General features: G+C 40.0%; 7 protein-coding genes and 2 long non-coding RNA genes across 59 annotated transcripts; 4 read left to right on the top strand and 5 right to left on the bottom strand.

The window, feature by feature from the left end:
• Nucleotides 1-47007: 47007 nt before the first annotated feature.
• LOC110359669 (uncharacterized) lies at nt 47008-73470 on the bottom strand. Of its 5 annotated transcripts, none has more exons than XR_010474207.1 (3): nt 64381-73444; nt 60865-63800; nt 47008-51807 (listed from the first exon to the last, which is right to left on the bottom strand). It is a non-coding gene; the product is annotated as an uncharacterized LOC110359669 (long non-coding RNA). The 5 variants fall into 5 exon arrangements; XR_010474208.1 differs by lacking the exon at nt 47008-51807 and having other exon boundaries at nt 60613-63800; nt 64381-72191; nt 73333-73470; XR_002415013.2 differs by lacking the exon at nt 47008-51807 and having other exon boundaries at nt 60613-63800; nt 64381-64626; nt 64926-73391.
• Nucleotides 73471-73783: 313 nt separating this feature from the next.
• Nucleotides 73784-291995, top strand: CNKSR2 (connector enhancer of kinase suppressor of Ras 2). Of its 6 annotated transcripts, XM_065071331.1 has the most exons (22): nt 73784-74130; nt 110108-110271; nt 121659-121861; nt 134107-134194; nt 149956-149997; nt 160703-160822; nt 167117-167176; nt 171822-171890; nt 188662-188808; nt 198812-198945; nt 202742-202953; nt 206807-206896; nt 208451-208665; nt 227154-227202; nt 228056-228228; nt 234551-234624; nt 237071-237142; nt 243291-243358; nt 248619-248719; nt 249910-250447; nt 286217-286413; nt 289504-291995. In XM_065071331.1, exons 1-22 carry the CDS (start codon nt 74067-74069, stop codon nt 289717-289719), a joined length of 3096 nt encoding a protein of 1031 aa, XP_064927403.1. In that variant the 5' UTR covers nt 73784-74066; the 3' UTR covers nt 289720-291995. The 6 variants fall into 6 exon arrangements, with proteins under 6 accessions (XP_064927403.1, XP_064927407.1, XP_064927414.1 ...); XM_065071335.1 differs by lacking the exon at nt 171822-171890; XM_065071342.1 differs by lacking the exon at nt 188662-188808.
• KLHL34 (kelch like family member 34) lies at nt 291904-295848 on the bottom strand. The gene has a single exon (XM_005503736.3). The coding sequence runs from the start codon at nt 294925-294927 to the stop codon at nt 293140-293142; it is 1788 nt and encodes a 595-aa protein (XP_005503793.2). The 5' UTR covers nt 294928-295848; the 3' UTR covers nt 291904-293139.
• Nucleotides 295849-295992: 144 nt separating this feature from the next.
• On the top strand, nt 295993-402856 carry MBTPS2 (membrane bound transcription factor peptidase, site 2). Of its 3 annotated transcripts, XR_010474160.1 has the most exons (12): nt 365026-365272; nt 371297-371445; nt 373156-373294; nt 378261-378364; nt 380818-380945; nt 384079-384197; nt 385155-385335; nt 387804-387898; nt 389849-390044; nt 390177-390241; nt 395489-395564; nt 396875-402856. XR_010474160.1 is itself a non-coding variant. In XM_065071400.1 (11 exons), the coding sequence occupies exons 2-11, from the start codon at nt 371369-371371 to the stop codon at nt 397095-397097; spliced, it is 1338 nt and encodes a 445-aa protein (XP_064927472.1). In that variant the 5' UTR covers nt 295993-296382; nt 371297-371368; the 3' UTR covers nt 397098-402856. The 3 variants fall into 3 exon arrangements, 2 of the variants coding, with proteins under 2 accessions (XP_064927472.1, XP_064927463.1); XM_065071400.1 differs by lacking the exons at nt 365026-365272; nt 390177-390241 and adding an exon at nt 295993-296382; XM_065071391.1 differs by lacking the exon at nt 390177-390241 and having other exon boundaries at nt 365013-365272.
• On the bottom strand, nt 313989-353866 carry SMPX (small muscle protein X-linked). Of its 8 annotated transcripts, none has more exons than XR_002415021.2 (6): nt 353693-353851; nt 350134-350193; nt 345270-345359; nt 341179-341332; nt 338986-339025; nt 313989-314499 (listed from the first exon to the last, which is right to left on the bottom strand). XR_002415021.2 is itself a non-coding variant. In XM_005503731.4 (5 exons), exons 2-4 carry the CDS (start codon nt 350170-350172, stop codon nt 341192-341194), a joined length of 270 nt encoding a protein of 89 aa, XP_005503788.1. In that variant the 5' UTR covers nt 350173-350193; nt 353713-353866; the 3' UTR covers nt 313989-314499; nt 341179-341191. The 8 variants fall into 8 exon arrangements, 6 of the variants coding, with proteins under 6 accessions (XP_005503788.1, XP_005503786.1, XP_005503789.1 ...); XR_010474202.1 differs by lacking the exon at nt 313989-314499 and adding an exon at nt 329252-330414; XM_005503731.4 differs by lacking the exon at nt 338986-339025 and having other exon boundaries at nt 353713-353866.
• Nucleotides 402663-425787, bottom strand: LOC110359663 (uncharacterized). Its single transcript, XR_010474210.1, has 3 exons — nt 425591-425787; nt 423302-424093; nt 402663-416218 (listed from the first exon to the last, which is right to left on the bottom strand). It is a non-coding gene; the product is annotated as an uncharacterized LOC110359663 (long non-coding RNA).
• Nucleotides 424813-476660, top strand: SMS (spermine synthase). 2 transcript variants are annotated; one of them, XM_065071408.1, is made up of 11 exons: nt 424813-425005; nt 443511-443631; nt 453791-453884; nt 454618-454682; nt 456649-456824; nt 459115-459271; nt 460148-460235; nt 461255-461369; nt 461894-461973; nt 473128-473243; nt 476254-476660. In XM_065071408.1, exons 1-11 carry the CDS (start codon nt 424957-424959, stop codon nt 476294-476296), a joined length of 1104 nt encoding a protein of 367 aa, XP_064927480.1. In that variant the 5' UTR covers nt 424813-424956; the 3' UTR covers nt 476297-476660. The 2 variants fall into 2 exon arrangements, with proteins under 2 accessions (XP_064927480.1, XP_064927483.1); XM_065071411.1 differs by lacking the exons at nt 424813-425005; nt 443511-443631 and adding an exon at nt 443852-443928.
• Nucleotides 476661-476883: 223 nt separating this feature from the next.
• Nucleotides 476884-602862, top strand: PHEX (phosphate regulating endopeptidase X-linked). Of its 4 annotated transcripts, XM_065071368.1 has the most exons (23): nt 476884-493274; nt 498505-498573; nt 500729-500890; nt 518339-518425; nt 519500-519726; nt 522967-523035; nt 524912-525028; nt 527810-527893; nt 528199-528344; nt 535699-535792; nt 539921-540049; nt 543600-543701; nt 562461-562538; nt 564184-564287; nt 570574-570632; nt 575981-576061; nt 583469-583523; nt 586856-586923; nt 588932-589062; nt 592068-592133; nt 592288-592392; nt 593915-593991; nt 597719-602862. In XM_065071368.1, exons 1-23 carry the CDS (start codon nt 493163-493165, stop codon nt 597819-597821), a joined length of 2325 nt encoding a protein of 774 aa, XP_064927440.1. In that variant the 5' UTR covers nt 476884-493162; the 3' UTR covers nt 597822-602862. The 4 variants fall into 4 exon arrangements, with proteins under 4 accessions (XP_064927440.1, XP_005503784.1, XP_064927455.1 ...); XM_005503727.3 differs by lacking the exon at nt 575981-576061; XM_065071383.1 differs by lacking the exons at nt 588932-589062; nt 593915-593991; nt 597719-602862 and having other exon boundaries at nt 592288-592397.
• An 82653-nt stretch (nt 602863-685515) lies between these two features.
• On the bottom strand, nt 685516-925414 carry LOC110359662 (uncharacterized). Of its 29 annotated transcripts, none has more exons than XR_010474120.1 (17): nt 924301-924514; nt 885614-885781; nt 847427-847529; nt 758788-758893; nt 757182-757282; nt 747949-747998; nt 747110-747173; nt 739358-739546; nt 738301-738395; nt 734578-738187; nt 733698-734284; nt 724655-724790; nt 721836-721963; nt 703510-709392; nt 699095-699196; nt 697325-697378; nt 685516-697211 (listed from the first exon to the last, which is right to left on the bottom strand). XR_010474120.1 is itself a non-coding variant. In XM_065071183.1 (13 exons), the coding sequence occupies exons 5-13, from the start codon at nt 770330-770332 to the stop codon at nt 697195-697197; spliced, it is 810 nt and encodes a 269-aa protein (XP_064927255.1). In that variant the 5' UTR covers nt 770333-770408; nt 772104-772227; nt 847427-847529; nt 885614-885781; nt 924301-924514; the 3' UTR covers nt 685516-697194. The 29 variants fall into 29 exon arrangements, 6 of the variants coding, with proteins under 6 accessions (XP_064927255.1, XP_064927305.1, XP_064927261.1 ...); XR_010474111.1 differs by having other exon boundaries at nt 721836-722064; nt 738038-738187; XR_010474109.1 differs by having other exon boundaries at nt 721836-722064; nt 734578-735672.
• Between the last annotated feature and the right edge of the window lie 87425 nt (nt 925415-1012839).

The raw sequence follows: 1012839 nt of genomic DNA, 5'->3' as shown, positions 1-1012839 counted from the left end.
TTGCTGAACCCCCTGAGTCAATCCTGAGCAGGCAGGATAGAGCTGAGATGGAAGCACAGAGGACCAAGGGACCCATCCAAGAAGGGAAGACTCTTGAGTGCAAACCTGTGAGATCAGGTTCTCACCCACCAGGGCTCAGCCTACCCTGGAAAACTGCTTATAACAGAGTCTTGACAGAGGAGTCCTAAACCTCGTGGATCACACGTGTAATTTCAGTAATTTAGCATTAATCTATTTACTTCACTAGTTCTATAGGTCCTCACCTCCGCAGCAACTTTTACCCATTGCTGGTCAAAGGCACTGTCATATGTATGTTTCTGCTTCAGAAACTAAAGTGTGTTGATTTTTGGGATGAACTTGAGAGGTTTGGGTTTTTAACACAGGAGCTATTTCACATCACAAAACAAGAAAAAAAGAAAAAGAACTGGATGACCTGGGAGTACACAAATCCCAGGTTTCATAAGGGGATTTTACTAAGGAAAAGATTCAGATGCCATGGAAGGAAATGGAAAGACTCCTACAGACTTCTGTGGGGTTTTGGTTAGGTTTTAAACCCTTAGACTCTTGGTATCCTGTCATCTTCCCTGTCACATAAAAATGTACAGAAAAATCTATCAGAGTGGAAATACTTCAAAAGAAGTATGTACAGAACCCCACAGAAAAAAAAGGTGTTATAAATGTGAATGCTCAATGTGATTTACTCCTCTCTTTGATATTAGAAATACACTGTAGGTGAAAGCAGCTGTTAGCATACTCAAATATGGAAAAAACACCATTAGTGGTCTCCTTGTCCTTGGGCTGATAGTATACATCGCATCATGGATTTCTGGTAGTAATATAGGTAGAGATTTACTATTCTCTTTGTGCATAAGAGAGAGAATAAAAATCCATTACTTTGGTTTGCTTTTCTTTCTTCTAAAGAAAGGGGGCTCAACTTGACAGTCAAGCATGTACTAGATTGGAAGGAAAAGCTGTAACATAGAGATAAATTTCAGAGGTCAGCTTGCTCTGCCTTAGGCACCTTATCAAAACACTTAAATATGGAAAATCTCCTAATTCATTCTCATTGTTTGAACACCTTCTAATGGTTTTTAATATGGGCCATGGTGTTTCTCACTGGCTGTGCACAGGAAGGTGTAAAGCACGCAGCAGGTTAAAAATGAAACAGACTGTGTGGACACAGAAAATATGATGGTAGAGATTCCTACCATCATAAAAACAAACAGAAAAACTTAGCAGAAAGTCAGCAAAACAATGTGCTATACTGCATAGGCATCCAAGTTTCATGTTTTTACAAGTAAATATTAAAGAAATGGGAGAATCTTTTATGCAAATAATATGTTCTCTACCACACCTCTTCTGAACTCCCAAATCCATGTTGTGGTGCAAGTTGAAGACTGCTGCATGTAAATTATTTTTTTACAGACTTCAATATTTTTCATTTTATTTGCTCAGAGATAAACAGTATTGCAAAATTGAATAGGCATTGGAAGTCTGCGTTTGGAGATAATACATCTAGTACGAAAGCTCATGTTTATCTATAGAGAGCTTTTATATGTGGTGCTAAATAACCCTTTTTTAATAAATAAATCTACAAGTATTCCCTAGAGATAACTATACCCTCCAGTAATTCAAAATTGTCAAATAACTTTTAGGTGCTGCTACAATATAAAGTAGCATTAATGATTCATTGCTATAACTCCTGATTTCCTTAAAAAACATAATATATGAGTCTTATTAAACTTCTTGACTGTTTCGGAGGGAAAAGTATGAATTCCATCAGTAAGAAAGATATGCCATTTCGAAGTTTCATGGCTTGCCAAAAATCTTTCTTCACTTCTCTAAATAAAAAGAATTATTTAAATTTCCTGGCAGAGTTATGTAACACAAAACATGTTAGGAATAGCTGACATCGTTGGGAGGGGCGATCTTTGGTGAACACTACTATCAGTTGATCAAAGCCTCTGCAACATTTCTAAGATGCCAGAGGTCCTCTTGAAGAGCAGCTGGTTTATGTGCAAAATGCGAGTAAATCATTGAGGCTTTGAATGAAAACCTTTGAGAAACGCCATACAAAAGAGGGGGAAAGTAGTGATAAAGCAAATGTAAACAAAATAAGGTCTTTCAGCTGAGGAGATCCTTGGTATTGTGCATAGTCAAACGCTGTTGTGATACGAAGAACTAAGAACAATGACAATAAACATGAAATAAAACCACCTGAGCAACTTCAGACATGTGAAAATGGGAAAGGAGATAAAGGCTGGCTGAACAGCAGCCTGCCTTCAACTCCGCATGTCTCAAAAGGCTCAGCAAGACCAAAATTTTCAGACAAATGAGTGAAGACAAGATTCTGGGAACTTTGTAACTAGATCTGTGACTCTATGCCTTGCCGTACCACAGGCTTCCTGTACATGGAAAGCCCAGAGGAATGCTTGCTTTCTGAAACTGATCTGGGCGGGGGGCAGCACACAGATACACAGATACATGCATATATATGTGCATATATACATATATATTCAAATGCATGTATAACATATATGCATATACATAGCCTGCCATAGCCTGGGCAACCTGGCTCTACAGTGAGAGGAATCAAAGGCTTGTTTTAAGAATTGCTTGCTCCTTGGAAATAGGAATGTGCGAAATTGATCAGTTATTTTTAGTAAGGTTTCTGAACCATCCTGGAAAACCTGAACTAAATAGTTTTGAGTAATGGCTTACGAATAGCCACTGCCAAAATAAGCATGTCTTGTGAACCTGTGCCGATGTCTGGTTGCACCCCAAATTGCTCATCTCCACAGAGTGCTCCCGTCCTTGTAAATATCATGTGGAGAAGGTGAATGCTTCATTCTGTTACAAAATCTTCTTTTCCTCCTTTCCATGGAGGATATATGAGGCCTTTTGAGTTTCTGTCAACAGCTCATTGGTGCCACAAGAGACTAATAATCTCTGTCAAGCGGTTTGAAAGGGAGAAGAATTTTCCTCCCTTTGCACCTTTGTACCTTGTACCCTTAATTTTCAAGGCTGCTGGTTTGACTTTTTTTTTTCCCAAAACAGGCAAACTAGTTAGAAATATATATATATATATTATTTTTTAAAAAATATTTTTATATATTTTTTGAATTTTTTTTTTCTTCCTGGTCAAACTGGAAGCAAGCAAGAACTTCAAAAAGTGTTTTAAGAAAGTTTTTTTTCTAGTATACCCTGCTCAGTTGTTAAGATTTACAAAACTTGGCTGGACCCAGCAAGAGTCTTCACTCGTCCTCAGATCTATCAATCAGATGGAGTGTTTGCGTATGAGACATGCTCCAACCACCCCCTATAATGGGCACAGAGGTATAAAATGACTTCTACACTCTTTGTCTTCAATATATTGGTACTTCAGAGAAGTCAAGAAAGGGCTCCATGTAAATAATTTGGGGGATGGTAATTAAAACTGCAGTTCTTCCCTTCTATTAAAATACTGATAGATACCAATTTTTAAATAAATTTATGTGTACATAGGTGTAGCACTGAATTAAGTGGTGGGTACACATTGTAAACCAAGTGGAATGGGGATGGTTCTGCAAACCTAGCCCTGAAATCCCTTTCAGGCTTCCTGAATAAGAAGTAGAGCATTCAATGGGGAGTACAGTCATTTTAAAAGTAGGATTTAATGCAAAACTTTCAAGCAATGGCTTTTTTGAAACTGTATCTTGAATATTCAAAGGCATTTTTCTCTGCAGAGAAGCTTTTAAAAGGATTGGTATGCCAGACACATTTCATGCTGTCCTTATCTTTATTTAAACAAATTCCCAGACTTGGTGCTCTGAAGTATCAAATCTTCTGAGCTGAGCCATGCCACAAAAAGAACTGTTTGTATGTACAAATAGTATCAATTGTAGCAGACACAGCAGAAAACATAGCCTGTTAGTAAATGTATTCAACTATGACGAACAATTTTTTGGCTAAGGGGCTCTACATCTTGGAATGTCTTGTCCAGAAGAGTTGAGTTTAACGAACACTAACGAAAGAAATAAATCCTGTAAAGAAAATAAATTTGATAGTGTAGTCATACTTGGTAATAATAATAATAATAATAATAATAATAATAATAATAATAATAATAATATTGAATATAATTAGATTCTTCTCAGCAATATAGTCACTAATTAAGAAGCTGTACATTAGCACAATGAAAAGCCATAAAACCACTCCTGGAGCACTTGGCAACATGTTTAAACTCCAAGGAGCCAAACGGGGAATTATTTAGGTGCTCAGCTCTAGTCTTCTTTGGTTAAAAGCTTAAGGAAAAAAATATTGAACATATGCTGATCAACATCTTAAGTAGGAGATTGGAGAGCTTAAACTCTTAGCCAAAAAAATCCTCTACCGTTTCAATGTAAACTTACAATAATTAATTTTCAAATTACATTTTATGTTTTAAAGAGAATGAAAATCAGATTCCTTTCCAAGACTTCTTTTAACCACTGTACGGTTGATAGGAGATGATAGCACAACTAGCAGCAACTGGCACAGTATAGCTTGAATTCTAGATTTTGTGTTCCACAGTGACAAAAAGATACAGACTTTGATCCACAGCCTGATATTCATGGAGAAACTCCCGTTGGTTTCAGTGGATTTTGGAACTACCTCATAGCAACTTTTGTACTTATTTCTGTAAAAACTGAATCAGAGTGATGCTTGTGATTGCCTGTCAGTGACACTGGTTGGATCACATATTCTTGTATGTGGAGAAACACGGGGTCACACTGTTGTGGAGTTCAGACTCACATCTACCTTCTAGAGGGAAGGGAAAAGAGAAAAATAAAAGGCAAAGCAAGGAAAGGAAAGGCAAGTCGACTGAACATATAATTAAACACTTGCTTTAAGCCAGTGTTTTGCAGATCAGTGATATACTGTCACCGTAATAACCATAGTGGACTATAAACGTATTTAGTTCTCTGTATCTTGTAGCCTGCAAGACAGCTTGAGTATTAAAAGTCATTTTTTGGTCCTGAATCTTCAGAGGCAGTGGACAGAAAACATTCAGTATTTGAAGCTTACCAACTTGAACTTAACAACAGGTACTTCACTTACATGTATATACTTCTTTTCCAGATATAACTGCAAGATAGATCTGGAAAGTTAACTTTAGATCACCCAGCATGTGAACTCATCAGGGACCAAGCTTGTCAGGGAGTTTTGGGCATTTGAAGAAAGAAAAATGTATAGTGAGGTTTAAGCTACCCAGGGCTACCCAAGTGTTATTGCAAATGATACTATGAATTATGAAACCATAATGCGTATGAAAATCTTTGATGGTGGCAACAAATCCACCAGAAAAAGCCATTACATTGTTTCAGACTTGCCGTGTCCTTTAGCGTTCTGCCCCAGAGTCCTATTGCGTCTTATTTCTCCAATTGTCAGGATGAGATAAAAAATTATTCTTCCCTTTGTAGAATTATAGAATTGTTTGGGTTGGAAAAGACCTTTAAGATTACCAGGTCCAATGTTTAACCTAGCACAATCAAGTCCACCGCTAAACCATGTCCCTAGACACCACATCTACATGTATTTAAACACCTCCATTGATGGTGACTCCACCACTTCCCTGCGCAGCCTGTTTCAATGCCTGACAACCTGTTCCATGAATAAATTTTTCCTAATATCTGATATAAACCTTCTCTCGTGCAACTTGAGGTCATTTCCTCTTGTCCTATCGCTTGTTACTTGGGAGAAGAGACCAACCCTCTCCATGCTACAACCGCCTTTCAGGTAGTTGTAGAGAGTGATCAGGTCTCCCCTCAGCCTCCTTTTCTCCAGGCTGAACAGCCCCAGTTCCCTCAGCTGTTCCTCATCAGACTTGTGCTCCAAACCTTTCCCCATCTTTGTTGCCCTTCTCTGAACTCTCTCCAGCACCTCAATGTCATTTCTGTAGTGAGGGGCCCAAAACTGAACACAGGATTCAAGATGCAGCCTCATCAGTCCCAAATACAGTGGCACAATCACTTCTCTAGTCCTGCTGGCCACACTATTTCTGACACAAGCCAAGATGCTGTTGGCTTTCTTGGCTACCTGAGCACACTGCTGGCTCATGTTCAGCTGACTGTTGGTCAGCAACCCCAGGCCTTTTCCCACCAGGCAGCTTTCCAGCCACTCTTCCCCAAGCCTGTAGCACTGCCTGGGGTTGTTGTGACCCAAGTGCAGGACCCGGCTCGTCGCCGTGTTGAACGTCATACAGTTGACCTTGGCCCATTGATCCAGCTTGTCCAGATCCCTCTGTATGTCCTTCCTCCCCTTGGACAGATTAACACTCCCACCCAACCTGGTGTCATCTGCAGACTTACTGAGGGTAATTTATGTGCCCTGGAAAAAAATGTTCTTCCTTATCTGACACACACAATACTCATACTTGGCTCATACTTGTTGTATAAGGATCAAATTATTACCATATTCAAGCGGATGTCAGCAGCTACTATGCTGTGAAGATCCTCCTGGAAATGCTGAATGAGCTGTTTATAGCTTTCTAGGAAGAAGACAATTATTCAAGACACACGACAATGAAATAATGAAAACCATCTTTGTTTCAGATTCAAATGTTAATCCTCAATTGTTTACTAAATTCCAACGAAAATAGGCACCTCCCTGTGCTATGTATTGAACAAATAACTGGCAAGTAACAGCCTTTGACTGAAAGAGTTCAATAGGATGAAAAATGAATTTTAACTGGCTGCCCATGGCTTGGACAGGTGTACTCTTCACTGGGTAAAGAACTGACTGGATGTCTGTACCCAAAGACTTGTGGTGAATGGAGTGAAATCCAGTGGGGGGCCAGTCACAAGTGGTGTTCCCCAGGGCTCAGTGCTGTGGCCAGTTCTGTTTAATATCTTTACAAACAATGTGGACAATGGGATCAAGTGTCTGGACACGGATATCTTCTTTTTCATAATAATAAATTTGGCAAAACCTAATATTTTTACATAATAAATTAAAAGAAAAAATATTTACAAAATTCAACAGCAAATTCAAAATCAAGAAGCATATTCAAAATCCATTATTTGGACTGTTTCAGGCATACTCATTTATCTACATTTTGGGTATTTAAGTGACTATGTTAAAATAGAAGGCTGGGGGAAAAAAGGCAGTTTATTTTTCATACAAACCAATAAAATCTTCAGGATGGCTTGATTCGTGCATAGTCTTGGGAACACCTTAATGTGGTTAGCATGCTAGAAATAGAAGATGCAGTTTTGTTTCGGCAGAGGCCAGTGGGTGGTTTTCCCACTGGCTTCAAAGGCAGCAGCACTGAACAGCAGATTATTGCAGAAAATAAAATAAAGCAAGATGCTGCTTTACTAAAAAAAAATGTTTCTTTTGTGTCAATGCCAAAGCCAACGCCAATGCTGCCGCTGTATTGATCTAAACTTCATTATATCCCTTACAACCTGATTCAAATTTAGTTTAAAAATTAAGTAGCATATAAGCAAATTCTTCCAACACAGCAGTCAATAGATTAATCACAGGTGATCTTGCTTCTCTGAATATCCCCTACTTGAAACTGCATTTGTAGTCTCCGCTAAGGTGATGCTCCCCCCAGCAAAAAATACTGAAACAAACAATAAGAAAGCCCAAGAGTCCACCTTGCTTTATATCATATTCTTCCTGACGACTGATTTTCCCTGGGACTCTGTTGTTCTGTACTGCTCAGCATGCAACATGAGTCAAAAACCTTCAACATTGGAGATGACTGTAGATCAGTGGATTTATGGAAAGAAAACCTGCAGCAACCTATCAAAAAATTTCTTTTTCTGAGGTCCTAGCCATTAAAGCCATGACATATTAGTGCAGTGCTCTGAGTCAGAGTTAGCTGTCATGCCACAAACAAGAAAAACTGATGACTCATCAGAGAAAGTCTATGATATATATGTATGTTCCTGTTTGTAGACCAGATAAGAGCTGCAAAATGGGGCAGACATTGTCCCATGCAGTTTATATTCTCAACTAAACTTCACACGAAGTACTGTTTTACTGCTGGGTAGACAAAGCACACATGCAGTAGGACTTCTCTACTACTACATTGCTGTTGCAGTCAATGATGCTTGATATAAGTTGCCATGTCCAACCCCAAGTTTGTTGTTGTCCCCATGCACTGCTGTTATAAGTTGGCAAGCCCAGTCTTTCCATTACTGAATAAATAGCACACCTCCAAATAACACAAACCTTCATCTGTACACAAGGATGCTGTATCTTAGAACTTTTCTTATCAATTCAGAAAAATGCCACCTAACCTGTTTCCCATTCCTGTGTCCTTTTTAAGATTCTTCCCCCTATTACTAACTGAAGCTGGATCTCTGCAGGCAGGACAGCAGCGTTTTTGAAACTCCCTTAGCCCAAGGAGGATCTCTCCGCTGTACAGGCAGAGCATGTGGAAGAGAGAAGTTCCAGAAAAAGCTTTATGAGCATCTTTTTCTCTCTAACAAATTACACTTAGTTTGTGACTTGACTTGGGAAACCCTGGTTGCTTCCAGATCTCCAGGTCACAGCACATATTGCAGCTCTGCACAGGCAATGGAGAGGACAGAGGCTCAGGAACATGTTGGTCCTCTTTCTGGACCTCTACACCCCAACTCTGCCTCTTTGCACCTTGATTTCTACAGAAATCAAACCTGGAGAGGCCCAGGAGCTGTGGAGCACTCCAGTTTTATATATGTTGTTGGTGATCAGGGGAGGTGAACCCCACAGTGTGACTCAGCATATTACCATAGAAATTACATCAGTATATTCTGGTACAAAATATGTTTTGTTGGTTTTTAGGGCTTCTGTCTCCTTTAATTGTTGCCTTGCACATGCACCTGGGTATGTCTTCCATATGCAATTAGGCATCTAGGTCTTAAAAAACAGTCTTTCCAGGAAGTTTGTTAAAGTCAGTTTCACTTGGTTTTTACATTACCATAAAGTTTACCCAAAGAGGTTTCCATAGTATTCTCTTAAATAGTTTCAAATTTCATCAAAACTAAGGCTGCATTTGCTGCCAAGAAAAGCAGACTCATCTTTGCCAAATGCTAATGCTCTGGATTAAGAGAATATCCCACTGTTTTCTCTACCTCTTTTGAAATACCTGCACTCTCTGAATCCATTTGACCAAATCTCCTCCATATAATGTATTTTATTTCTTTATTGGAAAGTGGTAAAACATAATATTAGAGAACGGTTAGAGAAGTAAAATCTGTGTTTGAAATCTCTTTCGAAGGTATCATATGCAGCAGGAGAGCACTTCTGTATGTTACAATGGGGCATGGCTCAACACCAGGACATTCTGTATTCTGCACAGCTGAAAGTGTTTTCTAACACACTTTCTGACATACCCAATGCATATCATCAGAGAGAATTGAGGGAGTTGTTATGTAACAGCTTTAACTCAAGGTCACTAACTCAGTAACCTACCTCAGTAACTCAGTCATCTGTTTCATTTACGGTAACTCATTTTCAGTTATTTGTTAAGTGAAGTTAGCTTTCACTTCCTCGCTACACTCATTTTCAGCATGATTTCACTGACTTCATTTCTAATGCATGTGTCCTGATTGTGTAGGCAGCTTGAGATGGTGGTTCAGAAAGTGCCTGTGTTTGTCTTAAGAACATTCTTTGTCCATAAATTAAATATTGTAATTCATTTAGTCAATACCTGGATACTTTTAAATCCCATCCCCTCCCCCTTGATCAATGTGCTGGCCTTTTTATAGATTACTTAGTTCACTTCCCCTGCCCCCCCACCCCCCCAAACAGGGATGTAAAGCAATATCTGACTCTTCTCTCTATTTTGTTTAGTCTTAGTGACAGTGCAGGTAGGGTCTATGTCAGGCAAATACTTTCCAGGTACGCTAAACAGTCCTCAAAGAAATGTTCTGTTAAAAATGCAATTTGCAAACTTCATTCCATCTCTTGTTAGATTTATGCCTACATTAAATGAAAATACAAGGTATTTTAAAATCTAGAAACAATCATTTTTCCAAAATCTGCATATAAACAGTAAATATGTAGGAGAACTAAATGTTTTAGGTTTGGGATATATTTAGGGAATCTCAATCTACAGCCAGACACTATAATCCCACCAGATTTTAAGCAAACATGAGGGAAGTTGTACTATGTACAAAAACCCCAAAGATATTGCTAGAGGAGAGTGAATTACTCTCAGTGAATCTATAACATACTCCATGACAAAGTCCAAGATGCCTGATGAGACTTTTGACTCATATGTTCAACTGTCAGCCAGATCTTTGCATTGAGCAGCTTTTTTTTGAGGAGATTGGCATGAGTTAATGAGATGTGCACAATACTTTACATTGTCTTCCACCAGTACTTTCATGCAGTGTGCTCATCAAGTATTAGCTGCCTCCAGTCATTGCCAGCCTCCCCACGAGCCTGGTGTTATTGGCAGAAAACTCTTAAAAAAGACAGGAAATTTTATGTGAGTTAAAGGAAGGCTCACAGCATGGTTTCCTCTTGTTTCTGTAACCACGCTGCATCACACTACCATATTTCAGCACTAATTCTTTTTGGTTGATTGCTATGGAGGGAAGATACATTTGCAGATGACATTAGCTTGAGGATAGCTATTTTTCTTGGGAATTCAGAACACATTGATGACACAGTCCTCTTTGTAAATTTTCTTAAAAAATAAGTAAGGCATTTTGCTCTGGTTTCTGAATAAGAAAATATTAGGCAGCTAAACTGCCTAATACACAGATGATAACTTCAGATTATAATTTCCCTTGTGTTAATTTACACAAATATGATATAGTTGACAAGCGTGAAATATCAAATCCCGAAGAAGGTTTGTGATGGTGCTGTTTAAATGATGTGTATACTTCTACAGGATCAGTTATTACTAAACATTAAGACTTGGTTAGCTCTTTTTTGGCAAGTTACAGGAACACAAGGTCTATTTTCTCCTTACTTTGTTTACAAATTAGACCTTGCTTACCACAGAGTGCTTTTTGCCCATTGACCACATACTTCTTATGTTTATGTTCCTCACAATGCTTGGACTGCATCAGTTGTTCTTTATTCTTTGATAAATTTACTCTCTCCATCTTTAACTTTGCACAATGAACAAAAAAATTTAAGTAACTTTAGCTGACTTATGTTACTTTGTAAGGCTTCAAACACAAGACTTCAGATCACAGAATAACAGAATCACAGAATGTTAGGGATTGGAAGTGACCTCGAAAGATCATCTAGTCCAATCCCCCACAACGGAGCAGGAACGCCTAGATGAGGTTACACAGGAATGTGTCCAGGCAGGTTTTGAATGTCTCCAGAGAAAGAGACTCCACAACCTCCCTGGGCAGCCTGTTCTTTTGATACTCATCCTTTACATATTTATAAACATTAATGAGGTCGCTCCTCTCCAAGCTAAAGAGACCCAGCTCCCTCAGCCTTTCCTCGTAAGGGATATGCTCCACTCCCTTCATCATCTTTGTTGCCCTGCGCTGGACTCTCTCCAGCAGTTCCCTGTCCTTCTTGAACTGAGGCCCAGAACTGGACACAATATTCCAGATGTGGTCTCACCAGGGCAGAATAGAGGGGAAGGAGAACCTTTCTTGACCTACTAACCACCCCCCTTCTAATACACCCCGGGATGCCATTGGCCTTCTTGGCCACAAGAGCACAGTGCTGGCTCATGGTCATCCTGCTGTCCACCAGGACTCCCAGGTCCCTTTCCCCTACACTGCTCTCTGATAGGTCATTCCCCAATTTATACTGGAACCTGGGGTTGTTCTTGTCCAGATGCAAGGCTCTACGCTTGCCCTTGTTTTATTTCATTAAATTTTTCCCTGCCCAGCCTGTCCAGGTCTCGCTGGATGGCAGCACAGCCTTCTGGAGTCAGCCACTCCTCCCAGCTTGGTGTCATCTGCAAACTTGCTGACAGGGCACTCTATTCCCTCATCCACGTCATTGATGAATATACTGAATAGTACTGGTCCCAGTACCAACCCTTGAGGCATTCCACTAGATACAGGCCTCCAACTAGACTCTGCCCCATTGACCACGGCTCTCTGGCTTCTTTCCTTCAGCCAGTTCACAGTTCACCTCACTACTCGATCGTCCAGACCACACTCCCTCAGTTTAGCTGCAAGGATGCTGTGGGAGACTGTGTCAAATGCTTTACTGAAATCAAGATAGACCACATCCACTGCTCTGCCATCATCTGTCCACCTGGTTATGTCCTCATAAAAGGCTATGAGGTTGGTTAAGCACGATTTCTCCTTGGTGAAGCCATGTTGACTACCCCTAATGACCCTCTTATCCTTAATATGCCTTGAGATGGCACCAAGGAGAAGTTGTTCCATCACCTTTCCAGGGATGGAGGTGAGGCTGATTGGCAGTTTTTTAATACTGCTGAATAAGAAATGAGATTTTATTGTTCCAACTGGGATGGATAAAATCACTCAGCCCTTACTTGTTGCCACAGTAATCTAAGGCCCCTCTTAAAGAAGACAGAAAAGAAGCTTGGCCCAGACTATTGTGAAGTGGTTGAGATAATCACCCTATTTTACTAATGCACAGAAGAAATAACCTCCCTGTTACCTCTTTTCCTAGTTAAGGTTAGATCTCAAGTGATATCCATTCTTCTAAAATGTTCCAGGTCTATCCATTTATTCCCAAAGATATCCAAGGATACATTTGATGCCTGCTTTTTTTCTTCTGTTAGGAAGTAAGGATCAGGATTTTTGCAAGCTGGCTGTTTATTTATATAAATGATTCCCATAAAATTTCAGTTTTCCTAGATTTACAGTTTCTGGTAAGCCTATTTTTGTCACTTTTACTTATTGTAGCATTTAGGCCTTGGTAGAATGTCAGGTATACGACAGGATTGAATATGCTGAAATATATTTCAGTCATAACAGAAATAACATGTCAAGAGGGAATAGGAAAATTATAAGCCTTGGCCAAAAAATGGCCCCGTCTGGAGTTAGCTTTGGGTCCCTAGTCTTTCTACTTGGCACTAGTCCCATTTGGCACTGGTTGGTGTTTGTTTTGTTTTGGTTGGTTGGTTGGTTGGTTTTGGTTTGTTTGTTTGGTTTGGTTTGTTATTTTGGTTTTTTTAAAAGCTAGACCCATTTCTCATCTTCACCAGTAGTTCTTCATCACAGTCATTTATGGCATCCTAATTCTCCACTTCTCACAAGAGTCAGCTCTGACATGCAAATGCACCCTTTACAGAAAGTTCAGCTGCCTGCTTGCCTTTTTTTTCTTTTTCTTTTTTTTTTTAATCAGTAAAGATAATGAGGAGAATACAGAGATTGCTTTTCAGAGACTTTTGGTGCCCACCTGGTTCTGAGTGAAACCCGAGGTGTTGATTTAGCAAGTGTAGTCCTGCATGGTTGGGGTTCAGGCTTCTTTCTCTGTAAACCACACCGAAAGAAATGAAATTGGCTGAGGTATTTTCGCTAATAATCCCTTGCATTGTATGGCCAGAGAGACTGGAGGCCAGAAGGCTCAGGGGAGGCCACCCTCCGCTGGAATTTGATCCCTTCATTGTTCTGTCCAAGCTAGAGTCTTTTGACCTTCAGGGCACATTATAAATCTCTGCTATTCATTCAGGCTCTTACTCAGGAGCATTCACTGTGGAGAAAGCAGTGGACTTTATGTGGTTTCGATGAAGTTATTCAACCTTCTTTAATTTTTCATGCACATGCATAAAGCGCATCACATGAAAGCATTATAAACCCTGGTAATACTATACAAATAAATTCTGAGGATGTAAAAGGTAAAAATGGTTTTGATTTTATTTCCATTAGCACAATTCAGAGCAACACAGTTAGGTACACAATTTACAAGCACTTAATTAGCATACAGGGTAGCATTGCTAATTTTTTCTGCAAGGGATGCTTCCTTACTTTTCTGTCTGTGTTAAGAGAGGTGCTCTCATGGTGCTATCCAGGGAAAGCATAGTTCCACACGTGCTGTGCAAAAGACCTCTCTGAAAACTTTCTGCTCCTTTTGTTTGTGATGTCTTAAACAACAACAACAACAATCACCACAAAAGAAAAACAGCAAACAAATAAAAACCACTCCCAACCCCACCCCCCAAAAAACCCCAAAACCAAAACAACGCAGGCTATTTGTGCAGCTTTTCGTACTTGGGTGACAGATCAAGGAGCATCGTGCAGCTCCTCATACAGTGAGTACAGAGGGCAGATGTCAGCCCACGAAAGATGGAGCTACCAGAGCAGTATGTCTGTAAACACTATCAGTTGTTTTATGTCACTGAGGTCAGGGTGAGAATGGAAGTTATGATATGGTGCCAGGTCAACAGTTTGAAGTGAGACGCTGTCAGAATATCTTGTAACCATAACAGAAGTAGTTAAATACAAGAGGACATTGGGATTTTTTCAGGTAATCATATCTGCAATATCCAATTCCCTAGGTATTTGACCAAGTCAGAATGTAGATTTGTATTTCTAACAAGCTTAAGTCTGGATGAAACTTAAGTTTTCAGTCTGCATTTTTGAGTCTTGCATTTCTTTCTTCCTCTTCTTTCTTGTCTCTCACAAGCACACACCCTCATGCATGCTAGAAACCATGTGAACATAAGTTCTTTTGGTTTTGATTTTGTATTTCAGATTCTTCTATATGTCGTTATTACAGTAGAAAAGCATCTCTGTTAAGATTTGTGCTGCTTTGCTCCATTCTTGTGTTTGTATAAAGGGGTTAATGGAAATTAAACTGAACACTGAAAAGAATAATGCATTCTGTTGTATTATAGCAAATAGTTAAAGGCCACCTGCAGGCTTATAACAGCTGGAGTGAGCATAAAACACTATTAAAATTAGTACTTTATATAATTAGTGAAAGCTACCTCTGTGACATTTGATAGATTTACCTCGCTATGGGCCAGCTAGCCACGTTTCTTGTTGCTGACCTTAGTCCATAGTGTCCCACTGAATACCATAGACACAATTCTTAGGTGAAGATACTGCTTAAGCAGGCAAAAGCAAGTCTGTCCCTGTACTAACAAATTAAAATTTTTAGGTACGCGTTATGCTGAGGCTGTTCATGCTTTTTTTGTAGTTTCATAGAATAATCTAAATTTAACAAATGGAACAGTTAATCAATAGCTACTGCAGTGACTTTGCAAGCAGTGCATCACTTCAGCAAACACATTTTGTAAGAGTAGGAGTTCATAGAAGACATTATCAGGGAAACCAACCAGCAAGGAGTTTGAATAGTCTAATCTTGAAGTAACAAAAGCATGAATAAACATTTCAAGCTCTGAATCAGATAGAACTGGCTGCAGAATGGTGATACTCTTTAAGTACACCCAACAGGATTTGGACTGAACCCAAGAAACAAACCAAAACCCTAGGCAAATTACTATTAAAATACAGACAACATCAAAGGCAATATCAAGGAAATAAAAAGACTGAAATAAATGTTTTGGTGTAGGGATCATTTATTTTCATTTTATTATCCTTTGGGCAGAAGAAGATTTTTTTGGTTTCCAGGAGTGCACATTTGACAGCCATGATTATGTTAATATCAAAATGGTAATCCACATTTTTCTTTTCCATTGATCCTAATTTCCTTCTGTTAGTTGAACAATTAGATGTTTCTTCATTACTGAGCCCAGGTTTTCTTCTTTTTTTTTTTTTTTTCCTTCCCCTTCTTTTTCTTCCTTCTCAAAATTCCATTTTGACATTAGGAGAAGGGAAAGGAGAGCTATTCTTCCTCCCGTCCCACATAATTTAGAAATCAACCAGAAAAGTGGAAAGGCAAAATTTATTTTGGCTGTTAACAAGACAGAGAAGATATGTGGCTTCATTAAAAATTTTTGTCTGGAGAGATATACAGATCATTAAAAGTAGACTTGCCTGTTTGTGTAACAGTTCTCTCAAAGGACACTTGCTGCAGGGGCCCTTTATATGAATCACACCATATGTTCTTAACTACAAGCAAATACAATCAAAAGAGATCAGCCCAAAATTTGAAGGCCCAGGTCTTCCACATATGTCTGGAAAAATTCCTCTGACACAGAGCCACATGATGGTAGCTAGAGTTGAGATTTTTGAGATTCACTCAAAGATGATTAGAAATCACGCTATGCTGAGACTAGGGTTGGCAAACAGGAGAATAAATTTTCACCAAACAAATGGCCAAAGTAGCTACAAAAATAAAGTCGGAAACAGGAAAATAGGCTCATAAATAGATGAAAAATATCAAATGAAGAAGGATGAGTCACACTCAGATACCAGAGTGGCTAATCACTGTTAGACCTACTGTTGTGATCTAATGAAATCTCAGGCTGTGACCAGATGGATTTTTCATATTCACTACTTATTCACTGCAACTTTTAAAGAAAACTGACCAAAAGATGTTAGTGTAGGTGACTAGTGACTGCATGTCTGTTGAAAGGTATTACAGGTTTTAATAATTGCTTCAAAGCAGTTTTGATTATAACAAACACATGATCACTCAGCTCTTTTTACTGGCCATGTAATTGTACTTTTCATGTACAAACAATTTTCTTGTGTAGCTAAAGCAGCAGAACATCCTTCTCTCACTTTGCAAAACCTGAAAAGATGAAATCATAGGTCCATGGTAATCAGTGGTAAGATTCCTACTGTTTTAAAAAAGAACCAAACCTCACTTCATTTTGTTGAATTTGAATTGATTACTGCGGCAATTATGAATGAACTTAAAGCTATAAAAGCGATGTAAAGTTTTGCCATCTCCCTGATTTATAATGAAGTGTGCATGCGTGTTTGTAAGAACAGATTGAGACTCAATGACCATGCAGCTGTGGCTGCCTTTGGGTACCATCCCAGGGGTTTCTGCAGTCTTCTCATCAGCTGGCAGGTAGCACCATTAGGGCATTTGGGGGGAAAGGTTTAATCCTGGGACACAAAGGTCCAGACCAAGAGTCAGGAACAGCGCAGTGTACCTCTGGCTCTACTGCTGAGCAGATCTTAATGGAGATGGAAACATGTCATGTTGCTAGGATCCTGCTCCTCCTTCTTTCCACACTGTCTGTGCCCTGTCCTCTGAAGTGTAGTGTGACAGCTCTTCAAGATGTGAACCACCTTCCTTTAAGCCTAGTCCAGTTCCTGGCATGAGTGAAACTCACATATTCCTTTAACTGCCACTGTGAAACAACTTTCAGTTTAAGCAGTCCAATAAACTGTAACACTCTCTTTCCTGAAGGAGGGAAGTTTGGTAACCCACTAAAACGTTCTCATGTGTCAGGCTCCAGCTTTATTACACATCCACACAGAAGAACCTAATTAAGGGCTTTATACAAAAGAGATGAATAATTTCTCATTAAGTTAGGTCAAGTGTATTATCAGTTATAAGTGGAGAAACCCGCATGAAAATATCTCCAGTTGTTACCTCTCGTCAAAGATGCCAACATCAAAGTTTTTATTACAGGAACACATACTATATATTTTCACTTAAATATACACTGGGGGTTTTGCTAAATGCTGACTGTCAGAACAAAGGGTCAAAGCTTAGTGTACAAGCATAAATATGCTACCCTAATACCTTTTATTTATTTTGGTATGCAGCTACCTTCTTCTGTCTGTCTCACATATGCTGCTCAGCAAAACAAAAAAAGTGACAAATCTTAACAGGGAATCCCCTTTTTCCACACTGTTGCCAGTATGCCCTGATCTAACTTCTAGTGAGGAAATAGGAAGACTCTTTCATTGATTTTCTAGATGGAATTTTTAGAACACAGCAAACAGGCTGAATTCATTAGCATGTATTTACTGACACCAGAGTTAAGCTCTAGGAACTGTCATCCACATCATCCCTTAAGTCCATTCCCTAAGCAAATTTTAGCTTTGAATGTCTCTGAAAATGGAGAGATAGAGCCCCCTCCATTTTTTTTCTTTGGTAGGCAATAGGCAGGATGCAAGGGGAGACAAACTCCTTATCCTGTTAAGAGTCTAAGCCTCCCAAAAGTAGAACTAGGTCCTGGAACCCACTGTCTAACAAGAAGCCCCATTGCTTGCAAATCCAGCAAGCACTTCATGGTAAAACAGGTCAGATAAATCTCCATGGTGAACTACTCTATGTAACTTTCTGTGACACACCAACAAAAGACATTTCTGTGAGTAAAAACTGATTTGACAGAAAGTTAGACAAATCCACTCCAAAATCTATCTTTGGTCTTCCAAACAAAAAGGAGAATTTAAAGAAAAATTGAAAAACTCCTACAATTGTACAGAGCTCCGACCAGATGCAAGTCATTACCATGACTGATCTGGGGCAATAGAGTTTTTGTAATTCACAGAAGTGAAGCCCAGCAAAAAGGATGGAGTTCAGAGGGACAGTGCCTTGAACACCAACTTCAGTGAGTTTCCATTGTGCAAACCTATCTTTGCTTTGGACAGCTATCCCTTACATTTGGCTGGGCAGTATTTCCAAAACACTCTGTTCCTTCGAAGTTAAAGTACAAATAGTTTTTTCCAAAGTAATTGTTCCTTGGCTTCGCTTTGACAATTCAAAGGAAACAGGCATATCATGGCAGATTTTCTTCTTAGCAGTTACCTGGATATCTCCTAATCAGGCTTATATCTACCTATGCTCCCAGGCTGTGCCCACAGGATATGCTTTCCTGCCTGGTGTAAAGGTGTTAGCCAAATTCTAGATGTTCCCATGGTGTTAGTTCAGGTGGGTCCACATGACATGGCATTCTGCAATTTAATATTGCACTAATGTCCTATCCTTAGCTACTACAGAGCACTGCCAGGCAGCAAAGGCTGGGCCAAGGGCAAGCTGAAACAGTTCACAAGAAAAATATACTCTTGGGACCCATCCTTCCCCAACCCCATCTGTGCCACTGACCTGAAATTCCAAATTATGAATGTGAAGTATACGAAAAAGAAAATATACCTTGCTGTTTATAAAACTACTTATTAAATTATTTTCTTCTCTTAATTAGAAAATAAATGAAGATTTGAACAAATTGGTGCAAACATGTATGCTCAAACTTGTTCACTTTGGCTAATCAGTTCCACACAGAAAACAAATTCATGCAAATCCAAGTCTTCACATGAACATATCTTTTCAGAGACATGCTCATGAGGTCATTTGTTTCAGATTAATAAATCAGGCAGTTACAGCAGCAGCATACTTGCCAACATTAACCTCTTTAATCAACAGTTCATTTGCTTCGTGGAGGAAAGCTATCCTCCACATGATTGCTATTTTCTGATTAAGAATGTGCTGAAGATGTTGAATACATGGTACAGAAGGGTTTCAAGAAGGGCTGCTGTTTATTCTGCCCAGTGGAGCGTGATGAAAGGCTTCCCTTATACCCTGAAATATTGTAGTTTTGTCTAGTAAGTCTGTGCCAATAAAGCACAGGCAATGTAATTCCTAGAACATGAATGCTCAGAAAATAGGTGATCAAAGACCTGCAAGGAAACCTCAGAATGTGGGCATGTGCTTCTTTGCATCGGGAAGTCATGAAGACAAAATTAATACATCTTCATTGACATATGAGATAAATTGAACTTTCTTAACTTATTTGTTGATGACATCCACTGATCTAGTAGACTGAACCATGCAGACATTTTATGTTCACCACATCCTTGAAATTCTGGAGACTTCATGGGTGGAGACATTCAAAATAACAGCACCAAGAGAGGATGGAAGGCAGAAGCCCGACTTTTCCCAGTGGAGTCAGTGGTGAAGCTGCTCAGTTTCAGTACAGCAATTTGAGACTTGGGCTGATGTTCAGAAAGCATAAATAACCTGTAAGATGCTGCTTTTCAGCTAAATCAATCATATGACAGAGAGTTTCACTGTTATGGGTAGGATCTCATCATATGGTAAAAATGCTCACAGCCTCTTTTTAAAATTTTGGGCTTCAGTGTGTGTGCTGATGGGATCCTGAACACATCCCAGGCTGAAAGGTATTTGCTCCACGCAGACTGGGCCTCATACACCTGTGTCCCCATGGAGTGAGGTGGCACAGGAGGGACGATCTGTTGAGCAGGGCACCAGGCACTGAAGCCTAGCAATTTAAACACGACCTGCCCCTGCTTCCTTCAGCTGGGAGAGGAAACTTGTTTACAAGCCTGAGGGCTGCTTTCTTTAAACAGTTCCCATGGGGGAGAGTCTATCCCTAATGCAAGGTATCTATTTTGGTGTTGTTTAATTGTGTTGGGTCTTTAAATTTAAGCACTGAGGGGTTTATCATGAGTTGAACGCATAGTTTTTGGAGTTACTGCAGAAAGAGTAGCCCTTGGAGAGAGTTTATAATCGTACTGCATAGTTTTGAGGTCAACTTTTGATTCAATATGCAAACAAACCTGATTAAAGAGGATGTCCAAAGAGGAAAGAGCAAAACTTTCTTTTAAGTTTCATTGTCTTGACATTCACAGCTCAAACACTTTCTACAGTGTGTCATGAAAAATTATACCTGTCTATAGCCTTCAAAGCAAAATATTTGCTTTAGTTTTGCCCTGATCCCAGTCACCTGTTGTGTATCACCAGGTAAATGCTTGAGTTTTTGGTGCACGTTCAGTCACTCATTCCTTTGTGACTCGAGAAGGTTAGAAAGCACCACTTTAAAAACCCCTTTCAAAATCTAACAGCTTGTACTTGTCTTGTTTCACTATGCAGTTACCATGAAATTCAAAAGGCAAATTCTGAAAGTTCCTGTGATGCAGGGGACTTATAGCTTGAGAAATCCAATGGATTTATAATGGATTTATGTGTATGAAAATGGTAAAAATCAGAAGACTGCAATATAAACCTTGTAACCCTATGGTTTATTAAAATTGCTTAAAAAAACCCAAACAAATAACCCAAAACAACCCAAAAACAGACAAACAAACAAGCCCCATAACTAGACAAAAAAAAAAATTAACTATAATGTTCTCTCTAATTGTCAAAATCTGATTTACAGATGAAACAGGGTGATAGCAATTGTTAAAAGAGATTCAAGTATTCTTAATAATTATATTACTGTAATATCTGGAGGCTGCAGTAAGAGTTTAGTCTTCCATTGCTCTAAACACTCCACTAAAAAACAAGCAAGCAAAACACAGTCTGTGCTCCAGAGAGTGTGTGTGCACACTTTAACGCTGGAAACATAGATGGAAAAGATGATAGGATAGAATGGAAAAAAGGGATAACGAAAAGAGAAAAGCGGGGGTTAAATACATATAAATGAACATATGGCTAAAATCAATTACATCAATAGTTTCAGCTCACCTCATGCTGAATTCTTTAGTCTTTCATTTCCTGGTTTATGAAGAAAAAGGAAATAATGAGAATGCAATGAATAATGCATATTCATATGTCAGCCTGAGAGTACAGACTAGCACTTTTGCTAATTTGTAATTTAACAATATTCTGTGGAATGAACAATGAAATTCTCTTAGTCAGGCGTCTGGCTATGAGTCATTATGAGAGATGCAAGCTCACAAGTCAACTTTCTCTTGAATTTTTAGGAAAGTCCTTCTGTTCCCAGACCTTAGATGCTTTAGTATTCAGCAATTAAGAACACTGCTGAGCTTTCACAGAAGCCACTTCCTGATAATTTCTTGGCTTTTGTTGGCAGATTTGTTTGTGCAGAAGAGTTCTTAATGGGAGTCAACCACAAACTGTCCATTTAAGAGAGATGATAATGAACAAATTGAAAATGTGCAGGTAAACAGCATAATTAATAAGAGACAAGCCTGTTATGCAAATAAATTTTAACTTAAAAGTTTCCATTTCTTTCTAAATTGATTAAAACTTCAGAACCATTTTTAATACTTAATTTTCTACTTTTTGTCTCAGTGAAATAACTGGACTGTGAGTGGATATTTTTCCTTTTAATTTACTGTCATTCACTCTTTCTCCAGTGTGAGACAAAGGAAGAAAAATGTAGTGTGGGAGAATTTTGTCACTATTTAGAATTAAAAGATGAAATATTTTTTCAAATTTGAATGCTGGAGATCTTCAACATTAAAAAAAAAAAAAAAAAAAAAAAAAAAAAAGAAAACACACACACAAACAAAACCCACCACACAAGAAAAGAACAAGACCAAAACCAATCCACATCCTTCCCGTTAAATATGTTGTCAAAACCTAGTTTTTCACCAAATTCTTCATTTTGGCAAAATCAATGAGCTGTAATCAATGTCTACAATCTGGAATATGAAGTAGCAGGCTCTCCTGATAAAACAGTTGGGTTGAGAAGACTTGCACAAGTTGCAACAGTCTATGTAAATACATATATTCATAGAAGAATCAGGCAAGGAGCTGGGGCAGGGATGGAACCTTGGGATGCTTGTAATCCACAACAGAGCTGGTTTCTAATATGAATTCCTGTACTCACTTCTTGAGGCCTCTAACACAGAAAAATACGTGGGTATCATAAAATACATCAGCTAGAGAGCTGTAAGAGAGGGTGGCTCTCAGCATACGGTGTGAGTGTGTCTGAGAGATGGTGGTCCTTAACCCATGGTGTAAGTGTGGAAGGCTGAGATGTTGCGTACTGTCTCAAAGTTTGCTTGCTAAAATAAAATGCTTAAGGCCTGCTTGTTACAGAAAAGTGCTTGCTCACGCTGCTCGCTTAATTGGGCCTGCTGTAAATGCCTAAATACAGTGAGTTAAAGTGCAAAATTCATGATTACTCTGAATTGCTAAAACTCAAAGAATGCTTGAAGCTTGTGTAAGTTCAAGTGAAGCTCCAGCGATATCCATAAAATTCCCAGGTTACAACTTGTGAATGTGGCCTTCCACCACCAGGACCAAAACCTGTCACCCGAGACCAGCGGACCTGAGACCCGAGTGCTGGATTCTGATACTGGCACCTGGACTCTGACACGGGCAGAACCCGAAACCTGCAAATTGCCAGTGTTACTGGGCCCTGAAACCTGAGAGCTGCCTGAATCAAGGTGGTGTTTGGATCCCTGGTGGTGACTATCTCTTGCTTATCCTCTCACATGCTTTCTTAACTTTCCTCCTAATTTCTCCATTCCTGCCGCCCGCACCCACCCCCCCCTCCCCGGCCTCACTCTAGCTTTAGGTGTAAAAATAAAATAGATTGTTTAGTGGCATGTGACCTCATTTGTGTCTTAATCTCACTCTTGGGATCATTTTTAATGTTCCCCAGTCTGAAACTGGACTGGGACCCCACAAAAGCACATCCTAAAGTGCTTTGTGACCCCTTTAATCCCATACCCAACACAGACCAGGTAGACTCAAGTTCTGGCACCTCGATTTTCAGAGAAGAACATCCAGGATAATATCTTCAGCTAGCGGAAGTCATCCCGGCTCCACTGATTTGTTTTGATTCATGCCTGCAAAGGATCTGCTTTTAAGTCTTAGGAAAGGTAGTCTAAGAATGTAATACCAATAATTTGTATTGACGAGGTTTTAAATTACAATACTCAAAGTAAGAGCACATGTGGTTACCACAAAATAGTAATTTTCAATGTCTTGATGCTAACAGAGGGAATAATGTTACTGCAAATGCATAGGCCTTTCATAACACATCACACAGTTCACGGGGGGAACACCGTTTCTGAGCTCAACGTGATACAATTTGCTCAGTCCACAGAAGATTGTCCTCTGGATCCCATTTCTAGATGGATGCTTTCTCTTTCATCTGTGAAAATACTGGCTTTGAATTGTAAGCTGCTGTTCAGTTTCCAGAAAATCCATACTGTAATACATGTGCAGAGTTTCACGGTGGCAGTGATGTTATTCTGATGACTTTGGCCTACAAGAGGGATCTCATATCTCTTGTGAGACACACTGATACATCGCAAGAGCCGTTACAAGCTTTTCTGCCTCTTGGACTCATGAAGGGATCCTTGACCCCAAAGCTTCCTTCTATTTTTCCACCAGTATTAGCTATATATTACATAGCTTCCTACAATCCCCACCCCATTGCATATATTTTCAGGCCCAAGGCATGCCCTGGATGGAAAAATTGTGCTTTCTCTTCCTTCAAAGCTCCCTTTCTCTTCCCTTATTGAAGGCTTCTGACTGAGCTGGATGAAATTGTACCAAAGCAGCCACTCAAACACAGAGACTGGGACAGCTGGTCACCATCCTACTTTACTGAGTGACGTCCCTGGGCTCTCAGATTTCAGCCCTTTGTTCCCTCCATGCTGAAAATGCTTCCCTGGAAAGAAGAGGGCATTGAGGGTTAATGTTTAAAGAATGCAGGACCAGCATTAATGCTTGTGGCAATTAATTACTCAGGGGAGCTGCCTGTGCACATCAATTTTCCTGAGGCTTGACACAACTCGTATTTAGGCATCCGGGAAATTTTACTTACCTGAAAATTCTACTTTTACGTGAATAGGTCTCCAAACTTCAATAAAGTTTGTCACATGTAGAAGGACTTGAAGCTTTTAACCCTAAAGCAGTAAAATCAACTGCATTTACAAAACCTTACTTTGAAAGATAACCCTGAAATGTAAAAGAAAGAAACCAAGTAGAGAACAACCTCACTTCAAGTTTGAGAGGAGTCGAAACCCCAAATCCCTCACTACCAATCTAATTGCCATGCAATGGTGGGTCCCTCATGATGCACGTAATCTGCTACAAATGATGATCTTGCAACATGTACAAAGAGCATTTCTGACATGCTAACACATACAGAACTTATCTCTTTTATGCCTCCTTCATGCAAAAGTAAACTGTATTTAAAGGCATTATACATTCTTGCTATGTAATTACATTAATCAGAGAGAGCTGCTTCTCTGCGTTCCCCTGCTGTTGCCATGGCAGCATCCCCATGTTTGCAAAGTGCAGGGCACCCGTTCTTAATTATACTTACAAAGCAGCTACATTTCAAAGGAATACAATAAATACAAAGTTAAAGTGGGGATGCTGCACAGAAGTGATACAAACAAAGACATTTTTATCACATTTCCATCTCATGCACACTTCACACCCGTTATTAGAGTGTTCTGCCTGATTCCCAGATTCCTTTTGTGCATTTATGGAAAACTCCAGACTTTTGTCTGCCAAAAAATACAGTCTCTGTTGCAGACCCCAGAGTTACTTCTTTTTCTAACCTGGGAGCTGATCTTTATGAAACCGAAGCAGCTTAGAGAGATCTTCTAGTCTGCACTGATCAAATTATGGCAACTGGGAATGTCTATTCTCCATTAACCAATGGAAATGTCATCACTACTCTCCATTCCCACTGGTGACCAAGTCACCCGCCCGGCAGACGCCCAGTGAGGTGCCTCCCTGCTGTAGTGACCCATCTCAGTGCCCCATGTCAGTTTTGGTAACAGTGAAGGCCTCACCACGATCGGTCTGAGATGCCAACATTATGTTGATCAAGCAGAAACTATTTCCTATAGCACACATGAACCATTGACTCGGTGCAGCACACACCACAAACACAGTCCTTGCTTCCTTATGGATGAATAACATGGAAATCGCAGTCAATTTGGAAATTTACATTTTTACCCCTACAAAGAAACAAGGGATTCCCTCAATCTGAAATTAATGTTCTCTCTGAAGTTGAACAGAGATGATACATATGCTGGATTGCAGATATGAATTATGTATTTTCTGAGGGTGGAATGTCATGCAATTTTTGTGTTATTCAAGCCACAAAGATCCATCAGGGGAGAAGTAATTAGAATATTTCAGAGCCCCAGATTTACATTACTTAAGCTCATGAGTGAAATGAAATTGGCTGCCTCCAATTTACATGTCTGCAATCACACCATGAAAAACCTGTCAGATCTCAGCTTTTGCATCTGAAACCTCTGGGGGAAAACCAGGTGTTCTGGCAAATGATGGTGCTGTTTTGGTGTCACTTGTGCACAGCTAATCCTGAAATAAATACGTGCTGAGGTGTAGGGGGCACTGTGTTACTGCATGCATATAAAGAGGGGTTGTAAAAGCCATTGGATCTGAATTACAAGGCAGAAGCCCTATTTTCCAGCTTATTTATTTCTATTCTTAGTTTCTTTTCTCATGTGTATTTATTTTTCAGCTTGTTCATGGGAAAATGTGGTTTATTCACCTGAGTATATGCATTCAGCCGTAGAAAAAGGAAGCAATTCTGCCTTCTTAATGAACCATGCTCTGACTTAATTATCTGGTTAAGCAACATGGCCTGGACATGGCTGGCTTATAAGGACATGTGGGCAGCGGCGTTTCTTTTAGTTTAAAAGGTAAAAGTCATTCTACAATTTAGCCTGTGAGCCATAGCCAGATACTGTATGCCTTATGGCTCTCTCTATTTGTCTTGTCCAAATTGCTGCTTCCTTAAAATTGCAGTGACTTCTAGATACACTTCCAGTTTCATCAGACTCTAGCCTGCCAAGGTGGGTTGCAGAAGTCTTTGGGTTGCTCTGGCTGGAGGTGTGGAGTGGGCAGGAGGCCACAGGATCATTGCAAGGCAGGAGTTAGTTGTTTCTTGCACCACATGCTGATTCTCAGCACTGGGCTCTGCAGGTGCATTTGCTTTGCTTACTCTGTGAGCAGAATGGTTTGGACTACTAACATGAGGGATTTTCTTTTGCTCTACCTTGTGAAGGCTCACATTGCCAGAGATTTTGGTCTGCAATAGTCTCCCCACAGATCTGAGAAATGTACTGCTGGAAGCAGAAACTACATAATTAAAACTGATTTATCTCTATGAACATTAAGAACACACACACATACATATGTGTCTATGTATAGAGGTATATGGATAGATGTGTAAGCACACATGTATGTGAAGCCTGTTCCACTACCACCGCTATGTAGAGCACAGGTGTTACATAATGCTTCCAGCTGGGAACGGAGAAGCAGAGATATGACTAAGCAACAGAGCGTGACTTATGAATAACAAATTGTGTATATTCCCAAAGATATTTCTCTAGCAGATCTCCAAGGAAAGAAATCTCCAAAATGAATACATTTGAGAAATCTCCCATCTCCTAGAGGACTACAGGGAGATACTTAGAGGACAATGAGCAAACAGAAAAGTAGACAGAATTTATTCCAGATATATTTGCATTGCTCCCTGCAGATTACTCACTGGCCTCTGACAATGACTTCATGTGTTGATTCAGATGATTAATATAACAGAATCACAGAATGTTAGGGATCGGAAGGGACCTCAAAAGATCATCTAGTCCAATCCCCCTGCTGGAGCAGGAACACCTAGATGAGGTTACAAAGGAATGTGTCCAGGTGGGTTTTGAATGCCTCCGGAGTAGGAGACTCCACAACATCCCTGTGCTCTGTCACCCTCACTGTGAAGAAGTTTCTTCTCATATTTAAGTGGAACCTCCTGTGTTCTAGTTTGCACCCATTGCCCCTTGTCTTACCATTGGTTGTCACCGAGAAGAGTCTGGCTCCATCCTCGTGACACTCACCCTTTATATGTTTTTAAACGTTAATGAGGTCATCTCTCAGTCTCCTCTTCTCCAAACTAAAGAGACCCAGATCCTTCAGCCTTTCCTCATAAGGGAGGTGCTCCCCTCCCTTAATCATCTTTGTTGGCTGCGCTGGACTCTCTCCAGCAGTTCCCTGTCCTTCTGGAACTGAGGGGCCCAGAACTGGACACAATATTCCAGGTGCAGTTTCACCAGGGCAGAGTAGAGGGGAAGGAGGGCCTCTCTTGATCTACTAACCACTCCCCTTGTAATACACCCCAGGATGCCACTGGCCTTCCTGGCCACAAGGGCACAGTGCTGGCTCATGGTCATCCTGCTGTCCACCAGGACCCCCAGGTCCCTTTCCCCTGTGCTGCTCTCTAGTAGGTCATTCCCCAATTTATACTGGAACCTGGGGTTGTTCCTATCCGGATGCAAGACTCAATATGTGGGTCAAGAGTTTTCACCCACTGCATAGCAATGAGTGGTGCTGCTGTTGAACTCCAGCCTGAAGGCAGAAAGCAAACCCCTCACAGGCACCAGAGAGCAGCTTGAGGCAGATTATAACTCAGCAGGGTGAGGTCTAGGGAATTTGCTCTCCTCCTTCTACTTGACCAGAAACCTGCATACAGACACCTACAGCTTTGTCACCTTGTGGTGTTAAATCTCTCTCGCCTTGCCTCTTTTGGGTTGTCAGTACCTCCTGTATGAACTAGCATCTGAAGAGGCCTCTGAAGATACCGATTCGCACAACAAGGCCCTGTAAAGTGGCAGCATCAGCAAGGCAGGCACTTCTAAAATCTCTGAGCCAGATGCTTGTCTGGAAGAAATCAGCAGAGCTCCAGTGCCACCAATAAAGCTGTGCAGACTGACTCCTGCTGGGGCTCTCGGCCTCAGATTTCTCAGAGAAAATAAAACCTAACTGATGATAAAATAAGAGAGGAGGAGAGAAAGCTTTTAAATGCCTGAAAGATGATTTTGAGACAGAAAAGGAAGGGCCAGGGGCAAAGAAACAAGGGCACATTTGAAATGATTCAATAATCAAATGGAGAAAAAGATGAAAGAAATATCACAGATAATGAGAGATAGGTGATTATTTTCGATCTTCTCTCTGAATCCACATTTTGTCAAAGCAATCATGGCTTTCCCATGGAGACAATATGACTGCCTGATCCAAGGAGCTGTGATTTAGACAAGACATCTGCTTGCAATAGTATCCTCTCAGCCCTGGGACCTTTGCTTGGCTCAGAACTGATTGGGTGATTACACAACTCCGTTATCTGCTGAATTTCTAAAATGCTCCCCCTGGAGCGGGTGTGCCTACAGGGTGTGCCTGTACAAGCACCACAGGACAAAAGGGAGTGCTGAGCTCCAGCTCTCCCTGGCTGGTCAAACAAAGCTCAGCCTATTGTACAAAGTGCTCTGCAGTTTATTGCCAGCCTCACTCAGCAAGGGAAGCACCCAGAGAAGGATGCCATGAAAGGCTGGCTCCAGAGCACAGCGTCTCTTTGGACCTAGCTCTTAAAGTCGTGTTCTTCTCAAAGGCTCAATGAGGCCAAGCCTTTCTGATGACCTTTTCAGACACTCACCAATAGTGCTGCTCTTTATTTCCACTCAGATCAGACCTCACATTTGTACTTGCTCGCTCTGCCATTCCCCTTGCTTGTTCCCCAGGATGACACCGCGTGATCTCATTTGAGCTTGCCAACAGGGTCTCATTCTTCATCCTTCCCATTCCCTTTTGCTCTCTTCTACCCTTTTGTTTTAATCTCAAGGTTTGTTTCAGTCTGCTCATTTCATAGTTTGTCATTATCTTATTTCCTCACACGCAGGGGAGTAACCCTTCATGTGGATGGGGTCTTTCTTCCTGGGCGTAGCTATTTGGATCCCCTAGTGACAGAAAGCTCTGCACAGTTCAAGCCTCCATCCAGCCCAATATGATGCTGATCTGGACAATGAGGGAAGGGGAACCACTGCTACTGATTCTGTGGCTTCGATGATCTTAAGGGTCTCTTCCAACCAAAATGATTCTACAATTCTATGATTATATGATTTTGCAACAGGTTTAGACCAAACCGATTGGCTGTCTGTAACAGATGGTAATATTTTTTTATGATGTAGATACAACTTTGATCTTCATATTAAGCCTGAAAGTAAAAGAAGCTAATAAACTTTCCCAAGGAAATTAAATGAACACCTGTAGTTTGCCCAGGAACAATTCAAACGTCTACCAAGGCTAAAGTATTTGAGGTCCACCAACCAGGGTGAGGGGATGCATGTTTGGGCAGGCTACTGATATCTTTAGTTCCAAAAGAGCTACTACCTAATTTGAAAGGACTTGAAATATCTGGAAGATGAGCTCTGTATGTATTTAGCCTCCAATTATCCAAAGAACTAAAATGAATGCACACTATAAATCCTTCCTTGAATGATATTTGTGTCAGAACTGATGATAAGGTAGAAGCATAGAGATGACAATTTGGACAACTCTCCTTTTTAATGCCTCATTTCATACCTTAGACCAATTCTCCAAGCTTCCCTACAGCTGTCAACTGTTGAGATTTATTCGCTGGCAATAAAGATTCCAGGCATTCCCAGGAACTTGCCTAAACATTTACACCAACATGTTCCCCTCTTCCTATTAACCCTCATCTATGCCCATGTCCTCTCTTCCCAGCTCCATTGCTCTGCGGTTTCTCCCTTTCTTAGGTGGGACAGTGACGCCTATTTCCTCCCATCAAACATTCGTGAAGGTGGCCACTCTGAGAGTCAGCAGTAGTGAGAATGTGCCATAGCAAAGAAAGTAGTTTTTTTCCTTTGGGATTGATCTATTTCTCTCAAGACGTAGTTGTACTGTGTAGCAGATAATGCAGATAACACAACTAAGACCACGCATAGCTAATACCAGATCAACAAGCTCCAGAAGTAGCACAGCAGTGTTAGCCTATTTCTGCTCACAAGAAATAAACCTTAAACACTAAGCTGGTTCCTCTGTGCTGCTCTGTATCATATTGGTAACTTCAGGGGCTCTGAACACACTTCTCCTGCATGGCATAGGGAAGTGCTGCCCACCTGGGGAGGGATTTCAATGACTTTATCATATTCTGAACTGAGAAATGGGATGGAATTTCTATGCAGCCATATATGGGAGCTCTACTAAAGAAACACAGGATGAAATACTCCAGTTTCTTTCCTATACGGAATTTGTTTCTGCTTGCTTCCCTCTAACATCTAAGTGTGCGTGAAGACAGCCTCTCACACTCTGGTGGCTATTTGGTCACTGTTAATTAAAAAAAATCAAGAGGTCATAATCAAACACTCAAATTATCTGTTCATATGGCAAATAATCCAATTTATTGACTTTTGTGTCCATGAGTTTTAGCAAGGACAGTTGGCCTTTTGGCAACTAACAAGAGTTGTAGCTTTTCTTGTATTGAATTTTTCCTTTTTTTGGTGAAAAAAAGAATATTTTCTAGATATTGTACATTCTGTTGAATGCACTAATACTTTATGACCTCTGCATGCACAATCATTCTTGTTTAGTCTATGTCTTATACATTGAAGAATCATTTTAATGAAGAACTGCACATGTGAATATTTTTCTTTAGTTTCATGAGACCAAACACACTATAATACATTGCTAATTTTAAGAAAGGTTGTACAACTTAAGATGTTTGCTTTCTTAGAGTAAATAGGCACTTCTGGTTCTGCTGTTTAGTTTGGTCCCGACGTATCACTAGCCATCCCCAGTGTGATATTTACACAGAAGGAAGGCGAACCCTCATCCAGCTCAAGTTATTTTTACGGTCTGGTGAGTAACAAGATGTTAGTCACCAGAAGGTCTTTTGACCTCACTTGTTTTTACTTTCTTTTCTGCTAATAAATATATTCTTCTGGTTATGAACTGCCTACTTTCTATGCAGGAAAAGTCACCTTCCTGGAAAAATCTGTCAAATACAAATCTCTTCCAGATTGTTACCTTGGACTTCAAGACAATTAATGGTGTATTCACCCAGACACAAGGAATTCGAAACAACAAGCAACAACCACCCAAAAGCCATTCTTCTGACCTTTCAGCAGGTACAGGAATATGGAAGCAAGGGCATTGTGTAATACACATGGCCACAGGAAACACTTGAACTCCTGTTTCCTTAATTAATGGATTTGAGATCACCAGGCTGTTTACAGGAATCACCTCAGATATTTTCCAGCTGAGCAACAAAGAGGGCCATCTGGCCCAGACAACCCTGGCTGCTGGAGGAACAGCACAATGGTTTTGTAATATGAACACAGCATAAAGAGAGACAGGTTGCAAGGTCCTCTGAGCTGGCAGAGGGGAAGACCTTTTCACTTGTGAGACAGTGTTAAACAGGCTACTTGCACAACGCAAACTTCTACCAACACCTCTGCTGGAGCAAGGAGAGCAGCACCCTGTCATGTTAGCAGATAGGCACAAGGAAAGCAGCCAAAAGACCCGAGAAAAATGGATGTGCATGTGGCAGTCACAGAAAAGGAGTTCATCACACCTGAAGGATGCAGACAGCTGTTGACAAGCTCGTGAACTGCAGTGGAGAGACATGATTATAACATGGCTGCACACAAACAGGGAACTAGGATTAAGAGCTTGGCAATGGAAAAGCAAGTATTTTTAGTGCAAATTACCAACAGACATCTACTGTTGTTTGTGAAAGCAGGTTCATTACCCTCTGTGGACAGCACTGTATATTGTCACAAGAAGAGGCAGGGGTGAGATACCTTACCACCTGAGTTCACACATTATCCTTGCTGAGACCATATGCAGCCCTGTGCTGTTACTCAGCATGTGCGTAGCCATCAAAATCTTCCTCAAAACCAGCAGAAAAATGCCTGAAACTTCTCAGTTCCAGAAGTTCAGCTCTGTGTCCTCTGTAGTACAACAGAATATTGTTGAGGGTTTCTAACTATGTGCTATAAGAAAAATGGTAGAATTAGCCTGTTTACCAATGGGTAGTTGCTGATCTGCCACTGTCAGTTGCTATCTATGGATAATATATGCTGCTCTCCTGCTGCAATAATAGTACATTCTAATAAAATTGCAAGCTTCACCACTGAAACACACCTTTGTGTATTTTTAAGTGTTTACTAGGAACTGTGAGATTTAATTAGACGTAGTGCAAGCATTTTATCTTGTCAGTTTTGCTGACAGAGATCTGAGATACGTAACTTCACTGGGCACAGATGCTCTTCCTAGAGAATCTCTGTTCTGTCCTAGCTGTTAATACTGCCACTTCTGTTTTCTGACATGCGTGTGTTTAGTTGCATATGGAGGTTTTGCAACAGCGACTATTAGGATAGTTTTTAGCATAGGTCATATTCGCATCCAATACATTCCAAAGCCTTCTTGTATATGTACAGCAAGACAGCCCCTGCCAAAAGCAGCTAATGAAGGAGACAAAAACTTTTATTTGAGTGGAGGTTTAATAGTGTTTCAGGAACCAATGCAGACAGGTTACATGGAATTGCTATCTACAGCACTCTCCAAGGAGGGGATACAAAAGTTTTCAGAATTGTCTGGAGATCAAAGATGTCCCATTTCTATGTCTGGAAAGAGCCCCCTTTCTTAAGGGTTGTTGATTTTCTACTTCTGAATATCCAGCCTTACCAAGATGTTCAAATTGGGTCCCAATGAGCAGAAGAATCCAAGCACTAATGTCCCTTTTGTCAGTTTGAGCTATATATGTTTTCTTGCTATCACATCTTACCAATTCTTTGAGCCTTTTCTGGCTCCCACTGTTAAACAGACTGCAGCAAGTATTTTCTACTCTGCTTTTATTTAATAGAAATCACCATTTTCAAAACAAAAGAGATTTAATCTAACACAGTGCTTAAGCTTACGTGTACCTGTGAACATATAAGTAATTCTGTTGAAGTCAAGGGGGAATTGCACATACTTAAAGTCAGTACAGAGTGAAACCTTTTGCTAGATCAGGCTCAAAAGGACTGCTGATGAGATAGGCAAGGAGATGACTAGTATTGCTCAGACACATCCTACTTCCTGTGCAGTAGGAAGGTGCAGCTGGACCAGCTGTTGCTGGGGCAGTTCTCTCTAAACCAAGATTAAGCATATAAAGTTAAGGCAACAAAGGGTTTGTGTCAATGTGCAGTTTGACTTGCAGGATGAAAAAATTTTAAAGATACTTAGCTTTAATATATGGAGATTCACGCTTATTTACACCTTAGGCTAGCTCCACAGGAGGGATTAGACACATCAGGACTCATGCTGCAATATTGCCCTTAGCCTGAAAGCAGGAATCCCTCCGTGGCACCATTGTTTCCTCCATGATGCAGGGCAGAGTGTGACCAGAGGGCTCGCTGCTAAGGCACTGTGAGGTCTGGGCACCTAAAATAGGGTTCAGAAGACACTGGAGACACCAGAGTTTCCAAAATTACATGTTTCAGTACCTACATCCTTTATGGATGGATCCCTAATGTAACTAGCTGTTGGCTTTTTGCTACAAATCCACATGTGTGTTTCAGTCCTCACCTGGGATGACCGCTGTCAAAACAAGGCAATAATTCAACCTCTGTGTCGAGTCTGTCACTGCTGAGCTCACCAAGAGAAGGTGGCAGCTGTGATTTTTGTAGTTTGCGCAGTGCTAGAAATTGAGCTGCACTTGCCAGCTGACAGGTTAAAACCACTTTTGCTTGTGATGAACCTGAGTTAGTTTAAACAGATGACTAACCCATGAAAGTTTCTATTTTCCACTACCCCATCCTCTTAGAAACTCAATCACCTCATAACTATGTAGTTAGTTACTTCTAGTTTCCCAAAACTGCTCAGATACACCTTTAAGCAGTGGTATCACTTGTTAAATGATACAACCCCCCCACCTTTAAAGGGTGGCAGCCTAGAAAACAAACAACTTTACTGTTAACAGCTCACTGAGACCTTTCTGTAGTTTTTGTTGTTTAAGCTGCTGCTTGGGGAGTGGTGTACCTCACTGAAGACCCAAAGGAGCTTAAGCTTCCTTGCCAGGGCTGGGACTGCAGAGGAGTCCTGGGAACATGCTCCTGATGTATGGTTATAGCCGTTCCCAGACCGGTGATGAAGTGTTATGATTTTATTTACTGGCAAAGGGGAGGGAAAACAAGAAGAAATTCAAAGAGAAACATCAAACCTCTATAAGTAACCTGAATTATGCAGGAGTCGTAGAGGGAAGACCAAGAGACATGGATAGGAAAATTAAAGAAAAATGTATAGCGAAATCTGTCTTTAGTTTGTATCAAACTTGAGGCAGAGCTGAAAAACCTGTTTTGATGACGTGTCAGGTGAAAAAAACCCATTTGCTATCCCTAAAAGAAAATAAATACAGAAAAATGCCACTCACCCTTTCTCCTGTTCTGCTGCAGTAACCCTTTCAGACTTGCCTATACATTTTTGCAGGTCTTACAAACTCAGAGGAGACAGCACCAACCCCACCAGCAGTGCTGACTCAGCTGGACCAGGAGCTGAGACTTGCAGCAGGTAGTTGCAAAGGAGCAGGCAGCCTGGTGCCAAAAAGGGGGAAGACACTGTCCTGTCACTGTGAAATATTTCCAGCCCAGGTTAAGCATCAAAGCCCTGTGCTGAAACAGTGACCAATGAGCATGGGAATGGATAAAATATATTGTGCCAGAGTGCGAGAAACTTCATGGCCAAAGGGATGCTGTCATCCCAGCTCCAAGGTCAGCAGAGCTCAGTTAAAAATTGTCCCTGTTTGGTCCAGTCACTGCAGCTCCAAGCACAGAAATTGCTCTGGGCAAGGGGAGAGGTGGTGCCTGTTCTGCCTCTACCATGTTTTCCTGTAAAATGCATGGATGAAAGGCTGTAACAGTGCCTCCTCCTCAGCCTGGAGGAGACTAAGGGGAGACCTCATGGTGGCTACAGCTTCCTCACAAGAGGAGGAGGAGGGGCAAGTGCTGATCTCTTCTCTCTGGCAACCAATGACAGGACCCAAGGGAATGGCAGGAAGATGTGCCAGGGGAGGTTTAGGTTGGACATGAGGAGAAGGTTCTTCCCCCAGAGGGTGGTGGAGCACTGGAACAGGCTCCCCAGGGAGGTGTCACGGCCCCAAGCCTGACAGTGTTCAAGAAGAGATCGGACAACGCCCTCAGACACATGGTGTGAACTGTGGGGTTGTCATATGCAGGGACAGGAGTTGGACTTGATGATCCTTGTGGGTCCCTCCCAACTCAAGACGTTCTATGATTCTATGAACTGGTTCTGCTTTTCTACTTAGCAACAAACCACCCATAAGCTGAAGTGTGAGGTTTAGCCCCCTGAAGGGAGCTATGTCAGGCGCACAAAAGACATATGTGGGGCACACAGATATCTCTGCACTGTGCTCAGTGCCATCTGTAAAGATGGCAGGAAGGGAAACGCTGTCCAGATTACATTATTGGAGACAGAGATACAGAGCAAAACATATAAGCTAACAGTCTAGTTGTCCAGCACAGTATAATTACCATCAACTAATTATGACTTTTAAAAGATACTTTATCAAGGGCTGAACTGAACATCTTTTGAGCATTTTGACAAAAATGTGAGAAGATTTGGTGTACTTTCTTATTTTTTAACCTTTTGACTTTTTTAAAAAAATAAATTTTATAAATCTCATTCCTTTTCTTCTGCCTGAAGTACATTAGTTTCTATGGAAACATTGTAGTCATTTATGTGCATGGTGTCATCTGACATACGTATGTGGAGTAGAAAATCAAGTTATGTCACTGTTGTGAAATGTAGGCATTTATGGGATGCTTATCATGGCTCTATGTGCAAGAGAGAGGATACCTTTAGACTGCTAAATAATAGATGCAAAATTCTTGATACAGAGAGGCAGCGATTAGCTGAGCTGTGGAATTTACCACACTCAATACATTGATAGCTACACTGAAGAAAAATGTGAGATTCACTTAATATTTTGATTTTGCATATTTGGTGCAACTACGCCTGTCTTCACCATGTATGGCAACAATGAAAGCTCAGTGAATTAATTATCACAGAGATCCTAATGATGCAGCTCATCCTTCTTGTGACAACATCCAGTGCTGCTGAAGGAAGGATAAAGAAAACAATCATGCTGTTTCTTCCTTCATGAAAAAGAGAAAATTATATTGTGACACAATGTGTAAATGACAGAACCAAAACCATTGGCTCTCTAAGTATCTCATTCAGTAACATAAAACAAGCTTCCAGCAAGTGATGCTTGTGTCTTATGTTTTAATCAGGCTTTTATGAATCTACTTTTTTTATCTTCTGAAGGGTTAGTGAAATCCTCCCTATTTGAAGCACATTTTTAAAAGCAGTGCTGTAGCAGTCTGAGGTGATACTTAGAGAATAAAATTATTGCTGCACCTTTGGCATGCTATAGAGCTGGAGTGCACCCACACAAACCCTTTGGCTGCTATGTATGAAAACTGCAGTTTAAGAGGTAGCACTCTGCTCATTGAAATTAACACAGTGTTGCTTCTTATACGTCCTTTACTTTTGATTCTTCACAGTCAGAACTGTAATTTGACAATTTTTTACCATTTCTACCGTTAATTTTCTCTATCAAGACATGGAAATCAGTTTCCTCGAATTTACCTCTGCAATGCAAATTAAACTGCAATGACAATTTTAACCTCTGATGTACAAATCAGGTGGTGTTACATGTATTAGCATGTTACATGTATTAACACAATACTAACAAACAACAAAAAGCTGTAGTGACATGACAGGTAGGTTGAATTAAACCTAGCAAGCAACCAAAACCAGGCAGAGTTATTTGCTAAGATACAACATTACCAGTAATATTATCACTTATTATGGACGACACAAAATATACTTTCTCAGTCTTCTCCAGCTGATGCATGGGATCCTGCACACTCTTTCTTTTTGAAAAACAGGTAGATTTCATATGTATTTCACTAATTCTGCCGACCAGAAGAAGTTGAATTTTCTCTAAGAACACCACTAGTAACATAAGTTTCTCTGTTGTCCACATTTCCCTCTCAGGCCACCTTCAAGTGTCCTTCTAGTGGATTTAGTCAGGGCTGACAACTCTGGCAGGAGCTTGAGACGAGGAGAAACACTTGTCCTGATGGTGCATGGCAGGACAGTTCAGCTGCTCCTGGAGCATTCGCCCCCTCCTCGGCAGAGTAGATCTGAGCAGCGCCAAGGTCTTCTTTAGCCACATTAGAGGATATGGGCAGGATTGGGCTCCCAGATGGTTGGACATGATCAGAACAGCTTGAACTGAAAGGACATTTTGCCATATAGTAACACCAGCAGCTCCAGCTTACTTTTTGCCATGTCTGAATTAGGTGTGCTTTAATTCCCAAATTCTCAGCATAAGACCAAGGAAGCTCACTGTACAGGGAGGGTCTTGTCATTTCAGGTCAAAGTTAATGGAAAATAAAAATATATTGGCTTGGTGGCAAATTAATCGAAATGGTTAAAAAGGTGAGACCGTGGCACTAACAGGAACAAGAATGTTGTCAGATTTTTCCCAGCTATTGATCAGGAAACCAATGACCCCCAAGATAAGTTAGACCATGCTGGTTCTGGTAGGTGGGCATTGAGCTGAAGGAGAATTTTTACCTGGTGTGATCTGGTATTACCAGATAGCTTTGGTTCTTATGCACATGAGAGCACCAACACCTGAGCTGTGGCCACCTTGCTGGCATCCTAGAGGGCCCTCTTCCTTACTTGTTCAGAGTCTGAGAATAGCCTAATGTGGCTCATGATGGAGACAAACACATGAGCCACTGGGAAGAACAGTCCTGCAAATCCCTGCAAAAGTGTTGGTGAGTTTATGTTGCCCTCATTTTGCCCTGAATCTGTCCATTAGGCCAGTTCTTAGTGGCATGTCAGACTTGATATTGCTCTTCTATAAGCTGTTTCTGGTTCCCCGGGGTTTACAGTCAAGTGAAAGTTTTGGAGATCTGACTTGCCATGGCTGCAGGGAACAATACAGCGTAGAAGCCCCTGTATCTATATTGCCTGCCAATGCATCTACAGTGAGGTGATCCCACTCTAGATTAATCTTATGTGGATAAGCTATTTTTTAAGGGAAATGCTAAAATTTGTCCTGATGCAGGGAAATACGGCCTTTTTTTTTACTTTCTCTAGTCCTTCCAGTGCAAGCTGTCATTGGCAGGAATAGAGAGCTACATGATGCTGTGTCAGTAATGGAGACAGCAGACCCATCGACCATCACTCTGAGCTGCTCCTCACAGGACTGCCTTCCATTTCCAGCCCAACAAACTGATAGCTTAGAAATTTCCTAGGAAACGCTGTGGGTTTCTAAATATATTTTCTGAATGAATTTTGCAAAATGCCACAGGTAACATTATCAGGTGTTCCCTAATATCCCCATGGGAGGAGGGTGGAGTGGATCTGTGTGTAACATACTGGGTTATCCCTCAAGATGCTGCTGTTAATGCTTATGGCTATTGAAAATGAACTATGTGTCTCTCAGACCTAAGGAAAGTTGATCTGATTTAGCTTACATTTATTCGACTATCTGTAAATCAGTCTTTTTCACTTTATTATCCTTTAAAGATAACTATGAATTTCTCCCTTCTAAAGCTTTCTTCTGTCACTTACTGCCATATCATATGAAAGTGTTTCATGCAAAATCAATAGCAACAGCAAATTCCCTGGTGAACTTCAGGAAGTCTCCTGTGCGTTATAAAGCCAGACCTTTGCCTGAGACAGCCACTTTGACTGGTGATTTTGCTCTCTTTCATCCTGTGAGAAGTGAAAGGAGATGAGGACTAAATGGAGCATTTTATTTGTTAGCAGCACAACTGGAGCAGAGGCTTTCCCTTGGAGGACAGCTTCCTAACATCAGGCTCAGGTTCCAGCACAGAGATAGTGCTACAGGGACAAGTGCTCTACCACAAGACTGAGACTTTTCTCACATTACCCTTCTGGCCCTCTTGTCCCCACCATCCCCCAGGGTCAGAGCTGTCGTCATTAATTTTGGCAAACCTAGGGATTGATACATTCATTAACTGATTTGAAAACTGAAGCAAAGGCATCTTCCTGGTGCTGGATGCTGACTGAGATGGAGCCAGGTTGGGGAGCTCACAGCAGCCATGACACAAGGATGGTGGCCAGCCAGGCTCTCAGCTGAAGGCGGACTGGGGTTGGCTTTGGCTTCAGCAACTTACCATGTGCCAGCATAGAAGAGGCAAATGCCATGGCCAAGCCCTTGTTGAGATTACTAGCAGAGAGGAGACTCAAGAAGGCATTTTTGCAACCTTGTTCAACCTCATCACTCACTCTCTGAAGGGAACCAGATGGAAACCCAGGGCCTTGCACCAGCTGGCCAAGTGAGGGTGCAATGCTCTTGGCAGAAACTAGGAACAAAGCTTTAGTCTTTAAAGACATCTCTATCTGACCAGCATCACATGAATCTTGTCTGGGCTCAGTTTCAGCCAATTGCTCTTTTGCTCTTTTAATAGGTTTAGTGGTATCAGGCAATAACTCTATATCTCTGTATTTCTATATCTCTATATCTCTATGTCTATACATCTGTATATCTATATAATCACCAGATTAAAAAAAATTATATATATATATACATATATATATATATATATATACACAGATATATATCACCATTATCCCTAAGCACTGCAGCATGTTGTCATTTCCTAGGGGGTTCCTGTGGTCTTTCATGAGAAGGCACAAAACTATGAATATTTTTAGGACTTTAACTCTGAGTATAGCTGTTTTTCATGGGCTTTCTTGCCCCAAAGGATCTTTTCCAGAGGGTATGTTTTTCTCAGAGTTTTGCAGGTGTGCTAGAAGCAATCTCAGACAAAGCCAGCATGGCACAGGATAAAATTGAGGCATCCTTTTTTACAATGTTAATATTTGACAATAATTTATCAATAAGCTTGCACAGACTGACATTTTCTTGGAAATGTGATTGTTTTACAATATCCTTTCAGAGTAGGGAATGATCATCATCAGTCAACAGCTGGGGAGCAATAATACCTCAGAGAAGTCAAGCATCATCACCCCCATCACAGAGGAAGACACCGTACACAGCCGCAGTGGAAGGTTGTGCCCCAACCGTCACAAACTGCTTTTCCTCAAAATGTGTGAGGTTTGCAAGCACCTGTTTTGACAGATGCCCAAGCTGCTGTGCAAGCAGATGGGCACATATGGGACATTCCCTGTCCTACCTGTGCCTCTCGCTACAGGGCCTCTCCAAGAAGAGTCTTTACCAGCCTGTTCTGCAAAAGGGGGAAAGAAGGTAAGAGCAATCCAGCACCCAGAAGCCTCCAGCTGCAAATGACATTTTGTAATGATTAAGCCAAATAACATTGACAGATTTCAACTATGGGATGATCTACCTCACTAAAATGTAAGGCAGAATTTGGTGATAGAATTATGATTTATGAAAGCAGCTATTTATTGCTTTTGAAAGGGAGAAATCCATTATTTTTCTGTTGGAGAACCCCAATTTAGTTAAAAAAATGCAAAATATTCTGAAAGCATTGATTTCTAGTGCTTTGTGGTATATAGAAATTGTCACCAACTTGCCAACATGAACCTGAGCACTTTTCTCAAGAAAGCTGAAAAATTAAAGAGTCTGGATTTAATACCACATGTTATGGGAATATGACAACTGGTTTCTAGCAAGTGTATGCCTTCAGCTGACTGTATTTTCAACTATATTCATTTTGCATCTTGTGTTAAGGCCAAAATCTATGAGAATGAAAATTTCAGTCTATGTGACTAGAATTTTTTCTAGTCGTAATAGATTTAAAAACCCAACATCTCTAATAGAGAATCAAAAAGCAATACTCAAAGATGCTAAACACCCCCAACACACCTAAAGGGAAAATAGCATTGAAATCCATATTTTCACCAAAATAGCCTTGACTTTTCTCCAGTTTTATTCGACTACACTTCAAACCAAAAACTCTAGCTCTTAAGATTACTCTGTATGCCACAGTCTCTGTGTAGGAGTTGGATCCTTTTGCAGTCTCCAGCACGAGCCTCTTTCAAGCGAGAGATCAATGTTTGCACTGTGTTTTGCACATTCCATCCACTTACTCTTTCACATATCAGTGCCCATTGTGATACTGAATTATCCAAAAGCAAGCTTATGGTTTGGCTTGCTACAAATCAATCCACTACAGTTTTGCCTGTGCTTGTTATCATCCTGAAGCCCCTCAGTAGCTACAACTTTGTCCTTCCCCGCTTCAAGGAAACAAGTCAGCCCATGGTAGCCTGTAGCTGCTGGTAACTTACTCCCTGTCCCACTTTCTGCAAGGCAGATCTTTTGGCTCACTGCTGCCTTCTGATCTCCATCTTGGAAAAACAGCTCACCATGGAGCTGAGCGCAATGGATGCTGCACAGCTCTAACCTAAGCTAGGTCTGAGCATTTTTAGGGAATACTGTGCTCCTTGCTTGTGAGGTGACCTTGTGTCCATCCCACTCTAAATCTGAGTAACACCAAAATAAACATCCACACACCCACACTGTACTCATGAATATACTGTAGATTTATTTCGGGTTATAAGTTATGTATGCTGTGCCAGGAGATAAATTCCAAATATGGAGCACATACACAGTCCCTTGCCCTATAAACTGATTTTTACCATGGCCTAGGAAGCATCTTAATAAGACGACAGAGAAGGGTGAAAAAAGAAGGCCAATGCCATGAAAAGGATACATTTATACAGGAAAACAAATGCTGTGCATCAAACTCTGTATGAAATTCTAGAATAACTTATTTAATATAGTGCCATTCAGATAAGCACAGTGGTCCAGGAACTCAAGGTATTTAAAATACAAAAATGTTCTCAAGACCCTGTTTTAATGCCTGTACATATCGGACCTGAGCAAGACAGTCTGGGCAGGCACCTGAGATCCAGGATTCAAGGGAATACAGGACATTGTGGTAGTGTATGAACACATAGCTAAAACTGAACATCTCAAGGGATGCCATCCACAAGGACCCTGACAGGCTTGAGAGGTGAGCCTATGCAAATCTCATGAGGTTCAACAAGGCCATGTGCAACGTCCTGCACCTGGGTCCGGGCAACACCAAGCACAAATACAGGCTGGATGGAAAATGGGTTGAGAACAGCCCTGTGGAAAAGGACTTGGAAGTGTTAGTTGATAAGAAGCTCAACATGACCCAACTATGTGTGCTTACAGCTGAGAAAGCCAACTGTATCTTGGCCTGCATCAAAAGAAGAGTGACTAGCAGGTCAATAGAGGTGATTCTGCCCCACCAGGAGTACTGCATCCACCTCTGGGGCCACCAATGTAAGGACATGGATCTGTTGGACAGAGGAGGCCACAAAAATGATCAGAGGTCCAGAGCACCTCTTCTGTGGGGACAGGCCGAGAGAGTTGGGGTTGTTCAGCCTGGAGAAGGCTCAAGGGAGACCTTATAACAGCCTTCCAGTACCTAAAGGGGGCCTACAAGAAAGCTAGAGAGGGACTTTTTACAAGGACGTGTAATGATAGGGCAAGGGGTAATGGCTGTAATCCGGAAGAGGGTAGATTTAGATTAGATATAAGGATGAAATTCTTCACCATAAGGGGAGCAAGGCATTGGGACAGGTTGCCCAGAGAAGCTGTGGATGCCCCATCTCTGGGACTGTTCAAGGGCAGGCTGGATGGAGTTTGAGCAACCTGGTCTAGTGGAAGGTGTTCCTGACCATGGTAGAGGGATTGGAACTAGATGATCTTTAAGGTCCCTTCCAACTCAAACCATTCTGTGATTCTATGATCTTACTTCATATAAATTTCCTCTAAAACCCATCTTGTTTTCCAGTGCAACCAGTTCAACAGACAGTGGATAATTCCAACAAATGAGCAAAATATTATAAAAATGTGTTACTGCAAAGACACATTAGGTAAGGGAAAACTTCCCCTGACTACACCAGACCTTTGCCTTCCATCCTTGCTCTGATCTCACCAAGGCCTCTGGGAACCTGGCTGGTGGATGGGGTGGAGGCATCCCTCCAAAATGATGTGGCTATGTCCCCTGCCTGCCTGCAGCCCGTGGCCCCATGGTGCACAGAGGGGGCAACCTAGTGCAATCATCTGTCCACTGTAATAACATGAGGTAGGAAGCAGAAAGTACTGCAGCTTGCTAGCAAAAAATTATTCGGTAGAAGTAATTAGTTACTCCGAAATTAGGCCAGGAAACAGCTTGATTGCACTTGCCATGAATTGCATCTGAAGTGTATGGTATTTCAAATACCTGACCATTTAAAATGTTTTGAGATTTGTGCTGACCCGAGCTAGCTAGAAACTCAATATTACATTTTTACTGATTGCTGCATATTGTTGTTGTTCTTAATTAATTGCAGTTAAAATGCACTTGAAGATCAGCATTTTAGTGTATAAACATACATCATGTGTTGATCCAAGGGCCTGCAGTCACCAAATACCCAGTGTCCCTTTGTCTCTGGTGGCAGAGGACAAGATATTGGGGCAGTCAGTCACAAGGCCATGAGGAGGATGTACATGCTGATGCCTCAGCACCTTCTGGCTGCAGAGCACCTAAAGTTTACCTGTGGGGTAGGATCTGCCTCCTCCAGCACCGGCTGGCCCTGTCAGCTGGGCACCGAGCCCAAGTATGGCTCTCTGTGGTCAATGAGGAAAGAGGGACATTTGGAGAACAACTTAAGTCATCTGTCTTATATGCTATTTCCAGATGACAAGTGATTCTCCAAGTGACCATTTCACAGAATCACAGAATGGCTGGGTTTGGAAGGGACCTCTGGAGATCATCTAGGCCAACCCACCTGCTAAAGCAGGTTCACCCAGAGCAGATCACACAGGAATGTGTCCAGGCAGGTTTTTAATGTCTCCAGAGATGGAGACTCCACAGCCTCTCTGGGCAGCCTGTTCCAGTGCTCTGGCACCTTCAAAGTAGAGAAGTTTCTTTCCTCACTGACCACAGGAGTCTAAGGAGCTACCCATCCACCCATCCTCTGTGCCATTAGGACTAAAAAAACATGGTTGCCATCAGAGATAGGTCTGCTGGCAAATAAAATAGCTAGATCTCTCACTTTGAATCAAGCTGAGATCTTACAAATTCAATTCACACATGATGCCAGAGCCTATATTCAGCCAACAGCTTTCAGAGCCTTCATTAAAATATGGTAAGATTGAAGGAGAAGGGCTGAAAGGTAGTATTTTGTGATGTTAAAAGGACATATTAGACACTGTAGAAATGTTGGTATAGTTTGATAATGCAATTTTCTATATGCTAAGTAATTACTTAAATAGATCTTTTTGTGACTTACACCTGCTGAGAGATATAAGTGTATCTGTGTGGAACTGGGGTTGTCTGTAATTCTGTTCATGTCCTTTGTTTTCCTGGTAGCTTTCAGATATTACCTTGATAATATGCCCCATTAGACCCATATCATATTCTGTACTGGACAAAATCATACTCATTGTATTTGCATAGAATAATCAGGATATATTATTTCTGTTTGAATAAATAAATAACAAATGCATGCACAGTGCACAGTTTTGATGAATGGGACCCTAAAGAGCTATGTTACTGACTGTAACACTTCAATTGTAGTTTTCTTTGTTTTCCATAACTGGAACTGTACATGTTGTGTGTTTCAAAAAGGACACTCTAATAAGAAGATACACCTCCTCCAGAGATTCCCTGAGTAAGCTCTGACACAGACATTTGCACAGTACTACATATACACATCTGAGGAATCAGAGATACTCTCTGTGTCCAGACTAGCAAACAAACGCCTGAAAAATGTGTCCTAGTAATCTTTTGCAATTCACCACTAATCTTCTTCCCACTGTTTTTGAATACTCTCTCTTTCAGATTCCTCTGTACCTTGTTGTTACCTGTTTGATCAAGCAAATGTAATTTTGTCTGGTCATCACAGCTGCCTCTTCATACTTCAAAGAAAAGCTTACATATTCTTCAGGAAAATTATTTTCCACTATTTCATAGAGTGATTTATTTTTCTTTAATGAGTGGGTGAACAGGATGTTCTGTACCAGCATGTAAAAGCCATAGACTGCAGAGGTTTGCTTGCTGGTTTAGGAAAGAAAAAAATATTTATTAAGGATTTTGTTTTTCACATTTTCCTGAGATAAGAATATAGATTGTCAAATTGTAGGTTAAAAGCTAGTCTTTATCTTTTTTTCTTTGTAAGAGAGTATAGAAATAGTGCATGGGCACATCTAAATAATTATAGTACCTGAAACTTCCTTACAAGTGCTAGTTCTTGTTCCTTAAAAAAAAAATCTGGTATTATTTTTCTTATGAGACAGCATACCTATGGATGTTTAAGAAATGGGAACTAGTCTGTGTGTTATGTTTGAAAGATGCATTCCTTCTTTATAGCACTCAGTGACAGGGTAACAAATTGCAAACATACCTATAATTTCTGAACTACCTCTTGGGTTATGCAAAAAAAAATACTGTGAGATGAAGTATCAGTGTCTTACATTATGAGTAAGTATCAGAACATGAAGCATACAGCCTTTTCTTAAAAATGGTGGCAGCAATCCCTCAGTACAGTTATGCATGGGCTCAAAGTTATATATGTGAATATTTCTTGTTATTTAAAACAAGTGTATGTTTAAGTGTTTTTCCAGACTGAAGCCAAACCTCTTCTCATTCCTACTGCAGGAGATTTGTTATCACTCCCTGTCCTGTGCTTCCACACAAGAGTTTGTGCCAGGTGTTGCACATCTTTCAAGTTCTGAAGATGAGAGGGTTATTCAAAATTAAATTGAGCAAATTGAGTCAGGTAGGAAGGAGAGAAAATTGCTATTTGAAGCTGACAGACAATGTGGCTGCACTTTGGGCAAGTTTAAATAGGAAGCAGCAAGGAGAGATAAGAGAGCACAGGTGTGTTGTATGCTATGTAGCAATGAAAGTTCTCTGCCATATGAGAATAGAGAATTCATTTGGAAAGGGTGAATATATCTAGCCAGGCAGGTATGTAACTTTTTATCACAAGTAATCCTGAAGTTCCTTGTACATTTAACTGATGAAAACTGGACATCTCAGAATAGCCACAGAATCTGGCCATGACAGAATAGTTTACTACAAGTCTATGAAAAATAACATTACATCATTGGAAAGACAGAAGCTGGGGGTGAAATCCAGCTTGTATGGAAAATGAGTCTTTCAGTGTTGCCTTCCCTAAGGGCAACCCTCCTTGGATTTAACACTGCATTTGAAGGACTGTAGCCGTAGCTGTACTGCAGCCCCTGAACCTGCAGGAGTGGGCTGAGGAGCTGGGCATGTGGAGCAGATCCACCCAGTTGGGACTGCACTGTCACCATGTGCTGCCACATCCTCAGTGCAGGAAAGCCAGTCCTGGGTGAGACTACCCTAAACAAGCTTTTCTTGTTCCCTTGGTAGGTGCATACTTGGTACCCCTGGGTGTGCTGTGCCTGTAGCAACAGTGTAGGGTTTTTTTGCAGGTTTCTGTTGCCTCTGGTAGTCTTCTCTCAGGAAAGATATGAAAGTGAACTACACGTGGGACCACATCAGGCTAACAATATGGAAATGCTGTGTTGCATTATCCCCATATTTATCAACAGTAAATTCCCTCTGGTTTCTTTGGGGCATCTGGGGAGGGACAAGACATTGACCTTGGAGATTTCATTACCATGAGTGGAATGGTTCATTAATCATACCATGGAGTCTTTTTTAGCAAATCTGAGACATGTAAAGTGGTACTGAAAAGGTCATGCTGTTTAATGTAGGATAAATAAGTGTGATCTTATTTTAGTAAGAGTCAATCATATTTCGGTGTCGTTAAGCCAAAGACTGTATCAAATGCCAGTACCTTTAGTAAACAGGTTTGTTTATTGTTTTATTTATCTCACTAAGAATAGAGAATTACTTTGCTTGGAAGAAAAGTACTGATAATATGTCAAAATAATATTCACAGCTTCCTCAGATTTACCAGGTTTTCTTTTTCCAAGTGACTGCGTTTATAAAAACCAAAGTGAAGAAATCAATAAGAGGGAGCTTGATGTCACAAAGTCTAAGACAGGAGGAAAATACTCATAGTGCAGAAGCAGCAATACAGCTTAGCAACAATGTAAATACATATTTATTTACAGAGAGACATTAGGATGTATATTATGATATAATAAAGTGAGTTGAAATGTGCATAACACATAACCAAAAAGGGAGAATTTATTAATAAATTTCTGAATTAATTCCTTATTCTCTTTCAAAAATACAGCTGTATGACCGAGTATTTAAGGTGGAATATTCAAGACGGATGGGGTACAAACTTTTTAATAAGGTATTAAAATACTTTATTCAGAATGCCCAGCCTAATTATCAGACCGGTCAGCTCAATATACCAGCTGCAAATTGCTTTTGATATAATAGTAAGTTGCCAGACTAAACAACTCCAGAAAAACAGAACAGATGCTCACTGGGATAAACAATCTGGGTCATTTTTGTAATTATGCATTTGCATGAGAACCAAATCACTCTGTACAATAAAACATTTTTCGGACTGTATTCTTTGTTAGTCATTAAGCCAAGTGACCCTGGTGGCTCTAATGATGGGCTTTTTGGCCTTCCTGTTCTACAGTATTCACTTCAGTGAACTCCTTCATTATTCAGCTAACCTGTAAAAGATTAAAAGGGCAAACAAAGCCTATGTGGTTTGCCTGTATGTAACATAAATAATGGAAATTATTTTTAAGAAGGCAGGAAGCTTAATGCTCACCTCAACAGGTCAAAAAATGCTCATCTAAACATTTTATGGGAGCTTGTTTCTCTCAAAATCCACCCAAGAAGAGTAAATAATGTATGTGAAAAATTAAATCATCCAACAAGCAAAAGCACGTTAAAACACAGACTCTACTACTTTGACTATTTTTTCTTTCACAAACATACAAATAACACAGGTAACCACAAGTTTCCGAGACCTGCTATACTTGAATCAGTCTGTATTTTCATCCATATGGGTAAATCTCACCATAAGATAGCAGTATGTCTTCTATAATACCAACCAGCAGTAAACTAACTTTCCCATAAATTATCTCTGATATTCTGATATCTAATGGGTAGAGGCAGGAAGATGGTGGAGAGAACTAAAAAGAGAGAGGCAAAGTGAAAATATATAGCTGGGAGAGATATGACAAATATCTAAACCTAGAGAGACTAGATATTCACATTAATTTTTCCTTGCTGATTTCAGTCTAAGAAAATGTTTTCCAAATGCTAAAATTTAGGGCCAGTCCTACAGTAATGTATTATTTAATTGCTGAAATGGTGTAATGTTCTGCTGTTTTCTATCAAAAACATGTTAAGTGCCTCGCCCTTATGTGACATATTCTCAGACATTCATTCTCTTATTTAAACGTTTGCTTCCATGTTTAGTCAATGTGACATCAAAAATATATTCCAATGTGGCAGGTGTTTAGTTAGAGATAGTTTTCAAACAGGTTAGTATTCAGAAAGTGTCAACAATATGACCTGTTTCATTTGTTACCATCATTGGTAAATATGGATACTCTAAAATTTTGTCATTTCTAGGAAAATAAGTTTCCTGATGTGAACGCTTAAATACAGAAATGTTAAACAGTTTGTTTTGTAGAAGCTATAACAATGAAAGAGTTTGAAGAAATAAAATATTTTAAACTCTATATATTAGATTTGAACAAAATTTCAAAATTATCTGACAATTGCAGTCATTGCTTTATTCTACAGAATCTCTCATTTTTATTCTTTATCTCTCAATCCTTGCCCTCCCTGTCACTGGAGTAAGTGAAGAAATCAAAATTAAAAGAGGAAGAGGAGGAGGGAGAAGACTTTTCCTTACTTTCCACTGGTAAAAAAATAACTTCCATTTTAAGTTTTTAGCATGTTATTCTTGTTAGTGATAGGAAAATAATGTATTTGAGGACTTATAATGTTTTTGGTGTTGTTTGTTCGTTTTTTATGCAAAGAGTTCTACTTTTCATTCACATTTCCAGCTGGGGAGGAGATCTGGGAAGAATGAGGGAACATAAGTATTTGCCATTATTTCAATGTAGAAATGTCAAACATTAGAAAAATATTTTCCCGATTTTTCAAGAAGTGATATTTCCCCACACAACGCTGATATCACAATCTTCTTGAAATATCCTCATTTAAGATGCTAGACCTTTAAGCTAGCACTTTTAACAAGTTTAAAGGCATCAGCCTTTATGCATCATATTCACTGAATTACCACACTTCAGAATTACATCTGCCAAAGACTTCAGGGCCTTGAAAAGAGATTATGATGCAAGTTAAACACTTAAGAGCAGTTATGTCATCCTGATGCTCCTGAATGGCTGCTGCCCAGCCCAGGGGCACCCACTGCTGGACCTTTTCCCCAGCAGCCATTTGAAAAGGGGGTATTGCTGGGTCCCACCTGCCGAGCAGCTCTGCCAGCAGGCGCTGAACTGTGGGGACCTCCTCGGCCCCAAACCACTTCAGGTTGGTTTAGTTCATGGCTCCTGCCTTCAGGGAGGTCCACAACACCCTGTATTTCTGGTCAAAAAAACAGTCTGAATTCAAATGTACCCTGGGGGCCTGGGTTTGAAGTGATTTATGGTGGGGATTTAAACTGGGCTTGCTCTGAAGGGGAAGCTGAGTCTTGCCCCCACGTGAGCACTGAAGCAGTCATGTGGGAAAGCCCTTCCCTTCTCATGCCTGAGCCTCAGAAGAAGCAAAAAAACCCCACCCCAAACCATGTCAGCAACTAATACAGGGTGTTTCAAAAAGATGGACCAAATTTTAAAGCAGTATATTTCACGATGGCAACGAGTTACAATTGCACAAAAATTTACAAACAGTTTAATGAGTCATCTAGCAGTAATCATTTGAAACTCTATGTCCTGCCCTTTCAAGTGGTAAGAGCTTCACTTATTGGCAGCTCCTGGTTGCAGAGACGTAGTGATTTCAAATTGGGTCCATCTTTTTGAAACACACTGTAGCGCTAACCTAATGACGTCTGCATTATCAAGGTGAGCATCCTCAGCAGTGGAAGAAACGGTCTCTGTACCCCCATGACCTGAAGTGCAAGCTGTTCCCATGGGAGCCCATGAGCTCTTGTTGGTCTCTCTACAGCTAATTCAGCATCTTGCATAGCAAGAAATTCCCGTGCGCTCCTCCATGCCTGCAGCACAGCCAGGCTGTGACCTCCGTCCAGACCGACGCCTGGGGCTGCCCTGCAGATTGGCTCTTACAGCAGGACAGACCTGCTGCTAATTCAATCTCTTCTAATAAAGCAACTCTGGTCATCTTTCCTCTTTCTGTTTATTATATAAGTCATTTGTCAGACTCACTAGCAGAAGCCAGGCCTGTTAGGAAAGGAGTCTCTCTCAGATTGCTTCTGTTGGTTTAGTCCTAAAATTTGAAGAATATTTTGGTTGATGTAAAAGGCATCTGTTAGACATACATTCAGAAGTATGAATAATTACCTCCACCACAAACACAAATAAGAGTGTGAAGTATTTAATTACCTCAGTGAGTTTTACGTTTGTGTGAAAATACAGCTTTATTTTTGGTGAACTGAGGAGCATAAATAGCTGAACCAATTCTCCAGGGAGAAGTGTGAAGGTGAAAGCAAAAGAAACCTGAGAAAAGACACACAAATACGGAGCATGTCTTTTTAACATCATCTGTATCTACAGTAGCTCGAATACAGAAATAAATATAGCTGTGGTGCATCCAGCAAAAAGATATTTGAAGAAGCTTTCTGCATGAAAACACTGAAAGATTAGTGAACACATATTAGAGGGGATATTTCAGTCTTAAATCCCATCCTTAAAAAATAAAATCCTTCCAACAACTATCCTCAAACCTTTCCATAAATTTGATATAAACAACCCACCTCCATCTAGCTTCAGGATGACACTGGAGAACTTCCTCCTTGCTTCTCTAGTGCTAAAAAAATTGATTCTCAAGATGTGCCAGAAATTAATTTCTTCCATAGATTTCCTTTTCACATGCTGCATTCAGTATAGCGAGCTAGCAACCTGCTTCAACAGCAGGACTGAAGCTGCATGCCCACACAGCCCTGCGACACAGCTTCGCTGTTGCCAGTATCTGGCCGTGGGCTTTGTGCTGGGTTTGCCAAGCCCAATGCTGAAGCTCGTCTGTCTGTCTTGTGCTGTTTGACCTGCCCACAGCTTCACTTCAACTTGCTTTATCTGTAACTGCAGGGTTTTTTCCTTCTGACCAGGTGCCTGTGGCTAGTTTGGTTTATTTTGCTTATGGCTGTATGGTGACGCTATAGTTTTGTAGCTGCCCAGTAGTGATGCAGTAGGAGAAACACCACTCCGATGGGGCAGCAGAGGCTCAGGGATGTGCAGAGGTGAGGTGCTGTGAAGGGGAGTCTCTGGACCAGCTGACAGGAGATGGGGCACAGGTTTGGCACTGAAGACCCCACAGCTATAAACAACTCACTGGTGTTAGCTGAAGAAGTGCAGACCTGGAGATGGACAAAACTGGTTTTAGGGGCAATAAGAAGAACAAAGAGACAGCATCTAGTGTATGTGAAAGTCTCTATACTTAGCAAATTCAGATCTGATGTGAAGCTCAGACCAATTAAAAGTGAGCAAAGATGTAAAAGAATGTTAGTTAACACATAACAACAAACCCAAACAGATCCCAGAGCAAGGAAGAAGAAACTGTCAATGTGAACATCAAATACCACCTGGTAAAGGACTACAGATGCCAACAACTCCACATAACTCTCCCAGCTCCAACATCTGAGCAAAAGCAGGAGATGGGGAATGAAGAGCATTACACCAGGAGGAGGAGTAGAAACAAAGGGGTGCACATGTCACATTTTTAGCTGCATTATTATTACTACTATGATTGAAATGTTTTCTGCAAAGACATATTCTTTCCTTTCCTGTAATAATTACAGCCAGAGTAATAAAGACTCTTGGATTAGACTGCTAAGTAATGTTTCAATTATACTAACAATGAATTCCTGTCTTATATATAAGTTGTTTCCTCTTTGCCCATAAAACAAGATACTGAGTGTAACAATGAGCTTCACTAACTTTAAGCCATAAAAATGTTACTCACTAGCAATACAGAGACAGTGTCTCTTCCTTGCTAGTTTAATATGGAAAACTAGACACTCTACAACTTTTCACCTAAATATGGTGTCAGCTGAAGTTTCACCTGCATTTCACAAGACTGAAAGGAAATCGGGAGATAAGATTTTCAGGTGGTGTGAGCTGGTAGAATCTTCCTCCCTCTGAATTCTGTGGGAATTTCACCGCTCACTTACCCAAGGAAATTTCACCCCAAACCAAACCATTCACCCAAAGAACACCTGGTAGAGATCAGAATGGGTCACAGCCATCTGGCCGAGCTTGAGCCTACTCTTGGGACTGAGCATCACTGTTGTCCCCTGTGGACTGCTAGGCATGAAAGCACGGACACAGTCCATGAGAGTGTTACAGCAACACACAGTAAGCTGAAGCTGTTATCTGTGGGATTTTCTAGCTGTGATATAGAGATATGTATGGGTACATTAGATCAGCCACTGCCATAAGCGCATTATAAATAGAAAAACAAACAAACAAACAAACAAACCCCAAACAAAAAAACGAAATCAACCAACAAAACAAAAAAATCTCCAACTGAGAGGAACATATCACATACAGCTGTAATTAAGGAAAATTATTTTTGATGCTTTCAAATAATATTAGAGTTATGACTGACTGGAATGCCTGGAAGAGAAGGTAGCTGTACCATAGCAGAAAAATATACACTAGGTATGTATGTATACCTATACTTCTCTCATTGATTTCCTTTAGCTTGTGTGATATGCAGGAGTAATTTTAATTAAGCTTCAAGTTAAAACACGTATATATGAATACACATGAGGACAGTTTGTAATTGTTTACCATAAACATAATATTTGAGTTCCCATACAAAATATACGAGGAAGGTTGCTGACCTATTTCAGTCACATTACATCATTGAAAGATGTAGGTCTATAAACCAAGACTGAAGGGAATACAAATTACCTCCTCAAACTAGGTACATTGCATACACCCACAAAGTTCTCATGTTGTTCTGGGGGATAACTGGTGATTTTGATGCCCAAAGTTACGTGGCTCCATGCAGTGCTCTCCTGACTTCTGCTCAAGCACACATGTGGCCAGCATTACTTTTGTTACTTTGTTACAGTAGCCTCTGGGTTTCTGTGTTTATGTACATAGAGTATGGACTACATCTACTCAAGCTCAGATTTTCTGAGAAATTAAATGTCTGAGTCTGAATTATTCACTGTTGGATCATTTTACAGTCTGTTGAAAGACATAGTTATTTCCAGAGAGTAATTCCTCTTCCTCTAAGACAGATCTTTAAGACACATCATCCTCTACAAATGCCTGCTTCTCTCAACTGAGCTTTGAAGGTGACCAGCTCAGACTGAGACATCTAAAATTTTGCTTACTTAAGGCTAAGCAAGATGCATCCTTCTCAGAGTCTGTCATGGAGGCACGCAGTGTTTGTCAGGTCTTGCGCTTGTCTAATCAGGGGATTGTAAAACTATTATGTGCTGTGTATGACTGTAAAGATTGCTGTGAACTGGACTGTTTGGCATTCTGTATCTATTGTAGTTTGAATTTTATAGGCTGATTGCTGAAGTCAGATAATAATTTGGGAAGTCAAACAATTTTTTTTTCTTTTTTTTTTACAGAAGACATATTCTGAATGATTTTTCATTACAGACTTCCAATTTTCTGTGATTTTTTTCATTTTTTAAGAAAATTTATATTTAATATTAAATTTTAAACAAAGTATATGATATGTTAGAACCATTTCACACATAATATTAAGAAAATTCTCCAGCACCTCAGTCTTTCAGTGGAAAACAGATCCCTACGATCAATTAGAATTTTAAATCATTAGTTTAGTTTCCATTCAGTTTTTTTAAATTGCCTTTTAGTTTTTAAATGAATATGTGAATGATTTCATAATTAAAAAAATAATTAGCAGTACTATGATAAGCATACAAGAAACACAAGCTTTTGCAAATGGTCATTCTAATAACATTTGATTAGCATATTTTTAACACTCACTCATTTTTGACAAATTTACTATGAAATCTATTGCATATGCCATGAGATGATGCCCATCATTAAGCTAAATGCTATAAAACCATCTTTAAATACAACAGTAAGCTTAACATAGTGGGAAAACATCATAATCTCTGATAGGGAAGCTCATTTTATGGAGTAATTCAGGACAGGGCAGCAGAGCCCAGGAATAACCTCAGGACTGCTGCTTCCCTGCCAGATGGAAAACCTCCAGGGTGACACATTTGGTGCCGGGGGGAAGGATGCTGGCCACTTTGACAGCCCATCCACTCTACACCGACTGCATCAGCCTGGGAGGAGATCACAACTCCCACCCTCCTGCCAGAGGAAAGGTTGTTGCAGCAATAAATGGAGGAAGAAATCTCAGGGCTGTGTTTGTGTGCACAGGGAAGGCAATGAGCAACATGAGGAGCTGCTGCAGGCAGTAGCCTGACAGAGGCCAGGCTGCCGCAGCTCTATGCGGCCCCCAGGGTCCAGCCAGGAGGGGCGGGTTATCCCAGTGGGCATGTGCATGCACATATACACAACACACATACAGAAAGAAACACAGACAGACACACACATCAGCATGGACTGAAATGCTCCACACTCATGCAAACACAGAGAGCACCAATGGCCTTGTCCTGTCGCCCTCTCTGGCTGAACAGGATGAAAGTCCATCACGGGGGAAATTTATACATGTAGGGATGCCTCTAGTACTCAGACCCACACAAGCATACAGGTACATGAACACACACATGTATACTATGGATCCCTCCAGTATTGGGGTTTAGAAACTTGGTGCGCCCAGGAGCTGGTCCCTGGCTCCACCAATTGCCACATTGCCTCATGCTCAGACACACACACATGTAAACTGGCCTTTCTGGTAGCTGGTCCAGATTTAGCACTTTGCAGTAGTCCAATCCCAGACCCACCATCTCTCTGCTAACCAACTCCAGACCTCTGGCCCCTCAAGCAGCCAACGCACAGGCCCTCTCCTCTCTCCAGTACCCAATTCAGACCAATGGCTGCTCCAATATTGATTCCCAAGCCTTTATCTGGCCCACTGGCTGTCAATCTTGATGTTTGCTGACAAACACACGGTGAGACACACAGCCTCACGTGCTCTCCTTGTGGCAGCACAGACGCATGGTCCCTCTGATCCATGGTCCTGCTCCAGTTGCTGGGACTCAGACCCCCCATACACACACTTGCACACGGAAGAGAGTGCCCCACAGCCAGTAAAATAGTCAGAGATTGAGTTTAATTAGGAGACAGGACAGACTGCACTGACCAGCCTCTGCTGACCTCCAGCTGGTCCCATTTATTCCTTTTATCTCTACTTTCAATGTTTTTTTCCCCCTAGACCATGACCCTGTCCTTTCCCACCTTCGATTCCTTCCCAGCCATCCCACAATAAGTCACACACATCCCAAAATGCCCTTCCCCTGAATCTCACAAGTGCCATGCCACCACAGGCAGTGCCACCCTCAGTCTATAAGAGCCTCTAGAAAGCCTCTAGAAAGCCTCTCCCTTGTCCCACGGTGATGGATGTTCCCCAGACCATGGGGCTGCCATCTCCTGCGACAGCGTGGGGAGTGGTGGGGACCAGGGGCCCTTTCTCTACTGAGGTTACTGCCCTTCCCCCCTACCTGCTAATGTGTCTCAGTGCTCCTTCATGTGTGGGGAGACAAGCCTTTAATCACATAAGCAAACAAACACATACCAAATTAATTCCAGATAAATTAAACCATTGGGAGCAACTCTACAAAGAAGCAGGAAGTACTGACACCATGGCACAGTACCTACTCCACTAAGTAAGGAGATGTTGTGTTACTAGAGACATATACACTAGAGTAAGGATGGTGGAGAGGTTGCTTCCCATCTTTTTCCTCTTTTATTTCTTCATATTAGTTCTTCAATTTTAATCCCACTTTTGCATGTCCCAAACCTGCATTTTTTTCCTTCCTTGCTCTTATTGCCCTTCCAAACCAATGTAACCAAGCCTAGCTCCTGGATTTCAGTCCTTCCTGTTAGCAGGGGTCAATATGATCAAACACAGACACTGCAAGTCCAAGCGTCACGTGCAACTTGGGGCCACACAGATTCTCTTGGTAACTAGTCATGTCTACAAAATTACTTGATCGTAGTGGGAAGCTAAGGATTTTTAAAGGTGCAATACCTGGTATCAAACCCAAAGTTTAAATCTGGAAGTGGACACAGGCATTCCTGGATTTCATTAGCTCAAAGCATCTCTGGTCTAGACCCTGGGTGGCAAATTCACCTGCAGCTGGAGGGCATTAGTTGTGCCACTGGGACCTCTTTTCTGGCATGTTTCCTGTTTCCAGTAAGAGTCAAAAGTATTCTAAGTCAGGACAATCGAGAAACTCACTTCAACAGCACACTCTTGCTACGGACAGGAACGTGGTGGTAGATGTACCTTCAATCAGATCAAATGAAAATAAAGAAGGTGTCTAATTTTAAATTAAAAAAACTTAGAGAGACAGAGCATGGCATTTGGCTCACGGGAGCACATTTACTGCATTCCTGAAGTTAGAGTTAGCTCAAAGAAAATCTAAAAGGTGCATAGTGTGTGGGACCTGCTCCTGTCTCCAAAGGGCTCCCACTGTGGTGAGCACACCACCACACCGTGCTCCTTGCTGACAACCTTACCCTTTGTAAGGTAGAGCCAGCCAAACTTGGTCCAATCTCACCCACACTGACTTCCCTGGAGCCAAGCATGCTCAGAAATATGCACACATTTTGTTTTGGGGAGATCTAGCAGGGTCATGCCAAATGAGTCTGAGACTGGACTAACATGGATGATTAATGAACATAACCTGGAAATAAACTGCGGACTTATTTGTCAGCGTAAATGTACCTAATGGAGTTAGTACTGTCTGGCAAAAAAATTACTTCACCTATATACAAAAATGCATTTCTGTTGGAGAGCTAGTCCTAGTATAGTATGTCTTTTTCTTAATATATATATATATATATATATATACACTTTTTTTTTAACTTTGAAAATATAAGTCTTTTATCTTGCGTATTTATTAAACAACTATTACAGTAATTTTAGTGCAATTCCAGTTAGAAATGGATTCCATACTAGTTTGTAAGCAAGGAATGGTATTTGTAAAAGTAGCATACTTTAGGCTCCCCAAACTAACTGAAAAATTGTAGACCTGTGTATTATGGAGGCATGCAGGAAAGTTAATTAAATAAAGGTGGAATAGAAGTATGCCTAAACTGCAGGTTGATAAACGCCATACGGGTGTTCTTATACAGGAATAAAATGCCTTTCATTTTCTGTAGCTTAATTCTGTTTAAATTGCTGCAAACTCCAGCATCTTTATACTGAGTGAAAACATATGTCCAAGGAGTTTAACATGCTTGAAATTATGCCTGTTAACTTCACCACTTGATCATCCGTAACTTTCCCAAGTCTCCTCACCCAAACTTGCCATTAAAACAAGTTATTGCTTCTACATATATGCAAAGTGTCTGAGCAAGCATAGCCACTCTTCTAATGGACACTTTTCCCAAGATTTGCATCTGTTTTAAGATATTAAACTCCCAAAGACAGAAGGAAATGAAATAAAAGTGTTCAAATAAATCTGGCCCCTTTCTATGCACCTTTTCTGAATTTCTCCCAAGGGCACCAGACCCACTTCTTTCTCAGACATGAAAAAGGTGCAAAAATGGCAATGTACATCAAAAAAACCTATAGCACACTAAAACTGATGTCAGGCTTTAGTAAGAGTGATGCTTTCTTGCCCTCACCTCTACCAGTTTCCTCAGGAAGACAACCTACAAGTTGTTCTTTTGCACCTTACCTACAAAATACCCTGCAGCACATTCAGAGAAATACTTCTTGATATACTGCTTCTGATTTAATTTTAATGTTAAGCATTGTATCATATATCTTAGCATTTAAAAATATGGGAAGTAATACAGAGTAAAGAGAAGGAAAAAAAAGTAATAGCAATAAACACAAACTGATTCATAGCTGAGGTACCAGCCTATTGCCCAAACTGTCTGGCATGTTTTTGATGTACAGGATGATGAGGAAAACCTCATAGCAGCTTTTTCATTTGTGCATTCCTAAATAGGGCAAGAATATTCAGGGAATGTGTATCACCACTAAATAATTCACTCATTGCAGGTCTTGGTCTATGGAGCATGCAGGTAATACTGCCTTGATCTATTTTGGTGTGGGCTGACGTCAGCCGTGGTTCCGCCCTTGTAGCAGGAGTGCCACTCGCATCACACAAACCACTTCCAAAGCCACTGGCATCACACAAACCACTTCCAAGGCTATAGCCAGTCAGCCTCCTGCTTCCTGTATGGATGTTAATTTGAAATACCCAGGAACCGCCTGCTCAAAGGCTATTACTAGTACCTGTTTATGCAGGTCTCCACCCAATGGCTCAGCTCAAGCCATTACTGCCTGCCTACCCTGATGGATCATGAGGAAGACACTTTTTGCAATGAGGGTGGTGAATCACTGGAACAGGTTACCCAGAATGGTGGTAGGTGCCTCACCCCTGGAGACATTCCAGGCCAGGCTGGACAGAGCTCTGAGCAACCTGATCTACTTGAAGATGTCCCTGCTCATTGAAGGGAAGTTGGACTAGATGAACTTTAAAGGTCTTTTCCAACACAAACTATTCTGTGATTCTATGATCCCACTGTTGACCCTACCTGCAGACATTTGGGCTTTGAGAGATCAAGGTGGTGGCAGTGTGGAATGTAGGGCTGATGCCCCAGTGTGAGAGTACGCGGTAGATGTGGACAGCAGGGGTAGAGCCAAGGCTCAATGTCACCACCAGTGATGACTGCCTAATCTGCATGTGAGTAGCCCTACCATATAGCAATGGTTTCAGGGTACCATTCAGTGACTGCTTAGAAAATAATTTAGGGGTGAATGATAAAATCTATACCTCTTTATGACTCTGCTTGCACTGTCTTTAAGTAAGTTTTACATTTGCTGTGTAACCTAGACGGGAAAAAATACAAACTTATATCCTTCAGCTGGAAAAGTCTAAGCTCCATGGATACTGTTGCTACAATACATCTTTATAACTGTAGCTGGACTCTAGGTTCCCTATGAAAACAGACCTTCGATGAGAAAATCTGACCGTTTTGGAAGCTCTAGAATTATATCAAGAAAATTACAAAATATTAGCATTGTATCAAGAAAAGCACAGAGTGGCTTCACTTAAATTAGACTAGGTTTCATTACTAAATCTTGCATCACATAGTAAATTTAGATTATTTAATGTGAACACATAAAACATCTTAAACGGTGCCAAGGTGTTGTGGGTGACCTCAAATTCAACCTCTACGTAAACAAAAATATGGAGAGAACTTATGCAAGAGAGAAAGCACTCACTTTCTGAACATTTTATAATCAAGAGGTTGGGAGAGGAGGAACAAACGTAGAAAAGATGGGGGAGCTGAGACAGAACATAGAGTTCTGTAGTTCATTTGTAGAGATACCAAATATTTGGAAAAAGTGAACTTGTGAGTGTTCAGAAGCATTATATATCTTCTTTATTTTTAGATTTCTTTACACTTCTGAGGATCTGGGAAACTCATAAAATTATGGACTATTAGAAAATATACTTACTAGCTACTTAATGTATACTTGCTACATGGTCTACCTGATATGCTGGTCAAATGGATACACTTAATTTGTGAGAGAATCAAAATTTTAAGGGGGGCCCCAAGTGGCCACATCCGAATTTCACCCCAAGTAGAGGCAACCACATGCACCTTCCTCCCGACTCCTGGTTCCCATTGTACAACATAGCCACTGCTGGGGCAGCAGGCCTGCTAAAGTGTGGAGCAGTCAGGCTGCAGAGAGACCTCAATAGCTGTAGAGACCAGACAGTCAATGATCATAGAATCATAGAATCATTTTGGTTGGAAAGGACCCTCAAGAACATTGAGTCCAACTGTCAGCCTAACACTGTCACTAAACCATGTCCCTGAAAACCTAATCTACACATCTTTTAAACATGGGATACAGCAGGTTAACTCACAGCTGTGTTCTCCTGCTCAGCTGCAGTGCAGGAGGGGTGGGTGGTAAACACATCCTTCACAAGACTGGTGAAGGCCCAGGTGCTCCTGAGGTGTGTCCCCACTGTCACAGAGGCACCCAAAAACTCAATTTAGCCAAGCAATAAGCTCCAAACCAACTTTATTCTAACGAGAACTCTTTATCAGAGAACCAACTAGAAATTTAGTTTATCTAAAATTATTCAGCACTCTGACAACATTATAAAACACAGATTCAGATACCAGTTAGGATTTCAGTTACTACACAGCAAATTCAGACTCAAGGGATCCCAAAACTCTAGACTGATAATTCAAAATGCACATCTTTCCACTCATAAAAAATTAGGACTCTCAAGGGTACCCAGAAGATCACTTACCAATACAGCAAGGTGTCTCAAGAAGGAGAGTCTATCACTGCAGACCTGCTGCTCCAAGGAAGAACAATTTAATGGGGTTCTCCAGAAAGATCCATAAGTTGAATCTGAGCTGTGGTGATTTGTGGTAGTGTTCTAGAAACTTCTCTCAGCCAAGAAGTTTCATTGGTCAAGAGCCATGCCTGTTGACCAAGGGGTATGTGCATAACTGTAGCGGTCTTTCAGTCCAGTTCCTGGTATTTTCAGAGGGGGAGGAGGTGCACCTCCCAGAGACGCTGATGCAAGCCAGCTGCCTGGATGCCACACGAGGCCCAGCTTCAAAGAGAGGGGTGTCCAAGAGGAGGTGCCCAGCGGGCACTTGCTCCAGCATCCTGCAATGGGAGGGCTTTCTGTCCTGAGCATGCCAGGGGGCGGCTGCCTCCCTGCATTGCTCGTCTTCTCTGTCCTCCAGCAAGTCAGAGTATCCTCCTGGGGGTACCAGTGTTTTGTTGGGTTTCTCACTATAGCAAATCCCATGAGACATAAATCTCAGGAGTGTTGTGGGACAGTCTTTTGGGAGCATCTTTGCAAGTTATGGGCTTCCTTTCTGAAGCCAGGACTTTGGGCTACCAGCTGTGTGTGCCCCACAGGATACTTTGCCTTTGTGTGCTGTATTTTCCACCTTCACAAGGATTATAAATATTTCAGAAGAACATCACACATTTTATTGTATTAGTACTCATACTGCCTGAGACCCCTGAATGAGAGATGCTGTATAAAGACAGTGACAGTTGGTTATGTCAAGCACCAGGGCAAACAGAGTGGAAAAGCTTTTAAAGGCTAATCCAAAATGTGCATACATGCGTGCACACAGGAAAAGAAAATTACAGCTTACTCAAGACATTGAGTTACCCATATGAATACCATGAAGCACTAAAGACTACAAACAGTTAAATGAGTCTGCCTGCTATGTTCTGTGGCAGAAACATAAACTACATGCTCTCTGCATTCAAATGTCACGTTAAAAGATTTGGTGCATAAATTTGGATATGTAGTTACAGAAAAATACTTCTGGAGTACAGGAATGTTAATTCATCAGTCAATCCTTGCCTAACATAGCATTTAAAAAAATTAACCTTCCCCCAATACCAACCTCCTATTGCGTATGTGTTTGACAAATGCTGATTTTATTATTTTTTCAACTCTTGTAAACTACTATGAGTGCCTTGAATTGGGTGCAAATGTACACAATCCTTTTTTACAGTCTGACATAATTTTCTCTGATGCTTTGAGCTCCTCTGAGTAGCCACTTGACTACAAATTATAACACTTGACTTTTCATATATAAAGGGTAAATAGCGTGAGATATTCTGAAGCTTTATTCAAAGTGTGAGCCATGCACACTGAATTAATATCAGTGCAGAAACTAACCTTTGAAAAACTCCAGTGTTTTCTCACCATAAATGTTCGCTTTCCTCTTCTTACTCTCTGAAAACAAAGTAAGAGAATAATATGCAACCCTATGGTTATACTACTGTATTTGCATGGTGGTTTGATACATGTTTTTCTGCTGCAGTTGTTACTTTAGAAAGAGTTGATGTGACTGACAGAGAATTCTGACGTGTTATGATGAAGCAAACTGATTGACTTTTAGGAGAAAAAGAGAAGAACAATTTATCCTAGTACTATATGTCTTTTTCTGGGCAGAAAGGTCATGATGACAAAGTAACAAAACTGAAAAATGATACAACTTTAAAAAACATTTAAAAACCCCATTGCTCTTCTCTTTGACAAACTTGTGACAAAGATGAGACTAAAACAAACCTCGAGATATTTGTTATTAATAGACATTGATGAATGATGAGGATCCAGCTCCCTCCTCACGTACAAGGGTGTTCTGGGTAAAGCAACACTATCAAAGTCGATACATGAAATTCCATCTTCCATAACTTAATGCTCACTTGCTCGGTGCTTTGAAGTTAATGGAGTTATTCTGGAGTTAATTTGCTTTAACTCAGAGGAAAATTAGACCCACTAGAACGAGCGCTGTATTGTTGGTCAGACAGACTAACAGCGCCGATGAAAAAGACTTCTTGGGAAGAAGAAAGGGCAGGAGGGTGATGCAGAGAAAACTTGCCCAATGTTTTGAATCGGCAGCTGCGTCACATACTATCGTGGGGAGGCACTAGCACGATCCTCCACCAGTTCTGGCTGAGTATCTCCTCAGTTCCTCATCACAAAAATGACATATATGAGGTAGGATGCACAAAAGACAACCATCTAAGTGGTTAGGTCTGAAGAGATGTGGGATGATGGCTATGCAGATCAAAATTAGTCATATCTGATGCCTCAAATTTATACATGCAACTATGCTAAAAAAGTAGATCTAGATAATACATTTGATTACATGTTGTTTAAAAATCTCTCTCAAATTTAAAAGATGACATCAATTTTAGCTTGTCACAGCAACATTGGATCAGTTGGTCAGAATAATTTTTATTATTTCAAACCAAGAATGATGCCACCAGCTACACCCTAAATTCCTTCCACAGTTACTGTGTGTTTAGCATTTGCATTTACAGTACAGTATGAGAGTCTATATAAAGTGCCCCAAATAAAACTCATCCCTGCCTCTTTTATATCCTTCAAATACACGCATATTAACCAGCAAGGTTTTATCTTTCACATACCAACTCATTTCCTTCTTCAATAAATGATCAGTGTGTAACCCATTGAGTTTCTCCATTATTATTGGCAGTTGCAAGAAAGATTTCTTGCACTAACAATAAGACAGATGCCATGGAAATTGGGCTACCTTCACATCACTTTACACATTTGTGAAGAATTTAGGCTGTAATTAGGGAAGGTGGTGATGGTCATTTTCTGTAGAATGATGAAGGACATGCCGGATGTAAAATCTCCTCAACATTTTCCCCTCTTGAGCTGTTACTTTTTCTTTCCTGGAGTGAAAGGAAAAAAATGGGTGATTGGTTATTTCTCAAATACATCACTTTGAGTTAATTTCAGACTCACTGCTACAACTGCCAGTAGGGAGTACATTTCTTCTTGATACAAACTATGGACAAAGGCTATACTTTTGGTTGTCTAAGGCATATTGCATGTTCTTGCTTAGCAAATGCTGCTGCTGGCTGCCAAAGCTCTTCCATCAAAACAGAGACACATCATGATTATTCAGGCCATGATGACCATTCAAGTCATCCTGGTGAAGCACTTGCACCTTCTCTATAGACTTTGACTGGGAAATTACACAGGCAGCTTTCCTCTTCTGTTTGACACCTGAATATAACTGTTACTGTGCTACAGCTACAGACTGGGTCTAAGTACCTGCAGGACGAAGGTGACACATAGTGAGTGGATAGAAAACAAGTGGGTTTGATTTGGCAAGCAAGGACTACAAAAGCTTTTGTCCCTCCCAGCATCACTGTCTGGCACAGTGTGTCACTCATGTCAAATAATCAGATCAGGTCAGATGGCTGTGGAGCTTCTGTAGGTAGACTGCACATGGTCCTGAAATGTTACCTTCAGATAAGGTTCTCAGCGAGGGGTTTTAGCTCTGGAATCATCAAGGATTTTTCATTGATACTGGGTTTTCCAGTAGTCAAGACTGGTAGAAAAATATTTTTTATCTGGGGATGGTAAAAGACCAAGTCCATGGCTGCCATATGCTGACTTCATTCTGAGCATTGTTGACTTCCAGAGCGGACAGATGCAATCCAGTCAACTTAGAGATAAACTCAGGAGAGGAAAATGTAAAATTCAGCTGACCTGTGAAGAAAGGGAAAGTGTACCAATAAATCATTGTGGTGCCTCCAGATTCTGACCTGACCCTCCGCAGTCCCAATAGACTCATTTCAGATTATATGCAAGATGACTTATTTCTAAAAATCCATATGACCACATTTGCACAATAGTAATTCATATCAGTGTAATGCATTTTGTAAGCTCTGATACAAATCTGTGCACAGGTGCAAGGCAGATCTTAAAATTTCACACAGTTCCATTTTGGGTATGCAACCATGTACGTTGCAGCAGTGCAAACATTAATATGCACCTGTGCTACATACCTGCAGCTGAAAAGCTCTTTGAAAAAATCTGGATATGCTAGTGCAAAGTTCTCCAGAGTTGTTCAACTTCGTGAGAGGAAAGCTCTCTCTGGGACTCCCTCCTTAGAGAGACTGGAAGAGACACAGATATTGATGCCCTCTGGCTAAAATGCAGGACTCCTCTCTATCGGTGCTTTCCCACTGTAATAACATTAATAATAATAATTAAACTAGTTGAATTATGTGCCTTTTGTTCCTGCCTGTCTTGAGCAAGAACAGAACCAAAGATCAATATTAATTAGATTATGTAGTAGACTCATTTCATACTCTAAAATGCTCAGAATACCACAGAGAAGGGCACAATGGAAATGCCTTGGAAGATTAGATTAGGTAAGTGGGATACCCATCTGTCATTGGAATGAATAGTGGTTTTAAAATTGAGGTGGTTAGAGGAATCTGAAATGAGTCCATGGCTTGCATTTTTGCTGAGCAATTATTCAGACAGCGCTTGAGAGTTTTGCAAAAGTTTCCAATCTGTGACTCCTATTTCCTGACTTTCGAGTGTTTGTCTTTGCCAACTACAGATAAAAGCTTCAGGAGATGGCATGATTTACAGTAGACTGTTTGGATAGCAGGATGGTCAACTCTCAGGTGGAAACATGAAGATGTGAAGCTAGAAGAAGCTGATGACTGAGTGGAAATGGTTTTATGTGTAGTGTGGTGTCAACTACTGCTTCTCAGGTCACCTTCAGGCCACCCTAGGGATTCTCCTTTGGGATTTATGACACCTCCAGAACACATCCTTGGTTGCTGGTTGCCAAAGTATAGGGATTGGGAGACCAGCTGAAAACTGTCTGGGCCCCTGTCCAGCCCTGGTTTCACTGCTGCCAGGAATGGATGCTACCTGTCCTAGTCTGACGTTGACACTCAAGTCAGAGTACAGCAGAGCATGAACCTGTAAAGCAATGCCTGAGCCTGTGGCAATGAGTATAGGCTCCACCATTAAGGCTACAGTAGAAAATCTATCAAGGTCATGGAATATTTTCAGGCATGAGAATGCTTGTTCTACCAAACTGCTCAAATCCGCCCTGGCACAGCTTTGGGCTACGCCAGCTAACACGTCCCAAATAAGTCCCAAGAACAGTTTGGGTGTTAGCATGGTCAGGAACCATTCAAAACACACAAGCTGCATGCAGCCACTTGGTTTTGGAGGCAAAGGCTATTTAATGCTATGGGCATGAGCCATTCTGTAGTAGCTGAAACCAATGCTACCAAATGAACCAGATATGTTTAGTTCAGCACAGTTGAATTCATTAGCCCTAGTCCACCAAGGAACAACACAAATAACTACAAAACCCCTTTTGTTTAGCACCTTTTCTGGGTATGTTTTCTGAGAAGCTTTCTTGCTTCTCTGATTAACGAAGTAATTTTGACTCCTTCTCCATGGCTTAATTCCTGCTGAGTCACTTTGTGTATTTCAAATCTACCCTGTCCAACCTATCTGTCTTCTTGAAATTCTTTTCCTGTAAAACCTGTCCATGTTTTGGATCTCTTGGCTTTGATGATAATATACTTATATTTTCTCCTTTATTTCCTCCCAATATCGATACTCTTCCATATCTTCCCACTTCACTGGCTTCTCACTCCTTTTTAATGCTCCCCTCCCTTAATTCCAGCTGTATCTACAGATTGATCCATATGTACATTTGCTTTCATTTCTTCTTATGCTGATTGCTTTTCCCAATCTCCTGTAATATTTTCTTCTGATTATTGTGTTGCTTCCTGTAACATATTCCCTGTCATTCTGCTTCATTCCTTTTATGCCACCTTTTTACCTTGATCCACAATTTTTTATACTGATACTTCTCCTTCATTATTACAATTCTTTGACACAAGAAAAGTTCCTTTCCTTGCAAAAATATTCTTTATCCTTCCCTTTCATATAAGAATATTCCTTGGCCTTATCCTTATTTTTATGCTTTACCCAGGTCCAGTTGTAAACAGCAGCACTAAAAGAACATTAATGATACGATGACATAGAAAAATCCAAAATATGGCACCACTGTGGTACTGAACACTTTAAGTAAGTCTGACACATACTGTGGTTAACACTGATCTGCAGGAGTCCTTTTGATTTGACCATCAGGTCTCCATAAATTCCCTTTGATTTCAGTGTGATGCCATACGGACAGACCTTTAGGTGTATGCACAGTCCCAAGACAGCTCCGGGGAGAATATGGGGACCAGAAGCGACAGCTCACAGAAATTAGACCTTAGGTCACAAATTTCTCAAGCTGTAAACATGAAGCTTCATGTAGATGCATGAAATCTCACCTTTTAAGCACAGTAATATCAGGGCACACCAGGGCATATTTAATTGTAGCACAGATACACTGCTCTATACCAGGAATATTTGAAAATATGTGTCTTTTTTCCATTTCCCATGAAATGTATTTGAAAGTAGTAAACGCTTCTTAAGGCCAGGAAATTTGGGACTATTTCCATAACAATAGCTTTTAGAGAAAGTTGTCATGTCTGAGAAATAAAGCAAACCTGCCAAGTTTCCCTGGCCATTAGAAGCCAAATTGCTCCTGCCCACTTCATCCACAAAAGCTGTCTGATATGAAGTCTCATGGCACTGGAAAATTTATAGTCTCTTTAATTTATTCAGAATAAATCCCGTCCAGGCGGGATAGAGCCCCTACAGCACGAACAAAGAACATGCTACATTTAAGAGGCCATGTCTGACTTGGAAGACATATGGCAATGCTTCCTGAAGTCAGAAATAAAATGTAATGCTTGTAATATGGCATGTAATACTTTCTGTACTCCACCAAATTACCAGGGAGACAGATTGTGCTTTTCTGAGTATACTGACAAATGTCCCTTCTCATTATGGTTTTGCCCTTTTTATATTACCATATCATTATTCTTTTTCTTTTGTACTCCAGTGTGCAATTTACATGACTACATTCTTCAGTAATTCTAGAATGTTGTTTTATTTTCAGGAATTGCTTGGAAAATTATCAGATATTTATAATTTTTTTGCTAATACAAATTCATCAGCAAAAATATATACCTCAAGGGGAGCCACCCATTGCATTTAGTGAAGCCACCCAACCCTTCCAAGGGTAATAAAATAGTGTTTATAATCAGGAATAAACTGTGACATTTCTTTCTAATGAGATTTCTGATCTGACTCTTGTTGGCAGCCATTTTAGAATTGTGATGCTAATAATGACTGGGAACCTGATGTCAATAATTAGTAGCTGTTTCCTAATCTTTATCTAAGAATTTTAGCACAGAAGTACACTTCCCTCGGGTTTCTCATTGTTTCAAGCAGGGCATTTGTTTTGCGGTAGCATAAATGCAGCCTTAGCCTAGCACAGTAGCTGAACAAACAAACAGCCTCCTCAAACTAGTGCCTAAAAAAAGAAAATAAGAAGGCCCACACAATACCACCTGTGTGTATTTATTTTCATGACGGAACAGAAAACTGTTCTTTTGAGATGACAACTCCCCCCACACCTCAAACAGAGTGGCTAATACTCCCAAAAAAGCCCTCTGCATCTGCAGGGACACATAGGCCACCCCTCTGCTGCTGGCTCGCACCTTCCCCATGGCAGCATCGCTCTTTCCCCACGGCAGCATCGCATTGCCATGAAGCTACACCGAGAACCTCAGCTGGGAGCAGCCGTGGGATGCAGAAAAACAAGAGCCTGCCACATTGCCAGGGATTCCTGTTCTTTTCAGTGACAAAATGAACCCGCCACTTGACTCCATATGGGAGGAAATGCAAAATGGATACAATTTGGTGTGATGAAGAGATATGATGAGAGGAAAAATAATTCTCCTCCCTGCAGGAAAGGCTGGGCAAAATTCTTTGGCAGACGTCAATGTAGGAGGACACGTCAGATGGTTGGTGTGGCTGCTCCTGTTCTTCAAAATCTATTAAGCCTTTGCACATTTCTGCAAACCTAGGGAACAGGGAGGTCTCAGCAGGCAATTACTTGAGTCCACTGTTCAAGAGAGGCAGTGGGACTCAAATTGTGTACAGAGTGGTTTCTTTTTTATTTTAAATGAAGAAACCTAATTAAATTTATAGGAATTTCCTGGGGAAATTCTCAGCCTGTTCATTTTTAAGAGCCTTTGTATTACAAAAGGTGTTTGAAGTCCTTGAATTTTTACCCTTTAGCCACCTATAATCTAATTTCTAATCTCCTAATAGCCTTAATTGAGTTCTGAATAATTTAAATTATTAAATGTCTTCAGGGGATTATTATTTGTATTTCTGATTATACAAAACCAATATCAATTGCACACCCCACCCCACTCCCCCTTATTTATGTCAAATTAAACCATCAGGGATATGAGGCCTGTACTTTAAGGGCAAGATATTTGCCTTTTAAACACTATTTTAAAACAGATGTGCTGCCAGGCAGGTTGAAGGAGCTGAGTGATGAGAAATGAGGAAACAGCAAGGTCTCATTGTAGGCCCCAAATTAAGTGAGTGTTATTGTCTTTTTGGCCTCCTTGTCATATGGGTAGAGGCTGCCCATGGACACGGAGCAAGCGACAGCTCGCTGCCAGCAGGGCGGTGGGTCACACAGCCCAGCACGGTGCAGGCAGGAGAGCTGCCTGCTCCTCCCAGCTGGGACAGATCTCCTTCCCATCCCAGGGCCTTCACACCTCCCCACTGCTCCAGGGACAGGGACAACTGCTCAGCACAGTGTGTCCCTCTGAGCTGGCTTGGGTCTCCAACTCCATCTAAGCCCCTTTGCTCCTCTGAACTCTCCTGCTCTGCCCTGCCTCTACCTTTCTCAGATGCTTATAACCTCACTGCACCTCTGCTCGGCCATGGACACTCCTCCTCCTTGTTTACTTGCTCACGGGCCCCTGGCACCAAGGATATTCATTATTTCCCTCCCACCACTCTCTGTCATTCCCACCTCTCCTTGGAAGATGCCTGCCCTGGCAGGGACAGCAATCCTTGCATTGATGAGGCATTGGCTCGGACACCACCAAAGGCAAAAAGACTCTGGGGTACAGATGGTGGCCCTACCAGGCAAGGAATGAACTCAGTGTCTTCATTCAAGGAGAGTAGCAACTTGCATTACATGTCATTCCAAGCTGTGGAATAAAATACTCTCTAGTAACACGTATACAGCATCCAAAGTAGATAATTGCACCATGAGCTAATCCGACGAAAGAGTTCAATTCCTATCAAATAAAGTCTCCCTTGTAAAAATTAGGGATTTATTTCTCACTAAAGCATAAACATGCTTTCTTAACTTGAAGAAAGTATTAACTTTTTTACTTTTTTTTTTTTTTTTTAATCCAACTAGGTTTATTAGATCTCAGCTTTAGTTATTGTTAGCCTAGCTCCACTTGTTTCATTTTCTTTCCTCTCAAAGAATTTGCTTTAATATCCAGCACCAGAAACAACGTCTTTTGAGAGCTAAATTCCTTTCCTAACTTCAGGGTAAGATTTCAATTTCTCATTGCCGAGCGTTTTCTGTGTATTCTAGAGACTGCAGCAAAAAGTTGATGAAGTTTTTGGGGAATGCACAGGTATGCTTGTATCCATCACTGCTATGCACTGCAGAGTCTGGCTTCATATACATAAAACATGCCCAATCAATGTATCAGTGTTAGAACTTGGATATAATTCTGCCACCATTATTCAGGCTGAGCAGTCCTCTACTTCAGGAGTTGTCCTATTAATTAAATAGGCACAAAAAGCACATAATTAGGCATACTTGAACTATTTACTTGTATTATTTATAATTGGTACTGCTGTAGCAGCTATGAGTGCAAGTAAAACTCTAGGGAGTTTTCTTTTTTTACAGTGTACTGTAACAGAAAGGACATGTTTTCTCCTGTGATCTTGCTGATCCAGGAGATGCGTGTGCCCAAACCTGTTCTCTGAGGCTCTCCATCCATGTCCATGGATGTTCAGAGAATGGATATTTAAGCTGGTACATAGTTTACAGAGCTGGGTTCAGGCTTGTACTTCACTTGTAAATGCATTCCTGTTATTTTTATTTTTGTTTCAATACTGAATTTTACTGTGTACTTGCTTTCACATTTACTACCTAATAAATTGAGGCTCACCTAACAAGGACATGTATATTTAAGAAATCTATTTTTTTAAACACAGTATTTTTTAATGCACTTATACAGACCAGAGTAATTATAAAGATGAGTTAGGACATAATCCTGCAGTTCAGCATCTGTGCAGAAGCCTGTCCCATATGCTTCACATAAAAGGCCTGACTCATGCAGGTGTGACAGCAAGATGAGGGCCACTAAACTAAGAGATGAAAACAGAAAGACATTGCTTAAGGTATTTTGGCTGAGGCACTTTAGTTAAAGAAGGTTAGCATGAAAAGTCATTCAGCTCTCCTTCTGACTTCTTACCCTAGAAAGAGAGAACAATAATAAAATGAGGCAGCAATAAATTTAGAGCAAATTAAAAAGAATACTTTTATGTAGCACATGTCCTGACTATAGAGTCCATTGCTGTAATAGGTCATGAAGTTAAATACCATGGCTGGATAATTTTATCATCACTGATAGTGAGCCAAATCCTCCCCACGATAGCCAAGCCAACACTCTTCAGTGAGACTGAAACAAGAACATTTGCCTGAGTAAAACAGTGGGATTTACCCCAGTATTTATGAGGTGGCTATGCTCTATGAGAAGATCAATAAAGGTAATTAAATCACATACTCAACACATCATCTGTTTATTGGAGTGGGGCATTATGCTCCCCCTTTTACTGTTCCATAATTTGCTAGAACCACTACAAAGGGGCTTTAAAACTAATAGATACTGACCACTGGGACAGCACTGGGTCACAGATGCTAGCTACAAATTACGCTGGCAAGCTATAGGCATCCTGGTGCATTCTGTAATTATGAACTATAGGACTTCATACATATGCACTGAGAACTTACCTCCCCTTTCCTCACCCAAGAAGAATTTTTCAGCACAATGAGAATTACACAATGGTGTTATAAATTATATGCCAGGTTTCAGCCTGATCTTGGGTATTTACTTCTAAACCTTTCAAACTACTGGTTTCTAATTAAAATTATGACACGCTCTTTCAACAACAATATCCCAGTATGTAGGGATCCTGCATACCTTTCAAACCTTTCATAAGGAAAATAGCCTTAATTTGCAAGTGAGGTTTATTGTTTCAGTGGCTTTAGGTAATGCACCCTCTTCAGAAGCAGTCTGTCTCATCAGTGTGCTTGCAGGAATGTGACACAGGAGACCTGTCTGGAGCCAAATTCAAGGAAAGTTACATTGTCAAAGCCTCAGTTTTCAGTAAAAAGAAGTTCCTCCTCACAGATAAGTACAATCTTTGAACTGAGGGTCGAGCCTAAGTAGCGCTGCTAGGAAGACTCTTCCTGGGACTCCAGGGAGAGGTGTTACCCACCCTGAGAGTGTCTCACTGTCCCTCATCACTAGTGCTTCAATCCCAACTACCAAAATGAGAAAGCTTCTGTTGCTGCCCATGCCGTGCAAAGGGATGCCTTTGCTGCTGCCACGTCAGGGCTGAGGGAATCCTCTTTTTTCTCACATACAGATATTAAATGTCAGCATCAGCAGCTGGTGTTCAGCAGGCAACACCATCAGAGAGAACATCTTGATGGCCGTCACTTCAGCCTTGGCAGAAGAAGCAGGACAAATGCAAATGCAGGCAAAGCTGTGTACCGGCCAACACACTAGCAGGAAAACACCCTTTAGCGGTATTTATCCTTCCCCGGGAGCTCCAGGGGGGCCACCACCTCCTCAGAGCAGAGGGTCCAACGAAGGGTGCCTGAAAAGCAGCCGTGGCTATCCCAGGAAAAACTGCTTTGCACTTGGGAGGGACTCCTACAAACAGACACAGTGGCAAAGGGTCTGTGGGAACTGACCCCTTGGGGAAGCCTTCAGGAAGATGCAGCCGTGGGGGGTGGGTGGGGGGGGGAGCAGACACAACCAGGAGAAGATGAACAGCTCCAGCAATGATCGTCGGCTGTGGGGATGGTGGATTTTTGCACCTGTAGCCACACCTTGGTGATGCAACTCAGGACAGCACGGGCAGAGGAGCCCCCCTGCAGTGCCCTCTCCCCAACTAGTTTCCTACCGCGACTCTGATGGTGAACCTCACTTCAGTTTGCCCCATCACTGCACCCTCGGGGTGAGGTAGGCAGAATACTGAGGTACAGCTCCTCTCCCTCTTCTCTCCGGGCCCACAGCAGACCCGGCCAACGGCCGCCAGCACACCTGCGCCGCCCGCCAGCACGGCTGCCCCCAGGGCGTTCGGCAACACCGTCCATCACAGCCACTTAACAGCCGAGCTTTTCTCAAAAAAAAAAACAAACCCAAATCAAAACCAAAACCCCAAAAACCAAACAACAAAAACCCCACAAACCTTTCCCGCCCATACAGCAATGCTTTTTTCAAGGAAAAAAAATCCAAAACCAAACCGCAAACGCCAGCTCGGTGCTGCTGGCTGCGCTCCCCCGCAGGCACCCCCCGTTGTCCCCGGCTCGGCGAGAGCAGGTGCTCGACGCTGCCACCGCCCCAGGCCCGTCCCCCCGCCCCCGGCGGCGGCACCTTGCGAGTCATCCCGGCCCCCCGCCCCGCTCCCCGCCCCAGGCGGCCGTCGGGTGTCGCTTCCCATTTCACTTGGAGATATTTTCGGGTGGCGGGAGCCGCCTCGTCATTTCCGCCAGGAGAAAAAGACACCGGCGCGGGAGACGCGGCCGCGAAGAGCCGCGGGACTTGGCGGGCAGAGCCGGGCACAGCCGAGCCAGCCGCCCGCTCCGCCACCGCTCGGGAACTGACCCCTCGGCGGAGTGGGGAACCGCCACCGCTGCTGCTGCCCGTGGGTCCGCGGGGGCGGGAGGCGTCGGAGCGTGCCACCGCCTCCTCCCCCTTCCTCCTCCTCCTCCCCCTCCTCGCCGAGCCGGCAACATGAACTGAAATCCCCTGGGAGGCACAGAGGCGGCGAGCGAGCGGAGCGCAGGGAAGCAAGGATTTAGAGGCTCTCTCCTTCCGCAGCCGCCGCTCAGGCTACGGGCAGCGCGATCCCGCCACACCGCACAGCCTCAGCCCTCGCCCGGAGAGCGGCGGCCGCCTGAGCCCCGCACCCCCGATCCCCCCATGGCCCTCATCATGGAGCCCGTCAGTAAGTGGTCGCCGAGCCAAGTCGTCGACTGGATGAAAGGTGAGGAGCGGCGCCGGGGCTGCGGGGTGCCCCTCTCCCATCACCCCCCCATCCCCACAGGTGCGGAGAGCTGCGCGGCTTCCCCCGCGCCGGGGTCCCGCCTCCCAGCACCGCCGGCTACCCCCACGTTTCGGCTAGGAGGTGGAAAGGAGGGGGGAGGCCGTCGGGGCCACGCCGCCGGGGCGAAGGAGTAGCGCGGGCGCTGGCGGTCCCGGGCTACCCTGGGGCGAGGGGCTACGCTTTCCCTTCCGCCCCCAGGTGCAGAGTGGGGGCGGCTGGCGACCCTCGGCGGCCCATAAAGCAAGGTGGAGGAGGGGGGCGGGAGGAATGCTGTGCCCGGGGTAGACCGGGATGCTGCCGGGCGGCGGCCGCGGTGTGGCGATGGGGCTTCCCCCCCTCCCCCAGCAGCGAGGGGAGGCGAGGAGCGTGGTCGGCTGCTCCCGACAGATGAGATGTGAAGTGACTCGCGAAATAAAAGTTTAACCCAACCTGGGGCGTTCGCCCGTGCCGGGGGCATGGCTGCAACCGCGCCCCGCACGGGGGCCAGGGGGCCGAGGTGGGGCTCCGCGGGCGGCGGGGCCGGTGGTTCGGTCCGCGCCTTCGGGAGTGCTGGGGATGCCGGGGCCCCCTCTCCCGCCCCCTCCGCCCACGCTGCCGTGAAACCGCCTCGCCGGGCGAAGGGCGCTCAGACTGGGCCGAGGGCACTCACGCGTGGGGGGTGGCGATCCCCGTCCGCAGGGGCGGCATTTAAAGATCAGTGATTTACATTAGCCTGGAAGAGTCCGCTGGGCTGACGTGTGTTTGTAGATGCTGCCTTGCCCCTCCCGCTCCCTCACCTGTCCTCCCCCAAAATAAAGCCTCATGAGAATAAAATTTGAACTTTCTGGAAGTGCTTTTCCGTTATTCTGCGTGTACCAACTTCAATATTATATTTTAAAAAGGTGTGGAAGTTTTTTTTGTTTGTTTGCTTTTTCTGTTTTGTTGTTTGTTTGTTTGTTTGTTTTTTCTTTTTAAAATTAACTTTAACTTAGGCTGCAGCTGCGTTTTGAATAAATCACCATCTAGTATTATATATCTTAATAAAGATAGAGTGACCGGATGGGTACAACTTTTGAACAACTGTTACATTGTGGGAGTTCTTTATAACATGCTGCGTGCTACTAATGTGACAGTTTCATCATCCTTAAAATTTCAGGCATATAGCATATGTTTTCAGTTATTCAATCCTGGCATTTATAGCTGTCGAGTTACAATTATATTCAGTAACACAGATAGTTTTTCTTTTTTTTAAGGCATTTTCAATCCATAGAATAATAATAATAAAAAAGAATAATGTGATCCTTCATCTGCTAAAAAATTTGTAAGTATTAATAACAAAAATTGAAGTAGCGACAGATGATCAGTATTAAAAGCAAACCCTTTTCAACCTCATAATGTTTTATTACAGCTATTTATCTTCCAACATTTTTACTTCTGAAAAAAAAAGAATTGTGTAGGAGTTTTTTTGAGATCAGTGTCTGAGATGCCTCCCCCATATTTTGGGAATGCAGAAGAAATAATGATTTTGCAGATAGTGCATTTTTAAAACACTTCAAAAATGTAATACATTAAGTACTTTTATTAAATGACAGTTGAAGTACATTGCATACTTTGCTTTTGTACTGCATCAATATAAAATCAGTTATTTAAAAACAGTAAGCTAAATAATAAGATTAAAATTTTGAGGCTGGGTCTGTTGTTAGAAACCTGTAACTAACACACAGAACTGTATATTAGTTTATAAAATAATTCTGTGAAGTTTACAAAAAAAAGGCATTTATTGCCATCATGCCTACTTTTTGGATTATGAAGCTTGCTTTTTAATATTTAACCTGCTTATTTTGGTGAGAATGCTCAGTTGTTTCTCTGGAGAACTTTCATTTTTACTGAGCAAACCCATATATGTTGCTTCAAGCTTTCATTTTGAATTCTGAATTGCAGATTAGCCTTCATTTAGAGTGAGGTGCAAATAAATCAAGCACCTGCCTTTGATTAGCCGTGTCTGAGGAAAACCACCTCAACAGCCACTATAGTTTCCGAAGTTGAACCTGGAGATGAGCATGACTAGCAGCTGTGGGCAGGTCTGGTCCTGTCTGATAGATCACACCTTGCAGAGTTTGGAGAAAGGATAAGGGCAAGTGGTCCTGGCTACAGCAACTTTGTTTTTCGCACTTATCATTTGTAGCATTGCAAACATTGTTATTGAAATCAGTGTAAAATAATGTTCTGCTGCTGCTTTAAAGAGATTGTCTCCAACAAATTAGTTTTCTGAAAGGCTTAAAAATAGCTTGTTTGTGTTTTAAGAGGCATCCAAGACAGTTCAATGAGGAAAACATGAATGTGTCTCTGACATGAGAACTTTGGGGTGAGTGCATTAGTGGTCTTCGCATTAGCAGCAGTCAAGTCTGGCTTGCATAAATTACATTAAACTTCAAGATTTGAGAATATTTTGCTGATTTATTGAGACTATTTTACAGATTTATAAATGTTGAACTCAGTTTTAACCTCTTCCTTGAAGTAAGTGCCCTACTATGTAATATACCTGCTCAGAGCAGCTCTGTAAAGAGCATTCTTCAAAATAGATTTCAATGTTCAAAGCAAAATCTTTCCTGAAAAAAAAGAAAATCCTGTTTAACTGTTTAACATTGTTTACAGTTATCTGAAAGTAAGGGGAAATGAAACACTTTAGATTTTATTGCTCTCAGTGTTTTTGTGATGGTCTTGCTGGTATGACCTAAACTTTTGCAATAAAAGGCCCTGTCTGGAATTCTTTATTTAGGCAAAAGAGCTGTTAGTTCAGTGGCATTTTGTTCAGGGCAGTGATAAAGCATCGGGCCTAATATTAAAAGATGTGAGAAATGAAGACAGAAAAAGTATTCCTGCTCGGAAGTTAGACAGAAGTGCCAAGCTTTGGGATGGATGGCTGGATAGGAGCAGGCTCCAGACCATGGGTATTCACGGAATACATACAGTCTCTCCAATATCTTCTCATTTTTTAATTCCTTAGTATACATGGTTGGTCTATGTATCCCTTAATATCCTATATTGCTGCTGAGATATAGAGTTGTACATGGAACTGGCTATGCCAGTAGGAGACTATCTACATTTTGACCTTTGAAAATGTTTATGATAAGAAGTTGTGGACCGAAGTACCAGCAAAAACTTTGCAAATGAAAATGACAAAAGTAGTGGAGCCTGTGTCAGCACTTGAGTTTTGGTATGGTTTAAAATAAACCCACAGACAGAAGATTAATTGTCATAGAGCTGGAAAAAGAGCAGATGGATTAGCTCATCTCTCCCACAGGATGGCATATTATATGTGGAGGATAAAATGAATATTTAAATTGATTCAAACTGTGTATTATTTTGCTTTTCATATATTTAGGACTAATTTTAAAGGCCCTGCATGGATAAGTGAGCTGAAACTATGTCAATCACCTCCTCTGCCTCCCCTTTGGAGGACATGTGTGAATCCCACTGCTGCGTTGCAAGACGATGACACGTTGCATAGGCGAGTGCCATGAAATGTCATGGGTTTCACTGACTCGGGAAGAGAACGTGTCAGATGTGTTTTAGATTTCTGAGGTGCTGAGGAAACTCAAAGATACGCAGTTACTTTCCAAACATCAGGATGTTTTTAACTGAGTCTTGTAATTTAACTTATTTTGTCTGAGGTTATTTATAATGATTGTAGTTTGATAAGGACTTGCTGCTTTTAACAATATTCTAGTTTTAATTCAGTACCAATCTCTGGATGGCAGAATCTGTTCAACATGGAATCCACCTGGAAAAATTTATATTACTTTATCTAACAAAGCTTAAATATTTATTTTTTGTTTGCTGAATGACGGCTCATAGAGCTTATACTAAGCTCATACAGCTTATGCTGTTGTAATGGTAGTCATACTGAAGAAGCTGACATGTGAGGCATGGAGTTGCTCTAAAGGCTTCTAATGCTATGGAATAGGAGCTTTTTACTTTTATAAAGTCTACTTTACCAGCATTTAGAAGCATATAGATATTTAGGAAGACCGTGGGAAGAGAAGGAGAAACACTAATTTGCTAGCAAAAAAAAAAACCTAGAATGCAAAAGCCCCCCTATTTGGATGACTGAATATTACATGGATTTAAGAACTGAGTTTCTGTCTGCTCTTTACCTACAGAAGTTCATGTCCATTTTCAGTAGCATGTGTGTTTGCATGGAATCATCATGGGCTGCTGACAACTGTGTTCCACTTGGTGGGATGAGAATTACATATTATCCATCAAGAAAATGCAAGAATTTGCGGGAATGGTCTGAAATGAAAGTCTCTAATGCTTAATGATTACTTTAAAAAAGATATTGCTGTGGGGTTTCTTTAACTCATGTTCCTGCAGGTGCAGAGCCCTAGAACTTCTGTGGCAACACTCAGGTCCTGCTGCTGTTCCTGAACCATCAGGTAGCAACAGAGAAGATTGTAAAGGCACAAACCTTCTTGCAGCACTTGGATCTAGCAAATGGATTTGGGTCTTAAAAACAGTAAAGATGACTGTTGTATTCAGGGTCTCTATCAGACCTGCCTGATTTTTTGTCTTGGCTTTTTCTGAAGAAGACTGTTATCGACAGAATTCAGGAGAGAGCTTTTTCTGGAGTGTAGACTGGACTACAGTGCTAAAAAGGCCTGTGAGCATCTACTTTATGGTAGAGAGGAGATGTTCTTTCACATATGTATGTGCCTTATTTTGGGCTTTCAATTTTGTCCTTTTTGTTTTTTCAGTGGTTTATTGAGTTAAAGGTACTTGGTTATGCTAATTCCCTTCATATTGCTTTTGGTAGGGCCATTAACAAATGTGACTATTAGAAACAATATGGAGAAGGCTGAGTTGTCTCATGGAAACAAAAGCTGGATATTTAAGAGTATGAAAAATACTTGGATTCTGAAACTTTAGTTCCTTATGAAGCTTGTGTAGATGACTGATGAGCTGCAGAGTAGTCATCAACTTGAATAGTCATTGCTAAGTGCCATATGTGGAATAGATCAGGTGTTTTACAATTTGACAGCATTAAGACTTCTCTTTTCTCCCAAGAAAAGCAAACTGAAATTTTGCAGTATCAGAAGGTACATGTACTACTCCATTAGCTTTGAAGCGATGCTGTTAAATGGAGTTAAGACTTTTACTGTAATGCCTAGCAAGAAAAGCTGTAGAAAAATATGATATAGTTGGACCACAATTATGGTGAACTCCTGAACTTTTAAATGTATAAATAGTTATTCTATTTGTAAGAAAGTAATTAGAATTTTAGTAAGACAAGTTGAGGGTCTGTTTGGAGAGGAGAGTGTGTACAAAGACTGATGGTCAAGGGTCAAACTGTGCTATTCCAAACCTTAGTTTTAAGGACTCGAGCTTTAAACCTTTAAACCTGTTGTGCCAGCAGCACTGGAAGATCTCTCTCTTTAGCTTGTTTATTTTTCCTGCGGATGTCTCACTTTTTGCTTGCCCTTCTGACATTAGGAGTTTTAGCAGTATCAGCGGCCACCACATCAGTCACAGTGATGTGTTTTAGAGCATCTTGGTTTGTGATTAGAAAACCTCTCCTGCCATTTTTTTATCAGCAGAAAATGAAACTGCAGTTGCAACTGGGATGTGTCAAAGCCTAACAGCCCTGGTGTTGCCATAGCAAAGGCAACGTTACATAAGCAGCCACTCTGCAAATAATTCGTGCAGCCAAATTTCAAGCATAGTATGAGAATTCATTTCTAAATTAATGATCTTTTCGGGAGGGAGCTTTCCTAGATGAGACGATCTCACTTGCTAACGAAATTAATGTGTTAGTTGTGAAGATCTTTTTACACTGCCCATTTACACCTTTATTTTGTTTGAACATATTGTTCTGTTTCTGAAACATCTGTTAGTTTAAATATGGCCTCACAATATGTTTTCTCAAGTGGTTTTAAGCAACAGTTCAGCAAAGCTCTATATTCTGATCTTATTCAGATTTATTTGCACATTGCAGTATTAAACCAAGCAATTTACAAATGCCTTTTCTGGTTAATGGGTGTCAAGAATTTTGCAAGGCAGTGATATAAACCAGATCACTTTTCAGATGAGAGTTTTGAAGTATATACAAATGTATTTTTAGAATCTTTGCAAGTAGTTGTCTATTAGTGGTCCGACAATAGTAAAACTGGCAGTTTTATCTTGTAAAACCCAAATTGACAAATGGTCTAGCCTTTCTGTCCTATCCTCAGAAGTGTAGATAACCATTTTATCTCAGTAGAGTTACTGTAGCATTTGATTGTGCTGTGTTTCTCAGAGTCAAGTATTAATATTTGTTACTGACTTCCAGAGAAATAGGGAAAAGCTGTTTCCTGAGAAAATTCTTCATGCAAGTCTTGCTATCAAAGATATGTAACCAGGAGAAAGAAAAAGCTTGTTCCTCAGGCTCCCTTGCTATGTAGATGTGTTTTCTTTTTTGTTGTTTTCTTTTTTTTCCCATGAAGTTACAGTTTCCTTATCAAATCCTAACACAGCTAAATAAATGATCACCTGTAGCAAGCATTTGCCTTTAGCAAGATAACTTAACTTTAGATTTCCAAATCCAAATAAAACAAAACTGCTACTATCACACTGCTTCAATAATTTACTTAATAAAACCTTTAAACCTTCAGTTTAGAAGCTGAATACTTATAAAAATAAATGCTGTAGGATAAGGGTTCCCAAATACCTTACTCAAAAAAGAGTGCAATTGTGGAAGGGCTGTGTTGTGTAACAGTGAAATCTTATATTCTTTTCACTCATCTCTTCTAGCTTTTCAAATGCATCCATTTTTTCTAAAATGGTGAAGTAAGGACGTGGAGATGGGTTGTATTTTGCAAGAAGAAAAAAAAATGAGGGCCCTGTATTTGGCCCATGTTATAGTCAGAATACAGAGGAAAGCAACTGCCATGTGAACCTATTTGCAGCACAGTGCAAGGAATTTACTTTCTTCTTGTGGGACAGCTGGACTTAGCAGGACATTTGCTCTTGAATTTAAAATAGCTGACTGTCCAAGAGCAATCATCTGCTGCCCTTGATACTGCTCCTTTCCTGCAATTGAAGGGTGAAGGGCTGGAAGACACAGGCCCATTGCTCTGGTGCATCCAAGATCTGGAATGCTACCTGAGCATCTGTTCATACATACATTTTGCCCTCACCGTATATGAGGGTTAGTAGATGTCTGGTAGATGAAACAAATTTTTCCCTTGAGGTTTTCAGTGTAGGCATTTCTCTCACTCAAAGGTAATTTAGTGCTGTGTGTGTCAAGACATCTGAAAGGACTGGAGGCTTGAAAACCTAGCCCTTTTTCTTCTTCTTATCTGCCAAATAATATTATCTTTGAGAAAATAGCCGTGAGTGTGATCTTGTAGGGTTCTCAGCATTTCCAGTTTATCCTTTAAGTAGAAATTTGGGGCACTTGGTGCCTCAGATGAGTTGCCTAGAACAGTAATTTCCAAGTGTTTGGCCTTACATGATTAACATCTGCTACAGTACCATATGGTGGGGATTTTCAAGTAAACTGTTAATTAATATATGAGTGTGCCAGAGTAAGCTGTAATTAAACTATATTCAGCTGAAGTGTTTTATTTTAATACAGTGGGATGTGAAGTGCTGTACTTTTGTATTATACCTTTTCTGTTGTGTGAAAAAGAAGGTAAAAATCTGATAAGAATTAGTTGAGCCTTTACATTAAAGATTCAAGTAGCTTTTTTTTTTTAATAAATCGTTTAAGACTCACATCAGCATCAAACATCCATTGATTTAAGCGACACAGGTTCTTGGTAATGCTGAATTTTGCCCTGTGAATGCTGTGGAGACTCCTCTGCTAGGATTTTGCTGATGTCTACTGTGGGTGGTCAGTGGATGTCCAGCTGAACTGCGCAAGCTTATAAGCCATTTATAACTTCATATATTGCTGATAGGGCCATGTTTGCGCTGCTTGATTTAGTACCACCAGTGGAACAAAATCTTCATGTGCAAGCTGGCCAAAGTGGTCTGGAGGAATGTTGAGGTGGGAACTAAGGGTGTGCATGAGCCATGATAAAGCTGGGACCTCCTCCTTGGCACTCTTATATTTGTCAGGGTGGACATACCCATGGATACTGCCGAGCAGCTGGCTGGGTCACCTCTAAATGGCACTTGCCTCCCACAGAGGATGATTGTTGGCTGTGTAGAAGTTTATAATATTGCTGGTTTTGTTAAAGTGTAGAATTTATTTTTAGTTTAGCCAGATCTGCCAGTCACCAATAGCTACAGCTATAAATGACCTATTTTAAAATAGAGTCTTCCTCTCTGGCCTTCCTTCCTTCTCTCTCTCTCCCCCTTCTCTCCTGATAATATTTACATCAATAAGAAGGTGAAGAAAACCTTCCTCTGCATAATGAGGCGAGGTAAATATAGGTGGGACATCCTGGTGTTGTCTGAGTAGTTCACTAGATGACGTTCTTCCTTCTGAGTCAACAGTGAAGCCCTTCATGGGAGTGACAAGAGCCCTTAGTGTTTTTCAAAAGGTGTCAACCTGAACTTGTGTGGTTGCCATGGGTGGTTGTCACTCCACACCTTCATGGGTGTGGTTGCTGAAGGCTTGCTGGCATTCTTCATAATAGTTGGAGAGTTAGCTCTAGCTCCCCGATTAAATTCCAGATTAATAATTTAAATCTTTGTAATTGAATTCCCCTCATTGATATCCATGACTGGCATGCCTTCCTTTAACTGGTTTGTAGTTTTATTGGTTGCCTTCACATGGTGAATATTTTAATTTGCAAAGTGCAGTGCCAGTTTTGTCCTTATTTTGTTTCAGATTTTTAAGAAATAGTGGTGGAGGGACCTTTTGTATGCAAAAGAAAAGTTGCTCTCTGAAATAATAGCATGTTGTGTACAGTCAACTATTGTGAATTGACACTTGTCATGCTTTCTGTGCACCTTTTAAACACCAAGCAAACAACAGTTTTCTTCTTTATTATTCCAATTGAAGTGTGACTGAAATATGGGGTGGCATATCCAAAAAGTACCTTCTTGAATGTTCAGTGTTGGTTGACTGCTGGCTGGCTTGTTTATTGTTGCTTTATTGCCATGGAGAGAACTGTGTGCCCTTCATCTCCATTTCTCTTAAGAGGTCAAGCATGGCTCTTTTTGACAGACTTTATTTTATTAGAGCTAATATGAAAAAAATAATCTGTTAGTGTGGTTTTATTTTTATAGTCTGCTTCTACTTATTTCCAAAACTTTCTGTAAGTGCATGGTGATGAAGTAGTCATTACTGCTTTTCATAGAGGTGTTTATTGCCCTTTTCAAATACTGCAATCTTCAAACATTTTCAAATAAAACTAAATATACATTAGTTTTACCTGAAGTGTGGATGCTTATTGTTTCTAAATTTTTCGTTGTATTTTTTTAGTATAGTCTTGCCCCGCTTATGCCCCACAAGTCCTCTTGAAGATACCTGTGATTGGTAATTTTGCTGTTGGGTACGGGACTTCAAAATCAAATGTAGTATTCATTACTTTAGCTGTTATTTCATTATTTGTTTTAAACCATATGGATCTTAGCTGTTTAATGCAGTCTGTTTTCAAAAACCTATTTCTGGAGCCCTGATAACTGATTCTAAGAGCGCAGTGTAGTGTGAATAATTTGTCATGCTCTACGTATGGATTTGAGCGAAAGAGGTTCAGTCTGGAAGCATAGTCATTGTACATAAGGAATTTCTATGTACGTGTCAATCTGAACATTTGAAGGAAGGAGGACAGCTTATCATTAGAAAAATAAGAAAGTTTGTTATATGACAGGACTGGACTCCCTGAGAGCAAATAAACTAATTTTTTAAAAGGACTGGATACTTCGTAGCCTTCAAAGGATTGTTTTAAATGTCCGCTTTAGCAAATTGCATTACTGGCATAGCATTTAAATGATTGAATGGGTTATGATGAAGCTACCACTAGCAACTACAGAAAGTAAAATGGTACATATGCAATCATGAAAGTGAAACTTCTGTATTCCTAAGATTAGCATGTTTCCTTTTTGCCTACTTTTAAATGAAGGATTTGGTGTTCCTACTAGCTACCTTTCCTTGAATAAGGCAGCTGAAGAGTCATGGCAAAGCTAATGAAGGAGTGCTAGCCATTTCTCTGATGGAAATGTCAGCATTTGCCAGCGTACAATCCCAAGGTCTTGGGAAAAAACAGAACACTTTTCTATGCAAATATATCCCGTGGTACTATGTAGTATTCACTAGATGAATAAAAGATGAATTTTCTTGCAGAAGGCTAAAGGTAATTTCTTCTTTTCAGTTTTCAGTTACTAGAAGCTTACTAAGGTAGTTTACAAGGAGCTCACTGGTTCTGTCTTGGTCAATAAAACCCTTTTCTGTTACTTATTTGGCCATCATCTAGTTTCTGTCTTCCATCCGAACTGTTGTCCCTCAGCTCGCTGCAAGCCATACTGAACTATTCAATTATGAACTGGAGGTAACTAACACTAATGAGTTATGAATGAGTAAACCTGAACAGACTGGACAATTAGTGACTGCTTCTGGTGGTGTTATCAGATCATAGGGTTTTGCACGTCTTCCTGAGACAATGCTTTCCAAAGTGGGTTATAATGGGGTGCTGTAGGTGGCTGTCTGGGCATCTGAATACCAGGGACTGTGAAACAGGGGGCTTGAATTTGCAGGATACACTGTTCTGCATGTTTTTCACCTCTGCAGATCTGCCCAAACTCCTGTTTAGGGGAATGAGTGCTGTCTGTGTAATAGAATAACTCAAAAGGTAACTTTGATATGTGATGCCTTCCTTCAAAAAAACCCCCAAAATTAAGCAAAAATTTGTTTTTTAGCTGAAAAGAAGGTAAAGCTGAATAAAAACTTTGCTGTCTTATTTTAGAATACGTTTGTTCTTCAGTTGATAATGTATTGTAGGCTGTGGTGAGAATTGTGACATTTCAGATCCAAAGGAAAAACGAACATGCTCATAACTTTTCAGTTACATATGTGTGAAATTGATTCAACTAACAGTCAGAATTAAATAACATCTAGAAATTATAATGTTGTCTTGTCATTTCATTAGGTTTCCTCAGTTTGTATATGTTCATTAATGTGTTACACCCTTTATAAGGTAATTGACTTGTATGTATCCTAAGAACTAAAACTTAAAATTTTAAGCCTATAGTGTCTCCTTTAGTGCTTTCAAACACTGTAAGGAGTTTCCTGCAGAAAACTGTTTTGGTAAATCTTACTAAATCAAAATTCACCTCAAGAAAGATTTAAAATGAGACCTCTGAAGGAAAAGATTGATGTATGTTGGGATTTAGTTTCAATCAATGATAAAATTGTTTCTAAAATTACAGATCTATCTAATTTACTTTTCTTTTGATAGGATCTTTGAAAGTGTTATGGCAGTTCACAAAGCTGTAGCTTGAAGTTTTTGAGTTCAAAGCATCTCAGTAATGTCAGATGTTTCAACTGTACTCCCTAGGAAAAAATGGCTTCCAGATTATAGTAATTTGAAAATGAGCAAATAGATAGCAATAGCTCTTTAGTGACATGATCAGGTATTTAAATCTCAAGAGGTCATTTGTTTTTGTTTACTGCTTAGTATTTTAGGATTTTTTTGCCACTGTGAAACAGCACTAAATAGTAAATTTTAAGTGGTTTAATGGTAAACATCAGCCATCAGTGTTGAGAAAAATAGATCCATGTAGCTCCTCTAGAAGAATGCACCCTTCTTGCATGTAATCAAGCACCATAAGAACAATTGACCTGAATGAACTTTGGATCAGTTCTTAAATGTGCTCCCTTTAAAGTTATTATCATTTGACAGATGGGGCATAAACTAGCTAGGAGTTCAGAAAGGTCAAGTAAGGCCAGCTATAAAGAGATGTCTGCCTGTGTGGTTTTTGTGTGTGTGTGTTTCATTTTTGTTTTTCTGGGGGTTTTTTTCTCCCTTTTTTCCCCCCCTTCCCTTAATGACTTTTTGCTGTGGCATAGGTGACTATATTTAAGTTTGCTCCGTGCATTCTAATCCAATTGTAGTGTTTAGTCAAATGAATGTTTTTGGTTTGTTTTGAATTTTAGCCCCCCCCTTTTTTTTAGCATTAAATGTGCATATTTAATTAGGATATGTTATTAAAGATTAGATTCTTACAGTAGGATGTGTGCCAGCTCTTGAAATGAAGTCATGCTTGTCAGGAGACAGTAAATAATAAGCTTAGTAAGGTTTAAAAGATGTGTCTTGCAAAACATTAGCCCCTGTAATGAGTGCAAAGTGGCAACAGCATATATATATCAATTGTTTTTCTCCAGTGGATCTGTTTGAATACAAGTTTTCTTAATTTGAATTAAATTTTCTTTTGCAAGTTTAATGAAACAAGCAAGAAGGGATGTTTGTCTTTTGAGAAACCACAGTTTCCCATTCTAGAACAATGACTTGTTTTGAACTGAAGGGGAACAATCTGACATTCATACAATATCTTGTAATCTCTGTTCCCAAAACCACGTTAAAAATAAGAAACTGCTGTCCAGTGAAAATCCCCATTTAGCTGCAAGGGGGAATCTTGGATTCCCAGCTTTGCTTTCAGAAATATCTATATCTTGTTCTTCATTTTATCCAGAATCTTTTATTACTCCTGGGAACAAAGGCTTGGAGCATAAGGTCTCCTGTACGCTTAAATATCGTGAGCATCCTGGCTGGGGGCTGTGCGTGTGCATGTGGCTGGTGTGCCCAGGGTGGCATTGGCAAGAACAAGACTTGGAGACAAGGATGTGTCTGTCTCCATCCTAATTTGATCAGACAAAACTGTCTGCAACCATGCCCTGAAAGATTAAGAGCAGCTTTTGATGACTGTGGTCTTATATTCAGGCATCTAATTTCTGTCTCTAAGTGCATGAATCTCTCTGTGGGCCTGGGCAGAATAACTCCTCTGCTAATAATTTTTGCAGTGGGTTTTCCATTGATGTTTCTGATGTGTCCCCTGGCCCTGTGACACAAGGAGCAGCTGATGAAGCCCTTCTTCAGGGTGTACCCCTATCCTGAAGCAAAGGGGGAAGTGAGAATAGTATGTTGCGATACAAATGTATGATGTGGAAAGCAGACTAATTTAAGTGGAGAGCAGAAAAAAAGGCATGCTATGCATATACACGTATTCTCAGCCACTTTTGTTTTATGTTATCTTTTTCATTTTTTTAAGTGATATTCATAACATTTTTGAAATTGTATGTATAAAATAAGTGCTTGACAGAGGCCCCACGTGCTATGGGATATAACCCTGGGAAAGAGAAATTGCCTTTGCAAATGAGCAAATATTTCACATAGACTAATAAAAGGAAAACAAAACCAAAGAAGTAATGAAGAAAATTTTGCTTCTTCACTAATACAGGGATGCCAGTAACCAAACATAGTATCTGACGCTGAAACTAAGTAGCCATTACGCAAAGTAACAGCATATGGCTGTGGGTACCATGCTGCTAGAGGCACATTTTTTTGCTAAAACGCTAAACTTCTGTACTTAGTAGTGGAAGACCTAAAGAATGCTACATTTAATTTTGTAAGAACCTATTATCCCACATGTATGAAAAATATTACAGAAAATGGTTCTTTATACTGCTGATTTTTATTTTCCCATGTGTTGCTAGACCCTCCATATTGCTCACATTACTGGGGAGTTACCAGTATTTCAGCAGCAGGTGAATAGGCTGCTCATCAGCAGTTCTAGCCCAAGTCCTCTGGCTCCTCCTCACTACAGGGGAGGAACAAGGTTTAAATGCCTTGTCTCATCTTTACTGTAAGTGCACTGAAGCATTTCTAGCAGACTGGCTGCTCTTTTTTAATGAAAGAAATTTGTCTTGTAACAGCTTTATATGCCCAGCTAATTAAAACCACTCCATTATATTACTCTCCATATATCCTGTTTGGTAGGCAGAAATTGTTTGCTCTTTAACAGATTCATTTCTTGCTGATGTTGGTTTTGTAGGACACTGCTGTCTGAGGCTTGTATAACCTAGAAATAATAAGGCATTAAGGCATTTTATATATTCGAGAATGCAAAGATTTGTTAATCATTAATACAGAAAACATTTTCAGTCTTGTTTAGCATCATAAGGTACAGTTTGTTGTGTGTGTGTAAATGCCTCAGCTTTATGGAAAGACTAAGTTGAGGGGCATTTGGTTTGATACATGAAACTTGGGAATGTGTTTTCAGCAAAGAAACCATTACAAGACGCTGTATGCCTTTGCTAGCAACCTTTTTAGAAGCTGTTAGGCATGAAAAATGCCCTTAGTGAAGAGGCAGGTTTGTCTGTACTTTTGTAGGCACTCAGTGTTGGTTGATGCCCTTCAGTTTATTTGAAGCCTTGTATGTTTTTCCAGTAGCCTCCTCATTGCAGTGCTTTGATTTCTTCCACGCACATCTGAGTGTGCACAGGTGGGACTTGAAGCCTGCCATGCCCTGTCACTCCTGATTTGAGACCTGAAGGTCTGAGGACCTTCACTCAGCTGGGAAGCTAAACTGACTGTTGAGATGGATTCACCTACTAAGCGAATCATACACACCCTGTGTTTCCTCCTATATTTTTCCCATGCCAAAAGCTGTGAGGTGGACTGAGGATTAACAACCCCATTAACTTTTGTCCCAGCTGCCAAGCAGTCCCTTGACAAATTCTTTGGTGGTCATGTTTGTGTTGATTCTATAGCACATTGAAAAGGGAAAAATTTGTTATTAGAGGCTTAACATTTCACAAATGAGGTTTCTGTTCAATATATTGTTGATGAACCTGTTGACCAAAAAAAGTCGGGTTCTTTTTTCAAATACAAGAGTCTCAAAAATGAAGACCAACCAACCCCACTTCCCCAAAAGGAAGGGATGGAGAGGGACTTGAGTAGGCACCTTTTATCCCTAAGTAGAGAGGCATGCACCAAGGACATTGTTGCCTGAATGGCACAACAGAAAATGTCAATTATTGTGTAGGTTATTTGGAGGGAGAGATCTGATAACCAAATGATAATTGTGCACACTTCAGTAGAAGCCATCACTATTTGCCATCTGGTTCACCATTATTCTGACTGAATGCAGGAGAGGAGAGAGCGTTAGTAACCTGTAACCCAGTATTTGGGGAAGGGCTTGGTGACGGAAACCAACCAGATGGGTGCCTCTTGTCTTAGACTCTGTAAATGCAAGCTCTGTATAACCTAGTTTGTTATACATGAAAAGAGAGAGACAATGTATGAATAGAAGGAGAAAGAAGAGTACTGCAAGCTTTTTGTTTCATATAGGTTATCCGATTAAATTATTTTGAGTAATAGGAAACCCTTTGGTGTAAAATTCCTGCCTGCTATGAACTGTAGGGCTGCTTTGATCTTGCTCAATGCTTGTCACTGTTACAATGATAAGTGAGACAGTACAAAACAAACTTTGTGTGTGTGCTGATGAAAAACAAACAAATACATCATCAAAATCTATTTCAGAAGCTCCTTGAAGCTGTATGAGAAATATTAGAGCTTTGACAAAGTATTGATATGTGGTATTGCTGTGGATATCGGCTGGATCTGCATCTCATTTGTTATGAGGGCAGGAGGGGCTTCAGTACACATTGCTCAGTAAGTTGCAAATTATGACTGAGATCATAACAGGACTTCAAAGATTTTTTTAAAGTGCTCTACAGGTAAGATTAAGAGATCATCTGATGAGTCTGTATAGTATGCTTGTGTGTTAGAACAAGTTCAAAATATCAGTTTGGGTTCTGAATGAGAACTCTTATTAATGATGTCACAGTAAATGTTTATATTGTTGTAAGCTCTAGCTTTTATTTGTGCCAGTATTTGTTATGGCTTTTAAAGGAATCTTTTTGAGGGTATTTATGGACTTTCTCAAGGAAAATTTGAAATGACATCATCTTACAGTTTGAGTCTAAGCCTTTTCTGGTGTTGAGTTTGCATAAAAGAACTGGTGATATTAAAATGTCAAGACTAATAGGAAAAGAAGCCAACCCATTTAATAAAAAAAAAAAAATAAATAGAAAAATGAAGCAATTAATGCAAGGTGTCTTGAATGAACTATACACCATTTTTGTATTGTTAATTCATAGTGGTAACATATGAAAGATGCATTTACCATGCCCAAAGGTGGATCACAGGGAAGAGCAGGTGGAGATGCTTTCATACTTTTGGTAGAGGGGTGAAAAGAGAGTCTTCCCTGGCTCTCATCTTGGTCCACATTTATACACTTATTGGTGTGGGCGCTGAGCTCCTGATGTGCCAGCACGGTCAGTCTGTGTGGCAGGGGGTCACTGCCAGCTGGTGCAGAGCTGCTGGCTGACTGGGAGGGGGGGTATCTCTTGTCATAGCCCTGTGCTGCCGGGAGAGACGTCTCTTACCAGTGTCCTGTGCTGGCAGGTGCGACATCTCTTACCATAGCCCTGTACCTCCCTACAGCATCCATGAATTATTAATGTGCTCACCGTGGGTGAAATTACCTGGCATGTGAGACAGGCCTGCACCCAAAGAATGTGCCCAGTAAACTCTTGTGGTTAATAAAGAAACTTCTTTCATGTTGGTTAATCTGTAGGAGGCAAGGGGGTTTAATATTGAGTTTTTAATTAGAGTTAGGTTTCTGAAATTGGTGTCTGCCCTTGCACTAAAGTGTGTAGCGTGTGCAGAAGAGGGAAATCAGAAAGCCTCCTTAGACAGTAGGCATGAGCTGAGACACCTGGGAAGTCCTCTAAGAAAGTCTTATAAAGAATAACTCTGTTTAAACAGCGCTTAAGCTATCAGGTCTGCAACATTCTGATTCTGACTCAAGCAAAACAAAAAAGTCAAGTTTATTCATCACTCTACAGTGTGGTGAGAACCTTTGTAACAATTGATATTTTTGTCATGTTTTGAACACTAATTAGCACTTCAGATTAGCTATTAAAGGACATGAAACGTTTAATCACCATGTCTTTTCTTGTTAGCAGTAGTCACTAGAGCAATGCTGTTTTTTAAAAAAATGTAGTTAAGTGAAAAACTTTTAACAATTTTATTTGGGATGCAGCAGTTTTGAAAGTTGAGATTACTGGCCTAAACAAACTACATAACTAGATTTTCTTCTCCCTGAAATAGTGTTTTTAAACTCCTGAAATATTAAAATACTAATCAAATAATTCTGAATGTCTTTCAGAAGCCTAGAAGATCCTCTTTTACTGCCCCTAAATGTGTGGGCATTTTTAGTATTTGATGAGAAGGTGAATGCTTCTGCTCATGACTGAAACTAATGATTTCTCATCTTCTAAAGGTGTGCTATTTAATGAAATATTATAAGCATGTTGCAACATTGATTCTGTAACAGTGACACATTCATTGAACTGTTTTTTTCTTATCTAATACTAGCTAGCTCTTTAAAAAGCTGTTTGAAATAGACTTCTGACTAACTTTAAAAAGGAGCTCTGTCAATTATAAATTAAAGGAAAATTTATAAGCCTCAGAAATCTTGAAAATGCCGAAGCACAGTCTTTTATTATATTTTCAGCTTGATATTCAAAAGGTTCTGAATAACAGTGAAATAAAACAGCTAATTCTTCAGGGGTCCATAATTTAGGACCTTTTTCTTAAATTGAGATCTGTTCGTCTGCTCAAAATCGGCATTTAATCAAAATAATTTTTGTGTAGCTGTTTGTATTCTAAAAATACAGAATGTGTGAAAGATTAAAAGCTGTCATTCATTTTTAATAATATATTCTGGGGAACTCTGAAGGGAATGCCATGGAAAATATCAGTGAAAGTTTGCTAATCATCCCCTGTCCTTCCCTTTGCTCTTCTAAATGGCCAAGACCTGCCTCAAGCCATGGTGGGGGAAGTCTTCACAATGAATTTGTGCTGCGTGGATTTCTGCCAGCTTTGTTAATCATGAACGTGGAGGTGGCTCCGTACATGCGGTGATACCCTGGCGGTGGGTGGGGAGGCAGCACATGGCACCCACTCTGTGGAGATGGGGAGGCAGCCTGAAATGTTGAGCAGAAGTGAGAAGATGGGGGCTGTGGCTTTTTGCAGCTTCTCCCCCAGCCTTGTGGGGAGTGGGTGTTTGGCTGGCTGACTCCCTGCATGGGGAAGCTCTGAGCCGAGGTCAGACAGGTTTTGGGTAGAGATAAGGCGTGGTCACACCGAAGCCTTCCCCAGCTGTAATGGACATGGTGGGGGACCCAAAGTACCTCTGCTGCAAGGCAGGGGTGGGGGAGGAATAGCAGTGAGTTTGTGTGTGGGAATTAGGGATGAGAGAAAGGTGACTGTTGTGGTTATTGTTCCAGCTTGTGCTGATGAGTTGAAACTGGGCTGAGACACACTTTCTTCATTCCTCATGCACTGCTGGAGAAAGACAGTGGAGAGCAGGTGATGACTGCTGCAGTCAAAGGAAAATCTGAGGTGCAGGAAAAGAGATTTTTTTTTTTGCTTGTTTGTTTGTTTCCTGTAGATGCTGAATGTGGTAAAGTTTTCTTTCAGATATAACTGTGAAAATCAAGTGCAAGAAAACAATACCTTGTTAGGTTTTTCCTGCATGCCAGTGGGGTAAATTTTCCTATTGTCATTTAGAGGTTACTGAGTGATGAGTGTTGGGTTTGCAGAAGAAAATCTTCTCCTTCTTTCTGGAGCTTAGCTTCTTTCCTATAGCAAGGGAAAAAAACCAAACAAACAAGCCACCTCTCTGAAGGCCTGGTTGAAGTGTAGCCTTATAGAATTGTAGAATGGCTTGGGTTGGACAGGATCTTAAAGATGACCTAGTTCCAACCACCCCTGCCGTGGATGAGGACACTTTCAACTAGACCACGTTGCTCAAAGCCTTGAACACTTCCAGGGATAGGTCATCCACATCTTGTCTGGGCATCCTGTTCTGGTGCCTTGTCATGCTCATGGTGAAGAATGTCTCCCTTATATCTAATCTAAATGAACCTCCTTTCAGTTTAAAGCAATTAATCCTTGCCCTGTCACTACACCCCCTTGTAAACAGTCCCTCTTAAGCTTTCTTGTACGTCCCCTTTAGGTACTGGGAGGCTGCTATAACCTTGGTGGTAAGCAGTGGAAAGGTGAAATTGAAGAGTAAGATGCAAATTAAAAAAGGTCAGTTATTACTAGAACTAAATACATTTTTATGGGCTTGACAATGCAGAAAATATTTCTTTAAAAAAGGGAAGAAGTATTCTACATACTTTACAGCTGGTAGAATCCTAAAAATACGTTTATCCTTGACAAAGTATCTTAAGGTCTCAGAAACCATAAGATGTTACAAGCACCTCCCAAAGAGTCATCCAGGACCCTGCTTCTTGAGATTTCAGTTCAATGTTTGAGCTGGAGATCTTCTTCATATGGGCAGTGTGTTAGGTTTGAGATTCTACACAGAGATTAACTGCTTCAAATTTAATTAACAGCTATTGCATGTTCAAAACACTGATTTATCGTGTTGTGGTTTGTTTTTTTTTTTCTAATACATAACATGAAAAAATCTTGAAGACCAAATTCAGAACAAATGGGAATCAAGTTATTTTAACAGTATTAAAGCATTTCTGGATAAAAACCAAAAAGGAAGAAGTTGGTTTGCCTTATGGTTCTATAAAACTGTATTAAAATTCATTTTGGAACATAGTACACGTATTAACACTGGCTAATAATGTGTGTTTAATGGGAAAGCTTTTTTTTAATATCTCCAAATGCTGATGCTTTTGATATTTTCATAATAGTCTAAGGTAATGACATTAATTTCTGAGACACTGTAAAGGGCATACTTAGGTCTGATGTTTATACCTTCCATAATTTCAATTAAGTTATTTAGTCTCCGCCTGCTAACAGCTGAAAAGACATGAGTAACTCTGCAACTTTCTGCAAGGACTAAAGTTTCATCACCTAACAGGATGCACTAGCTCATACTTACATAAAGCACTAGTGTGATCTGCTCTAGTTTTGGTGTGAGTATTCACAGGCTTGAAGCTAAATCTTGGATGGTCTCCGGAATGAGGCCCATATTTGAGAACTACAGTGTAGCTGAGGTGCATATATCTTGGAGACCTTACTCTGGGAATTTTCTGATGTTGACCCTTTTTATTTCTGCAGCATTAATGTTGCATGCGTGCTAGCATCTAGCATTCTATTTGCATGTAGTTAGTCCTTAGTTCCTTTACTGAGGGTGGTATAGGTTTGAGTTGCTGATAGCTGTGAAAATAATGTAATAATGAATAATCCTGCAAAAGCACTTGTGTACTGACACTCTTCTGCTTTTTTTCTGAGATGAAAGGTTTATTTTTCTGGGCATCTAAAAAGACAGAGTTGTTGTTTTTTATGTCTGTGCCCTCAAAAACTTTTTCTAGTTCTCCTCCAAGGTATTTTTTTGAAACATCACTTTCTCTTTGCTTTTGTTTAGTTGCTTTTAGTAGTTTTAAACATTTGGACATTCACGGGGCATTTTTTTCCTCCAGATGGGAACAGGCCCTCTCGAGGTGATTTAGAAAGTACTGTTGCTACCAACTGTCTTAGCTATAAGTTTAAACTTGCTAATTTACTTAGTAAAATTCTTTCAAAACTCAAAAATGTTAGCATCTAAGGATTTAAATTGGGCTGTGAAGGCATCTAATCCTCTGCGTCCAAATTAGCTTTCTTCATCCTATGTTCAGAAAGGAGGAGAGAGACATTTTGGGATGGAGTTCAATAGCATCAGGCCAAACATTGAAAGATTGTTTGCACAGCTGTGTCTAAGCAGTGACCAAACTGTTAAACAACCTTGTGGGGGGAAAATGAATAGAAACTCCTGTTGGCCAGGGGACTGAGTTTCCTGGACAGTGCTCAGGATGTTATGAAGTCATTGTACATGCTGGGTCAAGGCTTTTACCCATATTTTCCTCTTGCATTTGGGAGTAATTCATGCTTTGCTTTTTCATAACAATATAATTGGCTTAAAGCATCTGAACAAAAATCTGTATTGACGAATGATGCACTGTAGTGTACTTACCTATAACTTCAATTAAGGAACCTTTTCCTGCCAGTGAACTGATTCACTGATGTGAGAGGAGACAGTGCCTGTATATCTGTCTTGCTTCCTTGCAAATTGTAGACTATGAAACTGGACTACTGAGCAATAATTTAATCAGTGGCATCAGAAGAGCATTAAGCTCCATTAAATGTTGGGTCACCGTCAATGTCAGATGAGTATTAAATTATGGCCTGCAACTTAGCAATACACATCCAAAAGGCAGTGTTTAGGTTCTTGGCAAGCATGTAACAGTTCATTATGGAACAGATGCTTTAGAGCTTAATATATGACTGAAGTGTCAAGTTGTGTTGCAGAAGATGGGCCCGACACTAAATGTGATGCACAGACTTTGAGACCCATGTTAGCAAATTGCTCCCTACCTGAACTGTGTGGGTTAAAAGTGTTTCATTAATAGGAACTCTTGTTGCATGCTTGGAAGTCAAAGCACTGCTCTGTCTGCCAACAACTGGCTTGCAATGTAGAATAAGTTATAATAAAATTCTCTCTGCAAATGATGAAGATGCAGTTTTCCTGATAGGAGGGAGGATCCCTACAAGATGCTCAGAGTTTGAGTTTTTATGTAGAAGAAACATAATTTTCCTTTGGGCTCTGGTGCATCATGATGTTGCCAGCCTGATATTTGGAGCATGACTTAGATACCTTTATTGCTAGTCACAGATTTTTCCAAGTGACAGCAGTAAGGTGGAACTATTACAGTAATGCTCTTTCTGGGTGGCTTTGCTGATGTTAGCAGCAGCTCTCGTGCAGCAACTAAATCATTTAGGCTCTTGTCAGTCTGCTGTACAGCTTCTGCCACTTAGCAAAGCTGCCTGCTGCAGGAGATGCTGACCACGGAGCCCTGCAGGGACAGAGAGGAGGATGAAAAATGGTGCAAAGAAAATGAGGGGATGAAGAGAGGGAGTGGGTTGGGCTGGTAAAGTAACAGATGTGCTGAGGGAAATTTTTGCTGGTGGTGGTGCTGGGAAAGGAATAAATAAGAGTGATATTGATACGAGTAAAGCTTACCTGTCCTTTAAGCAGCCTCTAGCTTGGTGGTAAGATGGGTTCTCCAAGTGGGAATCCTAACAAGATTTCCCAGCCCATCTGCTGAGACAGCTGTCAGGCTTCTTGCTGAAGTTTTGCCTGTCATTAAGATTTTCTTATCTGACTGTAACCACAAGTTGACCACATAGTCTTATGGGCACAATATGATGGCAGGATATTTTAAGCCTTGTTACAGGCTTTTGTTTATTAAGGATTGCATCACTGGTGCTCAGGTGTTGTGATTAAATTCTTGCCGCTGTGCGGAAATGGGTAGTACTTCTCTTTTGTGGCAGTGGGCTGCAGATGGGAATGCTGCAGTTTCAGCTGAAGGCACCTAAGGCAGCTTGGCAGAACAGTGATCTTCAAGGAGGAGTCATGTTATCTGGCTGCAGGATGGGCTGACAGAGGTGATGGAGCAGAGTGCTGCAAAACCACTCTGGTCAAAAGTCTCTAGAATCTCCTCCTGATCGTAATTTTCCCTCTAAGATTTAGTGTTCATTTCTTGTTAAAAAGTACTGTCCCAGAAATCAACACGTCCTATATTGTTATATTGTTATTTTAATTTTCAAAAATATACCAACATCTTGTTGAAATTTTAATACTGAACTATGAATATTAAAGCTTCAGAAATTTATTCCATTTTGCACTTTTCTCTCTATTACACTTGTGAAACTGGCCATTATGCAGAGGACCAGCTCTGAAGGGGACTTTAGCAGAGCAGAACCTGTCATGAGGAGGGGAATTTCACCTTATATTTATAGATGTTAGAATTGCTATTCCCTATCTACCAGTGCTTGACTTCATGCATGCTTTATTTTTAAAAGCCCTGTCATTTCTAAAATAGTTCAAGTTAACAAAGACATTCTAAAAGAACTGAATAGCATTAAGGTATTACTGTTTCTTAACAGGAAGCTGAAATAATACATACGCACTAAGATGCATGTGATGCAGTAGAAGATCAGAACACAGCTGATACGTATGTGTTTAACAGACTGGTTGGCATTTGGAAATGATGGTGGAAAGGATGCGTTTGATACCTTAGAGCAGGCACTGGGAAATAAAGATGTCATCTGTCTTTTCAAAAACCCACTCTTTAAGTCTCATTCAAGTTCAGAAAGTTTATTTTTAATGAGACCAAAGGAGTCTGTGGCAGGTTAGGGATGGTCTTTTCCTTCAGTCTTTAGTGACAAGGAGGAAGGCATGCAAAGTCAGCCAGAATTACTTTGATCAAAATAACAATTATGATTAATTCATTCGGGTTTTACAGCTACTTGAAATGGTATCTAATGTTATGTTTCAGGTGCAATTTTAAGAATAAATATGGAATAAGGAATCTCTTATACAGTAAGAAAATTAGTACATATAACAAGTCTGCAGTTAAACTCTGCAGAGTGAAAATTCAAATATGCTCTTGTACATTTTGGTTTTGGTCTTTTATTCCGGCTTTTGATTAGGTCTGGATGAGATGCTAACGAAATAGTATTTTTATACTGATACACATTCTCCAAAACTTTTCAATATAAAGTAAACAATACTTAAGTGGTCAAGATATAATGGAGCGAGACCAAGAAGTATACTACAGTTGGCTGTATACAGCTAGCTCATAAAGTGTTAAGCAGCTTTTACCTCCTGGTGATAGCTTGTGGAAATGGGCAGGAATAATTGGGATACTTATCCCACACTGACTGATACAAGTATTTAGTTGTACCAGACGGGGATATTGCAGAATTTAAGGGTGAAGATCACACAAAGGAAACCCAAACTCAAAATTAATTCAGTGGTAAAATTCAATATGCTTTTTTCCTTTCATCTGATAAGCTATGTTTGCTAGAGTCTGGTGAACTGCAGACTTGGTTAAATTTTAGCTCTGGTTTAGTTTGCCATGCCTTCCATGTGGCTTGAGGCAAGGCTGTTTGTAGGTATGGCTAAGCAAAATGCAGGAGAGCATCACTTCCCCTTGTGCTGCCTTCTGGAGGGCTCCACACAAGTAGAGCTCTCACTGACCCTGTGTTTTCTGTGATGTTTTTGGCCTCTTTCTACATGAGTTGCTTGGAAGGATGAATGCAGTGCGCATCTTCCGCCTCCCCCTAGGTGGTTCTCAGTGTTGCCTGCAACAGTGGCAAAGTGTGGGGATTTCAGCTTTTTTTTTGGGTTTGTGGGCATGAGGCCTCTGAATTGATTAAGTAAATGCATGTATATGTGTGCATTATAAAATGCTAGTAGCACCAAACTGCAGCATTCTGCACAAATGTATATAGTGTATAACACCAGTATTTAATGAAGTACCTCATCCTCTCCTTGGGAAAGAGCTTCAGGAACAGGTTTCATACTATCAGTTTAGTACTATGCAGTTAACAGTTAAAAAACAACTTGTTATTAATTTTGTCTGATGTGTGCACACATTACTTTCCATGTGAACATTCATTTCTCTTTCCTGGGGATATAACATTGACGAGACTTGAAAGCGACTAATATGTCAGTGTAGATTAATTCAGTCTTTGAAGGGTCTAATTCCTAGTTACTGCTCTTTGCTCATATGGATAAATTGTATGAGCAAGTGATTATACAAAATGAGAAACTAGCTAAACTGTAACTTAGATTGTCACTTCAGCATTTTTTAAAATTTTTATTTGTTTATGACGTATGCAGGGCTGATAACATTATTTTTAAAAGTATATTGCCAAAGAAAATAAAAACAACTCATGAATGTATTTTGCCATGATCCAGTTGTGTGGGTTACACTCACACTTTACAGCCTTATGGTTCATATTGTAGATTATGGAATGTGTTCTTCTCCTTTAATGAGCGAGAGGGAGAGTGGGGAAGAGCAGGCATGTAAAGTTGTACTTGCACATACTTTTATGTAAAGCTTTCTACTTTGAATATAGTTTGAAGCAGATTGTCTTAGACAAGAAGCTTAAAACGGGAGTGTTTTCAACTTAAGATACATAGGATCTGTGTGTATAATAATGTAATAGAGCTGTACTTGTAGGACTGTAGGCAGTTATTTCAACATACTCTGTTCAGTTACAGGTGATATCCTCAGGATTCTGGCTTAATTCTGAAATCCTTCCTGAGAGAAGACAGGTAGAGCCAGTGAACACAGGATGATTTTGCTGGCATTAGAAGGCAAATGAAGTGTAGGGGAAGGAAGAAAAATTTGGGGCACGGGTGGAAGTCATCGTATAAGCACTCCCAGCCAAAGCTAGTGTCTTGTCTACTGCTGCTCCAGAGAGAGCTTGAGCGTAAGTGTGGCAAAAGTGAGGAACTGCTTGTGCTGTAAAATAGAATGCATTGTTTTTAACCACACTGCTGGGCTGCATGAAATCCACATACCCTGTGTGATGGCATTGCCAAATAAACCTTGAAGCCTCATTTGAACCATTAACAGATTTCTCCAGTAGTGAGGGACAGTGTGAAGTACTGAAGTAAAGGAAAGCTTCAACAAATGTTGTATTATTTTTCCAGGGATGTGATGTTCCAGCTTACTCCAAAAGGATGCCTTCTGACATAATAAATTCTTGGCAGCAAAGCTGGTTTTGGTGGTGAAGAACTATAATAAAGTCTGTGGCAGAGCTTATTTGACTATTTTGTGTAATAGCATGTATCAGCCCATTTGAGGGAGAGAGAAGAGGAGGTCCCTTCTTGTGACAACAACAGTGTGTTTAATGTGGCTTCTCTGGAGCACGCTGTAAAAATGCAAACATGGGAAGGCATTTGAAAGAACAACCAGTACTTATTTACTTACTTGGTTAATGTCAGGGGTGTGCTTGGCTTACATAAACATCTTCTGACTGTCTTACGTATTCTACTTGTTTTTTTCCCTTTTAATATGTGATTCATTTCTATATTGCAGAGGGGTGGAGTGGTTACTGAGACACTGTATGTGAAGTGATGAATATTAGGAGTATGGCTTTCCCTTTTTTCTTCAAGACACTCCTACACATATCAAAGTATTTGCCCAGTGATTTTTAAGTTACAGATGTTTCTTTGTCACGTGGAGGGGAATCTACAGCTTTTTCTACCCACAACCCTAAAACCATCCCAAATCTCACACTGTGCTGAATTGTGTGAGCTTCTGCTAAAGAGAGCTCCAAGCCTGGGAATTGCATGGGCGTTGGGAGAAGGAAGAATGAATGGGAGTTCACTCAGAGTTTGAAGAAACTTTCCTTCCTGCCTGCCTGCTGTAGGCTTGGACACTGATGGCTTTGCGCTTCCTATAGTTATATGTGCTAGTGTGAAGCACAGCTGCAAATAATCATGGGAGATGGCAAAAAGTGATGGAAAATAAAGACTTCCATATCTTAAGTCCTGAGGGGGTGTTTCAGCCTTATAGGCTCTTCTGAACTGTTGAAGAACCCAATACCACACCTATTTAGGAAAACCCTCCCATCCTTAGGGAATATGGTGGTTGCATTTCATTGCTGACAGTCATATTTGGGAATGTGGCAGTTTGTCATTGCTGTGCGGTGCAAAATTGTTCGGTGGGCAGAGGCTGTGCGCCAGCGCAGTTGGGGTGGGAGATATGCAGCTGTGGCCCCAGGGTTGGGACAGATGGAGGTCTGCTTTACCTTGGGCGCGCTGTGCCCTTGCCAGCCCTTTCCAGCTCTGGCATTGTCACATTGGTGGTGCACCTGAACCTGGTGGTACTCACTTCAGCCTATTTTAATGTTGTTAGTGTTTGCTGCTTCCTTGAGAGATCTGTTTTAGAAGTGATAGGAGCCATATGCTGTTGTTGGATGGACAGTTGCTCTCCCCATGTAAACCAGTGGTGTGGCCTTTTTGTTTGCAGGCACCGCAATGTAATATATTGGGTGATAAGCTGAGTTTTAATCTCGTATGTTTCATGATAAAATGCCTTTTAATCTTGTAAAGTTGCTTTGCACTAGCATAAACCTCTAAAAACTCTGAAGTCAGAAGGACACTGCTGAGAAAAACTTTTTGTTGTGTTAATAAATTGCTTTATTCCTAATTGGCTCCCCCTAAAACATAAAGTTACTCCTTCTAGTCTAATATATGGTAGCAAGTTCTTAGGAAGCATCAAATCCCTACAGTGCTAGTGATGCAGACAGATGTTGTACAAGGAATCATTTTAAAGGAGAAAAATTTTAATGTTTGAAGTTTAAAAAAAAAACCAAACCAATGAAACAGAAATCAAATAGATGTTGATTAATGGTATTTAGAACCCTAATTTTATAATGTTGATTAAAAAATGCCTATATGCCAAGATAGCTGCAATGTATTCTAATTTACATGTTGTAGTTGGAGCAGAAATGTGGTACCTTGAGGAAGAAGTTGACTATTGATTGGACACAAGACTTCCCTCTCTTGAGTTATTCTGCAGACTGGAGTACATGTGAAAAATGGGAGAGTGACTATGTGAGTGTGAAAACGGCAAAGCGAAATGGAGTAGAAATAAAAGTAGCTGTTATAGGGTCTGCCTTCATTAGCTAGCCAGCTTGAGTTTCATGGAGGAAGAGAGGGTCAGGACCACGTCTCCTTGTATATTACTCTGTACAGACTCTAGCATCCTGAGACCCTGAATAAGACTAGACTGTCTGGATCCTTGTGTATCATAACAATGCCACTTCTTCCTCTTGTGTTTTTGCAAAGCTTTGTGGTACGTTCTTTGTCCTCAAAGCTGCATCAATAATAATGACAGCATAGATTTATGTAGGAAAAAAAGGAGACAATAATGGGATTTCCTCTTGGAGATTTTAGAGGAGTATTTAATTCAGTATTTATAGTCTATTAATCTTTATAATGCTTGGACAACTTATTGGTGAACTTCTGGTTTCGGTAGAATATGATATTTAACCAACATCCTCATCCCATTACCCCGTCAGTTCTTTGTTCGGAATACAAGTAGGATTCTTTTGGAGGGAAAAAACAACAACAACAACAAAAAACCCAAAACAACCAACCAACCAAACAAAAAAACCCAGCAAACAAACAAAAACCCCCCAAATATTACAGGATGGATAGTTTTAGTGTATCTCTAGATGCCTCCCAAATTGTGCTGAACTTCTAACCCTGAGCTTAAAATCTGTCATTTTATAGATTGAATTATGAGAATGAATGCATACTTTCTCATCCCATCCCCATTGTGACTGCCCTAGGTCCCTGCAGTTTGCAGTAGTAGTGTTTATCAAGAGTGAATGAATGCATTCCTTTGATTAGCTTCATGTGAGGGTTTGCTGATATTTAATGATGCTGTGGGTTGTTTGGCTCCTCTCCCTTCCACTAGCAAAGAGCTTCCTGCTGCCATTATCAGCCACACTAACTTTTCAGCACACTTCAGCATTTCTCGTGTGCAAAGGCCACAGCTGTAGTTGAACAATGTGGTCATTGTAATCCAATAATAAGAGTCCTAAATATAACAATAATTATAACCTCTTACATTGAGAACAATATTGATAATCAGTGGTACTAATCCTTGAATTTCGTAGAAACAGTGCTCGGCACTCACTCTTGCAGTGTTATCTATGTTTTAAGATTTCAAATACTTTGCAAAACTAGTATGTACTTGTATAAAGATTTGGCTTTGCTGTACAGATGGGCATAATGGAAACAAAAAGCACTGAGAAAAATATGAATGATTATGTTTATCAACAGCTAAACAGAACACTTTGAATATTGTTCTTGTAATTAAAAAGTCTAACTTGCCATAATAAGCCCTGATTATAAGTAGTCTATGAGCAAGGACTGATTTTATTAAAAGTATGTTCTATTAGACACTGCACCCAGTTCAGTCCTCTGTATCTTTAAATCATGCTTGTAGTTAGTCTACGTGTACACTTTCAGTCTGTCTTTTCTTTAAAATTTCATTTTCTTTTTTCAAGAAAACCCTTTTAAAAGTTGGTCCATGTGAAATTCTTTATAAAGTAGAGCTGCTGACGAGCTATGTATGATCCACTCAGTCTTGATCTTTCTGCAATTTTCTGATGAACAAAATTGCCATTTATTGCCAACATGGTCATACAGTTCATATATCAAGGTCTCATGAGAGTTGATGATTGTGAAAAGAGAATGTATCTGTAGACACAGAAACAGCAGACACTTAGAAGTTAGATTCCTTGAACAAAATTTTATTTTTAATTACAGAATTTGTAGACTTGAGACAGTACTTCTTTCATCTCAAACTGCTGTTTCAACCCACTGCTGTTAAAAATACACCCTTTGACTCCCACATTCTCACCCAGAATGATATTATAGCATCTCCTAATTCCCTGGTGGTTTTTTCTTTAACTGAGCACAGGCCCTTCTCCTGGTGAGGACCTTAAAAAGAACAGAGCAACACGCAACGTCTAAAATATACTTTTATTTCAGTTTATTTCAGTTCTTCAGTTCTTCATTTTGCACATCTCTTCAGGAGCCCAGTGTGATACTTTCCTCATTTACCCCAGTGATGTACACTCTGGTATAGTAACCAGGGTCTCAGCATTTATAATACCTTCAGGAGGGGCTGAGTTCAGATTACGTTGCTGTTTCTCATGGTCTCATCATCTGTCCTTCAAGTTCTTCATTCTACAAACTTAATATGCTTTTTTTGAAGTAGTAGTATATATCTAGTGGATTTTTTAATGCATTGTGTTTCTCTTTCATTGCCTAAAAATGTAGGATTTTACAGGTTAATTAATCCTGTACCCATTCATAAATCTGGTTCCAGCAATTAAAAATTTTTTAACTTTAAAAAATATTGTAATTTTTACCCAATCTGTAATAAAAGCTGCTTCAGGTGTTTCTTTGGCTGTCCTACCTGCAGCGCTCCCCTGGGATGGGGCATTACTTTTTTGCGTCTGTACCATCCACGGTAGGCACTTGCTATCCACTTAAAACATTCTGTTCTTTGCTCTGTCTATTGGCACTGATAACTGTGACATCTGTTTGTCACATATGAAGCCCAGGAGGTGCCGAAGTCCCTGAAGCAGTGAGCATCCTTTACGTGCGCATCCCTTATGTGGGCAAAGGAGAATTATCTTTGCCTCTCAGGTGGGGGAGCAGCTGGCTTGGCTTGCTCCCGGTTTCTGTGGTGACATCCATACTGAGGGACATGGAGAATTTCCAAATGCCTATCTCCCACAGTCAGACTGTGGACTTTCCTAGTCTCATCTCTTGTGCTCTAGTTCTCCTAGTGTGAAAGCTGAGCGTGTACCCCAAACAGGAGCTGCTGTGGTGGGGAGAATTGCCAGCCCTGGGCTGCCTCTGCCTGGGAGCAGCCCTCTGGTTGAGGTCAAAGAGAGGGAGAAGTTTCCTGGCTGATTGTTTTGCTCTTTGATGTAAGGAAAGCTTGCATTTTTTATAATTGAAGCAAATAGGCTAGTAGCCTACCAGCCCCGGATAAATAAAGCCTGTGTGTGAATGCGTAATTCATAGCACAGTGTTCTAAGTTTTCAGGAACTCAGCTGAACATTCAAGTTTGAAGTATAGTGTGTGGCATAAGTGGACCTACATTCACTTTCTAGGGTGATCATTTCTTAAGAATAGTTGGCTTAAATTTAACGCATATTTAATAGTGAGTAGTGAAAAAAGCAACCATGGTATTTTTCTGAATATCTCGTGTTTTAGTGGTTCTTGCCATCATGTTAGTTTGGGTAAAAATATAGCAAATAATAGTTTACAACCTGAAAAGGCACTGAACAGTGCTACACAAATGTCTAGCTTTTATTAAACTCTAGTTTAAACTTTTTTTTAATGACTTGTTAAATTCTGTGCTACAGTCCATTGACTGAATTTGTGTTTGTTAAGGCATACAACTGATGGAGGTCAGATAGAGCATACTACTTCTGTCCAGATTGACAGATTAATTTGTTTGCCTTATATTTAAAGAAAAAGAAAAGCCCCAAACCTGTAATTTTTTTATTTATTTTTTTTAAAGAAACCTGTGTGTCTTTTTCTCCTGTGCAAAATGATTCCATTATTTTCTGTAAGTTATTACTTTTCAGTTTACAGAAGACTGGCTTGACAAGGGAAGTTGTCAGGGTGCATCCTTGCCCTTATTTAATAGGGGAGCATAAAAAAGTTTCAGGTGTGATAGTTAAACCTGTAGTGTTCATTATCTTTCTCTTAACCCAAACTGAAAAAAAGGCTCGTAAGGACATGAGATTTTCTAGTCTTAAGGAAAAATTCCTTTGCCATCAATTTGGGTAAGAATATTCTACCTAGTTGCCTCTATTTTTAGAGCTGTGTCTTCTCTTGTATATCGGAACAGCTGGTTACAAATTTGAGTTCAGATCTAGCTGTAGGAAAATATAGTCTATCTTAATACTTTCTGATCTCTTTGAGGAGGGAGGACAGACCAAACTGCTTGCAGGAAGGGAGCAGACTGTGGGATCAGAACCAGAGAATGTATTTCATGGAGAGTGTCATCTGAGTCTGAATTACCACAGATGTGCATAACCTTTTCTGACACTGAATTACAGGGTAGTTTGTTGGTTTGGTTGTTTCAAAAGAAAACCTGTTATGTACATGAAAATAAGATAATACCTCAGAGAGATCATGAAGTGTGCAATTGTGTTATTAGTTAGGAAGATTGCAAGTGTGGAAGATTTCCCTGGAGGATAGCAGTGCATCTTGCAATCTTATTCAAGAAAACCGTGTGAGTGAAAAAACAAAATGAAACAGTTCTTGATCAGTTTCTACTGTGCCATTGTAATAAAAGGAATTCTCTGCACAGAAATCGGCCCCATTTCACATCAGTAAGCCATTAAAAATTGTTAATGATTTGATGAACTCCGACTTGGCTCACACAAGGCAGAACACAATGACAGAGCAGGGAAGGAAACCAGCTCTAATATGTTCTACTTGCAAGAGAAACTTTTCTAGAGAAATTTTTTAATGTTAAAAGCACTGAATCTCTTGAGCGGTTTCTTTTGGGGGAGCTTTCTTTACTTTTGCTATTGTTTTGTGCTTTGTTGTGGGACTAAACAGTCCCACAGATGAGGTAGAACTTGCTTTAAATGTAATGAAAATAGTTGTTTCCTTTTCTGTTAATGCACAGAACAGTCCATCTGTGTACATAAGACCTCAGGGGTATACTAGCTGACAAAGATGTGCAATGTATTAACTTAGCATCTCAAATGCTCTTCTAGGCCCCAGTCAAACTGCCCTGGTAATGAGTGTATGGTGAGATCTGGACAGCATTGCCAGACTCCATGGTTGATAAGCTCAGGGGAAAACATGTGGGCTACGGGACTGTATAAATGTAGGAGTAGTTACATTTATATAGTCTTAAAATTACATTCGGCTCTTTGAAGGCAACCACGAGGCTGATGTGGTCCCCAGTGAAACTGAGTTTGACACTCCTGCTATAGAGCCTTATGTATCCAGAGCATAATAACAAATCTGATTTTCAGACACAAATGACTGTTCTTGAAATATCCAGAACTACTAGATGCTTGGCAAACTTAATACACCCGTGGCCAGGAACAGGGATTAGTACATCAAACTGAGTTATTTTCTGGGATTCCTTGGGTATGTGGATTGTATGACGTCCTCTGATATGAGGGCATTGTGGAGCAGAAGAGGAGCAGACTGTGCCAGCTAGAAAAATGTTTTACTATGTTGAGGTTGAGTGGATGCTGGACTTGCAGGAATATTGTAAAAGACAAAGTGCTCTTAAGAAATCTGTGCTTTCCCAGTTAGCTTCCAGGGTGTCTCTGTGAACCCCAGGCACCTGATGGATTTTGGTACATCTTGTCCTGTCCCAACTTAAATGGCATTATGAGGCACGAGTGCCTGTTTCCTGCAGTTCCTCTCCTGTTGATGTGAATGCAGCAGTGGCTGATGGGCTGCTGGCAGACACACAGTTTGCCTTGCTCTGGGTTGAAAAGGTGTGGGCAAGGAATGCAGGCAGCCTTTTTGTATTATTATTATTATTATTATTAATTTACTATCTGTACACAGTTTTGTTTACAAAAAGAGTTGCTGCTCTTTTTTTTTTAAGAAATAGAATGACAGAAATAAATGACTTCAAAAAGGATGTTCTATTTAGGGGATGACGGGAAGCAATTGTGGCAAGGTATTTTGAAAATGTCATGCAATTTATGATTAAATTATTTTGTTCTTTCATGGCTGTGGTTCTTACGAAATTGGTGAGTCAAGCAATTGTCAGTAATATTTTTGCTGTCTTAAATTTTTGTCATACCCTATATGAACTATATGCATCCATCTATATTACATCTGAATGACAAAAATACATAGATAGCAGGAAGAGGAAGAGTAACAGCTTTATTTAGAATTAACTGTCAGTAAGTGTTTATTAAGTGCATCTGTCATGTCTTATTCTGGATTTGTTTTGCTAGTCTCTTAGCTAGGAATTCATTTTTTTTGATACCTGATGACGTTGAATATTTTAATGTTATTATTCTCATTCAGTAGTCTGTGTAAACAGAGTGGGACTTAAGTTCAGGAATATTACAAGTACTTACTGTCTTCTTTTTTAGTCATTTAGTGAAAAAACATCTATGGCCTATTTTTAATATGTTTTTAGATGAAGTGTTTCATGTATTGTCAAGAATATTCAATATATTTCAAAAAATTAATGCCATTATGCATAGGACTGTGCTTGTAAAACAGCTCATGCAATTAATATACCAGATGGAAGTCTTGGGCTAAGAAGGGCTTTTGGAGAAAATAGATGCAAATATGGATAAATCAAGGAGGCTTACATCAGAAAATTCAAGATAATGGTATCGTGTGTCTCTGTGTGAACAAATAAAGTGGATTCAAGAAGACTCAAGGACAAATTATTTCCTTTTTTAACTTAAATGTTAACATCTGAGTTCTAGATGTTTGACTTGGTAAATAGCCTCTTTTCCAGGTATCGTGCAGAAAAGAAAACCTAATTTTTATTGCTGCTTTTCTGATTGCTAATAATGATGAGCATTGCCTAGAACTTCAGAGAGACACCACAGTGTTTGGGTGACTTGAAGGCTCCCATTGAAATGCTTTGGAAATATGCAGGATTCATGCCCTTCAGCATGTTCTGAAGCAATGGTGTCTAAGAAAAGAGAAATTAAGATCTTCCCCTTGTACAGCACACTGAGTAGGTGTGTATTGTGTTGTTCTACAGTGAAACATTACTTGTGATTAACAAGCAGTTCTAAGGCCAAAGGCTGAGTATTTGTTATTTAAGTACAAAAGAAAAAAATATCAAAAATTCAGTGAGGCCCTCCACAAAGCATCAGGGTGTATTGTTTTGACTTTAGGGAGTGTTTGTCTTCTTTTCCATGCACACGTGTGGCAACCAGGTCATTTGGTGGATCAGTCTTGGTGGCTCTGATTACGCGGTTTCCCCTAAGGTAGAGGGATGAAACTTGGGAGAATAAAAGCTTTAGTAGATCATTGTTCTTACTGAAAATTTAACCATTTGTATTTTCCTTACTGGAGAATTAGAGAATAATTTTAGCTCCTCACAAGCCAGTCAAGCTCATCGGGGAGCCATGTGGGAGGATGTGATGTGTGATCTGTCCTGAATCACGATTTTGTTCCCTGCTAATAAGCTGTAATAGAGTCTATGACCGATTGGAGTGATTGATTGATTAGAAAAGGAAACAAATGAGTGGAAGACATGGCTCCAAATGCTTGATTAACCTAGACCTTTATGTGGCTTTGTTTCAGAGGCAGGAAATCGGGTGGTAGGTTCTAGAAGGTCATGGTCAGAGGCTGCTGGAACCGGGGGCCTGCTAAGGAGAGTTTCCTCTATTCTTGGGCCTAGAGTATTTGATTTACAGTGTGTTTGTATATGGTTTAGTTTTGGAGTGTGAATTCTAGAAGTGAAAGCCATGTGAGGATTGTACTGATGTGTGCAGGGCCCATTCAGTTGGATGTAGCAGGGATGGAATGTGAGTGACGCTTGCCCAAGGACTGAGCCAGGAATGGCAGGCTGGCTTGGCACTGGGGTATCCCTGAAGGCAATACCAACGTGTTCCTCATATGAGTCTCTTTGGAGCTGTGGATACACCCTAAAGGGGGTGAAAGAGAACAAAAAATACAACAAAACCAGTTTCAGAGAAGCTTTATGTTACAAGCTGTGGCTTTTATGTGTCAGCTGGGGCTCACCAGTTAGACTAATCTTTTTAATGTATCTTCAGATTTCTCAGACGTTTTGATTAGCAAGTTAAAATGTTCTCGCTTTCTTGCAACCTAATGTGCAGATGTCTTTTCAGCATTAGAGAGAGATATGTGCTGGCTGGGGTTGTTTGAAGACAGCCATCAGAAAGGTGATATCTCTCAAGAAGCTGCTAGATTAATGCATTCAGGTTTTTGTCAAAACCTGCTACTTGGTATCAATCATGATGATCTATTGGAAGGTATTCAGACACAAGTTTTAGATGGACCACCAAGTTCCCAAGAGTTTTCCTTATCCCCTTAGCACAAGGATGCATATGCTGCAGAGCTTCCCTATACTGATCTGGCCCTCCTAGGCAAAGATTGATTGGGAAGGGATGGATGATGAATTATCTCATGTTCTGCGGTGCTCTTTGCTCCATGTTGATATGCTGTACCTGGAGAAGGGACCATGTCTTTCTCCCTTCCCTTTCTCCCTCTTCTCCTCTCCTCTTCCCTTCCCTCCCCTCTGAGATGTAATGGAGGCATTGCTAACATATCTGTTATTAGGGGCTGCCAGACAGGCATTCATGGTGCAGTATACTACAAAAATTCAGGGCTGTGTTCAGGGTTCAGGAGTGGCTGGTATCATCCACAGGTGGAAAAGCTGTGGCTGCCATAGCTCTCTCTCTGGGTAGCATTAAATTTTTTGTAATGTTGAAATGTTTCTCTTAAAGGTAGGGAACGTATCATCCAGTGGCTTGATTTTTGGTTCCAGCCCAGTTTTATTTTCTATGGCAGTATAAAAAGTTGCTAACTTGTCCTCCCTTCTTCTATTCTGTTTTTGCAGGTCTTGATGATTGCCTGCAGCAATATATTAAGAACTTTGAGAGAGAGAAGATTAGTGGTGACCAGCTACTACGCATTACTCATCAAGAGCTGGAAGACCTTGGAGTCACACGAATTGGCCATCAGGAGCTCATCTTGGAAGCAGTAGACTTGCTCTGTGCCCTGGTAAACTTCTTGGGGAAAACTGGGGGAGAGGACAGTGTTTGCATATTCACAGTTTGCGTGTTCAAATTTCTACTCCTAAAGACGATCTAAGTAGTCCAAGAAACTCCTGACATGTAATGTATGAACATTTTAGCATTTTAAACCACAGGCAAGATAAAGAGCGGTAACTAGTGATAGGATGGTGCTTGTTAAATAAATCGGTATCAGAGATTTAAGGCTTGCGTATGTCTGAATACTTCAAAGCTTATCTGAAATCAAAAAAGGACTAAACTGGGTTTGGTTTGGAATGTAAAAGAGTTACATATGTGGATGCAGTAATTGGGTGCTGGTTACCCTTTACAAATAAAATGTCCTGATATTAACCATGTCATTTTTCACTGATCCTTTCATGCAAATTAAGTTTTAGATGATTATTCGAGCTTGATGAAACATAGCTGCTTGTAGTTCACAGTAGAAAGGATTAAATACTGAAATAATTATCTTATGTGTAAATAATACATACTTTTTTGATTGAGCATACAGAGGGCATTTCATAATGGTCTTTTTGGTCAGGTCACATCATGTGTAACTGGGATTTTCTTCTTAGTGAGTGGTGTGGTGCTGCCTTCACCCTTCTCACAAATTTTTTTGTGTGCCTGTAGAGATCAGTGGTAGATTGAGCACACTGTCCACATTCTCTGCTGTAGGAAGGATTGTGAACAGCTTTGTTAAGATGTACTTGACTACCTAAAGTGGTGTTTTGTGGATTTTTAATGCGTACTACTTTTCCAAGCCTCGGAAGCAGTTTAAGAAAGCCGAATCCCAGTAGAGGCAATCAAAGATGGTAGGCTGAAAGGCTCTTCAGAAGCCTTGTGGATTCTCAGTATGCAGCAGTTTTTCTGAATATCCTGTTGTTGCATCTTTGGGAGATAGATGTGAGGAGTAATGAAGACAAGGCGGGGCCGGGGGGAGGGGGAAGGGAGTAAAAGAAAAAGTAAAAAAGAGGAGAAAATCTGCAGGAAGACATTTGTTTTTAAACACATCCCAGATTATTTTATTTAGAGTAGTCTCAGAGTGGCTCAGTGCAATGAGTTAATTTATTTATTTGGTTTTGAAATAATAGAAAGGATGTAATCCTTAAAAAAAAAAAATTTAAAAAAATTGCTACTGATATTGAAGGGAATGTAGTGTTATTCACAAAGTACTTATCAGGCAGTGCAAAAGAAAACAAGAAAGAAAATACTTTAATTAACTGAGACAAAAATCTAAGTTAGGGTGAATGCTGGTGACCGTTCTTTCCCAGCACACAGGGAGACAGAGTGCAGCTCTTTCAGAAATAACCTGCTTCCACAGAAAGAACCTTGTTCATTAGCTGATTTTTTTTTTTCCCAAATATGTATTTATAGATGTTATCTTAGACAAACAAACACAACTGTTATTTGTACATCCCTTATCTTAGGCAAAAGTCTAAAGAACTAAGTTGAATATAAAATAAGGAATTTGTAGCAAAGGCTAACACTGCATCCTTAATTCATGCAGCAAGTCTTTGTTGTGCATGTGGCTTTCTCTTTTCTGAGTTCTTCTTACAGAAAACTGTACCACTGAAACACAATAGCAGGTATTCAGATCACAGCTTCTAATTGAAGCTGAGGTTTTTGCAGTCTCACAATTGGCTCCTGATGGCTCCTCAGGGATACAAAATGTGATTATTATATTGATTTTAGTGGTCTTAATTTGAATTTATTGTTCACCAGTCAGATAAACCTCTTAGGAAATTTAATTCAGAGACAATCCTTTTGGCTATACTGGTCCTATAGTTACAGGCTTCCCCTTTTTTATTGCATCAGTAAGTATCTGTCCTGGTTAGTGCTTGCCCATTCTTCCAAGTAGCCTCTAATGTTGACTGTATTGTTTAGGAGAACTTTAAGACTATGACTCTCCAACATAGGATAACTGCTGCTGCAGGGAGTCACTGTGCAAGGTATTTTAATGAAAATTATCTGATTATTTTTTCTGTTTCACCGAAGTTTGATAGGGGCTTCATGATAGAATTTGGCATGAGTTAGAAGGGTATGATCCAACTGAGTTAAGATCTGTGTGAGTGCTGGAGATGATGGGTGGCATGATGTGGTAGGAATATGATTGTTAATTTTGCCTTGGAAGTGTAATGTCTAATTATAAACTAATCACTAAAAAACAAAAGGATTGTCACTTCTAACTCTTCTCCCCATTCTCTCTGAGTTAGTGAGTGACCACCTAAACAGTTTTTGGCATTGAGGACAACTGAGGGGGATAGATCCACCTCTCACTGTTCATTCCTGGTCCCACTCCTCAGGGGAGAGTTTCCAAGATAGAGTTTTCATCAATGAGGAAAGCTTCTGCAATGTTGATAGCTGATGTGTTTTAAGGGCTGCTTCCTTTCTGCCTCCCTTCACAGTATTTCTGAGGGTAAATTTCTGGTCCTACTTTCTGCTCTGTCAGCTGTGGATATGACAAATGACAATCCAGCTGCTTGTGTTGCAAGCCTGCAGTTCAGGGGGCAACATTGGCTTCTTGGAGAGCCTGAACAAGTGCATTTGGCTGATACAGAGAGACCATGGGACCTCCTTAACCCAGGTGGAGGCTGTTGAACAGTGCTAAATAGACAAACTCCTTGCTGCAGTAATCGAAGTAAGCAGTTAAGATTGACAGTGCTATTTAAAGGATGTACTTTATTGATTTTTGACAGAAGGTGGGTGGGTGGCTATGGTCTCTCACAGTATTCCTGTCCTGTCATAAGCACTTGCAACAAATGGATGTTCCGGTGTTTGTTAGCTGATCAGAGAACAAATAGCGGCCTGTGCTATCTGTCTTAGTAGTGTCTCTCTTGGCTGCCAGCCTGCCATACTGTGCTCTTGACAAGAGAGCCAGCAGCCTGGGCGTGAGATTAGCAGGTTTTCTTCTCCTGTGGTGCTTCAAAGAAGGAGGAATAAAGATTTTGCCCAGCTGCTCTACTGCTGTTACAGGTCACTCTTGACTGATAAAGGTGGAGGCATACATATCACACACCATCACTGAAGCTGAATGTGCTCCAGGAGAGAGCGGGCGATGTAACTAACATGGTTCATTTCTTCACTCTCTCCTTCAGTCTGTGAAGGTGGGAGCACATTCAATAGGTTGTCTTGACTCTGTGCAGCTTAATGTTTTATAAAATCCATGTGTCAGAAAAGGCAAGATAAATGAAATGTTCTTCATGCTTAAAAGGAAGAAGTAGTGAGATCTGTGATGGTATTTCATTGTTGCATGGGTTTTGATCAGTCCTTGGGGAAACGTCATGATGGAGATAAGCCTGTAGAGATGTTCTGTTCCAGCAAGACTTTCATTTCAAACTGGGACATGAAACCAAGATCACACTGGTGCCACTAACAGGTAGTAGATCCATGTTTGATGTATACATGTTTATTCGTAGTGACAAAATCTAAAAAAATAATTGGCATCTCAAAGCTGGTTGAAAAATGGTCAACTAAGAAACTGCATGTCCAGCTCTAGAGATACAACAGAAATTGTATTGAGTTAGCTACCATGGTATTTTTTTTCTCTGGGCCACTCCAGGTAATACATAAAAGATACATTTGTTCATTACTTAGAATTATCACGCAGATGCAGCCTCAGCCTGATCTTTTTCAGTATGTATATGGCAGTGAAGCTAGTCTAAGACTGTTTTACATTTAATCAGTAAACAAACAGTGTAGCAGACCTTCATCCACACATAAAATGTGATGACCCTTATTTTTCTGGTTGCTTTAAGAACTGGAGGTGAACAAACAATACCAAGAGAAAGTAAATTGAGGATAGGCAGAGGTGATACTTATAAAAAGAGGAATGCACACTGAAGAACAGGTTACTTACATTATGCCGTCAAATCACTGTATCAGTCTTCAGGTTTGGAGTGCATCTGGAAGTCTTGTAGCTCCTGTGCTGCAGAAAGCAAAGAAATGCCTGTAATACTTTTTCTATCTTCTGTTTGTCAGGAGATCGTGTTTCATTTATCAGAACTAGGGATGACCATATTTTATTGGGTGTCCATGGACTCTAAATTTTATGTCTCCTTGGTATCATATATTTTCCAGAAAATGCTGCCCGGTGTTGCTCTCTGAAGAATACAAAGATTGGAGGCTACACAGCCAAAGATTTCTTCTTATCGCTACAATGCATGAGGATTTTTTTTGCTTTACTTCTCCAAAATATCTTGTACATTTAGTTTGAATGAAGATTAAATTAGTTTTGTTCAGTTTTTAAAATGTGAAATATTTTTTAGAAGGAGACTTTAAAGTGAGAAATATTTTGTTCTGGGAAGATAGTATTTATGAAACTTCACAAGTAGCTTTAATTTTCTTTAAACAGATAACTTTGTAAAGTCCCTGTGAATTTGCAAAATACTTCTTCAAGGAATGTGCATTTGTATAGCATAGAGTTTGTTTAAAAAAACCACAGCAAAACAGTTGCTTTGTACAGCATACTGGTTTCAGTACTAGTGTCATGCTAGTTACTTAAATTGGCAATGGCTGCACAGGAATTTTTTACATACTCTGTATTTGAATCTGTAAAGCTAGAAGATTTCGACAGATGAAATAGCATTATTATTTGGCAGAGAAAACATTGGTGTGCACTAACAGCATGAAATTACTTATCATTTACCACTAACACAAAACATTTATATGCAAATGAATGTAAAAAATAGGCCTACTTTACCCATGAGTGATTCAATTCCTCTTAAGAATTATGCCTTTTATCTTAATTTCATCTTCTTGCTATTTCTCATGCAGAAATCCTTTCCTTTGCCCTTATTACTAGTCAGATCTTAAAACTACTTTTGTCAGTAATAGTGAATATTAGAATTAATCATCATAGGGCTAAATGAGGAAGACTTCATTTCAGAACGGAGATTTGCATGTACTGAAGTTGGAATTTATTGTTAATATTCTGCATGCTCATAGCAGAAAAATTACTTACCCTCTTTACTATTGCCCTTTCAAAGTTAAAGTTCTGCTTATATATCATCTACCTTCCTGTCTTCAGCCTAAGACAGCTTATCTGCCAAGAAGGAAATCCTGAAGTCTATCACCAGATGAATAAAGCTAAGGATTTAAAGGTGTTCTGATAGCTCATATAGATCACGTTGAAAATGTTTGTTATTGTTGTTAGTAGATTTTTTATACAGAGTTGCAGTAAACCCAGGGATATGCCAAAGGCAGTAAATATGTCTGTATGCAAAGGGTGAACGTTCTTTCTCCCACTCGGCTAAAGAATCATTTATGGATCCTAGATGCTTTTCTTAGTTGCTTTTTTCTTTGGGCTGTTTGGAGTTTTGGGCAAGTGTGAAATACATGCCCTGATTCATAGAATCATAGGATGGTTTGGGCTGGAAGGGACCTTTGAAGATCCAACCCACCAATTTAAAGGCAGGCTGGATAAAAAGGGCTGTAAAACATTTTAAAGAGGTAGTGTATTAATAACAATCTACTTCCTTTATTTATTTTTAAATTCAAAACTACTGATTGGCTGTTTAAGACTTTGTGAAATGCATGTAACTGGATATGTAACTGTAACTTTGAATTCTGGAGAAATAAGAGGACTTGGCTGGCTAGGGACAAAATTACATGCAAAAGAACATAAACAAGAAATAATGAGCACTTAGTCTTGCAGAATTTGCTGATTGAATAAGAAGAATAGTTACGTAATTGCTCTATTAGTGCTACAAAGCATAACCAGGTCTTGGCTTTTTGATGTGTTGCTTGATTGTGCTGTGGGAAAACAAGGGCATTTTTCAGGAAAGGGGGTGATGATGATAATTATTAATCTTTCTTGGGTTCTGCAGGGCTGTAAGTGTCATGCACCTGATTTTTTTCTGACTACACACATTTAGGACAAATATTTACAGTCTTTGGAACCATTTGCCCTTTAATCAGTATATACTTAATAATTGCAGTAAATAAGTGTCATTTAAGCTAACTGGCTTCTTCTCCTTATCTACTTATTCTGTGTTAATGAAACAGATGTGTAAGGATCACGTGTTGTTCACTTCTAAATTACCCCATATGTCAGTGCTATTTGAAGTAGAGAGAACCTAAATTTTGGCATTTCATGGTGCTGGAAGAAGGGCCGTTAGAAATATGTTGTAGGCAGATCTGATGAGGTATAAGTTACATAAGACACCTTCCAGATGACAAGCTGTGTTCTCAGTTGCACGCAACTTTGGACTGGTAAGCTCTCTGCCTCACACTTTGTGGGATGTGTTCAGCCAGGTGTTTTGGAGAATGAGGTTCAGATGCATTTTGTTCATTTTTAAAAAAAGAGTTTGGAGACAAAGGTTGCGATTTTCCTCAGTGAATTTTTGGCTGTCCCAAATTTTGAGGCATGGTTTTGAAATGGATGCTGTGTGCCATGGTAGCCATGTAATGCTGTTTTTATTATTAATTTAAAAACTTCCCCAGGCTTCCAGAGAAGTGAGGACTCTATGAAATTTACTGGATCTGGGTTGCTTGCTTAAAACCAATAAGTATTACATATAGAAATGATGCTCAAGAATTTAGTATGGAACATGAAAGCACTGAAAAAATAGTGAGGAGCAGAATTAAGCTTGCCTGAGGTTATCTTAAGTCCATTTCTTAGTAGTCGTATAGTATTCTTACCTAAAAGTCCTGCACTCAGTCTATAAATACATGGTTGCATAAAAGTTGTGATCAAGACATCTATTCTAAGGGATTTCTGGATTTGTTAATAGGACTATGGCTATGTCTGTGTTGCATTTTGTGATGTGTTTAGGCCTGGACTTCTTCTGGTTTCTGAACTTAGCTTTTTTTATTAGCTGAGACGTCTTTGCACTTGTAATGAGCAGCATAAAAATGCTCTAAACTAAACGTCTCAGCAGCCTCTAGACACCCTATCTGAGCCAGCAGAGATAGTGCTGTGTGAGTTAGGAACTCTTTACTTTTTAACCTGTGCTAGCAGTGTGAGGTGCACTTCCCTTCCAGCATGAATTAAGTGAATTTAACATAGGAAGGTGGGAAGGAAGGGAGGATGATCAGCTAATGAACACTGACCAAGATAATCCAAATAAGGTTCACTTTAATTCCAAAGTTTGGTTACCAGACTGTCTTCCTACATTGTGGTGCTGCTGCAAGACACACAGGGGAAAAAAATGGCAAAACTCATCAGTGGTGATTAGAGCTGCTGCTTGTCAGCATGTGAAGAAAAGAACTATAATTCATCACTCACACTGTCATATGAAGCCACAGAAAAGTAATTAGCAGGTAAAATGTCTATTAATAGCTTCCACCACCTTTAGTTTGAGCACCTGCTGACAAGCTATTAGTCAGTGTAGCTTAGCTTCATCAAGTTCTTGTTTTGTGATTGCCAGAATAGACTCCATTAGAGCCATTTCTGTTGAGGTGGGGTGTCTCTGAAGAGACTCTTGCTCTGTGGCCTCTCGTTATGAAAGCAGATGCATAGACTTGCTTTGCTGCTCATAATCTCTACAAGCATGCAGAGATATCTTTGTGGTTCTTTCAGTGACTGTGAATTTATTTTGGTTAATGAAAGTGTAACTTGTGTCAGTGCTGGCTAAATGCAGAGAAGGGGAAAACAGTTTTCTCCTTTGCCTGCAATTATCTCCTTACATTGCTTGAAAATAAACACAGTGTATTTCTAAGAAAACCATATTGTTAATAGTATATTATCGCATATAAAGTGTGGGAATTATTATTTGAGTAAGCTTTTTTCCAATTTTGGAACATACAACTCTCTTCATTTTTAATGTGGGCCAGAAATATTAGTGATAAATAAAGGGGGGATTTTGGTAGCTTGGTTGATGTTTTAGGATCCTTCTGCTTGAAGACTTCAATAAGGACAGCTGCCCAAAAATATATTCTACCTGAAATTTATCTCTGTATTTTCCATTTATGGCTATGTCTGTCTCATATTCCATGTGGAGGCTTTACCAAAATCATTGCCATTCCTCATGCAAGACCGAATTTTATATGTAGCTTAGGTATTAAATTTGTCCCTAAGGCTTTTTTATGTTAAGGAAAACACAGGCATTTGATGAGTATGTGTGAAAATAGACTTTCTATCCATTAATTTTGTCTCTTCCTTTCCACATATCTTACAGTGAAAAAAGACATTTGAAAAAGAGTGTCTGTAGTGGTGATCACATGAAATGTTAACAAGAGCCCACTATGCTTTTATAGGGGCCGATTTTCTAAAGAAGCATATACACAAATGCACCCTATTTTGCTGTCATAGAATAAATTTTTGAGAATTGTTTTGCTCAGTCTGAAGTGTTCAATATTGCAGGTTTTCTTTTTGCTGGTGCTTGGCTTGCTGCTGGGACGGGAGGCCTGCTCCATTGCCTGTCAGGGTTCTTGCTGTGGTGGCACAGCACAGCAGTGCAGGATGGTATCCAGCTGCTGCCTATCTAAGCAGATGAGGGGGGGATGGAGAGAAAGGTGAAATTATTTGAGATTGTTGTGGAGGAGCATTGGGATCCAACCCAGGCCTCAGCGTGGTCTCCCCCAGCCGTGTGCCCTGAGTGCAGCCTGGCTGGGAGATGAGCAGGTGCCTGGATTGCTCCTTCCCCATGCTCACCCCCAGCTTAATAAAGGACAGCGAGTTTTGGGGCCAAGGGATGAGGTTTTTGCTGAGGCTTCATAGCAGCTCAGTGCTGGGGCTGAGAGGGTTTCGGAGGTGCAGTGTGGTGACCGCTGAGGAAACTCATATTTACCTTATGTGGTTTGAAGCTGAGCCAAATATTTGGATAATTGCATTCAGTTTCTTAGTAAAAGCCCCCTCAATTAAGAAGTTCAGCATTTCGGTGTGTCAGAAAGAAGGGAACCCTGTGGCCAACCAGGTTTGTGGTTGATGCCCCTGTGTTGGGGGGAGGTGAGCACCATGTTGTGGGGGTGTCGTGAGGCTTGCTTGTGGTGGGGTTTTGGTTTGACTCAACTATAAAACATTTTGTGTGACTTATATTTCATCCAGAATATCTTTCATTTGATACTTCCCCCATTAATTTTGCCAAAATAAGCTAGATGCTCAAGAAGCAGGGTGAAATAAGAACAAACCTGATGTTTTTTTCCAACTCACTCCTACCCAGTCTGCAATCTCCATTGTGCTCTCTCAGCCACAGCAACCACAGAAAACTGCAGAAAAAACAAATTTATTTTTATCTGATGTTTAGCTCTTTTAATTTGGACTGATTTAATAAGTTATTAGTTATGAGCCGTTTAGCTGCAAAGTACATTTTACATTTTCATTCCCGTTTATTGTTTTCATCTTGTAATTTTTTATTTATAACCTACCTCTATCTGTTGTATGATTGCTATAGAATGTTTACATGGTGGAAAAGTCACTGCCCAAACATACAATTTGTCTAATTGAATGCGGTGGCAGAGGGTGGCGCCTGTGCAGAAACCATGCAGTTGAGAAATATGCCCGCAAAGCCTTCTTTGCTCAGAATATGAATGTTCACAGAAGTCGTGATTTTTAAAGTGCAGCCTTAGCATATGGTCACTTCCCTCCTTAAGTCAAGTCCCAAAGAGCATCCTTTGCTGCAGAAAGATGGTTGTTATTTTGGTGGTTCCCTTATCAAGTCTGTTGGGTTTACAAGCACAAAGAGGGGTTGGCCTGAGAGAGCAGACAAGCTGTGTGCTGAGGTTTCTCCTTTCTGTGGTGATCTGTCTCCCATTTGCTTGGGAGTGGACATTGTGGGAGGGCTGGGGGCTCACTGGCACAGGCTTCATTCTGTGTAATCTTCCAGCAGTCCCTGTATAATTAAAGAAGAGATTAAGTTCATTTAATAGATGGTTTGGATTAGGAGCATGACAACTGCTGTAAATAATCACACACCCCTCCCCCATTTCCTATAGAAAAAAAGACTAAGGTAAATAAGCTTCAACAGTCTTAAATTAACATAGGCACATATATTTCTTCTCCCATCTCTTCTCCTTGGGGGCAGATTAGCATGGTGACTAAAGCAGGAGCCTGGGACAAGAGCCAGTGAGGACAACAGTTGTTGTTAGGAAGTAGATTTTTTCTGTGTGCAGCTGAGGGGCTTTCTTCATGTTACTTTTTCATCATCATTTGTGGTAGGAAACGGTCCACCTTTGATAGTAAGTAGCCCTTTCTATCATCAACTGAAAAAGTCGTGAGCACCCCAGGTTATAACCCATGTTATAACCCATGTTATAACCCATGTTATAACCCATGTTATAAACCATGTTATGTTATTAAAGTGAGGAGCACCTTCGGAAGTACCATCTTTCCCCTACAGGAATAATAAGCTCAGTTCTATGCAATTGCTTATTCCTTTACAAAGGGAAAAGAAGATCTCTTTTGAAATAACTCTATTATTCTTTCCATTTGTGAGGAAAACAAATCTATTATAGAAATAACAAATTACTGATGGTACTATATTGTATTGTAATTGAACATTAAATTAGGGCATTCTCCAGTGCTGTTTCAACAACATTTGTATATTTGAAGGATTCTCAAGTATTATTTGTTAATATTTCTGCATAATTATTTGTGTCTCTGCTGCACAGCTCAGGAACGTGATTTAAGTTTAAGGGATTGACTCTTAAATGGAAGCAAAATTTATGGCTTAACTTTAAAATGGCAACATAGACATTGAGCAGAGTGTGTTCTCTGGTCTGTGACTGTGGCAGATCTTTACGGACAATGAGAATAAAAATAAGGTAGCGAGCATGCTTCCTTCACTGAAAGCAACAAAAGCAATTTCCTTTCACACTGTGTCCCTACTGCGTACTTCTGCTAGTTGCAAGCCCTCTTGCCTAATGTGATTTTAGGAGTTGGTGTGAGCATGGACCCAAGGGACTGACTGATGGTGCCAGAACACTGGAACAGGCTGCCCAGGGAGGTTGTGGAGTCTCTTTCTCTGAAGACATTCAAAACCTGCCTGGGCGCCTTCCTGTTCAGCCTCATCTATGTGTTCCTGCTCCGATGGGGGGTTTGGGCTAGATGATCTTTTGAGGTCCCTTCCAATCCCTAACATTCTGTGATCTCTAACCAGCAGTTGTACTGAGAGAAGTATCTGATTTACTAAGAGTGAAGCACTGCTTTGAAGATCAGTCTTCCAGACTAGGTTTTTTCCTTCATTTTGAGATATTTTTCTCACTGCATTTAAAACTAGCTGAAAGATCACTCATAATTTTGCTCTTCTTTTGTTCTATTTTTGTGCACTTTAGAAACAGAACATGCCATACCTTTAAAAACTAATGAGTGGGTGTATTTCTACCTTAATTATTAGGAATGGTTAAGTTTTGAAGCAGAAGAGCAGTCTTGGTTTTCTTGGCACTTCATGTTCAGCTGCAAAGCTAACTTTCTTTTCTCTGTCTTTTTTTCCAATGCAGAACTATGGCTTGGAAACAGAAAATCTAAAAACCCTTTCTCACAAACTGAATGCATCTGCCAAAAATCTGCAGAACTTCATCACTGGGAGGAGGAGGAGTGGCCACTATGATGGAAGGACCAGCCGCAAGTTGCCGAATGATTTTCTAACATCAGTAGTGGATCTGATTGGAGCAGCTAAAAGTCTGCTGGCTTGGTTGGACAGGTAAAATCTCCCAAATGTGTCACAGGTAACCAGATCACACACACACACACACAAAGGCCTGCTTCTTTACAAAATGTAATGTAGACGTTAAAATGGAAGCAGAATTCATTTACAAATTCTGAGAGGATGTTTGTAGCAATTTTTTCTTAAGTCAGCATGCAATTCAGATAGCTTTTCAGTACAATACTTCTAAATGCACTGCAACCTGACACATATCTGGAAATATTTTCAATGTAGCAACAGGATGACATAATTAGATTATATATGTATTTTGATATTAATATAGAACAACACTTTGACCTGCATAACTTAAATTAATTGCTCTGATAGTATCAAATTCACAAAACTGTGATGAGACTATTCATTGTACAGATGCCAATATATACTTCCAGTCTCTGTGTGTGTGTGTGTGCCTACATATCCATGTTACATTTTAGGTTTTTTAAATTTCAGTGAAATACCTCTGCAACTGTAGATGCAATTGGAACTGGTTTATACTTTTACTTCTATTACCTATGAAGTATGTGGGACCAGGACATAAATGCTCTCCTTTACTGTATCTGTAGTGACATTTTTCTGATGATAACAAGAGTAATATGCAGGTATTTAAAATGATAATTGAAACTCCTGAAATGGTTAAAATTAGTCTATCTGTATGTCTTTATAAAATGCATCACAATGCAGTTTTATCAGCAAAAAATAAAATACTTATCTTGATTTAAAGGTGTATTTTATTTTGTATCTAGCAGCTGGAGTTTTGTTCACAATATGATCTTGTTGGATTTTAAGAATTACACAAAGATTTGTTTGGATCGACAGAATTGTTTGGATTTACTGCTGTGGGCTTTACTGTGTTTCATTTTCCTGAAGAAAACTGGCTTCTGTCCTGTAAATTATTTCAATAAGAAAGGTTTAGGTGAGGCATGAATTTTTTCCATTTCTTAAGCTGAACTGCAAGCTTTTTATTTTATTCATTGGACTGCAGCTACCACTACTGCTTCTTTTTGCCTCACTTTTCCCCAAGTTTCAAACTGGTGTACTTGAAGTTGGGCCCCAAAATATCTGCTTAGACGTTTAACATTAGATGTGCAGAGAAGCAATATGATCTCATGGAAAGAGTTTAGTAATGAGACTTGAAAAATTTGGAATACATTTTTAGCTCTTCCTCTAGCCTTTGTTGTTACTCCGAAGAGCTGTAGGCTTCACTGTTTCTCCCTGCAAATCATTTTTGGCAGAGACCAGCATATCATTCTGCATTTTAAAATGGAAGGAACAGCAAAAAAACATGTTCTTTTGCATAGGCAGATTAGTGTCTGCCACTTCTTTCTATTTAGATACAACCTTGATTGTTTTCTCATTGAAATTGTGGCTAAAGGATAAAGACTGTGAGTTACAAAGTTGAGATTTTTTTTTCCATAAAATAATCTGAAATTATGATTTAAACTTTCATATATTCATATACATTTAACACATTGAAAAACAGTGTGGCTTTGGCATATTAGTATGAATGTAGTAGTTGAACATCAGTGAGAAAGTAGTTGTTGATGCTAGGAAACATCTGCATCGGACCATTAATGTGTCACTCTAGTATTGTGCACCACACCCAAATTATGCACTTTTAGTGTTAAATGACAAATCCAGTCTGTAAAATTTGTTTGTAGCTCAGGAGCATGTTGAGAATTAGCACTTCATAAATTTATGTTTATAAAGGCAGCTGTGTTGGATTTGTCAGAGATAATTCTGCTAGTAGGTTTTAGTGCTGGTGTGGGAAGATCTCTAAATAATTTCTAAAAGCATGCATATCAATTCTACTCCCAGTAAAATGCAAAATTACTTTTGTGTTTATCTGAAATGATAGCTGGTCAGACACAAGAGTTCCAAGAAGTTGAAAATTAGGTCAGCCATGGTAGTAGCCTGATTTTAGCAATGTTCTCTTTAGTGCTCAAGTTAAGCTTCCTGCAAGTGATATTTTAATTTTATTCAGATTTCTGCGAAATATCTTTAAAAGATCCACGTAGCTTAAACACCTGGGTTTGACAAATGTTTTCTGTAACATTTTAAGACTTCTCTGATTTATGAGAGTGTGGGTATTTTGGTTAGATTTATTATTCCTTCTTGCGAAGTCCCCAAGTTAGGATGAAGGTAGGCCAATGATGGCATTTTTCTCAGGAAGCAGAAACATCTGGAGGTCAATAAGATTCTGCTTATTGTATTCCTTCTAAGCAGCTATTGGGGCCACTAGGGGTAGATAGAAAGATTTTAAAAATAAATTATTTAAAGTCAGGAACAGGGATTTAATTTTATTCTGCACAGCTGTTAGTGTTTTGGTTGGTTTCTAATGCCACTTCCATGTCCGGTGTGACAGAGGGGACAGCAAACCATTAGGAGAATTAAAGTGGCTGTTAGAGTCATCCACCCCATTGTAAGAGCCATACTGGCTTGCCCCTATGCAGTGTTTTTCAGGTCACATCTGTAAAAAACAGCTCCAGCTTGCATAGAAATGCAATTAAGTGGCTATTATGTGTAGGGAATTGTGATGAATCCATACGACTTTTGCTTCACTTGCTACTCTGGTGAACTCTATGGTGTTTCTGTAAGACACGATCTATAAGGACCTTGTTAGGCACAGTAATCAAAAGGAGTGTGAGAGTTGTGATGTGCTGAATTACCTTCCCTGTGGCTCTTGCAGTGCTACTGTGCAAGGCCAATCCAAGGACGCTCTTTGTTCCAGGTCTCTGCCTGGAGCAGTCCTGCTTCCAGATGTATGTCAGAGATTGAGTTTTACTGAAAAGTAGGGTAACTTTTATTGCCAGACTTTAAAATTCTTCTGGTTTAGGTTCATTTAGGAACCAGAAAAGTTGGTAGAGAATTCTAGCCATTTTCAAAAGAGGTTTGCTGGTGATTTTGAGGAGATTGAAATAGCTCTCCAATAACATCCTGTAAAAGAAACTGTCAACACATTAATAGATTATGTCCTTAAACTTTTTAGACTAATTTTAACTTTGTGTTTTAACTTTCTCAGTCCATAAAATCAATCTTCTCTTCCAGAAGACTTAAAAAAAATGTTTTAGCTTGATAATGTTTTATTTTATGCTCTTTCCTTAATCTTCAGATTTTTCCAAACCAATCTGCTGATGAGATTGGTGCTTTTTTGAAAAACTATGAGAGACACTTGTTAAAGCCTGGTGCATTTCCAGTTGACAATTAACTTAGCTCTTAGGTGATGGAAAACCACACTTCAGGCTATAGCAACAAACTACTTATCTCATATTCAAAGCAACTTGGAATCTAAATATCTCCAGTGACACTTCTCAAGAATTAGAGAATAATATATACAGTCATCCAGGCGTTCTAGGCTTCCTGTTAGATCATTGGTGTTGTTTTCAATCTTTATTCTTGTAATTCATGAGAGGTACATTCTTTGGAATAGTAATATATGCTGTCTTTCTGAATCCTCCTCTGATGTGTCAGATTCCTGGAAATTCTCCTGCCTTTTATAGGGCTGAAACACTCCACCCTGGCGAGGAAGCCTCAGTGATTTCTGTGCAATATGTTTTCTTTGCTGAGATTATGTACAGCAGTTCTGATAAATGGATTTTTCAATGTTTCTTTTCAATTACAGTTAACACACAATCTTGCATTTAAAGTTTCAGAAACTCGTATTATGCAAATTTATTGTTTGGTATCAAATCAGGAGGGAGATAAATACTGTTAAGCAGCACTCTGGTCAAGCAAGGAAAACTCCCTGCTTTGTACTCCTGACCATGAAGAATGCTACAGCCTGGAAGCCTAGTGGCAAATATAATGAATACAGATCTCCATATTTATATTTATGTTTATGTTTGTATATTTTTTTTTTTAATTCAGTCTTCAAAAATATGAAATAGTTAATCAAAGATTTAGGAAAACTGGAAAGCTGACAATCAAAAAACCATAGTTGAAAGGAAAATAAACTGAATTGTTAAAGGAAACCATTAGAATAAATGAAGGAAAAAACATAATTGAAACCTGTGTGCAGCTGATCTAAAAATAAAAATTGAGCAAGAAGTTTTATGCCTCTCAAGGTAAACATAAGGTATAAGAGAGATTTTTTTTTTAAAATGTATGATTAAATTAGGATTACTGTTATGAGTTCACTACTGAGGATCCATAACAAGAATGCATTGCAGTTTTGTGGCACAAAGCTATCTCTAACCTCATAAAAGTTTTTTTTTTTTTCTTTACAATAGTATGTCCAGTAGTATCTGCACACTTAATAAAAATTGAAATTAGACATTTCTGTTAATCCCAGGTCATATTTTGTTCTTACAGCACACATTTACAGTCCACCGGAAAACCACTTTGTGAAAGTGCTGCTTTGCGTGACTGTGTCAGTGTTCACTGTCTCTCTGAGATTTCTGAATTAAATATACACCGTCCATCCATGGCTTTCTTGCTCTAAAAGCACCATGATCTCACAGAGGATTTTGAGAATCAAACTACTTTTTTCATCCTTAACAAAATTACATTAAGATTTTGCCATGTTACTTGAATCTTCAGTGACACCAGTGATGCTTCCTACTTTTTGTCCAGAGGCAGATATGAACCGAAAAGCAATGATATTACAGGGATCCCAGAAAATTCTTCTTAGGTCCAAGTTTAGAGCATTGAACAATACTTATAACTAACTTTCTCTCTAAGAGACAGCCAGCTCTTAGACTGTGCTCGCACCTCATTCCTTTCCTATTAATTTGATATTACCTGTTGGTTGTACTACTTAAATTGTGATGAAGTCCTGGGTGAAGGGTGCTTAGATTAATCCACTACTTTTTCTCCTACACCTTAACAAACCATCTGACAGACAGACAAGAGCTTGTATTTTCATCAGAAGTTGGCACATTGAGTGTTGAATTTGTCTCCTAAGGAGTCAGTGGCAGCTGCAAAGTGAAGGCAGCCTTGGAAACAAAAGCGTCTTTTAAGCACCCCATTTTCCCCCTGCAAGTCCCACTGTACATCATATGTTTTTCTTTCATGGACAGCTAGTTTTAACAGGTACAGTTCATTACTATAGCCTTAACTGGAAAAAACTGTACTGCGCTGTGTGGAAGAGGAAGCATCCTGAGGGAAACTGACCAGGGGTGACATTTGGTGGCAGTTGCATGGCCTCTGTCTCTTCCCATCTTGTCTCTTTGCTCTACCAGCCCACAGCTTGGCTGCATCCCTTGCTTTTGCTGGTTGCCCTTGGTTTGATACATTGTCTTCATTCACCTGCATTTCTGTTGCCAACCGAACACCCTGGAAATCTGTATTTCCTGCTGACTGCACTAAGCAAGAAAAACTTCTTAGTTGTGCCTCTGGGCTTCTTGCCTACACTCTGGTTCTTGGGCCATGTTATCTGAAGCAGGGACTCCTCATACCATAAAACTTGTGCAGCATCAAATAGTAGCAAACTGCATAAACTATAAATGTGGCTTAAAGACTGGGAGTAAGGAAAGGATGGTTGTTCTTAGGGCTTTAATTGAGTCTTCATTAAAGACACAGCTAAGATAATGCAGTAGTTTATTATTCAATTAAGAATTTAAGCAAATATAGTCAACTTCCTTTGAGGTAACTACTACAACATTTTGCATCTGTTGCTGGGTCACAGATTTTAATGGTCGTGAATTAAGATTTGTCAGGGAACACTGGGTTTTTTTAGTGTACTGTTTAACTCAGCCATCTGTGTGGGCAGTGATTCAATATGTCTTTCACAGTGACTCTCCTGTGTCCCTTGTTTTTCAACCTAGCAATATCCCCCTTTTGGAAATACAAAACTGAAACTGCTGCTGCAGATTACACTGAAGTCTAGGTAGTATGAGCAAAGAGATCTTGTGGAGATAGATTTTTGTGTTCAAGACTTTCAGTGCTGTGGCCAGAGAAAAGCTAGCAGGCTGACAAATGTGCACCAGTCTGATTAATTTACCACTGCTGTCTGGATACATGATACATGAACCAAATGGAACAAGGAGATGAACAAATAGCCCAACTGTAAATAGAAATTGCTGGTCGTATAAAAGATATGGGTTCAATTGCTGACAGTAGTAACAAAATGTAAAATTTCAGAGTAAAAGGCCTTTCTGGCAAGTCTCGGTCTGCCTTTAGCAGCGTTCACAGAGTGGTGGGTTTTAATTCTTTGACTTCTACCCCTAGGTGGACAAGACATTTTGGCAGGGACTTAAATGTGCTAATATCCAGCGAAGCACTTATATGTATACATAAATCATATTAAGTTGGGCTCAAATCTGTGTCTGAAGCATTTGAATGCTTCAGTGGTTAAGTCTGGACAGCAGAACGGGAGCTCCAAGCCTCACTGTGGGCTGTGTAAACTTTTTTTAGTGATGCTCTGTTGTCTACAGAGAAGTGCAGCCTGCGGTGATGTAAACACCCTTTGTTTATGTATGAACAATTCTAGGTGTTCAGCTTCAGTGCACCCTTTAAGCCTGCTTTGTATGAAAGCACTGTGGTAGCAGAACGCATTCCCCGCTCAAAAATGGATCCCTTTTCACCATGGTGACATACACAATGCATACATTTTCTTCCACTGTAGGTAAAATGTGTTGAGCTGGATTTCTTTGTCTCATTGTTTTCTGTGAATGAGCCTTGGTGATGTTTATAGTGTGGCTATTTTGTAGTTTTAAGTAAAGAGGAGCATTCACTGGGAAAATTAGGCTTGAGTGTTTGCAAGCCCATAACTTCTTCCTCACAAAAAGTGTTACTGGTTTAGAGTCTCCTTTATAAGAGACTTCATACAGGCCTGTTAGCTGTGGTTGGTTATTGCTTCTTCTGGCAGGGTAGATCTGGTTTGCACACAAGATGGTGGAGGAAAACAAATGGAAACCCAAACAAAAAGAAACCAAAGAGTTTAGCAATTCTTTACTCACCACACAAATAATGCACTTTCTGTCAATTGATTTTCAGTCTTAAACCTGTGAATCTTACATTTCCTTTATGCATTCCCCTTTATGCTTGTTTGAATGGTAGCCAAACCTGTCAGTAAGTGCTGCCTAAGAATGCTACGGTACTTAACCGTATTGTGCTACTGGAACAGCTGTAAATGTTTAACAGAGCACTCATTTAAAGAATTCCTTTATGCAGTGTGAATTTTACTGCATTCCTCCCTCATTCTACACAAAGCATTTCCATTAGAAATACAAATAAAGTGTTTGTTTCATGAAAGCCTAAAGCTATGAGTATTAGATGGATTAGGAACAAATATATATATGCAACAATACTGTACAGTCAAATTTTTATTTGAGCTTAATGTGTTGCCTTTAAATACTGAGTTATATCACCAATTTAGTTACCTCTCACTTTGAAAGAATTTGGACTATTATGTTTAATCGAACTGGTCTGAGGATGTTTTAACTTCATAGGGTGCTAAAATAAGTATGGTATTTGTTTTAAACCCCTCATAATGTCTGTTGTTACAAAACAGCTCAGTACTACAGCCAGTGGTGAAATAAGATTATTTTTTATTTGGGGGCAATGTTTTTACTAACAACAGTCTGTATTTGTCCAAATTGCATCTTTTAAAGTGAAATAGTTATTTCTATATATGATTTTTCCCCTAACCAAATGTTATGTGAAGACAACAGATCAGAAGGCTAAAGCATATGAGACTGAAAATGTTGATAATGTAGAAATACCAAATGTATGCATCTCCTTCACAACACACATATTTTTTAATTGTTTGGGAAGGATTTTGCTTCATGTGCAAACACCAGTTGTGAGTATAAATAGCTGTTGAATTATATTATTTCTTAATTCTGTGAGGGAATTAGCTGTGCTATATTGATGTAGCTGGCTTCTCTACCAATCCTTCAGGGTGGCTTATTTTTTTAATGTTAGATAATATGATTTGGTTTTCATTCTGAAAAATGCTGGTAGTGCTAAAGATTTTAGTTAGGTCTCAATTCATGAAAGTGTATATGTACATGCATGTGTGTTACAGCCTGCATTACGTATTTATAACCAAATTCATTTTTCAGAGTCACTTTATTATTTAACTCAAACAACAATTTAAAAAACCATGAAAAGAACAGTAGCTCTGTCATGTCTGGTGTTAGGGAAACCTTATTTCCTATACATTATGGTCTTGAAGTTGATTGACTTTAATGTTTTTTTTAAAAAAAAAAGTAAGCACCAGTTGTAAGTTTTTTCCCTGTGAATAATGTATTTAGAAGTCTTCATCTCAGTGGAATATGTGATGTCTAATAAGGTGCAGGCTCACAATGTGGGTTCTCATAGTGGCTCATCAAGAGGCTCCCAGTTTTATTAGCTGCATGCATGATCACAAAACATGTATGAACTTATTTATCCTTGAAACATATCACACACACATTTGTGAAAGTCGTTTGAAAATGGCTAATGGCTTCAAATGTTGGAAGGGAGAAGGCATGAGAAAAGGTGAGAACAAGGGTAAACCCACCCTGCATGTGTATGCAGAAGCACTGATGTGATTGCATTCATCTCCTTTCCTTAAGATATCAGGCACAGAAGGGGTAGACAGTGGCAAGGAGAAACTAGCAGATGTCCAGAAGAGGAAATGAATGGAAAGGGTGTGTAGTGAGGCAAGTGCTCTGTGGAGCTACAAAGGTGTTTTATGTGGGTGTTGCGAAGTAAGAGAATCACAGAGAGGTTTTGAAGGAAGAATAAATGAACTATATGAAAAACTGGGTAAAAAAGGGTTCCACAAATACAGAAATGTATGTGGAAAAAGGTCTTGGAAATGACAGAGAGAGAAGTGAGACAATGGGAGAGAAGTAAACTAGTTAAACTAGGAATTCCTTTTGCTTTGTGTGTTTCTGATGCCTCGAGAAGGAAAGTGTTTTAGCAGCCAGGTGAAAAGTTAGAGTGTATGTAGGCTTTATTTGCATTTATACATATTGTTTCTCCTGTTGCAAGTCAATGGCTATTGTGCTGTACTAAAACTCCAATCAGTGGATATATTGTTATTGAAGAGGGTTTTTGTTAGTTTGGTGTTTCACACGGTGTCTTTTATGAAAGCCAGTCAGTGATGAAATTTTTGTTGATATTTTGGTTGAAACTGCTGGCATGTTGTTTTACGAAGTCTTGCTGGACTAAGGCTTGGGATGTAATAGCAAAACACATTTCCCTTAGTAGTAAATACTTAAAGAGGCTTTTGTCCTTGCCATTTCCCCAGCTGCTGATGCAGTAGTGGCTGTATAATTGCGTGTGTGCAGGTTGCCTCCAGGGAAGTGGTCTGAACTGGGAAGGGCAAGTAGGGAAGGGAATTTCAGTTTTGCTGGTCCCATTTGCACCAATACCTCAGGGAATCATAAGCAGAAACTGATGTGAGGGAGTTGATTTATAAGCTACAGAGACCTACAGAGGAGGTAGCTCGAGGACACCTTACTTCTTCTGCAGAAGCCAAGTCCATATAACATGGACCTGTCTCCTTATCCTTCCAAGTCATGAAGCACTTTTCAGAATATTACATATTAGTTATTGATTTTTAGTCGTCCTCTCCCTCCTGCTGGCACCCTTGCTGCTTGTTTCACATGCTGTTTTCAGTAAATCTTCGTTGTGTAAACTTCAGTGTAGCAAAAATGACTAACGTCTCAGCCCCTTTGCCTATTCTTTAACATCAACAAAGTTTATTTGGGACATTTCTAATGATCTTCACTAAGAGCAATGACGGTAAAAATGTCATTATTTTCCTCATGAACCGTGAAACCAAACTAAATTGTAAAAGTATGCGGAAAGATGATGTGGTATTAGAAGCCAAAGCCTACCATGAGATTTTGTTTAGAGAAGTGCTGGAGGCTTGGAAATGTCAAATAGATTCCAGTTGTGTAATTTTAGGATCAAATTCTATTAATATCCATACTTAAAGTAAAATAATACTATTTGCTGTCTTGATTCCATTCATCTTCAATAAAGATGAGTTCAGAAATGAACACGACCTTTGAAAAATCAAGGTTTCAGGTAGGTTCCAGAACCTCAACAGTTACAATTTTCAAAAGAAAAATATCAGTGTTTTTGTACATCTTGGCTAATGTACTTTTAAAAACAGAATAGCAGTTCAGTTACCTTTTATCCTTTAATATGCTCACATGTCTCTCAAACTTCAGTAATACTCTGGGCGTGTGTCTGTGGGTAGGCCTGCTGTAGTGTGTACCCACTGTACCGTTGCCATACACAGCATGAAACCTGGGCTTTGAGTACAGCTTTTCTAAGGCACCTTTTGGAACTTACCCACATGCTGTATAATATGTCCTCGCTCTCTTATTACTTTTATGTTTCTTAAACTCTGTCTAGCTTCCCATTTCCATACTTTTGTTTAAAAAAGAATGTACTGCTTTTCTCCCTAGAAAATATGGGCAGAAAGTATATGTTAATATTGAATCTGCAAGACTTGAGTATGCACCTCAAAGTTCATTCTGTCTTATGAACTATCAGGGCTGCATTGGGAGCCCTGGAGAAGAAAGAAGGTATGGACAGTTCCAAATCTGCCTGCACTGGAATTTCAGAAATTCTGCATATTGAAAAGAAATGTAGAAACCTGTTAATAAACAGTAGAACTATATTTGTAGTTAGAGTTTGGGTATGCTTATAGGAGAGTTCTTTATACAGGAAACTTGTCTTTAGAGTTAGATGAGGAAGGTGTAGTACCATCCAGAACGATAAAACTTTTAAACGTATATGTGGAGGGGGTTTTGGTAGATAAAGACTTTGTTGATGAATTAGTCTGGCTCAAAGGAATCTCAAGGCCACTTCGGGAAGCTGAAAACAGAGTCTGCTTTGGGAAGGAGGGGCGTTCCGCAATCACCGGGGTCCTGGCGTGGCGTGAATCATCGGACGTATCATCAGTGAGACTCCAGCGCTTGGACAGCCCACGATACTCATTTAGCGAATCCATGCTTGGAGCGTGGAAATGTTTAGAATTAGATTAGAATATAGTTAGAAGTTTAGAATGTTTAGAATGATTAGAATATAGTTACGTATATAAGGAGACTTGTTTCTGTAATAAATGGCTTTAGCGTGATTCACATTGAATCGACTTGTTTTGCTGAGTCCTTATTTCGTTCCTACAGGTATATACAGATATTTATTCTCTAAGACATGATGAAAGAAAGCAGTTGGGGAAGGCACTAGTCACACAGCTTAATTTAAAGGCAACCACACTTCAAGCATTGTTTAGAGATCTTGGCACATTGCATGATCTGTTTTTAGTTTATTCAGATATTGCAATTCTTGTGGTTCTTTGCCACATTTTTTGTTTTAGATGTCTGAAGCAGGTAAATTAGGGAGAAATGCCACATTTGCAATGCTAATAATGCCCACAAAAACCTCATTTACAACAGTGATGAAGTGGAAATCTTGACTCCTCTTGGAGAAAATACCTGTCCTGCCTAGTGATTGGCTACTTCTTAAATATAGAAAATAGGCCAGGTAGAGTTGTAGTACAGATTTGTAGTACAGATATCAGATAAATGCCAGCTTTACTAACCAAATATATTTTAGCAGTTCCTCTAGAAAACAGGCAAGCTTCTAGGTAGACAAGCATTTTAAACTTTCTAACATGAAGTTTTAACGTATAGGATACATATGGGTGACGACTCAATGCTAGATTCAACTTTTCATTTCATTAAGTACTTCTAATTGTAGCACAGTGTTAGGTTGTGCCTCCAGTTTAACCTTTGCAGCCGCATCTGTGTGTTGATGCATCTCTGGCTCTAAATGCTGTTCTCCCCTTTGGATAAGATTTTACTTCTTCTGAGTCCCTACGTTACTTTTACCAGATATTAGATCAGGTCCCAGGAATCCCAGTGAATCAGCCACATGCTTTTCTAATCTGATTCACATCTGGACACCGTTCATATCACAGGTGCAAGCAATGCCTCTGGTTGCCTTTATGAGAATATTCCTGAACAACTGCAGAAAGCAAGGTGGGCTTTTCCTGGGGGAATAAAAGGCAGTCCAGAAGGAAACTGGAAGGCTGTGAGAAATAATGCTTTTATAAACACGATTTCTTAAAGAGGATCTTAAAAACTGCAAAAGCAAGGAGAGGTAAACATTTTCCATGTATCCTGTATTTTACAATTTTAGTAGTACATTTTGGGAATTTTGTGTGCTCTTAATATCTCTAGAAACAATATGTGTTAAGTGCATTGTACACACGTGAAGCAAGTGGATATAAACTAGTACTAGTAAACATTTATTTTTCTTCTTTTATCTTTCTTTTTTTTTTTTTTTTTTTTTAGATCACCTTTTGCTGCTGTCACAGATTACTCAGTAACAAGAAATAATGTCATACAGCTCTGCCTGGAACTAACAACAATAGTACAACAGGTAGGAGACCATCTACTTAGCAGTTGATTTTTTTCCTAAATTGTAAATAACCAGTGCCTTCTTCACACAACTTTGTGTTATTCTGTCTATATCATTGTCTAACAAAAATAAGGGAATACTAGTACTTAGTTAATGCTTGGTAAAAATTCTGCTTCCTGGTTTTATAATAGTAGTTTGGGTTGTGCTGTGTATATGCCTCTGCATATCTCAGTAGTAAGTTTCATCATGGGTTCTCCAGTCTAATATAAATCATGTACATAAATAAATAAATCTACAAAAACTACTCAATAATTTGCATATTTAGGTACTTACATGTCGTCATTAATTTTTAGTTAACTGTCTGCTTCAAAAGGTCTCTGTGTGTTGGACTTCAATCATCTGCTCTTTCATACAATTCATATCATCTAGATACCTGTTAAGAAGATATGTTTTCCCATGAGGCTTGAATATTTTGTATACATTTTTTTACATCCTATCTTCAAGAAATCCAGAAGTAGGTACTGAGAAGTACTCGCTTAATGGGCATTGTTTGGGAGTGCAATCTGGAGAGCCTTCCCCAGCCTTCTGTTGCTTCTCTTGTGTGTGGTTTAGGTCTGTCCCTGCCTTTGCCTGTTGTTCTGCTGAAACTGAAAAGTCACTTGCTGCAAGTTCCAACTAATGTTGCTACCAAATTCTGTAGAAATAACCTAGGAAGATAAAGTAGTTCTATCATCATTTACCTGCATTTCTGCTACCATTCTGCTGTTGATGGTTGTGAAGGGCCTTGCTACCATCTTCTAGCATTGCATGTGCAGTGACATGACCATGCAGTGCAGCAGTGCCCATCATGCAGAGCACAGTTTGGCAACAGCAGATGGAAGGGACCACTGTTGCTGAGTAGTTCAAGACAGTGTTTGCACTTGGGAAGGTGGAATGGGAAAATGGAGAGAGTGGGCTAGGTAGGAGTGCTGAGGAGACTTTTTCTGGTTTTCAGAAGCATCACTCCAAATCAAGCAAAGCTAAACTTCTCCTGTGGCCACTTGACATGACTTTGTATGATGATGATCTCCCTTTTATGAAAGAAATGCATTTTTCTCTGACCCTTTCATAAATGTATGCAACACTGATGAATAATTTTATCTCACTGCTTTCTCCAACTCATGTATCACTAGGCCCCTATGCTCAAGCTTGGGAATCAGAAGCTTCTCGCTTTTCTTTATTATTATTATTGTCATCATCATCATCAATTATTGCCTCAAATATGTGTGGAGTTTTTGATGTGGAAATGGAGCATGGGCTGTTCCCTCCCCACAGACCACACGGTGAGGGTGCCTGTTTGCTTTCCAGGCCCAAGGGCTGACCTACCAGTCCCATCCTTCAGCCACCCCATGCTCCCCACTGGCCTTGTGACCATCAGCCTTCCTCAGACTGGGATGGAGATGCCAGTGGTGGTGGCTGAGTAAGAAGAGCCCAGGCCTTCATTTTTTAGGCTCCCTTTTTCACGATGCCTGTTTTTTTTCATCTGTTGTCCTGTTGTCTTGTTGTGCCCTTGTTGGCCTGTGAGAAAGGGTCAGTACCATATGAGAAGGCGGCATGAAGGGCGTCCCTTCAGCTTGGCCAAACTGTAGAAGTAGCTGTGCATCACAGTCTAGTTTTTTAATTCAGAGAAAGAGCCACCTGATCCATTTTCATGTGTCCACTATTAGTGGGAAAGTGGGTAAAATATCAACTGCTGCAATATTTCCCAGGAATTAGCTCAATATCAGTTCATTTTCTTACAAATTCATCCAAATTCAGCCATGATACTAATTTGCTATGCTGTAGGTAAATATTTCTCTATGTGTATTTTTCAGTGTGAATGAGAGCAAATGTTACAATTTCATACCTATGGATAAAAGCAGTTTCATCTGTGCCAAATTGACATGTTACCCCAATCAGGGAACAGTTCAGCACATGAATCCATACTGTGAAGTCAAAAGGAACATTTATGTGCCTTAATTTAAGCATGCTCTGAAATTGAGTTGGGCTGTAGTTAGAAGAATGATAATGAAAAATTCCATTACTAGTCCCAAACACATGTGGTTTGATCTCTACTTAAAACAAATGCATTCCAATGTAACATTTCAGAAATGTCTTTGCTGAGCTTTTCTTTTATAAGATCGCTGAACAAACTGAAAATCCTCATTGTGCTTCCTTTAGGCTGTAGATTGAATGTTTCAGTATCACCTTACCAGGTGTTTTGCTGTCTCAGATACCATTTTCTTTTGTATGCAAAGTATAATAATTTATGGTACTTTACTGTCTTCTGATAATTTATAATATAATTTTTTTTGTGAAAGACCTACAAAAGGCAATGTTACAATTGTTCTTTTAACAGTAGCTAACAACAGATTTTTATAAAGCTTAATGGTTTATTAAAAAAAATACAGTCTGTACATTTTCTTATAGTTTTGACTTTTTTTTTGAGACATTCGTACAATTCAAAAATAGAACTCTAGTATTCACCTCAGTATCTAAGCACTGGCAAGATTTAAAATGGTGGAGTTTTTTTGCTGTTTGTGGTTTTGTTGTTGTTTTTTGTTGTTGGGTATTTTTGGTTTTGTTTGCTTATTTTTGTTTTGTGGTGTTTAAGTTGCAGCCAACCTTCAGATTTATTAATCAAAAGTTATTCTTAAGCCAAGATGAATGAAAAAAGCCTAGAAGTTTGCTGGCTTGCTTGAATTCTTTTGCATGTTTTAAGGCTAATTGTAATGTCAGTGTTTTTTCATGAAATTAAGTGTGGGTCGTGGGATGTGTTGTGTGTGTCCTCTTATCAGCGGTAAATGGATGATGAAGAAAAAAAAAGAGAGAATTACATCTCTCTTGCAAGTACGAAGTCTAAGAAAATCTATTCAGTGTCTGTGCTTTAAATTTTAAATAATTAAAAAGTTGGAGTTATGATACCTACTTAGAGACAGACTTCGAAGCAATATTCTGAACGGCACATGCTTTGTTTGAACCGTTTCATTTTCTCTGTGAGTTGCACATTGCCAAGGACCCAACTAACAGGCCTGTGTGCGGTGGATTTGCTAGTGTAAGCAGGTCCCTCAGACCACACTGCAAGTTATTATTACAACCTGCTTTGCATTTACACTAATCGTCTGCTTCTATGCAGCTGTTTTATTTTGGCTTAAGGAATCTTTTTCTGCCCCTTAGGACTTTAGGATATTGTTTCATGGGCATTTCCTGCAAGATTTCACTCTTAATACATCCTCCTTTCTGGTGGCTTATTTAATTCAGGGTTGCATTTATTTTTATAATCAACACTTCACTTGCAGCAGAACATTGGAGAAAATAAAAAAAGGATTTAAATAAACAAATCCATGACACTATCATGACTTTTGTGACTGTTCCCTTGCACTCTCTGCCTTTCTCTCCTACACTTGTCTGCCTGCTTAGAGCATCCCCATAGAGTTGGAGGCGGAGCATTATCTGTACTCTGTTTACACTGCAGTAATTTAAAAAGGCCTGTTCTTTTTTGATGGTATAAGATAGGTGTTAAAGGGATAGGGATATACACATTAGGAGGGTGAGATTGTTTTGGGTTCTGCTTTTATCCCTTTCTGTTCACTCATGAATTTAGATTTGTGTCAGCAGAATTGTTCTGGTCATAAATGCATATAAGGAAGAACAGGAGTGACTCCTTATCTTTATGGTGTTCATGAAAGTCTTGCTATTGACTTAGTCAGGGTATTCAGTTTCAGAGGGTGCCAGAATCTGGTCCTTGTAAGTGTGATTGTTTTGTGTTAGAATGGCAGCAGTAACCACAACAATAACTGTAAGGAATAGAAGATTTATTGCTTTTTTAGGCAATCTGTAGGTAGCTTTTATTACTATTCATTCTCAGTGCTCTTGTTGCTCAGGAACCCATTAGGGTTTCACTAAAGAAGCTTTCTTGTTTAGAATTAAAACGCTGAAAATCTTGGGAATAGCTGAAAAGTCTATTTTTATATCAACTTGATAAGTTATCAGACATTTAAAGAAAACTTTGCTGCTGAACACCGTAGTTCTTATTATTGCAGTTTAGTAGCTATCATTAATAGCACTCATCACACATTTTTTACTTTCCTTAATCACCTTTCACAATGATTTGCTGTGTTTATTTAGTTTTAAAACCACTGGTGCTCATCTCACAACTTTAATGTCTTGTGGGATTTACTTAGCAAGATGCTTCAGCAGAAACATAGCTGTAGGCCTGTAAATACTCCATTATAAAAGCTTCACTGCAATTACTCCTCTGCTTAAACACCTTCTTGAAGAGGGACTATGCAGTGGAAGCACTTCAATGTAATGGGTAGAGATGGAGAACAGTCACTTGGCTGACATGGACCTGATTGCACTGTTGTCACAGAACACACTTCTGACTTCATCTGCCTTGCAGGAATATTTGGGGGTAAATTCGGATTTTGGGTGACACAAGGTGAGAACCTGAGTGGTGCAATTTGGGAGGTGGCGGCTGGGAAAGACCAAGACAACCATCCATGAAACCTCTGTCTGGACATACAGGCACCTGGGACATTGAGCCAGAAGCCCTTATATAGAGCACATGCGGAAGTGCCCAGTGCGCTGCCTCAGCTGAGTGATTTGGAGCTTATTTCCTGTTTAAAGGTGTTTGAGATTTGAAAAAGTGTCTGTATCCTCCGTGCTCCAGTGGACTCTCTTCCCATGCTGGAGGAGTAATCTTTTTTGGACTTCTAGCCATTGCTTCCTTTCATATAAAAGATATTGAAAAGGGTGACAAATTATTTCTTGAGTAATGCACTATTTTTCTATGACATTGAGTTTTTTATAATCAGATGACTCTATTTTACATGATTAATGCTTCAAATATTAAGTCTCACTGGGAAACTAAGTGCAGGTTTGTTTTCTAGTTTAAAGGATAAAAAGGGAATTTACTTTCATAGCTCTCTGCCCTGATTCAGAATCTAAAAGCAATAATATATAATGGTTCAATTCATTATGCTAGGACAGCATCAAATTCATGAACAGCGAAGAATACTTAATATCCTGAGTCGTATTGTTACAATGTATCTCTCATATAACCTTTTCTATCACAATTCCTCGATTTTGTTTATAAGTCCTAGTTATTAAGGACTTGCAGGACTTGCTAAATATAGCTTTAAAATTTTGAATTTTACATTGTACAAAGTAGCTAATTACTTCAAGAATCTTTAGCTAATAAACTGGCTTTAGTAGTTTAATGAGGTGAATGTTTGATTGGTTCCTCATTAAAGCTGCTTTGCGCTTCCAGATTGTTGGGATCTTTCAAAGCAACATGTGTCTAATGGAAGCAGTTCTGTATTAAATTTTAAAAGTTTTGATTTAAATCTTCAGCATTATTCCTTCTACCTCAACTTTGTTATCAAATGCTTGCAGGAAAATCTTTGTTAGCCTACCGTGGTAATAATCTGCTCCCTTACCCACCTTTTTTTAATAAAAATACTTCATGGTGAGGAGGCCTCATTCTTGGAATAAGAAATACTTATATTCAAAGTACACTGCTTATACAAAATGTCTGATTTCTGATAAGTGTACAAGTGGGAGAGTAAGTGTACAAATGAGTAGCTCAATAGATGTGGTCAGAAGTTAAAAACAGAACAAAAAAGTCCCCCCTGAAAAGAATACGCAGGCATTATCTGCCTATAGTCCATGGAACCCAAATGGTGTTCATATGAGAGTGTTACAGCTCATTGCAAGTGACACTGACAGAAATTTAGACTTGCCTTGTATTCTTAAGTGCTGCTTTTATTCAAGATTTTCTGTTGTATAAGGTTCAAAGCAGGGCTTAGAAGTAGTCGTGTTTCAGGAAATGTATTATCCTGTGCAGTTGTTTTCTTCTTCATATTTAGAAGTCAATATATAATAAATAAGGTAAAATAGAATGTAAAGGCTTGATGGAAATATGAAACTTTTTCTTGTTTACAAGAAGCTATATCAAAGTGGTTTCAATTTATATTTTTTAGTAACATATTTCTCTTTTTCATAGTAGAGTATCTTATTTCACTATAGCACACTTCTATAGAAAATAACAGATGTAATTTAATATACTATAAAATAGTGCCAAAGGTGCTTAACGTTGATGTCTTCTTCTGATTTTGATAGTTTATTTCTGATATTTTCTTATGCTTCTGCCCTTCTCCTCACTCCCTCTTCCCCCTGCCCTGGCTTGACATGTCTTACTTGTAGATATGTTGTAGTCTTTTTAAGTTTTGAAGTCCTTTTGGAATGGGATTAGGCACAGAATAGCTCCAAGGTTAAAATATCAATAATAATCTGTAGGGATATGGACCATTACTAGAAATAATTTGATGCCTCATTGGTTGTCATTGAGATATATGCTGTAAAGAGGGTTTTTTTTTTTCCTGAATTTGAGTAATCTGTGACATGACATTTTCAAAGGAGCATATGAAGCCACTGCATGCTTTAATAAAAACCCATCCGGTAAAGTCCTGTGAACTTATTAGTTCTATTTTCTTTTACATTCTTAGAGAAAGTAGTTTCTTTTTCTCATGGATGGAAGAAGAAAAAACAAAATGAAAAAGAACAACAACCAGAAAAAAACCCCAAAAAACAAAAACAAAGAACAAACCAACCAAATCACAGCAAAACAAAAAAAAAAAAAAAAAACCACACAAAAGCCCCAAAAGATTGCAGAGTACTGGAGAAACTTTGTGATCAGAAAGGAAAAAAAGTGTTGACGTTGGCTTGTGTGGGGTTTTTGATTGTTTTTCTTCCAGATTAATGACTGACATTCTCTGAACATGAGAGGAAGTGAGGCACAAAGCAGAACAATTTGTAGCAAAAAGACTAGTCTTGTTGATGGCGCATATGCTGGTAAACCAATGCAGATGTTGAATTTTTCCAAGAAAAGGAGCCTGAGTGGGTCAAGGTGATGGTGAAAGAATCAGGAACTCTTGGGTTAACTCATGCACTCATGGAAATACTTGCAGAAAGTTGGTGGAAACTGAGATAAAGTATAGGCAGAAGGGAAAATTGTGTTTTAGTATCTCATATGTTTCCTCTAAATAAAACCTTTTTTCCTTCGATTGAGTGTTGTGGGCAGAGTGTCAGTGCATGTGGAGTGGCACCACAGTATCTATTGGAATAGAGGCAGACAGAGGATATGCCATGCTTCCTGTGTGATCTGTGATAAGTGCTAAATTTAATCATTAATGACGATGAATTAAGATTATGTTGATCATATCAGTAGAATTGAAGACTGAGACTCTGCATTTCTTTTCCTTTGGAAACTTATTTCCCTTGCCAGACACAGTCCAGTCTCTGTAACCAGCTGCAGCAAGGGAAAATTTCACTTCAGTATGGTGAATTACAGAAACTATGTGTTGCTAGGTAGCTAGTAGAAGCCTTGAGTGTGGAAAATTGTAGGGTTCATCTTTATTTCAGTAATATAATGTGAGGTATGTTTGTATTTGTTTTAGTAAATCCATTTAGAATACATCCAAGACTTTCAGATGAACCAATACAAAACATTAATGTCATAGCTGAGCCTGAAATGCCATCTACCTAAATATATTTATTTTTTCTCAAGTTTGATTAATTTTATTTCCTCTGTTGGCAGAATAACCACCTAGACACTAAACAAAACATGCAATATTTTGCTGCCATTGTATTTTATAAACCAGAGTTCTTTTTTAATGGCCGTACTAGAGGAAAAGTAGAAATGAAAAATTAAGAAGTTATTTACCTCTAAATGGTCTTGGAAGTGACATTGAAAGCTTAGGAATCTCACAACACATCGTGCTACAAACTCAATGTTGCATGTCAGTAAGAAAAGTTTTCTTTTTGAATGCATGATGCTTATTTTTTCTGAATTAGAGAGGTGGGAAAAAGGGTGTTTTAACTTTGTTTTTACTTTTTTGGATGGAACATTTTCAACTAATTTCCAACCTCTCATCTGTTGATAATTTTATTTTTACCTGCTGAGAATATCACTGCATAGAGAAATCACCCTAATAGATGAAATTCAATTTAGACCGTGTAAGTACTTAGACTCTAGCAGGATATATGAGCAAGTAGCGATGTGATTTTAGTCAGTGCTAAAACAATTGCTATGGTTGCTGACCTAATGCTGTGCCAGCTCATTTTAGTAAAGATGTATAGTTACTTTCTATATGCAAATCAAGAACTAATATGTGACCAGATCCCAAAGGAAAGCAATATGATGTCTTTTGCAGAAAGGAGCGTAGAAATAATTGGAAATGGAAAATGACTTGAGGAAAATAGAAGAAAAGAGCTTAGTGTATACATGTCATCGCTCTTAATCCAGTGAGCAATTTTTCCCAGTAGTTGCTTGATCTGTGGGTGATTTATGTAAGTTGTGTTAAATTTTTACATGAAGTATTCTGTTACTATGGTGATAGGTGCCACTCCACGCAGATTGTTTAAATGAAATAAAGGCAATTCTTTGTACTCAGCAAGCTGGGTAATTGCTATCAGTTTGTACACCAGGGTTATGAACTTAGAGAATGCATGTTCATTAAGTATTCAGGGAAAGGCTCTAGACTTTTAGAAGTGCATTTGTGTAGGTTGCATAGGAAATGCCCTTTTATGTAGCATTTGTTTAATAGCTTGCATTGTATTTTTAATTTCATTTTGTTTTTCTTAGTATCTTAAGTGGCGTAGGTTCACCATTCTGTTTTCTCCCATCCCCATGAGTTCTTACGCATGTTTTCAAGGGGGGAGGACAGGGTGGGTTGCTGCGGATGCAGGTGAGCTCTGGCTTCAGTGTGGAGGGGCAGGGAATAATAATAGAGTGAGGATGTCATAAAGCCGATTTCAAGAAACTGCAGGGTTTGAATAATTGTAGCAAAAGTGGGAAAGAAAGCAAATATTTCTGAATGGCAGTGGGAAGAAAATCGACAGGAATTGTGTGGGAAGCAAAGAGGAGTTGAAAATGGCACCCAGGTTGTGAGCTTGTGGGACATAAGGTGGTGGAGTTGTTGACAGAGATAGGAAAAGAAGCGGGGAGCAGAGAGGGTTTGGGAAGAAACGTGATTTCAGCTTTTCAGCATACTGCGTTGGGGCTGGTGGCAAATATCCAGGAGGAGATTCTGAACTGCGAATGTGAACAGAAGGACTGAGAGATCTGTGACTCATCCACACAGAGATGATAATTAAAGCAGCATGATTTTAGGGGGCTGCTGAGCCAAAGGGAAGAGGTTGCAGAAAGAGGGAGAGTGAGGGTAGAGCTCCCTGGGACTGTGGCAGTCTGAAGTAGGAGGAATAGCCATGACTGGAGACTTTTGGAGCACTCAGTGGGAAGAAAGTCAAGGAAAGCACATATTCTGGAAAGTCCACTTAGAAATGCAGTATAAAGTTTTAACAATGGCTGTGTCATTTTAAAGAATCGTTTTGTTTGGCAGCAGCAAAGAATTACCAATGCAAGCGCTGGGTAGTTACGTAGCTTAAGAAGAGCTGGCTTTTGCATTTTAGGTACTGAGAAAGGAGAAAGGTATTTCCTCTTCCCCATCTCCATTTCAAACATTTGTAATTGTCAGTATCCCCAGGGCCTACACCTTTTGCATCCAGTGTCCTGCTAGATCTCTTAAAATCAAAGGTACGGTAAAGCACTGCACTAGGAAACCTCTGCCTGTATCATACCCTTAATTCTTTGCCCATTGCCAGAGGAGAATGTTACCTGCTTGACAGCCTCTGTAGCTTTGGGGGTGTTTAAGAGGTTTTTGCTTCTTGGTTTTGTGGATGAAGGGGTTGGAGGGGAGAGTTTGGAACAGATCTGTATATATGCTAATTTGTACTTTATTCCTCCAGTAATTACTCAGACATGCCTGTAAATCGCAGCCTGAGCAGAGTTCCCTAATAGCCTTCGGTTTTCTAATAGTCATGCTCTACAGAACACATGAACATTTTGCCGTAGCCTACATTATATCAATCAAGTTTATTGTTTCAAAGCTGTCCTTTCATCCCACCATCAGTTGTATTGGATATATTTTCCATCCATTTTCTATTTCAAGTAGTGAAAGACTAAATTGATTGAATCTATCTTGTCCTTGTACCTGTTTGGAAATAATGTATTGTTGTCTTGGTCTGAGAAGAATGATGAAAGGTAATAATAAATGAATCCATTATGAAAGTTATTAAACTTATGTCTTCTTTGTGTTTTGGCAAAGCTTTAGACTTTGGCATCATTGTTGTCAAGATCTTTTGTGAGAACCTTCAGTGATGACTCCAGCAAACCTCAGTCTTGTGGCTTTCTTGCTACAGCTGAATTGGGCAGAACTCAAACCAAATGAGCATTTCTAGAGCCAATGGCATAAATTCCCTAGAGCTGGTGACACTTGAACAGTCTCACAGTGGGCTCCTTGAAGCCAGAACAACTTCTTTTTGATGATGCAGTGCTGAGGCTCAAGGGACTGGGACTTAGGATCTGAGCATTCTCGACTTAATTATTTTTTTATTCTTGCTAAGTAGCAAGACTGACAGACCATCCATTTGACACATACTGGTATTAAAGGATTCAGTTACAGTTTTAATCAATTTGAGAAGCAAAGGGATTTAAAGAATGGCTTGGCTTAATTGCAACCAATGGCTGTATTGCTCAAGAGAGATTTTATACCAAAGGCTTGGCAATGCATGAAAGTCTGAACCCTCTTTTAGCAATCATGTAATTAATTATTTTTGTTACAAATAGAGAACTGGAGTTACATGGTTTAGAACATTTTGCGTGATTTCAAAGTAATGGTGACAGCAATAATGGTGACTATCAAAAATCTGCTTTTAAACAGTACATAAAATCTAGCTGTTGCCCTCTGAAAACTAGAAATGGAATATGTGTGAGATTGCTCATGAAAGGTACATTTTCCAGGCAATTTCACTACCACTTTTAAAATTGGGTTCCTAACCTTGCCAACATTTTATCAGCAAAACACTGGTAAAACCAGTGTAATATACACAAACACACACGTGTAAATTCTGTTGGATTTCAGAGGAAAACAAGTTAAAAAGCAGTGAAAAAGCTTCACCAGAAGCAGCGTGGAAGCTGCCTGAAGAACACATGCTCTCATGGCAAGCTCTTGTTCCTCACAAGTTGCTCTACCTCTGTAGCACCACACAGCTTTTGAGCAATGTTGCTATCCTATGACTTCACAAGGGACATTTTGGCATTAACATGGTACCTGAGAATTGGGAGATCTGGTTTTTGTTCTTGACAATCATGTAACCTGCTTTTGTATCAGTTCTGCCTAGGAAATTTTCTGTGCCTTGGAGGAAAAAATAAATTTGGATGATTAAATATACATGAGCAACTAGAGCATTCTGGTGGACAAGAAAACACAGTGAAAGAAGTCCATGCCCTCTCTTGAGCACTCTGATCTAAGGATAAATAGAAAGGCTGAAGTGTTGCCAAGTTTGTTGCTGAAAGAACTAATCAACATATTTCTGCTTTTTTTTTTTTTTTTTATCCCATACCTATTTGTATGTACATATTTTATTTTCCTGAGCTAGCATAACTTTATTCTGAAGTCATGGAGCTGACAGGAACTTAAGAGTGCCAAGAAGAGTACAGTGCAGCAACTGCCTAGAGTATGTGGCAAAATCACAAATAATAATAGTAGTAGTAATGATGACATATTTCAAGATTATAGCCTGCAAGTACCCTGAGAGGAGAAGTGTTTGACAAGTAATTGCAACAGGTAATTTGACAGGTTGCTGAGTCAGACTTGGACACCAGATCATATATGTGCAAAAATATAAATATTATTATTCTGAATATTATCCCATAGATATAGCACTGGAGAACTGTACAAACACTTTTTTCCTGTGGGTTATATATATGATCAGTAGGATGTGTTGGGAGGTCTTCTAGATCTCAGTACTTCACATTTTGAGTTGAGATTTAAGCAGCTCAGGTGCAAAGCAAAGGACTAAAGAGTAAGGAAAGAGCTGGTATAATTAGCTAGCCCCATTCCTCACTTCTGTGACAAATGTTTAAAAACAAGGCAATAATAGTGAAGGGAAAAGAAAATATAATGGAAAAATGAAGCATCATAAACATTGCTTTTGAAAAATAAAATCCACATATATTTGTATTTTATATGTTCTACTAACGTCTGAGGCAGGGTGGGATGAGATGCAAACATTCTACAGCATTGTCACCAGTCAGTGCTGTCTCATCCAGTGGGTTTAATTTAAGTTTCTTTAGTAATTATTACTTATGACAATATGATAGGATTTTTGCAGATAAGACTTGTCATTTTTGTAGAAGTAAAGCAGAATTGTGATCATGAAGGTCTGAAGTTCTGGAAGAAATAGAAGTGATGCCTCTCAGTTGTAGTGTAGCATAGATCTTGCTAGTCTTAAAATTTTACTGGGAGTGAAAGTGCAGAAGAACCCTGTTCCTAATTGTTGTAGTTTGTCCTTGCTGCTCTTATGTTTCTCCCTTACTGCATTTTTTTTCTGTTTCTTCCAGTTTTGGACCTCATGTTTCTTGGTTTTTAGGATCTTAGCCTAGTTCCAGCTGCCTCCACAAAGGTCACTTTTACCATTTTTGATGCATGAGGCACAGCTGGAAAGAGTGACTATGAAAATCTGATATTAGTAATTAAGTTGTTCTGTCATATTCCCCTTTTATTTTTCTTTCTTTGCAGATGAGGTTGTCCCATTTTCCTATCTGAAATTGCTAATGGCCAATAGTTGACTACATCTTCAGGAAGTATAAATTAATGCAGAGCTGCTTTTGTTGCTTTATTAGCAATCTGTGTTATGAATCTTTTAGGAAATAATATGCATTTAGAAGATAACCTTATGTTTTTTCAGCTGAAGTTTTGTTTGGTTGGTTAGAAGAAGATCATATGGCCTATCTTTAGTTATAGTTTATCTGTGAATATATGTGTAAAGTTCAGAGAAAAAACAACTAAAAGTAAAATATCTCCCCCTTACTGTATCTGTATTTCAGTTCTGGGGTAATCACAGTATTGTTCCACTAAGTGAATATCAAATCGTCAGTTTGTGTAGGAGTAAAGCGTGGTTGCAAATTTTTTTGTGTGTTCTTGCTTTTCTAAAGTAGAGAAAAAGTTGATGTTGAACTTTCTTGTGTTCTGTTTCTTACCTTAATTGCAATGTTTTGACACTGTGGTTAAACAGATATTTAAGAAGATCTTTCAGGAGTAAGATATGGGCTTGTAGTCTAGTTGTGGAAGGAAGAGAGGTTCTCCAGCTGTGGGTGGTATGCTATTAAGAATACAAATTTATTTCTAATTGCATAGTTAGTGACTCTTTTTAATAGTTCTTTTTAATAGCTCTCAAGTGCTTTAATCTCTTTTAGTTGAAATGAAATGGGTATGAAAAAGCAATAATTGAAAATGGTAAAGGCCCCCAGTAATAAGCATTCAGCTTTTCATTCTACCTAAGGGATATTTGAGTAGAGTGGGCACAGTTATCCTCAGTGCTTGCTTAAAGATAGAGCACAAAGCAGTGAAATGACTTAAAAATCTAAGGGGAAATAAACTGTTCACTATGAAAGAAAGTGACATGGAGATTTTGCTCTTGGGATCGTTTGGAAGCAGTCTCAGCCCTCATCCCTAGGGGAGGCTGCAGGGAGTTTTAATGAGCTTGCAATGATGCAGGGATCAGGTTGTTGACCTTTTCTAGGTTTCCTTAAATCCTAGACTTCAGGGCTGTGCTGGCATTGATCTTTGCATTCCTGTCCATTTCCCCGAGTTCATGCTTGGATTGTGTTTAGTTGGATGTCATTCGTGTATGGAAAAAGAATATTTTTGAATTAATTTTTACCTAAGCATTGTGTTTGTTCTCCTCCAGTTTTTCTGTCTTTTGTGTTTTACTGAACTGTTAATTTTTCTTTTGCCTGAATATGAAGATGTAGCATCAACAATCACCTGTTTGCTATATGATTAGCTCATTTAGCAATTCATCTTCCCAGACCCTGGATTTGTAGGGAATTATGTGTTGAAGAGAGAATGTAAAGATGAGGCAACCTGCCCCTATACATAGACTGGATACCTGAGAAGTTTTCCACTTGCTTTACTGTCTTTTGTAGATTCAGAAATATTTTAGATTCAGAAATATTTAATTTTTTCATATAGATGCTTGCTTTGTCAGAAATAAGCGTATTTCTTTAGCTTTCTTCATGATTATGTGGAAGTTTCATTTGAAAGATGTAGGAGTGTTTCTCTGTTATTCACTGGTTTGTTCATTGTAATAAACCTCTACAGCATTTAAGAACCTCGAGTCCTTCTTCCCTTAGTAGTGAGACTTCTCGAATAGTATCCTCTTTAAGCTGAATGTTTAAACTTATAGTAAACTCTTCGTATTACCAATTAAATAATTATATCTGCTTGAAAGCACTTTTTTTTCTTCTCCAACTTAAATGTTACAATCCCTTCCTGCTATTTTTGCAAAATGATTCATGCAGAACATAGATGTATCCAGATTGAAAATGTTACATGCCCTCCCACATAGAACAATGAAATGTGTGTTTTGCTACTAAGATTGCAAATAGTTCATTGATGTCTGCGTATAATTAAACGTGTTAGATTTTCTTTCTGGCTGTACTTACTGGCAAATGTTTCTTGAATGCCAACAGCTGTTATTAGGAAAATATTCCCTGATCAACCTGCTGCTTCTGCATAGGTTGCTGTACATAACGCTTAAGGACACATTGGCTTTTCTTGCCTGAGTAACAGTAGAAGCACTTCATGGATTAAAAGTTAATTAAAAAAAAAAAAAAAAAAAAAAAAAACGAAAAAGAGGTTGCATATAACAGTAAGTTTTTTAAGTGGATAAACTGATTTAAAAATGAGACTTAAAACATGAAAACTTAGTCACATTTTTCATGTGGGTTATTAGGTAGGATATAAAGCATCTGTTCTAAACAGAGTTTGCACTAATTACCATAAAGCTAGAGCATGTGATGAACTTAGCAAAGAGTAGTTCTTTCACCAATGTTGGTTTTATTTCATTTGCTCTCTGTCTTACTAAATCCATTTCTCTATGTTCACTGTGGTTTTGATCTGTCAGCAAAACTTTCATAACCCCCAGCCTCCCATCTGTTAGTCTTGCTTATAGAAACTACCTCACAAGCTTCATAAGGTGACAACAACATGCATGCAGTCCCCAGCAGGCTGTTATGTCCTAAGACGGTCTGACTCGAGCTTCCTTTGTATCTTGTTTCCGTCACTTGTCTTCCTTCCCATTGCATGGCGTGTTATAAACAATCAGGGGTTCCCTTTTCTTCCTTCCAGTGGTTCCCTTTTCTCTTCTCCTTCTTCCCAGGGTTTCCTTCTCTGGCAGGGTGTACAAACACAGCAGTGCAATTCAGCTCAGCAGGAATTGTTCGGCTTAGTTTTCTTTCTTTGTTACTTAAGACTATTGCTGGTATGTCTAATTTTCAGTGTTACCACTAGAAGTGGGTCATTCTTGTCCATGGTCAGGGACTGCTGTTCGAAGGCACTTGTCTAGCAAATATGTAACTGGCTGATATGTGCCAAAGCAGTAGAGGAAGATCATTATCTGTCTCAGGGAGGAAAACAAGAACTAGTGAATAAATATAAACATTTACCAGTATTTCCTTTCTGTGGTGGCTTCACACTTCAGTTACATGAGTCTTTCCATTCTGTTTGAGACTTTGAAATCTTTTGCTTCATCCTAAAGTCTTTTCAATTCAATTTAATTAATTTTTTTAAGGATAAATCTAGGAAAGGTAAATGACTGGATCAACTTAACCTTCCTTTTCTGCTTTACTTTTTCAGGATTGCACAGTATACGAAACAGAGAATAAAATTCTTCATGTGGTAAGTAGAATTTGGATTTCTATCAATAAATGTATTTGTATAGACCAGATAGAATTACGTATGTGTGTGTTTTGGACTTTTTCAATGCAATGCCAATGTGATAATGAACTACTCTGAGTATGACTGAGTGAATGTTTGAAACAACTTGTGAATAAGTAATGATGTTATGGAAGCTGAACTTGGCATATGAGAAGCCAGGAGCTTTGCAAGGGCTTGTGTCTGTCTGGCTCAGGCCCATCTGTTATTTGAAAACCATGGTCAGAAGAATTATTTTGAATAATGGCTCTTTTTTTCCCAAGAGAGCTGGTCACTAGGCTCCTGTGAAATCATATATATTTATGTTAGTGATGTAGCTTTATTTATACAGCTTTGTTCCTCATAAGCATTGAGCTAGCCTAGTGATAGGAAAATTAATGCAATATTTTCCTTTTGAATTCTTAGCGTAAATAAAATGGTCTCTTACCAGAACCTGTAGTACTATTGATAAGAAATAAAGCAGGTGAAAATCACCGTGGCATCAGAACACAGGATGAGTTTGAAAGGCTGGTATTTTGGTGGATGGAGAGTCAAAACCCTGACTAAAGTTTGTCTGAAAACTGCATCTAAGTTTTAGATATTAAATTGCATTTCTTGTTGTGACCGTAGTTTAGTGAGTATCAAGTTAACCCGCACCTTGTTTCTAAAAGTTAGAGACAAAGATATTCTTCCTATGAGTGAGTAATGAATTGGTTTCATTTGTTCACTGTATTTCACATTTAGGTAGGTTTTGATATCTTACTTTCCTTATTATCAGAGCTTAAGCAAGAATATACTGTATTTCTTTATTTTAAAAGGTGAACTTTGTTTTTCTCCAGTGGTGCCGTATAAAATGTTTGGCAAGCTGAATTCTGTAAGCTTTTGATGCTTTGATTTCACAGTGATGGGGAATAAAATGTTTCCTTGTATTTTTAAGTTTCACTGATCTTTTTCCCCTGTGGGACACAAAGAACTAGCAATTTTAGTGGGCTGACATCATCATCTTTGTTAGTCTGATCTCTGCAAGTGTTTAAGTAATGAAGTTTGTAATTGCATAATCTTGGAAAAAGTTGAAGCGCTTTAAGGTTGAAATCATTATATATAGCCTGTTTTTCAATACATGCTAGTTTTCTACTGTAAGAGCCAAAAGTTCTCATGTCTGCTATATACGGTATATATTTTTTACGAATTAGCAAAAAAGGATTGTAAAGGGATCCAGTAGTGTTTAGAGCTGATGAAACATCAGTTAGTATAGTCTTCAACAGGAGGATTCATCTAAGATATGCAAGTTCACAAGTTTGAAACAGGTTTCAAAAATGATCTTACATCATTCAGACTCATATAGGCTTATTTCTTTAATCCACAGTGACTTAATTGTGGTGACAGGTGTACATATGTATTATTGTGGAGAGCTTAATTGGCTTCTACAATTAGTGCTTAAGCTTCCAAGGAAATATGAATAGAGTGTTGAATGTTTTACTGAAGCCTAGGATTAAAAATGGCTGCATGTATTACAAGTAACTTGGTTTATTTCTGACCATGTTACATTTCAACTGATGGATGGGATTTCCTGGGGCAAAAGCTGACCAAACACAATTGAGGAAGGAGATAAATATGTGATTGAATAATTAAAGGTTGGGACTTGAAATCACATTTTGAATTGGAAAGGGAGCATTTTACAAATTCAGCAGAAGAGGCTGATGATAGAATTTGAATTGAAGGAAGTCACAGTTCCCTCTAACCTCTTTCCTTGGAAGACAGAAAATGGTGCTCTGGCTTTAGCCCATTGGATAATCTGGGAGAAGTAATTAACAGATTAATAAAAGAGGGGGAAGAGCCTACTGATGCTAAGGTCTTGGGAGAGTGCATGGTATTTTTATGCCAGTGTCAAAGAAGAGAGGATGCTAGATACCTTACGAGATAACAATATGTGAATGAACGAGTACAAACTAGATCAAAGATGTTCTAGAGGGGGATTAAGGATTTAAATCTTCTGCTATAGACTGTGCATCCAGTAAATTTGGAGGTGAATGTTAAAAAGAAGATTATCTGATATAGAAAGAGTAGTAAATTTTGGTAAAGCCGTAGAAAGAATTTTCAATGAGGAATGCTGGAAGAACTAGGAAAGATTGGGAGGAGAGAATATGTACACAGATATTCTAGAGAAAATAAATTAGAAGACCAAGCTATTACAAGTCCATTTTCTGAGTACATTTCCCATCTGCAAATCAGGTGTGCAGTCCTGGAGGTAAGAGAAGTAGCGTCTGGCCAGCATCATATCCAGCTGCCTTTGAATGCTCAGATACCAACATATAGCTATGGTTGTTGGGATGACTTAGAGAGGAATTTTAATTCAAAATGATGGTCTCATACCACATGATTTCGCATACCATGTTCTCTTCATGACACAAGAAAAGAAGGTTACCCACAAAAGCGAAAGGCAATGACTTACAACTGATTAGCAATTAATGCAATTAGGAAATCCTTGTTGCAAGGTATTGTTCCCACTAAGGATTGAAGGCAAATTTTAAGAGATCCCAAAAGAACTACAGCTAAAGAAATGAAAATAAAATAAATTAAATGGCAGTTATGTACCCTTGTTCTTTAGGACAACAATAAATTTACCACCTTAGGAGCAGATCACTGGATCAAATTTGCTGGTTTTTGTCTGCGTTACCTATTGGTGGTCCAGTGGTTTACTTCAGGTTGAACCTGTGTTCTGGGTTGGACATCTCCATTGTTCACCTGGCTCAAATTGTTATTTTGAACTCATGTGCCATGGTTCAGGGGCTGGAGCTCTGTATGCGCAAATCACCTGTGGGGATGCGGCTCAGTTTCCCCCTGGAGCGAGCCTACTTTGTGCCAAACTGGAAGGGGTCAATAGGGTATGTGGGAACAAGTGGGAGACCACTCCGCTGCTATTGAAATGCATGCTTGGATACTTCCAAAGTTAGCCTGTCACTGAGTCTTCATGCTTTCCTCCAAAGCCTGGTGGAGTAGTCAATATCCCTCACCAAAGGCAAGATCCTCAATTAAATGATGGATTGGTTTGCTTTAATTCGTTAAGGCCAAAAAATAGTTAATGTGCTCATATCCTAATGGCAGTAATTTCTTCTGAAAAGCAAATGAATGCCATCTTTCTTTCAGAGATGGCAGTGGTGTTCATGTGGAAAGACTGCTGAATCACCTTGTCCATAAATAGTATGTTTTGATGTCACTGAACTTATTCTGGTGTTAGCCTTTTAGATATCACTGATATGTTTAAGAAATAATATTCTGTGGAGACAGAGCTGTATAGCTTCAGTTTACATTCAAGAAATCAATATGCTTGTTTACTCCAAACAATTCAAGTTTCAAATGCTTTATAAAAGCATTTTGATTGTCACTCATGATATTAGGTTAAGTAGTAAACTAATCTGTATTATTCAACTAAACACATAAAATGGATCTAAAGGAAAAAAGTCTTATGGAAAACCAATCAGATTTTAAGAAGAAATTACTTACTTCAACTTGCTGGTTTCTTCAAAATGGAATTGCAGAGTCTGGGAAAAAAAAAAGACTCTTCTATAATTTTATGCCCTAGAATTGCAGGTGTGTTGAAACAATTATCTTAAAGACAACTATATTTTTGAAGTAGTTTTTTTGCTATGAATTTGTTCACAGAAAGACTTGCTTTCTGTGGAATAAGAAGCATAAAACCATACAGGAATAATATGCTGGTTTTTGCTCATGAAAATGTTGATGCTTCAGAAATATTCTTGAATATAGAGAAATTAATAATATTTCTGCCACTTCATTTTTCAGTATGTTTTTTCCAGGTTGCCTTTTGCTCAGTAAGCAATGCAATATTATTAAATAATAATAATTGTAATAATAAATTAATGCAAGCAGAAAGTAAATATCACCAGATAATAATACCAACAGAAGTAGATGGCAATAGAAAATGATAACTTAAGAAGAACAGGCTTTAAAATACAGTGAGCCTAAATATGAAAGTAATAGCAGTAGGTGTGGTGTTTGCTTCAAATTTGGAAATTAGTATGCTCTCCCTAGTTTATATTCAGAATCTTTATATGTATTTAACTTCAGATGATAAAATGTATGGAAAACTGCTCATCTTAAAAGGGTATCAGTTCTGCTTATTTGGGGAGTTATAAGTTAATTATTGCTAAAGTCTGAATGGAGGTTTAAAATCTTTGAAGAATAATTCATTGATTCCATCGAGCTGCTCAGGGCTGTATATGATGGAAATATCTAGTTCAGATTAATCCATGTGAAGCAGTAGAGTATTAAAGTGAGAACAATTCAAGAAGGACTAATTTTTGGAAAGTAAATCTGAGCACCAGTCAGATTAATAATAAGTTTTAACTGACTTTTCTTCTTAGTTTAATTATATATATAAAAAAGAGTGTTTTCCTAAAATTATGTTGCTTTTCGTACTCAAAAAAATAGTTTTATTGAGTTGGAAAATCACAGAAAGTAGAACCACAGAGTGAAATTAATACTGAGAAGTTTTTGAAACACAAGCTATTTAAATGTAAAAAGTTACTAAATTGAAAAAGAAAAGAACAAGTAATGGATCAGAACATTCTCCTTTTGCTACAAGCCTTGCAGATACCACTGTGATGATAATCCCCTCCTGCCCACTGTATTTGAATATTTGTTACAGATACATTGTTAAAGGTATCATTTTCATAGTCTTATTAAAGAAAAAAAGAGAAGTAACCACCTGCTTCCTTTCAAGGTGCTATAACTTGCAAATTGCGCCCAGCAAACTTAACTCTAACAGAAGCCTCTCTTGCATCAAAATAATATTAGGTTCAGTGTTTAAACTTCATTTATATATAAATGCAAGTCCAGGCGAAGTTTGTTCTTGATGCATTTCCTACACAAATGTTTTGACTAAAATCAATTGATTAATAATTATTTTGTTTGGCTTAAGCTAAATAGTTAGACTACATCCTGAATGCTCATGTAGCAAGTTGCTTCATCTTCGTCAGTTGTAACTAACCGAGCTCCTTTTTTTTCCTAACAGATTAAACAGAACATTAGCAAGACTTTTTTTTTTCCTTACTTTTAGCCCTGAATGTCCATGTGTCTTATTGGTATCCTGTCCATCATTCAAATTATATAGGTGAGAGAGTTGATGGGAGAGGCTGGTGCTTTTCTTGTCCTCAGCCCTGGGAATGTGTTCAAGCGAGGATGCTTCAGTGTTGCAAATACTTGGCAAGATAGATTTAAGCTTGGTCACTAGCCTGGGTAAAATTAAGGACAGGAACAAACACAAGTCTGTTTGCTTGACCAGGAATGGTTTGCGATCCTAGAACTGCCTGTATGGAGCAGAAAAGGGATGAACAGTTTGAGGGAAGGCCACGGCTTGTGGACGCCTCTGAAACCAGCTGTGTCCCTCCGAGCTTCCACGCTCCTGCAGCAGACAGACATTTTGCCAGCACAAATTGAAGCAGCCACAGGGAATCAGAACAGATGCAAATCTTATTTAGTCACCTTTAGGTCCTTGTCTCCCTGGCTGAAAGAAAGAGCAATTGTGGAAAATCTATTAGAAATGGGTACACTACAGTCCAAAGATACCAGTAGAAAGTATTTGCTTTCATTCTTCACACTCTGGGCTGTAAAGTAGTTGCCTACTGAATGAAAGAAAATGTTTCCCCTTGAATTTCTACCAACCAACTAAATGCTGTGTAGTGATGTTTTTCATCCTCCTTTGAATCATTTAGTTTTGCACATAAAGACTGAGGTATAGCTTCAATCTGCAATTATAAGTTCGTCACTGAATAGAAAGCAGAATTTGTTACTGAAGTGATGAGTTACTGCAAAAGAGAACTGCAGTAATCGCTGTAAGGCTTATAGTGACAAAAGGAGAAAATGTAATAATCTGTTGATTTCTCTAAGACTTTAACTTTTGGTTTTGGCCTGGCCAAATCCTTTTCCTTTGTTCAGATGTCTTGTGTGCTAGAAGCTGAGTGCAGCTTGAGAAAGGTTGAGCATTTTTAAAGCCTGCTGATTTTGCAGGAGCAATTGGATGCTCATCTTTCTGTGTGTCTTACTGTAGCTAGTACTGCATTGCAGTGGGGAATCAACAGTCATAGAAGATAAAGAATCCTTAACAATGTTTTCATAAACAGACATGTAGTTTTACAAAATAACAAAAGGTAACTACCATTTGAGAGAAAAGGTGAGTTGTACTGTCATCCGATTTTAGTGAAACTAAAATTCGTGTCTGTGATACAGCTTGTACTGAATACTTATGCTGAAAAAAGAATGCCTTCATCAATTGTTTGGAACAAAATGAGTAGCAAAAGTGCACTGTTTGTGTGCTTTTCTTCCACTCAAATTAATTGAATAGCCCATGTGCAAAACTTTATGTCAGTCTGTTACTTTCCCTTAAATATAATAATAATTTTAAAACTTTTTGTTAATAAATAATAATAAAACAATTATAATACCCCACCTGTGTATTTTTTGCACATGTATAACTTGTCAAACTGGCTTTGCATCTGCAACGGTGAAAGCTCCAGTGAAGCCCCGGGGAGCTTAGGAAAAATAGGTCAAGCTAGAAGTAAAGTAGCATCGAACATAACTTTAGATTTAGGCAGGGAGGTTTCTTGAATGAATAAGGGAGTAACCTGATAAGCCACAGTGTGACCTGTTTAGGAAGAGGAGCATAGAGAAGTTAAAAGTGTTTTATTTGGGAACTTTCTAAATACAGTAGCATGTTGCCTCTATTAAACTAACCTCATTCCTGTGCCGTTTAAGGGCATCTTTGCCATGGAAGGTCCTGATCCACTGAATAGGTCCAAGGTCTTTTTTCATAAAGAGGCCTAATGGGGAGGAAGCATGTTCCTGGTGAAAAGGCTGTTTTGTCTTATGTGCTGCTTTATGCTGGTTGATATATTAAAAAGCCTTGGCCGATGAAGTAAACAGCAGTAACCTGGGCAGGAACCGGACAGTAACTACATTCAGAGCCACTGGTTAAAATGTCATAAACTGGAAAAGCTGTACCCTATGAAGGTGTTCTCAGAGCCTTCCAAGCTCCAATATGCTTCTGGGGCTGAAGTTCCCCAATACTTCTCCCATCCTCCACAGACACAGACACACACAGAAGAAAACAACCCACAAACTGTGAATGGGATGTTTTGAGAGTAAAGGCAAGGAAAAAGGCATTACTTTGGCTGTGTCAGGCTCTGTTTGCAGTGAGAGCCCGTGTACCCTGTGTGTGCAGCAGGGAGAGGATACCTGTGTAAGAGTGGGCCCCTTGCTGTCCTGGCTCTGGCCAAGCTCAGAGTTTGTGAAAATATGCCTTTCACACAAACCCAAAAGACACTTGGTCCTACTTACAGTCCAGCTCTTTAATCAACAAGTATTTCACCAAAATAATTTAAATGTATAATAGTTAAGGGAACCTTCTAAAATTCTGTAAATATTCTAATACAAACAGGGTTCTTATACTTTCAGAAGAAAACTAGAGGAGTTGTTAAATATTTTCTTGTAGCAGCTGAAAGTTTTGGATCGTTGGGCAGAACCCAAGCCTGTTGTCTAAAAAAATTGCTTTTTCTTCCCAAGGTCTTGAAATTATGCTGGAATTAAAAAAATGAAATGAAATGCATAGTATTTTGAAATTAGATGAGCAGTTTAATTAAAAACAAATTAGCTAATCATTCCTTGGAAGTCCAGGCAACATGAATATGCCACCTTCTGTTTTCTTTTGCTGTTTCCAGTTATCTCTGATACTGCTATATTATAATAAACCTGATAACATTTAATGGAGCTTTAAAAGTTCTCAGTATTCAGCTTTTGTCTTTATCCTACTGAGGACTGAGTACTCATGAAGTGGAAAAGATTTTTTAATGATATAGCAGAGTTTTGCCCCTAGATATCATTTTTCTAGAAAGACAGTTATGTGTGCATCCCCACATGCTGAATGAATGTTTACATTTTGGAAAGGTCAGAGAATTTGAATCCTTAATATGAAAGAGCATCCTCTCATCATAGGGTCTTCTCAAGGGACTTTGCTGTGGCTCATTTATTGTGCTTAGAATGGGCATGGTATCATGCTGTTGGACGGCAGAATGAATATCTAAGATGGAAAGAAAGCTGCAAGACCCAGAAGACAAATATATTTTAGAAATGCGTAGAAGTATATGGTGGATTTTTTTTTATTTTTTTTTTTTTTTTTTTATATCATAGGAACTCACTGACTTTGGCATCTGATATTCCCAGAGCTCCTTTTCCAGAATGTTCACACTACCTTGTTTTATAATTGCAACCAATGTAACTGTGTTGGAATGCTGATCACCATAGGCTTGCTGTATAGACTGTCTATACCCCTCTCTTGGAGAGTCGGAGGTTAAGCAGCCGCTCCAGGGAGCCATTTATGCATCTCAGCTTAGGCTTCTGTTCCGTGCCATATCCTGGAGTTGCCTCACTCCCCTCCTTTCCCCATCATCTGTCAGGGCAGCTGAGGACTTTTTTTTGAATGAGGAGCCACATCTGTGAACTTTAAATGGCATATCTTGTGGTAGGAACACTCCTGTGTGTTTTGGCATCCCTCCGCAATGCAACAGTTAGGAATAAGAGTGAAAAAATCATACATTAATTCATTGTGAATAGAAGCTTCTCTGAAACTGCTAAGGACCCCATAAACTTGGTAGTTTTAGAAGAGATTAGTAGGAGGAATAGGTGGGTGAACACATTTCTAAAGAGATATGAAAAATTCAGTTTTCATCACCAGAGAAGGATTTATAATGTAGGTCTATTCACTTTAGCTGTGGAGACCTGAGTGTTCTGTAATTTTCTAAAAGTAATTTTTCAATAATTGTCAGTGCAGTTACAAAAGGAATGAAAATACAAGTAACATGTGAAGATTATATTAAAGACCCTAAACTAACAGTGAATCTGCACTTTCATTTTTATTATGGAATTCAAAATCAATTTTACATTTAAAAAATGTCAGCTCAAATTTTCATGTGTCCAAAAAGCTATAAAAAAAACCCCCAATTTTGCAATAAAGTTCACTTTTTCACTTCTTCCTGATTCAGGTAAAGCACTTAATCCCATATATATTTCTTAACCCCATAACAGGGTTAAGGGTTCACATTACGTGACTTCCTTTTTTCAATAATAATTCTGTATCATTAAATACAGATAAAGCAGAAGGAGTAGGAGGGGTGTGTGTTTCTGTGTGTGTGTCTATGCTTGAAGGTAATATTCTCTCTCGTAGCAGGTCATGTTGATAAAATAAATCTTCTTATATATTCCATTTGGTTGATTTCTTTATTTAGTCTGAAACATTATTGTTCAATAAAATAAGCCATATACAAGCTTAAACTTCCAACTGTTTGTAAATAACTTAAGTAAGAGGAAATCCCAGCATAATGGTTGGTAACAGGATTAAGATTTCACTGTCACTGAATTTTTGTTTTGCTTTTATCACTTAAATTTTTCAACTTTCCTTTTTTACATGATATATTTGTAGTTTGGCACTTGGAATTGTAATGGTGATTTGGCAAGGAGGTTACCTCCAGTTTTATATTATTTTTTTCTGTAAAATTGTTGTAGAGATTTTTTACCTTAAGAAGAACTATACTTTGCAATCTTGGAAGAGTGGTGGATGCAGCAGTGGTGTGCAGCTGTGTCTCAGTCATTTGAGGAGACTGGTTTGCCTTCATCTTTTGAATTTGAGCACAGTTAAGCTGCTGCTTAATTGGTTTTGGAGTTACCCACAGTTTTGGGACAAGAAGAATGTCCTAATCCCTGAATTTGCTGACAAAACACACATTTGGAAACCTGAACCGAGAAATCAGTTTTAATTGCTGAAAGGGGACTTTATGGAAAACATTCAAGCTCTCAAAAACCACTTGCTTACAGAAATATGACAGAATGATAGGAAAAAAATCGCAGCTTCCCTGCTTCTGAGAAGAGGGTGTTCAGGGAATGAGAGATAAGGAGATACACAGTACCCATTTGACAGTCCCAGCCTTTTTAGAAACTTTTTTATTTCCATCTTGCTGTGAAGATGCTGCTAAGGATAACTGGGTTAAGAATTATCCCATCAAGAAGGCGTTATGTATTGTAGTCTTCATGTCTGCAATAATAAATTGTGCTTGGTAGCAGTAGAACACGAGAAACTCCATCCAAAGTCAATTAGCATGTTTTATGAGCATAGCATAAACTTCAGAGTTAATGGGATTTAACCGTCATCATTAGGAGCCCGATTTTCATCTGTGCTGAACATCTGCACATTCAACAGAAATTATTGGGGCTTGGGGGCACTTATTGTCTTTGCAGAAGATGTGGGGAGAGAGTGGGGGCTAGAGCTCCCGACATGCCTGCTCCCTGCCTGCCCAAGCACAGCTCGGGGTGGGAACTGAACCCTGGGAGTGCATGGGAGCAGCTCACGCTGGCCCTTCTCTCTCTACTCAGATGCAAAAGCATTTGTCTCTTGTTCTTCCCTGGTCTGATGCTCTGTCGCTTTGGGGTCATCACAAAAAACAGATTTTGTACTGTGCTGCTGACTGAGGCCTTTCCCACTCCTCCTTCATTCCTTTGTAGATTCAACGATGTGATTTAATATGTATTTTCAAAATGCAGTGCTTTAAATTGTAGGTTGATATGCAAATAGTTAACAATAGTATGCTTATTGTGACATTTTCTTTTCTTATATTCTTCCTAGTGTAAAACTCTCTCTGGCGTCTGTGATCACATTATCTCGCTCTCTTCTGATCCGCTGGTTTCCCAGTCTGCTCACCTTGAAGTGATCCAGCTTACAAACATCAAGCCAAGTGAAGGGCTGGTAAGAAGTACGCAGTTAATCAAACCCATCATCCAGGATGAGAAAGTGATTTTTTGAAAATAAGTTATATATATGGAAAGGAATAGGACATCTTTGCCATATTTTCATTTTAAAGTCTCAAAATAGTTTGATTTCTCATGCTAGTTTGGTTTTCCACATAGCTAGAACAGCAAGGAAGTGTTTTGTAAGGCTGAGCGATGTGTACAAAGAGTTTAGTGAACAGGAAGAAATGAGTAAGAAGTTCTTGCCATTTATACCAGCTTCTGAAAAATGGTTCAGATTGTTCTAGGATCTTGAAGTCTGAAGGGATTTAAATTACTAAGATCTACTCAACCAAGAAGTTTGCGTGGGCTTATGCACAAAACCTGTCAAATTCTGGAATATGCTTCATAGTATCTCTGGGATATAAAGCTATTTTATGAGTTATTCAAGGACTCTACAGCAGAAGTACAGAAGTAGATTATTGAATTTTATAGCAAGAACTCTGCATGCTTTATCAGGTGCTTTTAAAGGCTCAGTGCAGCCATCTCATGTTTGTTGTTCAAGACTTGACCATTGATCTTTTGTTTACTTAAGTATCCAACACCCACTGCATGGAAAATACCAACCTGGTAACAACTGTGCTCTATAGCTTTACATCACTAAAAACATCTCTTCCCACTATTGTTGGACGTAGTAGAAAGTGATCAGAATACAGTTAACCATTTTTTTTGCCAAATGAAATAGCTTTTGCAACTTCTGACCAAGTCTATGATCATTCCATTTTATTGAATAAGAAAGGCTGCTGCTGTGGTCTTTGCAGCAGGTTTTTGAAGTTGGACGGTGTAGTTTTGGAGAGTATTTTGGTTTGTGTGTTGGTTGTTGGGTTTGGGGTTTTGGTTTTGTTTAGTTTTTGACAAATTTGGTATGCAAAGGTATTTAAGGCAGTTATACTCTAAATTAATTTTCCACTCTTTTGGGAAATCACAATTAAAATATGAGGAAAAAAACAGACATTTGGATGAGTAAATATTGCCCCATCCTTTGCTTTAGTCTGCTGTTTGTTTTCCCTTCCTCTACTGCTCTACTGGCTTTCTTTTTATCTCTGAATCCATTTCAAACTAGTCCTCCAAGATTTCAGCTTTTCGCAGATTCTCTCCTCCCTCTCTTTCTCCTGTAATTTTATCTCTTCCACCAGCTCACTGCAGTCAACTTTTTAAAATCCTATGTTCTGCTATAATGGTAGAATATTTTGCCCTTTCTCACAGCCACCTTTTTTTTGAAGTTCTGTCCATTTTTATCTGAGCTCTTCTTTATTTTTCTTTCTGTGTTGTGGCTGTGATTTTTCTTTTTTTTTTTTTTTTTTTTTTTTTTTTTTTTTTTTTTTTTTTTTGTCTCATTTGAGTCTTTCTGTAGGGTGGTGTCAACCCCCAGTGACTGAGAGATGTTGAGCAGTGATTTTGTAAATAAGACTGTGTTTTATGGGTCTGTTCCTGCTGGCTAGCTGATCAGATAGAGAATCTCTTCCCCCTCTATCCCTCTGTTTGATACCTTCCGTCTGTCTTGTCTGTTTAAACTGGAAGCTCTTAAGGCAGGGTTTTTTTTCTTTCAATATGTGTCTGTGTACCAGCTGAACAGGGTCTTCATGCTGATTGAGGACTACCATGTCATTGTCGTGAAAATTATTATATGTATTTTTAAAAAGTGGAAAATTCCAACTGTGCAGTATACAAGCCTTAGAAGGATACAATGCTATTTTGATATGGTCATTTTTTCCCCTTCAGCCTAGCCTGTATGCCACTATTCTGTTGCCTCTCTATTGTGCTGTGCCCTCTAGATTGTGAGCTCTCCAGAGCAGGAACCAAGGGTGATATATTTGTACCAGAAGGGTAATCATACCTCTCAAATTGTTACAGTGCTAGTCTTACTAACAGATCGTCTTTGTAAGGGTGCTCTTGGTGCTCTGTATGAAAGCTTTGCTTTTGGGTTGTTCAGCTTTTTGTTTGTTTGTTTTTTAAACTAAATCTTTCAATTAAGATACAGCAAATGCGTATAAATACCTTACTGTTGAGTGCGAAGAATTGATGGTGGAGCTTGGAGTTGTGAGTATCTTCTGCACATCAGGAGCACTGGGATGAATGCGAAGCTCAATAACTTCTGGACCTTCTTCCAGGATTCGTGCAAAGATGGAGATAGAAAAATGGATTATTGTCACCTTTCTTCTAGATTTTTGACCCACATGAGAGCTCTGTGCCAACTCTACTGATCACTAAATAAAATCTTCTTTAAAGATGGAAAGACTTCAAGTAGAGGGAAAAGGATAAGGATGGCTGCTAACTGGGAAGGGTTTTTTTTTGTCACCTAACATAAACAGAATATCAAACATGTCTCAAATTTAATATCTGAGAAGCTAAAGTAGATCAGGGGAGAAACGGAAAAGGAGGAGAGAAGGAAATGAAAAGGTTGGAAAACAATGCTATTTCCCTAAACTCACGTGGTAAATACAAGACGGAATTCAGAAAACGATTGGAGGTTTTACAACTTAAAATGCATTAGAGCCTTATCAGGATGTTTTAATCAGCACAAATATTTCCTCTACTGTGTTTGACCTTTTTTGTGGAAATGTAAGTATCAGTCAGAGGTAAATATAAATTGCCAGTCTAATACTTTAATGCAGAAGGAAAAGATAATTGTGTTACAGGGTTTACAATGTCTTTTAGATATTAAAACCAGTTAACACCTATGAAAAGAACAGATTTAATGACTTGGCAAGCAGAAAATGTTGTTGGGGTGAGATACGTGGAAACCCTTGTGTACTGTGCAAAGCAATGTTATGGGTGGGTGGATTTTGGTATTGCTTTTTTCCCCCCTTTTTTATTTTTCCTTTTAATTTTTTTTTCTTTGTTTTTTCTTTCCTCTATCCCTGGTCTGTTGCCCAGGTGTGGTTATTGGACTGGCTTCATACATGCGTTCTCCAGTGAGCGTTGCTGCAGGAAGAGATATGACCTGCAGTAGTTGTGGAGTGAAAAGGGAGTTGTCAGAGTAGAAAATTCTTCTAAATAGCTCTAAAATGGTTTAATGTGGCTAGCTTTGCAATCACCAGCATGCTCCCATGAGTAGTCACTTCTTTTTTTTTGAGGACTTGGAAGTTACCTCTATCATTAAGCAGAATTTAATTTTGTGTGTTTTTACACTATTGACATTCTAGAAAGAAACAAAATTGACTAGCTTAGATAGTACCTTTTATCAGCAAACAGATTTAAAAATATTGCTGCTTGGCTGAAAACAGTGATTGTGTTTAGTAAAGAAACATGATACTGTATTCATTTTGTTAGGAAAAAAAGGCAGGCAACCAAGTTATAGCTACCACTTTTCCTTGGGAATTTTTCTTTAACAGTCCCTTTCTATTTTTTTGATATAGAACAGAATATCAGAGAACGGTTGCAAGGATTAATCCTGAATTTCAATTTTTTCCTGTTCATATAGTCATTTAACCCTAGTCAGTTCAGATACCCTGGTAAGATTTCAAGTAGCAGCTCTTCAACTGGCTTGCTAGATTTAGAACTGTAAAGGTGAACCCACCAGAACATGAGAGTGACTGTTCTGGGTTATTTCTTGCCTGCTGAAGCAAACACAAAATGAGCCTGTCATGTGAAAAAGTACTCATGAAATACAATCATAGATGCAGCAGAGTGTGGCAGCTGGTTAAAGGTGCACTGCTGGCTGCCTATCTAGAAAGCATTTCCCAGGAATCCAGTGTGCTACTGTTCCTACTATTTCTCATGAGTTATTTGATGTGAAATAATGGAGGAGCTAGGAAACAATTATGAACAGGGTTCTGAGAACTGTTTGGGGTTAAAGAGGCATGTGTGACTTTGGGGGACTCCATTAAGATGATGTCACAGTGAAAAAGTTCAGTTACATGTGTGATAAAATGGAGCTAGTATCTTCTTCTCTTTTCCATCCATGGCATTACCTTTGGATATCTAAGATGTGTATCTGCCAGATTGTTTCAGTACAAGTGAAGAGCACAGACACTAATCTCACCTGTATTGTTCATCACCAAAAGTACTGTTGACATTGTGCAGCCACAAGGAGGCAGAGGGTGGAAACGTTGTAAATGTCTACAGTGTTCTTATTTCAATTGGAGATCAAACAATAGGCCAGAAACAATCTCTTCTCTGTACTATTTCCCATATATCATTCACTTAAAACAAGGCCTGGAGGAAAGTGAGTGAAACAGTACTCATCTTTCTGTTGCAAAATGTTACCTCTCCCCATTTAAAAACTGTTTTGTAAACAGGATTATGATGGCTCTTGCAAAATCAATGTGGCATAGCACTAGTATAACATTTATTAATTTTGCACCCGTGGAATAAAAATATTTTTCCTTTCTTTTACAGCTTCCCTCTCTTTCCTAATGTGTGCAAAATGTTGATCTTAGCCTTTAAAGAAAATTCTGCAAAAATTCTTTCTCCTCTTTTGTTTCTTTGAAGTCTTTTAAATTTCTGGAAATACTAGATCGATGTGAATTGCACTCCACCATGATAGCATACTTGGATGACCTTACTATCCTTCAGAATAATGCTTTGCACAAAACTAAACATTGTGTGACCATTAAGTGTGAAGCTTTATCCTCTGCTTTCATCCAGACTTTTTAAGTTGAAAGCAGTAACTCTCTGTCAATAAAAGGAAAGACGTGACTTTCTTCAGAAATTGCTCTGTGTGGGGACCTGATTCAGTTCCTGCCACTGTCAAATCACCACGGTTTCAGTTCTTTCCATGTCACAACGTGTATGGTTAGGCCACTTAGATCCAGATCCTGAGAGGGTATTAGGCCCTGGTTTTTGTTGTTTTGGGGTAGCTACAAGTACCAAATAACCAGTGTGTCTCAGCTTCTTATGTGGCTCATTATCCTGTCTGTAAAAAGTGTGTGTATTAGTGTTTCCCTACCTCACAGGGGTGTTGTGAGGATAAATGTGTAAGAAATTGCCATTCTATATTTGCGATAACTGAAGTAAGGAGGAAATTACATGCATAGAGCCAATGAATGGAGAAGTTACTGAAGGTGCATGTAGGACTTGGAAGTAGAAGAATAATGCTAGAGGCCTTCTATCTGTGTAGTAACAAGCAGGTTCTTGCTTTGTTCTCTTCTAGCTGTGACAGCCCAACACAACAAATGGATTTGATGCCATTACTGCTACATATCGTGCAGAGCAAAATAGGAGTTTAGTTTTGAGCCCCCTCTCCGGAGAAACCTGTAAAGTCTTTTTTTTTTTTTTTTTTCCAGTGTGGATATCTTCTGCTTTAAGTGGGGGTTACTACTTTGTTCCCATGACCAAAATGTCTGTGAGTTCTAGTCCCAGATTGGGTTAGTCCAACCTGATATGTCTTCTTTGCCTCTTTACCATACTTAATCACTAGTGAGTACACCCTATTCCTCAGCTAGGAACAGACCTCTTTGTGGCACTCTGATTTAAAAAAAGTAGGTTATGGAAATAATGTTAATGTGAAACATTTGGGGGAAAGCAGACTCCTCAGAAGTTGTTGAATGATCAGTGTATGCCAATTATCTAATTTTTCTTCTCTCACTGTCTTAGTGGATACTGTTAAAATGTTTGAATCATCAATAGATGAAAAGTCTGACACTGTCTCAGACTACTCATGCAGGAACTTCTGTCTATTCACAAGGCATCTCTCATTTCCCACATATGTTTGAAAGAAGCGGGATAGCTAACAAAGTTGATGTTTACTTTTCCGTGATTGAGTTTTATAGCTGACTTTTTCACTGAGATGAGTAAGTCTGTCAGAAAGTCTAAGAGCCTTTTTGCGGGCACACTTCAGAGCATTGGTTATCAGTTTGAAAGTTTTGTTTGCAGCATCGCCTACCAGAGATTCCAGATCTTTTAAAGTCTTCTGTGGCTTCCAAAGCAAAATGGAAGTATCGATCATCCTAAGGCAGTTTGTAATTCTGTTTCTTTTTGTTACCAGGTGTTGTTATATTTGTACTCGAAGGAGTATATTAAAAAAACTGGGGAGTTTTTATGGAGACGACTGCAGTAAAAGTTTTAGTTTGCTGTTTTTAACTAGGGCCAGAATCAACTAGGCTGTTGTTTTCTAAGTGTATCAGAAAGCACTTTCCTATGCAGAGATGAATTCCTCGTGGCATGTATTAAAAGTCAAAAAAATCTTGAAAAAAGAAAGAAAGAAAAAAAAAAAACAAACCTTTTCATTTTGAGATATGCAAGTTATATTTGGATGGTGATGGTTTGTGAAACACTTTAAAAATTCTTTCCCATAATGTCTTTTTCTTAGGGTATGTACATTAAATCAACATATGATGGTCTCCATGTAATTACTGGAACAACAGAAAATGTAAGTATTGTTAATACTGTATGTTCAGGCCTGGAAGCCTTTTTGACCTTACCTGTGGTTTATGCTTTCCCTTTGCTATAGACTACATTTTGCTTGCAAAAGTGTGCTAGCTGGCTGTTGAAGAACAATAGCATGTTGGGCAGCAGAAATGCTTGTGATTGTTTATCCCAGAACTGAAGGAGTTGTTCCTAGTTGAGGACGAGGGGAATCAGTTTTGATTTGTTCTTCATCCAGGAAGTAGCTGTCTTGGAGTTACCTTGCTCTGTGAATAAAAGATAAATGTCTTTATTATGTATTGGCTGATACGCTGGAGTTTGCTGCAGTATTAGACAAACAGCTTTTATATTTTTCATCTATCAAGCTTTATTTGGTAATAAATAAATGCATGGAAATGAGGACATCTCTTCATGATGACAAATAACTATGTATTTCTGCATGAACTTCTGAATAATGCCTATAGAAAGGAACACTTATTACCAGTGTACTAATTCTCAAGAAAGGTATTAAACAGCAAGCAAAACATAATAGACTGTTTTTCAACTGCGTTTGAAATACAACCTCTTTTCCTTGTACACCATGGTTTGACAACTGGCTGTCTGTGAGGAAATGAGCAAAATTATCATTTTGGGGGAAAAGGCTTCTATCCGTAATCTTCAATGAACATGGAACAAGAATCTAAACAACACTGAACTGTTCCATAATAGTTAAGGCAATTCCTTTCAAAGATTTTGATGGCCTTTTCTTAAAATGAATCTGTCAGAAATGTTTTATCCTGCTACTGTGTCATACTGTGGGAAGTGCAACCTACCTACATGGTATTTATAGCTACTGCCTCTGATCTGCAGTGAGGTTCTGTTAACATCTCAATAAAATAGGAATGTTCATCCCTTCACAGGAACTACAATCTGATAGCCTTTCTTCTTTCTTTTTTCTTCTGCTGTGGGCAGAATATCCATGGGTTATACCTGGCAGATAGTCTCTGTTGTAGAGCTTCTGTGAATGCCACCTGTCTCAGAATAAGGAAAACGCAAGGAATTTCAACCTTGAAATCAAAATTCTAGGGAGTCAGACCTATAGCTACAGATATCACCAGCGAAATTAGCAAAACTGAACAAAAGCAACAGAGCCATAGCTGAGCTTAATCTAGAAAACATGAAAGAGAATGGCTTTTATAGTTGAATTTCTCTCAGATTAAAAAGAACCATTTCTCTCCATGACTTACTAATATTGGATTTAATTTCCCAGGGGCAAAGATAAAAATAAAATCTTAATGCATTCCCTCAAAACTCTTATCTTTTGTGATTCATGAGTATAATTGAAAGCCACATCAAGAAGCTTCCGTCGTGATGATTTTTCTGCTTTCGTTACTGACTGTTTCACTCACTGTAACATCCAGGAGGTACTCACAACAGGCCAAGAAACTGCAGTCTGCTATCTAGGGAAAAACCTGTTAAAGCATTTATGAAAACAAGTAATGCCTTAAAAAAAAAAAGTGTCTCCTGTTTTTAAACACACAGTTGCTAGCTGCTTCCTTTAACAAAAACAAAAAACAAAAACAAAAACAAAAATATTCTAATAGATAGGATGAGAGACATGATGTTGGCATGTTTACTATCACAATGCAATTTAACTTCAAGGAAACAGTAAGGAATCAAATTCTCTTCCTTTTGAACAAAATTTTGTGGCCTTTTTCTTTCCAATTCTGCTCCTCCAAGTGAGACATTGGCAGGCTTTTTGTATGACACTTTCCTCAAAGATCACAAAGAAGCACTTGTGTTTTTAATAAATACAGTAGCATGGCAGTGTTAGCCACATTAACGTGACAAAGTAGTTTTTGTAACCACAGTTCTGCTTTTTCTGTTTGCCATTTGAGGTATTTGATGTCCAGCTACAAAGCCCATTAGAGTTTGGTGCTTGCTGTACAGCATGAGGAGTCATCTCTTCTAGCACATCAGCCCTGCAGTTCAAAGCAGCTGAACTCTGAAACCTGAACTGTGGGAGAGCAGCGTTCCTCACAGGTCACTGCCCCATAAGAGCTTCTCTCTGGTGGTCCTGTAGCATTAGAGCAAGCTGAGCTTTCTGGTTCACATCTTCTCCTTTTTGTTTGGAAGTAACAATTCTAAAGGGTGCATTGGTCCAGCAAGAGATGACATCTTTCTTGTTGAGTAGCCCTTTCAGACTGTGTTGGAGAGATTATTTTAATTCACAAAACAAACATATTCTTCAAGTAAGTCCATTTTGTAATTTGGTTTTCCAACATAAAAGAGCATCTTCTAAAGTAATAGTATGCAGTACATCTCCAGCATGAGTGTAACTTCGAAGGGGATGCTCCCAGTGTCTCCACTTACTGTGCACTGGTTGTGTTTGCAGGATGCCCTTAGATCTCAGGGAAGGGAGGCATTTCAGAAGAAATAACACCAAAATCTCCACTCTGGACATGCAACCAATGTGCACCAGGGGATATAAGCTGGTCTTTCAGACAGCATGGTATTAGTGGGAGAATGGGACAAAGACAACATTTAGCCTGAAGTACAAAATTAAATCTGTTTGGAAGAAGAAATTCTAAGCAGATTTGGAATAGCTTGTATGGTATCAATGTGTGAACCTCAGTGACAAGTAGTTCTATCTGTTGTTCAAGGCTCTGTTGAGCCAAATTACCAGCTACTGAAGATATAGTTGTCACGTGACACACTTTGTTCCTCCTAGTAGGACTTAATGAATGGATCCTTTACTTAATGATCAACATATGCATCTAAAAAAAAAGAAGTAGCTTGTCAATTTTCCTCTGTTTTCCTTAAATAGTGATCATAAAGGATACCACTTCTTTACAGCAAGGTCTGTACACTTTTCTTGGGAGGAAAAAGTGATAAGGAACTAGAGTTGCAACTAGAGTTGTAAACTTTTTTTTTTTAATCTCACCTTGCAGTGTATTTGAGGCATAACTGCAATGATTTTTTTTTATTATTTTTTTTTTTTAAAGTAGACTTTTCCACTTTGAAGATTCTCGGATCATATTTTACTGGCTTGGCAAACTGCTACACAAAATATCTGTTTTGTCAAGATTCAAGCTGCTAGTGCTGAAGTCAATATAAGAGAAAGTTTGTATTGTAATTGTATTGTAAGTCCTGTAGAGTTGAAGGGTAACGACATATTTACATTTTGGAAGTCTTAGGTGTAACTACATCTGAACTAAAATAGCAGTATTACATATGAGGATTATAAAGGTTGTTCGAGGTATGAATAAGTGTGAATAGTGAAATGTCAGGCACAAGATAGGTAATTAGGACATAATCACCCGTGTTAAAAGTTTTCCCCAAGTCACTCAACTTACACCTTTGATGCTGAAGTGGTGCCAAAAAGTCAAGGCTGCTGTTCTTTATGTATGTAAAATTACACTTCTACCAGCCCAAGCTGATTTAGGATATTCTAAGCAATGTCTTCTAGGACTGAGTGATGAGCCACCCTTACTTCAGCCGCATGTTTCTCTCGGATATCTTCCATTTACACACTGTCCTTAACGTAGGCCATGAATTACATGCAGTTGTACTAGGAAGTCATGGCATAGCTATGGGACATATATTTTGAAGGGGGATGTGGTACATAGGTTATTACAAACAGTCCACATTTCAGACCTGGAGAGTATTCTCTAGATAACCTGTTATATCAGCTGAAAATGAATTTAATTTTGTTCCTTTCTGTAAAACTCATAGCAGCTTTTTGGAAACCTATCCCTGGGCAACTTGATTTTTTTCAAACTGTCAGTCTCACCTTCTACATTTAAGTTGATTAAGAGCCTTCATAGGCTGGCAACCACAGTACTGAGAGAAAAATCAAAGCATTGACACTTATTTTCCTCTAAAAATGGGTGTGTTTCCCTCAGAAAACACTTGGTCTGCTGTAAATGTAGAAGACAGAAGAAGGGAAATTTTGGGGAGGATGTCACTTTATGGGGGAGGGTTGAGATTTTTTGTTTGGAGTTTTTGTTGTTGAGGGGTTTATTTGTGAGTTGTTTGTTTGGGTTTTTTTTTTTTGAGGCAAAAGCAACAAGCAAAACTTTTTTTGAAAGTGTGGTCTTCATAGGATTTTGATGCTGGTTGCATTTCTTTCGGCTAATACTGACCCAGAAACTAAGTTACCACGTAACTTATATGACCTCCCTAGCTGGTACCTAACCTAATTTTCTTTCTTTGTGTACCCTTTGAAGAACAGAAATTTACTGAGGCTGTCTGCAACACTGTGGAATAAAAAGGCAATGTTGTGAAATTTGTTTATGAACATTGCCAGTTAGTCTTGGTAGGTTCAAAATGCAGCCAAAGGTTGGCTTTCAAGGCTTAAGGGATGTCAGGCAGATTAAAGCACTCTTGGCAGAATGAAATGAAAAAGGAATCCTTAGGACTTGGTTACCCTTTAATTAAAAAAAGTATTCATACCTTTCTTAACATTTGATTGTATTGTGTATAATAGTACAGATTATTTTTCTCCAACAACAATGAACTGATTTATTAAATATTCCTTTAATTCTTAATTTCATAGTAGAATGTCATTATCAAACCTGATTTACATAGCTTAGCAATCATACTGCTGAAACAGAGATGATGACCAGTAAGAACTGTATTCTTTATCATCTCTTTTATTTTAAATTCAGTCACCTGCAGATCGGTGCAAGAAAATCCATGCTGGGGATGAAGTCATTCAAGTTAACCACCAAACTGTGGTATGTATAATTATGTTCTGTGTCAATTGGAGATAGAGGTGTCATGGCACATCAGCGTGTGTAGAGATGTGTAGAAGAATGTATTCTTATAAATCATTATTTATTCTAACATCTAAAATTTCCTTTTCTCTTCTGAAACCACATAGTTCTTAAGTCCTGATTCTCTGAGTATCATGGAAGTATCAAGTCAGGCTAAACAGCTGTTGCTTGGGCGATATGTTAGGGTGTTTTCTGCTTACCCATGCTCTAAAAATAAACAGTTTGTTTTAGTGTAATAGAAGGTTTGGGTTGAAGGGATGCAGGGAGTTGGAAATGTTGTGCCCTTGTTGGTTTAAGAGCAAGACTACTTCCTGGAAGCTGGAAAACTTGCAACTTTCCCAACCTACTGGAATGCGTAGAACATGATTTTCAAGAACAAAAGCATGTGAAGTTCCCATAGTGTGTCTACTGAACACATAGTGTCTAGTTCCCATAGTGTGTCTAGTGTTTAGTTTAACTTAAATGCAGTTTTTTAAACTTGGAAAGGTAAGATGAAACAAATCTTTCAGATAGGCAAGAAAAGGAATACCGTACAAACTGCTCTTTGTGTGAACAGATGCATGTTAGTTCCTGGTGATTTTATTTAGGAATGGCGAACTGTTAAAATTACTTTTTCTAAGGTAAGGCTTGGTAACAGAAAAAAGCAGACTGTCAGTATAGAAAGCAACTATTCTTTTTCCAAAGTACAAGGTTTCTTGAAAGTAGTGAAAGTCAAGACATGGTATTAATTACTTATGTCCTTGCAAGGAACTGACCAAGAAATATCCTAGATTGCTATTATTAATAGAGAAGTCATTTGTTTAAACTGCATTCTGTCATTCCCCATGGGATTCCACTTCTAGCTTTAGGCCATTGTACATCTTGTCAGCTCCTCTGCACAAATTAGTGTAATATTTCAGTGTACTCCTAGCTAAGTTTGGTATCAAATATACTGTACATGTGTGGAACTTGGTGATAAGAAGCTACCTTTTGAGCTATGCAATGTAATTTGATAAATCAAAGCAGATCAGGGTGAATTTTATTTGGGCATATAGTTTCTTCATGAGTATTGTTTCACATTGTTACTTACAGGTACAGTTGATGAGCAGCTTCTTTATTTTTCTGCACTAAGAAAGCTTATGACATCAATTTAATGTGGCAAACATGTAAAAACGTTATTATTTTGGCTATCAAAATGTATACACATCTGAAGAAGCACATCAGCAAGCATTCAGTCCTTTTGCTAGCTAGTCTTTCCAACAAATTCTGATCTTACTATATAGCAAAGTTGCCATATCAACTTGAAGATTTCCAATCAACTGGATATTTATTCTAGTTTTCTTGGCACATCTACGCTGCATTTATTTGATGGAAAGATCGTATTCTTACTCTTAACACTAATAATAAGAACGTTCGGACAGGTGTTAAAATTAGCTTTCTTAACTAGTTGGATGGAATTTTGAATGTAGGATTTGGGTGTTTTGATTTTTGCATCAGTGAAGCTAGGTATTTTGAGATGTACAGAATGAAGTGTTGATTGTCGTTCAAGGAAAAGGATGATAGGGAGCTAAGACAAGCTTAATTTAATTTTTCAGCAGTAACATTTGGTGTAGAGGATATGTAAAGGAATAGACTAAATCACACATTTACATATGCTCTTGCATTGTTGTATCAACAAGTAAAATAAATGGCATAATTTATTTTGTATACGAGTAACTTCCCTGTGTTTTGACATCATTTTTCCACAGTGAGAGTCAGCTAGCATTCACTTAGAAATGTGATAACACCTTCCATGTTACCTTTACAAAGGTTCACTTCATTCACTTTCTGCTTTGTAGAGCTCAAATAGTCAATCTTTTTTATAGATATTGCTGCATTTTAAGAATCTTTTTATTTCTTTTGACAAGAGTCTTAAGTCAATAATTTTGTATTCTGGCCTCTGTCATAATGAATTTACTGTGCAGTTCTAGGAATCTATTTTTCTGGGGAGATGTATCCTTTTTTCCAGTTATTCTTACTTTGGAGATAAATAATTCTGAAGATACTATATATTGTGTTCTCTGTTTATTGATTTTTTCCACACTTCATATACTGCTCACTAGCTTAAAAGAAGGTTTTTCAGCTTGGTCCTTGTAACTTGTCATACATTGTCACTCATATTGAAGACAGAAATAACTATGACTAAATTTTTCAAAGATCTGATTCTAAAGCCGTAAGGAAGTATTGTTCACATGTAACTGTTTTTTTAGGTCATGTCCTGTGATTGGAGAATCAAAATTTAAAAAAATAATAATCTAACTTTAGATTTATTTTAGATTTAAAAAAAAATCTCTATTTTCTTCAGTTACTTTACTGTATTCTGTTTTTCAAAGTGAATTTAAAGCCTGGCTTTTAGTACTTTATTTTTCAAAGAATTAATATAAATATGGGGAAGATAAACTACACACAATTCTTTTAAAATCCAACTTGTTAGCTAAGAATTTTTACAAGAATCACATGTTAATAAGCATGAAAAGGCAGTTCTTTCAGAAAGCCCACCAGCTTTCAAATTAGCAGCATGACGAAGTATGAGAATAATGAAGTGACTTATATTGATTTTTATTATACATGTCCTAATACTGGGTGTCAAATAGTTTTAAATTCTCTATTGACATCTTCTGTATGCTTGTAGAGATGCTTAATCTTCACAGTATTTATTTGGCAGTGAAATCAAAGGATTTCAAGTGATTACCCTGATCTTTCGCTATGCTGACAGAAAACATGCATAACAGGATGTATTCCACTTGTTGCTGGCAGGATGTCTGGAATGTGAATACCTTCTGAATTTTTAAAATAAAATAAGACTAAGCCTAAAGTCAGAGAAAAGTTAATGTTCAGAAAACTGTTCTTAAATTGTGTTATATTGAGTTTAGATAGCTATGTTAATCTTCTGTATCAGTTTTGCCTTAGAGAATAGAATTTTTTTTAGTTAGCTCTGTAACTAAGACATATGACTCCCGCATTTAAATTCAAAGGATTTAGACACTGTCTTCCCTTAAACTTCCCTGTAAATTCCATCCTTAATCTCCTCTAAAAGCCTGCCTGTCTAAAATATTTCCAATGTAAACAAAAAAAAAAGTCATTCAAGCAATTCAGAATTTGCACTGTACTGCTGTACTCATGTTTCTGCCCATATATAATTCAAGAGTGTATTTTGCCTCAAGATATTCCTCCTTTTAACCAACTGAAAGTGCAGGAAACAATATTATTGCTTACATGAACTATTACTGTTCACAGTATTTTCTCTGTTTGCATCAGTGATAAAGCAGTAGAGAAAATACTCCAAGCAGAAAACAGGGAGGTATAGACTCAGGATAGTGTAGGATTCTTGAATAACAGATTGTTCTAATGTAATTTCCTGTGCATAGTTTCTTTATTTTAGAGGCATTCTTGACACATTTTGTATTCTTCTAATACAAGTATGATATGACTTATGGACTTAATACAAATATGATATGACATGTGATAGACAGGGATTCCCAAAATCTGTGCTTGTTGGCTAAAACTCATCAATAGATATGTAGACATAGGTGATGGAAAAGTGTTCAATTTGGCAAAATAGGCTAATATGATTTGTTATCAGGCTATTTCATGTGAAGCTGGTACTTTTAATATCTTTAATAACCTATAAGTTACCATTGAAATTGTTTTTTTCAAAATCATGTAGTAGATAACACCTAGTTTTATGTGCTATGTTCCTTACTATGGAAAATACTATGGACTCTTCTGGGCCAAGCCATGTCCACGGAAGTGAGTTGCTGGAATTCTTTTTGTGTTTACAGCATGAGAACTCTGAGATTTTGCTAAAATTTCTCTGAAACATGATGGATACATTAACAAGATCATACTTTGCTTTTCTGCCAAGGTAAACACTCAAGAAGGGTATGATACCTTTCTAGATCCTTACTGTAACTTAATATTTACTTAGAAAAAGTAAGGAACAGGTTTTAAGGTTCACTGTACAATTAGTGACAGGAGTTCAATAGAACCTCTCAGGGTTTGTGGGGAGCTGGAAAATTCCAGCTGATAGGAAATGCTGAACTTAGGGTGCGTACGAATCTCTGGAGTTTATGCTTCCAAATTGGAGTTTGCTGTAGATGTCTTCTTATTTTGTGAAAACCAAAACAAACCACCTCTAAGTAAAAAAATTACATTGAAAATATTTCTGTTTATTTAGCTTTTCTGCACTGTTTAGCAGGATTTGCTTCAGATCCAAGCTAGTTTTTGGGGTTTTTTTGAACACAGATATTTCATTTAAGACCTTATTAACTTGGCTTTGAAGGAAATGGTATTTCTAAAGAGACTCACTGGGGAAGTGGGCTGGAAGAGTATAAGGGAGGGGAGAGCAGTGTCAGTCCAAGATTTTGACATCAGATGTTTGACACTTTATACAAATTTGACTAACATCATCTTTCAAATGTCTTTCATTTAAAATAATATTTTTTTTCTCTTATAATGTTTGACTTGAACAACAAGACAGTGCAGCAAGATCATAAAAGTTCAAAAGAAATATGTCTCGTGCTCAACTTCCTTCTGTTGCTCTCACACATGTGCTTTTACAGAAGATGAGAGAGAGTAATAGCTCCCAAATAATGATCTTAATCTTTTCCAAATCCCGAGGCTTCTTCTGTTTACAATGGTTGGGTAAATGTTAACATGAATATTTGATTTTAAAGATAGGTGGGATTTACATCTAAAAGCTTTTTAGGTCTCTTCAGAAATGTTAGTGGAAGTCTTTATGGAAGTAACAGTTCTCTGCAGAACTCTGTCCTGAACTCTTCTGTAGTTTGTCATGAATATGAGGATCATACTTTAATTTTGGCAAATGTAGTCTGTCTTACAAATTCCCTCTCAGCGTTTCAGTTTAATTCTTTATTCTTTATTTACAGTTCCCATAAATATTGTGTAATGCAGATAAAGGAACTAAATGGTCATGATCCTCTCAAAAGGAAAAATCTTTGTGTCAATTTGCAATTCCCTTTACAAGGATTTTATGTTGAGATTATATGGTGTTTTATATGATCTCTTTTCTACATAGATGTGCAAATACACACAGAAATATTTTATATCCCATATGTCAGGGAAGTGTTATATTGCAAAAATGAAATGTGTGAGGGAAGATGATCTTTTGTTTCCCCATGGTGAATGCAAATATTTTTACATGACTATAAATGAAAAAGAGAAACAACTTGACAAATTTAACAGATGCAGATGAATTATGTTGTGCTTTCCAAGAAGTATTCTCCAGGGAGAAAGTATTCTCAGGTACTCTGAAGAGGAAGTAGGAGTCTTTTAATGAGTTAGGAAAGAGCAGATGTCTGTGCATGTGAATAGATTCCATTTTAGTTTTCCAGAAATATTTCTGAATGAAGTAAATATTTGGGAGAATAAAACTAATGGAGATAATTGGCAGCAGCTCCATGGATAAAATGCCTCTGCTTAGAAAACTGCCCCACTTGGATTTGGATTTTGAATGGGCAAGGACTCTCCTGCCATTTCTGCAGCACAAATTCTGAATGCTCTTGTCTATGGAATCTGTTTTCCATTGATCTCTGGGGCTTGTTTGGAGCTGATTTGTGAAACACACACCACTTTGATGAGCACAGACTCATTTTTATGTAAATAGCATGCTGTGTCAGTGTGGGCATTGACAAATCACATAACAAACAAGTCATTGTCTCATCTGTATTAGCTAGAGCCCCATAAGCTTGGCCAGCCCACGCTGCTTCATGTTTCTGCCAACATTTAAATAATTTCCCTTTGTTCATTCCATGTGAAATTTGCACACTTAACTGCATACCTGTGTCACCAGTCAGTGGAATTTGTTTGCAGCAGAAAGCCACACTGTGCTGCCTCTCAGCTCTGCCTGTCTCTTAGATGGTGACAGAGCTTAACTATGTGAGTGCTTCTACCTTACTTTAAAGTCAATCTGCTTAGCTTAGCTGAAAGCTTTAAACCTGGTTGACTTTGCCCCAAAATGGAACGGGAACACTGGCAGGGTCACTCGTATGTCACAAGTGGTTGTAGAAATGGCTCCTCACTTTCCTGGGCTTTGTGAATGGCAGGTCTGGTCCTGTGGCCTGGGCAACAACATCTCACTTTGAGTGAGCTCTTTAATGTGTGCTCCAGAGGACCTGATCACGACCCTCTACTACAGTTAAGGTGCACTGCAGTGCTTGCAGAATATGTGCTGGACATGTTAAGCCTCATCGGTGGGACTGGTACACTATTGATGGAACTGTGGAACAGTCAAGCACCGTAAGATTCAGATTAATATAGGTGGCCTTTCTGGAAGTAATAGAAGAGACTGGTGCAACAGAAGGTGCCCATCCTCTCACATGGTTGGAACATGGGTTCAATGGCCCTATACTGTATTTCTGGAAGTATTCCCTGACAGCTGATTGTAGTCACCTGTTGCCATTTGCTGTGTCCCACAGCTCATTTAAAAACATTGGGGTTTTTCCTGTTCTGGCTGTACCCCAGAGTGGACAACTCCATTATCACTGAAGCCTGGTAGTTTGCATGTGTGGTTAGATGAATCACAGAATGGTTGGGGTTGGAAGGCACCTCTGGAGATCATCTAGTCCAACCCACCTGCTAAAGCAGGTTCACCAGAGCAGATCACACAGGAATGTGTCCAGGCAGGATTTGAATGTCTCCAGAGAAGGAGACTCCACAGCCTCTCCGGGCAGCCCGTTCCAGTGCTCTGGCACCCTCAAAGTAAAGAGGTTTCTCCTCATATTCAGATGGAACCTCCTGTGCTTCAGTCTGTGTCTGTTGTCCCTCATCCTGTCGCTGGGCATCACTGAAAAGAGTCTGGTGCCATCCTCTTGACACCCAGCCTTGAGATATTTATAAGCATAAAAAAGATCCCCACTCAGCCTTTTCCAGGCTGAGAGCATGTATGAATAACCATTCAGCAGACTGTTTTCTTCCATTAATTTTTATGGGAAAAACAGTTCTTTTGTAATTGACAACATAGACTGTTCTGTATGGCACTGGCTACAGCTTGGGAATACACACATGGGCTGACTTTGAAGGCACCAATGTCTCTTTTGAAAACAGTGTAATTGTAGTAAGAATTCTGCTGCAGTAATAGTTGACTTTTTCTGTGGATGTCATCAGTGGATCTTCATAGTTTCACCACTGGTTATAGCCAAGTTACTGAGTTCAGAGCCAAATCAAGTATTTTTATACAAGCTATACTTATGACCATAGTCCTGAGGATGTATCTGCTAAATCTGCTGCAGTATTCTGTGGAGTATTCTTGTGATCTAATTGTTAAATTGACCTTTGTGTACAGAACATACTGGGATATGATGCATTTTGATGTATTTTAATGTATTTATTTTGTACAGTTTTGTGTTTTGCTTTTATTTCACATATGGTAGTGTTTCTATAGAAAAAAGTCCTCTAAAAGGTGCTGTAAATGGTATTAACTTGTCCAGCAGAAATACTGAAAGACAATGTGCTGCCAAAAACTTTTTGCATATTTCCCTCCCCCACACACACACAAAAAAATCATACATTCATAGTAGTTCCTAGTGGCTACCAATCTTGATACAATTTGTATTTGCAGACAATTTAAATTATGATGTAAACAGTGTATTCTCCATAATGAGAATACTTTAAATGCTGCAGTTAAAATAATTCTTTCAAAATTTCTTAGTCTCTGATGTGTGAAATATATGATTAGAGCATATGTTTTATACCCAGTTAGCAGATAATAAGTAGAATTGGAATTTTTTTATTGTTAACTGCACTGATGCCTATAGAACACAATACAGATCGTATTGCTCATTTTGTCCTGTAAGAACAGGTTAAAAGGCTTATTTAAGTTCAAATATGGAAAGTTACAAAGGAAAGCAGGTATTATTCTGCTGCTAATAATCTTCCTTTTAACTGAGATTGCTGAAAATTAAAGTACACTGTAGAGAAGATGGAAGGTAAGGATAGTTGTCTTCAAATTTGTGCAAATTAATTGGCTAATACTATAATTACGTGCAGCCTGGACCACGAATGAGTTAGGATTCAGTAGCGTTGAGTACCTCTGTGCTTAGTGCAGGTAGCAGCTGTGTAAATTACACAGCCGATCTTCAGGTTCCAGCCTGATCTTGTGTTGCATAATTCATTATCTTATTCTGATGAAGTGAGGAGGTAGTTATGAGGAAGTGTAAGGTGTTGGTAATTGTTGTAGAAGTAGATCAAAATAGTAAGAAAAGCAAGTGAATGTTATGTCATGAGGGAGGAAAAATTAAAGCAGGGAATTTCTATGCCTGATTTGAATAGATATATTCCAAATATGTAAATTTTTATTTAAAAAACCCTCAGTCATTACTGGCCTAGAACTCCTCAGTGGCTTGAACGCTGTACATAGTTTATGGCTAATTATTTTAACAGCAATAAAATGGAACAAAAAATGAAACAACTCTCATGGTTAAATAATTACTACTTTATTATAACAAGTTCTTTTAACTCCCTATCCCTGTCCCTCCTTTATCTAAGTAATGCAACATAAGTTTTCAGTTCAGTTAAGGATGTTTTGGTTTTTGTTTGATGTTTTTGTTTGCTTGGGTTGGTGGGGGGTTTTTTGTTTGTTGTTTTTGGTTTGTGTTTTTTTTTTTTCCACTTTCCTACATTATTATTGACCTTTAAGGATTTTTTTTTTTTTACAATTTCTTTGTACACTTGTTTATTTACTTTCACTGTATAAATTCAGTCTCAGGAAACATCTGTTTGAAGGGTAGCAACACTGTTTAGCTTCAGGGCATCTGGGGATCTCAGGGACTTTATTTATACATTGAAAGAGAGGGTGTCAAAGACTGTTGGAATTAGTGACTCACTGGAATAGTTCTAAAATATTAGGCTGTGATAATGCAAATTTAAACCAAAACAAAAGTATTTATATATGTGTGCATGCATGTGTGTTTATGTATATTTATTATTTTAATTCCAGGGCAACTTTTTTGGGGAATTTAAGTATAAGAATATACAATGCACACACACATGTGCCTCAAATTCTTGTTGTGAGATGTGCGAACCCAGCAGCACGAGTTACTGTAAGGCAAAAGTGGCTGTGGCGTGTTAATACTGAAAGGTCACTCCTGAGGAGCACGTTCCTTATGCTGCATGAAATATGGAGAACTTGGCTGTTCCCTTCCCTCTAGGAAGGATGAGGCCACTCACATCCATACTTAATCTGTGCTTAAAGCTTAATCTGTGAGAAACTGGTGTGTGATCCAGTCTGCCTAAATCCTGCCTGAACCTTCAGCTAGTACCACCAGCTCTCTGAGCCTGCTTAGATATTTATCAACACTTCCCTCCTCAGCCTTCAAGTGTCTTTAGCACTCACCTGTGGCCACTTGGAGATACCAAACTGTCTGTTCTCAGGCAGTGGAGGTCTGTCCCTTGCCAGGAGCCCTGCTGAAATGGAGGTTGGGGTTGGCACCTGGGCTCTCTATACGTTCCCTGGAAGCTCCTGAAAATGAAGCTAAGTGAGGTGACTGATGGCAGCATGATAATTTAATGTCTGCGGTTGCTGAAGAACAGGTAGGGCCTGCTCATCACAATGTGGCTCTCAAAGCCCATTTCCTGCAAGATGTGTGTAGTTTGTTTTGCATTTATATTAAACAAAAAAAAGTGTTCACTGGGAATTGCAACCAGAACCCTCGTTTCTCTGCTCGCAGTGCAGGCACATGATGGTTTCTTGCCTATTGTGTGACTGGGCTTCCTACTCATATATTCCCATCACCACAGCGTTTTGCCTTCAGAGAAGGCTTTCAACCCGAAATTATGCACATCTCGGTGCATGAGACACCCCTCTAGGGTTTGAAAGACTGAGTTTAGTGACTCTGCAGCTAAATAATGCTGAGATACACATGCTACAAGTGGGTGGAAGGCTGGATGACCACCTTTCAAATTGCCAGTACCTGTTTCTTCTGGTTATTTATCTGTACTCCTGGTGGAAGGGAGAGGCATCGTGCTGGAGGCAGCCTTTCACTGTGGGAAGAGCAGGTACCCAAGTGAGGGAGGATGCTTCATATTTCAGAGATGTTCCAAAACTGAGCAAACTGAAATCAATCTCATTTCTAAGAGCCATACCCTGAATAGGGAAATGAGACATTTTTCCTCAACTATTGTACGTAGTCACTGACTTTATATCTGTAAAAAGGGATATATTCAAAGGCATGAAGTTGGAGCCTTTTGCTGTTCCCCAAAAATATACTGGTTTATTTGTTCTAGGATGTTGCTAGCAGTGGATCAAAAGCAAAACAGTGAGGTAGCTCTGAACTGAAGGTTCATTGTATCAGTGAAAAGTGAAATGTAAGCACTGTTATTAAACAGTGTCCAAACTTCAATACAGAACTGATTCTGTGTCCCTAGATGATTCAAGTTTCAGTTCCCCCAGGGGTAAAACAGATGCTTTTCTCCATTACTGTTATGCACTGTAGTTGTGTTACTAACATTTGTGAAGTTTGCTGAATTATGGTAGAACTGAACTGTGCAGATACCTGAAAAGAGCAAGTTAATAAAATCAGCCAGAGGTTATGTTCTGGATCAGATGTGTTTCTGACAGGGAAATTTGGTTAGAGCAGCTTAAAGAGAGGCGGTAGCTTCTGTATTCAGCTCTCAAATTGAGTCTTAACTTAGTTTGTTCTTGGTAAAGTCTTTTAATGGTGAGCTTTAGTTTATGTAGCCAAAAATGAATATAAAACTTACTTATTTCGTAGTTTAGTAGTAGAAAACAGAAGTTTTGATGATAGATCAGGTTTTGCTCAAACAAAAGATGTGATTTTCTTCAGTGTACTTTACATACAAACTATGTTGTGACTTTGGACAATGATACAGTGCTGTGTGATCAGTGACATTCTAAAGATGCACAGAACTAACTTCTTTAACATTGGATTAAATTTGCATTTATTTAAATAATATAGCCAAGATAGTCTTTAATTAGAATTGCAGCATATGCAATCACAATATTATTAACCTCTCCTCTTTGGGAGAAAACTGTTCTAAGCCTGGACATTCATTAACATGCTAACCTAAGAAGCTGGATAAATCCCCGAAAGGCATCTGCAACTCTCCTGATACTGCTTCTCCTACCACATACAGATAGAGCTTTTCATCTCTCTGTTAGTTCACGTTGTAAACATCCTTTTCTGGTTTCCTTACACAGTAACGTTTTCTGGAGGCGGAAGACCTATGGCCTTCTCTTATTTTTTTAGCCTTTTCAGTCATCTGCAGCTGGGGGAAGGGAAGGAGATGCTTGCCACTAACGTACTTGTTTCATAGGGCTGCCAGCTGACCATCCTCATTTCTGGCCAGTGTTCATGGAAATCAATCTGTTAATTTAACAGCATGATGCCAGATAGTTTCTTGTCAGATTCTGACGTGCTTAGCAGTGTGCTACGTTTGATAGACAGTAATTTGAAGTGCAATGTTATTTTCTTAATGCACTAATTTTTATTTATAAAATGCAAGATGGGAGATAGATACAGAAGTTCTTTAAAAAATACACATTTTTTAAGGTGAATACACTTTCCTTCTCAAAATTCTGGGTTTTTTAGCTGAAAAATGAGTAAAAGCTTGAAGCTTGAAATGCTCAATAAGTCAAAGAGCTCTGGCTGCATGCCACAGGCAACATTGAAAGAATGATAATTTTGATTATCACCCCATTCCAGTAACTTTTTAAAATTAAACCCTGGAGCGTTTTTTGCATATTTGGCTAGCTAGAAAATAGCACATAGCTTTGCAGGTTATATTTAGTGGAAAGATACTACTTTTCCTTCAAAAGTGTAAAGATATTACTACTTTTTCCTTTTACAAATCTGCAAGTCAGGAAAGAATTACTGTAACTGAGGAAAAAAAGGTAACTTTTCATTGAAGCAGAAAGCTCTTGTTAACTTTCGTGGGACTTTGGTGACCCTTTGAACAGGAATACACCTGTAAAGGTATGGACTCTGTTCTGTTTGTCATTTGACTATAATTCCACCGTCTAGATGATGTAGTTTCAGTGTGCATTAGGTTTGCACACTGCTTTTGAATGATGCAGCTGTTCTGTGGTTTGTTTAGGATACATGTGTTGGATTTTTCAGCCTGTAGGTTGTTTAGTACTAGATCTTGTAGCAGCCTGAAAATACTTGGGTCAGGTCCATCCAATTGTATTTGAGCTGCCTGCATGTTAAAATTTTACAGAGCTCCTCTCTGGCTCATAACATACAGTTAGTACTCAGAGAAATCATGAATGAGCACAGGAGTTTGGGAATACTGTCATGGGTGTGGCTGCATAAAAAACGAGTGAATGAATGGTCACCCTTACTTTCAGAAAAAGGAAAGATTGCTACCAGTTTTCCAAGCTGGAATTCAAAATGAAAGTTCCTTTCCAGGATATTGTAATATTGTCATCCAGACGTGCTTACTGCAAGCCAGAATAAATTGTGGTTTTTAAAAATACGTCTCATCTTGCTAAGGGGCATCTTCTTTTCCTGGGTGATAGCTGAGGGAGCAGACCTAACAGCACCAGCTGCTAAGCTTTCTACTATTTGGGTTAATGGGTGCTGGGACATTGCAGGTGATGGAGAAGCCAGTGGGAGGTGAGGGGGAGATGAGGAGCATGTGTCAGAGCCAGGTGCAGCTGTGCAGGGCTCCCATGTGCCCATCTGACCCCACTGAGCCAACCTGGGTAGCCCCGAGTATCTCTGGAGCAGGATGGTGAGGCTTCCCAGCCTGACCAAACCTCTGGGCATGTAGTGATGAGATGAGAAGTTTGGAAGTGGCCTGATACTGATGTTGCAGCCACTCTGCCTGCAGGCTTGCTTCTCCTGGCACAGAGTTTTGCCTTCACCTTTGAGAGGGTGATGGTCCCTTCTTGTGCCATCCCCCAGCAGTGCTGTTTATCTGACCTTTGGGTATTGGTCCTTAGGTGGCATGGATGTGGTCTACCCTGTCTATTCCTCCTTTACTTTGGCAGTAGACTCCTCCAGCAAAGATGCTGTAATCTTCTTGGCAGAAACAGCTCAGCACAACCCCTCAGAGCATCCGTGTGGTGCTTCCTCACTCTCCTCTCCCTCTTCCCCTAGTTCCCCTGTCTTTGCAAGCCATACCTTGCCTTGCTGCTCCTTGACCCCATATTCCTCCTCCTCCTTCCTCATCAAAAAAACCCTGTGGCCTGTCCTGCTCCAAGCTCCGCCTTTCCACAAGGTGCCCTGTGCTCCTTGGGGTGCCCAGGCCTGTACCCATGCAGCAAGCATGCTTCCCCTCAACCAGGGCTCCCAGTGTTACGCAGGGACCAGCTGGATTGTGCTTGTGTGCAGTGCCTGGCCCGTGGGCTGTATCTTCTCTGCCCTCGGCCCTCCCTGTGCTTGGCCATGAGCTGCACTGGCAGCCAGGAGTGATTCAGGCTCTGTGCAGCAAAACCCAACACTGGGCTTAGGCTGCTGCCACAGAAACTTCTCCTGACTACAGCTTGTAAATGGCAGTTGGTTTAACAATGTAAATTCATTTTAAAGCAAGCAACAGTAACTTATATGGTCCTTAAAAATGGGTGCCTGCTCAGTATCGTGCACTGATTTAAAAATCAATTGCCCAGGTTGTTTTAATGTAAGTAAAGCTCTCTGCTAATCTACTTACCTATTGAGTTTTCAAACCAATAATAAAACTTTCCTATTACTCTCTATTTTTGCAGTACATGGGAGGATAAAGGATACAGTAGGGGCTTTGAAAGCTCTGTCCAAAAGCTTCATGATTAGAAGCTGAGAATTGATAACTGTGGTGGTAATGAGAGAGGGGAAGATCCTGAGGAAAGATTAGAGAGAATAAATTCAAGTCACACTTAGAAGAAACTGTCACTGAACTGGGTTTCTGGAAAATTTTCAGTTCCAGCTATATTTGCTGCCCTTCCTCTTTCCAACCTGACCTCCTCAAATAAGATGGCTTCTGTTTAGTCTGTGTCAATATGAATTTTGATGGGATCTAACTATGTGTGAACTGAAAAGCATGCCTCCTACGTGGACATCAATTTCCTTCAGCTTATTGTTGACAACCTCTTATGTGACTTGCTCCTCTTAGGCCAATTTAGTAGTTTCTTTTCAAAAGATGAGATGTGACCAGGGACTTCAGAACCAGACAGAAAACTCCTTGTCAAGAAACTAAGTGGAAGCAGAGCATGAACTCAACTTGAAATGTATAGTAAACTTAAAATTTGCCTGTGAAAAATTACCTTAAATTGTTTATATTCATGAGCTTCTAAATGAAATACATCAGATTTAGAGCTTTGAAGTGATTTTTTTCTTTAATCCCCCTAACTCTCATAAAGAGACTAGATAATCTTCCATTTATTGCAATGTAAGATGTAGTTGAAATACATGATACAGATGATCTCTGCAAAGTATGAAAGTGCATTTAAAATAATTTAAAAACTGCTAGCATAACCAACCCGTCCTCCACACACACCCTCTTCCCCCCACTTTATTTATGTTCCTCTGGCTATTTCAGTGAGAAACAGATGGCTTTAAAGCACAGCTTTCACACGCAGCATCCTACCAACCTAAATGGCAAGGATTTTACATCCTGACTCTGTAACTGGGGCCACTTCATGATCTCCTCAAGGCTTTCTGTGCTGCTTTATTCAACAGAAAGATTTCTCTCCAGAAATCTGGTTTTAGTTGTTACATTAGGAAATTAAAGCGTACAATAACTTACATACAGAGATACCTTACATGAACTGCAGGCCTTTAATTTCTTCTTTTGGGTAGCAAATGAAACCTTGCATATGCCCAAGGTGACGTTCTGGAACGATGTGGAATAAATTGTTTCTCTAAGCAGTGGTGGAAGTCTCTCAGAGTAGGAAAACTATTTTAAGTAGGAATGTATTTTTTATAAAATCATAGTATTAAGACATAAAGCTTGGACTTACAGAGACTTGGTTTAGATGTTGTTGAAACATAATGGAGACTTCACCAGGATGTGCGAGTTGAGATGAAGTTGATTATGTTCACGTTTCATTTTATTCAAAGTATAATAGCCATATGCCTACTACACTGGACTGAAAAGATTTATAGCATGCTTGGAAGTCTACTATGGAAGATGGAAAATATTGCAGAAAGGTGCATATTGTCAACACCCTGTTTCTTTAGTCACAATAGTATTACCGTAGAAGTGCATCCTGGATATAATGAACTTTGCTGCAGTGAAAACAGGACAGGGAAGTTTGCAGCAGCTAAGGAATAGTGTTGAGGTTTGAACCATGTCTGTGATTCAGGGTTATTGGTAAGTGTTAATGTTGGCTTAAGTGGCATGCTCATATGGGAGTATCAGCTCTTAAGTGATATTAAACAAACAAAGTTAATTTTGGAGTAACAGAGAATAAGATTAAAAATAAGTAGCAACAACCAATGTGTGATTACCTTGCTTAAACATAGCTAAGAAATACATATTGTGTCATATTGCACTATATCAATGATAAGGAGCATCTGCCATCTCTTTATTCGCATTGTCTATCCGGCTTTTCTCCAAATACATTGATATGGTATAAAGTTATTACAATGATGTTACCTCATAACTTCATAGTTCTAGATGTTCTGCCAGTAAGAATTTCACTTCTCAATTGGATAATTTTCTTCTTAACGTTGTTCTTGTACAAGGTGTGAAAGAAGGAAAATATTTGTAACTGTGATCTTTTGAATAGCAGAAAAGTCTACTTGTTTGTTTGTGGGGTGGGGGCAGAGAGAAGAAAGTAGGAAAGCTGTCAAGTTTATAGAAATAGTCACTTTCTAAGACTGTAGGCCAAGATGTTTGATGGATGTATGATTCTGTGTATTGCCACTCTAGGTACCAACTTGAAAAGTTAGGCATTGAATATCTTAAATCATTTCAAGATAGATACCTAAAATCAGGCATGATTTAGACTGAAAATCGTTGTCATGAGTTGTACTGTTATAATATTTGAAGTACTTGTTTCAAAAATGCAAAGTAAATGATTCAGAAAGTTCTGTCCTGTGTTTATAAAGAAGGGCTTATTGCTTTCCATGTTAGTCAAGTTCTTAATTTTGGACTGTTTTAAAATGCTGTAATTCAATTAGGACAATTTTACTTTGGGCTAATACTCAAGTCGTGGTTAGACTACCTTTCTGTCATTGATTTACTGTATTTGTTTCTGAAATAATCATGAAAGAAGTACTATTTTTTTTTAAAGGGCCTTGTGATTCTGATTTTTTATAGCAATATTAGCAGTGTGAAGAGCAGAAGATTTTCCTGAACTGTTTTGTGCTTGCATAAGCTGCTAAGAGTAGAAGTAGTGTGTCTACATGTGGTTAATGGATTTTAAATAGTAACCACGGAGTACAAAATGGTCAGTTTTGAACTGAACTGTTGGTGCAGAATCCAGGGCTTTTAAACGTTTTAGTCTCTAAAGTCTATGTACCAGAGCTAATTGTGAAAACACTTTGAAATTTAATTGTGCATTTATAGTGGAGTAACAGCAGTTTATTAATTCTAGAACCTGAAATTATGCATATCCATCTTAATGCATTATAATAATTATTTAGTTGACATGATTGTGTGCAGTGATTTATTTTTTACATTTCTAGAGTTAATCTCCTTTAATATTTATATACACACTCCTATTTTGTTGTTTTACTGATCTTATTTAAAAAGGGAACATTACATATTGAATACTGTACCTCAATTTTATTGTAATGATTTTACTGGTTACCAGGTGGGGTGGCAGTTGAAAAATTTGGTGAATGCACTACGAGAGGATCCGAGTGGTGTTATCTTAACTTTGAAAAAGCGACCTCAGAGCATGCTTACCTCAGCACCAGCTTTACTGAAAAATATGAGATGGAAGCCCCTTGCTCTGCAGGTAATGAAGCTTAATCATAAGTCATACACCATCATTTTAACTATAGATTATCTCAATGATGCTTTTTTGTGCTTCATCTCAGCGGCATATGGATTTACTCTTGTATACTTTGAAAAATTGTTTCTGAAATTATTTCTCTACAGTTTGTTTTCATAGGCTCAAATGAAATGAAACCTGTTATTAGAACTTTTCAAAGAAGTAATCATCCCAGTGTTTTCCAATGCAAAAAGGTAGTCCCAGATAACTTTTCTAGCCAAAGAGAAAGAAGCATAGTTCAGAAACTGATAGATTTTAGTTTGACTTATTGTTAAACTCTCAGTGCAGTATAACCTCAAAGAAAGCAAGGAGGAAAAGATCTTGAGTTCTCAGTTTGAACAATCATGGAGTCATAGGAAAATTTATGAGGGGTTTTTATTCAATAAACCATTTGACCATCAAAATTTCCTCGTGTAAATAAAGCTGCACGCGTGCCAAAGTTGTCCTGGAGATTGAACCCTTGCACTTAAGGAGATGCAGCATTCCATTTGGCCTTTAATTTTAGTAAGCCTGAAATGTGCTGAAAACCATGGAATGGTTTAATTAAAGCTTTTGTGTATTTCACTCTGGGATAAAATGTCACTGTGATGTATTACTCTAGGGAATAAAAGTTATGTTCAAACTGATGAAAGCATGTAACCAACAGATGGACCTGACAAATAATCCCTTTTTTAGTTCAGTTCAGATAGAACAATGTTTAGGATTTTTTTTTTTTTGCATAAAGAATGCATTCTCTGGGATATTTTTATTATCACAATAAAAAGTCTAATTTAAAATTAGGTACATTTGAGAGAGAAAAGACTTCTGCAAAGTTTGGGCAAAGGGGAATTAAATATGGAAATGCCACTACCAGTAGCTGTGGTCTTTGCCATTTAAAATATGAAGAGTTTCGTAAAAAGAACTAATGAAGAAGTTATTTCAAATATGTATGTATATATACATATATATAAATTATTGTATAATGGTTAAATGCATCATCTTTGAAACTGAGTTTTTAAAACCAAAATTATCTTATTAGCATCTGAATGTAAAATTGCAAATCTTTTTGCATGGTATGAGTGTATGAATGGCCATACTTGAAGGCTGCACTTTTATCATAGCTTTAGTGAAAATGTAAATCTGAATGAAAAATGCACATAATTGCTTTAAATGGGGTGAAATACTGTCAGTCTAAATCCTCTTTGGGTGACTTTGGTAATTCTTTGGGTGAGCTGGGTCATTTGAAATATTCCTTTTTGCTTCACTTTATCATTTGCTAGAATAACTTAACTGAGGACCCCACAACAGAAGTTTCTGACATGGGCCATTGATGCAGACAATAGCAAATAAGCAGCTAATTCAAGGCGGGCTACTTCAAAAGGGTGGGAAGAAATTGGATAGAAACCAATTGCCAACATTTAAACTAATTCCAGTAGGGAAGTGAGAATTTCTGTGGTCCTTTTACAGTGAATGCACTCATGAGCGAAACTTGTGAGTCTGCTTGAAATGCCACACTCGCTTCCGGAAGCAAAAATCCAGTCGTCTTTTAGTGTTTTATTTGGCTCTGATTTCCATCTCAGCATCCTTAGTCCAATACAGATACTAGGGTGTTATTCAACTGATGTAACTTTAGATATGTACTGTGTATGTATCTATGTATCATTCCGGTTTCTCAATTTACTCCCTTTGACCATTCGACATACAGAACAGTTACTGATTCATTCATTTTGGCCCGTTTTAGATTGATCTGCCTTAGAATGAGGTGAATTGGAACGCTGCTCATGCCTCTTTCTCTGCCTTTGATGTCAAAGGGGGTCTGGACAGCCAGCACAAATGCGAATTATCTGTATTAGATGAGACTGACCCTATACAGAGGTTTTCTGTAATCTTACAGCTTTGGGGATTTGAATAATGCAAGTATTAGTTTTGGTGTGGTTTTTTTTGCTCATAGCATAGAAAATAGGAGTATTTTATGGTTAATATGAGTACTAATAGAGGTACTGTTAGAAGTTAGAAATATTATTCTGGTATCCCAATGATGTTGTTCTGATTTTATCAAACATGACACCAGAAAAAGGCCAGAACCTCAGTCAAAACTTATATGTGCAGGGTGCATTGCAGTATGTATATGTGTGTCTGTTGTAATTAACTATTTTAGTCCAAGAAACAACAATTTTCTTAAGTAGACAAAGAGTCAAAAGAGCTCCAGGGTGAACACAAACTTCAGAAGCTGCATAATGTGGAGATTTCCGTTATTAATTTATGCAGATCAGAGGTGAACAGATGTTAGTGTCAACTGATGTTAAAGTTTAAATGTAGCCTAAGTGTGAAATTGGCACTGTATGTTTGATTAATAACAAGCAGCAAAAAAAATCAGAATGTAATGTAATTTTATGGCTATCAAAAATATGAAGACATTATGTTTTTTTTAACAGAATTTACTTCAAAAATTTCTGAAAAAAGCACTTCATAAAACCCATAAATTTTGTAATTGCAATTTGCCCTATGGCTGTTCTGAAATTTCTTATGTTCCTGATTCATGTGAGGGTGCTATTTAATAAAAGCTCGGGAGACAGTGTGAGAGGAGAGGGTGAAAGTGATAGGAAAAAATAAGGAAAAGCAGTACTTCCATCACCTTTGGAAGCAGGGGAAATTATGATAACTTGTTTCCCTATAGTAGGATGTCATGAAATAATTGAGAACGTTATAACTGTGCTGTCATCCAGAGCTAAGTTAATTGATCCATATATATTATTCAATAGGCACAAGCTATAAGGAAATTATGACTCAGTAATAATTATATTGAAATACAAAATATGAACAAAATATTAAAAAGACTTCAGAAATAAGATATGGGGATGACATTCCGATAAAATGGGAATTAGGATCTGCAAACAGGATGCTGTGGGTTTTTTGGTTCTGCAAATGGAATGTACAGAGGAAAAACAAGGTGTCACATCCTAATCAAGTTACAGTAAGTGAGGTGGGAAGGTGGAAGTTTGCCGTCACAGAAGGAGGCTGACACAAAAGCAGAGACCGAATTTTTGAATACAACCCACCAGTGAACATGTTGAACAGCTGTTACAGCAAATGTAGACGGTACATACTTCAGTGAATTAAGAGACTCATTTACATTGATATTTACTTTGGGATGTTTTAATTGAGAGCCTTCAAAACTGAATTTTAGCTAGAAGTGAATAATATTGAGGTATTGTTGGTAAATTGCATTCTGCTTGTTTAGTCAATAGTTGTATGTAAGAACATGAAGTTTGCCATTTGCAACTACATGAAAAACGAGACTTAATGGAGAGCTATTAATTGTGCCTGTAAGCTGAGAAAGTGCTAGATGAGTCTTCCAGTTCAGGCAGTGCACAGGTACTGCCAGTGTGTCAAGGGGCTTGATGTGTGAGTGGGAGGACATCCCAGTAATGATATTATACGTTCTGATAATGAAATGTTTAAGAGCTTGCTGTCCACTGTTAGTGACCTAGATTAGCCATATGCCAGCCAAACCTTCATGTTCTCTGAGTGTGGAAAATGCTTTTAGACCATTCAGATATTAACTGGTTACTAGTTGGCATAAATACTTCTTAGGATGTTCAGTAGTTTACTTCGAACAGCTCTGCCTTCACATCACAGCCTTGCCATGAATTATGAGTTAAATTTAGTCTAATTATTTGGGTTGTTTTGATGTTGGATTTTTTTTTTTTGGGGGGGGGGGAGCGGGGTGGATGGAGAGTTTATTGTTGGTTTTGTTTGTTTGTTTTTACTTTTAGCAAAAATGTAGAATATTCATTCTTTTCATAAATATTCTTATCCTTAAAATAAGTATGAAAGGTTAAGAGAAACAAAGAAGAACTAGGCATCCTGTGTAGCAGTCCTGAAACTGATATTGATGTACAGTAAAATAATACAATTAGCCTATGGCTATACTATGCACCGTTACATAGTGAGTTTGTATTTACAAATGCATTAATTCCAGCTCTAAGGTCAAGCAGTACAGAAAGAAAAACATCATTTGTTTCTTCCTCGTATTCTGATTAAAGGAAGTGCTGTTTTTTTGTTTTGTTTTCAGTCACTTGATGATTGTCTGTTTTAATACCCATCAGTATGCAACTTCTTGCAGATAATCAAAGTTTTCCCTTGACACATTCTGGAATCATGTCAAAATTTGTGAAATCAAGGGATTTATCAGCCTGTGTTTTTCGTTACTGCTTTTATAACATTCGAATTAGGCAGCTGTGGCCTTAGGGAATTTTGCAGTTGCCTTTGAAATTGAAGGTATTCATTAATACGGCATTGTACCATAAATATTAAGATGTTATGTCTGCAAGACAAATCTTACTAAATTTGCCTTTCAGTTACTTTTTCTGATACTGTGATCCATTGTGTGAAAGCCTGGAATGGTATTTCAGATTGTGATGTTTGTATTTCTGACTGCTACTGAATGTGGTGAGCAACCCAAAGAAGTTTAACCTTTTCCTTTTTAAAATTTTTCTTACCTGACATAGAGGTGACTGAATTTTCTTTCAACTCCCCAGATTTTTGCCTGGTTCAAAACCAAACTTAAATAAACATCCTCAACTCTAGATTGTCTGTTTTATTTCTGCTTTACACTTTGTGTTATTTTGGGGAGGTTTCAAAGGGAGGTTCCCCAAAGTGCTGTTTGAACAAGGGAGGAAGGTTTGCTAGAGAAGATTCTTGGAGCATATGAAATGTTATGTAAGTTGCTATCATCACAGTAGCAGAAAACTAGCTGCAGAGTCCTCCTTTGCCTTCTGGAAAACGCTTTGTTAATTAGTCAAAAGAAACTGGACTTTGAATACTGTGCAGAAGACTCTTCGCCCAGTTTCTTTATAATATAAAGCAACACGTGGCCATGCTTCAGCGAATTTGGACTGTGCTCAGCCAATATCAATGAAAAGGCTCTTACTGCTATCAGTGAGGTTCGGGGCAGGTCCGCTTGCCAGCCATATCTTGTGTGTTGACTTGGAAGAAAACCTTCCGGACCCCATTAAATGCTCTGTCACACCCATTACCAATTTTATTTAAATGTCACCTTTTGTATATTTGAAATAGTTCACTGTACCTGTTTTGTATGTGATTAAATTCTACTCTTATAAAATCTCCAAGACCTCAGTATCTGTAATTTTTTAAACAGACTTTATTTTGGATTAGATATGCATCATATCTTGACTATGATCTATTCAGTGTTTCAACCTCCTAAGAAGCAACAGCAAAACCAACATTCCTTGTTTGAGAGAAAATGCTATTTTTATTATTTTTATTTGGTATTTTTCCTTACTTGTTTATATTGCCTTCTTCCTTCGTCTAGAGACAATGTTATATTCTGTTTTAATCATTTATTATCAGAATTAGTGGCCTTACATTTTTTAATCATTAAATTTGAATAAAATATTATAAATAAAATACTATAAATAAAATAAATAAATAAAATATTATAAATAAAATACTTGTTGGCTCTTCGGTTGCTTTGTTGTCTTTTGACTACAAGGGAACTGGGCATTCTTTGCAGAACTGTTGAAATGGATTCTGACTAGGTTTGCCTACAGAGTATGAATTAGTTACAGTATTTCATTACTTCATGCTTGGTCTTACAAAAAGTTTATTTTATTGGAAACATTCTGTTCAATAAATTGTCATAACCTTGGTCCAATATGAATTATATACCTGCAGGAAAATCTGTTTACTGATGCAAATACTGTATAAAGACATTTTGTATTGGTTTTGCTTATGTTTTTAAAAATTGTATGTCTTTTTCTGGAGCAATGTTTCTCAAACTATATATTGGAGCTTCCCAGGGAGTTAATGAAAGGTTCAAAGAGTTCTAAAAAACATTAAAAAGAATTTTAGATAGTATATTTTAAATATTAATTACATTCATTGTTTAGAGAGAAAAAAGTAAAAATAATATGCTGACTTACTGGAGGGCACCCTTGAAATTCCTTCAGGATTGAGGATGGGGAAAGCAGCAATAGGGAGGCTGGGACCTCGGGGCAGAGCTACCCAGGGGCAGAGCAGCTCCTGGAGGAGAGAGGAGTGTCTACACCTCAGTCCTTATAGGGACTACTTATTTCCTTGTGCTGGGGAAACATGGCTGCTCTAAGTAAAGGTGGTTGGTTATCTGTTCCTTGGCCAACAGACAATTTGAGAAAGGGTCCATAAAGACTAATGATCCTGAAGGAAGATGGTGCGTCCAAAACGTTTGAGAAATAGTACTCCAAATTTGAAATATGGATTTTGTCTGTCTTTCTGGGTTAACATTGATGTAGGGTCCTCTGTGGGACATTTTTGAGGCTATTCCAGTTTTAATATGTAACTTCTAAACTTTCTGTGTCAGGCTATACTCATGGATCAAGTATTTAACTCTTTGGACCTGAAAACCTTTTAGTTTTATTGCTGTTTCAGCAATTCCACTTGGCCTAGCCATCCCACCAAAAGGGACTGCAGCAAGAAAAAGCTCTAGTGCTTGGAAGAGAATTTACTCAGTGATAACACTGATCTCCAAAACATCCAATTCAGAGATATGTGAATGGAGTTCCATGTTTTTTTTTCTGTTTGATGTGCTGCATATAGTCCACTGAATGGCTGCTATTGAACCAGAGAGCTACATGAGCTGACTTACTTGCATGTGCATAGATTGACTTGAACTGAACAGTTGAGTTCCCTCTAAATTGCAATGCAAAATGTCATGTAGATGCACCATATCTGCAGGTCATGTTCTGAACGCTCTCTTTTCAACCAGGAGGGCCTTAAGATTTTTAATTCCTTATAAAATGAAAGCTGAACTCCTATAGCACAAGGTGGTAGTTACAGCAATGTTCTTAATGTTTAGAGCTACTAACAGGAGAGACCATTTAAATGCTTTTACCATGTAGCAGTTCTTTTAAAAGAGTTTACTGATTTATCTGATAAAGTGATGATAAATACATTTTTTTAAAAAAAAAAAAAAAAAGTGGTGACCTATTTTTAAAGTTGGATTTCTAATTTTTTTTCCAGTTACACAGCTTTTCTGTTTTTGTGGAAATAAGCTGGAGAGATGACTTTGGCAATATGACCCAAATATGGAAGAAACATCCCTAGCATGTTTTGGGACAATCCTACAGGATTGTGCTTCCTCTTGTTCTAGATTGTATTATGGTTCCTGCCCCTTGAAAGTTCTGGGTACCCTGGGAGGATCTACCCACATTGCCATCCTTTGAGATACCTCAGTCATTCAGACTCTCACTGATTATACTGTAATTCCACTTCTGAAAGTGTTCCGCTATCTGACATGAGAACAGTTTGAGAGAAATGTTTTACCTTCAGGTAGCTGAATAAGTTGTGTTTTACCGTAGTAGACTGAATGCTATTTCTTCCTGTTGCATTTACTGTTTTCACCACCTTGCCTGTGCAAAAGATGAACCAAAATATGTATTTGCCAAAGATGCACAAGCTTCACTATTTCCAGCATCTTCCAGCAAACTGTTTTGGAGGACACACTGACCTCCAATGGGCTGTGCATTATCAGGGATTGGTGAAGTGTGCCTTTAGCCAGTAGACAGGCGAAGGTAAAGGGCTGTTTTCTTCCTTAAAGTGGAAAAGAGCAAATCCATCTACCCAGCTTGACTTCCTCTCAGTGCTCCTGCGAGTATGAGCCATGAACATCAACAGCCTGGGATTAACAAATGTAAACAGGGTCTAGGTCACAAAATTCTTTTGGCTTATAAGGAAAAGTAATTCTACAAACTACTCAGCAACACGCAAATTGTTCTTGTCATAAAAGTGCAAGTTATCAAAGAGGAAATAACCAATGTTGCATTTGTAAGTGGTTCAAGAGCATCTATAGCTACAGTGTCACAGATGAAAATTTAAAGGGTAAGATTTTTGTTCCTCCAAAAGAAGATTTTGTTTTAGGTTTGTTTTTTGATTATTTTTGTTGGTTTGTTGGGTTTTGTTTTTGGTTTTTTTTGTTGTTGTTGTTGTTGGTGGTGGTTTTTGTTGGTTTTTTTTAACACGGTTTTGCCACCAACTTTAGTCCTCTTTTTGCAGACTTCTGTCTTCCTGTTTTCAGTAGTTATAAAGTCTTTTACGTGTCTGGTTTTGTGTGTGTGTTTCTCCCTCTCTTTCTGTAAATACAGGCAGTCTTTCATTGGCCTACAGAATACTCACGTATTGTCTACTCTAATGAACAAGGAAAGTATTTAGCAGTATCACCATTTACAGGAGATGGATTCCTAACATTCAGAAAATTTCTGTCATTTTGTAGCTGTGGCTCTAAAGGTAGACTTGCGAAGTTTTAACAAGAAAAACTTAAGCACACATTTTATTATGTTTGAGATAAATTATAATGCATCTAACACAGCTCTATTCCTAAACCATGGCAGTAGCTGGCTAAAGGATATCTGAGGTTTTCTAAGTGGCATGCATGATTCTTACATACAAATTGAAAAAAAGTAACACAATAATGGGGGCTTTGCTTGGTAAGGATAAATTCAAGTGGCTCTTTACTAGCTTATGAAAGGCCAACATTTTGAAAAAGTTTCTGCTTTTGAACTCTTGGGGTTTTCTGCAGTGTAGGCGTAATGCTACAGTGTCAAGATTAATATGTAGAAAATGAGGACTGATTTTTCTGCACAGGAATGCCCTGTTGGTCTGTCATAAGGTATTCTTGCTAGTGCTGGCAGAAGGATCTTCCTACACAGCCATTCAATCAGTATTTAGAGCTTCTCTGCTGTAAATACAATGTGACATGTTCGTGTCCTCCAGTAGTTATTTAGGTCAGAAATTATAGGTATGATGAACTCTCTTTAATCCCAACACTTCTTTCTTCAAGGTATTGACTTCCAATAAGATGGAGGGGAAAGAACTGTTTCAAAGCAAAACTCAGCATTTGTTCAATATTAGATTAATTTTAGGGTTCATGAAGATACTGTTGTACTTGCAATTTTGCCATTTTTCTTCTTCTGCTGCTTGAGTTTCATTGTCATACAAGCCAGGCAACGTAAGACTTCTGTTATTAGGCAGACAGACATATTATTAGGTAGACAAAAGCGATCTAAGTTTGCTTCTCATTTCATTCTTCTGCATTTGTATAGAGACTGTTAGAAAACCTTGCTATAATTTCCAACTCAACAGTGATTTAGTAAAGTCTTCAAATGTTTGGTCATTATTTAGCTAGCCAAGATAGTAAAGGAAGAAAAATAGGTGCCTAAATCATAAGAGAGAGACTTCTGCTTTAGAGGAGGAATTTGACAGGGTGTGTCAAAAAGGTGGACCCAATTTGAAATCACAACACACGGCATTTTGGGTCCTTCTTTTTGAAACACCCTGTGGTGGACTGGGATGATAGCTAGAAAGCATAGTTATTCTGTGAGGATAAGATGTATCTACCTGTGAGTAAATGTTTCTTTGTGAGGAGTATGCCCAGGGGAGTGAATAATAATAATAATCTCCAGTTTATTCTGTCTCTTAGTGCATATGCTCTGAAGATGCAGCACCTGATTTTACAGCATCTGCAGACATAAACTGAAGCTTTTACAGTTAATTTTTAGGGTGTAGAGCAGATGGGGGGAGATGACATTCAATTTAATGCCTACTTATGCACCTTTTACTGTAAACACTGGACTTTTTCATTATAATGTTAGTTTAATTAAGGAATTCACTGGATTGTGTATGTTACTCACTAATTAAGATTTCACCAGTGGCTCTACTGATTACTGTTTTTGTGGGCATTGACTATAACCTGGCTGTGCAAAAGGGAAAAGGATGTAATCAGAGGAGTCAATTTTATAAGCACAATACATGTCCATATGTAGATCTGTCTCCTTAGCATGAGTATTTTTTTCTGTCAGTTTAAAAGCACACAAAACTTTAGAACTGTTAATTATTTCTTTAACTTTCTGAACTATGGAATATATCTTTTTCAGACAGAAATGTGTAATATATAAGGATAATCATGATTATTTCTTTCTCTCTTTTGAACCAGCCTCTTATTCCTAGAAGTCCAACAAGCAGTGTTGCTACGCCATCCAGCACTATCAGCACACCTACAAAAAGAGACAGCTCTGCGCTTCAGGATCTCTACATACCCCCTCCTCCTGCAGAACCTTATGTTCCAAGGTAAAAAAGATCATTTCAGGTACAACTCAATGTCAAAAATGCATGTAAAGCAACTGACCATTCTGTTCCTACCCATTTGTCATCCTGCCCTGCAGGATTAGGCTGATAATACTTCACTTTGTAGGTGAACTGGTTATTAAGGATAGATTTGCTGAATCAGACCCACAATGGTCTGAATCAGTGTCTTGTCTGCAAAACAACCAGTAGCCTTTAGAAAAGAAGGTTCAGTACCCTATTTTCTCAAATATGGAATAATCTATTGTTTGCAACAATCCTGTCTTATCTCAGAAGAGCAAAAATTATCTGAAACCCCAAATTTGTAGCTAGAAAAAGAGTTCTTATCTGCCCCCTTGACTAATAGCCATGATACAACAGGGGAGGCTGAGCTAAAAGCAAGAAACTTTCAGCTTCAACATCAAGAGCACTGTTTTGTTCTGCCATAGTATTTCTTTTTAGACATTGATTTGATAGTGGTAGAGGAGATTTCAGGATCACATTTTAGTGTGGCCACCCTGCTAGATCCTGCAGCGCCCACACTTTTCCCTGTAAACGTATCTGCTACTCTGACCTGCTACCTGGAACTGACATTTTCATCTTTCCCAGGTCTCTGGGGGTTCTGAGCCAGAAAAGCAGCAGATCCTCCTTGCACATTCATCATCCTACCCTCACACGACCTCAAATGATTCACTATAATTCCATAATGTACACAGCTGTTGCTTTCCTACAATTCTAAGAGAATTATGGCCTATAAATAAGCATGGCAGTAGCTATCCATAGGTCTAGGAATGTATTTGAGAGAAATCAGTTTTTTCTAAAGCTTCCGGATTCTTAGATGCATGCTATCATATGTCCAGTCAATGTACTTTTAAATTCCTTCTTGCTTTTCTTTTAGTTAACTTTCTTGAAAAGGTTGTAAGGACAGCCTGTCCTTTCTTGTACCCGAGTTTCTTTTACCTGAGTATTTCTTCCTTAGCAGTAGCCAATTAATAAGACATATGGCCTGATACTGACAAGACTTTCCTGGGGGTTATCTGATGGCGAGGTATAGGGCAAATTAAATTGCCTAGTGGGGAGCAGAAGCTGTGATTCTATGATGAATTCTTACTCTTCAGAGAAACGAAAAACTTTCCAGGGCAAAAGAGTGACTTTCCACTTCATGTTGTAGATGATGTTTCAAATCTTTTGTGAAGCCATAAGCTGAGTCCCAAGTTCCTTCCTCATCCCTGCCTTGTCTGTTACCTGGCTTGGCTTTTACCATGCTGTTGAACTTGCTAACACGATTACTCTGGTATCTGCCACAGACTGATAAAGAGACAAACACTCTAGTTCACTGATTTTTTTTTTTTTTTCTTCTAATTAAATAAAGACATTGTCAGTCACACACCTTGAATTGTTCATAGGGATTGAATGTGTCTTTTATCTCACTGATGACGGTATTTTGATATGTCTATGTAAATATTTTAAGGACACGGTTTTCAGAAAATCCACAGAAAAAATCAAGTATGTAATTCTAACCCATTAACATAAAAAAGCTGCAAAATGAAACCCTAAGAAAAATATGGTCTTTGATTGCTCACTGAATGCAGTAGTTACATGGTAAAGACCTGTTGCTCCTGAAGCTGTACTACTATCTTAAAAGAAGTACTGCCTTTGTAATGCTGCTGATCATGTTTACCACCACAAAAAATACTTTTATTTGATAAGAAATGCATCCTTTTTTCATGTATTTTTAGTGAATATTTGCTTCTAAGCAGTTTTTGAGTTCTAATCTAGAACCTGAGATTTTTAAAATGCATTTTGATTATTTATTAGTAACATTTCTTAAATCGTTATGATAATGCAGTAATTTGGGCCAATTCTGATTAAATCTTAAAATACATATTAGTACAAGCTGTAATCTTACAGAGAGATTAAGCTAGGTATATTTTTTTTTTTTTAATCGGCTTCATCCTACTGGACTATACTTCATTTCATAAACCTGTCACATAGTACACAGTGTTTTGGAATAATCTGTTTTGGCATTTTATCAGGTTTTTTTGCCCATGATTAACTTTGTTTAAGCATGTCTTTATTTGGGGTATTATCAAACAGTTCAGCATCTGTTTCTCAGTTTGTTGTTGCAATTCCAAGGAAAAACAAACATCCAAACCTCCTTTTGTTACTGGAATAGAATAAAAGCCTTGTTATTTTGATGTAAAGTGTAAAGCCTTGAAGCCATGTCGCTTTGATGGCGATACGCACAGATAGTACAGCTGCTGACATAGTTTAACATGGATGGCGTGAGAGACAGACACTTTCTGTGTGCCAGTTACTTAGAAGTGCTGGTCCAAAGTTACTGCCTGCTCAAATTTGCTGAAGACATTTGAGGGTGAGAACTGAAGTCCTCATCTCCAGAAGGCTTTGCCAAGAGGAGTTTGCCTGGTGGGTTCTACACTTCTGCCTGTGCTCGCAGTAAAGCTCTCTCCAGCCCAGGCTATCCTTCTTATGGTGGAGGCTTCATTGTGCCAGTCTCTAATCTGATGTAGCTGCATCATGGATTAGCATCTCGCTGTTTCACATCACTCTCCATTGTGTTATCTGCTGGGGTCCCCCAGCACTGTTACCACAGAAAGTCTTTCCCTGAATGGAGCTGAGCTCACATCACAAAGCCAACACCATCCCTGCTCTGGGAAAGCAGCCTGGCAAAGGGAGCGTAGCGGGTAGTGGGGCTTTGTGGTGTCGCACTGTCACAGTCAAGGCAGGATGGACCTTTCTCATTCTCTGTGGCTGTCTGGATCCCGTGAGGGGGCTTTGCTTCATCCTAGGATAAAGTCTCAAGGTGCCAAGTGAAGTGTGGGTCAGAACTGGCCAGCTTGGCACTCACATGGTGGTCCAGAGGGGCAGAAGCTCTCTAATGAAGGCGTGAGGCCCCAGCTTCTCTCTTGGCTGCCTCACGTGTGTTTTGTTGCCCAGAAATTACTGTCTTTTGCAGCCATCTCCAGGCACGGTCCTGCCAGCAGGTTTGCAGAGCCCTGCTTCATCTAACACAAGGAGAGGGCTCCTTCCCCACGTGCAGTTTGCTCTCTTGTTGGCTGCCTTTAGGTAGTGTGCATTTTTGAAGAGTGGGGTGTGGGGGTAGGGAAGCAAAAAGCAATCGCCTGGGGATCTCTACACAAACTGCAAAGTGTATTCCTTGCAGTGCATTGCTGTCTTGGAATAGCAGGTCATGATCAGGTGCTGCACACCCTGTTTGGTACTGCGTGGATGTACCTATACAACTCCTAGGCCTGAGCTGGCTTGTGCAAGACTATGTCAAATGTCTGTATATCATTGGTCCCTGGTTATTCTCACTCTGGAGTTGGTTCGTAAGGAACAAGATTGAACTTGTCTGTGCTTGCCATATAGCTATGTCTTGAAACTGTCTGACACCTTTAAAAATGCAAATATAAAAATGAAGGTCGACATTTCTTTGCCCTATATCACGAAATGCTAGGTAGATTCAAAAAAAGAAACAAGAAAAAAAGAGTAGCTGCACGTCAGCTTTCTTTCAAGATTATTCTTTTGAAGAGAAGTCTATGAGACAGATACAGTCTGTAAAGGAAGTGAATAAGCAGAGATGTGTGAGATAACTGGCACATACATATGCATATGCAATGTGTGATCCTGGTGTTGGTCATTGTTATCTATTTCCTGCTTGTATGAAATACTGACATATTCCCATGTTTATTGAAATATTCACAGTTAAAAAAGAAACAAAACCAACCAAACAAAATAAGTCTTATCCCAATATATTAAAAATCTCTCTTGTTTACTAAAGGGATGAAAAGGGAAATCTACCGTGTGATGATGTTGGCAGACATATAGTGGGCAAGCCCGTTCATACAGGATCCGAATCGCCAAACTCATTTCTTGACCAGGAATATCGGAAACGCTTTAATGTTGTTGAAGAAGATGCAGTTTTATACTGCTATGAATATGAGAAAGGAAGAACAAGCGGTCCTGGAAGGAGAGAGAGCACACCAACGTATGGTATGGCATTGATCTCATAAGGTTAATCACTATTTGTTGATTTGAGAATTTTTGTGCATCTGCTTTTGTATTTAAGAATGCAAATATTTCTGGTGATCATTGATTCTGCTATGAATTCTGTACTGCTTTAGTCCAATTTCAATCTGAGAGCTAATTCTGTGCAGGAAAAATAAATTGCTTACTGTGATAGGGAGGGTGGGTTCAGTTTTGTATTGATTATTTTTCTGAATATAAGTTCTAGAATTTTGTTACCAGCTTACTTTCCCAGGTTATGTTTCAGTATCATTTTACCAGAAAATAGTGGCAGAACCCCATGTGTTTATACTGAAAATACAGGATAGAATTGTACTCCTAGTATAAGGACAAGATTTGCATAGGTTTAGGAATTCAGCATCAGAAAAATTTACGCAAGTATAAGACATTTAAAGATGAAACCCATGTCAGATGTACCAGGAAATCTCATGCTTGCACTGCTCTCTAAAACTCTCTAATTTTTCTTCAACGCCAGAAACGACGTATGACTGATGGTAGTATGCTTTTTTGTAATACTCTGTTAACTTTCTGTGACTTCCTATATGGGAAGTGATGGCTTCCTGCGTGTAGCAATTCCTCTTTATTTGAGGTTATGTGTTGTCTAAGAAAGCATTTTGCATGTGAAAACACACATGTATTCATGCTACTTCCTCATCTTGGATTTTCCCTTATATAGGGTGAGAACTGAGAAGCAATTTCTGGTGAGAGTTTTGCTCCTCAAACCTTTACGCTCCAGATTATTTTCCCTTTGAATCTGTTGGAACTTTTCCTTTAGCTGGCATTGTAACTTGCTTCATCTTTGGACTGGGAGAACTGGTTTTCTGTTGCCAAGTATCAAGTCGTGCAGTCACAGAATTGTTAGGATATAGAAGAAAATGAAGAGAAAAATCTCGTGTTAAAAAAAAATATATTTGGACTGCTATGGTGTTAGTTGAGTACACACTTGAATATTTTTTCACCCTACTTGCTTTGTTATCTCAATTTTTAAACTGAGCACAAGTTGTATGTTGGAGTTTTTGTAGTAATCTTGACATGGTATCACTTTGAGAAGAAGACAGACTTCATTTATGAGGAAGCGCAGATTTGGTACATCATGGAGCCAAGCTCCAAAATTACCTGGGAACCTTGATATAAATTGAGCCTGAGCTGTGTAAAGTATCCTCAGGACCTGGAGCAGTGTGTTTGTGCAACATTAAAGAATGCATTTTCATAGAATACACCCTTTCTACACAATTGTGCTGCAAAATCCTCAGTACTCTTTTGGTTTTGAAGTGTTTTCAGGTGTTTTCTAACCAAGCCCATAGTGTACAAAATAACTTCAAAATAACTTCTAAGTTTTCAGGGTGGATATAGCTATTTTATTACTCCTGTATTTCAACTATTACAATTGGTGGATGGAGTCAGTTCCATTAATAGAGATGTACACTCTGTTCTAGATGTTAAATTTTAATACTAGTAGTCTGGAGTGAAAAAGAACACATTTCTTCTTCAAGGACTGTTGAATCCATTATTTTGTTGCAGGATAGCTTTTTTTTTTTTTTAAATAATTAGCAGAAAGGGTATAAATACTTCGATCAAAGACTGCACTGAAAATCAGGAATTATTTAACACATTTGTTATATAGCCTTTCACTTTTGATCACACTTCTTTTTTAATGATTTCACACCATAGAGTCCATTTTCATGTAAGTGTATTTTCTAAAAATATTACCATTTCAGCATTAAAGTTTCCCATGTGGCATTTGTTAGCGTAAGATTTGTGGCTAGACATAACCTTAGGATTTCACAGAAATCTAGAAAATGACAATAACATTCTTTTGGCTTATGGTGACCCATTAAAGAAGGTAAAACAGAATTCCAGGGCCTAGAGAAATAATTGTTTTCAACATATACTCATCATTAATTATGTGGTGGTGTTAATTTTTTATATATATATTTCTCAGTCTTGCTTTGCAAGAGGCTAATAAGGCCCTCCATAATTTCTTTATTGGAATCTTTTGACATTTTTTGAAAATGTTAACAATGAGATTTCTCTTTCAGGCTCTTACTGGGTTCCAGCTGTTGTATAATTGCTGCTAACTGGCCTCAGAAAGCTTCTGTTCACATCTCAAAGACGACATTTTCCTGAGTGTAATCACCAGGGAAAACAGATTTAGGGAATCTATGGGAGTTAACAAGGAGATTAGCAGAGGTAGCAGGGAAATGAAATGAGTTTAAGGACAGAAATGAATGTGGTCATTGCAGTTTTACTACCAGATACAAAAAACATGCACTTTGAACAGGCAGAGCTTTTATAGAAAATTTGTTATGGCTATTGCTTTTGATAGCAATCAGACTTCACATGATTTTGTAGCTTTTGTATCTTTTTAAGTGTGCAGGTCCTTTCAATAAGATACTGTGAGTCCAGCCTCACGAAGAAGAGAAAGTTGTGTTTCTAGAAAAATGTAATGGTTGAAAGTTAATTCTGATCAAGTAAACATGAGCCAAATATATCCCCATGCAGGAAATGACTTTTTAACTCTATGCTCTAAATCTTACCAGCTTCAATCAGACCTAAATATGTGTCCATAAATAGTAAAATAAATTACAAATAAGACATTAAATATATGTGTTGTATTTCCTGAGCATTGGTGTATTTGCAACCTGATCCTGTGGTCTGTACAGAACATACCCCATTTTTTGTCAGTTTTTAAAAAAGACAATAAAACCTTTTACAGTTATGCTGCCCACATGGTGTATGGTGGACACCATACTTCAATAGGTAGATAGACATGTTCAAATATTTGTTTTCATTAGAAACATGTCTTTCTTTTTCAGTGTATTGTGGATTTAACCTCAAAAATGTGGAGTAAGATTGACCAACTTTATGCAAGGGTTTTCTACTAAAATAATTGACAATATTTCTGAAGTTTATACTATAAGCTCTGCTACTTTTAAAAATCAATCATTTCCCCATTTTGTGACCAGTAGATCAATTTAAAAAAAGAGCGAGGGCTGACCTTGTTGTGAAAACATTTTAGTTTGAGTCTATCAGATATTGTGCCATATGCTATGCTGCTCTGTTTTGTTTAAATATACTATTTAACTTGTTAAAAACTTCAGACCACTTTAAGTGACCCCACTAAGTTGCATAGCAGGCTTTCACTGAATTTCCAACTATATTTGTGGCATCCTCAAGCAGAAATCATAGTTCACAGCATTTTTAAAAATCAATTCAGCAGCTTCCAAATCAAAATTTAAAAGATATAAGTCTTGAGCTTTTCCATCTCATGCTGGCTGAAATCAAATTGAATTTACCGATAGCAATGTTCTTTGCTTTTGGTGGACGAAACGCTACACAAGAAATTACATGTAGAGGTTTTCTGCTTCCTTTCTTACTCAGTCATTGATGGATCTTTTAAGCCCACCAGCAAAAATGCTATTTGTGAAGGTACTTCAGCGATGTGGATGTTTCTGTTACCAACAGTTCACATATGTTTTAAAACAGTTCTCTCCATGCGTGTGCCAGGGGCTTCCAGAATAATAAATAAATATTTTTCAGTGACAACTAAAGTAATCTGAATGCATCTGTCAGTCTCAAACGTCAGTCCACTGGATTTATTTTCTAAACTTAAAATCCATTAAATACTTAGCTGCTTCTTGTCCACCAAAGAAAACAGAATTCCTGTCTTAACCCCGTGTTCAGAGGTGATGCTGTATCCTTTCTCTTAAGGAAACCTGTAGAATAGCAGCTTAGCACATAATTTTGTTCTTTCTTCTGAGGAATGTTAGTTTAATGCTGCCTTATGGTGCATGATCTCAATTTTTTCCTCTGTTTCCAGGGAAACTAAGACCTATTTCTATGCCAGTAGAATATAACTGGGTGGGGGATTATGAAGACCCCAATAAAATAAAAAGAGATAGTAGGAGAGGTAAGTGATCTGAACATATATCCTGTAAAAGGCATTATGGGTTTTATCGTGCTTTAAGCTATATATTTCAACCTTATTTTGCTGCTTGCTTAAATACATATTTCTGTGAACCTCTTTTGGGTTCTTTCATTATGTATACTCAATTTCTTGCAGAGGCTGTATTAGGATTGAGGAAGTTGCTCATCCAGGCAAAAGAAAATCGTGACTGCAAAGCCCTGCAGTTTGGCTTAACTTGATATTGGCATTTCATTGATTCAGCTGTGTTATCCAGCCCATTTTGAATCTGGCCTTAATTTTTTTTAATACTACAGGACAAACATGTGGTTATTATTGATATAAATTGTCACGCTTAAATGATGTATTACATTTCTCTGTCTTCATGAGTTCTTTTTGGATGGAAACATTCTAGAGCTGGATGGCACCTACCTCAAAATCATCAATAATAAGTTCTTCAGAATTCTGGTTTGTGAGGCTCAGATACATGCCTTAACATACAAAATTATAACCTGAGATGGCTATTATCGCCAAGAAACAAGATGTTATATTAATGATAGATATGTCCATTAAAACATTAACTAAATATCTGATAGGGATCTGAAAAGGAAACGCTGTTGGGAATTATTAGGAAAAGAATACAAGACAAAGAAAGAAATGGTGTTGTGTAAGTTCTTGCTCATGATGGGTGTTTGTGCAGTTCTGGTCTCTCCATCTCTATTGAAGAAGGTTCAGCAAACAACAAAAATTATCAAACATATGGAGTAGGCTGGCCATCATCAGTTTGGGAGAATGTAGGCAGAACATGAGAAAATTTATAAAATTTTGTGTGGAATGAAGTGAGGAGATGGATTTGTCACTGCTTTTCTGAAAAAAAAGACCTGAGAAACATCAAAGATCTCGGTTGAGTGCTGGTTAGAAAGAAAAAGAGCTGGCTCCTCATGCAGTTTGGGTTGAAGCTGAGGAACCTGTAGCCACAGGAGGCTGCAGATATTAATACTAGGAAAGACCAGACAAGTTTGTGAAAGGCAAATCTGCTGAGGTTTCCTAAATTCACAAACATTGCTTCTGGCTGAGGATGTCCCTCAGTTACAAGCTGGCAGATGCTGGAAGAGTGTTCAGGGAAAGGATGGATGATACAGGGAATGATCTCAAATGAATGTTCAAAACAAATTACTTTTAAATGTATGGCACCACAATCATTTGTATTCGTTAGAATCTTGTTTAAAGAAAATATTACAGATGTAATAATAAGTGTACCATTGTTCATTTTTTGAAAAATTCAAGACGAAGTTTATTGAGGTGGGGATTCCTTAATCTTCTGTTCCTTTTATTGTCAAAGATAGCAGAAAATTGCAAGAATCATGAATTTTCCCTACAAAAAGATTGGGTTTTTATTATATCTAGACCAAAAAAAACAAATTAGGTTTGTTAATGAAATAGTCTTGAAGACTTAAAATTGACAGTAGGTCTTAGCAAGAATATTATATGTTTTGGAAAAGGGATTAACATGCATACAACAATTCACAATGATGTTTTCCACTACTTTTCTTTCCACAGAAAATTCATTGCTTCGCTATATGAGCAATGAGAAAATAGGTCAAGAAGAGTACATGTTTCAAAGGAACAGCAAAAAGGATACTGGGAAAAAGTCCAAAAAGAAAGGAGACAAGAGTAGTAGCCCTAGTCATTACTCGCTCTTGCCTAGTTTACAGATGGACTCATTGAGACAGGAAGTCATGGGCACACCTGGACCAGAGACCGCTTTGTATCACGTGAGTAAAAATAACATTAACAACAGTTGTTGCTCTGTGCTTGTGGTGACTGTGTTGTTTTTATAGTGGTGTTAAAACCTTATTTGGACTACTGCTGTTGCACTGATTCCTAGTCCTCTGACTACAACTAGTCCTCTGGCTACAACTAGGTCCTGAATAAATATTTTAGAATTCCTTATTTTGCTGTTACAAATGTGGAATAGACACCAGTGATTTATCTCCTTTAACTCAAGAGATATAATGTTTGAAATGGAGTGTGGTATCTCTGCCTTGTCTTGCTTGCTGCTGATGGAAAGGGAAGAAGCAGTGGTTTCCAGACTGGCTAGAAACCTTCTTTCCAGCATCTGCATCGCTGCGATATGCTAAGTCTTATCAGACAATCCCATTACTACAGATACTTGAGAGGCCCGATAATGGCAGGAAAACTTGTGGGAGGAATTTGTTTTTCCTTTGAGGTAAAGGGAGCCCTAATGCGTGTATCTGCTTTTAACACATAGCCCTCAATAACTCAAGTGAATGTGACAGAAGGGATTCTGCTGAATAGGATGTAACAGGAAAATTGCTGTAACTTGATTGTTTTGAAAAGTGTCAAAAAAATAGAGTTAGAAGATCACAATATATTTTGGATATGATACCACCTTCACCCCATAAAAGTATACATTTTAGATCTCAGTAAAATATGTCATTGTATAGGAATATACACACAGTAACTCTGCAGGAAAACACTAGAAATAATTGAAATTATCTTCATATACTAACAAAGAGTATGTAGTTTAGATTGCCAGTGCTTAAGGGAGACAGCAGTGTGGGCTCATCAGGATGTCTGCTTTGAGAAACTGGCAGGTGGAGCTTCACTGAACCTGTAAGAGACAAGTAACTGGGTTTCCTGTTGTAAAACGTCGCTAAGGACTATCGCATTATAAATGGTGTAGATCAATTGAAACTAATGGAGCCTTTATATCCATTTGCACTCTCTGAGTTCTTGGTCCACTGGCTTCTAAAACTCCTTAGTGTGCTGCAGTGTACAGGTGAGTCTGACAAATTTCAGAGAACACGTCTGTAAGTTTTAAAAGAAACTGCTTGGGGTGTATTTTAATTAAATAAGGTCCCTAGATGCAAAGACTGCTATTCCCTTTCATTTTCATTTGTAGTAATTTAGGTATGATGATAAACATTTTTTCTCACATTATTATTTCCTACTTCAGTTTTACACTCTTTTTGTGAGTTGGAAATCTGAGAGTGAGAAGATTTCCATTTGCAAAGGCAGACAGATATATAGTGTTTCCTTAATAAATAAAGCAAAGGAGATTGCAAGAGTCCCCAAACTGTCCTCTTTGTAATGTCTACAGCCTTTCCTAGAAGGATTCTAATCACTGCAAGATCCTTTAAAATAAAATATTTACAGAAAAACTAGAAAACTTATTTGTGTAATGTAGAACTTTCTACTCCGTAAACAATAGTGTGGTAAATTTGCAACACTTTCCCTTACAATTGGAGACCTCTTTCCTTTTGCATTTTGCAGCCATTGACTTCTGCATCTTGATTACCTTTTCACTGTGAAGGTTTTCTGCAGGAAAGCAGCTTTTACAATTATACTGACTTCAGCTCCTTGAGTCTACTGCTTTTATACATGGCTCCATAAAAAAGGCAATTATTTGATGAAAGAATCACACTGATGAATTAAATGACCACAATGGAAATAGTATGATTTTGCCCTGTAAACAATGTGGATGGCGTTAAAAAATTACCATGGTAATTTAGAAGTGTGTTGTTGCTGTTTATTTGCCAAAAGTTATTTTGAAAAATGCCATCAGATTCAAATTGTTATATTCTGAAGTGATCACAAGAATATGACAGTCCAGCATTTTTGTGACTGTCAGTATACTAAATTTGCATAAAATCACTGGTTTTAAGAATTGTGTTTATATTGTTGACCTGCTATTACAATCAAAAACTGTGTGGTCAAGAGAACATTTCAGTCATGGCCTTGAAAATGAACAGTGTTTATTTGTGTCCACTGAACATAACTGATTTGATAGCTAATATAATAGTGAAAGACAAACGAGTTTGTGTTATGTCTCTGAAGTAACCATCTCTTGTATCCACATATAGTCTTTTTTTAATCCTCATATACATGGTCTCTTCACTACTTTGCTTTGTTTTGTGTCCTGATCCAGAAAGTGTTTCCACCATTCATTGATTTCTAGCCAAGTTGTTGGTTTTGCATTCTATTTTTTTTTCCTCAGTATTGCAAAAGAAATACCAACACAGAGTGTTAATGTTTTTATTAAGCCAAGGCAAACTATTCGAGCTGTCGCTAATCGGGTGTGCGAGCAGGTGTTCAATGTGATCTATTACTGTAGATATAAAATGCTGCAGTTAAAATTGTCTTGGACCTTTGGGGGAAAAGACATGAAAGCTCTGACACATGATTATAGTTTTTTAAGTTCATTATGTTATTCTGTGTAGAAATTTCCTTGGTACATTGTGCTTTGTTTTCATTGCAGGAAAACAGTGTGGTTATTTAAGAGGGAGATAGTGTCAGGAGTCAAAAGAAGTTCTGCATCAGGTTAATAATAATCTGCTTCTGTCTGGATCAATACAACTTTAGTCTTGAAACAGCAGGAGTTATACAAGAAAAGGCAACTTTGCTTACATCTGTTTCCAAACCTATACCAATAAACTTTATTCTTGACCTTACTCCTTCTCCCTTCCTGTCTCCTATCCCTTTGCCTTTTCCAGTGTATGCTCGCTTGTTCATATGTATTTAGCAAGACCTAATGACTTGCTTGTCATAGCAAAAGTGACAAAAGAGTAACAGCTTTTCACTTTACTGATAACCAGCCTATTTAAAATTGTTTAATTAATTACATTAGTTTTCTTGGTCATTTTAATTATATTTGAACATAAAGCAAGTTTAATAGCAAGATATACCACTTAAAGTTCTTTCATCTGGAACAGGTGGCTCAGGAACGAAGGCAGGAAAGAAACAAGGGCTTTGTTCCCTAGGGATGTTGCTGAATCTACATGTGTAGATACGTACACATGCACCATTTTTAATGTTCCAGTTATACTTTAAATAAGGGAGGAATAAAATAAAACCTATCAGTTGGGTGGGGTTTTTTGCTGCAAATTTAATGAAGTTGGTGCACCTTTGGCAAACTTATTTTTTTCCTCTTTAACAACATGTAACTACCCATGTGGTTGGGGTGCAGCACAGTGACTCCTAACTCACATAACTAATTTCAGTGTTTGCTGCAGTGAGCACCTACAGAGAGCCAAGCACTCTCCATTCCACTCTGCCAGTGAGTACACAGAGGCAGTGATGATGAGGGATTTGGCCATGGTTTTAATTTCAGCTGTTTCTCTCTGCCAGTCCTCGTGAGATTATTGTACTGCTTCAGCTCAGTGGGATTGCTCAGCAGAGCTGGTGGGTCCACATCAGTCTGGGCAAGCAAAGTTCGATTGGTTGCAACAGTGATCTTGCTGAACGTACTTTAAGTGAAGAAGATTTGCTTGTGGACCTATGGCAAAAATAAATATTTAGCTGATAAGATAAATTGGAAAGGAGACAGAAACTTTTAAGAAAAAAATAACTTTTCTACTTAAATGATTCATATTTCCAGATATTTCTTGCCTCTCACCCACCCCTCCACAGAGAAAAATACAAGAAAATGTTTTTTAAAAGTTCTAATTAAAACCTATGAATTTAGATATTCTCAATGCAGGGAATTTACCAAAAGCTCATGATTTTGAACACTTTGAAGTCTAACTCTACTTTAAGTGGTTGATTTTCTCTTACTCCTATTCTTCTCTGTAGAAAAGCTGAAATGAAGGAAAAAAAAGAAGGTACTTTAACATAAAGTACTTACATTTTAAATGAAAATTCTTGAGTCTAATAGGCGTGTATTTATGAAACCTTCTAATTGTAGTACTCAGTAACTAGCATTTAAGACAGTGCAGAACATATGAATATTATTTTCCTGATAAACTTTTGACCAAGCTACCCATCAATTTTTGCAAAAATCTTCTGAATAAAAATTGCATCTAATAAGCACTATATACTGGAAAACTATTTACCAAAAGAAACCAAAAAAAACCAAAAAACAAAACAAAAAACTCAAAACCACTCCACAGAAAAACTAGCAAGTTATTACAATTGTAAGCATCACAGTATTTAACGCATTACTGTTTGGTGAATTTTTGTTATGGATATTTGTAATTAAACAAAAGTAAGTCAGTAGAGTAAAAAATGAAAATCAATTGCACAGATTTTAAGTAGGTGTCTGAAACCTAGGATGTCATTGTACCGTTACAACAGATGGAGTTTGTACATTTTCTTCTTGAAAATGTTTGAAGTCCAACTATGGCAGTATTTAAATATCAAGGCTCTCTTTTCCTTTTTTTTCTCCCTGTTTTCACAATTGTCTACAGTTAGACTCGTAATTACTATAGAATAAAAGTCTAGCAGTTTAACCTAAGTGCATAGTGAAAAGTATTTTCCATAAGTATTTCCATGATTTTTGTTAACACTTGACTTAGTATTGCTTCTTCTCTATGGTCTTTCATCTCTATTTAAATATTTGTGTTAAAATAATACTGAAGCTTGCAGAATTATTATAGACTTACAGGCATCAATCATCAGCAAAGGAATTTTAAACTCCTTCTTGAAGATTACAGTCTAAATATAATTGTGCATGCACTAGCTACCACTGTAAAGGCGGAAAACACAAACCTCAACTGAAAGTAGCATATATACTATTGAAATTTCACAAGTGAAGAAAATTTGTCATTCTTCACGATGTCAGGCCTTTTCAAAAATAGCACTCTCAGTCTGGACTCCAAGCAGTCTCCTGGGAACCTCAGTAGAGCAGGTCCAATAGTCTGAACCGCTGTGATGCCCTAGTTTCTTCTCAAGTACTTTTATGTTTATGAAAGTCCAGCATAGCTTGGCTCTGGTAAAAGTTAAACAGTGGGATATCCTCTGGAGGTAACTGGAGCATGTGTGATATTTACATCCCTTTCTTCTGTAGGTTACACTGGTCGTATCTCGCCTTAGTTTTGTAGCCATATGGGGATGTAGGAGAGCACTTTGGCCTGTTTGTCACTTCAAGTCCTTGTTCATTTTCCCATCAATGAGCATGTAACAAGGACAGAAGGCTGTGATGATATTTAGATCCATGTGTGTGTAAATGGAAGGAGCTCACCATTCTGTAGTAGAAACAGAGATGAATAGGCTTATGAAGTTATAGAATAATCTGGTTTGGAGTTCTTTTAAAACACTCAATGTCTATTCAAAGGAAAAACACCAGTAAAATGTTTCATATAATGCAATGCAGAGTAGAATATTCAATTTCACTCTGAAGGCATCATGAGCACCTAGCTTATTTGCATTTCTCTAGTCAGCTTCCTCTAGTATAGTTCTGTTACAGAAGGTCTTTTGCTCTGAGAGATAACTGGAAAGAACAAAAACTTAAAAATTCAGTAAGGGGTAGATGGGTAAGAGGAAGAAACACAACTGGAAATTCATATCTAGTGCTTTCATGAGTCTGAAACACTGTTGTGTTCCACAGCCACAATCACCTCATTGCCTATAGTCAGCTTTGGCACATGTTTCATTTCTTTCAGTTGCAGACTCGTGGTTTTATGTATCTGATTCAGACAGAAGAGCAGCACCTCTCACATTCTCAAGATGGAATAGTGGTTCCAGCCCTTGGCCAGCTTCTTCACTTGAAAAAGAAATCTATCTAAATTATCCTATATATATTCCTTCCTTTGAATGCAGCACTTCAAAAATTTAACAAGCACAAAATATGTAATAAAAATAGTAGTTACATTGTTGAAATCAGTGTAGGAACTTCTTCTAGGCCATAAGTAAACTGTGTGGCCTATAAAACAAAGGGTGAAACAGTTAACCAATAAACAAAATATGCCTTACTCCATAAGGTACTTGTCACAACTGAAAGTAATTGGGACAGCCGTAAGGCTGTTGTTCTAAAAGGTAAATCTAGGTATTCCATCTGGGTTTGGTAAAAATCTGGTCCAAAACAAATTACATTTCAGAGATAAAAGACAAAAGAGAAACAGCATATAAATTCCTTACTAATGGAAGAGGAAATTGTGTTATTTTTAGACTAACGCAATCAACATAGAGGAATAGAGAGGCCTCCTGGGTCTAGTCCTTTGCTATTGCAGTTAATCACCTTCATTTAATCTTATTCAGATATGATATTAAATTCCGCATTCAAACATGGTGTGCATTGCTATTGCTAATGATGGAACAAGTAAAAAGTGGCAGACTGGGTGAATGGAGGGCCAGTCATCATAATTCCAAGAAAAAAGTTGGACAGAGGGCAGGAAAGAGAACAAAATTATTATTAGCGTCCCAGCAAGAGAAAGGCTTCGCTCCTAATGAATTTCCTATAGAAAAACAAACAAACAAAAGCCTCAGAAACCAGCATAAAGTGCATAGGCTTACTAGCATAATTCGGACTAGGAGAGACGGCAGGAGGTTTCTACTCTGGTGTTGGCTCAAAGCAGGGCCAGCTCTGAGGTCAGATAAGGCATTTCAGGACTTTGCCTAGTTCGGTGTTGAAAACCACCTGAGATGAATGGAGAGTGCACGAGCTCGTTCCCAACCTGCTGCACTGCAGATGGTGAGCAATAAAACAGTGATTTCAGTGGTAACCGAGAGGAGAGTAACTTACCAGAGTTGAAGGCATAGTTGCTGTTGTATCACTGCTGTTTAGCTAAAATCATCTTGTGAAAGTGCCTCAGTAATCTCATGTTTGTTCTACCAGTTCTAGACTCTCAGTCCTTTAAACTCAAGACTGAAGAGAGTGGATGTGCATATGCAGATTTATACTTGAGTTCTGGTTAAGCATACATTTTGTGAAATAATAATATTTTGTCTCCCGAAGAGGGAGTGCTAAGTTCTTTTAATTATATGGGATAAGACCTGCATTGTTCATAAGGAATATTATTTCTATCACAGATGAGAGAATATTTTCACATCTGCATCGCTTCTCTTTTAAAGCAGCAGTTAATACTATGAATTTTCTCTTATTGGGGAAGCAGTTGCCAAAATGAAATTTGAAGGTATTGTATGTGGGAGATTTTACATCTATTTCTATATACCCTGTCATTTTCTATTAAAATCCCGAGTTAACTATTGCAGCAAAACAAAATGCTCTAGATATGAGGTGAGATTTTGGAGGGGGCCACCATGAAGCACAGTTGGAGTTTTTTGTGGAAAATTTTTATTTTAAACTTTCTCTATTACCTTCTTTCAAGCCTGAGCATGAGGTAAAAAATGGCCAGATATAATTTCTTTCCATGACGAAGCTGGGGAATTCTTTAAAAATGAGAGAGTTACAGTAAAGGTCATCTAGTCCAGCTCTGCCAGTCTAGATTTATTCCCTACTGCATATGATATAATGCTCAGAAAGTGTAATTTTACATTGTCAAGAGATGTAGATCTATAGACTAATAAATCTCTCAGCTCAGAACATTTCCCAATTTCCTTTCACATCCCCATTCTGTATTTTTTCTGTTATCTATTTGATTTGATCACTCCTGGTTATATCCTGCTTTCACTACCTGATAAAGGACATTTGCCTTTGTAGGTATTAACATTGTTTGTACACTGTGTTACCTGTAGCTGGTACAATCACAATAGCACAGCTGAGAGATTTTTTTTTAAGGTATAAAAGTTATTCCTCTTTAATAAAGAAGAGATTAAGCACAGAATATTGTAGCAGAGAAGCGTATGTCAGGCATTGCACAGAGGGGACTTGGCATAAGTTGTCACTGCAATATGGTGGGGAGTGTCACATCTATGAGACCTTAGATCTGGGTCCTGACTTCTCGACTGGCTCCTCTCCTTACTTCTTTCTGCACAAGGAAAAGGAAGGTACCAGGACTATGAAAGCTGTGCACCGAGGACACCAGCTGGCACACACAATGAAATTTGGTATTCTATAAAACTTGTACTAGTGGTGAAAATGTTTGGATTAAAGGGGGGCAGATGCCTATTTCAGAGTACCGTCTTATCAAAAGGCTTTGACAAACAGCACAATTGTTTCTGAACAAGTGATTTTTTCAAAGCAGTGGTTTTAACTCCGCAGGAGTCTCTGCCCCATTCCTCTGCCCTGCTTCCATGGCAGTGGCACCTCAAACCTGTTGCTGACCCATAACGTGGAAGATTGTATGGTTGCACCTGGGAGGAAAATGGCTCTTTGCAGCAATGCGGCTGCAGAACAGAAGCTGTTTTATGAGGTGTTTCTATTGTACTGGGAAGAAGTGCTTGTTGCTTAGCACCTGATCTCTGAATCAGCCAATCCATCTGTGCTGCTGTATTGTGAAGGAAAAACCCTCCTGTTTTTCATATAGTGATTGTTGTCCATTTCTCAAGTATATCCCTTTGCTTTCAGATTAATCTAAGTAGATAGTATGTCTAACACTACAGAATTCTGACTTTAGAATGAAGTGTAAAAATAATTTTTTAAGCTGGTTTGTATCCATTAAGGTCACCATAACCAGCACAGAATTAAAAAGACCAAATGTTATGTTTCCCCACCTTCTGAGACATGCTGTTTCATCTTATGCTCAGAGGAAATTTCACTAAATTCCAGCAAGTAATGTGACTTCTACCCTGGAATGAACTGTTCTTTTTCTGCCTTAATTCATAGGTGCAATGGGAGTGTTTGGTACAAATTTTAACAGAATGTATAATGCCTGAGGTACAAATGCTCTTTCCCTTATTTCCCCCTGAAAACTTCCCCTCTGTTCAAGATCCTGTTATTTCCTGTAGTTAAGAGCTACCCGTATTCAGCCCTGATATGTAACTATTACTACAGCTATTGCTGCAAGCCTTTTCTGGTAGCATGGTACAATGATAAAAAGGCACAAAGCATTACATTTTGAAAATGTAATTTTAGTCCTGAAGGGTACAAATGGAGAGAAATCTCCAAGCCTTGGAAATTATATTAAGGACATGTCCAGTAGATAAGTTTTTCTCCTGATGAATAGTACTACTTAAAAAAAAGAAAATTTGGATTTGTATGTTTTGCCTTCTAGAGATGAGGAAAGAAAGCATTTTGATGGCTGTACTTTGTCTTGTGCATCTCCTTTGCTAAGACTGCTTCTTTCACACACAACTATGCACTGATTTCCTGTTTGCACCACAGCCTTTGTAAATTCCCTAGTTCCAGAAAAGCACAATTTTCTGTTTTATTGATTTTTTCATCAAAAACTTAGTATTTTGAAAGTCAGAATGAGTTTTCTATTTCTCTCACTGAAAGAATATTATGCCCGAGTGCTAACAGAGAATAGCTTGCAAGAGTATCTCTTCCTTAAGGCAAAAATCTCTTTACTCAGTTCTGCCTTCGTTCGTTACAGAGCACTTATATCCCCTGCACTCAGCCACACTGAGCAATAGGAAAGAAATCATACTGAGGGACACAACTGGAACCATTATTGACTGCTCCTACAAAAGGACCCGCGCATGTGATTTTCATCATAAGCAAACACCTAGGTGTTGTAGGGGGACATGGGACCTTTATTTTAAGCTACTGATTTTTCATCTAGAATGATCATGGGTCTTATGCAAGATTTTGTGAATGCTCTGAACTTGGCTTCTTTGATGTTTTACAGTAGTTTAGGTTTTCTTCCCAGAGGGTCCAGGATCAGTTCCATGAGGTGCCACAGACCACCTCTCTGATCTAACACAGATCACTTGCAGAATAAGTTTCTTGAATCTGGTGGGTAGCCTTATTGGTTTAGTGTTTAGATAAACATATGGAGGGCCTATCTTTCCCGTGAATAAGACAGAAATTTTCTAAGCAAAACCAGATCTTTCCTGGAGGAAATTGCATGATTTGAAAGAGGTTTGTTTGACTGTTGTATCTGTTGCAGGGGCAACAGAGCAGGGCACAAGCAATCCACAAGGCTTCTGGAAGTGCGTATGAGGTGACTCATCTCAGTGATACCTTGCGAAAGGAGAAGAGGCAATGGATGTACATTGAATACAGGAAATTCCATGTAAACATGATTAAAAACTACTTTAACTGTGAAGATGGTTTAACTGGAGCAGGTTGCTCATAGAGTTTGCAGAGTCTCCGTCTTTGGAGATATTAAAAACCCAACTGGACACAGCCCTGAGCAACATGCTCTAGTTGACCCTACTTTGAACAACGGGTTGGATAAGACAGTCTCCAGAGGTGCCCTCCTGGCTCAGCCATTTTGAGGTTCTCTGGCTAGTCCATTCTCTTCAGTAAGAGATGAATCTGGGAATTGCACTGGGGTAGAAGTCAAAATGAAGGGTTAAATACTATTCTGTAATGGGTCATAATTCAGTTTCTTTTTCTTCCTTAAAAAGATGCAGCTGAAATATACATAGTGATGGAACAACTGATGCATCTTGGACTTTTGCCATTATAGACTACATATAGTTTTTGAACCTCCCTTTCTCTCTTAGATTACTTACTGTCAATAAAAGCAGTGTGGGAGGTACCAAAAATTACATGTTTCAGAGAGATGTAGAGCAGCAGAATGATCTCAGAATAAATTATTCTAATGAACAGCACTTGTCTAGTTTAACTTTTCATCCTCATTTGTTTCAGGCAGCTATGACAGTGCTGCAGTCCTTGTTCTGTCAGTCAGAAAGATAGTGGGGGAATATGAGAACTCTCATTTAAATTTGATATTGTCCAGAAGTTTTACTGCTTCAGTATTTCAATTAAGTCCTGTGACTTAATGGCTCAGAAGGAAAATCTTTCTCTGGTCATGGAAAGCAGGACCACTGCTTATTATTTTCTCAACATGGCTTGGAGATTTAAAAAATGTTTTCATTTTTCTAAGTTTTGCATGCATTATGCTAACGACTTTGCACAAACAATTTGCACTAGCTTGTGCAACTTCAAATTTGCATCCAGCTAACGCAACGTTTGTCACAGAGGCCCTCCCCCCACAAATTACAAGAAAAAGTTTAGGGTTAGGAGACTGAATCCCTAAACAGAAAGGCTGTGCTTGCTATCATGTTTCAGACAATGACATTTCTGTCACTAGCTAGCATAATCTTCTTGCATAAGCAGCCGTAGAACAGTTATATGAAAAGATTAGACATCTTTGATGTTATCAACCCTTGTTGACTATGTAATAAGGAGAGCACCCTGCACAGGTAATGTATCCATTGCCTGCAAGAGAAGCAGCTACAAAGTAGACATCTTCAAGGTCTAAAGCTACATTTTTTACAGTAAAAAGCTCTTAGTATATTCCTTTTGAGACACACACTGTTTCTTTATCCTGTGGTCACTAACAAAATGCAAGCATTTGGAATTCATGGGCAGAGCTCCAAAAATACAGGAACCCAGTAAAAGCGGTGACCATGCGTGATAGAAGGCATAGCCATGGACTGTAGATCTTGTACTTCCTAGAAACCTTTGATAAAGCTACTGTGGCGGCGGGGGTGAGGGGTGGGTGGAGAAAAGGAGCAGGAACAGGGCCATCGCTTGTCAGGTAGGTGTAGCAAATGATGTTTTCTGAAATTGTCTTTTTGGCTGCTGCCAAATACACATTCATTTGGTCTTAGTATTGAAACACCTTTTTATAGTTCTGAAAAGGCACAACTGAGGGAGGAGGAGGAATATACGCATATAGGATAACATATCAAGCCATTAATTTTGGGAGCTGTTCTTCCAGTGACTGTTAATTTGTCTGTGCCTCTCACAACCCATTTGACAGAAGTGATTCATGTTTCTCTCTGCCTGAGGTACCTGCCATTTAAAAGAGAAATATCCACAGGATATTTAGTATCGTGATTCTACCTTACTTGTTGGTGTTGTTTTGTTTATACTACAAAAGCTCACTTTTAGAAGCATGTTCATATATAATGTTCATACTGTGTTCTAGCATTAAATATCTTAGCTAGAACCTTAGTGAATGTTATCCTTTGAATTCCAGGTATGGTATTTTTATTATAGAGTGTGCTCAAGAGCAGAGAGTACTGTGAAGGGAGAGCACAAGTATCTCTTACCAAAGAACCACGAGATCAAGATACGATTCAAGAAATTTTGCTTTTGAGAGGCACTACTGAAGGTTTCAGGGCATTGTTAATCAGCTGTGGCGTCCTTTGTCTGTAAATCTCTTTTCATCCAACTCACCATGGATTTATGAGTTACTCACATATGATGACTGTTTTGTCATCAGCCTCTGACTTTAGCATAGGAAATATTTCTGGATCTGCTTTCATAAATTCACTGCTGTCATTTTGTATTAGATTTTCTCTCACATGAACAATCGCATTTACTGTGTTTGCCTTTTACCTATCCAGAGTGAAGCCCTGCTTTGAGAAGGGTTGTTTAAACTAGAACTCTTGCAGCATATTAAAAATACTTTATTCACAACTTAGTGTTACTTGGTACTGGTTTTGGGCAACAAAATAGTTGTAGCCACAGATAAATCAGAGAATGTTGAATGTATGCAAAGTTCAAAATCCAGAATGAAAGATAAAATGTACAATTATTCAGCAAAATCTAAGAAGAAAAGATAATAGATTAGGATTTGGAATAATCTTTGTGTGTTAGTTTTCCACTAGGAAAATGCAATGGCGGAGAAGAACTTCCAGCTTCCCAGGGAGGATTTCAAATCTGAAAATTCCTTCCCTCATCAGGCATTTTAACTCGTGTGATGGGGAAACTTGCGTCTCCTGAACAAGAGTGTTTCGTAAAACACCCTGCATGATCTGAAAAACCAGATATGCCAAGCGTGAGATTTTTTGCAGATATTCATTCTGTTAGCAGTCTCTGAACCCCAGACAACACACAAAACTATTCAAACAAGGCAGTGAAGTTTTTGCCTTTCTAAACAGGATCATACCTTAAAGCATAGTCTTCCTTTATCCTGCTTTTTAGTAGGTTCCTTTTTGAGTGCAATTTCATCCATAGATGCTTCCTTTGACCTTGAGCCCTGGTAACTGATTCCAAGTCATGCCTTGTCTCTTCTTTCCTATGCCAATAAAGTCCTGTGTAGCCCAGCTTCAGCTCTTGTTCCAAAAACTACCTTGCAGATGTCCCGTGTGAACTCAGCTAGCATCAAGACCTAGATGACTGTATCAGTAATCGTTTTGCTTATTTTGAGGGCTAAACATAGGTCATTAGCTGGTCCTGCTGTAAACAAAACAGTTGTCTGTTGTGAATGAAATTCTGCTGATGACTGGCAGAAGGTTTCAAACTTTCTGAGCTTCCAGAGGTCTTATCTCATCATACCTTTCTAGCATAGTCCTTGAAAACTCTATTTTTGACAAATACCCATGAAAATAATTAGTACTACCATTAGCTCTTAATGGAGACTAAACAAGATGGTAAACAAAAACATTTGGCAAAATCGTCTGTTGCAAGTACCATTAAGCATGAGTTCTTGATAGTGATGGATAGTGTGACAATGTAATATAAATAGCTTTGAACTTTTCCCCCTTTTCACTCTTTTAGCTCCAAAATTGGGGGTCTTAACACACCAAATGCAGAGAAACACGTATATGTGGTGTATCAAAACTGTGAAAACAGATCATTGCCGTTGTTCTCAAAGTATTGAGTGTGAGAGCTCAATCAAATTTCATTTTTTCCAGGTATTGGCTTTCCCATTTGCAGCAGAAAGTTCCAGTAATCAGAAATGTTACAAGCTGCTTTGCTGAAACTAGACAAAGTTATCTTGTAGTGACAGAGGGGAACTGTCTGACTCTAAATAGTTCCTTAGGCTCTAATGTTGCAGCTTGAGAAAAATTGGATTTGACTTGAGCTCTCAAAAAAACTATAAAGATACCTGCCATTTTCTTTCCCCATCAGACTGAACTCAAATTCGGGTAAAAGAATTGGAGGTTATTATTTCCATAACCTGGTTCTCTCTTCCAGCTTTCCAAAAATGAGCGAGTGCAAAATCTCTGAAAAGTGAAGAAACAAATGAGCACTTGAAATAGGATTTTAGGAGCTGTCAAATTTCATACTAATTGCTGAGGCAAATCCAGATCTTCAGAAAAACTTCAGTTATGGTCTTCTTTTGGTAGACCTACAAATACTGTAACCATGAAGCGGTTCATGTAACCGTTAGAATAAAGCTAGTTTTTGGACATGGACATCATGTTCAGGTGGTCACACATCGAATTTATATTCGATCTTAGAGAAGCTCTTATGTAGGAGTAGTTTGACCCCAAATCTTTAGACTTCCTCCTCAGACTCTTGAAGTTTCGCAGAATAACCAGTCCTCCCAAATTAATAGTTTCGATAACCAGTCTACTTATCTTCTACTTTTATTTGAAGTATCAACTGGAATAGACATTTTCTAACTTTCATCATAACATGAGTTTTATCAAATATTCACCTCTCACGATAGCAGTTTCACTCCAATTTAATATTAGCATTGGAAGATCAGTTTGTTAAGTTTCCTGGTTGGCATGAAACAAATTTATTTGAAATTTATTTGAAACAAGTTATTTGAAATTTAGATTATTTGGCACTTTTTGTTCAAATATGTTTTTCCAAATAGACAACTATCAAATTACTACTAAGTAGTTCATAATAAATACTCACATGTTCAGGCTTCTGAATGTTAATGACTAACTTTCAAGCTTGCTTCACTTCTGAGCAAGTACACAGAAGGTTTGGTACTGACCAAGAATGAGTACTTTTTTACAAGAGCTGAAAGCTCACAGAAAGCTAGATATCTCTCAAGATGAAAGAAAAACCTGATAGTCTCATTTCTTGAAAATTTTGTGTTGTACATACAAAGATGCTGATGCATGATCATGTGCATGCAAATATTGTTGATTATACCAACTATATGTGATTATTTTCTTAGTGAAGGAACAAATACAGTTATAGATTGTTAGTGTAAATCTCCACCTGGATGTTTTCTGTGCTATCATCCTAAAAGCATGGAAAGGCATACCCTATAGCAGATTGCTATTTACAGTTGTGCAGTCTTCTGCTGGGCTTTCAGAACTCTGTCAATCATTTTGAAGGCTGCGAATGTAAGTTTAACCCACATAGCAGGTTCAATAATGAACAGTTGCAGGAAGAGGAACTGTTATGGCTGTTCTGTGCACAATGAAATCTCCACTGGATGTGCAGCTAAGCCCTCAGAAAGATTGAGGTAAAAGTAGGCTAGTACCACTGTTAAAAAAAGAAGGAAAGAAGAAAAAGAACCATGGTAAAAATCCCTGTAATAGATCATGTTTTGTCTCTCTTTAAATACATGTGCTTTGGAGGTTGCTGATAGCAAAGGCAGACATATATATACCTAAAATGTTTCTTTGATATTCTACTTAGATATGAATTTGTTAGAGGGTTTAGTCTCGGTATATTATTAAATACAACAAGCTAAAATACCACATACGATAGGAGAAAATTATTGCATTCAAGTAACTGAGGGTCAGGGTTTTCAAGGGATTTTTTTATATATGTTGGACATCAGGTGATGCCTTGCTTCTAGACAATGGAAAGTTTTTTCTAATTGTATTTTAGGCAACTGGAAAGCCTGTCATTCAGAATATTATTAACCAGTTGCAAATTTTCTCCAGGAGGCCAAATTTTCATTTGGGTTAAGATATTAATCTAATTAATCTTTTCAGTGGCCGTTTTGTTTCTATTTTATTTATTATTTTGAGTTACTAACAACTTTAATATAAAATGCTGGTTTCATTTAATTTTGTGCTTTCTCTCAGAATTAGTAGGAAAGATGTTTTCCTGGAAACTGGGACAAGATGTTTATGAAAGCGGTTTCTCACAGCTCAAGATTTGTCAGAATCTAAATGCAGTGAACATATGTTGAAATCCGGCCTCATGGGTGGGTGATTAAGCAGCATCTTGCAGCAAACTTGCTTTAATACAACTGAATTTCTGGCTTTGGTGTGAATACATATTTTCAGGGTTCATTAAAAATAAATCTTTATATTTACCACATCACGGAATTAAGCTTTAAAAGGGCAAACATTATAGTGGCCACCATTAGGACAGGTTGTGGAATCTCCTTCCTTGGAGACAGCTGGTTTTAGGCTGGAGATGACCTTAAAGAACATGACCCAGCATTGGCTTCAAAGCAAGGTTTGCTTTAAGCAGGAGGTAGTACATGACTTCCTTCAACGTTCTGGGATTCTAAACAGCATTGAGAAGATGGCATGAAGCATTATCTAATAACTGGGAAGAGGCTGCAGGTTGCATTCAGTTAATTCCTAAAAAAAAGCAACAGAAGAAGTGGTTTTACATTTCATCCTTATTTGGTTTTTTTTTGGAAATGTGCATGATGTGGATTTGAAACTGAAGGACATTGACTAATGCACAGTGGGTAAGAAAAAAAAATAGCTGGTGCTGTTTTTACACAGGACAAGCCAACTTGAAGCCTGAATCTATGTAAAATAAATTGAAGTATTAGCTAAAATCACTGAAGTCAGTTGAACAGTTCCAAAGAACTTCACTCAGTTGTAGATTATGTCCTTAATTTAATGAGCTAATTTAGAATAATAACTGAATTAAATAAAAACATTCTATTTTGCAATATGACATAATGTATGGAAAAATGGCTAGACGTCTAAATTTCGTGCTGCCTTCCTGTTTAAAACTCTGATACCCCTTCATTACCCTTTCTTCCCAAAAATTGACTCAGAAGTCGAAAAGTGCAAGCTCACTTTTGCAGATTCAATCTATGATTGAAACATTTAAAGGGAAGTCTCTTCATGTTCTCATACACTTTCAGAATCACTTAAAAGAAAACCAAGCAGAGCTTTTCCTTTTCTGTTTTGGCACTGTGAAAATATCAGTGCAGAAAAGTCAAGCAGCAGAATGAAATGGTCTCTTTTTTTTAACCGAGAAGTACTAAAGTTTTGAGTTTGTGTTATGTGTTTTTTCAGCTATTTTGAATTAGATAAGATTTTTAGAGCATCTAAGAGGGAGTCATTTACACATTTCTGCCCCTAAAGATGTCTCTTAGTCCTACACAGGTAGAGATATTTCATGTGATGTAAGCTGGGATGGTGCTGCTGTCTTGACTTGCCAAGAGCTGGTGCTGAGTGAATTGACACCAGTAGCAGAAGAAAAGGACGACACCCAGGGAATCAAAACAAATGGGCTCCTGTTGTCTTCCCAGTGGAGGCCTATTCTCACCATCTGAGGTGGCAATACAGTTGAGTAGCCTTCTTCAGATGCAGCCTACAAGCAATCAGCACACCTACTAAGTCAGTTGATTTTTGATATCACATTTAATTTTCATTGTATTGCTGGTAATTTATCTGCACAAACATGTTAGTATTTGCTGCTTGAGAATGTCTCAGCTGTGAGATGAGACATCCCTTGGAAGTGGAGCCTCAGCCTCCCACAGCTGAGCTCAGGTGTACGGCAAGTGAGGAGGAGAAAATGGAAAGGAGCTCTTGGAATTGAAAAGGGAGTCTTGTAAGCCTGGGTGAGGGTTTCTCTTATCAGCTAGGAGTGGGATTTTGGCTCACAGGGCTGTCAGTGCTTTTGCTTAGATTTATTCTTTACAAGTGGCACAGAAGTTTTTATTTTTGTGTTGATTCATAGTAAGGAGAAATAAGAGGTCTTAAGACTCAGACACTCTAATAAGGCATTTTCTTAGTTTCATCACTAATATATTTGACTATCTTTACAGAAGGCTAAAATTCAAAACAACTAAAATAATGTCTTTAAAAGTTTTGATTAATTATGTATTTTTTTTAATTCACTGGAGTGATGGTGATTATCTAAGTTAAAGCTTTTTCGTAGAAATGACTGTAAAATATGTTAGTATGTGTTGTCATTTTAATCAGCTAGGATCTTAAGTGAAGGAATAACTTCCATCCTGTCTCATTGTCAAGGAAATGGGTTAGTTCGTGGGCATGGACCAACTGGAGGGAAATATTTCCAGTCAAACCTGGTAAAAAATAAAGTGGTTTCTATTTCAGAGTATTTGTTTGGGAGACTTCTCCCCAGTTGCAATTTAGCAGAATTTCATTGTTGTCTTTAAAAATATTAGGCCCATTTCTGAGCAAATGATGTGATGTTCTAAAGACCACCATATAAATGCCTTCATAGCTGCATTAGGCAGTCTGTCAATTTGCGTATTTCCATATTTGTGTCAGGAAGACCTTAATTAGACTATTAGCAATGCAAGAGCTGTGTAGCTTCACTATCATTCTAACCAAAGGGAGACATTCCTTCCTTATTAATGGAACAAGAGAGGAGTGATCGTTGTAGAGAGAAACTTCAGTTGTTTTGGCAAACTAATTTGTGCTCTGTTTTAAGATGATTCACTGTGTGGTTTTGCTTTACAACCTTGTGAACATATGAACTAAACTTACCATTTTTCCTAGGCCTAGCAGTCTGTTGGTTGAAGGTCTTAACCTGGTCATGACTTCAGCATTCACAACATTAGACTTCTTTTACGATAAGGATGTGCTTGAATATAAACATTATATTTTCACTTCTTCTGTTTTGATTTTCTTGTAGACATTTCAACAGTCTTCTCTACAGCAGAAAAGTAAAAAGAAGAATAAAGGTAAAAAATTAAATTTGTTTTCATGTATTGGTAGGAAGGAAATTGCCAACTTTAATGTTTATGGTATTGCAGTTTCTGAGGAACTAGAACTTGTTAGCTCTAACCCAGTGTTCAGTTCAGTTGATCATGTCAAGAAGGTGTTAGTCCAATACTGATGTCACAGTTTCCTAATGCTGCTCTACCTGCATATATCCACTGTTGTCTTCTTTTTTGGGGGGGGTAGGGGGGTACTTAGACTCTGCCCTCTTTGGGTCAAGGTTGGTTTTTCCAGCTGTTTGCATGTAGTGCCTTACTGCAGCCCTTGCTCATTACCTAAACTGTAAGGTAATTTATATTGTAGAAAATTTTCCTCCTTTGATTTACAAAGTACAAAGGCTGTAGGAAATGTTTAGCTGCAAAAAGAGCTGCAAAGAGGGTTTTTCTGGAATACCCATGAAGTACTTACACAGTTGTATTTCACAAAAATGTGGAACAACTGGCAGTCAAGTGTGAAAGTACATGAATTTGTATGCTGTGTACTTTAATCTGATGTGAAATATTAATTTGTTGAAAATTACAAATAACAATTGTTCTTATATTTAAATATCTAGCCTCTTCTCTGTAATATTTTCTCTTTCTATGTTGCCTTTTTTTTTTTCTTATCCATAGAATATGGGCTCTCTGAGGTGCTGAACATGGTTTTGTTTTCAACTTATGGTACATGGCACAGACTTTGTGGTCAAAATAGAAGTTTTGTCATGGCAAACTGAAGTTGAAATTTTTAATTAATTTTGTTGAGCACTTTCTGGCTAGCTGTCTTACTGATTTAGTGGACAAGTCAAACACTTTGACATCAACTTGTTGTCATTTTCAGCTCCTATTCCTGGTAAAAGTAAAAGACGCATCTCATGTAAAGATCTTGGTCGAGGAGACTGTGAAGGCTGGCTTTGGAAAAAGAAAGATGCCAAGAGTTATTTCTCCCAGAAATGGAAAAAATACTGGTTTGTCCTGAAGGACACATCTCTATATTGGTACATCAATGAAGAGGTAAGCACCTGTGCTCATTGTTTCCACAAATAACCTGTGTTGTGCTGTTGCCATGAGATAGTGGGAAGCCAGTGCTTTGAGTGCTTATATATTTGAATAACTTTATTCACCCAAATAATCATATCAAAATTAATATTAACTGCCTGACTAAATTACCATTAAGGTCTGGAGATATTTAGTCCTTCAAATTCACCTTTTATTACAGGGAGAAATTACACACTTTCCTTTGTCCTACTCTCACCAGTTTAGAATAAATCTATCCTCAGACCCTTGAAAGGGAGAAGGTATTTAATCCTGTCATTCCAGCTTAGTCATGGAAGTGTAAACTTTAATGATGTGCTGCCTGGTGTTGCTTGTTTATCTGTGCAAGTGTAATCACCAAAACCTCTGGCAAATAAGGAAGATGCTTTTGTTTTCTCAGTCATGTCCTCCTGTCATTCCTTCTTTGTAGCTTTTAGTCTGATTTCAGTGCTCATATGTGTTAAACTCAAGAACACCAGAGCAGCCCAACCGAAGTGTGTACAGATTTGATTATGTAACATGTTTCTGTATTAGTATGTGTTTATTTATATCAGCTTTAGCAAAAAAGCTTTTTGCCAGTGAGTTAGGAAACCTTAATTTTAAAACCTGTTAGTCTCATTAGTAAATATGCGGATACACTCAGTTCAGGACTTCTGTAACCACTGCAAGCATTTACACCCACCAGGTGCAGGGAGGAGCACCCAGCTCGTGTACGGGTGAGTCCCACCCGCACTGGGTTGCAGCAGCGGGTGTGGTAGCTTGTGCAGCAGGGTGCAGAGAGCACTTGTTGCTTGTCAGCCCCTCTAACTTATTGCCAGCATCCCAGACTGCTGACGACCATGGTCACCTCCAGGAGGAGAGCTTGTCTCAAACAGACTGTGGCTGCGCAGACTGAGGAGCTTCTGTCCCGAACGGTGGCTGTTCAGGTCTCCGGCTGCAGGGAGTGCCAGAGCCTGCTGCTGCCGGGGGAGGGAGGCCAGCTCTCCACCTGTGTGAGGTGTGAGCAGGTGCAAGACCTGCTCGACATGGTTGTGAAACTTAAGGAGGAGGTTGAGACGCTGAGGACCATCAGGGAGTGCAAAAGGGAGATCGACTGGTGGAGTAACACCCTGATGTGCCAGTCGGAAAGGTCCCAGGGAGGTACCCCCCAAAAGGAGATGGACCTCCTGCCCTCTCGGACAGAGGCGGAAGTCCTGAGACGGCCCCGCCCTTGTCGCTGTCGTGCAGAGGTAGGGGACCTAAAAGACGACGAGGCTTGGAAGCGTATTCTGGTTCGGCATCACGGGCAGCCCCCCTCCCTGCCTGCTTTGTCTCCCCAGGTGCCCCTCCGTAATAGGTTTGAGGCCCTGGATCTTGAAGAAGAGGTAGCTGAGGAGGTGGTGCCAAGCCTGCTTACAAGATCACATAGGAAGAGGCGGTTGACTTCACAACTTAAGACTGCCTCTGATAAGAAAGAAAGAAGGGTGATTGTAATAGGAAATTCCCTTCTGAAAGGAACAGAGGGCCCAATATGCAGAGTTGACCCTCATCTTAGGGAAGTTTGTAGTCTACCTGGAGCTCGGATCAAGGATATTGCTAGAGAGCTCCCCAAACTGGTGCACCCGACAGACTACTATCTGCTGCTGGTCTTCCAGACAGATGGGGAGGAAGCTGCTTCCCGTAGTCTGAAGGGAATGAAGAACGATTTCAAGGTCTTGGGAAGGATGGTGAAAGACTCAGGGGCTCAAGTGATCTTCTCTTCACTCCTTCCATCTTCAAGTGACGATGTGGGATGGAATAGGAAAATTCAGTCTCTAAATGGTTGGCTCCAAGACTTGTGCTACAGGCAGGGCTTTGGATTCTTTGATAATGGTTGGTTTTATAAGACACCAGTCCAGACAGTGTCAAGTGGGAAAGGTTTATCTCGCAGGGGCAAAAGGATGCTGGGGCAGGAATTAGCTGGGCTCATTTGGAGAGCTTTAAACTAGGCTCGAAGAGGGATGGGGTAGCTGGGCTTGTCCCAGTGGGGCAGTATTCTAAAACTGATGAGGACCGGGTGGCCTCCTATGACCCTAGGGAGAAACTGGTGTGCTCTGCTCGCTCCCTGAAATGCCTGTACACCAATATGCACAGCATGGGGAATAAGCAGGAGGAGTTAGAATCCTGTGTTCGGTCACGAGATTATGATCTGGTGGCAATTACAGAAACATGGTGGGACAGTTCACATGACTGGAATGTGGTCATGGATGGCTATGCCCTTTTCAGGAAAGACAGGCCAGCCAGGCGTGGTGGTGGAGTTGCTCTCTATGTGAGAGAGCAACTACAATGTACTAAATTCTGCCCAGGAGTGGATGACGAGCGAGTTGAGAGTGTATGGGTCAGGATCATGAGGCAGACTGGCAGGGGTGACACTGTTGTGGGCGTCTGTTACAGGCCACCAGATCAGGCTGAGGAAGTTGAGGAGGCCTTCTACGGGCAGCTGAGAGTGGCCTCACAGTCACAGGCCCTGGTTGTTGTGGGTGATTTTAACTTCCCCGATGTTTGCTGGAAGGACCATTCAGCCAGCCAGCCACAGTCCAGGAGGTTCCTCCAGTGCATTGATGATAACTTCCTCATGCAGACGGTGGAGGAGCCGACTAGGAGAGGTGCACTGCTGGATCTCATCCTCACTAACAAGGAGGGTCTGGTCGAAGCAGTAAAGGTTGAGGGCTGCCTGGGTTGCAGTGACCATGAGGTGGTGGAGTTCAGCATCTTGGGTGGCAGGAACAGAATAGCAAGTAGAATTGCAACCCTGGACTTTAGCAGGGCTAACTTTGGCCTTTTCAAGCAATTGCTGGGGGAAATCCCATGGCCAAGGCTGCTTGAAGGTAAAGGGGCCCAAGATAGCTGGGTGGCATTCAGAGATTGCTTCTTCCACGCTCAGGATCAGAGCATCCCCACACGTAGGAAGTCAAGGAAGGGAGCCGGGAGACCTGCGTGGTTGAATAGGGATCTGTTGGGTATGCTCAAGCAGAAGAGGAGAGTTTACAGGTCATGGAAGCAGGGGCTGGCCACTTGGGAAGAATATAAGGCTGCTGTTAGAGGATGTAGGAAGGCAGCTGGGATAGCCAAGGCCTCCTTAGAATTACAGCTGGCGAGAGGGGTCAAGGACAGCAAAAAGAACTTTTTCAAATACATAGCAGATAAAACTAACACCAGAGGCAATGTAGGCCCACTGATGAATGGGGTGGGTGCCCTGGTGGCAGAAGATACAGAGAAGGCAGAATTACTGAATGCCTTCTTTGTCTCTGTCTACTCTGCCGGAGGCTGTCCCGGGGAGCCCTGTACCCCTGAGACCCCGGATGAAGCCAGGTCAATGGAGGAGTTTGCTTTAGTCGATGAGGACTGGGTTAGGGAGCAATTAAATAGTCTGGACATCCATAAATCCATGGGTCCAGAGGGAATGCATCCGCGGGTGCTGAGGAAGCTGGCTGAAGTCATTGCTGGACCGCTTTCCATCATCTTTGCCAAGTCTTGGGAAATGGGAGAGGTGCCCAAGGATTGGAGGAAAGCAAATGTCACTCCAGTCTTAAAAAAGGGCAAGAAGGAGGACCCAGGTAATTATAGACCGGTCAGCCTCACCTCTGTCCCTGGGAAAGTAATGGAACAGCTTATCCTTGGTGCCATCTCAAGGCATATCAAGGATAAGAAGGTTATTAGGGGCAGTCAGCATGGCTTTACCAAGGGTAAGTCATGCTTGACCAACCTCATAGCCTTTTATGAGAATGTAACAAGGTGGATGGACGATGGCAGAGCGGTGGATGTGGTTTACCTTGACTTCAGTAAAGCCTTTGACACAGTCTCCCACAGCATCCTCACAGCTAAGTTGAGGAGGTGTGGTCTAGACAATAGAGTAGTGAGGTGGATTGCAAACTGGCTTAAGGAGATAAGCCAGAGAGTGGTAGTCAATGGTGCGGAGCCTAGTTGGAGGCCAGTATCGAGTGGAGTGCCTCAGGGGTCAGTACTGGGGCCAATATTATTCAATATATTCATTAACGATTTAGACAAGGGAATAGAGTGTACTATCAGCAAGTTTGCTGATGACACTAAGCTGGGAGGAGTGGCTGACATGCCAGAAGGCTGTGCTGCCATCCAGCGGGACCTGGACAGGCTGGAGGGTTGGGCGGGGGATAGCCTAATGAAATTTAACAAGGGAAAGTGTAGAGTCCGGCATCTGGGCAGGAACAACCCCAGGTTCCAGTATAGGTTGGGAAATTACATATTAGAGAGCAGTGTAGGGGAAAGGGACCTGGGGGTCCTGGTGGATAACAGGATGGACCATGAGCCAGCACTGTGTGCTTGTAGCCAGGAAGGCCAATGGCATCCTGGGGTGTATTACAAGGGGGATGGTTAGAAGATCGAGAGAGGTCCTGCCTCCCCTCTACTCTGCCCTGGTGAGACCACATCTTGAATATTGTGTCCAGTTCTGGGCCCCTCAGTTCCAGAAGGACAGGGAACTGCTGGAGAGGGTCCAGCGTAGGGCAACGAAGATGATTAAGGGAGTGGAGCACCTCCCTTATGAAGAAAGGCTGAGGGAGCTGGGTCTCTTTAGTTTGGAGAAGAGAAGACTGAGGGGTGACCTTATTAATGTTTATAAATATATAAAGGGTGAGTGCCATGAGGATGGAGCCAGGCTCTTCTCGGTGGCAAACAATGATAGGACAAGGGGTAATGGGATCAAGCTGGAACACAAGAGGTTCCACTTAAATTTGAGAAGAAACTTCTTCTCAGTGAGGGTGCCAGAGCACTGGAACAGGCTGCCCAGGGGGGTTGTGGAGTCTCCTTCTCTGGAGACTTTCAAAACCCGCCTGGACATGTTCCTGTGCGACCTCACTTAGGTGTTCCTGCTCCAGCAGGGGGATTGGACTAGATGATCTTTTGAGGTCCCTTCCAATCCCAAACATACTGTGATACTGCGATAACCTTTTTAAACTATTGTGATCCCCAACTATTCCCCAAATAGACAGAAAGCAAGTTATTCCATGAACAGCATTATTAAAACCCATTTTCCCACAGACTCATCCCATTTGTGCCTTGATCTCAGCTGCAGATCAGTAACCCTAACTTCCTCCTCTCCATACTCCCCCCACAGGGTCTACTAGGAGGTGTTTGTCAGGTTGGTAGTTCCTATCTATAAGTATGATGACTGGTCACCAGCTGTGGCCAAGGAGCATATGGAACCACTGAGTTGTGGCTGCAGAGGGCAGTGGCCTGGGTGCCTCTGTCTACCCCCATCCCAGGTGTCCCAGAGACTTGCCAAGATTCAGTTATCTTTGAGACCTCAGCTCCCTCACCAAAGTGTCTGCAATCACCAATAGATTCAAAAGCTGGCAGGGAGAGCCTCAGTGGCGGATGGACAGAAAAGCCAACAGTGCTCTTGCCAAAATTTTGTTTCCTTATGCAACAATGCAAAAAAGAAATAGCACGATTATTCTAAACAGTGTCCTTTTGATTTTAAAATACCTGCTAAAAACCTGTTACAGCCTTATACCTTCCACAGAATACCTCTAATTCCAGATTTATGTGCTGTTTGTGTCTTACATCATTACTTTTAAGAAAAGATACAGTCACATGCACTGCATATGTAGCATAAATAACCATGGACATTCTGAGAAAAAGATGTGTTTTCTGCAGCTTCACTTGCACGATACTGTACTAATTTCTTATGCAAAGTTATGAGCAGTTAAATAGAGCATCTTGGTGTATCAGTGGCTTAAAATAAAAAAAGCTTTCAAATTATGAAAAGTCAAGGAAGACTGAATATCTCATAAAATAAATTATATGCAAGTCTTTAGAGGAGAGGGGAGGAAGCTCAGATATCTCTTCTCTTGAGTGTTGGAGAGAGATGAACGTAGCTGAAGAGATATCATTACTCTTAGCTATGATATCATATAAAGATGCTAAACAACACACATGTAAATAGCTTTTCTCCATACTAATGCATTTCTCCATACTAATTAGTCACATCTTCCCCCAAAATTAACTAATTACAATAACTAATTGCCTGAATGCTTTTGGTCATTTTGTATCTTTTCAAATGCTGCTTCAGCTGTGAAATTGTTTGAGAAAACTGGGTATTTAAAATTGTATTTTACACCAAGGGAACTGTCTCACTACTTTGGCAAAAGTCCCAGTGACTTCTGTGGGAGGTTTGCCAGAGCAGAGTATACATTAGTATTCCTTACATAAGAAGCAAGCAAGTGAAAATACCTTCAAGTTTTCAGTGTGGTAAGGTTTTTTTCTGACACTTTAACAAAAGTAATATCTAGAATTATCTTTGCAGGATGAAAAAGCAGAAGGATTCATCAGTCTACCTGAATTTAAAATTGACAGAGCCAGTGAGTGCCGCAAAAAATAGTGAGTACGCTCAGAAAGAATGCAGTGATACAATAGAAAACATAGAGCAAAGCACAAGGTTTTTGCCCTGTAACAGTGATATAATGGACTTCATTTCAATGATCACTTGGTTTTATCACAGAATAAGCTTATACAGGACACGCAAATGCAGTGTGGTTTCTGTGTGCCATCTTTCCTGAAGGTTTTTTTCTTACTTCATCATGAATCACAGTGCTTGACGAGTGCAAAATGAATTAAGAGCAAGAAGGCTGCTTGCCTGCTTCTATCTTCCTAGTTTTCCTTCCTTCTGCTATTTCCTCTCTGATTTGGGGTTGTTTTGTTTGTTTCTTTGATGGTGGCTGGACAGTGTGTGTGTGGAACCTTCAAGCTCAGTAAAGAGCTTTAAGCGTAATAAAGAGACTAAATAAAAAAGTCCCCAAGTTCATACCCAGGCATCAATCTTTAATGTAACTCCAAATTAGTTAGCATCATCTCAAAGTTTGCTGACACAGTGTATCAGTCCTAAGGCAAAGTAAAGCAAACAAAGAATGCCAGATATTTGCTGTATTTTTGAGGTATGACCTAAAGATCTCAAATAAATTTTATTCTCACCTAGCTGTGTATGATGCCATCCAGCTTTGTGCCATTGCACAAATCCATTTCTTATCTAGATGCAGCTTCAAGCATATGTAGAATGTGACATGTACATAATCCCCCAGAGGTATTTTTAGATTCATTATTGTTCAAAACTTTTTGCCTTGCCTTGTAATGGTTTTTGCTGTTCTTTTAAGTTTATCAAGACTGTAGAATCGCTGAAATTTGTACAGCAAAGCAATTGCAAAAGGAAAATGATACGATTTTTAGTACATACAGTTCTGAAGAAGACACTGACCTGGTATCGGTTGGTCTGTGTATCTCTTCAGGATGAACTCTGCTCTTCTTTTTGGTCTCAAAGGGCAGAAAATAGAAACTGCATTAAAAAAAATAATAATAATAATACATCAGCTTGGGCTTTTTGTCCTGTGTCCTTGGGCTACATTGCTTCATTTTTTCTTTTTTGTTGGGGCAGCAGCATAAAGTCAGCTCATTTCTCAGAATTGCACCCTGCTTAAGTTGTTTTTTTTTTGTTTACTCGATTTGGTATCTACTGGATAGTAGAACATAAAATGTAGCTATTAAAATTCCTTGCTTGGGTGGTAGATAAAGAAAAAAACTCAAAGAATCCAGACAACAGATGCGGGAACAATTTTAAGAAGTCAAGTTTGGGGTCTCAGTAACTTGATATTTCTAAACTGAACAGATGTCACTGTACATCTGCTTTCAATTGCATAACATTGTGTCATGCTCCAAGGCGTCAGAGGAATTCTTTTTGTCTCAATTTTATGTTACCTTCACTAAGAGTAACTTTCCTGGATATCAGTTTCATATCCCTGGTTTCTTAAAACCTATTTTCATATTTTTAAATATATGTACATGCACAGACATGTAAGAAAATTGCAAGCATGATACGCATGAAGAACATCATCACCATTTTTCTGAGATACAATGGATTAGAGAGAGTGAGAATGTTTTTATTATATGTTTATGTATGTATAAAATCCATTGTATCTCAGAAAAATGATTATATTCTTCATGTATTGTGTTTGCAGTTTTCCTTTTTTTCTTTAGGACTGTTATGCATTTTTTGCTCTGATTTTAAGAGAGACCTTCAGCCTATTCTCAAAAATTTTTCTTCCATACTGTAAATTATTAATTACTTTCACATGTATTTTCTGGATCTTCAAGTACTTCATCATAAATCGTTACCCAACATAGTGAAATTTTTTTTCTAGTAATTTATTTCATATTACAGATGAAATGCAGTAATTCTCTTGGCTAATCATGTTGATAACTTTGGTGGAAATAAAAGATGAGATGTAATGGCCCATTGCTTAGAATGACTTCAAGAACACACTGTTGATTTATAACAGCTTTTCAGAAGTCAATCAGTACATCACATTTTTCTGTTTGAAACACAGTCATTAGAGTTAAAGGTAATGTCAAGCTCTTGGGAATGTGAGAAATTACCAGGACTGAGACCTTTTCTGTTGTATCAAATGGATTGTTCAGTGAATTTTCTGTTCAGAAAAAAAATTACACCTATAGGTATATCAGTCCAGTTGCCTGATAGATAAAATTATATCCTTAACTGGTTAACTTTATCCAAATATAGTACACTGCAGGTGATTATTGAACAATCTTTATGCACCTATGGATCAAGTATTATTTAGAAAGGGGTATTTGAAGAGCACTTTACTTGCTGAAATCTGGGACAATCCTAAAAGCTGTATGTTTATATACTGTGTGGGGTCATCCAACAACTCAGGAAATCTGAACTTATCTCATTCCTTGGTGACCACACTATCTTATATTTTAATCAAAAAGCATTGTGCCATCACATTTTTATAATTATGTTTTTCCTCTACAGTGCATTCAAAGCCTGCCATCCTAAGATCAAAAGTTTTTATTTTGCTGCTGAACATCTAGATGATATGAACAGGTAAGGAAATCTAGCAAAGTTCAAGGAACCATTCCTCAAATGTGACACTTCTTGGAGCTAGTAATAACACAGTGATGATAAATTAACATGTTAATCTAGAAAGTTAAATTTAATATTGAGAAAATAAGGGCAGAGTAGCATTATTTCTGAGTGCCTGCATATGCTAAATATTACATTAAAGCAAAACTTACTTCTTTCTTGAAACAAAAGTTTGAAGATTTTTAGAAACAAATTCCGTTTTTCTAAAAAGAAATAAATGCAGTATGTGAAACAACATCCGAACAAAATTTCAGAATTCTAGGTTTCTGTAAATCTGCTGTGGGCTGTGTGGCACCTGCAAAGGGGCAACGTCTGCAACTCTGGTTGCTAACATACTCCCAAAGACAGGTGATGCTTTCTCTGGGGATGCTTCTATTTCTGGCCCTGAAGGAAATGAGAAGTTGTGGAAAGATTTAAAGCAGTCACTGATGTTTTTCTCCTGCCAGTCTTGAAAGAAGAGATAGAGGCTACAAGGAATTAATTTTGCAGATTGTCTCTACTCTCTGAATTTAACCTACATGTTGAAGTGAAATTGTTGTTCTGTTGAAATTTAGTGGTAAAAATCTCAGCAACTCAAAAAGAAAAAAGACTTTAGGTATTTAGCTTTTCTGCACCTATTTTAGGCCACTTGTGCATTTTTTTCAGGAAAATATTTGAGACTTCAGCACAAAATAAACATGGTTCCCTTAATTCATTTGAATGGTAAATTAAAAACATGAATCTTTTGTCCATTCATATATTTGGGGGATCATTTCTTTTATTTTCACAATATAAGCTGAAATGAATTCATTTCAAAACAATACGCCATTTTCATCATATGACAGAGGACATAAACAAATATCTATTGTTGCAACCTGAGGACTGGTCTATCTTAGTGTCTGTGGACATCCTCGCTGAGCTAAATTGCTTTGAAAACAGGGGAAAAAGGAGATAAAACTCAATCCATAAAACTGTTAGGAAGTGCTATAATCATATTTTAATCTCTCCTGTGTGTACTAGACTCAGCTACCTGGCAGAGCACCTTCAGGGTACTGCCAGTTTTTTACTGATAATATTTGACTGGAGAAGTATGCCAATACTCTAGTATGCTCGCTTTCCTTTGGAAGTAGCTGTCTGTTAACATTTTTTCAAAAAGTTCATGCATGACTAAGGCTTACTTCAAAAGTCTCTCTGCAGTTAGAAAACTTAAAACCTTTTTTGTTGGTTTGTAAAATTCTAGGCTTGCCTTTCCTTGATAATTCTGTCAAGTCAGTCACTCAAAATACAATTTGCTTCCCAGCAAACAGAATAATGCCATGGTCTATTTGGCATATCCTGAACCACAGCAGTAGATAAATCATTTCTGTCAGCAGGTCCTCAGTCAGTATGACAAAGTACCTTGTTTCTAAGAATAAAAATTGATTCTGTTCAGTAATCAGAAAACAGCAGCAAATATGAATCAATTCTTTAAAAATATATTGCGTGGTTTAAACCCCAGGAACTAAAAGATTTTTAACTTCTCAGCATAAATACTCTTTTTATCACATTTTTAAATAAGTGCTTATTAATTCATTTAGAATGAGCTTGACCAAATTTTGATCTGAGTTATACGTAAGTAAACTTAAAGCAACTCTGTCAAGATCTATGGATTATTCAAAATTCTTACATCTGAGTTGCCATCAGTGTCATAATTTTTTTTTCTCTTTGTTTAATATATTGGAAAAAGTATTTCAGTTTCACAAACATAAAATTATCTCACTATATTAGAAAAAAAATGCGGGTTGCTGAAAAATAATCTTTCAAATGCAGAAATAATAAAATACTTCTTGTCTAAAAGCATTTTGTAGCCTAGCTGAAGTCAAACACAGAATCAAGTTATTAAGTTAAAACTCTTTCAATCAATTTATTTTCTTTTTTTTGTCAAGTTTCTGACATATATTTTAATTATGTATCATGAAGTAATTTCAATTCATTTTATACTTGAAGAAGGAGAAATAAAAGTAGAAAACTACTGATACAGAGTCTAACTGAAAGTTCAAAATGGTTCAGTTCCTTCATTCCTTGTATATAATGATTTAGTGTTTGGTTTATTTTATCTACTCACATATAATGGGTATTTTAATCTTGGGCAACCCTGTCACTATTCAAATTTCTTACTAATTTTATGACTGTGCCACACCGTTATGTTGCTAAGGAGTCTGGAGAGCTGTGATCACTGAACTTCATTGTAGTGGCATCTGAAGTTCCTTTCATGTGCATGGTTGCACCAGCGAAAGTGTTCTTTCTACCTATATAACATGCTTTTTCTGGGTCAGAAGAAGGACAGAATATTCTTTATTGATGCAAAGCACTGTTTTGATAGTGTAAGTGTATAGAATCGTAGAAACATGTTTCTTGTAAATTCATTGTTATCCCCATTCCAAAAAAATATTCTGATGTAGAAGGCAGTCCATATATTTGTGCTTGATGATACTATGTGTATCTTTGTTCTGATTTTCCATGCTAACTGTGCATGCTGCTTATGGACCATTTGTTCTTTACACAAAAATCCTGGTCATCAGCTCAGAGGCAAATGCATCCTTTTCAGGGTTGGTCAGCTTAAACACAATACTCTTATTCTTCCTTTTTATTCCAAACTGTCCATTTTTTTAAATAATTACATGTATGGCTGCCAAAATTATATCTGCTGGGCAGGGAAATACAGTGAGTAATTTCATGTGGAATTTTTGTCTGAGAGCGTCCTTGACCTGCTGTAACTGAGCTGTCCTCTTTCTGTTTGTGACATTGAGTATCTATGTTGATAGGAACTTTCTTTCTCAGTGTAGCTCTATGATCAAGAGGGAAGATGACAAGTCAGCTTGTAATATTAGTGCAGAAAATGTCTCTGGAAGATTTCATTGAAGAAGGCCTCTAAAAATTCTCCTGTATCTTCTACAGGCTTCTTCATTCTGGTTAAGCTGCAGTTGGGTACTCTTAAACACTGTAAGATATCCATATTGCCATGTATCAAGTTTGACCTATATCCTCGAGCTTTATGATTAAGGACAATTTGACACCCTGCTTTGACTTAAAAGCGTCATCTCTATCTGGAGCATGAGATAAGACAGAAAAATATGTGCTATTCTTCTGTGAAAGTGCCAATACTGCATTCCTCTTTACAGAAGTTACAGGTCTACAGAAAGATTATTTTTTAAGGCTGTTCTATGTGTCATAAAATTGTTTCAATTAAATACTGACAAGAAATGTATGTGCTATTCTTAAAAATAAAATAAAAAAAAAAAAAAGGAAAAACAAAACAAAAAAACACCAACAAAAAACCCTAGATGACTGCTGCACCTACCAGGCAGGACTACTTTATTAATTGTTATACCTAACAAATAGATTGTATAATTCTCACAAGAAAATTAAAGCTGCATTTCCAGTAAGGAAGAAATATTTTCTTGGCCCCTTGCCCTTTAAAAGTCACAGTGGCTACCGGGACACAACACACCATGGGGAAGAAAGATTTAAATCTTCCCCCCATGTCCTAGGGCTTTGTATCTTTTAATATTCATAATCAAAATTTGTATAACTGGGCACTTAGCACTGGGAAAAAAAAAGTTCTTTGTAAAGCAGGCACTCCTCTTCTGGTCTGCAGGAGGTCTTTATATTTCCCTGTGATATGAGCCCAGTGCATTGGATTTTCAATACGATTCTAACTTGAATGAACCATAACTCTAGCCATGCTTTATTATAATAATATTAATTCTCTAACCATACCAAATCTAACCATATCTAAAGAAGCTGTAGCAGCCACATATCAGAAAATATGCAGAAGTTGTCAATACCATTCTTTTAGTTTCTAACCTAGCAAGCCACTCAAAAGCCATGGCTGATTACAGTGTACCACCAAGCCGATACATTCTCATTCACCCCACAGGCAGGTAATATTCCAAACCATGACACAGCTCGTGATCTGCAGAAAATCATTAAATGTGAAGTCAGTCTGCTGCCTCTCTCTCAGACTGTTACACATTTCCTGAGTTCTCATTAGATTATACTTTTCAGGAAATAACATTTTTCTGGAAACGATCATCTACCACACCTGTAAGTGGTATCAATTGACTCTCGATCAAGTATTTGTTAGTTTAATTTGTTACCTCATTCTCACGTACGCTTAACAAAAACTGCTATCTCATATTCAGGAGAGAACGAAGATTTCCAACAGGAGAACATCCATAGGTGTATCATCTAATACTTTGTGGTTAGCAGCCCTATCTAAAGAGGCTCTGTAGGTGGCTGTGCTGGGGGGTGGCAAGCTGTGAGCTGAATTGGGAATGTGAAATCCAAAATAGGTGAGGGGCGAGCGAAGGTTCACCTCCGCTATCTGCCATGCCATTTGACAGAGCAGGCACTTGTCTTCTGCTGGATTACTCTTTGGATGTGGGCAAGTCAGTGGCCTTTGCTGGTTCCTCAGCAGCACAGGACTGGAGTGCTTTGGGTGAGGTTCCTGCTTCAGTGCCTCCGATTTGGACAGGCAGAGCTTTTGAGACAGCTGAGCTTTATTCCCCGAAGGAAGCCTTCACATATCAGGAGTGTGAACCTAAAAGATAGCTTTGAAGTGGATCACCTTTCTGCTGTGAAGATGTGAAATCATTATCTGGGTCATGATTTGTTGGATTACTGTTCCTGTGTGCCAGTTATTTTTAAAAGTGTATGGCACTCCCTAACAATTACAACTGATAAGTTTCTTCAGCTTCCCTGTTCTTCTGGCAGAAATTTTTATTGTATGCTAACATTCAGTATTCTGTAATCACTTCAGGAGTAAATCTCTAGCTTTCTTCCCAAAGTACAAGGATTTATGGACCATTAACATGATTTACAGATCATCATTGCTATTTGTGGAAGGACAGTGACAGGAGTTAATTTTGAGGAGAGCAACTGTATTGTATGATCTAATGTCTGCTTACCCTACACTGAAATGTTGTGAAGGCTGGCATGCAGGAGTGATTACGAAGGTGTCCACCTTGCTGAGACAATACCACAGTTCCCATGCATACAGTGGGAAAATGAAACCCATCAGACACAGTTTTCTGAAAGAGGAGTTTCATATTCGTGATGAAAATGCAAACCTGACTTCAGTTATCTTTCTGTATACCCTAGCAGTAAAATTATAAGCCAGTAGCTTGGCAAACTGGGCCTGTCAAATCCTGACTATGGGATGTCTTGAGCAAGTAATTCCAGGTTTACCATGAAATGGAGAGCTGTGGGAGATTGTCACAGTGGTTTAAAGCCTTGTTGATGGAAAACCTGATTTAGTGTAAGCATTTGGATAATGAATACACTGAGAGCCCCGTGGGGGAAGGGAGCAGGTTGAAGCAGTGCATTGCTACAGGCAGTTAAGTGTATGCTTGGGCAATGACAGCCCTGCTAGAAGAGAATAGCAATAGTTTGTTTTGTTATTTTTTGTTGGTGTTTTGGTTTTGTTTTTCTAATTTGTGCAGCTTTTTTCAAGCATTTTTTCAAGTCTAAGTTGAGGTTAAAGTCTTAGATGTGAATTGCATTAAGGCAACTGTCTTTTTTCCCCATTTCTCTGACATGAACACAAAGGTGAATTCTGATATGCCTCCTTCTCTTTGTACTTGGCACTGTAGGTGAGCTCTAAAACACATAATGGCATAATTAAACCTCACTCTCTGTTTGGGAATGAACCTGTTCTTTTGACTGCTGGTTTTTGCTCTCTTCCTCTGCTAGGTTGCCAATTCAGGCCTTAAAATATTGCTTACATCTCTGAAAAGTGGTGGTTATTCTTAAGAAATCAGAACAGCAGGAGTATTGGTGTGATGGCATATCTGTTAGCAGCAGACTTAATAATTCTTTGATTATCTCCAAATCCTTTATTTTACAGGTGTTTGACATCATATGTGGTTTTCCATTGGAAATAAAATCTTTGCTGTGAAAACAATTTGTTCAACAGCAAAATCAAAGATCTTTGGAGACTCCCTGAGTATGAAAGAAAACAGCTGTCTAACATGAAAAATAACATTGTCCTGAATCTCCTTCAGATGCTTCTAACTTTGTTTTTTGTAGAAACGCACCCTAAACTTTAGAGTCTGGATCAGTATAACTGCTTTTTTTAATATTATTTCAGATGGCTAAACAGAATTAACATGCTTGCTGCTGGCTATGCAGAAAGAGAGAGGATCAAACAAGAGCAAGGTAATGTGGTGTTGTTTTGGTTTCTTCAGTGTAGCTCATATCACAAGTTCCTCTGTTCTTCTTTCCCTGCTGTGTATCAGGCCTCATTCTCACCATCTGAGAGTGATTCACATATGGCTATCGCTGTTGTAGTTTTAGAGAATTCCTTCTCTCTCAGGGGTTTTGATTAGCTCCTTCAGATTCTGGTCCACAGACAATTGGTTTATTTCCGAGAAGGGCACAGAAGGTAGCTAAAAGCAGCAAATGGACTGGTAATAAGCTCTGGCATGTGGTACCAAGGAGACTGTGTCCCCTATCAGAAGAAACTTAAGAATCTGCAAACTGAAATTTTTCAAACATTGCATTTGGTGTTTGAATTCACAAAGAGCAGGAATGCATGAAATTGGTCTCAGGAACAAAACCATTTTTCTAAAGCCTGTTAACATAATTGAATTTCCCCTAAAGACTTTAATTTTAAGACCATTTTTCGTGTCTGTGATTTCTGCTGGTATTGCTATATTGAGGTATGTGCTAAAGCCCTGTTGGCATTTCATATGGAGTTGCAGATTCACAGCACTTTACATCTGTTTATTTTTGATGTCCAATATTTTGCGGGTTTAGAAAAACAGCATATATAAAATAATTAGTCACTTTGCTTTCGTTTGCTGCAGTAGACATCCTGTTTGCAGATGGGAAAAGGAGAATGTCAGTCATCAGTTCTGTTGGAGAGGCTGTTTCCTAGAATTGCCAGTGACATGGATCCACAGAAGCGTTAGTTTTCAACTAGGTGGTTTGGCAAGTGGCTGGCTTTTGAATCCATGCTCTATTTTACAGAGGTACCTGGCAGCAGGCACCAGAAATTTGCAGTGGTCATGATGATCCAGAGCTTATCCAGATGCCTGTCTGCCTGCTGCCCACTGAGTCAAAACCTCACTTTCTAATTCTGTGGTTCTGCGGCCTTCATCAATAAGGTTCTGTCTTTTGGCCCAAAAAGCTTATAGCTCAGAGCTGCAGCAGCAATGTATTTAATCTAGTCTTTTCTTTACAAAGTCTATATTTCTATACAATTTTTCAAGGAGGATTCTGTTCCAAAGGCTATCAATAGGCTTCAAAATTGGCCACATGGTGTCCTCCTTGTCCCCCAAAGTCAGGGTTCTGTACCAACCCATGTGACAGCAGCCTTAGCCATGACCTTCTGGTCTGCTAACATGAGGAGGAAGGTGCACGTGGTCTGTCTCTCTGCAATTTGTGGCTGTGGTGCCATTTTCCTGGAAGATGCTGTGCAAAAAGCTCCTTTCCCCAGTCAGAAGCAAGGATGACTTCAGCAGCTAGGTAGAAACATCAAGAGAGTAGGTTATTCTGCAGTGGTAGAATATTGAAAGACAGCATCAGAAAATTATGTCTGCCTTGATTCATGCCCTGGTTGCCTCACCACAGAGCATCCCAAAGGGGTCAGCCTGGAGTTGAAGAGCAGTGGCTTACAGACTACTGCCACAATTGGTGGTAGCAGCGTGCATGGAAAGGGTTTTGGATGTTCTGTCATTCTAGGACATAACTAGGTTGTACCTACTCTTGCCTCATTTCTAATTATGTCTCCAGTAAGTGCAGCTGCTTACACCGTGAGTGTTGCCCACCCCATTTTAGTGTGCTATGGTCCTTGGCACATCATGTCATTCATAACACCAGGCCCTCCACATTCACACAGCCCAGGACAGCAGCACCATGCTCACTGTCCCTCCAGTCATGTTCTCAGCACCTCACCAGACTTCAAAATCAGTTTGGGAATCTGTACTCCCCAGGCAGTCCTACAATCCAGTTTGGAGGGACCTGTATGCCACCTGTCACTGCTTGAAGAGGCCATGAACAAACTCTGAATCTTGAAGTCCTCTAGGAAATCCTCCATGTTAATATTCAAAGCCAAATTCAAACTTTTATTGACAGCAAGTTGGCACTAGAATTACAACAGGTGGGACAGTCAGGGAAAAGGTGTATGAACAGTTATGCTAAAACTGTCAAAGTGCACAATCGCAGACATGATGCACTTTTCAAAATCCAGATGGATGTGCAGAAATATTTTTGTTACCAGGCAATCACTGAGTAATAAATTAGAAGATGATCCAGCTCATAGACATGAGATCATGTAGATTCAGGCCTCATGTTACGTATTATTAAAATATCTCTCTATTGAAGATAATCAGTGAGACCCCTCTTACTATGGAACTTATATCCCAGGTACTAATGGAGCAATTTGTTACAGCTCTAATGTCATTCACTCAGATTGATTTATCATATTCAGGTGGGTAAAACTATATCCTCTTTGTGTTGCTTAGCTGGTTTTAGTGTGGGTATCAGTATAACATTCACCCCTCACTGCCGTACAGTGTTTTTACACCTCTGGTGGTTATCGTTGGCTCCCAGCACAGGGGCTATTAAACAGCTCAGTAGTGTCCCCAAGTAGCAGAGGCATCAAGTTAGCAAAGTAAAACCTCTCTATCACTTCAAGTCTTTCTGCAATTATAAAAACTGTGAAGCTGGAATTTTCTGTATTCAGTGACTATCATTTGTCATTTCCATATCTGATTTTACAAAAGGTCTTTTATTTGTGTTCAGCTCAGCCCTTTGCAGCAAAGCTTTAGAATGCCTCTCAAACAATTCAACAGTAGTTGTCAAACCTGTTTCATTTAAGAGCTGAATGGTTCTGAATCTGAAGTGCATAAATATATTTCAAGTGCTTCAGAGATGCACGAATCACCAAATTGTGGATGTACTGCTGAATAAAATGTCACATTCTGTACAGAACAGTTGTATAAAAATACCATCAGCTTTCCATATGAAATACAATGAATGTTAGCAATATGGCAAGGGACTTCCTTGGATGGAGAAGTTAGATAAATGCTTTCCGGTCATATAAAATCAGATCTATCTTATATAAATAGAAAATATTTAATTGGTAAATGGTAGGTCAGTGTTAGTTTATATGTAACATATGCAGTCTATTGCTCATTCAGAAAGCTTCCAAGATACGACCAATGCATTGAGCTTGTCTGTCACCGAACTGGGCACAATCACAGAGGCAAATATGGCAACTGACTGATAGCATTAAAGACATTTTAGGTAGACTCTAATGAGTCAGTTGGCCAAAGGAGAATATTTTTAAAACTGCTAAGAGGCTATTTTCATACATTTCATCTGGAAGATGACCCTTGTGACTGCAGGATTTTTCTAGACAATCTGTAGGCTGCCAACAGAATTCCTGGTCTGAGGTAAGGTGCACAAAAGCCCCATCGTACGGTGCTTTATTATGTGTGGATTTGACAGCAAGGACATCTTTGTATTTTTAGCCAAAATTGGAACCTGCACTGAGGCTGCTAAATTTTACTTTCAGAATAAACAGTTGAGCTTCAAGTCTGCAGAAATGTCACTGAGTGATGCAGTTCTGACAGGCCTCTCACCACACATCATGCCATTAGGCTTTGCTGTAATAGGAACAAACATGCTTATATGCCAATATTTTCAGGTGGTTTGAGTTGCTGGAAACAAATTTCCATAAAACTAAGAGTGATTGAAAAAAGACTTTTCACAGATTTAGGCTTTTGTTCACCAAAAATTAGTTATTAGCAGTTTTCTATAGATGAAACTGTTTGGAATTTTTTATTTCACAGTCATGAAAACTTTGTTTATGCTATTTATTTATTATACCATTTAAAGACAATGTCTCGGCTATAAGCTTGCATGAGGCAGATCCAGACACTCAAACAGAATTGTTAGTGCTTGGAAAAATTAAATAGATAAATAAAGCTGTTCCCACCATTACTACAACCTAAAAATATTCAAAATTCTGGGGACAACTGTTCAAGATGGCATCATTTAAAGGTAAGTTTTGTTTCAAATCTGGAAGAAGATGAGGTACAGTAGATCTTTAATCATACAACTCAATAATCGTCACAGTAACAAAAAATCATTACAGCCAAATTTATATGTTGTACCAGCTTGGACTTTTGGTTTAGATTGTTTATGAAGCAGCGATCAATCTTCTCATCTATCAAAGAGAAAGTAGTAAGTCATTCAGTTCACTGAATACTTACTAGGGGAAGTTAAAATTGTCTGTGATTGCTCTGTGAATAGTCTGAGCTCAAGTGTTCTGTTGTACAGTGATTTACCCAAATACTAGAAGGTAATACAGTCAGAAACAAAAGTGACAACAGAAATGTTTGCACAAGTCTTACAATGCGTAGAAAAGTTAAAGTTATCCATCTTGAGCCGAGTTGGCAGTTAAGTACTTTGCTTTTGTAAGGAATGTTAAAGTCTGATGTCCATTTAGTTAGATGCTGCTCTGCTTCAAAAATATTTTCAACAGAATAAATATGAGTTCCCATGTGGTACATTTTTCCATGTGATTTCCCCTTTGAACAAGCTATCAAAAATATGAGATGGGCTTGGCCAAGATTTGATTTCTTGACAAAATGAAGCCTCATACCCCATTAAATTTACCCTACGAGATCTGTGTCCTTTGTACTTTCTCATCCATCTTTCAGAACTCTGCACTTAAATGTCACTGTCATATTTTTCCTTATCATACCACCTTTATGTTCTTGCATGGATAACAGGGCAGCAGCTGTTTTATGAAGCAGATATGTGATATAAAGTTTTTCTGTCTTAAATGCAGCAATTTGTTAGTAGAAATTGAATTGAAAATCTTGGATAGCCGGTAGTATACAATGGAGAAAATGGGTAGAAAAATAGCATTGATTATTCATGTGTGCAATGACCTCTACTTGTTTGATTTGCTAGTTGGTGTTAATTACATTTGTTAATTTTATTTGCAGTCAACAACACTTAAGCAAGCTACATTTTTGATCTTTTCTGTTCAAAGAACACTTTCAGTATTTTCTAGCCAATATATGTCCAATCATAATTATATATATGGCTGTATAAATACTTGAAAATCTAATACTTGTATTAGGAGTGTTCTGAATACATTTTGTGTTCATAAGGTGTGCACAAGATTTAAATTTGTGGTTTATTTGCAGGTTGTTGTTTAATATCTCTTCAGTGATTAGATTTAGTATACACTATAATATTTTGAATTTTCCCTCTTTAGATTAAAACAATTCCTAATTTCAGCAGCTAACATTTACAAAGTCAGCATTCACTAGTATTTAACTGTCAGTAATACCAAAGATGGAGTTTCCACTTGTCTTTTATGAAAGCAAAGTCTCTGATATACAAATGTATCCAAATGCATTGGTAGTTTTTGATCTGATCTGTATGTGACTTGTAGATTACTGGAGTGAGAGTGATAAAGAGGAAGCTGACACTCCATCAACACCCAAACAAGACAGCCCACCACCCCCATACGACACATACCCACGGCCTCCTTCGGTAAGTCACCTAAAACTGTCTCCAGGAATGATGACATAAAGTGTCACTTTTTACCTGCTCTCCTGCTTAAAAGCGTGTGAGTGTGCACATTATGGCACTCCCTAGTATAGTTTTTGAGCCAGTATTGACTTAAGGCATTTGTTAAATAACATGCATCCCTAACTTCAACAGCCATCATTGCTGTTTTCACTGGTTTGCAGAAAATGTGGATTTATAAACCCATTTGCTGTACAAAATAGATTGTTACAGATTTCTTTGTGTTCCTCATTCATGATAGACCCCTACTCATGCATGCAACCCCTCACTGCCCCCTTATCAACTGCTCTGAGAAAATGGTGTTACCTCAGTAACAACTCAGACTCCTCTCTAAGGCTCCAACAGTTGTGCTGTGAAGCTTCACAGTAACAAATTACACTTGAATTTCCAGAGAAACGCCAACATAAAGATGTTCTGTCTTACATTGCAAACAGTGATACCAGTTGTTCTGTCATTGTGAAAAAGTAGGTTTCTCTATAAATTAGAACAAATGGGGTTTTATTTTCTTCTTGAAGCAGTTATAGATATGAAACCAGAGTATGGACTTCTAACTTTTCCTGCACTGGCAATTTTAATTTTCATGTCCATATACTCGGACAGTGTTAACAAATGCATTTTACTTGGATATAGGTTTTTAAATGCGAAAATTGGAATGAAAAATTGAGAGAGTCTGGGGAGAGTGTTCATGATGTTTAATTTGAATACAATACTTTATCTTCCAAAATCATAGATCTTTGAACTGCACTGAAGCATTGCAAACATGATTCCAAATAAATTTTTAGCAAGATAGGCTGCCAACAGGCATGTGGATGGCATTTTTAAGATTCTTAATGGCCTGGGCACATCTCTTCTATGTCTTCCATAGTGCCATATTCTGCAAAGTTTTCTGCAAATAACTGTGTTAGCTTATTTTATAGACTAAGGGATATAATAAAGATGCTTATTATGAGCAAGTATTGGTGTTTGACCTGCAGGTCAAAATGTGTAGATATAGGGATGCCTTAAAGTGAGGATCAGGGCAAGTTAGTCAATTAAGCCTGTGCCTTCATTACTGAACTGGATACCACCAGTGACATTGAAAAGTACATGGTTATTACTAGCAGTAGGTCTTGGTCTACGCTGATCTGAAGCTTGCTCCCTTGCTAACATTGTAGATGAGCTGCACAAGCCCTTACGTGGAGCCAAAACACAGCCGACTCTCATCCACGGAGACCTCCCAGTCGCAGTCGTCGCACGAGGAGTTTCGCCCAGAGGTGGCAGGGAGTGCCACTGACTCGCCGGTGCGCAAGACAGCGAGCCAGCGGCGCTCCTGGCAGGACCTCATAGAGACGCCACTGACGAGCTCGGGACTCCACTACCTGCAGACGCTGCCGCTGGAGGACTCTGTGTTCTCCGAGGCAGCCGTGGTCTCCCCTGAGCACCGGAGGCAGTCCACCTTGCCCACCCAGAAGTGCCACCTGCAAGATCACTATGGCCCCTTCCCCCTCGTGGAGGGTGAGCGGATGCAAGCGCTGAATGGGAATGGGGGAAAGCCCCGAAGTTTTACTCTGCCTCGGGATAGTGGCTTCAACCACTGCTGCCAGAGCCTTTCAGTCGGTGCCACCGATCACCACGAAGAAGTGCAACAAAAGGAGGTGGAGGAGGAGGAGGAGGACGAAGGCAAAGCACCAGAAGAAAACCAGGAAGATAAAAGTAAGTATGGGATATTTCTGTGGCTTTTCAAGAGTCTTGTTCGTGTAACATAGAGGTTGCTTTCCCTGTTGCGTGTCAAAAAAACCCAACAGTCCTTCAATATCCCTTATGTTTTACCGGGTCCCCCTTGTCGCACATCTCTTTGATGTGCCTTATGTATAAGGCTTGATAATCAGAGTGCTGCATGACCTCTCATGACCGCCAGACATTTTCCCCATAGGCTTGTCACCAATCACCTCCTACTAGTAATTTTTAGTTATAAATGGATTTCGCTTCCATGCTTTATTCACACTTCCACTTGCACAGTATCTTCTCCCACTGGCACATCTGTGTCTCAGAACATACTTAGTAAGATTTCTAGCCAATCCCATCTGGGTTGTATAGAACACTTGGTAAATCCTGAAGTGCAGGGTCAGGCTGTGATTGTGTAGTATCCAGGTGAGCAGGTCACAAGACAACCCAGAAGCTCTAAGAATTTGAAAAAGAGAGTGTATTTTCCCCAGTTCCTCACCTTGTGATTTACAGGGAGAGAAGGTTAAAAAACATTTCAAACAAACAAATAAATTAATAGAAAACAACTATGTGACCAGCGGGGCTTAAAAAAAACCCATAATGCTGAGTAACTGTCTCTTACATGGCACATTAACTCCGTAGATATTAGTGCTACTTGTCAAAAATAATCCAAGTAAACAAGGATTGGGGAAAGTCCCTGCTCTTCCTGAACGTGTAAACACATTTCCGTGTCTGTTTCATGCTTTGTCCTTCACTGTCATTTATGGAGCTTCTCAGCATGTGTTGCTAGCAAAGTTGAGTTCACGCTCAAGTTGTAGGGTCGGTCAACAAAATCTGCACCCATGGATTGTGGAGTGATGCTGTGATTAAGTCACTTGTAGTGGCAAGGAAGGCGGGATGACCCCTGAAGCTCTCAAAGGGTCTGTGCTATCTGGTTCCTTCAAATTTGATTTTTTCACTGCAGTAAATTAGTATAAAAATGGTAAAGAGATAGGAAAGGATAATGAAAGCTTTGGATAGTTAACTACCTACTTAATTCATTCAGGTTAGCACCTTTGTTCAGCATTAAAATTCATGCGGACCTTATTTAGTCTACTTGGGAGTACATCAACAGTTTTCTGCTGTCCTTATGCTTTAGTCAATAGGTTTTAAACATCTCAAACTCTTGCCTTTGAGAAAACAGTGATTTCTTTTGCTGATATTAAAATTGATGCCATTAAAACTTCAAAACTGCACTATTTCAGTTGTGTTCATGCATGACACTTTCCAAAAAGAAGACCCCATACATTTATTAGGGTAATATTAGACTCTTTCTGACTGTGAAATGAAGCTGTCTAATTAACAGGATTAAATGCCATCAACCATGCAGAATGTTTTATCTTATTTTTAGCCTTCAGTTTTGGTTTTCAAATGGGTTTTACTGATAGCAATAAAAAACTATTTTTAATTCCTCACTGTCAATGAAAAGAGTCAAGGAGAATTCCCAATGGAGTTTCTGTGCTGTTTGGGCATTATTCAGAGAATACTGTTGCAAGGTCTAAGTTGTTAGGTGTTTTAAATCTCAGTTTTAAGGCTTTGGAGTTCCTAGTTGTAACATTTTATAGCATACAATAGTAATACAGGGGTAGTGCTTGATTTAATGAGCCAAAACTTGGGCTCTTCTCCACCTTTCTACGCAAATTTCCCAAAAGGGAGAAAAAAGTTTAATTTTTGACGTGTTCTCCCGGTATATGCATACTTTTATTTTAGTTTGGATGTGGAGGTTTTCTTGGTTGAAGCTTTAACAGGAGATTAGTTTTGAGACATTAATGACCAGCTAGACAGGTAAAATGCTTGTGCTAAATTATTGACCATGAAATTATAAAACCTGAAAGAAAATACTGTTTAGTCTGTTTAAGAGTTTAAGTGTTGAATTGCTTGTTGCTATGGCTGCAATGTTCTGTTTGCAACACTGGCTTTTTCCAGTGCCCTTACCACTAAAAGGCCAGAGGGATTTCATGCAAGTGTTGTTCTCAAGTGCAAGATTCCAGTTTCTCAGCTGAGATATCTGCTCATAACTGCTAAGTTCGCCAACAGGCTAGGTGCCATTGTGCATGCTACATCATTGCCCCCTCACCTCCATTGCTTTGGGAAAAATGACACATTGAACTGGCTAGAGAAGGGGAATCCTTTCTCTTTTATAAATGTTTTAAACCTCACCTTGAACTTTCCTTGATGTGGTATCAGATGAACCTTTTAAATGTATTTATTTGCCTTGCACATTTGTGATCCTGACACAGTTCTGAGTTCTTGGATGATTAGGTGTGTTCTTGTGTGTACATGTATGCGTTTTAAAGCTTAATCATTCCTGTTGCTTGTTGTGGGGGACTAGGAATGCCGCTCCTTTGCACTTGTTGCTGTACAAGTCGATGTCGTTGCCAAAAGTTTGTTTTCTCAGCTTTTTGTTTTTACATTCCCACTTTTAAAACCTCATGAGTTAAACTGAATAGTAAAATGCAGTCCTCTTTGCTCCAACTTCTTTGCAGAATTGTTTTCAAATAACCACACCACAGATTAGGAGCTCCACATTTTTTTCAGATGCTGTTCTCAGCTGCTACAATTTAACATAGTTGTGTTGACTTTCTACTAAAGCTACAGTGATTTGCAAGAACTAAGAATCTGCTGTTAATCACTACATTATGCCTTAAATAGATATTGCAAGATTTGACTGACACTGCAAATTGTTGTGTGTATCAGCTCTGCTGTAACACCTAGATATATCATGGTAAATTGAAAATATGGGTTGTCCTTTCCTATGTTTATCCATTAGGATCTAACTTCGTGATGTGTTCAGTTGCTTTTTTTTTGTCTTGTTATATCACATTAACATTGCACTGCTAACCTGGATTGTTTTGTTTCCGTAATTAAAATGACTTGTGCAAATCATTTAGATGTTCCATATTGACACCCTCCTGTAATAGTCTCTTGCTTCATAACTGAGGAGGATTCTCTTGTGGGATATTTGTGTTTGTCCATGTGTTTGCTTCTGAGGCTACAAAAATGGCAAACATTCAGATGTGGCACTAAACATTCCATTTGCTGTGTTGTTCGGAGGCAGCCTGCACACGGAGGGCAGGTCAATGACTGTGGCACAGTGCATTGTGTTGCTGTGATTCTGTTGTGAATGACAAGTTGGGCCTTTTCAGGTTTGTCTTCTGCTAGTGGGAGGTAATAGAAGGAGACAGCTGTGCATCATGGCACTGTCACCACCTTCCCCTCCGGCCCCACTGCTGTCTGCGCTCTGCATTTCAACAGATTTCATCTCTTAATGCCAAAGCACGCTTCTAGGGTCTTCTTGGGAGACTGGGGGTTTTGATCCAGGAAAGCTTGCTTCAATTTTTGTTTTATTATTTTGAAATATTTTTGATGGTGGTTCCTTAATTTTCAAAGACTTCTTTGGTCTGTAGGCAAGTGACAGGAATTACTAAGGGTTCAGTATGTAAGAGAAGCAGATACTAGCTCTCTACAGAGTGTAACTGGCTGTAGGTTCCCCTGACTTAGCCATGGAAAAACCTGCACCTTTTTTTTTTTCCCATGCTCCTCAAAAAAGTCTTTGGAGAGCAGTCCCTGGGAGTCTCTGGTGCTGTCACCTGCCCAGACATTAGGAAGTGGCACACTGCATACCACTTCTAGGATTTGCTTCTCTGCTTTTTGGATAGGGTGTCTTTTCATACTAGCAGGGTTTAAGCAACAGTGAAATGTGGGAGTCAGGATCAATAATGTGTAGAGCCTGGATTGCACTTACTGGAGTCTGAAATTAATAGGCAGTTCCTTCCATTTTTGAGAGGATACCATTAGTGGTGTCCTGTCATCTGACCGCCTAGTTAGATTTATCCACACCAAGAGGCAAGGGAGAGACCATTAAGATACCGTATCTTCCCCTCTGGAATTATTCAGAGTAGTAAAGGTGTGCATGCCTGGTAATGTTCTTAAATAAGCGGCGCTATGAGAAATGGCAGGTAATGTTTCAAGTTACAAATATTCCTTATGAGGCTGGTGAATACCACGAAGTGCAGCAACCTCTGGGACACTAAGGAGGATGTTATTCTCACTTACTATGTCCACTATCAGCCCTGTACAAACCAGAAGATTTACCAGGGCAGGGGTTTCTTTTTGCTCAATGTCCTTCTTGGCAGCACAGCCCGTGCAGGGTCAGACACTGAAGTAGACTAATGAAATGGCTCCTTTTCTTGAGCTTGGTTTGATTTAACCTGATATTTCATTTCTAATTCCATTTGAGCCTTCCCATGGCACCTGACTGGGTGTTTGCACTCCAGCATGCTCAGGATCATCAGCATTTCATGCCTTGTCTGCTGGGAGGAAACTTCTCTCCCTCCCACTGCTGAGGTGCCAGCTTTGCTGTTAACTCCGAATGAGCTTGCCTAAAAATACTGCCTGGTTGTGTCCAAAAATATTATCTCAAGCCTGTTGGTTCATAATGTAAATGGCTAGTCCACACTGCTTTGCCATGGATAGTTTATATATTTACAATGAAATTTCCATCAGTGGCTCAGAGTTTCAGGAAGGAAGCAACTGTGGAAAAGCAGGACAAGCAGTGGCTGCTGTATCACTTCATCGGCTTTTCAAAGCAGATGCTTTATGTACAAAATGTCTGAAGAAATGTCATGTCTTCACACACTCTTTTTTTGACTAAACCATTTAGTGCTTCATTTCTCATAAGATCTGGTGAGATGCTATGAGAGCTGTTATATTTTAAAATGAGTGGGTGAGGGGACAGCATCGTTGATAATCTAGGTTATATGTCAGGCTAAGCAATTTTTATCCTTGTTAAATTTTAAGATATACATGTTTATCCAAACAGGAATTTCTATAAGCTTTCAGAAGCAATGGTGTATTTGGGAAAATTGTCATCCCAACTAAGAGTTGTTTAGTTATCTTCTAGCTGCCATATGCGTGTGTATAAAAATGTGCTTTAGACTATTTATTATATTTAAAAATATTGATATGAAGACTAACTTGGATAAACAAGTACTGGGAGTAGGTATCTTTCTTTGCGAGCTTGTTCTTTATTTTATAAAGTTTAAATCTTAAATGAAAGCTTTTAGAGTTCTCATATGCAAAAGAATCTACATTAAAGAAGTGGGTTTGTATTCTAAATAAAAATGATGGGATACAAAACTTTAAAATTTCAGTTTGAAGGGAAAAAATCCTGCAGTGTTTGAAAGGCAAATATTGAATCATTTACTGAGTACTAATTCAGAAAGTAATATGAGCTGTCAGCAAAAATAAAAGTAGTTTAATTTTATGCCAGTTAGCATTTTTACATATGAATGGATTTTACCCACAAATATGCTCTTGCCACGTTTTAAATTTGAATCTATTTCCATTGCCTATGCTGCTAAAAATGCAAAGGAGAGGTGAACTCCTACCCTTATTTTGGTTTTAATAGCTTTGGGTGTCATAGCAAACAAAGATCATCTGCTTTTGCCCAAAATATATGGATTAAATGCCTTTAATTTTTCTATTTCTTGGTGTAAGCAAGAGCTGCCACTGCCCTCTCTTATGTCTGGCTGAATAGAAGCTGTCCTTGGGAAAAGACCACTCCTAAGTGGCAGAGCACTTCACAAGCCCTCTATGGCTTCTCTCTTTGCTGTACTGAAGGATAAGTGATTGCGTCCCAGATTGTTGGCCCGATATATCTCAATAGCAATATAAAAAAGCCTGGTTTGTGCTTGCAGATTCCACCCTCTCAACCCAAATGTTCTTTCATTCTGAAGTATAATACAGTTACCTTTCTTTGACAAAGATATATAGCTTCTTTGAAATTGTTTTGTGTAAAAAAAGGAAAATCAGACTTTTTTTTTTTTAAATAGCCTATAGTTTCCCATTAAAAAGAGGATTTTCCTGTTCCAAAATTTACCCTCACATTCATTTTGATTTCAAGCATGCAAAACATACATTGTTTTTAATCGTTTACATAAATCTTCTCACAGCAACTCACTAGAAATTGTTTAAAGACCCTCTCAGATTTGACCACTGCACAATACAGGAGAAAAACATTTTTCACTGGGATTTTTGCAGTACTGGGATAATTCCTTTTTGAGATGCAGCAAGGACTCAGCCTAATCTGAAAGTTTCTAAATGCAAAGGAAACAGACACCTACAATGAAAAAAGTTAACCAGCCAGTGTGTGCATGAGAATATTCTTTCAAAATCTATAATTTTAAAACTTTTAGCTTTATTTTTCCAAAGCAAAAGAAAAAAAAAAATCAAAAAAAACCCAAAACAAAGCAAAAAAAACCTTTCTGTAACTGATTATAACTCATTCAGAAGAATATGATGTGGTACCATTAGGACTGAGAGAACAGAGGAGGATGAAAATGTTTTCAGATGATATCTGTTACATCTCCAGGTGGTACCATCTGCTGTTTGTGGCTCTCAGGTTCCTTCAAGGCAACTGTTAAAACATATGCAGGGATGAACTTGAGGCAGTAGGCCTTGGAAGGACATGGGAGGGCTGTAGTTTTATTGAACTACTACCATGCTGGATTTCTGTAGTGTCACCATGTAAGCATACATTTTTGTTAAATTACTGTTAGTCATGGGAAGCAGGATGAGAGATTAAAGCCCTCAGTGTGGACAGTCATCCTGCTAGAATTTTTTCTGTTGGACAGGGGAATGTGGAGACTCCAAATTGTTACATACCAGTTTTGTTTGGTTTAATGTATTTTTAAAAAGGAGTCCTCGAAGTTCTTGGACTTAAGATGAAGATTGTCTTGGAGGCCTATGAAATGAATGTTCCAGGGCAATTTTTTGTTAATTTTCCTAGCATTGCAGCCTGGCCTTTGGCTGACTTTCCTTTCCTTTTACCCACCAGCTGCTGCTCCAGAGGGTCACAGATCTCGTGTAGGTCATGTGTCCAACCTGCCAGCCCCATGCAACTTCCTTGGATATTCTTTGACAGCGAAAATGGCACTAGTGCTTATGTTTTGGCATCTTAATCTTGTTACTTGTTTCCTAAACATTTCCACTGCAGGAAGGCAATATACAAAGGCTAAAATCTTGGCCCCTTTGAAGGCTCTGGTGAAGCTTTAAGTGTGCTGTGCGTGTCTTGAAGCCCATGAGCTGGAAGTGAATTCAAAGGTTATCCAGTGTAGCTTGGCCCTCTCAGTCTGGATCTGCTATATCTACTGTCCTTAAACATCCCCAGCAGTGGCCATTCTTCATTCCCTCCAGACACTGCACAGAAAACAAAACTGCTCCATTACAGCAGCTCTTTTTCAAGCTGAAAGGTTATTATAAAGGTTGATCCCGTTTGTCTCACAGAGGGTGTTTTCTAGACTTCTGACCACTTTTGCTGAGCTTCCCTGGGTTTTCCAGCTGGCTCCCCCTCCTGGGACGGCAGCATCCAAGCCAGGTGCAGTATGCCTGGCTGACACCAGAAAGATGACTTCACCCTGAGAGTTTTGTGCACTCTACTGTCATAATTATCTGTTTTGCAACCATACTGTACTTCATAGTTGAGTTCGTGCTGTACAGTATCCCAGATGCTTTTCTGCTTAAAGGTTATTTTTTGGTTTGTAGTTGAGCTGATTATTCTTGTGCCTCTGACATACCCACATTCAGTAGCTCATGTTAATAAAAACCTCAGGTGATTTTAAATGTCTAATTAATTGGGCTAAAACCAACCAACAAACAAATATGACATTTTGTAAAACCAACAGCCTGACTAGACAAAAAAAAAGCCTCGTAGACTAACCTAGTGTTTGCCAAACTCTGTGTCTGTTAGCATAGCATTTACCACACTGTTTTTATATGAAACTTGGCAAGGAATCTCATGCCTCCAAATCATTCTAACTTCTGAGACTGTCCTTCAGCAGTCTAGGAAATGTTTCCTCCCACTTTGGTGCCTGTGAATTTTACTAGGTGAATTTTCTTCCACCATCCAGGTCATTAGCGCAGTCTGGGACTGTTTCTGCAGTCAGGTCAGCTGCAGGAGAACCCCACATCGCACAGCCCTCCCTGTTAACATGGAGCCTCTGGTGTCTCCTCCCTCTAGGCTTGGCTTTTGCTGTCAGAGCACACCTTAGATATCAGAGGTGGATAATGTCGCTCACTTCTGGGAGCTCAACTTTGAGAAGGAAAAGATCGTGTCGTGTCTCATACCCATTCTGCATCTAAATAGCCAAGGGATATGTTACTGGGGAACTGAAAGTTCATCCTGTTGTCACTTGGGGTTTTATCTCTTCCTCAAAAGAGCTTAATGCTCAGACTTTTTACTAACCATGTGGGTTCTATTTGTAAGCTCTCCTATTGTTTTTCGATATCAAGCATTGCCAGTTCTTATAAAACAAGTGCCAGAATACATGTTTAGAAAAAAAAAAAGTCTTGGAATCAGGCCATTTTGCAAGGATCTCACTTCTCATTCATAATGAAAGTAAGCTTCTAGCTTTGTTTTTTAAAATAGTGCTTCAAAAGCTAGAAGATAAAGATTGTTTGTCTCCTTTTGTGGCCCCAATTGCAAGTTTTGGATTTTGATGATAGTTAACATTCCCACAACATTGCACCTAGTGTGATGCTACTAAACAGTATGATTTCATGGACAAAGTGTGAAATGAGTTCTCTGCGGGATCTTATCGTATTTACATGACGAAAATGGCTGCATTTTAAGTAGCATGGTCGCTTTCTGGCTCCACATTTTGAGTACTGCTGGCCTGAAATAATAGCAGCTAATTATTTCTTCTGTTCTGGATTCCAAAGGGATGAACTTTGGCCTTTAGGAATATAAAATATAACCACTGATTTGTTTAAAAGCATTTGAGTTGTTATTACTGTTAGTAGAGTGAGGAGAGAGGCTGCCAAAAAGCTTCAATTTAAAACCACTTTTCAGCCAGTTTTTGGAATGTTGATTTAATCATGCAAGATTTACAGGCATCAAGGAGGAGGTGAGATTAAGGAAATCTCTCTTGGGAGGTTTCTCTTGGTTGAAAATTCAGGGAGGGACAGAGATCAGGCAGCGGCATCACAAGGCCCAGCCACAGGGAACCAGCAGGGAGGAAGTTTACCCTGATCACTTAACCCAGCAAGACTAATGAGAATAAGTAATAAAGCTTAACTGGATGGCATTGCATGTGTAGTTCCAGGTTAAATGAAACTCAGATTTTGAGTGCAGTGGGGGGAGCAGGGGGAGATTGTGGGTACGACACCTGGCTGGGCTTGGCGATGCCAGAGACACGTGTCAGGGGGCTCCTTGCAGCTAATCTGATGTTTCCTATACATGCAAAGCAGTCATTACAGAACACTTGAGAAACGGTGAACGGGAGACCTAAGGAATTAGAGAAGTATCTTCCTGTAGTAAAAATAGCGAAATCCACTTCAGAATTCATAGAACAGTATTTTAATAGCCTCTACATTTGGCATTAAAGTGATATTTTTACTGTAGTAGTGTGAACACTTGAAATCCCATATGTGAATCATACTTAATCTATAAAAAGCTTGAAGCTGATTATTCTGAGAATTCTTCTGTTTCTTTCCTTCCTACTAGAAAATACCATGTCACTTGTTTTCAACTTTTAAATAAGAAAATAAATTTTATTTTCAAGAGACTTTTTTTTTTTTTAATCAAGCTAAGGACATGCACAGACTTTTACAGTAAAGAATTTATATTTTTAACTTTAACAGTTTTAGGGAAAACTGGAGTAGCTGATTTCAGTCTGTTCAGAAGATGGAAGAGAATGCTTTTATTTCTGACTGTGTGAAGAGCCTAGGAAAACTCCTGTTTAAATTTTACACTCCCACTTCTTTATTTTTTGCACATGTTTTTGCCACTGAGGACTACACTTACCTTGTCCAGTGCTATTGTATGATCTTGGTATTTAATGTCATATTTCCTAATGTAGCCTCGAAAGTTTTGTGTGATTCTTACGGGGGCTGGGAATACTTATTAATGAACTAGGATAACTTAACCATACTATAAATTTTTTATACCAGCACATTGAAAGTCAAAATATCAGAGTTTTTATAATGGTTTATGAAATGGCAATAGTGAGGAATAAAAATAAAATTTTTAAAAAGGTACTTTACACATTAATACACTCTGCATTAATAAACCAGTGCTTTCTAAGTTCTCTGCTCACAATGCATTTGAACTTTCTGCAGTCCAATTCACAAGTTCTGCCTGCAGATGTGGGTGCCTTATAGTGGCCATCATGATTCCTATGGCATACATAGGCTGTCTCTGCATCTGTGCAAACTCTAAGAAGTTGAGAAATTTGAGTCCATGAATGTCTTGCGCAGTCTACAAAATATTTGTAAAATGTCTCCATAGTGAGAGAAGAGGAAAATAGGATGTGTGTTAATTTTCCTGGGACTACTTGTCTAAAGGATGGCTGAAATTTTTGGTTTAATTATTTTTTAACTATTGGTAGAAGGTGGAAGGAAGTTTCAGGGTTTTCATAAAATGAAAAAAATTATTGCCACGTAGAGTCACAATTTGAAAGTGGCTTTTACAGTTAATGAAATACGAAAATGTCAATCACCTTCTTCTTGCTGTCCTCCATCCCAAAAGGCCAATTTCCTAAGCTTGTACATGTTGTGGCTAAACAAGATTGTGGCAGTTATAGCAAGAGTACAGAAGTCACTTGCAGTAAAAATGAGACTTTTCAGTCAGTTTTGAAAACAACACGTGGGTCCTTGATGGATTTCATTATTCGTGAACTTCAAAGGAAGCTGAATGTGAGAGGCTGAGGGCATGGTCAGATGGCCCCAGCCACCAGCACTGGCCCTTGGAGCCCTGAGACACTTGTAGTCTTTGGGTTTCTCCTGAAAGGAAAACAGGAGTGGAAGGGTGAGATTTTATATTCCACCTCGATGTGGCACTTCTGCCTCAGCTGCCAGCAGACTGTCTGCATTTCTGAGCATCACACCTCCCCGGGTTGTTGGGGAGTAGGAGGTTGCTGAGAGTAAATCAATGACTAAAGAGTAAAGAATGGAAAGCAGACCACACCAAGGTGGTGTGGGCTTAATTTACCTGCATTAAAAAAAAAGGAAACACTTTTTATAGGATGTAGTGATCTGTAGTGCTTGTTGGGAACAGGAAACATTAGGGTAGCAGGGAAAGAATCACAGAATGTTAGGGATTGGAAGGGACCTCAAAAGATCATCTAGTTCAATCCCCCTGCCAGAGCAGGAACACTTAGATGAGGCTACACAGGAATGTGTCCAGGCAGGTTTTGAATGTCTCCAGAGAAGGAGACTCCGCAACCCCCCTGGGCAACCTCTTCCAGTGTTCTGATACCCTCACTGAGAAGTTTCTTCTCAAATTTAAGTGGAACCTCTTGTGTTCAAGTTTGAACCCATTACCCCTCGTCTTACCATTGGTTGTCACCGAGAAGAGCCTGGCTTCATCCTCCTGACACTCACTCTTTATATATCTGTAAACATTACTAAGGTCACCTCTCAGTCTCCGCCAAGCTAAAGAGACCCAGCTCCCTCAGCCTTTCCTCATAAGGAGATGCTCCACTCCCTTAATCATCTTCGTTGCCCTGTGCCGGACTCTCTCCAGCAGTTCCCTGTCCTTCTTGAACTGAGGGGCCCAGAACTGGACACAATATTCCAGATGTGGTCTCACCAGGGCAGAGTAGAGGGGAAGGAGAACCTCTCTCGATCTACTAACCACCCCCCTTCTAATACACCCCAGGATGCCATTGGCCTTCCTGGCCACAAGGGCACAGTGCTGGCTCATGGTCATCCTGCTGCCCACCAGGAGATGTCCACCAAAGATGGCAAAATCTACAAAATCTAGTGGGGTGAGATGGAAGCAAAAGACAGAAGACTAGAAATACGATATAAATCTGTAATGGTGAGGATAAGCTATAGAACAAGTTTCCTTGAGCTGTGATTGGGTTTTCAACTGAAAATCCCATCAGCCTTAATGTACTGTGCCACAAGTGAGGATGATAGCGTTATAAATCTTTCCCCCAGTTAGAAAAACTGCTCTTAAATAGTAACACATTTCTCATACAGGATAACCTCCTGTAAATGCACCCATGCTGCCTTTGCCTTTGTTTCACAGAACTTTACAATGTAGCATGCTGGGCAAGTGAGCCAAATGGACATATTTTATACTGGGGGCATGTGCACTGTGGGGCAGACCGTGCCAGCCCACAGAAACATTTCCTCAGCCCAAGTTGTCCTCCAAAGAGGAGAATCTGGCATAACCTCATGATTATGTTGGAAACCTTGTAATATCTCGGGCCCCAAATAGCTGAGGTTATGGTTATTTTTGACAAACAAAACCTTCTCATAGTGTCCCCTTAGCTCATGTCTTCCATAAGTATGAGCAGAGGCCTCTCATGAGACTTTTTCTTCAGATGACTTACTCATTTGTACCATATTGAAATGGAGTAGATATTTTAAAATACAAAGTCATGAGTATGTTTCTTTATTTTGTCCTTTTATGTTTTGCATTTCTTCAGTCTGCTCTTGCTCATCTTTAGCAGTTGCCATAGCTAGCACTGTTATTAGTGACAAAAAGTATATAGCCAGATCTTTGTCTCTGTTCCTTCTGGGCTTTATTCATGTCTGTCTCCTTCTTCCAAAGCAAATATAATGGTTGTAGTGGTTCCAGGCTGAGCAGGGGAGATTGTTGTCTGCACTTAGGCATGTAACTGTGCATTTCCAGTTTGGAATTCCTCCAAACACACACCTGCTAAGGGGTTGTTTTAAAAACCTTCAGCTTGAGCTGACCGTACTCTTGCTGTGTTTCATAGTTCAGAGAGAACTGTTTAAATCATGCTCACCAGCATTTTTTTCATCACCAGCAGATGTGCTGTTATGTTACCTATCGTACTGTTATGTAATCAGAACGGATAAATTCTTGCCCATTCCTATTTTCTCGTGTACTTTCTCATAGAAAACTTAAATTGAGTAAGTTATTTTTCCAGAGTTGTTGAACAGATATATCATATAATAAACACTGAACTTTGTGGCTACTCTGTAACCACAGTAAAATCTTTGATATATCAGATAAGAGCAAGGACACTATAAAAGGTAGTATGATCTCTGTGTATTTTGAAATTATTTTCCTTGAGTCTCTTTTCTAAAAGCAATCTTGTTTTCTGTGCTTCTTTTACACTAGTTATGAAAGATATGAAACAGACCAAAGATAAATTTATAGCCTAATTTCATGTTGTTGCACCAGGATAATTTCTCCAGAACCTGTCCACCTATATTTCTGTAATATAAAACATTGAGGAAGATGAACATAAATTCGAGTCACTGCAAATTACAAAAGCATCAGTGACAAGTCTAATGTTGTAAAGCCTCTTTGGAATATCCGGTTGTACTGATAGCAAGTCCTGATGTTATGCAGGAAAATTAGTGTGCTTATTGCCATCAGATACACAGCTTCTCTAAGAGGAATGTTTACTTTCCTCGGAAAAAAGCAAATCCTTGCAAAATTAGAAACTCAGTAAGCTTGTTTTTTTTACTGTTTTGTCTTGCAGTCTAACATTTCCATTCTGCACAGCAGATAGGGGCTTAGTAAAAATTGTCCAAAATGTTGATTTGTATAGTTCTATATCACATCTCAAATTCTGAGTCAAAACCTGCTAGTGCAAGAAGTTGTAGTTTTGATGTCAGTGATGCATGAAAGAGAAGTGTAATGCTTTATCATATACAAGACTGCAGAGGAGAAGAAAACTAAAAAAGACAACATAGTTACAAAAGAAATTAGTAGAGGACATAGCTAACTGAGCAGCCTGAGAAATCACTCAATAGGAGGGAGGTTGCTATCGTGGGATGAGAGCAGAGCTCAGTTGCATGATATTCAGTGTTTTTCAGACTGTAGAGGTTTTGTTATTTTCTTTGTTTAGTGATGAAAAGCACTTAAGCAAAATGAAGGAGGAGTGAGTCGTGAGTTGCTGGGCATGTATCCACTGCAGAGTGGCTCTGGGTCATGCCAGAGCTTGCCCAGGGGAGGAATGACCATGCGACTGGTCTGGAGAGCAGAAACTCCTCAGGACAAGTGTCCTTTGGCTGACCATGTTCTGAAGGAAGAGCACTCTTATCCAGCAGTTCCCAAGGGAGACTGTTTCTACGGGTAGCCCTCCCTCCAGCATTAGAGGGTGTTTCAGCCCATTCCCTGAGCCCCTTTGCAAAGCAGGATTCCCTTGCACACAACAGCCACCGATTGTGGTGACAATAAGGATTTCCTCAACAAGCTTCTCAATACCCTTTCTGTTGCCCTGGGCAGGACCCAGGGCCTAGTGCTCGGCGGCCCAGGGCACCAGCATCGCTTGCTCGCCTGGAGGCTGCCAGTGGAGCAGGCCAAGCCCTCCTGAGCACTTGATACTATTACCCAGATCAAGGGTATTTTTTTATACTAGTGATGTCTGAAATGCATCACCCACTTCCCAGCAGATTGCTATGGCAAAGCCAAGGTCAAGTGTCAGTGGTAGAGCTGCCGTGGGTACTCCCACCCACCCAACACCGGCCTTCCTCCTGCTCTTCTTCCTTGCCAAAGAGATGGGCTCATTCTGCTCAGCTGCCATCTTGCTCTAGCAGTACCCCTGCTACCCAACTGCTCCCAGAGTTGGGGCAGTCCTTGGGAAAGGACTCTCCTTTATTTCATTAGTCTTCTCTTTTTCCGGTTATGGATAACTTTGAGGAAGCGAAAAACTTTTTTTCCCCAATTGTGACCTAAAACCTTGGATGAGGTAACAAGAGTTAGCAAGTAGTCATGCACGTCCTAAGATCATTCTTTCAGTTCTAGCCGAAAGCCACAGAAATTGTGTTTTCATTCTCCTGAAAAAGAACACTTTTAACATTTCAAAATATTTTGAGAAGTGCCCATCTCCAATGCTGCTCTGGTGGTTTGTGCTGGTAGAGGAACTTGTGCTGCTGTAGGAAAAGGGAAATGGGTACCTGGGTGCTGATGAGGCTATGCTGGTTGTCCCTGTGTGCTGCTGCATCACTCCAAAGGACAGCAGGTCTCCCCAGAGCTCAAGAGTGTTGCCCTCAGCCCCATGGGATGGGACACTGAGGCAGGAGCAGGGCTCTGCCCTCCCGCATTGGGAAGGGGGCAGATGTGCAGGAGAAGAGAACCAGTGCCCAAATCAGGTATTGGTGCTGCAATCTTTTCAATGCAGGATTCTTTCTTCTGTGAAACAATAGCATCATACAGAACTATGGAAACTGCACCTCATCAAATACAATGACCGTCTCTGGAAGCATTCCAGGCCAGGCTGGACCGGGGCTCTGAACAACCTGATCTAGTTGAAGATGTCCCTGCTCATTGCAGGAGGTTGAACTAGATGAGCTTTGGATGTCCCTTCCAACCCAAACTAATCTATGATTCTGCGTGTGACAGAAACATTTTAGTGTTTAGGAGATGCTTGAGGATGAACTAGGAAGGAGGAGGCTAATGAGAAGCAATTCATTTGGGCACCAATGTCTTTTTACCTTTGTACAAAGAACATGGACGGTAAAAACCTTGTAGGGATTAGTGACAGTGTAGGAATAACTCCTTCCCAGTTATCTCCAGCACACCAAGAACTTGATTGGGATCTTCCCTTAAAAGCTGCTGGGCACACCACGTCCTCTGTCACCAAGAGGGCCTTTGACAGGTGCCTGGATTTCAGAGGAAGGCTGGGCAGCAGAGCTAAGGGCTCTTCGATGGCTGGGCATCATGTGGCTGGGAAACCCAGACATGTCATCCAAAGCATCCTCCGGGCTTCCTGACCAGCCTGACAAATGCCTTTTACCTTTTCTTTCACCAGACAGCTGCCTTGTGGTTTTCTGAATTAGTATTTAGCCAGGAGTTTGAACACATAGGGTGATATGACAGATTAGTTTGCTGGTTTTTCCCCCTCCTAAATTGTATATAGAAGTACTTTCTTGCAAGCTTGAAGAGATACTGTCCAATTAAAGAGATCATACTCACTGTAGCATGTTCAGAGATTTGAAATACTTTAAAGTTTGTTGTTTGTTGCTATCTTTGAAGTTGAAATACACTAGGGAACTTCTGACATTTTCAGCCTTTAAGAGGAGCCTTTAGCCTCATGAAATCCCTGTCCAGTTCTGATTTTCTCTTCTTACAGTGGCGACTGAATTGTTTGGCATATGATAGGCTTAGGATATATGTTTTATGAAAAATTTGGAGCACCTCTGAAAATAGCTCTTGCATGTTAGAAATATACAAGCAATTATAAGCAAAAAGCAGAGCAATGTTCTGCTTGCCAGAATACCTTACATAAAACCTTTCTGTGCAAGCTTTTTATGTAGACATAATTATTCTCATAAAAAATAAAATTCAGATTCACCAGATGAAGATGTATGCTTTCACTGTCTACCAGGTGTGAAACATTTTATCATTAATTCTTCATTTTATATTCCCAAGTAGGTAATGAATTCACTGCAGCAAAACAAGCAGCTCACTGCTGTATTGGTCTGGTGGGCTTCCAGGACACTGTAGACACCTGAGAAAGCAGCTGAATCATTGTTTTAAAGCAGAAAAAGCTATTTATGCCTTATTTTTATGGAAATCAATTTAATTAGAAGCAAGGTTTCTACAATCAGTTACTTTATATGCTAATTTTGTGCAGTGTATTTCAGTTTCATGATCTGAGCAAGGGGTTTGAGGTCTGAAAGTATTTGTATTCCTAAATATGGTCGTCCTTGAGCCTGGAAGAGACCTGACTAAATCAAAAATAGAGTTGGAGTAGAACCATATGACTTGCCTGGGAGCAGACAAGGCAAGTTGGATTAACAGATCAAACACGTGCTAACACATGAGGAGAGAGAAGAGGACCCCTTTGTTACATGTAGCACAGCCGGTGAGGGGGAGTTGTCAACATTTCACTTAATGGCCTCTCCAGATAAGTAATAACATAGTGTGCTTCTCCAGTGAGCTGCAGATTAGATTAAAATACCTAATAATAATAATTAATCTGCCCTTGCAGCTTTCCCTAACTGGGTGGGTTTTCACACTATTCTTATTAGATGTTTTAGCAAAAGCCACCGAAGAGCCTCAGCAGAACAGGGCACAAAGATGACGCTTTTTGCTCAGTCTGTTCATTTCACCTTAACCACATAGTCTGATACCAATAACTTAAAATGTTTATGTGTTCTGTCTGTTTTATTGAGTCATTCAGATGAGATCCTTGGCAAGGATGGAAAGCTGCTGCCATTGTCAGCAGCCGTGATGAGGGCACCATCTCAATTCTCTGCCCTTGGATGTAGGCAGGCAGTGGGGAGATGACAGTCTGGCCACGTGTTATGCAGTCACGCGAGTGATTTTGTCGGTGCATCGATATTTTTGTTGTCAGTATGGAAGGCACCATCAGAAAGAGAAATTATGTTATGTGATGATGTATCAAAGTGTCCTTTATCTCAAGTGCTTTCTACCGGTTGAAGTTAAAAACTTGTGTGAATTTAAATTTGACATGTCATAATTAATTCCATACATTCCTGTTTGCTTTTAAAGCCCAAGTGAGTTAATGTATAAAAGTTTCCAGAAATATGTTGCTAATAAAAGTGATATTGAGAATAGCTTGCTATAATAATAGGACCGATTCTCCTTAAATATTCCTTATTAAAAACTTTGGTGATACAAATGCAAAAACTTTGTGCGTTACCTTTTTTTTTTCCCCAGGGTTGAAGTCCAAGGCATTAGTCAGGAAACACAACTCCCGGTTTTGTGCTGTATTATAACTCATTCTTTCATGGGACAACAAACTGGAACTACAGTTCCTGCTACTTCATGGTCACGAAATAAAGATGTCTTTTCAAGTGGTTCAGTATAAACGATACAGGAGGTTTGGTAGACTAAATTGAGCTTTATATACCATAATAGTCATAGCCTGGCTAATTTTAGCTTATGACAGGACTAAGAATTGGATGGAAAGGAACCTCACCTTTAGATGTATGCCTCATCTGCTTGTCTTTTGAACATAATGTAGAGTTCTCCTGGGTGAGGCTTGTCCCATCAGCATACATAGCTTAATTTCAGTATAACCCAGCAATTAGAGTGCAAATATGCAGGAATTTAAAGTTTTCAGAATTCATAAATTGCCCCATGGGACACTGAAGTCCTGATTACATTTTGTGCCCTCTGAACATATATAAAATATGAGAAATCAGCCAATTTCTTTTTTTTTCTGACCGTTGTTATTCAACTGTGTGCTTTTTTCTCCCATCCAAAAGAACAAAGTGTGTTTTTCTTTTTATACAAATAACAATGGATGTTTTTCATGATTTACCCAACCTCACTGTTTATATCCCAAATTAGAGGGCCTCCTGTGTCTGCAAGCAAATCTATGGTATTAGTTTACAATGGTTATGAAACAAACTACTCTGGAAAAATAACTGCAGATTCCAGACAGAGCCACAACTCAAGCTGCTCCATCTTGGAGCTGTGATCTGTCACTCCAGTAAGACCCCAGTAATGAGCTAAAGGAAAGAGTTTTACAGATATTAAAGAGGGACCTGTACAGCACAAGAATAACCATGAGACATATATAATATGGAGGGACTTGATAAGTTAATGTGCTACATAAAAAAAAAAAAAATCCGTATACCAAAGAGGAGACAAAAATGGGGTCCTTATGGGTGGGTGGTGCTCCTTCCTCAGTTGTTTAGCTATAGATACAGGTATCATCCTTATTTGTCAAGCAAGCTGGAAGCTCATCAATTAATAAAAGATCCATCAACAAAGAGCAAATAATATAGGAGCTCTAGTGGCATTACCAAAGCTTTTTGTCAGCTAGAGAAACAATGTTAGTAAAGCAAATGCATGATCTTTATGTAAACTTTTTCCTTTACATAGTTGGGTAATGTCTTACTTCAGCAGAAGGTAGTGCAGAAAGAAGGGTTCCAAGTCCATGGCTGTTGTTATCAGAGGTGGCTTCCATGGAGCAGTAAGAGCATTCTGAGTGCAGGTGACCTCAGCACACACCGTGCGATGCGTTGGCACCAAGAGACAGAGCGGTGTCGGGCACAACATTTGCACGGCTAAGCAGGAGTCTGGGGAAAACCATCATGAGTTTATAGGCTTCTGGGGCTTCCCTGCACGTGAGGTGAGATCAGTACGATTCAGTGTATATGTGCACAGCTTAAGATAGGATGATTCAGAGAATAATGTTGTTCTGTGTACTAATAAGTATGTTAGTGGTATGGTGCTGGAGTGTATTAGACAACCTCAACTATGAATTTTCAGTTCTCCAGGTGGGTTTTGGTTTTGTTTTGTTTGTTTTTTGTTTGTTTGTTTGTTATGGTTTTGTTTGTTTTTGGTTTTTTGTAACTCTAGTGAGGTTCTTGCTTACTTGTTTGTTTGGGATGGGAGGTTACATAGTTTTTTAGTGTTGAATAGATAGAGGGTTATTTAGCAATAGCTATAGTATATGTAGTACATACTGGGAGAGCCAAGATACCTTTATGCATTTAGAAATACTGTGGTAAGTGGGAGGAAAAATGCCTGCTGATCAGAGCCCTGTAATTTCCTTGTGTCTTGTTTTCATGGAGTCAAGCACAGCACTTGCAGAGGAGCAGATACTGGAGGTTATATGTGCTCAGACACCACCATCTGTTGTCCCTGCACCTCTTCCTCATTGTGGTGCTTTCTCATATAACATTCGTGCTCTTGGTGTTCCTGTGTTTAGCCCAGTGAGGACGTGAAGGACACTAAAGCATATGCTGTGCTGATGGAAAAGCTGGAACTTGCTATTTATAGGTAGCGTGTTCCCGTATTGTCATTGTTTGATTTAGTGCCCTTTACTGCAGTAACTCAATCTCCAGAGGAGTACTGAGTGACTCCTGCTGCTTCATCCACATCTAACTCAGTCCTTACAGGATAACTTGTAGAGATGCTGCTTTGGAATATAGTGTCAGGGGGCTGCACTGGATGTGTCTTTGAAACCCTCTTTCTTCAGGCACTCTCATTGCCAGGCTCTTTACCAGCTCCTTTTCATCTTTGCATGGCATCTATCTGAGACCTGGGCAGTCCTGAAGACAGTAGGAGCTTCCCACCATTGACCAATGGACAGTTTGTAGATCTGCCAGCATTCCTTCTGAGGACTCTGTGTCAAATGGTGTCGAGCCGTTTCCCTAGCAAGGAGGAAGGTGTACCTGGCACTGGACTTCTAACAGAAGCAGCCAGATAGCACATGCAGTATTTACCTTTAGGGGAATATGCGTAACTAGACATACATCATTATTGGACTAGATAATAAGGAAGAGCATCTAGTTGAAGTTCTTCTGTATGTCTCATAGATACATAGACAGAAGTAGAAATATGTACACAAAATGGGATACAAATGAAGGAAACGTGGTTTAGAGGTGCACTTGGAAGTGCAAGGTTAATGGTTGGACTCGACGATCTTAAAGGTCTTTTCCAACCAAAATGATTCAATGATTCTATCAAAGGACAGAGATTCAGAAGGCGGTTACAGTTATACTGATTGTCACTATAGATGGAAAGTCTGAAATTTATAAAAACCTCAGTACTTATTTCAAAAGTAAGTTTCTTAACCTGCTATTATTCAACCTAACCCTTGTCTGAAAAGCAAATTTACCATAAATGTACCATTTAATAATAAGGCATCTTGTAGTGTGTTTAGGTAAAATATGTAATGTGAACACTCATAAGAAAGTGTATTCTCAAGTGACTGTGGTAAAATGCCCAGGAAGGCCTGCGGAGTTTCCATTTGCTCTTGCTTGGTGAGTTGATCCCAGTCCTGATGCATTCTGTCACCACCACTTTCAATGGGTAAATACCCCTCACTGCTACAGGTTTGCTCAGACATAAGATACCTCATATCTTATGTGGCCACATTAGCTGAAGAAATATGTGCAGATTTATAGCAGGCAGTTTTGTTTCTGTAACCTCTCTGGGGAAGTCATTTGCTGTAAAGCTCTTCTCATAACACAAGTGTAATTTGGTTGATAAATGCAGTAAGTTCACTTCATTATTTTCATAGGGTCGTATTCATTTTGTATATGAATGGCAGCTGGTTTATTTTTCAAAGTATTTGCAAGTCTCATGAGTTTTGTAAGTCAAAGTGTCAATAAGTATCCATCCAAAAGTACATTATTTGTTCTTTGTTATTTGTATTTGTTATCCTTTAAAAATATTTAAAAAAAACCCCAAACTTATCGAGAAAGGGAACCATGTGCTGGAGATTGTTTACTTATATTCTTTTGCTAATGCTAGTGATACAGAAAGAAAAATGTGGTTTTTATAACATGAAAAACCAAAAAGCAGAATTTCTAAACTCTTAATGTGTATCTACACTAATAGGAAATATTGTAATAAGAAATTACTCTCAGTAACAGTGGTATAGTAAATAAGAAAATCTATTTAGAATAGCTCCTCAAGTGTGCCTGTTAATTATATTCACTGTCAGATAAATAGGACAGTGTATGCTGCCACTTATCTTAAGAGGTCCTAATGAAAGGCTGTTCATGCACGTTATGACTGATCCAAACTGGTACAGTGAAGAATTACCAGTGTTTGGTGATAGGCCTATAATGGCCTTAGCAATATTACTAAGTAGGCTTTTCGAAAATGTGTCTTCTTAGCAGTTTCTTTCAGAAATAGTCACCTGTTGAGTTGGATTTTAGGCACATAATAAAGTCCTGTCCCGCCATCTGTTGAAGGAAACACAATTTTTCAGTAGACACAGAGGACACGTCCCAGCCAGCCTCAGGGTGTAAATATATAGAGCAGGGTATAGACATGCCCTAGGCAACACATTTGCCCTGCCTTCAATAACCCTCCTTTAATTCATAGCCACTTTGTTTCATGAAAAGGAAAATTTCTTTCCTCAAAGCCTCACCTCTGAAACCAAACATCCCGAATGTTTAGAGATAAAGTTATATGAGCAACATCCATGAGACAACAGGATCTCCTGAAGCTGCAGAAGTGATGCATGTGAGACAGAAGTATCCTCTTTCACTTAGCATGTTTTTCCAAACAAATCCAAGACTCTTATTTTAAATGCTGTGACTGTTTGTAGAATAAAACATGATGAAATGTGCAAACCATTCCCTTTTGCCATCTACCAAAGTCTCCCTTCCCTCAACCCACTGAATCCTGAAATGTGCTGGTTTGGCCTTTTGTTTCTCAGGGGTTTGGGGGTCGGAATTTTTTGGGGGAGGCGGACAGGGGAGGGTGTTTTGTTTCTTTTTTGTGTTTGGTTGTTGTTTTGGTTGTTTGGTTTGCTTTGGCGGTGTTTTTTTGGTTTTGTTTTTGTTTTGTGTTTTTTTGTTGTTGTTTTGGTTTTTGTGGGGTTTTTTGTTTGTTTAGTGGGGTTTTTTGTCACATTTTGGTTGTAGAATTAAGCATTCCTTATTTGAAACAATAAGTTATGTAAAAATTTATCTCAACTGTTATACTTAGGACATAGTTATATAAACTGTTTTCCTCTGTTCTTCCTCCTCTCCCAGTCGATGCACAGAGTCCCTGGGAAGCCTCAGCACTGGAGGAGAGGTTGAACAGGGTTTGAGTTCCATATAGCATTGCTCACTCTCTGCCTCTCTGGAAACTCATTTTCCAGTTGCTGCCGTGGGTGGAGTAAATGGCACCAATGTTTCCATCTGGGATTTTTTCCACCTTGTGCCTTCTGTCACTGAGACGTTTCTTTTCTGCTTTCCAGACCTTTTGTGATATAGTCGAGAGTAAAAAAGGCAATGCTTGATATTTCCTTTTTTTTTTTTTTTTTTCCAAAGGACAGGATGAAAAAGGAAATCTCTTTAACAAGGATAAACAAGTCTCACCAGTTAAATTGGATTTAATTTGTGCAACTTTCTATTCTGCACAGTTGAACTCTTTCCCAAAGTGTTTGTTTTTTAAGAACAAAATATCCCCCAGCTTTTCATATGTGGGATCTAAAACTATAATGGATTTCAAGATCCATGGAAATTTCCATATTTTATTACAAGTAAGCGCAGTAGACAATAGAACAGGGTACGTACTGAGAGCAGCTGGGCTTTTGAAGCTGCCCTCTGTGCAGTGACTGCATATCCACACAGAGCCCCTGAGTAAACAACTTAGCTGTATGCTGTTTATTCCACCTCTTCTCTCTTTTCTTTGCTAACTCAGGCCCACAAAGATCCTCAGGTTCTCAAGCCCTAGCTTTTGAATGTATGTAGTGTCAGTGTGGTTTCAAAATCACATGATTTCCCAGCTCCCTATCTTATCCTTTGCCCAACGTTGCCCAAAGCTGGATTGTCAGCTAGGACAAGGAAAAGAGCCAGAGTGTGTTGTGCCGCTTCTTTTTCTAGTTCATGCATGAGTTGCCAACAGGATATTTTTCTGTGTTTGTAGCACGTTTGGTGGATTTGGGGCACATTTTTTGCTTCCTTTGTCCTCATTCATGTGACCCTTTTCCAGTGCTTCCAAATGAGCTAATGTCTTCTAAACACGGAGGAGAGCAACCCAAGTTGGTTAGGCTGTGTATTGTTCTCTTGTTTTATTGTATTGTTTGGTTTGGTTTGGTTTTTTTTAATTGGTCTTTGTTCTGCTCTTTTTTTTAAGCATATCCACAAAGATACAATACATACCTTTCTGCCCTAAATACCTTTTCTGCATCAGGGATGGAGCAGTGTCTAACAGCAGAACAGTGCCATGTCTCTGTCCTCATGAGCATAGCTGCATGCAGATTAGAAAAGCTCTGTAGTGCTGCTACTGTATGCCAGATTTGCTATTTGCTCTTGTTTGCATGACAGTATTTCTGATATACTAATATGATATGGAAATAATGGCACATCACAGTTCTTTCACCATATTGTATCACTGCTTTATCGTATTAGGCTAATACACTGCGAGAGTTGATAGCACCTCTCCATGTCAAATGGGATCTACTTCTCTTGGCACTGAACCGATTGGACTCAAAGGTTGATAAACTTATCATTAGAGAATTGACACGACGGAGACTCAACTTCAGCCTCTTGCAAGCAACTTAATGGCCTCCGTTCAGAAAGTCAGTTCTTCTTGAATAACTGATGTTTGTAACAGAGAACAGACCTGTTAAAGCATAGACAACCACATGCCTGGATATGAGGCTTCCAGGAAGGTGTCAAAGGGCATGGCCAGTCTTTTGAAGAATGCACCCTTTCCACAATGGGACTAGGCACAAGGTCAGATCCAGTCTACACGGAGCACATTTGCAGAAAATACTGCCCCCCGCACGGGAGAACGGAAGGGGAAGAGGGTCTTGGCAGGGAAGGGCTTTGATGTCACTCAGTTTTGTTCTGCAGACCTCGAGGAATTAAAGAGGGATTCAGCCGTGGTAACTGTAAAATCCTGTTGCTTGTACTGAACTCCAGTGAACCCATTCAGGCCAACCAGACCTGTGTCATTTAAGCGTACTTCACATTAGTGAAGGAAGTCACCTTGCAGTGTCATGCTAAACTAAGTGTATTCTGTCAAGTGGAGGTATGTACAGACCTTTCAGAGACTTCCGTTTATCTAATGATTTGTAATGAATTACCAGAGGGTACACTGACACTGGTTTGGATAATGACGGAGAAGATGCCTCACGCTGAGATTTATTAGACTCTGCAGATAAACTCTTCAGTTCCTCTTTATCTTCTAGGACTTAAACATGTGAGTGATGCTGCCTGGCCAAGCAGGCACAAAGTATTCTCTGTATAACACCCAGACTCCAGGGGGCTGTTTTGGGGCCAGTATTTGTCTGGATGTCACTCAAAGTAGATTCAGATATTGTATTTATCATTATGTTCTGGGTCCCCTCTGGGTTGATGTTTGCCTCTCTCTCTGTGGTTAGAATGTGGATTTTCCTTAATATATTTGGCTAAGGGTGTATTGTAATAATGTTAATGCTAATTATTTGGTATTTCATACTATCTTACGGGGAGATACTTTTAAAAAAATGTATTTTGAAATGTTTTCTTTCTGTTTGCTCAATGTATGGTATTGCATTATGTTAATACCAATAAAATTATATATATATAGTTATATATATTTCCCTTTTATAAGAAGTAAATTATGCTTTTTTGCCTCACAAACAGGAAATGTGCAGTGAATAAAATTACATCATTCTGCCTTACAGCAGATGACAAAGCTTATAATAGTTTTAATATTCTTTTTTGAAAAATAAAAAGTGTAGTATGACATACACTAGTTGGAAATTCATCAAAATGCATGTTTTGTGTTTCTGCTCAATGGGACTGTCACAAATCAGCCTAAATATTTAGCAATGTTGTTTTGGCATCTTTAATTTTTTCCAATCAAAAACATACACTGTATTGCTATTATTAATTACAAAACTGTACTGTCACAAATTTTTTGCCTGTTGGCCAAATAGACAAACCCACTGAGTTTTTACGACTCTCTTGTCTGTAGGAATTGATTTTTAAATTTAATTTAGTGCTCTTTCCAACACTTGGCAAAGGCAGAATTTATTTTTTGTATAAGGTTGCCTTTGAAATACCTGCCTCTGCCAGGGCCGATCAATCACTGCTAAGTACACAAAGACTGTGCAACCTGAAGGATATGTCATTAAAGCCTTGTTGGAATGGCCTGCAACCCCAGACAGTCCTTTACATTCTGTCATTAAATTCCGTAATTAGTTAGAGGTGAAATGTCTTGGAAATGAATTAGAGAAGCAGAAGCAAAGATGTGACTCTAAAATGTCCTTTGGTTGCCATTTGGGGTTACGCTGATGGCTTGTTCTCTGCTTGTAGCCAAAGGCCAACATATATCTGTGCTAAAATGAATTAGATTGTCTTCAGCTTCCTCTCTTTCTTTTCCCCACCCTTTCTAACATACTGTATTGAGTATCTTTGTTTTGCAGAGGCATTCAGAAGGGCTGTAATTAGCAGTCCCCGGCATTTAATTGCATACACATTTGTTAAATATTTTTCTGTATGCCTTAAAATAAAGTATAGAAAATGGCAGTAAATGTTTCTTTAATGAAGGCACTTGATTTATTTATGAAGTCAGGATTTTTTGAAGGTGTCATTTTGGGCTTAATAAAGGAAATAAGCCAGCAAATTTTCAGTTTTGCCTTTGCGTAACCATCATCTGTAAGGGCTGATGTTCATTTCCTTTCTCTTGTTCCTTTTGTGTGCAAACACATTCTGCCCAATGGACGGGAAACAGACCTTTCTCCTGTGACGACTCTCGTGCCGGTTTTGAGAGCGAGCTTTACGTTGAGGTGCAGATGTGTTCACAAGTTCATTGTGACATCTGATGACATGAGTACTGTCTAGAAAAGCCGCATGGTGTTGCATTTCTCTTGTCACGGTAATAACTTTTGCTCTCAAAGGTACTTTGAACTCTGTGCGGTGCCTACAGACCGTGGTGGCGTGATGGGCATTCAGCAGCTGACAGGGAGTGCTTAAGATTTGCCAGTGTCGTTTCCCACTTAAATAACATGTAAATCAGGGTGCAGATTAATTAGTCTGGAATCTAGTCAGTGCAGCTATCATAACATGTGCAATTATAAATGCAATAATAAATCTGAATAAATAAGATATCTTCTGGGACAATGTTTTCAGAAGTATTTCAGGCCCCTTTCCTAAATGCCCCAGGAGGTGCTTCCCCAAGAGACTGCAGTGCACTACAGAGGTAACTGAGCCAGCTATTAAAATAATCTGCCCCCCGCCCACACTAATTTGCCATGTTTCTTTCATGTTGAAAGTAGGATTGCAATTCCTAAGTGATGCAAGTGCTTTCAAAAATTTCACTCTCAGTGTTACATTTTCATATAAATAAGCAAACTTGGGATGTAGCCTGAAGTTTATTTTCTTGGTGGATGTTGTTCACCAGTAACACCCACTCCTTCCCTTCAGGCTTGCTTTCATGTATCAAGCCCTTAAACCTTGACAGGCATGGCTATTGCACAAGAGTGACTGTGGCTTGATTCTGACTGGTGAGTAATGTCGCTGAGTCCATATCATTTGTCACTTAACCTTGCACAAATTCATGTGCTCTAGCAGCTTAGATTTGTGGGAAAAAAAAAAAAAAAAAATAAATAAACCTGAAGGAATAATTGCTTCCATATATTGCTTGTGAGATGTATCTGTAGGGGCTTCCTCATCCGGTTTAAAAATCACAACATCCCCACATATATAGCAGTTTACCCAGTTTGCTTCAGCTCCCAGCATACCTCATGAGTACGACAAGTTTCTCATTGTTTCTGAACCACGGGACTGAGGGGAAGCATACTATCAAAATGTAATTGTTCTGTTTATTTCACTTCAACATTGGTAGCTTGTGGTAGAATTGAACAGCACTTACGCTGATATGTGGCACAGAAAAATGTCAGGATATCTTATTTCATCATGTTAATATTCTCCCAAAGAGTCACTAAAATCTGTTCAGCAGATGAAGGTTAAACTGATGCCTTCATAGGCAACTTTTAATGAGTAGCGTACCGTGTCCAAATAGCAAAGGATGCAATTAGAACACTGCTGCCAAAAAGTTCTGCCACTGATCAGAGTTCCCTGTTACTTTGGGAAGCTTTGGAGTTATTTCATCTTCAATCTTACGCCATCTCTGAAATCACAGCCCACTAATGTAACCTCATGAAACAGCAGGGCTGGGAGCAAGTGAGGAGTTTCTCCCGATGCCCATTTGAGGTGTCTAAGAGCTGTCCAGAGGCAACACGAGCAGAGTGAGCTAATTATTCCCTCTGTCTGTGTTTTCCCTTCTCACTAACATATTAACTCATTTGCTGGCACCTGTACTTCATTGCTAAGTGGATGTTGAAAATGCCAAAATGTTACTGTCAGCGCAACAATGCAGGTCTGCAGGGAGAAACCTCAAGGACTGATTTTTTTCTAATGTTGAGTTTAGCGTTGGCTGGTTTTAATAAGCGATTCCAGTTGTGTGGGAAGCTGAAGAGACGTGACTGACGTGGGTGTGAGACTTCTAGTAAGACCAGCTCAAGTGTCCTGTGGAGGTTGAACACGCTTCAGCCTACCAGCTCACCAGCTGCGCTCTGCAGGGCAGTGGTGGCTTGCAAGGCTGTGACAAAGTGTAGGCAGCTGGTCATTCAAATTACACCAGAAAGGTGACCTCAGAAGAAAATAAATTTGCAGGGATCTACTGATCCAAAAAGAAAACCTCTAGTGCTATAAGTATTTCATATAAAGAATTAGACCTTTGGTGCCACAGCAAAGGTTTAGCATCGTTCAGGCCTTACAAAGGCTAGGGTCAGATGTTTTAAAAGCAGTCATGGTACCTCACTGCTACTGATTGAACTTGGTTGTAGTGGAGAATGCCTAAAATATCTTCAGAAATCTGTCCTATGGGAGATGAGTTTTCCATGTGGCTGCACAGTTCGCTTTATTTCAAGAAACCAATTTGTGCTCATGCACATGAGAGGAGAGTCAGCCCCATACCATTGAGTGGAAAACTTCAGCATATTGAAGAGCTCTGTTTTGTTGGTGCTTTCAGTGAACACCATCTCTAGGGAATATCTTTTTTGCCAGCAGATTTACATAACAGGAGAGAATAGTAACCATGTACCACTATCCCAATAACTCAGAAATACTTCCTCTTTAGAGGAAAGAATAGTATGAAATGCAAACTTAATACTCGTTCTCTGATCCTCCAGCCACTAATGTTTCACTAAACATTAGTGTCAAAGCTTGTTCTTATACACTGCTCCTCACTTCCTTGACTGAAGACTTTGGGGGAAATCCTGCACTTTCCGATACACGGGGTCAGAAAGGATGGAGGATTACACAAATCAAAAAGGGCAGGCTAAGGGAGAGAAAAACAGAAGACCTGCAAAGGCACTGCACAAGAATCCCTCAGCTTTTCTCAAGCTTCCCTTAAACTTTTCTTCATTCATGGAACTCTCATTAATATATATGTGTGTATATTTATATGCATACGTATATATAGAGAGATGCATAGGCATGCTCGCACACCCAGTCAGACCTTGAGTTTGCCATAACATGGAGTAAGAAATGACACAGGTTTCTGTTTGTGTCTATTTGACAGGGAAATCTGCTCCTTATTACCCGGAGCTTCCACATAGACCTGTTATTGCACCTCCTGCCTGCTGTGTCGTGCCAGGCTTAAACACTGTGTTGCTTCCTCCTTTTCTCAGTAATCAGAGATGTGTTTTCTGTAGCCTTCTCCTGCCAGGAGCTGATTTTCCATTTCACCATGGCTCGTACCTGTGCAGAGATGACCTCATACACAGCACACAGCTGTGCAGACACTGTCTCCTTGTAAAACTATCTTCCTTTGGTTTCACCATTTTGTTCCTTTGAGTTTATAGTCTGGAGAGAAAGGAAATAGCTAGCTTAGCCTGCCTGCCATCCACCCAAATAGTGTAAAAAATGACTGTAATTCCTGTTTCTTTGCATCATAAGCATTTGGACATGCCTCCCTCTTGTGCAGTTTGTGCAGTTTGTTAACCTGAACAGCAGCAAAGTTGGATTTAAGCCTCACACTGAGAAACCAACAACTACTTTGGAGGATTTCTTTTCTCTCCTCTCCTCCAGCACAGCTAAACCTCACATCCACTCTCCTTCCATCCTTTTCCTTTCCCACCTTAAATACAGGGAGATCCCTCCTGTCTTTCTCTGAACTGTTTGCCCCAAGCCCAGCCAGGCTGTGGTACATGCCCTGCCTGCTCATGGGCACGCTTGGGCCGACAGATAGACAGGGCTGGGGCTCAGGAGCTTGCCGAGGGAGACCTCCCCTCCTCAAGGGATCAGCAGGTGTCCATCTCCTCTCCACTCCCTACCAGTGAAACCACTGCAGGACCAGGCAGGTGTTGATAGACTTGTTCATTAGACACAGCGCAGCCTATGTGCTGTGGTGTAGGAAGATCACAAAACACTTTGTCAGTCCTGGGATTATATCACCGATTAGTTAGGAGACAAGCTTTTCTGTTCCCAAAATAGATGCATCAGGGTCAAGAAAGCAAAGCAAAAAAAAAAAAAATACACACCCAGAGATTTGTGCATCAGGGCCTGTTTCATCCACCTTGAGACTTTTTCCCAGAGGCCAGGGATGCTCTCTGTTTTGCTGGAGCATTTACTGACACTCACAGAAAGTCTCTGGGAGGCTTCAGGTAGGTGCCTCTCCTGTGTGAATGGTGAAGCAGGATAGTGTAACTCTCAAATTGGAAGCAAATCTTTGGAATTTGTAGGGGGAGAATAACATATGGCAGCTGTTTCATAATGTAATTAGTGATGTATTCTAACAAAATTGCTTCCTTAAGATCCTGAGAAAGCTGAGCTGAGCTAATTCCTCTGCCAGAGAAAGCAAGCTTACTAAAAGGAGGGGCACTTACATTTCAGTGGAGCTGGGGGATTTCAGTCTGACTCTTTGTGCCTTGTTCACTGCCTGTCACAGACTTTGCAACAGCTCAGCTTACTCAGGATTCGCAGAGGGTGGTTATTTTGTTCAAATGCAGGGCAAGTAGAGGAGTGGGCGTGCATGGGAGGAGTTGCAGGGCGAAGGAAAGCACATCGCTAAGCTGTAAAGGTAGCAAGCAGCAAAGAAGATAGCAGAAAAATGAAGAATGCCATCAGGGCAGCAGCGGTGTCTATCAGTCAGGATGAGGAGCCTGAAGGTGACAGCATGAGCCTGGGTGGCATTAGGAGGCACTAGCAAAGCACAAAGGGGTCTCAAAGGAGAGCTTCAACCCTTGAAAAATCTGACCTTGTCAGCACAGAGAGTGGCAAAATTTATTATTAACTGTGTTATACTATCCTTGCATGGGCAGTTATGTCCACTTACAGTCCCCAGTGCAATCACTGGTTCCTCTGGTATCTCACTGAAGGAGGAAAACCATGCAAGCTTCCAGTGGCTGGAGCTCTTACAGGCAAAGTGAGTCACGGAAGTGTAGGGACCTCCACTGAAAATTGGTAGGGATTATTCCATATATTTAGAGCAGATTTATGAGGAATGTGTGCCTAGATCCAGAGAGTGAGCTGGGTAGCAACAATGACCATTCGCATGTCCCTAATTCAGTATTATGTTCCTGAATCATCAGTTTACATGGACCGATCGTCTCTTGATCAATGTAAATACCAATGTTAACTGTTTCTCTCTGGTCACTTTTCACTCAAGTGCCTCATATTCCTATTTATTGCTCTTAGAATCTTGGTTTATAAGAGGGAAACAATGGAAATATGGATACCCCAATGGAGCTCAGAGGTGGTTACGCTTAGTACATTGTGGAGCTGAGGGCAGGATCTTTTCAACAACAAATGACAGCACAGTCTAAGAAATCCCACCAGTTTTGCCTGAATGCCAACAACCCAAACCATTCCTGACCTCTTTGAGTTTCACCCACCCAGCCACAACTTCCATCTTCCTCTCCTGAGAAAATGTAAAAGTAGGTACAAATATTTATGGCATTTTAAGATGTGAGGGCAGAGTACAAAAAGTTCAGAAAATCTTCCTTGTGGAAAACAGAACAATGAAAAGTAATAACATACCATTTACTAGACTGATTTATTTTTTATTTCCTGAATTTGATGCAAATGGCTTTGAATTCACTTGAAGACACAGCGGAAGCTTCATTGTTACCAGCATATTCTTGTATTTGGAAGATGTGGTTCTGAATTTAGATGCTGTGTGCTGCACAGTTTACACAGCTTTATTTCTGCTCCAGAATTACAGAGTTGTTCAGGTTTGGGTGGCGTGGAGGACAAAATTAGTGCTTCAGAGAAGAGACCCTGCTTTTTAGCAGAATGTGGAATACCAGTGTATTCAGAGAAAGATGATGGCTGGGGAGATGAAACCCATGACTCAACAGCCAAGTGAGGGTGAAAAACAACCTGCTGCATTGGCTGCTCTTCTCAGGTCACCTGCAAAACCCCATTAGGCTGCATTTTCCACCTAAATAAGACGTTACCTGCGGCCTTATTCTTCCTTAAGGAGACAGCCCTGCTGTAATAGCATCACTCCCATACAAATCCACCAATTTAAAAAAAAAAAAAAAAAAAGAAAATATGTTTTAATCTCAGCTGTGTATTTAATCAAGTGCCTCAGATGCTTTATGGTGTTAAGGGTTTCACCAACACCTACAGGAAATCAATCAAAGCCTTTAGCAGAAGGGTGAGGGAGGGGATATTCGTGTATAATCTCATTCCCGCCTACTGAGAACCATTGAGAGCAGCAGTACCACCACCTTCAGTGTTTCTCTGGAAATATTAAGGGCACGGGATATGTTAGCGTGACGCCTGCCGCCCTCTCCCCACCGTGGGTGGAACAAGGCAGCATCTTGCCCTGTTTGAGCTTCCCCAGCTCCAGCAGCTGTGACACATTTAAGAGAAGGAACCTGCTGGTTTTCCACCCTTCTCTTTCCTTTATAGCAAATTACATCCCCTGTTCTACATGCAGCTCATAGCTATAACACCGAGGCTGTGACAGAGCCTGGAGGAGGCAGCCTCAGTTGGGTAGAGGTGATGTGCCGGTGAACTTCAAAGAGCTGCTCTCAGTGCTTTGCTGCCTAACCCTGCCTGCATCATGCCCCTGTAGTCCTGCGCCTCTTCCTATGCAGCCTCAGAGCCGTCCCTATTTGAGGTGAGGTTAGGAATCCCCTGTCCGCAGTCTCTCTGAGGCCCACACTGGGCAGTGGCAGCCTGCCCAAGGAGGTGAACCCTGAGGAGCACCAGCCATGTGGACCTACAGGCCAGTGGCATGGGGAGGGAGGGTATGGCAAAGCCCCCCAGCTTCATGGTTGAACCCACATGGGCCATGCTGCCTTCCAGGCACTTGTCATTTAGGATCGAACCTCAGGGTTGAATCCAAAATTGTCCTTCTCTATGGTGAGAACTTTTTGTTTTTCAGGAAGCCATGTATTTTCAGTGGCAAGCCTGGACATGATGGCCAGCTGCTGGTCCAGGCTCTAGGTCACCCTAGCAAAGTGTGGCCAGCAGGTCTAGAGAAGTGACTGTTTCACTGTTCTCAGCACTGGTGAGGCCCCACCTCAAATACTGTGTTAAGCCCCTCACTACAAGAAAGACACTGAAGTGCTGGAGAGAGTTCAGAGAAGGGCAAAGAAGCTGGTGAGGGGTCTGGAGCACAAGTCTGATGAGGATCAGCTGAGGGAACTGGGGCTGTTCAGCCTGGAGGCTGAGGGGAGACCTTATCGCTGTCTACAACTACATGAAAGGAGGCTGTGTCAGTGAGTGTCAGTGTCTTCTCCCAGGTAGGAAGCAATAGGACAAAAGGCCTCAAGTTGTGCCAGTGGATGTTTAGATTAGATATTAGGAAAAATTTATTCCCAGAAAGGGTTGTCAGGCATTGGAACAGGCTGCCCAGGCAAGAGGTGGAGTCACCATCCCTGGAAGGGTTTAAAATATGTACAGATGAGGTTCTTAGGGACATGGTTTACTGCCAGTGTTAGCTTATGGTTGGACTTGATAATCTTGAGGGTCTTTTCCAACCGAAATGATTCTATGATTCTGTGAAAGCAAAATTCAGATGACACAGAGTCAAAGCACTGGTTTGCTTCTTCAGCAGACTGTCCCTGTACTAATCCCATGAGGGTACAACATGGCAATGCTGCTGGGGAAAAGAGACCTGAAGAGAGATCTTTTTTACCTTGTATAGCAAGGGATAAGAGAATGAGAGAAACAGATGTAAAATACTTCCTTGCAGATTGAGGTGTTGTTTTTTTTTTTTTCCCTTTGCTCTTTAGCAAATCACTTTCATTCCCCATCTGTCAGACTAGTGGACTTTGGTGTTCAGAGATATGAACTGATAGAGAGATCCCAAACATTCACTCTTGTTGCTGCATGGACCTTTTCAGAAAGCATAAAATTCAAGACTGCAGGGAAATTTAACAAAGCTTTAAGTATTCAGCTACTGAATGCTTTGCCCTTAAACACATTAGATGTTTTAGTAAGAAAGAAATCGGCAAGATATGGAAACGCATCTCATTTCTGTTACAGTGATGAACCCACATCTCCGAACAGGGTAGCACATGCTGGGAGGATTGAAGGAGCTCTGTACAGACCCACAACACCTCCATCAATAAAACGCCTCTAACCCTTCTTTACTTCCATATCTCTTTAATAAAAATGAGTGCTTTATAAACAGCTGTCCCCTAGAAAGGGCAAAGGAATAAACTGATGAGAGATATAGCTAGATTAGTTGCTGACTGCAAAATTCTTTGATCGTGTTAAGATCTACACAAATGCAAACATGTTGTGTGATGGAGTGTGGAGACTTGGGTCTCTGGAGTTCTTGCTTGAGCCTGAGGTGAGTAGTTGCCATACTGCACAGTATGGTCTTGAATGGAAGATTGTCTTGGGTAGCTGCTGGTGGGCTGGAAATGTCACTTCTAAACAGCAGCTGTCCTCCCTGTTGGTGCTCAATAAAAAACCCTCTAAACACCTGAGGAGATTGAGGTTCATTACTTACAGACATGTAGCATGTGCTGAACTTTCAGCCCGTGGAGATTGAGGTTCATTACTTACGGACATGTAGCATGTGCTGAACTTTCAGCCCATGGAGATGGCACTGTCTTGGTGCAGTGTCAGTTGCAGGATAAAAGCAACACTTGAAACCAAACAGATGTAGCCTTCCTAACAAGAGCTTTCATGAAAGCATCCTGAGAACACAGACACATGGGGGCAGGAACATACACAACACTATGAAAGCCAAGACTGGGTGGGGGGGCTCCTGAGGGCTCTGGAGACAACAGGGAGGTCATGCACAGGTGGTGGCCGGTTGTTGTCTGTACAGGTGTGTCAGTGTGCGAGAGGTAGCCAGGATGGAGCTGCCTGTCTCACTGCCTGGCTGCTCCCCCATGGCTACCCTGGCTTCTCCTGGTCACCACCCTGCTGATCCTGGCACTTCACTGGCACTTCCTATGTTTGTACTGAGTCATCAGACCGTTTCTTCTGGAGGAACGAGTGTGTGAGAAGTTGAAATGTTTTGATGCTTTCTAATGGAAGCATTTCAAATGCTCATATCAGAGTAACATTTCATCACCACCCTTTGCTTGATTTTGGTTTTAGAGAAGCAAAATCTCTTTCTTTTTTATTTTTTCTTTAAAATGTTCGCAGTACTAGTTAAAACAAATATTTTTAAACCTATAATAAATAAATGAACACACCTATAATGCAAACAGCTCTGGTTTGGTTTGCTGTGCCGCTGGGTAGGCTGTCATGAATGTGCTCTTATGTCCAGTCTGTAGTCTGCTGCTGAACCTTCAGGTAATAGTACAGTAAAAAAACCCCACAAGTGACATCATTGCTAACTATTGAACAACACTCTCAAGTATCCAAAATAAGAGATAAAAAGAAGTGGACTTTTCTAGGAAGGAAAACAATGTGTCATTCCAAAACCAGCATAATAAACATAATCTTGAATGCCATTATCAGCACTCTGGGGACAAGATCCAGTTCCTGATCACCTTCCTCAGCAGCATGCTTCCAGTGCTTCCAGGGCTTCCTTTTCCTGTAATAACCAGTGTATTTAGCTCCAATACTAGAGATAGGATTTCTAACAGTGTGTCACTCTAATATTACTACACCTTGCAACATTTGTCTTTTTTTTTCTTCTTTCTGTGCATGTCAAGAATTTACATTCTTGGAAGTTTTTCTCCCTTTCTCCTGAAGGCAATAGCAAGAAGGAGCAGTTACAATTGTAGCACTTTTTTTTGGTGTGAAATATTCTCTTTACGGCCTAGTTAAGTCTGTTAAATGTTTTGCAAAGGTTTTTGATAGATCTCTATACAATAACATTAACGATACATTGTTTCTTTCTCTATTTTTCCTCCTTTTTTTTTGTTTTTCTCATTACAGTTGAAACTATAGAGGAAAAAACAGCAGACTCCTTGCAAGATTTGTACAGAGCCCTGGAGCAGGCCAGCCTCTCTCCTTTAGGAGAACACCGGATTTCCACTAAGCTGGAGTATAAGAAATCTTTTATAAAGAGATGTAGCGATCCAGTAGTCAATGAAAAACTGCACCAGCTGCGAATTCTGAAAAGCACTTTAAAGGTGAGATAAAAGAGCGAGGAAAAATCCTGCCCCAGGGTTGAATCGGACTGCACTGTATTTAGAGATTAATTGTGCACAGCTGGAGTTCAGGCTGAACCTGGTGTGTTAAACAAGCAGGGGAGACATGGGGAAATGCTGTTTGCAAAGTAGGGAAAAATGTGCCTTGGGAGAGCAGTCGAAGTGAGGGGATCAGCTTTTATTTTTGAGGAGATAAAAATCTCAGTCAGCTGCTCCTCTTCTAGCTTGTTTAACAGAATCTGACATCAAATTATCAGAGGAGACCTTAATCCCTTTTTGAGTCCCGAACATTTTCATTTACCAGAATGCATTCACTCTGTAATTGCTGAAGTATGAATTTAAGCAAAGGCAGCCTTTCAGAAGGGAGCAATACCTTTTCCTACACTTGATTGTTTTCTGATTGCTGAGCTTGTCTGGGAGGAAACTGCACTCTTGCTTTCTGCATAAGCTGATAGAACTTTGTATTTAATCGGTAGGATTTATTAAATACATAGATAGTAGTAATGACAGATTTGAAGATTTTCATGGTTATTCTAAATGCACCACAGTTCATTTAACCTTCTTGTCAGCTTCTTTGTTTGTTACAGCAATTTCAATTCTGTCCTGTTAGAGATTTTGGCAAACAATATGCTGGATTTCCCCAGGGACCCTGTTAACTATATTAAATTATCACATTTTAAGTCACTAGATAATTGCACAGTGGACTTTGTAACAGCTTTCATCAAAGAGGGCTTTATCAACATTATTTAATTTAGTTTTCCATCACCTAGAGAAGCATTTAAGCAATATTATTTTCATGCTCTGGGACTCCCATGCTGAAAAATTCTTACACATACTTAACTTTGTGCACTGTATCTTCTCATTGAAGGTAACTACTGCTTGTAGTATTATCTGGGTGGGTCTTTACAGAATTAAAGCCGTTGGAAAAAGTCAAGATACATGGGCTTTCCAAATGACTTATAGAAGTGTGAAAAACTGAAACAAAATCACAGTACTCTCAGATGTGTCAGGAGGTTCACACTGTATCTGTACTTTTGCACCACGGCAGGATCACTCATACCAAAATTGTGGTTCAGTGTCAGCAGCTTGCTGCCATGCTTAATTGTCTTTCTTCTTAGCATTTCTTGACACTTGAGCTACTTGGTACCAACGGCTTCCTACAGATGGAATTGCTTTCCTCCAGGGAATTCCAAAAACAGCACAACCTCTTGACCCAGCAGATGCCTGTTTTCATGAGTCTCTGGGACTTCCCTCTTTTGCACCAAGCAAATACAATTCATTCATTCTGTTTCTATAGGCCATATGTTCTAAACCTGTTGCCATTCCTGTTTGGACCTTGATGAGTATAAATCTTTCTTAAAGTGCATGGCACCAATAATTGAAAACGCAATGGCAACAAGTACCAAAGACAGATAATGACTGTTTCTTGAGTAGAGCAACAGCGTAGTGACAAGTGCCTGTTCTGTAATGACATCATGGATGAATTTCTAGCTCTGTTATAGCCTAGAGGTCCACCTCTGTCATACTACTGGCAGTCATAACTACTGCTGTTACCTAATCAGTTATTCTTTCCTTTTTATCAGTGCCCTTGACCTATCCTTCCTGAATGCAGCCAATTGCACTGGCCTCTTGGAACTGGTATTCTGAACTCACCTTGAATTTATCCAAATGAATAGTAGCCTGAGACAGCACTCCAAATTGTTTGTAGGCTCTCTGTGCCATCATCTAGGTCCTTAAGGAAAAACCCTCTGCTCTCTTTCCTGAGACACAACACAAAACCATTCTCCTGCCAGCGAGTATGAGATACCTGGCTGGTGGTGCAGAAGTGTGGGTACAGCCACAATCTGTGAGAAGCAGGTTACACTAGTTCAAGCAGAGATAAGGTAATCTAGAGTTCCCGTGGTTTAGTTTCCACTGGTCATTCTCAGCTTGCACCTCCATTTCTGAAAATCAGTATTCTAGCAGATAGTGTTAATTAGCTGCTGTTTGCAAAGCATGAAAAATACATTTCAACCTATTGCTTATGAGTGACATCTCTGACCCTCTGATCTTCTCCCATCACTGTGGACTGACACAACTTAATATTTCCCTTTAACATGCTCCACAGAAAGATGTAACATACTCATAGTATGGACATGGAAAATGTGAGTTAGCAATGATGAGTGTGAAACCTGTCTGGCAGGGAAGATAGAGGGGAGATTGCTGGTGACCGTGCAATTCCTATGCAGAGGAGTAGTGCTGGAAACCTGCATGTTAGCTGTGTTTCCCAGGGTTATGTGGCGTGCATCCATCTTCCACTGCCTGCAACAAGTGCGAGGGGCTCTGGGTATATCTAAGGTTTAGTCTGATCTGTACTGGCTGCCTGTCATCTCTTGCTAAACTAATCACTGGCCATTAAGTATGACACAGCCACATCCCTGCCTTGACGATGGGTGAGGAGGTACCAGCAGTTGTGTTAGATTTTACCCTTTTCTCTTTGCCACTGCAGTGGCAAGAGGAGGTTGCAGCCAGCTAGCCCATCACATACACCCAATCTTTAATGAAGATCAGTTATCATTAACATAGGGGTCCTTGCACAAGCCTTTGCAAAAAGTAGTGCTCAGATGTCCCCATGACAAGCCTGGTAAAAAAGGCTTAGCTCTGCTGGTGGGCGGCAGGCCATCTGGCTGCATCCCACGCACCCATCCAGTATTTCTTATGCTGATCAAGAAGAGTAAACAGATGGCACTTTGTCGTGTGAAACCCGTCTTGAGAATTGCAAGCAGCTAATAGTAAACAGCACAGGGCTTGCTCTTCCTTGAGCTGAACAAGGGGTGAGGAGGGGGAATAGGGACTCTTTTCTGAGGATGCTGGACAAGACGAGGGAAGCCCCAGCCCCACAGGGTGGTGTGTGATGCCCTGTAGGAAGGGCATCTGTTTGCAAGTGGTTCTATAGCAGTCAGGTAGCCCTCCTGCTTTTAGGGGCTCTAGGACTTGCATTTGCTGCCCCCATTCTCTCCTTCCACCCACGTGATTGACTTTGCCAGTGACTCATTGCTCACATTGACTCTCCTTGTTCTTTTTGTCTCACAGGCCAGGGAAGGAGAAGTAGCCATTATAGACAAAGTTCTGGATAATCCAGCTTTGACGTCTAGAGACTTTCAAGAATGGAAACAAATGTACCTTGATCTCTTCATGGACATCTATCAAAGCAGCACCCCGAGGGACTCTGTTAATGGCTCGTCAGAGGTTGATGCACTTATAGCCTCCTTAGCGCATACTCACTCTTACATTGAAACACATGTATAAAAGTCTCTCTTTTTGCCCATTTGCTACAGTCCAGCCCTTTACTTAAATGCATAAAGTAGGTTTTATATCAATATGTGGGAGCTCTAGTAAACTATATTTTAATGTTACTCAGCTGTGTGAAGTAAACCTTCAATGGTCAACAATACCATGTCTTTATTGAAGATTTGTACATTTTCTATACTAGCAATGCTCCGCTTGTGTTTACCTTATGTGAAATAGCAAATATGATCTTTAGCTATTAAAGAAAAGTATTTAAAAGCATTTTTGGAAGACTGTGGCCTTCACAAGAAAGTTCTACAAGCTAAAGGTTTTGATATTGAAGGTTCACTTTTACAACGATATTTTGTATTATATAATCTCAGTGTTGCATTGCATTTTTGGAGTGCAGGTACTATTTTGGTGGTGGAAGAAAACCATTTTTTATATTTAATGAGAAACTCTAGGAGTTTTATTAAATAACAGGGGAAAAGTGTAATGCTGTAGTTGTGTTTCGGTTTTGTCAAACACACGAAAGGGTGAAAATCAGCAGACAGAAATGACTGACATGAGTTTAAGTATCAAAAGGTTACATCTTATTTCCTTATGCTTTTTTAAAGCCTGTTGCTAAGGTTTACCATCAGTGCAAAGAGATACCAGTTTGTATTCTAATCAAGACCAAATTATGTGTTGTCTCTTAGTCACATTTGGTTGAATTTTTTTTTTTTTTTTTTTAATTAGTCATGGTACTGTCATGCTGCTTTTTTACTGACGGTATCAGTATAATGTGCAGATTTTGCAGAAGATAAAACATAGACTTTGAACATCCTTGATATCAGCGTTTCTCTTGCCCAGAAAAGGTTCCCAAGAAAATGGTCTGAATCTGAGAGGCTTTGAAAATTCCAGCAATAGAAAAGGAATTAATAGGATTTTTCAACTATTCTCCTATGTGTTTTCTGATCTGTGAAATTTGGCCATATTGTATGCAGGGAAAATGTGTGATGGGAGCAGAGCTGAGCACAGGACTCAAAACATAACTGAGGAGTAAGAAAGCCTCTGGTTTGCTTTTGAAGGGAAAGGGATGTCTCAGGGTTCTGCTGGGTTCACAAGCCAATTAAAATGTTTTAAACTTCCATGAGAGTTGAGGTGGACTGGAGACAACCCAGTGAATATGAGTGGAAATAGTTCCTTAGAGTTAGGCACGTGCCCGGAAGAGGAAAGTGGGAAGAAAAAATTGCAGATTTTCATTTTATGGGCTTGTTTTCAGAAAGTGAAGAGAGCATGACAAAATATTTCTGCTGCTTTTCAGTATTTTGCTGCATAGCTTAGGACTCTCTACATGATTTCATAATGCTCATGTAAAAGGGAAAAGCCTCTTCTATACTTTTTACAGTGAGTTGTACTCTTCACCAACTTTAGACTATTGCCTGTACAGCTCAGTGAATGTACTTTAAACTTTATGAGCTCTGATGTTTCCTGGCAGTTGTATCCATGCAGACATGAAGGAAAGAGTGGACAGATTTATTTTCTCTTTCTTCCTTTCATTTTATTCCAATCTCTTTCTCTCTTTCCCTCCTCTCTCTTTCTTTTTCTTTCCCTCTTTCTTATTTTATTGCATTTGGATTGCAAACGTTTTGCAGATTTTGCACAATTGTACAGAAGAGTGGCCTTTCTGTAGCCCGTTTTCCGTACTCCTATATTCAAGTCGATATGGATGACAAATCATTTATCAATGTTTGTATAATATTCTGGATCCAGTGTAAAATTTGTACCATCAGAAAAATATTGTTTGTATAAACTCGACATTTATTTACTGCATGGGTACTGACTTGTATATTAAATTTGTGAGGTTTTTGTAAATTTCTCTCCAAAAATGCTTGACTTGAAATGGATTGTGCTGTTTGTTCCAAGCATTTAGATTCTCCTGCTATTGTTTTACTGGACCAAAAGTAAATATATTCATATAAAAAACTCTTTATATCTGATGGATGTATATGCACATTGTGTAGTTGATTCCTTGTCAAAACCAAGGCAGTTCCGAAGACTTAGATCTGTTGCTATGCAACAGCTATTCTGCCTGCACTTTACATTAGTAAAGTCAGCTTGATTGCTTTAAAGGTGAAAATTAAACATTACAGTTTTTTAAGCTAGTCTGGTGACAAAGAACGTGTCCTATCCATTGTGCTGCCTTCTTTTAAGACTATTAAATGTTCTTCTATATATATTTTTATTGTATCAACTCTCAGACTAGAAAGGGAACACTATAAAATGAAGTACAATAAATTTAGCTTTTAAATGAACACTTGTGACTTGAGATTAAATTTACTCCATACCAAAATTATTCTCCACCATCTGACCATTACTATGCCTACATTTCACAGATCCACGTACCTTGAAGTATCCCCATAATCTATGCCCTCAAACTATGCCAACACAGCCAAAAAGTTGCTGTTTCGTATGTAGACAGGCACTAAATAGACTTCAGAAAACCTTCAGTTACCCCCTCCCCATTGTACTCTTTGAAAAAAGTAAACCTTTTTTGACTGCAGGATTCACTCATGTACCAGTTCAAGAACTATGAACAGTTTTAGTGTTATGAACAGGTGTGAAAAAGCTGTTTATGCCACCAAGGTAAGTGTCAAAACATTAATTACAGTAACTCCTGTAACATTTTTCTTAGAGTCTAATGATAAGTATACCCTTATGTCTCTGGCCATCTAATTAACACAAGATTTGGATACAACAGAAATGTACTGTACCAGTAGTGTGTGTCTTTAAAATAATGCAAAATAAGCATCTGAAAGGCATGCTACAACAAAGGCTGCTCATAGAGAAATGGCTTCTATCAAACAGTCACTGTTTTAACTTTTTTCCTACATATCAAAAAATCCATGCATTCTGTCCAGTAATTTCATGCTGGTTAGCTAAAACATTCTTGCCTGGTATGTAACATATCAAATAATACCTTTTCTTTGGCAGTACTTATTATTAGTTCTCGTAGGCATCAATTTTCTAGTCTTTATACAGCTCACTTTCATTTTCCTTAGCCATAGCATAAAAATTCAATAGCACTTACCAGCTTGGAAAATTACCTCTGCTTAAGAAAACAGCAAAAGATTGATTATATTTTTTAACCTTTGAAAAATCTGACTTGCAACACTAATTAATTGCTATCTAGGTATTATTCTTCAAAAGTCAAGGATTACCATTCTCTCTCATCTAAACGTGCTACATCCTTCTTCAGTGAGATCAGCCCCTGGCTCTGTAACTCCCAGCACCTTTTCCCATGCTGGAGCCAGACTTTCTTGCCCTTTTCCACCAAGTCTTTGGCTTATCAAAGCAAAACCTCCAGTCTGTCACATTCAGTGCCATTGCAATTTTCTTCTTCTCCAGGACTACACTGCTGGTTCATCTCCAGGGATGATTACTCCGCAGAGTGTTAGCTCAGCAGTTTGGTGGCCTCTTCTGCTGGTTGTCACTGTCTTGGTCATCGGCCAGTTCGGAGAGTTGGAGCACCGCACACTGCAGCCCACACCAAGGCAAGGGGGCTTTGCAGATCTCCTCCCAGCCATCGTTGTCAATGTCGTAGCCAACCACGTCTTGTGTGGGGACTTCCCGTGAGTTTTGCCATTTCTTTCCCCCAATAAGAAGAGCCGTTTCCTCTACCACTGCCAGACCATAGCAAAATCGATCATAGATCAGTGGTCTTAACCGAGTCCATTGGTTTAGATCAGGGTCGTATCTTTCTATTTCAGAGAATGGTTCATATAGTCCTAAAAAGGTGAATATGGATTCTCTGATTGTTGCCATCTGATGCCCAAACCGAGCAATGCTCATGGGTGCTTGTTTCACCCACTGCCCTTCAAGTGAGCTCAGAGAATATAAGTCCTTGCTTGTGCTGGTTGAGTCTGAATACTTGCCCCCACAGATGTATATAGTATTCTTGCAAATGGCACTGGCATGGCCATGTATTTTGTGTGGCAATTCCCTGGCCTTCGTCCATCTGTCTCTGCCGATGTTGTAGACTTCCACAGATGAATGCAGCAACCCATCCTCACCCCTTCCACCAATGGCAAAAATATCATTGCCTAGGACACAACAAGAAAACTGGCTTCTCTTTTCCAGCATAGCCATGATTTGGGTCCACGTGTTAAATCTTGGATCATAACGATGGACCTTGTTCGTAACTGATAAGATCTTGTTGGTTTTAGCATCACCCAGGGAACCACCTTCTATTTCCCCACCCAAGACGTAGAGGAAGTTCCCCACCACGCACACGCTGTGGTTCTGCACCCTGTCCTGCACCTGCGTGAGAGCTCGCCATTTGTGATTGTAAACATCAAAGGCCACCACATCGGTGACAAGCCCCCCACTTGCTGTCCCTCCCCCCAGCAGAATGATCTGGGTTTTCTGGTTCCTCAGCGTGGTGGACTTGTCCTGCAGGACAGGCTGCTTGAAAAAATATGTATGGTAATTAATTGCCTTAATGATCAAGCACTTAATACCTGCAGAGAGGGGCACGTCTGACTGTGTGTAGGTTCTTCTCAACTCTTCTACCGGGATGAGGCCATATCTTATGTGCTCTAAAAGGCTGCTTGTGTGAGCCAGCCTGGATTTATCCTGCTTCAGCCACAGCAGCACAAGATTAAGCAAACGAGTTTCTCTCACCATGGGCAGATCTGGTGATTCAACCACTGCTAGCAAAGATCTGAAGTTCAGCTCGAGCAGTTCAGTCAAATCCAAGTCCAGCAGCTTCCAGAAATTATTGACAATGTATTTTTCTGTTGCTGCTAAGGCATCCGGCAGGTAGAACTTTCTGGCCACATTGGCAGAGAAGCAGCAGTTTTCCAGGGCAAGATTGTTAACTAAGTACTGATTGCACAAGCCAATAGCATCAGTCACTTGCAAGTAGCTTGCAGCTTCCAAGGTATCCTCCAGGCTTTCAAAGGAGAGGGGCAACAAGGAAGTGTAAATGAAATCCAGGACATGCTGGAGACCAACGGGTGAGATAACTTGCAGATGAATTACACTGGCCTTAGACTCTTGGGTATAACTTTTGAACAGGGCTCGGAAATAGTCGCTCGAGCATGCCAACAAGGACTTGTGTGCAGGAAACTCATTCTCCTTCACTTTCAGCAAAATATCACACAGAAATCCCTCTGATCTCAGGGTCTGGTACTGGGCGAGCACAGTGGTACAGTGTGCTTTGCAGTAGGAGAGGAAGTAACTCATGGCAGGCAACGCAATTCTTTCCCCTTGAGTTATTAAAGCTAAAATGCACTTAGATATTGAAACAGCTGCCCTACTCAACAGCCATTGCTTGAATGCCCAGAAGACCTCCAGCTGTTAGAGAAAAGCCCAACCAGAAAAAAAATAAATCAGTCTCTTGCCTGGCATAGGGGGACAGTTAGTAAATTTGTAGTGAATTCAATGCATTCCTTCATAGAAAAAACGGCTGAATATCGTAACAGCTGTAGAATGCTTACTTTTCGGGCCTCCGTTGCTTGTACAAGAATGAATGGTCCACGGTTGTGCTGAGCCCTTGCTTGGCTGGCCATCAGGTGACAGATGAGGGAGCTAGACGACAATCCCAACAAATGACACTTTGTGTCTGCTCAGCCGTCGCCCTCGACCCTTCTTGCTCCGCAGGCAGATCAAATAGATCCTCTCTGGCTGCCAGCGCATGGCTCCAAGCACACACAGAGATGAGAAGGAAGTGCTGGCTTTTCTCCTTGCTTATTTGTAGTTCCAACTCAGATAAAGTCAGACTTTGCCACCCCTGGAACAGCAGTCCTCTTTTCGTCCTCTTTTCACACTCTTGTAGGAAACCTCAGCTGAAGATCAAATCAGCAGCCGGGGATTATTGCATGAAGATTTTCTAAGACCGTAAATCTTTGCCTGGCAGGCAGTAAGACAACCAAAATATCAGGATTAGTCACTGGTTTGATTTGACACGCATTTCTGGGCTCTTTGCTTCACATGACACCACCATAACTCACAGCTACCAGAATAGCTGCAGGCACATCCCCTTGTCCCCCCTGTCCGGGAGCCGACCACAGGCGGGCGAGCAAAGGGGCCAGGGACCGGGCAGACGGAGGAGCTTCCACTGACAGCCACAGCCAAAGCAGCTGACTTGGAATGACCTGGCTGGAAATCACAAGGGTAACACATTCACACAAGGCAGGGACAAAAATAGATTCCCCCAGTTTGGCCATAATAAACTGAAATCTGTTTATAGAGGAGGTTTTACATAATTGCACTCTTGGTTACCAGCTGAGAACAAACCCAGAGCCCCTGAGAATGGGCTGGAGCTGACTCGCTCAGTTTTCTCACTTTCACTTTGTCCCAATTAGAAGCACGTACAAAGGGATTATCCCTGATTTTCACCTGAGCCCTTCAGGATCCAATTTCTACCAGGAATAGTAGCTTTGGGCAGGCTACACATCCTGACCTCTTAAAGCTTGCTTTTTTTTTTTTCTTTTTTTATTTCCCCTGCATAAGTGGGTGGAGGTCTTCAGGAATCTCCTCCTGACACCTTTCTTTCTAGGTCAAACATGCTCAGGATTTTCAAACCTTGACAGGGTTGATAAATGCCAGACCACTTTGCTGCATCATGAGCCAGCAGACTTGGGGCCAGAAGAGGTTCCCGCAGGACTGAAAAATTTCACCTTTTTGCTCAAGCCCAAGGTAAAGCCTTTTTACTGTATTTGTTTGTAATTATTTATGTGATGTCATAAAATTCCAGCTCACCCCTGTAATTGAGGGGTGTTTGGGAACTGACTGGATCCTAATACGGATCGTGCATGCTGAGCAACTCTTCCAGTGCGTTTACACTGTTTTGATATGTAGACTGATACCTACGCATGCTCTGCTCTGTTTGTGGGGAAGGACTTCAAAAACATTGTTCTTTGTTGCTGTATAGTTCTGAAAATTTATTTCCTGCTTGAACCAGCTTTCTGTCCTGACATTATAGACCACAAATCTTGCTAAAAAATCTTCCCCCTTGCTAGCAAAATAACATGTACAGGCAGTGAGGAGGATGGAGGAAAGGGAAGCCTTGTTTCTCTTTTCCAGTGGTTTTGCTTATGTCCACGTCGGGGCAACTCTAAATATTTCAGATGTCGTTTGTTCTGCCATTGAGCTGAAACTCCTGGTCTGATGCTTTTCCTGTTCTGCACAGACCGGAGACCAGGCATCTCTGTAACCCCTTGACATTCAGGTGTGCTGGTGATGGGAGACCAGGCCTTAAAAGTTGTTCCTCCTAAAGGTACTGTTTTCCCCAGTTTAAAGCCATAAGGTACCAGGTTTCAATAACATGAAGTGTACATAAACCTTGACTGTTTTGGAACAGCAAGCCGGGTACTACAACACCGCACTTTCCCCACGAGACCAAGCACTGAGCACAGGGGAGCAGGGAGGCTGAGCCTTCAGTGCAGGGGTGAGTTTGAGGAGCTTTTCTGCAGCTGTTCTGACATAAGCAAGGGGAATGGAGGAAATCGAAAAAATCCAAAATAAAACAGCAGAGAGGTCTCTGCAGCCCAGATTAGGTCCTCATCCTCCTGCACTGTGTGGCTCCCCAGGCAGACGTAATGCCAAGCCAGAGTATAGCAGAGGCCAGGAGCAAGCCACTGGTTGGGGATCAACCATCAAGAGACACATTTGGCATGTGACACCCACCTGACACACAGAAACTAGACTGATCTTCTGTCATTGAGGCATGGCCAGCAGTCCCCCAGCACTGGTAAAGTGTTTTGTGTATGATGGTAAGCCATAGAAGCTGGGACTGAGAACATATAATTAATGAAATCCTATTTCCCCCAGATCCAGATATACCAGAAAAGAGTCAGAGATGTGTCTTTGGCAATGATGGGTATTATCAGCAGCAGAAAAATCACACTCCCCACATTAAGCAATGCACTCCTCAGCAAAGGCAACACGGCTTTTTCCCTCCCTCAGCAAGGCCAGGCCTGGCAGTGTCAGGTTTGTGCCAGTTTTGCTGGCACTTGTGTAGTACCAGCACAGCACCAACCGCAAGCCCTGTAACGTCAGAGAGGCCAAATGAGGCTCAGTCTGAATGTTCCTGTGCCCAGAGAGATGCAGCATTAACCCAACTGGTTGCACACCAGTTGCTCTCCCAATGAATTCTGCGCACTGACAGCAGTTCATGCGGCTCAGTTGCCAGTTGACTACAGTGTGTTGCCACAGGACCCAGTACTGATTTAGCTGAACTGATTTAATACCAGAGCCAGATAAGCAGGTCCTCTAATTATATGCTGGTTTGCTGTGCAGTTCCCTCTCAGACCTACTTCATCTTCATGGCAAGCTGGCAAATAGAAATAGTAAGAATCATTATCCTTATAAAGCTATTTATTTGCCTGGAGACGTCTTTTCTTCCACTTAAAGTTGAAATAAAGCCAAATCTTTTCCAGTTCCTTGCTCTGGAAAATAATAATAATATATAGACATATACTTGTCAAAATGAGGTTTCTCCTGGCTCTGCTTTTAGGCAGTTAGCTTTGTCTAACTAGGGAGCCTACTCAGCCAGTACCCTCTTTTGTCAACAGACAAATTATCTCCAGATGGAGCTAGGGTCTTTGTCACCTTTGGAGGAATATTTAATGTCCATTAGCAAGAGAGCAGGCAGTGCCTGAACAGCTAGGTTATGAATCTCAGGAATATACCTAGCACTAGATGGGATGCAGTCAAGCCATGATCTTATTTTTCTCAGCTGTAATTTGGAAGATCAGATCCAATGTGTGACTCACTACGTGGTGCTTAAAATTAGGGAAACATTAGTGTTTCAGTGATATGTGATTTGCTGGGAATAGATAATACCTTTTTAATCATGTGCATCATGAAGACTTTAAATGAGATTTTTATTTCAGTATATTTTCTGTTGAAATCATTGATATACTAGATAGTCTGCAATATAAAACGAATATTCAGGAGGATGCTGTGAAAAATGTAGGCTTCCATACTTGCAGTTATTTTTTTTGCCTATATAAAGCTGAAAAATGGCCTGAATTGCAATGCTGTGTTCAGTGTAATCTTACAAGTAGGGCATTGGTTAATAAACACTTCAATCACCATTGTAAATTTTCCCAATTATTTTTTAAGAGTAAAGGTTATAAAATGAGTTGTACAAGTAAAAATATGCTCATTAGTAACAAGTGGCTTACTGTAAAATATTCATTACAAAAATCCACAGCGGAGAATTTCTAAGCTACACTTCATTCCAGAAGAAATCAGTGCAGTCCAGAGGACAATAAACACTTCAGATGCTTGATAATCTCCCACATGAACAAATATAGCAAAAGGAAGCCAAATGCTGAATGTAATGGGGATAATGTAGCATGTAGGTTTTCTAGAAACCACTAATCAGAAAGTTCGTATTGATTTAAGTTGTCTTGTAAAAATCATTAGAACAGAGTCTGTACTTCATCCTTCAAAAGCCATCCACAACAGTATTTGGGTCACCCTGCCTATTTAAAGCAAAGGATGTTTAGCTTGGGAAGGGAGTCTTTAAAACAGCAAGAGGGAGAAATTTTCTTGCAGCTAAAAGCAATGTATGGTGAGATCATGTCTGTGTATAAAAGTGCAGGAGAAAGTTATCAGCTTGGATGAGGTGGGTTGAGACTGTGAGGTTTCCATTTTTGCTGGGGGAGGCTGGGGACTCACTTGGCTTTAAGCACAGTCTGTGTGTGAAGGAGATGGAGATGCCCACAGGACACTTTGCCCCGCTGTGAGCTGGGGGAGCAGGAAAGCAGCACAGGGCAGCTCATTCCCTGGCCCCTTGAAGGAATGTGCCAGCCCTCGGCACGCTGTATCCATTCGCCTGCCACCTAGGAGGCATCTGTGTTCAGGGATGATGCTGGCAAGAAGCTTTGTCTGAGTGCAATCCTCTGCCTTCCACTGGGGAGAAGGAGAGGTTCGGTGTGGTCAGCAGTCAGCGAAGCCTCAGCCGAAGCCTCCTGCAAGGCCATGTCTGCACAGCCATGGCTATGTGGCAGTTTTCTGTGGTTTTGTGGAAAAAGAGGAAGAAAGGAGGCAATACTGTTGGCACACCTGGGTTGAGGGTGCCATGTCTCAGTTGGGTTATGCGAGCATCAGCTACACGGATGCGAGAAAGCATCTTGTGTCAAACCGTGAAAGGCAACGTGAAATATTATAATGGTCCTTCAATCAGCCTGTGCCTCATTTGTTTCCTCTATCCTTTTTTTCAGGTTCCCTTTTGTTCTCCTCCCAGGCAGACCAATGTCATTATGGTTTTCATTGCTCTCTTGGTGGGTTAGATGTGAGCTTCCTCAGTTAATAAAAACCAAGTCGGAAAGTTTTAACTTGGGTTCCCATTTCAGAGCAACTGCAGTGGGATGAGTCAGGCAACACAGCTGCGGGATAATGAAGGTGAATGTGTATTTTAACAAGAGCAGATGTACTAATGGCCTTCACAGCTCTTCAGAGCAGAGGACAGTTTTCACCTGCTGCTTTGGATCTGTCTGCTCCTGTGATGGTCTGGTGGCACTGGAGATGCTCTGCATCGAGACCTTGCTTTTTGCCCTCTGGGCAGCCAGCGCTGCCCATCCTGTAGCTGGGGTAGAGAGGGACCTGTGATCGCTGCCCATGGGACCTTTGCTCTGCATCCAATTCAAAGCTGCTCAGAGACCATGGTGGCTGCTGACTTCACACAGAGAGAGCTGAAGCTGCTCTGCTCACAGGTCACTTCTGCATATGTGCAGGAACCCTGGCTATAAAATGAACTTTTCTGACCCCCATGAAGCCCACCTGCCTGCCTGAGACTTTGTGGTTTGTTGAACTGGGTTCCCAAACTTTATCTTTTTGTGAGCGTCTACTGTCAAAAGCTGCAGTTTCAGGCTGCATGACCACTAATGGCAGGAGAGCTGGGACTTGCCCTTCTGTCTGTGGTTGGATATGCCCAGCAGCTCCTGCTGCAGATAGCCCAGTCCTCCCTGATCTGTTTTCTGTGCTCCTAGTGATACATGTACAAAACCAGTATAACTGGGATCCACACCTCAGGTCTAAGAAAATTATAAGGAAATGGAGACTGGCTCCCCATATTGCAATGGTCCCTTAAGGCATTTATTTATAACCAGAGCTGGGATTTGTTTTTACAGGGATAGAAATGTCAGGAACAACCACTGCTCTGGGATCACAGAGGAGAAAACAAAAATGACAGTTCCCTCTATTAGAACATTGTATAGATGAACTACAGCTAAGCACCTTCACAGAGTTTGCTGCAGACTGCAGAGCTCTCTCTAAAATCAAGGTGCTTTTCACATTTTCCATCCCCTTCCATTCCCTAATTCACATCCAAGCAAATGTTCTCTGAGATATAGGCTGTTGCTTAGCAAAGTAAAGGTTACAGTGTAATCAGCTGCTCTTAACACTGTTTCTCTATGAGATAATGAGAACCTGATGTCCACACTCAATTGATCACTAAATGTGTTCCTAGAATCTGTACACTATTTCATCATTGTTGTTCTCATGTTACCCCGTGACTCTGGACTCAGTCCCTACATGTTCTGCAACTCTCTGGCTTAGCCTGAGACTGAAGGGATTGCACCTGCATCTTGGGCTACTGAATGGTCCATGACTAGCAAGCCTCACTGATCATTTGTCAGGCTGAGCTGAGAGCCAGTCCATAGCAGTGTAAGGTACTGGTGGCCTTACCAAATAGGGAGAGATGTCTCCCTCCAGACTAGACACAGTCTCTAAATACCACTCCTGGAAGAAATTTCTAGGGTAGTTATAGAAACTGGACTGCATATGTCAAGTTTTCCTCTCCAGGACAGAATTCTTGCACACCATGGCTTTGGTCATCTCCCCTTCTTCCCCTGGTAGGAGCTGGATGCATACTGGGCATGTGTGTAAGCTGTGGACAGTGGTGGGCCAAACCCCCCATCCTCAGGGCACTCTCCAAGAAGTAATGTACTACGAGCTCATTTTTATTGGTTTTTAATTCAGAGTTCTTGTGCCAGCGACACTGCAAATATTGACTTCCTTGTGGAAGTTCAAGGGTTTGCCTGCCCAGACAAAACACACAGTCTGCTTAAAACAGCTTGAAAGACTGTAGAGATCTGATTTTTTTTTCATCAAGTTTATCTAGGTCTCATCTGCCTAGATCAAGGATTGACAGAAATGACTCTTGAAGGAAGTGAACATACATAGCCCATAGTTTGAGTCCCAGTGATATGCACCTGGCACGAGAGTGCAGCATCATTTTCTTGGTAAAATCGCAGAGTTTTTAAGGGACCTTTGGATTTTGCCTGAAGTGGAAAAGTTGATGCTGTATGTTAGCTCTTCTGCCGCACCAAAAAAAAAAAGAAAATGTAGACAAGTAACGAGAAAAGCATAAGGCAGATGGACCTGAAACCCACGAAAGCCTTTGAGGGAAAACATGAAATTCAAAATGGCTAAGAGCAAACCACCTTCCAATATTCCAAAGATTTATCTGTCTGTTGATCTCTCAGGTGGCCCATCTCCCGGGGATACTAGGTGTCTCTCAGGAGAACCATGGCATTTGTCTGACATTAGAAGTCAGCAGCCCATAGACAGGCTGCTCCAGTCTTGCTGAGGTGCAAAGCGATGCACTCAGGGTAAGTACATGTCCTTCTGAGACATGTGGGTCAGCTTGAGATGCCCTCTCAAGTGGAAAAACTGGAAAAATTCCTCATGCAGTACAGAGACAGTGCTCTTTTGGGGTGAGGGTGGGGAAGATGTTTCAACAGGTTATCATGCAGAAAATCTAGATGCAGGTTATCTTCCAGAAAATCTAGAATCCTCACTCACACAAAACTAGTCCAGTTGCATTCTCCTCTCCTGCTTGCAGAAGCAGCTCTGATGTCTAGGAACCTTCTCCTATCCTGACAGTGATCACTTCAAAAGGAGGGATGTGAATAAGAGCTGGAGTTAAATGAGAAATGTGGTTATATGGAGCTACCATACAATGCTGTAAATTTTATATCCTACCATTGAACAGGAGATTAAAAATGAATGTACATGCTTTAAATTCTTTAAACTTACAAGTAATGACAGTGCTAGTACTTTCTAGAGGTAGTGCAATGATAGTAATACAGTAGTTTAGGCCAAGGTTGGTTATCTTGGAAGGGTGTGTTACGACAGGACAAAGTGAGATTCAGACTAGACATGAGGAAGAAATTTTTTACAGTGGGAGTGGTAAAATACTGGAACAGGTTGCCCAGAGAGGTGGTAGATACCCCATACCTGGAAGCATTCCAGGCCAGGCTGGATGGAGCTCCTAACAACCTGATCTAGTTGAAGATGTCCCTGCTCATGGCAGGGGGTTGGACTAGATGACCTCTGAAGGTCCCTTCCAACTCAAAACATTCTATGATCTTGACAGGATACAAGCACAGCTTTCCTACCTTCTGGCCTCTTCCAGTCTTCCTCTTTGCTGAACTATGGTCCAACAAGCAAGTTACTGCAAAGAAAATTTACTTAATTTGCACAATGGAAATCACAAATCTGGTCAGAGAAATCCTGACTTAAAAAGGTAAGCAGGTTTCTATATGTAGAGGAGTAGATAATCTCTCACCATTTATCTCACAGAAATATATGAATGTGCTTACAGCCCTTGTAAAAAAAAGTCAAAATTAATGTATTAACTTCACAAACTAGTCCTGAGGCAGACTTCCTGCCCATCACTATGTAAGGAGCTACTGTACACTGCTAGTACAGCACTTCCATTACACTAGCTAAGTGAAAGCTTTTAAAAAGATAGATTTAATTAAGTATATTCTCCCATACTTCCCAACATCACTAACACACAAAATAACAAGCTGTAGATGTAAAATAACAAGCTATCTTTGCAAACAAACTGCACACTCTGATATTACTACTCCTCCTGACTATGGTTAAGAGGCTATAAGTAGAAATAAAAAAATAAGAAAATGAAAGCAATCACCATAAAAATCACCTGTTCTTTTTTTCCCCAAGTGAGTTTACTTGCCTTTAACAAAACAAAACAGCTGTTAAAAGTCTGACAGATTTTCTGCAGGGGTTTATATTTTGCAATTTTCTTCAAATGAGTTTTTTGATCTAATAAATATTTTTCAGTTTAACATTTACAGAGTTGTATGGAAGTAGGGGCTGATTTTGATTCCTTTGAAGCCAATAGGAATATTGCCATCAACTCTGGTACAAGCAGAAATGCAACATTCTGAGCATAGAGAAGCTTTGTGGGCCAAAGCATCTGTCTTAGCTTCATTTTTTAGCCTTACATGCCAGGGTCATATTCAGTTCCCAATGGTCCTATTGCAATAAAGGTTGCATTAAAGATCAGAGCCTTTACAGTTGAGACCCTCATCTGCTACAGAAGAGAGCCTGATGAGTTTCTACATATCGCATATTATTTTTAACCTGTTAACAGAGCAGCAGTCTGTATGAGGTTAGCAGGCCCTAGTGAGCAAGGCAGGGAAAGAGCAGCAGTAATCACTGCTCAGATGCTCCCATGCGGCAGCCTTCATTGACTCTTGAGAGAGCAAAGTCTTCAGCCATCAGTGTTGCATGGCTGCCCTTGCTGTCACTATTGTTGATTTCACTTGGGTTACTTCAGAAACAGATAGGCTTGCAGGATTGTCTCCTACTGTCTCACCCTCTGGAAATGTTTTCATTAAATGATAAAAAAAATGATTTTTTTTTTAATTTTTTTTTTTTTTTTTTTTTTTTCAGATAGGTGGGTAGGGACTTCCTCAGGTTTTTGGAAAAGAGTTACTGGAGAAATACCACATTTCCACAGCCTCCAGAACTACAACACACTACCACAACCTCCAGAAAAGAGGCACTGCAGAGAACTTCAGTTCCTATAGGCCATTCATAGTTTACCATACATTGAAATTCTCAACTAAAAAGATCAAATGAGAGAATAAACAGAGATCGCAAAGACTTCAGGAACAAAAGTGTTTAGGAAATTTTCATAGGCAGAAAGAACGGTTACAGGTCAGGGTGCCTTCAGGCATCTAAAAAATATAATGGTCATTGCTGCTCATGACAATGTCCTTCCTAGTGACAGCAATTCTGTTATCAAGGTGACATGAAACTGTCCGAGTTGATTCAGGACAGGGTTCTGTGTGATAAGCACTTTAGAAACACTCCAAAAGTGCTGTCAACTCCCCTCCCATGAGACCACTGCTGTAAGTCCCTGCTGTCAATAAAACTTGTTGCTCTTAGTTGTCTGGGTTTCTCTGAGAAACAAATATTTACCAGCTTCTGATTCGCACAGTCTTCTAAAGGTCACAGATGCCACCTCCAAGGGGAGCCAAGCTATTCAACCTTAAACTATTTAATATTGGCTTCCTGTACAAGCCTGCAGTGCCATAAAAGCAGGCATCACTATGGGACTTATGTGTAAGGATGGAGGGGTAAGGTTCTTCTCCTCTTGGCCCACTTCAGCATGTTATTTTTAAAAGCTTATGCATTCAGTGATGGTAATAGATGCCTTCATTCTGCTTATCCGTTTGAAGAGGGTTGATGTGTTAGATGCTAATCGTCTGCTTGGATGTAAGAATTACTTTCTCATATAATAAATCTGGATGGAGGAGAGAGAAAATGTGTTTCTTGGGATTGGTATTAGTGGTAAAAGTTTGAATTAAGAAAAAAAAATAAGTCTAGGTTTTCCAAAAACATAATAGCCCTTCTATGTCCACTATGTAGTCCACCATATGTAGTAATCTGTAGCTCCACAAAAGCTTTAACTCATTTTAGCTACCGGCCTCATCTCAAGTTCTTAAGACTATTCAGGCAAGAAATGCTTTCTGGCAGTTACTTTTTATACCTACCTTTCATTTCATCATTACCAAAAATCTCAACCAGGAGAATCATTGGGGAAGGTTTTATCAAACTTTGTGCACTAATTATTTCATGCTAACTCTTTTCATTTCAATTGCATAATTTCTAATAACACCAATTGCCTTCGTACTCATCTGAACTACTTGCCTGTGAAGACAACTGTGTTCTGAGCTACACCCTCTGCCTGGTGCAGTGGTTTGGAGTTTGACTTGTAAATTTCTAGTCATGTCTTCTCTTCCTTTTCTGCCTTGTTTTGGCTTTGGTCTGTATAGGCATTAGTGAAGGTGAAGCTTTATATAACTGGGAGCTACCAGTTCTTTTCCTGACTGGGATCGTTTAGCTCTTGCTTGAGTTCAGCAAGAACGAGTTCACTTTCTTTTAAGACTCATTTTTGTCATCTGAGCTAGAAGAATCACAAGAGACCAAGGCCCTCACTTAAGATGCCTTTGCACACAGGTTAATCAAGCCTTGGGAAATACAAGTCTTGTTTTAACACCCCTAGGATGGAAACTGATAGGATTGACATCATTTTATAATTTGATTGCTCTACTCAGTGTTGTATGTTTCCTGCACAAATGTCACATGTAATATCACCCATATACATTACATTTATACAGGCCAATAATATCACCTATTTAAAGGAGAAAATTTCTAACAGTAAAGATAACAAAATGCTAGGATAGGTTGCCTAGGGAGGTTGTAAGGTTACCATCATGGGCGGATCTTCAAAGTGTGCTGTAAATAATATGTTCCCTACAAATCTGCCTGGAATTCGGCAGGTATAGCTGCTTGGGCTTGGAAGCAAGGAGATGGATTAGATGGTCTTCTGAATCCCTCTGAGGGCTGTACCCCATGTTCTTCTGCTCAAGATAAGCTCTCCATCACAAAGTCTTCTGAACTATGAGGCATGTGACTTATCAGGCCTTGGTGATTCACATAAGTGATTTTCTAAATAGAGGTGCTTTGCTGAAAAACAAAAGCCTTATACAGGAAAAAGCTTGGATTGCATGCTGATGTGTGATGCTTTGGAGACATCATAATTGCTGTGTCTGGAAATTTTACCGAGCCTGTCAGTAAGCTGAAAGTGTACAGGACAAAGGCCATGCAAAGTGTCTGCCTGAAACTAATGACTCTCCTCACAGAAAGAGACACTGGAAGATCAGTGCCCAAAAACACTACTGTTTAAAAAGCTGTTCCCTGGGGATGTCACAACTTGAGCACTTCCACTCAGATCAATCCATAAAGAACACATTTTTGATAACTGACTGATGTTGTACAGAAATGAACTCCACTACTACCAACATCAGAGTTATTTCATTTTCTTCTACGCTGCCTCACAGAAACAAAGTAGGTCATTTTCTATATTATTTGAAATTTAAAGGGTAGAAATAGTTCTTATTCTGGATATTAGGATATTAGGAATTTGTGTTTCTGGATGTGCCCTTCCTTTGGTGGTTGTTGTTGTTTGTTTGTTTGTTTGTTTGAAGAGAAGGAGCAAAGCATGTAAAATATCAGTAAGCCAAAATAATCAATAAGTTAAAATGTCACAACAGCCATGTTCTTCTGTGGAATTCATTCTGTCCTGCACCAAGTTCATACAGGTGCAGGCGAGAGGCCCACTTTCAGAGCTGGAAGCTACTTTTGGTAAAGATTTGCAATGCAACACCAGTGTGAATGCTGGGACACAACAAGACAATTTCTGGTGGAATAATACCTCTGCATCAACATACATGTGCATTTCCTGAAATAACCATGTCATCTTGGAATGCAAAATCCCTTCCCCAACATGATGGTTCACTTACTGCTCAAGCAGGCCCAAATGACTCTGCAGTGGAAAACACAGCCAAACTAAAGAAGCTCTCTGAGGGTTTTGTGAAGAAGGACTAGAAATCCTGGACATTCTGGCTGCTTCTCCGTGGATGTGAGTAGCTCCCTGCAGGACAGCAGGGCAGGAAGCTCCAACTGAGAAGGCTGGATGGGGTCGACCATGGGAGAGACCAAGCTGACAGAGTCTGGCTGTCACTGGAGGGAGGAAGAGGGAAAAGGAAGTCACTGGTCCTCCCTCTCTGCTGCCTTGGCCTGCTGCCACCTGAGTAGGATGGGGTTTGGGAGGCTTCAGTCCCATCTGATTCTTTTCTGAATCACACTCTTCCCCAGGCTCCTCCAGAGCCCACGATCTACTAAGGCCATTCTCCAGTTGAGCACTGGTGAGTCATGGGCTCTTTATACATGGAATACCAATTCAGGAAACGAAATTCACCTTCCCACAGGGTGAAGGATGCTGTTCATCTTTTTTCCTCCCTTGCAGCTTACACTCTTCCAAGTGTCTCTCTTTCCTCCTTTTCTCCAAGGCTGCAAGTGAAAGTTACTCTGGTGCAAACCAGCTTGCTTTCAGTGACACGGATGCACCAGAATATGACCCAGCCCTTGGTTTTAGGTCATCGTCATGACTGTGGCATATGCAGCTTTCACTTGCCTTGCCAGACATGGGGCATAGGCAGAGCGCATTCCTCTCTTCTCAAGGGCCAGGGAAAAGCCCAGATGTTCCATTTATGTCACAACAACTATATTAATTTGATGCTGACTGATTTTTTTCAACTGTGTAGTGCCATTTTCAGTATAATTTTCCTGATCTTCACAAAACTCCACCCTCGCACTGCCCCGTTTGCTAGCTCTCAATGTGAGGATTGGCAGCAGCATTTTATTGGAGAAACAGTCAAAGCAGGGAATTAAGACATGGCCTCATTTGGAGATATTAGTACCTGAGTCACTGGGATGTCATTCAGGCCTGAGGACAGCCTGTGAAGGCTTTCAGATCACATGCATGCATGACATTTAGAAGAGGTGAGTGACCTCACGGGAGATTATCTGAGAGATCTAAACTGGCCATAGAAAGTGGCATTGGAGGCTTTCATTTATCCTCACTAACCTCCAGCAATAAAAATGGAGGATGAGCACACGGATGTGCATGCAGGAAGTATGTGAGAAGCGCTGAGAACATTGTGAAAGTGAGAGGGCTGATAAACCATACCCCAGCTCCAGTGACATGTGGCTGTCATGGAAAGAGGGAGGACAAGGACACTATGTGTTTCACAGGACAGAGTGCTTTATTTGATTTTGTATGTGTGCGCATTTGCCACTTTACTGTGCAGTAAAGTTAGGAATTCGTGCTCCTCTCCTGGTTTGTGTAGGAAAGCATGAATCTGGGTATTCTCCTGACCTTCCCAGTTCTAGGTACAGATACCAGGTCAGAGCCAGCCTTGGCAGTATCTGCGAGGGCAACACTGAGAAATAGAGCCCTAATCATTCAATGCCTCAGCTTCTGCTTTTACTCACCCTGAATCTCCATATCAGTACCTCAGCACACACCTGAACTGCTGGTGGGGAGCAGGGAGCAAGGTAGTTTCCTGAGTTCAATAACAGTAAGGATCCAAAGGTCCTTGAGATGTCTCTTTAAGACTTTGGCCTTCCTCTAACCATTCATCTGTCATGTACCCACCCAGTATGTACCGTTCTCCAGCCTGCTGAACCTGATCCAGTGTCCCTGCTGAGTTGCCTGTTAGAAAACTTGAGCAGGAGAAAAGGACTGAAATGGCAGCAGGGATCTTGGTAGCCCTGGAATCACTTTTGTTCCCTGCCTTGTTTCTTGAAGACAAAATGACAATGCCACCTATGACACCTTCTGCCTGTGACTCCTACCTTCCCCTTCTCAGTGTCTAGGAGTTGAAGACTCTTGTGTTCTCCCACTGCACTCAATGAGTCCATCTACTCATATGGATCCTCCTTGTGTCCAAGCAAACATGTGAATCCTGCTCCTTGTGTCCAAACAAAATCATAGAATCACAGAATCATTTAGGTTGAAAAAGACATTTAAGATCATCAGATCCAATCATTAACATAACACTGCCAAGTCCACCATTAAACCGTGTCCCTAAGCACCACATCTACGCATCTTTTAAACACCTCCCAGGATGGTGACTCAACCACTTTCCTGGGCATACTGTTCCAATACTTGACAACCCTTTCTGTGAGCAATTTTTTCCTAATATCCAATCTGAATCTCCCCTGGCACAACTTGAGGCCATTTCCACTTGCTACTTGGTAGAAGAGACCAACCCCCTCCATGCTACAACCCCCTTTCAGGTAGTTGTAGAGAGCGATCAGGTCTCCCCTCAGCCTCCTTTTCTCCAGGCTGAACAGCCCCAGTTCCCTCAGCTGCTCCTCATCAGACTTGTGCTCCAGGCCCCTCACCAGCTTCGTTGCCCTTCTCTGAACTTTCTCCAGCACCTCAATGACTTTGCTGTAGTGAGGGGCCCAAAACTGAACACAGGACACGATGTGCAGCCTCACCAGTGCCAAGTACAGGGGGACCATATGGTCAACACCTACTTGCTAGGGACAGAAAATACTGTGTGCTGTGTCATTACAAAGTTCGGTTCAGCTATATGATGACTTCTGCATTTTTGGTCAGGTCAGGATTTGCATTATCAGTTTCCTGCTAGAAGGAAGATCTGTTAAGACCCATTCTGATCCTGCAAATTATCAGCTATGAAAGCCATAAGCATTAAATGAAGATGAAGAACCACTGTTTTAGATGAAGAACGCTCTCAATAGAAACTACTGCAGAACCTGTAAAAACCATTTACTAAGAACATAACATCTGTAAGAAAGACAAACAGAATTCCACTTTCACTAAAAATACAGCAAAGGATTAGATCACTTTTCACAGTACAACATCCAGACAAAATAAAATGTAATTAGTTAGCAGACAAGATTTATCAGCCACTGGTGCATGAGAAACCCACAATTAGTATCAGGGCCAGAACATTGTCACTTTGATATGGCACATGCAACTAGTCACCAGTTTTCTGTACAGTATCTTTGAAAACATCCACTTCATATTTAGTGCAAAATAATGTAATGGGAAGAGAGAATAACATATGAACACATGTGTTTATTTTATAAATGTCTTTAGACTCCTTCCAAAGACTCAGGAAAATTGAGTTTTACCAAATTTGACTGATCTTATAACCAACCCTTAGTTTTTTGTCTCTAGAGAATTGTTTCATCTAGGGGCATAAAGTAAGGAGCAAAGCTGCAATACTTTTTAAGAGCTGAAAAACTGGTATTAGGGGGAATTTCCTTTGTAATTATTCATGCACCAGTAGTACTAAGCAGCTTGTATACTAAATACAAGATTTTATTATTTTTTTTTTTGCCAAACACGTTACTTAATCTGCCCCACTTATAAAGCAAAAAATAATTCAAATTAAATGTGCCAACATTAGGGAAACCAGGACTTTGTCACAAGGGCAAAAGAAAATTATTTCAACATTTTGACCCTGAAGCTATTGCCAAGAAAAATACAGCTACTTTCCTTGGACAGCCTTCTCTGATTCTCTTCTCTCAACATCAATTTTTTATAACAAAAAATGGCCAAAGTGATGGATTTTTATTACATCTTCCCATAAGTAATTTACAGACAGCATGGAACAAGAGATAAATAAAATTGCTATCTTTATCACCTTTGTGATTGCACTGAGCACGGTCCTGGTAAGATGCCACTGAACTCAATGAATTGCAGCTCAAGAGTTTGATTTTGGGAATTCACATCTATAAACACAGTTGCATGTAGCTACAGATGTTTTGGTAGTACAATAAGTAAAAAGTAGTACAGTGAGGTCTTCCTTTTACTACTAAGAATAATAACCTACACCATCAGAGAAAATGCAAAACTGTCGGTTTAGTTCTATAATTCGAGTTATACATAAAGCCAAGTCTCCAGAGTTTTAAGGCAAGTAACATTGTTTGTCTTAGAAATGCAGAAGCATTATAATCCTTTAATTGGAAGTGATTAAAGCAGAGTCGTCAATTGAAATACACTCAAACTCAGCAAAAGCTTTCTGGTAACAGTAATTATTATTTTATTTCTACCTTTATCATTATCTCTAAGTTAAACATGTTTGAATTTTTCTGTGCAGATGATCAGAGAAATCATTAGAGTGTGTTTTTGTTCAGCAGTTGATGATTAAAAGTCTCTCACCAAATGTGCTGGCATCTTGGTGTCTGATTAGACTAAACCCTTTGCCGTGGGCACAGCACAATAACTATTTCTGTTTTTCTAGCAGAACAAGAACTCACCACATTGTTGTGCAGTTTCTCAGAAAAACATGTTCACTTAGATTGAAGAAGTCTCTATTTCAGCACTGGGACAACAAAAAACTACAGTGCAGAGAACTGGGTAGGGAGTTGAGAAAGTAAACTTTTCCTCCACTTCACATGCACAGAGCTTAGTGACACCAGCATTATACTGTCCTTTTGATTCATGGTCACACACACCAGCCCTATGCGGAGACCAGAGCATAGGGATGACATTGAAATTCAGGTACTTTGCTTTACTTCATGTGTTCCTCATTCAGCAGGTTAGGGATTGTGGGATGGAGAGGGGTTTATCTCTCTGTGGTTCAGTTGTGATAACTATTTATTTTGCTGCAACCATTCCTCTGGCTTCACTGCTGAGTGGTGATCATGTATCATCTCATTAGTGAGGTGTTAATACATCAGAGCTGTTAGTGAGTTGGGCTCATACTGACAAAGTCTGGCACATAACCAGATGAAATAGGCATGATTTTAGCATGATCTGTTGTTACATATTTCTGTGTTCTTCCTTCACTCAGTCTCTCCCTACATTTGTGCCTAAATCTAGCATTTGCAGGCAACATTTTCCATGCTGGAAGTAACAGACTGCAGAGTTGCTTGGGGCATCTTTCACTAGTCTGTTCATGCCCTATAGTTAGACCCTTTAATGAGACTTTGAAAGCAACATCACTAGCACATGATGGTTCAGACCAGTTGTTAACAGTTTGCTAGCTGAGATGCAACTACTGTTTAGTTGCTAATTTTATGCTTTAGTAAAGCTTCCTTGTAGTGCTAAGACCTAACTTGGGGTCCTCGTTGATCCCCACGCTCCATAGCTGTCAGCCTCTAGACAGTCCAGAATATATTTTGAAATTTCCTTTAAAATAAAAAATGAAGCTGAGAAAATATATTGTTTGCCTTTGCCTAGCCCCTTACCACCATTAAGATGTTTTGATGGCCACTGGTGGTGCCCCTCCACTTTGTAACAAGGAGTTGAAATCTGGCAAAAGCAGCACGCTCCTATGTCAGGGATAGAGTAGTGTTCTTACACTTACACATCCAGATGTGATGACTGGGATGTGGTCTCAGGTCTCCCCATCCCCTAGAATTTCCAATATGAAGTTTCCTAACTGTGAAAGGGGTGGGAAGAATGACGCTTTACCTTTCTGCAGTTCTCTGAAATTAGTATTTTTAAATTGAATAAAATATAATGAAAGCTGAGGCCCTGACTCATCTCGCCTTCAACATGCTTTTGGCTCAAGGGATTGTGTTTTCTCCTCTTTTTATCACTTCCATGCTGGCAGGAACAATCCAGTCCAATATCAGTGACTGATAATGCAGTGTGGGGGGGAAATTGTTCATTTTTGATTGAATAGACATGTTAATGTTATTGGTATGTAAATGAAAGGTGCTCCTGATGCATTCTGCCTCTTGACACTTTCATTTCAACCTGTCTTTTGGGGATGTTCGCCTCAAAGGAATGCATTAAGGGAAATCAGCTATGAGCATATAAGGATGAAACAGGATAGTAAGAGATGTCTGTATTGCACATTGAAAGTAAAAAATACAATAATGTCCATTTAATTGAGCTACAGCAAGTAGAACTCTTTTCTAATTTCCTGCACAAAGCCATGCAAATATATATAATAACCTAAAATACGAAAATATTGCCAGTTAGCTTTTGTGCTATTTGATGTAGCAAAAAACAATCAAATGGATGCCATTGTTAGCAATATTCATCTTGAAATCTGTTTTCTAACCAGAATAATTATCTTTATTTTAATTGAATAAACAAGAGGCAGGCTGAGAGTTGCAGAGCATGTAGAATAGTTTTCAATCAACAGTAGAAGAATATTATTACAAAACAGCTCCTCTTATCCCTTCACAGTAAATAACACAATAGAGACCATGGAGACACAGTGTATTAAATTTCTCTGACAATAAGATATCATTTCCAAAAATAGAATTTGCATTGAACAGTTTTTGTTTATGTACAGTCCATATAAAACAAGTGTCAGGGATTAACCATCATATGTAAAAGTTGATGTGATTGTACATGATTTTTGCTCAGCATCAGCATTTCAATGTCCCCTTTTTATTTGGGCTTCTGAACACTGTGATCCTCCAACCTATATACAGGAGCATGTTCCATCAAGGCCGGTTGATCTTTTTATTTGAATAAAGGTTGCAGGATTGCTGTCAGCTAGCTCACATCTTGTATTTTCATTGTAGAAAGTAAAGGTGATGCATAAATATCAGAGCACCAGTGCATTTTAGATTCTCAAGAAAAATAAATACTTGGGCTCTACAACAAAAGAATTTAGCTGAAGTCATCAGAAAGACCATCACTTTTAATATCTTCATTTCCTTTATTATACATGATACACAATTCCTCTTCTATAACCCGGAATACACAATAGCAAACTAGATGTTACATTCCTCATTTACTCTGCATTTTGTCAAATAATTTTAAAACCCTCTTGTCCATAATGATTTTTTTTTCAAAAGGAAAGAAACCCAATTGTCTACAAATAATAATTTTTTTAAAGTATTTATTTCACTTTTTCTCAAATTTCAAATTACACTATTCCCCATTCTCAAGTCAAAATTATTCCCCAATACATACATGTTAATTGCTAGTTGCTGTGTTCTGTTTAATTTCGGCAATACTTCCCTATGTTAAACAAAATGCACAACAAGAAAGTGTTGATATAAACGTACAAAGAAGATGCTTCCTATGGGGTATTGCAGAGTTAGGAAGTTCATAGTCTTCATACAAATATATAAAATATTTCAAATTATCTTCATTCATTGGAATACATTCGGTTTCTCTTGTCAGACCTGCGTGACAAATACAAGACCAGAAATTAATCATTCATTGGTGCATTCACAGGTATTTTGAGGGCATGCAGAAAAGTACCTGTAAGTTGTGAGGGGGAGTATATTCCCTGCACCAGCAATTTTGCTTTCACTCAGTGTACTTGTTTATACCCAAGCTCAGGGAATACAGCGTGGGTGTGAAACAAATCTTTCTGATCCACTAGCTTTTTCCACCCACACTCCGAATCTCTGTCTGATGAAACTTAATGACTCTGTTAAGAGCTCAGGTCCATGAAGCCTTGAGTTTTGCAGGTGAGGTGCGGGCGGCTCCTGGGCTGCCCCTTCCCTTGGGCCAGCAGGGTCCAGCCCTGCCCAGATCTTGGGACTCATGCTTGGGGAAGCCCCAGCGCAGCTTCTGCAGGCACCGGTGGCAAATCCTGCACTGTGCCACAGCAGTGTGGCCATGCCACAAGTAGTAGGGACACATCAGCTGGATAAAAATCAAACTAGTATTTAATTTTACCAGGAAATACTACTTACTGATATGGACATATATATCACGCCACACCACAAGTAGTAGGGACACATCAATTCGATAAAAATCAAAATAACATTTAATTTTACCAGCAAATACTATTTACTGATATATGCATATATGTGTATATATATTAATTTTCAATATTTTTTTCAGTTGCTTTGGTTATCCTCTTCTCTTGCTTCCTCTGTTTGCCCAGTAGAGTCCTTACTGGTAGCTAGCGTCCTTCTTTGTCTCCTGTCCAAACTGAATAGTCCCAGGGATTTTCAGCCTCTCTTCTTTTAGTAGTGTATCTGTTCCTGTAACTATTTTTGTCACAAATTCACTCCTCCCCTACTTCTGCTTTAATTTTCATGACTGACCAGCACTGAAGACAGTATTCTAGACATGGTAGAATAGTATTTTCTGTGCTGTTTGTATAAATTCCACTGGAGTTAATTTATTTATTTATGTAAAGTGAGGTGGGGATGAGTTTGGCTGCTGTCTGGGAAATGATGAGCAATTTCCACTGACCTGTCTAGAGTGACTCTTTCCTGCATAGTCACAGCTAATTTGAAGCCCAGCATAGGGTCTATTCCTGTTCTCTTTGAAGTTAACAAGTATTGGCAGTTGCTGTTCATAGCAGCAGTTCCAGACAGCTCAGTACTGAAGAAAACAGGTTTTGCAAATAGCTTTCAAAAGCTCAAGACACTAACTTTCTCAGCATATAGGTTTAAACAGCTAAGATGTAAGCATTTGGGGTGGAGGCATATCTCTGCTTTTGGTAAATTTTATTGATTTCCTGAACCGTTCACATATGAAAGCAGAGGGAAAAAAAAAAAAAAAAAAAAACAACCACGGGACAGAGAAAAAAAGACAACTTTCTATACTTCATGATGTGTTACATAAAATCAGTCTTTTCTAGGCTCCTGAACATGTGTAGGGTGCACACATTTGAATAAATATTGGAGGGATGTTCAAAAGATTGGAATTGCTTAGCTTTGAGAAGAAAGGCTTCCCTGGGGAAAAGAGGTGCTATGCAGAAAAACCCTACCTGGCCTATGCTAACTGCTTGAAAGTGCTAGCGAGTTTTGAATAAAGAAGTTGAGTTTTAATTAACTTGACCTGAAAATAAGTGAGGGGGTGTCATTGTCCACAAAAAAGAGGTCATAAAACTACACATAGTGCTACTAACCCTGTATGGCCATTAGCAATCAACCAACCTAACTGTTTCATAGCCTGATTCAGTGAGGCAATGTACTATTCTGTTTCATTTGAATTTTGTCTTCAATAAGGTAATTTTAGGTACTTATTTTTCTGATCTCAAAGACAAAATCCAACTTCAAGGCTGTATTTGACGGCTCCCCGGGATATGCATGCACGTGTAATCCTGTCCTATATAATTAACACCTGCCTACACATGCTCTCTATGTGTTTCCACTGAGTATTCTCTTTTCTCTTTCAAACTGTTCTGTGCCTGTTCCTGAATGTCACAAGGTGACTGTTTTCTAGTGGTGGGTGGATAAAACAATTCTGGCTGTGATTAAACTCGGGTGCTTAAGCCTGGGATCAGAAGAGAGAGCATGCAGTGAGCAGCAGGCACATCTGAGCATAATGTGGTCCTCAATGTCACAACGGTTTTCAGATTCTTCTGCTGAAAGAGGCCAGTGTCAGGTTTTGCCTTCAAACACATCCTGTGCTAGTTTATGGCATGAAGGACACCTGTAATTTAACATTCTGGTTTTTAGGATTACATTATGTTTTTTGTAACTTTCTAGCAGATTCAGCATCTTAGATGGTAAGGCTGTGTTTCCTGTAGGTATCATCCTGGAGGCGAAACCTGCCCTGAGTGGGAGCTCCATGCTTATCTTCTCCAAGTATTATAGTTTAGCCTTTCCTTATTTCCTGAGCTCCAAATACCAGCCCACCTGTGCTCTGCACTTCAAGTCATCAGGGATATTGGTGATCAGGGTGCAAAGAAGATGGAGCCAGGATTTCCTCAGTGGTGCCCAGTGACAGGACAGGAGACAACTGGCAGAAACTGAAGCATAAGGAATTTCATGTAAAAAAACTATTTTGCTGTCAGGGCAGTCAAACAGTGGAGCAGATTGCCCAGAGAGGTTGTGGAGTCTCCATCCTTGGAGAGATTCAAAACCCAACTGGACATGGCTCTGAGCAACGACCTTGTCCTGAACAGGGGATTGGACTGGACAGTCTCCAGAGGTGCTCTCAAGCTTCAGACAGCCTGTGAGTCTGGGAAGAGCCTTTGTTTGTCCCAAGGGAAGCTGTCCTCCACTCAGTGAGGGCCAGGGTGGATTTGTGAGTGAGGTGCAAGGTCCCTGCTTGCTCCTGCTTTGCTGTGGAACTGTCAGTGAGTTTACAAGCTAAACCAGCAAGGTGTTACATACTATATCACTGTCTTGTTAATAATAAAAGTAATCTGGCTGCTGGGTTTACTTTTAGCCACATGCTCCTTTTCTTCAAATACTCCCTTGTCATTTCCTTATAGATCCCAAACCTTTGGTACCCAGGTCCCACTAAAATAATAATTAATATCAGTTAATACCTTTATGCCTCAGAACTGAAATGTCCCAACTGGCATCAAATCTCATTCAGCTGAGCGAGCATTTCTCTTCTCCCCACTCCTATGGCACAGGAGTCTTAGTAGGCAGTGGACCCACCAAAAGATTTGCTGTCTCCAGTTCTCCCAGTCACAAGTGAGACATGGCAGCTCTAGTTAAAAGTAACCCAGTCTTCTAGGAGGACATGCACCTACAAGACCAGCTAATTAGCAGGAGAAGCAAAAACATACTGTAACACCCAAGAACTGTGACACTTGCCATCCAAATAGAGGAACAACCAAATTGCCATGATGATAAACCTCGCCTCAGTGCTCAGATGCTTCGAAAAATCAAGCCTGCTGTTCTCAAATTTTGTCTAAAGCACACTGCTTGCAAGCAGTGCTGTTTAAACACCTGCTAATAATAATATCCTTCTCTCAGGTGTACTCTCTGCTCTCTGGTTGCTTATAATTGCTACCTGAACTCCCTCTGCAGTCAACAGACCCTCTATTATCTCCCCATGATGTTCCAATCCACTCAGACCTCCCTCCAGCCGGCTCCAATTCTCTCTCTCCCAGATCCCAAAGGCACGTTATTTTTAGAGCTCAAACTCCTCCAGAGATCAATGGGAGTCTGTAAACTCAAAAATAGGTTGCTTGTGGTACATTAATAATCCTCACATTTATGTTCCCTGGTTATTCTTCCAGCTGCTGCAGCTTATCTACCAGAGCCTCTCTTGCCACTCCACTCAACCTTATTCTACTGAACAACACTCTGCCATTTTAAAGAAAACAGAAAATTATGTACTCGATAGCAAATACTTTAACGTTGTCCTGATTAAGGATGGACTTAAGCACATGCCTAGGAGCTTTTTTGAATAATGGAATTAGAGTTTTTCTCAGCCCTCAAGACTTTCTCTGTTTCCTTTCTGAGAATCTGCAGGACTGTGATTGCAGTCAGTGTGATGCTAGTGTTAGCATCTGGGACAAAAAAGACTGGGTCCCCAAGTTTTCTAGCCACAGCAAAAAGCAGTGGCTATTTTTATGTGATAAATGATTTAATTTATGTGCTATTCAACATAGATGCAACTTCAAAAATAACTCTAAATATATTAATGAATTGCAAAATCTCATTTTTTTTTTCTTCTTCAAAATGACAGTTTCTAGGGTTGTTTGACCTGAAAATATGCCCAAACTAGTTAGCAGCAAGCAGATAAAAGGTTTACCCTAAAAAAAACACCAGTAATTCCAACGTCAGTGTTTTCTGGTCTTATATAACATGTTAGCTAAAAGAAGATGAAATATGAAATCAATCCAGATTTTGGCTGTATCTCCATATATGAAATAAAATGACCACATTCAGTGCTAATATTATATAATGAAAGACTTTCCATGAATCACCTGAGGGCTAAATAAAATTTGTCTTTATTTGAGCAGTTTCCAGCCTTATATATATTTAACCCTAAGATTCTGTTAAGGCAGCTTATTTTATAAGAAGTAACTTTACAAAGGAGAAAACAGACATATCCCATTATCACTCCATAGAAAATCAGTGATTATAGCAAGTGCACCAAGGTTCAGTAAATGCCTCCCACTCAACAAGCTTCCAAAGTGAACGACCACATGATGTTTACTCCTCACCAGAACCCATTTATAGATCTCTTACTCACCACTATCACAGTCATAAATGCAGTATATAAGAAAAGGCAGCAAGAAGACCTCTATTTGGGAGCAGATGGGGGGTTACAGTTGGAGAACTGGGTCTTTTCTTTACAATACTCTTTAACCAAGCTGTGAAGCATGATTTAAATCATGAAAACTCTAAAGATTATAATCAATTGAAAGCATTCATTACATACCGTCAGCATTGCACATGGACAACACATATGGCTGCTTGAATCAAATTTTGCACTGACTGGAAAACATTGACAAAAGGGGTCAAAAAATGCCTCCTCAAAAGTGCAAGTGAGAAATGAAGGTAATGACTTCCTGTGGGGTTAGGAGACCCGGGAAAGCATTTTGTTCCCACAACTTTTAAATGACATCTGGGCATTCCTAGCAAATAGCACCCTGGGAATGAAAAGGATATCGGTTTCAGTAAGGTAAGAAGGGGACAAAGTTCATGAACTTTTGTTAGTCTGGAGCAGAATTAGCCTAGACTTACAAACACACTGATCTTCAGAAGAAAAAAGCTGTAAAAAAGGTAGATCCAGGGACATATCTATACTGATTGTTCTAGTGAACTGAGAATGTGAAATAGAGATGGACTATCTCCTTTGACTCCCTAAGTCTCCTACACATCTGGTAAAAGCCTTGTCCTTCCTGAGACGGTAACCTGAAGTGCCAAGGGATCTGCTTTAATTCATCTGTCCTCACTTCGCTTTGGTGGTCAGCACTTGCTAAGATCATCTTCTGTGCAACTGCTTTAATGTTTACATCGTGTCTGGAATCACTGTCCACATGGATGGTGGGAGAAGCAGTAGGAAATCAAATGTGCTCCAGGTTAACTTATTAATACCATGAGAGATGTTTTATGTTGCAAAGAGAAATTCATCCTTTAAATCTCTCCCAATGGTAGCTGGTTGGCTAAATGAAAAAGTCTTCTTTTAATTAAAAAATAACAGAATAACAATAGCAACTCTTGTATATCTGAGTATCTCTCATATACCTTTTAAAATATATTTGCCCTCATTCATAGTTTCTGCACATGGTCCTGGGCAGCCAGCTCTAGGTGCCCCTACTTTAGCAGGGGGGTTGGATCAGATGACCTCCAGACGTCCCTTCCAACCTTAACTATTCTGTGAATCTGTGAATTACTGATTAAATAATTTCTCCTATATTTTCTTGCACTTTACCTGCAGTCAATTGGAATATGAGAGGAATCAGCTAAAAATTGAGCTTCAGGTTGCACATATACATACTCACAGAGTTTCAAAACAAAAAAGTTCAAAACTTTTATTCCTTAGGTTCATCTACATAGAATATTAGACAAAAATTATGTCTTTTCCACTGAAATAAAGACATTATCTTTTTGATAATGATCTTTGGTTATTTTCACTATGAAGAAATTATTGAAAGCCATATGCTCACTTTCTCATATAGATGTTGTTCCTCAATTTAATTTACATCTGTCCTCAGACAGTATGACATGAGGAACTAAGGACAGTTTTGACCCTTTCCACTGTTTATGGTTCAGTAGTACACGCACAAGGCAGCTGCAATAGAGCACAGTGTAACAGCATGTCTGGTCAACCGCAACAGATCTTTTCATTTAAGACAAAAAAACAATCAAATGAAAGCAATCCTTGCATTATACTGTTGTCAAAATTACTTGTTGCCTACACTGACAAAAAGCTTTGTCAGCAAAAGGACTTGCAGAAGAGAAACAGCTTAGCCCAGTGGCTCCAAAGTGACAGCTATTGATTGAAGGTCTTTTGGATCAATATGTTATGGCACGAGATTTATGTCCTGCCAAATACGGAAGATATCTGTGGCATTTTTGAAAGGTATAAATTGTGTACTTAGCAGACATAACACAATTAAGAATGGCTTTGCACTGACCTAATGGCTGCCATGATAGTTGAAGTGGTCAAAATCCACATTAGATAGTATGTAGTTGAAGCTCTTTGAAGGATTTTTGACTCAGTGCAGAAATATTAAACTGTGCCTGGTTTCTAGGTTGTTCCCTTAGTTATTTGGAGATTGCAACTACTTGGGCACAGCAGTTGATTCTTGCAAGTGGTTCCCAGAGAGTTAGTAAGCATGAACAAGAGAACACATCAACAAATCATACATGTGAATAGTATTTACAGTGACAGTTGCACATAGACTCCTAGCTGAAGCCTGCTGAAGCAGCACCTTGGCTTCTATACATTCATCAGTGTGCTGGTTTAGGCTGGTGTAAAGTTACTTTTCTTCAAAGTAGCTAGTATGGGGCTGTGATCTGGATTTGTGCCAGAAACAGTGTTGATAATTCATGACTGTTTTCATTACTGATGAGCAGTTCTTACACAAAGTCAAGGCCTTTTCTGTTCCTCATATCTCCCTCCCAGTGATTAGGCTGGTGGTGCAATAGCTGTCAGGAGGAGGCACAGCTGGGACAGCTGACCCCAACTGACCAAAGGGATATTCCATACCATATGACATCATGGACAGCATAAAGCTAGGGAAGAAAAGTATGGAGAGGATATCCAGAGTGATGGCATTTGTCTTCCCAAGTAACCCTTATATGTGATGGAACCCGACTTTCCTGGAGATGACTGAACACCTGCCTGCCCATGGAAAGTGGTGAACGAATCCTGTTTTGCTTTGCTTGTGTGCATGGGTTTTGCTCTACTTATTAAATTGTCTTTATGTCAGCATCTCTTGGCTGAGATCAGAAAGCTGCCTAAAACAATATGTTATGGGCTGCTAGTTGTCACCATTTAGATGCAGTAAACCCTTAATGAGCATGTTTTCATCTTATGGATTCACTACAGACCCTGGTACAAATATGCTCTTTATAGGATAAAAATTAACAGTTTCAAAGTCAGGAAAGCATAACTCGAGGTTTATCATATCTGAGTAGTTCATAAAAAGACTGAATTTTTAAGGACTGATTATTTATAACACTTAAAAATGGTATTACAAAAAAAACTATACAAACTCTGATATACTTTCTGTTATCAGTATTGCTGCTGTGACTTTTTCTGGAGCTACCCTCAACATTTTCTCTCCACAGTTTACATGTCTTAAAAGATGGTGGCTGTAACACGTTTACCTCACATTAAATTCAGGTTTTATTTTTGACTTTCTGCTTTTTATTAATGTTTTCCCTCCAACTTCTCATAACCTAAAGTGTCATACCTATAAAATGGTTTTGCAGATCTGTCTTCAGTTTTTGGAGCGTATGAGGTCATTTGTGATTCTTAATGGAAGTAAAGATCAAGTAGTATATACCAAATGCTGTGATTAAATTTATTGATGAGGTGCTGCAGTCCCTCCTTCTACCTCTGTTAATAAGAACTATGCTGTGGTACTTACTACCTCTGAACTTACTGCTTTCTGAAGTTGAAAAAAAATAAAAATAACCCACCCAAATATTTTTCCTCTGTGGTACATTACTAAAGCTTGCTAGGTTCATTCATTCAGGTGCATGCTTAGAATTATTATTTGTTGTAATTATTAATAAATATGGGGGGGAAATTCGTTCTTTGAGTTCATGTTAAGCTATTCTCATTCACCTACAGCACCTCTGCTTTAAAAAGGATTTGGATTCTCAATGTAGGCATCACTCAAGGGCTTGGTTCCTTTATTAAGGTATCACCCTGATCACATTAGCACGTATGCCCAAATAGTCTGTTAATGAAGCCATATGACCTTAAGAGCTTAAGCAGTAAAAAATTTATGACGCTGAGATTAGAAAGGGATTTCTGGGACAGTTTAATTTTACTTCATTTTTATTCCCTATAATAGCTACTTGGGTTCTCAAGACAAAGGCTAACAGAGACAGTGAAACTTCAGGAATGATTGTCATAGCAAATTCATCAGTGAGGTAGCCAAGGCCTGAGAGCCAACCCTGCAAAGTGCTTATTATTTAATTTGAGGTGCTACAAATCCTATTGATTTCTCCAATGATAACCAAAACCACTTAGCAGCTTGCAGGCACAGGGGGATAAACAGACAGTAGAAATGCACCTGGGTGATGGCACACCACAAAAATGAAAAGATGTTGCTAGGTCCCCCTATGAAAAACAGCCTCAGACTGGTAATTGTGATGTCTACAGGACAAAGAAATGTACAGAAGGGGCCAGGCTAAGCACTATTAGAAGTAAAATAAAGATCCATAAGATCTTCAGCACATAAAAAAATCAGCAATAAAAATATGTTACTAAAAGATAAAGTCCAAAGACGCTATGACATGTGAAGCCACAGGATGTCTTTGTTGTACTGAAGGTGATGAAGGCTCTGTAAGGGGCACTCATTGATGCAATATGAAATGCACCTGCTGAAAGTTAATTGCATGACTGGAGTTTCTCAACCAGGATGTTTCTCTGAAAGTCAAATTTCCATCTAGGAGAAAATGTATATGATGGTGAGCACCCTTGCTACAGGGACTCCATGCAGCCAGTGCTTGGTAGCCCACCGCAGGGATAACTGGGGGGCAAATGCCTCACAGGTGTCTGTGGCAAAAGTACAGGAAGCAAGAACACAATGACTGGCATCATGCTGTGTAGCTTGGATTAAACATGGTCAAATTATTATGAGGTTAAAAAAAAAAAACAGAATTCCTAGACTGTTTCAAAAGGGACTTATGAGTGTAGGGGCCACAACCTTCTGGCTGGTTCATGAGCTAGCACATCGCAAACACTACGGCTCCAAAAAGTCAAACCCTTTCATGTCCCACAGCACAAGCATGGGGACCAAAGGTATTTGGCACTTCTCAAAACCTTGCTGCCTGATCTCATGGCAGTCCCATTCACTATTCTGGAAGCTTCACCCCACCAGCCTTGCCAGGCTTGGCCAGGCGCTCAGCTCACAGCAACCTACAGGCAGCTGCGTGAGCCAGCCACCACCAGGGCCTGTGCCAAGCAGCAAAAGAGTACATGTGGTGGCATCCTGTGGCCTTGTAAATCCTCAGTCAACAGGCTGGACTATAACAATCTTAGTGGCCTGTGTCTGCACCACAGCCATAGCATCGAGGGTTTGAAGCTGCTGAACAACAGGTGTTAGAAGTACTTAAAAATGTTATTTGTTATTCAGGACGGACAGGAAGCTGGAAAGCTCACAAAACAGAGCTTCATGCAAAGACTGCCTGATTTTGTTTAAAAATTTTGAAAAATCCCCAGATATTCTGTGCTTTTCTGTGAAAATTCAGGCTACCTAGTTTTCTTTTACATTAAAAGTAGTTGATTTTGAAAGATGGAAATTTGGAGAAAGGTGACCTTATTTTTACTGACATTTTTATTGTAGAGTAAAATATCTTCCAGTTGAATCCTTTCAGCAGTCTTATTTTAGTCCCTCAAACAGTACAATAAAAGCTTTTTTGGAGTGGGCTATCACTCTCAAGATCATGCTGTTTCACGCCATATGAACTCTAAAATGCAGAACTCTGCTACATAATTAAATGATGAGCAACGATTTTCAAGTGATTGTTTTACTACATGAAAGACATTCTGGAGGAAGGCACTTGCCTTGGACTTCTTCTACACTGGCACTTCATTTGGTGCTAGCTCTCCAATCAAATATTAAAAGCTCCACTGTAAATTATGTACAAAACTTTCTCACCAATCTGAATGCAACATATCACACAGCAAAATGCTGCTGTTGGAAAAGGGTTCTCTGATGTCCCACTTTAATGCTCATGTCTTTTGTTACTGTCATGCTGGCTGCCACTTAATAGTCCTGAGAAGCTGGCATTTTCTCCAGAGATGCATGCTCAGTGGTAAGCAACACTGCTTGGTACCTGCATGGATTTTGCATACTGAGAAGAGTTTAAAAAATATTTGCATTTTTAAATCAAAAATTGTAATTAAGATAATCTGAACTTTTATTTTTCTGGAGATGGTAGAGTTACAGGGGCAAAGGCTGTAGAAAGTGAAATATCTGGCTCGTTGCTGATTTCTGTGGAGTCCACAAGTGCATGCCCTCACTAATGGCATTTCTAAAGTGCCATTGGTCTTTGTTGCCTCCTGACATTCGTAGAGTTGATGGCTTTTTCCTTTTTTTAAAAAAAAAAAAAGTTGAGGAATTGAATGATAAAAAGCAATATTAAAGCAATATTAAGTTGATAAATTACTCACATATGCATCAATTAATCGCTTAAGACTGAACACGTAGCCTAATAGTGGTTATTCATATTCAAAAGGCAAGATATAGGTACCAAATTTTCTTTACCCTAAAGTGACGTAGGTTACTTCAGAGACATACTGGTATGTATAAAAGATGCCTCAATGCTACTGTGTTAGTTTTGTAGCCACACATAATTTTGCAGATATGAAATGGTCAGGGCAAAATTGTTATAAATTGTAGTTTTCAAGTAGCACAATATAAGGCAGACTGTACAGTGTGTTAATTCGCCTGCACTGGCAAACACATAAATACCCACCATCAGCTTCCATACTGTCTGATTTTTCAGTTCCTACCAGATTTTAACATTGCCTCAGCACTTTCATTTAATTAGTCTTCAGAATTCACATATCCTCCAGGATGCTAGCTCTGCCATTCATTTTTCATGGCAGATACTCTCCACCTCTCATGCAACTTTAAAGTTTGAGCGGAAACGTCTAAGCATTAGGTGTTAATTTCTTAGACTTTCAAGAGCCATGTGTTCAAACCTTGGCAAGGCAAAATTTGTCTTTCATTTGTCCCTGAAGAAAATGTGCATTTCATGGTGGTTTTAGAAAGGACTATATCACAAAGTGTTTTATAAAACAAAGCCCAATCATCTGTGTCCTGAAGGTAATTGAATTTTGGTGTTGCTTTTACATACATAATTTGGGATTAAAGCTATATATATTTATATCATGACTGTTTATGAATTTCACATTCCAGGGCAATGAAACTAAAAGCAAACAGCATCTTGGTGTACTGCAAACACAACCTTTCTTCCTTCAGTGAAGCGAAAGAGGAAAATGACAAGAGAATTATTAGGTTGGATAATTATGGGAGAAAAAGCCGAGTTTGATTTGTTGTCTGAGAGCTGGCATGGGCTGAAGCTGCTGAAGTTTATTTAAAATGCAACGAGCTTTGGTACCTTAGAATATGCCAAGAGTCAAACTGGTCCAACATTTTGTGATGGAACATTTCTCCACTGGGAAAGGTTTATGCTTTGAAAGTGTAACTTTTTATGGAAACATCTTGCTTTCAGCAATTCTTCTGTTGCAACATGGAACATTGAGCATGACTGATCTGGGCAGTTTCTTATCAGCCCCCGTGCTGGCTCCCGGCAGGCTGCCAACAGGCTGGTGCCCTTTGACGGGGCTTCCAAGGGCCAAGAACTTCAAGTCTGCCAGACTTGAAATCCCTAATTCCGGCTCAAAACTTCTGCCATCCAGAAGCTGCTGGAAACACCTAGTTTCTCTACTCAGGGGATAAATATTCTGTGTTTTTAAACTAAATTGTATGGTTTAACCCCAGATATTCCTGTACTTTTGTGGTCCAGATGAGGGAAGGACACAGCTCTGCAGTATAACATGAAACTGGCATGTCCAGAATGGTTCCACAGCTTCTGCCTTATCCCAGTTTCCTGCTGCATTGATCTCCACTTCCATTCTGGTGTGTGATGTCAAATACTTTAATGCTGCCCTTCAAGATTCATTTTGACAATTCCAAACTCTAAAAATTATACTGTATGCCCCATCTCCCACAGACTCAAAGACCAGACCATGAGAAGTATTTAAAAAAAAAAAAAATCCAAATAATTTTTTTGTTAATTTAATTTCCTTCTCTCCATTTTTGTCTGCCACTGCAAGGATCTTTGTAAACATGCCACAATGAACGGGTCAGAAGCCAAGCAGATGCTAAGCAATACTCACAGATATAATAATAATAATAATAATAATAATAATAATAATAATAATAATAATAATAATAATAACTATAATAATAATAACTACAACAACAATAATAAAACCCTGTTCAGTCCAAAGTGATTTCTAGTACACAGTAAGACACAATTCATGACACAACAACTTTGAGACAAAGGGAGGCATAAGGAAATGGCAACTTGGTTATATTTGGTAGAATAATTAGCAGACTTAAAATAGGAGCTGCTCACCTGCCCATGCACAGCAATTAATATTATTATTATGCTATAAGCTTCCTGAGCCATCTCAGGCCAGTGTTTTGAAGGCAAAGCATTTAACTGGTTAAGCTCGAAAACCCCTCGAGGCCAGGCACTTAGCGTTTTTCTGGAAAGCCGGTGTGATACCTATTTACAGCTTCAGAGAGTTTGAAGTATTTTAGAAGTCTGCCCTCTAGTTTCTCTGAAGAGTTACTGTCACGATGCAGTATTTACGTATATTTGATTGTGATTTTTTTCTCTCTGGAATAATTATTTCCACTTCTTTCCTAAAAATAATTTTTTTTAAAAAATCACCCCCCCCCCCCCTCCAAAAATCCTGCCAGCAACCTGGAGTGTAAAGCAACTAGATTCAGCCTTAGCCCTTTGAGCAATGTTCTCTACTAGAATCATTATATAAGTTGGGTTGGTAAAAACCACAATTTGATTTGAAAATTAACGGTTTGGAAAAAAAAAAAAAAAGAAAATAAATAAAAGGCCTTCATTAATGATAAACCCAGTGAGCACAAGAAGAGAAATAACAGTCAGAAATGAGACTTTCGCATTTTAGCACTTCACATGGCTGAAGGAACCGCAGGACAGACTGCTGCTTTACGTTATTATTGACACGAGGTTGGGGGAAGTAAAAAGGCTCGTTTCGGTGGCAGCCAGGGAAACCCAGAATGGCCAGCAGCACGGATAACCTGCTTCTGCTATCATGGTGAAAGGGAAAAAATCCAGCGGGTTAACTTACACAAATCCCTTATGTACAGAGAGAGATGATGCCTTCACCAGTGAGGACAAAAGGCTCCTTGGCACTTAAAACCCAAGAAATCCTCCTTCCTCCCGCCTCCACCTGCCCGTGGCGGGGCGGGGGCCGGGGGCAGTGACGGAGCCAGGACCGGGCCTGGGGCCGTGGGGGGCCGGGGCGAAGCTTCCCCACCGCCCCCAGGAGCCAGCGCCGCCCCTAGCGCCGGCGCCTCCCGCCTTGGCAACCGGAGGAGGTGGGACCGCCCTGCAAAGGCTCCTCCGCTGCTGCCGGCTGCGCTCAGGGCTTCAAAACTAAATAGCGATTAAAGTTAGCAAAGAGAATCGTCCCGCTTCTCTCCAGAAGCCGCCTAGAGCTAAACCTTAGCGAGGGCTTTGCCAGGATCTCGGGTTTGTTTGAAAGTCTCAGCAAAGGGATGCAGCTTTGCTGTAATTTTAGGGTTTTTCAGTGATTCCTCTGGCATTCGGACAGTTTGAAACTCTGCGAGGCAAACCTCACTGCTCCATGCTGCCCGTTAGCCAAAAGATAAGATGTCCCCAGAGATCCCAGCCAGCTAAAGGGATGTTTAGTGATCCCTGCTGAGGTGTAAGGGCAAGGGAGGTTATTTCTCCTCACTACTTTAGTGCGGCTGTATTGCAGGAACAAGGATGGGAGGGGTGGGGGTGGTGGGTTTGGTGCCAGCCAAGTGCTGCTGCTCCTGAAGCAGTAAGTTTTCTCAGATTGATTTCTTTGCTTCTAATGCATTAGCAGAAAGCTCTGTGATCTTGGACAAACTAAGAAGGGGCTCCTCTCCAAGCAAGAAAATAGAAATATCAGCTATTTGAGCAGAGGTATCCAACTCATTTATCATGAATTCTGCCTCTTCTGCCACCTTACCCAGGCTGTACTGCAAATAGCTTACATTTGACACTCTGCTAGTTACAGTTTCTAAAAACGTTACTTTCTCCTGGTCATATGGCTTCTTCTCAACAGAATTCATAATGTATGAGTGTTGTTCCATATAAATAGAGTGTACATCTGATATGCCTACAGATAATATCATGCATTATTGAACCATGATTAATTGTGATACTATTCATCCACCTGTTTTCTTTCAGTTCTTGCACATGCAACAAAAAGAAAGGGCCGGAAACTGTGGTCACACCCCTGCAAATACAGGTACAAAAGAGATGGAACTTGGCTATGGTTTTATTTTCAAAATATTCAAATTGAGGCTAAGGGGTCTCTGTGCACTATGCAAATACTTTTTCTGAAATGCGTAGCACTTCATATGAAGTCAAATACATCGAAAAAATACAGCAAATGGGAGGAAAAGGAAGGGTTGTAAGAAAGTGGTTGCTAACTGTCAAAACTAGTATTTCCCTAATTCACAGTCTCTGCAGCCTCTTCTGAATATTTAACACTCCTGTCCTGGATTTCATGGCCTCTTTGCCATGGGAAAGCAAGAGGTCTTAATCAGCTCAGGAAATTTGACAGCCATCTTGTACATGACCCAGAGGATCCCTTCAGAAATGGATAAGCATGAAGGCGAGACATCATACTCAGGCTGCTAATTTAACTTGACATATAACTGATTGTATTAGAAAGCTGTGTATTCTGACATCTGGTCCATGCAAGATACGCTTAATTCCTCACATTATCTTGCTTCTTCAAAGCTACTGCAGGTAGCGTGGTAATTGTCTCTTCTTTGGAAAGCTTATTGTCCAGTCATTTAATAGTTGATAAATACAGCTGCAGTACACATGAAGTTATTTCACATCAATAACTAGTGTGTGTATATATATGTGTGTGTATATATATATACATATATATATCTGTTGTGTTGATAGGGTTTTGTCATTTATTAGAGCTTCAAATGTAAGCCCATCTTTTTCCCATGGAATAAATAGATTTACTCAAAACATAAATGAAAGTGTTACGGCATCTTGTCTGTACAAGACTGTACTGTTAACACTTGATTTTGCAATCTGTGACAGGCAAGCATTTAGAAATGAGGTATTAGGACTGAGAAAATACATGGGAGAACTAAATTTTACCATGACATCCTGTTTCACTAAAAAAAAAGGTTTTTGGCTAAACAAACTGAGAAAACAAAACAATAACAACAAAAAGTATGTTTTCCACAGAGAAACAGAAGGAGAAGGTGAGCGGAATCACCTGCTGTTAAAAAAAAAAAAAAGGCATCCAAGACAAATTATTTTTTGGTTTTGAATTTGCACCATCATGATCTCCAGTGGAAAAGATTGATTTGGCTCATCTCTTCTCAGAACATATATGTAGTAGTTTCTTCTGGAGTACTCCTGCAGCTCTATCAGTGCAAGTCCTGGATCTGACTGCAGAAAGACACAGAGGCCCATTCACTCTTAACAATGAACAATATACAATTTGCATATTCAGATTTGGGGTGGGATTTTGAGAAGCACTTAAGCAATTCAGGAGCATAGTTCCAACTGAGTGGAACACAGTCCCAGCAATTTAGATGCCTTAAGTGACTTGGGTGCTTAACTCCGAAACTGTGACCCTCAAAACCACGGTCTGACTACACTGTACACTTAAATCGTGCTCATGCCCATTTACAAATACCTGAGTTTTGACAACTTGCTCAGCTGAGTACCTGAGAAACATGTAACCCTGAGCAGCATCCAGAAAGTTGGTGGGTTTCCACAGAGACCTTCCTCAGCACCTACCTAATTGCATCAGGCTTTGCACAAAAACACAGCAGCAGCTACCTTGGTTTCTTTCAAAGCACAGCTTGAGGAAACTGTTGTTACACAATTTAGCCTTTAGACAAGGTACGCAGCAGTCCACATGCTAAGGCACATGGAAGCAGGTTTCTCTGTTGCCAGCCGACCTCTACATCACTAAGCTGCCGTCAGGCTCACTTGTCCACAGATTAATTTAAATTCATTTCTGCACAGCAGCCTAGCTTTAGCTCAAAGTCAAGAAAGGGTCCCCCCTGCCAAGGTAGTCTGCAGCCTCCGGGGAGGCAAGAAATGTGGGTTTTAATCCTTCTGAGGAGAAGAAGGAATTGATGTTCTTTATTCATGCATCCTGGCTGGGTATGTGTGATAATCACTGAGCCAAGGCAGAAGGGAGGGACCACCAGCACGTTCCTTCTCTTGCATGTTTTCAAATTGTTCTTTTTGTTTTTTAAAAAAGTGCTCAGGTATAAATCTGGAGGAGATGGTTCACACTGTAAATCTAATGCAAGGGGAAATGGCTTCTGGCTCTAGGTAGGACATTGTTGAAGCCCCACAGAAGACAATCTAATTGTTTTCAACTTTTTCTATTTGTATCATCTTAACAGCTCTCCACATAAGCTTTACAATGCTGTTTGCAGAAGTAGATCAAGGTTTCTTAACAGCATATGCAGTGCCATCTTCTTGAGGTGGCAGAAGAGCAGGTTTCTACAGGGCAGAAGGTTTCTGAATGGACCCGTGTTATAAGGTGAGATGGGTGAGACAAGGGTGTCCACCTCCCTCTCTTCTCTTTATAACCTTGTATGTCTCCTTACAGTCAGTTTCCTCTTGGGAAGGACCAGGATTTGTCCCTGAGCAATGCTACTGCACCCTGGCAAGGGAAGATAATGCCAGCCTTCATCCAGCCCTTGGGTCACAGCAATCAAGGCAGAAGGTGGTGGCACAGGCTCTGGGCCATCTATTCTCTGCACCTGTCTGAATATCCCCAGGGTCTGGAGCACTTCAGCTCCCCTCTTTAATGGTGAAGCCAGCCAGCCAGGAGACATTTAACAGAAGGCAGAGTCCAGGCAGTTATATCCACTGGAAGCTCATACAAAAGGATCACCTCCACGATCAAGAGAGACTTTGGGAGACACAGAGCTTGTAGTGCCTCTCTGAGGCAAATGAGTACAGAGCAGTTCATTGTGTTCTGCCATTCCCCATGGCTACCAGAAACAGTTACCTGCACCATTTTGCCCAAAAGGTATCTGATCCCTGCGCTGTTAATAAAATCACAGCCACAGGTGAGGAACATCAAGGAATACTCCACTGGCTCAAGGCACCCTAATGCCATTGCATGTGATTTTCATAACAGAGGCTTGCCTTGATGGAAGGAATTAGATGCCAAAACTTGCACTGCAGGTGGGGTCTCAAGGATTTTGCCTTGCCTCAGAAATGAGGCCTTTAGTCTCAGGTCAGCACACGCTTGTCTGGGAACCAGTCTCTAGTCACCACCGTGGTGTCTATTACAGTAAGGCATTTAAGGAGCCGGAGCTAATTTCTCTACTTCTCATCCAGCCTTAGGGTAACAGATTTCTTTAATTTTTAACCAAACTATAAAAAACTTCACACTTGGACATGTAACCAAGTTGCCGTGTGACCCAGCAAGCTACTGCTTGCCAGCTGAGTTACGGTGTTTGGCTAGGTTCAATCCCTTATTTTTCACATGTGAAGCAGAACGTGAACATTCTCGCTGAGGTTTCTACTGGCTTGTCAAAGACTTTGAAGCATTCACATGCTCAACAGAGGTTCAGGTGTTGTCTACTGATGTGTTAAACTGAAGTAACTCGATAGACAACACTTAGCTCCTCCTTAAAAAGCAGAAATTATTTGCCCCAGAAGTAATTGTTCGAACATCTAATAGCAAATCTATTCTAAGACATGTCTCCATTGAGAAGAAAAATAATAAAAGCATATAAAGAGGAAAGGAATGCAATACTACCTCATTGCATAATTTGGTACCTTTTGAATAAAGGGCTTAAATTAAAAGAGGTAAATGTGAGATATGTCTGTCTGAATTCACTTTACTTTCAGCAGAGTGGACTGAAAACTGAAAATATGCCTCTTGTCTTCACAGAGAGAGTTCTTCTTGTCTTGAGCATTAAAAGGGAGAAAGATTACTTTTTCTTTCAAAATAAAAGCTTCCATTCAGACCCTGAAGAGACAGATTAGTTCGACTATTTTCATAAAAAGACAAGGAAACTGAGAAATTAAAATATCTGAGCTCTTTAAATGATGTGTACAGCAGAGGACATAGTCTGTCTCAGTCTTTGACAGTCTTTGGGAAGAATACCGCACTCAAGAACAGCATGATTTGCAAACACAGAAATAACTGGAGGTTTGCTCTTCCTTGCATTCTACCTACTCAAATATTTGGTATGAAGCCTTCAGATTTGTATTTTCTTCCATTTCAGTACACACTTTGTGTTGGTTTCATCTTCTATATAAAGGCTGCACCTTTCAAAGCCTTGAAATAACACCAGCTAGTTATTGCCATCATGACCTTCCCTCAGAGCAGCAGCAGTTTGGCTTTGGGGCAAGTTTTTTTGTCCTTTGATGTTTCCTCAGTCAAAGCAATTTTGCCATTCCTGCTCTCTCCTTGTGCACACCAGCGTTGCTGCTACCACTGCCGTTAAAATGTGCTAACACGGCAGAAGACATGGGCCGGTTAGCCTGCTTCTCCCACGGTTCATTTGCTAGGACGCAGGGCAAGTACAGCCATTGCCCTCTTCTTCCCTAAGTGCATTCACAACTGCAGCTATTGTTTGCTCCAAGATTACATTTCTGTACTGTAAAAGGCTCTAGAAGGCCATGCAGGAGTAACAGCAATTTTAAGATGAGGTTTGCTCCAAGGCAACGAACCGAAACAAAGACTCAAGAGAGCTAAAAGCTGAAGGGCTTGATTTATTTGTTTTTATCAGTTCAAAAACTGAGTTATTAAATTAAAAGCAATATTATGGCAACTTTTCCAAAGTGGGGGAGTAAGTTCTAAAGACTTAGTCTGAGGGGTTTATTCTGCTTTTATTGAATCCATATCTATACATGGAGCTCAGCCATTGGTGGTCAGAAACAAATACAGCCATACTAATATAACCACTAAATGGAAGGAGAGAAAACAAGACCTTATATTTGTTCCCAAGTTCAATCAAAGTTTAGTTCAACCTGCAGCAAATCAGTGTGACCAATGCTGAGAGTTAAACCAATACACATTCCCATAGGAAATGCTTATTTATGACTGTGTACTTTGCTATCCTAGTGCATGGAAATACATTGTATTTGAAACTGCTACTGCAAGTCAGAAGGGAATTAAGAGGGGGGAATTAAGGGAATGGCAGCAGATACAAACAACAAAACACGGTAACTTCTGCAGAATAATATTTCCACAGTAGTGTTGCCAACTGGGCAACAGATGTTGGGATCACTGTAATGGTGAGCTCTACCTATATAAGACACTTTACTACATACGGTGAGCTCTACTGTTGTATGATGTTATCTATTTTCATAAGAAATTTGCAACTCAGCATGGAACAGAAGTAGCCTTGGCACTAAAAATGCTACACAGTTCAAAACAAGGCACAGCAGGAGCAATTTGGTGGCTAAAGCAGGCCTAATCCTAAGTACAGAGTAGGGCTCATGACATATGTGTATGGCCAGCTCCCAGACAGGAATCACAAGGCTCATACAATATCAAGCCATCTCTGCAAGAGATTAAAAAGTACAGTGGCGCAGTAATTTATGTGGTTCTTGAGCACAAGGCTGTGAAAACATAATTGGTAGTCTTTTATCAAATGAAACGAACAAAAAAACTATAAACCAAAATGATGAGGCACTAAATTTAGAAGAAAATTCATTTGATTATCACATCAGAGTCATGATATTTCAGTTCATACTGTCAGCTTAATTGGCTACAATTTATGTAGATTTGATAAAACTATCTGAGCCGTTAATAACGTAGGAAGTTGCACTTCATGTATTCAAAAGCAGTTAGCTGTTTTACTCTGATGTATGCACTAGAAAACCTTTGTGCTGGACACATTTTGAACTGTGTAAGGTTAGAGAGGCTGGAATTATTTATTATTTTGGATTCCTGATGACACCTGTCATTTCAGTCTGAGTCCTCCAGGCACACCTAATGCTGGTGGGACAGTTCCCAAGGACGGAGAAACAACATCACTCTCATCTCACTCATAACTCTTTAATAGTGGTCAGTTCTGTTTCTTTTCTCCTCTCCAAATAGTATTGAATGCCCACAGTTCTTTGGTTACAATTTGTTCTGCATGGCTTTGTACTCAGATGCGTATGCCTCATGGTAAGTGCCATGTAATTCACAGGACCTACTCTAAATACCAGGGTCGGTTCATACAGCAAATAGCTGAAGTTTTAGGAATTCCTGATATCCCGTTCTGACATTTCTAAGAGGAATACACTCCAGTGGTACTTATTGTTTAATGCTGCAATGCATTTGTATTACGTCTTAATACATTTAGCAGAAATAAGCAAGAAAAATTCCACTGACGGTATCCCCTCTTCCCTCATCACTGATCCCCCACACCTGGTATCTTCTGGAGGCTTCCTGCCTCTCTGACCTTCCTTTGAGGGACGTCATCCCAGAAATTGCATCCGACTCAGGGAATTGACTAAACAGTTTAGTTCTTACAAAAATCTGTCACAAATAGCCCTGATAGAAACATAGAGGTTTCTATATAAAAGAGTCTGACAATGAAAGTTCAGGACCAAGTAACCAACAGAGTGATCCCAGGAAAGCTATTACTAGACATCAGTGACCATTATTTTTAAAGAGAATTTTCAGCTTTCAAACAAAATACTTAGAAGTTTCTCCAAGAAAATGACAGTTCTCACTTGAGAATGGAGCAGAGATTTGTGGGACCACATTGCTAGCATGGGAAGTATTTTGTTATTTTAAGGATTTCAAAGCAAGAGGCTCAATGAGGAAACTTCTTCTGTCTTTGTGTAGAGGCCTGTTTATCTCTACATGTTTGTAAACTCTCTTGAGTATAGCAAAGGTAGAGAAGTAAAAAACCTGCTCATGTTCTAAAAATTAATAGTGATTACTTCAAATTATTACTTTGTGCTTATCTCTTCCAGTAATATAAATGCTCTGCTTGAAGACAGAGTTTGGAAACAAAAGACTTTGCATATTTTATGCTTTGAAAAAGCACAAGGATCCATTCTTGTCATTTGTTTTGGAACAAAATGTTTTCTGATTGTTAAGTGTTTGTTTTGAAATTATTAATCAATTTTCAAAACCACAAAACACAATCTTTTCCTAACTAGTTATGTAGAAGCATTTGTTGTTCATAAGAATAAGCCCTGTTCTTTACTCAGTAAAATCAACTTCCTAATGCATACCTTCAAGCTTTCTTAGGCATCTAGAAAGCAGAGTCTCTCCAGTCTGCTCTTCTCCTCACTTCCACCATTCAATGAGAGAATGTGGAAGAAGCATCTCTTTGACTTGCAAAGGCCTGCGGAATAACATAGTGGGAGCTTACCACAGCATTTCGTTGGTGTTAGAGAAGAGACTCTCAGGTCAGGATGGACAGGTGCAGGCTACGTTAGAGACAATGAACAGCATTTTTACTTATGAATGAAAAACTCTGTGAAACAAAACATGATTATTTCTTTTTTTTTTTTTTTTTTTTTTTCCTAGAGGAGATAATGTGATTCCAAAGGTTCCTCTGATATTAAATGATGTCCTGGGGATTACAGTTTTGTCTTTGAAAAGAAACTTCTAGCTCTTCTGTTTTGAAGTCTGAAAGTATGATAAAAGTAGACTCAAAAAAACCTAGAAGGCAAACCAAAAGAACCTTAAACATGCTGTTAAAAAAACCCTAAAAACCCTCAATTACCTAGTTTCTTAGAACAATTTTACAAACAGAAGTGACCTGGCAAAAAAAAGTGGCCTGGCAAAATTTATGGCTGACCACAAAATCCCCAAGTGAGAACTCTGAACAAAAGACAGAAGGATCGTAGGAAACCAAGGATAGAAAAACACAATAAGTACTTTGAAATTATCACAGGCCAAACAGTGAGTGGGTCTGGGGTTGGCCTGTCACTGGGCACTACTGACAAGAGCCTGGCTCCATCCTCTTTGCATTTGCCGTTCAGGTACTTACACACATTGACAAGATACCCCAAGCCTCCTCTGACCTTGGCAGAAGGTCGCTGCAGAAATTCTTGCAGCACATTCTTCTTCATCTCATTGTTCCCATGCCAGCTAAGGAGATCAGAGCTCCTGACCTACCTTGGCATCCTCTCGATGTAAAATTCCCTTCTCTTGCGTGAGAGCTGACTACTTGGAATTAATCAAATGAACACATTTTCTTAAAACCTGGGGGCTGCTTCAAGAGCTCACAGCATGTCAGAGTTCCTCTACTAGCAAGGCACTGGATATGTTTGCTGAACAAAAAGGCAATAACTTTGCTTGTTACTGCACAACAGTTTAACCATATCCCTCTGGTCCATGTGAGCACAACAATAAGACAAAACCATTGAACAGTGTGTCAGAGTAGTGACGTCGAGAGACGTAGATGGCTGAGATGCAGCTTAAGAGCAGTATATAGCACAAAACTGCAATTAAAATCTGCAGCACTCAGTGAACAAATGTATAATGTGTATTTTTAGCCCAGGGTAATTGACATTTTTTGTACATAATTAATAGCAACACCAAGGAACATCTTGTAAGTATGGATATAAGAACTCTGTTCCCTAAGGGAATTTTTCTTTTCTCTTTCTCACTTTCTCTTCCCCAAGTGACGCCAATCTCAGAGACTGCTCTGCTGACAAGATTCCTCATTTTGTGCAAGGCAGGATTCCCAATATGTTACAGAAGAGGTAATGCTGCAAGTAATATAATGACTAAGAAGCCCTGGAAAGATTTGCTAGCTGTTTAATCTTCTACCCTCAAAATACAACACCCTTCCTTCTGTCATCTGACAACAGAAATACCATCCAGCTTCTGCAATTAAACCACCCTCCCCAGTAGAGTTCACAGGAAAGATAATAGACTATCTATCAGTTGCATGGCTTATCACACTTCGAACAAGATAAGTACCCTGTTAGGAACAGCCCAGGCATGGTTCAGCAACCTTGTGGGAGCAAATTCTGAGCAGAACTGTGATGGGGATCCTGACAAGCACTTTCTCCAAGCAAAACCAGAATGCAGTGTCAGGAATGCTGCCCATATGTTCATGCCAGACTTTTTGGTAACTTCAAGGCAGTAAATTTCCCTTTTTGCTTTTTTTTTTACTGAAGTTCCTTCAGTAAGTATGAAAGTCTTCTTCAAGAAAAAAAAAAATAGACCACTCTGGCTGAAGGTTTAGGGCCTTTAAAACTGAAGTCCAGCATCCAGACCCCATGGGCCTTCACAGTGCATCATAAAAAGTCTTGTTACACAAACTTCCGCACTTCAGGACACAAAACAGAATGAAGAACCCAAATATAAGGTGTAATTGTAAATGGTTACAATTATATATATTCTTAGGTAAAATGCCAGTTTGTGCTCAGACCTGTTTTCAGGTACAATCACCATACTAGTTATCACATGAGGTATCACAACAATCAGCAATAAATCTCCGCCATACCAGGATTTGTTTGTCACAAATTGGATGCTTTGTATCATTACTTATTCAATAGGACATATATTTAGCTGATTAGCAAGTGCTATTTTCTTACTATTTTATTTTGCATGTTTTGCTCTTGTGCAGGTAGAAATGTGCATGTGAAGGGAGCAGAAAAAAACAACAACAACAAACTGTAGATGGAGAAAAGGAAAAATAATCACAGCTTGTGTTGTATATTAAAACTAGCTGCATCAAACACATAATCTACAGGCCCATGGAAGAAAGAAATTCTTTACGACAAAGAAGAGCAAGCTAATTAGTTAATTATAAGTGATAGACCAGCAGCAGGGGATGACTACAGGAACATCTTAACTGATAAGCACTTTATGACCTTCAGTGGATCCAGCTTCATGACATCTCACTAATTATATCCCTCCCACAAACTGTTAGACTCACAACTATGATCTTAGCAAGTCTATTCATGTTTCCTAATTTGGAGAAAGAGCAAGACCAAAAGTATTTAACAGAAGTTACTCTAAAGGGCAAATTATGTAGGAATAGGTTTGTAAATAATGAAGCAACCTACTCTTTTGCAAGTTCCTTATTTTTGCTGATGGGTTTTCACTCTGTAAAACCAAGCAAGAAAATATGGATCAAAATTAAAATAAAATTGATCATGCGGACTTGCAATTTATTGAAACTACCCGGTCAGAATGGCAATACCAGGAGGAAGTGTTAGAAATAATTGTTGTCGTTTAAAAACCTTTGGTATTTTTTATATATATGTGTATATTTTTGATACTTTAATGAGATCATGTTATAGGATCACAGGATAATGGAAATTATCCAGAGAATTTGCAGTTACTCTGTTTCAGCGGGTATTTCCTACAGAACATCACAAAAAATATAAAAATATTAACAAAGGGGAATCCCATGACAGTGATTATCTGAAGAGTTTATTATACTGATGCAAAAGAGAATTCATTTCCAAACTGTGAAAACCAAAGAATGCCCTCATTTATCAGTACACACTCTGCACAGACATATTCTATTGACCAGTCAGTTTGCCACTATCTAGAGAACATCACATCCAAAGGATGATCAGTAACGCCTTCCACGATGCCCTTTACTTTGCTGACCTTTCCATAAAAATCTTTTCTTTAGAGTGAATCTCTGTCCACACCCTTAATGTTTCTGTCAGATTCTCAGTAAGCTAATTATTAAAAAACTATTTTAAACATTGAAAATAGCAATCATCTGAGAATAAGTATGGGATTAAATTTATGTCTAAATATCTCTTACAGAGCAAAAACTCTTTAAAGCCCCAGCATTAAAAAAATCCTATTTCTCTGGGCACTGCTTTAGTGTAATGACTACAATGTTACATTTTACAAAATGTTAGTTTTCCTTTTCTCAGATTTTGTAAAGGGGAAGACTGTTGTTTCTTTAAAATAGCAGGAACATTATGACACAGCAGGGCAAAAGCAAGAAAAAAAATAGACACTTTTTCCTTCTAAATGGCGTACTTACTTTGCAGATAAAAAATAAGTTAATGTTGCAGTGTGTATCGGGGCAATTAACTCAGATTGTATGCCATTTCCTTCAGATTCTGGGTCCATAGAGCTTCTGTATTCCTACGACCCTTTTGCACTGCTTTCTGTTTTCTTCTGTTCTTCATTTATGTTTTGGTGCAGTAACTACCAGATGATGCTCTTTTACTCAGCATAGCTCCTCTGCCTCTTATCATCATAAAAAGGACTTGTGTCACTGGGCACAACTGGTAATTCAGATGACTACTATGTGGCACAACTCTTTCTTACTGTAGACAGGCTTTTTGTTGTATTGAAGCTTCTCTGTACAGCTGAATTTCACTGTAACTGCTCGATGCACCTTTTCTGACTCAGGCTTTTCAAAGAAAATCAGAGGATAATTACATGGACATGATCATTTGTATCTTTAAGGCTCAGAATGTAGAACAATGGAGGCTTATGGGCCTTGTTTGCAATTAGATAAAAATAATTCTGAAACCTGTGTTGAAATGCTGAACATTTCCTTTTCAGTAAAATAAGGTGAGGCATGAGTTGTGGTGCTAGTCATAGACTAGTGGTTCAACCCATAGGTGTCTGATGCTGCCTGCAGGGCCTGAGGGTCCCTGCCTGGTCTCCAGCTGCCACTCCAGAGGAGCACAGACCTCCCCAAGATCCCCTGCATCATATTTCTGGGTCCACACAGATAGATAGGAAGTCCTTGGGTGCCACAAGTAGCACCGGGTACATTTGTATGATCAAATACATGAAGCCATTAGCATATCGGTTTTGAATTACAGAAATAAAATATTATCAAATCTCTAATGTTCCAAAGGAGCTTTTTAGAAATACTGACCTACTTGTCCATAATTGTGATAAATTTATTTGCACTGTAATACCTTTATTTGTAGTTAGCATCCATAACTACAAGTCCTATATTCTGTAAAACTGGAATTTGTACTTGCAAGGCAAGAAGCTTGTATTTTTAAGCTGGCTTCAATATTCCTAATAGCTGAACACACATTTTGTTAGGCTGGATGATGGGTGCCATATGTCATCGGATGTAACCTCCCACATGCTGCGTGTTTGAAATAACAGAGAATTCCAAGAATTATGACCTTTTCTTCTTATATTTTGAAATATGGGGCCTGATTCCAGATACTTTGAAGCAATTGGAAAGCTAGCTTTTGACACAGAGAGGTTTCTGGATCAGCCTGATTCTCATAGAGCAATGCAAAGAACCTTTTACTCACCTGCTTGTTGTGGCTACTGTTCAGCTTTGGGGACAAATTTCAGCTCGCTCTTTATATTCTGAATCTCTGACAAGTTGACAGCAGGACCGGGAAGTTTCTTAGCTCCTGGGAGATGTTTCTTGTCTTTCTCCTCCTCTGTTGAAGCAGGAACACTCTGCATGAAAGGATATCAGAGACCTTACTGCTACAATAGCAATTTCTTGAGCATGAGCATAGGTCAGTTATTTGAGAAACAAGAAATAAGCTTTTTATACTAAATACAGTCCCAATGGAAATTGAGGGAATGGGAGGGTGGTGGTGGTGGAATGAAGAGATAGGTTGTTTTGTTGGTGGTTGCCTAAAAGGTCTAAAAACCTTCCAAAAAGAAAAAAAATTAGAAGGTGCTCAGTGTGGAGGGATGTGGATCTTTTGGTAAATGAATAAGAATTTACAGTGTCAGACCACCAGTGGAAAGTAAGCTGAGCAGAACATTAAAGGCAACTCCCAATTGCTTCATATTTTAGGGAGAAAAAGGTGGAAGAACTATTCTTATCATCTAATTTCTTTGAGAGTCTCATAGTTGCCAGTCAGCTGGGGAAGGAAACCATCATGCCCTTCTGCAGCTCTGGAGAAGAGCTATGATAGTAGGTTGTGGACCTCAAAATCTCCATCCAAGTGCAGCTTGAGTTGACATTTAATTTTTCTTAACCTCAGTTGTAGAGATCAGAAGGGTTTTACTCATTTTATGTTTGAATTAGGGTAGTGCCTAATGGCTATTTTGCTGACATTGTTAAAATACAGGCTAAATAACAGCAGTCACACAATACCAAGCATCTCAGTTAATCACCCAATGAACCACAGTATCTCAGCCTTTGGTACTTCCTCAGCGGTAATATTACTCCTAGATAAGGTACAGTATTTATTGTAGACAATTTCTGTTCCAGACTGAGCCATGTTTTGAAGCAGTAGTTTTCCAGTAGGCAGTTTAAGGTTGTTCCAGACTGTCCAGTATTTTATAAATCTGGCATACAGGGGGAATCATGTAGGTTTAGAGATGAACTAATATTTTACTGCAAATAATTTCACTCTGAAATTATTTTTTCTTTTTTTGACTACTGTGTGAATGTCTTCTTTGGATGGCCTTTTTGGAGTCAATCCCCTATTTGGATGTATTAGCCACCCTTTTTTGAAAGCTGCATTGACTGTGAACAGTCAGTTCTTAATATTTACCTTCATTTTTAAAACTCCAAAGTTTTCAGTCAAAGATTATTGGCCAATAAACCCCTTTTTTTCTCTTGACTAATGGACTACATGCTAATCAAGAAGTAAAATTTTTTCAATGTCAAGTCACAAAAGCCCAAGGAATTTTAGAAAACTGACATTTCTTATCTGATCTTTATGAACTTTCTAGAGATCACCATTTATAAGAAAACTGAAGCAACAATTATACTGTTTGGCCTAATAAACTTGTGTTATCTTTTCTCACTTTTTAGCTAATATGCTATTAGTTAACACAAGATAATACTAATAATATTATACTATTATTCTGGCTTGATAATTTAAAATCTCAGTCAGTAGTCCATCCTCAGCTACTATATATACCGTCTAATATTTAGCTTAATGGTCTAACATCCTGGAACAGTAGCAAAGCAGAGAAGAAGAATAAAGAAATTGATACAGAAGGTGTTTGGAGGGATGTACAAAATCGTGTTGGCAGTCAAAGACACCAAGACCTAGTATGGTTTCTTTCGACAACTTTCTTGAACAGCTAGGTAATCTGAATAACTATGAAAAACTACCATCCCCTTAGCTCCTTACTTCTTATTAGTACATAGCAGATACTGTGTTAAAAATACAGTTTCGAGGGATCTACAATACCATTCCTCTCACAGCTCAAATGATGCAAACTTTGACCAAATTTTGGAGAATTTTCACTCCATACATTTCTGTTAGCTTTCCTTTCTAATCTCAGGTGTGTACTGTTTAAGACTGCACCCCTCCCTGTATCACCAACTCTGTGTGCAATGCACAGCTGATATCAGACCTTGGCCTTTAGTTTTATTGAAGTCTGAAGAGTGACTTAGACATGCAAGAGTTAACAAATACCCACATGGAAATACTCTGACTGAAGAAGAGTTATTTTCTGAAATTCCCACCCCCTCATTTATGTTGTATATTAACGTGTCTGTTCCATTGACCTTAAAAAATAATGTTGCCTTATGACTTAACAATTCCTTTGAGTAAGACATATATTTCCCTTATCTCCTTCGCCAAGATTTTAAAATACAGTGAAAAATGCTAAGCACTGTTAGAGGAAGTTGTGTTCAGTTGTATTTGTCTAACGCTGATCTAAAGAATCATGAGCTGCACTGCAAAACTTAACAAAATGAGAAAGCTGAAAAGATAAGTCCACTAGCAGTGGTTTTATTCTATTCATATTACAAGATCTGTTTCTGTAGTCTTTAGTCTTATTGCTTGGGCTGCATATTGGCTAGAAAACTAGGGGAAAGAACTTTCATCCTATAATGTCTGTCTCATATGTAGTATTCACATAACTGAGAAGCAAAGCAATATTCAATTACCCAACCCAATCTAATTATTCGCACTAGCCATTTATTTTATTTCTCAAATGCTACCAGAATTCACACATCCTATATTAGTTTCAGCTTAATAACATGCATTCCTTCACTAGTTTAATTACTGCAGAGAGAATGTGTTTTGATTTCTTTCCAGGGGAGAAAGTCACAATATGTGTTCAAGGTCACTTTATATGTTTGGTTTTGAGTTTTTAAAATCTTTTTAAGAACAGTTAAGCCAACCTGGGTTTGATTTCTTTAGGAAAATTATCTGTAAATAGAGCACTATTTATATCAAATATGATGAAATTAAGAAAAAATGTCTGATTTGGACAGAAAAGGAAGAATCAGCTCTTATATAACTAAACTTGACCATTCCAAGTGCCTGTACCAGGTCGGAAGGAGCTGTTGATTTGTCCAAAATGAATTTTGTTGCTTCTTGTTTGGGGCGGCATCAGTAGCAGCGCCTCTTCGTGCCTGGAGACAAGTGACTATCAACCTCCCTCCTGGTCCTCACGGCTCTACTCTGCCTGGGGGCAAGACTCCCTCCTAACACCACAGCCTCGCTTCACCCACATGGCAGCAAGAGAGGCAGTCCAGCTGTGTGGGGTCAGCTGGAACCTTTCCTGCCCTTGGTTGTGGGGAGCATCCACAGCTTTGGTCCAGCAGGACCAGTTCTCAGCTGGGAATTATAAATCCAAACTAAGCCAGCTGTCCAGAAAGCCCTAAGCACTCATTCTTGTTTGCATTTTTTTCTTGTTTGGAGTATCCCAGTAACTTGTTCTCCATTGTTGGTTTTAGCTCTTGTTTATGATAGAAGTTCATGGTAAATAGAATCTTTTAACATCATCCAGAAACATGACAGCTGCATTTAATCATAACCTTTGTGCTCAGTGTTGGTTAAGGTAAAAATATGACTTCATATTCAAACCTCAGTGTTAAACACCCACTGTAAAACACTGGCATGCAAACACGGAATTCTATCTAAAATGAAGTATTTTCACCCTATGTAGGTAAATGGATTCACAATTTCTGTTTTTAACTTGCAAATGTATAGTCTTCACATTCAATTTCTACTTGTTGATAAATATTCCAAAGTGTCAGGTTTGAAAACCTGTTTGAGTATTGTTAAGCTGTAACAATAAATCCCTCTGCAGGGCAGCAGGTAGTAGGAGATTATGTCAAAGCCTTACTATAACTTTTCATGCTGTATCCAATCAACTCCAGTCTTGAGAAACACTGCTGGTGAGATCCTGTCTCTCTTTCCTGACAGCAGATATCATCCTGCTGTTAAGTAAAGCCACATACCTTTGAAACAGTTTAAATTCCTATAGGTGCCTTGGCATCGAAACCAGAACAATATATATAGTGTTCAGCAGGTGTCCACTTATTTCCATGTATGATCAGTGTATGTTCACCTGTGGTACCTAAGACTGGTATAACTTGACTAAAAGTCTTTCTTCCATCAATGGCAGGGATTCTCCTAAGGGAAAAATAAGAATAAAACGAACAAACAAAACCAACTTTTTTCCTTACCTCCTCCACTTCTTCAGGTGTAAGTTCTTTTCTTTTATGCGGGTGGCCCGCACCAGGTCGAAATGCTCCCATTGGGATGTTAATATTAGCCTGTGAGAAGGAAATTATGATGCATATAATAGTGACTGAGAAATAGACGTAAATGGCAAAACTCTATAAAGGGGTGGAACAAAAATAAAGACATTATTGAGATTCCCAAGCATTTATGCCTTCAATGTGTGCATCATCACACCACTCCTGTGGGAAAGAGAAGTGCTTTCAGCTCCATTTTAAAGATGGAAAGCGGAAAAAAAAAAAGCTACTCGGAAAGCTTTTCAAGTTCTGAATTTTAGCCTGATGTGCTCTGATTCCACTGGACTTTAAACAAATCAGTATTAGACACAAAAGTGTCTTTAGATATCTGGGTCTGCTTCAGTTTTGTCAAGGGCAAACAGAAAGTGAGTGCCAGAATCAGCATTTAAGTGTAAGTCACCCAAATCCTACAGTAACACCCAAACCACTGGACCACTGTCCCTCCCCCAATGACACCAGTTCTCACTTCACTTAACCACAGTCGGATAGGAAAGCCCATCCTGAGCCAATTTAAGCCATGAGTGTTTAAAATGTGATTTTATGGACAAAATCTACCCATGGGTGTCACAAACTGCAAATGCAATGCCTTAGTCCTAGAAATAGGTCCCTTGGTTGCAAAAAGGATCTGTAGGAAAAGGGAGGAAAGCTTTTTGCCTCTCCAGCAGCCACGAGGTTTTGCCCGGAAACCCCAGCCTGGTCTGCAGCGAGGACTCAGCAGTCGAAGCAGACTGAGCTGGCTCCAAGGCCAGACAGACCTGGCTTTAGCAAATTCCCTCCAGAATGATATCCACCTGGCCGTCTCAGTTTGATTTTTTTTGTCTGTGGCAGAAAGCCAGTAGCCATAACACAAATGAGGCTTATAATAGATACCTTGAAAATAAAGATTTTTGAGAAAAGAATGGCAGAAAACATTGCTTAGGAAAGAGCAGCTAAATTGTATCTATTTTCCAATATGACCCAGCCTGGACTATTTTAAAAGTCAAACGGTGTGATCAACAAAATGCACAATTTGTACTTATTCTTATCTCATGATCTCAGAAGAGAAGCTGCTCTTAGGAAATGTCATCAAAATATCATGACTCCCACTGGTAAAACCAGGGGGTGAACCGGTGATGTTATGGAGTGGAAACGGAGAACCTTCCAACAGTAAGCTATGTTATTGTTAGTTTACCATCTGACTGATTTGCATTAAATGAAGATGAACAATTCCATCCTTTTGCTCGAATCATGGTCTCGCAGATCGTGCCCCAGCTTGGGCAACCGGAGGAAAACAGCCCACTGTTTTCAGTAACAACAACTGTTCAGACAGCTGTAATCAATTTGCCAAGAAACAAGCACCCTTACTTTTATTCTATTTATATGTTTATTTCCCTTTATTTTACTTATGCAAGGTGATTTCAGTGGGGCTGGCAAATGTCAGCAGGGCCATGTTACTTTATAGACAACAGGGTATTAGTTTCATAAGGTTTTTTCACTAAGCATTAGTTTAGATAGTGTGAAACCTTTCATCTGCACTTCCTAAGTTCCCAGGAGATAGGGCATTTTCAGCCTCACAGTACTTAACCCATTATTTCTTTTAGGAATGGAAAATAACAGCTTTCCTATTTTTATTTTTAATCACCTCCCCTGCCAGGCTCTGGTACCTCCAGGCAGCTTCTTTTTTTGGAATATGAAACTTCTCTGCAATATACAGCTAGCATGGTCATTCAGGTTTGCAGAGCTGAAACATTGAATGGACCGTGATGTTTAATTGGCGATGAGGATGGGATTCTGGGAAACAGAGGAGTTCAAGTAGTGTAGAGGCCTCTGTCTCTCAGAGTCAAACCAAAAGATCTCAAAGTGCAAAAGGGGTGTTGTTCTCATGATGATGAGAATTGTTCTGTGAAGGGGTAATTTTGCGCTCTGAGATCAAGGTAAAAGAACCATCACGAGTCCATCATCGAATGGACCATGACATTTAATTAAGTAATGGGTGGACAAAATTCTGTGCGCCAGCAGGGCTCTGCGAGGACTGTGTTGTGCTGCAATCAGAATGGGTTTGCAACTCTGATTTTAAAATATGTTTCAGGTCTGTTGTCACCTGTCTGCTGGGACTGAAATACGAGCCTGCTCCCCATCCAGTGAAATGTTAATCAGGAAATTTTTCGTTCCACACTCCTGAAATCCTAAATCATAATTGGTTTAGACACACTTTCTAGATGTGAGTATTATTATTATTAAGCATACTAATTATTAAAACTAGTTGGCTTGCATCTTCCTTTCTTTTTGGAAAGTGTTTACCATGTTTTAGATGCCATTGCAGTTCTCATAATGAGTAGGTATGCGTACTGATTCACTGGACTAAGGTCTTCCTGAACAGACCAAAGGAAAAATTATCTGTAAACATGACATATGACACAGATTGCTGGTTTGACACAGTATTTAGAGTAGTATTTAGAGTAGTATTTGACCAGTATTTAGAGATCTGTTTGTGTTCATCTTTCTGTTTATTAGAAACAGGGCATCCAGATCAGGAACTGTTGCGTCTTGAATTACTGGCAGCCCTGCATGAGTTGAGGACTGTTGCAGTAAGCTCTCCACAGCATCACAGCCATTCCTAGCTGTCCAGAAGGATGACTGAATAAGCTGGAAAGCCACTTCAGTATAAACACGTTCGTTTTGTTTTGTTCGTTTAAAAAAAAAAGAGAACAGAGAAAACTGAATGTAACCCACAAAACAGAACAAAACCAACAAACAAAAACAAACAAGCAACAACAAAAATAACAATGCAAAAACAAACAAACAAGTGCAAATACAAAAAAACCCCAAACAAAACAAAACATAAAACCAAAACAAAAAAAAACCCAGGAAACCCCCCACCCTTACCTCTGGGGAAAGCCAGGAGTGGTGTTTGTAGGACAAATAATTATTAGCCAGAGCTGTCCACAGCCTTTTACACACTGAGAGGAGGAGGCCAGCAATGAATGTTGCCAGGAATTAGCACTATTTTGGTCCTCTATCACCACAAACTACTCTTGCATACCACTTCTGTCCTCTATTGCTCCAAACTATTCTTGGGAACTAGTTTCTACCTTTAACTCTCCTACATCTTCATTTAATGGCTGTTGGCAGGTGAAGATTTTAGCTTACATTGCACATGGTCAGAAAGAAGCCACTTCTGACACAGACTGCCATGAAATACTTCTGTTAGTAAAGAGCCATTAAATTTTCATTGCTGCAGCATGATGTATATTCTCCAGCAGATGTCAGTCCTACTATAATAGCACATATTAACAGAGGATCATAATATATGAATCACAATGTATAAAAGTAAAGCGACATTTTGAGTCATGGTTCTTAACAGTTCTTGAAGTGTAATAGGCATCAATTCAAGTGCAAGTCTCCCTGCTGGAGCAAACTTTGATGGAATGTTTAATAGATTTAGTTTAAAGTTTGTGCTGTAATTTTTTCTTATTATTATTATTCGAATTACCTTTGCAATAATTAAAGTTTCTTAAGATATCAAACTTAGTGCTCAAACTTAATGCACTTTTTAAATGGAGAAACTAGAAGCAATTTTTTACATTTAGAAGTCATCATAAACATAAAAAGGAGTCTATAACTGCATCTTTAAGGGAAAAGTAAAACAAATTAATTCCTTAAAAATGCTTATATGTGCCTATGGAATCTAAATGTAAAATGTAAATATTTTGAGCTATAAATTATCTACATTTGTTCATTAATCATGCAAACATTTCCACAGTCACTGTAAAAGAGGGACAAAAATTTGTACTGAGTGAAATCAATGGCAAACTTCAGCTGATATCAACTGAATTACAGCACAGAAGTTTGGGGAGTTGATGATGGTAAAGAGAATTAACATTTTTACAGTGCCTTGCAACTTCAGTATGCCACTGGGTAATTAATCTTCTTGATACTCCAGTCCATGGACTTAGTATTATCTTGGGGAAATATAGGATAGATTGAACTCTAGAAATTCCAATTTGTGCTTCTTACATAATCTTAAGGGAATCTGAATTCGTTGGAAAATTTGATTGCAAGTGCATTTTACAAAATACATTAAAATATGTAAAAATCTGGAGCTCAGGGGGTACTTTGGCCTTTCAACCAGAACTGATGATAGCTAAATACAGTCTCCATGATGCTGCTTCACGATGATGTTGGGATAATTCTCCAGCTTTCTTTTACAAGTATGTAACAACCAACAGCATCCTTGAGAGCATATGCCATCTGAGGAGGTATGTGACACATAAGATTTTCTTTTAATGAAAACATCAACATTTCTCTCATTTTACTTTGGCTTTTAAATAAAATGTTTCTTAAGCAAATATTGGAAGTTGTGGGCTTTTTTTCAAAAGGAATGCAGACACGAAAAACTTCAATACCTGTGCCATCTTTTTAGCCTATAATTCTTCCAGCATTTTATTAACTCTGTAGAAAATCTAATAGTTGCGAGAATTATTTTTACTTATAGTTCTGATCAGTTATGCAGATGTATCACCACGTTTTGCTTAGCTGACCCATGAACAGACATAGCCTAACGTTGGAAAGACCATGAAAACAAGCAATCAACCAAGCTATCTGATCCAGTTTTTTATCAGCTCAGATTATAAGATGCTCTTCCGGTCAAACTTTTGCAGTGTTTTCATATCTGCCAAGCTTTGTACTCTAAAAAAGCAATTTCCAGTTAGCACTTCTGCAGTGTTTTGTATGAGCAAAATGCAGTTTGCCAAGCAATGGAGGTTGAGATTTGCTATTTTTGTTATATTAGAAACAAAATACTGTCTCTTACCTGAATGGCTTTGACATGTGACGCTGGCTGGTTTGACATTTTTAAGACAGAGGCTTATCCCTGCAAGCAAAATGGGAAAGTGTTACAGGCTCTGACATTCTGATAGCTGGGGGAGATAAGCTAGAACTTAACCCATGCTGCCTCTTGACAGGCATCCATTTCATCTGCCCAGATCCTCTTTCCATCTCAGTTTCAGAGTTGCTTAGTTATTCCTTCTGAATATCAGAAAGGGACAGTACACCTGAGCTGCTCTAATTAATCTTTCATAGCCACAAATAGAGCTATCTCTTTCACATTAAAAACAATAACGAGTAGAGATAAGGAATCTCTACTTAATGGCATTGTAAAATGAGTAAGAATTAAGGGAAGCATTTGAGGATAAACAATGTATGATTATTTCTACCACACTATGTATGTGGGAATTATTTGAACTCTGTTTAAACCTTCTTTCAGTAAAGCATAACTTACTACAAAACATTGATAAATGCAGACATAACCATTTTCTGACTCACAGAGCCTTGCAAATCTTGAATGCATATAGATTCAAAATGATCAAGAAACCATAAATTTGTTTGGCAGTTCCTAGGGCACAAAGTAGCCTCTCTTCAAAGCTTAGATCACATAGATTCATTGATTTTCTTTAGCAAGAAGGTAGATAAGAAAGAACAGATATTTCCATGTGATTTTATGCATACATAGAAATATGGACTGACACAGTATTAACATACAATAACAAATGGAAATCACGAAAGTCAATAGATTCTGTAAAGGTAAAAATAAAATGCAAGAATTTTGCTATCACATGAATTAAAACATTTTCTTGACTTCTCATTCTTAATATTCTAACTGGACTAGACCTTAATCAAAGTCTGGCTATTTAAACGATCTTATTATTACTCAAAATACTAAAAGGTGACAAATGAGTTCACCAGAGAACTCATTGATCACAAACAAACTACAGCATATGTTTGCTGCAATATTTAACCTGAGATGAGAAAGAAAATATTGAGAAAAGTAATAAATGACTTAGGAGAGAATAGAAATAAACTGAGAAATCAAAAGTGGGTCAAAGACTTTGGTGCTCCAAAGAGTGTGTCACATGGAAGCGGTACCAAAGAAAGGCAGATGAGTTGTAGGTTGGCTTCAGTCTGGAATATCAGCGTAAAAGTCTATCACCAGAGCCTCATGGAAGACTTGCTCTTGCATTGGCTTTAAATTTGTGTGTAACTCTGCACAGAAAGTAAAGTTTACTCAAAGTAAAAATGACCTGCCATTAGAGGTCTCTCTCTGATCACACTCCCACCTGTACAGTGCTGTCCAAGCCAACACATAGTATTAAATCAGAGGATGTCATCTTCATAGGTTGCTTGGGTTTAAATTGCTTCCACCAAATCATTAAATCAGAAAAAAATCCCACTATGCAAAAAAAAACCAGCCTGCTTCCAGTGAGTTTCATATTGTGGTCTTACATTTACATATAAAATCTTAAAATCGGAGGCAGTTTTAAAACTTCAGGGAATGAAATCTCAGCCACTGAAGTTCATGACAAAATTTGCACAGTTTTCCAAAAGCCAAAAGCATTTACTGCACTCTCTTTCCTTTCTGAAAATCTTTACTATGCATAGAAATAACTATGCTGTTAACCAGTGGTTGTATTCCAAAGATAAATACAAAACAATCCCCCAGTTTATCGGAAAGATAGGGCTCATAACACAGAAAAGTTTAATCAATTTTTCTTATAATCTTTTCCTCTTTCTAATCAGAATGAGAAATGGAAACAAAAGCACAGGAAATTAACATAAAACACTTTAAAGCACTGTGAATCTAGTTTCTAAAGACTGTCACAAAGAAATTAAAGCTAAGATTTACTTTTCTATCTTGTGTGCCTGTGCATTGTAAAAAACACCAATACACACTTCTCAGGACACCAAGAGCTCAACAGGCAGGGATTTACACTGAATCTCGACTTTAAACCAAGCACAGCAACAGTACTCCTCAGTGAGGTGCTCTGGGTTCACAAGAAGTCTGCATTGGAAATGATTGCAATCAGACACTGCTTCCTAAAGACAGATGCATGATACAATTGTGCAGGACTGCTTTTGGAGGTGGTGATTTTCCTACCGGTTCATACTGTCCTCATTACTCCAAGAGAAATCAGGACAACAGCATGCTACTGAGTAAAAATAGACGATCTTCTCTGGCTCTTTTCCTTTCCCTCCCTTCCCTGAGTTTCTCTCCAGAGCAATACTGACCATCAGTCACAGGAAAATAAACCTTAGGTTACAGATGCATCTATTACTGAAGTGATTAGTTCATTTTTATAAATTTCTCTGTTCTTTTGCCATGCACCTCGGAGAGAGAGTCAAGTGTGCTGCACTGATTGTATTAAGTTCTGGCATTCCAATCAGCTCTGCAAACTTGAAGAAATCACTCTTCACCCTCATTTCCACCACAGGACTTCACAAGTAAGCACCCAGCAAAATGCAGACGCACGCAGCCTGTATTCCCCAGTGGTTTTTTGGCCTCCCCACACCTTACCTTTTACCTTTTATGGGCTGCATGCTGAGCCATACTTAGAAAGCAACAGCAACGTTAGTTCAGTTTGGAGCTGTTTCATGCCAGACTTCCCCTGTGAATTCCCTTGCTTCTCAGTGAAAGTACCCATGAACAGGGCTACTTGTGAAATATAGGACCACTACGGTGAAATAAATCAGTGTTTTGAAGAAAACCTTTTTAAAACAAAGGACGTATCTACTGTCCCTCTGCTAAAAATAAGTTCTGACAGTGCTGCAGCAAGATAATACGCTGACTTATTCAATTTGCTTTAAATACAATGAGATATCATGATACTATCTTTCGTAATCCACAGAAATGTTCAGCAGCACACAGACAACAGAAAGAACCCTCCCCACACCCCACCTGGAAGCTCTCTTTACACCCCCACCACACTTGCGGCATCAAGCACAAGCGGTATTTTGGACACAGAACTGAAGTGCATTATCTTCTTAAAAGGCTTTGACAGGAACTATACTACTGTGAGATTCGGCTAGTACAAAGAAATAAAAGAACCCCCTGCTTTGCAGCTTCCAGTCTGCTACACAAAAACTTACTACAAGCTCTAGGCAAATACAATAACGTTTTCTGTAATGCAGTTGTTTCCACTACAGTTACCTATTAAGCTTACAGCAAAAGAACACCCCTCTTACCCTCCCCGCCCCACCCCCCCTGTAATAATTCACTAGCTGTAACAAACATATAGAAAACAGTAAGCGTGTACCTGTGTACTACAGTATTTGAGCTAATACACAGGCTTTATACCAGTCACTAGGTATTTAAGCGGCTTTCTGTTTTAAATCTTTAAAGATTCCCAAAGGCTATGAAGCAATAACAATCTGCTCTGAATATGCTGATATGCTGCATATTAAATAAGCAGAAACCCACAACTATTGTAATCACCCCACGGCAGTTATTAAAGAGTTTTCATAAGGGTCTTTAAAGTTTTTAATTGACCCCTTCAAGATTAGCTTACTTATTTACTTATATAAAAAAAGCTCCAAACCGTCAAGTGAGTATGTGCACCTCCTTTTGATGCTGAAAAGGGTACCTTCTTCTACCAGCTGAGGTATTGACTCTGATCCTTTTAATGTGTCTGAAATAGCTCCAATGCTTTCAGCTCGGCCGGCGCTGAGAGCTGCTCCAGGCTGGAGTGGGACTCAGCTGAGAAGCAAAGTGTAAAAGGGAATTCCTGTCATAGCTTCCAGTTGTTCTTCCTAAATATAGAGTTTGATTCACCCTGTAACTTGGTCCCCTGTGACACTTGACCATCGTAAAGCCAGGACTCAAGTGTCAAGCAGGAGGTGTTGAAAGAACACACCTTTGGGTCCTTTTCTTGCCCTCCCTCTCCCTGTCTTTCTGGGCTTTTCACAGGCTCCAGGCATTTGGTGGCAGAAGGTACCACACAACTCCTCCTGTGATGTTTGGGGCAGTGCGTGCATCCCTGCTGCCACGCCAGAGAAGGAAATAATTATGGAGATGTAATTACAAAGAACTCACCTCAGAGGGACTAACCACGGGAGGTGAATGCCACATCAGTGCAACTACATTGCTGTTGGGTTGGGAGTGAACTCGTGCAGCAGCTGCCTCAGGGTCTTGGAGCGATGTTCCTGCAGGCAGGACAGCCCTGCTCATGGGGAGGACTTCTGACAGTGTGAGGCCACAGTGGCCAGTGGCTGAGCCTTAGGGTGTGTGGATGAAGAGAAGCTAAAGGAAGAGTGTGGGGAGGAGTTGCAATAGGTAGTCAGGGAACTGAAATGTTGTTATACCTATGAGTGCTGTTTTCAGTGAAGGCTGCCACAGGAGATTTGTCATAGCAAGTCGTGCATGGGGCACAGACTCATGTTACCACCCCTAGAAGTGCAGCCTCCTTTTCGCTGCACCTTTGCAAGAGTGAACTTTCCTCTGTCATACCTGTTCTCCACCTGATCCACAAGAGCAATGGTGACAACAGCAGTGTCATGGGCAACACTGTACTGGCCACGTGCTGCTGGTACTTGAAACTTTTAGGAAAAGATCAACAATTTTCAAAATTGGTGACAAAGTTATTTATAACAGCTAGTGGTTGGGAGAGTGATTTCATAGAGGATTTCCTTTGACTTTAATTTATTTGACCAATCACTCTTTTCAAGTATCTCAAAGAGGAGGATGACCTCCCAGATGACTTCATTAAGCCTGTGACTCACTCTGCTGCCTCTTCTCCTAAAAGTGCTGCCATCTGGAAGCAGCTGATAGATCTGACGACTTGCTCGACAGCTTGTAGACTACTCATAGCCACCCCCTTCCCAAGGATCCATGACAAGGTGGACACACAACTAGGTATGAAACAGGGACATGTTTGTGTTAGGTCGAGACTGATGGAGGCACGTATAGCAAACAGCTCCTTCCAAGGAGACCCCTTGGCCTGTTTCCTCAGAAAGACTGAGCATGGCTGTTGTCAAGTATTTTGAGCTATGAGAACATTATTGCACTTGAAACATGGCAGAGCTCACAACAGGGCCCACAGACCTGTCTTTTGCCTAGAATGGAGGAGCTTGCTGTCACAGTCTAGGGTCCTGCCTTCCAGGAGGTTGACACCATCTTACAGCAGAGCTGGAGTCAGATAAATGACTTTACACACCCCCTTGTGAAGGTTCATGTTTACAACAAAAGTATTAGAAAGCACTGAAAGAGGCAATATAACTTCGTAACATGATCTTGTACGCAAATTTATTTCAATTGATATTACAGCAGTTATATTACAAACCAGCTCTGGAATACACAGTTCTTCCTTCCATGTGCCATTAATTTAACAAAGGTAGGCCATTGCTTACATTTTGTAATTCTATAATCTTGCAAATATGCCTAAGAAACACCAGCTCAACACTGTTTCCTTCAACAAATTTTCATGGAAGTGACAAGTAATTTAATAGATAGTCCTAGCGATGTGTAAATAGGAAAAGAATCTACCTCTGTCACATACCTAACAGCCATCGACAATCACCCCTAAAACGTATTGAATTGTTGGGATAAAAGGAGTAACCCCACATTTTACCACTGATATTACAAAATGTAGATCTGAGTACATTTTAAAGGGAAAACTATATGTTTTTTACCATTATTTTGCAGGGTACCATTGCCTTTTAATAACCACTGGGATGCACAGACCCATGACTTGCAGATTCATCTGCTGAATACATGCAGCAGATGATTTAGTAAGCAAATAATGAGACATATGTGCATTCCAGATGATGGATTCAATGCCTGGCAATTTAGGGCCAGGTACATTGACACACACTGCATAAAATTATTATGTCTCATGTACAGAGGTCCAAAGGACACAATAACAACGTATTTATTTGATGTATGAAAATGACAATATAGATCCAAAATATATTTTATTGCACTACTAGAATCTTTTCTAATTAACGTGCTTCCTAGAGCAGTTTATTAGTTTTGAAAGTGAAGTTGATGGTTAACAGAAATGTGTATGTGTCTTCCTGCTTGACCGAGAAATTTCACTGCATAATGTCAGAATTGTTTCTTTAAGCTGTCACAACTTAATAAGCTTACTTAAATATTTTGCTTTTTGAGAAACCTCATGAGCGCAGATACAACTTCCCTGAGTCTCCCAAAATAAAAATAATTTTTTATTATAGTCCAAATTGTTTTAGTGTAATGCAAGCAATGTAATATGATTAAAAATGCAAGCCAACAAAGGAGTACTCACAACCTATGCTCACTTGAAATAAGACTTCTTTAAAGTAAAAAGTTAAAAAATACATTCCTGGAGTTTTGCTTCAAATTATCAAATAGTAGCAACATATCACAGATCTTCAGCAATGCAAAACTTTCCTTCCCTACCTTAATTTTAGCTCTATAAATTACAGTTTATTAGCAGGTAAGAATAGTTGGCCCAGTATATCAAGCATTTGGTTAATTAATTCCTATCACTACCTTCATTTCAATTGTTTGGTGAAGAATATGAAAACTAAAGTTGCAATGCAAGATAAACTATTCTTTTCATTCGACGTGACTGTTATTGATTAAGATTTAGAAATGAGAAACTTGCGATCATACAGATTTGTCAGAGAGCTAACACAGAGGATGCTGGAAAACAAAACAAGACAAAACAACACAACAAAAAAAACCCTAATCCAAACCCAAAACCAATCAACCAACAAAACGAACAAAGACAAACAGACAACAAGAAGAGCACACCATTCATTTTGTAACTCACATAGATTTTATTTGTACTTTTGGGCTCTTTTCCTTCAGTAAAGATGTATCTAGTCCATGTAACAATGATTTGGCACATACACTTGATGAAAGACAGATACCTTTAGCAAAGGTAGCCAGCCATATGAGGTGAGACAGAACTACAGAAATTCAAAATACAGTGGATATTGCAATTGCCAGGCATCAGAGCCCGCTCTTATTCTTGCTTTAAACTGAAAGTAATTTTGAATCCTAGATTGCAGAAAGAATATCAGATTTCAGCTGCTTTGTTGTTTGAGGAACTATCATCTACTGTTTGATTGCTTCTCCTAGTTTCCCTCAATCTATATGTTTCTTAATATCAAGAAAAAAAATCAAGCACTTTCTCTGGAGTCTCTAATTATACAGCTATGCCAACAACAATAACATCAGGCTATTTAAATAATGAATGACATAAAATAGCATGAAAAAATGTTTGCTATTATCTAGTGGACAGGAAATCAACAAACTTATCTAAATTAGCTGATTTTGTTTCTGTGACATTTCTGAGCTGCTAAATATTAATTCAACTCCTGCATGCTCTCTTTCTTTCCCATATAAAAGCATGGTGATTATTATCACAGGCTGTTCCATCAAGAAATAATTAGCCTTGTATTAAGAAGATGGTCTCATTAGAGGCTGCCAGTGACCTTGTTCTAAATTTCAGAGTTCCAGCATCTTTTAATAGCATCATTAGCATCATCTAAGAGTTTGTATTAAGTTCTAAAAGCTACATTATGAGTCTAACCCACACAAATGCTAGAACATCATAGCTTTGACCACTGAATTACTCAAAAGCCATATTCTCTGTTGCTTTGTATTCCATAAAATTCTCACTTAACAAAAGGTTTTGAGTAACTGAACTGTGATCATGATGTACCAGCAACAAATTTGTTTGCGCATTTCTCCTGGGAAATTTTAGCCACTATACCTGGCAAAGCTGATAGCATAAGAAATGGCAAGGGTACTGGCAGTTTTTGAAGGGAAAATGAATTTTAAATTACATGCTGATTTTGTAAACATCCTGTATGCTATAGTGATTCAGCACCATTTGGAAAAGAAACAAAACCCATGACATTGCACCATCAGATATTGTTCTGGGCAAACAAGTTTGACAAAATAGGAACTGACTTAATCATTGGTTGAATTTTAAACAGAAAAACTACCCGTTGTTTTCACAAATCGGGATAATTCAAATAGGCAGCTATTTTTTTTTTCAGTGCCATAATACATTTATTTTGATGAAGGCCATCCCTACTTGTTCATTACATCTGCTGAACACTCTAAGTTCTTGTCTTTAATGGTCAGATTAAACCTCACCTGATGTCCAGTAAGGAATTTCGCTGTAGTACCCATCTGACCCAAAGCTGTACAAGAAGGAGGTACAGATACACCAGAGGACCCGGGGACTCAGCACCACACAGCTACATACTGATCTCTTGTAATAAAGCATGAAACAAAATTACAGCTGTGCAGGTAATCAGTTTCACACACAGCTCCGATCCTGCTGTTAGAGTGGACTTGAGTAGAGCAATCGTCTGAAGTCTAACAAAGAAAACAAATTTCTGATGATTCGTCATTTGAATGGCATATTAACAGGAATAAAGATATCGCTGAGACACAAAAAAATTCACCTGGCAGAAAGATGGACTCAGAACAAGAGATATCAAGTAACGGGCTGGAGGAAGCAGAATATCAAGGATATTATAAAGAAAATAATGCCTTTAGGTAAAAAATTACCAAAATCAAGGACAACAGCACCAACCTGCTGAATCATTTGTGATTGATCAGTTGCTATCTTTGGTTTATAGCTGCTGAACAGAACATAAAAGATGAAGATTGATAATCTATGAGTGTGAAGTTTTTTAAAGCTTGAATCAATATCAGGACACTTATCTTAGTTCCCATGAGTCATAAGGAAAAAAATTCTTAGCTTCACATACCACCAATGTTCTGAAAAACAGGAAAATTAAGAATGAATGCTTTCCACAGTGAAGATATGAATAAATCTACTAGTCATACAGATATATCAAGTAGTCAAATACGATCTATATCAAACCTTACTTGTATTGAATTAGATCTGTTACAGGAACGTTTTTCAATCATCTGTGGTCTCCTGCCATACAAATATTGTACCTGTTTAGAAAGAAATTGCCAAAAGCAATCAGTGTTGGCACAGGAAGACCAGTAAAGTCCTCCAGCTGCTAATTTCTAGATTATGTTTCCCAATACAATATCAAATTTCAAGTATTAAAAATAGTATTAACAGTTTCTCTTAGGAAAGCAGTTTTTAAAATCTTCACATCTTACTTCACACCCATACAAAGTAAAGTTGTGGACTGGCAATATCTTCTATCCAAGGATAATAACACAAGTGGAAAAAGAACCTATAAATATTGAGCTGCTTCATTCAGTCACATAGGGCTGTGCAGCACAGGGGTAGCCCTTTGGAGTACAGTTCAGTTCTCAAGGTCTGCAGCTAAAAGTGGCACTTGAAAATCATCTGTCCCGGAAAAGACTTTTGAGAACTGCAGGCTGCTCTGTGTTTCCTGTGCCCACCACCACCAGTGAGGTGCTAGGCCATAATCTTGATGCTCTGATTAGAGTATCCACGAAAACGTTCACAGCTTTATTGCAGCCAGCTCTCAAAATGATTATTTATTTTTATTAGGAAAAAAGGAGATGTTCTTAGCTCAGGTTTCCAACATAAACTGCTCTGTTTAAGGCCAAACCACTGTTTTGCCATGGGTAGTTCCCAGGTGCTCTGGCTGACAAGGAGCAGTGGGGATTCGTAGTACTGGGACACTGGCCCAAATCAGAGTTTATCTGCAGCGTGGAGGGCTGGGTGATCACGAAGCAGCTCCTTACAGCCGGCTCCTTGTGGCAGAGCATCAGTGCTGGTTTAACCGAGTGCTGTGCTGCATCATGAAGCAATTCAGGAGCTACTTCAACTATCTATATAGTCCAGGTGGACAGTTACAGTGATATCCTCATCAGTTCATCCTGCGAAAGACATTCCTCTTACTCAGAACACCTAAATGCCATGTACGCCGGTGAATAGACGTGCTATGGGCTTTAACAGTCAGCTAAACGTTTTCTTCAAAGCATGACCTTACTTTGACTTACTCAGTCTCTAAGTACACGTCTTTCCCTAGGGTCTGAGGCTGCCCGACAGGTTTGGGGGTTCAAACTTAATAAATCTAATGCTATCATGTGCATTTACTTCAGATTACAGTGAGCAAGAAACAATACCCGTTAGATTGAAACTATTCTATATTTATTTTCATTCTGTGGTAGGAGAGGAGTTTGTGTACTTAGGGACTTTTAGAGGTAATGTAAAGAAACAAACAAACAAACACTCCCAAAACAACCAAACCAAGCAAAACAAACAAACAGAAACCAAACAAAAAAATCCAAACCCAGCAGCTGTTTGGCATTAGCTCTGCTTTTGTGCTCTTCTCCTTCATTGACTGAGCTCTTTTACCCCTGCAGTTCAGGTAAATCCATTTTCAAGCATCCCAACACAGGAGCTAATGCTGAATAGGTACTCTGCAGTAGATATTGGATGCTTTTTCTCATATACAACTTCTAAATCACTGCAGAGGAAGCAAAGCCCAAGAGCTGAGCAAGCAAGATTATCAGCTAAAATGAGTAGCTGAAGCCTCAAACTAATATTCTTACGGAACTGGATTCTAGAATAATATTTGACTCAAATCTCTCAAGTTTCTCTTTTGCCTTTGTTTTTCTTTAGAGTCTGATACCTGTTTTTCCTTGTAGGGCAACAGCTTTGGAGGACCTTATTTTAGATGTTATTTCAGTCATGATGTGCATTACAGAATTACAACTGATGGGTAAATGCTGAAAATGGGTAACAGTTAAGAAAGACCTGTAATTTGTTTTGTTATAGACACTAGTAATTAACAAATGAAGAAAAAGCACGTACAACTACTCTTTGTTGCAGATTAACCCATTATAGTAAAGGCATGTTTCTATGAATGCCTATGTTCTTTCTTTACCTACATTGTTCATATGAACAGACTTAACAATAAGTTTCATTTAAGAGACAGAATCCCACATTTCCAGCATGCATTTTTGGTAACCAGGTTAAACACTGCAAACAAACCCTGAACCTTAACAGAATACTTTGACCTCATTTCTATTAAAATTTAAAAAAAAAAAAAAAAAAAAGAGAAAAGACTCTTTTGTACTGCAATTGGAACATAAAAAACTGTAAAGAAAACTGTGTAACACTCTGCTCTTTCCCAGGCACAGCAAGGACCAAAGGTGTTGTTTGTTTTTTGTGGGGTTTGCTCGTTTGTTTGTTTTCTTGTTTGAATTTCAGTTTAAAAGACCACACATATTACACATCTCCATAATTCCCATTACCAGAATTTCTCCTATATACTGAGATGGTCACATAATAGTATTAGTAAGGTAAATGAAAACATATTTGCCCACAGACATGTACAAACAATGCTATACACGTCTTTGCAGCAAGTCAGTCTCTGTGTCTCATGTCTCAGATTTCTTCGTTACTCTAATCTTTTTATTCACTTGAGAAGCAATTTCCTAACCTGCATAAATGCTTAATGGACCATCTAGTTCATCTTTTCCCATCTATTTCTTCTTTCATGCATCCCTGTCTGTACTTTAAATTCTCAGCTAGGCGTGAGTGCTCATTTTGCAAACATTCACGCACTCCATGAAAGAACCCCTTCATTACAAGTTAGGCTGGCACATAAACATTTGTAGAATCATGCCACATTTTGCTCCAGCTGTCCTCTCCTCTGCCCAGCTCATCTCAATGCCCAACAATCTAGTAATGAATACTACTCAAAACATATCTAAAAACCCACTTGCTCTCCTCAAGGCTCAAACAATTATCCCATCAAGTTGCGTTCTGATTGTATTGTCTTCAAACTGGCAACATTTACAACCTCTCAATGCCAAAATCTACATCTTAGCTGGTTTCAGGTCTGTGCCTCCAATGAACTGTGAGCAGGTACAATTTCCCTGAAGCCCTGCAAACTGCCCTAACATCAGAGTCTTTGAAAGTGTGGTTAAGACTGGTTTTACTTTTATTTTGTAACAAGTCACATGTGGGAATATCTGAGCAATCACATATCTACTTCAATAATAGATCAAAGTTGAAGAGATTAATCATTAGATACGTCGATAATTAATTTTAAGGTAAATATATTTCCTATGTCTAGAAAAAGATGCCTACGATATTAAGCTGCTGACTGAATTGGATAATATCTTAATTAATGTGTTGTTAACACATTCTATTTGGTATTTACTTGGCAAATTACATTTAATTGGCATTATTATGCTTATGAGAGTATACTTTTGCTGTATAAAGTTTTTGCATGACTTGTGATATGATACATGATGACTGATACGTATTTTTTCTAGCATTCCGAGATACCTGCCCTTTTGAGGTCCACTCATGCCTTCCCATTAACACACATATCAAATATGACTACTTCAACTGATAGTTACACTGCTTTGTAACAACATATGGATACTGTGCACTAACCTCATCACTGCACAGGGTTTTGCTTTAGTCACTGCTGTAGCTTAATATGTAGCTGTAAGATAAATCAAGCAGTGGTAAAAGCTGTACCAATACCTGCACTGCCTCATGAACTATTTTAAAGTGAAATGCTAAATGCAATCTCTCCCTGTAACACTTCAGAATCTGCAACAGTTTAATTCCATGAGAACAAGGATTAACTTTGCCTTTCTGCCAGGGGCAAAACACCCGCTGAAGTTACACAAGTAAAAACAGTGGGACTGGCAGTTCACTCAAAATATCTATCTACTGCATTCTAAAAAATTCTCATTTGGGTTTGTTTTCTTGTGATAAACTTTCTGGCACTAAAATACAGACTGTGTAGTTTAGCTGCATTCCTTTTTACTTGCACCGCCAATTTCTACGCCAAGTCAATAAAATCCAGGTCTATATTTTATACAGTATCCTAAGTGAAGATAGAAGAAAAATACAATAATGTTACAAAAGCTATTTCTTGATTGGATCATTTAAACATGCCCATTTTACTATGTTTGATTTCAGTTAGACTGTGCCACTGGTAAGATTAATCATGTTCTCAACTGTTTCAATATTCTCAACTGTTTCCATTGCTTCTAAAGACCCCCACTAGAATAAATTTTGTGTATTTATATTAAACACATGTTGGTCTATGGAACAACTTGAGTTTTCAACCAATAAGGTGTAGACTTAACCCTATTTGCATAATTCCTCAATGATTTGCAATTGAACTTGATAGATTAGGAACCACTGCAGAAAAGCCATAAACAGATCTGATTAGTCCAGGACACTGTTTATTATATTTTTACATCTTGGGGACAACTCAAAGTTGTCTATGTCAGTGCACAACTCAAACTTGTTTGCATGGAGGGCTGGATAAATTTCCTCTAATTATTTAGCTTTTATGTTGGAATGACATCCTTTCCAAAGTTCTCATAAGGCTTCAGTTACCATAAACAGCTCCCACCAAAGGGTAGGGCTTTAAGAATGATGGAAAATCTAAATTTCAGAGAAAGCCACCCCTGACTTGAGATAAAAGACAAAGAAATTCACCAGAGAACAAGTGAAAGCAAGCATGCATCACTTCCCCCTCTGCCCCCACAGGAGCCAAGGACCAGAGATTGGCCAGGCCTGTCTCGCCTTGCCTGCTGATCTAACCAGCTCCTGAGGTACAGCCCCTTGTTCCTGCTTCCTCAGCAATGACATGTTAACAGTGACAAGAAATGGAGCCAAAAAGAACCAAGGAGTTCAGATCTGAGATGTTCTTTCTGGTGGTAGCATAAGGAAAGCTCACAGCATCTATTTTGGGACAGACAGGATGAAGCAGTGTATGTGGAACAACGAGTGAGATGCAAAATCTGAAAATGTAACTGAAAAGCAGCATTAAAAACACTTGAATTCTAGCAAAGGGAGGGTTTGATGCATTTTTCGATTTAAAGGACAGACACTGTCATATCTCTTTAAAAACACAACTTCTACAAAACTTTCTGTGTGGACAAGACAGCGTGCGGCTGGGTTTCTGAATTCTCCTGACACCAGTCCCAGCGGCTCCGCAGAATGGTCCATGAACCCACAGATGAATGCATCAGAGCTGGGGGACAGAAGGAATAAGCATTAGCAAGAGTGAGACGTCCTTCTGTGCAACTTCTCACAAACCAAGGCCAAGGAGAGTTGGCCTGGAGCGGGAAGAAAAAGGTGGACTGGAAGCCACAAACTACAGAAGGTTCTCACACTGCTGTTGTCTTGACTCCTGAAAAGTCTTTGGAAATGAGAAAACTGAGGGCATGATAGTGCACCTTTTTCACAGGGTAAAGGGGAGGGGCAGTTCAATTTACATAGTTTGTGTAGGCAAAGAAACACTTTTCCTTAACCTTTGACATGTCTTGTTTGGTTGCCGCGTTCAAGCTCTGAATGAAAGTCTTTACAGTAGGAAAGGCTCTGATATTAGTGACCTCATGGCACACGCCGCTTCCAGCAACAGCGAAAGACACGGCCAAGAGGAGCAGGAGGGATCAAGCCAGGCATAGAATTACTGTGACAGCGGATCGCGAATGAAACACAGCCGCCTGGAGAGCACTGGGCTGAGAGCCACACCGTGGCCACCAGTATATGATTTTGTTGTGTCACGAAGTCAGTGTTAAATTTCTGTAAGAATGTGAATGCTTAAATCGAATCATGTCACTCTGTCGCCACTGAAGGGCTTCCAGCAACCCGCCTTTATCCCACCACCGCAAACAAGTTTTATTTCCCCCCGTGTTTCTGGCCGTTTTCCCCGCAGCCGCTCCAGAGGGCCCGGGCCCGGGTCCCAGCCCCCGCAGCCCCGTGGGCACCGCCGGGCAGCTCCTCTGAAGGGGCTTTGCCTGCCGCTGCTTCCGACACCCAACATGAAACATAAAAACACCCCCCACGCACACACAAATAGCTAAAATAAATGTAGCAAAAGGCGGCGGCGGTGCCGGCTCCGCCCCCGCCGCCGACCGCGCAGGCGCAGTCCGACCCCCCGGGCGAGCGGAGGCGGGAGCAGCGGCCGCCTCACCGCGCACTCGCACCGCCTGGCGACGCACTCTGTTCCGCCTGCGCGCTCGGATCTGACGTCACCTCGGCGCCTGCCCGCGCTGCGTCCGACCGCGCAGCGTAACTGATGGAGAAAGGTTCCGGGGCAGGTTTGGTTCCGGGGGCTCCTCCGCATGAACCGAGGCCGCCGCCAGCGCCACGGCTGCAGCAATGATCCCGATCCCGGTGGTGGTGTGCGTGCTGGGGGGTTGGTGTGCCATCTACCTGGTGGATACGCTGCTCAAGGTGAGGGCTGTGGGCGCGGAGCCGAACGGGGAGCACTCGGCCCCGCGCACGCCGGGGCAAGAGCCCCGCTTCACCCCTCGCACCCTGCCGGGGCCGGGAGGAGGGCGGCGGCAGCCTCATCCTCGCCCGGCCGGGGCCCGGAGTCGCCACCGGAGCGAAGCCGCCGCCCCTCGCCCACCCTCCGACACAGCAGGGCTGGCCACGACCCTCCCCCCTCACAGGCAGAGGGAGGTGCCTCTCCCCTGCCCGAGCCGGCGCGGCGCGGCCTCTCTGCAGTTCAAACTTAACGGCCGGCGCGAAGCTCGGCCCAGTGAGGCTGCCCAAGGGTGCGGCGCTTTGTGTCCGTCCTCCTCCCCGAACCGGCTCGGCAGGTGCCCGGGGCGGCCGGGGCCGGTAGGGCTCGGAGTGGGGGCGCGGGGCCTCCCCGCCCCGCCCAGCTCGGGGGGCGGGCGCCGCGCTGTTTGCAGCTCCATAGCTGCGGGTTCGGTGCGGCCGACAGGGAAGCCCTAGCGGCGGCGCCTGGCGGGGGTGGGTTGCTCCCGCCCGTCGCTACGTTCGAAAACACCTCCCAGCTGGCTCCAGATTTCGGGCCTACATTGAAGGAAGAAACCTGTGAAACGTTAGGGAAGTCAGCTTTTAGTCTGCTGCTCAAGTAGCTTTAATGTGCTTCTGGAGTTTAAAGTGTTATCATCTTTTTATATTAAAAAAAAAATCATAAGTTTGCTGTGTAAAATATGAGTTTTAGAATGATTTTGCAAAAATTACTGTATGTCCAAGCATAATTAATGCACTTTTCAAAAATGTATTTTAATGTCCTTAGTTCTACTGAAAGAAAGGGACCTGGGGGTACTAATTGACAGGAAGCTCAACATGAGCCAACAGTGTGCCCAGGTGGCCAAGAAGGCCAGCGGTATCCTGTCCTGTATCAAAAATAGCGTGGTCAGGAGGACAAGGGAAGTGATCCTTCTCCTGTACTCTGCATTGGTGAGGCCACACCTGGAGTATTGTGTTCAGTTCTGGGCCCCTCAGTTCAGGAAAGACATTGAAGTGCTGGAGCGGGTCCAGAGAAGAGCAACACGACTGGTGAAGGGACTTGAACATAAGACCTATGGGGAGAGGCTGAGGGAGCTGGGGTTGTTTAGTCTAGAGAAGAGGAGGCTTAGAGGTGACCTCATCACTCTCTATAACTACCTGAAGGGAAGTTATAGCCAGGTGGGGATTGGTCTCTTCTCCCAGGCAGTTAGCAATAGGACAAGGGGGCATGGGCTTAAACTCTACCAGGGGAAATTTGGCTGGATATTAGAAAGGAATTCTTTACAGAGAGAGTGATCAGGCATTGGAATGGCCTGCCCAGGGAGGTAGTGGACTCGCCATCCCTGGAGGTTTTTAAACTGAGATTGGACATGGCACTTAGTGCCATGATCTAGTAAATGGACTAGAGTTGGACCAAGGGTTGGACTCGATGATCTCTGAGGTCTTTTCCAACCCAGTCGATTCTGTGATTCTGTGAATTTGAGACAGAGCTCTGTACAACTGCTTTTTCAATAAATAAATTCTAATCTTCAGAGAGTATTATAAGACTAATCTCTCTTTTCCTGATAGAGAAGAAGGCTTGAAAGGAAAATAGACCAGCAAGATATCATTCATTAAGTTTAATTGTTTATTTTGTTTGTTTGTTTGTTTTTTAAAGCTCGAGAAGCAAGATTTCTGAGAGATTATTGCAATTGTGAAGAATATATGCAAAACAGGACATTAGATAGTTAAATATGAGGAAAAATGAAATTAAAGGTTTGATCTGTAATTCTTTTGCTTTTTGACGCTAAGGTTATAGTCCAGGAGCTGCACCTGTTTCTGCCAAGTGCACATAGGGCCTAGTGGTTTCAAAGTAAAAAAATGCTCATTTTGTCCCTCTTGTACAATAAAGCAAGAAATATGGTAAATTTTAAGTGATGAGAAAAACTTGGAAAAATAAGTGGCTCCCCCTGCTGCTGATCGTTGGAGAGCAAATGTAACTCAGTGAATGATGAGAGCTGTTGATGGCCAAATGTTAGTCTGTACATAATGACAATAAAAAATAGAGTAGTTTATCTGAAGATTTTTCTAATTTCATTACATCAAATCTGTATTAGGTATTTGGAAACAAACGTGGCATTGTTTTGAAACAAATTAGAAGATTGGCCAAATACCAGAGAAATGTGCTCCTGACTGTAGTGAGACACACCAGTCACCACCAGAAAGGTCAGCCAACAGGCTTGTTTGGTTTTGACAGTAACTTTGTGTCTGATGAAGAATCTTAGAGCGTGAAGCAAGAGCTGAATTTAGGTATCGGACCTGTTGTGCTACAATGCTGAGACTCATTTGTATTTCAGAGATTCTGAAGGTCTCTTGCAGCATTAGATCTTAAAATCATTCGGTTTTGTAAGTAAGGGCAGCCGCTCCTTGTTACACCCACTGGTAGAACTTAGCAGCAGCAAAGGATAAAAAAAGGAAACTCCACAGTGTTTAGAGCCAACTTAATGCCTGATTTATGTTGAAATAGAAAGGGGAATGCATGGAATGCTATAGCAAGCAAGAGAGTCCAAGAGCTATATTTGAACTTCGATCTTTTAACTAAAAGTTGACAAGGGTTATTAATAGTCAAGAAATATGTAGGAGCTGCCGGGTTTTACTGAACTTATTGGTAGATCTTTTATGTACATCTCAATGGTAAGTTTCACTGTAAGCACTGCAGCCAAAATAGAATTTGAATTAAATAAACAGATTTATATAATTAGGAAACTCAGTTTTGTTTGTTTTATTGCTGGTACTGACCTGGGGCTGCTAGCAACCATAGCAAAAGGCAGTCCCCGCTTAGACCTCAAATCACTTACAATTTGATTACACCAAAAGGACATACAGTGCCTGAATGTAAAACAATACAGGAGTACTTTTCCATGCGTGATCTTGTTGATATTTTTGGCGAGTGAAGGATGTGTGCTGTAACTAGCAGTTGATGTTTATTCTGTAACCTTGTCCAATGTGCAGTGTCTCTTGCTCAGTCTGTTCCCTTACGGGCTTTGTTCAGATTTCAAACATTTTGTTAGGCTGACTCTTAGAAAATCTGCAATATAGAAGGCACAACTGTGTGTATAAATGCATTTTTGCACAGATAAATTCACACATTATAATATTGCTAGACTTACCTTACAAGATACATTTGTGTCAGCAAACTAAAAATATGCAGGATCAAGCTGGGACTTGGAATTTTAAGTACCTCTTGTTGCTCTTCATTGAACCACTGGCACGAAAGTTTCCATTGAAGCTTGGATCCTACAAAAGGGAATCACTCAGGCAGACCCCTACATTTCTGCTCCTCAGCATCCTAAATCATCCCATTTCATTCTGCCTGAAGGATCAGGAATGAGCAAAGGGTAGAAGGTTGTCCCTCCTTCTGCTACGAGAAATAAAGGATGCATTAGACGCATTCAGTCAAGGTTAGCCTTCAGCTTTTAAGGTCAGGAAGCTGAAATGGTTCAGGGCTCTTGAACAGATTTTGTCAGCACAGAAGAATGTTAAGGACTGCTGTTCGCTGGCAGATATTTAGGGAGCTCCTGGAGTATTTAACAGACGTTCATTATTTTGAAGGCTTGCATAAACAAAAATGGTATTGCTTTTATAGTAAAATTAATAAAGATCACTTAGAACTCAAAGAAGCAGAGCCAAGGCCTGTGTGAAGGAAGTGAAATGAAACACAGGATACCAACATACCCCTTACCATTGCGTGAGGTTGCACATGGTAATGTGGTGATCATACTGAGCTCAGGAGACAAGGAGCAAAAGTTTGCACAGAGCTTTTAAATATACTTTGCAAAGGGATTCTGTCACTTTGTGACCATTAATACAATTTACACAACTTGGGAGGAAAAGGCAAAAGTAAAATGGTTTTTTTTTTTTCCAATTTGGCAAATGTATGGACAGCAATTCTGTATTTTGTATTTATGCCTTGCTAGTACAGTGGGGCTGTGATGTGGTTGGCATTAATTTGAAGGGATAAATCTGTGGTATTTCTAGGGGAAAAGTTCATATATGGTAGAAGGAATACCTGTTTAAAGTGCCAACTCAATATATCCAGGCAGAGTTATTAAAATAATACGTGCTTGGGTTGTTTTCTTTTGACTCTGAATGAATAGGATGTGTTTAATTCCCAAAAGACAGTTTCTCATGTCAGAGAGTACTTATGTCATATGTATTTTTGTTCTTGGTTATCTGATAGATTATATGAGGTCTTTTCCATTGTTTCTTTGCCTTATGTGTTATTACTTGTACAAGTGTAATCATCTTTGTGATCTGTTGAAGTTAGCAAATGCTGGGTTAGCAATTGCTGATCTGGTTGTGGACACTAAGTGGTGTCATAGGAAATGACTAGTGTTTATTAGGGAATACATTAGGAAGAAAATTTCCGTTGGTGCCCTCAGCTGGTTGAGCAAAAACATGACTCAAATCAGTAGGGTGAAGAAGAAGGAATTGGCACAGGAATATATAGTCAGTAAGGATAAATGGTGTAATGGGTGATAAATGAACAGTGACCTGAGTAAATGGGTCTTGTGTCCTAAGAAAATTGCTATTTGAAATAAAATTTTAGTGTTCAAATTTTAATTAATTCAGGAAAATAAGAAAAGCTATTAATATTGTTGTGCAAGATGACATCCTTACTCCCCACCACCACTGTGGCAAGACAGGAGGAATGCAAGGAACTTGGCAATTTCTTAATTTGTTTGAAGAACCAGAGACAACAGCCAGAAACTTGTGAATTTCCTCTTGCTGAGAGAGAGGGGAGCCTGTTGTGAATGACACTTTCCTGACGTCTCCAGTAGGTACTGCTGCTCATAGGGAAACTTGGGAACAGTGCTCCAGATCAGATGGCTCCAAAGACTTGGCTGGATTATGTCGGAGACACTCCTGCCATGGGAACTGCCCAAGGTCATCTTCAACTAGATCACGTTGCTCAGAGCCCCATCCAGCCTGGCCTTGAATGTTTCCAGGGACTGAGGCATCTACCACCTCTTTGGGCAACCTGGGCCAGTGTTTCACCACCCTCACTATACAAAATTTCTTCCTCATGTCTAGCCTGAATCTCTCCTCTTTTGGTTTAAAACCATTAGCCCTCATTCCTTTTTCACTTCCACAGAAAATGTTCCTTCAGTTGGGTTTCTGATACTGGCTTCCATGAAGCAGGCCAAGTAAAGTCTATTGAGAAGACAAGCACCCTATAATATGAAATAGCAACTGCAAAACTATGTCTGTTGGTCTATAATATCAGATAATACTGCAGATAAGTGTTAATCATATAGTTTATAGGTCACATTTCTCATAAAGGTCTTTGGAACTACTAGGAAGGTAATCTAGCAGTATTTTGAAATGCTGGGAAGTTATACTGAAATTGCTGTTGCAGTACAGGTTGATAATTTTAAATTTCTTCTGGCTTTTTGTTAGTATGATGAAATATTTCAGAGTTGTATAGTCTTTGTGTTTAAAAAGTAGAGCTCATTTTTTACCCTTACAAAAGGGTATCCAGGTACTGATCCATATTTCACCAATATTAGAAGTATATTTTTTCAGCTGAAGCAAAAAAAAAGCATTTTTCTTTATTGTAATTTAAAAAAATGTTTACTGGAATGTAATTGCACATTGAAAAAAATACCATAAACAGTTCACTCTTTAATCTTCTAACCAGACAGTTAAAAACTACTGAAAGTGATTTAACAATATGGAAGGTGATATAAGATCTTGTTTGTCAGGTAACACTGGACACCCGATTGCTCTCGCAATCCTAGAACTGTTGCAATTTACATCAAAACAGTGGCATAATGTTTTCATATTACATGTCACACCTAGCTATATGTCAAAATGTAAATAATGTGCAGGACATTTCCTCAAAAATACGTATCTATTTTTATATAAACAGATCACATTTACTGCTTAGTCACATAATGCAAAAATCTCCCGAGAAGATTTTGGTTAACTGATTTTCCATTGTTTTTGCAGTCATCCAACTCTCTGAAGGCATCTTATGAAGACTGGCTGCTGACGTATGGCTTGAGTGTCTCTCCTTTTCACATGCGATGGCAAACAGCTCTCTTCAACCGCCAGTTCTACAACTGGGGGAGATGGAAGCCCAGATTTCTGTATTTATGGTATAATTCAGGATTTTTTTTTCTTCTGTCAAATGCAAGTCAACCACTTAACCACATCTGTGCCTTTCAGCCTTAAAATTGCAATGGATAGACATGGTTATTTCACTGGGCTAACAATAAAACCAAACTAGTCTGGTTGCCATAATTGTACTGTGCCAGTATAAGAATTTCTCCTCTGCTAAAATATACATAGCTGTAATATGGGTGGCATATTGACATGCTATAAAACTAGAAATCTGTAAACTATTTTTACCTATAGTTTGAACTATACATAGTTCTTCAGGGTACAGCTATTACATGTAATACTGCATACAGAAGTAGGTCTGAAAGCAGCTTCTCATATCCTAGATCTGCCCATCACTGTATACTGAGCTTTCCCACTAGAGTTTACAAAGTATTCAAAGACAGTAGTGTCCCTGTTGTCAGTCATTGCCCAGACATTTAGCAACGATACCTGCTCAGAAGCACATTGCTCACCTTCTTTATCTGCCTGCATGTTTCCCTGCTAAGATTGCACGGCATGCTGGGAATGGCTAAATAAATACGGTGGTTAGTGTGGATGCTCCTGGACTGCTTTAGAAAATTATTGCTCAGTTGCCTTCCTAGCATTACTTCATATCTGCTCTGAAAATTGAAAATGAGGAAGGTTTGAATTTCTTTTCATTTCCTGTATTGCTACTCCCAGTCAGACTGTAATAAAAGAGAGGTCTGCTTCATATTGCTTTCTCTCATATGTAATGATTTTTCTATTTCAGTTTGAAATAGCTCAATATCAATCACAATTTTTAATGTGTTTAATTTATTACAATATAATGTTTCTACCAGTCTCTTTAATTAACATTACAAGTACATGCTGCTTAAAATAAATTACTAATTCCCAGGGAGCTTCATTAAGTATGGTAAGAGAACAATCATGCTATTCGGAGAGGAAAAAGAGGTAGTGAATTGAAGTGTTTTAGCTAGAAACTAAACTTCATCACATCTTTCAACTATTGGATAGTGTAAAATAATAATTCTAAATAAAAATTTATCCCTAGTTGGGTTGACATAAATTGAAGTTATTTTCAACACTGATTTTCATTAAAAATAAATTGGTGAGAAGAACAATGTTTTAAGTATTTTATTTTAATCTGGTCTTTCAGTTGTACCTTTCGGTTTTTGTTCTTTAAAAAAGGTTGAGTCTCATTTATTGTTCTTTAGCACTTTTTGTTGTTTGTGAGGAAGATGCAATTTTAAAAAAAATGCTTATATAGATAAATACATATGCTACCCAGTACTTTGCTTCAGGTCTTTAAATACGTGATGGTGTGGTGCAGCATGGTAAATTATACATTGTGAGTTATGTTTTTATATTCCTAGCTAATGGCAAGTTACATATATTGGGTAACTAAATAAAATTTAGAATGTGTAAGAATAACATAAAATATTTGAAAATTAATCAGGATGTAGTTTAGAAGTAAAATATTTACTAAGCAAGGAAAATATTATATGTCATTAGTCAATGTTATTAATATATGTTGTTATTGTTATTAGTTTTCTTTAGCTAATATTTTTATACTGGATTGTTGATACAGGAATGGTAATAGCATCAGATAAGTTTTGCCCTGTGAGTTTGGTGTGCTAAGCTGGGCTGAAGCAGTTACATATAGAGAGTATATACCCTATCTTCTTGTAACTATGCATTGCTAAACTATGTGCTTCTCTGTGTAGGTTCAGCATAGGAATGGTGTTCGGTATAGTTGCCATGTTTGGCTCTGTTATTCTTCTCGGAAAGACACTGATACAAACACTGACACAGATGCTCACTGAGGCACCAAAAGCCCAGAATGATCGTATGCTGCAAGTTGTGGTAAGTGTTCTCCCTTCAGGCCCTGATTTGAGAGTTGTGAACTGATCTTAACAGTTTCTTAAAAGGGTATGTGATGCTTAAATCCTCCCATGCAAGAATAACGCAACTCCTGATATTAGTCTACATTAAAATTTTCTGGTTTGTTATCAGCCTTAAAAATGGGGAGTAGAAGCAGTAAAAGAGGGGAAGAGAAATGAAGGCAAATGTGTAAAGTTTACATGAAAAATTCTCAGGAGTGAGAATTTGCTAGTAATTTTGAAAAGCCCTCAGTTGTCATAGCACTAAGAATACAAAACAGAGCTAAGAATTTGCCTCCTCTGAGTTTTGCAATGTAGTGGCACTGGTGACCTTAAGCTTTGCAGAGCAAATCCATAGTCCACAAGAAGAGAGGACTTCTACTTCATTTATTACAGTACAAAACATCAGTGGGAAAGGAAAGAAATGTAAAGAGCTTTGTGTGATAGGGGAAACAAAGATTCATTAGTGAGGAGATGGCATATATTTTGATTGTTCAAGGACTCATGCCCTTATTTGTGAAACTGAAAGTTCTGTTTCTGGTAGTATCAAATTAAAAGCCTAATAGAGTTCTGACGCTGGATGATATATTGTATGATTTTAGAAAAGAGTGTATTTCACAGAATGGGAGAGATTACAAATACTGTCTTTTTTATCTCCATGCCAGGCAGTAATTGAAGAACTGACTTTGCCATTACAATAATTTTAATCTGGAAGGATTCCTAACTACTCTTTATTTCCCCAAGAGTGCTATCTGGCCAGAACATACAGTCATTTTCTAGCAATGTAGAAAGTCTTGCGAGGTTGCTCTGCCTTCTGCTGCATGGCTTAGAGCAGGTGTGCCCAACCATTTTACTCTATTCAAGCACTCAGCTGGTTTAGTGAACAGGAGTTGGGAATTGTGCTCTGTCATGATAGGTCTTCTCCTAAGTGCTAGACTGACTGTGTGCAGCTAGACGTAAAAAATTGCATGAGTGCAGGAAGCCTGATCATTAACACGTGCCATAAATGCAGTGCCTTTGGGATGGTTCGGGTCTGTTTCATGCATGCAGGGTGAATAAAGCAACTGCAGAATGTGTTGGCAAAAGCAGGCAATGAGACCTGGGAGAGAACTGGTACTGCCACTGCTATCACCCCATCCACAGACTGCTCCTGAATTATCTTCAGAAGCAGACAGGAGTGGGCAGTTTTGGCATTCAGTAGAGCACAAGTTAAACAAGAGACAGAAAAATTTTAAGTTACATGCCAGCAGGGTCTATCCTAAGCATGCATGTCTGTTACATTCTGGAGTAAGAAAAGCCTCCCTTACATCTTCAATTTTGGAAGTCATTATATGGATTTATCCATTTTTGTGACACTAGAGTAAACTTGTCATTTGCAATACATTGCTCTTTTGAGAAAATAATACAGATGCAGCCAAAGTAAAGATGAGCCTTTGGAAATAACCTGGTATGAATCTGAACTATAAAAGCAGAAATCTGGGATAATGTTCACCATTTCAATGTGGAACTGATTCCTCAGTGGCTGCCTACTGGCAATATCACTGCTTTCACACCAAGGACAGACTAACATTGAAAAAGGTGGAATGTGTAGGGATAATGTAATGTCATGTGTGGGGATAAGGTTACTTCTTCTAAGTTGACTTGTGGTTCTCTTTCTTTCCTATCTCGTTCTTTCATTTCTGAATGATCACAGTTGTATAACTCTGCCTTAAAAGAGTTTCAGTATTCTTTTTGAGGGGAATGTGCTAGCATAAGTTGACACAAGACACTGACCCACGTATGGTTTCAGAGAGGTGAAGAACAAGTCAGGACGACCTCTCCTCATTTAAATCAGTTATTGTTGTTGAGCCTGGAGAAGAGAAGGCTCCGAGGAGACCTTATTGCAGCCTTTCAGTACTTAAAAGGGGCCTGTAAGAAAGATGAGGACAAACTTTTTAGCAGGCCCATTGTGATAGAACAAGAGGTAATGCTTTAAACTGCAAGAGGGGAGATTTAGACTAGATATCAAGCAGAATTTTTTTTACAATGAGAATGGTGAAACACTGGCCCAGGTTGCCCAGAAACGTGGTAGATGTCCCATCCCTGGAGACATTCCAGGCCAGGCTGGACGGGGCTCTGAGCAACCTGATCTAGTTGAAGATGTTCCTGTTCATTGCAGGGCATTGGACTAGATGATCTGTAAGATCCCTTCCAACTCAAACTATTCTATGATTTGTATTTTACTGCCTGAAGGAAATTGAGTTAGTTTTTTTTAAAAAAAAAAAACAAACAAAAGCTTTTTTAAAATTCAATTTTAGCCTGTGGCATAAATCTGTTTGGCCTTTAGCCTTTGGCTGTGGAGAGAGGAAGATAGAGTTCTGCTTATGTTTTATTTATTAAGATTTTTATACCCTTCTGTGCTGGTTTGACTGAAAGTAAGTTAATTTTCTTCATGCAGTTAGAAACTTTTCTTTTTCCTAGTTAGCACAGTTGTTGTTTGGATTTAGTTTGAGAACAAGAAGACACCCTGGGACAGAATTAATGTTTTTCTTCGAGTAACTTTCCAGTGTCTTCGAGGTGGAACAAAGAGGATGTAAGAGCTCACCGTTATATTTGTTGTTGTCTGGGAGCCACGGTCTTTCTGAGCTCTCTGCCCATACTGGGAAGGGGGCATAGATAGGATTGACCTTGACTGACATCCAGACTGATAAATTAGAATATTCCGTGCCATTAGTGTTCTGCTTCATATTTAAGGAGAGTTGGGTTTTCTAGCTAGATGGACTGAGACAGAAACCTGTTACGGTTCTGCTCTGTTTTGGGGAGTTCTGTTTGGTACTTTCCTTAGTTTAGCCTTTTGCCATCCTGCCATTTTGCAGTGGCCTCTGGGCCTTTCTGCCTTTTCTCCTCTTCCCCTGGGATCAGCTGTTGGGACCAGGGCAATCTCTCTTTTTCTGGGACTGGTGGCTCAGCACAGAGAGGGTTTGTGAGGAATTGCATTGAGTATCTTTTATTTTAGAATCTATTTTCCATTTTATATATATTAGTAGTAGTAGTATATCTCTATTATTTTGTTATCTTATTAAACTGTGTTTATCTCAGTCCACGAGTTTCTCCCATCCCTTTTGATTAGGTGTCCCATATGGGCGTGCAGGAGGTGTTAGCAAGCAGCTATCGTGGTTTAGATTGCTAGCTTAGGTTAAACTGTGACACCTTTCTCTTTTGTTCAATTGTGTACTTTATTTAAATCACCTATCTGTAGGTAACTGGGCTGTTTTCCTTTAATTGCCCCCCTTGACAATTGACAAAAGTGGGAAAGAGGCAGAGCAGTTACTAGCAAAGGATCTTATTTTACTAAAGGATTTCCAGAACATAAAATATGACAATACTTACTCACAAAATACTGCTATTGATTTCAGAACCCTTTGTGAGAGTTAGCTTCTATTTTAGGTGAATCCTAAATTAGCTTCTTCGACATGAGGTCTGAAAGCATCCCGTGCTGTGTTCTAACAGGCTATAGTCATGGTGGTATAAAGATGGGAACTCTTGCTGTTGCTGTCTGTCCTTCTGTGTGCCCAGAGCAGAGGGCCACTGGCAATGCCAGTTAACTGGTGCATTAGTGCCACCAGCTGATGCTGTAAAACAAGCAATGGATGCTGAACAAATGAAGAGCAGCTGTCCCCATACAGTGAGGTACAACAGTCATGTTGTGATCACATTCTGGACAGAATTGGTGAAATTATTCAGCTTAACATTAATGAAAACATTATTTTGAAAAATTTCTTTTAGCTGTTAGATTGTATCACCCACCTAATGTAGAATTCTGCTGCATGGGTAGGTGAATGCAAATAATTGCGGAATGTGGACTGAATGAAGGTAGGATCAAATGGATTCTATTCAGTCGGATCTGCAGCCTTTTGTGTCCCACAAGGGTAGTTTTAAGAGAGTCCTATAGACAGGCCAGGAATTTTTGCCCATAGCATCGCTTTTCTGCCACTGGATTGCGATTCGAGTTGTGACATCAGCTGTTCATGACTGTACTGGAGTGTTCCCTGCCTCAAACGGGGAGGTGTGTGGGGCAGACCGGAGAACTGTCCCAAAGCAAGCAGCAGAAGTGGCCTTATCATCCCACCACAGCGCGGCCGCTGAGCGGGGAGGGGAACCGAGTAGGAGGAAAGTCCATTGGCAGGAAAGGTGGGATGGTTCTTTGTTCTCTGACTCATGACTGCTTTGAAGCCCATCTGGAAGGGCCTGGTGTCTCATGACTAGTGTGATGAAGGACCTGGGAAGTGGTGGGAAACCATAGCAACAGAAGGAATGTGAGAGGCCTGCATAAATTTGCCTGGTTTTTTTTAAAGGTTATATTGCCATATGTTGATTGACAAAACTTGAACAATAGCCAAAAGTTACCCTTGTAAATTAGGGATAGTCTTGTCATTTGGATAGGCAGAGAGAAGGGAAACTGACAGTTCTAGCTGTAGGTTCATTTTTTTGAGCTTCTTGGGCTCATAGTGTTTTAAGTGCCATACTTTTTTGTTTCTTTTCTCCTTAAGGGTAGATATTCTTCATAGCTACATGCCTGGCTGCAGAAAATTGTAAACTAAGGCTCACAGTTGCCAAGCCTGTCTCATTTGAGTGGAAGTCTGTGTACGTTTTTGTAAACTCCTTGAGCTTAATACAGAGTAGGACACATTTGCTCAGGGTTGTGGGGAATAAGGGCAGGGAGAAGGCTTTTGCATCTGGAGAGCTTTTCAGCTTTCAACAAAATAATATATATTTACTACATTAAAAAATACGTTGACTAAAGTGGGAGGAGAGGTACAAGCTGATAGTGCTGTGTGAGAACGCGCGCTGTTCTGTTGGGGGTCTGAAGAAACTGAGTGAGAGCAGCAGCTTTAGGAGCAGAATGATTTGTCTTTGTACCTCTCGGTTTTCTAGTGTGTTTTGTTTTGTTGTCATGCCCACATCAACAGGTGCCTGGTGTAAATTTGCCTGTCAGCCAGCTGACCTATTTCTTCTCTGCAATCCTCATCAGTGGTGTGATACATGAAGTCGGCCATGGGGTGGCAGCTATTAGGTAATACAAATTACTTTTCTCTTACTATGTGCCAACAAAGCCTAATAATCCAGAGCATTTACTTACAGGTGAATGTTGTTAGCACCTCTTCAGTTTATCTAGGGAGTCTGCTTATTCTTTATTTCGTAGCTTTCCTTATATTTTAAGTTTGGAAGGGTGTGCAATTAGGGATAGTGTTTTAATACAGTGTCTATTCTACAGATCATGAGATAGGAGTTCTGCTTTGCAAATATACCGCACTGCATCAGGTTTAAGAGAATACTTCTTTTAGTGCTCCTGTTTTTCACACAGCAATTGCATTTCTGTGTCTGTGGCACTTGAAGAGGACCCGTGTGCTATTGCACAATGGTACATTAAAATAGATTATAAATTGGTTTGTTTAAACATAGCTTGTGAAGTAGCATATGATCATGCTGAAGCAGTAACTCAGTCAAGTGTGATTTGCCCCTATGAATCTCAGTGATGTGTTAATTTTCATCAAAGATTATCCTTTTAATGTCACTTAACTATAATGACTACTTCACAATTAGGTGACATGATTAATCATTACTGTTAAATGACACTGTAGCATAAGAGGGTTAAGTGGTGGTTACTGGGGCTGGTATTCAGGTGTCCTCTGCATTTCTTCTGGACACCATCATAACCTGTTCCATGAGCATGAAGCCTTACATTGTTTCTCTGATTTTCTTGAGTGTAGGGAGTCATGACTGCATCTTAACCCAATACTACCTTTTTCTTATAACCCTGAAAGTTCTGAATTAAAGGGATGGTTTGGGACCCTGTGTGTTTCATGTGCTCTGTTTGTCTTTCAGCTTTTTTCCCTGTGGATTTTTCTATGGAGGATGAAGCTCTTGCTCATCCCACCACAGGAAGAACCAACAAAATTTTCTTTCTCTTACAGTGCCTTCACATGCTACTGGTTAACTGCAGAGCAGTCAGGAGTAACTATAGAGCTCTTTTTAACCAGAATGGATAATTCTTATGCCTTAGTGGTGTGATAACTCCATTGAAGATCTGAAGCAAAGGCTCTGAATATTCAAGTTTGGGTTATGTTTTTGCCAAAAAATTGATTCCAAGCTATTTTCAAGGGGAAAATTAGGTTGTCCAATGTACGTTGCTGTAGCTGTTTTCTCTTTGACCATTTTCTTTTTTTTTTTTTTTTTCCCCAGCACTGGCTAGGTCTGTAATGCTGTTAGGGTCAGTTCTCAGGGTTTAAGCTTTACTAAATAGCTGTGCTGTGGGCAAATTTTATTCTTCTGGGAAATCACTGTGACTCCCTTAAATCTAATACACTTTGTCCAACTTTAGTTCAAGATTGTATTGGCTGTGATCTACAAGCGCTTAAAATATTTGAGCCTTAGCTTAGTCAGGGCTTGTGCCAGAAAAATCTTTGTCTTCTTCCCTCTGTACTTGCCTACCCAAGTCATGAAATCGTGTATAGACGTTAAACTATTACTAATTGGTAGTATGGGTAGGTCTGAGATTAACTGCAGGGAATTAATGTATTACTTCATTCTGATTAATTTTGTATAATTTAATGTCTTATTGTATATGTACAATAAAGAAATAAATGTGAGTAAATAAAATGCTATGCCCAGCATACTGTTTCAGTAAAGATATGGGATTAGTTGATACATGCCTGATGTGTCTTGGAACGTGATTGTCTTGGCATAATAATTAGAATGTTATTGTCTTGATACAGGATTGTCATGCCTCTATAAGTCCCTTATGAAATGTGTTGCTTCATAAAACCTTTATGTACTTATTCCAAAATGTGCCATTTAAAAGCAGTTGTAAAGCCTCTCCTCTGAAAATTATATATATATATTTCCTATATTTCCTGTATGACAGTGTCAGCTACTAATATATATAAATAGCATTTGTCCTTTTAACGTCTTGACTTATTTTCCTTTTTTCAGGACATTTCCCTGATTTTTTTAGTTTACAATTTACTCTAAATTCTATTTAGGAGAAAGAGAGAAATTATTAATTTCAGAACTCTATAAGTGTTTCTCTAAAAGGAAAGTGATTGCTTCTTCCAGATAATTTTTCACAGATTAGTTTGAATCTACACCCTACAGGCTGACATTTTTTTACTTAAAATAAAAAATCCCCCAAATATTAAAATATATGTTAACTTGAAAGTAATTTTTTTTCAAAAAAAGTATTTTATGTGTTACTGTTACCAATAGACAGAAAAGAAATTGAAGTTATACTTTTCATCCTTTATTTTTTACCAGGCCCACAAATGTGTGCTGCTTAAAAGTGGCAACGATTGCAGAAAACATCCTTTAGTTTAATTATTTTTAATTATTCATATTATGAAAAATAAGTTAATTTTAGAATTATAATTTTAGTTATTCTCTTAGTCAAAAATAGGCGTGCTATGTAGAATCCTTTTTTCATTTGTTTCTTTGCAGTAACACCCCTTAATTTTTTTCTTCTTTTTTAAGAGAACAAGTTCGATTTAATGGATTTGGGATTTTTATCTTCATTGTCTATCCTGGAGCGTTTGTTGACCTCTTCACAACACACTTGCAACTGATATCTCCAGTACAGCAATTAAGGATATTTTGTGCAGGTTCGTGCTTTTTTCATTAAATCTTTGCTTAGTACAGTTACTTATTCTATGAGCAGCACTTGTGAATCCTTGGTGGAGGATTAAAGGTTTCAAATGAAGATGTACAAAAGCTTCTCTTTACCTGAAGATGATCCTTCTGTTCTGCACCTAAACTGTGATTTCAGAAAATCATTTGATCATTACTGCCCATATTGCGCTGTTTTCTGGAGGAAAGACATCGGTTTCTAGGAGCTTAAATAAGTACCAATTTCCTGAAATGAAAATGTTATTATACCTAGATCTGATTCAGAATAGTTGTGCATAAGAAAATCCAGTTGTGTGGTTAGGGAAAAAATGTGGTTTCTGACCTTCTTGTCTCATTAGAAAAAGGTCCTACACCAGCTCAGGTGCAGAAGTTCCTTTGTCTTTTTTTTTTTTCCTTCATATTGTATAGACTAAGTAGCAAAATTTTGGAGCACACAAGCTGGAAAATACTCAGCCAGAAGACTGGTGGCATAAGAACATGACTTGCTGTCACAGGTAAACAGTCTTGAGCAATTCACTACCATTTTCTGCAATAGGAACAATCTATTAAATGGTTTTTGGTAGTATTGCAAGTGATTTTCAGTGATGCGTGAGTTATGTTATTATATAGGTCACTGTTTTGATATTGCCATCAGGAGGAAATAAAGGCTAAAACACAAACATCCAAAAAGAATCACAGTTTATGGCTCCAAATAACCTCCAGATGTTTTTTTTTGATTTGATGTTTTTTTGAAGTCTCTAGCTACTGGGAACTAGAGCCCTGTTACTGTGGAAAGTTAGACTGAGACTGTGTGTTATGCTATCTGAACTGTTTAGATGATTGATTTCTAGAGACAAATGTGGTTCCCAAACTATTGAAATAAAGGTAGAAAAGTTAGCATCTTGGTTTAGTTCTTGATACTGATGACTTTCTATTGCAGGGGACAATAGGACACCAGCCAGCCTGTTGTACTGTTTAGGTACCAATATGGTTTCTTGAATATTGTAACTAAAATGTTATAAAAAGGGTTTTAGGCTGGACATACAGAACCCATTAGCCAAGCTTTTTTTCAAACTTTCCTGAATCAGGTAAATGATAAATGTTAGGTAGGTAACTATATCTCTATTCCAAATACTCTAATGAAACAAAATCATTCAGCGCAATAGGCTAACTTTTATGAAGCTCTGTTTCTCAAATTAATCAATTTCCCTTTCCAGCTACTGTGAACAGACGTGAAAGACATACCAATTTTCAAAATGTGTTGCTTACATACTTTCCTGAGAAGTCATCTAGAAAAATAAGATCGTAAGCTATAATAGAAAATAATCGCTTGCTTGTTTTTGATAGCAAGCAAACATCTATAATAATTTTTCAAGTTTCTTGGGAAACTTGAAATAGGGGAATGCAAGGTAGGAACAAGCATGTTACAAAACTGGTTAGCATCGATGACTTGTTATCTGTTAGGTATAACAAATAGATGCTTTTTTTTACCGCTAATAACAGACATATTTCAGAACTAGGATGTTTGTTAATGATAAAATGTGATATTCAGTTTTTCGCACTCAGCTTTTCTTAATTGTCAGAGCAGTTGAGTGAACCTATGCTCAGTGATCTGAAGATCTGAGTTTACAGAAGCATCCTTTCAGATTTTTTTATGGCAGCTAAGTAAAAGAGCCAGAGTAAAGAATGACACCAAATATTATTCATTTTGTAGTCCACCTATACTCAGGAGATTAGAGAGTATATTTGTTGTACAGCAGATGGCATCATGAGTTCAAGAATAGTGAATGAGCGTTTTTTTTAAGACTTGGGCTATTTTTAGCATTACTTCCATGCCTGGTAGATGAAAAGTGCTTCTATGCAGCACTTTCTTATAATATCTTTCAATGAGATATGATTAAAAACTATAGAAAGAGAAATCACCTTAAGAAGCATCTATTAGTGGAAATGGCAACAAACCCTTAGTTAAAGCACTCCAAAAATGTGCTTCATTTCTGCAGCATTAGAAACATAAAAGACCGTGTGACATGTAGAGTTAGCCAGAGTCTGCCATATGTTATGATTCCTGTGTTGTATACAGTGCAAGAAAGACAGGTTTAGTTCTTTTTTAAATGTATTTACTTCCATTCCTGTCCTGTGACTGCACCGTAAATATGGAATTGAATCAAAGCCCTCTTAGCAAGATGAAACACTGTAAAGAAGAAATAAGGAGCCTCCAACATTGACAAGTTTTTCTGCATTGGTTGTTTGTCCAAGAACATGAATTAAATGAGAAAATTTGTACAGTACTGGATGTTGAAAGAAGCCAAGTATATCTTATGATAGTGGTTCATTTCTTCCTGTGGAGAACAGCATACCATAAGGATTGCAGTTGCAAATACATTGCTCAAAATAATGTGTCAGGAAATGCTGATTGTCCAACTTAGTTTCTTGATGTGGTTTTAGGTCCAAATTTTCTTGTAAAAGAAGCCTTTTTTCAAAATTGTTTGGCACATATACATGTAATTATTTTATTGATAGAGTGGACATAACCATGAAAAATACTGAATTGCAGCTAAATTTCAGACATCTTGCTGGATAGGACAAATAATATTTACATACGTATAAGCCCATTTATTAATATTCTTAAATTCAATCAACAGTTTATTCTGGTATGAGGTGACAAGTAATACATTTAGTTTCACTTGTTTTTAATATTTATGATTGATGACAACTTTGTAGATAGAAACTGTAGTTTAATAATTGATTCAGAAGCCCAGTTTTTCTTCTGGATACTCTGCCCACTATATACTATAAAAGTGGTGTTATGTGATGAAATATCACTACAGTAGAATGACACCTTAAAAATGAACTTGCAGCTTCCCTGTTTTTTTTCTGAGAGTACAATACTCAGGGGCTCAGATGCCCCTCTAAAGCTCCCCTACAAAGTGACATCATAGAAACTTAAGTTTGTAAATCAATGTAGCTTTTCTTTCATGCCTGTGTTCACAAATTAACTTTTCACCCATTCTTACAGTAATTATTTCAGGAAAGTTAATTGGAAGCTAACTTGTAGGATCTTCCATTTCAAAACTACCTTTTTGGTATTAGTGTTTATTTAGAAACATGATAGTTTTTCCTTCTTTTTAGGAGTATGGCATAATTTTGTTCTTGGTGTTGCGAGTTTCATAGTTTTGTTTCTGCTGCCAGCCATTCTTTTCCCTTTCTATTACACGGGTGTTGGGGCACTTGTCACTGAAGTTGCAGAGGTAAGAAAATATCTTTAATGTTTTCATATTATACACTTTGTGACCTGAAATGTACCTTTGTGTCTTATTACCACCATCAAATTTGATAGTGCAGCACTGTGCAGAGTCTGATACATTGTACTTCTTGTCTGCTTAAAGTTTCCTTCTTGGTCATATGTTTATTAGTATTAGTAAATGAAGGAACAGGGCATAAAAAATTAAAGATTATTCAGCATACTATAAAACTGTTTAGACATTTGAGATGAGTTTGCAGGCTCATTTCTGTGGTGTTTTGGTTTGGTTTTTAACTTCTTTTCATTATTGGCTCCAAGTAAAGCTACTGGAAACTGCATTATCACTCTAGTTATTGCTATCTGGTTTTAATGTTAAAGAATATTTCGAGCTGATTTCCTTGTTTGGTCAGCTGGAAGCAAGTAGAGATAGACTGCTGAGTTGCTGGAAAGGGCTGATTTTTTCTGACTTAATAAAATACAGCACAGTTGTAGAGCTGAAAGGAGCTGAAAGGATTCAGTCTTTCTTAGATCTAAACATGAACTGATATAACTCAGGACGAGAGTGACATTTATTATGCTTTATACCTTTGAAGGTATAGGTGCACCCTGATTTATTGAAAGATTCAGGGTATTAATTTAGGCTTCTTGAACTTAAAATTGTAGGAAAACCACAACATATTAACTGGTATGAAAATAACTACTCAAATTTGAAGAGTTTCCCCTGAACACTTGGAGACTTGCTCTTTTCTTTTTCTTTGCACTAAATAAATGATTATTTGTGAAGGATGTTGTTTTTGTAATGCTCTATCGTAAGTTGAAATATCAGTTGTAGTGGAGCCTGAGATTTTCTGTTTCTCTGGAAATAGCGTCTTAACCCAAAGATTTCATGGTTATTCAGCAGAACTGTAAACAAATCCTTGTAGTTTTAACTACAGTAACGTGACTGACTTCACTTTTTTCTCAGGATTCTCCTGCCAATGGACCAAGAGGTCTTTTTGTGGGAGACCTTGTCACTAACCTACAAGACTGCCCAGTTTATAGTGTTGAAGACTGGAATTCCTGTCTGGGAGACATTTCAGAAAAGTCACAGGTTGGCTACTGTGTAAGTGCAGCCACCCTACAGCAGTTAAGCTTTCCAGCTAGAGGTATGAGTTTAGGTGATCTCTTCATTATTTTATGTTGTAATTTTATCATGTCTTAAAGACTATTTTGGATTTAGGCTTTGTTGGTGGGGACAGATTTCTTGTTAAGTCATGTCTGCCATCCTTTCTTAAGCAGTGACCAATATGCCATTAATTTTTATGAAATCTGAAAGTGATGAAAGAGGCCGATAGAAGGGTTTCTCTGGTCTTCCAGTCATCCTGCACAAATATCCTGTATGATCCGAAAAATGAAATTTGCCTCTTCAGGATATTGCATTACTTGGTTATTAGCAGTAATACAATTATCTCCTCTATTTTTAGTTCAGTTATATGGATCAACTCAGTGATCTTTTGCAGATGTAAATTCCACATTTTACCTTACTGCTTTGATCAGCATTATGTTACAAATTGTATGGCTTAACCCAATGATGGGCTTTATTATGGCCACTTCTGATGTGTCTCACTATATTGGTTTTATGTTTCATTTGCTTCTTCAACCTCACAATCTCATTGCTATAAACTTAGTTTTGTCTGGATTGCACATATTGCTTCTAAATGTTCATCTATTTCCTTCTTTTTCATTTATGTATTAGAGTGGTTGCTGCTGTAAGGGCTTACCACTGAGAAACAACAAAAAAAGTGAACTGAACTAAACTAGAACAATAAACAAAAATTAAATAGAACAAAAAAGAACAGTGAAGTTAAATTGGCTGAATGTCTTGTGACATGCCCTAAAGTTCCCTAGGTTTTTTTCATGCAAGCATCCACGGAGACTGAATTCCAAAGGTAAGGGGATGCCACTGAGAAAAGCCTATACGATGGATTCAGAGCTTTAAGATTGTCGCTGTAATTTTTGCATTATACTGGAAGTAAAGACGAGGTCAGACAGCTCAACTAGGCAAGATCTTTGATGCATTATAGTTCTCTTGTGAGATTGAAAAGGTAGTAATTTTTTTCTAGTATGTAAGGAAAGTAATCTTACAGCTGGAAATAAGATAAATATTTAAACTGGAAATTAGTGGAGTATGGATAAGATCCTGCTTTTAGAGAACTAATAGTTTGGATTATCCCTCTGAAGATGAGAGCAACTTTGGCATATGCTTTCAGCTGGGCTGGGATGGCAAGTAAGAACCAATTCTTAGATGCTGTAGGTATATATCCTCAGATTCTACTGCAATTTCAGAGTCATGGATAATAAAACTGCATATTCTGCAGCTGAACCAGTCTTATTTATATTGAAATACTAGAGAGACAATATTGCTTCCGAGCGTGGTTGCTGTATTGTGTTAGCAGCCCGTTGTCCCACTGCTGCATTCTAATCAGACCAGTCTGTCTGCATTTTCAGAGCCATAAGCCTCCAGCAGTGAGAAATATTCCTCTGAAATGAAATGAACTCCGTTTGCTCTCTAGCAGCTGCCATTTGTCAAAATCTTGACAGTTCACAACTTGACATAAATATAGAATATCAATAAAAATGTATCTAGCAAATGGACCCTATCTACTTGACCGTAAACCAAATGGAGAGTAAACTATTTGAGTATGAAGCTAGACAGAAAACAATACCCCAAGAACCTTAATGAAATTTAAAAAAAAAAAAAAAAAAAGTGTTTTCAATGTAGTTTATAAGGAAACTAATTTCATGGTCATTCACTATTCAAAAACATATGTGGTTACTTAGCCTCAGGGTACTTGAAAAAAGGATTGTACAGTTCAGTGCTTGCACGTGTCAGCCCCAGGCATAAAGCTCCATGTTAGTGGACTGCAGGTTATGCAGTGAAAAATCAGCAACGAGTTTCACAGGCTTAATCTACCTAAGGAGGGTGCTGCAGTGATGCTGTGACACAGATTGTCACAGTGACCATTCTTTTGTGGGTTTTTTGGTTTGTTTGTTCTTTAAAGCTTATGTTTTAGAGTAAGTTAGATTTGATTTATTTAACGAACATCCATACAAAGATTATGTACCAGACTAATTAAATCGTGGTTTAAAGCATCATTTATTCACTGCTTCAGCCTTCAAGGCTTGGAAAGATTTCAAAACCTGAATCTTGTAAAGGCTTTCCATTTTTTTTTTTTAGGATATTTTGAGTCTTGGTCATTTCCATGTGATCTTGGTCATTTCGCCAGCCAATGAAATCAGTACAGCAGCAAGTAACAGATTTGTATGCCAAATGTTAATGCAAGCTAGGGGCAAGGGATAAAAGAGCTTTGTGACTCATAATGCTCAGAAAATTGCAGTGGTAGATCCCCACTATCTCTAGGATGTTTATTAAGATGAAAAATCAGTTAGTGACATGATTGAAATCAGATGACATTCCTAAAGTGAAGCTTATTTTTAATTTTGTCTGAACCACATCTAGGCTGTGTGAATTATTGTAATTCTTGAAGGCTACAGAATAATTTTGTCAGAGACTGATTTCTTTTCAGGAATTTACTATAATATTGATCATTTGCTCTATGCTTATGTTCTTTAGTCTATAGAAGACTCGATGGCACAGTTGAATGTTGTAGTAACAACAGCCTCACAGACATTTGCTTTTCATATAGCAATAAGTTGGACAGCCACCTGGTAAGTTACTTAACCTGCTCGTTCTGTTTGGTAAATCTGAAATTATTTAAACTAAATCAGTACTATTTAACAACATTTATTCAGTATACTCAAATGCTTAATAATACCTACAGTTTGTAATAAAGGTCTATGTGTGTTTTTCTCCCCATTTACAGCTGAAAAAAACCAAAATATTAGTTATGATTTTTCCCATGATCAATCAGAGAGTCTCGGGAAGAACCAGAAAAGATCTTATACCCCTCATTCCTTCAGGCTGAAAGACACCTCCCCATTTTCAGCATTGGATGAGAATATTGGTGAGAAAAAATACCCACCTTTTGAGAAGAAGGTGAAATTTCTTATTCTGGTGCTTCAGTCTTTAAAGGTACTGAGCACTACAGGCAAAGCAAAGTGCTGGACTGTCTGTTCAGTTATTTTGTTTGAAGCCAGCAGCACTGCTTGCCAATTTAAACTAAAAACATGCAAGAGAAGGTCCTAGAGATTGCCCAGTTTCTCAAAATCAGGGCCTTTATTTGATTCCTTTTTTACCATGTTGGTTTTCTTGTAATACATGAAACATATAAAGATTCTTAGTAGGATTTTGCCACGTTCTCTTCAAAATACAGAAAAGTTTGTTAAAATATGTGATCCATATTGGCAGTGATGAAATATTTCTAACAGTTCGCTTGACAAGAAAAAGCACACGTACTAACTGTGTAAACTTCTACACATGCCAGTTGATTATTGTTCTGACTTTTAGTGATAAATACGTAAAGAAATGGAAATAAATCTGTTCCTACATCTGCTATATTTACAGTTTCTAAGATAGTGAACTTCACACTCCAGGATTTTCTTGTGCTATTTAGCCACTAAGAATTGAGCACAGAGCAGTAGTTCATTTGAAATATGACAGTGGCTGGTAACATCCCGGAGTTCAGCGAGAGTCAATAAATCACTACCTCACTGAGCTTTGACATTCTTAAGCTCATAGCTGCTATTTAGGAAGAGAGATGAAAGAAAAGCATCCAGAAGCCTGTGACCTTCAAGTGTCCTTAGCTGGGCTGTGAGTTTTTGAACATATATTTAAAATAGTCTTTGCAGGGCTGTGCAGCATTATTTGCAAATGTGTCTTCTCCCCACCACTAGAATGGAAAGCGCTTTTATTGAGGTTAACGGAGAGTGTCTGACACTCACGCGTCTATGGGGAGTGTAACCATCAAGCTAAGAAGCCAGAAAATCCCACTTTCCCCCTCCCCCCCTTTTTTTCCTAAGGCAAAAAGTAAATGAAGAACTTTTGTTGCTTGCATTTAAGAACAAAAGGAAAATTATGACTGAGCCTTACAAGAGACATGAGGGGGAAAACCAATTTCCTGTTCCTTTCCACTGTGCTTTCTTTGGCTTATGAAGAGCAAGAAAGATCTGGTCTTTCAGACTGCTGAGTGAAAGAGTGAAGAGATGCAGCACTGCACTAAGTCCTGTGTTCATCTTACTTGAGAATGGGTTTTTAGCTGCCACACAGCCAGTAGGTTTTTGGTTTGTTTGCTCAACATAAAGTTTTATTCAGTCAAATGAGGTTTTAGATCAATGAAGACTAACACTTCTTAAACAGGTAAGTCACTAGTATATTGGTGCAGGCTGTGTTCATTAGAAATCACTGACTTAAGTTTAGATGCCTCGCTTTTTGTTGTGCATGTGTGTACCTTTTTAAAAAGAGTTAACTTTTATTTTGGTACATGTGTACACCTTGTCTTCCACATTCCACCAAAAATGGAATGACAAGTTTAATATATATCAGGTAGAGGTTCTGCAGGATTTGGAAAAAAAAAAACCCCAAAGATGCAGGTTTCAGCTCTGCATAGGCTGGTAGTATATCAATGAGGCAGTTCCTTTGCTTTAAAAAGGAATGTAGAATATTCTGATCTGTTGGAAAATAACTTTACATTTTAAAATAATTTTAACTGCCATTTGCAGTATGCCTGTCTGCCAGCACGAAAAGTTATTGAGGCCAGCAAAGTTTGTCGAGCCAACATGGACTGCCAGAAGGACTTTGCTCCAAGCTTTTGTGTGACTCCTTCTTTAGAGAACCAAACAAGGCTAATCAGGGTAAAACATCCACCCCATATTGACATGCTGTATGTAGGACACCCCATGCATCTTCAGTACACAGGTTGGTATTACTTTTTAAAACAGTTTAACAAAAAAAAATTCTAATATGGTTTGCTTTGCCTGGCTGCTTGAACAAGGTCTCAGAGTGCTTGTCAGTTAACTTGTTTAATGCAGAATCCATTTCTTGTTACAGCCAGAGGAGAGACATGGACTACTCAGGCCTAAAATGAAATGTGCACAGTGCAATGAGTTACAAAGGTAATAGAAACCGTATGTGATATGAGAGAGTTGTTTTTTTCAGAAAAGTATGAAAGGGCTTTTTCTATAACAGATCTCACTCAGGTTAGTCATGGGAACCAGGCACCTACATTTTCCTAACATGTGAACTTCTCAAAATGCTATTATAAAATCTCTAGGGCATCTTCCTGTAACACCTTTCCTGGAATATTAGCATCACTGCTTAAATCACACCTAATATTCAAGTACCTGTGGCAGATTCCCATGACTAATGAGCCACAAGTACAATCACAACATAGTTATTACCTAATTATTTTTTCATCTATTTGAGTGCCCTAAATTAAATAACATATAACAATTTAGTTCCTTACTTGGAAATGGACTGTGGCTCTCCTTTAGGCCAGCTTGTACCCTTGAGCCAGGTATACAAGTAAAAACTAATTCTGCTCTTGGAGCAAGTATGGAAAGAATGAACAAATGCATCTACATCCCTATTTAGCAGCTTGAGCTTAGCTTTAGATGGGCTTAGAAAGTATGAAATGTTGAACTACTGTCACTTCCCGTGAGGAACCTGTCTGTTCCTCACAGACAGCTGTACCTCTCAGGGGGAGATTTTACTTTAGACATCTTGAAGTACCTCCTTAGCAAGGCATTGTACTTTTCTGAGTAAGCACTGGAATTATGTACAAAAGAGCTTTAGAAACAGTGATGAAATCTGGTAGTGTAAATCCATTAGCACTCTTGCATAAACATTATTTTAGTTAATCTGTCAGTCTTTCTGTGCTGGTCATATTTTGACACTCTGTGGCAAATTATTTATTTCTACTTGTTTACACTATACTCTTATTTAAGCCCAAAATATGATCTCTTCACTTGTTATTTCTGGCTGCTTACCATTTAGGAGGAAAAACATTGTTCACCTGTGTGATACCAATACACAGTTCTGTATTTGATGACATCTATTCCAAATGCAGCAACATATCTTAAGAATAGAGTTTGGTAATTATTTTAAGCTCCCTTTCTTGATCTCTAACAATACAATCTGTAGGTAGTCTAGAACAATTGTTATTGTTCTTTTTCCCAGTGTGTCAGAGCAATAGAGTTTTAGGCAGTGTTTCCTGCTGAACGGTGATTCTGCAAAACAATCAAACCTGTCAGTCTTTCAGATGTCAGAAAACAATGTTATTGCATCTAAAGAGGTAGTTCTACTTTAAGAAGTTACTGTGTGAAAATACAATTTATAGGAATATATTCTGAAGTGATTTACTATACTCTGGGAATTGCACATTGAATGTGCTAATTTGAGTGCTAAAAGCTTGACTTTGTTACAAAACTTTGCTGCAAATGCAACCTATGCTCCCCTTGGACAAACACCAGAGCTAAAATGACAGGATCCTGGCTTGGGCAGCAGATAGTCTACTGTACCATCGTAGAGTTCCATGTGTTCCAGTGAAACAACTTCTAAATATTTCAGACTGAACTTTGCACTGTACAGTACTGGCTTGGGCCCAAATGTGACTGACCAGAATGTGGTAACCATTTTTTTACAGTTAGAAAAGGAAAATAATTTCTTCCTCTACTGTATGATTTTTGAAATAGGAATGTGTTTTAGGCAAATGCTTTATTCTTTAGGGTGATCATTTTGCCTGCAGGAAACATTACTTTTTAGAGTAGTGACACATTTAACACACAACCTGATAAGTGTGTCCTGTGACTTTGCTTTCTCTAGTACTGTCAATACAGTAATGTTTGAAAAACAGTTTAAGATTATGCATGTATTATTTTCTACTTAGGCTTGTATTGTCACCATGGTATTCCTGATTTATGGAGAAGCAGTAATTATTTCGTATTTTCATTTGAAGCTAGCTTCCAGATGCAATATTTTTATATCCATATTAGCTATTTACAAAAAATAGGCTATATACCTTACTTCTATAAAATGTTTCTGTTTCCTCAAAGTAAAATATACTGGCAAAAATATTTTTTGTTGATACAAATGCTATGTATAGCTCTTGTTTCCAGTATTAAAAAAAAAAAAAAAAAATTAAAGAATCATAAATGAACTTATAGTGCTGGAATTTTGGCCAAAACTAAACCAGCAGGAATGGTCAGGAATGTGTGTCATTTAGGTTGGACTCATTGATCAATCTTTTTAATTAGCATTCTCTCTGTAGAGGGTATCTAATGTAATTTATTTTGTATGGGCTTTTTATTCCTCCATGTCGTTTTTGGTATTGCAAAATATTGGCTTCCTTCTCTGGCCCTTGTCACTTGGGAATAATCTGGTGATTAACATTCACATTTGGAATTCACACTGCTTGAGGCAAGATCATATCCCTGAATGTTACTGGATCTGCATCACCCCTCAAGGATAAAAAACTGCAAGATTTCCTTCATGAAAATAAAACGGCACCTACCTAGAAGATGATTTTCCCAAACTCGACCAGTCTCCTGCATCTGTCTTAACCAAGTCTTCTTAAAAAAAACCCTACTTCCTAGCTTTGGGGAGTTTTTTGGAGAACAACAGCCATAATCCCTGATGAAGGTCTATATGTTAGGATCTGGTTTCTCAGTATTTCCATGCTTGTTTGACATTATTGCTGACGATGATCATTCTTTGCTTTCAACCCGTATTTAAGGGGTTACATGTATAGTTCTTCTAGAGAGCACACAGAAATATCTTATGCCATACTCTTTTCCCCGTAGTATGCATGCACTTTTCCCCATGAAGAGGTTTCAAAAACCTCTTTGGTCAACCTAGTCTCCAAATAATTTTTAATTAAAATTGTGTCTCTTGTGCATTCTTCTCAATATTTGCCAACACCATCTAGAATTAGCCAACAAAAGAAATGTTAATTCCAGGTCAAAGAATTGTTTAATTAGAGTGGAAAAACAATGAGTGTTTTGTCCTGCCCTGCCTCATTGCTGTTCACCTCTTCCCAGCAGTGTCTTTTGAAGACAAGCCTGGACAACATAATTTTTGTAATTCTTTTCTTGTTCCTCAAAGGACAGATTTGCTTGCTCTCGTGAGGTTTGATCCATTACAGCCACTAAATTCATTGCCTATGCAGTGTCTAGAGCTCAGTCCAGCAACAGCCTGAGGAGTTTCTTTGTGTTTCGGAGATTGCTTCAGCAGCAAGGTTTGGAATTTAGATCCATGTCTGGCGGCTGTCAGGGACAGCAGGAAGTTTGTTGTAACAAAGAGGGAGAGAGATTAGTGATCCATTCTGAATGTAGACACAACTTCAGGTTCAGGATGGTAACTTGTTAGTGGCCATTAGGTGTTTGTCAAGAGGCAGTCACGCTTTGAAATTACACTGTATTGAACTGTGTGTCTTTTGAAACCTTTGAATACAGTAGCTGCCTCAGCCATTTTGCTATTTTGGCTCATGGACAAGAGGTCTGATCAGATGTTCTGATATCAGCCTTCAGCTGGATGAGTTGTTTGCTTTGGGTATCATTTGACTTGGATGCCTCTGACTTTCTGAGTTGTGTGGCATCCAGGATTTCTGTCTTTTATGTTCTTCACTCAGTAGTCCAACAGACTTATTTTTTTCTCTCAGTTCCCCTGAATCAAAGGTCTTAAGCTAAGGTAAGAGAGTACGTGATTTTGAAGCCATCTTGGCACAGCTGTGGCAGTTTTGGTATTGGAAAGTTCTCTGCTTCTTGCCACACCAAACCCATTCTTTCTTTGGGAGTCCTTGCTATCCATATCTCTCCATCCCATGGTAAGCTTGCCAGTTGTACTAATTATCCTTTCTGACTCATCAGGAGAGCCTCAATTAACAGAAGAAAGTGTGTTTATGTGACTTGAGTGGACCAGTTCTCTGTCTCATGTGCCTTTGCAACTACTTTCTGCTTGTCTTTGTTTGATGTCCTTGAATTGTTTATTGAACCTAAAGAAATCCAATCTGCTCTTAACTAAGATATACTTAGCAGCACTTTTGGTTTCCAGTGTGTCTTAGTCTCTGTTTTTGAAATTTCTCAAAGGGTGAGTTAAATTTTTCCCTTCCCAAGGGATGTTTGTATTGAGTAGGAGTTGAACTCCTGCTTTCACATATCTCTCTGGAGACAGTATTTCTTAGGGCTATAACTTTTTCCCAGGTTGGTAGGGAAAATTGAGGCCATTGTGGCTGGCCTCAACTTGCGTCAGAGTTGTTCTTTGGGGACAGAGTGACTGTTGTTGATACTGTGCAAGCGTATTTTTAAGGTGATTTTCCAGTTCTGCCTTAATTTACTTAAACTTCTTCCTTCTGGTGATAAGATGCTGGTTTTCTAGGAGTGAAACCTTCTAGTAGGAAAGGCGTCTCTCTTCCAGTTGTCACAGAACTAAGGCTTTCAAACAGTCCCTGGGGCTGGCAGTCTGAGACTGCTGTTTAATTTGAAGGACTGCATTAAGACTTAGGAGACCACCCAGATGGAGCATCCCTATACTGACAGTGCACTCTAAAGCTACCTCAATGTTCTCTGAGGTGTCTCTCCTACACATTTGACATGCAGTCAGCTGAAGCTTCAGGTACAACTTCAAAGAAGTTACAAAGTGTTTCAAGGTCATGTGGTGCTTGGCCACTGCAATTTCCCAGTCACCAGGTTTTTAAGCTGCACTAAGTTACATCTTGGTGTCACTTAAGGTATCATCTGAAGCCAGAAGAAGCTACTTCTGTAGTGGCTAGTGGGTGTTAAGATGTGGAACGCACATCTCAGCCTTTGCTTTCTCAGAGTGACGCTGGAATTCTGCTCTCTATCCACCCCACTCATATACACCATGAGCTCAGCTTCAGGACAGGAGGATCTTCTGCAGTTACTGCAGGAGAAGAATTTTCTGGCCTTCAGAGAAAGTGCACATGTGCACCCACAGTATGAATGTATACATGTGGACTGCATATGTTGAAATAGTCTGGTAACTATAATCTCTTTTTATATGTTTTTCTTTGAAAAGGACTTAAGTTACACAGTGTGGTCTTTATGACTACAGATGTTCAGTTGCCTCTGAAAATGTGTATCTTAGATCTACTCTTACTGAAATCATGCTAATTGTATTTTGTGGAGTGACTGTACTATGATAGCGACCATGTTTAAGAAAGATTTAATGGCTGTACTCTTTTGAAAACAAAGACCCAACAAAACCATATTTAGATTGGTTATTCATGCTATGAAGAGCTATCATTTCAGATCTGATTTTTCTGCAAGAATATAACCTAAAATTCGTAATGTTACAATCCTGGAATGACTGTCCATGTTTTGTGTATCTTTATATTTTCATTTCAGTAAGTCTCAGCAGTTTTGTACCACGACAAAATTTTCTAAGCATCGATCTGCCTGTGGTGATAGAGACATTTTGCAAGTATCCTTTGAAGTGTGTTTGTTCTTTCAAGACAAGGAGGGAACTGTTTAGAATTTGGTGACCCAGCAAAATTTCAGTTGGATATCATTGTACACAGGCTGCTCTAAAACATTTCTGTAGTGTTTTGACATCTTTATCCCATCTCTGCATTGATTATTGTCCTTGTGCCAAGCTTGAAATGAAATCTCTCACTTTCTTGTGCTTAGCAGGATATTTTTGGTCAGTGCTTTTTTTAACTCTTTCTTGATAGTGAATCTTAACAGCTCTGATGAGGAAGTCCAAGTAATCCTGAATTTACAGCAGGACAAATGAGATGTTATTGCTAGCTTTGTTATGTCAGAGTTTCAGAATTTTTGAGTCGTTATACTGAAATAAATAAAAGGGTATGGCTGTTGGTTGTTTTTTTTTTTCTTCAACAGAAACCTTAGCCTATTCAAAAAGCAGGATGAAAATTCAGTTAAAGCAGGCTTATTAATGAATGAGATGATATATATACGCATACATGACGGTTAGCAGGCTTGAATATGGCTAATTTAAGAACCCTTAGCCTTAGAAACCGAAATGTTCATACGTGGCTATAGAGCAGCACAGTTCAGTGTAGTCCATAAAGCTAAAGATGCTACGTAAGCTCCCCTTTTCTGGCATCACACCAAGGTTCATGCTGACCCAGATGCTTTCTGAGTCATATATCTTCTTGTCTGGCCATTGTAGGATGGAGGTAGGTATTAATGTTAGCAAGCTATTACCAACAATTAAAAAGATCTACCCATGCCTCATTCTCACATGCACATGCACGTACAGAAATCTACTCAACATTTCTGCCTAACAGGTATGTAGGAGAGAGAGGCCAGATTTCCAATCATATTCTAGCCATTTAGTTACTCTAGCAAGGGAGTGTTTTGGAAAATATTCCTAATAATTATTTCATACTTAGGTCATAGGTCTAGAATACTTTCTTACTTCAGGCATGGTGTCAGAGCTATAACCTTGCTCCAAAACCACACAAAGCAAGGGGGGAAAATGGGCAATATTAAATGTGGTTTTGCTGTCTCCTGCTTTCATCCAAGTTGTGAAGAGTGCAGGTTGTTAACATATCCAAACCTAGTGCTTAAAACCAAATTAAATCCATAAAGGAAGGTCTCTGAAATTATATGTTATGGTGTAAAACTCATTGCACTCATATAAACAGCTAAAAAAATAACCCTCATATGTTTCTCTTTGCATACTAGAAGTAAAAAAATATGGTTTGTATTATTTTTTTTTTACATTTTCTTGGATGTCATTCATGAGCCTTAACTAATGTCAACCAGGTACCTAATTTCACTGTCAGGAGCACTGGCAGTTATCAATGCTGTACCCTGCTTTGCTTTGGATGGTCAGTGGATATTAAATTCATTCCTGGAAGCCACTCTGAGCTCCCTGATTGTAGAAAAACAAAACAGAGAGCTTGTTGGCTTTTTAATTTTGCTTGCTGGTAGTGCACTTTTGGCTGCCAATGTTGCACTGGGACTTTGGATGGTGACAGCACGATAGAACATTGGATACACTTCCATCAGTTCTCAAAGTACACAGAAATAGTAAATCCATTGCCTTTTAAACCTTGTTCGGTACTGAGATTAAAAACAATTCCCTTAAAGTGACACTGAAAGAATAATCACTGGTGATATCTGTTTTAATTGAAATGTGTACAATGTTGTGGCTTTGGTCATGGGAAATATAATGGAAAGAAGTAGGAACCTTTTTATATACTTTTCAAGCACTGTATTAATTTTGAGAAATGTGCATTGTAAAGCTTCACAGGAGAAATCCTAAGACTTCATGAATTCAGATCTCAAAATAAGGGAATTATTTGACCTCAAACATTTGTAAAGTGGGAGGAAAAAACACTAAGGTTTTATTTTATAATTTGAATAACTGTCAGAAAATCTGTGTGGGCTCTGATCGTTTCTTAGTCACCATAGTCTTGAGTGTCCTGCTCTGTTTTTTTAATCTGGTGTCCTACCAAACTGGACTTTAAGAGGCCCTAAAGTCTGATCTCCAATCGTGAAAAGCTAAGTAAATTATTACCCTGTGTTAATGAGGAGAGAGAGGCCACATGCATTAGTATCTTTCCTTTTCAGCTGGCCAAAATGACTGGAAGCGTGTTGTCCTCACGATGGAGATGAGAAGTGCCCTTGTTTGTTAAGAATGAGGCAGGTGGGAGGATGACAAAGGCCACATGTCTGTGTTTTTTACGCATTCAGTTGTATATTATCATACGCAGCTGAAAGTTTTTTAAAGGCAATATTTGTCAGCAATAGCTACAAAATAAATGAAATTTAGTTTCTGAGTGCTGAAGTATGCTGTGCACAATTGTTCCGAAGTGATAAGTAATGTTTGTATTGTTTTACTCAGAAAATAATACTGTATTATACCTGTTTACAGTTAAAAGTGAAACCTGTTGTTTTTATGGTGTCTATCTTCTGATGCTATGCATGTAATATGTACAGTAACTCCCTGATGTTTTTCTGTCTTTCAAAGGGTTGTTTTCCTTTGCTAGGATTCATGCTGTTCAAAGATAGCTAACAAAAACGTTTAGCTGAAGCCGGTCTTGGATCAGAATTGTTTAGAGGAAGAATATGATTGTGAATTGAACTATTTAAACAATTGGCTTTGCTTTCTGAAATGAATATGGACCATATCCTTGTTCATAAATGAACAGCGGAAGAACAGTCAGTGTTTTGCTTACTAAAGTATGTCTGACGTACTTTGAAGTTCTTCAAGTCTGTAATGTTTTGTACCCCATAGGATTATCTCTTGTCTGTTATGTTATCCTGTGATATATTGCCTAGTTTATATAAATCAGGTTCTGTCAGAGCCTTGACTCGGTATCATCTGGTATTAAAAAAAAAGAAAAAAATGCTCTAGATTGGTAGCCTAAATATTTGAAATATGAAAATTTTTGAAAACTGTCCTGCAACTTCTGTCTGGTACAGTGCTCCGCATAGGAGCTGCTGCAGCTCAGAGTTCATTTACAGAAATGGTCTTTTCATCAGGAACTGCAGTGGAAACTAAGCTCACAGAGACTGGCCTGCAGGGACTAATGAAGCATTCATGCTTAGCTAGCTAGCATAGATTCTCTTGGCACTGGAGGTAAAAGCCTGGGTAATTTTAAAAGTGGGGTTGGGCCCAATTCCTGGAGCTACTGCATGTATTCACAACTATGTTTGCATTTGCTCGCTGATGTGTTACTGTTGCTCAGTAGCCTTCACACTTGCTGAAGATTTATTCTTAAAGTGATGCAAGCAGTAATGAGAGAACATGTTTGTGTATTTGTTGTTGTGTTATTAATAGTTTACTTACCTCTTCGGTGCTGTCACAGGCTGGGTTGGCCTCCTGAAGTTCACCTCTGCGGGGTGGCAGACCTGTGCCTCTCATTTTAAATCATTTCAACCCAGGCACGTTGGAACAGATCTTAGAGTCAATCCCGTGTCCCCTTTGGGGCTGTTAAGAGCCACAGAAAATGCTAGAAAGGAAAACCAAACTATCAGAAACTGCCAGTGGGCTTCTCCCAGTAACACCTTGAAGGTCGAACTTATCATCCTTCCTGGTAAGGTACAGAGGTTTCAGGGCAGCCATGCTGATGAACACCTCTGCCATCCCTCTGTGGACAGGAGGGGTAGGAGCAGCCTGATCCTTGCACAAAGCCTGACTCTCAGGCCATGCTCCAGAAGCCTGCTCGCTCACCTAACCGGCTGCTTACTAATGTCAGCTTTGTGCCACTTACTAAAGTGGCTCTGTGCCACTTTCCTCTGTGTCTTGTCCAATCTACAGTGCACAAAATTAATTTGCACTTAGGAGTTTTAATGCAATTTAGTAAGACTGGGTATTTCCTTTTCAAAATAGCTACTATTTACATATCAGAGTTGCAGTGCTGTCTTATTATGTAAAGCAACAACAAAGGCATCTGTGGTGATTTCAAAAACATTTTGCGAAAAACATTTCAAGTTTGATACTTCATTGCTTGGGAACGTCTTTTAGCATAGTATACCTCTTGGAGATGTAGGAAAGATTTTAAAAAAGCAGAGTTTCTGAATTAACATACACAAGTTACATCTGCAATAATGAGGCTGGCAGGTTGTTCCTGGTTATTTAATGCGCTACCAAAACATGATGTTTTATCAAAAGAAACTAAATCCTGTTTATTTTAATTTACACAATCACTGAAAGCCACAGTTAGGCTAGGTAGAACTTCAATCTGTGTTTGACGTCATAATCAAAAAGAGGGGGGAGAAGACACTGGTCATGGTTTTAGCAAAACAGACACACCAGTACACGGTAAAGACCCTGGTTATCTCATATGGGAGAGGTAGCACTAGAAGTGTTTACAAAGAATTCATGGGTCCATTTCCATGTGCTGGAATTCTGGTGAATAAGAGTCAATGTCAATGTAGGTATGTATGAGTGCTTTGAATCAAGTCTTTAAGCAAACTAGGTATGAATGGTGACACAGCACATCTTAGATTACCTGCAGACAAAGGTAACAGGTTGGACCACTCTCTGAAGAAACACTTGTGCAGTGGATTCATTTCATTCTCCTGTGATCCTAACATATGGCTTATACGATAAGCAAGTGCCATATATACAGTTATTGGGCGAGGTTTTGCTGGCTTTTTGTTGTTTATTTAGCAAGAGGGGATGCAGAAGGACACAGTGGTTTTTTGTGTGTTGGATTTTTACTCTGGAGTATTTGTGATGTTTCTTATATTTCTGTTTTTTTCTAAAAATTGAAAAGAAGATTTTCCTTAAAATGAAATCTTTCCACTTCTCATTCTAATTAGCCCCGCAGAATGTAACGTATTCTTTAATACAGAATCCATCAATATATTTGTAGGGCATATTGATGAGTATAAAACAGAGCACTCTTAAAGATTGGATGTATACTACTATTTATGTATATACTATGCATTTTAAAATCTGTATCAGATGGAAAAAAGTAATGTCTAACATTGAGAAGTGTTATATGTAGCTTTTACTTGCACGTTGCTGGAAGATTTCCATAATTAGTCATTGTTCTGATTTGGTTTTTTAATGAGCATTTTTTCTATATCAGCAAAGACTTCCATAGCATGTTTTGATAATACCTGATATGCCATGAAAATGGGTATCTTCTCAGCATGTGAGAAGTTACACACTCTTTATTGACTTAGGGAATTAAAATAAGATGGCTTCCATACAAGTTAAATGAAAGAGACTGCACTAGAAAAAGTATAGACAAACTTGCAGATCAGCCAAATTTATGAGCCACAATGAAAAATCTGTTAATTCATCCTTTTATTCAGAATGAAACAAGCAACTGTATTGACAGTTTTCAGTGATAAGGATTCTGTGTGTATACAGGCATACAGACATATAATAGATACACAAAGAGTCACAGTCTGTATTGCTGCTTTTTCCAGGATAACTTGCAGCAGTCCTCCATACTCTGCAATGCAGGCTTTTTTTTCTTTCTCTCTATGAGTTCCATGGCTTTCTCTGGATTTTAAAATTGCAGCTATGTTTTCCTCACATAACTGATCGAAATTCTTTATTGACAGAAGACAAATGATGGACATAATGAAACCACAGCTGCATGAGTTTTGTTCAGCTGATGTTTAAAACGTTTCATGCTTTCTGTGAGGCCTCAGCTACGAGCATGGTAAACACAGATTTTTGGGGCAACTAAAAGAGGTCAACCTTGAAATCCATCACTCTCTAAGTGCTGCTATTTGTGCTGTTCTGAACAATAAATGGGATGAGTGAGACTGCGTAGGGTATACTGGAAAAATAATGTGTCCAGGACAGACCTTCCCATGGCAGTCAGGATGTTTCAGCTGTCTTGAAATAAGGATATATTTATGTTCAGTTTAGAACATCAACAATCCAAGCTTTCTAATAATTTCCTATACATTTTACATGATGGCAAAGGGTGACCTGTAACAAATAAGTTTTAAAATAAATTCTGTATATCTTCTATCTGAAAGATCTGGATTTGTATCTGGATATCATTTATGACAGATGAGGAAGGGTTATAAAGATTTATGTAGCCTAGTCTGTATTTAATTATTTTTAAAAGGTGTGAGTTAATCTCTATAAATAGTTATTTGTAAAATATGCATTCTATATGCCTGCATTCACACCAGTTCCCACAACCAGTCTTGCCTCAACTTTTTTCTTGTGACTTTGTGAGTAAGGAAGCTGAATCTAACTCAGGTAAGATCCATTATTAGTGGTTATTTTATACCCCTTTTATCCTGAACTTCATGTAACACTACATAGATTAGTCATTTAAGTGGCTGGGTTATCTGAGGTACATATCCTGTACTAAAGCAGCATTTGGGAAGCACTGTACTTGGGGCTGCCAGAATATGGCAGCTCTGTGACTGTTTCTTGTTCCTCGGACTCATCCACTACATCATGTGAAGAGCAGATGGCAGCGACTAAAGGCGGCGAAGAACCTCAGTTTACGGCAGCTGCATGAAACCTTCCCACCGCTGAGCCCGTGTGAAAGGACAGGAACAAAGAGCAGGATATGACGCTGCAGTTCCATTCGTTCCATTTACATTGGCATGAAACGTGAAAAGAACTTGTAATTAACATTTCAGAGCATGCAGATATGTTTTCCAGCCTTTCACTGAATCATTCAGTGACTGGTCATCACATTTTTTTTTTTAAAACACTTTGTCATTCCATGTGATGAATAAGTGATATGGGCAGTTGTAGCTTATTTAGTAAAATGGACTTGGATATTTCTCACGTCCAGATGTTCATCCTGGGTTGTTTTTTGCAGCATCATAGTATAATTGACCATGACTATGGCCATGACTAGAGAAGTCTAGTTTCTTCCTTCCCAAGCTGTTTGTTGATATTTTAAATTCCTCTTTTCCTTACATAACTTTGCTTTTAGATTTCTTATGCTCCAGTGATCTTATCTGAAGCCTATCAATGGAATATGTATTGTTTTGAAATTCACTGTGGGTTTTTTTCCTCTACATAGCCTTATTTTTCACACTGACTCACAGCTGTGGAATGTTAAATTTCTAGACCCTTTGTTCCCACTATGCATTGTTCTTGATCATGTTGTTTTTTTTGTTTTTTTTTAAAAAAAGAAGCTTCATTTTGAAAATGTCAGCTAACAAATACATGGAACACTTTGAATAATGCATTGTGTTTTTGTTTTGCTTTTTTTCTCTATTTAATCAACCAAACAATAAGTATTGTTTTCTATGTATGATAAATGTATCCTGCAAATAAACTCATTGTTTGATTGTTAATGGGCTTAAATCTGTTTTTAAAAATAAGGTAAGTGACATAATTCCTTATTTGTGGCAATTACCATATTCTCTTATGTATTCTCATACTTTTCACATGTATTTATATTCCCCTTTGGGGTACTGACAAGGTACCACTATCATATTCAGTATCTGACAACCTCCTAAAATTCATAGTAACTATCATTTATGTTCCCTTATTTACCAGCTTATCACACTAGTATTTTGAGTTACAATAGAAGTACATCCAGACAGACACCTACACATTGTTCTGGAGTAAAGCTAGCTTCATTTTAATGTGACTGAGGTACATACTGGCTGCCCTGTAGGAGCAAATGCTTTTCTCTTGGCTAAGTTCCTGTGTAATTCTTCTCCTATGGAGTTCTGGACTTCCATTAATTTGGTTTGTAGTGAAATATTTGACATGGGATGCCATAGTCAAAGCAAGGGCAACCACCTCTCTAGGTGTTAAGGTCAGACCTATGTGAAGAACTTAAAAAGTCGGATCTTTGAATGACATTAAGGTGATGTTCTATATCACAATCTTTGATTGGTATATCCAACCCAGCCCAGGGCTGGACACATGTCCTGGCTGGTTCTGAACAAGCTCCCTTCAGATGCTCTCTGGGGCTGCGTTAGTATGGAGTAACCAGGTTGTTCAGCTTTGTTTGTGAATGAGGCTTTATTGCCCTGTTTCTTGAGCAAGCTCATCTAGATTTAGCCAGGTTATTTGTACTGAGAACTAAATTGTCCTTTGTTGCTTATTGGACAAGCTGTTACTTTATACAAGCAGAACTGTTTCAGCAAACGGGGCTTTGTTCTCCGATAAAAGATTACCATGAGAAATAAGCACAGTGCACGGATTGCACACGTTGGTAGGCTTTCCTAGATAGGTTGCTATGCAATTTTGTGAATACATGCATGAGGAGATGGCTTTTTTCCCTCTCTTTTTCTTACCTATGTTAAAGGTAGAGAGAAAAGTTTATTTTTCTGAGGCATTTCAGCTTCTAGGAGGTCCTGAGGTTTTGAAGATGTTATCCCTTATTTTCATTATGTATGTTTTGTAGTCTAGAATGTAATTAGTGATGTCTTAATGTCATCTTGAGGAATGTTGCCATAATCACTAACATAATTTTCAGGATAAGATTTTAAAATAAATACTGTATTTATGAGTCTTATTGCTGGTAACTTTTTATAAAGAAGGCTTAATATAATTCTTCCTCTGATCATTGCAGTTTGAATCACCAAAGCAGAAGCATTCCTAAACATTTTTAGTAGATCTGTATGCATTGAACTCACTTAAATATTTTTAAATCTTTTTATGAGCTTTTGATGTGAAGTACCCAATGAAATACAATTCAAGGTTTGATTCTAATCTGTGGTGGTAAGCTGGGAGAATCCACAGCATTCATGAGGTTTAAGCAGCAGTCACCCAGACTTCTACATTTTTCCCCTTTTTCTACCTCAGAGAGATGTGGTCTGGTGTTTACTTTGATGCTTTTAAGGCTCCAGCGTTGTTGAAAGAGATTTGGATGTTCTTACCAATTACGTGTCTCACTCTCCACATTTCTGATTAATTCCACCTCCTTTTAGTTCTTTGCAAATAAAGTAGTGGCTGAATACTATGTAACCACCACTTCTGACAGTCCTCAAAAAACATATGGTTTACATCCATTTTCATTTCCCCTGAAAGGAATCTTTCAAACCCAAAAGAAATACTTTTCTCTTTTTCTTTTTTTGTTGAATGTCATCTTTTTTCTTGCTATTGTATTATGAGAGTCCCTGCATCTTTTTCCCTTTCACAGCTCTGTGAAGATCTCTATTAATATATTACCAGATTGTTTTAAAAGTTGTAAATTCCTCTAGGCCTACTGAATTTGATTCAGTTACCCACATAGGTATGTGGTGTGTTCTGGGATATCCTAAGGTGTTCTTAGGTTAATAATCTGACTTGGAACAACGTATTGAAACTCATCCCCCACTTGTTTCCTTTTGTCTCCTGTTGGTTTAGGTCTCACAGTTTCAAAGACCTACGCATGGGCTTGGCAGATGGGGTTGGGGCCCAGTGGGAGATCAAAGACATTCTGGACCAGCAGCTGGGTACTAGGGGGGGTACCTCAGGGCATTTTGTATCACACCAGGTGCTTATATGTGGGCAACAAATGAAGCCAGCCCGACTCCTTTTCTTTCCTTGAATTTATTTTCAACTCATGAATTAAGGTGGAATATGAAGCTTTTTGAGTGAGTTTTATTTGACATAAAAATACAGGGTGTTTCAAAAAGACCCAATTGGGTCCATCTTTTTGAAACGCGCAGTACATCTAAGCTTTTCTGTTTGTGCATAATAGTGCTGTACAGGCTGTTTTATAAAAGTTAGGCTAGCAGAACAGATACATTCTCCTCCTGCTCTGGACCTTAGGTCTGGAAGCAGTAGAAATGAGTACTGCTTCCTTATCCACAGCAAGAAAAAGGAATGCTTATTTTATAAGCAAAATACCATCTGTCTCCAGCTGTGGAGCGGTGGCAGCAGCAGTGTACAGGTTGACGGGAAGCGATGAAGAGGCACCAAGCAGGTGGAGACAAGGCTGAGTGAGGGGGCTGTGATCATCTAGGACAAATGCCACAATTGTGCTCATAAGTCTTTTCCTTGCAGGAGAAAAGAAGGGGTGAGACTTGAAGTTAGGAATGGGATAAAATGGGTGGTTTGTTCATTTACAGGATCTTTAGATCAGAAAGAGAGCATGTAGACTTTACAAGCGGAGATATAAGTGCTGTTTAGAAACTCCACAATAAGCATTTTTACTACCCTTTTTTTTCACTTGAACATTTATAGAGCTGCCCTGCAAATAAAATTAACAAACTTCCATTTTGTTTATAGAAACATCGTATGTGGTGACATCAGAGAGGCAGTAAAAGCCTGTCCTTCCATATAGCAGTTCAGGGCGTTTAGACCTCAGAGTCATGTTCCTCTCCCTGTTTAAGGATCGGGCCTCATCTTAGTTTCAGTTAGTCTGGATGCAAAGTCAGAACTTTTCTCCTGGTTCCACATTCCCTCTTCAGCGTGAGTTGACCTCAGAGATGTAATTATTAAGAAAAATTAATCAATCAGTTTTTATAGTGTTTTGCCCCTTGGCTTTGTTTTCATTCCCGCAGCTATTTGAATAACTAGCAGAAACCAGGCCAAACCACTTGTATCTCTATCATCGCTGCAAAATCAACAAAGCCAGATTATGAACATGCATTATAAACCACAAATTCCTCGGTACTTACCACTGGTTAGTTATACCAACAAACTTTTTTTTTCACTGCAACTGTTTACCGCTCATAATTAGATGACTGAATTTATTCCCTGGAAATGTTCTGTGAGGCTCAACACTCAACAAGCTGCAGTGCTGAAGGAAAGAAAACCAGGCAAAACAAAACTTGTATGCTTTCTACAACTAGACAAAATTCACTGTTTCATTATTGGACTGGTACAGATAAGTTATTAGTCATATATGAAGGCCCTGGCTATTTTTCAGCGTTTATCTTCAGAGTTACTCGTAGGAAGAGCATTTCAGGAGTTAACCTAACTGCCCTATGCATACCACTTTAACTGCAATTAAATATAACTAAACCAGAAGTTAAAATATTGCTGAAATAGTTGTGAAATATTTAGCATATTATCAAGCGGTATTTTTTCATAAATGTGCAGAAACCTGTTGTTCACTTGAGATTTTACTTGAGAACTGCACAAATTTTTTAACCCTTTATTTTTTATCTTGTCATGAAAAGACCAAAAGCCATTCTGAAGAAAACACTTCAGCTTTCACTTACGAGGTTAGTTAGAAGGGCTTGCTTTTAGCCTGTGCAAATTATGATGTAAACATGAAATTGTATCCTTTAACCGTGTGATATTAAATGTGACACTAAATGTGATAAATCATTCTGTTCTCATATATGTCATTCTCCAGTTTGTTTCCAGTGCTCTGTACTAAGTCAAATGCAGGTGCAATGACATTATTTCCATTAGCCTTTATAGCTGTACGGTGTACCTGGAGACATTAAGGCTGCAGCCAAAGCAGGAGTCCACGTTTGGGGAACTTAGTTCATCATAGTAACAAGGGAAAAAAAATCAAGGTAGTGAATGTAGCTGATTAAGGAGTCATGAAACCAAACTTGTCAAACTCTGATGATAGCAAAAAGAATCTAGAAAATGGAAACGAATGGTCATATAGGTTTAAAAAATAATAATTGTTATTATTAATTACACATAAATAAGTAAATAACTTGAAAAAAGTCCCTCAAATGAAGGCCATCTTCTTGATCAAAAGGGTGCTTTGAAATGCAAAATAAACCTCTTTTCTTCTGCCATGAGTTTGTGTACACACACAGATGCTAATTTGATAAGCACTTGGTTAACTTCCGCTGACCTGAACTACCATCGGTTCAGATAAAAATGGTTGTCAGTAGCTTTAGAAAGCTGTGAAACACACAGGCTGGGCCTGCAGTGAAGGAAACTGAGATGGCATTGTCAGATCCATAAATAAGAACTTGCAATGAAGAAAAGCTGTTCAGCGGCAACATACAGGCCCAGGAAGTGAGACAACCCTGCAGGACAGGTCACCTGCAGCGCTCCACCAGGGCCAGGTGCAGAGAGGGTCCTACAGTCCTAAGGAGGGGACTTAGGCCAATGGAGATCGCTAAGCCCCACAATTAGGACCTTGTTTACCCTGAAGTCTTAGGGCTACAAAGTTGGTGAAGGGTTTGGAGAGGAAGCCATATGAGGAGCGGCTAAAGTCACTTGGTTTGTTCAGCTTGGAGAAGAGGAGACTGAGGGAAGACCTCATGGTGGCTACAGCTTCCTCACAAGAGAAGGAGGAGGAGCAGGCACTGATCTCTTCTCTCTGGTGACCAGTGACAGAACCCGAAGGAATGGCAGGAAGATGTGCCAGGGGAGGTTTAGGTTGGACATGAGGGGAAGGTTCTTCCCCCAGAGGGTGGTGGAGCACTGGAACAGGCTCCCCAGGGAGGTGTCACGGCCCCAAACCTGACAGTGTTCAAGAAGAGACTGGACAACACCCTCAGACACATGGTGTGAACTGTGGGGTTGTCATATGCAGGGACAGGAGTTGGACTCAGTGATCCTTGTGGGTCCCTTCCAACTCAGGACATTCTATGATTAGCTCAGATTTTTACTGAAAATAGCCCTGAAGTCTTCTGCACGTGCCCAGTCCTGCTGCAGCAGCAGAACTCATGCCCAGTGTTCTGGCTGGGGTCTGGCAATGATACACACCATTCCGCTTGTCAAAGAGCTTCAGGTCAGTACTCAGACTCAGTGTGGAAGTTTTAAATCAAGCATCCTCCAAAACACAGCAGAGGTTACTTCTGTCTTTGAAAATGCTGTGTGCACTGGTGGGAGCAGGACACAGCAGATGGGAAACAGTCTGGATACAATCCAATGCCTGTTTACTGAACCCCTGTCCAGACTGTTTATATAATATTATAGGTGAATTTGAGATCTTGGCCAAGACCTACTTATGATCTCCAGGAGAGATCCAAGATGTTTCCAGGAATGTTTTAAATTGTGTCTTTTGGTTGTTGGCAGTTTTTAATCTTTGCTGTATTTGTTTTGGAGCGTACAGAGTTTGGTATCCAGGGCCATTAATATCATGCAGCAGTCTGTGTGGAGACGTTTCCTCTACACACAAACTGTAAGATATGCACAAACTGTAAGAACGAGGTGTCTTCCTGTTGGAGAAGAATGTTAAAGAGATAATGTCAATGTTAAGCTTTGGGGGAAAAAATATTATTTTGAAGAATAAAAGTGCTTTAATGTTTGAATAGCAATTCTGCTTTTCTACAGTATTAGCTGAAATACCTTTTCTATGTTTAAAAATCCATAAAACTAACTCTCTTCACGGCCTACGAAGCATGCAGCTTTAGCCATGAAAGCTTATGAACAAAGGCGCTTTGAAACAGGCTGTCTCTTCTTCAACTGCTCCAAATGTTTGACCTTGATGTATCATTGAGAAGAAACTCTGACAAGCTTGGTGCTGATAAAAACTTGCTGTTCTCCAGCCATAGGGAAAGTTATGTGTCTTAAGAACAACTTAAATTATTAGCCAGTCAGGCATCTGAAATAAGAAATTTCTGCTGGTGCATCTCAGGCTTTGGAATGCAGTCCTATAAAATCTAACACTGCAGTGAGACAAGTAGACCTGATAACAGAAAATCGTAGGTCCAGATTAAACTGAGCTCATGAAGTGATCCTTGAATATGACGTTCACATGAAAAAAAAAGAGCCAAACTATGCAGGAGTAATAAGTCTGTCATAAAAATGAAAATATAAAGGACTCCTTTCTTCCATCCCTTTTCACCACAGACATGATCTGGCTACACTGACATCAGAGGGTAGCATCCCTAGTGGTATATCAAGTGTTAAAGTAATAGTGGAATAAGATGATGTAGCCTGAAGAACAGTGATAGAGCCGGACTGCTGAAATAGGAAGACAGTTTCTCTGCCCCAGTTTCACTCGATAGGAAAAAGCAAGCAGTTTCCCTTGCTATAATTCATGCATTTTGCAAAGACTATTACTTGCACAGTGTAAGACACAGGGCTATTCTTCTTAGCAGATCTTGTAAAAATTATGTAGCAAAAGTTATTGTAAAAGGATGTAGCAAACAAATGGAATCCAAGTTTTCTCTGCTTTAGACTGCAACAAGCTTTCAAGGTTGCTGGTTGACTAAACAGCGTGTTGCCAAGAGGGGAGGAATTCAGGGATTCACCCCCACCTAGCTTGAATCTCTTGCTTCAGGCATTTGGAGAATTATCTTTTCCTCTCTACAGTCAATAAAGAAAGAGATACCACCACAGATAGCCACCTGAGAAGCGATCACGCTGTGGGGCTCCTTCTCACTCAACATACCACAAATGCAGTCTGGCTACAGCCTGCTCCACAGCCATGCTGAACAAGGAATACATTAATAGATAGGATTGCTCAGAACACCTAGCCAAGCAGTATTTAGTGTAACAGGATAAAAGAGTACCCCATAAAAACCATGTAAGTAACTTGAAACCAATAAGTATTACACTGCTTTATTCCTTCTTTCTTTCTTTTGTCCATAGCACATTAATAAATAAAAAGCTTTGCATGCAGAAACACTGATTTGCGGCTGATTACCTTACTCAAAAGGTCTTTATTCATGCCCACCATATTCCTCTAAATAATTATAGAATCATAGAATCATAAAGTTTCGGTTGGAAGAGACCCTCAGGATCACTGAGTCCAACCATAACCTAACTGTAGCACTAAACTGTGTCCCTAAGAACCTCATCTATGCATCTTTTAAACACCGCCAGGGATGGTGACTCAACCACTTCCCTGGGCAGCCTGTTCACTTTCCATGAAGAATTTTTTCCTAATATGCAATATAAACCTCCCCTGGCTCAACTTGAGGCCATTTCCTCTTGTCCTGTCACTTGTTACCTGGGAGAAGAGTCCAACCCCCTCCATGCTACAACCTCCTGTCAGGTAGTTGTAGGCAGCGATCAGGTCTCCCCTCAGCCTCCTTTTCTCCAGGCTGAACAGCCCAGTTCCCTCAGCTGCTCCTCATCAGACTTGTGCTCCAGACCCCTCACCAGCCTCATTGCCCTCCTCTGCACTCTCTCTAGTACGTCAATGTCCTTCTTAAGATGAGGGGCCCAAAACTGAACACAGTATTCAAGGTGGGAACAATGTTTTAGAATAGGTTCTAAAAATTTTAAGTGTTGCTCTGAATCATTGCTAGGCATCTGGCATAATCAATCTCTTCTTATTTTAAAAGTAAAAATTACAATAAAATGAGTCAGAAAAGTAGACATAAGGCTTAAAAACATTGCTGATTAAGACAGCGGTTTAGAAATCAGCCTAGCTAGGACAGGCTTAGAAACAAGCCAAATATGTGCTTAAAGTACAGGGATTCTCAGTTACATGTGTGGCCTCAAATGGCCCCTTTCCACCTTCCACACTGTACATCTCTGCTGTAGTGGTAAATAATTAATCTTTTACCTACAGAATAGCTCACTAAAATTCTCTCTGTGTTTCTGCCAAGACCAAGACTGAGGCTTGGAAAGCCAGTTAGAAATATATCTTCCCTGTCAGAGCTGATTACCAATACTGTATTCATTACCAGTCTGACACTGAATTCACAACCTGTATTTCTTCTACCACCTGCCTTTCGCAGCACCTCCCTCGCCTCCCCATCTTGACTTAACCTTCTCATGAGCAAATCCAGAACCACTTTGCAAAGTTACTAGTATCTGCCTGCCTTTGTTTTGTCAGTAAAAACATGGTTTTTAAATTTAACATGTGATAATTTCTCAGCAAGCCATTCCTATACAGTCAGGAAAAGAAAGGAAGAAGAAGGCATCTGTGTGTTTTACTCTCAGTTTAGCTGAGGACCTAGTTAGCAAATATATTTGTCAACCTTTCTGTTCTTCACACGTCTTTAAAAGAAATGACCATGGTCATGCGATTGAGAAGGACTGTTCACAGAATTATGACTCCCTAATATGTTCAGTTTGCTAGTTGTGGCATCTATTTGAAAGGCTGCATGTCTGGATGGGGATTATTAGCAGCTTATATATACTAGGTTATATACTTTCATAAAACTCATTGCTTAGTGTTTTATCTCCCTTGAGGGCATTAAAGATGTCAGGTTAAAACCTGGATTCATGCTAAAGGATAGTTTGCTTTAGGAAGAAAGAGGTTTTTTACAGTGAAAAGGCATTACATGCATGATATAAAGATGTGGCCAAGATTCTGGAAAGTAACTATTGAACCTCGGTACATTTTTAAGATTCCCATTCTAAAGGGTGTATTTTTCAATGCAAGAGAGCAGAAAAGTCCTTCAAAAAGAGCTGACTTGCACATCAGAAACATTGCTGACTACACATTAACATTTATGTTTGTATCTGTGAATGTTCGTGATCTACTTCTCATTGAAAAAAAAAAGGAAAATGTTGGAAAAAACTGAAAACAGTTGCCAGTAAGGGCACTGACCATATTGTTACATGCAATCACATCAGCTTCCTGGTCAGCTGAAATAATAGCAGCCTGTTTTAGTGCCCTTGAAATAGTTTCTACTGTTTGACAGCACTTCACAGTAAAGTCTGCAATACAACTGTCAGGAAAATCAGCAGCACCTTAATTGTGACACTGCGTAGCTATGGAAGATGCTGAGAAAATCTCCACATTTGCCCAGGCTTGGTTTGGCTTCTAGGAGAACCAGGGAGAGGGCAGTCCAAGTCACAGAGTACTTCCACCATTAACAAATCGGAGTAAGTTTTACAAGGTCTGAATTAAAGTCTCAGCTGAGCCACTGTAAAACAGGACCAATGACGTTTTGCTGATCCCTTCTATTGTCAGTATTTGGATAGTAAATTCTCTGTGTAGAAACCTTCTCCTCTGAGTGCAGTGATGTGAGGTTGTAATTCAGCTTGGAGGGAGGGTGTTCCAAGTATTGATAAAAGGATGCTTTGGGGGTAGTGTGCACTGGGAAGACTGGCTTCCAGGAAAGAGATACTAGCTCTTAAATGTGGTCTCTGTCACACAGTCCAAACCCAAACAGCAGTATCCATTTTGAAAACTAATCCAGTCAAAGAGTCAGCAACAGTGCAGGAAGAGCAAGAAAAAGAGGTTGGAAACAGCAGAGAAGTCAGAAACTGATGGAACAAACATCATACAAAGAACTCACAGCAGGAGAGGATGCAAATTCAAACAGAATAAAGTATGGCTTAGGAAAAGAAGAGGAAAGGAAGAAACATCTGAGAACAGACAGTGCTTAATTCAGAACAGGTTGGGTGACTGTGAGAAGACAGAGAAAGTTCCACTGTCTTGTAAATAACAGATAAAGATGCTAAGTTGAATGAAAGGTAATCAGGTGAATTAGGCATCAAAGAGCTATAGACAGAAGCAGGGCTGGAGTAGCACGTGGCAAATGAAACACCAAGCTGATGGAGGGGAACTAATTAGGAGAGCATTAAAGAAGGAGGCCTGAAGTCAGAGAAGAGGTTAAGTGACGATCACATGAAAGAAAGAAGAGAGAATGGAACTGAGAAGACAGGATGTTCAGAGGGGGAATAGGAGAGATGACTGGGGCTTGAAACTGCAGAAGGGTTGTAAGGATTAAGGAAAGGTCATATAGATAGCCATTGCTTCTTCATTCAGAGGTATCTCATCTTTTTTGTCTTTTTATCTCTCTGTCCTGTTAGCCAGCACTTTAGTATTTATGCCACAGTTGCATTACTTGGTTTTAACATTTGTTATTTCAAGCAGCTTGCAGTATGACCTTAGGGGAGGTTTAAGGTTTTATAGCAACCTTTTACCTACCCACCAGCTCCTCTCAAGCAACTTCCAGTTCATTCCTGCTGTGACTGAAGGCTGCACGATAGTATCTTTGCAAAGCCTACAGAAACAGTGTAGGGCCAAAAGCATCTTATTGCTTCTCAGTTTGCACTTTCTTAAAGTCAGCTTAATCCCACGTATTTAGTGCTGTAAGCAAGCAATTTCAGAAAATTAAACAGGAATTTCCCCGTGTGTTTATGACATAGCAGTGGTGATAGATTTTTGTTTGTAGTTAAATATTTCCCTGCGGTGTTTACTGATTAAACATTTGAAGCACACAGAGAAAGTGATTGTGGGCATGACTGAAAGCCAGCTGAAGAGAGAAAATTTCATTGATTCAGCTGGGGTTTAGAACGGATAAAACTAGTACAGAGACTGATTTGCAAATAAACGTGTGCATTTCACTAACACATTGGAAGTGTGAATTCTTGCTTTTATGGACAGGAACCTTTACAAGACATTTAACTACTAAACAGTTTATAAATAGAGCTCTGAACAGTTGTGTTCTACAGAAGGATATACTGTAAATGTGTTACTTGGGGTCACCATTCAGACAGACCGCATATAATCCAGGCAATGAAATATGTCATGCATGATATATGTCATCGGAATAGGACTAGTCTGCCATCTACTATCCCTTAATGTCAGGCTCCATGAATTATTATAGAGGTAGAAGTGAGGCTCACTAAGAGAAGTATGTATAAAGCTACTGCTAGTGACAACATATAATTTGACTAGAAATATCACCCACAAGCAGAAAGCTATGGTCTCTTTCCCATCAAAAATACCATTTTTATTTTGAACAAAAAATATGCAAAAAAACTTTTAAATGTATTTTTAGCTTGATATTATCCATGAATGAGAAAGAAAAACAACAGGAAAAGAAAACTAATAGAAAGTAAAGCCAATTTGTTGTCAAGTGGTCGATAGTCTAAACAGTCCTATATGCGTAGTAATAGTAGACTTGCTTTCTTGTCAATAAATTTAAAGAGTCCTTTTAAGTTTACCCTGCAAAATCATAATCATGTCATCTCATAACTGGAAGGAGGGACCCAAGAGTAGGAACGCTGACAAGAACATACTTCCACGGAGGCTGGATACTTAAAGAGTAAGGTGCTTACTAGTATTTCCTTCAACCATCTTGGCTTCCTCCTGCAAACCTATTGCAGCTCCTCCCAGCATGATCCCACGGAGCTTGTTTCAATACCATTAGAAAGCGCTGCAGCAAATAACTTTTCTGCAGATCAGATAGGCATGAGGCGCTCCGACATCATCGTTCACGTCTGGTTTATAACAGGACAAGCTTTTATCTCTTAGGGCCAGGTCTCTGAATCCAGCTGAATAGTTAGAATGCAGGAGAGTGTGCAGGGAAGCAGAGCTGTACTCTGCTTCTAGGTTCTGCCAGTGCTGGAGCCAGCAAAGGCTCCATGGTAAAGCCTGGCTGCACGGAACTGCCCACAACACGAAGGGCAATCGGTCTCATCTTCCAGGAGAGCCCTGGGCTCCTTGTGTCAGCAGCCCTCAGTGCCACAGTGTAACCCTGTCAGACTGGAATAACATCTGCGGAAAAGATTTCAGAAAGAATGGAGTCAGTCAACTGCATAATTTTGTTCCAAAAAGTCCACATGATGTATTGGCTAAAATCAAGTTTTATGTCTTTGTTTGACATAGTCAAAAGTGGCTGTCAGACAGAAAATGTGTCTTGTCTTTTCCTGAGCCATTTTTATTGCAAAATCTGTTATTCATCACACATTGGTGAAAAAATGAGTTGATACGCTTTCACATTAGCTCTCGCACGAACGGTTCCTAAGCAAACAGTAAAAGTTAAGGGCTGGCAGTTCCGTCTGGTTTCTTGTTATGTGGGACTGTGTTAGTCTGAGTATGTGATGAAGAGAAGTACAACAGTGTATACGTTAAAACAGGAGTCAAGAAGATCATACAATCCTGAAGTTTCACTTCAGCATTCTCAAATATCTTTTTGAATCAATGTCTTTTGGCACTGGCAAGACACCAACTTGAGCTCTTTAGGCACAACGAGACATAGTATTGTGGGCTATGATAGATGTCACCCTTGAAACAGGGCAAAACAGAAAATAAAAAGGAAGAAGTGAGCACTCAGAACAGAGCAGCTTGCTGCTTGAATTAGAGTACAAACTCAATGCCACCATATCACTGCCTAGATCAGAAGAGAAACTTAACCCTGATTTCTAATACCTCACAGGCATGACAATATGTTTTTTCCTTCTTACAACCAAACCCATGCATTGTAATAATTCGAACAAAACACTGAAAGCAGAGAAGCCAGACCCCACTAAATTACCCACCATTTGCTTTAGGTCATAAAAGCAACCTTTCTATCAAGATTTAATTGAAAAATTCAAACGTTTTCACACCAGAAATTCTAAGGAGACTACCTGTTAATGGACATTTTGAAGTTTGCATGTTATGCTAGTAAAGTTGGGATTGGGGATTTAGAGGAAATAAAATAGCTACTTGTTTTTTTCAGGTTTCATACACTCACAGAAGTAAGTCTCTGCATTAATACAATTTATAATTGCATGTTATTGCATGTAATTTGAAGTCCTTAAATTACACAAGCCTGTATGAATAGCCTTCCTTTATGTAGTGGAGCAATCTTACAGCTCTGTTTATCGAAGCAACTGTCATCTCCGTTGCCTATGCTTTGACTTAATTTCACCAAAGGAGCTGTGTCTTTTAATGTTGTCTGGACAGAGGAAATTAACGATGTTTTGATTTCTGTATAAGAAATTATTTTGTTGTGTCTCTTTTGGAACTCTGCATTTCTCTCACCATTTTCAGCCTAAAAGTCAAAATAGAAATGGTAGTCAGAAGCCCTGCCTTTGAAAATCATACTCAGATGGTGCCGGTAGAATGTAGCTGCAGTTTCTATTGGAAATCCTTTTAAGTATTTGGAAATCTTGCCTCCCAAGATTTTCACCTCTCACCCCTTCGAATAAAACCTTCCAGAATTCTGACGCTGGGAAGAAAAAAAAAAAAAAGAAAGTTATTTGAACTCTGCATATGGCAAGTATTCCTATCTGATTAATTTTCTGATTTTCTTGTATTCTAGGATAACATTGCTGGCAATAGTAGTCATTCTGTAAGTGTTGCAGCCAAAAGCTCAAAGCAAACTACTTGTTATCTTTTGAACAACTGCTCGATCATTAATGATAGCTACACATATTGGGTTCATCAGAAGTTCTTTCTGTTCAAAATTAACTTTCAGAGTAATGAAGAAAAACTACAAAAAACCCAAAACACCTAACCTAATGTTTAAATAACTGGAGAATATAATACAGACTCTCTGAGGAATTATACAGCTAATGTACGGCAAGTAACGAAGAACTGTTATGGTCAAATACCTTGTTCACAAAAGAAAATTATAGTTAGCTGTTGAATTTGTATTTTTAAAAATGTCACAGCTGATACAGTTTCTGTCCTCATGGGTTTACAAATGAATAGATAAAGAAAGTACTGTTACCACCACTTTTCAGATAGGTTCTAACATATCCAAGGTAAAATAATCAGTAGCAGTTTAAGAATTAAAACCCTGATCTCCTGACTCTTGACCTACTGCTCTAATTAGAAGACATTTCTTTCTCTTAAAATATCAGCTGAGACATTTCAGTAAAGACTGAGCTAGCACCAGTGAGGACCAAACTCCACAATCAAATACGTGATATTTGACAAACTTTCAGGTTGCAAAGACACATATGTTTTCTGATGTTTAAAACAACAGCCTGTTTTAGGATGAATTTTTTTATGTCAGTTCCAAAAGTAACTTACCTGTAATTAGTGCAAACTATTACTTTATTGCATTCCAGTGAAGTTTTTGTATGAGACTACAAAAGACATTTTACATTCATTTTGTACATTATCATTAGGTGTAGTACTTTTTATATAAGTTTTGGAAGATTAACTGATTTTTGCCTGTTTCTCCAAATTTGGTCTATTTATCGTGGCTCTAATTGTGAAAGTATTTATGTGAGTTATAAATCAATCACTTTGAGGTATATTGTTGTCTCTATCTTTTGATTTAATTACCTTGCATTTAAAAATACAGATTTATAATTAGATGTTACCTGACAACATCTTAGAGAAACTGCCTGTGAATAATCACAGTCCTTCACAAAGACCTTCTAACTTCTTTCTGCAATGCCTTTAATAAACTCAAAAATGGCTTGGCAGCCAATAAAATGAGATGGCCTCCTTAATTGATCAGTACTATCTTACTGTGTTGTTTTTTCCCTTGGAAAACTTATCTCTCTTTCCTAAATGCATGTTGTTTCTAATTTACAATAGAAAATGAAAGCAGAAGTTTGTGCAAAAGTTTTTGCTAAGGAGCAAACTTTTATAGAGTAATCATTATTTTAACTCCCCACATGGCAATTCTTATTCCATGTTGAGAGTGTCTCCGAATAGAAGGAAATTAATTTAATCTGTGCAAAGCACTCCATTGATGTGGGATGCCAGGGCGGAAATCACCTGAACTGTTCATAGTCAACAGGCAGAAGCAGAGCACAATTTATCTGATCTGGTTTAGACTTCTGCAGCAGGGTGAGATGAATCGCATCTGAAAAATGGCTCTCTGCTGGTTGCGAAGGCAGAAAAGACAACCAGATCAAATGCAAACTTCTGGATTGTAGACATTTGAAGTTAGATGAGATGAGCTTCACACACAGAGCTCACTGCAGAGCCTGATGTGGAACAGCTGTTCTGCACTGACACTTTGGCCTTTTAGACAGGCACCTTTATTTAATCTGGAAATCCCTTTGAGGAAGAGTTCATCTTTTTACCTGGAATTTTTATCGCACTTGCAACCAAAAAGTTGAGTCTTGACAGGCGAGATGGTAGTACCTCTGATCATAATAAAAAAGCTGACCTAGTGAACATAAACTAATAGCCCTTGCAGAGTTATGACAGCAAGCGCGTGACTTAAATTGTAGTTAGTATGATTTATTGGCATGTATTTAAGCATTTTGTTAATTCTCCTCGGGTTTATATTTTGAATGCAGTTATGTACAATTCTGCCTGGAAAGTCATATGACCATGTAACAGAGTATTAATCTAATCTTGTCTGCAGCGTGTCAGAGACTGAAGTTCTGGCTCTCTTGAAGTCAGCACTAAGTCTGTCTTTGACTTTGGTGGCAACAGCATTTCACATAAGAAGCCCTGAATCCAGTGCATAATATAGGTATGAGAAGAAAATTCACATAATTTACCAGCATTTCTCACAGAATGCACACTGAGGCATCTTAATTTAAAAAGGAATTAGAAAAGGTAACTAAAAGGAACAACTTTATGAGCAACAGTATTGTATAACATGCATATAAAGTAAGGTAAGTGTTACTGGTCTCTACTTTGGGTAAAACATCTTTTCCACTGTATTTTTTCACACTGCTTCTATTTTGGTTATCCGTTTTACTGCTTCCTCATGCTGCCTGGATGAATTAATAATTCTAATCTTAATCAATTTACTATTCATTCTTTTCTGTCTAGGACTTCCCTCCCTCACTATGAACACTTTGATCAAAAAGAATAGTATTTCCTTCATATTATGTGAGGCTAGGATTACAAATTATCAACCCATGCATATTTTCCCCTAACTTATAGATTTTTTTAAGAGTATAAAAAGAAATCCTCTCTCCCTGACCAGATTTGTTGTTGTTGTTGTTTAAAAGATTTAATTGCTCTGATTTCATTTTTACATTATTTCAAATGTAACTGCTAATCTTGATCAAAAGAAAGGAGAATGCTCTCCACTGGATACAGAGTACTGTGATGCAAAACACAGGGCATTTACCTATTCACTGTGGGTCTTCTGATACCCAGGGGCAAACCTCTTTCTGAAGTCACCTGCATAACATGGGGAGTGATTAATCAATAGACAAGATGGTGTGACTTGTCTGGATTGGGAAAATTCATTACTGGTTTTGTCCTTGTAATTATTAGGAAACAGAGGAGAAAACAGAAGGACAACAGAAAAAAAAATTGCTTATGGTAATAGAAAAATGAGTCTTTTCTATATCTGATGGAAATGAGGAGAGGGCTATCTTAAATTCCCAACCGTATTGCATATAACCACCCCCAGGACTGGTTTTCTGACCTCATCTGGGCTTGGCATTGTTCTGCTTAACACATATGGAAACAAGGTATTAGAATTCAGTTTGTTTTATTTTTCTGTTATGTTCTTTTTGATTGTGATCCACAGGCCCTGTCTGGTAGCTGGGTCTGTAAATCACCACCTGAGAGTGGTTAGGATATTCTAACAAGCTGATGCAGCTATCAAACCTAACTTCCAGAGCTTAGACCATAGAAGAAGACCGGTACTAGCAAGCCCTATAAATATCTGAAGGGGTATATCCAGACTATGTGACAGGCGAGATAAAGGAGGTGGACAAGCCAGGCAAGCCCTTTGGTTGCTATCCAAGATAATGATCATCTGATGTGGGACTGGGAATCACCTGATGTGCTGGCCATGAGATCAGATGATGACTGGGGATGAAGAGGGAGTGGGGGAGGTCATCTGATAAAACGTTATAAAAAGGCTACTCAGTGCTTATTTTCAAACAAAAATGGCTACTTCTAGGATGTAGCTGTTCTGAGATGGCAAAGATGTTAAGGAAAAGTCTGATCACGTTTTGCTGCATCATGCGATGGGTTCGCAGCCAAGACTGTGGTTTGGGTGGAAAAGCAGTGTTCATCTAGCCCTTCCTTGTATTTGGTTTGGGAGTGAGGGAAATATTAGTTGGGATTTTGGGGAATTCCGTTGTATCTACAGAGAAAGATAAAGAAACTGTCAGGCCTGTGGCATTTTGGCAGCTAGGAAAAAAAAACAAACCAGCCTCCAAAATCCCCACTATGTGCTGGTTAAAGGTACAACTCTGGACTAAGCTTATGCGATGATGGTGGGGAGGCAAAAGTAAGGAATGATCTGTCAGTGGTTTCCATGGCTACTTCTCAGTGTTATCAAAATTTATTAGTTTCTGTCAAGCTAGAAAACTGATTAGTGAATGTGCTAACACAAGTGAGGTGGCCCTGAAGGAGGTGTGCAGGGCGACCACGATCCTGGGGCCACTGGACCTGAGGTCTCACCTCCATGGTAGATAACTTCTGCTCAAAAGAGACAGACTGGAGTCTATTTGGATCAAAGGAAATCCCATTGTAAGGGTTCAAATGCAGTACTCTGGCTGAATTCCAGTAGAGGGCTCTCAAAAAGCAGAGAGTATAATAGCTGCTATGATTTATGGTAGCACTTATTTAAGCAATTAATTCTTATCTGAGTTTGTTAAAACTTCCTGAAATTGTTCTCTTGTTCTGTGTGAAGCCTTACATCCTATGATATAATTTGACTCTCCGGGGTCCTTGTTTCCAGAACTTGGGGAAAAAAAAAAAAATAATCCTTACTCATCGTGTAATCTACTTGATGTGTTTCCTTGTTCAACTTAATATACTTGTTTTTAATGTATTTTTTTTATGGTTTCCAGCATGAAGTAGGCTCCACGTTGCCTAAATTTAATTTGAAAGAGACATTTTGCTATCTTTTCTTTTAAGCCTCCAGAGCAATGCCCCAGCAAGTCTACATATTTGATTGCAAGCATCCAAGAAGAGGGAGATAAATTTTATTTGTTTTAGTAAACAGTAACATGCTCAGACACAAAAGCAGAAATAAGAATTAAAGAAGTAAATTCATTAGAATGCTTAGTTTTAGTTTTCTTAGCTGTATTAAACAGATGTTCACCTCTAGAAAACATTAATTTGTCTTATATAATAAGGTACACTTTTTTTGCAAAGAGGTAAATGTCATATTTGGTCATAATTGTGGCACCACATTCTTACCTTAAATCATTTTGTAAGAACACAACTAATTTACAAGACCTGTTCCCCCCCCTAATACTTTTCTAAAATGAAGTATTATCTTCATTCTCCTACCTTTCCAAATTTTCCGTAACTTCTATCAATTACAAGCAAATACTAAATGACAAGAGCTCTGTTTAAAACAAACAAACAAAAACCCCAAAACTTAGCCCAATATGATGCCTAAACAGGTAAGGTGATGAAGCTACTTCCAAGTGACTGTATCAAAGTCTAATCGTCTTTTGTTTGCAGCCTCTGCTTTTCCCACTTTGGTACCATCTTCTAGCGGTTGGTTCAGCATAGGGCCACATCTCTGGACATTATGCTGATTATCTAATTGTACTGTATAAATACCTCTGCTTAGCATAAACTGATCATGTTTAACAATACTTTGAATATACAGAATCAGGCACGGGGAGAGAACCTGCATGTGTGCATATATTTTAAATAAGTATGTTTGACTTGAAGGTTTTAATTAGCATTGTGACATGACCACATTATGCAGGACTGACAAAGCCATGAGACATACAGGTATTCATAAGCAAGTGCTAACACAACCTTTGTGAACTCCTGTCTCAAATGTATCATCACTTTAGAAACTTATTTAGCCATTTAGGAAAAAAAAGGTTACTAACATCAAGTGATCCTAGTGCACCCTAAGAAAGACCTGAAGTTTGCTGAAAAGGTCATAAACAAGAGAAAAAAATCGTCTTGTGAAAAGATAGTTCTTAGCTGTCTGTGAGAAAAAGTTGGTTTTAACTTTAATTCCTGAGGTGAACTTTGGATTGTGGCACTTGTACCTGAAATATTTTCACACCAATGCGCACAGGTGGATGTAGCCAGGGAAAATGAACGGGGGACCTGTGGTTAAAAATATTACTACACACTGCTCGAAAAACCTCGAGACTTGGAACACTTCGTATTTCAGTTCAGCATGGACCTGCACGGATAACAGAGGTGATGCAGGCTAAAACACACCTCAGCTGCCGTTCACTGAGCAACGTGCGAGGCCTTTGTCCCAACTATTTTCCAGTGCAAAATTGTTCCCGTCAGGCTGTGTCTTTTATCTAATCTGTCCCATCTACCTGTAGAGGGTAGGGCCTCTGCCTTTGCTTTTCAGCACAAAGCTTTCCGTAACTTGGCAAACACCGGTGTCTCAATCTTTTTTTCACTGTTACACCCACTTCTGCAGTCTCTACTGGTTTCAAAATATGCATGTAATCTTTCACTGAATAAACTATTTCCATATAGCCTGTGCTAATCTTAACAATGTGATGTCATCCAAACTCCACAGCATTTGTGAAACATATTTTAATATCCCAGCTCTTTTGATCTTTTCTCATAAATAAATCCCTCCATCTCTTTAATTATTTTAATTGCTCTTCTTTAAATTCCCCTCAGTGTAATTTTCTAACAGGAAGATTCCCAAAAATATCCCTAGTTAAGTAGTATGCACAGGGTAGCAATGCCAAAGAAGCGTAAGAGAAAGTCTATTAGTTCCTTCCTCAGTGATGGGATCCTTCGTGTGAAGGCTTAAATTCTGTGGGCTCTGTTATGTGCTGTTCTCTAAGACGACATGTAATGAATGCACCGTCTGTCCACTTTCACTCCTACATGTAGATATTGCAGATTTCTTCCTCTTGTTGAATGTTTTCCTACAACCCTACTAATGTTTCCAAGACGAACATCTTCTTTTCTACCCGTATTTTTTTTTAAATTTGTTCATGCTGTTTTGCCAGCTTTTCCAGCTCCACCTATTGTAATGAACAGCTGTGAAAGTCATTTATGGCTAATAACTGTCCTTTAAGTCATGGTTTAAGAAAGACAGACTTCACACTGTTCTCTGAAATAATTAATTAGCCTTTCCAGCTCCTCACTTGAAGTCCAGCACTAATCCATAAAATTCCCAACCATATATAGAAGGACATGGGAAGATGACAAGTTTGTTCTGTTTCTTATTTTCGTAGAAAATGTAATTAAAAAGATGATGTTTCACCCGTCTTTAAGTGCCAGTCTGGAATGGTCAGCCTTAAGTAGCAAAATTAATGGCAGGAAAAGACTTGCATGACAAACATATATTCTTTTTTTTTCCTGTAAACCCAGCGAAGCTGCTTATATGTATATAATGGCATAATTTAGCTAGGCACCTGGCACATATGAACAAATACAATTGAAGGTACTTAGGTGACAACATCACTATTACCTTCTTCCAACTATTCCACAATGGAAAGATAATGTAACATGTTGAACTGAACAAGAGGCATTCGTTAGTTCCTTGCTGCCATTGAAGATTAAAACAGCGAAAACAATCCAGTAAGCTCCTTCATGTAATGAGGTAACTGAAACAATTGCAGCCATCATAAGCAAAGATGAGAGACACAACAGATGACAAAGTATACAGGGATCTTCCTGGCTGTCTTGTGGCACTTCATGTCTGAATAAAACAGCAGAGAGATCAGATATGGAAGCAAGAAAGCATTGATTTTGATTAAAAAAAAAAAAAGGCATGGCACTAAGAAAAAGCAGAATTCCTGGTGAAATGGCAATGAGGAAATGAGGTTACCCAATCCACCCAAACAGGACCAAGTAATCCCACGTAATATCCAGGACTGGATCAAAGATGTTGAATGGGAATCTGCAAAACCCCATAACTTAGGTAATTAATCATAAAAAAGAAAGCCTCTCATGGATTGTCTGTGTCAAATGAACACCAGCTGACAGAAGTGTACTTATTACAGACCTGCAGGCGTCTATGCCTTTTGTGATGCGTAATTCCAGTAAATGTTTCTGCTTTGCTCAGGATGTGTGTGTGGAGCTGTACTGTTCAAAACAAGGATAACGTAAGCTTGCACTGAAAAAAATATTATTGCAATTTACAGAAATAATCATGGCAGCACATCAGATTGCATAACAATTACCTGTAAGCCTCTTGTTTAAACTGTGGAATCACATGAAATCACTGATGCCATGGTATTGTGCAAATTTGATTTCTACCCTGCAAATAAATTAAAGAAACCAGGAGCTGGCAAAACTTGTAGTAACTGACCAAGTTAAACGAGTCCCAACCATTAACCACTTCTAGATGATGTTTCTGGGCTTGTAACTTCACATGCCTTTATGTCATTTGTGGCTTCAGCACGCTATTTTACAGCTATCCTTTAGAGAGATATATATATAGGAAGACTGTATATAGAAAGCTATAAATATTCTCTGGTGATGGTCCCTCCGAAGCTGCGGGAGAGCCCACAAAGGCCAGCAGGTGACCAGCACCTCTGCAGCCCCTAGCAGCCTCACGCCGGGGCCACCATTGCTGCTGGACGTTGATTCGTGGACACCATTACGGGATTTCACCGGTGGGTACGGGAGTGAAGTGGATTTTAAAGAAAATTTGCCTTCAGCGGGGTATTTTTCGGGCGTACTGACCAGCCCGGCGCGGCGGCCTGAGGCGGGAGCGGGCGGCGCGGGCACCAAGCGCCGCAGCCATCGGGGAGGTGCGGTTGCGCCGCAGCGGCCGCCACATCCCCGCCCCGCGGAGCTCCCGCCGCCGGCGGCGCGGGATCCCGCCGAGCCGGGCCAGCACCAGTCCCCGCGGCCGAGCACCCCACGCGTGGCGTCTGTTCCCCCGAGACCACTTGCCCCTCTCCTTCCCCCACCGCTCCCAGCCCGCCAGCCCGCTAACAGCCGCTGCCCTCCCGCCCCGCCGCCACCGCCCCGCCCCGCCGGCCCGGGCCCCGCCCCGCGCGGCGCGCCCCCACCCCCGCGGCGCCGCAGCAGCCCCCGCGCGCATATAGGCTCGTCCGCCGCACTCCCCGCGCCGCCGCCGCCTCCTCCAGGCATGGCACAGGGCTCTACCTCACTATGGCAGCAGCGCGGCACAGTACCCTGGACTTCCTGCTCGGCGCCACAGGTAACCGCCGCGGCGGGAGAGACGAGAGGGAGGGGGACGCGTCGCGTCTATTCCGTCCCCCCCCCGCCCCGTTCCCCCTCCCCGCCCCTCACCCGGCGGTGTGTCGCGCCCCGCCTCCCCTCGCCCCTGCTGCCGCCGCCACTGAGGAAACGGCGCGGCCGCTCGCCCGCCAGGCCCAGCGCAGGCGCCCCCTCCTCCGGGCCTCCCTCTGGGGCGCCCTGCATGCCCCTGTCCCCCTCGGCATCCGTCTCTGCCGACGGGCAGGTGCCCACAGCTCCCCAGGGCCGCAGTGCCGCTGCCCTCGCCCCGGGCAGGCAGGCGGGCGGCCCGTTGCGGCCTTCTGCCCTGAGCCCGCCATGCAGCGGGGGGTCAGCCTGGCTCGGGGCGAAGCGGCGGTGCAGGGACAGGGGGGTGTTGCAGGCCCCAGCACATCGGCTGCAGCGGGCCGGGGCCGCCAGAGCGGGCTTTTCCCGCCGGCGGCTGTGTGGAAGCAGTCAGGCGGGAGGTGTCTCGCCGCAAGCTCGAGGGGGAGGGAGGGCCTGGGCATTTCCGACCGGCCGGGCCGGGGCTCCCCGCGAAGCCCACCTCGGTTCGGCGCCCCTCTTAGTGCAGCCCTTGCGCGGCGCTTCAGACATGGGGCAGTGAAGCGGGCCCGGAGCTGCCGTGGAGCAAGGTGCGGGTACAGTGCGTGAGTGTCTTGTCACTTCGTTGTCGCCCTCACCTCGTCGCAGAAGCGCGAAGGAAGTGATTAGCGGTGAAACTCGGCTCTGGATGAGCCTCCGGCTGTTTCGGAGCTTTGCTCCGTAGTTATCTGTAGGGGGCACGTTCGAGCCAGAAACCGGAGAAACCACCACGTTTCTCAACGGCCAAGATGGGTGAAAAGGTTTCATGGGAGTCGGGGGGAGATGCAGTAGGCGCTAAAGCCGGGTAGTGATGTCGGCGAAGGTCAAGCTGGGCCCCTACTCCAAGCCACTCTGGCCTGCTGTGTCCTCCCCCGTTCTTTTTATTTCCCTTTTTGGAGGGAGGGAGATGTGAAGGAAGCTCCCTGCATCTGCATATAAAATCTGTCAATAGCTTGATTTGAGAGGGAGGTTCCTGACCCCAAGGGTTTTGTTGTGTCCTGTGCCCCTCTTGGCATTGCTGCGTTTGCGTTTTGGAGAGCCAGGAGCAGAGAGGGGGAAGTGGAGCTGGTCCCAACAGCATGCATTAGGATGTTCAGCTGTGTTTCATGGTGAAAGTCTTCCAGTTTCTGTTTTGCAGTGAGGTTTTTGTAGTGTAGCTTAGCCAGTTTAGTGCTGACCTAATGGCGAATGAGATGGTCCTGTTAGTTTCCTTGCACTCGACTGATCTAGCATGAGCAGAATCAGGAAGCTAACTGGATTTTTGTGGATATCATCCAGCCCCCACAATGACCTCCTTGCCTGTTTAGTTCCCTGAACTGTCATGGCCGGGGTTACATCATTAACTGGTTTCTGCAGTCAAAAATGCCAGGGAAATCGGTAGAACTAGATGTATTGAAAATAAGTCACAGTTAATTAGCTGCTCTAAGATATAAAAGCTACTCTATTAATTAAATAGTGCAGTGTAATTATCTTAAGTATTGTATTGCATTTAGGTAGGTTTCCTATTCCATTTCCCTTTACTTTTGAAAACAACGTTTGCATCTTTCTTCAGTCAAGTTGGATGTGCCTAAATGGGGGTTAGGGGGTGGACCAAGTGTGGAAGTGTTGCTGTGTAGATCAAAGAAGGGAAGAAGCCTTTTTTCCTTATGTTTGTTTTAGCACAGTAGACCTCTTTGAGATGTGAAGAATTTCTTCCGCCTATGATGGCTCTGAAGATGGCTTGTACTTTCCATGTGGAGTTTTTCCTCTCATCTAGTGCTTATGACCCAAAGCATTAAGAGTTCTCTATAGAGGAAAAATTGGTGGATGTATGCTTGTAGTTTATGTTAAAAGGAGTTAGTTTAATGCTGACTCATGGATCATCAACTTGAGTCTCTTAATGCAAGTTGCATGCACAATAAAACTTTAGAATGGTTGGGAATGCTGTGAAATAGCATTTAGCAAAATGAGATGTGTGTTTTGGGACCTTCTGAGGATAACATCACTGTATCTCAGCTGAAGCTGTTTTGTCTTTGTTAGTATTCTGGAGAATGCAGACTCTAACTTCTTGATAAATGCATGCTCCTTATTTCTCAAAACACTATGTCCTTAGTTTTTGACAAATATGTATTTTTGTTAGATATTAATATAGCTGTTAAATATGCCAGCTTGTAGGAAAGCAAGTTTTTTCAACAGTTTGTTCCGTTGCAATGCATCTTACAATAACTGTGTGTTATGTGTTTATTTCTTTAAAAATCTGCTTATATATGAACATTGTTACATATGTTTGAAATAGGTTTAATATGGTTCTCAGTGTTCACATTTAACCACAGTAGCTATCCCATGTTTTCCTAATCCTGAATGAAAGAAAGGCTTCACTGTTATTGTCTAGCATCAAGATTGAATATGACTGTAAAGAATGGGATGGCGCTTCCTAGATGGCTAACATTCTTCTGGAATCTGTTTGTTTCTTTGTGTGTTCTGTTGTGTTTAGCTTGTCTTCATCCTGACTCTTTTGAGGTTCTTGGAGTAAAGGAGGGAGGCTGTCTTTGGATGTCAGTGAAAGGATCTGAAAGACACAACTCCATGTTAGGAAGGTGGGATTTCATCACATGTTAATACTTGCGCAGCTATTAACTAGTAACTGCTTGTGCTACAGAATGGTGTAAATTCTGGTGGGTGACTGCCACTGGCTGGCTGACTGGGTATATGCCACAAGCCTTCAGTAACAGACCTGTTTTCTTCAGGCAATTCAGTTCTTTTGGGATATTTGACTGGTAAATGTCATGTACATTCTTCAGGAGTAAAATATGCACTCAGCAAGGATCTTGAGAATGATGAAGAAATTCCTACTATTTCAGTTGTGTTTACCATAATCACATTTGAATTGCATGCAGTTAAACCAATGTTTTCATGCTTTGTTTTGAATGCAAGTCATGTTCTTCATAGGGCAGGACCACAGTTTCATGTGCTTGTTCTTGACTGTGGTGATCTAAACTTTTGGATGGGAGAAAGAGTTGGCAAGGCTTTATTTCTGCATCCCTTTTGAGCCTTGTATTTGAGTTTCCTTACTTTAAAGACTAAATTTAAAAAATGCCTTTCTAAGGGAACAGTCTCCCAGAAACAGGGGTGTTTAAGAGAAACTAAATGATGAGGAGAGGTGTTGTATTGGCTCTTCCTTTCCACTGTCTCTGAAACCTCCACCTGAATTTCTACCTGGGAAAACTGCTTGTGTGTTGAGCTGCATCTTGCTGTAGTAAAGACAATTTGGAATTGGTGCTGCTTGGGTTTAATAAGCAGATAATCAGTGGTTCTAGCTGTTGTTGATTTATAGTTAATCTCCTGAGAAGTATGGAACTATCAAAGAAAACAGGGAGAGGTCACTGGCGTTGAAAACTCTGTATCTCCTGCAGAGTTTTCCACAAGTAAGTCAGAATATTGTGTAAGAAGGAGAAAGGCTTAAAATAAAGATTTGGCAGTTTCTAAGATTATAAGTGAAATACTCATAAATAAAACCTTTGAGCACTTGGCTGTATATAGAGTTATTTTTAAGTTAATATTCTCTGTAATGGGTAATTTTGTTGCCTAATGTACTGGAGATGCTTGGACTTGGTTTTTCTAAGGAGGCAGATTCTGTTTCTATGACTGGAGCTGTCTGCAGTTAGCAGTAAAAACGCATTAAATATGTTTGAACTTATTGTGGGGGAAACAGCCTCTCTGAGCCCTGTAGCTCAGTTTCACTGTTTCTGTCAAGTATTGGGTTGTCTGAAGTGTTGAAACATACAATTACAGTGATAACATGCAGATGATATGCTTATCTCTCTTTCTTTACAGTATTGATTTATGGTATGTTATAAAAATTTGCTGACTCCTTGACTATGATCTGTATGTGAACACCATATAAAGATTAAACAAGGCTCAAGTAAATGCCTCTGGAGCCTGCAACTCGATCAAACCTGACTAAAGGTGTATTTGCAGCTAAATGTCAGCTGCAATTCAGGAATGGGCCTGTGTTGTTTGTGCTCCCTTAGCAGCCTCCCTTAGCAGCCAGCAGTATGGGCTCAGCCTGTGTTCTTGGCTGGGCTGTTTTGAGCTGAGCCCTGCGGGTCTCCATAGTCTAGTTCTGACAGGCCTGGACCAAGAACTGGCCTGCTGTGTGTCATAGCACAAATAGGGCTTGTCAGGAGGCATTAATACAGGAATTAATAGCTTTCTGTTTTTAGTAGTAAAGACTGCTGTGAACTCATTCCCTGCTTTTGTTGGTTTTCCTGTTTTGAAGATGCTTTATGAATGAAACTCTGAAAATATAATTACCTGAATCTCCAGCATGATGTCAAGTACTCAATGGCTGCTTGCTCAGACATGAAGGAACTGTTTTCTGTAAAGGTGAAGGTTAAGACCATGGGACAGGAAACAACCTGGTTTCCTGCAGGAAATAAAAACTGCTTTTGACATGCCATAGAATCATAAAATGGTTTTCATTAGAAGGGACCTTCAGAGATCATCTAGCTCCAACCCCCCTGCCATGGGCGGGGACACCTTCCTCTAGACCAGGTGGCTAAAAGCCCCATCTAACCTGGCCTTGAACATTCCAGGGATGGGGCATCTGCAGCTTCTCTGGGCAGCCAGTTCCAGTGAGTCACCACCCTCATAGTGAATAATTTTTTTCCTTTTATCTAATTTAAATCTACCCTCTTTCAGTTTAAAGCCATTACCCCTGCCTATCACTACCTGTCCTTGTAAAAAGTCTCTCTCCAGCTTTCTTGTAGGCCCCTTTAGGTACCGGAAGGCTGCTATAAGGTCTCCCCAGAGCCTTATGTTCTCCAGGCTGAACAGCCCCAACTCTCTCAGCCTGTCTTCACATGAGAGGTGTTCCAGCCCTCTGATCATCTTTGTGGCCTCCTCTGGACTTGTTCCAACAGGTCCATGACAACCTTGTGTTGGGAGCCCCAGAGCTGTATGTAGTGCTCCAAGTGGGTTCTCATGAGAGTGGAGCAGAGGGGAGAATTACCTCCCTTGATCTGCTGGTCACACTTCTTTGATGCAGCCTAGGATATGATGGTTGGCTTTCTGGGATGCAAGTGCTCATTGCTGGGTAATGTTGAGCTTGTCATCAGTAGAGATTCCCAGGCCTTTCTCCTTAGGGCTGTTTTCAATCCATTATCTGCACAGCCTGTATTTGTGCTTGGGATTGTTCTGACCCATATGCAGGGCCTTGCACTTGGTCTTGTTGAATTTCAGGAGGTTTGCATGGGCACATCTGTAAAGCCTGTTGGAGTCCCTCTGGATGGCATCACCTCCATCCAACATGTTGACTGCACCACACAGCTTGGTGTCATCTACAAACTTGCTGAGGGTGCTCTCAATCCCACTGTCACATCTTGCTGAGAAAGATGTTAAATAGTGCCAGTGCCAATACTGACCCCTCAGGAACACCACTCATCACTGATCTTCACTTGGACATTGAGCAACTCTCTGAATGTGACTATCCAACCAATTCCTTATCCAGTGGGTGGTCCATCCATTGAATCAGTGTCTCTCCAATTTAGAGATAAGGATGTTGTGCAGGGCTGTGTCAAATGCTTTGTACAACTCCAGGTAGATGACATCACTTGCTCTTCCCTTATCTACCAGTGCTGTAACCCAATTGTAATAGGCTACCAAATTTGTCAGGCATGATTTGCCCTTAGTGAAGCCACTTTGGCTGTCACCAGTCACTTCCCTATATTTTTGTGTGCCTTGGTGTAGTTTCCAGGAGGATCTGCTCCATGATATTGCTGGGCACGGAGTTGAGACTGACTGGCCAGTAGTTCATTTGGTAGTCTTTTTTTCATCTTTTAAAAGTGGGAGTTATGTTTCCCCTTGTCCAGTCAGTGGGAACTTTACTGGACTGCTACAGCTTCTCAAATACAATGAACAGTGGGTCAGCAACTTAATCTTCCAGTTCCCTCAGGACCTGTGGGTACATCTCATCTGGTCCCATGGACTTGTGCATACTCAGGTTCCTCAGATGGTTTTGAACATGGTCTTCTCCTACACGGGCAGTTCTTTGTTCTCCCAGTCCCTGCCTTTGTGTTCTGCAACTTCACCATTGTGGCTGGAGCACTCGCTGTTGAAGATTGAGGCAAAAAAGTCATAGAGTATCTCTGCGTTCTCCATATTCTGGGTAACCAGGTGTACCATTTCCTTCTGGAGTGGGCCCATGTTTTCCCTAGTATTTCTCACCAGTGTGCCTGTAGAAGCTTTTCTTGTTGCCCTTGATGTGTCTTGACAGATCTAATTCCATCAGGGCTTTAGCTTTCTGAACCTCATCCCTGGCTGCTCTGTATCTCTCTCAGGCTGCTTGTCCTTGCTTCTACCCTCTGTCGGCTTCCTTTTTGTTTGAGTTTGTCCAGGAGCTCCTTGTTCATCCATTCAAGTCTCCTGGCATTTCTGCCTGACTTCCTCTTTGTTGGGATTCATCACTGCTCAGCTTGGAGGAGGTGAACTGTGAAAAATAACTGGCTTTCTTGGGCCCCTCCTCCCTCCAGGGCTTTATCCCATGGTACTCTACCAAGCAGATCCCTGAAGAGGCCAAAGTCTTCTCTCCTGAAGTCCAGGGCAGTGAGCTTGCTGAGTACTGTCCTTACTATCCTAAGGGTTTTAAACTCCACCATTTCATGGTCCCTGCAGCCAAGACTGCCCTTGAGCTTCACATTCCCCACCAGCCTTCTCTTTGTTGGTGAGAACAAGGTCCAGCATAGCACCTTGTCTTGTTGGCTGCTCTGTTGCTTGAAAAAGGAAGTTATCAATGCATTCCAAGAACCTCCTGAATTGCTTTTGCTCTGTTGTAGTGTTCTTCCAGCAGATACTGGAGTGGTTGAAGTTCTCCATGAGGACCAGGGCTCTTGAATGTGAGGCTGGTCCTGTCTGTAGAGGGCTTCATCTGCTTGGTCTTCCTGGTCAGGTGGCCTGTAGCAAAACCTCACTATAATGTCATCTGTCCCTGCCCTCCCTTTAATTCTACCCACAAGGTTTCAGTCAGGTCCTGATCCATTCCCATGCATTCCAGCTGGTTGTTGACCTAGTTACACTTTCTGCATTGTCTCCTCCTGCCTGTCCTTCCTAAAGAGCCTGTATCTTCAACTCTGCATGCAATTACTATGAAAGGTACAATAACCTAGCAGTTCTTTGCTGCTTTCATTCTCTTTCTGCCTTGTTTTTGAAGGGGCAGTACCTAAGTAGTTGCTTCTTCAGAGTTGTTTTAGATGTTGGGATTTGGCATGCTTGGTATCTTAATTTTTGTCTTGTGGAATGTCCTTGAAGGACTTACTGTATATAACTGAGAAACATTCCTCTAATAGCTAGCTGAAAATAGTCCCTCAGTGTTCCCGGCAGCGATGAGTGGCTTCTAAAAGGTTTTCCAAAAGCTTACCCTCAATATTTCCCTGTAGTGAGGTTTTTTTGCGTTGTGTTATGATGCAGGAGTCATCAGGAGTGATCCTTCAGATATTGATGAATCCAGGAACCCTGTATTTGTGCAATAAACAAACTAGGAAAAGTTTGCTTATGGTGCTTGATTTCTTAAGCAACTGTGCAGTCATATCAGATGTTTAACAAATACTTATGCAAATAAAATAGAGGTAGATTCTGGAAGGTGATCCTTTTGTGTTCATTCTTTCCTGTTCAAGTAGTTTCAGATTCAGGCATGCTGCAAGTATTTTAGCCTTGACTTTGCTGGCTCTGTTGTAGTCAGGCACTGTTACCCAGAAAAAAAGAAAAACCTTTCACTGTGTTTTATTAATGATATTCCTAATAATGGGTCTCTCCTGTAGGCCAGTGTTTGTGTTTGATTGCTTATTTCTTTGCACTGGTACAGATTTTCTGAGAACTTTTGTGTGTGGTGCATTCTCAATTGGTCAGTAGGATTTATTCTTCCTGAGTGCTCTTAAAATGCAAAATCCCTTCAGTAGGGCTCTGGTCTTCTCCCAGAAGCCAAGCATGTATTAATGGGGAAGTCAGTCTGTGGGCTGGCAGGGAAAAAATGTGGCCTTGGGTTTTTAGTTGTTAACATGAAGTACATATTAACAATCTAAAGTTAGTCTTGAAGCGTGAATGAGCTCTAAATCACTGGTCAATGTTGGGTTTTCTTTTTGGTTCTTTTAATATGTATGTTGCAACAATGAGTCTTCATTTGCTAGTATAACTTAATATGTGCGGTGTGCTTTATTCAAGAAAGAAAATGATCTTAAGTAGCACTTACATTGGCTTTGGGATGACTACATTAAAGCATGAGAACATAGTTTTATTTTGATGCTTCACTTTGCAGTTTGGCTCACATCAAGGGTTGCTATCCTGGTAAGAAGAGGAAGGTAAAACAGAAAAGTGTTTTATGTAACTGGTACAGTCTGTGGTGTTTCTTGCCCTTTACTTTCTGCCCCTTTACTATGGTCTTATCTAAGCTGTACCCTCTACCTAGGTTGCATGCCTCTGCTGTATTCCAAAAGCACTGAACGGCGTGTTTATTAACACCAAAGTACGAAACAGATGTAGAGTGGCTAATGCTGCCAGGAATGTGGTATTCACTTGGAAAAATAATGACAAAAATGTATCTGTATATTTAAATTACTTTTACACTAATGGTGCTCAGCTTCTGCTGCAGGTTTGATGTGCAGCAGAAGTCATATCAAAGTAAGAAAAACTCCTTGATAGGGGATTCTTGTCTCCAAGAAAGCATTTGATCTTTGATCTTTCCAACAAAAACCATTTTGTGATTCTATGATGAGGAATAGAACTGCCCAACCTTGTTACTGTACTTCCTCAGTTAAATGATGCTTGAAAGTTTGTGTGAGACTAAGATAGAGTGGGAATGCCATGATACAGTCTAGTAAACCTTAATTCTGCTTTCACTGATTTAATTAAGCTCCATGTTGTGGTGTTTTGTGATTGAATGTGTTGAAATAACCAATTCTTAAAACTGCATTATCTGTCCTTGTAGAAGTTCACTATTTAACCTTTACACAGAATCACAGTAGATTTGGGATTGGAAGGGACCTCAAAAGATCATCTAGTCCAATCCCCCTGCCAGAGCAGGAACACTTAGATGAGGCTACACAAGAATGTGTCCAGGCAGTTTTTGAATTTTCAAAAGAAGTTTTTGTTTTTAAGACTAGGTGGAAATGGAATATTGGTTTTTAAATGCTGCCAGTGGAAGTGTTCTGCCACATCACTTCTACGTGAACGTGGAGCCAAACCTGTTCTCGTGTTGAATTTCAAATTATAAGACGCCTTACAAAATTGACCTTAGATAAGATCATGAGTGTTGTATGTAACACTGTTTAAGATGAGTCTTACTCTGTGTATGTGCTTACTGGTGGTACTTTGAGATGTGGTGGTACCACTATTCTGCAGTTTGATAGCAGATGTTTTTAATAGTGTAATCCAGCAACTACAGTTCTCCATCTTCTTGAAGAACACTTAGAGCTTAAACCTCCCTGATGTTGTAATGTGTTTTTATTGAGGCTGAAATTACAGGAAACTTCAAGAACTTAAGAGTCACAAAAAACATGTGGTATTCAATACACAAGATCACTTCTGGTTTTATGTGTACACTAAATTAAATTTTTGGTTGTCCTAATACAAGAAATTGAGTAGAGGAAGGCTGGAGGAATAACTTCTTTAATGTATTTTTTTCATTATGGAAGTGGATGGAGCTGATAGATCTATGGTTGCTGAAAAAAAATAAGGTTTTATGTAGAGTTTTCTCTTAAAGATGATTAAGGAATCTTACCCTGTTTTTGTGAAATAACTGAAAAATAAAAATCTGTTTTTATCAGCAGTAGAAAAAGGTGATTCCATGTTGCTGATTTCTAAGTAACGTAAAATAAACAGGTTGCATTTCTGGGAATGATGGGTTGGTTTGTTTATATACACATGCACTTTGCACTGCTTGCAGAAGTCTGAGGAGCAGCTGGGGGAACTGGGGCTGTTTAACCTGGAGAAAAGGAGGCTGAGAGGAGACTTCGTTGTGCTCTGCAACTACCTGAAAGGAGGCTGTAGCATGGAGGGGGTTGGTCTCTTCTCCTAAGTAACAAGTGAAAGGACAAGAAGAAATGGCCTCAAATTGTGCCGGGGAGGTTCAGATTGCATATTAGGAAATGTTTTTTCACAGAAGGGATTGTCAGGTGTTGGAACAGGCTGCTCAGGGAGGTGGTGGAGTTACTATCCCTGGAGGTGTTTGAAAGGTGTTTAGAGGAGGTTCTTAGGGACATAGTTCAGTGCTAGAGTTAGGTTCTGGTTGGACTTGGTTATCTGAGGGTCTCTACCAACAGAAATGATTCTATGATTCTATAAGCACAGATTCCTGTTCACTGTCAACACAGTTGCTTTTGGCTGAATTCTTGCCTAGTATTTTAAGTAATAACTTACTGTTTGTGTACGTTGAATTTGAATTTTTATTGTGGTGTAAGAAGGGCTAGGGAAAAATGGCTGTATCATTTTTGTTATCTTTATGTTGATGTTGAAACTTTTTACAAAGATTTAATCTACTTATTGTTCCATAAAAATGACACATGACTGTATGAACATCTTGGAAAATGTTTGTGTGCTAGTGCCATCTTAAATCCCCTATATATTTTGTTTTTGTAGTCACTCTTATTACTGAAGTTTTAGTCATGTTTTTGAAACTACAAGAAAGTTCAGATTTTCAATGATGGCCTTAGGAAAGTTCAAATAGCTTTGTTTTTCCTCCCTTGCGTTTCTTTGGCTGAAGTTGTGCTTCCACAGACCTCATTCTAGTGAGTGGAAGAGGGAAGTCAATTTTGGGAGATTCCTGCATGTGGGGATTATGAGAGAAGGTAGGTGTGGACTGTGAAAGGTGTGTGGTACTTTTTACCAAGGACCAGGTTCCTTATTCCTTGCATATGTGTGGTCCTAAAATGATTCTCTCCGTGTATCTGGGACTGAAAGAAAATCAGTATTTTTCCTATCTTCAAAAGAGCAAGAGGGGTGAACCAGGGAACTCCAGGCCAGTCAATTTTATCTTGATACCTGGGAATGTGATGGAGTAAATAGTCTTGGAAACTATTTCCAAAGCTGTTGAGGACTAAGGAGTGTTTAAGTGTAGCTGATATGAATTTACAAAGGGGAAAGCATGCCTGACCCACCTGTATTCAGTGGTCAAAAGACTGGCTTGATGGTGAAGGGGAAGAGTAGAGGTTACCGTTTATCTAGACTTTAGCAGGGCTTTCCACACTGTTTCCAGTAACATCTTCATGGACAAAGTGGTGAAGTACAGGGTAAAAGGCTCACAGTGAGGTGGATTGAAAACTGGACAGGCCCAAAAGATTATGATCTCCACCTGAAGACCAGTCAGTGAAAGTGTAATCAAGGAAGGATAGATAGTGGGGACAGTACACTTTAATATCTTTGTTAATGACCTGGACTTTGGAGTAGAGTACATCCTCAGCAAGCTTGTGGATGACACAAAACCAGGAGAAGTGATTAATGTACTGTAGGCACTCCTGGCCTACAGGGACCCAGTGAAGTTTGACCAAAGGGAATGCCAAACCTTGCATCTGGGAAGAATGACCCCATGCACAAGTACAGGCTTGCTTTCAGCTTAGTGTTCCTCCCCCTCAACTCAGTCCTGATTAGGCATATCTGGAGTGCTGGGTCCAGTGCTGGGCTCCCCAGTACAAGAGAGAGTTGGTCCTATTGGAGTGGGTCCAAGAAGGGGCCATGAGCATGATTAACAAACTGGAGTGTCTGTCATACAGGTGGGCTGGATAAGCTAGGACTGTTCAGCCTGGAGTAAAGAAGGCCTAGGTTCTTACCCATTTTGACTCGTAGAATGATTTAGATTGGAAAAGACCCTTAAAATCAAGTCCTACTGTTAACCTAACACTACCAAGTCCACCACTAAACCATGCCTCTGAATGCCATGTCACTTTATATGTATGTGTATGTATGTATATATGTGTGTGTATATATATATATATATATATATATATATATATATATAACTTAATGGGAGGAATAGAAAAGGAGAAGCTGGACTTTCCTTAGTGTTCTCCTGTGTGACAGGACAAGAAGCAGTGAGCACAAGTTGAAACACATGGAACTTAAAATCATAGAATCATTTTGATTGGAAAAGGCCTTTAAAAATCATCTAATTCAACTGTTAACCTAACAGTGCCAATTCCTCCTCTAAACTGTTCCTAAGAAACTCTTCTACTTTATTGGAACCTAAGAAAATGCTTTTCATTGTGAGGGTGGCTGACCACTGGCACAGGTTGCCCATGGAGGCGGTAGAGTCTCAATCTGTAGAAACAGTAAAAACATGACTGCTTGTGACCCTAAGCAACCTGCTGTGATTGAGCCTGCCATGAGCAGGGGATTGGATGAAACAATCTCCAGAGGTCCCTTCCAGCCTCTGTTGTTCTGTGGAAGCTACCTGACCTAACTGTGCCAGAGTGATGTAAACAGAATTGACTTTACATAGAAAAATCAGACCTCAGGTGGTATGGTCATGTCGTTGGCTTAAGCACTTTTTCACCCTTCCCTCTCCTTTTTATGTCAGCACAATCTCTTCACATGTTGTGAGTTGGCTTTAGATGCTACCCACACCAACTTCCCCTTGTTGAGTGTGGTGTGTAAAGGAAGATGCAGGAATAAGAGAGGCTGGGAGTGCTCTGTTTGGTGGCAGAGCTGTTTTAGCTTGTCATCTGTCAACACAGAAAAACATATGGAGTTCAGTCCCTAGTTGGTTGGATGCTTTGGGGAGAAAAATGGCTGGTAGCTGTGAAATGTGTGTTGGGAGGGAAAAGGTGGTTTGCATTTAACTTGTGCAGAACATTGGAAGAAAGGAGAAGTGATTAGTGCAAGAGGAATGTAGAATATTTAGCTGGGTACAAGGGAAAAACCTATTATGCTCTCAGAAATGCTGCAAATGTTTGGTGGAGAAACTTATCTTATGTGGCTGTGTTTTGTGTATATTCCTCTTGACAATCTGAACTGATATAAAGGTGGTAGAAGTGCAGGGGGAAGAATGAGGGTGGAATTATCTTACTAGTAGCTGGATATCTTTAATACTTGGAGAGCTCATTCTGATTCATGGGTGTTTTACCTGTGTCTTTCATAAGGATGCTTGGATGTACTGGGTGGTTTATGTTGACTATGGTGATTACATGGGTGTGCTGGGAAGTTCATGCACTTGCTGTTGTGGCACAGTATAGCTTGATTTGCCTGTATTCAGTATTTGCTTCTGTGTGGGAGACAAGTTCTGTGGCAACTGAGAAAAATCAGCCTCCTACTCTTAACCTTCTGTAATACAGAACAATGAAATGGAGTAAGTTCACAGAGAAACCTAATGATCTGTGTTCTTGTGGCTGATTACAAAGGAATTTTCAGGGGCGGGAGGGGATTGTGACAGAAGACTTCCAAACTTCATACCTGAGAGGTGTCTGTTGCCAGTTTTATTTCATTTGTATCTGTTAACACGTCAGCCAAAAGCTACCTCCTTTGTCCTGGGGAATAATCAAAGCAGGGTCTTTGGGGTGTGCTTGGAGCAGGTCCTTTTACTCTTGTGAGGCATGGGTTTATTTTTGTAGCTGTTGTTGAAGGAAAAGGACCAGTTCAGGCAACTGTTCTGAACTCAGTTGAGCCTGGTGTTATTTCTGTGGAAGCTTCTGTGGATAGTGTGTTACAAATACTACTGTGCTCTGCATGCTTGTTTTTCCATGCAGGGACATGCTTTTAACCAGGACAAAAGGAATACAATGCTAAAGTTTTCAAGTGTTAAGGAAAAGGTTGCCATGCAGGATTTGATGACTAAGTGATAACAAATTATCTGCAAATTATTATGTACTGCTCTGTACTCTTTATGAGTGAGGAAGGTAGTAGGATGAGGCTATAGGCTTTCCATAAACTGTGGTGACTTCTGTATCTTCGAATTATTTCTCTGTTTTAGTATCTAAAGGAAATCTAGGACATATAAAATACAGGCACTGGAGCCTAAAGTTTCCCTTCATCTCTGGACTTTAAATTTATGAACATTTTGCTCACGAAGCATTTCTGTAACACTCCTAATTTTGGATTTTTTTTGTGATTAACACTAAGATACAATATTGGCATTGGCAAAATGCCTCAAAGTAGTGTATGAATGAGAGGAAGTCCTGTAAGCCTGGTTACTGTATTTCCATCAGTGGTGGTGGAAGGAGGGAGGCACTGTGAGTGGACTTGGGTGCCAGAGCAGTCAGGTTGCAGGCCTGGTCTCCTCCCACCCTCTTGAACTGCTCTGGGACCTCACCTGGCTAGAAATGAATCTCTCTTCTCAGGTGTGTTCCCTTCATCCCTTATTCCTGGCATCTTCCCCACCTTGTCTCTGCACACTTCCTTTTCCTGTGAGGTTTTTGAATAATTGGAGCTGACAGGTAGAATGCCCACCTATGAGAATTTCAGACTTGTACAAAACAATGACTTCATATATTAAAATGATTAATTTACACAGCTCTGAACTGAAACAATATGCCAGTCATTCAGGTTGCTGTTTTCTATTAGTATATTCTGCATTTTGGCTACTAATGTACATTAACTCTTCAATGTATTCTTAATGAAGTAGTTTGGGTTTTTCCACATTTCTCTGAAAGTGTAGCTACCAAGAGAAAAATTGATTGGGTGCAGAAGCTTGCATAAGTGCTTTGTGTCCTGTTGCTTTCTTTGGTTATGTTACATTCTTGCTTGCTAGAGGAAATGATTCAAAATCAGGGTGACAAAAAATTGAATTCAGAAATGCAGTGAGTATTTTCAAATGAATGCTATTCTGTTCCCTTAGCTTCCTAAGATTTTGTCAATCCTCTGGTATGAAGAGGTCTTAAACCAGAATTCTTTTAGAGATAGTCTGGCTCAGTAGCTGATTACTGAGCTCAGTGTTAGAGTATCTGGGTGAAACTACCTAGTGTTCTGCATTGGGCCAGACTGGATGCTTTACAGTAACTGTACTCCAAGTTGTGCTCGTGTTCAAAGGTCACTGTCAAATAATGGCTTCTTTGTGGCTAAATTTTCAGAGGAGCATCTGCAACTGCTGCAAATAATCTCTTCAAGTGTTCTGGGATTCCAAAACTGTCTGTTTTAACTGAGCATTAACTCCCTTGAGAAATATGTGTCTCTCAAATCTAATACACAGTATTTTTGTTCTCTAGAGTTACAACTCTGAGTATTTTCATTCCTTCTGGCAAGTAGTTATCAAATGTTAACAGCAGTATTTCATACTTGGCAACTGGAGCTTGTTTCTGTTGCTCCTGAGTGTGGAAAAAAAAAAAACACCCAAAAACAAAACAAAAAAACCCAACCTAACAAACCAAGAAAGAACAAACAAAAAACCAAAAACAAAACAAAAAAAACCTCACCCACAACCAAACCCAACTACTTGAATTAATATTTTGATGTAGGCGTTCCTACTGTTTTAATCATGGATGTCCTTTTCACTTATCAGTGCTTGATACAGCATATCTGAGGTTGGAGTGAGGTGGTGTTAAGTGGATTTGAGTGAGACATCCTAAGATTGCTGAAATTTTCTGATGCCTTCAAGCAACCACTGATGCCTCAAACATTTTAAAAAGGAGTCTCCAACTTTGGAGAATTAATTAGCCCTTCAAGGTAAATCATGTGTGGTATAACCAAAAGAAGACCTGATGAAAGGGCATATTGTTGTTTTAATTTTCTTAATTTAATTGCATAATAGAACGACTTCAGTCAAGCTTGTGCCTGGCTGCTTAGCAAAGAAGTGCTGCTGAATGATGAGCAGCTTGTGAGGGATTAGCATGTTTGTGGAGCAGAAAAATATCTGATTTGTTCTGCAGTCTCTGTGGAGATGCACCTAGCAGGAATCCTTTAAGTTGTTGAAAGCAGATAGGCTAAATGTGGTATGAACACTTCAGTTATTCCAGAGTTTGTACTCAATCTTACTGCCTCAGTACCATGTGAAGTGGCAGAAGTGAAGTGGTCTGGGGTTTAGCTGCACACTAGTTCAGTTTGGGTTTCATGCTAATTTGCTGGCCTAGAATGCATTATTAAACTGAGTTATTCTTTAATGTTGTGGTGGTGATGTAAGGAATAAGGAAGGAAATGAATGAGCATGGGTTTCCTAAAAAGATGAGACAGAAGGTAAAAGAGTGGGGCAAGGAAGCAAATGCAAGGAAAAAGAGAGGATCACGTGTCTGAAATGACAAGAATTCTTTGTGAATGTGCTGACTTTGGAACAACTGCCCTGTCCTCCCCAAAAGGAGGAAGTCATACATGCCGGAAGCTGCAGATTTAAAGTGGCCAGTGCAAAGTTCTTTTCCCAGTGCAAAGCTGTAGAAACTGGAACCAGTTTAAGAACTGTCTCTAATTATGGGTCCATTTCTTTTATTCTTTTGATGTCCCAAAAAATGTTGGCTTGATTGTTGGTCCATATACTACTACTGTAACTGGTTACTTGGCGGATAACTGTACTGTGAGTCTTAATTATTGCCTATGCTGTGGTGGTACCTGACTGCTGGCTGGCAAGTATAAAAACTTACTGGTACAAATGATACAGATTTTGACAGGAGAGAGGGAAGGAAAAAAGCTTCATAGTGGTAGTGGACTGAGTGGGCTGTTTTCATCAGTAAGGGTAAAAATCAACAGTGCTACCACTTAAGGAGACAGCAGTTAAATCATTCACTGTTGTTGAACAGAACTTGTTTTTTGTTGGTTCCATTGCCCTAAAATTTGCTACATGGAAAGTTAATGAGACATGGAAGGTGAAAAGTAAATATTTATCTTGGGACATTGCATTCAAGATCATATAGTATGGGGAGTAAGGAGCAGGGCCTTTTCATTATTAAATACCTTTAGCAAGATATTGGGGAGTTGGCTTGCTCTTGACTTTGTGTTAAGGGAAATTAAAGTAAATGCTTTAATCTGTTATTTCAGTCTGTCTGGTTAAAACATAAAGGGATGATTGAATCCAGGCTTTACAGATGGGCAAACATATTTCAAGTAAGCAGGTTTTCAGCTTAGTGTAACAAGCTGAATTTGATTTAATAGGTATACATTTTTTTAATTCATTTATTGAAGCTTGTATAAATAGGTAACATCCTGGAAAATATTGCTTATTACATCTGCAGGCTACACTTACTGGTTTGCAAGGTATATGTGTTCAGGGGCAGGGAGCAAAACAAAATAATTACCTTGGGAATAACCCTTTAATAAAGTTGGAGCAGGGGGGACAATGTGTCAGTGCTGAAGCATTTGGTTGTAAACTGTGGCTCCATAATGTGACTGTGCCAGGTGATTTCTCTGATAGACTCTAAATCCTGGTTACATTATTTCCATATTGCATGACTGAAACAGCTTAGTTTTGTGTCTCTGAAGCAAAAGTGATGATATTTGTCTCACCAGTACAGCCTGTAGATCAATATTTTGTAGGTCTCTTCACTGACACTGGTATGATGGTCTTCAGTTTTGTTCCTGTTCTGGTAGATGAAGCTTTACTAGCATCCTCTACTAATTTGCCTTGTCAATTGCAAAATCAATTGACAAAACTTACTACTTGTTTTTGGGACACTTGCTTGAATGGACATATAAAATAGCTGTAATGAAGATTGCTGTTGTTGTGTTTTGTTTTTAAAATAAAAACACACACACCCCCAACCCAAAACAAACACACACCAAACAAAAAGCTCACTGATGTGTACAGAAAACTTGAGGCTTCTGAAATCAACACATTCTAACTGAAGAAATACCTTTATGGACATATCTTCAGCTTGCTTTTGAAAAATAATTACCAGAGTAATTTACCTCCAAGTGAATTTTTGTGTGCATTTATGAGTGAGAGGACTTTTCTTTAGCATCATTTCAGCTGGGGGCTTGCTCTGTCCTGGATGTTAGAAAAAGGATGTTTCTGTAGGGCAGAGTAGATAGGGTACTTTCCCTAGTTTTCTCTAGTTTTCAATGCCTTTGAAAAAGTGTTGAACCATAAGACAGAGAAACTACTAAGTTTCTTGTCAGTGCTGTGGTTTTTCTAGGATTGCTATTTGTGTGTTAAGTTTTTTCCTTTTTTAAAAAGTAACTACATGAGTAAGGACTTGCTTGGATTGTGATAGATGACTAATAGTAATCATGATACTAGTACTGTTACATCCATTGTAGATAAACACTTTTAAATCAGTCTTTAGCCCAGAACAAAAGAAAATTGTTTGGGTTCCCATGCACTGAGTAACATTTTTGGGGTTGTGGGGGGTCAGGGGAACAAGGTACATGAAAGCCATTGTTCAGATGGAGCTCAATGGAGAAGTATTCCAGGCTGCCAGCAAAAACTGTTCAGCCTTTAAAAGACAAAAAAACCCCACGAACTGATTTTATTGGAAAATCCTAACTGATTTTTTTTCTCTCTATCTTAGTTGATTGCAATGCCGTTCTTAAAGCTCTACAGCCCATTTTTCAGGAGCAGGGAATGACAGAAACAGTTCATAACTGGGAAGACCATGGCTATTTAGCAACGTACATCAAAAAAAATGGCAGGTGAGTGGATTTTCTGTTGTTTCTTAGAGATTATGACCCTTCTGTCTTACTGTACAAATATTTTTCTCACTTTTTTGGGCCTCCTTCTGGGGTGCAGGCAGGCAAAATTATTCTCTTAACAGCCTTCTGTATGAGGTGTCTAAAACAAAACAGAATAATGTTGATAACCTTGTCAGTGTCATGTTGCGGTTTGCATATCTGAACTGTTGAATTGATCAATCTGGGCTGTATTGATATGGTGACACTGAATGGTGTCTTGGTCTTAGGGTCAGTCCTTCCAGATGCAGAACTGCTCAAGTGAGTTAAGTGTATTTCTAATTCTTCTAATAGTTGAATATGTCTAAATATGTTCAAGTATAACCTTAGCATGTGAATGATGAAAACTGTCTTGCATGTACTTTTAAACACTGCAAATTCTCAAGCAGCTACTGAAGTAACTAATAGCATGACAAAGGTGGTTGGTATCATTAGTGGGACATAAGCAAAATCTGCTGGGATAAACTAGTAAGCAAAACCGCATTCACTTAATTTCCTGAAGCTGCTTTACAATGTCAGCATGAGTTAATTATTGTATACATTATCTGGCCTACTTATTAGTAACTGCCATAATTTTATTGCACTTCATTTTTGTCCAATTATTCAGTTGTTTGTTCTTGACATCTGTTGTGGCAGTTGCTGCTTTTGTTCTTTTTGAAATCTCTACTTACTTTGGTGTTCTTCAGGATTGGAGTTAAGCTAAATAAACTTTAATTTGTTGGCTCTCTTTTCCTCCTGGGTGTCCTGTTAAGCAGCTCATTTGGCCACATTCCCAACATATGAGAATTGCTGAAGGATTTTTAAATTCTCTCTGTAATGAGAGAACCACTATTGCTTGAAGGAAAATTGGATCCTAGGCAACTGTGGTGCTTGCTGGAATTTTGTGTATCTGTTTACTCTATGTGAACATTTGTGTGCTCAGCTCTATATCTATTTTATTTATAAAAGTAGTGTAGACCAACAATGCTGGTAAACTCTGGGCCTGACTTAGGTAACAAGTAATCTGCCATGAGTCTAGTCCTATGTTTGTTTTTCCCAGTCATGCTTCATAAAGTTCTCAGAATATTTCAGTCAGCATTTCAAATGTGACACTGGCTTCTTCTGACCAAAAATATTTGTTTTTTATAGTTTGTGTGCCTAGAAAAAACTGTTATTTGTCTCTTGTTTCTGTAGTCTGTCTTATTTTTGTCTTTAGTTACTCATGCTTTTATAGTCTTCCTGAATAATTTGATCAGGATTCCAGGTCTGGATAACCTTTTGTTTATCAGGTCAGTGCAGAGATAGCCAAGTTGGTAATTTACTACTCTGGTGCTATCCTTCCTCTTTCTTGGGTTCAGCTTGTATTTGGTTCCCCTGTCAAGGATACACAAACTCTGAAAAATTAGAAGGTAAAATATTTGAAGGTAAAAAGGACTTAAGGATTTAACTGATTTTCTTTGATTACATGGCATCATTTTGCTTTCCTGCATTTCCTTCAGTCTGGAAATGGCACAAGATATAAATTCTCAGCCTGGCTTTCCCTTTTACAGCCTCATCTGATCACTCCTTTTAAGAAGCCTCTTCTAAAGGAGCAGTTCCCAGAGTTAAATTACCTGTCTTTTGATGTGTTTCAGGAACTTTCTAGAAATTGTTGAATAACTTTTCCAGGAGATAACTGGTATCTAGAAGCATCTCTGAGTAAGGTCCTTATATGACTCAAAATTTTTAATGAAAAAATTTTTAATGAATCTAACCTGATTTGTTACTGTCAGCTGAAAATACCTGTTGCTGCAAATTCCACTGTCTTTCTCAAGTGCTAGAGTATATTACTAATGAATTAAGTGAGAAAAGAGGATGTAGAAGTTGACATGCCAGTGTAGGAGGGGTGGGGAGGAGTTAATGGCAAAAAACAACCTGTGCACTGGTGTACAGTGCATTTGTGGTAACACAAGAAAGTTGGTCTAGTTGCCAGTTTCCATGGTACAGCAGAACCCCTGTGGGGAAAATAGGATGCTGTTTCCTGAAAGCTATGTGTAAAAGATGAGCTTCAGCAATTGTTGAATATTCATACAGATTTCTAAATTGTCTCTTGCTCTGTGTTTTACTGTGATCTTGTGCTGTCCAGCAGCTTGACACTGAATCATCCAGTTTTTTGCTGTGCTGCTAAATACAACTTAAGCTTTGGCACCAGAGGATAGTTCAGTTTTCTTACTGCTATGGGAAAATGTGCCTAGTGGCCTTTCTTCAGGGTAAGAAGGGAGACTTATGTTTGGTCTTGATTTCCAATACCTATGGTAAGTAAAAGAGCTGGGGAGCAAGGGCGATGGTGTGGGACGCCTACACAGCTGTGGACTGCTGGCTTGCTTCCTGGATTTCTTCTTCAGGGTTGCACTAGCAGTTTGTCAGCTGACACAGTCTTGGGTTGGTTTGTTGCAGAGTTCTCTCCCAAAAGGCAGTATTGGTGAGGCTGCACAGTTTGAGCTGCCTCTGCTGTCACACAGTTGTATCAAGTAATCAAGCAGCTCTTGCTTTGCTCATGGGTAGTAACCCTCTTGCCATGCTCTAGGGAATGCAATATGTCAGCTTGGTGATGTGAAGTACTTCCCTGGTGACTGCAGAAGGTTCCCTCATGTCACTTCAGATGTTTTGATATGGTGGTTGGTGTGTTGAGGGGGAAACTGTCACAGCCCTGGGGCCACAGGGAGACCCGGGGCAGGGTGTTGTGAACATGGATGTGGCCTGCCTGTTGTCAGGGAAGTTCAGCTCCTTAAGCCCTCCAGGGTGAGTGCAACCAGTTCAGTCAACTATTGCTTCTCATCTGTTTAATATCATCATGCACTAGATTTTTCTTAGACTAGCACTGCTTATCTTTTCAACTCACGGTGAGAAATAAAACAGAGAAAACTGAGTTTCGGGAAAAAGATGCCCTGAATACTGTGGTGTCGAAGTGAGACATGAATGGGCTTTCTGCTACTGCAGAACTGTTTTTTGCCTTTCCTGATTTGCATAAGCTAATTGACTTGCTCTATCACTCTTCATTTAACATGTTGGTTTTTAACAGTCAGGTTTGAAAATTTTCGCTTCTTCCTGTAAATATGCAGGTGTTACAATTTTGCCCTTTTTCCCCCTTGTGTGCTGTGCTTCACTGTCTACGTCATTAATCCAACTGTAAATGGGCTCTCCAACAGAAATGTTAACTGTTAAAAAGTTGTAGTTGAGCTTTGTTTAATATCAAATTACCTTTGTCAGCTAAATATTAAATTGTGTATAAGCAGTGTCAGTTCAACATTACATTTGCTGATGGAGACTCTTAACCCTTATTGTATAAGTTCTTGGAGTTGTAATATAAGTCAGGTCTAGAAATTCTTGAGCTGCTAAGAGAAGCTATGCAGGAGAGCATCCTAAATATAATTAAGAATTGCAACTTGTGCTACAGCCTCAAAACTGAAGAATGAAGAGTAAGAATACATGCATGGAAGAGTTGACTATTCAAGAGGAGATTGTTCACTTTGCAAGTGGGTTTGTTTTCTGGTGTAGTGTTAAATGTAAATTAAGAAAGCAATTAATATACCAAAAGAAAGCAATAACTATTCTATCTGAACTCCATTCATACTGGATTTATCTTCCCTGGAAATTATTCACTTCAGCTAGAAAGCTTACTGTCTGTAGTGGTGTCAATGAAAGCACTTCTCTGTATTTTGCCAGGCCAGTTAAACACCAAATTGGGGAACAGCAGCAGGTGCAGGAGAACTTTCTGTGAGTTCTGCAGTTTTGTTTTCTGGGGTGTTCAGATTACTTAAGGAAACCACACTTTTTATAAAGGCAGCCTTGAACTTCTGTTAAGGTCAGTTGTTATAGCTTTAGTTAACTGAAACAAATAAGGGTTTGAACACATAAACCAGTAGAATGGACAGGTTAAAAAAACCCCCTGCAAAACAGGAATATTTCATGAATGGTAAGGATGAACTGGTGAACATACAGAGGGTTTGATACCAATTCAGTAGGCCTTATTTCAATGCCAGCAATTTCATGTCTGTGTTTTATTTTAGAGACCTAAAGTGTCTTAAGGGTTTTATGCTAGCTTAAAAAAAAGTATCTGACACAAGTAGGAAGAAATTAGCCAAGGCGTGCAGACTTTGTCTTCCTTCCGTGCAAAACAGTATACTTTTGGAAAAGTAGCTAGTAGTAAAAAGCCGGGGAAAAAAAAGATGGCAGGTAGATGCATCATGAGCAGTTTCCTGTAAGGATGGCTGAGTGTTACTGGGCACAGACATTATCCAGGATGAGAGATGGCTGAGTTGGTGCAGTTTGTGTGTAGGGGTTTTCTGACTGTGCACACAAACTTATTTTTAACCAGTCAAAGGTGACTGAGCCATTGCAAGACAAAGATGTGCAACTGATGTAACAAGCTGGCTACTAATCCCAGGAAATAATGTTTGAGATAGTAAGTAATATGTTGCTAAACAGTGTCTACAACCCAAAGTCTGCAGAGATAACCCCTGTAGCCTGTTGGGTGCTTAGTGTTTCAGACCTACAGATTGCTGAATTGTGGGTGCTGCTGTTGACAAAATTGTCACTACCAGTGAGCAGCCCCGTTTGGGGGCTGTGGTGGTTAGACAAATTGGAGCTGATTTGTGGGATTAAGCCTGGCTTTCCTGTTGGTATTACCAAAGCAGCAGATCCCCCCTTCTCTTTTGTCTGAATTTAAGCAAGCAAAAGCCCATGTGGCAACCCTACCTGCTCCATATGCTTTGTGCTTTACTCTGACAAAAGACCTAATTGAGGAAGTTCAGCCAAAAACATTTACTAATTGGGGTTGACACCAGGCTGTAGAGCTGGGCAGGAAGTGGCTCACTTGAGCCACTCAGGTCCCTGTCTATCCTGGTAGGGACAGACACTCTTCCCTGGGCTTTGCCAGCCCCTTTGCCCAAATGCTGTTGGGGAAACAGTAGCACATGCAGGAGGGGAGCTCTGTCTCCTGAGGTTTGGGGCCCCAGCGGTTTTGTTTCCCTGAGCCGTGCTTTTTTTTAGATCAGTTCCGGAATGCTTTGGGGATCACATTGAGCAGTATGCTTTTACTGAAGTGTCACTCTAGCTTAGACTGGACAGTTCAAGTTAGGAATGTGAGGTCTATCTCATTTGATGTAGAAGGTACTTTGTACAGAGCTAGAGGGCCTGGTATATCTCAATAGATTAAAAAATGTGCTATTAAATAAATCTAAGGTAAGGAGAAAATAGTTAAAGCTAATATTTGAAAACTGAGTATCTTCTCAACTAATACTGTATTTTAATAGCATCATTGCTTGTGAACAAATACTGATCTGTTACATACTGTGTACAGCTACAAGGAGTTTTCTTGTCCTTTGTGCATCTGTGTTCCCTATTCTGTCATCTTCTGTCTGGAGGTTCTTTAAAAACCCCCAAAACTGAAACTTAGAGTCACTGTTTCTACGGTAAAAGACTGTCTTTTAGGAAAGCTTTAACCTTCTGTATACACACATCAGTTTTTAGCTTCCATGTCTGAACTATTGTTTAGAGAATTGTAATCCTACTGGCATTCAATTCCACTGTTCACAACAGTGCAAGATTTACCCAGCTGAAGCTGGTTTGTGTGTCACTCAGAATGACCACAAGTGTATGTTAACACCATGAAATGAGGGATAAGTGTTTTTACTTATTTCTTTTCTGTGTTAGTCTTTTGCTAACCACTCCATATGCTAGTCAGTATATTTTAAAGGAGCAGGACGAACGTTCTTCAGCTCTTGGTTTCAGGCAAAAATATTGCAGTTTATTCACGGCGTTACCCAGAGTGCAAAAATGGTCTGAAAAACCAGAAGCAGTTGCTAGGAACCAGCAGCTCTGTCAAACTGTGGTAGCTTTCCTTGGTTTAATTTTTTTTTTGTAAAAAGAGAACAGGAATAATGGCATAGTGGAAAAACAAGTGCCTTAGTACTTTGGAATTAAGATGAAGAGCATTTTTAAGAGTATGCTTTATTGAAACAATGTCATGACAATTTAAAGATTTTGAACCATAAGCAGGTTTTTATTGCCTTCCCCATGAGTAATTTGACAGGTGATGCTGTTATTGTTAAACTGTTTTTTTCAAACACTTGAACTATTCTATAGCAGCTGGAAATTAGTTTGTCAGCAGATAAAAACTTCAGGTGAAGAGGTGTTTGTAGGTACTTGTCTCTATCCAGTTTTATTACCTGGGCATGGCAGGGGGGAATCCTTTCTCAAATATGTAGGACTGCAATATTTCTTCCTCCTCAGTACAACTAACTACGGTAGGATTCACATTTTGTCTTAGAATGTGTTGATCTCTTGGCTTCTGGTTCTTAAGTAAAGAGGATGCTCATCCAAAACAGTCTTGGTTTCAAACAGTTATGTTTTGATTTGTGCAAGTGGAATTTATTTCTTAACATCTGATGTTCCCTCTTGTTCAGGTGGTAACAACTCAGGACAACATGCAGCACTCAATAGAATTTTCTGTAGTTGTGACTCATATGCATGAAAACACAAAAAGCTTAAGTGCTACCCTAGGAATTGTGGCAGGTATAGCAGTAAGAAGTTGGGGCCGGGGAGGGGGCTCTGCTATATTTTCTTAAGTAGAAAATAGAAATTGTATTATCATGGCTCTTAAAAACCTTCCCCTAAATATAAGAGCTGGTGTTGCTGAGAACCTGCCTTTGTGTATTCTGCCAAGCAGGCAAGTGTGAAGTAACAAAAGCCAGCACAGCCTTTGCTATCTGCTGATAGAAGCTAGTAAGTCTTTTGTGGGTTTGGCCTTGGCCTGCTGCAGTTGCCTCAATGCTACTACTCTGATCACTTTTATGAATGTACATTTGTACTGTTTGCTGTGTTTTTAAATCTTTACAGACATTTTAGCTTACTTCAGGTATTTATTTCTGGACAAATGACTTTTAACCAAGATACAACCAATCTGGATGTGTGTCAGCCTCTTGGAGAATTTCAAATTTCAGTCATGGTGGTTTACCATAAGTTAATTGTCTGAGATTATCAACCAGAACTTAAATTTTTGCCCCACTACACTGCTCTGGCCTGATGCCTGCCTTCAGTCTCTTTTCCCCTTTCCCCCAGGTGTCAGGACCCTGCTAGTTTGGTAGAGATAAGTTTGACAAAACAAATGATGGTTCTACAGTGTTATTCTCTGTGTATTCTAATGCTTTTATATCACTTATAAGTGAAAAGTTGTGTGGTTGTGCTTTTCAGAGCAACCTTCCTCTCTGCCTCCCCTTTCTTCACACACAAAAATGACCCCAAAGCAAAGACAGTAACATCACATGCTGAGAAAATACTTCATGCAGTCACAGGGGGAGTAAAGACAGTGTCAGCTGTCCAATCTTATGACAGCTACATGATTCTAGAAAAAGAATTTAAAAGGGCGTTCAAGTCATGGGACAATCTGCTTATCTGTGAATAGCAACCTCTGGAATATGGGAATGAACTAATAAAATATTGTTCTAACAGTGCAAGTATTTCTGGCACTGTGCCAGATTTCAGAGAACTTAACTGTGCTGTTTAATGAACTGCAAATACTCATTTCTGTCTGTAGTGCTGCAACTCTGAGGGCTCTAGAAGCAGGTCTGTTGACTTCACCAGAAATGTCCATTTTCACTGTGAATAGTTGTCCAAAATCATCTGGAGTGACCAGTGTGTCCAACCTAGCGAGTTCTGCTATTTTGTTTTTTCTCTTCTTTTAAAAAACATATTATCTCCTGGAGTCTGGCAATAAAGCTGTTTGTTCTTAGACTTATGCCTGACTATTTTTTTCCTTTCATGTTAGGCACATTGCAAAATAAACCCTTGCTGACATGGAAATCATAGAATTCTGATAGGATTTTCTCCAGACCCATCCTTTGCAGTAGCCATTTCCCCTCTGCCGAGTACCAAGAGGCTCCAGGAGAAACATGCAACCAATTTGAGTACTTTTGGTTCAGGTGGTTGCGAAGTCACAGGGAAGTGTTTAAAAACCCTGGAGTTCTGCAGAGAATGAGGGGGGAGAAGGCAGAATGTGTCCTGTTATTTTTTAAAAATTATTTTCATTTTTTAACAGTCCCACTTGTGTCTTAGCGGTATGGACATGAACTTAATCTGTAAGATGTTGTGGTCACTATGCAAAGTATGAAGTGGCCCATGTATCAAAAGTACTGAACTGTCAGTCACCAGCAGGTGGGGCACACCATCCTAAAACATGCAGGCAAAATGTTTTATCTGTTGAGGTTTATAACAGCTTTCTCTGCTTTCCTTTGGCTTTGGCAGGAGGACAGTAGAATGAGTTTGCTGGTTCTTCTCCCTGAATGCTTTCTTATATAGCTTGTATGAGAGAAGCAAAAAACTGCCTTAGAAATGTCTTTAATACTGAAAAAACTCTTATTTTCTGATTAGTTTATAAAATTGATCTCTTAAGTGGTAGCACTCTAGCTGTTTAAAAGAAAAAAACCCAAACATCTTTGTTTACTCCTTGACTATTTTCTGTTCATCCTTTCATCGGGGTAGAATAGCGTGTTTTATTTTATGCATGAGGAATTTCCTGGTGTGGGGAGAACACATATTTTAACGCTATTCTGTGGTTTTGTTTAATGGTCATTGAGAGTAGGTACATTTTCTGGTCTGTAATGAAAACCACGTTGGGAGGACACCTGGTGGACAATGGCTGAGATGTAGGGAGAGTCCCTGAAGGACTGAGATACCTGAGAGGGGGAAACATGGTGGTTGTGTATTGTATAAAAACATATTTTCTCCTGAAGTGAAGACCTGTGCATAAGTTCTTCAGGAATACCTAGGACTTTCCAGGCTCATGTTCCAAAAAGAAGTGAGTGACACTTGTGTTTACAGTTGGCAGAGAAACCAATTGCAGCTACAGATTACTGCTGGCCAAAGCCAGCAAAAGTGTTTTTATTCTTGAATAATTTCATTCAGTTTCATCAGTTGATGATCTAGCAGTTAGGAAAAATTATAATCTTCAGATAACATAGACTACGATTTTCTCTATGGGTGCAGATGTTTTCTGGCTAAAGTTCCCATTGCCATGGGAGAAGTTGTGTTCATATTGAGGCTGCCAGTTTGGGAAAGGTGTTCTAGAAGGATAAAAAGAAAGGTGGAAAGAGTTGGTTTGTGTTTTGCTGTTGAGGCTGAGTGGTGGAGTGACAAGAGCAGACAAGCAAAGAAAGCGACATTCATAGGACTGCATGCAGCTTTACTTGGGGTTTCTCTGTGTTGTGCTAATGAGATTCCACCCTTAAATACTTTTTTTTTTTGCTTGGCTGTTCCTGTTGCCATCTCATCCTTTGCCCCCTTGTTTCAGTGCATGCCTCTGTCCTTCTGTCAGCTAATCCCCTTGTAGCCCTTCTGTTTATTTTGTCTTCTCCCTTCCTTAGTATGGAAGTAATATATCTGCTGCTACTCTCTGTCTTTCCCCATGATCCTTATCTCTTGTTCAGTTTTTCGCAAGTTCTTGAAGGTCCTGTATTTGTCTGCCCAGCACCTAGCATGCTGAAACCTTGTTCTTTGATTTTTTTTTTTTTTCAATGTTCCTGCAAGAAACACAATATACAGTAGGAGTTTTGTCTATCTGTATTAATCAATGAGAGTTTGCTGTGATTTCTTTGCTGGTCAAAGCCATGGTTGCTCAAGGACACATTGTTTTGCATTTACAAATTTTTATACAGCTTTGATTGTGAACACTGTGATTAGTTGCTATAAAGGTTAAAAAAATAACAAAACACTAAGAAGTAAAAATGTCCATTTGTTTTGTTGAGGCTTGATTTCAATTAAAAACTGAAACCGAACAAAACCAACACAACACACCCCTTCAAGTAGGCCTTATTTAAAGAGCTGAGACTAGTAAGTGCTATGTTTTCCATCATACCGTAGTTTTTCTGATTTGAACATCCTGCTTCACTGCCTTGATGCCTGCTGATTTTATTAGGTACGTAGTGACTAGCATGCTCTTGCAACTTTGCTGCTTTTTGACCTGCAAAGGAAGAATGGACCTTGTACTGTCAGTTACAGGTGGCTAGAAAAGGAAATATGCATTCTGAATTTAATATAACTAATTTCTAACTTTTTCCTCACTCTGATTTTTGGTAATAAAATCATCATCTCTATCTCTGTTTTCTAGCTTTGCCAATTTGAGAATTCACCCTCATGGATTAGTGTTGGTGGATCTGCAGAGTTACAATGATCATATGAAAGGAAGAGAGGAAGTTGATCAGGTATGAGTGATGCTTATCAAACTGCATGGGGACCCCTTTTTCTTCAAGTCTATCAAAGTATGTCTTAGAAATATTTTTAAATATCAAATTCAGTTCAAACCTGAATGCTTACAGAGGAGTAGTAACACCTATAGTAGTTGCATACATCTGTGTGTGCACACACTGTCTTGCCTGTCCTGGGCTTTGTGGTTTTTTCCTGTAAAAGTTATAAAGTGAGAGCAGCCTTCATCAGGGCTTAGGTGTATTCAATTCAGGCACCAAGGGCAGTGAGGGAGAAGTGATGCTCAGCCTGCAACCTGGTTTATTACTGGATGACTTTTTCTAATCAGATAGATGGGGAACCTCTATTCTCAAACTTCTTCCTCACGGAGAAAAGTATCATATTCCCTGATATCAAGGCATCAGAAACTGGATATTGCAGGGCAACCAGCCACTGCTTCAGCGAGAATGAAACCCTACAGGGTTCAGTGTTCCCTCTTAGGCAGACCTTTCAGGCACAGACAGTGTTATCCTGGAGGACAGTTAAACACAGTGGTAGCTGCTGCAGTGTGCATATTCTTGCTAGTAAGGAGCCTAAGGGAACCAGTTAAATATTCATAGGCTTCTAATATTACATTTCTAAGCTTTTCAGTGCAGGTGCTGCTTTTTATTGCCTTCCAAGTAGCCTAATTTAACAAATATTTTACATTAAGTGAGCACCTATAATTTCTATCTCTGTTTGCATTTTTTTCAGCTTCTAAACAAAGTAGAAGAAAGAATGCAAGAGTTGTTTCATGGTAATATAAAAAGGGTGAAACGGTAAGTTTGTGCATCTGCTTCTCTATGTAGCTTGCCTGTGTAGTTGCTAAACATAATAAGCAAATTATGCTTTGCTATACTGCAGTGAATAGCCTGCAACATGACTTTATGCATGTGTTTTTCAACAATATTTTCAAATTGTTTAAGTGCGGAATTGAAGATAGCAAGGTTTGTCATTTTGTTAAGCTTCATCTTCAGTATTGTTACTTTAGATGAGGGTTATTTCTTTAATTTGCTGCAGTGTTTACATGAAATGGTGGGAGGAAATGCAACCAGGAATTAAGAGCAGGCTGCTCTGTAAGGGCTGGGGAGTCAAGGGTAGTGGGAAGAATTGGCTAGGATATGAACTGAACTCTCTGGGCCACATCTCACAGCTCATGGACCAGGCAAGCAGGAATTTAGTAGGAAGGCAGCTCTGAGAGTGAGCTTGGGTGTCAGGGACTGGCAAAAGACTCAGGCAGAGCTGCAGCATAGCTTGAATGGGGATCAGGGATGAGGGCTGGAGCTAAAATGCATCTCAAGCCCCCATGGAGGAGACCTTGCCCTGACAAGGTTTCTTGCTGCTATTTCTCTCACAGCTCTGCCCCTGCTGTATCTTGTGGTGCTGGCTTTGGGTACAAGTGGTGAATACATTGGAAGAACTTTTGTTCTTAGTGCTGTGCCAAGAAGATAGAAGTGTTTTGTAGCAATTATTTTGAATGTAACTTATAACTGAAGGAGGGAGACCTTGCAAGCCTTCTGACAATTTTGGTTCCCTTAAATACAAGGTTATATATTAAACTGTAGGGATGCTAATACTGAACTATGATATTGGGAGTTGGTAGAATCCCTATGACAGGAACTTACTAAAAATAGGTCAAGAAAAAGTCTGAACTGATCTAGATTAATTTGGTTATCTTAGTATGGGAAAATGAACCTTTTAGAACAGGGAATCTGGAGTGAATTTTTTTCCCCTAAATTGTTTTGCATCCATCTGGTGTTAGCATCACACATGCAGTTCCAGTAAGAACTAATGTTGCTGGAGAAGTTGTTCCTGCATTTTTGTTGTGTTGACAGAGTGAATAGAGCTCTTGCTCTCGTTATGTGCTGCCATCTTGTGGCTCACTCAGGGTAGAAAATATTTCTGAAATGTTTGAGATAGTGAATTTAGAAGAAGCTTCTCTGTGTTTATTTCTTACTACATTCTACTCTGCAAAAAAAAACCCTTAACTCTCTGAAGTGTATGTGAGAAATCTGAACTCTGTACCTGCACACTTTGTTTAAAATGGAATGCAGTCATTTTGATCAATGGCTGCCATTTCAAATATAGTTTGTCTTTACAGGTGAATACTGATTTGAACCAAGATATTTCTGTGTGGAGTTCAATAATAAAAAAGCAATAACACCAATCTATGCAGATCCTTGAACCACTTTTTAAAAGTAATGCAAACCATCAGCTGCTATCAAGGATTGTGCTTAGACAGTACAGGGAGACCTGGCTCAGTTTTAATTACTAGAATAGTTCACTTTTTGTGTGTCTATTTAAAACATCTCTTGGTACAACTTCAGAAGGGTGAGATCCCCTGATCTCAAATAAACAGCATTCTTAGCTGAGCTGACAGTGGGAAGAGGTTTTGTCATTGTTTTTTGTCTGCATTCTGTTTTTGTGTTGTCCATTTCTAGTCATGAGCTGATTCTTCTGCAGAAGCTGTTACATTACATAAGTCCCGTGCCTCAGGACACAGATTCACATGCATGTTGTAGAAGCTGTACATGAAGAACCATTTATACTTAACCTGTGCCTTAGCAAGTTATGTATACTTAAGATATGGCTGATAGGTTTCTTAAATCTGAGTGTCAAATCCTGCAAGCTTTGTTAGATTCCTCTTGTAAACATTTATTTATTATGGTGAATCCAAAGGATGTTTAGAAGGAATCTTAAAATATTCTAACATGTTTTGTAATTTCTTTTATTATTTCCTTCTAGATTGCCAGCCATTTTGAGAGGAGGTGTCATTGATAGATACTGGCCCACTGCTGATGGGCGCCTGGTGGAGTATGACATAGATGAAGTTGTTTATGATGAAGATTCACCTTTTCAGAATATTAAAATTCTGCATTCAAAACAGTTTGGGAATATTCTTATCCTCAGTGGGGATGTTAGTAAGTATCATCTCATTTGAGGATCTATTGCATGAAATTGTAGGAAGTGTTGTTTTCTATCTTGCTATGGCACAGTTTAATAGATTACTAAGGGTTACAATTCTGATATAGGAAGCAGCATATATGCATGTACACATATATCTGTTCCTGTATATAAGGTGTTTTAATCAGAAATGCTGACCAATGTAAAATCTAGAGTACAAAAAAGATTTACTCTGTTTTCCAAAGTCATTATCTCCACTGTAGAAAGTGGCACAGGAGAATAAAAACAAGAGTGTTCTCTAGCAGAGCTTACTCCTTTTTTTTTATGAACTTTTATGTATTTTTTTCAATTCCAACCTCTTGAGTGCTGCTCTTCAACAGTAAAACAAGTTACTCTGTCAGTCTTCAAAACACAGTGGAGTTCTGAAGAAATACAAAGTAGTAGTAGCTTGTGTGTGTGGGGGGGTGATAATCCTGCTGCTCCCTTGTCTAAGGGAATTACCTGCTTAGTGAGATATAGTACAGCTGTGTCTTAACCCATTTAACTGCTTTGTTAGTGAACATCTATTGACTCTGTCATCTTCAAAATGCTCAGCTGAACTCTAAGTTAATCAGGAGAGTGACCCAATCTTTATGGGAGGACCTGCTTGAGTAGATCCAGAGGAGAGCCATGAAGATAGTCAGAGGGCTGAGAGAGTTGGGGTTGTTCAGAGCTTGGAGAACAGAAGGCTCCAGGGACACCTTATAGCAGTCTTCCAGTACCTAAAAGGGCCTACAAGAAAGCTGGAGAGAGACTTTTTACAAGGGTGTGTAGTGATAGACAAAGGATAATGGCTTTAAACTGAAAAAGGGTAGATTGAGATTAGATATAAGGGAGACATTATGTACCATAAGGGTGGTGAGGCACTGGAACTGGCTGCCCAGAAAAGCTGTGGATGCCCCATCCCTGGAATGTTCAAGGCCAGGTTAGACGGGGCTTTGAGTGACCTGGTCTAGGGGAAGATGGCCCTGCTCATTGCAGGGAGTTGGACTAGACAACCTTTAAAGGTCCCTGCTAACTCAAATCATTCTATGGTTTATATGTGGTACTCTGTGCCTGCTGATCTTTGTATTTTTGAAAGTACATTTGGGATAAGATGGGTTACAATTCTTTTAAGCTGGATAAGGATGCTGTTTGCTAGAAAATCTCAGCATCAAGGGGTTTGCTTTGTAAAATCATCAGTACTTATGTTGAAAAGTACTGACCGAGTTACGTGAGGGGTGTTGCAGTCTAGGGGTAGAGTACCTAATTTCAGTTTAATGGCAGAGTGAAAAAGACATTTGGCTATAGCTTTTTGAAATCACCAGAATTACTCATAACTATTCAGTTAGCCTTCTTGCAACTGTCAGGGGAACTTCTATGCAGATGGCAGCTGAAATGTGTGTTTTATTGAATTCATTAGCAAGGTATTTTCTAATTCAGGTAGACTTGTATGTGAAATCACCAACTTACGTATTTTGTACTTGTGGCCAGAAATTTGCATCAGTTTTGTAAAGATGAGGCTGTATTTGAATGTTGTCCTAATGTGCCTCATAGAAAAGGAAGTATGCCATTACTCATTTACCTTCCATGGGTTTTAAAATGCTGCTTTGTGTCACTTTATTCTTGTGCACATATAAGCTAAGTGCTGATCACCAGGCAGGATGATGGGATGTGCCACCATGTGCTGCTGCCCAAAGCTTTGCCCTTTTAAGCTCTGATAACAGATCTGAGCTATGCAAGTTATTGCTGCTTTGGAGCTAATGGTGAATGAGTCAGCAGAAGCAGGAGTTGTGCCTCAGGGCCCTTCCACAATTAGGTGTTAACAGTCATACTTGAGTTTCTGTGCAGGGGATCTACTGGGGTGGACCTAGGTTGTTCATTTTAGTTGGAGTTCAGAGTGTGCTTTCAAAAAAATCTCCTGATTTGTCTTTTGCAGCACTAGTCTGAGGTGATAGCCCATTCAAGTGTGGACCTCAGTCTTAAGTACTGACTGTTTTGCTCTACAGCTCTGCTTCTCTTGCCACGTAGTACTTCTTAATGTTGTGGTAGCCATTGCTGGGTTTGTGTTGGGAACCAGAGAAATCCTGTGTGGGATTCTGAGGAGGATCTCCTTAGCTCTGGTGAATCACCCAACCTGGACTGTCTCTGAGAGCTAGGTTGTTTCTGTAGATGCTCTTGCTTTGGTTTGTATTTTATCACCTTTGATTTAATCCCGAATTAATACCAGTTAATGAGGAGAACTAAGGTTGTGATGTTTCTGTCCAACCCTCTCTTCTTTCCATTCAGATCTGGCAGAGAGTGACCTGGCATATACTCAAGCCATAATGGGCAGTGGAAAGGAAGACTATGCTGGGAAAGAAGTGCTAATCCTGGGAGGTGGTGATGGAGGTATACTGTATGAGATAGTCAAACTGAAGCCAAAGATGGTTACTATGGTAGAGATATCCTTTGACAAATGACTGATCATTTCAACATTTTTCAGCCTGTATTTTCTACTGATGCCTTAGCATTGGGCATTGTTAACTATAAGGTTCTGATTTGTGTGAGGAGACGGGATCTAAAATGAAATTTCTTTTTGTCAGTTTAGAGAGACCCAGTGACTACATATCTCTGTATTATGTAGCTCATGCTCTCAAGTTCCTGAACCATACTGTAACTTCTGAGTAGCAGTTTGCATAGAACTGGAAAGGAACTGTTCTGTCATCAGACTGAGAACTTTTTTGATAAAAGACGACAGGTCAAGTCTGGTTTAGGCTGAATGCTGACTTCTTGCAATCTTCTGTTTTTCTAAAGAAAGCTATTTAATAAAATAATCCCTAGAAGCAAAAAAAGTTTAATCAATAGGAATGTCAGGACTTGGCAAGTTGTTGGTGGCAGAATGACCAACTCTTGCCCTGTTTTAAAAATACTGATACAAATAAAGTTTTCAGCATTCTGTAGTTCAGATAGTTTGTAATGTAAAACACTGTTAGTCATCTGAAAAGTTGATCATCCTAGGTTTTGGGAACCTCTTGCTAGAAACTAAAAATCGTTTTTAAAAAAATGTAGGTTAAAATCTAAACCTAGTTTAGCTTTATGGAATTCTTAGTACACCACCTTATTGTTCATATTTCAAGCTTTCACAGTAATGGTAACAAAAATCAGTGCTTCTTAAACCTGGAGGCAAATACATAAAGTTGTCTATTGTAATATATATACCAAGGTGCATCTTGCCATTCCTTTGTGCATGTCACCTTTTTGAGAATTTCTTTTTGAAGAAATAGCGACTGTCACCTGTATTATTTGTGGAATGTAGAATGCCTTAACCAGCTTCAAACATTGACCAAATGGTGATCGACGGGTGTAAAAAATACATGCGTAAAACATGTGGAGATGTTTTAGACAATCTGAAAGGAGAGTGCTATCAGGTAATTTTTTCATTTTTCTTTTGTTAGAAGTAATATTTCAAATACAGTTACACCTATCCTAGAAGACTGTTATGGGAAGGTTTTGGGGAAAAGTATTCTGATTTTTCTTAATTTTGGGAAAGATTTTTTCCTGTTTTATGGAACTTCTAAATTTTAGTGGCTGGCAGTGAGATTTGTGTTGGAAGTATACATCAGTGTCACAATATTGTTAACTATCCATCTTCAAACTCTGAAATATAATTATGTGTGGTTTTTAAGGAATGAGAAATAGGAGAATGTTTATTGCTGTAACTTAGAGTAAACAGTAATAAGGGTGAAGTATCATTCTTTAAATTGATGAAAAGATAGAAGAAACGTTAAGTTAGTTGTCCTGTACTGTTGAGAATATCAGAATTTGTAATACACATTTTAAATTATTTTTGATTTCAAGACAAAATCTCTTGCTGTTACACTGCTAGTACATTAAAAATGGAAAAAAAATCGTGCATCCCTGCAGTTAAGGTTTTACGTGCTGCATCTGACAGAGCTAACGAACTAGCCCAGGTGTAATCTGACATCTTCACTGGAAATATTTTCTTTCTTTTCAGTACTACTCCTTAAAGCTCTCACGGATACTAGCTTACAAGTGTGAGCTAAAAAAAGCATGCAAAGAGATTAACAGAGAAGTCACATGCTACTCTGTATGAGGCAGTGGCCCTTTGTACAAATACCTTATTTTGTTGCTGTGTTGTGGGGCTGCTAACTGTTGTTGCTGTTTGGTAGGTACAACAGTGGTCACTCAGCAATCAGTGACAGAGCTAGGAAGTGTGGTCCTGTAGTGACTATGTTGTCATTGTCATAATTTCAACAACTGTTCCTCCTTTTTATAACAGTAAGAAGTTGGAAATGGACCCTAAAATTAAATGCATGTTTAATTTTGTACTTTTCCCTTCTTAATTCCTGTGAATCTGCATTTGATTCTCCTACCTGATCAGTTTAAGGGTGTTTTGAGGACCAGCTGAAGTATTTCACTCTTACAGGTTCTAATTGAAGACTGTATTCCTGTACTGAAGAGGTATGCCAAAGAAGGAAGGATGTTTGATTATGTAATTAATGATCTGACGGCTGTTCCAATCTCCACATCTCCAGAAGAAGGTTAATCTCCCAATTCATTTTCCTAAACTTCTGAGGATTTTCCACATTTCTGTCCCTTCACTGCAACAAAAGTACTTTGATTCTTGCCTTTTTAATGGCAAATCTGAGAGGCAAAGAATGGTAGTAACACATCTGTTCTTTTTGAATTTTTCTTGAATGTTTGAAAAATTAGTAAGTGCCTAGTACTTTTAAAAACTGTGCTCTTATTCCAGAATAATATAAACTTATGTAATTTTTCGAGAGTATTTGGAGTTCTCACTCCAGTAAATTTCTCTGCTCTATAGTTTTTTGTAAACATCTGGAAAAATACTGTGAAGAAAAACAGATAGTTCTGCCATTCATTGACATTGTGTATGGATTGTGTGTGTTTTTTACTGTTTATTTTTCTTGTTGGTTTGTTTGCTTTTTTAAAAAGTATAGGATAGCTACTTTTCAAACAGTAGTTATGTTGCAAGTCTTGAATATCTAATAATGAACAACCCAGTAATGTGTTGTTTGGTTTTTAAATCGTACTCTATATGCAGATTCCACATGGGAGTTTCTGCGGTTGATTCTTGACCTCTCAATGAAAGTCCTGAAACAAGATGGAAAATACTTCACACAGGTATGATATCTGGATGTAAAAAACCATAGCTGCTAATGTTTTACCTGAAAAATGCAGATTGCAATACAAGAACTCCCCACAAAAACAAACAAAACCAACCAACCAACAACAACAACAAAACCACCACACACCCAAATAATTAATTAAAAATCTACTAACAAGCTGTTTTTCTCTTTTCAACAACTTTTTCAACGATTTGGGCTTTGGTAACTGATGTATTTTTCATTATTTCAGCTGAATTTGTAGTGCTTGTCTTTGAATTTGAAAGCATAATTTCAAGAATAAGAATCAGCTAGGCATAGATAGAATATTTTAGCTCGAAGCAATTTTTGGGAAAGCAGAACAGATGTACTTTATAAACATATACATGGCTTTTAAGATAATGTCTCAGTTGTAGAGTAAGACATGAAAATGTCATCCATAAAGATGTAGAAATTTGACATAGGTGCAGTAGGATGAGAAAATCAGTCATTTCAGAGTAAGTACTTTTTGCTTTGTATCCACTCCTAATTCAAGTCACTGGTTTGGCTTCTGTAAAATGGATTTTGAACACTTGTATGTTTGTTACAATGCCTGGCATTTTGAAGTATTTTATATAGTCACAAGTTTTGTCCTTATATGTGAAATTTTTAATGTTAATCTATTTAAAAAAAAAAATTCAGATTTGTTTGCTTGCTGTAGTATAGCTCCCTTTTGGATAATACAGCTGTAGTGTAACATCCCTCTGAAGACACTTCCTGTAAGTAATGTTGAATTCAGATTGCTACAAAGCTGTGTGCAATTGTGCAAAACTGTGACAAGACCCAGCAGATGATTGAGTGAAGTGTAAGTCTCTGAAGCTGTATTTTGTCATGCCCATACCTTAAATAGTCTTCTGATATGTGAAACATCTATGTACAGCATTTTGAAATCACCTTGTTAAGCTTTGAAATAACCTAGCTATAAACTATGCATTTGAACTCTATTCATATCAGCATAGGATTTGAGCTGTGTAAAGAAACTGGTTTACTGAAAAATTGCAGAGTTTTAGAAAGAAACACAAAACTCAGAATGAGGTTTTTGGCAACTATCATGTGCTACTTCTGTTTTTTTAAATGCTGTGATTGTATGGGCAAGAAATTATTTTGTGGCTGAACTGAAAGGTATGACTTAATATGGTTGTATCACACTGTAAATCTTAATCGCTTTTCTATTTTGTTAATAGTGGAAATATTTACAACAGACTTAGATATTGAAAGGATGCAATGTCTTTTGGACAGAGCGAGCATCTGTGTTGCATTTGTCATACTGTACGCAGTGAGACTAGCTGACTTGATTAGAACGTGTGTAAATATGTCTGTGAGGAGGTATCTGTCAGACTTTGCTGAAGGACTCCAGGAAGAAGCTTGTACTGAAAGCTGGAGTGCTGGTTCAGCTGCAGCCAAGGTACAGGGAGGTTATTGTATGTCAGCTGGGGTCACTAGAGGCTGAGACTTGTGCAGTGCAGCTGCCTGGCCTGGTGGGAGAGGACAACTCTCAGCTGGGAGTTCTGCTTGTTAGCAAGGTGACCATGAATCAGCAGTGTGCCCTTGTGGCCAAGGAGGCCAATGGTATCCTGGGCTGCATAAAGAAGAATGTGACCAGCAGGTCCAGGGAGGTTGTGCTCCCCTTCTACTCTGCTCTGGTGAGGTGACATCTGGAGTACTGTGTTCAGTTCTGTGCTCCCCAGTTTAAGGAGAACAAGGATGTCAGTTTCACAGTTCCAAAGCAATGAGGTGGGACATGGCAGGATGGGAAAGAAACAACATAAAAATTGAAGTGACTTCAATTTGGACTTGTGGCTGACTGGTAGCCAGTGAAAGGGCTGGCATGTAGAAGCAGTGTTAGCTGTTAAATACCAATTTTTTTTTTTTTTAGCTCTGTATATCAAAGTTGGAAATCTAAGTTACTTTTGTTCTGTTTGTCTACTTCCAGGGTGCTTGTTTTAGGTAGAAGGCTGTACTTGCTGAAGGAAAGTTTTAGTTGTGCTTTTAAAATCCAGGGCTTTGTATACTTCCCCACCCCTAGGCTTTATTGTAGTGTGTTTTTAACATAAAATATGTTAAATATAATCAAGAAAAGCAACCAGGGGAACACTTACCTGTTTGTTAGAGCCTGAACTCTGCTATAACGAGGAAATGTCTCATAGGAAAGATACTGCAAAAGGGTCACTGTCCTGTTGGCTACTGGCCAGTAGCCATGTTTGCTTCTTCTGCATTGGCATTGTGTTGTACTAATGTTCAGAACATCTGTCCTTTGTAGTTTGTAGCTTGTCCTGTGATAGTTCTGCTTGCAGGGGGTTACCTTGTATGTCTTGTTAGAATGTCATTTATTTTGATGTTCAAGAAATGCTTTACTGAGAAGTGGAACTTTTGCTCACAAGATGAGCTGTAGTGCTGCCTGACTCTGTGAATGCCACTGCTGGAAAACATAAATGGAAATACTCATCATGTCTTCATTGAGCTCTGCACAAGTTTTAGAAACTCTTCAGCACATGAATTGATTTTTTTTTTAAAGGTGTTTTAAAGTAGACAGCATACTACACCTTTCTGTTGTTATTAGGAGCAAACAGCTACAAGTGTTGTTCAGGACAGCTGTCAGCAGGTAGAGTCTAGAGCTGTTTAACTGCAGCATTCCAGCATCCAGAAATGTTGGCTGTGAAAAATGGTCTCTAAAATAGTTAGGGATGTCCAGGAAACAAGAGTAGTTGGTAGTAAGCTGGTAACAGGAAAGCTATGCAAATGAGAAAGGCAGGCCATGCAGTGCTAAAAAAACCAACTCATGCACTTAGGCTGCAGCATAACCTGTTCTGCTCCCATTCAGGATACTTTCCTGTAGAGTTCTGTTGACTGTTTGCAGCCTAATTGAAAATTGAGATTTTTGTTATTGCACTCTTATATGGCTCTTAACTTTCAGAATTGTTTCCAATCTCTTAGCTGTTAATGTTCAATAATTTAATGGGCATTAACTAGAAAAAAGCTCCTAATGTCCTACTAGTTACACTATGGTAGTTTTGATTAAATGACTTAAAATGTAAGTTTATCAAAGCTTCAGTGCACAGAAATATCTAGTTTTTACATAGTTGTGTTGTGTGGATGGCATGATGCTTTCTCTTCATCTGTAGGAGGTGACAAAATGAATGGTGCCATTGCTGTAACTGACTGTGAGTCTTGTCTGGTGCTGCACAGTTGATGGGTTTCCTAAAAATTACTGGCAGGCCAGTTAGATTTTGATTAGATCTTTTGTGCCTTAATGCAGATAGTGTATTTTTAGGATGGTGTGTGTTATACTCAGAAGAAAAATTCTGAGAAATTTTGCTGATGTTCATAACTTCCTTTGATTCATATCCTTTTAAGAATAGGGCATGCACCCTGACCCAAATGGGGAGAAGTGTTCCTGGAGCAACAATTTGCAGTTATCTGTTCAATGCTTATATGCATTTCCTTAATTTTTTATTTTTTAAATTAAAATCTTCCTGGGAATCTTAGTAATAGCAATTAATTCTGATATAGATAGAACTGCACTCATGTCAAACTGAGATCAAGAAGTTCCACTGACTGATCTGTTAACACGCTGTTATGAAATCGCATTTTCTTGTGAGAGGATTTCTCTTTGCAGCTCACCTCATGAACATAAATCAGACATAGTTTTGTACAGCTAAAGCAGTATTTGTGCTTGTCAGTAGTTTTCCCCCCTACCCCCCAAGAGGCTCATGCTTTTAGTATGTACTACAGCATTCACAGGTCATAAATTGCTTTGAGTTTTGGTAATGATAATAATTCTTACTGAAGTGTGACAGGTTGTGCATGGCTTTCTCTCCCAGGCCTGTGTGTCTGGCTTTATTTAGAACTTGCCAGAAACAGTCAGGCAATGAGAAGTTCTGATGCAAAGTCAGCTAAAAGTCCTGAGGGGTGTTCTTGTAATTTCAGGAGTGTGTCAGATATGAGCTTTGAAAGCAACAGTTATGACACTGAGTAGTTATGCAGTATGGAGAAGATGAAGTGTTTTTTCTCAAAGAAAAAAAAAAGCAACAAACAAAACAAAAAACAATGGCAACAAAAAAACCACAACCAAACAAAAACAAACAAAAAAAAATCCAAGAAACTTTGGCGAAAATCAGACTTTGTCTAAAGGAGAAATGAGATTTTAAAATGGAGGTGTGGTGGGTTTTGGTGGGTGTTTTGTCTAGATGTTTCTGAGCAAGTAATGATTAGTGTTTTCAGAGGTTTGGTAATCAGCTATGAAATACAGGAGTTATTATGCACACTGATGAAAAAAGTAGATGTCTGTTTAGATAACTATAATTTATCTAGGTATGCTTATGACTTGAGATTATCAGGAGAATGATATTTTTTTTTTGGCATGCTGCTAGAACATACCTGGTTGTTCCCTGGGGATTCCATGGTGATCCTCAGTCTCCAAGTACTAATGCAGAATACCCTTTTACCACTAGGTGGAGACTGATAACCAATATTGCCTCAGCTGTTTATTAACATTTAGAGAGATTCTGCCTGTGAAAGGTTTTTCAGGCTGCTTGTATTCCTAGGGGATGCAAGAACATATGTGGCCAGTTTTAGGATGGAAGGACTTTTTTCTTGTTTTCACTCTGGAAAGACAGAAAGGGCAGTTTATGGATCTCATTCACTGCTGTAGTAAGTTTGTGCTTAAGGGTATCAGGGGAAAAAAACACCTCCAAATTTGCTCTGTGTCCACAAATAGTAATCACAATGAGTACAAACTTTTTTCATGTTCTTACATGTGCTTTTCATGTTCTTACATCATCTGTATTGAGAGTCCTGTAGCCTACATAGGACCTGGACAGAGAGAGGTGAGCTTTAGGGCCCCTACTGCAGAACTTGCAGCCCTGTCTGTGTGCTTGAGACTTGGTTGCAAAAACTTGTTGAATGTGATCCTGCTAGTCAGATGCTCAAGGGTCAGATAGCTTGCTGTATTTCTCTTCTTCCTTTTCCTCCTGAGGCTGGTGCTTTGAAGTTTTTAGTGATGTCTGAGTCTGTGAGGTGCTCAGTGTTGCCCTCTCCAGGGGGAGCCAGTTACAGGTGCAGGTTCCCAACTCTCATGGGGGATAGCAGTGGGAGTCAGTGAGGATGTAAAAGCTTGGTGTACCCTGAGGTCCAGCTTCATTTCTAATGGACCTTTCCAGTGACTTGTTTTGAACATGTTAAGTGGTTTTATACTATTGGCTGTACTATACAGTGGGATTTTCGATTGCCCAGGTGATGATTTTTTTTCTCCAAATTCAGTGGAGTATTTGTACTTGCAGATAATACTGTGATATGTTTGTGGAGTTTTTGAACAATCACCATCCTGCACCTTCCATGTAGCATGTGAGAATTGTCCCAACAGCTGTGAAAGTCTGCTTTGTAAGATGCGGAGACTGATTGTAAGGTTGTCTCTGTATGAATGGATTAAGAGTAGCTATGAAACTGCCTTTTTCTGTGTGAAGTTTTTGTTCTGCTGATCTAATCCTTTGAGGCTGAACAGGCTATCATTTTCAGCCTGTTTATGAAGTGGAACCTTTAAAAATACCTCTGAACAGGAATTTGCTCCTTCCTAGTCTGGGTCATCCAACCCAGACAGGATAGAAACAGACTTGTACCACTCATGGGTTTGGCTTCCAGTAAACAGCTTTAATCACCGGTGCAGGGGATCAGATGTCTCCCACATGCACACGCATCCCTTCACCAAGCTGTCGCTTCCTGGCTGCTCTCTAATACAGTGTGGCCCTGCCCTCTAAATGTCCAGACCACCATGATGTTGCTCCATAGTTACACTCCTTTTTTTGGCTGCTGTGTGGGTTTTCTAATTAGTACTTCCAAAGCAGGAGCAGGGTTTTCCTTGACTGCATTGTGAAAAGAGAAGGCTGGAAGAATGGATGTGTCCACATGTGAGCCTGTATGATTTCTTGCCATTTTGGGAGTCTTTAAGGGACAGACACTTCATTTCCTTGTGTTACTGAGAGTTCAATTTTAAATTAAATTGAATTGATTGTTTGGCCGGTAGAGGTACCTTCAGTCAGGTTTGTCTCTGGTATCTCATTAAAAGCCATTCCTGTCACCCAAAACTCAAACCTAGCTTTGATACGAGGTGTTTTATGCTCTATATATCTCCCTGCTTCTTAGTCACTTTGAAACGAGGAAGGAAAAAAAACAACTTGGCCATGTTCAACTCCAGCATTTGTTATTACAAAACAAAAATAGAAAGCCATGCTAAATTAAAAGTTAAACTCTAATATACGGTCACAGACAAGGATGCCCAGTAGCAATGACATGTAGGGTAAGATATAAGAATGACATGTAAGAAATGGGCAGGTATGGAAAGGGACCCTTCCATTTGCTTTCAAGTCAGTAGTTTAATTTCTAAGGTTGGAGAAAGCATGGTGGCCTAAATTCAGCCTATAACCAGTTGGTGAACACATACCCCTTATAGGTTGGTAAAGGTAACTAGAACTTACAGGTTTAAACAATTTATTTTCCCTACTTATTTTAAGGAATGTTTGGGGGTTTTTTGTCTGCATGGTGCTGGATACTGTATTTATGGTTTATATTTGTGCTGTAGAAACCTGAAAACTAAACCCATGGTACTACAGAACATATACCTTAAGAAAACCCAGAAGAATTGGTGCTGGGAGACAGGCATGAGCTGTTGAAATACGTGCAAGCACTGAGCAGACGTGGAATGTGGAGGCTGTGAAAGAGTTCAGGAATCATCAGTTTAAAACAAGGTCTTATAAACACAGATCAGTTCATCTCAATTTAAAACTACCTCAAATACTCTTGTGTCAGAGAGATGCTTCTTAAGGAGAAAAAAGAAATTTTCAGCATTCCCCCACTTCTCTGCCTAATTGTTTGACATGGAACAAAGACTGACTAAGAAAAGGTGGGCAGAGGAGTTTGGTAGAGTTTTTGATGTTGAAAACTGACTGAACAGTGTGGTAGAAAAAAGTCTGATTTATACTACTTTTCCTTTAAAGAATAGTCATTGGCTTAAATCTTTATTAAAAACTCCGTTCAATATTTGTTATTGTTTGAGTATATGGAGGCTGTTCGGAACAAAAAATGTATTGCTTTACTGCAACTATTTTCATTAGACAGGGAAAGTTAAAATGAACAGGTTTGTTGGTCCCTGTATAGCATTCAGGGCTTGGTGCCCTGTGTCATATTTTAGCAACACAAGAACATGTGTGATTGACATTATCAATACTGTAGTCTTAGCTGATAAAGCTGGTCACTTCTTACAGAAAGGTGTTAATAATAGTGACATTTTTTCAATAACTTTTTTCTTTATTGAAATAAGCCAAGTTTTGCAGATTTGATATTTGGCATTATTAGCTCTTCAAGTAATGCTAAATAGCTTCAAACAAATTGTTACTGTGCAGAATTGTAAAATCTTGTGGTGTGTTTCCAGAAGTAGAGGTTAATAGAACAGGCAGGTGGGGTGTCTGAACCTTTAGGTAAGATCTTGATTTGAAGATGGGGTGGTTGTGGGTTTGAAAAGTAAAAACTGCTTGGTGTGTTTTAGTGTTCCTGTAACTTGTTTTCCACACTGTCTGCAGTGATTTGTGTGTTGCTAGAAAAGGGAGAGCATGAAATACTGAACAGACAGGCTGGGGAATTGTGGATACTTTTACCTCATTTTTTATCCTATTAAACTTCTTCCATAATAGTGCTATACTCCATAAATTACCTACCAGTGTTTTCTATTTATGACTCAAATTACACATACAGGTTGGTTTTTAGTTTTGTTTTTGCATTCAGTCTGATGTTGAAACAAAATTATATGGTCAGTAAAGGGCGGCTGAACTAAATAATCGCTACAGTCCCCTGGATAATAACAGGTTACTAAACAAGTCCTACAGTAGTCTGTTCATTGCTGTGCTTTGTGCAGTTGTGCTCAGTGTTGATTTCTTACCTTTTTACAAATCTCTTGTTTTGATACCCAAACCCAAATAGGATGTATTCAAATAAAGCACACCATCTGCCTTTACCAAATAACTAAGTGTATGTTAGTCTGTGAAATATGATCAAATTGATAATCAAACATGTTTTATGCAAGTTCTTTAGAACAAGAGCTTTAAAGAATATTATTTTTTTAAAGATGCTTTGTATAGGATTTAAAGTTTTCTACTTATGAAAACTTGAGCATGGTCCAAAAATTTCAGAGGAAGAACAGTAGGATTAAGTCTTTTTTTTCTACTTCCTCTGGAAATAAAAATATTTTAAATACATTGTGGAAAAAAGCCTACCAATAAAAAGTAGAAAAAATAGTTTAAGTCTCAAAGTCAGAATGTGCATTATACACTTAATTTGTAGTTATTTTTTGTTACTTGCAAAAGGCAGTGTAGATGGAGCTGTTTAGATATACTTATTTCAAGTAAGATCTCTGCTTGCTTCAGCTTCTGCATGTTGTACTTTGTTTTTAAGAGCACATGTGATATTTGTCAGTCAAATTCATTTTAGTTCCTTGCTTTGTGACTATTACCTTTCAGTTGTGTCTGTGTGCTTAATCACTTTAAGGCCATTTTTTAAAATCTGGGAGTACTGAAAAGCAGAATGCAGCTTTCCTAAAGACCATTATCTTAGAGTTAAAAGCTTCACAATGTCTTAGCAAAACATTGCACATGTGTGAAACACAGGTAGTGCAGATGTTTTGGAAGTGCTGAATAAATCCTTTGATCCTGGGGTCCTAAAAAACTTGACCTTTGTTTCAAATTAGAGATTTCAAAATATTGAGTAAGCTGTAAGAGAGCTATAGTTTTTAATTAGATCTAGCTCTTTTCTTAGTTGAACAATCTGCATTTTTTCAGTCAGATGATAGTTACACACATCTAAAGGCAGGAAGGGACAAGATCCCTCCTTCAGTAATTGGAAAGAAAGTGTGTGTGCATGCACAAACATTTCCAGAAGTCATTCAGGGCAGAGGGAAGATGCTGCCATTCTACAGTTGGAGTCTGTTGCTTTAGGCTTTCTTGTTCTTGTCTCTTTCTTGCAAAGTTCAAGGCTTCTAAAGATCAAAAGCAGTACTGTGCTTGGAAGTGCTTGTGCTGGAAGGCTTTTGGCCTGTCCAGTCATGAACAGAAAGAGTCATCTAGAAGTCAAGAAGCCAGCAGTATTGGTAAAGAACTATTTTTTAATATATTTTTAACTAGACCTTCCTATGTAATTCATATTGTTTTATCATCTAGACTATTGTTTTGTGATTTGAGATAAGCAGCAAACTTTTGTGCACTGGGTATCTTCTTGTCATTTTGTGGAACTTTGGCTCATGTGCTAGGCTACTAGGAATTGTGTATTCATTAACATGAAATTTGCTTTTTTTGTTATGTTGGTTTTTCATTTGCTTTTTTTGTCTTCTGTAGTCAACATTATTCTTCTTCTAGAAGTGGTAAAATGTGTGAGAAGCTGGGGAATTTTTATGTTGAAAGTAACTCTGGAGAAATGCTGGTTAATGCTTTTGTTCCTACTGATTAGAAATCAGATGAAGAAAGTAGTCTTTGTGCTAGGTCAAGGTAAAAGGCATTTATGCTACAAGCTAGTAAACCAACCCATTTAGGAAAAATGGGGGCACATGTCCTCTGAAGATGTCTCATCCTGCCCTGCTTATGACCAGATGTGCACATGCTGTGTGGTCAGGGTAAGTTTATCATCACTGTATAACTTGCTATTCATGTGTAGTGTGCAGCATGGTTGGGCATCCATATTTGGGGCCCTGTATATTGAGCTGAAGGTTCCTCATGGAAATGGAGCATGTAGAAGACCACAAATCAGTTTACCTGGCTGTCAGTGTGCTGAAGACCATAGACATCACCTCCTCATTGACCAGAATTGCAGAATGTCTTGTCTCTGCTGTGCCACAGTGACAGTACAGCTGTATTTGGCAGGTCTGTATTCAGCCTCTCGTACCAGCCAAACAAAAGCTGACTAATTTGTAGGCCATGCAGTGGTGATCATATTCAACTTCACTCCATTTTAAATTAGCATTCAAATAGCTTGTGCATTGTATTTAAGGTTATGAAATATCAGCTAGTCTACTCAGTTATGTAGAAGAGAAACTTGACAGGAAGATTTTTTGTTAGACTTGCGCAACTGTCTTCTGTTTTGCGTAGTTTGCATTTGTTCAGTCTGGTGTTCTGTGGCCTCACTGTTATTGCTAAATCTTCAAAGCCATTATGGACATGGAATGTCACTTTTCTAATTAGAGCTTTCTCTATGGGCATCCCAGGTACCTGTTGCAATAACTTCTGCTTAACAATACTTAACTTTGGACAAGGTGGTGCTCATAGTTAGGAGGGGGGAGTTGTTTTTTTGTTTTTTAAATTCTCTACCATTTGTAATCCTTGAAAAGTGTTTTTATTCAAAGAATGATGTGTTTGACTAATATTTGTTTTTATGGCAAGCAATGCTGTGAACTTGATGTGTCTGATCTTTCATAGTTACGCTGTTAAGAAAAAAATATCTAAGCACTAACTTTTATTTTGTTCAGAAGAAGATAATACTAATATTTTTAGATCAGACACAGGTCCAAGAAAAACATACCATAAGCATCACTTCCTTTTCAGAAGTGTGATATGCAGAAAGTCAAGACAGTGTAGCCTGCAGCTTCAAAACTTCTGTATAATCTGGTTTATTTTGTCATGTTGCTCTGTGGAAGACTGTTTAAAATTGAGTAGGTCGTGGTGTTTTCATAGTGCGTGTTAACGTTGTAAGACCTAGACAATGTTAAATAATTGAGAAAATCTGGATGTTTAATACTGTTTACTGAAATATTTAAGTAATCATAAAGAAAATGGTGGTTAAGTAGATGTTATAGGTAAACAACACATGGTGGTCTTTTTAAACTGGAAGTCCTAATGTAATGGCTGCTTCTGCTAATGAGAAGATAGATAATCCCCCCCATACTTACCCTTTCTTGAAAAGATACAAATTGTTGTTTGCTGTAGGGAGAATGAAGACAAGCTGTTCAGTATTTGCCTTGTAAATATTAAATATTAGGAACAGCATGTTTCTGGTTCTGAAGTATGTGGGAGCCTTGCATTAATGTCAAAATGTATATATTCATCTGCAATTTTGCATATTTGTTTGATTGTAACTGAGAAATGCCTTTTTTTTTTTTCTTCAGGGAAACTGTATCAATCTGACGGATGCCTTGACTCTGTATGAAGAACAGCTTAGCAGGCTTTATTGTCCTGTGGAGTTTTCGAAAGAAACTGTGTGTGTTCCCTCCTACATGGAATTGTATCCTTAAAAGCTGAAAAAAGAGCAGAGTGTGTATATTAATAAATCAAGCAAGCCTAGATTGCTGGGAGGTAATGAACTCAAGTACAAGAAGGCACTTCTAATTTAAACACTGTTAATGTTTTTTCATTGTAAATGTACTACTGCAACTTTATTTTGAGGATAATTGCAGGAATTATTTTTTAAAGGTGCCATAAATTCACAGCTGGCAAAATCATCATCACCTTTCAAGATCAGGCAATGTTTTTGCTAATGTTCTTGAGTGTTTCCAAGTATATTGTTTATGTGATATAGGATAAATGGCATGATGAGGGTAATGCTGCCTGGGAGTTCTGGCAAGGCTGCATCCTTCCTTTTTCTTTCATAAAAAAACACCAAACTAACTTTATAAGGATCAGCATGATCCAGACATTTAAATATTCTCTGATTTATTCTTGAATATACAGCTCAAACTGGATTTTTTTAATGGTGGAAAAAAGTGATTTCTAACAATCATTACTAATGAATGTAACTGAAAAAAGTACTCCAAGTGGAGGGGTATACACATTTTGGGGCAACACCTCATTCCTGAAAATAATCCTTCAGAATTTATTTTCTGGATGGCAGTCAAGTTATACAAGGAGCTAGAAGTTTCAGTTTCAAGCCATTAGCTCTAGAGGGGCATTTTGACCTGCTGTGGGGTACTTCTGCTGCCTGCATTTGCCTTGAGCTTTTACCAGGAAGTGTTTCTGCAGGGCTGTGCTTGCTGTGGCTGTCCCTCTCTTGATAGGAGAGATCTTTCTGGGGTCTGCTTATTCATAATACATTAAGGGTGTGAAACTCTGCCACAGCCTTTCTTCTGTTTGATGTGTTTTTTGCCTCTCTTCTGTTTCTAATCTTGGTACTGTTTAATGCTGTAGCTGCTGTTCTGGACTCCATACTGACTGTAACAAGCTCCTGTTTCTCATTATTCTCAGCTCTCCCATAAAACTCAGATTTGATGTTAACATTTTCAAGACAAAGAGTAAAAGGGGAGATAACCAATTTATCTGAAACTGACAGATATTTTTGCCTTTACAACTGCCAGACCTTAATACAACATGTGTGTTTAGAAGTATGAATCCTTGAAGTCTTCTAAATACTGATTGCATTGTTTATTAGGAAATATGTAAAATGTTGCTGAATCAGTTGCCTAGGAAATGCTACTTCATTCCTTTGAAAAGTACATCTAAAAGTTTCTAGTTAGCTGACAGATTTAAAACACTTATTGCCAAAAATATTTTATAACTTGCTCTTAAATAGGTATAACAGAGGTTGGAAGTTAGCAGTTCTTAGAGAGATGGGGCAGACTTAATTAATTTGTGTTTTCTGAATGAATTAACAATAACATAATGATTTAGGTAGAGGAATATTAAAGGATTAGCCCCAAGTAAGTATTCTAACTTTTAATTTGGCCTTGGACTTCTGATAGCCCTTTATCTGTATTTCAGGTATGTGTTAGCACCTTTCTTGAAAGTTAATTTCCACATAGGAGTATGTATCTGAATGAAAAGTTATATTTAAGTGCTGCTTCACAGATGACTGAGATGTGATATTTTACAGTAGAATTGTGACAAGTAATAAAAAAAATATTTTTTTCTGAAGAATGTGACACATTTGTGACATTCACATAAGTCCCTGAAATCTTCTGAGCCATTGAACAAATCTTTTTACTTAGGCAAATGTTCGTTTTTGTAATATGGCCCAAAGTTACCTGTATGGTACCTGAATGCAGCCAAAGTACTAAGCTGGCTATTACTTTTCATTGTTTTTTGCCTACTTCAAGAACTGTTATTTTGTGTAATTATTTGAAATTGTGGTGTTTACCAGTGCTGTGGGGGTTGTCTGAAATTGAAGTAGCTGTTGACATAAAAGCCAGCTTTCTATTTTAAGTGTTTGTCTCTGAGGTCTCCACCAGGACCTTATGGTGAACATGGAGGCTCCCATCTGGAGTGTGTGTGACCTTGCTGTGTAAACAGAAGAACATATATCGCTATTCAGTTTTGCTAAGTTGAAATCCTAGGAATCTATGCCTTACTCTGCAGCTGTTGCTGTAGCTTTAAAAACGGTGATGTTCATATCTTATTCTCCTGTCCTCTCCAGAAGCAGGTAGAATTATGTAGCTCTGAGCTCCCTCATGTGCCCAGCATGGCAAGAGAGTTCTTGAGGATGGGTTGTCTGTCCAGCCAGGAATGCCTCAGAGAACAAGGGTTTGAGCATGGCTTCTCTGACTGTGCTGAAGCTGGGTCCATCTCCCCTCAGAGGAGCAGCACAAAGAGCACTGATACAGCTGCCAGTTGTTCTCTTTGCTTCTAGCTCAGTCTGGGCAACATAAAGGTCTGCTTTCTGAAAAGTATTTATGTACCTAAAACAAATGCCACAGAAGCTTTTAGAGAAAAGCCTGAGCAAAATTTAGATGTATCTGTTAAGTGAGCATTCAACAGAACCCATTTAGGCATTTAAGAGGTAGCAAACATTTCCCAATAGGATACCTGGACACCTAGTGTTCCGCTATTGAACATGTAGGTATTAATTTTGTCTGATTGCATATGTTAGAGATTCACAAGTTAAGTGGCTGGATGTCTCTCCTGCCTGTCAGGCTTGCTACTTTGCCATTGAGAAGATGAGCAAGAGAGATCCCAAATTGGTGAACTCCTGATTGATGTTTTGATCACTCTTCCCAAAGTACTTCTGTAGTTTTTTCACTGGTTGCAATGAAAAAATGCACCACCTGAAAAAATCTACAGCAATAAATAAAGTATGGGTTTGCAAAGGAATTCACTTTCAGGGGAAATGGGATACTCTTTTGAACTGTTGAGCCAAAAAGATGATCCAGGGAGATGTCACTTTTGAGTATTTTTTTTTTTTTACATATTTCATCTTTGACCTACCAGAAGTTTTCAGAATAGAAATACAAGTGAAAAAGAACTACTTCCATTTTAACTGTGTATTACAAACTTTGCTTTTTTTTCCCTTAACTTATTTTCTCCAGATGGGTATTCTACACTATTTGGAAGAAACCAACTGACATCTGAACATAGAGATTATTAGAGATTATCCTAAATGTACAAGCTGCATGGAGCATATAGGCCTGCCACATGCTGCATATTGGCATCTTGAACCTTTAAATTATATGCTGTAGATGATCCTGAAACTTAGTCATGCTATTGATTGTGAATTCTTTAAATGTTTTTTATTATTATTTTAATTTAAAAGCAAATGGAAAATGTATATTTTGATGAGCTAGGCTGTTATTTTTGAAAGTCAACTTAAAGATGAATAGGCAGCAAAACTGTATAGCTGCTGAATGCACTGAACCTTTAGAATGTGATCCTTTTTATTTTTTGTAGATCTTCACAAACTGATTAAAAAAGACATCTTTAGCATTTCATCCCTGAAGGGTGGTCTGTGGAGTTTCCTTTTTTCTTCCACCATTTTTTTTTTAATTTATGGTGTTTAAGGTTGGAGGGTGTGGTTTGGTTTTTTGTTTTAAATGAACACCACAGTGCTTCCATATAGAGAGGTACATAACTAAAAAAAGTGTGTGTGTGTGGGAATCTTAAAGGATACCCTAAATCCTTCATTGCAAAGAGAAGAAAGCTAGTCTTAAATTCTGTTTACTCTAGTATCATTCATCATTCCTGTAATCTCTTCTGCAGGAGAAAAGTCTTTGACCTTTTGCCTTATGGAATTCTTTAGCTGCTGCTGTATTGATTATTTGGGTTTTGATATGGATTTAACTGTAGGTTATAGAGGTACTTTGAACTCTGTCAGTATGAAAATTAAAGCTGATTTTCCATCCCCCCACAGTGCAAGAAATTGAGTTCTTGTGAGCATACACTCCTCAACCTTATGAGAATCACTAGGTTCGTGAAGAGGGGAAGGTTGCTTTAGAGGGCAAAGAAATGTGGGTGTGGTCTAGATTCAGATGCACCAGTACTGAATGCTTTGGGGTGAGTATGTGCACTTCAGTAGGTGAAGTCCTGGTCATATTGCTGCAGGTTCATCATGGTGTGTGGGGATCTTGGTGAATCAGATTCACTTGCAGGGCAAAAACCAGTAGAAGCTATGTTGCATTGTAGCCTTTTTCTTAATCCATTTCTCACGTTATCTGAAAAGCTGTGTTTTTGTAAGAATGTGCTAACACTTCCAGTGTTTAAAAAGATCCCAGTTGAAAGGAGATAGGAAAGTACATTTTCAAGATAGAATAGAAGTGCAGTATTTCCCTAAACACTCTTAATCCTGAACTGTAATGATGTTGTTTGCCTTCAACACCTAGTATTTACTTGTTCTTAGTTTTATTGGAGGGAGTTGATTTTCCCTCTGAGATACTGGTAATGAAAACAAAACAAAAATCCCTCCTAAGATATGTATTTTAAAATCATACATAAAGAAGAATTTCACTGTTTCCCATGTATATAAGCTGTTCATGAAGTCTGAGTAACCTATGTAGAATTCCAGAGTGCTACTGAAACTTGCAAAAATTTGCTCTTTATTTGGTGTATTGTATTTTTGTGTTGTACAGTTGTGCTCTTAAAATGCTTTCAGTCTGGAGAGCCAATAGAAGTATTCTTCAGCCTTATTTTGAACTATTGCGGTTAATGTTAATTTTTTTAATATACATGGGGCACAGTTCTTCCATGGCCTACAGCTTCTGCATCACTAAATACTCCCAAAGAGCAGAGCCTCCCTCTAAACAGGAGAATAAAGTGTCTTTGATTTCCTCGGGTGCTTTAGTTCTCTTGTATACATCCCAGAAAATACCTTAATATTATTGACTATAAACTAGTAGTGACCCCTCATTTATGATACAGGATGGTCATCAGTATATTGTATAACTGCAGATGTCCTCTGAATGGTTATGTATACACTGAACTTTGCAAGGATGGATGTTCCTGTTGATTGTTGGTGTGATTACTCCTGTAGGTGAAACTGAACACACGGGCATTGCTGGGACACGGGTTATAGCCTGTGTGTTTCCAAGTGAGCTTGATAAATGTAGAAATCGGTCACAATCAGTGGGGGTGGTTGTTTTTAGCAAAGAAACTTGTGAACTGGAAGACAACTTAATGTTCTTGCTATGCCAAGGCCAGCACTTTCCTTGAACATTGCTGCACAAGTCTGCCTGAGCACAGGGGTGCTGGCTGTGCAGGAATGTCTGGTAATCTATTCCCAGAAACACCAGGCGACCTGAATTACATACTGATAGGTGAGGCAGTGGTGCTTGTAAATCCTTCCTTTTCAACTGATACATAATAAAGAGTTGGAGAACTGATTTTTTTCTTTAAACTTTTTAATGTAGGTTTTTAAGGTAATAGAGGCAGTATAAAGCAATTCAGCAGTGAACAGTGTATTTTTTTGAAGTTGCTGAATTGATTCTGAGCAAATATGTACACACTGAGTGTGTATTTGTTGCCATAGTGTAGATTTTTTTTTTAAAAGGAAAACAAGTCTCTGTGTTAGAACTTTCAAATGCAAATTGATATAGCTGACAGATTTTTTCCATGTTTAAGGCCAGTTGGAAAATAGGTATGATTGCCGCACTATGTATGCAAACAGTTCCCAAGATATAGTTAACATTAGGGTTTTCTTAATTGTTCTGAGCACTAAATGCTGCTTCCACCTAAAATGTGATTTAAGTAATTAAAAATTGATTGATAGTAGTTGTGCAAAGAGAAGACTGGTGTTGAAATTACTGCATCACTGCAGTGCATGTGTTAAAATAAAGGTCCGCTATTATTCCTTGTAGTTTGAATTGTTAAATACTTTGTGGATTCTGTGTTAAAATGACAGAATTGACAGGTATGATGCTTACCATTGTACCTTTGTCACCTAACAGACATAAAGGTACTTAATGGTCCTTTTATCTTTTCTATCTCTCTCAGATTAATAAATTGTTATTTTCCATATCTTATGCACAGATAAGTTACTCTGTAGTATGGAACAGTGATGGGGGGATTGATTGAGGCTTCAGTGATCTTTGCCTAGAAGGAGTTAATTTTCTGTAGAGTACTATAGATGCAAATTCTCTAGAGGTCTAGTGTAAGATTTGGTTATTCTGCTGAAGTGGCAAGTTGACTTTGGGTGGCAGCATGACTTGTTGAGTGGCACAGAGAAAAGAGGCTTAGGAGAAATAAATGAGATGTTCAGAGTGATTCAGGCTTTGGCAGGGAACTTGAGAGAGAGAACAGCATGAACAGGACGGGCATGTTGAAGTTACTCTGGAGTGTGATTCAGAAAGATGAATAATGTCAGACAATGAAAGAAGAATGTGACTTCTAAAAGACTGTAGAGAGATTTATGTAAATTTCAGATAACTGGAAAGAAGCATTTACATCTGTTTTAAGTAATGACAGCAGAGGCCTTGGTAGTTGGGAAAAAGAAGGGGGAAGGCTTAACTTTGGGGGGGGAAAGTTGCATACAGACTTTGAGGGCTGGATAAAGAGTAATATTAGCTTGTTTACATATGCAACAGGGAAGATGGATATCTCTTGCTTTTTTATCTTCACTTACAGTTTGAGGTGTTAACAGCTTACTGGAAGGAACAAAGCAAGGGGTCAAGTGAGAAGAAAGTATTCAGTTTCTTAATTTAGAAATAGGAGACTCTGGATGATGTTGCATGAGGATAAGGGAAGGAGGGAGTTTACAAACATTGCCCACACAAAAAAGAGTAGTTGGAATCATGAAAGGAGACGCTGAAGGAGCAAGCAAGAGAACTAGCAGAGGAAGTGCAGGAGTGATTAATAATAGCATCATGCAACACAGAAGTGGCTTTTTGAAATGTGGGATGCTGTAGGGAGCAAGGAGTTAAAAATATGGAATGGGAATGGTGGAAGGATGTGAAGAAGTTGATAGAGATCATACACTTTAGTGAACTTGAGTTTCAGAGGTAGAAATTGAGAAAGTAACAGGAAGGAAAGAGGAGGGTGAAATGTACTTCCTAATTGGCAGCATAATAAGAAAGGAAGGATGCAAGAGCAGTTACGATGGGAATGAGCCAGGTGGAGGAACCATAAACAGGACAGCACAACAGATGTGGAGATTTGGGGAGCACATCTGGACATGAAAGGAGTACTAGTCACACTGCCTAGCTTGTTTTCTGCAGGGATCAGAGAGAGAAGGAAGATGGTGGTGGTTGGTGGTTTGTTTTGGTGTTTTTGTTTGTTTTTTTCCTTCTGAATAACATTTTCAAGGTGGCTCTGGGTATTTTAGGAGGAAAAGAACTTTAATGCTAGAAATGAAGTCATGACCAAAAGGAAACTATTCCTATTAAGGAGTGTTTAGGCTAGACAGGTTACCCGAGCAAATAAATATGAACTTATGAAGCCCAGAGGAAAAGGGACTGTGGGATTTAACTGTCATGGGTTGTCACTGTGAGCATGGAAGGGTGGAAGGCAGAAGCATACCAGTGGCATTTCTGCTGTTTTTACCTCATGGAACAGGAAAAACTGATCAGAACTGGCAAATGCATGATAACAACAACAAAAAACAAGCACTGCTACAGCCTTTACAGGATTTTTTCACCTGACTTCAAAGTGCAGTGACAAGTTCATTGTATATTTCTTGAGATAAGTTTCATTATCTTGGTGTTGAGTGCATGACACATTGTGTTCCATATTGTCAGCAGATTTACTTTGAAGGACTCAAAGGCAAAAGCGTCTTATTGATGTATAATTGAAACATCTTAGTGTGAATAGTCTTTGTACATACAAAGACAAGCAGCAACAGAATTATAAAACAGTAGTTGTATAATAGTAGGTGAGAATAGCAAAGGTGAGTATATACAGCTCTGTGAAGCTTTTTTGTCCTTGTAGCTGCTAATGTTACCTAACACTTCCCTATTTAACATTCTTTAATTATCAAAACTGTTGGTTTTGTGGTGTGTGTTTTTAATTATTCCCTGCTTTGTCCAAATGCTGCTCTTAAGCTTCATACAGGGACATCCTGGGATCTATCTTCTTAATAATTGGCATCTTCTCTAACACCTACGTGGTTTTAATGTTTTATAACCACTGTTTAGTTATTTGGGGTGGAAGGATGACAGATTTCTTTTTTCAGGCAACAAGTTTTTGGCAGTTCATTGTTTAAAACCCCAATGAAGACTGACAGAATAATTACAGAAACATACATTAACTTCTATTTTTAAAACGGATAGCATCCTTTATGAAATTTTTACCTATGTCACGTAGTAAAAAAGCTTCTACTACCATTATAACAGTCTTTCCATATATATAACAGTTCAAAATGAGAGCAAGGGAAAGATCTCTGCTCACAATTGCTGGAGTTGTTTCTGAGACAGCCATGTGCCTTAAGAAGATAGTTGAGATGCATTTTGAGTTACCTCTTTGGGCTCTTGACCCTCTGCTTAGTGAAGCCCCGTGTGCCTTTATGCCTGTGGTGGCTGGGATCAGATGTCAGACCTCTGGTGATGCAAAATGAAGACATGGTTGAGCACGCCTAAGGCTGCTTTCCTTAGCACTACCTATTACTTGCTGCAAAGACATCTCTGGCCTTGATGTGCTGACATGTGAACAGTTACACCAAAACCATGGTAGATGGGCAGCTTGTAGTCATGTGGCTAAGAAGCATGTACTCTCCTGTTCAGGAACTGCATCCAGCAGATAGTGTTGCCTCCAGCAAGAGCAGTAGCTGTTGATTTGGTAGCCTTGAGCTTTGGGCACACTTGTCATACTTGGTCTGTTGCATCTTGTTAATCTTTGCAGGTACAAAGTGAGTTCAGGGAGGACATCCACATCTCCTGGAGACCACAATGATCTTAATACGTTGATGACATACTGTCTTTTCATTATGCACACCTTTTGTTGTCCCAGACACTGTGTGGGAAGGTACCTCAAAAGCAGAAAGCTGACCCAGCCTGTGTATGAGTTCCCTGGTGGTAGGGGGTGGGTGAGACAGTGGATACTGGTTGCCTGGATTCTTCTGGAGGACCGTGTGCAAGCTGCAGGAATGCCTTCCTGGAACACCTTCAACCTAAAAAAAAAACCAACCAAACTTTAAATGTGAGTGACTGGGAAGACAATAAACAAGGCAAGAGAGGAATTTAGTGTTCTTCAAGGTAAGCAAAGAGGCAGCCTCATTAAAGCTGAAGCGGCTTAGCCTGGAGGCATGAAAATATTGACAACTTTTGGAAGTTTTGTCCATAATAATGAGATTAGATTTAGCTCAAGAGAACAATCAGTGTTGAACTGCTGCCAGAGCCTTTCTTACGTAGTGTGTATCTTCAGTCTATGGGTCATGCTAGAATTGTCATAAAAGCTTGCTCACAATATGGACTTAACTACTAGGTTCACTGAGACTAGATGATATACTCCTCTTGTTGCCCTCTCTGTCTTTGAACTTCTGTTTCTAGATGTGCTGTCAATGCACATGAATATGCAGGTGTATGAAAATTTAATTAGCCATAGCTTCTCAACGATGAAAAATACTTTTAACTTTCTGACTGAATGGAGTGCTTTCCAAAATCTACTCAACCCACTTTTCTCGACACTACAGGTTGTGTGGAGGGTTTGCCATGAAGACATTTCTTCTGGTAGCTCTGCCATGTAAGTGGTCCCAGCTATCTTCTCGGCACTTCCCCCTCTTTGTTCTCACCCTGCATTAGCTCCTCTGTGGTTACTTGCAGCCCTCCTGTGACCATGTGACAAACCCATTTGGTTAAAAACGAGACAGTGGAGACACTGAAGGGAGGTGGGGAGCAGATCTCACTTCAGCTGCCCTGCTGAAATAGCAATATGTGTTTAAAGTGGGCCTGCCTGGTTCATCGAGTTGCCAGACAAGCAGTTGCACTGACAGACCTGAGTGGGGTGTGGGCATGGGAACAGATGAAGGGGGTAGCAGGTCAGAGGAAGGTGCAGGATACAGGAGAAAATGTTCAAAGTAAAGGTTGAAGCATCACAGTTCATGCCTGCTTTAGAAATACAGGGGAAGAATTGTTAAAAGAGCTACCCCTTTGGGTTTTTTTTCCTTGTTATTTTTTTCTCTAATCACATCTCCTGAACCATTTATAGGTCCCTTCCAAATCAAGATATCCTATGATTCCAGTCATCCAGAAGTTTCAAATAGATTCTGGAGGCAGCTGAAAAGTCATCTAGCAGAAACTGCGCATGCCGCTTTGGTCTAATGGAAAAAAGCTTTATCTGTGTCAATACTCTGTGTGTAGCTTTTGTAGGGGGCTGTGGTGTTTTTTAGTTAAACTTGTCATTCACACCTTCAAAACTCTGAAATAAAGTTTTGTTTGTGTTAGTAATTTAACTCTTCCAGTTCATTTTGGGTAAATAGACTGATTTTGTTGTGTATTCTGAGGTTAGGTTAAAAATCATGGTAACACCACTCAAGTTTTAAATACTTTCTCACAAGGCGTTTGTTTTGAGGATATGTGGGCAGCACCCATTTCATGCAGTGTGAACTCCCTGGCATTGCTATGTTCTTTAAAAAGAATGTGAGACCTATTGTTTCATTTTCTTTTCACTATGAGCAGAAATCAGCGATGTGGTTTCAGATCCACATGCAAAAAGATGTTGTTACAAAGGTAAGCATCTGCTCCATGAGCTGCAGCTGGAAGGAAGCTGTGTGGACCACAGTGAAGGTGATTTCCTTCATCTAGCAAAAGTGCTTCTCCATACTGAATGTGTCATTTGGGCAAGCAGAAGAACATGACTTAAGTCTGGGTTGTGCTTGTGACCTGGCTTCTTGGGCCCTGCTTGGCTGCCTGGTGGCAGCTGGTAAATAATTTTTTTAGTAAGTGGCAGAAATTTGGCGTTTCTCAAGCATTTGATTGTGAACAAATTATACTCAAATATAGCTGAACTTCAGGCATAGTAAAATGCATTTTGTCATGCCCATCAAAATGAGTTTTAATAGTTTTAAATGCTTTATAGTGCTCCCAGATTTGTGTAACAGTGGATGAATTTCAGTTTATGTAACTTAAAATAGTGCTTTATAGTTTTTTATCCCAGGATATAGTGGAGAAAAATAGATGGTTAAAACAAAACCAGCAAGCCATAAACTATTTTATGAAATGTGGCTGAAGACACATCATTCTTAAAAGCATGTTTTCCAAAGGCAAAGGCTACAATGCCCTAAGAAAATGCAGTCATAGCATCATGGTGTGAAAGCTTGGATGGGACTGTGAGTTTATCTGATTGACCCAGAAGGAAATGAGCTGTGTTTGCATCATTCCTGATAATCTGTTCTGATGCTCTGAAAGGTGTTGAGTAGTGACTGCAAAGGGAACGAATGAAGTCTGGTTAAGGCCAGCATCTGGGCAGAAAGCTGGTGTATGACACTTTTCTCAGACTGCTGTTCTAGGGTAAGATTTGGCACCAGATTGAGGTGCCAGTGTAAGAGAAATAGAAGTCTAGGAAGTGTAAGAAAAACCTGAGAGAAATTAAGGTATTTTATGTAAAATAGTTGATAGCCTTGGCTTATGTGACTGCATCCTGGCTGACTACAGCACAGCCTGGGATCCTGATCTCTCTTTGCCCCCAACATGCTGTGATTCTCATCAGGTTCTTGTGTCAGTGTTCTTCTGTCTCTGGACACCCTGAACATGGATGCAGGTAGTGCCCAGATGTGGAGTTAGGTCACATTTGGGAAGCTGTAGGAAATTCTCTTGTGTCTTAGTCCAGATGTAGCCTGGGTGCGAGTGCTTTCTCTCTGGGTTGGGAATGTGGAAAGTGCCCCTCCGGGCTTTTTTCTCTCATAGAGAGAATACTCCTAGTTAATTTCTGGAAACTTCTGCCCTGGCTGTAGAGTTTTGCCTAGGGAAAGCAATTGCTATTAGTATGTTCTGGCTGATCTTATTTCTGTTCATAGTCCAATTTGCAAGATAGCTATGTCTATCACTTTTAATAAAAATCAGTCTTTGTGAAACTTTATCTTGGGTATTGTTGTAAAATAGTGTAATGAATCTCCCATTTCAGTCAGCCAGTTCAACCAAGGAAGACATCATGTTTGAAGTAATTAAAACAACAACAAAACAATGAAACATACCCAAAACAAAAACCAAACAAACAAAAAAACAAAATCCAAACAAAAAAAAAACCCACAACATGAGCAGAAATAGCATCAAATTATTAAAGATCAGTGAACTTATCAGCATCTTTTAGTGGATGAAGATTCTATTGCTTGAGAAGTGCACATTGAAGCTAAGGAAACTCTTTAGACTGTGATCCTTTCTGTGATCTTTAGAAAACGATTTAGTTTTGGTCAATATGACAAATATGCTTGATCTCAACTATTTTTGTTATTATCATTGCTAGCAGTATAGCTAATTTCATAGCACAATTATTTATATATCTAAGAGTAGCTAGTTAGACATACTGAGACCCTTCCACTGGGGGGTCTCTAGTCCAGTTACTTGTTCTCAGGTTCTAGCAAATGTTTATTGGGAGCAATAGCACATAGTGGTTCAGATTTTGGTATCTAACAAGCAGTTTAGATGCAATTGACACAAAGCTCAGTACCAAAATCCTCATTCTGATGACTATTTTGCCTTTCACTTTTTCCGTAGGGGTAGAAAAAGGCAGTGATGATGTATTGCTGGTGACATTTTCATCCTGCAACTTCTCAGCAGCTGCAGATTGACACTGTTCTTTGTCAGAGCTTCCCTTCAAATTCTCATCACTGCATTTATACTTCTTTTGGCCTGTAATGGCTAGGGTGGCAAAGTTGTGGGTGTCTTCAGCACTGTAACATCACTGACTCTTTGAATCCCCTTAAAAGCATCAACCACTTTTTCTAATGCTATTTTAACTTTGCTGCTAAGTTTCTATTCTGTTTTTGCCTGTTACAAATAGAAGTAGGAGTATTTTTCTTAATTATTCTACGTAGGCAAAAACTTCAAATGTTTCTGCTCTAAGTGACTTGCAGGTTTTGTTGTTTTCATGCAATATTTTTGCAATACTAGGAATTGAAACCAAGTAATCCAGAATACCTACTTTCCTGCTCAATTGTATGCAGGGATGTCACAAAAGAAAATCACTGTATTTTTCCTTGGTCCCAGATAAATCCTCCACCCAAGCATTGAAATAAACTTGAAGATAAAAGACTCTTCAAATTTAGTGACAATCTAAAGCACTGACCTTGAGAAAAGTCTGGATACACCAAATAGTCTATGTTAGTGTCCACAAGTTTTACTCAAAATTTTGCTTTGTTTTTAAACTGGTTTGATTAAAAGCCATAAAAATGTAAGGTAGTAATAAATTTGTGGGTTTTAGCCTTGTGTTAATAGGAAAAAATAAACACAAAGCTTCACTTTAAATAGAGATGTTGGAAATTTCAGGGAAGGGCTGTCAGACATAGCAATTTGGTTTGTGTAGATAATTATATTTAGTGCCTCACTATTTGGTTCTTGAGGATTTCTGTGACTTCAGGAGAGCAAATGTTTGGTTTTGCTGATTCTGTCTCATGGGGCCTCATGCTGTGGTTTCAACCTGGTCTGTCTCTGGCTTACCCTTTCCTGAGAGCTTGATGATCAAGTGTATTTGAACTCTCCTGAGGTGCTGCTGTATATTGTCATTAAATATGCCCATAATCACTGAAGTAGCACCAAGACGGGGAAGAACAGATGATGCCTAGAAATACTTCTGCTGAACAAGAGACACAAAGTCTCATGTTGTTATGGGGTATTGCAGATAGGACATCATATTTAATGTAGGATTTTTCTAGATTTTTAACTGTGTGCAAAGTTAATTGTAATCTCATTTTGAGAAGAGAGAGAAGGGAAAAAAATCCATTTAAGTAAAATGCATTCGCATAAAGCTTCTGGCTGTAGCAATACCCTGGAAAAACAAGGTTTTTTTGTTTTTTAAAACGGCTTGTTCTCCTCTGAGAACAGAGGTTATGCAGTTGTGCTTTCCCTACCTCTGTCCCCACTCCCTCTCGCATAGCTTTGCTCTGTAACCCTTGCTTGACCTTGTCAGCAAACTTTAGCCGAATTTGTCAAAGAGGATTTGAGCTGAAAGATAAAGTTCTGTCAACTTTTTGCCTGAGTGGAAAGGTCTCTTGTTGCTGCTGCAAAGGCTTCACTGTGATTAGGCACAGGAGAATTTGTTGTGTGGAGGGATGTGACTGAATGACCCTTGTGTGAGAAGAGCTTTCACCAGAGCTGGTACCTTACAGGACTGCTGAGCTCCACTGCCTTGGGTAGTAACACGAGGAGTTTTAGCCCATTTTTGCAGGTTTTCCACAAAAGTCAACAAAAGCAAGTGAGCAGATACCGTCTTGCAGTAACCAGGAGCCCTCAGTTACCTGTTCAGCAGCACCTTTGTGGAGCAATTCCTCTGGTCCTGGCTTCAGTTGCCCTCTGGGTGCTGCTGCTGCTACTGAAGACAGATTTGTGCTGCTCTGCTAATCCTTTTGGAGATCCAAGTGGTAGCACAGGCAGGAGCCTTTGCTTTTGCCGTGGCAGTTGTGCTTCTCAAAGACAAGAGGGCATGGTAGGGACAGTTGGGGCTGAAACCAGCCAAATGCAGGCCTGGTGGTTCTCCTCTTTTGATTTCAAAACTTGGTGAATGTCTCATTACACACCTGAAAATTCATCCATGAGGCACAAACTCGGCAGAAATCAAGCTTCTGTGCTTCCACTGTTCATACAAATAGTCTTTGGCAGTTGTGAGTGAAGACCTGGACAGAGCAAAATAAGTGGGTAAAGCTGTGGTGATGCAGTATTAAAACAAAACAAACCAAAAAACCTGACACAACAACAGATAGTTGTGGCCTGTTTGCATCCATGCACCTACTGCTGTGGCTGCTGGAGATGTCGCATTTTCCAGCAGTGTCTTTTTCAATGCCCTTTCAGCTTATGTTCACAGATCATACGAAAAAAGCAAGAAAATTGCTCATAGTTACTCCAGAGTATGTTGTATATTTATTAATCCCCAATTAACATGCCTTTCTGCAGTCCATGTGCACTGGATATGGGCTTCAGGTTTAATCTATACAGTGGGATGACAGGAGTATGCACATGCGATGATTACAGTGTGAATGTGGCCTTTAGAAAAAGGAGTGGGGTTTTTAGCTATAATTTAATGTGCTACTTGAAGAAAAATTACCAGAAGATCTAAAGCAGTTCTTTCTGCTTGAGAACATATGCATTGTTTCATTAAAGTGCTCTTTCAAAAGCAGCTCTAAAAAAGCTTGTGAACTTGAGTGGTTTAATTTTAACCATCCCAGATGTTGCTGTTTGGGTTAGATACAAGCACCTTTTGATCAGAGGACGCAATGTTTCCTGCATCAGGGACAAGTTCTTCTTGGAGTAATTAAGAATAGCTTAGCCTACTTGGAATTAAAAAAGAAAAAACAAATGTGATTTGGGGAATTAGGTGTAAGAGGGGACAGTTTTCTGCTTTCCAGGGTGTTCTATCCACAGTTGTACTTAGTGGAACAACTTGCTGCTAGCCACGTTCAGAGGCCTGTTGACTGTTCAATTAATGACCCACATTCTCACAGCTTCACTGAGACCTTCTGTGATGTGGCTGTTCCCCTGGAAAACAATTAAATTACTTATTTCCAGCTGTATGTCTCACATGAATAAAGGACAGTATTGTGCCAGAGTGTGGTTGCTCTTGGCTATAGTATGGAAATTTAGGGGGTTTTGTAGCCAGGAGTGTATCACTTATAAAATTCAGAGATCTGAGGACAAATGGCCAAGCTGTCTTCAAATGCAACATGTTGGGTTTTTCTCAAGCACGTTGTGTGTATGTAAAGGCCAGTTGGCCAATTCTGGCTATAATAGCTGCATAGTTTGAAAAAAATGTTCAAGGCCCCATAGTGGGACACTTGAAATGAGTTTAAATACGGCCTTTGCTCTGACCCATGCCAATTGATCTCTTTCAACAAAGCCAGTTTATACCTCTGAATACACCCTGAACTTCACAGACTGTGCTCCCATGATTTTTCTGCTGAAGCCACTCAAGCTGTGTTTGGTGGCTCTGCCTCCAACAGTGTGGGAGTGGCTATATTCTTCCCTCTACCAAGAGCTAAAAATGCTCTGTAGGGTGTCATCAAAGCTGTGATGCTTTGATTGTGAAGTGCTTCTGTTGAGCTTAACTAGTTGATTTAAGGTGACCTGTCAGTTGCCTGCAAGACTGAGCAGGTCTTCAATGTGCACCATGAGGCCAACATCTTCTGAGAAAATGTCTTCTGTAAATAATGTGTTAGTGTAACCTGATACGTTTTACACACATTGGTTTGGTTTTTACACTTAAAGAACCTTTTTTTCTGTCTGCATTGAAGTACAAGTAATTGTTTTAGTATGTCTTGAAGTTACCTACATGCAAGAAAGTAACAAATGTTTTACGGTGCTTTGCCTCGCAGCAAGCCAGTCTTTCGGCAAGCTGGGGCTGAATGTGTGCTGACTTTATGCTGTTTTGTTATTCTAGGTTCAGCAATGCCTGTATAACTTTGGTTTTGACTGTTGCGAGTGAAAATGCAGCAAAATGTGGGGGGTTGTGTGTCTATTGAATAATCAAACCTCAAAAAATAGGAACTTCCTTGAACCAAGTTGTGTGGGGAGGTGGTGACATAGTACAATTGTTTTTTAGTTCAGATCAAGCACTCTTGCCTAATTCTTGGCATAATTGATGGAAGTGAGAATCGTTTGCTTGTGAAAGAGTAAGATAATACACATGCTCGTGTTTACAAATGTATGTTCACATCTATGCATGGACATTTACATATATATATGGACAGACTTTTTCTAGAAACTGGGACAGTCTTGCTGCAGTTTAGCCCAGAGCATGTTCCAGAGGGTTTGCCAGCTCTTGCATATGGGTTTGGGTAGAAACGTTTGTGTATTGTCCCAGCATAGTTATAAGCACCAGACAGATCCCATTGTTTGAGTGAGATCTTGATCAGAGGCAATTCTGAGTGAATGAAGAGTGATTTAGAGCAGGTTGCATTTAATTATTACTTTTTTTTTCTCCAGTAAGTATATTCAATGCTTTATGAATGTTTAACAGTCTTTGTACAGCCTCATTAAGTACCTTATTGGGTTATAATAGCCAGGAGTGCTGTTAGCAGTTTCAGCAGTAAGCATGGCTGTGTATCTGCCAAAGAGCTACTGGAGTTGTGATGAGCAAGGCAACCAAATCCTAGTGCACCCATCAGAAACACGTATCAAATTCCACAAACTTCTGTTACTGATCAGCAGTATCAAAAAGCTAATTCACATGTGTTCCATGCACCATTTTGGCTACTGCCAGAAATGGACCCTTGCAGCTGTTGCCTGCAGCTGTTTGTGTTTTAGCCCTAATTTCATAATTCCGTATGTGCTGGAGAAACCAAGATGAGGTAGTTCCTGACTACAACCAGGCTCTACAGCCAGAGGGGGGGCACTCATGCTATGCTGCAGTGTAAATATGCCCACAAACCCGAACTTAGAGAAGTCATTCTGTTGCTGGCAGCTGACATATGATTTTATTGTTGTGGGTTGTTTTTGCCAGAAGCATCGTGTGCTGCTTGGGGCTGGCTCCCCAGAGGAATGCTGTAGTGGAGCTTACTGGTTCTCACCTTCTCTTTGGCTGTTTGGGAGAAGGGACTGAATCATCCAGCCTCTCCCTCTTATTTGCTTCCGTATCTCCATTTTCCCTTATCTCCCCACATTTTTCCTAAAGAAAACAGCTGGTTGCTGCTTTGCACTGCTGAAAGCTATTCTTGGTTTCTGGCCTGATGTCCTAGAGAGAGGCCATGCCTTGAAAGTAAAATTCTGTTAGTGAAACACTACTAGAGTGTGATTTTCGGTATGTGCTAGTCCTTCTCCAAGGAGCAGAAATTTAAAGTTGCGGAGTATGGAGGAATTCGAGGGGGTATGTGATCAGTTAGTGTTAGTTGGGGGAGTGTGAAGCTGATAGATAGTATACATAGGTCTAATAAGTCTCCAGCATTTGTACTGGCAGTGGTTCTGTACTGATTTAGAAGGAAAACCATCAGGCAACCAATAGCAAATGCTTGCCAATGGCCCTTTTGAGATTTACTCAGCCTTAGGATCATGGGCAAGTTTGATTAGGTTGTTGAGATCACAGCATGTTTGTACATTTTGTGTGTCAACACCCTGCCCTTTTGGCAGCACCTTTGAGACTCCTAGTGATTTCTGATGTGAAATACCAAGATCACTTAAATACCTTCTCAGACTTGTGCTGGGGACTGTTTATAAACAGCAATCTGCTCACATACATGGAGTTATTAATGCATGAATGGGAGCTCTTGTGCTGGGAGGTACATGCTCCTTCTAGTTCTGTGGCATCATTTCCCTCTTCTTCCTCAGCTGATGGATGTCAAACATTGTGACTTAAATGTACAGTACAAGTAGACGTGTGAAAATAAAGAATGCTTTTTTCCTGTTATGTGCCAAGCAGAGATGAGAATACCCTCCTGGAGCTTGCTGACAAAGAGGGATGGTAATAAGAAATCAGTGTTTTTTTGTTTTTTAGTTTTTTGTTTGTTTGTTTTCAGACCCTAGCCAGGCTGTAGAGGGGGTTGAGGAGTGAGGGGTTTCAGGAACTGCAGACTCTAAGTCTTGTGGATGAACTGAGTTTTCTCTTTATGTCCATGTGGGGTCCAGGACAATTTGTGTGCAGGTGCTCCCAGGGAAAAAACATTGTCTCCTAACTGATAACTTTGCTATCCCACACATCTTGTGACATATGCCTTTCTTCCCTTTCCTTGCACAGTTTGTTTTTTTTTAATATATTAATGGGTGGGGCCTGAGATAAGAACTCATAAATCAGCATGGAAGTAACTCAGACACACAAACTGCTGCTGGGAGCACAAGCATGTTCCTTCCTCTCTGTGCATCCTTATGTTTTGTGTGGTAGTTCAGCTCGGGAGGAAAAGAGGCTCAGGGGGCTGAATGTCACAGTCAGCTCAGAGAATTCACCTTGAAATTATTAATTTTATTATTTGATGAATGAGGAAACCTTGCCACCTGGAGAGAGGATCATCAAGTCTAAGTGAGAAACTGAGAAATCCATACAAACAATGTTTATTTATTTATTTATTTATTCATCACTAACTTGAAGTTCCAAATAGATACTTTCCACTAAGCTCATAGTAGTACTTGACTTGGAAACACAGAATCATCTAAGATTTGCTGCATATCAGCAAAGACTGAACTACCTTGCCTGGAAAAAAAAAATCTAGCTTTTAAAGCAGTACTATTCTGTAGGTTGAGCTGATTATTGCTTTGTGCTGCATGACTGTGATTTTTGGCATGCAGTGTCACATACCAAATTCCCAAAATAAAATGCTACGTGATATTCTAAGAGCTTTTAGGAAGCTTTAAAAAGGGATTTATCCACTGAGTGGGTACCTCTTCTGGTGAAGCCAAATGAGGCAGCGTGAATGGTTTAAGAGGAGGAAACTTTAGCCAACAGATAATTAGTGTTTTTAAATAAGCACGCAGGGGTGGGGAGAAATCCTTCTGTCAGTGCTGTGTTTGTAAAATTGTCAACAATTCTGCTTTAGTTGTAAAGGGTTTACAGCTATATGCTTGAATAGCTAAAACATCTGTTCAGTAACATTGTGAAATCTTCATGTTCGGAACCCCTGATAAGGGGGATCTGCTGAGCAATTGGCTCATAGCAGCTCTACAGGCAGCACAGTCTGTACGTACGGTGGTCACCGCTTGCCTTTCCTTCTGGTCAGAGGAAAACGTAGGAGACTGCTACTATTTTATGTGCGATTTTTTTTTTTTTTTCTTTTGAGAGAGAGAGAGAGAGCAGGAAGTGCTTCGGAAATGGTTCATGATAGAAAACTGGAGTTGTAAATAGGAGAGAGGAGGAGAGCTCATGGTGCAGTTTGTGAACAGTTGAAATACTGATACCACAGCAGCAGAGGGAAACCCAAATTCTGCGAGAGCGAGCACATCCCAAGCCATCCCAATGGAAGGAGAGACGGCACCCGAGGCCAGGAGAGCAGCCAGCAAAGCCACACGCATCGCCCTCGGCGTCTTCGTGAGTGGCACTGTCGTGCTCGGCACCGCGCTTTTTTTGGGTAAGTGAAAAAGTTGAAGCTAACTTAAATGTAACCCTCCTCAGCCTGCCTGCTCAGTGTCACAACATGTTTTGGTGAAAATCTTGGTGGTTTCTTCTTCTTTCCCCTACCCCGTTTTATGTTTTTTCTGAAATGGAAACATGTCAGGATAAATAACTGGAAGGTGCAACGTGAGCTTGCGTAACTTTTGAAAGCTGAATTTAAATCAGCTGTTTAATTGAACGTATTCTAGCCAGAATTGGGTTCTGTTGAAGAATGGGGAATAACGGATGAGATTACGCACATAGGTAATTCTGACTACAAACCTGCAGGTTGTGACCAGTGTGGATTAATATTCTGTTTTCTGAATATGAATCTGTATGGAATCTCTTGGGTTTTTATTCATTTGGTTTTCATTTAGGGCTTGACTACAGTTCGCATAGAAGCCTTCAATAATGCATATGCTTGCACATTTTTTAGATGATTCTGTTCTTCTATGACAAATTGCGAAGTCGTTTTTGCAGAAATCATCAAGATATCCAGGATAAAATGAAAATGTTTTGATCAGATTTATAAGCTGTAACTGGACACAATAGAGAAGGAATTAATTTTTCATCTCCAAGATCTGGAATAATCTATAGATTAGTTTTGCTGGAATATATGGAAGCATATACCTCTACCTATAAAATGGTGCGGAGGAGTATAAATATACCCAGAAACCATGAAGCAGAGAAGAAAAAGCAGTGTTGTATCCTGTAAGAGCTCAGAGACAGATCCTCTTCTGAAATAATTCAGCCCAACTTTTCACTTCTTTAGACCAGCACAGATTTCCCTGGACTGGAGGGAACTTAGCCTCTAAAACATATCCTTTGCTTCCTTCTGATCCTTTCTCTTGTGATCTTGGCTGAAAGGTCTGCTTTGTAGATGACGACAACAGAGAATTTTTCCAGGTTTTCTACAGAATATTTAAAGCATCAGGCTTGCACTCAGTGTAGAGCAAATTCTTCAAACATTTGCATGCATGTAACTTCTCTGTAAGTAATCTCACTCAATTCAGCCAAACTCTTTATAAACTTGAGCAGGATTAAATCCTCAACTTGGTAGTGAAAAATATTCGTACTAAATAAAAAAAAAGTTAATACAGTATTAAACGCAGAGGAGTAATGGAGTGATGGTGGGTTTTTTTTTTAGTAGTACATTGTTTTTCTTGCTTGTGAAAAGCAATAGACATTTACCACCATAGCTTGTCAGAGACAGAAGTGCTTTAACCATAGACCAGAGGTGGAAATTCAAGCAGATATATTAATTCTTAAAAATAGTTTTCCAAGTGTATTGGTGCCTATTCTGTAGCCAGGGATCCAGTGTTAAAATTTTCATTGGCATAACAGCTAAGAAAATAAAAATTCTGGCCTTGGGTCAACCAAAATGTTTTTAGAATTTGGAAACTGTCTGAGGTTTTCAACCAAATAAAGGAAAAAGTTAAGTTGTTTTGGTTTTATGTTTTGCCAGTGCAGTGTTTCTGTGTTTCATTGTGATGATGTGTTTTGTTTGTAAGTTTGAGTTTAACTCTTTTTATAGTTTTGCTAAATTGTAAGAAAGGAGACCATTATTTCTGGTCATGTGAAATGTTTCAGGCACATCATGATGTCCCTTTTTTCTTCAGGTTTCATCCAATCTGTGAAACTTATTCTTTCTGGTAGACCTGAAACAATTACCCAGCCTGAGGAGTGAAACATAACCTTCTCTTACCTCTGTTTCTTCTTCGCAGAGTTCCTACAACTCTAAGAGGAATCTGGTAGAACCATGTATTTTTATTTACCGTTACTTGCTTGTAGCAGCTGTAGCCCTACTGTGATTTCAGCAGAGTGCTACCAGGGGAGGCACTTGCCACTGTGCAGGATCCTACCTGCAGTTCTCTGGATGGTGGGGTGGGCTGTGGCAGGACAGGAGCTGTGTCCTCCTGGAAAGCCAGGGCCAGAGCACAAGGAAGCAGATTGCTCTCCAGTTCCCCTGGGCAACAAGTCAGGCAGCTTTGAACCTCAATTTGGCAGCCGCTCCTACTGACTTGGTAGCCTTTTTGGACTTCTCATATTACAGGAACATTTGCATTATTTGCATCTCTGTATGCCTTTTCCTTTTTCAGATTTTTTGGGGGAACTGAATTATGGTGTATGTTTACTTAGGAATCTGGAAACAATCTCAAAGAGGAAGAATCTGAGACACTCAGTTTTATAACCACAACCATAGGTAATGTAATGGTTAATTCTCTTAAAAACAACAACAACAAAAAGACAAGAGAAACAAAATCAGGCAAAGTTTTTACAATCAAAATTAGCAGATAATTAAAGGGGAAACATTACAACCAAAAATTTTCTTAACTTGCTCTAATGATGCAATTGTAAATGGAGCAAAACTAGTTGAAATGGTATTTTGCTTTGGTTTATAAGTATCAAAACCATGAGGGCTACTTCTGATTCTTTTTCATTCTCCATCATTTTCTATCAAGTAGAAAAAAATTAACTGCTGTCTGGGATTTTCCTTCATTTCTCTGCTTTGTTAAGAAAAAGCTCTGACAAACTTTCAATATCTGGATGGGTTCTAAAAGGCTAACTTTAAAGCAGGGTGAGGTGTTCAGTGTTGCACTCCTACCTAACAGGCACATTATCCATTATTTGTATTGCACATGGCTCAATCATATTCTGGAGATCTTCACTTTATTTTCTACTGTTCAATACTACTTCAATATTCCAACTGCAATCTTTATATGCCTCAATCTCATGTATTTCTTGGCTAATTTACAAGTGTGGTTGAAGTGTTGTGTTTCACTGAGTCAGTGCAAGCTTTGGTAAAGTTGTCCAGAAGTAGTTTTACATTCTCAGTCTTTAAGAAAAATTTATTTGAAATTCAGCCATTTGTTTCATTAATTGTCATAAAACCTGTGAGGTTGGAAGAGATGAAACAGCTTTATTTTCAATTCTAGCTCAAGGTTTTTTACAGTAAAATTTTCCTGTGCTGAAATATCATTTCACATTTTCCTATACCTTTTGAAAAATATATAGCTACAGGATAAATTACTTTGCAGCTACCAGTACTGGTAAAGCTACAATACAATACCTTAATATATTAGTTTGTTGAGGTCTGTAGGTTTGTGTTTGGGGGTATGTGGTGGATTTTTTGTTTGTGGGTGTGGTGTTTTTGGTGGTATTTCGTTTGTTTTTGTTTGTTTTGGTGTTTGGTTTTGTTTTGTTTGGCCATGGACTGAGTTAAGCTAGTGGATATAACACATTTTTTTATGTCTACTGAGCACATCTACTGAGTCTTATTTCATCTGCTCCTCAGGACTCCCCCATCCTCATGCCAAGTATCAATTATCTGCATATTTGCTGCCTGACAGCAGTATCTGAAATTAGCAATTCCTATACTTAAGTTTCAGTGGCAGCTCTAATACTCATTTTTAAAAGATGAGCAAAATTAACTGATAATTTTGTAGTTCTTGTCAGCAAGGCTTTTGGAAGAAAATACAATTACCATGTGTTCAGGAGCCAGTTCAGATGGAAATGGTGCTGTGCCTTATAAACCACAGCTATCCCTGTGCCCGTTGCTATCTGGTTTATTCCAAGCTGAAATAAGGGGACTCTGAAAAGGTCCTCTTGGTGGGTTGTGCTAGTCGAGCCAAGCAGCACAGTGCTGGTGTAGGAGTTGGTGCAGCAGGCCAATACCAGTCCCCCCCAGCTCAGGAGAAGCCATGAAAACCCTACCTGTCTAGGTAGATCCATGTTGCATCACCAGCTGTGAAAGATGAATCTCTGGAGATTGATGAACAATGATTAATTCTATCATGATGATGTTTACCATACATGAATAAGGCTGAATCATTGAATGTCCTGAGTTGGAAGGGACCCACAAGGATCATTGAGTCCAAATCTTGTCCCTGCATATGACAACCCCAGAGTTCACACCATGTGTCTGAGGGTGTTTTCCAGTCTCTTCTTGAACACTGTCAGGCTTTGGGGCTGTGACACCTCCCTGGGGAGCCTGTTCCAGTGCTCCACCACCCTCTGGGGGAAGAACCTTTTCCTCATGTCCAACCTAAACCTCCCCTGGCACATGTTCCTGCCATTCCCTCAGGTTCTGTCACTGGTCACTGAAGAGTAGATTTTGGTGACTACTCCTTCTTCCTCCCTTGTGAGGAAGCTGTAGCTGCCATGAGGTCTCTCCTCAGTCTTCTCCAGGCTGAACAAACCAAGTGACTTTAGCTGCTCCTCATATGGCTTTCCCACCAAATCCTTCACCAACTTCATGAAGTGTTGTTACTCTAAGCACTGTGGAAACATACAGTGAGAGGCAACCCTTGCTCTGTGCTGCCTTCCAGCAAAGTGTCACTGTTTGATTGCAGTATAACAATAAACTGTGGCAGATGCTTTGTTAACCCCCTCTCCCCACCCTCCCTAACCTTCTCCCTCTTCCCACTAAGGAGAGGTGGTAGGAGGAAAAGAGAGACAAACTTGCAAGTTGGAAAAAAAAGTTTAAAATGTTTTACTAATGCTGCTAATAAAATAGTGAAAATAATACAAAATAGACAAAACCAATTTTGAATATTCCTGGTAGCTGAGCACTGCTCTGGCAGCTGCAGGGCAGGCACCCAGAAGTCCTGGGTTGGACTCTGCAGTAAATCACAACTGGATTCAAGGATGCAGGGTCTGTCACTAGACCTCAGATTTGCAGGGATAGCACACAGGGTCCTCCCCAGATGCTGGCCATACTAGAACTGGCTTGAGACCCTAGTGATTGCCTACTTTTATAGGATGTTATGACGTGGATGGGATGGAATACTTGGTTGGCCAGTTTTAGTCACCTGTTCAGTTTGCTCCTCCTTGCTTACGGGATGTGCATCCTTATCAATGACCTTGCATGCCATTGCTCTGTCTACCAAAGCACGTATCCAACTTCAGAAAAGTGCAGTTACTTAGAAGAACTTAACTGAAAGGAAAGTCCACTAAAAGAGAAACTGGTCTTGTTTTTAACAAAACCAGGACACAAAGACAGAGGAAGGATACAGGCATAGGAGGGGAAAATAATTTGTTATTAGATGCAATATTTACTTCAGATACGTTCTGTTTTAAATCAATGCAGTCAGAGATGTATTAAGGCCAGAGCTTGCACTGACATTTGAATGTTCAATAATCCAACACTGGGCTCCAATGGTTGAAATTATTTACAAATTATCTCATTATGGTTTTCTATTTTGCAGTTAGCCAAGGTATTATAAAGTTTCATCCAAAGCAACGTTACTGCTTGTCCTCAGAATGCATTGAAGCTGGTAAGCAACAATTTAATCCTCTCTATTATATCATTATTACAGTATGTTAATGAGATATTTATACTGTTTAAACTTTTTCCATTATACATTTTACTCAGAAAGCTTCATTAATAATGAGGGGGGAAAATACCCAAACTTCTTAAAAAAAGTCACTGTTTAGGTTGCTGCAGATCTGTTTATTTTCTACAATTAAATTTCATGTTTTAAATGGTGTTAACTCTTTTCTAACTGGGTTAACTCCAAGTTTCCCCATAGAGTTTATTTTTTCAATAGGAAACAAAATGTTGGGTGGCTTGACCTTCAGGTATATTTTGTTGTTCTCTTCCCTGCAGTTGGAAAACTAGCAAGTGTGTTGTTAAGCACATAAATGCTTTAGGGCTAGATCTTGCACAACTGTAATGTGGTGACTACAACTCAAAATCTGCAGCTACTTCCATGTTGGCAGGCTCTTTTTCCCTCTCAGAGATACATGTGGTAACACTTACAGAGCTGGGTCATCTGTTAGTATAATATTAAATGTGACCTAAAGGGCTTGGGCTTGGTAGGACCGGAGAGAGACCTGTTTTGCACTGGTCAGACTTTGACAGGCTTCTGCTCACACTAGTTCAAGGAGAGTCTTGTCATTGAGTGTAACAAGAATATGGATCAAAGAATAGTTACCACATCTAGAAATCTGCCCCTAGAGCTGTTTTATTGGAAATAAAGTGGATGTCGCATGAACTTATAAGAATATTTATTTCCATCCTGAATCATATTAAGCTGATACTATGAGGTGTTTGGCATGTATTTGAAATCCTGACAAATTCTATGTGCAGATCTCAATATTAGCAAGGTTTGTCGTGCTGCTTGCTCTCTGTGCTGAACTGGCAGTGCTCTGGGCTGCCCTGGGCACCACCCTCCAGAGCCAATTCTTGAATGAGTGCAGAATATCAAAATGGTATGACTAATCAAAACACCATTACTCCCAAAACTCCCAACAAAAAAAAGTGTGCAGGCTTCATCTTGAAAATAAAAAAAAATACTGATTCAGAACTTTGAATCTGAATTGGCTTTTGTCTTCTCATATGCACATGAAATAACATGGAATTTTTTTTTTGGTAAGCTCAGCAGAAGCTTTGCACTGAATCAGACTTGGATACCTACATGACTTGACTGCTTTAGCTCAGTGGACTGTGTAGTAACTATATAGTGTTTCAAGACCCGAGCCCTGCCTTGCTGAGCAGCTTTTCAGGAGTGATAGAAAGTTGCCAAGGATCAAAATGTCTTCAATGTAGCCAGTTTGAGAGTTTCTAATATGCGAGAATTACAGCTGAGACATCAAAGTACCATATACAGAGTTACTTTAAGGGGAAGAGGAGGAGTTACTGGATACTAGAAGTAGTATCATAAAATCTGTAAAAGTTACCAGATTTCCTGTTAGGACTTTTAATCATTTATTTGAATAAACCTCAAAACACCTGGTCGCTTAGTCAAAAAAAAATTAATATCCACATATACCATGTTATTTGACCCACAATAACTATAATTCATGATCATTTGATTAGATACTCAAAAGTTAGTTACTCAAGTCTCTGGCTTGTCAAACTGATTTGTTACTAGTCTCACCTGCAATAGCTGGTGGGTATGCAGTCTCAAAACGAAGCTAAAAATACTACAATTATATTTTCTAATGAACAGTAGATCAGAACTTGATTTGTTTTCTTGTGCAGCTGTTCAGTTAAAGGTAAACAGTGCATAATTTCTGGAATGCTAATTACAATCTGCTTGATATGTATTCCTATAAATTCCTCAGGCAATTAATTTCATCTTGGCAACCTGTCTTCAGGTGTCTGGCTCCAACAGTTCGCATTCTTGTAGTGCTAGGTTAGGCACCCATTGCTGTATGGCACTCAAAAACATTCGCTGCAGAATTTATTTTTTTGTCATGTAGGTACTGTTAGATGCTAGAGAACCTGGGTGATATTCTTGCTGCTCTTTACAAAATGGCAGAGATCAGGGCACAGATTGGTCCTAGAAGAGCCTAACTTGCAAGTGAGGTCAACATCACATTACAGAGACTAGTTAATGTTACTTGTAATTTCTGGGATGTGGCCTCATGTATTTCTCTGTTTAGGAAAAAGTGTTCCACAAGATCTGTGTGGTGTGTTTTTTACAGCTGCTGCCATCTTAAGCAAGATAAATCAATCTGTAGATCCATGCGAGAACTTTTACCGATTTGCGTGTGATGGCTGGATATATAATCACCCTATTCCTGAAGACATGTCAAACTATGGTGTTTACCCTTGGCTGCGACACAACGTGGACCTCAAACTAAAGGGTATGTAATTTCTGAAAGCGGCTGGTTGGCTTTTCAATGTAGCTTGTTAACTGACTGGGTTTGAAATGAATAAAGATTTCATGGTTTCTGGTTGTTTGATAATATACAACAGCCCAACCTGATTTTGGCTTTTAAGTATATTTTTGTTGGTTTTAGTTGTGAATAACATTGAAAGACAATTAATTATAGCAGAAACAGAATTTGGGATGAAGAGTAGAACTGCTGGCAACTCTATAGGTTTAAGAATGGAGGGACAAAAGGCAAGTCCTTATACCAGGGGGCATGATTTGAACTCTTTCCCCCTTGCAGTAGATGGGTAGATGAGAGTGCAGGAGCACAGCACACACATGTAAGAATGTCCCACATCTAGACAAACACCAACCTCGGACAATGTTCTACCTCTAACGGCAGCCAATACAGGAAATAAAATATAATAAGGTAACACCAGGATGATATTTTTCCAGTACACTTACCTAGCTGTTGGCAGGAGGTGATTTGGAGGCTTCTGGAGACAAAGGTTGTTTGGGTATTGTGTTCCCTTTGAGCTGCCATTCAAACAGCCATTGAAGTTCTTGAGCTATCATCAGTGAAACAGAAGGCTGCATAAGAATGTGTATCTGGAGGAAAAAAATAGCCCTGGGGTGGAAATGCGTAGGAAGGGAGGTATTTTAATCTGTGTGTGACTTGTCTTTGTGCTATACTCTGCAGCAAGGCCACCTCATCAGGAAGCTGTGCAGACCAACTGGGGAGAAAGGGTGATAGTTATTGTTAGGTTGGAAAATCCTGCCAGATTCTTATAATCCTCACTAAAAGCAAGTTGTGCAAAAGAAGGGAGATGTGCAAGATTCATTATTCTTGTTGGTGTACTTGAAGATTGCACACCTGGAGCATGTTATTTACCTGTTAGTTGACGTAAAAGCCTACTTTGAGCTCACCACAGAACATAGGTCAGTTTTAGGATTTATGCTTAAAGACGGTATTTATTTTTCTCAGATTTTGTACATATGTGTGTGTGCAGGCATCAAAGCCCTTGCCCACTTACTTTCTTCAGTTATATCATATCCAGTTTTTGCATCATTACATATTTTAAAAGCTGCATTCGATTTCAGAATGAGTTTGGAATTTCGGCATAGGATATGATCTGATAACTGCTGTTTTAAGTCTGCTGAAGATGTCACATCTGAAGGGAAAAAAAAAATATTGCCAGAGCCTGTTTTACCTTATGATTTGCACTCTAATTGTTCTGCTGCCAGTATTGGGCTGTATTGGGCTGTATCATGCACATCCTGCATGAACCACAGCCACAAAGAATCCCAGTCCTTATTGAATATAGAGGAGCAAGCTGTGACTCATCCTTAATTTCCTCTTTTACAGACTCTAATCAAGGACATCATGGTAGGCTGCGCTTTCATATGGTTTTCTTACTGCAGTCCCTTTAGAAGTTCCTAATCCCTAGCTAGGAAAATGTAAGACAAAGAAAGAAACATTTAAGTGAGAAGTATTTGCTTAATGGAAACTCTGTATCAAAAAAGGGTGCAATGAAGTGCCTGATAATTACTTTAATAGGAGGCCTAAGCTGCTACTTGGTGTGATACAGCAAAGATGTGAAATAATTGAGTTGTGTAGAGGAGCTGATTTAATATAATATGTCATCTCCTCAACTTTTTATTAAACTTTCCAAAGTATGTTCTTGGTAATAAAAATGGAAAAGGAAAAAAAAAGTGTGATGTAGCTGAAACAACAAGGTGTAACTTCAACCTCTATCTATGTGTTTTAACTTGAGTCACTTCAATACATTAGCTTGACACTCCGAGTTATTGCTTTGTGGATGACCACAACTTTGCTATCAAAAGTTTTAGTAAGATGAACAACTCTTGCATAGAGAAACATATATATGACTGAAGAGACCTTGGAAACCAATTAGATCTCTCCTTCCTAAAGAACTGCTAGTGGAACTTTGTATGTCATTGTAAATGTCCCTGTTTGACGCTCAGGAGATTAAAAAAATCCCAGCCTTTCAAGAGCTGGTTATTATGCAGGTTCTGTGTTCTGAAATATTTATCATATTAAAGAAAGCTATTAATCTTAAAGTGATAACATGGCTTGGCCAGAAAGCCACATTTTTTCATATTTGATATTCTTTGATGGTGTGATATAGACAGAAGTATTTTTTCAGGAAATATATTAAAAAATCATGTTACTTAAAATAAATTATTTAAACATCTAATCTCTTTTCTGGTCCCTGAATGTTCCTGAGTATTAGACAGAAAGGGAGTTTGGTTGTTTGTCCAAGGACCTGTGTATGGCTTGTGTTATATATGGGTATCTTTGATCTTCTGGAATCTTCTTTTTTTACTCAGATGTAATTGCTATGGAAGAACACCTTCCAGTTGATAATTGGTAGCAAGTGTAAGAGTTAGCTTTACCTTACCAGAAAGTGATAAGAGTAGCTGTATAATGTACTGAACCCTGCATTAAACATTGATGTGTTTGGGAGCAAAGTTGTGGTGTGGTGGTATGTGTGGTGTTTGTTTGGTGGGTTTTTTTGTGTGTGTTTATGGGTTTTTTTTTGTGTGAGTGTGAGATCTTACAGACACACAACAGTATATGACTTTGCAGGTGTCAGCTTCAAGAAAGGGTAGAATATTTTCTGTGTCAGTGGATGTTTTTGGTGCTTTAATGGGGAATTCCAAAGAGAGGAATGGCAATGGGTCAGTGGAAAATAGCTGAGAACTACTGAGTGGTAGGTTTTTTTTCTCTGCATATCTCTGGTTGATTAAAGGAACAGGACACGAAACATTCATTTCAGGGTTCTTCCAGATTTGCAAATGTAATATGATAGTTAATCCTATTTTTTGTAAGACTTGGGCTTTTTATGGGGTAAGAATGTGTGTGTGTATATATGTATATATATATGTGTATATATATATTTGTGTATATATGTATCTATATGTATAATGCTTCCATGACTTTTTCTGTCTTAGCATGCATTCAAACTAATATTTTATCATTTCCCCTTTAATTTCTCTTCCATCCTTTGTTTGAGGTTCACTGGGATTTATTTTTCTGCTCTCGGGGGAATCCACAAACCACATGTGTAACTCACTTTGATCTCCTGGCTATACAAAATAGATAAAATCATAGCCAGGTGAAAGCAGTGGTAGGTCTTTCCTTGGATGTCAGCAATAGCAGGATTTCATCCTTGTGATGGAGTGTACAGAAGACAGTTGTAGATAGCCAAAGATATCTTAAAGGCAGAGACCTGTGGTTTTGGTTATGACCCAGATCCAGCTAATGGGCATCTAATATTTAGGTTCTTGTTTCATTATCGAGCTGTCCTGGGAAGGACTGAGATACTCCTACTGCAGTTAACCATTCCTGGCTGGACCAGATTGTCCTTGACTTGAAGCCAGCCTTTCATTTGCAGATACACTGCAGGTATGTTTAAAAAATGCCTCTCACTAGCTAAAAACAACCACTTCTAGTGCCACCAGGCCTCTGAGGAAGCTCGTGGAGTCCTTCAGAATGGAAACAATGGTTTGACTGTGGCATCTGTTGTAAGAACAAAAGTTATCTCAAGCTGCAACTGTTTCAGCCTTCTGTCAGCTAAAGATTGCGATGTTTCTGTGAATTAATATGTTTTTCACTTACCACTAAATTTCCTGCACAGCTATTTACATTTCTGCTCAATTTTTCTGTTCTGATTGCTGACCTTAATTAAGTTTAGGACCACAGTAGTCTGACCATTGAGATGAAAGTGGCTTTTTGTGAATAACTCAGAACTGGGAGTCTGAGGCGAGGAAATATGTGCCTATTACCTGTGGTAAATGTGGATTGTGAACCAAGCAGTTTCTTTTCCTTTTTCTGAAGTCTGCAGAACAATGATATACAGCTGTGTGTGTGTTGTTGGTTTTTGTTTTGTTTTGTTTTAAGTGGCTATGCAGGAAGCAATAAATTAAAAAATAAAACCAGAAAAAACTCAAACAAGACAAAAACAAAGAATCTCCAACCAACAAATAACTAAGCAAACATTCCTAAATCTCAGCACTGCACAGGAGCTGATTTAAATTATGTGAATCATTTGTGAACGTGTCTTTTAGGCTTTTAAAATTTAATTTATGTCTGTGGAAACCAGTTTACAGATTAAGTTTCCATACTGACCCTGGCCCAGTGAGACACCTCCTTCAGACTAATTTGCTGCACTAAGATTTCTAGCATGGCTATTTTCTGAATGCCAGTCAAAAAGAAAGAAATGGAAACCTTTTAGGAGGATATGGTGCATGGGTTTTTAAAAACATGAGACAGACAGCAAAGAAAATAATTTGGCAGTGTAGTCAACATTCCCCAATATAATTTACAATTATTTTCTTTAGAAAATGTATTATTTTTTAAGTAAAAGCAGCAAGGTGGAAGTATCTCAACATGGAAATTTATACTACTTGACCATAGGATAGTCCTTCAGACAAATCCCTTAAGTTGGTATCAAGTGGCTGCTGTCCTGCACAGAAGACCCTGCACCACAGAGCTCTTTAGGGCTGGCTTCTCTTCTCCCACCCTTCAACAGGTGCTTGGTTGGGACCACTGGGATTACTTGGATGTGGCCCATGAAGTCTGCAGTGTAGCTGCTGACACTCAACCATAGGTTTCTGTAGTAGCTGACCTGTCTTTGTGGCTTTTTTTACCCTCCTTCAGAGGTAGCTGGTTGACAGCTGTCCCAAGTAAGTGGGAGAATACTGGCAGTAATTAAAACAAACAGACAAATCCACCACAAACAAACCAAACAAAAACCCCAAAACAACAACAACAAAACGACACACAACCAGACAAAAACAACAACACTACAAAACAAAACAACAGCCCACAAAACTCAATTTGTTATTGCCTCCAATATCATCTTGTTGTATAGCTACTCCTGGATAACAAGGTAACAGCACCAGCACTTAACACTGTTTTGCTTGGTCTTTTCTACTACAAATGGATCTCTTTTCAGTGGTGCAGACTGTTTGGTGTTGTGTTTTGTTTGTTGGTTTTCTTGTTTGTTTTTCAGTGGTCCAGATATTTCCTAAAATAGCTTATGCATCCAAATGTAAGAAAAAGCATTAGTGGCACAGGTCTGGTAAAGCTCTCTGGGCAACAAGGTAATAGCTTTTTGGTAAAATGAGGTACCTGCATCAAAGGTGGAGAAACCAGGACCTATTCCAGGCTTTGTGGCTGCTCAAAATGAAAGTTGTATTTGTAATGGGTGATTTTAGGAAACCAGAGTACAGAAAGGAGGTAATTTTGGTTCCTAAATGAGGTCTTAAGGCAGCTCAGTGACTGAACCACAGGATTCCCACAGCATTGGGAGACCAGAGCAGTGTCCTGTGAGGCCTGTGCCTGCTGCTGTTCCACACACAGCATGATGTTCCCTCAGGGTTTACAGTGAACCTCAGTTTTGGCTGTTGCCTGCAGAAGGAGGATATGTTCATATCTACAGATATTGAATTTCAAAATTACTATATGACTGTACTTTAGACTGGTAACTTTGCAGAGCAGATTCCTACATTGGAAGGGGTGTAGCCATCCATAGTCTGATATCCCATTTTTTGACTAACCAAAAAAACCCCTATGCAAATACGTGTTGAAAGTATTAATATAATGAAGTAAAGCTTAATGCTGCCATTTAGTATGGACCTCTACCTCTATTATAATGATTTGAGATGTCAGAGTCTTCTGGTTTAAATGCAGTTTAAATGCTCATGTCTAATGTTACCATGATGTGTTATCCCCTACAGCATAATACTGGGAGGCTAGAGGGGCAGGGTAGGAGAGGGAGCGATACTGCTCAAAAGATTAAGATTTATTATTGAAATTAGTTTTATGAATGGGGGTTCTTATATCCCCATAAGATGATTTTTGACTTTGTTACAGTTTGGGTACACTTACATTAGTTGACTTTTGGGGGAACTCACACGATGTGCTTATCTTCTTATATACAAACTCAGAGAATTTACGAAATGCCAGAATTGTGGAAACAAACAGCATTGTCACTTAGGAAATGTACTGTATATTAGGGCATTGAGCAGCTTTAGGAAGCATTTATGTAAGCACAGCTGTTTGAATGCTATTTCCATGAGAACTTCTGTATTGCCAAAATGGATAGTCAAGAAAAGGATTGAGGAATTTCTTCTTGGGGGACCGGAGGCAACCCTAAAATGTCAGCGTATTAGTTGGGTTTATCTGTATAAATACAGCATCCTTTCATGAAACTGGTGTTTGGAAACATTTGTTTGCTTTACCTGATTTATGTTCCTTGGAAATGAGAACATATACAAATTGATTAATTATTAAATCTTCATGAATTTATGTGGACATGAATATTAATTACATCCATGTTAATGCAAATTAATTCAAAATGATATCATGTTCTATCAGAATGTCAGAGGAATTGATAATGATGGGCTGGTTATTTTCAAGAGTAACTAGTCTGACCATGGTGAGATGGAAGCTGCCATCAAGAAATAGGCTGATGTATGGGGATATAGCGGAAGATTTGGCGAGGAGGTTAGTTAACTGTAAATACGCTCGAGTGACTTGCACCTGTCTGTAGAAAAAGCACCTACATCACACTAATTGTTTTACTGAACTTGTGTGCTTGATGAGTAGAACCTCTGTGTTGGATAACATAGGCCTGTGAGAAACTCCAGACACCTTATCACTATGTCTGAGATTCCTGCTTTGTTGTGAGAAAGAGCGGGAGGCTGCGCCTGCCTGAAGCCTTGAAATACAGGCGAGCTCAGCAGGCCCGGTGATCTTCCAGCAGGGCTGAACTGACCAGCGCCTGTGTCCCTGCTTGTGTCACCTCTGCCTGGGAGCTCAGGTGTGGCTTCGGAGATCCCCCAGTAGAGAGATAACTAAAATAAAACTTGCTCTTTGCAATGCATTTGTGGCCTCTGGCTCTTCTTGCGATGTGCCTGTGTATGTGTACACAGCTGATGGACATTAACCGTATCAACTATAAAACTTGTTTACTCCAAGGGTTTAGTGATGTGTTGATCATCATTAAATGCCTTTAAAAAACAAAACACCCTCCCAAAAAAGAAACAAACACAGACAAACAAAAACAAGAACAAACCACCCCAGTAAAAACAATCAAAACCCCCTGAACCCACAAAGTAAAACAAGGGGTGAGGGACATGCAGTTTATCAAAACAAGGCAGGCCTAGATTAAGGCATCAGCTACACAAAGACAGTTCTGAGGAATGAACTTCTGGAGATGCAGAATACACTGCTAGTTAATGGTATGAAAATATGGTAACTATTTTATCTAAGACATATCTGAGGCTGTGTGAGCCAACACAAGGCCCTCCGGAAGGGACTAATAGCCCTGTTCATTGGCATCCTGGATGCTTCTGCCTTCCCAAGAGGCGAGAATATACAATATGGCCAGTGGCTGGACAATCAGAGGTGTGTCTGTTACTCTGGATAACTTCATATTCCTGTGTGAACAAGGAGTTTGCCTTTATGAATGTCCCTGTGTACTCTATGTAAGATGACTGTTGTGACCTGATTATTTACAATGGGGAACTGATAGAAAAAAGGTAAGAAAGCAGTAGATAGCTGATTAAGGAGATGACACAAAATACATGAAAGTCAAAATAATATATGATTTGGTAAAATTTAAAAGCTTTTTATTTTATAAGCATCAGAAAAATGTGTTGACTTGCTGTTTTACTTTATCTTAGCATCAAAGGGAAACGCTTTATTAAGGCAAGGATAGTTTTAAGCGTAAGGAAGAAGAACCTTGCAAGCCTTTGCTAGTTTGTTTTTCAATATATATTTGGCAAACAGTAGGGAAAACTGGACCATAATGCATTAGAAATTCGAAATAAGTGTTAATGAAATGAATTTAAATATTTTTTTGTAGCGCATCAGTCTCTAACTACTTTTCTTCCAGTCCTCTGAAATGAAGCGATATTCACAGCCACCAAGAAAAAAAGATGACCCTTAATGTCAGTATGGTGCTGGTATTTAAAAAAAATTATTTTAATATAGTGGTGAAATAAAATTTTCTTATTTCCTTTTAGTTGCAAGGGGGTGAAAACTACATCTTTAAACAGTGGGTTTTTTTTCTTTTTTGAATACTGGAAGCTAACTTGTATTTAAAAAACAACCATTCGCAGCTCACTTTTTGTAAAGAGTCTGGTGGGGATGAAGACTTCCAGAGTGCACATATTGGACTGTGCACCAGACACCTGAACTAGCAAGAAGCAGCGCAGAACAATTAGCAGAACAGGTAGTTTACAAAAATAAATACATCTAGGTTGCTTTATATTTTAGGGAAAACTCAAAAAACAAATGTTATCAATTGTTAATAGAGGAAATGGGTTATGCTGTACACTAAAATTGCATAGCAGGAGAAGTTCTCTGAAGAACTTGTTTTAAATGCATGAAGGACTTTAAGGCCTTGAAATTGTGTTTGAAATTGGATTACACGGATGTCAGAAGAGAGCTGTAAGTAGGCTTCTGCACCTTCCACTGAGGTTTGTCTCTCTGGGGTTTTCCAGGCAGGTGAGAACTTGCTCTGCTCTTCTCCTGAGGCTTCCAGATGCAAAGCAGCTCTGAAACAGAACCTGGGCAGGTGCATTAGTGCTGAAGTATGACCTGTACTAATAAACCTGCTAAGAAAATAAAGTTGTACTGAAACATTAAATGTTGCATCTTCTAGCAGGAGAAGTCCATGTCTTTTTTTCAGGAGAGTGCTCTGAGAGAACAGATTTAACTCTAATACAAATCTTGGCTTGACTATACTTGTTCCCAAGAACCATGTACAGCTTTGAAATATATCAGTTAAGTCTGTCACTTCCTTTTAGCACACACACACATATATATATATATGTATATGTATATATATGTTCTTTACCCTATCTCTATACCCCTCCCCAGCTCTAGAGGTTGGGTTTACAAATTTATGAGAAAAATATATATATCAGATTTTTTCTTTGACAATCTCATAACCTGAACTGTTTGTGTTGCAGTCTATTAAACTCATATTTTCACAGAGCAAGACAGGGAAGTTACCACAGGTCAACACAGGTCAAGTGATCACAACAGTCCTGTGTATAATTTTAGGTTCTGTGGCCAGTGCTTTTATTTTGAGGTAGAACATTGTGCCCCTTGTAGGCCCTCATCCATAAAACTTGCCACTGCCAGCTCTCTGCTTAACTTCAGTCTCTTGGAAAAAAAAAAAAAAAAAAAAAAAAAAGGACTTTGAAACAAGATATTCTAAATGAATGTCAGCTGACCCCAAACCATTCTGAAATAGTTACTTGTGGTACATGTAAGCTTGCATTACTGTAATTAAGATTGTACATTTGTCTAGCTATGATTTCCATAACAGCAGCATGGTTCTGAAGGGCTCTTGTGTGTGCCCTTTGGCATCCTGGCCAAATCATTGCTCTGTGAAATGTACTGAACTTGACTTCTAAAATCCAATGTACTGGGAGTCTGAAGGAAAGGCAGTGCCTTCATGACACAGTTGCAGTCCTTAAATGCCCGCAGTGGCACAAGTGCAGTTGGCTGCTTGGATTTTAGGGGTTATGGTTGCTTTTCAGGAGCTCTTTTGCTCTTTAGTGTGAATAAAATATGGGATTTAAGGGTTAGATGTTTTTAATGAGGACTAGATTAATCATAATTACCTAATGTCTCAGGGACCTCATGGAATGACATTCTGCACACAAGTGTTGTGTGTTTGGTTTGATTGCCAAACTCAAACCAAGGTTTAAGTAGGTTTTCTCCACTTTTAAACTGAAATTCCTTGCAGGACATCCTTAAACATCCTGCTGCTGCCATCAGAAGTTCTGCTGCAAATTTCCAAAAGACAATTTGGTTTTTGCTTCTTCATGGAGGTAGCACATAATACTGCTAACCTGGGAAGGAAACAAAGTTCGTGACTGATAGCTGGAGATGAGAGAACATATCTTAATTTTTTCCTCATCAGTTTAGAAATCTGACCCCTGTAGCTGTAAAACAGGATAGATGGGAGGGTGAAGAACAGAGTTTTTATTGTTCAAGAACTGAAGGAGAAATCCACCTTTTCTGTCATTTACAAGGAAAGTCCCTTTCTGCAAGTGGAGTTTCTGCATTTTGGTCTAAGAAACTGAAGTTCATAAACAAACAATATGGAGCAAACCTTTGGCTGCTAGCTCCTGCTACCCAAACCAAAGGGAGAACTTGCTCTTGTGTGAGGTTCTGGTAGGGCCTTACTTGGAATATAACTGACAAATGAGCATCTTCTGTCTTTGGCCCAGTGAATTGGTAGACATTGTTTTCTGAGAAGCCCAGAGGCTGCTTTTTGGATCTGCTCCTGAAAATAATGCATTACAAATTGCTTTCAGTTGTAGTACTGCACATCATCTGGGCAATGTTAAGCAGCTCTCATTTCCACTGACAGTAATGGGTCTGAGGGGCATTCACCATCTCCAAAGGATCAAGCTCTTTGAGTGTTTGGATCAAGTTCAGCAAGATTTATGCTCATAAAGGAGCACTGTTCCAGTTAGTAGGACTCTGACATGAGTTAGATAAGGAGGAATTAATCCTCTGTGGCTCACTTTCTTTATCTGCAACAATGGGTAATGGCTGTATCTCCTTGGTCTAACATGTCTAAGAGTGCTTTGAGATCATTATCCTAAATGTATGGAGTGCAATGCCAGCAGTAACCATTGATTGTCTCCTCTGACCTTTCTTGTATCACAGACAATTACATTACCCATGTAATGCAGCTCAATAGCTTCCACTGGGAGAAAACATAATTCACATTGGGCTAAAGCTTATCTTCCAAAGAACACCATCAAGTCTTGAAGATGCCAAGGCTCAGAGAAGCCACTATCTGCTCTGGTTGCTCGGCTCTAGTGGTTAATAGCTGTCACCGCTGAATTTGTCTCCATCTTCCACTGTTGGCTTTCATAGGCTAAAGACCTCTTTGGCACCAAGCATTTTCTGATGGTTAAGTAATTTCATATGTAACCCCATCACCCTTGCCTCATCTTTTGTAAGCTAAATCATGCTCCCTTACTGCATGGCTTTCACCCCCTACCCCTCCTCTTGTGTTTCTCAAGCCATGCCATCCAAGGAAAAACCCAAAAGGCTGTCAATGTTTTTCTGTGCCCAGTCCAGTTGTCCAATGCTGTTTTAAAAAGGTGGACAGTCAAAGGGCAGGTAGTGTTACAGTTTGTCTCACTGCCCTGTGTACAACAAGAAGACCATCTCCCCACTGTGGTACACTTCTGGTTTTGCAGTCCAAGACTGCTCTAGCATTGCCCTGGGAGTTCATGCTGAATTAATTGTCTGCTTCTAGTTTTTCATTCCTCCAAGGTTACAACTTTCCAGGAAATGGGATGTCCATTTGAGGTTCTTGGGTGGCTTTTTTTTTTTTTGCAGTGCAAGCATATTCCTACTGGGTTATTTGCACATGCAAATGTGCAGTTGTTTTTCTTCAAGATATAGAGCACTATAATATACTTCCGATCTTCATAAAATATCACTATGCAAACACATCACTTTGCATTTTCTACATACAGCAAATGTTTGTAAAAGGATAAGGACAAAAATATATGGAAAAAATCCAGCTACTATCTTTACTAGTATAATATTTTTTCCATATCTAGGATTGGAAAGTGCAGAGAAAACTTATATTGTTCTCTCTAGAAAAAGAAATAAGCTTAGAGGATCACATAGTTCTTCTGAGGAATGCAACTCATCTGAAAATGTAGAAAACTGTCTGATAGCATACAGAATATATACAATCTGCAGACCAGGACATTGACAAATTTAATCATTATTACTAATCTGAATAAATGGTATGCATATTTCTTTCCCCTGTGAATCTGGTGGTACAATCCCTGTTTCACACACTCCAAGTCAGAAGAGGGAAAGGTACTGGATTTCTCAGTGCCATAAATAAAATAAGGTGGTTGAAAGCCAAAGTGAAGCTGTGTAAGACAGTAGGCTGGAAAATCAACAGGGGCTAGAAATGGAAAGTAAGATTAAAGGTAGCACTTAGCCACAAAACTATCCTTAGCAGTTTTAGAATAGTGTGCAGTTAAATAAACACGTACACTCACCAGCAAGACTTACTTTACAAAAAGTGCCTTACTGCTGCTTTTAACAGCAGATGATTGCTGTTTACTGTAGTGAACCACAGGAAACTGACCTTTTTTTAGCCCTCTTGCCCTGGAAAAGCAGTATCTGAAGGCAACACAATTTAAACCTTCTTCCTTCCCTTCCCAACTCCAGCTCCCTGCCCACCTCAGCTGTGTTGGTTTGTTTGTTTTTGCTTTTGTTTTTTTTTTTTTTCCCTTGACCCTCTATGCAAATATCTACAATTCAGACAGCTGAGAATCACTCCCAGCTATGGCATGGTTTTTTGCTGGTGATGCTGAGTCTTTCTGTTTTGTACAAGAGCCAGGGAGAGTGGTGATGCAAACCTGCCTGGGCTGCCAGAAGGACAAGATTTGCAATGGGAACCTCCATGCTCTCAGCCCCTTGGTAGAAGAAAATGAATGATGAAGCAATTCACAGCCTCAGAAAGTTCCACCTCTAGCCACTTGCTGACTATGTAAGTGGTACTTGCTTGATGAGATGATTTATGTTATTTCAGTGCCATGGAGCAGAATTACCAATAGGTTTTGACACTTCCCATAAATTAGTTTTATGCGAAGGGAAACATAAATCCTGCATCTGGGTATCCTGTGCCTACAGAAACAGGGACAATGAGGTGCTGAGATCAGTAGCACAGCCCAAGATCCCTTTTATCCTAAAAAGAATGACTTTGGAACTAATTTGAAAGTAAAGGAGGTAAAAGGTGTGACTAAAGAAGAGCTGCTCTGCTAGAGCAGCCATTTAAATGTGTACTTTGTATTTGGCTGGGGAAACGTGATCACAGGCTTTGTTTGAGGTGGCTTAAGATGTGCTGGTTCACTTTGCTTGTCCTGGTGATTTTTTTGCTATGGTATTCTGCTTTGAGTTTGCCACAGGCCAGTGTTGTAAGTCAGTAGCAGCAATAAGTTGTTAAATTGTGGTTGCTGTTAATAGTGCTGTGCTCTTTCAGAGGGCTGTAAATTAGCTTAGACTGTAGGATTTTTGTAATCTCTTCAGTTAGATTGCTATTCCATCTCTAGCACTGTAACATTTAACTGGAAGCTAACAAATGAAATATTATTTCAAGTGTGATTTTGTTGTTGTTTTTGTGTTGGTGGTGTTTTTTTGGTTGTTGTTTGTTTGTTTTCTTCTTAATATCTTTGGAGTGCTGTGTGTTTCCTAGTCTGGTCAAAACCATTTGTTCCTAAAAATTCATATTTAAAGATGAAGTTAAAAGATGCTGCTCCAAGTTGGGTAATATTTCTTTTACAGTTAGTAAATGTGGTGAAGGTTATATTTTTTTTTGTCTATTGCAACTGTCCATAGACAGTTGAATTCAATTAATGTTTGGAGTCCTAAAATGGAAGACTATTTTAGGAAAATGGAGCTTTTAATTTTGAAACAAGAAAACCAAGTTAAAAAACGAACATAACTGCAAGAAGAACAAAATCAATTGTCCTCAGTGTTAAGTGAGCTGCTTTAGTCAAAACACAGGTAACACTGATCTCCGTAACTTGGCCAGTTTTTATTTCCAGACACTGGACTTCGGAAAAATCTGTTAGACTGAACTTTTCAGTACATTTGCACGAATACACACAGTCCCCTAGCAAGGGATGAGAGCAGGCACTTGGAAAGTCAGAGCAAGGAACTCAATAGCACGTCTGTGGTGTCTCATCAGGCTGAACATTAACTGATCTGAGATGGTCTTTCTTTTCTTATCCCTTGGAAGACCTCATAAGTTTTGATTTCATTCTGGTGTCCAAAGAGAAAAATATCTGAAGCCATTAAAATTTTTCAAGGTGGAAAGACAGTTCTCCAAGCCAGCTGTAAGAAAGAGTTGAATTTTGGCAGAGGGCTCACCAGCTGGCATTTTCCTCAGTGTAGACGAGTGCCTGAAATGCCACGTTGCACATCAAGAAATGGAGCACTGTCCAGACGGTGCCTCTCTCTGCCGGTCAGAACTCAGGAGAGCCACGGAGCAGGTCTGTTCAACTTGCAGAGGTCCTGGGAGAGCAGGGACTCTGATGTGCAGCCCTTTCAGATGCTGCACTGCAGAGCTCAGCATCCACCAGCCCACGCAATTAGATCCGCTCCATGCAGGAGGGAGCTGTCGCAGCCTGCTGATTTGGCCAGGCTAGTTGCAGGACCTGACACTGCTAATTTAAAAGGCAGCTTGATGAGACTTCATTGATTTCGATCACAGTAGTGACTTTCTTTCTATGAATGCAGCAATCTGTAGATAGGCTAATTGATTACCCATATTTTTTATTAGTATGCATAGCTTCTTGCCTTTTCTTCCTCTTCTTCTGAAGAAGAATTTAAATATTCAGGGACTTGTAAAATCCATATATATTTGTGAGTTAAAGAAGAAGAGATGTTCTGAACGTTGTATTTGGATTTTATATTGGCTAATGCAGAAATCAAGTGGATCTGATCAGTTTGAGCTTTCAAATCTTTGTGGAAGATTGAGGCTGAGGAACACCTATAGCCTAAAGAGCACTTATGGATCACATTCCCTATTTCACTGTCCACAGGATTCAACCATCTTATTAAGGCTTTCATTTTTGAGCACTGGATTTTATGTCATCAGAATCAAGAATTTTCTTCATAAATGAATTCTGAGTCAAATGTCAGTATCTACCTTACCCCATTCTTTTCAAAAGTGCAGGGAGTGTTACAGCTTCATTCTGTCACATAATGAGATGGTCTGATGGGAAAACACTGGTTCTGAGTTTAACAGGATTTTGTGCGAGTGTATTTCTGGAGTTTATTTTACTAGATCACATCCTCTGTATCCCTCCTGAGCTTTCACTGGGCTTTAGCCTTTGAATTTTATTAGCTTCAAAATTTCATGGCTGTGCAGTTCACTGGCAAGGAACAGAAGTTATTGCAATAGCTTTAATAGGAGTGTGTTTTTTCATCCTTAGTTTTATGTAGGTTTCATTTATAGTTTCTTATAAAATGCTGTTCTTGAAACATGAACAGGCCTGATTATTCTGCTAAGAACTGTGTACACTGCAGATAAGTGTCAATTATTTGTATTATATTGTATTTAACAAGTAGAGAAATAGTAATGATTTGAGGATTTGAAACTAAAGCTATTTGGAATCCTGTCCAACAGTATTTTTAGGGAAAAACTTATCCATAAGAAAAAGGGAAGGCAGAGGCAGCCAGCTGGAACTGGATTCAGTCTGTCACTAGGCCTCAGTTCGCAGGGACAACTAGCAAGGTCCTTTCCTAATGTCAGCCATAAGGAAAAGGGGCGAGATCCTTGTGATCTCCCACTTTTATAAGAAGTATTCACGTGAATGGGATGTTATACTCTGTTGGTCAGTTTCTTGGTCACCTGTTTCTCATTGCCTCTCTCATGAGATGTGCATCAATCCTTATGAATAACCTCACATTCCATTGCTATGTTTACCAAATTATGTATCCGGTTTTCCAAGAAAATGCAGCTAATATGACAGCTTTAGCTGACAGGCAAATTCACTAAAAGAGAAACTTGTTTTTGACAAAACCAGGACAATTACATTTGTCAAAGATCCAAACAAATGAATTTTTTTTTTTAGGAGAAAAGTGATTGGAGGCAGAGAACAAGTGGCATTTGTTCATCATTAGGGTATTCTTTTACTAATAAACAATTTCATGTCAGTAGCACCTGTGCTCACATAATCACAAGTGGGGAATATCCTGCAGCATGGCAGGTTCTTCGAGGTGTTAGGGATTTCCTGGAAAATAAATGTCTTTAAATCTGAGCTCCTAAAGGTAAGTGGAGCAATGCAAGCCCAGAGTGTTCTCAGCTACAGAATCTAGTGGTACCATCCAGCTGGACTTTTGCCTTCTGCGAGAGGTGACATTGGAGAGAAGACTCTGAGCTGCTGGAAAGGGTAAAGGTTGGAAAGCGAGCAGCTACTACCTGTTTGCAGGAGGCTGCTGCTCTATGATGGCAAAATCACCACCTCTTCTGGACTCTGCATCAGCCCAGCCAGTACTGGCAGAGAAGAATAACACTGCATTGAGACCTGATTAAGCTTTCTGTGAAAGCAGTTTGGTTTTGCCACAGTTGATGTTATGAAGCCCCAGTGGTCCTCTGCTGAATTCATCAGGCCACTGGGACTCCTGTGTTGCACGTTGTTCCCCTTCTGTGTGGAGCATGCTTCTTAGCTCAGGCACAGCATCACATGGTGCCAATCTGCACTGTGCCTTTGCTCGTAAACCCTCTCAAAACCCAGAGCCTTGGGGTATATAAAGAAGGTACTCTTGAATTTTTCGAGGCTTCTTAGTGTTATCTGAGCATACAACAGGAGAGACTTGGAATGGTTCCAGCAAAGCCACCCTCTCCAGTGGTCCAAGTAACATTAAGGTTAATGCTGTGCAGGGCCTGTTCGGGTCTTACAAAACCAGATGAGGTCTGACAGTGTTTATTAGCCCTGCTTCCGTGCTGTGCTCAAGCGCTGCCTTGCTTCTTTTGGCTGTGGACACGCTTATGCTGTGCTGCACTAGAGCTGATAGGTCTCGCTGAGACTAAGCTGCCTTCGCATTTAGCTATAGTATATGTAACTGCAGCTGCATCATGGCTGCTTTACAATATGAATAAAATGGCTTGAGGCAGCTGAGAGTGAACTGCTGAGATTCAGATGCACTTTTCATGCTATTTCATGTCCATGACACCATGTGAGGAATGAAGAGAGATGACAGCTCAGAAAAGCTAGTTTGGCTTTCAGGCACCAAGGAAGTTGACACCTATAGTGGGAGGGAGCTATATAGTGCATCTTTTCAAATAGTAGTTGGACACTTGTCCTTCTGTGTCATTTAAAAGACTGAGGTTGTGTGCGTTTGACAGACAACAGGACAGATCTCTGCTGTTTTCTTTTAGCAGCAGCAGAGCTGGCAAAAGTGAACACCAGTGGTCTTGCTCCTGGAATCCTTTTACCTTCTCCCTTAGATCCCAGTCTTTCAATGTACCAGCACCAGAGGCTGAGCCACCTGAAAGAATTCCTGACTTCCTACCCTGGCCACTGGTTCCTACCCTTGCCCGAGGATTTCCTTTTCCCTCAGTTTGCTCAGGTTGGCTGTTTGTGAGGATAAGCAATGAACAGTGTCTGTCAGCGGGCTTTAAAACAGTCCTCTTAAAACTAACTAAATAAAAAAATCATTCTCTGTTAAGGGTGGAAAAAGTGCAAATATCTTTTATGTACGTGTTACTGCTTCAGAAAATATGTGTGGAACTTCATCCTTAATTACATAAATGTCATGATTAAAACAAATGCTGAGGCAGGCAAACAGTTCCTACATTTTCTAACATCAAAAAAATGGCATTTCTTTTTTCAGCATTGCTTGAGAAACCCATCAGCAAAAGACGAGACAGTGAAGCTGTACAGAAGGCCAAGATACTTTACGCATCCTGCATGAATGAGAGTAAGTGGCCTGATTTGAGAGGAACATGTATGTGCTACCTGTGTTTATGAAGGCAGGCTCTTCCGCTCTCTGCTGAGCTCTGTGAAAGCTTGTGCAGATGTACAGGTTTCACTGATTTGGATTCAACTGGATGCTGAGTGTCTTCTGGTTTCTGAAGGTGGCTGCAAGACTGAGATACACCAAGGCACAAGAAGTCAGATTTGCAGAGCACTTTGCTCGTCAGGGAACTATGAAGGGATATTTACAGGATGCCAAAACTGTGCCTTGTTAAGTATGGTGATAGTGCCTGGTAAACTAGAGGACCCTAAATTCTCATACTACGACTTTCAAGAGCCTGTTGCTCAGCACCTTCTACCTTTCTCTAAATATGTTTAATCGAAATGCTTTCACGGATCTGGGTATGGACATCTATGAACTCTTCAGCTTTGGGTTATCTTGTTGTCAAACAAGTTTGGATGGGGAGACCTCTAGCCACATTTGCAGAGTGTTTTTCCTGAGCTTGTAAATGTTGCTGCAAGGTGATGTACACTAATTTGGCGCACATCACTACCTTTATGTAGTTGCACAGGTGAAAGGTGAATTGGGGAGGCAGCGGACTTTGTCCTTCAAAGTGCCCTTTGTCCTTCTGACTGACTCTTTCAGATTTTACTTCCTGACCAGTTTTCTTCCAGTACAGCCTGACTCTGACTGTCAGCAATTGAGACAGCTTAACCCAGAGCCTCGGTGCCGAGATGCTGACCCCTCTAGCCTTGATTATGTACAATAACCCCCTTTTGGAACCAGTGAAGTTTCTATGCTTGTTCCTAAGTGAGGAATGTTTTTTTAACTGACTTAATTCCAGCCCTTTGCCTTTTTTTGAAATAAACTGATTTGCCTCTCTTGTTTTTGATTCAGATGAACTGGGTTGGACTTTGTGCTTCTATGCTCACAGGCAGAGCAGAGGCTTTGGATTTCAATTATTTTGTTTGTCTTGCCTAGAAATCGATCAATGCCAATAAATATTTTTGTCTCATGTGGCTGCTGCTGGATTTTAATTTTCTGGAATATAATTGTTGTCACACTTTGATGTTTCAGATAAAATTGAAAAAGCTGACATGAAACCCCTGTTAAGCATACTGAGGCATTCACCTTTCCGTTGGCCTGTGCTGGAATCCAACATTGGGCCCGAAGGACTGTGGTCAGAAAGGAGGTTTAGCTTAGTCCAAGCCTTGGCAACTCTTCGTGGTCAATACAGTAACTCTGTCTTCATCCGTTTATATGTGGCTGCTGATGACAAAATCTCCAATCAGTATATCCTGAAGGTACAATACAGCATATCTAATAGGTTATTTTGCATGGTATTTTGTGATCTCATTTTTTAAAAAAACACATTTACATGCCAAATGTTTATCCTTAGTTATTGTTGCTATTATCTACTGACCTACAGATGTACATAGGTGTCAATTTATGGAAATGCAGAACCCACCAGAAACTACATCCTATTGAAAAAATATTTCTGTAAGGGTATTTTCTCCTTTGAAATGGCAAAAAAAGGTAAAATGTGTTCCCAGTGGACCAATATCCAGGGTCTATGTGTGTGAAAATGAGAGGTGGATATCCAGTCCTGGAGGTGTTCTGGATGCTGTTTATGACTCATTAGTTGCATGAAGAATGTTTTTTGTCTGTGAAGATGAAGAATGGTGCGCCAATAGCAGATATTTTGAACCTGAGCAATTTTTCTTTAGATGGGAACATGTTATCTTGTGCTTAGATAGCACATTACAACACTGATGTATCCCAAACCCCTTCTAAACCTGAAATGCAGAATTTATCTTTTTACTGAAATGGTATTGCTTTTGGACCAAAGCATTGCCAGTTTGTTAACAGTGTATGGCATTGCACAACAGTTTAGACTGGCGAGAAAAAGACCCAAGAAATGTTGCCTCACTGTAGTCTGACAAAACTCCAGAGAAAATTGTGACTATTACTGTGAGATGTCACAGTGGCAAGACTTGAGTGCCTGCACCAAATGCATTGTTGTCAGAGTAGAGCGAGCCCACCACTTCTATAAGAAAATAGTTTATGAAGGCAAGACAGAAGTGACAAGGAAGAAAGTTATGATGCCATTCATCACAGCAAAATAGGATCTATGACCCTTACATTGCTAACATCTTTGCTCACTGTAAGAATATAGCCAATATAGCATTTGGGGATCAAATAACAGTTAACGGTGGTGGCACTGGAGTGGGTGTTGATTTTCAGCCAGTTTTTTAAAATGTCTTTTGGACAAGGCATTTAACTGGTACGAATTTGAAAGGTGGCTTTTCCTCATCTCTAGGACATTTTCCTGAACAGTCAACAGCAGATCAACAGTTTGCTATACTAAAGATGCCATTCTGCTAAGATGCTGTTCAGATCCTTTCAGGTTTTCTTTGGTTGGAGATTATTTGTTCAAAAGACCCGAAACAGTAGGATCAAGAGAGATATTTAGGTATTTCTCCTGTCATAATATTTCAGTCCAATTCACCTGTCAGTGAGGGGCTGGGCAGTCATATCCTTATTGCTGGTCTCTTGAAAATGAATTCGCATTAGTAGCATCTTCACTCAGTGTGCCTAGTGGCATCTAAGAATTAGGTATCTAAATCACTGAAGCTCTAGATGTTATGAATAACATGCTATTCCATAGGGTATTCTGTTGTTGTTGTTGTTAATTTGATTAAGAACTTAATCTGCAAAATGCATCAGCCAGTATTCTACTGTGTCCATGTTTTAAGAAATTCTCAGAGGTGCAGATGTACCAGTGAGTATTTCAGTTGGTTTGTGAAAATAGCTCTGTTGCAAAATTATTTTTGTTCAGCATTGCAAAATAATGAATGGATCAGAAAAAAAGTAGAAACTCCAAATAAAACTCTGTTTGGCATTTAACATAATGCTTTTCTCTCTCCTTTTTTTTTTTTTTTTTTTTTTTCTTCACCCAAAGCTGAAGAAGTTGCTTAACTTTTTTGTTTATATCTCATTTTCATGCTTGCTTGCTTTCAATGAGTAGTCGAATCTTAAGCCAGGAAAATTTGGGTGAACATTTCATGCAACAGTCACGTAATTGAAATAAATAAAATCATTTGAAGTTAACTCTTGCCAGAACATACATATGAAAAGCATAAGAGTGTATTCTTTCTTCAAGATGCTTCAATATGCTGCAAAAATAAGTTGATACTGTTTATCAAAGAATCAGAATTGTACTGAGCACCACAGCTACTCTACTTCAGTGGATGTTTTTTTTATTGAGTTTGTTATATTTTAAAACATGAGAACATCAGTCAGTAGAGGAAAACACTACATTTATTCATTCATTTGAGATTCTAGTTGTATTTATTTTAGTAATTTTAATAAATGTAGAAAATGTGAAGTATAAATGGTGTAGGATTTAGATTAAAAAAGACTTACGTGAAATTGTATGAATGACTATCATCTCTCTTCACTAGACTTGTCTCTTAGAAAAAACAAATACAGCACCACAATAATAATTTTAGAACACCAAAACTGTTTCTTCCCATCAGTATCTTCAGAATTTGGAAGCTGGTTGAATTATGTTCAGCTTCCATACACTAACCTAACTTGATTACGTTGAAGTGTTTTGGGAAATCTCAGGTTCCAGTAGTAATTTTAAGATATCCTCTCTGCAGTGTTTTTTGCCTTCTTAGGAACTTGAAACAGTATCCAAATACTCCCATGTAGTCTTTTCATTCAAAAAACTAAGTGCAGATATCAATGAATTTTCAGGACTGGTTTAGAAATCGGGTTGAAGACCTTATTCTAACCTTAGGGTGATTATAGACCAACAAATATGTTCCATGTTTAGATCAAAAAGATGAGTGGAATCAAAGATACACCTGGATCTACGAAAAACATCTTTAGCTAACGTACTGGAGGCATAACAATTTCCCATGCATGCATGCCATCATTTCTGTGGCTGGTATCCAGCTATTCAAAACATCTGTTCAAAAAGCCAAATGCAGCACTCAGTGCTGGTCTAGGGTGAAGTTTAAAAGTGCAACCTCCATTACAGTCAAAGAAGGTTAATGATGCTTTCCAGATACACAGCAGCTAACATGCTCAATGAGCATTTGGTCCATACACTAGACTAGCATTGATCTCAACTTGGTCTTGTGCCTCTGAAATATGTATAGCATGAGTGGTCATCAGCATAAACTGATCCTGTAGACCCAGACCTATTGCCTTACCTACTCACTAAAGGAGCCATTAACACGTAAATCACGTGGGTGATTCTTTGCTGTAGTAGGTGGCTCAAATATTGCAGGAGGGATCTGAGGCTTCCCAGATCACAGTAATTTAATTTATGTAACATCTGTCAGCACAGCATAGCATTTTTCTGTTATTTTGAAATCCTGTGCATCCTGGTGCAATGTTTTATGTATCAGATATTTACACACATCTACCATAATTGCTAGAGAAACATGAACTCTTCCAAAGTTGCTTATAGGGCTACCTTTGAATTCTGATTAATTTACCTAGTAAATGCTTTTTCATGTTACTTTTAACAGCTTGATCAAGCAAGCCTCTCTCTTGCATCTCGAGAGGATTACTTAGAAAATACCACAGAAGCTAAATCTGTAAGTATTACCAACTGGAACTCAGAGTAACCATTTTTTCCTTTTGTTTGTGTGTGTCTCTATTGTTGCTTTTGTTTTGTTGAACTTCAAATGGGGAAAGAGTTGTGGCTTGTTTAGATTTAGATTTTTGGGGATATCTTCTATCAGAAAATACCATCACCAGCACCACTACGACAAACACTCTTTCAAAGTTTCTCAAATGAATGTTTTTGTAAGACTTGGGCCTCCTCTTGCTTTTCTTCCACCTTGGAAGAGGCATCTAGAATTCATCTAGTCCATCCTCCCTGCTCAAGCAGAGTCATCTACAGCAAGTTGCCCAGGACAGTATCCAGTGAGGTTTTGAATATCTCCACAAATGAACACTCTACAACCTCTCTGAGCAACTTGTGCCACCCTCCCTTCCCTCTCACTTAGTGGAAAAAATGTTTTCATTTGTTCAGATGAAGTTTCATGTTTCAGTTTGTGCCAGTGCTTCTTGTCCTAATACTAGGCAGCAGTGAAAACAGTCTGGCTCTCTGCCTTCTTTATTTTCCCTCTATCACATATTCATACATGGGAATGAATTTCTCCCGAGCCTTCTCTAGATGAGCAGTCTTAGCTTTCTCAGCTTCTCAGTGCATGAAGGCTGCTCTGGTCCCTTAAACAGCTTCGCTGCCCTGTGCTGAGCCTGCTTCAGTACTGCCAACTCTCTCTTCTGCTAGAGAACTATAAACTGGACCCAGCACTCAACTGTGGCTACACCAGTGCTGAGTAGAGGGGAAGGATCACCTCCCTTGACCTGCTGGCAACAATCTGCCTAATGCAGCCCAGGGTGCTGTTGGTCCCCTTTGCTGCAAAGGCACATTGCAGGTTCATGTTTAACTTGGTGTTCACAATGACCCTCAGGGCTTTTTCTGCAAAGGCTTTAATGTATCGATATTTGACAATGGCAACACCTTTTTCCCCCCTTACCCGGTGAAGGTCTGTGGACAGGATCCAGCATGTGCAGTCTAAAGCTCAAAGAAAACCACCCCTTGAGTTGTCGGGGGGGCAAGTAATTGATACTAAGGTTTTACGGTTTTGCTTCCCTTTTGAGTTCCCTGAGATGTTACTAAGTTTTTTTCAGTCACATCTATCAGACTAGATGATGCCAGGATACAAAGAATTTTGTCTACTAAAAGATTTAAGGTGGAAATGCATTGAGAATTTTTTTTGCTTTTGTTGGACTATAGGCTGATAGGAGTTGATGAGGAGCAATCTGATCCCTCCAAAATCTCTGAAAGATTGTGCGGGGAGGGGTGGGGAGCAGAGATAGCACAGCAATCGCTACAGTATCATTATGTACAGTGCATTTTGCTAACATTTGTGTATACATGCTGAGACTAAAATGTGCTTTATTAGGATAGCATGGGGAGAGCAGAGCACTGAAGCATGTATGTGTGTTGCAATGCCATGGAAGGAATAGGGGAGGGAGCTCAGCAGAGCATCCCTTTATCTCCCTGTCTTCTCAGCCACTAAGCTTACACTTGTATGCAAGTAATTCTTCAGTCCTACACTGGTTACTGTATATGTTTGCATAAAATACTGGTGTACATTCATACACATTGTCGAATCCCAGAATAAGAGTCTAATCCAGAAGTGTCATTTGCATTTATGTTCTGTGAATCACAGCAGGTATCTCTGCCTGTCTTTCACAGTAAGCTTACAGTGTTATTTCTCTTCTCCTAGATGACAGCAAGCATTCAAGGTAAGGAAAGTACAACTTTGGTTTCTAGGGCATAGAAGTACAAAGTACTATACTCCTTGCTACAGCTGGGCACTTCTGGCCTATTGCTACAGCTGTGTTCAACTGCAAATCATTTCACCTTTTTTTTTTCTCTTTCCTTTTTTTCTACAGTACCGAGATGCCTTTTTGCAGTTCATGGTTGATACAGCAGTGCTTCTGGGTGCAAACGCTTCACGAGCTGAATCTGATATGAAGTCAGTTCTAAGGCTGGAAGTTAAAATAGCTGAGGTTGGTATTTTAATGTGCGATTGAAGCTAGCTTGTTTTTAAAATTTTTTTAAAGAAATGCAATCCTGTTGCGAAATGGAAAGTTTTATCAACAGCCTTAGCAATAAAGATTTTTGAAGCAGAAGGAAAGGGGCAGAACCTGATGAAGAAAAGATGAATGATCTTGCTCCCTTAGTTGTTAAACTGATTATTCTTGGGGTGGGCAGAGTGGGGAACTTAGCTAAATACCCTCGGTCCTTTAAATTGTTAATATTTCTTCATTTTGAGCTGGGGCAGAATCTCTGCTGTACAGCTGTGTTGTGAATACATTACTATTCAAGAAGCAGACCAGGCTGATTCTCTGAGGAACAGTCTCAAAGCAGTGCAAGACTGAGGTGGATTATTGACACTTGGTGGTAAGAGGGTGGGGGTTACAGTAGCACCCCATTTAGCTCCTGAGCTCCTTTCACCAGCTACCCTGGGAGAGGAGATGAGATACTCTGTGAGTTTTCATTTAGGGGACCAACTGAACTTAGCAGATTTAAATGACACTCCATTCTGACTCATTTTGTTGGAGACATTTTTGCCCTTTTGTGGAGCTTAATTTAGGTAGTAGGACTGTAGAAGGCTGGCGGAGTATTTCTCATTTCCCATATCCCTGTGTCAGTATGGATACTACAGAAAGCCCACTCTGGGAACTCTGCGTCCACTATAGTTTCTGCTTCCAAAGTGAGATAGAAGAGTTATCCTCAGCATTGGGAAAACAGCAAAAGTTAGGGCTGCAAACTTGACACTGATTTGCAGAACTGCCAGCTGAGCTGAGGATTTCTTCACATCACCAAGGAAAGAAGTTATCTTTCCCACTCTCCCCTGTGAAATGCTGGGTCTCCTGTTAACAGAGAAGCCTGTTGCACAGGACAGGTGGTGCAGCTTCATGACTTTTCCCTGGGTTCTGCTGTTGCCATCTACAGGAGGAAAGGCAATGATGCTTCTTAGTGGCGCTTGTGTGCAGAATTGAAGGCCATCCACAACAGCTGTAAATCCGTGTCTCCATCTCTCTGCTGAAAGGTGTGAAATTTTGTCAAACCTCTAAATAAAACTCCATATTTAGCTTCAGTTACCTAGCCTGGATAGACTAATGAGCAGATACTATGTTGTGACTCAGTAGACCTGAAAAACAGGAAATGTTTCTTCTGTTTATTGGTGATGTGATAAGAAGATGAATCAATACTTCTGGTAGCTTTAATGCTTTACTTAATGTTTTACAGAGCTTTAATCCACAAAGTATATAGGTGAAGTTGCCATACAAGATGACATGGATCATGTAACAGCCTTCAGGATCAATACCACTATGCAAAAAGCCATACTTACTCATGGTTACCTAGTTTCCATTTAGTATGAATAATCCTCCTAAAATATATCCAGATATTAGGCATGAGTCCAGGGACATGGATTGTTGCATGATCTTTAATGAGCACAATTATTTATATCAATATTTTACCATGATTTCAAAGGAGATAGTCGTGTTTGTTACCCGGACTTTCATTGTATTCATTTTAAGTGAACATGCTTAATGGATAAATTGACTGCTCAGGAAGAGAGACAGTAAGAATAAAGGGAAGGTAATTTGGATATAGGAAGGAGGGGCATGCTACAAGAGAGCTTGTGTATAAGGAAGATTTCAAGTAGGTTTGAATTACTGGAGGAAGAGGGAAAGTTTTGAGAGGAAGGAAGCAAACGGACTCAAGAAGAGTATAAAGATCTGTCAGATAAATTAAGTCTGCAGAATGGGAGAAGAAAGTGAATTTTTTTCCTGTACGGCTTGAGCAATAATACAGCCGCAGAAACTTCTTACTGGAGAATTTTGGTTGGAGAACTGCCAGCTGTCTGGTTAGTCTGGCGCCAATCTCTGTCCTCTTTAAACTGCAAAGCATACAGTCTGTTGTAAAGGATTTAGCTTAGAATGGGGCTGAAACTGCCATTGGGTATTCTTGTTTCTCTTGAACACTGATAAATTTTTGAGCTATATCTTGTACTTTGTTTTCTGTTATGAACCATACTGACATCTTGGAATCTCAATGTCCCTTGTCAGTTATAAAAAGACTTGCTTTATATTCAGGATTTCTTTTGCTATGTCCTTGGACTTCGATGCTTCAGAGGATCTTGAGGTCTGGCTCCCCTGGTCACCCAGATGAGAGGTCTGGTTGAAACTCTTTCAGTTCATGTCTGGCCCATACACCCAGGTTTCCTGCTATGGAAGTCAGGATGCAGGGGTAAAACAAATAGAAACTTGTGTGTATCTGGCTCTTGCCTCAGATGGAATCAGGTCATAGCAAGAACATTTTCAAATCCAAGAGATGAGATGTGCTTCCAGCATACCTATCACAGATTTGACATTTTAAACCATGCAGTTTGGAGGTGGCTTCTACCTGATGTGGTGGGATGAATAAGTATTAATGGTCCAGGTGTGCTTTTCTCTCTTATGAATCAACATGCATTTCCTTAGTGTAATCAGAGCTAAAATTGGTCCAGTATGTTCAAAGAACACATGCAGCTCATTAAATTCCCAGTAATGAGTTAAAATGCCAATGAACTCTGTTCTATTTCTACTAGTTAAATGCCATCCTCAGAAAGGGAAGTTCATGCCATAAATGCTTGGAAAACAGCTTTTGAGATATTTCTGCAGTGTGATTATGATGGGCAGTAATGATTTAAGAGCAGGCGCCTGCAAGATAATCCTTCGTTTGATTTTTTTTTTTTCCTTCTCTTTTTTCTTTTTTTCCTTCTTTCTTTCTTTCTGCAGATCATGGTTCCATATGAAAATCGAACAAGTGAGGTGATGTACAATAAAATGAACATATCGGAGCTTAGTGCCATGATTCCACAGGTTGGTTGGAGATAACTGCAAAATTATTCTTTTAATGTCTGAGCTGTAAGATTAAAATTGCCTTTATTGTGCAGAGAAGCATGTTAAAGTGATATCATTAGGAACATGTGTACTCAGTTATGATATAGATTCTTTTAAACACAGTTATGACTTTACTGTTTGAAGACACGTGTAATAACAAAACACAATATTTTCTAAATTTTAATCATTAAAACTTTGAAACTATCAGTCTCAAAGGTGCAACTTCATTAAGAAATCATCTCTATTCATAATTTCTTTAACCAGCCTTCTCTTTGTCATTGCAGTTCGACTGGCTGGGATACATCAAGAAGGTCATTGACACCAAGCTCTATCCTGAGCTCAAAGATATAGGTCCTTCAGAAAATGTGATTGTCCGTGTTCCTCAGTACTTCAAAGATTTATTCAGGATACTTGAAAATGAAAGGAAAAAGTAAGGATCCTATGATGAATTTACCCACGCTTATGAGGGGGCATTAAGTGCTCAGCTTTTCCTGGGTTTTTCAGGTGCTTCAGATATTCTTGGAATCAAGTCTCTAGGCAAAAGTTCTGTTTATTTTTGCCTGAATGAGGATATAGAAATTGGCTTGTGTCTAGCAGGAGAATTTGCTGTTTCAATATATTTTTTTTTTTTTTTTTTTTACTGAAAACATAGATTGCAGTAGAATTATTTTTGCAGATGCATTCAGCATCTCTTACTTGTATAGGAACTTGTATCTTGTGAAGTCATTTACACCTCTAGAACATAGCTTTAAAATGCAGGTAGCTCGGATTAAACATTATAGATGTGCTTTGCACAGAGAAGCACGGCAACTTTGGGCAGTGTTATGAAAAAGTGTATGTGAAAACAACATCCTGTTTTCAGTCATCATTACTGATGACATCCAAATGATTTCTGTGACAATTTTATCTCTGCTGAGGCCTCTTGCTCAACTTCAAATAAAAATATATTGTTAGGCTGTTGTCTCCAAAAATTGTTCTCTGCTGATTGTACAGTGTGGCCACAACTGAATTTACATTTCAGAAAAAAAAAGGACTACTTCAGAAGCATTATTCTTACACTATTGCTCTCTGTCTCTAGTGACAGAATGCTTACATTAATACATAGTACCTACAAAAGTAACACATAGGTCAAACAATAAGAAAAAAAAAAGTGATTGATCTCCCTACAGATCATCAAACATCCTTACTTTATAAAATTCCGAAAAATATCGTTAGAGTGCCACCAATTTTAATCTGCTGAAGAAAGCCTTCTAAATGGTTTGGGCCATCCATGCTTTGTATCTCATAAAGTTAGTTATGTCAGTGGGGATAAAGTGGTGATTTAGAGGATACACGTGCATCAAGACAACATGGAATTAGTTATCCCCTTTATACAAACATGCTTACATGCAAATATATTCTCTAACTAGAGAGTAAATACCTGGAGGCTTTTTCCATTAGGATCTTGTTCAGTCAAAATCTGGCTCTGCGTGTTCAATAGAAGTGAAGCCAGCGCGTGTGTCATGGTAGAGGGATGCTGGAGTAAGGATAAGAATGAATGGCAATGCCTCTCTTCAGCAAAGCTCAAGACCAGCTTCCTTATCCCTATTGCCTGGGAGGGGTGAGGGGAGGACGCAAAAGCAACATCTGATTTCCAGTGTATTCAGGCTGTATATCTTAGAGCTAGTAATGATTTAGGTATTTTCTGCTCAGTCTTACTGTAAGAAATTTGCATCATAAAATGTTAGAAATGGCAAGTAGAGTGCTGAACTCAACCCAAGCAGACTTCAAGTTCTTGTATGTAAAATCCATCCAAACAGTCACTGCATGATAACAAAGATCGTGTTTACCTATTAGATGATAATGTTCATTACTTAAAATGTCATCATTTGCTCCAGAAATAACCTTGTTATCTGACCTGAGAAAATTAGGAAATCATCTTAATGTGAACTCCTAACAATGAGGTCTTAACATTTCCCTGTAGGGTGGACTCTGAAAGCTGAACAAGGATATTTTTTTTAGGTAATCTAATTTGTCATTCTCCATATGATATTTTAAAGGTTAGATTAGTGCAAACAACAAGAATTTTGTTTGTTACAGTAAATATCTAGATCAATCAAATTCCTAGTAAAACATTCCAAAATTTTTGATTTGCTTCAGTGATTAAAACATGAATTAATTTTTTGTCATTTCAGGAGATGCAATATCATTAGGAGAAGCAGCTGCTTTTACTAAGTTCATATTCTTTCAAGTTACAAATCCTCTATCCCTAAATTACACTTTTATTCCTGTGTCCTGTGTGTCACCTTCACAGATGAGCACTGTGCTTGCATGGGCGCTGTTCAAAATAGCACAAAAGGTTGGTTCATGCCCCAGTGAAGTGGCAAAGTACTCTGTGAATTTTGTTTCAAATAGAGGGAAGAATGAAGACAAAATTAAGTCTGGCTACAGGAGCAATTCTGGCTGATGGAGGTGACAAATTGTATGGACTCATAATCATCATATTAAAAACTGCTCCTTTGGAGAACCTGCTAAACAATCTTGAATTGTGAAATCATTCACATGGCAATGTTACTAGAAAACAGCACATTGGCAGGGTGTAGAGTGAATTTAGTAGAATAAGGCTGTTATTTACTTGACAAGCCTGCCACATAGAATCAGGTTTCCGTGTGGATCTTGAAAGAAGTGCAGCGGTGTGGTTCAGAGGTCTGTCTGAAGTTCCCAATCCAGGGCACTGCTGTGAGTCCAGCCCAGGAGCATGGCTCTCCAGCAAGCTGCCCCAGAAGCTGAATCACTAGCCTGCAGCAGTTTCTGTCAGCCCTGGGCTAGCTAGCATAAGTCATGGCAGGTGTTCATGCTGAAGTCACAACTCCTTCATAAGAAGTCTGCAGGCATTCCTTCATTTTTTTTTTTTAGTGTACTGACATTTTTAAATGGAGTTTATATCTGGTACAGGAAATAGAGGTGTATATTGAAAACATAGATGTAGATGTGGTGTAAACAAGATGATGTCAGAGCTCTGATACAGCTGTGCTGTATGAGGGGTGAGATGTGACTGTGCTGGCAGCAGTTGGGAGTCCCTTGTATCCCTTCCCTGTTACCTGTGTGCTGGTACTTTGTGTGTGAACCATAAATAGGATACAATAAGTTGCATCCTCATTACAGATGTTTGCAGCTGTTGTAGGAAGCAGCTTTATAATTCTCATGGATATCAGAATGAATAACTGGTTTCCTTTGCCTTTACCTTACCCCACCTTTGTAGTATGAGACAATTAATAGAGAAGTGCTCTGTAATTCCTGCAGCATAAGAGGGATTTTTCTTTAGAGAGGGGTGGGGGCATTAAATCTACTTTCTGGTCTAAGCTTGCCTCTGAAAAATTAGTTAGGGGGAAGCTGCAATAATTTCACTTGAACTTCTGCCTCTAGCAGTAGTGACAGAAGTTTTCCAGTACTTATAATTTGGTTCATGACTCAATTATGAATACAATTTTCAAACATATCTCAAAATTGTAAAAGGGATCTTTTTCTTGAAATGTCAATTAATTTATCCATCTATCTCATATTAAATCTGTCCTCTTTAATTGCCATTGTGTCTGATTAAAATATTAGAAAGTTACAGAATTTTACATGAGCAACCTATTTTATTCCCAGGCAGGGTAGAGCATTCCTTAGTAGATATTCATAGTGCTGGTATAATTTTAACTGTCAGAACAAACAAGCTGTCCACCACTTCCTTCGGAAGTGTGTATCACAATAACGATCATATTGGTTTAGAAAGAGCCTACACTTGTTTCTGTAGCAGTAGTTTTGAAGTTAAAATAGGGGACTATGTACTGCACTCTTCTGAAAGGTTACAACAACAAATGCTCTGGTCTCATCAAATGAGCAGAGAGGATTTGTATGTTTTGTGTGTGGAATTTTAGTTTATGTGAAGAGGTTAACTTCTCTGAGCTTATTTGTGAAAGTGGGATGAAAATCAGCCCAAGATATGCACTGAAGGCATTTAATAACAAAAAAGTGTCAGTTTTTAAGCCAAATGAAGAGGACCAATTGATTTTAAGTTTGTATAATTAGTCAAGAATATAAAATGATCATCCACCAAGTAGGTGAACAAATTCAGATAAAATATTATTTTTTGTTTTGGTTCTTTTGAACAACAGAATAAAGAAGACTGCCCTTCAAACAAACAACAACAAAACCCATCAACTTTTCTCTCACTTGCCTTCCCCAGAAAATAAACATACCTCTGGGTACCTTCCTGTTCTTTTATGTATCACGTGTGTCAGTGGATTCTGACGTGATCACAATCAGGAATTACTTCAGTCTCATTAGACAGTTTGGGTTTCGGACTTGTCAGCCTCCTATTCATTCCCAAATGAAAACAAACCTCAAATAATTGTGGGGTATTTCTTGAAAATGACAGCTGCCTTTGTTACTTATGCCTGATACAAAAGTTTAATTCCTGTTGATATCAGTGTCTTTGAATAAGTCACCTTTTTGAGGCTCATCTCTTACGAATTTAAATCTTTCATTCACTATCAATGTGACAGGTTCCCCAACTCAAACATAAGGACAAACAATGCTGGATGAGAATAAGCAGCACACAGAAGCAAGAATTGGTTCTTTTTGTAGCAGTTAAGTGCTGAATTGTAACAAATAATTGGTTTATGATAGTAGTCTATTTAGCTGAGGTTTTTTTACCTAAGACTTTTGATCAAAATAAGACCTTCAAACCTTTTAATCTGCAGGACTTGCATAAATATTGTTTTAGATCCACAGAGTAGTCACTGCAAAAGCAGGGATGCTATTCAGCTGTGTTGAAATACCTGAGGTAGGTAGTTGTGAGTCATTTAGAAAACCAGTAAGATCTGACCACTTTAAGGGTGCTTCAGTTGCGGGTGAGGTGGGTGAGGAAATTCTACATTGCCAGAAATGTGTTAGGGGAAGTTCGATACTTTGTGGTATTTATTAGGTTGGAATGAATTTTTTATGACCCTAAGCATTAGCTCAAGATGGTTTGATCATCTAAGAAGTGCTAAGTGTTTTGGCTTTTGTAACATGTACCGCATTATAAATGTAAATTATTAATGCTAAAAAGCTTTTTCAGATAGGTTTTATGATTATTGTGGGGATTTTTGTGTACTATATGATGTATCTGTATACTGGAAGACAGAGTATGCACAAGGTTATGTGACATGTCTAAAGTTACACCGAGTTACATTTGATGGATTCAGACATGAGTGCCAAGGAAATGAAATGGGAGAAAGATTTTACACTAACGCTTTGTGAAATCCCCTCTCCACAGTGTGAGAGATGAGGAGGAGTATAAAAGGCAGGACTTATAAATCACAGCAACTCTCTGCTCCCCAGTAGAAGTTGCCACTGGCTGCAAAGACTACAAAGGCTAGTGGGCAGCAGGTACCTGCCTTTGAGGTGACAGTTGGCTTGAGATCACACCCTCAGGTCTTTCTGTCTGAAATAAGTTGGCCATGCTTCTGACCTATAAGCACATGAAGACTTAACTGATGAGAAGCACAGGCTTTGCCCAGGCTGTGACAGATGCACAACCGCTGTGCAGGTTCACATGGGTATGCACACTTGTGCTAGCTTCAGTTCATCTGGAGCAGCCTGCAGGGACAGCCAAATCCATCAGTGTTGCAGAGCACTTACCTTCCGTGGCCACTTGACACTAGGCCTGGCCAGACTGGTCTCCAGCGCAGGTCTCAACCAGCTTGTGGAGAGCACGCAGCCACCTATCTGCTCTTGGTGTAGTGTGTGTCCCACCTGGATGTGTGCATGCTGGTGGAGTTATGGGTTGTCATGTGCTCAGTCACTAATCACAAAATCACAGAATGTTAGGGTTTAGAAGGGACCTCAAAAGATCATCTAGTCCAATCCCCCTGCCAGAGCAGGAACACCTAGATGAGGTTACACAGGAATGTGTCCAGGAGGGTTTTGAATGTCTCCAGAGAAGGAGATTCCACAACACCCCTGGGCAGCCTGTTCCAGTGCACTGAGAAGTTTCTTCACAAATTTAAGTGGAACCTCCTGTGTTCCAGTTTGAACCCCTTACCCCTTGTATTACCATTGGTTGTCACCGAGAAGAGCCTGGGTCCATCCTCATGACACTCACCCTTTATATATTTGTAAACATTAATAAGGTCATCCCTCAGTCCCCTCTTCTCCAAGCTAAAAAGACCCAGCTCCCTCAGTCTTTCCTCATACAGGAGATGCTCCACTCCCTTAATCATCTTTGTTGCCCTGTGCTGGACTCTCTCCAGCAGTTCCCTGTCCTTCTTGAATTGAGGAGCCCAGAACTGGACACAATATTCCAGATGTGGTCTCACCAGGGCAGAGTAGAGGGGAAGGAGAACCTCTCTTGACCTATAGACACTAATAGACAATACATAGCTATAGCTTGTCTTAAACCTCTCAATTCTCACCTCTTTATCATCTCCCCAGCTGAATGACCAAGAGTGTAAGCTTCCAGAAAAAAACGTATCTTGAGCTGGAGGCTTTGTATGGGTGGGCTGGACCTTGGCTAGAGGCAAAACTCAAGTTATGGCTTGGGCAAAGCCATAACTGTGTGAACTGCTGTGAAGACAAGATGCCCACAAAGTGTGTTTAAAATCTGTTGTGATTCAGAGGGGACAGTACGGGATGTGTCAACGAATGAAGGTGGTGAAGTGCCACTGTAGGAACAGCTATGCTGCTCCACAACTATGGCAACAGGAGGTTGCAGAAATTGGATTTTTGGAGAAGGGAGTTGTTCAGATGGTCCATAACAGCATCTTTGATTGCAAAGGAACTATTTTCATCCCTGTGGAGAAGTCTGTGGCCTGCCCAAAATGTTACACGTATACTAATGTAGAGCAAACAACTTTTGGATATCAATAGCTTTAGAGCAATGACAATCCTTGAAAAACATGTAATCCAGATGACAAGATAAGAATAATACTTCTAGGCCATCACTGACCTTGTTATGAGACTGTTTGAAGTTGAATTTCACAATGTACCTTTACCTCACACAGCCACTGCTGAGCATGGAGAGAGCTCAGTCTAGACTAGGTAAATCCTCCAGTCAAGTGCTTGAAGCTTTAGAAAAGGGGCCTGGATGTCAGGTCTCCTGGGAAGTTTGAGCAAGTTCTTCCTGGATCTTTCAGCCTCAGTTCTTATAAGATTCTTGTTACTGAGACTTCCTTTTTTTCCTGGTATTTCAATTATCCATCTACAAAATTGGAGTGATAATACTTAAATAACTCTGTGGGTAGTAAGAACTTCTTCTAAAAGCATATTGATAACTTCTAATGAAAGATACAAATATGAGATAATGATAGTATATATGGGACGGACTGTTATCTATTTGGTTTCATAGTTACAATTTATGTGTCCTACTAATGAGGAGAGATAACATTCACTTTGATTTACAAAAGAAAAATCAGTTATTTTCTTATCTCTGGATAGAACCTTTATCCAACTCTTATTACGACACAGTTCTTGCCACTTCCATGGAAAAAGAAAACTGCGTTTTGAAAAAGCATTACCTAAAAGTGACATACTAGGAGATGGACTTTTTATAAATTTCCCCTAGAAGACGGTTATCACAGTGCAATTACATATTAACTGGCTGTAATCATACAGATTCTTCTACAAAATAGAAATTTATCAATTTGGTCATCACTCATTAATTTTCAAGGTGAAATTTCCACCATTCAATTCAAATGTTTATAGAGATATTTCTGTGAATGCTTTGCGGTACATCATATGCATTTAGATGTCTGAGAAAAATATGTCTGATTTAACAGGACTCTTGCCAACTATCTGGTGTGGAGGATGGTTTATTCAAGGTTATTTAACCTTAGTAGACGTTTTCAGTATCGATGGCTGGAATTTTCTCGGGTAAGTTAGAGCTTTTATAGTATTTACAATAGTACTAGCTTTGATGCTGTTGATTACCCTTACAGTTGCTTATACCTTTGCAAAACATGAAATGTATTCCATGCTGGATAAATTTCTTGAATAAACTTTTCTTCTTGAAGACTACATCTAAAACAGTTAAGATGTATATATCCTTGCACATGCTACTTGGGGAAAAATGTCCAAAAGGACTCCACAAAGGAGTTTTTAAGACTTCCCCCTTAAAAAGCTTAGTCTTCTTATGCAGAAACTTGAAAGCTAGAAAGTTTGAGTTACATTCCAGGGCCGTGACCTGTGCTATTCCTGCAGGCCCAACAGGTTTGGCCAAAATCTAAGCTTTGAAAAAAAACTACTGTATGTGCATGCATGAAAGTAGCTCTGGTAAAACAAAAGCAAAACAAAAGATTTCATCTTTTCTAAGCTTGCTCAGACCTCTCTCATGCTCTAGTACCAACCTTACATGAGCTCTAGCACATCAGTCATTTCCATAGAGAAGCCAATCAGATGCCTTCTAGCTAGGAGTTGCAAAAGCCCCAGAAGACATTAGTCACTGCCCCAAGCTATGAGAGCAGTGCTAATTATCTATTAAGTAATATGGGAATTTATGTAAAACACACACATTTGATTAAATGAATTCTGAATACAAAGCCACCCTGATAATCCTCTGGGCAACATGAGGGCTCTGTTAGCAAACCAGGGATAAAACTGAAACATGTTTTCTCATCTTGTTTCCATGCTGCCTTAGTTTAGATAGTGAGCTTTTTGGTTGTTGTTATGAAAACTAGCTGCTTGGTGACATCATGGCAACAGGAGTCTGTCATGATGCTGCCAGTGATGTGGCACAGAAGATGTGGTTGCTCTGTTCTCCCAGGTGAGGTGTGCAGGTCGCTAACTGAAGTGCCCGTAATGTCTTTTCTGAGTGGTACTGGAATAGTTCTGAACTGATCACATACCTAAAAATAAATTCCAAAGGGCTCGATGGAAACTAGACCAAAAAGGCAGTCTCTTATACTTCTGAAATCATGTTCAAATCCATCTTGTTAAAGATGCCATTTTCTTCATGCAAAAATGTGAGAAACTGGCTGTCAGAACAACAGGGACAAGTTTGTGTGCACTCTACTGGATATTCCTTGCTAGCCAGGTAAAATAGTTGGATGCTGGCCATCAGCCAGACTGCAGCCTAATACTGAGTTGCATTGAGTTATATTATAGCCAGAAAAATTTTTGGAAGGAAACTACAATCTTTGGTTACTGTACGTTTTGATATGGTAACTAGCTGCTGTCACTTCTCTGGGTACTTTCTCCAGAAGCTTAGGGAGAAACCTAATTCAGGTTGATTCAATGCTTACTAACAATGTCATCAAGGGTTCCATGAAAACCTAAGTACAGCACAGTAAGGGCAGTGAGTCAGCAGCTCATTTCTATTATCTGCCTCTGGGACCTGGAGATGGAGAGTTAGTTAAGTGCAGTAAACAGCAATAGCTAATAGTTAATAGCTAAATCTAAGTACAGTAAACAGCTCAGGGGAACAGGCTTCACAAGTCAGCAGAAAGGATGTGAGAAATGGAGTCCAAACCAAAGGCTTTCTTTTACCAATTTACCTGGTCAGAGACTGGAGGACTAAAGGCACACAGGTCCTTTCGGATCATAAAGAGGACCCACCAACCTCTTACCATGTAAGTGAAGAAACCATTGAATGACTACTAAAAAGACATGACCACGAATTGAATCAGTGACACTTAAAGCAAAAGATATCTTTCATTCATTCAGCGTCACCCATCATAAGCGTATTATTTTTTTTCACCAGGTTCTAATTTTCTATTGGTGGTTTTTACATCTTACACGTAGAAATCCTAGCATCAAGACTCTTAAACTCATTTCAAAGAGAGGGAAGAAGACATGATGAAACTTCAAAAATCTTCAGGTTGAGAAATAGGACAGACCTGCTGACTCTAGAGAAAGTGCTTTGATTGCTACCTCAGCAACTCTCAGCAGCTCCTCTGCAGTGGCGCAAAAATTCCTAGCAAATGTGCAGTGGCACGTGGGGAAGAGATACTTTAAAATGATGTGGAGCTCTGAATTGACTGGGAGGGCTTGCAACCTGCTATTTATAGTCACTGTTACTACTTGGAGTTCTGTGTTTTAGAGTGGTACATTAATATTAGGAGGACCATTTTGAGGGAGTTCTAGTTGGCTGTTGTAATGTAAATATCAATAAACCAGCTGTGAGATATAATCTGTTCCTCTCAGCTCTATTTTTGTTGGTCTCACAGCCTGTGCTGCCTTTCTGTCCTCCTTATAGTCAAGCCTCCCTTGAAATAATGATTATTATTATGTTGTAATAATATGTCACATTCTAAAAGCCAGCTCTGTCTCTTGACACTTTCTGTGGCTGGTGTGTAGTCATTGTGGTTTTACTTGGACCCTGGATAGAAATTTTCTTCTCTTTTTCTCTCTCTTTTCTTTCTTTCTTTCTTTCTTAAATTTAGAAAAAGAGTTTATTTTCAAATGTGGCTCAATTGAGGAAACTATTACCTTATTATGTATTGGTTTGCCTAATGTGGTTTTCTTATAGCAGCAGTGTTCTCTCTGTCATTGAAAATCTATTAGTGCACATACAGTATTAATAAAAAGCATTTGAGAATGCGTTTCACTGGTGTATTTAAATATGAGTCATTGATTAAACTTAATTACAGACAATATAAGGAGGAAAATCGATCTTTGAACTACCAAAATATCTGACCTTCAGTAGCTGAGGATTAAGCTACTCTGAAATTTTCTGATGGAATATTTTCCTATTGGAAAACAACAAATCCAAACCCTTCAATTTTGCTAGAGATTTAATCTTGGGCTCAAAGGAGAAGACTGGTAAAAAAGAAGAGGCTCAGAAACTGCTAGATCAGTGCTTAAGAGGTTTGTGTGACCTGTGAGAGGTCAAAATCCTATCTCAACTGACCTGGTCTTGTGTTAAGAGTACTCTGCTTTTGCACAGATAATGAGTGTTAACTACTGGACTGGGATTTTGCTTGTTCTCTGTGGAAAAGCTTAAAAAGCTCCTTAAGTGGAAAGGGAACCCTTTGAACATTGAAAATAACAAAAGTTTCTTAAATCAGCACTGTTATTGCTTACATGGACCCATTTCATATTTTGTTGTGTGTATTCTGTTTTTAAATGAACTTCTATCTTGACTAGAAAATGTAATTTTAACTGGGTAAGCCTACACGGTAGTAACATTCTTTTTGTGAGAAACAGAAACCAAGACAGCAATGTACTTGAGCTCTGTTTTGCCTTGCACATTGTGTGTTGAGCATCCGTGACTATTTCATCTCTAAAGCTCATGTGTGGTGCTGTATGAACATCATCAAAGCGTGGAAGTGTCTATTTAACCACCATTTCTTTAGTAAAATACGCAATCTATTCTACCAACGTCATTCTACCATACCATGGAGGGAGATTTTTGGGAGACAAACACATAATCAGAGTGTAGTGTTCTCGACGGTTCAAACCTTTTTTCTCCTGAAAATATTCTGTTTGGGAAAGGGATTGAAAGCAACAGGCTGTGGTAAGAATAACCAGACAGGTAAATGGCAAAAGGTGTGGACATGTACCTACCAGTGTTAGCCATTGTTAGTTAGAACAGATAGGTTTATCACAGTGGAGGGCTCTTTAGGAAGTGTTTCACAAAGACTGACCTAATTTATATGAAGATTATTTCCCTAGGCTTCTCATTCAGTGGAGAGAGAGAAACTTTTTGGGAAGATATCTCAGAGCACGGATTTTCTAGATGAAAGTATCCCTCCACTTACACAGAAATACTACCAAAATTAGTTTAAAACTGGCACTTGGTAAGGCCTTCCCATAACTAGCCCCCTAAGCCTAGCTTCTCTAAGTCATTAGCTTTGTACTGTTTCTAAGTCTAAAAATCTTATACCTATTTTGTGGAATTCAAAAGATTTGTTATAGCACTTGATGAAAATAACTGTAAAGTATCATTATTGTCATTTGGGTAGCTATTTGACAAATATGCTTTAGGCTATACTGTATGTGGATGCAGACTTGTTCTTCTTAAACAGTATGATCTTATGACCTACTACATGCACCTGCCAACAGGTCATCCATGGAACCACAACTTTGCTGCCACAGTGGGATAAATGTGTGGACCTCGTTGAAAGCACACTCCCTTACGTTGTGGGTAGGATGTTTGTGAATGCTCATTTTCAAGAAGACAAGAAAGAGATGGTGAGTCCTCCAAGATCTCTGTCTAGAAACTTTGAATTAGTGGCATCCTCCTCACAAATTTCCTCTGATGTTAGACCAAATTTTAAAAAGAGATGAGTTTCTTACAAATGCTTAAAATCAACCAAACAAAAACCCCACACAAACAAGCAAACAAAACCTCCAAAACACACAAGAAAAGAACAAGGAGAAAATTGAACTAATTTGAAGAAATATCACCTTTCTGTCCACTTGGGCACTGCCCATTCCTTCCATGTGCAGCCCTTCAAATAAATATGTAGCCAGATCAAAACAGGCTGAACACCGTTAATTTGTGTAAATAATGAGAGCAAGGCTGTTTAGGATCAGACCGAGTGGTGTCAATGGGAACTTATCTAGTATAGCTAGTGTAACTCTTTAAAGTTTTTACTGACTAGTCAAAAGAGTGGTCAAGATCTCTTTGCTTTAGGGGCTACTCTTTTAAAGCTGACTGTGCTACTCCTGCAGTCTAAACAAGAAAAGTGTAACTGATGGATAGCCCAAATTTAAAGGGAGGCTTAGAGCCACATAGTGAAAGTTTATATTTGTGATTTGAATCTGTTTTGCTCAACAGTGAAGGAAACTGTTCTTCCATGCTGCTGAGTTCATAGAATAGCTTTTAGCTGGATGTGCATCCTAATTTTAGAACTTCATATGTGACTACATTATCACTTCACTTAATATATTCAAATGATTAATTACCTTTTACAATTATTTATGACTTATTTTCAGTTCATTTCTAATAGGGTTTTCCAATATCTGCTTTTCCAGCCATTGATTTTCCAACAGTAATCAGTTTAAGATGAATTAATTTTGTCACTAAACTTAGCTCTTGGTGCAGGAGAGGCACAGCAGTTTAGGAAATATGAAATAGCATCCTGCATTGGGACCAACAGCTCTGTGATAGTCTGCACAGCCCTGGCTCAGTACCTGGAGTTTTTCTGTTTAACTTTATCTAGCTTGATTGTTTTCTCAGGGAAGGCCTCCATTTTAGACAGACCAACACTCCGATCTGGCTTGTCCAAATCTTTATGATGTGCATTTCCCTCTCAGGTTCTGCATTTCTTTTACTACTTGGCTTCAGCTGGAGTTTCCTCTCTGAAATTCAGCTTTTCTGTTGCCTGATTTTTGATCAAGCTTGTAATGTGCTATCTGGAGGGTCAGTGACAAAAATATTTCTGGGATATTAAACAGTATGACTTCCATGCAGGATAAGCAGGAAGAGAAGAACTATAAGAAACATACACTTTATGGAAGGGATGAACATTTTTTTCATGTTTTTGTGAGGGAAAATTATGAGAAGCTGATAATGTTTTTTGTTGAAATGTGACCCAATAAAAATATTTCTTAGCATGTAAATTTCTTTCAGACCAAATCTTTGAAAAATTATTGGAATTCACAGTAGCATCCACAGTAATGCATACAAATGCACTGAAAATGCATATAAAATTTACAGTGTAGATCATAAGATTCAAACTTAGGGTGAACTGCCCATGGAGATTAAAATTAGATGCTGGTGAAGTTGCAATAGGTTTTGAAGTGTACTTTTCAAGGTGATAATTTGTGGTGTTACCATTTTCATCTTGCTGGTTTTCAGTTCTATTTCTCTTCCTTGAACAGTAAGAAAGGACTTGAGAAAAGTGGTCTTATTTATACAATGTTGTTTCCCCCACTTTTCCCCCCCGGATTTTGGTATATATCTGTCTATGATAAGCAAATCCTGAGGTATGGATAATGTGGATTCTTTTTTCCCCCATGTTTTGTCACTGATGTTTCATACCTTAGATACTTCTCTCCTTTTATCAAGACTGACATTATTTGTGTCTAAATATAGCACCGTTTCTAACCCAGAGTGCCTGCAGTGTTTCTTAGAGCTATGCCTGAGCAGTTTCAGTAATAACTTTGATAGCAGGAATAGGTTTCTCCCGCTGCCCCCTGCAGCTACAGCTGGTGCATAAAGCCTAACTATACACCAGGGCCCAGCTGCAGAGCTTGAGTTTGAACTTGTAACCTTCAAATATGGGGAGTTCACCTCATTAGAGCACCAAGTTAATTGAGTCAGTGCTCTGTCATCAATATCTTTAAGTTACCCTATTCCCTGGGATGCAGTTTACTGTGAACATTGACTGTTTAGTCATAGTTAATGCTAGATCTGTTCCAGTTGTCCCATATTGTCTCTAAAAATAAGAAAATGTTTTTTTGAAAAGGGTAGAAGAAAATGAATACTCAAAGGAGCTTTGCCATGTTTTGTCTGGCTCCACCACAAATAAAGAACAGTTCCAGATCAAAATATACATCTGATACATAAATGGCAATTTAGCTAAAGGTAATGTTACTTTCCAAGGTTTAGTCCCCACTTTCAGTGACATTTCAGAGCTACCAGATCTATAGAATAAAATTATATAAATCTCTGGTACTCGACATCTTCAATATCTTTAAATGTAACATAACTGACAACACAATAAGTCTTCATGTAATGATTATCTGTCATGTCTTGTGCTATCTCAACTCTGCTTTGGTCTGTGCTAAAAGATTCCAGTGATGGCTGGATCCCCTGAATTACCTCACTCATGCAGTGTTCTCAGTGCCTCTCATGAGGTTCATCTATTGATAAAAACAAAAGCAGCTGATTGCATACACCTTTCTGGTCTGTGCAGCCAGACGGATACATAGGCATGAGGGCATTTCTTCTTTTTAGACTGACATAATACACCTCTTAGTCATTGGATTTCTTGTTTTCTCTCATTTCAGGGTTTTCTTAGTCCCCATACTCACTAAACACTCCTATTATTATCTTTTTTAATTGCCTGTGATATGCTTCCGGCTTTGTATAGGTGTCTGAAGAAGCAGCCAAGCTAAATGATTGTGGGTTTTCCCAGCTTTGCACAGATGCGAGCTGTCACTGGTGTTCAAGACCACAGAAGCAGTTAAAGCCGCTGTGAGGCATGGCTTTTATGCCTGCAGTACGTAAAGGATAGGAATCCTTCACGAGTACAGTGAAATACAGGCTAAATATTTGAATACTGTTTTGTATTTGGATCATGATACTGTCAACCCAAATTAAGTTTTTTTGCGATATTAATAAGGTTTTTTTCAGTCCGACATAAACCAAGCAAAGCTACTGATGCCCTCCCTCTCTACAGAAAAAGCTTTATTTGTACAGATGCCTTGCAGCTTGCTCCTTCTTGTGTATGGGCTAGCAATCTAGAATCAAAGTCTCAGAAATTTCCCCAAATCACTGCAAATGTCCTGGTATTTTTTATGATTTCAAGGCAGACATTCTCGTAATTGTGACATGAAAGGAACAACAATTAACAGGCTGTGTGGTACACCTGAAGGAATAGAAAATGAAAAGAAACTTCTTTTCAGAAGAAGTGCCTGAGGACTGGAGAAAGAAGAAATTTGCCATAAAGAATATAAAACAGATACTGTTTTCTTTGGAATAATTCATGGTCTAACCAAATCAATTCAATTACTTATAATTATGCTGCCATGAAATATTTTACTGGAGAGGGATTTGCTAAATGTTTTGCAGATGGAGGAGTTGACTGAAGGAATTCGCTGGGCTTTTATTGACATGTTGGAAAAGGAAAATGACTGGATGGACTCCGAAACAAAAAGAAAAGCTTATGAGAAGGTAAAAATATAAATGTTGAATGAGTATGTTCCTGTTACAGTGAAGATATTACTTGAGTGAGAACAGAATGTCATGTACTGTACTTGCGGTTCCAGTTACCCATTGTTTTGTTTGTGAAGGGACATGTGCCACATTTGTTTTGCTAGAAGCTGAACCACCTGAACTCCTACTTCAGTGCTGAAGTTATTTTTGTTACCTTGTTCTTCCTCCCTTGCCTTCATCTTTCCCTGTCTGTCTGATGTAGACTTTGAACTCATTTCAGATTTGCCTGTACAGTGGCTTTTCTTGACAAAGTCTTCAGCTTGATTGCAATGTCAGGGGCACACCTACAGATACAAAATGGTTTTGAAAACATCTGTGGCAGCTCAGGGTACTTGGTGTAAAGATGGAAGATCCAGCCTAGAAGGGGTCATTGAGAATAGTCCAGGTCTCGTACCTTCTTCAGTGTCATGGTGGGAAGCCTACCTTGAAAGCAATTTTCTAGGAATGCAATGACCATCCCAGCTGAGTACCTATCTCCCGAGAGAATAACGTCCGTTATGAAGTGTTATGATCAAGGATGGTAGTGCTGGTCCTGATTAGTTTCAGATGAAGTGACAATAAAATGCTGGAGGTAAAGGTGAAGGCAGGAGGAGGTACTCAAAGCTCCCTTTTCACTCTATTCCTGTGTTTACAACATGTGATATGTGGAAAGGGACCTTGCCCAAATGCAGAGCTCTGCCCCCAGAGCAGCAGTTGAAAGAGGCATAAACAAATAAAAACGGAAAGCAGCATGTAGGACAGTCTCCTTATTTGTTGAGGCAATGGGATATCAGTGAATTAGTAAATGCCCTCTTTGAATAAACTGACATGCAACTGTAGCTGAACTGTTCTTGCTCACTGTACTTGAATAAAAATAGAGGTGTCTTGATTTATAAACAAACACAGACTTAAAAGTTTTTTGGTAATTCTCATGAAAAGGCTGTGGAGATATTTTATCAATGGAAAGTTTTAAATTCCACATACAGACTATTTACATTTTACACAGTAGTGCTCTTCACAGATATGCAAATGAAACAGCGCTGCATAAATGCACAAATAAAGTCTATAGCAAGAGAACAATAGTAAGATGCCATTTATTTCCTACTAACTTGATAGTAAATGGACTGTAGTTATTACTTCTTACTGACTGTTATTGTTGTTTCTTACTAGAAATACCATTAGGAATATAATGATCTGTAATTTAGATATTTGACAAATCTGGTACAAAATAAGAGCAGGAAGATTTTATAATGATTTCCTTAGTAGAGATATTTCTATATACCTTTACAGACGTATACAAGTCTGATGGTGAATTTTCTAGCAAATAATCTGCTTAACCATTTTGTTCAAAATTCAGTACCTTTCAGCAGGGAAACAATACAAGCATTGGTGCAAACTAATAAACTCCCTAAAAAGCTTTTCCTTTCCCAACTTAATGAGAGTTTTGTTCAGAAGGTCAGTTAGATATTTTGTAAGTAGAGACGCCTGATTTCCTCTGTTGACTCATCTAGGAATCTTATGGCACTCTGCTCGCAATTCAGACTTCTCCTTTAAGTTTCTAAAGTTAATAGGTTGAATCTGGGCCAAACAATGCATGATGAACTAAATTTAAGCAGTACAAAAAAAATAACACTACAAGCCATTGTACTATGAGTAGCAAATGGTTTAAATCCATTCTCACTGACCTGAACAACAGTTTTATAGTTTACTGACATAGGAACAAGGTCAAGCTTGTAAACACGAGTGTTACGTAATGACTTAGAAATTGCAGCAACAATTATGTGTTAGGACTTACGACTGCAAGTTTAAGTTCAGATTCACAGAAACAGCTACTTGGCTAGAAGGAAAGAGTCTAGAGAGACATTTTGGTAAATTTCCAGACATGGAGTTTGTGTATGTTTATTAAATACTATTATTGCTAATAGTAGATATTGGATTTGTCCTGGGACATTCGGGTGGGCAAGTTTTTAATTCAAGAAATAGATTAATTACATGTATTGTCAGTTAATTCACTGGGGATATCTAAGATTTATAATACAACAGGACCTTCCAAGTCTGTTATTCTGTTCCAGTTAAATCTCATGAGCCCAGTACATTATGCTGTCACTTTTTTAATATTTATACTTCAATAAAGCAGCACAGACAACAGGAATTTTGAAGTGGGGGTGTTTGATTGTTCAGCAAAAAAAAAATACTTCATTACATAGATCTGTAAAAGTGAAATTTCTTTGTCAATAGGTGTCACCTGCAACTGTAAGGATAGTGCCAATGCCATAGATTTCAGAGTTCAGGAAGGAGCTTAGTTTGTTCTTGAACTAAGAGCAAGTTGTATCATCATGGGGTAGGATATTCTGCTTGGAAATAAATTTCTATCCTATGTGAGCATCTTCTGCTTGTTTATATTTCCAGAACAAAAGACAGAACCTGCTTAATTATTCATCTGATATCCTTCTATGATAATGTAAACTGCCTAGTGGGTGAAGGGAGGATGGTGGATATAATTTTTCCAGATTTTAATAAGGCTTTTGATACTATAATTCTGTCCTGTGATTCTATACTATCCCTTACAGCACCTTTCTGTACAAGTTGTCCAACCGTGAGATGAGCAGGTATATGATGCACTGGGTGAAGAACTGGTTGAACAGCAGGGCTCAGAGGGTTGTAGTGAATGTGGCTACATCTGGCTGGTGACTAGTCACCAGCGGTGTTCCTCAGGGCTCAATCCTAGGGCCAATTCTGTTCAATATTTCTACCAATGATCTCGATGCAGGAGTTGTATCCGCCATTTGCAAGTTCACTGATAATACTAAACTGGGAGATGGTGTTAATTGCCTGAAGGGACAAGATGTCTTGCAGGGAGTCTAGATAGATTGGAGCATTGGGCAGTTCATTAATGGGATGAAGTTTAAAAAGTCCAAATGCTGGATTCTGCACCTAGGACAGAGTAGTACTGGGCACAATCATAAAATGGGAAAGGAGTAACTGGAGAGCATCCCTGTAGAAAGGAATCTGGGGGTGCTGGTTGACAGCAGCTCAAACTGAATCAGTAGTGTGTGTCCTGGCAGCCAAGAGGGCAAACCACATCCTGGGGTGCATCAAACACAGCATAATCAGACAATCAAAAGAGGTGATTGCCCTGCTGTATATAGAGTTGGTGAAACCTCATCTTGAGTGCTGTGTGTAGTTCTGGGTGCCAACATTTAAGAAGGATGTGAAGATCCTTGAATGAGTCCAGATGAAGGCAACAAAGGTGGTGAAAGGGCTGGAAGGAATGTCCCACGAGGGACAGCAATTACGAGGCATTTGGACAGTCCTTAATAATAACTTTTGGTCAGCCCTGAAGTGGTCAGGCAGTTGGACTAGATGATCATTGTAGGTTGCTTCCAACTAAAATATTCTATATACTATTCTTATTATCAGTTAAGTAAAGGAAGGAAGTCATTACTTAGGTAAAGAATGTTTTGATCTTTTGAGGTTTTCATCAGTAGCTGTCAAATTGTCCTATATAGCAATGCAGAGTAGAGCTCCTGCCTGAAGTTCTATGGCAGAACCATATGCTGCATGGAAGTGACTGTGATTTATATATTTTGCTCTTTCTCTGTATTTTTAACCTCATTGCATTCTCGAATTCTTTGAATGCTCTGGAAAGAAAGCAACTGTAGAAACCTGTTGAGTTCTATTTACTGGGCCTGCTCCAGGTTATCCATTTAATTTGTCATTACCCTTACCTTTAACTTCAGGCATATTTTGGCCATAAATGAATTTTTTACTCATTTACTGAATGAAGAATAAGGTCAATGGAGGATCTGGATGTCTGGACTATGGGCATGGAGAGCCTTCCTAGAAAAACCTCTCATCTTAGACTGCTCTTCAGTTCCTTATGCTGATTGTATCTTTAGAAGATGACACTGTAATGCAAATGACTTGGCAGGCTTTAAAGAGAATTAACTGCAAATCCCCTCTGTGATTTGGATACTCACTGTTTCGCGTGTTTTCTGCTGTCTGTTTTCTGACGGATGCCCACCTTGTGCACTTGGCTGAGCGCAAACTTGTGTACCTTGCTGTCAGCCTGATGCTTTGCAATCAAAAGGATCATTGACCTCCAAAGGACTTAGAAAAGGCCCTCTGGTAGAATCAATGCTTGACTATTGCTTTCGGCAGCCTGTCAGCTCCATCTAATCACTGAAAAGCTTTTCTGTCTGTGACTCTCTTTGTGTCTGTTTTGCTGTTTTAAGTTACTCAGAGGGGACATTTTTAATTTGATGAGCCCACACTATATTTAAAGAATCAAATCAGCTAGTCTGTGTGGCATAGGGAACAATCGTCTTGCAGCCTTGATTTCTGAGAATCAGAATTAGCCCCTGTATACTTTGCAGTTAAGGTTTGACTTTCCCTCTGTAACAAAACAATATAATGTGATAACATCTAATAATTTCCTTCTAGCCTCCCTCCATTCCTCTCTTTCTGTGATTGAAACATGGATTTAAACCAGACCATCTAAAAGCCAATCTTGCAAAGGAAGTTTTTAGCAGGGTGAGGTGACTCGATCTGTCTTCATGTGCAGTTTTCACCTAGCTCTCTGGATGGAGCTCATGCTGCTTCCAAAGGATCTCTGAGCCAGAGAGAAACATTCAGCTCTGTGCTGTGATGCTTCATTTTCTACCCTGTCCTTCTTCCTCTGCTCTGTGCAAGCCTTGCTTTATTGCTCTGTATTTGACTATAAGCTGAAATTTCCTTATATTATGCCTGTTAACCTCCCAAATTTTCAGCTGAGATCTCTGATTTTAAAAAAATAACAGCAAAAGGTTCCTCTTCTTGCCCTTTTAGCCTCTCTCTTTTGTAAAGGTCATTAAATTTTGCCCTCATTTGAAGAACAGAGAAATCATTCAAATGAGTGCAGCTCCAAGGGTGTGTCTGACAACAGTCTTGAAGTACGTGGCTTGTGAGTTACAGAAGCCAAGCAGAAAAATCCCTTGTCAGATGCTGAGGTACCAGGGGAGCTCCAGGCCACCTTGCAGCCTCTGAGAAGGGTGGCGGATGACAGGGAGGGGGAGAGAGGAGAGCCTTTTGTTTCCCTTACAACAAAGGTGCAGACTGCAGCTATGTCAGCCAAATGGTAATGACAACTGCGTTTTGTAACGGGGCGGGGGGCACGGGGAAAAGGGAGAACCCGCAACTGAAACTCAGTTGACATGACTTTGTGTAATCAGGGCTCTCATCTTTAAAATGGTAATTTATTGCTGGTGCTCTTCAAAGGGTCATTCAATGGAAGATCATCACTGAGATGTAAAATTATTCCCTTTCCTGGGCAGCAGCCATTATTTTATTAATATTTTTCATTTTATTTTATTTTATTTTTTTTTTACCTTCCTGAAATGCCCTTTGCGCTTGAGTTTAACAGGAAGCTTGAAAAAGAGGATTTTACAAAAAAGCCTGTTTTTTGGAAGTTTCCAAATCTTCTGTAAAATTGCCTGTGTTGTAGGAAGCTAATTTTTTTGCTTTACAATGCTATTTTTAAATCATGGATGATAAGCCAAAAAAAGCTTGTTTTTCCTCTAATAAGATTTTTCTGTAATATTATTAACCTCTTTAGGCCATGGAGCACAAATCCCAAGGTCACTGTGCAATCATTTTTTGCCTACTGAACTTGCCTGCTGCTTGGCTTTATTTCTCTCTAAGGAAGTTGTATGTATACGCAATATTTGTTTTCTTCGCATGTCTCTGAGTCTGAAGACTGAGGCAAGAAGACCACAGGAAAATGTAAGGATAGTGCCTAGCTATAGGTGTTTCTCTCAGGCAGTGTTTAGGTACCTTTGTTTAGCCTGCTAGGTTTGTTCTGCTGCTTCAGAGAGCTACAGCAAACCTCCCAGGATAATGCAGTGTAATTTAGGCCAATAGCCCTTAGGAAATCAAGAGCCATCTGTACAAGCCCCTGATTTAACAAAGTGTAGGTACTTTAAATGAGGTAGGTGTCCATGGGTTATTCCACTGAAGCCATTCGCTTCTCAGCTGGAACTTACTGGCCATATCCAGCCCTCCAGTCAACCAGCTGAGCCCCTGCCATCTTTCACAGTTCTTTGTGGTCTCTCTCCCTCCACATTTGGGTGATTTCACTATGAACATGACAGCCATGCTGCTCAGATGAGAGGTGCAGTGTCTGGCTCAGACAGTGGCCAAACAGTAGCAGATGTTTAGAGATGAACATAAGGACAGGGTGAGCATAAAGGGACACATTCCTGCTATCCTCTCCTGGCCTCTCACAATCTGCAGCTCAGCTGCCTCCTGAGCCAGAAGTGGTGTCTTTGTATTTATTCATATTTTTCTACTGTTTGTCTAATGACTTTTTGAATCCATGACAGTTTTTGTCATCGGCAGCTTCCCAAGGCAATGAGTTCCACTGCCTCACTGTGTTCTATGTGAGAAAGCATCTCCTTTTGCTCGTCTGGAAAATGTTGTGTTCTTCCCCTATGTTCTTGTAGTGGGAAAACCAGAGAATCATCATTGCCTGTTCTTTTCTTGTGCTCTCTCTTGCTTCCATATAACCCTGCCACAGCAATACATTCATGGAGTACGCAGCCTCCTGCATTTGTTCACATAGACTATCCAGGGCCTGCACTAGACACAGTTCTGAAAAATAACTTTTCATCAAGATCTGAGGCATACCCAGAAAAAGGCCAGACACTACAGCTTCAGGAGCTGAAAATAATCTTGCTTAATGCCATGCTGATTACTTGGTACTCTGCAAAAAGAAGAAATGCCTGTTGTGCTTTGTGGGGTCTGTGGACTCCTTCTATGCAAAATAATGCAAAAATATGACAGAAGAACCAGCTCTCAACACCTCCCATATCTCAAGTGGGATTTTTCTGGAATGAAGGCCAGCACAAGGCTGAAAGAACAATACTTTGTAAAAGAGGGGGATGGAGTTTAAAAACCAAACATCGCAAGACACCTTTTACAAGTACTTTTAAGATTACTTTATACCTTTGTTTCAAGAATCTCAGAGGACTTCACAAAGTGTAAGACTGCTTCAGAGCACTAATAGAAGCTGCCAGAGTCACTTCAGAAGAGCTAGGAAGGGGAGAAATTTCCAAAGGCTCTAGTTGCATTTAAGCACTTCATTCCTGTTCAAAAGCCAATGGAATGGCTTCTGACTTCCAATTTTACTAGGAAGTTTGATTCAAATCTTCTTGAAAGACCCTCGTCATTTCTAAACTGGTAAACATATTTCTGCTTAGTGCCAACTGAAACTTGGCCACACTTTTCCTTTGTGAAAATGAACTTTCTGAAATTAGGGTAGTCTTTGGCTGGATTCAAAAATTTGAGGTCCTGACCATATGGTAGCAGTTGCACTGCAGGGAGAAAGGAGCAAGTCTCCTGATAAAGCTGAAATATGTGTTGGATTGGAGAAGCGGCAGAGTCACATTTTTACTCTTTAACTACATGTCTGCAGTTTCCTTGGGCATTAAATGTATCACAGGAGCTTATCTTCATGTTGTAACTCATCTTGATCCTACCATGTGCCTTGGACATGTGAAGAAGAGGGGACAACTCAGTGGGAAGCAGGAAGTGAAGTAGATGCTGCAGGGCTCAGAAATTATGTTGGGGATTTGAAAACTTTGCTCTGCTTACCCAGTCTGGATTTTGGTTGGGACATTGAGGCTGCCAATCCCACACCGATAGCTTGAGATAGCTGTTTGGAAAACGCCAATGTTTAGAGTAACATTTTTCGCTCGGAAGATTCCAAGAATGCAAGGTACTTTACTTCTAGCATAGAAGTGTTACACGCTTTCCTCTGAACAAAAATAAACCTTCACTTTCCATCACATTAAAAACATTTTTTTTCTTTAAAACCAAATATTTATTTCTCATTTCAAACTTTTAATTTTTGAACTCAAAGAATAATCTCTCTCTCATCCTGAATTTAATGTAACTTTCTCAAGAGGACTGGGCTGTTCTTTTCAGTAACCACAGGAGATGTTCATCTCTGTTGGCCAGAGTTGAAAGTATAATAATAGCCATTACGTGTTTGCTTATCTCTTATCTCTGGGGTTAGGTCTTTGCTGTCAGCTTCTCCCTTGTTATCTGGCTGCTACTACTGCTCACTCAGTTGTGCAGGGATGTCAGTTCCATTAATAATTTGCGCACTGTGCAAACAAATAGTGGAAAACAGGTGAAGGGAGAGGAAATCGTATTTAACCCTGATCTCACAGCTGTCATTTTTCAGACTCAGCCACAACTTCGTAAGGGCAGAATGGGAGCATGGCGTCAAAACACTTGTGACAAATCTCATACTCGAAATAGGAGGAGAGAGACAGATGGATGGACACACCTGCAGATGCCTGGGGACTGGGGTGAACCTGAAACTTTTGTGGTAGAAGTGCACCATGATAGAGATGGCATGCTAAAAGGCAGATTAATTCTTCCACAGAGCAGGAAGTCCTCCATCACCTTATGGAAGTCTTGGACAGTTTCAGCTTTAATTTTTGTTATCTTTGTTATTTTACCAAGTAAAACTGCCTCTGTAGTGGAACAGTTACAAAGACATTACAGTCCCCCATCTCACCAGTAACAGATATTGAGGTATGGGAGGCTCATCCTCTGTATGGAAGAGGAGCCTACGAGGGTATGCACAGATATGTTCTTGGTATTCCCTCTCTGTTCCCAACAAATGTGTGTTTCCTGGCTGTGGTGATTTCCATGTCATGCATAGGCTTGCCCAAGCCACTGAAAGGAAAGCTGCCCCCTCACTGGGAGCAGGCGGGAAGCCTGGCAAGGCTGGGACGTGGGCTGGTGCTCAGGCATGGACCTTTAGTCCTTGGACACCAAGCTGTCCAGGACCAGGATCCTTAGCAGCATTTCAGCTTGCTCAGGTATTGTACTAGTCACAGAGGTCTGAAGCAACATTGTGAAATGTTTAAATGGCTTCAATTACTGGTGTTTCTGGAATTTACTTTTAGAGGAGCTTTATCACAAGGAGGTCATCAGACTCAGAAATGTGCTCCTTTAGTGGCCTTTCAGAAGCCAGGGTGCTGTTCCTAAGAATAAATGCTTCCTTGGCTCCCTCCTTCATGAGGGAGCTGTGAGGTGTCTTGTGCTCAGTTTTCTGGGTAAGTGTTGAGTTCTATCAATGTGGAAATAAATGCAAAAATATAATTTATTTAAATATAAAGTATGCAAAGATTCAGAGTAGAGATTTGGTCTTGAGTAGGAAGTAAGGCATTTCCTGTGTATGTTTTTTTCTGTATTATGCAGCCTGCTTCTTTGTGTATGTGTGCATCTGCTTTCTCCCCAGTAGTTAAGTGGCACATAGAACTGGTGGTGGCATGCTTACTGGAACGCTTCTGGTTGGAGTCCCTGTTCAAGCAAAAGGAATTTCTCCCCAGAGCTGGACAAAACCTGCAAGTCCTGAGCTGAGTAATGCTTATGTTTAGGTCCTCAGTCCCCATTTCAGTTTTAGAGTAGTGTAAGAACTAGTCATGTCTGATCTCAGACAGTCTGATTCTCACTTGTGGCTAGAAATTAAAAGAGAATTTTTCACATTCTATTATTATTTTTTTTTTTTTAAAGTTGTTCTGCAACGTTTGCTAAGCAAAGATAACCTTGAAAATGTTAAATGAATATAAACTGATGCAAGCAGAGGCTAAGGTCAGAAGCTTTCCCTCTCTGGAACAGGTTATTCAGAGTTTTGCAAAAAACTGCCGAAAGAAATGCTGCAGTATTTTGTAACCCATACAGCTGTGATGGGGAGAGAGCTTCCTTGCCCTTTCCTGGTCCCTGGGTCTGTAATTCTCTCAGCGTTTGGTGCCAGCAATCTCAGCAGCACACCGGGCTTTCTGGCGCCCTGGAGACCTTTATTTTGTCAGCCCATTGCTTTTTGTTAAACCTGCTGATTTCCCAGAGCTAAACAAAAACAGGAGAAAAGGTTTTGCAGCAAGGTGGGTGTGTTTCTAGCAAGAGGTGGCATGATAGTGGGAGTACAGGTCGACTAGTGAGGAGCTCTGGCTGTGAGCAGTGAAATGAGTCCAGGAAGGAGTTTCTACAAAAAATGCAACATTATTTCTGCAGCTTACTAATGTGCCAAAGGCCAGTCAAAGGGGGATTTTTCTTTGTGTCATTGCAAATCCTTAGGATTCTGGTGCAAAATTTGTTGGGTAAGGATATCTAATGTTATTTCAAAAGACAGATGAAGATCATTTGAATTGTGTTTTGTTGTTGTGTGGTGGGGTTTTTTTTTGCATTTTATTTATTTTTGTTTGCTTTTATTTTAAGAGTGAATTTTATTTGAAAACACAAAGCATTGGCTGAAAATAAAGACATGAGGAGGGTATAGTCTTCTAAAGCGCTAAGGAAGTGTCTAAGCTTAACTCAGGTGCGTGAGCTAATTAGAGCCATGTCAAAGGCAGCTGAGCAGTATGCACCACGAGGCACACATATACTCATACCAGCACATTACTAATGATGCTCTGTTGTTTCAGAGCACAACACTTGCTTCTGGCTCATTTGAAGTGCAGCTGAAGGATCTCCTAGCTGTCTGCACAAACCCTGGTGCACTTATGCCCTAAGTGATCCACAGATGCATAGAGGCGAATCCAGTGCAGAAATCCCCATGCTGGAGGGAACCTGTCACTGCTGGTGTGGTGACATGGTGCCATAGCTGGACCTAGCATGGGCTGAGTCAGTTTTAATATGTGTGCACTGCCCTTTCTTCTGGCCTACAGGTGTGATCCCAGCTTCACAGAGAACCCAGAGGCGCTTAAAACTGACTAAAGAGCTTTGGACAGTGATGGTTAGATCTTTTGGCAGGTACTCACTTGTGCTGGTCTGCTGTACAAGTACATTTATGCATTGTGTAATCACAGAGGAAGATATTTGCTGTGTGCCATGAAGAAATGTATTTAAATTATAGTGCTGTGGTTCTGCTGGTGAAAGACAGCATTTATGTCTGTCATATATAATGTTCTATGTATAAAATAGTAGAATTGCGATAACTGTCATACCAAGATTACAAATAGAAAATGGAATTAAAATAAAATGGACAAATGAATTCCATAGCAAAATTAAGCGTTGCTGGCAGCAGAATGAGTTTGGAACAAAGCTGGTAGGAGAAAATATGAGTAGGTATATTATTTATATTGCTGCATTGAACTAATGAGTTATGCTTGAGAAAATATCACAGTGAATTTGTATTTTTATATAAGTAAGACTCTTTCAGATTTTCTGTAATTTAGTTCAATTCTATTGCTAAAAAATAAATAAATGTGGGATTAGTTTAAACTGAAAAATTAATTCCACTGAAATTACTGTCACAGTGCTTGAACTGATGATTGAGTCTCTGTCTTCTAGAGAGCCAGAAGCAAAAGGGATTTAGGACAGGAAAGAGTAGCACTAATGTACATGGCTGCTTTTTCTGACTCTGTTCTGTGCATGGCAGTCCTGTTAAAACTTTGTTTCTTGCAACTTTATGGTTAGTCATAATAATATCATCTTGATAGCTAGTGGATATTAAGATTGAATATATAACCTCAACTAACAAACAGTTTGCTTAGAATTTTTTTGTTAGTTTTCCCCTTCTTTTCCTAGGAACATAATGTACGGTGCGGTCCCTTTTTAAGTGTATTAGGTAATATTTTCTTGTCAGGAAGTTTACTTTGAGTGAGGCTTTGGTTTCAAAAGCTGATTCAGAGAAAGGGGTGAACAAATGTAACACACAATCCTGTCAGGGAATCCACGGACCCACTGTAGTCCCCCACACAATCCCTTTGCTGTTCCTTCTCTGCTTTCCTACATCATGTGTTCCCAGCAATTGTCTTGTGCTGGTTCCAGCACTTGCTAATTCTCTCTGTGTAGTGACTCAGCTCATTGATGTGGCAGAAAAATAGCAGGGGAAAAACTTGGATAGATTTCTGCCATGTTAGTGAACTCAGTGATCTCCCAGAATGATGCAGCAAGGAGCTGCGGCAGTTTATAGAGGCTGTGGGTGCAGGCAGCATGGCCAGAAGGGAGGACAGAGATGAGAGAAGTGAGGGAGAAGACTGAGGACGAGGACTTCTTTGGTTTTTTTAATCATTTGCTGGTAGAAAGCTTTTAAATGGACATGGTCACTTTTGAAACCACAGTGTGTATTTAACTGAAAACACTTTAATGTCTACTTCAAAGATGTGCTTATTCAGAAAAGTCACTTGATTTATTTTTTTTCCCCCCTCCCCAGGCTCAAGCTGTTACAAAACCAGAGCAATAGCTGTATTTTCCGTCTTCATAATTGATTAATATAAAACATTCAAAACAATTATTGAAATATGTAGGGGAGGGTTATGGTACAGCATGAGGTGTTGGTATGTGAAATATTATTAAATGAAACACTAGCTCTGAAAAATATTGAAAATTTACACAGTTTGTATTGTTCTGATATGTTTAAAAATAAATACTTGGATCATTAGCTATATTCTGGAGTACTCTTAAAATTATAATTTCAGACCAAGTGTTTGTTTTTGAGTTGTTGCTTTACTTGTGTTTGCCCTTGACATTTCATGTGGCCTCTCCATAGGAAATAAAATACACCATTAAGGTGGGCCCAGTCCATCTGCCACTCAAGTCAGTGTGTCACACTCCCTATTGATATCTGTAAGACTGGACTTTAGCCCTGTGATGGAACTTTCCTGTGTTTTACCAAGATCCATCAATGTACTTTCCTAGTTTTTCTATACGTAAAACCTAAATAAGTGGATAAATGGATGCAGCGATATTTATGCAGCAATTTTACCAGATGGCTCTTGAATCATCTGTTCTCAATGAAAAATGAAAAGACCAGACACGTACATAAAGGCTGAATTAATCTTTGCAATTAAATGGAACATTGCTTTGCCGTGAATGATTTTAGCTTTCAGAATGTATTTCATGCTGTTTTTTCAGTGATCTGTAATTGTATTAGTTTTTTATATTTTTAGAAGCTTGAAAATTATCTTCACAAAGTTATTTTGAGTCACGCTGATATACAGAAGATCCACGTCAGACTCATAAAACTTTGTCGAGGGTGAGATATAAGTTTTGTTTTCTACAGTAAGTACAATATGTCAGTACTTGGTGTTGCTAACAGGCCTACAAAATATCAAAATCATACTCTGATGGGCAAAAAAGGCTCTCAGAAGGCTCATATGCCAAGTTCAGTTGCCAAATGAGAATTTGACTAAAGTGGAAACTGAGTTGCTTTGTAGCATTGAAACATGCGTTGTCCCATGTCGGCAAGTTGTTAAGTCAAGAGTGAAAGGTCTTAATAAACAAATTTTGTCTCTGTAGTAAACTGACTTGCAGTGTTCTCATTGTGGCAGAAAGACATATTGATGAGAAAATCCTGACTGTGTTGAAATCAGTGGGCAAATTTAGCATAACCAGTGGTGGAGGGTGCAGTCCTGCTCTGGGTCCTCTGCCCTGGGAGCCTACTCTCTCTGGCTGTGGGGACAGAAAACAGCTATCACGACATATCGTAAAGCATGTCACTGCTCTGTGTCAGCCCCTGCAAGAGCCTCTCACTTTTGGTGGCAGGAGAGGAAGCCTGCAGAGATGAGTTTTCTTAATTTACCCGACAGCCTAAGGTAGGCTGAGTACTTAACAATAGCCAGGGGAAATACCCCATTGGCCCTTTTCTTCCTATGAACATGGTTATTTAATATGTGAATTAGAGATAGGAATTAAATGAGCCTTTAAACCATAAAAAATTGTGCATGGTGCGTTTATGGCAGATTCGTGTACAATTACCATGTAGCTGGTTCCTGTACATTTGTCACATTTAATCTGCTTTCCCCCTCTATGTGTGCATGTCTCCTGGAAGGCTGGTCTCTTAAACATAGTTTTAATCTTGTCAAGGGGAAAATACTGACTTCATTATCAAAGAGCAAGCCAGTTGTAGAAGAGTTTTCTGCTTTCTTGTGCTGAATAAGTAATCTTTGAACTACTGTTAAATATTACTCAAGTGAACAGAGAAGATAGTGAGGGAAGCAAGAGACTTTGTGCATGCAAATTTAGAAACCTGCTCTTAATACAATGCTTTCTAACATGTCTGTTGTGTAAATAAAATGGGCTGTGTGTTGGTTTCAGCTGAACAGGCTTGGTACTAATGCAAAGTCCCTGGGAGGAATCCCAGTTGGAGGGATTCCCAAAGACTTCATAGGACTTCTTATGTCCTCTCACGTGTTTTGCTTTGGCTATGGGAAACAGTTCCCTACACCAGGTGCCGCATGTTCTTCACTGTCAGCATCAGAGAACTTACAGATGTGCCTTCTGGTCTGCCACCCATGCTTCCTGCCCAAAGTGCCGGCATGGACTATGTAGGCCTGGACCTCATCTGAGGCTGGAGTCAGGATGTTGGGTGCAGACCTTTAAAAAGAGAGCTGTGCTTGTTGTTTCAGATCAAGCAAGATCATTCCTCTGTTCCTCCCACACCAGTATGCACTACATGGTGGTGATAAGGTGGCTCTGAGACAGTAGCTTGGTAGGATCTCTGGGGAACATGGCACACCTCTACATTTTTGACTGCATCACACATACCATTAGGACCAATTTGAGACACATTCCTTTTCTGGGAGAAGCTGTATAGCAAGGTGTGGGCTGCATGTGACAACCTCCTAACAGTTTGCCCTTCATCAGCTCTTGCTCTAGATATTCTCAAAAAGGCTCCTAAAATATGTGGTTAATTCGTGATTTTAGATGGTGCAGAAGCTTTGTAATAGTGTTTAAGCATGTACCTATGTTTTCCAATAACAGATTAACTTGCTGGTGTAGTAACAAAGTGTACTTTTCTGCGTCTGTTATCCTACATGACTGGTGGAATATTTAAGAAGGCATTGGAATTACAGTGGTAGTAAGGTCTATGCAGTGTTAGTAAGGTCTAGCTTAGAGTTTGGTCATTACAGAATATATAGTTGTCTGTGTGTCTTGCTCAGACTTCTAAAATATACATCTTGTAGCAAAAACTTCTAAATAACAAATACAATAAAGTTGCATTTACCGTTATAGAATCATAGAATCATTTCAGTTGGAAGAGACCCTCAAGGTCGTTGAGTCCACCCATAACCTAACCTAACTCTAGCACTAAACCATGTCCCTAAGAATCTTGTCTAAACACCTTTTAAACAGCTCCAGGGATGGTAACTCCACCACTTCCCTGGGCAGCCTGTTCCAATGCCTGACAACCCTTTCCATGAAGAACTTTTTCCTGATAGCCAATCTAAACCTCTCTTGGCACAACGAGGCCATTTCCTCTTGTCCTATCACTTGCTACTTTGGAGAAGAGGCCAACATCCTCCATGCTACAACCTCCTTTCAGGTAGTTGTAGACAGTGATAAGGTCTCCCTTCAGCCTCCTTTTCTCCAGGCTATATCTCTTACAAAATAGAGACAGCTTTAGCAATTCCTAAAACATCAAAGTACTACAAGCAACATTAGCTTTTGAGTTTACTTTCAAAAAACTCTTTGAGACAAACTGTTATTTACTAGGGTTTTGTGTATGCCTTATAACAAAATATAGCAGTAGTGTCTGACCATTTTTCCTTGTATGTGGAAATTTTAAGCTCATGTCATCAATTGTCAAAGACAGAAAGCAAGAGTACGGGTGGCCTGACAAGTGAGCCCAGCTCTCCTGAAGTAGTCCAGTTGGGAGAACTTTTCCAGTCTTCCATTTCTGATGTAGCAGGGCCATGACAAGACTAAAGGATTTAAGTGTTACTAAAATATAAAATTAATATTAAATATTAATTATATAATTATCTATGACATTATAAGATTATATATGATATTTAAGTTGGCTGATGTCAGACCTGCTATTAAGGAGCCTGGAGGAATCATACTCACCTTTGGAAATATTTGTTTAAGTAATGGGATCTAAAAGGGACAAAACCTGGAAGTTCTAAGCTGCTGTTCTCAGTGGGCTGTTGTGGAAGGAGACTGAGATGGATATGGCAGATGTGTGCTTCAATGAGAGTGGTGGAATGATGGCACAGGTTGCCCAGAGGGGTGGTAGATGCCTCATCCCTGGAAACATTCAGGTCAGGCTGGACGGGGCTCTGAACAACCTGATGTAGTTGAAGATGCCCCTGCTCATTGCAGGGGAGTTGGAGCGAATGACCTTTAAAGGTCCTTTCCAAGCCAAACTAATCTATGATCCTGTATTTCACAAAGACCCCAAAATATCCACGTGTTGGAGATAGACATACTGTGGTCATAACCAGACAATTAGCACCATGACTTTGAGGGCAGGACTCATCTCTACTTCTTTCAGTAAAGCTACACTGCCAGATCTAGACTGGCTTCATAGTAATCTGCATTTAGAGAGAGCAAGGTGTGATTTATTTGCTTCTATTTGGAAGGCAGTCTATAAATAGAGCATTTTTAAAGGATATAATATAGCTCAAAGCCCAAAGTGTTATTTTATGTGCCAAAAGACAATCAACAATTTTTGATTGACATTGTACTGGCTATATAATTGGTGAAATGACTGTGTACTAACACACTTATCTTTTTTTAAAAGCCACTGTTGATTTTTTTTTTTTTTTTTGCAAGTTGCACTAAAAATTGTTTTTAAAGGTTTTACTCTTCATCATATAAGTTAGTTTTAAAATGAAATCTGTTTAGTCAAAATGCTAAGGGGCTCAATTAAGTAAATTCAGAAGAGAGGCTACTGTGGATGATTCATTAGATGGGTACTCTTGAACACACACAGAAAGTTCGAGAGCCACTGAGCTTATTTAAGCAGCTGACTTAGTAAAAACTAAAACTGATTAGTTTTGTGCTTTGCCTTCTCAAGGCTAGTATAACAACTAGGATTGAAACATTTCAAATGGAAAATGGAAATTTTCTAGTTCTTTGCAAAGTTCAGTCAGTTGGGCCTAGCAACACCACCAGGAAAAACACATACAGTTTTGATCATATACAAACTTGCAGAGGAACTGTGCTCCTTCTCCACACCTCTGCTTTTTATCCCCTGTGAGGCATTTAAAATATCTTGAAAGGCTGCTGTAGCTTCTGAAAAAATGAGAAAACATTATCTCAAAAGTTAATTTGGCTAATTTCATATTTTCTGTTCATCATTTGTTTTCCATTGTTTTTGTTTTTTTTTTTTATCACTAGGGTTATTTGCATGATGATTGGATCTTTTTTGCTGCAGAGTTCATCAGCTTCTGCTGTTAATTTCCTACCTGAAGTTGTAATCTTCTGTTTGTGACATCTTAATTATCTCAACCGCAGTTAGTTGTGATGTCACAAATGGAGGATTATGACTTTGCATTGGAAATGAGATTGAGAAATCGAAGCATTTCTTCTTGAAAAATAAGAGACAAAATAATTTTGGTTAAATGGAGGCAGTTCTCCATCAGCTTCCTTCTTATAGTCCACGGAGCAGATGTTTCTAATTCTTGCTGTCATAGGAGGCCCTGTTGTATTGAGATACTATGGAAGTGAAGGAGGGAACAAGGATTTCCATGTGGAGGAATGGGAATTTTCCTCTGAACAGCCACTCTGTGCAGTAAAAGAGAAATAGAAGTCAGTGCGGCCCCAGAGAGGTCTGAGCTCTGCTCGCAGAAAGCAGAATGCGGAGTTGGTATGGCTGCAGTTGGTTTAAAGGCTAATCCATTTATTGCATTTCATATCTTACAATATTTGTTTGTATTTAGCTATTTGAGTTTGAAGAACAAATCTCTGGAAGAAAATTTTTTAGGAGTGCAGGGAATTTCAAAGACTTAAGGAGAAATTACGTTCAGCATCCCGAAAACATAAGAAGTGGCTTTGTGCTATCATAGTCCATCATAGCTTTAATTTATTCTATGGACTTGCCATATTTTTTTTCTTTGTGTGTTGTCTTATCCTTGGGTATCCTTCTGCTTTTCTTCTGGAAACACACTGTTTCCACAGAGATACTTGGTGGCCTGCTGGTATTTCTGTGAGGACATTACTGAGACTGTTTATATACTCATGCGATAGATTTACAAAGTGGGAATGCTCATCTACAGCTCCTATCACTTCACACCAGTCTTTACACAAATTCTGCATAAACAGTGGGACCAAGTCATGACTGAAAGAGGAAAAAACTCCAAAGTTAATGAAAAGGGAAGTATCTCATTTTAACACCTTTACTGATGTTAGGGAAAGGGCAAAGACTGTAAAGTAGATGGATAAAAGTGGAGAATGAAATTAAGATTAGCCATGTGGTTTCAGGAAAGTACAGTGTCCTTCAGAAAAGCGTGCACCCATCCTCAGGTGTGAATGGAAGCAACCCTCAGTGGAAATAAGCAAGTCTGCACTTGCTGAGACCCAGGTTCATCCATATCTGTGTATTAAATCTATTTTAACAGTCGGATGTGTACCAGCTACTGCACCATAGTGAAACAGGTTATTTCTTGTAATCTTTTGGAAAATGTTGTAAAAACAGGCATTTGACCATCTGATTAACATGAAAACCAGTAGGGAAAATCAGCTGTTAAGATTTTGCACTCAAACATATTGCTGTAAGTCTGCAAAATCTCTGCAGGCAGCAACAGATCTACTGTGATAGTCTGACAACAGAAACTGGACCCTCCACATTGTGATGTGAAGCTCATTTGCAGCACCAAGTTTCTAAGCAAGTCGGTTTGAAGTTGAATTAGAATGCCTTCAGGGAGGCATAATAATATGAAGTAGAAATAGAATTGGGAAAAAAGCCATATGCTGAGTAATAGTTATATCTGTTAACACTTTTTTTTTTCTTTTTCAAAGGCAAAAGCAGTTATGGCAAAAGTGGGTTACCCTCAGTTTATAATGAATGACACATATATTAATGAAGACATCAAAACAGTAAGTGTCAGACTTGCAGCTTTCTTCTTTTACATATTGCAGCCATTCTTTGCTCTGTTCCTCTGCTGTCTAAAATCAAAGCTCCTCTTTTGTTTGACATGCATCTGGAGTTCTGCTTGTCTGGTTATTTTTAGACATTGAATTAAGTATGCTAGCTCTCTTGTCTAAGTTGTCAGTGCCAGTGTGTCTAGGCCAGATGACCATGAGGCCTGCTGGGAGTAAAATGTACCTGGGTGCAAAGAGACCCTTCCCACTACTAAGCATTTTAAAGGTTAAACATACACCATCATAAATTTTGTGTTTAGTTATAAAAATGAAAAAACCCAAAGGCATTTCTCCTAAAAGTAATGATCTTCAAAAATACTAATGCATTTTTCCTCAGAAGATCACAATTCATGGTGCCCTATATATGCTCTCCTCACCTCTCCGGGCTATGAATTTTATTTATGATTGTTGCTTATAATCATGCCTAGAGGTCCTAACTATATAGACAGGCCTACTGTACTGGCTGTTGGACAAGGACACTGTGGGGAAATTCCTTTGTGATCCCATATCTGTTCAGACTCAGGCAGGAAGGCAGATGATGAAGAACGGTTTATTTTACCATTTTCAAAGAGGTAACTCTGGGATGCATGTGATGAATCGTATTATTGAAAGTCACAGGCAAACTAGAATCACAAATTCAATCCCGAGCCAGTAAAATACAAGAGTGACAGTCATCTTTGCCAAAGAACATGAACAAACACTAAACAGAGACATAATTTATTGGGAAATCTTTGGAGAACCAACTCGACCAGCCTAGTCCTTGTTCCTGGAAAGAGCAGGGCAAGATGGTGCTGTGAAGACAGTGTAATGAGAAGGAGAAGGGTGTGACCAACTTAACCACTCACCACATGGAAGTATTTGCCCAGATAAATGGTAATGTCAGTGCCAAAAACACTTGTTAATCATAGTTGCAAAACCACAGTTTACATCTGAAGTACAGCAAGTCCTAAGATGATATCCTAGGGGTATATCCTAAGATTACTTAAAGCTAACGACTGGGATATCAGCTGGATTTATAAAGTATTAACATTTATTTTTCTTGCATGGTTAGTTGTATGTGTGTGATTGCTATTAGATTTGGAGGCTTATGGAAGCATGGAGCCGTATGTCTGTAAACATTTAATGTGAAAAACACTAAGAAAGCAGTGGCAGGGCCCTGAGGGCAGAGTACGAAATATTTGTAATAAAATACAAAACAAACTGAAAATGTGGCCTTGTTACATTTTTGAAAGTGGTTTTAAAATGTACTTTAAAAAATAAAAAAAATTCCTTCTGAAAAAAAGAGGCTGTCTTAACAATAGCCATAGAAATGTGCAGTCTGCAATTCATCATTGTGTATGTCTGACTTACTCAGCACTTCTCTGCACAGGGAAGAGCTTCTTTGGTATTCTAGTCCCTTGTGCAGATCTGTTCAGCCACTGTTTTTTAACTAAGTTCACAAAATATTTATTCTTCCTACCAAGTGTGAACATTATACTTGCTTTGATAATGGCTAAAAAATTTAGGTGATTATGTGGTTTAAAGTAAAAGTTCCAATTGTTCTGGTCATCTTTTGTTTCCTTGGACATGCTTCAAAAATGTCTGTGCTTTATTTACACAGCTCAAGTTTACAGAAAGTGACTATTTTGGCAACGTGTTGCAAACTCGCAAATATGCAGCCCAATCTGATTTCTACTGGCTTAGAAAAGAAGTTCCAAAAACAGAGTGAGTAGACAAAAGGCAAATTTACATGATCTTCTGACAATATTTGAATTTATATTCTTTGTTTTATACTATTTTTAAAATAGAATTATATATGCAGCAATATATTATTATACAAAAAGCTTCTGGGCAAACTTCCCAGTTATTCAGAAATTCCTGTGGATATTTTCTTTGGTAAGTTCTAGGTATCTCTGTTCTTATGCACGCTAGTCATATGCTTGCAGCTTAAACTTTTAAATTCATTAAAAAAGAGGTAATTTAATCTCAGTTAAAAATGGATTATGTCTCTTGTTCACAGTTAGAATTTGGAATGGTACAGTGGGGATTTATGAAATAAATTTTCTCAGAATGGAACCATTAGTAAGAGAGAACCTTATTATTAGTAATAGCAATCAGCATTGTTGGTTGCCTGCTGTTGATAGCAATCATATGGAATAAGACATAATTTAATTTACACATATTTATTTATTTATTTATTTATTTATTTATTTGTAAACCTGACAGTGCAAATTGTGTCACACACTGTCATCAAATACAGGACAGAATCAGTCTCTTTTCTTACTGGTGGGTAATCAAATCCTTAAAAGGCAAATTAAAACCTAAACAGAACTTAATTAGTCTAATCATGCTACTTAAAAATGACTCCTTCTACACAGAGACTTTGAAATCAGTGCTGCTGCTTAGTTACTGTGGTGGTGTTCCCTTAGGGCTCCAGAAATTCCTACTCAAACTGAAACATACCTTGTTTTGGGGATGGCTCTGTATTGTCCCTGAGGCAGGTAGAGGATGTCAGCAGGACTGGCTATTCCTGGCTAGTGTGCGGTAATTTGGCCCCATATTTTCGAGGGCTTGTTTATAGCTTTATTTTAATTGTGAATTTTTACCTTCTTGTCACACCCTTCTCTGACATTGCAATGATTAATCCCAGGGGATGATTTTATGGGCTTTCCTGCAGCCGCGGTTGCCAGGGCTAGATCTCGGCAGTATGTTCTCTTCAGACCGACAGTTTCTGTGAGAGCAGCGAAATAACCTCTCTATAGCAGTGGTGATCCGTGACCTTTCTCCTCATGAGCAGTGTTGCAGCAGCTCTAACGCAGACCATGCAGATTCTGGACAAAATGGGAAATCTCCCCTGTAAGGAAATTAATTGGCAGGTTATTCCTGACTGTACATCTCAAGGGCCGTAATCTGAGAACTGTCACATCAAGTGGGTATGCTTAAAAAATGAAGTTTTTACCTGACTTCCCACTACAAGACTGAATACTTTCTCATGCTTTTCTTTACTGACTTATTTCAAGGACTACTCGAAAACAGCCCATCATCACCTTTGCCATGATTTTCTTGTCATCCTGCAGGGCACATACTGACCTGGAGGATCCCAGTTTGATTTTTGGTCTCTTTCCTTCGTCAGCACAGCTACATGCTCTGCCTTCTGCAGGTCTGGGGGTAACCCCCACCTGAGCCCTCAGTCATAATTATTCCCGCTGGGAGTTTATTCTGACTTTGCACCTGCTTGGCAATAAAAAAGGGCTCTGAAAGTGATGTGCTTTACACTGTCTGCTTTTGCTATGTCTGCTGAGAGGTACCAAGGCACAGAGAGTCATTACCACCTACAGTAATTTTTTTTTTTTTTTAATTTATTGCAATAAACTAGTATTTCCTACCCACCAGTCTGAGGCATGTCAAATCTGGCCTTAAAAAATTCAGCACTTGCTACATTTTAACTGTTGGACTACTGCTTTCTGATGGTCTGATGGTTTCACTTCTTCTTTCCCTCTCTCTCTTTTTTTTTTTTTAATAAAACTCCACAAATCTTTGGTCTACTCTGAAGCTTGACATTGTGTTAATAGAGAATTACCCTTGGGGTTTTATTTCTGTTTGCTCCATTTCTTCTTTTCCCTAGTTCAGTAGCTTTTAGCATAATATTTATATTTAGAAATAGACATAAGATGGCACAAGTTGTGGACTGATAAAGACAAATGAGAAAATGAGTGTTTAAGGAAGTTACCACTGTAAAGTAATATTAACCACAGAAGTTAAAACACTATGCTAATTTAGCAGACAGTCTGGATTTCTCAGTGATTTTATTTCAAACTGGACTCACTTTCCTTAGCATAGTCAACTAAATGCAAATTCAAAATGATAGTTCTCTCAGAGCAACTGCAAAACAGACAGAAGCTGGGAGATCCAAGAAAAAGGAGTTTGGTGAAGCAAGGGGGAATGTGGATATCAAAATGGAAATAAGATATTCTGCAAATTTAACAGTGTTGTAATCTAAAAAGAGGGGGAAAAACATCCCCCAAAGCAGGAGTAATTATCAAAAATGCTTTATCCTCTGTTTTCCTCCCTCCTCCCTAGCAGTTATTTGCCTTACAGGAAAAAAGAGCATGAAGGGACTCAGGCGAGGCATTGCTGAGGGCATGGATGGGGGGAGATACCTGCCCCAAATGGCACCAAGAAGCTGTGACAAGGCCTCAGGGCATCAGAGCCACCTGCTCTGCTGGTCAGTGGACCAGACCTCCCCACAGGCACCACAGCTGCAGGAGCTGCAACTCGCTGTCCTCAATGCCCACTGTGGATGCCAGCTGCCATCCTAACAGCTGGCTGGGGAGATGGCTGTCATCTTCACAGCTGGCTTTATCAAACAAGAGAAAAAGTGCTCAGGTATCAAGAGAGGTGTGCAAAAGGGACTTGTGACGGGAGCTGAGGAATATGATGCACGAAACAGTGCAGGTTGGATGGAGAAGGCTGATTGGAGGAGGCAAGGCTGGAAAATGGGTAGCATGGGATGAAGGGGACCAGGCATGAAGACAATTAAAAGAATACAGGTGAGACATGACTAGAGCAGAGGGACATGAAAGGCAGGGTGGCGGGAAGTGATGGCCATGTGGGAGAGATAAAGGAGAATCAGGGTTTTAGTGGTGTTTGTATCCATTGAGACACATACATTAATGCATGCAAATCTACATACACGTGTGTGTGTGTATATATAAACACACACCCACACATTTTTAACAGTGATTGAATCTGTCCATCTTAATACTGATATCATAATTGCAAATATCAGGGCGTCAGAGGACTTCTTGGCCATACCACTTCATTATTATTAATCTTTCTTCTCTAAGATTTTTATACCTGGCCAAATCTTTCTTCACAGTTCATTCAGCTTTCAGTGCTGGAGATGTAGGCATCTAGTTAGACATATAAGAGGACACAGAGGAAGTGTACTATGAGAAAATTCCTGGGTCTTCTCCAGGACCTGTTTCAGTAAGCCCTGGCTTACTTGCTATCTCAGTGCAGGTCTTATATTTTCTTTCTACAAGGGAAATCTCAAACTTGTAAGTGACATGTCTGCAGCATTAAGTTTTGACTGCTGCAGTACTCCATAAGAGCTAAGGGTTTGTTAAGCCTGTTTTTTTTTTCCCCCCCCCCCCTATCCTTCGGCTAATAGATCAAATGCACTGAAGTTGTAACAAGACCTGGACCCAATTCCCAGGCAACCTGACTTCAAACAGGAGTGAGAGTGCTATTTCTAAATTTGCTTCACCTTAAAATTTAACTGCAACAGCTATTTATTACAGACCTTCATATAGTAATTTGATATATTATTAGATAAGGTCTGTCACTGAAACGTTCAGTCATGTCAAGGACCTCACTGAAAGAAGATGACAAATGAGAGGTGAAGCTGTTCTAGTAGACTGAATGGAAGCAGTCTCAGTTATTTCTGCTCTTTTGTGGAAAATGCTTCCTGAATCTTCTCAAGAGTGGGTCAGAAGAGTACAACAAAATGCTGGAGTGTAAATATGCTCCTTGCCAAGTGTCTACATGTCAAATACGGAATTTACCAGTATATTCTGCTTGTCACTAGACAGCTCTTTTTCCTCCCAACTCCTCAGTATGGCTGCTAAGTCTCCTCTTCCTAGCTGCTTAAAAACATAATGAACTCCACATGGGATCATTCTTGAGGAATGAAGCAGGGACTTGGAAATAACTTAATTCAGTTTTACAGTGAGAAAACTGAGGCTACTGTCCATCTTTGTCTCATACTAAGCTCAGGAAACAGGATGGGCTCTGTTATTGCTGTGGTAGCTTGTGAAGAAAGCAGCAGTCTCAGGATGGGTATGTTGTGATGAGTCTTAGTAGCTTGTCTATGAATGACCACTCTTTGAGTTCCTAGGTCTGAAAGCATGGCTAACAGTGGTATGATGTCTGTCCTCAGTAGCTGTGGACCAAATGTCGATAGTGTTTGCAGTTGCTCTCAGGCAGGGTGAGGTGCTCTTGTGGTGACAAGTACCTGCATCACTGGTTATCTTGTCACCCAGTAAAAATGGTACAAACTTTTCTGCTAGAGGGGTGTCACTCGCCCATGAAGAGCTCTTTAACACCTGCTTGTGGTGCTTCCTATGTTGAACTAGCTGTGGTGAGCCCCTAGGACTGCAGCAGCAAAGAGAATGGGGAGAAGAGCAAAGCACATTAGTTTGTTTTGAAGTATCTGTCTCAGGCCCTTGATCTTGTGACTGGAAATGAGACCCCCTGTAAGACACTCAGTCTAAGAAGGAGTTGCAAAAGGGAAGGTTTGTTGTCCTGGAAGCCTTTTTCATGCCTGAAAGTTAATGTTTGAGGGAACAAAAAGGCCGTTGTAAGTGGAACAAGCCAACGGGGTGAGGCGAAGTCACAATGCTATTTGTCTTTGTTCAAACTCAGAATAAAATCTAAATGAAAGCCTTTAGTGTTTCAGATGGGTCCTCTCCTTGTCAAAAAAGGGACTGAGCCCTCCAGAACCACTACTAAGCCTGGAGAGCAGGTGATACAGACAAATAGCTGGCTTGCATCCTTCAAAGCAGTTCACTGATTGCTGCTGTGTACAAACATGAAATTGAAATGTGATTAATTAAGTCCCCTAATTTTTTCTTTATCCCCTCACCATAAGAATTTTTTCTTCAATCTTCCATTATCTCACTACATTACCTCTGACGTTTAATCTCTTCATTAGAGAGGAAACAGAGAACTCATCAGAAAATAACCTACCTGTGCTGTTTCTCTTCAGAATCTCCTAGTAAAAAAAAAATCAGGAGAGTTATCTCTGGCAGTTAGAGTCTATAATACATTGGATGGTTAAAGATGTTTACATGACATCACCCTTTGTTTTCATTGGTTAGTTTTTCTAGTTGCTGCATTATGAAACAAGCTGCTAGGCTTTGAAGATGAGAGAAACAAATAAGTTTATTGATAAAAGACAGAATGCTGCTATTCTAAAACCTCTCCCCTTTGTTGTGTGGTTTACATGAGGACATCAGTTGGCAGAAAAACAGTCAGGATCTGCATTTAACTCAATCATTTGATGGCGCTATTTTAAAGCACAGATCTTGAATGTGAATGTCATTGACAACACACATTTTCCATATTCTGATAGATCTTCCTTTGTCTTACTCTTTGTTTTGCAGCTCCCATACCTTCTCTTTGAAATAATTTTTCCAAAGCAATTGCATTGCATTCATTTGGCTTTACAAATCTTTGAAGCGATGTCTTGCTAAAGACATCAGGATGTTCCTGTCTGGACATTTAGTAGAATTGCTTCTAATTTATTATGGATTAACCCCTAATTCTCATGATATTTATTACTTTTCTTTTATCTCAGTTCTTCCTTATAAAATCATAAAGTGAAATCTTGGACTCACAAAACTCAGAGCTTCATCCAAGGGGATTTTGATCTTACTGAAGCCAGCTGATATTTTCCACTCATATGGGTGAAATCACTGTCAATATTGAATTTATGTTCCCAGAAAGCACTTGCCCATGTGGCTGCTGTCATCCTAGGTACTCAAGCAGTTGTTCAGCAAAGCATCTGAAGCCACTTCATTTGTTTCAAATTGCTCTCCTCTAATTTTGAGAGGGAGTTTCTCCCCACATGGTTGAAAGACACCTAAGAGAGTTTTCACAGCTGCTGTCAGTGTAGGAGCCTCTGAGTGAACTTCATTGCGCTGGTATGACAGACCTCACAAGCACAATGGTCACTTAGAAATAGAACAGGTGAGCTAATAGGAAGCTTAACAGCCACTCCTGTTGAAAATTCATTGACCATACACACTTAAAATACAACCATTGAACAATAGATTTCAATGTTTTAGAAAGTGTTGGTAGCATGTGGTGAAATGCGGAAATACTTAGTGTATCCTAGGTCTTTCACATTTATGCTTCATTTCACTGAGTTCCCTTTTTATCTTTGCTCATTATGTTCATAAAGGTGTGTAAATGTACTAACAGCTGATTTATTTTGCTCTTATTACAGGTGGTTTACAAGCCCAACTACTGTAAATGCTTTTTATAGTGCATCTACCAACCAGATCAGTGAGTATCTGACTTCTGAGCCTCCTTATAAAGTGCCTGTTTGGGAAATGTTGTGTATCAGATAGTATCTGTATAGTTTGTGTGTTTGTGACTTAAAATCAAAACTGAAACCTGGTAATTCAGCTGTGAGTCATCTTAAGTGAGAGGATAGTTCTGGAAAAGCAAGGGCTCCCACAAATTTGGATTGCTGTTGCTTAAGGAGTTACCTGTGTCTGCCAAGTTCCAGTGACTGCCTGTGTGTGTACTCTGTCTATTGCAAATGTTAGCTTAAATTACCGTTACTAACGGTTAATGTTCCTGTTTTCTGTAGCAAAAACATGTGTATGCATACCTCCATAATTATACAGTAACTCTTTAAGTGTTAGCAACTCAGTCCTCTAGTATTAATAAACATGTAGAAATAAACATGATTAGACGAGGCTGTGATATAGACCAGCATATTTGTTCAATGCCTTCAAGGACAAGGAGTGGTATCTGTAGTTAACTTAAAATTCTTACCTTTATAGTTTGATGTTATTATCTTGTACATACAGTACAACCTGTCTTGTGCTAATTTTAGTTACTGGTTGTTTTTTTAGAGAGCATAAATCCTGGTTTGTAAACATATGAGATAAAAGAGCTGAGTTTTTCAAAGATGTGTATTGATTTGGATGTTCATTCCCATTTGCTTTAATGAGACTTCATATAGAAAATTTCTAACTGGTTTTAAAAGTCTGTACCAGTATTTCTGCATACAACACTGTTATCTTTACCCCGACAGTTCTCTTCACTTTTATTAGCTTTGCAAGTTAAATCAGCCATTCTTGTTCTGTGCCATCAGGGTCTGGAAGGCGGCTGCCATAACCTTTGTGCTCTTAGTCCCCTAGGAAAGGAGTGTCAAAAATCACAGAGTGGCTTCCACTTTTCCTCCTGAATCTCTTTTAGTCACAGAGAGAAGATTTTGAAAGGCACAAAATGAATGTATCACACTGAAGAGGTTACAGAAGAAGGCTGGCAATCTGGGTCAGCTAGTATCTGCTCCTACCAATTTGTATAAGCAATTTTGGCTTTTAGACCAATCACTTAAATTATTTTGTGTCCAAGTGAGCTTATTTGTAAAGTGTGTGTGATAATTAGGTTGTTCTTTTTATAAAAATTAGCTCTAGGCCTAGACTGCTTTACCTTAATTAGAGGACTGCCATCATTAAGGAGCCACATGTTTGTTGATCATCTGAGGGAGCACTTGAGGGAGGTGTTCCTGAGCTGATCACAGCTGTGAGGTACATGTGGAGCACGACAGCTGCTGCTCCTACCAAATTAAACACCGGCCACCACTGCTGCTTCAGACGTATGGTGTGAACAAGAGGAAGCCCATTCAACCTGAAATGAGAACCATGGCTGTTATGTCTTCTTTGATATTGGGTCCTTTCAAGTTTCAGCAGCATTCAGCTCTCTCAGCCACTCTGCCATGGCACATTAGAGAAAGCTGTAACGAGAGGCTGGAGTCACTGAAGCTAAATTTCACACTCACTGTGTCTGATGCTGTCACGAAGCAGAGAGCCGTCAAACGTGACCAATCAGTCATGGGTGTAGAGGCAATTGTATTTTCTATCATAACTGCTGACCTTCTTGTACTGCTGGCATCTGACCTTGAAGTTTGGATAGTGCTGCTCACTGTCCTTTTAAGACTGTTCCTAAGAGGAAAAGGATTTAGGTGGTTCTTTCTGAGCAAAACCCTCTTCCTACCTGAGAGAGGTGTACAAATGTAATCATGCCCTAAAAATGATGCACCATAGGAGGGAAGATTCAAAGAAGGGCACAGTACAAAGTCTTACACTGCTGGCTGGTATGATTTGCAGTGAATGAGGCCCTGTGAAATGTGGGAGGAACATGCCCAGGTCTGAAGTTGCTGATAAATATTTGACACATCAGTACTGAGTTCCCATTAATGCTGCTGGGAAAGAACTGCACTGCAGGAAACTGAAGCTTACAAGCCTACGCACACTCCTATTGCATGGTGTATCTGCTGGGCATATTTCATGCCCAGCAATTATTACCTTTGCTGCTTTGTAGCTGTGTTTTCAGTAGTAATCCATACAAAATTCTGTAGGGACTGGTGATATGCTATAAAAACTGTGGACTTTTTAAAGGCCTAGTTAAACAACAGAAAATAAGTTCTACAAATGAATGTCATTTGAAAATAAGAAATAAGCATGAACTCTTGCAAGATAAGTGTAAAGTTGTGATATAGCAAGCCCACAAAGATTTTGAGGTCCAGCTTTCAAAGAGCATAAAAACTAATAATATTTTTTTTTTTTTTTTTCAAATACACTGGAAGAGGAAAGTTTGTAAGGCATATAAAGAAGATACAATTCTTTGCATTAGAAGAGTTTGGGAAATTGTTATCTTGGAGCATTTTCTTATGGGAGCTGAGTTCCATAAAGTGTTCCAAATTTAGTGTCAATAGAAGGTACTTTAGAAGAAATTAATAAAATGAGCTGTGACAAATATAAGGACCAGATAAAATTAGCTCAGGTATTTCAAAGGAACTTTGTCAAGAAATTGCCAAACAACCAGCTTTAATGTATAGCTTACCACTTATAGTGGCCTTAGCACCGGAAGAATAGGTGTGGTAAGTGTCAAATCCTTTTTTTTCGAAAGAGAATCCAGGGTGATCTGCAGAAAACATTCTTCTAGACCATCTATGAAGGTAACTGGTTGTCATCACAAAATGAATGAATGAACATATGATATAATGGGAAGGATTCAATGTGAGTAGTATTTTTGTTTTTCTTTTAGAAAAAAAAAATCATACTTTCATAGTCCGTTAGAGTCTTTTGAAATTCAGAAAACATAAGTATGGGTCCAGATGAGATGCACCTGTGGGTGCTGAGGGAGCTGGCTGAAGTCATTGCTGGACCGCTCTCCATCATCTTTGCCAAGTCTTGGGAAACGGGAGAGGTGCCCAAGGATTGGAGGAAAGCAAATGTCACTCCAGTCTTCAAAATGGGCAAGAGGGAGGACCCGGCTAATTATAGACTGGTCAGCCTCACCTATGACCCTGTGAAAGTAATGGAACAGCTTGTCCTTGGTGCCATCTCAAGGCATATCAAGGATGAGTGGGTTATTAGGGGCAGTCAGCATGGCTTTACCAAGGGTAAGTCATGCTTGACCAACCTCATAGCCTTTTATGAGAATGTAACAAGGTGGATGGATGATGGCAGAGCGGTGGATGTGGTCTACCTTGACTTCAGTAAAGCCTTTGACACAGTCTTCCACAGCATCCTCACAGCTAAGTTGAGGAGGTGTGGTCTAGACAATAGAGTAGTGAGGTGGGTTGCAAACTGGCTTAAGGAGAGAAGCCAGAGAGTGGTAGTCAATGGTGCGGAGCCTAGTTGGAGGCCAGTATCTAGTGGAGTGCATCACGGGTCAGTACTGGGGCCAATATTATTCAATATATTCATTAATGATTTGGACAAGGGAATTGAGTGTACTATCAGCAAGTTTGCTGATGACACTAAGCTGGGAGGGGTGGCTGACACGCCAGAAGGCTGTGCTGCCATCCAGTGGGACCTGGACAGGCTGGAGAGTTAGGCGGGGAATAACCTGATGGAATTTAACAAGGGAAAGTGTAGAGTCCTGCGTCTGGGCAGGAACAACTCCAGGTTCCAGTATAGGTTGGTTAATTATATGTTAGAGAGCAGTGTAGGGGAAAGGGGCCTGGGGGTCTTGGTGGACAACAGGATGACCATGAGCCAGCACTGTGCCCTTGTGGCCAGGAAGGCCAATGGCATCCTGGGGTGTATTAGAAGGGAGGTGGTTAGCAGATCAACAGAGGTCCTCCTTCCCCTCTACTCCACCCTGGTGAGACCCCATCTAGAATATTGTGTCCTGTTCTGGGCTCCTCAGTTCCAGAAGGACAGGGAACTGCTGGAGAGGGTTCAGCGTAAGGCAACGAAGATGATTAAGGGAGTGGAGCACCTCCCTTATGAGGAAAGGCTGAGGGAGCTGAGTCTCTTTAGCTTGGAGGAGACTGAGGGATGACCTTATTAATGTTTATAAATATGTAAAGAGTGAGTGCCACGAGGATGGAGCCAGGCTCTTCTCAGTGGCAAACAATGATAGGACAAGGGGTAATGGGTTCAAGCTGGAACACAAGAGGTTCCACTTAAATTTGAGAAAAAACAACTTCTCAGTGAGGGTGACAGAGCACTGGAACAGGCTGCCCAGGGGGGTTGTGGAGTCTCCTTTGCTGGAGGCATTCAAAAGCCGTCTGGACATGTTCCTGTGCGACCTCACCTAGGTGTTCCTGCTCCAGCAGGGGGATTGGACTAGATGATCTTTTGAGGTCCCTTCCAATCCCAAACATACTGTGATACAGTGATAAGCATGCTGTTTGTTTCATAGAACACTCCATAAGGGTCTTTCCCAATTCTCTTAACTGGAAGTTGTCATGGGACAAGAAAGAAGGTCCTTTCATAAATTAGTGACTGATCAGAGATAAGAAAAGGAGGTAGGGACAAATGACTTGTTTTCAAATTAGTTGGAGGAGTGCATTATGAGGATCTGTATTGTTCACTGTATTAGCAGATGATCTGAAAAAGAGACTGTTCTGTTCTGAACAAAAGAACAGACAGATATAAACTCAGTCCAGGAGGACAGGTCCCTCTGTTGCTGATTGTTGGAAGGCAGAAAGATATACTAGTAGAAGAATTACCTCACAGATGCCCAGCACACTTTCCATACACAACTACTATTGATCACTGCTGGGAAAAAAGAGAGTGAACTAAACAGATTCTTCATCTGCTTGAGTGCTGCTGCTCTTCGGTGAGCAAACTAGATTTTAGTGTGTTCAAGGCCCATCTATTTTTGCTCTTGGTAAATGAATTTACTAAGAAGGAGAATTTGAGAAATGAGAATTTTAAAATGCATAATAGAAATAATTTCTGCAAAGCAGCTTCTCCATTAACTGGAAAATACTTGGTTTCAAAATTGATTCTAAAAATTAAGGCCATTCAGTTTGGAAATGGAAATGTACTGTATGATGTCATCACCGTAACCACAGCAACTCCAAACTTGATTAGCCACTGAAAGCTTTGTGAAATAGTTTAGAGAAAAAGCAACATCAGTGCCTTGAACCATGGATTCTGAAAAGGAGGTATCATTAGGTACCCGCAGAAGTGGAGGAGAACATGGAGTTCCTGATCACTTTTGAACTTTAAGAAAATGCTTTTAGAAGTGGAGGAGAACATGGAGTTCCTGATCACTTTTGAACTTTAAGAAAATGCTTTTGCTTTCTGTGCTCAGAACACAGGCAATTCTCTGACACACTCCTGATGGAAGGATTACAAATTCTTCTGTCTCTGCAGCCTGTATCACTGACATAAGCATTAAACAAAAAATCACTCTGATCTCCATACAAGTCCACGCAGTCTTCATACATGGGCAAGGTGTGTTTTTATCTTCACTACTTGATTACTCAATTACTTGTAAGAAAAGGTCTTTCTTCTCTTAAAGTGGAAATTAATAGAGTAGAAACTAGATGATCTAGAAAATTATTATATGTGAGAATACAGCAAAATTTGCATATGCAGTAGATTGTAACAAATTTTGCTGCACTATAGTGCAAAAAACCTTATGTTTGCTATTGCATTTCATTTTCATTACTAATCTATTGGTAACTTGAAGAGTCAACAACCCTGTTAATATCTCCAAAGGAAAATAAGGAAATTTATCAAGGTAAGATGTGTTGCAAAGAACAGAGTTAAAAAATATGGTACATATAATTTATCTTATTATACAAGTTTACTCCTGATGTTCTTTTTACATGAGTTCTAATTATTTATTTCCTCTTTTTACACAATTCAAAGTGTCTTGGATTAACAACCATGCATGTTTATAATGGTTGTTAATCATGTTAAGTCCTGGTTTGGATAATTTTTCAATTTTCTTTGTGTTTGCTTGTTGATTTCCCCTCAATTATAGGTACTTAACAAGGACAGCAGGTACATGTCATTGCCTTTAGATTCTCAAAGGGTATCTAAGTACCCTTCTTATAATCTCGGCAGCATGAATACATTTTTAATTATCATCATTGGAACACAAAAAACACTTTCTGAAAGGCTCTGTTTATTTTAATGAGCTGTAGAGTATTCAACAAGTATGTGCTGAAAATAGATACAAATGATGATCAAAGTATACTAGCGTACTTCTGTTGAAGAAAAGGTTTTATTTCATTACAGCACGAAAATATTAGCCCTTGAATATGTCATTAATAGAAGGGAACTGCTCATTAGACATTTGGTGTATTTAATTTTCTTTCCAAGTGTATATATGCATGTCTCTAAGATGTATCAAAAAAAGTAACGTTTGTGGGTTGCTAACAGTAATGAAAGGGAGATTTACAGTGAACTGAGGCAAATATAAGCAGCACACTCATGAAGTGTAAGCTTGAATAGATGTGTTGGATAATTAATTACTGTTGATATTATCTCTGTAATTTTATACCCATACTCCTTCTAAGTCATTTGTGCTTGTACTGCAGTTGTCTAGTGGCCTCTTTAGAGAGTGGCTTCATTACATGTTACTGGAAGTAGATATAAGTGAAGCCAGGATTCTAAAATTACCTTCAAATTAGCAGCCATAGAGAAAACCACAGATGAGAGTTCATATTAGCCAGTAAGTGTCATCGTTATCGAAAGCAGCTTGCTGATGCTGCGAGTTGCAAGGGAGAGCTCTGATCTTGCCAGGAGCCAGAGAAGCACGGTGCTGGGGACAGGGCAGGACAAGGGGACTGCGTGTAAGGGCACTTTCTCTTCCCTTAAGAACTAGACTAATTGGAAGGTTATCGATGAAGTAGTTTCAAGAGTGCTGTTAGTTTCCAGGAGGTTAATGAACATAACAGATTTGGACTGGACAATTTCTGAGCCCTGTTATTAAGTAAGCACTAAGTGTTCTTAAGTGAGCTCTCATTTTCAGTTTTCCCTATTTACCAATGACCAGTGTTCTCTATTATTTAATTACAGTCACGTGTGATATGATGCATGATCCTTACATCCACTCTTTATTTTTCTTCCTAAAATCCTTATCTATAAATGTATAAAACAGAAGAATTTCCCTCCCCGCCCCCTGGAGGTATCTAGTGAACTTTATCCTTTAGAAAAGGAAGATTAAAGTTTCTTGTAAAAACAGGCATTTTCACTGGTTTCCCTAGTCCCTTAGCACCCTGTATTCCTTGGCCCTTCACAAACCATCTTGTGCTTCTCCTCATGGTCCCCACTGAGTTTAGGAAATGCCAGGTTCACTCTTGCTCATGAGCAGCAAAGTACTTCCTGTCAGGTGAAGCAGAAACTGAAAGTGAACCTGAGGCTGCTGAGTCCTCTGCTTTAAGACCGTCAGTTCTCTTTATCTTTTAATGAATTTATTCACTACTCCTCAGAATGTTATGCTTTGTATTCATGCATAGCGTAGAACAGTTACTGTGCCTTACACAGTTTATATTGTGTCCTTACACAATTCATGTTTTCTATCCTCTTGAAATTAAGTCCATGATGAAGGTCCCTGTTATGGCAGAGAGTTTGATCCTAATCACCTACATATAGTTGCTCAAAGCAGTCTGAGATACTCTACAGCATCCAATATGTTTCCTCATTTCTAGTGTATTTGAGAGAGAACTTGCAGAAGACCCTTGCCCATCAAGGCTGGTAGCTAGAGCCCAAACAGGACACGTAAAGTCATCTCAGTTGTCCACACAGAAGTATGTGGAAACATTTTAAACAAATGTACCTTGCCCTTTGTGCTGTTTTCAGATAACTAACCAGCACTGTAGTCATCTTCATGTTTAACTCCTTATGTGAATTCAATATCCTTTGTTTACTGACCAGCAGTTAGTCTTCTGCTTATATCTTATTCCTTTAAAACTCTCCATCTGAATTCATTCAATGACACTTGAAAACCAGCTTTTAAACACATCTGAGAATTGCCAGTACAGCAATTGGCAGAGTACCCTGTGTATCACACAATTTAACACAGCTGTCTCCCATATCCACTGTTTATATAGTGGATTCACTTCAGAAGTTGCTTTAAACAAAATGGCCAATAATTGAAAATTGTAAATGCACTGACTTGGAATAAGGCTTTACTTGATCTTGTCTCGCTTAGTTAAAAATATCATGCAATATGACTGAATAACATAATTGAACTATAGACTTTGAATTCATATCTAGATTTGAACTACACACTTCCTTATGATTTGGTGAGTCACCTCATGTGTTTTTAGTTTGCTTCATCCATTATTAGTCTGCGTTGTTTCAGTGAACTATCAGATGAAATGTGATTGCTTGTGTCTCCTCAGTGAAGTAAAAATATTACACTGAGTCTCAGAGCGTTCATCTGCAAAGTGTGTATAATAACACCATATAGGTATTAGCTGGTAAATGGATTCATTAATGGAAGTAAAGCCACTTTACTTCCAAAAGTGAGGAAAAAAATTGTTTCAAATTTGAAATACATTCTAAAAAGCTTTATAGCACCTTGCTGTGGAGAGAGGCTAAAAATTGGAATAATGGGTAGAAGGAAGCTAGAAGCCTTCAATTAAGTTAAAAGTAGTCCTGTGCAGGTAGAGTGCTGTCAGAGCTTCAAGATCAGCATAAATTTAGAGTGAAACATTTGAAGTAAGCCAGATGTACTCTACTGCTTGAAATGCCCCCATATTCCAGAACAGTAAGATGAGTAAGAGGAAAGTTCAGCAAAGAATTCCTGTTCAAGCATCCAGACACAGGAGTTAGGAAAGCTGAAGCCTACCTGGAGATGAATCTGGTGAAGGTTGTGAAGGACACCAATAGATGTTTCTGCAAGTGTAGCAGCATCAGAAGGAATTCTAGGGAAGATGTGGTCTAATGCTGAATGGAATCAAATGAACTGGTAACAAATGACATGGGAAAGACCAAAGTACTCACAGACTTTGTTGCCTCGGTCTTTACTGGTAGGACTGGCTTTCAGGAATTCTGGGCCCTTGAGACCAGAAGGCAAGTCTGGAGCACCTATGAGTGGTGAAGGAGCTGGCTGATGCCATTGTGAGGCCATTCTTGATTACCTTTGAAAGGTTTTGGTGGTTGGAGGAGGTTCCTGAGGATTGGAAGAAAGCAAATGTCACTCCTGTCTTCAACAAGGAAGATCCAGGGAACTACAGGCTGGTCAGCCTCACATGTGTACATGTGTACTCAGTCCCTGTGTACATGATGGAGTAAATCCTGGAAAAAGTTTCCCTGACTAGCTCAGTGGATAAGGGAAGAGCCATGAATGTGATTCACCTTGACTTTAGCAAGACTTTCAGCACTGTCTCACATAACATTCTCACATACAAACTGCTCATGAATGGGTTAGACAATTGGATAGTCAGGTGGACTGAAAACTGTTTGAATTGCTGGGTTTAAAGGGCTGTGATCATAACTGTTGGGCTCTAAAGTGTTGTGATCAATGGCATGAAGTCCATCTGGAGGATGATCTAGCCTGGCTGTCCCATTTTGCCACCTGTAAGATGCATGGATGTGGGGTATCAGCGCTATTCTGTGACAGCTTGAACTCAACTGTCCACAGATTTCTAGTGCTCTTGTGGCTTGCAACCAGTGCCTACCTAAGAATGATGCTGCAGTTCTATGACATTGGTCCAAAAGTAGGTAGGTTGTAAGAAGGTAGGCAAGCCAAATTCTGCAAGTCCAGGTCCTACATATGACAGACAGGTTTGTGTTGGGGTTTGTAATAAGACAACACAGTTTTCTTTCTGTGTGCTGTTGCTGAGTAATGGCCTTGAGTATAGACTCCAAACCTGCACTACCAAGATAGTGTATGGAAAGAGAGCCTTTCAGCCCATATCACTCTTCTGGGGTTGTGTAGAGGCAGAAAGTATGAAAAGATGCACTACAGGCTAGATTTATGGTGAAGTGTTAGCTTGAAGTACATTTTCATTCCTTAAGATGTGAAGCTCTCTGAAGTCTGGACGACTTACTCCTCCAGATCAATGCTTTGCTTGCTTGAACTCCAGTGGCATATAAATAATCCCATTAGTATTTATAGCTTCTACAGCCTACCACTCTGAATTTTGTTATTAATTCTTTTAGGTACAATATGCCAAGCAAGCAAGAAATGGACTTCACAAGGGAATTGCCTAAATTGAGGGATTCAAAACAGAATAAAATAAGAAACTGTCAGTTGATTTATCTCCTGCTACAATTTCAAGGAGATTCTAGGTCTACGACGTTGTTATCGTTTCTCCTTCCAAGGACGATCTGGTTGATGCTTGCCTGAGGGAGACATTGCACATAGAGGGATGCCCTATGTTGCTAACTCTGAATCTGTTCCTTGTAGTGTTGCAGTAGTGGACAAGCACCCTCCTTCATTTAGTGTTTCTAAACTCTGGAGAACAGGACACCTTTGCTTTACTACCTGACCAAAAATCACTTTCAAAACTAGACAATTATTTTTTATTAAAAAAGAAGAAGAAGAAAAAAAATCCTGTGTGGGTAGTACATTCCAGTTCCCCAAGTTTATCTTAAGTGTGTATTACATTCTACTGGCTTCTGAGTCTGCTCTGGCCTGCAAATACTTCCTAAGCTTCCTTTAGTGCAATCAAACTACAAAGGTGTTTCACACAGCTGCCCAGAAACAGAAACCACTCCTTCAAGAAGCTCTATGCTCAGGTATGTCTTAACTAAAATGGATTCTGACTTTGAGTATAATAATTATCAAAGTGTTGTGTGGATTCAGGATTGAAACTTCTTCCAGTTCATTCACATGACTTGCTCAGGGAAAACTTTATCTCATGGCTTAACTCATGTCTGATGGTGTCTCAAAAACATCCTATGAAGACACCTTCAGATTATATTTCTTAAATGGATGAGTCTAAGTGAAGGTGTGCACCTAGTTCACTGCAGATAATGTATATTACCTCTACATGGCCCACAGACAGGTGCAAACTCACTACTTAAGTCTATATCTGGACAAAATAATTGCATCTCCTGATGAGATCTTGACAGCCCCTTGGTGTGGTGCAAGGCACAGAGGACTGTGTGATCCCTAAATGGAATTTGTGGGGTGACTGTACTGCCTTGGTTCATATCATCTTCAGTATGGACTCATTTGTTCATTTTGGCAACAGTTCCTCTCATCTGCTGTAAAAGGAAGAGAATAATTCAGGGTTTGTGTACCCTAATGTTCCTTCATTAAATGGTCTCTGGCATGTCCAAAAACATTTCTTGAGGTTCAATATTTGGAAGGAATCAGGCAATGTAGTTCAGACTAGAGTTCCAGCTCTTAACACCAACTCGTAACTTAGTAGTACTAGCAGGCAATTTTCATCAGGTTGCATGAGTGTGCCATTTCTGTGAGATATATAAAAGCATACATAGTAAATACACTTTTGTGTGTCCTGGGAAGCAAAGAGAGTTAGATCAGGAAAACTTTGTCCTTGACATTGGTACAATTGTGTTTTGCAGCACTAGAAAAACAAATGATAACAAAAAACAAACCAACATCTAGAGAAGAAGAAGAAAAGAACAACACACACACACACACACACCCATCACGTTTTGTAAGCTAGTTGCAAACAGGTAGTCAAGGCAGCCAGGGAGGAGCAGCAGAAAAAAGCAGTGAGGCAGGCCAGGAGGACATGCCACTTGCCAAATCATTTGACATGAATTACACTCAGCATATTGCCTTTAGAGACTTTGTAAGGAAAAGACAAAAGTCTTGCTTGATGACTTGTCTCAGGTACAAAGAAATTCCTGTTCTATCTGTCAACAAAATACTGAAAAGGGTCAGAATCAAGGAAATGCAGTTTTTGTTTCAATCTGAGTGGCCAGGTGATTTCATGAAGAGAGACCCACAAGCTGAAGCAGAGATTCCCGGGAAAGCAAGTGAATCACCTGTGGAAACTGGTTCCTCATTGACAAGTTGATGTCCATGAGAGGTAACCTTCAAAGTAGGTGTATGCCCACACTTTACGTGGGAATTCATAGCGTGAGACATCAAATTCCACATTTGAGTCTGGAAGGATTGCACTTTTCTCCAGCATTCAAAACTTTGACCTTGTCTGTTTTATTTAGCAGTTTGTTAGCTGTTAACATGATCTACTCCGCTGTCTTCAGAATCATGGCACTGAAATGTCATTCAGGAATTAGAAATAGACTTGTGACTTTGAGGAACAATTTCCATTCCTATGTGCAACATCAGTAGATCATCACTCACTAGAATGTCTCCACTGATAGCTTTTTAGCAACTAGTTAGTCTACCAGAAGCAGCCAAGAAATGCCTGTAGCTAGACTGATTCTACAGCCTTAATAGTCTATAGCTCTCTTTTACCTAAGTGTGTGTGTTCAATTACCTTTGATTTTCATAGACACTGTGGAGTTAGGCTTACATTTGGTCACTTCCGTATGTCTCTTGCTGCACTGAAGCCTCACTGAGCTAAGTTTCCTCATTCTTTTTGCATTTTGCCTATATATTCTCTGTTAACATCTGAGGGCAATCCAATAGTTCTTTTTCACAGGAAACACTTGGTGTTTATTTACAGGAGCACATGCATTTCTATAGACAGATATGCATGTAAACACAGAAGAAAATAAAGTTCTTGCAGTGCAGCTTCTTGTTGCCATCATGTTCCTGAAGGAGGGAGAATCTCTGCTTCTTTCTAAAGATCCTCTCTACCTCATTCTGAAACTACCACCTGAGGGAAAGCTCCTATAGCAAAACCTTCTGAAACTTAACAGAAAAGGTTATAAAATCCAAATCCTGGAGCCTTGTGCCTGGTATTCAGCTGTATTGAACTAGGGACCTCACTATTACTGTTTTTGCTGTTGCAGGATTCCCAGCAGGAGAACTACAAAAGCCTTTCTTTTGGGGAACAGAGTATCCTAGGTAAGTAAAGCACCAAGGAACTACTTACACCCAGAAATGAGGAATAACAGGAAAAGGTATTGGAAATACATATCGACAGAGAAGAGGGCATAGAGAAGAAGGCTACACTGCTGACGACCTACAGGTAGCACACAGGAATTATTGTGTTGTCCTTCTGTGGGGAAAGCTTGGCCTTTAGGCTGTGTGTTCTCCCCTACTGCATCCTGCTTGTATTATTGAAAAACCAGACTTTGAAAACTGCTGCTTTGTGTGATTACTTTTCTTACCCTTGGGATCTGTATCTGTTGCTGTTACCTTAAACTGATGACTGATTTCTCAGAGGAATTGCTAATTAAGTGCACCTGAGTGGAAGTGTTTCAATGCTACAGCATGAAGATGCAGCAGTGCGCACACGGCAGGTATTAAAAGGAATTGTAAATCAGGTACCTAACACTTCCTGAACAGAAGTGAATACCCTGAGAAGCCATTTATTATCAGTTTATTGTTCTCTTTCTGCTAATATCTAAGATTAACAGTGGGCCCTTGCCTGTGCCTTTTGAGGTACATGAGAATGCCTTTGAGTGCATAAGTGATTGCCTGAGCAGCCTCATGCACTATTGTAGCTGAGGAAGAGTAATTATAGGTCACATATATTTAATTTTGAAAAATCACTGCATTTGTGCAGTTCAATGACTTTCTATTTTAGGACAAGATAAGACCATGAAAAGTTTCTGACAGCAGTTCCTGAAAGCTATTCTGCAGTTATAGAAAGCCAGTTACTGGTGAAACATATCCTTAATAAATCTTTGTTAAAAAAAAGAAAAAAATTAAAACATTTTGAGATTGCCATATTCCAATCTGTATGTGTCCTTGTAAACAGGAAATTTGACAATATATATAGAGAGACACATTCAATTTAGGAACAAATGAATTTGCATTTGAAGAGAATTGTTATGAGCCAGGTGACTTTCTAAGTGGTTAATTGGGGAGAGAAGAAAGTCCTTTCTTGTTAAGGTGAGCTTATTTTCTGGTGCAGTTATTGCAGACCTGTTTCCAGCTTTGCTTTCTGAAGAGATTTCTCTGTACCCTGACCTTCTTCCATAGCGATAAAATTGTGGTTCTTTCAAAGAATTACACTTTGCTCATTTCTCTTGTTTAAAGGTTACCTTCACTTAAATTGGTTTTTCTTGAGTACATCTCAAAATGAAATTTAGTAAACAAATGTAACTGTTTTGTATCAGACAACAGATTGCTTTTGTCCTTGAAATATTCTGGCTCTGTTTTCTATCTGCTTATAAGAAACAGTACATGGCACTGGAACAGAAAAATCATCAAGAAGTCATCAGCATTTGCTCGAAAACTGATTTAGCAAATATTTAACATTTAGTGGAGTTTTAGTGTCCAATTCCAGCATAACCACTATAAAACAGCTGCATCTATTTGCATAAAGGCAAGCTAAGTTTTGACTTTACATCTCAGGACATTAAATAGAACACTATTCAAATGCCATGTGTCATAGTTACAGGTCTTCAATGCCAGATATATTGAAATAGAAACTTCAAGCTGCTTGAGTCAGTAGCTTCCTTACAGTCCTCTGAACCTCCCTGGACCCCAGAAAATTTCCCCTGTAATATGGTACCTGTTGAGCTGCACCATATCCCCTCCATCTCTGTCCAGCTGTGCTCCAGGAGTGAAAAGGATGAACAGAGCTGGGAGCATTTCTGGCAAAAATGTTGTTGAGCTGGACAAAATGCTGAAGGGGGTTCACAGCAACAAAGGCCAAAATTTACCCCAATACTCAGCCCATCTTTTGGAGCTGGGGGAAGCTCCAGGACTGATGAGGCACCAGTCTGTTGTTTGTCCCTGCAACTCACGGTGACCAAGAACCTTAGAGGAAAAATAAGATGTATTTAGTAATACGGCCTTTTGGTTCTTCTTGACCCCTACATGTTTTAGGCCATTCTTTGTATACTTCTCTAGCTGCAAAAGATGCTGTACAATCACTTCAGATATGGAAAACAAGTGTAATATAGTACCTTTAGTATGGATAATTATCACTGTGTGCTACACAAAATTACAAATTTGTCACACAAAAGGATGGTATTTCCATTGCTGAAATGTATAGTGGTAACTAGCATCTTTTAGCAAAGGTTTGCAATAGTACTTGGGAAAAAAAAAAAAAAAAACAAAACCAAAACCAACCAACCAACCTAGCAACCAAAAAACCAAACAAACACACAAAGAAACCAACAGAAAACCCCAAACACAACAAACAAAAACCAAAACACAAAAACCCCCTACCAAATGAAGAAAAGTAGGGAAGATTATATCACATGTGAATTACCTTTCAGGAAAGAAAAAATCAAAGAGAAGAATTGTCATGGGAGCATGGGAATTGAATGATATAATACTTTTTGGGCATGACTGAGATGAGCAATTAGTGTGCAATGGATCATTAGGTCCAGTAATAACATATCACATCAAAACCGTCTGCCTTTCTCCTATTTCAATACAATGTGTTAGAAATACTATGAGCTACTTTGAAATATGACGTCTCAACAACTGAAATAATTAAAATCACAAAGAACAACTTAACAAAAAAAGTGATGCATTTAATAGATCACATTCCTCCTGCGATATCCACTGCATTTGATATAAAAAAAGCCCCAAACCTTCAGCTCTTTCATCCCTATTTCTCCCAGATGCATGGGGTTTTTTTATATAATAAGGAAAATATAAATAATTGCAAATCAAAAATACAAAATATTTCTTTCTATTCTGTTTCCGTGGTGCATTATATCTGACTATAGATCATGTCCCATTCCTGGGCAGGTGCAAAGAAATCGTCTAACCTCTTTTTTAAAAAAATAAGGGAGAACTGTTTAATGGTTTACAAACTAGAGTCAGTCATTGTCGTCTATTTGTGCATGCCAGTGCAGAATGATTGGAAGTGGCATTACAGAAACACATTGCAGCCTTTGATCTGTTTTTGACTCATGATGATGCTAAGAGAATAATTTCACCTATAACTTTGTCCTGTTCTCATTTAGAATACACACAATGCAGTCAGCTGAAGGAGACATCTTGGAGCTCATTTGATGCTAGTAAGAGATTTGATTAGAAGAGTGAACCATCACAATGTTTTTCAAAGTATTACATTAAAGGTTGTTTTTAAACAAGTAAGGGTTTAACATTCAGGCTTTCGAAAATTTTAAGTCAAAATTGTGCAGGAATGATTTTTAGTCCCATTTCTTCCCCTGTTTAAGTAAATAATGATCTTCTCTGATGTCTTCTGCCCTTTAGTATTAATGCATGTGGACACTTTCTGAGGAAACCACTTCTTTGTGTTACAGGTCATTAAGCTACGGTGCCATAGGAGTAATTGTTGGCCATGAGTTTACTCATGGATTTGATAGCAATGGTGAGTATTTGTGCTTATGTTGATAACTTTTTTTTTCCAAATTGACAGATTAGAGTGATTGTATATAAAAAAGCTATAGCTTTTTAATTGTTTTGACTCTAAACAATGCTGAATTATGTAACAAACATCTCAAGTTGTATTTTTTTATTTATTTGCATACATTCTTGCTTGTCGGAACCAGATTTTCTCTGATAAGGCACGCCACAAGTTTGACACATTCTGTTTATTTTGAGTGGAAATTAAATCAACAATAGATTCAGAAGGTCCTGGCTGGGGGGAGTGAGTAGGGCAATGAGACTTTTCTCAAAATGCATTTATGTACAAATACTGAAATACAGCACAGAAACAAAAGTGGAATGGAAAATGTATTGCAAAATATTAAAAAAGAAGAAACACTCTGAAAATGTCAAACCAACTGTCTGGAAAACTGGGTGTAATGGGGCATTGCCACCATCTAACTCTGGCTATCTCAGTAAAGTACTTTTTAAAACAGGGCTCCTGAGAGAGGGAGGGGGAGAGAGAGAGAAACATGAACCTACTCCTCCAGGGAGCAATTCTGAGCGTCTGACTCACTATCTAGAGAAACCTCTTTCCACTGAAAATATAAAGAGTTTAAGGAAGGCAAGCTTATAGCTCACTGCCCAATTAAAGTTAGGTTGCTTACGTTGCATTACTTTGAATACTTTTTAAAAAATAAAAGGAATACCTTGTGTCCTATTGGCACTGCTCTGCAACATTTTGCTTAAGCAAACACTACAGAATGGAAAAATGTTTCTTCACAAACTCCCACCTGCCCAACCACTTCCATGTCATACTAGTTATGGTGTAGCAAGTGTATCCATGCATTTGAATGGATAGTTTGATTTGATAAACTTGTCTTCTGGTACTGACCTTCATTTGAACTTCATTTGACCTTCATTTGGCAAGGTTAAGAGCCCATGCTACAGAGAATATTGCACAATGTGAGGGCCGGCTGATTGGCCATCCTGCAGTGTGATGTGAAAGGCCTGCACTTAGTCTTCAGTGCTGACCCAGCGTTTCTAAAGTTCTGGCAATCAGGTCTTCTGTAGTATTTTGTTGCGGAAAGGTAGGCACAAGACATGTTAGGACTTTTTTCAGGGCAAGTTTAGCTGCCCATGTGTATGTAACCTTGCTCTGTGATTCGAGTCTTTGTTATGACTGCAGGGAAGAAAGACAGGGAGCAGACAGTAGGCATACCGAGTACTGAAAATGTTCTCTTTGATCTTTTTATTTCCTTTTTCTTTCCACCCCTCTGTGTGTTATCTTGTTCAAGATGACAAATTCCCTAAAGATGTATATATTTCTATATTTGAAAGGTAAGAGACTTGGCCAGAGATAGTGGTCTGCTTAGGGAACCAAATCTTAGGTTCCTTTCTGACTGGCTGGAGATATGCTGGAGATTAGACACTTTCTTACAGATAAAATGGAGCAGGGGATCTGAGATTGACTCATCCACAAACCATGGCTGTAACCATCAGCCTGGGCAATGGGATGTATGTATTCTCATTGCTTCCACGAATAGGGTGCAAATATTCTAGTTTTATTCCAAGGCAAAAATTGAAACTTCAGAAGTTTTCATGAAATTGATTTTTTTTTTGCTGGTCAAGCATATAATTAATTAATAATTAATTAATTATCATCAGGTTTGCAGAATCAAAGACCTGTGGGCTGAGGATGAAAAATACTCACAATTATACTTACAAGAAGGCTCATACGCCTCTTACATTCTGTAATTATAAAATGTACAATAGAACTCATTAGTCACTGCTATGTTTTTCTGAAAATGGAAATTATGACAATAAATAGAATGCCAACATTTCACCACTGACTTGAGTGGGATCAAGATTTTGCTCACTGATCTTATCCATTTTTTATACACACGAGTATATTCACCTCTCATTTCTGTGATGGTGACAGTTTCCAAAACTGGAAAAGTATTGGGCTCTCTACAACAACAGCATTTTATTTATTTTTTTTTTTTTTTAAGGTCGGAAATATGACAAAAATGGAAATTTAGACCCTTGGTGGACAACTGACTCTGAAGAGAAATTTAAAGAGAAAACAAAATGCATGATTGATCAATACAGCAACTACTACTGGAAGAGAGCTGGCTTACATGTATGTAGAATACCAGTGATTGAAAGCAGGGGTGCATTAGGAGTTTTTGGATTCTTTAAGTCATCTTTTTCTAAATCACAACATATTGGGATATTAGGCTACCGACTTCATTTCTCATAACAAATCATTTTTTGAAGCGAATAATTGTGATAAAAATTGTCTGTCAGATTTGATTAGTCCAGTCAAATAGTGCTACCCACGTCCTGGTGACAGGGTTAAACCATTTCTCCCCATCACGCTGTATTGGAATCAGAAAAAGAAGATGAAGCCACTCAACAGGGTTGGTCTAATTGCTGTGAGCATGTTAAATGTCTTCTGAAGATGAGGTCCATAATGAAAACTGAGCAGTGATTGTTTTTGAAAAAGAATAATATCATAGCTAGTTTTATAGATTCCTTTAGCAATTCCACCTGTTATTTATTACAGCTCTAAAATGAACGCATAAACCCTACTTTATTTCAGATTCAGCTCTTGCTATTTCTTCCATGTGTGCGTGCAGACCTAATTGGTATCTCAAATGAAGGGAGTATGATAGTAGTAGCTCACAGAAAAGGACTGAGAAAGAAAGTTCAAGGGAATGGTTTCTGTTTCATTGTCTATCAGACCTATGGGCTTCTCTGAAAATGTGCACATCATGTAAGTGTCCAAAATGAATGATAGATCCCAGACATCAGAAATCAGTAGCTAAAATTCCAGTAATGTTGGCTGGGACGTATTTTTAATATTAATTTTCAGGAGAAACACATACCCACCCCCTACTCTGTTCTACCACCTCTAATTACATTTCAGAATCAGAAATACAATTATTTCTTTGTCTTTTAAGAATAGAAAGGTCACAATGAATGCTTAGCAATAATTTCAACACTTTGTCCAGGCTGTTTGTATTAGTTTCAGAGTTAACAAGGCCATATTGTAGTCCAGTCCGAAGTCCAACAACTCAGACTTGACACACTTTATATAAGCTAATTTATAAATAAAAGATCTCAGGCTCATTCCTGAATATCTGTAGGACAAAAACTATCAATACAAAAGTACCATTTAAAGAAGGTCATTAAAACCTTCCCCAAGGACGTGACTGAGGCCTTCCCATGCTCCTGCCTTTGGCTTGACCACCCCCTTCACCTTCTACAGTCTCTTTTGAGGTGGGTTAGATCTGAATTTCCCTTCCAGTGTAGCTATTGCTTTTGAAGTCTGTGGATGAGATTGCTAGAGGGATCCTGTTACCCACAGCCTTGTCATCTGTGAGGCTTTCCCCTCTTACGTCTATGGGATAACCTAAAGCACTTTTAACATGATAGAAGAAGATTCTTGTTATTTTTTCTTCCATATTTTATAGCTTCTGTATGAAGAGCAATGCATGCAAAGAGTTTTTTTCTGCTTGTCATTTACATCAATATTTGTACATTCTGCAGATTTTTTTACCCCTGCATGAATATTTTACATGGTTCAAGAAACCTATTTACTCTTCTTTCTCATCTCATTTGCAATAAAATTGCCTTCAGAAAAGAAGCATAATGAAAGAAAAAGTGGGTATAGAAATAGCTTCAGAGTGCAGTAATCACATAAAGTCATCCGATCACATAAAGGGCTTTTTGTCGTCCCTGAGCCCAGTCACGAACTGTCTGCACACAGTAGTCTCAGATACCTGACCCAGAGCTGCCTGAGATCAGCAGAAAGACTTCTTCCACCTACTAAAATGACCTGTGGCCCAAGTGCCACTGCTAGGTTACTCTCATCTTATGCTCTAAATCAGTCTACTTCACAAGCCCACTGCAAGAAAAATGTGTGGGTAGGTAGACCAGGAAAATAAGGCAGCTGCTGTGTGTGTATGTTCTCTGTTGTCCCAGCACTTTTTCTCCTAAAAGCCTCTCTCCCACCTCCATCCCCATCCTCCTGAGGTCAGGGATGGCTGGCAGGAAAGGGGTGCTCTTTATGCTCCCATTTCTGCTTTGGTACACCCTTGGGTGTAACACTGGACCCAAGGCATCAAGCAAGATGCCTTGAGTCCAATCTGGGTGCTTGTCTGCACTGAGTGGTAGGGCCATGCACACATACCTGGGTGTTCTCTAGGTCTTTTTACTTCTTCTCCCTAATTTTCCCTTTATCATCCTGAAACTAAGGTGGGGGCTGGCACCTACCCCCATACTTGTTCCTGCAGCATGGGAGACCCTGTCATCAGAGGATTTGCAGGACAGCGTTGACCTCCAGAGCTCTGCTCAAAACTGTGCTCAGTTACCTTTCTTGTTCAGGGCATATCAGAGAGTAAAACTGCTTAATTACAAATACAGTTTGTTAACACGAAGACCCTAGTAGGCTGGGTGATCAGAGGTAACACTGCACTTGCAGAAATGAGGATTTCTTTGTAACGATACTGCACTTAGTAATACCAGGAGACTGGCTTTTTCAGGAAGTTTAGATAGCACTGCTTCTTGCAATGTATTTTTGTTGTTATTGCTCTTGGAATCAATACCAGTGAAAAGCAATGTGGATCTCCTTTGCACCTAATTATAGAGCACTGGATATACTATCAATTTCAATTCTGTCTCCAACAGTTATTTTTAGTTATGCCTTCTTAGGTTATGACTTTAAAAATATTTTAGCATCCCAGCAGTACATAAAGAGTTTTGTAGAAAAACAAATATAACTTTTTAGATAAAAGTCTAAGAAAGGGGCTAATGGATGTCACATGTAACCAGACAAAAACAGTCTTCAGGGGAAAATTATTGATGTTCAAATCAAAGATCAGGGACTAGTTTCTTGAGCGTGTTTTTTCTACTACATTTTGTCCTAGAGATCTAGGACCAGAGCCAGGATAACCCATCATGGAGAATTGTTTACTGACAGTTTTCACATTTGAAACCCAGTTTTCTTTAGTAGTGATATAATGGTTGAAATTGGCTGAGGTAATTCTTGCTTTATTTTATTTTTTTCCCCTGTTTCTTGAATTTGATCAAGAAGGAAGTTCAGAAACTAGTTAAATGACTGATGTTCTTTCATTTTGCCAGGTGAAAGGCAAGAGAACTTTGGCAGAAAACATTGCAGATAATGGAGGTTTGCGAGAGGCTTTCAGGGTAAGCAGATGAAAGATATCTAAAACATAGTATTAATTAAAAAAAAGAAAAAGGATGTGATTAGGTTCCAAGTCACTGAAAGGCACTAAGTTGTTTTTTGTTGTTGTTTGGGTTTTTTGTTTCTTTTGTTTGTTTGGTTTGGTTTTTGTACCAGGCATACAGGAGATGGATTGCAGAAAAGAGGGGAGGAGAAGAGGAACCTTTACTGCCAGGCCTTGAGTTCACACACAATCAGCTTTTCTTTCTAAGCTATGCCCATGTGAGTAGTACAAATGTATTTTGAGTCACTGTCTGTTAACCTGCACAATGTACACTGCAGAGATGAGTCGGCTTTGTTTCAACAATCTGCACTAGCCAAACCCAGACTTTTAAGGGTATAAGCAGAAACTTCTTCTTGTGAGACTATTATTTCTTTTCTCTTTCTCTCTTTGTCCTCATCTATGTAGCCCTGGTGCTGTAACTGCTAAAATAATTGTTGGTTTTGCACAGTGTTGTCATGGCAGCTTTCTGTCCTCTTGCTGTTTCCCCCCACTGTAAGGATCTTCTTGCACACATTGACTCCTTAACCTCTTTCCATTTTAGCTTCCCAGTTTTCTGGTGCTTGCCATATGCAGTGGTTTCTGACTGTTTCCACCACAGACTCCTGTTGCAAATGTACCACCACCTTTCGTTACTGAACATATTGTTCAGGGAAACCAGGCAGCAGTGAAGAAAATCTTAGTTTATTTTTTCCCATCTTTGTTTGCTGTATGTTAAGTCTGCTGCAGTAAAACTTTGAGAAGGGATGTGAGTGTTTTAGAAAAACATGGAACAATGGGGAGAATCAGAAATTATTTAATTGGCTAAGAGAGTTGGGACAAACTCCCTATATGAGGAGTAAAAGTTGGACTATATGGCTTTGCCCACCAGTTGAAAGAAAGAATAATCTAAAACTGAAGAAACAGGACCCAATGCAACCAATATTGTTTTTTAACCAACTCTGATTGAAAATCACTCCTTTGCCAATAGTCAATGTAGCAGTGTATGGGTCTATGGTCACTTAACTTTGACAATATCGACCATCTTCAGCCAGGTAAAATTTCACTGAAGTCCACATATCCTGTGGGCAGTCTGGTCTAAAGGATTTTGTCAATAGCAAACATTCATCACAAGGGCTTAGGTAAGGTAAAGGCTATTTAAATGATTTTTTTTTGTGCAATAGATACAGCATAAGAGGGATTATTCAGTTGTGCTAATGTTCTCTCTACCTTTTTTTGTAGTCAATTACAATTGGGTCAAGTTAATAGTGAGCTGGGGACCACCAATGGAAACTTGACAAATGTGTAATTTCAACAGAAACTGACATTGCAACACGTAACAAATGTGTCGGGTAATATAGCTGCAATTCTAGAGATAATAGGCATCGTTAGATGTACCTTTCATACACATTACAAAGCTTTAAGACCAAGAAGCATGCTTGTTAATTGTTAAGGCATCAGACATGCAGTGCAAGCTAACATTATAGAGAACCCACAAAAAAGTACCAGTAAAGTGGCTATGATTAGATGATGGGAATGAGTGGGTGGAGACTGGATCCATTAAAGGATTTGAAAAACATGAGGGTGTACCAACAGAAAACTGCAAGTTAGGAAAAGGTGAAAAAAAATAGGAGTTTGTGGTGTCTTTCCATTTTGTGCATTCTGCAAGTCATAGCCACCTTACAAACAGTGACGTTATGTTCTACTTTACTTCCAAAGTCATCCCAGATAACACACCTATTTCTGCTTTTTATCTTTTATTAGGTAAGATGCAACTCTTTTAGACCAGAATCTGCAAGAGAGCAAATCTATGTTGGAGCTCACAGCCCTCCTCAGTTCAGGTAATGCAAATAACGTATAACTCAGTATATAGACAGAATCAATCACTGCAGCATACAAGTGCAGAAATTTAGCATGTTAAGAGGGGCTTAAGAGCAAACATAAAATTGGACTGTGCTCTCAGCTTAGATTGAAATTGAGCTTTTTTTATCAGCTTATCTTTCAGTATTGCAGATGCTCTTCTGTAAAAATGCGGGGCTTGCATCTGCCTTCAAAAGCAGTTGAACCAAAACACACACTGGTGCCTGTGATGTTCTATAATCATTATCAGAGTATCTAAACTGTCTCATCCATCACCTTTTTCTATGCAACTCTAGTTTAGAAAATAGTGAATATCATGAAGGTTCTTCATTTAATTGACCTGAGTTCCTCTAAAGCTTTGAAGTGAGTACCTTGAATTATGTTGAGAATGCAAAGAGAAACATACTGTGTAAGTTCAGTTCAGGATTGAATTCTTCAGTTACCCTTCAAGATACCCTTTGCTTGAAGGAGCTGTGGTAGTCCAGCCTTAACAGCATGTCTTTGCTCAAAAGTCCTCCCACAGGCTTTCCTAACCACAGACCCCCTGAACCTCAAGAAGGAGAGGGTAGAAAAGTTAGGAGGTTTAAAGACTATGTAAGAATTAGGAAGTCAAAGTTAATTTATCTGCTTCTCCACAGAGTTTGTGTGACCAAGAGCAAGTTTTTTCTGTTGGGATATATGTCAGTTGTGTTTACTTAACTAACGATTGTGTGCTTGTCTTCAGTCAAGTGCTACATTACCTCTGTATTTGGGGGAAGTATGTTAACTCCACAGGCTGATTCATAATGGAGGTGTCTCCAATACACTGGTGATTCCTACTGCTTTCTGTTGACTAAAGAAGGAACTGGGATCCCACCTGCTCCATGCCTAAATGTACATGTTACGAGCACCCTTTGTCTCATTTCTCTCTTGGTGAAGTTAAAATAGCAATGCTGCCTTCACAGGGGAGCTGTGAGGTTTCTTCATGGGTACTTTGACATATTCCCTGGACACAGCCACACCAAAACACCAAAGATACAACTATGGCATGTATGACATGCCTTGGATGAATTAAGAAATTAATTAAGAAATAATGGAACTGGAAATATGATGACACAAATATAATGTAAGCTCGGAAATCCACACTACTGTACCTTTGTGCAATACCTGTTACACCAGCTAGCTAGGGTAAAACTGGGGCAGTATGCAAATCTCCATGCCTTTCAACAACTGAAAATACATTATGACAATGAGGGTGGGAGTATCAGGCTGATCTTCAGCCTGAAGAGGGATATTTTTTTTTTCTATAATTCCTCCCCCTGTAAAGATTTTGGTAAAATATCAATCTCTTGCCTTTTAAAGTCCTCAGATTTATTTACCTATATGTATGTTTATATATTCTCAATGAATACATAGCTACATTGCTATGAGATCATGCAAATCACAAACTATACAGTGAAGCCTGGAGACAGAGCATTCATGAGGAAAACCCATGAAGGAATTGGGCTAAGAAAGAAAATTCCAGCGAAGATTATATGAATTTGGGGTCTAGAAAATATAGACAAAACTTTTTCTTACTTTTTATGTGAGATACTCAGAACAGGCTTCTATTTCAGACCTGAAGAAAAATTATGGTACTTGTTTCTTCTTGCAAATCGTATCAATAGGGCTAAAAATTTATATTATCTATTTCTCTCAACCTTGCTTCATTTATGTCCCAAGACCATTATGATTATAACAGCAGTAAAGCTAGTTTCAGCATTGGCAGCTTTTGCTATCCAAAAAGCCCAAACAGTTCTTTTAAGGTAATTATAAAAAGTAACTATAAAAGATTACAGAAATGAGAAACATCTTGAGCATAGGTGTGAACATCTGAGCTAGTCACCCCAGGTTCTCTTCACAGACCTAAAAGAATAGGTATTTTGAAAGTGTGTGTGTATACACAAATATCCTTGTATTAATAAATAAATTTGATTAGACTCTGCAAGTACATCTTTCTATTGACTGTCCAGAGTTCAGGGGAAGGTGTCTCTGCTGTAGTTCAGTGGGATGAAAGCTAGACAGTCCACTCTGATTCCACAGTTAATGACGTTCTTCACCATGAGGGTGATGAGGCACAGGCACGGGCTGCTCAGAGAAGCTGTGGATGCCCCCCCATTCCTGGGAGTTTCAAGGCCAGGCTGGATGGGGCTTTAGGCAACCTGACCTAGTGGAAGGTGGCCCTGCCCATGGCATGGAGGTTGGAGCTAGATGATCTTTATGGTCCCTTCCAACCCAAACCATTCTATGATTCTAACACCAACCCACAGGTAGAGAATTCACATGCGTGGACATAACAAAGATATTTTTCTGGTTTTATTTATTCTTAATTGGCAGGTTTTCCAGTATTAGCATGTGTCTTCACTGTTTTTGAATGCCAGTTTCAAAGTCAAATCCCCAACATGGCAGGCAGAATTCCCACCAATTTTAACAGCAGTTCTGCATGACCAGCTCTTGCTGTTCCAGTCCCTGAATATGTATTTGCAGTGTTTTTACAGTGAAGCTGTATACCTTATTTGAAGCCTAACACAATTTTGTAATTCTCCTTACAAAACTGACCTTTAGACATTTTTGCACCAGCTGACTGCAAATTTTCTTACCCATAGAAAGTCTAATCAATGTAATAAGAATGTTTTCTACCATGCTGAGCTATGCTGAGAAGCTGATTGTCTGCAATGGCGAAAAATGCCTCCCACTGCATTAAAAAGTGGGTGGAAAAGCATATAAATATCTCAGTAGATACTTTTTGGCTTTTAACTCAGGATGCTGTTTACTTTAATACCATTGCAAATTTCAGGTTACTAAATTCCAAGATGCTTAAGAGCACAAGAAAAATCGGCAAACACCACAACCCCAATCTAGCAATGCTAAAATAATAATTTCCGACAGCATGAAATAATACAGACATGAAAGCAGGAGCCAAGAATGACTGCATACAAAGAGCGAGCTCTTCCCCTGTGCCTGAAGGTGCCAGCCTGGGATGCAGACACATTGTCTAGCTTGTGCAAGGCAGGGATGTGCTGCTCTTGCAGTATCACACCATCTGTTGTGTAAGCAAGAAAGCATGGGAGCTGGTTGTGGCAGAAGCCTCAGAAAACTGATTTTTCGAAGTGTCAGAGGAGAAGGGATGCTCATGGGTGTGAGGCTGAGCTGGCTGATGCCAGACCTCCCAGCTGCAGGGTATGAAGTCCCAAGGAGCCGGCATGCGTGCGTGTGTGTGCATGGACAGGCAAAGGGTGTTAAAAGCATTGGGCTGGCATGAACCAAATCAAATCAATTCCAGCACAACCACGTTCCTACATGTTCCCACCTGCTGGACCGCAGTTGTTTGGCAGGTGCTGGAAGAAGAATTCCACTGTGCAAGGTGACTGCTGATCTCCCACCTTTGCTGTCAAGGGTCAGATTAGAAAATTGTTCTAAATGGCATAGTATCCACAAAATGCAATTAGTTTTTGTTGGGTTTCTAGCAGAGTAAGATGCTTCTCAAAGCTCAAAATGAAACAATATTGTCCTCACCTTAAATTGGAGTGCTTCTCCTGAACTTTTTGGTTCTATTTGTGGAGAAATGACACGAGAAGCCTGAAAATTCAACCTGAAGTGAAAACACTGAAACACTTACAGGCCTGTAGTGTTAAACAGAAGACAATGTGCACATTGGTTTGGTTTGTTTTTTTTTTTTTGTCTTTGCAGAGTTATCGGTGCTATGAGCAACTTTGAAGAGTTCCGTAAAGCTTTCAATTGCCCAACAAATACAACGATGAACCGAGGGGCAGAATCCTGCCGGCTGTGGTAGACGTGCCTTCCAGGTCTTCTGTCAAGAGGTGTCCGTGATGTGAACTGCTGCACCTGAGCACAAGCCCACTGCTGGAGTTTCAGAATTGCAATCTGGAGAGGTGTTACTTCAAATGCGTCTTCCTTATCCATGCTGATAACCTGCATGGATCTAATCATTCTCTATCTAGAACCTAGAAATTTTTGAAATAGGAAAAAAGGATAGGTTTTCTTTAATAATAATAATAATAATAATAATAATAATAATAATAATAATAATAAAAGGAACTCCTTTTGTCCATAAAGCTGCTCCTCTTCATCTGCAGTTGCATTGCTGTTGATGGATAACTGCCATTATCAATTCTAATTCCTGATTTATAGTTGAGCAAGAGGTAAATGCTAAAATCCACTTTTAATCTATTGCTCTGTGGGGGTGCTATGCAGAATGCTATCACACAAAATTTATTCTTTCTGGATGAAGAAATTCATGAGACCTGCTATAAAGCCAGCTCTGATCTGCTGTGTGATACAGCATTTTCATAACTTAAGCTGTCAGTGCCCAGCATGCCATAAATGATGTTGCATGATGTAAAGACACAAGACTTTATATAAATTAAGTTTAATATGTTGGATTAGTGCCTCAGGTTTTGGAACAGTTTCAAACTGAGGAAGGACCTCATGGTTTCCATCTGCTTGGACTAAACAGAAAGGATACATGTCAGATCCTGGCCTTTTTTAATTTTAGAACAGCTTATGATAAAAATCAATGTATGGTGAAAATCAGAAACTTGCAGAGGGAATTCCCAGCACCATGATACTCAGAAATGGTACAGCACTTACTCCGATTTACAATATGGGCAATTTTTTTCCCCAGAGATGAGTTTTGCCTTGTGCTGAAGGTAGCTTCACCTACATTTATTTTTGAGCCTTAAATACTACACCAGTTTTAACTTAGGGATTTCTTAGTGTCTAGGTCTTACAGTGGAATGGAAGTAGGGTGCATGTCTGTCCTCATGTTCTGCATAGGGCAGGGTGACTTGTGATTTTAACAAAAGAGAATATGTGACTGAAAAACAGAGCACCATCAGTATTTGACTTGTCTGGATAAAAAGAGCAATTCGAGAGAAGAGGTCTTTTAAATACAGAATACAGGCAGGCCGGTTGAATTTTTCATTTGTTTTCTAAGAATTTTCATATAAAACCATATTTTATTGCAGCAGAAAAACTTCAACACGTAACTATTACTGGGGGTGCTGAGGGGGGGATGCAAGAAAACAGCCTTTTCTTCCTCAGCAGAAAGATATGTGTTTAACTAGTATTTATTTATACCTTGTGCATTCATTCATTTTTACATGGTAGAGTTTTTTCAAATGGAGAGGTGGTTTCTTTAGACTGATTTAGTTACTGCAATTCTATATACATCTCTGTGTGTATAAACATATATATATATACAAAAAATAGATAAATTCTTCTATTTGCTTAAATTTTATCAGTATATATATGTTAGTAAGACAAACTTTTTTTTTACAAGGATTGGTCGAATATTGTCTAACAGTCAAGGTGGAAGAAGGTTCAACTGAAGCTAAGTTTTTGCAAATGGGGTTAGCTTCCTATGTTTCTTTATAAAGAAGGGGGACAGCATGGAAACCTAATTTATTGAAGGGAAGGAAGCTGAGAACCCTGAACTCAAGGCACTGTTACCACTTCATAGAAACAAAACATTACATTTTGGGACCAGGATTGTTTGTTTGTTTGTTTGTTTTTAATTTTCCATGAAAAAGTCGAAGTTTTCTTAAGAAAAAAAGCACTTTTGCTTCCTTCAAGCCAGCTCTCTTCTTGAGTTAGATGGATTACAGTTTGTCATTTGAAGAGCCACTGCCATTTTTTTTTTTTTTTCCTGGAGATATTTTTCATGTAAACTGTTCAGGTGGCAGTATTTTCATAAAGACTTTTGCAAACAAGCAGATATGGATCTTGAGCAAAGTGATACTGTTTTCCTACTAAAGGAAAAGTTTCTTAGCAAACTGAATAGTCTACTGACTTAATTTCTGTGCTCATATAAGCACTGACACAACTTGATGTTGATTGCTTTGGATCAATAGCATAAAGTTCAGGGGTGACACCCTGGCCCCATTAAAGTTGCTACCAATACAGTTATTGTCCTCAGAAAAGTCAGGACAACGACTCAGATACTTATCTAAACTTTCTAAATTACTGGACTATGCAAAGCTGGGTTCACAACAGTCAGCTTTGAGTTTTCTAATTTTATCTCTTAGGTCAGAGATACATTTGCAAGAGCTTCTCTCTCATGGCTGTTTTCCAGTGGGATAGATTCTGACATTTTGTGGTTTATGGGGTTGTTTCTCTGTACTGGATAGTGATTTCTTCTAAAATGCCTTATGTTCACTGCCTTAAATATCATTCTTGTTGCTCCTTGCTAGGTTCAGGTCTTTCATGTTTAATATCAAGGATTTTTGAACTGTGGCATACATATTCCCAACAGCACAGGAATCACTGCAAAAGTGTCTCATCCTTGCTAGGGTGAGCACCCATCTCCTACAGCAAGCAGTGGCTAGGTCCTGGGCTGGGGGATAGTGAGGGGCTGGAGGGTTTGGAGGCAATGCACTAGGAGGGAGGAAGAGGAGGTATGGCCAGACTTTGGACCCTGATTTTTAGATGTTGAGACAGGGCCTACACGCTGCCAGGAAGAAGTCCTTGCTGCCGACCAACATGTTCATTGGTACTATCCAAGTTTGGGGAATCCTTGCTGTTGATGCAGGATTTCAGTGTCTTGGGCTTAGGTCTTAAATATGTCCACAGAAGGATCCTGGCCTGCCTCACCTGCCTGCTTTTTACCTCAAACCAAACAACTATTACAATTTACAACTATTGCAATTTACAGTTCGCTTTGGAGTCAACTGTTAAGGTATCAGTTGGAAAGCAAAGCAGAAGGTAATTAAACTAATTCGTAAAATTCAGTCACCAAATATAGCTAAAGCATAGTGATAGTTTGTGAGGGCTCTTCCTGCTGCCTCTGGTTTATCAGACTCCATGGCCCTGCTTGGCTCCCACATTGTGCCTCCTGGGTCTATGCTAGCAAAGCCTTGCTGTGTTGCTATCAAGTTGACTTATTACTTCTATGCAAACAGACCTTTCATCATATATATTCTTCTTGCAGAATTTCTTTTTTTTTTTTTTCTTTCTAATTACCAGTAATTATGTCAACACACTTTTTCCTTCAAGCATATTGTGAAATGTTTCTTCCTGTTGGCTCAGTAATCTTCTCTTTCAACAGTCAGGAGGGGAAGGATCACCTATGAATACAACATTTTTACCTCTGTAAATTTGAAGAGATATTTTTCTACTGTGTAGACATAAAGAAACAACCCCTACTCCTGTCCCACATGCCCTTCTTTGGGTCCTGAAAATATGTAAGCCTTCTATATTGTATTCTAACCCTTATTTTTTCACTCCAACCCTGAAAACACTCAAACACCACCTTACACACTGTGAGTATTTCTGCTCAGTGCGTTGTGAAAGAGTTAGCTTCACACACAAGTAGCTCTCTGAAAAGGCAGCTGTGCTATTCACCTGTTTAGGCTGCTTAGGTATGTAAGTGACATCCAAGCTAGGTCTTGATGCTGAAGGACCAAAAAATCCAATGGCATTATACAGCTCTGCCTTATGCCCTGTGCAGGGAGACTTCAGCATTCTTTAGGTAGGAATGCTATCATGACACTAAATGTTTGAATTATTTATAAAATAATCAGATGAGTTTATGCATAACTTTTTATTGAGTATTATTCAACAAATTACATGCTTAGAAGTATATCTCATAGCAATGTTATATATATATTTGTCTCCAAAGAAATATTAAAAGCCTGACAATTCAAGAGGCAGAACTATAGTGAGTTAAAAGGTCTTCTGTGTTTGTCCTGTTAATCTGGATTCTTTGCTACTCAGTCTATTGCACTTTTTAATTTTTGTTCTTGCATAATACATCGATTGACTGTTTTAATGACAATTGTGCTAGCCAATAAAAGCTAAAGTGATGAAGAATTTTCCTATATTGCAGTATAGCAAAAGCTGTTTGGCCTGTCACTGTCAAACTCTACAATATTTTTTCTGTAATATATCGTCTTTATAAAATGTAATAAAGAGCACAATGTTATGACCCTGGGTTCTCAAGGCTACAGTTACTGCTTGACAGCCTAGGAAGGAGTTGTCTAGCCATCTTCAGCCAGAGTTTCTTAAGCTCCACTTGCCTCCACTCATCTGCTGGAGACAATTAAAATGAACAGAGGATGAACTGCTGTGGATGATGTCTGGAGGCTGCAGAGATTGCAGAAGGACAGGTGGCAGAGCTGTCCCAACCAGCAGCTGCTGGAGAATAAGAAGGTGTAAGGACAGGTGGCAAAGCTGTCCCAACCAGAAGCTGCTGGAGAATAAGAAGGTGTGGGAGAAGAGCCACCTGCCTGTCAGCCCCATTTTTTTCCTTTTGTCACAGTCCGTTCCTTTCTTGACTCACCCTTTGTAGCCTCAACTGGTTTTCAAATGCTTTAAAGCACTTTCCCTCTGCCTGAGCTTGAACTGTAGCTCACTGATGTATTTTCCCAGCCAGCATAAAGTAATGGTTTCACTGCCTTCCCAGGCTGGGATGTGACTGCAGGTAGCTCAGCTTGTTGCTGTTCCTCGCCATGTACTTCATGAGCCTAAGTATTGGTTCGAAGGGTATTCAGGTACAGTGACTGTGCCAAGGCCTTACACATTACCAACTTCTGGGCTAAGCACCCTGTTTCTTGGACTCTGACCAGTTTCCTGACACTGCTTGGGTTCCCATAAGCAGTGTTGGTGGCCCATCTCAAGGCACCATGAAGTCTGTGAGCAGTTAGGACAAGGGTTGAAGTTGGCTTTGCCACGAATTTTGAATGATGCTCTGTGGTGACACAGACTCTCAAGGCCCATAACTTCAGGCAGGCAACTCTCTACACAACTTTTGGGCTTGGGAAGGAACAGAGATTTTTGTCTTTGAAAGCCTACATCAGTTCTGTTACCTGCTTTACAGTGCAGCCTTACCAACAATTCTATGGTCAAAAGCAAAGGTTTTCATTGAGGAAGATGGATGAACAAAGCAAAGGTTGGGGTTGAAGCATGAAACCAGCCTCAGCGCAAGGAAAATATTTTGCTTAACTCTCACAGAGTTTGCTGAGCTTGCCAGCATCTTAGAAAGATGCTTTAACAACGACTGTAGATAGCCCTGAGGAATTCAGAGTTTATCTGCTACAGCAAGAGGCTGCTTCACTAATCAGACATTTTAATCCCGTTTAAAATGTAATATATATTAAAAAAAGAAAAGAAATTAAAGATTCCCAAGGGATTCTCTAACACAGCATTATGTTTTATTAAATATAACATCAAAGTTGGAAGTTACTGAGAATCAAGATAATGTGTTACACTAATTTGTGATCAAAGAAAGAGATATAATGATGTAATTTTAATCATCCATAAGCACAGTAGCTGAAGGAGATTTATGTATGAGGTTAGACACATACACAGATGCATACATGAACTCAGCGTGTGAACTTGGATGCAGTTTTTTTACAAATGTCTCTTTTATCACATCTGTATTTATTTTTTGAACCAGTGAAGAAGTGACCTGTTTCACAAAGCTTGGGGAAAGGCTTCTGAAGAGATTTTAAAGTTTTTTTCTACCACAAAGTTTATTTAAAGAGCCCGTGCTGCTTTGAGCAATGACAATGCTGATTGATTTACACGGCCAATACAATTTCAGAAGCCTGAAATGTGAGTAGCAGAGGTTTTAGCACAGGGATCTGAAAAAATATGTCACATCCTCTTACTTGAACACTAGGAAAATATTTGGGTAAAGCCAGGAAAAAAAAAATATTCTCAAATACAGCAGTTAGGGAAACAGGAATATATTAATATATGCCATGATATACAGTTAAGTAAAATGCTCTTCTAGAAGATGCAGCTGCCAAGGTGGGCCAGGGGAATGGTTCACAAAGTCACCAGATCATTTCTGCTGGGGAGAAACCTGAGGTCTGCCTTTGTAGCTGGCTGGGGAGCACATGGGTGTTCCAGCTCCATCCTCTGTGGGAGTCCCAGCACTGCACCTGCTCAGCGGTCACTCCGTCACCTGGGGGCTGGAGGGGCTGTCTGCCTTTTCTGGGGTGTCCAGAGCCCCCAGGAAAGCTGTGTCTGCAATTCTACCACAGACTTCTAGTTTTATGAACCTTTTCTGTTCTTTTACCTCAAGCACACATAACAGTTGTATGAATCAACCACTCTCCATATCATAGCATTTTAAGGAAAAAAAAAAACGCAACAGTTCCTTTACACATCTATGCTGCAAAATAAGGCAATGCCACTGTATCTTAAAAACATCTGCATGTTTTGTGGAATAGGGCTGCACATAGGGCTGCTCTTAGACTCTTCTTGCATATGCTTTCATGTCATTCTGCCAGAACGAGGCTTCAGTGGTTTGCAGTGGAGGGAGAAGAGAAACACGGAGTGACGTCTGAATAGGGAAATAAAGAAAAATTGGAAACTCTTTAGTGTTGTAAATCATTAAAAGATTTTACAAAACATTAGTACAAGTACTGCTATAAAAGATATATCTACATATGATCACAGCACAGGAAGTCTGGAAGGCTGTGCTATGTAAGCGTATATAAAAATGTCAGAAATATGAATTATTTTTAAATAAATAGAGTCTCAGGGCAAAATTCTGACCCCACTGACTTCATTGGGTGATTAACATCTGTGGGGCCAGCATTTTACTCCATCTGGATAACTGCACATAAACTTTACTGATTTAAAACTATTTGGGACATGCATTTTCTTCTAGCCAGAAAAAAAAAAATGTAGCCTTTGAGATTTTCAGAAGGTGTCTTCTCCTCTGCCATTTGCATAGGACTGACTCTCCTTACTCTCATCTAGCAGGTATTGCATTTTAATCTTTTTTAATGCTTAAAAGCTACTTTATCATAGTTTCAGAATTGCAAAATAGTTTTTTTCAACTTGACTTTCCCAGATAAGGCTCTATTAACTATTAAAGCAAACATGGTATGTCTTGTCGAACTGCGTAGGCTTATTTATGCCACTGAGGCATTTTTGGCTCCATGATGAAACAGAAAACTTCAGTGTTACCAGAGTGACAGGAAAACTTGGTGGTGACCTCCCACCACAGAGAGAGTCATGCAGAAAGAGGGCTTAGTAAGAAACAGGACACTCCCTGTGCTGCCCAGGCAGGAGTCAGCAGCAACTCCAACACCAGTTCACACTTCAGCAGTGGGTGCAATGCACTTCCTCACAAAACCAGGTTTAACCCCATTTGATTAAATCTGCTTCTTCAGGGAAGCCTCCATGAACCTGGGAGGTGGAAGTGGCTGGGGACAGGGAGAGCTGTCTTAGTGGTTGGTACACCTTGGTTCACATGAGCACTGGGGCAAGGGCTGGTGGTGCCACCCAGGAAGCTGCCAGAGTTCATGAGTTTCTCCTCTCTCATGATGGTAGATGGTGATCATCCACTTGACTCACCTGCAGCTGTGGCAGCCTCTCAGCTGAAGCCAGGCCCTGCCAACAGGGAAGTGGGTGTGCAGTGTGTGCATTGCATGTGTGCTGTGTCTCCAGCCTGCCCACTGGCTTCTTCTCATCCCCTCTCCCTCCTGTAGCTAGGCAAGACAAGGCCAAGCAGGTTTGGGAAGGGAGCATCATGGTCCCTTCCCAAGCCGCTCCAGCCAGGATAATCTGCTGGAAGGCACAGGTTTCAGCAGTGGCATGTTACAGCACCACCTGGTCCCAGATTGGGACAGTGAGAAGGATCAGGTAATCTGAGAGGCAATATAGGAACCACATAGGAAGATATCCCTGTCTATGGCAGAGGGATTGGAACTAGATCTTTAAGGTCCCTTCCAACACAAACCATGCTATGATTCTAACACTTCTTCTCCTAGCCCATGTTGAAGTCAAATGTCATTGCCTGACTTCAGGTTAACAATCATTATTTTAGCTCTTCAGCATGTGATAGAAAGACAAATTACGGAGCCTTCCTTTGTGAACACTTTCATTAGTTCAGCTGGGTTTTTCTTCATTCTGCTTTCAGTTCAGCAACAGCTAGCAGTTCAGACATGCTAGCACAGTACTCTTTGCAAGAACAACATGTGTTGAGGCAATCACTGTGTCTATATTCAGCATGCTTATTCAGCTTTGTTTTCATAAATCCAGTAATAGGCTTTCAGAGGCAATGAAGGGAAAAGAATAATTTGAAAACAAAGCTGTTGAAAAGAATACAATGCACACGCTGTAGAGAAGAGTGTGATTTTGGAGGTCTGTGCAGCTGTTTTATTTCTTTGGAGGATTTTAATCAACCTGACTACACAGGGAAGCAAAGGGATTTTTAAAACAGTGTGGTGATAATCAGCCAGAAGAGAAAACAAAGGGGAGTTTTCCCTCTCTCATATCCCTTGGTTTTATTTTCTTCCTTTCATGTGATTTTACAAATAAAAGTCCCATATTAGTTCAGTTTAATTAAAAAACAATTCATGCTGGGCTTTTGCTAGAGAACCAATTTTAGATTTTTGCCCACTATATCATTTAATCAAAGATATGCTGAACGCTTTCAAGATTGCCATGGCTGCACCAATCTGATTGCCATCTGTGTAATGGCTTTCCCAGTGGATTGGAAAAAACCTGTAATTGGACATGAGCCCATCCTTTCAAGTGGGATTAGCAGCTCTGCTGCAATCTTCCCCTATATTTCAGGGTCTGATGTTCTTGTCTTCCTCCTTATGTACTTACTATCAGTGCTGCAAAGCATCTCTCCAGTACCACCTTTTGAGTTGGGCTATACAGGCACAGAAAAGGGAAGGAGCATGGAGCTGCACTGCTGCAAAAGGCCACCTCTGCATCATCAGAAGCCAGCAACTAATGGCTGGTTAAGCCTGGGGGTGACTCTACAACATTCCTTAAAAAAAATAAAGGGGGGAGTGGGAGTGGAAATTTACCACTTTTCACTCCTAAAATCTTTCAGATGGGTTTGTCCAACATCTTGTGTTTACCTGCATCCTCTCCCTAATGGCATGCATGTCAGGCCTCAAAAGCAAAGCACCAGTGGCATTTTCCCTGCCTCAGTAGTTGTCTTCTACACATCCCACCTGGGGGTCTGAGGCTTGGTCCCTCTTCTATACTGAGCCCTGCATTGTGCGTCACCTTGCCAGCACTACCAGCTCACACAGCACCTCTCACAGAACCTTTCAACCTGGTGCAAACACAGGGTGATCTCCCTGTGATGCACCAGAGGAGTAAACATCCTTCAGGCACATCCTTGTGAGTAAAAACTCATAGAAAATCTTCAGAGCTATGGGATGTCATGTGCTGCCTTGGGCTGCCCAGGTCCAGCACTGCTCTCTGCCTGCTTTTATAGGTGTAGGAGTATTGACTAATAAACACAGATAAATTGCCTCCTCCTGTCTGGAATCCAGAGCTGTCCTTGTACATACCATTTCTGCTCTGCTCTGTGTTAGATGGAGAACTCTAGTTCAAAGTTTAGCACTGTCTTTTCTGCCAATAATAAAGGTTCCCTAGTTCATTTCCTGCTCTCCTATGATTTCCTGTGTTCAACTGGAAGTGAAGGGGTTTGTTCTCAACAAGACTGGTCTCTCTCTTACCTGCTTCCCAAGGCCAAGCACTTGTGCTCTTCAAAGCAAATGGTCTGTTCTAGGAGGTGTAAATTGTCCAGCTCTCAAGAGAACTTGAGCATTCATTTTAAAATATTTCGTATTACTCTAACTGTATTTGTTAAAAAAAAAAAAAATTGCTAAGGGAAATTGTAAAGAGAAGTAGTGGCATTTGCTAATGGATCTAATTGTTTGCTAGTGTAAAACATGTTCCTTTATTCAAATACAAAGTATGGTCTTAATGGAATAATTAATGTGGAAAAGTCTGTGGCCTGCCTTATTCAGATGCTCAAATTTGATATTCATAACGATCCCTTTTGAACTGAAAATCAATAAACCAAAGAATAATTCCTTTTGTGCCTTTTCTTATCCTTTGAGGAATAATTTTGTTTATAAAATTCTATGCCTCTGAAAAATCTGATTTTTTTTCTTCTACAGAGAAAAATATTTCTGCCAAAACCACTTGGAGCCACGTATCTCTAGAAAAGTAGGTGCTTTTCTTTAGCCCTCCCCCACTGTCAAAACTTTTCAGAGCCCAGCTTTTAGTGGACATTCAGTGTTTGCAATATTATTCAAGTGTTTGCATTGCCAAAAACATGGAAAGTCCCAAAGTGGAAGACTTAGTCTGAGTAGGGGCAAACTTGCCTCAGCACGGGGACAACACGCATAATGTTTGTCTTCTGCCAGCCCTTGTACCACAGTTGGGTCACTGGCAGCAGATAGAGCAGCACCAAAACACCTAAGTACTAACCAGCTGGCAAAAATGGGGGAGTGTATGAGGGATGTCACGTTTCAGTTGGAGAGAGATGATTTTACGGGCTTACAAAATGACTGATATGGGTTTGACGCCTGCTGTGGAAAACTTTCATTTTAAGGCATTTCCAGATCAGTTTATTGGACTGGTGTTCTATTAGGCAGCAGCTCAGGATACAAAGATAGATCAGGTTGAACTGAAGGTGACATGTCCTTGTCCAGGCACTTCTCTCAGGGTGATTGGGTGAAATATACTTGATTCCAAGTCTACATTGGGATAGGCCATGAATGATAGAACAGAAACACTTAATGTCTCATTGAAGTTAAATTTCTCAACAGGGCACATAAAATCACAGAATGTTTTGGGTTGGGAGGGACATTAAAATTCATTTAGTTCCAACCTCCCTGCCATGGGCAGGAACATCTTTCACTAAACCAGGTTGCTCAATGCCCCATACACCCTGGCCTTGAACACAGGAAGAATATCCAAATCTTGCTTGGTTCTGCTTCTGTGGAAGGTAGATATAACCAACAAATATAACTATTTATAAGGAACTCCTAGTCCTGAAAATAGTTGGGTTTGATATATGTGATATTAGAAATAATTTTCAGAAAATTCTGGCAGGAATTAACTAACTATGATTATGTCATATAGGAAGATCCCCGCTCTCCATGTCAAGTTGGCACACAAGCAGTACGATTTTAACTGTGGTGCAAGAAATGTAAATCTATGATAGAGCTCATGAATGTTTAAAATCAAGGGTTTAAAAGCTGGTCTTGGAAACTGAGCAAAAGGAGAGAGGGTTAAGAAAGCAGGTCCTGGGTCGGATTTGGGACAAAATATGCAGCAAGAATTTAGGAAGATCTAAATGAACCCCTCATGAAAATTTTTTCATTTGCCAGGCAAAGCTCCCAGGCCTTGACTGAAGTGGTTAGACAATCATCAACCAAGAAAACATCAGCCAAAATACCACATGAAATGTGTAACAAAAAGGTGATTCTCAATCTCATGTAGGAAAAATCTGAAAGAGCTAAAAAAACATGCATGGTGTATGAAATGAAGATGATAAGAGTCATATCATCCAAGAAGAGTCTTTCACGGGGCAATGGACAACAGTCAAAGAGATGATGTGTCCAACTGAGGGCAACAAAGCTGGTGAAGGGTCTGGAGCAGAAGTCCGATGAGGAGCAGCTAAAGGAACTGGGGCTGTTTAGCCTGGAGAAAAGGAGACTGAGGGGAGACCTGATCGCTCTCTACAACTACCTGAAAAGAGGTTGTAGCATGGAGTGTGTTGGTGTCTTCTCCCAATTAGCAAGTGATAGGAGGAAAGGAAATTTGCCAGGGGAGCTTTAGATTGGATATTAGGAAAAAATTACTCACTGAAAAGGATGTCAGGCATTGGAACAGGCTGCCCAGGGAAGTGGTTGAGTCACCATCCCTGGAGGGGTTAAAAAGATACATAGATGTGGCACTTAGGGACATAGTTTAGTGGTGGACTTAGCGATTAATGGTTGGACTCAACCTGCTGCCCCAGGTCCCCACCATGAAAAAAAACTGTGACTGAAGGCAGGGGCTAAAGGAGGAGCAAGGCCTACTCTGGGTGTTAATACAGTAAGCAGCAGACATAAACTAGGTTTTAGTGGAAAATGAAGTGAAATTGGAACTTTTCCCTTATGTATCACTGCAAACAATTAAAAAGGAGGAGAGTTAAAATATTTGCCATCAAAGGCAACGGGACGTAATTTTGGCAAAATAGCTGATATCAGTTCTTCTTTTAGCTTTACACTGACAACATCAGGCTGTAGAGTCCCTTGAAAAAAATATAGGAGTCCAGGCAGCACTTACTTTGATAGTCATTGTTTTATTTTCCTGCCATTTTCTCTCCTGATGTATTTAATGAGAAAATGTCATGAATTTCTGGTAGCGAAGACAGCAAACCTATTGAACCCTCTATAAGCTACAGTGTAGCTCACACAAAATATGAAGATTAATGCCTGGCAGCAAACCAGAATCTTTAAAGGAAAGATCAAGAACACATTTTATCTTCTCCTAGAGTTTCTGCATTTAAATGTTGGAAACATTTCTTTTTTAAGACAAATGGGAATATAAACCTTATTGTTTTCCAAAATTTTGCTTGCACCAAGATTCTCCTATGAAGGCCTTAGGAAGCAAGGATTTGAAGGGCACAGTGTTTTGTCCCCTGTGTGTGTGCTCAAACATTTTTTAATAAATATAAATATAAATATAAATATAAATATAAATATAAATATAAATATAAATATAAATATAAATATAAATATAAATATAAATATAAATATAAATATATTTTCCCCCCAGAACTACCTTGCATCTTTCCAAACAATGATGTCTCACACTTTACAGAAGTGGTAGCACTCCCAATCATCTGAATCCAATTACAGGGAGCTTAATTAATAAAGTGCTTATCTTAATGCCCTATAGGGAAAAAAAAAAAAAAAAAAAAAAGTTTTCCAAGTGAAAATAGATATAATGTGCTGGCAGAATGTTAAAATACAACTGGTAATTAATATGTATTATGAGATAAAAAATATAGAGCAACAGTCAGAGTTTGGGAAAGGATTTGAGAGGCACAGTGACAAAACAGAACAACAAATTTTCTCTCTCTGTGGTGTCTCTTATAAGATGAATTTTCTATGAGCTGTTTTCTTTGAGGATTTGAAATCTTCCATGGAGGGTTGACATCTGGAAATTATCCTTTTCCGTCTGGGTGCTGCTTCCAAGTCTTGAAAGATTTAGATGCATTTGGCTAGTTCCCTTGCGTGAATGTCTCCAGTGAGTTCTTCCTTAGAGTTCTTCTTCCTACCAATGGGATGAATTTAACTAATTTACTGTAATACAAGAAAACACAGAGATACCAGAAGAGCACCTGGAGTTTGAATTAGCACGGGATGTGAAGGACATCAAGAAGGGCTTCTATAACAAAAGGAAAACTAAAGAAACTGTGAGCCTGTTTCTAAGTACAGCTAGAAATCAAGGGACAAAGGACATGGAAAAGGCCGAGATAGTTGGTGGCTTTTTGCCTTTTTTGCTACTGAAGACTGCCTTCAGACCTCTCACACCCTTTAACCTCGTTGCAGAGTCTGGGGGAGTTGCAGCAATACCCACAGCAGAATGGGATACAATAAGGGAGCACTCAAGCACGGTTGACATACACAAGCCAGATGGGCTAGATGGGATGTCTCTAGGAGCACCAGGGGAGTAGGCCAGCATCACCATGTGGCTGCTCTATAGCAGCTTTGGAAGGGCATGACAAAGTTTATGGAGTAAGTTCTCTTGGAAGTCCTGTCCAGGTGCTTGAATGTCAAAGAGGTGATAGGAAACAGCCAGCATGGATTTACTACCAGCATATTGTGCATGATGAAACTGATTAGATATTAATAGATGAATCTCAGTTAGGAGAGAGTAGTGAATGCTGTATATTATATCTTTAGTAAAGCCTTCGTTGTGGTTTCCCATAGTATCATGATAGCCAAACTGGTGAGATATGGTTTGGTTATATGGACGATAAGCAATAAGGTGAATGGAAAATTGGTTGGACTGCTGGTCTTAAATGATTGTAATCAATAGTACAATGTGCATCTTATTGGTGGTCACTAGTGATTTTCTTCAGGGATTGATATCTGGGACCAGACTCTTCAACGTCTTTTAAAATTAACTGAATGATGAGACAGTGTGCAATCTTTCTCAGAAAGTTCATGGGTGATACCAAGTTAGGTTCAGGAAGGTCTTGCTAGACTGGAACAAAGGATTGATAGGACCCTCATGAAGTACAACAGAGTGAAGTGCAAAGTCCTGCACCTGGGAAAGGAGAATCCTGGCAAGAGTGTGAGCCAGGTAGTGAGTGGTTAGCGGGCAACCTTGCAGAAAAGGAGCTAGGGATCTTGGTGACACAAGTTGAATGTCAGTGAGTAGTGTGTCCTTGTAACAAAGTAGAACAATATCATCCTGCACTGTTTTAGCAAAAACATAGCCAGCAGGTCCACGGAAGCAACTATTCCCCTCCATGTGGCACTTGTGAGGCTGCACTCAAAGTTCTGCACTCGATTTCAGGCTCCCCATTACAAGAAAGATATGGACTTTCTGGAGCAAATGCAACACCAGTCACCAAGAAGGTCATGGGGCTGGAGTGCATGAAAGACTGTGGGAATGAAAGACGAGGGAATCAAGTGTACCCTCAGTAAGTCTGCAGATGACACCAAGTTGGGTGGGAGTGTTGATCTGCTGGAGGGTAGGAAGGCCATACAGAAGGGTCTGGACAGGCTGGATCGATGGGCCAAGGCCAAATGTATGATGTTCAACAAGACCAAGTCCCGGGTCCTGCACTTGGGTCACAACAACCCCAGGCAGTGCTACAGGCTCAGGGAAGAGTGTCTGGAAAGCTGCCTGGAGGAAAAGGATCTGGGTGTGTTGATTGACAGCTGGCTGAATATGAGCCAGCAGCGTGCCCAGGTGGCCAAGAAGGACAACAGCATCCTGGCTTGTATCAGAAACAGTGTGGCCAGAAGGAACAGAGAATTAATTGTCCCCCTGTACTTCGCACTGGTGAGGCTGCACTTCAAATCCTGAGTTCAGTTTTGGGCCCCTCACTACAAGAAAAAAACTGAGGTGCTGGAAAGAGTTCAAAGAAGAACAACAAAACTGGTAAGGGGTCTGGAGCACAAGTCTGATGAGGAACAGCTGAGGGACCTGATGCTATTTAGCCTGGAGAAAAGGAGGCTGAGGGGAGACCTTATCACTCTCTACAACTACCTGGAAGGAGGTCGTAGCGTGGCGGCTGCTGGACTCCTCTTCCAAGTAGCAAGTGATAGGATGAGAGCAAATGGCCTCATGTTGTGCCAGGGGAGATTTAGATTCAATATCAGGAAACAGTTCTTCATGGAAAGAGTTGTCAGGCATTGGAATAGGCTGCCCAGGGAAGTGGTGGAGTCACCATCCCTGGAAGGATTTAAAAGATGTGTAGATGTGGCACTTAGGGACATGGTTTAATGGTAGACTTGGCAGTGTTTAATGGTCATACTGAATGATCTCAAAGGTCTTTTCCAACCTTGATGTTTCTGTAATTCTGCGATTCAATGAACCATGGTTTTTCAGCCTGGAGAAAACAAAGTGATGGGGAGATCTTATTGCTGTCCATGACCATCTAGTGGAAGGGTGTAGAAAAGATAGAGCCAAATGCTGCTCAGAGGGGTGCAGTGATAAATGGCAACAGACCGAAATAGCTATAGGGAAAATTGTAAATAAATGCAGTGGCCAAACACAGTGGCTGTGATGTTATTAAGAGCCCATTGGAGAATTCTGAATAGTTACATACTTGTGAATGCCATACACATAAAATTATGAGCAAGCAGTCTGAGCACCTTTGTTAGAGAGAACAGCTTTTCATAGTTGATTACTGTTTCCAGAGTGAGCTGGACCAAAATGCTGAATCAAATGCTCCAGAGCTTTTGAAAGATGTTCAGCTCAAGGCCTAACCAATACCTTCAAGAAAGGGCAAGGTGGTGCTTTCTCATTTACTCTCATATGAATAGTTCTTCCTGAAAATTAGCAGGGTGAACAACATTAAAAGATGTTTTATTTAGTGAAGTTAATCTTCAGAGTTGTCAGTTGAAGTACAGTGATTTTTAAACTGACTCTGAATAATAGTTTGTGTGGCTATTTATCATGAACTGACTGTTGTCAGTGGCTTGCTTACCATCGCTTTAGCTCAAACATTTGGCTATCTAGTATGATACCCAGTCTGTGTTCAGTAATCTGAATGTATGGTATTGATTCTCTTATTTGGTAGAAGACTCTAGTTAGTACTGCATTTCTAACAAAAAAACAACCAACCAAAACAAAAAATCCAAAATAAATCCAAAAAAGGGCATTTTTAAATTGTTAATTCTGATAACTTATTTTCATGATTACAAATAATATCTCAACCAGCATCATGTTACAGGGCTGGATTTTAAAGTAAATAGCTTTGTTGCAACTTAAAAAAATTCTTGTTTGAGGAAGAATGTTAATGCACTCTGACTGTTCTTACATACCTAATAAATGTAAAAGACATAGCTACCTGACTTCAGGCTTTTCATTAATAAAATCACTATTCTCGAAATTCTCTAAGTGTTGTGTGAAATGGCATCATAGAGTGCTTCTCCACAAACCTATTTGTATCGGCAAGCTCAAAATACTCTTTTCGTCTCTGCTGACATATATTGAACCTAAGTTCTCATGACAGAGATAATGGCTTTGTTAATGGCACAGTAAGTATAACAATTTACATCAGCTATAAATCATAGAGCGTCTCAAGAGCATATAATCTACCGTGAGTGAGCTGAGTCATAAACTGTGACCCTGTTACTTTTGTGCCAGTCCAGCAAACCTATATCACTTATTTCTCTCCATCACCCATATTTCAAAGAGCTACAGAAAAAAAACAAAGACAGCAGGTAACTCCAGTAATTTATTTCCAGACATGTAACAAGACATTTAAAAAAAGGTCAGCTAGTAAACTTCTTTTTGAGATATTGTTGGCAAAATAAAGTAAAATTGATGCATTGACACAAACCTGAAAAAACAAGGACACAGCAAATTCGTTTATCTACCCCCTGGTTTTCAAATGCACCTGTGGCCTCATCATTTAGGAAGAAAGTCATGAAGCCCAGAGTGAGCCACACACATGGACAGTGCGTTAAACTGGACTTCTTGTCCTTCATCATGAGCGAGTGGGATTGTGTTCAGAAGTGATGTGGCACTTTCCTGGCCTGCTGTGGAGAAGACCTTCACAGGCAGCCAAGCATCTCATCTTCTCACAAGAAAGACAAACATTCCTGGCTAGGACAGGCGGCAGAGTCGCCTGCTGCCACAAAACAACATGAATGCAGTCTCAGTTTTACAAAACTACTTTCAAAAATTCAAGGTGTCATGCTCCAAGACACAAAGATTTGACTGAATCTAGGGAGCAACCCTTGGCCAGTTTTCCACTAATATCCAGCCTGACTGTCTTGTATTTTATCTATGTCTGGCATTGGCAAACACAGTGGCTGCAAAAACCTTCAGTAAAAGGAAAAGGTTGAGGTAGGGAAGCAAATTAGTAAATAATTTTGCTTCAAGCTGTTCTTTGCTAGATGTTTTCCTGGCACTTTTTCTGCTGGGGCAGTGCTATTTTGGGACTCAGGTCTGTCTCTGTGATGTGGTCTGCCATGTGGGCTTTTAAATTTATAGATGTCTGTTCAGACTCCATTTGTCTCTCTCATGGACACTAGTAGTTGTGAACAGTGCTCTTGCCAGGGTTTCTCCTGGGACCTTGCAAAGCTGTGGCTAAATTGTTTAGCACTTAGTCTACATTACATCCCAGAAGTTACACTGGGCTCTTGCACGTTTTAGTTTGGGAGAAAAAAGGTCAGTCGCTGGGTGGCTTATTGAGGTTGCAAAGAGAAATCACTTTCTTTTGTGAGTTTATGTGGGGTCTTGGTGGAATTAGTGATGCAAGCCTAGTTAAAATGTTCTGCTGATCAGAAGCAGTAGTAGAATTGAGCCTTACTGTTTGCACGAGACACGAAAACGTTTGACATGAATAACAATGGGTGAGTCTACAGAAAAGTCGGTTGTGGTACTGTCTTTTAGTGTAACTTGAATTGTAAGCTGGTTCCATGAAGAGTATTTTTAAACATTGCAATTTCATTCTTAGGCAAGGAAAACCTAACAGATCACCCCAACTGTGTTGCAGAGAGGTTTTCAGATAATTGTAGAGGATATTCATTTCAACAAGCAGGCTATATTATGCATACTGCTAACACTAACCTTGATATGAACTGAACTAAGATATTTTGTAGAATAGGTGTTTACAAACAGCAATTATATCTCTTTGCTATTGCAAATTTCTCATATTATTTTGAAATGTTTCTAATGAAAGATGTGGCTGTGAGCATACACTGTACATATGAAAAAGCTGCACCAAATAACACAGAGTAATTTGTCAAATAGTGAAACAATTGGCTCATTTTGTCCTGTGTCCCTTACCGAGGCCCAGGAAAGCCATGAGAACCCCTGTGCTGTAACAAGTTACCCTGATTTCCACAAAGTCATCCTAAGATCCTTTGCTATTCTGTCCAGAGAGGTGAAAGACAGAGTATGGGATTTTCTTATTTCAGGCAATGCAGAAAGTTGAGTAAAAATACTATTCTGAAGACACTGGTAAGGAGAAACCAAATTAACATTACTTCTCATTGGACCTATGCGGACATTTGGTGTTAAAGACATTTCATAGCAGTTTTTTTTACTTTAACATTCCCTGTGTAAAACCTGCTGTTGAGCACTGTTTTCTTGGAAACAAAACAATTGCCAGCAAGGGTGCCTCCAAATTCACAACTCATTCTTCTGTGGGTGACAGTGGGTGATAAAGAAGTGTGTCATGAGAGAGTTGTCTGCCCTGCTGTGTATGTTCTGTTTTAGAGCAATAACTTATTTTCTTCATAAATGAATAATACATGATCTTTAATATCTGAATAGTACCTTGAACTGTAAAATCTACTTTGAAATGTTTTACTCTTAAACAATGCTATAATTAGTCTATTTTTTATTACAAACTTTTTTCCAAGAGCTTTCCTATTCCTTTTCCTAATGAGTACTCAATCAAATCCAGTTATTCTAGGGCTGGAACACTAGAACTGCTGTGTGACACAACACGATGCAATACTGTTTTGGTGGAATAGAAGCATCCTAGCTCCACAGAAAACCATAGATAAGTAAGTAGAACTGATCCCTTCACAAAATGCTTTTCATTTATGAAACATTAGACAGATTTTTATTTTACTTTATTTATTTTAAAAGCCTGAGCACTTGGAAGTAATGAAAGTATTTTTCAGCAAGATTGTTTTAGGTAAAGGCTAAATTTCAATAAAATATTTTCACAAAGAAAATACAAAAAGGTTTTGTACTAATTGCCACTTTTTTTTTGTTTCATCTTCAAAGTAATATATTTTACTGTGGGCCTTTACCCACAGACTGCTACGATAAATAATGCTGTACTATTTGTTAAATGCTATTTTTCTGTTCTTTCTATTTCAGCAGATCCTGCTGTTTTCTAACATTTGGAAATCTCCATGGTTGGCATCTAAAATATTTCTCAGCATCAAAAAAAAGGATCTTCACTTTCCTTTTCTCACCTGTTCTTGACTAAAGCTTATGGGTGCATTTCAGCTGACAAGAAATTAATACCGGGTTTGGGAGTCCCTTGATATTACTGTAAAGAGCTGTGGGTGGAAGGAGGGGAGAAAGGGATGATTGCCTCTCTATAAATAGAATATTTTCTGCACATCACTGGTCCTACACAGATGTCTGCCAATGACAGAGATGCTGCTTCAGAAATCACTTAAACATCTGTATTGCAGGCAGAGAGCAGACACTTAACAAATGGATTTGTGTTAAAGAAACATTTAGCTTGTTGACAGATGTTTGAATACAATCTTACTTTTTATTTATGGAATAAATGTTCTCAATCTAATTCCCTTTTATTATTTGTCAGAAGAACAAAAGTAATTCTTTTCTAGATGAAAGTGTTTATACCACAGTTTAAGAGTCACTAATTTATTATTTTACTGGTAGATGTCTTTGAAGTAGTATTTGACTAAGCACAGACCTTGTCTCTGGGCAAAGGACAAACACAGTATTGATGAGCGAATATACAAAATCTGAGGCAAGGGGGCTCCTTTTCAGGAAGAGGAATGCTTCTCTAGGAGTGTGTTGGTCCACTCCTTCCATATATTCCTTATGGTGGTGGATACTCAATTTTTCAAGTTTCTAAACCCAAATGAAATATCTTTCTCATCACTGTTAAGTTAACAAGTCTTAAATTGTTATATAAACACTTCTGCCTAGAAAATAATTCCTTACAGAATGATAAACTACTGGATTTCCCAGGAGAACATGGGGCAAATTCAATATCCAGGATTATGCACAAGGTCAGGTTAGGTAACCTACTGGTGCGTCATAGTCTTAAAATCTGTGCAAACTTCATTATTCACAGACTTTCAGACTTTTATAATGAATATCACCATATACTCAGTGTGTCAACCAAATCGTTCAGAAATACCCCAGATAAGGATTTACATTGCTTGGTAGCTTCCCTTCTTTCTACCAGTGGCTGAAACAAACCCAGAGAACTCCTAAAAGGACCAGGATTATGCTACTTATTTCTGCACTTATTTGACTGAAACCTTTTCCCTTTTTGACTTGCTTTGCCTAATAATCCATGCGTTTGCTCCACATCAACTGGCATTGACAAAGGGAGGGTGAAGGAGACAAAACAGAGGGAACTGGAAAGGTGTTTCAGGGAGTGTGGAGAGTGAGGCAAGCACAACGGGAAGGAACACAGCTGCTGTGATTTACGGCGTGTAGTACATGTTAGCATGGAGCAAAATACAGGCAGGGAGCTAATGGAGCTGGTGTACTCTCTCAGAGGAATTAATTTAAGCATGTTGGAGATTTTAACTACTTTTTTTAAAGCCTGAAATGGTTTGGTTCTAATTTCTGAACAGGGACTTGCAGCTCACACAGAAGCAGGTCTTGATAATTATTAATTACATATTTTTCCTCTGTTCTGTATGACCTTGTTTGTAAAAGCTGTGTGGTAAATATTAAAATATTAAGAGGCTGATGGGCCCTGGAATGCCACCTAGCTGAAAAAGAGGAAAAGATTGAAAGAAGAAATGGATAATCCTAAGTATATCCTTGAATTTGTACCTTTTCAGAAGACACTGAAATCTGGGGTGCACTTGTCCAATGCGCAAGACAACTGAAAGACAAAGTAGGTAATTTTCTGTTTTAGCTACAATTAAAATTCACACACCCTCGTTTCTGACAATCTGAACTAAAATGGCAGCAGCCTGTAAAAGCAGAGGGCAAATTGCCCATGCAAGGAATTGTAGCTTGAAAATCTTCATTAGCTCTATCCTAGCAGAGATCCAGACACCACAGCTTTGGCCCAAGCATTAGAGTGTATTACAAAAAGGAAAGACTCAGGTACCATGGGGAATTCAAATTAAATCTGAAGAGGAGAAACTTCGGTATGAAGTTTTTGTCTCTACTTCATCTGCATTGCCTTGTAAGGAGCTGCATGCACTACCCTCCTACTACAAGATCATTGTGTTCCTCTCTGAATGTGCATGTTAATCTAAAAATCCAGCCTTCTGTAAATGTGGATGGTTAGATTGTTTTTTTATGCTGTATTTACTTTGAAAAACACTGCCATCTGATCTTTTCTCAATTGCCCAACCACCCCCGAAATAGCTATTTTTTTTTCCTATTAAAAATAATGAGTCAACCTCACTTGCAACAGAAGAAAAATGTCCTGGGAACCCTGAAAGCAGCCTGTTTGGCCACAGTTGCAAAGAAAACGTGTCAGAGGACCTGGATTTCAGAACACTGAAGAGATACATATTACTTTTGACTTCCCTGAAAAATCAGTTGGCCTTCAGGTCTTGACACACACAAAAGAACACATATTTCCTTATTAACTATGTTTTGGTTTTCTTATGAAGGTTTGAAACATAGCGTCATTCTCTGCATGGTAATTCATACAGTAAGTGAATTATTGCACTGTTGTTGCGAAGAGGACCTGAAGAGTTTCATGCACTATAAAACCAGTGTCGACCCACACTTTACTTTTGATGCTATCACACAACACAAGCACAGAATAGCTCAAATTAAGTTAAAAATCTCAAACCTTCTTTCTCCTGCCAGTTGACTAACAACATAATGTGCTTCTCAGCTCTCTAAATTGCAGAAAGTGGTCTCACTAGAATAGCAAACTTCTGTGATAAAGATTTATGTACAGTCATGACTAGTAAGAGAGGAAACAAAAAGCATTTTCTTTAAAGCACAGATGTCTGCTGCAAAAGGTAGATTAGCTGGGAAAGTTAGGACAACAATATGACAAAAATATGACATCTTTTCTCACCTGAATATCTTAAACACAAGTGGTGCCCCTGAAGTCACTGCTTGCAGTGTGATGAGTGCTGCAAAGTGGTCACAGCTGGGTCTTGGAGCAACTTGGAAAATGGAAGAAATGATGAGTTTTATTGTCTCCTTGCCTTGTCTTTGTCCTCTCCAGATTTGCTTCAGTTATCACTTGTGCCTTTTTGCTGAATCTACGGCTGTATTATCTCTGAAGAACTGCCTTTTAATCTGACTAGGGTCTCTAGCTGCCAATGTATATGGGAGCAACATATATGTATTATAACATAACAAGAGAGCAGTGGCTCAGCTCCTCCTGGCGAGTACTAGAAGACAAAAATTGGTTAACAGGACCCCTGATGCTCACATTAAGTGCTGCCAAAACCAGCTGTCTGGGTAAGACTTGAAATAGGTTGCACCTGCCCCATTAATTTTATTTCACAAAGTATCTAGCTAACATGAGAAAGTAAAGGTTGGGTAAAAATGCTGTGGGAAGAGACCATTATTGGGCCCATCTGCTGTCAGTCAGCTGGGAGGCATCAACAGCAGATAGAGCTCTTGCACCTTCTGAGCACATCGAGGGCAAAAGCAGTGGAGGAAAATCTAGCACCAAGGAAAAGCAACAGAGTCTTGACACTAACTTTGGTGTTAGCCAGGGTTTGACTCTCAGTCCTCAGAAGAGTACAGTTATTAGTGGACTCTGTACGTATGGGCTTTAGAGAGCAGGAAATCTCAGGGACAGACATTTTCCAGGCAGAAAAACCTCTTGTCTGCAAAACAAAATTTGGTCTGACTGTGTGCATTTCTGGTTCGGTTCCCAGAGAGCTTGCAGAGATGTGGTGGCTTTCTCCTTCATGGTGATTTATAGGAACACAGACCACCTGGAGCATCAGGTCTGCTCCTCCACTGCTTTATTCTTAATGCCCGGCCATCTCTCCTTTCCTCCAATGATTCACATTTTCTTGTCTCCCTCTCAATTTAGTTAGATTATCATTTAGAAGCCTAGATGCAATTTAGGAAAAAAAAAAAAAAAAAAATTAATGCACCATTACTTTATTTGTAATCCCTGCACCCAATTATACATTTCCAATTAAATATTCCAATAAAATATGTAAGTGCTAGGAATGTTAGCGCAGGGCTATGTAAACTAAGCAGCTGGCACAAAGGAAGATTTATCCTGCTACAATCTGTTATCATAGGGATTTTGCTCAATTAAATTGAGCATGAAGTGAGAGCTCTGTCCACATCAATGAAAGAAAATTCCTCAGCAAAGGGAAAACACCAAGGAACAAATGCAACATGCAACCACCTCTTCACACAGTGTGCACTTCTGACTGTAGTTACCTGGACTCAGATGGATTTTAAATTGTGTCCTGGCTTATCATAGTTCTGTTGTATGTCAGGGAGATTACTGATGCTTTTAATCTCCTGGTTTTTATAGCAGTATTGTACAGAATCACATACCTGTCACCTGACTGTATAAGAACATGTAATGCTGCTGATGATAAGATCTTTTCTTAATGTTTTCTTCAGGTTCTGAAGCCTTAGTATATATATATTTTAAATAAAATTAATGTATATCTTACATTATAGTGCTAAAGAGCCTATAATCACAGCTGCCCATAATATTAATCTGTGGCAGAAGAAGAAGGGTTATTCAGCTTTGATGTGTGATTCAGCCATGAGAACTGGTGTGTCTATAAATGAAGTTGATGCCAATGAAAATCTGCTTTTAAAATCAGCTATTTACATCAGTGAAGAAAGATGACAGTGTAGTGAGAACATATCGTCTGGGACAACCAAACCCTATTATGTCTGTTTACACTCAGCTATAGCCTTCCTATGGTATTATGAGCAAGACAGCTAATCACTCAGTACCTCTGTTCCTCAGCTGTATAATAAAGGTGATAATTATTTGCCTAACTAGTTATTTTTTCTTGCCTCTTCAAGACATAGTCTACATAGTGTAGGACTATCTTACAGTGTCTTATTTTTATAGCATTAGCACATTCAAACATCAAATGTAGGCTAAAGCTCCTGATTTTGTTATTATTACTATAACAAAATAAACCATATTTTAGATTTAGCAGGGGCTTCAAAACAGAATATAGTTGTTAAGTGTGCCATCTATTAAAAATTACTTGTCAATTAATATACATCAGATTTTAAGTAATTCCAATATGTAAATGAACCATGATGGCGTTTTGCTCATGAAGGATAAAATGTTCAAATTTTCCCTTTCTAAGGTTGCTTGACTGCTTAGAGCATTTTAGCACATGGTCTCACATGCATTAATTTTGGCTCTGCAAAGTGTGGACGGTATTGGGTTTCTTTGCCAATAAAAAAAGAGAAATTCCATTTCTAAGCACAGAAAGAAAATGTAAGGTTCAAATCTATTCCTTTGAATTGCATGGCATCACTTAGTCTCACTCATGGTTAGCACCATTTGCCACCCCATTGGAACTGGGATTGTGGAGGGGATTTTCCTCTGCTAGTGGGTCACAGGAGGACGTGCTGGGTGAAGGGCAGCTGGTTTGCAGTGTGAAAACATCCAAAGAAGAAGTAAGGCAGAATGTGGAACTGCATGAAAGTGTAAATAGGGGGGTGCGGGGGTGCGAATTAACAGTGAGCAGCAGTGCAGCCAGTCCCACTGTAGGGATAAGTGGTGAGAGGCACCAGTAGGAAGACCCAGAGAGGTGCCTGGTGCCTGGCCCCAACTGGGATGCACCACTGCAGCATGAGGGACTGTGCAGGACAGAGAGCTCATGAAGACACTTTGACCCGCCTATATTAAGTAGGTAACATGTATTTTGGAAGTAGTCACATTGCCTCTGGGAACTTCCAGAGTCTCTCAGACATCTTCGAATCTGGCTCTGCTCTTCATTTCCCCTGACTTCTTTTCTTCCACACATTCTTACTCCATTGCTCAATCAGATATTCTGTTGGGGATTTGTGCCACAGGAAAGTGTAGCCTAATTGAACTGTCTGTTGGCTTGTCATATCCAGCTCCTCCATGCTCTGGGTTTCTTGGGGTCAGGTAAGCTCATGGCACATCTTGCTGAAAGCTGTGGAGGGGATGGGAGATGTTTTCACACCTGGAGATGTCCTGGAAAAATATGTGGACACAGGCAGGGCCTCTGCGATTCTTTCAGCAGGACAGAGGGATGAACAGGGTGGCTATTCAGTTCTCAGGTCAAGTGAATTCATAGAATCATAGAATCATAGAATGCTAGGGATTGGAAGGGACCTCGAAAGATCATCTAGTCCAATCCCCCTGCCGGAGCAGGAACAGCTAGATGAGGCTACACAGGAACATGTCCAGGTGGGTTTTGAATGTCTGCAGAGAAGGAGACTCCACAACCCCCCTGGGCAGCCTGTTCCAGTCCTCTGTTACCCTCACTGAGAAGAAGTTTTTTCTCAAGTTCAAGTGGAACCTCTTATGTTCCAGTTTAAACCCATTACCCCTTGTCCTACCATTGTTTGTCACCGAGAAGAGCCTGGCTCCATCATCGTGACACTCACTCTTTGTATATTTATAAACATTAATTAGGTCACCCCTCCGTCTCCTCTTCTCCAAACTAAAGAGACCCAGCTCCCTCAGCCTTTCCTCATAAGGGAGGTGCTCCACTCCCTTCATCATCTTGGTTGCCCTACACTGGACTCTCTCCAGCAGTTCCCTGTCCTTCTTGAACTGAGGGGCCCAGAACTGGACACAATATTCCAGGTGTGGTCTCACCAGGGCAGAGTAGAGAGGAAGGAGAACCTCTCTCGACCTACTAACCACCCCCTTCTAATACACCCAGGATGCCATTGTCTCTCTTGGCCACAAGGGCACAGTGCTAGCTCATGGTCATTCTGCTGTCCACCAGGATCCCCAGGTCCCTTTCCCCCACGCTGCTCTCTAATGGATCATTCCCCAACCTATACTGGAACCTGGGGTTGTTCCTGCCCAGATGCAAGACTCCACATTTTCCCCTGTTACATTTCATTACATTTTTCCCTGCCCAACTCTCCAGCCTGTCCAGGTCCCGCTGGATGGCAGCACAGCCTTCTGGCGTGTCAGCCACTCCTCCCAGCTTGTTGTCATCAGCAAACTTGCTGATAGTACACTCTAGTCCCTCATCCAAGTCATTGATGAATATATTGAACAGTACTGGCCCCAGCACTGACCCTTGAGGCACTCCACTAGGTACAGGCCTCCAACCGGACTCTGCCCCATTGACCACGACTCTCTGGCTTCTTTCCTTCAGCCAGTTCACAGTCCACCTCACTACCCAATCGTCCAGACCACACATGCTTTAAGGAGGGAGCTTGAAGGCCTCACAGCTTTAGTGCTTCACGTGTGCTTGAAGTTACTTTGGGATGGGGATGAATAAAAAAGGAGGTGATGCAGACTGAACAAATATATTTAGTAGCAAACTGCTCCTTAATGCCTAGTAAATTCAGGTTGAAATAACTAATAATCCATGATCCTTTCCCTTTGAAAACATGTAGATTAGCTTTTATTAAGCGATAAATGTGTTTTGGTTTGGTGTTTTGTTTTTGTTTTGTTTTTATTTTGTTTTGTTTTGTTTTGTTTTAGCTTTGTAGATCTTTTTATTTTGCCCTGGCTGTTTGTGTATTAACCTGGAGGATTCGAAAACTTCCAGTCCGTGCTTGTAAGGTTTGAATCATCATGCTGTCCTGCACCTTAATGTTTTTTTCTTGCAGCTAATAAAGGAAGACCTTTCTGTTCTCCACAGGAGCACAAACATTATTTTTAGGGAGCATCTTGCTTCTTTCCCTTTCCTCCTTCAGCTGTTTCATAAAAGACAAGTTGCCTTTGCAGCATGCAACAAGGAGGCATATTTTCTTCCTAAATGCAATTTTAACCTACATGATCCAAGCAATAAATGCCATGTTTTGCATTGTTTTGGAGAAATTTCCACTCCATTCCATTTCACTCCATGAATCAAACCATTTGCAAATTATCAACAAAAACCCTGGGTTTTAATGATTTATCACTCATTCCAAAATATTTAATCAAGGAAGAGACTGTAAATTAGTCACAGTGGCTTCACCGAGAAGGTGTAGATGCAGGTGGCTGGGAGTTTTACAGAGTAAGGGGAGTCCAAAGGTCTTCAGGAGGATCCAGTGAACACCCTTGGCAGTGTGCTACCCACAGCCACAGCAGGCTCAGCGCCCAGCTGCCAGGAGTTAGACGCTGCGGAAATGCCAGAGCTGGGAAAGTTTTAAACTCCGCCTGCGAGGCAGCCTGCATGGGGCAGCAGGGTGCCCTTATCACAAGGTCAGTGGTGGAGAACCTATGAGCACTTTATGGCAGAGAACAGGTCAGAGAATAGCACCTCTCCTGGTGTTTGCACAGTGACTTAATTACCGTGTTGTGTTAGGCTCCCTTTTGCATATGCCTTCAGAACCAATTAGTTGGATCACCTTGCTGCACCAGGTTTGATGTGCTTTGTGCATTTGGAAAGGTCTGTCCCAGGGCCTTCCCATAGGATCCGCACTCTCCTGGAGAAGCAGCGGCATGCCACTGTACTTTACCATTACACCAGAAGTGTCCATACATGTTACGATGGCTCTAAAAGTGCCTTACAGATCAATACTCACAGTGGAGCCTGAGGAAAGCTATCTTGTACCTGGATGTCCATCAGGGTTAGCATCTCTGCAGGCTCATTCAAACCTGACAGAAATATCTAGGTACAGTGTCCTCCTGCTGTCCCATATGGAACTGTCACCAGTGTAAGTTGTTGCTTCTCCACAAATCTTATGTACATGACTTTTCGTCAGAGTGCTACTCTCAGTGCCTAACTTTGCTTTTTGGGTCTGAATCTTCCTCTCCATACAGTAGCTTTTTGCTTCGTAATAGCTTTTGGGCTTGGAAGCCTCCAGGAGTTGTATTTTGGTGATTTAAGTCATCCTGCAGTGCATGGAGCAGCCACGGTCTGGCTCCTGGTACTGTATTGCAAAGCCTTAGCTGAACACAGGCACTTGAAAGTAGTGGGGACTGTGCAGTAGAGGTAAGGGCTGTGCAGTAGAGGTAAGGGCTGTGCAGTAGAGGTAAGGCTTTTGGTGCAGAAGCCTTCCTGATGGATAAGGTTTGTCACTTCTGTGCAAGTTCCCTTCAAGCATCCCTTCAGCATTTCCCTGGGTTTTAAAGGTTTTAAGGTTATTCACATGACCAAGATCAAGCTGTGGTACCATGTCTCCACTGAATATTGCTGTGCGCTCCTGCAGATAAATACCTGACTCCTCTAGCTGGGTAGGTTATCCCTCTATGTCTACGCTGTCACAAAAGATTTGTGTTTGAAAGAAAAAGTAAGGGTTTTTTTATTTTATTTTTATTACTGTAAATCTGTCAAAGGGAAGCAGCTGGAGCAGAGCTATACACCCTGAGGGAAAAGAAGAAAATATGTTGTTTTGGTGAGTAACTTGCTAAAATGTTTAAATTAGGAATTACTGACACTGTGGGTGCTGGAGGTGCAAATTGAACACCTATCTGCTTGAAATAAGAGACTGGGAAAGGTCAGAGAAATTATACAAAAAAGACCATAACCCTCCCCCTTCTCTGGTGCTTGCTAACCCAATAAGATTTTCCTCATCAAAATATCATGTGGTGCTGTAAGGAAATGGCTGATTTCCTGTTGAACCATAGGACTGGAGTCTGAAGAGGCACTGGATAAAATGTATCAGAGAAGGAAGCTGAGGGTCAAGCTTCAGATCACATTGTTTGATGCTTCTGTAGCCACAGAGCTATGAAACCTCAGCCTCATGCAACAGCAGCATCTGCTTCAGCAGTGAGTGAGCACCACCTTACTTTTCCAAGAACATCAAGAAGGCTCCAGGCTGGAGTATGTCCATGTCAGGGTGCACAGGCATCCTGAAACAGTGCATCAGTCAGACTTTATATCTTGCTACTCACTGGGTACCAAGGAATCTGTCCATCCGCCTCCTGACTCAAAAGATAAAATAACATGGTGGTGTGAAGTACCACAGAGATCATCAATTCAGAGGAGAAGAGCGTGAAAGCACTGAGCATCTCCCAGCAATGTTCACACCAGAGGCTGAGCAATGCCAGGACCATGATGTCTCTCCCTGCAGGTGCAGGGAAGGGCCCAGCTCTGTGGCCATTTGCTGGACATGGATGTGGGGAAGCCAGGGGGTTGGCGGCAAGGGGGTGCAGGGATGCCTGAACTGCTAAGAGGGGCACCATTATTTCACACCAGGACCTTTGCCAGCTGCATTCAGATATGCAAGTATCTCTATTTTCTCAGCTGCTCCAACAGACATCTCCTGGGAGACCCATGCAGCATCTTCCACTTGCTTCATGCACTGGCTGAGGCACTTGGATACCTTCTGTGGCTGAGGCTGGTATAGTTTTGCATCTGGATTATACTGAGCAAGACAAAATTAAGACAGTGATCCTTGTAAAAAACATTAGCCAGATGCTTTCAGAAATTGTTCTTCAGTCCCAGACAATGAGAAAGTGTGAGGGAAAAGGGATGCCCATAAGCCACACCTGCACTGGTAGGGAGGAAAGGGTGGCTTTGGGGTGCTGCTCCTGCCTCCACACAGTGAGACATCAGCCCATAGCCACTGCTTCTGCCTCTGCCAGGAGCAGCAAGTGCACAAGAGAAGCATAAGAGCCCTTGCTGCAGCAACAGGAGCAGCCCCATAGAAACAGAAGACCTGAGCTCAGCTCCCTTCACTGTGTCCCCAGCTAATGCAAAGAGTGGAGAGGGTCACTTCAATTCCCCAAGCAATTTCTCTCTAGTAACAGATGTTACATCAATTCAGGACCTTTTACTCCTGTTGAGATCTGCTTTACTGCGCAAAGAGGCCCTTGGAAGACAACCAAAATGTTTCTAAAGAATGACATGAAAGTCTGGACAAATTGGTGGAGACGGTGGTACAAAATTATGCTGCACTTCACTGCAGAAGGCTGTCTTTTACTCCTGAGCAAAGACCAGCATTCTGAACTATAAGGGGACTCTACTGCAGCACTTTCTGTCAAAGTTAAATTCACAGCTTAGACTGTGACATACACCTTCCTCGGGTAATGAACTAGAAACATCAGAAAGAGCTTCACCAGAGACGGCACCTTAACTGAAAATACAAAAAGGTGGTTGTAAAATCCTCATTTGTGAAATGGCAATATTGATTGCACGGACCGGATGTGAGGGAGCACATGGCTAGTGTGACCGAACAAGTGTATACATGGCTCACTGTTTACAATAATTAAGGTTTGAAGGACAAAGTGTGTGCTAGATGCAATTTGCTTCATTGATCTCAAGGCTCTTTCCATAAAGAGTATTTATATATTGCAGAAAACTGTCCCTCACTTCTGCACGTGCAACCCTGATTAATAATGAGAGCCCTGCATGTGTATCCTGACTGAATGTAACCCGTCTTTGAACTCCCATCCCACACATGCCAGCCAGGCTAACGTAGGAAATGTGAGTTTACCATAACCCCCCAAATGAGTTTGCTGTAATTACTCAAAGGCAATTAACATTTTTTTATGAACAAAACACAAGATATTGCACATCTAATTAATGACTACCTCATATTTCTTTGAAGTCATCATGACTAGAGAAACAAAATGTAATATTGCCCTGCATTATGAAATCACTTAAATTTCAACTTCTTCTCCACTGGTTACAAAACCAAATCTAATACATTTTTGGTGTTTTTGTTTTTTTCCTCCTATAAACATACCTTATCCAGTGCGGTACCTCCAAGGTACACATTTCATTTTCATTAGCTGGGCAGTGTGAGTCATGCTATTAATCGGTATTAGCAGCAACACATCACCAGACTGTCCTTTGCTGCACAGCCTATATTTAGAAAGGGAATGAGACTGCTGCTGGGTTATATAATGGTGCAGCTATTTATAGATCTCCATTATACCTAGAGAGCACTGTCCTGCCATCCGAGCTGTGAGCAACCAGGCTGACAGAGGTGTGATTATAGATTTGGCTTCCTCGCTACATTTCTTCCAGCCACATTTGCAATTTTGTTTACCTGCCATGATTTCTTTTTATTCTGCCTGCAGTAGAAATACATTTGAACTCCTATGTGTTCAGGTGAAAAAAAAAACAAACAAAACCCACAACATTTTAGAACCTGTTTTTGCTTGTGGAAAGGTAAAACAGACAGCCACAATGCCAACAAAACAATTATATTCTCATTTGCCTTTTTGGTTCTGGGAACCTAGCCAAATGTAGTTGCCTTAAAAACACACCCACATTTCTAGTAGCACTGCCCTAAAATGCACAGCTTCTGAGGTTTTTCCACTTTATTCCTTTTCTCATATTGATTGTTGGTGGCTACCAGTAGAAAAAGCAATGTAAGACAGATAACTTACTGTTGGGCCTGAGCAAACATAAGGATGGGGGAGGCAAGCATTTGTGTTGGAGGCAGAACTGTGGTATCTGCTGTATCTAGCCTGTCTCACAACAAAATACTTGTTAGGTGCTGTGCAGCAGTTGAAATACAGTTTCAGACAAGCAGTTGCAAAGCAGATATTAACAGCCCAAGGTGAGCTACACAAAAAAGGCTCCGGGCATTGTCTCCATGCTTGCACATCTGAGGCATTTCAGACCTTGGGTGTGCATTTGTAAATTATCTAGAACTGTAAATTTACTTGTAGAGTAGCGAATAGACTGGATTCCTGACCTGGCCTCTTGGTGCCCACACCACTCCAAATGGCAGGCTCAGCCTTGGCTGGAACTGCTGCAGCAATGCAGTTTAGCTCAATCTGAAGCTCAGTTTCATCCCACAGTAGTGCACTGGTTGCAAGAGAGCATAAGACTTTGCAGCCAGTACAAAGCTGGGAGTAGTGGCCAACGCACCAGAGGGTCATGTTACCATCCAGAGAGAGCTCCACAGGCTGGAGAAATGGACTGACAGGAACCTCATTGAGTTCAACAAGAGGAAGTGCCAAGCCCTACACCTGGGGAGGAACAAGCCCATGCACCCGAACATGGCAGGGGCAAGATGTCTTGGAAGCAGCTCTGCAGAGAAGGTTGAGGGGTTCCTGGTGGACCTCAGCTTGGACATGAGAGAGCAATGTGGTCTACCCACAAAGGAGGCCAACAGCACCCTGGACTGCATCAGGTGGAGTGTCACCATCAGGGTGAAGGAGGTCACTCATCCCTCATGAGACACTTCTGGAGTGCTGAGGTTTGAACTTGACCATCTCCACCAGTGTCTTCACACCTCAGCCTGAGCCTGCCTGCAGGACTAGGAAGGCTGTTCTTCACCTGCAGGATCTTTGCTTCTGTGCTAGCATGGGGCAGTACCATTAACTGGTACAAACTGGTACCAGGTACCATTAACTGGAGGAATCCACGTCATCTGAGTGTGGTTCCCATGTCTTTTGTGCAGTGCACAGGAAGGGTTCAGTATGATAGAAAGGATCCACAGGACCTAAAGTGCCAAAAGCAGAGCTATGAAAGGTAGTCTGTACAGAACAGGGATGACTGTGGATATTAAAACTTGCCCCTTTGTGGTTTCCAGTTGCTATCAAAAGCCTACGACCAAGAGGGATGCAAAACATACTCTGGAGTTGGACAGACTTTCTTTCAAAAAAGTAGGCAGGTGCTTGTCCTGCTGTGTAATAACTCAGCAGCTAAAGCTCTCCATCAGGATGTGCGAGATTCGGATCTGTCCATTCCTCTGCTCCAAGGGATTTATACCCTTGGGGTGGGAGTGAAGGCTGCTCAGAGTTCTGTTGGTCACAGCCCAATTGCACTCAAATACTCTAGAGAGACCAGTATCAAGCTATTGTAGCAGCTAAAAGTAATCAGCCCTTAGGTGGGGAAACTGGATACATTTTCTTCCAGCTCCCCAGTTTTCCATGTGTTTGTTTCTCCTGTAGCCCACAGAGGCCCATGCACTAGAGTGGAGCCCAGGGAACCTCAGAGTGGTAAGTCCAGCTGTGTTCCTGCTGTTGAGCTTGGCAGGTTTAAAGTCCAGCTGCTGCTTTTTAACTGCTGTGCACAGTCTGGGTTAGATGGTACCAGGTGTTGGGGCAAGTCAAGCAGTGACTATGCCACATTCTGCGTCCAGCAGAAAGCATCTAGATTTTTTTTTTTCTCCACCTCTTCAGTTGTCAAGATATTAAACAGATCTCTCTTTACTCAGACACCCGGTGTTCATAGAGCTGGGAAGAGTATGATATCTTTGGGAGCTTGTCGAAGTCGGTTGAAATTGGCTACTGACTCAACAAGTTTCAGAGACAAATACAGACACAGGCACACTCAGTTCAACCACATAAACCACGATCAAAAACGTTTCCTTGTAGTATCAAAATACTTTCTCTTATAGTACCTATGCCTGTGGGTTTTTTGCTGGATTTGTAACACCCCATGTCATCACATTGTGTCAGTCCACTACCTAGGGCAAGTACAAGAGTTCCAGCTTACAGCATCACATGCTATTTAAAGTAAAGTGCTTAAATTATTAACCACTACACATCAGTCTCTTCATTACAATTATAAGCAGCTTATTTCTGCAAATTGAGATAGGTAATGATACAAAAATTAATGAAATTGTGCACATTTCGATCCTGGGTGCATTTACTTAGGCTCCAGGATTTATTAAATTCCCTTCTTCCTTTTTGCTTGTACATGCAATGCATACATAAGTATCACAAGGGAGTTACAATATAAAGAGGTGCACCATTAATCTGATGACCATTAAAATATGGTCACTGACCAAATCCCTTAATATACTGAGTTACTGCAGTTGGCTTTAGAATACACTTTGGAGAGGATTAACTGCAAAGTGTGTTAAACCAAGGGCATATCTCTCATTCTCAGCTGCCACAAATGGAATATAAGTTTTGCATACAGAAGGAAGGAGAAGGCTTTTGACAGCTGGAGATGCTTATCTTTCCTTACCACAGGGAAAGCTGGACAAGACGCTGCCTGCCACCTTTCCAGGCTGACATTATCTACACATCAGCGAAGGCGCTGAATGTCAGTTTGTGATAACCAGGGAACACTCACTTCCATATGCACAGGAGCTCACCACCACAAAACAGCAGCAGATAATGTTTTTTTTGTAGTGGGGCAGGGAGGTAAGACAGAAAGCATGCATTCAGAATACACACCATCCTCACAAATAGGTTTCAGGACTTTTTATTAAAATATGCAATAAAATTACAAATGCCTATGTTAGCTAGAAATCATTATCCATCATATTTTATTGATCCATCGATATTTAACTTACTCTGAACCTCTTGTTAATATATGGAGTTTGAATTATTATGGCAGATATTGAATAATAATAAAATACCTTTTCTCACACAATGAGAACAGGTCCAAATACTATTGAAGACAAGAGCTGTTCCTGAAATTTAACAGCTTTTTAATGTCCTGAAAGCCATTCAGGAGGACCTATCCCAGCTGAAGGTGACACAAATTCCAGCCTTGAAGCCACCATGGAGGAGGAGGGTGCCATATTGCCAGCACTTGGTGCATCTATTAAGGCTGTCTTTGGGGCCTGGAATGACGCACTGTTTAGAGAGAAAGCTTTTATAGATCCTATAGAGAGGTTCTCAGAATATAATAACTTAAATATTTCAATGTCCTTGCAGGATATTATTTTGGTGTAATGTTACTCTATAGACCCTGTTTGCATGTTGTGCAGGGGTATTGTGTCCTCCTGTGGACCAGGACACTGGCCATGTTTCTTGGTTGGGGAATCCCTTCTTCAGCAAAAACACTATGTCTTCCCAATCCTGGTAGTCTTTTCAAAGAGAATGCTTATGCAGCAAAGAGCTCTCTCAGTTTTTGCTCCTCACTGTGTAACTGTGAACACAAGACTCATTAGACCAGGTTGCAGTGAGGCTAAGAAAGGAGTTGTCTCTAAAACTTCTTTTTCTGCTGTAGTATAATGAAGCTAGGGATATTAATAACACAGGGTAAGAGCAGACAAGTCAGAACTGAGCTGTCTAACCCTGTGATTTAGTTAGTCACTTGGGGTGAAAAAGAGTCAGACATTGCTTCGAGTTACAGGAACTAATGATGCATTTTTACAGGCCTCAATTAACTGCCTCCCTCCGCTGCTAAACAAGCAAACAAACTCAAGAAAAGCCCCAAGCCCCACAACCCAGGATCAGGAACCAGATCCTTTTTCCTGTAGGAGTGCTCACCACATTCATGTACTGTAAGGATCTTCCTGTCCCATGATGTTTCTGTGCTTGGCCATCCATGGAGAAGCAGAACAATTTTACCAGCCTCATCAGCTGTTTAAGGAGACTAGCCCTCATTCAGCTGTACACCTATCTTCTGCAGAGGACATCTGCTCTGTTCCGATGTGGACAGAAACACATACACTCCACAGGTGAGTAAGAATTTGGATGGGTTGTTATGTTTAGAGTGAGATTCAGCTCCCTTTTAACACACCAAAATGTAGCTGTCTACATAAGAAACTGGTGGCCACGCTCCCATCGTGATCAGTGGAACATACTGTAAATACAGTCAATTGAGCCAGCAGAACAATTGACAAGGCCAAGTGTTGGCATCTGTTGTAGGTGAGCTCTCTTGGCTCTGCCAACTGGACTGAATAGGGGCAAGGTTCAGTTTCTTAAATGCAGTATTATTCTGGTGTTATGTCCTTTCTCCCTCCAGGGGGCTGAGGTTTTCCCTAAGCTCCACATCTCATTACACAGCCCTGTGTGGTTGCCTTGACTACGTTTTGGTGTCTCAAATGGCACCAAGAGGTGATGTTGGGGACCTGAACCGGAACCAGACTTGCCACGGCTTACACTCAGGGTCTGGGGTTGTTGTTTACATCTTGACACTTAACATGTCATGATTAGTTTTAGGTATCATACCCTACCAGCAAGATCTTACTGCTAGTGTTTCTCACTGGCAAACTCTTGGCAACTTCCCTCTCAGACGACAGGTTTTTTGCTCTGGGTGTCCTCAGCTGGATAGATGTGGCACTGAGACTCCAGAGGTCTCTGAACTCCAGGTTTTGGCTTGAGCTTCTGGAGTTACAGCAGGAAGAAAAAAAAAAAAAAACAAACAAGCTTCAGCTCTTCATGAAATCAGAGCTTGAAGTGTGGAACAGGCTCGGATGAATGGGATGATGCACAAGGTGTAACATAGGAGGTCTCATTGTTTTACTAATCAGACCTCTTGGCAGACTTACTTTTCATTAATTACTGTCAAATGTGTTCTTGGTGAACTGTCTACAAATAATACTTCAAATGTATAAACAATTTTTTTTGTTGTTGTTTAACAGACACGCAACTAGCAAAATAATAATTGCCTATCCTTGCTTAAGTGCTAGCAGGAGCTTGAATAGTTGGGAATAGCTGCTATAAAAGGTTGGAGGTCAGGATCCTCTGAAATTTTAAAATATGTCATAAAGTTTTTAACTAGCTTTAGTATGTTGTCTCTCCCTGCCCCCAGTTGGTGGGCTTTGTATTTTAGGATCCTGCTGTGCATAAAAGATGTGCATTACCTAAAGGAAAATAAAATTGCCCTTTAGCAGATATATTACGTTTCAAAGCAAATTGGTTTCACTATATTTGGAAGCCCATATGTGCTGAAAAAAATCCTTTGAGAGGAGTTATCCAAAGCCCATAAAATATACACACAGTAAATGTTCATGAGCTCTAAACAGGGAGTGGTGCGGTTGAACTGCAGGGGACATAACACAACTGTAGAACATTGTTTTCTCCTTTTCTTCACTTTTTGCTCATTACTACGCAAAGCCAGTCCTATCTAATGATAGAAACAACATTTCTGGTTATATCCCTTTTGAGGTATTTACTAAACTAATACAATGCGAATTAAGTAAATTCTGAGGCTTCCCTCAGCTTTTCAGGTAACTGATTTTAAGGATTGCTGTAATACTGCAGAGCTGATTCAGAAGCAGCATGTCTTTGTCAGGCACTCTGGGGCACTCCTTGGGTACCTACCTATGCCTCACATTTTGTTTGAATCTTAAGAGACCAAGGAGAGTCCAAGGACAACCCTGGGCTTCTGAGCTTCAGACAACTACCAGAGAGCTGGATCCCGGTACCACTGATGAGCTCTTGGATCCCCCACAGTAAAAGCATTTCCCAGAGCTGTAGCTGTGTGGGTGTCTGTGCTTTATCTCTCAGGGATCAGGAGATAGGGAAGGGCTGAGTTACCCTGGAAGTAGGAGGGTTCCACAGGAGTCCTGCCTGAATCGTCTAGCACTGTGCATCACAGCCTGGGGAGAAGCTGCTCTCTTTCTTTCAGATACAGGGCGAGATGGAGAGCCTTGTGTTTGGGAGACAGAGAAATGAGGAGGCGTGATTTCTCAAGGGAAAATTCTTAAAGATAAAATCTTTACAAGGCAGCTTGGGACTGTTCCTTTGCAAAGACAAGGAGCTAGCTTGTCAGCCAAACAGTATAATGATGAGGCAACACTCCTTCTTTGGTCCACATTTTCTCCTGCCTCCAGAAACATTCTAGTTTTTCTGTACACTGCTCCTTGACCCAGAAAGTGAGACACAGCACCTTCCTTCCCAGCTTCTGAGCTTGCTGTTACCACTCTGGCCAGGTTTCCCAGGGAAAACTCAGCTGCTCATGCCCTGCCCTTGCTTGTCCTTGTCCCTCTGAATTATTGCCTGGGGTCCTGAGACAAGCTCTCCTCCCTTGCAGTCCAAACAGGGCTTTCTTACCAGCAAGCTACAGCTGAAGCTGTTTGGTTTTCCTTTCTCATTTCATCTGGAGCTGGTTAGCGACAAATATGAGTGAGCTGACAGATCTGAGTATCTCCGAGGAGGAGGAAATCTGAAAAAGCTGCAGGGCAGTGGTAATGATTTGTCTTTGCAAGGCAGAGTAAATAAGAATACTGCCCGAGAGGGGTAAGTTAAACCTGGGATAGCTGGGGAGGTTTAGCTGTCACTACTGTCTGCCTTGCCTCTCTCCTGGAAGATGCCTCCCCAGCTGAATGATTCATGAACCAACTCAATTTACAGCTTGGCATAGTCACAGGAATTACAATTATTGTGCATCGGTTTTGATACGTCAAGCTGTAAGTATGGCATTGCAGGGACAGATACATGTCCCAGTCAGGGTGAGCCTGATATAAGCAGGGATACCAGCTTCAGCAAGGAGTGTAAGATGGGTTCTGAGAAGAAGAAACCCATCAGCCTTCCCAGTGCCAGCCATATCAAATGTATGCCAATAACTTTACCACCCTGAAGCTATTTTTCCTGTGCCAAAGTGTGAGGGAAACCATTCTGTGACCAGTTCTCAAGACAGTGATCATAACCTGTTTAAAGAGCTGCATTCAGGAGCTCTGTATCCCTGGGAGACCTTTCTCAAAGATTGAGTACACTCATACTAAACCCAACACTTGAGCCCAAAGCAGAAAAGGAATAAAACTATGTATCTGCTTCCATTTGCTGCCTTTGCTTGCCTTTTAAGAATGTTCTTCCATCTCCCCAAATGTAATTTTTTCTCAAAAAAAAGTGACTGTGGAAAATCTTTTTAGATTATTTGATTCAAAACTTGTTCCCTCAGCAAGACTTGAACACTTCTTTCTGGAAAGTTTTAAAGATGTGAGCTGCAAATGTTTCTAGCTATAATACCTTTAACAGGCAGTTTTCATTCAGCCTTCTTTGTATCTCTCTGGTTTCGTGCAAGTGACTGTCAAGGCTTGTAATCATGCTTACTGAGAGGCATGAGCAATTACCCTGTTCACTTCCCCACTATCTGAGGTGATCTTGGGGTAAATTATAGCTTTTACAGACCTAAAGATCTGTACAGCAGAATCAGAGATAGGATTCATGAGCTGAAGTAGGTGTATCCCTTCAAAATCTACTCTGGTTTTGATCTACCAGGTATGCGTTGGGTGGTCACCACCAAATGAATCTACTTTGTTCCTTTCCAGTATATCTGAGTGACCTCAAAACTTTAAAAGGTATTGGGAGGGCAGCTTTGGGGATTTCCTAAGACTGGAAGATAAACTAGGCAGTCTCAAACTACACTGAGCTGAAGAGAGAGGTCAAAAGATGACTTAAGAACTCCAAAAAACCCTCAAAAGTAATAAAAGCTTCACTGTTCCTTTGGTAAGGTATAAAAAAAAAAACAAAACAAATGAAAAACCCAAACTAAAACTCTTCAGTGAATTGTATTAAGATCCAGCCAGTGCAGTGAATGATTCAAGGACAGATCCAGGCCCTGTTGCACTGTTTTCCTTTCCCCTCCTCCTCCTCCTTCCTCTCTTCCCTCCTCTCCCCGCTCTCCAGCCACGCACGCTGTGCCCTCCGCAAGCCAAGTGTGAAATAGCTGCCTTCATTCATGTGTGACCTGCACCAGCCCTCCGGGAGTGCTGAAGGGAGGGAGTTTTTCTTCATCATCGTTGAAGGCGTAGAACCATAGGCATGACCCATAAGGACAACTATATCATCTCATACTCTGTGTGAGGCCCACAAGTTCCCTCATGCAAGTACTCAGAATGGTTCCATCAGTGACGCTGCGTTGCATGGATCTATTCTGCTCCAAGACAGCTGCTTATTTTTAGAGGGGTGGTAAATGCTGTGAGAGACAGAGCAGAAAATCCCTGGGAGATTGCAAATGGCCAGCACTTTGCCCTCTGCAGCTTGTGTTCTCCCACGGCTTGTTCAGGATAAAGTAGAAAAAAGGGAATCCCCATCTCCCCAGCATAAAATAATGATCTCACTGTAGCAACATGTCCGTGTCTAAACCATCTAAAACATGCCACCTATTTTATTCTTTGGTATGCTTCTGGTGTACAATTGCTGTGATTGTGAGGAGCGGGTTATTTCTTGCTTAGGAGTGGTCTAAAATAAAGTGGCAGTAGCTCTCCAGTTACCTACTGCTGCTCCCCCCAACATGAGCTTTGCTAATGCAAGCCAAATGTTGCAGTGACAGGGAGCTGAAGCTGCCCAACACCACCTGTATGAAACTGAAAAGTAAATGGAAATTGCAGCTTTGCTTTTATCAGCCTGCAAGCAGCTGGATCTTTTTGTCTCAGCCAACAGAAGAACCCCACCTCGCTTCTCCCACAATATATCATGAGGCTAAAAATAGACACAGCAAGTTCCTCTGACAGGCTTTAGTGCTGTCGCTTGAGAAAAAGGGGGCAATCAACAGTCCGTCAGGTTAAGAATCTAAGAAGAGAAAGACAGCCCAGGAAGCACAGGACCAGTGTATTGACGAACTGCCGTGTTCACCATTCGTTTAAGTGCCACCTTTTGCTGGAGAGGTTCTGTTTTCCTTTCCTGTGCTTGATTATATCAGTGGCCAATGCTTTCTTTATTACTTCCTTCCTCCTCTTCAAAAAAAAAAAAAAAAAAAAGTGGGGGGAGAAAAAATAAGTTTAAAGCCATGCTTATCAGAGATGCAGGGTTGAATTAATTTATGAAAATTGTATTTTTTACAGTGCCCTATGGACAGACATGGTGAAAAGGCGAGCACTTCAATAACGGTGTTTAGCATTTGTGCAGTGCTGTGCACATTCAAAGCATTTCAAAGCATTACTTTGACCTCAGTGATCAGCACAAGCGTCCTGAAACAGAACTTTGAGACTATTGTCACCTCCATCTAGAGCTGCTAACATGGATTTTATGGATGGTTTAAATAAGAAGACAAGTTATGGTTTGTTCAATTGTAGAAAACCTAGGTCTAATAGCTGATCGTAATATTCACAGGAATGATTATGAGCCTACAGGGCACTTTGCCAGCTGTGTTGTCTGAAAAGCAGTGTGTAAAGACCAGCTTGTGGTTCTTCTTAAATACCAGTGGCTATTTTGTTTTCTTTTTCAGCTGCAAACTGGCAGCCACATTTTGAAGAGAAATAAATGAAATTATTGCTTTATTTCACAAGAGCTCTCCTTCCAATCTATTCATCAGAGTCCTCCATCAAGAAACATTACCTTACATCTACCCTAAATTTCCCTTGCTGCTGTTTAAGCTCATTGTTGTTTCTTCTAGCCCTGTTAGGGACGAGAAAAAAATTCCCGTACCGCGTCCAGCTCTGGAGCCCCCAGTACAGGAAAAACATGGACATGTTGGAAAGAATCCATAGGAGGGCCACCAAGAGGGCTAGAACACCTCTCCTAAGAGGGTTGTTCAGCCTGGAGGTTGTGGCCTCTGGGCTCTGGGAACACTTTATTGTGGCCTTGCAGTACTTAAAATGGTCCTATAGGAAAGATGGGGACAGACTTTTTAGAAGGCCCTGCTGCAATAGGACAGGGGTAGATGGTTTTAAACTAAAGGAGGGGAGATTCAGGCTAAACATGATGAAGAAGTTTTTACAATGAGAGTGGTGAAGCACTGGAACAGGTTGCCCAGAGAGATGGTAGATGCCCCATCCCTGGAGAAATTCAAGACCAGGCTGGACAGGGCTCTGAGCAACCTGATCTATTTGAAGATGTCCCTGCTTATTGAAGGAGGGTTGGACTAGATGTTCCAGCCCTCTGATCATTTTTGTGGCCCTCCTCTGGACTCTCTCCAACAGGTCCATGTCTTTCCTGTACTGAGTGTTGCAGAACTGGACACAATACCCCAGGTCGAGTCTCCCCAGAGTGGAATAGATGGGCAGAATCACCTCCCTCAACCTGCTGGTCACGCTCTTTTTGATGCAGCCCAAGATGTGATTTGCCTTCTGGGCTGCAAGTGCACATTGCCAGATCATTCCTCATCTTCCATCCACCAGTACCCCCAAGTCCTTCTCCACACAGCTGCTCTCAATCCCTTCATCCTCCAGCCTGTATTGATGCTGGGGGGTGGCCCGATCCAGGTGCAGGACCTTGGACTTGGCCTTGTTGATCCTCACGAGTTTCTCATGGGCCCACTTTTTGAGCTTGTCCAGGTCCCTCTGGATGGCATCCCTTACATCAGGTGTGTCAACTGCACCACTCAGGTGGTGTCATCTGCAGTCTTGCTGTGGGTTCACTCAATCCCCCTGTCTGTGTTGTTGATGAAGATATTAAACAGTACTGGTCCCAGTATGGATACCTGAGGGACACCACTTGTTACCAGTGTCCATCCAGATATTGTGCCAAGGACTACTACTCTCTGGGTGAGACCATCCAACCAGTCCCTCATCCACTGAACAGTCCACCTATCAAAATTCTATCTCTCCAATTTAGAGAGAAGTATGTTGTGAGGGACACATGTCAAAGGCTTTATGGAAGTCCCAATAGACAACATCCATAGCCATTTGTCCACTGATATAGTTACTCCATTGTAGAAGGCCACCAGGTTGGTCAGGCAGGACTTGCCCTTAGTGAAGCCATGCTGGCTGTCTCGAATGACCTCCCTGTCTTCCATGTGCTTTAGCACAGCCTCTAGGAGGATTTGTTCCATGAACTTCTCGGGCACAGAGGGGAGGCTGACAAGTCAATAGTTCCCAGGGTCCTCCTTTCTACCCTTTTTAAAAGTGGGTGTGATGTTTCCATTTTTCCAGTCACCAGGGACTTCACCTGACTGCTGTGCCTTCTCAGATATCACAGAGAGTGGCTTGGCAACTTCATCAACTAATTCCCTCAGGACTCTGGAATTCATCTTGTCAGGTCCCATAGATTTATGTATGCTCAGGTTCCTTAAGTGGTCACAAACCTAATCTTCTCATACAGTGGGAGGGACTTCTCTCCTGCATCAACTTGAGAAGTTGGTTCAGGGGGATTACCATCAACTGTATATGAGGTCTGACCTTAGGATGTGATAGCATGCTGGCTTCAATGAAACTCTGCTAAGAGTATTAAATGGCAAACAAACAGAAGCAGCCATAAATTGAGATGGGAGATTTATGCCTGATTAGAGTGAATGACTGAAGCTGCTTACCTTCAATGGAAATTCTGACTGGCTTGTTTCTGAAATTCCTAGTACTTTGTGACCTGAGGGTTTTGAGACATGTAACAACTGAAAGTGATGGGACAGTATATCATCTGAATTTGTCTGAACCTGAGGAAAAGTTTCAAACCTGGGTGAAATTCCTTTATTCTCAGGAATGTGTTGAATTCACTTGTATTATTCTGCTTTTAATAGACAGAGCTGCCATTTATTGATCTGAAAGGAGAGTATCACCCTGTTACTCTTTGACATCCCATGACTCCAGGACACTCAACCATTTCTGCATTAACAAGAACAGGTTGAAGAAATATTCTAAAACAAGATATTTTGGATTATTTCCCAAAAGCTCCAAATACAATCATAATGTTCTTCAACTTATCATAAGCATTGATTTCACCTTAATTTTAAATAGGCACACTATGACAGTAAGACATTTTAACTTTACTTGTTCCATAGCAATATTTTTATAGAAAACTATCTAATTAGCTTGTATGTTTTTAATTTACTGCTTTAATGGTGATAAATTACATTTAGTTCAGGCCAAAATTATCATCATCACAGAATTATGCTGCAGAAACCACTATTTTAACTTTGAACTTCACTAATTTCTTCTCAATGAAGATGAAACATATTTCTGTCTGATGTATGGAATAATATCCTCAAGTAAAGGCAGATGCACTGAGTTTGAAGGAGGAAAATGCTAATGGCTTCAGTGTTCCCATAGTGACTTTGACAGGGGTAAATAAGTGATGGTTTTGGGATTTGGAGTAAATCTTAGTTTCTGAGTGATGATAAATGGAAGGCTGATGTGATGATCATACTTGATAGTGTTTGGGGAAAACGACGATGCATCTGTCTATTTGATAGATTCTCATTCTAGCCATAGCTGGCAACGCGGAGTCCTGGGAATACTATTGCAATTTTTTTTTTCCAAAAATATTGTCCAGAAAACAATTCTTCATTGTGAGAATGATGCATAAAAATTAATCAGGCATGTGAGGGAGTACATGTGTGTTTATATGTGTGTATGAAACAGCATAAAAATAAAAAAGGCAAATTCCTAACACACTAGAAATCCTGTACTGGTTAAAATGAAATTCTGGGCCCTTTGCATACAAGATGCCAAAATTACTTAAGAGAATGCCTTGAGAAGCACCTTGTATCCAGAGTTTTCTGTGTCCCATGGTAGGGACTATGTTCTCCTGTGCTCTGGTGTGGCACACTGAAAAGCCAATGAATGAAGCCATCTTCACAGTCACGCTAAGCTATTAATATTTTTTAAATCTAAGTATTTTAATCTGTACCTGCATATTCAACTAAGCTCTGGGTTATAGAAGATGAGGGAACTAGTTTTAGGAAGTTGAAGGGTTTTTGGCAAAAATAAGATGTGCAGAAGGATACAGTAGTTGGAGATTTTTAGTCAAGCAAACCACTGTATGTTTTGATGAAAACTGTTGCAATTAAATCATTAAGACTGGTAATTGAATTACCACTTTTAGATTTCAGGATTAACAGTTGATGGATATGAATAGCAAAAGTCACACCTCTCAGATCTTTTGCTGCAGGCTTTTCAAGATTGCTTTCATTATCACAAAAGCTAGCACCTACCGCCCTGAGCAGCAGCAGTAACATGGCCTGGGTTTGGCAGCTTTGCATCTGTAGTCAAATGCTCTAATATTTAATAGGGCCAGAAAGCAGAATGAGGCTTTGCATGGAGCTCTCCAAATGTGCCTCTCTAGGGTGACTCCTCCGCTACCTGTGGGCAGTGTATACTGCAGCCTTTCCATCCATGAAGTCATTTTGAGAGCCTTTCTCTCTGAGCCAGCTGTTGATTTCAGGAAATTGGTAGAAACACATCATTTTTTATTGGGTTGTCCTTATGTTAAATTTGGATATTGTCCCAACTCTAAAATTTGTTACGATCAAGTAAATAGATATTTAATGTACTGAAATGCACACAAGAATCTTTGTTTCCTCAGTAAGCAGGGTAAAAGACAAACCAACTTTTCAGGTAGCATCAGTAAGTGCATATGCCAGTTTGTTCCAGCTGAGGGTCAGGATTGTATCTGTTCCCTGCTGAAGGTTTGAACACTAGATAAAAAACTGACAGGGGCAGCTCTGCCTTAGGAAATGTATTTGTTTTGCATGGCAATGTTTTGGTAGTGGGAGAGCTACAGGGGTGGCTTCTGTGAGAAGCTGCTGCAAGATTCCCCCATGTCTGATAGAGCCAATGCCAGCTGGCTCCAAGATGGACCCGCTGCTGTCCAAGGCTGAGCCCATCAGTGACGGTGGTAGCACCTCTGGGATAACATTGGTAAGAAGAGGGAACAGTTACCGCACAACAGAAACAGCGGCTGGGAGAAAGGAGTGAGAATATGTGAGAGAAACAATTCTGCAGACACAGAGGTCAGTGCAGAAGGAAGGCACGAGGTGCTCCAGGTGCCAGAGCAGAGATTCTTCTACAGCCCGTGGTGCAGACTGTGGTGAGACCGGCTGTCCCCCTGCAGCCCATGGAGGCCCATGGTGGAGCAGATCTCCAACTGCAGCTTGTGAAGGACCCCACGTCATAGCAGGTAGACACCTGAAGGAGGCTGTGGCCTCATTGGAAGCCCATGTTGGAGCAGGGTCCTGGCAGAAAATGTGACCCCGTGGAGAGAGAAGCCCAGGCTGAAGCAGGTTTGCTCTCAGGACTTGTGACCCTGTGGGGGACCCACGCTGCAGCAATTTGTTCCTGAAGGACTGCACCCCATGGAAGGGATGCACACTGGAGCATTTTGTGAAGAACTGCAGCCCATGGGAGGGACTCACATTGGAGAAGTTCATGAAGGACTGTCTCCCGTGAGAGGGACCCCACACCGGAGCAGGGGATGAGTGTGAGGAGGTGGAAGGAGCAGCAGAGACAACATGTGATGAACTGACCACAACCTCCACTCCTTGCCTTCCTGTGCTGCTTGGTGGGTGGAGGTAGAGAATCTGGGAGTCAAGCTAGCCTAGGAAGAAGGGAGGGGTGGGAGGAAGGTGTTTTAAGATTTAGTTTTTGTTTTCTCATTATCCTACTCTGATTTGATTGGTTATAAATTAACCTAAATTCCCCAAGTCGAGTCTATTTTGCCCATGCTGGTAATTGGTGAATGACCTCTCCTTGTCCTTATCTCAACCCACAAGTCTTTCATTATATTTTCTCTCTCCTGTCCAGCTGAGGAGTAGAGTGATAGAGCAACCTTGGTAGGCAGCTGGTGTCAGCGAGAGTCAACCCACTACAACATGCCAACTTTATAACTTTTCATAACTCCTTTCTGAGCCTGGGATACTTTTTAGAGTTTTCTTTGGGACTCAGGGTTGGAAACCCCCTTGTTCCTTGGTGCACCTGCAGCTTTGTGCCTGTGTCCTGTGCACTTTCGTGCCAGTTTATTGCTAACCTTTTGCTTCCCCTTGCTCCCCTTTTTTTAAAAAATTTTTCACAAAACAGCTAATTGGGAAAGAGCTGACTACTGTGCTGACTCATACCTATCAATAGCTTTGTTAACAAACTCTGCTTGGTATTCAGATCCTCAGACAAACTAACTGAAGTTGCAGTATGGAAAAAACAAGATACTTCAATTTGCAATTTGACTCAACTGATGCAGAATGCTTATAAAGAAAGAATGCCATTTTCATGCTGCTTCTTAGGCATGAGAAAAATTTAAGCAAAAAATCTTTGTGAGTGATTCACAGCTCACTGCAAAAGCCTTTCACCAGCCAAGAGGACATCATTGGGTCACTGTAAAGATCCATTACTTGAGTTTTCTCCATCTACTCAGTCATGGTGAAGAGTAGCTGAAAATGATGTGTGTCTTGCCTTCTAGACCACAGAAGTAAACATTCATCACTTTCAGATATGCGTTCCCAAAGGATGAATTAAATGATGTGATATTCAGAGCAGCAACACTTAACATTTAAGCCTCGTTGAATTCACAGCTGCTGCACTAGGTGCCTAGTCTTATAAACACCAGGCAAGAAGGGTGGGCACCACAGTGCACGTTTCACAGCAGCTGGCACACTGTGGGGAAAACTGCTGCTCTGGGTTAGCAGGAGATTGAGGAACAGCGTTTTCTATGTTTTATCCCCCAGGGCTAGGTTTAGAGTTACTTCAAGTCAACCAGAAAGTGCCTGTTACCCACTGGGAAGCTGAATGTTTGTATCCTCTTGCTAATAGTTTTCTTTTTTAAAGACTAAGATGGTGGCTGTCATTTCTAGGAGTGGCTGGAGGCCATCCTGAGCAGCAATGAGCGGCTCAGTGTTCAGCCTCACTGCTGGCTAAACACCACACCTGGATGGGCGAAGGGGAGGCAGGAAAGGGAGAGAAAAGGACTCTACTGGAGTTAGAATCATAGAATGATAGAATGTCCTGAGTAGGAAAGGACCCACAAGGATCATTGGAGTCCAGCTCCTGTACCTGCATATGACAACCCCACAGTTCACACCATGTGTCTGAGGGCGTTGTCCAGTCTCTTCTTGAACACTGTCAGGCTTGGGGCCGTGACACCTCCCTGGGGAGCCTGTTCCAGTGCTCCACCACCCTCTGGGGGAAGAACCTTTTCCTCATGTCCAACCTAAACCTCCCCTGGCACATCTTCCTGCCATTGCCTCGGGTTCTGTCACTGGTCACCAGAGAGAAGAGCTCAGCACCTGCCTCTCCTCCTCCCCTTGTGAGGAAGCTGTAGCCACCATGAGGTCTCCTCTTACTCTCCTCTTCTCCAGGTTGAACTTTAATGGCTTTAGCTTTACTGACCTTAGCCACTCTTCATACAGCCTCCCCTCTAAACCTTTCACCCACTTTGTAGCCCTCTTCTGGACAGTCTCCAGTAGCTTTATATCTTTTTATCCTGTGTTGCCCAGAACTGCACACAGTGCTCCAGGTGAGGCTGCACCAGTGCAGAGTAGAGAGGGCCAGTCACCTCCCTTTACTGGCTAGCAAATGCAGTTGTTAATTTAATGCCTCCTTGTTATTAATGCCTACACAGAGCAACAGTCTTTTCCTCTCACAGTGAGATTTTTGTAGGCATGCTTATTTTGTGACTATGGATGAGATGTCAGGTTATGTCAGGGTCCAGCCCAATGTTTTGAGGACTTAACAAGCTGTGTGTTTGCATTCACACTGTAGAAATTTTGGATCGTGTGAGAATTTCTGGAGTGTCAAAATGTTAAATATAGGAACTTAAAAGTTTCTGAGAAGCTTATTTCAGTAGCCTGATGCAATAACATATTGTTAGACACATTGACTATTGTCTGTCTTGTATTGTCTACCGTCACTCCAGTTGAATTAGAATCTCATGAGAGTCTCATATTCATATGTTTTTAGATAGGTTTAGACATCACATGGATGGTTACATTATTTGTATTAACTTGAAAGAAATATAAGCATGAGAAATCTTTATCCTCACACATGAGGTGCTATTAATTAGGTCAGATATAACCTATTGCCTAATGAGATCTTTCAGAGTTTGGACATAGCTTCTGTTTTATTCAGAGCTTTAGCCACTCAATTCTGTGTATTAACTACAGGTGATTACTGTGATGATATAGGCCTAGGAGAGTCCCTGTAGCCTGATCAATTCCAGCAGAGTCTGGAGTGCACCACATCATTATTACTGCCCCATAAAAATGGAAACAAAATATTGCAGAGCTGTTTTTATGAATGAGAGGTTTGATCAGACTGTGGTTGGTTGCAATCTGAATCAATGATGTTTTTTAAATAGGGAATTTTGTAATGAGAAGAGATAGAAATGTGCAATATACCTCATTTTCTTCATTGGGGTTTTATCTAACACTTCTAATCATACTTGTAGACTACCTTAAGTAATAATTCATTATGGACCTGATCTAAAGACCATTCAAGTCAATGAAGACAATCTCCTGTAATTCAGAGGCTACAATTCACTGCAAAGGGCTTTGGATCAGTCCCAGTAACAATAATGTCTGTGCTGGAAAAGCTCATGCCCAGACTGTATTGCAGTTCTTTATCAGCATGACTAACAAATTAATACTGGAAATGCTACTTTATTTTCCCTGCTTTGATTAAGACTATTATGTAAATATTCCCATCTATACTCATTAGGTATGTTAAGATGTGCAGCTCTGAAACCCAGAGTTGACTCTGAGGTATCATAATAACCACACCTAGTGACCTGCTAAGTGGCAAAAAGAGTAAATCCTCCTTTAGTCTTTTCAGGCTGCACCTGGAAAGCTTACAAGGCTATAGAAGTAATTTTTTTTCCCATTAAATAAACCATATACATTCACAGAGACTATTAAAATGGTACTACTATGGGTGTTTACAGGATACAAGATGACACAGAGCTCCTTAAGGTCCCCCACAGGAATTTAAGGCAAACAACCAAAAAATAAATGTGAATGCTACCCATGTCTCATTTCAGTGTGCATTCAGATTCTTCACAATAAGAGCTAAATTTACAGAGTGGCTTCCCTATGATTTCTACTTCAGCACACAAAACTTCTTCACTCTGAGTTGTATATAGAGGATGGATTGTAAATGCACAAATCTAGCTGTGTTCCATTTTCATAAGGCATGTAAGAGTTTATGTCTACATAAATTATTAACACAAACCTGTGTGAAAAATTTGCACTGTCAGCTGAACTGCACATACAAGTAGAAATCACATTTTGAATCAGTGGGTCTTTTAAAAACCCACCTTTTAAAATTGTGGTTTTCAAATAGCCATTAATCTGAAGAGCATCTACACAGCAGGTATAATGTGCAGAATTTAACACCAAAAATATTGGCTGCTTGCCTTTTTATTCCCAGCTTTCTAGCAGTTAATGAGTGAGTTTTGTCTTGAGAACATCATTTCTTCATTTTGTAATTTATGTACTGTAATCTTTCAAATTCCCTAAATGAAGTAGCACCATTTCCAGAATGCTGAGATACGATGCTTAGGGCCAGATCAGCCTGCCATTTCCACACAGCCTTGCACAGAGACTGGGGAGGGAGCAATGTGCAGAAGGGAGTGGAGCAGGGCAACCCTACCAATCTGTAAGAGCACACATGTTTTCTGCTTCAGTGATGCAGAATGATTCTTGGAAGCATCAAAAAGCTGTGTTTGGGGAAAAAAAAAATAAATTCCTTCACTCATCATCTTATATAGGACAATATAACAACAAACCATTTTTCTTTACCCTGATGAAGAAAATATTCTATTTCCATTTCCATTATGAGGAAATCAGTATTTAAATACTGCAGTGAAAATTCTGTATATTCTATTCTTTAACCAAAGATTTGAGATCAACTTGGTTTCAGACTGTTTGTTGAGAAGAAAACTGCAGCAAAGTCTGTAACCATTACCATTATTGATCTAGATTCTACTTTTTATAACCTCTGTAAAAAATCAGCTAATTAAAGAAACCATTTTTATTTTAAAGAAACCATTACTACTGAGATGCGAAATAATAAGAAGAATGCAGTTTGCTTTTATTTGCCTTTGTATATTTATACATTTTCTGGGCACTATGGCTATGCCAGAGATTTAATAGCAAAAGGGAAAACTGTTATTATGAAAGATGTGATGTGGAACATTACTAACCCAGGTATCATGGCCCATGACTTGGTTGGTTGAGGCAATAAGAAGACTTAAAATAATGGAGCAGAAATAAGATTGTTATAGGATAGCTGTCTAATTTTCTCACAGTCTTACTTTTTATTACCCTGACAATTACTTTGTAAGCAAAAAGTTTAAATAACCATGTTAATTACCTTGATTAGTGCTTGCTACAGCATTTCCCACTAATGATCAGATCTGTCCTAGGCCACTTCACCAATGCTTTACAGACAGGCCTCCTCACAAAAAGGTGTTTTGTACCATTGAAATGCTACTTGTCAAAATAAAGCTCTGTTGCCCTTCTACCAGTAACTTCTCCTGTTCTACAAAGAGGTGTCTGTGCTACATCTGCACTTAAAGCCCCACCTCGAGTTAAGCTTTGAAGGAATCAGGAATGGGTTTAAACCTAAATCAGGCTCACACTCAAGGTTATGTTTACTTTCTGGTGGAGCAGAACTTCCCTGAGTCCACAAAATTGCAGATTTGGATTATATACATCCAGGCCAGGAAGCACCTGGTGATTTGCAGTGCACCATTGCAGTCCTGGATGAAGATACAGCACTGGTGCGGCCTCACCTGGAGCACTGTGTGCAGTTCTGGGCAACACAGGATAGAAAGATATAAAGCTACTGGAGAGTGTCCAGAAGAGGGCTACAAAGTGGATGAAAGGTTTAGAGGGGAAGCTGTATGGGGAGCAGCTAAAGTCACTGAGTTTGTTCAGCCTGGACGGGAAGAGACTGAGAGGAGACCTCATGGGGCTACAGCTTCCTCACAAGGGGAGGAGGAGGCGCAGGTGCTGATCTCTTCTCTCTGGTGACCAGTGACAGAACCCGAGGCAATGTCAGGAAGATGTGCCAGGGGAGGTTTAGGTTGGACATGAGGAAAAGATTCTTCCCCCAGAGGGTGGTGGAGCACTGGAACAGGCTCCCCAGGGAGGTGTCACGGCCCCAAGCCTGACAGTGTTCAAGAAGAGACTGGACAACACCCTCAGACACATGGTGTGAACTGTGGGGTTGTCATATGCAGGGACAGGAGTTGGACTTGATGATCCTTGTGGGTCCTTTCCTACTCAGGGCATTCTATCATTCTGTGATTCTATGACTGTGGAAGATCCCACTCCCCTGAGGCTGTAGAATGCAACAATAAGTTTTTCCACACAGTGCACAATAAAGTAAGTAGTGATACCATTCCCCGAGCTCAGCTGTCAGTCACAAGAGTATCTTGTGGCACAATTTATGCACTGTTGGGTAGATTTAACAAAAACCACTTCAGTATCATGGTGGTGACTCTGGCACTAAACCTCAAGGCTATGGAAGAATTTGAAGCCAGCCCAATGGTTGAGTCCACCCCCATGTCACGTTTTCTTATTGTTGCCTTTTTGCCTGAGTTATTCACTTGACTCAGGGTGATTTAAGATGATGCCTCTGAGCTGTGGGCACCTGCTGTGTGAGGCACTGCTTCACCATGGCCTCACACATGGTTTACACAAATATGATCAGGATTTCTGAAGGAAAAGTGACTTCCTACATTAGCTACAAAAGAGTTCAAGGCTGGGTTTTTAAATACAGAAAGGTTATGTTTACTCAGCTCTTCTTTGTATCTTTTCATTGGACAGCAATAAAAAAAAAATCTTGGATTAAATGCTATAGCAAATAGACGTTTAAATCAATCGAAATGTCCAGCAAGTGAAAATAAACCTAGCGCAGACTGAAAATAAGCCTTCTGCTCCTTTCCCACCGTGTTGCACACTAGTCCTTGTCAAATTGCCTTTTTGATATTTCCACATCTTTTATTCTTCATCACCTTTTCTGTTTTCCCACATCTGCACATCATGCCTAATTCATCGGTGGTTGCATTTGCATCCATCCAGCAAGAGGTGAAGCCCTTAATCTGCTCCTTGGGACAGAAAGCTTTATCTTTCTTTGGATAGGAGATACATGCACACATCTTTTCTCCTATGAGAGAATAAAGACAACAGAACCTTTAAAAAAGTATGGCAATTAGAAGACAACTCTTGACTAACTTGGACTTTAACTCAAAAATTATCTATTGTCAAAACATGTTAATATGATTAGGAGTGGCTTCTCCTTTCCTTGCAGTGCATCGAAATGGAATTCACGTATGACTCTTGAGAGAAGATGTTGTCACCTACTATGTGGCTACTTACCAGCCTGCACAGTAAAGCCCAGAATACACTTTTAAATATCATTGTAAGAGGTTGGTTGGCTTCAGAGGAGAGAGGAGCTGAGTTGAATAGCAAATTACACAGACCAAATTATGGTCCAACCAGTGGAGGAAAGCTCTGAGGGGCAAATTATGCTCTTTGTGCTGCTGTGCATGTTGCCTGGTTTGCTATGTGGCACAAAAGAGGTGTCTTCCTCTTTGTCTGTTCTCAGTAAGACAGTCTATAGTCTTGCAGATCTTCATATGTTTCTGCAACATAAAGTTTAATTAAAAAAAAAAAAAAAAAAAAAGCAAGCTTGTGTATTCCAGAACCTCAGGGTAGTTTTATATAGTATTGCTCAGCACTGTAAATTCAACTGGAAACCTAATATTTTGGATCAATTCCTACTTCAGTACTAAAAAAGAGTGAAGAACTTAAGAAGTTTGTATATCAACATTAAGCTTAGAAATCTCTGCCCTTGAAAGGACTTGTACAACACTAGAGGAGTTTATTTCCTTCTAGGTATATGCAGCCAAGGATTCCCTCCAAAGACCTGGTAGCACTCTAGGTAGTTCCTTTCTCGCACAAAATCATGAACCATGAACCACTGAGAAGAGAGAAAACCTGACTAGCCCATATTTCCAGTAGGGCCCAATGCTGCCGTTCCTCCAATAAAACTATCGTTAAAGAAAACATTATTTATAACCCATCTCCTGGGACATGGCTTTTGCATGCATGGAAAGTGTAAGACATTTGTGCTGGTGGGAAGTGTCTCTACCTGAACCCATGGGATGGCTGAGTAGGATCTGATTCTAGTCTAAATTTGGACTTTCATTAATTTTTCAGTTTGGCAACAAAATTTCTTTTTAGTTGTTTTCTTATGTAACTAACCCTTGCATTCTCCATAGTCCAGCACTATTTAAGATGGCAGAAAATAATAAACAGAGGATATTTAGTAATGTTGGATGCTGGAGCACACACTTAGCAGGTAAACAGAAGCCCAGGAGTACCACACTGGAAGGACAGCTCAGGTACCATGATGCTTTACTCAGTGTCTAAGGGCCAGATCTATTATACAAATATCCATTTTCACAGCACTCTAATATTGCCAGTGAGTCATATTTTCTGTGCATGCATGACTGGACAGGTCAAACACAGAAGGGGATGGACTCCTCCTTGAATTGTTGGACCCCCTGTGAATGAATGTGAATCAAATATATGTGCTTACCAGATCTGCTACACAGCAATAGGCAGTCACCACTGGATCCTGCCCAAGCAGTAAGTCCAGTTTTCTGAAACTATCTGGCTGAACTGCAGATGTGCAGTGAAGGAGTCCAGGGTGGCCATCCAAGGCCACTCTAGGGTAACACTGCTTGGTCTGCTGTATGTCTACAAACTCCAGAAGAACATGAGAAATTATACATGGAGATAAAATTGCCAGTTGAAAAACAAAAAGCAAAAAAAAACCCCACAAACAAACAAAAAGCAAAAAAACCCCACAAACAAACAAAAAAGAAAATAAATTTAAATTAAATAAATGAAACTAAATGAAAAGAAAAAAATGATCAGGCACTAATGAAGGCATTTGCCATGAGCTCTCTAGAAGAGGATCTGGTTGCAAGAGCAGTACTGCCAGAATCTGAAGCATTCAAAAAAGTGCAAATTAGACTACAGAAATTCTGAGTTCATTTTCAAAATAATGAAAATTAACAATAGCATTCAGATTTAATTTTTTCCTGCTGCAAGTCTGACCTCATAGGAAACACATAAGTCATGTTTCTTAATTGTTGTCCCTCACAACCTCAACTTGCTGTGAGTCAGGAACCTTTTCCATTGACAGATAGTGCCCGTTTATCATCTGTCAGTCAGTTCCAAGAACCAGAAATTAAGAAACACATAATCCAACTCCAAATTAGTAATTCTGGCAATTCATCGAGCAGCTAACTGAGGACACACAATGCTGGCACCAGGTGTGAAAGGGAAAATCAGGGAATAGTCTGTAGCCTGGCTCTGAGGGAGTCAGGAAGCAGTTGCTTTGACATCTCTGTTTTGTAAGGTCAGGAAGGGCTCTCATTTATCTAGAGAACAGCAATTTCAGTTTTTACCTTTGTCCATGTCTCCTTTCCTCTGCATTAGAGCCTGGATACATCTCACATAGTATTGTGTTACTCTACAGCAATTCAGTAGATCTGAATGTACTTATGCAGCAACGGCAGTCTCAAAAAGTGCTCTCATATTACATTTGCTGTAATCTAGCACGAAACGATAGAATTCCCCCAAATTATATCCACTTTTGATAAAACACATTCCAGATTTCAGAAAACTGCAGAATAATACAAAATTCACAGCCAGTTCAAAATCAGAGACCATCAGTAAGTGCCTGTTCTGAGATTGATTTCCCAGAACATCTAAGAGAGCAACTATTCTTCCTGGCTATTCATGCACAAGGAAACTCACAAAAGACGGAGAAGGAGATCGGCAAATTGCTGAACAAGGAATGGATATGGGAAGATTAATTTTTGAACTATCCACTTACAATTTTGAAAGAAAACAATTTGGGTCCTGGATGCAGCTCATCCTAATGTGGGTATCCAGGAGCCAAGCTGACTTGTTTCTGAAGGATGTAGTTTAATTTTTTTTTGCAGCAAAGTGTCACTGAGAAATGAAAATATATTGGCACGGTACTTACAGATTATTGTTCCATGTGGCTGTACTTCTTAGCTGGGAATTTGTAAGCAGGTCATGACTGAAAGCAATATGAACGCATTCAGCTATTCAAATATTCAAAATACATCACGCTGTATTTATTGAAAACAAAGTCTGACAAGATTATGTGTACACTAGAAACTGATAATGAAACATTGCATTGCATTGGCACTGGCAGTGTCAGCAACACAGAAATTACAAACTTTAAATATTTATATACTAAAATGAAATGCAGCTATTAATGCTTCCAAGAAGCATGCACTGCAGTGTAATAGATAGACATGAAGAATAGAGTTTTGGAATAACTCTAACAGGATGATTTATCATTTTTACAGAACAGCTTCATGTCTGCGGAAACACAGTCTTAAGAAAATTAGAACAAGAGTTGCAAAGAACCAACGAGGTCTGAAGGCAAAAAATGGATCTTCCCAAGGCCTTAAATACACAATGGAAAAATCAGTGTCATAAGTAATCATTTTTTCTGGATTGCTGATTTATTTATGTTGATTTTAACACTGTAAGTACATATATTTCTTTAAAATGCTTTGGAAGCCAACGGTGTTTATGGTACTCTGAAGATCATATACTTATTTTCTCTTCATTAGTGTAATTCTTGGAAAAACTACCATTTCAATGTTTATTATTTTTGATGTGAGAAGACTGAGTGATAAACAGAACAGCCCTAAAACATAGAGTTAACTGTGCTTAATCCAAGTTGCCTTTTTATTGTTGTTGCTGGCAGAAATCCTGAAGTCCTCTGTAGAGCATGAGAAAGGAACACCGTGAGGATTTAGGATCTGGGCTGCTATTTATTTCAGCAGCCTGATGGAGCAAAGCTTCCTGGTACTGTCCTAACTTCATGAACAGTTATATTCCCAAAGACTACAGGGGTGCTGGGATTTCACTTATTCCCAAAATGGGGTGAAACTACATTTCTGCCCAATGACGAGGAAAACCTTCTCTTTTGCAACAACAAAGTTAGTAGTTTCAAGTCCTGGAAAGTCATAAGCATCAATTTGGATTGCTTTCAGGTGTTGTGTATTAGCTGCTGGTGTATTTCACTGATGTTGCTGGTGTATTTTAATAATGGTATTTTTGAGAGACAAGAAGCGCTAAGGAGATGGTGTGGAGTACTAGGTTTCAGCTCCTGCTCCCTGGATTTATTTCTTTGTTGTTGTTGTTTAGTGTAAGCTCACTTGAACCATCTGGAAAGGTGAACTGGCAATAGGTCTCCTCCCTTCTAAGTGAGGCTGTGAGTGACTGCCACAGTGGTGTAAATCATGCTAATCACCAAATGGGTCTGCCTTTCTTTTCTCTTGGCCTGCACAGGCTGGTACCAAGAAGAGCATCCAGCTAAGACCTAACCCATCAAAATGAAGCAGCGCTCAGTCTGAAGACAGAACATTACACCACCCAACTGGGTGAACCTCAGTGTCAGCTCAGACAAGGAAGGAATTGCGTACTACTGTGCTCCTCTCAGGTTACAGTTTAAATTGGTGGGGAAACACAAACTTGGTGCTCATACAGCTATGACAGAGCCTTTAGTTGCCTCCTCATCTCAGCTTCACCAGAAGCATCCAGGTAGTAACCAGGATGAATATCAGAATCTAATACTTTGGGATGAAAAGTGTATGGAAAATAGTTTTGTTTTTTTTTTTGGTCCCAATTACTGTATCTCTTTACTCTGAAAAAGCATTAACAAAAGAAGATGAAGTGTTGTGCAGGTTTTTTTTCTCACTTGTTTTCTATTTCATACATTTGACAAAATGTATCTTTTCTATTGCATTATATCATGACAAACATCAGATCTTTTCTGATGAGTATGGAAGAATGAATCTATCATACTGCAAACCAGCAATGCACCCATGCTTGTGCTACATGGCCCCGAGGCTGTCCAGGATCTGGGTCTTCATGCTGGCAGAAGGTGAAGACACATTTTGATCTGGTGATTTTAAGACAAGCATGTTCTATGCTTAAAACCACAGTCATGGCTTCTGAGCTATGTTCTATCAGAAAATGGATTGATACCATGTTGTATGTCTCACACAGCACCAAACAGATGCTGGGACCTATACCTATGCAGTGATCCTCACGTCTTCAAAGTTTAAACCAAGCTTAGAAGCTTATTTGAAAATGAAGGGACTCGTATGGAGCTTCACAACCTCTGAGCAGAATTTAGCCTGTCATTAAACCCTTGACCTTTATTCAACTATCAGCTTCAAGACTTGAAAAATATTTCAACTCTTTTTTTTTTATACAGGCATAGAAATGCTAATGCTAAGCTTAGTCCCTGTGGCATTACATGCAAAGAAACATGAATTCTGGTTAACAGAACTGTATAGTGCCTAAATTGCATATTTTGCTTCTTGTCTTACAAATAATGTGGCAGTTTGCTTTGGTTTATCTTGGTGGATGATGGTCACTTACAATACTAAGTGTGGCTGTTCCTTAGAAGATGAAATAGTCATTCTGTGTTTGTTGCTGTGCAGCTAGGGAAATGTCATAGCACCAAAAAAAATTGAAATATTACTAAAAATATAATTCTAGAAAATTCGGTCGATTCTAAATTTTAGGCTTAATGTTCCCTTAGCTTTCACATTTGAACCCAGTTTATGGCTATTTTGCAGCCTGGATCTGTCTCTACTGTCTGCTCTTCTACAATCCAAGTGGTCTACTTGATTAAACTAAGCACAAGGCAGAGAAATCCAAGAGTTTTACATGACTTTATGATCAGGAAATACCACAGTACTCAAACTGAAAAGTTGCAGTAATTGTTTCTATTGCACAAAAGAACATAAGTCTTGTTATCTAACCTTAGTAAATGAGAAGGTCCAGATAAAAAGAAGAAATATATTTGCATTATGCATATTCTTCATGCCTAAATGATTGTGTGAAATACTGTGGTAGAATAGGTCATGAAAACTTTGGTGTCTTTTGTGGATTTGCAGTCAAATGTATGTTCCATTTTAAGAAATAACTTTCTTGTTTGAATGTGCCCCAAAAGGATTGCCAGATCCTGGACTGGGATTTCCTTTTTTCCATTAAAGTGAAATACTAAATTACGATTTATAAGTCAATTTGCAGTCTATAGTGATATGAATATATCATCTGATACATATAAGTATTTCCAGACCTCAGGGTAACAGTTCTCTGTACTCTCAAAGGTCTGAATGTCTCAAATACAAATAAGGGTGTCAGCAACAGCATTTAAACCCTACTACCACCTAATGGCCAGTGGTAGAAGAAAGTGGAAGGACATTTCACATCCCATGTTTCACATCACAGCTAAATCAAATATGAGCAACAGAGTATTTCTGCATATTTTAAGACTTGACATGACTCTGTGGAGATTTTAGAGTTCGTTGGGTAATGATTTATTGCTAGAAATGCAATTGTATTTCATATGAGATGTCCTTCTTCAGAATTTTTTTCTTTTCTTTTGTGGAGGGACACAAACAAACCCTTGTTCAGATTGGATCAGGACATATTCAAAGGAAAAAAAAAAGATTGTTTAGGATAAGAATACTCTTCAACCCCAGGTAATATTGATTCTGACGGCATATTTCAAAATAACACTGTGTATATGTACATTAAAAAGCAAATGGTATTTGCTTATGCTTTGCTTTGATGATGAAAATAAGTAGATTACTAACATTGTTCATCAATCAGAGATAAAATACAGTAATCAATATAAAGGGATAAGAAGAGTTTTACGGGTCAATTTATTATACAGTATCATAACTTTGACAAGCATGATGAATGTTGTTTTATTTTACTGCCCAATGCCATGGATGAACACACACACAAAAAAGAGCAAGGAATACAAAATATGAATTTTCATTACCCTCCTGATATTTGTAAATATATCTATCTTATGACACACTTCTCACATTTCTCTTCACTGTGAAAGAGCTGAGCTGTCTATCTCTCTAGTTTTATAAGGATTAAAAATACCCTCACTACCTGGTGTTGGTAGCTTTATTGTGTCTTTATAATACTTACAGCACCTGAGGTCTATAATTTTATGTTGTACAGCAGGCAATCTTTTTCTGTTCTGCTGAGCTTGCTTGGCAAACATGGAACTTCAGCCCAATTTTGATGCAGTCAATGGAGAGAAAGACAACATAGAGACAGCAATGCTTGTCTAAGGAGTTGAACAGATCTGCACAGTAATGACATTGAAGCAGTTCCTGGCCATAATGTGTACTGTGCTTTTCCTCAGGGATTGATTTCAACTCCATACAGAGATTTTCTAAACCCTTGCTTACTAGGATGGTTGGCTTAATCTTACTTCCATGATTTGATTGTAACAACACTCCATGAACACAAAAATCCCTCAAACACAGAATAATATTTTCTAGAGGTCTTGAGTGACTGTGGAACATTTTAAAATGGCTTAGATACTTCGAGCTACATTTTTAACGGAATTTATGGAGCTCTGTGATGGCTCTTAGTCAAAGTATCTGATAGCGATCCACTGCATTCACCATTGTTTCTGCTTCCAACACACACCTTTGCTTTCTCTAACCACCACCTGCCAGGGGTAGTTTTCTAAGCCGTTGTTTTCCAAGCAAATTTAACAAATCTGACAATGAGCAGCAAACATTTATGGAACATCATCATTCAAATACATTACGACCTTTCTAACTGAGTTTTTCACCAACAGCTTAAGAGCTCTTCAAGAACGCTGCCTGCATGTCTCTTGGAGATGTCCCACCCTGCTCCCACTGGGCAGAGGCAGAGCCATTTCCACAAGCCATACTCATCCACATTAGTTTTGTTTATTTGTTTTGGTTTTTATTTTGTTTATTTGTGGTTTTTTTTTTTTTTTTTTTGCATTTGACACTCATAAGGAAAATAATGGTTTCAATCCCCTTATTCCCTTCCTTTGGAGAGCTAGAGAAACTCAAATATTCCTCTTTGCTTGACACCCATCAGAGGTAGCAAACAAAGTGCCAAAAGGAGCCATTTTGGAATAGTGTGGTAGTTTTTAAGCATGGGTTACTATTAAAGATACATGTTGCCTCATTTGTTGTTTTTTTTTTTTTTTTATAACAATGTGAGGTTTCAAAGAAAACTGAGGAATTCTATGTTGCTTTCTCATCCTCCCTGGGTTTTCATCTATTTATTTATTTATCTCTGTGGTGTCTAGCATGAAAGCATCTTTGGTATTGTATGAATGCAAGCACATTTTACTCTTGGTTGTTTTGCAGAGGAACAGAGCAGAGACAGGTAAAAAATTAGCAACCCAGACTGTGCTATGAATGACCCTTACATTTCAAGTATCTTCACCAGATGTGTCACCTGTGTTGCATACTTTGGACACACAAGAAACAGAGAGATCATCTAAGTCTCTCAGTTTAACTTGTTGGCATATTTCTATTCATTTGCTTATAATCTTCTGTCCCTGAAACACATTACAGTTCAATAAAGGCCACCTCTTTCTGCTTGATCATGTTAGTCCTCTTTTTTTTCTGTCAACAGTATTCTGTGAAGAGAGCTCTAAAGCATCTAAAAAGAAAGATGAATCAAACCTTTCAGCATTAGCACTTTTAGTTTGCTCCTGCTAAAAAGGTTTAGGTAAGTTTTGTTCTTTCTCTCTCCTTGAAATCTCAGAATAGCTTTCACTAGTACTTCCTTACGACTCGTATAATTCAGAAATTGGTTATGATCTGTTGCACTGTTTCAGTTAAAATAATTTCTGCCTACTGAAGTAGCAGGAGGCAGAGTGCAGAAAGAAATCTGCAGATATGCAGGCAGAAGCTTCTATTAGATACTATTTTCATGTATAGAGTTTACATTTTCATCACAGTTGTTGGTTAATGAATCATTTGGAAACCAGACATACTTTGCTTGAATCAATACCATTATTGTAAATATCCACCTACTAATTCAGCCAGTAATTTTCAGTGAAGGCATTGTTCATGACTGATTTGCTTTGTATGCTAAGGCCAGTTATCTTTGTTAAATGTAGTGGTTTCCTTTTTATGAGTAAAAGATTGAAATGTTTTAAAGTGTACAGTAAAGAATAATGAACTTCAGGTATCAGATTTGGATCAATACCTGCAATTTGGTATATTAGACAACTGAGACATACTTGACAGCCCATGACAGTGACACAAATACTTGTGATTAATCAATATTTTAATCCTTTTTAGTCAGAGAGAGCTGGGGTCTTATTCATGAAGATATGTACACATTGATTCTTTCATAATTTAACATATCTGATAGCTTTAAACTGTAAAGTTATGATAAAGGAACAAACTAGTTTTTCACAGGACTTCTGACTCATTCAGTGGATTAAAATAGACTGTGCTCACTTATGGACAGTTACTCAGCATTTTGTTTTCTCTTTATTGTTCAGTGTATACTCCACATCTTATTTATTACACCTAAACCAGTCTCACTTTTAAGACAGATTTCCTTGTGTTCTCGCAGCTTTTCTATGGCTTTGATACCAAGTTTTGCATCCCCATAGACGTTTCCCTAGCCCCTCAGCTCTTCTTTATGTAAGATTTCCATCTATGTGGACCCAAAATAGCAAGAGATACAAATTATCCTGTAGAATTGACTTCTGCTTATAATTATTTCCCAATCCATTAATGTTTGTGCCATCTGAAAACAGAACCAGCAATGATTTATATTTGCTTCCATATTATAGATGAGAATATTAAACAGCGCTGAGGTAAAAACAGATCTCTGGGTGCTTTGACTGATAACAACCTTTTTGGACAGTGATTTCTTTTTTTAATCCTGTAATTTGAGATGTATCATTCACTCAGTTTACAAGCCATTTAAGAAGGATTACTTTTTATTTCATGGAATGCTGCTATTTTAAGCAAATAATATTAGGTCAAATGCCTATAGAAATGTGCTGATATCTATCCTTTCTACCAATTAAGGAATTCATCTGACAGAGACAGCATTGCTTTTGAAAAGCAAATTATAAGCTACAATTTTTTATTGAGATTCTCATCAAAGTGATGACATGACCACGACTGAAAAACACAAAAAGAAAATTTAAACGGTTAAAGTCGTGAAAATCGAGTTCAAAAGATTTTGAAGTATTTAGTTTTATTTCTGTCCATCGCCCCCAAAAGTTGTTTTCTAGAGCAGTTTTCCCAGAAAAGCAGATTTTATGTTCTTTCTGCAAGTAGGTAGAAGGGAGGATTTATGTTCAATTTTGAGAAATTTTATGAAAAAAAAACCCAGGCAATTGTGTCATAAAAGGTCAAATGAGAAAAGATAACTGATCTACTCAGGTATGCCTTAACAGACCTGTTCAACAAAATCCTTTGCAAGTGTCTTATGGGTGTCACTGGTTGTTGCAGATCACCTAGTTTATGAAGAACTGGCTTGGGTAAAGGAAGAAGATATTTGCAGTCTCCTAAACTCTTGTGAAATGCCATTTGCTTGGTTTTTCTGACATGGATATATGCAGTACGCCTTGAATGATTTCTGTCTAGAACTGCATATCAAGGTCACTGCTACTTGAATCTTAACTCTGGGCTGTTAAAGTTCCCAAGACTGTGGTGCCTCACCTCAGCCGTGAGAAGGAGTGGAAAGTCTTTACCATATTACAGAAGCAGTGTCTGTCTGTCTGCTCCTGAGGCCTCAGTTCTTACTCTCATCTTCCTCTATCCCATGCCAAGGAAAATCCTGCCCTTCCTGCATTTCAAATAGTGAGCAGACTGCTGGTTTATGGGACATGAGACAGGGGGTTTGGAGAAGTATTTGCTTTTTCTGCATTGGTTTATGTGCCTGCTCTATCCTACTGGTTCTTTTGCTGCTTCAGTGGCATCACTAACTGTGACGGGAACATAGCAACAATGATGATATCCTCTTCAATCTGATTTGTAGTGGCTAAATCCAATTCTATTTAATTTGAAGATTTTATATGAGGCTTTACTTGCTATCCAGAGATTCAAGGAGCAGAAAATGGCTTACCATTAATTATGAATATCTGTGAAAAACAGAAATCCTATGACAAATTGTACTGGTACCCCCTCTCCCCCTTCCCTGATGCCTAGTACACATAGGTCATGCTTATTTTGTTCCCACAGAGTGTTTTGTCTGTCATAGAACTATCAGCTTCTTTTATGATCATTTTTGGGTTTATATTATTTTCGATTAGCTCATGTTTTAGATCATTAGTTCAACAAATAACCTGTAGCCCGGTGATAGATAATCTGTGTTGCATGAGCATCATTCAACCAAGTCCTGACAATTCTCCCTGATTTAGTTTCTAATAGTCATTTAAAACACTTTAAAGAAGTTAAATGAACATGAAAATTGTTCTCAGTTTCATATTTTATATATCCATCATCTATTAGACACCCACTCTGAGCTTCATCGTTCTAATCAATCATATGGTACAAGTTATTATATTTGTATTACATACAGAGATAAATATGCTTCCATTCTTCAAGTGCTATTGTACCTGTTATCCTTCCTTGCATTCACAGACCATAGCCTTGGAATAGTTTAATACCAATTTCTGTTTAAAAATCGACATCTGAATGTCATTATTTTATTGATTTCTAAGTTTCCATACAGTTTAATGTCGCACCAATGACTTTTAAGTCACCTACTGACTCATACTACTGTTCTTAAGCCTCCAAAATTTTGGGTAACAATTTGATCTGTAGCATTTGAGTTTTAATGGCAGGACACTGGACATTACTTAAACGTGCTAATGCAATTAGCAATGTTATCCATCAGAACTGATGGTCTTTGGAGGAAAATCAGCTGATGATTATATTGAAGAAATAGTTACCATATTATGGAAGTAAAACCAAAAATGTAAGTAGGTATGCACAGACTATTGTAATTATATGTTCTATAGTTTCTTATCAAAACTGAGAGGAAAAAAAATGAGTGAACATTGAGGTGGAGGGAGATATTCAAAGGCTGCCTGAAGCTAAGGTCCAAGTGCTTATTATCTGCTTGTCTGCTCTGTTACGTACAGGTACTGTGTTCCTTGAACAGTGTTGTTTTTCCCAGTCGAATGGCTCTATGGAGCTGGAAACAGAGGGTGGGGCTCAAAAAAGTTAGTCATCTTTGAGTTGCACAGTGCATCTGTATCTACAAAGAATATATATTAAAATATACTACAATAAAAATATACAAAATAGATATAATAGATACTGTACACATATGTATTCCACAGGTTCATCATGTGCTGCATAGGTATATGGTCCCACACCCAGTGCTAGACTCCAGCTAGGTCTGTGGGCATCTCTAAAACAAAATTAAGGGCAAAGACAGGCTGATAACTTCAGGCTACTTAGGGGTGTTTGTGCAGCAAGCTACAGTAGAGAGGCGGTATAAAAAGCACTGGTTCTCAGTTTTTGGTTTACTGCCTTTCATCTGAGACAGGATTTTCTATTTTGACCATGTAGACAGGCTTAGGGTGTGCTTGCTCATCAGCTAGGGGCGCAACTTAACATATGTTAGCAGGCCTGCCATGAATGAGTGCAGGATTGACGGGTCATTCACTCAATCATTCAATGAGCCCTCAGTTCATGTCAAGAGACTGATGTCAAAGATGTAACTGACACTGAAAGATCACTACTTTGCCTTGCTAGATATCATGCTACACCATTCCCAGAACTGTGCCATAGTCCAGAAGATAAACTACTGGTTTGTAGATTTAAGACTGAGGTAGTCCAGTGGACAAATGACCTGCAGATCTCAGACACAACTAGGAGACCACCAAGCCCAATGGACATATACTGCAACAGGGGGTCTAATCGCCCTATGCACATGTGCAAACTTGCAGCACTGTGATGGGAGGTCTTGCTTGGAAAATAGCTGTCTAATTTAGCCATATGTTACATAAATCAAGCCAATGATCACAGGTTAAATATCAAATTGTGTGATGAATAGTTTTCTGGTGAAAGAGTCTTATTTGAAACACTAAAGAGAAATTTCTGTTTACCAAACTTCTGACCACTATCCATTGACCCTAAACAGTAGAAACGGATAGGTGGATGGATGAATGGATGGATGGATAGCAAGTGATTCAATTCAAAGTCTGGCACAACAGTTAAGTATATTAAAATAGGATGAATCAGTACCATGGAATAGCTTGTACTTTTGGGAAAAGAAGAAAATATTTCAGAAGCAATACCGCCCCAACCCCCAAAACAAGAACAACAACAACAAAAACAAAACCAATAAAACAAACCAAACCCAAACAACAGAACAAAAAAATTTTGTTGTCATTGCAGCCATTATCTCCAGGCAATTTTATTTTGTTTTCCTGCATGTTTTCATACTGGTGCTTGTTCATGCGAGTTAACACTGTAATTTCAAGAGAGTGGCATAATATTGAGTTGGAGATTATAGAAGCCTTAAAACATTGCATCTTAAGAATAGTATACTCTCTGAAATTTATTTTATTTGAAAGCTCAACTTCTTACAGCAGTTATTTCTAAGTCTTGCCTTAAAATGTATGGATTATCCACAATGAGCAGATTCATATAAATTTTGCTTGAATAATCTTTGTTCTAAACCTGTACAGCCAATTTAGTGGCTTTTCAGTGCTAAAAGACTGAAAAAAAAAGCTGTCTTCCTTCCCAGTTTCTTTTTTGTTGTTTTTTACTATCATTGACAATGGAAGACAAGCCATTAGAGATGGAAATCTCCCTGTGAGGCATGTTTAGTTTAAGACACATTTCTCTTGCAAGAAGGATGGTGCAGAAAAACATTTTCTGAAAAACATTTGAAGAAGGAAATAAACAATCCTGTTGTACATCACCAAAGGCAAGTACATTATTTTAAAAACTCCATGAGAGAAACAATACTTATATGCAAAAATTTCTTGTTGAACTCCAAGCTGAATAGAATTCTCTGCTCCTGCCCAAAAAGATGACAAGGGCATGCCTAAAATTCATGCATACTTACAAAGTGAATGTGCTTAGGCAAAACAATTTTATTTTTCTGAGTGGAGGAAATTTGTTGTGTGTGTCATTTTTTGAACACTCAACCGGTACCAGACAGGATATCTGTTGTTATCAGCCAATAAATCCACTTGTTACTCCTCAGGAAATTTCAGTAAAAGGATGGAGAACTATTCTGACAGAGGGAATGCCTCAATGTAATGAAAAAATGCTTGAATTACCACCCTCCTGGCCATTGCAGCATATGGGAGGTCTTGCTTGGAAAATAGCTGTCTAATTTAGCCATATGTTACATAAATCAAGCTAATGATCACAGGTTAAATATCAAATTGTGCATATACATATATATATAGTAAGACTATAGAAAGACTAAGAAAGAGTGGTTAAAAAGCAGAATAGCCATAATGGCCAAGTATGCTGAAATAAAACTGCTACATTTATATTTAAGCATCTAATGACAGAAATTTTTCAGACATGACATAATGTATTCTGATCTCATTGGCAAAATCTGGCTGAAGAGAAGAGTGAAGAGTAAATTCAACACAATGTATCGACTGGCTATGTACTAGGTAAATTCTCAAACTATATTCTGCTTTATGCCATAATTAAATGGCTAAACACAAATGTCCACATTGAACATTTTCAAAGCTTCTATTGTGTGTCAAGAAACTCAGCTTTTCCTTGTGAAATCAAGCACAGTGAAGTTTTCCACTTTTTTAAAAAAAATATAGTTATGGACAAGTGATGCCTTGTCAATACAAGGTACAAGAACCTTTCCAAAAGAAAACAAGCTGATATTCTGCCAAGTGTGATCCTTATTCTCACAGAAAACATTAAAGCAACTTTTCTGGTGTATCCAAGTCCTGATATAAGAGCTGCAAAATGCTGAGCATCCTACCTTAATTTAAGTCACGTGTAGACTTTAAAATTGCTTGGTAATATTTTATATGTTACCAAGGATCATGCAGCAAGGTAACTCAAACACACATCGTAAACTGATTATGATCTCACGCTGACTTTGCACCAGTGGAGCACCATTGGTATCAGTCATATTACTTCCCTGATTTATACTGATACCAATTCAATCAGGAAGAGTCATGATAAGTAGATTGTGAATGACTGGATGTCATGGGCTCTCACTTTTGCTTTTGGCTAGAAGTACTAAATCAATTTTCTAAAGCATCTTTATGAAGGTGGAATTTTGTCTCCATTAGCTCCAATTATTCTTGTTTCCCTGCCTGTCATTTTTCAGGAATGCTTCACAAACATTATTGCAGTGGCAAATTACCATTGCTCTTTCTTGGCTACAAAATTAGAGTAAATGTTTATAGCATTGTTATATAGCAGTACTATGATAAAATCTCAATGTTAACATAGGCAGGGAGATACCGCACCAAGCAGGTAATTGCAGACTCAAGCTACAGTTCAGAGCATATCAGAACACCAAAGGAAGTGTTTCTTCTGCCCTAGGGTCATCAAAACTAAAAGCTGGTGGGAGGCTGACTGGGTTTATGGATAAGAGATTAAAAAATATAATAAATACAAAGATTTATCTTCTGTCTTCTTCATATTTGACACACACACAAAAAAACAACCAAACAACCAAACAAAAAACCCCACAAAAAACCAAAAATACCCAGAAAGTAGGCCATGGGTGAAGAATAAGAGTCTTTGGATAAAACTATTGAAGAGATGTAGCCACTGGCCTTCACTCCCTCAGTCATATTTGGTGTCTACTGGTTATCAGTTGATTGACACTTTAAAAATATTTTTCAGACTCATTACTCCAGCTGACTATTGTTCCTCATTTATAGCCACCTTTTGGTCTGCCCACTGTGTCTCCCCATGTCAAATACTTTCGTTTCACTTCTGCTTTACTTTTGTTTCACTTCTGTTTGTGCTCATACCTTCCTGTAATGGTAGTTGAATTTGTGAGGGATGTTTGCCATGCAATGTGTTTAATATCTTTTCTGCTTTTGGTACTTAGATAACACCCTCAGAGTGGTGGCATTGGATGGACACTTCGTATCTACCAAAGTCAGCATCAGAAGAAATACCACTCTGGGCCTTCCCAGCTACCAGGGACCAGAGCTGACCATACCACAGACTGGCTGAAGCTTTAAACCTGGCTTGGAGAGGCTGCTAAGCAGTCACAGCAAGTCCAGAACATTTTTTGGAGGTTGCAATAGAAGTATCTGGTATTCTGCTAGACACCCGCTAGAGTCAAGATTTTTTTTTTCTTCTAGAGATTCATCTGGTAGACTAGAAATTATATCTCCAGAGCTTCCAGCTCTTCTTGTAAAATGTGTGAGGCACCAGGAGATTAGTTCTTCACCTAGAAAGAAGGCTTCTTGCTACCTGGTGCACATAGTGCTCCGTAAGATGATAAAAAGGACAAAATAAAATACGTAGGCATCAACCCTTTTCCAGCTTGGTCCTCAAATACAGAGAGATTCAGAAAAGCCACAGGGAGGGCTGTGCTGAAGCCTGTGTGAGCTGATCCATGATCTCAAACATAGACAGTCTAACCAGGCACACAGCACTCCTACTGAGACAGGGGCATAGCAGAGAGAGACTTATCTGGCAATGGAAGAGTTGTTTGGTGGTGCCTACGTGGTCTGGCTACTCCTGAAAGGTGCAGTGAGTGGTAACTCTCACGTGGGCCAGAAGCTGCTGCTAGACTGACACACACACTTCTGGGTGTAAGGCATAGAAATTTTCTGGTTTGTGTGGAGGAAGCAGAATGGCAAAACTGGCAGAAGAGGTAAGTTTCTGCTGTTTGAAGACTCAAAATTCACAAATGGACAGGAATAAAAACAAATACTACAAAGAAGTGCTAAAAAGATGGGGTGAGGAGGGAAAACCACTTCACACTTATCACCTTTAAGCAGAGAGGAGTCCCATTCTCTGATAAGGTGCTCGCATTTAAGTGCTGACCTTGAACTTGGTGCATCTCCTCACAAAAACAACCATCAACTTCAGTTCCCTATCTGGGCTGTGGGAACGAATATTTCCCCCTCTTTTACTCAGTTTCATGTGCCAGCCAAAGGAGCTTATGAAAGAGAATAAATACATGAACATTCATGTGTACAAAAGAGAATAGAAGATTAATTATCACAGAGGCAGCCAGAGCTTCATACAGCTCAAGCAGCAAAAGTCCTGAGATGAAACCCTGCAAGTCTTCTGCAAGATTCTTCTGTATGCTAAATAGTTGCAGTGGGATTTCCAGGCTCAGCCCAAGTGTGATTACCCAGCACATGTACTGTTTCTTCACATTCCTACTTAATGATGATACCCATGCCCTTCAGCCTGCAAGGCCCAAATATATCTATCTATCTCACCACTACAAAGACAAACGAGCGCAAACAAATGAAAGATTCATGCAGGAAACCTGAACATCTGCAGGGTATCTGCCTTGGTATAAATGGCATTTCTGGTAATTCCACTTGCAGCAGTTTTTTTATTTTTGGTGCAAAGGATATATTGTCTGCCCAGAATCTGTTTTGACAGAGGGAGGTGCAAATCTCCATGTTTCCCTCAGAGGCCTCGTTGATCACCATACAGAAAACAATTCTTATTGTGTCAGGTCTGAGGTCATTTTCACTATGTTTAAGAAATGTTGGGAGCAACGGAAATCAAGATATTAAAAATGTAAAATAGAGGACAACCCCCAAGTGTGAGGAAGAGATAGCGGCTTGTGTGATGAATTGCAGAGCCATGGGGTGGATGCCAGTTAAATCTTTGATGGCTATGGGCCTGTCTATGTCTGGTCAGCTCCTCAGACTTGCTGCTCAGAGGGCTCTGCACAACCCATTGCATTAACATGTGGGATGAGTAGATCTCAGCTGTGGGGCAGCTATGCCATATATGTCCTGGCTCAGACCCTTGTGTGCAAAACAAATTATGAGCCTAAACTCTTTTTTTGTGATGTTCACACGTAACACAACAGCCTCTGGAAATGTGTCTCCTTCCTCCAGAGAAACATTATGGAAATGGGTATCACCTGCACCATGCTCCTCAGGGCTCCCAGCATGGGAGGTACTCACTTCAGGAGCCTCTGCAAAGGAGTTAATACGGCTCCTGGCATTGGTCAGAGTTTACAAGAGTGGTGTTTTCTGTTGCAGCTGAACCCAAACTGCACCTGTAATTTACTTAGCTGTCCCAGAATGGCTGTTGATGGGCAGGAAAGACAGAGGCCTGCAGGCAATTGAGTTGGGCAGCAAAAAGGAAATAGTAATTCTAACACATAACTCAGACCTGAAGCTCATTTCCAGGTCTTCTGTAATTCAGAAAAATCCTCAGATTGGAAAATTAGAGATAAGACAACTCTCATGCACTTACATATTTCTAGTATACAAGATGAAAAATGCTCTACAGATAAAGCACTCTGGTTGAAAAACAAGGCATTTGAGAAAATAGAAACGCAACAGAAATATCCGAGAATACACTCTTCAATCTCCCTGTAAAAGCAGGAAAAGAACTACAATGTAATTTCCATCCAATTTGTTTTAATTCAAACACTAAATAAAAAACATTGACTTACGGTACAGGTAGCCCACTTGTTCTTCCTTAAAGCATACACTTTAGAGAACAGTTTTATAAAAAAAGTCTAATCATTACAACTTTCTGAATCCTTGCAGCTTTTGATTTATTAGTAATCTTGGCTGTGCAGTAAGAAATATATTCCATCTGTATTTAATAACCGTATGCCCTGGTTTTGTTAAAAACAAGACCAGTTCTCTTTTAGTGATTTTTCTTTCAGCTAAGTTCTTCTAGGTGGCTGTACTTTTCTGAGTTTTAGCCTGCATGTTTTTCCTCGGATGCTGTACTCGGTGCTGATAAGAAGACGAACAGAATGCTGAAGAAGCTCATGTTTAGATTTATTACTATGGTAGCCAAGAAAGACTGATAAGTTTTCCCATGTTCCGTTGAGAGAGGGGTGTGTTTGAGGAGGGGTGGATGGAACAGGTGACTAGAACTGACCAATTAAGTATTCCATTCCATAATCGTCATACCCCCTATATAAGAGAGTGATCACAAGGGTCACCCTCTCTTCGACCATGGCCGGCATCTAGAGAGGACCCTGTCTGTCTGCCTGTGATCTACAGGCCTCAGGCCCTGCATCCCTGCAACCGGGTTCCAGTTTGCTATGAAGTCCCGCCCATGATTTCTGGGGACCTGAGCTACATTTGCTGGAGCCGCCAGCTCCGCACACCCAGCTCTGCTGCTGGAGTGACGCCAGCTCCACATTGAGCACTCGAGATTGGTTTTGTATATTTTGTATATATATTCTCTATTTATTAGTAGCACTAGTAAAAGCCTTTAAAACCCTCCAACTTGAAGTCTAACTCTCCCTTCCTCCTTATCTTCCCTATCATCTTTCTGATCTAACGGAAGGGGGTGTCGGGAAGTGAGGGGTTAACAGGGAGCATCTGCTACCGTTTATTGTTGCCTTGCCTTAAACCTTGACACCTTAGGTGTCTGCTGTGATAAAAACTACAGCAAAAATTCAGTGCCACCCATTCACCCCTAATATTTGCACAAATCATCTTTGCCTAGAAAGAAAATGCTCTTTTGTTTTGTTTTGTGCTTCTCTGACTTCTTCAGGAAATGTGGAGCCCTAGCTTTTCTGGCAGCACAAATTAAATAAGCAGGTTTGTGGAAAATTACACAGCATCCTACATTTTAAGTCAGTTGCATGAGGCTATAGTCCTGTGGTGATCCCCAGCATGGGTCTACTGTTTTGTAAGTGCAGAAAGTGGCAGAGCTGATCTGCTAGAAGCACTATATATGATAATTGCATACAGGTTAAGTGTTGTGTAAATTAGCAGTGCTTCATCATCCACTTTCTCTTTTTCCTCCATTGAGGCTGGCATACAGAGTGTGCTGAAGGCGACTTGTGTAATCTGCAGCAGTTGGAGCACCCTGTTGTCTCCAGAAAATCGTTTCCTGTCATTTTTAAATGAAGCTTATGGAGACGGCTATTGTTCCGTCAGAAGTGACACACAACACCATGGATTCTGTCAAGGAGCATCTTAATTTCTGCTGATGTGTTTCTTATGTAATAAGACCCCAAGGAAGTCATGTTTCCTGCCTGTCAGTAGTCAGTGCAGAGCAATGAGAGGTGCAGCCATGAAAAAAAGGGCATGAAGGTGCAAGGATGAAATAGCCAGGTGTTATTGTGGCCCTCTCTGTCTCTCATTTAGCTCTGGGCTCATGCAAGAGTTGAGGTCTGGTGAGCGCCACCTCTGCCCTGTATGCCAGTGGTACAACTGTTTGTAAGCAAAACCTAAATTCATGATGGTATTTAGGCATCAGACTTCACGTAGCTGCCACTGGCACCCCATTACCCTTGAGGCTCCTCAGTTGCTTGTCCTTCAGATAGCTAAAACCTTTGGTGCCATCTCTGCTCATAGTGATGTCCTCTATCCCCCTATATTTCTATTGTCATGGCAGGCAGACCCTGGGAGCCCTGACCACTCAGGGGGGCTCAGCACCAAACTTGAGCTTAATACTCAAAAGCATTCCCCAAGTCTTTCACTGCATCCTCTGCCCAGGACCCTGCCTGGGACAGACTGGTCTGTCCTTGTAGGTGGAGCTAAAGGTGAGTTATAATACCTTCCAAGGCAGTTGTACAAGTGAGATTTCCACCAACATCTCTGAGGAAAGCATCCAGCTACAGGGCCACAGCATGTTCTTGCAGAAACAGCTAAAGGCACCGGTACAGTTGGGTGTTCATCCATCCCAACAAGTGCAACCACATTGCAGATTCAGTCCACTCTTTCTCATTGACTAGACTTGTTTTTGTAGATACTTCTTACTCTCAGTACGTTCCCGCACGCCAACTTTCTGGTAAGTTAATTCATTCCTGACTGGGTGAGATTTTATTTTTCTTCTTCTATTATTTTTTTTCCATTTTAAAATTAAAATAGCAAGTCTTTCTATACATGCTTGATATTGAATAATACACTGCATTGAGACTCCAGAGAGAACAGTATTGAAAAACGTTGAGAGCACTCTGACTGTGTCATTCCTGAACATCAGGATAAAGGGTCCTGATGAAGGAAGTGCTGCTTGTTGATGTTGGGAGAACATCCATCTCCCAGCTCTGTATCTGGGTTTCTGTGGTAGAACCATGGTCACTTGAGCCAGAGGGATGTCCCAGCATGAGCAGTTCTTAGGCTGGAGAAGCAGATTTTACTATACATCACTGTTTACCTCTGCCCTGTGAGTTTTTTCTTTTCCAATAGCTTACTTACTCTTTCCTCCCTCCCATTTTTCTTATACCTGGATCTGATGTCCTACTTTTACTTTTCCTAGTTTATTTTTTTCTTTTAGGAAATGAAAAGTTAGGGGAAGTATTCTCCAGGAATACCTAAGAAAACCTAGCATTATTTCCTAAAATAAAAATTAACACTCTAGTGTTTGAGTTCTATTGATCAAAGGTGAAGAATCTCAGAGTATCTTAATTTTACTTTGACTCCTATTTATCTGGATACTATAATTAGAAATGTCAGAAGTCTTTGGCACTTCTCTTTGGGGTTAAAATTTCAAAATCAAGCAGTGTGTCAGGTTATAGGAAAGTGCAGATGATCCATTACTCTGCAGATTACCAAGTGATCAAACAGCTGTCAGAACAGTTGTTTCTTACAGCATTAGCTCTGTGATATCGAATAATTTGTATTTTTAGCTAATTGGTCTGTGTGTCTGTCCCTGTGCACCCTTCCTCCCTACCCCCACCCCATCCCCCAAAAGAAGTCATAGCAGTGATTTTGAAGGATATTTCTGTTGACATATTCTTCTTACTCGCATTACAATTTTCTAGGTCTGTTATGCCTGTTTCCCTCCTCATGTCTTTTGTCCTTGCAGAACAATGTGAATGCCATGTAGTAGTGAACGTACACAGAGAAATTCAGGCTCTGACTGAAAGCACTTGATAGGTACAAAATCAGGGACATAGACTCAATAAGCTCTTGATGCTAGCTGCCTTCAGAAAACAAGGGAATGCCTTTTCCCTGTTTCTTTTCCATGGTGTGGTAAGAATGATATGCCCATAATGAGCTGGAAAATGTAATCTGTTGGACTGAAACACAGAGACAGGTGTTATGGTCTGTCTCTCCACCCATTTTCTTCTTCCTTACAGGGTACAACACTGATTTAGCAGAGGAAATCCTGTGCTAAAGAAACTCCCTTCCACCAGGCTGATTTTTGCTGTCCACAAGAAGGCATAGACCATGACGCAGGGGTGCAACCCACAAGCACACTTTTGCAGCCAGAGCCATGGGCTGGTGAGACTGCCAAAGAAGCTGTGAAGCACTGACCTGTCTTGTACCCAGCTTGTACTCAGCTGGCATATATAAGATGGCACTGCTGGCTGCACTGCACTACTTAACATAACATTTTGGACGAGAGGAAATGACCTCAAGTTGTGCCAGGGGATGTTTGGATTGGATATTAGGAAACATTTCTTCACAGAAAGGATTGTGAAGCACTGGAACAGGCTGCCCAGGGAAGTGGTGGAGTCACCATCCCTGGAGGGGTTTAAAAGGTGTTTAGACAAGGCTATTAGGGACATGGTTTAGTGCCAGAGTTAGGTTATGTTTGGACTCGGTTATCTTAATGGTCTCTTCCAACCAAAATGATTCTATGATTCTTTAACTGCGTAACTTCTTGCCGTTAGGAGTGATCACTTCTGAACAGACTTCAGACAGAGTGATAGAATGCTATAAGGAATATTGCTGTCTGTGCTGGATTTGTGCTGTCATTGGAGGCAGAGGGATAGTATTTTTTTTTATTGGTGTTGTCAGTGTAGCACCTTTAATTAGTACACAATGAAAAAAAAAAAAAAGGTAGTCTGCCTGCAAGGGATCCTAGTTTTCTCTATCAGATTTAAATCAAAGTCACCTTCTCCTAGAGGAGACCTACATGTTTGTTTCCTTTCCCCTTTCTTTTTTTTTTTTTTTTTTCCTGAAAAGGCAGATATTTGTGTTTTAGACACATTGCTTCAAAGCTTCATCTGAAGGCACAGGTTAATTTCCACTAGTTTCAAATCATGTTTGGCAGCCCCCCTGTCTTTCCTGCTGTCTTTGACTCACTATTACTTGTAACTACCGTAACTGTTTACTGCTTTTAGTACAGCAGGATCCCACTCTCTTTTTCCCTCCTGCTACTTGCATTGTCATATATAGAGATAGGTATGTAGACCGGAAAGCTGAAATCTATATGTAGGTTGGCAGGAGTAACTATGACTCCCTTAAGACAGGACCATAGTTTCTAGCTGGGCTTTGCTGCAGAGGCTACACCTCCTCATGGCTCCATCGGATGCCTTTTGGGGTAACCAGCTTAGCCTCTTCCCCAGTGTTGAGTTATGGTCATTTCTTCCAGCCCTCCAGAGCTATCAACTGGCTTCACCAACCACTCAACAGTTCTCTTCTAGGTGAAATGAAATTTTGGCAATGGATCATATGGACCATTGCCCTGTGCCCATGGGTGGTGGTAGGTGAAGTCAATCAAGTGTTGGGTAGGTGGTTCGCCTGGCTTTTGTCTGCCCCTTACATAATTTATGACATTGACAGCTCTTACCAACTTGTGTTGTGACATGGTGTTCACAGGTACCATGGGCCACAGCAGACCAGAGGAAGAAGAAATGGATTTTGCAGGAATAGAGTTTATAAACTGGCAATATGTTGGACCAAAACTATGTCAATCTTCCTGTGACTGATTGGCCAGGCTGCAGGGAGCAGTGTCTTTTCTCCTCAACCTCATCCAGTCTCCTCATATTGCCATCGACCCCTATCTCTGTTGCTGGAATTGAGGGGAACATCTAGGTAGTCATGTTCCAATTCTGAAGGCCCTGGACAGGAATCCAGCATGTCCATGTTGCGGTAACCAGACAGGCAGCATCTCGGGACTGGTGGAACATCCAAAGACCAAACATAAGAATCTGGCTGGGCTTTCCTTGGAGAGCTCTATTAGTGTTGGTGGACATTGCCCACATATTTGCAAGTTCCTTGGACTGCTGTATTACTTGTTTTGACTGTAAATAAATTATATTTGTGGGTTTCTTCATGACCTGGGAAGGAAACCATGCAAAGCATGTAGGAAGTATTGTAGGTAGAATGTTGAAAGGAAATCATATAGTTACGATTTTAACCTGCCAGCATTAACATACCAGCCTCACTCAGGTGGAAAGGCCACCTTATCCAACCCAGAAAAAGAGAATGTATGTAAGTTACATGTGTCCAATATCTAAAGAATGAACCAGGATGCTTTAAATGCCAGAGTTGCAAACAAAACTTCTCTGAGGTATTTGAATAACTGTTTATTTCAGTCCAATAGGCCTTCACAGGTGAGCAAAATCTTATTTCTCTCTCCAGACTTCTTTCAGGCTTTATGTAAGTCACTCACTGAAAGAGCTGAGAATACATAGTTTGGGCTCTGAACAGCACCTTGACATGTTTCTCTCTAGACTTCTGAAATCCACTTCCATCCTTCCCCAGTTCTCCTCGTCACAGCTGTATGGACAATTATCTTTACACACTAGCAGGAAAACCCATACAATGGATCTTTTATGTGACATTTTCCTGAACCTTTAAAGTGTACTTCAGTGAGCTAATGCAAGATAGGTGCTCTCTGTAGGTATCTAAGGTAACAGAAAGAGATTATGTTAAGTGCTTAGTAAGAGGCATTTTCCATTTGCAACACTCAACTTCATTTAGCTGTAATGCATTAAAAAAATTGACCCACATGGGTCTTAATCTAGCTATTTAATTGTACCCCTGAAGTGTCAATGTGATGAGCTTCACAGATTTTGGCACTGTTGACATTTCTTTCAAGGAGATGACAGTCTGAAAGGATGGTAGCATATCCTTTTATCGCTGCAGCAGATAGGTATGTTACTGAGGGATGGAAACAGCTTTACATACTGGCAAGTGACAGAAAAGAAAGTGGCAGGGAAAAGACACAAAAGGCAAGACAAATTAAAATAAAGCAAGCAGCATAACACATATAAGTATTCTTAGAGCCTCTCTGATAAATTCACACCATGAATAACTGGTGCAGTTGATCAGCAATCATCAATGAGGAAATTACAAAACCATTAAAGCTTCCTCAGAAATGTTATTAGCAATGTCTTTAAAACAGTGGATCTTGGATACGTGTAGTGGTAAAGCTGAAGGCAGAAAAGGACCTTTGGTAGAGCACAAGAAGGGCAGCTGTGACAGCACAGGCTCTTGATGTTCCAAATGAAGTCCACTCCCACACCTTTTTTAGTAAAGCATTTTGTTTCTTCATTTGAGAGTCTGAACATTTTCAGCACCGCAGTATAGTGCTTTCTTAGACAGTAAGACCTAGGAATTTTATGAAAACAGACTTTTTCATGGCCAGAAGCAATATTTTCCAAAAGCGGGCTGTGGCAGAAGAGGACAGGAATGGATAAAGACAAGATCTGTATGAGGATCATCAGGACTGTAGAAAATATGAAACCTGTGATTTTAAGATTGCAGTAGGGAATTGCCAAATGACCATTTTTTGGAAAATCCTTCATATTTTCAGCAACATATTGTGGCATTGACAATATGTTTTATCCTGCCCCCAAATCCTCTGCATAGCTAGCACCTTGTGAGAAACCCAGTTGAAACTGCAAAACATCAAAGACACAGCACCTCTTGAATCAACTGATATCAGGCAGCTGAATTGTCATATTTATCAGCCTAGATAACCAAAACACACTGCCAGCTCAGGAAGATCTCGGTACTGAGAATCCATTGTAGCATTTCATATCTCAGGTTCTATAATTGCTGATTGCTTCCTCATTGTTTACTTTCAGGGTGCAAAAAAAAGAGTTTAAATGCAGATAATGCTAATTCAATCACATGCAGGCGCCTGTCTAGCATATGTATGTAAGCTTATCACTAGCTATCAACTAGCTGTCAGGTAACTTGGCAGAATGAGAAAATCCATTACCAATGTAGCAATAGGCTTCCAAAAAGCATTAAAATGGGACTCTAGAAAGAGTTCATGTGAAAAATGCTGTCTGCATCTAAGAGAGATGCTGGTCTCTTTGTAGCAAATTGGTTTCAGGAAGTGATAAATCTAAGGACGCATTTACTGCAAAAATAAAATTATTTCCTCACCCACTTTGTGAATATTTTCTGCTCCCTACCCCCAGAGAAAACCCCTAATACTAACCTTCTGAGAGAAAAAGGAATGCAAACAACATTGTTGTTTCAGGCGTGTAATAGGAGAGGAAGTTTCTCCTCTCTTGCCATAAAGAATGGATCATAGAACTTTTGGGGAACCTAATTACGTCACTGAGGAAACACTGAGATGCTGATATGAATGTTTTCTTCAAGCTAATATGATTTTTGTGAGAGAATTCTTTTATTTAAAAAATACTGCAGAGCTCAACTCTAGTCTATATTTAAAATGATAGATTAAACAGAAAAGCTGTAATTAAATATTGTGCTAGTTGCTTTGCCACAAAGAGACAAAAGGCCAAATGTCAATTTGAAATTAAACTCATATAGAAGCTGAGCAAACAATAAAGGGATGTATCGCTAAGCAAATTATAGCAATTTGAGATAGACTATCTTTTGCTTATTGTTGTTAAGCCACTAGGCAAATGCAACTCTCAGTCATACTATGTTTCATGACAATACTTTAGAAGAACCTGAGGCAATAAAAGCATGTAAGTATGCTCAGTATGTATCCATGAAGACTTCATGGCTCATCAATACAGATTTAAAATAGTTGTAAAAAGGGCTTCAGCATTGTGATATTCGATGCTGCAAAGTCTTGAACTTGCTGTGCTCCAGATCAGGAGTTGGTCATGCTGTGTTAGCCTAAGTGTGTGCTTCCTACATGCTTAGCGGTCAGAGTTAAGAAGCTTTTCATGGGATCCATAACACCTAGTTTAACAAGCAAGGAGGTACTTAAACCAATCCAAAGAAAGAACTAAGAGAAGGGTACTGCCAGAAACTGTGAGACAGATTTATAAATGTGGGCACTCTCTCAGGGCCTGTCTCATGCTACTTTCGCAGACAGACTCAGGACCACCACCACAGGAGGTGATTCCCAGGTGCAGATGTGTCTGCCAAGCTGGGACTGAAGGCCAGAAATTGCCTCATTCATGTCAGTCCTAAGCATATAAGAGCAGACCTGCACTCTTTTTGCAGCATAGCTTCCATCCTTAAGTTTTTACATGAGAAGGAGGGAGTGATCCTTTTTTTCCACCACAGGAGCATCTTTATACCAGTAGAAAATTAGATACCACAAGTATAGGTTTCAACTCTTTTCAGAGCAAAGACAAACAATAATTTGTATCCCCTGCTTTTTGAGAAAGTACGTTTGCAGCAAATCTAATACAAAACCAGCATTCGCTTCTTCTGCTTCTTCTCTCCTTGAGTGAATAGTGCTGCTTAGGTGTCATTTCAGGATGACAAATGAGCCAGGAGACTGTGGTGGGGCGCCTGCCAAATAGGTAGGTGGGATGTGAGTTCAGTGCGCCTAAGATTGCAGCATTTGTAGGTGTATGCAACAGTAAGACTCTGAACAGTTAAATGAGTTTGCACTGGAAAATCAGGAGGCTACCACCTCTCAAATGCATTGAAAAGAATGAGCAGGGTTTTCTTGGATCATGCTTTTGGAGTTAAATGCTTTAGCTCTTAGTCACATTTGTTGTGACAATACTTATTTTGGATCTCACCCTAAAAGCTTTACTGTAGCAGGGAGAAGACCGGCACTGGACAGAGCCTGAAGCTGGAAAGTTCTGATTCTTAGTCTAACAAGGAACAAAACCCCTTTACAAGTGTTATGACTGTCTTTTTTTTTCTTTTATCGTGGTAGGAGTTAAACCATAGTCAGAGTATGTCAGGACAAACACCTTTGTGTGGAGTTTAGAAGCAATAATGAAAAAGACTTTGAGTTCATGTTGAAACAAAATTTTGAGTACCCATGGGGTTTAAATTCTGTTTATTTATTTATCTGTTTGTTTATGTATTATTTGTGGACTATTAAAAACATTAAAATAGAGGTACAATTGTTTGTACAGTATACTTAATCCTATTCATCATGTTAATCTATTCATCATATGAGCTGCCTGTAGCCTTCCTCCTCAGTTTTTCCAGATTTTCTTAGCCAAAGGCACTTTTTTTTTCTGCATTCCTGTTGTTTTTATGGCAGATATATTCAGACAATTTTTTTTTTGTTTTCTCTTACATAAAGCTACAGTTTGAGACCTTAAGGGCTTCCAAGGAAAATGCAAAAATAGCATGAGAAGGAAGGTTCCAGATTATTTTTCTTCAGTCTGGGTAGAAGTGGCAATATTTTTCAGCTCATTCTTCTATCTTTTTAAAGTCCTCATTTTTTTTTTTTTCCAGAAGTATTTTAGGGTCAGAATCTGCATTTCCAAACCCATTTTTCATACCTGTCTTTGAACAAAAACTGTCCATCAGTAGATTCAAGTGCAAACAGTGGACTTTATTTGGGAAAAAAAAAATCACTTTTGAAGTTTTAACATAATGCTTGTTCCACTGCATGCTAGTGGAGCTGGGAACTGGACCCACACCTCCACTTCTCCCATGGTCTCAGCACCTCCCTGTTATTTACTGGCACTGCCGTGACTGCTTCCACTCCTTCTCATCTCCTCTCAAGCTTTCCCGCTCTTCCAGGGCCACGGCTCCCCTTTAATGTCTCTACCAGATAATGCCTTGTCCAGTTGAATCCTTATTTACTATTTCATTTGGCATCTTTTTTACTGAACTCTCCCCCAAAAATCCCTGAACCTCAGGCTTTGCCTTGCTGGATTTCCTGTTGTTATCTGTGCTGAACACCTTCCTAGCACACCTTCCCAGCTTACAAAGACCTTTCAGGCTTGAATTAATCCTTTCCTCTGTCTGGGTTTGCACTGCACACTCTCCTCAGTGTACCTTAGGAAGGTTTTCTTTTCTGCTTTGATTTAGTGCAAAGAGACACAATGTTTAGAGAGGAAGAATGAGATCTGTAAGGCGGTGCCACTGATCTAAATGTTTTTAAGCATGGGTCAGAGCATTTAATGAAGGCAAATCACAGGAGACAGAAAGAGCAGGAATCATCAGTCAAATAAAGTGAAAAAGCTAAAGAAGGTGTTTTGTAAAGGCAAACATATCTGCCTTTCTCAAGCCATTCCTTCTACATGGAACAGATGGCCCCATCTCAGAAATAAACATAAAAAATAGAGTTGCAAGAGCTGTGAAGACAAATCCCCTTCTTCACAAATGTATGAAGAGCTGGAGGTCAGAGAGGGTGAGGCAGAAGGAGCTGTGGGGGGCAGCACAGGCAGCGCAGTGACAAATGAGGTGCTGCTTGCTGGAAGCCAAAATTATTCTCCCATCACAGTGTTTGCCTGGGGTAGGGAGGCAAATGTGCCTGAAACAGATGTTTCCTGGGGCACAGAAAATGAAACACTAATGAAAGCATTGGAAATACCTGAACATCAGAAAAAAAGGTGTATCTGGGTGGAAGGAAAGTTGAACAGAAATTGCTTCTGTGCTTAATTTCCTTCAAATCAAACTCTGAAAGAGGCTGTGAAAGTAACATGACTTCTACGTGTCTTGAGAGCACAGAGACAGCATGCAGGGGTTTTTGCTCTAAATTAAACATGTGGCAACACAGGTAATTTTCCTTCTTATAATACTACTACAGCCACTACTACTACTAGTAAAATAATAATAATAAACCAGATCCATCCCAGTCCGATGATTTTGAAAGGAGCCAATTTTAAACGAGAGCAGTTTCTTGCATATATAAGGTAATAAAACCGCTCTATAATAAAAGATGTGGGATAACTTCACCTACTATCTTCTGCCCAGAAAAATGCAAATGTGATCACTGCCTTGAAAAAACCTGGAAAATTGCCAAAAAGAAATGGGACTTTGCCTAATGACTAAAAGTTTTAGTTCTTTCTCCAAGTAATGAGTCTAGTGGTATTAGTGTAATATGCTTTACATCCTTTGAAAAATAAATATTTCTGGTTTAGATACAATCTAAATTAGCTTGAAAATTAAAATAATTCTTCTTTGGCTTCAAATTAGATGGATTGTCCATGTCTGAACATTACTGCTGCTTAATTTAAGATGACATATCAGCCTGGCATTTTCATTTTTAATATGGGAAGCTGCAGTTATGAATAAGACCTTTCATCTCAGGGACAGCAGTTTCAATTTTTGAAAACTAGCAGAGGTCTATTTAAATAGTGTCTCGTACACCGCTCAGACTGGGTACCCTGAGAACACGTAAATTCATCTTACTTGTGATAAATGGACCCATGAATAGCCATACTTTCAGTTTTCTCCTCCTGCAGCTCTTCATGCCAGGATACATAATGAAGTATTTAAAATAAAATATTTATTGGATCCTTCGATAACACTGAGGAAGCTGTGCATCTTTCAATATATTTCTGGCCCAACATTTTTATCTTATAGCCTCTAAAGGAGGCATCATACAGACAACATGCAGGGAATTTTATTCCTCCCCAGTTACACAACCAAAAGCTACCCTGAACAATACTGTGGGAAATTGAGCCTGCAAATATTTCTACCTTCATTTCTTCCAGATTTCTGATAGTATACATAAAATTGCTGCTACTTTGGCCACCAGGAATTGAAGCAGAGCAGTGGGTAGTTCCTACCTGTCTTCCTTGTTACGTAATCTTGAAACATGCAATAGCACTGAGCCCAGCACAAATAAAGCAGCCATAGCTACTTTGACTCCAAAAGCATCCTACATTTTAAACACTGGTGTAGAAGTCAGAGCAGTACCTGAGAAAATGAAGTAACATGATCCCAAAACCACCCTAGGCTGAGAGTATCTTCCAGAGGATGCTCTGCACCACCAAGCTACAAGCCAAGATTCAGTGAGGAGAGATGCAATTTCTGTTTTATCAAACAGTAGCTGAATCTGATAGAAAGAGACAATTCTGGGTGCATCTGCTCCTGGACAAGGGAACTTACCATTAGCACACAGCTGTGACATGAGTGTAGTCGGGTGCCCAAAGTCCAGATGTGCTACAGGCTGGAAGGCTTTGCTTATGAAGTAGAAGTGAACTTGCACACTTTGGGAGACTCTCAGTGACACTGACTCTGGTAACACATCAGTACTCAACACCAACCTAAGAAGCAGACAAATACTTCTTCCTTCTGTTCTCAAATATCCCCTCTCTGCTTGAAACAGGGACAGGGGTGGTTAACCAATGATTCAAAAATACATGAAAAAAACCCCACCATTGTAATGACGATACCTTAGGAGAGCAGAGTAGAAAGCAATCTTAGACAGGCAGAAAACAATTATTCCTTTAGTTTCATAAGCCCTTTCCTAGTAGTTGGTCAGCAGAGGTAAGCAGGAGTTGTATCCAAATCACAGTTTCAAGAGAGCCAACCCTGCACACCAAACATTGTCAGCACTCTTTGGTGAGAGCTTTGTTATTTGGGAGCCCCCTTCTAAGATGCAGTAGACCAGTTATTTAACATGCTGGTAATGCAACTGAATGGGAGCCCGTGGGAAGAGCTGTGATGCTGGGGAATAAAACAGAGGGATATAATTTTATCAGAGGATATAATTTTATCACTTGTACTGGGGCCCATTGCAAGTATGACACGTCAGAGCATACTGAAGGGCTACTTTAGATCTGGAGTGAGGACTTGGAAAATCTGAGAATCAGCAGGCAGCTTTGTGACTGGGAAAAGCTGACCGGCAGCTTTGGAGTATATTCTCTTCCAAGGCTGGGGAAATCCTCCTGTGAAGAGGCTGTATCCAGGGTTATTCTTATTTAAGTTAGAAGGGGATCTCCTGTTTTTAGCTCTCTGCTCATATTAGGTCCCTGTACGTAAAACATTGAAGCTGTGGCTCCACTGCAAAGCAACGACAAAGTTGCTAAGGATTTTAGACAGCTTCTCTCAGCAGTCTCCATAAGAGTAGCATAAAAAGCTCAGCTAAAGCCAAACTGCCATAAAACATGCAATAAAGACTTCTCTTTCTGTAATGTGCAGGGAGTAGCGATGAGATACTAGTCCAAGGGACTCTATATCAAGTTAGAACTGTGCTCAGGAACAAAATTGCTGCTGTCAGTTATTTGCAGTTAAAGCAAAAGTACAGCAAGGGGAAATATCAAACGTTTTACAGTGCCCTAATGACCATAATTCAAGAGCATTATTTACGTTTAGTGGAAAAACACAGTGTGAATCTAGCAAGGTGAAACACAGGCGCTGCCGGCAGTCACGACAGCTGTTCAGCAGCTGACCTGCCTACCTCTAGGGATGCCCACAAGCAAAGCTCAGGGTGTGATGGTCTTCATGCCTGTGAGCAGCACCAAGCTGCCCTGTTGAGCTCTGTGCTGTGCTGATGCCTCTGCATCTCGGCTGTACCAGCAGCACTTAGCCACCTTGGCTGGTCCTGTCCTGTCTCCTTCCTAGGAGTTCTGTGCATTGCAAGATTGTACTATTTACTGGGAAGTCTTGTAAGCCTCTAAAGGAGTTAAGTCAGATTTTTCACCATCAAGACACGGAAATTTGCCCCTCTGTCAATGACTGGTTTATTATAATGCCATATATTTAGTTGCCAGTAGCTGCAAGTGCTCCAGCAGAAAACAGGAGATGGATGTAATAACCAGCCCAAAAATTTTTATATTGTTTTTAATTTCTACAAACAGAAACTGACAAAATTAGACTATTAGATTTTGCTACCAGCAGCTAAACAATCTCATACTGGCTGGAGAACTATTGAAATGTGCTTCAATCACTGAACTGGTATATGATTTAATTTAAAAAAACTGTAGATTTATCAGGATATCTTCTCAAAATAGTTTGGAAGACTACTGATATATTTAGAAGTGTCTATTCTTCTATTCTCTGGGTTATTTTCCTTTCTAATATGGATGAAGATTCCTTTTGACCTTCTAAATTGTAATTTTTTAGGTTTATAGATCATGTTAATTTGAATTCTAATAATCTGGATACAACTCATTTAATGTCTGCAGTAATTTTATTTAGGAGTTGCATTTACAGAGAACAGGGAGAAAGCAGATGGCAATTTTCTGTTAATTTTTTTGGTATCCTAAAGTGTGGAAGAATGATAAGAATTCTTCAGGCTTGATATTTCAGACTGGCTTTCTACTGATGTTATATCCCAAATGTAGAATTTAATTCTTGTGCTCCAGGAGATATTCAGAGGATTCTTTTATGGAGCTGCTAAAACTGCAGTTACAGTTCATCAATAGTACAATAATCAACCAGTCTGTATGTCCAGGTCAGATTTCTCGTATGTAAACGCAGCCCTGCAAAATCCATACATGAACTCTGTGTACTGACCTGGACTGTCTTCATAGCTCCTTGCAGGACAGAAGGTGATTAATGTGCCCTCAGGTAGCCCAGAAGCCATCTCCCGGGGCCCATCTCCCTGGCTGGGCCCAGGTGCCTCACTTGTAGGTAGCTGAAGTTAGAGAAGATGGACTTACACCTTCACCTTTTGGGACCAATGAAGCCATTTTTTTGTAGAGTACAGGGTATTCTCTTTATTTTGGTCACTTCTAGTCATGTCAAGTCTCATGAGAATTATACGTAGCTAAACCTCTGGAGAAGAGCATCAGTCATACGCCACAAATTTAATTCATGAGACTTCAAAGTAAAGGTTATAATTCTGATTTATGCTTCCTACATTTTCTTTAATGTGTCTGTCCTCCCCACAGAAGACAGCTTCAAGATATTGCTTTTACAACTCATATACCTATAAAGATAGGAATATGCATACTGGGGTGTTATTCCTGTTGGTAATATGTTCCATTTAAACTGTTCATGGAGAAATGATATCCTAAACTCGTGCTATAACTTTTTTCAAGGTTCACATCACAGAGATAAAGAAATGTATTTGAAGACATTTATAAATGCTGCACATTCCCAACATTTGTATGATATATCGCTGGGCTGGATTCTTAGTTTATTTATCTTTATTACAAGTCATGTCTTGGTAAAGCTGCAGTCCAAGTTTCTGATTCTCAGTGGTATCTTAAAAGTATTGATCACTTATTGAAACTGGGTCCCTTGGGACTACAAAATAGTGACACCCCAAAGAAGGAGGTGGGACTGAAAAACTTGTCCTAGTTGTTTTTTTTTTTGTGGTGATATCAGGTTATATACAGAAAATTACTTGAATCATAGTGTGTGCATAAGTATTTCAAACAGTTATTTCAAATACATGTTTCAGAGAGACATTTTGAATATAAGATCCCATGAGGCATGTAACAGTAAGACCATTAAGTATTTGTGTATAATATATGAAAAGATAAAAGGGTAAGATGAAAAGAATAAAAATATGGCCATGTTTGATGATCTGCCAAATATTACAAATTGAAACTGAGGATTGATCTGAAATATAATGTTTGCGAATTCCTCCTACACATTAGCAAGAGTCTACCTTTTAATGAATTAGATATAAAGTTCTATGGTGTTTCATGTTCACTGCTAATTTTCCTTTCCTTCTGAGACACTTAGGACATGTTCTTCATTTCTAAGTGATAAAAAATTTCAGGTAATATTTCTGACTTCAAACAACCATCTACTATTCCAGCTGCAGACTTATCATTCAACTCTTAAATTTGTCTCTGTAGCGGAATAATTTTGCCTTATCTTTAAATACAGCTGTGTTCAGAGAGGATATAGCCTGGAAAAAAAGATGCCTTATTCATGAAACTGTTGTTATAATCTAATCAATTAAGATCTTAATGTCTAGGCTTTTTAGCTAGTTTTGAGAGAGAGAAAAAAAAAAACAAACCCCGATAGAATTCAGATTGTGGTTTTGGTAACTGTAGCATCAACTGTGAAATTAAAATCAGGGCTTGGGTGTTTTTTTTTTTTTTTTAATAATTATGGGGTTTTTTTAGTGAATGAAAGAAATTGCAGTCCTAAAACGTCAAAGCATGTAATCAGAACTTGTAAAATGTTCCGTTCTGTTTTATGACATCTCATCTCCAATCAAACAAACAGAGCCAGAAAGAACTGGAGACTTGATTGACTGTTTAAAGGAAAAGCTGTCAGTTTGATTACAGGCAAGTGAACAGACACATTACCAAGTGTAAACTGTATTTAATTTTATTATGCAAGCAGCTTTAATAACAATTCACAAATAAGTTATGCAAAGCGAAATACTGGGTGCAATTCCATACAGATTTCTTACATTAAGTGGGGGCTGTGAAGTGATAGCTGTTTTCGATGGAAATTTTTTTAATTTATTAGGAAGGAAAAGATAATTCAAAATGAGAGAGCATCAGAGGCAAAAAACCCCTCACATTATATTACTTCAAACAAAAATGGTAGAGACTTCAAATAGCTCAGTAACAGAGGATTCTTGCAGTGCTGTGAAGAAATGTTCTTACGGTGCTTCTATTCAAATATTTGCAGCACATCTCTACTACCTTTTTGCTCTGGTTTCATTTCCTATATCTAGATATTTTTTTGAAATTCAAACCAACTCATTGAATATGGTGGATGTTGGACACAAAGCCTGTGCAGGTTTCGTGGAGGTGTGCCCATGGAAGAAAGCCATGTCCTCTTGCCCCTCACCTTGCTGTCCAGGGGAGACAGTTCAAAGCAGATTCAGCTGAGGACACCAGCCTGGTATTATGATACTCCAGAAAATGCCAGAGTATCCAGCCAGTGTAAGTCCAAAGCTGGACTTTGCAGCAGTGGCAACAGTTTTGCACTGCTGAGTGTTGAGGGGAGCTCAGACTTGAGCAGGATTCTCCCACACACTGGGGGACCCGGATCTGTCAAGCTGGAGAGCTCATCTCTTGCTGCCTGTTTCTTCCTTCCAACGCAGCCAGCAATGCAGACAGTTATAGACCTGGAGCTGCTCCGGTACAGCATGACTGAGAGAAGTGCAGAATTACAGTCTGGTGCATGACAGACAAAACCCATGAGGGGAACCGGATTGTCAGAGATGAGCAGGGGTGGCTGCTGCCGCCCATGGCATGGATCAAGTGGGCCAGCAGCACGGTTGTCTTTCTGAGCACTTGTTCCCAGTGCAGGGGGAGAACAAAAAGACATTGGAGGGATTGTAGGTTTTACCCAGGGAACTTGTAGTAAAACACCACAGTCCCAAAGCAGTAGATGGTACATTCTTACAGCAATGATATCGTGCCCATCACAAAGCAATTCTGTTGCGGGCTATGTTGTGTTAATTTAAAAAAAACCCAGTCACCGGAGGGGAAGCTGGCAAAGTCTGGAGATCAGCAATCACAATCTGATTACATTCAGTGTGGAAAAACAGAGAATAAGGGTTAGTTTTCTCAAGCTGAGGAAAATTATGAGAAGTAATTATTTTCTGTTTGGCAGTCTCATTTTTCTGGCTTCTCAGAGGACCCTTTAGAAACTTATATTAGATGATTAAAAAGCCATGGATGTACAGTTGAAAAGATGTCATGTTTTGCTAAAAGCTCCTTTTAGTTCGGTAGCAAAATGAAGATGAAGATGATAAGTTAAGCAACAAATGTTGCAAATAAAAAAAAAAAAAAAGGAGGAATAGATAGCAGTCCTTGTAAACCCAGTGTAAGCTTTTGAAGCACAGCAAATTGAGAACAGAAGTCAAAAGCAAAGAACTTTGGAAAAAATTTGAATGGGTGGCATCTTGAATGGTGATGTGAAATTAAAGCAACTATATTAGGACCAAAAGAAATCTTAGTTATACTAAAGACACCTATCATGAGACAGAGGTATGACAGCACAGCTAGTAATGAAGGAAAATAGTAGAGCTTTTAATAAATAATTATTATTTTTTCTTTGGAAGGAAGCAGTATAACTCACTACTTCATGAAGAAACGAAATGTGTTTATTACTAAAAAGGGACTGAAACCAAGACGTTATTTTAATCTGCCAGCTATTTATAAAGTAGTTGGCCTGAGTAACCATCAGTATAAAAGAGTGAGGCAAGGAGACCTCCAATTGACGTACATACCTTAATTACTGCTAATTCACAGTGCTTAACAAAATTCCCGTGGTTAAGTGTTCAGGCCTGACCAGCAGCCTGTTGTGGGCAGCAGTAGACCACAGTTTTTCTGACTTCAACTCCAGACAAATATAAAAATGAAGTTATAACAATCAGACCAATGAAAGTCACTTGACGTAATTGGATTGCAACAAGACTTGTCAAAAGAAACCTGATTTCATTCTCCAGTGAGGTCACTTGCTGGCTGATTGCTGTGCTCTATATGTGTAACAGATGAAATTGCTGTATCTTTTATTTGTTATCACCACACACACGCATACATATGCACACCAGTTGAGAAATTGGCACTATACCATATCAATAACGTTATACTAAACAGTTCTAAGATCTCAAAGGGCAATCCATGAGGGCATCTCTTAAGTGTTTTCCACAAAAACTAGTGCTAAGTGATACTATTCATCATTTCTATTTGTGTTCTAGAAGCAAATATAAAATCATTTCTAATACAATTTGGCTGATTTAAGCCTACATACAGGAATGCATCTAATGATGTCTACAGCAATGAGGGCAAGGCACCAACAGAGAACGCTCTTGATAGATCATAAGTTGAGTCCAAATCATTTTAATAGAGCCAAAAGAAAAGCTGTATGTGTAGGAATATGGGATGCAGGCCATGGAAAGAGACTAATGCCCTCTGTTCCAGCACAAGGAACTTTGAAAAAGTTTTAAGTTTTAACTGAATATTACTATGAAAGGTAACAGTTCTGGTGCCTACATTTTAAAAAGAAAGTCAGATTATTTGGTATCACAAAAATTATCAAACTTTTGGAAAATTACTACATTAAACTAAATCAAATTAAATTGAAATTAAAATGTTTAAAATTTATTTCAGTGAAAAACGAAGACAGTCTGTTTAGCTTGTCAAAGAGAAGAATGAGAAATGCCATGAGCTGAGTGCCTTCCTGGGGAAAGATGCAAAAGGGCTCTGAACTCTAGCCGAGACCAGCACATCAAGAGTCAATGTTGAACGTTGAGGCCAGCCACAGCCCTTTGAGAAATAAGGCACAATCTTCTAACAATAACAGGCCTCAATCACTGGAGCAAGACATTAGAGGAATATATTTTATAACCACAAGTCAGGACAAAGTGGCTTTCTGGAAGCAGTGCTTCAGTTAACCAGGAGTAACTGGTCTCCAGGCAGGGATAATGGGGCCAATATTAAGCCTTTGTGTGCATATAGTCAGACTGCTTGTTCAAAGGATCCCTTCTAATCTTAATCACTAAAGCCTGGCAAGACAATAGTGAAGTGTCAGGAGGATGATGCCAAAAGTAAGTATCAGAGGACAACAGTGGGAATTACCCTATCTTGGGTAAATAACAGTATAATCTTCGATTCTGCAAAGCCCTTAAGCATGGTTTTGACATTATGTGGGTGTTTAGTCCTTCATGTTTCAACAGAATTAAGCATCTGTTAAACCTAGGTTAAACCTAAATTTGGGATTAGCTCAATCAAAATTTTACCTGAATAGCTAAGGTTGGGAAATTTTCCTTTTGAATATTGAAGGATACCTTCTGTCAAATTCATCATTTGACACTGATTATGATTGATTTTCACTGTCATTAAGGACAACCAGACTGAACCCCATGTTTACAGCAGTTTAAACCTCTCTACAGCAAAGAAATTATTAAAACAGAGGTTTGGCAAAGCAGTCAAATGTGAGGAGGATAAAGGTAAGAAGTCAGACTTGAGAAAGAGGTTTTGTGAACTTATTTGAATCTCTGTAGCAAGAGAGGATGAGAAAATCCAGAAAATCATACTTAAAATCATGGCATTTCAATACATTCCACAACATATTCGATGTACATTGTGGAAGAGCCACAGATACTGTCTTTCTGCCTGTGTCAAGCACATTTGGTCTTCAATAAAACCAAAATGTAGCTTTTCCAAATTCTTCTATCCTCAGTCCTTTTCTACATCTTGAAACTGATCCTTAGTGGGATATCCTAATTAGTGGTAATGGAGAGCATTGGTTTATATCGGTCATGGCTCTACCCTTTTCTTGCAGGAATATATGGCAAGAATTTCAAGTTTCCCACTTTGGCCTCCAGAGGTCATCAAGACCTTTATATTGGAATCCACCATGAGAGCAAGGGTGGCTGGATAATCCTGCTGCTAGCTTCCGTGGCTCATCAGTCTTATTATGGGCTATGGTGAAAAGTGAGAAGTTATATTCCTAAAATAAAATATGTGAAGAGAAAAAAAAAAAGGAAAAGAAAAAAATAAAAAGAAAAGGAGAAAAAAGAAAAAGAGAAGGAGAAGAAAAAGACAAAGAAGTGGGAGAGAGAGAAAAGGGAAAGGGGAAGGGGAAGGGGAAGGGGAAGGGGAAGGGGAAGGGGAAGGGGAAGGGGAAGGGGAAGGGGAAGAGGAAGAGGAAGAGGAAGAGGAAGAGGAAGAGGAAGAGGAAGAAAGAGAAGGGAATGGGGAAGGAGGAGAAGGAGAAGGAGGAGGAGAAGGAGGAGGGGAAACCTAACCAACCAACTGAAGTCTTTTAAATCTGTGAGAAAGATTTTTTCAGTCATTTTGTTTCCAAAGTTGTCCCCAATTGTGTGTAGGAAATGCTCTTCAGTGGCCTGGTGTAACACAGAGTAGTCTTTGACCATGCAAGAATCAAATTGAGATCTCAAGCAGTCAGGCAGAATAGTCCAGATGTTTGGTAGAATATTATTTAACTCATTTGGAGACAAAGTGCCAGGCTGTGCCAGTTAGATAATATATCTGCCCCAGTGCTCAGTGCTGGAGGAGAAGATATTAGCGCACTTGGACTTGTAGCACCACATAGATGGCCACCTTACCCCAGCTGACCTCTCGCTGTCCAAACTGACCAGTGGAGCTGGGCTGTGCTGGAGAGACTGGGGGATGCTCTAGCCCTTCCCCTGCAGTGGTGAGGACAGAGTTTGGCAATGGGGTATAAGCAGCCGTCTGGAATCAATAATTACTAAATTCAAGAAAGTCTTTAACTGTTCTGGCTATTTGCAAAGTTAATATGTCTGAAGCAGTGATTTGCCTCTGAGACTGCCTCAATTTCTTTGGAAATCTGGCAGAATGTACTCAGAAAGTACATTACTTTTGTTCTTAATTAAGAGCTTCCAAGGAAGTATTTAACCTGAGATCTCAAAATGTGATGGGAAAGTAGTTAATGAAAATGAAAATCCAGTCTGAACCTGTACAGAAATTTGTAAAACTTTTCCGTAAAAAGATCCAGTGGAATGTATCTTTTTATATGGTATTGAAATTTTCCAGGGACTACACAATGGCAAATGAAATCCAGGCTATTAGGCTACTTATAAACGCAGTATCTTTGTTTCACCATTCCTCACAATGTCTTTCTGCATAATTCCTAGTTATCATTCAAAAACCGCCTCACTCTTCAGCCTTACTAATCATGTCATTCCACGGGTGTCACTAGACCATGTTTCCTCTTCATCCAGACATATTTCTCAATTTAACAAAATCAAAGAAGTGATGATATAATCCCCCAAATGTGATATGATAATATATAGTAAGGTTAATTGCTCAAACTGGAAGGAGACTTGCAGAGAACTAGAGTATACTGGAGAAAGTACTTTCATTTTTTTTACAAGTTTGCCACATTTCTACCATCCTATGGCTTCTACTATCTCTTAATAACATTGTCTAAGTTTTTTTAACAGGTTTTGAAAAATAATGGGCATGATTTCTGGAATAACACTATCTATTAAGGGGCTGCAGGATGTAAAATTGAGTGGTATTACCTTGAGATTATTTCATATATCTCTTTCAATGCATTTGTCAGCTTCAATTTTTCTTTTCATTTCAAATTTCTGCCATTTAATTATCAGGGAGTCTGTCACAGAATGCAGAAAAATCCAGGTTCATGCTAACCATCAGTTTTCTTTTGCACATGAAATCTAAAAGTCAGGGCTGTTTAGAAGGAGTGAAATCCCAATAAGCTAGAGACAAGGAATGTCTTACATTTCTATGATGGTGCATTTATTTTTGTCAAATCTGTGAGAATACGTATATCTTCAATTTATATGAAAACTTTTCTTGCCTGCTTTTACAGACAATTTAATCTGCTCTCAAACTTCAGAAGTGCTTTAAGTGTCTTGTGTTGAGGTCTTGTGATCCACCTTCCAACACTGATTTCTGCCCTTCCTCCTAACCACACTGTGGTAAGGGTGTCCTGAAAATGCCATGTTAACATGAGAGTCATCCACTGAAACCACTACAGAAATGCATTTCATAACTGTGCTTCCAGCAGTTCTTTCCAAACTACCCTGATTCTTTCTGGTCTTTGGTTTTCAGATACTTGACAACCATTTTTCCAAGGTCTACATAAAAGTGGAGTCTAAAAATCTAAACATTACTAGCTTCCAATCTTGTCTCCACAGTGAACTCACAGGGGAGAGTGAGTCCATGTAGAACAGATTTTCTCTCACTCTCATCACACTGATATGGAAACACACTGAGGGAGTCCAGAGAAATCGGGAGCCTGGCTCTTCCCATTGGCTTCCCAGTATTACTGTGAGAGAGAGGTTCGGTGTGTACTTTGACAGGCCTGTATTGCTGGTGACTGGCAGGAATAAAATACAAAAATAATAAAAACAGGCTAACTACAGTAATAAGTAATAGCACATGCTAAGAGGAAACCGTGTATTTATAACTTCATGTAGTCTTCGTTAATCCTTTAGGACTTGAAGTGGCTGAATTTGACACAGTAGAATAGGCATAAGAACTTGTTTCTTTTTTCCTCAATTGCAACAGCTTTAATTGTTTTAATGTTATCACCGCTATGAATCTCAACTAGCTGTCAAATTGTTAGAAAGCTAGAAAACTGCCTGCTGTGAGGATGAGCTTAAAGCAATACACAGTGAGTGCAAATCTAGCATGCTTGAGAGTTGAAAACAAGCTGTATGGTGTGTCAGTGCTGTCTACTGTTTCAGGATTATTTGCAGTGATTAACACACTTGGTTAATGGCCAAGAAGAACTCTGTGTCTAAGTACTGCAGTTAACACTCCTTACTTCTATGTAATCGGAAATTGGCAATACAGGCATGTTATTTTTCTTCTCAAACAAAACACACACTCCCAATCACGTACTTAATATCAACAGATCAAGACTTCAAAAGTGACCTTGAATTTTATATAGCTCCTTTTATTTTGGAAACTGAAGACCATTACCTGAGTCTAATGGGCAACTTAAAATACGTTAGAGGTTTCAGATTCAGAATTCTGGCTCTTTTGACTTTCAGAAACAGAAGGGTCTTCACACTTATAAAAATACGATTTATTATCATTTGACAAAAAGATTAAGATCCTGGATGGTGGCTTAGACTCATCAGCCAAATAAACACCTATGTTTCATATTTATGCCACAGTAATACTTTAGAGAACAAAATGATAATATAATCATGATTTTCGCCAAATAAACTTTGAGACTGATGTCTGATCTTATTTTTAATTTTATTTTTGAGTAGAGCTTTACAATCAAAACTATCAGATGAAGAAAGCATATATAAATACAGCCTACCATCAGACAGCTGCCGGTCATAAGATTTCTGAGAGAAACATTTTATGTGTCACTTACTCACTGAAATTAATAGGAAGAGGCATACATTGATATCTTAGTATCTGCTAATTAAATTTATCTCTTTGCCTTTTTGTGAAGGATCAATATTCTTTGTAATCCAGATGTAAATCAGGGACATGATTATCAGCAATATCAATAATCAAATCCCGGCTAGCTATGCTGTGTTTGGCTTGTGTGATATTCAACAGTACAAAGAAAAGTGAGAATAAACACATGGCACTATGTGTTCTCTATATAAAAGGGCAACATATATTATGTTTTAGCTTGTTCCTTTCGTAGTTTTCAGTCTTTGGGATATGCCAGTTACTAAAAAGTAAAAACTTTAAAAACATTATGTAAGAAACTACTTTCAGATAAATGGTTCAGAGTACGTATTTCTCTTTGGAAAACCACAAAACAGAGATGGGAGAAAGCCTGGAAGACTTGCAATTCACCTTGTTATCAGCTCCAAGCACAGTAATGGCACTCAGCCTGAACATCCTGGGTAACAGAAGACAACAGCAGTCAGGGAAAGCCAGTGAATGTTTAAGAAGCAGAATTTGGTTTTGTAATATGTCAGTGATATGGTGGTATTTTGTCCTATAAATCAGTAATAAAATAAAAATTAACTGCTTCAGTTATAGATGCAGTGATGATGCAATGTGTTAAGCAGTGTGTGTATCCAGGAAACATTATCTGATATGAAACTGAAATTTCTCATTTGTATGTTGTTGTGGTTTTGTAACAGGTCTGGGTGTTTCGTGGCCACGGAAGATGAAAGCTATGCCTCTCTGCAGAATTAATGCATGTGGTATATAATATCACTTTAGTAATACAGGAAATGTTGAGAACTATGGTATTAATTTTTGCTGAAAGAGGTGGTTCCACCTTTAATAATATGGGAAATTTTAAGAACTGTGGTATTAATTTATGCTAAAAAAGGTGGTTCCACCAGAATTCAGATGAGTCACTTTCTTGGAATAACACAAAAAAAACTTACTTTGAAAGTTGTATTCTCATACTCAGTCTAATCCATGGTCAAACCAAGCATGTGGAATAAGCTGCTTTTGGTGTCTTTTAAGCCATGGCTTAGCATACTCACTACCAGCTTCACTTCAGAAGGGGGTTTAGGAGCTCAGTTGTTGCAGCTATCAGAGTGTCTGCCTTGCTATGTCATCCCTAAAATACTTCTGCACAATACACTCTTGTTCTAGATATGTAAGATTTCTGTAATGCTCAAGTTGTTGCAATTTATTAATTGAATGTAATCCCTCAATGACTTAAGAAGGTGACCTGTACATAAGGCTTTGTGCATTTCTATTGTTAAGAATCTAATGTTTTTCAAAAGTTCTAAAATCAACTAAAAAGGTAACTAACGTTGTTAAAGAGACCACTATGCATAAATTATATCCCTCTGGAATGGATAGATAAGATGTAAAACATCCGAACAAACTCTGTATTTCTTCATTTAAAATCTTGGTATGTTTTCTTGAAGATAGCACTGACAAGCACAAAAAATACACACACATTAGAACTGAAGAGTTGTATTTCATCAACAATAAGCTCCACCAGCACAATTTACCACGGTATCCTGGGCTGATAGTTTAAGGACTCAGTAAAATACTCTGACAGGTTAAATAAGTAGTAACAATGTCATTATAGCTGTGATGGTCCAAGAATCCAAGTGAGGAAAATGTGCAGGGAGCGGTACAAGCATTATAATAGCTGTTGGAAAAAGCAGTATAATTTCCTACCCCAGAGGAAAGTCCTCCCTGGGCAGAGGCCCCTTTTCGCTGGTGAGGTGGGGGCCACAAGTGCAAAGAGCAATCGCAGCAGCACCTGAGGGCCTGGCTATGCACTGCTGACTTTTTGGTGACTCATGGTTTATGCCTGATTTATGGAGGTAATTGTGTCAGCGCATGGGAGCTTGATAACTGCTAGGTTATTGTTGCTTATTTTCATCGAGATGTCTAGAAGCCTGGTGCTGGTATAAGAGGAAAGAGTGATGATTAATGGCTTTATGTTGAAGTCAGTAAGTGAAACCAGACTTTCAGTCCTGACGATCAGCAGGTCACCTATATGCTCCAGGAACCCAGCAGTTCCTAATTAATTGAACAACATAATCAAGTTAAACTTAGAACAATTGTTCTCCATCCCTACTTAGTTGAAAGATTTCTGCTTCTATTTCAGACTGGAAGGTGATCGTTTCTACCAGAAAGCCAGACCAATATCACTTATGTTTAAAAACATTTTTTACCCATTTTATAGCTATGTTAAAACAAGTCTTTCCGGTATGTTTGTCAATTCGGCTTGTTTTCCTAGTTTCTTCCTGATAATCTGTGCACTCACAGAGTTACATGCTCCAAAACACAGAGAAAATAACCAACATGATGAAGAATTTGTTTAAACCCCCATGTCAAAGTAGTATGTAACTAAGACCTCTTCAGGCAAGACATTCATCCAGTCAGTTCAGCAAGTACAAAACAGTAACTCCACCACTGTGATCAAAGGGTTCTCACAAAGTCTGTGCTCAAATGAATACAATACTGGGAAATAAGAATCCTCTGCTTGGAAAAAGTTGCTTTTAAAAGCAGGAAATTCATTGTATCTGTACCTGTAAATGATTATGCCCGTCTTTTTAGGTGCTTATAGAGCATTCATCTCTAGAAGGGGTAATGTAATTAAATTTAACCTATGACCAAAAGCCGAAAATGTACTTTGGGATGGAAAGATAAAACAATCATCTGCAATGTACAGTATATGGAACTGGATAACAACATTCGCTGCAAAGCTCAAGGACACCTTGACGTCTATAATTAGAAGAGCTCTCAAAGGGCATAGACAGATTCTTTCAGTTGAGATAGGTGACACTTCTTTTAAAACAGCTTCAACATGAAAGTCTGAATTATTTTTAACCCTTTAAGGAAAGTTAGTGAAAGACAAGTACAGCCAGTTCTGCTTTTGACTTTGCTATCTAAAAGCAGAATCACATCAGTGAAAAGTCAAATGGCAGGGGGATTGGACTAGACGATCTTTTGAGGTCCCTTCCAATCCCTAACATTCTGTGATTCTGTGGTGCAGCCAATAGCTGTATTTGGCTCTTAAGCTGTAATTTTGAAGTCTAGTACAAACTGAAAGAGGTTTCCAATCTTAATTTATTGAGGTGTCTGAGCTTTTACAATCTTTCTGGAATTATTTCCTCTGTGTTCTTCAGCATGCTAATAAAGATTTATTTTTTGTTTTTTTTTTCCCAAAACTGAAATACAACCCCCTCATTTCACAAAACTGATAGACTACAAAAGAGGCTAATCCTCACCTTGGAGGAGATAGCTTACAGAAGGAAACACCCATTTATTTGGAAGAGGGCCCAAGAGAGACTGTGTCTCCATTCCCAACACTAAATGGTATGTGATGGACATCAAGGTTTCAATCCTGTGCATAACAAGCGACATTGGAACATCATATATCCTTTTTCCTTCTCCCTTCCTTATGTATTTTAAGCTCATCTTGCATCTGGATAATTGAGACTCCCAGGGGAATATCTCCCTGCATGATTCAGATACTGGAAGTATCTGTGAGCTTGTAATGGGATCTGCATCTTCATGCAATAAAGTGAAATAGCAGGACTTTAAAAATCTTGTGATTCTGATTATTGAGGTATTATCCCAATATTATCTGCAGTACAGCCACTGTGGTACAAGAAATATATTCATCAGCTCTAAAGGGCATGCTGTGCTAGCAGGTAAATCTAAACCAAGTTCTTGCAAAACCACATAGTGAAATTCTCCTCAATTTCTGAAGACAGATTGATTTTAAAGCATAAAATACATACAGCTGTTTTAATATTAAACTGTTGCTATGCTTTTAATAATTAGACTGATGCTATGAACTTAATAAAGTAATGTGTGTTGACTTTATATATTAGCCCTTTTTGAAGCTTGTATATTATGCTGCAGCATACTGACAGGACACAGGCAGTTTTGGCTAGCATCTAGGAGGCTGCAACCTCCAAAACCTCTTTCTCTTAGTATGAATAGGTATGAAGCAGATTCTGTAAAGAATGGTGGAGACTCTAGCATGGTAGTGTTGTAGCTCCAATGGTCTGAGAGTCTGCACAAAGCAAGGCTTCTGGGGAAGAAGTAAGAGTAGTCCTTGGGAAAAGCAGGCAGGCTTTTGGCACAACAGCCCTTCTTTCGGGAACATCAGCTCCTCTTCGGGTCTGAAATAGAAGCAACAACACAGTTGCTATATAAAGGCTGAGAGAAATTGCTCCAAGTTTAGTTTAATTCCATCAATCAATTAGGCAAATCTAAAAGGAAATGCAAGGGGTACCTGGGGAACAGAGCAGGATTTTAGCAAGGAAAGAAATGATAAGGTCATTGTCTCCTGTGGGACACAGAAAGAAAAAAGACCACTGATTAACACCTGTGGAACATGCAGATACAGACTGAAATAAATTCCAGGAGTTATAAAAGTATGCTAATATTAAACAGTAATAAATGGAAATAATTTGAATTGACATGTGACTAGCAAACAAACTATTTTGTTTGTGTAATGCAAGAAGATGGTGAAAAAAATAACTTGAGGGACATGATTAAGGCAACCGTGAAGTGACCTACTCTTTCTAAATATCTTTTTTTCCAGTAAGAGTTTGAAATCCAGCATATGGCACATGACATGAGGATCCCTACACTCTAGGGGGGCTGATAAATCTCTCCATTCTTTTCCAACCAGTCGTAGGGACAGATGGGTTTGGCCTGAATTATCTAAGGTATTAAAAACAGCTCTTTTCATCTACACCCATGTTGTAAGGACAACATTTAATTACTCCCATCAGACAGAAACCTAACTGTTTTTCAACTGCATCAGTCCAAATGTCAGGGTGATACAAAGAAGTGATGACTGGGGTTTGCTTTCTGCAGCTGGGTGCCAGACAGTGAGTAGGGTGCACTCTCAGTCAGGTCACCCCAGGCCCAGGGGATTTCACGTGGCATTTGCTGCCATGCTCAGCATTGCAAATGACAGTCTGCAGCTGAGGTGCAGAAAGCATATTCCATCTGAAGCCCCTAAAATAAGAATAATGACCTCTGATGGGTCCTGTGACTGTCACAGAGTGGACATGGCTCAGTAACATACTAAACAGCTGGAGAAAAAATCATCAGAGCTTGTCTGCTGGACTTCAGCTTACACCATTTTAAGACACTTTTTTAACACAGACCTCCTGCATTAAGTTGAGATTCACAACAACAACAATATAAAGACTGAATCTTTTCACAAATAGGTTTGAAATTATCTAACAGTAACGAAATGGGCAGAAAGCAGGTAACAATACAAAATTAGGTTTTTGTTCCAAGGAAACAAAAGTAAGGTAACAATAAAACCACTGTGCAGTTTGGCACACAGGTCTTTTCACTCACAGGCAAAACAATTCTTTAGAGAAGGAAATATGAATAATAAAATGAAAAACATACTAAGCCACCTTTTAAAGCCAGTTTTAATTGCAGAAATATCGTCTTTAATTGTAGAAATAGCCTGAATTCTGAGGATGGGTAATACGATCCATCTTTTGCTCAAAGTAATTATATAAATTCAAAAAGAGAGGTGATTAAAGGCACATATAAAATAGTCATTAGACTCTCTCAGAACATTACCTGTCTGTGCTGCAAAGGAACAAAGCATTTTTACTGAAGTGAAACAATATCAAGTCCCAAGATGTCATGTGAAGAGGAACTTTAATCTGCAGTTGGGATGACTCCTGGTCCAAAATGACAAACTGGTCATGGTCATTACAGCTGGGCTGGATAAACTACTAGAGAGGAGAAATAGCTCGTGCCTTGCCAGTGATTTACACAACTATTTGCTAGCAGATTCTGAATTCATGAGGATTTTTTCTGCATACTGGAAAGGTTTTAAACAACTCCAGCACAAACACGGCCCTGACAAATCTATTCTGAAAGGCAGTGAGCTTAACGGGGTAACAGTGGCATCAGGTCATATCCCTAACCATGTCAGAGTTGACTGCAGTCTCTTCCATTATCCATCTGTCAAAAAAGTGGGAGTCCTCTGTTACTTGAGAGATAGATACAAAGCTGCTAATTTTACCGGTGGTAGCAACAAGCAGCAGAAGAATCTTTTCTGGACCCATTCTGAGCACTTCACTGCCTTATTTTGCCTTAGCACTGTGACATTTCAGCTTTGGGCAGCCTGCAGAAAGAGCCAAGACACAGAGGAACATGCTTGTTATAAGACGGCTTAGAGATGCATTGAAAACTGGATTTGAGCAAGTTTTTTCAGAAACTGACCATCTAGCCAGATCTTGGCCCACCACAGTGTACCCACTGGCTATTTTAAATTGTCAGAAGGATTAACAATGCCTCCACCATCATGATCCTCGGACCTCATTCAGGGAATGGTCCACAGGCAAGAGGCTCTGACCTCAACTTCTGTGTCATCCAGGCAGGTTGTGTGCCAGCAGCAGAGAGAGGTTAAAAACATCTTCTTGCTGCTGAGGGGAGTCTTGTCAGGAATGACAAGTGAATATGTAGCAGCAGCTTTCAAGGAGGATGCCAATGAACAGGTCTGAATACTAATGATTTCCAGGGCTAGTGACTCACTCCAAGTGATGGGCATCCTGGTGTGAAGAGCTGCAGCACGAACCCTGAGAAAAGAGTGACTGCCTGTGGGACTGAGGGCTTGGTTCGTATTTATGCAGCAGCTGAAATCACTGTGCTGAGGATAACCACGCCGTTTGTTTCGGTTGACTTGTTAGAGCAATCTTCTGTTACTAACCGTGTTCTTGAGCGGTTGAGGGAACCCAGTGCCACCATGTGGCACCTTGGCCAGGAAGCCATGCTGGTGACTCCCTTGGATGCATGCCGGATGGACGCAGGTCTCTGCTGCTCTGCCACTGTATATGGGGGAGGAAGGAAATGTCGGCCTGGCTTCCCTCCTCTTCTCCTGCCAGTCCACCCTCTAAACAACTGAATCTGAACTTCCAGTGGCACCCTCTGTCCATTTGGTCCTGCCACAGTGCACCCCTATCCTCAACCAGAGCCCACAGATCCTCGAGAGAGACAGATGTATTGTTACAATGCGCTCTCCTGGCAGAGGGTAATCAGCATCATTTCCCTAGAAGCAACACAGCTCAAATGTCTGTTGTTAGTGTTCAGCACACTGCCCAAGAGAAGCAGAAACCATTTAAACGTTACTTATCCTTCCTAAATTCATTCTTGGGAACAGCTGAGGAATTATTGTTGAAATATTTCAAAAAACCCTACCTAAGGCAGAAGCAAGCATGGCAGATTTCAGCTTGAGCAATTCTGTGTAGCGATAAACCGATGAAAATAGGGCTAATGGCAAATGTTAAGCAACCATAGCCCCAGGCAGTTTTACTATCTCCAGCAGTAATATGTGGTGTTTTTTCCATAAATACTGCATTGAAGTGCTGTATCTCTCACTCTGCTTTTTTTTCAGCTAGCAGCAAAACCCAAAGCAAACTTCTCTGTATGCACAACACTAATTGAAAGCAAAGTAAATTAAATGAATTCTAAGCAGTGCCAATAATAGCTACTAGTTATTTTGCAGTAAATATACAATGTTTTATCAGTTTTAATAACTATGTTTTCCTGCTGTTTGCAATTGCAAGAAACTTCTTCCAGTAACAGCACAGTATTTCACATGTAATTATTCAGCAGGCCCCAAATGAGCAATATATAAAAAACACACTAAACAAAATTACTGAAATGTAATTGTGCTGCAGAAAACAGATATAAAGGAGGGGCTATTTCAATTTCCCTTTGCTGGCTTTGCCTTAATCTCACTCGCAGTGAAACTCTTTTGTAATAGTTTCATTTCATTAATTTTCACCATCACTAACAAATGGAAAGGAAGATATAGTGGTGCATAGCCACTTTTATATTTGTAATTTATAAAAAGAATTTGTAATTTTTTGAGACTACTCAGTACCTGAAAAAAAAATATTTAAACCATTTATACAACAGCCCTGCACCTCTGGATGCAAGCATTCTGAATTTGCAATCAGACTTTTTAGGTAAATTGTGTTAGGATAAGAAGTTTATCTAGAATATTTATATTCAAATATTTTTGGGAAAGCTAAAGTTTTACAAAAAAATGAAAAGCTGATTCTTCAGCTGGGCTATATTCTCACTCCAGTGTCTGGATTAACGGTATGTTTCATGTGCCTTTATGTTTTATGAGATTTGCCAACTGAAAATCACAAGAGTTAGCGCCAGGAACGAAATTCTTCAGTTTCATTTGCAGAAAAAGCAAAGAAAGCATTACTATTGTTCATTCTGTACTGTTGTGTTCCTAGATGGGGCCACTGAGCCACTGGCTCAGGGCTCTCCCTTTGCAGCAGACTAGACGGGCTCATAGCACAGGAGACACTTTCAGTGTGTGCCCTGGTTGGGGATGGGGTCTTGTTTCTTCAGTGATCTGGGAGTTTGTAATATTAGAATCACCATCCCAGGGAATATTCAAATCTATTCAAGTCTTTAACACTGTAGTGAAAAGAGTTTCTTTGGTTGCTGCTGAACAGAAATACTGAGAAAAAAAAATCAAGTGTTGAAAGGTTTTGTGTTGTCAGAGTATTTCCCAAGTTGAAAAAAAAAAAATAGATTCATTCTGCTTTATTGAATATTCCTCCACCACTCGTTTAATGTCAGTTCAGCCCCAAACTGTATTTCTCCTTCATGGTGCGCTGCTCTACTCAGAAGCCAAATGATCTTATTGTCTCTCCTGGTGAGCCTGGGCCACATGACAGAATGGAGATTTTGCAACTCCCATGCGGTAACAAGGCTGACGGAGAAACAGCTTTTTATAACAAAATCATTCTTACAGATCTTGTCCATCCAATTCTAATTAGAAGTAGGAAAATTTTAATGAAACAAAACCATGAATATTTTAAAGACAATAGCCTGCTGGTAAAGTATTTCAATTCAGCGCATCTGCTTCTCATATTTTGCCTACCCTCCAGCCTTTGCCAGTGCCTCTCTTAGGAGACTAGGAGATACACAAATGGTAATCTCTCCTCCAAGCATTGGCTGTGATTTCCTCTCAGCCAGCTGTGGTCAAAAGACTTGCTTGGGAGAAAAGCTCCTTCTTGCAGAATAGTATTTGTGAGGTCTTGCCAGAACAACTAGACTTATCTCTCACTACTTCAGAGCCACTGGTATGGATTTCTAGTGAGTCATTGCTGTTGAAATAATCGTAAATGGTAGCTACACAAGCTACCCAAAGTATCCTCACATCGGTGACAACGTCATGGTTTTGCCCCTAATTTTACCAATCATTCCCATAGTAAACATTATGCAGTACGGCTAGAGTTTGCATTCATGATCAAATACTATTTTCAGAGGTGATATTAATACTTAAGGCTGAAACTCTAAGTACACAGGCATGTTAGACACCTCAAGGCACAGATAGCAGCTGGGGAGATTTATTAACTTGGCTCAATGTGGTAGGTGCCTGACTTCCCCAGACATTACACAAGTTAGGTACTTAGCCTGCTTAGCTCTTTTGATACACACTCCTCAATGTGTACCTGCATTGGCAGGTCTCTAGATACTTTTAACACCTACTCCATTAAAGCATAAATCTCCTTACATCCACTTGAACTTTATTTGGGCTAGGACTACCCCCTGAAGGATATACAGGCATGTCTCTGCTCCTTCACCTCTTGAAAGCCATGTGGAATTATATATCTCATTCTGTAGCCTTCAGAGTCTGGGCTCTTGCACATGAATCAGATGTTGGAGCTTCTTTATTTGACTGTATCTGGATTTTTTCAGTTAAAGAAAGCAGACTACAAAAATTACTCTTGTATTCAGACATACTAGCAGAAAATCAGCTGGAATGTATGGAAATATATAGTTATAAATTGAAGTCAATGAAGAAAGGAGATTCTATTAAACACCAAAGTGATCATAAGCAGTGGCAGTTACTTGCTTTAGGCTCTTTTAACCACATTTTCCTATTCTAGTTTCCACCCATTAATTTAAACCAAATGTGTGTTTTCTCCACTTCAGGGTTTTCTGTTTGTTGTTGTTGTTTGTTTGTTGGGTTTTTTTTGTGTGTGTGGTTTTTTGTTTTGTTTTGAGCTATAATGGTTCCCATGGTTATCACAAGGACAACTGAAATGTAAGGAATGCACAACATTGATTTTCAGTGGTTCATTCTGGAATATACTTAAAACTCTTGAAGCCTGTGCATGACAGATCTCGCTAATGAAATCTCTCTGCTCAGTTATGTTTTGTGGGTTTGTTCATTCACACGGAAGGTTAAGAGTTTAATGGTTAGGGCACATTCCTGGGAGATGGAAACCTGCATCTGGCCCTTAAACTGGCTATGTGTTTTACAGCAGAGAGTCATCACAGGTTGGAACCCAGCAAACAAAAGAGTAGATAAAATCCTGGGGACAGGCATGAGAGCCTAGGACTCTCTCCTTTTCAGTTAGTAATTGTACTAGGCACTTTCTTACAGAGGGAAGAATTTATTACTTTTGCTTCCTTCAGCTGTGTCTGTTTGCCATTCGATGCAGCTTCAAGCTTGAAGAGGAGAGTGTTGTAGATTCATCTGGAGGGGAACCAGGCACTTGACTCAGGTGCCTAAAATACAAACAAGTAAGCAAGGATTTTTCTCTGCTGGCTTTCAGAAAGTACCCAGTTGTCCCTCCGCTTAAACTTGAGCACCTGAACATTTACTTTAGGAGGATTCCTTCACAAGACACCTATAATTTAGGTGCAAGCTTTATTTACACCACTTTTAAGATTTGGCCTTAACTGGAGGTCCTGGCTACCCCCATGCAGACCCAGCTAGAGGTACTGTCGCAGGGGAGTAATTTAGGGTTCTGCTTGCTGCAGAACAATGTTTAGATTTCTTAAAGAGAAGCGCGACTTAAAAGAGTTCAGTGGCAGGTTCACTCTATTATTTACTGCATGGGGGAAATATGCGAAGCCAAATGCTCCTTACCTTCTCTCCAGATGCCTGTACCCATTCATGAAGCAAACTTTCAGGCGTCTTCCCCCACCTGATAACCGTTCACTCTGGAGTCTGTGTCCTGGAGTTCCAGAGGCAAACTTTCAGGCGAGGCCTTATCCATCACGGTGCAAACCGTCAGGATTCTTCCCTCCCTGATAACCGTTCACTCTGGAGTCTGTATTTTAGAACTCCAGAAGCAAACTTTCAGGTGAGGCCTGATAACCATATGCAGAGCAGACTTTCAGGAGACAAAATTCTTAAAAAAAAATGAATAGAGTAGAATAGCAGAAGGGCTGGCTTGAGCTGGGTACCTGCGCAGAGGCCCCCTCAGGCATAGAAAGCTACAGACTTTTATATCTTTACAGACCATTCACACCGTGATTTAGTCCAATAGCAAAATTTCACCTCTAGATCCTCTTGCTCCTCACTCGATCCTCTCTCTCTGATTCCACGTGGGCCTTTGTTTTGTTCAGTTGTAGACACTGGTTTTGGTCCATAGCCTTGCAGATACTGTTTTGTCTGAATAAAACATTTCTTCTCAGTGAAGTTCAAAATAGGCCTTATCTTATAAGTGTTCAGTGTATTTTGTAGTTGCTTTTAGTAAATATGAGAACTTCACATCTGAAGATTTTAGCAAATCCAGCTTACCAAGTAACATGAAGCAAAGAGTATATTGAAAATCATACCACCTTATATCTCTAAATAATTAATTACATTTAGTATGCATCTACTTAAGCTAAATTATTAATATTGAACTTGAATAGGGCTCATCTACCGCCCTGTGAATAGTAAAACCGTTGCCATACAGCTCACTTATTTAGCAGTGAGGGCTCAAAGTGGGGTCATGCAGACTGCCATATTTATAGAATAAAGTGGTTGACTCGTAGTCAAATTGTATACAGTAGGAAAAGTCTGAACGAGACTCCATGCACCCAGAAGTTACCAGCGTTCAATGTGGCATTCTACTTCCTTGTGTTTCTCCAGGAAGGAGTTCTTGGCCTGCCTATGGCTCAGGCCTTTCCCTCCTCTGGAGCCTGGACCAAACTGCTTCTGGTTTGGCTGGGGGTGGTCCGCCACAGGTACTTTCATCTCCTCTCCTCCCCTGTCTGCCTCCAGCTCTGCCCCATAGTCTTCCATGCCTGTGCTCATGGACATCATGGGCAGCAGCAGGACTTCCAGAGGTTTTATGTTGCCATGGGGAATGTGCCAGCTCAAATCATCCCCACCATGGGTATCCCCTGTTAGATTATTTTCAGCTCTCCAACCTCAGCCCTGATTGCTGTCTTTGCTTTTATTTTTTGTGTTAAAAAAAATCCCTGCTGAGCCTTTTGCTTTTCCAGAATTGCAATATACAGCCTGGCACAGCTGTAATGAGAGTTTCAGAAACACAAAATCAAGCCAAAGTTGTAAATTCCCATTGGAAATGTTCACTGGCATCTGTAAAGTTTAACATTATCCTCTGTCCAATATAAAATCTCTTGGCAGAAATGATGTAAACTTGTCTTCACTAAATGTATTAGCCGACGTGGGGGATAACCCTTGCTAATAAATAGACTGTAAACACTCCATAGCCTGCCTGCATTTGGAAAGGAAAAAGGAAATAGAAAACTAAAAGAAAAAGAAAAGGAAAGGAAAAGGAAGAGAAAAAAAGTATTTTCCTGTTCTGTTCAGGACTTTTTTTCTCTCTCAAGCCCAAAGTAGACTCTACAACTGCAAAATCATTTTTCCATGCATCTTGCTGGAGATGGCATAAGATGAATTCCAACTTTTAGACCAAACCAAGGGTTTGTGAGGAAAGATCTTCAGGATATGTGGGCACAATGGGTTTTACGTGATCTTGGCCAAGTCACTTAACTCTGTGTTTCAGCCTCGCTTGTGCTCTGGTAGTGATAACTAAAGCTAATCGGTTTTTGGAACTATGCTTATTCATAGCATAACCTGAAGACAGGTGAAAAAATACTATTTTGTTTATTAGTTTGCCTTTGGAAAGATAGAAATAAGGGAGGATTTTCAATTGGGAAAAAATCCAACATACAGACTCAGACCAAGCTGATATTAAACAGTCTGCTAGTAAAGCTTCAGCTCAATTTATGAGAACCTGTCCTGGTTTTGTTAAAAACAAGACAAGTTTCTCTTTTAGTGAGTTGTCCTTTCAACTAAAGTCTTCTTAGTAACTGCACTTCTCTAAAGTAGAGTATGTGTTTTGGTAGACATAGTAACGGGATGCAAGGCCGCCGATAAGGATGCATGTCCCGTGAGCGGGGCAAGGAGGAGTAAACTCAACAGGTGACTAAAACTGACCAATTAAGTATTCCACCCCATTCATGTTACACTTCATATAAAAGTGGGATATCACGAGGATCTCGGCCCTTTTTCTCTTCTTCGACTATGGCAGACATCTGGGAAGGACCCTTCATGCCGTCCATGTAAAATGAGGCCTAGTGACAGACTGAATCCAGTTCTGGTTCGCTGCAGAGTCCAACCCAGGGCTTATGGGGGCTTGCTCTGCGGCTGCTGGAGCAGTGCTGATCTTTGCCAGGCAATTCAAGACTGGTTTTGCATACTTTGTATTATTTCCTCTATTTTACTAGTAGCATCAGTAAAAGATTTCTATTTTTTGTCCCAACTCTCTCTCTTTTGGTCCTTCTTAGCCCTCCTATCACCTGTACTTAGTAGGGAGGGAGGGGGTGAGGAGGCCTGGGTGAGAGAGGGGGTTAACAAAGCATCTGCCACGGTTTATTGTCGCCCTGCAATCAAACCTTGACAGAACTGTAGTCCCATGGGACTCCTGTGGGTCCCATTTCCCCAGGAGACATAGCGTGGGGCGTACAGCTGTCAGTCTGAGGAGCTGTGTGATTCAGAGTGGTGGCCTGAGCACAGACAGAGGCTCCAGGGTGCTGCAGGAGGTGTCACTGAGGCCAGTGAAGGGATTCATGTGACCATTTCCATCGCAGACATTAAGATGAAACTTTCTGAACTCACATAATTCACATATATTTGGAGTTTTCCATGCTGATTTGATTTTCTAGCCAAAAACAGAGAGCAACAAGGAAACACCTGATTTCCCAGAAAGAACATTTTTTTCTTCCTCCTAATTTTCTCTCTTATCATTTGTTACCTCTCTCCTTGTCCTACACCTGCAAAGCTCTGTGCTACGTTACAGGCTTTCTAAGGAATGCCCTAATACTAGTGATACGCTAAAAAAAAAAAGAAAAAAAAGCTGACCTCAAAAGGAAGAAAGAAATGCATTAAACTTAACAAAAATACAGGTGTATGGACAAGCACATACTGCCTTGATTGAACATCAGAAACATTCTAATTGTTACAAAATGCTAAAATCAAAACCACTGGTTCCTTAAGTGAACATTTTACTAAATCACGGGCATTTAATTTCCTCTCATGTATTTCAACAGCATGAAAATAAAGCACTAAGAGAAATTTGAAGATTCTGTTTACCAAAAAAAGATTTGTTGTGACAATTAGAGTCTTTTCAAAATGATATTTTAAAATATTATCCATCAGCTAAGCACAGAGAAAGCACATAATTTGGCACTAATTTGCCTCTAGCTCGAAAGAGAGGGCTCATTTCAGTAAACTGTCTTGAGTAACTTGAGCAAGGGAATGTAAAGGAGCTCCTCATATGACTAAAGAGATGGAAAGATTTGGCACTTTGGAGCTCCCAGGGACGCAATATCCATATATTTCTAATCAGAGCAACTTCATTAGTGCATTTTTGAACAAATTGTAACTGATTAACTGATAATTAACCAGTGGAATTGATTTTTATTTCAGACCATCAGCCCACACATTGTTAGGGCTATTTCACTTAGGGACAGACAACTTGTCTGCAATTTGGAAAAGCAGAGTCATGGAACAGAATAAGATATTTTGCCCAGAATGACTCTGGAAGGTTTACGTTAGTTATCTATATTTGATACAACCCTCGTGAATCAGAATCCTTTTTTATTTCATTTTATTCCTCTGACTTAGCAATATACCTAGTCTTTCTGCTCAAACACTGGACTGACCCACAAGGTAAACTCAATTCCCAGCCTGCCTACAAATTTTTGCTTGCTAAAGGACGACCTAATTTCTTATCTTCCCTACTGAAAAAGATGTGGTAGTAAACCCTGCCCCATATAGCCATTAAGCCCTGGGAGATATTCAGACACTGCAATGACAGATGCCACCATTTAATTAAGGCTAAGCATTAAGTATTCAGCTAATGAGAGTTTTCAATGAGTTCAGTGCAGGTGTGGGCTGGCATTTGCTGTTTGATAACTGATCATCCATCTCCTTTGTCCACAAAACCTTAAAAATTGAGCTGGAGTTATTAATATATGGGAAAATGTATGCCCCGAGAATATTGGTACAGACAACACGAACACTGACAACTTAAAGGGACAAGCTTTTGAGGAATCAAGTCTGTATTTGGGCTGAAACTGCTGGTCCACAGAAATGAATGGCCAAATTTCCAAATAACTTCAAAAGAGCATATTTTTCACCTTGGAGGTGTTTCAAGGTATTTAGTAAATTCATCGAAGATACACAAACCATTACACATTATTCTTCTATAAGTGAAAGTTCAGCTACTGATCTTTTTACAAACCCAGTTCAAATAATTTTAATGGACCTACACCAACAATCAGAAAACAGAACAATGAGACTAGGCCCTTTGCTTTATCATAAAATAGGCAATAATTACAGCCTTGTGAACTGCATAAGCCAGCCCAATAAAAGTGCTGGTGTGCAGAAGACTAGTGAAACTCCAGCAGAAGCATAGAAAAAATAAACACTAAACCATTCAGGCATCTCAGCTGTGTAAGTCTTATAGCAGTACAACATATTTCAGCAACAAAAAAATATATTTACTCAAATCTACAGAAAAGTGTTTTATGAAGGAATGCTGTGTTGTGTTCTGACTCTGTTGAACTTCCAACACAAAACAGACATTTTGTTCAACCTTTACCCAAATTCTTTCCCATCCACTATAATAAGAAAAAAATTCAACTTCCCTCTTTCAGGTTTACAGATTCTTTTTCCCAGATCCCCTGAATAGGAACTGATCTGTTTGATCAAGGATGGCAGGCTGCTTTAAGGACACTGACACACATGTGACATCCACAGAAACTATTCCCATTTCCTGGAAGCCTGGCATCGTTTCCTCAGTCCTCCATTTCTCCATGCTTTCTCACAAATGTGAGTAACTTGCTAAAGGACAAATTTTATAGATCTAGATTTATCTTAATTTTCTGTAAACAGTCACTCCCACCGGCTGTGTTTGCTGCTCTGCTGGGCTATGTCATCTCACAGCAGGCCCTGAAGTGCTTCAGCTCCATTAGAAAGAGTTTAGTCATGCACAGGATTCAGGGATGAAACGCTTGCTGAAGTCTCTCCTACTCCTGCACGAGAAAACAACCAAGAAAAAAACACACAGTGCCTGATCACCTGCTTGCAGGGCCTTATCATCAGCTGTTTTAGGGCAGTGTCATTCACCTAAGGCAACCTCTCAACCCCAGCTTCGTTTGGCAAATTTGTCTGCCCAAAATTTCACTACATTATTCTAAATACTATATTCACATTATAAATAAAATTCCTTTTTTTTTTTTTTTTTCTAATATTGACCTTTATATTTTGACTTCTGTTCACCTTAAGGTCAAAACTGCTCTTTGGTTCTGGTAGGGAACTGCTTTTTCACAGCTACACCCCAAGGCACACCAAAGTAACAAGGAAATTCAAGCTGGCATGCTCTTCTTTGCACTCCTTGGTTGCCAACGGAAGCCATCAAAGGGCTGCTGCTGGGAGGCCAGATCAGATGAACCACTTGTAGCAATGCCCGAATTTAGGGTCGTGCTGGTGCATATGGGCTGCAATGTTTTTCTAAATGTCCTCAAGCACACAGAGTTTTGTAATGGTTATCTGAAGGCTGTAGGTCCATCTGGCATCCTTACAGCACCATGGCTGCTCTTCTGTCAATAACTGAAGCCCAGAAAGGAGCTCATGCTTTCAAAGCATCAAGGTAGCCAGCTCATCTACTGGGCAAAGCATTGAGAATTTTGTTGGCCTAGCCTGACAGACAATGCCATGAACACGCTCAGTACATCCTTTTATGATGCACGGTCCACAAAGATATAACAGATGAGAATTGCTCTAAGAAATTCATTTTCCAAAAAGAATATACACACTTTGATTTGTGAGGGTTTTTTTGCCCAACGGGGGATGAAAACTAAATCACAGAAGTTCTATTCATCCCCATTCTTCCTTCCCCCTGTAAAAAAAAAAAATAGTGCCACAGAAAGAAGATCATGAAGCTAAAGTTCTTTTACAAATAATTTCATAAATATGAAAGATTATATTTGTGCTTAGCAAACAGCCAAATACTATGGAACAGGTATGTTTACACACTTCAACAGGAATCCAGGGTCCAGAGAGGATTAAGGAACTGTGTACTGTTGATGAAAGAATATGAGAATAAAATGAACATATCTAAAGTGGGAAATGAGTTTTACATTTGAAAGTCAAAGCCAGTCTTGCCCTTTTAAGGAAACTACATTAGCAGGAAAAATATATATCCCAACACAGAGTTCATATGGAATTAAATAGGTTTCTACACATATATGTTGAAACCTGCTTACATAAACTCCAGAATAACACGAATAATAGGTTTCTATTCTTAGTACTGAATCACTAATAGCAAAGGAAATTAATGTAGTGCAATTTCTTTTTCAAATACAATTCAGTGATGTCAACAAACACCATCCCAAACTCATCAGGAATTCTTCTGCACAAGGATGCATGGTGGAGAACATCTATTTTCATTGCATGTACAACTCTTAAAAACACCATTGTAATTGAAAAATTGTAATTGAAAAATTCAGAAATACTCAAAGCAATTATTTTTCCCAAGGCTACAGAATGGTGTTTCAAAATCCCAACAGAAAGCTCCCATGAAAATGTAGGGGTCCCACTGCATATGAAGTCAGTAAAAGCCTATGGTCTAACAGTCTCCAGGCTCTCTCCAACAGAAGCTTTCTGGGTTTATTTGTCCTAGAAGCTGTCTCTACATCCAGCTCTCCAACATAGGCATGTCAACAGGCTGGCTCCCCTTCTCTGGCACACAGTTCCCAGGCGGCATTAACGGAGAAGGCATAAGCTAACATACTGCTTTCCCAGACTCTGCTTAGCATACCAATACCATGCAATCAGCCATTCAAGCTTTTTGGTGTCTCTCCAGCTCCTCTTGTCCCTCCTTTTGGGAGGTGGCACAAAGGATCCTGGGGTCCCCAGGGAAGTGCCACTTGAGAACTTACAGCTCTCACCAATACCTACACACTGTACTGGGAAAGCCCAGCTAGTACTAAGAACGACCCCAGCAGATTACTTCCTTTGACAGCTTTTGAAGATATCTGGCTTTCTTAGTGGCTTTTTTCCCCCTTCTGTCTTTATTAACTTCACCTTCTAATTAGGTCCCATGAAGATGCATCTCTTCATCTTACTTAAAAGGTTCATTGACCCTCTGGCGTACTGTTATAACCCAGTAACCTGTGAGTATAGTAATTAGGACATTATAAAACACTGAACTGATCTGTACATGTTATTCATTCAGAGGAAAAGACGTGTGCTGTGTTGCAAAGAGAACTGGCTGAAGCAAGACAAATCCAAGTGAAGCACAAATGAATATTTTAGAAAAGAAAGTGGGGATTATTCATGAGAAGAAGAGATTGATTGGAAAAAACAAATTTCAAGGAGAGATGATAAGAGTACCACTGAATTTGCTTCAAGAAAGGTCCAGGGGAAGGAGCTAATAAAAAGCAAGCAAAAGACAGGAGAGGAAAGGAGCAGCATTCACTCATTGGCTTTTGTAATGCATTCCTACTGCATCAGACTAACTGTAACAGAGCACATGATAAAAACATAGTCAAGAATCAGCTCCTGTGACATACTGCTCCTCATGTGACCCGTGACATGAAGATGGTGACAAATTGTCTTCACCACATTCCCACAAATAATCATGTAACTCTACAAGGATATTCACGCAAATTCAACAGGCACAACTTAACCATAAAAAAAATCACAGCACCTTTCCTAAAGTATTTTTCTTGTGAAGACAACAGGCTCATTTTATTTTTATTTACTATTTCATTGTTTTTCAGGCAATAAAAGAAGTAGAATGTGTCAAAATGTCTGACAACACCAAACACCAACAGAGACATGAAACTGCAGATACAGTGCTATACATCACTGCAAGTACGAAGCAGGGTTTCAACCACTTGTTTCATACAACCCTGAAAAAAATGGTTTATGAACCACATACTTGTATTTTTAATCAACAAAGCTATGCTGCCTTCAGCAGGAGTACCCTGCTAAATATACGTGTTAATGCACAACATGATACACTAAAACAAGTATATCATGCTTAGATCTATGTCAAAGTAAAAACCACATTCAGCATGTACATGGAACGGTACCTAATTGTACCAATGGAGAATGTAGCTCATTAAATTGCTAGATTTAATGACAAGATTGTTAACAGTACAGAGATATCTGCAAAATCCCTTGGATCATCCTGGATTATCTCTTCAGCTTTTCCTCTAACATAATTTTTAATTTCCTTGGCAGTTAATCCTGTTATAGAGGAGCTTTTGAGCAAACACTTTAATTTTTGAAATTTCTAAGTGGTATATGATGTGAATTGATTTCCATGATATCCTTTTTCCCTTGTGCCCCTTTGCTGATTAAGCTGTGCAATAATATTATGTAATGGAGCCCACACATCACCCTTCCCTCTTTTATAGAACAGTCACATCACACCACATACTTCTACAGGCACCTCAGAAAAATGTCATGCTGCTTATAAAACCCACACACCATTCTTCTTTTACTGGTGTTTGCTTTTTTTTCTTCCCCCTCCCCAAGATCCTGATCTGTTTTTTTCAACATCTGTTAGTTATCCCTGTAGCTGCCTGGAAAAACAGGCAATGTCAGTCTTGCTGGTAAATCCTGAATAAGCGATATTAATGATTACAGTTTACAAAATGTTACCACAGAAGACACCTCAAAGTTCATCAATGAAATAAAGTGTGCCTTAAAGCCTAATGCTATTCCTATTAATCAAAGCTTTTCCATTTCGTAGAAGCAAGCACAGTTTGAGAGCACGTGTATCTGGGGAACTCAGCTTGCTGTAATTCCAGAAAGATTTGTCTTCCCCCCAGAATCATGTAGCTGAAGGAAATTGGTCAGGTAAATTATGGCCTGCAGAGAAAATGCTGGAATCTGGTCCACTGACTTAGGTGAGCACCTTCTACCTCACCATTTGCATGTCTGTGAAGCTGGTCCTTTAAAGCAAAGCCCTTCATGTCATGTTTGGCTGGTAGAAAGAGGAAAGGTCATGGAGATGCACAGACAAATTTTAATGCAAGTTCAAAAATCTTTTTTCCTCCTTTTTTTTTTTTTTTTCTTTTTTCCCCCAATTCTCAATTATATTAGAAGATCTAGCATAAGACCATTACATCCATATGTACCTAATGGTTTGAAAGGGGGGGATTTCTGGAAGAAACAGCTATTCCAGTTTTACTAGGTATCTGGCTAGTGACTTTCTTTCAAATATCATCTTTATCAACCATGCTTTGTTTTTACATGTGATGGAAAAAGCTTTTTCTCTAGATGGAGATAATGAGATCCACGTAAGTGTGCGATTATAATTTGGGCATTCGGTTGTTGTTTTTTTTTAAATGTAGTCCATGGTATTGATAAACAAACTTCAAAACACACATTCCGGGCAAAGTATTTGTGGATGCCAGGACTCCATCTCTCTCCAACAGGCTGCTACCCAGTCTTTCAAAAACCAGCATAAGAACTCACACATTTCCATATTTTTGTTTTTGTGAACCAAAAAGGATCACAGCAAGCTTTAGAAAAATCTTCCTAAAAAAAGATTATGCAATGTGAGACATTTTCTCTGCTTGTCCAGATGTAATCCCCAAACACTGCAAAATCTTGCAAATAACTGGAACTATAGGAGCCACTTCTTGTCTAAGCTGTCAGGAAAGATTGGGAAGCACCTGCAGAGGAGTAAGGGCATCTGGAATCATGTCAGAGGGGATTAAATAAGAAATAAGAAAATTGTGTGGGTCTTTGAAGGAGATAGGACAGAGAAGAAAAGAATGGAAAGGAGAAGACAGCATTAATAATGTTTCAAAGCTGGAAGTGTCAAAATCAGGTCAAAAGGAAAAAAAAAAGATGGCTTTAGCAATCTTTGTGCGTATAGCTTGAAGGGAGATCAGAGAGCATGTTGTTATCACAGACAAGGAAGGATGTAAAGGGGTCTGGAGAAGGAGATTTAAAATTATTTCTATCCAAGTTTTCTCACTGAAGCATTCAGAGCTTCTGTGTTCTAGCCTTGCTTCAGAGCACCATCATAAAGATATAAGCAGAATTCACAACCATTTCTGCTCCTCCTTTTTTTCCAAACCCTCATTTCACAGTTTAAATAGTAATTTGTGGTGGATAAAAAGACTACAGCTGTATTAATAATACTGAGTTGTTGGTCCATTTAAACAGCAGGTGCAACAAAAAAGCTATCCTTGAGTTCCTATTCTCCATTAGCCTTGCCAGCAAACATTATCTGTACCACTTTAGGAAAACATCTCATTTTATCTGGCTGTGGGTAGAGAAGGAGGGGAGGAACAGGTAGGAACAATTCCGCATCTCTCATAGTTGGGGATTTCTGCCAGTGGAACTAAAGCAACATCTTTTACAGTCACCCTGATATACAGTCTCTCTGGCTAAAGAGCAACCAGTGTTGTGCCCCTTCCTTTCGCTTTCTGATCACTAAGACTTGCACACAAAAATCCCCCTGGCCCACAGAGGAAGCACCAGTCTCTGAGAGCTTCCCATTCCTGAACTACATTTCTGATCCTGTCCCCATTCTCCCTTATCTCGTTCCCAGCAATGATGGGTGCTCTTTTGACACTACAGTTTCAGGGCAGAAAAAAAATTTTTTCCTTCATTTTTTTCTTGGAAACAGCTCTCTCACTTCAGGTGAAATAGAGAAAAAGTCTTGAAAGGGAAGTCTGCTCTTAGAGTCATTCATCTCTGCACAGATGGCCTGACTAGAAGATCCAATCCAGGCCCATGTTCTTCAGAAAATCCTGATACTGTTTACCTCAGATCATCAGGTAAAAACAAACCAACCAACAAACAAACATACAAAAAACCCCAAAAACCACAACACTGCAGCACACTATTAACTGAAATTTACCCTGCAGGAAAGGTTATTGAGTGAGCTCTTCCATAGCCCCTGTGGTCAACAGTAAACCATGTTTATGGACTCTGACCACAGATTAATTTCACGATAGTGATATTTAAAAAAAAAAAAAAAAAAGGAAACACGAACTTCTGTTTGTTCAGCATGTCTACAGTCCAACTTCTGGGAGCCAGCACAGTCATTTCAATATATCACTGCCACTGCTTGAAAAACAGCCCCAAATTTATGGCAGGCACAGAGCCCTAAAATAAACACGTAACAAACAGTTCTGGGAATAGTAGAAGCAGCAAAGCCTGATTTATTATGGATGATAGAAGTCTGAATTTGCTAAAACCTAAGCTTTGACCAATGCTCTTCCCTCAATTAAAACAGTCAAAACACCTGTTTCACGTGTGGCCAGCCTAGTGCAAGCAGGGAGGAGCTCATGTCAGTCTGTTTGTTCCTAGTCTCCTTGTTTTACCAGTCACTTATCAACTTCCAAGCTGTTAGAAAATGGCATATCTAAGTACCCTAGCTCTATGTCAAAATCAAGAAACCAGCTTGAAAGTTATTGCTGGAATTATATGTGTATGTGTATTCTCTTCACACAGAGAACAGTGGGAACAATAGAGCTATGCAGGAAACTGGAGACTTTTTCATCATTTTCTGAGCACTGACACAATTTTCCTTTCCTAAACAACTCTATAAAATCCATTGATTCTGCAGATCATACCTGAGCTATTTTTAGGTCATAGAAATATAAAATTCAAATAATAACATCAGGGACCTTCAAATACCCTAGTGAGAAATAACTGTTTGTAGAGGAATCTGTGAAACCCAGCCTTTGAGGCCACTCACTGCTAATACTTGTTTATGCAGCAGAGACACACACACTAGGCTGTGGGGGCACTTACCTTGGAAGCTGCTGGGTCAAGCAACTAAAGGACTTGCAACTTGGCTTTCACTTTGTTTCTTAAATGTCTTAGTGAGGATATCCAATATAAAAAATCCTGGTATATTTGACATATTTTCTCCAGATTGCGGGAGGTATGTACAGAATGATGGCACCTTCCCATAAGTGCTATCTACACTCTGGAGAACAAACGATTCCAGAAGTCAATGACAGTGAAGACAAAGGCCTCCTAATGTGAAGGACCAGAGGTGAAAATTACTGGGGAAACAAGCAAGGGGAGAATGAAAAACTGATAAAGCAGATGGAATAATCCCAGACTACTGAATAACCTACAGTAATTTTCACGCCACTCAGAAACACGAACATCTCATTCTACTAGTCTGTGTGAATACAGATTTCAGCCTTACGAAGGCTGTTCTTTCAGGGTAGTCATCAATATGTTTGAATACCTGTTCTGTTCATCCTATCCTATCCTATCCTATCCTATCCTATCCTATCCTATCCTATCCTATCCTATCCTATCCTATCCTTCTTACAACATAATTATCACTGCATCTTGTCAAAATCTTCCAGCTGAATGTTACACAACATGACTCAAAACTGTTACATACAGTATTCACAAAGTGTCAACAATTATTTTATTCTACAGAGAACGTTCTCCTGAAAACATAAACTCAAAAATCTACATTGCACCCACTAATCTATATTTTTAAAAAATCAGGATAGTTTCACAAAATACAGAGTCCTCACATTCCTGAAATGACAACGAGACTCAATTAGACAGAACACAGCTCTCAGCATTCAGGCGAGTCTCCAGAGCTAGCATCCCCACAGCCATTCCTATAGTGAGAAAATCCCAGCTGATAGTTTTTGGTGATTTTTTGTGGATCGGATACCATCAACAAATTTTGAACCTGACTGTCTCTATGAAACTAAGTTATTTGGGTGTCCATTATCTTCTTGATTTCAAGGGGAAGTTCTGGGTGTAAAGTGGGCATCTAGAAGTGTCAACGGACTTCACCCCTAGTGACTGTAAGTTATAAATTAGAATTGGTTCTGTTTTCTTTGGGTTTTGGTTTTTTATTTTGTTTTGTTTTGTGAAAGGTACCTGAAAGCTGCCCCCTCCAGAAGCAAAATGGCATTGTGTGCTTTTACTCGGAAGTTACTAGTAGGAAGGAATGCCATCCACTTGAACATCAGTATTTGCTGTTTTAGAGTTTCACAGCAGATAGTTCCTGACCCAAGTGAATTCAACCTGCAAGTCTAATGACGCATAGCACAAAGTGGTATGACCTTTTAGAGTAGACCTCAGGGTCCCAGTGTTACAACAATGACACAAAAAGATAGTTATGAAACTAAATAAAGAGCCAAAGTTAAAAATTCCCTTTTAAGATCAACGAAAAGATTTTATTTGAAGAAGTTATTGCCCATTTCTGTGAATAATGAGGCTTCTGCCAGACAACCTAAGAGATATGTCCCCCCAGGCAGTGGTATAGAACTAAAACTTGAAACACCGAGTGAAAGAGACTACAATATATTAATTAATCAGTGGACTCCCAGTTTCTCATTAACAGTCTCCACTGAAGTTTCAGTAATTCTGATGTATTCAATAATAAAATAGAACCCACTTCAGGGATCCAAGAACAGTGGATTGATTTAGAAAACTTCTTTACCTAGAGCAGGGATTGAGTTTTAATCCAAAATCTAAGGAGGATTAATGAGGAAAATGCCATAAACAGAGAAAAGCTAAGAGAAAAACAAACAAAGAAACAAACCCCAACAAAACAAAAAAGAATAAGGGAAAACAAAGGAATTTTTTGGTCATAGGGTATTGAAAAAACTGCAGAAGCTGGATTGCTTGATCCCATTAAGAGTTTTCTCAAAGGAGTATGACTACTACCACCTACAAATTACTGTATTTTCAGTTGAAGATCCCTAAAATGTTTGGGTTTTTTTTTGGTTGGTTGGTTGGTTGGTTGGTTGGTTTTTTGTGTGTGTGTGTTGTTGGTTTTTTTTTTTTTTTTGATTTTGACATAACACATGTAAAATAAAGAATTTAGTTAGTGGAGCATCAAAAGCATTAAATTTGCTGGGACATTCTGAACACCTCATGTCTCCAGTCAGACACCAGGTTCTCCATGAGGACTCTAAGTAAGGAAGCCTGGGTCTCAATTTCTTTGCCTCTTGTGGTTGACAAAGATTTCGGCTGAAGCGTGATTGCAGGGCTGAAGCGTGAACTTATTAGACTTAATACCACTTATTAGACACAAGAAGATTTATAAGTGGAGGAGAGGACAGGCAGAGGAGGAGGTAAGGAAGAGACATGCATTAGAGTGCCTGACCACCCTTTCCCCAAATTCTCCAGCTTTAGTGGATAGTTGAAGTTCTGTCTCTCAAAACAGGTCTCTCCCATGTGGACCTTCACGAGATTTCTCAGAATTAATCTAAGTACTCTGCTGTTCTGTCAGATGTCACTAAGAGTGACTGAAGGCTGTAAAATTACCAAGGATGGACAGGACACATGCATATTAACCACAGTGGCATAAACACTTTCCTTAAGGAAAGCACGCTAAGACCACATCCTCTGGTATATACTTTCCGTGGCATAAAACAACTTATCCTGTTTCCCCGAAAAAAAGACCGATCTGAAAATAAGCCCTACCATGATTTTTCAGGATACTCGAAATATAAGCCCTACTCCTAAAATAAGGCCTAATTAGAGCTCACAAAAAACTCAATTTAAATAGTGTCCAGGCAGCTATACATGTAAAAAAGTAATAAGTTTTGGAGCAAAAATTAATATAAGACCCTGTCTTATTTTTGAGGAAACAGGGTAGTCAGGAGCAAGTGATGCAGGACAAGAAGGAGTCTTCTTTGGGAGGCACATGAAAACAGAGTTTTCTAGGAAAGTTTATAGCATATTCAACTATTGTACATTTTTCTAAAAAGTCCTGGGTGCTTTGAAAGAAAAAAACAGAAAGGTACTTCACTTTTCTTAAGAGTTACACTTTGCATCTTCAGGATAGTGTTACAAGTCCACGATGACAAAAACAAAAAACAAAAAACCAAAAACCAAAACCAAAAAACCAACCAAACAAAAAAAAACAGCTAAAGCCAAGGCAAAGCAATAGGTCTGTGCAGCTTATTCTAATAAGCAATGTTACCATTTCAGTCAGCCATCTGGCTAAATGGTCCTCCACTTTGAGCTTTAGCACTACAAATTCCCAAGAACGGTAATTCTATAAATTTTAACACTAAAAAAAGTCCGCAGAATATGTATAAGAGCCAATAAGAATGCATTCTTCCGGTAACTTTGAAAATAGGTTTGCCATAATTTAGAGGGCTGTAGAAAAATGTATTTCAGGGAACACCAAGTTTCTCTTTAACAGCCATTTTTTGCCAAACTAAGTCAGAATAACCTAGAAGGGTTCTTCTTCAGTTATTCTGCTGATAAGATACTGTTTATGCAAGGCAGCAAAGACCTAAGGAAGTCACAAAAGTCTCAAATAAACATAAAGAAAGAAACCTGATGAGTGTACCAAAGTGGTTCTCTCAGCTGCACAATATAAGTTTTCACATTACTTTTTCCATATCTCAGTCTCAGTGCCAGGGTTTTGTTCAATGCATGGAAGTATGAAGATGAACAACGTCTTTTCTCACCTTACAGAATGCAACTCCACAACTACATTGAGCAGATATTCTGCATTATGCAATGGCAGCAACGGAGGCTTGAGTTTTAAGCTCACTTCCCCTGTGCCAAAGGAGATGCAAAAGTTTTTGCAGAAGGTGAGGAATTTCTCAATATGGGAAAACTGGTGGCTTATGTCAGTTTAGACTCAGTATCTATTCTTATTTTTGCCCATATTTTAGAAGATGATGTTAATGATTCTGTTTCAAGTCTGAAAAGAAAAGCAAGATAGGAACAGTGTAGAGATATCTAAGAGACCAGCCAGGCTACCCACCTAAAATGGAACATACTTGCAATATTCGTGTTACTCTTCAAAGAGACAGTGTATTAAGCAAAAAATTAATGTTTAAATCTGTGGAGCAAAAGGTAGAAAATATGGCTGATGAATAAATGTTCTTGACTGAATAATTCACCAGGAGAAGACCTAGAAAGGTAAAAGATCTTAGTCTTGTGTTCAACTGCTCAAAAAAAAAGGCAGTGAGAATAACATCTGTGAGACAGATATAGTAGGGGGCAGAGGAATAACAAATGAGACAGCCACTGTGAGAGGTGGAAAGACTTGCCTGAAGGATAAGTTGCTCCATCTAACCAGCTCAAGCTCATGGACTTACAGATTTCCCACGGGCTCTGATTTTTTTTGCCAGTGTATAATCTTCCATTTCTTGTCTGAGTTGCAGCACTGTGAACATACTATATAGCTCCTTTATATTGAGGATACCCTGATTTTTTGTTATATCTGTTCTGTGTCAAATGAAAATCTCAGGGATATTATCTGTATTAATGTATACAATGAAAAGCATTTTTTAACAAGTTGAATGCCATTTTGTCAATTTGGAAAAGACTGGTAGGACCACAAGGTGAAAGCTATCATCTGCCTAGACTGGGAATAAAAATAAAGTCAGCTTTTCAGACACAACTATTAACTCCTGGAGCTCTCTCACCTTCCTCAATACAGATGATGAACTACAAGCACATGTGGTTCACTGGTTGCTTCACGGTAATACCATAGCACAAATTTATCTAACAACACATTCATAGTGAGAGACAACAAACTACACAATCAAATACTTTCACAAATTCGGCATTCCTTTGATAAAAAATTTTTAGAAGTTCAAGCTAATTCAAAATAGGAAATACAAAGAAGAATATTGTGTTAAGCTTGGACATGCTGATAGACTAGTTTCACCTGTATCCAGAACACTTTTAATAGGTATTTTGTATTAAGAGCAGGTAATCCACTTTTTAAATTTATTCCTTCCTCAGTGAAACGTCTGTGAAAATCCAGAAGATTTGACCCACAAGTGACCTTGAATCGTAAGTGTGCTGACCTCTAAAAATGAACAACAATTTGTGGTAGTTATCTTGTCCCACAGTGGCAACTACTATAAAACAGTTGGCAGGCTGTCAATATCTTGGACCACAGACTTTCAGTAGGACACCAATTGTGCTGATACCTTGTCATTCACAGCCCAGATTCTCCCTCATGCCAGGGATTGACTGCTGGTGTGCGAAGTGCAAGATGTTAGTTGTGAGTCTAGCTCTGGCACCTTGATAATAAAGCTATCCTTCCTTGACTCCTAAGACAAGAGTGGCCATAAACTATATCAGCTGACCATATGGTACCAAAGTGGCATTGAGTCTCATGGGTTGCCACAGTGGGCATTTGACATATCAAAAAGCCTGTGCTGCTTTGGGGTCCCATACTCATGAAGGCTATGCAGGTTCATTAACACCCTCTTTTTAATGCAAAGAGCACAGGTTACTGGGAACAGAGGGAAGGAGTGCAACCTGTTAACTTGAAATTTATTTTTTAGAGACAAATACTGCTCCAACTCTACCTTAGTGGTTCTCAGTGTAACATATTTGTTATATTCTTGTAACACCAGAGGCATTGGTGAACTCTGGTGCAGTAAAGAGTCAGCCCGAGTCCATGAGCTTAGTGCTATTTGAAATTATCTGTTGAAATTACATAAACACAGTGAACTTCATTGTCTCTTACCTGAGAGAGGAGGTGCAGGAAGGGTCATGCGAAAGGACAGGAACAAACATTTTGTGTCTGGTCCCCACAATGAAGCCACACCCTCACCCTGAGCTGTGGTGATGCTGTTCCAGGTGTGCCACGGGGACCTTGAGCAAAAGGGAGGGTAAAGACAGTGCGAGATCCCCCGAGGTGCTGGAGTGTATGAGCTGGCGATGAGAGACGGAGAAAGGCTTGGCAGGCTGAGTATCTGGGATAAGCAAGGGGAAGAAGATCAGAATATGGGGATTTGTTTGGTGCGATGTTAAGTGAGTGGTCCAGGGTTGAGGCTCTGGTTTGGTTAGAGAAAAGGGGTGTCAGAATTAGAAATTCTTTCATCAGCAGCAAGGGGCTCAGTCTCAAAACAATAGAAATCAGCATGTAGCTGCCGACCACGATGACCTAATACTGTTTCACACAAGCTCAAGACCTCTTTTGCTAATATTACATCCTGTGTCTGATCAGGTCATGGCACTTTGTTTCAATGAACCTTGTAGCTTTTTCGGTTTCCTATGGAGATCTAGTAATGTGTTTATTTTCTCTCAATTATCAAATCAAGACCAGCAGCAGGTACTTTTGTACAGCTGACTAAAAAGACCCCCCAAGTATTTGCTTTTGACATGAGTAAATGAATGTACCCAGTTATCACCATTGAGAGGGACTACCAAGAACATTCACTAGTGAAAAACATCATTGTAAAACAACAACAAAAAACCCAAGCAACACTCTTGTTGAAAATCTACCTTTGTGATTTTTGCATTATGTAGTTGTATCTGTACAGTATTCAAAGTCAGTTTCATATTGTGATATATCATACAGGCATACTGAGTTGAATCACACGATTAGCTTAGTAAGAAAAGAAACACCGACTTACTAAAGAAATACAATAGATTATCAGATCTTTGTTCTAAAGTACCATAAGAGGTGTCAGAAATTCCCCATACTTGAAAGTTTGGCCCAAGTCCAACCACTGCAGCTCAATGCCATGTAAAATTATCTGCTGAGGTCAGAAAGAGCAGATCCTTGCTCACCACTACTGGCAAAGTCTCTGAACAGCTGTTGTATCAATGGCAGCTAGGGACCATTTGATGACAACCCTAAAGCAGTGTAGGAAAAAAGAATGGAGAGAAAAGCTTTAACTTCAAGTTAGCTGTCTTGCATTGACATGACTGCAATTAACGTTCTTTCAAGATTACTAGGTACATTTTTTTTCCTTAATTTCACCATCCTAGGCTCTTTCCCTTGTTTCTTTAGCAAATTTGAGAATAATTATGTTTCTATTAATCTTCTATTAAGACATTTTTCATCTTTTGTTTTATTATCTCACATTGGCTTTCCTTTGATAGAACCTCTTTTGTTAAGGCACGTCTCTGTGATATTTGGACAGAATACTATTTGAAATAAATGAGTCCGTGATCAGTCCCTGCCTGTTTCTCCCCTCTATATATGCCTTTCCTTAAACTTATACCGAAATACCAGTGAAATAACAGATTTCACTGAAAACTTGAATTCCTGAGATTAAAATACATGTAGTGAGATCTATTACTTTTTATATGAAGAGAAGTAGATAGCAGGTAGCCTTTATTGTATTCCTTTTTTCACTCTATCATTATCTGTACTTTTTTCTGCTGTTGTTGTGTACCTTTGCTATATCTGTATTGGACAGCACATTAGAAAAGGAAGAGGAAATAGATATTTTGCCTCTCTGGTGCCATTTTTTTCCCTCACTGCTTTCTGCGAAAGGATCAAAGCCATCTACTGGGATAGCAGAAAAAGATTTAAAAAGGTGTTTGTCTGCTGGTTTCCTGCTGCCTTGCCTGAGTCTCTTTTCCCCTTGGTCACTTACAGCATTGGTACCTTCATTAACAAGGGGTTACAATAGCCACAGCTGCCCCCGTTCTCCAGGGAGTGTCCTCTCTCCCTGTCTTCGATTACCTGTTTTGCTGCACATTCAAACCAGGCCCTTTTCCAGCCAGTTTGACCTGGTCAACTAGACAAGAGCAGCCCTATCCTGAAGGAAGCCCTCTTGAGTGACTCCATCCTCACCTGGCACAGAGCTTCCCCAGCTGCATCTTTGCTTACCCTGTAGAGCCCCAGGAACACAGATGCAGGCCAGAATCAGGGGCACTGCTGCAGCTCCTGATGCCTTGGGCATTTGCAGCTGGTTCTTAATTGTGTGTTGTATCTATGGCTCACGCACCCTAGCAAAAAGTGGTCTTCATGGTAGCAAAATTTAGGCAGAAGAAACAGATTTTGGAGCTTGTGACCCTGCTCTGCCCCCACTCTTCTTCACCATCCAGGCACCAAAAGTTTTGTCACTGCTAACAGGCTGTGCTCAGATTAGCACATCACACTTACTTCAAGGAGTTGTAATATGTCTGGCTTTTCTGCATAAGAAAAGGGGGATTCAGATGCACTGAAAGGGAACATGCAAAGATAAGTCAGCTCAGCATAGAAACCATAAGAACAATCGTTCTCAGTCAGTGAAGGAAGCTGACAAACGATTTAGCAGTAACTTCTGGAAGTTCAGAAAATCAGTAGCAAAGTACGCTCTGCCATCACAACATGTAGCTCACCAATGGATTTTTATAAAACCCAGATGATGCTGAAAATAGAAGGACCTCCCAACACCTTGTTTTGTACCAAGAGGTTGCCACTTCTTTTGGGATCTGAATAAGAAAGGCACAACTAGCTTATTGTATAAAGAATAGAAGTACTATGAAAAGTGACAGCAATAATAGAAAAGGTGACAGTGCTTCTGATTCTAACAAATGTACTAGAAAAGGTAATAGCCATCTTACCTCCCTTCTGATGCTGGGAACCCCAGATATCATAGCACTGGATGAGCCCCTCCACATGGATCATGGCACCCTGCACACATCCCATCTCTGGCCATGTTCACCATCATTGTGGTCTGTACAGCTTTTATAGGATTTTCTTGAAAGTAAATAATTCTATTTATGATTTCTGATCACAGGTAAAGAAATGCTACATGTAGACATGCTGCTTCATCTCAAGATAAGACATATAATGTAGATGATGTTGTCCACATGTATGGCACGGGACATCACACACAGGCATCATCATGCGATTTATCATTTAAGTTAGTCCAGCAGCCACCAAACTGGCTGAGAGCAGTACACGCCCACACATCTCCACAGGAATGAGCTAAGGACAGTCATGGCATGGGATCAGGCTATTCATCAGTTACTCATTATAACATATGGGTCTCTACAACCATGGCCTGTGGTCATTCTCTGCCTTCATTTGGCTCAAAACTCCTGTCTTCTGCATGGGCTCACTGCACAGATCAAGTGAATCACAGGAAATCTGCTCAATCTCAGCAACCCACTTCCCTGTGTATTGCAAACAAAATGTCATATTCTGTAAAAATCAGTTAGGTACTTTAAATCTTTTTTAGCTCAGTCAAAAAAAGAACTGGAAAAAAAGCTACAGTCTACAATCTAAGGATATTTAAATGTTTCCTTGATTCTGTGAACAAGGTTGAATTGTCAGGTAAAATAGTAATGGCCATTCTGTGTGCTTTTGAAAACATCTGTCGAGGATGATCAAAACAAACACTTCCAGTCTAAAAGTAAACTCTGAAAAGGACTGTACTCCATGTATCCCTCAGTCATGCTTTGTTCCTTTTCCAGTGCTCTGGCACAAATGGTCTCTCAAAACAGCTGATAATGCTGATCATCTAGGAGGGACAGATAAAAGGAGTCTCTTCTTGAGAAGACTGAGAACATTTTTCACTTCTAGGTCTTGTTTGTCTTGCCACTGGAGAAAGAGCTTCCACCTCTGGAACACCGATTTCTGTGCCAAGGAACGTGCAGGTGGCCCACCTGCAATTGCAACGTGCCTCCACCATGGGCAGAAATTGCAAGGGAACTCAGCACATCCCCATCTTTGAAGATAAATTACACAAATTCCGAAATCTTAACTTTTTCTTATAGCATCTGGAATTGATCAATTAGACCAGTTCTGCATAACAAGCCGGCTTTTTGGCTAAAATAACACTAAAATTAAGGGACTTCTAGAATGACGCTCTGCTTTACCCATACTGGGGCCCTGATTTGCAGAAGGCAGAAGGAACTATGAGTTGGATCATCTCTAGCTCAGTGCAGAGTGCCTAATAGACATGTAGAAATCTTAGGCTACCATCAAAACTTTCTTGATAGCAGGATAGCTGGCAAACAAATCTCTCATATAGCTATTCAGACAGACTCAGAAATAATGGGACCATATAGGCATATTCTGGACAGCCCTATCTTTACCTTTTGTACTGAAGTGGGAATTATATCCACCAGAAGCCTTTGTTTGTGTCTTTTCACAGCTTTTTTTAGCATGGGAAAATAAAAAGTGCTATGAATTTGACATGATTTTGATCCAGATACCACTAGTAATTCAACACAAAACATCAGTGCTCTCTTTACGTGCATCTTCTGAAGGACTTTCCAAGCACAGTGCTGGTTATTTGCAGTATTTTATGGCGACTTACAAGACCATTGGCTACCAGATTCTTGTTAGACACTGTGGGCCCAGAGGGAAGAAAAACCTCAAACTCACTGAAGCCCAGGACTATTGTGCTGGTTTAGCTGTACTCGCCCCTGAAATGCATGGCAGTCAGAACTCAATGAGCTGACTTGGTAGGGCTGACCTCGAGCTGATAACAGTGAGGGTCCTCCACAGTTTAGTGATTGCACTGTAGGCAGCTGGAGAGTGGCAACTCTTGCTTCACATCAGTCAGTTGGATAAGCACTACAGCCTCCTTTCTGCATGGACTTCTCAGCAGCACTACCATTCCTTTTCATGGTCCCAGAAGGCAAATGTCAGTCTATTCAGACCTTCACAAACCTATTTTAATTTTATTTGTGACATTTCTACAGTGAGTCAATAATTCTGCTATGGTGGCTGTCGCCCAGTGTTGGTACAAACCCTTTAACCCATCTTACTCAGAGCATGTGGAAAGGATGTGCAGTCTTTCAGGAAGTTTTTCATATGCTATTCACTTCCAGCAGAAAGAAAGGCTTTATCCACTTTCCATTTTAAACATTGAATCAAACTGAGTTGAAGATTATTGTTTCCTTATGCAAAATGAATGAATAATTAATTGGCCAGGGAGTTCTCTGTGTAGTTCCCATCTCTGAGGAATTTTAGCAACTGATGGAGTCCTCAAGACTGAACACAATTCATGAACACATGAAGTGCAGTCTCTGCATGAATATTTATGATTATTCCACATCATAGTCTGCCAATAATCCCACTGGTGCTAAAGCATGTATCCAAGGCTCACAATTTATGGCACATGTGATGATGATACATTTCAAATAATGCACATGATGTGATCACCTGTAATTTCAATGGAATAGCTGGCAATGATACACACTCAGCATGTATTAGAGTAGCTGTAAAAGAGTCATTAGGTCATGATGCAAATATTTGAAATGAACAATGTACAAAATTTGGCAAGTGCTAATAGAGCCATTAAAACACAGCTGAATAAAATGGCTGTGTACTGTTCCATACAATGGGAGTGTTTAAAACTATTAGGACCCTGAAAATTAAGCTCTGTGTGTTGTTCAGGAAACACAGCAGTGTTACCACCCACAGCATTGCAACCCAGCCTCTCTCAACCACCTTCCTGCCAAGTGCTCTCTCACTGGTGCTCTCCATCCAGCTGTCCCAGCAGTATGTCCGCTCACCTTCCCTATTAGCTCCTCACCCTTGGGACAGACCCAGCCTAAACCCAAGGAAAAGAAAGGGTAGGAGTAGTTCATAGTTATCTTAGATCTCTCTATCTCCCCACTTCGCTGCAGGCACACCAATGTTTTCCAGCACAGACTCCTTTACAAAACCCTAAATCTGTAAACAGATTGTCTAAATATAGAAAACCTTCTGTGGCTTGTGGGTATCCTTGTTCCAATATTAAGGGACATCCCCTTCTTATCTGGAAAGTGGATGGCCATATTGGGTTTACTACAATTCTGATAGAACATATGTAGCGATAACACTTATGTAGAAGTATAAAATTTTGCAAGCTGAATTAACTCAAATTCCCAGAACATCTTGGGTGTTACTTCCTAGCTGTAGATGTTATAAAGCAAATCCTAGCAATTAATGAGTAAAATCCAAGAAGGCTTGAAGTTGCTTTCAATGAAGACTCAAATGTTTTGAAACTTTTTCACAGCGATCAATTTCCCAATGGTAAAATACCGATCTGGGAATCTCACAAGCGCTGTCACTGCAAGGTCAGCAATTCAAGCCTGTGATGCCATAAAGCCTGTTCATGATATCTTGAGGGATGCTCCTGACAGTAGAAAATGAAGGTGAATATAAAAGGAAAAAGTATCTTTAGGATTGAGCCAAAATAAAATTTCTCCATCCTTTACGAAAACAGTGGCCAGACAAAGGAGATCCAAGAAGTGTCCCACCTGAGGGGAAAAACCTTCAGTCTGCATTCATATTTTTGTAGACATCAGAGAAACCAGGGTACAAACTTTGTAGAAGCCCCAGAGACAGAACATTCTCAAACATAACCAGTGAGAAGAGAGAAAAATTCACAAACTCTGATATTTCTGGTGAATACGTTGAACTGCTGGGATTTACTCAGCTCTGATTTTCATAATTGTTGCATTTTGAATTTGAGATGAAGGCTTGAATAGGTCATCAAGTAACCCAGACTAGTCCACCTGTTTTCCTCTACCCTCTTTCTTAACCCATTTTTCATGGAAGACTTTAAAGGTACACACTGTATGAAAGGAATCAAAATACCAGATACCAACACATAAATCTGCAGAAATGCAGAAATACAGAAATAACATATCAGTGGATCTTTTGGAAAGGGAATGGATCTTGACTGAATTTCATAGGAAGCAGAATTGCAAAAGGGGAGGAGGAAGGGCAGGTTCTGATCTCTTCTCTCTGGCAACCAACAACAGAACCCAAGGGAAGGCTACAGCTTCCTCACAAGGGGAGGAGGAGGGGCAGGCACTGTGAACCCGAGGGAATGTCAGGAACATGTGCCAGGGGAGGTTTAGGTTGGACATGAGGAAAAGGTTCTTCCCCCAGAGGGTGGTGGAGCACTGGAACAGGCTCCCCAGGGAGGTGTCACAGCCCCAAGCCTGACAGTGTTCAAGAAGAGACTGGACAACGCCCTCAGACACATGGTGTGAACTGTGGGGTTGTCCTGTGCAGGGACAGGAGTTGGATTCAATGATGCTTGTGGTCCCTTCCAACTCAGGACATTCTATGATTCTGTGTGTCCTCTAGGAATGGCTTTGTACTGAAGAGTCTGAGCACTCCAGCTACTGTCTTTGGGCAGCCTAGGTAAAAGGGCAACTTAGTCTGGGGACTAATTCACCAGATTAGGCGGTTCCCTCTCTAAGGCAGGTGTCCTAAATGCAGATATTATTCACTTGTAGATATTATGCTTTTTGTGAACAGGAACTTGTTTTATACAGTTCATTTGTGCCTGGGAGAAGAAGCGCCACTCTTTTTGTGATAATTTCCAGAAGCGGTGTCCCTGAAGGTGGTACATTTGGAAATGACATTATTTCATACTGTTGTGCAGCAGTAATGTGCACCCCAGTCTATCAAAGATGCTACTTGAGCAATATAAAATATTGGCCAATACCCACAAGAAAAGATTTCTTTGCTATCCCAAAATATACCTCTGCAGAGTATCTGTTGTACTGCATTTAATCTAATTTACTATGAGGGAGATGAATCCATCCCTGCAACCATGCTATTTTTTAAAAGAGATTGGTGATTCAGCTGAATGGTGACTAAGCCACTGACAAATTTTCCATCAGCTTGTGTGTATAAAAAGATGCTTTGCGGGAATGTATCATCTGCAGATGCCACTATCTTGGAGTGAATGGGGGTTTTCCAGTCAAACTACATTGCTTTTCAGTTAAAAAATATGTTTGTGAAGCTTTTAGCACATTTCAAGGAGGTATTGGGTCGTACAGTTGAGCCACAACAGAGAGAGAATGCAAATTGTATTGTACGCTGAAACTACTTGTTTAATTTACTTCATATGAACTGGTTCTATCTTCTGAAAGGATAAACAGAGATACATTCCAATGAACAGAAAATCAGAATCATCCCTCATTTTGGGTGTTAGTTTGCAACTAAAAAGATGCAGGCTAAGTCGCTTGCTCTCTGCAAATGGCTGCCCTCACCAAGTACAGCACTACACCTATGAAACAGAGATGAAACTGCCTTCTTCTACAGCCATTCTTGCCTGCAAGCTGCCAGCTAATACTGCAGAATAAGGAGGGGAGAAGGTGAGTTCTTAATTTACATCAGCAGAGGGAAAGAAATTAAATAGGTGAAGTAAGCTAAACTGGAAATGAAGACAGGGAACAACTATTACAGTCTCTTCAGTGGGCCACTTAATTCTTCTATAGTTCCTTTGGAAGCTTACTTTTAGGGACTACAGCGGAAACTCCCGCTCATGGCATTCATCAGGATGTTCATTTGGAAAAATCCTAATCCTGGCAGTTCATTACAGGGTTTGCCTGGTCCTGAAAAACTGATTTCCCTGGAAACTATTTTTTTTTAATCTACCTGTAGTTCTGTCTGGTTCCTCTGATGATTTACAAGACTAGACATCCTATTTCCTTGCTATGGTGAGAATGAATCTTACAGACCACAGCCTAGCACTTGTCCTTCTCTTCACCTTGGTTTGAAAATCTCCCAGCTTGTGTCAATGAAAGTTGTCACACATTTAATTAGCTGTTTTGGTTGAAGCAGAGTTAAAGACAATTCAGTAAATAATCCATCTATTATTTCCATCCTCATAAGTCAATAATGAAAACAATGTCACTCACCAGACAGCATATGCAAATAATATGCAGCTGAATTTTCTGGCATCTACTAAGTGTTTAATTGCTTTGGAGTGCTGCTAAAAACAAGCAATATTATTAGGAATTTTTTCTTGCAAATTGGTTTTAAAAGCATATGGTCAGAGTTGTATAATCATAGTCTTATAATTAAAAATAAATAGGTTAGAAATTATAAGGTAGAAGCAAATAAAAGTTCAACAGCGTGTATACATATGGCCAAGAACAGATTAGTTTGTGGTGACGGGTGCTTGTGTACAGGTCTAAACATTGTGCTCAAGTGCTATACCTGCTAGGAATTACCATTACAGCTTAGGAGGAACTATGGTTATCTAAGGAGGCCTCAGGGAAATGAATTCTGAGCTGGGGCTGGCATGAGTATAAATTAACCAATTAAGGCACCTGTATCAATATAAGCATCCTGACTCATTGTTTAATGGGATAATTGGAATTCTGTAGAGGAAATGAAGTTGATTACAAGGATCAAGCAGAGGGAAAGCCCTCCAAGCATCTGTCTCTTGCTTGCGATTAGCTGTAGCTAAGGGGCCAGTGAATCTGTTATGAGGATGCTGACGTGGAACAAATAGCAATATGGGGAGTCAAAGATCAGATAATTACTTTTTAATGCTCACAACAAAATTGTGTGCATACTTCTCTATGAAGAAATAGACAAAGCTCTGCATGTTTAAGAATAAACACGAAGACTATATTCCAACTTTCTTGTATGTATCCAAGTTCCCAGAATGTCCTAGTTTTACCTGATATAATGCAGCAGATGATTTTTCCTATCACTTTATATGCCTCTATAAAATAGTTTGCAATATGATTATAATCCTAAGTACTTATAGGTGTCTGAATCTTGCCCTTGGTGGGTAGATTTGACCATCAAAGCAAACGATGAACAGCTGGTGGAGGAGAAAATGTCAAAGGGATGAGGGACTAGTTGGTTTCTTGAATCCAAGGAGGTATGATGTGGATGATTTACTCTCTATAAACAGAAGACAGACTGATTTCCAGAGAGAGGGAAGAATAGAAGGGAAATTCACTGTATTCTCAGGAAGCCATCTTTCACAAAAATTCAGCAGCCTTTTCACCGGAGTACATTTGAAGAAGAAAATGAAATGCTATCTGTGGATTCCTCTGTCCAAATGTATGCTTTCTTTTAAAGGATTCAGAGTATTTTTGGCCAATGGAAACTGAGGCCTATGTAGCTTCTCTTTCATGTTTCTGAAGAGTAAGAAGGTTATTTGGAGGGAAAAAATAAACAAACAAACAAACAAAACCCACCACCAACAAAAACCAACAACAACAATAACAAAAAGAAAAAAGAAAATCAAGTAAAATAAAACACCTGGCATTATATTTTATTCATGTTCTGATGGAAGTTTTGGGTGTGCCAGACATGCTGTATCCCGTATATGTGGGATATCCATAGAGAAATAATAAAGAACATCTAACTCTCTCTTCATTTATTCACATTCTCCTACTTTTTTTTTTTTTTTTTTTAAATTTGGCAACTATCATCAGAGATGGAGTTAAATTGAAGCCAGTTTCTAAAAATGTAGAGGGTATGGGTATCCAGTAATACTGTACATCCTTTCTTGGGAACTACTGACTGTGCTCTGGGATGGCGTTGGACTCAGGAGGTTCCTCAAAAAAGGCTAAGGCTCAAACCAGGGCCCCTTCTCATCTCTCACCTTGCACAGGATAAGTCACAGCACTGCTTGATCCAGCCTGCGGGACAATTTGTCATTGAATATTTTCACTATTATTAATATTTATTCAGCGTATTTTCCTGCAGTGGGCCACCTTGATGCAGTGTGTTTCTCCCTAAAATCTGTACTGAACTAGTGTTCTCCATGTTCAGAAGATGTACTTGTGGACTGAAAGATTTTACACCTCATTTAACCTCTAGTGTGGTATTCGCCAAAACAACAGGAAAAACTGTGATGCCTTGAAATTTTTATTTATAATAGAGCAGTTGTTATGTAGCATTATATTTAGCATTATTATTATTTAATACATAATTTTATATAATTATTTATTATTTAATATATTATTATTATTATTTAATTGTATTATATAGCATTTCACACACTTGGAAATAGAGTAATGAGTAGAGCTCAGTAGAAACACTCCATTGAACTATACTGGAAAATAAGGAAATCCAAATGCTTGTATTTTACACCACATTTTTCCTACATTTCCCCATATTTACATTGCATTGTTTACTTTTTCATTTAATCCCCTACCCTTTTGGGGCATGGGTCCCTACAGGACTCCAGCTGCAATGCAGTGTGTCACTCAATATGTGTTTCTTCCATGTGGCATAGTATAAGAATCCTACAGTTCAACGTGAGGATTGTAGTAGCAGAGGGGAGCCATGAAATAGTATAAGGACCAGTACTATAACTCTCTTCAGGCTACAGAAATTCTGTTCCATTTCAGGAATGTAAAAATATATTATTATGATTGAAAATGTCAAACAATTCTGTCCCAATTTAACGGAACTCTGGCATTTCAACATTTTGCCTGATTTTACATCCAAACCAAACGTGAAAAGGGATACAAATTCTCAGTTTCATAATAACTGACACTGTATTTTTGAAACTAACAATAAAGTAAATAAAAGTATTCTGTGAGATCTGGAACACATGGTGAAACATTTACTGTTATTCTCCATAACGAGAGTCTATCTACCTTATCAAGCTTCTGTGATAAACTTTTCCCCTTATGGACCTTATGATTTTGCAAATTGTACAAACAAAACTAAAAATTCTTCCTCAGAATTACACCCACAGAAATAAAGTGCATGCTGACAGAAACTGAAACCACATTGAATGTGCATTAGAATCCCTCTGTAGAACAAAATCAGAGGAACAATCACATTAGGGGAAAAGGATGATGAAAAAATATGCACTTCTTACAGGCATGCAATGAAGTTAGTGTCTCAGCATATACCAGATTCTGCTTTGAAATTTGTTTTACTGACCTGAAGCTTAAGCAAGTGGGATGACTCCAGGGTAATTGACAGGAGAGAGAGAAAAAAGTGAGGAGAGAAAAAAGTGAGATATTATCATATGAGCCCTCAGCTGTCTTCTCACCACAAAACCCTCCAGTATAGAACTCTTGTAATTAAATATTACAGACAAAACCTTGCTGAATACAACTATCATGGCTTTCAGATATGCCTGTTCTGAAAAAACTCCCCCCCACCCCCTGAAAAAAAAATCACAATAAAAAGAATGCATTCTGCTCTTGGCATTTCATAGAGTATAAGGTAAAGTATACTCTATGTTGCCACTTGCAGCAACAAAATCAACAGCAGCAGCATCTCTATCTGCGATTACTTTCTGAAATCAAATTCAGGCAGAGAGAAAAAGAGAAGCAAACAATTTTACCCCAGATTTGCCATAGTAAATAATCAAGAGGACTACTTGAGGAACATGAAGCAAAGCACAAGATTCTTCAGATAATATGACAACTGAAACAAGGGTGTTGAATATCCAATTATCTGCAGATCTATCTTCTCTCAGGGAATGGCAAGGGCACAGAAGGGCCAGTCTGCAGTGAACGGCACTGCAGGAAAAAAAAAAAGAGACAGTCTGTGAACTAGAGGACAAATCCATCTCAACCTAAAATTTGTCATCAGCTATGTTGAACAGGCAATCTTTTCAAACACATGACAAATGACACTGCTATTCATAGAGCAGGTGTAACACAGGTTGCCACACTGTAAATTGTTACCAATACTGCCACAGGGACCGAGAGATGCTCTTCATTCAGCTGTAAAGCACCACAACCAAAGGTGTGCTCAAGTGGAAATTACAGCTAATACAGTAAGAATTATCTAACAGTTATGTGTAACTAACCTTTGTGGTTTGTTGCAAAAAAAAAAAAAAAATGAACATCATGGCTTTTGGCATCTCTTTTGGCACTTGCACTGCATTTCAGGAAATGAGAAACCTTTCATCTCTGGCTATAAGGCTGTAAAGTTCTGTTTTGATGTCAGGTTGGGGGAGCAGATTAATCCAAATGCTTCACATCAGTCCTTGATTTGCACAGCTACAAAGAAAAGGTGCACCTTCAGCCCATTTATAACCCACTACTGTCTTTTAAAATATATTTTAAGAAGGGCACAGGTTCATGGGCCAATCAGTTCAATAAAGCTGTATGCATAAAAAAATGTGGATAGTTCTCTTCTGGCTTCTTTATGCAGCTCCATAGGGAATTGTGGTTTCAGGCCAAACAACTGCAAAAGCAAAGCTATTTTTCTCTCAGCATTTTAGTGAAGTGCACATAATACATCTTTAAGTAAATCAGTGTTGTAACAGGTTTCAACTGATCCATCTTGGGAAGTCAAATGAGAAACAAAAATAGATCCTGTTGTGCTGAGCAGCAAAGTGATTTGAAATCCTCCCTTGCCACAGGAAACAAAGAAATAAAAAACAACTTTGGCAACTATTCAGTAAATACATGTGCTTATTCAGTATATAAATTCAGGACCCAAAGAACTGTGTATTAGAGAAGGCCAATCCACACATCCAGCAATGTTAGGAAGTGAGTGCAACCCTCCAAAAAAGCCCCTTTCTCTGCAGTCAGGCCCTCTGTGACAGAGTATGCACCAGTTGTCAAAGCTGCCTCTGCGCAGATATGCAGAACACCTAAACAGCCATAATGTACCATAAGTATACCTATATTCTAAGGGACAGGTGGAGTATAGGTGAAGATATGAGCAGATATTACTTATAGGAATAAACAGTACAGTACAGTCTAAACAATACAGATTGTAACTTCAACACGAATGATGAAAAAGGGGAAAAAATACTTGGAAAATTCCTGCAGAATGGTGTAACCATCAAATCAGTAACAAACACAGCAAGCATCTTAAAGCAGAAGAGCCCTTACCTTTATTGCTTTAGGTCTGATAGGATTATATGCATTTTCTCAAGTAATTGCTACCGGAGCTATTGAAGATAAGTAACAGTATTTTCAAAAATGGAAACAAGATGGTCACACTTGAAAGTTCACTATTTCCTTAAAATATTTCTATAATAAAGTGGTCCCTGGTAAGGAAATCTCTATGTGTTGAACGAGAGGACAAAAAGAAAAAAAACAAAAACCAAAACAGTAGCTAAACTTTTAGATCAGTTTTTAGTACATGATTTTTCTAAAAGTATAAAAAGATAGTGTATGATTTCATAGAGTTGAGATCAAATCCCTGAAAGAAGGATTCTGTTTCACTAAATGTACTTGACTAGTATAAACCAGACTGTCACTAATTTTGCTAAAAACACATGCATGTTAAATTATTTTTCTTAAAGTCTGTTAGTAGAATTGGCACCAAATAATTAAAATTAATCATGTTTTGTATCATTGTTTCTAATGTGAGCATGATGTTCTCCTGTTTGCTTTTCCAAAGGTCATGTCTGTAATACTCATCATTAGTGGCAGTTTTTCTGTGTTTAACGAGACAGCGTGGTTATCATGACATCGAGCTAATTATTATTAGCTTGAAGAAAGCAAAGGATCCCTTCATCTCTAGCTCTGTAGGACAAAAGGAAGAGTGAGAACAAGTGGAATATTAATACCATTTTACACAAAAAGGGCTTGATTTTGCTCTGCTCATGTGGAATTACATCTGAAGAAAATGAAAGGAGAAAAAGTGAAAGGAGAGAAAGGGAAAGTATTTCCTCGGTTCTCAGAAGAATAACAAATGGTTGTTAATTGGCAAGTGTTTAAATGGCTGGTTCTAATCGGAGTAAATGGGCTTGTTTTTCCAACACTGGGTCTCACATCAAAACAACAAGAAACAATTGAAAAACGCCTGCTTAAGGAAGCAAGAGGAAGTGGGTTGTCACCAGCTGTTCAAAGACAAGATCCTGCAACAAATGTGTAGCAGCAGATGCCATGTGAAGTGCGGGGAATGTAAATGCGTATGAGTCATCCCATGAGCTTAGGGGGAGAGAAAAGCCGCAGGCCAGATCCTGAGGGAAAAGATTTTTGTGGCTTTAACTATTTCTCCATGTGCTTTCCACTTTGTTCAAGTTAACAGTATATTTTTGGAAGAAGATGTCCTTAAACCCTGTTAAAGAGCCACCAGCACCAGGAAAGTCTCTTACAGGATATTATGCTTTGGGCTTATGACATCAAAAAGGAGATGATCCAGTATCATTGTCTGTCCATCAGGGAAAGTAGTTCAAAACATTTCCCCTTCTCCTCTCTCCTTTTAGACTAGCCTAGATTAGACTAGACTAGACTAGACTAGACTAGAATATTTCACTTGGAAGGGACCTACAACAATCATCTAGTCCAACTGCCATTTAGGTTCATGGTAATAATAAAAATTGTTAAAAGTATAATTTTACAATTTGCAACATTTCACTGATTTGTTTTCCAGTGCAGGTTCATAAATAGCTACATTGGCACACTGGGAAAAACAAGAAAATTGGTCCAGTGGCAGAAGTAGAAGAACTATGCCCTGCATCTCATAAGGATAAGCCCAAGGATCTCATCTCAGGAAGGGTGCCCCTGGTCCTGGAGGTAAATCCTTGTAACAGTTGAGGTATGATGGAACTTGAACTGCAGATGACAGCTGGATGCACTCCAGGAGATTTCAGTAAAATCCTGTTTCTCTAAAAGAAATAGCAAGACAGAGACAGGGAGGAGTCCCAGACTCAGCTCCTTCACTGGCTGTCCCAGCCATACATATCTAAGCACTCTTATTCTCTAGTCATTATGAAATACACACTGATTTACAATGTCCCATCATTTTATAACAAAATAGGTCATCAAGAATTATCAAATTAATTGCAAAATTGTCTTATTGTTTTTCCCCAACAACACCAACTGTCGTGTAGAGAGAAAAAAAGAGGCATTAACAGTAAACTCTGCACAGAGATCTACATTTGGAAGCAATTTTTATGTCCTGTGCTACTGTGTTCCACTGTGACAGATCCTGAGAATTCCCTCCTGTGAGTCACCCTCAAGGCTCCCATCCCCAATTCCTCCACTGAATTCGGACCACTTAACAACTCACAAACTAGGAGAGGCTTAAAGCTGAGCTCTGAGTTTGGGGTGGGGTTTTTTGCACTTCTTTAAAGATGTACTCCAGCACTAACAGGAAAATATTGATTTCATTTTGTGAAAATGTGTTCACCTTTCAATATTAGAGTATTTTCTGGTTTGGAAAAAAAACACCCAAACAAACAAACAAAAAACCTTAATCAAACATAAAACTCTAAACAAACAAAAACAACAGCGACAACAAAAGAGAGAGAGTGAGGAGGAATGGCCCTCAATAGCCAGTGGTGTAAAGGTTTAGAGACTCACCTGTGACCCAAGGGACATCACCTGAGTATCAACCCAGTGCGAAAACCATTACATTCTGAGCTGTGCAGGCGCATGATTTTCAGGCTCTGGCACGGTGATCCCATGAAACCAGTGGCAGTAGGAGCTCATATTGAACTTCTGCCACATAAACTTGCGGAATCCATCAGTGATCAGGGGGAGGTATATAAGATTACTGTTTCCACTGAAATGAATTATCCACAAAGCTACTCTCTAAGATAGAACAAACTCAAACATGTTTGTACCTGGCCACAAGAAGAAGGCTTGAGGACTGAGCTTTGCTGTATCTTGTTGCAGAGCACAGGCAGAGGCCGAGCATTAGTGAGTCCTTCTTCTGTACCTGGACAAATTAAGTAGGAAAGGAACAAAATGAGCTCCTAGTGCCCTTTATCCCTTACTTGTCAGATATATTCGTTGAAATAAACTGCTAGTGGCATTACACACAATTCGAGCTAGATTTTTCTCCAGGCCCATGATCTGGTCACTGCTCTGATTTTATTTCCCATGGCTGGTGATCAGGTCTCACCATGGAAAAGGATGGGACAGAACGGGGGAGGCTGACAGCACCCACGCTCGCTCCTCAGACGGGGAGGCAAATTGCGAGATGATCAAATCTACAGGTCATGGTGTTTTGTTCTTCAGTGATGAAACTGAACGGCAAAGCAGTTATTGTATTTCCAAGGGAGGGGAAATCTAGCCTGACTTGGTTTTGTCATAAGTGATTAGATTTTATATTGTGCTTATGTACTTCTCCTAATCAAATTGGCATGTTGGTTCAAAATCAACCTAGCAGAAAAACTTTCATTTTCTTACCCATTCCGCTTTATTTATCACCTGGATTTAGCAAAGTTGTGAGGCTTTTTTAAAAAATTCTCTGACTAGGCCCAGTTCGGCTTAGCTTATAAAATTCGAAACATTCATAGCCCAAGGTTGCAAAAGCAATGAATATTTATAATCCTATCTTCCCAGCACACTCAGAGGTGTCTCACAGCGTGATTTCACATTAGAAACGTCCCACCTGTGGGGATCATTCAAAAAAACACAGATTACAAGTCTGTACAACATAGAACAAGGTCAATACCCAAATTATGGGAATTATCACCTAAAAAGGTTGCATACCTAATGATGCTCTGTACCAACTCTGATTTATAGGTGCTGTACTAGCATGAATCTCCCCTGTGAAGACAGTACTTCAACTATTAAGTTATGACATTATTTCCTGGTACTTGTTCTGAGCTTTCTCATGAATAAGCTGCAAACTGAATAATGTACTTCTCTCACCATTTACAAGGTATGCCTTACCTCCAACAGCCAGGAACAAAAAAGGGTTTCTAAGCTAGTATCAGAGCACAGGGAAATATCACACTGTAAAGAACACAGTGACTAGTGACAAATCACAGGCAGGATTCCAGTGATGAGAGCTGCTTAGAAAATACTGCAAGTGAAACTGTGTGACCCTGCAGGTATCTTCTGTTACTCCGTTGCAGATATCTTAAAAAAAACACAAGTAAAACATTAATGAATTAATTCATTAATTAATTCATTATTTTCCTATCAAGACAGAGCTACGAGGGGAAGAGTCAGTTTTTATACTTTGCAAGCAAATAGGGTTCCTTCCATTTTGCAGACAGGAAATTAAGGACCAGAAGCACTGGAAAAAGAAACTGTCTAGAGGCCATTTTAGGCCAAGGAAGTTTTGCCATCGATTTTAATGCAAGACATAATGTATCCTCTAGTATCCTGCCCTTTCCTATTTTCCCCAAACTTAGGGTGAACCATTAAATTGATGCTTGCCCTGTAAATCCCATAAGCTATTAATGTAGTTCCCTTGGCTGGTAGATAGATTAATGACCTGAAACTACTGTAAAATATTTGCAACTTCAGTGCAAATTAATATAATATTTTATCCTCATTTTATACCCACATCTGGCGCTTCCTTCTGCAAAGGATACCAGAAGGAGCTGGACTTTTAAATGCCAAAGTTCTAAATCTTATATTAACATTTTAAATCAAACCGTTTAGCACATTACTTTTAAATTTCTGCATTTCTATTTTTTACAGCTCTCTCACCTCATTTTTGTTTGTCTGCTAAGCGCAAAGAAAAATCTAAAAAATCAGATCTGTTTGGGAGTTTTTTTAAACACTAATAAAGTTTGTAAAATGCCTTATCTGTTTAAGGACTCTGCTCTCCTCTGCAGTCCACAGCTTGGGCTAGGTCTAAGTATGAATGTCTTCATGTTACTCAGGTTTGAGTTTTCAGTTTTAAGATAGGTAGTTTTAAGTTTTCCGGGTATCGTGTGCTACCATGCAAATAATTTTTATTAAAATATCAAGTCTTCTTCCACCCCCTAAAACAACATAGTTCACTAAACACATTTCTCTGATATGGGATGCAATTCCTGCAGAAAGAATAATCATGAGAACATTAAGATGGCTGAATGCCTAAGACACGTTAAGTCACAGAACACTCTGGTCAAGTCTCATTTCTGTAGGAATTAAAACTTACAGCAAGGTCTCCATATCTCAGGCTGGTACAGCAGGCTGTTAGATTTTCTGTTGGTGGCATTTAGAGGAAATAAAGGCAGTGGCAGAGGGGGAACAGGTAAAGTTGATTTCTCTCACTGTTCCTTCTTGCCAGCACTTTTCAAAAGTTTGGCTTTATTTATAAACAGCAAAAATGGGCTGAACTTCAAACTTTTAGGAAAATTGTTATTTCTTTCTACACTTCAGACCCTCAAAATTAAACAAAAAAGTAAGTATTATGAAAATCACAGAAAGCAAACGACAGTTTGGAATGAAACTATGTGTTTTATTTCTGCTCTGTATTTGCTATTATTATAATTTATGAAGAAAATGTAGCCACTTCACAAATGCTTTATTGTTGAATCCTGATGCTCTGTTTTGGCACCAGCATTAGGTACCAAACCACAGGCAAATCACAAGATAAGCTGAACAGAGACTTGCAACCACATTCACTCACACTTGATCAAGTTGTCTTGTAAACCTCATTAGTTGTTATTGAGGATCGTTTTGGCCAAAACACTTTTTGGAAGCATATTTCAGACACTCACCCCCTCTTGATTAGAAACATCCTTCACATCCAGTCTAAACATATTCATGCCAAATTTATCCCTATTTTTTCTCATGTCAACATTTTCTGCTGATTTCTTTGTGGTTAGATTACAGGCAGCAAGCATGTGTCCTTAAGTACCTCTTTGGCCAGGCTGAGGAAGTCAAGCTTTTTTAGAATCCTAAAAGGAAAAGGGATTGGGCAATCTGCCTGATTACAGCTCCTTTATTTTAAATCTGTTTTTCTTAAAGGTAGGTGACCGGAACAACATGTGGTCATCTGAAACCACTGTCAACAATACTGGTGAGACCTCCTACCCTCTCCTGCAGTACACCATTCAGCACATCCACAGAATCTCATTAATCACTCTCATGGCTGTATGACATTTGTAATTTGTAATCAGACTGCCCAGGGAGGTTGTGGAGTCTCCTACTCTGCAGGCATTCAAGATCTGCCTGGACGCCTTCCTGTGTATCCTCATCTAGGTGATCCTGCTCCGGCAGGGGGATTGGACTAGATGATCTTTCGAGGTCCCTTCCAATCCCTAACATTCTGTGATTCTGTGATTCTGTGTTACTGACTACTATGCACCTGCCTTTCTCCATTTACAATCTTCAGACCATAAACCCCTAACCTCAAAGCAAGCATTTCCAGTATTAGTTTCCAAAGGCATTCCTGGAGCTTTATCATCAGGTTTCAAAAGCCCTGTTCTTTAAGGTCTTCTGGCCCTTCTGACACACACTCATCCCCTCCATAAACAAGGTTCGTCAGCCAAATAATGTTGTTCTTTCTGGAGGTGTTAGTGAGATATCAAGGAAGTTCATCTTTCTGTTCTCTGACTTATCCTGGTGCACATCTGCCAAGAGCTCCCTGTCATGCAAGTTCTAGTTCTGCCTGTTATTTGTATACATATCTAATTTCATCTCCCGTCCTTTTTTTCTGTCTCTAGATCATCATAACTTCTCTTTCGGTGCCTATATGGTGCCTTCTACTCCTCAAGTAGTCGCTCCTGACTGCAGGAGTTGCATCTGCTCCCTTTGCCAGGCTAGTTATTCTTCTCTCCTGCCACACCATTTCCCAATTCTGCTCTTTCCTGTCACACTTCAAAGCAACTGATGGGCTCCACAGTCCTTTCTCCTCTAGTAGCTGGTCTCTCCCCTGTCCTTGTTTGCATGTTTCTGTGGATTGTCCTTTCTGTTTGTGGATCAGCCTGCCACATCCTCCTGTTCACAAAGGGTCTCTGAGTCTTCTTGTCTTATCCTCTTTCCCGCATCATTTCTTCAGTGGCCATTTGAAAGCCACCATTTGTGTGACTGTGTTGTTAGTCTTTTTCCCAGTTTGTGGAGGTACACTGACAGATGACTGGGACATGCCATAAGATTTAGCTCAGTGAAATTACCATGAGGAATTACTGGACATGGCAGAAAATGGAGCAAGAAGGTAACAAGTGTTACAGATAATGCCATGAGGAATGACTGAATTTCACAGATGGTTAAAGGGGAGTGATGTGAAGATGGCCAAATCTCACAGATAATGGAGGGGAGAACTGGGGACATTTTGAAGAGTGAAACCTTGCTAGGCCACCAGGGACTGGCAAATGTTTGGTTAGGTAACCCTATCAGAAACCAAGTTTGCACACAGAGGTAGCAAAAGTGAGACCTGTGCAGAAGAAGTAAACAGAGTGGGTTTTGATTTGAGAGGAGACAATGGTGCAGAATGAGAGATCAAGGTGAATTAGAGAACAGGCATGAGAAATGGAGTGGAGGGGGACAAAAAGGGCGAGCTGAGCTGCTGGTCAGTATGCTTGAGCCCTTCACTCAATTGCCGCAATCCATCCTATCTGCTCATTCAACTCAATTCCTGACTATTTTCTGTGTAAGGATTTGGCTTTGTTTAACACAGGAATTATTGCACGGACCCTTCATGTGAGAAATAGCTGCAGTGAAGCACCTGCTGTTGGATGATGTATTGCCCACAGGTTCTGCATCCTGTCATCCTTGTTTGCTTCATTTTTTCTTTTGCAGTTAGGAAAGAGATAAAAGACTGGAAGCAAGAGAGGCACCAGCATAGGGAACAGGAAAAATTTCAGAAAAACAAACTCCCCCGTAAAATCCCATCCAGGCACTGCTGTTTATTGTTATTGGTTCATTGGTGCTCAGGCTGCTAGGCTTTTTGGCAGGGAAAATCAGAACATACTGGACTCCACTCTGCTGTAGCCAGGATGCTTCCAGTACCCAACATAATTAGTTTAATGCCAGCTCGAGTATCTCTGCACTGCAGCATTATCACACTCTGTCTCAACAAGGAAGACAGAGAGCTAAACAACTACACCTCCACCCAAAGCTTCCTCTTGTTCTTTTGTCCTAGCAGCACTACAAGCAGCACTATCAAAGATAAATTAAAAAAAGGCAGTACACTGCCTCTGATATCTCACTAACTCTAACTGTAATAATCTCAACAAATTAGATCATTTGGAGACCCAATATAAGGTTTTACCAAAGCCACTAAGACCCAAGCTATGCTATATAAAATACTGACAAGAGTAGAAAAGAGAAACTCTTTAAACCAAAAAAACCCAATCTTTAAGTTTCAAGCTGGATTTAATAATTGAATCTTCATGTTCCCTAACATTACATGTGACAAGCTGTGTCATGACTTTTCTGATACTCCCTGTTTTAGATGCTATTCGCCTGCTAACTGATACCCTGTGTGTCTTAATTCTGCTGTTCCAGGTAAAAATAAAGTCATGGTTATAAAACATGACATTGATACACGTGTTGCATTTGTCCTAAATGATCAGTTTACAAAGGCCCATCCCATTTGGCTGGTATCATTCTCTTGAAATCCAAACTGTTTGAGAAGATAAATTACTGTTACTACATGCATAACACCTGGCATATTTTACCATCTGAAATGTGCTATAAAATACATTTCCAGTGACTGGCAAGGAAAGGATTTGGTGTTGGCTGCCACTAGTGACAGGTCCCTTCCTCCAGCCTTTTGCCTGAGTTGCACAAAGCCCCCATGAAGATTTATCCACGCTCACGAAGCCAGACTTTAGGAAAACCTTGACCTGAACTCTCGAGTACTTCTACAAATTCTTTCAACTTTAACCTGTGAAATAGATGTTGTCTTTTGACTGTTAGCAATTAGCTCAGTGTGAGAGGATGACAAGGAGGAGGCTCTGGGCTCTTGTCCAGTAATGATACCACTGCTCTCAGTTTGTCAGCCAGCCAGGGACAAACAGTTTGTTGTGCAAGTGTTACCATTTTACTGAGCAGATCCCCAGTGTCACGCTACAGCTGGCAAACAGCAGAAACAGAAGTAGCTCCATTGCAAGCATGCACTGTGCACCAGCCCTTGAATGGGACACACTTCCCACATTTGTCATCTTCACTCTGGCTTCCCCACATCCCCCTTGCCACCACAACTTTTAGACTACCACGTTTGCAGGTTTTCAGCCTCCTGAAAAAAATGTTCAGCAGTCACACAGTGAGAAAGCTATATTTTTTTGAAACTTTACATTTAAGATTGATTCAGAATTGCAATGGAGTGGGACCTCAGTTGAGAAAAGGGAGAAAATAAAGTTAATTAAAGTGCTGTCCAGCTGGAACTCGAAAATTTTTCAGTCAGGGGAATATATCATACCCTGCCTCTTCCCGTGTGCATTGAAAAACAGAAACTGCTGTGGATTTAATTAAAACTTTGACTTGGTTTTTAGTTCATAATCTTGACTCAATTTATTAATATCCAATCAAGATGCAAAGTTATGACCCCCATCATGAAAAAAATGTTTTTCTCCGTTATGATGATATATGTGGTTTCCTGTTGGTTTTGAATTTCGGCTGAGTTTTTTTCTAATACCTAGAGAAATCTGGAGAACATAACTATTACTAGTTCAGCTGGTTTAAATTTTCCTTGTTCACTTGATTCCAAGGCAGAGTTTTTAGTTTGCTATATTTTGCTCAATTAACTTCAGTTGTTTCTCAACAACAAATTTCAAACAAAGAAGTAATACTTAGGGATAGACACACAGAGATTGTGCAAATCTGTTTCTGCGTCAAAGTTCGTAAGTCAAGGTCCATCACCAGTGAGGGACCATGCCGTGACTAATCTGTCTATAGGCCCATGTCAAAGCACCAATGTACTTCACTATAACCTCTCCATGGTTTCCTCCTCACCTACAGAATCCAAATCACAGCTCACCAAATGCACCTGTATATTATTAAAAACAATTCAAACACATTCTCTGTCCCAACTAATGGCACAACAGCTCAGAGGCCTCTTGGCATCAAGAGCAGTAGCTTCCATACCAGCATCCTTCAGGTCCAGTGCTGCATTCTGAATAACAGATTAATTCAAAAGCACTGCAGGGGTAGATAACTCAACCCACAGCTGCTCTGTCAGCAATGAAGAGAGACCTCAGCTGGTCCCACACTCCAGTGGCACAGGTACGAGTCTGGTGGGCTTTGCTCGTTGGCATACAGTGCCACACACTGTTTTCAGAAGCCATTTGCAGAACATGGATCAAGCCAGGATGGCATGTGGCCCAGGCTAATAAGATGCTCCAGACATTAGCTGCTCTGAAGATGGTTTCTGCACTGCCGTTCCACACATGTGTGTGCATCAAGAACAGTGTGGCCAGCAGGACTAGCAAAGTGATCGTCCCCATGCACTCAGCCTTGGTGAGGTCCCACCTCAAATCCTGTGTTCTGTTTTGGGCCCCTCACTACGGGAAAGACATTGGAGGTGCTGGAGAGAGTTCAGAGAAGGGCAATGAAGCTGGTGAGGGGCCTGGAGCACAAGTCTGATGAGGAGCAGCTGAGGGCACTGGGGCTGTTCAGCCTGGAGAAAAGGAGGCTGAGGGGAGACCTGATCGCTCTCTGCAGCTACCTGAAAGGAGGTTGTAGGGAGGAGGGTGTTGTTCTCTTCTTCCAAGTAGCAAATGATAGGACAAGAGGAAATGGCCTCAAGTTGCACCAGGTAAAGTTCAGATCGGATATTAGGAAACTTTTTTTCACAGGAAGGATTGTCAGGCACCGGAACAGGTTGCCCAGAGAAGTGTTGGAGTCTCCATCCTTGGAGGTGTTTAAGAGATGTGCAGATGAGGTTCTCAGGGACATGGCTTAGTGCCAGAGTTAGGTTATGGTTGGACTCGATGATCTTGAGAGTATCTTCCAACCAAAATTATTCTACGATTCTATGTGCGTGCCAAGGAGCCCAAAAGGGACTATGACAATTGTTTTTCATCATCTGAACGTGCTCCCTATTGCACTCTATGCTGATGGATTGGATTCACTTTTGCAAATTGAAAGCAAATCCACCGCCTCCCTGCCTGCCTCAGTGGCCAGGAAAAATGGCTAAGCAACCACATTACTGACTCATGGTGTGCCTTCAGTTACCACTGCTCAGCAGCAAAGGAAACTTTTTACCCTTCTAACTTAAGTGCTTCCCCAGACTCATAGAGAAATGCCGTGTTTTTTACTACAATCTCCATTAGCACAATACAGATCAGGAGCACACTCACTGAGCCTCCTAACCCAGTAGATAAAAAACAACCCATGGTCTTTAAAAAATATGCATACAAATAAAATTGTAATTAAGGTGAAAATGTCAGCAATGCAGGGTCCACTTTCACCTAGAGAGGCAAACAACATGCCAAAACATGGAAAGCTTCTGAGAATGGGATAAATTAAAGAAAAACTTGTATCCAGTGGTTATCTGGGAGCCCACAAGGTTTTTGTGTAAGTATCATATTTTCACAACATAATCCATAACCCAGGCAACCCAGAGGCTTTTAAAGGTGACAGGATTGGAAAAATAAGGTCTCCGCTACCTACAGCCTGAGATAACTGTCACAAAACAGCAGAAGCATAGGCAGGGAGACATATCTGATAGGAAGGAGATGGAGAGAGGCTGAGGAGGCTGCAGAAGGGTCGGTCAGGTAGCCACGGAAAGGAAAATGCTCTCTGATGCCTACACACCTGCAACCCACATCACTGCTCACTTAGAGGGTCCGTTCTGTTTCGTTCTTTGTTTGAAGTTGACCTATGGGTTTTACACATGAAAATATAATCAGAACAAAATACAAATAAGAATAAAAGAATTCTAAAAGAGGTTTATCTCCATCAGTATTATGATAGAAATTAGGAAAGACAACAGAGAGCTGCTGATCTCTATGGCTTTCTGTCCCACTCACCGCCTCAGCAGTTATGATTCTATGTCACATCGAAGATTCATAGAATATGGATTCAGAAAATTCTACCTAAACTTTAGAGATACTGTATCCTTTATATTGAGTTTTTAACCTTTGTGGATTTTCAGTGTTTCATATCCTTTGCAAAACCTAAGGAAGAAAACCTCACAATAATTCCTTAAAATAATAAAACCATGTCTTTTGATGTTTTGTAGACAAACTCATATAATGCAAGGATATGCAAGACAAATTAATCCCCCAGTTTAACATAAGAAGTGGTGGATAAATCCACAGAAAGCATTAAATAGTACTGATAAACTTCCATTCAGGTTTTAGAAATGTGTTCCTATGTGTCTAGGGTAAACCAACAAAATAGATAAAAGGACACAGTACACCTTTTAATGTTCGGGGAAAAAATTAAAAAAAAAGAGAGAAAAAAGAGAGACGTGAAATCCATTAGGTATGAAAACTGAAATTAATAAATCAGTGGTCCTGAAATTAATTTTTCACATCTAGAAATTGTCTACTGCAGCATTTGAATTTTCAATAGGCTTATTTCATTCAGCCTGTTTCAATCAACCGCAAGCAATGGGATGTATTTTAAGAACATCAGCCAGGCACTCTTACCTCTGACGGTGAAACCCCTCGAGGTCCAAGGAGGTACCACCTCACAGCACCTGTTACAGAAAGCAGAGGCTGAGCAGCAGCAGAGCCTCTCCACCGAGGGAAGGCCCATGACACACGTACTCACTGCTCATCCTTGAATGAGTTTGAATATGCACCACAAACATTTGCCAAGTGTCTAGACAAGCATTTGCAGTGGTATTAACTGAGTAAATTTTCAGTGAGTTCACTCACACAACAGAGCCATCAATCTAAAGAAGGCCAAAAACGATAACAGGTTTACCGCATGGAGTCAATTCCTATATTTTAGGTAACGCAGCGGGGTAGGCACATCTATGCACACACACACACACACACACAGAGCTTTAAAAAGGAAAAAGAAATAAAAACCTGGAGAAGTCTGTACACAATACCATGCCAGCCAATGAGTTAGTATAATGTCAAGCACATGTTCTACTTGCTTCAGTTTCCTATTCCTTGTTGAATTATGTAGTTAGAAAGGATGGATAATACCTTGTGGCAGAAATAGGTGAAATAAAAAGAAAGAATGAGGAAAGTAAGAAGGAGGAGGGAGGCAATCAAGTGAAGGTTGAACAACTTTTGCCAATTCACTGACCTTGGCATACTCTGTTAGATTTTTAAAACATACCTTTTTATTTTAAAAATACTCATCATTGGCCACATGCCTAGATGAGTCAAAAAGGAGACACATGGGCACTCATCAGACAGAGAGATTTAACATATTGTCATTGTTCTCTGGAAATTATTTCAGATAATGAATGTTCCAGAACAGAAAATTCTTTCTTTGGTCCAAATATTACAGAGAATATTCAGTTCAAACCAGTCTGCTAGTGCATTTTCACTATAATTCTATATCTTTGACTGAAATGATAGCAGCCAAAAATCCATGAAATAAACAAGGGAGGGAAGACTAGGGCATCAATCATTCTATGGAACGAAAAATACTATCAGAGCTACTTTTAATAAATGCACACCCAGCATTTTTGCAGTTCTGTGTTTCTTCTACAGAAACTTTGGTGTTCCTAAATATTCTATGCTGATTTTTTCCTGCCAAAAGAAGTCATAAATTAAGCAGCCTATCAGGCTCAGGGAAAGGTTATCATCACTGTACAATATGTCAACTCATTCTTCCAGACTCTGTGCTAAAAATACAACTTCATGAAAACCCCTGCTACTGTTAACAACCCTGTGAAGCTCTTTGAAGTGCAGTATGACTGTCAAATCTGCCAGTTGCTGAGGGAGCCTCTTGTGGTGCTCAAGAATGAAATATTCAATTTGTCATTCAGGGAAAGTGGAATGGAGAAGTGCTGACACAGAATTGGGCAGGTTCAACAGTCCATTCACCAGCACTTGAGCTGGATACACAAACGTCAGATGCCAGAGGTAGATCAAAGTGCACCAGGTGAGCTCTGTGTGGCACAAGGGGATGCTCGGAGCCACATCAAAGTCTTGACAGAACAGAGGCCAAAATGCAGAGGTGGGCATTAAGGGTGTAGCACCATGAGACAAGTATTTGGAAAGATGATTTGGGCAAAATCAAATTGAGCAGAGTGACCGTGTGGCTTGAGGCATCCCGCAAGCCCTGGGATTGAATGTAGCATCTCCAGTGCACCCAGTAGAAGTTTCTAGTTCTGCTGTTTGGGGAGGGCATCTCACAGCCTCTCCCTCACAGATATTTTTTATAAGGTAAAAGAATACAGACTCAAATGCTGGCTGCGAGGACCAGTTCCTAGTGATATCCATCACAAGGGACATCATCAAAACTTCTTTGATTATGACCATTACATTAGCCATGACCCAACATACTGTAAAACCCCCACTCCAAAACCAAAAATACTGGTATCTGTCACACTCACACAGCTTTCACTGTGCTAAGCATTTTTCAATTTATTAGAAAAAAACTGAGCACATGAAGAACACACAGTCCTTCTCATTTTCAAATTCTAACTATGCCTCCTAACCAGTGACTGCAAAATAAAATTATGTCAGAGGACTTTGAGTTCTCTTCTCCTTTTGTAACATAATGCAACACATTTTTAGTTTCTTCATCTCTAAACTTGTATAAGAAGCTGCTGTCACTCTTCTGACACAAACACTTCTCTTCTTATTCTCATTCTCAAGATACTTCCTGTTTTTGCCAATTTCAGTCTGAGCTAGTTTAGAGATTGTTTGTTTGTTTGTTTTTAATGTAATAGCTTAACTCTTAAAAAGCTGACATATTTATTTGAATGAAATAGAACAGTTTTACTTCTCTTGCTAATATCTGAACATGAAAAGTATTGCTGCATGCTTTTATTCTCCAAGGTTCAAACCTCATTCTGTCAGCCTCTTACATTTTTTTTAATTTTTAATTTATATATAAATTCGAATGTGTCTTCCCAGATTCCTCCCAACTTGTGACAGAAAGTAGCCAGAAGTGAAGATCACCGTTTGTTATACTCATCAAAGTCACTTCGGCATATTATTCCACCCGGTGTACATGTGTTTGGTGTACACTTTTTTGTATTGCCACAAAAGACCGCTACTGTGGTGAGCAGCTATGTGGTGGAAGAGATCATCAGATATGCTAAAGGTGAAAGATGAAGCGCTGAACTCCATGAAATTGTAAGTCCCGCCACGGTTAATCTGAAAATATGCGCCAAGCACGTGCCAAGGAACAAAGCCATGTGGTGAAAGAAGATGGTGTCAACCTTGCTTTAACACTTGCCTGGATTTTATATCACAGCCTTAAAGTTGTTTACACCAGTTACTAATGTCTGGATGTCAAAAGAGTGATTTTGCTTTATTTCAATGCAGACATACTGCTAAGGAAAGTTGAGGGAAATTACTGGCCTGTACGGTTAGGCAGGAAGAGCATTAGTCACACCCTCAGTAGTGCATGGAAGTCTGTGAAAGACATAAGAAATAATCAGAGGTTTTAGGAAGAAGAATCTCTGTACCAGTCTGCAGATTAACCTTATACTCTTATAATGAGTTCCGCAGATCTTTCAATTCGTACAAACGATGACTTTCAAAAAATCTGTTAGAAATAATGAAGTTATGATTAAAGGCAAATAAGGAAAGCACGCCAAACCTCAGGCTGAGGTGGCTGGCTAGCCACTGGAATAATATCTTCTCATAGAAACATTTTCACATGCTTATACTAGCAGGAGACTGGAATAATTGGTTGGGAATTTTCAGAGGAAAATATCATTTTACACCCAGGGGGTTTCATTCAGAAAGTTCATTTGGCATTCAAGCACTCCACTGCAGACAATTCATGTCCAGGAGCGAGAGTATTGCACTTACACCACATTCAAGCCTCATCAGCTCATTAACTCGAGCTGTGTATCACATGCAGGCAGCTACCTGGCCCTCTGATCTGGGGAAACCTGCCCAGGCCCATGTGGCACAGCCTGCTCCTTGCAATCTGGGCACACTGCCTCCACCCTGAGCTGCCCCCGTCTCTGTTGAATCTGTCTTGGGAAAAATAGATGAGCCCTCACTGATGAGTCTTCCAGAGGAGTCTCACATTGCCATGTATCACAGATAGCAAGACACACCTTATTAGAGCTCATCTGGAGCAGTCCCTGAAACAAGACCTCCACTGCTGCTTCAGGACCTGTTGCAAGTCATCAATGTTGATTTTTTTTAAGCTGCCATCCATTGTATTTATTTGTGGTTTTTTTCAATGTTTACACAGGATGTAATAATGATCCACTAATAGTTCATTAAGTGCTTGGAGTTCATTTATCTTGTTACAAATCTCCAAACTGTTTCACAAGAGCTCATAGCCATAGATTTATCAGCTGTGGGTCAGTATGCAGAACCAGTGTTTTGAAAACTCCTCAGTTCTATATTAAATATCCAAAAGAAAGACATTTTTTTTTAAATCACAAGCACAATCTAACCACTCCACCTCTAGTCCACAGGGCTGGCGGCCCTTTGGAGTGCAGGTACTGAACCACCCCTGTGCTAAATTGTTCCTGTGGTCTCCATTTGACTGGTCCATCTTCTCAGCCTCCACACTTCAGGGCTTAACCAATCAGTCTCAGTCCTCCTGAGGGATGTTGAATGATACTGCAATACAAATTAATAATACTAACAGCAAGACTTTGAAGCCATGTGAAAGCGTTACACCCAATGCAGTATCACAGAGTCATCCTAAGCCCTTGTTCCTTGCTTTGCCATCAGCTGGCAGGTTTTCTGGTATTGGTCTATGTCTGCATTGTTCCAGCAGCCACTCCAGGATATATTCCCAGTAACCCCACTGTAATCAGCTGAGTTATTCGGGTTTCACCTAGACATTACAGAAAAGGACCCACCACCATGCAGCACGTTGGTGCAAAGCAATGCAGATATTATAATATCATGGTAATAGACATCTCCTGTACTTTACAGAGTTATCATGTTCATATACTGCTGCAGGTAATAAATACATTTCACTGTGACTAAAGAGAATACCAGAATTTTCAGGGCAAAGCTGGAGATTATTAAAATGCTTTAAGATGAATTATTTGATTTATTTTATGATCTTTTTTACTGGTTCAAAAAGTTGAATGTGCTAAAATTAGCTTCAGAACACTGTACTGAAATTGAAAGAGAAAATCTATTACCTTTTCAAGACTCTCCTTCTATTTGTCCAATAATTATTTGTTGAACTTGGCAGAAGTTAACAAGAAGTTTCAGTTTTGCAGAAAAAATATTTTGTTTTAGGAAAAACGTCACTCTGACTCCAAATTGAATTAAAGAGAAAATTTCCTATTTCCATTTCTTAATAATAAAAACACGTATAATAATAGCACCCACTCCGCTTTTAGTTGTTGAAGAAAAAAAATAATAAAAAAGAACCTAGGTGTTTCTATTTGATCTTCTTTTATAATTCCTAGTCAGGTATTCAAAACTGCATGCCTGTGACATCTAAGTGCCACAGCCATTTAAATTTTACTCTGTGTAAAGCAGAATTTTAGACCCAATTAGGAACTGCATTTGAGTGCACAAGGTAACATTGATGTAGCACCACATCCAACCCCACGTTGTATCTGAACATCCTGGGGACACTGGGAGGGCAGCAGCGGACTGCAGAGTGCCAGGAGACAGAGGCCTTTGCTATTCCTTGCTTCCACATGCCTAGAGATCGGTGGCACTTTTGAGAACTGGCATTACAAGACTTGGCATCAGAACCTTATTTTTCTCCCTCTCCTCCCCCAAAATGATTCTGCCCTTTGGTCTCATACATACAAACATATGTTTTCACTCTGTGGAGTCCAGGGAACATTCACCCTGGCTTAAGGAGGGAGAGAGGAGGAAAGAGCTCAGTCTTGTCATCTTCCGTCACACTGATTTGTACTTTATTCTGCAAGTGCTTCCACTGGGGCCAACAAACCTGCACGCACAGAGCAGCACACTAATCAGGGTAAATAAGGTTGGCAGATTCAGGTCATGCCACAGGTAAAAATACCCATTTATTATTCAGAAATCAAAAAAAGTAGATACCAGAAAATAGGAAAAGCCAGGACATATCTGACAAAACCTTGGATGAAGAGACGAGCCGTGTAAACCCCTAAAGGCTATCAAAGACTGTCAGTCCCACAGGCTCCATGGTCGGCAGCTCTCCGTCGCATCGCTCTTCTCAGTGGAAGCACTGAGACAACCAGCTAAACCTGCCAGAAAATCACTACCTGAATACATTCCACCCTCCTTGATTTCTTTGATTTAGAAATTATTCCTGTGTTCTAGTCAGCCAAGGGCTCGGCAGATAATTGTTTTATAAAAAGAATTACGAGTATCAGAACTTCAGCACCTCTGAAACGTCTCTCAGCAAGCAAACAACCAATTCTTCCACCCACTCAGTACAGCCCCACTTGTGAATTGCAATTAGCATTGCAAATGCCTTTCCCTTTTCAGAACTATTGATTGTGCTGTTAAATAGCAGCAGAGAGTCAAAATGCCTGGAAATCTGCTTTAGCTTCCATTCCCCATTATCTATTGATCGATCGATCGATCAATCGATCTATCTGTCTGTCTGTCTGTCCATCTATCTATCTATCTATATCTTTCAGTCAAAAAACCTTCCAAATCTATACAGCTGCCACCATTACACAGCCTTCTAGTTATGGGCAATATATGTTATTCATTATTATACCCACTCACCCCTCAAAACCGTTATTTCACAGTCTCAGTATTCTTTCCAATATTTCAGGGAAATGTTCTTATTGTACATCCCTCTTGAGCACACCCTATATTTAAATTTCATGCCTAGTTAAAGGAATAGTATTTGTCAAGCTCATCTTCTGTGAGTCTCCTTGGTTTTCCCACTTAATAACTTGCTTTATTTGAACCTGCATATATGGATATATATGGATGTGTTGATTATAAGGAGGTAGAGAGAGACATTAGGTATATAGTTGCTTTTACATACAGACATTGTTCAGAATGATGGACAGAAGACTGTATTATGATTGACAGGAGTTCAAAAAAGCTGTAAAGGCAGGCAGCAAGCAAAACACCACATTGACACCAGTATTCTTAATATGCCTCATGTAACCTCTGTATAAACTGAGCAATTTATCACACTCTGCAAGACTATTAGGAACATCCCATACATAATCCTTTGTAAATCGATGTGGCATCATTAAAAGATTGACAGCACAAGCTTGGTGTCCAGGAAGGGAGGAGTCAGAAAGATGGCAATTCAAACAGCTTCTGAAACAGAAGGATGAGCAGGGTGTGGAAAATCAACACATCAAAAGGGCTTTGTCTATCCCAGTCACAGACAAGCTTGAACAAAGCTGCATTTGCATTCGCACAAACAGCTAAGTGTGCTACAATAAGCTTCCCTAAATTGATTAGCAGAAGGATGGGAAAGCAGAGGTCCCTAGCAGGCACTTTGAAGACTGATTCATATGCAGGGCCATGCTTACACTGCACAGGTATCATAGGAATGAGGCGATCCAGAGCAGGGGTGTCTGCTCCAGGAGGCACCACCTCGGGAGAGCCTGCTGAGATAATCCTCAGCTACCAAGGCAGCCTTCTGCAAAGTGCTCAGTTACAGCTCGGGGAACAGATTAGTTTTTGACACAAGTTTACCAGCTTAATTTGATGCTTTCATAGCAGCAGCTCCATCTCCATAATCAAGAGCTTTTCTCTTTGCTTTCCTGTTTTGATTTTGAAGCTTGTCTAGCCACAGTGTTTTGACAAATTTAGAGTACATCAGTTAGGGCTGTAACACATCCAAGTAATGTTGCAGACAAGCCATATGTAAAATGAGACAAGTCTGGGAATCCATGGGGTCATGGTGAAGTGCTAGATACAAAGGGAGAAGTTTCCTGGGGAGGGGTTATTCAGTGGTTTCTGACACAAAGTTTCAAGCTGAGAGAATCCACTGGTTTCAAAAAGTCTCACATCACCACATATGTCCCTTCTAATAAAAATGTCAGGTAATGTTATCTTCCAGGTATAAAGTACTCAGCTTGGTTCTTGACTGCACAATGGCAAATTCTTCATTAAAGCTGGTTTCTAGCTGTATCTCCAAAACTGAATGTTCATTTGAGTGAAAAGTGACCCTGAAAACATTGCTACTGAGAAATCTGACCTTACATGGGAAAGTCTGCTCAACTCATCAGACAGTTTGCAATAAGATATCTGAAAGGTGAAAGATAAAAGCCCAAACACAGCTGGCTTGGCAAAAAGTATTCTCACAGGAATATATTGTTCCATCAACACTGCCATTCATAGAAAAGTACCAGCTTTAGCGATGGCTTCTAAGATTCAGAGGAGTCTGGGGACCAGACAGAAAACCCCTCATGAAAATGAGAATTTAAATTATTTCCTAGACTATTCTAGACTGACCAAGCACAGAAGACCCAGGCCAGAAGAGCGCAGTCCCCTGAGAAAGCCACCACGCACACAGTCAGTTCCTATCAGCAGAAGGGGAGCTTGAACTTGTGACTCCTTCTCGCTGACAAACTTTCTTAACTAATTGGGTCTTCTGAGACCATTAGTTTCCTAACCGTTTAGCTATTCCTTCCTTCTTATATCTGCAAACAAGAGGGTAAATTTTCCTGTGATGGGAAATTCAGCCACAATATTACATCCTAAGGAGAGTAGTTTCAAAGTACTTGTTTTTCTCTAGAGACCAAATGAGACAGAGTCTATTTGCTTTAATCAGTATGAGTTCAGGAACTCAGTGACCTTTTTATATATGTATATGAAAGTAAGATTGTTCACCAGGCAGGCAGTCCCACACTCTTGCAGCTCTAATTTATAATTTTTAATTGGAACTACGTTTGACTGTTCTAGTTCCAGCACCTCGAGCTGAGCTACATGCCTCAGTTTTCAGGCAAGGTAATTTCCAGCTAATGATAATTTTTATCATTCTGCTTTTACAGTGACACATAGAAACTGCAAAGACAGACTGGGAAAAAAAAAAATCTGTTAGCTTTAAACTCTTTCTTTTTTTTTCATAGCAAGCTAGTTACATCAAATCAAAAAGGATATTAAACTCCCACTCCATCATCCAAGAGCAAGATGAATTAGATTTGCTTATTTGACAAAAATCAGCCAAAATTATTTCATATTTCCTTAAATGTTGCATACATGCAAATGTTCTACTGCTTGGTGAGCAGGCAGTTTAGTAAACATACAGCATGGTATAAACCCTGAGCAGCATCTCAATGTGAACATCACAGAAAAAGGAGTTACACACAGAGAATAATATGCTTGGACCGAATTCACCATTTCACCGTACAATTACATAGTTTATTAAAGGTGATTTTAAAGCAAATTAGTAAATTAGATCAGGGTGTTCTGAGTTTCTTCTTTAGCATTTAGCTGCAAAACATTAAAAAAAAAATGAAATAATAAATCCAAGCATCCATACTGAAGTGACTATGGGGCAAGTTGCAACATGTTGGGCTTACTAAAGAATTTATAGCCAAATTCCAAAGTATGGGACTCTGACATAAATGCAGCTGTTTTTATTTTCATACAGAATGTGCCTACATTTGTGCTTTAATTCAGATCATGAACGTGCTTTTGAAGGCAGATCTCACAATTGTTGCCACTTGGCATGCTTTGACTCATATGATGGATAGTTCTCGGAGGATATGAAGCAGATTCTTTCCAAATTAAATCAAACCGGAAGATGGGGTTGAGGAACACATGTACTGCCCTCCAGCTGCTATGAACATTTTGTTCTTCGGACCAGACAAGAGATAGTTTGAAGTAAAGCTCACCTGAAATGGTGAAAAATTGCCAACATCAGGTCCTCGGCACTGGCTGGACCTCTTCCCATGGCACTGAATTTCTTTCACGTGTAGGTATAGCCTCCAGAGACCTGCAGTAAGGACCAGAAATTTCTTTCCCCTCTTCACAAGGGAACAAAACTGCAACCACAGTGAACTGTGAGTTTCCCAGGCAAGTGCTTTTGAGTCTCAGATGTACAAGTGAGATCATAAATTCTCCAGCTACTAAACCACAGAGAGGATTAATCTGATCTTTCCAAAATATCAATTAACCTAAATTTAACCTACAAAAAGACTGATGACATTTCAGATCAGGTTGGGGTATGTCATTAGGAGAACACTGCCTACATACCAGCATATTAACTGGCTTACATGAAAGCCCCAGAAACAGATTTTTGTCTTTATTTTTAGACCATAAGGTCACTGGCTTAGACACCACATCATTGTGATATGAGAAGAATGGAAATCCCCATCCTGTTTACGACTTGATTTGCTACTGCTGATCAATTTAGCAACATCATCTCCCTCTACATTTATTTCATGAAAGATAAGTGTGCTGTTCCACACATTTGGCAATTAGGGATTTTCATCTCTATGTAAGTGATGCACTGTTACTGAAGTGCCCCACAAGGACAGCCAGCCCTAGTAATACATGACCTCCTACAATATGTTACAGCACTGCTTCAATGCCAAGTATTTAGAGTTGTTGAAATACTTCTTTTAAGGTAAAATTTTAAATCAAACTATAGAAGTCGAACTGCATATTTTAAGTCAAGTATTAGCTGCACTTCTGTGACCGTAAACTTATCTATATCATTTGATCTTATTTACTTTGCTTGCGGATATAAATAACAGGACTTACAGGTATTTTTCATGTAGCCAGGTACAGATTAGTGCTTCCAAGGACAGAGTTTGGGTGAATGTCACCCCTTAACTCAGTACCCTCTCATGGAAATTCAGCTGTTAATGTAGTCTCAAACAAGTTCCAGTAGTATGTAGCACACCCAAACTATATAATTATGTAACTCTGCAAGTCTTGAGTAGCAAATGACACGTGCATGATATAAGTCACCCAGAACAGAAAGCATATCATTAGCAAACCTTGTGGAAAAGGGGTTCCTGCCTTTACAGGAACTAAATTTGGATGCCTAATCAAACACCACAGCAGATATTATCTGATTCTGTTTATCATCATCTAAGCAGGCAATAATTGTACCTATCCCTGCCAAGGAACATCATAATTTCCAAAGCAGTGGGTGGAAGCCAGTGATATTCTGAAAGGGATTAGGAAAACCATGAGCTGGATGGGAAAGTCTTTGATTCTAAATAGTCACAGAAGCAGAACCTGGCACATCAGGGTCAGCAGGCTTCTACCAGCCAGGACTTTGAGGGCACACTGCGTAGACTGTGTTTGCATCCTTGTTCATGCATATTAGATCCACTTTCATAACTTGCCAACAGGAGTTCTACAGGGTCTCCTTGATTTGATAAGAAGGATAAACCCAATCTTGGGTTTCCTGTTGTTCCCATCGCCTACATTTTTATAAGGCTCTGTGACTGTCTTACTTTCGACATTGCAAATGTTTACTTTACTTGCCTTTTATTTGTGTCATTCCATTGCTGCTGGCAGAGCAATCTTTTAAAAGGATGACATTGGAGTGCTCCAACAAAGCCCACCATTGCAATACAATCCTCCAGGGTACCTGTAAAGCAGGAAAGTGCACTTCACTTTTTTGCAAGGGCCATCTTGGGAGCTGGCAATGGAAGAACCCATGCAGAAGAGGTGTCTTTCACTGGCCAGCAATATAGGACTAACCCAGGGAAGTTGTAGGAAAGTGAGAAGCAAGTGGTATGCTTGGAGACTGAAGCTCATCCAGGAGTTCTAAGGAATAGCAAAGCTGAGGCAGGACTTCTGCCTGTCATTGAACTTGAATGATAGCTGTTCGCTGACAACACAAGACCAAGTTGAAATGCTCTGGAGGTTCCATGTACATTTGCTTTGTTTACTTTCTCTTTATCTGGAGAATAGAAATGAGAGTATTATAGAAAAAAAAAAAAACAATTTTCAGAAGAAATCTTGTTCATGAGGCAGAGAGCAAGTGACTGGAATAGAAAAGCTTTTTCTTGATAAAAGACAGGGTGGCATTACAGAACCATGAACAAGAGAAGCATTTGTAAAACAAACTTAACAGAGCCTGATGGGCCAGTTGGGTGTATAAACATGTAGACATTAGAAACCTGTTTATACGGATGCAGTGATGGCATTGAGAAACTTCTCAGAGAACTTGGAACATAGCTACTACATTATTGCTAAAAGGCAGGTACAAAGTTCACTTCAGACTTGGACAACTGACTGAACTCTTGGTTTCCTGATGAAGGAAGCCTGCTCATGGTAAAGCAGGAGTAATTTCAAGTCTAGTTTTGCAGAAGCAGGGAGCAGAGGAAGTTGCTTATGAGTTGTAGATGGAACTGCCAAAGAATGTGAGGACTGGTGGAGAGGTAAGGCTGAAACAAGTAGCTGCGGGGCAGTTAGGTGGTGAAATCCCATGAGGATAATCGGTTATGTTCAAGTTACAGAGAAGACTCACGTGACCTCACCTAGGCGTTCCTGCTCTGGCAGGGGGATTGGACTAGATGATCTTCTGAGGTCCCTTCCAATCCCAAACATACTGTGATACTGTGAAGACTCCTATACCAAGGAATAACTTACCTTTTTTGAAAGAGTGCAAAATGTTCACAAGGTAACAGAAAGCTCCAAGATGTGCATTACCTACAGCAAGAGTGGAAAGCTTAGACCACTTTAGCATTATACTAAAAGAGCATGTGATATAAACTGTGTAAAGAAGCTTTGCAGTGAATATTTGACATCTTTTGAGAGATGCAGTGCCAAAATCACTAGAAGTTCTAGAAAAAGAATAAGAGGTTCATGGAAATATCAGTTAAGCTTGCTAGCTCTGTTAAGTGGATAAAGTGTAAAGAGAGCCTGATTTTCACAAGGAGACCATAACAAGCTCAAAGCAGGCTTTCAGCAGTAGGGGGAAAAAACAACATCTCAGAGGGGATCCAGAAAAAAGGCAAAAGAAAATGTGCCTACTGACGTCAGGATTTAGGGCTCATTCACAGAGCATGAGAAGAAACTAAGAATAACAGGACCTCTGCAGCTGCACTCCAAAAATCCAACATTCAACACCTTCTTCTGTTCTGAAGCTGAAACTTTTCCAGCAGATGCTGCAAATCCTGCCAATTTTTGTAGTGGTTTTTGAGGTGGGCAGATGTGCCCATTATAAAACCATCAGCTTGTACATAGCGTTTGGGTACAGCTTAGTTACTACCAGAATGTCTATTCCCATATTTCTATTCCCACTTATACTCTTCTTTGTAGTGGATGGAGCACGAACACTAAGACACAGCAATTGCACTGTCACTCACAAAGCCTGGAATTGAAGCATGTTATTTCAAAAGGGGCATCTGTGCCCACATTCACATTATAGCTAGATCCTTCACTTCTTCTTTTTCAGTGGTTTCACAGTCACCTCAGGGCTTATTTCATAGCTGAGCTGCTCTTTAGTTCCCTTTGAGTAACCTCTTCTGCTGAAGAATTTCCTCTGTCCTACAGTTAAAAATTTCCACAGGACATTCTCATTTAGCACCTTTGTGTGGTAAAGCTCCAAGTGGTCAAGGGATATATGCCTTTAAATGTGCACATCTACCTGGGAACAACGGGCAAAATATACCTTCACAAATAACACACACTCGGAACCAGACATGTCTGTCAGACAGCAGCAAGCGTGGGCTGTGGGGTGAAGGCATAGAGCTTCGGGGCAGTGGGGCAGGATGGGGCAGGGAAGTCCCCTCACAGCCCCATCCCACTGCAGCCAGAGTTGGCATGCAGAATTGGCCCAGGAAGAGCAACCAAGGCCTGCCATAGAGCTGGGACAGCCAGGCATGGCCAAGGGGATGAGATGGCTGCGGAGCCAAGACAAGGAGGCAAGAGCAGGTGATGGGCAGGGCAGGAATGGCTGCAGTGTAGTTCATGGAGGGAAACAGTGCCAGGGACGGAGCTGTAGTGCAGCTCCTGAGCTAAGGGATGGTCTCCAGAGGAGGCTTCTCAGAGATTCTCCTCATGACTGGTCTGTTTCCTCAGCATCACCACATCAGAGCTTGATGGCCTTGAGCACAGGCAACCAAGCACCAGAGGAGAGGGGAGGAGGCTGCAGTGTCTGGTGTGCTCAGGGCCCCGATGCACACATCACTTTCAAGACCCTTGGGGTAAAGAGTCCTTTGACTATGTAGTTTTAGATATAACTGACTACAGGGGCACCCAGCTGGTCATGGCTTTTAGGCATTATGACAAAATAAATGTTAGGAAACAACCATGATACACATTTAAACTGCATGTGACCCCAGGGCACACATAGCTTCCTACAGTATGCGTATAAGGTCAGATGTTAAGTGCACTATCTAGCACTGTAAGGAACAACAAAGCTCATAGAACTGTACATCCTTTGAAACTCCCTCTTTGCTTAGTAGATCCATTATCCATGTCTTTAATCTCACAACTCTCATCTTAAGCAACTGCAAAAAGGGAAGGAATGGAGCTTTTGAGACAGCAGCAATCTACCCTGAAGCAAAAGACAGTGGTTTAAAAAGCTGCATGTATTTTTCAATGTAATCAAACACAAAATAATTAGATATTCAGTTAAGCTGCTCAAGAAACTCCAGGCAACTTGATATGAAAAAAAGAAAAAATCAGTGAGAAAGTCACAAATTTGGATATGTTGATAGGATTTTTTGGTACTTCTGTCTGGTATTATGGTTCATCTGACTGTGCAAATGCAAAGAAAGACAAATTTCATTTATTTGCATTCAGCTGCCTTGACATTAGCCATACATTGTCCAAAATCCACGTGCTTGCATAGTAGGTAGGGCTGCACATCAGTTTGCACGTTGGAGCTGATCACATGGGTTTGCCACCAAGCTAATGTGGTGATCCAGCCTCTTGGCCAGAGCCGCCTCATGTCTCATCAGCCCTGACGATGCCTGGGGAGATGTGCCTAGTCTTGTTCTCCCCTTATGAAATTTATCCACCACAAATCTTTATCTTTCCTAGTTTCCCAGGCTATGATTAGATGATTTATTCCCCTTGCACTGACCTCCTGCTTTTGAATGAATTTCACCTCTGTTGCTAGATAGGAAAAGTATTTTCCATATGTAACAGGTTTTCATTAATCCTTTTTACCACAGTGTCCTTTCAAAATCACTGCTTCCAGCATATCTTCAGTTAACACCTGGTGACAGCTGTTTTAAAATCTTGGGATGTTTCAGTATGCAAGAGTTGACTGGCCAAAAAGGACAAAGATACCGGCATTACAGCACAAATAAAGGCAGCAGGTCAGATCAGAGATGAATGAGGAGCGCGTCCTTCAGGCGAGACAGGGAAGAAAGGACAGGGCACACAGGCACAGTGAAATTGAGGGGCAGATGGGGAATACGTGATAGGATAAGTGATCCTGAAATTCATAAAATCTTACTTATTTCTTGAGGCTTAGCAGTATTCAGCCAGAAGCAGAAGCTCATTTTATTTAGAAAGGCTCTATCTTCGTATTACAGAAATTGACTGGTCTCTGCCTGGCATTAATCAGCCTCATTACTGCTATTATAAGAAAACTCATCTCTATAGTTATTTAGGGTACGGGTATAGACACATAGAATATGGCTCCAGCATAGTGTGATCAGGCACTACTGAAACAGCTAATTTTCTGACAGCAGTGGAGCTTTTCCACTTCGCTGTTTGGCCCACTCCTCAGAAAACTGGCCTCTGCCATGTCCTGACATAATGGATATATCACCAAGATCTGCTCATTAGGGACACAGCATTGCACATAATACCAGGTGATGAGCAGGAGATGATATCAAGCAGTTGCTTAGTTGTCTTTGCTTGCTGGAAGTCTGTAAAGGAACAGTGACGAAGCAAATTAACTGGAGGCAATTAATTGCAGGTATATGTACAAAGAGAAACCATACAAAATGAAACAGTGACTTTGGATGTGGTCATGTGTTTTTCTACTTTGTCTTGATAATTCATATGGAGTTATTACACATTCAACATTATGGGATTCAGTTTGGTGTGAAGACATTTACATTGAGGCATTCACATGTAAATGCCTAAACTCTATTTTTAGCTAGTGGATGCTAAAGAACTCATTTGGACACCTGCCTGGGATTGAGATGTCTAAACACAGGCAACTCCTGTTGTTCGGGTGCCAAGGAGCTCCCAGGCAATGCAGAAAACCTCCTGGCCCCTTCTGACACTGGCCAGCCACAGGCAGACATCTGGGGGACCTTTGGGCATCCCAGAGGACCCTCAGAGCCATCTGTGGGCAACTGATGACTGTCCTTAAGGGCTCTGCAGATGCCCTTGCCCTTAGGCTGGGGAAGGAAGGAGATCTTAAGACTCTCATGTGTTTGCTCACACACAGACACTGAAGTTCAGGTGTCTTAATCCCACCCTTGGGAGAGGCCTGGTGATGAAAGATGGGGTACATAGGCAGTGTTTGTACTATATCTCATTTTTTTATCTCTAATCTTTCATCAGTTTTGATACAATAATAATTACTGATACTGTTCCTCAGTAACACAATTTTGAAATTATCTGTTTATTAAATTACTAAGTTAGCGTTTAACTGCTACAGTTACATGCTGCCTTCCCCTTACATTTCTTTTTGTTTTAAACAGCTACTGAACAAACTACATAAGAAAAAAAGAAAGAAAGAAAGAAAGAAACAGAAATTAACAGCTTACTGTATCTGTTTTCCATGAATATATTGCCTGGTTTTGTGCTTAAATGTGCATAAAAATAATGCTTTGGAAGGTAGACGTTCTCTGTCAGATGAAGTTCCAGTTACGTAAACAAGGTTATGTACTGGATCTTTATCAAATCCTTTAACTTATACTTTGATTAAAACCAACCAACCAACCAACCAACCAAATAACAACAACAAAACCATGAGGAAATCCATCTTTGCGCACAATTTATTTGTATTTATGAGTACATTTGTTTTATAAAAGAGCTCTCCACTGAGGTTTTTTTTCAGATTGGGAATGCATTTCTGAAGCCAAATAACCCAGTTTTTCCTGATTACCATGCCTTGGTTTGCACTAGGGATCAGTCTCAGGGTACATGTATTGGACTGCCTCCAAGTGAAAATAAACTGGAAGATGAGCTTCAGGAATGCACCCACTGCTCTCCAACCCCTAATACATCTCCAGTTCCTGGGATCAGAGTACAGCTAGTCTAAGGTTGAATTAATCTGGAATCAGGTACAATGTGCACACCAGATCCCCAGCACCAAATAGATCCACCCAGAGATCCACTCCTGTTGAGCTGCAGCATTTGCTAAAATAGATGCAGGGTCAGAAAGCAAGAGCAATAGAAACTTAAAGCAGAAGAAACGTCTTCGTGTTTTAGTAGCGTCCAACAATGCAAACAGAATTTCCCAAAATAGAGTATCTATACAGACTGCCGGTCTGAAATAATTCTATGGCATCTTTTAATACAAGGCCCTCCTTAATAATAAATAAATAGTTTTCTGTCAAAACACACAGTAAGTTGGAAAGTGTTCTTGTTCCTGTTCTTCATTTAGGGAAGCCTGAGGATGCTTTCCCAATCCTTCCTAAAAGCAGACACACGAGTCCCACACAACAAACAGCTATCCAACGCACAGGATTGCCTTTCTTGATTATTTATGTATGTAAAAGCTTAGCCTTTTCTTATTTTTTTTTTTTAAACTGTGTGAAGGACAATATATGATGCTGATTAACTGGTAGAGATGGCACAAAGCATCATGGTGAGCAGAATATGTGATGAATACTACTATGGAATTTCAGCTGCTCTTCCAATATATCTTAACCTAGACCCTGTCACAGACAAGATACTAGACAAGATGAATCACTGCTCTGATCTAGTATGACCACTCCTGCCTTTTAAAGGCAGCAATGCCAGTAGTTTTAAAAATGCTCCCAAATGAACTCTTACTTTCTGAAACCCAGGTGTTAGTGGCATCTGTGTTATAGTACCATAGCTGAACGCATGCTGATTTCCCAGTCTTGATCTTCTGTTGATGTCTTCTGATTTCAGTTTTATTCCAGGTTTCCTTCAGCATACCTTAATTTCCTCATGTAATTATTTCTTTATGTGTGCACTGTGTATCCCCACATGCATGAATATATGTGATTCTGACTTACCACCTTTCTTCTTCAAGTAATATGGTCACATTCAGTGCTGATACATACTGCCTTCTTTTCAGAGGATTAATTTGACCTCCAAAGGGCCCATCACTTTGTCACTCAAAGATATTTGATACTCATTTTTCTTCTGGATTCTCCTTTACTACTTATAAGTCCAAAGATGTAGACATATACCATATGTATGTATGTGTGTGTGTGTGCACTTACATAGAAACATAGAATGTCCTGAGTTGGAAGGGACCCACAAGCATCATTGAGTCCAACTCCTGTCCCTGCATATGACAACCCCATGTTGTTCACATCATGTGTCTGAGGGCGTTGTCCAGTCTCTTCTTGAACACTGTCAGGCTTGGGGCTGTGACACCTCCCTGGGGAGCCTGTTCCAGTGCTCCACCACCCTCTGGGGGAAGAACCTTTTCCTCATGTCCAACCTAAACCTCCCCTGGCACATCTTCCTGCCACTCCCTTGATTTCTGTCATTGGTCACCAGATAGAAGAGATCAGCACCCGCCCCTCCTCCTCCTCCCCTTGTGAGGAAGCTGTAGCCACCATGAGGTCTCCCCTCAGTCTCCTCCAGGCTGAACAAACCAGGTGACTTTAGCCACTTCTCATACAGCTTCCTCTCCAAACCCTTCACCAACTTCATAGCCCTCTTCTGGACACTCTCTAGCAGGTTAATATCTTTTTTATCCTGTGTTGCCCAGAACTGCACAGGGTGCTCCAGGTGAGGCCGCACCAGTGCAGAGCAGAGCGGGACAATCACCTCCCTCGCCCGGCTGGCAATGCTGTGCTGGATGCACCCAGGACACGGGTGGCCCTCTTGGCTGCCAGGGCACACTGCTGGCTCATGTTCAACTTGCCGTTGATCAGAACCCTATGTCCTTCTCCGCAGAGCCACTTTCCAGCTTATACGCAGACACACATCCCCTTTCTTTCTACACATTGATCTACTGACATCTGCAAAAGACTGCTTTGTATCTATCCAACTGGGTCTCCATCTCTTTGCTGAAAACTCTCCCTCTACCTCTCACCTAAACTATTTTTTTAAGCTTTTCACATCTCTATATCAAATGATTTTCTAGTCAGAGCTTTACCACTCTTTTGGCTGTCCATGGACACCATTAATCCTGATGGCTTTTCCTCCTGATCTACACTCACATTGAATATTTCTGAATCAGTAGACTGAGATTATACATATGACAGGAGATTATAAAATTAGCATTTGGAGAACCATTTAACTGCTGTTTTTCAAAAGCCGTGGTGAAAAAAAGGAACTACAAAAGCAGAAAGCTTGGACACCTTCCAAAGTAGCAAGAACCTTCAGAACAAAACACAGGTTTAGCCAAGTGGTACTGTACAGGAAATCAGTTGCATGCACAGCAAAGAATCAAGCAAATAAACATCCAGATGAATACCTTGTATGACTCATGAAATATTACAGAATAAATAATGCATAGCATCCTGATAGCTTTTTTGGCAGAACTATGAACTACACGGTTGATGGAACAAGATATAAACAGGATATAAATACAAGACTTGGAATTTAATAAGGCATTTGAAATATTTTGAAATATTCTTACATTCATTGGTTTGGACATACTCAGGGTACCATGGTTTATTTACTTATAATATCACACTGGGACACCTGACATGGTATTTCTACTACCCTTCCCTTGGACACTGTCTTTACATTTGGGTAAATGAAGAGAAGATGTGTTAGTTTCATAAAGAATAATAATATTTTTGCTCTGGGATGGGACAGCAATCTCTTCTTTTAAAAACTGACCTGAGATATTTCCATTATTTACAGTCCCACTTTCAAGGCTGCAGAACCCGTTGTACAAGCATCGCTGAAGTTCAACAAGTGCTGAAGGTTAACAAGTGTTAATTAACTTTAGTTCTAAACAAGAAACATACCAGGGGAAGCTATTGAGAAACCACATAGCCTGTCTTCCTGACTAAGGCTCTGGAGAGGGACCTGGGAAAGTGAAAAACAGCAGCAAACTGAGCCAAAATCTGCTGTTTGTAATGTGGGGACCATTAGGTGACTTGACCTCATGAAATCTAGAAAATAATCAGTTTCTTAATTCATGGGAATAGCCCTCCAAGAAGAAACACAAATACCTAAGGCAGTGCACTAAGAAGCCTGGTGCTACTGCCTAGAAACATTGAAGGAGACACTTACTGGAAAAATGCAGAGGAGCGTATCTGATGAATCATCTACTGCAGCACAGCTATTTGGTGGGAGAAAGAAAACAGAAAAGTAGCAACGCTGAAAAAGACCTAAGGAATATACACAAGAAGAAGGATCAGAACTGGGATTGTGGTATTCAGTAACAACAAAAAAAAAAACCCCAAACTAACAGCCAGTGCCATTTGCAGCTCTTTTATTAGCTGCTCCACAGTGTGCCGTCTGTAAAATAGTTAGGGAGCAGGGAGGCACCAGGGACACCAGTGATCCCATGAGCTTACTAAAGTGACCTGGGAGATGGAAAGGGCTGAGTGGTCCTTCCTGACAGCACATTCCTGAAAGCAGGCCCCAAATAGCCCAATCTGGCTACCTTCATGCCAGGATGAATTGGAAAGAGTTCAAACAAAAGCAAGACAAATGACAAAGCTGGAGGGAATGACTTCAAAGGAAAGATTAAATTAACTAAAAAATGCGTAGCATGGCTAACGAACAACTACATGTCAGGAGACAGGGAATACAGTAACTGCCAGACATTCTTAGAGGTGTAAACAAAGAGGTCTTTCATTGACAGTAAACAGGGAGAAGAATTCATCATCTTTTATTATTTTGCTTCAATTTTTGCTTGGTGCTTGCTAGCTTTACCACACCACCACGGACTGCCAGCAGCAGAAAAGAGACAAGCACTGAAAATAAGCCCTCTCCCTTACCAGTGCACTTTGAATTCTGTTTTATAATTCATGTGAGTGCCTCCTCTTCTCTCTTACTGCTCTAGGCCAGGCTCATCATTACACAGGGCTAAGGAACCAGTTCTCTCTGAAACCAAGAACATTTCAACAGGGCATGTTCAAAATAATTTATGTACATTTCCAGTATTGCTACCAGATTGTTCCTTCTTCTATGCCTTGTTACTGCAGGACCAAACAGCCTTCAAATTCCTTGGACTCATATCACTTCAATATCACAAGGTTTTGGCCAAAGAATTCCTCCTCCCACTTGTGTGGATTTTTGGTTTTGTTGTTGTGGTGGGTTTTTTAGGTGTTTTTGTTTGTTTGTTTGTTTTGGTTTTCTGTTGGTTGGTTGGTTGGTTGGTTGGTTGGGGTTTTTGTGAGTGTGTGTGTGTTTTTGTTGTTGTTGTTGTGTTGTTTTGTTTTTTGTTTGGTTTTGGTTTTGTTTTCTCTCGTGTCTTCAGGTGCCATGCAGAGAGATCTGAAAACAACCAGACAAGTCTTACCTCTCAGGAGGAATATGCCTTGCCCTGGCATCATTCCCCTATTTAGGTAAATGGCAGCTAATTGGGGAGGGGAGAGGCTCCAGCTGTGCTCTCCAGCAGCACAGGATTTGTGCCTAAGACAGTTCTTTCCATATTATTCTCCTCTATCTTCAAATGCTAATTTTTCAACAGCCACCTTTGTACTGTTTTCTTTTTGTTAGATTCTTTGTTGACTGCTAATGAGGCCAAGCTTTTCCCAGTAAGGATTTTTTTAGTAAAACTTTTGAGATGTCACTCCCATTATACTTTTTCTTCTGTCTTTACTCACTGGTGTAATTTATATAGCTCCTTCTGTGTTATCTTTAACATCAGAAGGTCAGTACCCAGACTGCCTTTAATCATACAAGGAATGTTTAGTACTGGGGAAACTCTTCTTGGAGAATGAGACTGATATTCTTCCAAGGAATAACATTAACCCCTATTGATATGGAAGAGAAAGATTAGTTTTGCTAACAAGTGTTTTAAAAGTATGATTTAAGAGCATCTCATCCTTTATGTTCAGTAGCCATTTGACGAAGCACTGGAAGAAATTAAAGAAATATCACTGAGCGACAGAAGCTACAGCCGTGCAAAGCTCACATACTGGGAGTTGCTTCATCTGCTTTACTCTCTACTCTTTTCATTATAGAAAAGCTCCCTACACTACCATTTGCTTTCTTTTTCAGGTCATAAATTCATTTCCATTTACAATGCAAAACAGGGGTAACATAAACCAGGATGTGAAAAAACGACATTTTAAACCAACATCAGCCTGTGGAACCTATTACAGGTTGACAATTTTCAAACTGAACAGCTTTCACTGGAGTTAGCAGCTTGAGTGGTATGAGAAAATTAATGGGAATGTGTTGACTTTTATGAAACTTTCCCATGTAGAATGGGTTTTGAGTAAGCTGTTGTGAGAGTGGAATGTTGCATTTTGGCAAAGTAAAATGTTCTGTTTTTCTTTTTTTTTTTTTTTAAATAGAAATATCTGTGTGATATGTATTTATACTTGTATGCAATAGCATGCATATATAATAATCAAAATTAAATTTCACATTGCAATTTTTTATATTGCCAAAACTGGAGGATTCAAGGATATTAAAGGTGTAGTGGTAATTTCTGATTTTTTAAATTGTATTTAGAAGCAAAAATAGATGGAATTTCATTCCTATACAGGATACGGTAATTTTTTTTTTTCCTTCTTGTTGCTTTCCTGGTGAGCAAGCAATTACATTTTAAAAGGATAATATTCTTCCAACCTTTGGCTATAGCTAACAATACTACTTACAGACAGCAGTTTGAAAAGTTACAGTATAATTGATGTAGCATGAAGCGAATCAAGAAGGCAAAGTTGATATGCAGATATTAACATAATCCACTGCTCACATTCCAGAGAAGTTTACATTTTTCCAAGTATGTCATTTCCTTACAGAAAAATACTTCTACCTTCATAGCAGAGTCCTCTCTTGGATGCACAAATGACAGGTTTCACATCCTGACAGTCTATAGTCTTCCCTGCTGTCATAGCCTGGCCATTTGGAGGAGAAAAAGACAAATGCTCAAGTCATTTTTTCTTTTTTTCCACAGAGAGCAGCCAGCTAACAGCAGCCTCTACATGCAGCTGTTTCTACAGCCATAGTACATATTTTTAAATCAACTCAGAACCAAAGGCATGAGTAAACCTTTTAGCTTCCTAATAACATGTAAACATGCTCAAATCAGTTTCGCATTAGATTACTGATTCTCATTTATTTTACTGCCTCAAAACATTTGAGAGTGGCTCAGAGCAGAACATCTTCTTGTTTTTAATTTATCTAATTGTTTGAATAAGCAGACATAAAAAGAAAAGGGCAAATGAGTTTGTTCTCTGAAGGGATGAATGCACTAGTAGCTTTCCACTGGGGCACTCTATTTTCTTGCCGCAGCACGCATGCTTGTGCGATTACAAAATTGCAGAATAAAGTTAAAGGTTTAGAAACCACCTTATTCGGGCTAACTATTAAGCTTTCAGGTACTCTTAATTAACAGAACCATTTGCCAAATCTGACCACACACTTGTGAGATGAGCCACTTTTGAAACACCCAGCTTGCCTGTGTGGCACCCAGAAGTAAGCAGTCACATCTGTGACATCCCCCTCTCAAAACTAATACTGCAAGAGTTTCTTGTGCTGGTTCAGACAATCTCTACATTCAGCATGGGCACCAGTGTGTGAAGGAGAAGGGACAGAGGGATATGAAAAAGGGGTAAAGAAGTCAAAGCAGAAAAATACTTAATTAGTGTGTGCTGGAGTTTCTCCCTCAGCATCTCTGCTGGATTCCTCCCTGAAGATCACACAGCCAGTCAGAAAGCTCAGCAGCACTTCTCCATATCTCCAGCCATACTCCTATGGCACAGAGGTACTGCAGTCACGCTTGCCTATTTGCTAGCTATACACGTCAGAGGAGACCCTACAGGATGTCCTTCCTGACAGCTGCCTTTCAGAAACAGAGACAGTCTGAATAACAGAAGCCAGCAGATGCAGCAGTTGCTCAGCACATCTGAAATTAAGCCACTTGCATTTAAGAGCTTATAAATGAATTTAGTTTTCTAATTTCAGGACCTAAATTTTGGGGAAAAAAATCTAGTTGATCATATGGTTTTCATTTTTAATCTCTCTGTAGGTGTGCGTATCTTTTATTTTCAGTGCTGTATATACACACTATAATGTCTTAATGTATAAATCAGTGAAATGGTCTTATATATAAATACAGTATTTCCTGTGATTAGTGTATGCACATAGATATGCATGAAAAAACTACCCCACATGTCAGTGCAGTCTCATACATTTCCTTGTCCTTTTACTCAGAAGTGCTGAGGTTTTATTTTTCTTTTATGCAGTCATACTCCTTTGACAGTATGTAGCTGTCAGGGTTCTATCTCACAGGTTTCTATACATCAGAGACCAGCTTTAAAACTGTTTTGACAGGTTAAAAGCTGAGATTCTTCCAGGGACAGGTTGGAGAGAAGCAGAAATGTGAGAAGTGGAAAAGCATATTCCTTGACACACCCTAATCTCCTCAGTGCAGATGGCACTGTCTTTTTCAAGAAGTTTCTGTGCACACCAGTCACTGCAAAAGAGTGAAAGCCTGAATGCTTTATGGGACATACATACGTTATCTGTATGTACATCTATCCAATATGCACAGCCGTGCATGCACAAGCAGACAAATGTGCAAAGCTTACCTTCCTTCTTCTTCCTCCCCCATCCATTCACCAAAATTAATTGCTCCCTAAGATGCTGTAGGACACATTGTTAATTATTGTCTCTCTTCTGCACCTGAGGCATCACACTGGTTTAGAAAACAGCCTGCAAACAGATGGAGAGCTGCTGGAGATGAATCTGCAGGTATGTGAAAAAACTGATACAGATTTTATGATACCGCAGACTCAGATGGTCTATTAATTTTCAATAATATTCTGGAAAAGAAAGACATCTCTACATGTTTTTAGGTGCAATTTGTTTGCAAAAAAAGAAGTTACAAGAGCCAATTACTTTTATGATTTCATCACCATCATTTCTGTTCAAGGAATATTTATGGAAAATGTTCCAATCATTGCTGCACCAGCCTCGCAGCGTCTTAGATAACCCTGTCCCTTGGCAACCAGCTGTATGTGTGCCACACCTGATGGCACCAAGGCTGGGCAACTTGCAGCCCAGACCAAGACTTCAGCTTGAGTTGGACGCCACATGCAGCCTCATATCTGCTGCCTTAATGCTACTGGCTTGTCCCCAACACCTACCCTAACAGCCTGCTTCTGCCATCGTGTTGTCACACAGAGCCACAGCAGTCCGCGGCAAAGCCATTCCTTACACCCCCAGCCTGCCTCCAGCCCACCCGCACGAGACAACGTCCTGGTGTGACCCCCAGGAAAATGCTCTGCTCTTTGATCCAGCCTGGCAATTAGCAAAAAGTCACTGCAGTAGTTGACACCAACCAGTTTTTCATTTTCAGAGGCTGAGGATCAAAGCTAGCACAGCCAAGACAACAAGGCAGGTATGCTTCTAATGGTGCTCCAGGCTGTCCTGTCCTACAGAGGAGGGCACCGCAGAGCACACACAGACATCCAGACCTACCTAACACGCACTGTGCCTGCTTCAAACCAGATAGAAACCTTTCTCTTTCCTAAGTACTTCAATGTGACCATTTTCTGCGCAAATGTACCCAAGAGAGGCATCTGAAAACTCGAAGCTATTCTAATAGAGTCGTTTTACGCTCTTCTAGGGTAAAACTATTGCTGTACATAGGAAGTGGTGGCATCTTCTAAACTGGGAAAAAAAGCCTTTCAGACTTCACTGGAAATTCAGCTCTGCACACAAGCCAAATTACTTTAGAAAGGCAATGCAAAAGTTACCAACAGATTTATCATATGACTATCCAAAAGGATCCAGATATTTTAGCCAAGAAACAAGAAAAAGTGAGTTAATTTTACCATGACCAGATCTCTGATCCATATACGAGTGAGAAAGGGCAGGTGATGATACACACAACAAAAAGGCCACCCCTTCTCTTCCAGTATTGGTATCCAGCGTATATTGTGGAGTAGAGTCTATTTGGTAAAGATTGGTACACAATTTGTCATGTGCTATACACAGCTTGTCATGCTGTTATATGTGTTAAGGGAAGTATGGAAATTAAACATGGTCTAATCTTCTCCAGTACCTAAATGCTGCATACTAGTATTTTGCCATCCAGTAGAGATTTTCAACATCTGCCATCACTTTATGAAATGCTTGATGTATGCAGAAACAACTAAATGTATTATGTATTGTATACCCTACTATACATTTATCTTAGAATACTAAATCTAGTGTTTCTCGCTCTTTTAAAAACACACCATATATAATACTTATGACACTAGGGTCAGTCTACATCCTTGTTACCTGCCCAGGTTAATAAACAGTATATTGCTGCATGACCTTGGGAGTGCTGTTCAAGGACTGGAAGTGAAGGATTCTTAATTTGCTTCTCCTCCTGTTCTGCAGATGATGCAGAATGTGAAATTTTAAAGCCAACAGGGTTAGATACTTCTCCAGTTCTCTTTCTCCCTAAAACTGATTCTGCAGGAGCAGTGTCAAGGCCCCAGACACTCCATCTTCCCCATGGGTAAGAGGTGGGGATGAAGATGGTCCTTGGGGAACTGGCTTCCCTGCAGTGCTGCAGAGGATGAGATGTGTAACCAGCCAGCAGTGGTGCTTAGCCAGACCACTGCAGAGTTCCTAAAAGCAGTGCTACAAATAATATTAACATTCGATCTGAAAAAGGCAATCTATTTCAACCCTATTTTAGATTCTTTTCTTTCTGCACTGAATCTTCTGCTTTATTTCAGACAGCAGTTCCTCAGTATAATGCAATTGTCTTTAATGAATTGCTTTTCCCAGCTGTCACTCTCATTGTACCAAAAATTCAGGGTGATTTGTTCAACCCATAGCAGAGGAATCAGACTAAGACTTTAGCTCTTTTCCATTCTAACAGGAGTCTTTCCTCTTGTAGAAGTGGTTCATTGATGGGGACTATTGACTATGGATACATAAGAAAGAAAAATGCTGGTATTTGGCTACCTACCAGACAATTTAAGGTTTATAGACTGGGCTCAGAGCAAACTTGTCCAATGGTCATGATATATCATAGACTCCTCCCTGGCTGTCACAGGCCCTAAGCAGCTTCTTCCATTGCTGGCTTTTATGAGGGAAAATGAGAAAAGCTCTATGAAACCAATTTACACTCTCAAAATGGTGCTTTAGTCAGGTTCACACAATTAGCCACATCTGCAAAGCAGCACATTTGCTGATTAGTAAATTCTCTTCTTCAAGAACCTATGTTAAATTTTCATTTAAGCACTTTGGTACACAGGAAAGGCATTGCCATTGCAAGCTAAAGTGCCAGGTGCTGCAACGACCATCTGAGTAAAGGAAGGTTTTTCCTCTGGTTAAAAAAAAAGGTATGTGGATTTCAGTTTGTGGGTGAAAGTTCTGATCTGTTCTGTATTTCCCACCTCAATTGTGTCCCTTCTTGCTGTTCCAAGATCTTTCTAGCCTTTTGCGCCATATGATATCTTTGATGAGAAGTACATCTCAGTCAGATTTTAATTTGTTAGCTTTTAAGTCACACTTGGTAGAAAAACTATTTACATTTCCACAAAATAAACACACGTGACCCATGCTGCTACAAGAGAAAGATATTTTTCTGTAAGCATTTTCTGTTAATATGGATTAGCACCACTGTAACTGCAAATTATCTAAGACCATATTAAATGTATATCTTTATAATAGACAGACTTTTTTATAATAGACAGACAAACATTTCTGAGAAATAATGTAAGAATAGTGGGGAAAAAGGGATGTACTAAGGACATTTCAGGAACTCTTTTGGTACCATTTTCTATGTTTCTTACTTTCCTACAAACATCAGATAGATTCATGCACCTCAATAGGCACGAAACCTACACTGGAGAAGAACAAGTTTCTAGAGGAATAATTCTACTACTCGTTATGTCTGTATAAAATATCAGCTTAATTTACATCCAGCTAAGATGGCTATCATAATAAACACATATGACTAAATTTTAATGTAGAAATATATGCTGCAATAATAGTTATACCCTAGTATAATAATACATAACTACATATAGTTTAAAAATTCATCGTAAATTAATCTCTTCAAAACAATTGATCACTAAGAGATTTATCTTGGGTTGTTCTTCTAATCTCACCCCTCTCAAGATACAGGCAATAATTTTGATTACTGAGGAACTGTGATGACAAAGTTTAGTAAACCAAATCACTATGATTAATATAGAAAACTTTATAAAGAAAAGCATATAGAATACAGTCCCTGCTTTTAGACTCACTAAGTCTCACTGCAGGGTATTAATACAGCCTGAATTCAAAGGTTTACTTCCCCTGGCTCCCTGTATAGTTAAGGACTAGAGAGAGGCTCCTAGAGAGCTTTATTCAGAGTGAGAACCTCACCTGGAATCATCTTCTCCAAAACCATTGGGGGAACCCAACCACTACACAAGTAGCACTTGAGTCTGGAGTTTACCGCTGAGCAACATATAAACTGTGATTTTGCCTCTACCATCAATTATCATTCATCTGGGTGTTGAAGAAGCTGACAGATTTGTATTCCCCTTGCTCTTCTTTTTCCTGCATCTTAAGAGATATTTGCCCTTCTTTCAACTGGTGGCACTTCACCATCCTCCTCATTTCTCAAAGATATCTGCTAACAAGGCTTTCAGACATCATCACCCCACTGTTAAAAATCCAGCAGTGACATCCGTACAGGGCACTTGATTTCAAATAGTCTTACTTGGTTGAGCTACCTCCCATAAGCTCCTATTCAAGCCTGACCCCTTAGCCTTACGTTGCTAAGTAATATTATGATCTATCCAAGGACTACTTCTGTATGCATGTAAGCCCTAGTACAATTACACAGGTAAAATATGGTAAGCATTTTGTTGTATGCCTCATATGAATCATAGAGGATACACTGCTATACAAGCCCCTCAATGGCTCCAGAGGCTGTGCTGAACTCAACAGAGGATGATAAGCCCTATGCAGAACAGGCAAAATGGAGAGAGAATGAAAACAAAAAAAAGAAAAAAATAAAAGTTCTGTGTCATAGGAATTAGCAAAGCAATCTACTACATTTCTCAGGATTTCTCGGGGTGGAGGATGCCAGCACTAGCTGGCACTCACTCCCAGGAGGGGGAAAGAACAAAGTGAATGGCAGAAGGGAGTGAAATGTTTCAAAAGAGAGGGAAGACTTGCTCTAAACTTCAAACTGGAGACACTGCCAAAAGAAAAGGAGAAAGGAATGGTATGAGAAAAGGCCACAAGGGATGAAAGAAAACTAGCATGAAGGAAAGAGAAAGCAAGCAGGGAGGATAAACTGCTCCATGAAGAAGCAGTTCTGCTGAGGGACCGTGCCAAAAGCCAAAACCGGTGCAGCTTTGGCCTTGGCACCTTAGTAACAGAGGAGAGAAATCTGACCCAGTGGTAGCCAGGAGAGGGCCCAGAGGTACATAAAACCTTCACTGAATGGGTACACCATAAGCAAAAATGTAAAGATGAAAATTTACACTAATATCTCATGCATTCTCTCATAAAAACTGAACTTTTCACAAAGCGGCATTGCCAACATAACTAAGCTGTGTATAGCACTTCCATGCAGTGCCTACACCTGTCAATTAGAGTGATTATTAATTTTTGTGTTCATAGGTCATGTAAAAAGTCACATTGTTTCTCTATGATTTAGTTCTCCATCTGTGAAGCTACTACCTCTGCTTCACTAAAGGCAGAGGCAATAAATTGACAAGGAACAATATAGTAATAAAGAAGCACAAAGCAGTTGAATTAATGGCAACACCAGGCTCAATTCTGGATCAGAAAAATGCATATAAAGCAGTGAAGCAGCTAACTGATGTATTTTATAATAAAAATAAAAGCATCTTCCAAAACAAATCTGAAAAAGGAACAGGACAGTTCAAAATATCCATATAAAATTAATGTGGACTCTTTCCTGCATGCAGTCACAGGCTCTGCCTCCCTGTTAGCTGCATCCAGTAAGAATTTTTCTCCCTTTTTTATTCTTGCTAATTGTAGTGGTTTAAAGGACACTGAAGAGCACAGGATGGGTTCATGAGAATTGCGAAGTATCACTGCCTACCATTTGCAGCAGGGCACCATTCATCTCTGTTGCCACACCATACTGTGAGGTGGTAACAAAAACTAAATGCTGTAATCCAGAGCTAGGGAACACTAATTATCCCACATCAGACCCCAATCTATGCAGTATTCGGGGTTCACTGTGGTTGAGAAGATCTGTTCAAGGCCACAAATGGTTCAAAGGCAATATGGGGTGGGCTTTGTGGTTTTGACATGTCCATCCCCTTTTTGTTGACCTAGAAGACCTGCATCAAATTCTTGACCTTTTCTTTTGACCCCTTGCGTCTACATAACCACCTCTTCCGTCGCCTTCCTTCAATGAAGGACACAACTACCTCTACTCAGACCCTTTGAATACCAGGATGCCACCCACAGTAAATAATGAATATGATCATCTCTTTCTTTAACTGCTGATCGGTGAAGTAACAATATATATTGCAACTACAGTGCAGAGCTCAGCACAGTGGTCTGTGCATAAATACCATCACAGAGCTTAGCTGAAGCTGTCTAGCCAGTTGCACAGATTCACCTTAAAGTCACGCCCAGGCTGCCATGTGAGTTTAGTCAACTTTAGAAACGTCTGCCTTTGCCTGAATTTTACTTTAAAAGTGCTTATATTTTACTGTTTTTCATATTGCATTCTGCCCTATAGCAAAAAGGAGGCAGAACTGGAAAAGGTACTCAGCACTACACTGTGGTGCCAAAGCCTGACTAAAGAAGAAACTATGAGGTTGCCAGATTAGAGACCGAGTGCTGAGTTACTTTGCACTTGGTACAGGTCCATAGTCCTGCTCGAACTGAAGTCAATAGCAAGCCTGCAGTTAATTGCAACAGAAGATGCATTTTAGGGAGAAACCATAAAGAGGTAGGCAGGATTATCTAGTGACATATACGTATTTTATTAAATGTGTTACTTGTCAAGCTAATTAGTTACCCTGCAAATGAAAAGGTCAACCCTGCATAACATTTGCATCTAATCTTTCAGAGTCACATTTCGTAAGCATGGTAGGTGGAAAGAAATAAATTCTACTAAAGTTGTGAACAACAGACAGGAACACTTTAGCAGGCAGAGAAAAATGAGGAAAAAAAAGCTGCCTAAAGCTGATCTGTAGCTAAGAATATAGAACAGGTCCGTAAGGAAGATACCACTCACATGGCCACCAGCTCCACATATACAATTTGTTTTGGGGAAGCCATGCAATGTGTTGAACCTGTCAGTCACACTTTTTTGACTGCTTTTGCTGTCTTTTACTAATCCACATAAGCAAGCTAAGAGTCAAGGTTCATAAAACCACCCCACTGCACCAAGACCAGACTTCTGGCCCCAAATTGCCATTTTCTAGAGGACATTTACCTGACATCTCACACTACTGTGTACACAGTCCAGCTGTGCACATTTTGCACATTTCCCCCAATTTCCACAGCTGGAGGCACAATCCAGCAGAGTACAACGATTCCACACCTGCAGCTCACTAGTTTTGCAGCTCTCAGAGCCTTGCACATCTACTGCAGCCTGAATCCCCTTTTCTCTTCCAACACCCTTGCCATTTACATACATCTGAAGTATGCAAACTTGACACAAAACCAAATGCTTGAAAGGTATCCACAAAGCCACTATTAAGAGGTTAAAGAAGATGCAGCAGCAGCAGCTTTCTTGAAAAACATCAAAGAGAGACAAAGAGAACATTTCAGTACCTGTAGCTGTGGAAAAAATCAACAGGGCAATCAGCAGATTAACTGGTAACTTTTGGATTTTTTCTTTTTCTTTTTTAATGAAACAGCAGGTTTTGTGTTTCAGCCTGTAAACACTCTATGCCAGGAGAGGATCTACAGAGGCTCTTTGTCCTTGCTAAAGGGCTTTACTTAATGGGGTGTTACATGAAAAAGCTTATCTGTTTTACAGGAAAATGTGCCCTCAGGGCTCACTGAAACAGTAGCAACAGCTAGAGGAAAAAAAAAAACCCACGATATGACATATATCCTAGCTAATACAGGTTTAAATATACAGTAAGTCACTGTAAAACTCTGGCATAATAAATCTCCCAGCAGCCTGTGCACACCAAGTAGGTGGCAGGGGACCCCACTCACTCTTCTTTAGAGAAAAGCCACATTTTCCAGGCTGCATATCCAACTGCCAAAGGCTCGAGTCCTGTTGCAGAAGCCACCCAAGCCAGCTCTTGATCTCCCTCTCTGGCCAGGCTCCCCATCGTGGGGCAGCCACAGCAGCACCGGGCTGGGAGTGCGTCCCCCTGCCCCTGGCCTGACCCTCTGCCACACAACAGAGACTGATACATGAGCTGGGAATTTAAAACCACCACAGGTATATTGCAGAGTTGTGTCATTCTTCAAAGGACAGATGGTTTGGAATATCTGAGTTATGGCAGACTATTTCCTTTGTGAGCTTGGAGAAGAATTTTTCACCACATTTTGCTGGCATATATAAGAGGAGCAAAGAGATTGCTCAAGATATAAATAAATAAAGTTTAGCTAATGGTTTGTATTTTGAGACCCTTCATTCCCCAAATGTTTGAACCAAAGCTTTAAATTCAGATGTACTTAAAGAAGACTTTTTTGTTTTCTGTTGCACATATGAACTTAATGCCAGGAAGCAGTAGGAATCAGCAAGTCAATTATAACTGAAGTGAACACATATTCAAATATAGGCCTCAGAGGAGACATCTGCATCTTTCATCAGAATGGATTTTCCTGAATCCAAATAGCAATGAATACGGCACTAATGTTCACACTTCTCTGCTCATGGTACATCTAAGAACTGCTTTCTTCTGGCACTGAGTCACCCATCCTACCTGTCAGAGGGGATAATTACTCACCTATATTACCTCAACTCGATTATCAAGAAAGGAAAAAACCAAATTTCCTGGTTTTACTCATAACACTCACACAAAAGAGAATTAGCAGGCAGCAGGAAACTTTTAAATTTCCTGTATGATCCTGGCTAAAAGCTCTACCTCCTTTCTCATTTGGTTTTTGACTTGGTTCAAGAGCATCTGTCTGGTAACTGTAGAAAAGCTTTAGGAGCTTTCAAAAACCCTACACTACATACAATTGTGGAATTCATCTGAAAAGGTTTTGGTGTTTGGAGGGAAAACACTCTGGGTCACTTTTAGCATTTTATGAGCAATGTGGAAATTTCCAGTGTTTACCTTGAGGGCCCAAGTACCTTTAAACCCAAACTATTGTTGAAGCTAGAAGCCAACGTTTCCATTTTGAACCTCTTCCACAGGGCAGAGGAGTGTTAGCTCTGTACTGTGCTACTTTCACCACATCAATCCCAACTGTCCTAGTCTTGGGTTGCTTTTTGCCCTGCTCTCTAACATACAACTTTATGTAGAAGGGGGAAGTCTGAACAGCAATGAAGACTTATTCTTAAAGTAAATGTTCCCTTTGTCAAAATTGGATGACTAACAAGCATAAAATTATGGCTCTGATACCACATATAATCTTTTATCTCATTGCACAGAGGCATACATCATTTGCATTGTGTTCCAGTAGTGTTTCATACCCACTTTACCATAATCTAAATGAGCATGCACAGCACAGACAAATGGAGATTCTAACACATCTTACGCACTGGCCTGGGGAGCATGATGTTGTTTGTTGCGGGTGCTTTTAAAAATTGTGTTTCTATAAAAAAAATGTTAAAATGTTAAAAAAAAATAAATGCAGTGGGCAAGCACACTGCCTGAGCAGTTGTAATTGTGAGATAAATTTTCCACAAACAAGGGATGTTTTTTAATATTTTTTTTCTGGACAGCAATTTTAATAAAGTACATTTGAAACTTATATGAGCTACGGAATAAGTTCAATGAAGAGAATTTAAACCTGTGGATACATAAGCTCAGCATGTGGCTATTGCCAACCACATTTCCAGCTCAAAATAGACATTATTTTCTTATGCCCACTTCTCATTATCTGGGATTTTCTTAACAGTCCAGGCCAGAGACTCAACTTCAAAAAATCTTATAAAAATGGCAACCACCAATATATGTATTCCTTTCCTTGAAATTACTTCTGCATAAAGGCTATAAGAGCCTTTCACTTCTCCATCTGCAGCACCCCTCCTATACCCCAAGCCACCACAGCGGTGAGGTTCAATAACACATAGTCCTTCAGGGAGATCAAGTTGGGCTTCACATGACAATATTCACAAGAGCTGATTCCCAGCTCCCATGTAGGAACTTCACATCTTTTTCTGACTTTGCAGATCTGTGAGAAACTGGCACTTAAAACTCTGAGAATTTTATGAGAGAGAAGCTGGTCTTCTACTTCATTTTAGAGAGCTTTATGTCTTTTTCCCTCTTCATGGGGGCACCTCGGCACAACTGATCTTATGATACAAAAATAAGAGACTTTACAAGCAGAAAGAAACGCATGCTAAAATACACAGTAAAATTCTCTTGTATATTCTTAAAAACATTTATCTGTGACAGAAGTGGCATGAAGATGAAAATATGATGTGGTCTAAAGGTTTTATTGTTACTTCTCTTGGACTGACCTGCATTACTCACTGCTTGATTCACCATTTGTGCAACACGCTTTTCTCATTCTGCCCACAACCTAAAGATACCATCCAAAAACCAAAGGAGCAGTACAAGCTTGACAGAGATTAACCTCAGAAATAACCTACAGCTACATTAAAGAACTGTCAGCTTCTACCCGAAGATTATTTGCTCGATGAATGGGAACATGACAGAGATGCTAAGAGGATGAATGGTCCTCTGCAAAATAAAACAGATAGACAGATGGATACCCTGCAAACCGCATTAAAACCTTTAGAGCTCAGCACAGTATTGTCCATTTTTTACCGCCAATCTATGTTGTATGTGTTTAGCACTTATGACAATAACTGTATTACATGCAGATATATGGTATATTTATATGTAGAAATTAAATATTCTATTTATTAACCTTGGTTAGCATTGCACAGATAGTTTATTATCTGTACGTCCAGTTCTTATTATTGATTGATATTCAGTTTTGTGCTGCTGGGGGTGGGGTTAATTGCATTCCTCTACTACTTTAAATTAAATGAAGCAGCCTCACTTTCGTGGAAGCATACTATTAAAACTATTATTTTGTCTTTAGAGAGCCATATTTTTGCATTTGTTCCATTCATTTTCTTGCAAAATCAGGTCTCTTTCCAGCAACTGCCCTCTTGTATACCAAAGACTGGTGCGCAGCTTTGACCACTAGTTCTGCCTCATTTGTTTAATCTCTTTTTATGAAGCCTTTCCCTTTAGCTTATATGCTGTATTTTTTATTCCTAAATTCATTTAAAATTCATTTCACCAGCCCTCTGTGTTTATCTCAGCCTAGCTTTTTTTTTTTTTTTGTGCATGTCTACATATGACATAGTTTCAAGAGGCTGTTATGTGCAGGCAAAATATATCTTTTAGTTTACTTTTCTCTAGCTATTCAGGGCTGTCTGCACAGAAATCTTACTAATTCATCACATTTGATCACCTGGTCTTTAAAAGCAGTGGCTATTCTTTCCATATTACTCATTCCATAGACTTCTTTCTTCGACCTTCTCCCAAAAATACGGAAATACCACTACTGTCTCTTTTTTTTTCCCTGATGTTGCCCTAGCTGTTAAAAAGATGTTAAAAAAAAATCCATACCATTCTAAAGGCTTTTCTTACTTTACCTTAATGATTCCTCTGGAATTTTGAAATGTTATTCATCTAGATCAGGTGCCTTGTCAAACTTTAATGGTTCCATATACTTAAATGTGTGCTCTGGCATAATCATAAAGCCTTAATATCTCTATGGGAAAATATATTTTCATCTTCCAGATGTGACCTTCAGCGTCTTTTCAGATTAGTCTATACTATGGAAGAGAAAACACAATGAGTTCTCTGAAATAAATTCTTTACTAACAATAGCTCCCATTCATGTTGCTTTATGGCCTTGCAAGCTAGATTTGACAGATGATAAGTCTGTACACATTATATGCTTTTAAGACCATTTCTTTTACCATATTAGTGTCATCAATTAGTAATATTATTACCAACATTATTATTACCAACATTAAGGTCTAAATTTTGCTTATCATCAATTTATCATCAATATCATCAGCTTTCCTTGCAGCTACAAGATCTCTTCCTTTTCCATGTGAAACATTTTCTCCCTCCATAAGTAATTTTATCGAACCTGAGGTAAACTCTGGGTTATCTGATCCAACCAATATAGCTTACATTTGACATTCACGTGCTTTTCACATATGTAAGCACACACGTTCATACCTCTTACCTTCTGCAATAGACTGTTGCACAGAACAGAACCATCTGTAGCCATTCACAATGACACATACAGAAAGGGGGAAATTCTAAATTTGCTTCACATTATCAGACTTGTGCCTATGATACTGGGTTTTATCAGGTGGAAGCAACAGTTTGCAAGTGTAGCAGCACTTTCAAGCAGTGCTGCTAGTGGTGCAGAGCACTGGAATAAGAGGACTAATACCATAACATGTCCTGCTCAGCTCATTCATTCACATAGTACAACTGACGACTGTGGAACTCTTTACTGTAGACAGAGGTTGATGATGCTGCCAGGGCCAATCCTTGCATATATCTGTATGATATTACACACATGAAAAAAACCTCAAGATTTCAATTCAGATTTCTTCCACACTGCCCAGGTACAAAGCACTGGTCTGGTGCTCTCTAACAGAGGTTACAGCCTGTTGATAGCTCCTGTATTATGCTGTATAATTTCCCTAAATGTTCACTGACAAATGTTTTCTGCATATGCAGAAAAAGAGAGAAGGTGAGTGCATGTATGTATTTGTGTGGTGTGGAGGGGCTGGAGAAACTAATTACACCAACAATGATAATTAGATACTGTCCAAATACCCAAGAAGGCAGTCACTGTTTTGAAAGTCTTACAACATGACACAACACAGCACAAGGCAAGCATTTCACTATTTAAATTGAAATACATACACATTTATATATTTATATATATGCTAGATAACTATCCTTGCATGGCTTTCACACAGCGGTAGCAGGTCCTTGTTTGACTGCTGTAATGCAAGCTTGTTCTTTCCAAGCAGTGCCATTCAATGAGTCTATGCCAGTTTGTGCTGATCCCACCTGCACTCCCCACCAGTTCACACTATCATCCTCCCTGTGTGTCCTTTACTGCTCTTGTGCCTTTCACCTACAAGACACTTCCTTTTCATATACTGTCATCTCCAACTTCTTCCTTAGAGGAGTATTGCACTTTATTGCTTCTGTATTTCAAGCTTGCAGCTCTCTTTGCTTGCTTTGTCTAATTGGCTCCCAAAACCTTTATCACAATGAGGTAATTAACCAAATTATTTTAATTAATTTTCAAAACTTTCTAAAGGAAATGCATAATGCATAAGTTCGTGTTATGATTTTCTTGGGTATTTCATTTAGGTCATCTTGGAGCTTTTTTTCATTTATTGGGATAGAGATAAAGAGGCAAACTTGACTCTGTAGAGTGGCTGGCTAGGGAAACTGTTTCCAAAGGGAGAGTCTTTACTATCAGTCTCTGCTACAACTGTTGCCATACGTTATCCAAAACCTCTGTAATAGAAAATATCTAAATTGGCCCTGAAGCATAGATTAGCCTTCAATGCTCATGGACGTGGCCTAACCACTACACTGCCAATCAGGATTACTCTTACTTCTACTGTCTAGCTCAATGAATCTTTAAATCTTCTATACAACCAGCAACATCTTCTGGGGCAGAGTTTGAAAGTACTTATCCTTTCCAGTAGCCTGTATACTGGGGAACTTTCCAGGTCAGACTGAGTGTGTGCCAGCAGAAAAAAAGGACTGAAACGAGATGTCCTCTTGAAAAGAAGCTGAGGAGGAGGTGAGAGGAATCACCACCTACTCCTCCTCTGGTTCCCTTTTAAAAGGAAATATTGATTCTTGTTCTAGCTGTTTTTCCATGAAGAGGATTAAGTCCCTACTTTTATGGCTATAAATCATGCGTGGAGGGAAATGCATAGTTAAGCACCTAAGCCTCTGAGAGGGTGGGGATTTAAAACATGAGTAAGTCCTCAGGGCATTGCTATTGCTACCCCAGATGGCTCACTGCTTAGGGCTGTGCATACCATAATGAATCACACAGTCTTTCTTTTACATTGTATAGGAAAACTAAGACCCAAACTCAAGGCTACAGATTCTGCCATGAGTCTCCAAATATTAAGTAGTATCAAAGTCTTTGACCAAAGTTAAATATCTATGATTTATAAATAACTTATTTATTTCTCTTACACATGTAACACTGTATGCTTTTGGTCATCTGGACATGACATGTTTCAGCACCTGGAACTGATCAGGATATACATGCAGGTATATCCACAGGTATAGCCATACCAGCATCATAAGGCAATATATTGATGCAGTGTATCAAAATCCTTAATGTACCAAAAGGCACCAAACTTAGTAGGTGCTGACACCATTGACGTGTGCCTTACTTTACTGTTCCTGTGCCTTACCATCAATGTACGACATGTCATAAGTCATGCCTCAGCCTGTTCTGTGTTTTGTGGCCTTGCTATGGCTCTGAATTTGAAGCCCTCACCAGAGTCAGGCTCATGCTGTTTCCATGATCCCACTGCTCTAGCAGGGGCCAGGGGAAAGGAGCAGAGCAGAGCTGCTGGATGCCCAGGGATGGTTGGAAGTTGTAGGTCCCACAAGAAGAGCAGATTGTACAGGGTCTGTATTTCAGAAGCAGTAGAGGGAACAGGAAGGTTTCAAGGTTCCTGGCATCCTTATGCCACAACTTGCAATACCATTTCAAGGTCTCTTTCTCCTGTCCTTAGCCAAATACACCGTCAGCTCCACAGTCAACAAGACAGAGTGAGGTGAAACTCCCTCCCTTCCACAGCCCCTCAAAAACCCAGATAAGCTTTGCCTTAAGGACCTAACAGTTTCTACACACCTTTTTCTTTCATTGTATCAGCACCATGAAAGATTCAAATGGTATTACCAGCTCTGAGCGCAAACAGGCACTGCCATCATCTGATTCAGCATTTATCTGTCAAGTAGCCTGGCCTTATGCAAGCAGTTGAGAGGCTGAATCTTAATGAAGTCTTAATCCTAGAGTTAATAAAGCAATCAACTGATGGAAATAAAAATAAGATATCTTTTAAGAGGATACATATATATACAAATGACCAAAATATTTAATCAAAATTTGCTTGTCATAAAGTCATTGCCTCGAAATGATAGCGATTATTCAGATTTCTGAAGGTAGCACTTCTTTCAAACACACAGTTTAAATAAAGACACGAAGAGTAAAGATATATTGAAATTACAGTTGTACTTTGTTCCCGGGGCAATGAAAATGAAGACCAAATGAAGAAATAATAGAGAAAATGGTGCCTAACAGAAAGAGAAACTGTCAGCTGGGGTGAACTCCTTGTACACTGAAAAAGTCAGTCACACTGAGGGCTGGAGACTGGTACTGAAACGGCTGTGATGAAACCACCTAGCTCTGAACTTTGACAACCTGTGCTAATAAAGTTCTGTACTGAGCATTTCCATTTTCTGTTAGCTTTTGTCTGCATGTTTCATTTGCTAAAAAGGTAATTTTAGCTCCTCAAACAGGCATTCTAAGTGAAACTGTGACTCGTAACGTTCATTTAAATGGGATTTTTCTCTGTCATCTCTTTATGCTTTTGATTATTCTTGACACTGTATAATGTTAAGTTATAAATAGAAAGCGTTTTGAAAATGTCATCATATCCTGAGTCTAATAAGAGAAAACCAGAGCTGGAAAATATGCTTAAGAAATCAAGTTTATATGGCAAACTCAGAACAAAAATTTTAACAGGGCTTCACTGCAATGGAGCTTAACTCTTTTACAGAAATTGTGAATTGTGAGCTCAAGCTGGAAACTACAATTGAAATGTAAACTTTCGTTACTGAAAGCAAGATGCGACGGTAATAACAACAATCACAAATGCTGAAGACTTGTGGCATTACTGTAGAGAGTAGCAATGTTTTTTCACCCTTTCAAGTGGATCTAATTCAGATGATGTCCCCCCAGCTAACCCAAGCATTCAAAGTTCTTGTTCTTCCAGCAGAGCATGAATTTGTTTTGGAATATTCTAGCTGTACTGATTTCTTTTTTTATCTCCTTTCTACCCCATGTATGTTCTCCCCATCTGTTTTTAGGTTTCCTATGTCTTGTCTCTGGACAGGTCAAAGGACTGGTACTGCTGAATACATGACAAGCTCCCCACATTCTCATAAATTAAATCAGAATGCCTGCTAACAATCAAAAGGAATTCTTTCTTTTTCTGTGCTTGGACCTAAAGCAAAGAAAAAATTCTGCTTTAATTTGTACAGTTACCTTTTCTAACTATAACAATAACAACAAATTCACCCCAGACTATGTGGAACATATTTTGGCCCCTAGAATATGCCTGAGGGTATTTCACAGGCTCAGCATCACTGTGCACCACCCCTCCAGGAGGCCTTGGTGGTGGCCACCACTGACTCCTCCAGAGCCTGGGGATGGCCAAGGGGAGTCACAAACCCAAGGGAATTGCAGTTCCAAGGCTCCCTTTACAGTCAAGGGGAAAACAATTGTTCCTCCAGAAATGGATTCAGAGCAACTGCATTACACTCCTCCTCTTAATATTCTTTCAAAAGAACTCCACTGGCAAGAATTTTATTAAGTTATAATATTTCTTGTCTTGCTAGAATCTTTTTTGACTAGGAATGAAGCATAACATAAGTTATAATAATAATAAAACCATGGCAATAACATGATACATGCCGACATAACTCTGGTGAAAATTTCAATGAATGATCTGTGAGATCAATAAAAATTACACTCATAACATAGTACATAAAATGCTTTGGAAGTATTTCAGAAATTGACATGTGAAGCAGAAAAAAATAAATATAAATAAGGCCATTTCTGTGGATAGTTGCCTGAACTGACATTTTTTCCCATTGCACCATCCCATTCAAACAGTTCCTGGTTTAGATAAACAAGATGACCGGTGAAAACCCGACGAAAAACAACTCTCTTCACTCTGGAAACTTAGCTTCTAGAGTTGCAATGAAGTGAGGCTAAGACTTTGAGTAATTAAAGGTGACTGGTCATAAAATAAAATAAAATAATAACAAACAGTAACTAGGATCAATGTAGTCTGAAAGTTAAAGCTGCAGAAGGGCAAGATCTGTCAGGCTGCCACTGCCCCATTGCGGAATTAACATCTATACTAATAATCATGGTAACTGGGGTCTTAAAAACTGGACATCTAAGAACACAGATTTTTCTTTTCACCTGATCCAAGCAAAAATATTTGGCTATAATTGCATGACTGGAGACAGAACACTCTTGGAAGCTTAAGAGTTACCTGGCTACTTACAAGTTAATCTAAGACAGTTCCTTTTTCTTCCAAATGTGGCTGATCTGTCACAGATGCACACAAATTCTCCTCATTTCTGTTTTGTCACTTGATGAAAAAACATAAAATTGCCCCTCCCTTCAATCAAGAAAATTGCAATCAATATTATTGTAATCCAACTCTTATATGTAGTGATGAATCTTTCATTTGTCTCAATTAACGAAAATTCGAACTGAACCTGATGTCAGCGTTTTCTGAGTTTCTAAAACGGATGCAGGACTTTCCTTTTCACTTCAAAGTTGTGAATTATGGATCATGTAATTGCTGGGCAGCAACTGAAGGTCTTAAATTACAAAGAGTGAATTATCGTTGCAGTTTCATTACACAAAACAAAACAAAACGAGACAATATTTAGAGATAATAAAAAAATAACATAATCAGTAAGAAGTCTACATAAATTGACATTCATATATTCTTTTCTTTCCTTTGTCAGCTTTTAAATTAATATTTCCCGGAATTGTTTGCATTAAGTCAGTTTTAGAAAAATGGTCACGTTGAACTTGCCTCCATACATATGTACCAAACTTTTATATTAATACTAACTGCACTCATCAGAAGTTATGGGTAAGTTCTGCATACCTACCTACAGAGAAGGCAAATTCCTGCAACCCCCATGTCCCTAAATGCATACAAAGGTCACTTTGTTAATTTTTTAGAAAAACATAAATAAATGTCCTGTTGTGATCCACATTACTGTTTTGACTGCACTCCAAGTGACATTCCTCTTTTGAAGAGTTTTAGCAGCTGTAACAAGTAATATTTATAACAAGTGAAAAGTAGGTCTTGAGAAAATCAGTTTGGCATTTAGAGAGCGACATTTGGTGCAACTCAAATTTACTGCAGCTGCAGTATAAATAATCTGAGCACTGCCAAAGATGAGCTACTTATGTCTGTATACACACAGAACAATTTAAACTTCTCCACATTTAATTTCAAATAAAGGATAGTTTTATGGCTGATCAGTCCAGTACACGCAATTTAAAGCGTGACAAAGCCATGAAATCTGAAGGAACTTGCATCACAAAGATCCCAAGAACACATCGATTTCTGCAAAACTACTCCACAGCCCTCTCCACTGAATCCAGCTGTAACGTGGGAATTTGGTGTGATTCTTACTTAATTACATTGAATGCCATTTGAAGATAAAATTTATCCAAAGGCAGAGATTCAGGGCTCTCCACAGGACTTCACATTTTTGACAGTGCTGGATAGATGGGGCTGAGGGAATACAGGCAAAGAGATGACTGGAATTTTTCTACCAACAATGACTACAGAAAATACCTGTGTGCCAGATTTTCACCAGATACTGCACAGTAAGGTATCTGTACTGATCCAGACAGAAAAGCGTGGTGTACAAGAACCCACAGATGCTCAGCTCCTCTGTGTGTTTGGAAGGGTTGTGGCCACCCCAGGGATGGCATGGGAGCCATGTCACTCACAGGGACTAGGAGACTTCATCCAGTTGTTTTTGCTCTATGAGACATGGGAAGGTGAGAAATGAGACATTTAAGACTCAGTTGGGCCAGTATTGGAACATTTTCACAGTTAGGACATACTGGATTTAAAGAGGGATCTCATCTTAGGCTTTCCTTTTGAACTCAGTTTTTTACTGTCTCAAAGTACATTTTTACAAGAAGTTTTTTTGGAGTATGGAGTTTAAGGAAACATTTGTGTTACTACAAGGTAAGGTATGAGGGAAATAATGGTGTTCTGATTCTTTTAAAAAAATTGCATTGAGTATATTGGTGCTTGTCTTATCCACACTTCAGTGTTGTGCCACAAACACCTGCAAGTATAGGGCTGTGGTAAAATGCAACAGCAATAGGCTATACAATAGTGGTAGAAATGAAAAGAAAGAACTCTGCTGACAATTCTTTATTCATCATAAAAACCACAGTTCCTATTTCCAAGCTTAATTCAGATAGCATTTTCAGGTGTCTTCGTCCTTCTTCCTTTTTTTTTTTTACTTTGCATATTGATTCTTAAACTCCTAGAGTTGCCTTAGCATTTTAATGACATATGAATAACAGTCAGATTGCTGTAATGTATTGGGTTTCATTGTCAGTAATTCTCAATATTTAAAGAAATGATGGGTATATTTGAAAGTACTCCTGAACTAAAAAACAGTATTAGGTATGTGTTAATGTTAAAGAACATTTTTCTTAAAATCTGTAAATTGTAGTCGGTTAACTCCCTTGGAAATGTTTGAATCATCTCATGAAAGAACAGAAAGTCTATGTTAGATTTAGGAGAGTAACCATGCACTCAAAGAACAATTTAATCCATATTCAGAATGATCTCTACAGAAGCAAAGTCAGACTTTAAAGTGTTCATTGCAACCATTTCATGAACATTTTTTCTTCCCAAGATAAGTGACTCAGTCACCCAGCAACACCATAGGTTTGGCAGGGATGTCATCATGTAAAACCAGACCACTCCAAACCTTGCAAGTTTATAAATGAAGCTACAATTAAGAGTAACATCTGATAGACTTAGGGGAAAATATGAAGTTACATTACACAAATGCCCTTAACCGTGCCCTGCAGAGAAGATATTTAATAACTATATTTAAATATCCTATCCTATTAGAATCAATTTGACTTTTAAAAAATGTGTTCCTTCTTTTTGGCATCCTACAGAGAAGAGATAAAGTTGCTAAAGCACCCCACCTATGCATTCCTTCTGCTTGCTCAGAACAACAGCTGCACATACCTGTGGGCATAATTTTGCAGACAGAGCATGAACCAACATATCTGTCAGTCTGGAAGACATAAAAATGACTTAAGTTGCACCTGTAATGAATGTGCCTACAAAGTGGGGCCCAAAAATCCACAGGCTGCAATTAAAAAATCTATCCCTTCTGGCTGGTCCAACGTGACTCTGATCTTGTGCTATATGACAATCCTGTCACTACTGCAACAGTTCTGAATTTGAAGGGCTGTTCTTCACTAACACCATTGAGGAAGTCAGAATCAGGCCCAGAGATACTCACATGATCAGGTGGATTCCACAAATCTGATTGCTCACCCAATCTTATGTCCAACAGCACCTGTTGCACCCTCTGCCAACGGCAGTGTCTTTGGAAAATGAGCTTCACTCTTCACGCTCAGTTTATCAAGAGCAACAAAGCAGCCAACATCAAGGCGTAGCTGTCTCCCCATGGCCTGATCCCTCAGTTTTATGACTTCTCACAATGGAGTCATGGTATGGGCAAGCATGAGGGAGTGATTCAAGGCAAGTGCCCTATTCTGAGAACTGTCTGAACTGGAAAGAGGAGGGCATCACAGTCAACATAAACTTGTTGGCACAAATGCAAAGTCCGCACCTGTCTGAACTCACACAGGAAAAAGTCTGTGACTCCCTCCTGGAAATCAGCTGAGGGTGGTTACACGCTGGTATAGCGCAAGAAGGAGCAGCATCTATTCTACCTGGAAATGAAGGGAGAAAGCAATTCAGGGTCTGAACAGGGCCTGCAGCTTCAGGGCTGATTCTGTATGTGGATGGTCCATCAGATTTGCTCCTCTTTTGAGAGGGCTGCAGATGCCAACATTCATCTTGCTCAGAAGAACATGGACTGAAATATGCACAGTGGAGAGAGATCTCCTGTGTGCTTTACTTTTGTTTGTTTATGGGACAGTTATTCCCCCATTCTCTTTCTACACATTTGAGAAAATACATAGTGGTTTGAAATGTATACAGCTCCGTAACATCTTGAAATAATGCATTCACCTGCTACAATTTGAGCCGAAGGGACACAAAAAAAAGGCTGATACTGTATGGTGCTCATTCTTCTTAAGACAGAGCCTGCCAGATGACTGAAGCAAACACTCCTGAGCTGCTCTGCCTTGCTGGTCTTAGAAAATGTCAAACTGTTTTCTGCTGCAGTATGGTAAGCAGCATAATTAAAGGAGCCCTCTTCTGTCATCCTGTAAGTGTGCTAAGTTCTTCTCTGTTATAAAGGTGTGAGATATGGGTATCTCTGAGGTGCAGGAAATGCTGTAAGCCATACTGTAAAGATGGGATAATCTTTAATGTTGAGGGCAGAGAATGACTTGCTCAAGGAAGAAAATAATATCTGCATCGAAGTCACAGCTGCTAATTGACTTCCCTCTGCACATTGACAACATGTTGATAGGGTAGAAGAGGAATCATAGAATGGTTCAAATTGGAAGAGACTTTAAAGATCATCTAGCTACTACCCTCCTCCCATGTGCAAGGACACCTTTCACTAGACAAGGTCACTCGAAGTCTCATCCTACCTGGCCAAGGGAACTTTTATGCTCCTGACACCAGCAATGCGGATACACCATCCAAATAAGCACACCTTCTAATGCAGCACAGTTGGTGAGGAACTGGGCATGTATCAGCTCAGCTTCTGCATCCTTATCATCATTACTAAACAACTTTCTTATAACTACTTCTTCCTATCACTTCTGGTTGCTGCAACGTTATGGCCCACAGGCAAACAACTTGAATTTTCTAGCTCATAATTTCATGCATTTCTAATTTATTGTCTCACTTTAAATCTCCATTAAAATGAGAACAGGAGTGGGGAAAAACAAAACAAAACACCAAAACCAAGCCTTTTGTATGCTTATTCAACAAGCAGTTTTCTTAGGTTCTTAGAGGTCTAATTATGATATTAAAACATGATTTCCAACTTTGCAGATGATACTAAATTGGAAGAGAATAAAACCAAATGAGGAATAATTAGGTAGTGCAGCCAGATATAAACGAATTTAGATCATTTTATATTTCAGGAATAATAGATGGCAAATGCAGGGCTGTGCAAATAAATTGAGAATAACTAGCCTCACAGCGTGGCATAAAAACTGGGGTCCTGTTTAGAAAGATGAGAGGCTACAATCCACTGAGTGAAATGAACCCTGAACTTAGAGTGCAAAATTCACATCTAAGGTTCCCTCACTTATATGACTTGATAGTGACCTCAGTGATACTCTGCTAGAAATCTGATAGCACTCAGTGTCAGCAAGAAAATCACCGTCTGCCCTCTCTGAAAGGCTACATGGTATTGCCTAAGAAGGACAATTTCTTCCATGGTTATTACACAGAACTGTATTACCCAAATGTTGCACCACAGGCTGGATTCAGCCTGCAGGACGTGTCTGCCCAAGCCAGTGTCTTTCTCCAGGGGCAAAAAGAAAAAGAGCAGGGAGAACACCCCAGGGAAGCATCAGCTTTGGTTTGCTTTGCTCTAGTGCTCCTGCAGATGAGGCACCTGCCACTGACTGCAGCAGAGACAGACTGCTTGGCTAGAAAGAGCTCTAGGCTGATCAGGAACAGCTATTTTTTATATTTTCACATTTTGTCGTGTTCCTTAATGTATTCAGGCCTGAAGTTAGAAGAAGGTTTCCAACAGTCAAGCTGGGGAGGTTCTAAGAGAGCTGTCAGTGGGAACAATGGTAGGAAGGTACCTTACTGGTTTTAAAATGTTGCTTCATGAACCATGACAGATTACATGCTGAGATAGCAAGGATGGCAAGGGACATCACCCTCAGAGATCACCGGGGTTTCCTATGCTGCTGTGAGCTGCTTTCTGCCCTACATACTGCTGCCTACTTCTCTGCTCTTGACTGAACCACAACCTGTCAAAAATCCACTCCCTCTTCTGCATATATCAGCACATTAATTTTCAGCTATTTGATACAGGAAATTCTTCTATATCAACCCAAGAAAAAATAGGGGTTTTTTTTCACAGCAGATGTGGGCAAGAGCCTGTTTTTTCCTGAAGAAATGAAATTTTGTTCAGGAAACTGATTTTTTTTTTATTTTATTGGGAGTTGTCTGTTCACATGGAAGGTAGAAGGAAGAAGGGAAATGGATAAACGCGTGAGGGAATTAAGGTCATGGCTGGTGAATCAGTCCTGCAAGGAATTACCAATTACATAATATTTCCACTGAAAACAAAATTAAATAGACTTCTTGAAATAATGAGGTCTAAAATCCATCATTAGTCCATGGAACTTGAAAAGCATTAGGTCAATCTGTTTGCCTATCTAGAGATGCCTTTATGGGGGGTGAAGATTTACCTGCATAGGTCTTCTTATGGTAAATTTTAGCTTAGCAACAGTAAAATAGTGACAAAAGCTGCCATGTTAGGGGATTTATATATTTCTTTCTAGCCAAGTTTTTCAATGAATAGGTCTGAATTATTTGCAATCTTTCAAAGAATGTAAATTAAAGGAGTTTCAAATCTTCCAAATTCAATTAATTGCATTTCAGTATTTCAGCATAAAGAGTCTGTGTAATTTATGGCAGAGTGCACATCATTTCTATGTATGGCTATACCTAATGTGGGTAGCTCATTTCACATTTGAAATTCAATTCTGCTAGCTGACTAATTGATTCATTTTCATAAACACTCTAAAATTTGTAATAAGAACAATGCTTTGCTGTAAGATACTGTTTTGGGGCTGTACCAAAATTAACTATGAATATTTACTTTCAACGGAAGCCAGTGGGACCAACAAGAAATAATGAAAACATAGTGATTTATCATTTCTTTTCACAATCTTTATTGTTCCATGAGACTCAGCAAAATTTGAAATATTTTAAATCATCCCCTTAAAACACCGGTACTTTTATTCAGTCTCAGTTTTATTTTCTCTGCCTCCTTCCCCCCACCTCTCCAAACAGCCCTCCCTCCACTGACATCCCTCCAGTTCTGTCTCAGGATGGGAGGCACTGAACAAGCTACAGAACTTTGATAGTCACTGTGTCCATGACCCTTCATCACAAGAGTTGAATCAGGATGTTTTCAGGGAACATGGGACATAATTTGTTTCCAGAAAGAAAGATAAGTCATTCCCAAAACCTCGAACATCTATTCTGAGGTCAAGTCACACTGGTTTCCAGAGCAAAGACATGGTTTAAAACACACAAGCTGAGGCTGTGGTAGTGTCCTCAGGAAGCGCTGCTGAGGACTGCAGTTCAGTTCCCACCAGTCTCAATGGGTAAAGTAAGGCAGCTGCTTTAGCAGCTGCATCTCCTGATCTCAGACAAAAGTATCCTTCCTGGGAGCAAATATCCAACCAAAGAGAAAGTTATCTGACACAAAGAATATAGGAAAGTATGTACCACAGGAAAATGAAGCTGAACACATTCCAAGCTGTATGACAGAGGTACAGCCACACAGATGACAAGAAACCTCACAGCAAAAGTGGCAGATGCTTTGCATCCACCCTTCCCCATCCTTCCTTTCTTCATTCCCATGTACAGACAGTGGTGAAAAAAAGTACCAGACCTATCATGGGAGAAGAAGCTACATTAAGAGACAAATATGACAGAGTTAGAGTGCTCTAAACAGGGGACTGACAGGTAGATATATGGACATATCTTTCAGAACAAAATCAATGGATCTGGGACAAAATAATTTTTAGATGGCTCATACTCTGACAGCAGTGTACAAAGCATTTATTTATAGAAGCTGGAGCCCAGTTCATGAATACAAGGAAGCGCATGCTTTTGGCATGTGTTTACATTTTGGAGTAGCAACAGGAAGCTTGGGCTTAACAGTAAGCATGGGGGTGATTCATTAGTCCACTGCAACTCTTGCATGGTCAGGCTTGGAGAGCAGCACTTGGACTGGTGATGGTAGCAGTCCTACCACCTCTAGCTTTTGGGGTGTGTGGCCCAGCCTTGTCATATCATCCTTCTTCCCACTTGTGATACAGCAGCTCTCCCTCCTGCTTCATCATTATTAGTCTGCTGGGGTGATGTCTGGCATTTGGGGAAACAGGCAAGATGGGACCCGCGTAGGCTTGAGGTCAAAGATATTCATTAATAAATTACATTAGTTTAAGATTAACAGGATTTTAAATGTATCAGAGGCAAGTTAAAAGCTGTGACTCTTTTTTTGAGCTTTCCATGTCCCAGAGCTCTTTAACACATTTCAGGGACGAGCACACCTGACCCTCAAGCCCACCAGCCTCCCACTCTTCTTAGCTCTGTGCTATTGCCTTGCATCATTTTAGCCTCAGATGAGGTAGGAACAGGCAGCAGAGCCAGACCTGCCCTCCAAAAGGAGTCTATAGTCTGCCATAGCCACAAGGAGAGCCTGTCGCAGAAAATCTCCTGTCAAATTCATCAGCCCTGCATAAAATGAGTCCTGACTTTGTCTCCCAGCTATTTGGAGACCTGTCACTAGGAATCACAGCTACTGCAAGTAGCCCCGCACGGGTCAGAAGTCAACTCGCACCACAACCAGCAGGTCGCTCCTGGCTGAGCTGTGCCCCTGTGGCCACCATGACCATTAAACATTTAGACGTGGCAACGGCCAGATGCCAACAGCCCCAGGCCATACAACCCACACCAGGGACCCAGGGCCTTGGCCCGGCAGCTGAGTTTCACACTGGCCCTCCAGCACAACCCAGCTGTGCCCTCCCCTGTGCCTTCGCTGTGTTCTTGCTCTTCTTTTCCAGCAGAACAAATGCAAAGTTTGAGTTTGTTTGTTTGTTTGTTTATTTATTTATTTTAACCTCCATGTGGATTTCTTGGCCCAAGAATTAATCCTGACATTTAATTAAAATGTAGTTTTGTTAGTGATAGATACATACGTCCTTAATTTTGTTTGTTTGTTTGAGAAAAGCATCTATAGATAAATAAAAACTATTAAAAGGTTAAAACCAGCCTGACTTACTCTGCAGACTTTTCAGTCCTACAGGACTCGGCAAAAATAGAGTGAAGTACTTACATCTTTAAAAAGCATTTAGCAAAGCACTCCAAAGGTTAAAGTGCAGAAACATGAAATAAGTGAAAAGTTGGCTCACTGGGCTGCAAATTGGCCAAAGAGAGGAAGTGAATTTCAAGAGGAAAAGAATTTATAAGGGGTTGTGATAGAGATCAGCAGTAGATCTTCAGCCTCTCAATATTATATCAACGATGGCACCAAAAGTAAGCCTCTGCTGTCTGCTCATGATAGTAAATTCCGGCTAATAATAAGCAAAGAACAATACAAGCACAAACAGAAAAATGTAAAATATTTATGCAGTGCACTACTGGTAAATAACAACCTATGTGAAAGAGAGCAAAAAGTCAAGAAAGAGATCACTACTTAATGGAAAATGTTGGAGAATTAGACGGAAAATACTACTTTTCCAGAAAAAATTGTCAATAGCCATTCAACTTAACGTGCAGCTCCAGTAAATAAGACAAGCTGAATTGTCTTAGAATTAGGCTGAGCTCTCCAGAAAGCATTTCTTCAAGATGACAGATAGATAGATAGATAGACAAATAGATAGATAGATAGATAGATATCAGGCATCGGTAAAATATAATCTAGATTAAATTTAATTCAGTAGTTTGGTAAAGGGTGAAACTACAGAGTGTTTCAAAAAGGGGACCCAATTTCAAAGCAGTGATGGGTCCACCATTTTGAAATACCTTGTATAGGTATGTGCAGGCACACACTTACACAGTACAACTTGTATCTAATCTGCAGTGTCCTGTTGGACAGCCTCACAGCGTTTGTGGTTTGTCTAAAACCACATTTCCAAGTGGTTTCCACTCTTACTAATTTCATAATCATCACAGAGTGCTCTGCTTTATCAATACGAGGTCCACTGTAGGCCTGGGAAAAATGGACAAGTCACAACCACCACCTGCCCTGCATCACTAGGGATGCATCAGTAGAGACTGCACCACTAGAGAGGTAACCAAACAGCACTGTTACTAGCCAAAGTTTAAAATATTCAACTTTTTCCCTCAAGCCCTATGGTTTGCTACAGAACCCACAGATGTCTGAAAGCATACAAACTCACACCTTCCTCTAACTAAAGGGTTAGGCTGACCTTCCACTTGTTGCCTCTCTGTCAATGCCCTAGTGAAGTCTGAAATAAAGAATATTTTAAAATACTTCCTCACTTCCTTAAACACAAACAAAAGAAACCTTGTAGTTTATGTTTTTACATTGTATTATATTCGCTTTACATGTGCCATTCGAATACTACCTATGGTGCTGTGTCTCCAACTAGACACTCTTTAAAATTTTCCTTTGCAAAGTTCCTGAGGAGTAAAATAGTCAATGTACGTACAAATGTGATAAATTTCCTACATCCTTTCTGAGGATGCTGTTTCTTTCCTAGTCAGATTCCATCACTATTTATAGGAATTTCCGCAGCTCTTTTTGTCTTCCTGAATTTCAAAAATTAGAGAAAAAAAATCTAACCTGTTTAAGAACAGTCTCGTACTTTTCCACATTCTGATATTGAATAAATTTGGCTAGGAATGCAGACAAACCTAAAAGTCATGAAGGTAAGAATCAACATTTGAGATTTCATGTTGGCATTGAACTAGTGGGCTCAGAGAAATTATTGGTTGATAAAACTTCAGTGTGACCCCTGAGGACATGACCTCACAGAGAAGATGCCTGATGAATACTAGACTAAAGATAATATTAATAGGGGAGAAAATCTATATTGGAGTGGCTAAGTCTTTGGACAGAATCTGATTAATTTCTTCATTGCTAAAGGAATCTAAGCAAAAAGTCATGAGATATCTTTCTGGGAATGGGTTTTAATGATACATGTTACAAAGAAGGCAGTGCTGTATTTTCAAAAGACAGCCTCATTCCTTGCTCTTTGCAATCAAGTCATAGATATTTTATCCCATAAAATATGATTTGTGTCAGAATAATGGCAGATTTTTTTAAAATCTATGATGCAGCCCCTGTATTAAACGTCTAGGCTTGTAAACAAGAGAACAAGATGGCAAATACAATTTGTTAGAGACATCAACTGTTTAACAAAATATACAATGGAATAATAATCATAAATAATATCTCCACAATAAGTGTTCAAAATGAAAGACTTTTGATTGCTCTTGCTTCTGAAAACTGCGTTTATCTGAGTAAACATAATTCTCCTTAAAGACCAGACTATCCTTTGGCAAGCATTATTTTCCTGTCAGTCAACACTTTGCACAGGCATGCAATTGCAGTGTGGTCAGAGTTCCCTGGATAGTTCATTACCAGTGGCCTCCAGTTATCCCAGTTCCACTCTGTTTTTTAAATAAACATGATCTCTAGGGATCAGCAGTTTTCATAACTGAAGATATTAATATGAAAAAATCAAGGGGGGAAAGATTGTCTCCCTGGATAGCTTCATGAAGGGCACCACCAGAGGGATATAATACAAAGATAATGCAAAAGCTGAAGATAAATATTCTTGTTTCAGTTTGCACATTCATTTTCCAGGCAACAGTCTAAGAACATTCATGCTAAAAGCAGTGGGAAATGGCCTGGAGACATTAAATGACTTCATCTTAACAGACAGTGTTTTGTAAGGGTGAACTTTACCAAAATCTTTGATATTACCTCTATTATCTTTTATAATACCTCTGTGCCTTATAATGACAGTTTTCAATTTGCCTAACTAATGACAAGTCCCCAAACAATTAAATGTGAAATTCCACTGAACTGTGGGTTCTGGTGGAAATGTGCAAGACGTTTTGAACACAAGCAAGTAAAATGGACGATTCGTAATTGTAGCAGGAGTATATAAAAATAAAGATGTAAATTTCAAGTGAATAGGTAAAATTGAAAAGTAGGAAACTGTGAAGATGAACATGAGGCAATACATCACTAAGAGCCCTTGTTTCTTTTTGATGTGTCATAACATCTCCCATAATGCCATGGCTAACCACAATATGTAGGCTTAAAAAAATGGTTTCAATGGACCAGGCCTTTAATTATTAAGAATGGAAGACACATTAATCTACTGCACAAAATAGATCCCCATTTTTCTTCCATTTTCAGACCCTCCAAATACTGTAATTTTTAACTACATCTCCAAAAATCAGTGGTTTTTGCCAAGCTGCACATCACCTTCTGTGGTTCTTATCTCATAAGAAAAAGTGAATTTTATTTTGTAAGGAAATTTAATAAAACAAAAATAATTGGATAAGCTAAAGTGTTCCACTTCAGAAAATGAATACTTTTTGTTCAAATTTTGATTTAATATTACATTCAGTTAGACTACCGATTGTGAAAATGAGAAGTATTTTTAAATGGGAAACTGCAACATTTCATTATGGATAAGAGTGAAAAAGACATTTTCAACATTTTTCCCTAATTCAATTTTATTAAAAGTGATGTTTTAAACAAAGCTTTACTATTTATAAATAGAAATGCTTTTTCCAATCGAAACTTTTATTTCAGAAGACGCTCCAGTTCTTACTTCCACAACTGAGAAAATAATGTGACTGTGTCATCAGTCCATAGTACGACTTTTAAAGGGCTGAGAATTTCAACAGAACCAAATCAACCCAAAATCCATATAGGCAATAGTTTGTTAAAAGTATAGATACATGAGACAAGCCAGAAATTAAGCACAAACCATGTGTCCTGCACACTGTATACATTGAAAACCCAGTAAGCAGATAATATTATGGAATGAAGAGCATTACATGTCAAGGGTAGAAGATATTGAAAGAGGAAGGCAGTGAATGCACTTAAGAAGTCGTCAAGAAGAGGAAGCAATGAAGGAGCATTCACGCAAATACGCTATAAGGTGAACAGAAAAGATGCTCTTAGAGGCTATCGCAGCAGTACATTATGGGAAGGAAAAAGTCAGAGTATGCACCAAGAGTTTAAGTGTGACCATTACAAAACAGACAAAACAGGAAGAAAAAACAGTCAGGATATTTTATATCCTGCAGACAAGTCTTTACTCAGAAATCAGTTTGGGGAACTGCAAGGCTGCAGACTCTCTGGCTATGCTCAGTTTTGTATCAACCAGCAAAAACAGGGGAAAAAAATCACTTTCAGCAAGGGATTAAAGCGAGCAATGGCTCAAAAAATAAAGACTATCCACTTAGCCGTTATTGATACATGCAGAATTAGGCCAAACACTAAGTCCAAAAAATGAATGACGGAGCTAACAGATCTCAAAATTAGAATATTTATTATGCGCTATATTATATGCACTTACCCAATATTAAAATTTGCAATCCAGTGAAATTAAGACATTGGTTGTACCTTGGACTGTCATAAAACACTGCTCGGGGCAGTCAGAGCTGTCAGGCAATGCATTGTTTAACATCACGATAAAGGAGATCACAGGTGAGGAAGCTAAGGAGAAAGGACTGGGGCTTTCTGCAGGGGATGAGGGGACAAAGGGCTCAGCTCCAAAAGATTCACTATGAGTAAGTTTTTCTTTGGCAGCTATGGGACAAACCCTGAGAGACTTTCTGCTTTATTGCATGGATATAAAGCAAGCTTGATGCCTACTGGTCAGTAGGATGCCTCCTTTTGGAAGCAAAGAAATGTTAAGACAGGAGACAAAGTTTTCCCAATCCAAATTTGAGTGTGGGACAGCAAAACCGGAGGCACTCAGCCCCTGAGACCTGGTGTGCTCAGGCGAAGAAACACTCTTACCTCAGCTTTAATTTTTATTTGATTTATATCAGAAAGAACATTTAATAGCTCCCCTATTCACCTACGTGCCCTGTAACGCTCACACACACAGAGTATGCAGATTACGAGACAGACTAATGCTTCTCTCCACTGAAATTACTGTAATAGCAAAGCCATTGTGCAAATGACAGCGTAAGTATCAGCTCAGATAATTCCAGAAAATTAATGCCCCAAATTAAATGCAGCCTCAGAGCTGGGGGAATACATTTTACACTTAGGTCTTTTTATTCTTACTTTAGATATATAAATATAATTTACTATGCCATTACTATATATACATACATTTTCAGATATGCAAGACTTCTGCAGTACAAGGGGTATCATTTCTTTGGGTTTTTCCCCCCGTTTTTCAGCATGATCATGATGCAATCATTTGGCAGCCTTTAAAAGCGACAAGGTTTTGGCTCCCAAGCTTTGGATCTCAGAATCAGCTGACATGAAAGCTGAGAGCTACCGAACAGAGAAAGATGAAGAGCTTGCAGGCTGATGTGGAGATCAGAGCTTTGCAGCAAGGACAGACTCAGTCTTTCCTAACCTGGAAAAGGGGCTGAGAAAGCCACACACACCTCCAGGCAGCAATTCATTCGTCTTACATGCCTTTAAATTGCCCTGCAGAGGTGCCACTCTCTCTCCACAGGGACAGATGGAGGCCAAATCATTAGCATGGACCAAAGCACCTGATTTTTTGAAGGCTCAGACTGCTTTAGGGAGATCCTGCCCCCAAAACTATTTGACTCTGCAGGAGAGGGACAAGGAAGAAAAGCTTCACAGGACATTACCAGAAAAATAATAACGGTGGAAGGACAAGGTGTGACTGGAACAGAAACACAAGTTTCCTAGCTGTTTGCTTTTCAATTTATTTACATATTTACAGTTTTGAGACATACAGAACTGCCTCATCCTGTTTATTCTGTTAGTAAATTGATATTATTTACTATTAGTAACAATTATTTTTAAACTGAGTTTTCATATGCCTCTCATTGTTTCACACTGTACAATCATCCAACAGAAACATCAAGTTCTTTCCTTGGCCAGATCCTTGGAGGTTCCCCAGCCCACAGGGAGCCAGGCACAGGCTTTAGCCATTAAGAGGAAAACATCCATAATACATTAAACAAACTACAAGAATCCTCTGAAGGGTTTAGATCTAAAGTAAAATCAAGCTGGGGAAAGTAGGGAGCCTATATACCTTAAAGATGTTCCGAACTGCAGCACATTTTGATCTGTGACTTACACAATGCAGATAAAGAAAATTCACCCTTTGTTCATATACTACTTAGTATATCCAGCTCTTCCAGGCAATTACATAAATTTTAATTTATTATGTGCTTTTTGAGCAATTTTATCTTTTCCTTGCTTCAAGGCTGTGGTAGCTTCTTTTGATACTATATGCTTGAGTCATCATAGGGTTTTAATTCTTATATTAATTGTAGTAATTCATGTCTACTGTTGTCCTTTTACTGAATTCTGGCTGCAAGTCAATCTCATAAATGGATGAAATGAGGTCTCTTATTGCATTTACCTGGTTGCAGGACATCAAAAAATACTTTGCAAAAACTCAAGTTCCTAATATGCAAATGCCCTCATGATCATTTGAAGATCTGAAGATCCTATTCAGGGCTCATCAATTACTAGTTGAAAGAGCTAGGAAACAGATTTTGTCATAGAATCTCTAAGTCTACTAGTTCATTCTGACTGAACTGCTTAATAGAAAACATGAAATATTATAGTCAAAAGGAATTATACAGACAAAAATTAAAAGCAAATGAAGAAAAGATAGGAGTCACAAGCTTTTTTTCTGCTGATAGTACTGGAAAGCAAAACTACATCCTACCACTTAGACAATAATTTCCACTTTCTTCTTATCTCCTACCCCTTCTTACAATCTTCTTTGCACGCAATTACATTATCGCAGTAGTTAAGATCAAAAGTGAATCTTCTCTTTCTCCCGTTAGGTTTATTCTGTTTCACATCACAGAGAGGTCTCAGAGCAAGCAAAATAGATTCCACACAGGGTTTCTCACCGCTTGGTACTACTTGATCCTTGTACATTCGACATTTTATTGAAAACCCAAACATTGCAACAGAGCTCATGCTTTGATAGATGACAACATGATGTACAGGACTGCAAACAGTGGGAGACATTAAAATGCAAGACGTTCTTGACAAACTGAAGAAATAGTCTGAAAAAAATGCAATTCAATAAGCATAAATTCGAGCTCTAGATTAGCATACACAAATACAACATGGGAAACAACAAACCATGGCAGCAGCCATGCTGGAAAAGATCTGGGGGATGAAAACAGAAAAAGACTCAGCAATGGTCTATCACTGTGGAAATTAGTGTTCCTTATATTGGCATATACAAACTGGAATATAATCTCTAAGAGGGAAGAAATAATCCTCTTTCACACTTCTTTCACCAGCCAAGGAGTCTCAGCAGGTCTGATGTGTCAGGTGTGGGGCATCACCTTCCAAGAAAGACGTAGACCAGCAAAAGCGAACCCAGAGAATGCTGAGTAAAGTCAAAGAGATTTGATCTCCAGTGAAAAATTGAAAAGCCTGGAATTGTTTTATCTGGAGAAGAATGCTTTCAAGGCAGAAAAGAAAATACATTCTCTATGAATCAAATTAAATACTAAAAGTTTAGATTGCTGCAAAGGGCTTTGAGAAGTTTTGGGTGTTGGTTAAGCCAGCAGCATAAATTTTTCTGGAGAGTGATGAAAGCTCCATCAGCACAGTTTTAAGCACTGTTTGATTTAACTGTTTGATTGAAACCATCAGAAATGTCACAGGCAGAAGGATCTTTGCTTGGAGCAAAGAACCCCCAGTCCAGATGTCAGACACAGCTCAACTGAATAACCTGCAGTCTGCCTGTTATGTCCCATATTTTTGCTCAGCAGATAACAAAAACATATACTAGGATTTAATACTTTGCAAATTCTACTAGAAGACACACATAGGCTTGGTAGCTCAAAATTTCCACAAGGCATCATACCTACTGTGTATGCACAGTCAATCTTAGATGGGACAGACACTTTCTATACAGGCTGTGTGATCATCAGACAGCCCTGTCAGCACTACCGCTTAGACACACTGCTGCATTAACATCACTGCACAGGATGGTGCTAATGAGGGAGAGCAATGTCCTGATAACTTCATTTGATGACCCCTCAGTGTCACCTCCATGTAACTTTCATGCTGCTTTTGAGGGATGGTCAATCAGATCATTGCTCAGATTGTCAGATCTTCCTTACTGTTTCACCTAACCCTCTCTCTGCTTCATTCTTCTTTTGTTTTTCTATCCCATACACCACCTTCATTCCTTCTATTTGTAACATTTCTCAGGGCCATGCCTCATTTTTTCAACACAGTTTGCATCCATTTAAAATGTGTACATGTGCTACTAGCTTTCTCTTCAGCTCTTGCAGCTGTGGTTTCTTTTGCCCCCGAGGCAGAAATCATCACTTTAAATGCCAAACATTGAAGGGTTTTACAATCAACATGGACATGCCAACAATCTCACTTACAAAAACAACCCCACTTCTTTTTCTGTCACCTGATTGTGGTAGGCTACGACCAAGCATCTCCAGACAGACATGTGGCCCCACTTCTTGGCACTTGACAGAAGTGATGGTGATAAACCAAGACCAAATCACACACACTGTAATTCAATACTGTTGAAAGAGGTGAGACTGGGTCCTTTGACTGCTAGTGGTTTATGAAAGAGCATTTCTTAAATATTATTGTACTTGAAAGACACCAGTTAATACCGTATAATATACTCTATTAGCTATTGATACACTTGCTTTGTTTAGGGAAATCTGAAGAATAAAACAGATTGCTGTTTCCATCAAAACACTTCAAGCTGGATTTAACAGTGCTGAAATGCTAATTATGAATTGTACTTCACATCATACAGTGCAGACTAATTTAAAAAGAGGAAAACATATTATGTTAAATACCACAATGTATGCACTATGAGTCATCTAAACATATGATGAACCGGAACAATACCAGCAGCACAACATAAAGCAGCTGAATTTAAGCTAGAGGGAGTACAATACCTTTTGATCAGGCCTAGTATATGACTGAGCATACATACAGCTGCACACATAGACCATTAGATTTCTGGCAAAGAAAGCAACGTGAACACTTTTTCCCTCTCCCTCTTCTTTCCCCCGGTGCAACCCTTCCAAATATATTTGCATTAAGTCACTAAGAAGCTAAATAGATACAGCCTTGTTTGCATGAAGAACAGGCAGCTTCAACACCAGCTCCCCATGCTCTGCTGTGAAGCTGACCATGCTCATTACACAGATGCTTGCTTTTAGCATCCTAATGAGAACTTCCAAGAATTCAATGACTATTAAATTAGCTTTACTGAATGTTATCAGAATGCTTCTGAGGGTTTCATTTTATCCTATCTGCACAGGAATGAAGGAGTACCACACTGTCAGTCCAATGTATACTTTTTGCACGGAGGGGAAAGGTCAAGCACGTGATTTGTCTTCCTCGAGGGCAGAAGAACAAGAAGGGAACTATCATCTTTGGGAATTCAGTACCAGTTCTCTGGAACTTGAAAAAAGACACTTTTGTCAAAGCCTCTCAGCCCTTCCAATAACCACCAGCTTTTGGCAGTCCCTGCAGCATTTCCAGAGGCACTGGCTCTCTCTGAAACAGCTGTTGACTGGACACACAGCCACACAGGATACTCCTGGGTAGCCAAAACACAGAGCTGGAACTTAAACTAGTTAATTCAGCCCCTGCCTCACATAACAGCAAATCTTCTCCAAGGTCTCCTTGGAAGAAGCTCTGGGAAAAACAAGTTGGCTTCCTCAGTCAGCTGGGATCTGAAGCCCCTGCAGAAGTGAGATACCTGGATGTGGAGCTGTGGGTGCTCACAGGGAGCCTTCTGCTTTCAGCACAAAGGCCAGAACACTGGTCCCTAGTTCTTCTGTCCAACAATTTTCCATGTTTACCACGGCACCCTGGAGTGATGTCCAAAGCAGTATTACAGAGGGTAGTGTGCTTAATTTCTATTGTTCCATGGTTACTTTATGTGAATGCCAGACATTTTTAAACAGACATTACATGGACATGTGTCCTTTCAGTACTCCTCCTCCGCATTCCTGGATACTCCCATTTTCCTCTAAAATATGCACTAGGAAGGTTTTTGGTACTTCACTTTCCTGATTTTAATTCTGGTAGTTATGTTTCCTCATCTCTTTTCTGAGACTTAAGCATTAACAGGCCTCCATTGGTTCAAAATTATATTCTGTTTCTGAGATGTGTAACAACCCTGTCAAGAACTGAGTCAGCAACTAGACTAGGGAATTTTATATATAAATCCTCAGATGTTCCACTGTGCCCATCATTCATCAATAGCTCAGTCAACTGCCCTGCTATTAAAAATGGATTATGCCAGCAGGGATCAAAGCACAAGAGACTCTGAGTGCATATTAACTGAATTAAACTGTAAATGTATTAAACTTCCATGAGTTCATAGGTTGATTTTAGTATGTTTAGCAACTAAACTTCTACTGGGTGGATATAACAATACACATATACAAATATATACCCATAAAAAGAAGGAATCAATACTCTCAATTTATTCCAAATTTAAAAGAACCAAACACAATTAAAACCTGTTTAGCGTAGCAGTAACACAGAAGACTATAATTATTTCTCACAGTGCTTAAGATTACCTCCTCTGTTAAAACCTTTTCTTCTGGAAAAACTTAGCTGTTCAGACAGCATAAAGAACAGTAAATAAATATGTGGCAATAGTAATTTAGTTATTCATACTGCTGGAAAAATGGTTATATTTAATGCTTCAGCATACACAGTGCCATAAGACTGCCTTTTCTAATTTTTCAAACTATGCCTGGAAGAAGTTACTGCCCAAACATGCCAGATCTCTAGGTATGCATGTACCCAGCTAACCCATGTTGTGACTTTGCAGTGCACTGCTGTGTACTACTGTGCCGTCCAGCCACAGGGGACCCCAATGACACTGGTAGGTGACAAAACCCAGCACTGTGCTGGTGTACGATCAGCACTGCATGTTTCATGCAGGAAGCAGCTGCCAGAGGGTCCAACCCTCTTTCAGCATCTGTCACTTTTGTGCCAGGCAGGTACCATCCCTGGCACAGAGCAAGGGGGAAGGCAACAGATGTGCTCCCATCTCCCATCCTCCTGAGGCAAAGCAGGATATCACCTGCTCCTTGCACTCCAAGATGGAGATTTCCATGAGCCACCAGCTCTCACAGCACCAGGAGCTTCTGTTGATGGAGGGCAACCTACAGCAGAGGGATGTCAGTCACTAGCAGCTTGTGAGAGTCTGGCAGGGTTTTCCATTCAGTGTTGCAAAGAAGCGATGAGAGACCATGAAGGTGAGAGGGAGTGGACACAACTCCAGCCTGGCTGGCCCTACAGCTGCATCTGCTCAGTCAGCAGCAGGAGGAGAGCATCTCCCTGTCTTGAACTCATGTCCTCACAGCCCACCTGCTCCCTGTAGAAGCACATAGCTTGAAGAGCCACAGAAAAGGTTCCTGTGGACACGTGATTCGGATTGTACTCTTGGTGGCTGAAGAGAAGTGCTTTCTTACTTCAAGTAAGCCAAGTGGTGTTGACTACTGTGGACCACAGAAACCATGCAGCAGTGGGCTTCATAATGCCAGAAGATGAATCCACTTCAGCTCATCCACTGCAGAGAAGTCTCCCCACTGTTAGTAAATCGGAGAATTAGACAGACACCACGTCTTTTAAGCTGTGCAAAAACAGGACAGTTACCCGGCTACTTTCCCTCATACTTATTTTACATTCATTGTTATACATGGCAGAGAGGGATTTCAGGCTAAACTTTTTCAAAGTCAACCCTACAGCTTTTTCCTGTGTTTATTTTTATTCATCTGAGCTTCCACTGACTTTGATTTGAAGCCAGTAAGCTGGACTGAGCAGAGCTTTGGGGGGACCCTGGTACATGTCTCAGAACAGGGGCTTCTACCTTTTCCTCCTCCTCTGCTCCTCCAGGGAAACCGGCAGCAGCACCACACAGACACTTTACCTCCTGTCACCCCACAGCAACGATCAGTACAAGCTAAAACCAGCAAACAGTGACGCTATTATGTGAGAAAAGAAACTGCAAAGATGCCCATGGTCTACAGTCTGTGGAGATGACTCATTCTTCAGCACAGCGCAATCTAATTCCAAAACAATTACAGCAAAATCAAAATCCTCACACAAAGGAGAGATGAAGCACGAAGTCTGGACCTCTGCTGAGCACAAGCGTCTATAAAGCTGACATTTGTGTGTGTGTGTGTGTGATTACTGCAGAGATCACACTGCCATTTAACCAAAAAGCACAACTGCCCATTTGCCTTAAACCCCTCCAAGGAAAATTAAAGGTAAAGAAAAAGGAAAACAGGACAGCAGGGGTTCAAATGTGAGTGTTTGTGCACTGAATTGCCACAGCAGTTTAATTCAAAAAGAGGATTAGCACCCTTTTCCTCCACTGCAATTTAAAATAAATGACTCACTGACCAAAACCAATAGATTATCATATTAATTGGTAACTTTTATGTTCATTATACAGTAAGAGAAGATCATAGTTTCTCTAAATATGTTCATTACTCAGATAATTATCCAACACAATTATGCAACACCATTATCCAAACAATTATTTAGAAGGTAGATTATCTCCAGATGCACCACAAGTTATTCTATGAAGTGTTCAATATTTAATGTTTCAGTTGTATTGGCTAGCTGTGATTGATCAAATGAGTCATATATTGTTCTGTCGATTCTCCATTGGGAAGTACTTCTAGAGTAAATATCCACTAATTCTAACTTCAGGTGGTGTAAATATCACACATGTGAGCTCATGCTTCACATTCATACTTTGTGGCAAAAAAAGTCTGAACTAACTAAAATCTAATCCAGCCAAAATGCCACTCGACTATGTATGGCACAGCCTGTACTTTCTCTTTAAGCAACATTTGCTAACAGCAAAAAATTAAACAAGGCCAATTTATGTGAAATATTCAGATTAATAGTCAGATTCCTTCTCTTGATCTGAAATTAGTCACTAATTTGGTAGAAAAGCTATTAAAAAAACACAGGTTTTCCATGTCACTGCAATAAATTAAGTGGTAACTAGCATGATCTGGTATAATATTGCAAACTGTCACTCATGCAAAAAACCTTAAGCGTTTATATTAGATCTGACTTGACGGGGTTCTTGTCTTGAGCTTCAACTAAAGTTTCCACTTTTCTTGCGGTTTGGAATGAGCCTGAGAATTCAAAGCAAAACCAGAGTCAAAGCAGTCACATTTTACCTGTGCTTGTGGGCAAAAGGAAAGGAAAAGCTAAACTAGGTTTTAGTATCTATTAACTCTGAGTAAAAATATTAACAATAGCTGTTCCGAGTCCATATTGGTTCCAATATCATGTTTTATAATTAAAATTTCAGGACAGGCTATAAAAGCCCTAAGAAAGCATATCACCTGAATAGCAAAATTCCTGAGCAAATTCACCATCAGCTCATTAGTATTTCTATATCATTCTATTCCTAACATTTTTTGGAAGTTTCAAGGGTCATTATGCCAGAGATCCTTGAGGTCCAGTATGTTCTCTGAATTACCTTAAGGAGCAAAGATTAAAAAGCCCATTTTATTGTTTTAAAACATCATATATTAAGAGGCTCCAGCCTGATCATTACGAAGACTTGTCATGGCTTACCCTGATAATACTTTCTTCAAAATATTCTTGGGCCTTATTTTCAGATTATTTTCTCTTAGTGGACAGATTAGACAGGACAGGTAGACAACTAAGCCCTGGGGCTGGGCATGAGTTTGACTTCTTACCAATACTGTATCTACAAAGAACAGCATATGAAAAAACAAGTTGCTCTGTGCTCTGCAGCTTCTATTGACTTGAAACCACAAACTCATATTTCCTCCTCTGCTTTCATAGGAGAATTTAATTGGTGCCAAAGTGAAAGATCCCAGCATGACCTGTCTCCACTGTAAGTCACCCCAGCTGTGACTGCGAGCAAATTTGTACATTCAGACACTGCTGCAAGAGAAACCTTCCTAATAAGCTGAGGTTTTGCACTGATGGAGAAAAGAAGTGCTTGGTTGGAAGCAGGGAGAGCTGAGACTGCCCTTACCCCACCCTTAGAGTCAAGCAAAGCTTTAAAGGCTCCAGTAAGAACCAAATGAAAACAGAATGAGGACTTGCCAATTTACTCCCTGCGAAAGAGATAGTACAGGTATAAGCACTAACAACTTGTGTAGGATAGGTGTTAACCTGTAGTTTATTAACCTGTATTACATGAGCATTAGGATTGCAGTTTCTCACATATTTTTTCCACCTTTTCGCCCAGAATCCCGCTAGGGGTATGGCTACTTTGCAGTCCCTAGCTTTTTGTCTGTGTCATGAGCAAATCTGATGTAGCTTTAAATTACCTGCTGCTGCTCGTAATGAAAAGCAAGTCACGCAGCCTCGGCATAATGTGTTCGTTACCCATCAGTGCAGGGTGAGCACACTTCTATGAACTGTGGTGCTGCTGGAGGGACATCCCTGGTCTTCAGACACTGGCTTCTTTTCTCTGAGTGTTGCCAAGGGGGTGGTCTGCTTCAAATGTATGACATGTGCCCATCAGTGACAATATCCACAGTCGCCTCACACATGGCAATCTGCTCCTCTTTCTGATTTTGGCTTTACAGAGCTCAATCCTTGCATGTTAAAAAAAGAATTTAATGACCAAAAAAAAAAAATCAAAACCAAAAGTAGTAGTTTCTCTGAGTATTTTGAGACAAGTATTAGGAAAAGAGGTTGACTTTTTCAGTACTGCCAACAGAGTGCCACAGCATGCAGGTAAAGAGCAAGAGCGAAGAAATTTTTGGAAAGACAACACCAGGCCTTAAAACGTTATTTCAGATGGAGCTAAATATGAGCATATGCAAAATGCCCCCAGGGTTCCAATAGTTTTCGAAGGAAAAATTAAAGCCTACTGAAAATAGTCTAGCTAGGAGAATTTTCCCAAACTGAGGTACTATCGTATTTATCTTTAGAGTAGCATACAAACATAAAAGTATGTCACATGCACATCCGGCCAGAGTAACGATTCCATCCAACTAAATGTATTATTTTGAAGCTAGGAAAATTTACGACCAAGCAGAAACATATAAGTAATAGAAATAGCTTTAAAACTATGTGCCTTTATAATTAAAACACAGAACCAAATGGTTTCCCATAACTTCAGTTTGAAACAATCAAGTATCGTTTCTGCATGCTCAGGAAACTGCTTTCTGCAAGCAGTGGAACTAGAAAGGACAGCCAAAGCCCAAGGTGAAAGGCAGAGCTGGCACATGGGTATTGTTATTTTTTTGCTTTTTTTGTGAAACTGAACAGTTCCAGATCCTCAGTTTGCTCACTTGTCACTCAAAGCTCCTGTCCTGCTCACTCCTTTCCATCTCAGTAATAAGCAGAGTACCTGAAAAAGTCTCCCTTCCAGTAATGATACTGCAAGAATAGATAAATCAAAATGTTAACTCTTAGGTAGTGGTTCTTCCTCCAGGTAGTTTGTCTGAAAGCAAGAAGTTTCAGCTTGGCACACTGGGAAGTAGTTCATTACTAAGAAAGATACAAGGTCTCACTGAGCTGCTAAGCTATAAGAGAAAGCAAGGTAAAATCATCTGCAGGATGAGTTCAGAACATGAATCAGATAAAAACAATCAACCAAGGATTTAACACCACACAGCCCAAGTCACAGAAGGCAAAGGCAGGGACTGAGAGAATGAAGAACTGCCTGCTTCAGGAGAAGATCAGGTTCAAGACCATCTAGGAAACATGAAGGTGCACAAGTCCATGGGACTTGATAAGATGCGTCCACAGGTCTGAGGGAACTGATGGATGAAGGTGATAAATCAGTATCCAAGTTTACCAACACCACCAAGATGTGTGGTGAGATTCACATGTTGGAGGGAAAGGACAAAATCCAGAAGGACCAGGCTTGAGATGTGGGCTCCTGCAATCTCATAAAATTCAACAAGGCCAAGTGTAAGGTCCTGCACATGGGTCGGGGCAATCCTGAGCACAAATACAGGCTGGGCAGATAATGGATTGAGAGCAAACCTGAGGAGGACTTGAGGGTGTTGGCTGATGAGAAGCTCAACACAACCTGGCAATGAAAGCCAACCATATCCTGGGCTGCATCAAAAGAAGTGTGACCAGCAGGTCAAGGGAGGTGATTTTCCCCCTCTACTCCACTCTTGTGAGAACCCACCTGGAGTGCTGTGTCCAGCTCTGGGGCCCCCAATGTAAGAAGGATAAGGATCTGTTGAGAAAGTCCAGAGGAGATCCACGAAGATGATCAGAGGTCTGGAGCACCTCTCCTATGGGGATAGGCTGAGAGAGTTGGGATTGTTCAGCCTCGAGAAGAGGAGGCTCCAGGAAGACCTTACAGTAGCTTTCCAGTACCTGAAGGAGTCCCACAAGAAAGCTGGAGAGGGACTTTCTACAGGGGCATGTAGTGATAGGACAAGGCATAATGGCTTTAATCTGAAAGAGGGTAGATTTAGATGAGATATAAGGAAGAAATTCTTCACCATGAGGGTGGTGAGGCACTGGCACAGGCTGCCCAGAGAAGCTGTGGATGTCCCTTCCCTGGGAGTGTTCAAGGTCAGGCTGGATGGGGCTTTGAGTAACCTGGTCTGGTGGAAGGTGCCCACTGCGAAAGGCTTGGAACTAGATTATCTTTAAGGTCCCTTCCAACCTAAACCATTCTATGATTCTTTGAAACTTGTTATCCAATGAACTATGGATATGCCACTGACTGCAATGGAACTATGATTTCATTGTGTGTTTGTGTTACTCACAAAGTGCAGAGGACTCAATTTGTGAAAGTTCAGGCACAAATCCGGGAAGAGTGAGGGGAATAAAAAAAATAGTAACAAATCAGAAAATGTAAATAGTGATTGCAAAATGAGCCTTTTCCTTATCAGGATTTTTGAACAGATAAATAGCCATGTAGGTTAAAGTTGGTTAGACTACTTTTTTATTAAGTCTAAAATGTTCTGCAGAGAAGCTTTCATTTCAATGACATATTAAAGAGGGTCCATTCCAATTTCAGAAGGAAAGCAAGGAAGAAAAAAAAGGAATCAAAACACTCCCTTTCTCAATTTGAAAACTGACTTTTTGATTCAAACATTCAAACATTTTCACATAACAGAATTATAAGGGTGTGACTTTGTCCCAGTATGGACAAAAAATGCATGTATTGAAGTGGCAACTTCAAAAACTCATCATAAACCCATTCTTCTTCCTTTGATCAGCTCTCTAACTTTATTAAATTATATATTATATAGCTTAAGAAGATATCAAGAAATGTCCACAATCCACAGAAAGTAGGCAAAAATAAGGTATTTTTTTTTTTAATGTAACCTGACTGGTTTTGTAAAAGCCTTAATTTGATGGCCACTTTAAATTTCCATTTTCCTCCATATGTGGAACTATAAATCCCTTCTTTATACTAGATGTTTGTGAATCACGAGTGATGTCAGATCCCACTTCCTTATTTTTAATCAGAAAAAATAAAAAACATGTTGTTATATATCAGCAAAATCTGGTATTTTCACCAACTACTATTCTGCAGGTGAGAACAGAGCTGCAACTGCTGTTGGTCAAGGTTTAATTGGTAGTTCACTTTTGTTTTCAAAAATACGTGTTAATTGTGGGACGGGTACAGAGGAGGCAAATCCCCTTCCTCCTGAGAGACGAAATTTGTAATGACGGCAAATAGGAAATGGATGTTTCTTTGGTCTAGAAACCAGTAACATGAAACTTTTGATGGGCCTGAGTGTTTCACTGGCTTTACAGAGCCAAAGCTCAGCTTAAGGACCCAAAGAGTCCATTTTCAGAGCCATGTCGTTACTCCATAATGCTGTGCTACCTTTGCCTGCATGTCTAGAAATCCAATGGAGGCAATCACAGAATCATAGAACCATTTTGATTGGAAGACACTCTCAAGATCATCGAGTCCAACCTTTAACCTAACACTGGCACTAAATGATGTCTCCAAGAACTTCATCTACACATCTTATAAACACCTCCAGGGATGGTGACTCCACCACTTCCCCGAGCAGCCTGTTCCAGTGCCTGACAACCCTTTCTGCAGAGAAATTTTTCCGATTATCCAATCTAAACCTCCCCTGGTGCAACTCGAGGCCACTGGCTCAACTTGAAAAGGTGTGGCGAGAAACAACCTACTGAAGCAGCCTGTCACTAGAGGGCAACACAACACCGTAGCTGTCCCATTCCTGCCACCTCTTTCCTCCTGCAGCCTGTCCATGGTGCGCCCTCCATGAGCCTCCTGCTCCCGGTGCTCCATCCATTTGCACCGGGCAGCACCTCACTCCTGCCCGCGGCCTGCGGGATGAACCAGCAACACCTCCCTTTGGACACCTTTAGTACCTCTGGTTTTGCGCATCATCAGCAAAACGGATGAGGTGTAAATGAGACCAACCTCATTCTCAAACTAGGATAAGAAACCGCTTAAAAATAATCCGTTTAATTAAAGAGAGACGCAGGATTTTGCAAAATACATGTAATGTTCGGTGTGTAGTGTTCCTGTGCAATCTACTCTAGGTCTACGTGCTTTAGCAGGTGTGTTGGACTAGATAATCTCCAGAGCCCTTCCAATCCCAACCATTCTGTGATTCTGTATAATTAGAAGACTGTTAACTAGGTCAGGGGACATCTGTATATAACTGGACCTCCTGGCAAGGTGATGTTGTAGGAGAGACATGGCAATAACTGAAGATAAACAAGAGCTTGAGGAAAAATTGAGGTTTTATATAAGCAAACAAGAATCCCATTTAAGACCAAAAAACAGAGTGGTTGTTAGACGTCTGAAACTGCATATATTCACACTCCGTTTTGTCCTCAGAGAGAACAAACAACCAAGTTTTGAACAGCTAGAGTCCAGAGGATACATCAAATCCTGAACTCAGTGCTGAGGTAGAATAGGTTTGGTGCTATTATGTCACTTTACAAGAATTTCATCTAAGATTCTCAGTATTTAAAGAAAACACTCATCTTCACAGGAACGGAAAAAATTCTCTTTTTAATGCAGATTAAAATTCTGCACCCAGTTATAAATCAAAAATTAACAACTTTATCTAGGTCAGGGCATTGAAGCTACATTAAAGTTTTATCCTTATTCATCAAATTTTAATTTTAATGTGGCATGTCTGACAAGTCTTGTGAGACTACTTAGAATTCATTGACATCCTTCTGTCAATGGTATCAAAGCCTCATCTTTCAGACTGTTGTTTCCAGATACCTAGCTGTTGCTGTACGATGTCACCTCTGTAAAGGTGTCACCATTGGTGGGTGTGTAGGTTTTCACAAGCAGCCACCCCATTTGTGATCTGAAGTTCACACACCACAGAAATCATCCCCATTTGTTGTAGGAACATAGACTTCTACGTACATCACTTAAAGGTGAAGCAATAACTCTTCCAGCCTATTAAAAGTTACTGGAATTGCTTTCCTGTAAATTAAAACTCCCAAACAACTCTACAGTTTAATTTCCAAATAATATTTTATTCCAGGAATGTCTACCAGGAGAAAAAATATTTTGCATGTTCCTGCCATCACTTTTTTTTTGACTATTTATGGCAGAAATGTTGAGGCACCAATTGATAAAACTTTCTGTAGATCTGGAAGACATCTAATCCTGGAGTAGAAACAGTATCACACAATTTACCTAGTTAATCAGTCCTAAATAACGGAAGAAATAACTGTGGCCTTTAGCCCTTGAGCAATTAACAGGCTTAAATACAGCCTCTTATTGAATAATAGTTATGACACATTCATGGAATGTCAAAGCATATTCATTGATCACTCACTAGCTAAAATTCACTATCATTTTCTCAAAAATACAAATGGTAAAGTGTGTATCTATTGGGTAGATGCAAATGGGTTCATATCAACTTGTTGGAAATCAGTTTGACCCAGGAAAAAAAACAACCAACCAAACAAAAACTTTCTTCTGTTAATATTGCCACGCAGCAGCAAAAGTTTGTCCTCAGATCTGCTGTTAGTATGGCTATGACTCAATAAAAGAAATACTCTGTCAGTCTGGGCGGCTAACTTAGGGACATGATTTAGTGCTAAAGTTAGGTTATGGTGGGACTCGACAATCTTAAAGGTCTCTTCCAACCAAACTGATTCTATGATTCTATAATTCTATGCACTCCATTCTGTTCCAGTCAACTTTTTAACCTGAATTTATAGAAAATCTTAAAAGCATTTCTTGTCATGCTGTCACCTGAAGCTTCCTGCACTGTGTCCTCACTTCTGTCCTTCAGAATCATCGCCTAGGATTGGGAAACTGGGTGTTTCATTTACCACCTTCTGTAGGGAATAAAAATGTGATGATGAAACTCCAAGAGTGCCTAGTAATGTTTCTGCTCTTTAGAAATACTATCCTGGTTCCATTTAAAATAGCCAGGTGGAAAGACTAAGTGTATGTACCTCACAGCCACAAGGCACAGGGTAATTTGTCTTAAAAGTCTGATCTTATTTACAGGTGCTTGGTATTGACAATCTACCTTCTAGTTGAGTGTTTAGATGGTACTTCGGAACTCAGCTGCAATGAAGCCCAGAGTATTTGTTCTTGATGTGTTAGGATTACACTTATTGAACTTCAGTTTTGTTTTTTTTTAATTTGAATGCTGACGCAAAATCTTACAAGTTTGTAATATTAGCCTTATTTCACTTTCTTGTTGCATCTCCTTAAGTGCTCCAAGTACCACTCCTCCTTAAAAATAAAGCTCTTTCTTGTTTGCTTTTTCATTTCCTTGGGCAGATTTCAGATTGCTTTTTTCCTCAATACCACAGCTATTCATCCAGAGGAAGGACTAAAGGACAGAATCCTTCTGACATTCTCAGCATGCTGCTGTGAAGACTTCTGGCTTCAAGGACCCATAATGATGGAAGATAAAAACGTTTTAAGGGTTCAGCTTCTTGAGTAAATTACCAACACATAAAGTTCAAAATGGGTTCAAAATTCATATTCCTCTCCTCAGGAAATGACACCAATGAAAGCAAAGTAAATCTGTCAGGGCCACTGAATTCACACATACGCATTTACATACAGAAAAGAAAAATGCCTTTATATAGACCCTCATTTCAAGGACATTCCAGGATCCATTCTCCATTATTTGTGTTTTGAATAACATCTTCAGGCAGGTAAACCAGCCAATTCTGCAAGTTGGCTTCATTTAATTACTTTCTACAAAATTCAAGATGGAAGTAAATTGTTTCTCCTTACACCTTATAGCAGTGGTAAATCACTTCCTCTTTACACCTGCAGTCAGTCATACTATTACATTTCGGCAGGTAGAGTGGAAAACTTTTCTATATTTGCTCATGCAGAAGGGTGTTAGATTTAATTATTCAAGGTATTTAAGGAGACAGCCACCTCAGGCATAGGCCATGTCACTGTGGCTACAATACTCCAGAGGTTGTTCATATACACATGCCTTGAGTCCTTTGCCACCTAGGAAGCCCCTTGTGTCATGACAGAAACCCAAGCCACCCAAATCACGAGCTAGCTCCCCAGCCATCTTTCTCTTGACCTGTCATGGGAATGCCATCTTTGTTGAAAAGGCAGGAAAGGAAAATCCAAACTTAATAATCTTCGTCTCAGCTATGTTCCTCATTGAATAGCTACAAAAGTTGTGGAGTACACGGGTTCAGCTTTGCAAGGAGGGGCTACATGGCAGCAGGGAGGCTTTTAAACCTCCTGACTGTAGCAAACTGAGAAACACTTTTAAGTATGGCCCCGTTCCTAAGCCTGTGAGCTCCAAAACAAACCATCCAAACAACCATCAGCGAACCATCCATGGGCCACTGTTAAGAGGATGAATTTAGCAGAAGTTAAGCCCCCTTGTGTTCTAGCTTGTCCTCAGTGTGCACTGTGACAGTAGCTGTGGCTGGGCTGAACCCCTGCGTGATGCCCAATTATATCAAATGACCGCAAATCAGCACTATAAGTCCAATCGTGCACAACAGCCTGTCTGGCGTTATGTTGAATTTGCACAATTTATAGATTCACTGATAGTGCAGGGCAGTCACAACCACTGAATTTACGCTCTTGCACAGATTCTCAAATAGTACAATATATGCTATAAGTCTGAGTGCATCCAGTGACAAATTCTCTCATACCGCAGTAGCCCCTGAAGCCATGAAACCATGCAAAGAAAACAGAGTAGCTCAGGACACCACTTCATTCCACTGACCCACACTCAACACCGCTGCATATACTCCCCTAAGTCCCTGTACCAGTTGATGCTTGTCACTGGGAAGCATTCTGGCATCTCAAATACCAAGAATATTTCCTAATTCCAAATACATAAGGACCTCAGATGTTGCAGCAAGGGAATGCTTTGACGAATGTTGACCAATATATGCAATAAAGTTAAGAAAAAAATCACCACTTTTTTTTAGGCATGAGATATGGCATTTTGTGCCAAGAAAAATGCTCCACTGAGTTTCTAATTGCCTAGTAGAGAGGAGAATTTAAAAGGAACTCAAAGAAATAATTTACAACTTTGCTGATCTCTGATATTATTATCAACAGTTTTCCAACTTTAAAAAGGCCCTGTATAGTATAAAGTAGGCCTAAAAGCAAAAATAGAAATAAAACTTCCCCAAACTCCCTCATCTTCACATTAAGATGGATTTTTGCAATGAATGAATAAGCTCTTTCACTTTTAATTTAGGTCTACCCATCAACATGGCTGTTGTTTTTCACAGCAGCAAAGCCCTTGCCACACTACAGCAGAAATAATAGCTGCATCTCTAGTTCCTTTTTTACCCAAGAATTCACAATGTTATTTAAATAAGTGTAATATCCCATAGGTACAGCAGACAAGGTTATAACAAAGGGTTATTTTTATTTCTGTCCCAGCTTTATATAACATGACTGGAATTTGCTTCTGGAAGAAAGGATCATTAATAGCATGCCACCTCTCCCCGTGCAAGGACTCATGACATCCTTGGACATTTTCAATATGCATGTTGACATCTATATTCTACAAAGAAGCACTATGCCATTTACTAAACAGCAGAGGCAAGACAGTATCCTTGATGTTTCCATAATACACAATGTGGTGTTTGCCTGAAAAAAAGAAAAAAAAGGAAATAGATCTGTCACCAAGTTACAAACTGTGGAAGAGCCATCAGCATCTTCATTTATGCTTGTCCAAAACCTAGCATGATGGGATGTTACTGCCTGGTTGTGACTGGGACTCTGATCCTGCCACCACACAGCAAATGCTGATTGAGATATACCATTGGGTCTTCTCTCCTGCATGGCAGGGAAGTGACTATAGCATTGAGTAAACCTTTTTCCAATCTAATTTCACAGTCTTTCAAAGGGACTTCAGTGAGGTGCCCAGACCATGTGCTGTTATGATAGGAACTGGGTGTTCATTTCCCCAAGTCCCACCTGATTGCTCTCTCCTCGCTTTCCATAGGGACGATTTCTGCAGAGTCCAGAGGAGGTTCATCTGCAAAACTATCTGAAACAAAGTTGGATGTGTGCTTCTCGAGCTACTTTTTGAAAATGATGTAGAAAGAAACAAATGCAAACATTTGCAGTCTTATTATTCAAACCTACACATGTAACTAATCATAGAATGTCCTGAGTTGGAAGGGACCCACAAGGATCATTGAGTCCAACTCCTGTCCCTGCATATGACAACCCCACAGTTCACACCATGTGTCTGAGGGTGTTGTCCAGTCTCTTCTTGAACACTGTCAGGCTTGGGGCCGTGACACCTCCCTGGGGAGCCTGTTCCAGTGCTCCACCACCCTCTGGGGGAAGAACCTTTTCCTCATGTCCAACCTAAACCTCCCCTGGCACATCTTCCTGACATTCCCTTGGGTTCTGTCACTGGTCACCAGAGAGAAGAGATCAGTGCCTGCCCCTCCTCCTCCCCTTGTGAGGAAGCTGTAGCCACCATGAGGTCTCCCTTCAGTCTTCTCCAGGCTGAACAAACCAAGTGACTTCAGCCACTCCTCATACGGCTTCCCCTGCAAACCCTTCATCAACTTCGTGTCCCTCTTCTGGACACTCTCCAGTAGCTTAATATCCTTTTTATCCTGTGTTGCCCAGAACTGCACACAGTGCTCCAGGTGAGGCTGCACCAGTGCAGAGCAGAGCGGGACAATCACCTCCCTGGCCCGGCTGGCAATGCTGTGCTGGATGCACCCAGGACACGGGTGGCCCTCTTGGCTGCCAGGGCACACTGCTGGATCATGTTCAACTTGCCATCGAGCATAGATGCGTTTTTTTTCAGATTGACCTTCTATGAACTTTTATGATTGCTGAACTCAGTTTAATACTGAGCCAATTAGGTACTCCATGTAGAAAAGGTTTTAGCCTGCAGTGCTGTGAAGTTGGGATCCCCACTGAGCAATAAACTGTTTCAAAATAAAAATGCATGCACAAAGATCTTCACCATATTACAAGAAATCCAAATCTAAAATTCTTTTAAAAATCAAGCATGTGTTTCAAATTGTGCTACTTACATCAGATTTAGGGCTTAAAAATATAATAGTCATATAATAAAAAGAAAGTTTATGACATGGTTTTGGCTGTCTTTTAGTTTATTCAGAGTAACCACAAATGATTTTTTTGTCATTTTTCTATCAGTATAATTATAATGTTATGCATTACTTACATTAATGTGTAACAGCAGTTTCCAAACTCTGATAATTTTATTCATTCCTACTTCAATGCAGAGGTAAAGTAGGTAGTAAGAATATTTCACCAAGCAAAGAGATGTGAAAGGTATGTTGCTAATGAAAAATATGTGGGTGCCATGAATGAATTGCAATTATTTTAATATTTGATATTAACAAGATGAGATAAAGAAATTACTGACACAGCTTTCCAGCTGCTCACTCTGGCACCATACTGATAGGTAAGCTGCTCAAGACTTAGGTATGAGAGACTTAATCCAGTTAATAATAAATTATAATGAAGTCCAAACAAGTATATGTGTAAAATGACTGTGTCCACATGACATTTCTTACTGCAGGAGGAAAGGCCTGAATCAGCAGGAGGCTAGAGAGCTATAGCAATGAAAAGAAAATGAGCTGTTCAGCTTGAGGGACATGAGAGAATCATGGTTATAAACCCCAGTGAAAGCCAGCAGGCAGAACTTATAACCCACCTGGCCCTATACAGAGTCATCTTGAAAGAGAGATGCAAGCCTTCTTCTCCCAGCACCATACCTGGACTGGAACGATGTGCAGAAAACGTATTTATTCTAGCTTTGGGCAGCATTATCTCCAGTGCTTCAAGCCTCTACTGCAGGGTAGGATAGTTAGTCTACTAAAAATGGTAGGATAGGCCTGAAAGCTGAAGCTGAAGAGATTTTTCTTTTTAATGAAACTTCAATGGGTCTTACATTTCAGTGGTATACTAAGACCTAAAAGCATTTGAAACAAATACTTGGACTCTACTGTAGAATTCAAAATATAGACCTTCTGTTCCAGCTCAAGCAAATGAATGATGAAGCAGTCTATCACTGTTGAGAAATACTGTTTTCTGGGTGTCTGAAAACAACTCTTGGGGCAACTAATTATCTTAGTTCAAAATTCCCAGCTTCAACAGATGCATCTCCTCTAGTATTTTAGCCGGAGTCGGGAGTGTGCTTTTGAAGAACCTCTCCCAAGCATTCCTCTTTACTTCATTTTGCTTTTCACTGCAGGGCAACCAGAGAGCACACAGGCTGCCTTCGTTTGAGATGAAACTAACCTGGAGTGCACTGAGCGCGCTTCATCTGCTCATGGGCATTCATTCAGTAGAAGAGAAGTGTATCTCTAAGAAGATGTTAGTGTGGATATTGGGTCTCCCATATCCTCTGCTTACCTCTGCAGGATGATCCCCAACCTGCTCATTCAGACATACACCAGAACACACCACACATACATAGCTAGTGCCAACCTGTACATCACAACTGGTAAGCTGGGAAAACAAACCTTTGAGATGGAAACTGCTTTAACTGCAGTGAACATTTGAACAGGCAGGTGTTTCCAGATTTTCCAATATTACTCCTCTGCACAGTTTTACAGAAATGTAACAGGGAGAAGGAATATAAAAGTAGCTATGACATATAGACAGACAATTCAACCATATTGTACCCATACAAATGCTCCTGATCATTATCGCAAGCACTAGTCCCTGCATACTAGACATGTAATTCTTGTCATGTTTTCCGTAGCACAAAGGTGACACTTTCAGGAGGGATCACGGCTGGAGGTGAATTAGTTTAAGATACATTCAGATATTTCCACAGATTCTCACATACAGAAGAGACAAAAAAAGACAGGCAGCTTTCCAGGAAAAATATTTCAGTGCTAAACTTTCTTTCCTAAAATTCAGTATATTGTTTGGAACACTATTTTAGTTATCCTTAAAAGAAAGCTGGAATGATGAGTAATAATTAAAAATACGTGTTTCTTAAATATTTCCTAAAAAAAAGAAATATTAAGTATTAGACTACTGTATCAATTACTTTCGCTTTTTTATTGCTATTACTTTGACTTTCCATTTCAGTGAAAATGTGTGATACTTGAAACCAACAAAGAGGCATATATCTGTTGAATATTGATGATTTATATTCAAGCCGTGGTACCTAATTACGATGCATTTTTCATGGTACCATCACAGATTACCATGACTGATTCTTGGTCAGTCACAACCTACTTAATTAGCAGGAACTTAACTATCACATTTCTCGACTTTTCATGTATTGCATAGGATATGCCTTTCAGCTCTTATGATCAAAATACTCCCTCCACAAAGTATAACATTACAACAAAGTTATATTGATCAAACCATAAGCAGGCAGCTTTTTGTAAGGCTCCACAAATGTAAAAATGAAAGCAGTACTCACAAACTGAATGTCTTACAGCATTTGAAAAACTGACTCATTCCTCTAAAAGCAAAACACAATGCATCACCATTAAAAGCTTCACTCCTGTATAATTTTATGAGTATTTTTAGTGTGGGGGAAAAGCCCTCATTGCTTTAAAGTCTGCCTTTTGTTTAAGCCACCATTTCAAGACATGATGTTACACAATAAGAACCAAGAAAGGAAAATAGTTTAAAACTAAGGGATTCAACCAAGTTACAGTAATAGAAATTCAGCCAGAGTGTACAAGGTTCCATCTTAGAAAGCTTTAGAAATATTTAGGTACAGAGTTTAGTAGATCATTGAGGCTTATGTTTATATTAGTTGAAAATATCAACATAATTATTTATTTCCAAACAGGTTTACATCAAATTATTGTCTCTTTACCTGTATGTCTCAATTCCTACACTGTTATTACTCTGTCTTAAAATCCAAGTCTTGAAATACAGGGATCTGGACTAGATGTTCGTACTACCTGCTTTAGATTAACTGCAGTCCTTTGTGTCATGCAGTGCACACTATATCAAACAAAAATTCCATTTGTGTCCAGAAAAGTGTCTGGGCTGGTACCTGAGATTTAGGTCACTATCTGTGAAAGAGGAATAATACAGCAAAGGAAAGCCAACATTTTTCCATAAACCTCAAAGCCAGGGACAGCTTCTAAGGGAGAAAAGACTATTTAGTGTCAGTGCTGTTTGCACTCCTGAGCCCTCTGCTTAAGACTGCCAAAAAGCTTAGACACACCGGTTTGCATCAATGGGAATTTCCAAACCACGGGCTTGTTTCTGAGGACAGCCATTAGCACATACTGTGTGGGAGTGTAAGGACAGAGAAGGTACACAATCATGCTTCCCTCTCACATGCCCTCCTCAATTCTGGCAGTTTGGAGGCCACGAAACTAGGGTGTTACATCCATATCATCATGTTTAATAGGTTGTCAGCCACCTTCTTCCCATAACTCTCTTGAACTGCTTTTTAATCCACTGACATTTTGCGCACTGACAAACTGAGGCTTCAGTTTATGGATGAATGCTTGCTGTGCTTTATTTTAAACAGCTTTCACTGGGTATCTCCTCATTCTACACTTGTGAGAAACAGTTCTGGGAGGATGGGATTGAAGCAGATCAAATCACTGTCTCCAGGGGGCTTCAAATCACAGAGGCTTTCCGATCATATCAGAAAACTTGTCCACTCTTCTGTGTGTACTTAGATACCAAATCTTATACACCTACACATGTGTTATTTTAAGTCTGTGTTGAACAAGGCTTAAATTGCTTGCCCTGGCTCCCAGCTCGAACCTCTATTGCAATACATCATCCCCAAAACAAGACCCTTGTCTCTCAGGAAGGAGTGATTTCGTATATCTGAAACATAGGTGTGGCAAGAATAGGAAAACCCACAACAAACTAGGGATTACTGGGGAAGGTACTCCACGGGGAGCTTAAGGCTACTCACTAAGTGCGGCAAACAGGCTACAAGTCTCCCAATTTGTTCCAGTGGAGACTGCATAACTTGGTGTCGCTGGCTGGGTGGAAGGTTGAACGCCATTTCCTGTAACAAGCCAGAAATCTTCACAAGGGAAATCTCAGTTCACCACAGATACCATCAGCCCCTAAGAAGGTGGTCTCTTAGGACAGCAGAAACTTAACATGAGAAAAATAAAATTTTTGAGTGGTCGTGTTCTTCTGTAAATCTGGCTGGGGAAATTCAGTGCTTGTCTTTCATTCTCATTCCTCTGAAAAACAGAAGTAGGGATCATAGAAGTGGTAGGGTGGCATCCAGGTAGGTTAACTGCACTAGTTCACATCCTAAAGAAATATCAAAGGTCATTTATTTTAGCAATTTACACACTGGAAGGCCACTTCAGTGGCTGGCACATTTCTACTAAAGTCCAGAGTGCCACCCCAAAAGACTACTTCACCTCTAAGGATACAACTGATCTCAAACTCAAATTAAAGACTCAACTACCTTAGGCAATGACAACATAAATATTTAGACTTGTGTTCCAAAGGCAACAGGGTAAATATTTATCTACAAAGTTCTGGGGTCAGATTTTTTTTGCCAGGAATACTGGTAATTGCAGGAAGATGCCCAAGTATTTTAATGTTACCTCTATTCACCTGTCAGGTGCTGCACCATATTTAGCATCTGCTGTCACTGCCACGACGTTTGTCATCAGCTTGCCATTTTTGCGTACTCCTGAATACCCTGCAGCTGCTTCTCTGAACGAGTGAGTCATCCAAAGCTGTTAAATCTGGAAGCCAGTCTCAGTTCAGCTCCCAGCAAAATCAACCCATATGATGAACCACCAACAGTTGTGTGAAGGAGTTCAAGGGACTTGCAGTTAGGCCCTCAAGTGCTGTGTGGAGGAAAAGAGCAAAACAGCTGCACACACTTTGCATGGCATGGGAGCTCAGTAAGTCCCCTGTCAACTCCTGGGGGCTAAGCCAGAGGGCCAGTCAGGACCATGTCATGAGCTGCAATTCAGGTTTGCTGAGGTACCCACCCCTCAAAGTAGGCTTGAGGGGCAAGAAGCATCCTGTTGCCCCATCCACTATTAAGCCTGATTGACACTCAAGCTATGCACTCTGCTGTATCCAGCCATGTATTATTAGTTAAACTACATCAGAATCAAAACCAAATTTAATATCAAATTTTACCACACTAGGACAAAACACTAAACAGATATTAATATTATATACTTAAAATACTATATACAAACACAAACATTAAATTATATGATTGTGCATATGAAGTTTCTCTTTAAGGAAGGTGCCTTCAGATCAATAAGCATATTAAGAATCACCTAAATTCATTTCTAGTTGATCAATCTTTATACCATTGGGAAAATAGAAAATTGACTTTAGCTGGACATCAATCGCTCCCATTTGGGATCCTCTTAAACTCTAACAGCAAAGAAGTTGTTATTTGGCTGCAGAAATTCTTTCAAACAGAAACAGAAAATAAACAGTAGCAACACATTTGGTTACACACATATGAGAGCGAAACAACAAAGTTATATGCTTCTGTTTCGTAATTTGTTTGCTGTAAATGATGCATTTTTAAGATTGCCAATAGTTGTCTTCTACTGACTTGTGTTCAGTGGCTTCACCTACAATTATGTTCTCAGAGACTATTTGAATTTTGCCTGGGGAGGTCCCAGGAGATAGTTTTATTTGGTTTTAAACTTTTCTCTCCTGTAGAAAATCTGATTTGCATAGTGTACTCTTTTGAGTGGTAAATGTGAATGTCCGATAATTACTTAACGTATTTCAGGTTTATAACTGAACTACTGAGTAATGTTAGAATATTTAGTATGTTCCAATTCCTTGCTTCATAAACTTCTGAAAATAATAAAATATTGTTTTGATGGAGCAGTTTCTAAACATGACCATGAGGTAAAATACCAAAAGCAAATATTTAGGCTGCTCGTGGAAGCAGCAGGGGAGTGATTGCAAAATAAAACCAAGCTGTCTCAGGAGTAAATCAATTAGTGGCAAATTTATATATTTATCTATTTTATAAAAAATATTAAATTTGATTACATTTATAATGTACATTTCATGCAACCTACTGGACACCATACCTTTCCTTCTCCTTCACAGAACTCATATCCTCCTCTTCCCAATCACAACTCTGATTTCAAACATATTTTGTCATCTAGGTCTTTTCTTATTGTAGAGAAATGAGGCTAGGCAGCCAAAGATTAGCTGAAGTACATTTATGTATTCAAATCTGCATTTTACAGGAGCTTCTGGTGTTTTGGCATTGTTACTATTCCTCAGATCCTATTCTTCCTAAAATATCTCTTAGAGTCTTCCTGCTGCCTGGCACTGGTCTGGTCTGACGTAAATCCCCTTGAGGTCCAGAAGTGGCCTGGGGAGACAGATTATCTCCTGTGAGATTCTTGTTGTAGAATGGGGGAATATAATTCACCAAAGTCTTGAAAAACTAGAAGTGTCAAACTTGGGAAGCTGAGTGATTTGATTACTTGAAGGAGGCATTGCTGAGAGCTTCATTTTATTGAATTTACTTATCTATAGCCCTGCAGTTCTTAAGAGCTTGGAAAAGCTGTACACTATCGTTTATGCAGAGGCTGTTCCCTGCCAGAATTTGAATTATTCAAGGTGATTTTAAGGCACATGTGCACACAGATTCTCACACACTATGGAGGAAACAATGCAAGTGACCAAATGAGGACCTTAAATGTTTCAGTGAAATGATGTTTTAGAGCAAATGTCAACTTTTCTGTACACATTTAATCCACCAGCTCTTTCTTAAACCAGAGGAACATTAAAACAGAAATCTATTGTTTATCATCATAAAAATAATTCAGTATCAGATATGAAGATGCTCCTGCTTGAATGATGAAAAAAACAACAATTTGGAATACTAGAATATTAGAAGAATATTAGAATATTAGAAGAAAAAGCAAAATTCATCACACAAACTATTCTGAATAGGGAATGTGAACAGCTATTGTTTCAAAGCAAGCATTTCTTGTAAGTTTTACAAGTATCTTGAATTATTTAAGCCACCAATTGCTGGCATACCTGTTTGAAATACATCACCTACCAAGAAACAAACAATGGCCTACAACAACCCCTACACAGGATTCGACATCATGGAGAAAACTGTCTGAGTTTATCTGTCTTCCCACTGGTGTAAATTAGACAGCATTTCCCTCTTGCCAAGCATACAGCTTGCTCAACACCTTTACTCTGACACCTAGAAAGCATGTACTTCCCATTCTCACTACCTCAGGTCACACCCTGAAGAAGTCGTAAGTTGCACCATAAACCTCAATGATCATGAGGGTCATACAACCATAGCAATACAAAAGTTAAAAATATACTTTCTGCTGATAATGGTGCCTTCTGTAGTGTTTTCTTAACCTGGGAAACCTCATGCACTTTCAAGGGATCTGATGCTGCAGGTACTGCAGACACTTGAGGAGCAACTGTCATTGATCACCCCCCTGCAGGGCTGAGGGTCCCTGTGTTAAAAGGTCACTCCTGCTGGAAGTGTCTATGACCAAGTGCACATGCTGCACTGCAGTGCCATGTGGCTACCTTGAGGCTACCTTGGAAGCTGAAATTTGCATTGTATCAGCAGCACAGAGCTCCTCTCAGCTTAATTTAACCTGTCAATGTCATTGCACTGTTTTTGATAGCTCAGCGACTCCATTTCAGTCTGGTTACCTCTAAGCACCACCCACTTGTACACCATTGCTCTGTGAAGGCACAAACTGTGATAAACCAAACCTATCTCTAGAAACATCTCACTAGACAGATACAGTGCTCCGCAGACATCTTGCCACAGGCTGCTAAGTAAACTCAAAAAAGAATGGTGAGTCCCTGTTTTGTCATTTCTCAATGGCCAGATCACCAGAAACACAAGGCAGAGCCTGAAAGAGAGAGCAAAATTTCTGGGGTCTTTACTGACCACCCTAGAAAGAGAGATCTCTTGTCTTGGAGATGTCCTGACATGTGGTGGCTCTTTGGTGTATTTGTTCAGGCAAAAATAATGATAAACTGATATTGAGATATTTGGAAAACACAGCAATTTAAAGACGGAAACATCAGGCTGAAACTAAAACCCAATGGAAGTGAATAGACAGTGAGTGAAAGAGCAACCCTGGATGTATGGAGGAAAATCACTGGCCTTAGTTTCTATGATTGCTCGCGTTGGCACTGGAAAATGACTCCCAACACTTTCAAGAAAAGATGGCACGGGCACTGTCCAGGACCAGCAGCAGGAGCCTGGGAGATCAGACGCACCACAAGCTTTCTGAGCACACTTCAGCTGGGAAAGCTGCACAGTATTTGCCTCATTTGGAGATACCCATCAACACCTCTCCCCAAAGCTTGCCAAATACTGGAGGATGATCTTTTGGTTCTGGGGAGAAAGGCTTTGCCTTCTTTGTTTGGTTCTTTTGGTTTTCTAAGCAAACCTTTGGCCCACCTCTGACTTCATCTCACTCAAATTTAACTTCCTTCCCTCTAACACAAGTAGGCCCAAGGCATTTAACTTTGTGTCTTTAAGAAACACGATATAAAATCTCATGGTGTCTCGATGTTTACTTGTGGGAGATCTCTATCAATTGCATATGTCAGGGCACCATGGGGACCAGAGGCTCCCAGTGGGCCAGAACCATGGCAGGATCCCAATGTTGGGGACAGCAGGACAGGGCCTGGCAGTCAGGGCTTCTCCCAGCCAGGAGCAAGGCAGCCATGGGGACATAGGGGCAGCCCCAGCCCCAGGCACCTCCCTGGGCATGGGAACAGGGACAGTCTGAGGCTGTGCTGGGATGTGCACCTGCAGGTGGGCCTGGCTTGGCAGGGCCCATGGCTGGGCAGGGGCCATGGGGAGGTGGAGACTAGCCCTGCTGCGGCCTCAGTGAGGCAGGGGATGATGGTCCCAAGGGCTGACATGGGGTCCTGGAACCTGGGAAGGGTTGGGGGAACACTGAGTGTCTAGGCAGGCACAGGCAAGCCTAGCGGTGCCCTCAAGGGCCTTGACAACATGGGAGATTATTTATGTAGCTCTAGGCCAAGGATTAGATAGTAAAACATAATATGGCTTTCTCCACAGTTGAGTGTTTGCTGCTTTGATGCTAATCGACCTCAAGCAGTATCTGCAAATAAGATTTGCTGGTGAACATTTGTGCTGTTTTGAAGAGTGCTGGTACTGAGAAAGGCTGACTTAATGTTTTCTCTTTTTCACAGACTTCCTTTCTAACTACTGTGCCGATGACAGGCCCAGCTCTAGGCAGAAGAACAGTGTTTCTCGTGTTTAATGTGTCTGAGGGAGCAGATTGCTACAGCCGGGAAAACAACATGGCCTCGTAGGCTGGCTGTTGAGTCTGAGGAAGATACATGTAGGAAGGCAGCTATTGCTAGGGAAGGGTAGGCAGAGGAGATCCTCCCAAGAGCAGCCCTCCTAAGACCTCCAGGAATATTCTTTCCCTGACAGCATGGCAGCAAAGTCCAGCACGGCAGGGCTTTCCCTTTTTGCTGCCCAACCAAGATCATAGAATCAGAGAATCACAGAATGTTTTTGCTTGGAAGGGACCTTTGAAGGTCACCTTGTCCAACCTCCCTGACATGGACAGGGATTATCTTTCACTAGATCAGATTGCTCAACCTGACTTTGAACACTTCCAATGATGGATCTCCATAGGTCGGGGTGTCAAACTCATTTTCACTGGGGGCCACATCAACCTCGCGGTTGCCTTCAAAGGGCTGAACGTAATTTTAGGACTCTAGAAATGTAGGAGTAGTTACATTTCTAGAGTCCTAAAATTACGTTCAGCCCTTTGAAGGCAACCGCGAGGTTGATGTGGCCCCCAGTGAAAATGAGTTTGACACCCCTGCTGTAGCCAGTAGATGCTGTGTGGCACAGATTAATTTCTGGCTCTGGCCTGGTCTCTTTGGGCAACAAAGTCTACTTTTTAACTCAGTCTCCTAGAGAAGTGTGAAACCATTGGAATTGCCTCAGACTTAAGTTCTTCTGCAGATTATTAAAATGTCCACCTTCGTAAACAGTGCGATGAAAGCAGTGGATCTACAGAGAGAAACAGGCTATATGTGTGTGGGGATTTTATTTCAAACTAACTATAGGTTGGTGCCAGGGACTCATTTGTGGCTGATACACATTAAACACGCTCCTGGAGCCACTGTTCAGTGAGTTTTATCTGAAGGGAACCCAGTCTGTGCACTGTAACATCAGGCAGTAACACGCATTAGTGAGCAGGAAGTGGGGACATGCTTCAAAAGGTCACTCTTGAGCCAAAGGAAAATGCTAATGGAAATGCACCCCTAAACGTAACCCATTAGTATTGTCTATTTTTTTCACAGAGGAAAAACAACAACAACAACAAGAAAGACATACCACAACATTACAGTTGTAGACCAAAGAAAAGATTTCCTGACACCCTCCTACTGTCCTTATTCAGCACTAGCCCAAATTCTCCTATCTCAAACGCAATATTGTACTGCAATAAATTCAGTGACCTTGTATAGAGGATGGACTAAAGTCTGAGTATTATTTATACCCAAGGTGGTAATTTGCAAGGTGTTATTCTCCCCAAACAAGGCCAACTCAGTATTAGCCACACAAATTAATTTTGCAGAGAAAACACTCCCCAAGATAGATAAGATTTCTAGTCATTTGGAGAATAAAGGGAAATTTAAACTGTGAAAATATCTTCTGAAAATCTACGTTAAGCAATTGCATTCTGCTATCCTAAATGCTTCCTCCAGGAGGTTAATGTTACTCTTTTCTTCATCACTAGTATGAAAAAGCTCTCTTTTAGCTTGAACGCCAAGCATTAGAGTGTCTTTAAACCTCTAAGAGCTTTTACCCTCTAGGATTTTTTTGTACAGTAAAATGACAAAACAGTACTATTCTTGCTTACAATAAGAAGGCAATTTACCGAAGCTGTAAAAATCCACTTTTTTCAGATAATTGGCTCTGTTTTACTGTGTATATGAAAAAAGTAAAAATCAATATGCTGCATTTATTTTTATCTTTTTTTTATTTATATATGTGAAAGTTGTTGAGATTACTTGTTGTTCAGTGGCAATGTAAACTTAGCAACCACTTTTGTCTGAATTCCAGTCTGGTACTACCTTTCCATTACCTTCCCATGCCGCATGTAAAATGAATTAATACTGAAGTAAGAGACAGAGTAAAATGAGAATTCTTAAACTGCCTTAACCATAAAGAGAAACGAAAATGATTTGCTATGCCACGTGGAACTAGAAAATCGCATAAATTGTTTGCATCTTAGAAGGCAAGGTAAAAAAGTGTCAAAAAAAGAGCTGGAAGAGGATTCTTAAAGATTTTTAAAGTATTTTAATGTTTTGGATTAATACGTTCACTGGCACATTTATATATTCAATGTGGTAGGGAGAAAAATTTAACAAAAATCTGTCATAAATTCATGCAATAAGAGCATTAGAAAGAAATTACATGTCAAATATTTCATAGACATTAAAAAAATGCCATTTTTTCCTAAACAGAGGACAGCTGCAGCTTTCCTCAGAGAAATTATGCCTCCTAGTATATTATATTATGGTTAAAATGTGTTTTCAATGAATAGTGTTGCTTTTTATCTCATTGAATTTGTACCTTTGTACTGTTTGTAGTGTCTATATACTAATAATTTTTCCTGAATTTGTTGTTACGTCATATTTGAATTATTTGACTACACCATATTGGAATCTCAAGTAATATGAAATTTTCACAATGTTTGCAGCTTGAAGATAACTATTTCCTAGTTTGTGGTCCTTTATTCAGAAGTTCAAATATGAAGCGGGTTGGGTCCACCACAAGACAGAAAATTATCCAGCTGGGTAGATTCTGAAGAAGCAACTGACATATGACTTTCATAGGAGGAGTAAGAAGATAATGGACAGGAAAGTCAAAGAAATATTGATGTCTTAAGGAACATAATGCTAATTTTGTGTTCATTTTTCAGCAAGATTCCTACTGGGTCTTGAACATATCCTCTATCCTCATGTCCTTTAACACCATGTTCGTAAGCATGAAATGTAATACAGTATTGGTGGCAAGAAAGGGAGGCAGTGGGCACATTTTATCAGGTAGGTGTGACACTGGGTTACATTTAGGGGTGCATTTCCATTAGCATTTTCCTTTGGCTCAAGAGTGACCTTTTGAAGCATGTCCCCACTTCCTGCTCACTAATGCGTGTTACTGCCTGATGTTACAGTGCACAGACTGGGTTCCCTTCAGATAAAACTCACTGAACAGTGGCTCCAGGAGCGTGTTTAATGTGTATCAGCCACAAATGAGTCCCTGGCACCAACCTATAGTTAGTTTGAAATAAAATCCCCACACACATATAGCCTGTTTCTCTCTGTAGATCCACTGCTTTCATCGCACTGTTTACGAAGGTGGACATTTTAATAATCTGTAGAAGAACTGAAGTCTGAGGCAATTCCAATGCTTTCACACTTCTCTAGGAGACTGAGTTAAAAAGTAGATTTTGCTGCCCTGAAGAGACCAGGCCAGAGCCAGAAATTAGTCCGTTCCACACAGCACCTTGTGATTCTGCTAAACACTAGTGCTGCAGAATAACGTGTATCAATGCCAGTACAGAAATCAGAAGTGGAGCAGGACAGCAGTTTTTCAGTTTGGTTTGTTTTGTTATACTCATTTTATATTAAACCCACCAAATTAGAAACAAAGAAAGTGGCTATTTTAAGAACGTTTTCTGATTGCTGAAGATCTGCATGAATTTTCCAAAACCAAAAGGTTCTCCACAGATAACTACCTGACCTTTTATATACTTTTGCCTTACTACAGTATAGCTGTGGACCACGATAGACTTCCACAGATCTCTCTCCTACTGTTATCTAACAGGAAAGTTCACAGACACATCATTTCACAAGAATGTGAACACTTCAAAAGGATATTCAGAACTAACCAGAACTTGTGTCTTTTCAAAGCCCTTCGGAAAAAGACACAGTTTCTGTACATTTTACATAGATACGAGAAGCAAAAGGAGTTCCAGTGTGAGAAGTGAGTCTGGTGAGATGATGGGGCAGGTTGTTTTCAGATGGCTTGAATATGAACAAACTCACGGGCAGGATTTGAACCTTACCTTACCATTGGTGTCGATATAAGAAGAGTGACCGTGTGCAAGTATTTAAAATGATGCCCCTGTCCCTGAGACGTGCACTTCAAACCTGACAGAGAGAAATTTTTCCCTTGGTACAATCATTTCTACTTTAGTGAAACCCAAGCATAACGAGCATTTCATATGCACTGTAGAGGAACTGGAATACTAATTTCTAAATGGAAAACGATAAACATCTTCCTATATTTAGGCTTGTGGCTGTGATAAGGAAGGCAGGCATGGCTGGAACTCCAAATAGAAATGCCTCTGCAGAGATGAAGATATTCAATACCCAGTAAAGACAGAAATTCTTTATGACAAATAAATCGCAAACAACAAATTTTTCTGGTACTGGAACACTCATTTACAGAAAGAACCTTTAAAAGTCATCATTTTTTATTTTGCTTTTGGAAATTAAAAAAAAAAAATCCTAAAAGGCAGAACATATTTGAATAATAAACTCCTTAATATAATGATATGATTATGTATAAATATTTGCCTACCACAACAGCGTGCTTGAACTATTGCATCTTTAAAATTGTATTACCCATCCACATATGGCAAACTTGAAGTGAGATTAATGTAATGAAGTCTCTTATTAACTTCCCTTCCTGCATGGGGAAAATGAGCCATGAATAGATTTCAGAAGGTATGAGGGTTAATTTGGATAAGCAGCCAAAGTGTTGCTGTTTGCCTGATTCATCTCTTGAGTCTGAAATATAAGCCGCATAAGCCTGAAACTTTGCTTAATTTAGCAAGGTTTTCCTGATTTGTTAGCTTGCACAGAAAATAATGAGTTCATGACATCCTCATGCTCCAGGCAGGGAACGCACAGGCCTTGCAAAACTGGATTTTTTGTCAAAGATATCTTTATCAGCAGAAGTCATCATTCTTCTGCCATGCAGGGTTCAGGACAGAAACCCATATTTCTAATGAGGTGTTCTTGGGTTTTTTTTAATTTTTGGAACTGGATTTCATTAATTACGTATCTTCTGCCTGCCTATTTTGAAAGCTGCCATCTAGAGATGCACAAAGAAGATGAACTGCTAACCTCACCTGTTGAATGTTTTATAATGACTGTTCCCCATTGTGTCAAAAAGTTACTTGCACACACCTCAGGTTATCGATAGACAAAAGTTTCTCTTCCTTCTCTCAACCAACATATGGATACTGGCCATGAGATATACTGGTAATTTTATCATGAACCTGGTGTCCTTGCTGTTATATAGATCGAGGTGTCACAAGAAGGGTGGGCAGGGCACAGCGGGAAATGACTCCTTCAGCCTCGGGAGGGCAACGATGACTTTTAAGTCCGGTCCTGAGAGACAGAAGAAGGGAGACCATCCTTCTGCGACACACATTAGAGGAAGGGATGACAGCAACAGCAGGGAGCTGTATGAGCAAGACTCTGAAGGCAAAAATTATTACACAAGAGTCAGAACTGCAGCAAAACTACAGCGACCTGGGGGCAACAGACAACACATGGTTCAGGGGCTGGGCTGTCGTTTCAGGCTGTGGTTTTACCAGACTTGTCTGAACCACCCTCAGTGTTCCTGCAATAATGATCATTCTTCTCCATGTTTACTCCCAGAGACATTCAAGACTGTTTCCATTAGAATATACAAGTATGATCCTCACAGACAGTGAACAGTTCTGAACTGAAATACACTAATAAAGTCACTGCCGACAATTTAAAGACACATAAGTTTAATAGCTGCAGTAAAAACAAATCTGTCCACCTAAGTCTATAGGGATTGATGTTAGTGCTAAAATAGATTGGGAACTTACAGACTACTAGAGAAAACAGGATTGCTGTCAAGATACTATTTTTTCCTCAGAAGGACCTCTTCATCATACAGCCACATGCACTGGTGAAGGACAAGTGGGAAGTGGTTACTTCTGATGGATTTACCTAAACTTTATACAAATGAAAACAGTGTCTCACTCGAAGAGCTTTACATGTGTCTTTCACTTCTGCCCTGGTAGCACTCTGCACCCTCACCTCTGTTCTAGGTGTGGTAACTTTTCTGAACATGATGCAAAATGTATTTGACAGAAACCTCTACTTGTACTTAAAACCTACAGCAGTCCATCCACTTCATGCCCACAGATACAATGAACGTCAGCACTTAAGTGACAGAGAAAATAAAATTGTCCTGTAAAATTAAGTCCTAAGTGGGTGATAGTTATTCAAGACATCCCACAGCACTTTGTGGGTAATAAGCAAGAAAGGAAAATATCCTTGCTTCTTGATGCATATATTGAAATTCCAGTATCTTGCCTTAAAACAAATAAACTGACCAACTAACCAGCCAGAGAGCAAGTCTGCTGAAGAGCACACACAAATTCCTTTGTTCTCCTTACCAGGCTGACAGCAAGCCTTAAATGAAGAAGGTTCATCTTTTTTGACAGGAACTTAGTGTTTTCCTACCAGGCTATACATATAACCTAGCGCATGAATGAAGATATACTTTCCATCTTCATTATAAACTATTTAGAAAGAAAAGACAGATTGTGCATATATACTTCCTTCCTTAAGAAAAGCCTACATTTCCATGAATTTGTTCATGGCTTAAGCTATTTCTCTCATGTGCTTTCAGCTAAACGGTCCTGTTGTCTCTTCATTTCTTTTGCAAATTAGACTGTCACTAGGTCATGCCTTGCTATTCAGTTATTTTTAGCCTTCTCATTACACCTGGAAATGTTTGCAGTTAAAGTGCTGCCATCTGGAGTTGTTAATGGCATGCTGGTGGAAGTGTAATCACTGCATGACTTTGTTCTGCACTTCCCTAGGGTGCAGAAAAATGTGATACACATTTAATTTATGTTAGTTTGTGCTTACAGCTGCTCATCATCAAATGTGATAATATATACAATTTGGTGCTCTCCTTCAATATCTCGCTATCAAAAATTACCTTTGACGTATCAACAGTTGCTACCATCACCAAAATACACCTGTAGACACTAAAAATAGCTTTAAGTGAAACCTGTTGTTTATTTTTATAGGAATTACAAATTTAGGAGCCTTTGAAATCAAGATGCAATTATATTTGTCTTAGTAGGAGGTTCCTGTCTAGTTTGCATTGTGACTAAGAATTATTTTGGGATTCCAGCTTATCTCTGCTTTTCACCCACTTTAAGCTGCAGAAAGATTTTAGCTGCATTATCTGATTTGTCTCTGCTATGTGATAGCACAGAATGAAGTATTATTGTCTTAGCTATAGCAATTTATAAACCAGGGCCCTAAATTCTGCTCTCAAGCCAGGGGCTGTTTAGGCTTTGCAAAGGAAACTATAACGTAGGTGCTTTGCTGTTTGAGTTTCATTTGTTGTTGGTTTGGGTTTGGTTTGTTTGTTGTGTTGTTGTTTTTTTTTTTTAACCACACTACTTTTACCATGCTTATATTTTTATCATGCTTATATTCATAACAAATGAAGTGCATTTTTTGTTTGTTTGTTTGTTTTTCCCCCATTTAAACAAGCTGTTCTGACTCAAAGGAGACTTGGGCTCCTGACTCGGCGGCGGGGGAGGGGACGGAGGTGGAAAAGTCTGAAATACAGAAGAGGAAACAAGAAGAGCTTCGATATGCATGTAACAAAACATGGAGCATGCAGCCTGTGGTACAGAAGACTGATACTTCAAGGTGCTGCGCAACATTTTCAGTCACAGCCCTCATCACTGCTCAGATGCATTCTGCCTAAGTTGCTCACTTCTGGGAAAAATCATCAGTTTTCACACAGAGGCTTGATTTCATCCCATAGACTATACTCAGATAAAAAATGTACCCCTAGCTTGGCCTACGTCACGACAAGCTCTCTTCTTGGTCATTAAGAACCTCAAAATGCTAGACAAGCCATAGACAAGACTCCCTCGCTCTCAGCTACTGAGGAGGTCCGGAGTGACTTTTCTCTCCTGATAGTCTTGTGAAAAGTCCAGAGACAACAGGATTTGCTTGAGTGTAAATGAATATTTGGTATAGGGAAAGCTGGTGTTTTACAGAATGGAAGGAGCCTCCACATTCCAGATAGGGAGAAGGAGGTTTTCTGAGCTGCAGAGTTCACACCAATCCTCCTCTTCCTCTCCCACATCACTGCTGCCCAAGGAGGGGGCACTCTCCAGGCCTCCTGGCACAGCAGCATCCTTAATGGGCCTCAGCTGTTCCTTTCAGTGCCACAGAGGCATCCAGCTCTCCATAAAGGTCAGTCTCTATACTTAGGAGGCAATGCCACCTGTGTAATTAGCAGTCCTCTCTCCCACCTCACACAAAATATATTCAGTTTGAAAAACACTGTGAGGGAAAGGCAACAGTGAAGAGAAATCCCACTGAAGTCTGAAGAGTCTCGGGGGGAACCATAGGAAACTGGGCTGAAATTAAACACTTTTGAAAAGCAGGGCATCTTGTTAGGCGGCCAACCTGGAAAATTTTGCCCTTACATTTAGACTAAACGTACACATTTGACAAACAACAATTCAAGAATTCTACTTCATACACCACCTATATATTTGAGTCCCACCTTCAAAAATTCAGACCTCACTTAAAACTCTAAATATCAGCCAATCTGAGGCACTATAGTCAACATGGATGGATGAAGTGGTATGTAATTTTTTTCTAGGCACAATGTTGATGCAGCTGCAAATTTCCATATTGTATTGCAGCAAAAAGTCTATCTGTCACAGTCACATAAAAGAATTAGGAAAGATGTCTTTGCAGTATCTTTCCTAAACCAACTTTTAGCATCTCTCAAATCCCCCCTGTTAAAAAGCATTATGATAGTTCAAAAGAAGTACCCCTGAGCTATATATTCCATATTTGCTCAAATGATTTAATGATTTGCTGTTAGTGCTATGTTGCTTACGTATTCTTTTTTGGTCTCAAACAGCATGCCATACACAAGCAAAAAGAGAATACACTTGTAGGAACTGAAAAAAAAATACTTTTCTGGAGCAGAGATTGCTTCATTCAGACTGGTGGGAGGAAAAATGCTACTCTGCAGATGTCATCAATCCTTGAGATGAAGGTGTTGCAAATGCAAGCCAAAAAGGCAAGTGTTAATGCTAATATTCTACCAAAAGATGACCAAAAGAACCAATATTTAGATTAGAGGATATGTACACGAGGAGAATTCTGGATGTGTGGAGAAAGCCTCTATATTTGTTTAGGTATTTACATACCCTAGAACAAAAAAAATAGAAGGGAAACTGGGAGGCTCTTCCTGTTACTAAAGTAGCAAGTTCTAAAGTAATGGAAGAAATATCTTTGGCTGAACCTCTTTTTCCACATTTGCAAAACACACATCCATAATTCTACTATCTTTGGACTGCAGCTGCTGTGCTTTGCACTCCAGGCTTAGCCAAAAGAAAAGAAATTAAATGCTTCTTTCCGAGAAAAAGGCAGGTACACCATCTTAACAGGATACGATAGGATAAGAAGATTGTGTTACATGACCAGCAGGAAACTTTGGCTTTATAATTTCAATATGAAAAATTCCACTGTATTCTGTGGCTTGTTTTCTTCAAGAAGGGAAACATACAGTTTTCTTTCTGGCCATGATTTTGGGCCAGGTATAAAATTTGTCATAGCTGAATAGTCAGCAGGGTTATTCTTGAGTATGATCACATTGTTCAGATGCACACGTGGGCAGTGTGACCACTATGATTTTATTAAAGATATTTAACTGGACTTTTTTTTTAATCTAAGTGCAAGAACACAATGTAATACTTTGATTTCCTACTATCATTGTTTCACAAAACAGGAAAAAGTTTTGTATGCCAGGTGGAACCAATGACCTTGCAAGAACTATTTACTAATATAAGAAGCCATCTGAGGATAGAATATTTATAATAATTGGGAACTTAATTAGATATCTGGCAGTGCTTAAGCAACTAATTTTTTTAAAAACGCCAGATTGACTAGGGTCACCTCTCCAATGAAATGAGAAAAGTAGTAGCAGTGTTTTCTTTAATGAGTATTCAAAACTACAGTCTTTAAGAATCATTTAACTTTTAAAAATAATGTTTTGACAGAGAAAAGGATTTCCTTTTGAGTTAATTCACATCAAAATTTCAACTATGACTGAATCCCAAAATATTCCTTTATTTAGGAATGTCTCAGAAAATAGACTGCTTAAAAAAAAACCCTAAAATTGTCAAAAACACTTTGGAAGCTTCCTCTACAAAACCAAAGGCAGTGGGAACACAGCCATGTGAACATTAGCCTGTAGCACATCCAGGAGATGAAAACGCTGTTGAGCCTTTGGACCACAACAGACTGGGAATAGATGGGCCACCCTCTTCCTCCAGTGATCCCATGGAAGGCTAATATATCTAATATATCTCAGGGTATGAGGCCCAGGTGCCCAGGGCCTGGCAGGGGCTGCAGGGCACCTCTGTGAGGAGAGGCCAGGGTTGCCACATCTGGACACAGCTGGTTCCAACCAGCTCCAACCAGCCAAGTTGGTGGCACCTCTGGGGAAAAAGCATTTAAGAAAGGGAAAAATGCCACATGGCAATGTGAGGAGTGAGGAAGAAGTGAGAGAAGCAGCACTGCAGACACCCAGGCCACAGACTGACAACAACCCCCATTCCCCAGCCCCCTGCACTGCTCAGGGTGGGGAGGTGGGCAGAGGAGTCAGGAATGAAGGAGTCAAACTGAGCCTGGAAAAGGACAGGGAAGGGGCAGGGGTTATTTCAATTTTTGTATTTGTTTCTCGCTACCCGAATCTATTTTAATTGCAAATAAATCAAATTTATTTTCCTCCAGTCAAGTCTGTTTTGTCCATGACAGTAAGTGGCAAGTGATCTCCCTGTCTTTATGTCCAACCATGAGTTTTTTCATATAATTTTCTCCCCCACACCGTCCTGTTGAGCAGGGAGAGGGTGGGCATCCAGTTGCTGGCCAAGGCATTATAACCCCCACACTCAGAGTGGAAGAACCAAAGAAACCTCTTGCTGCCACATCCCAGCTTCCATCCTATGACAACGCAGGTACCTCCTACCCTGCTCAGGCAGGTCAAGGTAACAGCATCACAGGATCACAGAATGGTTGGGGTTGGAAGCGGCCTCTGGAGATCATCTAGGCCAACCCACCTGCTAAGGCAGGTTCACCAGAGCAGATCGCACAGGAATGTGTCCAGGCAGGTTTTGAATGTCTCCAGAGAAGGAGACTCCACAACCTCTCTGCCTGCCTCTCACGGCCTGTTCCAGTGCTCCGGCACCCTCAAAGTAAAGAAGTTTCTCTTCATATTCAGATGGAACCTCCTGTGCTTCAGTCTGTGCCTGTTGTCCCTCATCCTTTCGCTGCATGACTGGAAAGAGTCTGGCCCCATCCTCTTGACACCCACCCTTGAGATATTTATAAGCATTGATAAGATCCCCTCTCAGCCTTCTCTTCTCGTGGCTGAACAGACACAGCTCTCTCAGTCTCTCCTCAAAAAAAAAAGGTGCTCTAGGCCCCTCATCATCTTCACAGCCCACTGCTGGACCCCTTTCAGTAATTCCTCGTCCTTCTTAAACTGGAGAGCCCAGAACTGGACTTGGTACTCTAAATGCAGCCTCACCAGGGCAGAGTAGAGGGGAAGGAGAACTTCCCTCGAACAGCAAGCAGGATAAGTCATTCCAATAGCCGGACACCTCCAAGGAAAGAAAACGCCACTTTATTATCAAGAAGCAGCTGCTTTTTAGTTCTGCACCATGAGTACTACTGATTAGATGAACTTTTTGAAACCACACAGAGATCAATACAGTGGGAGGTTAAGACTCAATGGTTGTTTTAACAAAGTTGGTGGAATACAGAAAAACTATTGCATTATAATAAAGCAGCTTTTTCTACAAATAACCATAATTTGAAATTCTATAAAGTACCATATGGGGAAGATGAAGCCTTTTACTTGCAGATATGTAAGGCAACCTTAGTAAACAGACAAAAGGGTACAGTTTAATTTGGGTCTAAGGTGTGTGTATGTGCTACTTCTGCATAGTAGTAAATTAAAAATAAAAATACTTCAAAAACCTTTCTAACCCACAGTTCTTTTGAGCTACTTTACATACCTTGGGGGAATTCAGCGCTTTAACAGCCAGAAAGCACATTCAAATTTATTGGAACTTGAACAGAAACTGTACAGGGTCAGCAAGGCAAGGTGGAAGGGAGATATCTCTTAATTATTGGGAAAGAGAAAGTATTTTCTTTAAGAGAGATTCAGTTTATATCTAGGTTATTTTATCCCAGTCCTTTCACCCTTCTTCACCTGAAACGGTGTATTTATTTCCCCTTTTCAGTTTGTTAAATCTAATTTCTGCTTGAAACATTTTCTATTTACTGCTGATGCAATTATTTGAACACAAATGACTCAGTTCAATGGCCTGTCTACTAGTTTCCAAGTCTACGTGTCAGCCTTGTGGTATGTGACCTCATGTTTTTGAAGCAACTAGTTTTAAACCACGGAGAGGTATCAATCTATGGCATTCGTTCAGTATATTTCATCCCACTGTGAGATGCCCTCTTCGCCTCAATTTATCTATGCTGTCTAATATACTACAGCCTGTAGCTAGGTCTGTCTAATCTGTCTTCATAACTCATATCCTCACAGTCCTAAGCACTTATACAGTTTTTCACTGCAGCCTCTTCAATCTTGACAGCAGGCTTTGCAATATGGGAAAGGAATTGCTCACAGCATTTAGAAGCTGGGTGAACCTCAAATTACATGATTATAGGTTTTATCATAAACTAGAGACTCATTGGAAATAGTTTGAATGACTCTTTTTACATATTCTTACAGAATTTAATAAAGATAAAACTATTAGAGTTCAGTTGATAGTAGTATCTTTTGAACATTTCAAAGGATAGTACGGAACTTAAAATCATTGCAGATGAAAATTTTTTCAGTAAGCGCTGTGAACTTTTCAAGTGGATTTGAGTCTATGTGGCATATGGGAATTTGCACCAACGGTCTTGCAAACTATACACGAGTTCAATGGCAATATGAAACTTTTAGAAAATGGGTCCATTTAGATTTGCAAGGCAAGTAATGTCAGTTTTCCTACACAATTACAACCATTGCACTATTTCATACAACCATATACTTGTAAGGACAGGCCTGGAAAAGTTCCTTTTTTGTTTGTGGAGATTATATAGCACTGAAAGTTACACTTTGCATCTGATTAGGCAGCAAAGCACTGGACTGGTATTGATATGGCATTCACATGTGGGGCAATCCAGTAAGGCAGAATCCCAGACCCAGGGGCTGACTACACTGAAGGAATCCAATACCACTTGCTTTGAAGTCATTAAAAGAAACACCTGCTCTAAGAGATTGGTATTGGAAGATTTCTGGAGACTAGGAAATCGGAGCTGCGGGTAAAGCAAAGTTGTCTTTTCTTGCATTCGTCAACCAGTAGCTCATTTGCATTGACAGAATCACATCTCATAACTGTCTGGGCTAGAAACATATAAGATCAGATGAAGAATTATAACTTTTATATTACATTTTTCAGTTAATTATGTTTGTCCTATGTGTTTTTTCCACTTTGCGCTTAAACTGTCTTCCCTACTGAGGTAATTTTGGCACATACACTGCCATATATGGCACATACAGAACATATTGTGGCTTTATATGAAAAATCTTTCCCCCTCTAAGTGAAAACATGGGGTCAGACATAATCCACCGCATCCCAACTCTACAGCTGCTCTATTCAGTGGAGGCCTGAGGGTGCCTCTGCTTGTACAAGATAAGTCACTGTCAGCTGGAATTTTCCTAACATTCTTGCAATGACTTGAACAGATGTTTTTCCCTAGGAGGCAAAGGGACACGTTGCTGACATTTTTTCCATTTAATTCCAAATGTGCCATCCGTACATGGTCTCTGACAACATGCAAAAGGTGACAGACACTGCAATACTCAAATATCAGGCTGCAACTTTTTTTCTGTATAGTTTTCCAAGCATAAAGTACATTTAGGGTCAAGAACTCTCGTCTTTCATATGTATTGTATCTTTTCACAGATTCTGAGCCACGCTAGTTGAATGGAATAAAAGCAAACAACTGCAAGGATCCTGCACTTCCCCAGCTCTTCTAATAAAACCTAAATTTTGGGCAGTGATAGGCTTTAAGTCGGAAGACCAACATGAGCAGCATGAGAAAGTCTAACACAACTTTATGAAATGCCTTCTCCACTTGGCCTTCAGTACTACCCAGTCTGATAAAAAATCCTATTTTTTTAAATATGTGATATGATTATACCGTGCTCACAGCCTCATCACCACTGATTTCTTTAATTGTTTTATGAATTCATGACTTAATGTTCAGAACATCCTAAGCCTGTGCTGCAGCTGGTTGGCACAATGTTCTCCCCTTCTTGGTGGCAGCATTGGCCAGATGAATCAAGACCTAAGCCAGAAATACTTAAGCACTGTATGTGCTTTATGCATTTTATCTTTTACAGAACAACAAGTATGATATGACTTTGTAAACAAACAAACCTGCTGACCACACATGCTCCCAAGGAAACATTTATGAAGGCTGTGAAGATGCTCCCTTCTTTGCTCTGCAGCTGTTGGCAATAATCTACCCCAAACAGTGGTGTAGCTTCTGTTTCTGGAAACACCCTCTCCAAATCAGTCCTCCAATAACTCCTCCATTGGGATGCATCCACTTGATTCTGGGCAAGTCGTTAACATGTAAGAAGAGGTGACTCACAGTAGCCAGAATCTAGGTCCTTATCTGTAAGACACTTGATGTAATCCTCCTACTGCAAATAAGGAGCCCAAAACCCTTCTTATCTTCTGCTGTATCACAGGCTTAGGCAATTAACCTTGGTCAGACTTCCACATTTAAAAAATCTTCTAGGCAAAAGCCTTTTTTCCAGGAAACAGACTACACACAAGGTGCCATACTTGACCAGGAATTGTGTCAGGTTTCTCCAGAGCTATAAGCCCTGACTGTTTCACTGAAAGCCAAATGTAGTATCTGCAACACAGGCGGTTGTTCAGTCCTGACATTTCAGTCCTATTACCACACTAAATATCAGACCCTCCATCCTTACATTTGTCTCACCAAATAAGTGCTCCTACTCAGGTGGAAAAAACTCAAGCACCATCCTCTTGTAATATCTATTTCCAGCATCTCTCAGATATTTTTGCATATACCATTTCAAACACACACAATCACCTTTCAAAGATTTGTGTGCAAGAAAACAATTCAGAATGCCAAAGCAAATGAGGAGACTCAAAATTGCATTTTGCAGGTCATAAAAATATTTTCGGGTAAAATCTCTGTTGTCACCCTCCTTCGGCACTTTGGAGCCTGTTACACTAAGACAGAAAAAAGACTACGAATTTCTGCAAAATGCAGTAACTGCAAAGCAAATTTATAAAAGCACTTCATCAATATAAAATATTTTTAATATTTATTCATATTTCAATACTGCTGAAGTTATTCTTCTATAGAAAGTCCCAGAAGAATGGAATGTGAACTCAATCCTTCACTGGATTCCCAGCAAAGATGAAAACATAACCAAAAAGAGATTAGTTAAGGGAGTAAAATCAAAAATGGAAAGAAATGGAGTGAGGAAGATTTTGAACATCAGTTGCATGCACAAAACTGATGTAACCTGAGGCACCACTGGACAGCCCAACATACCACAGAAACCTTACATCTGTTTCAGACAGTGGGCTATTATTCCTACAGAACAGAATGCTGTCTTGTCTGTGCTTTGTAGGCTTGTGGATGTTAGTTTTGATGACAATGAAATTGCATGTAATCTCTTCTGATAACACCAAAATTACTAGGATTTACAAAGAACATATTTGAATTCATACATCCAAAAGTAAACCAAGCTTATAATTTAGGCACCATAACTTTTGCAGATCTGACATCAGAACATTCTGACTGAAAGGTTTGGGGAGGCTATTTTTGGATTCATCAATAAAAGACAGTTTCCCAAGAAACTGTGATATTTATGTGGAGGAAGAAAATCAGTTCTGCCTGCAAATATAGGAATGTTCACTCTTTATCTGCAAATGTGACATTTTCTACAATACATTTTGAAATAAAGATTGCTCCTTTATGCTAATGTTATTCAGCTGTGTCAGACTTCCATACCCATGCTGTGTTGTATGAAAGTAATTAAACAAAGGACTCTATGCACTTCAGCCACAGCTTCGTTGAACTACACCAGTACAGCACTGGGATAATTTCCCAATAGTTCAGAAATAGACCTAAACAGGTATTTACCATAATCACAGAAAGGGAAGTAGATAATGAAGAGATCACAGTGGCAAATTTACTACTTGCATTTTTAACATAACGCTCTTTTTCAATGCTGAATTGTCACCTGAGAAAATGGAGAACTGACAGCCTTGATTGCTTTCTGTGCAGGATCAGCTTCCAAAATGCTTCAGATTGACTTCAAAGGTGATTCAATAGGATTCCCAGACCTGCAACAAAAAAGTTCAGATCTAGCCTTGCAGTGATGGGAGGAGAAGAGGCTTTTAGGATTCAAATAGAAATATAAATTCTCATGGAAGTCAATAAGATTTGTGTTCCTAGCTCCCCACGAGAGTGTTTGAAGTTAAATTTATGCCTTCTTGTCATCAGGGCATCCTTTTAAATTCCTGACCTTTAAATAAAAGGTGAGATCAGTGGCAATAAGTAAAAACAACTAATATCCAGCTAGAGAAAACCAAACAACCAGGGCCAACAATCACTTTGCAGAAACCTGGCGGATAGGAAAATAACCATACATCTCTCCTGATGTTTCTGATTTAAACTCTATGCCAATGTATCACACACTAAGTCCTGCAGCAGCTGACTTCACTAGTCTCCCTGTACTCCTCAGAGCACTGGGGACCAACAACATGGTTGTCTTCACATTGAAAAGACCTCACGTTAGTCTGTCCTCATTGGAGTTTATACCCAAGGGAGTGGAGCAGCTCCCTCCCTTCCCTTCTGGACAGGAGCTGGGTTCCTGCTGCAGGGCTGAGCTGAGCATGGGGCTATAGGGGTGGGAGATGAGGGGCAGGTGCTCAGGCTCTGTGCTGCTGTCTCCTTTTCCACGATGCTCAGCTAGAAGCAAGTGAGGATTAGAGTGGAAGGAAGGCATGAGAGACAGGTGGTGTCAGATTTGAGTGGCTCCTACTCAGCTCAGTGAGACAGGAAAGCAGTAGTTTGTCAATGTGTTTCCCTTGTGTTTGCCCTCTCCTGCTTTCCCATTCACAGCAATAGTGATGGCAGAGAACACTGCATAGTATACAGAGTAATTTCCGTCCAATCCTTTCTGGCTATGAAGAATTTTGTTTTACCAGGGTGCATTTGCCCATTGCTCATTCAGTCACATCAATGACAAAAACCTTCAAAAGAGAAATTCCACACTGCCTATTACCTGCTGCAGCATCCTTTCCAGCATCATGCTCAAACTTGAAGCCTGAGATTTTCTACATAATCACTTGTTAGCGAGATCTTAATCACTGTACATGATTAAGATCTGGGCTTAGGTTTCATCCCAAAACTAGCAGAGCAGCTCCTGCCTCCTCATACCAATGCTCCACTTATAGTCCATGACCTGGATCCTCTTCTCATCCTAGAATAACAAAGATCTTAGTGTTCTTCATCACAAAAGAAAGAAGAAAATAAATGAATGAAACAATTCTACTAGGTCCTTAACCTTTAATGCAGTTTAAGCATCACCTAATTAGTAAGTTGTAGCATGGCCTCTTTGATCTTTAATGTACAAATCTTAAAAACTTACATATTGTTATTTTCAATTCTTTATTCTTTCCGGGGTTTTCTTTGCTGTCTTTTTTTCTGACACCCCCTCTTCCTTTCCAACATAATTCTTTAAATATTCTCACAAGTTTTTTTTCTTATATTTACTACGTATTTATATTATCTAGGACAAAGACCCATAAACATACAATTTCCCATAGAAATCAGCAGACAACAGGCACCTAAATGTAAGTGTCTCCCAGGGCTTAGAGGCTCCACCTACAAACTGGGTCCCGAACACACTTATTATTTTAAGTGACAGTCTTGTTCTCAGAGCTTATCATCTGAATACATAAGACAGCAGGAGGATAAGGTAAGGTTTATTCCCACTAGTAAACTGGAGTAGAGACATAAAGACTTTCATTATCCAAGGGAATCAAAGTCTGTGTAAGGAGCACAAGTCAAAGTAATTTCTTCAGAATCAACATCTAAGCAATGTCCAACCTTCATACAAGATGTTCTCCTTAGCTGCAGTAATTCTTACTCTGTAGCTCACTTTTTGTTCATCTAAGTAGGCACACTGAAACAAGTCATACTGATCACATGAATCAAGTTACAACCACTTCTAAGCTGGACCAACCCATGTAAATAGTGCGCTAGGAGAGGGGCACCAGTCCTTCCCTTGGACATACCTCTTTTCTTGTAGTGGGCTACACACAGTCCGCAGGACAGACACCCATCATGCATGAAAACACAACTCTCAATGCCCATGGCTGGAGCTGTACATTACAGCTCACATGTCTAGCAGATGTTTATGAGCTACACCAAAGCATATCACAAGTCCTGTGTGGAGGATTTGCAAGTTGGCATTTTCTCCCTTAATGGCTGCTAAAGTCCTGAAAGATCCTCCTAGCATGACAGTTTCAAGCTGAAACAGGAGTTATTTCTGGAAGCTCTTACTACTGCTTGGCTTCTCTTTACCGCCTCCCTTTGCACAGAGGACTCTGCAAGTGCCACTATCCCAGATTTGGACAATCATTGGGAAGGAGCTGAGCTCCAGAAAGTTTGTTATTAGGTAGTTTTTTAATGAACTGCAATGACTACTATTTCTCCTATGACCTACAACTGCCATTTTTGTGAGCCAAGCTGTGAAAAGATGTGTTACTTGGCCAGTCTTGTGGCAGTAGAAGCACCTGGGATACAGTTACATACAGCAACTTTTTTACCAATGTAATTTTTTTTTTTTTTGAGAGAAAAATATTTTATGCTAATTTACAGTATAGTTTTGCCACTGAATCTGAATTGGGAGCATTGTAGTTACAATATCTTTCTATTTTTACACTAGTGTATACATGACAATTCTGGAAGCATTAATTACATTTAAACAATCAGCTAGGAATCTTGCTTCTTCAGCACACCAGCAAACTCCCAACGACGGAACAGTGGAACAGCATATTTATGAATGGATTACTTCCTCCCAATAGCTGTAGGATGTGTTTTTGACCAGACAACAGTGATATTACTCTGCAATATGCACAGAACCTTATTAGCCTGGCTGAGAAGATAAAAGGAAAGGCGATACCAGAGTTAATGAATTTTAATAGAAAGTCTATATATATACTTAATCTTTTAGAAATGAAGAGAAAGGGAAAGATTCCCCCCCCTGTCCCGATTAGCTAAAAGACAATTAGAGGAGTTGTTCCAAAATCAGACACATTTTTCTCAACTGAGTGCCACATTTTGGCCTGTTGATAGACCTTTACTTCACTGTTTCTCCTTTTGCCCCAGATGCAGTGCAGATTCTAGTGCCCTAGAATCACCTTATAACTGATTCGAGTGAAACAACAAAGAAACCTCACTACTACACAGTCATTTTGCCCTCTGTACTGAGACCACAACCTGCATTCCTGTGTCAACAGCTCCCCCAGACCCTATTTAAAATATCCTGTTAACACAGAGGTGTTTCTTCTTTCTCCTCTGTGTTTGCTCTTCCTTAAAGAGTATTTGCCTGACTTGGTTGAACAAGACTTTGCTACTGAAGGTAAAAGAAGTCAAAGTCTACATACACTGCCATGATTCAGGCTAAGAGTATATACTGAAAACAAAGAGGGAGAATAATTGTTATTACGGGGAGATAACACATTAAAATTCTGTCTGAGGAGCTCAGTATCAGCACTAGTATCAGCACTATTTGGGAAGAGGGGACAAGAAGCACCATCTTTCAGGTCACAATTATAATGAAAGAAGACCCCGTGCTCAGCCCATCAATAAATATTTGGCCCCAAATAATGTTGAATATTGCCTCGTTTTCAGCCTCAGTTCCTATTTTGTCACTCTGAGCTGACGTAAGCATTCACTTTAGTCCTTCTGCATTTACTTGCAGTTCAACTTGTAGTGCTGATACAAACCTCTCACCTTCTTTTGCCCCTTCAGACTGCACTCAACTCCTTTTGTTCTTCTCATGCCATATCCTTAAGAGCTTATGATTCATAGGATGTTTCTCCTACGACCTTCTAGACAACACTTTTCCTGTGAAATATTTACACAACCTGACTGACCATGGGAACAACCATAGAGGCACTTTCCCAAATGTCACCTATTCATTGCTTGGAATTATGGTCTAATTTTACTTCCATTAAAAAACAGCTATCACCTATAAGCAACCAATTTCAGAAGGCAAAAATTCTAATACATTGGGTTCACTTACAGAGAAATATGTACCTGTAGCACAGCAGTTAATCAAAGTAGGATTTACAGTAATTTAAATAATGTTCTGTAGCAGAAATTTTGTTTCTTACAATACTTAATCATCTCTCAGGAATGCTCATTTCATCCAAGCCTTCTAGATTTTCAGGTTCATGAGCTCCAACCTGAAATAAACAGTATTTGTTGATCAGAAAAAGGAAGCCAAACAATACAGAAGCCTGGCCTTGAAAACTATTCATGCCATGCCAAGAGGTGTTACATCCTCTATATTAAAAACAAACATAACACCGAGTTGCTAGAGCAGTAAGAAATGTTTCAATTGCAGTGAAAGGTTAGGCAGGCCAAGGTAACTGATACTAAAAATGCAAAAAGTGGTTCCAGCACCCCTTAGATTTAATTTCTATTTAGCAAGAGTATTAAATAAAGTTTTCTGGAGAGTAAACAAAGTTTCAAAATTTGAGAACTAAATCAAGAAGCTGCCTGCTTGTTACTAGAACTCTGGGAACTAAAAAAAGAGATCTTAGATCTGCAGTCAACCATCCAGGCTACACACTTTGGGGCAGGACAGGTTTTGAACCTGGTAGCAGAAAGGAAGGCTGGAGAAGGGGCTGGTGTTCTATTTTTGAGACTATAAAAAAAGGGAGCCTGGAGCAGTAATGTGCAGCTGAATTACTCCTACACTGCTTTCACACAGCGATCATGCAATAATTAAATGAACAATACGTGCCAAACAGATTAAACCAGGACCTCCTGTTTTCTTATAATGGGTGATCAGTTCTTATTTCTCATCATAAACAGAAAGAAAACACAAAGAGGTAAAGTCACATCAGATGCGTTCCCTCAAAATCTCTTGAGGGAAAGAAAGAAAACTGACATCTGAAGTAGGAAAGAACTAAGCCAAGAGAGACCCTTGGAGAGGGGCATATAATCAGCCACCAGCAATGCTGAGCATTCCTTCAGAGATGAAAAATGAAAAGCCACCCATTTCTGCCTCAGGCCCATGTTTGCCACAAGCCTCATGATCATATAAAGCAGTGACAGAAAATGCCACCTGGAAAAAGAATAAACATGGACAACTAATGTTCTAGTGAGTCCTGAAATGAGACTGCAGAGTGACTGCAAAGATCCCTTCTGGAGCCCCTGTTGAGAAATGGCCTTCCATGGCCAGGCACTTTTCTCAGCAAGGTGCAAATAGCCTTCAGACCGAACAAAACAAAACAAAACAGCTTATGGAAACCTGAGTTTTCATTAGAGAAGCAGGAGATGTAATATTAATGTCAGTGACCAATAAAACACAAATGGAATTGAGCACCTTCACCTTGAGCAGGGGTGCAGAAATGGTCTAGGAAGCCCTTTGAGGAGCACCCGGGGGCCATCATCGCACCAGCTTCCCAGAGAGAAGGGAATATGTCAGGCATGTCCCCCCAAATCCCCACATTGGGAGATAGCTACTAGGTCATCATCCCTAGAGCTGCAACACACCTGAATATCAGAAGGGGCGCAGTATCAGTACTGACTCTGGGTCCTGAGGAACTTCAACGCTCTTCTGTAGCTGTAGGCTGACAGCCCCATCAAAGGATTTGCAAAGGCATTTTAGCATCTGCAGCATCTACTGATCGTAGTTGGCCTTTTGGCTAAAGAACTGAGAAAACTGAGACCAAAGAACAGTTTGTGAACAACATAGATATACCTCCAAATGAAGGAGACAGATGTCCAGTCTGACGACTGCTACCTTGTAAAATTTCCTTTTACAGGACACTCTGTCTTTACTGGTTACAAAGGTTCTTAGAGTTTTTCCGTTCACTTTTTTTATTTGTTTGGTTTGGGTGGGTGTTAAATTACAGTTTCATAGATCACGAAGAAGTAAATTTGCTATGTATCATTCCATGTGAAGGGTTGGTACAAAAATGAAACCAACAAAGAAAATAAATATGCTACTTAAAGACACCTTCTTAAAGTAATGAAGTTGAGAAGCTGCTGCAGTTACCAGTTGACAGATGCATAGCTCTGAAGAGGAGCTAATTAATATAGTCAAATAGCTGCACCTTCTGTTCCTTATTATATCCAGTTGTGGACAACACTTCCAGGAATATCTCATTTCCCTTGTCATCCTGGCTGAAGGGGAAAAATGAGCCCTGATTTAAGATCCTATTACCCTACAGCAACTTCACAAACTAGCTGCTACACTTAATCAACAATGAGGCTATAAATACACACACCTTGTTATTTCAATGCTTTACTTGATGAAACATAAGAGGCCACTAGTGGACAGGTAGAATAAGAATGAAGGATTACTGCAGTAGCTCCTGGATGACCCGATATAATGCAAACTTGATGATAGAGTCAAAACTGGGGGGAGGGCAATATTTCACTCTGCCAGCTTTCAGTGACATAGACCACATCAGGGCCATTATCCATGATGGAAATGTAGATATGTGGCAATTTATTAGGTGAAGACAGGCTGTTTAATAAGGAAACAAAAGAAATGACAGATTGAAACAGCAGGGTCCACTGCTTCTGACTAGGCAGACTATCCCAGAAAAGAACGGCTGACAGGCTCTTATGAAATACGCGGCACCACGTTTCCTCAGCCAAATGTGTGACGTATTCCAATCCGAAGGGACCTTTTGCACCTGAAATATTAATGAGAGGCATCTGAAAACACAAGATGAGAGCTGGCTGCATGTGCATGAAAATATTATGATAAACATGCCACCTACAGGTAAGATCTATAGATAAAATGTAACTTCAGGAGCAGGTTACAAAAGTATTTACAGGTAACAATCCATTTTCTACAGGAAATGAAGACGGATTGAACCAAAGTTAATGTCCAGAACATCTCTTCAACATGCTATGGCATCAACACTCAGCACCATTGCTATAGTAGAAGAGAGGGTGATGACAAAATAAAAAGAGACAAAAAGATCAGTGAAAATGATCCACCTTCTCCCACACATGCCTTTCTTATGGGATTTTGCTTCAGAATGTGCCTGCCCTTCTGTATATACTCACATGAACCAAGGAGACAGGGTTTGAAGGGACAGAGCAAATAATCAGGCTCTATGAAAACAAGTCACACAGCCTTAAATTTGTTTTAGCTAGAATGGACTGGAATTTCTTCTATGAAAAAATGGCAGCTGCTTAAAAATCCCCGCTTTCAACAGAGAAACATCAGGTTCAGTGAAGTGCTTTTTCCCCAAATAATACATTATTGCGAACCTAAAGAAAGAGAGAAAAAGATTTTACAGTAGCCATTCGCACAGGGACATGATTCAGAAGAGGGACTGGAACACAGATCTCTCCAAACACTCCCGAGTGTGATAACCACTGAGTAACAGGCAGCTCTCTTCTGATCCACGCTGGGAAGAAAATAGAGTCGAACTATTTCAAAAATTCAGGTTATTTCAAAGTACAGGAGTGCTATCATCTACCAAACCCTACTCTCCAGTCCCAGAGATACAGAAAAAGGATCGAAGCTATTCCAAAATCTGCTGTTGGCTGTGTAGCATCATATTACATATTTGTAACGCTTTCATGGGCATTCTCTAGAAAACCAGCAGTAACCCCTTTGGAAATTAATTCTTTTCCCTTTGTACCACAAAAGAGCACAACATATTTTAATCCCTTTATGGTGTATTAAAACCCTTCCCTGTTGGGATTTAAAAGAGAAATTAATCCCAAAATAGTGATTCCAGTACGATTCACAACCCTCCCATAAACTCCCCAGCACAGTTTCAGGAGTAACTGACAATGCAATTACATTGTTGGTGATATAAAGAGGGCTCTACTGCAGTATTTCTTCAGTGTCTTATGACTTAAATGCAGCAGGTATTTGCTGAAGCAAATAAAACTACCCAGTAAATCCTCCGTAACATTTTGGGGTGAGGAAAAAAAAGATAATATTTTCAAATAGCTGCTACTCTAAAGCTGTTTTCATGACCCACCTGGGAAAAAAAGGCCATAGCTAAACTGGGTAAGACGACTTCACTTAGTTTCCCTGCAATAAAGACAAAATCATCACTGGGCAACAGCACACTGAATTTTAAATTCAAGTGCATGGAAGGGATATTTCAAGGGACAGACATATTTTTGCTTTCATGCTGACCAACAAGTCAAGCACTCCGTCATCAGAGTTCATGATCATAAGTGTAAAGTGATTTAAACCCCAGAATTCACAAGAAGTCACAGGAAATTTTGCTTCCTTACCACTACATTTTTAACAGGTTGGCAGTGTGGCGGAGCCTCGATGCTCAGCTGCAAACATCACATTTAAAAATTCCTGCCTGTGCAGCACAGGAGCAGGATGCAGAGAACTGGGCAGGGGCTGCTATGCAGTGCTCTGGCATCTGGGCCAATACCTACTTCATCTGCAGACTTTTTCATCTATTAAGAATAATAAATATTTAAGAGCTCCACCACCACCTCCAAAGCGAAAGAACACAGAGATCTGATGTTCTGATTTGGCTTCTCATATATCCAATCTTGTGTAACACCATGGCAGCTGCTGCCAACTGCATTGATATTACTAGCCGTTGAATTAGCAAATAATGTTCATTCTGATCATCATTAACAGAAAATGCGTAACACTGTATGGGTACTCCTATTGAGCATAAGGCTAAAACGTTTGCTTTAATGCATGCAGTAGTGTTGTCCTCAATGGGCTCAGGATATCCTTAAGTAATTACCTTTTTAAATTTAGGTATGAAAAGTCCTGCAAACACCTATCCTGCAGAACCTGCCCTTAACAGATTCAATACGAAAAGCCTTTGCATTTGTTGTGCTTCTTCTGGTGCTTAAAATAGAAGCAAAAAAGGGTCCTTTTGTCCAGGCTTGGCCATACTTAATTTAATTTTGCTTGCATCCTGCTGAGACTACCCCACAGCCCTGCAGACAGGATGCAGTTAACTATTAGCATCTGCCAGAGTGAATCAGCAGGATCTGTGCAACTTCTCACTGCAGATTTCCAAGCACTGCAAATCAAGGACAGCAAGAGAAAAATCCCTGGTTATATCCCTGATTTAGACAAAGTCTGAGTGCCTAACGAGAAGCCGGGTCAGTTTTTCTGAAAGAAGAGGGTAATTAGCATATGTCAGCTATCGCAAAAGTATATTGCGTCCTTCTAATACATCACAGGGATACCAGCAAAGGCCAGTAACAATGGTGAAGAACTATACAAGCAATATTTCAAAACTGTTAGGTTATATAGTTGCTTTCCGCTCCAGTATATAATAGCCATTATTAATAATTAAATTAAATGTGTTACGCATAAAGACATTGATTTTTAGTTAGGAATAAACATTCCTATACACTCTTTGGAAGGGTTTTTTTTCCTTGTTTAGTTGGTTTGTATGTGCGTGTTTTTCCAGAGGAAGTTTTATATGCACAGAACTAGAGATGACTCAGAATTTTTATGAAGAGAATTGGGATAAATATTTGTGATAAGACAGAAGGGACAAGTTTATTGCAGAGTGCCACAGTTTTATAAAAAATGCTAATGCTGGAGCTTGTGGAACTCTCAGCGTTGTATTCGTGAGCAGAGGCTGGGAATACTAATCACCAAAAACTTGCAGTAAATCTGAGAGATAAACAACAGGGTCAGGGACTGAAAATTGCTGGCAGATAAGGTCTGTGCCAAAAATGTTTTAAGGACGGTAGAAAAAAAGTTGCAAAACTGTGATGAATTAATGGAAGAAGGCACCACTTTCTTCCCTGAGAAATCTCATCTGGGTATGAATCACTGCATACTTGAATGTGAGACCCTCTTCTCCCAAGCTGTAAACTACACAAGCACAGTACCACTCCCGCAAAGCACAGGGATCCAACCAGCAGCCACAGCTGCCAACAAGTCCTCCATGGATTTGCTTCTTATCCTGTTCATACAGCAAAAGGTGGAAACGTGCTGAACCTATGTACGCCCCTAGTGGGCATAAAGGAGAAGCTGTCACACATATACAAGCTTTTCCTTAAGATACATACCCACCACGTTGCTGGAAAAACATAGCAGAATACAAAGGCAAGGAAACACCACGAAGCCTACAGTGCATCTGAGCAGTTTGAAAATAGAAACAACATGGTAATTACACTTACAATGAAAACCATGGTAATTAAATCACTTTGGTGAACACAAATGAATTATTGTAATTTTCTGCACTGAGTCACTATGTTGAAAACAAACAAGAAAAGTTTAGATTTGCAATCAACAGAGGAAAAGAAAGGATGCAACTTTTTTAGCCCTAAATCACTCCTGTTGTTGGACAGATGAGTTACACAAGATAAAAGAATAAATAATTTGTATAATTTCTAAAAAAAAAAAAAAAAAAAAAAAACAACAAAACATGTGAAATCATCACAAACCAAGAAAAGTGTGTGAGTTTTTTACATCATTTCAAGGTAAAGGCAGGCTCTTAGAGCCTCATGGCAAAAAAATCTCAGGATGAGAACTGTTGAACTGTTGGATGATTATGATTTTGCAATTAAAGCTGAAGTCCTAAAGTCTTCACTATGAAGACGCATAATTTTTGAAAGGATCAATAAAGTTGGTACTCCAGTTGATGCCCTCACTGCTAGAAACTTGCACTTCAGTCTGCAGTTCCCGAGCTTCAGCTTCCAATTCTCCGTTCCCAGTGCATCTCCTAACTTCAGCAGACTTTTACCGTGAGACAGCTTCTTGCTACATAGGCACCATGTCTACTTTTAAACACCCTCTGCAGTGAACCAGATTTCTTTTTTGTCTCTCCTTGCAAGACAGACTATGATGAAGTGGCAAAAAAGAACCTTGTAGTTTTCTTCTGAGCTCTTCCCAGCCAGTCAACATATTTGTTAAAGTGTGCAGACAACACAATCGCATGGAGTATTCTGGCAGTACTTTCATTAATGCCAAACCAGCAATAGCATTGCTATATTTTCATTCAATATGTAGCCCACTGAAATCTTCTTGGGCCTCACTGGTCATGTCTGGCACCACCCCACCATGGGAGCTCAGTTCAAGCTCTCAGTCACTGCGACTGCCCCCACGAACCTGAGCAAAGCGATTGTCCCCAAGACTGCCCGGCCATACCGGGCAAGCTGGTGCTGCTTGCTGGTGGGTGTCCCCCATCTCTGGCTGTGGTTCACAAGTCTTTTGGGAGAGTTAGCTTCTCCCATGATGATTCCACTACTTCCAAATAACTCTTCTGCCTTTGTGTGACTCTTCATTAACTTCTCATTCTCTGAAACTTCATCAGCAATTATTTTGTTCAATGCTGACAATAATTAAAAAAAAAAAATAATTGCAGACAAGAATGTGGGCTTCCTCACCCCACCCTCTTCATCTCCCACCTCCACTAAGGACAAGCATCACCATTTCAAACTGAGCATCAGAACTTGCTCATTGAAACTTCTTAATTATTACATTTTAATTCATTTAATATATGCTATATTGATTTCACTTGGCAGTAATTATTTTTCTAATCAGAATGTTATTCTGCCAAAAGTCAGATGTTTTACTGGAGTCTGTGACAACAATGTTCCCTTTATCAAACAGATTTGTAATTTAATTAAAACTGATATCAAAGAAATAAATGTTTATTGTAAAAACCATGTTGAATAGCATTCATTAGAATGAAGGGATTATGGCTTACATTGATTGTTATCATTCTTTCCATGATTTGTTGAGAACTGATAACAGGCTAAACAATTTAAAGCTACCTAGCGCAGCCTGTTCATTTATAGACACACAGGCAGAACATTAGCTTTTATTGTGTCCCCCATATCTTCTGTAACGCTGCTGAACTCGAGTGGTTTGGAAGGCTCCTCGGCCAGTTCTTTCAATACTCCTGGCTGCATTGCAAAATTGCTGTGTTCAATGCGAGCAGCAGCTGCTTACCAACGATGCTACTCACATACACCGCCACATTGCCAGGCACTTTCTCTTCCCTCTGGGTACTGACATTTGAATTTGTGCGTTTGCTGACTAGGTGAAGGAATGAGAGAATGATACAATGCTTCTGTTCGTATGAGGGAAACAAAACACAATATATTTTGAATTCTTCCAGTAGAACTCAATGACCAACATTCAAATCAGTAAGCATTTTCTTCCTTTTCTTGAAAGTACCTGAGGAGCAGGACGTTGTTTTGAAAAAGAAAAAAGGAAGAAAATAAAAGGAATCCCACAGCAAATCCAAGAGGAGAGAGCAAGTAGCACAGGACGAGATAGGGCAGTAGCAAACAGGAGCTGTGCAGCTCCCTGGGAAATCCCCCAGATTGAACTGGCCCGGCTATTGACCTCCTAGTCAGTACTGGGGCACAGGGCAGCGCACCCTCTGCGAAACAGGAGCTTCTGCTGTGCTGCTGGCCTGAAACCCTCCTGATCACCCCCTCTTAGACCTCTACGGCAGCAATACACAGCTTCATATTTCACCCTCATGGAGGAGTGTGACACTTATCCAAACACTTTCCAAGAATGACGGCATGCAAATACACACTCCTGTGAGCACAAATGCCACTCTGAAGAGTAAATGTGAATAATATGCCTCCTCTGACCTTGGGATTACGGATCCTGGCCAAGAACTGGAGTTCCAATCAGCACTGATGAAAGATGCACATTTTACAGCATGAGCAAGACATGAGGCAAGGGGATGCCAAATAAATCACGATGTTCACCAGGAAAGGTCAAAGAAACCAAAAATCTAGTAAGAAACACGCAAATAAATGACCTGAGTATCTTTACTGAATCAATAGTAACTTAAGCTTATAGCAGGTTGTTATACTGTACCATTTTAAGGACCTTGATTGATTATCACCTCTCCAGCTTGAGAGAGAATAGTAACACCTGAGAATGACAACACAACTTTTAGAAGAAGGCTCCAAGGTACTTTAAACAAATATTTAAAGATAATGCTGCAAATCTAAAGTGTAAAACTGAATCATGGTAAGCAGGCATCACCTGCCCATCCCAGTTCCTACCAAGCAATGACTCAGATTGCTGTGGCAACTCTTTTCCTCATAGTCACAGTCTAGTGTTTCAAAACTTGACGTTGTCGCAGGTCACGCATGTAACAGGACCTTTACCACGGTCACACATGTGGCTTCACCTATGTGCCATGTGCTGTCAAAACAGCACAGTGAGGCTGAGGCTGGGAACAGGGACACTGGAGGACAAACCCGCTGAGAGATCAGTGCCAGACCAAAGCAACAGCAGCACTGCGGGGAGGCGAGAGAGAAGGTGGAAACGTCAATCTGCAATCCAGACCAGCAGGAATAGGTGGGATTCCAGTCAGTTGTTCCAGCTTGCGGGTGACTGCACCTGCAAATGAGAGGGATGATGAAGCACCTACTGAAGCTCAGTGAAGGTACCACTATAGCTGAGGAATAATAGAAAAATAGTGTTATCTGTGCCCTTTGCAGTCCTCGCTGTCATCCTTCCAGCTTTCATGCTAGACAAAGGTGCTTCTTCCTTTTATTCCCAATGCTTGAACACCGGACTGAATTCACCCACAGCTATGTACAGACTAATGCCTATATTATTAATCCAAATTGGAACCTGCAGTTACCAACATTATTGCTGCTTTTGAGTAGTGTGGATATTTTTCTAACCAAATGTTCCCTTAGCATGGTCAAAGTTAGCGATAGATATTTAAAATACATTTCTTTATCTCTCCTCTGCCCATATTACTTTTAAGAAACAAACAAACAAGCAATCAAATGCTATTAAAACAGCTTTGAGAAAGTAAAGTAGTTTCACTTTATTCTTCAAAGAAATACTCCTGTCAATATTGATTAATAATACTACCATTTTAAGAGCTACTGTGGAACTTACCAAGAATAGAGGAAAAAAAAAAAGAAAATTTCAGCTTCTCATTATTTCTGATTGCAGAGGTTATTGGTTGCAGTTGTCTCATAAGAAGGACTTCAAAAACAACCTGTAGTCAACTGGATATTTACTGACTATTCAGATAAAACCCTGAGTGGGTTATCCACCGTATTAAACTAAAGTGGATATTGTCTCCATAATATTCAGGTGGGTTTTCCCTGTTGTACAGACATTATTGTGTTAAAACATTTGTGAAGTAATTTCATGATAAATCATACAATTAGGAGAAGAAGAGTCTGCAAGGTAATTATCTGCAGACAGACAGTTGGTTTGTAGCAGACTATATTTTTCCATTTAATCCGTAAATCAGATCTCAGGTCCAGTATTCTGCTCCATTATAATAAGCACCACAGATTACCAAGGGTACAGCGCAGATGCAAGGGCTCTGCAGAAATTAATCCAGTGAAATATTGCTGGGCCAGGGAGGGAAGTGAGCAAAACCCAGCCTTCCTCCCAAAGCCATGTGCAGTTCAACACAGCATCTTTGCTATATTGGGTTTGCATGGCAAGGTTTTGGTAGCAGGGGGGGCTACAGGGGTGGCTCTTGTGAGAAGCTGCTAGAAGCTTCCCCCATGTCTGATAGAGCCAGTGCCAAATGGCTCCAAGATGGACCACATCTGTCTTGGAGCCTGCTGGCATAGGCTCTATCAGACATGGGGGAGCCTTCTAGCAGCTTCTCACAAGAGCCACCCCTGTAGCCCCTCGAGCCCATCAGCGACAGTGGCAGCACCTCTGGGATAACTTTGGTAAGAAGGGAAAAAAGTTGCTGCGCAAGAGCTACTGCAGGTGGGAGAGAAGAGTGAGAATGTGTGAGAGAAACAATTCCGCAGACACAGAGGTCAGTGCAGAAGGAGGGCAGGAGGTGCTGCAGGTGCCAGAGCAGAGATTCTCCTACAGCCCGTGGTGCAGACCGTGGTGAGACCGGCTGTCCCCCTGCAGCCCATGGAGGTCCATGGTGGAGCAGAGCTCCACCTGCAGCCTGTGGAGGACTCCACGTCATAGCAGGTAGACACCTGAAGGAGGCTGTGGCCTCATGGGAAGCCCATGCTGGAGCAGGGTCTTGGCAGGAACTGTGACCCCATGGAGAGAGAAGCCCAGGCTGGAGCAGGTTTGCTGTCAGGACTTGTGACCCCATGGGGGACCCACGCTGCAGCAATTTGTTCCTGAAGGACTGCACCCCATGGAAGGGTTGCACACTGGAGCATTTTGTGAAGAACTGCAGCCCACGGGAGGGACTCACATTGGAGAAGTTCATGAAGGACTGTCTCCCGTGAGAGGGACCCCACACCGGAGCAGGGGATGAGTGTGAGGAGTCTCCCTCTGAGGAGGAAGGAGCAGCAGAGACAACATGTGATGAGCTGACCACAACCTGCATTCCCCACCCCCCTGCGCCATTAAGGGGGAGAAGGTGGAGAAATTGCGAGTAAAGTTAAAGGGAGAAAAAGGGAGGGGTGGAGGGAGGCATTGTAAGATTTGGTTTTATTTCTTATTATCCTACTCTAATTTGATGGATAATAAGTTAAACTAACTTCCCAAAGTCGAGTCTATTATGCCTGTGATGGTAATTGGTGAGTGATCTCTCCCCATCTTTGTCTTGACCCACAAGCCTTTCATTATGTTTTCTCTCTCCTGTCCAGCTGAGGAAGGGGAATGATAGAGCCCAGCCTGGGTCAACTCACCACATCTGCTATTATTTTCTTCCAGTTTCATGTATAATGGAGTGAAATGGAGTTATCCCCTTGTGTGGCAAAACCATGCTAGAGAAGTAATCTTGTTTCTGTTCATACTCTATTTTTGTATTTCCTTTTTTACCATGGCAATTCATTGTGTTCTGTAGGGCTCCATCCATATGATGAATTTTTATTGCATTAAAGTTTCATGACAAATATAGCACCTAGTAGACCTAATTATTACAGCCTGTATTCTATACCATAGGAATCTACATTCCAAAATTGTTCAGGGTAGACAACTCACGCAGTCCCAGGTCCTTCCTCATTAAGCCACAATTAGTATGATAAATGGGGATGATTATTTGGTTACAGGCAATAATGGCAATGCTTGCTCATCACAAAATGGGGAGAAATAATTAAATATTACAAGAAATTATTTAATAATTAATAATAATACCTCAATCACCTGCAAGTAAAGCAGAACTCCATCCAGGTGTTCATTACCAGCCGCAGTTCAAAGCCAACATGGCCTTAACCTCAAAATAGCTATCTGCATTAATGTAGTACGCAGAAGGATGAAATCATGTTTGTCCTTGACAGGAGTGCTGCAAGGTGCTTGGGACCGAGGATGTACAGTCAAGCTGAGGCTGGAGCCGCTAATCATTGTGGCTAAAGCAGCTGCAGCCTGAGGAGCCTGTGAGTGCATCCACAATGGCTCCCTGATTCTTAAGAACCATCCAGGCCATCACCTCCCTGCCCACAGAGCGATCTAAATGGCACTCAAGGCTCCAATTTTTTAATATACGTTGAAGTAAAGAAGACTGTTCTGAGATGCGTGGCCAGTGCTAGGTCAAATGAAAAAAGATTCACTTTTATGTCAACTTAATTACAAATACAGCATTATACAATCATCTCATTTAATTGCACCCTTCACCTCTTTAACATCCTCAGCCTTCCATCCCAAGCCATCTCTGCAGAAAACACCTCCCGCTGACTTAAACTGCCTCCCAATAATTAAGCTCGATATCCTCTTTTCTCCCAGGGGTACACAAGACCATGCTGGTGTCATAGAAATCAAAGGCAACAGGGCTCAGCAGCACCTCAGGAGGGTCATCTAATTTGCCTCTTCATCCCAAAGGCAGGATCAACTTATTCTAAATTGTTCTTGACAGAAGTTCATTTAATCTGCTCTTAAATCCTCCAGTGGCTCCACAGCCTCCCTCAACAATCCAGCCTGTGATCAACCTCCTTTACCATTAGAAAACTTCTCCAAATGCTCAGGCTACATTTCCCTTACTGCAGTTTAGCCCATCACTCCTGGTACCAGTCTGTTGAAGTTACAGCAGCACAGAGTTGGGGAATTTTACTTAATTTACCACCGACTAACACAAACCTACAATCACTGATTCAGGTAGTGAGAAAAAAAAAGGCAGAAACAACTGTGCAAAAACAACTGCCCTTCCCATTCCTGCTCTCAAATATCCTTATTTTTTTCTTTTTTTAAAGCTCAGTGCACCAAAATTCCTCCAGTGAGGGAACGGATGCATAGAAGGCTGTAGTAGTGTGAATTACAGTTTCTTTCTAACACTCCACGACTAATGGCTTCCTGCCATGCTGTTCCTTAGCTTCCCTTTCCCAGGGTGGGTCACCCATGAGTGACAGTCCCGCAGGGATGTCCCTGTCCCATCATGGGTCAGTCACGGTGACAGTCCCTCAGGTGCGTCCTTGCCCCAGCACGGGTCACTCACAGCTGTGGTCCATCAGACATGTTCAAGCACGCAGGTTTGTTAACTTCTCCAAGCAAACTGGTGCCCACATGTAGACACAGCATTCCCCCTGCAGGCTCACAGCACTGAGCTACCTGCAAGCAGGCAGCCACGCACTTTGAATGTGAGAGTCCCAGGCAATTGAGGGAGGAGGGGTTGGCAACAGTGCAATGCAACATGGTCAGCTTCCCTTCGGCCTGAGGGTTCTCGCCTCTAGGTCTCTTCATCCAGCTCTGCAGATACATACAGACAGGTCCCTGCCTCTTCCCATAGTGTTTTTGGCCTCTGCTTTTCCTTCCCTCCATTCCCAGTTCTCCTCCTTCAGAACAACCGGAGTGTGGCAGCACTGATATCGGGCTGCATGGGCGGAGTGTGACTTTTGGGCAGGTATCTGTGGAGACTGCAATTTACAGCTCATTTCCACCCCCCCACCAGAGCCTTGAGCTGATCAGCTGCTCAGAACTGATGTTCTTATCAGCTCTATTACTTTTGAAGTCATGCTTTCTCCTTTCATATTTCAGTTTCATTACTCCATCGCTGAAAGGTACTTACACATGCTTTAAGTACTTTCCTTTGCTTAATCAAAGACTGTGTATGTGTATGCAAACACACAAATTGCAGACAAAATTGCTTTCATGTGAGCCACTACCCAATGTTTTCCATGGAGTTGAAAATGCACAACAAAAACCTTTGCGCCCATTAAACATTTTAGAAAAAGCTTTTAACTTTAGGTGAGGAAATGTGTTGTGGGGAATTTGAGTATGCTATCATCAGTATCATCAGAACAGAAGAATAATTTATTCCTGACAGTTGTCTTTTACAGCATGTCATTAGAATGATCCCTTTATAGCACCCATTCATATACATGACATCTTAAGTCATACCCATCCATCTTCTTCAGCAGATAAAAAACCATCATCCTTCTAATATCTCATTTTTTCATTTGAAAGGCTGTGTCAAAAAACATTTCACAAGTATTAACAAGTCGAGCGTACCAATTTCCTGGAATCTTCAAGCACTTTCTAGGGGCAACATCCTTCTTTTCTGCCCCATTCCACTCCCCACCTCCCCATCTTGTAAAAAAATAAATACAAGACGCTTCCCGAATGAAGGACTAATGGAAATAGACGGTTTTTACCAACATAGATCACTGATAAGCATGTGACTTTGTCATCAAGAAGCTTGTCTGATCAGATGGAATGTACACCTCGTCTGTTTGGTTTTCAAATCCCACACACGGAAATAATCTCCGAGTTAGAGAAAACTAGCAGACTATATAAGGACAGCTGTCTGAGATGGTTGGAACAGGCAACAACAAACCAGTTTTGGTTTGGTGACCAGCCTAGCAGAGGTTCTGGTGCTATATTAAATTCTAACCATAGTTAATATCTGATCTCGAGTTCTCCACAGTCCCATCTTAGATCACTACAGTTCATTTTCTGTTCATATCATTTTTATCTCTCACTAGAGAGGTAAATTTGCACATCACACATCTTGTATTCCTCACTTAAAGCAGTCAGGGAAACCCAGGGTACTTCCACCCAAATTTACATCTTTATAACATGGAACCATCTTCCTGCAGGTGACCAGCTTCTTCCAAATTCAGCTCCTCTCACAATTTTGTGAGACTGCTCAGTAAACAGATGTGCCTCCCTTCCTTTGAAAGAAAGTATTTTTTTCATATATGAGTTCCTGACACAGCTCTCACTGGTTCATCATCTTTACATGTATAATACACCTGCCTTCCTCAAGGACCATAACAGTGAGACTTAACATTCCATACACTGCATTTAGGTAGTTCGGGTCTGATCTAACATTACCTGAAAACAATCGTGTGGTATTACATCAGACTTGCAGGATGTATTCCCTTCATATGAAGACTATTTCATATAGTAATTGTGTTCAGCCTATGAAAAACTCCGTGTACTAACTCACAAAGTGCTTCTTTACATATTGTGAGGCGCAGTATCCCAGCCTGATGTTAATTGTTTGCATTGCTGGCACTGGATGTCAGCATACTGTCACTGTAGAAACACATTATCATGATAGGGCTTTTTAGTACGAATATTACTTATCAACAGAAGGCAAAAAAAGTAAGAGAACTCATTCAAGATCTTGTAACGTAATTAGCACAGTGTAATAGATAAGAGTTTTAATGCACAAATCACCTCCTTGATGGTGGAAGAAAACATTAACATTTTTCTATTCTGTTGCAATATTAAAGAACTGAAGTTTATTTCTCATGCAGCAGAAGGGATCTGAGTAAGCATCACCCTGCCAAGAGACAAAGAAGACTTAAATGCTTCAGGAAAAGCAAACCATCAGATTGGTAGCTTGTTAGATGATGGATAATGAAATGCATTATTATTTCTTGCTACCTCCTGCTCAAATAGGAAAGTGGTAATGCAACCCACAGTCCTTTCAGTCCAAACAGACAAACAATAAAACAAATAAATGCAGAATTCACCTTAGTGTGTCTAGTACATGGCATTGAATCTAAACTTCCAGTCATTGCACAAGCAATGGAAATTCTCTTCCTGAATACACAGCGAAATCCTCTCCCTGCATTTTGTGTATGCAGAGGTCAGGTTTTCTAGCAGGCTATGATATGTATTTCTGAACTACATGATTCAGTGGTGAGTTGGATTTTAAGTATTTAAAACTAGGTAGAACTCCTTGGAATTTTGTGGTATGGAGGAGGTTTTCTCAACAATAAAAAATTGAGAGCTTATCCAAAGCAGAGACACTGGCTCTTGTGAGTTAGTAGTTGGAGCAAGTAAACCCAACTATTCGAGCAAATCTATGTCCAAACAATGCAGAGAGTACAATTTATTGCTACAGTTTCAGTCTCTCTGAAAAGGTGAAAATACAGCCCTTTGACTGATTAAAGACCATGGGTCATTACACATTTTTTACAAGAAGACCCTTCCTGCTACCCTTCCTATTTTACCCAAATTCCACTTTGAGTAGATACATTTTCCAGTCTGCATGCTCTCTAGTTTTAATAAGATTCTTTGAGTGGGACTCAGCTAGCGATTAAAACGTAAGAATCTAAGTGTGGCAGGTATCTGTGCTCCTGCTGCACGCCGTGAAATCTGCAGAGGGATTCAGCTCACTGCTTCACAGTCTTCTTCTCTAGGGGGGCCCTAAGTCGCTTCTGACATGCCAACAACCTACACTGTTGACTTTATGTTGACTGTGCTGACCAGAGCTTAGACATCTTCTTCACATACTCATGTAGGCTTCTTAATCTGGAACTAAATCTCACTATACATGGCTGAGCAATCTCTCTAGCTTCCTTTCTAGAAACTGGCAAACAGTGTTGCTGGCATCAAACTTCCACACTACAAACACCCACACATTTCCAAATTCAGTTTGAAGTGGAAAAAAAAGCAACAAAGATTCAACAACCTCCCTGGGCAACCTGTGCCAGTGCTTGGCCACCCTCATCGTGAAAAATTTCTTCCTGTGGTTCCATATGCAGACTGAGGCAAGCAGCTTTTAATGAGATCGTTTAGTGGCAAGAACATTTCCTGATGAAGCACGTATCAATGAGCACAACACTGACATTTGTGACTTAAAATTAAGAACTACAGACCAGTGCTGCACTGCTACTCTTGCCCTTTGTGACTTCAAGAATAAGGCTGACTTCACTCATAAATTCCCTCACATCTCTGAAGCAATGATCATCGTAGATCTTTATAAATCTATTAAGGGAATTGAGTAAACCATGGGAAAGGCTAATGTCTGTAGGATAAAAGCAGTACCGGCTTATATAACCAGCTTCATGTGTATTTTAGTATAATTTCTTTTAAACCTAGCAGTCAATAGAATAAGTGAATCTGCAAAGTCATTTAACAAAAGTAAAAAAATGCAATCTTCCGATCTGTTTTAATTCTATTATATGGTAAGAAGATAGAAGACCAGAAATTTAAAAATGAAACAAACAAAAAAACCCCAACACAACAACAAACAATAATTCAGAGGGTTGACAGAGTGCCTTTAATGGCCTTATAATGTCTGTTAAGGCAATTTAGACATTCAAATAACAATACCTGTTCCTGATGCCTAACATGTGCTGCAACAAATATTCTGGACAGCCCCAGTTATTTACATTTTGATTGTTTAAGACCTTTGTTTCTCCCCAACCTACTGTAATTAGCTTGCAGAGAGAGGAACAACACAAGTGACGTGGCTTCCATTTGATGTACTCTTTCACAAAACACAGTTATCAGTGACAATCAATCCAGAAGAGGATATGCTGTGATAAATGTACTCTATAGCAAAGCAAATCTTGTAACTTTATACAGCAAAGATGTTGGAACAGAGAAGGATACACCTGAAAGCAGTAGCCATATTTCTCAGCCAAAACAATACCAGGGTACACCTTCAGAACTCTTTTCATGCTCATCTGTTATTATTAAGCAAATAACTATGGCCCTGTCACAAGCACCTAGAAAACAAGATGTTTTGCCAGCACATTTCTAAATTGATAGATCATGGCTCTAAATTCCCAGCAAGGATTTGATCCTCGCATGTCCTTTTTTTATGGCTACTAAAGGCATTGAGCAGGATCTCACATAAACCTCAATGTATTCTCTGGATTACAAAAAACAGTTTAAAAATGCAAGAGAGGGTACCAGTGGCTTTTGCAGTAATTGAGGAGTGTGGTTGAGAGGTACCCAATATGACTCATGGCATCCACGAACCTTACAACATTGCTACTTCACTAGCACTTGACTCTCAGTTTTCTTTTGACATTCATGGTACTTCCGTGCCACAACTGAAATTTAGCTGTTGCTTGCCAAGTGTATGATTTTAATATACTGTTATAAAAATTAAAAGAATTATAAAGGAGAGACATCTTTACTTCCTGATCCCCCCCAACCTCCAGTCCCTCTTCACACACCATAGGGAGGAAAGGAATATACGCACAGACCACTTACAACCAGAAGCTACAGCTTTTCTGGGAGGGTGAGTAACAGAAGTGGGCCACACTATCTTCCAAACCTCTTGCTGAGAAGTAGGTAGCAACCTTTTACATAGTGCCTGCATGCCTAAAGAAGCAAGTAAATTCTGGTAAGCACATAGTCACCTAATCCCCTGCTGCTCCACAGGAGAACTTTCCAGGGTCTGCTGACTTATTGGAAAAACACTTGAGGGAGGAACAATGCCAGAAGTCTTGCAAAGGCAGCAGCTCTTGTACCCTGTGTGTCAGTGCCACCAAAACTCACAAGTAGAAGAGTATTATTCTAGAATTACGGTGTTTTATCTACATCAGAGAATGAAAAACAGCATTAGTAGTCTGTTTCCATTATTGGATAGTCCATGATCAATGGTCTGCAATGGCTAAACAGGGAAAGCATTTAAGAAGCCAGACAAGTACAGAATTAACTTTCCCCTGTTAGGCTTTCCCACCTCTACCACTGGGTATGATTTCCTGAGGTGGGCCTATGGATCTTTCTTTTATTTTTGTAACCTTTCTGAAGCTACTTGTATTTTGTTTTCCAGTGCATCCTGTGACAAAGACTTCCCAATGCAGTTTTGAAAAGCAGTCACTGAAGGACTAGCCAGTAATGGCAACCAGAAACCAAAATCAAGGACTGTCTAAGCAAGCCAGAAGTAAAGTAACTTATTTATTTGATCTTTGCAGCATTTTTCAAAGGACAGGGTCTCTGATTTTCCTCCTCTGCTTTTCGGCCTTAAAAATAGCACTATCAATGAGCTCCTCTCAGACAATGAGAGGAGCTGTTATCTGTCAGCCTCACTTATGGGGTTTCCGTAATTGTGTCCTATCTGAACATGCTACAGTGTTCTCTGGTCCTGCATGTCAGGAAGCAGAAAGAGTGAGCTGGGAGCCAAGCATGGTGGCAAGGCTGGCAAAGGCAATGGAATCACTAGCAAGAGGCCAGTCCCACCATACTGTGTGAGGTGAGAGTTCAGACCACCAGGCAAGTCCTTAGTAAGGTTTCAGGCATGAGGTCAAGAAATCAGTCCACAGGTCAAGGCCAGGATCTGCTGTTTGGGCAGGCACAAGCACAGCAGCAACACCACTGTGGTGTAGCCCGGGGGGGGATGAAGCTCATTCTCAAGCAGCAGTGGGAAGCTTTTGCAGACCGTTCTTCCAGCTTTTGCTCAAAGAGCTCCAAAACCAGCCAAAGCTTCTCAATGAGCTCTTTCTGACTGGAAACCTGGGCTTGAGTGCAGAGGGACAAACTTCTGGGGTGGGTGTGGAATCGTGCTCCAGGCTCTGACACTGCTGTCCAACAAGCAACAGAGGCTTTCTCCACCACCTGCATTGCTCCATACATTGCAGTTGCTTCTGTAGAAAATGCGTTACAGCCTGGGTGACTGACATACCTTGCTTCCTTAAGTCTCTCATCTCTGACTTCGCCCTTCATTTGCTCTTTAAAAAAGCTATTGAGTAAATTCCAGTGTGGATTATTTGAAAAAAACAAGAAGATTTTAAAAGCAATTCAGGTACATGAAATCACTGTTGAAGGCCACAGATGAACTAGTATTTTCATCTTTAGAATGGATTTATATTCTATTATTTCAAGACTCCCATAAAAAAAAAAGCCTCAGCCCACAAGAGCTAAGATTAGGTCAACAGTATAACGTCTTCTTAAGCATCACATTGATGGTACAAGTGTGTTTTCAATGACAGTTTAGCCAATGAAAAATTTCCCTTTTCATGTGTAGCCATAATTCAAAGCCTACCTGAAAGTTACACAAATACCTCAACACTTCTCATTATTCATAACAGTATCTTTGTGAGTTAAGGGCATGTAATTTCAAGGCAAAATATGTGCACCAAAACTAGCTTAAGGGACTGGTACAGGCAATAACAAACTCAGAATGACTACTCAGAGGATTAAGCACTAAATCTGGGAACCACCAATTTTAACCTCAGTTCCTGTGAGTAACCTCAGTTTGCTAATTCAAATAATTTGCACAATCATTATTCCTTTATTACCAGCACAATTTTAATATAAAAGGTGTAAAACTGGGGGGACATCATTAATCTTTAAAAAAAAGTTGCTACAGAATATTTGCTAGCTTTTCCTTCAGTACTATAAATTCATTCTGCCTGCAAGTTGAGTTTGTAAAAACACTCTTAAAGCTATGATCATTCAAAATTTGTATGTTGCTTTAAAACAATTAGTTCATTAATAGTTGAAAAACAAAGGGATAGAGGAGGAAGTTCCAGAAAATCTCTTGGAAACTTAGTAGAGATTAGGAGGGGGAAGGGAATGTGAAAGGATTCCTTTGAAGGACACGCTGAAGAAGAAATCAAACACAGAATGAAGAAGAGAAGCAAAGTAACACAGTAACAGGTGAAAGCAGCACAGGAGTCAAGAAGATCCCTTCTTTCCCTGTAGCACTGAAGGAACCTGGCCTCTCAAATCTGAAGTCAAATGCTGGTTTTAAGCTTAGGTACATAAGTGAGGCTTTGAGAATATTTTTAATAGAACAGAATGAGACAAAGAACTTGCTTCAGTTTTAGTGCAAAAACAAAGTTTGCATGAGTTGGTTCATTATAATTTTCCATATGTTGGTTTTTTCCTTCTTTGTACAGCTGTGTAATGTATGATAGTAAGAAAACTGTTCCCATTAGACTTATTCATTCCATAACAATAATACGTATGGTTAATATGAATGAGCTACAAAATAATGAACTTGTAAAATCTATGGAGGCAAGAAGTCAATTGTTTTTAAGTTGCTGATGAATAGACTACAGAAGTGCTTAACCAGTTTCCTGTAGATTCTGCCGTTTTCTCAGCATGTCTGGAAGCACAGGCTCTTCCCTGACACCCCAGGGGAGCGAAGCTGCAGAACGTGACTCTGCCTCCGCTGCTGCAGCTACACCCACTAGTGTCATCTATGGTAGCATCAGGGAGCAGCAGTCTCCCTCTCTTCCTCCCTGTGAATGTGTGTGTACGTCCGCCAGTCCTGGGACTGAGCCGTCTCAAACATGTTGCTGCCAGCAGCTAACCTCACCTCCATCACCCTGAAATCTGGAGGAGACACCATTAATTCCTCCAGAAGTTATGTCCACCTTTGTTGATAGCCCCAGTTGTGGAGTCTCCTCTTAGCACAATGCTCTCAAAGAAACTGTCAATGTCGTTTCACACCACTTGTGTGTATATGTATGTAATTTTTCTGAACTGCCTTTCTTTCTAGAGGCAGTAAGTTATAATATCTGCCACCGATGCCTTTAACACCGGTGGTTTGGATCCTTAATGATGTTCCCATAGAGGAGCTCTGTTCACCTCCCCACAAGTGCCAGTCTGGATTGATTTCCTTTCCTTGGCAAATTCCCGTTGCTCCCTCTAGAATGATCTCCAAATCTTCCTGTGATCTCTCTCTGGCAGCTGGCTGCAGACCAGGACCTTCTGGAAGCTGATGTCTCATTAAGGACACTTCCTTAAGTGTAGGTTTGTGACTAAGCGATGGCAAAAGGGGAAAGTATTTTACTTTCTGTTTTCACTCTTTACTTAGCAACATGCTATATATATATATTTGTCTCTATACCAACTCCTGAAATGTTTTAGTGCTCTTTCGCATTTAGCAGTTGCACAGTTCAGTCCTCCAACAGTATTTCTATTACTTCCCATATCTGATCCAGCTATTCTAAAGTTCATCTGTGGATCTCAACATTGTGCCTCTGCCCGCTTTTAGACTATAGGCTTCTCAGTGGCTGCTGCATTTATATAGTCCCTGGCCAAAAATCCTCACCCACCACAACTGTTCTGAGACACAGCGGTAACTTCTGCAATAAATCCAAACGTGGGGTTTCTCCTATGTCACACAGAGCATGTCAGGCTTACAAATGTTAATTATGCTGTCCTAGGAGAGAAATTTAATGTGTCTAGCTACTCCTGAGTTTTGCAGGGTCATTTCCCAAACCCGGGGAGGCATATGCACAACACGGCGACTCAAACAGACACAGCAACCAGTGCTCAAAATTTTGGCTTCACTTCATCTCATTACAAAAAGCAGCTCGTGTCCTGCTGTGGCGGAGGTGCAGGATTATGCAGGAGGTCAGACTCCATCGTTCTGCTGATCCCTTCTGTCCTTTACCATCTAAAAATAAGTTTTCAAAGCCCTTCTTAGGTCTAATGAAGGATTCATGCAAGCAGCTGAGTGGACCCATTTGCAAGTCAAGGCTCTGATCCAGTAGGGATATACATCCTTATGCACTTTACTAGCAGTTTTTTAAATTGTAAATGTTGATGCTTGATTCTGCACTTCCTGCAATTTCTTTTAAGTGACTTTCACAAAGGACAGATTCAGCTAATATTCAGTACGCAGCTTTGTAGAGGAGCTGGTGGTCACAAAAGGTGCAAAACAATATTTCAGCAAATTTCCTTGTCTTCCTGCACTTCAGTGGGGTTATTGGCTGTTGCTCTTCAACACCTGATTTCCATCAGCAGCACAGGTGATACTACCAGTTTCTCTTTATACCCTCAAATTAATCACAGAATCATATAATAGGAAGGCAGCATAAGATGCAAAATCAGAAAGGAAAAAACAATTCTGGGAAATATCTAATTCCTGAGATGACAGACATTGGATTAACCTTTTTTTTAAATAAAATTTAACGTATTTCTATTTTTACATTATTTTCGTAGCTGCTGCTGAACATACTTATGACAATTTCCATTTAAAAGAATAACCACGATTTTTGGAGACCTGACCTGTACTAAAATGCTTTTGCCTAGCAATATCTAGCATCTGAGCAATACAATATTACATAAAATTCTTGGGATTTTAATAACATTTTGGGATATGGATCAGTTAATAAACTTTGTTTCACCAACCACCTAGCAGATATCTGACTATGCCTGCTTAATGAATGTTTCCCCGCAATCAAATCTGGAACATTTCAGACTATCAGACTAAGGGAGAAAATAATTCTCTGCAAGAAAATTCTCATGTTGCAGACCTGGTTCACTTTATTTCCATTGGCAGCATTTTCACCTCGGAAAATCTTCTCCTACAGCACTGTGGTAGCCTTTTATGTTCCCAGTGATCACTGCAGGATCTGCTAAAGCAGACTGATGGAAGCTGAAGGCCAACAATTCCATGCAGCCCAGCTTCATAAGTGCGATGTCCCTCTGGCCCCGTAGGTTCTGCAGGCAGCGGTGGGCAGGCAGCCTGTTCAGGGGGAGGCTTGAAATGCTTCAAAATTACCATTTAGGACTAAAAGGTATCAGTTGTGCATCAGCTTGAAGGTGTGCAACATGCCCTGGAGAAGACTGGGACACCCTGGGCTGCCACGATCCCATCTTTCCTTCTTAGGCAGCAGCTTCTGGAGGGGGAAGACTGGAGACTGGAGGCCTGTAGCCTGTGGCTGTGCTCCACTGGCATTCCATGCAGAGGAGCAAGCTCCCGTGCTTGAGATTCCACTACAAACCTGACACAGAAAGATGCCAGACAGTCCTGGTAAGAATCCAAGGCGGACCAGCACAGGCTTGCTTTGCAGTCCTGTTGTACAGCCCTGAGCTCAAGCCAATAAATCATCTTCCTCTTTCCCATCTTAACACTTTTATAGCCCCTGCTACAGACGCTGCCTCATAATATTATCACAAAAAAATAATATTTGTGATGACAGTGGAGTTGAATCAGCAGTGAGTGCAACCCTGGGAGTGAGCTGATGAACATCACCAACTGTGGAGAGGCTACAGCTACAGCTACAGCTACAGCAACGTAACGCTGGGGATGGTGGTTCCCATGATAAACAACACACTGCTTCCACCGAAGCATTGCGTAAGAGCACTACTGATCAACTGCAAGTAAATAACATAATAGTCGCCATCCTGCTAATTTATTTGGGTTTATCAATAAAATAGCAGCAGCAGCTGTGGAAGAACTACTAGCAAATGTGCAAATGGATTTTGCATTATTATTGCCAGGATATCCTAATGCATTGGTAATCGGACAGCAGCAGATAGCTGCACTGTTTTTCCAAAATGATGAATCAGAACAGTTCAGCAAAGCCAATGATACACATTTCTCTGGAGTTCATGAACTGCCTTTTGACAGAAAAACACACAGACAGGGTAAAGGGTGAAAAAGACACAGATACATAGACAAAGTTGGAGCTAAGACATCCTAGTTAGCGATTGGCTTTATTTTTATGGCACAAGTGAAAAGATACCAAAAATGACCTTTTCAGAAAGCAGATACCTTTCAGTCTTGTCAGTTCAACATGAGTGTGGATATGGCAGCTGCGGGACTGAAATACAAAACGTCAAAAACATCAACCGCAGATGAACCCTCACTGGTATATATGCTTGGGTTATGGCGTCATTTTTGCAAAGGAAACAAATCAAACCAGAGTTTACTATTTTGTCACAGAATCATATATAGCTGAGGCAGGAAGGCAGCTCGGAGATCACCTAGTCCAACTCCCTGCTCAGAGCAGGGTCAGTGAAAGCAGGTTGCCTTGGGACATTTTCAGTATGTGCATCGATGAAGACTCCACAACCTGCCTGGGCAGCCCATTTAAGTAGAATTTCCTGTATTTCAAATTGTACCCTTTGGCTCTTCTACTGTCACCAGGCTCTAGAGTCTGGCTTTGTCATCTTTACTCCCCCACGATCCCAAACCAATCAGATATTTTTGCAATCGGGTAAGATCCTCCTGAGTCTCCTCTTCTCCAGGCTGAACAGTCCCAGCTCTCTCAGTGTCTCCTCACATGACAAATGCTTCAGTTCCTTAATCTTCATTGTGGCCCTTTCACCAGACTTGCTGCAGTACAATAGTGTGTCTCTTGTGCTGGAGAGCCCAGCACCGGACCCAGCACTCCAAATGTATCACACCAGTGCTGAGTGGAGGGGAATGATCACCTCCTTCAATCTGGTGACACCCTGTCAGCCACAGCCCATGGTGTTGTTGGCCTTGTTTGCTGCAAGGATTCATTGCTCACTCATGTTCAAAGTTGTGTTCACCAGAAGCCCAGGTGTTCCTGCACAGCTGCTTTCCAGTTGTTCTGCCCCAGCCTGTACTGGTGCAAAGGGTTATTCCTACTCAGACGCAGGACTTAGCATTTACTTTTGCTGAATTTCAGAAGATTCATTTAGGCCCATTTCTCCAGCCTGTCAAGGTCCTCCTAAATGATAGTACACCTATCTGGTGTATCAGTCATTCCTCTCTATATTGTATCATATGCAAACTTGTTGAGGGTGGACTCTGCCCCATCATCCTGGACATAAATGAAGATGTTAAGCAATACCAACCCTTGGGTCATTCCACTAGTGGTAGGCTTCCAGCTGGACAACCTGCCACTGATCACAACCCTTCAAACCTGGCAGTTCAGCCAGTTTTTACTCTGTCACTGTCCATTTATGCAGTACATATTTCACCAGTTTTGTCTATGAAGATGTTATAGGAGACAGTGTCAAAAGCCTCACTCAGGTCAAGATAAACTATATCCACTGCTCTCCACTCATCCACCTAGCCAGTCATTTCATCATAGATGTCTACCAGATGGGTCAGGCATGATCTCCAATGGGTTTGTAAATCTCACAAATCCATGCTGACTACTCGCAATCACCTTGTCCTTAACATTTTTTGAAACAGTTTTCAGGTCTATTTGTTCCATCACCTTCCTCACTATTAAGATGATGGTGACCAGGCTGAAGTTCTCAGACCTTCTTTCTTGAAAATAAGGGTGGCATTTGCTTTGTTCCAGTCCTCAGGAACCTCCCCCAGCTTACCATGACCTTTCATAGACAACCAAGAGCAGCTTCACAATGATGTCATCCAGCCCCCTTAGCACTCATGGTCACAACCCCTCAAGTTCCATGTGCCAAAAGAGAATCCCAAACTTTTTGTTCCTTGATGAAAACTTTACTAAGTTCAGGAAGGCATCCAGTAGGAAAAACTGCTCTTAAATGGGGAACAACACAGTCTGGATGAGAAACTTCATACTGGGATGCACACCGCAGGTCTTATCTTCCAGGATGTGGTTTATCTCATCACTTTTGCTCAGTACTGACCACAACAATATCTGTGTACAAAGACACAGAAAGTTTTTCCTCCACTAATGGCCAGCATTTCTAGAAGTTGGAAACTATTCAGCTACCCAGCTAGGAGTGTGAAGGCAGCATCAGAAAGATGGTTGGAAGAGGAGAGCTTTTTCAAATCTGGGGCACTTTGCTGAGGGTTTTCTTTCATTTCTATACCTAATCTTTTCTCATTCTCAGCTAAGACTAGCAAACTTTTACATAAGTAAACTATTCAGATGGAAGCCACATGTGGAAGCCATTCTCTAGCCATTCTCACTGTGCGGAGACTATTGCTCTTAAATGCTGACCCTTTTTATTTTTTGGTGTGTTTAAGATACAAGCAATATATTGAAAAATTTCACAAGTTTTAGTTTAGCTTTAGAAGTCTTTTCAGTTTAGCTTTGGGACTGAAACACTTCAAGCACTTCAAACAAGTATCCCGCGGCTTCCTGAAGCCTGCTACAGAAATCACAATAAAATGCCTATTGTAGAAGCAGCATAGCTAAACACAAAAGGAAACCATGATTCATTTGGATTAGGACAATTCAATGCCTTCTGAAGACAAGTATTTACTTCTCCCTGATTCACCATTACCTGAAGTATTTCTCTAAGCAGAACCAAGGTGTCAAAGTCAAGAAGAATTTTAATAGCTCAGCATAAGAATTACAGCCCTACACTGAGACACAGCTAACTGAAGATGGGACAGAAGGGTTTGCTCGGGGATTGATGGCTATAAGCAACTCAGTAGCACTTGCTGCAGATGTGCCTGGCAAAAAGCCCATCAAAGTATCTGTGGTGGAAATGTAATTAGTGTGATCTTAAGTAAAAGAGAAACTTTTACAGAAGTAGAGCAGGCTGGAAAGAGGTGTGGAACTATAAGCAAAACTAGACTCCTACTCTGTTCAGAGAAATGGGATTTTGTAGGTGTTTGAAATAACAGATTTGCAGTGAAGAAAATGCATGCCCTGTATCAATTCCTTCTCCTAATGAAAACGCTTGTAAGACCCTGAATAACAATTAAACCCTCAGGTCAAGGGTACACCTATCTGGACAGGAGAGAAATTGAAATGTTATTCTTGCTGAGCCAAGGTGGAAAAAAACTATTCATTGAGCTTAATCAAAAAGTTAATCGAAAGTATTTAACCAAACCTGGCACAAGAGCTAGAGGCTTTACTGAAGGAGTCTGGGAAACCTGAGGATGCCTTCAAAGGGCTCGACACCTACAGCTGCAATTTTTGCTAGGGAAAAATATTTGAGGTGAGGTTGAAACCTGGCCTCAGAATCGCTTTTGGTGGTTTTAGGAGGTTTGATTGTGCGTTCTCTATTTATAAGAAAGAGACCAGAGTAAATTCTTACAGTTTCTGGGCAATCTCTGTAATTTTTTTTTTTTTTAAAAAAGAAAGGATAACGTTAAATATCCATCTTAAGTATCAAGTAGGTGGCCACAGGGAAGGCGTTCAACTATCAATTTACACAACAAACTTTTGTTCTGTTGGCAAAATCCTTGCTATTTCACACAAAATGACCCTCAGAGGATATGGATTAGCTGCACTTTTCTTTAGAAGCCTCTAAATGCCTCAGATTTCACGGGTGACGGATAGCTGTCTGTATTTCAGAGGAACAGCTGCCATGCAATAAGGTACCTTGCTGACAAGAATGACAGAATAGCTGTGAGAGTGGTTCCAGTACACTTGCAGCACACATGAAGTCTGTTCAGAACCAAAAGTTAAATTTTATAAAAAGATACAACCAGAACGGAATTTTGGGATAATCAGGCAAGAATTCCATTTGATTACAGAAGAGGCGTAAATCAGGCAAAGGTCTGACCAGCAGCGTGAGCCACTTGCCAGCAGACACAGTCATCTGCAACATTCAAGTCTCTGGCAGCAATTTTAACTAATGAATCCACTGTAATTAACTCATTAGCAGTTGTTCCAATGACTTTACCACTCTAAGTCTCTGAGGCTCCAGAAAGCTAGCTATTTTAGAGGCCGTAAATTTTGCTAAAATGTGGCAGACATTTGCACAAGGTTTTCCTCAGTCAACAGAAGTGTGTTCAACTGTCTTCCACTTCTTGGAAAAACATAACCTTTGTGGCAACCCTTCCTGGCAGAACACATCCTGCAGTACTATTCCATGGCTACTCAGACTACATAGCAAGACTGGCAATGAACACACATCCTTTTATGCTTAACACTCAGGTTTTTCTTTTCTTTGGGGGCTAAAACAAAACCTCAGCTACAGCTGTAAGACTACAGCAGCTGGCAGTGCTGACTTTGTGCAGCGAAGAATACCCGTTGCATAACACACAAAGGTCAGTACTGTGACAGAGCAGGACCTGCTCTAACAAGTTATGAATATGTAACACAAAATGGCGTGTGACAGGTGTTTTCTGTTCTCCAGGATGTAGTCCTGTAGGATGTGGAAAATTGTACTCTTGTGAAAGCTACCTAAACCCACTGCTGTGCTACACCAAGCCCCATGTCAGTTGATGCTCCTCCTTGGCCAGGAGTGCATCACCCAAAGGCTTCCCTGTGGAGGGCTGCAGGCAGGAGCACCTTGTCCAAGTCCACACCACACACCTTCAGGCACTGAGTCACAACCAGCCGCTGTGTGGCCAACTATATAGCACCCACTGACACCCTCACTTAGACCTCACCTGAATTCTCTGTGTATGTCATGTACAACCCCAGAATGCTGGGCAGACAACGCTCATCTCAATGCACGAGTGAGATACTCCGGTGGGATCAGAGGGGGTCCTTCCAACTGGGGCAGCCCTCGAAGTTCCCCGCGCCTCTTCATCGGGATACAGACAAAATATATGGTGAGAAAAGAGGGAAAAACCCCACTCCAAATCAAGAACCAGCTATGCTTTGCATCCTTATCTGTTCAGAAAACATTCTTTCCAGTATGCCTCAAGGACAACACATGCAAGCCCCAGGCCTCCCAAGGCTGGGCTTCCTGCTCTGTTGCAAGCCTCTCTAGGACACACACGTGTGTTACACCAGCATCCTTGTCAGCTCTGCTTCTACCAGTTGTCCCACAGCCCTCAGCATGGAGGAGCTAGAGGTCACAGAGACACTGTGACATGTTTTCCTGTGTGATTGATTCTAACATGCACAACAAATCCAGAAAAGCCTGGCACTCCCTTAGTACATATGCCTAGTACAATCCTTTGCACTATAAGGGAGAGATCTGTATAGACTTGCTGTTTTGAGAATAACACACATTTCAGCAATTAATATGTTTTTTCTTGTCTCAGATGCTCAATGCAGAATAATCTGTGTTTTATTTTTAAATATTGAGAGAAACAGAATACATTTTATGAATGATCTGTCATCATCTTCCAGTTTGGCAGATAACACATACAGCTTGATCACAGTTTCAAGAGTTTCATCACAGTTCAGTAGTAGTTAATCATTTTCCAATGAAAGCTAGGATTCCTAGGCACAACACACCAGGCATCAGAACTGCAGGGGGGTAGAAAAACACAAAACCAACTCATTCTGAAAGACTTCAGTGAAGACCCTGAGAAGTCACAGCCCAGCCAGTGCCTGCCCAAGTCTAAAAACAAGCTAAAAACAAGCACCCTGGGGTGCTGCTCCATTTCTTCTAAATCTGAACCCCGCTGATGCTAAAAGAGAAGTGAGGGAGGAAAGGACAGGTCTGTTACACAGGCTGGGAGGAATGGGACAGTCCAGTCAAAACACACCTGGGGTGTTGCTCTGCCTTTGATTAGCTGTGCGTATGGTCACATGCTGGCTGCAGTACTGATCACAATTCCTAGTGCACCAAAATCTGGCTCCTCCATGCTGAGAGGATGTAAGATCTGTTGAGCCAAACACCACACCAGACAGTGTCCAGGACAGCAGGGAGCTCAGCCGTGGCCTGAATGTACTTGGATGATCCTGAGCTGCCAAATCTCCTGTGACATGCCAGCAGAGAAGCAGCTCCGTGCTGGCAGACACAGCCCTTCAGAAAGATAACCTTCCACCACTGGTGTGGCCCTGGCCCTAGCTGACTGTCTGCATCACGGAGAACAGGACAGATGACCCCAGAACAAAGTAAAAAGCAGCAGCAAGTGACAAGCAAGACAGGGCCCCACCGCAGCTCTGTCAAAGCGTGACAGACAGGTGAAGATACAGCTCTGAAACAGCAATTTCAAACCTTTGGTGTAACTGATAGCTGAGGTAGCTCTCCTCATCTCCTCAGCTTATTTTCATATGCAAATCTGGCCTGCTCTTGCATGTTTGATGAATAACCTTTGCTACTGGTATTGATGCCCTCTTCAGCACATACAGACTATGCACTTGCCACAGTCAGCTGGTACAAGCCTGGTCTTCCTCAGACTGATGCATTCCAGTTTTAAGGGGAGGGAAAGACTAAATTAGAAGCTAAATTATTTAAAATAAATTAGTTTCCTTGGTTAAGAGTTAGAAATGCACTTTAACAAGTTGGGGAACTGACATTTAAAAGTGTAGCACTGAGTCAGACTGAAATCCAGGCTGTGCCAAAAGGGTGCAGTTGAGAAGAGAGTGAAATGTAAATGTAAACTCTCTGGAGTTTTAATCTGGTTGCAATATTACTGACAAAACTCAGACCAGAACTGACCTAGTTTCATCTTCCTTAGCTTTTTAAACGTAGACATGACACCCATTTAGAAGTTGTTGTCCTACACACCATCTGTAGTTTATGGAGAAAAATCAAGACTTCGGGGGAAAATCAGCCTGATCTGAACCCCAGATCTCAATTGCCTGCTAGCACTTCATGTCTCCAGTATCCCTTCCCTTTTAAAATAAATCTCCTGATTACATCACCCCTTACATCTGTGAGCTGTAGGAGTCATACTGCTCACAAAAATCTGCTTTACACACCAAAACTTGCCAGAGTTTACCCTCTCTACTCAGCTTTCATAGCTTGCTGTCTTGTCTGCTCTTTCGTTCTTCTATAATGACCACTGAGGATTTCTGTGGTTTGTGAGCATGCCCCAGTAGGTGTGATTCTGCACACATAGCAGGTGTCATAGTTCTGGTTGGAAAAGACCTAGCACTGTAGAGTCCACCACAAAACCATGTCCCTAGGAACCTCATCTACATGTCTTTTAAACACCTCCACGGATAGTGGTTCAACCTCTTCCCTGGGCAGCCTGTTCCAATGCCTTTCAGGTAGCTGTAGCTCTCATATTCCTGCTGCTGTGTTAAAGCATGACTTTTATAGAGCTATCTGGAACATAACTCCAGCTGCTTTTGAGAACTCACATGCTCAGGACTCCAAATGAAGCCTCAAGAGCCTTGTATTAATACTTCCCAGTTTGTGGTGACCTCCATGAGGATGTACAAACCTCTTCTGAAAAGCTTCTCCAGTCTGTAGTGCCATACGGGGTTATCTTATCCCAGGTGCTGGACTTTGCCATTTTGGCTAACCTGCCAGAGTGCCTCTGAATAGCAGGTCTGTCCTCCAGCCTATCAACCACCCCCTGGGGCTGGTATCATCCAGGGAGGGCTTTGGCTCCCTTTACCATCCTATTATACATCCTTCCAAACATTTCAAAAGGAAAAGAAGTCCCCCCTCTGCTTCTTTTTGTCTCTTTCTGAAGACTGAATGATCCCATACAAGGGGGATCATTACAAAGTGAAATAAGAAAGTATGTGTGACAGAGATAACAGTGACAGAGTGTGAGACTGAACTGATGAAGCTCAGAAAAATGAATTGAAGAGGAAAACTTTCAGTATTCTTGTGTTTTAAGCACACACAAATAATGCAAAATTCCTATTTGCCTTTAAGGTACATAAATTTTTACTGGTTTTATTTGCTGGAAACAAAGCATAACATTCAGTACCACAGCATAATGCTAGGGATCTGCAAGTTATACAGTCACTGGATAGATCAATAAAATAAAAAATGCAGTTTAAAATCTACCAAATATAAAACAACTTATCTGAGGGCAAAGAACCAGAACAGCCTGCAAGGTTGATGGACCGTTGAAGAAAATGACTCAAGAGTTCTTTCAGTAAAGTTCTCCAATCCTTCAAGCTGTAATAAATTGGTATTTAAGAATATACATTGTACTATACTTAGCCTGGAAATCAAGAGAGACTATACCACTATTATAAGAAAATAAACAAATAATTTGATTCTACTATCAAAAAGCTGTGTTCATTTTTCAATCTTTTCAACAGAAAAAAATATCATTTCCCCAAGTGAACTCAAGGTGAAGAAGGATTAAAGCGATAATATTCAAAAGAAGCAGCAATTGTTCACGTCATCTAAAATAGACTGGGATTAATGAGACAGAAGAAAATATCAAGAAGACTTAATGCAAGCCACGGAAGATTTTAAGGTGCCCTTTCATGCTGAAGAGAAATGCTAAAATAGCAATTTTCAGTTCCATATTTCTCACCTTTCACTAATTTTTCCCCAAATTTCTCCAAATTTACAAGTATCTACTGTTTCAAAATGACCAACCTTGCAAAGCAGCTAATATTTTTTAAAGGGGTATTGTCTAGTTCCAGTATCCCAACAGGAAACTAAGAGTCTGCAATCACAGTTTGCATTTAGAGCTAAGAAAGCATTAGCTGTCCCCACCCTATACACCAGCTTTCCAGCTGGGGAAAACTGAGGGCCTCAGAGGATCTTTAAGTACTATTTGTTTCTGATTTTTCCCCAGAAAAGACAACAGACCAATCATTAAAGCACACCCACATTACATACAGGAAAACTAATTTCAGGTGACTCGTTGGTGTTGAGCACAGCAGGAATTTGAACCCAGCTGGTAATCAAAAAAAGCACCTGTAAGGAGCAATTAATCTCCCTTATCTGAGCTGACTTAGTGTGAGAGATATCACCTTCTGGAGTTGTCTATTCAGTTCATTGCCTACAAATGGAGTCTGGGGGCCTGACTCAGGCTTAGACATCAAACTTGGGGTAGATGACTCCCATATTACTAACAATGTTTGCTGATTATATGCAAGCTAAACAGACGAGTTTAGTTCCTCTCCTAAACTCGAACTGGTTCTATAAAGCAAGCAGGAGTAAAAATACAGCTATGTTTTGATAGAACAACAAATAGTTACAAATCTAAATGCAAAGATGGTGTTTAATGGTGCAATTTGCATCATGCTCCAAAGCTCATGTGTAGCCATTAAACTTTTTTTACTGCAGTGTGAAATGTACAGTATATGTTTAATTCAAGAGTTTAAAACCTACAGACTTTAGAAGTTCAACTGCTTTCGTATCACAGTGGGTGCCTTAACTCTACCCTCTTACTTCATGTGTATCCTCTAAGAAATTCCTATATATGATTAAAAAAGGAACGCATGACATCTCATTATTTTGTTCTCAATTGCACATCGCTATTTTAAATGATTTCTCAATATTATACTCATGAAATTTAGAAATGTAAGCCCTTCTCTGCTAGAAAACCACTCCAAAGTCCAGGCTCTAATGTTATTCATACTAGAGCAACATCACAGCAGATTTCAGTTATTAGCATCACTGTCTTTTTCAAAGCTGACAGCAAGGACTAAGAGCATTGTGAGGTTTCATGCACATTTCATGAATGTTTTGGCTGGGAGACCTAGATCAAAAAGTATTTTGGTAAGGAAAAAGAGGACCCCTAGGAACAGAAACTATAAGAAAAGGACCTTAGTTAAGAATTTATCCGCCTCCTTGCTTCTGAGTAGGAGCAGGAAGGAAGTGAACTGAAACCTTGGCTTGCCCTCAAGCAGCCAGGAGATGTGATAGACAGGACCAGACCAAGACAACCAGGAACACACAGAGCGACTGGGCCGGAAAGAGGAAGAGTGGTACCTTTACTCCAGCGCAGAAGTAGTCCTTCCCAAAGACAGAGCTGTAAGATGCAGTGTCATCTGAAAGCCTGTATGCACAAGGTCTGATTTCTAGATGAGATGTTTTTCAGACCTCTTAGTCGTGCAGATTGGAGTGCTGCTACAGCATTGGATGACTGACGCTGCCATTCTGTCAAAGAGAAATGGATGGGATCAGTGAAAAAATTTAAATCTTAACTATGACAGGTTTTATTCTTCTATAAAATGCATCATTGCTTTAAGCTGCTTCTCCTTTTAGTGAAGCTGCTTTTATTTAACTACAGAGTAGAAAATCCAGTTGTGCAAAAACCAAAAGATATTTCCACTGCAAAGTAAATTGCAGTTTCAGAAACTAGTTCATACAATCAGTGCTTTCACCTTTCTCTAGGGGCTGAGAACTTTGGCTGCAATACATCTTACAAGATGTATTCCATTTTTTTAGCCTCTTGGTAAAGGTAGGGCAAAACATTATAGGAACCTTTCACAATTCATCTTGGATGTGTGCCCTGCATGCTTTGACCAGAGAAGGGAAGAGAACATAACCCAAGCAAGAACATCTACAGAAAAAAAGCAGATCGTATGTAATTGTAATTCTATGCTTTTAACAGAAACACTATAGTTCTGCCATAGAATACTATAGTTCAGGTGTCGCCAAGTAAGAGAGGCAAAAAGAGACAAACTCACATTAGCACTGGCACTGAAGACAGTAGAGGTAAGCTTTGGGAAAGGCAGGTGGAGAGATGCACCTATCATTTAATAACAAAGTTTTGGCAGAGATTCGTGTCCTACAATTTTAACTATCAACATGGCATTCTCCAGAGAGCATTGCAAAGCAAAAATTCAAATTTCTTCCACTATGAGAAGTGAAGACAGACTAGATTGCTAACACATGGACCTATATTTGTCACCTGGAGTTAAAAAGAGGTAATCACTTTCTTTTGTCAAAATTAAATGGGAGATTTATATTTGGCCTACAAAAAGTATTCTGGTACATAGCAGTGAAAAAAATCCAGAAGACAATTAGTAGTAAAATACCTCAAACCTAAGCCCGGGATGTAGAACCTCCCTGTGACATACTTCTCAGTCATGACCTTCAGCTCCAGTATACTATGCTTCTACAGCCCCCTTATCTGTGTTTCTATATAACGAGTCCAGGTCACAGAAAGAGAGTTCCCTAAGCCCATTTTCAGATCAAAAACCTTATTAAAGAAACAGAATGTGAAGAAGACAGGACCAGGTGATTGACAGTGATTGTACTGGAAATAGGAAAAGGCTGTACAGCCCTTTCTGAAATGCAGATTTCCCAGGACTGTGAGATGTTGAGATCCAATGCTGCGTTTGGCCCATTAAACAGCTTTTTAGGCCAGAAGGGAAATCTTCAGAGTCTCACATCACAGGCCACCACATTTCACTGTTTAATTCCTTCATTAAAGTAGGAAGAGTTCATCGTGCTGTATCATATCTAGATTAGAAAGGGTTTTCAAGGAAAAGAAGCATCTGTCAAACTCCTAGATAAAGTTATTCCAGCAGTTATTTAGCCTTGCTGTAAAAAATATGCTCCTTTTTGTAGTGTGAATTAACCTGGTTTTACTTTAGAGATTGAGTAGCATTGTGCTTTCATGCAGTAGATTAAATTGTCATCCTGTATCAGAAATGTCACTGTGTGGCAACTCTTACACCACGATAATGTGCTAACCCTCTCTTTGGCAAAATGAAAAGATTGAGCTTCTTCACTTCTACTGACAGGCAGCATGTCCAGACCTCTGACTGTGCTGGAAGGATTTCAGAGGCATTTAAAGTATCAGCACCACAACTGGACTTAGACCTCAACACCACCTTCACCCATATGGAAGCCATATCATCCCCGAACTGCACTGGGTATTTCTTCACCGTACATACATAGGTATCACCTGATGTCCTTAGTCCCACACTGCACATGGGGTGGTTTCCAGAGTTTCCTGACTGTGTGATGGCTATGGACCATGATGCCCAGTTAGAGATAGCAGCCACAGAAAACAATGGCCTGAACACCTGAGTTATAAGTACCCTGAGGCACTCTGATACCTCAACTGGACACTACCTTGTGGAAAACTATGTTATAGAGTCAGAAGTACCTGAGATAGCTTTTAAAGACGCCACTGTGACAGGACTGAGCTCTATGCAGCTAAATTTATCTTGTTTCTTGGCAGTCTGCAGCATAGACATACTGGGTAAGATTCATCTGGCCAAATGTAGACATACACATCTGAGCCAGACACCCTTGGCTCCTTTATGGACATTTTATCTTAGAGTAGGTGTTTGAAATAGATTACATGAGTCACGCCTTAAAAGAGCCTACTTTTCTCTGTGGATCACACAGGGAACCCAGAATAGCTCCAAGGTAGGCACCTCCAGGCTGTAGTAAAGTTTGCCAAAACGAATCCCACCCACTCTGAGGAGAGATGAGAGACTATCAAAAAAACAAGGCAGAAATTTTCAGAAGTCCTGTTTTTCCCTTTTTGTCTCTCTCTCCTTCCACCAGGCCTGGTATGAAAACAACAAAGTGTTTGAGGAAAAATTGAAAATAAGTTTTGGAAAACTTTTTCACTCAAGATGAACCTTTCTAAGTACTGTATGAGACTATTGGCACTGCTTCACTTCAAACCTTCATGTATTTAGAACTCCAGATGAACTTGTTTTTTTAAAAAAATCTCTAGTGGAAAGTCACACTTTCACAAATAACTTTCCTTCTTGTTTAAAACTAGCAGACTTTTCCTTTTTCAATATTTAAGTAGTTTCTTCCCTTCTTTCTGCATAACGTAGAGATAGGACTGGAAAAACGGGAGAGAACACTTCAGTGTTTGCATTATTCAAGTCAGGGGTACTGCACTCAAGCTGCTTCCAGTTCTGGGCTCCCCAGTTTAAGAAGGACAAGGAATTACTGGAGGGAGTCCAGCAGTGGGCTGTGAAGATGATGAGGGGCCTAGAGCATCTTTCTTATGAGGAGAGACTGAGAGAGCTGGGTCTGTCCAGCCTGGAGAAGAGAAGGCTGAGAGGGGATCTCATCAATGCTTATAAATATCTCAAGAGGATGGGGCCAGACTCTTTTCAGTCATGCCCAGTGAAAGGATGAGGGGCAACGGGCACAGACTGAAGCTCAGGAGGTTCCATATGAATATGAGGAGAAACCTCTCTACTTTGGGGGTGCCAGAGCTCTGGAACAGGCTGCCCGGAGAGGTTGTGGAGTCTCCTTCTCTGGAGACATTCAAAACCCGTCTGGACACGTTCATGTGTGATCTGCTCTGGTGAACCTGCTTTAGCAGGTGGGTTGGACTAGATGTCCAGAGGTCCCTTCCAACCCAAACCATTCTGTGATCCTGCGATTCTGTGAAAGTAAATATATTTCTTTATTCTTACAGTTGTTATCATGAAAGTCTTCAATACACACAGAGGCAAGAATATTTAAATGGTCTTTTTATTTGTTTGTATAAGGCTCAAGGTATGTAAAGTAACTTACTATTTCCCATTGTGGCAACATTTGCACAACAGACTTAAATCTCATCCACCTTTATGTTCACTAGATAAACCAACCAAGAGGCCAATTTCTCCTCTATTGGAGACAGATCAGAAGTATTGTGAACAATTTCAATAGGAATAGCAGTACAAGCATCTGTTCCTTGTTACTATCCCTACCAATTTCACCCTGGCTATTTCAGAGACTTTCCTGTTTCCCATTTGATCTCAGCAAGTAAGAATAGTTATGCCCAAACTGTTCCATAGGAACTACGTACTAGATACTGGGTGAACTCAGTAACAATTACTGCAGTTGATCCTTATTTCTCTGCAGACATCAGTAATTACAGTACATATTGTCATGAGAATTTGGAAAAAAAAAAAAAGAAAACAAAGTAACAAAACACTTCTTTCTGCTTACAGCCTGTCCATCACACTGATGAAATGGGCACAGTGTGTAAATCGTACTCACAGCCCAATACCCCAACGGGTCTGTGCATCTTCTTCATTTCAGTGATCTCTATTGTAAGAACAAAGTAATTGGGCAGGTAGAGCCCATGGTACCTGAAGGTAAGGTATTTCGAGATCTAGTTCAAGAGATCTCAAATCAGATTCTCTGCTACATATTACTTCAATAAAAATAGAGGAAATTAGGTCCTCATTTCTATTTTTTTCTTCCCTTTAGATAATGAAAAAGGATATTTTATATATAAACCTGGTCATTTTAACCCCTTCCCATGTTGTTCTCCTAGCCCACCAGGGATGTAATACTTTGAGAGAATCAAGATATAGGCACAGAAATGCCATTCACTTGCCAATACCAATTATCCAATGTGCTACTGATCCTGCACTTAGATGAGTAAGTTGGAAGGGACTCAGAGGTACAACATTCCTGTTGTGCTCCTTCTGGTTCTTCAGATTGACTAGATCTCCACGTGCAGTGTTTTCTCTTAACGACCTATATAGCACCTAAACCTGAGAGAAGAAATACTTTACGCTGTACTACAACACTATTTCTCTTTTCCGCTCTTTGAAGAAGACAATCAAAGATGTTCCTGCTTTAAATGGTGACAAGAAAATACATTAAATTCTGAATACTGCTCTAAAGGAAGTGAAACTGAAGTTTTGCCTTTGAATTGGGATGGAACATTATTGGTCAAATTTTCATTTACTTTAGATTATATTTAATCTGAAGTCTGGGTGGGGTTCTTTTGGTCTTTCTCAGCAGCTTTTTCAAGTTTCAGCAATGGAAAAGGTTAGTATGCAAAAGCTTGAAAGTGCAGCATTTCTGAGTACACTAAGTGAAATGCATCTTTTGCATCTTACCATAAAAATTAATTATGCCAGAAAGAAAGGAAGCTTGTGTTCTACAAGCTCTCAAAGATTTTTCCATGAAAATATCCATCCTCACAATCAAGAAAGACATGGTATGAAATCACATTGTTACAAAGGTTTTCTCCTCAGAATTTCTGATGAATGTAAACTTGAATTTAACACTGTAAGATATGCTGAATGCATAAAACATAAATTATGGCAAGGTAGATTTCAAATAGTAGCACCTATGAAGTATTTAAGAAACAAGACTTCATAAATAATGCTGCATTATAAGCATCCGACCTGTGTGGTAGAGTAAGTTTTTATTTAATAACATTGTGATCCAGGATCATTTTCTGAGAAAGGAGCAAGAATTCCATTTTCAGACACAAACCAAACATATCTTTGAGTGAGACGTGTATCCTCATGTATTTATGTGAGTTAAGAAATATGTAAAATCTTATCTAAAGACACTACTGAGGGACTATGAAATTTTATCTTTTACTTGTCAAGTTATCAAAGTTTTTATGGGTTATGTCTGAGTTTCCTCAGTCATTCTGTGATTCTGTAATTAGTATGTAAGCACAGAGTAGGACTTCACTTTGTGACCATGTAACTGCACTTGCTGGCTGACATGGTTATTTCTGTTGTGGGATAGGTAAAATTCCACAGCAATGGGCTTTGTTAAGATACTGTGTAATCCCTATTCTTGTCTTTATTTAACTCTTATTTTTCAGTAGGCTCATACCGTAGCTACATTAATTATAATGAAAATGATTAATGATAGTAATAATGCTCATTATGTAGTGCACATATTAATAGCACAAGCAGCACTTGCATCCTGGCCTACAGCACACTGGAAATTCAGCTTAATTTTTGTGGGTTTTACTGCATCACAGCACTCCTCTTCCCCAAGACAGATGAGGTCTGAGAGTTACCACACGAGTTTGTTTCAGAATCAGCACAAACTTGTACATTGGTTTTATAAATTATGAAGCTTAAGCATTTTTTTCTTCACTTCCAGAATTTTCACTCCCCTTGACACTGGTTAACTCCTCAAAGCACTGCCTGATGATGAGACAGAACAGTGGCCCGAACAGAGGCATCCTCCTGGGAAACAGCAGCACCTCCCAAGACATGTATCTGTCACAAGTTTCTTCTAGCACATCGCCATGGAAGGAGACCAGTAGTCACAGACCAAGATTGTTATAAAAAATCTGATTTGATTTTCCATAACAATCTTCCAGCTATTGGATGAGTTCGGCAGGCTTAGTGCCATCATTTGGGAGTGTGCTTTTATAATGTACACAGAAAACATTTTCCCAGGGTGTGAATCGTGCCATTTCTTTTGTGGTTCAACATCTAGAAGGCAGCCTCCAGAAGTCAAGAAAACATTCCAGGGTCTTATGTTCCCACCCGGGAAAAAACAAACAAAGCAAACCAAGCCAAGCCAAACCAAACCAAACCAAACCAAACCAAACCAAACCAAACCAAACCAAACCAAACCAAACCAAACCAAACCAACAAACAAAACCACAAAACAGTTGAATAATTGCATCTTCAGTGAAGATTTCCCCCCCAGGATCAAGTTTGAGAGTTTGTACTGGTGATGCAGAATAGTCTAGTGCCATGTGCACTGTCATACATGCTGTGTCCCTCCCCAGGCTCAGTTCTGCAGCTCAGAGCCCACAGAGAGGGTTAGGCAAGCAAGTGGGGAATGGGAGTTGCTGCAAAAACTGAAAGAAAGACTAACCAGCAGGACAAGGCATCAAGCTGAGCAGAGGAGGGCTTCACATAAAAGACTCCTCTAGTCATCAAAAATATTTCTTTATGAAGTCACAGTTTCTCTAAACTACTAATAGCTCTGTGTAAGGAAAAAAAAAAAGGCAAAAATGTATCTGTAGAAAAAGAAAAATCGGATACCAGCCTCCCGTTTAATGATCCTGAATATTCAGTAGCTCATATGAGCAATGGCTGTAAAGGGACAGATCGAAACCCCTAAGTAATAAATAAATGACGATTATATGAGCACAGATCTGCCTCACATGATCTACAGGCTATATATGAACATATTTCCACAAGTTAATTTCATACGGATTCTCTTCTATCTCAACAGGGCCAGGGCAAAGGAAGGGAAGTTTAACGCAAGAAGTTAGGACTGACTGTTCAGAGCAGTCCTGCTATTTGCTTTGCTCGCAGCCCCACCTGAAGCACGGGGCTCTTGCAGACCCTGGGCAGTGTGAGCCATGCGGGGTGCCCGCTGCTGCGGGGCTGCCAAAGTCCTTTGCTAAGCTGCAGCATTTGGCATCGCTGTTGCAGCAATCCTGCACGATGCCTGCGTCTTTCTCAAAGCCCTTTTCCAAGTCTCTCCGTGATTTAACTGAGAGCCAATATTCTACTTCCGCAACGTTTTAAGTTGACGGCAAAACTTTCTGGACATATCTTATTACTCTGCTTGTCTCTTCCCCCGGGGCTTTTCTGCTGCCTCTGACAGCTTTCTGATTGAAGCCTCTCCTCACCCAGCAATGCCTCAAGTTTCATCATCCAAATTACTGTACTTTAAGCCTCCCGCAGTAACCGTGTTTATTTCCAATATCCCAACAGAAGACCCCCATCAAGATGAGTCATTCTCATTTCCAAGGGTGTTGTGCTGAGGCCACTCGCAGGAAAATGCAGCAGCAGCAGCTCTGTATTAGCCTAGTGGGTGGAAATAAAAGCACAGGGCTCTGCTTTCAGCTAGCTTTCTTTCCAGCAATACAGATATTTTTATTTTTTTCCAGAAATGATGAAAATTACAAATACTTACCCTGACAAAAACCCTGTTGGAAGAACTAGAGCCCTAAAAACCTTGGGACTTGTGCCATGATGTGTGGAAATGGGAACCGGCTACTTGCTGCTGTCTGGACAGAAAACGATGCTTTGCTGTGAACTGCTGGGCCTCTGAACTGTTCATTCATGCGCTATTTTTTGGCAGCCTTCACCATTTCCACAGAATCATTGGCAGCAGCCTCACTAGAGAGCAGGTAAGTCTGACTCTGCAACTTATCTACCACTATTAATCACAAATTGGTTTTTAACTGCTTCATAATAGTGATTATTCAGAGGTGTTCTAGGACGGTGTAACTCTGCCATGGAATCTCACACATACAGATTCTCAAAAGATTCAGGATAATCCTTGCTTTCCACTCAAAACAGTGTAAGAAAAGTCTTTCACCACATTAGGGCTGTAGCACAGCTGGAGCCAGCTCACGCAGACCTTCAAACAATAGGGCTAGAATTGGGTCAAGATGTAGCGGAAGCCTGAAGAGTTTTGGTTTTAAACCAAACACAGCTTCCCAGCTGTAATTCTGCTATCTTCGAACAAAATCCTTGCATATTAAACAGATAACACAGGCTAGTCACTGGACTGTAGGATCAAGCATTATTCACTTTTCAGCTTCAGAGAGGTAGTCAAAAATAAATAAACCTGTGTGTGTCACCATACAAACCTCATGTTCCCCACATTTTGAACCTCAATGGAAAACTTGTCCCTACATGTATAAATGCTTAGGAATGCTGTGATGTGGCTTTCTGGAGCCACTAGAGTTTGTCAGTCATATATGAAATGAGGAATCATAGCTCAGTGCATGGAAAATGCAATCAACTCCACCCAACAAGTAGGCTTAAACTCCTGTACAGTTGGTTCTACGAACAGTGGGACAGCTGAGGTAAGAGAGCACAGGACACAATTTCAGAGACACGGAAGGGAAAAGTCTTCTGTCAGAGTCCATCTCACATATATAACTTTGAAAGCTGACATTTTAATCACAGACATTTGTTCTTCCTAGCTACTTTTCTTTTCCCCATTGGAAAGAAAGCAGTACCTGACAGGCTGTTTGGAAGATTAGGGTTTTCTTTGGTTTTTTGTTCTTAATGTTCTCGCTGAATTTATTTCTATCATCTTGGCTGGTTATTAGAACTTGTTCCATATGGTAATCTGGCAATGCCAAGCCAAGGATTTAAAATTTTAAAATAGATTATTTTGGCAAGAATACACAATTACATGACTTGGAAATTCACTCAAAAGTATTAGGACACAATTCAACCCAGCTTTTCAGGGGAGAAGTGGGGAGGAAAGTAGCCAGAGGGTAAAGAGGAGACTATATGAAAGACCAAAGTTGAAATTTTTTTCATGTTGTTGGAAAGTGGCCCAAAAGCTCATTGTGTTGAAGACTTTTCATTAAAATCCTATTTCAACAAGAGAAAATAAGACAGCTTTTCTGAGTTAGAGGGTTTTCCAGTTTTCTGCTTCTGTATGAAATGCAGCTACAAACCCCTCAGAGAAGAGAAAAAAGAAAACAGTCCAGGAAGGAAGCAAGTTGGACCCAAACTAGAAGACAGATACGTGCTTGTATAACTGGAACAGAAAATACAAATAAATTACATGTTTTGGTTTTTAATCGGAAGTACAAAAAAGGCTGTTCTGCAGTACCAAGGGGACAGTGAGAAAAGAGAAATTATATACATGTAGGCTACCTTGAAAACTATGATTTAATGTGCCAAAGGAGGTAGCAATACCACCTTGCAGATTTTTGACCCATGCTTCAACGGTGTCTGGATTAGAGATGACCGAAAGTCACAGATTCCCACTGGATGAGCGGGTTTTGGCTAGAAAATATAACTTCTTGCTGTGTAAGTGGCCTGAATACAGATTTTGGGTTGCAACTCACATTCAGCATAAATTTGAAAGGAGGAACTACACAAACAAAACATAACAAAACAGAAAACGGATTTGCAAGTCCCACAGGCTTCTGAACAAGTATGTCACAATTTCCCCAGGGTATTCAGAACAGGATGGCAGCAGCACTGTAAAAGTATACTGTATAGACAGCATTAGCAAAGGAAAATTGCATTTTTATTACCAATGAAGTTAAAAGTCTGAATTTACAGAAAAAGTGCTTTTTCCACAGAAAAACCGTATAAAAAATGATTACAGTGAAGACAACATTCTCTATTCCTCCAGTTCCAAACAATGGAGACTTATATGTAGGAGAACAGGAAAGACTAAGCAGTACAATCTTTGCCAAATTCTGACCAAAACTGTGCATGATTCAATATTATCACTAACAGTAAGGTAAATATGACATTCAAGCAAGACTGATTTCAGCTACTAGGTTTGCTTTTTTGGTTTTAGGGTCTTTTATGCATCAAAATTAAAACAAAAGAAAACAAAACAAACAAACAAGCAAGCAAACAAGCAAACAACAACAAGCAAACAAGCAAACAAAAAATAACATTAAAAAAAGAGAGAGAAATCAGGTGTGCTGATGATATTTCTGTCTTGGCCACTGTGCAAAATATATAGCCAGTACCATCAGCCAAAAAATACAAGTATTAGTGTACTCATGGAGTTAAATCAAACTTTGGGGTTTTTTTTCCTCCCCTTACACTTAGCAAACAAAGGAGTTTGTTACAAAACGAGCCCTAAGAGCACAGCTGACACACACTGCCCTCAGTTTCAAGACTTCTAAAAGACATTCAGCTATTGTTTTAGACTGAGTTTTGAACAAAGGACAAGATTTGTGATCTTTTACAGAAGTCTGTGAGAGCTAGTCAGCTTTTGGAGCCCAAGAAGCAAACAGAACTCCTCCAGGGAAGAGGGCCTGACATGCACCGATGGGACATCATCTGGCTTGGCTATTGGGTTGCTGCTATCAATCACACCCAGCCAAGGGTTCCCAGATACACCAGAGAGGTGGGGATCTGCCCCAAGCCCTGGAGACACCCTTTGAGCCATGCAAGGGGGTGCTGGTCTTCCCCGCCCAGCAGAGAAAGGAACTGGTGTACCATGCCCTGAGGAACAGCATTATGGTGGGTCAAATCATCATGTCCCACCACCTGTCTGCACTTACACAATGACAGAGCCCTGAGGCATATTCCCCCAGTAGCCAGTCCACCAGGAGCATGTCCATCACTCTCCAGTGAACCAAAGAGATGACTGCAGGGAGGTACAGAAGGCATACACTGTTCTTGGACAGTGAGAAGTCCTGCTGTAGGGAATGGCACAATCTTGAGTGGTGGTTTAAAAGCAGATCAATACACCTGAAGAGAAAGCAGACAACACATTGATAAAACCATGCTGGACAAGGGCAGCATGATGAGACTTCCCTGACTGCTGGAACCAGATTCTTACCAGTGCTGAGGCAAATTTTATACAACATACCTAAGGGGAGAAGATGTTCTCTGCTCTTCTCCTGCGCCAGCAAAACCCAAGTGATTTTCATGTCATGCTAACTCATTCAATAGTTTGTTTTTCAATGCATCTCAACTGCCATTAATGTTACACCAATTACAGGAAAAATCCCTTACTAGTATGAAAACATACCTTTATATTTACAATAGTTTTCACTTTAGGACTGCACTGTAAACCAAGACATGAGTTTAAAAGTTACAGGTTTGCTTCTTGCAATAATTGAAGGGGAACAGGTGAATAATCTTTTCCTGTTCAGTTTTTCACACTGAGATCAAACTGAGAAGAGCTCAAGGCAGGTGGGACCATAAACCCCCAAAGAAGATTCCTCTTTTCTCTGCCCTTATCAATGGGAAAGTCAGTGCCAAAGGCTACTGCGACAGGGAAGGGACTGCAAACCAACTTCTAATACTTTCTTTTTTCCCTACATGAAATTTCTTTCTGAGACATACTTTCATTCAAATGTTTTATAAAAATGTAACAGTAAAAGACATTACATTGTAAGCTCATGACAGGGAATAATAGCACATCTGCGAAATTTCAAGTTTTGTAGAAGTCTATGCTTCATGTTACAGTTTCTTTCCTCATCCACTGTAGAAGTTACTGTTTAGTGCTTGCCATCTCACGTATGGATCAGTTTCCCATTTACCACGACCCTTTACAGTGAATGCAATACTAATAGTGCCCTTATCCTTTCCAGTAGAGCTCACTGAGGCAGTAACAACACTTCAGGCAAAATAGGATTACCATAGCCTACATGCACAGCACAGGATAATGTAAGGTCAAAAGTCTCCCCTGATTAAAGATATCCCAGTTGAGATACCATCCACCTCATTTTTTGAGACTACTTAGCATTCTCTCCACTAGTGTGCTGACAGCAAAAACTTTATGCACTGTATTTATGGCCACGAGGACTCTGTATTTTCTAAAATCAAATCCCAAGAACATTAAGTTAGTCCAACAAAAAATGAATGCCCAGATTGAATTAACGAGAGTGTGGTTAGTGGGTGTACTAGCATTATACAAGAACTCAGAAGTACCAGCAGAGATTGCCCAGCTCTCCTCAAGGGTGCTCATCTCTCCCCAGAAGGAAAGCACTGCTTCCCTCCTCCTCCGGTCCCCTGTCACAATCACACTATCCAGATCCCCAAATGATACACTTTGGTGTCAGGGCTACCCCTCCAACCAACCATTCCTTGACGTAATTCACGTATAAGCACAGTTTACCTACTGACTGTTCTGCCATGATGCTTAGCTGCACATTGCTGAAGACGGATTTACGCATTCCTATTTGGCACCACTGAGCAGGGAGGTCTCCTGCCGCCACAGATGCGATGCCAGGATGAGCTTTGCAGTATGTATTGTGGAGCTTGCTCAAGCGCCTGCATGATTCTCCCAAGTAGGAGCATGCAGCTATTTACCACCAGCTGAGAGAAGGTGATGAAGAAGGAAGAAAAGCAGCTCCTTCCACCTCCTCTGCACATAGCCTGTCAAAGCCACAAGCAAGTGGGTCTGTGGGACAGCAGTGCTCTCCTCCCTACCACAGAAAAACAAGCAGGACCTTGGAACTTCATGGAGAATCACTGAAGAAAAGGGAAGATGACACAAAGCAATCACTGCCCATAGCTCTGTGCTATCTGGGGAAAAGGACTGAAAGGAATTTGTTTTATTACCCCATGACTTAGCTGAGCGCAAGGAAAGACAGAGATACTTCTGACACTGACTTCATTACCAGGGAAACTGCACAGCTCCTATCGTGACATGTTCATAGCACATCCCTGAGAGACACAACTCTGCCCCTCCACGGCCTGTGTATGTATAATGTGAATTACAGCAAAAACTATATGCTGCTCAGTCTTGGTCACTACTTCACAGGTACTTGCTGCCCGGTTTGGAAAGAGAACTGCAGTGCAGCACCCCTCTGTGCCTGCCCCGCTGCCCCTCACTACTGTGGGGGAAAGGCCCTGCCAGGAGGCACCCAGAGGAAACACCTTCAAAAATACCGTCAGGAAGCATCTAGATGCCACTTACAACCTGCAGCCTGACTATGGCTTTTGTCATGACTCTTCTGCTCTGGAAGGGCTTAGCCTTCCCACACCGCAGAAACTGGGTGGTGAGGGGGGAGGATATAGAGAAAGTATAGAGAAAGTGCTGTATTGACAAGATGGACACATCAACTGCTAAAAGCTGTAGCTCCCATATGCTAAAAAAAAAAAAAAGAAAAAAAGAAAAAAGAAAAAAGATAAATAAAAAAGAAAAAGGAAGAAAGAAGAAAGGAGAAGAAAGAAGAAAGGAAAAAAAAGGAAAAAAGAAAAAAGAAAAAGGAGAAAGCTATTAGAAGGGGGTGGTTAGTAGGTCAAGAGAGGTTCTCCTTCCCCTCTACTCTGCCCTGGTGAGACCACATCTGGAATATTGTGTCCAGTTCTGGGCCCCTCAGTTCCAGAAGGACAGGGAACTGCTGGAGAGAGTCCAGCGCAGGGCAACAAGGATGATGAAGGGAGTGGAGCATCTCCCGTATGAGGAAAGGCTGAGGAAGCTGGGGCTCTTTACCTTGGAGAAGAGGAGACTGAGGAGTGACCTCATTAATGTTTATAAATATGTAAAGGGTGAGTGTCACGAGAATGGAGCCAGGCTCTTCTCGGTGACAACCAATGATAGGACAAGGGGTAATGGGTACAAATTGGAACACAAGAGGTTCCATTTAAATTTGAAAGGAAACTTCTCAGTAAGGGTGACAGGGCACTGGAACGGGCTGCCCAGGGAGGTTGTGGAGTCTCCTCTGGAGACATTCAAAACCCGCCCAGACACCTTCCTGTGTAACCTCATCTAGGCGTTCCTGCTCTGGAAGGGGAATTGGACTAGATGATCTTTCAAAGTCCCTTCCAATCCCAAACATACTGTGATACTGTGATATAAACCTGATGACAGAACATTACACTGGATGCTGCACACAATTCCTTCCAGGAAGAGAAATAAAGGTGACAGGAGTAGCAACTCCCTGCCCCAAGACTGCAGAAAAACCTCAGAGAGTATTTCATTATTCACGGCAAGGTTTCAAAGACAGTGTCTGTAGGCCCTAGCACAGCTAGTATATGCAGACACACACAAGCACCCACAACAGATCCAGCCCTTCTGTGCTGTAGTATCAAAATGTCTGTGTTAGCCTAGAAAACATGTCCCACAGGGGACACTTAGACATATCATAAAACTTCGCACTTTTCTGTGCTGCTCAGTATTCTTCTTGAGTCTACCCCAGATCAACAAGTCCATACATACATTCTCTGGAGACGTGAAAAACAGCTTGCCCTCTCCAAGCAAGCATAAAACCCCATGGTTTCAAACTTCTGAAGATATTACAGCTTTAAATGTTGGAGCAAAAAGGAATGAATAGGGGCCACTGTCTGGATGGCCTGCATCCCAAGCATGCAAAGGTCACAGCAATGGAAGGGAGGTCCCAATATTAAATGAAACTCAGTCCTCACCTCACCTTTCAGTTCATTCAAAACCTTCACCACTTCTCGATCAGCGAAGTTTCAAAAAGCCACCCTGTATGTGAGGTACAGTGGCTGTTTCAGACACAGATACACACACGTGGCAGAACACATTGCAGCATGGGGGATGCAATCACAGTGAGAACGAGTAACATTCACAGGGGTCACAGAGCTGCAGCACGAAGCAGTTCAGCAGTGACCTTACAAATCTCAGTAATACCTAAAGGGCTGCGACTTTCTCCAGTGAGCACCACTTGGAGAAGTCTGGAACCAATCACTGTCTTCAAGGAAAAAAATTGCCAGCATATCATGTCTTGTCTCCAGTGAAAACACCACTGTATCATCATTAGCCTGAAGGATTTGGAAAAAAAAATCCCATAATAAGAAATATTTTAGGTTCATAATGTAGGTGTGATTACGGCTATCTATTGACAAATTTATTTCTCAAATATTTTCTCCTGGTTCCTAGAAGATGCTCAAGCTGTTTGGGAGAGTGTCACTTGGCACAAGTCACAGCCGTGCTTAGTACGATGCTAAGAAGTGAAGAATATACATGGCCACAGTGCAGTGCACATTTTTAGGTGAGCCTAGAGAGACAACATGAATGACAGATATGTTGTAACCATTGCCTGTAGCACAAATCAATACCAACAGCCTAGCTGCTGTTAATGCTTCGTAGGTGTCCTGGGACTGGTCTCAAGTCTCCCTTTTCTACTCAACAAGGCTTCTGTCTTCAACCCAGAACTGTCTTCTAGTGCCGTCATCGTGCTTTCACCCTCAGTGTAGATGAGTCTGCTACTCCCCTGATCAGTCTGTACTAGTATTCTTTCCCAAACATAGATTAATTTAGATTGGAAAGGAGGTCATCTGGTCCACACATGACACCACCTCCAACCCCTGCTTAACTACTGTCCCTGGGAAAGAAGTCCCAAGTAGAGACAGTCGATTTAAGACAAAAATAAAGAAAGAGGTAAAGGAACTATGAACTATTTAAAAATTAGCTACCTACCTCGCAGGCTGGGAGAATCAGGAAATCAGGCACTTGCCACAACAGCATCAGGACACAGTCCCCAGAAAGAGAAGTTGAGTTTGACGCCAAGCCCTGTGTGACTGATCCTTTGCTGCAGATGAACCCACAGGACCCCTGCCATGCCCTGCGAGGGAAGTGGCAGCTGCTGCTCCCCAGGACTGCCTGGTGTTGAAAATCCTGCAAGAACCCACTTAGCTGCAACTTCATGTTCTCACAACCAGGCACTCTGTCGAAACACTGTCTTTTCGTTTAATTTGTTTGTTTGTTTATTTGTAAAAGATCAGCACCTCGTGGGAAAGACAGGCAGGCAAAACACAAAACTATGTCCTTTCTCCATGTATTAAGAATAATGAAAAGCAAATAAATGCTTTTCTGGGAAAAGTAAATGCTCTGGCAGTCTAACATGATCTTATTCTGGTGCTGTGTTTGTAGTCTGGTTGAGTCTCAAAATGCAGTCTCAGACACCTGCATGTTGTGTGCATCTGTATTTTTCTCTTCTTCCATATTTATGAGTAACATATTTAAAATATGGACAATGCAGTCACAGGAGAAAGCCAAAATTGCTCTTGTAAACACATCAGTAGCCGTGGAATTTCTAGGCCCAAAAGAGAGAGCTGATCAATTCAATACCATAAACCAGCACATTCCCCGGAGGCAATGTATTTCTAGCGTCACTGAGATACTACATGTTCTTCCCGCAGTTATTTTCTTCTGCATCTGTACACCCTGTTTTCTGTAGCCATTTCATTGTGAATGGAAGGACAGTCAAGTGCCAGCTGTACACCACTGAGAAGGAAAGAATCCACAAAAGCCTTGTATCACCTTCTGGTCTTGTTGCTGCAATTTTCGGAAGAGGAGGTGGCCAGTTTGTTTGCTTTATAACATGCAGGAAAAGACTACAGCTATTAATATGAGCTACAGCCTGCCAGATTTTCTACAACATCCCAAGGCCAGAAGGAAGTTAATAATGCAAAGAAATAGATAGAATATCTTCTTCATTATAGATGGGAGGCATGCTGAGGACTATATGCTGGTCAGTAATCAATAACCTGAAGAAGTGGTTGACTACGACATTTATTTGCAAATTTTGCAGAAGTTCCAGGGCTTCTTAGAGAGCACTGCAATGGAAGGTTTGTATCAGCTCTGGCATTAGAGGAAAACACCATCCATTGTTTGTAAATGTACAACCAAAAGCCCATTCAAGTTTCTGTAATATCTGGTGCAGTTCTGATATTTTACACTAGGTAGCTGACAATCACATTGCTTCTAAAGTCATTACCAGGAGTTATCTGTACAGCTGGAGATGGAAACTTCTATTATGTGTCTTCAGAGGACAGTTACAACAACCAGATGCAAATATGCCTGCCCTTCTCTCTTGCCTTTATAAGACCATCCTCTGCAACATTCACTTTTCCCCCCTATCATTTTCCAGTGAAAGATGTCCCTAAAGCCTCTTTTGTTTGTTCCAATAATCTCCGATGCATCTTTATCTTGATCTGAGAGCTGCCTCTCTTCATGAAGTGTTCCAACTGAACAACCCATTAAACTAGTCCATTAGTCCTTCTCAAAGCACATATCATCTGTACACACAATTTTGTCATAGCTGAGCAAAGAGGCCACAGCCTCAGCCCAGCAGCTAAGGGAAGCTGGCTGACTTTCTCACCATAAGCATGTGTTAACAACACCACTAAATTCTTCACATCATCCATAAAATGCACAGTATTAGGGGGTTCCCAGCATAATTTCTCACTGCGACTTCTGGCAGTCTCTTGAAGATGACTACTACTGCACTATTTGCTATGTGGATAGGAAATAAACCTACTTGAATCATAAGGAGAAAGAATTCAAGTACAGCAAAGAAAATTATTTTTCTTTAAGTAAGTAACATCAATTGTGTGACTTTCTATGCATACATAACAGTCTAATATGCATATGCAGAGGGAAGGTTTGGTAATTTGAAGAAAAGAGGGTCACTGTTCTAGGAACTGCAGAAAATTCCTAAAAACTACAGAATTTCACTGTTTTTTTTCTCTCCTGATTTCAGTGACAGGACCTATAATACTGTTTTTGTCCCTAGACTTCCAGTTGCTGTAGATGGCAGGTGACTAAGATTTCATTCACAATCATTTATGGTAGCATTTGTAAAGGTAAATTGATTGCATTCATTTACGTCTCAAACATCAAAGAAGCTAAGATTAGCCTTAAGCATACTGCTTTTACAAAACTAATTTTAAAGTCAGTCTCTTATTTTTGATCATTCCGAGCTGGAGGTAACTCAAATAGTTCTCTCTTTGTCTGTTCTTCAGCCTTGCTCACTATCCTTCCTATGCACTGAATGAGAAAGGAGACTGGCAGATCAATTACCTAAAGTCTGCTGTAAAATGGCTGCATGCATTTTATAAGATTCATATTTGTTATGGAGAATGATCAGTACACATACATATCATGTAGTGGGGATGTAGCAGAAAGATTAATTCTTGGAAGTAATTCAGCCTGACGGATAAGTTATGTATGTAGATACTGCCAGTATATCAAACAGTATCCTGCAGAGTAAGATAGACAAGGCTGTTGCACACCCACGAGCAACACCTCGTCCTGACCTGGCTGAAGAAGCAAAGATGACACCACATCCAAATAATGCTGTAATTGCTGTCTCCAGTCCCATCTTTCTTCAAAGAGATAAGCAGAGCACAGTTCAAAGACTGTCTGAAGTCTGAACAATTTTGACCTCTTCCAGCTCAGCTCTTGCCAGTTACACTTTGTCAAAGATCTCTCTTCAAAATGTGTTCTTCTGTACTGATATAGTCCAGTTTCTGTGCTCCCCACAAACCAGGCAAGTTTGAGAATCTTTTTAAATTTAGAAATCCCACAATGCAAATGTCACTTCAATTTTTTGAAGTTTTATTATTTTTGCCTTGGGATTCTTAGTGTCTTTGCACTGCCATTCATTTCACGCTGTCCTAACAGGTAGGTAGTTAAAATGAATGCCAAATGTTTGTGGGTTGTTTTTTTTTTAAAAAAAAAGGAGGGGTGAAACCCATACAACAAAGTAACTACAAATGGGGCATTGCTGTAGAATTCAGTTTTCAAGACTCAGGAGCAAGGGAATAAATCAAATAACTCAGACTGTCCAAGGTAATATGACGGAGCGTGGAATTTTTGGCACATAGCAGTGTCATGATGAATGAAAACACAAACAAAAATCAATGGCCGAGTTGCTCAAAGAACAGATTTTCCCTAGCAGTAAAAAGACTTGAATACTGGCTGCCAGCCTAATTTCATTAGGAAATGCATTCCAATTAATGGAAGCTCTGCGAACAAGAGATAATTACTAAGGCAAGACAGAGGAAAGGCCCTACAGCCTTGTAGCTTCTCTTTGGTTGCAGCTTGCCCTTATCTCCTTCCAGTTCATTTAAGGTATGGATTGTTTGGTTTCTGCAAGTGCATTTCCCAAAACCCCCACCATTCCTGCTGCACAAGACTCTCCTTGCTTGCTCCTGACATTGGCTTCCTCCCGTCCCACACACACACTAAACACCGTTTCCCAGGCTGAGGAGAGATGTGTTTGTTCTCACATCTCGGTGTCTGAATGCCAGTTGTGCCATTATTCTCGTGCTACTTGTTTATATTCATTTTGATGCTACATTTCCTGTGCCAAATTAAATACTGGCACAGACAGGTGCCTGAAATCAAAGTTGTGCCTGCTTATGCTCTGGTGGATTTAGTTCTTCATTTCCATGATTTCATTTCCCAGGAAAACAGCAATTATGTAACCTTGGTAGAAACAGACGCCAACAATATTACACCCTCACCACTGCGGTGCTTTCACCCAAGGGCTTCTATCAATGGGAGGATGGAAAGTTTCTTAAAACCAAACAAGCAGCACGAGCCTTTTGTTTTAACAGACGTGGTTCCTTATTCTATCTGCACGTAGGCAGAAACTTGAGACATTTTGCCTCCCTCACATCATCCCCTTGAACTCTCTGCACTTACCAAGTTGCTTTGCCACATCTCTCTCTAGATAAGCATCGGCCTTGACCCAGAAGACATTGGGCAGCCCATGGTGATGGCTTGCAAAGTAGTGCCTTCTGCAGAGCCCAGTGGCTCTGGAGGATGTGTTATCCCCAAAGTCCCACTGCTGCACACCAGAGGATGCTGCTGCCAGGGACAGAGATGCTTCACAGGAGCTGCACACTGCTCTGTGGAAAAATGTTCAGGTACATCCGTACATACAACAAATAAATCCCAAATGACTGCAGCTCCGTTCTCTTGCTCGTTCTTTGATGTCCAGTACAAGATGCGTGTCTGCAGTCCCAGTGACTGCAGTGCTATCTCACACAGGCCAGAGACAGGGCCACTACCCAGCTCTGACAACCAGCCACAGCAGCCAAGAGCTCAGCACTGACAGTCCTGTCCAGCCAGGGTGCTGCCAGCGCTGGGCTCCCTGCTGTCTTCTGGGCTGCCACTAGCTAGCTTGGGTATGGAAACATACGGGCAAAGTCTATATAAACCAAACAAACAGCAACAAAAGCACAGAGGCAACCCTATTGCTTTCTGGAGACCTAAATCTCAGTGGGTCACCCACTGACTCATATGTTTACATTAAACTTACTCCTTCAAAAACTTTGTCTGTATGCAGCCACCACATGGCATTGCATACTTATAATAGCTTCACTAACAGGCAAAAAAGTAAGAGTAAGCAGAAAAAGCACTGGGTTTGTGGCAAGGGATAAAAGCCTAATTTACCAATGCTAATATCTTGAGTCACTGATTTTTAATTTATTTTTTTTTAAAGACCAAAAAATAAGATATAGCACTGAACACAGTAGTACTATAATAACTCACGTGAAGCCAGACAATGCCGGTTTCCAGAGACTGATCAACTCACTATGTGTGTTTTAGACATGGTGTGGTATTTCCAGCTCTGCAGTTCTGAAGTGTTGGATCAGACCTGTAATGTATCTTTCTCTCCCATTGTGGCGATACAAGATCATCATTTTAAAGGTCTTCCCTGGCATGGCTGCCAAGCTGTTTGTCTGAGCTGCAGTGGTATTTTTGGAGACAAAGACTTGGCCGCAGCACGGGACAGGTGGACTGGCAGCAGTGGTAGGAAGCTATCAAACCGCGCAGCGTACATTTCAAAACACAAACCAGAGGGAGAGGAGATAAATCATTTACTGTATTTAACTTAGCATATTGCTACTTTTTGTGAGTCATATAGTCTTGCGGAAGACTCCCCAGCCAGGATAAGCCAACTTTGAAGGCAAAAACAATGTAAAGTTTATGGACTGCTGTGCACTTAGGAAGTTAGTGTGCATAAACACATAGAGGCAGCAGTGAAAGCGACAAAATTAAGGATGGGAAAGAACCTGTATCGCTCGATCTCCCTTCACTCTCTCTGAGTTTCAAGGACCTTCTTATGTTTCACTGGTCAAAACCAAACCCAAGCCATCCTCTGAAGGCCAGCGTCAAGAGGCAGTAGCCAGGAAAAAACATCTGTACCTTGCTGAAGTGTGTGTCCATAGCACTGGCCCTGGCCCTCCTGGGCCAAGCAAGCCCCCCCTGCTTCCAGTGGCAGGGCAGGACACCTGTCACCATGTCACCAGGTTGCTGGGCCCAAGCTTGTGTGCACCCAAAGCACAGTCAAGCTGTGGACAACCCTGAGCAGCAGCCAGGAACACAGAGGAGCCGCTCACAGTACATTGATGGCAGGACCAAGATTGTGGTGGAAAATATCTCCCATGGCACCTCTGACCACTTCTGGCCCAGCTCTGAGCACCACAGCTGGCCACCTTCTCACTGAAGGTCTCCTCGGCACCAGATGGAGAAAGGGCTTCTGACCAGATTTAAAAAGTGGCTATGACTGCCCTGCAGAAGGGATCCTACTGTTTCTGGGATACTTACGGTCTCCAGCTCAGCCTGTCACTAGGTATGTACCTGTCGTGTGCCAAGGGCTGTCAGGCACATCTGGCTGGACCACATGTGCCTGCAAATCGCAGGCACAGTGCACCTGCTTCTCCCTCCCACCACAAGTCAAAAAATTCCTAAATGGGGCCCTCCTTGGGAAGACTGCACTGCACAGCAATTCCTTTGAAGGTAGTTTTAATTCAGCTCCCAAGAGCTACACGAATTCTGTCCTCTTCATTCTAAGCTGGCTTCCTTGAGAAACAGGATTGTCTGAACACTGGCACTTCTGTCCCCATGTTTTTAAACATGCAGGCTGGTTTCAGCTAAATTTGACGAAGAGGCAGGTGTCACCAACCTACCAAAAACCAACAAGCTCTGTGACAGACGCAGACAGGCAGACAAGGGAGGCCCAAACCAGCATCCCTGCACAAGAAAAATAACCCCATTGAAACAACCACAATGTCAGATACTGGAGTACTCACAGGGCAGAGATTTCATTGCAGCTCAGCAGTGCACTAGTTAGTCCCAGGGTAATGCCAACGCAAGGCACAACACTACGAAAACAATTTTGTGCTGAACTGCCCCCACCTAACGGAACAATTTACAAAAAAAAAATAGGATGTCACACAATGCTGCATGCCCTACAGCAATAGAAATTATCTTCGCCAGCCAAACTTACAAAAAAAGTCGTCAGCTATACTTGGTTAGACATATTTCCCACATCCCTCCCTAATTTATATTGTATTCATACACTTACTGATTGTGCTCTGCCTCCTTTTCCCCCACCCATCACAACCTGGCCCAGAACAGACACCAGAATAACCTGCTGTCATTCCCAGGGTCATCACAACAAGTGTGCCCTTTCCTCTCTCATTCTTCTATTGCAAAAATACACTTTTCCCATGCCTGGTTCTCTCTGCCATTTGAGTCAGGAGAATGAATCATCAAAAATGCTATTGTCAAATGCTTTCTTCGAATTATGCTCTGCACTGCAGTCGCTTGCTCTGCTCAGGATTCTCTGCTTAGATTATTGGTATTTCTCCTTCAGATTGCTTTTAAAAACCATTGAAACAAAGTATTATTGTCTCCAAAAGGGGGCAGCCCATTTTAAGGCTTGTTTTTAATGGACACAGAAATGAAAGTATGAGCCAGTTTGTTAGAAGACTGAATGTGGAAAAGTAACATCACTGCAGGTGAGAATGCATTCTGTCCCGAAAACCTTCTGATATGAATGGGAGATATATTACATGTAGATATTATATAACTCAGCAATCTCTAATCAGTGGGATACCAGCAAGTTCCAGGAACATACATGTACCAAAACACAATTTTAATACCATTCCAATCAGCTATATATCTACTGCTGTATTTCTTACAGTCTAGCTTCATTTCAAGGGCAATAAGGGCACAATCTTTAGAATTTTATATCACCAGGTACCTGAGGTACAGAAAAAAAGCAAGTGTTGCTGTTCTTTGGTGTAGAACTTTTCTTATAAAAGACAAAAAGATTGGAAAAAATGAAGAATCTAGAAACTAAAACTAGATCGTTTCAGTCTAGAAATAAGTCATATGGTTTGAACAGTGAGAGCTTATGAAATGAGAAGTCCAGTACAGCTGAAGCGAAAGGAAATCTGTCAAACATTCCTTGAAGCTACTATCCTTTTGTAAAGATTTTAGATTAAAAAAAAAAAAAAAAATTAAGGTTGCATGCCTTTGACAGACAATTCATCGCACAAATAGAAAGTTACTCCAGCTACTTTCAATTTCATTCATTTACACCAGAATAAGTACTCAACAGAATGGTCTCCAAAAGCTTGTATTAGATCCTCCATCATTTGCCACTGGCAGATCAAAGCTGGACTTTTTAGCAATATAGAGAGTCATGCAAGAATCCCTGGATCTCTTTCATGCTGGAAGTCAGACTAGAGAAATACAGCACCTTCACTTCTCAGCATCTAAAGAAAATCCTCATTGCCACTTTTTCTTATGCTTATCCAGCTATTAAAACTAGGTCTTAATGAAAATGGCTTCCTGGGATAATTAATTATTCCTTTAAACAATCACATCTTTAGCTTATCAGGGAAGAATATAATTTCGTATCAAACTCCACCAATCCTAATTTTTTTATAAAGACACTGCAAAAAATAATAAATTATGAGAAAATTATTATATCGGGCATTAGGAATGTAAAAATTGGAGAAATTAAAAGTGATAACATCTCCAGTGTAATGACTGTAAGGAGAACAGAAAATGGCATAAAGTGTAACCATTTTCATAACAAAGGCTGTAATGAGAAAAAAGAGAAGTGCAAAACTAGTCTGATGCAGAAGTCTGCACTATCTGTTCTTCCATCAGTTATCTATTCCAATCATGTAGACAAGAGTTTCTGTCTACAGAGAGAATCCACTCTGATAGTTAATCCTGTTGTCTTCTAGTTCTCCCCGGAGACTTGAGTATATGAAGTATTATGTATTATGTCCCTGCGTAGCACTGCTCAGATTTGGCCTAACGATTCCATCCTTGCCATGTGCGTATCTCCTTGAGGAACGCGGAGGACAAAAATCCCGTCTCATCCACATACCAAGTTCATTCCAAGCCAGTGTAGCAGGCATCCGACTTGCAGATCTGCCTCGCTCTTTTGCAGCTGCTTCTACCAACATACTCTCGTAACAGCAGGAGGCTGAACCAAAAGCTTTAGCTCTTCCTCACACTATCAGCTGCTTAGTGAAATGTTCTAGGTCATGAACGCTTGAAAATTAAACATGGAAATGGGCTGTCTGAATTACCAGATAATCAGATTATATCTCATTTTCTGAAAACAACGTACCTCGACTGATATAGAAATTAAAATGCAATAAGTAGGATACAATCTTTCCCACCTGTGTAATACTGTTGGACTACGGAATTCCCTCCCCTGTTTAAAGTATCTAGTTTCTAATTCTTCACTGCATTGCATTTTGGTTGTATTTGTAGTTTGGCAAGAGCCTCTTTTTTTCTTGCAAAAATACCTCTTCTGTGATCTCATCTTTTCTTTCACCTGCTTTTTCTCACACAGACCTTTTGGGTGTGACAGTGGTTGCAATTTCTTTCCATCTTTTGTAGTTTCATCTTTGTAACTAGCGTTCCAGGTTGTAGAAATAAAAAGCTCCTCATATACTAACTTCAGCGTTTCCATTTATTTATAGCTTATGCATTTTATTCCTTCCCTACTAGGCATCTTCTTGATTTGGGCTTTCAATTACACAAAATTTCATCACAAGCAGAACTCTTCATTACACGGTGTTCAGATGAAACAGTAAGCCACAAAAGATCTTTAGAGTACACTGCACTTAATATATGTGAGATATGAAAGAATTTATATATAAACAGATTTTTAACCATAAGTAATTTATTTCCAGAAATGTTTTTTTACCATCTAATATATTCTCATTGTTCTATAGATCAATACACTATTTCCTTTAAAATTATACATGTGTAATTTAATATTATAATAATCTTTAAACTTAAAGCATTTTCAATGCAACTAACTATTCAGCTTGTCCCATCTTGTAAAGAAATCTATCTGATGTGATTCCAAAATACAGATTTCAGACTACAGTATTCCTTTGTGCAGAATAGATCTTCATGTACTCACAGAAACACCACTTAAAGAGTTTAGGAGAGATGAGGAAAAATTTTCTACCCAAAGGCAATTGCATTTAAAAGAAAGAAGCAAAGTGTTTTACTGATTCTGATTCAGTTATAAGGAATTACAAAACAGCAGTAGATTTTCAGTTAGTTACAGATGGAAAAGGGCCTCTGTTGTATCAGGTTGTGCAGAATAGCTCGCTCTTTCTATCTGCAATTTGTAAGTGGGCAATAAATTACAAGCAACTTCTCCCCGTTACCAGTCTATCCTCAATTACCACAATCAACAAGCTCACCACTTCGCTTTTTTATGTCCTGCTTCTCCATTTCTCTATCTTCTCTTCATCTTTTAAGTAAGGTCTAGACATCAAGAAAATTCATCCCTTTGTAAGCTTTTCTGCCCTTGGCCACATAAGACTTTCAGTCCTAGACAACTTCTCCAAGAATTATCTTTTCCTCAGTTAATTATATTCATGTTAATACAACATTTAGCTATAAACATATATATGAACACACATACACATGCACCCATCTGTATTTATCTCTCTCTGAGCCAGCCTTGAGCTGGCAACATATGCCTTCTCGAACTAAGAGAGTGGGCTGGGGTTAAAGCTGTGACAGCCAGCATGTTCGTAGATGTAAATTTGCATCATGAGAAGACACACTCTTGAAAAAAAAAAAAAAAAAACACACACAAATGCACTTTATTTAACACACTTTTTCAGACAGAGTGTTTGAGTAGCTGAGGAATGGCTGGAACTGAAGCTCAATGTGTCGCAGTGTGACTGCCTGAGCTCCCAGGGCTTTGCCCTGACATCGCCTACCTGCCACACAAGATTTCGTCAGCGCAGATACACTGATGGTGGGGCCCACCCATGTCCCACGGCTATCGCTGGCCTATTGTTTTCATTTAGCTGCTTACAATCCGTCATAAGTCTGTCAAGTTTCATGAGCACTTCTTAAATACAATTGTGGGAACAGAAGTTCAACTTCCAAGCCATTTTGCTCCATGACAAATAGTGCTGATCTTTAAAGCATGAGAAAAAAATAATATTTTTATGACCTCATTGCAATTCTTTAGTGCTGTGACCCCGATGTTTGTGGAAAGGGCACATCTTGCTAATCCTTCCGGTGCTTGTATTGAGGAGTCACCCATAAATAGCTACTGGTCATACAAAATACTCGTGCACCTCTGGCTGGGTGTTAGACTGCAAGCAGAAAGCTCCTAATTAGTACCAGTCTCTTGGCATGTACGTCCATGCCATTGGCATGTATTTCTTTTCAATCGAGGCTGGTCATTCAGCAGTGAAATCTGCAGCAGGCACTCTGCAAGCAGATGGGGCTGCCAGACAGGGACAGCCAGCCAGCTTCTCCAAAATTCCTACCCCTCTGCTGCACCCAGGGGCAGTGGGAAAGGGGTGCACCAGCAGGGGAAAACAGGATGGTTTACACCACTGCATAGAAATAATGTACACTACTGGTACAATGTAGTTACTACAACACCACGCAGCGCAGTTTACAGGGTATGCTCCTGTTCTAACATCTAAAAATACAAGAAGTGCTTGGGTTTGATCAACATTTAACAAACAGAAGATAACTCGGGAACACTTTCACGTTTTTCACAGTATTGGTTGTAAGCTTCAAAATAAATCTCATGGTTTTTTAACTTCTAAGTTTAAACATATTCCTGGGCACATGCAATTCAGAGTAATAAGTGAAAGACATCATTCTTTTGGCTATTTTGTTTGTTTTATTTTCAGAAAGTATCACACTTTTCCCTGGAACCTTGAAGCAGACAGACTCTTGCCAACCACAGTATGCCACAGAAACAGGACTTCAAGCTATTAGTCACTGATAGTCAACAGCTTCAATTTCTAGCTATTGGATGAGCTGCAAGTGTAAGACAAAATGTGTTTCTCTCTTCAACACAGCAGATGTTTAATCATTTAACTAAGAAGGCAAGGTTGTTGAATTACCCTGCTAAAACCTTGATTTACATTGTGGCAGGTTAGTGCAGTTATTCAAACAGAAATTAGACTGTCCTTTCTGGGGTTCTAATCAAGCTCGGTGTTAATGAAACGGGGAAATGTTTAACAGAACAGTTAATAGTAAATATTCACTGAATACTTCTGTCTTTGGGAAGATACCAGTGATTGTGCAGACCAAACTGATTCAACAACTAAATTTACAAGCCTTAGCAAACAAACACAAGGCTAACCTAAGCCAGTATCTTTCATACAGATGCTTTAATAACCAAAATCTTCAGAGCAGAGGTGTCAGACAGGTGAACAGATGTCCTCTCTGATGAGTTTGCCATGTCTGCCCTAGGGCAAGTCACCAGACTATAGACACGTACAACAGAAACCCTCTTGTCTTCTCAGCAAGGAAACTGATGGTCCTGGCTACATCAGAGACAGCCACACTCATTCTTTCAGTAAGATCGAGCAAGACAAAAAGATATAAGAACGGTAATTTGTAGACTGTAATCCTTAAAGACCTGGACACAAGGCTAAGAGACCATTACACCGAGGCCCATTTGAACAACAGACAGCCCTTTATCCAATCGAGCTGCAAAGCAGGAGGGCACAGCCCAGCACAAATTGGGCAGGGGACGAAAGAAAGAAACTGGATGTTCTTTTAAAGCCTGCTGGGAAATGGTCAGCTCTTACAAGAAACTCAATTGGTGCCAAAAATTGCGGGGAAAGGATCATTTTAAGACAGAACTTCAAAGCGGAGAGATACTTCTACTGATGTTACAAACAGCTCCTGTTTGTTGGTACAGCTTCTGAAGAATATAGATTATGTGTGCTGTAGGCTGCTATCACAGGTAAACTGAAGGCAGGCATTGAACCTGAACAAAGGGTAAGCTTTCAATGCAGAAACTGGAATAGGAAAAAGCTAAAAAATACCCACACAAGTATAGTTATGGTCATAGGAAAAAAAATGTAAATTTGTTCTTGAGAACAAGCTTGGAGGGTTACATTTTCTGTTTATAGTTTTCTACATTAAAAAAAAAAACAAACACAACAAACAAACAAACAAAAACCGCCACTACTTGAAAAGGAACTTATCATCACAGTATTTAAAAAAGATTCTTAGTATATTCCTAAAGGAAGACCTGAAATTTGGTTATGCATTTGCACTTGGGTACTTCCCAAATTCTGTATTTAGTGGTGTCATCAACATGGTCCAGTGGATACAAAGGCAGCTTGAGATTCACAGATACTTGTCCTCGTTCTGTTTCTAGGTGATCTAGCCATGTAATTTCAAAGCGCTCTGCAAAGCCAGTCAGATTCATTATTTTCAAGTTTAGTAGGACATAAGGATACATTTTTCCAGTGGACAAAAGGGACACAGAAAAAAATACATATAATTACTAACTTTACTAATTTCATACGAAATACCTTGATTCAACTGAATAGCATTTTTCATTGCTGTGTTTTAATTAGCAAAAAGGTGAAAAGCATGAAGGTGAACATTAACTGTTCCAGATGGAAGACTTTTTCATGCATTATTTCCAGAATCCTGTGAGCAGGGAACAGTACAAGCAGAAAATGGACAGATAGTAACAGCTGTGCTTAAACACAGTGGAATTTATAGAGATCAGATTTCTAAATTTTACTGATTCTTGAGAACATGGACAAGAGTAGAACCTGTCTCTGTACATCTGACATCCCTCTGGCTAACCGAGACGTCTACGCTGTAATACTGCAGTTGCTTTTACTTTCTGTCACACACCACTCCAACACTAAGAAAATTCAGTATAATCTCAAGCAATCACTACCCTGCAGAGAGCCACAAAACTCCCTCAAGGGGCAATAATATGAACACAGGCACAGGCAAACTCTCTGCTAGGGTTTTGGTGAAATCTCTGTCCAGAGCAGTCCGGAATTTCATCCAGCTCAAAGTAAAAATTTCATCTTAGCCCCTTACTGCATTTGGCCAGTTCAGAAAAGTTGCTTGAGTTGAGCACTACATTCAGCTGCTCTAGTTACAGGCCAAAACCAGCTGCATCGGAGAACAGAAGGAATCTGTAAGTTAAATTCCCATTCTCTTTGTGCTGGTGATTTAGGAAGTCTTTAAGCAACAGGGTAAAAGAGCAACAGGTGAAAGGAGTGTGGCAAACAGACATCTGCCAGGTTCTAAAATATACACAGGACTTCCCCTGTTGCCATTCCTAACAATCAAAAGTTTAACATAAAGCAAATTCTTTCATATAAATTCTGAACAGACCAAGAGACTAAATTAAGTTCCATCCATGTTCAGAGGCCTGAACACAGCTTCAAAGGTCACTCAACAATTAAGCCCTTGGAGAGAGCGAGACGCATGCTTCTCTTGGAAATGTCCGTATTAAGCACAAAAAAGATTGAATTTCAGTAATATTTCTTATGTGACAGAAGCCTTCTTCAAGTTGAGATCTGAAAAACACAAGACTTCCCAGAATCGCAGCCTTTTTTTAACCAGAATGTCCTTTTAAATAATATCAGTACTGACATTAACATTCTAACGATCAGTTTACCTGTCTGTTACACTTGTGAACCTTCCTTGGGTCCAGTTTTGCCATCCAGACACCACATTTTGTTACGCCTTTACTGGCTACACTGAAGAACGCCTTTACCAACACAGTGAACCAGAACGGGTACATAAACAGAGCAAGTGACACTGAATCACCCCTCCTTGGTAAATCCAGTAGATAGTTACCTTGGAGTTCAATTTTTCCTAGTCTTCCATTGTCAAGACATTACTGAACCTCCTTTCTCCTTCCTAAAATCATGTTTATTTGTCAGAACACTATTTGCGTATGCAAAATATTTCTCTACCCTTACTCGGTAACGTGTCCAAGAGCCAAAGAAGCTCACTAAAACCTCATTCATGATATACTGCAGCTTGCACCCGCTTTACTAACACTGACAGACCTCTTTGCACCAGATAGCTACCCTCTTTCTTAAACCTCCCTTAGTCCTGTGGAAAACTGATATTGTTACCATCTAGGCCGCCAATAAAAGTGCTAAGTAGTTACTGACAATAACCAGTTCTTATAGGATCCAGCAGAAAGGCACATATTCAGTGAGGATTCCCCATTTACAGTCATGTTTCATAGCCTGTCTGCCAGCTTTTAGTCCATTTAAGAAGCATCGCATTGATTTCATTTCAGTCTAGTTACTTCATCAAAAAATCATGCCTCACAGAAGCATATTATATATTACTTCAACACAATGGCATTGATCAAACTGTTTTTGTTATCTCTCAAATAAGAGAATAAAGAAAGGAATAAAGAGTCAGGCTGATAAAATCTGTTTTCCAAAAATCACGGGTGACTAGTCTTAAAGAATGATAGGAAGTTTAAATGCAGTCCAGTAGTAGAATTTCTTTTACTTTTTCCATATCCAGAGCCAAATTGATAGACTTGCAATTATCCAGAAGATGCCCTTTTAAAGCACTGGTGACAAATTCCCAAGTTCTCTGTAATTTCTCTGTGTTCCAAAGCATATTGAAAATTTCAGGCTTCATAACCCACAGAACCCTCCAGTGAATTCCTTAAAAACTTCTGGGTATTAGTTGTCAGGTCCAGATATTTAAATGAGCCTAATGGTAACAGCTCACACAGTAGCAGGGCAGTAGCTCACACAGCAGCACAGCAAAGGTGGAGGAAGATGTTACGCACCTTACATCAGCATCAGCAGAGGCAAAGTGGCCTGTCCTTCACTGACATGTGAAGAAAAGAAGTAACTCAGTGAATACTTTGCTCTAAATTCAACAGACATTTTCACCCGGCAATGGCCCAGTCTTTTATACAAACTACCTTTGTTCTTACTATGATAAGAAAGAAGAAAAGAAAGAAGGAAAGAGAGAAAGGGAGAGAGAAAGGGAGAAGGAAAGAGAGAGAGAGAGAGACAGAGAGAGACAGAGACAGAGACAGAAAGAAAGAAAGAAAGAAAGAAAGAAGAAAGAAAGAAAGAAATAGAAAGAAAGAAAGAAAGAAAGAAAGAAAGAAAAGAAAGAAGAAGAAGAAAGAAAGGAAGAAAGGAAGGAAGGAAGGAAGGAAGGAAGGAAGGAAGGAAGGAAGGAAGGAAGGAAGGAAGGAAGGAAGGAAGGAAGGAAGGAAGGAAGGAAGGAAGGAAGGAAGGAAGGAAGGAAGGAAGGAGAAGGAAGGAAGGAAGGAAGGAAGGAAGAAAGGAAGAAAGGAAGAAAGGAAGAAAAGGAAGAAAGGAAGGAAGGAAGAAAGGAAGAAAGGAAGAAAGGAAGAAAGGAAGAAAGGAAGGAAGAAAGGAAGAAAGGAAGAAAGGAAGAAAGGAAGAAAGGAAGAAAGGAAGAAAGGAAGAAAGAAATTTCATCCATAATTCTATTCACCATTGAAATTTTTGTGTGCCTTTATCAATTTACTGAAGTCCTTAGCTTTTATTTTATAGAACCTCCACATTCGTACCTTCTCATGGGAATTTCCATAGTAATAATTTTTCTTTGTTGGTTTTCTTTGTCATTTTGGTCACCAGTTTAACATTCTTAGACAGCAAGAAAATTTTCAACCATTTTTTTGTCTTGAAACTTGTTATCCTTACTACAAAATCAGCCATTTTCATAAACCAGTGAGAACAGGGGCTTGCATATGTTTATTACAGGAAAACAGAATACAATCATGATCACTTGCACCTAATTAGCTACTCATTAGTGATTCATGTGTCACACGGAGCTACACTGTAGGAAAGGAAAAAGTGTGGTATTGCTAACTGCAGCTCCCATGACATTCAATACAGAACTACACTGGCAAGAAAAATCCTGAGAATCATAGAATCATTTAGGTTGGAAGAGACCCTCAGAATCATTGAGTCCAACCATAACCTAACTATGGCACTAAACCATGTCCGTAAGAACTTCATTTAAACAACTTTTAAGCACCTCCAGGGATGGTGACTCCACCGCTTCCCTGGGAAGCCTCTTCCACTGCTTCACCACCATTTGCATGACAATCTTTTCCTCACATACATTCCCCCAGAACCCCTACGCTGCTGCTGAAAAACTCACCTGCAAGACGCTGCTGACCAAAGGCTCACGGCACAGACAGCCCCTTCTTGCTGGCCACACCACTCAGCTCCTCAAAGAGCAGCAGCATGGACCAGATGAACTCCTGGCTCAACCTGCAGCATCCCTGCACAGCGGCTCTCTACAGAATGTGGTTTTTAATGGCCCTCCACACACACGGCATCGCAATTCGGCCTGCAGCCCCCTGTCCAAGGAAAGTTAAGTAGATCCCTGCTAAATCTAAGCATATTTTCTTGGCTCTGGCCAGCTGAGGCACACGCTAGAAAGCACCTTGAACAGTATTTTCCAGACAAGATCCCAAAACATGAATTGAAGATCAGGACGAGGAATTAAATTAATATAATTTGCAGATCAAGTGAAGAAGAGATTGCTAACAAGAATGCACAAGGTTCTAGAGTGGAAGGGTTATATTTATTAGTGGTAGTTTCTTATTTATACAATTAATAATTATACTATTATTTATATATTTATTAGTGGTAGATTATTTATACTCTATTTATACTTACATATCCTATGTTCCAGGACTACTCTTTCTGCTGCACAAAGACCCAACAAGCCTTTTTGCTTTAGCAAAGAAAAGAGACATTTGCTAGATGTCAGTGGACTGTGTTTACCGTTCTTCTGCAATAGCTATTCTCTGAAGGCTTAAACTGATTGTTCTTTAACCATAATGTTATTAAAGAAATGCCAGGAAGTTTATTCATGGTTTATTAATACTGCAGAGGCCCCAAAGCAGCAAGATAATGTCCAGAGTTCCAAAAAACAGGCTTGCCAACCGTCCACTTGGCCACCTTCCAATTAAAAGAAGCACATGACAGCCAAGCTGCAGCTACAATGACTTCAGAAAGTGCTGAAAAAAGTACAACTACCCAAGCCACAGAGCCCTACTCCAACTTTATACAAATAAAATAAAGAACTATAATTTTTAAAAAGCCACTTGCATCTCATTTGTAACATCACACGAAGTCCAGACTTGACTATTTCTTTCCCAAATGCTTTGTCGGAGTTCAAGTTAGTGTTCTGAGACCAAAAGACAAAACCACTAACCCACAGCAGTACCCTGCCTCATCTTACTATAAGCTTTTTCCTCTGCAAAATATTGATAATTCTGTCATCTGGGTTTCTCTTATCTTTTTGATAAATGAGGCTACTGCCTTCCTAACTTATTAAGGCATTTATGCTCTCCTTTACATTTGAAACACTAGGAAAGACATATCTGATTTACCTAAAAATATTTCTGAAGCCCTTCACCATAAAATTATTTTGGCAAGACAAGGTGGACTCAGGTTTGTAGCTTCTGAGAGCTCTCAGGACGGCTCTCTGACACAAGAACACCTCCATTTCCCCATTCAGGGCCAAGAACCAGTTTCCTTTTCAAGGTTAACACTTGCAGATTTACATTGATCTCTGGAATGTTACAAGATGAAAAAGCAGTTCTAAAGTGTTAGTTTTCCCATGAAAAGTAGCTCAGCATCTTCTGAAGGCACATCTTCTTAATCAGCAGTCACTTTGCCTTCTACGACAATGAACGACGACACGATACATCAAAGCTCACTATTGTATTCCTAAACAGGTAGAGGCTCATGCCACAAGATTTAGGCAGAGATTTCAAAGGCATTGAAAGGCGCCCCCTCGCCATGGTCTGAGGAGGCAGGAAACAAGGCACAAGGACCTTCGAAAGGACAGATGTGCCCACATCTGAGCGTGCAAGACCAAGCCTCTCCAGCTGCTCCTGCCACCAGGCAATGTCCCCTCTATGCTGACTCCTCCGTATTCCAGAGGTGAACACAGAAACATTCCAGCTGTGATTGCCTGTCCCGTCTGTCTCAGAGCTTCAGAAAGGAAGGAAATTCCTTTAATATAAAAGTTGGCTATAAAACGGTGGCTGCACAGTATTACCATTGGATGCACATATTTGACACTATTTGACATTCAGACAGCCTTTCTCCTTTTTCATAATATATGCAATGTTAGGAATAATGAGTTCACTGTGGCTCCAAGTCCTGCAAACACGACGTTCTGATTTTTTTAGAGCATCCTAAAATGTGGAACTGCTTAATTAATGTCATATTATTTAAATAGACGAATTAGGTATCAGTGTTTCACCTGTAATTTCTTTTCTTCAAAGAAACAAAATTGACTCTATCAACTGCACAATCACAGGCAAAATCTGGGAGCCTGACAGGCAGAAGACACCCACTTTCCACGATGCACTGTTCCTCACCATCCCAGCATCAGAACATTTCCACAGACCTGTCACAGGGGAACCTGAGGTAAGGATCCCTAAGATTTATACTAAACAGGAGCTTGGATTTCAGGAGACAGTTATTCTTGGGTCTTCCTAATGAGGTCATGAAGAATTTTGTTTTCAAACACAGTATTTCTGAGCTGTAAGTTTAATATTCCAAAATTATAACTGTGAAGAATCTGATGTTTTCTGGAATGTGTTATCTTTGTAGTTATTAATCCAAAATATTTACCTACCAGTGTCTGAAGTTAAGCACGTAAAATCTATGGTCAGTTACATAAGACTGCAGGATGCCAAGTACTGGAAGATCTGTAGATATTTGCTATCATCCTGAAAAAATGGTTTATTCATTTAGAAGGGTACTTTAATATTTGGGTTTCATCCCTGCCACCTAGAATTTCACAAAACACATATTAATACATATTTCTAGATATTTTTAAGGTTCATTTAATGTGGTATCTGGCTCTGAATATGTATTCAGTTCTCCTAACATCCAAGATTAAACAATTATTCAGTGAATTTCGTTACTTAGTTCACTGGAATTGGGATTTCACTTCAAGCCTTGGCTTAATAAAACCAGGGATGACATCCTGAGAGTGGACCTAGAACTTACAAAGTGGACAACAATCTTGAGAATTAAGGTCTGGTTTATTTATTCAGTGTTGACCGAGGAGGCACCCGTAACAGTCCTTCCATATTCCTCTTATAATGCACAGGGGCTTTTTTTCTTTTAAAGTATTAGTAAATAGCAGTCCTAAACACTGGAATATTACCTCATAGTGCTAAACACCAATTCACATGCTATGTATTGTGTTTTCTCCATTGTACTCTAGGCTGTTATGAAAACATAAGCAAACTCAAATCAATAGTTGCTGTGCTATGTATAGCTCTGCTCAGAGTCCTGTCCTCATTTTCATTATTTCTATCTGGAACTGGGAAGCTTTTCTTGAAGCAGTATTGTTTCTCCCTTGGAAAAAAAAAAAAAAAATAAAAAGGCAAGAGAAGATGAAGTATTTAAAAGCCTTGCATCCTACAGAGTACCTCCAGTTACAATAACACTATAATCAGCACACTGATCATTTCATGTAGAAAGAACCCTATGATGGTGGAATTCAATCAGTGCTAAGAAAGTAGGCACAGGGTTTACAAGAATGCTTACATCTATCCTTAATTTGCTTGCACATAAACCCACAGTAATCTGCTTTATTGCCAAAGTCATATAAAGAAATTGGGCACCAAGCGGCATAGGTAATCCGAACTGGAGACCCTCCAGCCTAATTAGACACAAATGCCCAGAAGGCCCGAGACTGAAATATGGCATGTAGAGGTTGAAATGTATGAAGAGACAGAACAGTCTCATTAGCAGCCGTCCGAGTGTATGGTTAAGCCTCTGAAGTTCCATTTTTGACTGAGCGAAGGCGTAAGCCATGTCTGTGCCTGAGGCTAAGTACAAGGAAAAGCATTTCGCTCCTTCTGGAACGGCCCCGACCCCCCAGCTCTCGCCCCAGCATGCTCCTCCTGGGCTTTGCGCAATTCCTGGCCACTCTGTTTGCAAAGACATCCATCCTCACAGTCAGCAGGCTGATTTAATAGCAACAATGCTGGGAAAGCCAAAATAATGTAAGTCATTGAAAAATAAGACAAAGAAAAGATTTTGTGGAGAGCTTAAAGAGATACTGGTTCATTATTCATTATTTGGTAGATACATTTCTTAAGGAAGTTAGTCATGGAGTTTTGCCAAAAGCCATAAAAAGTGATAATTTCCCTTATTTCAAACTCTGAACATTTTTTTAAATTTTTTTCTGGTGCCAAACAACTACTGTTGGCTGCTTTCTGATTACAAGCTTGTCTCTGTTTACAAGCATGCATCTACTTTGTAGAACAATGCAAAACTATGAGTGAATTAAAGAAACAAACACAGGAGAAGTCCATGACAATTTTAAGGCAAAATGGCTGTGGCAGAAAAGGCTATGCATGACATGGAACTGACCTCCATGTTACAGATTTCAGGCACACTTGGGGACTATCTATTTTTGGAAACATAACAACTACATTTAAGTAACCAGAGGGTGTGATAGAAATGATCTTTTATCAAGTTATCTCCTTCTAAGTTATTTTGGGGAACAATGCAAGGTAACACAGTATTTCCTTTTTGAATTGAGTTTTTATATTATCAGGAAATATCACACTGGCCACAGAATTATAATCAACTTCTGGTTTTAATAAAATAAAGGGAGCTTTGTGCTCCTTTTCTTTTTCTGCAAACACAACACATAGGAAACACAGGGACACAGAGAAGTACAGAGAACTTGCGTGCAATAGGAAAATGTGGATAAAGCCTTCTGTTAATTGACATTCAGGGTCAGTTGGTATCTGTGATGCTGTGGCCTATTTGCTATTGTTATATTAGTGGCTGAGGTCAGCAATTAGCCCCATTTTCTTGATAGGCTTTATGGGAAGACTCTCACACTTACCTTCAGCAGAACACACTTATCCAGCATAACTGTTACAAAACAAATAAGCAAATTTTAAGTGGGGATAATTTCTTTAAAGAGCTTTTCTTTATTTTTTAAATGTTTTTAGTTTTTGTAAACATTTGGGTTTTTTTTTTTAAGAGTATGTACTAGAACATCCATTGTTCTCTTTTGCCCTTCTCTGTGCTTTAGGTTTGATTAGCCACAACATGGCAAGCCTTTACAGTACTGCCTATCTCCAGCTGACCTCACCCAGCAGCGAATTTCGGAGGTTATGCCTGGCACTGAGAGGCTGTTTCCTTTCGTGCATCCCCTCTAGTAGGGGACCCGTAACCTGCCGAGGGAACAGAGCTTTGGACTGCGGGCCTGTCTGTCTACGGGGGCACATGCAGACAGACATGAGCTCACCACCCACGCAGGAGGCAGCTCTGGTCCAGGAGCCACACAGCCTCATTACAGCAAAACTGTGCCCAACTTGATGCGTCTGTGCCCAGCAAAAGAAGGCGAGATTCACTGTCAGGCATCCATATGTATGTGCCCGGGATACCAGGCAGAAAGGCTGGTGGGTGCTAAGATGGAGCATGCGGACCGGCACCCCAGCGTGGGATGCTGGGCACGCCCATGTTGGTGATGAGGGGAAAAGGCACCAGTGACCTGCCAGCCTTCACTGAGGATAAATGTAAACAAGAAGGAAATTAAGTGGGAGGCAGGCAAGCCTTGGGCAGTTCACAGTATCACAGTATCACAGTATCACAGTATGTTTGGGATTGGAAGGGACCTCAAAAGATCGTCTAGTCCAATCCCCCTGCTGGAGCAGGAACGCCTAGGTGAGGTCGCACAGGAACATGTCCAGGCGGGTTTTGAATGTCTCCAGAGAAGGAGACTCCACAACCTCCCTGGGCAGCCTGTTCCAGTGCTCTGTCACCCTCACTGAGAAGAAGTTTCTTCTCAAATTTAAGTGGAACCTCTTGTGTTCCAGCTTGATCCCATTACCCCTTGTCCTATCATTGTTTGCCACCGAGAAGATCCTGGCTCCATCCTCATGGCACTCACCCTTTATATATTTATAAACATTAATGAGTTCCCCCCTTAGTCTCCTCCAAACTAAAGAGACCCAGCTCCCTCAGCCTTTCCTCATAAGGAGATGCTCCACTCCCTTAATCATCTTCGTTGCCCTATGTTGGACCCTCTCCAGCAGTTCCCTGTCCTTCTGGAACTGAGGGGCCCAGCACTGGACACAATATTCCAGATGTGGTCTCACCAGGGCGGAGTAGAGGGGAAGGAGAACCTCTCTTGATCTACTAACCACTTGTAATAATCCCCTTGTAATACACCCCAGGATGCCATTGGCCTTCCTGGCCACAAGGGCACAGTGCTGGCTCATGGTCATCCTGTTGTCCACCAGGACCCCCAGGTTGATGCAGATGGAAGGGGAGACACCACCTCGCTGGGCCCAGGCGGGCTCTGTGGGCCCAGGCGGGTGGCTGGGCGGTGCTGGGAGCCAGCGGGCACACTTGCCCGGCAGACAAAAGCCACCCAGGCGCAAGAAGGCTGGTGGCGAGGCCACGTGGGTGGCAGCACCCGGGAGGGAAGAAGCCCACGTTGGGCAAAGCAGGGTGGTAGAGGCGGGGGGCGGTAAGGGGGGAAGCCTGCGAGCCCCGGGGAAACCGGGACCTTCCTGGGCTGGGGAGATGCACCCTCACCGCCACTCCTCGGGCCAGGGTAAGGCGGGGCACGCCATGGCCCAGGGTAAACCCGTGTAGCTGACCCCCAGCGCTGTCCCAGCTGCCCGCCTGTCATCGCCAGGACCCTCTTACCTTCTCGTTGCGGCCGGGGGCCGCTCCTCGCCTGGCGACCCAGCTCCTCCTGCGAGGGGGCGGCGGGCCTGGCCCGGGGCTGCCCCGTGGCGGCCGGTGCCAGGCCCGATCCGGCCCGGCCGCCCTCAGCCGCCGAGGCGCTGGCGGGGCCCACCGGCTGCGCGGCAGAGCGCGTAGCGGGGAAACCCCGGCTCCCCCGACCGCGGCGGCGGGCGCCTACCTGTTGCCAGGGAAACCCAGGTGTCTCCTCAGCCGAGGCCTTCCCCGGCGGGCGGCCTTCCCGGGCCCGCCCAACTCCCGCTCCGCTCCCGCAGCCGCGGCGGGACCGCGGAGGCGGGAGCGGCGGTGGGGACGCCGCGGAGAGGAGCGTGTGCGGGGCCCGCGGGGGTAGCAGCGCTGGCAGCTCCCGGTGGGTGGGGTGGGGGTGGAAATTTAACAAGCAGCTTTTCCTATGAGGGGGTTGCGAAGGGGGTGTCTTTGGGCAGATTTCTTCCAGTTTGAGGCACAATGAACCCTACTGGTTTATCAAGCTGGGGACTGTTTCAAGAAGAGTAATTGTGACTGGGGTAGGAGCCACCAGCCCCTTCAGCCCACCACCGTGTCTGGCATTGCTATCTGAGTCCCTGCAAAACAGGTGGAAAAATCATGAGCAGCTTTTACCCAGAAAATGGATAACACAACCTCACTTTCTGTACCGGTTTTCTTTCTTTGGTAATAAAGGCTTTCAGGCAACAGAGAGCCATGGCATGGTATTGACTAATTCCACTGGAGTTCTCCTATCCATAGTGTACAGACACACCATTGTCCGGGAACGTTTGCAGGAGAAATTGTGATACCACTCAAGAGTTGCCTCCATTCCCTTCAGCTACATGACTATTCCCGCTCTGCTCTGCACTGGTGCGGCCTCACCTGGAGCACTGTGTGCAGTTCTGGGCAACACAGGATAGAAAAGCTATTAAGCTACTGGAGAGTGTCCAGAAGGGCTATGAAGTTCCTGAAGGGTTTGGAGAGGAAGCCTTATGGGAAGTGGCTAAAATCACTTGGTTTGTTCAGCCTGCAGAAGAGGAGACTGAGGGGAGACCTTGTGGTGGCTACAGCTTCCTCACAAGGGGAGGAGGAGAGGCAGGCGCTGAGCTCTTCTCTCTGGTGACCAATGACAGAACCCAAGGGAATGTCAGGAAGATGTGCCAGGGGAGGTTTAGGTTGGACATGAGGAAAAGGTTCTTCCCCCAGAGGGTGGTGGAGCACTGGAACAGGCTCCCCAGGGAGGTGTCACGGCCCCAAACCTGACAGTGTTCAAGAAGAGACTGGACAACACCCTCAGACACATGGTGTGAACTCTGGGGTTGTCATATGCAGGGACAGGAGTTGGACTTGATGATCTTTGTGAGTCCCTTCCAACTCAGGACATTCAATCATTCTATTTTCCCTGGAGTTAAGTAATCAATTCCAGGAATTTGATGGAGGCTCTGTATTAAAGTAACCATGTGGCTAGCCGGGCTTGACAGCACCCAATCAGTGCTGATGCCCTTTGTGCAGGTCATGGCTGGTTTTCACTAAAGTCTTCTTGTTTGCAGCAAAAAGAATGGGTGTCTCAGTCTGAATCCTTCTGGGGCTGCTTTATTTCCCAAATCCTGTAGTACTCAGGCTGTAAACTAAAATAGTGTCTTATGAGAAAAGTAAAAATTAATTTGACAATTTCTGATCATATATTTGTTACAATTAATTTTCTTTTGAACACTGGAAATCAGCTTTTTCTGCTCAAGGAGAGATTTGAAGTTGTTTTGTGTATTTCCTGCTCCAACAAGCAAAAAATAGGGCATGACCATATGTATTTTGAAGGTGTTGGTAAACAAGAAATGTGTTTGACTGTTATTGAACCTAATGTATCGAGACCTGCTGACAACAATGACTTACAAGCCATCATTTGCGCCACTTACAACTGAAGCAATTGCAAAATGACAGAGCAGCTGTTTTCCTCCCTCAGAAAGGCCAGCTCTGCTAAACCAAGAATTTCCATGGAAGCATACCAGTTTCCAAGATAATTTTCATCAGAAAGACCCCTTAAATCTGACTCCAACTTTTGTTCAAGGCAGACAAACTGACGTAGCCCCCGCACAGGCCACTGTCCTGGCGCTGGGGCACCAAAGGTAGCATCACTATCGTGTCCCCTTCTGCTGGCAGTACTGGGGAGCAGCTGGCAGAGTCTGGGCCACAGTGGTTTCAGACCCACAGACCCTTGAATCTAATAAATAATCAACAGACCACGGGTAGCACTCTGTTATCCCAGCAAAATCACTTCAGGTTTCAGCACGTGTGCACTCCAGCATATTGCTGGGCTCAAGTCTCTTTTGCAACTCTAACCCAATCCCAACACAAAACCCACTCATGGAAGGACAACTTTCATTTGCTTAGAGGAGAAGAAATGCAGTAAAATTAGAATAGATGAGGACAATGTGTCTCCAGATGAATCCTCCTGCAGCAGTTGCTATGGTTTTGCACATTCTGAGGTTGTTTTGCCTGATCAGCATTTAAAACTGTCATAAAACATCAAAGCCATCCGCTGAAGAATAGGGAGCTCGATACATATGCTCAATGTTTGCCCCAGGGTTTCTGTGTCAAGATATGCCACAGGTAGCATTTTTCAGAGTCTATTAGATCTTCAGGCTCTTTGCACACTGACCTACAAGGCGAGCTCTTATATTTTTCCCTTGTCTCAGCAGAACTAAAGGCGGTCTGATGAATGAGAAAGATGTGTGCTGTGTGTTGCATGTGTACTGGTAAAGAGTTGGTAATTCCTTTTCCTTCACTTTTTTTATCTCACTTCTGTCACATACAATGTGAGTGCCAAACCTACAGTTTAATAAGCAACCCTGAGAAAGTGAAGTGTCTTGCACGGAGTTTGAGGGTAGCTACAACCCATCCTCTTCAAGAATTTGAGTTACTATCCCAAAAAGGGGAGCTTTTTATACTGTTGTCACAATTATCATTCCAGATTATCAGACTGCCTGTCCTGTCTTCCCATTTACTACCGGTTGTTGTTTCTTCACAGGGTTAAAAAAATGCAACAGGGCAAAAAAAGCAAAGCTCAAGATTTTGTCTTTTCTCTCAATGGAATTGCAAGGGGTGCTGTCCATTTGCAGAAATACCTGACAGTTAAATTCTGAAGAATACAAAGGACACAGGGAACTTTGGGGATTTTTTAAAAGCTTTTTGATCATGACTCTTGTAAAGTTCATGAAACTTGAGGTGCTCATGAAATGCCAGGGAGATGGTGTCACCTTGCATGAACTCAGAGTATAAGGCCAGGAGTAAAATGGAGATTGAAAGGGGTATGAAAAGAATTAATGAGAGTTTTTTAAGAAGCTAATTTTTTGTGACTGGTGTTCAGATGACAGGTGACCTTATAAAATCTACCCAGTGATAAAGATTTGTACCTTCCATTTTGGCTCTCATACAACAAAAGCACCAAGTCTGAAGTATTTTTAATCAAGGTACCTACAGAACATCACAAGGTTTAGATATGTCAGCCGTTCGTCTCCTGCACTCTTTCATCTTTCTCCTACAAAAAGGATTCAATTTACTGAGTCACAGCAAAGAAACCATGCAGAATTTTATCAGAAGGGCTATATGCAAAAACTATGTGCTACTTCACTGGAAACCAATGGCATGGGTCCAGTAACTAACATATGCTATGGCGATGGTAACAGCACATGGGAGTGATGGGCTGGGCTGCAGGGTGAAAGGAAATGCTAAGCAAAGTACACAGTAGACAGAGAGAGCTATTCCAGGTTTATCTTCACAGTGCTATTTTTAAGTATTTAGATGCAATTTGAGCAGCTCGCTTCAATACAGCCTTTAGAAATCAGCGCAGCACAAGCACATGGAAAATACTTCCCAGGTACAGTGTGAACAAACTAAGCAGGAGGGACTCGCTGCAAGATCATCATCCAAATTGCCATCTGCCCAAGGGAAGGGACAGCATGTAGTTGCACTATTCCTGGACCAAAGAAAGGACCGGGTAGTTACCAAGTCTTCCGTGCTCTCTGCAGAAGGTTATTACAGCCCATTTCGGAAGGTTTGCTCCTGCACTGGCTTTAGAAGAGACACAGGCAAATTTCTGCTTGTATCTCTGCCTCAAAGCTTCTTTATTGCCATCCCACCATTTTTGGGAAGGAAGGGGGGATGACACACCAGCAAAAACAGGGCCAAAAATTCGCCAACCTGAAACAAAGGGAGAAAGAGAAAGTAAGAACGGTTGTATTTCCCCTTGTACACCTATGACATTGTCCTAACTTCCACCCTCTGAAGACAGCCACAGGCCAGCCCATCGTATTTGGTGTTGCCTACACTGAAAGCAGGTCTTTCAAGTAACAGGGTAGTTAGGATGAATGTCAGGCCTGAACTGTGGTCAAAGTAGCCTGAATATCTATTCTTTACATAAACAAAGGCTTTTGTGAAAATTATTCAGCAACTTAAGAGTGGAACTGGAGCATCAGAGAAAAGTAAGCTCCTGCAGCCTCTTCTCTCAAATGAGTGATCCATCTGCAAAAATCAGTTCACAGAATAAATCCATAAGATGGCAAAAGGGAAAGGTTGTTCAGTTACTCAGTGCAATCTCTACCATAAGCTCCATCCCAGACCACAAGTGTAAAATAGCAGAGCACCTAGTTTGAAACAGTACATAAGGCAATTTGTAAACAGAGAAAAAGCTAAATCTGTAGTGAAAACTGGTGCCATTTGTTGGCTGTTACCAGGGCAGGTGAAGGGGTAGGGAAAATTGAGAAAGGGTGGTTTTATCCCTCACTTTGCCTCCTGCAGGCTCTGAGCTACTTTTATTCCGGAAGTGGTCAGATCCTAGAGGCTGTCCAGTTTCTTAGCACATTAAAAACCTGGCCCAGCAGGCATGGACAGCAAAATTACTCTAGTGAAGCCCCTTCCTCTCCATCACATTGCTCATATTAGCATGTTTTCATGGAGACAGAGAACTGCTCCTGCAGACCCATTTGATCAGGATTCCACTTTGCCATGGAGCAGAAACTGCGAGACAGCCAGTTACACCAGCATTGCTCTCATTCCATGCTGTCAGAGAGGCATGAAGAGCTCAGGGGGAAGCTGAGCACTGGGTCTGACACTTACAAACTAAGAGCAAGGCTAGCTGCAATGTCTACAAGCATAAAACTTTCGTTCACAGTTTCTAAATTTTCTGCTTCACAGAAGTCGGAAGCTCCCAGTAGTCCCTCAGGAGCTTACCTGGGATCAGAAAATAATTTTATCTAGCACAGGAGACAGATGGACGTTACCATGCTCAGGTTCAGCAAGTTCCCAAGATGAATAGCCCACTGGACAATATTACCATTGTGTTGGGTTTTCTCCTGTGCTATATGGATGTATAATTTAAGACAGTGAGATGAAACTTAGCACACAGCATTCTAGTTATTTTATTCCTAGCTGAACAATTACAGTCAGTCAGACATTTTATATCTGTATATAACACTTAATCCATATTGCAATAATTAATGTACCATGTTACACTGCTGCACTGACTCTCTGCCAGTTTCAGATCAGTCACCTCTGTCAAATCCCATAGGATACAAGGGCCAGTAGGACCTATCTGAAATAGTTTTCCACCCTGCATGGCCACCTATGATGTAGCTTCCATCACCAGACAGATGCTGGGGGAAGAGCAACTGATCTGGAGAAACAGTATTCCTCTCTGCGTCATACCAGCTGCTGAGCTTATGCTCTATTGTTATCTGAATCTGGACTCGCAGTGGCTGCCTGGGCAGCCACTTATTTTAATTGCAATTACTTTCAGTGACACTAAGCTGAGGGAGGGGACTTAGAGTTAAAGTAGCGTATTTTATGTTTATAGAAATTATAATCATGTTCAGCAAGCAGATTAGCAGGGCTCTTATAATGATGGCAGTGAAGGCAGAAGGCAGAGCTTTAATTTCCATAAAGCACCAAGCAAACCTTTCTTTACTGCCATGACAATCTGCTGCTGGCTCTAACTACTTATGTTTATTTTTATGTATTTATTATGAGTTTGTCCCCTGCTGTCAAGGAGACAGGCTCCTTACCTTTCAGGAATGCATTAATCCTGGTGATCAGTTAATGTACAGAGAGGGAACAGAGCAAGGGGAATACAAGCTGCGGCAACTTTGGACAGTGTAAATCCTGGGAACAAATTGGAGCAGGCAAAGAAGCGGGAATCTGGGAACTGGTCTTAATCCCGACAATTACAAGCAATGAGGCAGCACAGAACCCAAAATTACACTCCTAGGTAGTAACAGGCATTTTTTTTTCCTCCAAGTGGAAATGTAATTAATGCATCCCAAGTTGGGATTTCAAAACAACAACATCCAAGTTGTTGCAGAGTTAATTCTCATTTCTGCTGCTGGCCCCAAAAAGCAGGTGTCGTCATGGGCTGTTGGCTGCCTCCTCTTGTGCACAGGAGACAATGATTAGAACAGCATGAAAAGCCCAGTGAAGCCACCAAGTGCTGGCATCTGGCAGCCTGCCCAAGAGTGGAGAGAAATAGTCTCTTGATGGGTGATATTGCTGCAAATAAGCTTTAGCTTAGCATGAAGAGAAATTTATCTGTTAAAACTTTACTTTTTTCCTATTTGCTTGGTTGCCAAATTTCCAGTAACTCCACAGGCTATATGACTAATCATCCCTGTCAGCATTTTTCCCCCATATGATGAACCTAAGTAAAGGTACATTCAGCTCACTCATTACAAACCCAAAAGCAGTGAAGTTGAAGGCAAAGGGAATCCTAAGTTCTAAAATCTCCTGGCCAGTCTGACTTTTATCTTCTTCTAAGCCTCATGAATGCTGTAGCTTTATAATAATGTGTCGCCTTATAACAATGTGATAGTTTAATCCTAGCCTTGCTCATTTGTCATGGGGGCATCAGTGATCAAATCAGCAGTTTTGGAAAGTGAATGGATCAGGTACACAAACAATCTCTAGTAACTGCAATCGAAACATCTTCCCCACTCCTCTCCACAGCCTCCATAGCAACCACGTTTGCAAAGGTTCTCAAAAATTCAGTCTTCAGGGAAAAGGAAGCTCCTAAAATCACAGTAAAAATTTGAAACAGGAAAACCAGCAAATTCCTGCACAGGACACAACAGGAGACTTCACAAAATCTGAACTTCCAAGTCGCCTATCAATTCCAATTTTACAGCTGATAACCAGTTTTCAGCATCAGTATAGCCTTGTGATGCCTTTAAAAACTAGGAGGGAGGGAGAGGTTTTCAGTGCAGCTCCACTGAATCCTGTGTCTAATGATAATTTAAAGTAATTTATAACCCATAAAGCACTCACAGCAAGGCCAGTATCACAACATCTACTGATATTTATGAGTTTGCAGGGCCCAGTTGTATTAATATGAATAATATGTAGATTATGAATGAGATAAAAGAGTCTTTATTGTTCATCCTTCATTAAAAATACTAAGGGAGTGATCTGCATCCTACTGACATCTGGAATTATGGTTTGTGTTATCTGCAGATTTGGCTTTGTTTGCACAGAATGGGTCAAATCATAAGTGGTTTATGATGCTGGTTAACATACAGATATGACATAAATAGGCTGAAAAGACAGAAGCTAGGCAAGTCGGCAGTTTACCAATTTGACCATCATTGCATTTGCAAGGTTAACACTACTTCTGTCTGGAACAAAAAGAAACTGGGGGCTTCCATGTTCCCACTGAACCAGGTGAGTGCTTGTGTCTGAAAACAGAAAGGGCACTGCTGTGACATGAGAACCTGCATTATAGCAGAGAAAATGCGCAGAGGGTAAATATAAAATTCTCTGCTTTCTGAGGCAGTATTTATGCAAAATGTGTATGTAAAAGTACTTCCCAAACATTGCTTTGTTGCCTTTCATTTAAGGAAAAAAGTAGTGGTTACAGAAAAGCAATCTTCAAACTTTCTTTAAAAATAAACTGTGGTATCAAGCTGAAATTAGTAAATCTGCAAGTGCTCTGTAATGTCCTCATGAACCTAAATGTGTGTTATAGGAGGTCTTTTATACAGAAGGTGCAATATGAATTAATACAAGAAGTGAGGAACCTGATTTGGAGTAAGGCCCTTACACCACACAAAGAGGAGAAGCCTTTAAAACCAGGTCTATCCATATCAGGTAAATAATAACAAATACATCACTAAAGCATCAGGCAAAGCCAATGTGAAGGCACACTTCCTGCAATTACTGTCTCTCTTTTTAAAAGTACAGCAGTGACACTTTGACTGTATTACGCTGGTTGTCGTTCATGGCATTGTACATTGTCCAATTCCCCTGCTGGCATTTTGGTTCGGATCTCTCTAGATCCACAGCACAGTGGCAGGAGCACTACCCTCATGATATAGTGCTGCAATCCCTACAAGTGTGTATCATTAGCGGGAAATCATTTTAATGCTCTTGTAAACACCATCAGAGAGCCAGGAGACTATTTATATTTGTTTTACTGTCATAGACTAAACTGCATTATTCCAACCCTGTCCATCAAATTAAGTGTTGGATCAGGTTCAAAGTACACAACCTGCCAGCTCCAGGCTGGTTTGAACTTTAATGGAACCAGGCAACCACTTTCTAGTGCAGACACTGCAAGCGTATCTGTTGCAAATAGGTGTATTGATAAGGTGCCCTTTCTCCATCATACAGAGAGCTACAATCCTCATGTTGGAGGCATGGCACTTTGCTCCAAAGTCTTTGTCACAGGTTGTCTAATTCACATTGGCAGAATGTTTCAGGTAGCTCGTTTCCCCCACATAGAGAAAATGTAGGTGTATAAAATATTGGATAATCTTCTTACATAAAAATCTCACATTTTTATGTAAAAATACTGAATGTATTTAGTCAAAAATTTCCTCCCTTAAGGTAGCTCTTGTTTTTGACACAGAAAGAGTGAGAAATCTTGGCAGAGTGTTGAAAGAGAGATTTTCTAACCTAATCATTGGAAGAGCAGGTGTGATTTTTAGGAAAAAGTCATCCTTTTATTTCGGAAAGGCAAAACATTCAGCTCAGCCCACCACAACCAGCCGTAAAACACAAAGTCAACTAGAACATGGTTGCTGAGGGGGATGTTCAAGAGACCCTCATTCCCCCTTCACCAGCAAAGCAAAGTCCTGCATAACTCCAGTTCCCTGCCGGAGACCTGCTGAGGAGGTCTGGGGAGGTGCTGGGGAGGAGATGAGGAGCCACCACCCTGTCCTCCTCTGGGTGGCACAGGTCACACCAGCTCACACAGGAGTTCCCTCAGGCTACTCTGAGCAACTGGAGAATGCAGGTCAGCCAGAAGCTGCAGCCAGCTCTTGCCAAGGGTAGCAAGGCAGAACCCAGCCAAATTTCTCCCACAGCCTTATCTGGGTAGGAGGAGGAGAAGGCAACCTGGGAGCACAGCAGCAAACACCAGCCTACAGAGCCACCAGGCTGAAGTTCCTTCTGCACAGCAGGGTGGCACTGGTGGCCACAGAGCACCCAACAGGACATCACGCAGTGGAGGTTTGTCTGTCCCCATCGACACTGACAGCTCTGCCTTTTGGCACTGCTGCTGGAAACCGAGAAGGAAGGTTCATTTGCACAGTCAAAGGACAGGTCTGTATTAAAAATATTTGCCAGAAAATATGGCAGTCACAGGGAACTGGAAGGCACAGAATTAATGCGTTTTCTCAATGCTGAAAAAAATGCCTGTGGGCAGTTTCCAGAAGCCATGTCAGTAACAAGAGAAATTGTCAATAACTGCACACTCAAGCACATTTCTTTTAGCCTTCACTCTTGATCTTTTATGTTTGATTTCTGTAAACAGCAAAGTGTTCAAAGCTAAGCTCTGGTGCTCATGGAAAGCAAGATGTCATCTTGCCTCTCAGCTGCAATAGAAATTTGAATTGTATGTTTAATAAATTGGGGTTGCGATGGTTAATTACAAGAGCTAACAAAAGTACCTCCTAGGATTTGCATAGCAGTCCTATACAGGAGGAGCTTCAAAGCACAACCATCAAATATTCACAAGTGATTGCAACCTATTCACTGGCATCCAGATGCTCTCTCCCAAACCATGTTGTGCAGGAACTTCCACTAAAATCACCACGATTCCCCACAGAAAATGTTATTCAACTTGAGTAAAGGTGACAGAATTGAACCTATGTGGAAGGATGAGAAAACCCAGTATTATTTTGAATAATGAATGTATCTGAGAATATCCTAATCTCCTTATGAAGAGACAGGCGAAATCTAAATACATTATTCATGATGAATTATTCAGTCAGCTGTGTGTGAATTATCCTGGGAATATTTCCCTGGCTTTTAAAACTTCTCCCTTAAAACAGATAAATCTAGCTTGAGAAAAACATCCCCTTCAGTGTCCAACCACATTTTCAAACTGTTCTGTCAGCCCAAGATTAATTTAAAACATTTTTTTAGCATTTTTTTCTGCTGTAGGAACATCTAGGAATCCCAACAATATATTCACATTATTGTAGCAGCATGTAGGAATCCCAATAATAGCTTCTCATTATCTTCAGTGCAGTATAAAGATGTGACTATAGTGCTGTGAGGCTCAAATTTAAGTATAAACATACCCTAACAACTTGAGGTTTTATAAGCCTGCATCTAAAACTCTGGGAAGAAGAACTAATGGTTGACTAAGCATATGAATATATATGTATACCTTCAAGAACATCTCCATGAGAAGCAGTCTGTTTTCAATGTCGCACCTGCCACATGAAGTGAGGCAGAATTGTTCCTTGGACTCCTTCAGTGAGCCCTACTGCCAAAACCTGAGAAGCTCAAGGGAAGGATGCATCTATGAATAAACAAGATAGCTGGATTTCACTTTCTGAGTTCTGAAATCCCTTGAGTATGATATACTTACTAAAACTTTTTTTTTTTTCATAGATTTTTACAGTTAAGCTTACTGGAGTGGGAGAGGTTTAATGCATGCATAAAGAAACAAGTGTGCTCCCAAGTCATCACAAAAGACAGATATTGTCAGACCAGGCAACTTAAGTTTCTGCATTCTTTACTTCCCTCCACTTTTTGCTTTGGTATGGCAGTTTACAGAAAATACTTGTGTCCCTTTCAGAACACAGAAGGGTAACATGGCAGCAGTGGCAGCTTCTCCTTCACTTATTCTAATGCAACAAAAGTGATATAAGAAGGACTAGTGGGAATGGCAGGTGTTTAAAACTCTTACAGAAAATACCCAAGAGCAAAACCTTAGCACTACAATACCACAAGAAAGGAAAGAAAATGCACTCAGTACAAAGACGAGACAAACTGGAAAAAAAAAAAATCACGTCTTATAAGCCAAGACAGAAGAAGGGAAAAGTGTGGATAAGAATTGCCATCACAGCTGGAAAATGGAAAACAGCTCTGGCAGAACTTATCTCAAGCATCAGTGAGAAACTCTGCTCTGTCTGTGCAGGGGAACCTTTTGAATCACACTTGTGATTCTTACTTCACTTACGTGAGATCCATTTTGCTTTAAATCCTGTGCTCATTCCTGGTTATTTTCTCTCTCTTAATTAATCCTTCATATCAGACTTTTATTAAGTTAGAGGCAAATCATATACCTTTCTCATTCTCTCAAGGTTATCTTCTGAAATAAGGTTGAATTATTTTAATGGACAAAGAGGGTACAGAGTACTGCTAAAACTATGGGAAAGTTGTAATTCCATAATTATTTCTAAGAATACAAAAGACTGTTGTATCTTGCATCTGGACAATCCAATTAGCTCAATGTCTGGAAATTAAGCAGGATGATGATCGTGTTGGAGAACCAACCTATTTCAATGGAAAACTGTTGTCTTGCATAGCAGTCTCACTGCGGCTTGGTAGCTGAGGCTCCAGAATCAGGCTGAAATTAAGCATGGGCCCATCACTGCTTGAATGAGGGATGAGGGACGGCAACTGGTTCTTGAAAAGCACAGCTGGTGCAGCTCTCAGCACAGGACTGGTCAGCATGACACAGAGTCTTGTCACAGGGCTTGTCAGCAGGGTGTAGGTTTTAAGCAGGAGCAAAAATAACATTGTCATTAATATTTCACACACATTTAAGGTGGCATAAAAGTCAATATTTGAAGTTTTGAAACCAGCTGGCCCATGCAAATGTTTCCATTGACGAAGCATAGGGTTGGGGACCCAGGCATGTGTGGAGAGCACATCTGTGTCAGGACTGGGATACAGGCACTGGCCCATCATGTACAGCTGTGGAAAGCCAGTCTAGATCAGCTGAGAAGTAGGTATGTACCGCCCTACCATTGACTTTTGTTCCTGGAGAAACGTAAGGGGAGAAGGGTAGAAATGACTGTACAATACCTGCTCACTGACTGGTATGCAACACAAATGTCAATATGGCCATATATTCACATGGGTATTACCGTTTGCTGAGTTCACAGATTTGTTTCCTAAACAAGAAATTAGCTAAACAGAGACTCAGATCCATTAAATGTTTAGAAAGGTTTTCCATTTCAGAGTTTGAAAAGAAGTCTTGCTCATTTGAAAGTTTTCACTAAATACATATCTCAAAAGGAAATTTCCCTTCCCTTTCCCCCTCCTTTTTTCATCTTTGAATGACATAAAGTGACTGAGTGTTATCACAGCTCAGGGATTGTGTTTGGGGGGGGTTTCTTGATCCTATGATTTGTTCACTTCACTAGTCCTCTCCCCACTTTGGAGTGTTCTCAGCTGCCTGGAGAGCAGAACCACACAGAGCTGCTTTGTGAAGGACAGTGCCAGGCCTCTGGGGTCCCCAGGGTGACATGTACCTCCGTGGCCACCTGCCTCAGCCATCAAAACTTAGAGAAGGAAGAAAGAGGCAAACAAATCCTCCTGGGAAATGTTATTGGCTATGCTGGGAGGGCACCATACTCAGCACAGGGACTCTCATGGGGGCACATCACTCTCTCCATCCTGTCTTAGATGTGGTTTGTGATGCTTAAAACATTACCATTTGCCTCCACAAGCTCTCCTGATACTATTTTAATCAGTAACAACACAAGTGTAATTTATAGAGAAGTAAATCATCAGTCAACAGGAATATGTTAAATGTTTGGTAAAGGTTAAGTCCACAGTTTGAGAGTTGTGAATGTTTTGGGGCCTTCACGTTTTATTTTCATTGAATTTTCATTCTCAAACTTTGTCTTGATTTCCTTCTAGCCAAGAGAATTACCTTATTCCACAGAAGACCTTCCTAAGTTTCAGAGTTCTGCATGCTTTAAAGGAAAAATAAAAAAAAAAAAAAAAAAAGGAAGAAAATGACAAAAATTTGGAAGAGAGCAACAAAAGTAAGAAATGTTTGGAAAACAAGTCCTATAGCAATATATTCATGGCCTTAGTGATTCAATCTAAAGGTAATAAAAGAGATGTAACTGCCAGAAATACATGAAGTTAATAAATAAAAATCAATATCAGTTTTTTATGTGGCACTCTTCATAAACAGACTTCGAAGAGCTTTGTGTAGGAGGTCACTATCATTAGATGAAGACAAAGACCAGTTATTTTCAGTAGCACAACAAAAAACATTTAGAAGTTCAATCCAGAGGATGATACATATCTCCTAAAAGGACTTATTTTCTCTACAGCACTGTAGAAAGCTTCTATTAAAAATAGCAATTCTGTTAATTAAGAACAGTAATGGAGTTTTTTTCTAGCAGTGTTTTCTTCCTTTTGATCTTATATCTATATAGAGAGATATATATTCACACATCTTCTACTCATTTATTAGGAAGCAACAAGGAAAAGCTGGATGAGAAACAGGCAAGGAAACAAATTGGCTACTGGCCTCGTATGAGGCACCACACATATTTCTCTTCCTTGACCATTCTAGCAGGCCTGAGCAGAAGGCAGGCTAGTTGCTCATGTCTTCCATGATGTTAAATATCGTAGAGGATAGAAGGTGATCTCTCATTTCCTCCATAAAATAGTGGACTCTAATGTAGAGTTTTTGCAGAGGTTAGTATACCAGAGGATTACTGTTTATTTGGATTCCTCATCAGATATTGTACTATGTTTAAAAGAACTATGAGGAATTAAAAACTAATGTCCAGATTCATTAGCAAGAAAAAAGGTTGGGACTGTAAAATGTGATGTTTCCCTGTAGTGTGCGCTCGCAAAAAGGTCCCCAAACTCTTTCATTCATCCAATGGAAACTGCTCAGCACTCGAGCCCTCGTGTGCAGCAGTAAGCAATAAAACTCTCACAGGTGGAGAATTACCTCTGCCATTCAGAGCGCTACACTTCTTATTTATGTCCGTTAGCTCTATCTCTGCTTTGAACAGTTCACTTGATGGATAGTTCAGCAAATCAGCATGTTACCTCTTAAGTGATTTTATTCACACTAAGTCAGAACTATACTGCAGGATGAAAACAAACCCTAGGGAAGCCACCTGATCCAGCCGGGCACTGCCAGTTCCTGTGTTGTTCTGCTGCCAGCCGTCATTGCAGAGCTTGATGCGATCAATACCACATCCCTCCAAATGCCAGCATTTGTCATCTTAATGCAAAGTGCCTCTTTTCAGAAATTACAGCTTTAGAAGAAAATTTGTAAAGTAACCAATGAATACCGGTCAGTGAAAATAAAATCATATTGCAACCAGTGGCTTAACTAGCCCAGTGCCCACACATTCTGGGCTTGAAGGAAACATTATAATTAGATGACCAATATTTGCTGAGGGTAACCACATTGTCCTGGATACTACATGAGTATCTAGGGAGGCTTGAGTTCTTTGTAAGCTTTTGATCATTTTGAATTTTGTTGTAGGCTAAACTTACTGCCTCTGCCTTCTGTTTTACTTTTCTCCTCAAGTTCAAGAACAGGTTGGAATGGAATTGGAGCAACCTGGTCTAGCGGAAGGTGTCTCTGCCCGTGGCAGAGGGGGTTGGAACCAGATGGTCTTTAAGGCTCCTTCCAACCCAAACTGTTCTGTGATTCTATGATTAAAGCAAACCACTTCTGCTCCAGGTGAAGTCAATAGGAGTTTCAGCTTTGATTTCTTGAGGCCCTGGCTTTGACAATATAAAGGAATTAGCCTTTTCTGATGAGGGTAGTTAGCTGTTAATGGGTATAAGACAAGGGACAGGCAAAGGTCATGGAAAGGATGACTTGTATCTCCTGCACAAAGATTAGATAAAGCAGAACGGAAAGGGAGAACGAGCAGACACTGATAAATGCCAACACTACAAAGCCGTCGGGTAAGGCTAGATAATGAGTGGGAAAAAGATAGGCTCTGAATCAAGCAAAAACATTTCAGGGCAACACCATCAAAAGAGGCATTACACTGCTACATGTTCATGGGCTCTGGTAGTGATGGGAGTGCTGCTGCCCAAACTTGGATCCCCCAATATCTCCTGGAAGGGGAGACACTGCCTGCATCTTTGAATCTGTTGCTTTCGTGCCACAATATCCATGGACCCTATGTGCTTATACTACTGCCCTGTGTACAGTATATGTCACAACTACAAGCAGCTCTGTTTTCAGCTACTCACGAGTCCAGCCACCTGCATAAGCCATAAGTTTTTATCCTAGAGCCTGTGTTTGCCACTGGGGTTCTCTCTGTTCATCTGATTATTTTGCAGATGTGTCCAACAAGTGGGAGCAGCCCTCACTTCAGCAGCCTGTCTGCATCCCCATTCTCTCGCCACAGCGCCTGCCACAGATGCTGGGAAGGATGTCCGAAAAGAGAGAGATGATTTGCAGAATGGAAAAGGATTTTTTTATTGATAAACAATGAGTCATTCATATTCCCTCCGAGACAGAGACAAATCTCAGCAGCAGTAGAAAGGAACATAAATGCCAGTGGAGGGGGGGTTGGAGGGAACTGTGACATATATGTTTGAGCCTCCAGACACGACCCTTTGGGGTAGTTACCTGGCTACCAAGGATTTTAGGTCCCAAAACTTAAGCTCATAGTCAAAAAAAAGTAGGAAATGGGCAAGCACAGCCGTAAAGGCAAAAATAAGAGCTGCACAGAATGCATTTTACTTTTAGCAATGAAACTCAGTTTCATATTATATTAAGAGTTCATTATTTTCTGGTAAGTGTTTTCTGATAAGTTTTGTAGGGAAATGATGATACTGTTTTCCAAGGTTTTATTGCAAGGTGACAATAAACATTGGCAGATGCTCTCTGTTAATCCCCCCACCACCCTCTCCTTAGATAGGAAAAAGTGATAAGAGGGATAAGGAAGAGAGGCTTCAAGTTGGAAAAGTTTTAAAGGCTTTACTAATGCTACTAATAAATAGAGAAAATATAATACAAAACATACAAAACCCAATCTTGAATATCCCAGGGTAGCAGCTTTGCTCTGCCCTTGGTGGAGGATGGAGCTGTCATGGCTCCAGCAGCTGCAAAGCAGGCACCCGTAAGTCCTGGGTGGTAATTCACAGCAAACTGGAAACTGGATTCAGGGATACAGGGCCTGGATTCAGGGATGCAGGTACGACAGGCAGGGTCCTCTTCAGATGCCGGCCATGGTTGAAGAGAGCAAGACCCTCGTGATCTCCCTCTTTCATAGGGTGTATGATGCATATGGGATGGAATACTCAGCTGGCCAGTTTTAGTCACCTGTTCTGTCCACCCCTCCTTGCAAATACGCCCCTCTCGCAACAGGACATGCAAAATCTTATCAGTCTTCTTGGTTGTTATAGCAATAAATCTAAACATGGGGCTGTTTCTGCATTCCACTGGTCACCCTTATTGACTTCAGAGTGCAGTGTCTGAAAAACATGTAGCTAAATTCAGAAAAATGCAGTTACTTAGAAGAACTTAGCTGAAAGGAAAAACCGCTAAAGGAGAACTGGTCTTGTTTTTAACAAAACCAGGACACTGTTGCAAGTAGGTAGCTCACATTCTTGCTGTGCACTTGGACTTCCATTGGGGAGTGAAGTCCCTTTTGTGGGGTATTAATTGTCACAGGTGGATACAGATCAGTGAGGTATGAGACCATTTATTTGTCTGATAGCCTGTAAAAGCATCAAGTCAATTTTTCCTAGTGTTTTAATGTTAAGAGATACAAAAAGCAGAAGACACAAGGAAAAGGGACAGGGAGCAGTACAAGAGTTTGAGACAGGGAATACAGAGGGTATCTTCCCATCCTTAAACTGACCCAATGTGGTGAGACCTATGTATAAGTGTTTTCGCTCAGAGATTGTCTCTGGAATACAAAACAAATCTATGTGTGCCTGCAGTTTCATCTGTACCTCACAATATAGGAAAAAAAAAGCCAAACCAGCAAACAAACAAACATAACAAACAAACAAACAAACAAACAACAACTACAGCACTCCTAAGAGGCAGAAGCATTTACTTAACAGTTTCTCAGACAAAGCTTCGCTTTGCGTGATGACAGATCCCCTTGTAACAACAGTCTAGAGATCTGTTTGGTTGACTTATTGATTATTGAAAATAGTGTTTTACTGCTGACTTTCCCAGAAGACTGTGCAGCATGTTTGACTTTAATTCTCCCTTGATATTAGTAAGTGCAAATATTCATTTTCAGAACTTAAGCTTGTTAGGCACGTATCTACAAAAGAATAATGGTTCATGCGAGACTGAAGTAACTGGGGATTTTGTCAGATGAGATACAATAAGAAAATTAATGATATAAGCTGTTTGTCTCCATCTGCCATCAAGCTAAATTAGGTTAAAATATCTGCATAGATTAGCCTGGGACCATTTGGGCAATACATTCTCCATGGAACAAGGTTAATTTCCTGCAAAGATAGGCATATATATATATATATATATATATATACACATATATATACACGTGGATATTCTTACATCCGTGCAATTGGACCACTTGTATGATATGCAGACATGTAAGTATTTATAAAAACAAGCCTTAAATGTACCATGGACCCATAGAACTGCTGCCATGCCAGTGATTAAACTAATCATTACGGATACATTTTTTCTCTTGCTGAGAGTTATTTTTACAGTGAAAAAGGGAATAAAATGAATTGCAAGGGCTTTTTATACAGCTGTTGTGAATGCCTCTTCATGCTAGCAGTGCCTTAACTATGGGAAAAAAGGGCAGCAGTGGGGTAGGTCAGGGCAGGGACCTCTCCCCATGGCCCCATCCTGCTGCCCCACAGATAGCAAACAGAGCCAAGCTGGGGATTGTGACCACAGCCATGGGGATGGAGCAGCTCCGAGGCCAAGCTGGGGGTCAGGATCAGCGCATGATGTGGGCAGGCAGGGGCAGACTCACAACATAACAGCATAACTTAGTCAGGGACCAGGGGCAAGGGCTGGAGCTGAGATGCAGCTCAAGTCTGTGGAGGCATCCCTGCCCCAACAAGGTTTCCTGCAGCTCTTTCTTACACAGCTTTGCCCCTGAGCCGAGACAGGGTTATTCTTCTGCACCCTGCAGTACTGGCCTTGGGCACGCATCTCAAAGTCCACTTGGACTGTGTGGTTTATTCAGGACACTATCAGAAAATCACAACATTTTCTATATTTTACAAGGCACTTTTTCCTGGATGTTTAAAAAAAGAAAAAATAAAAAAAGCAGTGATCATGAACAATAATTCATGTTTTTGTGATCATGAATTATATTTTTCTTTCTGGGTTTTTGTTGTTGTGGGTTTTTTTGTTTTGGTGTTTGGGGGTTTTGAGTGTGTGTTTTGTTGTTGGTTTTTTTGTGTGTTTTGGGGTGAGTTTTTTTGGTTTTTTTCTGAATTGAGGGGGTAATTTCTGGTGTGCTTTTTGCCTGGTTTGTAGAAGAGGCCTTTAAAATCTTCAACTCTTGTATTTCTTTTAACTCCAAATAGTGAGCAGTATTGAACTGCTGCCATAAAATAGAAATCCCCTAAGGAGACAGATATGATTACAATATTAATATTCCATGTAGCAACAAATATATGAAGTGGTAACTCATTGCTCTGGGAAGAAATGCACTCCGATGATTAAAGAAACACATCTGGGAGCAAGACTGCTGTTCCCACCTCTGTGAGTGACTTGACATATGGCATGCAACAAATCACCTGAGGGTGGAATTTGCAAAAGTTGTCTGAATGGGTGGAGACCACAAGTGTGAAATTAGGCAACCCCCATCCTCCTAGTGTATTCAGTAATGAGAATGACCATAAATGCCCTTCATCTGGCATTTGTATTCACACTAGCTATGAAAAGCATAAGGTAATGCCTCAAGCAGAAATAAATTTTTAAAAATCTTTCTCCTTGAGAACAGGCGTCATGAACAACCATATCTTCCTTTTCATGAATGATGGGATTTTGTGGATGGATATCTCACATTTTGTCCTTATTGGCTCTTTGCCCATAGACTTGCATCTGTTCCTCCCGTTCTTGGTACACCTTTACCCATCCTATACAAGCATTCAGTGACCCCTTACTGCAGTATTAGAGCTATTTCTTGACAGGGATTTTGATCCTGCTCTGACAGGTTGCTCTTGTGCAGCCAGCAAAAGCACATCTCCCATCTCTCACCCCACAGCAGAACTGCCTGAGCCCTTCCCATGCTGGCACTGCCCTTTTCCACTCCTGTCGGGCTCCCACAACCCACCCTGGGATCAGAGAAACTCCAACACATCCCCTCTGCCATCACACTGCTCTGGACCAAGCCTCAATCCTGCTGACCGTGCCACCTGCAGGCAGCACAGCTGGTGCACTCGGTACAAAGGGAGCACCACTGAGGCACTCCTCACCTTTCAGCAATCTTCTAATGAGCGCTTTTCAAAAGGCTGTAGATTCAAAAATCAGAGGCACTAAACACCTGTAGCACCCCTCAATGATTACAATATTAATCTCTCAATGGAGAGATGTTTGTGTGTGGTGGCCCTCCATCTGCTATCTCAGTAGTCTAATCATAGCAAGGAATATCTCACATCGGGCATCTCTTAATAAATTGGGTGCTCACAAAGGGAATTGCTAGGCTGAAATCCCTAGAAGCTATTATGGTGAAGGGGCTATCCTTCTCACTGTCTGTCCCTTGACATAAATATATGGAATATATATGAAATGTTTTTCAAAATGGATATAAGCCAGCATCCGGGAAGCATCTGATAAGGCTTTGAGTTGTGTAGTGACACACTTTGTAGAAAGAAGGTCTATATGTGTGTTTTTACCTGCTACATTTCTAGAGTAACAATTTAAAAATTCTAAAAGGTTGAAGGCACTTGAAAAGGACCACCATCTCCCAACATAATGGTATCTTAGCTAACAATACTTACACTTTTCTTTTAAAGTTGTGAGTGTTATTCTGTTGACTTCAGAGCTTTTCACCACTTCTGCCACACTAAGTAGCAGTTTGCTTTGTTGTGAAGAGGGTGAATTCACCTATTCCCCACAGTCGTCATGCCTAGGGAAAGTCACATAGGCCTAAATTACAGCAATAAAGATTTGGACTGGATAACAGTGGGGGAACTCCTCTAACAGTAGAACTCAGAAGTCACTGCAGTGGTATTTCACAAGGCTATGGACCATCTCTTATAGAGATTTTGGAGGACTAAGTAAACATTTATCAAGAACCATGTAAGTATGTGTTGGGAGGGGACAGACTAAGGGTGGCTTCTCAAGGTTCTGGTTGCCTGAAACAAAATATGTCTTTAAGTATTAGGACAAAATAGAAGAGCAGTTTTCCTTTTTGGCCAATCCCGGAAGAAAACCAATATTCTTGTGCTGCACTGTGCTGTACTGTACTGCACTGAATTCAGCTGTGAAATCTGTCATAACAACAGTCATCCAATCGCGCATACAAAATGCACACTCAGTTACCGTAACCATCGTATGACTAAATGTGTGTTTACCCACAGCCATTACTTTCCTAGCCTTGCAGTTTTCTGCAGGCATTGACTGATATGTGCAATTACGGTGGCTCCATGCATAATTCAACACACAAAGACTGGGCCAGGTTCATAATTTTTTTTTCCAAAGAAGCATCTATCTTCTCCTTAAGAACAGAAAAACAGAGAAAGACTGGTTTATAAAAATAGCAAGCAAGAAAGCTAGCACCACTAGCGCAAGTGTGTCAACTATAATTTGTTCTATTTCAACCGCAACATTCAAAACATAACAGAAGCATCATGCATGGATGCATATATCCCTACACCAGTGGATCGTGCAGCAATATAACATATACTACTGTCACTACCTTGATTTTGACTCTACATTCCTTCCTAAAGACATAACAATTTCACCAAATTCTGTGGAGTTAAACTAGATTTACTTTGGCAGAAAAGTAAAGGAATGTACTGCAGAGACGTCTGTTTCACTCAGAAGTCATTTAGTGAGAAGTTCTTAGAGAGAAAAGTTTGGATAAAAACAGCATAGCAATCCAAGGATTTAAAGTGTTTTGGAAAAAACAAACAAACAACAGAGTGACCCGTCATAATCAAGCAAGAGATTTTCGATGACTAATACCATAACTTGTTTTTAGTCATGATTTTATGAGGGAGCTTGGGAGTGTATCTGAACAAGAGGCTTGATTCACAAATAAACTTCTTAAAGCAATGCCCTATTCAAAGGCCAAGATGCATAACCTGAATTTATTAATGATAAATGCCAGGCAGTTGGTGAGTTAAAAAAAGAATAGGCATTTCCTGCTGAGCCATTACAAACAGGTCTGCTTAGTGCAAGTGGAAATATCCACTATCAATATTTGAATTACAAATTTTGCTAGTTTTTTTAATTAGGTGTCTGGACTGCCCAATCATGCCATATTGTGGAGTATTGAAAGCCTGTTTCACTGATTTGCCCTTCTGGTGATGCTTCTGAAAAAAAAGACATTTTTCTATTCTTATTTAAATGGAAAGCTTTCTAGAAAATGGGGAGCTTATTCTGAAACAATTGTTCCTGGATGGTTTTATTTACATTACAGAATCCTAGCTGGAAGTTTTCATCAGTCTTCTCCAGAGATCATGCATAATCAGCTTACAATAAAAAGAACACAGATAAGACTAAATCACCCTTCCCAGTGTTAGTGGATTTATCACTTAGTGCAAAAGCAAACCATTTTTGGTCTCATATTTCCTTAAATATGAACTCTTCAGAACTAGTCATAACTCTGCTGCTTCTTAGATTTTATATGTATTTTAACTGCCTTTTTGGACTTAATCAAAATACTGATCCGTTGTGAACTAGGACAAATTTCACATTGTCCAGGAATATATCACTTCCTATCGTGCCTTAGAGACTGTCTGGTTCTGATACATCTCTCTGAAAAAACCAGTAAGAAGCAGAGAGGGAGGCCCTCAGCAGAGGTGATTTGAGCTGAAAACAGAAAGGGCTGACCTTAAATAGGCTCAGCCCAACACAACACCTCAGAGGACTTTTCCTTCCTAGTAAAGCTGCGAGCATCAAAGTAGGCTGATGGCAGCAGACTGGTGAGACACAGGGTGACACGAAAGGTTCCCACTCACATGCTCTGGATTTAGCGTTGAGTCACTCATTGTGCGGTATCACGTCTTGACCCTTGACAGAGTGAACAGCGGTGATCCTATAGAGCACACTATTGGTAATCTCCTTGTTGTTGCTGCAAATGCCAACCATAGCTCTGCTGCTTGTACAGTTTGGTCCCAAGGCCACCACACTCTTGAACTCGTCTTTAAAGGCTGCGCTTACAGGAGTGCTTGGCTGAATGGCTCAGGGACTGTTGTCCAGCCTCTTGACCCCTGCAGATGTCTTCATCAGCTGGTATTACTTTAAGCCTTCATCTAGCTGAACTTTTTGACTGATTACTGGATGAATGCAGGCTTGGGGAGACGGGTAATGCAACATTTGAAAAGGAAAATTTATTTTTCCTGGAGTAATGCTGTCTAATTTGTTAAGACTTACTTCAACAACGTGCATTTTCCAGAGTCAGCAAAAATTAAGCTTCTGCATGTGTGTGTGTATGTATGTACCCAATGTATTGAATTTGTCAGCTATGCTGCCCATGCATGATTGATGTATTGAATGCATCAGAATTCCCAGCTATATTGCATCTGATTTTCACAGCTGATACTTTTAGGGCTAAATTTTCCTCTCCATAAAGACTTTCTAGCAGGATTCATGGGTTGCAGAATCTTTAATATTGTGTTCACCTCTCTTTGTCATGTTGCGACACGAACTTTAGTTGCAGACTTTTGTCAGCTCTATCAAGAAGCAGCTTTGAAAACAGAAGACTATTTTAAGGCATACTGGGGTTTTTAACTAGCATCCAGCGACAACAGCACAATGAATACCGGTTGGTAATTGATATCCAGTGGCTGTCATTCCTCTATATATCCTACTCTTTATCCCAGCTAAGATTCAAGTAACCATTTTTCATCATCTCCCAGAGGCGAGAGAGGGCAGACCAGATCCCATCAGCATTTGGCTGAGGGATATTGAGGACTGAAGGACCCAGTAGCAAGAGCCCAGCACACTCACACTGAGTATTTTCTCTCAGCCAAAGTTGCCAAAATAGTGGTGAAGGAGAATGTTTGAGGGGACAAAGTCTGCATATGAAGAGTATCAAACAGAGCTCCACATGATTCTCAGGGCCAAATTAAACCTAAGGGCTACCATTTCTTACTGTATATCATGGCATTATGTTGCACAAACATACATGCACATACATAAATACTACATATGCTTGCAAATGCACCCCCACACATACACACAGCTAGTCTCAAAATCCAAAATCAATTGCTAGTAATGGAAAAGGAGTAAAAAATTAATTCCCAGGTATGACTAAAACTGTTTAAACCCTCAAATAAAAACTTCCATTAGCATACAATACTCCTTATATTGCACATAGCTCTACCAAATATTTCAATTCAAAAATAATCCACATAATTTATTACATACATCTCCCACAGTCTGTGTTAGGGCTCACCCCCCGAGGCACTTCCCTGAAGCTTGAAAGCTGTTTAATCTTCTTTTCTGGCCCCTTAGAGATAACTTCTGAATGGACTCTCTAAGCTCTTTATAATAAAAGGTAGTGCAAGGCCAGAAGTTCCCAGGTTCCCTTCAGAGGGAGGATGTGTGCTGGGCTTGACCAGTTATCAGTAAACACCAGCAGATTTCAGCCTCTTTTACAAAAGGGTCTGTGTATACTGGAGCAAATATATACATAGTAGAAATTTCCTCATGACAATAAGAAATCACTAGGAAATTACCAGGCAGGAGAAATAGACAAATATTTTTAAACTAATGGTCTGAACCTTTCCCTTTGTGACTGATTGAAATGAGAGTTATGAGGGCTGGATTCAGCCTTTTATTATGAGACATTGAGGTTCTGTGGTGTATTTTTTCCTTTCTTTAATTTAGATCCGTGAAAAAAATTGGCATGAAATACAAATAAATGACAAAGCAGTGAGAATTAGGCCATTTGTCTATAAAACTAGATATAATCCCCAAAATAGCAAAACACAGAAAAATGCATCAAAATGTATTAGAGATGACAGACCATATATTACACAGGCTATTTATGCAGCTGTAGATCACATATCAGTACTAGTGAGTCACAGAAGCCTAACATTAAATGTCAGAGGCATCATACAGATTAATATTAATTAAAATAACAATTACTGTTAAGTACAGCATTCTGCTACGTACAGTGATAGATGAAAGACTGGTGAGGTGTTCACAATAGTGAGCAAAATAAACATTTCCACTCTGGAGTATGTACATGTATACACACATATGTATGTATTGCTAGTAGGAAAGACCTGTGGAAAGATATAAATCTCCATGAATACATAATTTTAAATGCTACAGTTATCTTCCTCATTGCAAAATCTCTCTACTGGGACTGTACGTTTATTTAAAAACCCAGTAGCTGTTGCCTTACACAGACATATAGGTTTTAAGAGCAAGTGTTCAGCCTTTGGATTTGCCTGGTTCATTTGGGTTTTTATTTACTGTGTTTTACCAAAATTTTTTCTGGCTTCAATTAGCCCTAAATACCTACTGTCATGGCACAGTGTGGCTGGGGTGGGCAGCAGTGGGGCAACCTGGGGCAGGGACCTCTGCCAGCATACCCATCTCCCCACACCCAGAGGTGACCAGCAGAGCCAGGTTGGGGATGGCAATGGGGACAAGACATCTCTGGGGCCAAGTCAAGGAGGCAAGGGTGGGGTCAGCAAGGGATATGAATGGGGATGCGTACAGCTGCACCAGAGCTCAGGCAGGATGCAGCATGAGGGCTGGGGCTGAAATGTGGTCCCCAAGGCCAGGGATGAGTTTTCCCACAGCTCTTCCTGGCTATATCACTGCTTTCCCAGCAGTGGCCTTCTGCACAGCAGCCAAACCACCGGGGTCACAGAGGACATGGCAGAGCCTGCCACTGCCATCAGGGCACGTAATGTTTCCTGCTAGAAGTCTCCAGCTCTTGAATTTTACCTGGACAATAAAAAACACAAAGTGTGGTAATATAGGACTGATGGGTGTGGTCCCCAGCCTCAGTTTCAGAGGGCCGCCAAAGAAAGAAGCCATGCCACAGACTTAATGCAGTGATAGTTTTCTTTCCAGTGCCCCTCTGGCATCTTTTCATGAAGCACCATTTGTTTTAGACAGAGATTTACAACATTGCGTCCTCTCCACTATTAAATGCATATGTAGGATACTGGCATTCTCTAATTAATTCTGCACTGAGTTCCTATTAATGTACCTGAGCATGAAAGGTGAGTCAGACCCACTCTGCTGATCACTTTCATCTGGAAAACAGTGAACGTGTTTGTGTGCAGGCCAAAATCTTGGGTATTACTGGTCCAACTCTGCTACAGTGCCTGGAAGCCTGCAGCAAAGCTTTATAGACAGGAAATGAGGAATTGCTAGATGTGCCACTTCCATTGGCAAGGATGTGACATAAGGTATTTCCTAATGTGGATTTGAGGGGATTTTTATATCACTTGAGTTTTGTGATAGATCACCGGAGTTTTCACCTGATGATACATTTAGACAGGGCCATGGATCAGAGCACAGATCTGGCAGGGAAAGCACATGCAGCCCCTTGTGTCACAAGGGAAGGTCTGTGGAGTCACCTAGAATGAGTCAAGAATGAGCTTTAAAAATAAATAAATAAATAAGTAAAAATCACTATCTGCTGTCACCCAAAGACAGGCCATCCACTTGACCTATAACATTTCAGATCAATACAGTAGTTGTTTCAGTAATTACGGTATTGTTTGCTGAGGTGGCATTCATTTCCCATTACAAGATTTCTGCCCTGATAGATTAGAGGTACTCTGGTCTATCTTGGAGCTGAAAGGGTTGTACCCTTTCTGGCTAACATTTGTAGCTAGAAGAAAAAAAGGTCACTCATAATTATTTTTCTGGTATACTGGCTTAGCTACTCATTTGATTTATCACATGTCCTTTCTGACACAACATGAAATAATAAAAGAGTTAGATTGTCTTTAGGGAAAACAGGCATCCAGCTCACAGAATACATCAGTTTCAATAACACACTTCAAAGGAATCTGGCTCTTTTCAATATATTCAGAGATTTGTTCACCAGTTTGGGTTGAGCTGCTTGCAAAATAGATAGAAGAAACCTCTTTGTGTGATATAACCAGATGCCATTTGCAGAGCCTGTGACATATGGTCCTTCAGACGTGGAGATAATCACAGAGGATAATTCTTGAGAGCCCGTTAGGATTCCAGAGTAGCTGTCTCTGCCATGTGGTGCTTGCTGATGTCTAAATATGATAAATTCACTCACTTTATTTTCAAAAACACAGCTGAAAGACTTTTAAAAGGAGTAGCATGAAAACAAGAAAGTATCAACCCTAACTACTCAATCAAAGTGAGAAATATATTCCTGATTCCATCCAACTTCAAGGCAAATTAATGAACTAAATAGAAATCTGCAGCTGAAACTCACTGATACGAGAATAATCTAATTTTCCACAATGAACTCAATGAGGGTTTCAAGGGAATCTACACAAGCTTTTGTTCAATACAGGGTTTGGGCAGGCAGCGGGTACATCTCAGTATTTAACGCTATCCCCCTAAAAAAAAACCAAACAACTTCAACCCTTGCATTCAGGGTAAGAAGCAAAAAAACCATAAAGCTTATGTTGTTATCACTAAAAGTATTTCAAAACTCTCTCTTAACACAGAAGCCCTAAAGTACTGGCTTCCCAGCTGTGCACATGGGGTCCAGGCTGGTATTTGCTCATATGCCATTCCTACTCTGGTGCTGGCCCTCCAGCATTGACAAAGATAGTTCTCTGGGAGGAGAAATCATAGCAGATGGTTGGGAGTGTCTAAAACACCAGCAATGCATACAGTGCTCACCTTCACTCTACACAAAAGAGGACCAGACCTTAAGCACTGAACCTTTCCTTGCTTGTGTGGATCTTTCCACTGGATCCTGTTACCATGCCTGGGAAAGATACTGGGGCTACGTATGCCAAGGACTGGTCTGAAAGGGAGAGTGGACAAGGCTACATCAGCATTGGCTTGACACACTCTTAGCATCTACACGGGCCACCATATCCCTTCATGCACTGTGCATGCCATCAGATACATGCAGCCGCATTTTCTGACGTGAAACTACTGCTCACCTGGCCTGCAGCACAAACCTTCCAGAGGAGACCAGATCTCAGACATTTTGAAAAGAAATACATGGAATAACACCAATATTTTAAGGCTATAGGCTAACCTGAAGGCCAGAGGCTCTGCAATGCAAATGTGGCCAGTTGGCTCTGGAGAGAACTTGCCTTAAACAGCATGGATGCAAGGCAGATTGTGCCCCTTGATCCTGAGGCCAGAGTTTGATTCCCTGCCATGTTAGCACTAAAGGCATAGCCTGTAAATCCCTACACTGGTCTGAGATACAAAATGAAAAAAGCAGCTCCACGGTCAAGGATCCACGGAGCTAGAAGTTTCATTGGACAGCACACTACTTCCAAAACGATCTAGAAGGTATGAAGGGACATGGTGTCATCACTTGAAACAGCAGTAGCTACACATTTGCTATGGAGCATGATTGCCTAGTTTAGCTGCACATGTATCATCTGGCAGACCTCTTCATGTCTTTTAGATCCAACATATCAGAGACCTCTCTACCCAGTCAAGAGTCCAAGAAAATCAGTTGACTCTTCTATCTCTTATACATGGATTGCCTGAGAAGACAATCAGTTATTTTGTGTAGTTTGTATAAAGCTTCGTGTGCAGGTTCTGGAAACCTGTGCCTGAAGACTTCAGCAGGCAAATCGGGGAGAAAAGACTGTTTTGGATTAACTTGTAAAGTTTCAACTGCTCCATAGCTCATCTATGACACAAGGCAGCAGCAAATTTGCATTATCAGCCTTGGGAATGTGAATTTTGTGCACCCCAGAGTAACAGAGCATCCTCTGACTTGAGAAAGAAAATAATATGAACTGTTAACTTTTCATATTTGTCAGACCTTCCATCTTAAGAAATGAGGGTGCTCCAAGTGTTTTCATTAAAGTAATTTAATAACAGAGGAGCTAGAACCAAGACATGGAATTTCCATGCTGCAGGAGATGCTGATCATCCTGGATTTGTTTCCTACAAAAATGACACATAAAAGTAGAACGGAAGGAACAGAAGTTTTGCACAACTGTGATTCAGGCATTTTAGAACTTTTGGATTAAAATAAAGCATTTCTTGGCATTCCAAAACCAAAGCTTTTCTCTGTGCTTCAGTGGCCTGAAATGAAACTTATTGTTTTGATCTTAGTCAACATTAATCTCTGTGTCCACTCCAGCTGCCAAAAAGCTTCTTGTGAGCTGTCTCCCCTCATCTTCTTGTTCTCCCAGATGGGCACTGCTCACTGTCCCAGTTGTCTTTCCCATGGCCTCTCTGCAGAGTGGAGGTTGAGGAGCATCCCATCATGTATCACACTGACTCAGCCACAAGCAAAAACAGCCATTGTTTTTCATTTTTCATGGGCACAATTTCATCAAAGTCTTTTTTTCCTGTGGCAAATTTCTATTCTGATGAAACCACCATTTCTCAGAAAAATACGTGAATTATTTCTATGCGCTTTTAAACATCCCTGAGGAAACGGATCTGAAGAAAGAATGAGTGAAGAAGTATACCACTGTAGGCAGAGTTTTCCCTGTGGAGAAAACAAAAAATAATATTTGAATTAATTTGGTAGCTAATTCTTCTTCTAAAACGATGGAAGTTCATCATGCACTTATTTGTACATGTAACACTCAAAGACAGGGTAACACAGTCTGAATTAAATATTCACATAACACCAATGGCTTATTCAGCTTCATAGGGCATGGTTTGATTTTTTTAGAATGGGTATATATTTAATAAGGTAGGAAAAAATGAACAACATGAATACAAAAATTTGGAATCAGTTCTGTTGCGGTTCTTGTTTCTAAAGGGAAAATTCGATTCACCTTTTTTCCTATTTAGACATATGGAAAGAAAAACACTTTTCATACCCACGGCAAAATTAATTATTTAAAACTTCACATTCCCCACAAATTCCAGTCTGTTTTTATCTAGTAATTATACACTCATGAATCTCAATTATCATGAAATATTGTGTTATTGATAACTTGCTGTCCAAAAAGTCAACAACAATATTCAGAGCTTCTCTTAATTTGCTCATTTCCCCTAGTTATTGATAATTCTGTTGGATCGTAACTGGCCATCTGAGTCAGATGAGATTGATTTTATTACCCGGTTGGATGACATCCAATTTGAATGAGAAGAAGAACAGGTAGCAAATGATGGAGAATTAGAAATGCCAGATGTATTTACTTTTGATAGTCACAGACAATTTCAATGACTCCCTCCAGCAATTCTGGTATGAGAACAGATCTGATAATGTGACCTCCGAATCACAACTAATTTTGTCAGAGCAATGCATGGGCATCCCAGGGTATTCCTGTCTTCTGTAAGCTCCTGTGCTTAGGCATTGTGTTAGAGGTTGGAAATTGGAGCTTGTATTTCCCTGATAGACTGTAGAAATAAACCCTAGAGACAGTATAGACTTGGGTATTGGTATAGGTATAGTTGTAGGTGTAGGTGTAGGTAGAGGTATAGGTATTGGTATAGGTATTGGTATAGGTATAGGTATTAGGTAGGTATATATACTGTCCCAGACAAACAAGACCAGTTTAGAAATCAAGATTTTCTTGGTGCCCTCCCAGAGAAGAGATGTCTGATGGAAAGAAAGACAAGGAAGATAAATTCTCCTCCTTGCTAGCCGCAGCAGTTCTCCAGCACTGCACTGTCAAGGCAGTAGGAAGGAAGAGCTAGATTTTGAAACACAGAGCTGTAAAGTAAAAGAAGATGGAGCAGGGACAAAGGGGGAAAAAAACATACTGCAGGTTCCCCTTGCTGTCAGGGTGGACTCCTGTGGACTCTGGCTGCATGGCTGTGGGGACTCTTTAGGTCAGAGACCCAGCCAACGTGTCTTCCCAGCTGGATGCATTGCTCCAGGGAGCAGGAGCATGCAGCAAGCAGCAGAAGGCTGCAGCCAGCACCAGCACCAGCACCCTCTCGTCAGCACGGCAGGGGATCTCAGAAAGCAAAGGAGGAATCTCCTCCCTCCAGCTTTAGCAGCTGAATTCCCTCGCCACCCTGCTGGGAGCTGGTGAGGAGGATGGCCTGCGCAAGGGCTTACATTACCGATGTAAATTAAACAGTTACCACCGCAGGGTGACTCTCTGCTCTTTTCACTGGGCAGACAGCTGCTCCACAAAACACATGCTCAGGCTGCTCAGGCTGAAAGGAAGAACCACTGACATTTTATTTATAGATGCAATAGGCAGGTGTTCAGCACTTAATGTCTGCCCAGTGAGAGCTGGAATTGTCTCTTTGCCCACAATGACTACGTACTTGATTACTTTCTGTGTATATAACACATTATATATGCTCTATATCTCTCCCTTCCCATTTGGACTCAGTGCATCATATCCATACAGCTGCGTTGCCCTCTCTCCTGTAGCAAAACATTCACTGATCTTACCAAGACAAAACGAAAAAGTACCAAACAAAAAGTACTGAACTTTAATAGAGGAGTTCACACTGCAGTGTGCTTCTGGGTGTCCAGAGAGTGTCAAACAATGAGCTTGTGTCCATCACTTAAGTATGAAATGTTTCATTGCATCATAGAATCATAGAATGTCCTGAGTTGGACCCACAAGGATCATCGAGTCCAACTCCTGTCCCTGCACAGGACAACCCCACAGTTTACACCATGTGTCTGAGGGTGTTGTCCAGTCTCTTCTTGAACACTGTCAGGCTTGGGGCTGTGACACCTCCCTGAGGAGCCTGTTCCAGTGCTCCACCACCCTCTGGGGGAAGAACCTTTTCCTCATGTCCAACCTAAACCTCCCCTGGCACATCTTCCTGACATTGCCTCGGGTTCTGTCACTGGTCACCAGAGAGAAGAGATCGGCGCCTGCACCTCCTCCTCCCCTTGTGAGGAAGCTGTAGACTTCTTTTCATCAAGGTTTGGAAAGCCATGCATGAAATATTAATTAATTACCGCTAAGTCTCGCTATACTCTTTTGAAACTGGCACAGTGCAGTTTTGCGCAACTTGTTTTCAGGAATTGTTGCCTTTTATTTCAGCTACATGATTGTAGCACTCTGCATAATTTATATGTCTAAGAGCCTTTTGGAGAGCACATCATTGGTAGAAAAGCTCATAAGTACCACAGAAGCTGGGATCTTGTAGAGATTAACAAGGATTTGGGGACATTGGTAAGCAAACACAACAAAAGCAGTTCCTGTTCTTGTGCCATCCATTATTTTGGTAGTGGCAGGTTTGCTACAATGACTTGTCACAAAGTAGTAAGAGAACAAAAATAAGCTCTCCAAAACCCCAAGTGAAACAAAAAGGACACCTTGCTGTTAATGCGAGATGCCAGCTGTACCATGACACAAATGTATTTTGAAAGTATACGAAAATTAACTTTAAAATTTGAACTGAGAAGGCAGATCCTTTTGGGACTGCAGTGCTGTGCAACAGTCACCAGCAATGCAGAGCACAGGAGCACAGGCGACTCCACTATGGACTGTCACTGTCAAAACTGAGAAACATTTCTTGCTTGGAATAAATATGCTAGCATGCCATTCTTACATTAGTGAAATGCATCAGAGTGAGGATAATTTTAATACTCTTCCTCTCTTTGGAAATACCTCTTTTGTCTTTGGACAAATATCCATGGGACAGAATGCAGAGTGCTTGGGGGTTCCTCGGAGGCTGCTTGAGAGGACATTAGTGTCAATGAGACTTTAGGTCCATCGTCTAGAGAGTGGACCTCAGCTGAGATACGTCAGCAAGCACCACCACAATGTACAAGCAGGTGAGAAGCACTGATGCACAAGTCAGGCACAGCAGTATTGTTCCTGACCCCCAGGTGCAAGGGCGACATAAATCCCACCTGATCTGCCTACCTAAAACCTCAGCACCTAGCCCAAGCCAGGCATCCAGAGCACCTTGACCCATGGTGCAGAGGGGACCTGTCTCTCCTCCTGAGCTGGGAGGGAGCCTCAGTGGCAAGCTTGGGTTGGACCCCTTGCCTTTGTACAGACACAGCCGGGTGAGAGGGATGCGAGGGATGTGTCAGGACTAAGAATAAAGCTCACAACTCTTTGCTTTCCAGCTCTACAATTAAACTGCTAAAATATGTTGACAATATGTCTGAACCTTGTTGGAACATCTACGGCAGAAAAACAGTTTATGCCTGAGCCTGGTATTACTTATAATTAGAACGTGTAATTAGGATGTGGACAAACAGCCAGGCTCAAATGCATACAGAGCACTGTTCCTGCAATGGCAAAATTTACAGAATGCCCAAACAACAATAATCACAGTTTGTAGGCACTAATTCTCATAGCCTGGTGAAGAAACATACACAATAACCTACAAAAGAATTCTGTCCTGTTTACTCTTCTGCACTCCTCAAAGGCAATCCATAATCAAGACATTTTGAGAAAGCCTTTGTGTTGTTTCACTTGCTCCACAAGGTCTATGCAGAGCAGAGCATCACCCTGGTCTGCACGGTTCACAGGGCTGTGCCCTTCTGTTCCCCTTTCCCTGAAAAAGTGATGGCAACCTCAATAAACAACATCCTCCAGAGGCATAACACAGATCAAGCAAAAAAAAGGCTCTATCCCCAGCTATCTCTCTAGAGATGGGTGCAAAGAGGAGTGCTGGATGTGGTCGTCCACTGGTGTGGTAGCCTGAGGAAAGGGACACAGCAGCAGAGGTCAGAGGGAGCCCAGGGACATCAGCAGAGGACAGGCCTGAGGTATTACAGCATCTCGCCTTTCCCCTGACTACCCTTCCCCAGTACTCCAGGCCCTTGCTCCTTGGCATGTGTGGGCAGAGAGATAGCTGTATTTAAGGTCAGAGGCACAGGGCAAGATGGTCTAGATGAGCACATGGAGGAACAAGCCATCGGGGGGCACATGCCACAGACCATGCTGAGACAGCCCATCCAGACTCTGCTAGACCCCTCCACCTCGCTGCCATCTGTGTTCTCCCTCATTCCTCCAAGCATGGATGGTGAATCCAAACACAATGCTCAACTGATACCTGTCAAAGAGAAGATTTAAATGGAACTGAGATTCTTTGTCACTTCTCCTCTCTCATTTTACTGGTAAGGGAGCAGTTCTTCAGAGGATGGAAAGTGTCCAAGGAGTTATTCATGAACATGGCACTGGCACAGCATCTCCAACGTCCCATCAAAGAGGTGATGCTGGGGGAACAAAACAGAGCAGGCAACGAGGCAACTCTTTTGTCCTAACCCTTATAGCACAGATGAAGGCTGAGGACTGAAAGTAAACATATAAAAAATGGCCCTGCAGAAGGAATTCAGTGGATATTTCTAGCTGGTATATAACAAAGCTACTTCTCTGTCTCTGAAGGGTTTTGCTCTCCACAGGTTCCCTACAGAAATGTAGGCAGGTACCAAACCTGCTCAGCCTACAGGAAAAAACAACTCGTGTCTATGAAGTACAGCCAAAGCCTCAGTTAAAAATAGTCTGGATCTCAGGATTCACTCCAATGGGAAGAGGTGGCACAGGTCTATCACTTGTAGGTGGGCTCCTAGGGAACTGGAAATGCATCTGAGAAAGTGCAGCTCACCTGAGAGGCAGCATTCAAGAGAGGGAGCCCCTGATTTTCTCCATGCATTCTTCATCAAAAGCTTTGCAGGGAGGCTAAAGCAAAGTGAGAGGAGGAGGCAAATTTCAGCAAGCAATATACCCTGCTGTGCAAGAGACTTGAGGCTAAGCAAATATTTCCAATCAAAAATCTAAACTGCAGCCCAAAATCCAACTATGTGCTCAGTGGCACATGTTTCCCCCTGATTTTTACTTTCCAGAAGTAAATTTTCAGATGGAGAATGAAAATTATTTAAAGACTCTGAAAGCACGTAGGCACCTTTACATTGACAGGAGCATGGCAGATGAGCTAATTGTTTAACTTCCACAGTTTTCTGTCGAAGCAGGCTGTCTCGGTCTGATGCCCTCCAGCTGCAGAGCTGAGGATTTGTTCCTACTCTGCCTAGTTACTTTGCCATAATTAGTTCCTACATCGCAAAAGACTTGGCCTCTCACCTGCCAGTGTAGCATTTTATCAGTGGCTACTCCAAAGTTCACATGTGCCGTCTCGCCATTACCCACCATGTCATCAATTCCCCAAAGTAATTTGGAAGAAGACAGATTTTGCCTGTGGTGATCATTTAAGCATCATACATATCCCTAATTATTTTCCTTACTAATTTAACTAGTAAAGAGGTAAAATTACTTTTTCTGTTTTAATAAGGAAACTATGACTTTGGCAACATTCCAGTCCTTCTTTATGGTAGCTGGCTTTAATGATAGTTCATGTACGTTTGCTGACAGATGAACCACTCTTAAATTCTTCCAAAACTCCTGGATGAATACCATCTGGCCTTAGTGATTAATTGCATTTTTAAATTGTTCCTCATCTTTATTACCTAAAAAAAAAAAAAAGCTCTAGAGCAGGTATTTCCCCCTTGTCCTCTGTGATGAAGATAAATGCAAGGAATTTGTTTCTTTTTACTGCCATTTCCTGATCATCCCCAACTGTTATTTTTTCAAAACAGGCAATGTCATCTGACGGACACATTGGGTGGAGTGGATTTGCTTCTCTCACTGTAGAATTTATGCAACTACGAACTCTTTTTACTTTTCCAACCAGCTCTGTGGTTGGCCAGCCAACTTTTGGCTGTGTAAACAGCAAAGAGTACTACTGATTTCTTTTTTTCCCCATTGGTGCTTTTTTGCTTTTTCCAGACAGCTGCTACTGCTTGACTGTTGAAACTGCTACCCCCTTCACAGACACCTAATTCTGAGTTTCTGAGGAAGGTTTTGCCTTTCTTCCCCCTCCTTCCTTATTACGGCCCTCCATACAGTGCATGTTCCTTCCCACCAACTTCACACAATCTCAGCATTTACTTTTTTGTTTCTTTACTTGCTCAAGAATATGCATCACTCTTTAAAAACATACAATCTATCACCTTGAAAATGTTTTAGCACACCTTGATAGCAGGACTTCAAAAAAATTACTATTGCAGGGAGTTTACATGCCAAAAATCACAGTTGTTTCTTTTGATGTAAAAGCTAAGCCTGCGGGTCCCAGGCAGTTCACAATATGATATAGAGACACAGATGAGGAAGGCAGCCCTGGCCCCAACCAGCAATGAAAATACAAGTATACACTATGCAGCACCTTTTCAAGAGTTTAACACTTACCAGGCTCTGTCATACTTCACGGAGCACAAGGTAATCTAATGTATAATAATACTGTGACAAACTAAACTAATAAGTATATTTTTAATCTCTGCAAAGCCACATTTGGAGAAATGTCATTGTGGGCACAGTAGGAGTAACATGTAATAAATATTTCATTGGCTCCCACAGGTAATATTTTGGCCAGGGCAGCTGGAGAAACTATGCAAGTTTACTGTCTGTCATATTCAAGCTCAGTGGCTATTTGGGGAAAACAGCTGAGGACTAAGTACAAATTTACATCATTAAAACAATAAAAAGCCTCACTCTCAGTCTTATACTTAGCTCTGACAGTATAACTTTATTATCGTTGTTGCTATTACTAATAATAACATCAGTGTTACAACATCCAAAGCATGGTAGGCTTCAAAATTATGTGTATTGAAAAAAGAAATTGCCCAGAACCATGATTGTGGGTAAGAATTGAGCAGAGCTGGAAATATCAGCCATTGCATCCAATCAAAATTCATTCAAAAAATTTATTTTATTACAGGCTTTTTTCCAAGCACGGTAGATCGGGATGCACATAACACTGGAATGAAAGAAGGTAGCAAAAGACAGAATATCCATCAAGAGTAGGCATCTAACTGTAATGTTGGCTTCTAGATAAGTTGAACTGGCTTTTCAGTACTGAAAGCACTGAACAGCATTATTTCCAATTACTCCAAAGATTGCCCAGGATTTCTGAAAAAAATCAGGCTGCTTTATTGCCACCTACTGCTCTCATCCATGCCTGCCCACACCCTCACCTACAAGAGACATTTGATGGAGAGATAAGTATCCATGACAGTGCCCTGTCCTTGGTCTTGCATTTGCTAAAGGGAACAGGCCTAAGTAGGCCAATCAAACATACTTGGAGGACATTCATTGTTAATATCAGCATAGGCAGGAAAAAATGCAGACATCAACTCTTCCAGGAGCTCATCAACATTTCCAGGAGTCTGACTTTGTTGACATCTTCCATCTTCATCAAGAAATGAAAAACAGAGCTAGAGCTGAAAGCCTGGTGTTTCTCCTGTGAGCTTTTCATAGAACTCAGTGCCAAACTAATTCCCAGAGCATCACACCGTCTCTGGTAACATACACAGGGAAGATGCCTGAGGAGTCAGGAGGCTGTGGCATACTCTCCCACTTGCGCTTTCACATGGAGGAAGAACCATCTAGTCAGAAAAATATTTCAGCCCTTTCATCGCAGGCACCTAACACTACAGGCACTTATCTTTAAAAAATTATTGTCCACAGCTACCAGGAGACAAAAAAGGAAAACCTGTATTGAACAACATTCACCCCTTCCATCTTCAATACACATATAAACAAGAATGATACGTATCAAGACTGGACTATTTGTGTTTGTCTTGTTCTTGCATTAAAAATATTAATAAGGAGGATATTAAGCTATAATGTTCCCTTTTCCTGCATTGGTAATTCTGATGGAAAGCAATATGGACAGCTTATATTGTCCCTGGGCAGACATTAAATAAACAAAAGGCTCAAATACAATAAGCATTAATATTTCATGAAGTTGGGAAGAGCATCAAGAAAGCTTTTCTTGGTCACTTTACCTAGCACTCTCCCAGTGGGATTGAAAAGAGCATTAATGAGAAGCAGAAAGAAATATCTCAAGCAGCAAAAGCACACACCAAGTATGAAAATTAACTCCTTTTTGGATCTCTCAGAGGAGTAGGGCTGTGCAAGAGACAATATTTCAGATGTCCTAGCAGGATATTTTGAAAAGTCAGGCAGCCGAGTTCTGTTCTGCTTGTTATTTTATTTGCTGTTGCTCAGAGAGATTCCGAAAGCCTGCTCAGTCACACCACTGTACAGATGCTGCTTGAGAATTGTGACAGCTACTCAGGATGGGACCATTTGGGCCAGCAGATAGATCTTAATGTTGTGGCAACCCAAAAGTACTGTGCAGTACCCACAATGGTTTAACCATCACCTGAAGAGGTGCAGAAAGCCCTTTTCTCTTTTGCTGCAGGTTGGAAGGGGTCCTGGGAACCTCAAGAGCAGGCTGGACCTCCTCAAGCCAGCAATCTTATGGTCATGGGTGCCCATAGGGGTTTGCATTTCAAACCTACAGTGGAAAATGAGGAAACTTTGCCACCAGTGCTAGGGCAAGGGGAATCCCAGCTGATCATAAAGCGTATGTGCTAGATCTGCAGAGCAAGAGGCTTTTGGAAGTGTGCCATGGCAAGGGTGCACACGGTGTTAATTTGTGTCACCTCACAAGGGACTCATTTTGCTTGATCTTAGACAATTATAGCACAGACATCTTCATCTGAGCTAGTTGTCTAACTCTCTTTATAGTCAAGGAGAAATAGGTGATCCTGGGGCATAATTCATCTCCTTCTTGGATAGATGTCTGAAATAGAGCTGATGAATCATTCTCTAGAAGCATCTCCAGACTCTCTGTTGTCTCCACAGTCATAAAGGAGGCCAGACAACCAGTTCAGATGTAGACTTCTGCTTTGTGGACATATAAAATTAAGTGAGACAAGTCTCACCTTTTGTTACTGAATTGCATTAGACTTGTATATGATTCAATGTGAATGCAATGAAGGATACAATCACCTTCATATAAAACAAAGGAAATAAACTATAATTTTCATCAGCCTGCTTTTTATTGAGCTGTGCCACAAATAGTTCCAAGTCCATTTACAAGAAAAATGCCAGATACCCACTCCTCCTGAACAATTCACAGGATAATATATAACTTCTTGGAGCACCCCTTTACACATCTGCTGGCATTTATGGTTTCCCAGAGCATGTGTTGTTCCCTCTTTGCAGTTTCTCATGGCTCAGCTTGGAGCTCTAATGGTCAGAGCGCATGTGCGCCTATAGCCAGTTTGTTTCTTTTTCTTTCTGAAAATCAGTCCTTTAACAGATTCGGAGGGCCTATTCTAGCCACAGCCATTTGTAATTCTAATAAAATTGCAGTTTTATGGTGACCCTATCTTCTCTAACTACATGTACTCCCTACAGATCTTTCTCATTTCTAGCACACAAAATGTGCTGTATGTGTCCAAATGTTGGTTGATGACTACTGCCCTGTTTCAGTAGCATGCCACACCATAAAAATGTCTTCAGTCCACAGCAGAAAGGATATTGTGTAGTGCTCTTTTATTTTAATTCAGTTCAGCATTGTTCAGTGATTCTGTTCCAGGAAAAGGAAGCGTTGGCAATCAATATGTTTAGACTATCTGTAGACTTTACCCTGAGTTAATTACCAATTAACTCAATGTACTTAACACACTTGTAAAGCTTACAATGGACACACTACATATTTCTGGTTATGAATTTCTGTTTCTTATCCAAAGCTGACCTCCTAATCTTTTTTGTAAATAACCATTTCTTTGTTGTTTTGATGAAATGGAAAAGGGTCCACAGTAGCCTTTGTTGAATGTGTTGAATACTTGCTGCTAACTGTCTATTAATTACCTAGAGCACTAACAGTTTACAATAGATCTATCTGCTCTGATTTCTCTGGCAAAAGCATTTTTTCATCAATCATCAAAAAGAACTGTGATTAGCTCCAGACACTGCTCTTCAAACAAGATCATGGCATGGAAGTATAGAGCTCTTATTCTTGTACATCAGGATTTAAGTGACACAGACCAGAAGTTGTTCACTGTGCTCTAGTGACCAAAGTCACGTAACTTCAGAGGTGTCCCAGCTTTCCTGCATTTTTCTGGGCCACTCTTAATCACTTAGAAACACAGCACATTTGAAGACTACTGTGAAGCAAAATGGAAATATTTCAAAAAGTGAAATCAAAGATAAGGTGCTCTGACATACATAGTAATTCATAAAGCTTCCAGGTAATTCAGAAAGCAATTGCAAGAACACGCTTCCCACGTGCTACTCACATGCATCAGCTCCCAGTGAAGACTTTTTTGTTCACCTTTCACCACTGAAACATTTTCAAACTAATTAAATTTCCTCTGTGTTTTATACTGGAAATAGAATTTCACTTAGAACAGAGTATTGAATAAGCATTAATATACTCATTATACTATAACTTGGTTTTTCCTTGATTTTAGCATTTTAAATTCACATCCTACTGTAAGAACACAGGAAGGAAGGAAGGAAGGAAGGAAGGAAGGAAGGAAGGAAGGAAGGAAGGAAGGAAGGAAGGAAGGAAGGAAGGAAGGAAGGAAGGAAGGAAGGAAGGAAGGAAGGAAGAAAGAAAGAAAGAAAGAAAGAAAGAAAGAAAGAAAGAAAGAAAGAAAGAAAGAAAGAATTTTAGAGGAAGTATCTGGAAAGAAAAAAACTGAGTTTAATTAAATAGCCATTTGCAGGTCTTTGTGGTTTATATTTGAGGAGCGGATTATTTCCTAAGTGCTAAAACTGCACATTGTTACATTAATTCAACTAATAGGTGTTAGTTATGACAGCCTGCCTGGTAAAGGTTCTGAGCCAGTGTCATTCCTATAGATTTATACACTTGGAAATGCGCACTTTAAATGAGAATCTTGCCAGTGTCAAAATTAAATTAAACTGAATTAAATCATGTGCCTAATCACAAAGACCTGGGATTCTTTTCAGAATCAGGTCCAAATTACAATTGTAACTCTAGCCCAACTACTGAAGACAATGAAAAGGCAGTTCCAGCTTCATTATCCTTTACTGAAGTTGCTGCCTATACAAACGTAGGGCTAAGTCCTTAGCTGAGCAAAGTGACTGGTACTAGAGCAGTTCTGGGACAATTACGCCCACCCTCACAACCTGAAAAGCTCCCACAGCCACAGCGCCCTGTTAAAAATGGCTCCTCCAGAGACTATGATCATCATGAGGCCAAGTGCTCACGAGATGAGCATCCAAGATCAAACTTCAGGTCCAACAAGACCCCACTCTCAGGGGTCAAACTCCAGACCCAGCAGGATCTAGTACTGAAGCACTCTCAGGATTCGTCTGTCAATGTTGGCACAAATGTCTTGATGCATTGACGTATACCTTGACTGAATTACTATAGTTGATCATAGGTGGTCCTGTCTTGCCTCGGAGCACACCAGTCAGAGTGGTCTTCACAGAAAGTGGAGTAAGTGGTGGCTCTGCCTTCTTTAATCCACTAGTCCAGTGGTTTTCAGCATTTAGGTGTGTCACAGCCTTGGTGAATATAAAATGCAAGCTAAGAAAGGCTTTTCTGCAAAGAGGGAAGATGCTACTGCTAACTCAGTTATGCTATATTGCCTCAGAGTAAGCCAGCATCCATCATTCCCGCTGAATTTGGATTCCTGTAGGAGTCCAGAGCCAGTAACCAGGAACCAGTGCCTCCCAAAGACTGTCCTTTTGCATTTATGCATTTCCCACATGTGCTGGCTAAGAGTGGCCTGCCTGCTACTTGCTGATCTGTGTCAAGGGCCATTACCCTACCTTAAGCTACTGGAAACAGCAAAGCAAGAGCAAACAAATGCAACATCTCAAGACAATGTGTACTGGGAGTTTTGCCAGCAAGCACCCGCTATCAGCTGTGCCACACAGAATCACAGACCCTTCTGCATACAGGAAAATTCTCCAAGAACTCTAAACATCTAGCACAAGTCATAGCAAACATACCAGTCTCATAAAATCAAAAAGCTAACACCATTGCCTTATACAAGTTGCAAATGTAGGCTTAGGCCCCAGCTCTGTCAAGCTCTCGTCAATCAGGAACAGAACCATGGCAAGAAAATTATCATTCTCATTATTGACCACAATCAATATAGCATCTGTTAAGCAGCGGATGGGGCTGCTGAAAAACATGAGCGTCAAAGTTGCACCATGTAGCATCAATTCAGCTGTGTCTGTCTTCACTGATTAGACCAAACACGCTGCTGCAACAACCATGGACATGTAAAAAATGGTATTGGAAGTTAACATGAATAAGCTGAGGGCTCGGCTTTGGTGAAAAGAAATCCCATCACATGTATCTCTGCATTGCAGATGTGTGCCTCATCTAGGGGTGAGATTTAGGGACTTTCTCCTCATACAGCTGGGGCAGAGTCATCACAAATAATCTGCAAACCTGACAAGTATCTGGAGTTAATAGGTTTCAGCAATCAAGGGAAGAGCCCTGACCTGTCATTTTGATGTCACAACATCAAAGAAAAACAGGACACAAATGAAAGGAGACAATGCACAAATCCCCAGATGACACTGAATTACCATACCCTGTCCCCCTCCATCCATATGGGCTGTGGGACCAGAGATGGTTGACATGCTGTGCTGGTGGCAGACCGCCCTCCACCAACCGACAGGCACCCTGGGATTGGGAGCAGTACTCTGCAGCTATTGCAGGGTACAATTATAAGAGATACTCAAAATGTACCAGACACCAAGCTTACCCCTGTCTTCTTCCAGCTTCCTGAACCCTGCATAGCTCAGTACTCCCAACGACCAGCCCACTGGTTTTCCACTCCTCTCTCTTGCCTGCAGAGAAAGCAAAGTATCTATTTCCAACAGATACCTGCTACGATCAGAAGCCAGCTTTGTTCAGATACTGTGCCCAAGGGCAACCTATGGTCAGCCAGGCTCAGAAGTCTCTCTGGCTTTTTGGCTGCCTAGAAACAGATAGAGGCAGAGCAAGTTTTTCCTTTTCTTCGTATTTTCTTTTAAAGAACTTTTCTTTTTAAGTGACACTCAAAGGAATGCCTACTCCTCTGTACAATGTTCTCCATGGGAGGGGAAAATATTGCAGTTCAGTGCACTGTAGAGAAATGTCAATTATTTTGACAGGGTGCAACTTGCATTACTGTGCTTCCAAAACATGTAGAACAAATACTTGTACATATAGCACACCTTGATTTGGAAATGAAGTCTAATATTCCAGTTTTCCCAGATGCTGAGAGTTTCCTCACCCATTATACTGCAACCAAGATATGTCAGTATAGCTTTTAATTTTCCTGGATAACTTTGAAAAATATTTTCCCTGGCCATCCTTCCATGCACATCTGTATTCAAAACAAGCTCATCCGTGCCTTTCTTCAGGGAAGGGACGGGGTGAAGGGAATGAGGGGTGATGCAATAGCTTTCCTGCCAGCAGTCAGAAGAGTGGCACAAACAAAATCAGCCAGCCCACTTAGTTCTCTGAAAAGAAGTATGCTCACAGAATCACAGAATGTTAGGGATTAGAAGGGACCTCGAAAGATCATCTAGTCCAATCCCCCTGCCGGAGCAGGAACACCTAGATGAGGTTACACAGGAATGTGTCCAGCTGGGTTTTGAATGTCTTCAGAGAAGGAGACTCCACAACCCCCCTGGGCAGCCTGTTCCTGTGACAGAGCATCTTACAGGTACTATCAGCAAGAATCTCTCCCATTTGTGCACACTAAAGGGCCACAGCCTGAGTAACAGGAGTATTACAATGATGATTTAATGGTGTGACCTCTCTACTTGTGCAGTATAAGGCAGGATTAAGCCACAGAAGTAGCTGCAGCAACTTGCTAAAGTAATCTGGATTGCTCAGGCAACCCCTGATAATATGGTTGCATCATCTATGTAGAAAGTGGGAGCAGCCATGGGCGTAGCCATGGGCCTCACACCCTCACCCTAAAATTCCTTACCTGAGATAAACCCCGCATGTTCCAAAATAAAATCTTGCTATTCTCACCAGGATTTTGCTGAAAAGAGAAAACTCTTCTACTTCTGCCAACAGTAACTGAACCATCCCACAAGCTTCCTTGGCACCTAATGAGTGATCATTAATCACTGGGTGTTTTCTAAGCACAGTTTAGAGTTTTAATAAATGCCAAATAAAGAATTAACAAGGCTATAATCAAGAAAATATGTTCTTGATTTGGGAACACTGCAACAGAAAAGCTTTGAAACAGATAAACAAGGGGCTGTAGTTCACAGCCTGTTCTGTATCCCTGCACTTTCTGCCACTGGGAGGGAAGCAGACTCACATTTTCACATCTGTGTTAAAGAAGAAACCTGATTTCTCATTGCTCCCCCAGAGGGAGAAGGGTGATGAGCGGGAGAGGGGTTCCTGATCCAATTTGAACAGTGTGTCCAAGACCCTCAGCTCACCCAGGTACAATTGTGGGTGTCAGCAAGAGACTGTTTTAGTGGAACAAAAACAAAGCAGAGAGATGGTTAGGATTAAAGCCACAAAGAACTTAGCTTTTTCAAAACTCAGATGAAACGGTCCCTTCTCCACCTCAACTTGCAGGTAGTTCTTCCTCTCCCAGTCACCTCCTGCCTGCTCCAGCTTGAGCAGGAGTCCCTGCTCTCCCGGGAGAGGGCAGTACACCAAATCCGGTACTAACTTGCTCTCTGCTCTGTCTCTCCCACTATGGCTTCCTGCCTGTACCTTTGCTCTATGGCCAAACAGGCAGTAGGCAGAAATGGAGCACAATTTCAACGAACCATTACATGTGCAGAGGGAAAATCTCTAAGAAGTGTACAGTTTAACGTGAGACAAAACATAACCACCACCCGTGCCAAGCAGAAGATAGTGACAGTAACTTTGCCCAGTCATGACAGTTGGCTGCTGCATGGGCTGATGGCATTATAAATGGACGCTAGGAAAAAACATCAGACTGAGCTGGAAACATCTGGACCCAGTCAAGCAACAGGGGCTGGTTAGGGAGTGTGGTTTGAAGCGGAATAATGCAATCACTGGTTTATTTCTGGATGGCAATTCTTTAAACCACTCTACCCCCTCTTCCCACCAGGAGTCAGCGCCAGCCTATCATACCCAGGGCAAAGTGCAGTTGAAGAAGAAGGCTTTTGCTATGCAGCCTATACCCTGCCTAGGAAATCAGAGAATAATGACTGAATCTACCAAATCAATGGGAGAAGGGGAGCACATGCAAGAGCATGACACAGAATGTGGTAGCAGAGGCAGTTACCACCCAGCTGGTGCCCAAGAAGTACCCTCAGCGTAGTCATGGGGCTTCAAAGCTTTGAGTACGTACAATCTGCTGGGTCCTTAGTGATCCCAAAAGGTAAGATGAGCTTCCTCCTCACTGTGGACCTCACTGACCCAAACACAGTTGAGTGCATATGAGTGTGGCCAGAGAGGAACTGAATTTGTCAGCATTTGCTTACTTGGCAGCATTTTGGCACGGTATCGAGCAAGTCACTTAAACTGGATTGCATCTCCCTAATGGTGAGTTTTTTTCACCCCTTGCTGGTGTGACATGACACCTCTAGGCCTGATACATGCAAGTGTCACAGTGGAAACCAGTGGCACTGACCCACAGAGCACGTGCTGGCAGCTGGGTGTTTGTAGCACTCATGCATTTGTCACACCAAATTCATGGAGATCTGTGTTTTCTCCAGCCAGGCTCCAACTCTGTCCCTCCATGCCAGCCTGCCTGATCACCGGTCCCAGTCTTACCAGGCTCCCATTGAATCTCAACCCCCCTTTCACCTCTTTGCCTTTGTCCCCCACCCCATCCCAGCCTGCATTTCCCATCAGTTGCTGTATGCCAGGCAGCCCAGGCCCTGATAGGAGCCCTCCTCCTTCCCTTTCCAAGGCTCGGTCCCTTCTTGAGCCCCACCAAAGCCCCATATCCACCTGAAGCCTCACCAAAGCTACCTGAAACTGAAGCCCCTCTCCATGCCCAGTGGGTCTCTGCCTCCTTTCTTCTAGCTCCTGCCCCAGCTCCAGCTGCAGCTTCCAGTTGCTGGATATTGGTTTTTTTAACCTTTTATTTTTGCTGAGCTCCTCAGGTTTTTTTCTTTTCCCTTTTCTTCCCCATTTTTCTGTCCCCAATCTCTTTCCCTCCCTCCTTGCTGGCTTCCATCATCTAGAGACACAAACTGAAGAGACCTCATTTTGCCCTCCTCAGATGGAGCACTGAGAGATGGTCCCCCCTTATTATGTCAGGAGCCTGTCTACGCCCTCTTTTAGGAGACTGTGGCTTCACAACAGCCTTACATACTAGACTATATATTTGATTGCACAGACTCCCTTTGTTTACTGTACAAAGTCTTACCGACTGACATACCTGTCCATTTACAAATTACTTGGTCCAGCCCTGCAATTAGTTGCAGTAGAAAACAGAGAAAAACTTCAGAAGTGTAAAATTGCATTAGCATTTTTTAAACAAAACTGTTTGCTTCAGAAAATTTCATGGTCAAACTGAAAGGGTTTCCTTTAATACACGTTGCCAAAAAGAAAAATAAATGTATTTTGGGTCAGACCACAATTTTTTGGGAGCTGGTTATGAAAGAAAAAAAGAACTTTAACATTTTTCTGATGAAGTGCACCTTTTCAAGTCATGCAGGTATGTAATTTTTTTTCTCATACATGAGTAGAGATCTTATTTATAGATATGATCTAATGTGCAAAAGGCTGCACCTACGTCTTATTCCATGAAGTAGTTTTAAAATGGAATCAGTCCAAAATACATCATTGGTATAGTTTGTGTTTATGTATGACTGTCCCTCGACTATATGTCATGCCAAGGCTGCAAAGTCTTTAAAATGGATTTTGAAAATGCAGAAGGCTCAGAAAATAATTGCAAAAATTATTCCAGGGTTGGAGGTAACACTGCACCACAAGGCATTTTAAAAGCTTGCCAGGAAGAAGACTCAGACCTCACTGGATTACAGTATCTAAGGTCCTCTGGGGGAAGCTTTTCCAGGTGGGAGGGGACTATTTAATCTTCCAGAGGGAAGCAGGTCAAGAAATAATGGTTGGAAGCTGAGGCTGATCAGGAATTAGGTGCATCATTTTAATAGTAAAGGTATTAACGAGTGGAACAAGGTGGGGAGAAAGGAGGGAATGTGAAAGATTTTCCATTTCTAGAGGTTTTTATATCAAGACTGGATGCTTTCCTGCAGACATGGTTTATCCAAACACACATTGGGACCACTAGAGGAGTATCAAGGTGAGATACATAGACCTGTAAGCCCCAGTCATCTTAACAGATTATGATTAGGACCCTGCTAAATACAGAACACTCATGTATTTCTTCTTCATCAGAATCAAAAACACTGTAGACAGATTTAGTTTCCCAGGATGTACCAATGTATGTTGACATGCTGCCTGCCTGCCTGCTCCAGCTTGAGCAGGAGTCCCTGCTCTCCCGGGAGAGGGCAGTACACCAAATCCGGTACTAACTTGCTCTCTGCTCTGTCTCTCCCACTATGGCTTCCTGCCTGTACCTTTGCTCTATGGCCAAACAGGCAGTAGGCAGAAATGGAGCACAATTTCAACGAACCATTACATGTGCAGAGGGAAAGTCTCTAAGTGTACAGTTTAACGTGAGACAAAACATAACCACCACCCATGCCAAGCAGAAGATAGTGACAGTAACTTTGCCCAGTCACGACAGTTGGCTGCTGCATGGGCTGATGGCATCATAAATGCACGCTAGGAAAAAACTTTAGTTTCCCAGGATGTACCAATGTATGTTGACATGCAGCAAGGATGATGAGATATTCCATGGTTTACAAAACGAGCCACGGGATCTCTAATACCTACACATGGTCTGAGCAGCAGCTTTACACCTTGTTCAGCAGCACTGTATCCTGATATCATGCTGAGGGACAAGTATTACACTGTCTCTGACCAGAATATCATCGACTGGATTCTTAGTATCATTTACTGCAGCACCAAAGACATGAATGGAACAGTTTGGTCTAGCAACACGCCAGTTATATCAGGCATCATGGACAAGGTGCCATGGATGTTACTTCATCGTTTTTATTATTCAACTCATATTTGTGGAAAAGGAGATATCCCCCTCCTAAGCAGAGGGCAGAAGGAAGAGAGGTACTAAGAAGAAAAATCCCGGGATGGAGCTGGATTTTCCATCACCACCCACAGTATTGCAACACCTTCCTGCCCCATCCAGATTGCCAGCAACAAACCTCGCCAAGTGTGCATATATGGCACTTCCACATCAAGGCTGTCATTAGGCAAGGACAACAGAGGCCACAGCCCAGCACAGCTCCATGGCAGCTGGCAGAGCCATCTTGATTTGACCCCCCCGGCCCCAATATTCAGGGGAAGAGAGCTGGCTGACATCTATGAATTTGATACGAGGAGAGACCTCAACCTCCAAGGGCTTCCCTCCCTGACGAGCCCCCGTTCTAAGAAGTTATTTTAATAAAGGGGCTGATAAAGTTATAAAAAACCCAACATATTTGTATGTTTGATGCTGCCAGTTCTTCCTGGTTGCTCCTGATGTGCAATTCCTAAATGTTTCCCCACTTTTTTTGGCCCACCCAAGCTGGTTGTACTATTTTTGTGAGCTGTTTTATTTAAGAAAAGATTCTCATTGTTTTATTAAAGTGTTGTTAATTTTCTGAGAATACAGTTTTCTACAGGAGATATTCCCTCCTCTGATTCTATAATACAGAAATAAACACTCTGTAATGTCCAGAGACAAACTACCTCCTAGAACTGAACTTTCCCACAATATTTAATTCAGGCAGTTAATAGATTAATACTAAACCAATTAAAAACAATATACAGCTACATGAATAGGATATTAATTTCCTAGCCAGAAGTGGAAATGAGTGGGTGCTTTGATTCCCACAGGGAAGGCAACTCCACCAACCAGCAGCATAATCTACAAACGCTGCAGCACCAAATGAGGGATTGACCATGCACAACCAGATCGTTACACTCTATGGATATAAACATTACAACCAAAGTCTCATCCACACTGCAGTAGCCCCAGGTTATATTGAGAAAATAAAGCAAGGTGATCCCCTTAAGAAAAAAAAAAAAAAAAAAAAGGCAGCAGCACACTTACTTTTCCCCTTGTGGCTTATGAGATTGGTATGAATGTGAACATTACTGTGCCAAAATCTCTCTCGCTTAAATTGTCATTCCAAATCAATTCTGAGTATAAAAGAAGCCCTTCCACTGAACTCATCTGTTCAAACCCCCATTTCCTATTGCAGCCACCAGTGAAAAAGAACATTTCATCCACTTGCAGCAACTTTTTTGACTGAGGATTAGTCACAGGAAAGTGAGACAATGATATTAGGTCTCTGTCTATGCACTGGGATGGCTCATGATGCTGCCCATGCAGGGGCAAAAGCAGATCCAGCTAAAGTCAGCTGAAAAAGTTCCTGCAGTCTGAAATAGGACTGGACCTTCTATGGATGCAAGCTAGTGGGGCAGAAGCTGTTTCCTACCCACCACTGATGTGGTGGTCCGGCCAAGAAGAGAAGGATGGAGCAGAGTCATTGGCACGTCAGCCCTCCAGCAGGTACACTAATGAATACTTCCACACCAAGAACTAAACTTAGTTTAATTAGTGTGAGAAACAGATCCACAACAGGTAAAGCAAGAGGAATGATGCAAAATACAAGGTAACAAAGTGAAGAAGCAATAATGCTGATGGGAAACTTTGACAGAGTTTTATAATTTTAATTGGTTCTTTAAATGCTGCACATTCCAGGCAGCCAAGACTCCTATTTAGAGCGTTGTATATCAAAATTGAGCAGGACACCCAGAGAGAGGCTGTAATTTATTTTTAAGTTGCAATCATCTAGCCCTCATAAAACAATTTATCATATGTCACCAAATAAGCAACACTTCTGGGCATTTAAGTTTCTTAAAACCACAGCAGCAGCTTTCCCAAGTGTTCCTAGATCTCTGCACATTATTGCAGTGGTCTTCAATAGGTTCAAGGGTTCCAAATGAGTTTTTGTGTAATTTTTATATTCATGTAATACAAAATATTATCAACAGACATTGTCAACTGCAATATGACAACAATTTACTCTAGCACCACTGAAGCAAGAGGAGATCAGATGAGGGGTTCAAGAGATGTGAAAAGGGGAAAGAGAGGGAGATATTCCACTCAGCTGAGGATCCTCAAGTTTTCCCAGCCCCATCATGTCCCCACTTTCCCCTAGAACTCACCACAAAATTCAGTTTTGCCAAAGCAACAGTACATTACTTTCTTCCTCATGGGTTAAATACTATCCTCAATTTTTGCCTCAAACACCTTGAGCCACCTCTCTCCTCCTGGTGAAAGCTCACTGCTACAGGGTGAAAGAATGGGGAAAATGGCTTTCATTTCAACTGTAAACCTAAAGAGTTTCTCCTTTGGCTTCTTAGAGGTTCCCTATCTTCACAGGTCTACCAGCTGTTTCTTTCAATACCCAGTCAAGCCAAAAGCATCATTTCTATCACTTAGAAGACCAGCTAAACAGCTCATCACAAACATACCTGCTATTTTCTCTTTTCAAATTGTCCAGCAGCATACCACAATATCTGCAGTGTAAACTAGTCACAATAGCCTCTGTGGATAATTTTTATCTCTAGCCAATCAGCAAAATATATCTTGTGAGTTTTGAGCATCTTGAACTGAAAGCATTTCTGTTTACAGAATAATCAAACAATATGTTTTTGTTCTGTGACTATGAATGTAATTCATTGCTTTCCCTGCAAGCCCTGCTATTTTAAATACTACTCTGAGATAGGCGTTGATTCAAACTAATGCACTTTCACATTGTCATCTTGTTATATTAGCTGGTGAAATCTCACTCATCATGATGGGGGAGGAAAGGAGAGGAAATCCAAAGTAGATAGAAGCATCCTTAAAGAGTTTATCAGTAAGGATTTAACCTAACCTCCTCCTCCCCACCACAAACACACACACACAGATTTTCTAGGTTCATTTTCCCTGTAGGTTTCCACTCCATAGAGCAAATCCAGTCCCGTCAAAAGACAATGTCTAACCATCTCAGTATAGAAGCCTCTAGAATGCCAAGTGTTTTTTAGCTCCCTCCAACATCCTGCAATAGTTCACATTGTTGCCCATCTGCCTGCCACGGAAAATACACTCAGCATCATTTCCCACAACTAAACCGTGAAGACAGGGTCTTGCCTAACTATCTTAATTAATGAAAAGCTATTAGTTTGATTGCAGGTTGGTAATTGTTCTGGCCCTGCAGTAAATGCCATTAAAATCATTTTTACAGAACTCTCCTAATAACTAGCTATTCTTGTAGTGCAATTGCTTTTAAATCTCACGAGGCCAATGTGTAATACGTGACTGTTCCAGTTCACAGCTCTCAGCACTCTGAGGACATATATCACGTTTCAAGTTTTTAATTTGTTATGGTAATCGATACCTTATTCCTTTTAACCACAGAGACAAACTCATTTGCTCTTTTGAGTTTGATACTGGATTATGAATGATTTGCATCCATAACTCCTGTAAATGCCACATGACACTTAACAGCATCAGCTATGGATTTATAAACTGCTTTTCAGTGGGTTTTCAACAGAATTCACCTGCAAGTTGGGAGATGACAGAGGTGGAATATCAGCAATATTTGATGGTTTGTGATTGTTGTTCAAAGACAATCTCAGAGATGATGATATATTCATAAATATGCACACTTAAAAAAATATGTTCAAACAATCAGTCATTTACATTTTAGCAGCTAGCATTCATGCACACTACAAGAGCAACAAGCAGCTGTTTGGATCTTACCAGCCCTATCAACAACTTTCAGTTGTGCAGGAACAGAAGTAAATCTGATAAACATGCCTGCTAAATAGATTTGTGTCAGCTATGAACAGGCTTTTCAGAATATAATTTCTTGAAGGATGTCCTGGGTGTTATCCTAGGTTGTAAATTGCATGCAATCCAAAGTATAATGCAGCAGAAAAAGAGGATCAGGAAATCTCAGTGTTGTTCTACCTGTGGTTGCAACTTGATCTGACATTATCATTTAGGTCCTCATTAGGCCACCAGATCAATGCTTTGCACACTTAAAGAGCACTCTGAAGACAGCCATGAAGGCCCATGAAAACAGATCTGTTTAAAGCACTGGGTTTTGATCATATTTCAGATATATTACTTTTTTAATATTTTAAAAGGTTAGAATGACATTTCTTCTTTCAATTATTTCCTTGAGTTTCCCTGTCATTCCTTGGAACCTTTCTTCTTTCTTTATTCTATTCCTCTTTTATATGTAGGTTTTAATTGATTTTTATTTCCTCAGCACCACAGGTTTCCCCACCCATTCTTTTTAAATGATAGTTTATTACCAAGTGCCATGGTCACACTTCAATATTTCATCTGGGTGACACTAAACTGAAGTGGCTTAGTTTATAGGCCATGAAATTTTGATAAGTCTTAGTTAATTTTGCATGAAGATCAAGAAGCCAGGGCAGCAAAAGTCATTCATGGAACGTGCTTTCTCTGTGGAAGAACACTTGTAAGATGAACTTGTTCTTTGATTGAAACTCTTTTTAATTACATTAACCATATTGTCCCTCTAAGCTCCCATCATTACTAAGCTTGTTATTTCATTTCCAGAGTCCCATGCACTTTCTGACTGATGGATCCCATGTGGAAATACTGTGGCTATATCTAACTCCAGCATATTTCAGCCTGATGTCTTTAACTTGACCACAGATATTGAAACATATGAACCTTTTATTTTGCTAATAGTCCAAAAGAGAGTGCTTTGGAATGAGATCAGTCATTGCTTCTCTAATGTAAATGACCCTCATAAAGCACTGATTCAGTCATTTATTTTAAAAATTCTCATTGCTGTTTGGTTTGTGATAACTATGTACTCTGAGCATTTCCAGAAGAACTTGACATGCACCAAAATATGGAAAGCGTTTGCAAGAATTCAATCAGCCTACACTTGGAGCATGAAAAACCTCAAAGGAGCAGACTTTGCCTTATGCCTTAAGAGTGAGACTTTAGCTCTGTCAGAGCACAGCAAGAGCTTCCTACAGTAAGAGCTGTATGTCACTGACAATTAAAACCCTGAATCCCAGCCTTCAAACCTGAGCTGAAATGTCCTTTATTTCATCTGTTAAACTGGGAAAAAGGGAGGGAGACCTCCTCTACAGGTATCAATACTTTAATCATGTTCAGGATCAAATCACTACATTGAATTCTCTCTCATGGTTGTCTGGAAAGGAGGTCTCTCTAAGCAGAATCAATGCAAAACTTCATAAATGTGTTTGCAGACTTAGCCCCTGAATTCAGCTAGATACTATTTCTAGGTCTTGCTAAATAGCAGCCTTCTCAAATCCAACAGAAATTCAAAACCCTTTGCAGCTTATTCCTTTCCTACTATCTCTGCATCAATAGCCATATCTTACTAGCACCCAGTCCAAGAGAGTATCTTAATTTTCCACTTTAATTTTCAAGTAAGCACTGTCAATGCTTTCTATTGCTGCTGGGGAAAGAAAAGAAAAAGGAAAAAAAAAAGCCAACATCCCTCCTTGAAGTCCTTTCTTGCCTGATGTCTGCAAAATATGTCAACAGTTGAGCTCTGTGTGAGCTGAGATGACAGCCTCATGCTGAGCTACTTTGCCTCTCTGTTTCCTGGTGCTCCTCTGCATGCATGACATGGGCATCAGCTGTCTCCTGTCTCAGCCTTGGGTTGCAAACTCCTTCTTCCAAATTGCAAGCTTTTTCTTACAAGTTTGTGCAATACCTAGCAAATTTGGCTTGTGACTGAGTGTCAGTAGCAGCATCAGTAACTAAAACTCTAGGGTTTTCGCAGGCTTTGCTACAAATTAATATTTAACTAAAAATTCATACAGACAATTCAGTGTTCACAAGAGAAAAACTATGCTTAGGAATAGAAGCAAATGCGTGATGCCAGTCTTATTCTGAAGGGCAGATCTTCAGATTACATAGAATAGCATAATGACATTGGAGTCTGTAGAACTTTTATGACTGATACCAAGGAGAGATCTGTCAGTCTTTGAGTAAAATTTACATGATACATAGCTCTTTATCATAAGGATTTACGGAGCTCACTATGTTGTCAACAGTTTCACAGGACTTTCATGTCATAGCTTTTCAGCCAGCAAGATCTCAGTAATCCCATGAGGGAAATGAAAAGATGTCATATGGCCAAAACACCCAGTGCAATTTTTTAAAATCAAGTGTTCTTGAACAACCACACAAGTCAAAGGTATTAATCCCAACTAATCTGTGAGGAAATGCAGATGCCAAATCCGTTATGAATCCATTTGACCAGTACTCACACACTACCAGTACTACCACCCACATCGTGCTTAGTCAAATTTTCTAAGCTTTATTCAGTGCTAACAATGGTGTTGTCCAAACAAACAAAAACCAGTTGTGAGTCCACATATAAACAGGGAGACTTACAACTACCTCTGACTGTGGCTGGGAGCAGAAAACAGTCCCACAGGGGAAGGAGGGCTCCAAACCACATCAACAGAAAGACCAGAAATCTTCTGTCCTTTCTATGTCCCTTACTGCTTCTAGAATCTACCAGCATCCCTAATGACTTGATGAACTTCTGCCCATTGCAGAGTGTCACACAGACCCATCCCAAGTCAGGAAAGGTAAGAAATACACCTGTCAGCCAGAGCACAGAGAAATTAGCCTTTTCTAACAGCCTTCAAATATTTGGGAATGGCAAATAAAAAAATCAGGTCAAAGAACTCATTTGCTTCAGATTATTTCTACAAGGCTTCAAGGAAGCAATGGAGTAATTGAAGCACAGAAATATCTACCCCTATCAGAGCCACTGGGAACCCAGGATGGATTTGTGGTCCATCATATTTAACGTTGTTGAGTGATCCAAATGAATTAGCATTGATTTTTCCATATATTTGTCCCTTGGCAAGATGTAATCACTTATTAATAATACCAGAACTGCTACTTTAAGAAGTATCTTGTGTCTCTTTTTTTTTTTTACATTTCATATTTGTTTCTTGTTTAATATGTTATTATCAGGGTCAAAGTTCTGAGAGCACATATGTACTAAAACTTGCTTAGTAATTTCTGCAGCAACGAATTATACCCATACCTACCTAATCAGATAGCCTGTTTCTCCACCTTTTCCCAAATCATGTCTTCATAAGCCAATGTAGAGGATTATTTCTGACAGATAAGTAACAGCTAATTTGTACAGTATGGTCTGCATGGCACATCAGACTCTGTTTCTACCAACATTCACTTTTTGACCACTTAGGAACATATTATTTTTGTAGCATTTCCTCATACAACACTATTTTTTAAAAATTTGTTATTTGTTAAGGAAAATACTGCTACTATTGCAGAGGTTTTGCAAAGTCTTATAACAGTAATGCAAAATGCAAAGTTTGTGCATTGACACCAGCTGTCAGCTCAGCATTTTGTGAAAATGTTAAACGACAGAGCCAAGGATGATTTGAAAGTGTAATCTCATATATATCATAATGAATCATATATTGAAACTTCTCACCTTAACTAGCCTGGAAGGGTGGCTATGAGTTGTGAGATGTCTCTCCAGTTTTGGAAAGTGTTTACGTAGCATGTGGCAGATTTATGTGCTGGAAGAGTCAAAATTTACTAGCAGCTCTTAAAGACAGTGTGAATATGTATTAATTAGCAAAGTGATAGTGGTATCATTGGTAAATTTCTATTTACAGAACTAGGGATATAGTAGGGATATAGTACTGTAGGAAGCCATGCAGACGTAGGCAAGAAAACCAGATAAAAGCTCTGCTGGTGATCAAGATTTCTGGTTTAAATTCTGAACAATATTTTTCCAGGTCCAGAGGTCAATCCTAAACATGCTTTTTTGGTCATAAATGTCAGTAATACCAGGATAACACCATAAAGGCACCAGGATCCAGCATTGTTATAAAGCATAAGACTTACCTGCAAGCTACAACTGACATCAAGGAATGCATACATATGACTGGCCCACTTTAGATTTGAAGAAAATATATCCCCTAAAATTAACATAATTGGAGATAAGTAATTTTTCGATGTCCTGTTCTGCTTGCATCTGTGTTACAACTAGTATTCACAAAAGGTTAACAAACCCAATAGCAACCTAAAGGTTTTTCCCAGAAAAAAGCCTTTACGACAAGCCTTATGGCAAATCTTACATTATAGATGCATTGCCGCAATGCAACTGAGGAAGAAGAAAGTATGGAAAATAAACACTACCAAGATTCTCTTTATATCGATCAGATTAAACTAAAAGGTAGGTCAAAAAAAAAAAAAAAAAGGTGGATGAGGATTAGAAGTTTTAGGAAATTATTTGCCCCCAAATTTGCCCCTAAACCTGCATTCAGCAGGAGAGACAAACTACTTCACCTGCAGTGTAGAGGGGAAGGGACACAGAGAAGCCCGTGTGAGGTGCAGTTCTGAAACAGGGCTATGGAACAGAAATGTCTCCTTGGCTTCCACAAAGAAAATCTGTGTGACAAATGGAGCAACCTGTAGCTGTGAGGCGTATTTGAAGTTTGCACTTACTTATTTTTTCCTATTTCTTCATTGTAACTTTGTTGCCAGTAAAAATAATCAAGCCCTCTGCTTTACTAATTTTTCTCTGAAAGTATGCCCAGCACTCAAAGTGATCTAGATGATTCTAAAAAAAAAAAAAAAAAGAAAAAGGGGGTCTTTTTACTTCCATGGGGGTAACACACCTAAGCAAATTGGCCTTCCAGATAGCTAGGAGCCAAGACAAATCTTGGACTTCCAGGAATTAGTCTGTTTCCAACCACTTTGCAAGTTGATATTGTGAAATAGCAGGATGGAAGGACTGGTCTCCCTTAGCGGTATTATCCTGAGCCCCCCTTGCAAAGAAGCAGGTGGTAAAAAGACAAGGCACACTTTCAAGAATTGTAATCTCCTGGTAATCATGTGAGTGAGAGGCATCCTGTCCTTATCATATCTTAGGCCATATGTCGCCTTTTCAAATCTCTTTTAACTTCATGTCAACAAGCTCATTAACAATTCAGTGTCAAGCCTAAATAATCTCAGGAGTGGTTTATTCTTTAGATAAGAATGAAATAGTCAGTAAGCACTCGCTCTGCACATCTCAGCGCTGCCAGACACTCCTTTCTTTCCATCTCACTTCAGATAGAACTGCAAGAGTCTTTACTCCCACCTCTGCTTTCTTATCCCTTGATGAGGAGGTGAGCAATGCAATAGGTTTGGATGCCTCTGGGCCCGCAGCTCTATGCAGCAGCAGTAAAGCAGTATTGTTAATTCTCCATCACATCACAATTCAGGAGAATTCAGTGCAGAGACTGTACCTGATGTTAATAACGTATTTATGGCATACTGAGACAGAAAGCCTTAAAATCTACTGCAGAGAAAAAAACAAAACAAAACAAACAAAAAACCCCACCATCCTACCATGAACAAACACATGGGCAGGTGCATTAAAGGCAGCAAGAATTCCTCCTGTTAAACAGTGAGTGTCTACAGCCTCCTCCCTTCCCTACAAGATTAAGACAACCAGAATTTTGCACACCCAAGTTCTAAAAGACTTGGTTGCCCCTGTTAGAATTCACATCCTATGCACAGCATAAGTCTGTTGCGCAATGACAAAAACTGACTGGTGTGGGAAATGAAAGTTTCTTTCTGTTTGGTTTGATGTGCAAGTAAGAGCTCTGAGACCTTTGCAGACCTCAGTAAGATTAGGCTCCTCCAGCAAGGTGCAGTTCTGTAATCATTATTTTCCCTTTCCCTAAATGAACACCAAGTGACAGGTACATTTAGAATAGAAGGAGAAAAAACCTACTCCAATATTGAAACTGGACAGCTCGAACAGTTGCCCCTGTGGAGAGAAAGCATAAAGAGCAAGAAGAAGCTTCCAGTAAGAGGTTTTAGTTCAGTGTTAGCAAACAGACTGCATTCAACATACTTCTGGAAAACACTCTGTTATTATGTCCTGACACTAGGAAACAGGGTAGGAGACTGTACGGTAGGGATAGGATAGGATAGGATAGGATAGGATAGGATAGGATAGGATAGGATAGGATAATTTCCTGTTGAAAAAGCAGATAAGTCTTTCCTTCCAAAGTTTTAGATTATTAACATTATCTGAAACTTGGGAAAGTCTATTAGAAAGTTCATTCAAGTTCAAAAAATATAGGATGAGTAATTTGTCTCAACTACACATATCTGAAAGATCTTCTTTGGGTTTACAGATAAATCTGAGCTCATGTTCATTTAAGAATATTAATTACACAGCACATCTAATAGCCATATTGTAAAACAATATTCAAAATGGTGACTATCTTAGTTCAATATTAAGGGTTAAATTTACAGTTTTCACAGCTGAAAGATAACCATGAGGTTTAAATAAGAATACTAATATAATATTGTTTCTAATTAGAGAGAATAATTATTTTTAAAAAACTGATTAACAGTCGTTAAATGAACTCTTAAATTAACTAATAAAATTACAAAACTTAGCATAACTTTGAGATTTCTGATTTCAATGCTTTTTTCCATAGCTAAACCAATTCTTTCTACTTTTCCTCATCCATCTGGCCCCTGCTGGGAAATGTCATTAATGTTTCAGACCCCACTGAGTAGCAATAGAGCTACTTGCTGAATGGAGATAATTGAAATAGGGATAGGTATTTCTAAAAGTGTTTTCAGAATTCCTTAGAGACACATGTACAAGTCTGGTAAATATTATTTAGCTTCCTGCAGAAACTGCTGCAGTAGGAGGGAAGATACCAGCACTGATGCTGCTTTGTTTCTGGAGTACAATACAGTACTTGGTTCTGTTTTCTACCAGGTCTCCAAGGCTTAGTCAAAGGCCAAGGCTTCTCTGGTCTGCACCCTGAAAGACACTCAACCTCCCAAAGCAATAAAGCAATTTTATTAAAAAAAAAAAAAAAAAAAGAAACATAAGTAATTTATTCAGCTACTCCCTCTTTCCAAAGAGAGTGTCCTTGATTCCTCTGATGTGTATGAGCTGTCTAGTGTAACAATCTCCTGGTGGGAACCTCCAAAAGTGATAATTCAATAACCGGTGTCTGAAAGACCACGACGTGGGAGAACGCTGACACACTGTCGGCGGAGCAGCTGCCATGGCTGGGCTCACCATCCGTTTGCCACTGCAAGTTGATCACAGAGCCTCGCTTCTTCACGACGGCAGGTGAACACCAGCTGCTTCCAGGTAGGCTGCAGTATGATTTCAGGGCATTTTTGAGTGCTTTAGGGTAACCGCCCATGCAAACAGTCTTCCCCTGTTGCAAAGGTGGGATATGCCTCAACATCCGAAAGAGGTAAGTTAGTTTACAAGGGTAAGAGCATGCATATTGCTTAGCACTTGTGGGATCCTGCTCGCATGCCAATACCACAAAGGTAACAGGAAATGTATTGAAAAGCAGAGTGCAAACAGAAGAGTGGTCTATGGAGATAATTTATTCTGTCACAGGTCTATTTAGAAGGACCACACTTGTCATTTTCACAAGGCTCTGAAGAACCAGCAAAAGCAGGTGGGAGAGCCATGGAGCTTTCCAGGGACTAATGAAGCCCTTAGTTATGCTGCAGTGTATATACTTCTTGAGAGCTTGCTCCTGCAAACAGTCAACGTGCCCAGATGTGGACACCAGGCCTTAATGGCAGATCCCCTTCAACAGGAGGCTACTTCTAAGGCACACAGGTAGAGCGATAGGTGCAACCAAGCTCCCATCTCTCTGAGTCCTAGCCTCATCTGCTCTGTCAGGGACTATATTCCTATTTTGCGGACACACAGCAGTATCCTCAGTCTGTGAGTCATTATAAGCTGCAAATTACTTGCAAAGTGTGTGCACGCGCCTGCACTCCAACCACATAGTACAGCAAGGCACAAATAACTTCTAATTGACTGAAGTAATGCTGGCTAAAGGGGTGAGAAAATCTGCGCTACAACGTAGAGGGGCTAGGAAATAGTGCTGTCTAACTGTCTCATGACAGCACCGGTGAAAGGTTTGCAGAGAAAGCCTGAGGAGAAGGGATATTTTTTTGCACTGCAGGTGGTTTTCAAATTACTAATTCCAACACTGGAAACAGCTCAGGCATGGTAGCACAGAGCTGTGAAGCCCAGTTTGTCCTGCTTTACAGCAGCTTCCTGCATAAACAAGCTCTTTCTTTCACACATCTTTTTACTCTTTCCAAATCCCATCACATTGCAATGCAAAAAAGGCTGAGTGCTGGATATTTATTTTTGCCAAAACTATTCTCCTTTCTCCTTAGGTATTTCCACTGAAAATATTCCAGCTGGGTGTAGCAACAGCATCTGAAATGTGATAAGACATCAGAGACATGAAAGAGATCAGCACTTAGCCTACTTGGAGGAGGTGGAAAGCGAGTTGGTTTATCTGTTCCCTGACATCATGTTGCTGGGTGAATTGAGAAGATTTCCAGGGGGTCCCAGCTTTCAGGAGTGAGAACCACAGTCTCTCCCTGCAGCCTTGGGCATTTTGAGGCTGGGGCTGTGCACCCATGAGCACCAGCCAGAGCACCTTCAGCCCTCTGAAAGCCATGGCCAGCCCCAGCACATGGCGTGAAGGCAGAGACTGACAATAGCTCCCAGGGCTTCCAGCTCCTCTTCTCCTGCCAGGGGCTTGAAATGCCACCGCTCCGCCCAGGCAAGTGACTCAATCTGGCAATCAAACCCCTGCTCAGGTGGTGTGGGGTCAAGCTGCTGGAAAAATACCAGAGAGGGAAATGTCTTCAGCTGGGCAGGGCACATGACTGCATTCTGGATTCTTTAAACTTAATTGGGGATCTTTGAGACATCAAAGAATTGCAGTACTTAATTTGTCCAAAGAAGCAATGCACAGCCCTTGGAAAACACAAAGCTACAGAAATGTTTCACTGGATTTCACTTGGATTTAATCCAAAGCTGGCACTACCATGGCAAAATCCACTCCTGTCTCCCCTCTTCATACCTTCAAACACAGCTAATTTTAGTAACAAAGTCTTACTCCTTAGTCTCAGCAAGGCTCTCTGAAGTTTTCTTTAATGATTATTCCTTCAGCTAGTCTCAAAGAAAAGCACAGATTTGCAGACCTAAATGTGGTATGACATCATATGTTCTTGTCTTCCTACTTCGAGTGAACAGCTATATCCCACAGCTGAACCACAGTACTCGTCGAGTCCATCACCCTCGACAACCTGAAGTTTACTTTACAAACTGAATGTAAGCTACCCTCACTTCACATAGGCACAGAAGTCAGGATACATTTCTCGGCAACAGATAGGATGGCTGCATTTCCACAACAAATCATTTTGGGATTCTCATCCCATCAGGGTAACCACATTTTAAAAGAATCAGCTTGTTTTAGTAGTGGTACAGAGCTAAGTAAAGGGTGTATGGACACCTATATTGTGGGAGTTGCTTGGAAAAAGCCAGGCAAATCTTTGCTCAAAATAGGAGTGCATTATCTCCACTTATCTGCCCTTTTCTTTGGCCACGTAAGTGATCTCAGTAAAACTGAGAAGTGTCTAGAACAAAAGAAACCTATCAAATTGTAAAGTAACAGAAGACTTTCCTATGTCTTTGAACTGCAGCTTTTAAAAAGAGTCCAAGGAGGTAAGCTTGAGTCCAAGGTGGTAAGCTTCACCAAAATTTCAGATTGCAACATTTTCTGGTCACAGATGGCATTGTTTTAAGATTGACATTACATAAAATATGTTCATTTTTATTTGTATTCTTATGCAATATTTTAAAATTAAACATTTCAAATTGTGGTTGAAAAGTTTATTATACATTTTCAGTCCCACATAGCCACCTCTGTGGTAAATTATGCCTAAGCAAGAAGTAAACAGAACAGAATATTTCTATTACATTACAATAAATTAATGGGATCAGTAAAAATTACTTGATTACCACTATTGGCAGATCACAAAACAGAGAAAATTATCAAAACAAAATAGAAGTGAAAGTACAAAATAGAAAATCACGTTTCTGGGCTTTGAAATTAAAATCTTAGAAACTTTGTCCCACTCAAAATTTTTTGAAATGAGACATTTTGAAAATCCTGGATTTTATTCTGAAGCCAAACAAAAACAAAATTAAAAGTGTGCAGAATCTGAAAGTTGGTAACAAGGTCTTTTCCCTGAAAGCAGTTGCTTTTTCAACATTGCCAGTGTGAACTAAAGTGAGATTCAGAGAACATAAGGTCTCATAGACCAACAGGAGAAAGGCAAGTTTCATCAAGATGACTTCTTCAGCTTAAAGGGAAATTCTGAGACTTTTTGACAGACTTCAGACACTGACAGATGACAAAGGCAAGGGAATCCATATTCTCTTTTTCAGCGACATAATTTGCACTTGTCTTGCAAAACAAGGGTGAAATGGCTTCACATCTTATGAGAGTCATTTCCCACACAGAGAAGCCAAAAAACTTATCTACAGGCAGAAGAATCCCAGAGAGCAGGAATAAAGGGAACAGGCTACAGATTTCTGTTGTATTCCCAGAGGAACTGGATCTGAGGGCACCAAAGAGCATGCAGAACTTTTTGAAATACATTTGAATATTGTCTTTGAAATAGGAAGAATGGGAAGACATGAAAAGCAACACAAGAACCGGAGATCTACATCGCTCTGCTCACCATCTGTGTGGGTAGCATGTCATGGCCCTGGAATCTCAAGCCTTAGTGTCTACCACCCAACTCTGAGAAAGCACCAGAATAACTGTCACTGTTTCTAATGACTTATGACGGGGAGCAGCAGCTCAGTCACCCTTCAGATTGGGCCAGATACTTGCAGGTTCCCCACTCCTATTCTGTTACAGCTGTAAGCGCTTCAGGTCTGGTGGATCTCCTTGACTTCAGAGTTCCTCTTCAAGTCATCTTCATCTAGAGAGTCAAAGCTGACTGATCCAAATGAAAGGAGGAGAAATTAAAAACATTGGTGTATTCTATTTGCCAGCTGTGTCCAGTGAATTCATTCCCTTCCAGTGAAGAAACAATCACCCTACCCATTTCAAACTTTTTTTTTTGACAAAGTTGAGATTCTCCCTGAACTGTTTCCCCAGACTTGACTTGAAGACTTGAAGAACACATGGTACAACCTGACCAAAGTAAACCTTCCTTGCCTATAAGGTTCACAGTGAGATTTCACAAGATAGCTCTTCCCTCTCACATAAAACCAGCAGAAAATGTTCTTTTTTTCTTTTTATAAGCCAGAAGAGGAAGCCAAACCAATTCACTAACAGGCCAGGTGAGAGTCAGAGCCAAGGCAGGTGAAGCAGGAAGGCTGCTTGTTTGGGAAACTACAAAAGAGGTCCTATATCTTTTGCTACTTGCAAACCTTTTCTCAGATCAAACCTCATCCCCAAGAAGAGCAATACCTAGATAAAAACTATGGGCATTCCTGTGATCCTTACCTCTGTTTAGACCACTGTAAAGAAAAGGACTTATGTACCTTTGTCATTTGGGGTCAGCTTCTTCAAGGGTAGAGCAGAAGCAAGAACTTAGCTGTGAAGCAGCCACCACGTGGCCCATGAAGGCCCCGACCCAGCAGGCTTTTCCAGCTCTCCTTATCTGGCCATCCATGCTAGCACCAAGACTGGGATTTAAGCTGGCCATAGCACAAGGTTAACGATGGAATTGCACGTGTTTACACAGAAGGAAGGGCCAGCAGTAATCTGGTCTGCATGGATAGGTGGTTTATAGGGAGATAAAACCTCTAAAATGCAGAAAGCAAGAAACTGAAATCAAGTGCAGCCCAAAGTTGTTTTGTTATAGATCAAATGACACACACACAGTTTTTGAACCATAGAATTTATGTGCTTTCTTAGTGATTAATATTTAAAAAGATTGCTTGGCACTGGACATTCAGTACATGTCTTGCAAGGACTTGGCACAGAGAAGAGGTAAGTAATCAGAAATGTGCCAAAGACTTGTCAAGGAAAAACTTACGCTCAATACTAATCAAGCTCAACTCTGTGCCAGTCCTCCCACTCATCCTTTCATAGGAGAGCTAAGTCTTTCAGCATGAGTCTGCCCATGCTGCTTCAGAGACAACCAACACCTTTCACAGTCAGTTCACAAAAATGAAGTTTGCTGCTTTCAGCCTCCTCTCAAAAAAGAAAATACAGCTCACCTTCTGCTCTGCAGCAAGGATTGCTGCTGCATGCAAAGTCCTGTCTGTCCTGCTCAGGGGACTTCGAAGAGTAAAAGACTTCATTTACAAGTCTATGGCACTAAGAGGTGAATTTCAGCATGTCCCACACACCCACCATGTTTCGGTCCCCAGTGTCCATGCCGCTACTGCTCAACAGCAGCCATCATCTTTTTCTGCTGAGGACAAATTCACGCCAGAGGCTGTAGCAGAGATGCTAAACACATTAGTGTTGTCCCTGTGCGGATGAGAGACACAGCTGCTGAGCAGTGTCATCTCTTCCTTTGGCACCTCTCACCTGTGGCGTGCTTAGGGTCCCCCCAGGATACAGCCCATGCCCAGCAGCAGTGTGGGGCAGAGACCCACAGACAGGTTTTGTCTGGCTTGCCAGGGCAATGTAATGTGCCCAAGCTGTGTTTTCCCACTCTTTTAGAGGAAAGGCCTTGCACGGGACAGCCACAAGCACCACCTCCCCAAGTCAAGGTTCTGCCTGCTGGCAGGGAGGTGAGTGCCTGCTGAGCTTATGCACATCCCTCCTCCTGCCCAGCGCTCACAAACTGAGCTTATCACCCCCCAAAATAGGGTAGAAATCAAGCAGCTGTCTGCTATAAAAATATTTTGTCTGCTCTTCCACCTTTCCTCCGAGGGTCTGACGGTGCGCTGGCAATATTAACGAGCATGGCTAACGAAAGCCCTGCAGAGCCCAGCGCGCTCGTGTCACAGGAAGGAGACAGGGAGGTTAATTAGCTTACCAAGGGGTGCGAGAAGTCGTCAGAGCCACCGGTGCTGTTAGTACTCCTGTTATTTATTTACCAGGCAACAACCATTTTCTGGATGACTTGCATCCAGGAATTAAAACAGGGAGGGCTATACACACCACCTGATTTGTTGCACCTAAATTAGAAGACTAGTCTCTCAAAGTGCCTGAATCAAGTAAGTGCTTTTAATCATCCCTGGAGTAATACCTCTGTCTCCAATGACTATAGAGAGACCCTAGAGACACAATTTGCTGTCTGAATATTGGTGATTATAGTTAGCTAGTATGTACCCCAATTTCCACTACAGTTTATGTAGCCTTCTTTCATTTAGGCTTAAAAATAGAATGCAAAAATCTTACGAGAATCAAAACCAATTTACCCAATTGAAATTGTTTGTGTACAGAAAGTTTCACTGACTTCAGGAGCATGAAGCATAGTCTGAAAATATTTTTAAAGATACCACAATGATTGTTAATGTCACACACACTGTACATACACGGGGTACACATGTGTTTAAAAATCTCCATGGTCAGAGCTTCATTTGGCTGGGAATCTGAACCAAATCCATTTTTAAAATTTTGACATTTAAAAAACATACATATATTTAACACTACACTGAAATAAGAGCTTTTCCAAAAAAATAAAAACAAAGCAGCAGTCAGGTTCTCCCAGAAGACATGTGCACTTCTACTTGTTGCAGTTAAATAGTATTCCAGGGTTGCACACATCACTCTTAATATTATCAAAGATGCTGCATGCACAGCAAATGCTAGGAAACTGGGCTACACTGGCTCCTGTGCCACTGAAACACAGGAGAAAAAACAGGCACAATTTGCATCATTCTGGCAAACAGCATTAGAAAAAGAAAATGAACCTCCCAGCTTTCAAAGCACATCGCAAACATTACAAGAGAAAAAGAGATGTATTTTGAGCACGGTCATTTTCTTTCTTATTTTTTTTTTTCTGGTTGCAATTCTTTTATTTTTTTCTCTCTAGTCCATATTTTGAAATGCTTAAAAAAGTAACACCTCTGCATCGTTTTGACAATGTTCATTTCCTGCCAGGGAAAGTCAAAGTTTCGATCAGCAAACATGTTGTCACAGTGCCAATCATCAGCCCAAAGTCAATTATTTTTCCAAACTAACTAGCGCAGGTTCCTCGCCCCACCAGCGGGAGATAACACACTGCCTGAAAGCCCATATGCACCAAGGGGAGGTGGGTGAAAAGGGGCCAGTGTAGCGGAGGTGCACACCCTATTTCCTTTAGAGAGGCACAGCTCAGAAACAATAGAAATCTTCTGACTCTAATCCTCAGCTTGAAAAATATGAAGGTCTCAAAAAACCCTGAAGGAGCCACTAACATTTAAATATTGCAATTGTTCAGGGACATTAGGAGGAAAAGGAAACGCAGTTGCTGTTGCTAGCACATCTGATTTTATCTCTCCCTCCTCTCGTAGCAAGGGTTCCCACACTACTAAAAGAAAACTGTGTCAGAAACCATTTCAAGATTCCTTGATCCCAGGATTGACAGGGGCGAGACCAGACCCCTGAGCTCTGATGATGCTGTTTTGCTTTCTCAGTCCACTGACTGTAGAAAGCATGGTCAGGCTACTACAGAAAGAAAGAAAGCTGGACCCCAGCCTGCAGTGCCGTAGTACTTGGTCTCTCGTTCTGCTCCAGTAAGGAAATTCTGCAAGATGCAAAGTCATATTCAAAACTGTTCCCTTCCCCTTTGCTAGATGAATCAGCCAGTGGGTGACCATGAGAATAGTCCTTGGGTGGCTGTGGCTTCAGGTGTAAACCATGACCTCAGAAACAAGCATTTGTTCAAAGGCAAAGACAGAACAATGCAGAATTTAAAACTTTTCAACACAACTTTCTTCAGCCTTATGATCTGAACAATAACTTTTATCAGTTGTAGATTCTCTCTGCTCTTTCCCCTTAAAATAAAAATATTTGTAAATTATTATTGTTGTTATTAATCATGCTTTCTACAGTGGGACCTACAGCACCAAGGATTAATGAGCATGTAGCCAAGCACTAATGTAGATAAATAGGATCTACCTACCTCGTCTTCAAGCACTTACTTCTTCATGGTCCATGCTGGAACGAACAGGTTAGATAATGCATATTTTTGTCTGTCCCGATGGCAGTAACCTAAAGGCCAACCCTACCAAGTACCTACTGAGTAGCAGAACTACAGAGAGCTTACAGTCTAGGTAGATAAGACAGAAACAGGAGAGGGAAAGTAGTGGGGTATGTGAGCAGGTTGTGATACTGGGGGAATAGAATGGCATATCAGTTGAGAGAGTGGGGCAATTTAGGAGAGAACGGGAAAACACTAAGGCAAAAAGGCACTGACAGGGACAGATGAAGTGGGGGCAGTAAGAAGGTCAGGTGGAACTGAAGACAGGTGACACAACTTCTCAGACACAGAGGGAGTCAGCTCATCCACACAGGGCAGAAGAAGGCCAGTCACAGCTGCACAAAGTCCTTTGGGTCTTCTCTGGCCCAAGAGCTTGCAGTGGTCTCTACAACAGCTGGCCACAGTCCCTCTGTGCACCAAGAGACTTCAGTGGCACTGCCCCCCCTGGTGCACTGCCAGGCACTGGTGGCATTATGCCAGCAAAGTGATGCTCCAGACACGGGACAAGATACACCTCCCTAGAGACTCTTCTTGATCCTGGATCTCAGGGGCAGAGGAGGCTCTTGGAGAAATCTCATTCAGTCTGTTCATAACGCAAGACACAGTGTCACCCAGTTACCCCTGCACAAAAGCAACCAACCTATCTTTGATTACCATTTGGAAAGGCACCCAGACTGGCTATGAAGATGTCAAGGGATAGCAAGTCCACCATTCCATTTGGTCATTGATTCTTCTAGCTAATCCTCTTTACTGGGAAAAAAAAAAAAAAAATAGGCTTCACATCTGAGTTTCTTATAATCTGTCACCTTCAGACATACAAAATTGCACTGCTAGAAGCTAGACTTTCAGGATGGTTCTAGGACAAAAAGACAAAAAGTCTTGCAAGAAAAGATGCATTCTCTGGGACAAGCAGCTAGCATTTTCAGAGCTGACCAACTAGTCACATCTGGATGAAAACATTAATTTGAATGATATGGGCATATTCTTTTGGGCCAACACTTCTGCCAACATTGTGCTACTGTATTGTGTACCTCACATTCAAAAAGAGACAGTGCTGTTTCATCACAGAACTTCGCAGGAAGAGACAGGACTGCCCAGCCAGAGTCAAAGCTGTGTCCTCACACACAAAAAGGCAGAGGTTTATTTCAAGTCTTTATTTTGTAGGAATTTCAAGAGAAAAATAAAGGATTTTTTCCATGTAGAGGCAAGAACACCATTTTCTGCACAGTCGTCTTCTTTCATGGAATATCAAGTAGATCTACCCATTTAGTAGACAGTCTCGGGCAATAACCACCAGTATGTGAACAGAAAAGGACTGCTTATTTTGCTTTAAAGGATCATAAAGCAAATTTGTCCTTATGCATATAAGCTTACAAGAGTTTGGGCCAGCAGGAATTTCAAGGAAATAATTGTCTTTTTAAAAGTCAACCACAGTGCTTGAACATGACAGCAATGAAAACTCATGCAAAAATAACTACCCAAACACAGAAAAGCGTTTTATTGTTAACTGCCTAGTAAAGATATCTTGGAGCATCAAAAGTTGCTCAAGTTTTTAGAAACATTAATACTTTCATTCCAAATATCATAAGAATAACCATATACCTAATGCTTTGCTAAGACGCCTTGGTCTTTGCTTTTCAATAGCCTTGAGATGCCAGCAAGGGCAGTTCACTGGTTGGTATAAATAGATAGTAGCTTAGCAAGAGCATACAACAGCCATTTTTTCCATAATTGTCTGATAAGTTTTCATTCACTTCCAACCAAAACATTTTTCCCACTGAAGCATTCATTTGCTTAAGTTGAACTTTAAAATTCTCTTGTAGCAATTAGACTCGAGGTCTTTCTGAATATCATTAACAGCCAACAAACAAACAAACAAAAATTACAGCAATAATCTAACCTTTTAGAAGAGTTTCCTTCTGTTCCCAGTACTGGAGGGAGGATCAGAATTAAGCTATCAGCTAAAAACCACAATTCCATAAGGGAGATGAGAGATCAGACATGAGCTGCAGACCAGAGCATGCAAGATTTGTGGCTTGGAAAAATAAGTGCAACATGTGTGTTTTTCAAACGCATTTCACTGGAGGGAGTTTATAAAAAGTATTAATGATAGTCAGAACTTGAACCTTATCCCCCAAAAGGGCAACAACTCATCTATAGAGAAGACATACTTTCAGCTTAATCACAGAGTTAAGTAAATAACTATCGTTTTGGCCAGGCAGAAGACCAAAGATTTGCAAGAATTTGAATGATATTTGAAATTATCTTTGACTTTAAATGAAGATGTCTATAGAAATAATGCTGGGTATTATCTTCCACCTGGAACTGAAAGTGAAATTGGCTTCTCTACATAGAAGGTCCCCTCCACAGTACAATAAATTATAATAATCCATTAGCAGAAATGTCAAGCTCAGCTGATAATTATCAACTGGCTTTACAAAAACACTGGCCATTCCTCATTAAATTTATATAAGAGATCTAACTAGTGAAGTCCATTCTGAGATGTCTTTCATGCCAGGCAAAGCAGGCTCAGGGCATCACACCACCCCAGGGAAGAAGGATACACCATGAGTTTACCCCTACCAAGGAAAATCTAGGAGGTAAGATGCAGCTGTAAGCCAGGCAAAGGGCTCTGCAAGCTGCAGTTTGCAGCTCACGGGGAAGCAATGGTGTTGGGGATGAATACAGATGAGGCAAGACTAGGATAAGTAGCAACTTCCTTTGCACATCCATACAATCATAGAATAATTTTGGTTGGAAGAGACCCTCAAGATCATTGAATCCAAACATTAACCTAACTCTGGTGCTAAACCATGTCCCTAAGAAACTCATCTACGTGTCTTTTAAACACCCCTAGGGATGGTGACTCTACCACTTCCCTGGGCAGCCTGTTCCAGTGCTTTGCAACCCTTTCCAAGAAGCAATTTTTCCTAACATCCAATCTAAAGCTCCCCTGGCATGACTTGAGGCCATTTCCTCTTGTCCTATCACTTGCTACGTGGTAGAAGAGACTGACCCCCTCCATGCTACAACCTCCTTTCAGGTAGTTGTGGAGAACAATAAGGTCTCCCCTAAGCCTCCTTTTCTCCAGGCTGAGCAACCCTAGTTCCCTCAGCTGCTCCTCATCAGACTTGCGCTCTGGACCCTTTACCAGCTTTGCTGCCCTTCTCTGAGCTCTCTCCAGCACCTCAATGACTTTCCTGTAGCGAGGGGTCCAAAACCAAACACAGGTCATGAGATGCAGCCTCACTAGTGCAAAGTACAGAGGGATGATCACTTCCCCAGTCCTGCTGGCTATGTGATTTCTGATACATGGCCCCTGTCCACAGCAGCAACAGCAGCTAGGTTGGCCAGCAGGCAACCCCAGGTCATGGGCTTCCTGGCATGCAGAGCAGTCTATTGAAGTCAACTTTCTAGACTTCTATCTGGGTTTGGTAGTAAAGCTGGAACAGTGGGATATGTGTCCCACTCTTCTTCAGTGACTCTTCTTCAGTTCTGTCATGCCAGCACATCTGCATCTTCAGAAGTGGGTTCAAAGTACCTGAGGTGTGTTCCTGGCTCTGCTGAACACGGTGGTGGATTTCCCAATCATTCCAGCTGTGCTGGTGTTTAGAAAAACGTGTGGCAAAGCACTGTAGAAAACAACATTGGCTTGCTGGTGAAAGAGGGATGAGCAAAGAAGATTGTTTTGGTTTTCTCCAACCCACTCTGCTTTGTTCTTAATAGCTAAATTTGTGCAAACAACCCAGAGAAATACATATCAAACCACTCACATGAAGGGATATTTTTAAAATAAAATGCCATTTAGACAAAATTTTGCCAGTTCTGCTGGGGTGGGGGTGGGGGGGGGCGGAAATAGCCTGTTCTAATTCTGCATGATCCTAACACTGAATTTACCATAAGGGCTCTGCAGATATCCAGATAAATTTTCGGGGTTTATATATTGGGGTGACACTATTCATGGCACACACTCAGTGAACACAAGGAGGGAGAGGCCTGAAGGCTTAATCTGTTCCCTCTGGAAACCAGAGCACTGCCCTGATGAGGCAAGACTAGGCTGCCTGTTCTATAACAGTATGTATAATGGATGAGCCTTTCAGGGGGTGGATGTTCAGGTGCCAAAAACTGATGCTCACAGAATCATTAGTCACTTCTGAAAAGTCTTTGGCAGGATCCCTAACTATATGGAACCAATCCATAGCTATACAGCTCACAAGCGGGATGCTACAGACTTAATGGTCTGTTCTCAAACAGATATATGGTTTGTTTTTGTTGAGTTATTGAGTTTGTTGATGGCTTCTTGGAGCAGAATGGGACTGAATGAAAAAGGGAAGGTGATTCACAGAAAAATGTCTCAGTTGACCAAAATACACCTCCTCTCCTCTATGTTGCTGGCTGCCACTGTCAGCTCCCACTACAGGCAGCTTGGAAAGGTATTTCCATCTTTTCTTTTTATCTCTCACAACAGCATGATTGTGCCCTTCTTCACAATGACCGATGAAGGCCTGAAAGCATTTTAGGAGCAATAGGGTAAGAAGAGAGGATGAGAAATAAGTCTGGTCCTATTTCTGCCAGAGCAGTTCGGGGTGAGAACTACTGCAGATACATCACACCAGAAGGGAAGAGGTGGCAGCACTGAGCCTTTAACCAATTTCTTCTCTGTCACTAGCAGACATTGGTAACCAGGATGAAATGGGTATGCTATGAATGAAGAGTTTGAAGCCACTGCTAACATTTCCTCCTCAGTTACTGGCAGTCTCTTCATTCCCATAAGTCAACAACTTATTAGCTGTAGTCAATATCACCTCTCTTCTTTTACACTATTACCAGAAAAGATTGAGAGCAAACACGCAAACAACAACAGCTCCTTTAACCACTCAGCATTTTGGCTCCATTAAACAAGACACCCTCCTGGCAGTCAGGCCAGAGGGACTCTGGCAATAATATCATCTCAAAATGGAGACACCACCATACATCATGGCAGACACCTTGCTGAGCCAAGAGGAGGCACTGGATGCACGCTGATAGGAATTCATAAAGTAAAATGGTGAGCTCGAAGCCAAAAACCTGCTGCGGGAATTACCTGCTGTGTGAAGCTCGCAAGAGGGTGCATCAGGCGAGCAGAAAGGTGCCTATGACAGCAGTGACGTGCCTCAGCTGAGCTGACAGCAATGTCCCTGCACACTAGAGAGCAAGGCAGAGGAAGTGCTTTAAGAGACTCAAGTCATGCTTGACCACCATAACACCATTACTGTCACAATCAGCTTTTTCAGTGTAAACACACCTTCCCTTGAGATGACTCTGCGGTGCCTTCATCCAGCTCTGAGGTGTCCAGCAGCAAACTTAAGCAGTCCAAGTACTTATATTCTGCAGTTGGGTCTCAACCCCATACATCTCCTCTAGCACATACTCAGACCTCTGATCTTTGAAGTGCTTGACCCTGTGCTGTGCACTGGTGAATCTGAGCAAAAATGGAAGCTTGACATGCTATAGAGAGAGGGGGCAAAGAGGCAAGCTGTGGAAATATCCGTAAGGAGGAATATCCTAAATCCTTGCTTTTTGTTCATCATGGACTTCACAGTGCCATTTGGCAATCTGTTTCCCCAGACACAAACACCATTTTCTAGATTAACCCAAAACTACGTTTAACATCTCTCTATGTGCATTTGAATGTGTATAGACAAAGCCACTTCATCACAGCACACAAAATGTGCTGTGTTTGCATGGCCCAGTTTGCAGTCACACAAAGATCAGTTCAGTTGAACTCTGACAAAAAGACCAGCCTGTGCATCTGATTCTCGCTTACCACACGTAAAGGAGATCCAAGGGGATTTGCAGAAAACAGCTATGTGCCATACACTGACACTAAGACATGATGTTAACGAACTACAGAAGGGCCCCGGCCAAACACCCCCAGGGGCCCCTACTCCCTCACCCCAGGTTGAATTTGACTCCGACACAGATGATCAGCCCCCCGTTCTCTAGAGGTGCAGGCCTTGCAGGGCTGTCAAACTTCACTTACCTTTCACGATTTGCGCATTTGACAGGTGTGTCACCTCCCCACAAGCCTCAGATACAATATCAGGCACTGACAAGGGAATGAAAACCATTTGGCTTAGGTACCAAATTGCCATTCAGGAGAACACGACTTTAGTATTCACCTCTTCCCCAGGCAGCCCTTGATATTTTTTAATTTGCAAGCATTACCAGAGGGTTTTTCACACCCGCCTGGGAACAGAAGTCAAGGCTTCATCATGGCAGGTCGAATCTGATGCCCTCTGTCACAATGACTTTCAAAGCAGAAGTATCCAGTCTGTGGTTGGCTCTGCTATATAAAATCAATGCTTCACCCACAGCCTGCTAGACAAATCAAGAGAAATCGGGCCAATATCTAATGTTCTTTTAAAAGTCCTCTGGAACTCACTGGTACAACAAGTAATAGGTCAATCGGTAGCGGCTGCTTCTGCCTACAGGCTACTTATTCCTGCAAAATAGAGCTGTGCTAGTGATCCACTTTTAAAGTAGCACTTACTAGAAGGCTAGATACCTCAGCTTAAAAAAAAACAAACAAACAAACAAACAAAAAACCCACACAACTCAAAAGCAAGTATTTACAAGCAGAACTAAGCACCTCTTACATCAGAACACTGCAAGTAGGTTAACCAGCTTAACAGTCACAAATCACTGATTTAAATCTCCCTATTTTCCAAATAGTGTTATGTTCAGACCCCCAATATGAAATGAGTTTTACCAGCTAAGTCTGTGCATTTCTTTCCTATTTCCATCAAGGCACTTGGCACTGACCATTAAACTAGAAGCAACAAGACGTGACAGGGGAAGGGATGGATAAAGCATTACTTGCCTTACTTGAAGCACAGCAGCCATTGGGATCAGGGCACATCAAGCAGCAGAAACCGGGACTGACCCAACTGCAGAAAGATATTCAGTGAGGCTGACAGCTTTCTACCTGCACTAAAGCACACAGGTTTCTCACCTGGAGTTCATCAGTCTGTGCTAATTACTTGTGAAATGTGAGCTAACTCAGGCATAATTTCCATAATCAGTGACATGAAGCTGAGGGTAACACAGCAGCCACGTATCTGCTACTCCTAGGAGTCAAAGAAGTGCTACTATCAGTGCATACCCTGTCCACTATACATACTTCACCCAGTGACAGCTCCAAAAGTGCAGAGCAGTGCCACTCAGCAGAGTGTGTTTTCTGCCTGAGACACATGTGTGCTCACTGCAGACCCACGGGGAGCCTGCAGCCATGACCCCCCTCACTTTGGAGCTACTGAGCTCAGGTCAAAACAGCAATAAGAATGCAGCCTGACATGGCCATGCGCAGGCCAGGATAAACATGTGGTGACTGCAGCCTGAATAAAGCCAACCTTCTTCCAGGCCATTGCTGGGCAAAGCCCAAGTGAAGAACAGTGCAAACCCATGTGCCGTGATAGCATCCAGATCACCATGGCCCTATAATGTGGAGCAACCTTCATATGGCCTAGAAGCTTCTCGTGTGCTTTAGTCAAAATGTGTTAAATACAATGATCATCTGGCTCTTTTCCACTGAAGTCAAAGGCACCAAACCCTGAGCAGGCTATCACCCTACCCAAACATCTGTCAGACCAAAACAAAGGTAATTTGCATCTTCAAGTTGATGGTGTCTGCTTGAGGACATTCAGTTATCTGACAAGCCTGAGTGTGAAAAGGACTGATGTTCCTATTTTCCCCAATTACTATAAATCTACCTGTCTCTCCATATCATATGTATTTTTGGAGAGCATATTAAGGACCTTATCAATATTTTTCTACTGTCCAGAAAACCTTTGAGGAGGTCTTCCCCCATCCATAAGCAAAAAAGTGCGATAAACAAAACGTCTGCATGAATCCATCAAAGCCAGATCTCTGGCAAATGTTTTTTGTTCTGAAATAAAACAACTATTATTTTATAAAGTCCCCACTAAAAGCTATTCAGAGGAGTTGGGAAGGAAGAGAGGGAACAAAAGGAAATTTTCTTCATCCCCACGTGGCAGAGAGAAAAACTTTGTCTCCAGCTCCACAAGATTGCCCAGGTCCTGTGCTCTGGGGTTGGGCTCCTTGATCCCAAAGGGATTGTGCAGACACCTGGCTGCCACCCCCTTGGGGAGGGATTCTGGAAACACCAAGGATCCAGGAAGAGTGTGCAGAGCTACTGCATGCATCCAAATTGCCTTGCTGGACATAATAACCCAGGAAAGAACCTCAAAAATGACTGGAGCTATTAAAAAAACCCCTCTCCTTGCAATGAAAGGCATCATCATACATGCACTTCATCTAAGAGAAGGTTAAAAGGTGGCTTGATCACAATTTACAAGGGGCTGCACCAAGACACAGATAGATTTCATGTCTTCTTTTCCTCCCAGAAATGAGGTGTGAATTTTTAACAGAGCTGGTAATTAATCATTGAAACAGCTTACTCGGGGATGTGGAGTATTCTTCATCACTTGCAGTCTTTAAATAGATGTTGGATTTCTTTTTAAAAGAAGACATGCCAGGTCCCAAACAAGAGCTAGAGGTCTGGTGCAGGATTACTAGCCAAGCCCTTTTGCTCTTCCCCTACTGCACAATGCAGGCTTAATAACCATGATGCACTACCTCGGCTTAAACATCTCTGGAGGATATTGACACATCTTACCTGGGATATTACTAGCATCCCTCTTCAGCCAAAGGAGGCAGTGAATCTTCTCCAGAGGCAGAAGGAGAAGCCAAACGTACATGCTCTGAACATCCACTTTGCACAGCTAAGGCCATTTGTAATCAAGTTTAAACTACAGCACACTGAAGACAAGCTCTTAATCAGAAAAATGGCTAGCCACCTGGACAGCCTTTCCCTCCCAACCCCACTCCCTCCTTGGAGGTGCCAAGAGGTGCAGCAGCAGCCCCCCTCTACTCACCCTTCCTCCAGACTCACGCCAACTCACATAGCACCGGAACACTAGACAAGTCACACCAAACCTGTACACTGCTCCTCCCTCAGCTTTCAGCCAGGTTCCCCTCACTGGTGGTGAAGTACATCCATTTTAGTGGACTAGTTCAACAAGACATTACTATTTTCTAATTACTTCTGCTGTTTGAGAGGAGTTTGTTTCATACAAATAATAGCAAGACCCAACTAGACCCCAGATAAGTTTAGAAGAAGGAACAGATGGCCTCTTTCAGGTACCACTGTGGAAAGCAGCCTCACATGTCTTCAGTGTTACAACTTCCTACAAATCCTTCATATTTTTAAAAGAACAGTAATTCTTTATACATCTTTACAAATATTTGCCTTTTTCTGTGCTGTTAACGCTTGCTGTTGCCAACAGATGTTGCCAATTTCTGTTTGAAATGCAAGGAATGAACTGTCATACTTTTGGATGCATTTTCAGGGGGAAAAAATAATTAAAAATTTTACCAAAAAGCAATTCATAGCCAGATTCACAACCATGACTCTGTGAAATTTGATTATCTGATTTAGCAAATCACATCCTGAAGTAAGAGCCAATGTTTCCTGGAAGAAACACAAAACATTTTAGGTATCAAATCTGTCATGGATAGTTCTATAAAAAAGTTCACTGTGATTGGTAGCAGACTAGTCACCTTGCACATACACAAAGGTTATAGCAGACTGATTTTTATAATTGCACATGAAGTGTTGAAAAAATAGGTTCCTGGCAATTACAAGATAGGAAAAAAACCCACCTTACTCTACAGGAGCTAACTCCAAGAAGCATGCATGTTCATTCAATGATTCTTTCTTCTACATAGTTTTGGAAAATTGCATCACTGTTTGCTTCATCAGAATTTCCAAAATATTTCTGATTTCATTTTGGTAGCTGCAACATCCACCCTTGCCATGAATGATTATGATTGATGCACCCAGGACATCAGTTTATCATGACAACAACAACAAAATATATATACACACACATAAATGTGTTTATGTATACACACATATATGTATTTTTATGTATAGGTATATATTTCTAGGTAAAAATATTTCCACTAACAGTTTGACAGGGATGTGACCTTTCCTGTTACTGAAAGCTTTTACATTTTGACTGCTAATCAGTAGCAGAACTTTGCTGTTAACACACAGAATGGGCAGGCATTACTTATGTTCTTCCCATCTGCGATACTTATTTATGGATCTTGACATTTCTCTGAAGTCAGCCACTCAAGAAAGCAGCTATGGCCACTTGGAGGGCTTAGACAAAATGCAGCCTAACCTACCAAAAAATCAGACGAAATTGTGATGACTCACTGTCTGACACATCGGTGGTACCCATTGCAAGATCAGCTGGGAAGGACTTGCCGACATCTTCATCAAGCACACGTATGAACTGGAATTGCGGAGTAATGTTAATTGATACAGGGAGCTATAGTGGCTTTAGAAGGATACCCAGGAAAATAACTATATGTGATGCAACATTTGGTGGCACTTTCCAATCCGCTTGGCAACAGGATGCAAAAGGAGCACAGAAACAGCCAGCGTTCAACTGTGCCCTTTAAGCAGTTTGCCTGTAGAAACAGTGGATGACTCAGAAAGCAGAGTATTCTCAGCTGAGACAGCAGCTTCTGAGTCAGCAGCAAGCAGCCAAGTGTCTGCTAGTAAAGGTGATAAAAAGGTCAGATTGATAGCTTCAGTTGAAGGAGGAGCTGGTAACAAGTTGAGCTCACTACTTTGGACAGCATACTTTGGGTGGAGATGCTCCAAGATGCTGCAACTAATCAGTGAAGCATTAGGTATATTTTGGACTGATTTAGTAGTCCTTGTGGATACATCTTTGGAAAAAGAAGCTGTTCTTTGGAAGGAGAGAATGACACATGTGGCACTGCCACACAGAAACTACCCTACGAGCTCTTCCTAAAGAAAAGGAATCAAATAGCAAATCTTTTCTTGCCATTTATGGACTTAAAGCAAAACATGTCTCTGATAAAACTCATCTGTCCCTTCACAATAAATTATACTTACAAGTCAGAGTATATCTCAGCATAAAAGGAAATTCATTAGTCAGATGTTGAATCAGGCCTTCAGATCCAGCAGGGAGGGAACCACACAGGGTGCCTACTGCTGTCACCACATAAGGACGAGTCTCTTGCAGATACAGCAGGACACAGCAGTAGCTGTCAGACACAGGCCTGGGATACCACATGTTTCTTTACAGCACTGCCAGCTAGAGAGGACAAAAGTTTCACAAGTAAACATAATATCTGGCCATTGAGAAAGGTCCCCTTTTTCTTGCATTGCTCTGTAAGCCAGGAATGATGACAAAATGGAATAAAGACAGTAAATGTTAAACTAAATTTAAAGAAACTACACTCAAGAGGATACTCGCATTTTTTAGTTCCCCTGTACTTGGTGAGCAGTTCAGAGTGTGACGTCTGAAAGAAGTGGCCATAAAAACCCATCACCACTTTATGTGCTGTGGTTATATCCTGCAATGGCATTCGACTTACCTGTAATAGCACCAGAAAGAACAGTCCAAGAAAATCTTTGGTGTAAATGTGAGAAAAGTTTTACACACACAGAGTGAGAAGTACTGTAAGGATGCCATGAATTGTACAATAGCTGAAGTTTCCTTTTCTTTGCCCAGGTTATAGATTCAGTAATGGGTACTGTGCTTTCTTGACACTGGTAGGGAAAAAGTAAATGTTTCATTTGCAAACAACTGAATTGGACCATCATGACTCTGGAAACAGAGAAGATTCAGATGTACTGTGGTATGTTAAGAAAATTTCTTTTCTCTAGGTTTCCCAAAGCAGACACTCAGGCATGGATTCTAGAAATTCTTCTTAAATAAATAATTTGTAAAGTCTGGCGTAGAGAGCAACTCAAGCTGCATGCCTCTGAAGAAGGCAATAAAAGAGAAGGCTGCAAAGAAATCTAAGAAAGCAAAGCAAGCAGAGAAAACTCTGGGCAATTATACCCTTACAATCTAAACTTCTCAACCCTCATGCATCAATTCAGGTCAATTATAAAATTTGAGTCTGGGGTCTCCCCATTATTTGGATCTCTTCATTTTTGTCAGGTGGGAGGTTTCTTATCTTCATGGGTAGCTGTTTGTCTTTTATCAACCAGACTGGAAGTCAATTCTAGGTCCTGTCTGTCAGTTGCTATTTTGCATCTGCAGCTGGGGAGAGAAAGAAGTCCTTGGCTGTAACCAAAACATTCTTCTGTTTCTTGTTTTCTTTTGGATGTGATGTTCCATGCCTTTACTTTTCTCTAGGGATGCTGCTGCTGCCAGTCAAAAGCTTCCTTATCTTCTTGCTTGAACAGTCCCTGAGGCCCTTCTAGGCACAAAGTTCAAAAGTTCATAGCTTGTGGCCTAAGCAAACTTAGTTACTTATGCTGAGTTATGCTAAGCAAGTTCTATATAAGCAGTTTCTAAGCAAGCTCTATAAGAAGTATCCCAAATAATTCAATAAGCTAAGGCAGTCTATTCCATAACAGATCAGAAGAATTAAAGCCAGAGAAGGGCACTGTGAACACAGAGAGACTGGTGCCCAACCTGTGGGTGTTAAGCTTAGTGTGAAATTTGAGCGCCTCTCCTGCGCAATAAAGCCAGAAGCACTCCCTGTGTGCCTGGGGGACAGTGCAAGGGCATAGCAGGGTGTCTGAAGGTGCAAAGTCCTCTGGAATAGCAGTGGAGGGCTGCTTAAAATGCAGGGAGGTAACTCTGGTGCAGTCACAACCCTGCTGCTTTTGGGGCATGGCCACTGCTACCAGCTGTCTCACAAACTGACTGGGCAGCATCTCAGAGACCACTAACTGGCGCAGGCCAAACCAGCCAGGGAATGTGCTGGTATTTAAGCAGCATGGGCAATCAGAGCATCAGCACTCAAGGGTGCCATGCCTTATTCTGCAGCATATTTTCAGCCAATGTAGCTAGGTTTCCACCATCCCTTGACTGAGGGATCACATCTCACCCCTGAAATATAGCCAGTCTAGTAGGTGAAAATGAAAGGTCTCAGCTCCCCTCTTCTCCTAATTCTTCACATTTGGGTTGTACCTGTCATCACAGAAAGCTACCTTTTCTCCTAAGTTTTTTTCCTCTCCTTGAGGTCTGGTACTTTCTATCCATGCTTACCTGCAGAGATCAAGGGTGCTACAGAAAATCAGAGCAGATGCTACAGAGCTATCAGATAGCAGCAATCCCCAGCTGATTGTAATGCAACCCTTTTAGTTCCTTGAGTCTTTTTGCAGAGATTTAGGAAGGGAGTTCCCTGCAGCATAGAATATTGTCATTATGCAACACAATGAGGTGCTGTGATGAGACACCCTTTTCTCACCAAACAGGATTCCCATGAAACTCTGAGAGGACACGGAGGCTCGCAGCCTTGTGTGAGACCAACAGGGTTGGCAGATCTGGGCTGGGGTTTCTCTCAGTCAGGAACCCTGAGCTCTGTCAAAAAATGCCACAGTGTAGGTGACAAGTGGACATTGTTCACTACCTCAACCAGGTGTCCTCTCCTGGCCTCCAGGGAAGTGTCCTCTCTCAGGCAGTGAGGAGGTTTGTGATTGACCCTCCCTGCCAGGGAAGGGGAACATGCAGAGCTCGAACCAAGAGACACCCACAACCCACCCCACTGCACATCACACAACCAGAGTAAAAGCAGGAGAGAAGAGGAAGCACTTTGCTGCTCAGAGATCCTTTAGGCTTCTGAACACCACAGGAGGCAGGCACAGTTGAAAGGAAAAATCTAACTGTAAGCCTGAACACACTGGTTTCCATTGGTTTTTCTGATCTTTAACAGTATTTGATCATACAGAAAACCATTTCACAGTTTCTCTTTGCCATTACTCTGGTGTGTGTAAGTTGCAACCACCAGGAGTAATATATCCCACTTGCCCACACAGCGGGACTCCTCATGAAAGCAAAGCGAATTTGATTCTCAGGCACTCAGTCCAGATGCTGCGGCTGACTCTGGCTCTTGTTCCACATTCAAATACAGGCCAGGGCAGAGGACTTCTTTCTGGAACATCAGCATGTCAGGTAAAATCAATAAAAGCAAGGGGAAAAAATGCCTCTGGCTCTGTAGGGCTTTTAAAGCATAGCTGCACTTCAGAGCCTGAAAAAAAAAGTGCAATGTCAGCAAAAGCCCCAGGGGAGCAGAGAGAGCAGAACATGGGAATCACCTTCAGTGAAGTCTCAGCTCTCCCTCTCTCTCTTGCCATTTTTGCTGACTTTATCCAAGGTAGATCAAGTCGGGTGTTTCAGTGGCTTTTCCACAGCTTATCAACTGTTTCAGTGCAATGAGGATCCAACAAGTACTAGTGCAAACTGTATCACTATGAACGCCTTTGATCTGTGCCTAATGCATGAGAGATGCAGCAGAATGACAGCTCTTGCACCAGAAATCATCATTTGTATCTTCTTATTCTTGCATGTCACGGAGGTACCCCAAGGTTAGTTTAAGGGACAACAGGGTCCAAGACAACTTTTATTAAACCGGTGAGAAACAACACTCCAAAGTGACTTAAATAAAGGTTCGGATATCAGTTGAGGAAATTTGAGGAAATTATTAAGGGGCAGCAACCAATACAACAGGCGGTCCACAGTGTGCATGCACGTGGCTTCACCAAAACAATGGCGGAGCCGGCCCTGAGTCCGAGACGAATACACACTTGCCTGAACACGGTGCAGGATTATTTTTAAAGAGGTACACGTACTCGTAGTGATTACGGGAAGTGTACACTCACGATTCTGCGAGGGTAAATTTATAATACACTTGCAATCCTGCGAGGGTTAATTTACTTACACGTGCAAATGTGCACAGAATATTACACGTGCTTATGTGGAAGCACGGGAGGAAAATACACTCACGTTTGTGCGAGGAAATAATTTATACACGTGCTCGTATTGAGCACGGAAAGTTACACGTGCAAATGTGCACGGAAAGTACACGTGCTTGTATTAAGCACGGAAAGTAGGCGTGCAAATGTGCACAGAAAGTTACATGTGCAAATGTGCACAGAAGGAAAATACACCCGCGATTCTGCGAGGATTAATTTTACACACGCTCATATTGAGCACGGAAAGTTACATGTGCATATGTGCACGAAGAGTACAAATATAGTCGCAATCCTGCGAGATGTTTTACTCACAGCCGTTTCGGCAAGGCAAGCGGAGTCTCCATCCCGGGGAGGGGGGCTCTCGGCGGCATCATCTTGCTCGTGCTCTGAGAGACCTGCGACAATGGGCGGAGTCTCGACGAGAATCCCATTTTAATACTGGCTGATCAGATCTGACTGTAGGCATTCTAGAAACTTCTCTGCACTCCCACACTGTCTGTGGGTGCCTCTGAAGCCAGTGGCTCACTGGCGCCTCGGCACTCCCTTCTCCTAATGGCCCTGGCCAGGGGGCTCTGGGGCCAAACAAAAGAAGCTGTTAGCCTCAAGTAGCAGAGAGAGAGATGTGCCTACTCCTTCCATACTGAAGGAGGGAGGGGGGGAGAGAGGGGGGTTTGCATTCTGCCACATTGCACTTAAGTGTTTTTTCATGACCAAGCAGTACAAATCGAAAGTTTTTGTTTCATACACCTTTCATGTGGTGGTCGGGCTTCACAATGGCATCGAGCACTGAATGCCCTTCAGAAGCTGGTAACATGGCACATATACAGCCTACACTCCATAAAGATTTCAAAATGTAAAAACAATCCCACTGGGCCAAAGTCTTATAGCTGCAATATCTTAGGATGATGAATTTTTAAATCCAAGTCAGGTTTCCCACCACAGGGCTTGAGACAAACCCCAGAGATGGACAGGCCCATGAGAGGAGATGTGTTGCTTTCCATGTTCTCCTGCTCTGGAATAATGAGCCAGATCAGCCTTTCAGGCTTTTTGCTGTGGACTCACGAGACCTGGAGCCCAGGGAGGCAAGCTCTAACAAGAGTCACAGGCAGCTGTTGGGTGACAGCTATAAACCTGACAAGGATGTCACCTACCCTGAGCAGATGACAGCAAGGCTGAATTTCATTCATTGTAGAAGTACTTGGTTTCTGAAACATTAATTTCTCAGAATTTCCACTGTACAGTGAATTTTCAAACTGTGCTAGTACAGCCTAGATCTTACTGCAACTGTTCTTTAGAAACATGATCCAGAAATCACAATCTTCACTCAGACCAACTCCATAGTCCTCCTCCAACAGCTTCCTCCCAGAAATCCCCAAATGGCTCCTTCTAGCCAACACAGCCTTCAAACCCCAGGCCAAACTACACTTCATGGACAGGTCTTTCAGGTGTAAATAAAGTTTAGAGAACTATTTGCCACCAAATATTGGGGTTTTTTTTCCTTCTCCATATTCTCCCCCATATACTTTGTCTCCTGAACTTCATCCCACAAATCTCATCTATGCTTGACCTTAGCAAAATTCTGAAATATTAGATAATTTAATGGGAAGCCAAGTCATTTAATGGTCCAACAAGCAAAACTTCCAAATCATAGATATTGTGTGATGTTATTTAAACAAAAGAAACTCTAGTTTACTACGGACCTTCAAAAATCTTAAGAATGAAATAGAGTACTTCATTTGAGCTGAGGGCTGTTAGGAGTTTGAACTTTTTTGACCAAATGCTTTGTTCACTCAGACTGACTAAGCAATTACACTTAGCCACATATCTATTTCAAAGGACAAATAAGCCCCCGCAAACACATGGCCACACACTTCACACAGTTTACTACCATCCAACTCTACTGCACACCTCTGGTTAATATTTCTTTCCTTTTCCTCCAGATCATGACCTTTGGGTTTGCTTTTCTTTGCCTTGTTGAATCTTTTGTTCAGCCCAAAACTTCACAGAATGTCTATTTCACATGCATGAGAGTGAAAAAATTCTATTGTTCAATACATCACATCAATAGACAAAAACAATTATTCCCACTCTTCTTCTCCAAATACCTTTCTCTACTCTTTCCCACAGTCAGGCAAACTTAAGACTCAGAGGGATCCTTCTGTCAATATCTTTATTGTGAGAATCAGTCTGAGAATCCTCAAAGGCACTAATACAATAAGAAAGCTGCCAGGCAAGCCGCAAGCCAGAGAGACCATGCACAGTATTTGCACTACCGTTTCAATAAGATTTTTCAAATTATAGACCTTGAAATCTACTATTTGCAAATGAAATTGTTTTTCACCTTCCTGAGAATAGGGGTCAAGAAAAAAACTAATGATGGCCTTACAGATTACACACACAAAATAAGCATCCCTCACATGCAAAGCTGCTCTCAGGAGACCATTTCATTAAAAACTGCACAATCAGAATATTTTGGTCCTGATACCCAGACAGGAACACAAAAAGCCACCATGAGTCACACGGATAGCTCAGGCTTATGTTACCCTCAGTGAATCCCAGCTGCCCTAGGGGACTATTTGGAGGGCTCCTCATTGAGCTACTCTGCATCTTGTCCCTGACATTTCCAAACCCATTTCACTGTGCTTCTCCTTCAAAGGCCAGATGAATGAGGAGGCTGTCAGGTCTTACAAAGCTGTGGCTTCAGACTCAGCTGGAGTAGGAAAAATGGGGTGCTGAAAAGAAACTCCTGGTTTAATTCACTGGGAAATAGGCTCAGCTTTGAGGTCCTGGTCTGAAAGGGCCATCACAACCACTTTGTATAAGCTGTAACACCAAAATGTGTCAGACCCACTGCTCAGGCATGACACAGGTATTTGTGGGTCTGCATTGCCAGCACAACGAGACAAGCACTACTATATCCAAGAGATATCACTAGAGCACCAAGCCCAGACCCTCTAGAAAGCTAAAACCAGCTCTGCCATGGAAATGAGTAACCAGAAGCACGCTAAGAAAACGTGTTCAGTAGAAGATAAGATTTCTCAATTTAAATCAGAACCCACTTGCCCACTTAAACAACTCTTACACCCCAAAAATGCCTTGCTGCTTTACCACCAGCCTCTGTATGGCCTCTCCAGCAGCCGTGCTCGCATCCTTTTCTTCAGAGTTAGCTCTACTAGACTTAGATTGCTAACTCTGAAAAGAGTAGAACTGAAGTTAAGCTATTTTAATGAGGGATTAGAAAAGATAGTCATTTTATTGTGCCGCAAATGCTAATGGCCCATTTTGTAGAAAAAAGGTATACTGCTCTGTGGAGCAATAAGCTCTAGTCATTCTCAGAACTCAGCTCCTCAGCAAAACAGCAGTGATCCATACACACATCCTGCTCACCAGCGCAAAAATTAGGCCAGGGAGACTTCTGTCTCCATTTCTCACTCCTCAGTTCCCAGGAGCCACACAAGCAAAGCATGCAGACACCCAATTCCTCCTTCAAGCAGCTTTACACCATTCACCTTAACTAAGGCAGGCCTCAATTACCTCTCTGAGAGGGAAGGTATCAAGCCTACAATTTTCCTATCATACAGCCCAGCTTGCTGACCTTCTCGGATTAGCTCCTCCATGGTTCATCTGAACAATGGGGGATACAATTTAGTGGGGCAAAAGCCTCTAATTCACAGCCACGAGCCACCCACGCAGTGGCAAAGCCTGGACTTGGCAGGTCAGGCTGAGAAGAAGGAACACGGTTGGGACTGTCCTGGGATGTATTGCCTTGCCATCTCCTCAGTCTGTCCAGCCACCAGGTGTTCTGCTGCACACTCAGGGCGAGTGATGTTTATAGAAAAAACACTGCAACTGACACAACCAAAATTTCCTTTCCTCTCCTACTTACTGTTACAGCTGAGGAGACAGCTTGGTATTTGGGTGTTTGGTTTCTTCCAGCCACTACTTAAACTTTTCTCAGAAGGAGTCATCATCCAACAGATGACCAGGTGCTGTTTATACTCATAATGTTAATGTATGAAATCTTGAAAATATCCACGTTCAAGGACAAGCTCTAGCAGAGCATTTATAACAACTCAACCAGGCAGTACAAGGTCTCTCTTTTCTGCACCTAATGTTCAGGAAAGCGGCTCCTAATTTCACACCAGATTTCCAGAGGCAAGCCAGCTCCTGCCACTCTTGACTTGTCATTGCAGGTAGTGGCAATAAATCACAGTAAGTAGACAGAAAAGTAAGAGCTGAAGGAGGAAAAGGCAGAGAATGTGGTAGGAAGGGACAGCATGTTTTCACTCACGGGAATTGCATGGCTGTAAATATTCCATGCTGCTGAAGTAAGAGGTGCCTGTTACCTTCTCCATGGGAGTGTCATCAACACCATCCTGCAGCCTTTGCTGGTGTGGATTATCTCTGTGAGTCCCCATCATTTCCTGGAAGACAGAATCAGGCCCACATGCTGCACCTGTCAGTGTTCAAGCTTGATTACTCAGAATAGGAACCAAACAGGCATCTCAATTAATCACACTCATGTATTAGTAAGTAATTCATTAATTCAATAAATTGCTTCAGGCCATAGCATAATCAGTCATGTCAGAGATTATAACAAAAATCACAAACTAAAGTGTTAAACATGGGCACATCCTTGCTGATTCATCATCTGTAGTAATTATTCATGGCAGAACAGGTATACTTTATATACTTTAAGACAGGTGGCACGGAAAATTAATCAACTTAATTGTGTAGATTTCCTCTATCAGATCTGCTGGTTGAGCAATATAAGATTTAAGCGGCAGAAAATTCAGAAGCCTCAGAAAAAATAAACATTTTCGTGATGTGCTCACTGATAGCCAGTAACTGCTCTGCTTGATAAATGTGGACTTACCTGTACAGTAACATGTAATTCCTCATCCCCCAGCCCTCAGGCACGGAGCTGAGAAGGTGTCCCTGTACCTGCATATGACAACTCCACAGCTCAGACACATGGTGTGAACTGTGAGGTTGTCCTGTGCAGGGACAGGAGTTGGGCTTGATGATCCCTGTGGGTCTCTTCCAACTCAGGACACTCTATGATTCTGTGGTGCTGTAGAGACCAAGAGAAGCCGCAGCCACAGCTGCAGCTGTGAGTGCACGCACTGAGCAAACTCCTCCTGCAATGCCAACGGGCTGCTCAGCATATCTCCATCATCCTAGTTTCTATTGTCTGTTGCCAAATAGGTCACTGTACCTCAAAGCTAAGTCCAGTCAATAGGTTTCACTCATTTGGGCTTATCCATTTAGTAACAATTTTATGGGAAGGGTGAAGCTCTACATCACAGAACCCAAAGAACTGAGCTGGAAGGGACCTCAGCCCCCATGTCCAATTAACTACATCTACCTCATCATTAGCAAGTGCCCATCCAATTTCTTCTTACAGACCTCCAATGATATCATCTTCAGACAATGTATCTCAGTTTACCTATGTTTAGAAATTTTTCATACCATCTTCTTACAAGCTAAGCTCATTACTTATCATGTCTACCACACACTCAGAAAAGAGACTACTCCCTTGCTTTCTGCAGTAGCCTTTGTACCTCTAAAGTTTGCTGCGCTATTACCCATCCAGTTTCTTTACTCATGATTCAAGCAGTTGCATTTCCCTTACCTACGCAGGAAAAAAAAATGCAGATTTAGATAGAACAAGACTGCCTGTAGATTAATAATAGTGTCATCAAGTTGGTTAAGACAGGCAAAATTAAGTTGAGGCTAGAAAGGAATGAGAGAGAGCACTTTAAAGAAAATGCCCTAAATATAGCAGAAGAAAAAACCTCATTCCTATTGACAGACCACTTACTGCTATATTTTTTAAAATCCAGGAAAGAGAGGTCAAGCTACAATGCAAGGAGGAAAATAAGCTGATTTTTCCTCTTTCTGAAAATTAATTAAGTTATAAGTTTTATAGCATAGTTATCAAAGCCCCAAAGATGTTACATTTCTGAGCAGAAATTGAAAGAGCTTGTTAAAAAAATGCAAAATTCACTTCTTTGCACAAAATGTGGCCCATTTTCACAACAAGAAGTTTTCCCATTCTTTGACCAGTTGTAGTTAACCGAACAGGCTTTTGGTATCGTTGATCAAACTTGCAGATGGCATTTAGAGGTCATGTTATTTAGCTGCATAGGTGTGCATTACTGGTTTTACTTTGCTTAATTTTAAGAACACACATGCCATCTAGTAGGTAAAGTGCCTGACATACAAAAAACAACTAGTACGTTGTAATGGGATTCACGTTACAGAGGGTACATTCACAGTGTAAATCCATCATTGCAGTTTGCATAATCTGTCTATAACTAAATGCACAGTTCTTTACATATCCAAAGACATTATGTTTCCAGATGGTTAGGATTAACATTTAATCGGCTACTTTACAGCCATAACAACAGGCCTTCCTCTTGGAAGTGTGCCTACATGCTCTGCCTGCTCATACATCAATTCCAGACTTTTCTGGCCCTTCATTGCAAGAGATGCTTTGAGCTGTCATAAGCAGCATGCAGTCCTAATCCTGGAAAGAGCTGCATAGTGCCCATTGCTATATAGAAATCCCAACTGCTGCTGAAAGCATTCAACAAATGGGGAGAGCTAGCTCTCTGCAAGAGTCTTTGTCAAAAAGAAAAAGGTCATGGGGATAATTATTTTTATGTGTTAGGTTGTGGATGAGCCCAGTAGATTTTAGATGTTGTCCTGCTCCTACCTGCTGTATCACCATCTTCTTCAAGCTGAGAGCCAGTACACTAAGTGTGAGATTCATCACATAAACCTGTCTAAGAGTCTAGTCTAAACTCAGTGGCTTTTGCCCCTCTGTAGTCAACTGAGATAGATGGGCACACTCCAGAGAGCAACACCTTTTGTCCTGAAACAAATAATGGAAATACATGAAATGGTTCCCCGAATGCCTGCTTCACATTCCACATCTAGCTTTGCAATGGTTCAGATTTAGCAATAAAAATTATCTTTAAAAAAAAAAAAAAAAAGAAGCTATTTTTCAAGGAAAGACCTGTCTTTATTTGAAGTTTGACACTCCGTGCTTTGAGCAAAGGTTAAAGTAACTGACCAGCATCATGCACCACACAGGTTAGGGTGATTCTAATGTCAAGAATGTAAGGTGGTCACATTATGATGTGGCTCATGAGATGCTACTGCTTGGACCATAGATATATCGAGTTCATCTTCTGGTTATGGTGCACTGTTTCGCTGATGACCAGGTAGATGTGAGATCCCTGATTTAGGCAAGAAGGTGCATTTCAGATCTTTGCCAGCACAACTATGACTGAGGACTTTTTCTTCACACTTCAAAAACTAAGCAATGCAGGC

This window comes from Columba livia, chromosome 1, assembly GCF_036013475.1.
Source record: "Columba livia isolate bColLiv1 breed racing homer chromosome 1, bColLiv1.pat.W.v2, whole genome shotgun sequence".
Classification (NCBI taxonomy): Eukaryota; Metazoa; Chordata; class Aves; order Columbiformes; family Columbidae; genus Columba; species Columba livia.
The sequence above is the reverse complement of the archived record's forward strand: the minus strand, read 5'-3'. Positions and strand labels throughout refer to the sequence as shown.

Excerpts from the sequence above, each read along its gene's own strand:
- SMS (XM_065071408.1), top strand. The coding sequence starts at position 424,957 with ATGGCAGCAGCGCGGCACAGTACCCTGGACTTCCTGCTCGGCGCCACA. Across the intron at positions 454,683-456,648 it reads AATATAAAAAGGGTGAAACG|ATTGCCAGCCATTTTGAGAG; the intron begins GTAAGTTTGTGC and ends ATTTCCTTCTAG. Across the intron at positions 461,370-461,893 it reads CTCCACATCTCCAGAAGAAG|ATTCCACATGGGAGTTTCTG; the intron begins GTTAATCTCCCA and ends CTCTATATGCAG.
- CNKSR2 (XM_065071331.1), top strand. The coding sequence starts at position 74,067 with ATGGCCCTCATCATGGAGCCCGTCAGTAAGTGGTCGCCGAGCCAAGTC. Across the intron at positions 110,272-121,658 it reads TAGACTTGCTCTGTGCCCTG|AACTATGGCTTGGAAACAGA; the intron begins GTAAACTTCTTG and ends TTTCCAATGCAG. Across the intron at positions 243,359-248,618 it reads GAGGATCAAACAAGAGCAAG|ATTACTGGAGTGAGAGTGAT; the intron begins GTAATGTGGTGT and ends TGTGACTTGTAG.
- MBTPS2 (XM_065071391.1), top strand. The coding sequence starts at position 365,198 with ATGATCCCGATCCCGGTGGTGGTGTGCGTGCTGGGGGGTTGGTGTGCC. Across the intron at positions 371,446-373,155 it reads CCCAGATTTCTGTATTTATG|GTTCAGCATAGGAATGGTGT; the intron begins GTATAATTCAGG and ends TTCTCTGTGTAG. Across the intron at positions 395,565-396,874 it reads GTGATAGAGACATTTTGCAA|GTACCTAATTTCACTGTCAG; the intron begins GTATCCTTTGAA and ends AATGTCAACCAG.
- SMPX (XM_005503731.4), bottom strand. The coding sequence starts at position 350,172 with ATGTCAAACCAGCCAGCGTCACATGTCAAAGCCATTCAG. Across the intron at positions 345,360-350,133 it reads CACATGTCAAAGCCATTCAG|GCTAATATTAACATCCCAAT; the intron begins GTAAGAGACAGT and ends TCCTTCTCACAG. Across the intron at positions 341,333-345,269 it reads CACCTGAAGAAGTGGAGGAG|AGTGTTCCTGCTTCAACAGA; the intron begins GTAAGGAAAAAA and ends CCTTTCATGCAG.
- LOC110359662 (XM_065071183.1), bottom strand. Across the intron at positions 757,283-758,787 it reads TGGAATGACACAAATAAAAG|GTCTCTGGAGGCTATACCTA; the intron begins GCAAGTAAAGTA and ends TCCTTACTGCAG. Across the intron at positions 733,722-734,106 it reads TTTACTATGGCAAATCTGGG|TCATCCCACTTGCTTAAGCT; the intron begins GTAAAATTGTTT and ends ATTACCCTGGAG.
- PHEX (XM_065071368.1), top strand. The coding sequence starts at position 493,163 with ATGGAAGGAGAGACGGCACCCGAGGCCAGGAGAGCAGCCAGCAAAGCC. Across the intron at positions 540,050-543,599 it reads AAGAAGACAAGAAAGAGATG|ATGGAGGAGTTGACTGAAGG; the intron begins GTGAGTCCTCCA and ends AATGTTTTGCAG. Across the intron at positions 592,393-593,914 it reads TCTTTCTAAGCTATGCCCAT|GTAAGATGCAACTCTTTTAG; the intron begins GTGAGTAGTACA and ends ATCTTTTATTAG.
- KLHL34 (XM_005503736.3), bottom strand. The coding sequence starts at position 294,927 with ATGAGTTACTTCCTCTCCTACTGCAAAGCACACTGTACCACTGTGCTC.